This window comes from Uranotaenia lowii, chromosome 3 (assembly GCF_029784155.1).
Source record: "Uranotaenia lowii strain MFRU-FL chromosome 3, ASM2978415v1, whole genome shotgun sequence".
Classification (NCBI taxonomy): domain Eukaryota; kingdom Metazoa; phylum Arthropoda; class Insecta; order Diptera; family Culicidae; genus Uranotaenia; species Uranotaenia lowii.
In genome coordinates this window covers 266732697-267716185 of record NC_073693.1, presented here as the reverse complement: position 1 = coordinate 267716185, position 983489 = coordinate 266732697, and the positions used below count along the sequence as shown (strand labels likewise).

Sequence of the window (983489 nt, the reverse complement as noted above, 5' to 3'; positions counted from 1 at the left end):
ATAATATTCACTCCTGTCAATCCACACTGCGGGGCAAGTGCAAACGACACTACCGGGGTAAGTGCAAACGCACCTTTAAGCCATGTAACATCAGACATTTAAAAAAAAATCATCTCAAAAATGGTTCAGCATTATATTAGAGTGGTCAGAAAGGGTATCCAAAGTGTTGTATCTGAAGCGGATATTCAAAATTCCGTTATGCCTTGGCAAATGAAGGTCTTTTGCTTCAAACAACAGTCATCAAAACTGAGGTTCCAAAAAGTAATTAATATTGCAGAAAACCAGCAAATACATAAAAAAAAAGTTGATAAAACATACCGGAACAAGTATTAAATTCGTTTTAGTAACTATACACTGACGCATCTTTGAATAAGTTTGGGAAAAGCATTGCGTTTGCACTTGCCCCCATAAACGGGGCAAGTGCAAATTTAAAAACTTTTCCACAAAAGTACCGTTACTTTTTACCAACATTTTTTAATTTTTCACTTTCAACGGGAATTTATTGAGAACCATTTTAATGATGCAACGAACGATAATTGATAATTTTTGAAGATTTACATATTTTTCTAGGACATGTGAAAGTTGAACTATGGTGAAAACCGTTTGCACTTGCCCCGGTGTACCTTAATTGAAATTTCTACTATGAAATCGTCACTTCTCTTATTGGCGAATCCAACGAGGAATTTGACAGAATTTAGAGAGGCCTTGTAAATAGAAGGAACGTATCTGCATCTGGCGATTTCGTCGTTTCTGGCACTTCATCTGTTTCCCGGTTTCTCGTTTTTGGTTACCGATGCCTCATCGGATTCAACTTCAACATCCAATTCCTCGTCTAATTCATCCTCGGTAGCATTGGCCATGAACCGGGAGCCTAGAAAAACCCAAAATTACTGTTGCGAAAATAATGCCACGTGAAAACTTAAAACTTACCGTTGTCCGCCGTAAGGAGAACCGCCGGAAGAACCAGCAAAGCAAAGACCAAAAGTTTCTTCATTGGAAGTAACTGTTCTGCTACTTGAATCACTGAGTTTATTCACAAAATTTACACTTTATTTATTCACTGGGAAAGACACTTACATCCGCTAGCGCTAACCGTGGTAATATGAGGTAGCTTTTCTACCAAATGCTGCACGGCTGGACGTTTTGCGATGAAAACGTTGTAAAACCGTTATTAACTGACCCTCACCGCAAGGCCATTTGTATGCAAATGACGGATTTTCTGGATCCCCCAAAATTCCATTGTTACGATTTAGAAGGCAAAAGAAAATGCAATAAAAACATTAGATTGACGTGTACTAAATTGGCGGCGTTCTGCATGCAGGATGGCACTGGCTGTACTAAATATTTTTAGTACACTTGCAGGATTACTTATCCCCGGATAACTATTAGCCTCTAATTTCTTGAACCGATAATCAGAATAATTTTGTACTTTCCGAAGGAGTTTGATGGACCATACGACTAGCAGTATTATTGGTATGATTTGAAGTTTAATCGGAAGTTGAGATGAGCAGGAACTTAGGCGATGGTATATTCTTGTGCTGGTGATTTTTTTTTGCAAATCCGGAAAAGCTTTCTGCAGCGTGAACTCCAATTAAACCATGTTGCAAAACAACCTTAAAATGACCTTGAAAACATGGGCCTAAATAAACCTGGAAAACAAATATTGAGACTTAATTTGGTTTTAACTGCAAGATAGTGCTGCCATCTACGACTTGAAACTGGAAAAAGTGAGGTTTACTAAAAAAATCTAAGTTTTTGAATTCCAACCAGTTTTTTTCTGATTCAAAATAAACCCAGAATGTTTGTTTCATCATTTCACGCTATGTTAATGAAGAAAGTAAGTAGTTTGGTAAAGAATTACGGCTCAAATATCAAATTCTTTAGTTCTAGAATAGCATCTCTTAAAACCTCCTTTTGAAACCTTTGAAAACCTAGAAAACTCCTTAAAATGCAGTTATCAATTCAAATAATTCGCAAAAGCATTATTATTCACTTTTACACAGTAAATTTCGAGAAATAATCTTGTTTTTGTTGAAAAACACAAGTGGTATTATTCTTATTTCGCACCCTTTTTTTCCATATATTTGGTCCTCAACGCCAATTGCAACGTCCAAAAAAAGTAAACTTATGCTTGATTAATCCGTTAAACAGTTCAAAACAAATTGTAGAAGAAAATTTTGATCATTTTCAATCATTCATATTTTAACAAGCAAAACACATAGTGGTACTATTCATATTTCGCTCACTGTATTTAAGCAGTAAGTAATATCTATTATTGCATATCGTTAGTCAAATTGAAAATGATCTCAAAGTTCTCTTGAAATATTACAATGCAAATATGCTCACCTTAAATTTCTCCAAGACAAAATATATGATAATACATTCTTCACGAAAAATTGTCTCTTCTCACGGAGATCCAGTAGTCATTAACAACATTATTGAGAAAGTGACAAATTTTAAATATCTTGGGCTTTTAATAGATGAAACCTTATCTTGGAAAAATCATATCATGCATTTGGAGTGTAAGATCTCTTCTCTTTGTGAAATTCTTTGGCGGATTAAGCAATTCGTATCGCGTCACATTTTTTTTTTAAATTTTATTACGCCTTTATACATTCTCTTTTTAATTACGTGATTGCGTTATGGGGACGCGCCTCGATATCACTCCTAACACGCCTTCAAACATTGCAAAATCGTTGCCTGAAAAATGTATTTAGCCTTCTGTTAATGTTTCCCAGTAACCAGCTCTGTTCTAATGTATCCCATAATATTTTACCCTTTTCATAATATGCGATCTGCAATTTTGTTTTTTGTTTTTTTTTTGTTTTACTTTAAGACAGCCATAGTTCAATGTTAGTATAGCCTTATTTTAAGTTAATTATCTATTAAATTTTTATTTTGTTCTGTGAATCTCTTAAAAGGATATTTTTTCACTGAGATTTACTTGTAATCGGTATTCTTTTTTTTAGTTTTTATTCTCGTACATTCTCTGGCATCTAGCTTACATAAAAATAAATTGGTTCCCAGCATGAGTAGGGTTTTGATCGCGTTTGCTATTGTTTTAGTGCTGTCGACATGCTGGTAACAGAAGCGTCCATTTCCAGGGGACTCAAACGAGTTTCTTGGTGTGGGGGAGTTTGGCGGGCAATTTAAAGGTAAAAAAAAGAAAAACAAAAGTATCTGTCCGACCCAAAAAAACCTGTATGTTTTTGCATGTTGCTTATCCACCATGGGTGCACGGATTCTTCGCAGTTTCTGCCTAAGTACGTGCTCACATGAATTTTTAATATTATTAGGTTCGAAAAATCTACAATGCAACGCGTACACCATACCCGGACCCCATGGTTTCGTATGCACTGTTATGGATTGGATGTATTTATGAAGGTTTATTTTGGAAGGACGAATTAATCATGTAGTTAACGTACAGGTGTTCCGACATCCGTGTATATACCTGGCCTGCTGGCAACTGATTGAACATTATTGTTATATGTATAGTCATAAAGCTTAGTTCTTTTAGAAATGGAACAGTTACGAATGCGTGTATCTCAAAAACCTTTCGTTTGATCTAAATATTTTCTATGAAGGAAATTAAGGTAATCTTATGATAATTCATGAAAAAATTAAAAAAAAATTATTTATCGTTTTTTTGTAAGAATAAATTCTACTTTATTCTTGGTACCTCCCTTCGACCAGCGCACACTTTTTTCAGTCATAATAATGATCAGTTTTTCAAACTAATACTCCGTCTAATCTGTATTTTAGGAGGCTACATCCCCCTGCTTCAATTTCGGATACTTTTCGGACCAATACTTCTCTTTTAAAAGAAACTGAGGCCACTTAAGTGAATACAGCTGTTTCGAAATTAACAAATTTGATTATTTTTGAGCCACTTTTTGAGCGTTTTCAATGGAATTTCTGCTGGCAAAATCTGGCAATAACGAAGTAAAACCATGAGGAGATTGAACTTAAAGTAAAATCGGTTAGTATAGATCGTAGGTTGCGAAGGGTACATAAAAGATTACTCTTTTTAGGCTTTTGAAAAAAGTGAAAACCATAGTTTTCGTTTTGAAAATTGTTGTTTTTTTCCACAGGAGCAGAATTTTGGCAAATCATTATATTTTATACGAAACAACTAGCAAATACATACTTTAATATACTCGGGACCTTGCCACGAGCAGAAGTGGTATAGGATTCAAACGCTGGAATTTGTTTAAAATAGGATATTTCATAAGTTTTGTCGTTCATCAGAAATCATCTGTCCCATAGCCTCGGAACCAGATATACAGCTTACGAGCTGTGGATTTGGCAAAAATTTATTGTTTTAGGTTAGGTTTGAATGATTCATTAAGAGGCAACACTTTCAGCTTATCGGAGAAATTTGTTTTTTGGAAATTTCAGCGATCTATCCTTAGTTTTTCGCTTATTGAAAATTAAAAATGGCATGAGACTTGACTTCCCTGATGACCCTTAGCTGAAGTTGCCGATCATATGATTCACTCCAATGGTTGATTTGAACTTTGTGGACATTTTTGACAGTATTTCCATACTTTTACAACACTCACACACAGTAGTTCTTTGAATAATCAACGGTTTTGTCGGCTATCAATTTGATAATGATGGATTTTGAATGAAACTGTGCTAAATTATTTTTTCCTCTTTCTCTTGCATCGTAAATATCTCAAAAACGCGTAAATTTTAAATTTTGAAAAAAATAGGTCGGATAGTACTTTTTACAGGCAACAAAATGCTGTCAAAATTTTGAATGTCCGATTACTAGTAAACGAGCTATGAGCAAAAGAAAGTGTCCCATTTCTAAAAGAACTAAGCTTTAGTTATAAGAGAAATCTTACCTGTCGGCCACTTATGGGATTCGAACCCAAAAGTTTTCTTTCCGACACCGAGAATCGAACCCAGTACGTCTGGCATACCCAAACCAGACACGCGCCAGCCTATCCACTAGACCACATCGGCGCTATTCTGTCCGACCCCAAAAAAACTGTGCAAAAATTGAAAAAAGCTCGAATTGAGGTACTGATTTAAAGTCATTTTTCATCTATAGTTGCCTCCAATTTTCTCGATTTCATATATCCAGAGGGTTAGAGGAGTTGAAGATTTAAATTTGTTTATCTTAAAAAAAATCACGAATGGGCCGAATATTTATTATTAAAAATTTATACAAAACAGACTTCTCAAATTTTTCAACTGATAATTAATCAAATTTCCAAAGTTAATGTTGAAACAGCTTCAAAATCATCAAAAAAGTTATGGTTTCAGTTAAACATTTTAAATGTATCCGTGTATTTTTAAATGTAGATATCTTTATACTTCGATTTTCGTTTATTCCTAGTTTACTTGAGAAAAGTTAAATCTGACCAGGATGGCCACAAATTATTATAAAACTTCCGGATTTTACCCGGATTTATTTAGATTTTTTGCTAAATAAAAAAAAATCAAATATCTCTTTGAAAATTTTTAAATTTTCTTTTACAAAACGAGTTTTTAGAGTAAATTTATTCGTTCGATACGTAGAATAATTTGATGAAAACTTTAAATTTCAAGTAATTATATTTCCTATTCCTCTTGCGGCCGTGTGGATACGTGTCGAAGAAAGTATTGTATGAATAAAAGATCATCGTTCTTTTTGACAACTATTTTGATAAAATCTAGCAAAAATTAGACATTCATCTAATTCAATATAAAAAAGCGACTTTAAATAGTTTAACACCTGTTTTGACATTTTTTTACCAGACTTCACTGGATTTCACGTCCTAGAAGCGACAAATCATCTGATGTCCTTTCAGCTATTGGTGAAATTTTAAAAGTCAAAGAGACCTATACTTAAAAAAGATCTGATGGTAATAATCGACTTAAAATGATGAAGGACATTAAGATGGTAGAAATAGAAGATTTCTATAAGAAATTAGCTGACCCGGTAAACTTCGTTTTACCTTACAATGTATAAATTGTAATAAATGTTAAATTTCATCAACACGTCCTTAAATTCATCGTGCTCGCGAATCGATTTTTATGGAAATCGTAACAAAATTGTATAGCTTGTGTCCCATTTAAAATTGAATTTGTATTGGGACCACCTTCCATAAAAAGTTTGATTCTTGAAACTATTATACAAACCATCTCTGACCCAAAAAACCCTCGGATACCAAATTTCACTTCATTCCGACCGACCATTCATACGTGATGGTGTTACAAAGAAAACGTTTCCATTTTTATATATAAGATGTGGAAAAGAGATAATTTGTATGGCGACCCCTCTTCCATAAAAAGTGAGATTCTCGAAACTATTATAAAAACCGTCTCTGATCCAAAAAAAACCCTCAAATACCAAATTTCACTTAATTCTGACCGACCATTCATACGTGATGGTGTAACAAAGAAAACGCCTCCATTTTTATATATAAGATAGCAGTAGAAATAGAAATATTTCTTTACAAAACTCAACATAATATTCGACCGAATAGTTGAAAAGGTCAATATTCGGTATTCGGCCGTTCGCTGAATAAGGCTATGATCATTTAGTATCCGGGCACTTTATTTCGATGATAGCTACGTTGATTGAGCTCGGATATGCAAAACTTTAGTAGCGTTATGTTGGTTATGAAAAGGACTATCTTGCCTATTTTTTTTTTATAGATTTTTAAGTTAACGTGTGTTTGAGATATTTACGATGCAAAAAGACATGGTAAAAATAATTTTGCACAAATTTGCTCCTTTAAAGCATTTTGCGCCTCGAAAATTCTCGATTGTTGGCTTGAATGCTCATGGACTGTGTTAGTATTAAGACAAATTCGATGGTTGCAAACTGAGCGTGAAGATAATCAGCTGTTATGGCTCAACATAAACAGCCAGTCTAGAAAAACCAGAAAAGGTTTCGTGTGATCTGGAGAATAAAGATTCTGTCTCTTTGGATTCAGACCTCAAACTAATCAGAAGTGTTTTAAGTTAACATAGAGAAAACTACCTAAACTTACAGTGGCGAACGAGGAGAATTTGGTAAGTTCGAAACAGTGGAAGAAAGTTTAATTTGTAAAAGTGGTGTTACGCTGTTAGCGCTAATTGTTTACTACGAACCAACAAGACGCCAAAGTGTTTTGGACGTTTTTTTTATACATTCAGTGTTTACTGTTTTGGGCAGTTTGTGCCAACAGATTGGATAATTGATATTGGATACGGGTTCTGAGGAGTGTATACAATTTTTAATTGTGTTCTTTAATACGAAAAGTGTCATAATTATTGTTTTCTTGAACTGATTATTTTATTGGCAGAGTAGCCGGTCAATTTAGACGCTACCCGAGGCTTTTGTGTTTGGAAGCTTTGTCGACGCCACCCATCGCCATTTCTGACGCCGCCATTCGCCATTAGCGACGCCGTTCACCATAAAGGGACGCTGGTGTTATCGTATTTTAGAATTGGAATTTTGTTTATCGCCGCGCCGAATTGGGGTGCCGGAAGTTCGTGGTGTTGTTTTTCGATTTATTCGACGTTGGATTTTGAGAACATAGAATCGGGTAACGATTCGTTGGTGAGTGCACATTTAGTTTTTCTTGTATTTTATTGAGGTATCACAGAAGTCAGTTATTGACTACATTTTGACTACATTATTGATTGATTTCTTTGTGTTTTTTTTTATTATTTCTTTTTGGGCCTTGTAGTAAAACACAATGGCTATGTTTGGAACAATCGACCCGTACGTTCCGGGAACCTCCTTTTCAAACTACATTGAGAGGCTGGAGTATTTTTTCTCTTGCAACAATGTCGCAGATGATAAGAAAAAAGATCTTTTTCTTAGCTTCTGCGGCATGGTGGTTTTTGATGAAATCAAACTGTTGTTTCCGGCAGTCGATTTGAAAACGTTATCTTACGAGGATATTTCAAAAAAACTTAAGGAACGCTACGATAAAAAGGACTCCGAGTTGCATGCTTATTGTCGGTTCATAAACCGAAAGCAAGGGCCGAATGAATCTAACGAGAATTTTATTTTGGCGGTCAAATTGTTAGCAGAGGCGTGCGAATTCGATGGCTATCGTGACAGAGCCATACGCAATAAGTTAGTCACGGGAATTCAAGATAGGGAGTTGAGGCGCAGGCTCTTTAATGAGGAAAATTTGACGCTGAAGACAACAGAGAGGATGCTTAAAAGTTCAGAGCGGACTTTCGATAATGATAAATTTATGGAGGCGGAAAACATAAACTCGGTTAAATTCAGATTAGGCGAAAGATATGAAAGACGATATTCGAGAGGACCAGAAAGGAGATCGAGATTTGATGGCAGGTCTCAGAGTCGGGATCATGGTCGTTTTCACAGTTCTCATCGCAACAGATCTCCTTCAGGAAGTCAGTCTAAGACTAGAGGACGTTATGCTAACTTTAAATGCAACTATTGTGGAGAAATGGGGCATGTTTGGAAATCCTGTTTTGAAAGGAAAAGAAACCATAGAAGTATGGTGAACTTTGTGGACGATAAAACCAAAGATAAACCTAAAGAAAATGTCCACGACTATTTCAAACGTCTCAGAGTAGATTACAGTAGCAGTGATGAATCAGGTGACTATTATTGCATGATGATTAAATCAATTACTGACATAAGTGAACCTTGTCTTCTAAATATTCAAATTAATAAGAGATTTATTAGGATGGAAATTGATAGTGGTTCAGCAGTTTCTGTAATGAGCAAAACAGATTTATTAAAGAAATTCAAAAATCTTCGTGTAGAAAAAAGTGACAAAAAGCTTATGGTTATAAATGGTTCTACTTTGAACATTTATGGAAAAGTTTCGGTTGATGTCACGTTTCAAGGAAAAACCGTTTGTTTAAATTTGGTAATTTTGGATGGGGATCATCAATTCATACCACTGGTTGGCCGTAACTGGCTTGATATTTTGTGTCATGGTTGGAGAAGAAGAATTTTGAATTTTGGTGATATTAATAAAATTGAATTGGGTAATAATGGAGAAAAATGTATAGCGGAGGTCAAATTGAAGTATCCGAACGTTTTTGATAACAATTTTTCTTCTGCCATACAAGGTTTTGAAGCTGATTTAGTGCTCCGGGAAGACAAGCCAATTTTTAGGAAGGCATACGATGTTCCTTATCGGTTTAGAGACAAGGTTATCGAGCATTTAGAGAAACTAGAAAAGGATGATATAATATCACCTATTAAGACTAGCTTATGGGCCTCACCGGTTGTCGTGGTAATTAAGAAGGATAACGAAATCAGACTTGTGATTGATTGTAAGGTGTCAATTAATAAGGTGCTTATTCGGGACACCTACCCTTTACCGACTGCTCAGGATTTATTTGCTTCATTGGCGGGCAAAAAAATGTTTTGTGCTTTGGATTTAGCGACAGCTTACACCCAGTTAAGCCTTTCTGAAAGGTCTAGAAAATTTGTAGTTATAAACACTATTCGTGGACTTTACAGTTATAATCGTCTTCCCCAGGGAGCCTCGTCAAGTGCTAGCATTTTTCAGCAGATTATGGAAACAATTTTACAAGGAATTGAGCATGTTTTTGTTTATTTAGACGATGTATTGATAGCTGGGAAAGATGAAGAGGAATGTCAGATGAAATTATGGCTGGTAATTGAAAAGCTTTCTAAGGCAAATATCAAAATAAACTTCAAAAAATGTAAATTTTTCGTGTCTGAGCTACCTTATCTGGGACACATTATCAGTGAACAAGGGCTTAAACCAAATCCGGAAAAGGTTGCAACAATACAACAGGCTAAAGTGCCAAAAAATGTGTCGGAGCTAAAAGCTTTCTTAGGACTCATAAATTATTATGGAAAATTTCTAGCAAAGTTGTCGATTCATCTAAGTCCGTTGTATAATTTATTAAAAAAGGATTCTAAGTTTATTTGGGATTCTAATTGTGAAAATGCCTTCAAAAATTGTAAAGCTCAATTACTTAAAGCTGACATTTTAATATTCTATGATCCTAATTTGCCAATAATAGTTTCAGCGGACGCTTGCTCTTATGGTCTTGGAGGAGTTATTTCTCACGTTATTGATGGAGTTGAAAAACCAATATGGTTTACTTCCTTTTCACTGAATTCAGCTCAGAAGGGATATCCGATTTTGCACCTGGAAGCAATGGCAATAGTCTCAACTGTAAAAAAATTTCATAAATTTTTGTTTGGTAAGAAGTTTACAATTTATACAGACCACAAACCTTTGTTGGGAATATTAGGAAAAAATGGTAGAAATACAATATTTGTTACAAGGCTTCAAAGGTTCATTATGGAGTTATCAATTTATGAGTTTGATATTTTATATAGACCTTCAGAAAGAATGGGAAATGCAGATTTCTGCTCGAGATTTCCTTTGGAAGAAGGAGTGTCTAAAAAGATTGACAATCAGTTTATCAAAAGTCTAAATTTTTCAAATGAATTTCCAATCGACTTTTCAATGGTGGCTGCTGAGACAAATAATGATAGAGTTTTGCAAAACATTAAACTGTATTTAAAAAATGGCTGGCCCGATAGAATTGATAAAGAACTGAAGGACTTATATTCTCAGCATCATGATTTAGAAGAAGTAGATGGCGTTTTGCTTTTTCAAGAAAGGGTTTTCATACCTGAAGTTCTTAAACAGAAAATTATCAAACTTTTACATTCTAACCATGTTGGTATTGTTAAAATGAAGCAATTGGCTAGAAAAAGTGTTTACTGGATTGGAATAAATAGAGACTTGGAAAGATTTGCGGAAAGTTGTGAAGTTTGTGCGAAAATGGCGGTAGTTCCTGGAAAAAATGAAACGTATAGCTGGATACCAACTGCTAGACCGTTTAGTAGAATTCACACAGATTTTTTTTATTTTGAAAGACAATATTTTCTTCTTATTATTGATAGCTTTTCTAAGTGGCTTGAAGTTTACTTAATGAATTTTGGAACAGACTCAAATAAAGTTTTAAAAAAGTTTACGGATTTTTTTGCGAGATTCGGGTTACCGGATGTAATTGTTTCTGATAATGGGCCACCTTATAATTCGCAACAGTTCATTTCTTTCATGGAAAGACAAGGAATAAAAGTGTATAAAAGCCCTCCTTATCATCCACAGAGTAATGGACAGGCCGAAAGGCTAGTGAGAGTAGCCAAAGAAGTACTAAAAAAGTTTTGGTTGGATTCGGATATGAGGAATATGGATATACAAGATAGACTTGATTATTTTCTTTTTAACTACAGAAACAGTTGCCTATCAGAAGGGGAAGATTTCCCATCAGAACGAATATTTAGGTTCAAACCGAAAACGTTGTTGGATTTGACAAATCCTAAAAATGATTTTAAAAATCAACTTGTTCCGATTTCTGATAACAGAAGCAAAATAGTGGAACGGCCACAAAGAACTGAAGATGATTTTGGCTACACTAATTACGAGAAAGAAAAGTTAGATCCTATTTCTAATTTGAAAAGAGGAGACAAGGTTTTTTACAGAAATCCGAATGCTCGAGAGATTGAAAAATGGTTAAATGCAATTTTTATTAAGAGACTTTCTTACAATGTTTTCCAGATCGCTCTGGGAGCACATGTGATCTCGGCTCACAGGGGGCAGATCAAAAAGGCGCAAAATGAACATAGGCGCAATGCGGCGCTTCAATTTCCGAATCCTTCATCGACGGACAGTCAAAACGGAAAGAATTCACAGAAAAGACGTCGAGAGGATTCAGATGAGGAAGTCTTCTATGGGTTTTCTCCTTCTCAGCAGCGACCCTCTACATCAAGAGCAACGGTTCAATCCAACGGGAGCGACGTTTCTCTGGGCCCTAACGTGTCATCATCGGAGCCTAAGGCCATCAGGAGATCTGAAAGAAGAAGAAAATTGTTGAAAGCTAATGACTTTGTTTACTTCTAAAGGCAGTTTTAAATAATTTATGATTATTAGTTAAGAGTAAGGTGAAATGAATTGAAATTTATAAAGTTTATTCTAAAAGAGGGAGAATTGTTAGTATTAAGACAAATTCGATGGTTGCAAACTGAGCGTGAAGATAATCAGCTGTTATGGCTCAACATAAACAGCCAGTCTAGAAAAACCAGAAAAGGTTTCGTGTGATCTGGAGAATAAAGATTCTGTCTCTTTGGATTCAGACCTCAAACTAATCAGAAGTGTTTTAAGTTAACATAGAGAAAACTACCTAAACTTACAGACTGTTGATTTTTTCTAATTTTTTTTCGGACCAAATGGTTAAGAAGTATAAGGAGCCATTCTAGGATCCACACGAAGTTCAAACCAACCATCGGATTGCAACCCTGTATCTTAAATATGGTAAAAAGTCTATGATAATTGGGGATAACTGAATGCAGACTCCTTAAATAATGCAAAAAATCCATTTCCGGCAGGCAAAAAGTGTTGCCTGACTAGTAGACACCATGTAAATAACTATTATTGATCAGTTTCAAAGATCGCAATCTGTGCATCCGCGTTTTACGCAATATGAGAGATGTGATCTGATGGAGAAAATTATTTATGTAAAAACCGGAATTGAGAGATCAAAATCTTCGAGATGTCTACTCATGAAAAGGTTCCAACCAGATTCCAATTGCTTTTTCCAGGCGAGTTTGTGTAAAATATCATGATTTAGCAAAGGTTTTGCTTCTGTGGTAATAAAAATAAATCAATAGATGACTGAAAAAAGTGTGCAAAGATAAAAAAGAGATTTTATGAAAAAGTTAGAGTATTTCTTGAAATCATTGATAAATATTTTTTTTATATTTTTACATTGAATGTCATATTAACACCTTCATTTCCTCCAAAGAAAGTTTTTCGATCAAATGAATAGTTTTTAAAATACACACGTTTGTAACTGCCCGGATACTAAATGATCATAGCCTTACCACTATTCGGTACATCTCTAGTTACAAACATGATTTGTTTAAATTTTTTTATTCGTGCATTGTTGGGCAAAAATCAGTCACCAAACCCTTCCCCCCTCTCCATGAGTCGGTTCTTCCAACGGCCCTGTTTTGTTATATTTCAAAAAATAAAACATTTTTTGTTCTAATCTCGTAATAAGGCTATGATCATTTAGTATCCGGGAAGTTACAAACGATTGTATTTTAAAAACTATTCAATGTCCCGCTGTCCCGCATTTTTTTTGGAAAACTTTTACAAAATTAACTGACTAAAACTGGAAAAAATAAAACTTCAGTATCAACATGAGTTCTGTGATAAACCGAAAATCTTTCAAATATGTCTTTGTCTCAAAATAAGCAGCATTTTCATAGTTTATATAAGACAATACTGAATAACTCTAAAGCTTTAGCATTGCAGTAAAATTCTGATTCAGTTAAGTGTTCTTTGAGCACGTTCAACCAGAAAATACTATTCCAGTTGCTTCCAAATAGTTAAAGGTTATGGATTTATAGAGGTAAATTTTATCGCCGGAATCTAAGTTAAATTGCTTTATATTAAACACCACTTATTGAAACTCAATTGTCCAAAGATGGAATTTTTCTTGAATTTTCAATTTTTTAAACAATTTACCACACAAACTAACTTTTATTCAAATTACCCAAAGTTTTTTTAAACGGTATGAAATCAGCCGTTTAGATGTACGACTTGAAATATTGTCTCTTAAATAATGTGTTGATTCGCGAGAACCGTGAAAAATAACGGTGCATATAGCGAAAAACCTTGTAAATGTAAGAAAAACTGTCAAAATCAATCTGTATTTAAAAAAAACCTTAATTAGTGTACTTTCTATGAACAACATTCGCTGATGGTAAACGTATAAGTTTGGCTACACAATAAGCTTCTATAAGATTTTCTTAAGTGTCCCGCTTTTTTTTTCGGCTGTGTCCCGCTTTTTTTCGTGAAATGTCCCGCTTTTTTCTAAAAGTATCTGGCAAGCCTATGTTAATATGACATTTAATATAAAAATATAAAAAAAAACTATTTATCAATGATTTCAAGAAATAATCTTACTTTTTCATAAAATCTCTTTTTTTTTCTTTGCACACTTGTGTCAGTCATGTATTTTACACAAACTCACCTGGAAAAAGCAATTGGAATCTGGTTGGAACCTTTTCATGAGTAGGCATCTCGAAAAATTGGATCTCTTCAATCCGGTTTTAACCTTAATTTCTTCGTCCATCAGGACACATCTGTCACATTGCGTTAAAACCGGTTGCACATATAGCAATCTAAGGAACTGTTCAATATTAGTTATTTAATTGGTGTCTACTAGTCAGACAACACTTTTTGACGCACGGAAATGGATTAATTGCATTATTTAAGGGGTCTGCATTCAGTTATCCCCAATAACCATACACTATTTACCATATTCAGGATCAAGGGTTCCATTCCGATGCTTGATTTGAACTTCGTGTGGATTCTAGAGTGGCTCCTTATACTTCTTAACCATTTGGTCCAAAAAAGAAACAGTTTATGAGTTTTCAAGTCGACAATGAAGAATTTTCGAGGCGCAAAATGCGCAAAAGGCGCATGTCTTTTTGCATCGTAAATATCTCAAACACACATTAACTTAAAAATCTGGCAAAGATAGGCAAGATAATCCTTTTCATAACGCTGCTAAAGTTTTGCATATCCGAGCTCTAATATCGTAGTTATCACCGAAATAAAGTGCCCGGATACTAAATGATCATAGCCCTCAGTGGAAAATAATGCCAGAAATAGTCAAATGCAGATATTATGGCAAAATAAGAAGCACCAGGAATATCAGGAGCTCCGACACGAAGAATGAAATATTTTATTTGATAAAATAGCATAACTCATTGTAGTTGCGTTTGTCACAATTATTTATTCGAAAAATTTCAAAATTAACTCCTAAAAAAATTCGCATCGTTCTACTGCTTTTAGTAGTAGTACTCACACGCCTAGCATGAAATCTAGCCGTTTGTTACATGTTTGAATTGTTTCCATCGTTGTTGCTTTTGGTGGGAATCCTTGCTAGTACTCCTCCTATAGCCTATAGCACTCCACTTCTGGGAGAGGCTCCAGTCGGTCACGCGAGAGCTCTCAGCAGCAGCAGCCTTCCCGCTTATAGACTCTACTGACTACTCCGGTCGGTGGGTCTTGCTTGACTAACTGAGTGAGTAACTAGGTATGTATATGTGTTGTTGTGCGCCCCGTCGTTTTCACCACAAAGTTGGGAGGCATCTGCCCAATAGTACCCAAGCAGCAAAGTCCTAGGGACAGTTTCAGTTTTTATCCTTCCTTCGTAGAACACCACAAAAACCAACCTTCACTAGAGAGAGGAACGGAACATTCGAGGAACAGTTACGACGACGGGTAGCTTTCCGGGAAAAATGTCCGTCAAGTAACAGTAACGATAGTAGTGTAGCTGCAAAAGGGATCCTGTAACTTTAGTGTATGGTTGCCAGTTTGCCGTGTTGAGTATCCCCAGCGTGTAGATTAGAGCGTCGATATTTGTAGTTAGCTAGAAGAAGGGCTCGGATTTCTTTTGATGCTTCGATTAGCGAATCCTGTTGGAAAGTCCTGCTCTGCCTGACGGTCGAGGGAATTTCTCGCTGCTCATCCTTGCTGGCCTTTGTAGAGCGTGTGTTTTTCTGGGTCTCTTGTGTTCAATGTCGTAATTGAAGTTTGGTGTTAGCGTTTAAAAGCGTTGTAAGTGTTCAAATTCTTGTGTGATTTGGGTGAGATGCTGTGGCAAATGCAATCGAAGGAACGTCGTCGATGTTCCAATTCGGAACCAAATCGAGCGGCCTGGGACTCCCCTTTTGCGTGTGTTTACTAGAGCAAAGAGCAAATCCTGTGCTGTGTATGTCAGTGGAAAACAAAGAGCAGAAGAAAAGTGGGCCAATTTTCCGGACGTGGAGAGAAATTCCTTTTTTCCGCTTAGCGTAGAATAAACAAATCCTAGTTTAAGGGGGCGAAAAATGCTACAGAAAGCTACAAATTAATCGCAAACAAACCCAGCAAACGTTTACGACTAACGAGACTAGTGTTTAAGCTTAGTGTTTATCATATCTATACAAATAAAAAAAATAGCAACAACTAATCAAACCGTGTAGCTAGTCTATTCTCGCGCGTGTGAACAAATCAAATTTTATCAACATTTTACTGTAGTGAGCATCGATAGTTACAAAACGAAGAGTAAATTAATTCAACAAATTTGTGCATTCCTGGAGAATTTTGTGTTCAACAGAAGACAAAAATCGTGAATAAAGGATATTAAAATATAAGCAAAAGCAAAAGCCACAAATAAGCAAACAAAAGCGCTCTTCCAAGCAAAATCAAAACCACCGCCGCTGAGTAAAAGCGAGAGAAATTTTCCCCAATCCCAACAACCAGAAGCTTTCGATTGGTACGCGTGAAAAGCCTACGAAAACCGAAGAAAAATCAAACCAGAAGAAGATGAAAATTTCTCCAAATGCAACAGGATTCTAGCCTAGCAAATAGAGAGTGTCATGTTTGGGTACGGGAAAAATCACGTTAAAGGGAGCAGAAATTTGACGGAAATTACGGTGCTGGCCCAGCAGCAAGCAGAAGGTGGACGGGAAAATTGTGGCATATCCGCGTAATGTGAGTCCTCCTCCCCCAGGCCGTCTGTGTCTGTGTTTGTGTGTGTGTCCTTAGTGTAGTGACAGGTACCGGACCAAAACATTTGCTGTCAACCAACCGAGTTTAGTGATGTGGAGCAGCGAGCCCATCATCGATAGATAGAGCCCGCAGTTCACAGTGAGACGTTGAGAAACAGGAGGAAGGAAAATTTGCGAGAGAGCAACAACATCGAAACGGACCTACCGCCTACCGGAAGCGTAAAATTGCATGCAAGTAAGTTGTTGTTTTGCGAGATAAAAAAAACTTGTAAACATAACCTAGTCGTAGCAGGTGAAAAACCTGTAACACTTAACAAATCATCAGAAGAAGGATAGTTGCTTTGAAAAAATATTCGAAATTCTATAATCGATGATTTCCTTTTTTTTAAATATGTCTTTATTTGTATCAATTCATCATTACATTTATATTACATTATTACATTAAATTAGGTGCTTAGCTCAATAATGAACTGTTCAGAGCCCTATAGTTAACTAGATAATAAAAATTTATTTATAAGATTTAAATTTGCTGAGCGCAATCAAGTATTTGATGTAGGAGAACATCCTGTAATGGCAAAAATATTTTAAACTTACAACTAAACACTATCCTAAAATTAAACTAATTATAAAAAGAACGAATCTCTGCGATGAGAGACTGCATCGATTTGCCTCTGAAGTTGGAGATAATTTTGTTGGCCATCTCTTCGATAGATTCAATGCCCGCAATCCGATGAAGATCTTCGGTGCTGTGCCAAGGTGGAAGCCGCAAAATCATTTTCAGAATCTTGTTTTGAATCCTCTGGAATGCTTTCTTCCTCGTCGCGCAGCAGCTAGACCAAATCGGAACTGCATACATTATCGCTGGTCGGAACACCTGTTTATATATCAGCATCTTATTTCGCAGACACAACTTTGATTTCCTGTTGATGAGAGAATAAAGAGATTTAGTGTATTTATTACATTTTGATTGAATATCTTCAATGTGATTTTTAAAAGAAAGATTTCGATCAAGTGTAAGTCCCAAGTACTTCACGTGATCAGACCATTCTAATGAAACCCCATTAAAAGTTAGGGAATGATTTTCATTAGGTTTTAAAAATTTGCTCTAGGCTTATGGGGAAATAAAATAAGTTGAGTTTTGGAAGCGTTAGGAGAAATTTTCCACATTTTCAAGTAATTCAAAAAGGAATTTAAATTTTGTTGCAATCTACTGCATACCACCCGCAAATTCCTACCTTTGGCTGAAAGCAAAGTATCATCAGCAAATAGTCTTCTACCTTTTCCTTCTGGTACATCAGGAAGATCAGAAGTAAAAATACTGTATAAAATTGGCCCAAGTATACTGCCCTGAGAGCTTACTTGTAAAGCTCGGCTAGTCAAATAATTTTGAATAATTTTGGTGAGATATACAGGAAAATCAAATCGAGCTAATTTAGCTACTAAACCTTTGTGCCAAACACTGCCAAAAAGCTTTTTCAATATCAAGAAGGGCAACACCAGTTGAATAACCTTCAGATTTGCTAGCGTTAATCATATTAGTTACATTAAAAAGTTGATGTGTAGTAGAATGTCCATGACGAAAACCAAATTCTTCATCAGGGAAGATAGAATTCTGATTAATGTGAATCATCATTCTATTCAAAATAACTCTCTCAAATAGTTTACTTAAAGAAGGGAGCAAACTAATTGGCCGATAACTTGAAGGCTCTGAAACATTTTTTCCAGGTTTTAAAATTGGAGTTACTTTGGCATTTTTCCATTTATTGGGAAAATAAGCCAAGTGAAAACATTTATTGAAGATTTTAACTAAAAAATTTAAAGTGCTTTCAGGCAACTTTTTAATTTTTAATTTTTTTGAAAATCAAATTAAGTTCATCAATATTTGTCTCACAAGAACTTTCAAATACATTTTGTTTAGAAAGAATATCATCAAATTCAAGGGAAATTTGAGCATCAATTGAACTTACAACGTTTAAATTAAAATCATGAGCAGACTCAAATTGTTGGGCCAATGTTTGAGCTTTTTCTGCATTAGTTAAACAAAGCTTATCCCCGTCTTTCAAAGTAGGGATTGGCTTCTGGGGCTTTTTCAGAATTTTAGTTAATTTCCAAAATGGCTTTGATTAGGGTTTTATGTCCTCTACTGCTTTGGCAAAATTTTCATTATCAATGAAATTTAAACGACGTTTGATCTCTTTTTGAAGGTCGCAATAAATAAATTTCAAATAAGGATCCCTAGTACGTTGATATTGGCGTCGACGAATGTTTTTCAGTCGTATCAAAAACTGAAGATAATCATTAATTAAAGGTTGATTTAATTTATGTTTAACTTTGGGTATTGAAGCGGCTTTAGCATTGACTATTGAAGTTGTCAAATTTTCTACAGCCAAATCAATATCTTCTATTGAATTAATGTAAAGTTTACATCCAAATTACGTTCAATAAAATTCTTATATCGCTCCCAGTCAGCTTTTTGAAAGTTAAAAGTTGATTTTAAAGGGTTTTCAATAGGACTTTGGGATAAAGAAAAAGTTACTGGAAGGTGGTCTGAATCGAGGTCCGCATGAGTAACTAATTGACTACAATGCTCGCCCAAATCCGTTAGAACCAAATCAATTGTGGAAGGATTTCTAATCGAAGAGAAACAAGTATGCCCATTAGGATATTCAATAGTGTAATAACCTGCAGAGCAGTCATTAAATAAAATATTCCCATTTGAATTTGATGAAATATTATTCCAAGATCGGTGTTTTGCATTAAAGTCACCAATAAAAAAAAATTAGATTTATTTCTGGTGAGTTTTTGTAAATCTCCCTACAAAAAATTTTTCTGTTCACCGCTGCATTGAAAAGGCAAATATGCGGCAATAATTATAATTTTCCCCAAAGAAGTTTCTAATTCAATTCCAATTATTTCTAAGACTTTTGTATTGAAAGAAGGAAGAAGTCTAAATTTGAGACGACTATTGATGACAATAGCTACACCCCCACCTTGTCGTTCAAGTCGATCATTTCGCAAAATTTTAAAGAAAGCATTGCTTTTCAAGTTATTGTCTGGCTTTAAAAAAGTTTCAGTGATGGCAGCAATATGTATGTTTTGAGTTTTCAAAAATAAGAAGAACTCATCTTGATTAGCCAGGAAAGATTTAGCGTTCCAATTCTTAATATTTAAACATCTATTTGGTTCCATGAGGGAATCGTAAAGTCCTAATAATTTTGTTAGCATAATTAAAAGAAGTTTGGAAAGTTTCATACATTAAATTTGCTTTCAACATAAGTTGCATCATTTCCATTAAATTTTGATGCAAAAATTTTAATTAAAAAGTAATCTCACCCAAATCAGAAAAATTGTTGGGATCAGAAAATGAAGGAGAAAAACAGGTATTTGAATTTGAATTTCGGGGACTTTCGCAAGCCTTCGCATGAACCTTGAGACTTGGTTTTTTCCCATTTTTATTAGTTATGTGTGGAGAGGGCAACCCATTTTTAACCACCTCTGAGAACGTTAAACAACGAGTTGAGTTTAAAAAACTAACTTTTAAATAACTTTAAAAATAAAACCTTTATAATTCTGCTCTGAAAAGGGATAGAGTTTTAATGTTTTCAACAAAGTGTTTTATATTCACATTTTCTACAACTTTGTACTATAAAGTAAAGCTCTATCTATTGAAATAAAAAAGTTAGAATTTTCAATTTTTTATAGTGGACTTTGACTAATTTTTGATACTTTCAAGTTATGGAGCATGTTTGAAGGAGCAAATGCTCCTTCTAAGAGATTAGATGAAAGACAGAGGCGCTAGGAAAAAAGTTCCACTTTCAGGCCTTTCGGACCACTCAATACCCCCCCTGAGCGATTTTTTGAAAAATCAGTTATAATTGACTTGAGAGGACCGAAAAGCCAACGCATAATTCAACGCATAACCATCAGGTGTAGCAAGACAAAATTAAAAATAAATTCAAGATCAAATTGCTTCAAACACCAAGACTAAAATTTAGGAAAAGTATTTTTTTTCAGGACAAATAGTTAAACTTAAAAACAAAAAAACTCTTATAACAAATCGCCTATCGTAACTTTGGTAAACATAATTCTTTACTTATTAAATTTGCCTTTTATTTTTGACAAAATATTTACTGATAACTCAGCAGAATCGCATAATAAGTATCATAAATACCTAGTATTGTTTCTTGATAAAATAAATTTCAATTTTCATTTATGACAAATTTAGACTAAATTGGAAAACCGATTCTTTCACGGGTCTGAAAATTTAAAATAGGTTCCAAAAACTTTATTCCGAAAATTTAATGAAAATTAAATAGCTTTTGATGTTTAATCATGAAAAATTGCCGTATTTCGTTTCTTTATCGATTGAATTAAAGATCAGCAAATCAGAACTAAAAATAAAAGATCATTCGATTTGTTAGCTTTCCCTTTTTTGATTCCAAAAATCCTATGACCATATCTGTGACGCCTTTTATCGCAGATTCTATTCGAAAGATTTTTTGTCATTTTTTAAAGAGAATACATTTTGAAAATTAGAATCTATCAAATTCATATGATCTCAAACCAATTGCTATCCAAAATTCATGCCTCTTAGTTCAACCCATTCGTATGCGAAATCTTCCACAATTAAAAATAATCTGCCTGTGCTTGTGACTTACAGAGACAAAAACTTGCCTAACAACTCTATGAGTCTACAAATATTTGTCCTCAACTTGGCTATAATTTGGTTTTCAGAGTTTTTCAAAGTCGTTTCATTGTTGGGTGTTGAACGCTCTCGTTGTCATGCCCGTAATTTGTTAAATTGTGAATTTTAAAATGACCCCACCGTCGCCCAAATTTCAAAGTCGAGCTTTCAACAGACCATTTTGGAAACCACTGGTCTAGATTCTTAAAATGCAGTTTTTAGTCGTTTGGAATCAAACACTGAAATTACGATTTTCTCAATTTACAGTGTATGGATTCGTGTAACAGCGTATGAATTCGACCATCTAGAAAGTTTTTCTAAACCCAAACGAGTTGTTGAAATTATAGAAAGGGCGGAATAGAAAACAGTTTTTTATTTATCGCAACGGCTCTTTGTAAAATTTTTCACGGAAATCTGCGACAGAAGAGACTGTATGGGAGAGTGGGGAATCATTGGCCACTTTTTTCGTTGTTCCATAACTTCTTTATTATAAAAGATATAATGAAAATAAAAAATGGTATGGTTTTCTAAATTTTCAAGGTATCATGAGGTTTTTTTTAAAATTTTTAATAAGTTATTTTCCCCAAATTCTGACTGTTTAAAAAAAAGCAATATTTTTTGGATTTTGAAAAAATGGTGGGGAATCGTGGGACACCATATCCAAATTGACCAAATAACATGCAAAGTTTATGAGTTGCCCCAAAACTGTGATTTCTTAATTCATAAAAGATATCTGTGTATGAGCTGTGTATGATCGCATAGATTCCAAAACCTGGCTTGCGAACGTTTTGGCAAAATTTCTTGTATAGGATGGACAAAATATTTTTCATAACTCTTCATTTGGCATAAGAAAACTTTACAGATAGGAAAAACGTATTTCAAGTCCTGAATGTGTATAAAAACATAAAAATATAGGTGGTTCAAAATGTGTCGCCCACAATTCCCCACAAGCTATGATTTGCAAATTGGTTGCGTTTGTGTGACTTATTGATGTTTCATCAAAAATTCCTTTTCCACGTGAAAGATCATGACAAAACTAAGATAATAAGCGTATGAGCATATTTTTGTTATGCACTTTAGGTTCCCCATCGATTAAATTAGCGGGTGTTTTTTTAATTATGTATGTAAATTTTTCTAACTTTTTTTAGCTTGATAAATAAAAGAAGCATATGATGCGTATTTCAGTCAACAACATATAGGAATATATGCTCACGCAAAGCGACGACGATGACAGTTGGTTTGAGATTTTTATCTCAACACACATCTGAGATATTAAAAGTGGCCCACGTTTCCCCATGGCCCACGATACCCTCCTCTCCCCTATGAATTTCACTCACTCATGGAATTTCATGAAAAACTGATTGGCAATTTTATTGCCTTGTCGACTCGGCTACGCTTCGAATTATACTTAGTTTTAGGCAGTAAAACTTATGAAGACCGTTGTATAATCTGCACCCTATTTTTTAAAACGCACATTTTGAAGAGCAACTGCGCATTATACATCGTAAACAATGTTATTGTTCCACCCCACGTGCCTGTTCTCCTCAAAATCATTTTCAGCTTTGCTTTGCATTCAAATAAAATCCAATTGGATTTATAAAAAATATACAATACATACAATTCAATATGTCTATTTTTAGTAACAAAAATGTACCTACTTTTTGATGAACTTTGTTAATTTTTCTCACTACACGGGTAAAACTCCAAAAAAATTCATATCCTGTACCCAAAACATGACGAATTCCAACTGTTTTCAGAATGTCAATACGTTTCGAGGTAATTTTTGTTAAATTTTGGATTGATAGATCATGGAAATATGGGTTTTATTGTTGTGATGCAACAAAATTTAGAGGTATTTTTCTTAGGTTCACAACGCAATCTTTAGATATATTCCCTTTAGATAGGATTCTCTTCAAACTTTTGAAGTCACGTTCAATGCTTCTTACAGAATTAAAATTATTGAGAAACAAAGAAATTATAATGGAGCAAATAAAATGATGTAATGCAACGAAAACTGTGTTGTGGAACAAATTGTTTGTTCGTTTTACGTAGGGGAGAGGCTAAAGAACTCATTTTCTCCCATATTCCAAACGATAGGAGCCTGAAAACTATATACACATAAGCGGACATCTGTTTTGTATACGTTAGAGCAATGTTTCTGTTAAAATCTCTTACTGTTTTTGTGTAAATAATTTTATAATAGTGAAGTTTTGGTGAAAAAATAACTTTTTAATAGTTTGTTTGTGATTCAAATGCAGTATTTTAATGTTTTCTGTGATGTGAAAGTGGAAATTCATCGAAAAATTCTTCGAAGACCAATTTTTCTCCCAATCGATTTAGTGAAAATGGTCCTATGATCTCGGAACAAATTATGGCCCTTATGATCCGGAAATCACTTCAGATAAGTGGAATTTGTTAAGTATTTTGTATTCCCAATGTGTCAACGATTAAAAACTTATAAAAAAATTAGGAGCAAAGAAAATAAGCTGAAATTTCATTTTTGACAGCTTAATTGTTGGCATCAAGGTGTAAATTTTTCACTTACGGAATCTAAATTTGTGTGCAAGCCAGTATTTAAGAAAAGCTTTGATTGCATTCATATGCTTTAGTAGCAAGTTCTAAAATTGAAATTAAGATGGTATTATAGTTTAAGAAAATTTCAAGCAAGTTTATCAAAAATATTAAACAAGCATAAGCATAAGAATAAGCATATTTTAAGGCATTTTCTGCAGTTGAGAGCATAGCCTTAGCGCACTTATAGACTTTTTTCTCGAAAAAAGTACCAGTATGAAAACCATTGTTCTCTTCTGTTTTTATAAATTCTTGTTCCATTCTTTTTGTCTATATACAGTGAGGGGCAAAATAAAGTGTCCAAACTATTTTTTTATCATTTCTTTCATTTTTCTGGTTGAAATTCACCGAAAACACATCGTAATCATTTCTAAAATATTGTTTATTATGTTCTTTTTAATTTTTGTTAATGTTGCGCTGGTAAAAAGTTTTTCTGATAGAAAAAAAAAACAAATAATATTCCAAAAAAAAATGGGCAAAGTAAAGTGTCCAACTCAAAAATGTATATAATTTCGATAAGTTTCCATCGCGAGGCCCTTCGAATTTGTTTGTTTTGTGTATTTTGACGATGCATAAACAACTGGCTTGGCTCTGGAGTATTCAAACAGGTGTCTACATTCGAATAAGTTGTAAAATATGGAGAACGCAAAAATTTCTGGTTCCATTCCGTTGTCCATCCGGAAACTGGTTGTTCGTGATGTGAATAACGGTCAAACGCACCGGGAAGTGGCCAAGAACTACGAAATCAGCAAGACAGCGGTATCAAAAATCATGAAGAAGATGAAAACGTTCGGATCGGAGATGGATCGCTCAGGAAGAGGACTGAAGCCCAAGACAGATGCCAGAACGGACAAGAAAATCATTCTTGAAGTGAAGAAAAAAGCAATAATAACGATCCGGCAGATACAGGAAGAGCTCCAATTTTCGGTATTGCGTTGTACTATCCGTCGCCGCATCCATGCAAAGGAGTACCATAGAAAGATCGCAGTGAGAAGGCCTTTCATCAGCCAGGTGAACAAGGCTAAGCGGCTCAAGTTCGTCAAGGAACACGCCGATAAACGGCTCGAGTACTGGAAAACATTGTTGTGGCCAACGAATCCAAATACGAGCTATTCAACCGGAAGAAGCGGGATCATATGTGGCACAAGTCGGGTGAGGAGCTCCAAGATCGCCATATCCAAAGAACAGTCAAGCACGGAGGAGGTAACGTGATGGTGTGGGGGTGCTTTTCTCGGGGTGGGGTGGGCAATTTGGTAAAAATTGACGGAATCATGACAGCTGAGTCATATTCCAATACCCTGCGGGAAAACCTCGAGGTATCTCATCAAGACGGGCCTCGAAGAGCGCTTCGTTTTACAGCAGAATAACGATCCGAAGCATACGGCCAATCTGATGAAGTCATTTTCCCGTTCCTGCCGCATAAAAGCCCTTTAATGGCCCCCACAAAGTCCTGATCTGAACCCCATCGAAAATCTGTGGGCCATCCTCGGTGCTCTGATTGATAAGACTGGTGTGACAAATTAAAAATACTTATTTTGATGCCATGGAGCATGCGTGGGAGGAACTCGACCCACAACACTTGCACAACCTTGTTGAAAGTATACCGAAGCACTTGTAGGAGGTGTTGAAGGCCGAAGGAGGCCATACCCATTATTAAATAGTTCTTGTTTGCCTTCAGTTTGAATCAATTTGAAGCTGTACCGATCTGGACACTTTATTTTGCCCCTGTTTTTTTGGAATATTTACTGTTTTTTTTTTCTATCAGAAAAACTTTTTTTTTAACAGCTCAACATTAACAAAAATTGAAAAGAACATAATAAACAATATTTTAAAAATGATTACGATGCGTTTTCGTTGAATTTTAACCAGAAAAATGAAAGAAATTGAAAAAAAAATGTTTGGACACTTTATTTTGCCCCTCACTGTAACTTAACGATGTAAATCAATGTCAACTTTTCTACCATTTAAATTGAAAAAATCCAACATTTTGAAAGCTGAAAAAATTGATAGACGGGTAATTTGATAAGTTTCATGTTTAGAAAATCTATATGTAATTTTACTTGACAGTTTATTATTGATGAATTTATATTTTCCGTGCGCGGGTTTTGATTATTTTGAAGCGTTTTTCGATTGATTTAATTTTTCAAAAATGCGTGAAAAAACCAGGGAAAATAGTTATCGTGGAGTGATTAGAAATCGGTTGAAAATCAGATAAAAAAGAGAAATCATAATTGGCTTGCAGCTACACCGGCAAGTTCTCCTTTTGCTGGTTTGCCGTTTCGCATTGAAGGACATATTTTAAATTCCTTAAGTAAACCGCCCGTGTAACGAGTTATAATTTATCAATCGACGCGAGCTCTTCAATGATTTCTCTCGTGAAATATTGCCAAAAGTCGTTTGGTTTAACCTTTCCGTTGATCGATAGCTTAAAAATGAGTCCCGTATATTTCAATTAGTTTCCTGTGGTTTCGTGTAGAAGTGTTCCAATGTGCTAGAGAATATGTGAATGTGTACCGTTTCACCTACTGAAAAAAAAAATCACTGGGAGTGAATGCATAACGAATATGATTAACGAACCTAGATTTCTACAAAAATTATAGCCAATTTTCTGTGTTTTATTCTTATTTTGCTTTAGAAACAACACTCCTAATGATGACACTTACAAACAATTAATTTAAAAATGATATAATATAATATTGTTTGTGGTTTCTGTTCAAATAAGATGTTTTTTCCATGATGAAATTGCTTAGTTGGAATAAGATTTATATCTGAGACATTTTAAACTATCTTCTAATTATTATAATGCCTTTTGAAATAATTGTAATCAGTCATTCTGAGTGATGTATTGTTATTTTGACAAAATTTAACTCAACTGCTGCATTTAATATGATTCTGTTTCCAGTCAATCCAGTCAACGCTTCTTTTGTGTTTTCTATAATTTTCTGCATTTTTGAGAATCATTATCCAAGTTAGGTTATTTCATCTGAAAAAACGGTTAAAACTTTTAACACTTAATTTGATTCGTGGCAGGGAGTAAAGTCTACGACAACTTATGTTGATAATCCTTGCGATATCTGATCAAATTTTAATTATGTAGTTATTAAAAATGTCATCTGAATTGAAAAGTTTCAATACGAAATCACAGGAGCATAGAAGAATGGGATTTCAACCCAGATTGCACTAGTCAAAAGTGTTTCCTGATCATATCCTTTTTACCCAATCCACCCAAAAAATTGTTTTGCTAGGATGCAGAGGTGACCTCGGTTCTAAAGCATAAATTATTAATGTTTCAATCCTTTTTTCTCTATTTTCCTTCTATCCATTGACTACTAGGACGTGGCCGGCGCCGTTATTGATGTGTAAAGAGAGAGCATCAGTATTGTTCATTGTGAATGTGCTGTCAATCCCAGATACCATTCATTTGGCCTCTGGACAAAATTGATGGCCTCGGTCAATCACAGAGTAGCAACCATTGGCGATGTGGAACTTATTTCATTGAGCCACGCCTGCGATCATTGAATTTGAAATGCGTTTGTTTTAATACTGATAAAAATACAATTGAAGGTTGGCAAAGCTTCTAAGGAATTATTCATTTAGAATATTTTTAATGTTGCATTTCAAGTTCAATGATAAGGTGGATGTGAGTGGTCAATCAAGCTAAGCTAAGCTAAGCTTAATCATTTTATAATAAAAGTAGTCAAAATAGCCGATTTCCGAAACCGGCGGGCTAAATGCGCACATTTATGTATTAACTATATTTCGTTTACACTTTCAACATTTTGATTATATTTAATTGAAAATGGTAGAAACGAATGCTAAGCATACGTCAAGGCTTAAATTTTGGCGAAATTTTAGACATAACTCATTCTTTAGTATGAAGCAAAGTTAGGTATGCCATATGGCCATTAGATCGTTGCAAGCTTTGTATGGAAATTTCAAATTCTTAATTTTTTACACAATTTTTCGCATAACTTTTTTTGATTATTTTTGCTGCCAGAAATAGGAAAGAAAAATTTTGAAGCGATCCTTTCAGTCCTGAATTAGCGCAACGAGTTTTAATATTGTATGGAAATTTGTATGGGAAATCTGAAAGTTCCAAAAAAATCAACTTTGGATGAAAAATATTCCTTGATTCTTGCAGTACGATTCATGTCAACAAAACACAAACCAAACTTGCAGCCCAGAAATGTTATTCGATGTTATACAAAAAATCCAAAATTGTTCTTTTAATTTTTTGCGTTTTTGCCTGCTTATTTAAAAGCTGTGCAACCGTAGGTTAAAAAAAATATCTCAAAACACTGCTTTGCATTATCGGAGATTTTATTGATTTATATAACCTTTGCTAAAACAATTCATGCAATTATTAACAGCTCTAGCAAGCAAAGTCTGCTCTTTTTAACTACTTTTCAATCGATTCCGATTTTTTATTTTGAAATTGTTATAACTTTTTTCATGAAATTAAAATCTGCTTGTCATGTTAGCAAAAAATTAAGCTTCAGAATAGTCAAATCCAAAAATAAAAGATCGACTTCATTTCAAGCTTATTCGAAATTTCTGGATGATTTAATGTGCAAAAAATTCTTCTTCCATACAAATTTCCATGCAAAATTGAAATGCGTTGCGCTAACTCAGGAATCAACCAAATAATCTCAAATTCTACACTGATGCTTCGTGACCCAAAAGGCATCGAAATAATCGAAATCATATGGGAGCAAAAAATCTTTTTTTGCAGCGGTCTAATGGCCATATTTCATGGTAAAATTTTGTTCATATCGTATTTTTATCAGATCGGTATTCAGCTCTTCTTTTTCACTGTGAGATTGTAATTTTTTTTTCCCTTGTAGGGGAGAGCCCACTGCGACCAGTAGTTGATCTATTGTGGTAATTACCCCGCGTTACTGTATGCTATCAGGCTCACCTGCACTATGGGTTGAAGTGACAGTTGATTGCTGACTAAGCATTTTATCCCAATCGGGTATGATAGGTGTGTTCAACGAAACCCAATCGAAATCAATTGAAATGGATTGACAGTTGATCAGCTGTTTTTCCAATTGACTTCGATCGATTTCTATTAGGCTGTTGATTGAACAGCCATACACTAATACTAACGCACTGGCGCAGTGTTTTCAGATGTAATTTTCTTTATCAGCTTCGTTGAGAATTCGAAAAGGCGGTTTACTCAAGGCAAATTGTAATGAATCCATCATTTTGGCCATATCTCAATAGCAATTCTTTCCCGTATACAAGCTGTCCGAAAAATTTCAGATTAGAAAGTTTGTTGTTCGACTCGAACTATATTAGAATACTAAAAAGGAATTTGTTTAGAATAATGAGCAATTTTGAGGGAAAAGAAAAGCACAAAAGCGAAAAATTGCTGCTATAGGAAAATAATTATTATTTTTAAAACATACAATCATGATATTATGAAATAAAATACAGAGGATCGATAAATTTTATATTTTATTTGACATTTTATCGTATTTCACAACATAGACCAAATTTCACTTCCTATTTATTTACATAGTAGTCACATAGTTGGTCACTTCTTATTTGATTATTATAATAATCCAAGACCGACAGACAGATGTATTGTGAAAATGGAGTCCTAACAGAACAGCACAGAACAGCGACGCCACATCGACCGACATCTCTTTGAGCACCACGGACCAGCACGACTAGCACAGCACCACCGACTCAGGATACCTGGCACAGCCCCACAGATCCAGCATGTCTGACACCACCAGACCAGCGCGTCTAGCACAGCACCACCAATCCAGAATACCTGGCACAGCCATACCGACTCAGAATGACTGGCACAACACCACCGATCCAGCATGGCTGACATAGCACCACCGATCAGCACCACTGACTCCGCACGACTAGCACTGCACCACTGACTCAGCACACGACAGGAAACACCGCACCGAATGACACCGCTTTCATTTCTTCTAATATTTTTTTCACAACAAACCAAATCTGCTGTTTTTGACAGCAAACAAATACATATGTGTTAGTGCGATGGAAATCGATCGAAACGAATCCTGCTTCCTAGCTTGATCGGTTTTGACTGGTTTCGATCGATTTCGATTGGCTTCATTGAACGTCAATTGGATTAGTTTCGACCAAAACATTGGCTGAGTGAACATCCATTTACCAATCGAAATCGATTGAAACCAATTGCAATTGCCTGTTGAACAGGCTTGATATCAAAGATGTATGATATAACCTTCTTAGGGCTGATATGCAACCATATGTCTTGTGCGCTTATTAACTTTGCCCCAAGAACACGCTCTCTCCTCTTAAGGAGGGCGCAGCAGTTACATAAGAGATGCTCTGCAGTTTCTTTTTCGAACCCGCAGAACCGACAGTCGTCGTTTTGAATAATGTTTATCCTTTTGAGATGCTGTTTTGTTGGACAGTGTCCTGTCAATAGACCAGTGTAAATACTTAACTCGTGCTTACTTAAGTTCAACATGTTTTTGGAGAGTCGTGCGCTTGGTTCAATGAATCTTTTCGCCTGAGTTGCTCCCTCTGCTGTTCTCCAGTTGGAGACAATAGTGGTGCTTTCCCAGTTCTTGAGTTCCATATTCAAGGCACTCCTAGATACTCCGCAGAAAGGTTCAGGTCCAATTAACAGGCCCTGAGATCCTTCCCTAGCTAGCTGGTCTGCTTCTTCGTTCCCTAGGATACCGCAGTGGCCTGGAACCCAGAATAAAAATACTCTGTTCCGTATGGCCAGGTTTCTTAGTGCAACAATACACTCCCATACTAGCTTGGAGTAACATGTGAAGGTACTTAGTGCTCGAAGAGCGACCTGACTATCAGAGAATATATAGATACTTGTGTACCTGTATCCTCTTTTCAAACAGGCTAAAGTGCACTCTAAAATTGCTTGAACTTCTGCTTGGAATACTGTTGGCCAGTTTCCCATAGGAATTGAGATCCTGAGTCTAGGTCCGAACACCCCTGCCCCAGTTCTATTATCCATTTTAGACCCATCAGTAAAGAATTTTATTGATCCGGAAGGAACCGCAGGTCCACCTGACTCCCACACGTCCCTATTATTGATAGTTACATTGTATGGTATGTCTAGATTGAAAACGGGTTCCATCCAGTCATCGTTCTTCACAATAAGTGAGTTTGTTTTAAATATCTTTAGGATTTTAAGGTGTCCTGTAAGATCCCCCTCATAGAGAGTTTTGTTTTTGGAGAGTCTCAAGGCACTACGTTCTGCCTCTAACTCAATAAATTGATGTAGTGGCAGTATATTTAGTAGTGCATTAAGAGCCTCGTTTGATGTGCTTCGCATAGCGCCAGTTATAGCTAGGGTTGCTATTCTTTGAAGCTTCGCTAGTTTCTTCCGGGCCGTAGCTTGCACAGTTTTGGTCCACCACACTAAAGAAGCATACGAGATTTTGGGTCTTATTAAAGCTGTAAATATCCAATGGATAATTTTCGGCCTTAGTCCCCATTTTTTCCCTACTCCTTTGAGGCAAACCCATAGAGCTATTGTAGCCTTGGCTATTACATGCTCTATCTGCGGATTCCATGATAGCTTTGAATCTAGTATGATGCCTAAATATTTCACCTGTGATTCGAAGTTTAGCACTTCCCCGTCTAATGTTAGTGGTTTTAGTGCAGTTTTTCGTCTCGTAGTGAATGCTATCACAGTAGTTTTGGAAGGGTTAATGTTCAGTCCCTCTTCCCTGCACCAGAATAGTGCGTAGTTAAGTGCAGATTGCATTCTGTTTGACAACACATTCTCATATTTTCCCCGAACTATCATTACTACGTCGTCTGCAAAGCCAATAACTTCGAAACCCATAGATACAAGTTTGTTTAGGAGGTCGTCCACGATCAATGACCACAACAACGGTGATAGAACCCCACCTTGGGGACATCCCTTTGTTGGAGTGGCTTTGATTGTAAGTCCTCCCAAGCTTGCATAGATGGTTCTATTTATAAGCATGGTACTAGTCCAGTTAACAATTGCCGAGTGGCATCCTCGTCTTTTCATAGCTGTTTCGATTGAACTGTGAGATGCGTTGTCGAATGCCCCTTCAATGTCTAGAAAAGAAGCGAGTGCTATTTCTTTTGCCTCTAGGGTCTTTTCTAGTTTTTGTGTTAAAGTATGTAAAGCCGTAACCGTTGACATACCTTTTTTGTAAGCGAACTGGAAATTATTTAGCTTACTTGAGCTAAGATACTGCGATTTAATGTGCTCGTCAAGTATCTTCTGCATTATTTTCAAGATAATGGATGTCAGACTTATAGGTCTGAATGCCTTTGGTTGAGTTTTATCTTTTTTCCCTGGTTTCGGGATGAAGATAACTCGTACCTTTTTCCACTGAGTGGGAATATGACAGAGGGTCATACTGGCGACGAACATCTCTACCAAGGCAGGTGTAACCATTTGTTTTGCTTGCTGTATTTGGATTGGTATAATTCCATCTTCACCAGCAGCTTTAAATGGCTCGAATGTACTTATCGCCCAGTCAACCATTGACGGTTTAAAGATTGCGCGCGATTTGCGGAGAGCTTCCTCGCGTCTGACATTTCGTCTGGGTCTTCCAGCCGGAGTGTCTACAATCTCTATCCCTTCAATGGATCCTGGGAAATGCGTACTTAGTAGTAATTGAAGTGTTTCTTCTGGGTCTGTAGTGAACTCCCCATTGTTTTTCTTCAGTTGACCCAGTCCATTTGAGTGTTCTTTAGATAGAACTTTCTGGAGCCTGGCAGCTTCTGGCGTAGATTGAACGGATTCACACATGTGCCTCCAACTACTTCTCTTAGCTTTACGAATATTTTTATTGTACTCCGTTAGGGACTTACGATAGTCATCCCAGTTTGAGTCAGCTTTTGCTTTGTTGAAAAGTCTCCTTGTTTTTTTCCTTAACTTTTCTAGTTGTCTGTTCCACCAAGGAACTCTTCTGTTTGAAACACGTTCCATCAGTGGACAGCTTGCTTCGAAAGCGTATATGATCTTATTGGTAAAACTGTTTGAAGCTTCCTCTAATTGCTTTGTTGTTCGTATTTTCACATCCAACAAAGGTTTACAAACTTCAAGTGTGTGTTTGTAGAGATCCCAGTTGGTGTTCATAGGGTCTCTTTAAACGTCCCTGATTATTTCTCCTCCCACTATGTCGAATGTAATATGTCTGTGATCAGACAGTGATTCTTCATCCGACACCTCCCAGTTGTTTATTTTCCCTAGAAGCAGTGGTGTGCATAGAGTTAAATCGAGGACTTCTTGTCTGTTCGCCGTTGTGAACGTAGGTTTGTTTCCCTCGTTACATATTTCAATATGATTTTGTGAAAGAAACTCTAATAAAGACTCACCTCTATTGTTGATGTCTGTACTTCCCCACAGCGTGTGATGAGCGTTAGCATCGCAGCAGACGAGAAACTGCTGGTTTTGTGCCCGGCATTTTCTCATGAATTCTACTACCATCGCGATGCATCGGTGGGGGTATATCGGTGCTATCTCCCGGGAAATACGCTGAGGCTACACTTACCGTGTGCTTACCTTTCGGTGTCGGTATTTCCATTCGTATAGCCGTGATGTCTCCGTCGATAAATTCTGTAAAGGGAGTAAATTTAATTCTTTTATTAACTAGTAAAGCAGCCCTTGGGTGAGCGCTTCTTTCGTCGTAAAGAATCTTACCATTCGGCGTGTAAAGCCCTTGTACCTTACCCTTGTTAACCCAAGGTTCCTGGATAAAGGCAAGGTCCAGGTTTTCGGAGACGAATCTTCTAAGTAGTGTACTCGAGGCTCCTACAGCATGATGAAGATTCGCCTGAACACATTTTAGGGTGTTCATTTTTGTGGTTTATTGCCCGTGGTGGTGGGGCAAAGCACCGGCTTTTTGCCATTTGCACATGTTTGCTTTTCTCCTTTTGGTTTGCTCCATGTGCTAGGGTTTCTTGATAGTTTTTTGTTTGCAGGTTTGTTGATGGTTACTTTACCTTTAAAACTGCTCATTCCACTCGGGCCTGGTTTAAGTTGATCTTGTTCCAAGCGTGGGCCCATGTTCAACAACCTAGTCTCTTCCGGTGAGCAATCTGCATTGGATTTACTGGGGCTATTCTCATTTATCTCGTTTGTCCCTGAGTCTTGTCCCTGGTCCATAGATTGGCCCTGGTCCTTAGACTCTGGTTCTTTGAGATCGAGTGTTGCCGAAGTATTTCCTTTGCTAATCGACTCTCCTTCTGTGGGTTGGACTTGGTCTTTCGCCGACTGGTCCTTTACAAGGCCCTGTTTAGGCTGCCCGGGTCCTTGAGCAGCTTTATCGGTGGTGTTCCCTTCAACAGCTCTGCTTTCTGGATTTCTCTTGGTTATTTTCCAGATTTTACTGGAACCAAATCCATAGTATATGACGAAGTTCCTCTTCTCCAACTCTTTCATCGAGGTTTCGTCTACGGTGAAAACTACTTCGAGAGCTTCGTTCTTTTTGTGGATATCGTAGAATCTCCAGCTTTCAGTGCTAAGCTCATCGTTTTGGCTTTCAATTGTAGCCTGAATCGTACCGATATCGTCCTCGGCAGCTCCAGGTAGGTGAACCTTCAGGATCTCCGATCTTGGGATTTGATTATCTCCAACGGCGACTAGCTCAGCTCCTACCCATGGCTTGATTGATGGTGTAACTTGCTTTAGCCAGTCCGATGTAGCCTGGTCAAGACACGTCACAACCATGAAACCAGATTTGTACGAACATTGAGCGAACTTCGGTTTAAGTTTCTCCTGTCTTTGACCGAGAACAGCCCGTTTAATCGCTTGCTGTACCATTTTCAGTTGTTCTGTTTTCAGCTGTGTGCTGGGGTAATCTTTGGCTAATATGCCTACCCTCACAGAACCAGCAACCTCACTATAGGAGGGTCTTTGCTTGGACTTGCCTTTAATTTTCTCTATTGGTCTCATTGGGCGTTTGGCCCTATGTAGACCTTCACGACCCTCATTGGTCTGTGGTCGAGCTTGCTTTGATTCGTATGGCTGTCTCGCAGGGGGTTGTGGCCCTCTGGCCTTCTTGGCTCTCGATTTTTCCACACTGTTTGAACCATCGTTATCTCCCCTGCGCGCCCGTTTTACATTTTTTGCAGGGGGCGTATTCCTTTCAGTGGAAATTGGGCGCATTGCCTCTTCATATGGTACGTTCTTGGCCATAAGCTTTCTTAGCCTTCTCTTGGCCGCACCACTTAGCTGCCGTGTGTCGAGATTTTTATCTTTTTTCGGCATTTCTGCTGTTTTGATGGTGACATTAACCCCATCATCGTCGCTTTCGTCGTTCATTTCCGCAGGTGAATCTAATGAGGAAGATGAGATGGATGGCACTCCCGTGAATGACTCGTTTGAGAGCTTTCTTTCGAGTTCACCTTCTATGACTTCCATATTATCCGGCACACAATGAGTACTTTTTACTCATTGCGTTTTACAGGACAATTTGTAACCAAAATACAATCTTTGAACAGCCATAACTTTTTTGTTTTAAGTCCAATCGAGTTGCAGTCTTCAAGTGAAATGTTAATCTTAATTGAAATTTCAATAAAACTTACATAATCAAGCAATCGACTGGTAAAGACAAAAATGAATGATGAAAAACCAGTTTTTTATGCTTCTTTAGAACACTATGTCTCAGAATCCCTTTCACACTTTAGATTCAGTGCAACCCCTTCCTGTTGTCCGATTCTGCTCAAATTCGGCATATGGCCTTCTGATGACTCCTTTAAACCATCATAGTCTTTTTTTGCAAGTATTTTGATTTTAAAGTAGGTATTTATTAAGACAAATTTGATAAATTAAATAAACAATATCCTAAATTGTGATTTTTGTTAAGCATTAAATCGTGAATAGCTGTTCACACAATTATACAAACCACATGTTTTGTTCAGCAAAGTTTAAGTGCACAAAAATCCGCATCTTCTGATGGCATTGGTATCAAAAATATTCTACGCTTGGTACACATTTTGGTCAGTTGAATTCAAAATTTTTGGACCAAAAAAAAATTTTTTTTTTGAAAATAGCTTGCTAGTTTTACATTTTGATACAAATTTGGTTCATTTTGTATTTTTTACGTGTAGTTTTTAACTCAAAAAAAATTAAAAAAATATAAAATATATAAATTTTATGGAAATTTTTGGACCCAGAATTTATTTAAAATCAAATATTTTGAAAGTGGACTTTTTTTAAAGATCGCGCTTGCGGAACCTCTAAACTTGATTTTTTTTAGTCGGCCCCATACAAAAGTTTGTTCTGCACATCCTAATCTACCATTTGGAGGGTGAGCCCCCAGATTCCCAGAAGTTATGCAATTTTGGGACACCCTAATGTTGAATCTTCAGCCATATCGTCAATCGGCTGAATACGCATATTACCCAATATGCGCATTTAGGAACACTTCCCCCTATTCGTATTTTTATTGCGTCTTTCGGGCGCACATTTTCGTGTTACCCACATTGCATACTTTTGATGAGTTAACACTGGGAATTTCAAGTTAATTTTCAAATCGTTATAAATTCTTTATTAAAACTCTAATTGTGGTGCAGTTTCGGGTGAAATGTTTGTCATGATGTAAGCTTTAACAAAACTAACATTCAAAACAAATCGATCACTGTTGAAATAAGTTATTGCTGAAAACCCAGTGCTACTCTTTTCATTGCGTCACATTAGGAGCAAACCTTGTTGCGAAAAAATCGTGCGATGTTACGCAACGAAAGAGGATTGCTCGTAAAACTACAAAACGCACTTAAATTGAAAAATTTGTCAATTCATACAAAACGTTTTCGCAAAATTTCGTTAAATTCCGTCGTTAAACAGAGCAGAAATCTTCGATACTACAGTAGCTCGCCGATATATAGTTTGTCTAGTAAATTTTCAACACCTCAAAGTTATCACAAAAATCATTAAACAAGTTTTTCCAGTTGACGCAACGCATCGGTCTGTTACATTTATGATTTAAGACAGATTATCAAATGAAAGTAATAAAAATTGTAGACGGATAGAAAAGTAGACAAGACTCTTTAACCTGAACAATTGGTAGTCCTGAGAAGGACTGTTTAAAATTGTTGAAAATAATAAAGCTACCCTCGTCATTTATTTCTTGGCAGCGACTTTCTTGGCTTTCGGGGCAGCCTTTTTGGGTTTTGGGGTCTTTGGCTTCTTGGCTGCGGTCTTCGATGGCTTAGTGGCCTTTTGCTTGGGAGCAGCAGCTTTCTTGGCCGTGCCAGCCTTCTTGGCGGCCTTTGCTGGGGCAGCCTTGGCCTTCTTGGCGGCAGCAGACTTTGGCTTAGCAGCAGCCTTCTTGGCCGCAGGTTTCTTCTCTCCGGCAGCCTTCTTTGGTTTCTTGGCGGCGGCAGCCTTCTTGGGCTTCTTGGCCACCTTCTTCTCGCCAGCAGCTGGCTTAGCTGCGGCCTTGATCTTGAAAGATCCCGAAGCTCCGGTTCCCTTGGTCTGTACCAGCTTTCCCTTCTCGACGCCACTCTTCAGGGCCTTCTTGATGAAGGTTGAGAGCTTGGCCACGTCGCACTTGTAGTTGGCGGCGATGTACTTCTTGATGGCCTGCAGCGACGATCCGTTGCGTTCCTTCAGGGTCTTGATGGCCGCCAGAACCATATCGTTGACCGGCGGGTGGGTGGATGGCTTCTTCGCCTTCTTCTCTCCCTTGGGGGCCTTCGGTTTCTTGGCCTTGGCCGGGGATGCAGCAGCAGGAGCCGCGACAGCAACTTCGGTTTCGGTCATTTTCACTTCACTTGGGTTGGTATGCTTAACACTGATATAGGTATAACATAAAGTGAGAGGGCCGATCCCGTTACTCTTTGCCCGGGATGTCCGTGTTAGAGAAACGCCGTTCGATGGAAGTAAATCGTTGGTACCCAGATTGTAAAATATAATCTAAAACGTTATTTTTAAATGCAATTTTTCCATCGTTTGATAAGAAATGAGGAATTATGCGTTCTCAAAATGCTTAGACAAATAATTTAGAAAGCACATTTAGTAGACAATACATGGAACTAGCAAATATTAAATAGCAGAAAACGTTCTCAAAGAGGGTGGGGCACGTTACAATTGGCAAACACGGACTATAAATTTAACAAAAAATCACTATTGAAACAATTTCGATGTGAAAAATTGCTATCAATAGCTAGTTTGATGTTTTGTCTACCCAAATGTATACGATTTATATACGGAAAAAATACAAAGCTCCCGCAAATGGCCCTTTTCCAAAAGACGTATTCGCCTCCGAAACAGCGATTTCGATTAAAAATAGACCTTTACTAGTAAGTTTAAATTATGTGCATGTAAAGCTCGGGTTTAACAAAAACAAGACTCAAAATTTTCCGATAGTACTATTGTGGGGTGATTACTGAAAATTATCACTTTAAGCATTTGGAAAGGTGGGGAGACACATTTTTCCTTGATTTGCTGTCTTCCATTCAAAATCCCTATATGGAATCTTGCGCTTGAGACGTTTGAAGTCTGACCTAATTTCGTGACCCTGGGAATTGCGGTATTTCTGTTTGTTATTTTTTGTTGTAAAATGTAATTCTACTAAAAAGCTATAGTTCTTTAATTTTTTTCTCTCAATTTTAAGTAATTTCAATATGATTTAACTTGAATGCATTGGATGAAATGAGCAAACGAAGATAGTGGTGTAAAGATGGTTACGAAATCACTCTATCAATTGCTTTCCATGAAATCAAAACTATTCTTTTAAAATATGGTAGAAAAAGAGTATCTTATGTTGAGTCACATGTTCTTAGAATTTAGAAATTTTTGAATTTTTCAACGGCTAGGGCACGTGTACATTTTTCATTTTTCTTTTCATGTACTAATGCGTCATCGTCATAATGGCAACCGTTCATGAGTTAAAAGTAAATAATTGGCAAATCAGTATTTTTTTTCTCTTTAAAATTGGAGTTAATTTTTGATTATAGGTGGTTGGAACTCAAAATTTTCAAAAAACGACTCACGATCATAATTATGGCATGAAGATCTTATGATAGGATTCCTATCAACTTTTGGTATCCTCATAGCACGATTACAACGCAATTCAATGATTGATATTGGCACAAGTTATACTGAGCACGTGGTTTGGCTGCATGAAAAATTCAAAAAAAAAACTTTAACTTGTAGGTTAAATCTTTTGAGCTGAATTGAAAACTTTAACTTTAATGTACCTATTTTTAACAAAGTATCTAAATTCATACATGAGGTTTGCCGTAATAAATATACTAGTTACGTAATTTTACAATCTGTACAAATTACGTAATCTAAAAAAATCGCTCACGAATTGCATCATGGCAATTAATAAATTTAATTTTAAATGAGCTTATAACTATTAGAATGGCCGTTTCAGGTCTGAATATTAAATTGAAAATCAAATTAAACCCATTTTGATGTTCTGGTTTTATAATACAATAAACAAAATTGTATTTTATTTTCGTTTTTCGAATTCTGTATACAGTTTAGGATTCCTCTTGAATAATCAGAAGGAATTAGAAATGACAAACTGCTTTAAAATTTCGATTCAAATTTGGTTTGCATTTTCAATATTTTTAGAATAGTTTTCCGACTTTGAAAAAAAAAACAAAAAAAAAATGTTGCATATTCAAATGCGAAGTTCTTGCATTTCTTGCACATATTTCAAATATTTTAATTTTCATAATTTCGTTCCAAAATTGAAAACTCAGATTCAAATTCATCATTTGAAATTCATATTTTAATGCAAATTCACAAAAAAGATTTAAAATAAATAATTTAAATAATGAATCGTGATTAAACCAGAACTACAGAATTTAAATTTTAGATTCATGAATGAGGGCTCTTGAACTTGGCTCATAAATTTCTGATTTGGAATAAACATTCGGAAATCTTATTTTTTGTACATTTAAGGATCGTTAAAAATTCGGAAAAACAGATTCAAAATTGAAATTTTGAATTCAGGTTCAGAAAACAGATGCAGAATGCAGATTCAAAATTCAGAAATACATGTGGTTTGTAAATGAACTTTACAACATTAAATTTTTGAGGGATTCAAGAGATCATGAACTTAAAAATTTGCTTGTCAATTTAATTTGCATATTTAAATTTTTTAATGAAAATTTGTTTGTACAGTACACATCATTGAGATCACAATCACAAATACATTTTGAGTAGATTTTTAGTTAATTTTTTATGTTTTATTTTATGAAAAAACCCTTATTTTATTTTTAAAAAATCATTCACAGGATTTTCATTATGCGATTGATTTTTTTTATGAAAAATAATTGCTGTTGAAAAAACATGTACCTGATCTTCACTTAAAAAATCAGCATAAAACTTTATATTTTCTCGGTGTATTGTTTAACATTATTACTACTGCAGTTCTTTTGAAAGCCGAATTTCAAACTAAGATCATAAATTTGGTTCACCTCGCAAATTGGACCCGAAAGTTTTTTATCGCTCACTTTTATTTTTGAAAATTTGATATATTTCGATCGATGATTGAAATATTTGAATTTGCAAAACAGTTATGAAGATTGGGCTTGTGATTTTGAGCATAGAATAAGTTTTTTTATTTTATGCTCAAATCAAATAAGTTTGATCTACCAAATTCTTGAACAAATTCAAAGATTTTAACCATCGATAAAGGCGAATTCCATGTTTTGTTACTTAAGGGTTCATTATTTAGCTCACCTTTTAGGTTTTGGACCAATTTTCTAAAGTTTCGATTCAATACGAAAACTAATAATGTGAAAGAACTTAAAAATGAATAAGTATATAGTCACAAACATAATTTGTTTTGATTTTTTTTATTTCGTGCATTGTTGGGTAAAAAATCATAGATAAAAATCAGTCACCAAAACCCCCCCTCCCCATGACTCGGTTCTTTCTACGGCCCTGACCATGACGTATAATTCAAAGACTGTTCAGCTACAATTATTTAAATTTATATGATTTTTGGCGCAGAAAATTTGTATATTTAGGTGACAGTTTTAAAAGCATAGGAGAAGAATTCTAAACGACAAAAAATGGATCACAAAATCTAAAACTCTTGTCTGCATGTATAACTCAAATGCTAACCAAACTCAAAAATATTTTACATTAATTAAGTTTAAGACACTTTAAACATTATTTTATTGGTATAAATGAAGCATCGATGCAAGTTAGGCACATTCGAAATATTCGTAAATCTAGTTTTAAAGGGTGACACATTGCATTCAAATTGTTTTATGAAATAGGAATACTGCGAGTGAAAACATGAAAAAATTGTAAAAATATTTCCCGAGAAAACAAACGGAAAAATTTATAAATGTCGGGTATTTTGTTACGCATTTTTTTATATCAAATTGAGTTATAATCGAGATGAGTTATGTTAGGATGTGGAGAACTTTAACGTCATAACAAAAAGTCTATCTAATATTATATCAACCTTTGATATAAATTTCACAAGATTATATCGCTTTCAGATTTAATATTTTCTATTGAGCAAAACAAAACTTCACATAAAAATAACACATATGATCAGGGTGGCCACAGAACCGGGAGAACCGGGGAAAACCGGAAATTGAAAATCGTACCGTGAAAACCGGGAAAAAACGGGAATTTAGATCCTAAACTGGGAAAAATACACATGGTAGCCAAAATTATTTGTTGATTCAAAGATCAGGATGGGAGTGAATGGCTTCAGTTTATCGGCTCTTACTTATTTGTTTTTTCGATCTTTTTTCAGCTTTTCTTTAATTGGTCCGAAATAATCGGGAATCCGACGGAGGGATCCTCCTGGCCACGGGACCAGGGTCGCCGAGGAAGCGGGAAGAAGAGGAGAACCAGCTGGATTTATACGGGAAGAAGCGGCAAACGTAAGTAAAACGTTTTTTTTTTCCTCAGTTGCTTTCTACTTCGACTTCTTTTATCACGCTTTTCTTCCGTTTTTGATTTTAAATTGTACTGGCTAACCTGGCGAATTTATTCGCTGGTTGGCCAGAAATGTATCAATCTATCAAGGAACCTGGGGAAATGGGTCCCCAGGTTACCACCCCGACTGTTTTTGATGATGATTCTAGTTTGGAGTGCGACTCGGTCTGTTCTTTATCTGATCATTTCTCCCCGGGAAATCGGAAGAGAAATAGAATCAGCGATGATTTTCCCCCCACTACCCCTCCTGTAGGAGAAGTTTTATCCAAAGATCCGAGTTTTACGGGAGCTATCCCCAAAACGAATCGGAAAATCCTTCATCACATTGAGTTGGACCTTCCTTCGAGAAAAATAGTTTCTTCTTCAGGTGACGCCGGTACGAAAGAACCTCCCCGTATCCGACAATATCCTAACGAGGGCGGTAAACACTTTGTCGTTTACTTCCGCCCAAAAGGAGAAAAAAAACTGAACCGTGTGAAAATTGCGAAGGACTTGGAAAAACGCTATACAGGAATTGAAAGTATACGGAGAGTCAACAACAGCAAGATCGTTGTCGTTCTCAACAATGCTAAGGAGGCAAATGAGATGGCAAGGGACAAATTGTTTTCTCTGGAGTACCGGGTTTGGATACCAGCCCACGCTGTGGAAATCGACGGCGTGGTTTCCGAAGACTCGCTAGAGCTGGATGATCTGAAAGGAGTTAAAGGATTCTTCAAACAATCGGGACTCCCTGCTGTCGACATTATTGAGTATCGTCAAATGGGATCAATGGTCGAGGAGGGAGAAACGAAAAAGTTCAATCCTTCAAACTCATTCCGTCTCACTTTCAAGGGTTCAGCTTTACCGGACTACATACTGATTGGCAAACTACGCTTGCCGGTGCGCCTATTTCGACCTAAGATTATGAGCTGTTCGAACTGCCAACAACTAGGGCACACAGTTACTCATTGCAGCAATAGGAGCATGTGCCCGAAATGCGGGGGACACCATAAGGAAGAAAATTGCGAATCTGTAATGGATATATGTCTTCATTGTGGAGGAAGCCGACACGCTTTGAAGGAATGTCCTAAATACCAGGAACGATCTATTAAACTCAAAAGGAGTTTAATAAAGCGCTCAAACAAATCATTCGCAGACATCGTCAAAAGTGCACAGCACAACCGCTATGCAATCTTATCGGATGATTCCGACGTCGAAGAAGATAGTCCAGAAGAAAATTACACGCAATTGGGGGTCCATCAGGCCCCAAAAAGGAAAAAACCATCTAAGGCTGGCTCTTCAAAGCGCATTAACTGGAATGGATTTGTCGAAGAAGCAAGCGGGTTTCCTAAACAAACATTCCTCCCACATTCCAACGACCCGGCATACGACAGAGCGTTCCCCGATACTATTCCCAAATTCCAAAAAAATCTCCCTTCCCATCTGCCTCCCCGAACACCTCCGATTGTACAATCTGTCCCTTCAAGCATCCCCTCATCCTCAAACGAAATTATCACTCTCTCATCTTTAATAGACATGATCATTCAGTTTTTTGACCTTCCAGAGCCTATCTGCGGGTTCATCAAACGCCTGCTCCCCGTTGTGCAAAACATTTGCACAAGAATCGCTGTTAAGTGGCCCCTAATTGCTGAGTTAATTAACATAAATGCCTAGGTTTAAGAAATTAGCAAATAATATAAAACTATTACAGTGGAATTGCAGGAGTTTGATGGCCCATATTGACTCCTTCAAACAGCTGATAAGTGAGGTAGATTGCGATGTGTTTACTCTGTCGGAAACGTGGCTCTCAGATCAATCGAAAATCTCCATTCGTGGATATAATATCATAAGATTAGACAGAAATGATTCGTATGGTGGGGTTTTGTTAGGAATTAAACGACAACATATTTTCAGTAGAATACAACTTCCAAATAGTCAGGGCATCGAAGTCGTCGCATGTCAGGCGCGTATCAAGGATAAAGACTTAAGCATTGCATCAATATACATCAAGCCCAGCGCTAAGATAACTGGACACCAACTCGCTAATATCACCGAGGTTCTACCTGAACCTAGATTAATTCTCGGGGATTTCAATTCCCATGGAATCGAATGGGGTGAGCCTAAGGATGATGCCAGGGCTGCGTTAATTTACGATCTTTGTGACTTGTATTACATGACAATACTAAATACCGGCGAAGCTACGAGGATACCTAAGCCACCGAATAAGGCGAGTAGAATAGATCTATCTCTCTGTTCAACTTCCCTAGCTTTGAATTGCTCCTGGAGGGTTTTGCAGGATCCACATGGTAGTGACCATCTCCCGATCTTGATCGAGATTCATAAAGAACTTCTTCGAGACAATCCAAATGAAATAACTATCGATTTAACTCTCAACATTAATTGGAATAAATACAAGGATGGTATTTTGAGGCGAATGGAAGCAGCAGAAGAATTAGCCCCTCAGGAGGAATACAGGTTCCTCGTATCATCTATTCGTGAGAGTGCAATTGAAGCGCAAAATACAACACCTCTTCGCTCTTCAAAAAGACTGCCTTCTGCGCCTTGGTGGGATAGGGAGTGCACCGACTTCTACAGATTAAAAACTGAGGCCTTCAGAACATTCCGCAAACATGGCTCTATTATTGACTTAAACCGATACCAAGCATTAGAACTCCGGCTTAAACGTATTTGTGCCAACAAGAAACTTGGTTACTGGAGGCGCTTTGTGGAAGGTTTATCGAAAGATACGGCCATGACTACGCTTTGGAATACTGCTAGAAGGTTGCGAAACCACGTACCACCGAACGAGGACGTCGAACATTCCGAGAGGTGGGTACATCATTTCGCCAAAAGCATATGTCCTGATTCGGTCTCTCCGGAACTGATCAGATTTTCTTCCGATGAAAACCCGGACGAAATATCTTTCACCATGATGGAATTTTCCATTGCGCTACTCTCCTGTAACAACAGTGCCCCAGGGCTAGACGGCATCAAATTCACGTTGCTTAAAAACTTACCTGATCCAGTCAAAAAGCGCCTGTTAAGCTTATTCAACAAACTTCTAATGCTTAATTATGTTCCTCAGGAATGGCGTCAGGTACGAGTAATCGCAGTTCAGAAACACGGGAAACCAGCTGTGGATCCTAACTCTTTTAGACCAATAGCTATGCTTTCCTGCTTGAGGAAGCTCTTCGAAAAAATGATACTAAATCGTTTGGATGGATGGGCAGAGAGCAGACAACTACTTTCAACCACTCAATTCGGTTTCCGCAGGGGTAGAGGAACAATGGATTGTCTTGGACTACTATCATCTCAGGCTCAAATTGCATTCGAAAGTAAACAAGAGATGGCCTCAGTCTTTTTGGACATCAAAGGTGCCTTTGACAATGTTTCTCTGGTTGTGCTTTCTAACAAGCTGCATCAGAAAGGTTTTTCACCCATGCTCAACAACTTCCTCTCCAATCTACTGTGGGAAAAGCATATGCACTTCAACTATGGCTCGACTACGATACAACGGGTCAGCTTTATGGGCATCCCTCAAGGATCATGTCTGAGCCCCATCCTATACAACATCTACGTAAGCGACATCGACGATTGTCTCAAAGGTTCATGTAGGTTATTGCAGCTGGCAGACGATGCCGTGGTTTCAATCACTGGATCCAACAACCTACAAATTCCACTGCAGAATACATTAGACAGCTTAACCACTTGGGCGAACCAATTAGGCACTGAATTCTCACCGGAAAAAACGAGGCTTCTAGTGTTTTCTAGAAAACACAATCCATCATCGTTGGATTTGACACTCATGGGGAAAAGGGTCTCACAAGTTCTTTGTCACAAATACTTGGGGGTTTTCTTTGATTCAAAATGTAAATGGAAACGTCAGATTGAATATTTGAAGCAAAAGTGCCAACCCAGGATTAACTTCCTTAGAACAATCACTGGTTCATGGTGGGGAGCACACCCAGAATCCTTAATATGCTTGTTCAGAACCACTATATTATCAGTATTGGAATACGGCAGTTTTTGCTTCAAGGAATCCGCTGACACTCACCTTATCAAACTAGAAAGAATTCAGTATCGATGCCTCCGAATAGCGATGGGTAGCATGCATTCTACACACACAAAGAGTCTCGAAATTCTAGCTGGAGTGCTTCCTTTAAAATGTAGATTTTTAGAACTTTCATTAAGATTCCTCATCCGCTCAGAAATCAAGAATCCGCATATAATAAATAATTTTGAACAAATGCTCCAGTTGAACCCTCGGTCGAAGTATCTGCGAACCTACCTTCTTTTCAAAGAGCAGGACGTAAAACCTGTTGATCTCTCTTCTCAACTTGTCAACATCGACATGAGATGCGATCACGTTACGTTCGACCTTACAATGAAAGAAGAAATACGCAACATCCCATGTGTTATGAGATCTAAAGTGATACCAGCTTTGTTCGCCAATAAATACGGCCAGATAGACACCCACCAGCAGATATACACTGATGGATCCAGCATCCATGGAGGTACAGGATTTGGTATCGTACATGGTTCATACACGGAATTCTTCAAACTGAACAACCCTTCAACAGTATTTGTGGCAGAATTGGCGGCAATTAATCAAGCTCTTCAACTCATCGAAAGACTCCCAACAAACACCTATTACATTTTTACTGATAGTCTTAGCTCAATGGAAGCTGTGAAATGCTTCAGACACAAAGGTCAACACACGTATTTCCTCAAAGAAATTCGAAAACAGCTAACTTTACTAGGGTCAAGAGCGTACGGGATTTCTTTTGTGTGGGTACCATCACATTGTAGCATTCCTGGGAATGAAAAGGCTGATGGGCTGGCCAAAAAGGGTGCTATCGAAGGGGAAGTAATCGACAGACCCATTGCGTATCACGAGTATTTTCAACTAGCTAAACAACTGACCCTTTCAGAATGGCAGAATCAATGGAACAATAGCGACAAAGGAAGACTACTCTATACAATTTTACCTAAGGTTAACACTAAACCGTGGTTCAAAGGACTGGACTTGACACGAGACTTCATTCGGGTGATATCCCGTCTAATGGCAAATCACTACAAATCGAACGCTCACCACTATAGGATAAACATGTCAGACACAAATCTATGCGGGTGTAAAACGGGATACGACGATATTGATCACATAGTGTGGTCATGTCCACAACATAACGACACAAGACCGAAACTGATATCCTCACTTCGACAAAGCGGACGAACACAGACACTCATTCGAGACATATTGGCAAAGCAAGATCTATACTATTTAAAAATCTTATATGAATTTATTAAAACTAGTAATATTCAATTATAGTATCGAAGTAGAAACATCTTTATTAAAAACTATCTTTGTACCTGATCCCTATTCCTTATACTTACTTTCTCCATATACTTCTCTTCCCTTGCTATGAGCTAACGCTCGTACTAGGTTATTCAACTCTATCACCAAGGTGCGCAGCTATGAAGATGACTTCAACCACCATAGAACACCAGCCCAAGGATCCTCCAGGCAGAGGTCAGACGAGCCCTTTGGTCAGAACTACGAAGATCTCTAATGAACGTACCAACATTCATACTTCAAAATGAAATGTAAAGATAACCACCAAGATTTATAACGTTATGCGAGGTTTTTGCGCCCATTTGAGAAGGGTTCTATCCAGTTTCCGAACTGTTTGACTTGAGCCACACTCAAATGGGCTTTTTCCCTCCACAAAAGACACTCGGCTCCTTAGGCCATCAGGCAGCTGAGCCTTCAAAAGAGAAAAATAAATTCTAATTAAAAAAAAAAAAAAAAAAGATCAGGATCAGGAATCCAAATGGATCAGGATGCAAACCGGAATTCGGAATTGTAATCTAGTTTTCCGAGTCAGAATTCAACAGATCATAACTTTTTTTTGGTAGAATATCATAAGTTTTGAAATTCAAAACTATTCAGATTTTTCTTCAATTAACTCTAAATTAAAAAAAACTCACAATTTTTACCGGAACTTAGAGATTCTAAAAATTTAATTGAAATTAAAAAAAGTCACTCAAACCTTGTTCATGTACCGCATAAATTCAGAACTTTTTGTTGCAAACATAGAAATGTTAAATTTTTTTATTTTCATTCCGGTGATAGTGTTGAGTTCAAGAGCTTAACACAGGACAATGAAACAATTAAAAATAAATCTAAAATCATTTTTAAGTACGGCACTGTGTTTTTTTGTAGCTTCAAAACATTAAAAAGGAAACTTTCTGTCATCAAACGATTTCTTTGTGAAACTGATTCACTAATTTTTAAACTGAGCTATTGAAATTCATTTTTTTTATTCAAATAAGTGGTTTTAATTTAAACTTAAAATGTCAAATGACAATTTTTAAAGCTTTCTTTAAAATAAACGAAAATTTAGAAAATTACGAATGAACTAAAATCTTACTTACTAGATCCGTGGCAAAAATTTGAAGTAAATTAAAATATTTCCAGCGAAAATATACTCGAAATTGCTTTACGGATTTTTTGCAACACTGTAAAGAATTTTCAAAAACTTTAAAATGAGGGTGATTCTTGAATGAATAAATGATAAAAAATGATACAATTATTCATCAATGCATTGTATCTCCCTCACAATAAATATTCGTGTTTTGAGTAAAGTATTTTAGAAAAAATCCTTATATTTGTAAATGTTAAAAAATAACAGGATTTGTTCCATTACACAGTGTAACACTTAAATGAGAAACAATCTCACTCATCGCTAGTTTTGAAGTAGGTACATGTGAAAACTAATAAACCTCGTCAGAAGTTTTTTTTCCAATCCCATCAAAGAGTTCCTTTTTGCTTCTTCTGCAAGTACCAAAAATCAGAAAATTTCTGATGTTTTGAAAATTATATATTTTTATTTAATTCATAAATCGTAAACTTTTAGAAATTTTTTCTACAGTTTTTTTTTAGAAAAGTTGTAGATAAAGATATCCACTTCTAAAATATAGGGTAAATTTATTGAAAAATATTTTAAAAATAATTGTTGGAAGACTTATTGATTTTTTTTTAAAGTGAATCTATCTGACTTTGTTTTCATGTCTTAAAGCAGACATCATCAAGAAAGAAATATAAGTGTTGAAAATATAGAGATTTTTTTTTTGCCAGGAATTTACCACTAGGTGGCATTCTTCCCTAATGAAAATATAGAGAACTGGTCTAGCTCATTTAATTACTAAAATATGAAGAACCGAAATTTTTTCCATAAGCTTCCAATAATAAAAATATTTAGATATGTGATGTTCAAATGTTCGTGTTTTAATCCAATTTTCGAAGAAATAAATACAATGTTACGCTAAACTTTTAATAATCAATTTTTCGTAGTAATTTAAATGTAGGAATTTTATTTAAATTTATTATAATAAAAATAATTAAAATCATTTTCATACATTACAAATCATCACAAATTTACAAACGAGTGTAGAAGTAAAACAATGAATAAGTAAACAAATACCTATAATTTCATGCTGCGACTCAAACCAAGCAATTGTCAAAATTATTCTTTTTTTAAAAGTAATCAACTGTTTTCATATTAGCCATTTTGTTTTTAAAATTTTTCGTTCACCTGAGGAATTGTGTTTAAAATGGACTTTCAAAAGTATAAACAATAAATCAAACAACAGAACAAACTAAAATATAATTTAAAAATAACTAACAAACTCACAAGAATAAATTTGAAAATTATTATCGTGAAAAGTTTAATATTCGATCATACCTTATTCGAATAAGGTTATAGAACAACTGTTTGTAAACAAACAGATCTACATAAATTTCATGCATAGTTTAAAATTTAAATAAATGAAAAAAAAAGACAGCCGTTTCTATTTTCAAAATAGAATAATTTTTCTGAAGGCCATATTCCTAAAGAATTTAAAAATTTTGTATTCGTGTCTTTAGTAAACTTGTGAGTCTACAAAAAATACAGGAATGTTTATACAAAGTCATATGAAATTCATCTATAGGTTTAATCATTCTAAAATGTCAAAGAAATGACAAAAAAATAATTAAAGCTGTTTTTTAATTTTGAGACCCTAGATTAGTATTTTTTTTTAAATAAGTTAATTCTACATTTAAGTGGTGATAGTAGTTCTTTTTCTTGTAAACTTTTGAGTTTCTTTGAATTTGACACCTTGTTCGCCCACTGTTCAACTAAGTTTTTGCCGAAATGCTTAACATTTGTTTTCAGTCCAGCTTGATTCTTCAGAATCCTATATAATTTGTCTTTCTGAGAACCTCATGTTGAGGAAAATTCAAAATTATGTTGAACAAATAACTATATCTTTTTCACTAATTTGATATCCACATTTTTTGCATCACAAATCTTGAAATATCTTAATTTTTTGGTATCCTAAACTTTGATATGCTGTTAAATAAGTCATAGAACTGTGAATTGTTCTGTGTGGCCCATATTTTGTTTTACTTTTTAAATCAAAATTCAAAATTTAGATCGTGATTTCCAAATTATGCAGAAAAAAACTCCAAATGATGCAAATACAATGTTTGTTTAATGGTTTAAAAAAACCCCTTCAACAACATATTTAAAAAATGAATTTGATTTTTTTTAATGTATTGATTTTGGTAAACGACAGTTTTAACACTCTTGGTAAAAGTCCAGTTAAATATTTAAAATGATAGAATATTACATTTGAACATTCTCTGTTTTCTTACCACGGCCATAATGATGACTGATTGGTTGAATGTTCTGTTTTATATACCATTTTCCTATTTTTGGAGAGCATGATTTAAAAACATCCTAAAAAATTGTATTATACTTCCATTATAGTATCGTTAACCCCAGTTTTTTTGTACACATAGCTATTTTGTGTAGCACGATTTCTTAGAAAATTTTAGAAAATGTGATACTATCCATAAAATAATATTGTTTAAAATTTGGGCATATTTTGACGAAATAAGACAGTCAAAGCTTTGAACAAACCATAAATTTATGACCGAGGAAAACGGGAAAAACCGAGAATTTAAAAATGAAGAAGTTGTGGCCACCCTGTAAGATATGAATGCTTCAAGCATAATTAACATGTATAATCGCTTTTCTTTTTGGATACTCTAACTTTTTTTTTCAACTGTTGTGTCCAACTTACTGTAGTCTGCTTTGAGGTGTTGATTTTGATGTACGTGTTGCATGAAAAGTTGTATGAATATCACAATAAGATATAGTTCCTATAATATTTTTTGTATGAGCAAATCTACTGCGTCCAATTTATTTGATCTTTTGTAGAATAGCCCAATTTAATATTTGTCTCATCACGTCGTATGGTCATAATTAATTGAGATGTCATTAATTCCAGTTTGTGATGGTATTTCTTATGAATCCCACCACCTTACTGGCCTTCATCTTCCAAACATCATCGGGCGTTAGGGTTCGCTTACCAAGAACTTTTAGTCGATGAGTCATAAATATCCACAGTCGCACATCAAGTGCTCTGTAGTTTCTACTTCAATTTTAGAGAACCGGCACGTCTCGTCCATTACTGAGCTTGCCAATTTTTTAAAAGTACCACTACTGCACGGAAAATGCCATGTTCTGTAACTGTTTTCAGATCACTTTTCAAAAGGTCACGAATTTTCATTGGGTCGGGCTTTTTGAATCCTCTGGATTGCCTAGCACCAATGCCGTTGAAATTTTATTTTTCGATTTCCCCAAGTTTTTGTTCACTGTTAAGTGCACAAGTTGATACTCCACAGAAAGGTTTCGGCCCAGTCATTGGCTTTTTAGATCCTCTCCTAGCTAGCAGATCTGCTCTTTCATTTCCGTCTATGCCGCAGTGACCTGGAACCTGGTTTTGTATTGATAATTGATTTAAAACGTAAATACAATCCCATTCAAGCGTTCTGTGACTACCTCTTTGAAACAGAGTCAGTGGTCCTGAAAAGGACCGTTTGTATGGGTAAAGGCAAACCAGGTACAGCGAATTCATTTAAGCACGTTCTCCTCGGATACGACGAGCCAGTTGAATGTCCTTTGGCATGATCGTGACACGCTTGGCGTGGATGGCACACAGATTGGTGTCCTCGAACAGACCAACCAGATAGGCTTCGCTAGCTTCCTGCAAAGCCATGACGGCCGAGCTCTGGAAACGCAGATCGGTCTTGAAATCCTGAGCGATTTCACGAACCAGACGCTGGAAGGGCAACTTGCGGATCAGCAGCTCGGTGGATTTCTGGTAACGACGGATCTCACGCAGAGCAACGGTTCCTGGCCGATAACGATGAGGCTTCTTGACTCCTCCGGTGGCTGGAGCACTCTTACGAGCAGCCTTAGTGGCCAGCTGTTTGCGAGGAGCTTTGCCTCCGGTGGATTTACGAGCGGTTTGCTTGGTACGAGCCATTGTTGTTCAAACGGTTGAATGGGAATAATTGAATGAAACAAACTGGCATCCCTTTTTATACCGGAAAAATGAATAAATTTCCCCCTCCACTTTCTACCGACAAAACTGAAATCCAAAATGGCGTCTACTTTCAACGCACGGTATAAAAGGAGACCGTAAACGACAGGCAGGCATCAGTTTCGATTCGATCGTTCGAAAGCAACCTAACTCAAATCTTCAACAATGACTGGCCGAGGCAAGGGAGGAAAAGGTCTAGGAAAGGGTGGCGCCAAGCGTCATCGCAAGGTTTTGCGTGATAACATCCAGGGAATCACCAAGCCCGCTATCCGTCGTCTGGCTCGTCGTGGAGGAGTCAAGCGTATCTCCGGTTTGATCTACGAGGAAACTCGTGGTGTTCTGAAAGTGTTCCTGGAAAACGTGATCCGTGACGCTGTTACCTATACTGAACACGCCAAGCGGAAGACCGTCACTGCCATGGACGTCGTCTATGCCTTGAAACGCCAGGGACGCACTCTGTACGGTTTCGGAGGTTAAATCATGGAATCAATGCTATCAAAACGGTCCTTTTCAGGGCCACCAATCGTTTTTCAAGGAGTTTTGCGAATCTTCTCTGTATCGTTCCAATTTTAGTATATGTTCAACTTCATTACATAATGAAACCGGTTGTCCTATGCCTTGCAAGGAAAATTTGGTGTTATTTTGTCCAAATTAAATCCATTAGTTATATACAGCTATAATAAGACCCAAATTTTTATATGCCTCTTAGTATGGAGGACTAAACGTGTACAAGCACGGAAGAAATTAGCGAAGCTTCAACAAATAACGGCGCTATCTTTAACTGATGCCTTGCTAATCACATTAAACGAGGCTCTAATAAACTACTGAATATTCAGCCACTACATCAATTAATTAAGTTAGTGGCAGAACGTAGAGACTTGAGACTCTCATAATACAAATTTCTCTTAGATGAGGATCTTACAGGAAATGTTACTCCAAGCTAGTATGGAAGTGTATTGTCGCACTAAGAAACCTGGCCATAAGGAACAGAGTATTTTTCTGGGTATCAAGGAACGAAGAAGCAGATCAGCTAGCTAGGGAAGGATTTCAAGTCCTGTTGAAAATGGAGCTCAAGAACTGGGAAAGCATCATTAATGTTTTCAATTGGAGAACAGCAGAGGGAGCAGCTCAGGGAAAAAGATTCATTGAACCAAACGTACGACTCACAAAAAACATGTTGAACTTAAATAAGCACGAGTTAAGTACTTACACAGGTCTTTTGACCGGACATTGCCCTACAAAAGAGCATCTCTAAAGGATGAACATTACTCAAAACAATAGCCCAACTACTACTTACAGTGGAAAAAAATGCTCGCTGTTTGAACCTATCCAAATATAACTTTCATAACTTTCATTGGATATTCTTTTTATTTAAATTAATACTTCATCAAAATGCCATAAATCAATGGAACATTACATATATCTAAATACAATAAAAAGCATCAATAAACTCTTAGAAAACACATTTGTCGTCCTGAAAAGGACGGTTTGGGTGTAGGTAGAGACAATTGCAGTTTAAGCCTTCTTTTCGGTCTTCTTGGGCAGCAGAACGGCTTGAATGTTGGGCAAAACACCTCCCTGAGCGATGGTGACGCCCGAGAGCAGTTTGTTCAACTCCTCGTCATTGCGGATGGCCAGCTGAAGATGACGCGGGATGATACGGGTCTTCTTGTTGTCACGAGCGGCGTTTCCTGCCAATTCCAGCACTTCAGCTGCCAGATATTCCATGACAGCGGCCAGATAGACGGGAGCTCCAGCTCCGACACGTTCTGCGTAGTTGCCCTTGCGGAGCAGACGATGGATACGACCAACTGGGAACTGAAGTCCGGCACGAGATGATCGGGACTTTGCCTTTCCCTTGACTTTTCCTCCTTTGCCGCGGCCAGACATTTTGTTGAGATGAGTTTAGAGTAGCTTTACACAAACGAAACGACGAATGTAGAATGTTGAAAACGGAAAGAGGGTCGGTGCTTATATACTTTTGGCAACCCTGAACGCATGCAGGTATACGCATGAGTCATAAAGCAAACGAGGGAAAAGCCTACCCTCGAAGCAACTCGAAATGAAACAGATAAATGTGGAAAACGTAGGGTAAACAGGCGGACTCGACGATTGGAAAGACCGTTTCGCATGAGTTTTGCCTGCTTAAAAGCAGCTGCAATCCAAGCCGGATTCATCAGTTTCGTTTCGAATCTTACCCAAACAACTCGACAATGGCACCGAAAACCAGCGGAAAGGCCGCCAAGAAGTCCGGCAAGGCCCAGAAGAACATCGCCAAGGGAGACAAGAAGAAGAGGAAGGTCCGCAGGAAGGAATCCTATGCTATCTACATCTTCAAAGTGTTGAAGCAAGTCCACCCTGATACCGGAATCTCGTCCAAGGCCATGAGCATCATGAACAGCTTCGTCAACGATATCTTCGAACGTATCGCTGCTGAATCCTCTCGGTTGGCTCACTACAACAAGCGCTCGACCATCACATCCCGCGAAATCCAGACTGCCGTCCGTTTGCTGCTTCCGGGAGAGTTGGCCAAGCACGCCGTCTCTGAAGGAACCAAGGCTGTCACCAAGTACACCAGCTCCAAGTAAACTGACACAGCTGTGTAAAGCTATGATTAAAAACGGCCCTTTTCAGGGCCACAAAACATTTTGTATTGAGAGTTGTGCTACTTTTACTTTTTAAATAACGATTTAGTTTATTGTAGATTTTTTATAAGTATTTGTTGCAGGAAGTGAAGTAAACATCAAGCTAGATTCGATTGAAATTTCTAAACTATACAGCTTCACAATGAGGGAAGCAGGATAGACGCATCAGTTTAAAACCAACGAATTCAAAAGTCGACAACGAATGTTCATATAGCCGATTTAAACTTCTGAGTTTTCTTAGAAATGTACCTTTTGGGTTGAATAACTCGCCGAAATGTTTCCAAATGACGATGATTATTGCATGATAATCTCTCGTGAATAATTTTTTTAGTTTAATTTAGTCAAACCCTATATAAAAGAAATAGTACACTAAGAAGGAAAACAGGGAACAGCTGAAGTTTTCACTTAAAACTCAACATAATAAATGCAGTAAACATCCATCAAGATTTGATTGAAATTTCTGAAAAAAATAGGAACAACTTAATTATAGTGAAACAGATAGCCTCGGTTTGATAACATATAAAAAATTTAAATACAACGATTCAAAAAACGACATCTACAAATGGCGTCACGGCATCGCCAACTATATGAGATTATTGGACATATGTTTTGTGTTCAATAAAAATAAAAATATAACAATTTCGGGCTTTAAGATAACGTCAAATTACAATGTTAAATTTCCAGTCGAACCTTTCATTCAATTTCCAATATGAAAGGTTCTCATGCCGCATTCGGTCATGTGCCATTGTTGTAAACGGAAGCCACCATTTTGTCCAAGATGGCGTCAAATTTTGATAAGCGTCTGTTACAAACCAAGTTCACTCAATTCAAATGGTTTGAATACTGTCAATGTTTTCCGTCATTCAAACTAAGGAAAACGAATTTGAAAGTCCAGTAATAAAAGGTCTTTCGTAAGTAACATTTATTCACATCAAGAGTCATGAGATGAAAACTCTTATGCAATAACCATCGTCATTTGGAAACATTTCGGCGAGTTATTCAACCCAAAAGGTACATTGCTAAGAAAAATTCGAAGCTTTAATCAGCTATATGAACATTCGTTGTCGACTTTTGAATTCGTTGGTTTTAAACTGAGTCCTCTGTTTTGCTTCCTTCGTTAACAAGCTGTATAGATTAGAAATTTCAATCGATTCTCGTTTGATGTTTACTGCTTTTCCTGCAACAAATACTTATGAAAAATCTACATTCAACTAAATCGTTATTTGAAAAGTAAAAGTAGCACGACCCTCTATTCAAAAAGTTTTGTGGCCCTGAAAAGGGCCGTTTAAAAACATAGCTTTACACGTCAGTGCAAATTTACTTAGAGCTGGTGTACTTGGTGACGGCCTTGGTTCCTTCAGAGACGGCGTGCTTGGCCAACTCTCCCGGAAGCAGCAGACGGACGGCAGTCTGGATTTCGCGGGATGTGATGGTCGAGCGCTTGTTGTAGTGAGCCAGCCGAGAGGATTCAGCAGCGATACGTTCGAAGATATCGTTGACGAAGCTGTTCATGATGCTCATGGCCTTGGAAGAGATTCCGGTATCAGGGTGGACTTGCTTCAACACTTTGAAGATGTAGATAGCATAGGATTCCTTCCTGCGGACCTTCCTCTTCTTCTTGTCTCCCTTGGCGATGTTCTTCTGGGCCTTGCCGGACTTCTTGGCGGCCTTTCCGCTGGTTTTCGGTGCCATTGTCGAGTTGTTTGGGTTAGATTCGAAACGAAACTGATGAATTCGGCTGGGGCTGCAGCTGCTTTTAAGCAGGCAAAACTTCTGCAAAACGGTTATTCCACTCGTCGATTCTGTCTGTTTCCCCTATGTTTCCCACATTTATCTGCTTTATTATACGCTGCTTCGAGGGTAGGCTTTTCCCTCGTTTGCTTTATGACTCATGCGAATACCTGCATGCGCTCAAGGTTGCTCAGAGTATATAAGCACCGACCCTCTTTCCGTTTTCAACATTCTACATTCGTCGTTTCGTTTGTGTAAAGCTACTCTAAACTCAACTCATCAAAATGTCTGGCCGCGGCAAAGGAGGAAAAGTCAAGGGAAAGGCAAAGTCCCGATCATCTCGTGCCGGACTTCAGTTCCCAGTTGGTCGTATCCATCGTCTGCTCCGCAAGGGCAACTACGCAGAACGTGTCGGAGCTGGAGCTCCCGTCTATCTGGCCGCTGTCATGGAATATCTGGCAGCTGAAGTGCTGGAATTGGCAGGAAACGCCGCTCGTGACAACAAGAAGACCCGTATCATCCCGCGTCATCTTCAGCTGGCCATCCGCAATGACGAGGAGTTGAACAAACTGCTCTCGGGCGTCACCATCGCTCAGGGAGGTGTTTTGCCCAACATCCAAGCCGTTCTGCTGCCCAAGAAGACCGAAAAGAAGGCTTAAACTGGAATCACCTCTTTTTACAACCAAACCGTCCTTTTCAGGGCGACAAATACATTCTCTAAGAGTTGATTGATGCTTTTAAGTGTCTTAGAATTTTACCATGTGAAGAAATGTGTTTTTATTATAATTCATTATTTCATTATTTATTATAATTCAAAGTAGAATTGTTAAACAGAATAGAAAGTATTGATTGATGGAAAGATCAGAGCTAGAGCGCTTTGTGCAATGCTTTTGCTTTATGGACAGTTTCAATTACTACATGTAAGAAGAATGTAATTTTAAAATAGTCATTTCCATTCTGTTACTTGAATCAAATGACCCTCGCGATTTCCCTGATGAACAATTTGGTTTACGTCATGAACATTCTACTACACATCGACTTTTGAGTGTAGCTATATGATGGTTAACGCTAGCAAATTGGAAAGTTATTCAACTGGTGTTGCTTTTATAGATATTGAAAGGCCTTTGACATTGTTCGGCACAAAGGTTTAGTAGCTAAACTAGCTCGTTTAGATTTTTCTGTACATCTCACCAAAACTATTCGAAATTACTTGACGAGCCGAACTTTGCATGTGAGCTATTCATGCTCTGAAAGGACACCCATTAGAGCTGGTGTCCCTCAGGGCAGTATACTTGAGCCAATTTTTTTTAGTATTTTTACTTCTGATCTTCCTGATGTACCAGAAGGAAATGGTAGAAGATTATTTGCTGATGACACTTTGCTTCAGCCAAAGTTCAAAATTTACGAGTGGTTTACAGTTTACAACAAAATTTAATAAACTTTTTGAATTACTTGGAAAATTTCTCCTAACGCTTCTAACTCAACTTATTTTATTTCCCCATAAAAAAGAGCTGAATTTTTAAAACCTTATGATAACTATCCCATAACTTTGAATGGAGTTTTATAAGAATGGTCTGATCACGTGAAGTACTTGAAATTCACACTTTGGTGATTCTGTTTCCTCGATCAGATGTTCGTGAGTTATCCAAGTGTGGCCATTCCTTAAGCGTCATTTTTCCGTTGTCAGTTATATTTCTTTCAGTTTTATATTCTACTGCTTGCGCCAGTTTTGATCATGCTGCAGCATCAATTCCTTTCTCAACCATTCTAGCGCGTCCGCTTTAGGTTTTTTTGTTATGTGTATCTCTTCATTTCTGCCCAAGTTCGCAAGTCGATCCGCCTCTTCATTTCCGGAAATACCCATGAAACTTGGAATCCAGACTATCGTAACGTTCTTCAGGATTTTGCTGTGTAGTATGTTTTGAGTGATTGGATGTTTGATTCCGGATGCCAAGGCCGTTAACACGCTGGCTGAGTCTGTATACAAAACAGTGAGAGTATTTGCTTGTTAGATTGCTTTGTCAATAGCTATAGCTTTTGCAAAAATTCTGACAGTGAATCTTACAAATCGTTTCTAAACTGCTTCAAATCAACTTATATGAATATGGTACATTGGCCCCCATACTTTGCTTGCAAAATCAAACCTCGATCACACCAATCTGAAGTACAGGCTCTGATGGTGTATGGATCGTCCAAAACCTCTTTCGCCGAAAGATTTGTAGCCCTGAAAAGGGCCGTTGGGTTGTTTTGAGTTTGAGGCAGGTATAATTTAACCTCCGAAACCGTACAGAGTGCGTCCCTGGCGTTTCAAGGCATAGACGACGTCCATGGCAGTGACGGTCTTCCGCTTGGCGTGTTCAGTATAGGTAACAGCGTCACGGATCACGTTTTCCAGGAACACCTTCAGAACACCACGAGTTTCCTCGTAGATCAAACCGGAGATACGCTTGACTCCTCCACGACGAGCCAGACGACGGATAGCAGGCTTGGTGATTCCCTGGATGTTATCACGCAAAACCTTGCGATGACGCTTGGCGCCACCCTTTCCTAGACCTTTTCCTCCCTTGCCTCGGCCAGTCATTGTTGAAGATTTGTGTTAAGTTGCTTTCGAACGATCGAAACGAAACTGATGCCTGCCTGTCGTTAACCGTCTCCTTATATACCATATTTCCAGGGTAGACGCCATTTTGAATGTCGGTAGAAAGTAGAGAGGGAAATTAATTCATTTTTTCGGTATAAAAAGGGATGCCAGTTTGTTTCATTCAATTATTCTCATTCAACCGTCTGAACAGCAATGGCTCGTACCAAGCAAACCGCTCGTAAGTCCACCGGAGGAAAGGCTCCTCGCAAACAGCTGGCCACTAAGGCTGCTCGTAAGAGTGCTCCAGCCACCGGAGGAGTCAAGAAGCCTCATCGTTATCGGCCAGGAACCGTTGCTCTGCGTGAGATCCGTCGTTATCAGAAATCCACCGAGCTGCTGATCCGCAAGTTGCCCTTCCAGCGTCTGGTTCGTGAAATCGCTCAGGATTTCAAGACCGATCTGCGTTTCCAGAGCTCGGCCGTCATGGCTCTGCAGGAAGCTAGCGAGGCCTATCTGGTTGGACTGTTCGAGGACACCAATCTGTGTGCCATCCATGCCAAGCGTGTCACCATCATGCCAAAGGACATCCAGCTGGCTCGTCGTATCCGAGGAGAGCGTGCTTAATTTCTAACCAATGAATGATTTTGGCTTATTCTTACCCAAACGGCCCTTTTCAGGGCCACTGAATGGTTTAAAAAGAGGAAGTTTCCACCTTTTCACTTACAAAATGGAGAAAAATTATTTGTTTTAAAAGTGAGTTTGGAGTAGCTCCAAATAACATTCAGCCTTTGTTGAACTAGATACCCGTCATAATTCATTTAGACTCTCATGAGATTTGATTCAAACGAATCGGTTACTACTTCTTCGATACAGTTTATTGGTGTGGGACAAAAATTTAGTAGATATATAGTCTAGTTTCTATTTCAAATGCTCTTCGCTCTTTTCAACACCTCTAAAATTTTCTCCCAATCTTTAACTCTTCTATAACTTGTTATACCTCGTCGATAAATTCGCATTAGCATTTCATTCATTTTAAGCTAATATTTCAAATCACAGGATTCCGGTTTCAGCTTACTACGTATATGACGCTGCTTTAGATCAGCAGGGTGGCTAGCGAACCGGGAAAACCGGGAATACCGGGAAAAACTTTGGAATTTCATCTCGTCATCGGGAAACCGGGAAAAAACCGGGAATTTCGGCACCTCACCGGGAAAATTGTCATGTTTGAGATTGTTTCACGGAATTTCAAAAATATTTTCAAAATTATTTCAAAATTTAAGAATAGTTTTTGGCAGTCTTGATATAGATTTATCTTAAACGCTTATTTTCGTTCATTAGTAAACAAAGTTTGAATCGCTTTTTTAACAATTTCGGTGCAATATGAGATATCTATTTTTTTCGGTCTCCGCAAGTACAAGCATAATTCCAATGTTGTAAATTTAATAATGAAACTATTATCGACAAAACTTACTACAGTCGAACCTGGATAAGTGAGAGTCCATTTTTTCTCGTTTATATGTTTTATATAAAAATTGTATCGAAAACAAGCTCGTGCCGAAATGATTTTAAGTTTTGTAAGACAAATCCCCATTCAAGTTGACAAGCTGATTTGATGTTATGTTTCGATGTATTTCTTTACATTTTTCTATACAAACTCTACTTTTTTTTTCTAGAACTCTATAAAAATCCTAGAAAATTTCGCAGTGGCTCAAAAGTCCTACATTACAGTTTCAAGATCAATTGACCTCATTTTTTTAGCAAAACTATTGAAATTGTGGAGCAAAACAACGAATAGAGGCCAATTTCTTTAGATTCGTTTTAAAAAATCATAAAAAAATTTGATACGAAAAGACTACGTGTTAGAAGACGCCAAAATATTTGTCATGATTTCTAACCGTTAAACAAGTTGTGGGATACAATTGTTAGAAATTTGAGGCCCTTTACAATAATTATTTTAATTCACGATGTTTTTTTTATTTAAAAAAAACAGTATATTAAATGGGAAAATCATCATTTATAACCGAAAAAAACCGGGGAAAAACCGGGAAAAACTTTGGAATTTCAAAGCGGAAAATCGCTAGCAACCCTGGATCAGGGAACATTGCAGCTTTCCTTCAAACATGCCTTTTAATTTCCAATTTTAACTCCTATCGAGCTTAAGTCATTTTAAATTCACCTACCATGCGATTCAATGCTTCTATAATTATTAACGTACTGTGTCCCTTACAATGAATTCTTCACAAACCGAACTCTTAAAAATGGCATTAAGGGAAAACAATTAAAACACTCAGTATCTAAAACACAGATTTCCTATTCGATTGATTACAAAACTAGCAAGCTTACACGGAAAAAGACGAGCTGATTACAGGTATTGGGATGTTTAGGAACTGAAAGTACGATAGATTGTAGCAAAATGCTAAAGAAAATGAAATGTTATTCTAATGCAATGTTTTGCAATGTGCACAAAACCTGGTCGAAACTGATTGACATAAAGCTTCATGAGTAAAACTCTCTAAAAACATAATTTGTCGCCCTGAAAAGGACGGTTTGGGTGTAGGTAGAGACAATTGCAGTTTAAGCCTTCTTTTCGGTCTTCTTGGGCAGCAGAACGGCTTGAATGTTGGGCAAAACACCTCCCTGAGCGATGGTGACGCCCGAGAGCAGTTTGTTCAACTCCTCGTCATTGCGGATGGCCAGCTGAAGATGACGCGGGATGATACGGGTCTTCTTGTTGTCACGAGCGGCGTTTCCTGCCAATTCCAGCACTTCAGCTGCCAGATATTCCATGACAGCGGCCAGATAGACGGGAGCTCCAGCTCCGACACGTTCTGCGTAGTTGCCCTTGCGGAGCAGACGATGGATACGACCAACTGGGAACTGAAGTCCGGCACGAGATGATCGGGACTTTGCCTTTCCCTTGACTTTTCCTCCTTTGCCGCGGCCAGACATTTTATTGAGATGAGTTTGAAGTAGCTTTACACAAACGAAACGACGAATGTAGAATGTTGAAATCGGAAAGAGGGTCGATGCTTATATACTCTTGGCAAACCTGAGCGCGTGCAGGTATACGCAAGAGTCACAAAGCAAACGAGGGAAAAGTCTACCCTCGAAGCAGCGTAGAATGAATCAGATAAATGTGGGAAATATAGGGGAAACAAACAGAATTGACGATTGGAAAGACCGTTTTGAATGAGTTTTGCCTGCTTAAAAGTAGCTGCAACCCAAGTCGAATTCATCAGTTTCGTTTCGAATCTTACCCAAACAACTCGACAATGGCACCGAAAACCAGCGGAAAGGCCGCCAAGAAGTCCGGCAAGGCCCAGAAGAACATCGCCAAGGGAGACAAGAAGAAGAGGAAGGTCCGCAGGAAGGAATCCTATGCTATCTACATCTTCAAAGTGTTGAAGCAAGTCCACCCTGATACCGGAATCTCGTCCAAGGCCATGAGCATCATGAACAGCTTCGTCAACGATATCTTCGAACGTATCGCTGCTGAATCCTCTCGACTGGCTCACTACAACAAGCGCTCGACCATCACATCCCGCGAAATCCAGACTGCCGTCCGTCTGCTGCTTCCGGGAGAGTTGGCCAAGCACGCCGTCTCTGAAGGAACCAAGGCCGTCACCAAATACACCAGCTCCAAGTAAATTGGCACTGCTATGAATGATCTCCAAACGGCCCTTATCAGGGCCACAACGCTTTTTTTTTAGAGTTATGCTTCTACGTCTTTTCAAATTTGAGTTCGAATGTTTTTATTCCCGAAGCTTAATGGCAATATCGTTAGTAATTTTAGTGAAATCTTTTGAAGCTATTGATTTACTCAGTGTAAGCTACGCTTTTTGACCTAAGATGGTGGTTTGAATTTTTGCCGTAGTACAATACGAGTATAAAATCGAATGCCTTCGAAACAGGATTGGAAATTGACGGAAGTGATGTGTTAGGAAATTAAGCCCCTGTCCGACTAAAGAGGCAATCCGACACTATGTTTAGACACCCGAAAGACGTAGTTGGCAATTCGTTGGTAAGTCATTATACTTTATTGATTGTGTTGAGATTTTTACATTGATTTGCATTGATTTTCAAAGAACCGATCGATATTCCCAACGATATTGCTAATTTCCTTCTTTCCTTAGTAGAGCACGAAAACAAATTGTCCCCCTGGGGTAAGAGTCCGGGCAATAGTATCTTGGCTGCTAGCACATCTGTATTCGCAGATGGCGCAAAAGTGCTGATGGACATATTCGCGAATAATAACACATTAAGGATCGTTAAAAAAACTTACGCCCGAATACATCGAAATTGGACATTCCCTCTCTCTCAGAATCCACTAGACAAAATTCGAGAAATTTAGAGTCTTTGTGAATTTGTGTACAATTTGAATCTTATCATCTGCCTTTTGGCTTGAATTTATCGCCTGATAGTATTCAAAGAATGATGCCATCCGCAACATAATGGTTTCCAAAGCTAAAACTTCGATAAAAAGCAATACCTCCCCATTATAATTCATGACTGGCTCTTTGAAATAGTTTCAGTGGTCCTGAAAAGGACCGTTTGTATGGGTAAATGCAAAACAGGTATAGCGAATTCACTTAAGCACGTTCTCCTCGGATACGACGAGCCAGCTGGATGTCCTTTGGCATGATAGTGACACGCTTGGCATGGATGGCACACAGATTGGTGTCCTCGAACAGTCCAACCAGATATGCCTCGCTAGCTTCCTGCAGTGCCATGACGGCCGAGCTCTGGAAACGCAGATCGGTCTTGAAATCCTGTGCGATTTCACGAACCAGACGCTGGAAGGGCAACTTGCGGATCAGCAGCTCGGTGGATTTCTGGTAACGACGGATCTCACGCAGAGCAACGGTTCCTGGCCGATAACGATGAGGCTTCTTGACTCCTCCGGTGGCTGGAGCACTCTTACGGGCAGCCTTAGTGGCCAGCTGTTTGCGAGGAGCTTTTCCTCCGGTGGACTTACGAGCGGTTTGCTTGGTACGAGCCATTGCTGTTCAGACGGTTGAATGAAAATAATTAGATGAAACAAACTGGCATCCCTTTTCATACCGGAAAAATGAATGAATTCCCCCTCCACTTTCTACCGACATTCAAAATGGCGTCTTATTTTGAAAGATGGTATATAAGGAGACCGTTAACGACAGGCAGGCATCAGTTTCGTTCTAACCGTTCGTTAACAACCTAACTCAAATCTTCAACAATGACTGGCCGAGGCAAGGGAGGAAAAGGTCTAGGAAAGGGTGGCGCCAAGCGTCATCGCAAGGTGTTGCGTGATAACATCCAGGGAATCACTAAGCCCGCTATTCGTCGTCTGGCTCGTCGTGGAGGAGTCAAGCGTATCTCCGGTTTGATCTACGAGGAAACTCGTGGTGTTCTGAAGGTGTTCCTGGAAAACGTGATCCGTGACGCTGTTACCTATACTGAACACGCCAAGCGGAAGACCGTCACTGCCATGGACGTCGTCTATGCCTTGAAACGCCAGGGACGCATTCTGTACGGTTTCGGAGGTTAAATTATGCCAAATCAAATTCATGATATCAAAACGGTCCTTTTCAGGGCCACCAATTGTGTTTTGGAGGAGATTAACTTGAGTTTTCCTTATCGTTTGACACATGAAAAATGAGGAGTTAGGCAAAACTTCTCTGTATCGTTCCAATTTTAGTATATGTTCAGTTTAATCAACGTTAAGTTCAAACAGGTTTTTAAGAAAAAGATCAAGCAAGTTTTGTTATAATGCCATGTTGTATAAATTTGGTATCATTAGCCTGAGTAAAGTAGGAAAAATGGATTGCCTCAAAACAGTTACTTTTAAGCATTGTTTGAATTTAACATTTCTTTTTCCGTTTATATCTTAAAACGAAGAAACAACTTATGGTGTTATTTCATAATGAATATTTCATCTTAAACAATTGATAGCTGCTATAATTGTTATGCTTACGATATTTCTTGAAAACTTTCTGGTGAACTTTTAACCCAAAGGTTAAACGCTTGATTTAATGAGGAATCTATCTTGGCCTCTTATGACATTCACGCAAAAAAAAATCATCGATGCTTAAAGGGCGAGATATTCCCTGTTTTTTTCTTTTCAAAGAAAGACAATCCTAACATTGTGCGTTTACCTTTTGGTATAAAATATATGCCTGATAGTTTTCTAGAGAAGAAGATTACTCTTGTAAATTTTGAGCTCGATCAAGGATAGTAACTACTAACAAGCATATGCCTCAGCAACTATAATCATTGAAGATGATGCAATCTGTTGAAATATGGCAATATGTAAATGAAGTATATTTTGAGAGAATATTATAAATTTAATAACAAATTGAAAAGCTAATTTGACAAAACTCTTACGCAAAATACGTTGTGGCCCTGAAAAGGGCCGTTTGGGTATCAATTGGAATCAAACCAATTTACTTGGAGCTAGTGTACTTGGTGACGGCCTTGGTTCCTTCGGAGACGGCGTGCTTGGCCAACTCTCCCGGAAGCAGCAGACGAACGGCAGTTTGGATTTCGCGGGATGTGATGGTCGATCGCTTGTTGTAGTGAGCCAGTCGAGAGGATTCAGCAGCGATACGTTCGAAGATATCGTTGACGAAGCTGTTCATGATGCTCATGGCCTTGGACGAGATTCCGGTATCAGGGTGGACTTGCTTCAACACTTTGAAGATGTAGATAGCATAGGATTCCTTCCTTCGGACCTTCCTCTTCTTCTTGTCTCCCTTGGCGATGTTCTTTTGGGCCTTGCCGGACTTCTTGGCGGCCTTTCCGCTGGTTTTCGGTGCCATTGTCGAGTTGTTTGGGTTAGATTCGAATTGAAACTGATGATTTCGGCTTGGATTGCAGCTGCTTTTAAGCAGGTAAAACTCATTCAAAACGGTCTTTTCAATCGTCAATTCTGTCTGTTTCCCCTATGTTTCTCACATTTATCTGTTTCATTCTACGCTGCTTCGAGGGTAGACTTTTCCCTCGTTTGCTTTGTGACTCATGCGTATACCTGCACGCGCTCAGGGTTGCCAATAGTATATAAGCATCGACCCTCTTTCCGATTTCAACATTCTACATTCGTCGTTTCGTTTGTGTGAAGCTACTTCAAATTCATCTCAACAAAATGTCTGGCCGCGGCAAAGGAGGAAAAGTCAAGGGAAAGGCAAAGTCCCGATCATCTCGTGCCGGACTTCAGTTCCCAGTTGGTCGTATCCATCGTCTGCTCCGCAAGGGCAACTACGCAGAACGTGTCGGTGCTGGAGCTCCCGTCTATCTGGCCGCTGTCATGGAATATCTGGCAGCTGAAGTGCTGGAATTGGCAGGAAACGCCGCTCGTGACAACAAGAAGACCCGTATCATCCCGCGTCATCTTCAGCTGGCCATCCGCAATGACGAGGAGTTGAACAAACTGCTCTCGGGCGTCACCATCGCTCAGGGAGGTGTTTTGCCCAACATCCAAGCCGTTCTGCTGCCCAAGAAGACCGAAAAGAAGGCTTAAACTGGAATCATCTCTACTTACAATCAAACCGTCCTTTTCAGGACGACCAATCAAGTCTCAAAGAGTTTTGCGATGCTTCCAATGTTTTCCAACGTCATGGCAGTTCAAGATAACATTTCGGCAAGTTCTTTTGTCTGCTTGGATTAGGCTATGTTTGATTATGGAAATTTTCGTTCATTCGTATCCGTTTCTGGCTTCGGGTTAGTTGAAAGTTCAAAACCTACAGCGGACATCGATTTTATTTCTTTGAGAGACACCAGATAAAGATAAAGACTGCTCACCGTTTCTAGAAAGTCCACTAAATTATATTATAAATACCAGTCTGTTAGAAGCAGTATGAAGGCAGTTTTTAATCTTGAAAAATTATATTTTCTTGCTCTACAGAATATTCTTCTATATATCAAATAATTTAAGTCAAACAAACAGTGTTCAGAATTTACTGAATCAAAAAGTTGAAAACTGATCATAATTGATCTGAACACTTAATATACTGTAATAATATAATTTGAATGTGAACAAGTGGAAGAATGTGGAAAAAGTTGGTATTAATAAAATGGTTCTCGAGAGGTTCAAGAACTATTCAAATTACAAAATGCAGTAAACAAAATATGGTTCATTTACTTATGTAGCGGAAATAACCCAACTGTTCCCTTTAGAAGTGTTTTGGGTTTCTGGTTATTTATACATCAATGATAAACAACTGTCAAGCATCCAACTGCAACGACACGTGTTCCGCCATTTTGCTTTTTTAAATTTCGACGCTTTCTTTTACCAGGATGGCCAACGGTTTAATGGCGTGCATACCAAAAAAAGAGACTAAAACTTATTAACTCTGTTTGAAAAATCATATAGTTTGGTTTGGTGTTTGAATTAGCAAATTCTGAATAAGGGTGAATGTTTAAATTTGGGGAGCAAATGCAAAGCTTTTAGATACATTAGGCAACTAGAACTGTGATTTTTGGTATGAGACCATCTTTGTTGTCTGTTGTTGTCGGAAACCTGAGACAGGCTCAGTGTCTTCCGAATAAAACGGGGGACGCAAAAACCGTCTCGAGACGAACTGTCGCCTCGTGTAGACTAGCCTTTAAACCGATTCCGGATCAAATTTTTTAACAGAGAAACTAAGCATTTTATACTTACCTGTAAGGTATGCGCTGCATTCTTGAATGGAATGATTCATGATATTCTCTTTGAAATAGTTTCAGTGGTCCTGAAAAGGACCGTTTGATGTAAGTAGATGCAAAACAGGTACAACGAAATCGTTTAAGCACGCTCTCCTCGGATACGACGAGCCAGCTGAATGTCCTTTGGCATGATGGTGACACGCTTGGCATGGATGGCACACAGATTGGTATCCTCGAACAGTCCAACCAGATAGGCCTCGCTAGCTTCCTGCAGAGCCATGACGGCCGAGCTCTGGAAACGCAGATCGGTCTTGAAATCCTGAGCGATTTCACGAACCAGACGCTGGAAGGGCAACTTGCGGATCAGCAGCTCGGTGGATTTTTGGTAACGACGGATCTCACGCAGAGCAACGGTTCCTGGCCGATAACGATGAGGCTTCTTGACTCCCCCGGTGGCTGGAGCACTCTTACGAGCAGCCTTAGTGGCCAGCTGTTTGCGAGGAGCCTTTCCTCCGGTGGACTTACGAGCGGTTTGCTTGGTACGAGCCATTGCTGTTCAGACAGTTGAATGGGAATAATTGAATGAAACAAACTGTCATCCCTTTTTATACCGGAAAAATGAATGAATTCCCCCTCCACTTTCTACCGACATTCAAAATGGCGTCTTATTTCGAAAGATGGTATATAAGGAGACCGTTAACGAAAAGCAGGCATCAGTTTCGTTTCAACCGTTCGTTAACAACCTAACACAAATCTTCAACAATGACTGGCCGCGGCAAGGGAGGAAAAGGTCTAGGAAAGGGTGGCGCCAAGCGTCATCGCAAGGTTTTGCGTGATAACATCCAGGGAATCACCAAGCCCGCTATCCGTCGTCTGGCTCGTCGTGGAGGAGTCAAGCGTATCTCCGGTTTGATCTACGAGGAAACTCGTGGTGTTCTGAAGGTGTTCCTGGAAAATGTGATCCGTGACGCTGTTACCTATACTGAACACGCCAAGCGGAAGACCGTCACTGCCATGGACGTCGTCTATGCCTTGAAACGCCAGGGACGCACTCTGTACGGTTTCGGAGGTTAAATCATGGAATCAATGCTACCAAAAACGGTCCTTTTCAGGGCCACCAATAGTTTTCCAAGGAGTTTTTCGAATCTTCTCTGTATCGTTCCAATTTTAGTATATGTTCAGTAGACTAGTTCACTTTTCGGCTTTTTTCGCTGATCGCAACGCCACTTACAGGGTTTGATCCTCAATCATTTTCAAGTACTCTGGTCAAATTTGAACTCATTTGAGTAAGTTTCCGGCGTGCGCTAGGAGATTTATTGAAAAAAGTCCATTTTTCTGGAAAATTTTCGTAGATGTGTTCTAGCAAGCTGTTGTTAATATAAATTGATAATTTTATAGTGCTCGGTGATTGGTATGACAAGCATTCGTATGGACCTGTTTTAGATAATTGACTAAATCAAACCGAAAAAATTTAAAAATTCGTAAACTACCAACTTTTACAGAAAATTTACTTACAAGTTGAGAGCTTAAAATCAGTAGTAAATAGAAAAAAAATATTTTCGAAATTAACTTTTCATAAAAAGATAGCCTTATTTATAACCTTTAATTTGATGTATAACACTTAATGATCGCAAGAGTGCTAGCAAAGTTATTCAAATATCTATGCAACAAATTTGATTTGATAAAACATTTTTGATTCAAGTTTGCTCCACACCAACTTGTGCACAAGAAAGGATATTTTATTCAATCAAGTACCCCATGACGGGGCCAGGAGTTAAAAAAAGCGCGCGCTTTGATCAAGTTGTAAGCAAGTCCTCTTGATGCCACGTTTTGCAGGTTGCATGATGCTAAAACTTGAATGGAGACAACATTATGATTCAAAGAATGTGATGTGAATGTTTGAATATCTTTGCTTGTACTGTAGCGATAATTAAGTGTTATACATCAAATTAAAGGTTATAAATAAGGCTATCTTTTTATGAAAAGTTAATTTCGAAAATATTTTTTTTCTATTTACTACTGATTTTAAGCTCTCAACTTGTAAGTAAATTTTCTGTAAAAGTTGGTAGTTTACGAATTTTTAAATTTTTTCTGTTTGATTTAGTCAATTATCTAAAACAGGTCCATACGAATGCTTGTCATACCAATCACCGAGCACTATAAAATTATCAATTTATATTAACAACAGCTTGCTAGAACACATCTACGAAAATTTTCCAGAAAAATGGACTTTTTTCAATAAAACTTCTAGCGCACGCTGGAAACTTACTCAAATGAGCTCAAACTCGGCCAGAGTTCTTGAAAATGAATGAGGATCAAACCCTGTAAGTGGCGTTGTGATCAGCGAAAAAAGCCGAAAAGTGAACTAGTCTAATGTTCAGCCTCTTATTTTTCCTATTTTCACCTGAATAGGAATAAGAAAGCTCAAGATTCCTGATTTTCAAATATGAAAAAAGAGATGATCAAACGTTCAGTGTTCTTCTATGTATCGGAAATGACTACCAGGGACATCGGAGTACTGACGACAGTTCAAACTTGAGTAATATTAAAAAAAGACTAGCACTACAGTACATAAACAGTAAATTTGAGAGAACAACTTATTTTTTAAAGGAACATTCGATAATGATACAAATCTGACGAATAATCAGATCGGCAAAAGCGTTCATAAGACGAATAAGTCGGAAAAACTGTCCCTACCAATTCTAAAGAAGTGATTGTGGTAGAGAAATTATTCAAATGAGTCTGTGGCACCTTTATATCACACTTTGATATTATTCATTCAGAATGGAGGTAGTACGAAAGCAAATTTAGAATGTCCTGCATTTAATAAAGTTAGAGGTTCAGAAACTGCAGGTATAAATATTCAACTGAATATCGGGATGATGGTCGCTAAATATTTGCCAACGTTTATTGAAACAATATCTATTTATTTCTGAATTTCTTGACTACTGTCCTACAGACTGATTGTTTAAGATTAGCTTATAATTAAATTACACAGCAGTTGAGTTAGGTGACGTCACGGATTGCACATTTAACCTTACATTTAGTAACATGATAATCAAACAAGTGCAAATATATATCTCAGTACTGTTAGTAAGTAGAAAATATCAACTGTATATCAATAATTTAAAAGCATCAACCAACTCTTTGAAAACATATTTGTCGCCCTGAAAAGGGCGGTTTGGTTGTGAGTAGAGATGATTCCAGTTTAAGCCTTCTTTTCGGTCTTCTTGGGCAGCAGAACGGCTTGGATGTTGGGCAAAACACCTCCCTGAGCGATGGTGACGCCCGCGAGCAGTTTGTTCAACTCCTCGTCATTGCGGATGGCCAGCTGAAGATGACGCGGGATGATACGGGTCTTCTTGTTGTCACGAGCGGCGTTTCCTGCCAATTCCAGCACTTCAGCTGCCAGATATTCCATGACAGCGGCCAGATAGACGGGAGCTCCAGCACCGACACGTTCTGCGTAGTTGCCCTTGCGGAGCAGACGATGGATACGACCAACTGGGAACTGAAGTCCGGCACGAGATGATCGGGACTTTGCCTTTCCCTTGACTTTTCCTCCTTTGCCGCGGCCAGACATTTTGTTGAGATGAGTTTGTAGTAACTTTACACAAACGAAACGACGAATGTAGAATGTTGAAATCGGGAACGGGGTCGGTGCTTATATACTCTTGGCAACCCTAAGCGCGTGCAGGTATACGCAAGAGTCATAAAGCAAACGAGGGAAAAGTCTACCCTCGAAGCAGCGTAGAATGAAGCAGATAAATGTGGGAAACATAGGGGAAACAGACAGAATTGTCGATTGGAACGACCGTTTTGAATGAGTTTTGCCTGCTTAAAAGCAGCTGCAACCCAAGCCGAAATCATCAGTTTCGTTTCGAATCTACCCCACAACTCGACAATGGCACCGAAAACCAGCGGAAAGGCCGCCAAGAAGTCCGGCAAGGCCCAGAAGAACATCGCCAAGGGAGACAAGAAGAAGAGGAAGGTCCGCAGGAAGGAATCCTATGCTATCTACATCTTCAAAGTGTTGAAGCAAGTCCACCCTGATACCGGAATCTCGTCCAAGGCCATGAGCATCATGAACAGCTTCGTCAACGATATCTTCGAACGTATCGCTGCTGAATCCTCTCGGCTGGCTCACTACAACAAGCGCTCGACCATCACATCCCGCGAAATCCAGACTGCCGTCCGTCTGCTGCTTCCGGGAGAGTTGGCCAAGCACGCCGTCTCTGAAGGAACCAAGGCCGTCACCAAGTACACCAGCTCCAAGTAAATCTGCACTGCTGTGTGAAGCTACGCTTTCAAACGGCCCTTTTCAGGGCCACAAAACATTTATGTTAAGAGTAAGAAGAAAATTTCATTTCAATTTTTTTATCATCATTTAAATCACATGCAAAACTTCAGAGAATCGCATAACACATTAAGGACCGCAAAGAAATCTAAGCCCGAAAACAACAAAGTTTGGCGTTCTCTCTGTCTCTTAACTCAATGGTCAAAATTTTACAAATTAAGTATCTTTGAGTTAACGAAAGTGTTATTTACAATTTTGTAGAGTGAAGTGTCTGTATAAAATGTATCACATTTGAGTTACGTTACTTAGTAAAGCGCACACGCGTCAAGCGAAAAATTAAGATATTTCTTAGTTGATCCGCCATGTGTTAGATACAGCAGTTAGTATGCTGGTGTCGGCCATTTTGAACTTCTGGTAGCTTCACACTCGTGTATTTGATTGTGTTTAAGCGCGATGTCTTTACAAAAATGGATGCATGCATGCTCGAAAAGTCAATAGATTATCTTCGCAGTTCCAGTTATAGTTTCCAAAGAAGATGATTATACCTTTATTAATTCAAGCGTTTGCCTTTTGGGTTAAATATTGCGCCTGATAATTTTCTATTAATAGTTATTATTGTTCAAGGCAAAATACTCCAGGATCTATAACTGTATCATATCAACCATTATATAGGCATTCTGGATTTGGCTTGAAAGTGCGCTAATCAAACTATCCCGAAGTTGTTTCTTGCTCTTTTTTCAACTTGTTTGAAGCTTGGTTTGCAACTGCAACGAACATAAATATTACAGGGCTATTGACGTGTTTGATAAACACAAAACATACCGGCACTAAATATATTCCTTTTCATACCACCAGAGTCAAATGACGTAAGTCATTTTTTCTTTAAAAAAAACCTCTTGACACATTCCACCGTGATGTGAAATCGCTTTTCCGGACTTTTCTGGACTGTTATCATTCTAGAAGTCAATTTACTGGAAAATGAAAAGAAAGCAAACGGCCGCAAATTTAATTTTCTTCAGAACGAATATATTGTGGGAAATTAAAAATTTAAGTTGTTTGTGTTGCGTTCGATTACGTTTGTGACGTGAATTCATGCTAGAATGGACCATCTTTGACTTCAGTACTTTTTGCATTGATTTCCTGTTCTCACTGTGGAAAAGAGACATCGGTGTCTTCAAACAAGTTGTAGAGAAAATAATTACCCCCAATTTGACGTGCATAACTTTTGGATTGAACAACAACGAACAAAGTAAAACCTTTTTAAAGTTATAACGTGAATTCACTCAGTTTTAAAAGAACAGGGTAGTGGGCTGAATTCATGTCACGAAATTTCAAGTTATCCTGAACCATTCTGTAGAGCCTTCATATTTTATGGATATTTTAGAAGTGATATGTTGTTATTTCGACTTATACAATCATACATTTTCAGTACCTTTTCCTATTTTTTCTTCTAATTTTGACTAGCAACATATTGAGGAACCAATTGTTAGAATTACTACTGTGTCTCACAGTTTTTATTTGAAAATCCAGCTTAAATTTTTTTTTTAAACTATTTTTGTTATTTTTATTTGAATTTAACAAATTTATTGAATAAACAACTAAATTATTTATGTTCGAATTGTAAAAATCCGACTATCTGGAGTGTCAAAACTGCTTCCAGAGCATATTTCTCTTATAAAATTTCACAAAAAATCGAATTTTGTGCCGTGAATTCACTCATTCGCGCTGTTGTAACTCAGCTCCAAACGATTTCTAAAAAATTTAGTGTTTCAGAATCGTTTCTTCATTTTCGAAGCAGATTTTATTTTTTAGTTATAAAATGTTAAATTTTTCTCGTAAAATAAAAAATGTTTCCTTTTTTATGACGTGAATTCACTCACTCGCGACTGTTTTTGCACGCTTTGAAAAACAACTTTATTGGATATAAATAAATCCTTTTGTCTTCAAAATTTTGCAGTATTTGTTGGCTTCAAAACATATTATAAAAATCTCCAAAACAAGAGAATCCATATATTTTAATCAATTATTTGGTAAAGTTGTCAACATTAACACTTTTTCTTTAAAAAAATTGATTTTCAAAATTATATGGGGGAGTGTGGGGTTTAATGGGCCATTTTTTCTTTGCTTCATTACTTCTTTATTTTAAAAGAAAAAAGAAAAAAATTAATGGTCAAGTTTTCTACATTTTACATCATTAGGCATTTTTTTAAATTTTTTAAATAATATTTCTTCGAGTTCTGACTGTTTTGAAAAAAGGATTGTTTTATTTTAAAAAAGATAAGGAATCGTGGGCCACCATAATTGACTAGATAACGTGCAAAGTTTATGAGTTGACCCAAAACTGAAGTTTCATATTTCATTAAGTTATTTTGAAGCAACTTCAGATGAGGAAATTAAAAAGTGGATTGTGTATGATCGAATAATTTCAAAACCTGGCTCGAGAACGTTTCGGCAAAATGCCTTATATAAAGTTTATGTTCGTCTCTATAGCATTGAAGGAAATGGACAAACAATTTTTCATGACTCTTCATTTAGCATAAGTAACTTTAGAGATAGGAAAAACGTATTTTAAGTTCTGGATGACTTTCGATTTGTACTGCCTGATGAGAAGTCCAAATTGCCACGGCTTATTCTAAAACGCTACGTGTACCAGAACACAGAAAACCGCTTTCAGACAATAAACATCTTCTACAGAACGTAATGCATCTGCATTTACTAGTATTAGCTACCGTTCCATGACATCTGCACCAATTCAGGAAATTCGAGATGTCTGCTTGAAGTGCTGCACAGTCCATAAGTGATTCAATATTCCTGAATATCTTAAGGTCGTCCGCGTTTTGTTAATTACCTATGAGGGCCCTCGATTTTTAATTTGGAGAGGTTTGAAAGTACTACCATTTCCGGTCTTAAAAACGGATCGGTCAGTAGTTTCCGGAAATTGATCGAATTGTGTCATAATTTGATTATTTTGTATGGGAACATGGCCCCTCCTATCTAAATTTGAAGGGTAATTTTTTCCGGTCTTCAAAACGGCTACACACCAAATTTCACGTTGATCGGTTCAGTAGTTTCCGTAAATGTTTCGAATTGTTCATATTTTTATCAACTTTGTATGGTGGCACCCCTCCTTTAATGTGGAGGGGTTTGAAAGCACTAAAGAAAATATTCCCCCAGTCTTCGAAACGGCTACAACCACATTTGTGGTTGATCAGTTCAGCAGTTTGCGGAAATTTTGGAATTTTGCCATATTTTTAATGATTTTGTATAGGAGCCCCCCGCTCCCCACCTCCCTTCTTTAAGTCGGAGCGGTTTGAAAGTATTTTAGAATTCATAAATGCCCGTTGGAAATAACTAAAAACTTTCAAGTTAACAAAAGAGTACAACAGAGAATTTTTTTACGAACTATTGAGCTGTACAAAAAGACATGCAACCCTTTGATAGCTACTTCACGTGAAAAAATTAAAAGTTCGTAACAAGTAGATTGTTTTTCTTCATACCAACTTTATAGTTCTCAAAAAGTAGATACAGAATCCAAAACAGTACTTTGAAGCTTTTTTAGCATTGACTGAACTTGATAGAGAATGAAGTTCCGTGGACCTCGAAATAGTATATTGAACAGCAAAAAAGTTCCACAGATCTTTTGTACAGCTCTATGTGAACTTATGAGTTCATTCCTCAAGTGATATCCGAACTTTTGGTTGCTTGGGTCATTTTTATTGACATAAATGAGTGCCCTTATTATTTAACCCACCAAAGCTGCTCGGGTCAATATGACCCGAAGCGCACATTTCAAACATCTTTATCATCATTCCATCATACTGAAGAACTGAAAATTTTGACAGACTAAGTATGTTCTATGCAAATGATGATCAAATTAACAACAAACAATTAAAATTTGAGTTCGATTCATAAGGAAACGAATTACAGCTAAGCAAAGCCAAAATTGGATGTCGTTTTTTAAAAGTAAGATTTTTTTCTGCCGGAAGATCTCTAAAAATTGTTCCAATTAGATCATGTTTTTGAAAATTTTGTATGGAAGCCCCCTTTACAAAAAAGGTTAATGTCGAGTTCTGATATATTTTACAAAGAATGTAAGAACCCCCTCCCCCTTTTCTACAAATATATATATGTAAAAACAATTATTGGCCCAAATACAAATAAAAAAACAAAATAAATAAGTGCTCAAAAAAAGAATTCCTCTTAATGCATAAGTAAGCTGAAGTTATAAGCTATATGTTGTACAAATGGATATATTTGGAAATTTCAAGATCTTGAAACATGTTTTCTTTTCATTTTTTTTTCTTCGACTTTGAATAACAAAAAAATAGTAATGATTGTAGCTGAATATTGAAACAATAAAAGAACAATAAATGGATACTACATGAACATGAAATCTTTAACACCCTGTTTAATTTATTTTATGATAGTTCAAGATGATTTCAAAAAAAAATATTTTCACAACAAAAAGTTTAAAAGTGGATTCCAACTTGTTTAACACTCTCTAGATCTAGAGTCAATCAAACATCAAATCGAAGAATGTTATCCTGTGAATATCGCTTAAAATGTTACCAGAACACTATCAAAAATCGAATGAAAATTTACGTTCCTTATCCAGAATTCTACATCAATTATTGACGAAAAAAGCCATGGCTGCCCTATGGCTTATAGTTGAAGCGATCTGTTTGAGTTTGAATGCTCATGAAAAAAATGACAATAAATTGAATACGACATTTTCAGAAACCAGTTCGCATAAACCATTGGAAAAGTGATCTTCAAAAATTATTTTTAATATGCTATAAGATAAAATTCAAATATCTAAACAGGATAACATTTTCAAACAAATCAGATTTTTTGCCTTTAGTATCATTCAATATTCTAGATCAGTATTCTGAAACAATTTAAAGCTGTAAGTCCAAATCTATTGTCAGATTTTTTCTATCGGCTCTAATGTTGGTGATTTGTCGACTCGAAAACCGAATATGATAACTTTTGAGCAAAGTCATTAAATTTATACTGATACACAAACAAACCTTTAAAAGAAACTTATTTCAAATATAATTGATTCCCTCCCTTAATTCAAAATAAGATTGAAATTTTCCGCGATATTCTGATTTCAAAAATAAAAACTTTATAAAATATTCTTCGTTACTTAAGTAATCTTTGGAGATGTCTTTCGATTCTTAAAGCCTAAATACATTGAACATATTCGTTGAAAACTACAAAACTTATTCTTTTAAAAATTTCAAACAGTTAGATTTGGATGACAATTCTTTTAAAATTTCCTGGAAATGTCTGGAAACTAATGCAATAGTTCAAAGAAAAATTTTAATTGATGTTTAGTCAGCCTGTCTTTTCCACTTAATTAGAAACTTTTTTGAAATTTTGCGAACTGTATAAATAGTGTAATTAAGTTCAGGTAAAAAATTTTCATCTCTTTTATTATTTGTTTCATTTTTTATTTGTTGTTTTTTTTTTTTGTTTATTTGTTTGCATCTTAAATAAAAGAACGCATGCATCGCTTAAAACCAAATATATTTCCACTGAGATTCATGTAGTAAGGTTTAGTTTTTGTATCGTTGCATTCTCTTGTTTCAAAAAATTCTTTTAGATTCTCAGAATGATTAAATGTTGATCGCGATTTGTTTTTTTTCTTCGGTTTTTGCTGCCAGACGTGCTGAAAACAGTTATCGTTCATTACCAGGGGGCTCAAATGAGCTTCTTGATGTGAGGGAGTGTAGTAGGCCGCAAAAAGAAATAAGAAATATAATTTTTTAAGCTCTAGCGAACGAATTTAGACTTTCGACAACTTTATTCCATTGCTAAGCTACTTTTTTCGAAAATTTTATTTGGTCATCTATGTTGGCTGCAGAGATTCTTCTGCAAGTAGGAAGCTAACAGTAAAATAATCTCTTTTCACTGCACCTTCGTAAAGCAACATGTAGCTTTTTTAAAAACTAAATCCTAAGTAAGCAGTATCGTACGTTCTAAAATGGGGGCTCCAGAGACTCGCAGACCTATTTTTGAAGATTTACTATTCTGTAGCTTCCAGTTACTAAGTCCTGATTGAGTCATAAAATTTTGGCACTCAAAATGTTAAAATGTATTGAAATTGTGGCCCCAGAGATTGTTAGACTAGCTACATTTTTTAATTATTTCACATCTTGAATAAAACAGAGGGTTTCTACAAATTCTGAATTGATCATTTCTAGATGGTAACAAAGTTATTTCAACCTTTTTTTTCTGTATTTTAATGCAAAAAAAAATATATAAAGGATTGACAAAGAAATATTTCGATTTTCAAACCTTTATTGTTGAATAATGGCTCCAGAGACCAACTTAATAGAATCGTTAATCGTAAAAATCGTTAAAATGTAAAAATGTCAAACATCATGCATTCAACATTTCTTTAAAAAATAATTCTTTCCAAAACACTGAAATTGTTTAATTTAAGTTTACATGATTTTTTTTATTCGTTAGATTTGTATGGCGCCCAGATTAATCGCTTGATTTTTTTTCGAATGGAATTCCTGTTTTTAATTTTAATCATAGATCTGTAAAAATTTTACCTTTCATCAAATGAAAACAAATCAAATCTTTCGTCATAGGTTAGTTTATACTTACTTGACAGCATGTTATAAAAATCATGATTGAATAAATGTTATTCAAATTTCCAGTGATATTTACTGAACTCTCGATAAATTTCTGGAAAAAATAACCATAATTGGATGACCATACTTTAACTTATTATAAAACTTCTTTCATAGGATCATAGGTTAAAAAATATTTTTCAAAACGATTTTTTTTAGAAGAAAGATTTACGTATGACTTAATTTAACAGTTATTGACTTCAAACCTCAGTTTTCAAGTAACATAATTGATGTAACACTATTGCAGTTTTACGCCGTTGTTTCTTTTACTTCTTTTTAAAAATGAGGAAAAGTTTTGAAATTTCATTAAGGTACAATTTTCAATTTTTCATTTAGTAAAAAATGGGATAATAAACTATAGAAATTTATATTTTCTAGAAGATTCTTAACAATTCTTTGAAGTTTAAAATGTTGTTAAAGTTGGTTGGTTTGAGAAGAACAGTGAGTTCCAAAATTTATTGTTTTACCGAAAATTGACCACTTTGTGAAATTCTTCCCTACTTACCAAAAATAAAATGAATTTAATGAGTTGCTCAATTACTCAATGCAGCGTCCGTTCATAAATTAAAATTTACAAAATCTTTTTTCTCTTCCCTTCCAGAAAATCAACGAAAGGTTCTCGGCAATGGTCAACATATTTCAAAGCAAAGCTTTATGAAAATCAGAATAAATTAAAACCATTTGTCACTGTAAGCAAACATAATTAGTACGGTCATCCTCAGCAGCGCTTCCGAAAAAAGAGGCAACCGAAATTCCAAGGCAAACAGAAATAAAAAAAACTTATCGCTTCCGGGCCGCGCAAACCATCATTATCATCAGTGCATTCATCCGGTCACTCCTCGGAAATAGTACTATCGAGACGAAAAAGACAGGGACAGCAAAAAAAAAGTTCACTTTATCAGTAAAGCGTACCATCCACCAATTCCCAACTCATTCCTCGTCCCTCGGAAAGACGCACCCAGAAGCTGCTAACTGACCTGCTCGTTGGGGAATGGCCGCAGCACCGGGAAGTCCACGCTCCGGAGATGAGTCTTCCGAAAGTGAAAACGAAACCGAACCGGCCAAAATTTTCCACCGGAAGCTGTCAACCAAGCGGGATGCCAAATCGGCGGTACGTATCATCATGATTGCAGAGTCATATGGACATCAGTTACTGGGTGGCACACTGGGTGGTTGGGGCTTGAATTCAATAAAAATTACTTTTTTAACCCATGGTGAGTGGCTAACACTATAATAGTTCGATTTTTTAACTAACATTTCTACACCTAAAGAAGAGCTTGTAAATTTAAGTCCTTATCGGAGCTAACTGTATGCCAAAAATGATCTGAAATGTGCATTGCGCCAAACAGGCCCGTGCGAAGGACCCGTTCATGGGGGGGAGGGGGTTTCGAAATTCAAGTTCAGATAGATGTAATATCAACACGAAAAATGCACAATGAATATGGATATTTATTTCTTAAACAATTTTCCTACTTATGACCATCACACAAACTAAAAAAAAAACTGTTACGATTCAAAATTTATCAAAATCAAAAAAAAAATCAAAAATCAAAATAAAAAAAAACTAAAAAAATTGGAATGAATACTTTCGAAACACCAGAAAATAAATTCGAATTTAATTGTCGTTAATTCGACATTGATTGAATTGAAACTATTGAACTTAAGAGAATTTATTCAAAACACATAGTTGGTGATTCAATTTAATTTTATAACAACTTCAATTTATATAATTTTGTTTCAAGGCTGCCAGTGATCCAAGTCAGAGTACAAATTATATCAAAAATATTCCTCAATTCAATCAAACATTAATGTTTTGCCTAGATAAGCTATTTCCAGATATACAGTGATGCCAAAAACTTAAATTATACAATATTTGGAAATTTGAAAAGATATCACTAGAAGTATTTCAGACTTTACTAAGGAAAGTTTTAAAGAGATTTTATTTCATTTAACAAATTTGTTGAAGACTTCAAAACTCCAACTTCTAATTTGAAAATTCCTTTAAAAACATAGGAAATTCAGTTTGCTTTAAAATTTCTTTAATAATTTGTAAAATTCTCCCACATTACAGAATAGGGAAAACCTAACAAAAAAAATCTGTAACGTTATTTTTGCAGAAGTCAAAATTACTGGCGGTCTCCTGAAACGTTGATCATTGATTTTGAACCTTTATTTTAAATTTGAAATTTCTTACATGATTCTATTTATAAAAGTTATTAAAAATACGCTGATAGAAAAAAAGTTCTCACATTGTTTGCACCTCGGAAAAATGTGAATTTTGTGGACTTGTGTAATTTATCAAAACCCTTAAGAAATTGGAGTTGAGCATTTAGAAGAAAAATAATCACAAAATAGAATTGTGGGTGATATTGGATATCGAAGAATTTTCCATATCAGCATGAGATTTGAAATAACATAATCGGTTGTTTAGAATCAAAATGATTTGTAACGAAGTAATGGATACTAGATTTCAGATGTTATTTACTGATTCTGTTGAGTATCGTAAGAAGTAAATCATAAGATTTCAAATTCTGAACTTGTTGAGTAACATTTCGTAAAGAAACCCCATTTCAAAGATGAGGTAAGATTTTTGAGTATCAAGATTTGAGTTTTAATGCAAAAGGTTTTAAATAAAAATTAGTAGCAGTTTCTGAACGTCATACAGCATCGTAAAATGCAATGTCCTAGGCCTAGAGTGATATAAGACTAAATTCCGCCGGAGGCGAGCCAATTTGCTGACATGTTTGTCAACACTTACTTTTAAAACACGTTTGTCACCATGGCCGTCATATTTGCGTGACGGGTGTATTTCCTGGGAGGCCCCGTCACATCAAAAAACGGGTGACACTCTCTTACTCAAGTTAGCCGCTCAGTTTAGCCACTGGGAACTCTCCCTCTTTTCTTTCTCGCTCCCAGAATTTCTTTGGGCCCGGCTAGTAAAACTACCAAAATGAGCGTGGCGACGAATGTGTTAAGTAGCTTTTGGGCTGTAGAAGTTTCCCGTTACAACGGTAAATTCATTTCTTGAACTGAAAATTTTACTTGAAAAAAAATCTCTATGAGGTGGGGGGGAGGGGTGTATTTTAAACCCCTAACCCCCCCCCCCCCACCCCCCTTTTGCACGGCTTTGGCGCCAAAGATGATATGTTTGCTTCCCCGTCACTGGCATGAAGACTCTAGTTCGACTGATGCAGGACCACCACATACAAACATTCAATCGAAACAAGAATCATGTTTGTTGGATTTTCATCCTATTGGATAATTTATCCAGGACACAAGAAAATTTAAAAAAAGTTGCCGTCGAGGAGAATCGAACTCACAACAATAAATTACCTTCATCTTACCCATCCGACAGCTAAACCACCTGAGGCAGATGGAGAACGAGGGTTAATTTCCATAGTCTTTCTGCATGGCTCATCACCAAAAATGCACATTACCCTTCGCATAAAATATCCGGATAAACCCGGATTAAGTCGAGCAATCTGAAAGCTTAGTAAAACGCAATGCGGATGCACTAGCAGGTTAATGTTGGCGGTCTCAAATCGAATCATCGCTGGTAGCGTTCACATCTTATGCCAATGGCGTTGAAATATTTAGAACTCATGATTAGAGTAGAGGCTGATTTTTATTCACTTTTATTTTTATGAACGAAAAAAACATGGACTGAAATTGGCATTTTTTCCACCACACTCTCCCATACCAAAAAGCTCATTTGAGTCCCCTGCTAATGGACGCTAATTGTTCTCAGCATGTCTGGTAGCAAACAGGAAAATAACATTAAAAACTAAAACGCGGACAAACTTTAATCATGCTGAGAACGTAAAAATATTATTAACTGCGAGGAAGTATGAAAAAAAAACAAAAGAGAATTTTAATCAATGAATCTCAGTGGAAGAATATTCCTTTGAAAATATCCATTTTAATTATATCAACAAATTACAATTCTTTAAAACATAGAAGCCTTAAAAGTTTGTTGTGTTATTTTAATGAAATACGTTGAAGGTCTCGCTTCACATAAAAATATGACACACATACATTAGTAATTCTGTTAGTTTTTTTGTCGTATTCTCTGTTTGATTTTTTAAAGTATTCGATGTTGCCCTGAAATTTTGTTAAATTTGAATAGCACGTGCTTTCTACAGGCTTTGTTGAAGTCGTCTATCCGATAAAGCAAGAATGCTGTCTGTAGATAAAAACAAACTCTACAAAAAAAAAGTTTCGAATGATAACACTGGGTGACAGCCAAAAAATAGTCTGGGGTTGACATTAGAATTTAGACTAATTTTTGTGTCCTGAGTTAGAATATCACATTGATTTTGCAATTTCTGTATGTTTGTTTGTATGTCCTCTATAGGCTCACCCGTCTTAAGAGCTAAAGAGCTGAAATTTGGCATGGATGTTCATTAGAACCAGGAATGATGGAAAATGTTTTCAGATTTTCGGATGACCCCTTCTAAAGGGGGTCGTCCATACAAGACAAAAGTTTCATCGGATTGTGACAAAAATTTGCATTTGGGGGTTTTAAGAGATAAGGAATTGATTCCAGGTATTGAATTTTGTGTCAGGGGTCGGCAAAAGGGGTCGTCCATATGCACTGTTCAGTGTTTTTGCTATATTGACGTTATTATGCATTGGATTGATATGAAAATTTGCACATGAGCGTTTTGAGGGACGAGCAATCGATTCCTGATATAAAATTCAGGGTCAGGGGTCGGCCAAAGGGGTCGTCCATATCAACTTTTCAATGTTTTCACTATATTGGCGTTATTATGCATTGGATTAAGACGAAAAATTGCAGACGGGGGTTTTAGGGAACGGACAATCGATTCCAGTTATCAGATTTTTTAGAGGGGGTCGGCAAAAGGGGTCGTCCATATCAACTGTTCAATGTTTTGCGATATGCGAGATGAAAATTTCCACATAGAAGTTTTGAGAGACGCTCAATTGTTTCAGATTTCAAATCTCGAGTCAGGGGTCGGCAAAAATGGACGTCCATATTATCTGTTCACCGTTTTTGCTATATTGGAGGTTTTTCTGCGAGTCGAGTGACGTGAATCACAAAATTTCACTTCTTCATCCTGACTCCAGGAAACGTTTCAGAGTAGAAACGTTAGTCTGAATGAGCTCCAAAAAAAACGATCACAGGACATTTAAGCTGAAACTTCTAGCCTAGAGTGATTTCTGGAGTCGGCACAACGATGTAAAATTTTGCACATCACGTCACGTGACTTTCAGAATAAGCCCCATTGTCGCGATTATACATCGGATTATAATGAAAATTTGCACATGAAAGTTGTCGAGGGCTCAGGGTTGCAGTGGGTGATTCCCAGACATTACTTTAGCGGACACTAGCTCTCAAATTTTCGGGTAAGTTTTCTGGTTCACTTTTGCGGTCAAATGATGACACAACTTGCTACACTACTCAAACAGTTTATTTGCACATTGACAACACTCTTTTATTCTTAGCTTTTAAAACGACTTTTTAATAACTAGGTACTCATTTATTCTAAACACTTAACATTTAACAAGAATTATAACTTTGAACTTGCGGCCTGGCCGTCTACTCGTCGTGCTGGAACAATCCGAAGTGAACGATGTGATGGCGGTTCGATATGCCCAAGCCGATCTTTTTGCGGTGCATAGAACGCCATGTCTCCCGCCAAAGAGTTTCGCGGAATCCTGATTTCAATAGAATTGAAATATTTCATGCGCCTCAGGCGCCCCACGCGCCGTCGGTAGATGCGCCGTCGGTTGGTGCGCCGTCGATAGTTGCGCCGTCGGTGTTTGCGCCGTCGGTGTTTGCGCCGTGTCGAAAGCTCGTTGTTGAAAAGGACCGATTTCTATTCCCAAACAAAAGTTTTAAAGCACATGTTATTGATTTCACGTATCAAATTTTGACAAGGAATCAGTAAAAGAGTTCGTCTTAATATTTTCGATTTTTTTTGTAATCATTACGTTGTTAGGCATCATAACGAGGCAAAAATTTAAACATGAGAGTTTTGCAGGACGAGGAATCGATTCTTGATAACAAACTTTCTATTAAACGACAGAAAAAGGGGTCGTTCACATTTACTGTTTAATGTTTTTGCAATAATTGTTTTATTATGCATGACATCAAGAAAAAAATTCATTCACGGGTGTTTTACAAAACGGACAATTGATTTATGAATTAAAATTTTTAATCAGACGACAGAAAAGGGGTCGTTAATATTATCGTTAAAATATTTAAAACATAATTTCGTTGTAATGCATCCAAAAATGACAAAAAATCGTACGTGGGTGTTTTTTTCGAAAGTCAATCAATTTATTATTTTAAATTTCCGTTTGGTAGACAAGCAAATAGGTCGCTTGCAAATTCTGTTTAGTAATTTAAGCAATTTGTTGGTGGAAATTCGTCCCAATTACAAACCAAATACAAAATCATCAGTTCAAAAGTTAAATGCGAAACGAGGTTCGTACGGGATCAGCTAGTGTAATATAGTTTTTTGTATATCATCGTAAGCATTCTAGTTAAATCGCTCTCCGATTACTGCTAAATATTAATTACTGAATAAATAGCTTCCAAGACAAGATGATGGATTCAACAAAATATTGACATTACTTCAGATAATCTAATTAAAAAATTTATATCCAAACATCATGAAATGGTGGCTCCAGAGACTCCTTATAAAAAACATTGTCAAATTAGTTTCCGAAGCCATAAATTACTCTATATATTTCAGTTTTAAGAAATTTAGTCAAAATCAGGTATTTTTTATTGAGGGTAAATGTGTATATTTTTAAGACCTATGTTATTTGTGGCTAAATAATCTAAAAAGGCGATGGATATAATTGAAGATTGCTGCTTTGTCATGTTTTGATTAAAACGTTTTGCTCCGTCTTGTAAATTTTACTTTAAACTCGAGTCTGTTCAGAATGCGTAAGGTGAGGTGTTGAGTGATACTTCAATAGCATTTGATCTGAAGCAATTCGTCAATCCTCATATTCAAAGTGTATTGATTTCGATAGTTACTATTTTTTATCTTGAAATTTTTTCAGAAATTTCAAATATTTTTAACTGAATTTGCAATAGAACAGCACGATTTGCTGAGTTAAAAAAGAAACCATCTTCTATCAAACACACTGTTTGTATAAAAAAAAACATCACGGGATCAAAATCTTTTTTTATTGTGCTCTCAAAATTAACTTTTTTTTTATTTCTGGTCATAGTTCATCCAGAAAATTTCAAAATACACTTTTTAAAGCTTGAATATGTTAAGATTCCTTTGAAAAATTGCGAAAATTTGAAATGAACAGATTTCTAACCTGATCTGTGACAAAAATTGAAAATTTAAAAAATCTGTTTCCCTTTTTCATGGGGGTGTATTTATGTCAATAGAAGACTCTATGTCAATTCTTTAAAAATGATAAAATGATTCTACATTCCCATGATACTTCCCTCAAAATATACATATTTGTGTTTTGAGTGAAGCATTTAAGGAGAGAGTAGGGTCTAACGGGTAAAAAAACACCATTTTCACGAATTGTTTTTAGAGCTATCGTTCAAACAAATGTATTCAAATTTTTTACATTATACAAATCATTCTTAAAAGAACATTTAGTATTTTTTTTTGTAGAAAAATATTGAAAAATGAGCTGGTGACGGAGCACTTTCGAGGATGCCTTTTAGAAAACAGGATTTGCGGTTGACACTGTATCTCAGCACAGAATCGTCTGAAGTTAAAAAATCTGAGCAAAATATTTTTAATAGATGCTTTTCTGGACCCCAATGATTTTATTTAACTTAAAAAAATTTTTTGTGAAATTTTTGTGGCTGTTTGAAGTAAAAATCTCCCCAAAGGAAAAAAAGAAAAAAAATCGTTGAGGTTTGATATTTTATATGTAGTAAATATGTTCTAAATTTGAAAAGAATCGGTGAAGAAGTTTTCAAATGACGATGTCCACTGACTTTAAAATATGCTTTCGAGAAAAACGCGTTTGAAGTTTCTGCTTGCAGTATTCTTGCAGTATTAGATTAGAGGAGATAAAGGCCTATAATTTCTACAGTTTTGCTTCGATTGACTTGAAAATTTGACACAACATTCTTGAAATGTTTTACAATAAGAAAATAAAAAAAAACGATTTTTGAAAGTGTTAGAACCTACTCCCCCCTTAAATGTTTGTTTAACATTCTTCACAAAATTTAAAGATGACTTAAAACTGCATATGAGAAAATATTTCTAAGCATATTCTTTATACTTAAACTAAAACTATCATTTCTCCTTGAAGAAAACGATATTTTTAACCTTTTCCATTCTGTTTTAAAGTAGTTACGTTGTGAAAAATTGAAATTGTATTTTTTTTTTCAATCGAGAGACGTCAGGTAAGACGCAAGGTAAATTGTGTAAATCGTTATGCCTTCAAATAATAAAATTAATTGATATGTAATGATTTTAAAATGCAACTTCTTCAAGGTACCCTTCAGATGTTCATAGTAACTCTTATATTTTCGTTTCCATTTGATGTTAAAATACAGTCTAATAATTGAATATTTACCATTTGCTTCAATCGTTATTTTTTCACATTAAACATTCTGCTCAAATCATTTCAAACAAAGAAACTTACTTTTCCCGAAAGATATATCGCGAAATGAAGTACAGCACAAATGAGTAAAAGTCATTCATTGCTCCCTAGACCTTTATTTAAAACTATGTTCCTGAATTGTTGGATCATATAAAATGGGAAATACTTTTTTCATTGACTATCCCATCACTAATATAGTCTTTAAATAATGTAATATGTCGGTTTCAATAGTTTTCTATGAAATAACCATGTCTTTACTCAAGTAATGATTAAGAAAAATAATGTTTATTTGAATAATTTGCCCTCATCTTAAAGGTTTTTTAAAATAACGTTTCAAAATTCTATCTAGAGCTATCAATTTGATCAAAAATAGAAATGAAAAAGAGATAACCAATTTGTAGAAAAATCCCTGAAAGAGAGTCCGTACCAGTGAAGATACTACAGCTGAAATATGTTCGTTCTAGAGCTTTTTAAAAACCTCTGTTTATGTACAAGTTTTCAAAAATAAAATTTCTATACCGTTAAAATTTAAAGATTGGTGTCATTAGTTCTAAATTACAACGTTAACAATAAAATCTGTGTAGACATATTACATTACTAGGGAACTTCTCTGAAAATTTCTTCAATTTGTATCTATTATGCATTCAAAAGTAATTCACAAAACAAAGTGTTGCATTTTTTTTCGAACACACTCCTAAAAATTCAATAGGAAATGAAGAATATACACAGAAAAAAAAATTTGACTATTACGTGTCTCTGAATACTGCAACCTGCAACTGCAATCCCCTGTAATTAACAAAACCTGTAATTTTAAATTGTTTTCCTTGAAAGTTAACGTAGATTCATTTATTATTACAGCAAATGTCCTGTAAAAAAGTTGTACACTAAAAATTGAATGTCACGTAGTCATGTTTTCGACCTGTAAATTACGGTAAATGTCCTGCTCCTTTTAGTTACAAGACATTTGCGTAATTTTACAGGAAATAATTTTTGCTGTGTAGAACTCAGAAGTTGAATTAACTATAAAATTTGGTAGACGCAATTTCTCAAAAATCTCCTCTACATTCCATTACGATACCCAAATTTCTGAAAAGTGTACCAAATAAATGGTGTTATAATTGAACTTTACACATTAAGTTATTGATCTAAAGTTATTTGGTGAATTTCGGCCTAGGGAAAGACAAGTTAGAGCTCTTTGAGTTTGGAGGACCGATTATTTTTATCAACTTAGGGCGTATATTGTTAACAGGACACAATATTATTCTGATTTAACGCCCAAACATCTTACTCTCGTAATAAAGACAAGACAAGTCATCCAACTCACGTGATACTGAGTTAAAACTTAGGGAACTAATTTTTAACGGTCGCCATGCAAGAATATTAATTTTTGGTTGGTATCCAATTCTTCCATTATAAAGAATTGAATTGCGGAGCAATATTATTCTTTCCATATTTGAAATGAAGAATAATTTCTCCCACTGTGCACCAAAGCTCAGAATAGCGTATCACCGGTGTTCAGCCCGGAATCGCTCTACGACTATTTTTGATTACGCCATTAAGATAGACTGTCGTTTTCGGGAAAGTTCCTTGGCTTGCTTGCTTGCTTCCTTACTTCCTTCATGATGTCGGGTAGATGATGCCTGGCAGAAATGCAGCAAACCGAGAGACTATGAATCCGACGATATGACGATTGCTGGCAGGAAATGAAATGGGAACCGAATTAATGGCTGAAGATTATCTTCATCGCTACCGGCAGTTGGGGCTCGTAAATTGAAACCTGTTGCTGGTAGGCTAGTGAATGAATCTGGTCTCTGAAATTCCTGAGATTTCTGAGCTGATTGAAGCTTTTATTGAGCTGGTGTAACACAAAATTGTTGCAGGAATTTACATTTGCTTTGAAAGGAAAATGAATTAAGGATGAACTGTCTGCAAGGATTATATGATGTGAAATTTTTGTCATCCTTTAAGGTTTCAGATACCATTTTGCCAATTAAAAGTTGATTAGGTTATTATTGGAAAAAATGTTGCAGATTGATCACGGAATTTATGTCTCTACAAGAAATGGTAAACCTTAATAAGTGTGAAATAATGAAAATTGTTTTTTTTTTTCAAAGAATTTTAACAAATGAAAAGAATCCTTTTTATTGACATTGAAAGCAGAGGTGATAATTTAAAAATAATTATTGATTTTAATAAATAAAACATAAATCCTAAAATTAAAGCAAAAATTTCTGTCAAAAAAACGTTTGAAATTTGAAATTTTATTTGGATTGAATCAATTTGTTTAAATTTGAAATTTTGATTTAATTTTTTTCTAGGTTTTGATTACTGTTTTAATTCACAACTAAAAAACTTTCCGCTTCACCGCTCCTCTATGTACAATCATTCATAAACCATAAACTATCATCTAGTTTGCTCACAAAATGGAACTTCTATTTATAACCCAGCGCTCAAAGCTTCGAAGCTGTCAGTTGTAGGCATGTAGCACATGTCAGGATATTTATATTCATAGAACTATTCCGAGGTAAATCTTATCCAGGACATGCTCTTGCGGTAGAGTTTCTGGTTGTTGAAAAGAAACCATAAAAGAATGAATGAGCCAGAAAAAAAGAGGAAAAAAAGTTATTCAGGTACAGAGCTAGCAAATATCCTGTTCTATTTTCCCATCGCTCCTGTTCTCGACTCAACTCAACTGAGGCTGGAAGTTGCTCTGGAAGTTGTCTGACATGGTACCGAGCCAAGATTCGCCGGAAGTGACGTGCTTAATATTGTACCATGTACGTCAGAAGCTTTTAGCTGGAAGCGAAACAAAACCTCCAGAATGCACAGTACAAGTCGATGAAAATAACGTTCTAGCTAGTTGTGCTTTTTCCACTTTTGTTTTACTGACAACCAACTTGTCCCTGCAAGGAGGAGGGCTGTTGAGATTTTCACCTTTCCTGAGAGGTTTCGGAACCATATTTCAATAGAACTTTGCTACAAATTGAATTTGTGTTTTTGATTCTAGCAGACAGGTTCGGAGACAGTGATTTGCATGTGGTGTAAAACATGTCTTGAATATATGAACACTTTTATTTTAATTTGAACTGTCTTTTGTGTCTCAAGACTGTGTAGAGCTAATAAATTGATTAAATTGATTGTTTCTTACTATGGTAACACGACACATTTATTTGGCTTTTAACTTTCGGATATAAACACAAAATACCCCATAAATAAGGGGGTAATTATGAACAAACGGGTTTATTATGAACAAGCGTTTGTAGCTCACAAGCTGCAGCTTCAAATAAGAAAAAAAAATAAAATGAAGCAGGAAACCATTCATTTATTTCTGAATACTTTCCAGAATTCGAACATCATAGAGCTACTTGACTGAGCGGATAGTATGAAAAACTGAGTAATTTGGTTCATTATTACTTCATATGGCCCTAAAAATTTACTATTTTGTTTCTAATGTATTTAAAAATATTGATGAACGGATATTCTTGTTAACATATAAATTCGTGGAAGTCCAGTGTAAAGTGAAATTGAGTGTTTGAATATAGAAAACTTAAAATTATTCCAAGTGACAGAATTGCTGGGGCTAGCACTACGCCCTCCGGACCAACACAAGATTTTTCGTTTCAACTTGCACTGCATTGGAGAGCATTGGAGAGGAGATGTCCAGCTTAAGTTCAGGATGATGCACCGCAGAAGGTAGTGAGCTCAATATTCATATGAATAATACAAGATCATAACTAAAAATTCCATTCCTTCATTAAAATTTAAACATTGACAAAGTAAAACTGACTATGATTATTTGTGTTTCAAGGTAAATATTTTTTGCATTTTATGAAAGTGCATTGGATCGAAAGTGCATGAACAACTCAGGAACATTTTTCATGCAGCTGAGTATTGAGCTCTAAAAGATCAATCCTAATTGAATTAAAAGATAAATGTTTCTATAGCTTTTCTCCATCCTTTTGTTTCAATTTTTTTTTGTTTATTTGTTAAAGAAAACATTACAATCTAATTAAAATCTTGTTAAAATTTGTTTTAGGAATAAATAGGAGTTTCCTTAAGAAAAATCTAGGAGCATAGGAAGTGTAGGAAAACTCGATCGCACCATTGACCAAAATGGTTCCTGATCTAGAACCTTTCCCCTACTAACACAACCCTTTCCTTGGATATTTTAATATAGATTCGCAGACGTATAGACGGTTTCTATAGTTAGTGATATTGACTTACCATTTTTCTGAATTTTTCAAAATTCTTTTTTGGAATGTGAAGGGACAAAAGGTTGTTAATTGATCCTATGAAGTATCCTACTAACAATCCCTCCTTCATTCCTCATTGACTACTAGGACGTGGCCGGCGCCGTTATTGATAATTTTCAAAGGGAGAGCATGAGTTTTGTGCATTGTGAATGAACAGCTAGTCCCAAGCACCATTCTTTTGGCCCTTGCACAAAACTGATGGCCTCGATCAATCACGGAGTAGCAACCATTGGCGAGGTAGAACATGTTCTGCTTAGCCACGCCAGCGATCATGGAATTTGAAGTGTGTAATTTGAACAAAGTCCAATCAAATATTTTATCTAAAGCTTTAAATGAATGGTCATATCTAAGCACTTCAAGTTCAATAATTTAAGGTGGATATGAGTAGTCAACTAAGCTAAGCTAAGCTAATTACTTCATATGGCCCTAACTCAAATATGTTTCTCCTACAATATTCAGTTACAACTTTTTATTTTTAAGTTATTCAAAGCCTTAAAAAATTCGAAAACCATGCTTTGGAAAAAAGACTATAGAGTAGCCACCGAATGCTCAAAAGAAGTTTAATTTGTGCCTAAGGAAACTTTATGGTGTGCATATTCCTTTGAATTTTTTTTTTAAACATGATTACAAAATATGTAAAAACAAATAGTGTTAAAACCATACTTTTCAATAAATGAACGGTCAAAATTGGTTCAGTCACAGTAAATAATCTGGATCAGGTTATGAAACAGGATCGCATTAAGGTTCAGTATAATAATTTTGATCAAGATAATAATCGTGATTAAAAACGTATTAACGATCAAGATCAGGTAAATCGTGGTTTTGTTGAAAACCGACATCATTATCGGATCATTTTTTGCTAAAATCAATCTTAAATACGTCTAGAATGCAGCAAATATTATATTTCTGTATTACTAGCTGACCCGGTAGACTTCGTTTTACCTTAAAATTAATTAATCGTTTTTATTGCTCAACTTCATCTAAACATCCGGAGCTTCTTCTTGCTTGTAAATTAATTTCTATGAAAATTGTTCGACTTGTGTCCGATTTTCAGTTGTTTTCGTATGGTGGCCCCCCTTCCATAAATATTTGAAACAATTTAGACTGTTTATTCTAACGATCAAAATAGTTTAGCAGAAGAAAAGATTTTCGGGAAAATATTCAACATTTTGAAAAATTCAACATGAAGATAAAGTTTATGTTTCAATTTCATTTTTATTAAATTTTATATTTCAGCACTGGAAAAATATTCGAATCACGTCTTATAGCACTTTCCTTTAACACTTATCCCTAGTCAATATTGACATTCTGGTAGAAAATGACCATTGAAGAGAGGAATCAAGGAATGTTGATTTATTGATTTATGATTTATATTGTACTTTATACTGAAAAGCTTTAGTTGTTCAGGAAGTCTTAAGTGAGTTTTAAAATGACAGTGAATTTCCAAGCCTTTTGAAAATTTGTTTGAAAAGAGTTATTATTCATCTTAATTTTTATTTTGGACATTGTAGCTTACAGTTGGAAAAGACATTATGAAAAAATAGTACAAAAAAAAAACATTGGCAACACAGATGGGGATTTTTTTTTATTATCTGACAATTTGCGCCGGGGGTCTTCAGATTTTCCCCAAAATTGAAAATTTGGTTCATTTTTGCGACCTAAAAATACATGAATTTTTTCAGATTTCTAACATTTTTATTTTTTGAGTTAGCTTCGGTTAGATTTTTTTGTAAATAAAAAATAACCATTTTTCAAAGCTACATAACTCTGTTGTTTCTTAACGGAAATTATAAAATAGCACATCAAAATGCATTGAAATTTTATCGGCTTTCCAAATAGAATAGTTGAAAAAAATTAAATAATGACCTTCAACATGAAAAGTGGTAAATAAACTTTAAATGGCGTCTAAAAGTACCGTCTGCACCACCGAATATTTTGCAAAAAATACCATTGTATAGCTCGATTCATGATGCAACTTTCATCTGAAGACACCAAAGTGGGCCATTAACACCTTGAAGAGTTATGAAAGAAACAATGACAATAAATCTCTTTTTTTGCATCGAAAACAAACAATGGTGGAACAACTGCACTCACATATGGAGATAGAAAGCACTTCTAACAACAAGGAAACAAAAGAACTTACCAAAGCAGGTAAAAATCACTACTTTTTCGTGCTTTGTAGAGTGTTTGCAGCTAAACTGACTTTAAATTTTAACCAAAATTCTGGGTATCGTATTGTTTATGTGATTTAACTAATAATGGGAATGTTGCTTTTACAACCTGGTCATATACTATATAACCTATTAATTTTTCGATCAAAGATCATTGTGAAGCATAATCAATGCCAATAGTAGAAGGTTCAGTCCCTGTGTTTGGGATCACAAAAATGTGATTAAAAAAATGAAATATAGACGTGCTTTACATAGTTTTTATCTCGAGAGCTAAGCACTGGACACCAAAATTCTTTCCCATTGATCAAAAAAGTATGAGAAGGTGGCACAAATGTTGAAGAAAACATCAAAGAGCTCAGTATGGCCAGCCCAGGCTGTAAAATGATGAAAATATGATACTTTTACCGTATTCGTTTTCTACATTCGCCCAGTTTTGAGGTTTACCATACTAGAACAAACATAATTCGTCGTCAGTGTTTTGCTACTTCGATCGCTCACACACGAATCTTCAGTGTTCCACCGTCCATTTTAAATCTATTTCTATTTCTATTTTTGTTTATTTTAAGAGGATTTTAACCTTTCCAGTCATTCGTCCTCTGCTTTAGGAATTTACATTTACATTTTGTTCTTCTAAATTTTCTTCATAAGATTTGCACTGTGTAAAAATTTAAGTAGTTTTTCTTCGTTAACCGGCTGCAAGGCGGCTTCAACGTCGTGTCCGATATCGCTGGATTGTCTGCTCGTCGCGTGTGCTCTACATTCTCCGATTATATGTTGAACGGTAAGCGGTTCATTGCAGGTGCTGCAATTTTGAATTCCTTTCGTAAAGAACTCACCATGGGTGATCGCTGTATGACCAATCCGCAATCTGGTCAGGACTCGTTGTTCTTTTGGGTTGTTCCTATCACTCCAAGCTAACGTGCTGACTTTCAATCTTCGAAGAAACAGTTGTCTATTTTCCATCCAATCCGACTCCCATTTCATTCTTATTTCATTTCTAACCCAGTTTATTATGTCATGCGCAGGAACATCGGTTGAAATTATTGTACCATTTCTACCTTGCGCCGCTAGTCGATCAGCTTTTGTGTTACCTTCAATCCCAACATGGCCGGGTATCCAACATAGAGTGCCTTTTAACTTTCGGAGTTCTTGCTCTATACTTTGTATCCATGGATGTCTTGATTTACCTGATTCAACTGCAGCCAACACGCTTGCAGAGTCGGAAAAAATAACAGTTTTGTATCTTGATTTATTGGATATATGCTTGAGGGCATAAAGTATCGCCATTGCTTCTGCAGAGAAAACGCTGCATTCGTCTGGGAGTTGAAAGTAAAAATCTCTTGAACTGCTGGTGCCTCCAAATCCTACTTGGTTATTCGCTGCGGAGCCGTCTGTATATATAGCTTGATGGTTTATATATCGTTCTTCAAAGTGGGTTTTAAAGATTTGTATTGCCCGGTTGCTACTATCTCCAACTTTAAATTGTCTTTTAACAGACCAGTCTATATGGGGTGTTTCTGTGTTCCAAGGTCTTGTTTCCACGGTTTTTGAGCGACAAATGGGAGAGATTGTTTTTCCAGTGAGCGATCGAAAGAAGTCCATGGACCTCTCTGTGGCAGGGGTAGTTTTCCCGTGGGGTTTATCCAATAGTCGTATCGCGTTACAGGTTAGACGTTCTATAAAAGCAAAATTCCATGGCAGCGTACCACTCTCGGCATGCATGGATAATACTGGACTGCTTCTCATTGCACCAGCGGATATGCGTACTCCTGCGTTATAACTTGCCATGAGTGGTTTTATCGAGTTTAGGCCTTTTCTAGCTGTAGTGTTAAGAGCATAAACCATTTTTGAGACAACAACACTTTTAAAAAGATTCAACAGGCACTTTCTTTGCCCACCGTATGGGTGACCACCGATGGCTCGAAGCAAATTAATTCTTGATTCGAGAGCTGCTTTAACATCAAAAATTTGTGGGGAAAAATTGAGGGTTTTTGTGAACATTACGCCAAGTATACGTGCCTTTTTTACTTGTGGAACGCAATTGCTGTGAATATGTATTTCTGGAACCGTTTTGTGTTTCCTTCTGCAGCATATGTGTAGGATATTCGACTTTTCGGAGGAAATTGTGAATCTGATCTTGTCAGCCCAATCAACAACTTTCGATACAGCGTTTTGGAGTTTTTTTCTTATACTTTTGGCTTGGGTGCCAGAGACTATTAAGAGGATGTCGTCAGCATAAACAAATGATTGTATTCCACGGGGGATTCGTTCGAACAAGGTTTCCATTGCTACAAGGAAAAGAGTAACAGCCAGTACCGATCCTTGAGGAACGCCGTTTTTTTGGCATTTCTTTTCGGATAGTGTTCCACCTATGAGCACCTTAAAGGATCTGTCTGTGAGAAAGTCTTGCAGAAATTTGTAGGGCTTACCATTGATTCCCCATTTACCGATCGTTTCTAGAATCGGTGCTCTTTGAGCTGTGTCATAAGCCTTACTGAGGTCAAGTAGGGCAAGTTCGGAGTGTTGTTTTTTCTTAAAAGGTGTTTCTAACACAGCTTCTAGTTCTGAAAGATATTGATCTACGCCTCTGCCTTTTCGAAATGCGTATTGTTGAGGGCTCCATAGTTTTTGATTTTCGATCCATTGTACCAGTCTACGATTGACCATGCGTTCCATTGTTTTGCCTATGCAGCTTGTGAGGGAGATAGGTCTTTGGTTCCCTACAACTTTAGGGTTTTTCCCCACTTTTGGAATGGGAATAACGATTGCTTCCTTCCAGTTAGGTGGAAAGTTTCCACTGTCCCACAGCTCATTGAAACATCTCAGGAGTTGTGTCTTTGTAGCTATTGGTAAATGGCGTATCATCTCATTACTAATCATGTCTGGTCCCACAGCTTTCCCTTTCTTTGATTCCGTAGCAACGAAAAACTCCTGAATGGAAAATGGCTGTTCCAATTCAGAAATAGCGTTTCGGCCTCGTCGGGTGATTCTAGGGGCAGGAGGGAATGGTAGCTGAGGTTGATCGGAAATTGATTCGAAGAAGTCTCCCAGACAGTCCGCAATTTCCTTGGGGTCATTGGTGACGCCGGTACTGGTTTCGAGAATGATTCTTGATGATTTCTTTTTACCTGAGAATCGATTGAAGTTTTGCCACATAACTGATATTGGAGTTTCGGTATTAAACGAGCCGACAAAGTTTTCCCAACTTGTTTTCTTGGCTTCAGCAATTTTATAGCGGGCGGTGTTGCGAGCTTCTCGAAAACTTTTCAAAGCTTCAGCGTGCAAGGGGTCACCAGGATTTAGCATGCGCAAACGTCTTAGCTTTTTTCGTCGGTCTTTTACTATTAATTGTATTTCGTCGTTCCACCAAGGTACTGATTTACGATGTGGATTTCCACTGGTGCGTGGAATGCTAGCATCTGCTGCCTTCACTATCGCCTCTGTAATGCTTGTTAGATTTGGTTCTGCATTATGGGGAATTTCATCGAGTATAGTCTCTTCAAAGAGCTGCCAATTGGCTCTGCTCTCCAGCCATCGAGGACGACTAGAACCGGGGGTCGGAGCCACATTCATTGTAATTCGAATAGGAAAATGATCACTCCCACATAAATCGCTTTCCACTTGCCATGACAGGCGGTTACAAATGGATACGGAAGCCATAGAGAGATCAATTGCACTTGTTGTGCCGTTGGGTAGGTGGAAGTAGGTATGGTCTACAGAGTTCAGCAATATAAGAGCATTTTCACTGATGAATTTTTCGATAAAACGTCCTCGATTATCAGTGCGATTTCCACCCCAGGTAAGACTGTGTGAGTTGAAGTCTCCAACGATCAATAACGGGTGAGAAAGTGAAGAGATTATATTTTCCAGCTCGGTTTTGAAAGACGTAAGTGGTTCGCCATTTGGGATATAAACGGAGAGGATGGTAGCCTTTATCGGTATTTCGATGGTAACAGCGCAGACTGGGAGTGTTGTGTTTAGAATGATAAGGGAGTGTGGAATATCGTTTCGAATACCTAGCCCAGCACTAGATGTGTGGGGGTATTGACTAGGTGAAGAGTACCATGTGAAATTGTTCAAATACTCTCGTAGGTTTGGTGTTCGTAGTTCTTGAAGCGCAAGGACTATTGGATCGTATCGACTTACCAGATTTTGAAGTTCGGCTCTGCGTGGGCGTGCACCGCACACATTCCATTGTAAAACTAGCGTTTCCATGCGTGGGTTGTTTCGGTTCCTGTTCGACATACGTTTATTTCTATGATAAGTTTGTACGGTTGGGTTGTTGCTGGGGCAAGCAGTCGCATGAATTGGTAGACGAGGGTCTTGTACATTAGGAGTAGACGGTAGCGGTAGCTGCGTGGTCGAGTTCGTAGTTATAGACGTAGAATTGTTACTTCGATTCGGTGTATTTGCGGTAGTTGGTATATTTTCGGGAGAGTTGGCCATTTCGAAACATTCAATTTTGTGAGAACATGTCTTGGCTGGAGTACGTCGTATGAATTTCCATTTCCGATGCGATATCCGTTGGGCCGTCAGACTCAAATTCTGAACGTGTTTTAGCGTATTTTTTCTCTGGCGGTTGGGCTCGTTTGGGGGATTCACTTTGGGTCCTTTTTACTGGTGTTATAGATCGGTTTACTTGCGTTTGTTGCGTTGGTGCTAAGGATCTGCCTTGACGATTTGAGGGTGTCGATTGCGTGCTAGAGGATCTAGGTAGGTTGGCTTCTGTATCTTTTGGAGGGTGAACTGAGATTCTAATGGGATTCCTGTTCTGGCTAAGGTTTCTTTCCTGGCTCTGGGATCTCTGAATCCAAGACTTCGCCTTTTGAAAATTATTTTGAAGGGTCTTGCACGTAGCTTCTAGTTCGGAGATCTTTTTTTCGAGTTTTGCGATAATGAGGTCCTTTTCTTCAAGTTCATTTTGAGATGGCAGTTTAGTAGCACTAATTTCGGCGTATGTTGGTTGATTGTGCCTTGACTCGTAGATTCGCTGGGCTTCTGGAAAACTGATTTTCAGTTCCACTTGCATCCGACAAATTGTTTCTTCTTTGACAAAACGAGGACATTTTCGGTTTGTAGTAGAATGACCGTTTTTGCAGTGTTTGCAATGCGGGGGATTTTCGCATTCTCCCTCGTGTTCTTGAGAACAATTTTGGCAGATTTGTTTTTCAGCTGGGCATCTCAAAACACTTGTAGCAGAGCATTGGAGAAGGGTAGTAAGGCCTTGTCGGTATACGTAACAATCCAAAGTTCACGTATTCCGGTTTTTCAGTACCGGCAATCGTCAGGACCAACGCCGCAGTTTTTACTGATTCTTTATTTATTTTTCTGGTGATTCTTCGGACGTTAGTAACATTTTCATTCTTCAGTTCCGTTAGTAGTTCCTCCTCGCTTAGTTCCATGACATCGTGGCAGAAAACAACGCAGCGTACGAAGTTTAGTTGTGGATGAGGAGTAATTTGAATTTGGGTACCATCAATAAGTTTATCTAGTTTCATTAACTTCTCAGCTAATTTTCTGCCGCGCACCTTGATTGCGTATCTGGTTCCTCTCGCTTCCGTCTTTGCATACTCTATTACCCCTCCATCAAGCTGTAGAGATTTGCTGATAGTGAAGGGGTTCTTTGGCAATTGGTAGCCTTCAGATGGGTTTAATTGTAGAATAATAAAGTCGCACTGTGGGCCGAATCATTCCGGTAGATTTCTGTTGAATTTAATTGCCAGGGGGGGTCTCGTGGGCCCTTCTGGAGGGTCTCCTGCGCTGGCCATCAAGCTAACGGTGGCATTAGTATCTACAGATTTTTTGTTGACTTGATAACCAAACCTTTATTTTGCCTTTTAACCTGCCGCCGATCGTAGTAGCAAGAGGCTAAGGTACTACTATTACGATATAGTGTAGAACCCACTCAATGAATGAGTAGTGTAGCCCTTTACCCTAGGCGGAAACGATGACGTGAAGGGCGAAGGTACCGCGTCTCGTTTTGTTCTATAAGTAATAGAGCGTTGTGTTTTTCTCGCGTATATCCTTAATGCGATGTGATTTTTAACCGCCAGTTGTTCTTTGAATTCAAAGAGCAGTGGAAGAGTGGTAAACGCTTGAGGTTGTTTAACGCCTGAAGGTAGGCACTTCCAATACGCGGTTCTAGGTTTTATAGCAGCAGACTCAGTTTACGTTATGGCAAGTCGCTGCCAGCTAGCCTGAGCGCGAAAACAATAACAACACTATGCTGCAGTTTGTTAATAGTGTTGAATAGTTTTTTAATGCCCACTTTGTAGTTGGAGGCAAAAAACTTCACTGCGCTGTTGTGCTTCCGTCCACTTCCTGACAGGAAAACCAAAAATCGCACTTTTAAAGATAGAATTACGTCCGAAAAAAGGGAAATCAAAAACCCGCTTAATCACACTAGCCGTGTTGCTCGTAATGATATACTCGGTGTTGCCATTTTTAATCAAATCTGGGGAATTACGGATGCAAAACTCAGCGCATAAACTTCTAAAAATGACAGTAAAATGTGCATAATTTGTTGTGACCTGATGCAAAACTGGGTATAAACGAATACGTTATTTGATTTTTGTATATAACATGAAGTCAGTTATGCTGCAACAATCAAAAATAAGCAAGCGAGACAATCAGCTTTTTCTGTTTTGGAATATATTTTTAAATTGTGACCACCACTTTCATCATAAACGAAAATCGTTTCTAGGTTGTCATAATAAATTGTTAGACCTGAAATTTTCGAAATTGGGTTATTGGTAAGGTCGAGAGCACCATTTTTATTCATTATGGGACTGTTAATCGACCATATCTGAAACCTTTCTCGAATCTACTAGCATAACAGTCCCATACAAAATATATTTTTCTCACCAAGCTACTTTCTAAGACTTAAATTTGATCATTTTTGAACTTCTAAATGCAATTGTCAGAAAAAGAAACATACTTTTGCAAAAAATTATCATGAATTCCACATTGTAAGTTGAATCTTTTTACGATTTTTGATTGCATCCGATAGTTTTTCGCTCAGGAAGTCATTCCTAAGAAAGTCAGACCTGCCTTGGAAAACTAGTGTGCATCATTCGACAAAGTAACCAAATCCGTGGTATTTCACATATGTGACTGTTATTCAGGTATATTTCATATAGGACAGCCACGAATTGATTTTTTTTTCGAAATTTCTAGAACAAAACCTCTTTTTTTAATCTTTTATGTTGAAGCCTTATATTGACCTAAAATGACGAAAATTCATATGGGACTGTTATGCGAGTAGGGGCAGTCTGAAAAGGACGAAAAAATAGTGTTTTTTACAAGCTTTGATAAGTTCTTTTGTTTCCATGTTGTTAGAAGTGCTTGCTATCTCCATATGTGAGTGCAGTTGTTCCACCATTGTTTGTTTTCGATGCAAAAAAAGAGATTTATTGTCATTATTTCTTTCATAACTCTTCAAGGTGTTAATGGCCCACTTTGGTGTCTTCAGATGAAAGTTGCATCATGAATCGAGCTATACAATGGTATTTTTTGCAAAATATTCGGTGGTGCAGACGGTACTTTTAGACGCCATTTAAAGTTTATTTACAACTTTTCATGTTGAAGGTCATTATTTAATTTTTTTCAACTATTCTATTTGGAAAGCTGATAAAATTTCAATGCATTTTGATGTGCTATTTTATAATTTCCGTTAAGAAACAACAAAGTTATGTAGCTTTGAAAAATGGTTATTTTTTATTTACAAAAAAATCTAACCGAAGCTAACTCAAAAAATAAAAATGTTAGAAACCTGAAAAAATTCATGTATTTTTAAGTCGCAAAAATGAACCAAATTTTCAATTTTGGGGAAAATCTGAAGACCCCCGGCGCAAACCCGTCAGATAATAAAAAAAAATCCCCAGATATTTCTTGAAAAATGTTAGAAATAAGACAACAAAATAGTTTTAATTAAAATCAAAAAAGTTTTTAAATACGCGAATAGAAATTTTTTTTTCATTTACTTATTTCTTTGATCATGTTCGCATGATAACCATTAGATTAAAAATTCAATGTAATGTTAAAATTTTTTTTTAATCAAAATTAAAAATACCAAAAAACTTCAAATGTTTGTAGCTGTGATCAAAGAAATCAGGTGATGTCTTTCAGAAAGACATTCATAACCAACTTACAGTTTGATGATTGAAAATAAATTCTGAATGAGCTTACGCGTCTTAACGTGAATTAATCTTTTCAGATTGGTTTTTGGTTCAATTCTATAAACAGTATCGTTTGTTTCGACTATTTTTGCTTCGATAAAGAAAAAGTAGGGAACACAAAGTTAAATTCATTTTCTGATAACCAAAGTTAGGCAGACTTTTGTCTTGAACAAGTTCCCTTGGGGAATATCTAAATAGGAGCATAGAAGGTGTAAGAAAATCATGATCGCACCATTTACCAAAATGGATCCTGATCTCTACCTTTCCCCAACTAACACAACCCCTTCCTGGATACTTGAATATGGACGATAGTATAAATGTATAGATGGTTTCCATAGTTGGTGATGATTTTTCTCTGGTTCTGGCTATTTCATTTTTTATTTGGATTAAGTAGGAGCAAGAGGTTGCTAGTTGATCCCAGCACAGACTGATTTGGAATGATTTTGGCCACGTTTTCCCAGTATTTTGCGAAGTTTTCAATAAAGGCAGGCTTTACAAGTTTTCTCTAATACGATTTTGATAAATGCCCAAAATGCATCAATCGGTCTCGCTTGAGAACAATTTCACGGATTCATCTTCTTTGGTACGATCTGGACTTAGTAGGATTGGTATCAAGCCAACATTTTTTTTTTTTGAGTAGTGAACTGATGCAAAATCCGACCAAAACAGTACTGGGTGATCATGCTTGAACTTAAACAGCTGTATCCAAAGTGACAGTGGTCATGAACCCCAGCAAACATGAAACCGTATCAGAAATGATAACTTTAGTCGTTTACAATGACGTTGCGAATCGCAATTCCAACTGCATAGTGGAAAGATCGTTTAAAATGTCGTCTGAAGTCAGTTTAAATCAGATATGATAGAAATTCCGTTTGTAAATTGAGAAATGATTTTGCTTCCGAGCGGGCTTCAAGTGAGAAATTCATCTTCATGTTCTCTCTGCAACCAGCAAAGCATTCAAATTGGGGAACTGAAATGAAGGGAGAAAATTCGTCAATGATCACACAGATTGTGCAGCCAAAGATTGAATTTGTGGTAAGTTGTGGCAATTTGTTAGAGAAAATTAGAAGGTTTGAGTTCAAATGAGAGAAACCAGTGCTCAGAGAGAGAGAAAATGTGCTAATTGTTGCAAATTGTTGCAATTTGTGAAGCAGTTGTGGAATTTTGATCATTACCACTCCAAATGGATTCGAGTCGAAGCTCTTGGCAAGTGCGGTCGTGCTTTTATATCTTTGCTAGTTCGCGAAACAATAGTACACCGTAGTGCCGATTACCGGATAAGTTCGGTTTGTGTTTACCGGGACCGGTTAGCTAGAATGCTAATCCAGTGCAGACATTTTTCCCCATCCAACAATAGTGGGGTTCTATTTTGTGCTGTGAAATAGTGAACACTTTTTTCCATCTCGGTGGTTTTTTTTTTGGCAAGTGCTGTTGCGGAGAACAGAGAACAAATACTATCTCCGTACCACGTGGTGACCTTGAAGGTCATCACCGCATATCGGCTGGTTTTTTTGCCGATGCAAAAACGTGTGAGGGACGGCCACAAAACGAAGCCGCTGGATTGTATCACAACTGGAAGATCAAAGTCAGCAGAATAAAAAAAAGTTTGTTTTTCTTTTTCCCTTTTTTTTCCTCTCTGATCTCGTTTCTATTTAAATATATTTTCACTTTTTTGCTTAACTAAGATAATTGTACTTCGTTCATATTTAAATACGGAAGACATTCCTGTCCCCGTAATTGAATATGAACGAAGCCGGGGGATTAGTCCCATCGGTCTTTGGTGATGATGGGCGAGTCATGCACGGAAATGTTGGGCGCCTGAATGATCTGATTGTTCCAGAGAAAATGGTTTCAGAAGAGGAACCGGGTCATTCCGGCGCCAATGATATTCCAGTGGATGATTCACCGCAATCATCCACAAAAACTCGTGTGGCCCCCCGGGTTCGGGTTTATCCGGAGAATCCATCTTTCTCTGGTCCGTGGGTGATTTTCTTTCGGCCCAAGCCGAATGGAAAAGTTTTAAATGTTGTGCAGATTACAAAGGATCTGGTGAGATGGCCCTCTGTGACCAATATCACAAAGATTACGCCGAACAAATTGCGGGTTATGGTAACTAGTTTGCAGGCTGCTAACGAGATTGCTGCCAGCAAACATTTTATTTTAGAGTACCGGGTCTACATTCCGTCTCAAAACGTAGAGATTGAGGGCGTGATCACGGACATGAGTCTGTCGGAAGAATACATTAAGACCAACGGGGTTGGAAAGTTCAAGAGCCTCGATACGACTTCGGTCAAAATCCTGGATTGCCGCCAACTCAGAACTTCCAGCTCTGTTAATGGTATTAAAAAGTATTCTCCGTCAGCTTCATTCTGTGTTACCTTTGAAGGTACCGCCCTCCCTCACTACGTCTTGATTGACGGAATGTTGAGGATACCGGTTCGACTTTTTGTACCACGTCCGATGAATTGTACCAATTGTAAGACGCTAGGTCATACAGCATCACATTGTGGCAATAAATCGCGCTGCTCTAGTTGTAGACAAACTCATGAGGAGGGAGCTTGTCAAGCTACTGAGGAAAAATGCATTTATTGTGGAGGCACCCCTCATGATACATCTACTTGTCAAGCTTTCAACAATCGCTGGGAGAAACAAAGGCGTTCTCTACAAGAACGTTCAAAACGTTCTTACGCTGCAATTCTTAAGAGCGCCTCCCCACCGGCCCAATCCAACAACGTGTTTGCTGCGCTGCCAATTGATGTAGGTGATACCGACTCAGCTGATGAAGGGCGACCATTTGTCATGATTGAGAACTCCAGAAAGCGTGCTAAAGCATCCTCCTCAAAGATAAAGAGAAAAAGCTCTCCGGTTATATCTCCGTTCAACTTTATAAACAGATCGACTGTAATAGAAAAAGAAACACAAGTTCCTCCGGGATTTCGTGCAACAACTTCACCTCCAAATGACCCAACAATCGCAGGATCATCGAAAGCCTCAACATCCAAGATAGTTTCATCAACACCAACTACTCAATCGGGACTCTTTAAGTTGTCTGATATTTTGAACGGAATATTTTCGTGTTTTGATGTTTCTGAGTCCGTAAGAAGCATTGTTACCTCAATGCTGCCTATTGTAAGAACACTTTTTCAGCAATTGCTGCAAACTTGGCCCCTCCTTTCAGTGTTTATCTCTCTCGATGGCTAATTCAACAGAAGCCAGAGATATCACTGTTTTACAGTGGAATTGTCGTAGTCTTTTGCCTAAAATGGATTCTCTCAATTATTTGCTTCATAAATCTGGTTGTGATATTTTTGCCTTGTCCGAAACTTGGCTCTCTTCACAATCTAACATCTCATTCCACGACTTCAATATTATCCGTTTGGATCGGGACGATTCTTATGGAGGGGTGCTTTTGGGGATCAATAAACTCCACTCCTTTTATAGAATCCCCCTTCCTTTGTCAGGAGGGATTGAGGCTGTTGCTTGTCATACAACTATAAGAGGAAAGGACTTATGTGTTGTCAGTTTGTACTGGCCTCAGAGGGTTGCAGTGGATCGAAGTCACCTAGAGAACCTTTGTTCAGTTTTGCCTGAGCCAAGGTTGATCCTGGGGGATTTCAATTCGCATGGAACTGTCTGGGGAGAACAAGTTGACGATAGTCATTCTACTTTTATCTATGACATTTGTGACAGTTTCAATCTAACAATTTTAAACACGGGTGAAAAAACAAGGGTCCCTAAACCTCCGGCAAGACAAAGTGCTATTGATCTCTCGCTCTGCTCAAATTCACTATCATTGGATTGCCAGTGGAAGGTAATATTAGATTCCAATGGTAGTGATCATTTACCTATCGAAATTACAATCACCAATGGGGTCAACACTTCAAATCCAGTAAATTTGACATATGATCTTACGAGACACATCGATTGGAAAAAATATTCGGAAGCGATAATAACAGCCATGGATTCTGTCGACTTTCTACCTCCCTTGGAGGAATATAACCAAAGATAGTAGATATAAAGATACCCAGCTCTTGATATTTTCCATATAAATTACAACAGACATTCTTTCTACAAACATCAGCACCACCTGCTGACGGAAAAGGTCAACATTTCTCACAAATTGTGTTTAAAGATCCGAGCGTGCAGATCATGATGCACTCTGATATGTTTTCAATCAATTTAAAATTATTCAAAATGCACTCTGAAGTAAATTTATTCAATTTTGCAGAAACAAATGCTACTGATTCAGTAAAATTGAGCTAACCGCATTCAGATTCATCGATTGTGAAAAAACTTAAACTTAAACAGTTAAAATAATAATGAAAACATTAACGTTCACAATGTTTTTTATTCGATTATTTAAATCAACAATGAATAAAAAAAGTGTACAAAGAAAATAATAATTTAAGAATATTGACCAATTTATAATTTAAGAACATAGTGAAATGTTGAATTTCAAGCCAGTCTCAGTGTTTAAAACTTCTAGGAGGTTTTAAACTCTGAGACCAGTTCAAAATTCATCTTTCAACTATTTTTAGTTACTGGCTAGAGAAGATTTTTCATTTTCACCTGAGGTGTACCGCTACCTTCATTTACTCTGTTAAATTTGTACATAGAACTAAATTTAGCTAAATGGCCTGCAAGGAAATCAGTTAGAAAAAACCCAATACTCAAAATGCTGTATGATATAAACAGCTGGATCAACTTCTAAAACTGTGGCTTTTTACTTTACCTGAAGTGTCGTGTTAAATTTTGAAGAATATTATTTAATTATTAGTTTTGCAAATGTTGAGTCTTTTTCAAAGTGAAACAATCAGGCTGATATTTTTTTTGGAAATTTGGATATTGTGCAATCTTTTGCTGTCACAAAAAGCGGTTAGCGATCAGAAAAATAAAAAAAAAAACTGATTTAAATAGGTACTGATTTGAAATATGGCACAAATATCACAATCCAAAGTTCTAAAGTGTGCAGTCTTATTTTGTGCGCTGCGCATAAAATAATCCACACCCTCATTTCTGACACTAAAGATTTTTGAGTGCAAAAATTAGTTATTGTTAATGGAACTTTTTATTGCTGTGCTTTAAAACTCTCAATTGAGTACATGTGTCCGACAGTGTGATTAAAAATGCTTTACATGAGTTTTTTCTGCTAACAGTGTTCACTGTGTTTTAGTTGCATTTCTGCCGTCATATTTGATGGTGGCGCTTATTTTTTTTTGTCTCCCGGTTTTCATAAGAGTTGGGAATCTTTATATAAACTATTTTTGATATAACTTTCTTGCAGGTGCGATTTACGATTGTGCTGTTCGCTCTCAAACGAAGCCCATACCAAGTTCACCTGTTCGCCGAAGGCCTCCCAATCCATGGTGGGACAACAAGTGATCTGAGCTTTATACGAATAAATCGAACGCGTTCAAATCCTTCCGCAAAGACGGCTCCATCGACAGTTTTAATGCTTATGTTTCCCTCGAAAATGCTTATGTTTCCCTCGAAAATCATATATACGCAAATTGATGGAGAAAATGATCTTGTTTCGTTTAGACAAATGGGTAGAAACAAATGGTCTCCTTTCAGATACTCAATTTGGGTTTCGAAGGGGAAAAGGGACAAACGATTGTCTTGCTTTGCTGTCTTCAGAGATACAAATGGCGTACGCAAAACGTGAGCAAATGGCTTCAGTGTTTCTAGACATAAAGGGAGCTTTTGATGCAGTTTCAATAGAGGTTTTGGCAGACAAGTTGCACTCCCGGGGTCTACCTCCACTATTGAACAACATCTTATACAGCTTGCTTTGTGAGAAACATTTGAACTTTGCTCACGGAGATATTGCAGTTAGGAGAACCTCTTACATGGGCCTCCCTCAGGGTTCATGTTTGAGTCCACTTTTGTACAACTTTTACGTGAGTGACATCGACAGTTGTCTCTCTGAAGGCTGCACTCTGAGACAACTTGCAGATGACGGCGTGGTGTCTGTCACAGGATCTACTGAGCCTCATCTGCACAGACCATTACAAGATACTTTAGACAGATTGTCTTCCTGGGCTTTGGGGCTTGGGATTGAGTTTTCTCCACAGAAAACGGAGATGGTTGTTTTCTCTAAGAAACGTAGACCTGCTCAACCTAAACTTCAACTCCTAGGCAGAACGATCACTCAATCGAGGTGTTTCAAGTATCTTGGGGTTTGGTTTGATTCCAAGTGTACCTGGAGGGCCCATATTGAGTATCTGAAAGGAAAATGCCAACAAAGAATAAATTTTCTCCGATCAATCACTGGTACTTGGTGGGGAGCCCATCCAGAAGATCTTATAAAACTGTACCGAACAACTATTCTTTCAGTGATGGAATATGGTAGTTTCTGTTTCCAGTCAGCTGCCAAAACTCACCTCATCAAACTCGAGCGAATACAATATCGTTGCCTGCGTATCGTTTTGGGATGTATGCCCTCTACGCATACCATGAGTCTTGAAGTTTTAGCAGGAATACTCCCTTTGAAAGATCGATTCAATCTACTATCACTTCGGTTCCTCATCAGGTGTGAGGTCATGAACCCATTGGTGATTGTAAATTTCGAAAGGTTACTTGAGCAAAATGTTCAAACAAGATTTATGTCTATATATCATGTCTTTATATCCATGGAGGTAAATCCTTCCTCGTACTATCCAAATCGTGTTTGCAACCAAGATTACGACAATTCTTCTGTCCAGTTTGACTTGTCTATGCAGCAGGAAATTCGTGGAATTTCGAAAACGCATCGCCCACTTTTAATTCCGAGAATTTTTAATGCAAAATATAGGCACGTCAATGCTGATAAATTGTACTTTACCGATGGGTCACTCATAGATGAATCAACGGGATTTGGAGTGTTCAACGAAATCTCAAGCGCCTCTTACAATCTTCAGTCACCGTGTTCTGTATATATTGCAGAGTTAGCAGCTATTCATTGGGCTTTGGACAGCGTCGCCTCAAGATCAGCCATCAACACTATTATATTGTAACGGATAGTCTCAGCTCTGTTGAAGCAATCCGTTCATTAAGACCGGGAAAGCACTCACCGTACTTCCTTGAGAAAATACGAGTTCTTTTGAGTGCTTTATCAAGACGTTGCTTTTCCATCACCTTTGTTTGGGTCCCTTCACATTGTTCGATTATGGGCAATGAGAAGGCTGACTCTCTGGCAAAGGTCGGTGCTACGGAAGGTGACACGTATCAGCGTGAAATCGTCTTCGACGAGTTTTACTTCCTGGTTCGGAGAAACTCTCTTGTCAACTGGCAGCGCAAATGGGACGAGGATGAGTTGGGTCGGTGGCTGCACTCGATTATCCCAAAGGTAAGCCTTAAACCCTGGTTTAATAGATTGGACCTGAGTCGAGATTTTATTCGTATATTTTCTCGTCTCATGTCCAATCATTATTCCTTAGACGCGGTACTCTATCGTATTAATCTTGCTGGCAGCAATCTATGTGGCTGTGGCAAAGGTTACCATGACATAGAGCTTGGTCGTGTGAGGACCATCTTGTCGCCAGAACAAATTTTATTGACTCCCTTAGGGCCCGAGGAAAACCACCCAACGTTCCAGTGAGGGATGTATTGGCCGTGATGGACTTGGACTACATGTTCGAAATATACCTTTTCCTTAAAACTATTGACCTCCGACTATGATTCTCTTTATTTTCATGTTTCCCTTTCTATCTTTCTTTTTACTATGAAAAAGTGATAAGTTAAGCAATCCATTGTAAAAAACAAAAAAAAAAAAAGGAGTTTGGCTCCTTAAAACCTAAAGGTACGAGCCGTTTCAAATAAAGAAGTTACAAAAAAAAAAAAAAATACCACTCCAAATGCAAAGAATTCTCTCTTCATTTCAATCCCTTGATTCAGATGGCTAAAAATCAGATGGTAATTGAGGATTGATCAATGAGAGAACTGGAAGATATTGTCGCTGGCAACGATTTACAGGCTATGAGAGCAAAATCTAACGCTCTCTTGTATTCTACCGATTGGTATGAATAAGGTGTCGGATAACGCCCAAATGGTGTAGTTTTCGTTGCTTAAGAAAGAAATGATATTAATGCATGTTTGTTGCCTCCACTTTGGTAAAAAAATGCTGTTTTTTTAACTTTCATACGACCTTTAATGTATATGGAACGTAAAGGGCGAACACGCATTTATAGCGATATATTCAACAGGGCATAACTTTTTCACCATTGTGTAAAAATCATCCAAATTTTGTACACTTTCTCATTGACGTTAACGTTAACGTTAACATGCTCTTAAACTCGAAGTCGTGTTTTTCAATTCAACGAAAATGTGGGTGAACCATCGCGAGTCGAAAGAACACATTCTTCCTAAACACCTGGAATTTCCCGACCTGTCGCACCGGCTGTTGGAAAAAATGTTAAAAATTCACCATTCAACCGTATCCAGAGTGTTGAAGCTGTTTCAAGAGCGGTTAACGTTGGACCACGGCAAAAGAGCTGGAAGAAAACCGTGACCGGAGGACAAAAAAGACGAAGGGAAAGGTGAAGCAGAGGATTAAAGCAAATCCTAACGTCTCAAGCCGTGATTTGGCTAAAAAGATCGGCATGTCGCAGAGCTATGTCCAGAATGCAAAGAAGAGAGCTGGACTACATACATACAAGGTACAGAACTCCCCAATCCGCGATGAGCAACAATCGGCGGCTAAAACTCGGGCACGGAAGCTCTACGAGAAGATGTTGACAAAATATGGCTGCTGTGTGATGGACGACGAAACGTATATAAAAGCCGATTTCAAGCAAATTCCGGGGTTGAAGTTTTTCACCGGAAGAGCAAGTTCGATGTGGACGTTAAATTCAAGAAGAAGAAAATGTCGAAGTTCGCCTCAAAATATCTCGTTTGGCAGGCCATCTGCTCTCGAGGACTGAGGAGCCACTATTCTTAAAGTGTCCTGGAGTGGTATGAGGCAAATTTTGTCCATTTTGTTCCAATGCTCAACGATTTTCCATACTACAGTTAATCATATAATTTACGAGCTCTTGGTTTGACAAAGGCAGCTTGTTTTTGACTCGGCTTCGGCTTCTGGCGTAAGCACACGTGACTTTCCGGTCCGAAGTTTTGTCCACCGGACTCGGTTAGCTACTTTCCTCTCCATACTTCCGAATCTAATTTCGAATCGCTCAAATCCTTACTTCTTCCATTTTCACCATCTGACTCAGCGAAATTGTGCACAAATGTTGTGGAGGAACAACATTTGTGTACGATATTTTCGCGCTTTTTCAGGGAAATGCTTCTCATTTTCATGAAAACTATAAAAACTGGAGCTCACGATGCACAGATTTTTCAGTTGAAATGTGAAAAACAGCACACAGCGGAAATCTGCTGTTCAAACGCCATCCGGAATGAACAGGGATGGATCAAAATCTTGCGAAAATTGTTTGTTCATTTAGTTTTTAATTTCATTCAACAAGAAATTAATTTCAACGGTGTATTGGGCACACGCTGCGAAGAGATGAAAACGAGATTTGCAGAGAGGCGCTTGACTGGAATCCAGATGGGCATCGAAGAAGAGGCAGGCCCAAAAGCTCGTGGCGGCAAAGTCTAGCCGCTGAAATCCGCACAGTTGACGAGAACCTTGGCTGGCAGCAAGTGAAGACGCTGGCTCCGGATCGCCAGCAGTGGAGATCTTTTATCTCAGCCCTATACGCCGGTCAATCGGCGCTGGACCCTTAGGTAGGTTAGGGTGTATTTTTTGTGATACTTTAAATGTCATTTTTTTTTGCATATTTTAATTCTTTGTATGTACTACATTTCTTTTTACTAATTTTTTAATCCGTTAATGAAAATACTCGTTTGCTAGAAATAGAAATAAATTATCCGAATGGACTAGCCGCATCCATTGTTATTTGATCAAATGTGGGATTTCTAGTTCCCCAGAAATTTTAAGCTTTTGTCGAAAGTTCAACAGCCATATTTGATTCAACCAACACAGACCGACGACACCGAATTCGATACCCAATAACAAACAAACATTTCACAACGCGTCGTGTAACGTGTACTGGAACCTTTAACCGGAAAATTGAAGCTGACGTGACCTTTGTTCACACATTTCCTCGACAGGTGCCGTGATGGATTTCGATTTGGTGCATTCGACACCTTTACACTTCGAACACCTGTCCTCAGTTCTCCTTCTCGTTTTTTTTTTCTTCCATCCGTCCATCCGTCCGTCCCTTGGGCATTTCCGTCTCCGGGATGACGCAATTTTAGCTGTTGGTTTCAACTAACACATCACTCGACTCCGACGGATGCTGTTTACCATTTTATTGAGTTTCTGAAACTACTGCTGAATACTCTCTAGTGGTTGGGGGTGACATTTCGAAGCATACGTCTCCCTATTGATTGGTTATTGTTTTGTTAGGAACAGCTTTCCGCTTGTTTGGTGCGTTGTTGCTAAATTTAACCGAAATAATTGATTTGGAAATCAACGTCAGCTCTTTTTTGGTTCCTGGTGAATAATTTCGATAACAGTCGGTCGTAACTAAAAATTCAAACGATTCGAAACAGAACAAGTTTTTCGGCTCAGCTAAATTTATTTTAACTCCTCTCAAATCTCTTAATCCATTGGCAGCCCCAGTCCAGTGACAAGTGAAAAGATAAGTAATGACCGAAAGTTTTGCCTCATCGGTGACCTCAATACGAAGCGATCCTGCTGATTTGCTAGTCCGGCAACCCCGGGCTGGCTCACAGCAGGACCAATTCCGGTGCGGTCTGGTCTGGACACGACGATGATGGTGCCATCCACCTACCATCATCCGGATGTCCTGTCCAGTTCAGTCCAGGCCAGTCGAGGACGGACCAACGATTTTGACAGATGACGAACAACGACCGAGGACCGAGGACCTGGTCTGGTTATGTCATGTCGTTGCCGCTCCGATGAGTCCCAGTGTGAGTTAAAAGCCCGGCCCTGGTCCAAAACTAGGTCAACACGCCACAGGACCACGACGACGATGACGACGACGACGACGACGACGACGACGACGGACGGCACCTTTTAAGGGGTAGGGCCGCTGCGTGGGTGGGTGGCCCCGGAAGTGCCTTTGCTACAACATTCACACTGTAAAACATCTTAAGGTGGTTCATCTCCTTTTCCATCATATTGTTGAAGAATAATACTTGAATAAATAAATAATAGGAATTTCAATATACACAGTGACCGATAACAAATAAAAAACCACAAATCGTAAGATAATTTCAAAATTGAAATTAAATTATTTTTTTTTCCTGCTAACTAGCAATAAGTTGACTGAATTGCATACTTCACTTTACATACTTTATGTTGTTTTTAAATAAAAATTATATAAACTAATAACCATTAGTTAATATGACCTTTACTGGTCTTGATGGTTTGCATATATTTTTGTGAGATTTCGCGGGTGAGAAGGTGGGGGGGGGGGGGGGGGTGTTAGGTTAAGTTGACTCCTCAAGCCCCTTATAAAACCGAAACTTTATCAAGTAGCCTGCTATAAAACTTGAAATGTTACTTGGGACAATAATATTGATACATACCAATGGTATTTTTGAATTGTTGAAACATCCTAATTATATACGTTAAATTGTCCGCATACCAACGCCCCAGCCGGCGGCTGACAGGACATGATGGACAATTGTTTGATTGTTTGTGGCTCTGTGAAATATGGAACCAAGTTGAAACGACAAGTCTTTCGCCATGCTTAACTTGTTTAGCATATAAAATTAGACATAGTTTTTAACGGGAAATTCATTGGATTAAATTCATGAAAAACATTGATAAACCACAAAAAAATTGTGGAAAAGATAATCGTAAAAGTTGACATGCTTTCAACTACCTTGAACTAAAACTCTCCAACCTTACTTTTGAACCTTACTTACCAACACTCCAAAACAGCGTGCCAAGTTCGTCAACCTTGCTTGCGAAAGGTCCTTTAATTTTTGCGTTTTTTTCTGCCCGGTTTCTCCTTTTGCAGGCCGCCACCAAGGAAGGATACCTGATGAAGCAAACATGGTCGTTCCAGCGATGGCGACGGCGCTACTTTCGGCTCAAAGGTCACAAGCTCTACTACGCCAAGGATAGCAAGGTAAGTGCTTCCTGCTCGGCTGAAGGTACCTTGTTATTTGATGGTGCAAAATTTTGGTCAAGGGTGGTGTGGGATTTCGATGGAAATAAACTTTAACCTTTTACTGGTTGCCGGTAGGGATGATTTAATTCGGCAAATATTGCTCCTAATATCCAAAGAAGTAAAGATTAGTTAGTAATTGATTCAGGATTTTTGATTAAACAATTTCACATGTTGAGAGCTCGTTGGATAAATTTAAAATCGAGAAACAATTCAATTTCAATGTGATAAGCTCATTTGCATTAATTTCAAATCCTAGAAAAATTAGACTGATTTTGATAAGTAAGAGCATGTAGATTTGATAATGATACAAAATCACTTTAAGGTGAATAAAAAAAAATAAGGAAGCGGGGATAGAAAACATGATAGGAAGGATATGAGATTTTCCACCAATTTTAATTTTATATTTTACTAAAATTTTATTTTAAGTTTCAGATATCGGATCAAGCATCAGATTTTAATTCGTGGTACCCACTTTGTATAACACAGTAGAAAATCAATGTAACTTCTATAAATTAAGCTTGAATGAACTGGAGTCTACGAACCAGGGCCAACCTATGGACTACAGACAAGAAACCGAAACAAGCGAGAACAATTAGTAGTGTCACAGCAGATTCAATGCCAATATTTCTTACCGGAAGGAAGTTCTACAAGGGTGGTATTTTGAAACTAAATCAACAGAAACCAGACTGAGTCGATTTGGGGTCATTTTTGAATTTCTTAAACCCTGGGGTTTAAAAAACTTAGTCTTGGTCCAAAACTCATCCATGATTTTTTGCAGAATTTTTAAGTAACGTTTACATGAGTAAATTTGAACTTTTAGGTTTGTATGGGAAAATTGAATATATTGTACTGCAAAATCAACATCATTTTTGATTCTTCTGTGGAACCGAGCCAGCCGAGTAACAGTGGTATGTCTTTTCGCATTGATAAACAATAAATTCAATTCAATTCAATTCAAGGGATGTCAATTGAATTTATTGTTTATCAATGCGAAAAGACATACCTCTGCTAAACAGCTAATAACTTTTTTGCCTAATAAGATAAGGTCTTCTACAAAGTTGTAAAGCGAAAAATTTCCTTTTGGAATTTTATAAACTGGCACAAAAACTGACAGCTGGCTCGGTTACACAGAAGATTCAAAAATGATGTTGATTTTTCAGTACAAAATATTCAATTTTCCCATACAAACCTAAAAGTTCAAATTTACTCATGTAAACGTTACTTAAAAGTTCTGCAAAAAATCATGGATGGGTTTTGGACCAAGACAAAGCTTTTTAGACCCCAGGGTTTGAGAAATTCAAAAATAACCCCAGATCGTCTCAGTCTAATAAACAGCTTTGGGGGTTATTTAAGCTCCAATAAACCTGCTAACATAAAATCGAAGACTTAAAAAACGGCTCCGAAAACACTGAGCACATTGAGCAACCCGAAAAAGGATAAGCAAACATGTGCAAAAGGCGTAAATCCGGTTTATTGACTCACATGTACGAGCCAAGCACCATCGAAAGGAACAACTTAAAGCATGTCCATGCGATTTTTTTTTCCTGCCGTAGGAGCCTCTTGCACACTACTCAGAAGATTCGTCGCCGAAGATCTGGACCTTCCTCTATCCAGTAACCTTGGATTAAACCTTGGGTAAAGTTAAGGGCTATACACGCCGAATGGTAAGATTCTATACGATGAAACCAGTTCTCACCCAAGGACTGCTTTAATAGTAAACCATAGAATTAAATTTATCTCCATTACAGAATACATCAGCGGAGACATTGCAGCTATACGGATCGAAATATCGATACCGATACACGGTAAATCTAGCGTCAGCATATCTCCCTGGAGATAGCACCGATATATCCTCACCGATGGTTGTAGAATAAATGAGAAAGTGCCGGGCACAAAACCGGCAATTACTCGTATGCTGCGATGCTAGCGCACATCACCCGCTGTGGAGAAGTACCGACGTCAACACTAGAGGTGAGTCCTTACTAGATTTTCTTTCACAAATGGTATCGAAATTTACATTGAGGGAAACAAACCTAGGTTTATAACGAGAAATTGACAGGAAGCCCTCAACCAAACTCTATGTACACAAACTAGGGGGTATCGGATGAAGAATCGATGTCTGACATATTTCATTCAACAACGTAGGAGGGGTTATAATCAAGGGCATTTATGGAGACCCCCTTTACAAACACACACTTGCAGCTTGTAATATTTTGTTGGGTGCGAAAATACGAACAACAAAGCAATTAGAGCGCATGCTTCAAATAGTTTTACAAATAAAATCATATACACTTTCGAAGACAGCTGTCCACTCAAAAAACGTGTTTTAAACATCGAACAGGAAAGTTCCTTTGTGTAACAGACAACTTGAAAAGTTGAGGAAAATAACAAATAAACTTTTTTTCAAAGCAAGAGCTGACTCAAACGGGGACGACTATCGTAAGTCCCTAACTGGGTACAAAATAAATATTCGAAGAGCTGTGAGAAGTAATTGGAGGCACATGTGTAAATACAGGATGGCCAGCGAACTCGGGAAACCGAGAAAAAACCGGGAATTGAAAATGAGATCGAGAAAACCGGGAAAAAACTGGAGTTTCAAATCAAAACCGGGAAAATTCTTTATGGATCATTTTTCCCCTAAATAAACCTATTGAATTCTGAAGTTCATTGGCATCATCATAATTTATTTAAAGATATAAAATCAGAATCTTAATTCCATTGAAAAAATGCGGAAAAATAGGAAATATTGAAAAATCGTAATTTTCGAGCCCAGCGCTAACATTTTAATTTTCTGAAGTTCTCTAATTTCAAAATATGTTAAGAATTTTCTTGTTAAATTCCTTTTTTAAATAAGGGTAATTAAAGGAATAAATAATCAAAAATCGCAATATTCAGTACCTAAATATTTTTATCTTAACCAAACTTCAAGTTTTTACAGAAAAAATCTTATAAAATCAAATTTTTTTGGTTTGTGTTACATTTCAAAAAACTATTAAAAAATTTGTCCAAGAATGAGAATTCAAATTATTAACAAGCGGAAAAAGGGCGAAGCTCATATGGTTGAAAAAAAAGTTTTTCATAATAAGGTTCATTTTTTATCCTTTGAAAGGAAAAAAATGCGGGAAAACAGAAAAATTAAAAATGAGCAGCCACCATGTTGCATGGTTTATTAATAAATGCGCAAAAGGTAAAAAAATACCAAATTTTTGTGAACTTTTACTAAAATTTGCGCATTTATCACAACATAAAAAACGAATTTGAAAAGCGAATTAAAGCCTTAGAATAATTTACAAAATTTTAATTTAGGCTTCGAAATTCAAAATTCGTGATGAAATTCAGGCTCAAAGTTCAGATTTACACCAAGTGCACCGAAATTAAAAATAAATTTACATAATATAAAAATTTTCATTGTTCTGAGCAAATTTTCATCACAGAATCTATGTCACAGAACATATAAGTTTTAAAATTATCACAAAATTTACAGATTGTTTCAATTTTACTCTTTTTCTTTTCAAAATTAAAAACTGAAAATTTTGGATTCTACTTTTAATAGGAAAAATGTGATAAGATTGCTAATGTTAATTCATTTTTCGTGGCAAACAGTAAAAAACAACGAATATGTCATGACTTTTCAATAAAATTTATGGAAAAAGTGTCACAGAATTTTCGAGTTAAATCACAGAAAAACAGAAAATTATTTCGCAAAACAGAGAATAAATTTCGGCAAGCTTGATTAACACCTTAGGGACCGCGCAAAATGATAGCCGAGATACCGAAATTCGGCACTCTTTATCTTAGAAATCATTGAACCAAATTCCAATAATTTGCCCGCTTTGAGTTACGGCAGGTGTTGTGTTCAATTTTGTCGAAGAAAATTTGATGATGAAATAAAAAATTTTTGAGTTATGCTTCTAAGTGTAGCAGACTTGTGGCGTGCAAAAAACGAGATTTCTCGTATTTGATCCGCAATGTGCTAAGGGCTGTCCCAACGGTAGATGCAAAACACGGTTTTCGACCACGCTAAAACATTTCGGCTGGCACCGGTGGCGTAAATTGCTGTTTTAGCACAGTTATCGATTTCAAAATTCCCAACAGTTATACGCCAAATTCATGCAAATTTAGAACAGGATTTCAAAATATACGACAGACCGATTTAGTTCACGGTGAGAAAATTTTAGCGAACAATGATTTCTTTCACACATGTTTGGGTAACATTGGGTGTGATAGTTTCTATAATAGTTGCTTTTTGAGATATCATTTGAATGTTTTTTTTCGCTTCAACCACCCTATACGTAACATAAATTGAGAATAGATGTTAATAAAAACCATATCAAGTATAAATAATAGATGTCACATTGTTCTCAATTTAATATAATTAAATAAAAAGCTTTTCATTTGGGCTCGACGAATTAGTGAATCCAGTCAGCGTTCTAAAATTTGAAAAATATAAACGAAAAGAAAATTTGAATACTTTTTCGATGATGTAAAATAAATGTTTATTGTTTGTTCTATATTTTTTGTTTTATTTGAGATATTGAGAGATTTTTAATTTCGTATGGATTGCTCGGAGTTTTCGTCAATATCAGCATATTTTTCTGTATCCATACATAAATTTACAAATAGTGAAACAAGTTTTTGTCAAACAAAAATGTCGACAAATCAAAGGAAAATTTCCTTTGACTTTGGGATAAACATTTCTCGTTTCCTTTATCAATGTCAGTAATAACTTGAAAAAAAAATTGCTTTTTCATTTCATTTTAACAAAACCTTATTCCATTGATTCAAAGCAATTTGATTGAATTAATTGAAGAATTGTTTCTATTGACCTTTTTTCCTCGTTGTGTAGTCATTTTTGCTTTTATATTAATGAAATCCTGGTAGAATAGTTGAAATCATTGTTCTGTCAAAAAGAATATTCGTAGAATTCATTTTAAGACAATTAACCGTGAAACTCATAACTTATGCAATTTTTCTAATAAAATGGGTTTTTTCTTCTCAATTATTGAGTGTCTGCAATGAAAGTGTTTCCGTTTTAAATTTGCTCCTACACCGGTGGGGAGTGGGTGTTTTAGCCGATTCTAAAATTTCAAATTGTGCTAAAACTGGTATACTTAAAACCAATATTTACACCTGAACCGTGAGCAGGTGCTCTAACATGCCATGTCCAGAACCAAAAAAAAAAATTTAATTCAGCTAGAAATTATAACAATACCAAAAATCATAATAAGTAAGGAAATTGATTTCTAAAAACGTATTTCTTCTCATGACCATTATACAAATTCGAAAAAATGGTAAATTGTACTGATACGATTCAAAATAAACCAGAGTCAAAGTTTCAATCAATGCTATTTCTGGTGAGTCATTGACGTTCCTTATTTTGAACTAGAAATTCGCTTGAAAAATTAATTTTAAGCAGACTTGATTTAACCTTTGAAATCAATATTCCTAATACACCAGAAAACGATAAAGAATATAGATAAACATTTCGAATAAAACAAGGATTTAATGTTTTGGACATTAAAAATCAGTGTACAGATGAAGAATATTGGAAATAGAGTACCAGATTAAAAAGAAAGTTATTCCGTTTTCAAAAATAAAATTTAAGATCCGGTAAGAAATTTACCATGATAAAAAAATATGCAAAAATGATGATAATTGAGAAACATTAATCATCTAAATTTACATATCATTTCTTCATTTTAACTTGAAGGGTTGAAATATCCCGAATTTGGAAAAATATTTAATCACGAGTTGAAATAAGAATTTCTCATAAGGAGGGAAATATCTATCTGAACTTAAAAGAATTTATTCAAAACACATAGTTGATGTTTGAACTAAATTTGATAAAAAAAAAAAAATTTATTTCATTTCAAGAGTGCCAGTGTTCAAAGTCCGAGATAAAATCATTTTTTCAAATCAAATTCTTTCAGCTATTAAATTAAAAGACAAAAAAAGTAAATTTTATAAGTTCACAATAATAACTTTACAAGTTTGATTCATCATTCAAAGATTTACCTGATAAAGTACAGTTTGGGTAATTTGATTTCTTGAATGATTAATAAGAAACTGATAAAAATAAAAATAAAGAATTTTAAGATTTGATGTAAATATTGAAACACAAATCAATTACTAATCTAGTTGATATTGCGTATTAAGCTTCAAAGTTGATGCTTTGAATCAATTTTCAATGTTTTAAAAGATTAATTGAAAATAATGATCATTTCTGAAAACGAAAATTAAAAAGAAAAAAAAACAGTGACACGTTTAAAGTTTGAAATTTCAACTCTGAATATTTGGTCGCCGTCAAATACTAAATTCCAAAAGCAATGTTTTTTTTACAAAAATTTAGATTTAAGACTTCCAAGAAGATTATGTTTCCAGGAAAAAAAAACAGAATTGAATAAGAAAGACAAACTTACGAAACAATATCCAAAAAAATTTAAAAATTTGAAAAATGAAAAAAAACTATATCTTGTAAAGTTTTTTTTTAAATTAATACAAAATATGGAGGTGCAAAAGATACGTTTTTAACAATTAAATAGAAAGTTTTTCCAATAAAGTCTTACTATTTTAAAAACTTAATTGTAAAATTTAATTGATAACTCAAGGGAATGCTTTTTGGTGACTATGTTGAAATGATTAATTTAGAAAATTTTGGTTTCGATTCATTTGTTAGATTTTGTCTATCACCTCTTGTTTCGGTGATATGGAGTTCATTTGTTGAGAAATGAATTGATGATATAGTTTTTTTTCAGATAAACATTTATCTTAAAAAGTTAATTACTACAATTTTCAAAAATTTGGAAAGATATTATTACAAGTATTTCTGACATTAATTATAAAAAGGTTTACAAAAAGGTTTTATTTCATTTAATAATTATTTTCGAAGTATGCAAAACGATTTGGTTTTTTTTATTAAAGAAATTCCTTAAATTTTATGTGTTTAAATTTTTTTTTGTTTTAATTCGCCAATACTCCCGTATTTTACTGTGTTGGGAAAGTAAACAAAAAGAAAATATTTATAACTATTTTCAAAGAAGTCAAAATTATTTGCGGTCTTTTGAAAGGCATATAATAGTGTAAAAGTTTTGACAAAACTGCAAAAATTTCTCAAATGATTTAATCCATTTTCAAAAAATGTATATTTGTATTCAGAGTCGCCAAAATTAGCATCTAGATTCTTTGCACCTCGAAAAAAAGGGAATTGTGTGGCTTCATTCATTTTAGAAAACCCTTTTAATTTTTATTTTTGGCCATTTTTAATGTAAAGCTGAGCTCAGGGATGATTACTGTCAGAATGTCATTAAGCATTTCTCCGAAATCTAGAGCGACATTCATCAGTTTGAAAACGACTGCCGCAGTCATATGTCCTTTTTGGTTTTTGTGAATGTCATCGCTAAGAAACTCCCTCGAGAAAATTTCAAATAACATTTGGGATGAGCATTTAGGAGATGCCTGTCACCAACCACATGGCTACCAACTTGTTGATGTTTTAGATTAGTATTTGATGAATGAATTCGGATATAAACATTGTTGGTTTCATATTCTGAGCTACACTTAAAAATGCCACTCTGAAGACGCAGTAGGGTTTCTAAGTGTCAAGATAAGAGTTGCAATACAAAAGGTTTATTGAATTGCAAATCGAAATTTAAATCAAAATAAATATCAATTCATAAACATCGTCATATCGTGTCGTAAGATGAAATTTCTTAGGCCTAAAGTTATGTAACTAGGACTAAATTCTGCCAACAAAGAACATGAGACATGAGACATGAGACATGAGACATGAGACATGAGACATGAGACATGAGACATGAGACATGAGACATGAGACATGAGACATGAGACATGAGACATGAGACCTGAGACAAGAGACATGAGACATGAGACATGAGATATGAGGCCTGAGACATGAGACTTGAGACCTGAGACATGAAACATGAGACAGGAGACCTGAGACATGAGACCTGAGACCTGAGACAAGAGACATGAGATCTGATACATGGAACATGAGACCTGAGACATGAGACATGAGACGATCTGAATTCCACGCTATCAAAAAAGTCTCACTATATTTTACTATTCTTTTAAGCTAATTGATTTTGTTTTTTATCTTAAAAATAAACTATCATTGTACGCAAATTTTCAAAAAAATCATGGTTCTTACGCGTTTTTTAGTAACGTGCTTTTTTGCGCGAATTTTTTAATTAAAATGGTTTTTTTTTACGTGGATTTTCAAATTACGGGGTTTTTTTTACGTGGATTTTCGAATTAACGAGGTTTTTAACGCGGATTTTCGAATTAACACGGTTTTTTACGCGGATTTTAGAATTAACGCGGTTTTTTTTACGCGGTACGAAACCCCGCGTGAAAAAACCTCAGTGTAATTGAAAAATATAGGATAATTGAAGGTAAAATCAGTCACTCAAATAACCTTCATTTGATTTCTTGGAAAATGTCATGAAAGATAGGTCTATTTATGTTGAAAATTGTGTAGTCCAAACAAGTGTTTTTTGGATTGTTTACAAAATATAGAGGAATTAGGGGATGAAAAAAAACACTATATCACTATAACACAGATACAAGAACTTGAAAATGAACTAGAAGCTTTCCGAGTGACTAAAAAAATTGTGATATTTTTTCAGTCACATCAGACTTGATCCTTTACTAAAGGAGACTTTATTCTAGACAAAAATCTAGTAAAATGCGAAGATAAAAGGTTTTTTTTGACTATTTTTTGCCTTATTAGTTAGCATTTCACAGTTTGTAAGTATCAGACAAAGAGAATTCTCAAAGTTTGTATACTTCCCTAGAGTCATTGCCTACTTAAAGGTGCAATTTTCTTGTTTTTAAATAAATACAGTATTTTTAGTCCTTTTTAACAGATAATTACTGGATAAACATTAGTTATTTGTTAGATACAGAGCCCGTTCGTTTTTGGCAACATTCGATTTTGGCACATGTGCCAAAATCGAACGGGTTTTAAAAACAACATTACCTTTGAGTTTTCGTTATAATAGGACCAATTTAATTTAGACAGTTATGTTCTGAAATAATGATAAAATGCAACAATAAAAAAAGTTAATAAAGTTTTTTTTATTTTATAAAGTACTCAAAAATGACAAAAAAAATGAAAAATTCAAAAAGTTAAAATAAATCAAACAAAAGACTGAAAATGACAAAAAACAACTAAAAAATGATGAAGAATGACAAAAACAGCAAATACGACAAAATAAAAAAAAACATTAAAAACAAAACAAAAAAAGTGCAAAATGCATCAAAAATATGATGAAAAAAATAAAAAAATGACTACAAATGGTCGGAAATTGACTAAAAATAACGTTTTTGATAATAAGAATAGTTATTTTGTAAAAGTTACTGAAAAACAAATTGTGAACAAAAACCGTTCGATTTTGGCAACACAAAATGTACGGGCGTGTTGTCAAAATCGAACGGGGTCTATATTAGTAATTTCATGATAACCAATTATTACAATCAATTCAGATGAAAAATGTAACTTTTTGGACTCTATGGATCAATTATACCCATAACATACATTTTGAAAAAAATCTTTTTGAATAAAATTGAGAGTTTACTTTTGCTTTGAAAATACGGCATTATAAAGTTCATATTATACTCTACCGATTGACATATTAGAATAAATATTTTTATTATGTTTTTTTAAGATGAGAAACATTTAAAGTGATAAAAAAGATCTTCAATCATATTTTGTTAAATTTTCTAAACAAAGTTCAATAACTCGAAAAATAAATTTTTTAAAATATTTTCTTAACATTTGATATTTGTAAGACATTCCGTTTCCGAGATAAAGCGAAGGAATCAAGTATCCCCAGGGATCAAATATCCTCATTCTCCTGCATAAAAATTTAAACAGTTCGGCGTTAAAGATTGTACAACTTTTTTTTTAAATTTATGTTATAAGGTTGAAGTTCTTAGTGAGGATACTTAAAAAACTGCATAATAATCATTAAAAAATCTTTTCGTCTAGTTTCAAACTCTTGTCCAGCAAGAGATCATAAAATTTTTCTTCTGAAAAGCTATCATGAAAAATCTATTTCGCGAGTGAGTTGACCATACACAAACACTTATCTAGGTCAACATAATCGACCATCATCAAAGGCCAGAGCCTAGTTTTCAGTCAACGGGACCAAACCGTGTGTAAGGGGCATAAAATGAGAGGAAGAGGAGCAGAATGATGGGTCATCGGAAAAACCATAAAACGAAACGAGCCAGTAAACGACCGTAAACGGAAAATCCTTTCTGTCGAGGCCCGCCCAGCCAATTTTTTTTCTGTGGCTTTATCATACTTCCGCAGATTTACACTGCCGCAACCCATCTTTCGGGGCAGGTGAGAAACGTTGAAGTTTAATGTGTACCTACATGAGTGGGGTTTATCGGCTGGTTTGTGTTTTGTAGTTCTGCCTCCATTCGTATGAACATATCAGAAAGGAATGTTGAACGGAAATGTTCACTCTCATTCCGGGACGCTCAGTCGATTCCAACCTGGCCAACCGTTGATGAAGTGACGATGGGAAGGAATTTGCTGATCGATGAACACCAGTTTATGATGGGATGGTGCCTCGAGAATTGGGTGCAAATAGTCCGGCTCATCGACGACGCGTACAGTAAGCCATAGCTCGGGGTCGGTTTAACAAATCGTTTCCCATTGGAGGTGTTTATTGATTTTTTTTTTGCGCCAAGTGACTTCATTGGGTGGAAGGTACTGTTTTAATCTTATACTTTTAGCTATCAGAAAGAATCAGGACAAAATTGATCGCTTTTCAGACATAAAAAGGTTCTCTAGACTCTCTAGGAAAATTAAGCAAATCTTTTGCCACTTGTCATTTTTAGCACAGAAAATAAGAAGCAACGATGCTTCATTAACATTTTTGTAAGAAGTGCAGCCTCCTGACTTGCAACTATAGATGATCGTTTGATGTCCAGAGTAAACATACGCGGTAATATTTGTGTCTTCAAAAATGTCATAATGATTATAATTTACGACGTCTGAGATGTCATCAATTTTTGACGGTCGCCATGGGAAGGGAAGAGTCAATGTGTTATTTTTCTCAATAGTTTGAAGACAAAGATGGTCATATTTAATTTCATCCTTCTGTGTTTATTTCGTTATAAATTGTGCTACCCTTTGACAATTGTGGAGCTCATTCACTCCAAACGATTTTCAATTTAGCCCTGGTTCAACTGCAGCAATGTTTGGCTTGTCCTTTCATGTGAAATCAATTTGTCCTAGCCCTCGCCAGTCGCTATTTATTTAAAAACCATCAGGGCTTTCGTCACCCGTATCCTAGGGTGGGAAGCAGGTGTCACCGGAAAGGACCAAAGGATTTAGTTTGGTCTCGCTTTGGACCGACCAAAATAATACTGCTCTAGTAGACTGAGTCGATTTGGGGTCATTTTTGAATTTCTCAAACCATGGGGTCTAAAAAGCTTAGTTTTGGTTCAAAACTCATCCATGATTTTTTGCAAAATTTTTAAGTAAAGTTCACATGAGTAAATTTGAGGTTTGAAATTTTTATGGGGAAATTGAATATTTTGTACTGAAAAATCAACATCATTTTAGTTTCTTCTGTGGATCCGAGTGATAATGGTTTTTGTACCAATGATTGATTTCTTTTAAGGAAATTTCCTCTAAACAACTGTCGAATACCGTAATTTTGTATCTTATTAGACAAAAAAGTTGTTAGTTTTTGAATAAGGGTATGTCTTTGCAATTGAAAAACAATAAATTAAATTTACATCACTGCTGGGTGCCTAGCGAGGTACTGCATGACTACTTTTTATGCAATACTTTGCTTGGCACAAGTAGTGATGTCAATTGAATTTATTGGTTTTCAATGCCAAAAGATATGCCCCCATTAAAGACCTAATAACATTTTTGTCTAACAAGATACGAAATTACAGTCTTCAAAAAAGTTGTTCAACGCAAAATTTCCTTAAGAGAATTTATAAATTGACACAATAACCATAAGCGCTAGGTTCCACAGAAGAAACAAAAATGATATTGATTTTTCAGTACAAAATATTAAATTTTCCCACAAACCTCAAAGTTTAAATTTACTCATGTATGCGTTACTTAAAAATTCTGCGAAAAATCATGGATGAGTTTTGAAGCAAAACAAAGCTTTTAAGACTCCAAGTTTGATAAATCAAAAAATGACCTCAAACCGACTCAGTCTACTTCTGGCAGGGCTCACGGTTTGGCTCCTCTGACGAGGGTTTGACACCCGACGACAACGACAGCGAACGCTTTGATGTGGTTAGGGTGGGACCAAGAAGGAACAATCCCCACAATAATGGTACAAGTATTGCAGTGAGGTATGCCCGGGGTGAAATTATTTCAATACCAATAATTTATTTAAACGAGAAGCTGGAGCTTTTCGGTGACGTTCGCGAGAAGAAATCGTTGGGAAAAGTGGACTGCTGAAAACAAAATGTTTGGAATGAATTTTTCTTCATTATACTGATCAATCCATAATTAAAAGGAATGTTTTGACTTACCTTGAAGTCCTTTTAAACGTGAGTTATGTGACTGTTGCTTGAATACCCACGTCACATGTACTGCATATGCGAATTGTCGGTCATCTCATCACTTTCATGAATCATAAGTGGCTTCCAAAACCCGAGTCTGATGCAATCCTTATTGTTTAGGTCGAAACTCGGTTCTTCCTTTGAGCACCCAATTTCAGTGATTCACAGTTGAATAGACATGTATCCAGAATGATGACGTCATCTGCAAAAGTATCAGGAGATTAGTACAATCTGTTTCACAACACCAAACTCAGAATCGACTTCTGTTCTTGGAAACTTCTAGAGTTCGGTTTTGGAAGTAGCATTCTTATTCTGTTTAATCTTCCTGTCCAACCCCTTTTTTTCACGACTATCTCCTTCAAAATGTATTGTTGGTCCTGAAAAGGACCGTTTGGTATAGGTTGATGAGAAACAGGTACAACAAACTCACTTAAGCACGTTCTCCTCGGATACGACGAGCCAACTGAATATCCTTTGGCATGATGGTGACACGCTTGGCATGGATGGCACACAGATTGGTGTCCTCGAACAGTCCAACCAGATAGGCCTCGCTAGCTTCCTGCAGAGCCATGACGGCCGAGCTCTGGAAACGCAGATCGGTCTTAAAATCCTGAGCGATTTCACGAACCAGACGCTGGAAGGGCAACTTGCGGATCAGCAGCTCGGTGGATTTCTGGTAACGACGGATTTCACGCAGAGCAACGGTTCCTGGCCGATAACGATGAGGCTTCTTGACTCCTCCGGTGGCTGGAGCACTCTTACGAGCAGCCTTAGTGGCCAGCTGTTTGCGAGGAGCTTTTCCTCCGGTGGACTTACGAGCGGTTTGCTTGGTACGAGCCATTGCTGTTCAGACGGTTGAATGAGAATAATTGAATGAAACAAACTGGCATCCCTTTTTATACAGGAAAAATGAATGGTTTTCCCTCCACTTTCTACCGACATCCAAAATGGCTTCTAGCCTGGAAAAACGGTATATAAGGAGACCGTAAACGACAGGCAGGCATTAGTTTCGTTTCAACCGTTCGTTAACAACCTAACTCAAATCTTCAACAATGACTGGCCGAGGCAAGGGAGGAAAAGGTCTAGGAAAGGGTGGCGCCAAGCGTCATCGCAAGGTTTTGCGTGATAACATCCAGGGAATCACCAAGCCCGCTATCCGTCGTCTGGCTCGTCGTGGAGGAGTCAAGCGTATCTCCGGTTTGATCTACGAGGAAACTCGTGGTGTGCTGAAGGTGTTCCTGGAAAACGTGATCCGTGACGCTGTTACCTATACTGAACACGCCAAGCGGAAGACCGTCACTGCCATGGACGTCGTCTATGCCTTGAAACGCCAGGGACGCACTCTGTACGGTTTCGGAGGTTAAATCATGAAAACAATGCAAGCAAAAACGGCCCTTTTTAGGGCCACCAAAGTTTATTGGAGGAGACCAACTTGAGTTTTCTGAGTTGAGGGATGAGGGAGGGCCATCCGGACATCATATCGAAACGATATGGAAGGTAGAGTGCACTGGGCAGTTTCCTTCTTAATATGTCCTCTAGATAAAGCGGGTTCATCTATACACCTCCTATGGAACATTCCACATCACAATGGCTAAGCTTCTTATTGATTAGTAATAAATTGTACTTTCGTTGGAGACTAACTATCCTTTTCACAAATGAATCGAACCGGTTACTCAACTTGTACCATCACTCCTTTCAAATAGTACATTCAAAGGCAGTTTAGAGCTAGTAAATAGGAAATTTGAATCAAGTTGTGATGCGCGATAGTTCGCTGCAAACGGGCTGTGCCACGCTACATAGGATGGAAAAATATATCATTCATGATGTTCAGCTTCAACTATTATTTTCAAAGATAATTCAGTCCGATTGGGATACGTTAGGTTTGAATGATGCGGAGTTTTGCATACTATCTCAATTATACGATAACAAAGTTTTAACTTTTCGGCAGTTAAGTGTAAGCTGTAAAAAACTGGAAAAAGTGAATATTTCAACCGATTATCTTATTCTTTAGGATTTAATCAACAGTTATCACAGCTTTATGGGGTAATATATAGTGTCGCTCGAATACATCTATGCAAAACTGTACTTCTAAAGTACATATATGAAGATCAGCTTGAAAATAAGAATAGTAAAAATGAGGTTTGACGTAATGCATACCAATATTTAAGCAGAGGTATAAATATTCTCGTAAGTGTTAGCAGTTTTACGGTATTTACCAAGTAGCATCAACCAACTCTTTTAAAAAGTATTGGTCGTCCTGAAAAGGACGGTTTGTTTGTAAGTAAAGAAGAGTCCAATTTAAGCCTTCTTTTCGGTCTTCTTGGGCAGCAGAACGGCTTGGATGTTGGGCAAAACACCTCCCTGAGCTATGGTGACGCCCGAGAGCAGTTTGTTCAACTCCTCGTCGTTGCGGATGGCCAGCTGAAGATGACGCGGGATGATACGGGTCTTCTTGTTGTCACGAGCGGCGTTTCCTGCCAATTCCAGCACTTCAGCTGCCAGATATTCCATGACAGCGGCCAGATAGACGGGAGCTCCAGCTCCGACACGTTCTGCGTAGTTGCCCTTGCGGAGCAGACGATGAATACGACCAACTGGGAACTGAAGTCCAGCACGAGATGATCGGGACTTTGCCTTTCCCTTGACTTTTCCTCCTTTGCCGCGGCCAGACATTTTGTTGAGTTGAGTTTAGGGTAGCTTTACACAAACGAAACGACGAATGTAGAATGTTGAAATCGGAAAGAGGGTCGATGCTTATATACTCTTGGCAACCCTGAGCGCATGCAGGTATTCGCATGAGTCATAAAGCAAACGAAGGAAAAATCTACCCTCGAGGCAGCGTAAAAAGAAGCAGATGGTTGAAAAAAAACGTAGGGGATACAGGCAGAATCGACGATTGGAAAAACCGTTTCGCATAAACTTTGCCTGCTGCAGCTGCAGCCCCAGCCGAAATCATCAGTTGCGTTTCGAATCTAACCCAAACAACTCAACAATGGCACCGAAAACAAGCGGAAAGGCCGCCAAGAAGTCCGGCAAGGCCCAGAAGAACATCGCCAAGGGAGACAAGAAGAAGAGGAAAGTCCGCAGGAAGGAATCCTATGCTATCTACATCTTCAAAGTGTTGAAGCAAGTCCATCCTGATACCGGAATCTCGTCCAAGGCCATGAGCATCATGAACAGCTTCGTCAACGATATTTTCGAACGTATCGCTGCTGAATCCTCTCGGCTGGCTCACTACAACAAGCGCTCGACCATCACATCCCGCGAAATCCAGACTGCCGTCCGTCTGCTGCTTCCGGGAGAGTTGGCCAAGCACGCCGTCTCTGAAGGAACCAAGGCTGTCACCAAGTACACCAGCTCCAAGTAAATTTGTACAGCTGTGTGAAGCTACGCTTCAAAACGGCCCTTTTCAGGGCCACAAAACATTTTGTTTTGAGAGTTGTGCTATTTTACTTTTCAAATATCGATTTTTAATAAGTATTTTTGTAGGAAGTGAAGTAAACATCAAACAAGATTCGATTGAAATTTCTAAACCATACTGCTTGATAATGAGGAAAGCAAGTTAGACGCCTGAGTTTAAAACCAACGAATTCAAAAATCGACAACGAATATTTATATAGCTGATTAAAACTTCTATGTATTCCTAGCAATGTACCTTTTGGGTTGAATAACTCGCCGAAATGTTTCCAAATGACGATGATTATTGCATCAGAATTTTAAACTCAAGACTCTAGATGTTGGTAAGTTGAAATGACGTAAAATATTGACAGTATTTATACCATTTGAATGACAAGAACTTGGTTTGTGATAGACGCTTATCCAAATTTGACGCCATCTTGGACAAAATTGTGGCTTCGGTTTACCTATCAACAATGGCACATGACCGAAAGCGGCGCGCCGCGGCGTGAGAACCTTTCATAATGGAAATTGAGTGAAAGGATCAACTGAAAATTCAACAATGTAATTTGACGTTATCTTGAAACCCGAGATTGTTATCTTTTTATGTTGATTAAACACAAAACATATATCTTATTCTGAATTCACGGAACTTTCAGTTGTGTCCAATAATTTCATATAGTATACGACGTCGTGACGTCGATTGTGGGCGTCTTTTTTGAGAACGTCGTTTAGACGTCGATTGTAGGCGTCTTTTTTGAGATAGTCGTATTTGAATTTGTCGATGTGGTTTCAAACTGATGCTCTCTGTTTCTCTATTACTAAGCTATAACCTGTTTTATAGCAATTTCAATCAGATCTTGTTGGATGTTTACTGCATTTACTATGTTGAGTTTCAAGTAAAAAACTTCACTGTTCACTGTTTCCTGTTTTTCTTCTAGGTTTACTCTTTCTATTATATACGGTTTGACAAAATTAAACTTATGATTTGTTCTACGAGATGTTATGTCAATTTTATACCTCTGACGCTTGTTAGAGGTCTGTTTCATGGAAATCCGTTTTCCAAGAGATGCCAAGAGTAACAACAGTTGCCGTAAAACAATAATCGAAAAGAAAAAGCAGCACAACTCTCAATACAAAGTGTGTTGTGGCCCTGAAAAGGGCCGTTTGAAAAGCGTAGCTTCACACAACAGTGCAAATTTACTTGGAGCTGGTGTACTTGGTGACGGCCTTGGTTCCTTCAGAGACGGCGTGCTTGGCCAACTCTCCCGGAAGCAGCAGACGGACGGCAGTCTGGATTTCGCGGGATGTGATGGTCGAGCGCTTGTTGTAGTGAGCCAGCCGAGAGGATTCAGCAGCGATACGTTCGAAGATATCGTTGACGAAGCTGTTCATGATGCTCATGGCCTTGGACGAGATTCCGGTATCAGGGTGGACTTGCTTCAACACTTTGAAGATGTAAATAGCATAGGATTCCTTCCTGCGGACCTTCCTCTTCTTCTTGTCTCCCTTGGCGATGTTCTTCTGGGCCTTGCCGGACTTCTTGGCGGCCTTTCCGCTGGTTTTCGGTGCCATTGTTGAGTTGTTAGGGTTAGATTCGAAACGAAACTGATGATTTCGGCTTGGGCTGCAGCCGCTTTTAAGCAGGCAAAACTCATGCGAAACAGTCTTTCCAATCGTCAATTCTGCCTGTATCCCCTACATTTTTTTCAACCATCTGCTTCATTTTACGCTGCCTCGAGGATAGACTTTTCCCTCGTTTGCTTTATGACTCATGCGAATACCTGCATGCGCTCAGGGTTGCCAAGAATATATAAGCATCGACCCTCTTTCCGTTTTCAACATTCTACATTCGTCGTTTCGTTTGTGTAAAGCTACTCTAAACTCAACCCAACAAAATGTCTGGCCGCGGCAAAGGAGGAAAAGTCAAGGGAAAGGCAAAGTCCCGATCATCTCGTGCCGGACTTCAGTTCCCAGTTGGTCGTATCCATCGTCTGCTCCGCAAGGGCAACTACGCAGAACGTGTCGGAGCTGGAGCTCCCGTCTATCTGGCCGCTGTCATGGAATATCTGGCAGCTGAAGTGCTGGAATTGGCAGGAAACGCCGCTCGTGACAACAAGAAGACCCGTATCATCCCGCGTCATCTTCAGCTGGCCATCCGCAATGACGAGGAGTTGAACAAACTGCTCTCGGGTGTCACCATCGCTCAGGGAGGTGTTTTACCCAACATCCAAGCCGTTCTGCTGCCCAAGAAGACCGAAAAGAAGGCTTAAATGGGACTCTTCTCTACTCACAAACAAACCGTCCTTTTCAGGACGACAAACACAATTTTAAAGAGTTTTGGAATGCTTTCACAATTTTTAAATTTTTTAAGCACTCGGATAACAATATCTAGCAGTACTAGAAAAAATTTGGTTTTCACAATCGTTGATAGAGAACAATTGAAAGTTCAGGAACCGTTGTAAAGAGTTCCGCGAAGTCTTTGAATGATTAATGAACAACACGTGTGCCGCCATTTTGCTTTTCAAGTACCAACGCTCCTCGCCAACGGTTTAATGGCGTGCATACCAAGAGAGATAATATAAATAAAGGTGAATACTTAAACTAAGGCGGCATATCAAAGATTTTTGGAAACATTCTTGCAATCGATCGCATTTTCGGAGAGAACAATCAGAATTATTTCTCCTGACTGTCCAATTCCAATAAAAATTTGAAACTGTTTCATGTTAAGATTACGAATTGATCACTCATTAATCTAACGAATGTCTAATAGATCCCTAACCAGCCGTGAAGACAGAGAAACGACGCATTTTTACACTTTACCTTAAGTTATAATTATCTTGTCTACTATAAGACCTGCAGTGTTTGAAGCAATTATTCTAGACTAGCTCTTTGAAATTGGGTCAGTGGTCCTGAAAAGGACCGTTTGGTATGGGTTGATGCAAAACTGATAAAACGGATTCGCTTAAGCACGTTCTCCACGAATACGACGAGCCAGTTGAATATCCTTTGGCATGATAGTGACACGCTTGGCATGGATGGCACACAGATTGGTGTCCTCGAACAGTCCAACCAGATAGGCCTCGCTAGCTTCCTGCAGAGCCATGACGGCCGAGCTCTGGAAACGCAGATCAGTCTTGAAATCCTGAGCGATTTCACGAACCAGACGCTGGAAGGGCAACTTGCGGATCAGCAGCTCGGTGGATTTCTGGTAACGACGGATCTCACGCAGAGCAACGGTTCCTGGCCGATAACGATGAGGCTTCTTGACTCCTCCGGTGGCTGGAGCACTCTTACGAGCAGCCTTAGTGGCCAGCTGTTTGCGAGGAGCTTTTCCTCCGGTGGACTTACGAGCGGTTTGCTTGGTACGAGCCATTGCTGTTCAGACGGTTGAATGAGAATAATTGAATGAAACAAACTGGCATCCCTTTTTATACTGGAAAACGAAAAACTTCTCCCTCCACTTTCTACCGACATTCAAAATGGCGTCTACTCTGGAAAAACGGTATATAAGGAGACCGTTAACGACAGGCAGGCATTAGTTTCGTTTCGATCGTTCGTTAACAACCTAACACAAATCTTCAACAATGACTGGCCGAGGAAAGGGAGGTAAAGGTCTAGGAAAGGGTGGCGCCAAGCGTCATCGCAAGGTTTTGCGTGATAACATCCAGGGAATCACCAAGCCCGCTATCCGTCGTCTGGCTCGTCGTGGAGGAGTCAAGCGTATCTCCGGTTTGATCTACGAGGAAACTCGTGGTGTGCTGAAGGTATTCCTGGAAAACGTGATCCGTGACGCTGTTACCTATACTGAACACGCCAAGCGGAAGACCGTCACTGCCATGGACGTCGTCTATGCCTTGAAACGCCAGGGACGCACTCTGTACGGATTCGGAGGTTAAATCAAAGAATCAATGCAAGCAAAAACGGCCCTTTTCAGGGCCACAAAAAGTATTTTGGAGGAAATTGACTTGAGTTTTTTTATTGTATCATGCACGGAAGGGAGAGTAACTAAGCGAATCTTCTCTGTATCGTTCCAATTTTAGTATATGTTCAATCAATATTAGTTTATTTCTACTTGTTGAAATTCACGATTAGGCAATCCGCGTATTGACGATCGATGGTGGAACTAGCAATCATTTGTGTAGTGTGTTGCTTTGTGAGGACCTTACACGATGCGAATCTTCTCATATATTCATTTTTTAATGCTGTAGCTTAGATCTGTCCACTTTCATATCAATGCTTTCAAATCTTTCTTTAATAGAATAATTTGCCGGAGTGGCATTATATCAAATTAAAATATATAGATATCGACCCAAAGTTAGATTAAGTTGAGACCTTAGATTCAAACATTATTTTTTCCTACCATTTCTGTCTAGGTTTACAAACTTCCTTTTCCTTATTCTAGCAAATAAAACTAACTATCAGTTCATTTTCATTTGAAATTGAGTAGATCATAATTTAAATTGAACTCATTGTTGACAGTTGTAAAGAAGCACATCTGTTAAGTTTACCTTCAATCTAAGCTCAATAGCTTTTTAAACTTCTTGGTTTGTATTATCGGTAGTGAGGATTTGGACGCAAAATGGCGGTTATGTCTGATGTATGCTTGCGTTTTTCTATATCATGTCATAAAGGCATTTAAATATACACTTTCCTCTGAAAACCATCTGGCCCATTTTTGAACCCAAAAGGCAATGTTCAAATTTACTATGCTATAATCATCATTCTCTGAAAACAATCGAGTCAAATACCCAAATCTATGAAGCAATTTATAAAGGATTGATCATCATCCTTTGAAAGTTATCAGGCAACACATAAACACCGAACGGTTTACGACGAATATTCCAATGCTTCTTAGGCACAACAAAGGAGGACAAAGTTCTGTGTTTTGTCCAATTTTCATTCTATTGAAAGCTTTAACAGCCTTGTTTGGAAAATGATTTTAAAAAGGTCTGGAAGGCACCATGAATACCAAGAATTCTCACTTTTTTTTAACCATTTTGAAAACTTTGATTTTATGACCCTATTATTCAGCTTTCAATGATACAAAATCTTGCTTGGAAGGCATGACAGCAAAATTTGATATAATCTTGCAATAAAAGTCTGCACGGAAGCGTACTTCAGGTAATGAAATATTTCATTGGAAAACTCTTTCATAATGTGGTTGGTAGTCCTGAAAAGGACTGATTGTATAAATAGTGTTGAAATTATCATACATTTACTTCTTGGCAGCAGCTTTCTTGGCCACAGTCTTCTTGGGGGTCTTTGGCTTCTTAGCGGCGGCCTTCGGCTTAGCAGCGGCTTTTGGCTTAGCAGCAGCCTTCTTAGGAGCAGCGGCCTTCTTGGGCGCAGCAGCCTTCTTCACGGTGCCGGCTTTCTTGGCGGTCTTAGCCGTGGCAGCCTTGGCCTTCTTCTCAGCGGCAGCCTTTGGCTTTTTAGCGGCAGCGGCTTTTGGCTTCTTGGCGCCAGCGGCCTTTGGCTTCTTGGCCACGGTCTTCTTCTCACCAGCGGCCTTCTTTGGCTTCTTGGCGGCGACCTTCTTCTTCTTCTCGCCAGCTGGCTTCTTATCCTCAGCCTTGATCTTGAAAGATCCGGAAGCTCCGGTGCCCTTGGGCTGGGTGAACTTTCCCTTCTCGACACCGCTCTTCAGGGCCTTCTTGATGAAAGGCGACAACTTGGCCACATCACACTTGTAGTTGGCAGCGATGTACTTTTTGATGGCCTGCAGCGACGATCCCTTGCGTTCCTTCAGGGCCTTGATGGCGGCAACAACCATGTCGTTGACTGGCGGGTGGGTGGATGGCTTCTTGGGCTTCTTTTCTCCCTTCGGGGCCTTTGGCTTCTTGGTTGCCTTGGCAGGAGAGGCAGCTGGAGCTGCGGCAGCAACTTCGGTTTCAGTCATTTTGATTTTGGTTTGGTAGAATGCTCAAAACTTCACGAGGAAAGGTTTTCGAATACCTCCAATGACTGCACCGAGCAGTCCGTTGCAGTTGATGTCCGTGCTAGAGACATGCGACAGGTATTGTTATTTCATTTGAAGGGAATAGTTTTTTTATTTAAAAATGGTCTCTTTTTAAAGTGATGTTTATTTTAAATTTTGACAATTTTTTCAGAATTTTGATACGCTTTGTCAAAGTGAACTCAATAGCCTATCTAAAAATCCATTAAAACGAACTGAATAATCATGAAGGTATGTGATATTTTGAAGTTTCATACCATCCCTTAGCAACAAAGATTAAAATTGTTTCGGGAAAAGTAAATTTTCACTATTGAAACAATTCAAATTTTTATGATATACTGTTCAAATGAAGGAGCGATCAGTTACCTAGATAGATCATTCAAACATTTCTATTATTTGTATGATTTATCCGTATTAAAAGGCGATTTTCCAAGACACTCTCTGGGAACTTCCTTTGAAATTTGATTGAGAGTTGGTTTCATAATTTAAGAACAAACACTTATTAGAAAAGTACGATTATTCTAATGTATTACGAACAATGTATTGGTTTAAAAGATTTTTGAGGTATTTTAGATATTTTTTTTGTCTTTTTCCTATAAAAAAAATCAAAGAAAAACTCCACACAACCTGTCTCGAGTATTGCTTCATGCGAAGCTTGGTGCCAACTTATAGAACAACGATCACATTTTCTGATTTAAATTTTATTCGAAATTGATCATATCAAAGATATTAAAAATTGAAACTCCTTCTCATAAACCTATTTTAAGTATCTCAGAAACCGGTTCATATGAACTCATAGTAACCGGTACAAGTTGCTTTGATTTAATAAATGAAAAGCATAATGAAATCTGGAAGCTGGTTCTCAAATGTTTTATGCTTTATCAACAAATATCTGGAAAACAGCTTCGTTATCTTTCCGAGAAAAAAGAAATTTTGTACGGTTTGCATACAATGCAAGAAATTTCTAAAGGACGATGATTCGGGATTTAGTTGATGTATATTGCAAGATTCGAAACAATTCCAATTTCAATCAGCTGCGAACACTCTAGTTAACATTAAAATTGATTATTTACTTTGATTTTCCTCAAAAAGCAGAATTTGTGGCATAATGAATTTATTCGTTTACCTTTTGGCATTAAAAATGTACCTGATAGTTTTCAAAAGAACTTGAATATAAAAACATATAAAGGATGTTGAGTGCCGCAGTAGGCAAAGTTATAATATACATAGAATTCCCAAATAATTATCAGAAGGTGTATCATGTCAGTATAACTGAGAATGGATCTCTGTGTATTGAAATAGAAATTTTCGGTATAATGGAAATTCCACTTAAGAATAAGGACGATGGAATAATTTTTAGATATTCTGACAGTCACCATTGGTAACTCAATGAAACTTTTCTTTGGGAAGTTGGAAAATGGAGTTATTTTTTAGTTCAAACACAAGAAAAACTAGTAATTCGCAATCTGGTACTTGGGTTGGGAAGTGCTGTTAAGTTGAACTACGTAATTATGTTAAAAAATAATTAACTGTACTCTAGTAAAAATTGGATTTGGTCTTGATTAAAATCGGGGACAGTGGTTTTTTGGGAGTTTTATCATTTTGTTTAAGTCTAGATGAAAATGATGAATATGCAACAGATTGATCTCAAAAGTATAAATGCGACTCAACTTTCAACAAATATATGTTGTGGCACTGAAATGGGCCGATTGGGAATAATTGCGGTAAATCCTCAAAGGGCAGTAATTGACGCATTATAAATTTATACGTTTGCCTTTTGGCATTAAAAATGTACCTGATAGTTTCCAATAGACAATGGTTAATCAATCATATACAGGATGTAGAGTGCCGTAGTAGTCAATTATCCGTATAGTTTTCAAATCATAATTAGAACATGTAAACTGTATCATGTCAGCTTTACTGAGAGTGGATCTCTGTGAACTGAAATGGGAATTTTCAGTTAGATGGATTTATTTTTGATAAGCTGGAGATCTATAAGATCTTGTTAGGCGGTTGTTATATTGTCTTCGATTATTTTTACCTGTATTTTCGACCCTACAGTGGTACCGGAGAGTTTGCATTTAAAAAGCTTTTGGGTATTTTTAAGCATTGTACTACAGGAATCTAAGGCTTAGATTCTACAGTGCTCAGTTTGTGTGCTTACATAAACTTTCCTCATTTCACTAACACTCTTTTTTCTTCTCCTTTTTTAGCCTACCCCTGGTGATAATGTACGCATTTCAAGCGACTTCAGCGTATCTACTTTTTGATTTGTTGGTACTTAAGTGTTGTTAAGTTGAACTACACAACTTACTAAACATGTCTACTTTCATTCAACACAAAGTGGGATTTTGGTTCTGATTAAAACTGATTATGGCATTTTTTCAGATTCGCACTCCGGAATTGTAAAGACTTCTGATAAATCTCAGTTTTAGAAGAAGAAAAGACATCGCTCTCAACATATACATGTTGTGGCCCTGAAAAGGGCCGTTTTAAAAACATAGTTTTACACATCAGTGCAAATTTACTTGGAGCTGGTGTACTTGGTGACGGCCTTGGTTCCTTCAGAGACGGCGTGCTTGGCCAACTCTCCCGGAAGCAGCAGACGGACGGCAGTCTGGATTTCGCGGGATGTGATGGTCGAGCGTTTGTTGTAGTGAGCCAACCGAGAGGATTCAGCAGCGATACGTTCGAAGATATCGTTGACGAAGCTGTTCATGATGCTCATGGCCTTGGACGAGATTCCGGTATCAGGGTGGACTTGCTTCAACACTTTGAAGATGTAGATAGCATAGGATTCCTTCCTGCGGACCTTCCGCTTCTTCTTGTCTCCCTTGGCGATGTTCTTCTGGGCCTTGCCGGACTTTTTGGCGGCCTTTCCGCTGGTTTTCGGTGCCATTGTTGAGTTGTTTGGGTAAGATTCGAAACGAAACTGATGATGTTGACTTGGATTGTACCTGCTTTTAAGCAGGCAAAACTCATGCAAAACGGTCCATCCAATCGTCGATTCTGCCTGTTTCCTCTACATTTTGGTTCAACCATCTGCTTCATTTAACATTGCTTCGAGGGTAGATTTTCTATCGTTTGCTTTATGACTCATGCGTATACCTGCATGCGCTCAGGGTTGCCAAGAGTATATAAGCACGACCCTCTTTCCGTTTTCAACATTCTACATTCGTCGTTTCGTTTGTGTTAAGCTACTCTAAACTCAACTCAACAAAATGTCTGGCCGCGGCAAAGGAGGAAAAGTCAAGGGAAAGGCAAAGTCCCGATCATCTCGTGCCGGACTTCAGTTCCCAGTTGGTCGTATCCATCGTCTGCTCCGCAAGGGCAACTACGCAGAACGTGTCGGAGCTGGAGCTCCCGTCTATCTGGCCGCTGTCATGGAATATCTGGCAGCTGAAGTGCTGGAATTGGCAGGAAACGCCGCTCGTGACAACAAGAAGACTCGTATCATCCCGCGTCATCTTCAGCTGGCAATCCGCAATGACGAGGAGTTGAACAAACTGCTCTCGGGCGTCACCATCGCTCAGGGAGGTGTTTTGCCCAACATCCAAGCCGTTCTGTTGCCCAAGAAGACCGAAAAGAAGGCTTAAACTGTCATCTCTTTACTTACAACCAAACCGTCCTTTTCAGGACGACAAATGTTTTTTTTCCTAAGAGTTAATTGATACTTTGTGATTCCTTCTTATTAGGACCTAATTTTTTCAAGAATTTTTATACCTCGGAATGGAAAATACCCAGGCGTCTATTGAAATGTTGAGGGTCATCCGCAACTATATCTGTTAATCGAGTATTACAAATGAAGAGATTCGGAAGAAACTTTTTCTGTAATCGAGCAATATAGCTTATAATTACCGAGAAATCAGTGATTTTGCTGTTATCAAATCACTGTTCTTTCGAACGGCTTATCAGCATTTGATTAGCCGGTTGCATTGATCAATGTTATATCTAAGATTGACAGGCATACACAGTAAGTACTAATATGATTTAAAATATAAATTTCAAAGAGTGCAAGTTAGATTTGTTATAACTTTGCCATTGAAGTTTGCTCAGTGATCAACTGCACCCAGGCTCCGCTCCTGGCTAAACCATTCAACCTCTGTTTAAGCTGGCCAATCCTTGTTCCGGGTCCCGTGAGTCCTCCTCTCAGCCGTAGTGATAAACACACTCTATTAATCGCAGCGTAGCTTATGACATGCGATAGCACTGACCAGAAAGTAACCCTATCGGATTCTGCCTTCCCGGCTTTGATGTCCAGTACCACCTCTTTTCCGCGCTGACTGGCTGGTGGACTCCTCCGCGCTGGTAGCTGGCCTATTGCTAACCGCAAGTTCTTGAGAAACCCCTCTCAATCTAACTCTTGTTCCACTTCCCGACGTATTTGGCCCATAACCTGTCGAAATACAAGTTATCAAACGCAGAATGTGTTGGAATTGAATTAATCTTTATTTGCTATCTCAGTAATGTCTTTACAAAGCCACGCCACAATTACGATTGCTTGTTCCACCAAAGATCGTCAATACGCGGATTGCCTGATCCTGAGTTTCAACAAGTAAAAATAAACTTATATTGATTGGACATATACTAAAATTGGAACGATACAGAGAAGATTGGCTTAGCTACCCTTCCTTCCGTGCATTGTACAATAAAAAACTCAAGTCGATTTCCTCCAAAATACTTTTTGTGGCCCTGAAAAGGACCGTTTTTGGTAGCATTGATTCCATAATTTAACCTCCGAAACCGTACAGAGTGCGTCCCTGGCGTTTCAAGGCATAAACGACGTCCATGGCAGTGACGGTCTTCCGCTTGGCGTGTTCAGTATAGGTAACAGCGTCACGGATCACGTTTTCCAGGAACACCTTCAGAACACCACGAGTTTCCTCGTAGATCAAACCGGAGATACGCTTGACTCCTCCACGACGAGCCAGACGACGGATAGCGGGCTTGGTGATTCCCTGGATGTTATCACGCAAAACTTTGCGATGACGCTTGGCGCCACCCTTTCCTAGACCTTTTCCTCCCTTGCCTCGGCCAGTCATTGTTGTAGATTTGAGTTAGGTTGTTAACGAACGGTTGAAACGAAACTGATGCCTGCCTGCCGTTAACGGTCTCTTTATATACCGTTTTTCTAGGGTAGACGCCATTTTGAATGTCGGTAGAAAGTGGAGGTGGAAGTTTTTCGTTTTCCAGTATAAAAAGGGATGCCAGTTTGTTTCATCCAATTATTCCCATTCAACCGTCTGAACAGCAATGGCTCGTACCAAGCAAACCGCTCGTAAGTCCACCGGAGGAAAAGCTCCTCGCAAACAGTTGGCCACTAAGGCTGCTCGTAAGAGTGCTCCAGCCACCGGAGGAGTCAAGAAGCCTCATCGTTATCGGCCAGGAACCGTTGCTCTGCGTGAGATCCGTCGTTATCAGAAATCCACCGAGCTGCTGATCCGCAAGTTGCCCTTCCAGCGTCTGGTTCGTGAAATCGCTCAGGATTTCAAGACCGATTTGCGTTTCCAGAGCTCGGCCGTCATGGCTCTGCAGGAAGCTAGCGAGGCCTATCTGGTTGGACTTTTTGAGGACACCAATCTGTGTGCCATCCATGCCAAGCGTGTCACGATCATGCCAAAAGACATTCAACTGGCTCGTCGTATTCGTGGAGAACGTGCTTAAATTTTTTCCGTTGGTTAATCAAACGGCCCTTTTCAGGGCCACCAAATTCTCTTTTAAGAAAAAGTTATGAACTTTAATATTTCTTTTGGATTGATTTTGTAGATGAGATATTTTAAATGACATATCAATCAGTTAACCAATCGTTGATCGCATTAGACCATAGCGTGTATAATCAAAAGCTGGAGTTTAAATTGGGATTTTCTTCTGTCCAATATTTGGATTTTCTTTCCATCCATATTTGCATTCCATATAACTTAAAACTTTTCATCTCCATAGTGTTCCTTATTTTGATTTGAATTTATTATCATTGGAATGTGGTATGTGCTTGGAGAGTTTTATAAAGGAATTACTATGGCAAATAGAAGTTTTTGAAATTTTCAATGAAGCTTCAATGCGTGAGAGTAAAATATAGGGCCCTATTGCTTAAAACGAGTCGAGTAACCCATACACTGTCGAGTGAAATGACTCGTGACTCGTCTTATATAATAGGGCCCATAGTAATGTTTTGCCAAAACGTCGGGATTTTGGATGTTGTTGATATTTGTTGTTGATCATTTTCTAAGTGTTTTCAGCCCTCATTTCGAAGGTAATATTTTTGATGTAGCAATTTTTAAATCAGCTAATTGTTTAAGAAATTTACACGACCTTGTTGAATATCGTTACCGATTACTCTAAAATTTCAAGAAACTTCAAAAGTCAACGTCGAAGGTATTGAATTTTGTTAGAATGCGTGCAATGGCTTCAAATTTAAATATGACTGTACAGGACACTATCAGGGCTTCTTATTCTATCGGACGTGTTTCCTACAGGTAATGACACACTGCTCGTCTCGTTTTGATAGGTCTTGCAATTTTTCAAGTTGTGGTTTGATTTTCCGCAGTTTGTTTTCAGTGTACCACAGGGTATGCAACATCAAAAGTAACATAAAACTCTTAGAATACATATTTGTCGTCCTGAAAAGGACGGTTTGTTTGTAAAAAGAGACGATACTGGTTTAAGCCTTCTTTTCGGTCTTCTTGGGCAGCAGAACGGCTTGGATGTTGGGCAAAACACCTCCCTGAGCGATGGTGACGCCCGAGAGAAGTTTGTTCAACTCCTCGTCATTGCGGATGGCCAGCTGAAGATGACGCGGGATGATACGGGTCTTCTTGTTGTCACGAGCGGCGTTTCCTGCCAATTCCAGCACTTCAGCTGCCAGATATTCCATGACAGCGGCCAGATAGACGGGAGCTCCAGCTCCGACACGTTCTGCGTAGTTGCCCTTGCGGAGCAGACGATGGATACGACCAACTGGGAACTGAAGTCCGGCGCGAGATGATCGGGACTTTGCCTTTCCCTTGACTTTTCCTCCTTTGCCGCGGCCAGACATTTTGTTGAGTTGAGTTTAGAGTAGCTTTACACAAACGAAACGACGAATGTAGAATGTTGAAATCGGAAAGTGGGTCGGTGCTTATATACTCCTGGCAACCCTGAGCGCATGCAGGTATACACATGTGCCATAAAGCAAACGAGGGAAAATTCTACGCTCGAAGCAGCCTGAAATGAAACAGATAAATGTGATAAACGTAGGGGAAATAGGTGGACTCGACGATTGGAATAACCGTTTCGCATGAGTTTTGCCTGCTTAAAAGCAGCTGCAACCCAAGCCGAAATCATCAGTTTCGTTTCGAATCTTACCCAAACAACTCCACAATGGCACCGAAAACCAGCGGAAAGGCCGCCAAGAAGTCCGGCAAGGCCCAGAAAAACATCGCCAAGGGAGACAAGAAGAAGAGGAAGGTCCGCCGGAAGGAATCCTATGCTATCTACATCTTCAAAGTGTTGAAGCAAGTCCACCCTGATACCGGAATCTCGTCCAAGGCCATGAGCATCATGAACAGCTTCGTCAACGATATCTTCGAACGTATCGCTGCTGAATCCTCTCGGCTGGCTCACTACAACAAGCGCTCGACCATCACATCCCGCGAAATCCAGACTGCCGTCCGTCTGCTGCTTCCGGGAGAGTTGGCCAAGCACGCCGTCTCTGAAGGAACCAAGGCTGTCACCAAGTACACCAGCTCCAAGTAATTTGTTACTGCTATGAATGATCCACAATCGGCCCTTATCAGGGCCACAACATATTTTCTAAGAGTTATGCTTCTACGTCTTTTCAAATTTTAGTGGCAACAGATGCTCCCGAAGCTTATTGGCAATATCGTTAGTAATTTTGGTGAAATTCTTTGAAGACATTGATTTACTCAGTTTAAGCGACGCTTTTTGACCAAAAGATCAAGATGGCGTCCTTAATGCGCAATAGCTAACTAAGGGATGCTAGAAAAAATGGGCAAACCACTTTCGCATTGTCTGGGCATTTAGCCTCAAGAAAAACCTCAGAAGGAGGGCGGTGGAAAATTTTTTCTATACCTGGATTTTTAAATGAGACGGATGTTGAAAATGACTCGTAGCTAGAGACATAACGAAAGTAGAAAAATCGCCGTGGGTTAAATTGTCACCTTCGTGCCTTCGGAAGAGTACCGGAAGTTGACTGAAGTGAGGTGTTTTGGAAATTATCCCCGTGACCGACTAAACAAGCAATCCGACGGCCTATGTTTGTACACCTGGATGATATAATTGGCAATTCGTTGGTAAATCATTGTACTTTATTAATTCTTTTGAGATCTTTGGCATTGAAATGCGCGTGCATTGATGTTCAAAGGACCGATCCATATTCCCAACGAGATTGCCAATTTGCTCCTTTCCTTAGTAGAGCGTGAAAACAAATTTTCCTCCCTGGGTAAAAGTCCGGGCAACAATACTTTGCTGCTAGCACATCTGTTTTTGCAGATGGCGTAAAAGTGGTGGAAGTAAAATTCGCGACTATCAACACATTAAGGACCGCAAAGAATGCTAATCCCGATAACATCAAAATTTTACATTCCTTCTAAGAAACAACTGTACAAAATTATACACATTTGAAGTCTTCAAGTTATCGACAGTGGTGATTAAAATTTTGTAGAATAAAGTTTCTATATTAAATATCATATTTGAGTAATGCGTCTCAGTTAAGCGCAATGATTGTCATGAGTTCGAACGTATACATTTTGAGCATTATTTTAGAGCCAGTAATTCAGAAAAGTTATGTTATGTACAATATGAATCTTATCGTTTGCCTTTTGGCTTGAATACATCGCCTGATAGTATTCAAAGATTGATGATTTTAGAACATGCTGGTTTCTCTCTGCATGATTGCCTTACAAGGAACGCCAAAATTTCGATTAAAGCCATACCTCCCCATGATAATTCATGACTGCCTCTTTGAAATGATGATGATGATGATGATGATGATGATGATGGCCCTCCACTTTCCCCCGTACATGGGATCTTGGGCTGGATTATCTTGTAAGATATTTTGATAGTCTCCTCATGTTTGGTCGATTTTCGAGTTGCTGGTTTTTTTTGTGAATGTATTCCCATGTACGTCCATCATTGCCTTTTTTATCTGCTTTTTATTTTGGTGCTCTCAATTATCAACTTTTGAACAGGGACCATCTGAGAAAAGGGATATTTCAGGGTATTAAACCCTTCCCACACACACATGAGTCCATTTCAGGGTTTTACCGCGCCCCAGATCGCGTTGCTTTTGATATTTGTCATGTGCGGCTCAGAGACGTTTGTTCAGTTGACTTCATCATCATCTGGTAATAAATTACTCACATTAAACACGTACTATAAACTAAAATTAACTTTTACAAACGCCAAACACTTAATCTTAAAACGATTGAAATTCTCTTCTCTTTTGATTTCCGTTGGTAAATTATTAAATAGTCTTATGCCTCGATAAAACAATGAATTTTGCGAAGATGCCAATAAAAATGATGCAGATCGTATTTCACAAGCAAAACGTGTTCCATAGTGATGCAGGTCCGTTCCTCTTACTATCCGTTCTTGAAGATATTCTGGTGCTATTCCGTTCACGATTTTAAAAATTAAAATCAAGGTGAGGTATGTTACTCGCTGTCTAATTGATAGCCATTGTAGAGCACTTAGCATGTTTTGAACAGGCGTCCTTCGATGGCATCTAAGGATCAACCTCATGATTTTGTTCTGAAGCCTTTGTAGCCGAGCCATTTGCTGATCATTTGCGAAACATATTATAGACGGACAGAAGTCAAAATGCGGGGATATGATTGCTTTATACAAATAAATTAGACTCCACTGTGACAAATCTTTACGTAAACGACACATTAAACCATATTTTTTGGCAATTTTTTTCACTGAATTGTTGATGTGATCTTTGAAGTTTAATCTTTCATCTATTGTTACACCGAGATACTTTATTTCATGAACTATATCGAGACGTTCACCATCGATACAAACGTTTACTGAATCACAGTTCATATGCTTGTTAGAGACGACCAAACATTTAGTTTTAGAGACATTTAGTTTTAACATTTTAAAATTCAGCCATTTATTCAAATTCACGAGATCACAGTTCAATTTATGGACAGCAGCACCAGCATCATCACAAGCAATAAATATCACAGTATCATCGGCAAATAAATTAATATCACAGTGTTTTAGAATTTTCTTCATGTCGTTTATATATAAAATAAAAAGCAGTGGTCCAAGAACGCTTCCTTGAGGTACGCCAAGCGTGGTTTCTTTGGTATTTGATATCACAGAGGAGTATTTGGTTCTTTGAAATCGGTCATCTAAATAGGATTGGAGCCATTTAAGAGCTGTGTCTGTTATCCCGTATTTCGAGAGCGTGTCAATCAGTTTTTGGCGAGAAATAGTTTCGAATGCTCGCTTTAAATCGAGAAAAACGGCAATGATTTTCATTTTTTTATCCAATGTTCCTTTCCATTTAGCCAGTAATAGGTTTAGAGCTGTTTCACAAGAGTGATTTTTACGGTATCCGCTTTGTTCTGCAACCAGTATTTTGTTAGCTTCAATGTAGCATAATAACTGCTCCTTCACTACTAATTCCAAAACCTTCTCATAAACTGGAAGCATATTAATGGGTCGAAACTCCTCTGCTTTTGATGTTCCATTTACTTTTTCAATCGGAACGACCAAAGACTCTTTCCAGGACCGTGGAACGCTTCCCATCAACAAAGATTCATTGATGATCTGCAATAGTTTACCACCAATTACTTCAAATCCATCTTTCAATATTCTGCAGTTCACTACATCGGCACCAGAAGATGATCCCATTGTCCAGACAATTTTCTTTAAACATTCAAGCGTTGTTGGTGAGAAATTGGCTAATTTGCTTCGGGTATACAATCCTGTAAGTTGAATGGGCTCAGGCTCTGTTTCAATGGAACTACTTATTTCTTCAATACTTGATATGAAATATTCATTGAACATGTTGGCGATTTTTAACTGATCATATTCTTCTACTCCATCAAATTCAATAGATTGAGCTAAAGGTGCATCTGGTTTTATGAGCTTCTTGAGAACTTTCCATAGTTCCTTACTATTAGTTTTATTCGCGTCAATAGAGCGCTGTATGTATTCTCGTTTCTTTCTTCGCAGATTACATGAATACTCGTTTCTGTACACTTTATAGAGTGACCATGTACGATCAGTGTTACACTGCAAAAATTTCTGGTACGACTTATCCCTTCTTCTTTTCATCTGGGCAAGTTCAGTATCAAACCATTTTATTGATTCTTTGGCTTTTTTAAATTCAATGGTCACTAATGTATTGACACATTTTTGAATATTGTCGATTAAACTTTTTGCTTTATTATGTAGATTATCTAGCAACCATTCCGAATTGATTGGTTCTATTTGATTTCTCAACAACGTAAGTAATTTGTCAGGGGAGTAATTTTTCCAACTCTTTACCCTAATTAATTTTTCATCACAATCAATACTGTTGTTATCAATGTACAAACATAAAGTTTCATGGTCAGAAATTTTAAAATCGTTAACGGCACAAACATGAATATCACAGTTTGTGAATGCCATGTCAATCAGTGTTTGGCTAGTACGTGTTATGCGAGTATAATCCTTAACATGCTGTTTGAGATAGAACGAATTCATCATATTTTTCAGGTTTGCGGAATCTGCAAGATTTAACCAATCTATATTGAAATCTCCGACTATCAAGTTAAACTTAGATAAGTCAACAAATTCTTCTAACCAAGTTTCCTCTAATACTTTTAGAAATATGGCATCACTGTCGTTAGGTGAATGATACAGCACACCATATCGACCTGCAGTTATTCCAGAGAAAATTTCGATACCGAGGAACCAATTTCGATTCATTTTAGCATTCAATAGAACCTTATATTTTATGCTTGTATGGAGATAAATCATAACTCCTCCAGTGTGCCTCGAATCAGAGAAGCAAATTACGGAACGGAAATTTGGTAGCTGGAAAAGATTTACGTCTAATGTTTCTGTCACATGCGTTTCTGTCAGCATTACTAATTTTGGTTTCATCGATTGCACCATCAAACGAATATCTTCAAAGTTTGCTGTCATTCCTCCACAATTCAAATAAATAACTGTTGGTTGATTTTTATTCTGCTCTTCTAGTTGCTATGGACCATAATTCAAGAGACGACGTTTGTTTGCTACTAGTTTTTTGTAAACTGGACATTCTTCACTCTTCTTCTTTGTAATCGAAACATCATAATTTGCTCCCATTAAATTTTGTACATTTGAGATAACAGATTGCAAATTTGCCTCATCATTGACGCCGAGAATCACCCTACCGTTGTTCCCTTCTCTTACGGTTTGAATTTTTACGGCAGACCTGTCGATCTTAGCTCGTAAATCTTCTTTAGTTGCCCTGGAAGTCTGATCAGGTTCTTTTGGCTTAACTATGACCATTGGCTCTCTTTTTTTGATAGGTGTTTTAGTAACGAATTGATTATTTCCTTTCATTACATCAGCAAAAGTAGGGGTTCGACCACGCATCATTTGTACGGGATCATCTTCTGGATTTTTTACATAATCCTTTTCCACACGAGCTCTTTTTCTCGATCGCAAATTAGTACTCGGACCGGAAGGGGTTTCTATATTTATTATATTTTTCGGTTGCACTGTTATATTCTCTTTTAAAACACTTTTGACATTCTCCACAATATTTTCTCCTTCAGTTTTTAGCATGTTTTTCACTATTTCTTCATTTTCTTTCAACTTTAGTTCAATTTCCTTTTTCCATTTATTTAAATTGTCATTCACTGATTGAATCAATTCATTGCATTTCACAACTAAGTTTTCATTTCCCAATCGCCCATTACGACAATCTCTGCACACAAACTTCATCCCGCGGTTTTTTTCCATATATTTGAGACCATTCTCGTCTATCCCATCACAGCATTTCAAGTGCAAGAACGAGCCACACGTCCCGAAACATTTGACTTTCATTGTTTCATCCCGTATTGGCTTTACACACGCGCAGCACGTCGAGGTCGACGACATCGCACTGCCGAATTTTGGCCTGTCGGCCACACACTTTGCTTCAAATTTGCACTGCTTTGTTATGCACACTTCAATGGGAGAATTTTACAATCTTTTACTGCAATTTCAGTACATTCACCGTTTATTTTTCAACGAAATAGTCTTAGTGGTCCTGAAAAGGACCGTTTGGTATAGATAAATGCAAAACAGATACAACGAATTCGTTTAAGCACGTTCTCCTCGGATACGACGAGCCAGTTGAATATCCTTTGGCATGATAGTGACACGCTTGGCATGGATGGCACACAGATTGGTGTCCTCAAAGAGACCAACCAGATAGGCCTCGCTAGCTTCCTGCAGAGCCATGACGGCCGAGCTCTGGAAACGCAGATCGGTCTTGAAATCCTGAGCGATTTCACGAACCAGACGCTGGAAGGGCAACTTGCGGATCAGCAGCTCGGTGGATTTCTGGTAACGACGGATCTCACGCAGAGCAACGGTTCCTGGCCGATAACGATGAGGCTTCTTGACTCCTCCGGTGGCTGGAGCACTCTTACGAGCAGCCTTAGTGGCCAGCTGTTTGCGAGGAGCTTTTCCTCCGGTGGACTTACGAGCGGTTTGCTTGGTACGAGCCATTGCTGTTCAGACGGTTGAATGAAAATGATTGAATGAAACAAACTGGCATCCCTTTTTATACTGCAAATCGAAAAACTTCCCCCTCCACTTTCTACCGACATTCAAAATGGCGTCTACCCTGGCGTCTACAAACGGTATATAAAGAGACCGTTAACGACAGGCAGGCATCAGTTTCGTTTCAACCGTTCGTTAACAACCTAACTCAAATCTTCAACAATGACTGGCCGAGGCAAGGGAGGAAAAGGTCTAGGAAAGGGTGGCGCCAAGCGTCATCGCAAGGTTTTGCGTGATAACATCCAGGGAATCACCAAGCCCGCTATCCGTCGTCTGGCTCGTCGTGGAGGAGTCAAGCGTATCTCCGGTTTGATCTACGAGGAAACTCGTGGTGTTCTGAAGGTGTTCCTGGAAAACGTGATCCGTGACGCTGTTACCTATACTGAACACGCCAAGCGGAAGACCGTCACTGCCATGGACGTTGTCTATGCCTTGAAACGCCAGGGACGCACTCTGTACGGTTTCGGAGGTTAAATCATGGAATCAATGCAAGCAAAAACGGCCCTTTTTAGGGCCACAAATAGTATTTTGGAGGAAATTGACTTGAGTTTTTTTTATTGTATAATGCACGGAAGGAAGGGTAGCTAAGCCAATCTTCTCTGTATCGTTCCAATTTTAGTATATGTTCAATCAATACAAGTTTATTTCTACTTGTTGAAACTCGGGATCAGGCAATCCGCGTATTGACAGTCGATGGGGAAACTAGCAATCGTTAGTGTAGTGTGTTGCTTTGTAAGGACCTTACACGATGCGAATCTTCTCATATATTCAAGTTTTTTAAACCTGTAGCTTTGATCTTTCCACCTTCATATCAATGCTTTCAATTCTTTCTTGAATAAAATAATTTGCCGACGTGGCTTAATATCAAATTAAAATATATATCGACCCAAAGTAAGATTAAGTTGAGACCTTAGATTCAAACGTTTATTTTTCCTATCATTTCTGTCTAGGTTTACAAACTTCCTTTTTCTAATTTGAGCAAATAAAACTACTTATCAGTTCATTTTCATTTAAAATTGAATAGATCATAATTTAAATTGAACTCATTGTTGACCGTTGTAAAGAAGCACATCTGTTAAGTTTACCTTTAATATATGCTCAATAGCTTTTTACACTTCTTGGTTTGTATTATCGGAAGCGAGGATTCGGACGCAAAATGGCGGTTATGTCTGGTGTATGCTTGCGTTTTTCTATATCATGTCATAAAGGCAATAGATAAGGCGTTTTTCTATATCATGTTATAAAATAAACACTTTCCTCTGAAAACCATCTGGCCTATTTTTGAACCCAAAAGGCAATGTTTAAATTTATAATGCTATCATCTTTCTCTGAAAACAATCAAGTCAAATACCCAAACCTATGAAGCAATTTATAAAGGATTTATCACCATCCTTTGAAAGTTATCAGGCAACATATAGAAACCGAACGGTATACGACGAATATTCCAATGCTTCTAAGGCAGGAGAACGAAGTTTGAGTTTTGTCCAATTTTCATTTTATTGAAAGCTTTAGTAGCCTTGTTTGGAAAACGTTTTCAAAAAGGTTTGGAAGCCACCATGATTACCAAGATTTGGCACGTTTTTTAACCATTTTGAAAATTGATAGTGAAATTTTATATAATCTTGCATTAAAAATCTGCTCGGAAGCGCACTTTAGGTAATGAAATATTTCATTGGAAAACTCTTGCACAATGTGGTTGGTAGTCCTGAAAAGGACTGATTGTATTACTAGTGTTGAAATGATCAAACATTTACTTCTTGGCGGCAGCTTTCTTGGCCACAGTCTTCTTGGGGGTCTTTGGCTTCTTAGCGGCGGCCTTCGGCTTAGCAGCGGCTTTTGGCTTAGCAGCAGCCTTCTTAGGGGCAGCGGCCTTCTTGGGCGCAGCAGCCTTCTTCACGGTGCCGGCTTTCTTGGCGGTCTTAGCCGTGGCAGCCTTGGCCTTCTTCTCAGCGGCAGCCTTTGGCTTTTTAGCGGCAGCGGATTTCGGCTTCTTGGCGCCAGCGGCCTTTGGCTTCTTGGCCACGGTCTTCTTCTCACCAGCGGCCTTTTTTGGCTTCTTGGCGGCGATCTTCTTCTTCTTCTCGCCAGCTGGCTTCTTCTCTTCAGCCTTGATCTTGAACGATCCGGAAGCTCCGGTGCCCTTGGTTTGGGCGAACTTTCCCTTCTCGACACCGCTCTTCAGGGCCTTCTTGATGAAGGGCGACAACTTGGCCACATCACACTTGTAGTTGGCAGCGATGTACTTTTTGATGGCCTGCAGCGAAGATCCCTTGCGTTCCTTCAGGGCCTTGATGGCGGCAACAACCATGTCATTGACTGGCGGGTGGGTGGATGGCTTCTTGGGCTTCTTTTCTCCCTTCGGGGCCTTTGGCTTCTTGGTTGCCTTGGCAGGAGAGGCAGCTGGAGCTGCGGCAGCAACTTCGGTTTCAGTCATTTTGGTTTTGGTTTGGTAGAATGCTCACACTTCACGAGGAAAGGTTTTCGAATAACAACAATGACTGCATCGAGTAGTCCGTTGCCGTTGATGTCCGTGCTAGAGACATTCGGCAGGTATGGTTATTTCATTTGAAGAGAATAGTTTTGTGATTTAGAAATGATCTTTTTTAAAGTTCTGTTTATTCAACATTTTTTCAATTTTATGGGATTTTTGATATGTTTTGTCAAAGTTAACTCAATAGCCTATCTAAAAATCCATTAAAACAGACTGAATAATCACGAAGATATGGGATATTTTGAAGTTTCATACCATCCCTTAGCAGTAAAGATAAAAATTGTTTTTCTAAAAGTAAATTTTCACTATTGACTCAATTTAAATACTTATGATTTACTATTTAATTGAAAGACCGATCAGTTACCTTGTTAGATCATTCAAACATTTCTTATATTTGTATGATATATCCGTATTAATAGTTGATCTTCCAAGACACTCTCTGGGAACCACCTTTTAAATTTATTTGAAGGTTGGTTTCATTACTTAAGAACAACCAATTATTTGTAAAGTATGATTATTCTTATGACTTATAAACAATGTATTGGCTCTTAAGATATTTGAGGTATTTTAGATATATTTTTGTCTTTTTCTTATAAAAATCAAAGAAAAAGTTCGCACAACCTGTCTTGAATATTGCAGATTGCTTCATGCAACATATAGAACATCGATCACCTTTTCTGATTTAATTTTTATACGATATTGATCATATGAAACATGTTCGAAATTGAAAACACCTTCTCATAAGCCTATATTAAGTATCATAAACGCCCGTTCAAATTTTCTCATAGTAACCGGTACAATTTGCTTTGATTTTATAAATGAAATGTAGCATTTTCAAATCCTTTGCAAAAAACAAAAATTTTATAGAAAAATTTCATAAAAGGTATTCTGGTTAAAAAAAATGTTTAACAAAAAAGAGGTTTCGCAATTGATCATAATGTCAACCATAAAATATTTCTCGGTGATTAATCGAACAAATATGATTGATTGCTTGCAATGAATGATGATATTGACAAATATGTATCAAACATGCAGCGTAGAGAAATGGTTCAAATCAAAAGCGAAATAATAAAATTCGATATTTCTTTAAAAAAACAAACTACAACTAATGATTATGTATGCTTTTGAAACCTACAAGCTTATGTGCTGATTCTCAAATGTTTTAAACATTATCAACAAAACAACTTTGTTGTCTTTCCGAAATTTTCTTTGGTTTGCATACAATTCAAACAATTTCTAAAGGATGATGACTCGGAACCAGTTGCGAACACTCGAGTTAACATGAAAATTGATTTTTTTTACTTGATTTTCCTCAAAATGCATTATTTGTCGCGTTATGAGTTTAAACGTTTACCTTTTGGCTTCAATAATATACCTGATAGCTTCCAAAAGACAATGAATATTACAAAAATAATAAGGGATGCTGAGGGCCTTAGTAGGCAAAGTGATAAGATCCATAGAATTCCCAAATCATAATCAGAACGTGTATAATGTCACCTTACTAAGAATGGATCTTTGTGTATTGAAATGGAAATTTTCGGTAAAATGAAAATTTCTCTTAAGGATAGGACTACGGAACAATTTTTCGTTGACAGTCACCATGAGTTACCAATAAAACTCTTCTATGGGTAGTTGGAAAATGGGGTTATTTCAAAGTTGAAACACAAGAAAAACAAGCTCTTCGCAATCTGGTACTTGGGTTGGGAAGTGCTGTTAAGTTGAACTACGCAATTATGCCAATAGAAAATTCACTGTACTCTAGAAAAAATGGATTTTGTCTTGATTAAAATCGGGGCTGTGGGTTTTTGAGTGTTAAATCACCTTGTTTAAGTCTAAATGAAAATGATGAATATTAAACAGATTGATCTCAAGAAAAGAATTGCGGCTCAACACTCAACATAAATATCTTGTGTCCCTGAAAAGGGCCGATTAGGAAAAATTGCGGTAAATCCCCAAAGGGCCGTGATTGTCGCATTATGACGCATTATGATTTAAACGTTTACCTTTTGGCACTAAAAATTGACCTGATAGTTTTCAGTAGACAATGGGTATATCAATCATGTAAAGGATGTAGAGGGCCGTAGTAGGCAATTATCCGTATAGTTTTCAAATCATAATCAGAAAATGAACACTGTATCATGTCAGCTTTACTGAGAGTGGATCTCTGTTAACTTAAATGGGAATTTTCATAACTGTCTTCCTCTATTTCTACCAGTTTAATCGACCCTAGTGGTACCGGTAAGTTTGCATTTAATCCACTTTTAGGTTTTTAAGCATTTTTCTATAGGAATCTAAGGTTATTTCAACGGTGCTCCTACACACACTTTCCTCATTTCTCTATCACCCTGGGTGATCTCTTTTTGAAGCTCATACCTGGGAAGAATGTCCGCGTTTTAAGCGACTTCAGCGTATCTACTTTTTTAAGAATTGTATTGCTAGACACACTCAATAAAAATCTTTTTGCTTGATATAAAAACAATTAATGAAAGATTTCTGAATAATCCCAGTTTGAGAAGAAGAAAAGACAGCACTCTAAACATATCCACGTTGTGGCCCTGAAAAGGGCCGTTTAGGAATCATTCACGGTCAATCCAATTTACTTGGAGCTGGTGTACTTGGTGACAGCCTTGGTTCCTTCAGAGACGGCGTGCTTGGCCAACTCTCCCGGAAGCAGCAGACGGACGGCAGTCTGGATTTCGCGGGATGTGATGGTCGAGCGTTTGTTGTAGTGAGCCAGCCGAGAGGATTCAGCAGCGATACGTTCGAAGATATCGTTGACGAAGCTGTTCATGATGCTCATGGCCTTGGACGAGATTCCGGTATCAGGGTGGACTTGCTTCAACACTTTGAAGATGTAGATAGCATAGGATTCCTTCCTGCGGACCTTCCTCTTCTTCTTGTCTCCCTTGGCGATGTTCTTCTGGGCCTTGCCGGACTTCTTGGCGGCCTTTCCGCTGGTTTTCGGTGCCATGTTCGAGTTGTTTGGGTTAGATTCGAAACGAAACTGATGAATTCGGCTTGCGTTACAGCTGCTTTTAAGCAAGGCGAAACGGTCCTTCCAATCGTCGAGTCTGCCTGTTTTCCCTACGTTTTCCACATTTATCTGTTTCATTTCACGCTGCTTCGAGGGTAGACTTTTTCCTCGTTTGCTTTGTGACTCATGCGCATACCTGTATGCGTTCAGGGTTGCAAAGAGTATATAAGCACCGACCCTCTTACCGTTTTCAACATTCTACATTCATCGTTTCGTTTGTGTAAAGCTACTCTAAACTCAACTCATCAAAATGTCTGGCCGCGGCAAAGGAGGAAAAGTCAAGGGAAAGGCAAAGTCCCGATCATCTCGTGCCGGACTTCAGTTCCCAGTTGGTCGTATCCATCGTCTGCTCCGCAAGGGCAACTACGCAGAACGTGTCGGAGCTGGAGCTCCCGTCTATCTGGCCGCTGTCATGGAATATCTGGCAGCTGAAGTGCTGGAATTGGCAGGAAACGCCGCTCGTGACAACAAGAAGACCCGTATCATCCCGCGCCATCTTCAGCTGGCCATCCGCAATGACGAGGAGTTGAACAAACTGCTCTCGGGCGTCACCATCGCTCAGGGAGGTGTTTTGCCCAACATCCAAGCCGTTCTTCTGCCCAAGAAGACCGAAAAGAAGGCTTAAATGGGACTCTTCTCTACTCACAAACAAACCGTCCTTTTCAGGACGACAAACACAATTTTAAAGAGTTTTGGAATGCTTTCACAATTTTTAAATTTTTTAAGCACTCGGATAACAATATCTAGCAGTACTAGAAAAAATTTGGTTTTCACAATCGTTGATAGAGAACAATTGAAAGTTCAGGAACCGTTGTAAAGAGTTCCGCGAAGTCTTTGAATGATTAATGAACAACACGTGTGCCGCCATTTTGCTTTTCAAGTACCAACGCTCCTCGCCAACGGTTTAATGGCGTGCATACCAAGAGAGATAATATAAATAAAGGTGAATACTTAAACTAAGGCGGCATATCAAAGATTTTTGGAAACATTCTTGCAATCGATCGCATTTTCGGAGAGAACAATCAGAATTATTTCTCCTGACTGTCCAATTCCAATAAAAATTTGAAACTGTTTCATGTTAAGATTACGAATTGATCACTCATTAATCTAACGAATGTCTAATAGATCCCTAACCAGCCGTGAAGACAGAGAAACGACGCATTTTTACACTTTACCTTAAGTTATAATTATCTTGTCTACTATAAGACCTGCAGTGTTTGAAGCAATTATTCTAGACTAGCTCTTTGAAATTGGGTCAGTGGTCCTGAAAAGGACCGTTTGGTATGGGTTGATGCAAAACTGATAAAACGGATTCGCTTAAGCACGTTCTCCACGAATACGACGAGCCAGTTGAATATCCTTTGGCATGATAGTGACACGCTTGGCATGGATGGCACACAGATTGGTGTCCTCGAACAGTCCAACCAGATAGGCCTCGCTAGCTTCCTGCAGAGCCATGACGGCCGAGCTCTGGAAACGCAGATCAGTCTTGAAATCCTGAGCGATTTCACGAACCAGACGCTGGAAGGGCAACTTGCGGATCAGCAGCTCGGTGGATTTCTGGTAACGACGGATCTCACGCAGAGCAACGGTTCCTGGCCGATAACGATGAGGCTTCTTGACTCCTCCGGTGGCTGGAGCACTCTTACGAGCAGCCTTAGTGGCCAGCTGTTTGCGAGGAGCTTTTCCTCCGGTGGACTTACGAGCGGTTTGCTTGGTACGAGCCATTGCTGTTCAGACGGTTGAATGAGAATAATTGAATGAAACAAACTGGCATCCCTTTTTATACTGGAAAACGAAAAACTTCTCCCTCCACTTTCTACCGACATTCAAAATGGCGTCTACTCTGGAAAAACGGTATATAAGGAGACCGTTAACGACAGGCAGGCATTAGTTTCGTTTCGATCGTTCGTTAACAACCTAACACAAATCTTCAACAATGACTGGCCGAGGAAAGGGAGGTAAAGGTCTAGGAAAGGGTGGCGCCAAGCGTCATCGCAAGGTTTTGCGTGATAACATCCAGGGAATCACCAAGCCCGCTATCCGTCGTCTGGCTCGTCGTGGAGGAGTCAAGCGTATCTCCGGTTTGATCTACGAGGAAACTCGTGGTGTGCTGAAGGTATTCCTGGAAAACGTGATCCGTGACGCTGTTACCTATACTGAACACGCCAAGCGGAAGACCGTCACTGCCATGGACGTCGTCTATGCCTTGAAACGCCAGGGACGCACTCTGTACGGATTCGGAGGTTAAATCAAAGAATCAATGCAAGCAAAAACGGCCCTTTTCAGGGCCACAAAAAGTATTTTGGAGGAAATTGACTTGAGTTTTTTTATTGTATCATGCACGGAAGGGAGAGTAACTAAGCGAATCTTCTCTGTATCGTTCCAATTTTAGTATATGTTCAATCAATATTAGTTTATTTCTACTTGTTGAAATTCACGATTAGGCAATCCGCGTATTGACGATCGATGGTGGAACTAGCAATCATTTGTGTAGTGTGTTGCTTTGTGAGGACCTTACACGATGCGAATCTTCTCATATATTCATTTTTTAATGCTGTAGCTTAGATCTGTCCACTTTCATATCAATGCTTTCAAATCTTTCTTTAATAGAATAATTTGCCGGAGTGGCATTATATCAAATTAAAATATATAGATATCGACCCAAAGTTAGATTAAGTTGAGACCTTAGATTCAAACATTATTTTTTCCTACCATTTCTGTCTAGGTTTACAAACTTCCTTTTCCTTATTCTAGCAAATAAAACTAACTATCAGTTCATTTTCATTTGAAATTGAGTAGATCATAATTTAAATTGAACTCATTGTTGACAGTTGTAAAGAAGCACATCTGTTAAGTTTACCTTCAATCTAAGCTCAATAGCTTTTTAAACTTCTTGGTTTGTATTATCGGTAGTGAGGATTTGGACGCAAAATGGCGGTTATGTCTGATGTATGCTTGCGTTTTTCTATATCATGTCATAAAGGCATTTAAATATACACTTTCCTCTGAAAACCATCTGGCCCATTTTTGAACCCAAAAGGCAATGTTCAAATTTACTATGCTATAATCATCATTCTCTGAAAACAATCGAGTCAAATACCCAAATCTATGAAGCAATTTATAAAGGATTGATCATCATCCTTTGAAAGTTATCAGGCAACACATAAACACCGAACGGTTTACGACGAATATTCCAATGCTTCTTAGGCACAACAAAGGAGGACAAAGTTCTGTGTTTTGTCCAATTTTCATTCTATTGAAAGCTTTAACAGCCTTGTTTGGAAAATGATTTTAAAAAGGTCTGGAAGGCACCATGAATACCAAGAATTCTCACTTTTTTTTAACCATTTTGAAAACTTTGATTTTATGACCCTATTATTCAGCTTTCAATGATACAAAATCTTGCTTGGAAGGCATGACAGCAAAATTTGATATAATCTTGCAATAAAAGTCTGCACGGAAGCGTACTTCAGGTAATGAAATATTTCATTGGAAAACTCTTTCATAATGTGGTTGGTAGTCCTGAAAAGGACTGATTGTATAAATAGTGTTGAAATTATCATACATTTACTTCTTGGCAGCAGCTTTCTTGGCCACAGTCTTCTTGGGGGTCTTTGGCTTCTTAGCGGCGGCCTTCGGCTTAGCAGCGGCTTTTGGCTTAGCAGCAGCCTTCTTAGGAGCAGCGGCCTTCTTGGGCGCAGCAGCCTTCTTCACGGTGCCGGCTTTCTTGGCGGTCTTAGCCGTGGCAGCCTTGGCCTTCTTCTCAGCGGCAGCCTTTGGCTTTTTAGCGGCAGCGGCTTTTGGCTTCTTGGCGCCAGCGGCCTTTGGCTTCTTGGCCACGGTCTTCTTCTCACCAGCGGCCTTCTTTGGCTTCTTGGCGGCGACCTTCTTCTTCTTCTCGCCAGCTGGCTTCTTATCCTCAGCCTTGATCTTGAAAGATCCGGAAGCTCCGGTGCCCTTGGGCTGGGTGAACTTTCCCTTCTCGACACCGCTCTTCAGGGCCTTCTTGATGAAAGGCGACAACTTGGCCACATCACACTTGTAGTTGGCAGCGATGTACTTTTTGATGGCCTGCAGCGACGATCCCTTGCGTTCCTTCAGGGCCTTGATGGCGGCAACAACCATGTCGTTGACTGGCGGGTGGGTGGATGGCTTCTTGGGCTTCTTTTCTCCCTTCGGGGCCTTTGGCTTCTTGGTTGCCTTGGCAGGAGAGGCAGCTGGAGCTGCGGCAGCAACTTCGGTTTCAGTCATTTTGATTTTGGTTTGGTAGAATGCTCAAAACTTCACGAGGAAAGGTTTTCGAATACCTCCAATGACTGCACCGAGCAGTCCGTTGCAGTTGATGTCCGTGCTAGAGACATGCGACAGGTATTGTTATTTCATTTGAAGGGAATAGTTTTTTTATTTAAAAATGGTCTCTTTTTAAAGTGATGTTTATTTTAAATTTTGACAATTTTTTCAGAATTTTGATACGCTTTGTCAAAGTGAACTCAATAGCCTATCTAAAAATCCATTAAAACGAACTGAATAATCATGAAGGTATGTGATATTTTGAAGTTTCATACCATCCCTTAGCAACAAAGATTAAAATTGTTTCGGGAAAAGTAAATTTTCACTATTGAAACAATTCAAATTTTTATGATATACTGTTCAAATGAAGGAGTGATCAGTTACCTAGATAGATCATTCAAACATTTCTATTATTTGTATGATTTATCCGTATTAAAAGGCGATTTTCCAAGACACTCTCTGGGAACTTCCTTTGAAATTTGATTGAGAGTTGGTTTCATAATTTAAGAACAAACACTTATTAGAAAAGTACGATTATTCTAATGTATTACGAACAATGTATTGGTTTAAAAGATTTTTGAGGTATTTTAGATATTTTTTTTGTCTTTTTCCTATAAAAAAAATCAAAGAAAAACTCCACACAACCTGTCTCGAGTATTCTTCATGCGAAGCTTGGTGCCAACTTATAGAACAACGATCACATTTTCTGATTTAAATTTTATTCGAAATTGATCATATCAAAGATATTAAAAATTGAAACTCCTTCTCATAAACCTATTTTAAGTATCTCAGAAACCGGTTCATATGAACTCATAGTAACCGGTACAAGTTGCTTTGATTTAATAAATGAAAAGCATAATGAAATCTGGAAGCTGGTTCTCAAATGTTTTATGCTTTATCAACAAATATCTGGAAAACAGCTTCGTTATCTTTCCGAGAAAAAAGAAATTTTGTACGGTTTGCATACAATGCAAGAAATTTCTAAAGGACGATGATTCGGGATTTAGTTGATGTATATTGCAAGATTCGAAACAATTCCAATTTCAATCAGCTGCGAACACTCTAGTTAACATTAAAATTGATTATTTACTTTGATTTTCCTCAAAAAGCAGAATTTGTGGCATAATGAATTTATTCGTTTACCTTTTGGCATTAAAAATGTACCTGATAGTTTTCAAAAGAACTTGAATATAAAAACATATAAAGGATGTTGAGTGCCGCAGTAGGCAAAGTTATAATATACATAGAATTCCCAAATAATTATCAGAAGGTGTATCATGTCAGTATAACTGAGAATGGATCTCTGTGTATTGAAATAGAAATTTTCGGTATAATGGAAATTCCACTTAAGAATAAGGACGATGGAATAATTTTTAGATATTCTGACAGTCACCATTGGTAACTCAATGAAACTTTTCTTTGGGAAGTTGGAAAATGGAGTTATTTTTTAGTTCAAACACAAGAAAAACTAGTAATTCGCAATCTGGTACTTGGGTTGGGAAGTGCTGTTAAGTTGAACTACGTAATTATGTTAAAAAATAATTAACTGTACTCTAGTAAAAATTGGATTTGGTCTTGATTAAAATCGGGGACAGTGGTTTTTTGGGAGTTTTATCATTTTGTTTAAGTCTAGATGAAAATGATGAATATGCAACAGATTGATCTCAAAAGTATAAATGCGACTCAACTTTCAACAAATATATGTTGTGGCACTGAAATGGGCCGATTGGGAATAATTGCGGTAAATCCTCAAAGGGCAGTAATTGACGCATTATAAATTTATACGTTTGCCTTTTGGCATTAAAAATGTACCTGATAGTTTCCAATAGACAATGGTTAATCAATCATATACAGGATGTAGAGTGCCGTAGTAGTCAATTATCCGTATAGTTTTCAAATCATAATTAGAACATGTAAACTGTATCATGTCAGCTTTACTGAGAGTGGATCTCTGTGAACTGAAATGGGAATTTTCAGTTAGATGGATTTATTTTTGATAAGCTGGAGATCTATAAGATCTTGTTAGGCGGTTGTTATATTGTCTTCGATTATTTTTACCTGTATTTTCGACCCTACAGTGGTACCGGAGAGTTTGCATTTAAAAAGCTTTTGGGTATTTTTAAGCATTGTACTACAGGAATCTAAGGCTTAGATTCTACAGTGCTCAGTTTGTGTGCTTACATAAACTTTCCTCATTTCACTAACACTCTTTTTTCTTCTCCTTTTTTAGCCTACCCCTGGTGATAATGTACGCATTTCAAGCGACTTCAGCGTATCTACTTTTTGATTTGTTGGTACTTAAGTGTTGTTAAGTTGAACTACACAACTTACTAAACATGTCTACTTTCATTCAACACAAAGTGGGATTTTGGTTCTGATTAAAACTGATTATGGCATTTTTTCAGATTCGCACTCCGGAATTGTAAAGACTTCTGATAAATCTCAGTTTTAGAAGAAGAAAAGACATCGCTCTCAACATATACATGTTGTGGCCCTGAAAAGGGCCGTTTTAAAAACATAGTTTTACACATCAGTGCAAATTTACTTGGAGCTGGTGTACTTGGTGACGGCCTTGGTTCCTTCAGAGACGGCGTGCTTGGCCAACTCTCCCGGAAGCAGCAGACGGACGGCAGTCTGGATTTCGCGGGATGTGATGGTCGAGCGTTTGTTGTAGTGAGCCAACCGAGAGGATTCAGCAGCGATACGTTCGAAGATATCGTTGACGAAGCTGTTCATGATGCTCATGGCCTTGGACGAGATTCCGGTATCAGGGTGGACTTGCTTCAACACTTTGAAGATGTAGATAGCATAGGATTCCTTCCTGCGGACCTTCCGCTTCTTCTTGTCTCCCTTGGCGATGTTCTTCTGGGCCTTGCCGGACTTTTTGGCGGCCTTTCCGCTGGTTTTCGGTGCCATTGTTGAGTTGTTTGGGTAAGATTCGAAACGAAACTGATGATGTTGACTTGGATTGTACCTGCTTTTAAGCAGGCAAAACTCATGCAAAACGGTCCATCCAATCGTCGATTCTGCCTGTTTCCTCTACATTTTGGTTCAACCATCTGCTTCATTTAACATTGCTTCGAGGGTAGATTTTCTATCGTTTGCTTTATGACTCATGCGTATACCTGCATGCGCTCAGGGTTGCCAAGAGTATATAAGCACGACCCTCTTTCCGTTTTCAACATTCTACATTCGTCGTTTCGTTTGTGTTAAGCTACTCTAAACTCAACTCAACAAAATGTCTGGCCGCGGCAAAGGAGGAAAAGTCAAGGGAAAGGCAAAGTCCCGATCATCTCGTGCCGGACTTCAGTTCCCAGTTGGTCGTATCCATCGTCTGCTCCGCAAGGGCAACTACGCAGAACGTGTCGGAGCTGGAGCTCCCGTCTATCTGGCCGCTGTCATGGAATATCTGGCAGCTGAAGTGCTGGAATTGGCAGGAAACGCCGCTCGTGACAACAAGAAGACTCGTATCATCCCGCGTCATCTTCAGCTGGCAATCCGCAATGACGAGGAGTTGAACAAACTGCTCTCGGGCGTCACCATCGCTCAGGGAGGTGTTTTGCCCAACATCCAAGCCGTTCTGTTGCCCAAGAAGACCGAAAAGAAGGCTTAAACTGTCATCTCTTTACTTACAACCAAACCGTCCTTTTCAGGACGACAAATGTTTTTTTTCCTAAGAGTTAATTGATACTTTGTGATTCCTTCTTATTAGGACCTAATTTTTTCAAGAATTTTTATACCTCGGAATGGAAAATACCCAGGCGTCTATTGAAATGTTGAGGGTCATCCGCAACTATATCTGTTAATCGAGTATTACAAATGAAGAGATTCGGAAGAAACTTTTTCTGTAATCGAGCAATATAGCTTATAATTACCGAGAAATCAGTGATTTTGCTGTTATCAAATCACTGTTCTTTCGAACGGCTTATCAGCATTTGATTAGCCGGTTGCATTGATCAATGTTATATCTAAGATTGACAGGCATACACAGTAAGTACTAATATGATTTAAAATATAAATTTCAAAGAGTGCAAGTTAGATTTGTTATAACTTTGCCATTGAAGTTTGCTCAGTGATCAACTGCACCCAGGCTCCGCTCCTGGCTAAACCATTCAACCTCTGTTTAAGCTGGCCAATCCTTGTTCCGGGTCCCGTGAGTCCTCCTCTCAGCCGTAGTGATAAACACACTCTATTAATCGCAGCGTAGCTTATGACATGCGATAGCACTGACCAGAAAGTAACCCTATCGGATTCTGCCTTCCCGGCTTTGATGTCCAGTACCACCTCTTTTCCGCGCTGACTGGCTGGTGGACTCCTCCGCGCTGGTAGCTGGCCTATTGCTAACCGCAAGTTCTTGAGAAACCCCTCTCAATCTAACTCTTGTTCCACTTCCCGACGTATTTGGCCCATAACCTGTCGAAATACAAGTTATCAAACGCAGAATGTGTTGGAATTGAATTAATCTTTATTTGCTATCTCAGTAATGTCTTTACAAAGCCACGCCACAATTACGATTGCTTGTTCCACCAAAGATCGTCAATACGCGGATTGCCTGATCCTGAGTTTCAACAAGTAAAAATAAACTTATATTGATTGGACATATACTAAAATTGGAACGATACAGAGAAGATTGGCTTAGCTACCCTTCCTTCCGTGCATTGTACAATAAAAAACTCAAGTCGATTTCCTCCAAAATACTTTTTGTGGCCCTGAAAAGGACCGTTTTTGGTAGCATTGATTCCATAATTTAACCTCCGAAACCGTACAGAGTGCGTCCCTGGCGTTTCAAGGCATAAACGACGTCCATGGCAGTGACGGTCTTCCGCTTGGCGTGTTCAGTATAGGTAACAGCGTCACGGATCACGTTTTCCAGGAACACCTTCAGAACACCACGAGTTTCCTCGTAGATCAAACCGGAGATACGCTTGACTCCTCCACGACGAGCCAGACGACGGATAGCGGGCTTGGTGATTCCCTGGATGTTATCACGCAAAACTTTGCGATGACGCTTGGCGCCACCCTTTCCTAGACCTTTTCCTCCCTTGCCTCGGCCAGTCATTGTTGTAGATTTGAGTTAGGTTGTTAACGAACGGTTGAAACGAAACTGATGCCTGCCTGCCGTTAACGGTCTCTTTATATACCGTTTTTCTAGGGTAGACGCCATTTTGAATGTCGGTAGAAAGTGGAGGTGGAAGTTTTTCGTTTTCCAGTATAAAAAGGGATGCCAGTTTGTTTCATCCAATTATTCCCATTCAACCGTCTGAACAGCAATGGCTCGTACCAAGCAAACCGCTCGTAAGTCCACCGGAGGAAAAGCTCCTCGCAAACAGTTGGCCACTAAGGCTGCTCGTAAGAGTGCTCCAGCCACCGGAGGAGTCAAGAAGCCTCATCGTTATCGGCCAGGAACCGTTGCTCTGCGTGAGATCCGTCGTTATCAGAAATCCACCGAGCTGCTGATCCGCAAGTTGCCCTTCCAGCGTCTGGTTCGTGAAATCGCTCAGGATTTCAAGACCGATTTGCGTTTCCAGAGCTCGGCCGTCATGGCTCTGCAGGAAGCTAGCGAGGCCTATCTGGTTGGACTTTTTGAGGACACCAATCTGTGTGCCATCCATGCCAAGCGTGTCACGATCATGCCAAAAGACATTCAACTGGCTCGTCGTATTCGTGGAGAACGTGCTTAAATTTTTTCCGTTGGTTAATCAAACGGCCCTTTTCAGGGCCACCAAATTCTCTTTTAAGAAAAAGTTATGAACTTTAATATTTCTTTTGGATTGATTTTGTAGATGAGATATTTTAAATGACATATCAATCAGTTAACCAATCGTTGATCGCATTAGACCATAGCGTGTATAATCAAAAGCTGGAGTTTAAATTGGGATTTTCTTCTGTCCAATATTTGGATTTTCTTTCCATCCATATTTGCATTCCATATAACTTAAAACTTTTCATCTCCATAGTGTTCCTTATTTTGATTTGAATTTATTATCATTGGAATGTGGTATGTGCTTGGAGAGTTTTATAAAGGAATTACTATGGCAAATAGAAGTTTTTGAAATTTTCAATGAAGCTTCAATGCGTGAGAGTAAAATATAGGGCCCTATTGCTTAAAACGAGTCGAGTAACCCATACACTGTCGAGTGAAATGACTCGTGACTCGTCTTATATAATAGGGCCCATAGTAATGTTTTGCCAAAACGTCGGGATTTTGGATGTTGTTGATATTTGTTGTTGATCATTTTCTAAGTGTTTTCAGCCCTCATTTCGAAGGTAATATTTTTGATGTAGCAATTTTTAAATCAGCTAATTGTTTAAGAAATTTACACGACCTTGTTGAATATCGTTACCGATTACTCTAAAATTTCAAGAAACTTCAAAAGTCAACGTCGAAGGTATTGAATTTTGTTAGAATGCGTGCAATGGCTTCAAATTTAAATATGACTGTACAGGACACTATCAGGGCTTCTTATTCTATCGGACGTGTTTCCTACAGGTAATGACACACTGCTCGTCTCGTTTTGATAGGTCTTGCAATTTTTCAAGTTGTGGTTTGATTTTCCGCAGTTTGTTTTCAGTGTACCACAGGGTATGCAACATCAAAAGTAACATAAAACTCTTAGAATACATATTTGTCGTCCTGAAAAGGACGGTTTGTTTGTAAAAAGAGACGATACTGGTTTAAGCCTTCTTTTCGGTCTTCTTGGGCAGCAGAACGGCTTGGATGTTGGGCAAAACACCTCCCTGAGCGATGGTGACGCCCGAGAGAAGTTTGTTCAACTCCTCGTCATTGCGGATGGCCAGCTGAAGATGACGCGGGATGATACGGGTCTTCTTGTTGTCACGAGCGGCGTTTCCTGCCAATTCCAGCACTTCAGCTGCCAGATATTCCATGACAGCGGCCAGATAGACGGGAGCTCCAGCTCCGACACGTTCTGCGTAGTTGCCCTTGCGGAGCAGACGATGGATACGACCAACTGGGAACTGAAGTCCGGCGCGAGATGATCGGGACTTTGCCTTTCCCTTGACTTTTCCTCCTTTGCCGCGGCCAGACATTTTGTTGAGTTGAGTTTAGAGTAGCTTTACACAAACGAAACGACGAATGTAGAATGTTGAAATCGGAAAGTGGGTCGGTGCTTATATACTCCTGGCAACCCTGAGCGCATGCAGGTATACACATGTGCCATAAAGCAAACGAGGGAAAATTCTACGCTCGAAGCAGCCTGAAATGAAACAGATAAATGTGATAAACGTAGGGGAAATAGGTGGACTCGACGATTGGAATAACCGTTTCGCATGAGTTTTGCCTGCTTAAAAGCAGCTGCAACCCAAGCCGAAATCATCAGTTTCGTTTCGAATCTTACCCAAACAACTCCACAATGGCACCGAAAACCAGCGGAAAGGCCGCCAAGAAGTCCGGCAAGGCCCAGAAAAACATCGCCAAGGGAGACAAGAAGAAGAGGAAGGTCCGCCGGAAGGAATCCTATGCTATCTACATCTTCAAAGTGTTGAAGCAAGTCCACCCTGATACCGGAATCTCGTCCAAGGCCATGAGCATCATGAACAGCTTCGTCAACGATATCTTCGAACGTATCGCTGCTGAATCCTCTCGGCTGGCTCACTACAACAAGCGCTCGACCATCACATCCCGCGAAATCCAGACTGCCGTCCGTCTGCTGCTTCCGGGAGAGTTGGCCAAGCACGCCGTCTCTGAAGGAACCAAGGCTGTCACCAAGTACACCAGCTCCAAGTAATTTGTTACTGCTATGAATGATCCACAATCGGCCCTTATCAGGGCCACAACATATTTTCTAAGAGTTATGCTTCTACGTCTTTTCAAATTTTAGTGGCAACAGATGCTCCCGAAGCTTATTGGCAATATCGTTAGTAATTTTGGTGAAATTCTTTGAAGACATTGATTTACTCAGTTTAAGCGACGCTTTTTGACCAAAAGATCAAGATGGCGTCCTTAATGCGCAATAGCTAACTAAGGGATGCTAGAAAAAATGGGCAAACCACTTTCGCATTGTCTGGGCATTTAGCCTCAAGAAAAACCTCAGAAGGAGGGCGGTGGAAAATTTTTTCTATACCTGGATTTTTAAATGAGACGGATGTTGAAAATGACTCGTAGCTAGAGACATAACGAAAGTAGAAAAATCGCCGTGGGTTAAATTGTCACCTTCGTGCCTTCGGAAGAGTACCGGAAGTTGACTGAAGTGAGGTGTTTTGGAAATTATCCCCGTGACCGACTAAACAAGCAATCCGACGGCCTATGTTTGTACACCTGGATGATATAATTGGCAATTCGTTGGTAAATCATTGTACTTTATTAATTCTTTTGAGATCTTTGGCATTGAAATGCGCGTGCATTGATGTTCAAAGGACCGATCCATATTCCCAACGAGATTGCCAATTTGCTCCTTTCCTTAGTAGAGCGTGAAAACAAATTTTCCTCCCTGGGTAAAAGTCCGGGCAACAATACTTTGCTGCTAGCACATCTGTTTTTGCAGATGGCGTAAAAGTGGTGGAAGTAAAATTCGCGACTATCAACACATTAAGGACCGCAAAGAATGCTAATCCCGATAACATCAAAATTTTACATTCCTTCTAAGAAACAACTGTACAAAATTATACACATTTGAAGTCTTCAAGTTATCGACAGTGGTGATTAAAATTTTGTAGAATAAAGTTTCTATATTAAATATCATATTTGAGTAATGCGTCTCAGTTAAGCGCAATGATTGTCATGAGTTCGAACGTATACATTTTGAGCATTATTTTAGAGCCAGTAATTCAGAAAAGTTATGTTATGTACAATATGAATCTTATCGTTTGCCTTTTGGCTTGAATACATCGCCTGATAGTATTCAAAGATTGATGATTTTAGAACATGCTGGTTTCTCTCTGCATGATTGCCTTACAAGGAACGCCAAAATTTCGATTAAAGCCATACCTCCCCATGATAATTCATGACTGCCTCTTTGAAATGATGATGATGATGATGATGATGATGATGATGGCCCTCCACTTTCCCCCGTACATGGGATCTTGGGCTGGATTATCTTGTAAGATATTTTGATAGTCTCCTCATGTTTGGTCGATTTTCGAGTTGCTGGTTTTTTTTGTGAATGTATTCCCATGTACGTCCATCATTGCCTTTTTTATCTGCTTTTTATTTTGGTGCTCTCAATTATCAACTTTTGAACAGGGACCATCTGAGAAAAGGGATATTTCAGGGTATTAAACCCTTCCCACACACACATGAGTCCATTTCAGGGTTTTACCGCGCCCCAGATCGCGTTGCTTTTGATATTTGTCATGTGCGGCTCAGAGACGTTTGTTCAGTTGACTTCATCATCATCTGGTAATAAATTACTCACATTAAACACGTACTATAAACTAAAATTAACTTTTACAAACGCCAAACACTTAATCTTAAAACGATTGAAATTCTCTTCTCTTTTGATTTCCGTTGGTAAATTATTAAATAGTCTTATGCCTCGATAAAACAATGAATTTTGCGAAGATGCCAATAAAAATGATGCAGATCGTATTTCACAAGCAAAACGTGTTCCATAGTGATGCAGGTCCGTTCCTCTTACTATCCGTTCTTGAAGATATTCTGGTGCTATTCCGTTCACGATTTTAAAAATTAAAATCAAGGTGAGGTATGTTACTCGCTGTCTAATTGATAGCCATTGTAGAGCACTTAGCATGTTTTGAACAGGCGTCCTTCGATGGCATCTAAGGATCAACCTCATGATTTTGTTCTGAAGCCTTTGTAGCCGAGCCATTTGCTGATCATTTGCGAAACATATTATAGACGGACAGAAGTCAAAATGCGGGGATATGATTGCTTTATACAAATAAATTAGACTCCACTGTGACAAATCTTTACGTAAACGACACATTAAACCATATTTTTTGGCAATTTTTTTCACTGAATTGTTGATGTGATCTTTGAAGTTTAATCTTTCATCTATTGTTACACCGAGATACTTTATTTCATGAACTATATCGAGACGTTCACCATCGATACAAACGTTTACTGAATCACAGTTCATATGCTTGTTAGAGACGACCAAACATTTAGTTTTAGAGACATTTAGTTTTAACATTTTAAAATTCAGCCATTTATTCAAATTCACGAGATCACAGTTCAATTTATGGACAGCAGCACCAGCATCATCACAAGCAATAAATATCACAGTATCATCGGCAAATAAATTAATATCACAGTGTTTTAGAATTTTCTTCATGTCGTTTATATATAAAATAAAAAGCAGTGGTCCAAGAACGCTTCCTTGAGGTACGCCAAGCGTGGTTTCTTTGGTATTTGATATCACAGAGGAGTATTTGGTTCTTTGAAATCGGTCATCTAAATAGGATTGGAGCCATTTAAGAGCTGTGTCTGTTATCCCGTATTTCGAGAGCGTGTCAATCAGTTTTTGGCGAGAAATAGTTTCGAATGCTCGCTTTAAATCGAGAAAAACGGCAATGATTTTCATTTTTTTATCCAATGTTCCTTTCCATTTAGCCAGTAATAGGTTTAGAGCTGTTTCACAAGAGTGATTTTTACGGTATCCGCTTTGTTCTGCAACCAGTATTTTGTTAGCTTCAATGTAGCATAATAACTGCTCCTTCACTACTAATTCCAAAACCTTCTCATAAACTGGAAGCATATTAATGGGTCGAAACTCCTCTGCTTTTGATGTTCCATTTACTTTTTCAATCGGAACGACCAAAGACTCTTTCCAGGACCGTGGAACGCTTCCCATCAACAAAGATTCATTGATGATCTGCAATAGTTTACCACCAATTACTTCAAATCCATCTTTCAATATTCTGCAGTTCACTACATCGGCACCAGAAGATGATCCCATTGTCCAGACAATTTTCTTTAAACATTCAAGCGTTGTTGGTGAGAAATTGGCTAATTTGCTTCGGGTATACAATCCTGTAAGTTGAATGGGCTCAGGCTCTGTTTCAATGGAACTACTTATTTCTTCAATACTTGATATGAAATATTCATTGAACATGTTGGCGATTTTTAACTGATCATATTCTTCTACTCCATCAAATTCAATAGATTGAGCTAAAGGTGCATCTGGTTTTATGAGCTTCTTGAGAACTTTCCATAGTTCCTTACTATTAGTTTTATTCGCGTCAATAGAGCGCTGTATGTATTCTCGTTTCTTTCTTCGCAGATTACATGAATACTCGTTTCTGTACACTTTATAGAGTGACCATGTACGATCAGTGTTACACTGCAAAAATTTCTGGTACGACTTATCCCTTCTTCTTTTCATCTGGGCAAGTTCAGTATCAAACCATTTTATTGATTCTTTGGCTTTTTTAAATTCAATGGTCACTAATGTATTGACACATTTTTGAATATTGTCGATTAAACTTTTTGCTTTATTATGTAGATTATCTAGCAACCATTCCGAATTGATTGGTTCTATTTGATTTCTCAACAACGTAAGTAATTTGTCAGGGGAGTAATTTTTCCAACTCTTTACCCTAATTAATTTTTCATCACAATCAATACTGTTGTTATCAATGTACAAACATAAAGTTTCATGGTCAGAAATTTTAAAATCGTTAACGGCACAAACATGAATATCACAGTTTGTGAATGCCATGTCAATCAGTGTTTGGCTAGTACGTGTTATGCGAGTATAATCCTTAACATGCTGTTTGAGATAGAACGAATTCATCATATTTTTCAGGTTTGCGGAATCTGCAAGATTTAACCAATCTATATTGAAATCTCCGACTATCAAGTTAAACTTAGATAAGTCAACAAATTCTTCTAACCAAGTTTCCTCTAATACTTTTAGAAATATGGCATCACTGTCGTTAGGTGAATGATACAGCACACCATATCGACCTGCAGTTATTCCAGAGAAAATTTCGATACCGAGGAACCAATTTCGATTCATTTTAGCATTCAATAGAACCTTATATTTTATGCTTGTATGGAGATAAATCATAACTCCTCCAGTGTGCCTCGAATCAGAGAAGCAAATTACGGAACGGAAATTTGGTAGCTGGAAAAGATTTACGTCTAATGTTTCTGTCACATGCGTTTCTGTCAGCATTACTAATTTTGGTTTCATCGATTGCACCATCAAACGAATATCTTCAAAGTTTGCTGTCATTCCTCCACAATTCAAATAAATAACTGTTGGTTGATTTTTATTCTGCTCTTCTAGTTGCTATGGACCATAATTCAAGAGACGACGTTTGTTTGCTACTAGTTTTTTGTAAACTGGACATTCTTCACTCTTCTTCTTTGTAATCGAAACATCATAATTTGCTCCCATTAAATTTTGTACATTTGAGATAACAGATTGCAAATTTGCCTCATCATTGACGCCGAGAATCACCCTACCGTTGTTCCCTTCTCTTACGGTTTGAATTTTTACGGCAGACCTGTCGATCTTAGCTCGTAAATCTTCTTTAGTTGCCCTGGAAGTCTGATCAGGTTCTTTTGGCTTAACTATGACCATTGGCTCTCTTTTTTTGATAGGTGTTTTAGTAACGAATTGATTATTTCCTTTCATTACATCAGCAAAAGTAGGGGTTCGACCACGCATCATTTGTACGGGATCATCTTCTGGATTTTTTACATAATCCTTTTCCACACGAGCTCTTTTTCTCGATCGCAAATTAGTACTCGGACCGGAAGGGGTTTCTATATTTATTATATTTTTCGGTTGCACTGTTATATTCTCTTTTAAAACACTTTTGACATTCTCCACAATATTTTCTCCTTCAGTTTTTAGCATGTTTTTCACTATTTCTTCATTTTCTTTCAACTTTAGTTCAATTTCCTTTTTCCATTTATTTAAATTGTCATTCACTGATTGAATCAATTCATTGCATTTCACAACTAAGTTTTCATTTCCCAATCGCCCATTACGACAATCTCTGCACACAAACTTCATCCCGCGGTTTTTTTCCATATATTTGAGACCATTCTCGTCTATCCCATCACAGCATTTCAAGTGCAAGAACGAGCCACACGTCCCGAAACATTTGACTTTCATTGTTTCATCCCGTATTGGCTTTACACACGCGCAGCACGTCGAGGTCGACGACATCGCACTGCCGAATTTTGGCCTGTCGGCCACACACTTTGCTTCAAATTTGCACTGCTTTGTTATGCACACTTCAATGGGAGAATTTTACAATCTTTTACTGCAATTTCAGTACATTCACCGTTTATTTTTCAACGAAATAGTCTTAGTGGTCCTGAAAAGGACCGTTTGGTATAGATAAATGCAAAACAGATACAACGAATTCGTTTAAGCACGTTCTCCTCGGATACGACGAGCCAGTTGAATATCCTTTGGCATGATAGTGACACGCTTGGCATGGATGGCACACAGATTGGTGTCCTCAAAGAGACCAACCAGATAGGCCTCGCTAGCTTCCTGCAGAGCCATGACGGCCGAGCTCTGGAAACGCAGATCGGTCTTGAAATCCTGAGCGATTTCACGAACCAGACGCTGGAAGGGCAACTTGCGGATCAGCAGCTCGGTGGATTTCTGGTAACGACGGATCTCACGCAGAGCAACGGTTCCTGGCCGATAACGATGAGGCTTCTTGACTCCTCCGGTGGCTGGAGCACTCTTACGAGCAGCCTTAGTGGCCAGCTGTTTGCGAGGAGCTTTTCCTCCGGTGGACTTACGAGCGGTTTGCTTGGTACGAGCCATTGCTGTTCAGACGGTTGAATGAAAATGATTGAATGAAACAAACTGGCATCCCTTTTTATACTGCAAATCGAAAAACTTCCCCCTCCACTTTCTACCGACATTCAAAATGGCGTCTACCCTGGCGTCTACAAACGGTATATAAAGAGACCGTTAACGACAGGCAGGCATCAGTTTCGTTTCAACCGTTCGTTAACAACCTAACTCAAATCTTCAACAATGACTGGCCGAGGCAAGGGAGGAAAAGGTCTAGGAAAGGGTGGCGCCAAGCGTCATCGCAAGGTTTTGCGTGATAACATCCAGGGAATCACCAAGCCCGCTATCCGTCGTCTGGCTCGTCGTGGAGGAGTCAAGCGTATCTCCGGTTTGATCTACGAGGAAACTCGTGGTGTTCTGAAGGTGTTCCTGGAAAACGTGATCCGTGACGCTGTTACCTATACTGAACACGCCAAGCGGAAGACCGTCACTGCCATGGACGTTGTCTATGCCTTGAAACGCCAGGGACGCACTCTGTACGGTTTCGGAGGTTAAATCATGGAATCAATGCAAGCAAAAACGGCCCTTTTTAGGGCCACAAATAGTATTTTGGAGGAAATTGACTTGAGTTTTTTTTATTGTATAATGCACGGAAGGAAGGGTAGCTAAGCCAATCTTCTCTGTATCGTTCCAATTTTAGTATATGTTCAATCAATACAAGTTTATTTCTACTTGTTGAAACTCGGGATCAGGCAATCCGCGTATTGACAGTCGATGGGGAAACTAGCAATCGTTAGTGTAGTGTGTTGCTTTGTAAGGACCTTACACGATGCGAATCTTCTCATATATTCAAGTTTTTTAAACCTGTAGCTTTGATCTTTCCACCTTCATATCAATGCTTTCAATTCTTTCTTGAATAAAATAATTTGCCGACGTGGCTTAATATCAAATTAAAATATATATCGACCCAAAGTAAGATTAAGTTGAGACCTTAGATTCAAACGTTTATTTTTCCTATCATTTCTGTCTAGGTTTACAAACTTCCTTTTTCTAATTTGAGCAAATAAAACTACTTATCAGTTCATTTTCATTTAAAATTGAATAGATCATAATTTAAATTGAACTCATTGTTGACCGTTGTAAAGAAGCACATCTGTTAAGTTTACCTTTAATATATGCTCAATAGCTTTTTACACTTCTTGGTTTGTATTATCGGAAGCGAGGATTCGGACGCAAAATGGCGGTTATGTCTGGTGTATGCTTGCGTTTTTCTATATCATGTCATAAAGGCAATAGATAAGGCGTTTTTCTATATCATGTTATAAAATAAACACTTTCCTCTGAAAACCATCTGGCCTATTTTTGAACCCAAAAGGCAATGTTTAAATTTATAATGCTATCATCTTTCTCTGAAAACAATCAAGTCAAATACCCAAACCTATGAAGCAATTTATAAAGGATTTATCACCATCCTTTGAAAGTTATCAGGCAACATATAGAAACCGAACGGTATACGACGAATATTCCAATGCTTCTAAGGCAGGAGAACGAAGTTTGAGTTTTGTCCAATTTTCATTTTATTGAAAGCTTTAGTAGCCTTGTTTGGAAAACGTTTTCAAAAAGGTTTGGAAGCCACCATGATTACCAAGATTTGGCACGTTTTTTAACCATTTTGAAAATTGATAGTGAAATTTTATATAATCTTGCATTAAAAATCTGCTCGGAAGCGCACTTTAGGTAATGAAATATTTCATTGGAAAACTCTTGCACAATGTGGTTGGTAGTCCTGAAAAGGACTGATTGTATTACTAGTGTTGAAATGATCAAACATTTACTTCTTGGCGGCAGCTTTCTTGGCCACAGTCTTCTTGGGGGTCTTTGGCTTCTTAGCGGCGGCCTTCGGCTTAGCAGCGGCTTTTGGCTTAGCAGCAGCCTTCTTAGGGGCAGCGGCCTTCTTGGGCGCAGCAGCCTTCTTCACGGTGCCGGCTTTCTTGGCGGTCTTAGCCGTGGCAGCCTTGGCCTTCTTCTCAGCGGCAGCCTTTGGCTTTTTAGCGGCAGCGGATTTCGGCTTCTTGGCGCCAGCGGCCTTTGGCTTCTTGGCCACGGTCTTCTTCTCACCAGCGGCCTTTTTTGGCTTCTTGGCGGCGATCTTCTTCTTCTTCTCGCCAGCTGGCTTCTTCTCTTCAGCCTTGATCTTGAACGATCCGGAAGCTCCGGTGCCCTTGGTTTGGGCGAACTTTCCCTTCTCGACACCGCTCTTCAGGGCCTTCTTGATGAAGGGCGACAACTTGGCCACATCACACTTGTAGTTGGCAGCGATGTACTTTTTGATGGCCTGCAGCGAAGATCCCTTGCGTTCCTTCAGGGCCTTGATGGCGGCAACAACCATGTCATTGACTGGCGGGTGGGTGGATGGCTTCTTGGGCTTCTTTTCTCCCTTCGGGGCCTTTGGCTTCTTGGTTGCCTTGGCAGGAGAGGCAGCTGGAGCTGCGGCAGCAACTTCGGTTTCAGTCATTTTGGTTTTGGTTTGGTAGAATGCTCACACTTCACGAGGAAAGGTTTTCGAATAACAACAATGACTGCATCGAGTAGTCCGTTGCCGTTGATGTCCGTGCTAGAGACATTCGGCAGGTATGGTTATTTCATTTGAAGAGAATAGTTTTGTGATTTAGAAATGATCTTTTTTAAAGTTCTGTTTATTCAACATTTTTTCAATTTTATGGGATTTTTGATATGTTTTGTCAAAGTTAACTCAATAGCCTATCTAAAAATCCATTAAAACAGACTGAATAATCACGAAGATATGGGATATTTTGAAGTTTCATACCATCCCTTAGCAGTAAAGATAAAAATTGTTTTTCTAAAAGTAAATTTTCACTATTGACTCAATTTAAATACTTATGATTTACTATTTAATTGAAAGACCGATCAGTTACCTTGTTAGATCATTCAAACATTTCTTATATTTGTATGATATATCCGTATTAATAGTTGATCTTCCAAGACACTCTCTGGGAACCACCTTTTAAATTTATTTGAAGGTTGGTTTCATTACTTAAGAACAACCAATTATTTGTAAAGTATGATTATTCTTATGACTTATAAACAATGTATTGGCTCTTAAGATATTTGAGGTATTTTAGATATATTTTTGTCTTTTTCTTATAAAAATCAAAGAAAAAGTTCGCACAACCTGTCTTGAATATTGCAGATTGCTTCATGCAACATATAGAACATCGATCACCTTTTCTGATTTAATTTTTATACGATATTGATCATATGAAACATGTTCGAAATTGAAAACACCTTCTCATAAGCCTATATTAAGTATCATAAACGCCCGTTCAAATTTTCTCATAGTAACCGGTACAATTTGCTTTGATTTTATAAATGAAATGTAGCATTTTCAAATCCTTTGCAAAAAACAAAAATTTTATAGAAAAATTTCATAAAAGGTATTCTGGTTAAAAAAAATGTTTAACAAAAAAGAGGTTTCGCAATTGATCATAATGTCAACCATAAAATATTTCTCGGTGATTAATCGAACAAATATGATTGATTGCTTGCAATGAATGATGATATTGACAAATATGTATCAAACATGCAGCGTAGAGAAATGGTTCAAATCAAAAGCGAAATAATAAAATTCGATATTTCTTTAAAAAAACAAACTACAACTAATGATTATGTATGCTTTTGAAACCTACAAGCTTATGTGCTGATTCTCAAATGTTTTAAACATTATCAACAAAACAACTTTGTTGTCTTTCCGAAATTTTCTTTGGTTTGCATACAATTCAAACAATTTCTAAAGGATGATGACTCGGAACCAGTTGCGAACACTCGAGTTAACATGAAAATTGATTTTTTTTACTTGATTTTCCTCAAAATGCATTATTTGTCGCGTTATGAGTTTAAACGTTTACCTTTTGGCTTCAATAATATACCTGATAGCTTCCAAAAGACAATGAATATTACAAAAATAATAAGGGATGCTGAGGGCCTTAGTAGGCAAAGTGATAAGATCCATAGAATTCCCAAATCATAATCAGAACGTGTATAATGTCACCTTACTAAGAATGGATCTTTGTGTATTGAAATGGAAATTTTCGGTAAAATGAAAATTTCTCTTAAGGATAGGACTACGGAACAATTTTTCGTTGACAGTCACCATGAGTTACCAATAAAACTCTTCTATGGGTAGTTGGAAAATGGGGTTATTTCAAAGTTGAAACACAAGAAAAACAAGCTCTTCGCAATCTGGTACTTGGGTTGGGAAGTGCTGTTAAGTTGAACTACGCAATTATGCCAATAGAAAATTCACTGTACTCTAGAAAAAATGGATTTTGTCTTGATTAAAATCGGGGCTGTGGGTTTTTGAGTGTTAAATCACCTTGTTTAAGTCTAAATGAAAATGATGAATATTAAACAGATTGATCTCAAGAAAAGAATTGCGGCTCAACACTCAACATAAATATCTTGTGTCCCTGAAAAGGGCCGATTAGGAAAAATTGCGGTAAATCCCCAAAGGGCCGTGATTGTCGCATTATGACGCATTATGATTTAAACGTTTACCTTTTGGCACTAAAAATTGACCTGATAGTTTTCAGTAGACAATGGGTATATCAATCATGTAAAGGATGTAGAGGGCCGTAGTAGGCAATTATCCGTATAGTTTTCAAATCATAATCAGAAAATGAACACTGTATCATGTCAGCTTTACTGAGAGTGGATCTCTGTTAACTTAAATGGGAATTTTCATAACTGTCTTCCTCTATTTCTACCAGTTTAATCGACCCTAGTGGTACCGGTAAGTTTGCATTTAATCCACTTTTAGGTTTTTAAGCATTTTTCTATAGGAATCTAAGGTTATTTCAACGGTGCTCCTACACACACTTTCCTCATTTCTCTATCACCCTGGGTGATCTCTTTTTGAAGCTCATACCTGGGAAGAATGTCCGCGTTTTAAGCGACTTCAGCGTATCTACTTTTTTAAGAATTGTATTGCTAGACACACTCAATAAAAATCTTTTTGCTTGATATAAAAACAATTAATGAAAGATTTCTGAATAATCCCAGTTTGAGAAGAAGAAAAGACAGCACTCTAAACATATCCACGTTGTGGCCCTGAAAAGGGCCGTTTAGGAATCATTCACGGTCAATCCAATTTACTTGGAGCTGGTGTACTTGGTGACAGCCTTGGTTCCTTCAGAGACGGCGTGCTTGGCCAACTCTCCCGGAAGCAGCAGACGGACGGCAGTCTGGATTTCGCGGGATGTGATGGTCGAGCGTTTGTTGTAGTGAGCCAGCCGAGAGGATTCAGCAGCGATACGTTCGAAGATATCGTTGACGAAGCTGTTCATGATGCTCATGGCCTTGGACGAGATTCCGGTATCAGGGTGGACTTGCTTCAACACTTTGAAGATGTAGATAGCATAGGATTCCTTCCTGCGGACCTTCCTCTTCTTCTTGTCTCCCTTGGCGATGTTCTTCTGGGCCTTGCCGGACTTCTTGGCGGCCTTTCCGCTGGTTTTCGGTGCCATGTTCGAGTTGTTTGGGTTAGATTCGAAACGAAACTGATGAATTCGGCTTGCGTTACAGCTGCTTTTAAGCAAGGCGAAACGGTCCTTCCAATCGTCGAGTCTGCCTGTTTTCCCTACGTTTTCCACATTTATCTGTTTCATTTCACGCTGCTTCGAGGGTAGACTTTTTCCTCGTTTGCTTTGTGACTCATGCGCATACCTGTATGCGTTCAGGGTTGCAAAGAGTATATAAGCACCGACCCTCTTACCGTTTTCAACATTCTACATTCATCGTTTCGTTTGTGTAAAGCTACTCTAAACTCAACTCATCAAAATGTCTGGCCGCGGCAAAGGAGGAAAAGTCAAGGGAAAGGCAAAGTCCCGATCATCTCGTGCCGGACTTCAGTTCCCAGTTGGTCGTATCCATCGTCTGCTCCGCAAGGGCAACTACGCAGAACGTGTCGGAGCTGGAGCTCCCGTCTATCTGGCCGCTGTCATGGAATATCTGGCAGCTGAAGTGCTGGAATTGGCAGGAAACGCCGCTCGTGACAACAAGAAGACCCGTATCATCCCGCGCCATCTTCAGCTGGCCATCCGCAATGACGAGGAGTTGAACAAACTGCTCTCGGGCGTCACCATCGCTCAGGGAGGTGTTTTGCCCAACATCCAAGCCGTTCTTCTGCCCAAGAAGACCGAAAAGAAGGCTTAAACTGTCATCTCTTTACTTACAACTAAACCGTCCTTTTCAGGACGACAAATGTTTTTTCTAAGAGTTATGTGATACTTTGTGATTCCTTCTTTATAGGACTCATTTTTATCAAGAATTTATATACCTTGGAATGTGATTTTTATTCATCGACGTTTTTCGGCAGATTTTAGAATCAAAAAACATGTTTTACCAGTTGTTCAGACGTTTCAAGCTACTGTGGCTTTCGCTCTTCTTCAGTGGACACTGAAATTATATTTTGAACAATTAATTATTTATCTAATTTACAAAATTTAAAATCTTACAAACTACTGGCCTTTGTCTATATTAATAAGATTCTGGACATTTTGTTTAGAAATTCGTTTACATGTTACATATGTTAGTGTTTGTGACAATTTTTTAATTACAGAGTTGTAATTTGTCTTAAAATTACAGGAGTCTATCTGCCTATTAACTACATTGTTGTCACCTCTAATCTCAATGTTAAAAGTTTCAGCTGTGATTCTTGCATTATAGCCTGTAACTTTTTCTAAAATCTTTGTATCGTCGAAGTCAACAAGGTGACCAGTTTCCAAACTATGTTGTGCTAGTCCAGTGCTTATTTGTTCTGGAGATACATTTGTTTTATGTTGTTTAATCTTTTTTTTCCAAAAACTGGCCAGTTTCACCTATGTATGATTTGTTACATTGACCACATTTAATTTCATACACGACATTAGTATTTTTGTTTTTGGGGATTTTGTCCTTAGTTTTTGTGAGGATCAGATCTCAAATCGGTACTACTGTCAAATTGCCATAAGTACCTTGAAAGCTTTTTCCCCTATCCTGAACAAAAAGGGATTGTAACAAATTTGCTTGAATTTCTATTCGTTATACTCAAAGTGTTGTGAATTTTATGTGTTCGTTTTTTAACAATACTCGTTACAAAATAATGTGGATAGTTGTTTAGGTTCAGAATGTTTCTTACTGTATTAAGTGTTTTCCCTATATTTTGCGTGTGATAACCTTATTGCCCTGTCTACTAAAGCTATGACAGTATTCTTTTGGAAACTTTTGGGGTCTTTTGGGAACCATTTCGTTGTGATGCCATTTAATTCCCGCCGCAATATTGTATCGAGAATCTTAATTTCTCCATTCAATTCGATGGTGAACTGCAACCGTTGATGAAACCTATTGAACGTGTCGACAGTTTCAGTCTGATGGTCACTTCTTGAAGCTACCAAGCAGTCATCAACGTATTGCATTATACAATAAAAAACTCAAGTCGATTTCCTCCAAAATTATTTTTGTGGCCCTAAAAAGGGCCGTTTTTGATAGTATTGATTCAATGATTTAACCTCCGAAACCGTACAGAGTGCGTCCCTGGCGTTTCAAGGCATAGACGACGTCCATGGCAGTGACGGTCTTCCGCTTGGCGTGTTCAGTATAGGTAACAGCGTCACGGATCACGTTTTCCAGGAACACCTTCAGAACACCACGAGTTTCCTCGTAGATCAAACCGGAGATACGCTTGACTCCTCCACGACGAGCCAGACGACGGATAGCAGGCTTGGTGATTCCCTGGATGTTATCACGCAAAACCTTGCGATGACGCTTGGCGCCACCCTTTCCTAGACCTTTTCCTCCCTTGCCTCGGCCAGTCATTGTTGAAGATTTGAGTTAGGTTGTAAATGAACGGTTGAGTCGAAACTGATGCCTGCCTGTCGTTAACGGTCTCCTTATATACCGTTTTTCCAGGGTAGACGCCATTTTGAATGTCGGTAGAAAGTGGAGGGGAAAGTTTTTCGTTTTCCAGTATAAAAAGGGATGCCAGTTTGTTTCATTCAATTATTCCCATTCAACCGTCTGAACAGCAATGGCTCGTACCAAGCAAACCGCTCGTAAGTCCACCGGAGGAAAAGCTCCTCGCAAACAGCTGGCCACTAAGGCTGCTCGTAAGAGTGCTCCAGCCACCGGAGGAGTCAAGAAGCCTCATCGTTATCGGCCAGGAACCGTTGCTCTGCGTGAGATCCGTCGTTACCAGAAATCCACCGAGCTGCTGATCCGCAAGTTGCCCTTCCAGCGTCTGGTTCGTGAAATCGCTCAGGATTTCAAGACCGATCTGCGTTTCCAGAGCTCGGCCGTCATGGCTCTGCAGGAAGCTAGCGAGGCCTATCTGGTTGGATTGTTCGAGGACACCAATCTGTGCGCCATCCATGCCAAGCGTGTCACGATCATGCCAAAAGATATTCAACTGGCTCGTCGTATTCGTGGAGAACGTGCTTAAATTTTTTCCGTTGGTTCAAACAAACGGCCCTTTTCAGGGCCACCAAATTCTCTTTTTAAGAAATAGTTATGAACTTTTATTTTTCTCCAGGGTTGATTATGTGGTTGGGATATTTTAAATGCCATATCAATCAGTTTTCCAATTGTTGCTCGCATTAGACCATAGCGTGTATAATCAAAAACTGGAGTGGAAATTGGGATTGTCTTGTGTCCAATATTTGGATTTTTTTTCCATCCATATTTGCATTGCATATAACATATATGATCATCAAAATCGATGTTCGTTCAATATTATTCCTGTTTTTGATGTGGTATGTGTTTGGAGAGCTTTATAAAACAATTTGTGTCACTTCGTCAAATATGAGTTTTAAACATTGTTTAATGAAGCCTCAACGCGAGACATCATTAGCTGTCAAGTTTTAAACAAAGACGCCATTTATGGAACCATTTTGTTTTTCAAATACCGACACTTCTGATCGAGGAACTTATCGACTATTTTGAAATGATGGTTTCGTTTGCCTTTTTCTGTACTATGTCAAACAGGCATTGCAATATGCATCGTCTTGTGAAACTATCTGGAACCTTTTTCAACCCAAAAGGTAATTGTTAAAATTCATTATGCTATGATAATCATTCTTTGAAAGAAATCAAGTCAAATATACTACCCACAGGCTATAGGAAGGAATTGATAAACTTGTGTGTTTTGTTCTATTTTGAATATAAAAGAGGCCTTGTTTAGTCATCGTTTTCAAAATGGTTTTGACAGCACAAGCATTCCAAATTTTAAATGTTAATAGCACTAAAAATTGGTACTATTGTCTTCAAGACTATTCTGAACACTTTACCTTGAAAAAGCTTTTCATTGAACTTCCAATCACACACAATATTGCTTGTTAGCCACAATTATGTTATTTGGTATAAATTTGCCATAAAAGTTTGCTCGGAAGCGCAATTTAAGTAATGAAATATTTCATTGGAAAACTCTTACATAATGTGGTTGATAGTCCTGAAAAGGACTGATTGTGTTAACAAAGTTAAATTGATCAAAACATTTACTTCTTGGCGGCAGCTTTCTTGGCCCCAGTCTTCTTGGGGGTCTTTGGCTTCTTAGCGGCGGCCTTTGGCTTGGCAGCAGCCTTCTTAGGGGCAGCGGCCTTCTTGGGCGCGGCAGCCTTCTTCACGGTGCCGGCTTTCTTGGCGGTCTTTGCCGTGGCAGCTTTGGCCTTCTTCTCAGCGGCAGCCTTTGGCTTTTTAGCGGCAGCGGCTTTTGGTTTCTTGGCGCCAGCGGCCTTTGGCTTCTTGGCCACGTTCTTCTTCTCACCAGCGGCCTTCTTTGGCTTCTTGGCGGTGACCTTCTTCTTTTTCTCACCAGCTGGCTTCTTCTCTTCAGCCTTGATCTTGAATGATCCGGAAGCTCCGGTGCCCTTGGTTTGGGCGAACTTTCCCTTCTCGACACCGCTCTTCAGGGCCTTCTTGATGAAGGGCGACAACTTGGCCACATCACACTTGTAGTTGGCAGCGATGTACTTCTTGATGGCCTGCAGCGACGATCCCTTGCGTTCCTTCAGGGTCTTGATGGCGGCAATAACCATGTCGTTGACTGGTGGGTGGGTGGATGGCTTCTTGGGCTTCTTATCTCCCTTCGGGGCCTTTGGCTTCTTGGTGGCCTTGGCAGGAGAGGCAGCTGGAGCCGCGGCAGCAACTTCGGTTTCAGTCATTTTGGTTTTGGTTTGGAAGAATGCTCAGAACTTCACGAGGAAAGGTTTTCGTATAACAACAATGCGGTGCAGTACCGAGTATTCCGTTGCAGTTGATGTCCGTGCTAGAGACATTCGGCAGGTATGGTTATTTCATTTGAAGAGAATAGTTTTGTGATTTACAAAAAGCTTTTTTAAAAGTACTTTATATCAAACATTTTTATAATTTCTTGAGAATTTTTTTCTCATTTTATTTAAGTGAACTCATTATTCAATCTCAATATCCATTGGAACAGATCTAATGTTATCGAACTCTTGAGAATTTTTGATGTTTCATACCATCCCTAAGCGTTAAATTTAAAGATTGTTTTCAAAATAGTTGATTTTCACTATTGAAACAATTAACATGTTTATGACATACTGTTCAAATGAAGGAGCGATCAGTTACCTTGATAGATCATTTAAACATTTCTAATATTTGTATGATTTATCCGTATTAAAAGTCTATTTTCGAAGACATTCTCTGGGAGCCATCTTTAAAATTTATTTGAAGGTTGGTTTCATAACTTAAGAACAAACACTGTTTTGCAAAGTATGATTATTCTTATAACTTATAAACAATGTATTGGTTCTATAGATATTTGAGGTCTTTAAAATTTTTTTGTATTTTTCTTATAAAAAATCAAAGAAAAAGTTCGCACAACCTGTCTCTAGTATTGCTTCATGCGTAGCATGATGCTTACTTAAAGAACAACGATCACTTTTTCTGATTTAAATTTTCTACGAAATTGATCATATTAAAGATGTTAAAAATTGAAACTCCTTATCATAAACCTATTTTAAGTATCTCAAAATCCAGTTCAAATTAATTCATAGTAACCGGTATCATTTGCTTTGATTTCATAAATGAAATTCATATTGAAACCTAGAAGGTTGTGTGGTGGTTCTCAAATATTTTAAACTTTATCAACAAATATCTGGAAAACAGCTTCGTTATCTTCCCAAAAAAAAAGAAAATTTGTATGGTTTGCATACAATGCAAGCAATTTCCAAAAGATGGTGATTCGGAATTTAGTCGATGTATATAGCACGATTTGAAAGACTTCATTTTTTTATCAGCTGTGAACACTCGAGTTAACATTGGTTATTTATCTTGATTTTTCTCAAAATGCAGTATTTGTCGCATAATAAATTTATACGATTGCCTTTTGGCATTAAAAATGTACCTGATAGTTTTCAAAAGACCATGAATATAAGTCGGTCGATTGTTTTTTCGAAATCAACGAACACCAGCAGAAGAGAGTCCTGGATCTCGTGGATTTTCAGTATCATTCGTAGTATTGGGATGGGGTCCACACAAGATTGAAGCTGGATCGAAATCTAGCTGGTTGCCGTCGATTTTTTCGGGGTTCCTGTTCAGGATCACATTGCAAAGCACTTTGAAGACTGTACAGATGAACGTTATGCCACGCCAGTTACCGCACTGTCAGGTCTCCTTTCTTCGGATCCTCCACAAGGATACTCTGCATCGACCCGAAATGTTGCAATATGCCAGAATGCAGCGAAAATCCGAATAATGTTATTTATTTTATCGAACTTATCGCTGAAAAGTGATGTCTTTTTAGTAGGGACATGTTAAGGATATGAAACTTTTTATAGATGGATAGAAAGTTAGGAAAAATAAAAGCTGGTGAAAATGAGCGGGTATAATTTGGTTAGAAGCATTATCATCACACATAAAGTTTTTCTTTTCTATCCATCTATAAAAAGTTTCCTTATCTTAAGATGTCTCTATTATATGAAAATGACATCAATTTTCACTGATAAAGCCGATAAATAAACGAAATAACAAACACAAATTACGATGATTAATATGTTCGTAAAATTAGACCGAATAATTTATTTGAAAAAAGAGGTTACTTGGGATGATTTCCGAGTTTTGTTATGTTAAGAGCTGGAGTTAGAAAACTTTCTTTGTAGACGCTCTTTGCTGATAAATATTGTTTCTTGAATTATTAATTGATTATGAAGGTTAAGGCGATAAATGCGTTTATAACCCAGCTTTCGCCAGCTGATTGTTTTGGTATCAGGAGTTCAATAGGGATCAAACCTTGGTCGGTCATGCTTTCGTCAGTTACCCGGTCGGTCGTCAATCAGCGTTCCGGTTCATTTCTCCCTAATAATGTGTAAACCAACCAAAGTGTTACTACAAATTTCCACCCTTCTTCGTTTTCCATTCTCACCACTCAACAAATAAACAAATTCGAGTAATGCAGTGTGCAGGGCACTGTCAAGGACGCCGCGCCGATGACCCTTGGTCGTAAAATTATACACCACATTAGACCTTCGGGGCAAGACCGTGCCGGGAAAGTTAAGCATGAAGTGGGATGCAAGAGACGGCTCTCCATTCGACCGCGGGAGACACTCAAGAGCAGCTCTAGAACCGCCGAAGAAGAACGGTGCCTGCATTGAACCGCAACCTTTTCCATCTTTTTCTGTGCTCATCATCGACTCCAGGGACCAGAGACACGAACAAAGCCAATCTCGACTCGGGCGAAAAGTGGCAGAAGAACGCTAGCTGGAAAAGCTGGCTACCAAGCAAGAGCATTGGACGACACGTAGTAATGTACGGTGTAGTAATACGCGCGTAGAGTACTCTCAACGTCTTGTTTGTTGGCTGAAGAGGAACAGAAACCGTAAAGAGCGGCATGGATTGGATGCCGGCGGCAGATTCACACGACGATTTGGACGGGGCTCAAAACATCCTAAAAAGAGTGTAGTAAAAATGAAAAGACAACAACACCAGCACCAGGGCACAAAACACCGGACAAGTCTCGTGACTCGACTCTAGAAAACGGCAAAAACAAAACGGGCCGAAGAGAAAGGAAAACGTGTTGCCTCATCATGTGTTGCGCTTCGTGAGATTTCCGGAGAACGTCCCAACGAATCGCTCTGCAAGCAACAGGCAACGGAGAATCGAAGAGAATCCCAAATTGGGTCGAATTTTCCGACCATCCGAAGTTGTTTTTCGCTCTTCTTTCTTTTCCTAAGAGAAACCCAGAGAACGTGGTGGAAAATTGCCCATCCCAACTTGGCCGGGATCGCACTGTTTGTGTTTTCCTTCGACTTTCGGGGAGCACAAAAAGTTGGACCCGGAGTCTGTACGATACACACCAGTTGAGTACCTAACTAAGTTCGGGTTCTGAGTTTCACTTTCAAACAAACTCCGGTTCGGTTCCGTAGTTTTCATATCCTACGTCATCATTATGCTGAGAGAGGCATAATTTTCGGGAACCTTTACTTGCTGGATGTTTAGCTGGCTGGTTGCCAGCCAAGCTGTTATATAAGATGTAAGCGAGCAGAAGCAGCAGCAGCACGTTTGGCCAGGTCGTTATCTTTTACGAGGCGAACGTTTACAGGGATATTTTTTTTTTTTTTTTGTAGCGGCCCACCACACTCCCCCACACCAAAAGGCTCAATTGAGCCCCCTGGTAATGGACGCTACTGTTCTCAGCATGTCTGGCAGCAAAATGATAATAAGAGTAAACGCGAGCAAATTTTAATCATGCTGAGAACACAAATATTTATAATGTCGTGCGAGGAAATGTATTATTTAACTAAATTGACTACAATATGAAATCTCAATGGAAAATAATTTCCTTTGAAGAGATTCATTATTCGATATTTACTAATATACTATTTATTTATTGCTAATTTTATTATGTTATGTTCAATAATTTTATAAGATAAAATACAAACTACAAGATTTTTAAGAAAAATAATATTAGATATTAACGCTACAAAAGTACAAAAGGTAAACAAAACAAAGACTGGTTGATGATCGACTGTTTTAATGGTTCAATATTTCTTTCAAATGCTGTATCACTTTGGTTTTGAACATGGAACGATTGGTTATGTTTTTAATATCCGTTGGTAAGGTGTTGTATTTAGTAGGTCCAATAAATGAAATTCTTTTTTGCCCTAATGATGTTGTGGATCGGCTTCGTTGCAAGAAATCTGACTGGCGAGTGTTATGAGTTCGCAACCCCGTAGTAAAATGGAGGTTTTGAATATTTTCAATTGAGTGTAGATTATCATAGACATATACAACAGTTTGCAAATCACAGAGTTCAGATATTGGAAGAACGTTATGCGTTCTTAAAGAGTAAAGCTGAAGGGTAGGGAATAACAAAGGGAGCTTTAAGATGTTTTTCAAGCATCTATTCTGGAGCGTTTGAAGTTTCTGTAAGTGGGACAAGGAGGCTCTTCCCCATATCATAATAAGGTAGTTCAATTGAGAGTGGATAAACGCAAAATAAAATTTAAAGAGAACATGTTGTGGAACAAAATTTCTCAGTTTCCAAAGAACACCGCAAAGAGGAGTAATTTTTTTTTCCAAGTGTTCAATGTGACGATTCCATGAGAGAGTTTCATCTAAGTAAATTCCCAAGTATTTAAAATAACTAACTCTCTCAATAGTATTTCCATTCATAGCTGGGTCATTAGTACGAAGTAGCTTTTTATGCGAAGAACGAAACAACATGTATTTTGTTTTAGTATAATTTAGTGAAAGTAGGTTTGAATTGAAATATTTTGAAAGCAGTTTTAGGTCGTCTTCAATGTGCTGAATTATAATATCAGGTGAAGTTTCAGAATAAAAAATTGCTGTATCATCGGCAAATAAACGTGCTGTGCCTTTAAGTTGAAGGTTACATAAATCATTGACATATAAAAGGAAAAGTAATGGCCCGATATTACTCCCTTGTGGTACACCGATATCAATATTTCTTAATTCGCTTCTTGTGTTTTCAATAGCCACATACTGCTTGCGACCTTCTAAGTAGCTACGAAGGATATTATTTGCTGTTCCTCTTATCCCGTATTTATACAGTTTGGACAATAATATGTCATGATTTAGAGTATCGAAGGCTTTTTTGAGATCCAAAAATAGTGCCCCAACAATATTTTTTGACTCTATTTTACATATGATGGAGTCAACTAATTCTGAGATGGCAATTTGAGTGCTCGAACCTGATCTAAATCCATATTGCAGTTTATAAAGTATATTGTTCTGATTTAGAAAGTCTACAATTCTATTAACAAGAAGCTTCTCGAACACTTTACTAAAAACGCTTAAAGTCGAGATAGGGCGATAGTTATTGACGTCAAGCAAATCGCCAGCCTTAAAAACAGGGATGACTTTCGCAATTTTTAGACAGTTCGGGAAAACTCCTGACTCCAAAATTTTATTAAAGTATTGTGTAAGTATGTGCGAGAATGTTTCGTGGTTATTTTTCAAGACATTAACAGGGAAACCATCTGGTCCATGACCCTTTTTATTTTTAAGTGAAAAAATTACAAGTCGAACCTCGTTTACACTAGCGGGCCGTAAGAATATTGTATTTTCTACCTGTTCGATTTGAGTCAAATGATCATTTTCAGTATTTACTGGAATCTTTTCAGCCAGGTTCTTTCCAATTGTGGAAAAGTGTTTGTTAAATTTCTCACAAATCTGTGTACTATTGGTTATAACACCTCTTTCATCTGAAAGGTTAATTGAGGAAGTCGTTTTAGATTTACCTAAGAGCGTATTAATGTTTCTCCAGAGCTTTGAATGTGGTGAATTATTTAATAAGCGCTCGTAATAGAGCCTTTTACATTCTTGTTTTTTTGAACTCAATTTTTTATTTATGTGAATTAGCATCTCTTTTAAATTGATATCATTTGGATGCTTTTTCGATCGTTTTAAATAATTCTCTTTTATTTTGATGAGTGTCCAGAGGTCAAATGTCATCCACGGACAGCAATTTCCTTTAAGTTTTACCCTTTTATTAAGTGTTCGAGAAGAAATTTTCACAAAGCGATTGTAAGTTGATGTGATTTCTTGTAGGCCTTCATCAACATTTTCTGGTAGTTGAATACTGTTTAAATAATTCACAAATAAGCTGTTTAGTTTAGCGTTATCAACTATCTCTTTCCTAAGAATTGTTACATTTTTATCACATAATAAATTGAATGATGTGAGTATTTGTAAATGGTCACTAACATCAGAAAAGATTGTATCATTTTTCAATCGATCTAAGTCAATTTGCTTCGATATAACGTGATCTAGAATATTCTGAGTTGTTGGCCTAGTAGGAAAGGTGTTTGTACAAGCGTATCCAAAAGATTCTAAGATAGATCTATATTTTGCTACGGTATTCAGGTTAATCAAATTCACAGGAACGTTTAGGTCACCGACAATGAAGCAGGAGTGATTATCAGCAACAGACGTTAGAAGAGATTCAATTTGATCACAAAACATGTTAAACGGGAATGAAGGGGGTCTATATACGCCATGAACACAAATTACTTGACCACTTGTACAAATTTCGACACTAATTCGGTGAAAGCCATCAAAAGTTATATTTTCAGTAGTTTTAAATTTCAAATTTGTCTTTATATACATAGCTAGGCCTCCATATGGTTGGTCGCGGCAAGAGAAAATCGATGTATATCCCGGAATGTTGTAAATACAACAGTTATCTTTACCAAGCCAGGTTTCACAAACAACAATAACATCGATACAAACATTAAAATGATCAATGGTCTGTAATATGCAATCAAATTTATCTAAATTATTCATACTACGTACGTTCCATTGCAAAATTCTAAAGGATCTTGAATCATTATTAAAAGTACTTAAATTAAAATCTTCTACATTTTCATGGTATCTATTCATTAAACTATCCATTGAATAAAATATATTTCAGTTTTAAACATTTGTAGATCTAAGATCTTATTTTGATCGTGGATCAGCATTGTTCCTTTTTCGTTTGGGTGAAGGACTTTCATTTGGAATCGTGGATGTGTTATTTCTTTGCTGAGTGACATGCATGCTCATGAAGCGATTCATTTCAAATTTAGTTTTGATTATATCAGGTTTTGAATTATCTGTTTGTTTGACCAAAATGGCACCATTTCTTCCGGGCCAAATGTATTTGGCTCCAATTAAGTCTTGATATTCGCGCAATTCAGTTAAAATTTCCATGGATAAGGGCGTCAATTCATCCCTTATTGTGACGTTTAGTGGTTTACCATCAACTACTAATGAAGGATCTATTGAAGAAGAGGCAAGTTTCCCAAAAATTCTTTTTTTACTGAAAATTTCTTCTTTTATTACTGTATCTTTTAATAGAACTTTAATTGGTGGAGACTTTTCATTGGGTTTATTGGATGATATTAATCTAACAGCGTTTAAAATGGATTCAGTTTTAAGGTCGTAGCCAAAAGTGCCACATGTTTTGCGTACAAGTTCTTGTGTATTTTCTCTATTATTGTATGGCAATCCGAAGATCAAGAGGTTTTTTGAAACAGCCTCCCGGTTAAATCGGTCGAGGTTTATTTCCAATTTATGGACCTGATTGGTAAGATTTGAATGCTTAGATTTGAGATCAGTTACTTCTTTTTCAAGAGCATCGTTTCGGAATTTTATGTCTTTGAAATCAGTCTGAATTTCATCGAATTTCGTGGACAAAAATTCCTGCGAAGCCTCTATCGCAGTAGTAACTGATCTCATATCCGTTTTGATTGAGGTCAATTCATGTGAAACCACATTATGTACGGTCGTTTCAATTTTAGTATGGATATTTTCGATAATTGTTTCATGATCTTTCCGTAAACTTATTATTTTGGCGTAAATACATGCACAGTTGGCATCGCAAAAGTATTGCTGCGCTTTCATTTTGCGAGCTGCACTTCCAATCAGATTTTTGCAGCGAAGATGAACGCTCTTGAAACAATATGCACAAGTAAGTATTTTATCAAGATTATTTTCAACATTATTACATTCAATACAAATAACTTCATCATCACATTCCATGTTCGCCATCGCCATAATACAACAATTAAAAGCTAAAAAGGAACTAACTCTTTTGATGAAACGCACAACTAAAGCTAGAAATTATTAAAGTTAAGAAATAAAAGACTTATAAGTTTATTTTAACAAACGCACAAACTAAGATTATTTAAGAAAACAATACAAATAAATATTTCAAAGAAAAAGTGTTATGAAAAGAGGAAAAAAAATTAAATTAAAAAAAAAATCATAAGCTATCTTAAATTATTTGTATGTACGGAGATGAGAAATATTTAATTAAAAAAGCGTTTTTCAAAAGGGTTCAATGTCAAAATCGCAAAACAAATAAAATTTTAAGGACAAAGACAAACCTAAATTATGTGTGTGTACGGAGATGAAGATAATTCAATTTAAAAGCGTTGAAATAAAAGAAAATTGATTACATATTAAACGCACAATAAAAAAAAATCTAATAAAATCGAAAGTTAAAATCATTGCTTTCCAAAAAGAACAATTTTCAAGTTTATGTTGCACTGTGTACGACTATCAAGAATACAAGTGACGAGTCACCATGAAAACCAGCAAACGCTAGTTCCAACAATGTGTGCTACTAACGGAAGCAACAATACTTTCGTACCTACTCATGTGCGCTGGCTGCGTTTGCCTAATCTTCACCGCTAGCGATCGAGATTCACTAACAAGCTAGCAAGTGCAAGAAACACAACCCTTTGAAGTGCGCTAATAACAGAGACACACACTTTCGCACTACTTGCAAGTGCCCCGAGGTTGGCCAAATACTACACCGCTCAGCGACGAGATTTACTAACAGCTGAGCAAATGATAGAACCACAAGAAGTTGAACAGCGGCAGTTTTTTTTCACTCAGATAGACCGACAAACGGTGGACGCATGCAGATATGGTTGAGATATATGCTTGGTCAACGATTTGCTGCTGTGCAATATACTCTTGAGAATGTTAGTTGTGAAAAGTAATAAGAAAGAAAAGTTCACTTTACTCACCAACCTAGAGAAGTGACTTTCAATACACAGCTCACCACACGAACGCTTGGGGTATGTTTTTTTTTATGTATTTTAGCACAGAGGAAAATTCAATTTTAACACATTTAGGACAATCCAAAGTAGAAAATCATAGTACGGTTTTGCACACTGAACACTAAATAACGCCACTTAAACTCATCACGGATTAAAAAATACGTATTACTACTATAAATTTCAATAAAACTGCGGGACAATAAAACGAGACGGTCGATCAAAAACCAGCGCTGCCAGAAAAAAGATTCCTCTCGTAGTAATCATTTCCAAGTACCCATTACTCAACGGAAACTATACGATTACGATTACGAAAGTACAGTAATTACCATGATTGTGTGCGATTCTAGTTTGAGATGTGAGGAAGGATAAACGATTCAAGCTCGTCTTATCACACCAATTTGCATCTGTGTGCCAGGTTAAAGTCCTACATGAAGCGTTTTCATGTAACTGAAAAATCGATTCGAGGAGCCTTAGAGTCCTTTTATCAAGTCAATTTTTGTTATTCCAAAACATTAAACAGATGATGCAAAAATGTTCTTACTACAATTAGCTTACTCTGAGATGTTTGCTTTGCCTCAAATATCAAACATAATTTCGCTTTTACTTTCTTCTGATATTATCAAATGCATACTACTATATTTTCTACAATATCCGAAAAAAAATCCGCGAAGACTATAGGGTTTCAAGTATCAGAAAAGGGTAGGTTTAATAGCGGCCCGTTATCAAAACAAACGGGAAAATTGTGCCTAGCCTTTTTTCACAGATTTTATCTTATTCCTGAGAAACCTGAAAACCATAAAAAGGATAAGAAAAAAATCAATATATTAAATATGGCATTAAGCCGATCCACGTAGGGATTTTGATGCATTGAAGCTCATAACCACATTGGGTGGAGAATGACAGAACGTTATTTTAGTTTAAATTCTTAGAATTAGATACACTTATTTATCACAGGATAGGCGAGAGTACATAAACGTTGCAAACGTAGCAAACGAAAAACAATTACAAATGAGCTGGAATGAATCATTCATGATTGATTCACAACAACAAGATTTAGGTTAACTCAAATTTACAATGATCAGAAAATGACATAGGGATTTTTAAGAATTATAGCTTCTTTTTCTCATAAGATAGGAAATAAGGACTTTTTTTAACTTACTTTGTTAAATTCAGACGTACACTAAAGGAATGTATGTAGTCGGTCTTTTGACATTAGGTCTTTAGTTTTCAAAATGGCGTTCAAGCAAGAGGAGCTATTAATCACAATTTTGTACATCTAGAAAGTCGAGATCTGGGGGAAATCGAAATCCGGGAGCCGCAGTGACGAACAAAAGATTGGCTAGCACTTTCAAGCTAAACTCCAATCTCTCCGTTCAAAAAGTCGCCAATAAGTTAGGAATATCGTCTACAACCCTGCATGAAGCTTAAAAATGATCCGGACTATCGACTTATAAGAAGGTAGTGACTGCTAATCGCAATGAAAAGCATAACCTTACGACAAAAACAAGCTGTATACGACATTGTTGACAAAGTTTGATTGCGTGGTAATGGACGACAAAACCTACGCCCAGGCAGAAAGAAGAAAGGTGGCAGAAATTTTCAAGCATATTAAATTATCAAAGTTTGCTAAGAAATATCTCGTTTTGCAAGCTATCTGTACCAGTTGCTTGAAAAGCTACATTTTTGTTGAAACCAGGACCTTCAACCAGAAAATTTACATGAAAAAGTGTCTTCACAAACGTTTGCTGCCTTTCCTGAAGAAACACGACTTATCTGTGCTGTTTTGGCCGTATTATGCATCCTACCATTATGAAAAAAGGCCTTTGAGTGGTATGCCGCTAACAACATTCGGGTTGTGCCCAAGGATGAAAACCCTCCCAACACACCAGAACTTCGCCCAATCGGAATATATCGAGCGATAGTTTAGCAGAGCCTTAAGAAGACCCAAAAAACTATTAGCAGCGAGAATCAGTTCAAAGCTAAATGGCGTTTAGCAGCAAAGAAAGTGGATAAGGAGACTAAAGCTGAGAGAACTTTTCACATGTGTCAATACAAGAGTAGTTATATATATTAGTCGAAACAGATGTGATTGTCGACTTGCGCTACAAGTTTTGATCAAAAAATTGATTCAATAGGGAATTTCAAAGCCTATTGACAACTTAAACCAGTAGTAAGATGATGCGAAAATATTCTATATTCATTCATAATTTCAAACATCAAACCGGGAATTGAAAATAGCACCGGAAAATCGGTTAATAACCGGGAATTTGATATCAAAACCGGGAAAAAAAAACCTATGCAGTGCAAATTCCTGTTTCTATATAAACCACCCTACGTATAGAAAAGGTTGAAGTTAATCAAGAGTTATTTTTTATTAAAAAACTTTGATTAAATTATAAAATGGGAAAAGTCTTTGCGTATTTCCATTCTTCAATGTTCGCTTTCCCTCCGAATGTTAGAAATTTAAACCGGAATTATTCAAAATTCTTATTTCAGAATCCAAATTGTGGATTCAGAATTGAAATAGAAATATTAGATGGAAAATTCAGGCTCAGTATGATATTAGAAATTTAGATTTTGAAGACAGGTTTCATTCGGAACTCAGAATTAAGAAGGTCGAATTAAGTTCTCTGTACTAAGACTTGAATCATGCATGCCACCAGAAATTGGACAGAAAATGCAGATGAATTTTCAAAAAGTTTCTAGTTTAAGATTTCAAGTTTTTAAATCGGACTCAAAATTAAATTTCAAAATGTAAAAAATATAACTAAGCTTGAGATTCTGAATTCAGACTCATTATCCGGATTTAACATACTTTTTTAAGAACAGAAATACAACCAAAACTAAGGAAATAATAATCTAAATTAATTATTTTATAATCAGTACACAGTAAGTACTATGATTTAAGAATTAATTGTTCAAAAAAACATTGGAAAATCATGTACCCATATTAAAAAAAATTAAAAAAAACAATAGTAATGCTATTCATGCAATTATTATTAATCTACATTTCTAAGTTCAAATCTTAGAATTTGAAATCAAAATTTAAACTCAAAGTTCGAATTGGCAATTAACTTTTGAATCCAATATCGACATTTATGGATCAGCATTTCAATACCAAGTTGATATTCCTGAATTTTAGTTAAACTTTTCAAGTTCGAGTTTAAAAGTAAAATACATTATCAGTACTGAATAAGCTTGTATATTTATCTGAATATACTGATATATCAGAATTATTTAAGTTTTTTTAATTTCGTTCTTTCTAGCGATTTTTATTAATTTAATTTTTTGAGATTTTTTAGATTGATGAACCTTGTTTCAAATACACATTTACAACTTTATGACTTCCCAAGTGAAATCAAATAATAGCATTGAAATTTTAACAAGTTTTGAATTAAAATATTGTTATCTCATACTTAAAAACTTTATAAGTAAAATGCCTTCAAAAACCATTTATAAATAATAGTATTGTAATCTTCTACATGAGAAATCTAAACAAGTATCACCTGTATCATCAAAATATATCATTTTTCGGTCCTTTTGATGTTGCAGCTTTCATTTTAAGACATCATCATGGGCTTTTCGTTCCTTTTAGAGTTATGAAGGATAAAATGACAAAAAATTCCTATTTTTGCATCCAATTCTTACAAATCTAACATGATTTTTCGAAGAATTCATATAGCTTTTCAATCAAATAATCTTAACCTTATTAATTCTCCCCGCAGTTAAAAAGCGACAAAATATTTGCATTTCAAATATTGTTTAGTTATTTTCGCGAAAAAATCTATCCTTAAATGTTATAGGAGGGTATATTTTTCTCACAATGATTTCAAAATTTAAGAAAATTTTGACCCTAAAATTGTTTTATTGACAAATGGAAGTTTCGGTTCTGATAAGTTAAACAAACTTTAAAAACCTCACAGAGAATTTTAGATCGAGAACATCAACTTAGTAGATGTACTACATGATATCATAATGTAATTTTAAAATGATGGTGGATTATACATCAAGATTCCAAGATGACGTCCAAAAAAAAATCAAATAATATAACATAGAAGTTTGCTTCAAAAAACTGTTGTCATAGTTGGAAAAAAATGTTGTCAAAGATTAAGACGAAGGTGACAATTTTCATTGAACAAATGGAATACTAGAATTATTTTCTTATCCTTCCACATTCCAACATTTCAATATTATTATTAAATTATTATCGGTACGAAATCCAACAAGTCTCATCGCAATTTTTGCAGTTGTGAATAACTTCCGGATAACAAAATTGATTCACTGAAAATTTACAATGTTCACGCACTTTCACTTTCAAATATTATAAAATGTCTATTTGTCGGTCAATAAATCTTGGAAAAGATATTAAGCAGTGTTTTCTAAAACCATGAAAACCTTTAAATCTAACAAGGGAAAATCGGGAAAAAACTGGGAATTTCAAAAATTATTTTTAACTTATGGCCATTTGCTTGAAAATTGTAAGAGTTAAGCCGAACAACTTGTATGGGAGCCATCCTTCCTCTTCCCACCTCACTACTGATAGAGCAGAGGGGTATTAGATAATCATAAAATGTTTCTCGTAGTTACGCAAACGTAATATTCTACAGGAGCCCTCTCCCCCTCCCTTTCAATTTCCCCCCAAAAAAAATTGTAGTTTACAAATACCCTCATCTACCAAATTTGATTTTATTTGCGTCACCCTTCTCCCTTCTCATCATCCCATTGAATGGAAGAAAGGGCATACACATTTTCTTGTATAAAACAGCCTCCAATGCCAAATTTATTTTCACTTGCTCTTTTATTTCAAGAGATATGCAAAATTCTTTGAAACCCCCCTCCTCCCTTTCTATCTTTTCACGGGGCAGGCGGGGAGGGTACCAAATAATCGTGGAAACATTTCACATATCGACATACTCTACCATGCCAAATATGGAACAACATGTTTTAAAAATTGAATATTCTTCACCAATCAAACAACGTTAAAAAAAATTATTAAATACCTAATTTATTGAAAACACAGTATTTCTATTTTAACATTTCTTTTCAATTAAATCTGTTTTTTGCTGGTCTTAGAGCCTTATTTTTCACTTTACAATCATAATATTAGATTGGTAGACAGGGCCGTAGGAAGAACCGCCTCATGGGGGGGGGGGGGGTGGGTTTGGTGACAAATTTTTATCTATGGTTTCTTGTCGAACAACACACGAATCAAAAAAATTAAAACAAATTATGTTTACAACTATAGGATTACTCATTTTTAAGTACTCATTAATAGTTTTCGTATGAAATTGTAACTTAAGAGAAGACATGAATGGCACAAGGGTGGTAAAGTGTCATTAATAAATCCTCAAAAAAAGAAACTTTAGAAAAGTGGTCCTTAGCCTTAAGGGTGAGCTTAATTTTTTTAACGAAACCTCTAGAAACAAAATATGAAATTTGCTTTCATAGATGGTTAAAATTTTTGAGTTTGTTCAAAATTCTGGTAGATCAAAGTTATTTGATTTGAGCATAAAATAAGTTCTTATTAGGGTCGCCTTCAATTTCTTAAAATAAACTTATTCTATACTCAAATAAAACAAGCACAATCTTTTAAACTCTTTTGCAAATTCCAAGATTCTAAACTTTGATGAAAATAAATAAAATTTTCCAAACAAAAACAGTAAGAGATAAAAAATTTTCAAATCAAATTTTCTTGATGCAAACTAGAACTAATTTTATGATTTTAGTTTGAAATAAAGCTTTAAAAAAGCTGTAATATTAATAATGTTAACCAATACACCGAAAAAATTAAAAAAATTGTGCAGATTTTTTAGGTGAAGATCAGGTACATGTTTCTTAAACAGGAAATATTTTTCATGAAGAATCAATTCCATACTAAATGATCCTTTTTCAAAATAATTTGGGGTATTTTGCATGAATCAGAATCAAGAAAATTAACTCAAATTCTAATTTTCATTTGTGACTTTCAGCTGAGTTGTATACACAAACTTATTCTGATTAAAAACTTTGAAATCTGGAAATTGAATTGACAAACAAATTTTTACGTTTATGTTTACTTGAATTTCTCAACAATTTTATGTTGATTTAAAAATTCATTCACAAGCTAAATCTTTTTTCTGAATTTTAAATCTGAATTCTAAACCTGAGTTCAAAAATTGAACTTTGAATCTACTTCCGAATTTTAATACGATTTCCGGAATGTACAAAACATACGATTTCCGAATCTTAATTCCAGATCAGAACTTCATGAACCAAATCTTAGAGCCCTCATTCATGAATCTATTATTAAAATTCTGTAGTGCTGGTTTAATCTTAATTCATTATTTCAATTATTTGTTTTTGATCTGTTTTGTGAATCTGATTTAAAATGTGAATCTCGAATGATGAATCAAAATCTGGTTTTCAATTTTAGATCGCCACGTAGATGCTTCAAATGTTTAAATTTTGTGTTACAACAAAGTTTAAGAACTTTGAATGTGAATATAAAACGAATTTCTTCTTTTCCATATTCGGAAAACTATTATCAAAATATTGAAAATGCATTTGGTTTTCGAAATACATGATTGAAATTTGATATGAAATGCAAAACCAAATTCGAACAAAGATTTCAAATCAGCATTTCATTCCTAATTTCTTATGATTATTCGAACTGAAAATCAAGAATCCTAGACTTGATACAAAAACAGAAATACGAAAATATGTGGAAATATAATTTTGGTTATAGGAATATGGAACCAGAATCTCCAAAATAGGTTTAATTTAAAATTTGATATTCAGACCTGAATTTCTATGATAAGGTTGCGAAATTGCCCGGTTTTAACCGGATTGGCCCGGATATTTAATATAAAATTTGGGAAAAGTCCGGTCCGACCCGGTTGCCCAGATTTCATTGGAAAAGCCCGGATTTTGCCCGGTTTTGTTCTCATTCTCATTCTTAAATCAAACCTAAAAAAAATAAATTGTGTTGTAATTTTTGTTTATGCATGCGTCCGAAATTTATGCAGCAAGTTACAAAAAAATTATCATGAAAGGTTTTTAAAGCAATTTTTTTTTAGATTTTTGATGAGCAATTCCTAGGTTTTTTACCAAAACTGCCCAGTTTTGCCTGGATTTGGGCGACCGGATTTTGTCAGGTTTTCATATAAAACAGCCCGGATCCGTGTTAAAAAATTCTGACAACCTTATCTTACATACAAGTGAGAAAATTTTGAAAAACTGTAGCAGAATTTTGAACTTGAAATGGGTTTTTGAGGGTTTTGTATTAGTTTTTAGTTCAGATAGTTACTCTTGAATATCTTTGCTCTATTATCATAATTTGATTATGAATTAAAAATTTTGAGTGTAGAGTAGAATACATCGCTTGCTATTTTGGACCCTCATGGGGGGGAGGGAGACGGTTCAACCCCCAACCCCCCCCCCCCCCCCCCCTCCCCGTTCCTACGGCCATGGGTAGATATGAGATTCAAAATTCAATGAAATAATCAAATATAAAAAGAAATTTATTTATGAATCCATTTTGTATGAACAAATTCCCTGCGACCTATTTATTTGTTGGTTATTGATCAGCTTAGAGAGCTGGAATTTTTAGTTTATACACTGTTTTCTAGAAGTGGTTTTATAATTCCCGGAGCAGGATTTCTATAGGGTTCTAAACTAGATTGAAAAGTATTCATATATCTGAGTATATGTCAAATTAACGTCCTTTTTAGAAAGAATCGATTAAATCAACTGAATGAATGAAAACTTTGAAATTTTATATTCTCCATTAACAAAAAATGTCCAAAACATCGACTTCAAAATATTAAATACCTTGAGAAAACCAAAACTTGAAGATTTTGGTTCAGGGGTTGCCGAAATAAAGCACATCCTTTAAGCTTTCTTGAAAAAAAAATTATATAAATGATGAAAATGAATTTTATGTAGATTCAGAATGATAGATGAAAATGGTTAAAAACCAAGATTTCGAAAAAAAAAAGTTTAAAATTTAGGTCACTCAGGTCATTTCTGAAAACCTTGGTATAGACTACGGATGCCAGATTTTTTTTTCAGAATGTATCCGGGCCGAACAAATCCGGGCAATTTTATATAAAGTTCTGGCCAAATTCAGACGTTTGATTTCAAAATTGATGACCAAAACTCCGGGCAATATCCGGGCAAATTTTGTCAAACTCAGAAACTACTTAACAATAATCAAGAATAGTTTTAAAAGTGTTTCTTTCAAACCCCATTTGCTTAAAATTTTATCGAGTTATAAAAAAAAGGAATGAAAGTAACATTTCTTCGTCCCAAAAACCCTCCCCTGCTAATCTTGGGATCTTTCGTATGACTCGTTCTATAGATATGCAACAAAAAAGTATGATGCTCCTGTCTCCTCTCCCTATATCACTCAATGGAAGAAGGGAAGGGTCCCAAATAGTTATAGAAACATTGCTCGTATCAAAATACAATCCCATACCAAATTCGGCTCCTTTCAATTGATTAGCTTTTGAAATCTTGTGTTGGTCCCCTTTTTTCTTCGTATTTGATTACTGCTATTAAGGGGGGGGGGGGGGGGGGATCTCAACAACCATAGAGTCTTTTTCCGTGTCCAAATATCCTCCCACGCCAAATTTAGTTCTATTCGCCTGAATATTTCACCAATTCTGCAAAAAAAATGTATGTCAGCCCTTCCCCTTTATGTTTCTTTAATGAAATGTGGGCAGAGCTTCAAACCATCTTGAGAACATTTCGTTCACCGAAATACTCTCGCATGTCAAATTTGATTCCCCTCGCTTGATTGTAAAGTATTGTAAAAATTTGTATAGGCCTCTTCCCCTCCCAATGCAAATCGGGAGTAGTCTCAAACAAACGTAGAACATTCTCTAATATCCAAATATCCTCCCATGCTACTTTGGCTCCATTTGCTCGAATAGTTATCAATTTTTTTCAATAACAATTGTATGGAAGCCCCCCTCCTCTTTTCGATCTCTCCTCTGGAAGTAGAGAGCAGTCTCAAATAATCATTGAAACATTTCTCGAATCCATTTACCCTCACATGGTGAATCTGATTCTATTTGCTCGACTAATTCTCGAGTTATGTTAAAAATTGTAAGAGAGCCCCCCTTCCCCTTCCTCTCTGGAGGGATAACAAACATTCATAGAAATATTTCTTGTAGCCAAATACCCTTCCCAAGCCGAATTTGGTACCATTTGCTAGAATTGTTCTCAAGTTACGGGCTCGTGATATAGCTCATTTGGCAAATCTGTTGTCTCCTGAGCCGATGTCCGCGAGTTCGAGCTCAAGAGTAAACATCGAACACAGTTGTACCGGATAAGTTTTTCAATAACGATCCGCTAACTGCAACATTGATAAAGTCGCGAATGCCATAAAGATGGTAAAACGACTAAAATCGAAAAAAAAAGTTCTCAAGTTATGCAAACATTTCGTTTTTGCTTTGGAGACCCCCTCCCCCTTCCAGTAAAAGGACGGGGTCTCAAACTGTAATGGGGACCTTCTCCGGCCTCAAAAGCATCCACGTGCCAAGTTTCAAGAAAAACGTTCCAGTATTTTCCAAGTCTATAGGGAACAGACAGACAGACAGAAATTCATTTTTATATATAACGATAGATCTTTACTTAAATTTATTTGATTTTTCAGAAGACAAAAATCGTATCTATGCCTTCTGTTTCCATTAGGTTGCATAATGCTGAAAACTATTTTTCACACTCCAATTCGATTACTGCACTATTTCTGGTGACGGTTGACCCAATTCGAATCGAAAAATCTCCCCGTAATATACAGGCTGGAACCGTTTAGTGTCATGATTGTAGTTTTACAGAAGCAAAAAAGAAAAAAAAACAGAAAACCCCATTTCGAATCGATCTGCTTTCAACCCACAACACCCGGTTGAAAGTTTTCCCCTAGGTCCCTCTGCTTGGCCCAGGTCAGAAGGTTTCGGTTTTCACCGAAATATGTACGCTGTCAACGTTAAACAAAATTTGATCCAGAAAACCCACCCCCCAACCCACAGCAAGAGGAGAAGTAAATACGTTAAAATTCGGTTGTCCTACAACGTTTTCGCTTGCTTCCAAAAATCGTTACCCAGAAGATGCAAAAAACAACAAATAGAAAATCAAGACCATGCGGCATACACCAAACCTTGGAAACCAACCGGAGCCTGTTGTAGCTTCAAGCTCGAAGCAGCTGATGCTGAGTCAGCCAGCAACCAAGCCACCCCTTTTGAATTTTTTATGCGCTTCAGCAGCCAAGAGAGACCGGAAAGTTCAGGATACTCCAAACGGGGGGTATCCACTCTTCTTTGCCGGCCTCACGGGACATCCACTCAACCAGGATCGAAGCAACAGCTTTCGCTTTTTGTCTCCCATAAATTCTCGTAAAATTGATACCTTGGGGGTAAAATGCACCTTTGGAAAAATCTCATTTGCTCGAATTTAAGGTTTTATTAATAACAAAAAAAAATCGTTAAAAAATATTTCCTAAAAAATGTTTATGCAACTTCCAAAGCTCTTTCAAAAATATCTAAACATGGGGCATTTTACCCCACACGATACCAACAGCATTTACCAGCCCCTAGACAATGTGCCTACTGATGGGTTTGGGAATCCTGCTTCGGTCGGATGCTGCCGTATAATGTGTACCTATTTTGCTGTTGATAATTTTTTTTACTATCTGGAGCGATCCAGGGCACGAGATTCGGTCACACACCGGGAACAAATCGTTTTTGAGAGAACATTTTCTAGAAAAAGAGAAAAAGAGAGTAAGTAAGTTTTGAAGCAGACAGAGAATTGTTGAGAAAATTTTACAGGTCTCTCATGCAGTCAGTGTACGACGGATGTTCGGAAAAGCGACGAATTTTCCAACGACCCTTCCCTCTTCCTTTCACTTGTTTTCTTTCAAGGAAACGATGTTTCATGCAGTGGAGCAGATTATTCAATAGGAAATCCAAAGGAACAGATGACTATTTAGTACCATGTTGTTTTTTTTCTAATTTGAGATAAATTATTAGATTCATTAAAGTTTTCGGCAGCTTTAAAATTTTTCATGTGATGTGAACATCACAAGAAAAAATACTTAATTTTAATTTTCGATTTCTTCCTAAATTGAAATGTTTTAACATGTTTTAGCGCTCAAATCACTAAAAACTGTCTCAGGCCTATTTTTATGTGGTTATTTTTCATATTTAGTATGACTATTTTTTGCACTCTCTATGACGCAGAATCGGGCTAACATTGGCCCATAAATTTTATAAAATTTAATTCTTATTTCAATATGATACTGGTATATTTCGAAAGTTTTTGACCGTAAAACTTGGACGTTGTTTATTGCAAACCACCTTTTATCCATTTAAAATGAATGCTACATCTGTCCAAGACAGATCGATTTACTTAACTGTATTGCTAGCGAAAAGTTAACATACAAACAGATAACATTTAGATCGGGTTTACTTCCTTCAGATGCTGTTTTCCACCAACACAATTCTACAATCTAGCAGACTTGTAAGTAGTTAGGATTTGTCTGCAAGCTATAGTCCTTAAAAAAACACGTTCCTCCTCTGGATTTAACTCTTTTCTTTAAAATGCTAGTTCAATTACTTTTTTTCTCTGGAGCCACTATTTTGATTGATCACTCAATCTAAGGGGTCAAAAACAATTTGAAAATGGATTATCAATATTACTAAGCGATGTTCCCTCACCTAGGAGATGTATGTATGTTGCTGTGGCAGCTCACCTCACTAAAATTAAAATACATTCATTGTCCTATATTTCAATGCAGAAATGTATTAGACTACTTTAAATTTGATTGAAAACCCGATTTTGTCTCTGTTAAGAATTTGATGTTTTGGGGTAGCATTGATCAGTCTCTATTCTGATGGTTTTATCGAGTTTTCTTGATCATAAAGGATACAAAACACCTTCATTTTATTTCAAAATGCTAGTTTATCAATTTTACCTTGCTTTTAAACGTTTTCTTTTAAAAACATTTATAATCGAAAAAAGAACAATGGTGCTGCATACATTTAGGTGCAAAAATTATAACAATTGCTAAATAGTTTTAGCTTCAAAATACAAATGAAATTTTACCTCCAAACATTATCCTAGGCCCTCCCGGTTTTTCCATTTTCATTTTTTCTTCAATATTAACCATTTGATAGGATTCTCATCCATTTTTCAAATACGGGTTTACTCTTGGAAAATGTTTTTATTTTTTAAATAAAAACAATTTATCATTGAATAACTATAAAAATAGCATTATATGTATATGTATATACATATACATATGTATATGTATATACATATACATATACATATATATATGTATATACATATGTGTACTCCGAGTGACAAAAGAAGAATTTGAAAATTGCTCCGGTCTTATTTTCTGTTAAAAAAGGCTAGAAAAATTGATTTTCTCTCATAACTAGAAGATATCATTAAGTATGCAATGACTCTAGGGTTGAGACACACTTTCATATTTCTGTTTTTCTTACACTTATAAACTAAGGTTGCCAGAATTTTTTCAACACGTGTCCAGGCCGGACAAATCCAGGCTATTTTATTTAGAAACCTGACAAAACTCAGGCATTTGAGTTTAAAATTGTCGACAAAAAATTCGGGCAATATCCGGGCAAATTTGGTCAAAATTCAGAAAAAATCATAAAAAATTCTTTAAAAATCAAGAAAATAAACTTTTTTTCATCAAATCATTTCAACAGTTGTTAAATCGTTTTCAGGCTTCCAAAAACAGTTCATGATTGCTTTTGTAAAATTTTCTCAAAAATTTAGTTTTGGATGCATAAATAAAAAATGTTTACAACACAATTGGTTTTTTTTTCGATTTGTCGAATAAAGTACATAAATCCGGGCAAAATTAGGGCTTTTTGCAATTAAATGCGGGCAACCAGGCTGGACCCGACTTTTCTTAAATTTTGTATTAGATATCCGGGTAAACTTGGATAAAATCGGGCAATATGGCAAGCTTATTATAAACTGTAATACCGGAACTAACGTGACCAAAAAGAATCAATTGACATTTTGTTTTCCGATTTTATTCGACTTTTGCCAAGGTTCAGAGTCCCCTAAATAAAGGATTTAATTCTACAAAAAAAAAGATATGACGAAAACAAGAAAATTGTATCGAGTCTCCCCATTTATCCTTATTAAAAAATAATTAACAATTTTAAATCTATTCTTCTTAAATTTTTTGTGCGATAACTTTCATAAGATTTTGAAAAATGGCTTCAGGTTTGTTCAGTTCTTTTTTCTGAAATAAATGAATTAAATTAATATTGTCTTACTGTATCAGTAAATTCTGTACCCTTTCAAAATAGTCACGCATCAAAGGTTAAATGCAAAGAAAAACATAATATCCAAAATTATTCCTTTAAACAGTGTTATAAATAAGCTTAAACTATAATAGTTTTTCTCAAAGTTATTCGCTGACGAATGTTTTTCCTTAAACTCCAAATACAAATAGGCTTTCACTCTATTTACTCTCTGAAGCCATTAAGTTTCTATTGAAATTCTGATAAAACAATTTTTAAAAACATTACCAATAGTTTGTTTTCAACTACCCACTAGATCAATATCAATTTGTGGGTTTACGTTACTTCAAATTATTCTTTTTTTATCTTCATATTTACTCCAAACTTTTCAATTAGACGCTAATATTTGATGAGATAAACTTGGTTTTGTATGATAAGATCAAATCTTTTACATTCAATGAAAATTTTGACAGCTTACTCTTTTTGATTGATATCATAAATTACTTATGTGACTTGAAAGTTGAATGTTTCTTCCAATTGTTTTATACATAGTTCATTTTTCTTTTAACACATTAGGGACCGCGAAGAAATTTATGTCGAGAAACACCTAAACTAGGCATTTTATATCTCATAAACCCCTGGACAAAATTCTACAAATTAACCATCTTTGAGCTACGGCAATGTTGTGTTAAATTTGTCGAGTAAAGTTTGACAATCGAACTCAGTTCATTTGAATTATACTTCAAAGTGCAGCGAACTGTTGGCGAGCGAAAAAACGAGATATCTCGTATTTGGTCCTCAATGTGTTAATAAATATGTTGCAGTTTTGACCTACCATTTTTTTTTCTTTTACTTCGTCTCATGATAAATGAATTGTGCAATGAAAACACTTCAACTGTTTTTAATAACTTTTCTTCATTTGAAAATAAAAACCAAGCATACCGTATTGTGGTTCAAATTTGAAAACGATGTTAAAATCGGGCTTTTGATTGACGAGTGCTTGGAAAGTTTGATGTAAAATACATAGTTATGGAAGGACCATGTTTGCTGCAATCTGATTACTCTCTGGAGCCACCTGTATGCTTTCTAAAGAAAGGAGGCAATCATTCGAAATGTTTTCTCTCTCCATCATGTTCATATAAAATTTGTTGAAGCTTTTCCATGAGCTAACCGATTTACACTCAATAAAGAAAGGCATTCTAGGGTTATACACCGTAAATCGCTTGAATTTTTGTCTAAATCAACAGAGAGAAAAAATAACGACAATCAATAGGCGCTTGCTAATTTTGCGTATCTTTCATAAACAATCGTTCACATAAATTGTTTGAATGTAATTTATTCATATTATAAAATGGTCAAATTATAAGGAATTATAAGGAATTCATTAATTTACCGTCTTCATGATCTTTTTTGAGTCATGTAGCTTTAAATGGCTCACTGTTTTGACTAATTTTTGCCCCTTTTATTGTAACTTGAATTAATACCCTAGTTTAAACATTCACCACATTTTACAAGTTACAAAAAATTTCTTGCCTCTGAGTGGCATTTTAAATCTATCTTTTGTGGATCTCTAAGATTTTCATTTAATTCAGGAGTTTACGTCATTTGAAAAAGTTTTATCCGTTATTGCTCATTTTTAAATTTCAACGAAGATTTTACAGCGTTATATCAAGAAAAATTCAAATTCTAGCTTAGCTGGATAAAAGTGTAAAATGTGATGAATTCGAAAAATCAATGGGTCGTTTGGTTCATATTAGAAATGATTTAGAATTAAAGTTAAGATGGTTTTATTTGAAATAATTTCAAAACATAGATTCATAAATTGAATAATTTAATAAGATGTATTATCCTTAAAGATAACTGTTTATTTGTTCATGTAATTAAACCCGCTCTTGAGTATCAATGTGATACTATTGAAAGTTTAACGGCATGTCACTTTTTTTGGGTGGATCCATATCAAAAAAAAATTTGGAGACCCTTAATGAATTCTTGAAATCTTTTATTTTGCATCATTACTTTTTTATGGACGCAGGCTGAAAGCTCATGAAAAATCTCCCTAATCAGACTTTGAGTGTCAATTTGTCAATCTCTCTTGTTTCTCAACCTATTTTTACAAGATTTATAGTTTTTTGAACTCAAATATGTTTTTTTTCGTGGTTTTGTAAAGTATTGCAGCGCTTATGTAATTACACCAGAATCAGTATGAAATTGGCTTTTTGGTAAATGTAAATTTATTGCGAAAATTTTCCGATGATACCTACTCAAAATCCAGTGCATAGTTGTATTTCAGGGTAAGAAAAGTTCGAAAAACGGCTACCTTTGAAAATTCGTCAAATTTCTGTGTTTCGTATTTTGACAATATAAAAATGCAAAATTATGTCACATTACGTAAACTATTCAATCCTTTTTTTCAAAATTTATCTGGTGTAATTTAAACAACTTCAACGGTTCATCTATTGAAAATTACGGTTTTTAAACATCTTTTTTACATTTTTTGTGGTCATCATCTAAAGAAATTAAAAAAAAAGAAAATCCTTATGTGCAACGTATAGATTCTAACCTAAGCTTTCTTTGACACTATTTAAGTGAAATTTTCTTTGAGCTTCGTAGCTGATCTACATTCTTTTTTCCGAAGTATGTTTATTTCGGATTTTTTTCTTTGCCTTTGAATAACAGAAAACTGAAGTATTGTCTGACAAACAAATTTAAGTAACATTACAATAATAAATAGTGGAAAATTTAGAGGAAAAAACCTGAGGTTTTGCAAAAACTAATCATACAAGATTATTCATCTCGCGTAGAATCATTGTACAGACGTTAAAAATAATGCAAATAGACCTGTGAAAGAAAAAAAAAACACTTTGATTGTAAAATAACATAATCTGTGTACAAAACGTAGATGATAATTTTCAAATCTGAATTGTCGAGTCCAAGTAGAACAACTTTAACTTGCTTGTTTCAATTTTCTTATTATTATCTAGTTTATCATTATTATTTTTGAAAATGATTTTTAATTCTACATCTGGAGCCACTTTAGTGTCTTATCATGAAACGAAAGAAAATCACGCATACTTACATTAGCAGAAAAAAGCTTACTCTCTGGAGCCACTTCAGGTATATTTTTTGCAAGAAGGATCTGTTATATTTATTTTTTGTCGCAATTGCATCAATGTTAAGTTTTCCAATGTAGTTTAAATTTGCTACCTTCCGCTGGCTGTATTTTTACAGTGAACAAGAGAAATTCAAAACACGCATATACTGAAATCAGCTGATAAAAATGACTCTTTAGAGCCAAGTATTTTTTTTTGCAAGAAGAATTACTGTTACGTTTATGTTTTGTCACAATGTATCAATGTTTCCACTGTAGCTTAGAGTTCTACTTTCCGCTAGTTGTATTCGCTGGTCAGCTTTCAACAATTTTAAAATCTTTGTGGTTTATTACATCATGAATGTAAATATTTGGCTGTCTGCCTCCCGTTTATTGACGTCAAATTTCTGAAATAATATTCCTCTGTTTCAACTGTATTCGTAAACAATCATTTCTAAAGCAAACCAAAACCTTGGTTCGTTTGGTTTGAGGAAGTTGGTATGATTTTCGTGTAGTTTTTTGTTTTTCAATCTTTCAATGGGAACAACTGATCTCGATTCGATTTTATTGAAATCCAATCTGCTCTTTACCTAACTGAGAAAATTTTACATGAGAAAATTCAACAGAACGTTTTTTGCTTTCAATTAGAAATGAGGAAAAAGTAGATCTCTTTTATACACATTTTTCAAAACTTTCTTCAGTATTCGCAATTCCACTTTCTCGAGCATATTTTGAACGTCTGAGAATGAGTTCAAATGTGGCTTTATTCAATTCAGGTTTTGATCTATGTTGAACAATATTGGTTACTGTTTTCTCAAATCATTGGTTAAATTCGATAATTTAAATTACGTTTTGCCTTTTCTACAGAAAGGTGGTAGAGGTTGGAGAATAATGAGGATACTCGATCCCTTTTTTTATTTTCATCATATCTTTTTGGAAAAATTTTGCAGGACGCCGTCTTTTGCATTTTCTGACAGCGTGTTATTACAAATTTATATGCTACAGAAGTAACATCGATACATGAACCCGTAGATGTAGTAGAATGTGATATTTTTTGACAAGTTTGACATATTTCTACAAAATTGACTAAATTATAAAGTTTGACAAGATTAACAAAGTTGGCAGAATAGACAAAATTGGCAAAGTAGATAAAACTGACAAAGATGCCATGTGTGGCAAAATTGACATAAATGGCGAGTTAAAAAGATGCGTAATAGAGTGTTCATTTCCCGGATATTTTTACGGTCGCGGGAATCGGGGAATTGGATGACCCATTTCCAGGGAATTTCTGGGTTCCCGAAAAAAAATTTAGAAGAAATATTTACCTCTACTACATACAAAAACAAATTGTATTGTATTGGTATTGTTACATAATTCAAACAATCAGAATTAAAGAAAAAAAAGCATACATTTTCGTAAAAAAAATAGTTCTTTCAAAAAGTTTGTTGTCTGAAAGGTTGGAACCTCTACTCTAACGAAGAAATTTAAAGTTTTTTAAATAATTTTAATTTCAAATTATGTATTGTAAAAATGAATAAGTACAAAATCGGTTTGAAATTAAATTTATTTTCAAATATAATATTCAATTATGTTAAAAATGTTAATAAAAATTGGGAACAATATGAGGACTCTTATGTAGGATAGGATTAACATTATGCTTTTTATACGAAAAAGAAATGCATACTCTTAATAAATCAGTATATCTAGAATGATTTGAATTCAATGTATAGAGTGTATTAGTATTTTGACCGAAGTAATTGACTGCATTACTCTATAGAACATTGGGAAGATCAAGAAATATTTTTCACTATTGGTAGAAATTGGTTTGCTATTCTTCAGATTATTTTTCAAATCTCGTGAAATGTTCAGATAACGACCCATTAGTTTCAAGTAGTGTCATATCTTTGTTATAGATTTATTTCCGGCTACTCAAACAAGCAAAACCTTTTTTAATATTCAATTTTTAACCATGTTTTAGAGAAACTATCAAAGTATATGAATTATTTTCCATCCTGAATCTGGCCATTTTTCTAATTTAGGTCGTTTAAATTTTTGAAAATCTAGCTCTATTTTTTTATTCGTGAATACCCGGGATTTTCTAACAGATTCCCGGGATTCGTAAAGTTCCGATTTTTTTATACCTAGGAATTGCTGAGATGGACGCTCTTTGGCAAAAATGACAAAAATGACATAATTGACCAAATTGACACAACTGAGAAAATTAACATAAATGTAAAGAAACTAACAGTATAGTTTAAATGGTCAAATAATTAAAAAAAATTATAAAATTTGCAAATTTGACAAAACGGACAACACTGACATTTTTCACAAATAAGCCAAATGAACTAATTTGACCAAATTAACGTAACAAACCAAATTGACAAAATTTGGAAAAACTACATAAATGACAAAATTAGCAGAATTGACAACGGACACAATTAAGGAAAATGACACGAATGACAAATTTAACATATTTGCAAAATTGAAAAATCAGTCAAATTAACACAAAGTTTACGAAATGAATGAGATAAAGGAAATCGACAAGATTATGTTCATTTTGTCCATTTTGCCAATTTTGTAATTTATTGATGTGGTTTATTACTTTCAATTTGTTCAATTCTGTTATTTTTGTCAGTTTTGTCAATTCAGCCAATTCTGTTAATTTGGCCACGTTTGTCATTTTTTACCGATTTTTGTATTTGTTTTTTTTTTTGTCATTTTTGTCAATATTGTCAGTTTCATGATAGATTTCATTTATTGATAATTTGGCTATTTTTGTTAATCTGGTTAACTTTTGTCAACTTTTGTTAATTTTGTCAATTTCGTTCGTTTTACCAATTCCATCATTTTTGTTAATTTGATCAATTTGGACAGTTTGGTCATATTTTTTCAATATTGCAAGTTTTGTCAATTTTGTTTTTTTTCTGACAATTTCGTCGGCAATTTTTGTTAGTTTTTTTTTCAATTTTGCCAGTAATACTGGCAGCCTGGTTCGCCAGCGAACCAGGAAAAAAAACCGGGAATTGAAAATGGGACCAGGAAAACTGGGAAAAACTGGAATTTTAAATCAAAACCGAGAAAATTATTTATGGATTATTTTTCCCATATACAAAGCTATCAAATCGTAAAATTCCTTCATTTCATTATGAAGAAACATTTTCTCCGAGGCTCACAATCCATAGTCGTTTTTTTCAGGATTGTGAAACAAGAACTGGAAAATGTCAGGATAAAAGAGCAAAATGCCGAAAAAAGTCAGGAATTTCATTATAGGTTCTTGAACTCAGCGCATACATTTGTCGAGCAAAAAATCGTCGTTAAAAAATTTCTTCATCATAAACTATTTCTTAGCTCACGCAGATTGCGCACTGCAGTGAATGTAAAAAAAAGGTTTTAAGATATATAAACTTTTCACTACTGTGATGGTTTATTGCGTTAAGTCTTGTTAGTTAACTTTGATTGAGTTGAATAATTAAAGATTTTGTACCGTTTCTATTTCTTTGCGAATATCTGGAAAAAATAGACTTTAAAAACCTGAAAGAAGAATGAAGTGAAAGGAATAAAAAAAAATCCAAATGCTACGATTTTATAGTTCTGGTGCGAATTCAAACGTAGAAATCAGACGGTTTTCGATTGAATCGAATCGAATAAAAACATGCATTTGTTGGAAAGGACTGGAAATTAAGACTAAGAATTTTGATAAAAAACCAGAATTTAGGTAAATAAATACATTCAGGCATCTAGAACTCAGCGCATTCTAAAATAAAATTTAAAGGTATCCTGATGATTCAGTATTCAATACGAGAACCGAAATAAAATTTCAGATTGCTTTGCATAAATAAGTAATCGGTATCTGCTTTAAGAATTTTGAAATTGGAATAATGAGTCCAAACTTGAAATGAAGTTGATTTATGGATCAGTTATTCAATACGAAATTCATCATGCATGATTATGTTTCAAATTTCAGAATTCAGAAGCAAGATTTCTACAGTAAAATTCAATATTTAAACTTGAATTTTAAAAGTATTATACATATACATGGCATCATATCAAAACTTTAATTTATCTCATACAAGTAATAAAGATAAAGTACTATCCCTTAGAAGATGCTGTGAAAGACTGAATAGAAGGCAACAATTTTAATTAAGATTAGGACAACTAGAATTATTTTCTTATCGTATTACCATCACCATATTCTGAATAACCTTTGAGTTTCAAGATTAAACAAAAAAAAAGTTCTCCCACACTTATACGTTCAACTTGCATAAAAATATCTTCATTTTTGTTAATTTTTGTAGCGCATTTTGAAACAGGGTATTTATTAAAAATTCAATCAGGAAAACCAGGAAAAAACCGGTAATTTGAAAATGGATATTCGCTGGTCATCCTGCAGTATTGATATTTATGCCAATTATTGTAAATTAGGCAAGTTTTGTCCTTTTTGTTTATTTTGTCAATTAAGGTAATTTCGTTGCAATTTTGTCCAGTCTGACAACCTTGTCAATTTGATCAATCTTGTAATTTTTTTTAGTTGTGTCATTTTGTATTAATTCGTCTATTTCGTCAATTTTCAATTTTTGTCGTTTGACAATTTTGTAAGTTTTGTCATTTTTTCCATTTTTGTTTTTGTCATTTTAATCAAATTTGCCCATTTTGTCATAACAATCTTTTTTGCAAATTTAGTCAAATTTAATTTTTTAGAAAACTTTTGTCACTTGACATAACTAACGAAATTTGTCAGATTTACAAAAAATGGCCAAATTAGCATAATTTACAAAAGTTTCAAAATTGCAGCTGGTTTTGCATTGGATTAAGTGAAATGCAAACATAATTTTACTCAATTATTACACCTATATCGATATCCTCGCTTCAATCACTCCGGAGGTTATCAGATCAATTGTTGAATTATTTAAAACACATGTTTGGGCATTTTGGGAAAAATAAATGATAATTTCAAATCCTTCGATCTTTTCAAAGATGGTTAATCGACACTAGAGTGCCTAAATCAGCCATCTAATGAAAATCTTATAAGTTGCAAGCTTAAATAAATCCTAGGCCTAACACAAAGTCCAGTGCCAAATTTGGGGATTTTCCCACGGAAATAGAGGGCACAATGAGCCTTAAATTTGTATGGAATTATGAGAAATTGGGAGAAGAACATGAAAACCAAGTTATGCACCAATTTCTGAGGTCCCTATCGGCTGATTTTTTTTTAATAATAGTCATTCACAAAACTTTCATTATGACAAATAGTTTATCTCAAGATCCCATTTCGACAATGGTTTAGTTAAAAAGGTTTTTGAGTTCCAAAAATTAGCTTCTGATAGGTCAAATACAAAAAATACCTGAATGATCGTTAATCGACGCTAATTTTGAACGTTATAGCTGTGTTATGATAACACTAATCGAAACGCGTTCTTCACATGAAATATTGTCATAATCAAAGCTTTAAAATACTCAAATTAAAAGAAAAATTGGTTGATAAAGACCTAAATTATTGACGAAAAACGGTTTTTTTTTATCATGCCGAACAAAATCTACATAATTCCATACAAACTTCAGGTGCGTTGCGCATCCCCTTTCCTTAGAATAATCTAACCCAAATTTTGCATGAGACCTTGTACATATTTAAATTTATTTAATTTTGTAATTCAGTTCAAAGTCTCTTTTGTGAGATGTTATGTGAACACGGGGTTCGATTTGGATTTTCTAGTGACTTTCTTTGAAGTGGAAATTTCAATAAGGGCAGTTTTATATTAAAATAATTTAATTAATTTTATTAATTAATTTTCTATGAAAATCTTAAGATTTTTTTAATAAAAAAGTTTACCATGTTCAAAGATTTTTTGAATCTCATTACATTTATTTCATGGAACTTATTTTGTTTGAACATAATGCTAGGAAGAAATAGAAGCTACTAGCGGTGTTTTTCATTCTAACATAGATATATGAAGCACTTGATCTTTTGCAAGATTTTTATTCAAATCACAGATAACAACCTGCTTTATGATTCACAAATATTCTTTTACAAAATCGATGAGGATTTCATTTGTTTGATAGTTTGTTAATTCTTAAATCAAGCGTTTTTAAGCACTGTTTTATATGTTTTATTAGAAATGTTTAAAAACAACTGAGTTAATACAAAAAAAAAATAGTTTCTTTAAAAACTTGATAATAGAATTCGTTTATTGAAGCACATTGTTGTGTTGAACTTGTATTGAAGGAATACTATCATAGTGTTGAAGTAAAAAGTCTTGAACGTTTTCGAAAAAAAAAAAAAATTCGTGACGTCGCAACGCATTCTTTACCCGGGTGCAACTCACAATCTGCTAAACCGATTTTCAATCTAAAAATTGCATTAAATTCCACTCAAAAAGTTTGAAGAGACCTCAAATTTTCGACAATATGTATAATTTCAGTAAATCATAAATTTAAAAACAGTAGAATTTAAAAATAGATACCTTTATTACCGATTCTAGAGCTTAAACCTGCAGTGACTGTTATTTATCTTATATCATGCTTAAAAGATGGCTTTTCTACCATCGTTTTGCAATAATTTTTTTTGACATAGCTAGATTTTTGACAAAGTTATGATATAAATAAAGAATATTTGCAAAAATCAATTTAATTACAAACTAAATTTTTAAATTTCAACGTTAACATACTCAATTCTAAAAACAGGTAGCTGAAAATCTTTTAATGGAAAATGACACTCAAGGAATAACCTTTCTAACGCTGTGTAATTTATTTTTGGATAATGAAAAATGAAAATCGGTTCTCCAGTTGAGGGGTGCTTGGAATGGGTCAATTACTTTATTTATTAACTTGTAAACGTTTTAAGAGGCACTGTAAATTTTTTGTTCTGTCAATTGCGACAAAGACCTTGCTATAAAATGGGAAATGTGCTTCATCGATATTCAAAATATATTTTTAAAAGTTCTGCCATTATTGATGAATTTTCACAATTTGACTTTTTTTTTGTACGGGATTCTCATCCTCTGATATGATTCATCCCAAATTCACAATTTGACGTGGTTAATTTTTTTTTATGTTTATACCATAATTTTAATAATATTTTATAATTCTGTCAACCCTGTCCACCGCCAAGTAACAAAGGGCGCGCTTTTCCAGGAGCGCACTCAAATCTCGCCGAAAGAGCATGAGAGGAAAATCCCTTCGTATGTCGGAGAGTACTCGAGCGAAAATTTCCCGGGAGTATGGGTCGTTGTCGGCTTCTTCTGTCATGTTTTCCTTTTTTTATTGGCTCGATCGGGAAAAAGGGAGAGGAAACTGCTGCCGGGAGAACTCGCGGTTCCAAACCGACTTCTGGGGCCATAAAGGTGAATAACAAATGACAAATCTGGGGAGCGCGGAAAGAGACTGAGGCTGTTGGGTGGGAGTAAGTCGGTTGGAGTAGGATCTTGGCATTTTTGCGGGCCCGCATCAAAACCCATCCACGTACCTTGTCCGGGAGTCAGTCAGTATTCGGTAGGAAACGGCATCAGGCCAGAATCAGCCAGTAGCTGGTGGCCACACGCGAACGAAAGAACGGTGAGCACACTTTCGGATCAGCTCTCCTGAAAGGCGGTGGGTTCTTTCTAGACACCGGAAGGCGCGCGGAAAAAAGGTCCAAGGCGTCGCGCGCGTTTTCTTCTTTGGGTTTATTCGGTGGAGTTTTTCTAGAGTTTTGGGTGTTTCAATCTGCTGAGTGTCGTGCTAAGACGGGGGATTACAACTGTGGACCCTAGGATTAATAATCACCTCCTCGTTTGTGAATAGTTCGTAGTTCGTAGTAAATAGTATCAGTCTATCTGTATCAGAATTGTTGTGGTTTACAGATTAGCTGTTGGTGAAGTTTTCTATTGAAACAGTTGGCTTTTGGAAAGTTTGTGAGATCGTTAATGGTTAAACCAAATCGTTTGTTAAATCTACTACAATCATCTTTATCGAAGCCTATCACTTTCGTCTGGAATGAAAGAGTGTAAAAATAGAAACCTTGAGGAAGTAGCCATAAGTAGTAATAAGAGTAAAGTTTATTGTTAAAGTTTGTTCCCCCCACCAGAAAATCCATTAAGGGTCTGGCAATCCGAGAACGAGCGAAAGCTGCGGCAAGATAATCTAAAAAGAAGCAATACCTATTAAGTGTCTACACGAGTGTTCTTCACACACATCTCCAGTGTATTAACTCCTAGTGAAACCATTTTTCTGCCTTCTTCTTCCACTTCGAACGAGTGACTTCCGGTGTAGTCCGGCCAATCAGGGGAAAGCTCGTTCGGAGAAAATCTGTTATCTACACCACTGAGCACGTGCTACGTTAAGGATCCTTCCGGTAGTTTCGCACATTTACTCACCACAACGGCACCAAAATAAAAGTAGCTGAGGAGGGATATAACCTTTAGGATAAGAGAAAAAATAAACTCAACAGCACCCCGAATCTACACTCCAATTCGCATTAGCAGGGCGATGCTAGATTATCGGTAGAACAAATACGCACCCATTAGTTCGTTAATGGTTGTTTTAGTGCCGACTCAGATTTATCAATCGAGCGGCGGAAATCGAAAGCAGATAACAGCGGTAAAAAAATAAGAACAAACACAATAAAATTCCGGGCAAATCGAATCAAGCGGAAAATCGACCAGTCGGTGTCCGTTGAAGGAAAGTGTCTATCAAAAGAAGAAAAGAAAAGCTCACGATAAGTGAGGTGAGGCGCGGAAGCCAAGAGGTGAGAAACAAAACAAAACTAAGGAATACAATCAACCGAGAAAATCTTTTCGGAACCGATTGAAAACAAATAAACAACTCACCTTCCAAATTTTGTGGACCGACGGTGACCCAAAAGAAGGGGGTTTAGTGAGTGTGCGAGAAATTTAAGGGGGACTAAACCATCTCATCAACACCCGAAACGGGGACGGACAAGTGAGCAGCAGCATATCATCATATGTGAAAAGTGTACGGAATACTTCAGAGACCGGTCCAGGGGAAAAAAATCAATTTTTTGCTGAAATGAAAATGGAGAGGCCCACTCATCAGTCCCGCACCAAAGGTGGGTACCTTCGAAAGAAAAAAAAACTTCCAACCATTCCCGACGGATTTATGATTGTTTAAGCGTTTGTTTGGTGTTGATTTTTTTCTTAATTTTCCCCGGACCATTTTTCCAACAACCGTAGATCAGAGCGCCACGCGCGTTTGTTGTTTTGTATTCTAGCGATGTATAAACGGCGGCGTAGCGCGGATAACAAAAGCCGCCGACGGATTTATGAGGCAGGCGGCTTTTGATCCAAATGATGATTCCGGGGTCGCGAAATATATGTGTGTACGCAGGTTTCGCCTTTCCCATGGAAAGCGTGAAAAGAATTATTATGAAAAGATTCGCGTGGATTACATTCACTTTGAATGAGGAAACAATTTCAAATGAGATCGCGCAACAATGTGGTTTAATATTAACATTCCACACGCCCTTCTGATATGAATCTGCTGCTTTTTGGGTGACGAGATAACACCACACATTCATTGTTCAAGGTATTAGAGATGATATCACAGTTTATTCGCGGTTTGTAATGGGGAAATTTATGGGTCGAGGTTTAACAAGGGAGTTTTCTGCTAGATAAAATTTCTAGAATAGAGCCAAATTTACTGTCCAACAATTTTAATAATTTTACTTAGAACCAAAATTTGCAACTTTCAAATAGCACTAGAAGTTTATTTTAGTTTGAAAATGAGTTAGGAGGAACATGAAACATCAAACTTTTACTATGGTTCTGAATATTCTTGAATATAAGTTTACTCGTGTTACCAAAAATCACATATATAATGACTTTAACAAGAGCATTCAAAGTTCACAACTAGTTGGGTAAATACAGTGACCGAAACAAGACTAGTACCACTATGTGTTTCGCATGTTAAAATATGAATGATTGAAAATCATAAAAATTTTCTTCTACAATTTATTTTGAATTGCTTTACACTAGAAAGACTGCACTCGTCAAAATAATTGGTTTGACACTGTTCAATATTTTTTAAATACTTCGTTTTCAAAATTCGCAAAAATTTGTGGATTTGTTGTGAAAAAGTTCTCGGATTGACCGATGTGTGGAACTTCAAGCACTTGACTCCCAATATCATTGGTCTGTTTTGTTGCTCAACTTTAATTAAACTTTCTGTCAAAATTTGGCGAAATTTCTTAGAATTTTGTGAAAATTATGTTAGATTTAATTCATGCCCTTCGAGTCATTTGAGTTATTTCACATTATAAATATCTTTTATACAAAACTAGTATGAGTAAAATAGTTATGAATTTTGTATTCATTTGTTCATATTTGAAGACATTTTTTTTCTGTAGAGGAGAGCCCACTGCGACCAGTAGTTGATTTATTGTGGTGTTTACCCCGCGTTACTAAATGCTGTCTGGTTCACCTGCACTATTGATTGGAGTGACAGTTGATTGCTGACTAAGCATTTAATCCCAATCGGGTATGATATCAAAGATGTATGATATAACCTTCTTAGGGCTGATATGCAACCATATGTCTTGTGCGCTTATTAACTTTGCCCCAAGTACACGCTCTCTCCTATTTAGGAGGGCGCAGCAGTTGCATAGAAGATGCTCTGCAGTTTCTTTGTCGAACCCGCAGAACCGACAGTCATCGTTTTGAATTATGTTTATCCTTTTGAGATGCTGTTTTGTTGGACAATGTCCGGTCAAGAGACCTGTGTAAGTACTTAATTCGGGCTTACTTAAGTTCAACATGTTTTTTGAGAGCCGTGCGCTTGGTTCAATGAATCTTTTTGCCTGAGTTGCTCCCTCCGCGGTTTTCCAGTTGGAAACAATAGTGGTGCTTTCCCAGTTCTTGAGCTCCATAGTCAAGGCACTTCTCGATACTCCGCAGAAAGGTTCAGGTCCAATCAACAGTCCCTGAGATCCTTCCCTAGCTAGTTGGTCTGCTTCTTCGTTCCCTAGGATACCGCAGTGGCCTGGTACCCAGAATAAAGATACTCTGTTCCTTATGGCCAGGTTTCTTAGTGCAACTATACACTCCCAAACTAGTTTGGAGTAACATGTGAACGTACTTAGTGCTCGGAGAGCAGCCTGGCTGTCAGAGAACATGCAGATACTTGTGTACCTGTATCCCCTTTTCAAACAGGCTAAAGTGCATTCTAGAATTGCTTGAATTTCAGCTTGGAATACTGTTGGCCAGTTTCCCATAGGAATTGAGATCCTGAGTCTAGGTCCAAAAACCCCTGCCCCAGTTCTTTTATCCATTTTGACCCATCAGTGAAGAATAGGATCGATCTGGGAGGAACCGCAGGTCCACCTGACTCCCACACGTCCCTATCATTGATAGTTACATTGTATGGTATGTCTAGGTTTAAAATGGGCTCCATCCAGTCATCATTTTTCACAATAAGTGAGTTTAATTTAAATTTCTTTAGGATTTTAAGGTGTCCTGTAAGATCTCCTTCATAGAGAGTTTTGTGTTTGGAGAGTCTCAAGGCTCCGCCTCTAACTCAATGAATTGATGTAGAGGCAGAATATTTAGTAGTGCATTTAGAGCCTCATTCGGTGTGCTTCGCTTTGCGCCAGTTATAGCTAGCGTTGCTAGTCTTTGGAGCTTCGCTAGTTTTTTCTCGACCGTAATTTGCATAGTTTTGGTCCACCATACTAAGGAGGCATAAGAGATTTTGGGTCTTATAATAGCTGCGAATATCCAGTAGATAATTTTCGGCCCATTTTTTCCCTACTCCTTTGAGGCAGACCCATAGAGCTGTTGTAGCCTTAGCGATTACATGCTCTATCTGTGGGTTCCATGATAGCTTTGAGTCTAGTACTATGCCTAGATATTTCACTTGTGATTCGAGGTTTAACACTTCCCCATCTAATGTTAGAGGTTTTAGTGTAATTTTTCGTTTCCTAGTGAAGGCTATCACAGTAGTTTTGGAAGGGTTTATGTTTAGTCCCTCTTCCCTGCACCAAAATAGTGCGTAGTTGAGTGCAGTTTGCATTCTATTAGACAACATTTTCTCATGTTTTCCCCGAACTATAATAACTACGTCGTCTGCAAAGCCAATAACTTCAAATCCCATGGATACAAGTTTGTTTAGGAGGTCGTCCACTATCAAGGACCACAACAACGGTGATAGAACCCCGCCTTGGGGACATCCCTTCGTTGGTGTGGCTTTGATTGTAAGTCCTCCCAAGCTTGCATAAATGGTTCTGTTTATTAGCATCGCACTAGTCCAGTTAACAATTGCCGAGTTGCACCCTCGTCTTTTCATAGCTGTTTCGATTGAAGTGTGAGATGCGTTGTCGAATGCCTCTTCAATGTCTAAAAAAGAAGCGAATGCTATTTCTTTTGCCTCTAGAGTCTTTTCTAGTTTTTGTGTAAGGGTATGTAAGGCCGTAACCGTGGACATATCTTTTTTGTAAGCGAACTGGAAGTTGTTTAGCTTACTTAAGCTAAGATACTGCGATTTAATGTGCTCGTCAAGTATCTTCTCCATTTTTTTCAAAATAATGGACGTTAGACTAATAGGTCTGAATGCCTTAGGTTGTGTTTTATCTTTTTTCCCTGGTTTCGAGATAAAGATCACGCGCACCTTCTTCCACTGAGTTGAAATATGACAGAGAGTCATACTGGCGACGAACATCTCTACCAAGGCAGGTGTTACCATTTGTTTAGCTTGCTGTATTTGAATTGGTAAAATTCCATCTTCACCAGCTGCTTTGAATGGTTCGAAAGTACTTATTGCCCAGTCAACCATTGAAGGTGTAAAGATTGTGCGTGATTTGCGAAGTGCTTCATCACGTCTGACATTTCGAGTGAGTCTTTCAATCGGAGTGTCATTAATCTCTATTCCTTCAATGGATTCTGGGAAATGCGTACTTAGTAGTAATTGAAGCGTTTCATTTGGGTTTGTAGTGAACTCCCCGTTCTTTTTCTTCAATTGACCCAGTCCATTTGAATGTTCTTTTGATAGAACTTTCTGGAGTCTGGCAGCTTCGGGTGTAGTTTGCACGGTTTCACACATGTGCTTCCAACTACTCCTCTTAGCTTTTCTAATGTTTTTAGGCCGGAACAAATTTCAAATCCTTCTTTTGTCACCTGGAGTTGGAACATCGCGAAGGGGGGGGGACAATAAAAAATAATGCGAAAAACAAATAAATTGGAATAAATTGCACGAAAGCTTGTATGCAACCAACTTGCATACTATATTATAGCATAAAACTTATAAATCATGTATTTTTTATATCGTAAAATTCAATTAAATCGAGAATACAAAATGTGAATTCATTTCCATCTTCCAAAATTTGGTTCTTAGTCTTGTAATCTTTCGGATATTTGAATTTTTATTCTGAAATTTACCTAAATTATATCAAACTTTATTTATTCCCCCCTTCGGGATTTTGGAAATTTCGAAGGGGGGGGTGACAAAAGAAGAAATTGATATTTGTTCCAGCCTTATTTTAGCTTATATAAACAATTTTGCTTTTTAAAATCAGTTCCTCATTTGAAACAACCATTTATGTGGTATGATTTAACCTTCCAAAGTCGTTCGGGTCAATATGACCCGAAGCGCACATTCAAATCATCATAACTCTTCGAGAAAAAAATCGCAAAAATTTGATTTTAAAAACCTCCCTGGGGAATCACGAAATACACAATCTGTAGTACCAGGCAACTTCCTGTGACCACCGGAAGTGCTCCCTCAAAAAAATCCGTAATTAGGCTGTTCGGGTCTATATGACCCGAGAGTTTGCGTAAGTTCTCCTGGCCGCAAATATTGACCGATTTCGATAAATTTTAATTCATTTTTTTTTCTTTTTGATAGGAGTTTAACCCGTTAAGATCATTCTTCCTCGAATTTTAATTCATTGTATAGATAATTTATTCTTGTTTCTCAATACCGAAAAAATAAGTCGAAATATTTTATGAGATCATCAGTAGCTGGTTCCGAATGAAAAAGTCCCGAAAAAGAGCTCTTTTTAGAATGCTTATAACTTGTGACAGGTTCCAAATATTGCGTTGATTTTATAAAATTTCGAATTGTCAAGAATAAATCTATCCATGGATGTATAAGTTTTTGGTGGTCCAAAGGAAGTTTTGGCAGCTATCCCAGAACTTCCGGTAGAAAAAATTCTAACTTCAAAAAAGTCACCCAATTTTGGCTTTGCATTGCTGTATCTCGCTTACCAATAGACCGATTCTCTGAATTCAAATTTTAGTTTTTTTTCGTTAACTTCATTATTATTTTCGTACTCAAATTGGTCACTTTTTATATACCTAAAGATTCATTAGAATCTCCTCTTTCGAGGGACATACTTTTTGTGTGGTGTTTTGAAAATGTGTAACAACGTTTTTCGAGCTTACTGAAAGCTGTCAGATTTCAACCAGTTTGGCCCACATTTTCAGCAGGTAGGTGTACAAATCTCGCACCCCTCCCACACTCCCACCCCAATATTTGCGACCAGGAGAAAGTACGTAAACTACAGGTCAAATTTATCTATAAAAGATTGGTACGGAAATTTTGCGAACGGCTTTGGAAGGTTAATGTAGGGTAGGTGTTCCTTATCTGGCATGTGTACCTTATGTTAACATACCGTTCGATTTTGACTGTTTTTGACGTTATTTTTCACTCTTCACAATTATAAAAAAATGACAATGTAACGGATCACGTGAACTTTCATTTTACAAACAAATTAGTTTTCTAACTCACAGGATTTTTCGTAAAATGCGGGTTGTTTCAAAATATGTCCAAATTGAATGGAATTGTAAGCCAATTTCTTAAAAAACACCTGTTTCGAAATGGAAGATTAAAGCTGAATTTGTCAACCGATTTTTTTTTTAAATTTTTTGTAGGGTTGTTTTTTATCATGATTTAAGTAATAAGTATGTTTAAACCATGTTTTTTTCGTGTAAAAACTAGAAAAAGCGTATATCTACATTTAGGAACACTATTTTCAATGTGTTCCTAATTATTGACATAGTCAAAGTTTTCCAAACTATATAAAAGTCATGGAATGTATTTGAAATAAATTTAATTGATTGAATTGTGTTTTAACTTAATTTTCAACGATCTGTTCAAATAAACTGTTTTGAGCTAATAAAACATGATTTTTTTACTTCAGTTTATCTCAAAGCTAAAAATGTTGAAAAAATATTTTCGCCAGGTTGTAAAGAACGCACCCTTCACGACAGAGAAGGAAGCTATCAAGTTACAGAGAGCTTCTCAACGAGAACAGATTCGAAAGGAAAAAACAAAAAAAAATCTCAATAAAATACGTTGTATATTGTCATCTGGGGCATCATGCAAAACTTTTCAACTTCAATGGCTTCTAAAAACCTAATGTCGTCAGATAATTCTACCGTTTGTACATTAAAACTTTTAAGATTAATGGAACATCGAATTAACGTAGTCAGAAAAATAATTGGTTCCACCAGTTATTTTTAAATTTACAAAACATGCAATTTTCACCCTACTGAAAAAAGGGGTATGTAAAAACCTTTGTTTTTAATGAAAAAATAAAAAACAAAGTTTGAATAGTTATAGTCTTTCACATATTTGTGATGTCATTACGCATAAAGCACGATTTGCAGTTATTTTTGATTTTGTTAGAATTAAAGTTTATATTTTTTCTGTCAAAATTTTTTTTAAAATGAAAGCATAAGGGTGCTTTATACATTTATAGATAAATAATACTACAAAAAAATTTACATCATGTTCTAGCATATGGAAACAAGATTCAAACTGTGAATTATTGATTTGCATGTCGATGCATTTTAGCCCAGACTGGTAACGGAATTTTCAAAATATTTATTTTTTAAAATTAAATGATTGTCCGAAAAATATTTATACACCAACAGTGTATAAAGTTTGAATTTTAATGAGCTAAATATCCACTTTTTTGTTAAAAATTGGCGTAAAGGAATATTGTGTAGGATTTAAATAGTCCTTAGAAAGGACTCCTTACTTTTTTATTCATACTCTAAAAACGTTGTAAAATTATAAAAAGGTGAGTTTTAAGATTTTTCTCATAAAAGAATTTAAAAAAAAACAGACCCATATGCAAAATCAGTGTAATATTGGGTACGCGGATATATTTTTCCTCTTATATTAACATAAGGACCACCCATATGTTAACATTAGGAACAATTAGTGCCAAATTAGGAACATCGACACACTTTATAAAACATGATATTTCTCGTAAATTAAAGCTTGAAATGATTATTTCAAACCATAACAGAGTTCAGAAAAAATTTGGAACTTAGATACCAAAAAATTGTAAATCTAAGAATTTAAGATTCGGCATACTAATATCAAAGCTTAAAACCTCTGACATAATATAGCGAAATTAGGCTCACTTACCCTATGTGTATTTATTAAACAAAAATTAACGCATTTTTAACTAGCGAACAATGTTTTAGTATATTGAGCAAAACTAAATTTACTCGTTATTTCGTTAAATGCTCGGAAGTATTTTTTTTGAGTTATCTTCTTCTTGATGGTAGCAAAAATCTTACTTCATATTTGAACAACCTGAAGGAAGGTAATTTGACAATCTTAGAACAATAAAATGTCAGTAGATGACAAAATCAAAATTCTAATACATCTTTTAATTGATGCTATCTTCGTTCTAATCTTAGATATATGTCTTTGGAAAACAATAATTTTTACAGGAAAACTATTTTTTAATATTAAGTACGGTTGAAAAGTATCAGAAAAAAAAGTATTTTGACAGAAATACTTTTAATTTTTCCATTTTGTCCCAAAAATTTGGTGTTGATTTTTTATGACGACTTTGCTTTTAAAGCAAATAGGGTCATTTATAAATTATTTTCATGAATAAGAGTCAGATATTAATCAAAAATAAAAAAAAAATCAATGAAATTATAGAGTTATTGCAATTTTGACAACCATGGTTAGTGAACTTGCCTTTTGGCCCGGTTTTACTCAGGGCCCGCGTATTTGAACAAAAATTTAAACTTAGTCCAGTCCGGATATGTTTGGTTCGGTTAGGTGCAGGAAATTTTCTGGGTACCTTTGCCTTGACACATAAAGTTTTAAGGCGTTTAAAAAACAAACACAAACACATACAGAATCTCAATGAAACTTGATGTTTCCTCGAAGAGATTCCTTTTTTTTCTTAACTCTAAGCGTACATCTTTCGTGAATATGATGGCTAGCATCTTACAAATGCTAAAACCACCAACCCACAGAAAGTGTACTATGTATGCCGTGACCGGGATTCGATCTCATACCCACTGGCTTAGAAGACTTGAAGGCTATCTTCTACGCCACGGGCTGCGGCAAATTGATTTGATTTTTCGTCCGTTTTTAAAGGTTTTTAATATGCATTTAAATATTGCAAATGTTTTTAAAGGATCTAGGTTTATTGACGCGTTTTGAATATTGATTCGAGTTCACAATTCTTCATTCACCCAAACACGAATGTAAAAATTTAATTCGGAATTCAAATTGAAACTTCATGTACAGATTTGGGAAAGAGATTTCATTGGTTCATGTTGCTTTTGTAGCTTAAAATGCCAATTTTGCTAAGGTTTGTTCTTACAGGAGCCTTAAAATTTTAAAAAGTATTTGACACTGTTTTGCAAACAGTAAAAAAAAGGGTTCTTCTCTTTGACATTTTTATTCGGTGGGAAAACCTAGCAGTTTTGAAACCAAACTTTGTGTAAAAAAACATTAATTTTAGTACAGCGTAGCAAAAACGATTTCATTTAGTTTTCCATTCAATTTCATGTTGAAATTTTTAGGAGATCGCAAAAGCTCACGAAAATGAAACTTAAACTTTGACTTGTACCAGTTAAATTCTGAAATATGTTTCTAGGATTTTTGTTTTTCTTTCTTTAGTCATTCGATGTTTTTTTAAGTATCTTTTGCATACATGCTTCTTTTTAAATAAAATATATAGAAGCTGCTTAAAAATTAAAGTAGTCCTATGAAAAAATAAATGAACGGAAAAAATATTTCTTGTTGTACCAAATGTTCGTTGATTATGGCATAAAAAACAGCAATCATGAAAATGAATCAACTAGTTTATAACAATTTGTTTTTTTAAGTTCGATTTAAACTTTTTAATGAATTAATAAAATACAATACATATAACCTTGAAATATAAATATCAACTTTAAGAGAAAGTTCACTCGTGTTGGGAAGTGGTAGAAATTTTGACACTTGTAGCACATTTTGAAAATTTACCGTGTAAAAATGTTTTCAAGATCTTTGGTCGTTGTATTTTTTACAGCACTGTTTCTATTTCAGCCGTATGTGATAGAAATATTTCTAATTTTGCATCATAGCATGCGAAAATAGAACTCGTGTTGTATAAAAAATTGAAAGCCACAGATCTTGAAGAAGTTTTTGCATGGTGTCAAAATTTCTACCACTTTTTCCCAACACGAGTGAACTTGCTCTAAGTGATGCAATCCAAGAATGCTAAGAACGGACCTTTCCTTAACAAGATTTTTGAAAATGATAGAAACAAATTTAAATTTTTTAACATTTTGCCGAAAATCGAAAATGTTGATGTTGAGCTTTGTATCTTACAACTTTTCACCTCTCGTTTTTTACCAAATTCTCATTTTCTCAGAATCTTATCATTGTTATTTTTTTAAGGTTCAGCTGTCATTGGAAAGACTGCTCATCAATAATATTTGTATATTAATGCATTTTAAAGTGAAATGAAATGGTTGGTAATAATAACGAGATTAAATTTTGCGCTGCCAGAAGACACCTCTTGAATCATCAGAACTTCACTCTCACCCTCAGTTCTGGAACACTTAATGGCATCGATTTTCATCGCACTTATAGTCTTTTTGCTCTCGTCAGCGGCGATCCATTCTGCTTTGTGGGGTGACCGCCGCTGTTTATTTTCTTAATATCTTACTTTGCACATGACGGGACCACCGCGACCTATCTTTCTGCTGCCAGTTCCACGTGTATTTACAGAAACGAACCACCATCATCATCTTCAGCGTCATCATCTTACACACCGTCATCGACATAAAAATCAATATACTCGTACCTTTCTTCCGACCAAACAGCTTACACAGGCAATCTTCGGACTGGCAGCATCATTTTCGGTTTTTGGTGGACACAAATTTTTGGTGAGACTGTCTGAAAACATTGCCCATGGGTATGAGCTCTCTGGAGCCACTTCTAACAGAAACGACAGTTTAAAGGTCGTTGGACAAGCTTCTGACAAAACTTATATGAAAGTTTTTTTAAGTTTAAGCAACAATCTTAATCAATTGGACAGAAAAGGCTGTTGAAATTTTTAAGTGATAGGTACTCAACGATTATATTTAAGTTTCCGAAAGCTTTACTGTAGAAATGCTTCGAAGATCTAATAAATCGTTCCATTAAGCCGCAACATCAATCCTTCGCCATTCAGCTGGGAACGGAAAAGTCAGTGGAGAAAAACCCGATTTTCATCGATTGTGTTTGCCAAAGTTGTGTGTTTTGCTGCCTGTTTTCCCAAGCTAAGTTAAACATTTTCCCATCAAAACCATCCCAAGTTCGACGTGGCAATCCGGAATTTTTTTTCCGAGAAATAGGGTAAACCGGGGATGGGGTGACACGACTGCTCAAACTAGAGGAAGTTAATCAAACTGTGCCTTTCCGATTGTGAATCTCACCGGAAAGGAATCGACCGACTTTCGATCACTTGCCGAAACGAGCGATTGTCATCTGTTTTCGTCTCGATTGATTGGTCGGAAGCTGGCGGCAAGGGAGCTCCTGGTTTTGCTGAAGCTGTTTGACTTTAAATTAGCTTATTAAATTCGACAGCTTCATTCTGGAGAAACACGACGGTAAATGGTCAATCACAGGGTAAGAATTTCAGGAGATTACGGAATACATTTTTGTCGTCAGCTTATCAATCAACTTTCTCGACTGAATGGATAATTTATTATTTATCTTGTTTTTGTCAATTAGTACTTTTGAGAGCATCTGATGGAGTTACGCGTTTCAAAATAAATACACTTCCCAAAGTGATGAAAAGCACAAAACAGAACACAGGGAACAGATCATTGTTATCTTTAAAAAGAAATAACTAAAATTAAAGTTTTTTTTTATATCTGAGCTGCGATTGTGCTCATTAAACGAATCTGTTGATTCAGTTTGAAGTCCCACAAACCGAATATGGATAATATAATTGACTTCATTAAGCAACTTTGCACGGACTGTTTATCATGCCAGGGGGACTTGGAGCAGTTCAAAGTTCAAAGGAAAAATTAGCGGACGCAAAAATAACAGCTAGCTAATGGTTAAAACAAAACCGAAAGAAGGGAGCCTAAAACAGAACAGAACTCGCTTCTTGAGGTTTGAAAAAAAAAATTAGTTCCAAGAAAGTGCGTCCCGTTGATAATGCTATTTGGAGAATTTAGCGGACGTTGGATTTCACTTTTTGGCTCTTGTCAAAATCAGATCAAAATCTCTCGGTTGGAAATATTCATTAGCGGATGAATCAAGGGAAGAGTTAAAATTTCGTCCAACGAGCACAGGGTGCTGTATTTATAAATTGAGTTCATCAGTAAATAATTCAAAGGTTGTATTTCGTCCAAAAATTCTCGTGTATGTATATCTCAATGCGTAAAATGTACTCATTGTGTGTTAGTCAAAATTTTCGGCCTTCGATCCTCAAGAACTTTTTTTGTTTCAAGTCTAATGGTGTTACAATCTTCGAGTGAAATATTTGTCTCAACTTAGGCTTTAATGAAATTGGACATAAAAAACAATCGTCCAGTGAAGAAAAAAGTAATTAATGAAAAACCAGTAGTTTTTGTTCCTCCCGAGCATAATACATTAAAATCCTATTTACGTTTGAGACTCAAGCAACCCCTCTGCATAGTCAGATCTTTCTGAAATTTGGCATATGACCTTCTGGTAAGCTTATAAATAATTTTGACTTGAAGCGAGTGAAATTTATCATGTTAAATTCTTCCTATACTATGATGAGTATACTGCGGTTCGTTAAATTATTGAAAAAAAGGCAAAAAAAATACTTTAATGGTAAAGTAACCGTGAGAGCAAGTTCTCTGGTGTTGGGGAAAAAAGGTATAAATATCGACACTTGTAGCACATTTTGAAAATTTTACCATGTAAAATTTTTTAAAGATCTTTGGTCGTTGTTTTTCTTACAGCACTATTTCTATTTCAGCCGTATGTGATAGAAATCGAGCTATTTTTGCATCACAGCATGCAAAAATACAACACTTGTTGTAAAAAAAAAATGAAAGCCGAACTGAATTGAGGATCATAAAAATGTTTTTGCATGGTGAAGTTTCCAATATGTGCCACAAGTGTCAAAATTTCTACCACTTTTTCCCAACACCACTGAACTTGCTCTAGCATCTTTAATTTTCAACCGATTTTTATAGCTTACCACTTGAATTTTTTGTTTTGAATTCACATTTAAGTCCAAAAGAAAATCAAATTTTCCAATGTTACCATTGAGTCTAAAACTTTCGCTTGAACAATATTTTCTCTAAAAAAAATGCGTTTTTATATTTTTTTCTATCATAAATTCACTAAAATCAACAATACTGTTGATGGTGCTCAAAAATGGTGTTTTGATAATAAAAAGCAAATTTGTTAACCTTTAATATGCAAAAAAGAGATTTCAAATAACTATTATATAATTCGAGATGATGTAATCTAAGAACAAGTACTTTTTTATTTTTCCAAAATTTCATATTTGAGGCATATCTTAAAAACTGTTCTACTGAGATGTTTTAGAATTTCATTTTCGACTTCAGCGCTCGATTTCACATTAAAAATAAAAGTTGGTCAATAAAGTTCACGATTTTTTTTAAATTTGGTAAACTAGTGTATTTGGTTAGTCAGATAAAACTAAAAGTAAGACAAAACAGGATAAAACAAAAAGTAATGCACACAATGTTTGTATTTTATAGAATTGCACTCCAAAAATTCTTACTTTTTTTAAGTTTCATGTTAAAACATTTCAAATTTATTAGACTCAGTTGAATTGGGATATTTTTTTTAATATCTCAAATCCGCAGCACACTGCCGGGTACAAACAGAACATTGCTTGACTAATTTGCTCATATAAAGTGTGAAGAATAAAATTTTGAAGTCAATATTTTTTGAACGATTTATTTCTCTGACTCTTTCCGCTTTAATTCAAGGAAAAAGTGAATAGATAGATACATGAAATTAAAATTCAACATTTCAAAACTAAGAATTGAGAATTTCAAATAAAAGTTTGACAGCTATTCAAACTCGATTCAGCATTGAGAATGAATGAAAATTTCAAATTATCGCAGGCTGCATACTCGTATTCAATATCTAAATTTACCTTTACTTCCCAATGCAGATTTTTTTTTTAAAATTAAATTGTATGTATTGAAAAAGTTTTGAGTCTATGAACCCATTTAAAATTTCGTGTTATGCCTGCAACCGAGATTAACCAAAAGCACATAAATTTTGAACAAAGTTTGAGTAGCTGATATATTTTTATTTTCATTTTTGATTAATAGTTATTCGCCGTTGATTTATTTTTATTATTTTGGTTTCAAAACTTTAAAAGTATCCTTGAACTGATCTTGACAGTTAAAACTGACTGTTTTTTTTTTTCTAAATTCTTTGTCACGAATTTTAAATGTAGGCTACCAAATCATGTTATTACAGATTTATACTAGCCAAACCATATTTTCCAGTTATCTAAGCATTAGCTAGCATTGATGAATAATCTACAATGTATTGAACTTCATTGAAGACTCGTTTGCATGAAAGTGTTTTGAAAGTTCTTAATTTGAAATGACTTATGAAGCCAGTTGTCAGCAGCAAAATTTTGAAAATTAATACCTTCTGCTACATAAATTTCAATTGAATTGGATTTTTGAAAGGTTTAGCTTAAACTGAGGAAATGTCATAAAAATGCTTGATAATTTAAAGAAAATTTATTTCCTTTCACTATGTTATTTAAAAAGCTTTTTTTGCCGAAGAAGTTATAAATATTCCGCTTATGTTAATATGTTTAAACCATTCAGTCTAACATAAAAATACAAGAATTTGTTCAGAACGTATCAGGGCCGGACAAATCCAGGCAATTTTATATAAAAACCTGGCAAAATCCGGACATTTGATTTCAAAATTGACGAACAAAAATTCGGGAAATACCCGGAATTTTTGTCAAAATTTGAATTTACTCTACAAAATTTAGAGTGTCGATCCGGCAAATTCTCGGGAATTCAGATTTTACTCCCGGGAATTACCGACACATAGTAGTTTTGTAAGGCCTGATTTTTCAGTATTGTAATTGAAAATGTTTAGAGAATTATTAGAAAATGAATAAAACATTAAATTAAGAAATTTGGACAACGAAGAAGTATCTATTTATATATATAAAAATGAATGTTTGTCTGTCTGTCTGTTCCCTATAGACTCGGAAACTACTGAACCGATCATCGTCAAAACTGGCATCTGAGGGTTTTTGAGGCCGGGGATGGTTTCTGTAATAGTCAAAACCCCATCCGACTTAAGGAAGGGGGGGCTTCCATACAAAATTTGTAGTTTTTCGAAACAAATTAAAGTCATGACATCCATTTTCTTGAGATTTTTTTTTCCTTTGGGGGGTTTGTTTTTCGTCTCCAAGGTCGAGGCGTCGCAAAAGGAAAGTAACCCAGGCATAGCATACTGATCAGTAGGAATATTTTGGCGCGTATTTCTCAACCGAGCATATTTTCTTTGAGGGGTTTGTTTTTCGTCTCCATGGGCGAGCAAACGTCGTCGCAAGAGGATAGTAACCAAAGCACACTGTTCATTGATTGCTGAAAAATTTAACAATAAGGCGCCTGTTTCTCAAGCACGTGGGGGCGATATGCAACCTAGATGTGTTTTTTTCTTGCTCATTTGATTTGTACACAGCACGTGGTAATAAATGACGCCTAGATGTGACACGGATTGGTATTTTATCAATCGAATCAAAACCAATTGAAACATTTGCAAAAATACTTCCATATTTAGTTCGTGTTAATGTAGGAAGCATTTGACTTTTCATTCAAGGAACATTAGAACATGTTCAAACGTTCAACTTTTTCTGTTGAAAAAAAAAAATTAAAAACATGTTTTCTTCTAGAAATTGTAACTTCGGCCCAAATACACAACTGAAACGAATTTAGAAATGAAAATGGAGCTTTATATTTTAAATAATTCTGAAAAACCCATCGTACTTTTTCCTTACATACCAATTCAAGTACGTACTTAACATGAAAAGTGTTTTTGTGTTACATGGCTGCATAAAAGAGACTTTTGATCCGCTTCGTTTTTAAAAAGCGAGACTTTAGAACTGATATTCAACTGGACGCAACATTTTAAACTGTTAAAAACAATATTCCCTCCTGTCAACTTACACGGCGGGGCAATGGCAAACGTCGAACTTTTAAGAAATTCATCTTCAAAATGATTCAATATGTTGGAAAGAAGGGGTATTCCGAATGTTGAAAATGAAGCGGATATTGAAAATTTTTAAATGTCTTTGTAAATGAAGGGTATTCCCTTTGAACAGCATTCGTTAAAAGTGGAGTAACAAACATAAATTTATACTGCAGGAATACTGCAGATATATCAGTGGAACTTGATAGAACAAAAAACAGGAAAACGTATTAAATCAATTTGAAAGCCATTACTCTGACGCATCTGTAAATAAGCTTTGTCTTGACACTTGCCCCAAAATCCGGGACAAATGTAAACTAAGAAATTTGTTTTTGACAACATTTTTGAATATTTGACTTTCAAAGAGAAAATGAAAAAAAAAATGCTGAGAACTTATTTAGTGGTACAACTCATATTTTTTAAAATATTTATATTTTTTGTATTTTTAATTTAAAAAAAAAGAAATTTGCACTGTATTTAATACATAACTATAATTTAATATATTTTCCATTACCATGATAAGTGCTGTTTGGGAAAACTTCAAGCTATAATGTCTCATGTCCACAAGTTTGGAATATGGCGAAACATTTTTTTAACATTATTTTGGCGCAAAAAGGATAGAAATTCAAACTGCTTCGTAGGCGAGGATGGTGAAAAAAGCTGTTTGAAAATGGTTAATAAAAATCCTTTTCATCATTTTTTTTTTTAATTTCTATAGCTTATTTTTTCAACTCCAAAAAATATCCCATCTAAAGCTTATCAGGAGCTGGAAGTGATCATAACACAGAATATTAGGAATATACTTAAAAAACTGTCTCGATTCACGCTATTCATCGGTTTTAAAAATTCTATCTCCATAAAGTACAATTTGAAATAAATTCCAATATGCGAATATTTTTCTTTAAATTAGTAATTTATGTAAACTCGAGCCGGTTAAATTTGCCTTCCTTTTTCGAGCAGTGGGAGAAAAATTGGAAAAGATGGGGAGCTCCCATGTAAATTTAATACAAAGAGCTTTTCAAAGAAGGGACCATATTTAAAAAGGTTTTTTTGGGTACAGAGTACAAATTTCAGATCTTGAAAAACGAGTTTAGAGATCAAGTTTCAGTAAATAATATATACCATCTTTGAATTGCAATTCAGAATTACAGCTGCAGCTCTGATTTCAAAGTTGTTGGTTCTGAAATATGATAGGGTAATGATTTAAAAAAAATGCTCTCTAAAATCTAAAGTTGAATAAATTTTTACAAATTACATTTTTTTCGGAAGGTGTAGCAAAGCACAACGGGTCAGCTAGTTTTAAATAAAATTTATACTCACCATGCCAATTGTATAATTTAAAACTAAATGATAATATTTTACAGGTTGAAAATGTGCCAGTTTCTTGAACACTTTTGAGTCAGAGACCGTTTTTAAATGCCCCCATGAGTGTGGTATAATGCGGCCATTTAAGAAGAAAAGTTATTCAAGTAAAGCTTTCTAACATTGAAACTTTGAATCTGAACTCATATCTTGCAGTTCGAAGAGCATTGGACAGAACATGAACAGAACTGTGAAATATGACAATCCTCACCTTTATTTTATGGCTCCAAATTTTACATTTTTACATGAATATTTTGCCTAAAGGTAGGTTTTTTGTGATAATTTCAAATTTCAGCGTCAAAGTATGATAATTTTTCCATTTTACAACGAAACTTTAAGAAACTGTTGTCAGTAAATATAATATTGCCGCAATAATGGCAAGCGCATCTGGTGCGCACAGTTTAATTTTCGGCATTTTAAACTGTTTTTACAACCATCCAAATTGAGCCGGAGTTGAAGTTTTACATTTTCAATGCAAAAATTACTTCATCATAATCTTGAACAGGACCTTAAAAATTCAAAAAAATTATTTCAATATTACAGAGGAATAGTATTTTGGTGAAATTATTTTATTGACAGTTTATAAAAATAGTTTATCTATCAAGCTTTCAAGATTTTCTCATATAGCAATTTTTTTTTGTCAAAATTCGCCTTTTTCCGATGTGCAAGAATCAATGAGATTATTTTGATTCATTTGTGTGCCCCAAATCCAAATGTTCATTTTTAAGCAGCTTTTTTTTTTAAAAGCTTTTGAAAACCAATTATTCATTAGTAACAAATTCTGCAATTTTTTGACAAAACTTTAAAACATTACAAAAATGTTCAAAATAAAGATTTTAATTCATCTAGTTTTAAACCAAATTGAATTTAAGATATTTTTTCAATCGTTTTCTAGACTTCAACAATTTGTCAAACTGTAGAATTAAACAGTTTAAATCATTCAATATCATCATCATCAAATCCCTTAGTTGAATGAACAATAATAAACAAATTCAGAACCAGTTTTTTGCTTTTATATAGATTTGTTATTTCATCAGTTATCAATAGTTGATTTCACTTACTACTCATTCATTTCTAAACTTTTATACTGCATATCAACAAATCTAGAGGTGTTATACAAAATCTGACAAAAGATTCGAGCCCAGAACGCCAAAATATTCTCAATCAATCATTAAAGCATAGGCACCAAAATGCTATTAACAATCTTGTTATCAATGCTCGAGGTATCAATCGAATTCTATAAATTAGTTTCTAGAATGGTAAGACGTTTTTATTTAAAATAAATCTTTCTTAAATGTTAAAACAAGTTTTTCTTCTTAATATTCATATTTTTTTTAACATTCAAATATATTTTCCGAAATTTATAGGTTAATTTTCAATTCTGATTGTTTGTGTTCTGGCAACATAATCTTCTTATTCTAAATTTTTGATAAGGAAAACACTGTTTCTACCTTTGGTCCTTTCCAGGGCCCAATATTTCAATTGATGGTGACACAACTTTTAAAGCTTGATTTTTAACTATTCATCCTGCGCTTAAAAGTTCAAAAATGATTCACTTATGTTTATTATTATGTTGAAAATGAACTTTTTTAGTCTTTTATGTTGATAACTGGATGAATTTGAATTTAAATAATTACTTTTAGAATTGTAATTGTTTTTTCTTTTATCAAATTATCTCTGAATTGATTACTGACACTGTAAATTAAATTAATGCTGTTATTGATTGGAAAGGCAGTCAAAATTTATTCATAACGATGTTCTGATTAGTCCGACGTTTCGATGCTGATAAGCATTATCATCACCCAAGTAACAATATTAGCTTTATTATGGTCAGCAAAATTTCGTTTGGACTATAGCATTAATCTTCATAAAAAGCTAAAGCGCATTCTATAACATGTCCTGGACTCAAATAAAGCCAAAATCTGGCTATTTGTACCTACTCAAGAAACGTCTTCATGACATATCATTGTTGGTCATCAAATGTTGGTCACCAAAGCTTTTAAAAAGCTATTATTAACATGGCCGCAATTTTTGTTTTTTTTTTGATTCTGTGAGTTCTTGGGTTTTTTTTATATTTTTTCCCGCAACCATAATGGCTGATGAATGATGATTGTATCATTGAGATGTGATCTGGTAAAATTAATAGCCAAAAAAAACAATGTTTTAACCATATTATGGGCCCTTTTTTGTACTGCCAGTCAAGATTTTAGGTAAAATGTGTATGAAATAGTATCTTAAAATAAATGCGCCTCGTCAAATCTGATGGTCAATCATGATGGAATTGATGGAAAATGGGCCTGAAAAAATATTTTCCAATGCTTGCATTGTGAATCCATCAACATGGCGTCATTTTGTGCCCTTCGATTTTGCAACCAACATGGCGTTAGTCAATTCAATGCTTAATAGCCTGATTATGGTCAGAAGAATGGCTAATTAGTTTTATTATGGTTTAATGATGACCCCAAAAAAAGCTACGATTTGACGTTTCCCTCGCAAGCCAACCAATTACACGCTTAGGATGAGTTCCTCATTTCTGAGTTGTAAATCATTAGTACAGTAAATGAGGACAGACTTTTTGAATAAAAAGGGATTGGTTGTGAATGACCTGTGGAATAAATCATGAGTTGAAGTCGAATTTTGTTGTCGTTGTCTTGGATTTCAAGATGGCGGCTTCTGCTGAACTTCAAAATGTTGTAAATGACTGAAAATCGCATGAAACACCAACAATGAGGGTATTGGGTGGATCGGCTAAACGAGTAGAAGTCGAATATTGCTTTCCGGCGCCATCTTGAAATCCAAGATAACGGCTTCCGCTGAACTTTGAAATGCTTCTAATCACTGAAAATCGCATGAAAGGCTCACAATTTTGGTACTTGGTGAAAGGGCTAAACTAGAAAAAGTCATATTTCGCTATCGGACGTCATCTCGAAATCCAAGATGGCGGCTTCCACTGAACTTTAAAATGCTGGTAATCACTGAAAATCGCATGAAACTCCCACAAATGAGTATAAGTTGAAAAGGATCAACGAGTAGAATACAAATTTCGATATCAGGCGTCATCTTGAAATCCAAATGGAGGCTTCCACTGAAAATTTAAATGATTGCAATCATTGAAAGTCACTTGAAATTCCCACAATATGGTCATTTGGTAAAATGGCTTAATCAGTTTAAGAGGAATTTCTCTATTAGACGCCATCTTTAAATCCAAGATGCAGACTTTTGCTGAACCTTAAAATGCTGTAAATAACTAAAAATCGCATGAAACAGCAATATGGGTATAGACCAAAGGGCTAAACTAGAAAAGTCGAATTATAAGTCAAATTACTATAAATGACTGATAACCGTATAAAAGCTCAACAATATGGGTATAAGTTCATTTTTTATTATGTTTCTGATGCATTTAGCACTTTTCTGTTTTTTGTTTTAGTTTTTGATTTTTTTTGCCATATTTGCTATTTATCGAATGTTGCGAACGGGATCTGTATTGTGGTGGTTTAATGGGATTTTCAGTCATCTACAGCATTTCAGAGAAACGCAAAAAGAGATATTCGACTTCTATCGTTTGACCTTTTTGCCCCATACAATATATTCTGGGGGTTTCAAACTATTTTCTTTCTTTTACAGTATTTTTAAGTTCTGCTGAAGCCACCATCTTGGATTTCAAGATAGCGCCAGAAGGCAAAAATCAACTTCATATAGCTTATCCCAATTAACAAATACCGATATTTTGGAGGTTTCATACGATATTCAATTAATTATAGCATTTTTAAAGTTCATCGAAAGCCGCCATCTTGAATTTCAAGATAGCGTCAGATAGCGAAATATGACTTCTACTCGTTTAGCCCCTTTACCCAATACGATATTCAGTCGGTTTTATGCGATTTTCAGTCATATACAGTATTTTCAAGTTGAGTGGTAGCCGCCATCTTGCAATTCAAGATGGCGACGGACAACGAAATTCGACTTCTACTATTTATCATTTTCACCTAATTACCATATTGTGAAGGATATTTTCAGTTATTTACAGCTTTGAAAATAAAAGCGGAAGCCGCCATCTTGAATTAATGATGGAGTCAAGCAACAAATTTTCTTCCTAATATTTGAGCCCTTTTACTCAATACTTATATTGTAAAGATATTCATACCACTTCCGGTAATTTGAAGTTTTCAGAGATTTTTATATATTTTTTTATTTTAACACCAAAGCAACACATAACTTATCAAAAATGTGAAAAAATGGGAGTTCCAATTCAAATATGTGCTATCTTACCTGAACGTGTCCTGTTTTGACATCTTTATCGAGAATTGTCACTAAGTTTTATGGCGGTTTAATAACCATGCACTGAGTGCTATTATAGAACATGCAAAAAAAAAGATTGGAGCAAACTTCCATGTATGTGTTTTTTATAGTTAAATCAGAGCATTCATAACTCTTTCAAAATAACTAAAACAGTATGTTTAATAAAAGTTTTATTAGCGTTTTCGAAACTATCTGAAAACATTTGGTCGAAACAAAAATATAAGCATTTTTCATGACCATAATTAAACCGTCATAAAACGAGCTGCACAAAAAATGCCATAATTATACCATAATAAAATTTTCTAATGCTAGTTGGATTAATCTGTGTTACTTGGGCAGGGAATTCTAAAATTATTTTATTGAAACTAAATTATGCAAAAAATATTTAAAAAAATGGTTTAACCTACTAACAGAAATTTTAAGGTTTCACCTAGCCTGTTACCTAGCAACCACATACGCCATGGATCAAATATCAGAATCCACGACTAAGCACTAGATCAGGACCAGTATTGAGATCCATATGGTCGGGATTAGGAGCAGTTTCAAGATCTGGGTAAGGCTTAGCATCAGAAACTGATATCAAGTTAAGATCGGGATCGAGATAAAAAAAAAACATCAAAATCAAGATCATGATTGGGATCAGGAAAGAATCAAGCTAAGGACAAGGTTCAAGGTCGTGAGATCGGAATCGAATCGTGTTTATAAAAAAAAACCATTGAAAAAATGAGTTCGTTCGTTTAGTGAAAAGCATAAGTAATTCATGGAAAACAATGGTCAAAAGCACGCTTCATAAACTATTTAGCGGCTGCGTAAAGTTATAAATTTTGTCCCAGTTAATAATGTATAACCTTACCCAGTTCTTCCGTACCAAACGGCTGGTTCGAGGTAATGGACATTTGCAATAATTCCCCATCAAATATCCAACGCGCGTTTTCCATCCCTGCTGGCTGAGGCAAACATTATTTGATTACCATCAAAACTTCATCTGCAGCCCAGATGTTTCCTCTCGGTCTTGGAAAGTGTTTCATTTCAGTTTCATTTGCCAGAGATCCAGCCAGGGTAAAGCATAGCGCAGAAAAAGGTGGGGAAATTATTCAGAAGCTGACGGGAAAACTTTTTCCTCGGCTTTGTTGCAATTGATAGTAGTAGGTATGCTCATGATGTTGGATGATTTTCACTTGCCAGGAGATATTGTCGAGAGGAAAAAAAAACGAGAACAAATGTCTATGAGTGGGGGTACATGTAAGTGCTAATGCCAGTGTCAGCTGTCCGAGAATGAATGGAAATGGAAAGGTTTCATAAATGAATTTAATGAACAACACGTAGAGATTGTGAACGAGAGAAAAATTATAACGAGAACGAGTAGTATGGAAAAGTTTTCCGCCCGAGTTCTTGGAATGTAATTGATCAAGGTGTGAAAGCATTATGAATCTTTCCGTTTTTTTTATTAGAAAAATATGAAAAAATAAAGGTTGTTCTAATATAACTTGCTTTTTTCTTTCTTTTCAGGTAAAGACGCAACCTCTGACCTGTTATCTGTAACTTCATTTCTCAGAATTCGCTTCATCAACGAGGTAAATGAAATAGCCATTTTTCCAAAGCTTTCAAAAAAAGGAAAGCAAAATGTCGCCTAATAAATCTTGCCAATCCATCATTAGGACGTCGTTAGCTCTTTTCGCCAGCTTCAGGCTTTATTCCTATCTTTCTTCGGTTGGTTTTGGGTGATATTTTTTGTTGCTACCACCTCAACTTTCGTTTATACCTCGAAGCAGCAGCAGCTCTACCCTTAAACAGATCAATGCTCGAAAGCTCCGAGCCCAGCGAACGTTTCATGGGAGATTTAGCTTCAAAAAGCACTGTCCCCTGATGGAATTAGCCGAAACGTGGGGTAAAACAACAACGGCGTACCACGAACCGAAATCAAAAAATAATAAAAACCGAAATCACCAAAAATAAAACATAAATACTGCCAGAGCTAGGTACCGAAAATATCCTTTCCTCGGAAGGATTTGCAGCAGCAGCAATGCCAATGTTTCAAGGCACCGAATGACTTCAAAGAGATATGATTGGGACCGCAGCGCCCTTTCGAATGGTGGAATGTGAATAATTTATGACAATGTATGCGTAGAAAATATTTGAAAACATGGGGGATTTGGCATGTTCTCGTTTGTCGCTGCTCATTTGTTCCGTTGAACGGTTCAGCAAATCCGGAGTTAGAAAACAATCAGACGAATGTTTGTTTGCAATTATTAACGGGAAGGAAATCCGTAGACACAATTTTCCTATTGCTGGGGTCAACAAACGCTTTAACACAATTTAAAGTTTACCATTTGCTTTAAAATGCTTGTTTTTTAGTATAATAAAACGTTCACATTTGGAAAAAAACGGTTTGAAACAAAACAGCTTTTTTTATAATTCCGAAAATAATCGTTTTTATCATTAATTAGAGCTTTCTCGCTTAACCCTCCAAAGCTGTTCGGGTGAATATGACCCGAAGCGCACATTTCAAACATCTTTATCATCATTTTAATATACTGAAAAATTGGGAGTTTTAACAGACCAAGTATGTTCTATGAAAATAATAATCAAATTAACGAAAAAAAAATAAAATTTGAGTTTTGAAAATCAATTCATTGGGAAATGGAATATAGCTAAGCAAAGCCAAAATTGGATGTCGTTTTATTGAAGTAGGATTTTTTTCTACCGGAGGATCTGAGATATCGGTCAAAACTTTCATTGGACCCCAACATATCTATAGACGATTTCAAACATCAACGAAACATTTAAATACTGAAAAGCTGTCAGAAGTTATAAGTATTTTAAAAATACTATTGATTTTTCGGACTTTTTACTTTCTGAAACAGTTTCTGAGAACCTGGTAATACATATCGACTTTATTTTTAAATGTTGACTAATTAGAATAAATTACCTACACAATGTATATAATATCATTAAAATCGGTTCACATTTAAAGCCAGGTGAACGAAATCAAACCACAACCCAAATTTCCCCGAAACGGATATTTAGCGAACGGATTTGGAAGGTTAATCAGCGTTTTTTTGCGACTCAAGATAGAATCAAAGCAATCTTTTGATTGCTTTGATTCAGTAGAATTATTCAACCAAGTAGGCTCACAGTACAAAATAAAGTGACTGAAGAATTTTATAGTATTAATCTTATTTATTCGAATTCTTTGTTGAAGATTACAAATCGTTTAGACTTACTTGCTTTAAAAAATAATTAAGATGGCTTTGGTTTGAAATTTCAAATTACAATAAAATGTCGTCAATACTACTATATTTTACAGGATTTCATCCCACTTTCCCGAAAACGTTTGCCCAGAATGATTTTTCCGCAGAATGAAAAGAAGCCCAAAATCAATCCCCAGAAAAAATTCTCCAGAATGCACCATTTTCCAGACATTTCTTCCTCTTGATGTCACATTTCCTAGAATGAAATATTTTCCAGAATGGCACAAGAACTACACCCATATTTCAAACTTTACTCCAATATTGAACTTCCTTGGAGGTGGAATTATCGGTATAAGATTCTATGCCGGACTAGCATTAACAAGCTTTCTAGTAAAGAAACCAAATAAAATATATCCTATATCATATCACACGTAAGCGTATTTTCGAATGATGTACCAACTGACAGTGATGTTTTCAACTGAAGCCAAAAATCATCAGCCAAGATGAGCTGCGCGTGCTTAGGGGAGAGGCGGGCTAAATGCGCACCCTACAATAAATAATACATCACTGTCTCTTATTTATTGAAAAAGAAAATATTTTCAAGACTTTGCAGCGAATAAAGCATTATTTTATGAAAAGGAAATATTTTATCTTCACTCCTCAGATATACTTTTTCTTAAGTTTGAGAAAATTTAAAAAAAAAATGCACAAATTATCAGTTCTTTAAACCAAAATCAGAAACTTGAAAAGGTGAAAAAGTGATGAAAAACATTTTAAATCCTTTCAAATCGTAATTTTTCTCTTGATTTGTGGGAATTAAATTAATAAAACCTGGAAATTTGGTATGCTCACTATGTAAGCATAAAAATGAGAATGAATAGAATGTTTGTTTTCGAAGGTAACTTTTGTCATATTTAGAAAAACTTTGGCAAAATCTTCTTAATTTTCAGAACTTGTTTTCTAAAATGAATAAATTATTTTTAAATTTTAAGTTTTCATCCGCATTACATTTTAAAAATTTCAACACATTACATAAACACTATTTTATCGTGTCTTAAAGATATGAAAGTGAAATAATTATTAAAATTTGAATTATAAATTTTGCAATTCTGCTTTTCTCTGATTGTAATTTTGATTCTCAATTTGGTATTTGATTTCAATTGAAATTTGATAGTACGATTTTAATTTGATACTTTGAATTGTGGGTCTAAATTAAATCCGATTTTAGGTTTTGAATTCCACTGTGCGACTGTCTGTATCCCCATTTAATGTGAATATAATTCATTGTATATTTTTTTAAAGTTTAGATACTTTGTCTGAAGTCTTAACTCTTGAAACACCGCACCAGTCAAAAAGACTAGTTTGAACATCTCAGCTTTGTTGAATATCATTTAAATACTCCATTGTACAAATTCGCAAACCATACAAATATTCATGAATTTTGAACCTCTACAAATCAGTGTATTTTTTTTTATTTCACTAGCTCCTTAACCTTCCAAAGCCGTTCGCTAAATATCCGTTTCGGGGAAATATGCGTTGTAATTTGATTTCGTTCTCCTGGCTGTAAATGTTAACCGATTTTGATGATATTATATTCATTGTGTAGGTAATTTATTCTAATTACTCAACATTTCAAAATAAAGTCGATATGTATTACCAGGATTTCAGAAACTGGTTCAGAAAGTTAAAAGTCCTAAAAATCAATTTTATTTTTAAAATACTCATAACTTCTGACAGCTTTTCTGTATTTAATTATTTCATTGATGTTTGAAATTGTCAAGAATCCATCTATCCGACAATGTATAAATATGTTGGGGTCCAATGAAAGTTTTTACCGCTATGACAGATCTTCCGGTAGAAAAAAGTTTCACTTTAAAAAAACGACATCCAGCTTTTGCTTTGCTTAGCTGTATTTCATTTCTCAATGAACCGATTTTTAAAACTCAAATTTTAGTTTTTTGGCGTTAATTTGATCATTATTTTCATAGAACATACTTGGTCTGTCAAAACTACCAGTTCATCAGTATATTGGAATGATGATAAAGATGTTTGAAATGTGCGCTTCGGGTCATATTGACCCGAACGGCTTTGGAGGGTTAAATAAGCGAAATAATTTTCACCATAGACACTCGGACAAAATGACTGTTAAAATTCACAACCCTATAACTCAAACAAGATACAAAATTTTCACTTGCTTTTGGTTTTATTTGCAATGTAAATTCAGAATATATATCGATGCACGATATATCAAACAAATGCGAAAAAACCACACATTCAATTGCAAATAACTCATCCCAGTCAACTCGTATCGCGTCACAATTTTCTACAAACTTGTTTGTCATTGTTTGAACTACAAATTCTGAAATCCTGAACTTTCTAGCGTACTGGAAACATATTTTAGAACACAAAGAGTGAAAGTATGTCGATTTTTCATACATTTTGCCGAAAATCTCCATACAGATTTCAAGTCCTTTGCGCCAGCTCGTGCTTTTGCCAAATGACCTTAAACTTTCAGAAAATCATTTTTTCATCTAAAGGCACCAATCTAGGGGGTGCCGCGTGGAATATAAGGATTTTTTTGTTATGTGCCAGTCTAATGTGTATAAAATACATAAAACTATAGTTGTATGATTAATTTTGGGCATTCAACTATAAATATAATAGATTCAACTATAATGCACGATTGATGTTATACATTCAACAATAATTATAGTAGAATCAACTATAATTATATGATTGATGTAGTTATAAATATGATGGATTCAACTACAATAATATAATATAACTACAATATATATATATAATAATATAACTACAATAATATAACTGGTTCCTCCGCTGTTGTTCTTTTTGCATCTTCATGCATGGCTGCCCAGGAAATTGTGCGTCTTAACTAATCGTTCCCCGAAGACGTCCGTGCTTCTGCACCCGGCGAAGATTGACCTTTTGGGGGGGAAAATTTACTCAATATCATGACATAAATCTATCATACGCTGACTTATCCATATAATGCTATTTTCCAGGATCCTGCCAGGATCGTGTAAAAGAACGTCGAGAGCCACGTCGATTTCCCGGGCAGCCAGAGTAGGTGTAATTTTCCCAATTCTAGGAACTGTCGGCCTTCTACCCGACCGCTGCCAGGAACTGGTAGAGGAAAATGTTTCCCCATCACCGGAGAGCGCTTGCGTTTTGCCACCGACTTCAGGTACTATCGGCTGAGCCCTAAAAACAACGATACAATCGCTACAGGGAACACGTATTGGGTCCCACACTTACTATTTTTTTGTTTTTATTAATGAACACTATAGTATTCAAGTAATACACAATCTATCATAACAATATAGTTTAATTTACTATATTTATGGTTCAATACCTAGAATCAATCATACATTTGTAATTGGATATATCATATTTACAGATGAATCAATTATATCACTACAGTTTAATCTATTATATTTATAGTTGAGCGCCTAAAATCAATTATACAATTGTAGTTGAATCTATCATATCTACAGTTGAATCAATTATACCATTACAATTGAATCTTTTATATTCATAGTTGATTGCACAAGGTCAATCAGCAGTTTGTAGTTTAATCTATTGTATTTATAGTTGAATGCACAAAATAAATAATACAATTGAATGCAGGGCCGTAGGAAGAACCGACTCATGGGGGGGGGGGGGGGAGGGGGTTTTGGAGACTTATTTTTACCATTGATTTTTTGCCCAACCACACACGAATAAAAAAAAACAAATTATTTTTGTTGCAATAAGATTATTCATTTTTAAGTTCCATTAATAGTTTTTGTATTAAACCGTAACTTATGAAAAATTAGCCTAAAAGGTGACCTAATTCTTTATGAAATCTTTAGAAACAAAATATAGAACTTGCTTTCATCGATTGTTGAAATTTTTAAATTTATTCAAGAGTCTGGTAGATCAAAGTTATTTGATGTGAGCATAAAATAAGTTCTTTTTAGATTTGCCTTTAATTTCTTAAAATAAACTTATTCTATGCTCAAATCAAACAAGCTCAATTTTCCAAACACATTTACAAAGTCCAAGATTCACCTTTGAATAAAATAAATAAAAAATTTCTAAAAATCAGTAAAGGATAAATAGTTTTTGGATCAAATTTGCTTGATGCAAACTTGAATTAAATTTATGATTTTAGATTAAAATTAAGCTAAAAAAAAGTTTCAATATCAATAATGTTAAACAATACATCGAGAAAATATAGAATTTTGTGCAGATTTCTTAGGCGAAGATCAGCTAAATGTTTTTTAACAGAAAGTATTTCTCATAAAAAATCAATTCCATAATGAAAATCCTGTGGATGATTTTTTTTAAATATAATTTGGGATATTTTGCATTAAATAAAAAATAGAAAATTAACTCAAATTCTACTTCATATGTGTGGTTTTCCGCTGAATTGTGTGTAAAAAGTAATACTGATTAAAAAAAATTAAATTTAGAACTTGACAAGAAAATTTTTAAGTTTTCTTGAATTCCACAACAATTTTATGTTGATTGAAAAACTCATTCACAAGTTAAGTATTTTGCTGAATTTTAAATCTGAATTCTGAACCTAAATTAAAAAAAAATGAATTTTTAATCTGTTTTCGAATTTCTATACGATTTCAGAAATGTACAAAAATACGATTTCCGAATCTTAATTCCAGATCATAATTTTATTGGTCAAGTTTAAGATCCATCATTCGTGAATCTATGTCGCTGAGTTCTGTATCGCTGGTTTAATTTTAATTTATTCTTTCAATTATTTATTTTTTATCTGTATTGTGAATCTGAATTGAAATATGAATTTCAAATCATGATTCTAGATTGAAATATGAGTTTCAAATCATGAATCTGAATCTGATTTAATCTTAGATCGCCACTTATAAACTTTAAATATTTGAATTTTGTGTTTGCATGAAGTTTGAGAACTTTGAATTGAATTATAAAACAAAATTAAAATTCTTCTTTTTTCATATTCGGAAAATTATTGTTAAAATATTGAAATTATCAAAATCGACATTATTGAAATATTTATTTTCGAAAAACATGATTCAAATTTGATAAAAAATGAAAAACCAATTTTAAACCAGGATTTCAAAGCAGCTTTTCATTCCTAAGTGCTTAAAATCAAGAATCCTAAACATGATACGAAAATATGTAGACATACAATTTCTGCTATGTGAATATGTTACCAGAACTTCTAAAATGGTTTTAACTTAAAATTTATTATTTAGACCTGAATTTCTATGAGGAGGTGGGCAGATTGCCCGAAAAATAATATAAATATGCCCAAATATTTCACATAAAATTCGGTAAAAATCTGGTCTGACCCGGTTGCCCGCTTTTCATTGAAAATGCCCGTATTTTGAAGGATTTGTTCTCATTCTCATTTTTAAAACAAACTTAGAAAAAACTAATTGTGTTGTAAATTATTTATTTTTTATGCCTCCAAAATTTTTGGAGCAAGTTTAAAAAAAACAATCATGAAAGGGTTTTTTAAGTTTTTTTTCCTTGATTTTTGATGAGCAATTCCTAGGTTTTGATCAAAATTGCCCGGTATTGCCTGGATTTTGGTCGACCATTTTGAAATCAAATATCCGGATTTTGTCAGGTTTTTATATGAAATATTTCGGGTTTGTCCGGCTAAAAACATTTCGATTACCTTATTCTATGAACAAGTGAGATGATTTTGAAAAACTGTAGCAGAATTTTGAACTTGGGATGGGTTTTTGAGGTTTTGGCATTAGTTTTTAGTCTAGATCGTCACTCTTGAATATCTTGGCTCTATTGTCATTATTTGATTATGGATTTAAAATTTTGAGTGTAGAGTGGAATAACTCGCTTGCTTTTTTGGACCCTCCTGGTTTAACCTCCAAACATCGGCCGATTTCTTTCAAAAACGGTTTTTATTAAAGCCTAAACTATGACAAATATTTCATCCGAAGACTGCATATCGATAAAAGTTAAGATAAAAAAGTAATTAGGCTTCAAAAATGGGCTAACTTTTTTAAGGATGGTATTCATCACTGTTAATGAGTCGGGGCGGACGAGCGTATTGACGCCTCATTAACAGTGATGAATACCACCGTTAAAAAAGTTAGCTCATTTTTGAAGCCTAATAACTTTTTTATCTTAACTCTTATCGATATGCATTCTTCGAATCAAATATTTGTCATAATTCAAGCTTTAAGAAAAACCGTTTTTGAAAGAAATCGGCCGACGGGAAACAAAGTTATTCATGAAAAACTGGTTTTTCATGTTTCTCCCGAACAAAATGTCTTCAAATTCCATACAAACTTCAGGCTCGTTGAGCGACCCCTTCCCGTGATCCGATCTGGCCCAAATTTGGCATGAGATCTTGTACTAGGCCTAGGATCAATATTAGCCTGCAGCGTATAAGATTTTCAAAAGTCAGGTCATTTGGGGCACTCTAAGGTACACGCAATCGTCAACTGTGCCAATTGAGGTGATTCCGTGCACCCATGGTGAAAAAATATTTCCATTATACAACAAAAATATTATCGAATAAGTAACAAAATAATTTCAAAAGTAAAAAGTTAAACGATAAAAAATTTCCATGAATAAGTACCGTCAAACGAGGCAGCGTGCAAAAGCGGTGTTAGATGAAACTTTTGGATACCACAGCATTTATTCAATTTTTAATTTGCTTTCCTTCTATGATTTTCAAAATCTTGAAATATTTATGAGCGATGATCAAAATCCAACTCTCGTCTATAGAAACTTGAACCGAAACAAGACTTACTGGCTACACACTTTTGATTTTTTTTTCTCGAAAAAATTGATGATAAAATTGACAATAATAATCCTCAAGTGCAATTCAGAATATTTACGGAGCTGCAGTTTTGCACTTCTTTGCAAACGAAGCTTCAGAATCAAAACCTAGACATCAAAAAATGGTTGTCTCTTTCAAGAAATCTTTCAATTAAGGAAATTAATCTTAATTCTCCCGAAGATCCCTCAGCTCAGCACCATAAATCCACCACCTAGCATAGAACGTAAGAAGCAATTTCGTGTAGCAATCCTTCGAACGTGACAAATGGTTTCTGTAAATTCTTCCTCGAAATATAAAGAAAGAGAGGAAACAACACAAATAAACGCAATTTCATCCTCGAGTAGCACACCGAAAAATATCATTAACATCACCCATCGTGGAAGAAATTGTAGGTGTATCTACTCGTTCTTTCTAACACCTGCCCGGTTGCATGTGTGTTTATGTGGGTGGATTTTGGTGTCTGTATGTACCTGGTCTAGGTTATCGATTTACTATACGGTACGACATATTTGGACAACCTCTCGCTCGCCCAAAAGCTCCGAAAGGGATCGTAAATTTGGCAAGTACACCCATTTACAACCACACAATCGTGTGTTTTTTTTTTGTTCCTAACCTCAAAACGCCCACCCACTCTTCGGAGACTTACACCGGTTTTATACTTTTTATTAAAGCTTTAGTGGTGTATCGGCAGGTTTATTAGAATATGCATACATTTCCTTGTGGGTACCAAAAAAAAATAACGGTACGCCATTTTCTACCGAAGACCACCATCGACGGAAAACCCTCGAACGGTGTCTTATCTTCATCGAACGACGAAGATGGAACGTTTATGGCAGAAAACGATAAAAATGCAAAACATAAGCTATGGGGTATTTGTTTAGGATCTAGACGGCGAGGGAAAAAGATGATCTCTGACAAACCAAGCCGGGGTACCTTTCATAGGAAAACTCCGACAATCCGGAGGACCTTAGCAGCTTCTAGGAATTTACCACATACATACATTAGCTTGGCAAAGTTTTGAAAGCTTTTCCAGACTGCTCGGTGGATAACCTGGAAAATACATGATTGGCAAACCAAAAATTTGGATCCTACTGCACTGCAATAGTACTTAAAATTAGTACACATCACGGAAAAAAAATTCAAAAATTATAAATTAAACTCTGAACCTGTTAAGGTTTAAAAAAAATAAAACCTTACCAATAAGGAAATAGAAAAATAGTCTAGCAACAAAATTGAGTAAATCGAATATTATTCAGTTCAGCAGTCGGCATTTTAATTTTTTTTATGATTTTAATTTTCAACTGTTTTTTTGCTAAGGTAAAAAATCCTTTTGTGAATTCATGAAAAATATGTATGTCAGTCAGAGTCTAGCACGAATAAGCTTATTTGTTAATTGCTAGCTGATCCGCAAACTTTCTGTAAGCTTATTTATTTGGAAGTTCAATTCTTATTTAACTAGAAGATAAGAAAATTTCGTTTTCTACAGCAGAATGATTTCTTTTAATTTCTCAAACACTGGGGTCTTGAAAGCTTCGTTTTGGTTCAAAACTTATATATGAATTTTTGAAGAATTTTTAGTAAAGTTTACATGAGTAAATTTCAACTTTTATGTTTGTACGTGAAAACTGAATATGTTTTTCTGAAAAATCAACATAATTTTAATTTTTTCTGTGGAATGGAGCCTATTCATGGTTTTGTGCCAATTTATAAATTTTCAAAAGAACATTTTCCTCTGAGCAACTTTGTCCAAGACTGTAACTTCGTATCTTATTAGGCAAAAAAGTTATCGGCTGTCGAATAAGGGTATGTCGTGGTATGTCTTTTGGCATTGAAAATAATTCAATTCTACTGATTTTTCAGAACAAAATATTCAATTCTCCCATGCAAACATAAACGTTCAATTTTAGTCTTGTAAGCGTTACTTAAAATTCTGCAAAAAATCATGTTTGTGTTTGGAATTCAAATAGAACTTTCAAGACCACGGGGTTTGAGAAATTCAAAAATGACCCAAATCGACTCAGTCTATTACAACAGTGAACAAAACAAGAATAGTACCACTAGGTGTTTTGCTTGTTAAAACATCCTCAATTTTCGTTTACAATTTGTTTCAAATTATGCAACGGATAACTCAAGCATAAATTATCCTTTTTCCTTTTGTATGCTTTGGCATCCAAAAAGTCGACAGATTTTCGGATTTGGTTAACTCTCAATTTAAATACATCTTCAGTACTGGAAGTTCAAAAATTGCTTCTACCAAACCTGAAGGTTTTTCTGGAATTTTAGTAATTTTACATTTAAAAAGTTTGAGTTTGATAAAATCCTTGATGTCACCAAAAGTGATTTTCTCGCCATATTTCAAAAACACAGTTAGCCTTGAAAAAGTAAATAGCTTTGTGGAATCGCCAATTATTGACTGATGGGGAACCACCCGCTGCCGACCGACTCGCACGATGCCACACCAAGAAATGGCCGAATGACCGTTGGGTCATGGATGTTGACGACAAGATAGTAGACCGGTTTCCCGCTACAGTGTATGACATTTACAGTGGTGCTAGTTTCTCTGTCATCGTTTATTGTATAGTTTCAATGGGTTTGTTCATTGGCATTCTGACTACTCACAAGCTTGTCTGTTCTTTTTTATGGCTTATATATATTTATATTTTCATAAATGTCCGCTGATTATGCGAGATTATTTTAATCATTTTAAATTGATACTCATCGTATTGAGAATCAATTCAAGGAATTTCGTTGTGACGCTCAAAGATTTCGATATATATATAAAAAAAAAGAAATCGCTGGACATCACATCGAGAAAGTAATCCCAAATTCAGATTTGTTTTTGTCATCCCAATAGAAAAATCTTCAGCTATATACCCCACTTTTTATCCAACTATTTTTTCACGACATGAGGTTCAATTTAATTTGTAACAAATGCTTGGAATATTTTAATGAATATTGATTCGATCAGCTTTTAACACTAAAATCGCGCCAAGTTGAACGACTCTAAACGCTTTGATAAAAATGTTTATTTACGAAAGTCCTTTAATGATTGATTATTGAAACTTTTTAGTACCGAAAGCGTTAAATTTCGTGAGACCTATGTTACAAAAAAAAAGTTTCTATGTGCACAATACTTACTTATAAAGTTTGCGAACACCAATATAGAATACACTAAATAAAAGAAAGGTTTTCAATTTAGATTTTTAAGGGCTGTGATGTTAACAAAAAGAGTTGGTAGTGACACTCAAATTCATTTTTTTTTTTCAGAATATTTTAATGATAGGAGCCGAGCTGTTGACATGCAAAAGAGTAACATTTGTTGAACTGTATTATGATCACATAGTCATCAAATCTCATGATGTTTTCGTTTGTATCTATCAGGGTGGCCAGCGAACCGGGAAAACCGGGAAACGATAATGGAATCGGGAAAACCGTGAAGAAATATGAAATCTCGAACAAAACTTTGGAAATTGTTTATAAATCGTTTTTCTCATATATAAACCTATTGAATTTTAAAGTTGATTCGTTTCACCATGACTAAATTTTCTTTCTAGAATTATCCTCAGCAGCTTAACATTTTTTTGTTCTTCATTTTAGGTTAGCCAGCGATTTGGGAAAAGCTAGAAAGTATCGGGATTTCAATTTCATAAATAAGTTTTTGATAAATCGGGATTTTTTTTCAATAATCGGATTTTTTCCTCAGTGTATTCATTTCCAGTGTTTCAAATAGCGAAAGGTACCAGAAAAATTACTCGAGAATAAAAGATTTCCCAGCTCATAGATATTTTGCAGTGAATAGTTCAAAAATGTGTTTTAAATATAAAAAAACTAAAAATCGGAAAAACTTAAATTTTTTGTTATTTAGTAACTTTAATAGTGTTATATATTGAGAGAATTTTGAATTTTATACCTTAGTGCGCTTTCTTTACAAATATCAGAAAAAAAACCTGACAATCTGGATTAAGAAAAAAATGATAAATAGCGCCTTTCAAAAAGTGATGCGAATTATTTTTTTTTAATAAATGGAGCAAATGGTTATCGCAAATATGATTTTTTAAGGTAATTTTCTTATTTTCAACTATTTTGAAAAGGGTTTTCGAAAATGCACGTTTTTATGAAAACCATACTTCAAGTTTCATTTCATTAGAAAACATTAAAAAAAATTCAATGAAGTTCTTTGTTTATGTTCTTTTGTAAATTTTGCGCGTTAACTCGATTTGATAGTAAATTTAAATAGTAACTTATCAAATGTATATGAGTTTTGTAATCATATTTATTAATATTTTATTTAAAAAAAATCACATTTTAAAAAGCAAATTTCACCCTAAGCATGGGTTTAAAAATTTGGATTTAGATGTCAATGTAGAGTTTGCGTTAATAACTATAATAAATTTTTGTAACGCTGGACTGAAATTCTCAGAGTTTAGATTAATGTTCCAAATTCAGAATTCAGAAATTTAAATGAAACCCAACAAAAAACCTTATTTAATATTAAAAACAAGAATCTAAATAAAATTTCACAATGCTTAAGATAAGTTTCAGCAAAAAAAATTTCAATTGAAATATAAATAAGTAGTAATGAATGAATATCTATCTTTAGCTATGCCACAAAAAAAATTCAAATTTTTATTTGAAATCGAATAATGAATCCCAATTTAAAAATTAAGTTTTGATTTATGGATCGGTAATTCAATCTAAGAAGAAGGTGACAATTTTTGACGAAATTTTGCAGGATACAGTTAAGGATTGCTTTTCAACCTGCTAATATTGTGTTTCATGTTAAACATACCAATAAAAATTTATATAAATATCTTCTTTTTTTGTTAAAAAAACGCTTCTAAATTTTTATTTATGTTATTTTATACCAGAGAAATTCAAATTTTTAATCGTAAAAACCGGGAAAAAACCGGGAATTTGAAAATGAAAACTCGCTGGCCACTCTGATTTTTCCATCCAGAATTAAAAACTTCAATTACTTTTTTATACCAACTGATTCTTACTAAATGAAGAATTGGATGATAGTTGTGATGCTATAAGGTGTCCTTTATTTCAACTACTTTTCTCTTTTCAGACGATTTTTTTAAAACTTCCTTGTTCCTTGACATTCATTCTCTTTTCAGAACCATTCATAGATGGATCCGGATCCGAAAAAAACGTTGAGAAAAACAATCTTCGAAACAAATCGGGAGATTTCAGAATGGTCAACTGGGTTTTAAATTTTACTAAAATTAAACAATGTATTTTTCGCTTGGGCTTTAAGAATTTTTTTCAAGGGCATTTTGAAACGTACACAAAAATCGTTTTAAAAAATACAGTGACAATTATTATGATTATATTAAAGATCGTTTTATTTATGATGCATTTTTCTACGAAGCTTCATTTGAACGACAGAACCGCCGAATCTTCTGCCGAGAAATGTAACCTCTATGCCAATCACTTTTCCAGTGTTTTCCCAATCCAATCGTTAAGTACAGATCAAATCAATGCAGCGGTAACATTATTACCCAGAGATGTGTTAGACCTTGACATCTTCGCTATTACCGAAGAAATGGTTCTTGATGCTATCAATAATCTGAAGTTTTCTACCTCAACCGGTAAAGATGGCATACCTTCGTGCGTTTTAAAAAGATGTAGCGCCGTACTGGTAAAGCCACTCACTCACATATTAAACCTGTCCTTCGAATAACAAAAATTTCCTGCCAGCTGGAAGAGATCATTCATGAGCCCTATCTTTAAAAAAGGTGACAAACAGGACGTGCGTAATTACCGAAGTGTCACATCGCTAGCTGCCTGTCAAAGGTTTTGGAGAGGATCGTCAACGATGCAATGTTTTCTTCGTGCCGGAGTTGGATTTCTGAAAATCAGCATGGATTTTTTCCCAAAAGATCAATAACCTCAAATCTGGCAGTTTTCACATCATTCTGTTTATCCAATATCGATGGCGGCAAGCAAATTGATGCCATATATACTGACATTACTGCCGCGTTTGATTCAGCGAATCACGAAATATTGCTTAAGAAGCTTCAACATTTAGGATTTTCCGAAAGACTGTGTGTATGGATCAGGAGCTACCTAACAAACCGTCGTTTAGCTGTCAGAATTGGCTCTGCTGAATCAATCGACTTCATTCCAACTTCAGGGGTACCACAAGGCAGTAATTTGGGCCCATTACTGTTCACGCTGTTCTGCAATGATATTAACATGCTTCTTGTTGGATGTGGAGTACTCCTGTATGCGGATGATCTGAAAATATTTCTGACCATAAACAGCCTAACTGATTGCCACGAATTACAACAATACCTCGATACAGTAGTGAACTGGTGTGCAGTCAACCTTCTAGTTTTGAGTGTTGCTAAGTGTTGTATCATAACATTCGGACGCAGGAAACAACCTTTCGTGCACGATTATAATATTCTGGGCGAACAATTGCATCGTGTAGACCAAATTAAAGATCTTGGTGTTATTCTAGACAGTCATATGACTTTCAAGCACCACTACTCTGCAACTATCGATAAAGCTAACCGGATGCTGGGATTTATCTTACGTTTGAGCAAAGAATTCACTGATCCTGTCTGCCTGCGAGCTCTATACTGCTGTTTGGTTCGTTCAACATTAGAATCTGCAAGCCTAGTGTGGTGGCCATTTGAAGCTGTGTGGATTGCGCGTTTCGAAGCAATTCAAAGAAGATTCGTACGATATGCTCTTCGGGAATTGCCTTGGGAGAACCCTCTTAACCTGCCACCGTATGCTCAGCGTTGTGCCCTACTGGGACTTCACTCACTCTCGGATCGTCATGCCATCGGCCAGTCACTGTTCGTGGCGAAGGTTTTACGAAATGAAATCGATTGTTCATGGCTTCTTTCTCGATGTAATATCTATGCCCCTGAAAGAGCTCTGCGAAATCGTGACTGGCTTTCACTAGAATCAAGAAGCACTCGGTATGGTAGTAACGACCCTTTACGTTCCGCAAAAATAAGCTTTCTACGTTTTTATACGCTTTTTGACTTCAATGTATGTACAACAACCTTTAAACGACGGATTGAATCTTATTTAAGTGACGAATTGAGAAATAATAATTAGAAACATCATCGTTCGTGCAATGTAACGTCTATGTAACCTTAAATTAAGTATATCATTAAGACAACTATGTCAGATGGTTTATAAAACAATAAAACAATAAAACAATAAAACAAATCATTATTAAAAAATGACTAGTAAGGGAGGCAGCTTAACAAAAGAAGCAATTTACAATAACTCCGAACTTTAGAAAGAAATATATGACCTATTTCGATATTCAAAGGTGAATGAAGAGTTTTATAAAAATTCTAAAACCGTTAAATAAGCTGGTATGAACTATATCCTACTTTATGGTGCAACAGTCATGTTTTCTACTTCATTCTTTAAAGAAAAATTCTTTAATGTGAATAAAATATCAGTAATTTTTTTTTTTCATATGAAACAAGCTGACCCGATGTGCTTTGCTACACCTTCTTAAAATCAATAAATTATGTGAAAATAATTTCATTATAAATAAATTTTCGATATGTTTACAATGAGAGCTTCCACATCTAATTATTGGATTACGAAGAAGATTTGATTTCAGAAGTGATTTTTTTTAAAACTTGATCTTAATTGATTTAAAAAAATTGTTTTAAATCGGATATTAAGAACTCGTTTTTACTAGACTTTCTCCCATACAATGTGAGGAGGGTCCAAGAAATACTAAAATAACATATTTCGTAATTAAATAACATTACACTTCACATATGGCTCCATTTGCTTGATGAGTTTTCGAGCTATCCATACTTTCCTTCTTCCCGTTTCTCCTATGAATGAAGGACACGTTTCGAATCTTTAAAAAAACGTCTCTTGTAAATTTTTGGTTTTTATTGCTTGAAAAGTTTTTAAAACTATGCAATAAAACTTCCTTTATTCCCAGCTCTGTACTGGATGGAAAAATTTTACATACTCGAATACTTTTTCATTCAAATATGGTTCCATTTGTTGGATGAAGAATTTCTCAAGTTTCACAAAAAATTTTGCGCAAATCTTTTTTCCTTCTCTAATTCCTCAGTGGAAGGTTAAAAAGGTTTTTTTTAATTACCATAGAGTCAGTTCTCCTACCCTTATACTCTCATCCATAAAAATTGGTTGAATTAATTTGATGAGCTCTTCAATTTATCAAATCAAACGTCCCTTTTCTTTCCTATCCCGTCAGGGGAACCAAATCATCTTAAACATATTTCTTGTATTTAAATACTCTTCCCTATTTGTTAACATCTGCTGGATTAAGGTTGGCAGAATTTTTTCAGCACGTATTCGGGCTGGACAAACCGCGCAATTTTTTTCAAAGACCTGGCAAAATCCGGGCATTTGATTTCAACAGTGACGATCATCAATCCGGGCAACTTTTCTCAAAACCCAGAAATTACTCAACAAAAATCAAGTAAAGGAATTGAAAAAAAAAATTCATGAAAACTCATTGACAGATTATGAATCGTATTTTAGGCTTCAAAAAACCTTTCATGATAATTTTTTATAAAACTTGCTCCAAAAAATTCGTTTTGTAGGCGTTTGTTGTTTTTTTGGTCTGATTTGCCAAATAAAGTGGAAAAATCCGGGCAAAATCCGGGCATTTTTTTAATGAGGTCCGGGCAAGGGAACCGGGCCGGACTGTTCCCAAATTTATTATTAAATATCCGGGCAACCCCGTATAAAACCGGGCAATCTTTCAACCTTATGCTAGATTAGCCTTCTAGTTAGTATCGAATCAGTAAAAGGAGGAAGAAACCTAAAACAATCATAGAAAAAAAAACTACTCAAATACCCTCGAATGATCCAAACATACTGTATGAAAACCTCCCTCCTCCTGCCCTTCTTTCCGTTGGAGAGAACGAGGGGTCTCGAAACAGAAAAAAAATCACGGACTCGAATATACTTCCAACACTGAACCTCAAAAATACCCAAACTTGAGAACTTTCCCCGCCAACCCGAATGAAACTCCCTCCCTACAGGTTTGGCTATTGGTGGCATAAACCAAAGTAAAGCTTTTAAAGGAGAACTCATCCCCCAAAATCTGATACCGCAATAAAATGGAAATCAAAATAAAAAAAATTACTGCAGGTACGGGAATCACACCCATACCTGCAATGGCTCTGCGATTACCATCTCAGGATGCTAACCGCTCGACCACCGAAGAGTTGTTGAGAGAGGCACCTACATCATCGTATATGCGAAACTTTCTGCGAATGAAGCGGGAATAAAAGTTATCCCCCAAAAAAAACAGTTCTTCGCTTTGAACTTACCCCCCAAACCTAAATCTGCCACGATGGAGGTAACAGAATAAGATGCGCTTACAACAAAAACCCCCCAAAAAAACAGTTCTCCGCTTGAAGGACAAGTTTGGCTTATTTTCAAGCTGTGATTTTTTCACAAACTTGAGTTGTCAATATCGAACTCAGGTTTGGCGGGTGGCAGTTCTCAAGTTTGGGTATTTTTGATTTTCAGTGAAGATAAATTTGGTTTTTTTCGATTATTTCTCGAATAATGCATAAAACTGTATGGGAGACCCCCTCCTCCTTTCTTATACCGTCAGTCGAAGAACAGATGGATCTCATACATCGTAGATACTTGACTCGCAGCCTTAATTCTCGAATTTTGCAAAAAAAATTATGGGAGGCGCCTCCTCTTTTTTTCTGTCTCCACACTGGAAGGAGAGAGGAGTCTCAAACCATCTATACAATATTCTTCCTACCCATATACCCTCGCATGCCAAATTTTGTTCCGTTTGCTTGATTAGTTCTCGAATTGTGCGAAAAATTGTATGGGAGCCCTCCTCCCCACTTACTATTTCCCCATTGGAAAGAGGGAGGGTTACCAAACCATTTTAGGAACATTTCTCGTAACCAAGTACACTTCCATACAAAATTTGGTTTCATGTTTCTTTTGTGACCAAAAATCTAAAAATTCAGCTAAATATAATTTGAAATATGGAAAATCATTGAAATCAATGACTCGTTAGATCATTTTTGCCCTTATACAAGTTATACCTACCCCTTTTGCTCTAAGGGCCTCAAATAGATTTCAATCCATTATTGTATTCCTTGAGCAACTTGGTTTTTTTAACTAAACGACTTGAGCGTGCTCAGCAGCGTTTTCAAAGTCACGAAAACAGGGATTTCATATGAATAATTTTTCATTTCAATCTATCTTGGCGTTAGTATTTACATGCTTTCCAAGGTACTTTAACTTAATCAATATTTGTATTTATATCGTTTGACAAATTATAATCATCACCGAAATTGGGAGCTTCATCTTACAAATCATATATTATAATAGTATAAAACCTCAACAAAATGTATTATACTTCTAAAATTTGCACCATAATGGAGAACAGCTCTGCACTTAATATCAGTGCATAAATTTTGTGCTCTCTACAGATCAAAACATTTTTTCCAGTACCATATCATCATTGGTAGTAAAGTGTCATCAACATCATCATCGTCACGCAAACACGACAAGCTCTTCAAAATGCATCGATTGTCTTGTTATCTGTTCTTTGCAACATAACCATCACAAGTCACACATGTTTGTTTTCAGTTAGGAATGGGTTTGGCTGTGGAAGATTGTTTTCCATTTTTTATAAGTTGCAGTTGGGATTGTTTTCATCATCAATAACAGACAAGTGAGCTTGGTTTTAAATTTCTTAATAGTAGTTTTCTGTTATTTTTGTCACAATCGAAATAAACACATTGGAATTTTTATGCGGGACGCAGGAACACACAAGTGGAAGGAAAAGTAAAAAAATGTTTTAAATCTGTTGACAAAAAAACAGTTGCCAGCAAAGGTAAAATTGATTGTCTTTTCAGTCATTCACTACAGAACTGAGCTTGTTGCGACACGGCCACTCAATGATTTACTGTTCCTGTTTTCAATCTGCTACTCACGAATAACAATAAGGTTCCGTAATGGAGAACAATCCCAGATTCATGAGTATGTTTCTGTTCTGAGCACTAGTACCTGTCAAATGTGTTTGTCACATCTCCGGGAAGAATATCTATTTTGGATTGGCAGATCAATTAGTCAGAGTGCATCTAAACAAGAGAGACAATCAATCCTTAATAAGCAGAAATAAATGTTTGTCTCAATAATTATTTGCTGCTTATTTTATCATAGTTCATCCGTTCCTAAAATGGCACACGCCTCTGCCAAACCACACCAGACACGCTTTAGAATCATGTTACGTGATGTTTTCGCGCTGCTTTTTCTTATTACATTTTTATGTACGTACAAACCTATGTCGGAACATTGCGTCCATAATAGCACAAAAAAAAAACCATCGGACTGGGACTGGGTGTGAAAATAAATTTTTCTCACCCTTTCTTGGACAAAACTACGCGAATCCACCTTGCCTTTTTTACGCTTTGCGGTACTGTTTGCACCATTTTATAGTTCCTTTTTTCAATTTATGCCTCAATGGGATGTGTCAATTTGAGGGATTTTGTAAACAAAAAAAAATTCCTTTTGTTTTATAGTAGATACTAAGTATCTGTTAATAGAATGGAATAAACGAGATTTAACAAGGGCTGGACATTCGGCCGAAGGAAGTCAAGCCGTTATATGTTAGGCCGAAGGTCGTTAAGCCAAAAGAGGTAACAGGCCGAAGGATATCCGGCCGAATAGTACAAAAGGTCGAATGGGACATTTAGCCGAATGGATGATAGGTCGATTGTTTATCAAGCCGAATAGATATTTGGCGAATTCTTGTAAGGCCGAATGGTTATTTGGCCGAATGGTCGTTAGGCCGAATGGTCGTAAGGCAGAAAATATGAAGCATGGATCACGCAAAATCCTGACGCATTAAAAAAGGTCTATCTCGGAGCTATGAAAACGAAATAAAAGTGTTTTGTAATCAAAATGTAGGGTTTTTATTGCACGTTAAAGGAAAAATAAGAAAAAAACTATTCCGATGTTGTTCTGATGAAATTTCGAACTTTTCGTCGAGAACCACTCATCATAGTTTTAACACCCTATCCACTGACCTCAGCGGCCATTTCGTTCCACAATCTCTTCATCTCTGTTGCATCCCGAGTCGTCCTACCATTCTTCTTCATCTTCTGCTTGACAATTGCCCAAAAATTTTTTCGATAGGGCGGAATTGAGGGCAGTTGGGTGGATTGATGTCCTTTTCGACAAAATCCACCCGTAGTACCTCTTCGCTGTAGGGGCAGCTTTCCAAATCTGGCGAAAACTTTACTGGTCCTTTGTGAGATCTAATGTACGAAAAAAACGTTTTCAAGGCACTCCTCCTTGTATATTTCGAAGTCTATAGTCTTGTTTTTCACAAAATTTTTTTGGGGATTTCTGTCTAAAAAATCATAAAACTATGTTTATTTACTACATCCGACGTTTCGGCATGTTTATTTTGCCTTTATCAAAGAATCTGGCGAGTTGAAAAAAGGTTTTCAATTTTTTTTTGATTAATTATTGTATAAGATAATCAGATCTTCTAACTGTTTACATATTATGAGGACAAAACAAAAAAAAATATTTTTAAATGTTGGGGACAATACAAATCAAAAGAATAAAAAATTATCTATATACAGTACCGTTCATAATTGTATAGAAATTGGAAGCACGCGCACTGTCACTTTGACTTTGAACTTCCATAACTTTTGACTCTGATGATATTTTTTGATCAAATTTTTTGCGTTAGATAGATCAACTATCACACTGTTTTATCACAAAATTTGAGCTTTCTGGAGTTTGTGTGGTCTGAGATACACTCATTCTACGAAAATCGGACTTTTTGGATTTTTCTCATTTAAACTGTAATATCTCAGAAACTTCGCTACATTTTTTGTTGAAATTTTGCAGAGTAATTGTTGAAATATAAAGCTATCATGTCTGAAGTTTTTGAAAAGTTTTATCGACGGGAACAAAAGTTACACGAGGTACAGTTTTTCAGGCATGAACCTAAAAATGCGATTTCTATAGAATTATGGACGATTCTTTTCATAGGAAACTCCTATTTTATGTTTAACAACCAGTAAATCTATTTCAACCAAAAAATCAAAATAATATTGCGAGATTCAGATTTCAAAACACAAATAGTTGTTTAATTTCATTTTTTTCATTTAATCATTGCTTTTGCCAGACATTTTTTGACTGATTTGTGGATGGAAACGATTATGTTCTCATGAATCGTCCAAAATTCTATAGAAATCGCATTTTTAGGTTCATGCCTTAAAAATTGTACCTCCCGTGACTTTTGATCCCATCAATAAAACTTTCCAAAAACTTCAGACATGCTTACTTTATATTTCAACAATCACTCTGCAAAATTTTAACAAAAAAGTAGTTTAGTTCCTGAGATATTGCAGTTTGAATGAGAAAAGTCCAGAAAGTCCGATTTTCGTAGAATTACTTTATCTCAGGCCACACAAACTCCAGAAAGCTCAAATTTTGTGGTATAATAGTGTGATAGTTGATCTATCTAATTCAGAAAATTTGATCAAAAAATATCATCAGAGTCAAAAGTTATGGAAGTTCAAAGTCGAAGTGACAGTGCGCGTGCTTCCAATTTCTATACAATTATGAACGGTACTGTAAATAAAAAGCAATTATCTGTATGTTTGTTTGTTTGTTTGTTTGTTTGTCCTCTATAGACTCAGCCGTCTTAAGAGCTAGAGATCTGAAATTTGGCATGGATGCTCATTAGGACCAGGAATGATGAAAAATTTTTTTAGATTTTTGGACGACCCCTTCTGAAGGGGGTCGTCCATACAAGACAAATATTGTTTTCACGTTATTGACGTTATTTTCCGTTGGATTGTGATGAAAATTTGCACATGATTGTTTTGAGAGACGAACAATCGATTACAGTTATCAAATTTAGGGATAGGGGTCGGCAAAAGGGGTCGTCCATATCCACTGATTAATGTTTTTGCGATATTGGCGTTATTATACATCGGATTGTGATGAAAATTTGCACATGAGTGTTTTGCGAGACGAGCAATCGATTACAGTTATCAAATTTAGGGGTTGATGTCGGCGAAAGGGGTCGTCCACATCCACTGATTAATGTTTTTGCGATACAGTGGTGTTTCGATTTTATCACTGTCAAAAAAAATTTCAGCGTGAATTTGGCAAAACCGTGAATATGGCGAAACTAAAAATTAAAATGGAAAAATATATTTTTATTGTCTTAAATCAATAATTTATATTGTTTTCAGTAGTGAGAACGTTTTGTATCAATAAATTTCGATCATAAGATGTAATTGGCAAAGTTTACGAAACACAAAGGATCGATTTCAGTTCAAATTATTTTTCTCTATATCAATTTTAAGATTTTTTCTTGAAATAAAACCATGTAGAAAATCAATTTGATAATGTACATCTAATTAAAGTGATATATTTATGTTTCATGAAAAATTTACAGTCGCTAATGTCGATTTTCAAAACGAATGCAAGGAAAACTGATTCTAAAAATGATCTTCTGCAAATTTTAAATTTCAATATTTTAATCTTCACAACTTGGACTAACTGGAAAGTTAAACTTTTCGAAACATATTTTAAAATTTGCTTAATTTAGACTTTTAATGTGTGTTTCTTGAAATTTTCTTTATAAGCAGATAATTTTTTCTTTTTCATATGTAGAAAAACAGAAATCTTTTTTACATATTCTTAGGCAAAGCAAGCATAATTTTATTTTGATCATCCAAAATTATCTGATAGGCTGCCCAATCAGGACTACGCACACTATTCTTTCCATTAAACAAATTAAAAAAGAAATCAGAGACACTTATCTCTTTTCAAAAACGCTTAAATTCACCCACATCTTAATGTGATTCGCATAACCAAAAAAGTCAACGTTTTAAGAGCGGCTAATTAAGTACAAATAATAACACGATCATTAGCATGACGTTAAAATACTTATGTCGATTATTACAATTGTTTTTGAAATACAAATGACGATTTTGAACAATAAACAGCTAAAGTAAGTTTAATGGCATTTTCATATCATTGAATTCTTATATATAAACCATGAAAAATATCATGGACAGAGACGCTCTACACTTTTGAAAGAAAATTAAGGTCCTGGAAATGGTTTCGGAATGATTTCTAAAAAAGCGTGATAAAATCGAAACGATAACCGTGATAAAATCGAGCGTGAATTTGGCGAGTATTGATAAAATCGAACAGTGATAAAATCGAGAAACTACTGTATTGGCTTTATTTTACATTGAATTGTGATGAAAATTTGCACATGAGTGTTTTGAGAGACAAGCAATCGATTACAGTTATCAAATTTAGGGTCAGGGGTCGGCCAAAGGGGTCGTCCATATTCACTGATTAATGTTTTTGCGATATTGGTGTTATTATACACCGGATTGTGATGAAAATTTGCACATGAGTGTTTTGAAAGACGAGCAATCGATTTCAAGTTTCGAATGGCGGATCAGAAGTCGGCTGAAGGAGTCGTCCATACCCAACTTTGATGTTTTTGCGATTTTGACGTTATTCTATATTGGATTGAGATGAAAATTTCCGCATAGGAGTTTTGAGGGACGCTCTTTTGCTTTCAGGTTTCAAATCTTGACTCAGGGGTCGGCAAAAGGGGTTATTATCTGTTCACTGTTTTTACGATATTCTCTTGATTGAGCATAAAATTGTAATGAAAATTGGCACATGGGAGTTTAACAGAAAAGATAATTGATTTCAGATGTCAAGTTTTGAATCGTGGTCAAAAAAGGGCCGTCCATGTTAGTTGCTCACTGTTTTCGCGATATTGTCTTGATCATGCATCGGATTGAGATGAAATTGTTCAGATGAGGGTTATAAACTATGAGCAATTGACTACAGGTAGCATGTTCCGTGTCAAGGGTCGGCGAAAGGGGCGTCTATATTCTCTGATCACTGTTTTCAAGTTCCTGACATATAATTTTAAAAGAAAAAATGGCACAAGGGAGTTTTGAGGAACGTTAAATTGGTTTCAATTATCGAATTTCGGGCCATGGGACAGAAAAAGAGGGTTTAATTGAAAGTTCAGTGTTTTGTGCAATAATTTTGTTGGAGGCAGTTAATTGATACCAATTTAAGTGTGAAGGTCAAGCAAAAGAGTCGTGCACACAAACAAATAGTACATGTTTCTGCCATAATGTCTAGATTTTGCAACCGATCGAGAAGAAAACACTCTCACATAAATTTTAATAAAAAGCCAATCAACTGTTTAATTTGAATTTCAAGTAATAGTAATAGTAGCGACTTTAAACACTGTTGAATGTTTTCCCCAAAATTGTCGAAAGAATGTTTCGAATTCATTTTCTTAACTCATTTTGACGTACCAATGATTTAAAGCGAAACGAAGTTCGTACGGGATCAGCTAGTATAATATAAAGCTATGTGTATGTTAAAAACTTTTAATTTTAATTACAGTAATTTTTCGTTTTAATTGTCTAGAATGTTTTTTGAATCTTTGAAACTGTCTTGAAGAAAAAGTAGTCTCGTTGTCTGTGGTGTGAAAACATAGAATATTGAATGAGCTTTTAAGTTGCTTGCAAGCTTCTATGGAATATTGCTACTTACTGGCTGAGCGTATGGAAATCTATTGCAAACTAATGATGTTTTCGTTTGGTGATACATTTTAATTTTTTTTTTTAATATTCTTATGAAATGAGAACTTTCTGGTTGATGGTGAAAATGCAGAGAAGCTTTGGGATTTAAAAAAAACGGGATTTTTTAGCTCTGCGCATACTTTTCAGTCCTCTGAACTCTGAAATGTTCCAGTTTCAATTTTTCATATGTATGAATAATGAACGTCATTGAAACAAAAATCTAACATAAACTGTTGCTTAGATCACGGATATTGTGGAGTGAATAGCAAAAAAATAATCTAAATGAATAAACATCTGGATGAAGAAATTAGTGGAAAAAATAATTTCGATAAAATTTCGACTTTTAAGATGTGTTCTAAATTCATTCGTTGAAGTAGGATAGCTTTTTTTCTGAATTCACATCTTGAAAACCAAGGTTGATGCACAACATCGTTTTTATGACTGGAATCATTATACACTACTGGTCTAGATGATATTCAAATCTTCATCAGATGTTCTTTTTTTTCTAGCGCAAAATATGTTGTGCTTAATCGAAACTTGAAAACATGAGCAGAAATGTAACAAAAATATTTAAAAGTATGGGGAATAATTTTTAAGTGTCCAACCAGAAAGTCAAATAAATTTGGTGAACAAATAAATATGAAATGTTAATCGAACGTAATAAGACTTATATGAATTCAGTTATCGATTCACTCAGTTATAAGTCACTTGTAGGTCAACTAACTTTCATGGAAAGTTTTACAAAATTGTCATGATCAAAATTTTTGTGAAAAACAAATTGAACAAAAAATTGCAAATATTCTTTTTTTTTTAAACAGAATTGACTCATTTTCGGCTGTTTTGAATTGGTTTTAGCAAAAGTACCTTTTATCAAAAAACGCAATATTTAGTACACGTTATTATCATAAGCATTTCTCCAAGTTTTCATTTTATTTAGAGAAAAATGCGGGAAAACTTAAGTTTTAATTTTGCGCTATTATTGGTAACCGCAATATTTGTTTTTTTTTTTAAATACAGATTATAAGTGTATAAATTACGAAATGACGTTAAAAAATTTTGATTCATAAAGCTATGTACATTAAGAATTTATCACAAAAAAATCAAATTTGAAAATAAATTTGGATCTAGATTTCCAATTTTAAGTTCGAATTGAGATATACATTTTAAAAGTCATAATAAAAGTTCAGTCTCAGAATTAAGATTTTATGTCAATTCCAGAATCTAGTACTCAGAACTCGGGCTCTTTAAAAGAAAATAAAGAAGATTTATCCAATTTAAAAAACCGATTCAGTATTCATGCAAATAAAGCTTAAGAACGCTTTAGATTCAGCGGATCTCAGAAGAGATGAGTTAAAATTAAATTTAGAATATCAATCAGAAGCAGCTCATGTCAAACTTGAGCATATCATTAGAAATAAAGTCAAAAATTCTAATTATGCTTCCAAATTGAAAAAGAACTTTTGATTTACGGATTAGTAAAAACGCGGAAGTCATAAAATCTCAATCGGGGAAACCGGGAAAAAACAGAGAATTTGAAATTGGAAACTCGCTGGCCACCCTGATTAAAAACATGACTTTCAAACTTGTGCAAATGGTAAAAAAAAAATAAAACACCGCTCTCAAAATTGAAAAAAAAACAACATTTCGAATATGATAAAAAGATTGAGGACACATGAGAGTCAGTGGAAAGAAGAACGTTAGCCATGATATCTATATATTTTTTTTTTAAATAAAACGACTCACCGCCGGAACAACAGTTGTAGCTTTTTGAAAACTTCATAATATGAATTTATGATCTTTCTTTCACTGACTCTCATGATTCTCTCAAACATTACATCATTTTCAATATTAGATCATTTTCAGGAACGAAATGAAACAAAGATGTTATTTGATTTGATTAATAAAAAAGTGCTACGAAACTTTAAAAGATTACGAAAAAGCTTTGAATTAAAATCACAGTAAAATTGCTTACTATCTGCAGTATCCGTTATAAATGTAAGAGAAAACTAGACAAAATGTATTTACAAATAGGTATATTTATTCAAATCTTCTTATGTTAAGGCGAAGGTTTTGAGTTTGGAACGGAGAGATTCATATTGATTGGTGGAAAGATTAACTTGTTCATAATATGGTCCTGAACTTCTTTGTTTTTAACATCCTCTAGTTTAGAATTATCATATTACTGTTAAAGTATAACGCCATTTCTGCCAGGCTAGATATATTTCAGGTCAATCAAATCTTGAGATTCTCGGAGTTCAAAGAGAAATTCCAATGATAAAGGGTTAGTTCATCTCTAATATTTGAATATCTACCAATTATGGAGAAGAAGGATCAATAGCTGCATATGCGAGTTTTATAAAGGCACGCTTTTTGAAGAAAAATTCCTTCTTGGTTGAGCTTTTTTTGAAGATCAGTTCAATTGATACAAGGTGATCCATTTTATTTTTGTTAGAAAATAATCTACAAGCAAACTCAATCTGGTTTTCATAAAGGGTAGTACCAAGTTTTTGAGCGATTTTGCAAAGACGTTATTAACGTCACGTTAATTGTATTTTCATTTTTGATAAATGGGACTCCTAGAATCATGTCATTTTTAGAGATCGTATTTTTACTCACTTTGTCCAAATAATTTTCTGTAGCTTTGCAACTTTACCACAAAGAAACGATTGCATTTTTCTTAATTCAGACACCTCTACTTTCCGTTTCATTTTCAATCTTCAAATTATGAAAATCTGTTTAGATAGTGTAAAATTTTGGAAAAAAAGGATCCGATTTCCATAGAATTTTGGACGAATGTTTCCATAGGAAAATCATATTCTCTGTTTATTATATTCTCTTTTTAACAACCAGTTAATCTATTTCAACCAAAAATTTAAAACAATATCGTGAGATTCCGATTTCAAAACACAAATGGATCATTTATTCCATTATTTCTTTTCTTCATTGCTTTTGCCAGACATTTTTTGACTGATTGTTGGATGGAAACGATATTGTTCTCATAAATCGTCCAAAATTCTACAGAAATCGTTTTTCTAGGTTCATGCATGAAATATTGGACCTCGCGTTACTTTTGATCTCATCGATAGAACTTTTAGAAAACTTAAGACATGCTAGCATTATATTTAAATAATAACACTGAAAATATTCCAATAAAAAATGTAGCTTCTGAAATATTGCAGTTTGAATGAGAAAAGTCCAAAAAGTCTCATTAATTTGTCCTCCTATATATTTACCAATAAATTTTTTTTAAAGAAAATAAATGAAAACAAAAAATTATTTTAATAAAGTCATCATTGAAAATCAGTTATTTATTTATTTGCTCTCAATATTGAAAAAAAAATGATGGTGTGGCCCGCCAGCCTATTTCATCTACAAAATTTGGCCCGCCAGTTGAAAATGTTGGCCACCTTTGCTCTAAAACTTTTTTTAGATTATAGTCGTTTTATCATTCTCGACTTCATAACAACGATGCAGTTGGCGGACAACTATTGAAAAACTTATCCGGTACAACTGTGATCGATGTTTACTCTTGGGCTCGAACTCACGGACATCGGTTCTAAAGCCTTCACTTTAAACCCAACGTACAGTTTTTAATACCAGTCGTTCACTAGTAGGTAGGTAGGTAGGTAAGAAGTTTTACTAAAAAAAATAACCTTTCTGATGCAAGTCTAATATCTCTGGAGCCACCATTTGTGAACCTGTAAATGGTTTTGGAAGCCGTTCTCAGCCATTAACAAGACAGTCTCAGAAGCTTATGTTAAATTGACAGTGTTGAGCTAAGAACGATGCTTGCAGTATAATGGTGTAATCTTTTTATCAATATCCTACTCTAGATCGAAAAGTCTCTGGAGCCACTTTTCCGCATTTTAAATTCTAACTTCGGTTTGATGTAATGATTTCATAAATCTCCTTCCTATTTGTTTGTCAATATAACACAGAAATTGTTCAAAACGCTTTTAAAGCAGGGCCTCACGTCACATAATCTGGTTTGTGTTTAAAATTAATAACAATATCCTTAAACGTTTGATATTTTCAATTTCAATACTGTTTATTTTTGGAAGTGACGGGCACTTAAATGTTACACCACAAAAAGCTTCGGAAACCTTTTTCGTCAATTTTCGTGAAATAGATTTCCCGTGCCAAAAATAACAAAGTTTCTCAGCCCCACTCCATTTTAAGGTTTCTCCCGGTCCCGATTTTTGAAAGAAAATGTTAAAAATAGAAAACTTTTAGCCGTTCTCCCTTCCAGACGCTTCTGTCACGACGTGGAAATGGCCAGGCAGGACTACACTTTGGCGATTTGTTGTCTCTTCTTGCTTCTGGTTGTTGTGGTTGTTGTTCCATCATCCCTTCTGCAATCTCTGTTGGAACAGCCAGCTACGGCCATCGTCATAATCATTTTCATTGCCCTGGCTCCGGAATCCTGGCAGCTTGTTTTTTTTTTCGTTGCTGATGGTGTTGCAACAACCCCCCACCGCATTGTTATTGGGGAGGTGTTATAACTTTATTATTGAACCAGTCATCTGTGACGGTGGCACCGATAAAAAAATTTAATTTTGACAAAAATCTTTTTTAAATTTAAATTGTAAACATTCATGAAACTCACTCATTTTATAGAAAAAAAAATTTATTTGATTTTTTTTTCTTTTGAAAATTTTGGCATGTTTTCAGTGCCTTCAAAATTACAAATTTCTTTGTTCCGAGCAAAAACCAGCTCTCCATAAAACTCGAGGTGTCATTTCATGTGCCGCACTTTGATGTTTTTTCCGTCGTTTTCTCACAACCAGAGAGCAGTAAATTTTTCTGAGTTGCTATTGGAAAAGTTGTACTTCAGAACCATCCTCAACTCGATGTCCTGGAACCAACCTTGAGGTATCCGTGACAAAAGCTGGAATGAAAGTAATTTTTTGTTAAAAATTTGTCTAATAAAACCTTAACAAAAAATAGCAACTAGTTTATATGTCCGATTTTTTTTACTTTTGCGACAAAAATTTCGATCATAAAAATATAAAAGGCAGAAATTTTTATCTCTGAACAAATTACTTCTGATCCAGAGACAATAATCGAGTGAATGAATGGCGGAATCATCCTTCGCTAGAATGCAGCTGACCTGGTTTCCAGGGACAATTACAGCGGAATCTTGATTGAAATTCCAATAAACACCTCGGTGAGCTGCAACGCATCGGTGTGAAATTGGAGCAGCCATACACATAGTTCAACAGGTGCCAGCTGAAGCATCAATGAAAATGCTCGGTGAAGTGCCGGTACTTTTGAAATAGTTCCAGTAGTAGGAACTTTATCAACAAATACATTCCTGAATGTGGCGGTATTTTCTGAAGCCATTCTCACAGCCACTAGAATTGACTCCCAGAATCGAAAACTGTATCCCGAATATCTTCATCATATTTCAGCGAGCGATTAAACTTCCGTTTCGAGGAAATTGATGCTTCCATTGATGCTCATGAGCTGGAAAATATTTTCTTTGGTGTTGATTTCCTATCAAAGATTCGCTATTCCTAGCCAAAGATTTACGCAACCGGAAGCGAAAGCGGTTTTTTTTTCCTACTTTTTCTCATTCCAAAGCGTAACATCGCTTATTGAATCTTCTCCAGAATGGAGACGGGTTGTGTATTGCGTGCTCCACTAGCTGGAAGTTGATCTTTCGGGGTACCGGATATTGATGGTATCGTATCGGATTTGGTGTTGCTTTTTTGACAGCAGCATTGGCAATCAACCTCCCCCGTTTCATTCAGCGTTGCAAAAGTAGAGGTGTTTGATTAAATTGCGACCATACATACAATCGGTTGGTACCAATATTAAAACATTATCCGACGACATTTGTGTGATTTGATCCTGCGTCGATATTAAAATGATTCCCAGAAATAGATTTGAGTTTAACGAACGTAATCAAAACCGGTATCGCGAATAAAGGATAAAAATCCATCTTGATCCCGAATGTGATTTATTTCTGTTTGTATTTTATCTCTTCAATCCTCAAACATGAATGAACACTAGACCGCTGCAAGCTTTGAATGAAAATTTCACATTTATACATTTTTACACCTCCCATAACTATTTTTGTTTGTTTTTGATGCTACAAATAGCAATAACAATTTTGGAAGCAATTCATTCAGTTCTGAATTAGCGCAACAAGTTTTAATTTTGTATTTAAATTTGTGTGAGAAAACAAAATTGTTCATTAAAAAGCCGCCTGAAATGTAATGAAAGTTAAAAAAAAATATATCTTTGGATTTTAAATAATCCTTGATTGCAGTACATTTCATTTAAACAAACCTCAAACCTAACTTTTACCCCGGAAAAGATATACGATGTTATGCCAAAATAAATATTTCAAAATATTTTTTTTTTTCTAATTTTTGCATTTTTCGATTGCTTGTTTAAAAACTGTTTAATTGTTGGATGAAAATAAAAAATCGTAAAAATTGCTTTGCACAGTCAATGAATTTGTTGACTTTTCTTCAAGTTTTGTGAAAGCTCTAGCCATCAAAACCTGCCATTTTTAAATGATTTCTATTGAATTTAGATTTTTTATTTTGAAATGGATAAAACTTTTTTCCATGAAAAACTAATAAGCTTCTTCTCATGTAAGCAAAAAATGAAGCTAAAGAATAAGCAAACCCAATAATTTAAAGACAAACTTCATTTCAAGCTGGATGATTTAATAAGCAAAAAATTCTTCTTCCATACAAATTTCCATGCAAAATTGAAACGCGTTGCGCTTATTCAAGAATCAACCAAATCATCTCATATTTTACAGTGACAGTTCAGTTAGTGACAAAAAAGGGCCTAGAAGTAAATTTTTGCAGCGTTCTTATATTATTTGTTATAAGAGTAGAGTCCTTGGATTTCGACATGATCTGGTTTTCGATGCATTTTTTCCATAAGATATATTTTCCAGCATAGGAATTTTAAGCAAAAGTTTAACGTAGGAAAAATAGGAAGCTTAACCTTCAAAAAGGCTCAATTTTTTTTTAATTTGGTCGAAGTTATAACAAGTTTAGCCGATTGTTCTCCTTCGACACAAAAACAATATATTTGACTTTTTATCACTCCACCACCGTTTTTGCGTAATGGCACGATTCCAAACCCAACTTAAATAGAGTTTAAACTTTTTGGGACCTATTGATGAGCTTTGCAGAGAAAACGGTAGCATTTTGAGGCAATATTTTTTTTGTATTTTAGCCATTTATCCTGTAAATTGTTATGAAAGAATGAGAAATTTGCAGTTTCCGCAGATCTTCAGCTTCCTAAAGTTCTACTGATAAAATTTTTCAATTTTTTATCCTAGTTTATCACTGAAAAATACAGGCGAGACTTGTCAACGAAAAGTTTCTGGTTGGAAACCTGCCAGGTGACCGCTAAAGATTTCCTTTTGCTGTCCATTACGAATTTTTTTTCAAAATATCTTTCCACAACAGTCCAAATATTCTGCGCACGATTTTACCACCGTGATTTTACCGGCGGGCAGCTTTTCTACCTTGTAGAAAAGACCTATTTATAAGTCAGCTAGACGAACCAGTCAGAAAAAAATGACTTTTTTTATTGCTTCCTCATTCTTATTTTCAGATTGAGCTTGAAAAAACCTCTCATATTCCTCTTACTTTATGGAATCAATAATCTTCACTTTTATTCAAATTTTAGCTCACTATTGGGTCCTCTAGGACTTCTTCAACGATTTACAATGTAAACTTTGGTCGAATAGTTGGTATTCAGCTTTTTTGGGTCTCCCACTGGGATTTTTCTGGATTTTTCTCGATCCTGCCCAAAAAATTTTGTCAATGAACTTCAGTATTGAACGCTATCTCAAAAACTATTTGACAGACTGTCACCAAATTTTGTGCACGTACACATTGCATTACTAGGTAGTTTAATTGAAAATTCCTCAATTTCCATCCATGAATTCAAGTGTTGTTCACGAAACAAAGTGTTGCATTTTTTTCGAATACACTCCTTATTCACGATTTTCTGTATTTTGACGAATCTTTAGTTCAAATGTCTAGAGAATTATCAGGGCCGGATTAAGCCATCGGAGGGCCTGAGGCTATTTTTCTCGGGGGCCCATGTAAATCTATTTTTTTCCTTATGCCATCTTAGAGAAAACATATTTTTTGAAGGCACGAAAGAAATGAAAACGAGTTCAACTTATTGCCTTGAAATAACCATAATGTCTGCGTAGAAAGCAGTTTATGATACCTTCAAACAATAATCGTTGATCCATCACGTGAACTCGGTTAAGAGATGTAAAATGCAAAATTCGATTCGCAATTTATAAAATAACTCTATTGCCAACTAAAGTGCTCTGTTTTGGAAAAAATAAAAAATAATCAAATAAATGTTGTGAATGAACAGTGATATGAAACATCATCATTCTTTATCACTCACTACTGCCTAAACCCTCAAAATTTCCAAGGGTAATGCTAAAAAACTGCACTGGGTAAAACTGGGTAAAATGCTGTCTTTACTGAAATGAAGTTTCTGCAATTGCAAGGCGTACATGACTCTTAAAATCGGCAAAGTTGCAATCAAATGTGTAGGAATGTAGATAGTTGAAAATTGAGTTAAAATATTCGAGAAATAAAACGCGAGCGGAAATTCATTTTTGTCATAACAACCTGACAACTCTGATGAGGCCAAATCCAAATCAAGTTTCGAGGTTATGATTGAGGACAACTAGTCATCAATATCATTGACGTATATACTCTCATACTTTTGTAAGACAAATCCTTGTTCAAACATCTCTAATAAAAAAAAATCCTTGTTCAAGTTGACATGTCTATATATAGGACGTTTCGGCTTCTCAGTCATGTATTTTGAACAAAAACAAGAAACAGCACATTTTCTCAGTGTCCAACGTTTCGGTCATGATCTTGGCCATTATCAGGGATATCTATAAATTTATTTCATTGAAAACATTTTGTTTAATATATTTAAAAATAAAAAAAATTCAAATTTTTCCGACTTACAGAGAGTGTACTGTTTGTCAAATGGTGGGATCCTGGCTATTGTATTGTTGTTGTTTTTTTCCTTTTTTTTCCTTCCGATCTGTTTATTTTAATTTAGTGGACGATATTAATTTGACTGAATTTCGTGTAGGGCACGAAGAAGATGAACATACCAGTGTAAATTAAATAATTAGTCACTTTTGAGAAATGTTACGGTTGTTTTTAAATTGTCTGTTTTCTAGCTATCACTTCTTGTTGGATGGTTACAATTATTGGAAATGGATTCTGATGTGTTGTATATCATTTGTGTTGTTGTGTAAGTGAGATGCGTTTGTTTATGTTCTGGTTGAGAGTGGTTTGTTCTTGATCATATTTGTTTTTTTTGGAGAAAACTACACATGAAATTAATGAAAACCTGTGAATTTTATACGAAAAGACTACGTGTTAAAAACGTTGAAGTATTTGTCATAATTTTTACCGGTTAACAAGTTTCGAGAAACATTTGTTAGAAATTGGAGAATGGTTGCTATGATGGTTGTGTTGTGAGTCGGAATACTATGTTAAATAATAAAATAAATTAAAATAATTATTAGATATTTTTGTGCTTTACATTGAAATTTTTTTAAATTACCATGATTTTATATTCAAAAACCAGTCTTATTAAAACCGTGAAAGGCATCTTTTGAATCGGGGAAAAACCGAGAAAAACTTCGTAATTTCGAAACGAAAAATCGCTAGCAACCCTGCCTTGAGGATAAACCGTAAGATGGCTGTAGAAAAGAGTACTCCCAAGTAACCAAAAGTCGCATAGTATCTTAATCGTGTGCATTCAAAGTTCACATTTGGCTAAATAAGAAGTTCTCTAGAGACTTCTGACCGAACCTAAAAAGTCCATAGAAGTATCATGGCCCATTCTTAGTGTGATTTCAAATGAACTTTTAGCGAACTTTTTAGTTCCATGCAGAGCTTTTAACGAACTTTTTAGTTCCATGTGGAGCTTCTTATTAACTTATGAACTAAAGACGATTCTCTGTGTAAGTTAAACTTCTATAAGTACATATAATGATCAGAACTGATTGATACAAACCCTTTAAACTACTTAGGATATTATAACTTATCATTTAAGACTATAAAAATACTAGTTTTCGCAAATTGTTTAGTTTCGCCAATTTCACGGTTTTGCCATTTTCACGGTGAAATTGTTTTTGAACGTGATAAAATCGAAAAACTATTGTATGTAATTTTTGTTTCGCAATCTTTAATCTTGAGTGATTTTTCGAGTAAAAAGTTCATTAACTGTTAGTTTGCAATTTGTTTTATTTAGCAGACTTTTTCCAGTATAGTTATTGAAGCCAATTAACAAAATATTCAAAGCCGTGTTTTTATTTTCAATGGCCTTTTTCACAGGAATCGTTTAGTAAAATTGTGACTTTCTGTTGATTTCAAAAGCTACATATAGATTTGAAGTTAAGACAAATGTCATTTTCAATTTGTGGAAAATAAGTGGAAAATTTAAAGAAGTCTTCGCTCTTAAACCTTTGTTTATTGACAAACTTCCATATAATGAACGGAAATGCGGAAACGGAAAAAAATAAATGCTAAATTTGATATAATAAGGACAAACCGGGCAATTTAAAAAAAAACCTAGCAAAATCCGGGCATTCGATTTCAAATTGACGACCATAGATCCGGGCAAATATTTTAAAACTCAGGAATTCCTCAACAAAAATCTAGAAAAAAAATGAAAAAAAAATTTTTTTCGTCAAAACTCATCCATAGATTTTGAACCGTATTTAGGCTTCCAAAACACCTGTCATTATTTTTTTTTAACTTGTTCAAAAAATTTCGTTCTGAAGGTGTTTGTTGTTTTTTTTTATTTAATTTGCCAAATAAATTGAATAAATCCGGGCAAAATCGGGGCATTTTTCAATGAAATCCGGGCAACCGGGCCGTGCCGATTTGTTCTCATATTTGGTAACAAATATCCGGGCAAATCCGGATAAAACCGGGCAATCTGGCAACCTTGGATAAGAGTAAACTAACATTGATGAATAACATAATGTTCTAAAATTCCGATATGAATTTCACATTTATACACAATATGTTGTGCACACTGCACCAAAAAGATATCAGACATATTTTAAAATCGAAAATATTGGTTCGTTTTTCTCTTTTTTGATGTCAATTAAATAAAAAAAAGAAAAAGGCATAAAATCTTACTGAACACAGACCCATGCGAAGATCCCCTTCATGGAGGGAGGGGTGGAGGGGTGAGTTCATAATTCAAATTTAGCTAGAAATAAAAACAAAACCAAAAATACACAATAAATAAGGAAATGGATTTCAAATATCATTTTCTTACCAATTATTATCACACAAAAGCAAAAAAATAATAATTCGACTGATAAATAACTCAAAACTGCCAAAATAAATCACAATGAAAGTTTTACATATTTTCGCTAAGTCATTGATAAAATTTTCAAAATGATGTTTCTTATTCTTAACTAAAAATTAACTTCAAAGTAATTTGTAAGCAGTCTAGTTTTAAAAACTGAAATAAATATTCCCAAACACAGTTTAAGAAAAAAAAATTATTTCTTAACTAACTGTCAAATCAGTTAAAAAATTAATCATTATTAGGTAATCAATTTTGTAAGAAAAATAATAGTATTTGTTATTTATTATTCATCTTGATAAATATTCTTATTTTTCACTTTCAACTGAAGGGTTGAACAAAAGATTCTCTTGTACTGTTTTGAATTTGAAAAAAAAAAAATAATCGCGACTTGTAATGTGAATTTTTGACTAAGAAAAAAAAAATTAATGGTACATATTAATATTTTTTTAGAACACCAAAAATTCATAATTGAAAAACATAGACAAACTTGTTAAAAATATTCTATTAAATTTAAATAGTTTGACTTTAAATTCGGTAAATTAATATAAAACTTGAAAAAAAAACTTCTATAAAATTTGATTAATTCATTCGAAAATTGAAATGAAATATGCGTTTCAAAAAGACAAGTTTTTGACCATTTAAGAAGGATTTTTAAAATTAACACATCTTACCATTTTCAAAAATATTTATAAAAATAAAATTGATAGCTCAAGGGAGAAGCATTTTCGTGCTTATGTTCTTATTATTGATTTGGTAGATTTAAGCATCCTGAACTCGAATCTTTTGTTAAAATTGGACTATCACATATAGTTTGTTGATATGGAGTTTTAAAATGTGTCAGTTTTAAGAGAAATCAATCATCGATGACTGTTTAACTATCAAACCTACATTCAAGGAAAATAAATGATTCTGATTTTGTTTAAAACTTTTTAAAAAATTCAATAAATGAGGAGTAGTAAACAAATATAAAAGATCTAGAATTTTTCTCACTGATCTCATAATTAGTAAAAGTTTTTAGAAAACTTTATAACTGATTTAAAACTTTTATTTTAAGATGTTATGTTTATGTTTTAAAGTTTTGTCAAAAAAGTGCAGACCTTTCTCAAATAATTTTAACCTGATAGAAAAATTTCAAATTTAAATTCAGAGCACCCAAATTAGTCAAAATAGCGTTTTAAATTCCTTTCATCCTTAGAAAAATGTGATCTTGAGCATTGAAAAGTACAAGGAAAAAAATTAATTGACGCTGAAATTGATTTCTTGGAGAATATTTCATATCTACATAACATTTGTAATGACATAAACGATTTTTTTAAAATTATTTTTTTTGTAATAAATTAGAGGATATATGATTGGTTTTGCAAATTCTGACCACCGTGAGAGGTAAACTCCAGTTACATGGTGTCCAACATTTCAATGTATAGTATTCGATGAATGAATTTTGAAGTTAAAATGGATTGTTTCAAACGCTGTTCTTGTTTAGTAACACTTCTTAATAAAAACCCATTCTAAAGACGAGGTAGGTTTAAATTGAATAAATTTTACTTGTAGTTTGTTGACGTTCCCTTTGTTGCACATATTAATCAATTTTGTTTATATGAGATTCATTATGTAGGTTATGTATTGTAGTTCCTAAATATTTCATAATTAAGACAAACAGATTTTTATCCGTAAACATCTTTAAGCAGTAAGTCGATTTACTGACACCTTAAATCTAAAAAAAAAAAGGAAACAGATCAAACATGAGTTGACACTCACACACTAGAAAACGGTATTTTTTCGGTAACCAAGTATATATTGTGATCAGCAGAACCAACTAAATAAACACTTTTTGAGTCCCTTAGGAAGATCCAATAAGGATCGAAACGTTGGAAACGTAAAACATCAGGGAAGCAAATCCAACTGATCTGATACTGATAACTGATTTATCCCTAGTGTTACACTTAGCGATAAATATGAGAAAGCGATTGCTTCTCATCTGTTTCCATTGACGATAAAGATAACTCGCTACACGTTATTTTGTCTCCGACGGTCCACCAACAGATGAAAAAATTTCGAAATGCTCACACTGAAGCGAACCGGCTGAATCGATTATAACATCAGCAGAAAAGGCTAACTGAAATAGTTAAATAGATATGTGGTAAATTTTGAAATTCTCGGGCGTAACGTCTAAAGAAGGCGCTCGTCGCGATGATTAATTAATGTTTGAAGTTTCCAGTAACTAGTAATAGTTAAAATAAATTAGTGATGATTAACGGCACGAGTACCGCGAGAAATGAGTTTCGCTCCGATTAAGGCTTGCGACCCCTCTAGTGAAAGGGTTTGACTTTTAGATGACGAAAAAAGCGTCGCGAGATCGCTAGTTCAAGCTACTAGTGTTAGTACCGCGAGAAATTAGTTTAGCTCCGATTTCAACTTGCGACCGGTCAAGTGAAAGGGTTTGACTTGTAGATGACGAAAAAGAGTGTCGCGAGATCGCTAGTACAAGCTGCTAGTGTTAGTACCGCGAGAAATTAGTTTAGCTCCGATTTAAATTTTCGACCGGTCAAGTGGAAGGGTTTGACTTGTAAATGGCGAGAAATAGTTATGCGAGTTCGCTAGTACAAGCTACTAGTGTTAGTACCGCGAGAAGTTTCTCGTTGTAATCGGAGTTAGTTTATCTAGTTAGTTTAGCTCCGATTTCAACTTTCAACCGGTCAAGTGAAAGGCTTTGACTTCTAGGTGACGAAAATTTGAAACGTGAGTTCGATTAACCAAGATACTAGTGTCATTACTAGTAGGAATAAGTACTAAGTTGTACAAGCTTGTATCAAGAAACTGCTTAAATAAATTCTCATCAATTTCTTCCCTTTTAATAATCGGGTGGCAAGTTGAAATCGAGCTAACCTTTTTTCTGTCGGTTTTAACTCTAGTAGCTTGTACTAGCTGATTCACGACACTAGATGTCATCCCCACAAGACAAATCCTTTCACGAGAGGGGTCGAAAGTTGAGATCGGAGCTAAACTAATTTCTCGCGGTACTAACACTAGTAGCTTGTACTAGCGATCTCGCGACACTATTTTTCGTCATCTACGAGTCAAACCCTTTCACTTGACCGGTCGAAAGTTGAAATCGAAGCTTAACTAATTTCTCGCGGTACTAACACTAGTAGCTTGTACTAGCGATCTCTCGACACTTTTTTTCGTCATCTACAAGTCAAACCCTTTCACTTGACCGGTCGAAAGTTGAAATCGGAGCTAAACTGATTTCTCGCGGTACTAACACTAGTAGCTTGTACTAGCGATCTCGCGACACTATTTTTCGTCACCTACAAGTCAAACCCTTTCACTAGAGGGGTCGCAAGTTGAAATCGGAGCTAAACTAATTTCTCGCGGTACTAACACTAGTAGCCAGTGATGCCACATTTCTATCGGTATTTTGAAACCCAAAACAATCTTTTATCGGTATGTAAATCCTAAAAATCGGTATGAAAATCGGTATTTGAGGTGGATATTCAAAAATACCTACATTTTCAACTTCCTAACGTATTTTTCTGTAAATAGAAGCTTGCAATAAACAGCAAGTCTAAGAATTCTTATGAATGTTCATTTTTAGTTCAAAACTAGCTGACTAAATGTGTTTTAGCTTATATTATTGCATTTCCCCGTAACTTGGTTCTAGGTAACACTAGTTTACTCAAAATTACGGTTTTGAAATTTTAACAGAACTTTATGTTTGTCATGACTTGTACATTTTTTTTTTAATTTTAAAACTATCTGCTTTTGCTGACGAAAGCAAAAATCACAAATGAAAATTCAGCAGAAAATCCGAAATAAGTGTTTCTTTCCAGTACTCATAACTGAATGGAAATTTATTTTAAGGGTTACCGTTTGATAAGAAAAATAGGGGCATGGAAAGCACCTTCAGGTTACACGTTGGTTAGGCATATAAATCAAGTAAAAACTTGAGACTTTGATGTTTGGCTAAAGTGGGATGTAAATTTGATAAGGCTATAATAGAACTAGGTCAACCTAAAGGAAATTTTAATTTAGTAAGCACTTACAAATCCAATGGCTGTTTTACCTTATTACATACCGTGTATCACTTCAAATCTAGACATACCCCATCTGGCAACAAGTTGAACAAGGATTATGATTATATTCAAACGGTGTATGTATTTCCTTGAAAAGTTAGCATCTCACGAGACAAGAGCTTTAATGAGATCGTCAATTGAGATTGACCTTAAGGGGGGGTGTAGGGTGTAGGGTCGAACACTTTCAAAAAATCGTTTTATTTATTTTTCTATTTTCTTATTGTAAAACATTTCAAGAATGTTGTGTCAAATTTTCAAGTCAATTGAAGCAAAACTGTAGAAATTATAGGCCTTTATCTCCTCCTATCTAATACTGCAAGAAAGCAAGAGCAGAAACTTCAAACGCGTTTTTCTCGAAAGCACATTTTTAAAGTCCGTGGACATCGGCATTTGAAAACTGCTTATCCGATTATTTTCAAATTTGGAACATATTTTCTACATATAAAATACCAGACCCCAACGCTTTTCTTTTTTTTTTTTTTGGGGGGAGATTATACAGATAAAAAATGGCGGATTTTTTCGTGAAAAATCGCAGTTTTTACTTCAAACAGCCACAAAAATTTCATAAATTTTTTTAAGTTAAATAAAAACGTTGGGGTCCAGAAAAATATCTATTAAAAATATTTTGCTCTGATTTTTTGACTTCAGATGATTCTGTGCTGAGATACAGTGTCCACCGCAAATCCTGTTTTCTAAAAGGCATCCTCGAAAGTGCTCCGTCACCGGCTCATTTTCAATATATTTCTACGAAAAAATTACTAAATGTTCTTTTAACAATGCTTTGTATAATGCCAAAAATTTGAATACATTTGTTTGAACGATAGCTCTATCGTGAAAATGGTGTTTTTTTTTACCCGTTAGACCCTACCCCCCTTGAGGAACTTCTATTGGCAGTCGCAGAAGGTCAAATTTCAGCCTTGAGCTTAGTCCATTGGCTTTGAGGTTGAGTACCATAATAGTGCATCACACTATTATGGTACAAAGCAGCGTGAACAACTGAACAAATTATGAGAGTGAGCCGTGGAGATCTTTGCAGAATACTTTAAAAGTTGTTCAGATCAAAGTTACACCACGCCAGCTACCGAACTTTGTCTTCTTTCTACGGGACCTTTACGAGGATAGCTTGAAATGAAGTGGAAATTTTGAAGTGGAATGAATTTTTAGTTAAAATCTTAAAAATCGGTATGAAATCGGTATGTTTTGCCAAAAATCTATAATCGGTATATACCGATTCTTGGTCAAAATTTTGCTCAAAAATCGGTATAAATACCGGAAAATCGGTATGTGTGGCATCGCTGCTAGTAGCTTATACTAGCGATCTGCTAACACTAATTTTGTCACCTCCTAGTCAAACCCTTTTACTAGACGGGTCGCAAATTACAATCGGAGGTTTAATAAACGAAACCATCTATTGAATTCAACAAATAAATCTGAATGCAAAAAATGACCAATCTTTTCTTGTTACTACTTGCGAGGAAGGGAGAACTTATCCTTAACGTTACACTTACCGATAAGTTTGAATCGGAATGCAAAACTAATCGAGAGCAAATTTGTTAATGATGAGTATGAGTACAGTACACTGGTGGATGAAAATCTCCTTCACGGGTGTTTTCATCGGCAAGTTCTAACGAAAGATAACGATTTTTTTATTCCCTGAAAACAATACGTCGTTTTTGCTAAAAACAAAACTATCTCCGGTCCGAATGATGAACTGGAACTGGAAATTTTTTTAAATTCCTATGTTTAACGCTATATCAGATCAAACTGTATTGTTAATTTTTCTGAGGGCGTTGCTCTCAAATTCAAAATTTAGGATAATTGTTCGTTTTTTTTTATTAACACACAAGTGTCAAAATAATCCATTTCTTAAAAGTAATTCAACAATTTTTATACTGACTATTTTGTATATCTTTCAAAAACATGTTTCGTTCGCTTGTGAAACTGTGTTTAGAAGGAACTTGTAAAAAAAACAATAAATAAAACAACAGAACATTTTCAAACAGAAATTGAAAACTAAAATATTATTAAAAAAAACTCACAAACCATCCGATGAGAATAAATTTGAAAAGAAATATCATGAAAATTTTATTATTTGGTCACACCTTCTTCGAACAAGATGTAGATAAGGATATAGAACAACTATTTGAAAACAAACGGATCTACAAAAATTTCATGCACAGTTTTTAAAACAATGAAATGAAAAAAAATAGCCTTTTCTAGATATTTTTAAAAAGATTTTGTGGAAGCCATATTCCTGAAAAAAATTAAAAATTTTGAATTCGTGCCTTCAGTAAACTTATGAGTCTAGATAAAATACTGAAATGTTTGAAAAAATTTCATATGAAATTCATCTATGGGTTCAAACATTCTAAAATGTCAAAGAAATGACCAAAAACATATAAGTTTCTAAGCTATTTTGTAATTTTGACATCCCAGATGAAGTTTTTTTAAATAAGTTAATTTTACATTTTAGTGGTGGTAGTAGCTCTTATTCTTGTATTCTTGTAAACTTTTGAGTTCTTTTGAATTTGACACCTTGTTTGCTCACTAATCAGCTTAGTTTTTGCATAAAGCCTTAACATTAGTTTTAAGTCTAGCTTTATTCTGAAGAATCCTATGAAATGTGTCTTTCTGAGAACCTCAGGAAATAATGCCGCAGCTCGGCGCCTAGAGGATGGCTTTCAAATCTTCTAAGCCAGCGGGCATGAGATCGAATCTCGATCACGGCATACATAGTACACTTTCTGTGGGTTGGTGGTTTCAGCATTTGTTAGATGCTAGCCATCATATCGTCGAAAGATGTGCTTAAGAATACGGAATCTTTTCGAGGAAGCATGAAGTATCATTGAGATCCTGTATGTGTTTGTGTTCCTTTTAAAAAAACTGTATCTTTCCACTGATTTGATATCTACAATTTTTTTACATTACAAATCTTTAAATATTTTAATTTTTTATTTTCTTAAATTTTGATATGCTGTTAAATAATCCACAGAACAGTAAATTGTAGACCGTGGAACTCGTTGCATATATTTTGTTTCACTTTTGAGATAAGAATTTTAAATTGAGACTGTGATTTCCAAATTCGCAATAAATCTTCAAATCACGCAAAAACAATGTTTGTTTAATGGTTTGAAAAAAAAAACTCCATCAACAACATATTTACAAAATAAATTAGATTTTTTTTAAATTGGCTTTGGTAAACGACAGTTATAGGTATAGGTAAAAGGCCAGTTCATAATTGTAACAGATTGAAAAATTGATAGAATATTAAATTTGAACATTTTTTGTTTTCATACAACGGCCATAATGATGACTGATTTGTTGAAAAGTCCTTTTCAATACTCCATTTTTAAATTTTTGGTGAGCATGATTTCAAAATATCCTTTAAAAATATGTTATACATTCATGTTACATTTGAATTTTTTATTGTTAACTAGCTGATCCCATACGAACTCCGTTTCGCTGTCAACTTGGAATATGTCATGAACAGTTTGTACGAAAGTCAACTGCCAAGCATTTTCCAGTTGTACATCCGAATTTATTGTTAAGTAATAATTTCAAAAATATTGGACGATCACTTTTTATGTCGTCTGCTACTAATTTTGGAATCGGGATTCTATTGACCGTGAAACAAACCCCCTTGAATAAATTTCGACTCGATCGTTGCATAACAAAGCAATTATTGCCAAAAAGTTTAACCTCTTTCGGTTGCCTCTTATACAATCTTTGATATCTGAAATCGATTGTCCTTCTCTCAAAACTCCCGTGTACAAATTTTCAAAGCAATCCATTGCATAATAACGTCAGTATTGCTAAAAGAGTGAAAAATGTATTAATATGGACGACCCTTTTCGACGAACCCTGGCAAAACATTTGACATCTGAAATCGATTGCCCGTCCTTCAAAACTACCGTGCAGCAATTTTCATCTGAATCCGATGTATAATAACGACAATATCGCATTAACAGTGAATATTTAATATGGACGACCCCTTTGGCCGACCCCTGTTTGTAATTTGGATAAGTTAAATCGAATGTTTGTCCCTAATGACTCCTATGTGCAAATTTTCATCCCAATCCGATGTATAAAAACGTCATTATCACTAAAATATTGAAAAGTTGATATGGACGACCCCTTTTGGCAGCCCTTTACACTGAATTTGATATCTGAAATCGATTGCACGTCACTCAAAACTATCGTGTACCAATTTTCATCTGAATAAAATGTATGATAACGTCAATATCGCAAAAACAATTAACAGTTAATATGGACGACCCCTTTGGCTGGCCCCTTACACAAAATTTGACACCAGAAATCGATTGGTCGTCATTTAAAATACTTAGGTGCGAATTTTCAACACAATCCGACGAAAAATAACGTCAATATCGCAAAAACAATATTTGTCTTGTATGGGCGACCCCCTTCAGAAGGGGTCATCCAAAAATTTGAAAACATTTTTCATCCTTCCTGGTCCTAATGAGCATCCATGCCAAATTTCAGACCTCTAGCTCTTAAGACGACTGAGTCTATAGAGGACAAACAAACAAACAAACAAACAAACAAACAAACAAACAAACAAACATACAGAAATTGCTTTTTATATATATAGATTAACACATTTTATTAACAGCATTTTGTAAACGTTTAGGTTCATAATTAATTTTTCATGTGCATATGTTTTTAAAATATATTTTTGGTAATTTTTAAATCGCATAATTTTGTTAATTTAAACAAAATCATGCGTCATTGATATTATCGCAAAAGCTGTAAAGGCAAATTCCGACGATGTTTTACCTCTGACATGGAATGGTTTGCTTCAAAAAACGTCCAGTCGGTGCCCAAGAACATGATGACAGTAAAGCTTCACTTTATTATGCGAAGTCTCAACAAGACGCCAAAACTTTGCCAGTATTTCTCAGATTAATGCAATTTGGCCTTCTGGACTGTTATCAAAGAGGCTGTGATGCTTATTACTATATGAATAAGTCATAAGTAACATTTAAATTCCTTATAAAAACTTTATAATTAATTTTCAAAGAATAAAATGTACAATTTCCATATTTATCTTTATTTGGTTGAGAGCTTTGTAGAATGTAACTGATTAAGGGCTAGTCGATGGATTCGTTCTGATTCAATCGCCACAAGAATAAATACCAAATACCGATTGTATCAAAAATGTAACTACTCCCCAGTGATTGAAATAGTTTTCGACAGTAATCGAAAAAATCTTTGAGGTTTCAAAACGTCAATGTTATCTGTTTGCTCCTTTATTCCTGGAATCTCTTCAAATACCAAGAAAAGAAAACAAAATATTTATAGAACAAATCGAAATCCTTTCAACTTTTCCCATCAACCTTCACAAATTAGTTTCTTATGTTATTTTGAGAAACAAACAGTTGGTACCAAGTTCCATCGAAAAAGTTAAATTGGCTATAAAGTATCGGAAAATTCTTGTCCCACCAGCAGCCATGGGAATGAGACACGCATTGATATCGGTACAGGAAGTCAAATATTTCTTGGTGCTGACTGACTGACTGACTGACTGACTGACAGAGGCGGAATTCCTCGTGGACTGCCATCAATTTAATCATTGATCGATATCTGTCACATTTCAACAATTCCTGTTTGTGCTGTTCCGGAGCCAGCCCAAGCCCAAGTAGCACTCCAACTTTTAATGGGTCAATCAGCCCACCCTTCTTCGTCTTCGGCGCTATTTCTTTGGATCTTCCAATGGGTGTTGGGCTGGGACCGGAGAAAATCTAATAAATCAGATCAGGAAGCGACGATTCAATGTTTGATTGCTTCTGGAATACTTGTTTTTTACTAGCCAAAATTATAATTCGAAAAACGATTTTTTAAGCTTATGTCGAAAAGTTTACAAGATCTTCAATCATCAATCCATAAACTTTTCTTTTCAACATGACTTGTTCCGATAAAAATTCACACAACATCTAATGCGTGTTCAGCTGCTGTTATGGATGGCTCAATTTTTAAACTTGTCGAAAGTAATTTGAAAGAAAATCTCTTATGGCGTATTTTTTTTTGATTCCGGATTTGGCTCTGGAACCGTCAGAATAAAAAAACGAGTTTCGGGTTTCAAGTTATTCCATACGTAGATGTGCGTGAGAACGAGCGCAATGTTTACATGCATCTGTCATTTTGTTCTCCGTTCTGGATTTCTTCATTCGGTTCTTCACATCCGGATTACCTTTTTTCGTGTCCGGATTGCACTGGACAGCAGATAGTACAATTTTGCTTGGCTGAGAGGTTCAAATCGCGGCAATAATCATTTTCCCGTTCATTATTTCAACTGTTTTGCTTTCAGCCAAAAACAGCTGTTTAATGTTTTGACAACAACGTTGAGAGTATTGATGAACTTCTCGCAAAACTGACTTTCTTCTCAGGGCGACTCCGTCCGTTTTTCGAGCGAACCTGGGTTGCCTCTCGAGCAATAAATGAGCACGATGACAGCAGTTAGAGCGAACCTAGGTTGCCTCTAGTTTGCCTCCAGGTGAAAAAAAATACGGTATTAGAACGAGTAATCACACCTCGGGGTTGCTGAAGGAAACGAGCACATCTGGATGGCTGCCAGGAGCTCGAAGGCGCGCGGAAGCCGAAGCAAATAATGTCCATCATTTGTCATGTGAAGGTCGGAAGATTGATGACTGGTTGTTCGTTTCTATACCAAATACACAGAGAGATATGTTCCACAACACACCAATTCATATGGGTCCTTCAATGTGAGCGAAAAGGTATGGTGCCGGCAATCAACTTGTGCGTTGTTTTCTTTTTCCTATGTGCTTCTCTATCTCGCGCCTTTGGGGTGTCATGTTAAATTGATGTCCTTCTCGACTTATTGATGGCTTATTCTGGGCCCATTACTGGTGATTAGTTTTATGAACAATGTTATGTCTCAGGGTATGTGTTCTCCCAATCAATAGCTCATTAATGACATTAATGAAGCAGTTATTTGTTCGGAAAATTCCATACATAAATTCACGATTGTTCAGAAACATTCCTTGTTAAATCCCATTTCCCAGTCTAATAGATTTTGAAATTTTAAATTCAGTAAAACTTCATAAACTTTTGGAAAGGGCATTGAGATTTCAATTTTTTTTTTAAACTTTTAAATAGTATTGAAATATATGAATATCGAAGGCAAAATCAAAGTGTCAATGTGAGTAATCATTCAGTCTGTCTGTCAGTCTGTCTGTCAGTCTGTCTGTCAGTCTGCCTGTCAGTCTGTCTGTCAGTCTGTCTGTCAGTCTGTCTGTCAGTCTGTCTGTCAGTCTGTCTGTCAGTCTGTCTGTCAGTCTGTATGTCAGTCTGTCTGTCAGTCTGTCTGTCAGTCTGTCTGTCAGTCTGTCTGTCAGTCTGTCTGTCAGTCTGTCTGTCAGTCTGTCTGTCAGTCTGTCTGTCAGTCTGTCTGTTAGTCTGTCTGTCAGTCTGTCTGTCAGTCTGTCTGTCAGTCTGTCTGTCAGTCTGTCTGCCAGTCTGTCTGTCAGTCTGTCTGTCAGTCTGTCTGTCAGTCTGTCTGTCAGTCTGTCTGTCAGTCTGACTGTCAGTCTGTCTGTCAGTCTGTCTGTCAGTCTGTCTGTCTGTCTGTCTGTCAGTCTGTCTGTCAGTCTGTCTGTCAGTCTGTCTGTCAGTCTGTCTGTCAGTCTGTCTGTCAGTCTGTCTGTCAGTCTGTCTGTCAGTCTGTCTGTCAGTCTGTCTGTCAGTCTGTCTGTCAGTCTGTCTGTCAGTCTGTCTGTCAGTCTGTCTGTCGTCTGTCTGTCAGTCTGTCTGTCAGTCTGTCTGTCAGTCTGTCTGTCAGTCTGTCTGTCAGTCTGTCTGTCAGTCTGTCTGTCAGTCTGTCTGTCAGTCTGTCTGTCAGTCTGTCTGTCAGTCTGTCTGTCAGTCTGTCTGTCAGTCTGTCTGTCAGTCTGTCTGTCAGTCTGTCTGTCAGTCTGTCTGTCAGTCTGTCTGTCAGTCTGTCTGTTAGTCTGTCTGTTAGTCTGTCTGTCAGTCTGTCTGTCAGTCTGTCTGTCAGTCTGTCTGTCAGTCTGTCTGTCAGTCTGTCTGTCAGTCTGTCTGTCAGTCTGTCTGTCAGTCTGTCTGTCAGTCTGTCTGTCAGTCTGTCTGTAAGTCTGTCTGTCAGTCTGTCTGTCAGTCTGTCTGTCAGTCTGTCTGTCAGTCTGTCTGTCAGTCTGTCTGTCAGTCTGTCTGTCAGTCTGTCTGTCAGTCTGTCTGTCAGTCTGTCTGTCAGTCTGTCTGTCAGTCTGTCTGTCAGTCTGTCTGTCAGTCTGTCTGTCAGTCTGTCTGTCAGTCTGTCTGTCAGTCTGTCTGTCAGTCTGTCTGTCAGTCTGTCTGTCAGTCTGTCTGTCAGTCTGTCTGTCAGTCTGTCTGTCAGTCTGTCTGTCAGTCTGTCTGTCAGTCTGTCTGTCAGTCTGTCTGTCAGTCTGTCTGTCAGTCTGTCTGTCAGTCTGTCTGTCAGTCTGTCTGTCAGTCTGTCTGTCAGTCTGTCTGTCAGTCTGTCTGTCAGTCTGTCTGTCAGTCTGTCTGTCAGTCTGTCTGTCAGTCTGTCTGTCAGTCTGTCTGTCAGTCTGTCTGTCAGTCTGTCTGTCAGTCTGTCTGTCAGTCTGTCTGTCAGTCTGTCTGTCAGTCTGTCTGTCTGTCTGTCTGTCAGTCTGTCTGTCAGTCTGTCTGTCAGTCTGTCTGTCAGTCTGTCTGTCAGTCTGTCTGTCAGTCTGTCTGTCAGTCTGTCTGTCAGTCTGTCTGTCAGTCTGTCTGTCAGTCTGTCTGTCAGTCTGTCTGTCAGTCTGTCTGTCAGTCTGTCTGTCAGTCTGTCTGTCAGTCTGTCTGTCAGTCTGTCTGTCAGTCTGTCTGTCAGTCTGTCTGTCAGTCTGTCTGTCAGTCTGTCTGTCAGACTGTCTGTCAGTCTGTCTGTCAGTCTGTCTGTCAGTCTGTCTGTCAGTCTGTCTGTCAGTCTGTCTGTCAGTCTGTCTGTCAGTCTGTCTGTCAGTCTGTCTGTCAGTCTGTCTGTCAGTCTGTCTGTCAGTCTGTCAGTCTGTCTGTCAGTCTGTCTGTCAGTCTGTCTGTCAGTCTGTCTGTCAGTCTGTCTGTCAGTCTGTCTGTCAGTCTGTCTGTCAGTCTGTCTGTCAGTCTGTCTGTCAGTCTGTCTGTCAGTCTGTCAGTCTGTCTGTCAGTCTGTCGGTCAGTCTGTCGGTCAGTCTGTCTGTCAGTCTGTCTGTCAGTCTGTCTGTCAGTCTATCTGTCAGTCTGTCTGTCAGTCTGTCTTTCAGTCTTTTTGTCTATCAGTCGGTCTGTCAGTCGGCCTGTCTGTCAGGAGGCCTGAACGTCAGTTTGTCAGGCAGTCAGTCATTGATTTATTGTCTATTTAAAAAAAACTACAGAAGGATGTTGAAGAACAATTTCAAAGATGCCATTCAATATTCCATTTTCCAACCAGTGCACTCTGAATTTAATTATGTCGGCAGCAATTGCTGCTGCTGCAATATTATGATCAGACGTCGACGCGTCGCAAATTGTTACTTTTCCGAAATTAAGCCACCATGTTCGGGGCTCCAAAACTGCTGTTGGTAGTGGAACCTGTCAGTCTGTCAAAGGTCAATTTTGGGAGAGCATTTGCCAATATGGCGACCGTCAGAACAACCGACCAATAACGAACTGGGTCACGTAAAGCGCACGATGGCTGATGGCGATGCTTTCTGCTCCCTGGTTATGGTTTTTAATTAAAAATGACAGGTGCAGTTGTGGCTATTTTGTTAATATTTTCAAGTTCGGTATCACTTTTGGTTTTGACTTCAAAGTTTTCATGCGGTTCAATTCAAATATTAATAGAAAAATGTAGATTTTTTTATATAACTTCAATCTCTTCTAATATTTACTCAAATCAAAGCACAAACCTCGTTCTAATAAAAGCCGTTCTAATTATCCGGTTTTTCGGCGAAATAAAGTTTCTGATAAAAACCTTTCTACGCATTGTTTCGCATTTGGACGTTTTCGGTTGGTTGGCATCAAGCACACATACATTCCCAAGTCGATCGCCAATCATGGCAAAACGTGACGGATGCCGGTCACGTAGCCGTTTTCTACGCCCTACGGTAAGTTAACCGTCAGAGTCGGATACTTTACTGAACCGCAAAACGGGAGCCAAAAGTGTGCGCTACGTGCCGACATTGCCAAAAGTAGGAGGAGAGGTTTTTCCCATGGCATGTGAACTCCAAGGAAAGTTTTTCCTAGCCGGTTTGAAGGCTCGAACCTTCGAATCGTTACACCATTCAAAGCTACCTGCGAGAACCAGTAACAGCTTTTTTTACCGAGGAGTCACGATTTGTTGACGGAAACCGTTTACCTTGCGTTTTGCGGCCAAGCAGAATTGATTCATTCGGCATATGGCAGAGGCCAGAGTTTTGCCAGCTGCCACTCAAAACAGTGTATCGTTTGTTTAGTCAGTCAGTAAACTTGTCTCAACAATGTTAATCTTTTTTTGTCGCTTTCCCCCCTTTCACGCGCTGTCTGGGAAAGTTTAGTTCGTGTTTTGAAGAGTTTTATTCATGGGATAAATTTGATTCCGAGGAATCCTCATTATTCGTATGCTGTTTGAGCAGAGCTGCACGAAACAGCTTCATATCATAGAGTTACGGCAAAAAATTAGTCTTAGAAAAATATTGTTCGAATTCTTAAATACTACCTACACTTTGCAAATGTAACTGAATGCTTGTACTTTTTATAAATTTGACCATATCCATTGTGGAGAAATAAACTTTTGGGTTTATACTTTGTTAAGTATATCCACAGAGAATTTTTTATTTGCTTAGTTGAATTAAATCATCGGATCATATGAAGATCCTTATGATAACTCAATAGAAATTACAATTTAAAATAAAAAATTAACACACGTCTATACAGTTTGTGAAACAGTTTTATTATGGATATGTAGTTGAAAATGTTGTCATGTCTCTCTTCATTTAGTTTATTATTTGTCTCGACTACTTCGTCAATTGCAATAGATGATCAAATTTCGGTTCCATTATTTCCATCAATGGAAGTTACACATAAGCCGAGCTAAGCTAAGCTCTGTTTGATGAGTTAATTTTGAATTATTCCTAGCCGCTTTTGCTGCCTGTTATCGAATGGCACTAATCTTGGCTTCTGATGTGTCATCCGCAGAAGCACTCCTCATCATAAATGAATCAAACCGTGCCTGCCTTCCTAAATATCTACTATGGGACCCTGCAACGGAAAATGGATTAATCTCATCCCTTCACGGAGCAACATGCGGGTGGCTAATTGTGCCGCCATCTTCCTTCTTTCGAAAAGGCTTTCGGAAAATTAGTACATGTAGCCAACCGGCTGGAATCCTCCGGTCCCTGAAGGCCTCGATAGAATTTCCTGCAACGGAACGACGACGACGACGACGACATACATAGGACAATCTAATTCATCATTCCGAAAATGTTTGACACGGTAAATAACTCGATTGACAACATGATGGAATCAAGGGGCCTCGTGAATGGCAGGAGAAGACAAAGGCGTGGCCCACATCTTGATAACCTTCTACGGGCGGGCGCGCGGGACAAATTACACAAAAACCTCGGGACGACACGTTGAAATGGGTTCAATGTGTACCGCATCAACAAATGAGGAAAACTATGAAGGAAAAGCTTTGAACATTACAATGACGAGCTGGAGTTAGTTTGATAATAGAAATAAAACCCATGTCAATCGGTGGAACACTTGAGGTTTCGAAAATGGAATAGTTTTCGATAGTTTCAAGAGTTGATAATTTTATTCCGATTCCCAAGAGAATAAAAATCAAATAAAACATTTTTTCTCATTAAAGTAAATTTTTTGGCATTAGGTTTCGCCCATCAATGTAAGTATCCTATTCTTACGTTTTGTCAATTTAAACTCCCATTGAGGTGTAGAACGCTTTTACGTAGATAGAATTTTTTTCTGAAAAGTTGGAAAAAACTACAATTTTATTTTGAAAAGGTACACTCAGAAAAATCCTATTATGTAAGCTATAAGATTCTCAGTTGAAAAGACGCCATAAGAAAAAATAATGCAATTCATAAGATTGCCTTTTGATGAAGATGAACTCACAGAATGAACACCGATTTCAATAAGGGGTTACTGCCTTTCATAAAATATTCTTTACCTCACAATCATGCATAATACCAGCAATTTTAAAATTGAAAATATCAATATATAATTCAGAATTCTTGGAATACCAGGGGCTGATTTCAGCTCTCAAAGTTCCTGTTTCTTAAATTGAAAATCTGAATTTTTCATTCTTTATTTGTATTTCTACATTTTCTTATCTTGGAGATGTGATCGCAGCTGTGGGTTAGTCTAACCTTTTCAAAAATCTATTTTTTAAAGCTGTCGATTTTTTTTCCAACATAAATTAGAACAATCAAATATCTGCAATCTTAATCTGAATTTGAATTCTAGAAATAAAAAATATTGAATTCAAAATGGATGAGTTTCTTCTGAAAAAAAAAACGATATTTCAAAACACTACTTCAAATTCTGAAAAATCGAATATCTTATACAGATTCCGAAATTGAATCTGGCTTATGAAAGGTATTTTCTGAATCCAGATTCTTATCCCAAAACATCAAGTTTTGGATTCCGTACGGCCAATTACTGTTATTGAATTTTTATTCTAGATTTTTCATTTCATGAAAAAAAATTTAACTAAAAATATTTATAGCTGAATTTGAAAGTTTGAAGTTATAAACTGACATTTGAAAGCCATTTTATAATTTATGTGAAGTTAATCCGGTATTTGAAAATCTGAAATCAATAATCAGAAATTGGCTTCCTGAAATCTGAATCTAAATTTTACTTTTAAAAACGGAATCAGAAATCATATCTTAATTCTGAATATGCAATCTAAAATTTAAATCTGATTCTCAAAACTGCATCTGAAATCTAAATAAAAAATTTGAAATCTTAAGCTTTTACTCTGAATCTGAAATCTGAGTCTAAAAACTGAAACTGAAATCTGAATATAAAATTTGCTTTTTTTTTTAAATTTCTTGATTGTGATTTGCGGATCGAAGCTCGAATCGGATTTCTGAATTTTAATCCTGGACCAGAAATTTTAATATAAAATCTGAAAACTGATTTTGAAATCTGAAATCAAGATCTGATTCTCAAATCAGAATCTAAAATAAGAAACTGCAATCTTTATCTGAAATCTGAGTCTAAAGTCTGAAACCGAAATCTGAATCTGAAATTTGAATGCAAAATTTGAAATCTGAATTCTGAACTTAAAATTGATTTTTTTTTATTTTCTTGATAGTGAAGTGCGAATTGGAATTTTAAATCTGATACCTGAACCAGAAAATTAAATTTGAATTCTGAAATTGAAATTTGAAATGGAAATCTGAATCTGAAATCTGAATCTGTTATCTTTTCTAAAACCTTCATTTGAAATCTGAAATCTGAATCTTAAGTCTGAATCTGAAATCTGAATCTGAAATCAGAATCTGAAATCTGAATCTGAAATCTGAATCTTAAGTCTGAATCTGAAATCTGAATCTGAAATCTGAATCTGAAATGTGAATCTGAAATCTGAATCTGAAATCTGAATCTGAAATCTGAATCTGAAATCTGAATCTGAAATCTGGATCTGAAATCTGAATCTGAAATCTGAATCTGAAATCTGAATCTGAAATCTGAATCTGAAATCTGAATCTGAAATCTGAATCTGAAATCTGAATCTGAAATCTGAATCTGAAATCTGAATCTGAAATCTGAATCGGAAATCTGAATCTGAAATCTGAATCTGAAATGTTTTTTTTTGTGCGTTTTATTTAATGAGGGATTGACCTTCTGTTTTCACCCTCCAATTTGAATTCTGAAATTGAAATTTAAAATGGAAATCTGAATCTGTAATCTTTTCTAAAATCTTCATTTGAAATCTGAAATCTGAATCTTAAATCTGAATCTGAAATCTGAATCTGAAATCTGAAATCTGAATCTGAAATCTGAATCTGAAATTTGAATCTGAAATCTGAATCTGAAATCTGAATCTGAAATGTGAATCTTAAATCTAAATCTGAATCTGAATCTAAAATCTGAAATCTGACTCTGAAATCTGAATCTGAAATATGAATTTGAAATCTAAATCTGAAATCTAAATCTGAAATCGAAATCTTAATCTGAATTCTGAATCTGAATCCTGTAGTCTGAATGTTTGCTGATTTTTTGTTTTTTTTTCAATTGACTTGAATACCACAAGTCGAAAAATAAAATAATTTTAACTATGAAATCTTAATCTGTATTATGACTTCTCCATTGACGTTTTTTATTGTATGCACTCAATTCTCTGGATTCGCCTTGTTTATTAAGTTTTTGTTTTGTAAATATATTATTTTCTTTTCCTGAAAATTATAAACTCTTGTCCATTTTCTGCTGAATAGAATTATTCTTTTACATTTTATTTTTACTCTTACAAACCATTTTTTTTCATAAATGTTTTCATTTATATTTGCAGCATTTATAATAATTTAATTGAAAATTTGTTTAGAATAAATAAAATTATTTTCACAACTTATTTTATGAAATTTCATATCTTTGTTCGTATCAAATCCGAAATTCCATCTTTAATCACTGATAATTATAATATTGTTTTAATGATCGTAATTCCCTTTTAGTTATCTTTACTTAGTTATCTTTGTGAAGTATAAACAAATCTTTAAACTCAACTTTACTAGTGGGAGTGGGGCTGCTGTTTGTTAAATTAATCCCATAGGAAAACCTGTTCAGTACTGAAAATTCCTTCTAAAATCATTGTGGTATTTTTTGCTTTAGTTACCTTTACTTTACTTTCAACTCCCCCAATAATAATTTCCATCGGCAAACTATCAAATCATCGTAACCACTCGCGCACCAGATGCGCATCGATTTTTGAACATCTACATGGTCAATGGAATGAAACGGACGCGCATCGCCCGAAGCCGAAGATCCCATCCACGATGTCCGAGGGGCGTTTCTTCCGCTTTCGGATGAATCACAAGGAACTCACTCGAAGGTCGCGTTCACTTCGGCGATTAACGCGACAATTTTGTTTCAACTGTAGTTTCGCAGTTGCGCTCCGGATTTATTTCGCTGCGAAGCGGAAAATGAATTTAAAAAATCACTGGGTTAGCTATCGGATTAAAAGCAAATTTTTATTTTTGTTGAATTGTTGAATTTTAGTTGAATATATTTGCATAACAAGACATCACTATCATTTGATATTTAGATGCTCGGGAATTTGATTCTGAACATCGACTATGCATGCTTAAGTGCGTTTTTTTTGCGCTAATAGAGTTATTTGCATTTTACTAAGGGACCTTTTAACGCCTCAGAAATGAAAATGAGAACCGAAATAACACACAACGAAAAAAATCTGTATAACGTTCGTTTAGTTTATGTGCAGACTCAGCTTTGTAATCTATCGGCAGAACGGGCGACTCGTGTCCTGCTGGAATGAATGTCGTTAGCTGACTGGAAGCGCTTCCAATTTTGTGAGTAAACGAGAGCTCAAGGAATGCCTCCCTTTCTCTCTCTCTCGCTCTCTCTGCACAAAAGGCCGTTAGAGCTATGTATAATAGTATGTGCAGCAAAGACAATCATTGGCTACACATCTCCCCCTTACACTAGAAAGGAAAAAAAGAACCAAAATTTGACGCGAGGTTCCATTGAACGCCTCTATATTATGTCTTTGAACAAATCTTTTTATTTATATCTTGTATCAAGTTCAACCAGTTAAACAGACTTCAACGCATCTCTTGTTATTTCCCTTTCAATCAAACTTAAGATAGTCTCCTTTCCACAACATAAAAACTATTGCTTCCAATTCCTGTTCTTCGCTATCCAAATCACCTGGAGACCAAAAGTCAGAAAAAATCTTTTTCGAAATAAACCTTAACCTATAGATATGTCATCTTAAGTTTACTGGATGATTTTCTATCTCAAGTTAAAACTCTCAACTCTTTCTGTTGGACTGCCTGTTCCAATGTTGGATTAATAATATAACATTTGGATTTGGATCGTCACGAATCAATTGTAATAAACTATCTGTATTCTCATTATGAATGAAGTCTTCACCGGAGGATTCTCGTTCTTCCTATAAAGGTTTAAAAGTGACGAAAAACATATTTTCTTCCATCCAATTTATCAAGCAACGATATCTGTCTTCTCCATCGTTGTTAACCTTCGACAACAAAAATAAGCTTTCAACGGCATTATATGTTTTGATTCGTTACTTCCGAGAAAACTGACTCAAAAGTCTCGCAGCTTTCCTGGTATTGGACATCTTGCTACAAATAACTCGCGCAAACACAAAGAACACCGTTTATGACAACTCAGTGAATCCTTAATGTTAACCCTTAAGAACATCATTCAATTAAATCGTCCTGATCTAACAGTGGAGGACATCCCGCTCCAGACATATTTTGATCTAATCCCGATCCTGTACGCTTATGGCGTATTTTTTTTTTATTCCGGATTTGGCTCTGGAACCGTCAGAATAAAAAAACGATTTTCGGGTTTCAAATTATTCCATATGTAAGTGTGCGTGAGAACGAGCGCAATGTTTACATGCAGCTGTCATTTTGTTCTCCCTTCTAGATTTCTTCATTCGGTTCTTCACATTCGGATTGCCTTTTTTCGTGTCCGGAATGCACTGGACAGCAGATAGTACGATTTTGCTTGGCTGAGAGGTTCAAAATCGCGGCAATCATCATTTTCCCGTTCATTATTTCAACTATTTTGCTTTCAGCCAAAAACAGCTGTTTAATGTTTTGACAACAACGTTGAGAGTATTGGTGAACTTCTCGCAAAACTGACTTTCTTCTCAGGGCGACTCCGTCCGTTTTTCGAGCGAACCTAGGTTGCCTCTCGAGCAATAAATGAGCACGATGACAGCAGTTAGAGCGAACCTAGGTTGCCTCTAGTTTGCCTCCAGGTGAAAAAAAATACGGTATTAGTATTCTATACCAACCTGTACTGCACTTCACAAACTAGTGGTTGTTTGTTTATCGTACTTAAATTACGGTTTTTCTGGATTCTTACTTCAAACAAATTTTACCGATTACAGAAACATAGTTTATAATCAGAATAATTAGTTAATTTATAATCAGAATTTTTCATATTGGTCATCTCAAACTAACGAAAATACGTTAAGTGACTCATTTTTGTGCCAACGTTCCTACGTTGCGGTGACATAATTGGTGGGTCCTCTTCATTCATTAGCGGTTTCTCAGAAGAAGTTATGAACATTGACTTCCATGCGTTCAAATGTGAAGCTTTTCATACACATTTCCTATAGATCACTTTTTCCCAGTTTATGTCGCTGCTTTTCACCTTCACCAAAAGAAAAATCTCATAAAGTAACCATCCTTCGACGAATACTACGATACCCGTAGTACGATCCTGCCACCAATTTCTTCGTGTGATTAGTCGGACATCATCCTGTAGATGGGCAACATTGAGCCCGAAACCGGTCGACAAAAAAAGTTAATTTTTGAATCCTTTTTTCCGTTTGTAAGAACGTGAAGTTTCGTGTAAAGTTAAACGTCGTGTGTTAATTGTAGGTATATGTTAAATGAACCTTCAGAATATTCTTCATGTTGGTCCTCCCGATCCAACGAAATTTCGTAAAATGAACGTTCGGAACACTCTTCATGTTGGCCCTCCCAACGCAACGATAACTCGTAAGGTGAAGCTTCAGAACACTTTTCAAGTTGGTCCTCCCGATCCAACGATAACTCGTAAAGTCAACGTTAAGAACACTCTTCATGGTGGTCCTCTCGATCCAACGAAAATTCGTAAAATGAATCTCTAGAATACTCCTGATGTTGGTACTCCCGATTCAACGATAATTCGTAAAGTGAACCTTCAGAACATTCGTTCTGGTGGTCCTCCCGATCCAACGATAACTCGTAAAGTGAACCTCTAGAATACTCCTCATGTTGGTTCTAAAGATTCAACGATAATTCGTAAAGTGAACCTTCAGAACACTTTTCGTGTTGGCCCTTCCGATGCAACGATAACTAGGAAAGTGAACGTTCAGAACACTCTTCATGGTGGTCCTCCCGATCCAACGAAAATTCGTAAAGTGAACCTCTAGAATACTCCTCATGTTACTCCTGCCGATCCAATGAACTTTCGTAAAATGAACCTTCAGAACACTATTCATGTTGGTCCTCCAGATCCAACGATAATTCGTAAAGTGAAGCTTCAGAACCTTCTTCATGTTGGTCCTCCTGATCCAACCTTAATTCGTAAAGTGGTCCTTCAGAACACTCTCCTGTTGGTCCTGCCGATCCAACGAAATTCGTAAAGTGAATCTTCAGAACACTTTTGATGTTGGTTCTCCTGATCCAACGATAACTCGTAGAGTGAATTTTCAGAATATTTGACTTTTTTTAACATTATCGCGTTCATTGTTCTGTAATATTAATTGAAGTCAAATCCAATGGCTTCATAACATACCATGTCGTGTAATTTTCAGAAATTTCTTTTACAGTACTGTTAAGAATTTTGATGATCAATAAAATTGTTAAATAACATCACAAATTATGTTAACGAAAAAAAAGCATAACATATGATGGAATTTTCAGTGCGAGCTGATATAACACGTCTGTAAACTTCAACAGACGTTTTAAATTTGAAAGACATTTAAATAACTTTTGATTAGCGCTGAAAAATTTGTGTCATTAGAAATTAGTGCTGTTAAGGATGTAACCAGTGCGTGGGTGAGAAGCCCAAGGTCAGTGAGAATCGTCGACATAAATGTAAATGTGCACAGGAAGCGCTGTGGGGAGTGGAGGCGGACCGTACCTTACACCACCGACGCCATACGCAAATAATGGCTAGGTAATGGTCGAGTAAGATGCTGACCAACAGAGGGCGCTGATTGAAACGCACAGATGGGCAGCCATAGGCGGGCTTCGAAAGCGGCGCAATGGGGCGGAATCCCAGGACGGAGCCGAAAGTTCAGATCCGGGGCGATGACCTACAGCTACGACAATGACTCCACAAACAACGTCCATATCATACGGTTCAACCGATAGTGCGAACAGTGAAAAATAATCACACTACAACCAGGACCCCTTTATGTTTGTTGGATTTATACCCTTCCACTGGAGGACTGCAGCTAGTCTGGAGAAAGCCAACGGTTAAGCGAGGCAAATCCCAAGAGGCCCCGTCACGACAGCGTAGCAGTACCCACCACACCCAGGCAGCCGTCAACGCCGAGTGGTCCGACAGTACACCACATCCAGGTAACCGTCAACACCTGGTGGTCCGGAAATCGGAAGGGTCAGCCGAAGAAGAGCCACGCCAAAAGTCCACCGGTTTACTCACCTTGCGCCGCAGCGTAGTTCAACGGAAGTAGGCGGAAGGGAGTGAGGTGCTGGGACAGCCCCGGAGTTCATCATTGGCAGTCATCGTCAAGGTAGGAAGAGCCTATGTCATTGTGAAATCTTAGTGGTAGAAACTATCTTGTCGACCCATCAACCCAATAAACTACAAACGGGGAAAGTTTTCACAAAGCTCCGTGTTTTCTTGTGCTAGCTAGAACGCGGATAGCCGACCCTGAGGCATATTGAGGGGGGTTCTTATAGATGCTGGGCAGGCTAACTCACCCTTAGGTTATAAGGATTCCACTTTTTTTAATCTGTAAATTTACGTAAATAAATCACGTTCAATGTCATGGAATATTAAAGGTTTTCAATCTCAGTGTTGTTAAGGATTCAGATTGTTTGCTGTGAAAAATGATTTGTCTTCTTGAACCTTTCATTGATTTATTTTAACTATTTGATGAGGTTGATAATTCCAAATCTTTTAAGAAAGTTAGAAGACACTTTGCGTTAAGTATTTTGAGCTAAAATTCACAACCAGGCAAGATGAGTGATGATAGTAAGTGAAAAAGATTTGAAAACATTTCGAATTCGATCATTTTGTCTTTGTTGGATGTTGGAGTGCAAGCGCAGTGGAATAATAAATGAAGTGCTGGGTTTGAGTAACAAAATTTCGTATTTTGAATTTCAAAAGTTTTATCTAAAAGATACTTACATATTGAAATTTTAAGGCCGATGGTGGAATATGGATAATTCAAGAAACAAGAAGCATAATGAATCCTCTTAACATGAGAATTTGTCACTACCGCTCGATGGAAATGAAGTGATTATGACCAGAATCATGGCAGAAAAGAAGCCAGAAGGAATCAAAGTCCTGAAGTAAAAAGTTAAAAACCAAACCCACACCACGCCGTTCTACCAGCTAGGAAACGTGAGAGAATTCAATTTAAAATTGGCTTAGTTGTTGCACAACTTTGACGTCCTGGGGCGGAGTTTTTTGGCTTCTTCTTGGTTAATAAAGGAAAACGATGATGTTGATTATGAATTTATTTCCATCTTTTTCCCGGCCGCGTCTGAAGTTGTAACTCTGTCTGTGTGTGTATATGTGTTTGAGTGCCTTGAGTCTTCTTTTGATTTTGGTATATGGACGATTTGACTTTTTTCGGGAAGACAGGCGGAAAATGAAAATCACAACAACAGCTCCCGAGAATGATTGTGCGAGAAAAGTTTTATAATTGCTTTGCTTTGGCAAAATGCAGAGAATGCCAATTTTTATCGAAGCGAGAGCGCCGGAGACAGGAAAAAAAAACGGTTGTATATATATTACTTTTGTAAAAGCAAAATAATTGGATTGATGAAGTTGTTGATGATTTCATAGCTGCCAACATACTTCCCGAGAAGGGAGACAATTTTCTGGTAATTTTAACACTTCAAGGAATTTAATATTTTTTCTGGATAGAATTTCTTACATGTAAAGTTTCGTTCAAAATTTTCTAAACCGTATCACAAAGTTTAAATCTCCAAGTACCCATTTCACTGCATGATTATAATATCCCAAGAATCCTCTTGAAAACTGATCATCACACTCATCCTTGGCATTTCCGCTTTTTTTCCAGGTAATCGTCAGCTCCCGAGGCTCATGGTTGGTTGAACCGAACAAAAGAAGTCACTCAAAGGCATCCCTAGAAGGAAGAAAAAGAAGGGGCTTTCCATCATTACCGTGTCGTGTAAGCTCTCTCTAGAGATCCTTGCCGCCGTCATCATTGCTTGCTTGCTTGCTTCTTTTCACGGTACTTTGAACTACATACTGGCAGGCTGGATGGCTGTATGGCAACCGTGAAAAAAAAAACATTCTCGTCCATCCCCGAGGGGTGCCACCCAAGTGGTGAATTTCCGCATCGAGTATTTTTGTCTCATGTCACGTTTCCAGTCTGCGAGAAAACCTGTAGCAGCAGAAATGGTGTTGCAGATTTGAAACTTTTTTTATTCTTCGTTTTAGGAATTTTCGAGGTATGGTTGGTTTTTTCAAAGCAATTTCAGTACAGTTTGCGATGTTTTATTTTTCAAAAACGCAATGTAACCAGACGAAAAATTCCTTGGAATACCCGAAAAATAAAAATCAATTAAAATATGCGACAAGGTGCTTGAAATAGAATGTAATAAAATTCTATTTGTAAAAAAACGAGATAGCGTCTAAGATACTATAGTATTGTTTATGTAGAAGAGAGAAATTGTTTCTTTCCGAGGTGAGCATTGAGATCCAAACACAAGATTTCTTGACTTAACTTGACCGTTAAACACTAAAAAATTAATAAATATCAGTTCAATTTCATAAATTCTTGAAATTCTAATATTACCTTTTTTTTTAAACAAACGCACACATATACACATAGAAAAATACTATTATGTATGTATGTCATAATATTCTTTTATGAAGTTGCGCCATAAGAAAAATCAATGAAATTCATAAGATTGTTTTATGACGCGAATGAATTCTGAAGATGAACACTTATTGCAATGAGGGTTTATTGCCTTTCATAAGAGGCTCTTATGGAAACAGGAAGTCACTTCTAATAAAAATTATTTAAGATACATATATGATGTTGAAAACAATCATTTTATTGTTTTCCGAAATTGTTTGAAATTGAATTATTCATTGTCACCATCAACAACACATCAACACCCGGTTCCAACGATGTTTTTTTTTGCCGCATACGATACTTCGATCTTGCGTTTATGTCGGTCCGCTTACTGGAAAGCAAACAAAAATATATTTTAATTTACAAATATATTAATCGTTTACATAAAAAATATCAACTAAAACTTACCAGTCAGAAGATCATAATGACATATGAACGTTTAGTAAAACTAATTACTAACAACTAGCGAGCGTTTCGTACCGTTAGACGATGAAAAATCTGATGGAATGAATGAATTTGTTCATTATATTTTCACAATGCCGTTTCTTCTATTTTTGATAAGATGTTCTTATAAAAACTGAAACAATTCCATAAGATTCTTATGAAACACAATTTTGCACTCCAGAAATTGTTTTATAAGACGCATCTTATGAAAATTATAATGAGAATTTTCCTGAGTGTAGGATCCCGATCAGGGAAAGAAAAATTTATATCAAGATGAGATATTTTGATACTCATTTTTTTTCTATCAATATGAGTTATAATTCAGTACTCATAGAATGTTAAAATATCTCAAATTATATCAAAAAATCTATACGGTCCTAGCTAAATTATATCAGTTTTTGATATGCTTACATCTCATTCAGATACCATAGTTTGGCCTTCCGGTGGAATAAGCCGGAATTGGCTATAGAAGCGCAGATTTTTAAGGCTGCTACTGCTGAGTGTTTTGATTTGTCTTTCCGGTGGATCAAGACGGAATTGGTTGAGGACGCGCAGATTTAAAAGGCTGTTGCTGCTGGTTGTTTGTTTTGATTTAGCTTTCAGTGGAAAAAAACGGATTTGGCTTTCGGTGGAATAAGACGGAATGGCTTTGGAAGCGCAGATACTCAGGACTGGTGTGGCTTGTTTGTTATGATTTGGCCATCCGGTGGAAAAACACGACATCGGCTTAGGAAGTGAAGATTTTTAAGGCTGCTGCATATTTGTTTTGATTTGGTCATCCGGTGGAAAAAGACGGAATGGATTTGGAAGTGCAGATTTTCAGGTAGCTTTTGCTTTGATTTGCTTTGGCTTTGGAAGCGCACATTTTTTAGGTTGCTGTTGTGAATTGTCTGCTTCAATTTGGCCTTCCGGCGAAAAAAACCGAATTGGCTGAGAAAGTACAGATTTTTAAAGCTGCTGCTGCTGATTGCTTGTTTTGATTTGGCCTTCTGATGGAAAAAGACAGAATTGGCTTAAGAAGGGCAGATTTTTAAGGCTGCTGATTCTGATTTTTTATTTTGATTGAGCCTTCTTGTTGGGTAGGATGTTTCTAAGAATACTATCGAATTATTCCGGCTCTGGTAAACAGAGACAGAATGACCAGAAAAGCACAGTTTGAGAAAGCTGTTGCTAAGAATGTTTTTTTGTGCGGATTGTTGCGGCTCTGGTAAACAAAAGCAGAGCGACAGGAAAAGCACAAATCTGGAAGGATATTGTGAAGAATATTTTTGGATGGGAGGAAGAATATGCAGAAAAAAAAGATTTGAAAAGGTTTTGCAGAGAATGGAATGTAGAATTGAGATGACGGATATTTGGGATGTAAAATTTTGTATTTAAGAAAAATAAAAGTCAGTAAATTAAAGATTCTATTGAGAATAGAGTTGAGAAGAAATGTAAAGATGAGATAAAGGATAAACAGAAATTAAATATAATTTGTAGGATGGAAAATAAAGATGTGGCATATGGAATAAAATTTAAGGATATTTGGTAAATAAAATTTTGTTCAAAAGGAAAAAAAAATAATTGAGAATAGAGGTGAGAAGAAATGTTGGGATGGAATGAAGGATATGCAGAAAATAAAACAAAATAAATTAAAAATAAAATAAAGTAATAGTTGTATTCGGCAACACTGAAGATAAATGCAATAAAATAAATTTATATGGCAACGTTTGCTTTTTTTGTCAACACTACTTAGTTACAAACAAAACAAAGTCAGTCATTGATCTATTCTTGTGAGCGACAGACGTGTTTAAGTGAATCTCTGAATTGAGATTCGTTAAATCACGACAGCATTCTTTCATCAGTTTCTTTAGTTTTTTTACTATTTAATTGCTGAAGAGTGTCCCACTTGGATCGTATCACAGAAAATTTTCTATAGAAATTACATAGTTGACCGATTCTTTTTTAACTTTCTTACAATAAACTTAAAACCATTTGATATATTTTTGTACATTAATTTCATTCCAGCTCAATATCATATTCATACAATCGTACATTAGACCCAACTCTGATCAAAAGATTTTGTACATTTGAAAGCAGTGACCAAACACTGATTTTTCTAGGATAATTTTGCTCAATTAATACATGAAAAAAAACTTCAAAAACACATTATTAGTTGTATCGACGCACCCTGAAAGCCCAGACAAAAAAAACCCTAATCAGACCTTGAGTGTCAATTCGACACTCCTCGCTATAATAGTTATATCTCTCTTTTTTTTTTTTTTGGAAAAAATATAGTTTTGGAAGTTTATAGTTTCAGAAACATCTTGATAAAACTCAAATTTGTTTCTCAGACAATATTCAGCAACAACACTTCAATTTTCCGTAATCCAAAGGCTAGGAAAAAATCCCAACAAATATGCTTCGGAAAAAACTGTAGATCAGCTACGAAATGCTGAAAAAAATCACATAGTTTTCAAGAAAGCTGAAGCTAGAAGCTATACTTTGCGTTGCGCAAAATGATATATTTTCGAGAAATTTTAAATGTAATTAATGTAAAAATTTAATGTAAAAACGTAGTGTAAAAAACGTGCTTTTCAATTAATGAACCGTCAAATCGTTAAGGTCACCCAAGATTAATTTTGGAAAAGGATTGGAAAGTTGACGTAATTTGTCACATTTCTGCATCTTTAAATTTTCAAAATACGAAAGATAATTTTTGACGAACTTCAATGGTCTGATTTCTGTTGTTAAAACTTTTTGTCGATTCGCAATTTCTCAGCTTTTCTAATATTTTTTTTTTCAACTTTGCACTGGGTTGTAAGTATTTAGACGCTAGAATTTCGTAACAAAATTATACATGCCAGAAAGGCAATTTTATATGTATCCATTCTAGTGGTGTTATTATATTAGCGTTTTTGTAGCATTTCGTTGCTGATCTACTGTCTTTTTATCGAAGCATGTTTTTTCGGATTTTTTTTTTTTTTATTTTGATTTATGGAATACTGAAGAGTGGTAGCTAAATATTGTCTGAAAACATATTTGAGCTACATAACGAGGTTTCCAAACTATTAATTATGGAAAAATCGGTTGAGCAACGATTTTGGTCAGGATTGTCAAATTTACACTCCAGGAACTCTAACAGGCAAAAATTTCTGGGATAGACGAAGTTAAAATCTATGAGTTTGTCCAAGAGTCTGAAAGATTAAGCTTTTTTTTATATAACCATACAATAACTTTTTTCAAGAAAACCTTCAAATACAAAAAGTTCATGCTTAAATCAAATTAGTTGAATCCACCAAACTCCTAAACAAATTCAGAGATATCAACCATCGAGAAAAATAAATCAAATTTGCAAAAGTAAAATCAAGAGTTCAAAATTAAGCGGTTGCAAACTCAGGGTGGCCAGCGAACCGGGAAAATCGGGAAAAAAACGGGAATTGAAAATGGGACCGGAAAACCAGGAAAAAACCCTTGAATTTCCAATCAAAACCGGGAAAATTATTTATGGATAATTTTTCCCATATATAAACCTACAAATTCTAAAATTCATTTATTTCATCATGACGAAACATTTTCTCAGAAACTTTACAATCCATAGTCGTTTGTTTTAGGATTTTAAACCTTTCAAGAAGAGCGGGAAAATATCGGGATATTATATACATGAGTTAAGATCCGGGGAAAATCTTAAGTTCCCGAACATAAAAAAATCTAAAGAAAAAACTAGTTTTGGAACTCAGCACATACACTTGTCGACCAAAGAATCTTCTTAGAATAATTTCTCGACCATGAACTATTTCTTAGCGTGCTAGTAGTTAACTTTTATAGCGTTAATCTATATATATAAAAAGAAATTATCTGTATGTTTGTTTGTTTGTCCACTATAAACTCGGCCGTCTTAAGAGCTAGAGGTCTGAAATTTGGCATGGATACTCATTAGGACCAGGAATGATGAAAAATGTTTTCAGATTTTTGGATGACCCCTTCTGAAAGGGGTCGTCCATAGAAGCCAAATAATGTTTTCGCGATATTGACATTATTTTTCGTCTGATTGTGTTGAAAATTTGCACATGAGAGTTTTAAAAGACGAGCAATCGATTGCAGTTATCAAATTTAGGGTCAGGGGTCGGCCAAAGGGGTCGTCCATATCAACTGATTAATGTTTTTGCGATATTGGCGATATACACCAGATATACACCAGATTGTGATGAAAATTTGCACATGAGTGTTTTGAGAGACGAACAATCGATTACAGTTATCAAATTTAGGGTTAAAGGTGAGCCAGAGGGGTCGCCCATATTCACTGATTAATGTTTTTGCGATATTGGCGTTATGATAGTTCGTATTGTGATGAAAATTAACACATGAGTGTTTTGAGGGACGAGCAATCGATTTCAAGTTTTGAATTGTGAATCAGAAGTCGGCTCAAGTAGTCGTCCATACCCAACTTTAATGTTTTTGCGATTTGGACGTTATTCTTCATTGGATTGAGATGAAAATTTCCGCATAGGAGTTTTGAGGGACGCTATTTTGCTTTCAGGTTTCAAATCTTGACTCAGGGGTCGGAAAAAGGGTTATTATCTGTTCACTGTTTTTACGATATTCTCTTGATTGAGCATAGAATTGTAATGAAAATTGACACATGGGAGTTTAACAGAATAGATAATTGATTTCAGGTGTCAAGTTCTGAATCGTGGTCAAAAAAAAAGGCCGTCCATGTCAGTTGCTCACTGTTTTCGTGATATTGTCGTGATCATGCATCGGATTGAGATGAAAATGTTCAGATGAGGGTTATAAACTATGAGCAATTGACTCCAGGTAGCATGTTCCGTGTCAAGGGTCGGCGAAAGGGGCGTCTATATTTCAAGTTCCTAACGTTATTTTACACATAATTTGGAATGAAAAAATGGCACAAGGGAGTTTTGAGGAACGTAAAATTGGTTTCAATTATCGCATTTCGGACCATGGGACAGAAAAAGATGGTTTCATTGAAAGTTCAGTGTTTTGTGCAATAATTTTGTTGCAAGCAGTTAATTGATACCAATTTAAGTGTGAAGGTCAAGCAAAAGAGTCGTGCACATAAACAAATAGTACATGTTTCTGCCATAATGTCTAGATTTTGCAACCGATCGAGAAGAAAACACTCTCACATAAATTATAATAAAAAGCCAATCAACCGTTTAATTTGAATTTCAAGTAATAGTAATGGTAGCGACTTTAAACACGGTTGAATTTTTTCCCCAAAATTGTCGAAAGAATGTTTCGAATTCATTTACTAAACTCATTTTGACGTACCAATGATTTAAAGCGAAACGAAGTTCGTACGGGATCAGCTAGTTACTTATATATAATATTACTTAAAGGTTTGAAGAACCTCTTAGCGTACCGTTGTGCGCTTTCTTTACGAATATCTAAAAAAAATAGACCTTTAAAACCTAAATGAAGAATTAGGTGGAAGAAATTTAAAACAAAATCTAAATTCTGCGACTTTAAAAATCTGATGTGAATCCACATATCGAAAACTAAGATTTAAGCTTAACATATATCTGGTAACTGGAATGATTATACACTAGTCCAGAATTGATGATGTTTGAATCTGCATCACGAGCTCATTTTTTTCCCAGAAAAACACGTTATGCTGAAACGAAACTTGAAAAAAAAAAATAGCAGGAATCTAACTAACACATTTATACAGGGGGAGTTATTTTGAAGAGTCCGACAAAAAATCGAATCAATTTGGTAAAAAAAAAGTGAATGTTGAAAGAAGTATATGAATTCAGTTCTTCATCTTTACTCGGTCGGCAATTTTTCTGAGAAGCTATTATTTAAAAAGATCTTATGATTAAGGTTGTTTTTAAATAAATTGACCACTGAGATTTTTTGGACGTACTTTTTTTATCTGGTTTGGAAATAATGTTTTTTAATTAAGCTCAATTTTATAGAAGGCCACTTTTTTATTTGGTTAATTGCTAAACGCACAGAAGGCAGAAGGTGTAACAAGATACCAAGTTTTTGTGTGATTCTTATATACATTTTTCACTTAAACCAGTAGGATTTCAAATTAAAAAATCGAATAAAAACATGCATTTTTGACATAGGATTGGAAATTCAGACTTAGGTTTTAGATAAATTTACCAGAATTTAGCTAAATAGATTCAGACATCTAGAACTCAGCGCATTCGGATTTTTTTTAAAGATATCCAATAAAAAATGATTGATTATTCAATATGAGGACCGAAATAAAATTTCTTATTGCTTAGCATGACTAAGGTTCATCGGAATCTGTCTTAAAAACTTTAGAAGAAGAATATTAGAATATCAATCAGTGCCAAGCATTAAAATAAAAATTAATTTCCTTTTCCGAAATTAAAACAAGCTTGCGAATTTAAAATTTTAATAATGTATGCAGACTTAAATTAAATTGATTTATGGATCGGTTATTCAATACGAAATTTATCACGCGTGATTATTTTTTAAATTTCAGAATTCAGAAGCAAGATTTCAATGGTAAAATTCAATCTTTCAACTCGAAATTTAAAAAGTATTATAAACATGGCAATCGTGGCATCATATCTAAACTATAATTTGTCTCATGCAAATATTAAAAATAAAGCATTTTCCGAAGCGAAGATGCGTGTGCGAAAGACTTAAAGTAACAATTTTCGGTTAAGGTTGGGACAACTAGAATTGTTTTCTTACCCTATTTCATCGCCGTATTCAGAATAACCTTTTAATTTCAAGATTAAACTAAAAAAAATAAGTCCTCACACTTTTACGTTTCACTTGCTTAAATTTTTTTTTAATTGTTGGCCAAAAAACCTGATAAACATATTTATTTGCGCATTTTGTAACAGAGAAAACCATAAAATCTCATTCGGCAAAATCGAGAAAAACTGGGAATTTGAAAATGGAAACTCACTGGAAACTTGGTCTTCATTGAAAATTTAAGATTGAATTTTGATTTATAAAAGCAATATTAATAAATCAATAATGATGTATAAGAATCACCAAGGTAATGTCGAACTATATTTTTTTTGTGAAGATTACATGTCTTTTATCAGCAATTATTTTTATGTCAAAATCAATTTGAATTCTGTGGATGATATTTTTTGACAAAAAATCAGGTTTTTCATAAAACTTGCAAAATAAAATAAATTGTTAACTTATAGTATTTTTTTTGTTTCGATTATAGACGTTTTAACATCTTTATGTCATTCGCGACTTATATCAACGATGCAGTTGGCGGACATTCATTGAGAAACAACAACTGTACAACTATTGGGGTCGAACTCAGGGATATCGGCTCAGGAAGCAACTAACTTGCCAACTGAGCTATATCACAAGCCTCACCCTATAGTTGGTGATTTTCTGTTGAAATTGTGAAATTGAGTTAACAATTAAATCTTATATGAGCAATCTTCTGTGATTCAAATTCCTAAACAAAATAATCATCTTTATATTTTTATCTTAATTGTAGAACTAATGACGAGCTGTACATAAACCTGAATTTTGAGTATTGATTATAAATCTGAATTCAAAAATTGAATTGAAATTCTAGACAAAATTTAAAATTTATTTAAGCCCAGGTAATTTCAAAGCCTTAAATGAGAATCTGTTATTTCAATTTGGAATTTTTGGATTTTAATCTGAATTCATTATTTTAATTGTTTATTTTTAATGCGTCTTGTGATTTTGAATCTAAATTAGAATTTCGGGTTATGAACCTGATTCTGATTTTTCTATTCTGAATCGCTATTTTGAAGCTTTGTTATGTTTGAATTCTGCATAAAGAACTTTGTTCAAGAAATTCAAATTTGGATATGAAAGAAAATCTAAGGATGCTTTCTTATTTTCTTTATTTTCGAATTTTAAGAATAGCAATTGAAAAAATGGCTTCAAACATGATTGTTCAGAAGATAGAGCTTTGGCGTCGACTACAATTTTTTTTTTAAATTTAATGATCTACAACTTTTTTCAAAATGTCATTGTAATTACATGATAAATTAAAAAAAAATCGAAAAATTTATCACTTTTAGGTGAATCGATAATGAAATAAAATGACAACAAAATATGCGCTTTTTAAAATCATTAATTGTTGTAAAAGTTTAGACGAGTTTTAAACCACTGTTCATTGCTCTAATTTTTTAAATTTTCAAATGCAGAAAAACATAAAATGCGTTGTAAACTGCGTTTGCAAAGTACAGACCTCGTTCGTTTTTGGTAACATCTAATTTTGGCACTTGTCCCAAAATCGAACGATTTTTTGACATTATCTTATCGTTTTCGCTATAACATGACCAATATAATTTGGAAAAACACCATAAATACATTTTTACGTTCCAAATGTTGGTAGAATACAACGACAAAAAAAATTAAAAGTTCATAAATTACTACAAAAATTACAAAAATGATGATAATTTCATAAAATTAAAATCTAAATATGAAAAAAAATAACTAAAAAATGAAAAAAAAAATCAAACATGGAAAACAAATCAAGAAAAGTCCTAAATGACTAAAAGAAATGATAGGAAAAAATGAAAATGGCTGAAAATTATCAAAAATTGACTAAAAATGATTTAAATAATAATAAAAATTTTCATTGTAGAAATAAGTGAAAAAAAAAGTTAAGGAAAAAACCGTTCGATTTTGCCAACATTCGATTTTGGCAACACAATATGTTCGGGCATGTTGCCAAAACCGAACGGCCCGTTATAAATTTTTAAAGAGGTAGCATCAGTTTTGTGCAATAAGAATTAGCTTCTATGTGCTGCACTAAAATTTATTTATTTATTTATTTATTTATTTATTGTGACATGTAGCGTAAGGTAATTTAATTCCTTTTTAATTACTACACTTAGTTTTAAATGGTTTGATTTTGAAGATTTAATTTAAACTAATCTAACAATTCTCTTAGTGTTTTCTGGTATTTTATCTTACTGGTCCCCCCCATTGAAAAAGCTATGACACTCTCTGCGAAAAAGATTAAGCGAATTTTGGTTTTGATACTATTTGGAAGATTATTCCAAACAGCTATGCCCCTGACAAGAACGGTCTTACTGTAGCTCTCGGTGTGGTGACGAGATATTTTAAAGTTAAATAGACGATTACTTCTAAGGCGTATAAACTTATTAAATAAATAAATTGGACTCCTCGAGTTTATGATTTTATGGATAAAAATACAAGATCTTAATTTATAGAAGTTATCGAAAGATGTTCCCAAGACTTGCGATTGATGGTGACTAACTCTATGGTAACGTGTTAGATTAAAAATAAATCGAATGCAACTATGCAATGCCACTTTCAGTCTTTTCATGATAATCAAAGGTGCACCGCACCTACTAAGAATTCTGCTCCAAAGGTCAAATGAGGTATAATAAGCGTTTTCACTTATTTCAATTTTATATTAACAGGTAAAAAATATGACGTTAATCTTAGCATACGTAAGGTTTTGTAAATTTTTGAACACTGAGCATTAACAAAGGATGTCCATTGTAAGTTATTTCGGATTAACACACCTAGATTTGTTAATTTTTCTACGTAGTCGATATTGTCGTTGCCAATTCTGAGTGGTGGAAAGTTTGAAATGTTAAGCGAGGCGGGGAAGAACATAGCTTTAGTTTTTTCGCTGTTTAATTTAACGTATCCGCTCTAAACATTTTTATCTTCGTGAATTTGAAATATTTTTTTTGTACAAATTTGCGACATTACAATATTTCTTCCGTCCAGCTGCAAGGAAAACAGGATGCAAATACATTTATTTTATTGTTTTTCATACAAACATCCATACGAAAAAGATTTAATTAGCTTTTACTCGACCATAGACATAACATTCAACACCTCTGACCCCCATGTGGTTTATGTAGAGGTGGGGACAAGACTACTCTTGCACGAGTGTGAGAATCAGTTTTTTTAATGTTTTGATTGCTACGTCACAATCGTTCACGGGCGTCTCGACGTTGGAGTCGCCTTGCGACGACAGTTTTCATACGTACATACACTGTATCAAAAAATTGTCCGTACAGCACGTACCTTGAAGTCCAAACAATCAAAAAGTGCACTTTTTCAGTCAATAAAAATACTACAATAACATCATTTGCTGCAGAAATTAGTCCTTTTTGTAGATCAGTATTAAAAATGTTTATAAATTAAACCTTAAAAATAATCTAATTCATTTTGTATAGAAGGTCCCAAAAACGACGTCAAATAATTGTCCGTACACTGAGGCCTTTGTCAAATATTAGTCAAGTAAACAGTTTTGTGTCAGTCTGTCAAACGAAGAAACGTGAATTGAATCTCAGCAAAGACAATTTCCAGTGGTCTGAGCGATAAATACGGTAAAATGAACTTTATTTAACATTAATCAGTAGATTTAAACAATTTGTGGATTAAATTAACAGGAAAATGTCTGCTCTTCACAAAAAAAAATACCCGTTGACATCCGGAAACTGATTGTTGACCTGAAGAATGACGGTGAAAGCTTGTCCGAAATTCATTTATTTACTTGTCTTCGAATTACGCATAAAATAGTAAAACGGCCATGATCGTCGGTTCAGTATGTCCTTCAGAATTTTAAGAAGACTAACTCACTGGGGACTAATTGTATAAGCTGATGGTTGGTTTGATCGTATTTTCGGGTCAGAACCAAACAATCATATTTATATTCCTGTAGACGCGAAATATGACTGATAAATCTTTTTATTTTTCTCCGTAAATGAATGTCAAGTTTCCGGTGCAATTTGCGCTGAAAGCATACCACACCATTACATGGCCACCACCGTGCTTAACTGTCGGTCACAAATTTTTCGGATCCAATTCAGTATTTGGATTACGCCATAATCTTACATGTCCGTCAGACCCAAAAATTTTAAATTAGCTTTCGTCAGTGAATATGACGTTCTGCCAGAACTCTTCCGGTTCCAGGACATACTTTCGAGCGTATTCCAGCCGCCTTTTCTTTTTTTAGCAGATATAAACGGCTTCTTCAGAGCAACACGACCTTGGTTTTTTTTTCTCATGAAGTATGTTCCGTACCGTTTGAGGATTAACCTGTATATTTTCAAAATTCTTCAGGCTGTCTGCTAGTTTCGGGGCTCTGATTTCAGGAATCTGACTGATTTCCCTGCTAATGATGCGATGGTGACGATCCGTAAGCTTCAGTTTGCGGCCTCTTCCTGGAGTGGTCTCCAGGGAGTTAGTCTTTTTAAAGTTCTGAAGGACATACTGAACCGACGATCGTGGCCGTTTTACTATACCTGCAATTTCGGACAAGCTTTTACCGTCATCCTTCAGGTCAGCAATCAGTTTCCGGATGTCAACGAGTATTTTTTTGAGAGGAGCAGACATTTTCATGTTAATTTTTGTGGATTTAATTAACAGGAAAATGTCTGCTTTTCACAAAAAAATACCCGTTGACATCCGGATACACGAAAATCTACTGATTTATGCTAGATAAAGTTCATTTTACCGTATTTATCACTCAGACCACTGGAAATTGTCTTTGCTGAGATTCAATTCACGTTTCTTCGTTTGACAGACTGACACAAAACTGTTTACTTGACTAATATTTGACAAAGGCCTCAGTGTACGGACAATTTTTTGACGTCGTTTTTGGGACTTTCTATACAAAATGAATTAGATTATTTTTAAGGTTTAATTTATAAACGTTTTTAATACTGATCTACAAAAAGGACTAATTTCTGCAGCGAATTATGTTATTTTAGTATTTTTATTGACTAAAAAAGTGCACTTTTTGATTGTTTGGACTTCAAGGAACGTGCTGTACGGACAATTTTTTGATACACTGTATGTAATACCATCGAGCTTGGGTATTCAGTGAAGTCATAATAATGAAAGTACTTACGTTCAAAATTGAAACTTATTATCCTTCCTTGTAAAAGCGATTAAATAAATTCCAAATGATTCCAAATACTAACACAACTCGTACCGTTTGTCCATTTTGAGAATTTCAAATATGAATTTTTGTTAGAAATTCGACAAAGTGGCACTAAACTTTATTTAAAAGGTGATCTTACATTTTGCATTCTATATAGGCATTTCCGGAATTTTGAAACAGAAGCTGTTTATGAAAATGATAAAATAATTTTTGTTTTTGTTCCCAAAAAATGAAAACTGACTAGGGATTTATATTTTAAAACTAATTTCGAATGGATTCCTCTTAAGTCCCCCAACATATTCTGCTCCGCCAGCTTCTTCTAGGAACTTTTGATGCACCAAAAAGTTGCCGTTGCTGCTGGTTCCGATTTCATAAGAGTTTTTGCCGGAAAAATACTTGGGAGCAATCTAATCCTTTGGCAGCGGAATCCGCCAAACTATTTCGAAAACCCGAAAAATGAAATTGAAAACTAAAATTTTAAACGCACCGAGAGTCATTACTCATTCCACAACACGACGGCATCTTGAAAACTTAGTAACAAGCTTTCATAGTAACGTCAATAACAAACATTCTGGGACGTTGCTACGGTTTCATTGGTGCGTTGAACGTTCGCCACCGCGACGGCGTCGTGTTACGTCACAATCGTTCATAAACAACTGTATGGATACAACGAACTAACACTAAAGTTTTTGATTGTCCCCACCTATAGATAAACCACATGGCTCTGACCCCCCCCCCCCTTATTTGATGAAAATACTAGACAATACTTTCAGTATACTAGCTAATACTTTAAAGCAGTGCAGTGGTTTGCAAACTTTTTTTCTCACCGCCCCCTTCTTAGATATTTGAGAGCTCACCGCCTAAGAGTAATTTAGAACAAATTTGTGCCGGAAAACATTAAAAATTTGGTAGCTCTGAGCCCTTTCATAGCCCTTTGTGGGTTCTCGAAGCCAGCCACCCCCCCCCCCCCCCCTCGGGGGGTGTTAGGGACCACTTTGAAAACCACTGCTTTAATGTATTTAGTGAAGTACCTATTCGAAAAACTTATGATGAATACCAGTGTTGTTTCCATTGCACGTAAATGACTTATGGCATTCTCAGACTGTTTACAGGTGGTCAACCTGAAAATTATTTTAAAATTATATTAAAAAATATATTTTTTACGAAAACAAGAATATTATTTCTCTTTCGGACAAAAAAGATTTCCCTTGCAAAAATCTTAACTTGTTTCGAAATTTTCAGAATAAAAAAAAATCATTTAACTTTGGATAGTATGGTTCAAATTGGATCATATCATTTAGATAATAAAAAACAATCAGGAAGACATTGCCCTTGGGTGGAATTCTTAAGTCTTATCCTGCACCCACAGTTCAGGATCTACTCCAAAAATTACATGCTGGTATTTGCACATTTCGCGCAATACACTTTTCAGTACATTTTTGGCACAGCGTTAGCATCAATCGGCATTGAATTTTTGCAACCACTTCCTTGGGTGTATATGTGTTCCAAAATGTCTTTGCTGTCATACTCTTGTGGCAGGTCAATCGATTACCTAATCAACCTGAAAGTTGATAAGTAACAAAACAAATGAGCATTATCCCTATCGACCGAGAAACAGTTCGATTGCTCAATTAGATCAGAATCGAAAGATTGATTACTAACCTAACGAATCTCAACTCAACAGGAAGACTTCATCGGTCAGAAACAAAAGCGACCACAATTGAAATGTTGGTATCTCTCTCTGCTGGAAAAGATGCCAAGCAAACGAATTGAGGCAAGCAACCATCTTGTCGTTGTAGCTGGGAAAACAATGTGGTTGTTTGTTTCAATTTTCCCTCTGGCTTCGGGTCCGGTTCGGTTTCTTTTGTTTTCCTGTACCTATGGGAGTTTTAGTTTGCCGCAGCATGGCCGGCCTTTGTTTCCACAATAAGGAGCAACGGGAAATTCTCGAACAAAAGCATTTTTTCAATTCATTTGCATAATCCAAAGGTCATTGTTAACATTATGATGTTTTCGCTAGGAAGATGTTTTCAAATCAATGCTCAAATGTGTTCGAATCGTTTTTGGTATAACTTTTAGTAGTTGAAACTCTTAGGTATTTCATTGTTTTACAAATAAAAAGCAAATTCTTTTTTCCTTAACTTTTTTTATCTTTATCAAATCAATTTCAAATGAAAAATAAATTTTACCTTTTAGCCTGAAAGCAGGCTACACGATGACAGTCTGTGCCTGTGGAGCGATAATAAATTCAATTTCGATTTCTGGATAAGTACCTTCTTCTCGTGACTGATGCTAAAAATAGAATATCCAAAAGTACTGCGTCGCATTTGAATGTCACTTTTTTCCCTTATATTCGTTTGAACTCGTAACTACTTTAAGACAAGCTTTGCTCGATTCATAACCGAAAAAACATTAAACCCGGCTGTTTCCATAAAGAAACCATAAACATAAACCAAAACTTAGCTATCTTATCGGATCATCCACGCGGGGGTCCTCTAAGCCAAGTTACAGATTGGCCCCGATATTAATGACGCCAAATTGCGCACCGAGAGGTTCTTTATGGACGCTGAAAACTCTCCGTAATGGCCTATCGTTAAATGGGAAGAAGCAAAAACAAACTTTACCCCGGTGAATAATAAACACTTGCCGATTGGATCCGGCAAAATGCGCCCATCTTTCTGCTGCTGTTGCTGCTTCAAAAACACGAAAAGGGAGCAAACCATCAATGGTATCTTCCGCAGTACATAATTGATTCAGGAAACAAATTTTCGATTCAATTTTGAAAGGGATGGTTAATCAAGAATTGTTTTAAACTTAACATAAGAATATTTAATCGGAAATCTACAAATACATATTTGGATTTCAATCCGATAAAGGTATTAATTTATATTTTTCGGAGAACAAATTGCATTTTTCAAAGGGCAACTGCATTCCAGTTACAGTGACAGTACACGTGCTGTGACAAATTTTCCATGGCACGTGTTTTCGAACGAATCACTTCCTGGAAAAATGTGAAACGACAAACCCTGCTAGGTACTTGTCTCGATGACAGTTGCTAGGAAAAGCTGAAAAAGAATTCTCCGGTTCCGTGCCAAAGGGCTGTTCTCGCATTACGAGCACTACTTCACGGTTGATGATGGAGCTGTCAGTGGGAAAAAATAACCAACAACAAAGGTAATTAACTGAAGGATGGAATTTATTAAAAGGTAAGCTGCTTATTTTAATTGGAATGGCACATAAAGTGCAATCAGACGGTTGAAATGTCTCTTATCTGGGAAACATTGGATGATTGTAACTTATGACCGCAAAAATATTGCACAGTTTTTTCTCTTGAATCATTTACCTTAAAAACATAGTTCAGGAAAATTTTTAATTTTACTAGGATGAAATTTCAAAGCTAATACTAAAGCTTAGTTCTTTTGCAAATGGGACACATTCTTTGACTGATAGCTTATTTACAGGTAATCGGAGATTCAAAATTTAGACAGCATTTAGCTGCCTATGAAAAGTACTATCCAAACTACTTTTTTTAAGTTTAAACGCGTTTTTGAGATATTAACCATGCCAGAGAAAAAGAAAAAATATTTTGCACAATCCAAAATCCATCAATATCAAATTCATATCTGGCAAAACCGTTGATTATTCAAAGAATTAGTGTGTGATTGGTGGAAAAGTATGCAAACACTGGCAAAAATTTCCACAAAGTTCAAATGAAGCCTTGGAGTGAAGCACATGATCGGCAACTACGATTAAGGATCATCAGGGAAGTCAAGGCTCACACCAACCTTTTTTTTTATTTTGAACTAGCTGACCCGGTTTGCTTTGCTACACCTTCCAAAAATAAATATAATTTTGTTAGCATTTTTTTAAATCAAACCTCATCATAGTTCAGAATCAAACACTTTGAAATGAGAGCTGCAGCTGGAGTTCCGAATTGCAGTTTAAAGATGGTATATATTATTTATTGAAACTTGATCTCTAAATTTGTTTTGCAAGATCTGAAATTTGTACTCTGTTCTTAAAGCTTCATAATGACTTAAATGATGTCAAAATTTATGGATTTTCCACCTTTTCCCCAAAGTGGGAAGTTACGAATTTCCATAAAAACATTTGTCACATCTATTTTTGAGTTATGCCAAATATCCGTACGAAAAAAAAAACCCTCTTATAAAATATGGTCCCTTCTTCGAAAAGCTCTTTATCTTAAACATACATGGGAGCTCTCCCATCTTTTCCAATTTTGTCCCCCACTGCTTGAAGTAGGTAGGCTGATTTACCCGGCTCGAGTTTAAATAAATTTCTAATTGAAAGAAAAAGATTCAAATATTGGAATTTATTGCATATTGTTCTTTATAGAGATAGAATTTTGAAAACCGAACGTTTTTTGAGTATATTACTCATATTCTGTACTATTAACATTTCCAGCTCCTGACTAGCTTTAGATGGTGTATTTTTTGGAGTTGAAAAAATAAGCTATAGAAATTTGAAAAAAAAACGATGAAAAGAATTTTTAATAACCATTTTCAAACAGCTTTTTTCACCATCTTCGCCTTTCGAAGCAGTTTGAATTTCTATCCTTTTTGTGCCAAAATTATGTTTAAAAATTTATTCGCCATCTGAAAAACTCGTGGACATGAGACATTACAGCTTGAAGTTTTCCAAACAGCATTTGTCATGGTATGAAAATTATCGATTTTATACAGTGAAAATTTCATTTTTTTAATTAAATTTATTAAAGCAAATAATATAAATATTTAAAAAAATATCAGTAGCATCACTAAATAAATTCTCAGCTTTTTTTTATTTCTCTATGGAAGTCAGATATTCAAAAATATTGGAGAAAAACAAATTTTTAAGTTAACATTTGTCCCGTATATGGGGGCAAGTGTAAATGTAAAGCTTATTTTCAGATGCATCAGAGTAATGGCTTTAAAATGGATTTAATACTGTTTGTTTGTTTTATCAAGTATCATTGAAATATATATATGCAGTATTCCGGCAGTATAAATTTATGTTTGTTTCCCCACTTTTAACGAATGCTGTTCAAAGCAAATGAACTTCATTTACAGAGACATTTAAGAATTTTAAATATCAGCTTAAGTTTCAACATTCGGAACACCCCTTCTGGTCTTTCCAACATATTGAATCATTTTGAAGATTTTTTTTTAAAGTTCGACGTTTGCCCTTGCCCCTCCGTGTAAGTTGACAGGAGGGAATATTGTTTTTAACACTTCAAAGGTATACTAAATATTTCTCATAAAAATTTTGCTTCCAGGTGAATATCAGTTCTAAAGTCTCACTTTTCAAAAAAAAAAAGCGGATCAAAAGTCTCTTTTATGCAGCCGTGTTACACAAAAACACTTCTCATGTTAGGTACGTACTTGAATTGGTATGTAAGCAAAAAGTACGATGTTTTTTTTTCAGAATTATCTTCTATATATATAAAAAGCAATTATCTGTATGTTTGTTTGTTTGTTTGTTTGTTTGTTTGTTTGTTTGTTTGTTTGTCCTCTATAGACTCAGCCGTCTTAAGAACTAGAGATCTGAAATTTGGCATGGATGCTCATTAGGACCAGGAATGAAGAAAAATGTTGTTAGATTTTTGGACGACCCCTTCTGAAGGGGGTCGTCCATACAAGACAAATATTGTTTTCACGTTATTGACGTTATTTTCCGTCGGATTGTGATGAAAATTTGCACATGAGTGTTTTAAGAGACGAGCAATCGATTACAGTTATCAAATTTAGGGATAGGGGTCGGCAAAAGGGGTCGTCCATATCCACTGATGTATGTTTTTGCGATATTGACGTTATTATACATCGGTATGTGATGAAAATTTGCTCATGAGTGTTTTGAGAGACGAACAACTGATTACAGTTATCAAATTTAGGGTCAGGGGTCGGCCAAAGGGGTCGTCCATATCAACTGATTAATGTTTTTGCGATATTGGCGTTATTATACACCGGATTGTGATGAAAAATTGCACATGAGTGTTTTGAGAGACGAACAATCGATTACAGTTATCAAACTTAGGGTCAGGGGTTAGCCAAAGGGGTCGTCCATATCCACTGATTAATGTTTCTGCGATATTGGCGTTATTATACATCGGATTGTGATGAAAATTTGCACATGAGTGTTTTGAGGGACGAGCAATCGATTTCAAGTTTCGAATTGCGGATCAGAAGTCGGCTGAAGGAGTCGTCCATACCCAACTTTAATGTTTTTGCGATATTGACGTTATTCTACATTGGATTGAGATGAAAATTGCCGCATAGGAGTTTTTAGGGACGCTCTTTTGCTTTCAGGTTTCAAATCTTGACTCAGGGGTCGGCAGAAGGGGTTATTAGCTGTTCACTGTTTTTACAATATTCTCTTGATTGAGCATAGAAATGTAATGAAAATTGACACATGGGAGTTTAACAGAAAAGATAATTGATTTCAGGTGTCAAGTTTTGAATCGTGGTCAAAAAAAGGCCGTCCATGTTAGTTGCTCATTGTTTTCGCGATATTGTCGTGATCATGCATCGGATTGAGATGAAAATGTTCAGATGAGGGTTATAAACTATGAGCAATTGACTCGGCGAAAGCGGCGTCTATATTCACTGTTCACTGTTTTCAAGTTCCTGACGTTATTTTACATATAATTTGAAAAGAAAAAATGGCACAAGGGAGTTTTTAGGAACGTAAAATTTGTTTCAATTATCGAATTTCGGGCCATGGGACAGAAAAAGAGGGTTTCATCGAATGTTCAGTGTTTTGTGCAATAATTTTGTTGGAAGCAGTTAATTGATACCAATTTCAGAGTGAAGGTCAAGCAAAAGAGTCGTGCACATAAACAAATAGTACATTTTTCTGCCATAATGTCTAGATTTTGCAATCGATCGAGAAGAAAACACTCTCACATAAATTTTAATAAAAAGCTAATCAACTGTTTAATTTGAATTTCAAGTAATAATAATAGTAGCGACTTTAAACACTGTTGAATTTATTCCCCAAAATTATCGAAAGAATGTTTCGAATTCATTTTCTAAACTCATTTTGCCGTACCAATGATTTAAAGCGAAACGAAGTTCGTACGGGATCAGCTAGTTTAAAATAAAAAAGCTCCCATTTCTGAATTCGTTTCAGTTGTGTTTTTGGGCCGAAGTAACAATTTTTAGAAAACATTATTTTTTTTATTTTTTTGTAACAGAGAAAAGTTGAACGATTGAACATGCTCTAGTGTTTCTTGAATGTAAATTCTTTCGGAAAATGAATTCCCTCACTTTTAGTCAATAAAAATCAGTTCATTTCACTGATACCTTTCACTTATGAACACTTCAGTCCTATCTTATCTAATTTAAAGAAAAGGCTCTTGACCAATTCATGTGTCGGATCGGATTTTTTTATCTTCTTTTTCAGTTAAGTACATTTTTACATGTTCAACAAAATGTTTCCGATCTACCTCTGTAGAAAACATCTTATTCATATTTCTGTTATCAATATGATTCAAAAATCACCTTGTTGGCAAAATGGGTTGAAAAATTGTATGTAAATTCTTTACTTTCAGTATTTTTTTTTTTCAATTGTCCGCAAAGTGTCATACCATTAGTTCATTAGTATCAGAACTTTTTTTTTTTTTTTTTTTTTTTTTTTGTAGCGGCCCACCACACTCCCCCACACCAAAAAGCTCATTAGAGCCCCCTGGTAATGGACGCTACTGTTCTCAGCATGTCTGGCAGCAACAAAAATTAATAAAAAACGCGGGCAAAATTTTACTCATGCTGAGAACTGAAATGTTTAAATTTAGTGCGAGGAAATGTAATGATAATACTAAATTAAATACTACATGGATCTCAATGGAAAACAGATTTCCTTTAAAGAGATCCACTATTTGATATTAATACTACTAAGCAAACATTTAATCAAATAAGACATTATAATTTAAATAATTAATAAAAAAAAAAAAAAAGAACACACAAAGAAACTAAATTGCTACAAAAATTCACAAAAAAATAATTATAAAAGAAGAAAACTGGTCACTGATCGATCGGTTTTTAACGACTCAATTTTTCTTTTAATAGCTGTATTACTTTGATTTTGAACGTGGAACGGTTGTTGATGGTTTTTATTTCATTAGGCAAGGCATTGTACTTAGTTGGACCAATAAATGATATTCTTTTTTGACCTAAGGATGTCACGGATCGGCTTCGTTGTAAAAAATCTGACTGGTGAGTGTTATGAGTACGCAATCCCGTTGTAAAATGGATGTTTTGATTACTAAAACTTGTGTGTAAATTGTCGTAGACATATATTACAGTTTGTAAATCGCAAAGATCTTTTAATGGAAGAATGTTATGGGCTCTTAAGGTGTAGAGCTGTTGGGTAGGAAAGAGCAACGGTAGTCTATAAATATTTTTTAAGCATCTATTCTGGAGAGTTTGAAGTTTTTGTAAATTTGACAAGGAAGCTCTTCCCCATATCATAATAAGATAGTTAATATGAGAGTGAATAAACGCAAAGTAAAATTTCAATAAAACATGTTGAGGCACAAAATTTCTCAATTTCCATAGGATACCACAAAGAGGAGAAACTTTTTTCTCTAGATATTCTGTGTGACGACTCCAACAAAGAGTTTCATCTAGGTAGATTCCTAAATATTTAAAGCATTTTACCCTCTCAATAACATTTCCATTTATCGTTGGGTCAATATTCGGAGGTAATCTTTTATGTGAAGAATGAAATAACATGTATTTGGTTTTCGTATAGTTGAGTGAGAGCAAGTTGGTATTAAAATATTTAGATAACAATTTCAAGTCATTTTCAATTTGTTGAATGATAATATCAGTAGATGCTGCTGAGTAGAAAATTGCTGTATCATCAGCGAATAGGCGTGCTGTGCCTTTTAATGGTAAGTTACAGAGATCATTAACATACAACAAAACCCGATTTAATACACTTGACAGTGGATTGTAGCCTTTCTTACAGATTTTTTATTATCATTGGATGCATATGCAAGACACAATATACATAATTCCTAATAAAAACCGGAAATCATATTAAAGAATACTAATTAAAAAAATACTAATTAAAAAAAAGTATACCTAGCATCCAGTTATCCTGGATATTGAGGGAATTATCTTCAAGCTCAGCACAAGCCAGGTGGTTTCGTCAAGAATCAGGACAACGCGAAGCTAAAATTCGGGATTTTCAGGACACCTCTTGATTTATGGAAATAATTGCAGCTCTGCTTAAATTGCATTAATGAAGGTACACTACAGGTGCTGTAAACGCCTTGATTTATGCAAAAACAGTACGCAGCTTTTTGGCTGGCTTGCAGTTCATATTGAAAAAAAAACACCATTTAAATATCATCTGAACTGAAGATTACCCCCTCTTAATTTGGTTTAACTGTTTTACGATAGATTTATTAGATTTTCTCATAGTTTAAGTACAAATTCGATTAAATTTGAGAGGTTTTCATAAAAATCTGGACAATTCAGGACATTTTATGAACCAATTTTAAAAAATCAGGACAACTCGAGAGTTTAAAAAAAATTAGGACGGTCTCTTGAAAATCAGGACAAATCCTGATTAATCAGGACACCTGGCACCTCTGAGCACAAGAGAAACAACAACAACAACTGGACAATTGTAATGCACGTCAGAGGTGCCAGGTGTCTTAATTTTTCAGGATTTGTTCTGATTTTCGAAAGGCTGTCCTAATTTTCAAAAACTTTCGAATTGTCCTGTTTTTCGAAATTTTGTCTCCAAAATGTCCTGAGTTATCCTGATTTGTCAATTTTGTCAATTATGTCCATTTTGTCAATTTTGTCAGAATTTTTTAACTTTGTCAATATTGTCAATTTTGTAAAATTTGCCAATTTTGCCAATTTTGTCAATTTTGCCAATTGTGTCAATGTGTCAATTTTTTTCAATTTTATCAATTTCGCCAATTTTGTCAATTTTTAATTTTGTCATTTTGGACTGTTTTTTTTCCGTTTCATCAATTTTGACAATATGTTTGGTCAATTTAGTCAATTTTCTTAATATCAACTTATACTCGACAACATTGAAATCATGTATTTTTTAAATAAGTTTTCAACAACTTGTCAGGATGCATGCTACTACTAGATGAATTGATCCCAGTATGACATTATTTTTTTCTAATAAGATTCTATTTTCCCTACACCCAGCATGAGATCAGCAGCGGTATCGACTATTTTAAAAGGACGTACGGCCATATTTAAACAAATCGACTTGTCAGCTGGGTGAAAAAGTACCGTTCGTAGACCTACATTACAGCTCAATTTCTTCTTTTGTCACTCCGAAATTTCCAAAAAAAAAACCCGAAGGGGGGGGGATAAATAAAGTTTGAAATATTTTATTTAAATTTAGAAAAAAAAATCGATAGATTAAAAGATTAAAAATCAAATTTTGGAAGATGGGAGTTATTTCACCTTTTGTACTCTTGATTTTATAGATTTATCTGATGAAAAATTACTTCATTTATAGATTTTGTACAATGATGTAATATGCAATTTTGTTGCACACAAACTTTCGTGCAATTTATTCCAGTTTATTTGTTTTTCCCATTATTTTTTTACTACAAACCCCCCCACCCCCTCCACCCTCTCGCGATGTTCAAACAGGATTTGATTAGATGTTCTGAAATTTCAAACGCGTTTTTTTTTCGTTCCGAGCTAACTGCTAGTTTTGCCCTTATGAAATGCTACGCTAGGTTTGTTTACATTATGCGCGTTCGCCCTATTCCAAATTTACTACAAAATTATCTGACAGATTCCAGCTTGCGTTCTAAAATTTTAGCACAAAACGATCGCGGTTTGGGCACATGCTAAAAGTTTGAGTCAATGCTACTAAATGGAGAAATGTGATGCGTATGATTCGGACGATACACACCAACTCAATTTCTCTCATGCTGAATAGCATGACCAGCGTTACCACATATATAGATTTTTCTGTAATCATACAGATTTTTTAGAAATTTTTAAACCAAGAATCTGTATATACAGATTACAGATAATTGGAAATTTATACAGATTTTCAGCAAATCAATTTTTTTTTCAAAATATTTTGAGTTAACCGATAATATTTATTTTGATGATCCAACGTTCAAGCCATCTTCATCTGCCACATCCGCAAATTTGGAAAAAAATCCAGATCAGAGATTGGAACCGATGCAAGGGTTTGGTAACAGTTTTGCAACTTATCTCCTTGACATCTGGTCTGATATCCGATGTCCAATAACAACGAAGAAGAAGAACCTACATTTGTTCGAAAATAATATTCAAAGATAGGATATTACAATTCATTTTTTCTCGCAGTATACTTCCAATATAACTGAGTGCAGCAACTGGTTTATAACAGAGAATGAGCACAGTTTGCTAATCCCAATCGATTGTTTTTTTTTAGTTTTATTAGTTACACTATACCATCTTTGTGGCATTCGTGCCATGCCCCAATTGATTGTGTTAAACCCAGGAAGGAGACATATCGATAAATTTAACGAAAGATTTGACTCCGGACTTAGTGCGACCTTATTATCGCGCCATCACTAAGTTTTAAATACTTCCGAAGTTCAGACTTCCTATTACAGACTTCCGACAAAGAAAAATTAAGTTCTAGATTGTCGGAAGTCTGTGTTTTGCTGCCAGGTCACCAGTCACGTTTCTAAAAATATGATTTAAATGAACAAGATATTGTATGTTGCACTAAAAGTTTCATGCAATTTTTGCAGTTGCAGTCATTCGTACAAAATTAAACAAAAAAGCGGTTCGTGAGTAGCAAAATGACAGGATTAACTCTGATATGACAGTCCGATTTTCGCAGTAATCTGAAATGCAGTTCAATTAAGCACGGTACACATTTTAAAGGTCGCTATAGTGCAGCGTCAATATCCGGAATAATAAAATTAGATACAGATTTCAATACAGATTTTTGAGATTTTATACAGATAAAAAAGATTTTTTGCCTCGAAAATACAGATTTAAATGTGGCAACGCTGATTGCGAGTAGTACCAAACAGAGTACGTATTTGCAAACCAAATTAAAACGACCGTTCAGTTGGGTGAAACTTCTAGAAGCAACCGGAAACGAAAATAGAAAGGGCAAATCTCGGAAATATCAGAAACTTACGGAAAAATGCAGTTTTTTGATAATCAACGAACAATAAGTGAGCAATATTCTCGGAACAAAAAGTTTTGATTGTTTTAATAGGTTTTGAAATTAACATATTCTTAAATCTCAAATATGTTTTTCTCGATCCGAGCCAACTGCTGGTTTCGCGCATATGAAATTTTATGCGAGTCTTTTTTCTGGTCGTGAGGTTTGACAGCTCTCAGCGCTAGTAGTGACATCTCTCTGTAAAATAGTTTCTTACAACGGTCCATTGGCACAGTTTTTTTTTCTATTTCATCAATTTTGACAATATGTTTAGTTAATTTTGACAATATGTTTTGTCAATTTTGTCATTTTTTCGGTTTTGTCAATTTTTTTCAATTTTGTCAATTTGGTCCACTAAGTTAATTTTGTCGATTTGGTCAATTTTGTAAATGTTTCTCAATTTTGTCAATTTTGTAATATTTGTTAATATTGTCCACTAGGTCAACTTTTTCAATTTGGCAATTTTGTCGATTTTTTTCAATTGTGTCAATTTGGCCAATTTTTTCAATTGGCACAGTTTTTTCTGTTTCAACAATTTTGACAATATTTTTTGTCAATTTTGTCAATTTTTTCAACTTTGTCAATTTTTTTTTAAATTTTGTCCACTAAGTCAATTTTGTTCACTAAGTCAATTTTGTCGATTTGGTCAATTTTGTAATTAGCCAGTTTGGACAGTTTTTCCTGTTTCATCAATTTTGACAATTTTCTTAATATCAACTTATACTCGACAATATTTAAAATATGTATTTTTGATATTTGTCTTCAACAACTTGTCAGGATACATGCTACTACTTGATGAATTAATCCCAGTATGACATTATTTTTTTCCCAATAAGATTATATTTTCCCTACTCAGCATGAGATCAGCAACGGTATCGATTATTTCAAAAGGACGTACGGCCAAATGTCAACAAATCGAGTTGTCAAAAAATTACAAAAAATCTGAAGGGGGAGATAAATAAAGATTGAAATATTGAAATCAAATTTTGGAAGATGGGGTTTATTTTGCCGTTTTTCACTCTTTATTTTATTGATTTATTTGATGAAAAATTACTTGATTTATAGAATTTGTGCAATTATGTAATATGCAATTTTGTTGCACAGCTTTTGTACAATTTATTCCAATTTATTTGTTATATGATTTTAATCGCCGTAAGAAAGGTGGATAGACATCCAATTTATTTGTTTCTCTCATTTTTTTTATTGCCCCCCCTCCCCCTCGCCATGTTCCAACAGGATTTGATTAGATGTTCTGAAATTTCAAACGCGTTTTTTTCGTTCCGAGCTAACTGCTAGTTTCGCCCTTATGAAATGTTACGCTAGATTGGTTTACATTTGGCGCGTTTGCCCATTTCCAAATTTACTACCAAATTATATGACAGATTCCCGCTTGCGTTCTAAAATTTTAGCACAAAACGATCGCAGTTTGGGCACAGGCTAAAAGTTTGAGTCATTGCTACTAAATGGAGAAATTTGATGCGTATGATTCGGACGATACACACCAACTCAATTTCTCTCATGCTCTCACGAACGACATAAGCTCGAGCGGTATGAGAGAAATTGAGATGGTGTGCTCCGCTCGCGTCCCTTATGTGGTTTCAGCGAAGTATCGAAGCCCGCCATCGCTGCAGAAAAATGCGGATGTCGGATGTAGGACCCATCGATTGGATATGAAAAGTTCGGGGTTGTACCCCTTTATGAATATCCATATTACAACATATGGCCTCGAAGCTTTGGCTCTTAATTTTTGAAACCAGTTCGGTTAACACTGAACTGGTACAAAATATAAAATTAAAATAACACTAGGAATTCTTCTCAATTCTTCTTCTCCTTTCTCCCGCTCATTTTGACGTCATTAAGACATCATGAGTGGGAGTGGAGTTTGTAAGTTACACCACTATACACAGCGAGAGCGCCCATCGTGTATATGACGTCATGTATAATTTGACGTCATATATACGATAATCTTGATTTTAGTGATTGCTGCTTGTGGCTAGCAAGCCAAATGGATACGTTTTTTTTTGAGTGATGATTTGATGATAATTACTATGAAAAAATTTGTTTCAAACTATTTTGTTTTTTTTTCTTTCTTTTAAACATTGAAGAGGGAAAAAAATCAAATTTTTTAAGACAAAAATCATTTTTATTGTACTTCCCAGTTTCGCAAAAACGTGTGGACAAAGTTTACAAAAAATCACACCTGCACACACAAATACACTGACATCGACTGAACTCGTCGAGCTGATTCGATAGGTACCTATAAAGGTATATCTAAGACCCATAATTAATGATCTTCCAAATCGACCGATAACTATACCTTTCTGAAAGAAAGGCAAAAAAGGTCCCCAACCATTCTTTCAAATAACTCAACGTTTACTCTGGGAACAGTCCAATGACCAGTAAAATATATTTTCAAAATCAATTAGGAACATGAATTTATAATTAAAAATTACAATATAAAAAAAGGTCCCATATGTTTCAAATAGTTCAACGATTGCTCTTGGTAACCTATAGAGTGAAGACAGCAAGAATAGAGTATCAATGATTCTTACATAGAGTCCAATAATGGGTAAAATATATTTTCAAAATCAAAATTAAAGATTCCAATATAAAAAAAAGGTCCCAACCATATGTTTCAAATAATTCAACGATTGCTCTTGGTAACCAATAGATTGCAGACAGCGAGAATATCAATGATTCTAACATAGAGTCCAATGATGGGTAAAATATATTTTCAAAATCAAAATTAAAGATTACAATATAAAAAAAAGGTCCCCAACCATTCTTTCAAATAACTCAACGTTTACTCTGGGAACAGTCCAATGACCAGTAAAATATATTTTCAAAATCAATTAGGAACATGAATTTATAATTAAAAATTACAATTTAAAAAAAGTTCCCCAACCATATGTTTCAAATAGTTCAACGATTGCTCTTGGTAACCTATAGAGTGAAGACAGCAAGAATAGAGTATCAATGATTCTTACATAGAGTCCAATAATGGGTAAAATATATTTTCAAAATCAAAATTAAAGATTCCAATATAAAAAAACATTTTTCATCATTCCTGGTCCTAATGAGCAATCATACCAAATTTCAGCTCTCTAGCTCTTAAGACGGCTGAGTCTATAGAGGACAAACAAACAAACAAACCCACAGAAATTGCTTTTTATATATAAAGATATATATAGATAGACAATGCCGTTATTAGTTGTATTAGTAGTAACTGTAGAGTAAGGTCAAACATTTTCAAAAATGAGAAATTATGTTTTGCTTTGAAAATCTATTATTCAGAAAGCTACGCATTGAAAAAAATCATCTTCAGTGATTTTATGATAATGAAACAGATTCATGCAATATTGGATGATTGTGCTCAGACAACATTCAATGAGTTAGTATTTAAGAAAAAAGAAAAAACTACCATTTTTCTGAAAGCACGAACAACGTTTAGAAAAAAAAACAATGAAAATTTACATAATCTGATCTAAGAATTTTCGACGCATCTTTACATTACTAAATATCTTCACTATCAAAGAAAAAGATTCATTAGAATGAACGCCTGAACTATTATCTACATTACATTTTTGTTTCACTTGTAGACTAGCAGATATCATTTTAGATTTAGAAGCAGCTATCTCCTACAACCTCTTGGTTTAGAAATTTAAAAAAGAAAGAAAGGTGAAAAAAGGACTTATTCAGTATACTTAATAGTTTGAGCCGTTTCCAACAAACTCATCTAGGAATTCTTAATTTAAATTTTTTAAGACCTATATTACAATGTTGAATGAGGCAAGAGTCATAAATTTTTGATATCGAGTGGTTTCATATTCGGTGTGCCCGAATGGGGCAGGTGGGCAAGTTGGGTGAGCCAGATGAGAGTTTCTGCTGAAGATAGCATGCAATTTGCATGTGCGGTTGATACGTGTCTTCCGTTGACAAATATGAAACGACATTCCTGGATTCTTGTTCGGCAGAGGTTTGATAGTCCCAATGAGTTTCATTTGCCTCAGCTTCCTGTGAGTTAGTGTTATTTTTCCAGTTTGGTATACCTATGAAAAAAGGGAAAAGGATTCAGTGGCAAAGGCCAAGCGATTTGTTATAGATGGTTCCGACCGAGTCAAACAAGGCCAGGGAATGAATGACCAGAAGTTTTTGAAGCTGACACGTTAAATGCCAGAGGTTCTTACCATGTAGAGAAGCACGGATCGCGCGCATCGATGGCGCTGTGGGCCTGTTGCATCTGAGAGCCGAACCACTGAATTTTGTACCGCCTCAGGTTGCTTCTGGTTTAGCGAGCTTTTCCGAAACAATCGCTCATTATGAGGAGTAAGTGACTGGGCTCCGCCTCTAGAATCGGTTAAGTTGGTCTGGGAATCACAACTGTCCCTTCGATCGCGAGGGCTAAAGATGAAATTGAATCCCGTCACGTTCCGGGGAATGGAGGAGTTTCCTTGAAAAAAGGAGATTCCACTGGAGGCACGGAGGCCTGGGTTGATGGTCGTTTTGTCAATGGATTGATCGGTGTCCTTGATCTTGGTGATATCAGCTGCAGCAGGAAGTTTCTTTGAAAATATATATTCCAACTTTGCGAACATTGTATCTGAACCAGCCCAGCACAATGTCGATAAACAAAACTTAACGCGGGATCCAGCGATTTTCTGTCTTCCTTCTCTGGCTAAACACGACAGTGACAGCATACCTTGTTTACATTGGAACACGTTTGAGGAGAAATAATCGAATCTTTGATATTGGTTAACCCAATGATGGTGACACGGTGAGGAGACACTACGCATATAGCTATTAATATTTAACATCCAGTAGAATGAGAAATTTAGTATTAATACATTTAATTTCAAGCGTGACTGGTTTATTAGTTTTCCTTTATCGGCGGTAAAAATAGATTATAGCGAGGATTTATTTGAATGACTTAATCTGCAGGATAGTTGTTGCAGGCTAAGCACGCCTTCGAATAAACAAACTTTAATGTTTTTTCAATAAAAGAAAATATTTTTCAAGTTTGACAAAAGCGAAAAACAGAGGGACGGAAAATAACGGATTTATCACCGTGTTACTGATCGTGCGAAGTTATAAAACGCGCCGCTGATTATACGTACTTTATATTTATAGTATTTTAATATAGTTTCAAGATTATGATACGAATAAGTTTTGCGGAATACAAATGTCAGAACAGTGGTAATTTTTTTTCCTTTGGGATTATTGAAAACTTACAAATTTAATAAATAGCTCTATTATTACTTAGAATTCCAGTGGAGCGCGTTTTATTTGCCAGTTTTATGCAAAATTGATCGGTAAAATTGGTCGATTATTATAATTGATTCCACAGTCATTTTTGGTCTTCACACAATAAAAAGATAAAATAAGTTTGAAGTTGAGTCAGAATATTCTATTTAAAAAAAAATCAATTTAACAACGGTTTCAAGGAAATAATTTATGCTCGCAAAAAATTGTTTACTGCAAATTAAATCATTATCTTAAACAAGCCTTCGTTGAAACCCTTTTCAGTCCAGATGGTTGTATAAGATCCTTTTAATCTTCTCTTCCGAATCTCCTGTAGGTGGGCCTTTTAACACTTATAAGTGTTATAGATGTTTTAATGAAGTTTATATAACTTAACGTTGTTTTATAACAAAGTTGAAAAGTACCCTTCTAGATTATTAAAAAACTAGAAATGTTACTTGGGGAAGATTACCATCTGTTAAAAGGGTTTAACTATTTTATAACAGATTTATTATATTTTCTCATAGTTTAACTACAAATTCTTTTAAATCTTAGAGGTTTTCATAATAATCAGAACAATTTAGGACATATGTCATGCACCAATTTTTAAAAATCAGAACAACTCTAAAGTTTTTAAAAAATAAGAACGGTCTCTCGAAAATCAGGACAAATCCTGATTAATCAGGACACCTGGAACCTCTGAGCACAAGAGAAACAACAACAACAACTGGACAATTGTAATGCACGTCAGAGGTGTCAGGTGTCCTGAATTTTTAGGACTTGTCCTGACTTTCGAGAAGTTGTCCTGATTTTTCTAAAACTTCCGAATTGTCCTGATTTTTGAAAAAAAAATTCAAAATGTACTGAAGTGTTAAAATGTTTTCTCTTCAATAAGCTTCGAAAACGATTTTTTTCACTCCTCGATAAAATGCGTGCTTCTTCAAAATGGCAACGTGCGTGCTCTTCACTTTGAAAATGGCAACGAGTGAAAAAATATCTCAATGTCAACTATTTCAACCTTTTTATATTTTTTACATGAGAACTACCATCATGATTGCAGTTTTTCCAAAAATTTATTCAAAAGCAACAATATTAAATTATTAATTAAGTAACCATATAAAATGGTTAATGAAAATGAGCGTGTGAAGAAATTGATATGGTGTGCTTCGTTCTCCCACACGCGCCCCTTCGTCGTTTTGTCCTTCAAAGCGCAACCTGAAGTATCAATCACTTTCGTACCATGCAGTGTGGGCACGACGTACTCATCAACTACTTCATTTAATTCGGGGTCGTACCCCTTGGTGAAAACCATTTTTATGTTTAATAATTCGGAACTTCGGTTCCGAAATTTTTGAAATGGTTCGGTTTGAAACTGAACTAATAAAATGAACAAACTTAACCCTGTGTCGGGAAATTTTGAACTATTGTCTTCCTCCCACTCGGTGTCTGTCACGATGACATCAAACCTGAGTGGGAGTGAAGCCTGTCTGTTCTCCCTTTCACACATCGACAGATCCATTCCTTTATGGATGCGCGTATCTATGACGTCACGTATAATTTGACGCCATAGACACGATAATCTTGATTTTAGTGATTGCTGGTTGTGGCTAGCCAGCCAAATTGACACGTTTTTTGGAGTGATGATTAGATGATAATTACTATGAAAATTTATTTTTCAAACTATTTTGTTTTTTTTTCTTTCTTTTATACATTGAAGAGGGAAAAAAATCAAATTTTTTAAGACAAAAATCATTTTTATTGTACTTCCCAGTTTCGCAAAAACGTAGTGACAAAGTTTATAAAAAAATCACACCAATACATACAAATACACTGACATCGACAGAACTCGTCGAGCTGATTCGATAGGTACCTATAAAGGTATATCTAAGACCCAAAATTAAGGATCTCCCAAATCGACCGATAACTATACCTTTCTGTAAGAAAGGCAAAAAAGTAACGGACCTATATTGCTACCTTGTGGTACACCTATATCAATATTTCTTACCACGCTTTTGGTATTTTCAATCACTACAAATTGCTTCCGCCCCTCTAAGTAACTGCGAAGGATATTATTAGCTGTTCCTCTTATTCCATATTTGTCTAGTTTGGATAGTAATATTTCGTGATTCAATGTATCGAAAGCTTTTTTAAGGTCTAAAAACAATGCTCCCACAATATTTTTGGAATCAATTTTAGATATAATGGAGTCGACTAGTTCTGAGATGGCAATTAGTGTGCTCGAGCCGGATCTGAAACCATATTGCAGCTTATAAAGTATGTCATGCTGGTTCAGGAAATTTACAATTCTGGTCACAAGAAGTTTTTCAAACACTTTACTAAAAACACTTAAGGTAGATATTGGACGGTAGTTGTTTATATCATGGGAATCGCCAGCCTTAAAAACAGGAATAACTTTTGCGATTTTGAGGCATTCAGGATAAATTCCAGTCTCTAAAATGTAATTAAAATATTCCTTAAGTATGATAGAGAATTTGTCATGGTAATTTTTTAAGACACTTACTGGGAAATTATCAGGTCCACAGCCCTTCTTATTTTTAAGGGATAGAATGACTACCCTTACCTCATTCACAGTAGCTGGATGTAGAAATATTGTATTTTGTACATGTTCAATACGGGATAAATGGTCAGAGCCAGGGTCAATTGGAATTTCCTCAGCTAACCTTTTGCCAATTGTGGAAAAGTGCCTGTTTAATTTTTCACAAACTTCTAAATTGTTGGTAGTGCTGCCTTCTTCATCAGACAGGTTGATTGATGTGGTTGGTTTGTTTTTACCCATGAGGGTGTTTATATTTCTCCAAAGCTTCGAATGTGGTGTGTTGTTCAGTAAACGTTCATAATATAACTTTTTGCATTCCTGTTTTTTTAAATACAATTTTTTATTTATATGACTCAACATTTGTTTTAGTTGGACATCATCGGGGTGCCTTTTAGAACGTTTTAAATAGTTATTTTTAATTTTTATGAGTGTCCAAAGATCTAGTGACATCCATGGACAGTAGTTGCCTTTCAATTTTACATTTTTTTTTATTGTCCTAGTAGACATTGATCGAAAATGGCTGTAAGATGTTGTGATATCTTGCAAACCAACATTCACGTTATCTGGTAGTTGAACATTATTCAAATAATTCAAAAATAAATTGTTCAGTTTACAATGATCAGTAATTTCTTTCGTTAAAGTTGCCATTTGTTTATTACTTGATAATTTAAAGGATGTAATAACCTGTAAATGGTCGCTCACATCAGTAAAAATAGTGTCATTTTTCAGTCGGCCTAGATCAAACTGCTTAGAAATGACGTGGTCTAAAATATTATTAGTTTTTGGTCTAGTGGGGAAGGAGTTTGTGCAAACATAACCAAAGGATTCCAAAATCGACTTATATTTCGTAACTGTATTTAAATTGGTTAAATTTATGGGGACATTAAAATCACCTACAATAAGACAAGAATGGTTATCGGCAACAGACGCTAACAAGGATTCAATTTGATCGCAAAATGAGTTTAATGGAAATGCGGGTGGTCTATAGATGCCATGAACACTAAAAACTTGACCACTCAAAGATATTTGAATGCTTATCCTATGGAAACCTTCAATGACCTTATTTTCAGTAATTTTGAACTTTAAATTTGTTTTAATATACATAGCTAGACCTCCATAGGACTGGTCACGGCAAGAAAACTAAATTTATATTTTTTAGACTACAAATGCTACCTACTTTAACACGAACTATTTTTACAAATCTTTCAATTGTGTTTGATTCGATTGATAAAACACCAATCCGTGTCACATCAAGGCGTCATTTATTTCCACGTGCTGTATACAATAAAGCAAGAAAAAACACATCTAGGTTGCATATCGCCCCCACGTGCATAAGAAATATAAGTACTTGGTTGAGAAACAGGCGCCTTATTATTATTTTTTCCCAGCGATCAATGAACAGTTTTGGTTACTATCCACTTGCGACGACATTCGCTTGGCCATAGAGACGAAAAACAAACCCCTCAAAGAAAAGAAAATCTCTGAAAATGAATGCCATGCCTTTTCAATTTCAAATTTTGGCAAAAAAAATGTAGGGGAAAGTCGGGTAAGACGGACACAACGGGTAAAACGAACACTTTCAATATTTCAAAAATTACAATGTTTGGTACAAATCTAATGATGAGAATATGTTCGCCTAAATGTATCAGCACTTTAGAGACCTTTTGTTAATTTTTAGCAAGCAACGTCCCATAATCAGAGGTGCCAGGTGTCCTGATTTATCAGGGTTTGTCCTAATTTTCGAGAGACCGTTCTGATTTTTCAAAAATTCCCGAGTTGTCCTGATTTTTGAAAAGTTGTCCCTGAAATGTCCTGATTTTCATAAAAACCTCGTAATTATCGAATTTGTAGTTAAACTATGAGAAATTCGAATAAATGCTAGAGAGCTGAAATTTGGCATGGATACTCATTATGACCTGGAAGGATGAAAAATGTTTTCAGATTTTTGGATGACCCCTTCTGAAGGGGGTCGTCCATACAAGACAAATATTGTTTTCACGTTATTGATGTTATTTTTCGTCGGATTGTGTTGAAAATTTGCACATGAGTGTTTTAAAAGACGAGCAATTGATTTTAGGTGTCAAATTTTGTGTAAGGGGTCAGCCAAAGGGGTCGTCCATATAAACTATTCGCTGTTTTTGCGATATTGACGTTGTTATATATCGTATTGAGATGAAAATTGGTACATGATAGTTTTGAGTGACGTTCAATCGATTTGAGGTATCAAATTCAGTGTAAGGGGCCGGCAAAAGGGGTCGTCCAAATTAACTTTTCAATATTTTAGTGATATTGATGATAATATACTTCGGATCGGGTTGAAAATTTTCACATAGGAATTATTAGAGACAAACAATTGATTTCACTTACCCAAATCAAAGTCAGGAGTCGGCTAAAGGGGTCATCCATATTAACTAACCACTGTTAATGCGATATTGTCGTTTTTATACATCGGATTCAGATGAAAATTGGTACACGAGAGTTTTGAGGGACGCGCAATCGATTTCTGGTATTAAATTCAGTGTAAACGGCCGGCAAAGGGGATCATCCATATAAACCTTTCAATATTTTTGCAATATCGTCGTTATTATAAATCGGATTGGGCTTAAAATTTGCACACGATAGTTTTCAGGGACGGGCAATCGATTTCAGATGTCAAATGTTTTGCCAGGCCCAGGGGTCGACGAAAAGGGTCGCCCATAGAAATTAATTTTCACTGATTTTAGCAATACTGACGTTATAATGCAATAGATTGATTTGAAAATTTGCACACGGGAGTTTTGAGGGAAGGGCAATCGATTTCAGGTATCAAAGATTATATTAGAGGCCACCGAAAGGGGTTTAACTTTTTGGCAATAATTGCGTTATTATGGAACGATCAAGTCGAAAATTTTACAGGGTTTTTTTGGCACGGTCAATTGATTCCTGATTTCAAGTTTAGTTGCGGACGACAGAAATAAGTTCAATATTTTTGCAATAATTACTTAACAATGAATTCGGAAGTGCATCTGGAAAATGCTTGGCAATTGACTTTCATACAAACTGTTCATGCCATATTCCAAATTGAAAGCGAAACGGAGTTCGTATGGGATCAGCTAGTAGGTTATAAAATAGTTAATCCCATTAAACAGTTGGTAATTTAGTAAAAAGCGGTAAAAAGCGCATTATTGATTGCTAGTTTGCAGAAAATCTATCCAAAACAAATGTTAAATTTATATATCAATGGAAAGCCAATAACTTGACCAACAAAACCCACTCAAAAAATTATACGAACTCGTCCGAACTCTTAAGGTTATAACTTACTGAAAAAAGGCATTATGGATACTTTGTAGTATATCTCCTTTCTAAGTTGAAATATGTATTTGAAATGTTCCACAAAATTGTGTGTTTCAACAATTTGAACAACTTACTCAAATAAATCAAGTTTGTAAATCATATACTAAAACAGATATTAAATAAAAACTCAAAATTACTTTTAAAAATGCTCGTAACATTAATGATTTTTATGCGATCATGATGATGTCTTCGATAAATTTGCTTAAAATAATAAGATCTTCAACTTTTGAGAGGACATCAAGTCTCTAAACTAATTATTTCAAGAAATATTTTTTTTTATCTCTCTTCCAGGTGGAAAAAATTCCTTTTTTTTCAAGAATTTGATAGATCATCAAAATATGAAAATGTTGCGAAGACATCAAATGTCTACCGTTCACCGTTTCCCAGCAAATAATTTTGATCCCTTATTAGGTGCATTTACCCCTGTGTGTGACGTTAGTTTTAACTCGAAGTGGTTGAAAGTACTTTTTTTGGATTTACCTTTTTTTCTAGGTGAATTCTACCTTTTTTGTCTACTCGATTCAGGTAAACTTCAGCTCGTTGTGAGGTGAGTTTAAAAGTTTATTTTTCGGTGAGGTAAATGTTACTTTTTTTTGGATTTCCCAAGCATCAGTATGTATCCATTTCTTTTTTCAAGTATTGAATTCAAAATATCTAAAATATCTGTTCTCTATAACCTGCTAATAAACACTTGTTCTGATGACATAAACGCGCTTTAGAATGATACGGGTTTCTTCACGCTTATGTTCAACTTACCTATTAGCTTTGCTTTGGTTTTAGGTTTGAATCCCTAAATCACTAAATACTTTTATGAGCCTCTATGACATAGTTAGTGTAGCGCAGATTTTTAAGGCTGCTGCTGCTCATTATTTGTTTAAATCGGCCTTCCGGTGGAAAAAAAATGGCTAAGGAAGTGCAAATTTGAAGTCATTGCTGCTGCTGCTGCTGCTGATTGCCTGTTTTTGAATCGACCTCTGCAGTAAAAAAGAACAGATTTTAAAGGCTGCTTCTATAAAAGTTGAAGGTTTCGGCTCTGTCGATCGAGATGGAAAAGCACAGAAGAAGTGCATATTTTGTTTGTCTTTATTTTAGAGGTTTTCATCCACCGGCTGGCAGGCTTCGGACGGCTCCTGAGGTGTCGCTCATAAGTGTAAGAGCAAAGCTTCACAAAGAGGTGTGGAACCCACACTCTCGTGAGCGGCAAACCGCACACACTCTGCTCATGCTTCCCGAAAAATAAATGATCGACACTCACTCACACGAGTGATGAGTGCTCCGTCAGTGTTGCTCTTAGAGCGTACTCTTAGTGTAAACACTCAGGGAAGTTAAGTGTGTTTTAGGAAACCGTCCTTCCCATCGTAACAAAAACAGACGCTCGTAAATGGATTCTCTTAGGCAGCGCTTTGAAAACACAGCTCGCAAGCGCGTCTTCGCAGAGCAACAAATTTTCAAAACCAAACTTTTACGTACATGTTGATGACTGTTTGATGGCAAATGTCTTAGAAATTGCATAAAACGTCTGGCACTGTCTGGGCCAGATCAGACCACGGGTTGGGATCGCTTAACGAGCCTGAAGTTTGTATGGGATTTTGATACATTTTGTTTAGGTAGAAAATCCCCTCCGGCTGATTTCTTTTAAATACAGTTTTTCTTGTAGCTAAGTTATGACAAATATTTCATTCCAAGGCTGTAATACGTTTAAATTTAGGATATAAAAGTTATTCAGCTTTAGAAACAGGCTAATATTTAAATGATTCATCACTATTACAGAGGCGTCAGAATTTTCGACCGGCCCGACCGAAACGCTCAATTTGAAATGAAAAATTGGATCGTATAAGAAATGTTTTGAAATTTTTTGATAAAATTGCATAACTACAGGGGCTAAGCATCATGTCTATCAGTACTTTTTCGGTTGTAGTTTTTACACAATTCAAAAAAAAATCCTGAATTTGGAAATCTTCTAAGACTGACCCAAAGTATTTTTTTCATATAATTCTTGTCAAAATTGTTTCACAAATAGCTTAGACATTTTTATAAATTTGGTGAATTCATTAAATAAACTATTTTAAACTTCAACACAATTCACTCTTACTCGAATAAAACACTTCATTTGAATTACAGACAGTAAAACGATAGTTGTCTTCATTCTCGATTTAAAAAAAAATCATACATATGTGCAATGGTGTACAATGTTGTGGTATGTTATGTTATGTGGTATGTTTCTTTTCTAATAAGTTAAATTATCTCAGTTATTTGTGTAACATCTTTGACAAGAACTATATCAAAATGAGTCAGTCCTTATATAGGAAAAAAATTAAGTGTGTAAAAACTACAACCGAAAAAGTACTGAAAGTCATATTGCTTAGCCCCTGTAGTTATGCAATTTAAGTAAAAATTATCAAAAAAATCCTCAACGATAAATTTTTTCCTTTAAAAAAAAGGTGTAAATAATCTTAAACAGAGCATTTGAAAATTAAATCGATCGAATATACCTCTAGTTTCGACGACAAATAACACAGAGTTTCAAAAGTCACTAAATGGAAAATTTACTAGAAAGTTAAAAATGAAAATTCAGAAATTAATAGAATAAAAAAAATGAACAGAATAACATTTTACATCCAGTATAGAGATGAGAATCGATCCCATACCATCAGTGGGCTAGTGATTACCATCTTACCACGCTAACCGCTCGGAAATTTAGAAAAATATCTTGAATGAATGAAAAATTTGTTTAAAAATGTAAGAAAAAAAATCCAATACAGTTAATCTTATAACTCACAGTATGTAATTCGAAAAAATCCTTAAAAAGGAAGATTTTTTTTATATATTTTAAATTTATTTTTTTGTCGCTTTTCTCCAATTTTATGATACTTTAATAAACTCAGAAGAATAAACGTGCCTAATTCAAGATCGTTGTTGTCATTTTTATGATTTTAAAATAAACCAAATCCAAAACAAAAATCTCGTTATGAAAATACTCCTTCAATAAGAAAACAATATTTGGAAGGCTAAAACCGAAAAATAAAAGCTTTTTTTCGAAGCAATCAACTTATGCATTAAAAATTAGGCAAAATGGATGGTATGCCGTATTGGTTTTGGTGACATGGTTTTCAAAAAAATAGAAAATCAAAAGTAAAAAGAAATATTGTAACTTGAACTTTTTGAGGAAGTGGACATTGATTTGAAGTTAAAGTTTAATTTCAAGGAAGATTTGTTTTGAATGGATTTCTTAATTGGATGTGTTGCAACGCACACAGTGGTAAATATACAAAAATAAAATAGAAGCAGGTCATCACGCAATCAACGAAATCTCAAAATGGCAAACTTCGCAATTTCGCATTTTTAAAAGTTGCAAATTTAGACCTAATCGTGAAGATATTGCCCCTTGACTAGATAGTTTATTACGAATAAAAGTTTTTTAATCAATGCCAATTTCTAACCACAGTGTATTGTTTATTTCGGTTTTGATGTTATTATCTTAAAAAAAACAGCAAAAAGATTAACCATAGCGAACAACACCATCAATTTATCACTTGTACGCACTATGTGTACACTTCAAGAGTGCTCTTTGGGAGACGCACTTAAAGAGTACTCATTTCAATTTTGAGTGTTTTGTGAGTGACGAAAAATGCTCCCTGTGTGTATCGTCACTCTGCTCCAATCAACCACTCTTGCTCCACTCACAACAACATTGAAAGAGCGGAGCTGAAAAATACACCGCTCTTGTATTGCTCTGAGATGCGTCCGAAGCCTGCCGGCTGGTTCTCCTCTGAATAGTGCAGATTTTTAAGGCTGTTGTAAAAAAAACAAACTCTTTATCAAATTATGAAAGTTTTCATTTATGATCAGAGATGAGAATGAATGTGGTTTTGAGATAAAGAATGTACAAATTAAAACATAAAAGTAAAAAAAAAAACATATAAAATAACAATGCACAATCCCGATTGGGCAGTCTTTAGTGTTGTCTGAAGGGTAAATTTTTTGTGATGATGGAACTCTTATAGCTTTGCCTTAAATACTTTAATAAGTCTTGACCTTTTCTGTCTGCAAATTATGAAAGGATTATTTGACCATTAAGAAAATTTCGAATTTTTTTAAATAGGTCAATTTTCCAGTTCATCAAAGGTATGAAAATTACAATATAAAAATCAGAAATTGGTGGGAGATAATTTGTTGATGCAGTTTTATTTGAATTCTTTTTTGAAATCGACATAGGAGATAACGATTGTTGAATTCCCATTAAATGTAAATAATGCACTTTAATTGGCTGAATACATGCTTTTTCTTCAAAAGTAAATTTAAAAAATGCTGTAAAAAAAAAATTGAACTGAAATCGATCCTTTGTGTTCAATTAAATTTGATAAATAAATTTAATGATCAAAATTGATTGATACAAAGCGTATCCCCACTACTTAACACATTAATGACTGCGGAAAAATCTAAACCAAAAACACCAATATTCGGCATTTTATTTCTCAGAAACGACTGAACCAAATCCTACAAATTTAGTTACATTGAGTTACTGAAATTGTCGTGATGAGTTTTGTATGATAAAGTTATAAAATATAGGACATTTGAGTTTTGCTTTTAAGTTTAGCACACTTGCGGCGAAAAATCGAGATTCATCGTATTTGGTCCGCATTGTGTTAAGACATTTATGACGATCAAAATATATTTTCAAGTTAGAATTTAAGTTTTGCTAAATTCACGGTTTCACAATTTTTACGGTGAAATTTTTTTGAGCTTGACAAAGTCGAAAAACAACTGTATGTGGCAACACTGAAAGAGAAGATATAAAGTGTTAACATAAACTAAAGTCAGTCATTGATCTGTTGTTGTAAGCGACAGACGTGTCTGAGTGAATCTCTGAGATGAGATTCAGAAGAATCGTAAAATCATGGCATTTAAGTGCAAAAATAAGTTTAAAAAACAGAAATTACTAAGAATAAATTTTATGATTGATTTGATCAAGCCTCCCCCAGTCTATGGTTTGTTTTTGTCTGTTCAATTTGAAGTATGAAAAAGAAATTGTTTTAATTTCTAGCGTATTTAAAGACCTTTGCTCTTACTTTCAAATTTTGATAAAATATCCAGTTCCGGATAATCTGATAAGAAAATCCATCTTCATCTTTCTACGATAACTTTTTGCGGGCAAAAAAAACTTCCCGAAATTCGATTCGCATTTAAGCGAGCCGAGCGTGAAATTTTATCGTATCCCTCAGACCGAGCACAAGCACGAGCAGAGCAAAGGACGATAGCACCACACCGGAAGCAGCATTCGTGCTTTGTTTAGACAGCGCTAAACGAGATTATCGTCCACCAACGCAATTCTGCCAGCCCTCTTCTGCTGCTGCTCTTGATATCGAAGAGTAACTTCGCCATCAGCCGAAAGCATAATTAATTTGGAGTGTACTGAGCTCTCGGCAATCTTTCAAAGCCGCAAGTCGATACTCACTGAAACACCACCTCTTCCTCCTTCATTAGGCGAGGAGGGCAAGCTATTTGCTAGTCAAACCACCCAAAAGTCAAGAGCCCTGCCTGAAGCACACGACGATCCTCTCCTGGTGCGCTGTGAAGGAGCGACTTCTAGGGCCTCCGACCCCTAGAAAAGAAGCCACTCTTCTTCGTAGATGATCTACCCCAATACTCTCCACCCAATAATCTCTCTCATGTTTTATAAGAGCCCATCGCTAAAGCTAAGTGTTACAACATTTTCCAGGGAAATTCTTGTGGCGGTGTTCGGTCACGGAGCGTTGTTGGTTTGACTTTGACTTTTTCTTCCTTGCTGTTGCTGCTGCTGCTCTGAGCGTTGGACGATATTAATTATTACGATTATCAGTTTATAGAATTTATCTCTGCCGTCATATAATAGATTGGGTGAGTTCAACACAAAAGTCTAATGAAATTTAATCAACTAAGCAAGTTTCTAGTTCATTTGGTACTGGGAGATTGCTTGTGAGAGTTAACTGTTCTTCTCGAACATTTTGAAATATTCAATTATTTGACCAAAGTGATTTCCGAATTCGAAAAAAAATCTTTTTTTTATAACAAACATTATATTCGTTACAATATGATGAAACTGATTGACAACACAATGCATTGTGTTGTTAATTAGTTTCATCATATAATTTTTGTTATAGATTCCTGTGAAAAAGTTCAAAAAAGGAACGAAACGTCGGAATAAGAAAAGAAGGTGTTTTGGATCCGTGAACTGGCCGAAAAAGCCAAAAATCACCCTGTTATACAAATGATAAGGTTTTGCGCATTTGAACATGGTTCAATTTTTTTCATGAAACCTCGAACATTTTAGGAATTTGAAAATACAAAAAACAAAACTCCAAAGAATCATGAATAGTGCTTCTATTGCATTTATTATATCGTAGTGTTCTCAGATTGCCCGGTTTAATCCGGGTTTGCCCGGATATTTAATACTTATAAAATTTGGGAACAGTCCGGCCCAGCCCGGTTGCCTGCATTTTATTCAAAAATGCCCAGATTTTGACCGGATCTATTCATTTCAATGGATTAATTTGAGAGTTTTCTGAATTATTTTACCGATAGAGGGAAAAAACTATGCCATCTGTCGCATTTTCCAACAATCTGATTGCTGCTAACAGTTTGCGGTTCAGTAACAACTTAACAAGTCAGATTTTTGGGTTGGTCGAATTGCAATTATGTATATAGAATAACAAAATATAATAATTTTGAAATGAATAGTTTAGTCATTATAGTCATAAAGAGCTAGTTAATTAGATTATTTGTACTCAGATTCTTTAATTTCAAATCAATGAATTTAAAACATAAAACACAAAAGATTTGTTATCTTTTTTATTCTGTTTCCCCTCACGATAAAACGACATATAATAAGTTTTTTCTAGTAGGAACAAAAGAAGTATGTATTTCCAAAACCGATACAAAACGACCGAACAGTTGGGTGATATAACTGGAATAGAAAACAAGATAGGGCTTGCAAATATGAAAAACTTACTGAAACAATGCACTATTTTTTATAATCACTGAACAATAATTGAATATTGAGCATTAGTTTTTAAACAAATGATGTTTGATTTTTAATAGGTTTTGCTAAGATGTTCCGAAATCTCAAACATATCTTTATTGCTGATTTAGCCTTTATTAGTGTTACGGGAGTCTTTTTCTTCGACATGAGGTTTGACAGCTCTTTGTAAAATAGCTTCATCCAACAATCCAATGGCAAACCAAACAAAAAAAAACATATTTTATTGTAATTTTTTTTTAATTATGCATAAAAAAAATTTATATTTGTCAATGTGTTTGGATGATTTTTTTTAAAATTTTGTTTCTTGATATTTGTTGAGTTGTTTCTGGGTTTCGACAAAATTTACACGGATTTTGCTCGGATATTATCGAAATCAAAATTGTATTTCTGATTTCTATTTCGGATTCGGTATTAGACTAGAAGCTGTTTTGGATTGTAAATTTTCAGTGAGGATCATCATCATAAATTAGAAATTAAAAGTTGTTAGAACCCTGTTTCAAATTTGGTTTTGCATTTAATAGGTAATAAAAAATATTCCTGATTTTAGAAATTCAAATGCATTTTATATATTCCGATAATTATTTTCCAAGTATGTCTTAAACTTAATTCTTATATTGCATTCAAACACAACAAAGCTTTAAAGTGGTAGCTTCAGAATTTAAAAAAAATCAGATTCGTCATTTGAAATTCATGTTTTTATTCAGACTTTGACGTCGGCTTAAAACTAAATTGAAATAATGAGTTCAGATTGAAACACAAAACTTAAAAATAAAAATTTAAGTTTCAAGATTCCAAATTCAAATTTTGTCAATTTATTTTCAAAGTTCTTATTAAAGTAATTTTTATGTTTTTTTTTATCAAAAAACACATTAACACAGTTATGCTGAAAATTACAAATAAGAAGTGGAATTTGAGTTTTGTTTACGTTTTGTTTTATGAAAAATCCTTATCTTTATTTTTATTAAATCGTTCACAAGATTTTTATTATGGAATTGTTTTTTATGATAAAACATTTGCTGATAATTAAACATGTTATTTGCACAGGCCCGTGCGAAGGACCCGTCCATGGGGGGGGGGGGTTTTCGAATTTCAAATTTAGCTGAAATAATAGCAATACCAAAAAATCTATATATATATAAAAAGCAATTTCTGTATGTTTGTTTGTTTGCTTGTTTGTTTGTTTGTCCTCTATAGACTCAGCCGTCTTAAGGGCTAGAGAGCTGAAATTTGGCATGGATGCTCATTAGGACCAGGAAGGATGAAAAATGTTTTCAGATTTTCGGATGACCCCTTCTGAAGGGGGTCGTCCATAGAACACAAATATTGTTTTCGCGATATTGACGTTACTTTTCGTCGGATCGTGTTGAAAATTTGCACATGAGTGTTTTTAAAGACGAGCAATCAATTTCAGGTGTCAAATTTTGTGTAAGGGGTCAGCCAAAGGGGTCGTCCATATTAACTGTTCGCTGTTTTTGCGATATTGATGTTATTATAAATCGTATTCAGATGAAAATTGGTACACGATAGTTTTGAGTGACGTGCAATCGATTTGAGGTTTCCAATTTAGTGTAAGGGGCCGGCAAAAGGGGTCATCCATATTAAATTTTCAGTATCTTAGTATTATTAACATTTTTATACATCGGATTGGGGTGAAAATTTGCACATAGGAGTTATTAGGGACAAACAACTGATTTCACTTATCCAAACTAAAATCAGGAGTCGGAAAAAGGGGTCGTCCATATTAACTATTTACTGTTGATGCGATATTGTCGTAATTATTGAATCAGATTCAGACGAAAATTGGTACGCGAGAGTTTTGAAAGATGATCAATGGATTTCAGGTATTAAATTCAGTGTAAGGGGCTGGCAAAGAGGGTCGTCCATATAAACCTTTCAATATTTTTGCAATATCGTCGTTATTTTACATCGGATTGGGATGAAAATTTTCACACGGTAGTTAACAGGGACGGACAATCGATCTCAGATGTCAAATATTTTGACAGGGGTCGACGAAAGGGGTCGTCCATATTAATTAATTTTTCACTGTTTTTAGCAATATTGTCGTCATTATACAATGGATTGCTTTGAAAATTTGCACACGGGAGTTTTGAGGGAAGGGCAATCGATTTCAGTCATCAAAGATTATAGAAGAGCCCCCGAAAGGGGTTTAGCTTTTTGGCAATAATTGCGTTGTTATACAATGATCGAGTCGAAATTTATACACGTGGTTTTTTGGCACGGTCAAAGGATTTCTGATTTCAAATTTAGTAGTAGACGACAGACAAAGTGATCTACCAATATTTTTGCAATATTACTTAACAATGAATTCAGAAGTGCATCTGGAAAATACTTGGCAATTGGCTTTTATACAAACTGTTCATGACATATTACAAGTTGAAAGCGAAACGGAGTTCGTATGGGATCAGCTAGTATGTATATAAAAAGCAATTTCTGTATGTTTGCTGGGGATGAATAAACCAATTGGTTTAAAATCCCAAAAAAAAAAAAAAAAGTATGTTTGTTTGTTTGTTTGTTTGTTTGTTTGTTTGTCCTCTATAGACTCAGCCGTCTTAAGAGCTAGAGAGCTGAAATTTGGCATGGATACTCATCAGGACCAGGAAGGATGAAAAATGTTTTCAGATTTTTGGATGATACCTTCTGAAGGGGGTCGTCCATACAAGACAAATATTGTTTTCACGATATTGACGTTATTTTTCGTCGGATTGTGTTGAAAATTTGCTCATGAGTGTGTTGAAAGACGAGCAATCGATTTCAGGGGTCAAATTTTGTGGACAGCCAAAGGGGTCGTCCATATTAACTGTTCGCTGTTTTTGCGATATTGACATTATTATACATCGTATTCTGATGAAAATTGGTACACGATAGTTTTGAGTGACGTGCAATCGATTTGAGGTTTCCAATTTAGTGTAAGGGGCCGGCAAAAAGGGTCGTCCATATTAAATTTTCAGTATCTTAGTAATATTGTCGTTTTTATACATCGGGTTGGGATAAAAATTTGCACATAGGAGTTATTAGGGTTAAACAACTGATTTCACTTATCCAAACTAAAATCAGGGGTCGGCCAAAGAGTTCATCCATGTTAACTATTCACTGTTGATGCAATATTGTCGTTATTATACATCGAATTCAGACGAAAATTGGTACACGAGGGTTTTGAGAGATGAGCAATGGATTTCAGGTATTCAATTCAGTTTAAGGGGCCGGCGAAAGGGGTCGTCCATATAAATTAATTTTTCACTATTTTAAGTAATATTAACGTTATTATACAATGGATTGCTTTGAAAATTTGCACACGGGAGTTTTGAGGGAAGGGCAATCGATTTCAGATATGAAAGTTTATATAAGAGCCCCCGAAAGGGTTTTAGCTTTTTGGCAATAATTGAGTTGTTATGCAATGATTTAGTCGAAATTTATACCCGTGGTTTTTGATTCCTGATTTCATATTTAGTAGCAGACGACAGACGAAGTGATCGACCAATATTTTTGCAATTATTACTTAACAATGAATCCGGAAAATGCTTGGCAATTGACTTTCATACAAACTGTTCATGACATATTCCAAGATGAAAGCGAAACGGAGTTCGTATGGGATCAGCTAGTAAACAATAAAAAAAGGAAAGGAATTTCTAAAATACTTTTCCACTCATGATTACCACACAAACTAAAAATAAATTGGACTGATAAAAAAAAAACAAAATTTTCAAATCATATCACAATGAAAGTTTCAAATTTTCGTTAAATCATTGATAAATTTTTTTTCAAAATGATATTCTCTATTCTAAACTAGAAATTTGTTTCAAAAGAATTTCCAAGCTCATTTAAGATAAATGTTTCAAAAATACAGAGCTTAAAAGAAATCTGGATTCTAAAATAAATGTCCAATCAGATAAAAAACTAACCATGATTAGTTTTTAGGAAAATGATAATAATTGTTAATTTTTATTCATCCTAATTAAAATTCTTTTCTTCATTTTCAACTGAAAGGTGATTGAAAAATTCCGCTGTAGTATTTTGAATTTGAACAAAAAATATTTAATCGCGATTAAATATGTGAATTTTCGATAACTAAGAAAACCAATTTGAACTTTGGAAAATTCATTCAATGATTGATGGTTTAATTCAATTTGATAAAAAGACGAATTATTCATTATTATTTGAAAACTGCCAGTGAAAGAAATCAGAGAAAGAACCTATTTATAGAAAAATAAACGGCTTGAATAGTTCATTTTTGAAGTTCAAAATAATAACTTCATGTTCAATTATACTTACAAGGAAATTTTGGGAAATGAGTAATTTCGTGAATGATCAATGAAAACTGATAAAAATTGAAAGATAAGGAGTTCAAAGTTACAACAAATATTGGAAGAACAAAGTTAGTTAACAATTCGTATAAAAATTAAGTTTAAAGTTGCTATCTTCTTTAAATCATGTTTTAAACCTTCAAAGTTTAAATTAAAAATCATGATCGATTCATTAAAGACAATTTTGTCTAAAGAAAATTAATGAAAAGTTTTTTTTTTCAATCACATGTTTTAAAGTTTAAAATTACAAGCTCTAAGTATTATGTCACTTTCGATTGAAATATTGTGTCCTGGAAAGTAAAGAAGGTTGAAACTCTGTCAAGTACACGAAAATTCTGAATTAAAAAAAAATATTAAAATTATTTCTAAAATTTAAATAATTCGACTAAAAAATTCGGCAAGTTAATGAAAGAATTGGAAAAAACTGTTCTTTAAAATTCGGAAAATTTATTTGAAAATTTAAACAAAATATGAAAATGAAAAAGATAAGTTTTTCAAAACATTTCAGGATGACTTTTTTGAATGAACACGTTTCACCATAAGAATTTTCAGAGTTTAATTGTTGACTCAAGTCAACAGCATTTTGATGCTAATTCTTTTAATGATTGGTTTGGTAGATTTTAGCGTTCTGAACTCGAATATTTTATCAAATTTGTTCGAACACTTTGAGTTTTGGTGATGAGGAGTTTAAAAATGTATCAGTTTTAAGTAAAATCAAATATCGATAAATACCAAACCATCCATCCATCTTCATCCAATGAGGGATATTATTATGGTGAAAATGATGCACGATCTAAAAAATGTGAAATTCAAAAATAAAAAAAAGAAAAGATATCAATGCAAGTACTTTTAAAATAACTGTAGAAAGTGTAAGAAAAACTTGATTTCTTTGAACACATTTGTTGAAACCTGCAAAAAGATTACATGTTTGCTTAAAAATATCTAAAATTCAGTTTAGTTTAAAACATCTTGAAAATTTGATAAATAAAAAAAAAGTAAAAAAAAACATAAATAACTTTTATGGCGGAACTCAAAATTACTTGAATTCTTGAGGAAAGTTTATAATTCATTCAAAACTTTTTTTTTGAATGATATGTTTTTGATTTGAGTTTTTGTATAAACAATCCAAAAATTTCTCAAATACTTTTTACTTATTTCAAAAGTGATTTTAATAGCAAAAACTTATAGAAATATTGCATATTCAGATTCAGGGTACCCAAATTAGTCGAAATTACCTTTTTAATTCATTGCACCTTAGAAAAACGTAAATTGTGTGGCCTTGTGTAAATTATGTGTTGTATTGAGAATTTAGAAAAACAAAAAACACGTAATCAAATTTAGTCAAAATTGGTTTCTTGATGAATATTTCATATCAGCTTAACATTTGTAATGAAATAAATATTTTTTTTTCAAATAAAAAAAATGTTCGTTTCAAACTCTGTTCTTATTTAGTTACGCTTCTTAATAAAAACCAATTCTGAAGACAAGGTAGAGTTTTTGTATGTCATATTTTGAGTTTCTATACAAAAGATTAATTGAATTGCAATTTAGAACCTAAGTTTCTATTTGTAAACGTCGAATAGTGTCGTAGATCGAAATGTCTCAAGCCAAGAGGGATTCAAGACTAAATTCCGCCGGAGGCAAGAAAAATTTCTGACTTGCTTGTTAACACTTATTTTCATATACGTTTTAGGATCAAGTAATTTTTCGTTACTTCGGTGAAAATTTTACTTGAAAAAAATCTTCATGGGGGGGGGGTTAAACCCCTAAAACCCCCCCCCCCCCCCGTTCGCACGGCCTTGTATTTGCACATATAAAAATTTGCTAGAAATTCCTTTATTCTCGGTGTATTGTTTGACATTATTAATAAAGCACTTTTTAAAGTCAAATTTCGAACAAAAATTTTAAGCTTAGATCGTGTCTGCATTAATCAAAATAAAGTGCAAGATATAAATCCTTTTCTATGATTTATTTATTTGATTGTGCGTCGAAAATTTTTTTGTTAAAGTTTCCAATCAAATCATCAAATACTCTGATAATCAAAGAATTTTAAGCGAATTCAAAGATTTTAATCATCTATGAAAGTATTTCCCTTTTGAGTTTCTTAAGGCTTTGATATTCAAATCTAACTATCGATTTTAAAGATCTGGGATGTAGTTTAAAGAATTATGATTTAATAAGATTAGCTTTTTTTTAAAAAATAACAATGAAGTAATATAAAAAAATATGGCTTTTAAAGTATTTTTAATGGATTCTTTGAGCAGTAATATCATAGAAAAAAAAATCAGTCACCAGCTTACCAACTAAGGCAAGATTCTCAACAGTTTTGTTAAAATATATTGAACTTTAAAAGTCGTGCGTACAGAATCTGTAAACAAAAATGTTCATGGTTTTTCTTTCTTATTCATCTGAAAATCAGCATATTCAACAAATCGAAGCTTTTAGCAGTGTTTTAAATGATAAGATATTAGAATAAGATACAGGTTTTGAATGCCCAAATCAAGCAGGTTAAATGTCTCTATCAAGAAAAAAATAGATAAGTCTAATTTTTTTTTTACTTTTCGTCATACAAAAATGAAATCTATGCTCCAATTACAATATAACTGTGAAACAAGAAGAGTTCAATACTAATCTGATAAAAATATGATAATATTACAAAATATTACTATTAATTATGGCCTTATTGCATCCCAAACTATGTTTTATGCAAATGAAATATTAATAACTAAAATTTCGCCAAAATTTCAGCTTTGAACTATACTTAAAATCAATTTCTACCATTTTCAATGACATTTTACGAAAATATTGCAAGTGGAACTGAAATATAGATAAAGGGTGAAACGGTCAAAATTTGGTCAATATCGACTTGACGTATTTTTTTCAATTTTGCATTTAAAAAACCTGAACATCCCTCATTTTGAAGGTGTGTGTGTAGAATGTTGCTCCTATTTTCATTTTGAAATTCACTCTTCAGTTGTCAAAATGCCGTCCAAGGAAGAAGAGCAGCGTATCAAAATTTTGTTCGCGCATCGCGAAAATCCGAGCTACTCGCACGCAATTAAAGTATTTGGGGAACGTTTGTCGACAGCCAGGAAGTCTGAATCGGGGGGAAATCGAAAACCGGAAGCCGCTGAGACGACAAAGAGATGTACCGGTAGTTTCAAGCGAAACCCTAACCTCTCTCTCCGAAATGCCGCAAATAAGCTGGGTGTATCGTCTAAAAAAATGAGCCGGACTATCGACTTACAAGAAGGTAGTGCCTTCAAATCACGATGATAAATAAAATACGACGGCTAAAGCGCGATCCCGGAGGCTGTACACGACGATGCTGACGAAGTTTGACTGCGTGGTAATGGACGACGAAACCTACGTCAAAGCCGACTAAAAGCAGCTTCCAGGACATGAGTTTTATACGGCAAAAGGAAGAGGAAAGGTAGCAGATATTTTCAAGCACATGAAACTGTCAAAGTTCGCGACGAAATATCTGGTTTGGCAAGCCATCTGTACCTGTGGCTTGAAAAGCAGCATTTTCATACGTTTTTACGTGAAAGAGTGTTTGAATAAACGTCTGCTGCCTTTCCTGAAGAAACACGGTTGTTCCGTACTGTTTTGGCCGAATTTGGCATCTTGCCATTACGGTAAAAAGGCCATGGAGTGGTATGCCGCCAACATCGTACAGGTGGTTCCCAAGGACAAGAACCCTCCCAACACGCCAGAGCTCCGTCCAATTGAGAAATACTGGGCTATTGTCAAGCGGAACCTAAAGAAGACCAAAAAAACTGCTAAGGACGAGCAGCAGTTCAAGGCAAACGGGCTTTCTGCGACGAAGAAGGTGGACAAGGTGGCTGTACAAAATCTGATGGCAGGGGTTGAGCGTAAGGCCCGGCAATTCGGATTTGGAAAAGCGGAAGCCTATACTGGATATTTTTCCTGATTTTTATACTAATGAAACATGAAAACGAAATTTTATTTAATTTTTTAAATAAACGATTTCACCGATTTACACGCGTTTTCTCTTGACCAAATTTTGACCGTATCACCCTTTAAAATCATAAATATGCGCATTTAGCCCACCCGGTTTTGAAAATCTGCTGTATTGACTACTTTTATAAAAAAATCATTTTCTCAAAAACTGTTAGAGATTTTAACAGAAAAATTGTTCTAACGTATAGAGAACAGATGTCCGTTCATGTGCATATAGTTTTCAGATTCCTATCTTTTGCAGTATGGGAGAAAATGAGTATTCTCCTTAGTATGCGCATTTAGGTCGGATCTCCCCTATTTTCATTGCGTCTTTCTGGTGCACATTTTCGCTTTACACACAACATATTTTGATGAGTTAACAACTTAAACATTAGGTTAATTTCAAACCATTATAACTTTTTTTATAACTCTTATCGTGGTGCAGTTTCGGATGGAATGTTTGTCATGCTAAGCTTTAACAAAACTAACATTAAAAAAGAAAAGATCTGTATTGGAATAAGAGCCCCTGTATCCATAGTCTATGCTTGGGTCAAATTTATACAAGAAATGGACCAACAAAATTAGATCCAATCCAGTGAAAAAACTGACAAGCCTACTCGTGTTCCATCAACTGTCAAACGGTTTAGAAATAAGATAAATTGGATAGAATCTCGTCAGGGCCAGGGATAAATGGGCTAGGGATGCGGTTGCTTTGATCGTAATTTGGGTCTAACCCGGCTGTTTGGACCACGTATGTATGCAGGTATCTCTAAGTTTTTTATGAAAAACAAATGCTACCTTTTTCGTTGCGATCGTGTGATGTGACGCAACGAAAATTTTTCAAAAAAAAATTTCGTTAAACACCGTCGTTAACAGAGCAGAAATTTTCCATACCCTGATGTGAAGAAAGACTCTGATTGATTCCTGTTTTTTTAAAATGTTTCATATGTATCAATAACTTTCTGCAAACTGCAAACGATGGAATCCAATAGGATTACATGCAACTTGGCTTTTCATTCCAAAAGTGAACTGTTTACAAGTTGGTGAGCAAAAAATGACGAAAAATCCTTCATGAATTCATACTTGTTGTGAATTACTTTGCCACTTTACATATCATTTGTGTGTTTTCTGTCAATGTTGTAAATAAACCTCTCGTTATAAAAAAAAAATATTTGTTAGAAAATATTGTTGTCTGTTTGCTGCTGTTTTCTTTAATTCTATTTGTAAGTGAAAGTAAAAGTTGTAATTTCAAGAATATTCAATTCATTTCATTAATTTTTTTTTAGTTTGATTTGATCGATAATCAGAAACAAATCCATACAGGTGCTTTCTTCACAAACCACAATGTGTTATAAAATAAGCTTGGTAGACTGCCTGGATATTCAAATCAAATTTTGGAAAAAGTCCGTGCCGTCCCGATTGCCCGTTTTTCATTGGAAAAGCCCGGGTTGTCTGGATTTATTCACCTTATTTGGCACAAAAAGTGTTATATACGCGTTCAAAACAAAATTTTTTGAGCAAGCTTTAGAAAAATATTTATGAAAAGTTTTATGGAAGAATAAATTATGATTTAAAATCTTCAGATAAGCATTGATGAAAAAGTCTGTTTCTCCAATTTTTTTCATGATTTTTGTTGTGTAATTCCTGAGTATCGACCAAATTTGCCCAGATATTGCACCGATTTATGATCGACAATTTTGAAATCATATGCCCGGATTTTGCCAGGTTTATAGACAAAATAGCCCAGATTTGACCGGCCCGGAAACTTGCTGAAAAAGTTCTGCCAACCTTATTATAAAACCATATTAACAACGGCTTGCTAGTACACATTTACAATAATTTACTTGAAAAATGATTTTTTTTTTTCACTTAGCGTAGTTTACTCAAGTGTGCTAAAATTTGGCTAGATCACTTGACAATTAATGATGATCAGTCCCTAGAAGTCCCATTGTGATAAGCTTAAACATATACGTATATAGTAAGCTTAACAGATTTAATACAAGATTTGGGAGATATCCGGTCCTCGCCAAATTTTATTCATGAAAGCTTGTTTTTTCCCCGGATTTATTCACCTAAGTATTCAAAATCATACTTAAATAACAGATTTTATTTTGAATTTGTTTTGTTGATGCGTCCAAAACAAAAAAGTTTGAGCGAGTTAAAAAAAATAGTCATGGAAGGTTTTATGGAAGCCTTAAACACGATTTAAAATCTACTGATAAACTTTTATGAAAACATATTTTTTTTCTTAATTTTAGTTGAGTAACTTTTGGGTTTTGACCTAACTTCTCCGGATATTTCCCGGATTTTTTATCGAAAGTTTTGAGATCAAATGCCCGGATTCTGAGAGGTTTTTAAATAAAAGAGCCCGGATTTGTCCGGCCCGGATACCATTGGAAAAAAAAAATCTGGAAATTTTGTATATGGTCTTATATACAATTTTGGGTACACATATATTTTTGGCACAATTTTCCCGTATGTTTGGATAACGTGCCGCTTTAAGCCTACCCCCATTCTTATACCTTACCTGATATCTTACGTGTTTTCTTGTTGTTTTTTGGCGAAGATTTTCGAATTTTGTGTCTTAAAATGTAACCTTTTATTTTGTATTAGCTGACCCGGTGTGTTTTGCTACCCCTTCCAAAAATAAATGAAACTTTTGAACTTTTTTTAAATTTTGATCACTTTTGGAACCCTGCTAGTAATGACACGTGCCATACGGAACAAACATATCTACAGATTGATTCAGTATAAATGAGCAGTGTTCAATAAACTGGAAATGACGAGAAATATTTACACTCAGAGTTCCACAGAATCTGGGTAATGTTCTTGATTCTGAGAAGTAGGGGAGAGGCGGGCTATATGCGCATATTAAGGAAAGCACTCATTTTCTCCCATATTCCAATAGATAGGAGTCTGAAAACTATATACACATGAGCGGACATTTTGCTCCGCAATTAATTTTGTATATATATTTTTTTTTCTTACGAACTGACAACGTCGCGAGTTCTTGACCGTTCAAAGTAGTGTATCGCGTCGAACAATTATTTTACAAACATGCCGTGCGGTGTTATTTCGTGCAGCATTAACGACGACCGCTTTCTCTGGAAGTGCGAATTCTGCAATAAGAAATACCATGCTGCCTGTGTAGGAGTTCAAAGACAACGGGAGCATTTCATCTCCGCATTTATGATACCAATGTGTGCCGACTGCCAACCAACTTTACGGAAGGAAGTGGACGTAAGAAAGTTGCTTTATCAACAGGAGCAATTAGTGGATGCAATCCACTCACAAACGGACACTAACCATCGCATCGCTGCTGATCTAAAAAAATTCTGCTTAGTCTCAGAATTATTCGACAGCATCGAGCACTTGCTCAACGATGTAAAAGAAACGTTGGCAAATGTAAATCAAAACAATTCAAACATGTGCAGCGCGGTCGGAAAGCACATGAAGGCGTATGACTCACAGTTGAATATGACAATGACACACATCAACGAGTCAAACTCAACTACGTCAGCCAACATAATTAAACACTTGGACGAACGACTAAATTGCATTAGGAACGACCTTGCAACACCAATGAAGGAAGCGGAGCAGAAAATTCCCCAAGCGGACAGCAGCGAACTTCTTCATATACTTGAGGAGGTAAAATTAGTGTCGGAAGCTATTTCCAACTTCCGGATGCAATCTCAAGAAGTCATAATACCTCATCAGACACTGGAAAAAGAATTAGCTGAAGTCAGCCAAAAAAGCGCTCTTCCTAAAAATGACCATACATCCCCTGGATGGAGATTTTTGGGCAACAAATGGCACTGGAAGCTGGACTGGACACAATTTGATGCTAAACAACGTTCTCGTAGACTTCAAGAAAAAGCTGCTGAAAAATCTCGTCGAAAGAAACGTTACCAAAAACGACAAAATTATGCCAATGACAAACAAAATTACTACAACAACAACAAAAGCAACAACAACTACAGCAAGAACAACAACAATACCAACAGCAACTACAACACGAACAACAAAAGCAACAACAATATCAAGCACAACGTTACTCACATCAATAACAGGAACAACAACAATAACAACAACAGCAACAGAAACAAAAACCATAGAAACAGCAGCAACCATCAACAACTACCACTAGACAAAAACTTGCTGGCTATGGCAAAAACGCAATTTTCTGGTCCACCATTATCCATCGAACATCCTATTGCGGGCCTTTCAACGACCACATCAAAAGCACGGTTCATCAGCTTCAAAAAAGGAGAGACAATCAACGCAGATCACTCTGACGTTATGAGGCATAAAGACCACGAATCCAAGGAATTGGACATTTCATTATCACAAATCAATGTCGGCAGCCAATTCGAACTAGATCCTTTACGTCCTCCCATTGTCCGCCTCACTGAACAATCGGTGGAAGGAGACGGCCGTTTTTTGAAGGCAAGACTACGTGACCCAAAAATCATGAAAGTGGTCCGTATGTATCTTGCATTCCTAAAGGACCAGCCGGCAACTGTCTGTATTGAAGGAATGACGTCGACGAGCATCAAAATGATGCTAGCATCGGAGGGCCTACCTACTGCTCCTGACCACCTGCAGCGCATCTTTACAGAAGTACACCAGGAGTTCGGGGTGGGCGCGGCAGACGCTGTTGCTGATCTACAATCCTATCAGCGATTTTTGACCAGCGAGCGGACTCATCGTCTACAACAACTTCGCGAAAGCACCAATAAGTTCCACACTCTCCCTTCAAATTTTCGCAAGTAAGGACGCCTTCTACGGAAGTAGAATTAGATACATACAATTTTGAAGCAGATGCACATTCAAAAATTTCTTCCGAAAGACAGAGTGCGACTGAAATTTTGATTTATTGTCAAAATTTCAATCGCATGAAAAGCTCAGCCAAAATGAAGGATATTTATAAAAATGTATTAAGCTTGTCCTTCTCAGTCATTCTAGCAACTGAGACTAGCTGGGATGAAAGCGTTCGCAGTGAAGAAATTTTTGGAAGTGCATATAACGTATTCAGAGACGACAGAAATTTTCAAATGTCTCAGAAGAAGTCAGGTGGCGGAGTTCTTATAGCCATTTCTAATAGCTTTAATTCTGAAATAATTCCAACCCAAAAATTTAATGAATTCGAGCAGGTTTGGGTGAAGGCACACATAGCAGGTGAAACACACGTGTTTGCCTCAGTGTATTTTCCACCAGACCATGCTCATAAAAATACTTATGAAAAATTCCTCATCACTGCAGAAGAGGTAATATCCCATCTATCTGCCGAGGTTAAAATTCATATCTATGGGGATTTCAATCAGCGCCACGCTGACTTCATCGAGGACTCTGAAAATGAAAGCATATTACTCCCAGTCGTTGGGGACAATGAAACTTTGCAGTTCATTTTTGACAAAATTGCTAATTTGGGATTGAATCAAATTAATCACATAAAAAACCAGCAAAATTGCTATTTAGACCTTTTACTAACAAACATTTATGAAGATTTTTGCGTAATTGAAGCGCAAAACCCTTTATGGAAAAACGAGGCGTTTCATACGGCGATTGAATATTCCATATTTATACATGAGCATCAAAGACCCAACGACTGCGAATATGAAGAAGTCTTTGAATACCAATCTGCAAATTATGAAAACATTAAGAATAGATTAAACAGTGTCAATTGGCAAGAAATTTTTAGGAATGAAGGAAATGTGGAAACTGCTGTTGACGTCTTTTACAAAATTTTATTTGGAATTATCTCACAAGAAACACCATTGAAGAAAAGAAGACGTCACCGAAACTCTAAGTACCCGGTCTGGTTCAATAGACAAATCATGAACTTAAACAATCGGAAACAAAATGCACACAAATTTTACAAAAAACACAATACTAATGAAAATTTAGCTTCGTATTTGAACTTATGCGATCAACTGAACTTGGTCATTAGCAATGCACTTGAAGAATATAATGAGAAAACTGAACTTGAAATAAAGACTTGTCCAAAGAAATTTTTTAACTACGTGAAAACGAAGTTGAAATCTGGGAATTTTCCGTCAAGAATGCACCTTGACGAACATGTCGGTGATAACTCGGAGCAAATTTGCAATCTTTTTGCAAATTTCTTTCAAGAAATTTATACGACATTTAATGAAGAAGATCGTGATTGCGATTATTTTTCATTTTTCCCAGAATTCTCAAGGGACATTAGCATTAATCAAGTTCATGTGCAGGATATTCTGCAAGGACTAAAAGATCTAGACGCTTCGAAAGGTCCAGGACCAGACGGAATACCTCCTGTATTCATGAAAAGTTTGGCAATGGAACTGACAGCTCCATTGTTTTGGCTTTTCAATATGTCATTGGAATCAGGAAATTTTCCTAAAATTTGGAAAAGCTCATTTTTAGTGCCTATATTCAAATCTGGTCGAAAGTCTGACATTCGAAATTATCGCGGAATAGCCATTATCTCTTGCATTCCCAAGCTTTTTGAAGCAATTATAAACGAAAAATTATTTTCCCAAATTAAGAACCGAATAACTGACAGGCAACATGGCTTTTTCAAAGGCCGTTCAACCTCAACTAATTTGATTGAATTTATAGACTTTTCTTTGAATGCAATGGACAATGGCAACCATGTGGAAGCTCTTTATACAGACTTTAGTAAGGCATTTGATCGCATAGACATACCAATGCTTCTTTTCAAATTACAAAAAATTGGAATAAAATCTAAACTCCTGAAATGGCTTGAATCATACCTGACGAATCGCCAACAAATAATAAATTTCAATGGAAAGAAATCGCTCCCTATTCAAGTCACTTCAGGAGTTCCGCAAGGATCTCATTTAGGACCTCTACTTTTCATACTTTATGTAAACGACATTTCCTTTATTCTCAAAAATCTCAAAATGCTCATTTATGCCGACGACATGAAGCTCTATTTGGAAATAAGAAATGAAGAAGACATCAGCATATTCCAGAATGAAATTCACATTTTCTACCTGTGGTGCAAAAAGAGCCTTCTGAAGCTCAATGTAAAAAAATGCAATTTAATATCATTTAGCAGAAAAAGAACAACACCAAACATCACAATTACACTAGGAGATCAGAATGTAGAAAAATGTGAACGAGTTAGGGATTTAGGAATTATCTTAGACTCTAAACTTACTTTCACAGACCATTACAATACTATCATCCATAGGGCAAATAACATGCTGGGCTTTATTAAGCGCTTTTGCTTTAATTTTCAAGACCCATACACAATAAAAACACTATATATTGCCTATGTAAGGTCTTTACTGGAATATTGCAGCGTTGTTTGGTCCCCTTATTCAATTTCACACGAAGAAAGAATAGAATCAGTACAAAAGCAATTTCTACTATATGCCCTTCGTAAATTAGGTTGGACATCATTTCCACTTCCATCATATAAAGCGCGCTGCATGCTCATTGACATACAAACACTAAAAGAACGCCGTGAATATGCAATGGTTTCATTTGTAAACGATATTGTTTCGCAGCGTATTGACTCAAAAGAAATTCTATCAAAATTAAACTTTTATGCACCTTCTCGGCAACTCCGAAATCGAAATTTATTTTTTATTAATCACTATCGCACAAACTACGCGAAAAACGGGCCAATAAATCGCATGATGGCCTCTTACAATCAACACTGCGAAACCATTGACTTTACAATGTCTCGGCAAAAACTCAAACACTATTTTAATCGAAGAAATCTAAACTCTTAAGGAGAAATTGTAAAGCAGACACTGCTTAAACCTATTCTTAAGGAAATGCACATGTATCAAACTAGTCTACGTTACGGTTGACGAATAAATAAATAAATAAAAGAAACATCTGTTTTACATACGTTAGAGCAATTTTTATGTTAAAATCTCTTACAGTTTTTGTGGAAATAATTTTATAATAAAAGAAGTCAAAATATCAGATTTCCGAAACTGGCGGGCTAAATGCGCATATTTGTGTTTTTAGCCATATTTCATTTACACTTTGCAATATTTTGCTTTTATTTAATTGAAAATGGTAGGAACGAATGTTAAGCATACGTCAAGGCTGAAATTTTGGTGAAAATTTTTACATCACTAGTTCTTTTGCATGAAACATAGTTAAGTATGCCATATGGCCATATTTCATGGTAATATTTTGATCATATCGTATTTTTATCGGATCATTATGAAGTTCTTCTTTTTTCGCTGCAAGGTCGTGATTTGAGCGTAGATTTAATGTTTAAATGATAAAAAGTAAAAAATTTATAAGACTAATCTATTTTTCTTGATATAGGCATTTAACCTGCCTTGATATGGGCATTCAGAACCTGTCTCTTATTCTAATATCTTATCATTTACAACTTTGCCGAAAGCTTCAATTTGTTGAATTTCCGGTTTCCAGATAAATGAGAAAGAAAAACCATTAAAATTTTTGTTCACAGAATCAGTACGCACGATAATTAAAGTTCAATACCGTCAACTGGGGCAACATGCAACAATTTTCAACTTCAATGGCTTCTAAAAAACTTATGTTCACAGGTAATCGTATCCTTTATGCATCAAAAGTTTTAAGGATGCTGGGGCATCAAATTGGCGTAGTTCAAAAAATTATTGGTTTCTTCAGTTATTTTTAATTTTCTAAAAACATGCGATTTTCACCCTCCTTAGAAAATGGGGTAACTTGCAACAAACTTTGTTTTTAATGAAAAATCTTATGAACACGTACGAAAGTTCATAGTTTTTAATATATTTGCGATGCCTTAAAGACCATTACGCATGACAATACCAATTGCAGTAGTTTTCGGGTCTGTAAAAACAAATTTTCACATTTTTTTCTGAAAATAAGGATGCTGCATACATTTAGGGGCTAAATAATACTACGAAAAATTCTACAAGCTGAAATCATAAAAATAAATGTTTGGATGAATGAAATTTAAATGTTTACAAACGCGTGATGCAAAACATTCATATTCCAACACATGGAAACGAGATTTACAAGGTATTTCTTTGATTTGCATTTTGTTGCATTTAACCCCAGACACCTAACTGAATTTTAAAAATATTCATTTAAAAAAATTGGGTGATTGTTCGAAAAATATTTTTACACCAACAATGTTGGTATAACATGAGGAAACCTGTAAAAAGTTTGTAGGCAATTTTATCAAGCCGATCCGTCATACTGGGTAAAGTTTTTTTCGACTTCAAAACATGTTAAAATTTGTACATTTATTGCTCGATTTTTCAAATTTTACATAAAAATAAAAAACTTAAGACAACTAGCTTAAGATGCGAGAAATTATGTCATCATCATTTTGTTATCATTAAAAGATAACTTTATTACAATACATTAAATTAAAAATTGATTCAATGTAGTGTTATATAAATGTTGCATCGAACCCCGCTGTTGCATGATGCCCCGTTTGACGGTATATTATAACAAAACTGACAAAAATCTTGTTTGAATTTTTAAATTTTTTCGACTTTATATAACAATTTAATTTTTTCATGCCATGTGTTAAAAGCGTATAACCCTCAAACTGCACTGATTAGATATGATGAATCTCCAGCCATATCGTCAATCAGCTGTATGCGCATATTACCCAACATGCGCATTTAGGAACACTTCCCCCTACTGATGACCAATTATCAACAAAACACTGATATATACAAGAATTGTTTCATTAATACGCTGTTACCAGTTGTTTATAATAAATTCACAAGATACATTTTTTTAATTTAATATGGTTTCAGTTAAATTTTTAAAACTAATTAAATGTGATTCAAATCATTTTATAAGTCCATAGGTATTGTGAGGGACAGCTCAAGTCGCACAGATAAATTAAAATAATTTTTCAGCTAGATCGAAAACCGTTTTATTTTCAAATAGCTTGACCATTCTCGGAATTAAATTTTCTGCTTGATTTAACGCCAACCACCGCTCTAATCTCCGCGACAAGACGAGCGTTCCGCTGTCAAAAAGAATGCGACGTCTTCGAAAACGAACGACAAATCGTTGAATCTGATTAGTAAAAATACTCCCATCGATGCCGGCGGTGAAGACTCAGACCGCGTGTTGGATCGATTACGATTACGTTCGAATATTTCATTACCATAATCTGGAGCCCCGAAGAAGAACCAGCGAAAAGGAGAGAGGAAGCCTCTCCACCGACCAATCTGTTTCCGGTGCTCACTTCCACCACTAGCTCGATATCCGGCTCCGGTTGATTCACAGCCGGAAACATGGATTTGCTTTCCGGATGAATTAACGTGGTGGAATTTTGGGGCCAAAAAGTGTCTTTCGGTTTCATGAAAAGGGAAGCTTTCGTTGGACGGATTGGGGTTTGCGAGCAGCAAGTGATGACAATTAGATTCATGACAGGAAACTACAGGGAAAATCAATTTGATACCACTTTCCGATTGGAATGTTCTCTGGTAATGCCATTTATTATCGAGTGGTGGAATTGAAGAAGATATTTTTTTGAATAAGCTGTTGGGAATTTGGAGTTATTTGAATCTGAAAATAAATTGAATTATTAATTCTTAAACACATATATTTTTTTTAATTTCACGTTTTGGAACACAGGTTAACAAATGGTAACAAATGGAATTGAAATTAAGATTAAAATATAGGTTTAAGGTTTCAGATTCAGACAGGGCCGTAGAAAAAAACCGTCTCATGGAGGAAGTGTTGGTTACATTTTTTTCAATCATATTTTTTTAATTTTTCGTAACAACTACCTAATTTGTAAAACATACATTATTCATGAATAAACAAGAAATGAAATAAATAGGAAATCTAGCTTTGAAAAAGAATCTGTTTTTATGGAAAAGTTTATAAATTCCTAAACTGTTTTATTTTCCTTTGTTATTTTATTTCTCAATGCCCACACTAACCAAATCATATCACTTTTGATTAAATTTGCAATCCTTAATAGCCCTCAGTTGTGCAGACTGTCCAAATAAAACAAATCAGATAAGCTTATAACTTTAAAATGGTAAACGTGATACGCCAGAATCACGCCTTTTTCACAAAAATTCTGTTTATAAATAAATACATTTTGTTCGAATTTTTCGACTAAATCACCTGTGCTGAAAAAAAAAATTGAAATCTGATTTGTGATTTTTCGAACATTTCACTATCAACCATGCCTGGATTAAGTCATCGTGGACCAGAGCATTCTTTTCGGGGGACCTATGAATCAATTTTTTTTCATATGCCATCCCAGATAATGTATATCATATTTTTGTCTTACATTTTCTGCCGTAGAATCTAGATGAAGTCAAATCCACAACCAAAAATCCTTTTTTAATCAAAATCACAATTGACTGTGTCAAATAAAATCATAATTTCAAATTTAGATTTGTGAAACAAATCAAAAGTGAAATGCAAATACAAAATTGAGAATAAAATTTGTAATCAGAGCCAAAGCAGGAATTTCCAATTTTATAATAATTAACCCAATTTTTTTTTTCAATTTCATGGCTTCAAAACACCTATGTAATGTGTTGATTGTTGATTACAATTTTAAATAAAAAATACTTTCTCCTCTGATCTAATATTTAAAACAGAAACAATTTTTTATATCTACTGAATTGGTTTCAAGGACGGATGTGACTTAGTGTCAAATAAAAGAAACACCAGTGCATAGGTTGTAAACAAACGAGAAGTGATTGTATTAATCCTGTTGAGTACATTTCTAGGTCCCTGGCTCGAATGATTCTCAGAGAGAATCTGCTCTGAATAGCAAATCTTAACGAACGGGGTTTTCCCATTTTACCGAAAGTTGTTACACGCTTGTTTTGAACATAACAACTCCTTTATCCGTTAAGCTATTTCTTTAGATATTGATAAAACTGAGATTCGAAAATTAACTACGTAACTTGGATTTGAAGATAATCGAAAGCATGTTAGAAGAACATGCATATATAGCATTATATAAAAGGTATTTCTATAAGATAGTAATTATTCTCAATTCATATCAATAATAGACAAAATCATCTCTTCTTCGTCGTTTTAAAATTCGTGTTGATCTTCTTATATGAACCACTTCCGGTCTCGCTGCTTCAGGACTCCAGGTGTCTCCGGATCTATCCAGGCTATTGTATACAAACGAATCGGCTGCAAAGCCATAAAAATCAGAACTGGAATCTGATAAGCGCTGCTCCATTTCTTCATCTTCTTCTCTCCTTCGTTTGGTACAAATAGAATCTGGTATGGCCGGCAAAGTGTCACTCTCATCATTGAGGACAAAATTCAAAGTACTCTTTCTTAAATCCTTGGGAGCGAGTTTCAATTGACGCTTGTGTGCCAACACAATCCTTCCATTGAGCAAAACCTGTGAAATAGTTGATGAAAGCCATTTTAGAAATTTTACAGGTATCCATCTATTAAAATCAGTTCTGTTATTATTCTTGTAGAATATTATGTCTCCATTCTTCAGTTTGTCAAATGCATCAGTCAATTCAACTTTAGTTTTAGTTGTTGAAGGTTGACATGCTATCTGGCCATCATGAGATTCAGTCAAATGATGTCTAAAATTATTCTTGGGATTCAACAAATCAATTAAGCCCTTTGGCTTAAATGAAAGCATACGTTCCGATGGAAACTCTCCTCCTTCCCCCAAGCAAGTATTTCTGTAATTGAACAAGAAATATGCAATTTGTTCATCTGTATCTAATTGTTTGATATGCTGATCAAGAAGGAACTTTTTGAGAACGTCTTTCACCAAGCGAACCATGCGTTCCGCTTGTCCATTGCTCTCTGGGTGATACGGTGGACTCTTCATTACTAGAATGCCCTGTTGTTGAAAGAATCTCACAAAAGTATCTGAATTGAAAGGTGGACCTCCATCTGTTACTAGAACATCTGGAAGTCCAAACCTAGCAAAGATTGCCATGAAAACCTTGAGTACTTTCCTACATTCTGTGCCATTTTTCATGTACTCAAGCTCTATCCACTTACTGTGACTATCTACTATTAAAAGAAAAACCTTTCTGTCCAAGTGGAAAAAATCGGCATGGACTCTACTAAAAGGTTTTACTGTTGGAATCCATTTAGAGTATGGTGCAGGTTTAGGGACTGCGTTTGTTTCCGCACATATACGACAAAACTTGACAAATTCCTCTATGTCCTTATTAATGTGGAACCAGTAAACTGTTCGCCTAGCATGTTGCTTCAGTTTATTTATTCCTAAATGATTTGAATGAAGCAGTTTTAAAACATCATGTTTTAGTGCAGAAGGAATCACAACTCGATCTTGAAATAAAAGGCATCCTTCAACCTCCTCCAGTTCTTGGTGGGCTGATTAAACATCCCTGAATTCCTTGTCCAATCGATCTGGCCATCCTTTGCGAATATATTTTAAAATTTTCGAAGTAAAAGGATCAGTTTTTGTCGCTTCAGCTATTTCTTTATAATTTATAGGAAATTCCTTAGTAAAATTCAAATTCTTTACAAATTCCCTATCCAATTCCAAAGGCACTTCTTGATTTTCAGGAAACCTGGAGCAGAAATCTGCATTTCCCATTTTTGAATACGGACGATAAAGAATATCATAGTCATATATTGCTAATTCAAGCAGATACCTTTGCAATCTGGTTACTGAAATTGCGTTTTTTCCGTGTTTACCAAAAATTCCTATTAACGGCTTATGGTCCGTGTAAATAGTAAATTTTTGTCCGTATAAAAATTTATGGAATTTTTTAACTGTGCTCACTATAGCTAGCGCTTCTAAGTGCAAAATCGGGTAGTTCTTTTGAGCCGAATTCAAAGTGAAAGAAGTGAAGCTTATAGGCTTCTCTTCTCCTTTTACTACATGCGCAATGACTCCTCCTAGACCGTATGAACAGGCGTCAGTCACCATTACTATCGGTTTCGTAGGATCAAAATATTCCAGTAAATTAGGTTTCATTAAGTATTGCTTGCAATCCTGAAATACTTTTTCACAATCATTCTTCCAATCAAAAGATGTATCTTTTTTTAACAATGAGTATAAACGATGCAATTTAGATGACAAGTTAGGAATGAATTTAGAATAAAACGTTATCCCGTTTATTCTAAATTCATTCCTCCATTCCCGGGACGTTTGGAACGTCCCAAAAATGCTTTTAATTCTGAAACGTTCTGTGGAGGCTTTGCTTGACGAATTGTTCTTACTTTTTCAGGACATGGTAATAGTCCATTAGCAGTTAAAACGTGCCCAAGGTATGGTAATTGTGTTACAAAAAACTTACATTTTTTTAAGTGAACCTTGATATTAGTTTTTGATAATCTTTCCAAGACCAATAAAAGCTTATTTTTACAATCATCCCATTTTTTTCCAGCGATTAATAAATCATCCAAATAACAACAAACAAATTCCAACCCGTGTAATATTTGATCCATAACTTTTTGAAATACTGAGGCAGAAGACGCAGCACCTTGAGGTAACCTGTTATAAGAGTAAAGTCCTTTAATTGTGTTAATTATCATGAATTTTTTTGAATTTTTCGAAAGCAATAATTGCGTGTATGCACCCGCTAAATCTAGCGAGCAAAATATTTTAGAACCAGCAAGTTTAGCGAAAATATCTTGCGCAAGAGGCAAAGGATATGTATTCGGAACAATGACTTTATTAATCGACACTTTACAGTCGATTACAAGTCTGATGCCTTGATCTTTTTTTATGACTACGACTACGGGTGAAGCCCATTCACTGACTTCTACTGGTGTAATAATGTTTGCTTCTTCTAGCTCTTGCAAATGGTCTAAAACTTTTTGGCGCAAACGTAACGGAACCTCATATGCTTTTTTAAAAATCGGAGTTTTATCTCGCAAAACCAAATCTCCTTCGTAACCCTTGATAGGTTTTGACATATCCCCATAAAAAACATTGGGGAACTTACTCTTCACTTCCTGAACAATTTCCTCTTCTCTCAGTGCATTGATGTTGGTCCTTGATGCAGATGTAAAAACATGCCTCCAGCCGATGCAGAACACGTCTAACCAAGTTCGACCCAACAAAGGAACAAATTCATTGTCGCATCGTAGAACCACCAGGTCGACTTGCTGTTTAATATTATTCAGTTGAACACAAACCTTAATTTTTCCCAAAACATTCAATCTTTTGCCATCGATGACTACCAAACGCATATTACAAGGTGCCAAATAACAATGACCAAAATTCCATAAGAAAACGCTTTCTGAAATTACGCTCTCGCCAGACCCACAGTCTATTTCCATAGTCAACCTCCTTTTATCAACCATAGCTTCTACGTAACAAGGCTTGTTAATCTTATTGACAGAAGAAATCATTAAACAAGATTCTTCTTCAATGTCTGATTCCGAATCCAAATCGTATTTTAGTCGCTTAAACAATCCAGAGCTTGAAGCCTGAGCTTTCGAAGCATCAACAAAATTAACAGCTGCAGCATTTTGATTTTGACTACGACAAGACTGATAACGTCCTGAGTTCTGGCGGTTGAGACGATAGCAATAATTAATTGTGTGACCTTTTTTGTTGCAAAAATTGCAAACAAAAACTGGCTTGTTTTTACGCGATCTGTCCCAGCTTCTACTCCGATCCCTGAACCGTACTGAACGCTCTCGACAATCGCTCCTACTACGGTTTCTAAAACTGCTTCTTTTTGGTGATCTTCGCGACGCCCCAAACGTGCAATAACGCTCAACCGTCTATGATCGTTGTTCAATTTCCGCATTTTTTCTAAGGTTTGCTCATGGGTAATTAACATTTTCTCTGCTTTAGATGCTGTTAAATTTTCTTCAAGAATCATTCTTCTCTTTAATTGCTCGTCGAAACAGCCAATCACTAGCATCTGACAAATGAACATATCTTTGTTTTCACCGAAATTGCACTCCTCTGCTGATGTTTTAACCGACAAAATGAAATCGATAGCTCTCTCATCACGTCTTTGACGTCTCGTCCAAAACTGATTGCACGCCAAAAATTCCGGATCTTTCCTATCGTAGTACTTTTTCAACTCTTCAATAATCTCAACGTACGATAAAGATTTCACGTCTCTTCCAGGAAAAAGCGTTTTTATTCTAGAGTATACTTCAGTCCCGCACACAGCCAAAAATGAAGTCTTATACTTTGCTTCTGGATAATTATTATGAGTGAAAATCCACTCCAATTGTTCGATGTATTGGCTAAATGATATTGATCCTGGGATAAATTGCTCGGCTGTAGTAGCTAAAGCCATCTTCAAATTTGTTTTTGAAAGTTTAAATAAATTGTTTAAACGAATGTATAAAAAAAATTGGGATTTAAAATATTTGTAAAAAAAACTGTAAATCAGTAAAATAATGTTATAAATGACAAAAATGGACGCACACAAAAATAAAAAATAAAATAAAAAAATGAAACAAAAGAAAAAATTATTAAAATCAAATAAAAAGTTAAATATCAAATGATAAAATACACAAAAAACACAACACAAATAACGTACCTTTTCAAAAAATCAGCAATCAGAAAAGTAAAGCGAGTTAGATCGCAATCAGTTGCACCAATAAATTTTCCTGGTAACACTAACCAAGTCGTCAGGGAGAAAAAATGGAATGCAGCAGTTCAGCAACAACAACTAGATTGCGAATAAAAGCGTAACAGTAAAACCACTCAGCAATCAGCAATCAGCAACCCACTCAGCAACACAAATCCAGTAAATTCCGGTACTTGGTATCAACTTCAGCGAAGAGCAATCTAGCAACACTGCCAGAGAGAGGATTAGATGATTCGCTTTGGATCGGGAGAAAATACCACAGTGCAATGGCGATGGCGCTGAATAATCAACCTCGTGTTGCTGGAACAAAAGGCACCAAACAAAATGGCGTACCTAAGCCGTGACCACGTGATATCGCCAAAAATTTTGCAATTTTCACTTGATTGTCACGGTTAGAGTAACAAAAATCACTAATGTGACATTAGACTTCGGAATGCCGATTGTTAAGGATTTAAAATCACAGACCGCTTAGCGAAAAAAAAATCGCACTAACTTATCCGCACTGAGCTTTCTTTTCTGATGAAAAACCGACTTTTTTTCCAGAAACTTATGCCGCTTTCTTTAAATCACACTACTTTTAGCCAAATCACGAGAAAATTATGCACGCTGTGATAAAAAAAAAATCACTACTTTGGTGAAAAATACTTATTTAATCCTCGTGCCACTTTTATATCTACTAAATTGGTTTCAAGGACGGATGTGACTTAGTGTCAAATAAAAGAAACACCAGTGCATAGGTTGTAAGCCAAACGAGAAGTGATTGTATTAATCCTGTTGAGTACATTTCTAGGTCCCTGGCTCGAATGATTCTCAGAGAGAATCTGCTCTGAATAGCAAATCTTAACGAACGGGGTTTTCTCATTTTACCGAAAGTTGTTACACGCTTGTTTTGAACATAACACAATTATGATATAGTTATTTTAATTGTGGCAAAGCTTTATTTGAATGTTTGAATTCTATAAGGAGATTAAATGTTCAAAACACTGGATCAGTCATTTAAAAAATCAGGTCAGAAATACAAATGAATTATCATCTTTAAAAAAAGATCTCAAGTTCCCAAAACTAAAACAAAACACGAAACTAAAGAGAAAAAACCAGACTTGAAAAACTCAATGAATTTCTCATACTTTTAATTAAATTATTCACATATAATGTAAAAGTTTAAAGTTAATGCAATTTAAGTACCTTGTAATTTTTCATTACATATGTACCGAATGAAAATGAGATATGTTTTTCAATCCTTTCTTTACTTAATACTGAAAATTACTGCAAATTATTGAAATTTCGACAACGCTAGGAAATAGTTACTCCAGCCGTCGTAAAATCCATATATTTTTGTTATCTGAAGAAAATATTTTATAATCAAAATCTAATGTTTAATTCGCTGGGACCATCGTAGATATATTCTTTATTCAATATTCAAGAGAAAGCGATGTTTTTTTTAAAGCAAAGTAAACAAGTACAGTAGTTTCTCGATTTTATCACTGTTCGATTTTATCAATAGTCGCCAAATTCACGCTCGATTTTATCATGGTTATTGTTTCGATTTTATTACACTTTTCTAGAAATCATTCAGAATCCATTTCCAGGACCTTAATTTTCTTTCAAAAGCGTAGAGCGTCTCATTTTTCATAATATTTTTTATAGTTTATGTTATGGTATATAGGTATTCAATGATATGAAAATGCCATTGAGCTGCTTACTTTAGCTGTCTACTGTTTAAAATCGTCATTTGAATTTTAAAAACATTTGTAATAATCGACATAAGTATTTTAAAGTTACGCTAATACTAGTTGTGTTATTTGTGCTTTGTTAGCCCATCTTAAAAAGAAAACTTTTTTGGTTATGTGAAACATAGAAAGAAGTTGGTGAATTTAAGCGTTTTTGTAAAGAGATTAGTGTATCTGACTTCTTTTTTTATTCTGTTTATGTTTTTCTACATATGTAAAAGAAAGGATTATCTGCCCGTATAGCAAATTTCGAGAAACATACGGGGATTTTTTTTATTATCTGACAATTTGCGCCGGGGGTCTTCAGATTTTCTCCAAAATTTAAAATTTGGTTCATTTTTTGCGACTTAAAAACACATGTATTTTTTCAGATTTCTAACATTTTTATTGTTTGAGTTAGCTTCGGTTAGATTTTTTTGTAAATAAAAAATAACCATTTTTCTAAGCTACATAACTCTGTTGTTTCTCAACGGAAATTAAAAAATAGCACATTAAAATGCATTGAAATTTTATCAGCTTTCCAAATAGAATAGTTGAAAAAAATTAAATAATGACCTTCAACATGAAAAGTAGTAAATAATCTTTAAATGGCGTCTAAAAGTACCGTCTGCACCACCGAATATTTTGCAAAAAATACTATTGTATAGCTCGATTCATGATGCAACTTTCATCTGAAGACACCAAAGTGGGCCATTAACACCTTGCAGAGTTATGAAAGGAATAATGACAATAAATCTCTTTTATTGCATTTTAACCAAAATTCTGAGTATCGTATTGTTTATGTGATATAACTAATAATGGGAATGTTGCTTTTACAACCTGGTCATATACTATATAACTTATTAATTTTTCGATCAAAGATCATTGTGAAGCATAATCAATGCCAATAGTAGAAGGTTCAGTCCCTGTTTTTGGGATCAGAAAAATGTGATTAAAAAAATAAAATATAGACGTGCTTTACATAGTTTTTATATCGGGAGCTAAGCACTGGACACCAAAATCCTTTCCCATTGATCAAAAAAGTATGAGAAAGTGGCACAAATGTTGTAGAAATAATCAAAGAGCTCAGTATGGCCAGCCCAGGCTGTAAAATGATGAAAATATGATACTTTTACCGTATTCGTTTTCTTCATTCGCCCAGTTTTGAGGTTTACCATACTAGAACGAACATAATTCGTCGTCAGTGTTTTGCTACCTCGATCGCTCACACACGAATCTTCAGTGTTCCACCGTCCATTTTAAATCAAATCTGGGGAATTACGGATGCAAAACTTAGCGCATAAACTTCTTAAAATGACAGTAAAATGTGCATAACTTGTTGTGACCTGGTGCTAAACTGGGTATAAACGAATACATTATTAGATTTTGGGATATCTTTCATAACAGTCCCATATACAAAAATAAGCAAGCGAAACAATCAGCTTTTTCTGTTTTGGAATATATTTTTAAATTGTGACCACCACTTTCAGCATAAACGAAAATCGTTTCTAGGTTGTCATAATAAATCGTTAGTCCTGAAATTTTCGAAATTGGGTTATAGTTAAGGTCGAGAGCACTATTTTTATTCATTATGGGACTGTTAATCGACCATATTTGAAACCTTTTTCAAATCTACTCGCATAACAGTCCCATACAGAATATTTTTTTCTCACCAAGCTACTTTCTTAGACTTCAATTTGATCATTTTTGAACTTCTAAATGCAATTGTCAGAAAAAGAAACATACAAAATATCGTGAATTCCACATTGTAAGTTGAATCTTTTTACGATTTTTGATTGCATCCGATAGTTTTTCGCTCAGGAAGTCATTCCTAAGAAAGTCAGACCTGCCTTCGAAAATTAGTGTGCATCATTCGACTTCAAGTGAAAATGTGAAAATGTTTAAATGATTCAAAGCAATAAACCAAAGACTATTTCGCCAAAAGAAACATTGAAAAGTAACCAAATCCGTGGTATTTCACATATGGGACTGTTATTCAGGTATATTTCATATAGGACAGCCACGAATTGATTTTTTTTTTCGAAATTTCTAGAAGAAAACCTCTTTTTTTGTCTTTTATGTTGAAGCCTTATGTTGACCTAAAATGACGAAAATTCATATGGGACTGTGATGCGAGTAGGGGCAGTCTGAAAAGGACGAAAAAATAGTGTTTTTACCAGCTTTGATAAGTTCTTTTGTTTCCATGTTGTTAGAAGCGCTTGCTATCTCCATATGTGAGTGCAGTTGTTCGACCATTGTTTGTTTTCGATGTAAAAAAATAGATTTTTTGTCATTATTTCTTTCATAACTCTTCAAGGTGTTAATGGCCCACTTTGGTGTCTTCAGATGAAAGTTGCATCATGAATCGAGCTATACAATGGTATTTTTTGCAAAATATTCGGTGGTGCAGACGGTACTTTTAGACGCCATTTAAAGTTTATTTACTACTTTTCATGTTGAAGGTCATTATTTAATTTTTTTTCAACTATTCTATTTGGAAAGCTGATAAAATTTCGATGCATTTTGATGTGCTATTTTATAATTTCCGTTGAGAAACAACAGAGTTATGTAGCTTTGAAAAATGGTTATTTTTTATTTACAAAAAAATCTAACCGAAGCTAACTCAAAAAATAAAAATGTTAGAAATCTGAAAAAATACATGTGTTTTTAAGTCGCAAAAATGAACCAAATTTTAAATTTTGGGGAAAATCTGAAGACCCCCGGCGCAAACCCGTCAGATAATAAAAAACAATCCCCATACTTTAAAAGTCTAAGTTAAGCAAATTTCAAAATATTTTTCGAAAAGGTGTACTTTTCAGTTAATCAAAAAGGTGTGAAGATTAAAATATTGAAATTTAAAATTTGCAGAATATAACTTTTTGATGCTGTTTTTTTCGAATTCTTTCTCAAAATCGACATAGGAGATAACGACTGGTACATTTCGATAAAAACTAGATAATTTACTTTAATTAGATGTACACGATCAAATTGATACTCTATATAGTTTTATTTCAGAAAATATCTTTAAATTTGCTAAAGAGAAGAATGATTTGAATTGAAATCGACCCATTGTGTTTAGTAAACTTTGATAATCACATTTTATGATCAAAACTCATTGATGCAAAACGTTTCCACTACTGAAAACATTATATATTAATGATTTAAGACAATAAAAATACATTTTTCCACTTTAATTTTTAGTTTCGCCAAATTCACGGTTTCGCGATATTCACGGTAAAATTTGTTTTGACCGTGATAAAATCGAAAAACAACTGTAAAGCAAACTACGGTCTAGCTTGGTTGTTAAAACAAATTTGTACATTGCTGGATTTATTACATATAACATAAAGGAATATTGAAATTGTGCAAGTTTTTACTGAGAAAATTTTATCTAAAATGAAAATGCGAGTTGTTTTCCTCACTTCCTTCTAGAAGTTTCTTCGTTTAATCACTGTAGTCTGCCTAGACTGGTCAGGATTTGGTGATGAAAAAATTAAAATCAAATGTCATGATTTCTGGTTTTGAGAAAACATTATTCTGATTTTATCAACCTTCATATACCCGCTGTGTCCGTCTCACCCAACTTTCCCCTACCATAAAAATATTGGAATGCTTACTCGAGGAGGCCCCCTCGACGTATTCCTTACAGAAAGAAACTATTCGAAATATTATTAATCGAGGCCCCCTTAGCTGTTATATACCACGTTCTAGAACGAATTCTAGAACTTAAAGAAGGTAATATGATCTAAAGAATGTTATTTTTTTTTTTCTCGGGTCCCCTCTGGGCCGGAAGTCCCAGGGCAATTGCCCCCATTGCCCACCCCCTTTATCCGGCCTTGCTATCAACTTAATTCTGGAATTGAAATGAAAACCGGTAGGTATATTCTAGTTCATTACTTATTCATTACAATCAGAAATAATTGTCATGGTGCAGTGTTTCGAATCTGAATATTGATGTTCATGTTGATTCTCCATTTTAAATCGGGAATAAGATCAGACGCAAAATCTATATCTACGTATATAAAAATGAATTTTTGTCTGTCTATCTGTCTGTTCTCTATAGACTCGAAAACTATCTCAACCGATTTTTGTGAAACTTAGCAGGTATAGGTTTTCTGAGGCCGGGAAAGGTTCCTATAATACTTTGGAACCCTTCTCTCTCCCTGGAAGGAGGGAGGGGGTCTCTCTAATCAAAGTAATAAGTCCTCACAACTCGAGAACTGATCATGCAAATGGAACCAAATTTGGCTTTGGAGTGTATTTTTGTATACGATGAATGTTTCTGTGAATTTTTGGTGCTCCTCCATCCTTTCAGTGAGGAAATAGGAAGAGGGGAGGGGGGAGGGGCCAGCTTACATTTTTAAACTTAACGTGAGAGCTAATGAAGCTAATGGAACCAAATTTGGTATGGGCGGGTATTTGGGTTCGAGAAAAGGTTCTATGAATATGTCAGACCCCACCCTCCTTTCAATGGGAACATAGGAAGGGAGGAGGGGGGCTTCCATACAGTTTCAATTGCCTAACTTCAGAACTATTAAAACAAACGGAACCAAATTTGGCTTGAATACGAAAATTGGTTCTATGAATGTTTGGTGCCCCTGCCCCTTGAAGTGGTAATATACTTTTTTCAGCATAACTGGGAAACTAATCAAGTAAATGGAACCAAATTTGATATGGGAAGGTATTTAAATACGAGAAATGTTACTATGATATCTTGAGAACCCTTTGTTTGTCCAGTGGCAAAATTCTAAGGGGAGATGATGCTTCCATACAATTATTTACATCTTATCCAGCAAGTGAAACCAAATTAGGCTTGGGAGGGTATTTGAGTACGACTATAGTATACCTATATATAAAATTTGGTATATGAGGGTTTTTGGGGCCGGAGATGGTTTCTATAATACTTTCCAACCGCTCCGACTAAAAGGGAGAGGCTCCCATACAAAATTACCACAAAACATGGTACAATCTATTAATTTTTTAAGCAATTTCCATTAAATTATCTACAAAAACAAATTTTGACATCATTGGATTTTTTTTTTTTTTTTTTTTTTTTTTTTTTTAAATATGTCTTTATTAGTCTTTTAATCATTACATTTAAGTTACATTATTAAAGTTAAATTAAAGTGTTCAGATCAATTATGATCTGTTCAACTCTTTGATACAGTTAATTTTAAACATTGTTTATTTGATTTAAATTTGCTTAAGCAATAAATAATTTGATTTATAGGAGAATATCCTGTTGAGCAAAAAAAAAATGTATAAACTTAATCCTAAATCCTAAAAACTAACTTAATTGTAAAGAGAACGAATCTCTGCGATGGAAGACTGCATCGATTTGCCTCTGAAGTTGGAGATGATGTTGTTGGCCATCTCTCCGATCGATTCTATGCCTGCAATCCGATGAAGATCTTCGGTGCTGTGCCAAGGTGGAAGCCGCAAAATCATTTTCAGAACCTTGTTCTGAATCCTCTGGATGGCTTTCTTCCTCGTCGCGCAGCAGCTAGACCAAATCGGAACTGCATACATTATCGCTGGTCGAAAGACCTGTTTGTAGATTAACATCTTATTTCGCAGACACAACCTGGATTTCCTGTTGATGAGAGAATAAAGAGATTTAGTGTATTTATTACATTTAGATTGAATATCTTCAATGTGATTTTTAAAAGTAAGATTCCGATCAAGTGTGAGTCCCAAGTACTTCACGTGATCAGACCATTCTAAAGAAACCCCATTAAAAGTTATGGAATGATTTTCATTAGGTTTTAAAAAATTTGCTCTTGGCTTATGGGGAAATAAAATAAGTTGAGTTTTGGAAGCGTTAGGAGAAATTTTCCACATTTTCAAGTAATTCAAAAAGGAATTTAAATTTTGTTGCAATCTACTGCGTACCACCCGTAAATTTCGACCTTTGGCTGAAAGCAAAGTATCATCAGCAAATAATCTTCTACCTTTTCCTTCTGGTACATCAGGAAGATCAGAAGTAAAAATATTGTATAAGATTGGCCCAAGTATACTACCCTGAGGGACACCAGCTCTAATGGGTGTCCTTTCAGAGCATGAATTTTGATAGCTTACTTGTAAGGTTCGGCTAGTCAAATAATTTTGAATAATTTTGGTGAGATATACAGGAAAATCAAATCGAGCTAATTTAGCTACTAAACCTTTGTGCCAAACACTGTCAAAAGCTTTTTCAATATCAAGAAGAGCAACACCAGTTGAATAACCTTCAGATTTGCTAGCGTTAATCATATTAGTTACACTCAAAAGTTGATGTGTAGTAGAATGTCCATGACGAAAACCAAATTGTTCATCAGGGAAAACAGAGTTCTGATTAATGTGAATCATCATTCTATTCAAAATAACTCTCTCAAATAGTTTACTTAAAGAAGGAAGCAAACTAATTGGTCGATAACTTGAAGGCTCTGAAGCACTTTTTCCAGGTTTCAAAATTGGAGTTACTTTGGCATTTTTCCATTTATTGGGAAAATAAGCCAAGTGAAAACATTTGTTGAAGATTTTAACTAAAAAATTTAAAGTGCTTTCAGGCAACTTTTTAATAAGAATATAAAAAATCCCATCTTCCCCCGGAGCTTTCATATTTTTAAATTTTTTGAAAATCAATTTAAGTTCATCAATATTTGTCTCACAAGAACTTTCAAACACATTTTGCTTTGAAAGAATATCATCAAATTCTAGGGAAATTTGAGCGTCAATAGGACTAACAACGTTTAAATTAAAATCATGAGCAGACTCAAATTGTTGGGCTAATTTTTGAGCTTTTTCTGAATTAGTTAAAAGAAGTTTATCCCCATCTTTCAAAGTAGGAATTGGCTTCTGGGGCTTTTTCAGAATTTTAGTTAATTTCCAAAATGGCTTTGAGTAGGGTTTTATGTCCTCTACTGCTTTAGCAAAATTTTCATTACGAATGAAATTTAAACGACGTTTGATCTCTTTTTGAAGGTCGCAATAAATAAATTTTAAAAAAAGGATCCCTAGTACGTTGATATTGGCGTCGACGAATGTTTTTCAGTCGTATCAAAAACTGAAGATCATCATCAATTAAAGGTTGATTAAATTTATGTTTAACTTTAGGTATTGAAGCGGCTTTAGCATTGACTATTGAAGTTGTAAAATTTTCTACAGCCAAATCAATATCTTCTATTGAATTCAGTGGAACGTTTACATCTAAATTACGTTCAATAAAATTCATATATCGCTCCCAGTTAGCCTTTTGAAAGTTAAAAGTTGATTTTAAAGGGTTTTCAATGGGACTTTGGGATAAAGAAAATGTTACTGGAAGGTGGTCTGAATCGAGGTCCGCATGAGTAACTAATTGACTACAATGCTCGCCTAAATCCGTTAGAACCAAATCAATTGTGGAGGGATTTCTAATTGAAGAAAAACAAGTATGCCCATTAGGATATTCAACAGTATAATAACCTGCAGAGCAATCATTAAACAAAATATTCCCATTAGAATTTGATGAAATATTATTCCAAGATCGGTGTTTTGCATTAAAGTCACCAATAATAAAAAATTTAGATTTATTTCTGGTGAGTTTTTGTAAATCTCCCTTCAAAAAATTTTTCTGTTCACCGCTGCATTGAAAAGGCAAGTATGCGGCAACAATTATAATTTTCCCCATAGAAGTTTCTAATTCAATTCCAATTGTTTCTAAGACTTTTGTATTGAAAGAAGGAAGAAGTCTAAATTTGAGACGACTATTGATGACAATAGCTACACCCCCACCTTGTCGATCAAGTCGATCATTTCGTAAAATTTTAAAGAAAGCATTGCTTTTCAAGTTATTGTCTGGCTTTAAAAAAGTTTCAGTGATGGCAGCAATATGTATGTTTTGAGTTTTCAAAAATAAAAAGAATTCATCTTGGTTAGCCAGCAAAGATCTAGCGTTCCAATTCATAATATTTAAACATCTATTTGGATCCATGAGGGAATCGTAGAGTCATAATAATTTTGTTAGCATAATTAAAAGAAGTTTGGAAAGCTTCAAACATTGAATTTGCTTTCAACATAAGTTGCATCATTTCCATTAAATTTTGATGCAAAAATTTTAATTTTTCCTCAGTAATCTCACCCAAATCAACAAAATTGTTAGGATCAGAAAATGAAGGAGAAGAACAAGTATTTGAATTTCGGGGATTTTCCCAAGCCTTCGCATGAACGTTGAGACTTGGTTTTTTCCCATTTTTATTAGTTAAACCTGAAGAGGGAAACCCATTTTCAACCACCTCTGAGAACGATAAACAACGAGTCTGTGGCGCAGAATCAGCCCAGGTAACATTAAAATCACTTCGGGTATTACCCAGCCGTGATTCCAATGTAGGCCGAGGCTGAATGCGAACAGGCAGGTTGTTTGCCGGTCTGACGTGTGAAGACGAAAAAGAGGAAGGAGGAGAAGAAACTTTTCTGGAAACTTTGGGATTTTTCCTAGAAGCAACAATTTTTGCCCTAACGGGACAGTCTAGAGAATTCGAGGAATGATTACCTGCGCAATTCGCACACTTAAAAAATTCTGTTTTTGGCTTATCACCACCAAAAAGGCATTTAGATTTTTCATGATCGAATGAGCCGCAAAACATGCATCTGGCATTCATTCTACAATTTTTAGTGCCATGACAAAAAGCTTGACAACGACGACATTGCGTAATATTTTGAAGAAAATTGGTAGAAGATTTTCGAAAAGGTTCGAATTTGACTCGACAATGAAACATAAGACGAGCCTTTTCAAGAATTTGCAAATTATTAACCTGATCCTTTTTAAAATGGATCAAATAAAGTTCAGGAGCAAAACCAACACTACTGGTATTATTCGTGTTGGTTCTTTTCCTCATTTGAATTACTTGAATTGGAGAAAAACCTAACAAAGAATTTAATTCAGCTGTGATCTCATCCGGTGTCTGATCGCCAGTGAGACCACGAAGTACAACTTTAAATGGACGATCACTTCTAGTGTCGTACGTAAAAAATTGGTGTTTTTTATTATTCAAATAATTTAAAACCTTTTGAAAATCATTAAAAGATTCCGCCAATATACGAGCAGTTCCCCTTCGACCGATCTGAAAAGAAATCTTCACATCCTTGACGGAAGTGACGATTTCTTTTCGAAAGGCATTGAAGTCAGGAATCGTGACCGTTATTGGTGGAATCTTTTCGTTTTTAAGAGTATAAGAAGAAGAAGGTTTCTTAGTACTCTTATCAGAATTAAATATGAATATTTCCTCATCACCGATGTTATGAAGGACATCGAATGAGTTGGAAATTTCAACTTTTTTGGGCGATGGACCTGAATTAGGCTCAGCAATTCGTTTCCTACCGGCCCTTGAGCCAGCCGATGACTTCCCCATGCTGGAAAGAAAAGAGAAAATATGAATAAAAGAAAATGAAAATAATCTTAGCACTGAAAAGTGCTGATTGAAATACAGGTAAGGAAAAAATAAATAATGTAAAATGTTCCTGCAGGTACACAGCAACGATACGATGCTCCGGCGTACGTGTTGACGGCTCAACGGTACAGATGGAAGTCCTGACATCATTGGATGGTTTATCGTATTGTTGGACAAGTTTTGACATATTAAGATAATTCATTGTACTGAAATCCCCTGCCAATCTTGGGAGGGGAGGGTTTCATATAATATTAATTAAAATATGACACAATAAAAACAATTTTCGGAAACTTCTGAACCGATCAATGTGAAATTTTATGAGTAGCCGTTTTAAAGACTGGGAAGGATTTCCAAAATACTTTCGAACCTCTCTAAATCCAAAAAGAGAGGGCCCCATACAATTTTTTTTTATTTATACATTTTGAACAATTTTCAGAAACAACTGAACCAATCAATGTGAAATTTGGTGTGTAGCCGTTTTCAAGACCAGGAATGGTTTCTATAATACTATTGAACCTCTCCAAATCCAAAGAGAGAGGCGTCAAGTATAATATTAACAAAAAATTGACGCAATTCGAACAATTTTCGGAAACTACTAGACTGATCATTGTGAAATTGAGTGTGGAGTCACTTTAAAGACCGGGAATGGTTTTCTTTAATACTTGCAAAACCCTTAAAATCCGAAGAACGGGGTCTTCCATACAAAATTAATGAAAAATTGACAAAATTTCAACAATCCTCGAAGAATGTTTGTTAAAAAAGGATAAACGTAAGTGTGTTGCATAATGAGATGATATATTAAATTAACAAAAAAAATTTAACTTAATTTGATTATATATTGTATTGAGATTTCAATTTTTATGAACGAAAGCTCTCATATTCAATAAGTGTTTTAGTGTTTTCATAAAGTTTAACACACTTTTTGATTATAGAAAAATTTGCCTGTATTTAAATACACCTCACGCTTCAAAAAGGGGCGACTTTTATTAAACATTTAATTTATGGTATTGAAGATCCCTCCTATTTTTTTTTCTAAAGGGTGGCTTCTTTAATCTTAATACATGGAAGGGGTGGCAAAGCACACCGGGACAGCTAGTTCTAAATATATTTAGTGCAGTGATTATGTATATCTATCAAATAATTCAATTTTCCACTTACAAATATCCAGCCTTGGAAGATTTTTTTTCTTGTTTGCAAAATCACTGTAGAATAATAAATGTGTCAGTCCTCTGTTGCCTAATTGCTTCATCGACATACCAAGAAATGAGCTGGTTGGCCCGATTCTCTGGAATTTGAAACCATTTTATTATGTTGCCGCTTTGATCTTTGTAAAATATTCTTGCAAAAGTAAGATACTTGCTCTGAAAATCGATAAATGAATCAAAAATATTTTTAATCACTCGAAATGTTTTTTCAAACATGAAAATAACCTTGAACAAATAAAAAACAATAGTAAACGTATCAGATGGACGATGCTTACTCATCTAACAACACCATTAGGATTAAATATCAGAGCCAAGAGCTAATCAAAGAGACCCAACCTGAATCCTCATTCAATATCGGCAATCCTATCAACAAACAAGAAGTCCTCCTTCAGCACAAATTGATGATTAAATAAGCAGTGTGATCTCACTAAGACCATCTTCTGTTGTTCTCTTCCCTTCTATTTGCAGAGTGAGCTTTTCGATGAAATCGACCTCTCCAACCTGTGTTTTGCCGAGTGCAGTACCAAGAATGCGAACCACAGCTTTCAGGTGAGTAAATGAGTAACCAAACCACAATCACGTCTCTCGGTTTCGATAATTAAGAATAGATGATAGGTTTTTGTTTTGTTTTTCAAGACAATGAGGCTAAGGTTCCTAAGAAATGGAAAGCCTTAATTGAAATACACCTTCACAGAAGTTTTATTGATTACCTTTGTCACTGGGTTTTGAATATTCATCTGGATGATCGTGACCTCATTTTTTATTGTCCGCCATTCGACTTCAACGGTTGATTTTGATTAATGATCTTATACCGAATAACTGGTAGCAATGACATTAAGATAAATCGAAATGAATAATTAATATTGAATAAATTACTTTTTGCAACATGGTCCGAATTGCAAATGTGGACAAGTAACGCCAGCTGTTAAGAACCATTTTTCATAAATAATGACTCCCTTAAACCGAAATGAATTTTCGGATTCCACTTATTCCGATTTGCATTAAAGTTCAACCCGCAGATACTTGAATTCGATTTAGCTAATGTATCTAACGGGTCTGATTGAAACGGTGGTGTTGCTATTATACTGCCAACTTTTCACCAAAGCAAAGGAGCTGCCAAGTTTCCATCCATCCGTCTCGGGCACACACCGAACATGAATAAGTGAGTGAAAAAAACAACCTAAGCACAAGTTATTCATTTATGGAGCAAACTGTGCTGAATGAGACAGAGAGATACAGAAGCAGAAGCAGAAGTTTCTTCGGCTGTCGGTGGGTGAATACCATATTCAATCTTCCAGGATGAGAATTTCAGGAGGCAAGATGTTGGCTCCTGTCGTTGCCAGCTACAGCCTTTTTGTGTAGCTCCTTTGCATGTTTACATTATACCGATTGAATAATTGATGGCTCTTGATTCGAACCGCTGCTGTTGGTACCGTCAAGAGGGTTTTGTTTGGACGCGTTTCTCGCAAAAAAGGTTCCGTCGACTTTAAGAGTCAGACATGTTTATTTTCCTCGAAATTTTGACGAAAAACAAGAGCTTGTAGTGGACTTGACACCTAGTTGACGCACAATGTCACTCTATTAAAAAATTTGAAGGTTGTCAAAATTAGAATACTTGCTAAGTTCGTAAAACAATGTAATTAATCAGGGAATCCCAGCAATCGCTTCTGATGTTGTTCGTTGATCGAACGTCTGAACAAAGTTTTTTTTTAAACACGAGGTTCTTCGACTTTCACAGTTAGTAGGCCAGGAGTGAGCGGGACTTTCAATGAGTTTGTTAACAAATATAAGATTATTTGCTCAGCTTTTCTGTGGTTTGTTTGTAAACAAACTCCATGAGTTCTGCAGTTGCATAGCCTAAATAGCCAAAATGGCTGAATCGGGAATTTGATATTCGGTAACACCTCCTATATATACACACCTTGGTCTGAGCCTTGAAAACATCAGGAGTGCCATTAAACGAAAATGACTACCAAAGAAAGTGATCCTTCTCATCGAAGCCCAGTTCGAATAAAGGTATTGAACTAAGATGTTTTTGCCTGCTTGAGTTGAATATTCCGGTCTAGCTTTGACCAATGATAGTTCCATGTTAATGGGTTGTGGGTTGTTAATGGTTATGGGTTATGGACGTATTTTGCAGCAAACCAGTTCAAAACCATCATTCCATAATCTTTGATGAAAATTGGAAGTCTAAGGCAGACTACTCGTTAGAGGAAACGTGATCGAATTTTGATTCCACTTTTCTAAACACACCAAACCAGTTGTAAGGCATAGGTCATTTTAAATTTGGACACACAGTGTATTTTACCACCACCAGCGCTCCTAGAGGTTGATTTGGAATGTTTTGACAGTTCTTTGTTTTGGAACGTTTCCTCTATCAGTGCTTAAAATTTCATTACGATTCGTTTTGTTTCAAAAAAGTTACACGTGATGGAAGCCCCGAAACGAAAATTAATTTTGGACACCCACGCAGCGTTCTCAAACGTGTCTATGAAATGCATATTATGGATCGGAGGGTTCATACAAAGCGTCATAGTGGAATTAAGGATCGGAAATTGCATTTGAAGGTGTTGAGAACGCTCAAGGCAAACCCAGGGTAGTCGAATTATGACATCACCAAAAAATTCAATGGCGACCAGTGAACCGTCAGAAGGATTTGTCTGCGAAGAAATACGATCTTATTAGGCAAATACAAAATACACGAGCGAATAATATTTATCACTTCGTTCATGAACACAAGCAGAACTTCATGCGAATTTTGGTAATCTATTGTGCTTTTAAATTGAAAACTATCTAGTCAAAGGCAATCATACACGGAAAATAATAAAAAGGTAAAATTTACCAAGATAGCCAAGGTAAACGATCGTGAAAGCCAAAAAGGTAGCTTCTACCTCTTCGAGGTGAAACTCACCTCACAGCGAGGTAAAATTTACCTGAATCGAGGTTGGAAAAAAGGTACAATTCACCGAGGAAAAAAGTGATTCCAAAAAGGTAAATCTTACCTCGTAGCGAGGTGAAGTTCACCTGTATTGAGCTGAATAAAAAAGTATAATTCACCTAGAAAAAAAAGGTAAAACCAAATAAGGTAAAACTTACCTCGTAGCGAGGTGAAGTTGACCTGGATTGAGCTAAACAAAACGGTACAATTCTTCTCGAAAAAAAGTGATTATTAGCCGAACCCGTTTATTGAGGTTAAGCTGTTTTGTCATTCAGGAATAAGTTTTGCTTTGTGCATAATATGTGAAAATCGGAATAGAATGGTAAGTGTTTTCTTAGATATCATTTTGTTGTGCTGGTTCTCGTCATAATACATTGCTTTTGCTTCAGATCGACCCATAGAGCTTATAGATGTATTCCACGTCATCCTCCAGCCGTAAAAGCCGAACCTGACCGGATTAGCCGAACAGAGGAGGTCATGCATGTACGCAACGCAGGAGTATTCAGCGGCCATGGCGGATCGGAAGAACGCGAAGCCGAATTACCAGTCCCTATTTATCTCCAATAAATATAATTTTTGATAGAATTTTGTTTTTTTTTTATTCTTATTGAAGAAACCAATCAAACCAACCAGCATTTACCTTTTAAATCAGTAAATGGGAAAACGGTATTATTTACTATTTTGCTAGGTGAATGCGAAAAAGGTAAAATATACCTTTTTGCTAGGTGAATTGAAAAAAGGTATAATTTACCTTTTTGCTAGGTGAATGAAAAAAAGGTAAAATTTACCTCGAAAGAGGGGTGGAAAAAATTCACCTCGCAAAAAGGTAAATTTTACCTTTTTTTATTTTCCGTGTACAGTAATGATACTACCACAAACAAACAGACAGGACACTCTGAAAAAAATCCTATGAATTTGTCGCAAAACGATTGCTCTGCCATCTGTTGCCTACCAAAATTTACAATTTTCACTTGAGCATAGCGCAAGATTCGTTTCAACTAAATCATCTAAAATTTATTTTGATCGGAATTGCAAAACTCAAATAAAAAAAAGGAATTTATACAGATATAGCCGTACCAGTGTTAAGTGGTTTTCCATCGGTTGAATATATCTGAAATTGATTTTAAAATGTACCTTAGAATCTAAGGCTTAGATCGCTTCGAATGCTTTGAGTGGCAGCTAAAAACCTTCCAATAGGCGATTGGACAACTTCCCAGCATTATTGGAGGACCAAGACCGTGAAAAATAGCATGACTCAAATGCTTTGAACGCCATTTTAAATAAATTTCGTGTAGAAAATAGATTAACAATATGTATGTATGTATATCATAGGACAATTTTGATTTTTCCAAAACCTGAATAAATATGTAATAAGTCATGTACGAGTCTTGAATATGTTTTTTTTTTCTTAAAACTACTTTTATGGTTTAGAAATTTGGTCCCTTATCAAATCCTGGATTCCCAATAAAAAACATCATTTATTGAAAAAAAATTAAAAACCTTTTTATTAAAGAGCATGAAACTCACAATTTTACAAATAACTAAAATTATGCAGAGTAAATTTTTCAATAAGGTTTATCAAAAGTTTAATTTGAAAGAATTTTCACATGACAGCAAACAAACATTAAAAGGTTTTTCTCCTGAAAAGCCGACAGCTTCACTTATGTAGTTATTTTCTTCTCCACAAGCCTTCCCGTGACTGTTTAGACATCCTCTTCGATATTTGAACCGAATAGCTTGTATTTTTTGTTGGGGCATTTTTGACATTACTAGCACGATATCGCAAATCTGGATTGTTCCAATTCCAACAGACAGCGAATAACAGTACGAAGATCGCTATATAAAGTAAGATAATTAGCTCTTGTAAAATGGAAAATTATACAATAAATAAATTTAATTTTAAGGTCCACTGAGGAGCGAAACGCCAAAAGTAGCTCGAAACGTTTGGACCAACTGGCAAGTATTTTCGTTTTAATTTTCGCCGAAAAAAGTCGATGAAAACAACAAACAATTATTAAATTTTAACGATATTGGAGACCGTAGAGAAGGAAGGCTTCCACGATCGAAAATCTTTCATTCGAATGCAGTGCCTCTGGTGCCTAGCTTATTAAGAGCTAAAACACTTTGCGAAGAATGTAAATCGAGTGTCCTGTCTGTTTGTCTGTGTTACAACATTCAACTTCCATTAATTTTGAGCAGCAGACAATTAAACAATATCATATGTTACTGCATCATTCACGCACACTTCAACCACTGACCACACTGACATGACACTTAGAACAAAACTTCAACCATTTTCTATCTAAATTTTTGTTGTCAGATTTTGCAGGTTCGCAATACCGACGGTAAGTGTCGAACCTGAAACATTTGACAAAAAATTCCTTGTAGGAAAAATGGTCCTGTTTAGCCCGATTTTATGGTACAAATTACGTGTTTTATTTTTAAAGTTGGGTGGCATTTCTTAACTGGGATAGCATTTCTTTAAATCGATCGATGCGCACTCTGGATTCGACATTGCGTACTGTTGGAAAAATTATCCAGAAAACGAAATCGAGTGTCCAGTCAGTATGGTCAGTGCTTCAACAGTATCACTGGCTTTAGGAGGTAACTTTTTGAAAATACCGTAAATGTAAATAAACTAAACCCTCCTTAGTGCAAAAGCTATCTATGATGTAGCTTCTTCGATTTTGAATTGAACAGAACCTTCAATTGAAACAAATTATCACTAAGGCCCTCTTATTTGGCGCACCATAAGCGAGACGAGAAAACAAAACCGACCGCTCGACGAAGACTGAAAAAAGAAGGCGTTTTCTTTGTGCGGTGTGCCTCTAAAACGGGCGATAAGAATAATGTGAAATTTGGTACCCGAGCCAAAAGTTTGTACATACCTATTACTGAATCCTCCGACTTTAGGGAGGAGGAGTTCCTATATAAAAATGTTTAAAACATGATCAGTTGATTTTTATAGAAATTCACCCCTCTCGCTTAGAAAACCGGGGCACTCCCTTACAATATTCATTGTAAAAACGACAGAACTCAAACAATTGTCATGTGTTGTTCATGAAATACAAAAGCATAATTGAAACACCTTTGAATTCAAACATGTTGCAAGTGAATTTCATGAAACTTGGTCTGCAAACAAGTTGTGACCAAGGTTGCCGAAAAAAATTCTGTGTTTTTAATAAAAAAAATTCTGTTTTTCTGTGATTTTACCCAAAAATTCTGTGATGGTTGTCTGTGATACTATTTCCTTTAATTTCATTGAAAAATCGTGATAAATTGGGTCTTTTTTTTACATTTTAGTTGGGTATATTCAATCAACATCACCAATCTCATCATTCTTTTCTAATTCAAGGTAAGAAATCTATATTTTATATTGGCCAAAAAAATTATAATATTGGAAATCAATTAAAAATTAAAAAATTCTGTGAAATCTGTGAATATTTCAAAATTCTGTGTTCTGTGACACAGATTCTGTGATGAAAGTTTGCTCAAAATTCTGTGAAATTACATATTTTTCTGTGATTTCGGCAACCTTGGTTGTGACATATCTAGAAAAGTTATGGTAACTATTGAAAGACCTCTTCCTTTTCAAAAGTGGCCGCGGGGTGGATTAAGCAACAACAAAAATTCAATAATTTTTACCAAATTTAGTACGCAATCATCTTTTCTGATAAATTGCCATGATTTATTATACCAAAAAGCACTTTCAATACAGGATATAAATTCGATGAATATTACAATACAACTTCATTCAATTCAATTTATTTTTTTTATGTTTGGTACAGAAGCAGTTTCTGACATATCCAGAAAATCTAAAACTAGATCCGCTTTGAAATAGTTTGACCCTGAGTAAATGAAAAAGGGTACAACGCACTAATTAATTTAATTTGACTGAAAACTTCGAAGTTAGACAAAAATTAAATGTATTTTGCTGATATCATTTTTTTAAGATCTTAAAAATAAAATTGACAAATTTTAAAATTCTTTGACAAAACTATTCGATTTCTTAAATAAACGGTAAAACGAAGTTAACTGGATCAGCTATTTAGTACAAATAATTATTTGTTACGTACAGTCAAACGGGGCATCATGCAAAAGCAGACAATTGTATATTACAACACTCATTCAATTATTATTATTTCAATATACTGTAATAAGATTATCATTGAATGATAACAAATTGATGATGACATAGTTTTTAATATCGTGAAAAAGGTTTTGAAAGTTTTTGATACTTTTAAAAAATTTAAAAAATCAAGCAATATATGTACAAATTTTTAAATTTTTCGATGACGTAAAAAATTTTACCCAGTATGACTGATTGGCTTAATGATATCACCTACAAACTTTATATTGCTTTCATTATCCTATTCCAACATTGTTGGTGTAAAAATATTTTTCGGACAATCACCAAATTTTTTAAAATATATATTTTTATAATTCAGTTACCTTTCTGGGGCAAAATGCAAAGAAATGTAAAACAGAACTAAACATCATAAATCTCGATTCCATATGCTAGGATATGATTGATTTGCATTATGCGTTTATTAACTTTAAAATTTCATCCATCCTATGATTTATTTTCATATTAAGCTAATAGAATATTTTGTAGTATTTTTTACCCCTAAATATATGCTGCAAATTTGCGCTTTTTCTTTTAAATCTTTTTTGACAGAAAAAAATGTTAAATTTAATCGAACAAATCCAAAAATTACTGCAATGTTTTATGCGTAATGACATCAAAATGTATCAAAAACTGTAAATTTTCAAACGTTTTCATTCGATTTTTCATTAATAACAGAGTTTGTTGCAACTTACCCCGTTTTCTAAGTAGGGTGAAAATCGCATGTTTTTGTAAATTTAAAAATGACTGGTGAAACCAATAATTTTTCTGACTACGTCAATTTGGTGTCCCATCAACTTTGAAACTTTTAATGTACAAGAGGTATGATTGTCTGTGGACACTTTAGAAATGGAACACTTTCTTTTGCTGATAGCTCATTTACTGGTGATCGGACATTCAAAATTTTACAGCATTTTGCTACCTGTGAAAAGTTCTATCCGACCTATTTTTTCAAAATTTGAAATTTACACACTCTTGAGATTTTTACGATGAAAGAAGTAAAGAAGAAAATATTTTGCAAAATTTACTTCAAAATCCGTCGTTATCAAATTGATAGCTGACAAAATCGTTGTTTTATTAAATGAATTACGCTGTGTGAGTAGTTGAAAGTATGCAAACACTGTCAAAAATGTCCACAAAGTCAAAATTAAGCATTAGAGTAAAGCACATGATCGGCAACTACGGTTAAGAATCATAAGGAAAGTAAAGTCTCATACTATCAATAAGTAATAAAGATTTTAAAGCTTTTTACATTTTTTTTTATGCAAACATAGGTAGTAAGTGTGTATCTTTAAAAAAATAAAAAAGTGCAATGTAGAATTATTTAATTTCCATTGGATCAATTCATCCTGGTCCGAACTTCCTCGCATGAACGGTACCAAACTTAATTTATGCAGTAGTACCAGGAAATCCTAGGCACGACTTGTCGAATAGCAAGCTTTCCGATGTTTCGTGAAACAATCAAATTTGTTGTTGATAACACAATGAAGAAAACCGTTTCAATTAAATTAAAATGACACATTCATCGCTTGTACTACCGAGAAACAAACTTTTGCCGAAGAGTCCCCTTTTTCTCCTAGGTTGGACCTAACTTTACGGAATTGGAACATCTTATATTTTTAATAAGGCTATTCCGAATGTTGCCACTGATTGGACTGTTGAAAACAAGCTTCCCCTCACCTATTTTGAAATTGAGCTTCAACTTTATCTATAAAAAAAAGATTTTAATTTTTTTGATTTATCTTATTCCAGTTAATAACACCGACCCGCTCGCTTGTGCTGTGTGCTGAGAATCGTCGCGAGATGGAAGACTGGTTGCACGCCTTGAAGGCCGCCTCCTCCAGGGAGTTCTTCGAACCGGGCCCTCCGGATCAGCATGATTTCCTCTCTGGACATCACAATTGGTAAGTACATATACGATTATTACTAATCATGACTGAATCTTTAAACCTTTTCGCTTAAATCAATTTATCCTGGAAACTGAAAAAACCAGCAATCAATCAAAAAACGCTTAGCTAAATCCTTCAAATCTCCATAAGAGAATAGCCAAATTTCCCACATTGTTCTTAGCTTCCCATTCATGGGAACCGTTTTATCAACGGTTATTTTTCTTTCTCGGTGTGATTTTCACAGGTACGCGACTTCCCACGCCCGGCCAACCTACTGCAACGTGTGCCGCGAAGCGCTTTCCGGCGTAACCTCTCACGGATTATCCTGCGAAGTCTGCAAATGCAAGGTGCACAAACGATGTGCCGCCAAAGCAATATCCAACTGCAAATGGACCACCCTCGCTTCGGTCGGGAAGGACATCATCGAGGATCTGGACGGGGTAAGTGTTGACTCTGGCAGGAGAAGTTAGTCCAAGCAAATAATTCAATCAACGGGGATTTTTTTTCCTCTTACGCAGAACATCGTTATGCCGCACCAGTGGATGGAAGGAAACCTGCCGGTGTCCTCCAAGTGCATGGTCTGCGACAAAACTTGCGGTTCGGTGATGCGCCTGCAGGACTGGCGCTGTCTCTGGTGCCGCTCGACTGTCCACACCGCCTGTCGACCCCAGGCTCAGGTGGGTTGCCCCCTCGGACCGGCAAGGGTTTCCGTCGTTCCGCCCACCTCGCTCCATTCCATCGGCATCGATGACGCGTGGGACGTTTGCAAACCGCACGGAAGCTTCTCGCCACTGCTGGTATTCGTAAATTCTAAATCCGGTGACAATCAGGGCGTCAAATTTTTGCGACGCTTCAAGCAGCTGCTCAATCCGGCCCAGGTGTTCGATCTGATCTCGACCGGTCCCGGGCTCGGGTTGCGGCTGTTCCGACACTTCGACCCGTTCCGGATACTGATCTGCTCCGGGGACGGATCCGTCGGATGGGTGCTCAGCGAAATCGATCAATTAAATATGCAGGTGAGTTTTTAAAAGATCATTATTTGTTCGAATAAATAATCTATTTAAGGTGATTTGTCGATCGTTGCATACCTAAGTTCATGATTTTGGTTTTTATGCTGTATTTTAATCATTTCAACCGAATTCACTCGTTTTTTTGTCGATTGCACTCATTATGCATGGTCAACAATATCCAAAAGTTCAAGTGTTCGTAAAAAAAAATGTGGAAAATCATTTGAAACAGCTGGTCTGTGCCCAATAGTTGCACAGGCAAATTTTATGTTGTGCCTCATGTTGTCTCATTTTTTTTTCCAATGGTTGCATATTTTAAAAATCTTTTTAAGGCTCAACCACCATATGGTCAACAAGACTGATATTTGTTACGGAAGCTTATTATGAAAATTTTCAGCTCAAATGAAATCTAATTCGAAGACGGCCCCTTTTGAGGGAGTCTTCCATATAAACCGTCCCATGCCCAATGGAAAAATTCGGAAAATACACGAAGCCGCCGGTTCGAGAGTCTGGAAAAGAATTTCGAACACGTTGAAATTATCTCAGAAACTCAAATCTGTCGCTTAATTTAACCGAGCCATCTGAGTGAAGTGTTATTTGACCTTTCTTTATATGTATGTACTACCAACATCAAATTTTGTGTCATTCAAATCCATTTAATGAACTGAAAGGTATTAAAAACTTTTTTTTTAACGTGCCTATTACAGATGAAAGTCGCTTGACAAGCGAACGGTAGACAATGTGCAATGTGCATGTCGAGACCCCATACACTTAACCTTCGGGTAGTGGTCATATCACCTCTTCTCTACCTCCCCGTGGTGCTAGCTGGGGTGCAAGCAACCTTAGCGGAAATCGGGTACCCAACCACGGTGGATGCTTTGGTCGTATGCAGTAGGGGGCTTCGTACGCGTCTGTTCTCCATGTCAGGAGCGGCGTGCGGAGTGCAACAACGTCCTGGTGGTGTTTGGGACCCGAAACAGCAACATCACGACGGTCCTCCTGCGAGATAGTGGGGTTAGCTGCGGGTCTTGCGAGCCACTACAAAAAACATAAGCAACGAACAACGATCAACAAATTTCGGATGGAAATCGGCAAAGACCCACGCGACGAAAAGGGACTAGCGATTGGAAACTTGGAACATGGAACTGCCGATCTCTAAACTTTGTGGGCAGTACCGACGTGCTCTCCAACGAATTTAAGAGCCGCAAATTCGACATCGTAGCGCTGCAGGAAGGGCTCCACGATACGAACGTACCCAGATGGTCGTGCCATCTACCAGAGCTGCGGCAACACACATGAGCTTGGAACAGCTTTTATAGTGATGGGAAAGATGCAAAAGCGCGTGATCGGGTGGTGGCCGATCAACTCACGAATGTGCCGTTTGAGAATCAAGGGCCGGTTCTTAAACATCAGCATCATCAACGTGCACAGTTCTCACCTCGGAAGTAGCGGTGACGCAAAGATGAAATTTACGCGCAGCTGGAGCGTGAATACGACCGTTGCCCAAAACGTGATATCAAGATCGTCATCGGGGATTATAATGCTCAGGTCGGCCAGGAGGAGGAATTTAAACCGACAATTGGAAGGTTCAGTGCTCACCAGCTGACCAACGAAAACGGCCTCAGAGTTATAGAGTCCGAATTTTCCAGGAGAAAAAGCGCCGCCTGGAGGAGGAGGAGCTCCAGGAGCTGGAGCAGCTGCATCGTTCCCGAGAAACACGAAAGTTCTATCATAAACTCAACGCATCCCGCAAAGGCTTCGTGCCGCAAGCCGAAATGTGCCGGGATAAGGACGGGGGCATCCTGACGGACAATCGTGAGGTGATCAAAAGGTGGAAGCAGCACTTCGATGAACACCTGAACGGCGCACATGCAGGAGATCAAGACGGTGGGGGAAGGTACATCGCCGATGATCGCCCAATGATGAGTGAAGTTAAGGAAGCCATTCACCAGCTGAATAGAAATAAGTCGGCTGGGGAAGTTGGCATCGCAGCTGAACTCATCAAAATGGGCCCGCACAAGTTGGCCAATTGCCTTTACCGGTTGATAGTCCGGATCTGGGACATAGAACAGCTACCGGAAGAGTGGAAGGAGGGGGTAATATGCCCCATCTACAAGAAGGGCGACAAATTGGACTGTGAGAACTACCGAGCGATCACTGTCCTCAATGCCGCCTACAAAGTGTTGTCCCGAATCCTACTCCGCCGACTAACGCCACAAGCAAACAGATTCGTGGGAAGTCATCAGGCCGGCTTCATGGAGGGACGGTCAACGACGGACCAGATATTCACAAATCCTTCAAAAATAACAAGAACACCAAGTCCCTACGCACCATCTATTCATCGACTTCAAAGCCGCTTACGACACGATCGACCGTAACGAGTTATGGAAAATCATGGACGAGAACGGCTTTTCTGGGAAGCTGATCAGACTGATCAAGGCGACGATGGATGGAACGCCGTGCTGTATGCGGATTTCGGGTGAATTGTCGAGTTCATTCGAATCGCGCAGGGGTCCTCTACAAGGTGATGGTCTATCCTGCATGATGTTCAACGTGGCGCTAGAAGGTGTTATTCGACGAGCGGTGGGCGAAATGCGGGGCACGATTTCCAACAGATCCAGTCAGCTTATCTGCTTTGCCGATGACATTGATATAGTCGGCAGATCATCTGCGGCGGTGGAGGAGTTCTACCGCAAACTGAAACGCGAAGCAGGAAGGATTGGGTTCATGATTAATACGTCCAAGACGAAGTACATGCTGGCCTGCGGATCCGAGACCAACCGACCGGAGATAGTAGAAGTGTCTATCTCGGCTCACTGGTGACCGCAGACAATGACACCAGCCGTGAGATCCGGAGGCGAATTATCAGCGGAAGTCGTGCCTACTATGGACTCCACAAGCAACTGCGGTCGAGAAGACTTAGCCCTCGCACGAAGTGCAACCTGTATATGACGCTCATTAGCCCGCTTGTTCTCTACGGGCACGAGACATGGATACTGCTCGAGGAGGACCTGCGTACACTCGGAGTATTCGAGCGACGAGTGTTAAGAACCATCTTTGGCGGCGTACAGGAGAACGGAGTGTGGAGGCGAAGGATGAACCACGAGCTCGCGCGACTCTACGACGAACCCAGTATCCAGAAGGTGGTGAAAGCTGGCCAGATACGCTGGGCGGGACATGTTGCGCGAATGCCGGACGACTGTCCTGCAAAACAGGTGTTCGCTATGAATTCGGTTTTCATTGATTCCAAAGACAGGAGATCCTGAAAGTTTAGATAATTATAGACCTATTAGTCAACTAAATACAGACTATAAAATATTTACTAAAATATTGTATAACAGAATGAACCTGTTTTTGCCTGATATTATTGGTCCAGGACAAGCAGCCTGCATGCCAGACCGGTCGTGTATTGGTAATCTAAAGGAGGTGAGAAAATTGCTTGTCAGCGCTAATGATTCGAGGCGTTTCAAGGGTTTTTAGATGAGCCTTGATTATAAAATAGCCTTTGACAACGTTAACCACAGCTACTTATGGGCAGTTCTTAGAAAATACGCTTTTCTGGAACAATTAATAAAATGTTTGGAAACATTGTACAACAAAGCAACATCTAGGATTATATTCAACGATCATCTTACGGAAGAAATTCAAATCAAATCGTCAGTGAGACAGGGCTGCCCTTTAAGCATGTTGCTGTTCGCAATTTACATTGAGCCATTGATTCGTAAAATCTACGACAGCATTCAAGGGATTACGACTTACGGTCGTAACTTGAAGATAATCGCTTACGCTGATGATCTTAACATTTTTGTAAGAAGCACCGAAGAATTTGATTTGATATTTCAAATCATTAACTCTTTCAACGCGTATGCAAACATTGAAATCAATACTCTTAAGTCTAGTTTCATGAGATTTAATCATTGTGTTGGAGGTCCACATCAAATTCAGGAGTCAAATCAGATAACTATCCTTGGAATGCAGATCACCCATAAATGGACAGATATGGTCAACCTGAACTACAATCGCTTGATAAGGAATATGTCACATCGCCTGTATCTACATGGAAGTAGAAGAATGAATCTTTTAGAATGTGTATGGTTCTTAAATTCTTTTGTTCTTTCCAAAGTTTGGTATTTAGCGCAAATTATTCCCCCTAGTAATCGACATCTAGCGGAAATGAAGATAATGATTGGAAAATACCTTTGGCGTGGAATGATGTTCAAAACAATCCGTGATCAGCTTTACCTACCGTGCGAGGAAGGCGGTTTGAATTTAATTGATCCAGAAGCCAAATCGAAACCACTGTTTATAAATAATTTGATAAGAAATGATGATGAAGCTTATTTACCTGAACACCCACAAATTAACAGATTTTGTCGAAATACTAGGGAATGGATTGTGGAGGCAAGGAGAATCAAGGAAATTTCTCAGCTTGATACATCGAACAAAATTTACTGGAACTTCATCAATGGAAAATCGATAAAACCTTCGCCCATGGATCGTTTCCCGGATATGAAATGGAAAGAAATATGGATAAATTCCAACTCTAAATTGATATCCAACACCGATCGATCGACTATGTTTATGCTCTTCAACGATCTTATTCCAAATAAAGGAAAATTAAGAGCTTACAACATCGGGAACCTACAAGATAGCAATTGCTCAGAATGCTCACAGGAAGACAGCAACGAACACAGAATAAAAAATGCACCACTTCGAAAGAAATATGGAATTGGCTAGAAAATGTTCTGAGAACAAATTTAAATTTGACCATTGATAAACCTGAAGACTTGTTAAGTGTGAGGTTAAATAGTAGCGATAAATCCTTGAAAACAGGCGTATGGTTGGTTATTCGAACGATTAGTTTTATAATCAGAAGATACCCTAACAGTAGCATGTTTGAGTTGAGGAAAGATATTATTGAATGGAGATGGAAGAATAAGGAGCAAGTTTTAAAAGAATTAGGAAATTGGTTATTTTTAATCTTTTAAATGTATTTGTAGTGTGAACTTGTTATTTCTTAGTTTTAATAAAAATGTTTTAAACCTTAAAAAAAAATCCGGTAGGAGCAAGACGAGCGGGGACGCAACGAGCGAGGTGGTTAAACCAAGTGGAGCGTGATCTGGCGAACGTGGGGTGCCCGAGGAATTGGAGAACGGTTGCCATGGACCGAGTGAATTTTAGGAATTATGTTCGTCAAGTTATGTCGTGAGACGGAATACTATGTAAATAAAATAAAAATAACGTTTCAAGGTTTGGAGAGCATACACGGATAATAACATGCTTTTTCCAAATAGAAATGACGATAACAAGAAAATGGGATTAAGTCTCCCCATTCTCCTCTAAAAAAAAGTAGAAGTACGATAAATTTGATTAGTTTTTTTCGGTGTTAATTTTTTTCCTGCTTTCACGGGGCAGAAAACCGACATTCCACTACTCATAGTCGTAAATAACACTCTCGTCTGTGCCGCAATTCATATCAGGGCAAACGTGACGGTGCCACCTTTCCAGAAAGACTTTCTCCTCCAGACACCTGACTTTCCCAATCGCCTGGCCCTCTACGTCAAGCACAATTATGGACACATTTACATGGCTTTCCTGGTTTTTCCACCCGGATTCCGGTGTAAAAGTTCATCAGACCGAAAGGGTTTTCCATCTAACAGCCCATTCAAACATATGAGTTTAGCTTTCTTTTTCTTCGCTCATCTGGGCTATTCATTTCACCTTTGCCGAGACACGAATATGGAATGGCGGCAGCACCGTATCATGCCGTTCATGGAGTGGAGCAAGCACACAATCACCACGTGTGTGGTAAATTTGCGACTCTATAGAGCTTATGTTCGGGTCCAGGACTTCCAGCAGAAGTCCCTATAGAAGCATCAGACCAGCTAGGAAGTCCCGGATCGTTTTTTTTCTCTCTCCCTTGAAGCCTACAACTCGAATCTGCTTGCTACCTACTCGGTGGGCCGCAGAAATTCATACCGAGAACAACTTTATGCATGATGATGGCTTGCTTCGAACAAATATCTCGTCGAATGTAGAGAGCCCTGGATGAATGTTAAATATGATGCGCGTTTCCAAGTATCTCCGGGATTAAACGCCCGGCACCAGTTTATGGAAGGTGCGGATTCAATAAGAGAAACAATCGTTGCGAATCTTCTCATTCGGCCCAGTTGTTTTCTTGTCTAGCTACTCTTGTTTGGCTTTCCAGCGAAATGTGAACCAAACCGAAAGAATTTTAACGAGAGTGTGAACTTTGGTTTGTCGGCTGAGATGAGTTTTGTTCGTGGAAAGGAACATTTTTAATTAAAATGTTCCACGTTAAATAGGAACAAAAATTCCTACAAACTAAAAGTAGGAATTAACTTCTGTTATACTTGTTTTGTTTCCATGTGAAATTGATATCTAAGTTGTTTGTGATACTGCCACTCAATTTGTGCCAATAAATATATCCAAATAAACTAGAAGTAAAGATTAGTTGTGATTATAGGAGTGTATGAATATATGAGAAATGTCTTTAAAGAAATCATCTCCCGGCAGCTATTTTTTATCAACGAACATAAAAAATCGAACAGTTCTCTTGACCATCTCGGTAAAATAATCGGGAACGTTGACTGTTTGAATTTGTAAGCCCCTTTTTGTTTATGCTATCCGAAAGCCCCAGAAGAAGGGTCTCCCAAACAGATTATTGTTGATTTTTCTTAACATCATGAAGGCAATGTTTAATCACGTTTCACTCTCAATGTATAATGTGATAACATTATTTTAAAAGCTTCAAAAATCTTTCATTAATTCTCAAAGTTTTGGTTAAAACAATTATAATACAGATCAACTTCTGTACAGCTTACCAGAAAAGTTACTGCGCTGAATGAAGAAGAAAATTTGTCCAGGGTTTCATTTTATGTGAGACGGTTATTCACATTCATCCCACTGGACATACATTTTGAGTTAATTTTATTTTCAGTGTGTATCAGGTGAATTCTCCGTTGACACATTCCACCGTGACGTGAAATTGCTTTTCCGTACTTTTCTGCACTGTTATCATTCTAGAAGTCAAACATGTTGAAAAAATAACCCACAATTTGATACAAGTAGCTTTTTGATAAAACAACAACGAACGAAGCTATGCTTATTTAAAGTTGTGACGTGAATTCACTCAGTTTAAACAGAACAGGGTAGTTGACTGAATTCACGTCACAAAATATAAAGTTATACTTAACCATTCTTTAGAGCCTTCAAATTTTATGCGCACTTTCAAAAACGATATTTTGTTTTTCCGACAATCATAAATTTTCAGTATCCGCATCTAACTTTTTCTTTATTTGGATTGGCACTTGAATAGCAACATATTGCGTTAAAATTACTACTGTCTTCATTTAAAGATTCACCAAAAATAAATATTTTCTTTCAATATTTTTGTAATTTTATTTGAAAATAATAAACTTATTAAAAAATCAACTAAATTATGCTCGATTTCTAAAAATCCGACCATCTGGAGGGTCAAAACAGCTTTCAGAGCATATTTTCCATATAAAATTTTACAAAAAAATCAATTTTGTGACGTGAATTCACTCATTCGCGCTGTTGTAGCTCAGCTGGATTCCGACCGATTTCTATAAAATTTAGTGTTTTATCATTCTTATTATCATTTTTCTCTCTTATAAGGCTATGATCATTTAGTATCCGGGCACTTTATTTCGGTCATAGCTACGTTATTAGAGCTCGGATATGCAAAACTTTAGCAGCGTTGTGTTGGTTATGAAAAGGACTATCTTGCCTATTTTTGCCAGATTTTTAAGTTTATATGTGTTTGAGATATTTACGTTGCAAAAAGACATTGTAAAAATAATTTTGCACAAATTTGCGCCTTTTGCGCCTCGAAAATTCTTCATTGTCGACTTGAAAACTCATAAACTGCTGATTTTTTTTCTGGTTATTTTTTGGACCGAATGGTTAAGATGTATAAGGAGCCACTCTAGAATCCACACGAAGTTCAAATCAAGCATCGGAATGGACCCCTTGATCTTAAATTTGGTCAAAAGTGTATGGTTATTGGGGATAACTGAACGCAGACCCCTTAAATAATGCAATTAATCCATTTCCGTCAGTCAAAAAGTGTTGTCTGGCTAGAAGACACCAAGTAAATAACTAATAGTGAACAGTTCCTTAGATTGCAATATGTGCAACCGGTTTTTTACGCAATGCGACAGATGTGTCCTGATGGACGAAGAAATTTATGTTAAAACCGGATTTAAAAAACCAAATTTCTCGAGATGCCTTTTCATGAAAAGGTTCCAACCACATTACAATTGCTTTTTCCAGGTGAGTTTGTGTAAAATATCATGATTTTGCAAAGGTTTTACTTCTGTGGTAAAAATAATAGATGAATACATGACTGACACAAGTGTGCAAAGATAAAAAAGAGATTTTATGAAAAAGTAAGATTATTTCTTGAAATAATTGAAAAAAATTTTTTTTTATATTTTTATATTAAATGTAATATTTACACCTTCATTTCCTCTATATAAAGTTTTTCGATCAAATGAATAGTTTTTAAAATACAAGCGTTTGCAACTGCCCGGATACTAAATGATCATAGCCTTAATTGTCAAAGAAGATCTCATTTTTTGATGTCAGAAAATGTCAAAGTTTTCTCGTAAAATTAAAAAGTTCCCTCTTTTTGTGACGTGAATTCACTCATTTGCGACTGTTTTTGTTCGTTTTTCAAAACATTGGATAAAAACAAATTCTTCTTTCTACAAAATGAAGCAGTGTTTTTTGGCTTCAAAACGTTCTTAAAAAAATTTCCAAAACAAATTCATCCGTTTTTTTAAATTAATTATTTTGTAAAAGTTGTCAAATTAACCACTTTTTCCAACAACAAAATTGATTTTCAAAATCATGTAAAACATGTGTAAATTTTTTTTCTTTTTTTTCCGTTGGTTTTGTGTGATTTGAATTATCAAAATTATAGACAAGTTTGAGATTTTTTGATACGCGAACGGATAAAAATCGTTTTTAAGCGGTACAAGCGCGTGGATTGTGTCCGTAGCTTATGCTATTTGATTGTGGACCACAAACTGAGGCCATTCCCTCAAAATTTTGTAACTTCGTGAAATTGGATGTGTTTTTGAGATTTGTAAAGTGTAGTTTATCGGACAAAAGGAATTAAAATAAATTCATCAGTTCGGGAAGGATATGGCCTCTGAGCATGATACTTTTTATGTTATACTAGCTGTTCCCATACGAACTCCGTTTCGCTTTCAACTTGGAATATGTTATGAACAGTTTGTATGAAAGTCAATAGCCAAATATTTTCCTGATGCATTTCCGAATACATTGTTAAGTAATAATTGCAAAAATATTGAACGAACACTTCTTCTGTCGTCTGCTACTTCATTAGAAATCAGGAATTGATTGCCCATGCCAAAAAAAAACGCCGTGTAAAAATTTTGAGTCGATCGTCGCATAACAACGCAATTATTGCCGAAAAGTTAAACTCCTTTTGGTGGCCTCTTATACAATCTTTGATATCTGAAGTCGATTGTCCGTCTCTGAAAACTACCGTGTGCAAATTTTCATCCCAATCCGATGTATAATAACGACGATATTTCAAAAATATTGTAAGTTTAATATGGACGACCCCATTGCCGGCCCCTTACGCTGAATTCAATATCTAAAATCAATTGATTGTCCCTCAAAACTCTCGTGTACCAATTTTCTTCTAAATAGATGTATTATAACGACAATATCGCGACAATATCGCAAAAACAGTGAATAGTTAATATGGACGACCCCTTAGGCCGACCCCTGACTTTAATTTGGATAAGTGAATTCAATTGTTTGTCCCGAATAACCCCTATGTGCCAATTTTCAATCCAATCCGATGTATAAAAAGAGCAAGATGACTAAGATATTGAAAACTTAATTTAGAAAAAACATCATTCCTTAGGAAGCTTGAATAGCTTTGGTCTAATAGTTTTATCTTCAAAAGATTAAACTGCTTTTTTATCTTTTCCATCCCTTATCTAATGAAAATATCTGTTGAAGATTATCCCACTTTTCAATATGGATGATTTTGTTGAGCATGTTGAAAACTCACTTTGCATGTTTTCAACTGCATGTGTGTATTTTTTTCGCTTTTCAATTTCGCACTGTTAAATTTAGTTTACCTTAAATGTTGGAAGTTCTACTAATAGCTTTTTGAAGTTATCGAAAACAAAACATTTTAAAAATACCATTTCGATTAAAACCATATAACAATCACCATTTCTATATTATGAAAAAGGTTTTTTTTTAGTTCTGTTTTTTTTTTCATGGGCACAAACATCCCATTAATAGATGGTAGAATCGACCACATTGGTCATCAATGATAACTCAAAAGTTAGAAATTGATCAGTGAAATCGAATTGGATAAAACTCAAAACCTCAAATTTTATTATCTTATCAATTTTCTAATCCCCATCAAAATTCCAATTGAAGCATTATAATCGCAGCCTTGAACTTAAACTCTGAATCTAAAAAATTTTCTTTCTCTATGAGGAATTCCAAAAATATAAAAATGGTTGACCTTCAAAGCCCCCCCAGCAGCGGTAAAGAGCACTTTGAAAGCCACTACTATTCAAGTCAATATATTCCTAACAGGCTAGTTGTATTTTTCAATCAAAATGTAGGCTTATAATTGTACCCAATAATTTTGTCCCGGTAGCATGGGCTTTGAACAGTAGAAGGTACAAAAAACACCCGCCAAAATTTTCACTTTCAAATTTTTAATGCTCAGCAAGCTTCGATTTGCTATCCAGTACATGTGAGCTCTGGATGGTCGTTTCTAATAGCCTGCCCATGGTGATGGTGAAAATAATCCCGCCAACGAATCGAACGGAAACGAAAGCCGGTTCACAAAATGGGTGCCATGACTTTTGGTTCGGGGGAATAAAACCGTTGTTGTATGGATGACCGCCTTCAAAAGGGGTCATCCGAAAATCTAAAAACATTTTTCATCATTCCTGGTCCTAATGAGCACCCATGCCAAATTTCAGCTCTCTAGCTCTATTGAAGACAAACATACAAACAAACAAACGGAAATTACTTTTTATATATATGTTATATATAGAACCGCTGATCAGGAAAATCGAAGAAAGCATAATCGGTAGGCCCGTGCGAAGGACTCGTCCAAGTTAAGCTAGGAATTTTGAATCTATTTTAAGAGTGCCAGTTATCTAAGTCAGAGATAAAATCATATTTTAAATTAAAATTCTTTCTATATATATTAATAACACAATATCTTCATTTCATTAGGCTGGAACAAATATCAATTTCTTCTTTTGTCACCCTTTTGTAAGTAAATTTAAAAAAAAACTCAAGTATCCGAAAGATTACAAGACCAGAAAACTAAATTTGGCAGATGAGAGTTATTTCACCTTTTGTTTTCTTCATTTTATTAAATTTTTTTATAAAAAATTACTAGATTTGTAGGTTTTGTGCAATGATATAGTATGAAATTTTGTTGCATACAAGATTTCGTGCAATTTATTCCAATTTATTTGTTTTTAGGATTATTTTTTATTGTACCCCCCTCGCGATATTCCAACTCCGAGTGACAAAAGAAAGATTCGAAATTTTTTCCGGCCTTATTGGAAGCTTAAATAATCAACTATTAGACCAAAGTTCATAAGGTAAATCGTTTAAGGAGTCCAATCGGGTCTAGCAGTGAGATTAAATCTGAATAAAAGTGAAGATGATTGATAACATGAAGTTAAGTAATGTGAGAAGATTTATCCAACGCAATCTTAAAATTTCAATGGAGGAAGCGATTAAATTTTTCGGTAAGGTTCATCTAGCTGACTAATGAAACACACTTGACTTCAATTCTAGAAGGTAGAAAAGCTGCTCACCGGTAAAATAAACAAAATACGGTGGTCAAATCGTGCGCAAAATATTCGAACCGCTGCTGCACAGTGGTTTAAAACTCTAAAAACGTGATCATGGTCTTTTTGGAAGCTTAAATGTCAAAATAGCTTTATGTGCATGAAAGTTGAAAGATTGCACTTTCTGATGTATATATTTTTGATTTGGTATGTTTGCAACTTTCAGAGATATTGTACAATGAAAACATGCCATTTTTAAATGAAATCAACCAAAAAGTACCTTTCAGCTTCCAAAAAAGTTACTTGACACCTTCAATGAAGTTGTGTAGTTTTATAATTGTCACAACTCTCTCATACAAAGTTTGTCTCAGAAGTCGCTTAGAAATAAGTTAAACGAAATTTTCGTTTTTTGAGGTTAGTTTTTGAAAAAATGTCTTTTAAACATGTTGTTGTCAAAAGGTAGAGCTCTGACGTTTTCAACAAAGTTTCTTAAATTTAGATGATCTTCAACTTTTCTGAAGACGTCATAGTGATAAAATGATAAATACAAAAAATAGACAAATTATCTCTCTTATAGGTGAATTGATCAGGAAAAAAAAATACAAAAAAATATGCGCATTTTAAAAAAATGAAACATTGTAGAACATACCATAAAGCTATTTTGACATTTAAGCTTCCAAAAAGACCATGATCACGTTTTTCGAGTTTTAAACCACTGTGATATATTAGGAGATATTTTGAAAAAAAATCGTAATGGACAGCAAACGAACTCTTTAAAGGGCACCTGACAGGCTTCCAGCCAGAAACTTTGAGTTGACAAGCCTCGTATATATTTTTCGGAGTTGAACAAGAAGAAAAAATTTACGTCTAGTACTGGAAGAGGCTGATGATCTGTGAAAGTTGCAAATCAGTGAATGTTCCATAAGAGCAAGTTCACTGGTGTTGGGAAAAAAGTGGTGGAAATTTTGACATTTTGAAAAGTTTACCATGCAAAAATGTTTTCAAGATCTTGGGGCGTTGTATTTTTTACAACACTGTTTCTATTTCAGCCGTATGTGATAGAAATATTGCTATTTTTGCATCACAGCATGCGAAAATACAACACGTGTTGTAAAAAAAACTAGAAGTCCACAGATCTTGAAAATGTTTTTGCATGGGAAAATTTTCAAAATGTGCCGTAAGTGTCAAAATTTCTACCACTTTTTCCCAACACCAGTGAACTTGCTCTAACGATGAAGACGATGAATGGCTAAATTTACAAATATTACTGCGTTTCCCCCCCATAGCACTTCAATAGGTTCCACAAAGTTTATACTTTGTTTTGATTGGATCTGAAATCGTGCCATTACGCAAAAACTTAGGTGGACTGATAAAAAGTCAAATATGTTGTTTCAGTGCCGGCTAAATTTGTCTTAACCTCGACCAAATTAAAAATATTGAGTAATTTTGAAGGTCAGTTTCAAAAATTAGAAAATGTTACCAAGAATAACCTTAATTTGCAAAAAATAGCGCCGCTTATTAGATTACTAACTCATTCAAAGTAAGCGATCGCTAATAAAATACGCTAAATGTGCCGAAAAAGTTATTGCTTTAAGCTTAAAGCGCTAATCGCTAACTGTCGACCAACATAAAGGCCGGAACAAATATCAAATTCCTCTCTTGCCGCTGCACCATTCAATTTTTTCAACTCCTCATGGGGGAATAAATAATGTTTCAAGTATTTAATTTAATATAAGATAATTTGATCAAATTTTCATATAATAATATGAGAATAAAAACTGTCAAAGATAGGAATTTTAACAATTCTCTGTATCCTACTATTTAAAAAAAAAAGGAATTTTGGAACAATTACAAGAGCGAAAACACAGAATGTGGAAGATGGGAGATAGCTCTTTTTTTTAATTGAATTTTGGTTAAAAATTTACTCGATATATCAGTTTTGCAAACAATCTTTAGTGCAATTCATTTCATTTTGTTGTTTTTTGCATTATTTTACATTATTATCATTTTAAATCTGCAACTGTTCTCCCCTTTTTCAAACCTGCAGGAGCATTGTCAAACGTAAACGTACTTACAATTCCTATTTGAACTTAAAACGAAGGCTACAATAGTAATTTTATCTTATTTTTATATTAACTGATCGGTAAAATCTCTTAAAAACTGTATTGTGAAAAGTAAATATCTCAACCATTAGGTAACAAATGAGGCCCTCAGAGCCAAAGGGGTATAAGTGAAAAAATTGTCGATTTTGAGTAAATGATGCCATACGATTCTTCATATTTTGAACTATATTTGGTGATTATTTCAGATTTATCTAATTTAATTTACATACTTTTACATTCGAGAGCAAAATACAAATTTTCGAAAAATATACGAGGCCCTTGGAGCCAAAGGGGTATAAGTGCATAAAAGCTTATTTCGAGAAAACACGCTTTAAAGTTTTTGTGTTTGGTCATTTTCCATACATTTTCCGATATTTTTGATTTTTCTATCAAACGTAAAAATACTTAAACAAAATTCTAAAAATCTCAAAAAATCACCAAATATAGTTTTGAATATGAAAAACTGTTTGACATTATTAACTCAAAATCGATCATTTTGTCACTTATACCCCTTTGGTTCTGAGAGCCTGATATGGAAAATGGCCAAACATAACAACTTTAAAGCGTGATTTCTCGAAATAAACTTTTATGCGCTTATACCCCTTTGGCTCCAAGGGCCTCAAATGTTGATGAAGGGATGTTAAAATAGTTTTATATTGTTTTACACCTTTTATTGTTATCTTCTTCTGTACATTTGGCGAAACAAAAAGAGCGAAAAGAGAGAAAAATGACACTTAACACACATTCCTCCAACTAATCCAATTAAGCAATCAGAATGATACAAATATATGGGAGTTGGCGGTCTTCAATTAGCGGAACCAAAAAATAGCGGAACTTTTTAATTCGCTAGATCAATCAAAACTTAGCGGCAAAATTAAACCACTAACGAAAAGTTAGCGGACTAACTAGCGAATAGCGGATTAGCGCTTTTATGTCGAACACTGTTGATTTGGAAAAAAAGGTTCATAGTGTTCATTATAGATGGCGCATGTGGTTCCCAAAAATAAAATACAAACATAAATTTTTATGTGACGCTCAAAAACCACCTTCCACAAAAAATTTGCAAATGTTGACATTACATTACTTGGCAGCTTCGCTGAAAATTTGATCAATTAGTATCCATGTATTTAAAAATTATTCACAAAACAAAGTGTTGCATTTTTTTTTTCGAATACACTCCTTATAAAGCTGATAACTGAACATATGTCACGGTGTGTTTCGTAGAAGGACTTTTAAACAAATACAGTAATGCTAATTTATGCATGGGTAGAAACAGAGCTTTTCCCGGTTCATTTCTACCACAAATTAAAATATTTGGTCGGTGACCCCCCCTTACAATTTTTTTTTCAGAAAATTTCTCTTTGAAGTCTTGAAAAACCATACATGTTTTCGTTGTTTTTTAAATTGAGCTGGTAACTCAGCAATCTCATCAAACACTTTGAAAAATTTTCGAAATTTTTAGAACTAGTTACAGAGCTATCAAAACACAAAAAATTGCTTAAAAATATCTTCTAATCCTGAAGTTCTAATATCGGCTGGCAAATCCTGTTGGCAGTCTGAGAGGGTCAGATTATCTGAAATTATTAGAATAATCTGGAATTATATGAATCTTTATATGAATTCATTTGAATCTATTTTTTTTAGATTTTCTGATTGAGGAAAAACTGAGGGAATTTTACTGAAAAAAAAACCAATATAACTTTTTTTTGTGATATCACTTATCGTGATGCGATCTGAAGTACAAAAATAGTTTGTCTTAATTGCAGCTTTGCAAAATAAATAAGAAAATCAATAATCCAAAAGCAAAAGATTCGTTAAAAACTATGTTTGATGAGAAATCAGTTTTATACTTTTAAAATGCATTTCTATATTTTTGTCGATCTCAATTTATCAACAGTATTGTTGGGAAATCTGAAGTGCGAATGATCGATAGTAAACTAGCCTGAAGCGTGTAAGATTATTCTTACTTATTTAAGTTATTCTGCTGTACGCACTGCAGTTCTTCTGTATTTTTTAATAGAACATCAATGAAGCATTAATGTTGTCCAATTATGGTAAAAACCTCTAAAAATCATTGGTTGGTATCATCAAAAATTTGATTTTTTTTCTTAAGTGCATATCCATATGCACCTGAGAATTCAAATACTGTTATTGAATCATTTCAATACCAAGTTTGAAAAAAAAGAGAAGATTTTTAATATTTCCTTGAAAACCAATTAATGGATGTTGGACTGTTATTATCTATGTAACTTGTAACTTAAAATTTTATTTAATCAGAATAAGTTTTCCAAAATTTACATATATGAACATAAATTTCTGTTACATTTAATTAACGCCAAAAAGATATTCCAAATAATAAATTTTAAACGAAATTTCATAAAAAAAATATTTTTTAGAAAATCAAAATCACTTATCTTTCCAGGCATTGAAGTTATATTATGTTTCGAAATGGAACAAAAAACTTGAAAAATAAATGAAAAAATAAAAATTTGAAAGAACAACATTGCTATTCTCATGCACTGGAAAAATTTTACAGATGAAAGTTTATAAATATGGACTACAGATCTTATAAAAAAAACAACGTATCTCACCGGGACTCACTGACCAAGTATTTTAATTTTGCCTGGAAATGACTCAGAAAAAGCTAAACTTCCTTGAGACATCTTCTATAAACACACCGTGATGTACTTAAAAAATCACGATTCAAAAGCTTTTTTTTTTAACAAAAAGTTAAAAAGTTAAAATTCATCTTCTAAACTAAATGTTCAAAAATTTTTAATTCTTTGAATGAGCTCCTAAAGAAAAGTCCAACTTCATTTCAATCTATATTGAAACATCCTGTTCTCAAGTGGAAGCCAGAAATTTATTATGAAAAATAAGAATATCGTCGTTTGAAAAAAAAAATAATTTCAAACAACAGATCAAGCAAAATTTTTCAAATATCATATTTTCAATGAAAAATATAGGATTGATAACTTCCATTGTGGGATTTCAACAAAGAAATGCGATCACGGTGTGTTTCGTAGAAGGACTTAAAGACAAAAAATACAGTTACGCTAATTTTTGCATGGGTAGAAAGTAGAGCTTCTTCCGGTTCATTTTCACCGAAAATTAAAATATTTTGTCGGTGACCCCCCATACAAAATATTTTTTTGAAAATTTTCTTTTTGAAATCTTTAAAAAATAAATATATTTTTAGTGTTTTATAATTTCAGAGAAGCTTATTTTCTTAGTTTTAACTTTTAATACCTTTAAATTAAACTCAACAATGTCATTAAAAACTTTGAAAAATTTTCAAATTTTTTTAAAACTAGTTACAGTGCTGTTTAACATAAAAAATGCTTAAAAAGTATCTTCGTATCCTAAAAAATAATTTAAAAATTGGCTGGCGAATCCTGTCAGTAGTCTGAGAGGGTCAAATTATCTGAAATTATTAAAATTATCTAAAATAATATGAATCCATTTGAATCCATAATTTTTAGATTTTTTGATTGTGGCAACACTGGAGGAAATTTTATTGAAAAAAAGCTCAATGATTAAGAAAATTAGTAAACACTAGGAACCGCTATAACTTTTTTATGATAACTCTTATCGTAATGCGCTCAGGAGTAGAAACGTTTGCCTTAATTTAAGCTTTGAGAAAAATATTACGATTATAAATTTTGGAAAGTTAACGATACGTTTAAAGACATCTTTGATGAGAAATCCGTTTTTATACTTCTCCTGAGTTAAATGTCTCAAAATTCCAATCGCACTTCAGACTCAATGCAAATCGCTACAGCAGTTCAATCTTGCTTAAATTTTGCTTGTTTCTGTCTTTTGATACAATTTTCATTATAAGCCTGGAGTTTGCTTTAACCTTTTTATTTTTATTATTTTCTAGCCTAGATTCTAGTTTTGGAACCCTGCTGCACTCTGTGATTCTTCCATTTTATTCAAAGAGCTAGCATTACTGTTAAGATTAAATAGTCTTAGCTTCCACGATTTCCAACCCACTATATTATTTAAATCATCTCTTAAATTCATTGTTTTAAATAAAATTTTACAGTTTTTTGGAAATAAATTTATTTAATGGATGAATCTAGTCTAAATCTGTGATAAATTTGGAATTTTTCTAAAAAAATGCATTTCAATGTTTTTGTCGATCTTATATGTACAAAAATTATCAGTATTGTTGTCAAAAGTGAATTGCAGATTATGGATAGCAAACTAGCCTGCAGCGGATTCATCATATTTTGTTCATCCCTTACTTATTTATTTTAATTATTCTACTGTGCACTGAAGGTCTCTTTATTATTAAATAGAACCATAATGAAGCATTTATGTTACAGTAAAACAATCATAACTTCTACAATTGTATACCAATTATGGCAAAAAGTATAGAAATCATTGATTTGAATAAACCATAGAAATCCATAAAAACAAAAATAAAATAAAACGCATAAATCAGGTCCAAAACCGTCGGTAAAATAGAAATTTCTCTAGAAAAAAAAATCGTTTTGTTGATCATGAATATGAAAATATCAGCAGTACCTCAATTCTTAAGCAAAAGTGAAGTTCAAATGATTAATAGAAAATTTATTCACCATCAATATGAGAAAAAGAAATTTAAAATAGATGTTATGTAGCGGAAGATAAGCAGATTTCAGTGCAAGTACTTTAACTTTTAACAAAATTTTATTGAAAAACTGGTCTTCTTAGATATGTTTAAATCTAATATTTATCTTTAAATTTATATTTAAAATGCCTTAAACAAGTGACATCATCAAAAATTAAATTTTTGTTTTCAAAAGTGCGTACCCATATGCATCAGAGCCTGCAAATATTGTGGAAATATTGCAAAGAACAATTTAAAAAAAATAAAATATTTTTAGTATTTTGTTGGAAACCAATCAAATGGTGTTGGACTGTTCTTATTCATGTATCATAACATTTTTTTTTAACCAGAATTAGTTCTCCAAGATACACACATATAAATATAAATTCATGTTACATTTGGATAACACCAATAACAAGGATATTCCAAATAATAAAATGTAAAATAAAATGTTCGTATAAAACTAAGTTTTTCAGGAAGTCCAAATCACATATCTTTCCGGGCGTTGAAATTTTTTATTGTTTCAGAATGACACAATATTTCAGTAAAAATAAAAAAATAAGTTTTCCATGAAAAAAGTTACTATTCCATTGCATTGGAATGAATTTACAGGTAATAATTTCTAAATATGGACTACAAATCTTCAAAAAAACAAAACGTATGAGGACTCACCGACCAAATATTTTAATTATGCCTGAAAATGATTCAGAAAAGGCTAAATTTTTCATTTCTGAAAAAATTAGAGTTACTGTATTTTTTCTTTTAAACATCTTCCATAAAAGCACCGTGCGATATTTTCAAACGCGAAATGTGTTTTTTTTTTCAAATAATGAAGACTTACAGAATTTTTATTAAAAACCCTAACCTCAGTTTGAAAAATTGAATTTTTTTTCGATTCCAATAAAAATTAAAGCAGGTACAAGATATTTGGGAAGTGTAGAAAATTGAAATAAAAAAAATTAGAAATAATAATTTCTATAATCTGAATATTATTTGTTCTGTTTTGAAATTCTGTTGATGAGTTTATTTTTTTAATAAGTTTTCTACATTCTACATTCACATTCTACATTCATTAGTTTTGATGATTTTTGAAAAATAATTAAGATTCCTTTTCGGTTTTAAAATCCTTTTAAATGTCCCAGAAAAATTAAAATCTCTGTAATTTTATTTTCTCAACAATCAAACCTACTCGGAGTCAACTACGCGCACACGATGCATTTGATCATTGATTTAAAACCTTCAATTCCAATATCTAAGTAAAAAATATTGTAAGTTGATTTAAGTTCCGAACTGATTATCAAAAACTGAAGCTGAATGAGAAAAACCACCTCGGAAAATGTGAATTGCGTAGTTCTGTATAAAGTGAAGTACTTTTCTAATAGCTGATAATAACGAGAAATACTTTTGACTTATAGTTGAAAAACAATTTTTAAATCTGAAACACTTTTTCTTGCTCTGCTTGATTCTTTAAAATTATGTGACCTCCAAATGAAGATCATACTAAAACTTAATAATTATTATCCTTTGAAATGCCGTCAACAACAAAAGATTATGTATTTATAGGTATAAACAAGTTTTTGTTTCATATGTTTATGATGAAGAAGAATTCTCATGCAACCAAAAGTCACATATTTACTTGAATGAAGGCATTTGAAAGTTACATATTGGCTGACAAAGAGAATCAACTGCCCTATTCCCTTTAATGAACTTTATGTACTCATTAATGAACCAGAAAGTTGCAAAAGTGATCAATATGTACGTTGTATGTGACTTGTTTTGCCCAATTCCCATGAGTGAACTATATGTACTCATTAACGAGCTTAAAAGTTGCAAAAGTGATCTATACGTAAGTTATATTGGACTTAAGTCACATAAAGGCACAAAAGTGCTTTGCGGGATTTGATAAGTCACAAAAAGTGCATTGATGTGCCTTCAACATCAAATCACCACTTCGAGTTTTAGTTCTTGTTAGAACAACATTTAGGCGTGGTCTTGTGGTTGCGTGTTCGATTCTCATCATGAAGGTCGGAGTTCTATCCCCAAGCCGGGCAATTTTTTTTTCAATAAGTAATTTAGTAATTGAGTGACCATTCTGATGCGATATATGTAGGAAATGTAGGAAAGAAGCAATTGAGAAATTTGTCGAGTTTGGAATCCGGCGCCTGGCATCATGGCGGCATCGGTACAGAACATAGTAAATAATGAAGAGAAGGTGATATGAACTGAAGCCAAGGGTTCAGTTGAGATAGAGAGAGATTTTTTGCTCATTTCGCGATCTTTCGGAAGCTGAATCAAGAGGCCGCTGGAAGCTGAATAGAAGACTTGTTTTGAAACTTGAAAGTATCAATAAGAACTTGAATTTTGAGCTGCATAGAACGAACTGATGGGGCTGAGTAAGCGTTTTTGTACCTGATTTATGGGACTTTTGGTTGCTTGGGTTATGATAAGGTTGAAGTCGATTTTAGCCTAGTTTCGAGTAAAGTTTTCGAACTTATTTCTGATAATTGAATACATAGAATTAACTTTTCTAAGTCCTTCGTAAGGCCGGAACAAATACCAAGATCTTCTTTTGTCACCCCACCCCCCTTCGATATTTCCAAAAATCCCTAAGAGGAAAATAAATGAAAGTTAAGTTATATCATTGTAAAACTCGATTTTTTTTTTTTGAAAATTCAAACTATTGAAAAAAGCGAAAATTTAGGAATTGTATCATTAAAATTTTTCAAATGTTCGATAAAAACCAACTCGAATTTTTGATTTTGTGAAATGAAGATCTATTTGAGTTTATTGCATGCAAGCTTTTGTCTAATTTGTTCAAATTTAATAAAAATTTGGTTTATTTCTAATTATCCTCCTATTATGATTATCCATGTTTTAAGTTTCTGAAAAAAAATCAACTTTTTTGTTTTTATGATGTTTTTTCGAATTCTTAAGCTTAATTTTTGTACTTAAAATTTAAATGTGTTTTCATTTTTTTATTATTATTATTAAAAGTACATTATGTATTGTGAAAGTATGTAAAATTAACAAATTTTACACTTAATCTACCAATTTAGGCTCGAGTCATAGCTCAGTTGGTAGAACACATTTTTTTTAGCTGGTGGTTTTGTATTGGAATCCAAATGGAAGCATAAAATACAATTGAACTGCATATATTTTTCAACGCCTGTCTGCCTGTTGCAACGTTTATTAAAAGTCACGATTGGCACAATCATATTACGAATTACGACTATAATTGGAAGAATGATCTCCAATTTTCTAGCTAGGAATCTTTAAAATGAAGCTGATTTTATATTCCTGTCAATCACACTTAGCCATTTTTTGATAAATTGAATCGAAAACCTTCAGTTCAACGGCAGAAAACCCCTAAAACCGTGTCTTGTGAAATTGAAACATAACCGTAACAGTTTTTTCCGCAATCAATATTGGCAGCAACCGGGATCGAAAAGAAAAGCTCCCCGGAAAAATAGAAGAAAAAAAGCCCGTGTGGTCTCGGATCACCGATAATCTCCTTGATTTGGGACCATCAGCAAAGCCAGCACTACCGTCATCAATTTCTTCCGGCATTCCTATGGGTTTCCCATTCCAACAATTTTAAGTAATCGTAGCTTTGAGGCCCTCATATTAACCTTCATCAAACTGTTTGACATCACCAAGCTGGATGGCTTCCGGAGAAAAAAAATTGGCGGAGGTAATTGTTAACCTGGGAGTTTTGTTTTGAAGAATTATATTTGGGTAGGAAAACTTGAACCAAAATAATATCCCTGGCATTATTTTTCAAATTGATGTATCAATCAATTTGGAAGGACGGAAAAAACATCAAAGAATATTCTTTTCCAAGTGTTACGTTGAAGTTTTCGTACCAAAATTTTTTGAAGTGGTGTAAAAGTCGTTCAGAAGCAGTTTTATTTATGAACTATTCACACAAACCCATCAAGGAGTAAACTTTCTCCTTCGAAAGCATAAATCTCCCGTTTCTCGAAGACATTCAATTTAATTATTTCCGCTTGAGTTGGTGTTTTTCACTGATTCATTTGGTCGTAAACAAACTCGCTCCGGTGCACGATAGTCGTTGGGTGCTGCTATCTTGAAACACTAATCTCTCTGGAAGTTTGATAATAGTGAAAGTCTCTTTTATGTTCCGGTTACCATATGATATTAGCACTTTAACAGATTAACGGCTTTTTTCGGGGGTAAAAGGCGAACGTTAGGACGAGTTGAGTCGAGTCGATAAGATAAGTTACATTGATTGAGAGGAACATAAATGTTTGTGATTCATTTTCCTGTCAACGCAATTATGGTAAAATCGTAATAAAAATTAAAAAAAAAATCAGGAACGGGATATAAAAATGGTGACTTTATCTTATAGATGTTATTTTTATGCTTAAAATTCAACTATCGAGTACATTTCAAGTGTAAATTTTAGAAAAAAAAGAAATCATATCAAAAAAATTTGTCTTTGTAAATTTGTGTAATTATTGTAAATTTTTTCATGGAGAATTAAAAAAAATTGTGTTTACAAAATTCGCAACATACTGTAAGCACTCAAACAATTAAATTTAGTTTCAACTTTCTTTGATTTACTTAGAATTAAAAGCTGAGTTCGTCCAACTTTGGGTCGATGAATGAAAATAAATCATCATTTTTTTTTCTATTACGAGTTTTTTCTAATCCAAACATAAGCTTTTGAAAATTGGTGAAAAATCATTAAAAAATTCATCTTACGAAATTTTTAGAAACTGAAATAGATTTTTTTAATTCGTTAAAACACAAATTTTATTCTTAGCATTCTTCCACATACTTATTCTATATTCACCGAAGGGAGGGTCTGTAGCTTATTGAAATGTTTCGAGAAAGTTGATTCTTGATTTTACATTCAATTTTTATTTTTTGATACATCATTCTGAATAGAGTAATGATGTTCAAATGAAAAAAAAAAAACGATTTAACACTTTTTTAATCTATTGCAAATTTGTAACTTGTTGAAAAGAATATCGATGTACGGAAAATAAAAATAAAAGGGCTTAAACTTTTTTCGCTTAGTTGAAAATAATTAGATGACTTCTGAAATGTTGTTCTCTAACATGCCGTAGACATGCAACCCGTGCATCTTTCGTTGCTGATCTCTTGACATCGCGAATCGACTGTCCCACTCTACTGGAAGCTATTCCACTAAGTGTGCGACCCCGTGGTCTTAGAAATCAGGATCTTCAATTGTATGTTCCCATCCGAATGAACAATTATGGAGCAAACAGCGCCCTCATCGGTGTAATGAAATCGTTCAACCGTTTTTCCGAACATTTTGACTTCGACGTTTCGAGGGATGTTTTCCGAAGAAAAGTTCTAAGTGCGTTGAGGAGCCCGTAGCTAAACCTAAGTGTTTTAATTTAATTTAATTTTAAGTCATCATTTGGATCTCTATGTGATCTGTTGATCAGAATAACTAAATAAATAACAAAAAAGCAAATTTCGTTGTGGGATATGATTAAATAGCCAAAGGGCTACCCTACTGCGGAGTTTAAGAAATAATAAATTTTGTTGCAAAAACAGTTATAATGAACTGAAATTTTTGAAATTTAACGTTCCGTTCGATGTGCTTTCATTAAAGTTTGGACAAATCACCCTTCTTTAAAGGTGTTATTCAGTAGAATATACTCCAGATTACGTGAAGAACAGTAAATTTTTCAATGTATATTTTTATGAAATAAAGTTCTAAATTATTTTAAGAATATGTTAGGGCAATAACGTGTACTTAAATAGTTCTCGGATAGAAAAAAAAATCCATAGAAGTAAAAGTGGGTTGAAACCGACAAAGTTGACATAGTCATAAATCACAAAAGTAAACACATTTTCATCGGAGAAAGTAAAAAAAACTATTTATTATTTTAAAGCACATCACAAAACATTCTTTGCTCTGTATTCTTTCCTCCAGGACCGTGGGAAGAACCGCGTCATGGGAAGGAGGGAGGGCTGAGGTTTGGTGACCTATTTTTTTTTTTCAAAGATATTTTAATCAACAAATGTATGAAAAATGAAAATTAAACGGGGTTTTTATGCTATTTGATTATTCATTTTGAAGTTCTTTGACATTAAAAGTTTTTCATATTTTATTTTATTGAAACTTTTGAAATCGATTTTTTTAATTTAAGATTTTTATAAGGGATCCTTTAGTAATAAAATAGTAAATTTTTTTCACCCGTGGTTGAAATCTTTGAATTTGCTAAAAATCTGGTGAATTTGGCTTATTTAAATAGAACATATTAGAAATTAGATTTTTTTTCAAAAAAACTTTTAGTTTCCTAAACAATCCGATTTAACGCTCAAATAAAAAAAAGCTCAATTTGTCAAGCTCTTGAGATTTGATTATTTGATGTAAGTTTAAAAGTAAAAGATTATATTTTTGTGAATTTTATCTGATTCTGACAAATTGATCCAAATTTAAGATTTTAGATTTTAAACTTCAATACTTATAATGTTTATCAATAAACCAAAAAAAAAAAAGAATTCCCTGCAAATTTTTTTACGAAAAGATTACATGTTTCATGATCAGTTCATATCTTCATTAAAAATCAATTCTATAATTAAAATTTTGTAGATAATTGAAAAAAAATAAGTTTTTTATCAAACAAAAAGTGCGAAATATACTCAAATTCTACTTCATATTTGTGATTTGAATTCTTTAACGAAATAGTAATTTTAATCATTTTAACACATGCGGACCAAATAAGAGTTATCTCGTTCTATCTTTTGCGCGAATGTGTTTCTTTCAAAAGGATTACATAAATGTTAAAAAAAATTGATTCATTAAATCAGAATTTAACATATTAGCCAAGAACTGAAATCTGTTGGAGGGCCCTTAGTCACCAAATCATATCTTTGATTTGAATCTGAATTCATTAATTAAATTCGGTAGTGAATTTTGAATAGGGCAAATGCGATAAATATAAACAAATGGATTTATCAGCTGGGTGATGAAGTATCAAAAAAAAAAAATTCTGCTGGGAGCTTATGGGGAGCTGTCAAACTTTGAACGCATTTTTCTCGAAACAGTGATGTTGGAGCATTCTTCGAATTCAAAATTCGATACCGAATTATTTCTATTTAATCCGCAAATCTGAATTAAAGTATGAATTTAGAATTAGAAAACTGATTCTAAGTGTTCAATCCTGGAAACTTTCTAGCTTGGAAGCTTTGTTATTTTTGAAATCTGCTTAAAAATGCAATTAAGGAACTTCGAATCTGAATATGAAACAAAAACTCGGGATGGTATTTTTTTCACATCCAGTTAATTATGATCGAAATATTGATAGTTATCATATCACTCGTATTCATAGTTTCAAATTTGAATCGAATTTGGAAGAAATGCAAAATAGTATTTGAATGACGATTTCATAAAAAAAAAATTACAAATGAAGATTCGAACCGAACTACAGAAATACAGAATACAGAATCCAAAACATGAAAACAGATATACAATTTTGGTTTTGATAATATGGACCCAGAACCTTGGAAATTAGTGTTAGCTCATTTAAAATTCCATGATCAGGAATGAATTTCTTTGAACAAGTGAGAAAATTTTGGAAAACTATTAGAATTCTAAACCTGGGATCTGTTTTCGAGATTTTGACATCTGTTCTGAGTCTAAATAACAAGCTGCAGTCAAAATTTGATGAAGAATTTTTAATTTTGATTGTACAAAAAAATAAATCGTTTTCTTTACTGAACCCTCATGGAGTTGAACTATATTTTATATCTGAAGAGAAATCAATATTGTCAACAAGGTTCGCTATTTGAATACGTTTAGAAGACGTTAGTTGATTTGAATTGTTGATGAATTGTTTAATGGATAAATCAAGCATAAGTTTACTTTTTTGGACGTAGCAATTGGCGTTGAGGACCAAAAATGGGAAAAAGTGCGAAATAAGAATAGTACCACTTGAGTTTTTTAACAAAAACAAGATTATTTTTAAAAATTTACTGTGTAAAAGTGAATAATAATGCTTCGACGAATTATTTGAATGAATAACTGCATTTTAAGGAGTTTTCCAGAATTTCAAAGGTTTTCAAAGGTATGAAAAGGGAGTTTTAAGAGATGCTCCGTTAAGGAATTTGATATTTGAGTTATAAAACTTTATCAAACTGCTTGATTTCTTCATTAACATTCATAAGTATGATGCAAAATGATGAAACATAGATTTTAGGCATAATTTGAATCCAAAAGGTTGGAATTCAAAAATACTAATGTTTTTTAATAGTCAAACACTATTTCTCTAGATTTAAGTCATAGTTGGCAGCACTATTTTGCAATTTAACCAAATTCATGCCCATTTTTGAATATCCGGAATTAATTAGGGTGTGCCGGATGATTTTGGTCAAGAAATAAGTACATGGTACCGTCTGAGTGCTTTGGAAATTCTAAGATCACTATATGAAAACAATAGAATGGCATTAAGGTCTCTAAAAGTGAATTTTTTGGACCGATTATCGGAATAAAGTTGTACTTTGCGATGGAGTTTGATGGACCAGGTGGCTAGCATTATTATTGTTATGATTTGCAATTGAATCGGATGTTTGATATGAAATCGGAAACAATTTGTTTCGTATAATAAACATCAATCAAGCTCTCCCCAGGTTCCTCAAGGATCATTCCTGGGATCAATTTTTGTTTTTGTTTATAAACTACTTTCCTACGTCTTGTCGAAGAGCTTCATTCATATGTTTGCCGACTCTGTTCAAATTAATTTTTGTGCTGCTAGTAATTTAAAAAGTAGTACCTACAACAGATATTATGAATGCTGACTTAATAAATATTCACAGTTGGTCTCAAAAGAAATTGCTGAATTTTTAGTTAGCGCGCCGTTGGTTATCATAAATCGGCTTAAAGTGGCATTGCATAGCTGCATATGCTTCATCTTTAATCTATCTCGTTACTTTAGAGCTAGTCCCCATAAAACGAAGGTTTAGTAACATCCTTTGACAATTTTTACAAAATAAGACTTTCGTTTTTCATCTATATATATAAAAATGAATTTCTGTCTGTCTGTCTGTCTGTCTGTCTGTCTGTCTGTTCCCTATAGACTCGAAAACTACTGAACCGATTTGCGTGAAACTTGGCAGGTGGGGGTATTGGAGGCAGGGGAAGGTTCCTATTATAGTTTGAGACCCCTCCCTCTCTCATGAAGGAGGGAGGGGCCTCCCAAACAAAAGTCAATTTTTTGCATAACTCGAAAACCCATCAAGCAAATGGTATCAAATTTGGCATGGGGTGGTATTTGGGAACGAGGAATACTTCTATGAATATCAGGTACCCCTCCCTCCTTTCAGTGGGGTGATAGGAAGGGGGGAGAGGGGCTACTTTACAATTTTTCATATAACTCGAAAACTAATCAAGATATTTAAACAAAATTTGGCACGGGAAGGTATTTGGATACGAAAAATATTTCAATGATTATTTGAGAACCCTCCCTCTTTCCAGTAAAAAGGGGGAGAGGACCTCTTTCATATTTTTTTACATAACTCAAAAACTAATAAAGCAAATGGAACCAAATTTGGCATGGGAGGGTATTTGGATACTAAAAATATTTCTATGATTTTATGAGACCCATCGCTCTTTCCAGTAGGGAGATATAAAGGGGGGAGGGGCCTCTTTTATGATTTTTTAAATAACTCAAAAACTAATTAAGCAAATGGAACCAAATTTGGCATGAGGCGGTATTTGGGAACGTGTCATGTTCTAATGATTGTTAGAGACCCCTTCCTTCTTCCAGCGGGGAGAAAGGAAAGAGAAAGGGGAGTTTCATACAATTTTTACTGCATAACTCGAGAACTACAACAGCAAATGGAACCAAATTTTGCATGGAACGATATTTGGGTACGAAAAATGCTTCTATAAATATTTGGTATCCCTCACTCCTTCAAAGAGTTGGATGAAAATACAATTTTTAGTCTAACTGGAGAGCTGATCGAGCAAATATAACCATATTTGGCATGTAAGGGTATTTGGATACGAGAAATGTTTCTATCATTAATTTAAGCCCCACCTTTTTTCAAAGGAAAGATATACAGGGGGAAAGAGGGGTTTCCATACAATTTTTTGCATAACTCGAGAATTAATCGAACAAATGAAACCAAATTTGGCATCAAAAAGTATTTGAGTACGAAAAATACTTTTTCTATGTGAAACAATTTCTTTCTTGCAGTCGGATGATGGAATTGGGAATATAGGAAGGGAAGAGGAAGCTTACATTAATTTTTTTCCTTACAAAATCCGAGAAATGGACAAATCATTTTGGTATGGTTCTATGATTACCTGACACACCATCCTCCTTTCAGTGAGTAGGTTCATAGGAGGAGGGAGGTGAGCCCAATACAATTTTGTTAGCATAAGTTCTTAATTTATGCTAACGATGCCAACGAAAGGAAGACAAATATGGCATGGAAAGGTACTTGATTACGATATATGTTTCCACGATTGTTACAGACCTTTACGCTTTACAGTGTAGAGAGGGGAAGAAAGGAGGAGGCTCCATATACATTTTGTTGTAAGGCTTAAAAACTTATCAACCAATGAAACTTTATTTGAAATAAGAGAATTTTTGGGAACGAAAAAACTGGGTATGATTATTAAAGATCACGATCTCCATTCAGCAGGGGGTGAAGGGAAGGACAGGGGTGAGGGCTCTCTTATCAGTTTTTTAGCATGAATCCAGAACATATCAAGAAAAAACAACCATATTATATAAGTTAGATTCTTTGCGTACGATTAATTTAAGACATTTCAGACAGATCTAAATTATCAGATCATTAACACAAGTTTATAGAGCAAGATTCAAAACATTAGTTTAAGTTATCTTTGTGTTGCAATTTGAAACTTCAGCTGCAGCTCTCACTTTAAAGCGGTTGTGGTTATGTTATAATTTGATTTAAAATAATGCCAATAAAACAATAAAAATTTGAATAATTTTTGAAAACATCATTTGATTCTGAAAGGTGTAGCAAAGCACACCGGGTCAGCTAGTTAATAAAATATTTTACTTGAGGAATTCATCTTATCGGCTTAGAAGCAATCGTCTATTAAGTTTTATAATTCCACGTCACTTCTCTGAAAGCTTCTCTAAAATCATGATGAGTGAAGTATGGTGGTCTCATATGCTAAATCGCACGTTCAGCCATACTGAAAAAAGTTTTGACAGCTGGCTTAAGTCTTTACGAAAAAGGTGGTCTAGGGATGCGAGTTTTTTTAGCTAAAAAATTATCAAGGCTATTTTTTAAAAAAGTCTTTGTATCACCCTGTAAACATTTTTACTAAGGTGGTGCAAAAAAACGCTTACAATTACATCTCCAAGAGAGAGTAAAAGTGAACATATAGGTACAAAGCCTACGTCTCGATGCGTTTTTTTGGGAGCTTTATTTATCCTTGCCATTATGCGCCGCGAAAATTGTCTAAAGTTACGTAATTTTTGTCATAGTAAGTATGTTAACAAAGAAAAAACTGTACTAGGTACTACCATTGTAACGTTTCTTTCTCATCACCTCTCTTTCCATCACATTGTTCAGTCATATTGAAAAAAAGTTCTTTTTCATCACCTCTCTTTCCACTACATTGTTTGTGTATTCGACTGAATCGATTTGGGGTCATTTTTAAATTTCTGAAACCCTGGGGTCTTAAAAGCTTCGTTTTGGTTCAAAACTAATTCATGTTTTTTTGCAGAATTTTTAAGTAACGTTTACATGAGTAAATTTGGACTTTTAGGTTTGTATGGGAAAATTGAATATTTATGTGATGTCAATTGAATTTATGGTTTATCAATGCCGAAAGACATACCCCAGCTAATAACTTTTTTGCCCAATAAGATACAAAGTTAAGGTCTTCGACAAAGTTGTTCAGCGGGAAATTTACTTTGGAAAATTTATAAATTGGCACAAAAACCATATTCAGGCTCGACTCCACAGAAGAAACAAAAATGATGTTGATGTTTCAGTACAAACCCCTTACTTGAAGTAGGTACTTATTTTGGCTTATTTTTTACCAACCAAGAATATCAATGAAAATGAATGTTTAATTTTGAAATTTTCATTAATCTACATGATTTCCACATTTTTAATTTAATGACCACTTCTGAGTGACACTTCAATGCAATTTAATAATTCTAATTTCCAATAAAAGTATGTACTAAATAGAAAATGATCATCTTGATTCAGATTCCTGATTTTTCATTGGATTTCCTATTTGTGAGGAGTGCTAAAATTTTGAAATTGGATATTCGATTTTCGTTTTTTTTAACTTACATATTATAATTTCTATGGTTATATTATGGGCAAGATACTTATATTTTGCGTTAATCCTTTTATTTAATAATTCGAAGTACTGTAAACTGGGCAAGCTTTGATCATTTTTTAAATAAATTTTCGAGTATTTTTGAGGAGGTTGCTCTGTTGTGACACTTAAAAATGTTAAAATACCTACTGAGGTAAGGAGTATATTGCATGATCATTGATAGCAGAATATTTAAACGAAATTAGTGGCTATAACTAAAAATTTATCACAATACCAGATGTCATGTTTCGGAGTAACTTTGATCACTATGGTTTTAACGTATCTCAACATCTTCAAAATTATTGGTTAAATGCCAATTAGCACTGAAGGGTTGAAGCAGTAGTTTTTTGTTTGGACTCAATTGACGTTTTCTTTCAAAACCAGATATACTCAAAAAGATGGACAATGTTGCTGCATACATTTAGGGGCAAAAATTATAAACATTTCTCTATATTTTTTTACCTCAAAAACAAATGAAATTTGACCTTCATGCCATTTCCTAGGTCCTCCCACTGTTCCTATGTTATTTTTTGTTTAATCTTAACCATTTAATAGTGTTTTAGTTATTTAACTATTCTATACAGGCTTTCTAATAGAAAATGCCCGTTTTTTATAATATCCAAAAATTATCATAGAATGACTATAAAAATAACTTTAAAGCTATAACTAAACAAAGGATAAAAAAAACTTTCTTATAAAACAACCTTTTTGCTTCTAAATGCTATCATTTTATCAGGAGAGGTGTTTGTTTGTGAGTCTTCGAAAAAAAAACAGATATTTTTGAACTTAAAAATTAAATTTTAAGTAATATAAAAAATCTCCAACTACAAATCAAATTTAGCCTATTATAAACTTCGTTTATGGGCTTTCAAGCGTAGAAAACATTTTTCAGATATTTCAACTTCAGACTTAGTTAATTCTGATTATCTTCAAAAATTTCATGTTGATCAAAGTTAACCCGGTGATAAATTTTCCCCCAGTTTACGGAACGCATTCTCGTTGTATTTTTCTCCATAGTCTTAGTCCGTTGTTGATGATATTGATGTATTTTTATTGAAAACGAACTTTTTAAACTAGGGATGTATCATCATAAAAATGAAAACCACAGAAAAAACAATATTCAAAATTTAATTCTCAAAACGAGATTTAATAATTTATGCTCAGTGCTCACCAAAATTGCTTGTTTGTTTGTTTGTTTGTTCATTTAATTTCACGACCATTTGACAAGCAATGGTAAAAATTTGATACGCAATCAAACTCTTAGATGTTAAATTGTACAAAGGAATTTTTACAGTAATATTTTTCCCAAAACTGTTTTTTAGCAGAAACCAGCCGGAAAATTCAGATTTAAACAAAGAAAAACCCCAAATTCGACATCCCTCAGCTGGAGTGGAAACTCATAAATTTGACGTCATTACCGGGATTTGTTATGTTGTTCCGCTTGGTTATATCGTTTTAATGAACGATCCACGTCCTTGGAAAGCCCATAAAATCCCGAACCCAACGGAAGACAACAAAAAAATGAATGAAACTTCCAACGGTGAAAAACCAGCAACCATATCTTTGGATGAAGTCTGAAAGTTTTGGCCCCGGCATTATCCTGGCTGGCTGACATCTATCACACAGATGTACTAAGACGTGGGTAAAAAATCATAAAACGGACCGAAAAAGCAGAAAGGGCTTCCGACGCCATTTGGGGTCGGGAAAATTTTCCGGTAAAATCACACCTGATGCTTAGGTCGGTGTGGTTGGTATATCATAGCTTTCATTTCGTTTCTTTTTTTGGCTGGAACGTAATTTTGTTACAGAGAATTCAGCAGAATCTTGAAATTATGAAGTTTGCTTCTCATGTCAGATTTCGTTTGAACAATTCTTCAACTTATGAGAACCAACTTAGAAGAACTAAATCCATGGCTTGAAATTTGAAGAAAGGATCGAACAGCAATCAACTTTTTTCTATATTTTCCTAGTACTACTACCAGTCCTTCATATGAAAAATTCAGCAGTACCACTGTGGATAACGATAATGAAAAACAAAAAAAGGACTAAACGTTTTTTTTTATTTAAAAAAGGGGCTCCCGAATAGAAAGCAATGTACCCTTTCAAACTCAATTTACAAATTGGGAAACCCTCTCGACGGACTCAATATCTCTTCCTAGAGCTTACACAATGACTTTCAACCCATTATCGAGTTCGTGAATCGAAAAATCTCACCTGGTTCTGAAAGATTCCGGGAAAAAACCGGGCAGCAATCTTCCCATCACAGATGGATGTAAATCAGCCAAACAACCTTTCCGGTAACAATAAGCTACATCTTGAAAAATAGGAAAGCAAAAAAGGAAGAACATACGCCGGACGCAAATTTTATGGATCCAATTTTCTCTTCCATTACCCGATCAACAAGCCCAACGGACCGACTAAACTGCTGGACCAAAAGGTCCAAATGCGTCCGAAGGTTCCAGGCAGAGGATAAAGGAAGCAGCACGCTCTCTGGAGCCACTTGAGGTGGGCAAGGGGATACGCGGAACAAGATTTGTAGACTTGAAAGAGTACCTTCCTACATTTTTTGCCTGTCAGAGGCACAGGTAAATTTTCGTTTGGGGCGTTTTTCGGGCCGATGTAAACAAGCGAGCGTTATGAATTTTTCAAAACAGTGCAGTTTTTTTTATGTTTCACCAACAAAAAAAGGAAATTTCTTGAATTCTCTCTTCATATAAGACGAGACATTTAGTTCAAATAAACTGTTTCAACTGTTCACGACATACTTTAGAGGATTTCGAAATTTTCAAAAGTTTAAAAATAATTCATATTCCAACGGTGTAGACATATTTTCAAAATTAATAGCAATCAAAAATGAATACAATGTTTGTCCGTCACCTTTCGACTTCGTCGCGCCAAAGCCATTAATCTCAATACGAGCCTTCATGATTTCTAGATTTTTCGTTTATTGCGCGCAATACCACATTTATGTGCCGCCCACGAAAAAAAAAAGGCTCAATGTCATAAATTTACGACATCATTAAAGCGTACCATACGTGTAGGTTAATTTTCCATTATATTTTCGCCTGTTCATTCATTCTTTTCTTCTCTTTTTTGTCGCTCACAGAAACAATGCCAAATAGCGGTGCTTCCACTCGGAACCGGAAACGACCTGGCCCGGGTACTCGGCTGGGGAAGTTCCTGCGACGATGATGCGCACCTGCCGCAGTTGCTGGAGCGCTACGAGAAGTCCAGCACCAAGATGTTGGATCGGTGAGTAGTTTTGAGTGTGTGTTTGTTTGTTGGAAGAAAAAACTCATTTACTTGATTTTATTTAAAACATCAACAGAAGATTATTACATCTTTTTTTACTGATGACATATTTGTCATTTAAAATTAATACTTTTTACTGGAATCGAAATTTTTCTTTCATCTGCCTTATTTGGTTAAATTATTTATTTTATTTACATACAAATTTTACCGTCTCACGACATAACTTGATGAACATAACTCCATAAGTCACTCGGTCCATTCTGTGTTTTCAATGTTATGACTTATCAAAAAATATTTACATTTGTATTTTGCTTAAAACTAGCACTATTCTTAGATCAAATTGCACTTTTATTGAAACTAATGTTTACTATATCGAATCTTATTAAAATAGTTTTTAAAATGTTTAACAAAAATAAATTTATTGTTCCATCTCAAAGAACGCACTCTTTCTCTAAACCCTTTAAAATTTCCAGCTTTCCTTGTTTTCAATATATAAACTATGCACTCTTAAGGTTAGCATATCTTTGAGCTACTAAGTAAGAAGAAGAGAATGTAATGGATTTTTTTTATTGAATGCGATGTAATTGCACAACCTTAGTCTGGATGAAAATAAGACACGCACTGCAGTACGATGTACACATAATTCCTCAACATTCACCATTATTAAATTATTGATTTTTTACTATAGTAAATTTTAAAACGCGTTTTTACTCCAACTTGTTGACTCGGGGCGTATAGAACACAATTGATCGGGGCACGATGAGCATTTTCTGCCGTAGAATCTAGCAGCGAATTCAACTCGATGAAGTCAACTGAATTATAGAGCTACAGCTTGATTAGTTTACATTTGACGATTTAGCCTAGGGCATAGGTCGGCAACCTGTGGCTCTTTTGATGTAAAGCTGCGGCTCTTTGGTTAACTGCGCTAATATTATATATATTTTTGAGTAAAATATTTACAAAATCGTGCTAAAGCGATAATTGAGTCCTGTGACGTGACACACAGATTTTTATTCCAGCAGAGAATTTTCAAATTGCATCTGCTGTAAGAACAAGCGGAAAGGACCAAATGGCAAAATAGCATTTTCGGAGAATAGTTCAACATTTTTTTGCTTTTTATTGTTTTTGAAGTATCAGCATAGAGATCAAGATTTAGTTTACCATTAACCGTAAATGCAAGACATAATTGTTGTTCTAAAACAACAAAATTAAATTAACATAAGATTATTTATTTCCAAAACGTTTGTTCATTTTTTAATCAAACGAACACAAACACAGGAAAATCAAAGTTTATCATTCACAAAAAAAATATAGTTCTTAGACAGCTTCTCATCTTATTTTATATTTTGAGCACTCGCAATCACTTTTTTGCTCTCTATGAAAGTTGAGCAGTTGAAATTTCCAAAACCTTTTAAGAATGCATCAACCATTTCAATTCAACCATCGATGGAAAAAATATAAAATTTTTAAAAGAGAAAATAGAATATCAAAATTTTCCTTTCAAGTCTGATTGTTGCAAATCCGAATTCAAAATTTACCGACAAAATATGAAATTCTCTGCAGAATTTTTCACGTGACGATTACATGTTTCTTTATCGGCCACGATTCTTCATTTAAAATTAATTCCTAAATATAAATCCTGTCGATGGTTTCGTTACCTATCAACACTATAAATTTGTGATTTCTTGACATTTGAATTCCTTAACGGAATAGTCATTTTGATGTTTTGATGTTGATTGTAAAACTCATTTACCTTATGAATCAGAACTTGAATTTTTAATATCATTCTTTGATCTGAATTCTTAACGTGCATCAAAAAGTTGAAATTGGAATCTAATTCCGAACTTCAATAAGTTTTCTAAATCCTTTGTCCAAAGCAGAATTAAATTATGAACCAAGATGTGAAATAAGTTTCAGAGCCCTCAACCAGGAATCTTTAATTAAAATTTTGATGTTTTGGGGTTCAATCATTATTTCAATCTTTTTTTTCATCCAACTTGTGAATCTGAATTTTAATAATGAGTTTCAAATGAAGATCTGGTTCCAAGTTTTCAGTTCTGAATCGCTGTTTTGAAGCTTGGATATACCTGAGTTTCGCTAAAGATTTAAGTTCAAGAATATCGAATCTTAACACGAAACAAATGCTCAGGACGGTTTCTTATATGTTTTTCCAAATTCTGAAAATGATCATTTAAATTTTGAAAATGCATATGCATTTGAAAATTCATGGTTCAAATTTTATATGAAATGCAAAACAATACTTGAACCAAGATTTCAAAACATTATCTATCTTTTGAAAATTTCTAATGATTATTCGAATTTCAAATCAGAAATCTTATACTAGATAAATATGAAAACAGAAATACAATTATGATTTTGACAGTATGGAACCAGAATTTCCGAAATGAATTTGATCTCATTTAAAGTTTAATATAAAGTACTGAGTTTCAATCAACAAATGGAAAAATTTTGAAAAACTGTTGCAGAATTCTTCACCAGGGATTAGTTTTTGAGATTTAGGCATCAGTTTTTAGTCAAATTTGTAATTCTTGAAAAACCTTACTCAGTCATCAAAATTTTGTTGAGAAATGAAAATTGAGCGTAGAGTAAAAAACCTGGCTTGTTTTTCCTGGACCCTCATGGGGGAGGTTTTAACCCCAAAAACGCCCCCCGATCCCACGGCCATGGCTCATTAGCATTCCAGTTTGCTGTTTCACCCGATGCTTGCCCAGATTTTTAAAGGAAAAATTGGGAGATGCCAGGTCCAGTCTGCTTGACCGGTTATCGAGGAATGAGGTCCAGTTTTTCCAGGATTGATCACAATTTTTACAAAATTTTAAATTTTCAACTTGCGAAATAAATTCGCATGCATTTTGAAATTGTGAAATAAGATTTAAACGCCGCTGATATTCCTTGAAAAAAATCATGTTTCGTGTGCTTATTTTTCAGCTTTTTTTGCCTTTTTACGGAAAATACGTAGATTTTGACTGGATTTGCCTGAATATTAACCTGTATTGAGTTTTAAATTTAGAAACTAAATGCCCGGATTTGCGGAATTCTGGAAAGTCTACTCAATAAGTAACGGGTTTTAAAAAGTGAATAGATGCATGAAATTCAAATGAAAAATTTCAAAACTAAGAATTGAGAATAATGAATTAAAGTTTGACAGCTTTTCGTACTCGAATCAGCATTGAGAATAAATGAAAACTTCAATTCAGAAAAATCTATTTGAAAATTTAATTACAGGCTAAATACTTGTTATCAACAATTAAATAGACATTTTCACCCCGAAGCAGTTTTTTTTTGTATTAAAAAAATGAAACCTTTGAATCTTTGAATATATTTGAAATTGAAATATTTGAAAGTGTGATGAGTGCAGCCAATGTTTATCAAAAGCACACAAATTTTAATAGAAGTTTCAGTAACGAACATAATTTTTTTAAATTAATTTTCGTTTTGAAACTTTAAAAATATCCTTGAACTGTTCAAATGTACTGCTTCTTTATTATTTGTTAATTTTACGAAATTCTACAAAATTTCATTATTACAGATTTATACTGGTCAAACCATATTGTTTTTCAATAATCTAAGCTTTAGCAAGCATTGATGAATGATTAACAATATATCGAATAGCATTTTTCATTCAATTGGACGCACAATACTGAAGAATAACTTGTGACATAAAATGAGATTTTTGAATTTTCCAGATGCATATAATTCTGAAGACACGTTGGCTTGATGTCAGAAATTTTTTAAATTCTACCAGTTATCAGGTAAATTTGTTTCCATGTCCATTTCATTTGTTAATTTTTTTTTAACTAGAGCTTAGTTTATCCAGAAAAGGGATACTTTATTTTGCTAGTTCCAGAGCTCTTAAGCTGTAAAGCCGTTACCGAGGTAATGAGACTGGTGATTTCTAATGGACGGCATAATTTATGAAAAATTCTATTTCAAACAAATTCCAGCGGTTTAATCCTCCTATAACATTTCTGATCATGGCAAGGTCCAGAGCTGCAAATTATCAGTGTCAGACAGCCAATGTCAGCCGACTTTGATTCTTCTTAGCATGTCTTATGGTGGATCCGTGCAGCCATAGTGAAAAATCATGTATATAACACACATTTTCATTTGAATCTGTAAACGTCTTTATTATTTACCTTTAGCATGCAAAAAAATAGATTTAGGATGAATGGCGGTGAATCCGTGCACCCATGGTAAATTGCTCTACTTATAGAAAAAATATGCTTCAAAACCTACAATATCAGGTATAATTTATAGGCAATGTGTTGAACAATTTCAGAGCTATGGGTGCTAGAAAATATCTACTAAAACAAAACTGAAGTGAAACCGTGCACCCATGGTCAATACCCATAGCCATCTAACATGATTTTATAATTAAATTGATAATGTGTTTTAATTTTTTGATAATTATTTTAAATATTCATTTTATGACATACACGCAATCGTCAACTATGCCAAAATGAGGTGATTCCGTGCACCCATGGTGAAAAAATATTTCCAATTTATAACAAAAACGTTATCGAATGAATAACAAAATAATTTCAAAAGAAAAAAGTTAAAAATATTATGATATGCAAAATTTCCCCTTTACCAGTCATTTTGACTGATCACGGTAACGGTATATTCAATTTGCCGATCCTTCTAGTGTTAAAGCGCAGACACCAGATACCCAGACTGATCAGTGGCGCTTGAATCCATACAACTACAAGTCGCCCAGAATCATACGCCATCTGTCGGGGCATCGTGAAACTACTGTGCTTCACCAAGAAAAAAAAATTACACTTGATAATTAACAAGCCAAATGGAAACCGTCTTGATTGAATCACCTATTAGTATTTGAAATTCTATCTCAAATATTTTCATTATCGTTTTTGTCTTCAATGTTAATTGTTTACTTTAATTAACTGTATCATAATAAGAGATGAATGTTATACAAACAATGACTGTTGATCGATTGGGATGGAAAAAAAAACAAACGTAACGTTATAGCGGTCCTTAGTTCAGAGCCAATTAATTTTGAAATTCAGTTTTGATTTCAAAATTAATTTATCCGGCTGAGTAACACTATGAAAATTATAATGTCTGTTATAAATAATTCATTGAGTTCGGAATTGTTCGTCTTAATCTGAAAGGTTGACTGCGACCAAAAAGACAAACTATTTATAACTCCTTGAAAAACTTGATTTCTGTTTCTTGGCTCGTACCTAGATAGGTTTGAGGAGTGAAATAAGTTATTGACATATATTGAATAATATTTAAATGTGATGAATGTATTGATAAGATCTTTAATCCTATTTGCAGCTGAAAGTGTTCGTGACATAATGCTGGTAGTTTCACTAAAACTTATAAATTTTTGGTAAAAAACCTCAGAAACGACCGTGTTTGTCGACCGGGTATTTTTCCCTGCTCAAATCTGCGTGAGAAATGTCAAAAAACAACTGTAATGACCATCTCGCGTGAGCTTTCATTACGCCGTATCAAAGAAAAATGCTTCAAAAGTTATCAAAATTCTAAATGGAATAGAGTTGCTACTAGTTTAAGTTAATTTTTGTTTTTTAAACTATTTGTTTACATTTTGTTTCATACGACGTCATGACAGCTTACGCGAGATTTTGGAAAAATTCTAGACTGGACTGCAAAATTAACCTTAAAAGCGACCATGTTTTTAGACTTTTTTCCTCATCTTAATCCGTACACGAGAGCAACTGCGCGTGAGAAATGTCAACTTAAAAATCTTTTATTCGAAAAAAAAAACTGCACTGAACTTGGAATATTTCAAAATGTATGTTTCAAATCCATTTCTCTTTGCTTCCGAAATTTTTTCACCTTTGACATTCAACCAAATTCTGTGATTCAAAGTTTTGTTAAAACCATATTTCGAAAGTAATTAGTTTACAAAATATATCCATTCTTCAAAAAACTATAATTTTGAATAAGGGTCACTTTAATGTTCCTAAACCGATGTCCAGTAAATAAGAAATAATTTCGCTGTAACTAAACTTATATATCGATTTTAATGCTTTTCCACACCACCAAAACGAATTTTGAATGGTAAAAGAACAGTACTATCTTGATGCAAACGAAAGTCATTTTTATTTTCTTGTCGTTTTATGGAATGTCAAATATCGTATGTCTGTGTGAGTGAATTCAATTGATGTTTTGATTTTGATGTGACGAATTCACGTTTGTTTTATTTTACCCATGGATAAAATCAATTACACGTGCGATATTCAAAAAATGGTTCGAAATTTAACCATAAAAATAATAAGGCAAAAAGCTAAGCTATTCTTACTAAACAGACTCGGATGATTGAGATTGTTTGTCAAGAATCATCATTATGTCAACCAACACACTTTGTTAGAAATTTTACTAAATTTGCAGGAAAATGCATCATCTCGAAGCTAAAAATATTTTTTCCACAACTGCCTCTTCCAGTGGGCGGTAAAAGGGCTAGTTTGATATCCAAGTTTAGTTAGATATTTTAAAAAGAAGACATTTCTCGAATGTGACTAAATTTTTCATAGAAAGAGAAGTTTTAGGATTTATTGGAGAAAAATGTAAATAAAAATCTGACACCGGTTTTTTGTTGCAGATGGTGACTTAATGGTATATTTCGTTGTTGCGATTTTCATTAGGTTTCTTCTGTTAACAAAACATTGCTTTACAATTTTTGTAAATATCACCTCTACTTTTATTTTATTCAGTTTTTGTAAACCTCTATAAATGCGACAGTAATATATTTTAAAGCCACATTCAATATACTGTAGTTTTGCAATAAACAATCAGTGGAATGTTTTACGATGTCATTTGTCGTTTTCTCAAAAAGCCCTAGATCGTTTTATAACTATTTACAAATAATTGGGTTTGTCACTATATATTTCTACTCGGGAAACTTGAACTTACCCTTGACGGAGGTTTCGGGGTTAACGAAATCTTACAGTTGAAAGTGATCTTCACAAATGAAGCCAAAGATGTCATAAAATGGTTACTTTTCAACCACAACGCAATAAAGAAGTGGTGAAGAAAATCTCAAGATTTCATGCAAAATTCATTTCTGTCGAAGTCGATGTATTTTTTATAAGCTTTATGGTTGAATTCTATCCACATTTGGTTAATGCGCTCCAATTCAAAAACGGTTCTTTAGTGGTTTTCGAAATATATCGTGTTATTTTTTTTCTATCAAAAGTAGGTAAACAAAAACGACCGTGTTCATCGCTAGATGTAAAAAAACAAACAGCAAAATGCAAATGTGTGTGTGATTTATAGAGATTTTTGCTTTTGTGTATGTGGCCGTTAGTTTCACGATAACCCGTAGATAGCGCTGCGGAACAAGCGCCAAAATCAGCCTTCAGTGGTCAGTCTGGGTATCTGGTGTCTGCGCTTAAAGGTTGACGAAGCTTATAATGAACTATTGATTTAGAATATTTTTAATGTTGCATTTCAAGTTCAATGATTAAGGTGAATGTGAGTAGTTTTTTCAACTATGCGCAACTTATAACGTAAAGTCCCTCCCAACACAGCCGGAAAATGAAATAGAAAGACGATCGTATGTGTGATGCGAGTGGAGTGCAAAAATGTCATTCAATATTGACATTGCTGCCAAGGTCCCATGCAGATTAAAGTATGTATTTGTTGGTTGTTTTGTGAAAAATATAATGATTTTCCAAGACTCTGCTCCTGTGGAAAAAAACAATTTTCAAAACAAACTTTGGGGTTTTCGCTGCTTTAAACAAGTACTCTTGCATGTATATTTTGCAACCAACAGTCTTAATTAACCGGCAGTGGCACAAAAATAATCAAGTTTTGTTATTTTCGAAACGGCTGAATCCACCAAATGGCACTCATTTCCTTTCAATAGAGAAGAATTGGTCCAAAAAGTAGCGAAAATTGAATGAGGAGGATGCAGCCACCAAAAATACAGATTGGACGAAGTATAAGTGAGAAAAATTGATCAACAACATGACTGAAAAAAAGTGTGCGCTAGCCGTTGGGAGATATCAATTATATAGTCGAAATATTTCTTACAAAAAAACAATAAATATTTTGTTTTCAAATTTTATCATGAATTATCAAAAGAATCTCTGTATTTCCTTCACACTCAGAAATGAAAAAAATATCAAATTTATTTTTATATAGTTATCCTGTTATTTTAAGGCGATTAATAAGTTCAGTCATTAAAAAATAAGCATCGCAATATTATATTTTATGCATTGGAAACATTTCTCCTTGAGAAATCATCCAGTGCATAAAATTTAGATCAGAAACATTTCAAGCTGTCACTTTTTTTCTTTTTTTTTTGGCGGTTGATGTTTGTTGCTGTTATTGAACTCGAAAAATTTATCGTTCAACTGGTGACACAAATAATGTTTTCGGGACTATTCAATCAAGAAAAACCATGCTCGAGAATGGAAATGTAAGTACCACTGCCATCCGGTGTCTGATAAAACATATAAAATTGTTTTTTTTCCATTCATTCACAGATTGGATTGTCTCAAGATGTTGCTGCAGCAATTCCGGTGTGTTGGCCATGCTGCTCGAGCAGCTCGAAATTTTTTTGACTAGGACAAACGACCGGGTGATGGGTTCATACAATCAAACCCACAGGAGGTGTCCATTGCCCGGAACGATATTCCGCTGATGATTTCACGATCACTAGCAGAACTTCATCGAAAATGTCTGCCAACCTTTCGGGTAATTCAATCGGTGGCGAAGTTACGTACGGGTACATCTAGGAACAGTTAGTATCACTGTTTTGGTTTATGCTGAACCAGCAGCTCCGTCTAGTAGAGTGGATTCTGTTTTATTTTTATTTTTTAAGTTTAAATTTTGTTTTGTTTTCATTTTGGGCTTAAAATAAAGATCATTTTTAAACTTTTTATCTCTTTATATTTATTTGTTCCGAAAAATTTTCATTTTGGTGCAATAATTATTCATAGTACTGCTATAACCGCCGCTGAATTACTTTTTACGAACACCAGATGTCACTGTTGTCCATTTCTCAATGCATAAATTTTAATCGCAGAAATATTTCCCAGTGAGAAATATCTAAGTAATTACACCATGAGAAATATCCTTGTGCGTAAAGAGGGAGAAACGTAAAAATACCTAAAAAGTAATCGTTTGATATTTTATTTATTTCTGAGTGCACAGAAAATATTTCGATCAAACAAATGGTGTTTTAGATACACGTATTCGAGACAGTCCCATTTCTAAATGAACTAATCTTTATTCAACATTTTAGTTGAAAAAAAAACCAAGAGTTTACTTTTCATTGAGCAGCAAGATTATCAAATTATGTATTTTTTTTTTTAGAAAAAATGTTAAAAATCAATCCCGTTATTATCATTGCAGGCATCGGCATACTAAAATAAGAAGCAACATACATAAAATTGAACCTACAGAAAGAAGCTCCCTACTTAGACGTTACTAAATTTAAAGGTTTTTTTTTCTAAATAAAAACACAAGTCAATAATTCTTCGGTACAATGTATGTAGGATGTAAAGTCGTAGGCACCAAGTTATTCTCTCTTTCTTTTCAAATAAAAATTTCATTAATGATGGAATGGCGAAAATTGACCTTTCTCGCTAAAAATGAAATAATTTTTTTATCTGCGAAATATTACTCGAACCACGCTTTCTGTACCCGCGTAGAAGTCCGTGGAAAAGGGCATAATCAGGAACAGATAAACAAAAAAAAAAAAAAAAAAGAAACAGTAAAGCCGCCGAAGGCCGATAGATTGATACTCATCAATATGTAATCACTGTTTTGAATATTCTCGTTTCACGGGGGATGTCACCATCCAGTAAAACGTGTTGATTGACTGTCGTAGAATGATGGATGGATTTAAATTTTGAACTAGGTTCCAAAGATGTCAGCTTGACAGTATTTTTTTCTCGAAAGTTGTAACGAATAAAATTGATTGAAAAAAAAACTTTGAATATGTTGAGGAGATTTATGATGTCATTTACTCAATGAGTTTGAAGCTTTTTTTTGTTTGAAGGGCTTGAAATATGGTTGATTGATTTTTAATTTTTGAGATAGGTTAAAAAATTGTTTGATTTTTCAAAATAATACACATTTCAATTCCTTTTTTTTTCTTTTCATTAAACAAACGTAATTAATAAAATATAATATAAAGATGAGTTGGACTATATATGTTTGTTTGTTTGTATGCACCTTATGCAAATCCACACCGCTGAACCGATCAGCCTGAAATTTGGTACAGAGATGTAGTTGAACCAGGGTAAGGTTTTAGTAATAGTTATGAGCCCCTCCCACCTAAGAAAAGGGACCCTCCCATACAACTTTCGGTTTTATTCACACGAACCAAAAGTCATGGCACCCGTTTTGGCAACAGCGTTTTTTTTCCTTTGGCGGGGTTATTTTCACCATCACCATGGGCCGGGCATTAGAAACGACCGTCCAGGAGTTCACGTGTATTGGAAAGCAAATCAAAGCTTGCTCAGCATTAAAAATTTGAACGGTAAAATTTTGGCGGGTTTTTTTTGTACATGCTACTGCTGAAAGCATGTGGTATTGGTACAAGATTTTTGGATGCAATAATGAGCTTACATTTTGGGTTGATACAACTAGCCTGTTAATTACTTACTTATTGACTAGGACTTGAAGTGGTTTTCAAAGTACTGGGGGACTTCGAGAGTCTACAAGAATATACAGTGAACTGAATAGTGAACAGTGAACTGACTTCTTCAGCCGAATAACAATTTGGACTGAGTGTTGAAAAACTATTGAACAGATTTTCATAAATTCCAGCTTTTAGGAACAAACTATTTTTATATTTTTAGAATTCCTCAGGGAGAAACAAAAAATAATAAGATTTATAGTTAAAAGTTGAAGGCTTCGATTTCAATACTTTGATAGCCGTTGGGGAATTTAAACGGGGAATTAGAAAATCGATCAGATAATTAAATCTGAAATTTTTTGTGGTAGGTATACATTTCAAATTCATTGACCAATTTATAATTTTTGAGTTTTTTTTTTGGTTATCAATGTGTTCAATTCTACTTTCCAATTTTGAAAACACTTATTGTAAAACCATTTAGAACTACGAATTCAAACAAATGATATCTAAAAAATTTAACATTGAATTTAACAAGAATAGAAACTTTGTAATAAAACTCAAATAAAACCTTTTTCATAACATTATAATAGTATCTTCAGTTAAGATGATTCGTTTTCGAAAACTTCCAAAAACTATTAGTGGAACTTTCAACATTTAAGAACAAATACTCATAAAACAGTGTGAAATTAAAAAGCGGTAAAGGCAAACATACAACTGAAAACCTGAAAAATGGGTTTTCAACATGATTCCACCAGAGGTGCAAAGCATCGCATCATTTTGCATGCAGCGTTCGACTTTTTCCCGACCAGATCAAACTAACTTTATCTTCGGAAGCGTCGGCTTGCGAACATAGCACGCCGACTTTTGATTGCAAATGAACGCATCGCAACGACGCTGTGGCACGATTGGTTCAAATGACTGCATCTCTTAAGTTCATTCCGATGCTTTGCGAACAGTTCGCCTACTGATTTTAAGGCGACGTCAACCGAAGGATCCGTTCGTTTGAATTCATCGGGGATAAGTTCAAACAACCTTATCGAGATAGGGTCGTTTGAACGTTCAATTGAATGTTCACTTTTGAACGTTCAATTGAATGTTCGTCTGATGCGTTCGGCAGCCTAAGGCAAGACGCCGAGCCGTGTTTGGATGGGATGGATTATTGATATGGTGCATTGCTTGCGTGTGATGTTCGGTCGTCGCTCGACGATAGAGGGTGTCGGGTGTCTTGTAGCGCGCGGACGACTTGGTAAAGAGAATGAGGCGCAGCTACAGTTTCATTTAACGGTGCAATTTTACTGAATAAAATGCCCGAATAGCAAAGACCATGGTAATAATATATCGTAACAATGATTTTGAATTTAACAGTAAACTTCATAGTGATTTCAAAATATTTATCAACCGGTTTAAATTTTGAAAATACCATGATTTTTAAAGTTACCGTGAAGTATATCATTAATTCAAAATATTTCAAAGTTGCAAATATTTCAAAAACACGAACATCGTACGGTATCACATTGAAATTCTTGTGATTTTTATTGTACCAGTGTTCTTCATGGTTGAATGATAATCCGAACCACGCGAAAATTGGTAATTTTTTGCTTTTTTACACATTTACATTTTTTCGTGTAATGAAAATTTTGGCGCTCTAAAAACGTCACTTTCTCTCGGAGGAAGTTAACTTAAATTTAAATTTTCGCGGTCGGAATCAGTGAATCCGGACCAAGTCGAAATCAAGCTGATCGGAATCTGAACAGAAAATGATGGCTTTAAATTCGGTGATCTTGGTAAATAATTTTATTATTTATTCATTTATATGTAGGCTAACTAAACCGAAATTTTTTTTATTCTAGAAGCTGACGGAAATTCAAAGTTCCCCATGGCCAACTTTAGATGTGGGCCGTATACAATGGCTGCGACGTGGACAAGATAGACGTCCGAGGCAAACCGATATCAAACGGATTTGTGGTCTGGTACTTCATGATGTGCAGGAATCCAGCCTTGTCCCAGGATCGGGCAGAAGATGCGGTACAAGAGCCGCCAATGTTACAGTTTAGAAGCTCCGTAGTGCAGATGGTTTTTTATAGCTTCTGGAAAGTGATGACTTTTTTTTAAACAAGACGAAAAATTTGAATAAAAATTGAAGCAAACAAATGAAACCTGTTTATTTCATTCAATAGTAAATATGAATTTAGAAGAAAAAATAACTGAAAACAATAATTTTTACAATGGAATTTCACGGTCCTGGAATTATGATAAATTGTGAATTAAAATTGATGTTCAAGATTATTGAACGATTGAAATTCAAGGGAAAACAATGAACTCCACAGTTTCTTTGAAAAAAGTGGAAGCTGTAATAACCGTTAACTTTATCGTTTTGAGTTTCCAAATGTATGGGAAAAAGTCGATTTTTTCATTGTTAAGTTGCTTAACACCCCCTTTTTTCATGGTAAATTTTGCTAAAACCATAAATTTCACTGTCCAAAACTATGAATTTGACAGTTTATTCAAGGTTTTATGTACCATGATTCGCATAGTTTCAACTATAAAATTCATGGTTGCGTGAAAATGAAATTCATGGTCTTTTCACAATGTTTTTCTATTCGGGTGCAAACCGCCCAACTACGGTTGGGCTTGTAAGGCTTGTAAGAGATTGTTTATTCTTTTTCATTCCATGTTAGGTTCAGAACTGAAGCAAACCGTCAAGACCCGCGAAATTTAATTCAAATTTTCAGATATCAGATTCAGATTTCAGATTTTAGATTTAGATTCCAGATTCAGATTTCAGATTCAGATTTCAGATTCAGATTTCAGATTCAGATTTCAGATTCAGATTTCAGATTCAGATTTCAGATTCAGATTTCAGATTCAGATTTCAGATTCAGATTTCAGATTCAGATTTCAGATTCAGATTTCAGATTCAGATTTCAGATTCAGATTTCAGATTCAGATTTCAGATTCAGATTTCAGATTCAGATTTCAGATTCAGATTTCAGATTCAGATTTCAGATTCAGATTTCAGATTCAGATTTCAGATTCAGATTTCAGATTCAGATTTCAGATTCAGATTTCAGATTCAGATTTCAGATTCAGATTTCAGATTCAGATTTCAGATTCAGATTTCAGATTCAGATTTCAGATTCAGATTTCAGATTCAGATTTCAGATTCAGATTTCAGATTCAGATTTCAGATTCAGATTTCAGATTCAGATTTCAGATTCAGATTTCAGATTCAGATTTCAGATTCAGATTTCAGATTCAGATTTCAGATTCAGATTTCAGATTCAGATTTCAGATTCAGATTTCAGATTCAGATTCCAGATTCAGATTTCAGATTCAGATTTCAGATTCAGATTTCAGATTCAGATTTCAGATTCAGATTTCAGATTCAGATTTCAGATTCAGATTTCAGATTCAGATTTCAGATTCAGATTTCAGATTCAGATTTCAGATTCAGATTTCAGATTCAGATTTCAGATTCAGATTTCAGATTCAGATTTCAGATTCATATTTTGATTCAGATTTCAGATTTCAGATCCTGATTCAGATATCAGATTCAGGTTTCATATTAAGCATTCAGTTTTAGGATTAAGGTTAAGATTTTGGGTTAAGATTTTAGATTCATATTTGAGGCCCTTGGAGCCAAAAGGGGTATAAGTGCAAAATGGAAAAAATTGAGTTAACCATCTAGAACAAATCTTCGACTGTCAAACATCATATGCTGTTTTAATCACAATTTTATTTCGCTATTTTCTCATGTTTTGATATTGTTGAAAAAATCCTGCTTACTGAAAATTACTTTTTGTTTGGAGCCAAAGGGGTATAAGTGCAGACCCATTTGCTACCAAGTAATTTACTTATACGGTATAAGTTATACCCCTTTGCCACCAACCCTAACGTCATTTCCATTTAAAGTGTTCATTCCATCGGGATGAAAAAAATATGGAAATTAATGGGCATTTGAAAAGTAAATCATGTTAGAAAATCTACCACCAACAGTTAATCATTTCATTACATTTAGTGATAGTTCTGGTGAACAAAATATTACCAAATTTTTCATTTCTTCTATTCTAACCCCAATAAATGAATTCCAAATTTCTGATTTCGGGTCTTAATCAAATGGTGTACGCCATGAATTTGGGACTCAATATATTTAATCATCAACTCATTAACTCATATATGTTAAACATAAACTCATATATGTAAAACATCAACTCATAATGAGCAGAAGTCCATTTCCAATCTGAAATCTGAATCTGAAATCTGAATCTGAAATCTGAATCTGAAATCTGAATCTGAAATCTGAATCTGAAATCTGAATCTGAAATCTGAATCTGAAATCTGAATCTGAAATCTGAATCTGAAATCTGAATCTGAAATCTGAATCTGAAATCTGAATCTGAAATCTGAATCTGAAATCTGAATCTGAAATCTGAATCTGAAATCTGAATCTGAAATCTGAATCTGAAATCTGAATCTGAAATCTGAATCTGAAATCTGAATCTGAAATCTGAATCTGAAATCTGAATCTGAAATCTGAATCTGAAATCTGAATCTGAAATCTGAATCTGAAATCTGAATCTGAAATCTGAATCTGAAATCTGAATCTGAAATCTGAATCTGAAATCTGAATCTGAAATCTGAATCTGGAATCTAAATCTAAAATCTGAAATCTGAATCTGAAATCTGAATCTAAAATCTGAATCTGAAATCTGAATCTGAAATCTGAATCTGAAATCTGAATCTGAAATCTGAATCTGAAATCTGAATCTGAAATCTGAATCTGAAATCTGAATCTGAAATCTGAATCTGAAATCTGAATCTGAAATCTGAATCTGAAATCTGAATCTGAAATCTGAATCTGGAATCTAAATCTAAAATCTGAAATCTGAATCTAAAATCTGAATCTGAAATCTGAATCTGAAATCTGAATCTGAAATCTGAATCTGAAATCTGAATCTGAAATCTGAATCTGAAATCTGAATCTGAAATCTGAATCTGAAATCTGAATCTGAAATCTGAATCTGAAATCTGAATCTGAAATCTGAATCTGAAATCTGAATCTGAAATCTGAATCTGAAATCTGAATCTGAAATCTGAATCTGAAATCTGAATCTGAAATCTGAATCTGAAATCTGAATCTGAAATCTGAATCTGAAATCTGAATCTGAAATCTGAATCTGAAATCTGAATCTGAAATCTGAATCTGAAATCTGAATCTGAAATCTGAATCTGAAATCTGAATCTGAAATCTGAATCTGAAATCTGAATCTGAAATCTGAATCTGAAATCTGAATCTGAAATCTGAATCTGAAATCTGAATCTGAAATCTGAATCTGAAATCTGAATCTGAAATCTGAATCTGAAATCTGAATCTGAAATCTGAATCTGAAATCTGAATCTGAAATCTGAATCTGAAATCTGAATCTGAAATCTGAATCTGAAATCTGAATCTGAAATCTGAATCTGAAATCTGAATCTGGAATCTAAATCTAAAATCTGAAATCTGAATCTGATATCTGAAAATTTGAATTAAATTTCGCGGGTCTTGACGGTTTGCTTCAGTTCTGAACCTAACATGGAATGAAAAAGAATAAAAAATCTCTTACAAGCCTTACAAGCCCAACCGTAGTTGGGCGGTTTGCATTTTATTCAGTAAAATTGCACCGTTAAATGAAACTGTAGCTGCGCCTCATTCTCTTTACCAAGTCGTCCGCGCGCTACAAGACACCCGACACTCTCTATCGTCGAGCGACGACCGAACATCACACGCAAGCAATGCACCATATCAATAATCCATCCCATCCAAACACGACTCGGCGTCTTGCCTTAGGCTGCCGAACGCATCAGACGAACATTCAATTGAACGTTCAAAAGTGAACATTCAATTGAACGTTCAAACGACCCTATCTCGATAAGGTTGTTTGAACTTATCCCCGATGAATTCAAACGAACGGATCCTTCGGTTGACGTCGCCTTAAAATCAGTAGGCGAACTGTTCGCAAAGCATCGGAATGAACTTAAGAGATGCAGTCATTTGAACCAATCGTGCCACAGCGTCGTTGCGATGCGTTCATTTTTTCCAACCACAAGTTAGGCGTCGTAGCTGATCTTAACCTTTTCAAGAAATAATCAGCTTGCGACTTTTTCTCGACGACGTTTGCGCTGAACGTTCATTTGCACCTCTGGATTCCACTAGATTCAGAAGTCTATTAAGAAATGTTTCAGTAAATAAAACTTTAATATACCATTGTACAGGGAACCATCATGAAAATTAAGAGATTTTTTTAGAGGGGAGATGGGAAAAATAAATAACAATTTTACCATTTGTTTTTATCTTCATAAGACGAAATGAAACAAATAAGCGCAGTGAAAACGATAAACACAGTGAATAACCGCAATAAAAACTTTAGAAAGACTAACATATTTCTTAAAATGATGAATATCTTCCAAAGTTTTGAAAATTCAAACGACTCATTTTGATTTATTTTTTATGTGAACCCGAGCAAGGCCGGGTAAAATCTGCTAGTAAAATATAAATCCAACATATCATGTAATCATAAATGTTTTTCCTTGTCTTCCTGTAGCTGGAGCGTGATGGTGTTCGAGCGGGACATCGGCCTGGCTGCCCCAATGCCGGTCCCGACCCGGACCCCCAAGATGTCGATCTCGCACCATCCGGATCCGGTGCTGTTCCAGTACGAGGACGAAGCCCTCGGGCATCTGCAGTCAATTGTGACCAACAACGACGACAACGGGGCCGCGGCGCTGCTCCAGTCGACTCGAGAACTGTGCGGAACGGTCAACGACTTTATCACTAGAGTAAGGGAAAATAGCTCCGACGAAGAGCAATTAAGCATCAAATGTGATATTTTAAGGTATGGGCTTAAACTAATTAACGCCTAAAAATTGAGATTCACTGAACGTTCCGTCTTTTTCCAGACAAAAATTAGGTATGTTTTTAGATACTCTGAAGGAAGAAGAAGCTGGTCTTCATGGTGACGACGAATTATTCCGAACATTGAAAGAAATTGCTCAAAAAAGTGCCTCAGAAAGACCAATTGATACGTAAGCGGCATTTAGCTTTAAAATTTAGGAAAATTATGTAAAATAATTTTTTTTAACAGGAAATCGACGACGATAGAGAAAAACGAAAAAGACAAACTGAATTCCAAGGAACGAACCAGCAGACAGGACCGTCGCTCGGAGAAGGAAGCACTGCTCTGTAGGGCCAACAGCTTGAAGCGGGCCATACAGGACGTGATGAAGTGTAGTGAGTCAAGTATGTTCTACGTGCCCCCGAAGCGGATGTCGATATCGTTTAACACTCGAGGTTAGTACTCGAAGTTTTAGGAACAATTAAGAATTCATTAACAAAAATCTATAATCTTTTAGAGGGCTCTCCAGGAGCTTCGCCCATTCCAGTATCGTTGCAACACACGATGGCAACGATTTCACCATCAGTGTCCACCTCTAGACTAACCTGCATATCTCCACTTCCGGATGTTCGTCGGGATTCGATGGATGACCAATTCTTCAGCAATCTGAGCCTACCGGTTCCGAAACAATTCGCTGACGGTGGCAGTCGTCGAAGCTCCGGAATACCCGAAAACTACCGGATATCCAGCATCGAAGAACTTGAAGAAAACAGCGTCCATACCGAACCCAAAACCAACCACATTCCGGAGATTATCGATCCACATGCTTTCAAAGACTGCGACGAAGACTGCGGAGACAATCAAGGGAAAGACGATAAAGACGATACACTGAACCAGAAATCAACGACAACGACCACCTCAGACTCACAATCTACCACGGCTCCGTATGATTTCTCCTTCGAATCGGACACCAAGACGGTCAAGTTCGATCTGGAAGCTAGCGGAGCCTTCGAGCGACTCGGCTTCAAACCCTTCAAGAAAGCACTGGAACAGCACCAGCACAAGATACATCAGGTGAACAAAGCGGACACCGGGCTGCTGCACTTTCAACCCATAGAAGTATACGAACGGAATCTCTACCGGAATCAGCAACGAAGAAGCTCCCTCGGTGGTCGGGGCTTGAACGCTTCTAACATGGAACATCAATCGTCTAAGGTAGGCTGTAATATGCTGCAGGTGCCCAGCATTTGTCTACCGAGTTTGGAGAAGCCACCGGAAAACATGTACTTCAGCGAAAACATCACTATCATCGATACGGATATGCCGGTACGTTTATAAATTTTGATTAGCTACTTGAAGTCGGTTTTTAACGCCTTATTTTTTTTTCACAAAAACAGCAAGAGCGATCTTCATCCGATGAGGCGCCTGGAGAAGCAAGTGACGTTCTTTCAGCAATCAGCAACGAAGAATGTAGTGTCACGTCGGAAATTCTGGATCGTCCTCCGGAGCATCACAACTCGCAGCTGCACATAGCCGATTTGATTCAGGTAGGTGCACGCTGGTTTAATAAATTTCATCTTCTAGAGCTTTTCAACTTCAAACATAGTGTTTTGAAGCTGGTCTGTTAATACATCGGGATTTTTGCTTCTAAACTCCGTTAGTGTCGAGCATTTGCGAACGCGTATTATTAGCTTCATGTTTGACTCGTTTCCCCTTGACCTTCTTCTAGGCTTATAATCATGAAATGTTGGAGTTTATTTTGAATAAATATAAGTCCCACTGGCATTCAATGTCGATTGACGAGTATTGAATAAAGTAAGTTTCACTTTGAGCCATTGAGGATAATATTTGAAGCATTTAAAAGTAGAAAGTCTCTGGTTTGAAGAAGAATGACCCCAAAGGGTTAAATTCCCATAAAAAACAACAAAAGTGAGTCAATGGAGCCACAATTGTAGAGCCGAGAGACACTTTAAGAGATTATTACGCAATAATAGATTATCAAACTATGAGGGTACGGAAGTAAATCTCCATGTGATTTCTGATGCAGAAAGCTAGTTGCTAAGTGATTATATATTGAAAAATTCTATTTAAATTATCGGACATTCATCGGACAGTCTCTGGAGCCATTACATGAAACCCAACGTAGAGCTTCAAATGCTTGCTGCTTTCTAACGTTAAATTTTTATATCGTCCACTTTGTGCTGTAAGCTGTATCTCCGGAGCCTCCATTCGTAAACTTTTGAATGACTGAAGCTGATTTTTTTTAATAATATTCAGTTATCAACAGGACGGAGTAATCTGACGAATGTGGGATGCCCGAGAAATTGGAAAACGTTTGCAAAGGACCGAGTGAGTTGGAGTAATTGGAGTGAACAGCAAGTTATGTCGTGTGACGGAAAACTATGTAAAATATAAATACAAAAAATAACAGGACAGTTTCCAAAGCTGCTGTTTATCAGGTTCAAAGTTGTTAGAGGTGCCTTGTGCAAGGTGCCAAGGCACCTCTAACAGGTAATGGGCCTGCGCTTTGAAGGAAGTTGAAATGAAAAGAAATGTACAGGGTCCGGCAATTGAAGTGCTACATTGGAACTAACAAATAATTTGATCAAAACAAAAACTTTTTCTTTCGAATTTAATACGATGTACATCAAAACAGATCAAATTTTCAAAATCCATTGGCACCTTTCGATTTTTTTTGTCCTTAACCCATTCGAGACGGAGGCCTTTTCACGACATTCCAACTCATAGTACTTCACTCTTAGATAACTTTCATGTTTTTTGTTTTTCATCAAAACCATTTCCCAATACATTTTGCCTAACATTTGCGGATTCCATTGGTATATGAATATTATTTTTCCGAGCAATAGGAAACTCACAATGAAAGACTGTTCTGACAAAGGTACAAAAATTCCATTGCACACACGGTGTGCAATCGGTCTCGAATGGGTTAAGCTTAACCACTCGCTGCAGAAGCTCAAGGCACATATTCTAAAAAGACCGCAGGTGGTTTTTGTAATATTTTATCCCAGGACTCAACTAGATGGCGCTTCAGAACTTCTAACCCGTCATGTTTTGTGGAGTAGACTTCGGCCTTCTGTATACGCTAGACAGCCAAATCCATAGGGTTCAGATCCAGCGAACTCCCCGACCACTCCGTACACGAAATTAACCCTCAAAAAAAAAAAATCCCACACAAAAATTGGGACCTCTTTTTTCTTGGTAAGCCAATGTGAAGTTCTGCTGAAAAACCACCAACCAAAACCAAAATTGTGACGAGTCCACAGTTCGAGCGGAAAGCGAAAAGCGACGATCTTTTTTAATAATGTGATTTAGTGTTTTTGATGGCATGTTGGTTTGAATTGGTTCTCTATAAATTTTATAGAACCTGCAATTTTTTTTTAATTCAAAGACATTAAAAGATAAATAACAAAACATCAAAGTTAACAAACAAATAAAGAGTGATACAGTCAAAATTCGGTCAATATCAACTTGACGTATTTCTTTCAATTTTGCATCTAAAAAACCTGAACACCCCTCATTTTGAAGGTGTGTGTCTGTATAGAATGTTGCTCCTATTTTGATTTTGGGATTCACTCTTCAGTTGTCAAAATGCCGTCCAAGGAAGAAGAGCAGCGTTTAAAAATTTTGCTCGCGCATCGCGAAAATCCGAGCTACTCGCACGCAAAGCTGGAAAAATCGCTAAAAGTTTGCCAAATCAATCGTTACAAATGTAATTAAAGTGTTTGGGGAACGTTTGTCGACAGCCAGGAAGTCTGGATCGGGGGGAAATCGAAAACCGGAAGCCGCTGAGACGACAAAGAGAGTTGCCGGTAGTTTCAAGCGAAACCCTAACCTCTCTCTCCGAGATGCCGCAAATAAGCTGGGTGTATCGTCTACAACCGTGAATCGAGCCAAAAAAAACGAGCCGGACTATCGACTTACAAGAAGGTATTTGATTGCAAAAATAAACAAAATACGACTGCCAAAGCGCGATCCCGGAGGCTGTACACGACGATGCTGACGAAGTTTGACTGCGTGGTAATGGACGACGAAACCTACGTCCAAGCCGACTACAAGCAGCTTCTGGGACAGGAGTTTTATATGGCAAAAGGAAAAGGGAAAGGTAGCAGATATTTTCAAGCACATGAAACTGTCAAAATTCGCGAAGAAATATCTAGTTTGGCAAGCCATCTGTACCTGTGGCTTGATAAGCAGCATTTTCATAGCTTCCGGGAGTATCAACCAAGAAATTTACGTGAAAGAGTGTTTGAATAAACGTCTGCTGCCTTTCCTGAAGAAACAAGGTTGTTCCGTACTGTTTTGGCCGGATTTGGCATCTTGCCATTACGGTAAAAAGGCCATGGAGTGGTACGCCGCCAACAACGTGCAGGTGGTTTCCAAGGACAAGAACCCTCCCAACACGCCAGAACTCCGCCCAATTGAGAAATACTGGGCTATTGTCAAGCGGAATCTAAAGAAGACAAAAAAAAAACTGCTAAGGACGAGCAGCAGTTCAAGGCAAACTGGCTTTCTGCGGCGAAGAAGGTGGACAAGGTGGCTGTACAAAATCTGATGGCAGGGGTTAAGCGTAAGGCCCGGCAATTCGGATTTGGAAAAGCGGAAGCCTAACTGAATATTTTTCCTGAATTTTATACTAATTAAACTTGAAAAAGAAATTTAATTTGATTTTTTAAATAAACGATTTCAACGATTTACACGCGTTTTCCCTTGACCAAATTTTGACCGTATCACCCTTTACAGTCCCAGTGTAACAAGAAAAATTGCGTGCACGAATGGCATCGCAAGTTGGGTCATCGAAACATTGACGACATCAAGCGGTTGCAAATCTGAGTTCTGGCACGATTGTGGCAATCAAATTACTTGCGAGATTTGTTTCGGCAGCAAAATGGCTAGGCTACCGTTTCCCAAGAAAGCACAGAGGTCATCGAAACAAGTTCTGGATCTGGTTCATAGCGACTTGTGCGGGTCAATGAACACGGCGACGCCTGCAGGACGACGGCACTTCCTTACTCTTATCGCCGATTGAAGCCGCTACACTACGCTGTATTTTCTGAGCAAGAAGTCTGGAACGTTGGAAGCTGTCCAAGATTTTTTTTCGTGAGATGAAGACGCAATTCGGCCGGTCGCCGAAGGTGACCAGGTCCGATCCGGGTGGCGAGTACACGACATGTGGCGACATGCGATGGATAAGTCCTCAGAAGCGAAGAAATCCTGCAACAGTTTACATCGGCATACACTCCTCAACAGAACGGTGTAGCGGAGCGAAAGAATCGTTCGCTGGTAGAGATGGCAAGGTGCTCCTGGAAGCTGGCATGGGGTACCGCTACTGGGGTGAGGCTATCAACACGGCCAATCATCTCCAGAACAGATTAGCAACAAAATCGATCCCAGATCCCAGATCGATCGATGAGACGCCATAGGAAATAATCTGGAGCATCTGCAAGTTTTTGGTACAAGTTTTTGGTACAGATGCGCTTGTGCTGATCCCGAAAGAAACCAGATCAATATTGGAGCCCAACGCGAAGAAATTGACATTCGTTAGCTACTCTCAGCAGCAAAAAGCATGGCGTTTCATCGACAGGAAAACTAAAAAGGCGGTCTTCAGCAGAAATGTCCGGTTCCCTACGACACAAGATGGTTCTTCGAAGAGGCTGGTATCTTAAAAACCCGAGGTCCAAAGCTGCCACCGATGACCCTTAATCCGATTGGCACCGTAAAACAACGCATCAATGAAGACAACGATTTCGGAGGTTTTGGTGATACCGATGGCGGCGATGATGGTCCGCTTGCAGACGAGAATGGCCAAATTCAGGAGGAGCAACTCGACGTTCAGGTGGAGCCACTCGATCTTGAGGCGGAGCAACTACTAAAAAGGTTGTGAACAGCATTAAGCGGCGTTCCGAACGATCAACAAAGGGTATCCAACCGAAGCGGTTTCGAGTGGTGGTCGCTCAAGAATCATCGACTTATCCCAAGAACTATCAGGAAGCCTCAGGTGGTCCGAACAAAGAACTCTGGAAAGCAGCCATATCCGACGAACTCAAATCACTACATCAGAACGGTGTCTGGGAACTTGCTGCGTTACCTCCCGGGAAAAAGGTCATTGGTTGTCTATGGATCTTCAAGAGGAAGGAAGACGAGTTCGGAAGGACGATCCGGTACAAGGCTCGTTTGGTGGCACAAGGTTTCAATCAACGCCAAGGCTTGGACTACGACGAGGTTTTTGTTCCGGTAGTTAGGCAAGCTACGTAACACTTACTGCTGACCATTGCTGCTCGTCGTAGAATACGGGTGAAACACGTGGACGTGAAGACGGCCTATCAAAGCGGTGATTTAGATGAAACTATCTACATCAGGGGTGAGCAACACGAGGCCCGCGGGCCGCATGCGGCCCTTGAAGCATGTTTGTGCGGCCCGCGAAGCCAATCTCAAATTAAATTTATTTCACGATTTTTTTTTACGAAAGATGGTTAATTATCATAAAATAGCACCTACTAAACCAAAAACATGATATATCAATAACTTGATTTGCACGTCGCTTGTTTTCAGTTGCATTTTTCCCATAATCATCCAGAATGTTGACTTTACACACAAAATTTTCAAGGCCGAAATTTAGCAAAAATTTGCTCAAATTTGACCAGCTAGAAACTTAGCAATCAATTTAGCAATATTTTTAAACTATTATTTTAGCAAACGAGCGAAAAGTTAGCCGCCGCAATTTTTACTCAAATTTTTAGCAAAAACCGGAGGAAAAGTTCGCTGGTTCTGAAATTTCAAAATTTATTGTTTTTTTTTCTCTGGAGAATCAGGGAGAATGTTTGATTGTGAAATAGAATACACAAATTTCCTTCACTTTCATTTTATTTTTCACATTTTTTGCTATTTTCTCTCACACTTTTCGTACAGCGGAAGTTCCGATTCCGGCGAGCCAACTGCCGAGCCATTTACTTCAACGAATGCACCGGATTGTGTGCCGGATGCAGTTCGTTGATATTCCAGTTGTGGTCCCCCTTCATTTCCTGTCTGTTGCGAGTTTCCTGTTGCAGTTGTAACCTGGTCGGAAGAAAAACAAACAAACAATTTTGAATTAAAAATCGGAAAATCTAAACAATTCATAATCGGCCCCTACCTGTACGCATCCGGTGTCGATTTGGTTAGTATTTAGTTGTTGACTTAGCCACCTCTAGAACCACCAACATCGAACTTTCGGCAACGCGCGCTATTTTTCTTCCAATCCGCGGCGGCTGCTGTCTGTACACAAAGCGGCTAGAAAACCTTCGTTTTACTAAAATCAAGCAAAATGAACTTTCTTTTTGCTAAAATCAAGTAAATTTAGCTTTTTGCTAACTCAACAGTAAAAAAATATTTTTGCTAACGGAAAGTAACAGCGAAATTTTGCTAAGTGGAGCCCCGAAAGTTTTGTGTGTAGGTCTTAAGCTTTTTATTGAGTTCTTTTTATTTATTGGAAATACGTTATATAGGAGGTAGTTAAGACTAGATTTTTCGTTTTAAACAAAGTTCAAATTGTATGATGAAGTGAAATATTTTTGTTCTAGATTAATGACAGAAATAAGGAGAATTTTATAATAAAAACTGGGCTAACGATTATAGATTTCATATCGATAGAACTAAGCGATATTCTGATACCTCTACAAAAATAATATCTGTAATTCTGTGATTCAAACCAAAAAGTTTCTAACGATTAGAGGAGAGTGGGGATACATGATCCCCTTTTCTTATTTTCACCATATCTTTTTGGAAAAAAATTAGAAACTCGCACTCTTTTACATTTTCTGACAGCGTAACTTGAAGTTACAAGTTTCTATGCTCCTAAAATTAGAACTATACTTGAACCCGTAGATGAACTAGAAGCATTTTCGTGGGAGTAAAAAAATTGCGATATTTTTGAAGTTAGGGGAGGCTTGATCCTTTATTCAGCAAGCCCTAATCCATGGAAAAAATCAAACAAAACCCCAAGATAGAATGTTAATTGACTATTTTGGTCATGTTTGTTCTCATTTCACAATTTATAATTGTCAGAAAAAAAATTCTATAGCTTATTCTCAACTCTTATGACATTGCATACTTACGAGCGCAATTTTTTATAAACAAGAGAAAATCAATTATTTTAGCCTTTTTCTTAAGATAATTGATGGATGAATATTAGCTATTGGATAAATATTAGTAATCTCGTAATCAGCAATGACCACGATCCATTGAGAAGAAGAATATACCGGGATCATTTGTACCCATATATTAGGGATCAATTTTACCCAAAATCAACTTTTTAAAAACTTTTTCTGAAAAATGTTGGGAGTTTTCCATCGCTTTGAAAATATTGTATTTTAAAGTTCATTTTACACTCGAAAGATTGATGTATTGGAATAAATATTTTTCTTATAATATTTCCATGTTAGGAACATTTTAAAATGATGAAAAAAGATCTTCAAGTCACATTTTGTGAAATTTTTCAAACAAAGTTCAATAACCCAAAAACTTATTTTGCTAAAATTTCTTGAGCTTCAACCATTGCTATTTTGTTCCATTTGGCACATTTTTCTAGAACATTTGATCTTTGTACGACATTCCAGTTTGGAGATATAGCTAAGGAATCAAGTATCCCCAGGGATCAAGTATCCTCATTCTCCCCTACTCAGTGAAACAGCATTTTTGGTGCCTATGTTTCAACTGATTTTGCAAGAGATTGGCGTCCTTGATTCAAAACATTTCATATATTTCGGTTATCGCTTCTAGTTTCGGTAATATGGCGTGTGGAAGTTTTTAGATTGATCAATTTTGGGTGAAGGTTGGATCTTTCATAACTGATAAACCAATAAACCTGTAAAGCTGATTTTCAATCAATTAACTACCCTTTTTTCAATCTCAGATATTGTCAAGAAATTCGTGTTTCACAGATAAAACGCTTTCAAAAATTGAATTCTGCAATTTACAGAAATTCAAAAAATAAGATTAAAACTTCTTCTGACCTCATTAAAGCATGTTCTTGAATTGAAGATTTTAATTTTTTCAGCAAGTTTGTTGAAGACTGCGGAATAATTTGACTTACGATTTTAAAAATATCTAAGATTCATTTAGTTTGATTTTTCTTTAAAACTTCGTATAAATTCCCAGTTTTTGCAGGTTTGGATAACAAAAAGAAAACTTCCATATCTTTTTCTCAGAATTCAAAACTCCTTGTGTTTATTTTTTAAAGTTGATCATTGAGTCAATAAGTATTTGTATTTAACAGTTTTGTCAAAATAAGGACATAAATTGAAACTTATTTTATACCTATTTTTTTAACTATCTCGAAAACTAGAACTGACAAAAAACTAATTGAATACATATTTGGATTCAGCGCCCCTGAAAAACTCAAAATCAGATCTGAGATTCTTTGCACCTACACCGAAAAAACTTTTCACATGAACGCTACGTGAAAATGTACATGGATTTTTGCCACCATGAAAATCACGTGGAACCTACGTGAATTTCAGGTAGCAAACAGAGCTCGCGCAGCAAGAAGAATTCACGTAATTTTTATATGAGTTGTATGTGAGAAAAACGTAGATCGAATGTGACAAGGGATTCGTTCTGCTACGTGTGATTCACGTAGAATTCAGTAAACTATAAACTAAGCTTTTTTCGGATCTTTAAAAAAAAAAATGTGTTTATTTAGCAGTGTTTCCAAGACACAATACACTATTTAATTTCACTTTATAATTTACACATCACGTATTATTTTAAACAATAATTGTACTTCTCTTATTATTGAACTTCACTTATAGAAAAAATTAAAATCCTTCCGAAATTTTCATTTGGGTTTCCTCCATAGTGGTTGTCTGGCCGTCCTCCCGATTCCAAGCTCTGTAAAAAATAGCAGAATATTTAAATAACTAATACACAACCAAAATTTGTCTACTCACGTAAAATCAGCTTCCCCATCATCTTCAATTTCTTTCTTTGATAGCACCAACTGTTGTATCCGCGCCATATTTAATACTGTATTCTTTCACATAGCATTTATGTGAATAAGTAATTCAGGGCTACGTGAACATCACCTAGAATGTACTAAATTCCTTAGTACTTGGCGGACCACTGGATTTTCACGTAAATCGAATGTGTCTTTGTTTTGACAGCAAACGGCTAAGTGAATTTCACGTACGGATCAAGTGAATTTTTTATTAACATCCAAATGATTCACGTAAATCAAGCAAAAATTCACGTAATCAGCGCCTACGTGAAAATCCAGGTGAATTTAAAGTTTGCTTTTCGGATGAGTGTACCTTTGCACCTAACTTGTGTTTTGTGTGATGCTTTTTCGAGAAATTTCATAGACATATCATGCAAAACATTGATTAAAAGGAGTCATTTTACTTGAAAATTAGACATCCACATTACCAAAGTTATAAGATTTTTATGATTCAGCCTTAGCAAGCCTGTCCCAGAGGTGTCTAAATTAAATTTAGAATTTATGAAATCTGTAAATATTTTCTAGAATAGAAAATGTAAACTGTAACATTGACTAATCTGGTTAAAAATTTTTTTTTTACAATAATCTTTAAACCTTTCTCAACCTCTCTTATAATATAAATATTAAATTTTATTTTGATGCGGCCCGCCGAAAGAATTTCAAATTAAAAGTGGCCCGTTGCTTCAAAAGGTTGCTCACCCCTGATCTACATGAAGCCCCGCCTGGTGTCTCTGCTGCAAAGGGACAGGTGTGCCATCTGCTTAAAAGTCATTACGGTCTAAAGCAGTCGACACGAATGTGGAACCTCAAACTGAACGATGTTATGTGGAAAGCTGGATTCAAACCGTCGGAAGCGGATCGGTGCCCCTATGTTCGGAATCAAAACGGGAAGTTGGCCTATATCATCGAATGTGTAGACGATATGTTGGTCGCAACGATAACGTCCTTTGGAGATGTGAAGCAGATCCTTGGTATCCAGGTGGTCCGATTAAGGAAACTTTTCGATCTGGGTTCAAAGGCATACATCGAGAAGCTGCTGGAGAGGTTCAACCTGAGCGATGCGAAAGGGTCAAGAATTCCGATGGATCCCGGCTACATACAACAAAAGGAGGAGACGGAGGATCTTCCTAATTCCGACCAATATTAGAGCCTCGTTGGAAGTTTGCTGTATCTGGCGGTGAACACGCGGCCAGACATCAGGATTTGCGTATCGATTTTCGGAAGGAAGGTGTCAAAACCAGCCAAGGCGGGCTGGACGGAGGCAAAGCGAACCCTGCGGTACCTCAAGGAAACCGTGGATCTCAAGCTTCATCTGGGAGGTGACTCAGATGAGTTAGAAGGATATGCTGACTCAGACTGGGCAAGCACGGTGCAAGACCGGAAATGCAACTCATGATACCTATTCACGCTCGGTGGCGGTACCATTCTGCGGGGAGCCAAGAAACAAACATGCGTGGCTTTTTCTTCAACCGAAGCGGAATACATATCCCTTGTTCAAGGCTTCCAGGAACTACTGTGGTTGCGGAAACTACTTCTTGATTTCGGGGAACTGGCGAAAGATCCAACTCGAATGAAAGAAGACAATCAGAGCTGCATCAAATTTATCACTGGAAGTAGCGGAAAAAGGTTCAAACACATGGAAACCAAGTATAACTTCATCAAGAACTTGGCGGAACGAAAGGGGAACTCTCTTGAGTATTGCCCAACATAACTGATGATGCTGGCGGACATCTTGACGAAACTATTGAACCATGTCCGTTTGGAACAACTGCGAGCGAAGATGGGATTCCAACCAACATGTGCTGAGGAGGAGTGATGGAGTACATCAAAGTAATCACACAGAGAAATCATTTGAATAAACAACACACGTCAGTTGGCGGGTATAAAAGCGGGAACATTTTAGAAAATAAATCATTCAACAGAACAGTGGTTTAACAGTTCTTTATTTTCACAAGGCACCTCTAACAAGAGTGTTAGTTGCTTTTTGATGATGTATAAAATCGCTTTATCAAATTTTGGTAGGAAGGTCTCTGGAACCACTGAATTTAAGTGTCTGTTCAGATCGAACGGTAAGGTAGAGTAAGGCATCCGCTGCAAAAAATAATTCATTTTTTTTTTTCAAATAAAAACACGAATTTGAATATATTTTTTGTAAAACCAAAAACAGCCAGAAAACAAACCGCAGGGTAGAACGCCGAAACTAGAGGGCAAAACGCTTCGGTATGGGTGGTAAGAAATAGAACAATGAATATACGGAATGTAATAATTCAATTGAAACATCAAATGTTTAGTTGCATGTTCATCGTATTTGTGTAAACTGACCATACTTTGGCAACAAATAATTTATTATTACTCAAATTTGATGTGATTGATTTTAGTTAAAATTTTTGGGAAGTTAGTAAAATCATAGTCTTCCGAAAGAGCATTCGAGTGGAAAAACGATAAGCTGTATTTTTATCAGATTACGCAAGTTAGTTTACCATGAAACCTTATATGTTAATCATGAAAAATAACAAGATTCGCGCTGATTCTATTAATCCATGTTTCAAAGAACTAAGGTCGTTTTTGTAAACTTTCTATCTAATAAATGATGAAAAAGCTTTTTTGCTGCAATAAAAATGATGGAAAACATTATTCAAAGCCAAAGGTTAGTGTATTTTTGAGAAAGAATGGCATGGGCCATCTTACCCCGCTGGTGCGTCTTGTACAGTTTCGTTCATACATTTTTTTTTCTAAAAGGTTTCATGTAGAGACTTTAACATAGTTTATCGGTTTTTAATTGATCTTTAAAAAATAATTATTTCATACTCAAAACCAATTTTTTTCCACTTCACAGGACCTAGACACCGATCGCTTCAGCCACATCGATTCACCCGAAACGAGTGACACTACCGATGCGCTACACGGCGAAAGCCTAATGGATGACATCAGCTCAGTTTTGGGTCAAGACCTTCTAGGAGCCCTACAGGACAACACCATCACCGAGGACACGACCACCCTGTGCACCCTGGATCACACCAAGCGACGAAGTTTCAAGAACAAGCAGAAACAACAGCAGCAGCAACAGCAACAACGAAAGGGAAGCATCGAATTGGATCAGTTCGGGTTCGAGAACAGAGTCTTCGACATCGACAATCGCTGCGACGATCAGAAGGTTCGAGAGCCGAGGTACTGCAGCTTGGCAAAGTTTGTCGAGGGTAATGACATTGCGCGGAAGAGTTTCAAGAAACCGGCTGGAAGGGGTCCTCCATCGAGAAGTTTGGCCAGTAGAGCGTTTCAAATGTTAGAGAATGAGTATGAAAATACTAAGAGTTTGGCAGCCAGTTTGCTCCAACCTCATGGATCACCGTCGGATGTTTCAGCCTCGGAAACGGATACCGTAAGATCGTCTGGGATTGAATATCGTAAGCTTAGTTCCGGGGCTACTAACCCAGATGAGGATAGTTTGTCAGAGGTGGACAATAAGGACGACGATCGCTCGGATGATTCCGAAGGGGCAGTTGGAGGTGGATTGGAAGACGACGATGATGATGATGATGACGACGAAGACAAACATCATTCTTTCGGTATGCCCAATATACCGACAATCAATGTAGTTGTTGAGCCACCTTCACCAGCAATGAGCGATGAGATACGATCTTTACGGGTTCCGGAAATTCGGCGGCACTCAAGCCATACCCCAAATACCCTGGCACCCAGAGAAATAGACATCAACCGTAGGCATTCCGGTAATAACCCGAACCTGCTAGGATTGGATTCGGAACACATCCGGTTCCTAAACTGTTCACCAGCAGCTTCCAGACGGATCAGCAGTGGAAGTTTGATGTTCAAGCCGGAAGCTTTGGGAACGTCAAAGAGCAATATTCTTGGTTCGAATTTGGGTCTGTTCAACTTCGACCGAGATGCTGAAAGCAAGGAGGAAGCCAAAAAGAAGAAAGAAGAAAAAGAAGAGAGAAACAAGAAACTACCTATTATCAATCCACTGGTTCGGCTGCCTTCGTGGCCGAATGTGAGCACTGGGTTTATTTCAAAATGTTTACTAGCCAATGCGGATACTCTATGCGCAGCTGTTAGTCCCTTGATGGATCCGGATGAAACCCTCATGGAAGGCTACTCTGAAAAAGCAGTGATGAACAACTACTTTGGGATTGGAATAGATGCAAAGATATCCCTGGATTTCCATCTGAAGCGCGAAGAACACCCGGAAAAATGTCGATCCCGAGCGAAGAACTACATGTGGTACGGAGTGTTGGGATCGAAGCAGTTGGTCCAGCGAACCTACAAGAATCTGGAACAAAAAGTTCAGCTGGAGTGTGACGGTCAACGAATTCCTCTGCCATCATTGCAAGGTATCGTAGTACTGAACATACCGAGCTTCATGGGAGGCACCAACTTCTGGGGCAACAAAAAGGTGGACGATTGTTTCCTGGAGCAAAGTTTCGACGATAAAATCCTGGAAGTGGTAGCCGTTTTCGGGTCAGTTCAGATGGCTGCATCCCGTTTGATAAACCTGCAACACCACCGGATTGCCCAGTGTCATAGCATTCAGATTAACATATTGGGTGAGTAAACCGGTACTTGGTAAAACATTTTGCGCGATACAAAACAACGAACATTTTATGGGACGAATAAACGCAGGAGGTCTGAATGATAGAGGTTCAGGTGCAATGGGAATACTTCGGTTCTAAATAACAACAACCAATCTGTTTGACGATACAACTATGAATGACATAAAATTTATTTCAGCTTTCTTTTATATATCAACGGACTTTAGCTCGCAAACTTAACAGTCTCTTATACGCTGCAACACTCCTCCTCGACATTAGTTGGAGTCGGAAGAATACCGATAGCTTCTCGTAGCTGCCTCAATTTGACTGCACCCAATGGCTTGGTGAGAAGATCCGCTTCCATCTGCTCCGTAGGACAGTAACGAATGGAGACGATACCAGTTTCCGCTAAGTCCTTCACAAAACAATACTTGGTGTCGAAGTGCTTTGATTTTCGTGTAGTCCTTATGCCGCTGCAAGAGCAATACAACTCTGGTTGTCTTCGTTGACCACAGTTGGCAGCTTCAGATGTTCTCCCAAATTTGCTATCAAACGACGAAGCCACTGCAATTGTTGCAAAGATTCCGCTAGTGCTATGTACTCCGCCTCAGTGCTCGAGAGAGACACGCAAGTTTGCTTCCTGCTTGCCGAGTCAACGAGTCCGCCACCGCACTTGAAAATAAAGCCAGTGTTGGACTTCCGGTTGGCAATTTCACCAGCCCAGTCTGCATCCACGAAGCACTCGAGAATCGCTACCTCCGCCTAGATGTAGCTCGTGATCAGCAGTACCTTTGAGGTAGTAAAGCACCCGCTTCGCTTTGATCCAATCCGCCGTTGTTGGTTTTGTTAGCCGCCGTCCGAGAATAGCAGTGGAGATCGCTCCGACAATACTTTGGAAATGATGTCGGCCAATAGCTCACCATTCTCCTCCTTTTGTTGTACAAAACCGGTAGTCATCGGTACTCGAGATGGTTTGCAGTTCGCCATGTTAAACTGCAAAAGAATTTTTAGTATGTACGCTTTCTGGTTTAGGACAATAGTTTACGGGTTCGCCGAACGTGAATACCCCTTTTGTATAATGCGTTGACCAGATGTTTATATTCCAGCTCTGTGTTATATGCCATGACGATATCATCCATGTAAGTTAAGATGATTTTTCCTTCCGCAATCCGCAAATAAAGGCTTGGATCAGCTGATGATGAATGAAATCCCATTTTCTTTAGGACGTCATCGATTCTCTGATTGAACACCCGCGCCGCTTGCTTGAGTCCATACAGGCTCCGCTTCAGACACCGTTTCTGGATCGCCGTTTGAGTATCCTGGGGGTTGTCTCATATATATCTCCTCCTGAAGGATGCCATACTGGTATACTGTCTTTATGTGGATGTGCTCGACCAGCATTCGCCTCTTGATTGCCAGCGACAGTACTGTACGGAATGTAACCTATTTCACCACCGGCGCAAACACCTGATCTTGGTCCGATCCGTACTTCTGCGAAAAACCCAGTGCGACCAACCTGGCCTTGTATCGTACAATCTGCCCGGACTCGTCTTCCTTACAGCCATTCACGTTTCAATTTGGGGGTACCTTGGTGAGAATCCACGTTCCGTCTTCGCCTAGGGATGCAATTTCTTCGTCCATGGCCACTTTTCACCATCCGGGCTACTAGTCGCTTCTTTGTATGTTTACGGCTCGTCACACTTTTTCACAGCCAGACCAATCACTTCGCCGAACCGTTCTGGTGGTACTCCGAAGTTTGTTCTTGGTGACTGTCGCACTGGTTCCTGTGCAACTTGGAATGCTGCAGGTTGCTCCTCCTGCGTTGGCACTTCCTCAACAGGATCATCGTCGTCTTCTTCGTCGAATTCGAAAAATTCATCTTCGGATTCTTCGCCCTTCTTTTTGCAGTCGAATAACCGTACGGTAACGCTCTTATCTTCGTCAACAGGCAGTTCATCATCCTTCACTTTGTCGTCTTTCTCGTCCAGCTCCATGAACCGAACATCTTGACTGATAACTATTAGGTCCATGTCCTTCACGTACTAATCACTAATCGTACTTCCATAGCCAGAACTTATGTCTGAGTCCCAAAGAACAATGAATGAGTAATTGTTCTTCTTGTCTTTGTTCATGTTTTCAATCATTTTAACATAAAAACATTAAAATGATCAAAAACACAAAATGGTTGGGCCTACCATGGAGCAGAGAACGCAGAGACAACCGGAACACAGGAACAGGAAGAAACGTGGACCACCAGTACCATACGTTTCAAATGGGCAGTATCGTTGGGAGCATGCTAAGAAAAATGCCCCTTGATGAAGGAACCAATAAATAGGACCATTCTTCAACGGCTGGAAATGATTTATTTTGTACAAAGAAACCACAAAACTCAAGAATAGAAAGCATTTTGAAAATGCTGGTGTTATAAATAAAAGAAAACTGAAATTCTAAGTTTAATTTTAGATCGTTGAACTGTTTTGGATTTCAGTGTACAATCATTTCAGGTCATCGACCAAGGATAAAGCGCCTTTACTCGCTCTTGAAAATAAAAAGAGAGAGACAAAAAATATTAGAAGAACATAAAACCTTCCGAGGTCTGTTAAGAGCTCGAAAGGTTTTTTTTCCGAAAAATTTAAACGTATAATCACCCATTAGCGCATATCCAGAGGCTACATTTAATAAGATAAAGTGAATAAATACTTAGCTTTACTATCGGATCCTTATTCAAATGCGGTAAATCCTACTATCGAAGCAAGCCGAGAAAAGCTGAATATCATGTCAATTCTTTAGCAAGTCAGCCAACACCAACCAATCGCCATGAACCTATCAAGATCACATTTTCTCATTTTTTTCTATTCCCCCAATTTTACCTGCATTTCTTCAGCTAATATCATTTGCTATCTTTTCAATCAAATTAGCCAATTTGTCACGTATCTTTGCTTGGTCAGCGCAGCCTTGTCTTTTTCACTTCAATGAACTAAGCTTTGTTTCAAATTTCTCACTCAAACTCTGATCATTGCGGAAACCACGCCAATAAAGCTTCGAAAATTTCCACACTTAAAAGCCCAGCAAAACGCATGCATTTTTAAATACAAATAAAATTTCAGTTATACACTCGACACCAGCATTCGCACGTACACAACAAAATACCCTCACCATTCTCCCCCAAGCAATAAACAAATTCAATCAATCATTGAACAAAATACTTTTTTAATTGTTTGTTGCTCAACCGATTCAAGTTGCTAGTTTCCATTAGCGCTAACACCATCACGACCAGCAGGAACACACAAATTTACACCTGTTCTACCAAAAATCCTTATCAAAAAATAACGATGGACATTTGTAAAAACTTCAATTTTTCAACTCTTCAATTTTTTTGCACTTTTAACTTCCCGTTTCCTCTCTTCATATTAAAAGACTTCATCTCCATAGGATTTATCACAACTACAACAACGAGCATCGCGAAAAAAAAAGAATTCGACTGTCTTTCTTGAGGAACTTCTCATTCCTCTAAAGGAAAAATAATTTTCGAGGAATAACGAAGCAAAACGCGACCGTGAAAAATTAACGCGACCGCACTCGAGCAAGGCCAACTTAGTTCTTCTAGGTCCATGTCCTTCACGTACCCAACAAAAGTCATTGTGACGGAGTTTCTTTTGAATTTTTTACGCTTTTGTTGTGGAATCCAGACGTATGCATGCAACCAAAAATCTTCAGATGCTGCAAATCGGGTTTCTCGCCAAACCACAACTCGTATGGTGTTGATCCAATGGCCGAAGTTGGCAGCCGGTTCTGGATATACACTGCAGTGTTCACAGCTTCCGCCCAAAAACGACGAGGTAGGTCGGATCAAACAACCTTCGTCTTCGTAGAACTTTCGTAGCGCCTTGCTGGTAAACTCACCACGTATGAAGCAACTTCGGATTTTTCCTCTAAAAAATATACGACTGTATAACGGCTGTGATCGTTAATCATCTTCATGTAATATCTGCATCCACCAGGCGACGTCGTCATAGGACCGCACACATAACTGTGCACGATGTCCAACACGATTTTCGATTTCTTCGCAGCTGAATGCGGAAATGGCGGTCGAGCCATCCTCCCCTCGACACAACATTCGCAGGTTTGCTTGATACCACACTGCCTAATCTTCATTCCGGACGTCAGACCACGTCGTTCAACTTCGCCTATCACATCTGGATCCCTTTGGCCTAGCCGTCCATGCCACGTGTGCAAACAGTTTACATTGTGATGCTTATCACTCATGCATAAAATTTTCTCTGCCGCGTTTAATTGATACAGGCTACCCGCGCGTTCAGTCGTCGCGATAACCGAACCGTCGTAGAACAAACGACACCGATTTGCATCAAATTCCGCACGAACACCTTTCTCTGCGAACTTCGTCACGGAAATTAAATTGCCGTCTAGTCCGCGGGCAAAAATCACATTCGTTAACGTTACGGACACTTTTTCCTTGCGATCGTACACACAGTCAATTTTGCACTCTCCGGCGCCAGCTGTACTAATAACTAACTTTTCTGTCAGCGGTAAAAGTTTCAGGACAAACACTTTCTTCGAGACGCACAAACGAATTTCGATGTTTTGCCAAATGTGATGTCGCGACCGAATCGATCACCCACGCACTGTCATTTTCGCGACGCTTATCGAATCGTACCATAAACGTAAACGATTTTGCGTCGTTTTCGCGCACTGTTTTGGCCTTAGCCTTTTCTTTCGTCTGGTCTGCTTCACTGCTGCTTTCTGCAAGCAACGCTCTACAGTTCCTTCATCGATTTCCCGGCTTACCACAGTGCAGTGGTAACACCCAGCATTTTTCTGCGGAACGCCAGATCCGCTTGCTCGCAAGGCTTGTTCGTCGAATCCGGATCGTTTCAGAAGTTTCTCCGCTTCATCCATCAGCTTTACCTTAACCAGAGCTAGGGTTAGTTCACCCTCGTTCCTCGCTTCCAAGGCCGTTGTCAGAGGATTGAACGTCGGAAGACCCCTCAATATCAATGCAACTTTGAGGCACTCTTGCATTTCAAATCCGGAATTCTCCAATCGAACATAATGTTTCTCGATTTCAGCCAGAAAGGTCTCCATGTTGTCCCCTATCTTCAAATTCTGGTTCGTTTCTTTTTTTTTTGGTTACCCAGGTGGGTAAATTCGAAGAAGGAATTTTACGAATTGTCTAATTCACGCATATGCGCTACTTATGCAACACTCGCCAAAAAGTTCATATTTAAATTAAATATCATCCTGACCGCCCTAGATCATCTTCGTGTTGTGGTCCCATCGGCTACGCTGATTGTTTTGCGTAGTTCATTTCATAGCTTCGGATTCTTTAAACTTAGTAAAGTTAACCTACGTTATGCTACGTCAATCGCAATTAGCGTCAGTCTTCAAACTCATTTGCAAAGCAGTCATTATCCGGACGTGCCCGGAACTGACTGCCTCCCATGTGTTGATGTCATCACACATCTTCTGCAACATGTTGTCCGCTGTCGTTGGCACGTTCCTCTTCAAATTTTGGACAATAGAATACCACGTGTTCGGGGGTCTCTTCCACGTCACCGCATGTTAGGCAGACCGGCGAGGCCGCATGTCCAAACCTGTGGTGATACTTCACGAAGCATCCATGACCATCCAGGAATTGCGTCATGTAGAAATCCACTTTGCCATGCTTTCTCTCCATCCACTCCTTGATGTTTTGGATCAAACGATGGGTCCACCTTCCTCTTTCTGAGCTGTCGCACAGCTGCTGCCAGTTGGCCATGGAGAGATTTCTCACGTTTTGCGTGCCTCTATTTTCGTAGCAATAGGAGTCCTCCACCAACAAAACCGAGATGGGCATGACTCCCGCTACAACGCATGCAGCCTCCGACGAAACGGTGCGGTTTGCACTGATGACCCGCAAATTCATTCGCCTCTGTACACTGTTCAGCTTCTGCTGGTTACACTGGATGTTAAGACCAGATTTCGAGGCCGCCCCTCCAACCGAAGGATTGACGAAACTACACTCGAAATTATCCTTCGCTGATTACTTCGGATCCCCGAGTTGTTCGCCATTATCTTCGTGAGTGCGGCCGTTGCTGTTGCCGCCTTCTTGCACACATACTCAACGTGGTTTTTAAAGCTGAGCGATCGTCAATCATCACACCCAAATATTTAAGCTCACGCTTTGATTCGATAGTGCATGATCCAACTGTAATCCTGCCTGTTTATGGTGAAATCAGGTTTGATATCAGGACCATCTCGGTTTTGTGGTGAGCCAACTGCAAACTTTTGGAGTGCATCCAGCTCTCTACCGCTACTACAGCCTCTGAAGCTCTTAGCTGGACGATTTCTGTTGAGTAACCCGTCGCTAGTAGCACGACGTCGTCCGCGAAACCAACCAATTTTACTCCATCTGGCAGGCTCAATTTCAACACCTCATCATACGTGATATTCCACAGAACCGGGCTCAGTATCGACCCTTGCGGTACTCCAGCTGTAACATCCATTTCCTGAAATCCTTCGCTCGTCATATATAGAAGCTTGCGGTTCTAGAAATAGCTTTCCACTAATTTGCAGAGATATTTCGGTATCCTCATTTTTATGAGCGTTTATAAATTCTGGTTCGTAATCTGCCGAAGAAGAGTCACCCGCTGCCCCAACGTGGTCTTACCTTGATGCGTCTTGAGTGCCATCCACGTTTCCCTCGCCGTCAACTTGTCACGAATCAGCGCATATTGGCTATCATGCAGCATCAGCTGAATCGTGGCCAACGTTCGCTTGTCGCTGTCCTCCCACGTTTCGGTCATCGGTTGTGGGAGAGTTCTTGGTTCTACATGTTTCCAGAGCTGCTCCCGCCATGACATAAAATTTATTTCAGCTTTCTTTTATATATCAACGGACTCTAGCTGCTTTGATGAGCGACACAAATGATGTCGCAAACTTAAGAGTCGCTTATACGCTGCAACATTGAAATCCTAGGAAAAAAGAAATGTGAACACAGTATTCAAGTTTAAATTTCTCACAGGATACTTTATTGTTTGCTCGCGTTAAGCTTCCAAACGCAAATTTTCGAGGGTTGCAACTTTTTAGGGAGAGTTGATTTTGCTGTTGAAACTATGTATGAGTTGGAAGTCGGGTTGGAAAGGTGGTTGTCATTGGTGGTGTAGTTCGTACAAAACATTCGTGTAGAGAAACAATCTTAGTCATCTTGATCTGGGTCTATATTCACCGGAATATTGTCTTACAGAATACTATAAATACCATTTGTCCGATTATCTTTCTCTGTAGGTGAGGAGTGCGTTCCAATTCAAGTCGATGGAGAAGCCTGGCTACAACCACCGGGTATGATTCGGATCATCCACAAAAATCGGGTCCAAATGCTGTGCCGAAACCGCAGCCTGGAGATGTCCCTCAAAACGTGGCAGGTAAAACAGCGGCAGCACAGCATCTCCCTGTCCCGAGAGCCTCCGTCAACAGGTTCCGAGCATCTCGTAGCACTCTCCGAAGATATTTTCTCTGAAAGGGAAACCTATCTGTTGCTGAATTTCATCGAATGCGTTAGCACCCTGGTCAAGTGGGTCAAGTTCCTGATCATATCGCATCCCTCGCTACAGCCGGACCTCTACGCTAAAGCTTCGAAGACGGCCGACGCGCTGGAGTCGATTCACCCCGGTGGAAAGATCATCGAAGGGCCTAACTTGAGGCGTCAGTTGACGGATTTGGTATGGAGTATTGTGTTTATTTTTTTTTTATGAAGTGACCGTTCGTTTTTCTCAATTAAAGGTACGAGCTTCAAGGCAGCTGTACGAGGACACGTGTGATTTGCTACGGGAGCGTAGTCACAGTTTGATCTTGAGGGAAGATTTGGAGACCAAGTTGAGCGTATCGTTGGCCAATATGGAGATGGAACTGGGCAAGTGTAGTTTGCAGCAGACCAACAACGGAGAGACCAAGGTTTATCTGAACGTGCTAGCTCCCAATGAGGAGGTAGATCATCGCAAGAAGCAGAAACCGTTCTGGTTACGTTTCCGGGGTCATCACGGGCATGGCCAGGGAGTGGGAGCGGCTGCCTCGACCACCGAGCGAGATACCGTCAGTGCTTGGGGAGTTGGGGAAGTTGTCACCTGGCTGGAAGCCATGCAATTGTCAGAGTATGTTGACAGTTTTATCAAGAACGACATTCGAGGCAAGGAGCTGCTAACGTTGGCTCGCCGGGATCTGAAGGATCTGGGAGTCACTAAGGTGGGTCACGTGAAGCGTATCCTGCAGGCCATCAAAGACCTTGGTGGCGCAAGTGTTTAGGAAGTTTGATAGGTGAGATTAGTGGGTTAGATAAAAAAAGAGGCTAAATTATATCTGATATATTGTTTTAGTAGTGTTGTACTCGAACTTAAGTGCTAGTATAATTCGTGGGTAACGAAAGCAATCTATCCGAGAGTCTTGGTTCAAACGGTGAAGTAATGTTTGAAGCATAACTTAGTTCTACGAATAATTGTAGAATCATTGAATCAATTCTTGAGTAGAAAAACATTTAAGATACAAACTAAATAAACTGCTTTAGATCTGACAATTTCAAAAAAAAAAAAAAAAAATTACCCATCATCGACAAAATATAAATCAGAGGTTTTATTTCAACTCAAATTTTGAACCTAGACTCGCGGGATAGATTCAATCTTAAGCAGTTGTCGAAAAACACAAACATTTAGAAGATGAGTTAATGCAATCGATTAACGTTTTGTAAAACTACCGAGAAAGCTTTTACATTCAACCGCAACAAACGCGATACTCGAAGACTATGTTCTCTCTCCCTATGTTGAGAAGTTTTCGGTTGCTACAAGACATCATAAAATGTTCCAATAGGCAAAGACGAGATACGATCAATGTGATTCGTGTAAGTTCCAGTAGGATTGGGCGTGGTAGATTCCAAAAATGACTATAAAATGAGATAAATTACTAAGAGATGGTCTAATGTTGGATAATTTGTAAAATCCATCTCTTCTACGAATTAGATGTTTACAAATAAACGACAAAGCAAAGAAAAATACATGAAGTCAATAAGAAATAACGATTACACTTATTCAAGATAAATGATCTGACTACATTTACACACGAATAAAATAAAAAAGCAGTTATGTGAATAATCTCTTCACACAAAAAACTTTAACTAAATGTAAGTGATAACTTAAGAAACGCTACCAGTTGTTGATAAGATAAAATGTTTCCGTTTACACTGACTGAGAGCAAGTGCTAGGGTAGATTTGGGAAGATAAGAGCCCCCGCAATGAGGTGAACTCTGAGAGGATTTGAGATTTAACTATTGAAGAAAAAAAATTAGAACAAAAAAAAGTGAAATACTAGTCAACTCCTGAAAGTATACCTCATTGCAGTCATTCTGACCTTTTTCTCCTCTCTCATGACTCTGTTCTCGTCTCGCTCCTTCGTTGAAACAAATTGAGTGTAACATTAAATATACAAATTTAAACATTGAACAAAATAAAATAAAATAAAATTACATCCATCAATTCTAAAACGAAACTTAAAAAACCATTCAAACTTTAAAACAGAACACTAATATCCTTATAACACATATGATCAAAGCGTAAAACAAAAGTGTTAGTATATTTTCGAACAAAGCAAAACAAAAAAAAACGAAAAGCAGAATTTGCCGATTTGTGTTCCTACTTTAGTGCTGTTGAGTGTCTATTATGTGCAAAACTCTATCGAATAGATGAAGATCCAAAGTAACAATTATACACTTTAAAAGCTGTTATACAAGTATTGCAATTATTCATTCACTCAAAACAGTTTACGAAAAAGAAATAAGATTCAACCAAGAACTTGGAACAGTTGGAAGCAAACAACCCTGGGTAAGAGAACAAAAAAAAAAACAAATCAATTTAAGCAGTAAATCTTCGTAGGCAATTTAAGAAGTGTTAAACATTATTCCTTTTAGAAATCAATTATCACGAAATCATTGATATTATTATTGTAGCGTTTAGTCCCGTCTTGCTGAGGGAGAAAAAAAAACGGAAAAATAAATTGAATGTACTTTCGATTGGGAAAATCCAACGGATGGGGGCATGTAGATGATTTGTTGAAATTTGAAAAAAAAAAAACAGTTACATACAGAACGGCGAGAGAATTTTAGATTTCAGTTATAGCGTTTGATTTTGAACGAAAAATAATGTTCTTCAGTTTTAAAAATACATTGAAGTGTTTTGTACAAAAGTCCTTTGGTTTAAAACGGTGCTTAACAGAGATTTGTTCTTGCTTGACAAATTTAAACTTTGATTTGATTACATTTTTTATTACTCTCTAAAACTCGCCACCAGCCCAAGACAATCTATTAGCATCACTTGCCACCATCTTGATTGGATTGTGATAAAATTGTTCCCTTACAAATAAAAATAACCTAGTTACTCATAAATTATTTGTGGAACAAAACTTTCAAAAGGACTAATTTTCCCATGTGTAGCTTGTAAGACTGTATGTTAGTGTGAATGTGTAATTTGTGCGAGTTCAAAGTGGTTTGTATGACCAGTATAATCACAACATACGCGGTTCCTTTTCCCTAAAATATGTTCAATCCAGAAACCTAAAAAAAAAAGAAACAAATCAGTAAATCACGTCATTATTGTGTATTGGTTAAGGAAATAATATGAGTCATACGGAGCATGAGAAAAATCTTCCACAAAATTGTTGAACAATTAAACGGAGAAAATTATTCCGGAACCTTAATTCGATAAGCAAAAATAATTAACAATTAATGTACTTTTCATGTTATACATTTAATCATCGAATGATAAGCGGATTTCTTCCCTAGATTAATTCTTTGTTCACAAAAGAAGAATATTTTCTTAGAATTATGGATTAAGAGCAGTGTTTGGACATTCTACATGTCCAATCTAACTACGCCAGTTGAATGTTGATCATTACTGGTGTAGCTAAGCAAAATAATTAATCGTTCTAAAAATCCTAGAAATACGTTATAGATTTTGGGATAAAAATAGATACCGGTAATTTGAAAACATTTTCTTAAAAATTCTTTTCCAAATCGACTTCAGAATTCACAGTACAAAAGTAGGTAATTGCATATCTTCAGGCGTTAGACACTTTCTGTTCAAAAATCCTTGGGATTATTGAAATAATATGAAATCAGCCGCTTACTTAAAGCACACATATCTGAGTTTTATTCAGCGATATTCAATAGTTATTGGGATCATCTTTATTTCCTCCAGTTATCCAATGGTCACGTGTTCTAATATTTTTGTACCTTGAATTCTGACTGTCAATTGTAAAGTCAAAATTTCCGTTATCTTCCATATAAATCCGTTAGCAAATGTTCAACACATCCCTAAATGTATTTGAATGAAATCCCACAAAACGAAAAAATGAAACAAAATTATCCAATATAAAAACGAAAAACAGACTCACAATCATATTAATCTAAATTTGTTCAATATATATTAGATGTTTGCAGTTCGTTAGTCATTCATTAAACCGAGTTTATCGGATCATAACTATTCAGATTAGATTTATAAGTCATGAAACCGTTTATGAAACAACACGTGGAGTTTTATTTTCCCATTTAGCTTTCCGTTTCTGAAACTTTTTCATACCTGACACAAATCTGGTACAAACTCCATTATTACAACAATTGTTATTGAATCAGAATTTCCCACCCACACGTTACATTTTTGAGTCCGCCAAACTCCTGGATTAAATTTTTCGATGTGCTATCATTGCTTGAAGGACCAATCGAATGAAATTCTACAACTTTCATTGACCATACAAATTTTCGCCGTCAACCTAAATCTTTTAAACGAAAAAAAGAGCATAAAATAACCAGCCTATATCTTGCTAAAAGCACTAACCGGACACTACGGGTACCAAAGTATCTAGTACACGAAATAAAACTAAAAATCAAAATAAATCCAACCAAATTCAGTACTCCGTTGAAGAAATAAAACCAAAGATTTTTCGACAATGTTTGATGAAACTTCAGTTAACCGGAAAGTTTAGAAAAAAAAAAAAACGAAGAAAAAACTGAAACTGTCACCTAAACAACGATTCTCCAATGTCTTCAAAAATAAAAGCAAACATAAACTTGCATAAATTCTCTAAGAAGTCATCCTGTTCTGTAACGAATAATTAAAAACTGAAATCATTCACACTCTAGCCGAGTACGAGTTTCATCTTCTCATTACTATCACCTCATTCTTTTTTGAGACTGTCATCAAAAATATATGTATATTTACGCATTTAATCTGTGATATTTTCCGTGCGATCATCCAATCAGGATTAGAGAGCCACCCAAAATTGGAATCTACAATCTAAAAGTCATTGATCAACTAACATTGAAACAAACCTTTAAAAAATCACGCAAAGCAAATGAAAAAAAAAACAATCATTTTCCTTAATCAAAAACCTAAAAAAAACCATCGGAAATCCAAATTCCATAAACCATATAAATTAAATTTTGGCAAAACTCTTCCAATTCTTAATCAAAAAATAAAACTATTTCAAACATCCAATAAAACTAATCAAAACAGTAGAGCAATCCCATTGGCGGTACCTAACGTATCATCCTTCATACTTGGCCGAAGAGAAAACAACGGAAAGGATTTGTAAGCCAACAGCTGTGTTTTCAAAAGGCTGTTCAAAACAGAAAAGGGAGAAAATATACATACATATAAAAAAACTAACATTCTAAATAAATGCAGAAACTGTTTCCGTTTTCTACGGTCGGGGACTCAAAAAAAAAAACGAGTCTCACCGGGACTGTGTCACAACAAATGTTGCAAGTTAAGCTAAGAAACAAGAATGAAGAACAAAAAATCAATCAACTAGCGCCTAAACAGTTTACAATGAACAAGTACATAAGAGAAAAAAAAATACTACAAGAACATAGAAACTTTGGAACAAAACAAACTTAGAAGGGAAAGAGTGGAACCAGTTAAAGAAACAAAAAAAAACTTAAAGTGCAATATTACCTACAAAAAAGATGGAAACAAAATCAACCTACCAAAAAAAAAAAGAATTATAAGTCCCAAATTTAAAGTATGAGTTGAACTCCTATCTAAAACAAGCAAACAAAATCCACGTTTATGTACTCTTCTTCCAACAACAAACAAAAATAAAGGAATATTTAGAATGCACTAATAAACGCATATTAACACAGAATAAAAACAACCCAACACAAACACAAAGAGGATTTTTTTCTTCTTCTAACTCTTAGTCTGTGATGACCTTTTCCCTATCGCTTCTTGGTTGTATTTCATAATTTGCAGTATCTGGCACAAAATCGTTAGGCCGCTAAACACTATTTAGTTCGCTAACTTTGAACTTATTTTCGCGCTTACTTTTTTCGTAAGCGGATAAGAAAGTTCCGCCAATTTTTACTTCCAAAAACTGAAAAACGCTAAATCTTAATTTGGCCATCATTCATAGACGAATAACGTTGATTTTGCCATTATTTCGTTATCATACCACAATTCTAAACCTTAATTATAATCAGGTCGGTTATGAAAAAAAAAAAAAATAAAAGGTTTGATTCCAGAAGAAATTTTATCCCAATTTGTACTGGAAAACGTGTGGAAATCTATTCAAAATGTCTTTACCCCTGAATGTATGCAGCATTTTAACGCAACAGATGATAAAAAAATCTATTAGACAAAACATAACAATTGCTGGGAGTATGAAGTTTGGCATAATTTCGTTTGGCATAAAGACCATTTGGCATAAATGGCATTTGGCATAATCTCAACTTATAAGCTAGCCTGGTAATTTTCAATCAGTCTTTAAGGCTGTAAGAATTTGTTGCGAGTCTTTCCAGAAGAGAACGATATGCTTTCACAACTACACAATAATAAAAAGTACTACAGCATTTTGAGTTTGAATGAACATTAACTGAATTAATCAACTTTATTGAAGCTCTCACAAACAAATCTTCAACGGAATATTTAATATTCTTTAACCAAGAAATGTAAACCCAAAATTCAACAAAACCGCTAAATTGGAAGCCCATGGACAACAGTTAATTTTGAACAGCAACTCACCTCAAGGAGCTAACCGCTCGTAAACCCATCCGTTTTCGCCCTGATGCAACAGCTCTCCGTCCACCTTTTCATTTGGGCAAATATTCTTCCTAAACCGGATTCGATCATGTAACCGATTCGTTTGGCCCTGCCAAAACTCAATAATCTGTGGTCGAACCAGATATCCACCCCAGTTGGGCAGAGGAACAACCCCATCCGGGCCCAGCTCGTCTTTGATTGCTTGCTCTTTATGGTCCAGGTATTCTCGACTAGGAATGGGTCGACTTTGCGGACTAGCCAGGGCACCGATCTGACTAGCTCGAGGTCGCTGATGGAAATAGGCTTCCGAGTCAGCCCTCGGTATCTTCTCTGCCTGTCCTTCGATTCGAACCGATCTTCTCAGGGGGAGCCAATAAAACGCTAGCGCCACGTTCGGATTTTCCGCCTAAAAGTACGTGGATCTTCTTAAGTCTTCCAAATTTTAAAATGAATTTCATTCTTACCAGTTCATCAGCTTTTCGGCTTTCGTAGTTAGTGAAAAAAGTGAAACCATCAACGGTGACATCCTTCAGCAAAACAAATCTAGCCGACGGAAAAGCATCCCTAAAAAGCGAAAACAAACATCAAGATCAATTTGAATTGAGACGAAGTCTTATCACTGCAGCAATTCATCATGAAAGAAAACGACAGATAACAACCTTGTGGCAGTTGCCAGGCACATCGCATTCGGTTCGATAATCTCCGGAGTGTTGCATGCCTCGTCCAACCATTTCTTGAAAAACTGGAACGGTTCCTTTGGCTCGATACTAGATTCCAACAGGATGTCCTTTTTCTCCCGGTATTTGACCCGCAGAGCTTGGTGATAAAGAAATCAATTAGGTAGTGGAAATACTTATCTAGAATGTTGCAATCGATATTAGTTTGAAAAACATAAATTAGCTTACCTGAGATATCGACCGACGACATTCTTCTGAAAACGCGAAATAACATTGGTGGTGAAATCGAATCCAACACTCAGAATCAAAACAACCCAAAAATAAGAACGCCAGTGCATCAAAACAAAGTTCGACTGGCGTTCTTGATTTTGGGCTGCTGTCAATGCACCAAAATCAAAGTTCGAAGCTCGAACTGACCACCCCAAAAAAAATTTCCCTTTATTTTCAGTTAGTTTCGTTTTGTAAGCAAAACAAAGTCAGTCGCATCGAAAAGAATATCTGGTAAAATGCTTCAAATTTGATGAAATTTTATTATGCTTAACGCATTCTAATTTATATTCTTCCAGTAAACGCTTTTTTCATGGATTATACCTTCTTTAGAAGCCGTACCTACTAGAACAGTATTTACATCATGCCTCCAGAGAATTTCCGGAAGGAAGAAAAAACCAATGGGAAACCGGAAGAATCGTAGCCGTTGATACTATATCCACCGGATGTCAATTCCAGTGACGATTGCAGCCTGGTTTCCTTCCGGGTGCATCCTGCAGGACAGACCCATTGATTCTGAAAGGGAAAGGTAAGCTTTAAGATCTGCTCTTTATGATGGCAACGGCACTCTTTAATCCCTGACCGAATTACTGAAAAATTGCTCTGGGCTGAATCAGGCTCGAGTTTATTAAATTACCTTCTTCAAAAACTTCCGCCGAAGTCAGTTTATTGTGAAAAAAATATTTTTGGAAATAAAATTGAATAAGAAATATGAATAAAAATATTGTCTTCATTAAATTTTCATACTCCCTTTTGATATTTGGTTCATCAAATGAAAAAAATCCCAAAAAAAATCCCACCGCATGACATGCCCCAAAATTAAGTTGCAAAAATGACGTTTATTCTCAAGTTTGGGAAAAACCCCTCAATCTCATTTTCGTCGGGAGCCAGTTTCATTCGATTTTGCGGCATTTCAACTTGGTTTTGGGTTAGACCGGCCTAGAGTGAAAAGGGAAGCTGCCAGAGCGAACACCCAAAATAATCCGCACGTCGTGGCTACGTGAAAAACTACATAATTTTTATCCAATTGATTTTCACGTAGTTTCGATCAATATAATAGGTGAACGCACCTCAATAAGAATTTGTACCTAATGAAATTCAGCTACAACTTACGTGAATTTCAAGTGAGTTCCATACGATCTGAAGATGAAGAATACATTAAATAAATTTAGTTCGGAATTAAAATTGGGGTTGATTTAGTTAAGGCCTTTTTCTCAGTTGGTTTTAATAAAATAAATGCAAGTTTTTTCACTTTAATTTATTTTCACTATTTTCTTCAAAACAAAACACAACCACTATCACTGCACTTCTTTCTACTGCACTTACTAGCTGATAAAAATAAATTAGATTTCCGTTAGCTCTTGCGGCCCAGTTTACTAAGGTTTCCAAAATCCTGAAATAGAAAAAAAACTGAAATAATTAGAAATGATAAATAACTCCAGCACACACGATGTGCCTTCCTTCTCGATGTGCCGGAACTTCTCTTATCGTACCACTTTTCGACCTGAGGGGAAAATATATTTTTTGTCAGCGGGGATTAATTTTCTTGTTTTGCTTAGACTTACCCTTTTCTTCCGACCTACATGGTCGTAAAAATTTCAGCTTCAGTACGTTGATAAGGTTCCGAAAAAAAAACATGGAATAACAGAAAAAACGTCCAACCAAATTTTCACAACTTAAACAACAATGATTGATGCCAGCTCTTTTTCTTATAAGAATTTACAACCAAACGTTTAAGAAAATTCCACAATTGATTTCAGAAGCCATTCCCTTAGACTTTACGTGAAATTCATGCGGAAAAAAATGTGTTACTCCAGATTCACGTAGAATCGATGGGATGCATCAAAAGCTTAGTTTACGTGAAAAATCCCGTATTAATAATTTCTAAATTATTTTGGGTGAACCAAAACAAAACGGAATGATACACTCTAAGCCGGTCTAACCCAAAACCAAGTTGAAATGCCGCAAAATCGGATGAAACTGGCTCCCGACGAAAATGAGTTTGAGGGGGTTTTCCCAAACTTGAGATCAAACGTCATTTTCGCAACTTAATTTTGGGGCATGTCATGCGGCAGGGATTTTTTTTGGGATTTTTTCATTTGATGAACCAATTATCAAAAGGGATTATAAAAATTTGTTGAAGACAATATTTTTGTTCATATTTTCTAAACATATTTTATTTTCAAAAATTTTAATCACAATTGGCTGACTTCGGAAGTTTTCCAAAAATGTATTTTAAATCTAATCATTTTTCCCGGAGCAAATTTCATTTAATACAGTCAGGTGCTGTTAGCATCAGCAACTTATAGAAAAATTTGAACGGAACTTAAAGAAGAACTTCTTTCAAAATCAACCTGCACGATGTACCGGAAGGAAAAGCAGGCTGCGATTTTCACTGGAATTGACTATATCCAGTGGATAGAATCCACGGCAAAGATTGATTCGCAGAACAGCCAAATTCTGCGCCAAACAGCCAAATAAAAACATCCGGCGATTTTCACTTTTTGGGAACTTTACGTGCCCTCACATTCTTTAGACCACCTGATCTGGAGATCCCGTTTGAAAAATGCTGCGATTACTCCAGATCCTCATCCAATTGTTCCGGTTTCCCAATGGTTTCACCCTTCCGGAAATTCGCTGGAGGCATGATGGAAATGATGATCTGGTATATAGGACTTAAAAAGATGGTCACCATCACCAATCGATAAATAGACGTTTTCTGGAAAATTTTAAAGTAGAATTAATGAGGTATAATAAAATTTCATCAAATTATTACCATTTTACCAGACATTGCTTTCGGCGCGGCAGACATTTTTTTGGTTACATAACGAAACTAACTGAAATCAAAGGGAAATTTTTTTGGGGTGGTCAGTTCGAGCTTCAAACTTTGCTTTTGGTGTATTGACAGCAGCCCAAAATTAAGAAAGCCAATCGAACTTTGTTTTGATGCGCTGGCGTTCTTATTTTTGGGTTGTTTTGATTCTGAGTGTAGTGGATTCGAAAGAGTTCGAAGAGATAAGGAGCCATTATAACAGTTAGCGTTCAAGAGTATAACAGTTTGCTTGCGTGTAAGCTTGCGTGAAACTTCAAATTGGTTCGAGTCCGGATACCTATCTTGGTTGGAGTCATTGAACAGTGGGAATATTAAATCTCATTCATATTGCCAAATCGTTACATATTTAAACCTTTGGATTTAAAAAAAACTTTAAATTTTCGATAATCAATTGATCAAAACAGTGCCCATTTCGTAATATATACTAACTTGGAACAAAAATAATTCAGACTCTTTTTTTCGTTTTCTTTTCGATAATAGTCGTTTTAACGGTTTTAACATCTTCATGTCATTCGCGACTTATCTATCTATCTATATATATAAAAAGCAATTTCTGTATGTTTGTTTGTTTGTTTGTCCTCTATAGACTCAGCCGTCTTAAGAGCTAGAGGTCTGAAATTTGGCATGGATGCTCATTAGGGCCAGGAAGTATGAAAAATGTTTTTAGATTTTCGGATGACCCCTTCTGAAGGGGGTCGTCCATAGAAGACAAATATTGTTTTCGCGATATTGACGTTACTTTTTGTCGGATCGTGTTGAAAATTTGCACATTAGTGTTTTGAAAGACGAGCAATCGATTTCAGGTGTCAAATTTTGTGTAAGGGGTCAGCCAAAGGGGTCGTCCATATTAACTATTCACTGTTAATGCGATATTGTCGTTATTATACATCGGATTCAGATGAAAATTGGTACACGATAGTTTTGAGTGACGTGCAAACGATTTGAGGTATCAAATTCAGTGTAAGGGGCCGGCAGAAGGGGTCGCCCATATTAAATTTTCAGTATCTTAGTGATATTGACGTTTTTATACATCGGATTGGGGTGAAAATTTGCACATAGGAGTTATTAGGGACAAACAACTGATTTCACTTATCCAAACTAAAATCAGGGGTCGGCCAAAGGGGTCGTCCATAATAACTATTCACTGTTGATGTGATATTGTCGTTATTATACATCGGATTCAGACGAAAATTTGTACATGAGAGTTTTGAGAGACGAGTAATGAATTTCAGGTATTAAATTCAGTGTAAGGGGCCGGCAAAGAGGTCGTCCATATAAACCTTTCAATATTTTTGCAATATCGTCGTTATTTTACATCGGATTGTGATGCAAATTTGCACACGGTAGTTTTCAGGGACGAGCAACCGATTTTAGATGTCAAATGTTTACCAGGGGCCGACGAAAGGGGTCGTCCATATATATTAATTTTTCAATGTTTTCTAGCAAAATTGACGTTATTATACAATGGATTGCTTTGAAAATTTGCACGAGGGAATTTTGAGGGAAAAGCAATCGATTTCAGTCATCAAAGATTGTATAAGAGCCCCCGAAAAGGGTTTAGTTTTTTGTCAATAATTGCGTTGTTATGTAATGATCGAGTCGAAATTTATACACGTGGTTTTTTGGCACGGTCAAAGGATTTCTGATTTCAAATTTAGTAGCAGACGACAGACAAAGTGATCGACCAATATTTTTGCAATTATAACTTAACAATACATTCGGAAGTGCATCTGGAAAATGCTTGGCAATTGGTTTTCCAAACTGTTCATGACATATTTCAAGTTTAAAGCGAAACGGAGTTCGTATGGGATCAGCTAGTGTATTTATATAAACGATGCTTTTGGCGGACATTCATTGAAAAACTAATCGGGTACAACTGTGATTAATGTTAACTCTTGGTCTTTGAACTCAACAGACCCCGTTCGTTTTTGGAAACACGCCGGAAATTTGATGTTTGCCAAAATCGAACGGGTTTTGTTGTCGCTTGTATATTTTTATTTCAAATTAATCAATATTAATGTAAAACATAATATCGGCAAAAAAATAATATTAGGCTCAATTATATTAATTTTAAGCAAAAAATGGAAAATTTAATTTTTTTACTGTTTAAAATTGATATAATTAGGCCGAATTAGAAAAATTCAAGCTAATGAAATTGTTTTCTATTGTAGCGAAATGCGTTCCTGAGTTGATGTACGCGAGTTCGAGCCCAAGAGTAAACATCGAACACAATACCGGATAAGGTTTTTAATAAACTGTCCGCCAACCAGGGGTGCCAGGTGGTTTCGTCAAAAATCAGGACAATGCAAAGCGAAAAATCAGGATTTTTCAGGACACCGCTTGATTTATGGAAATATTAAGCAGTTCTGCTTGGATTGCATAAATCCGAAATACAGGTGCTGTAAACGCCTTGATTTATGCAATAGCTGCAAGAAGCCTCTTGGCTGGCCTGCAGTTCATATCGTAAAACACTATATTTATATATCATCTGAACCGAACGTTGCCATTTGATATATGGGTTCAACTATTTTATTACAGATTTATTAGATTTTCTCATAGTTCAACTACAAATTCGATTATATTTGAGATGTTTTTTATGAAAATTAGGAAATTTTAGAGACCAATTTTCATAAATCAGGACAACTAGAGAGTTTTTCAAAAATAATACACAAAAAAAATGAACCGGTCCCTTGAATAGTTACGCCTCAAGTTAGGCAAAAAAAATTTCGAATATTAAGTCGGTAATTTGAAAATTTCAACACGTGGGTTATGGCGTGCACTTGATGATGAATGTGATAACACAAACGTGGTTTGGTAGGTAAATCTGGTAAATCTTTTCCAAATTTTGCTTATTTCAGCGACCATTTTGCACGGGAGACTTTTACACAGTAGGTATAAGGTGTCCGGAACAACAAAACTCAATGTAGGAATATATGCAACCATTGCTTAGCGTAGATAAAGCTCAAGAACTATCTACAAACATATATGCAAACATATATGAAAACAAACGCACGCATGAATGTGGAAAATTTAAAGCGATAAGATTGAAGTGAAGGCCGCCAGGCGTGGCTCGCGTATGTTTGAAAGAACAACTAGGCCGTATTAAGGGGAGGGAGGCAATACAATGGTGGCAATTGTGAGCGAGATGGAGATAAAATTTCTTCTATTTTTTGACAAAGGCTTGTGGTTTTCGCTATAGGAGTGAGTGAAAAGCTTTCCGCATTCTTCCCGTTTCAATGTTTTGCATCTAGACCGTTAGCTTTGATGTGGAGTAAAGGGTGTATAAAACAATCTGTGTGAGGATAATGTCATTTTATGGCTCTTATTTTTTAGATACTTTGCTCAAACTGCATTATAAATCTTACGAAAACTGAAAAACTAAGAACGGTTTTTGTGTTAGGTAGAGCTTATATTGGGCTATTTGATTCCACTGAAAACGGGTTTTGCTTACTTTGTCTTTTATACCGTTTTCACATGTTGGTGCTGATATATAGCTTTTACTTAAAGATTTTACATTATTTGTGAAAAATTTTATAAACATGCAATTTATGGATCAAGTTTACTTAAATTAATTAAAAGTCTTTATAATGAACATTCCAGATTTTTTATTCCGGACAGCATTAGGGTATTAGGTACCGTCAACTGGGGCTACATGCAACACTTTTCAACTTCAATGGCTTCTAAAATCTCAATGCTTACAGATAATCATACCTCTTGTACTTCAAAAGTTTTAAGGTTGATAGGACACCAAACTGACGTAGTCGGAAAAATTATTGTTTTTACCAATTACTTTTAAATTTACAAAAACACGCGATTTTCACCCTACTATGAAAAAAAGGTATGTTGCAACAAACTCTGTAAATAATGAAAAATCAGATAAAAACGTTTGAAAATTTATAGTTTTTGATACATTTGTGATGTCATAACGCATTATGCACCAATATTCTTCTAGCTTAAACCATCAAAATAATTCTTAGGATGGATGAAATTTTAATGTTAACAAACGCATAATGCAAAACAATCATATCCCAGCATATGGAAACGCGATTTATGAGATTCAGTTCTGATTTGCATTTTGTTGCATTTTGCCCCAGACAGCACACTGAATTTTTAAAATATTTATTCAAGAACATTTGGTGATTGTCCGAAAAATATTTATACACCAACAGTGTTGGTATAGGATAATGAAAGCAATATAAAGTTTGTGGATCCGTCATACTAGGTAAAGTTTTTTATGGCATCGAAAAATGTAAAAAATTGTACATCTATTGCTAGATTTTTTAAATTTTTTATGAGAATCAAAAACTTTCAGAAACTCTTCCTCGATGTTAAAAACTATACGATGTTAAAATTTTTGCCTTAGTTGAAACATCCTTCACACTTTTTCCGAAAATCAACTTTGAAAAAAATACCTAATCAGTATCAAGAAAAACTACTGTAGTTACTGAAATTAGACCAATCTGCCATACTGAGTTTCTTTATAAATTTTCCATACCATTTTCAGTCTTCGATTTGATATTCGAATATATGTAAGCTTTTCTAATTTAACCAAAGTTTGATGCTTTTGATTTAGAGGTACTTTTAACATCCTGAATTCAGCATATCATTAACCAATTGACAATTTTCAAATTATTTCATCAAAAAAATTCATTGATTCATTTCATTTTTAAAAAAAAATCTTTGAGCTATTCTCTAAATATGAAGGTTTCTATGTTTTCCCTCTCATCTACTTCCAGGTTTTACAATAGAAATTCAATTAATTGAATTTATCAATTCTTGTGTTGTTTCTTGAGTTTCATGGTTTCTCTGAAAACTAGAAATCTTTGTTTAAGGTACTGAACTGTTTCAAAGATATGAAATTAACACTTAAAATAAAAAAAAATAAATTTCACAAATCCTGCTTCGGCTCTGATTATAATTTGTAACTTTGATTCTCAAATTTATACTTGAATATCATTTGTAATTTGTTAATCAAATCTTGATTTGAAATTGATAAGTGAACACACCAAGCGATCTATGATGGAATGAAAAACATGTTATTGTCAATTGCATGAATTTTTAGACTATTGAGAGAATCTGATTTGACAGGTAACAATTCCGCACTCACTAACATCATCACATTCTTTATATAAACTATCATGTGCTAAAAGTTAAAAAGGGACTATATAAAAAAAGGACCAACATCAGAGTTCAGTTACTTGAAATTATTTCTATCAAAAAATCAACTTTCATACGCACCGTTGCCGTCTTCAACAAACTGCGCAGATTGCACCTATTTAGACCCCCGTGCAAATAATTTGCGCGCAGTAAATCTGCTCACAGACCTATACATAGACAATGACACATATCGATATTCTTTACATCTTTGGATAAAATTGAATTAAAAATAATTGCGACTGGTGTGTCAGTAAAAATTGTAAGTGAATCCATAATATTTTGGCTAATTCTTCAGTAATTCGAAAAACGCCCGAATAATGCATGATTTATTTGTTCTGTACATTCTTGTACCCGAATGTACATAATTCTGTTTTCTGTTCGTTTCTTTTCATTTGTTGATCGGTCAATTTTCGTTATTCAACTTCTTGGTTCGCATGTATTTCATAATAAATTTCGCCAAAACAATAACGATTACGCCGTTTGGAAATGTGATTCGAAAATCAGAAGCGAGCAACGGCTGATTTGAAAAACTGACACGGGTTGTCTATGTGTGCGTCAGTGCGAAAATATTTCTGCGTGGAAATTATTTGCACAGGAGTCTAAATAGGTGCAATTTCCGCAATAAAATCTACATATCTTTGACTTCAAAGACGAATTTGCTGAAAAAGTTAAAAGTCTCTCTAATTAAATAAAAAAAATACATATCGGTAGTGAATTATGAATAGGGCGAATGCGCCAAATGTAAACAAATGGAGTTATCAGCATGGTGATAAAGTACGTTCGGAGGCCTACATTTTCATGGTACAACAACGTTAACAGAAGGATAATTGGTTTTCGAGAAATAACCAACAAAATATTTTTTTTGCTGGGAGCTTCTGGAGATGTCAAACCTTGAACGCGTTTTTCTCGAAACAGTGATGTTGGCGCATTCGCCGTATTAAAAATTTGATACCGATATCTTAGAATATTTCTAAAACAGAGAATTTAAGCATGTTGGTGTAGGGAATAATGCGAACGGAAAATATCTTAAATAAAATAAAGGTAAAATAACAACTGAAATATTGGTAACCCTAGTATGAGGAAAACTTGGAATAGCATATGAAAAAAATATTCATTGGGGCCCCCGAGAAAAGTTGCCCCGGGCCCCCCGTTTGCGAAAAAGTTTCAATCAATTCCGGCTGGTTATACACCAGCAGCAGTAGCCTTAAAAATCTGCGCTTCTAAAGCCGATCCGTCTTATTCCACCGAAAAGCCAAATCAAAACAATCAGCAGCAGCAGCCTTAAAAAATCTGCGCTTCTAAAGCCAATTCCGTCTTTATCCACTGGAAGGCTTAAACAAAACAATCAGCAGTAGCAGCCTTCTAAAGCCAATTTCGTTTTATTCCACCGGAAGACCAAATCAAAACAATCAACAGCAGCAGCCTTAAAAATCTGCACTTCTGAAGCAAATCCGTCTTATTCCACTGGAAGGCCAAATCAAAAATAAAATTTTTAAATTTACAAACGCGTGATGGAAAACAATCTTGTTCCAGCAAATGGAAACGAGATTTAAAAGTTGAATCTTTGATTTGATTGATTTTGAAAAAAATGGTGATTGTTCGAAAAATATTTTTAAACGATAACTTTATTACATTACCGTAAAACGGGGTAACATTGATCACCGGGGTAACTTTGATCAACATGAAATTTTTCCAGATAATCATCAATAACTAATTCTAAAGTTTAAATTTAGAGTTAGTTTTGATAACGTAGTATGAACCAATGTAAACAGTTGAGTGATTGAATGCAAACGATTGATAAACATGTATTCTATATTTGGTAAAACTTTGGTTTCATTTAAATAAAAAATTGCTCTATAAACATGATTTGAAATTAAGACGTATGATGACTTTCTCATTTTCGAGTGCAATTTGGTTTTAACGACTTTTTGCGTTGCACTGGATTGCCTGCAGCCAAAGGTCGCAAAATAAACAGTTCAACTAGTTGGTTTCTAGGTCTTTTTGCATCGTCATAGAAAATGCTAAGGAAAGTAGCGAGGTTAAATGAAAAATACAAAATATTTAGATGAATACCTACTGTTTGAAAGAATACCTCAGGCTATCTTAACAGAACAGCTGGCTTAAATTTATTGGTGAGTGAGTAAAATGAGTGTTATTTTTTAATGGCTGAAACATTGAGCATATTTTTACTCTACAACAGATTATAATACAGCATTAGATAAATTTTCACAGTCCATGATCGGTTAACGGAGTTACCGCCCGCGACTCAAGGATAGTAACAAGCGGTGTATAGAACATTCCTGATGGACAGTGCCCCGGAACATGGATTGAGGGAAAATTTGAATGAGGATTCCTCTTATTTTTTGGATTTCGATTGTTCTCTACTTTATTTTATTCAACGCACGGAACGGAACGGCATAGAAAAGCGTAGTTCTAAACATACAAAATCAAGTTTAAAAGATAAAACTCGTCAGTTTCCAAAACGACGTTTGAGCCAAAAATCAATGCCAAAGGACGTAAGTGGCCGTTCACTAATTACGTAAGCACTATGGGGGGGGGGGGGGGGGGGTAGGAGGGGGGGTTTCGCATTTACTTACAATCTCTTACCAGGGGGGTAGGGGGGGGGTTTCCGAAAATCTTACGTAAGAAATGTTACATTGATAATTCGTCACAACCATTCGAAACCATATTACTCAGTTTTTTTCTCACTGCCTATTTATTGGTTATTTGTGACGTTATGTTATTTATCTTTTAATGTCTATTAATTTATAAAAAAAAAATCCTGGTTCTATAAAACTTATAGAGATCCAAGTCAAACCCTTATGCCACCAAAGCACAAAATCACATTATTAAAACAGATCGTCACTTTTTGCATTTCATCATAACAATCTTTTTAATTGAGAAATTTATAGAAACAAAAAGGAAAGTGACTCGTTGTGACACCACTATTTGAATCCATCGTATTTCGAAAACGACTTCATCAACAAAAAATCTCCAAAAGTCAATATTGTAGGAAATAACTCATATAACTGATATAACTGAACAAATATGAGGCGTTTAAGATAATTAATTTCTAGACAGTTTTTTAATAATATACACTACCACTTCTAAATTTTACAAACGATTTACCAAAAAATCCTCAAACTTTATCGCTCACCACTGAAATGAGTCTGAGCTTTAAGTTTAGTTGACTGCGTAATTGTCGTTAAACATTTTTGCAACAATTTTTGTAGTTGAGAATGAATTTTTTATATAGATTTTTCTGATTTTCAGATCAAAGACATTACAATTTTTATGGTACCTTGTGCTAACCTGATCTTTAACACTTTTTTTTTAATCGGAATTTAGATTTTATATTTTTTATTCGATTGTGGAAATTTATAGAAGTTTATTGTTACCCCGAACATACTATATCTAAAATGATGGTTTTTAAAATCGTTTATGAAATTTCATCTGTTGATTTGTATATTGTGCTTTTCAAATGCAATTATTAAGTTTAACTTAAAAAAGCGCTATGCCTTGAAGCATGGATGTCAGCTATTTAAAAAAAAAACGCGTCAATTTCTGAAACAATAAAAAACGTAAGATCTTACATGGGGGGAGGGGGGTTTTGAAAAACTTACTTTTTCTTACCAGAGGGGGAGGGAGGGTTGAAAATTTCCAAAATCATGCTTACGTTATTAGTGAACGGCCCCTAAGTACATTGACGCAAGTAAGATCTGCATAATACCCGTATTGAATATAGCAACGGATTTGTCCTCTATTTTTGAATTGAATAACAAACTTCCGAACAATTCCGACCGATATTTTTAAAATGAGAAATTAAAAGGTGGTTTGAAAATTTCACAGCGATTTTCTCGAAACTCGTTGAATGGTTATACGACCTAATCAAAACAAACTCTAGAAATATCTCAAAACTTTTTTCTACGTTCAAAAACCTATAAGTTAAGTTTCAAATAGGGAAAAACTTGCTTTGTTTTTGAAAATTTCAAATGTAAGTAAAAATGTAATTTAAAAAATCTTGAAATATCTATTTATTCGAAGGGTCGCAAAAAACACCCTTCCTGATGATCAAAGCGCTAAGAAGCAAACAGGTTAATTTATGTGAGATTTAATTTTTTTTTTCTTATAGTTTTGGTGTAGTTTTTTTTAAGAGTTTAAGGTAAATTTTCGATATTTAAAAAATAGGGATATTTTTCAAAAGTAAGCCAATCTAGGACAAAAGGCTAGAAACTGTATCAAATGGTGAAGTTTGAAGGAAAAACTTAAAGGGAAATAGTGCGAGGGCCAAGGGAATTGAATGAAGGCCAAATTTAATTTGTTTGAGTAGTTAAAATGTTTAAAACTTTAGCCCTTTTAACTATGCAGCATCATGGTCCATCTTTCGATTTTGATTGTTGTTCGGCATTAACACATCAAGGACCGCGATGTTGTTTTCTTAATCGCGAAGAAATCTAAACCAAGTAACACCGAAATTTAACATTCTGTATTTTAGAATCCATTGGACCAAATGTTACAAATTTAGTTTCTTTGAGCAACCGAAAGTGTTGTGTTTAGATTTGAAGAGTTTCATGATTAATACTAATCATTTGAGTGATGTCTCTAAGAGTAGCTCATTAGCAGAAATGAAAGAACCAAAATTCTCATACTTGGTCCGCAATTGGTTAACAAATAGCGTTTTCGATTATAAGCAGTGGCAATCTAGTTAGAGTTTTGCTCTAACTGCTGTTTATTTTGTTCATTTATTTATTTCATTTGTTTCATTTGGTTTAAAATACACTAAATTTTCCGAACTGCCTTAGCAATTTATAAACTGGGATTTGTAAATATTATGAAGGTGTTTTGTATCCTTTGTGATCAAGAAATCTCGTTAACACCGTCAAAATAAAAACTTATCAATGTTACCCCAAAGCATCAAATTCTAAAAAGGGTCGAAATCGATTTTTAAATCATATTTAGAGTAGTCTAATAAGTTTCTGCAATCATATTTTATATTCATTGGCGTCCAGTACGGGTTTTTAAAATATGAAACATGCCACATTCCCCTTAACAGGAAAAATAATCAAAAAATATTGAAAAAAGTGATGATTTCTACCCCGAATTACGGTATATTAACATAACAATTGAATTAATGCTGTGGTGCACACATGTTGCATCTAACTCTGCTGTTGCATGATTTGACGGTACTCTTTCTATGGACTAGTGGTTTCAGCATTTGTAAGATGCTAGCCATAATATCTTTGAAAGATGTACGATATAGATTTAAGTAGGTAATTGGAAGATCTTTTTAAATTAACATGAAGTTCACTTTAGATTGTATACGTATGTGTGTTTGTTTCCAAAACTGAAATATGTTTTATTTTCACTGGATCTGACTCACTTGAAAAAAGCATGTTTAAACTTTTGAAGAGCGATCCAAATCTATTTTTTAAATAATAAGGCCGGAATAAATTTCAAACCCTCTGTTTAGGTGTGAATAAATTCAAGGGTTTGTTTTCTAATATGCAAAATTAATAATACTTGAATTGTACTGTAAATGAACTCACTGAAAATATTTGAAATCCGAGCTCATTCTGTTTCGGTGTGGATAAATTCAAGTTTTCAGTTCAAAGGCTCTTTATAAGCTTCATTTTATCACTGAATGTGCTAAATTCCTCTAAAACTGGTACTAAAGCAACAATTAACTAGTGAATAATCACTGTATCTGCAGCCATTTTCAAGGATTTATTTTTTTCCAATTTGCAAACCTATAATGTTTCAACTGACAGTATTCCACATCAACTCTCTTCCACAGCGTTAAAAAAACTGCAAGGTTTTACTCAAAAACACTGCTAGTATCAAAACACTGTAAATCAAGAAATTCACTTAGATATTAATGACATGTTAGAAACGCTTTTGGATAACATTTTTTATTTGCTTTTTAAACATACACCATCAAATCTCTTTTCACTAGCTATATTACAATTAAATGAGGTTCATAGAATTTTAAATGTTTCTACACTTTGGTTATCCTCACATTTTAAACCTATATCTACTTTTGTGTCAATAAAAAGAATATGCTGGAAAGACGACAGACACCAAAGCTCTGACTCCAAATTCTTTCACCAACACTCTCTGGGCGATTCATCATCGACGATCGGCGCGATTTTTTCGACTGTAAAGAGAATATTGATGTTTGCCATTGGCCAGAAAACATCCCCCCATGTTTATACTGAAGCCCACGCTTGATTTTTTTTTTTCAACTCAACCAACTACGGAACTTCTAGTCGAGATTCCGAGCTAAGCTTGAACGACCAAAAAGCAGCTGCTAGTAGCGATTCACCTTCCAGCAGAACAACTCAACGAACTTTGCGCTGCATAACGAAACTGGACTGGCCTGAGCGAGGTTGATCCACCCACGAGATATACCTACCTTAGTATATTCAACTTTTTTTTTTCTCTCTTTAGCATCAATTCTACCCATTCTGATTTAGCATTCTACTGGTAGTGACAGTGATTAGCCGAACTTTGCCAGTCCGAAATGTCGAAAAAGTTGTTGAAGTTTCAAATTATCCTGGACCGGGAGTCGGTGCTTTATCTGCCGGGTCAAGTGCTAGCCGGAAGAGTGCTGCTGGAGACCCAAGAAAACACAGCTGTTCTGGGTGAGTCAACCTATCTGAAGCCATGATAAAATCTGCATCCAAATGATAGCTTACCTAGTAGTGCTGGAGCTGGAGTGGCTCTTCTCGGGTGAATGAGAGGTGCAATAAAAAAAAGGGCTGAATGAATGACGCGCCACTCTTTATCACCTTTCATTGAATCTGTTTGAGCTTTGCATTTGCAAACGAATCAATGAAACTTCGATAAAGCGGGAGTGGAAAGGAGTTCTTCTTCTAGTTTCTGGTGATTAATTCAATTTTTCTGAATGATATGTTTTTTCATCTAATGTTAATATTAGATTCCAAAACAATGCACAAATCACATTATTTAAAATGGAAAATTATTCCCATACAAATATAAATTAAAGTGTTTTTCTATATTTATCGACATTAACTTAAGTTCTACTTAGTTTTTTTTTGTATTCATAATGAGTCTATCTGGAAAGGTTAGATTGTCAGAAAAGTCAAAGAAAATGAAAAAAAAACTTTATTTGGATTTGGCTTTATGTGGATAATATCGGAAAACAACTGACTGCACTTTACAGGATTTGAGCCCGTAATCTTTGGCTTTCTAGGCTAGTTGGCAATGTGCTACAGGGGTTAGATTCTGTAGCATAGTCGGTAATGCTTTGGCCTAGAAACCTGGAGTTTGAGGGTTCAAATCATGTACAAGTATAGTCAGTAATGTTTTAACATTTTCCAAGAACAAATATGTTTTATTTTTTTCTAACTTCTCTTACAATCTGTTAAAATCGATTAAAAAAACTTTAGTTTTCGGATTCAAGAATCGAAACGGTTTAGTTTTATTCTACAAATAAAGCTTGAGAAAATGGTGATATCAAACATAAGAAAAAAAAATTATTTCTCAAATTATACATGGATTTTTACCCAATATTCGACTTATTGAAATAAGTGATCAAATATGTACATGTAAAACGAACTATTTTTTTTTATTTCCAGAAATTATTTATGATTTTATCAATTTTCATACAGAGAAAATACATTACCGTTCATAATTGTATAGAAATTGGAAGCACGCGCACTATCACTTCGACTTTGAATTTCTATAACTTTTTACTCTGATGATATTTTTTGATCAAATTTTTTGCGTTAGATAGATCAACTATCACACTACTATTTCACAAAATTTGAGTTTTCTGGAGTTTGTGTGGCCTGAGAAACTATAATTCTTCGAAAAACGTACTTTTTGGACTTTTCTCATTGAAACTGCAATATCTATGAAACTATGCTACATTTTTTTGAAATTTTGCAAATATTTTTTTTTATTTTTGAAAATTTCAAATATAAGTCAAAATGTAATTTCAAAATCTCGAAATATCAATTTTTTCGAAGGCTGGTAAACAAATACCCTTCCTGATGAAATCAAAACGTTTTAAAGCATCAGGTTCCTTTATTTATGTGAGAATTCAACTTTTTTTCTTTGTGAATTTTTAGTTCTGGTGTAGTGTTTGTTGTATTTTGAGGTAATTTTTTGATATTTCAAAAATAGTCTAAATTTTCTAAGAGTAAGCCAGTCTAGCACAAAAGGCTTGAAACCCTATCAAATGGTTGAGTTCGAAGAAAAAATAAAAGGAGTATAGGGTAGGTGTACCCTCCTCCGTCGTATCCCTCTTATTCGTCTTAATTCATGAATGCATGTTTTAGAACCGAAAAATCACTTTCCACTTTAATAGACTACTTCACATGATAAACTTACGCCTGTGAATTTATTTTCTATCACAAATTTGTTACTTTTAAAACTATTTTTTGAGATATTTGATTTTGAAATCTCGAAGTGAAATTAATTATTGGCACACTCCGCCATATTGAAAGACGAACTTAGTGATCCCCCCAACGTGTTTCTTTGTTTTAACGCTTTCTGTCAATGCATATAACAATCAAAATCATCAAATTCAACAGAAAAGTGTTGAAATAAAATTAGAAAAATGATTTCAAACTAATCTGAACTATATAAATTTGTCAATATTCGATTGAAATCGAATCGCTCGGCCCCCATAATTCGTCGTAATTTTGCGACAGGAGTAGGAAACCGTTTTGCAAGAATTGGAATTAGACCGGTTCATTTTTACTATTTTTTGCTGACCACAGTCGGACTCATAGAGAATGAACATAATTGATTTCTAAGTAATCACAACACAATAAAATAATTTTGAAGCTAGGAACTAGATGCGCTGGGAGATAAGTGCAAAAAGTCTTTTTATATAAATAAACTAGCTGACCCGGTGTGCATTGCTACACGTTCCAAAAATAAATGAAATTTGTAAAAATTGATTGAAATTTAGATTTTTTTAAGCATTTTTTTAAATCAAACCTCATCATAGTTCAGATCCAACAACTTTGAAATGAGAGCTGCAGCTGGAGTTCCGAATTGCTATTCAAAGATAGTATATATTATTTCCTGAAACTTGATCTCTAAAATTACATTCTGTTTTTAAAGCTTCATAATGACTTAAAAAATTTCAAAATTTATGGATTTTCCACCTTTTTTCGCAAAGTAGGAAGTTACGTACTTTCATAAAAACATTTGTCATATCTATTTTTGAGTTATGCCAAATATCCGTACGCAAAAAAACCTTCTTATAAAATATGGTCCCTTCTTTGAAAGGCTATTTATCTTAAACTTACATGGGAGCTCCCCCATTTTTTCCAGTTTTGTCCCCCACTGCTTGAAGAAGGTAGGCTGATTTACCCGGCTCGAGTTTACATAAATTGCTAACTGAAAGAAAAAGATACGCATATTGGAATTTATTGACTATTGTACTTTATGAAGATAGAATTTTGAAAACCGATCAATAGCGTGAATCGGAACAGTTTTTTTTAGTAGTTTCCTAATCTGTATCATGAGCTTTTCCAACTGCTGATTAGCTTTAGATGGTGTATTTTTTGGAGTTGAAAAAATAAGCTTTAGAAATTTGAAAAAAAAACGATGAAAAAAATTTTTAATAATCTTTTCAAAAAGTTTTTTTCACCATCCTCGCCCTTCGAAGCAGTTCGAATATCTATACTTTTTGCGCCAAAATTATGTTAAAAAATGTTTTACCATACGCCAAACTCGTGGACATGAGACATTACAGCTTGAAGTTTTCCCAAACAGCACTTGTCATGGTATGAAAATTTTCGATTTTATACAGTGCAAATTTCTATTTTTAAAAAAAAATTTTATAGCAAAAAATAAGAATATTTAAAAAATATCAGTTGCATCACTAAATAAATTTTGAGCGTTTTTTATTTTCTCTTTGAAAGTGAAATATTCAAAAATGTTGGCTAAAACGAATTTCTAAGTTAACATTTATCCCGTATGTTGGGGCAAGTCGAAATGCAAAGCTTATATCCAGATGCGTCAGAGTAATGGATTCAAAATGGCTATAATACGTATTTCTGTTTGTTTGTTTTATCAAGTTTCATTGATATATCTGCAGTATTCCTGCAGTATAAATTTATGTTTGTAACTCTACTTTTAACGAATGCTGTTCAAAGCAAATGACCTTCATTTAACATGAATGAAATATGGAAGTATTTTTGAAAATCTTTCAATTGGTTTTTTTTGTAAATCTTTATTTGAAACGGCTCGTACCTATCAATTGGTTTTGATTCGATTAATAAAATACCAATCCGTGTCACATCTAGGCGTCATTTATTTCCACGTGCTGTGTACAATTAAGCAAGAAAAAATACATCTAGGTTGCGTATCTCCCCCACGTGCATAGAAAATATAGGTACTTGGTTGAGAAACAGGCGTCTGATTGTTAAATTTTTCCAGCGACCAATGAACAGTATTTTTTGATTAGGGGAACTGGGGGTATAATGCCCATTGTGGACAAAACGCCCCACTGCGATATCTAGCTGGATATACACTTATTTTAAGAATTCTGTACGTTATGCCGTTCTAATTAACAGTAGAAACCTTTTGTACAAAAAATTATCATCAAATATGCGATAATTTCCTACAAAAATCCAAAAATGTTTTTCAAGCCATATTCTTTGCAATTTGTGCCTTGACTTTCGTAAAGAATTACGACATCTATCAGCAAAAAAATTACCTGACATCTGTTACAATGATGAACATTGCTCTTGAAAATCATTACAAAACGAAAAATTTTCTTATTCAATTATTTTTTCTGTTATTTTAAACGATTTTTAATAAACATGTCTAGGTAGGGCAAAACGCGCCATGTCCTTTTATCTTTAAGCATGTTTCATATTTGTTTAAATTTATATGCAGTTTCATCACAACAATTTTAAAGATATTTATATGTTGTATTGGAAAACATAACTTGAATATAAACGAATATATTTAAAATTCCTAAATTTATTATAGATTTAATTAACTTTTCACAAGAATTTCAGTATATCTAGCAGCACTGCGCGTAGCAATACATTTTTCCATCTGTGAAGTAGAATTTAAGTGTTTTTACCTGGTAAACACTTTTGGATGCACCTGAATCAATGAACACTTATTAAACGTTAAACGGCGCGATTGGGTACACACATATGCGCATTATGCCCCTATTGAATCTGAAATCCAATTTTCTACCTACTCTTCAAACTTCATTAAATTTGTGTCCTTTTTTACCTTCCAGTTATTCTAACTATAAGATTTAGACAAAAAATAAACCAAACTTCCAAAAACAATCGAAAATTAAAGTTAATCTTTTCAAACGTACTCTAAAACAAGGCTTTCTTCTTAACGTGGGCATTATGCCCCCTCTTCCCCTACTATCCACTTGCGACGACGTTTGCTTGATCATAGAGACGAAAAATAAACCCCTCAAAGAAAAGAAAATCTCTAAAAACGGATGCCATGACTTTTCAATTTCAGATTTTGGAAAAAAAAATGTATATGTTTTATTCGATCGGTAAAATGTCAATCAGCCTAACATCTAGGCGTCATTCATAACCATGTGCTGTACAAATGAGCTAGGAATCAAGTAGGAAAATATCACATCAAGGCTTCATATCGCCACCCCTTGCATTGAAAATATGTTTTGTCGAGAAATACGCGCCAAAATATTCCCACTGATCAGTATGCTATGCCATGGTTACTATCCTCTCGCGACGTTGGCGCGCGACGCCTCGACCATGGAGACGAAAAACAAACCGCCCAAAGGAAAAAAAAATCTCGAGAAAATGGATGTCATGACTTTACTCTGGTTCGAAAAACTACAAACTATGTATGGGGCCCCTTGAGTCGGATGGGGTTTTAACTATTATAGAAACCATCTCTGGCCCCAAAAACCCTCAGATGCCAATTTTGACAATGATCGGTTCAGTAGTTTCCGAGTCTATAGGGAACAGACAGACAGGCAAACATTCATTTTTATATATATAGATTACTTGAATGTGTTCAGCATTGCTTATAATGCATGGTTTTAAATGAACAAAGTATTGATGGCTTTTTTAGCTAAGTGGTTGGTGTTTTACAAATTAGGCCGGAACAAATTTTAAATCCTTCTTTTGTCACTCGGAGTTGGAACATCGCAAGGGGGGGACAATAAAAAATAATGCGAAAAACAAATAAATTGGAATAAATCGCACGAAAGCTTGTATGCAACCAAATTGTTTACTCCATCATTGCATAAAACCTATAAGTCAAGTACTATCGAATAATTCAATAAAATAAAGATTAGAAAAGGTGGAAAAACTCCCATCTTCCAAAATTTGTATTTTGGTCTTGTAATCTTGCGGATATTTGAATTTTTTGTCGAAATTAACAGAAAATACTTCAGACTTTATTTTTCCCCCCTTCGGGTTTTTGGAAATTTCGATGGGGGGGGGGGGGGGGGGGGCGTTGACAAAAGAAGAAATTGATATTTGTTCCAGCCTTATTTACTACCAGTACCGTGCATAATTTAATAGACGTTTGAGTGCACGCAAGAATGTCTCCAACTTTACACATTTCTAACGTTAAACTTCAAAGACATTTTATATGGCCGGAACAAATTTGAAATCTATCTTTTGTCACTTGGAGTTTAAACATCACGAGGAGGAGGAGGAGGAGGGAATTCAAAATAAAAATTAATGCAAATTTTCAATACATTAATAAAATTGAACCAAAGCTGGCTTGCAACAAACTTGTATACAACCTACATTGCACAAAATCAATCAATCGAGAAAATTAAGATCAAACATTTGAAAAAATTCTAAACGACAGGTGATGTTACTTCCATCCTCTTCAGTTTGGCTTTCGCTCTTTCAACTGTTTGAATTTTCGAAGAATGTATCAAATTTTTGTTTGAAATACCTTGAACTCTATTTCTTCCCCATTTCGGGATTTTTGGTAAAATCGGATTGCCAAAAAAAAAAAAGAATTTGATATGTGTTCCGGAATATTAAAACACCTAAAATGCTAATAACTTCAGATAATCTTGATTCTTGATCAATTTCATGTAAAAGATTGATTCTTCAATGTGAATAAACCGTTTTGAATATTTATACATTCTCAATCAATCAATCAATCAATAACTAAGCTCGTAGAATAATTTTTCTGGTCATAGTACAATCAGTGGTGAGAAGCTTTATTAGATTTTTCAAATGAAAGAATAGTTCCTCTGTGTATGTCTTTCCAACTTTTTTCTCTCAATTTGTATCACTTTGATGTCTTCTACAAAATTGTAGCTAGGAAAATTTCCTTTTAAATCATGTTATTGACATATGATGTTGAATTTACGCTGAAGGTAAGACGAACGTTTTCACAGCGATTAGTATGATTTTGTCTTTGAAAAAACCGTTAAATAGGTTAAAAAATCTTCAAAAAATAAAATGTTCTAGACCCCCCGGTGGATTATTTCAAATTTGGGCTCAAATGAAAGGGGAAAGTCCCAGCTTTCGAATGGTGCAAAAATTAGCGATGCTAATTTTCGATAAATAAAATCGTTCCATCAGAGACACCGTGCATTGTTTCTTCATAATTTTATATTTTAAGATTTGATTATTTTTGGTTCGATTATCTGATGACACTAAACCTCTCTCAAATATTTGAAACATTAGATACATCAATTATATGAAAATAAGACTTTTTCAACTTCTTTCATTCAAACTGCTATATCTTGCATACGACCAAACGCTTTGCTCTACAGAATGTTCACTGGGAGATCCTTGAAAACTAAAACTTAAACTTCTCCAGTTTTCAGAAATTCTCTAAATGGGAATCAATAACTACTCGAGGAAAAAAAATCAATTCCTGGACCGATAACCTGATTTCTATTGAATTTTGACGATGCATGGAAACCGATGCAAAAAACTCCCGTTGAAGTTCAAAATGACAAGAGAATTTAGATGAATGAATAATTTAAACTTTGAAATAAGAGTTCACGAGTCTCTGGTTTGGATCTCAATACAAGTTTGGATAATAAAAATCGGAAGATATGATTTTTTGTACATAAAGTCGTTCAAAATAAAACAAAATCGAACCCCTTTTTTATGCTGATTCCTACCATATAAGTTTTAAAAATTGACTCATGTTTACTTCATATTTTGTAAATTCTCAGTGATTTTTCAACAAAAGATGTTTTGTCATTTTTGACATATTACAGTTTGAATGAAAAAGTCGAAAAGTTTTATCGCTCGTAAAAAAAACTCGAATAGATGAGCTGAACCAGTCTAATGCGCATTACACGCATCAACGTGGAGTTGCTTTGTTTCGATATCCTTCGCCAGGGTTCCCACATGTATAAGAATACACATGTTGACAAAACGCAAATGTGATTCTGCCTCTCCTCAAATGTCTTACTATTCAGTCTCATTACGTAAAAAAACATATAGTTCTATTAAAAATGTTGATGTTCTTTAAATATGGGTAGTTTCTGTGTAAATTTGTGCATTGTACTTTGTGTTAAATGTCTGTATGAATGTTATGAAATTTTATCTTACAGACAAATCCTGGATCATGGCAGCCCTGTCCGTTGGAGAGTGTGTTGGTAGAAAATACATTTGCAGGGTGGATTCAATTTGTAAGGTCTAATATTGTGCTGCCTGCAATTGCCTTAGCCAAGCAATGGTACCTAGATACAATAACGCTACCTTGAGATTTCTTGGCAAGACCATTTTAATGCGACTTAAAGCTCATTCGAACTTTGCCGTTATTTTGCGCGGTTGATCCGTGCATAGTAAATAATAGCATTTGCATGAACCGCAGCGGCAAAATTTCAAATCTATACCTCATGAGGGAGGAATAGTTTGAGACAATTTCGGTATAATTGAATAGAAGGTATAATATTTTGCTGCCTGCAGATGCATTAGCCAAGCAATGGTAGACCTGTTTACAATAAAGCTATCCTAGTTTAATGGCTTATTGCGACTGGTCACTTGAAAGAACTTCTGCTGTTATCCTGTGCGGTTGATCCGTTCGATGTAAGCTAATGCCAATTGTATGAACCGCAACCGCAAAATTTTAAATGTATTTCTGAAGAGGGTGGAATAAATTGAGATAATTTCGGTCTCCTTGTACGACGGAATTAGGAACCTGGTACGACAATAAAGGAACTTGAATGAGGAAAATAAATCATAAATTGACTAAAAAGTACGTAATGAATTGATCTATTTCCTTCATAGTTTCATAAAACAGTATTAGAAATATAGTTCAATTACTAAACATTAGTTTTAAAACAACGTGGAAGGCAATTCTATTGAAATAATGAAAAAAGCTTCCTTAAGCCGTTGTCTTAGGGTCCTCTACCCTAGTAGTTTTTCGATTTTTTTTTTTTTTTTTTTTTTTTTATTAAAACTATTTATTAAGGCCGTTACTTCTTAAAGTATTTTTGTGCCGGGGAGTCCAATTAACATTAATTAAAATCAATTAGGGTATGTATAAAGGAAGGATAAAGGAAGTGGGAAAAGGGAGGAAGAAAAGATCACTTATTTGTGTCGATGCGTGATCGACTTCGTGTTGATCGAGGTCCTCCTGAGGGAATACAATTGGGCTCAGTATATACCTCAACATCACTCGCTCCTTCACTGGTTGAAGGCGCGGGAGGTGGGGTCTGAGCGATGGGGTTTCGTTTCCTGGGGGGCGATTCGAGATCCACATTTTGCTTCGGCTTTGAAGCTTCAGCTGATGGTCGTTGAGGTGGGGTCATGTTTTCCAATCTCGTGCGTTTTTGTTGGCTAGGCTGCTGTTGGCTAGGCTGCTGTTGGTTTTCTTGGTGTTGTTGTTGTTGTTGCTGCTGCTGTTGTTTCAGATGGTGCGTCGGTAGAGTTTCGTTTCGTTTTTGGTTGGTCGGCTGGGATGCGTTCTGTTTAGCTACGTTCGCGTAGCTCGTGCTGCTGTTGTTTGCTTGAATCATTCTTCGGGCTGTGGCTATTGGTAAATTTTGATCTGTGCTGATTTTTATCGCCGCTGTTTCAGCTATCCACAAAGGGCAGCATCTATCGATGGGTCCGTGCTTTCCTGAGCAATTGTGGCAAAAGCTAGGTAAGGTACAATTTTCTTCTTCGCTTTCGTGTGATTTTGAGCAATTTTTACACGTACGTGTCTGTTGCTGGCATTTAATTTTGGGATGGCCATACTTTAAACATTGCCGACAAAGAAGGGGTTGTGAATAGTACGGACGGGTGCGAACTCTCAACAAACCAAAATTTATAAAGTCTGGAACAATAGTGCTGTTGATGGTAAGCACAAGAGTCGATGTGCCTACAATTCCTGATGCCGTTTTTTTCGTGATACGCCTGACGTCTATTATTTTTTGCGGGTTCAATTCTGTCAAAAGTACTTCATCCGACATACTGTCCACATCTCTACACGTAACGACGAACTTCCGTTGGTTTAATTGGGGATGACGACCAACAACAATTGGAATGCCACTGAGTTGTGTTAGCTTAGCGAGCAACCTCACTTGATCCTTGTTTCTAACTTTCAACACGTACCAATTATTTTTGCGTTCTATAAAACCTCCTTCGATAGTCCCAACATGGTCCGCTATAAAACGCGATATCACGAAGGGATTTTTTGGTAGCTCGTACCCGTCTTTAGCTTTCAGGGTTAAATAGTACAAACGGCCGCATAAGTTCTCTCGGTCTAACCATTCCGGAACAGTCCTACCGGGGAAATCCCCGGGCGATGGGCTCATCGCGAGCACTTTGGTATTCTAACACCACTTGAGAAATAAAACGATCATTTGCCTTTTGTCACAATAACGAGATAGAAAAAACATCTGCTATCGACGGAGGCAGAAGACAAACTGAGTTTTTCGATTTATCACTATTCGATTTTATCAATACTCGCCAAATTCACGCTAGATTTTATCACGGTTATTGTTTCGAATTTTTCACGCTTTTCAAGAAATCATTCAAAAACCATTTCTAGGACATTAATTTTCGTTCAAAAGCGTAGAGCGTCTTTGTTCATAATATTTTTTTTTGTTTTATGTTATGGTTGATAGGTATTGAATAATATGAAAATACCATTAAACTGCTTATTTTATTTGTATAGTGTTTAAAATCGTCATTCGGATTTAAAAAAAACTTGTAATAATCAACATAAGTCACGCTAACGCTAGTGTTGTTATTTGTGCTTGGTTTTGATTTTGCAATTCGTATAAAGATGTGGGTGAATTTAAGCGTTTTTGAAAGAGATAAGTGTCTCTGCCGTGCGTAATCCTGATTGAACAGCCTTTGGTATTGCCTGAATAGATAATTTTGGAAGATCAAAATGAAATTCTGCTAAGCTTGCCTTAAAAAATGTCAAAAGGACTAAGATTTCTGTTTTTCTACATATGAAAAACGAAAGATTATCTGCCCATAAAGCATATTTCGAGAAACAACCTTTAAAAGTCTAAGGTGAGCAAACTCCAAAACATTTTTCGAAAAGGTATACCTTTTAGATCAAAGATGTAAAGATTAAAATAATAAAATTTGCAGAAAAAAATTTGTTCATGTATTTTTCTTTGAACTTTTCTTTCAACATCGAAAAAGTGATAACGACTGTTAAATTTCCATAAAAAAACTAAATAGTTCACATTAACTAGATGTAAATTATCAATCGGATACTCTATATGGTTTTATTTAAACAAAAATTATAAAATTTGCTATAGAGAAGAACAATTTGAACTGAAAACGATCCGTTTTGTTTAGTAATCTTTGATTACTACATCTTATGATCAAAATTTACTGATACAAAACGTTTCCACAACTGAAAACATTATAAATTATTGATTAAAAACTATAAAAATGCTTTTTTCCACTTCAATTTTTAGTTTCGCCATATTCACGGTGAAATTTTTTTTTACCGTGATAAAATCGAGAAACTACTGTATAGTACGAGGGCTTAGAAAATAGAATGAAGGCAAAATTTTAATTTTGTTTTTATTAAAATTTTATAAGTAGTGTTATAAAATTTAGCCCCTAAATTTATCCAGCATCATTGTCCATCTTTCGCTTTTAGCTATTGTTCTGCCTTAACACACAAACTGCCTTAGTTTTTCAATTGCTAGCATTTGTAAATATTATGAAGGCGTTTGGTATACTTTATGATCAAGAAAACTCGTTAAAACCATCAAAATTGATACTGATCAATGTTACCCCAAAGCCCCCAATCGATTTTTAAATCAAATTTAAAGTAGTCTAGTAAATTTCTGCAACCTTGTTTTACGTTTATAGGAGTCCAGTACTTGTTTTAAAAATATGAAACATGTCACATTCCCCTTAACAGAAAAAATAATCGAGAAATATCAAAAAAAGTGATCAATCTTACCACGTTTACGCTAATTTCTTTATTTGAAACGGCTCATACCTCGAAGCTTCAAGGAGCCAAATACTCGTTTTGTTTGTTTACAATTGTTTGCTTAGGTCTAGAGTGAGCTCAACTTTCAAATTTGAGGGGCGTTGGAAGGGCTCAGGGGGCGTATGGGGTCATTTTTAGATTCACATTTTCACAAATTACAAATCCATTTGAATTGAAATGATAACGAGTACGTCCATTGCCCAAAAACTAAATTGTAGCCAGGTTGAAAACAAATATCTGTTAACTCACAGAGCTGCTTAGCAAATTTTTGTCACTGTAAGTCACAATCTTAGACATTTATTTTGTTTCAATTGTGAAAGATGTTGTAAAGGGTGATACCGTCAAAATTTGGTCAAGGGACAACGCGTGTAAATCGGTGAAACCGTTTTTTTTTTTTAAATCAAATTAAATTTCTTTTTCAAGTTTAATTAGTATAAAATTCAGGAAAAATATTCAGTTAGGCTTACGCTTTTCCAAATCCGAATTGCCGGGCCTTACGCTTAACCCCTGCCATCAGATTTTGTACAGCCACCTTGTCCACCTTCTTCGCCACAGAAAGCCAGTTTGCCTTGAACTGCTGCTCGTCCTTAGCAGTTTTTTGGTCTTCTTTAGGTTCCGCTTGACAATAGCCCAGTATTTCTCAATTGGGCGGAGCTCTGGCGTGCTGGATGGAAGGGTTCTTGTCCTTGGGAACCACCTGCACGTTGTTGGCGCCGTACCACTCCATGGCCTTTTTACCGTAATGGAAAGATGCCAAATCCGACCAAAACAGTACGGAACAACCGTGTTTCTTCAGGAAAGGTAGCAGACGTTTATTCAAACACTCTTTCACGTAAATTTCTTGGTTGACAGTCCCGGGAGCTATGAAAATGCTGCTTTTCAAGCCACAGGTACAGATGGCTTGCCAAACCAGATATTTCTTTGCGAACTTTGACAGTTTCATGTGCTTGAAAATATCTGCTACTTTTCCCCTTCCTTTTGCCGTATAAAACTCTGTCCCGGAAGCTGCTTGTAGTCGGCTTTGACGTAGGTTTCGTCGTCCATTACCACGCAGTCAAACTTCGTCAGCATCGTCGTGTACAGCCTCCGGGATCGCGCTTTGGCCGTCGTATTTTCTCGGCTCGATGCACGGTTGTAGACGATACACCCAGCTTATTTGTGGCATCTCGGAGAGAGAGAGGTTAGGGTTTCGCTTGGAACTACCGGCATTTCTCTTTGTCGTCTCGGCGGCTTCTGGGTTTTGATTTCCCCCCGATTCAGACTTCCTGGCTGTCGACAAACGTTCCCCAAACACTTTAATTACATTTGTAACGGTTGATTTGGCAACTTTTAGCGATTTTGCCAGCTTTGCGTGCGAGTAGCTCGGATTTTCGCGATGCGCGAGCAAAATTTTGATACGCTACTCTTCTTCCTTGGACGGCATTTTGACAACTGAAAAGTGAATTTCAAAATCAAAATATGAGCAACATTCAACACACACACACACACACCTTCAAAATTAGGGGTGTTCAGGTTTTTTAAATGCAAAATTGAAAGAAATACGAAGTTTATATTGACCAAATTTTGACCGTATTACCCTTGACGGGTGATCCATTATTCCTTGGCTTTATTTCAACACCTGTAAAATTTTCTTCTAATTAGCATCTGCTTTATCTATCCGTCATTTCTTTCCTATCTGTAATTCTTCTATCAAGAATTTTCCATCATAACGTTCACCGAAATGCCATTAAACTAGCATATCATACTTATTATAAGTTTTATGTATGGTTAAATAAGCGGTGTCCTTAAGGTGTCCATTATTCCCTTATCTCCCCTATTTATAGATTATTTAAATTTCAAAAACATTTCCCCCCCTACAGGCCTGTACTTCCATGTGCTTGGGGAATCGACGGTTCACATCCCGACTCGGGGTCCTCGGCTTCGGGATGACACCTACGACAAGGAAAACTACATCGACTTCCGCATGAAGCTACTGGACGATTTTGATGGCAAACCAATTCTACTCTCACCCGGAGTTCACTGTTTCCCCTTCAAACTGGGACTTCCGGTTTCACTTCCCTCGACCTTCATTGGACAGCACGGGTGGATCCAGTACTATTGCAAAACTAGCTTGAGGGAATCGTCCGGAATCACCCACAAGAATCAGCAGGTGTTCCTGGTTCTGAATCCGATTGATTTGAATTTGGAGGATCCGATATTGAGTGTGGGTTTGAAGTTTTAGAATGGTTTATGGTTTGTTGAACAGTATTCTCAATAATTTACAGGATCCACTGGAGGCAAGTGTCAATCATCGGGTTGGAGTCGGCGTTCTTGGCGGCACAGTCCGGTGCAATGTTGGACTGGATCGACGAGCATATGTTCCAGGGGAGAATATTTTACTTACCGGCGAAACTTACAATCGGAGCAACGTTACCATCAAATCTGTTAAATATGCTTTGGTGGAGGTAAGAATGTTTAAATTTCAATGTTTCGTTCAAAATTAGAACCACAAGAAAATTCTAGAAAACTGTAACACAACTCAACACTTATTGTAAAGAAAAATGTACTGGATATTCCATCGGCATCTTTCATACTTTAAAAATTTTCACGAATGAAGAGCAACATTTCATGCGATTTTAACTGAATTTGCGCTCTTAATCTTAACGCAGATTGCCGCAGCTAGAGCACCGTAGTAGTTCAATTTTGATTTTAATTTCATGGAAATGTTTAAATGAAATAACGCTCGCTGCCAGCGGTTTAACTCTGCTCATTTAATTAGATTTTCAGTTGTTGAATATCTCTGCTGCTAGCTCAACCTGGCTCAACCATCAGCAGCCAGCCAGTCAGTGAGATCCGGTAGTGCCAACAGTACTTAAATAAGTCAATTTAAAACTTTCCTTCGCAACTAATAATCTGTTGGTCGTTGGCTATAGGTTAGGCTGGGCGAGAGCCTTTTTTTGTACCTTCGCTGTCCGAATAAGTTGGTCCACAACAGTGGATTACTTTTTAACAAATGGTAATAACTACTTCTAATCAAACAATCAATCAATCAATCAATGGTAATAACTTAGTACCTAAATCCACTTTGACACTTCAACGCATTCTAACTTTTTTTTTAACCCATACAAGTTTTCGAAGTGCTGATTTGACACTCCTGACTATAACAGCTTTAACTCTCTTGTTTCTCAATTTATAGTTTTTCTAATCTTATAACTTGTGAATTAAAAAAATATTTAAGACAATATTTAGCTGCAATCATTTATTATTTCGTACCCAATAAATAAGCGAAAAAACATGGATTAGTGAAAAAATACTTTATATCAGGTATCAAAAACATTTTACTTAGAGCAAGTTTACATGTGTTAGAAAAAGTGTTGGGAATTTTTACAATTGTAAATAGCACGCGTTGCAAAAATTGCAAAAATGCAAAAAAAAAATCTCAACATCTGTGGCCGTTAAAGTTTTATTTTTACAAAACTGTTTCTATTTCAACCAACTTGTTTTCAATCGCAGCCACATCCCGGCAATGTTATTCAAACCGTGTGGAGCACATCTCTCAGATTTCCCCTCTGATTTTCCATTTTTTGACAGATATAAGCTTTTTTCCTCAGATTGAGGCTTTCATCTCCTATGCTCTCAAGGCAAAAAAAGCTTAAATCTGAAGAAAAAAAAGCTTAAAAACGAGATTCACGAGCACTTCAGGGTTCTGATCGCAGCATACGAAAATAGGAAAAAGTGTAGGAAAAAAATCTTAAAACATTTATCGCATTGTAGGGGGAATTCGTCTATGGCCGGACAACATAGATTTTTCGAAAACGCAATATCCTAGTAATGTTTTAACACCAAAAAAATAAAGAAAATAATAACCTGATATGGTGTTTAAAATATGGTAATCCAATCTGAAAAGGTAAACCAATGATAAAGGGTGATACGGTCAAAATTTGATCAATATCAACTTGACGTATTTCCACAGAGAACCAGAGAACGGGCCCCGAACAAATATGTGTCGAATACGTGAGTAAGAATTTGAATCGTCGGCCATTTTAAAACCGTTAAAATTTCCCTAAAAACAGCACCATCTAGTGGCTCTTAGCTAAGTGACTCAGCTGTTGTTGTCGATTTTTTTGTCAACAGTTGAGAACACTCAGAACATAAATAACCCTAAATTTACTTCCAGGTCGCACCAAAACAGAGTTCAGCTAGTTTTCTTTTTTTGGGTTGCAGAAAAAGCAACATAATGAAATTTTCAGCAGGAACTATATGTATGCTCTTGAAACGATTTTTTTTTTTGTTTTGGCGATGTTCCCTCATTTGGTACTCGTTTTGTATTGAGCCAGAAAAAAAGTAAACATTATTTAGTTGTTTGAAGAGAAAGTTCATATAAGATTTTAATTATTATTAATTTCATAAATTCCATTATTCATAAATAGTTCAGTCAACATTTGCCCACAGAGAACCAGAGAATGGGCCCCGAACAAATATGTGTCGAATTCGTGTGTAAGAATTTGAATCGTCGGCCATTTTAAAACCGTTGAAATTGGCCTAAAAACAGCACCATCTAGTGGCTCTTAGCTAAGTGACTCAGCTGTTGTTGTCGATTTTGTTTTGTCAACAGTTGAGAACACTCAGAACATAAATAACCCAAAATTTTCTTCCAGGTCACACCAAAACAGAGTTCAGCTAGTTTTCTTTTTTTTGGGGTGTTGAAAATGCAACATAATGAAATTTGCAGCAGGAAATATATGCTTTTGAAACGAAATCTTTTTCTTTTGGCAATATTGCCTCATTTGGCATTCATTTTGTATAGAGCCACTGATTTTGTTTAAGAAAAAAAGCAAACATTATTTAGTTGTTTGAAGAGAAAGTTCATATAAGATTTTAATTATGTGTCTGTTTTAATATGAATTATAACTTCAAAAATAGTTCAGTCAACATTTGCCGCAGGATTTCTGTATGATGTGTTAATTTATGATACCCCTCTAATGGATAAACTCCACTTTTTGTTTAGGATCAGATTTTTTCTAATCAAATTTAGCTTAGCTTAGCTTAGCTTGGTTGACTACTCACATCCAAATTTATACTAAATGAATTTCACGTCTGAAACAGATATTTTTAATTGTTAAATAATGATATAGTCGTTTAGCTCTGATTTTTCTACACGAAATGCATTTCGGATCAGATTTTTTCTAATCAAATTTCAATAATAACGAAGCATTTCAAATCTAATTAATCCAAAGTACCACCACCCATCTTCGTTCGAACATTGCGAAATTCTAGCATGTAAACATCGCGTCTTTTCTGCCAGGATAGGACTTCAGTACCTACTTCCGAAAATATTCGAAAATTGGAAAAGCTTCTTAATATCGAATTTGGCCTCTTAGACAGAGCAAAGTAATTGCATGGAGGTTACCTGGACACCTAAGAATCCTAAGAATTTGAGGGAATAGCAGAAGGCATTTAAAAGCAACTCGATATCAAAATTTTATAAATTCTTCAAATATTCCCCCCTTCTTTTATACTTATACAGATATCCGATAACACCATGCGCCAATTTTTCACCAATCCTACCGAGATAACAATTCTGTGAAAGAAAAAATAATACTGAACGAATTTTTAAATTTGTGTTTATCATCAAAATTTATTCTAAATTATAAAAAAAAATCAATTTAGTCTTGATGTAGTGAATTTCATGTCGACAATAACAAACACAAGCCAAAAATTGAAAAAACATACAATTATTTTAATACCCGATTGAGTGACTGAGAATAAATTTGGCTTTGAGCGCATTTTTCATTCGTTGAAGGTACTATCGTCTGAGCGTGTAGAAAAAATGGAAAAAATAAAAGTACCGATAACGACATCTGGTGGCTCTTAGCTAAGTTGCAAAAATGGCGTCGTTTATTTTGAAATCACGGTTGGTATTTTTATACACGGTTGGGGCTCCAGCCCGAACTGTGGTTCTCTGTGGTATTTCTTTCAATTTTGCATTTAAAAACCTGAACACCCCTCATTTTGAAGGTGTGTGTGTAGAAAGTTGCTCCTATTTTGATTTTGGAATTCACTCTACAGTTGTCAAAATGCCGTCCAAGAAAGAAAAGCAGCGTATCGAAATTTTGCACGCGCATCGCGAAAATCCGAGCTACTCGCACGCAAAGCTGGCAAAATCGCTAAAAGTTGCCAAATCAACCATTACAATTGTAATTAAAGTGTTTGGGGAACGATTGTCGACAGCCAGGAAGTCTGGATCGGGGGGAAATCGAAAACCAGAAGCCGCTGAGACGACAAAGAGAGTTGCCGGTAGTTTCTAGCGAAACCCTAACCTCTCTCTCCGAGATGCTGCAAATAAGCTGGGTGTATCGTCTACAATCGTGCATCGAGCCAAAAAACGAGCCGAACTATCGACTTACAGGAAGGTAGTGACTCCAAATCGCGATGAAAAACAAAATACGACGGCCAAAACGCGATTCCGGAGTCTGTACACGACGATGCTGACGAAGTTTGACTGCGTGGTAATGGACGACGAAACGTACGTCAAAGCCGACTACAAGCAGCTTCCGGGACAGGAGTTTTATACGGCAAAAGGAAGGGGAAAGATAGCAGATATTTTCAAGCACATGAAACTGTCAAAGTTCGCGAAGAAATATCTAAGCCATCTGAACCTGTGGCTTGAAAAGCAGCATTTTCATAGCTTCCGGGACTGTCAACCAAGAAATTTACGTGAAAGAGTGTTTGAATAAACGTCTGCTGCTGCCATGGAGTGGTACGCCGCCAACAACGTGCAGGTGGTTCCCAAGGACAAGAACCCTCCCCACACGCCAAAGCTCCGTCCAATTGAGAAATACTGGGCTATTGTCAAGCGGAACCTAAAGAAGAACAAAAAAACTGCTTAGGACGAGCAGCAGTTCAAGGCAAACTGGCTTTCTGCGGCGAAGAAGGTGGACAAGGTGGCTGTACAAAATCTGATGGCAAGGGTTAAGCGTAAGGCCCGGCAATTCGGATTTGGAAAAGCGGAAGCCTTACTGAATATTTTTCCTGGAATTTATACCAATTAAACTTGAAAAAGAAATTTAATTTGATTTTTTAAATAAACGATTTCACCGATTTACACGCGTTATCCCTTGACCAAATTTTGACCGTATGACCCTTTATTGGTACTTTAGAAATCCAACCTAAATCCTGGGGAATGGGACCTGAGGCTTGAAATTTGCAAGCTCAGACTTGATACCTACGATCTGAGACTATATTTAGACCTAAGATCTTCAAACCTTCAGACCTGAGATATGAGATCTGAGACCAGAAACCTGAGATCTGTAACATGAGAACTTAGACATAAGATCTGTGACATGAAACCAGAAACCTGAGTGTGTCTTGAAACTCAAGACATGAGACGTGAGAAGTATGAGACATGAGAAACAAGACGTGAGTAGTGAAAAGTGGTAAGGATGACGTGTTACGTGAAAGATGAGAAATTCGATGTGAAAAGTGAGACGTTGCTCGTGAGAAGTGAAGGGTGTGAGATATGAAAAATGATTTTAGACGTAAGAAGTTATTAAAGAGATCAGAGAAGTAAGAAGTGAGGAGTGAAACATGTCTCATGTCTCGTGTCTCATGTCTCATGTCTCATGTCTCATGTCTCATGTCTTGAATCTTGAATCTTGAATCTTGAATCTTGAATCTTGAATCCTGAATCTTGAATCTTGAATCTTTAATCTTGAATCTTCTCATCAATGCGTGAACCATCCTAACCTGCAAATTTATATCAACAGCCTGTCAGAAGAACCCGGAGGGGAACTAGCTTCATACCTTCCTATGCAGATAGATGCTTCAATTAAACGTGTGCTTTTCCATGTTTGCTTCCAGACCATCCAGTACTTCGCCCATGGAAAGCTGATGCATCAGGAGCGCCGAGAACTGGCCTCGGTCGTACGGAATCGCATCAAGTCCGGAAGCCGGGATGTGCTGCAGAACGCTCATCTGGTGGTTCCGCCGCTTCCCCCCACAAATCTGCTCGGCTGTCATCTGATACGGATCCAATATAGTGTCTGTGTAAGTGTTGTCTGTTGTCCAGCTCCCTGCACTTTTTGACCTTCCCAAACACCAAGCTCTCTTGGCCTCTTGCTTACATGCAAGGGACAGTTTTGCGTGGACCGGTTGAAATTTGGATTTATTTAACCTGGGTTTTTTCTCATGTTAACTTTACTTCGGTCGTACGGCTTTGTCAGAATCGTAACCTCAATCGTCCTAGTGAAACTTCTAGTGAACAAGATCAAAGCAATGGAGTACATTTGGAACGTAACAACTTTTGTAAAAAAAAAACAACCTTACTAATTAAGTTTGTTGACTAAATTGGCAATAGTCAGTTTAACTTAAAAGTGGGAAAATAGTTCTATGCTTATTTTTTTTGGAAAGTACACAACCAACCTCAAGGTTTATCAAAATTTTACCAATTTTTCCTTAATTTTTTTTGAAAACTTAGTGGTGTCTCTCTGATACTAGTTAATTTAATAGAAAAGAAAATAAAACACAATCAAATAATACGTAGATATTTGATTTTCCTAACATTTCAAGAAATGGCTCCTGTTTAAATTACACTTAGGCACAAGCTCAGAAAAAAGTGGAACAGACCAATCTAGTTTTTTTTTTGTATGAGAAGATCCACTGCGACCAACTTTTTGTGATCTATTGTGGAATTGTTGTTGTAGTCAGTTGTAGTCGAAATCGAGACATTATTCCAGTTTGGGATGGTATTTCTTATGAATCCCACCACCTTACTGGCTTTCATCTTCCAAATATCATCGGGCGTCAAGATTCGCTTACCAAGAACTTTCAGTCGATGTGTCATAAGATATCCACAGTCACACATTAAGTGCTCTGCAGTTTCTACTTCAGTTTGACAAAACCGGCACATCTCATTTCTGAGTTTACCTATTTTATGTAAGTGGTAGTTGCATGGACAGTGCCCTGTAAAAAGGTCTGTAATTGTTTTAAGATCCCTTTTCGATAGACTTAGAAGTTCACAAGTTTTCTTAGAATCGGGCTTTATGAATTTTTTAGATTGTCTAGCACCGATGGCTACAAGCCATTTGAATTTGATCTTTGAGTTCTCCCATTTTTTTTAATTCACTTGTAAGAGCACAAGTAGATACTCCACAAAAAGGTTCAGGGCCAATCATGCGCCTTTCAGATCCTTTCCTAGCGAGTTCATCTGCTTTCTCATTGCCTTCTATACCACAGTGGCCTGGAACCCAGTATAGGTTCACTTGATTTTGGATTGATAATTGATTCAAAGCATTAATACAATCCCACGCCAGCTTTGAATTGCACATTGGGGCTTTCAGAGCCCGGACCAATCTAGTTACTAACATCTGAGGAAATACTAAACAGATTTTTGCTAAATTTACACCATTTAATTGCTTCAGGTATAAAGATTCAAAATGCAAATTTTTTTGCTAGAGCTTCAGAGTTTTGAGCTTAACATGAAAACAGAGACGCAACTTTTCAATGAATGATGTGCATTATTTTAAAGTGATTTAAAACTTAGATAAAAGGCATAGAAAAACGGTAAAAAGTTAATTGCAATTGTTTATCCATTAGCATTCAGTTAAAAAAACATTAATTTTTAGAATGAATTAACCATATTTCAGATTCTCTTCCTACCACAATGTTTTTTTATACCACAACTTTGGTTCGAAAACGTAAATTTCTTCAATATACTAAGGTGATCCAGGATAAAACATTCGCTTATGGAGGTTTTACATTTTTTTTATAGAGGCTTTGTGCATAAAAACTCGTGGAGCCCGTTGAGCTCTCTCGAAAGGGGTTTCTCGCTTATCCTGGTCTAACTGTGATTTATTTGAATTTAGGTTAAGAAAAAAAGGAACTAGTTAGAAAAACTTCCTAGACACTTCGCATTTCTGCACGGTCGTGTTCCATTGAAACTAAAACCTTTAAAAAATATTTATTAGCGTGCGCGTGATTTAATATTTGTCATGTTTATCATTTTTGTCATTTTTGTCATTTTTGTCAATTTTGTCATTTTTGCCATTTTTGTCATTTTTGTCATTCTTGTCATTTTTGTCATTTTTGTCATTTTTGTCATTTTTGTCATTTTTGTCATTTTTGTCATTTTTGTCATTTTTGTCATTTTTGTCATTTTTGTCATTTTTGTCATTTTTGTCATTTTTGTCATTTTTGTCATTTTTGTCATTTTTGTCATTTTTGTCATTTTTGTCATTTTTGTCATTTTTGTCATTTTTGTCATTTTTGTCATTTTTGTCATTTTTGTCATTTTTGTCATTTTTGTCATTTTTGTCATTTTTGTCATTTTTGTCATTTTTGTCATTTTTGTCATTTTTGTCATTTTTGTCATTTTTGTCATTTTTGTCATTTTTGTCATTTTTGTCATTTTTGTCATTTTTGTCATTTTTGTCATTTTTGTCATTTTTGTCATTTTTGTCATTTTTGTCATTTTTGTCATTTTTGTCATTTTTGTCATTTTTGTAATTTTTGTCATTTTTGTCATTTTTGTCATTTTTGTCATTTTTGTCATTTTTGTCATTTTTGTCATTTTTGTCATTTTTGTCATTTTTGTCATTTTTGTCATTTTTGTCATTTTTGTCATTTTTGTCATTTTTGTCATTTTTGTCATTTTTGTCATTTTTGTCATTTTTGTCATTTTTGTCATTTTTGTCATTTTTGTCATTTTTGTCATTTTTGTCATTTTTGTCATTTTTGTCATTTTTGTCATTTTTGTCATTTTTGTCATTTTTGTCATTTTTGTCATTTTTGTCATTTTTGTCATTTTTGTCATTTTTGTCATTTTTGTCATTTTTGTCATTTTTGTCATTTTTGTCATTGTCACGGCTCAACGTCGTGACAAGGTTATGTGATTCGGTCGGATAAAAAACACTTTCCTGTAGCAGTATGAACAGCTTTAAAGCTAGAAAATTTATTCATTTTAGATAGGTTTTATCAATGGCTTTCAAGTTACTTACAATTTAGTGCCTTATAGTTTCCAATTAAACGTAGTAATCAAATAACTCTTCAACCGATATTTAAACAATGTGTTTAGCAGTCTATCCACATGCTTTTTTCCCGCAATTGTAAGTCATATTGTTTTTATAGGTGTTGACGTTTTCCTCCTTCTTCGCCGGGCTCCAAGTGCAATGATTTGTTTAGGTTTCACTTAATAGGGCAGCCAGAGGGAATCGTGGCCGTAACATTCCCCCCTGCGTAAGACGAGGTCACAGCTTCTAGTTCGGTCTTACCATCATCAACGACGTCGATCACTGCTAGATTCCCTGCGGCTCGTCGAATACGGCCGTTATTCGTGCGTACCATCGCCTGTCTAACCTCCCCATCTTTTCCAGGGTAAACCTCTTCAATTTGGCACCGAATCCAGTTATTGCGCCTTTTCTCGTCGGCCACAAACACTAAATCACCTGGCTCGAGGGGTTTGGTTTTTTCAAACCACTTGGTTCGTCTGGCAATCGTCGGAAGGTACTCCTTCAACCACCGCTTCCAGAAGCTGTCAGAAATGGTTCTGGCAAGGTTCCAGCTACTGCGTAGGCCTTCAGGGGGATTTACTAGTTCTTGTGAGGGCATCTTGGCACCCGTTGATGAGCCCAACAGGAAGTGGTTCGGAGTGAGAGCTTCTTGATTAGTCGAATCGAGAGGTATATACGTTAGAAGTCGACTGTTAACAATATTTTCGGCCTCTAGTATGATAGTTTCAAGAGTTTCGTCGTCGGGGACCTTAGGCGCATCATGAAAGCATTCTAGAGCCGTTTTTACCGAGCGCACAAGACGTTCCCAGACTCCGCCTGTATGCGGAGCCGCTGGAGGGTTGAAGACCCATTTAGTATTCGTGTTCGTAAAGGATTCGGCACATCGTTGATTGATGTTCAGTAATTGCTCTCGAAGTTCATTCGCAGCTCCTCGAAAATTTGTGCCATTATCCGAGTAAATCTCAGCAGGGGCCCCTCGTCGCGCGATAAATCTTTGAATGCACATTTTACAGGAAGTTGTTGATAAGCTATGCGCGACCTCCATGTGCACAGCTCGGGTGGTAAGGCACGTGAATAATGCGATCCATCGTTTCGCATGAGAGCGTTTTACTTTAACGAAGAGCGGGCCGAAGTAATCTAAACCCACGAAAGTAAACGGTCGTTGGAACGCGACTAGACGCGCTCTTGGGAGAGGTCCCATCTTTGGTTGAGTCGGATTTTTGTGATACACCTTGCACCACTGGCATCGAGCTGTCACGGTGCGAATCAGTTTGCGCAATCCAGGCACGTAGAACTGCTGTCGTAGTTCGTTGAATACGGTCTCGTGGTTACGGTGCAGATATCGACGGTGGTAGAAATCTACAAGAAGAAAAGTTAGACGATGGTTTTTTGCTAGAATAATTGGACACTTAGCTTCGATCGGCAGGTTGGGGGCAGCGCCGATACGACTGTCCATTCTAACAATCTCTTCTTCATCGATATACGCCGACAATTTATACAGCGGACTAGCGATCGGCACCGCCCCCGCACGCTTGCCATTTCGGCACTTCTGCAACACAGCTATCTCATCGTGGAAGGTTTCCCGCTGAATGATTCGGATTAACTCCAGCTCTGCTTTCTTAAGATGCTCTTGTTTCAAATATTCAAGAGGAATAACTTGGTCGTCTTCTTTCCGCGTACATATTCTGAAGACATAGGCTATCGTACGATGTATGCGTTCCCATTTGCTGAACCGTGTATAATCCACTAACAATTCCTTACTCGTTTGATGATGAAAGCAGCTAGATCGTAGTTCTTCTTGTACATTCACGGCTTGCCACTTCTGTTCTGGCCAAGTTGATTCTAGCTCCCACAGAAACTCAGGAGCGTGGAACCATCTGCTACTTTCTTCGAAACAGGGGCCATGTCCCCATTTTGTGGCTTCATCCGCAACGTTATCACGAGAGGACACCCATCGCCATTCGTTCAAATTTGTGGATGTTAGAATCTCTCCGATTCTATAAGCGATGTATGAATGATATTTTCGAGCATCAGCATGTATCCAGTGAAGCACGGTTGAAGAATCGGTCCAGTAGAATCTCTGGGAGATCGATAGTTGGTGGTTTTCTTGAATATAGTTTGCCATACGTGTCCCTAGAACAGCAGCTAGTAGTTCAAGGCGTGGAATCGAGAGTGGTTTTACTGGAGCCACCTTTGATTTAGCGCCTACCAGAGTACAGCGCGGAAAACCGCGGTCGAAATAGCGAAAATAGATAACACAAGCATACGCTTCTTCGCTGGCATCAACGAAGGTGTGCATTTGTATTGGCTGACAAGTTTCAGGTGAACCTTGTCCGAAGTAGGGTCGAGAGATTCGAACTTCACCAAGACGAGAAAATAGGTTTGTCCAGCGCTTCCAATTAGCAAACGTGCTATCATCGACTGGTTCATCCCACTTGCACCCGGTCTTCCATAGGGTCTGTATAATTATTTTCCCATGAACCACAAAAGCAGCGAGCATTCCGAGTGGGTCATACAGACTCATCACTGTACTAAGCACTTGGCGTTTTGTTGGGCGAAGCATACCATTTAGTAGTCTGGTGTCCAGTTGCGGGAGATTTAACGTAAAAGTAAAAATGTCAAGTTTAGGTAACCAACGAATACCCAACACCGACAAAGCCTTTTCTGACGTCAGCAGACCAAGATCCTTCGAAGGGGGAGCATTAACTTCGCCGATTTCATTTAGAACGATCGTAGAGTTTGACACGAAGTTTCGTATCTCAAACCCTCCTTGAGAGTGTACATATTTAACCTCTTCAACTAGCCGGATGATTTCTTCTTCAGTATTTCTGCTATCTAGGAAGTCGTCCACGTAGGTTCCATGAATAATAGCTTCAGTAGCCGTCGGAAATAGGTGTTTAAATTCTTCGGCGTTGAGGTTTTTAATAAACTGAGCCGAGCAGGGCGAACAGGCTGACCCAAAAGTTGCCACGTCCATTGTGTAGATACAAGGTGGGTCTGAAGGGTTGTCTCTCCAGAGGAAACGTTGTGCAGATCTATCTTCTTCTCGTATTTTTATTTGGTGAAACATCTCTTTCACGTCGCCACATATAGCGATTTTTCTGGCTCGAAACCTGTAAAGTACGGATGGCAACGGTGTTAGGAGGTCCGGTCCCTTAAGCATCATCGAGTTGAATGAGACGTCTTTTACTTGGGCCGATGCATCCCAAATTAATCTTAGCTTTTCGGGTTTTTTGGGGTTTGAAACACACCCTAGTGGCAAGTACCAAGTTTTATTTGGGTTGGCCGACTTGATTTCGGCCGCCGTTGTTTTGTGGGCGTAGCCTTTCACCAAGTAATCTTCGATTTGTGCCTTCACTTTACGTTCAACTTCAGGATTTTTATAGATCCTTTTCTCAAAACATTGAAGACGCTTGACCGCCATTGGAAAACCATCAGGAAAGGCAGCATTTGCATTCTTCCACAACAACCCGGTTTCGAATCCTCCGGGGATACGTCGACTTGTAGATTCTAAAATCTCACGGGCTTGTTTATCCTCTCGGGACTCTAGTGTTGGTATATTTCCTACTACCCCCAAGTTATCTACCATGATGTATTCTTTCACCAAATCATGAAGAAAATGGTCTTCTTTTATAGAAGAACTATGTAGTACATTATGGTATCTATTTTCAATAGAATCAACAACACCTCCGTATAAGCACCATCCTAGCCGTGTTTTCGTTGCGATGGGCTGACCCTGAAATCCTTCACGCACCTTGAGTGGAGTTGCTAAATGAACATTTTCGAGCCCAATCAAGATCTGGGGTCGGGCTAAGCTATAATCTTGAATAGGCAACCCTTTTAGATGTTGATAGTTTGCGGCAAGTTTTTTTGTATCAATCGATTGGACGGGGAGCTCCAAGGCATCGACGGTTCGCGCATTTTTCAGGACGTACTTCATGTTTTTCCCCTTCTCCGATATTTCCACTTGAACTGTCTGGGAATTGTCTTCAACACGGGTTACGTTCCCAGTCCACTTCAGATGTAAAGGGTCTGGAAAGCCTTTCAACTCCAATTTTTGCGCCAGACTTGATTCTATCATAGTCACTTCCGAAGCTTCGTCGAACAAAGCAAATGTATCAACTGATTTAGATTGATTGTATATGGTAACTGGAAGAATGCGATAGATGACAGAACTGTTAACCCTGTGGTGGTTTTGTGGACTTGGAGGCGGGAGAGATGGTTGATTTTGTGGACTTTGAGGCGAGGGAAAGTGGAGTAAAGGGTGATGACGTATGCGGCATCCTTCGTACGTGCATTTCTTTGGACGGCGGCATGGCCACGGAGAATGAGCTTTTAAACAGCTTCTACACAAGCCATAGATGCGAACCATCTTCAAGCGTTCGTCAACCGAAATATTGTTAAACTTATCGCACTTATCTGCCCAGTGATTCCCTTCATTGCAGACCGAGCAAACCCTTCCGCTGCGCTGTGTCATGTTAACTTCACTTGGTCCTTCTCCTGACCGGTAGTCGCTATGATGAGCACAATTCTTTGGTTTTACTCCAGCTCCTCGCGACCTATTTTCTTCTGCTTTCGAAGACTTATAGTTAGTTCCTGGTGCTGTGTAGACGGTGACAGCACTTGCCTTGCGAATTACTCCGGAAATGAACTTTCCAAACAACCCCAGGTCGACTACAGGAGCTGCTTCAATATATTCTGCCCACTTATACTTGATGTCTGATGGAAGCTTCTCGACAAACTCTTGAAGCAATGTTTGATTCGACAGATGTGCTTCAAGTCCTGCTGCCACTAGGTGACTGCAATAATTTTGAATCGCCAACCCGTAGGAAATTACCGTTTCCAACTTACCCTCTTTTGGGGCTGGAGTGTTCCGTATTTTGACCAGGAGAGAGCTGATCAGTGTTTCCGGTCTTCCGTAAAGCATGCGCAGAGTTTCCATCAAATGTGGAACCATGTCCGGTACTAGTAGACTGCTTCGTACTGCTTCTAAAGCATCACCACTTAAGCTGCGTTGTAACCGAAGGAGATTTTCCACATTGGAAAATCCACATTCCTTATTTCCGATCTCGTAGCTACTATAAAACACGGGCCATTCTTCTGGGCTACCCGTGAAGGGAGGTAAGTCCTTCGGTAGGTATTGACGAGCCACGAGCTGGGCTTCAGTATGTGTTCGTCTCCTTGGCGGAATTTGGTCTTCTCGATCTTGCTGATGAGGCATCGGAGTAGCAACCTCTTGGCCACTACTGACCGGATGAAGTTCCGAAATGTCGAACTCGGGTTTTCTTCCAGGTGGTTTGTTAAGGCTCGTTGAGTTCATCGGTGGCTTTTTTTTGAGCACCGGTTCTTGGTTTTCGTCACCGCTAATGGATGGCAGACTTTCTACCCATTCTTTGGTTCGTGTGGGTGGAAAACTGCTTATACCGCTTCTTCGGCTGCCTGCTTCGTCGATTTGCGCACTTAATATTTTATGCTTTTTCTCCAGGTACATTTCTTCTAACTTCCGAAGGGTTTCTTGACGAGCCTTATTACGATCCAGTTGCGATTTTGCGAATGCACGCTCTTCTTCGCGGCGCTTTCGCTCAAGGTCGGCTTCTTCTTCTTCTTGGCGCTTTTCCTCTTCAATCCGTCGAAGTTCCAGCTGCCTTTTTTTCCTCTAACACCTGCAGCTCTAGAGCAGCTTTTGCCGCGCGCGTAGATGACGTGTTACTTACACGAGATATCTGGGATCTACCATCGACACTTTTCGAAGCACCTTCCGTCGCATCTTTCCCGCCTTTCTCGCAGTCAGGGCATTTCCACGGACGATCTGCTATAGAATTTCCCACGCCAACACAGTCGAAGTGAAACCATCCAAGGCATTTTTCGCATTCTACCATATTTGGGGTATCCGGGTTCTTGCATAACTTGCATGATGACTTTGGACGGTTCCTCGTTCCGGGCATCTCGAAATTAGATCTGCGACTAACTTGAGGTTTTAAATACGATAAATTGTTTAAAGTTTGTCACGGCTCAACGTCGTGACAAGGTTATGTGATTCGGTCGGATAAAAAACACTTTCCTGTAGCAGTATGAACAGCTTTAAAGCTAGAAAATTTATTTATTTTAGATAGGTTTTATCAATGGCTTTCAAGTTACTTACAATTTAGTGCCTTATAGTTTCCAATTAAACGTAGTAATCAAATAACTCTTCAACCGATATTTAAACAATGTGTTTAGCAGTCTATCCACATGCTTTTTTCCCGCAATTGTAAGTCATATTGTTTTTATAGGTGTTGACGTTTTCCTCCTTCTTCGCCGGGCTCCAAGTGCAATGATTTGTTTAGGTTTCACTTAATAGGGCAGCCAGAGGGAATCGTGGCCGTAACAGTCATTTTTGTCATTTTTGTCATTTTTGTCATTTTTGTCATTTTTGTCATTTTTGTCATTTTTGTCATTTTTGTCATTTTTGTCAATTTTGTCAATTTTGTCATTTTTGTCATTTTTGTCATTTTTGTCATTTTTGTCATTTTTGTCATTTTTGTCATTTTTGTCATTTTTGTCATTTTTGTCATTTTTGTCATTTTTGTCATTTTTGTCATTTTTGTCATTTTTGTCATTTTTGTCATTTTTGTCATTTTTGTCATTTTTGTCATTTTTGTCATTTTTGTCATTTTTGTCATTTTTGTCATTTTTGTCATTTTTGTCATTTTTGTCATTTTTGTCATTTTTGTCATTTTTGTCATTTTTGTCATTTTTGTCATTTTTGTCATTTTTGTCATTTTTGTCATTTTTGTCATTTTTGTCATTTTTGTCATTTTTGTCATTTTTGTCATTTTTGTCATTTTTGTCATTTTTGTCATTTTTGTCATTTTTGTCTTTTTTGTCTTTTTTGTCATTTTTGTCATTTTTGTCATTTTTGTCATTTTTGTCATTTTTGTCATTTTTGTCATTTTTGTCATTTTTGTCATTTTTGTCATTTTTGTCATTTTTGTCATTTTTGTCATTTTTGTCATTTTTGTCATTTTTGTCATTTTTGTCATTTTTGTCATTTTTGTCATTTTTGTCATTTTTGTCATTTTTGTCATTTTTGTCATTTTTGTCATTTTTGTCATTTTTGTCATTTTTGTCATTTTTGTCATTTTTGTCATTTTTGTCATTTTTGTCATTTTTGTCATTTTTGTCATTTTTGTCATTTTTGTCATTTTTGTCATTTTTGTCATTTTTGTCATTTTTGTCATTTTTGTCATTTTTGTCATTTTTGTCATTTTTGTCATTTTTGTCATTTTTGTCATTTTTGTCATTTTTGTCATTTTTGTCATTTTTGTCATTTTTGTCATTTTTGTCATTTTTGTCATTTTTGTCATTTTTGTCATTTTTGTCATTTTTGTCATTTTTGTCATTTTTGTCATTTTTGTCATTTTTGTCATTTTTGTCATTTTTGTCATTTTTGTCATTTTTGTCATTTTTGTCATTTTTGTCATTTTTGTCATTTTTGTCATTTTTGTCATTTTTGTCATTTTTGTCATTTTTGTCATTTTTGTCATTTTTGTCATTTTTGTCATTTTTGTCATTTTTGTCATTTTTGTCATTTTTGTCATTTTTGTCATTTTTGTCATTTTTGTCATTTTTGTCATTTTTGTCATTTTTGTCATTTTTGTCATTTTTGTCATTTTTGTCATTTTTGTCATTTTTGTCATTTTTGTCATTTTTGTCATTTTTGTCATTTTTGTCATTTTTGTCATTTTTGTCATTTTTGTCATTTTTGTCATTTTTGTCATTTTTGTCATTTTTGTCATTTTTGTCATTTTTGTCATTTTTGTCATTTTTGTCATTTTTGTCATTTTTGTCATTTTTGTCATTTTTGTCATTTTTGTCATTTTTGTCATTTTTGTCATTTTTGTCAATTTTGTCATTTTTGTCATTTTTGTCATTTTTGTCATTTTTGTCATTTTTGTCATTTTTGTCATTTTTGTCATTTTTGTCATTTTTGTCATTTTTGTCATTTTTGTCATTTTTGTCATTTTTGTCATTTTTGTCATTTTTGTCATTTTTGTCATTTTTGTCATTTTTGTCATTTTTGTCATTTTTGTCATTTTTGTCATTTTTGTCATTTTTGTCATTTTTGTCATTTTTGTCATTTTTGTCATTTTTGTCATTTTTGTTGTTTTTGTCTTTTTGTCATTTTTGTCATTTGAGTTTTTGAGGTTTTGAAAGGAAATTTTTTAAAAATTATTTTGTGTATTTCGTTAAAAAACTATTAAAAACACGTATTTACATAGGTCCAAAAGTGAATTTTAAATTTTGTCCGCTGTAGGAACAAGCGTATAGAATCAAATGGCAAAATAGAATTTTGAAGCCTAATTTTACTTTTTTTCCTTTTTAATAGAAATCTAACCCATTAAAGTCATTAATCCTCGACCAAATTTTGCTATTGTTTGCTTTTAACTGTTTATAAAGCAAAAAAAATCAAAATTAAATTATTTATTTTCAAAACCTGTGTTTATTTTTGAATCAATTGAATACCAAAGTTGTGCTGTAGCTAACAGAAAAATCAAGTTCATCATTTACAAAAAAGTAGTTCTTAGGCAGCCTCTATGTAACCCTCTTATAATTGTATATTTTAAGCACTTGCAATAACTTTTTTGCCCTCTATGAAAATTTATCAATTGAAATTTCCAAAACCGTATTAGAATTAATCAATAATTTTGATGTTTCTGAATATAGATAACTCATAAGCATTTCAGATTGCCCGGATTTAACCGGGCTCTCCCAGATTTTCAAAGAAAAATGGGAATGCCTGGTCCGGTCCGGATGCCCGGATATCGAAGAAAAATGCCATATTTTTGTTCCAGGACTATTCACAAACGAAATTTCAAATTTTTAACTTGTTCCAGCGCATGCATTTTTTTAAATTGTGAATTAATTTCTATTAGGATTTTAGTGTCTTCTTTTTTTTACTTTTCTCTTGCCTTTTCATGGAACATACGTAGATTTTGGCTGTATTTGCCCGGATGTTATCCGGTTTTGTATTTAAAATTTAGGAACACAATGCCAAAATCTGGTATGCTTTATCAACAAACAACGGGTTAAAAAGTTAAAAAATACCCAAAATTCAAATACAAAATAACAAAACTAAGAATTGAGAATTAAAAATAAAAGTTTGACAGCTTTTCGAACTCCTATCAGCATTGAGAATGAATGAAAACTTGAATTCTGAAAAACTATTTGATCACTTAATCAAAGGCTAAATACTTTTAATCATTAACAAAATTGACCTTTAAACCTCGAAGCGTTAATTAAATAATATTTTTTTAAAGTAAACCTTTGAGTCTTTGAACAAATTTTAAATTTCAAGTGTGATGCCTGCAGCCAATATTTACCAAATGCACTAAAATTTTCAATGAAGTTTCCGTAACGGAAGCATTTTTTTAAATTTGCGATTGAGAGTCAATCGCCGTTGATTTGTTTTTATTAATTTTTCTTTTGAAACTTTGAAAGAATCCTTGAACTGAATTTGTCAGTAAAAATGAAAGAAGTTTTTTTTAACTATAATCTTAGCTTTAGCAAGCATTGCTGAATAATATACAATGTATTGAATTCCATTTTTCATTCAATTGGACGCACAATACTGAAAATCATATGTGGCGTAAAATGAGATTTTGGATTTTCCAGATGCATAAAACTCTGAAGACCTGTTCACTTGATGTTCTGAATTTTGAAAATTCTGCCAGTTGTCAGGAGCATAATTTTTGAAGGTTTCGGCTACATAAATTTTAATTGAATTTTATCTCATACTTCCAGATTTTGTAAAAGATTGACTATTTGGGGAATGTAATAAAAAAAATTGATAATTTTAAGAAAATTATTTAGCTTTTTTTGTTAAAGCATTTTTTTGCCTAGGAAATTATAAATTATATGGATTTGAAATTTTTAAGCCTCGATATTTGCCAACGTGTTAAAATTAATATAACATTAAATCATGTAAGGAGAGTTGATGATTCAGAAGAGAACCCATGTACTCAATTGTTATCAGAAACAGAAGAAAAATGCAAGAGTTAGAAAAAAGTGATTTAAAATTATTTTGGAAAAACTAATGTTCATTGATTATTCAAATATTTTGATTTTTAAAATTAAAAACATAAACCATAAATCTTATATGTGGCTTTTTCAAACTCTGAAATTTTGAAAATTTGAAGTTTTTGGCTCCTCCGACCCAAAAGGTTGCCGACCACTGGTTTTGCTGAATTATAAACAGGCCTGACTAAAGTTCTATGAGGCAAAAAAGCTGCCCACCGGTAAAATAATAAAAAAAATACGGTGGGCAAATCGTGCGAAAAATATTTGAACCGCGACAAATATTTGGACCGGGAAAATTCGTAATTGGCAGCAATACGAGTTCTTTAGCGGACACCTGGTAGGTTTTCAGCCAGCAAATTTTCGTTGATAAGTCTCACCTAGATGTTACGCCAGCCAGTCAGAATGTCAAAACTATTGATATGATGAATGGCCAAATATACAAAGAAGGCTGCCCCGTTTTCTCTGCATAGAATAATAGAATAATAGAACAATAGATACCATGAAGTTTATACTATGTTTTGGTTGGATTTGGGATCGTTTCATTACGCAAAAATTGTGGTGAAGTTATAAAAAGTCAAATATGTTGGTTTTTGCCAAAGGAACACAATCGGCTAAATTTGTCATAACTTCGACCAAATTTTTTTTTGAGTAATTTTGAAGGTAAAGCTTCAAACGTGATCAAAAATAGCCTTGATTGGGAAAAAGGAAGGTTCATAGTAGGTATACATTGTAGATGGCACACGTCGTGCCAAATGTAAAAGTCGAAAAACTTCCCCACTGTACGCTATCTCAAAAACCACTTGACAGAAAGTCTTAAAAATGTGCACATGTATACATTACATTACTAGCATTACTACTTCCCCGATGGGGGAAATAAATAGAGGTTTATGTATTTTATTTAAAATTTGGAAAAAATCAAATATCCGAAAGATTACAATACCAAAAAACAAATATTTAAAGATGAGATTCACCTTTTATATTCTTTATTTTATAAAATTTTTTGATAAAAATTACTTGTTTAAAAGTTTTGTGCAATGATGGGAGGGGTGTATGGAAATGTCTACGCTTGTCCACGGCGAGGGGGGTAGGGGTTTGGGACTTGCCCTCGTGGACATGCTTGTTTCCAAGATATTTAAAAAAGACATACACCGTCTTAGCCGATTCAGGCTTTACACACTGAATCAATGACGTGGCCAACTTAAGATTAACATTTAACATCCAGTACTGAGATGGGAATCGATTTACAAGAAGGTAGGGACTCCAAATCGCGATGATAAACAAAATACGACGGCCAAAGCGCGATCCCGGAGGCTGTACACGAAGATGCTGACGAAGTTTGACTGCGTGGTAATGGACAACGAAACCTACGTCAAAGCCGACTACAAGCAGCTTCCGGGACAGGAGTTTTATACGGCAAAAGGAAGGGGTAAGGTAGCAGATATTTTCAAGCACATGAAACTGTCAAGGTTCGAGAAGAAATATCTGGTTTGGCTAGCCATCTATACCTGTGGCTTGAAAAGCAGCATTTTCCGGGACTGTCAACCAAGAAATTTACGCGGAAGAGTGTTTGAATAAACGTCTGCTGCCTTTCCTGAAGCAACACGGTTGTTCCGTACTGTTTTCGCCGGATTTGGCATCTTGCCATTACGGTAAAAAGGCCATGGAGTGGTACGCCGCCAACAACGTGCAGGTGGTTCCCAAGAACAAGAATCCTCCCAACAAGCCAGAGCTTCGCCCAATTGGGAAATACTGGGCTATTGTCAAGTGGAACTTAAAAAAGACCAAAAAAAACTGCTAAGGACGAACAGCAGATCAAAGCAAACTGGCTTTCTGCGGCGAAGAAGGTGGACAAGGTGGCTGTACAAAATCTGATGGCAGGGGTTAAGCGTAAGGGCCGGCAATTCGGATTTGGAAAAGCGGAAGCCTTACTGAATATTTTTGCTGAATTATATACTAATTAAACTTCAAAAAGAAATTTAATTTGATCTTTTAAATAAACGATTTCACCGATTTACACGCGTTTACCTTTGACCAAATTTTGACCGTATCACCCTTTACCATAACATAAACTATGAAAAATACCATGAATGAAGGTCCTGGAATTGGTTTCTGAATGATTTTTGAAAAAGCGTGATAAAATCGAAACAATAACCGTGATAAAATCACCGTTTGGCTGAATAGTTGAAATGGTCAATATTCGGTATTCGGCCGTTCGCCAAATACCACTATTCGGTACACCTCTAGTTCTAATCATGTATCTGCATTGGCTTGATGCTTGACAAAAATATGATTAGGGATGATGATAAATAGTTGTAGCCGAATATTCTCTAAGCAACATATTTGAGTTATATTACGAGGTTTTCAAAACTATATATTTTTTTAAATCGGTTAAGAAACAAGAAAACAAGTGAGATTTATAGCGATTTTAAGCGAGGAGTGTCAAATTGACACTCAAGGTCTGGTTGAGGTATTTTTTTTGTCTGAGCGTGCATAAAAAACAGTGATGAAGCAAAACGAAAAATTTAATGAATCCATTAGGGGCCCTAGATATTTTTTTTTAAATTTGAATGCATCCGAACAAAGTTACAAACTGCCAAACTTCTAATAGTGTCACACTGACACTCAAGAGCGGATTAGGGTTAAACCATTTAGAAGTTTCGTGCATTCGAGTAATTCCTATGAAGTTATTTTTATGCATCTACTGATGCTGCACTAAACCGTATTGGCTACGAAGCGATACCTTTTGAGCGGTCCTAACCTAAACGTGGTGGACTCCCCCGGCTTGCACTAATCGATTTCTGTTTTGATTCCATTTCAGATTCTGATTGAACCGAACCTGATGGAGCGACAGGTAGCGCTCCGTGTTCCGATCACTTTGGGCACCTATCCGTTTCGGCGGCTGAGCGATAAGGACGAGGACGACGAGGACAATCTGCAGCACTGGGTGGAAAATTACGTCCACTATCCGGCTACCCTACCCGTTTCGAGGGCTTTGACGGCCGGTGGAGAGGGACAGTAGCTAGCTGCTAGTTAACAACGTAGTTACGAGGAAATTCGATTCTATCAGCTTGTTCCACCCTCGTCATAAAGTGTCTGCTGATGGACCACGCGATGGTAGCAAGCAAACTAGGAGCGCTGCTCTATGACGAATCTTATCATTTGAGAAGTGAGCAGCGATGGAAAAGTGATCATTTGGAAAAGATATAAAAAAATGTTTATTAACAAATCTAACGAACACACAGAAAGCACCTCTAAGTCACATTTTTTGAAACTTCATTGTCAGGAAGTTAAAATTAACCACCTGTGAAAAATGGGTTTGTCCCACTGTGCCCACTTCTGCACGAGTCAACGAGAAAACTACCCTTCCAATTTCCCAGGGGTAAGAAAATGCGATACTAACAAGGCTTTAACAAGATTTAACAGATAAAATCAATAAAGATTAGTGCACACGCTAGGGATAAATGTTTTTATTTCTCTACTGGTTGTCGTTGTAATCAAGACGGACTGGAAAACGGCAAACAATTCCGAATGCCATTTAACTTCTCTAGAATAAAGACAACATCTGCATCAACTTACTTTGGAAATAAAAAACTGTTGATGAGCCGAGCCCTTTGGGTTGATATAAAAAAAAGGTTTACCTTCTCACTTCCATCTGTAGGGGAGAATGAGGACACTTGATTCCTTAGCTATATCCCGAATGTCCTACAAAGATCAAATGTTCTAGAAAAATGTGCCAAATGGAGCAAAACAACAATACTCAATGCTCGAAAAATGAGTAATTGAACATTGTTAGAAAAATTTCACGAAATGTAACTTGATGATCTTTATCACTATAAAATGTTCCTTACATGGAAAAATTATAGCTAAAATATTTGTTCAAAAATATCAATCATTCGAGCGTAATATGAACTTCAAAGCAATGGAAAACTCTCAACTTTTTTCAGAAAAAGTTTTCTAAAAGGTTGATTATTGATCCCTAGATTCAATTGATCCCTAGAGTTGAAAACGGTATATTCTTCTCCTGAATTGATCGTAATCATTGCTGATTACGAGATTACTAATATTTATGCAAAAACTTATATTTATCCATCAATTGTCTGAAGAAAAGGGCCAATATAAATAATTTTCTCTAAATTATAGAAAATAGCGCCTTTAAGTATGCAATGTCTTTAGTGTTGAGACAAAGTTATAAAATTTTCTTCTTCTGTCATTTTTAAATTGTGAAATAAGAACAAACATGATCAAAATTGTCAATAAACATTCTATCTTGGGGTTTCGTTTGATTTTTTTTTCTCAAGGATTAGTGCTTCCTAAATAAAGGATCAAGTCCTCTTCAATAGAGGATCTTGTCTCCCTTAACTTCAAAAATATCGCAATTTTTTTACTCCCACGTTTCTTGTACATCTACGGGTTCAAGTATCGTTCTTATTTTTTTAGCATAGAAATTTGAAGTTACACGCTGTCAGAAAATGTAAAAGCTTGCGAGTTGCTAAATTTTTCCAAAAATATATGGAGAAAATAAGAAAAGGGGATCAAGTATCCCCACTCTCCCCTACCGTTGAGCCGTCAACACGTACGCCGGAGCATCGTATCGTTGCAGTGTAAAGTCTGTTTCACATAGAATCTGGTCGGATAAAATAGATCATTTCTCCGCAAAGAAATAACGTACAACAAAAGTAAAAATGTCCTTTTGTAGGGTTTTTATTGCACTTTAAGGAAAAATATACATAAAAATCATTCGTCAGCTTTTCGGATGAATTTTCGAACTTTTTTTGTGATACCACCCATCATTTTCTGCACAGTACTGCTGGTAACCTCATTCGCCATTTTGTTCCACCACTTTTCCATTTAAGCGGGTTTTTTCATGGTTCTGCCACATTTCTTCAGTTTGCCCTTAACTATTGCCCAACATTTCTCGATGGGACGAAAACCCGTTCAGTTTGGTGGATTGATACTTTTTTTTAACAAAATCGATCTTGTTCTCCTTATACCAGTTAACGACACCCCGGCTGTAGTGGCAGCTTGCCAGGTCCGGCCAGAACTTCACCGGACCTTTGTGGGACCGAATGAATGGCAAAACCCTCTTCTGCAGACATTCTTCTTTGTAAACATCTCCATTCCCCATTGATGAAAATCTTAGTCCTCCTCCCACAACTACAGATCCCTTGCCAAATCATTAACTTACAAGCAAATTTATCTGCAAAAACAAACTTGAATCTACCCGCAACATTCCCTTTACGCTTCGCAAGGTAAAATTTGTTACCGAATATTTGTCCAAAATCCATTTTGACGAAAGTTTCGTCGTCCATCAAAATGCATCCGTTGTACTTTGTCAACACTTTCTCGTACAACTTCCTTGCCCTGGTTTTGGCAATTAGGTTTTGTTTCAGCGTCCTGTTGGGGTGTTTGCTTGCATGACAGTCGATTTTGGATATTTCAGGAATTTCGCGATCTTTACCCCTGACCACGTCGTTTTCTCTACGTGAGTGTGCAGAATTTTCTCTCGCCTTTCGCGTTCCATCGTCGATAACTTTTGACTGACTGCTTAAATCTTGATGAAATTTTCACCACTAAGTAAACAAACCATCCGGATCAAAATCAAAAGATTCGAGATGTGACAACTAGGGGCGCTGCAGTAAATGAAAAGATGCGGCCAGATTCTATGTGAAACAGACTTTACCTGCAACAACATTTTACAAGAACCCGAATGAAATCGTCACTTCCGTCAAGGATGTGAAGATTTCTTTTCAGATCGGTCGAAGGGGAACTGCTCGTATATTGGCGGAATCTTTTAATGATTTTCGAAATTTTTTAAATTATTTTTTTTACCCACAATGCTAAAAGTGATCGTCCATTCAAAGTTGTACTTCGTGATCTCTCCGGCGATCAGACACCGGATGAAATCACAACCGAATTAAATTCTTTGTTAGGTTTTTCTCCGATTCAAGTAATTCAAATGAGGAAAAGAACCAACACGAATAATACCACTAGTTTTGGTTTTGCTCTTAAGCTTTATTTGATCCATTTTAAAAAGGATCAGTTTAATTATTAGCAAATTCTTGAAATAGCTCCTCTTATGTTTCATTGTCGAGTCAAATTTGAACCTTTTCGAAAATCTTCTACAAATTAATTTAATGGAAATGATGCAGCTTTAATGTTAAAAGCAGATTCAATGTTTGAAGCTTTCCAAACTTCTTATAATTATGCTTACAATATTATTAGGACTTAACGATTCCCTCATGGATCCAAATAGATTTTTAAATATTATGAATTGGAACGCTAGATCTTTGCTGGTTAACCAAGATGAATTCTTTTTATTTTTGAAAATTCAAAACATACATATTGCTGCCATCACTAAAACCTTTTTAAAGCCAGACAATAACTTGAAAAGCAATGCTTTCTTTAAAATTTTGCGAAATGATCGACTTGATCGACAAGGTGGGGTGTAGCTATTTTCATCAATAGTCGTCTCACATTTAGTCTTTTTCCTTCTTTCAATACAAAAGTCCTAGAAACAATTGGAATTGTATTAGAAACTTTTATGGGAAAAATTATGATTGATGCCGCATACTTGCCTTTCCAATGCAGCGGTGAAATGAAACATTTTTTGAAGGGAGATTTACACAAACTCACCAGAAATAAATCTAGATTTTTTTAATTATTGGTGACATTATTGCAAAACACCGATCTTGGATAATATTTCATCAAATTCTAATGGAAATATTTTAATTAATGACTACTCTGCGGGTTATTATACACAGCAAGAAAAAATCGTGTAATTTTAGACCGAAAACGATGCACGAAAACGGAACATCGATTTTGATGTAAAATTCTATCACGATGTATTTTTTTAAATAATGTAATTTTTGAGGCGTGTAAATTTAGATCGAAAACAATGCACGAAATCGGGCGACGAAAGCCGTCGTGTAAAAATACACGGGGATGTGAATTTTAAGATTTATTATCGTAAATATTAGAAATCTTTGCTAAATATTCAGGTTTTGCTGTTGTCTATGAATGAGTACGCTGCTTTAAAATTTTAATTTCGCATATATTTTCAAAAATAACCTAAAAAGATATACACCATCACGCACAGCGTCAGCCTGGAATTTTTGTTTCATCCGATGATTCCTAGCACGGTGATGTTGTACAAATGGCCGTCACCAAGATCCTCGATTCGTCCCAGAACACCATTATTTTTCGGTAAGCGTCACCTCCACCTGTTGAAAATTTCTACGAAAAATCACTGCCGCTGCAAAAAATCTGATCTTGCTGCAATGGAGAGAAAACTGATTAATTTCAACAGCATTCTTTTTTCAATGTGACATTGTTATGAACCTATCAGCTTTTGAAGGATTCTGGAAATGCTAGAGCTACGCCTACGACTCGTTTTCGAATAATTTTCTTATTTGTTTACTTTTTATCCGACGCACGCCACACAAGTTGCACATTTCCATTTAATTTTAAATCGAACATACAATTTTACACTGTTTGTGATATAAAATCGTCTTCGATTTACACTTGTAAAAAATTAAACTACTCGTGTTTTAGATTCCGTATACTTTTAGAAATTTTTTGCTGTGTACTGTTGAATATCCTAATGGGCATACTTGTTTCTCTTCAATTAGAAATCCCTCCACAATTGATTTAGTTCTAACGGATTTAGGCGAGCATTGTAGTCAATTAGTTACTTATGCGGAGCTCTATTCAGACCACCTTCCAGTAACTTTTTCTTTATCCCAAAGTCCCATTGAGAACCGTTTAAAATCAACTTTTAACTTCCAAAAAGCTGACTGGGAGTGATATAGGAATTTTATTGAACGTAATTTAGATGTAAACGTTCCACTGAATTCAATTGAAGATATTTTTTTTTTTTTTTTAAATATGTCTTTATTTGTATCAAATCATGATTACACTTATATTACATTATTGCATTAAACTAGGTGTTCAGCTCAATAATGAACTGTTCATAGCCCTATAAGTAACTAGATTATAAAAATTTATTTATAAGATTTAAATTTGCTGAGCGCAATCAAGTTTTTAATGTAGGAGAACATCCTGTAATAGCAAAAATATTTTATACTTAAAACTAAACACTATCTTAAAATTAAACTAAACATAAAGAGAACGAATCTCTGCGATGGAAGACTGCATCGATTTGCCTCTGAAGTTGGAGATGATTTTGTTGGCCATCTCTTCGATAGATTCAATGCCTGCAATCCGATGAAGATCTTCGGTGCTGTGCCAAGGTGGAAGCCGCAAAATCATTTTCAGAACTTTGTTCTGAATCCTCTGGATGGCCTTCTTCCTCGTCGCGCAGCAGCTAGACCAAATCGGAACTGCATACATGATCGCTGGTCGGAAAACTTGTTTGTAGATGAGCATCTTATTTCGCAGACACAACCGGGATTTCCTGTTGATGAGAGAATAAAGAGATTTAGTGTATTTATTACATTTAGATTGAATATCTTCAATGTGATTTTTAAAAGTAAGATTCCGATCAAGTGTAAGTCCCAAGTACTTCACGTGATCAGACCATTCTAATGAAACCCCATTAAAAGTTATGGAATGATTTTCATTAGGTTTTAAAAAATTTGCTCTTGGCTTATGGGGAAATAAAATAAGTTGAGTTTTGGAAGCGTTAGGAGAAATTTTCCACATTTTCAAGTAATTCAAAAAGGAATTTAAATTTTGTTGCAATCTACTGCGTACCACCCGTAAATTTCGACCTTTTGCTGAAAGCAAAGTATCATCAGCAAATAATCTTCTACCTTTTCCTTCTGGTACATCAGGAAGATCAGAAGTAAAAATATTGTATAAAATTGGCCCAAGTATACTGCCTTGAGGGACACCAGCTCTAATGGGTGTCCTTTCAGAGCATGAATTTTGATAGCTTACTTGTAAGGTTCGGCTAGTCAAATAATTTTGAATAATTTTGGTGAGATATACAGGAAAATCAAATCGAGCTAATTTAGCTACTAAACCTTTGTGCCAAACACTGTCAAAAGCTTTTTCAATATCAAGAAGAGCAACACCAGTTGAATAACCTTCAGATTTGCTAGCGTTAATCATATTAGTTACACTCAAAAGTTGATGTGTAGTAGAATGTCCATGACGAAAACCAAATTGTTCATCAGGGAAAATGGAATTCTGATTAATGTGAATCATCATTCTATTCAAAATAACTCTCTCAAATAGTTTACTTAAAGATGGAAGCAAACTAATTGGTCGATAACTTGAAGGCTCTGAAGCACTTTTTCCAGGTTTCAAAATTGGAGTTACTTTGGCATTTTTCCATTTATTGGGAAAATAGGCCAAGTGAAAACATTTGTTGAAAATTTTAACTAAAAAATTTAAAGTGCTTTCAGGCAACTTTTTAAGAAGAATATAGAAAATCCCATCTTCCCCTGGAGCTTTCATATTTTTAAATTTTTTGAAAATCAATTTAAGTTCATCAATATTTGTCTCACAAGAACTTTCAAACACATTTTGCTTAGAAAGAATATCATCAAATTCTAGGGAAATTTGAGCATCAATTGGACTTACAACGTTTAAATTAAAATCATGAGCAGACTCAAATTGTTGGGCTAATTTTTGAGCCTTTTCTGAATTAGTTAAAAGAAGTTTATCCCCATCTTTCAAAGTAGGAATTGGCTTCTGGGGCTTTTTCAAAATTTTAGTTAATTTCCAAAATGGCTTTGAGTAGGGTTTTATGTCCTCTACTGCTTTAGCAAAATTTTCATTACGAATGAAATTTAAACGACGTTTGATCTCTTTTTGAAGGTCGCAATAAATTAATTTCAAATAAGGATCTCTAGTACGTTGATATTGGCGTCGACGAATGTTTTTCAGTCGTATCAAAAACTGAAGATCATCATCAATTAAAGGTTGATTGAATTTATGTTTAACTTTAGGTATTGAAGCGGCTTTAGCATTGACTATTGCAGTTGTCAAATTTTCTACAGCCAAATCAATATCTTCTATTGAATTCAGTGGAACGTTTACATCTAAATTACGTTCAATAAAATTCATATATCGCTCCCAGTTAGCCTTTTGAAAGTTAAAAGTTGATTTTAAAGGGTTTTCATCAATTGAAGACATTGATTTGGCTTTAGGCAATTTGACAACTTCAATAGTCGACGCTAAAGCCGCTTCAATACCCAAAATTAAACATAAATTTAATCAACCTTTGATTGATGATGATCTTCAGTTTTTGATACGACTGGAAAACATTCGTCGACGCCAATATCAACGAACTAGGGATCTTCATTTGAAATTTATTTATTGTGACCTTCAAAAATAGATCAAACGTCGTTTAAATTTTATTCGTAAAGAAAATTTTGCAAATGCAGTAGAGGACATAAGCCTCTACTCAAAGCCATTTTGGAAATTAACTAAAATTCTGAAAAAGCCCCAGAAGCCAATTCCTACTTTGAAAGATGGAGATAAACTTATTTTAACTAACGCAGAAAAAACTCATAAATTAACCAAACAATTTGAGTCTATACTTCGAAGTTATCGACGTTTTTCGGTGAGTTTTAAAAATAATCAAAACAAATTACCAGTTGTCCATACGTTTCGGCAGAGAGATTCCATAAATTTTAAGACCGCTTATGACCCAATAATATCCAAGTTAACACAGACACTGACAAACAAATGTAAACGCAAAACAAAACAAACTGTCCAAAACCAAAATAGTTTAGACGATGGCCAGTCAATTGTAAGTTTAAATTAAAATTTAGATTTAATGTGTAATTTTTAAACGTAAAATATAATTTTAGTGTCCACTGAAGAGGAGCGAATGCCATAGTAGCTCGAAACGTATGGACAACTGGTAATTTGTTTTGATTATTTTTAAAACTCACCGAAAAACGTCGATAACTTCGAAGTATAAACAATCGCGGTGATAAACCAAAAATCCAACACAATTTGAGTCTGCTCATGATTATAATTTAAACGTTGTTAGTCCAACTGATGCTCAAATTTCCCTTGAATTTGATGATATTCTTTCAAAACAAAATGTGTTTGAAAGTTCTTGTGAGACAAATATTGATGAACTAAAATTGATTTTCAAAAAATTTTAAAATATGAAAGTTTCGGGGGAAGATGGGATTTCCTATATTCTTATTAAAAGTTGTCTGAAAGCACTTTATATTTTTTTTAGTTAAAATCTTCATTAAATGTGTTCACTTGGCTTATTTTCCCAATAAATGGAAAAATGTCAAAGTAACTCCAATTTTGAAACCTGGAAAAAGTGCTTCAGAGTCTTCAAGTTATCGACCAATTAGTTTGCTTCCTACTTTAAGTAAACTATTTGATAGAGTTATTTTGAATTAAATGATGATTCATATTAATCAGAACTCTATTTTTCCTGATGAACAATTTGGTTTTCGTCATGGACATTATACTACACATCAACTTTTGAGTGTAACTAATATGATTTACGCTAGCTAATCTGAAAGTTATTCAACTGGTGTTGCTCTTCTTGATATCGAAAAAGCTTTTGACATTGTTTGGCACAAAGGTTTAGTAGCTAAATTAGCTCGATTTGATTTTCCTGTATATCTCACTAAAATTATTCAAAACTACTTGACAAGCCGAACCTTACAAGTAAGCTATCAAAATGCATGCTTTGAAAAGACACCCATTAGGGCTGGTGTCCCTCAGGGCACCTTGACCAAAATCATCTAGCACACCATAATCAATCTAGGATAGTTGAAAAAGGGTCTCATTTCCGTTTAACAGCAAGATAGTGCTTCCTTCTACGACTTGAAACTACGAAAATAATGTTTGGCTGGTTTAAAAATTCATATTTTTGATTGAAAAGACTGTTTTTTCGTTTAAAATTCAGCCTAGAATCTATGATTCCTCATTTCACGTCATGTTGATGACTATTAAAAGTATTTTGATAAAGTATCACAGCTCAAATGTCAAATTTCTCAGATCTAGAGGAAAATCTCTTAAAAACCCCTTTAAAACTAGAAAATGCCTAAAAATACCTATCTTTTCAGATATGCCTTAGAAACATTATTGTTTACTTTAACACATAAGTGGTACTATGTATTTGTATTTCGCACCCTTTTTCATATTGTTAATCATCAACGTCAATTGCTTCATCCGAAAATAGTAAACTTATGCTTGAATTATCCGTTGAACAATTTAAAACAAATTGTTGAAAATTTTTTAGACGTTTTTTAATCATACATATATTAACAAGCAAAACACAGGATTGTAATCCAAAATAGTTTTGCCGAAGTTGAAATTCAAGTTCAAAAACTAAATCTGAAAACCTATTTTAAACTTCAAATAATTCTTATCAGTTCTCAATGGGTGGATTAAACCGTTAAACACTTGGAACAGAATGTTTCGTTTTTTAGCATAAAACCTTTTATTTCCCTTTTAATTTTGCTTTAGCATTCGTCAGCACGTCAAAAAAGCATCAATATCTGTTTTTCCCCTCTAATGGCAAAACCCGGATATCTGGCTTTCTTGTACTGAGTAGCCGGTTGAATTAAGCCGGATGCCAGCTTCTGACAGGAGTAACGATTGCCGGATTACACCAAATTATTTGCAATACCATTAGCCAACTAACTCGGTAACGAAATCCGACCACAACGATGGAGAGTTGGTACCTACATTCGATTTGCGTTGTGAGTGGATCCGGAAAATAGAAAACCTGAGCAAAAAAAATCTGATTCATGCATATCAGTGGAACCCGAGTTTACGTAAAAGTATTTCATATTGTGGAAATTAGAAATAAATAAAATAATTCAAAATCCTTTATTTTAATTTGTATTAAAAACAATAATTTGAAGATTAAAAATGGTTTCTTCTTCAGAGATGAGAATACAAAATTTAGCAGGAAACAATGCAAAATAAAACGATTTGTTCAACAAAAAAAGTGGTAACTTTATTTCTCAAAATGATGATATGTTTCTTGTTTTATGTACCCTACGCTTCGCCAGATAATCATATCTAAGATCTCATATTAAGGTTTCCCAGTTGAAAGCAACTTTTGCTGCTACATTTCCCGGAATTTCCCTTTTTCTGGGACAGCTCTGCAACCTTCCAGTGTTCGGATCAAGCAGGGCTCTCTGTTGGCTTGATGCCACGGGACATAACCTAATTCCCAACAAAATGTTCACAATCCATAAATGAATGGGTGGATTATTTACTTTGAGCAGAGACCGAGTAGTGGGCCGGCCATTCATTCATTGCTGCGAACGTTTCATGCAGCCGCCATTCAGGATTATACCCCGAAATTGCTGCTGGCAAAAAGTTGCCATGTAAGTGTACGATACCTACCTAGCCACCTAGCTAGTGTATGGCTTGGGCACGCAATTGCTACTGGTAGTGACCGAGGTAAGCGATTACCCCGGATGGGAATACCCGGTGGGGTCTAGACCGGCTCAAGCGTTAGTTGCCATTAAATTTTCGTTCAATGTTCTAAAAAATAATAGCTTAAATAAACATTTGAGTTCAATTATAATTATTATACAAAATCGTTCTTCGGAATTGAAATATAGGCGAATGTGTATAACATAAAAATGAGGGACACAAAGGTCAACAAGATTTGTAGCACTTAGTGGGCTAAAAATGTTGTTAATGTTACAGCGATGCATTTAGCATTCATTAGATGCTTTTCCCTTTTCCTCTTCAGCCAACTTTAGACTGATTGGGAATATCATAAGACGTGATATGTGTGCCAATGAGGTGCCAATGAGTGCCAATGAGTGTGCCAATGAGGTAACCACTTCCGTAGGATTTCCAACAATCAAGGTATGGCCGATTGGGAAACTACCAAGCTAGAATCCCGTCCCGGCAACCCCCGGATAGTTTCTCCGCTTTTTATAGCGCCAGGAAAGATCGTACCTGAGAACATGAAAGCTAGTAACATCAGCCTCGCAGTTTTCCACAGATCGGAGAAAATCCTTGCTTGTACTAATAGCTCGCTTGAGTGCTACTGTGGCTGCTCGATCAACGGCACCTCTCGATTCTCTATCGACATCGTTCTTCGTCGTCTGAGTTTTATGTATCTAGCACGCAGCTCGGCAATTCCTGTTGTTCACCAGTAAGCCAGTCGTCGCCATCACTTAGGTATACTTCTTCTGGGCATAGACATATCGCACACCACTACTATAATTTCCGTCAGCTGTTCATCAATTAGCACCTGCGCTGCTCCCTGCATGTTTATAGCTTCGACGAAGACTTTCTGATAAAAAACTTTTTTCTTCCATATCCGCTCCTGGACATAACATGATTTCGGCCTTCTATGCTATAGCGTATTGCCTGGTGATCGCTGTGCGAGTAGTCTTGTTGAGATTCGTCTCATCAAAGCAATCGATAAGATGAATAACAACACACGCATGGTGGTGTTATTAGAAATAAACAAGTGGGAAATGATACCAAAGAGATGGTTTTAGTATAAATAGGACACAATGTATAATTTTAAAACATTCCAAGTACACATACAGAGCCATATGCAGCTCGTTAATTCGGAGCCACTGGAAGGTCGGCGAGCTGGGGATCGTGGACGGTTGTCTGTCGGACCAGGAGCCAACTGGAAGGTCATCGAACCGTGAAGCCAGGTGGAGGTCGACAAGCCAGGAATACGGGAGGTTGTCGGACAGGAACCATAGAAGGTCGTTTGGTCAGATCCTTGGAAGGTCGGCGAGACGGGAGCCAGAGGAAGGTCATGCCATTGGTGAGGCGTCGGCAAATAGAAGAGCGTCGAGCCGGAACCAAACAAAGTCGTCGGACTGAGCCACTGAGAGGTCGTCGGACCGGTGCCATGGAAGGTTGGCTGGCCAGTATCATGGAACGTCTTCAAGTTAGAAACCAGGTGGTGGTCGTCGAATCAGGAGTCACTGGTAGACTTGCGAGCGGGGTACCACGGAAGATCGCCTAGCCATGGAAGGTCGTCGGACTGCAAAGCCAAGTGAAGGCCGTCGTGCTGGATCACTAGAAATGCAGGCCTCAGGAAAGGCGTCTAGGTGGAAGGGAAGATTCGAGCCACAGAAAGAGTGCCAGAGCCATGGAATGTCGTCGGATCGGAAGCCACTGGAGATAGTCGTGCCAGATTTCGATGGAGGTCGTCGAACTGGTGCCATGGAAAGTCATCTTGGTGCAACAGTGGCGAGAACGTGTTCCGGTGCGTGCGTTGAAGAGGAGTAGCTTCATCCTCAAGAGGAGACGCCGAAGGCAGTAAAGAGACTGCGAATGCGTGTGTTGAGGAGGAGTGTTGAGATTCGTCTCATCGAAGCAATCGATGAGGTGAATAACAACACACGCATGGTGGTGTTATTAGAAATAAACAAGTATGAATGAAACCATATAGATGGTTTTTTTTTGTATAAATAGGACACAATGTATTGTAATAAAGTATTCCAAGCTCTACCTCAAAGCAGAACAAGTCTCTTCTCTCCACTGCCCAAAGTGCTTCCAACAAAAAGTCTTCACACACTCTCCAGTTCATATCAGTTTCAAGTGATGAGTTTGCATATGTGACTGGAATCACTGACGTTCCATCTGGTATTTCATACATGCGATAGGCGCTCGAAGCTTCAGTGTTACACAACTCAACCTACAGTTTTGCAAATGTCTTTAGTAACCGGTGACCTCTAGGGTTAGACCTGACCTCAGATTTACTAAACGATGTACGAAAAATTTTGCTTCAATGGCTCAAGCTACACCGAGATCTTTCCGTAGAGATGGTTTATCCAGCAAACGTATGATGCAACCTATTTCTGCAAAACGTGGTAGGGAATTAGAAGAATTTGGTAACGAAGTAACTCTTCGCCGTCCAGAAAAACTCTTCCGAGGTACAAATACGGCGAATTCAGCAGCTCCACCAGCACTGTCTGAGGAAAACAGTTTCCATCTGTATTTAATCGGGATTTCTCCAGAAGTAACTGATGGAGATGTTTTGGAGCTAGCCAAGTGTGCTCTGGACACCAATGATTTGAAGACTAATAAATTAGTTTCTCGTTTTAGAGACACCAGTGGATTTTCTTTCATCTCTACAAAATAACGCTGGCTTCGAATCTAAAGGATCTGGTGCTGTGTGGCAGCGGCCTAAAGAATACTGCCACTGGGATACTGGTCCATGTCGTAAGAGGCGACTTATCCAGTACTTCCCAGATACGTTTATCTCATATTTCTGTCTATTGGAAATAAATGAGGCTGTATCTGGGCGGGGGAGAAAATAGGTCAAGGTTAATTATTGCATGCAGAGTTCAGAAGTTTTTCAAGCTCAAAACATTGGAAGGAAATGTTTTGAATCTGAATCAGTTTTAAATTCTTGCTAGTATTTTTTGACCTTTGTACGTATTTTCTCTCGAGAAGGGTATGCCAATAGTGCATATGTAGTACATGCATTTGCACAAGCTGTATTCTTCCATATTTTCTCGTTTTACCAATTTGGAATATGATTTTTCATTTAACAAATCTCTTTGCTCTCCTAGTAACTCCGTTCAATAAAATCTCTTCACAAGTGTTCAAATGTGAATCGCAAACGCATCGCTTACGATCCCATTGCTTCTGAAATCATATGAGAATAAGATCTAAATTACATCAGTTATATCTGTTACGTCAAGCGCAAAATAAGTGTATTTTCCTTATAATGGACTAGTATTCAGTCCCTTCTATCTTTGGATTGGCAACAGAATTTTGTGGAGGTAAATGTCCGTTCAAATAAAGATATTTAATTGTAAAAATTGCATCATGGTTATTCAATCATTGAAGCTGTACAAATATCGTTTCCGTGGAAAAAAAAATTCAAAAAAAAATATATTTTTTTTTAGGGTTGCCAAAAGGCTTCTATATTCCCTATTAAATCAAGTTTTTGATCAAAACTTGTATCGCATGTCGACAGTCATAACTGTTTCACCTAATATATGTCACTTCTCTTGTATTGACACATGTTCCCTTAGCTTTAGAATGGTGATAGTGTTAAGAAGAGTCAAAGCTCCTTTGATATCGTACTCTGATATTTCGTATCATACGCAATCCTGGTTCTGGAATCCACTGCTACAGCTTCGTGCAGTTTTAATATCGCTTGTATCAAATAGTGACAGAGTGTGCTAATAGCGCTTATAAAAAGAGGCGGACAGGTGTTCAACACTGCGCAATTGTGACAATTGACGTTAAGAACAACAATGTCAGCTGGGAAGCTTGCCAAAGCGCTTCACAGGATGCGTGTTCCCAATACACCCTGCAGGATAATAGGAAGCTTCTTCGAAAATCGGGTATTGACGAAACCGAAACTTGGTTACGACCTACTGCCCTAACAGCGGGAGTTCCCTAGGGTTTCATACTCGGACCTGTGCTTTGGAATGCCATGTATGTATAATGAGGTGTTAACGCTGAAACTACCAGCAGGCGTGCATATAGTCGGATTTGCTAACGATATCGTGCTTATGATCACCGGCGAAATAATCGAGGAGTTAGAAAACCTTTGCAAAGGTGTCCGTAGAAAGGGATGGCATCTGGATGGAGGAATTAAGTTTCAGAAAGCTCACCATAAAATCGAAGTTCTGCAAAAAAGATTTGTGCCGCACATGGAGATTCAGAATGGTGGTAGGCTTAATAACGGCACGTTATCCAAACATATGGGAAAATTATGCCTAGTCATCAATTCATTGGCCTGGATTATGCCGAACTTCCATGGTCCAAAGAGTAGCAAGAGACTTCTCCTTGCGAGCACTGTCGAATGATTTTATTCTCCTGCTTAAAGTTGCGAGAACCATCGGGAACGCGAGTCCGATATGCCTCATGGCGACCTTGACAGAACTTGTTGAGGACTTCGGATTAAGAAAACCTTCTCGTATGAGTGGAGAATTAAGATTACTTTATTTGCTCGACAAATGGTTGAACGAAAGTTTGAATGAAGCAAGAATGAAGGAAGCGACGCGCTCTGTTGTTTATGTAAATTGTGTACTGTATGACGTAAGTATGATTTGTACTAAAAATTGCTTTTAAAATTGGATCTAACTATCGCAGGCAAGGTGGAATCCGCATCTTCAGCTATTACGTAACCGCTTAAGGAAAGCTAGAAGGCTTTTTCCGATCAAGATCTAAGGAAGATAGGTCTGTTCTATAGATGTTTAAACAAAACTACGAACTCACTCTGGATAGCTACTTTCGGGAGTACGTAAACCGACGTAAACGTATGTTTACCGACTCCGCAAACTTTTTGCTGAGTTCTTCCAGTCAGTTTTCCTGAATGGCGTCAACCGCTCCTGAAACCGCTTCAACACTCTGGAGACGGTTGAATGGTGAATGTTCAACATTTTTCCCAACTGCCGGTGCGACAGGTCAGGAAATTCCAGGTGTTTGGAAAGAATTTGCTCTCTCGACTCGCATTGGTTCTCCTCCATTTTCGTTGAAACGGAAACCACGACTTCGAGTTTGACAGCATGCAAACAATACACATCAACGAGAAAGTGTGAAAAATTTGGTTGATTTCTCGTCAATGATAAAAAAATTAAGCCCTGTTGAATGTGTCGCAATAATTTCGTGCTCACCCTTTAAAGAAATAACAAGAAATAAAAAAATGTTGAGCAAATAAGCCACTGTGAGTTTACTGAATATTTGAATTTATTAATTGTTGCAATTACCACCCTTGGCTCAAAGTCATTTGACAATTAGCTGCGTTCGCTACATTAAGTTTCCAATCATTACTACATCTAATTATGACTTTGTTATCCTTTGGCAATTGTGCTCGAAATAAACCAGCCAGAGCGTTGCGGCAAAGCAAACTCGAAATGTGAGCCGGCGTACCGGCGCGTGTATGTTGATAGGCTAGCTATTAATAGCGAACAAAATGATTCAACCATAATGTTGCGGGTGGTGGCACAAAAGTGATCTCACGACGATGAATAAGCGGTTTAGTTTCAAACCGACTGTAACTATACCTATGTTGCTACTAGTTGGAAGCTTTCGACAAATATGTATGGATGTGTATGTGTATGACTGTATGATGCAGTAATTTCCACCGCAAAGCTACAATTTAGTCCCCCCGAAAAGTTGCTCCACAAAGTTGTAGCATGTCTCCCCGGTTTGAGGCAAGGACGAGGAATTATGGCGAAATGTCAGAAATTCTAATGAATTAGAAGAATGGCAATGGAAATCATGCCATGCATAGGGAAAGCTTCTGAGGATACATTCTGCCACATGGAAAGAGGTTTCGGATTTTCCGTATCAAGATCATTATGAAATGGAAGGCGTTTTTGGGTTTTCTACAAGAAGTTTACATCTAATTATTGATTGAATCATATGCTTGTAAAAATAATGTCACACCATTAATCTAAAATTCCACTTAAGAAAATTGACTACGATCAAAGATTGTTCTTACAATTGGAAGTTTTTTTTAAAAAATAATTGTGGTTTTTGGAAATATTTCTTTCACAAATAAAACAGAAACCAAGCAAAGTCTACTAAAGGTACAAACATGTATTTTCTTCTAAAACACGACATATCGTCTAGGTTGCAATTTATATCACCGGTGTGTGTATGAGTTGAAATAGTTCTGTTCGACATCATGGATATAAATTTTTACAAAATTTTCATAGAATACGCTACGAGAATTACAATTTTAATAATTTTGGCAGTCAGATTGAATGAAAATTATTTTTTAAATAAATATGACAGCACTTTGGCTGGCGAATGGTAGATAATGTGCAACTCGAGACTCCAAACATCCAATCTTCGAGTAGTGGTCATATCACCTCTTGTCTTACAACTTTGATTCTCAACTTCCTTGTGCTGCTGGTTGTGGTGCGAGCAATCTTTGCGGGGATCGAGTACCCAACACCGGTGGATGCAAAAAAAGCACGAACAATAAACAACAAATTTCTGATGGAAAGCGGCAAAGACCCACGCGACGAAAGAGAATGGAACACGGAAGGGCAGTGCCCACGTGCTCTCCAGCGAGTTGAAGTGCCGAGAGTTCGACATCATTGCGCTGCAGGAGGTATGCTGGAAGGGCTCAACGGTACGAACGTTCCGAGATAGTCATACTTTCTACCAGAGCTGCGGCAACACACATGAGGTTGGAACAGCTTTTAAAGTGATAGGGAAAATGCAGAAGTGATGGTGGCCGATCGATCCACGAATATGCCGGTTGAGAATCAAGGGCAGCTTTTTCAACATCAGCATCATCAACGTGCACAGCCCTCACCTTGGAAGTACCGGTGACGACAAAGACGAATTCTTTGCGCAGCTGGAACGTGAATACGACCACTGCCCAAAACATGACATCAATATCGTCATCGGAGATTTGAATGCTCAGGTCGGCCAGAAGGTGGAATTCAGACCGACAATTGGGAAGTTCAGCTCGCATCAGTTGACCAACAAAAACGGCCACAGACTAATAGATTTCGCCGCCTCCAAACGAATGGCCATATGTAGTACCTTTTTCCAGCACCGCCTCCCACACAAGTACACCTGGAGATCGCCGTACCAATCGCAATCACAGATCGACCACGTTTTGATAGACAGCCGGCACTTCTCGGACATCATCGTCGTCTGATTCCGTCGAAGCGCCAACATCGAGTCAGATCACTATCTAGTAATGGTGAAGATGCGTCCAAAACTCTCCGTAGTATACAACATACGAAACTGACGTCCGTCTCGGTTAAATATCGCACGACTGAAGCAACCTGAGGTCGCACCAGACTACGCGCAATTGCTCGAAGCACCGCTGCCGGCAGAGAGCGAGCTTGACGAAGCCCCTCTCGAGGACTGTTGCGATACCATTAAGGCAGCCATCAACAGCGTTGCGGAGAACGTCATCGGGCATGTGGATCGAGCTCGACGGAACGACTGGTACGACAAGGAGTGTAGAAGGGTGACGGACGAAGAGAACGCCCCGAAGGCGGCAGTTGTGCATAAAGATACCCGGCGGAACGTGAAATATCACCAACAGTGGAAGAGTAAGCGAGTCAGAATTTTCCAGGTGAATAAGCTCCGCATGGATGAGAAGGAGCTCAAAGAACTGGAGCAGTTGCATCGTTCCCAGGAAATATGAAAGTTCTATCAGAAGTTCAACGCATCCAACAAATACTTCGTGTTTCAAGCCGATATATGCCGGGATAAGGACGGGGGCATCATGACGGACAATCATGAGGCGGTCAAAAGGTGGAATCAGCAATTCGATAAATACTACCAACTGCCTACAACGGCTGATGGTCCGAATCTGGGACACAGAACAGCTACCGGAGGAGTGGAAGAAGGGGCTGATATGCCTCATCTACAAAAAGGGCGACAAATTGGGCTATGAAAATTACCGAGCGATCACTGTCCTCCATGCCGCCTACGAAGTTTTGCCTCAAACCCTATTCCGCCGCCTAACGCCTCATGCAAACAGATTCGTGGGAAGTCATCAGGCCGGCTTCATGGATGGACAGTCTACGACCAACCAGATCTTCACACTACGGCAAATCATCCAAAAACGGCATGAGCACCAAGTCCATACCATCTATTCATGGACGAGATCGGATTTTCCCCCTGGAGCGACGTTTACTGGATTGTCATGGCCAAGACCCGGAGCGCAGGAATCGTGTCCGAAAAAACTGCGAGAAATCGTCAACGAGCTGTTCCCACAGCTCGGGGAAGTTACATGGCCAAGAGTCCCATACGACTGGGATACGAGTGAAGAGGAGCAGATTTTGCTGGAAGAACTGCGCGACATCGCTAAGTCCCTCCAGTTGAACAAAGCTCCGGGTCCGGATGGCATCCCTAATGTAGCAGTGAAGGCCGCGCTCATGGAACATCCTGAAATGTTCCGGTCATCACTGCAACAGTACGTGAATGAAAGGGTCTTCCCAGACGTGTGGAAGCGACAGCGATTGATGCTCCTGCCAAAACCGGGCAAGCCACCTGGTGACCCATCAGCATGTCATAGCCCGATATGTCTCCTGGATACTGCTGGAAAGGTTCTAGAGAAGGTGGTCCAGAGCAGGATCCAGCTCTACACTGAAAGTGCGAACGCCCTATTCGATGAACAGTTCGGTTTTCGGAAAGGTCGCAGTACGGTGGATGTCATTCGACGTGTCATCAAAGGGGAAGACGAAGCCAGACTGAAGAAGGGGAGAGGAGACCGGTTTTGAGCAGTGGTCATCCTTGACGTGAAGAACGCCTTCAACAGCGTCAGATCGGTAGCGATTGCGTCGTCGCTCATTCGTTTGAGCATTTCAACATATATCTGTAAGATAGTGGAGTGTTATTTCCGCATTCGCCAACTACAGTATATGACCAGTGAGGGACTGGAAACATCGAGTGTCTCGGTAGGGGTTCCACAAGGATCGATACTTGGCCTGATATTGTGGAACATCGTTTACGACGAACTGCTGAGACTGCGTCTCCCCACGTTTGTGAGACTTGTCAATCGGAGAGGCCCAGTTACTCTCCAAAGTAGCGATTGAGAATGTGGAAAGTTGGATGCGCTCTAAGAGCTTGCGTCTGGCTCACCACAAGAACGGGATGGTGCTGATCACCAACCTGATTTCAGCACAATCAGGGACGATTGCAGCTGGACTGTGTGCAATCGAATCCAAACGTGCGATTCATTACCTGAGAGTAATGATTGACGACCGGTTGAGCTTTACGGCCCACGTCGACTACGCCTGTAAAAGAGAGGCAATGGTTACAGAAGGAAGGAGAGTCCTGGTGAGCGTGAGCTCGTCCATTTTGCGGTACGGAGCAGACAGTGTAATCTGCAAAAGCTCTGCAGCGTGCAGCGGCTGATGAACTTGCGAGTTATCAACGTATACCGAACGGTGTCCTCGGTAGCTGCTGATGTTGTGGGGGGGGGGGGGGGGGGGGGGGGGGGGGGTCATGTACATTTCAGTCTTGCAAGAGGAAGATACCTTCTGCTACGAGCACAGGCACATGCCAGAGAGACCTCGATGTCCAACTGGCAGCACCAGTGGGACAGCTCGGAACGTGGCCGGTGGACCCATTGCTTGATCCCTAACGTCGGATTTTGGATGGATCGGAGATATGGAGAGGTGGATTTCTGCATGACAAAGTTCTTGACTGGTCACGGATGATTCATGCAGTACCACCATCGGTTTGGACACGTAGCCTCGCCATTCTGTCCAACCTGCGGCGGTGACACAGTAGAGACACCAGAGCACGTAGAGTTCAACTGCCCGAGGTTGAAAGTTGGGCGCTAACATGCTTGCCGCCTGCGGGCCAGACACGACAGCAGACAACATCGTGCGAAAGATGTGTGAGGATGCCAATACTTGGCGCGTGGTCAGCGATGAGTTCGCCCGGATCATGACTGCTGTGCAGAGGAATTGGAACCAACACCAGCCCGCTACCAGTGTAGGGTGACTTCTTCGTTGGGGAGCATCTGAATAGTGTGCGTCCTAACCTGGCAGTATAGAATATAAAGATAAAACTCTACCTTCTGCGTATGCTGAGCTGCCTGGTACATCGCGCGTCTCTGTGTAGGATACCTCCAACGTTACCGTCGCGAAGTATCCGAGTCGAACGCGCCCTCTGCGACGGAGGCTGTGGGGATAAGACAAGACCTTCTTCACACTCGAACTCGTAGGGGGAAGAGTATTCACGTCGCGGAATACTTTCGGGTGGAGTGGTCTCACGTCACTGTCGGATGAGCCACTTGAGTCGGGTAGCATGACTTCACCACCGGGATTCATCTGAGTGGCAAGCGTAAAAGACCCGTACGTGTGCTGTGACAGGCGCGAGTCCAGGATAAGCTTCTCTTGAATCTGCACAAGGCGCGGGTAAAAGCCTAGGATTGCCAGTTCAAAGTTGCTAGAAAAAAGGAAAGAGGAAGACTGGACCACGGTTGGAGTAGAATGCCCTTTCGGCGGGGGGCATTCGAGTAGTGTGCGTCCGATCCTAGCAGTAAAGCATACAAAGATAAGACTATACCTTCTTAATGTTGTGTAGGATACCTCCACCGCCGAGGAGTATCGGAGTAGAACGCGCTCCCTACGACAGAAGCTGCGAGGATAATACTTTACCTTCTTCGCAGTCGAACTCGTCTGCGCCGCGGAATACTCTCGGGTAGAGTGACTTCCCGTCGTCGGCGGGTGAGTCACTCGAGTCGGTGTAGGATGACGTCTTCGCCGGGAATCATCTGAGTAGTTTTCGTAAAGCTCCGGACGTGTGCTGTGACAGGCGCGAGTCTAGGATAAGCTGCTCTCGTTTCGGCACACGGACAGGCAAAGTGAAGAGGGTCTCGAGACAAACCAAGTGGAGCCAAAATCTCGAGTCGTTAGAGGAGAGATCATTGGTCTCTTGCAGTGGCCTCGAACAGAGGCTGAGTGCACGATAGTCGAGAAAACCAAGCGACCTTCGAGTTACGAGTAAAGGCCGGACCTCGAGTCGTCAGAGGAAAGGTCCTTAGTTTTGAATCGAAACAAGAGGCAGGGTATTTATATGTATATGCTGGAGTTTGGACTTCAAACTGAGTAAGCCGATGAACGCTTAATTGCGGACGTAGTCTCCCATCTCGAGTACAGCCCTCGATGTCCAGATGGGAATTATGACTTTATGGCGTAGAGGTACATAGTATCTAGAGTCGACCAATTGCACCCATGGACCAAGAGTAGCATACTGGGGGGACTCGGTCACTCGCCGTGCCTTGGAATGCAATCCGTAAAAAGGATTTACGATCTGAGTGATCAACTAATAAAAAAGATGGCACATGTGGCACACAACAATTTTGCTTAATGCACTTCATTGGCAGAAACCCTAACTCGACAGAATGTCATCAAAACATTGCACATTCAAGAAAGACAGAGTTTTCTAGTTCTGGCCGGTCAGTAAAGGAACCAAGAAATAGGCGTTTCTTCTTTCTGGAGGCTAGCGACACTTCACAAGTAGGTATGAGAAAGTAAGAGGGAAAGAGATGGGTTCGAATCTAACTTGGAGGCAAGCAGAACAGTTCGCATATTTTTGTCGGCTTTTCCTGATGAAATTGAAATTTCCTGAAATGAAAAAAAAAAAATTATGATGGATACATTTTTTCAACTAAATCATTGTTTTAAAAAGTTTTGGCCCACGCAAACTATGCTAAAATTTATATCCATGATACTTCGAACTATTCCTATGTGTTAACTTAACAGCTATAATTTGAAACAGTTTGCTCTTTAAATTTGATCTACAAAATTCGTCTCTCCCCAAGCCCCCTTCCTAGCAGCTTTAGTTACCCACTCACAATTTGGTTAAACGGCATCGTTTGCCACAGTTCGGTTGGTGACGGTATGCTAGCTGGTCGGTTGCCAGGAAGGTTTGGATCCGTACTGACACAACAGGACCTTCTTGAACGCCTCCCGAAAAGCCTTGTTGAAGATGGTATAGAAGATGGGATTAACCATGCTGCTAGCGTAGCCAAGCCAGGTGACGAAGTCGAACACCCAATGGTCGATGCTCTCCTCACATTCCCCGCAGAGACTTGGCAGCAGGTTTAACACGAAAAAAGGTGCCCACAGGATGACGAATGTGAAGAATACTACACCCAGGACTTTGGTCGCTTTCTGTTCGAGGCGAATGATTCGACCATGACGCGAGGAGTTTCGAGAAATAACGCTAGAGTTTCGGGAATGGTGCGACCGAACGTTGGTTTGGTGCTGGATTAGACATGGCGAGGAGCTGTTCTTCTTGGGTGTTCGAACTTCCGTCCCTGGGACTGCTACTGCTGATCCACTGATATCTTTGTGGTGTCTTAGGGTGGCCGATCGTCGAAGAGATACACTGGAGGCACTCGGTTTTGTAGGCGTCAGGAGAAGTGATGTTCGTGCACCTCCAAAGCTGGAACCTCGCCGTTGATGCCTTCGGGAATCCCACGTGACCACCGATACGCTCTTCAGATTATTGAACTTCTTGTTTGGAGATACGATCGACGATCCAACCGAGGCCGGAAGCGTCGAAAGGCTACTGGAGGTGGATTGTGTTGGTTGCGAGGAAATTGAAATATTGCTATAGACCTGTGTATCGAAATTTGAAATTGAGCTAAAGTTGGATGTAGTCTTAACGATTTTGATTTCAGCCTGCCGGATACCCTCGTACTGCTGTTTGCTGCAGCCTTCGCCAAAGTAGGGACACTTGCAGGGTGGTGGAAGTCTTAGAGGGTTGACCGCCAGCATCCCTTCGCTGGTCTCACTGTAACTTCGGCTGCTATCGTCGTTCTCGATAAAGCCCGTTTGATTGCCATCTTCATCGGTGTTCCTTCGTCGATCGCCGCTAGAAGCTTCCCGAGCCCGCTCGATCGCTTCCTGCAGAAAGAATTCGTCCACGGTGATGGCCGGTTCGGTGCCTTCGCCGTCTAGAGAAGCAGCAAACGGAAGACTTTTGAAGCGTTTCCGAACGGTCGTCGAAGGGGGCGTCACGGAATTGCGTCGATTAATCCAGGCCGAGGTTGAGTTGCGACGCTTCTTCATCACGGGGGGAGGCTTCGTCGGAAGAAGCAGTGAACGGTTTCTGGAAGAAGACAGGAAAGGGAGTTATAAATATTGGGATAAATATGACAATAGTTTTATGTTTTTTGCTTTGAAATTCGAAATACATGAATAAGCCGTAATTGAGTAAAATAAGTAAATAATTAGCATAACAATTCATGTTCCCACTCAAGGCTCACTCAAGATCCTCCCGATCAGGAAAACATATCAAAATTGTTACACAAACCCATCTCAACAAGATATTATTAACTAATTCAGATCCTCGTTTTGGTCGTATCGAAAAAAATGATTATACCTCTTTTGATTCAATCAGTTGATTTTTCGGCTGGGCAAGCAAATGTTTTGAAGATTTTTATTGGTAGTTTGAAGGTCTCATTCCAATGTACGTTTCTCAACCTGCAGGTTGAGGTTCGGATCTCGTGGCTGGTACCCGAACTTTCAAGAATTGTTCAAGTTGGAAACAGTGCATGAAAGTTTGAGTATTTCCAAGTCAGGAGGTAGTCCAACATAACATACAAGTATTGCGTGGAAGACAAAAATTGTGTACAAGCTTTGCCCGATCAGCTGAGCATATCAAATAATAACTCAAACATATCTCAACGAGATATTTATATCTGTTTCTATAAATATGTATATTATTCTCAAAAATTTCGACTATAAGTTTCTTGAATCTTGGTAATATTTTATTTCGATTGACATTCTTGACTAGGATTTACCCGACCAGAAGAGAAAAACAAAATTATATCAAGATGAGATATTTTGATATTCAATTTGTTCCTATCTAGATGAGATGTAATTTAGTAGTACTCGTTGGATGTTAAAATATCTCAAACTATAACAAAAAGTCCACGCAAGCATAACTAAATTATATCACCACTTGATAGCATTATATCAAGATTATACCTCAATCAGATAGGATTTAGACCACCAAAAATACAAAAACATGAGTCTTTTCATGCAAGCTTGTATGTAATTTTTGTCTTAAACGCATTACTTGTATGCGATGCTAGACTACCTCCTGAATTGTACTCAAACTTACATGCGTTGTTTCCAACTTGAACAATCCTTGATAAGTTTGGATACCAGTCAGGAGATTCGAACCTCGACCTGCAGGTTTAAACGCTTGCATGCTACCACAAAAACATGCCTGGTGTGTTGGAAATAGATCTTTAAACTTCCAATAAAGATTTTCAGGGCCACAAAAAGTTTTTTGGAGGAGATCTAATTGATTTTAGCATCAAAGTCAGGTATCAGAGTCTTCAGTATCTAGTAGTTACATGACATACAATACATGAAATCAGTACCTATAGTACCTTAATTGTCTCGGGCAAATGATTGCTTTCGGGAAACTTCTGTGCACCTTCATACATAAAAGGTGGGGATTTCAAATCGGATTATGAAACCAGTTCGTTAACCTACTGTTTAGTCTAATGCGAATCATTTTTGTGAATTCTGCAAGAACAAATATGGTTTCTGAAAATGCCTTAGCAAGTCTACGAATTAATTTCTTAAACGCAACACAGCAATGAGGAAAAGAGTCAACTTTGTGCAAATTGGTTTTTATGTAAGAAAAATGCGCATGAGTGCACAAAGTATTGAAATACTATTAATCATAACAATGGTTGAACCTTCCAAACACCGACAATGTGTCGAAGGTCTTCCAGCACGGTCTTCATGGCAGACTTTTGCGCAGCACTCTAAAAAGGCTTGGTGCCAACCAAACACACCACATCTTGCTAAAGCAACATCTGGGTAAGCCTGCTTGATCATTTCAAACGTCTCTGTTGCAGATTTGCCTTGTTGCTTGGATTTTGCGCGTTTTCAGATTCATTGCAGAAGCATCAACATACTCTTAAAAAATTTATTTGTCGTCCTGAAAAGGACGGTTTGGTAATGGGTAGAGGCGAATCGCAGTTTAAGCCTTCTTTTCGGTCTTCTTGGGCAGCAGAACGGCTTGGATGTTGGGCAAAACACCTCCCTGAGCGATGGTGACGCCCGAGAGCAGTTTGTTCAACTCCTCGTCATTGCGGATGGCCAGCTGAAGATGACGCGGGATGATACGGGTCTTCTTGTTGTCACGAGCGGCGTTTCCTGCCAATTCCAGCACTTCAGCTGCCAGATATTCCATGACAGCGGCCAGATAGACGGGAGCTCCAGCTCCGACACGTTCTGCGTAGTTGCCCTTGCGGAGCAGACGATGGATACGACCAACTGGGAACTGAAGTCCGGCACGAGATGATCGGGACTTTGCCTTTCCCTTGACTTTTCCTCCTTTGCCGCGGCCAGACATTTTGATGAGTTGAGTTTAGAGTAGCTTTACACAAACGAGCTGACGAATGTAGAATGTTCGAAACTCAGAAAGGTCGGTTCTTATATACTTTTGGACACCCCTTGTTTTCAGACAGGTAAAGCGATGGTGAACATAAAGCATAACGCAGACGAGGCAATATGCTACCCTCGATGCAGCATGAATAGGGTGAAAAGAAACATAATAATATAGGGGAAAATGACGGAATCAAAAATAACTTAAACCGTTTCGGGTGAGTTCTGCCTGTTTAAAAGCAGCTGCAACCCAATCAGAAATCATCAGTTTCGTTTCGAATCTAACCCAAACAACTCTACTACAATGGCACCGAAAACCAGCGGAAAGGCCGCCAAGAAGTCCGGCAAGGCCCAGAAGAACATCGCCAAGGGAGACAAGAAGAAGAGGAAGGTCCGCAGGAAGGAATCCTATGCTATCTACATCTTCAAAGTGTTGAAGCAAGTCCACCCTGATACCGGAATCTCGTCCAAGGCCATGAGCATCATGAACAGCTTCGTCAACGATATCTTCGAACGTATCGCTGCTGAATCCTCTCGGCTGGCTCACTACAACAAGCGCTCGACCATCACATCCCGCGAAATCCAGACTGCCGTCCGTCTGCTGCTTCCGGGAGAGTTAGCCAAGCACGCCGTCTCTGAAGGAACCAAGGCTGTCACCAAGTACACCAGTTCCAAGTAAATGGCTCCACCATGCACGATTCCTAAACGGCCCTTTTCAGGGCCACAACATGTATATGAAAGATGAGTTGTTTTTCTTTTCAAGTTGAAATCATTCGAATGTACTATAATCATTATTTGTTGAGATTTTTTTTGGAGTGTGTTCCGGAACGCATCAATGATTTTCAATCAAAATTGACGAAGTAATAGCGGAAAACTAGCTCTTAGCAAGAAAAAACAATTTCAAATAGTTTACACATACCCTTAGAATTCATGCATACATGCTTTGGCTATATAAGATGTTTTTTTTATAAATCTGTTATCCTCGATAATTTTATAAGAACCATTGTCTTTTGAAAAATATCAGGAACGTTATTAAAGCCAAAAGTTAAACGTGTTATTTCATAAGGTTACAATAGCTGCAATGTGGAAACAATCAAGTCAAATTATGAATTTTAAGCTTAACCTAGTCAAGCTTAAAATTATTTATTTGACTTGATTGTTCCCAAAATGCAGTTATTGTCGCCTTATGAATTTACACGCCTATCTTTCGGCTTTAAAAATGTTCCTGATATTTTTCAAAAGACAATGGTTCGGCTCTAAGTCGTCGAACTGGTGAAAATAAGATTTCGAACCGTGCATTATGTATCAGTGATATTTGCTATAATTCGTCTTTGAATGTTTTTGTTTATACAAAAATTTTTTATCAGTGTTTTGTTCAGAAATATTTGCATATCAGCACATAAGCTTAGGGATTTGAATTGCTTGAATTTATGAAGAATCACGGAAGAGCTTTTTTTTCGGAAATCTACTAAATTTGATATCTATAATATTTATTATTTTAAATCAAGCGTGTCAAAATTAATTGTCGATACTTTTATTGGTAGTGAGACGGATAAAATAAATGATTTAATTGATTTTAGTCTTAAGTCTATTACTTTAAAAGGATTTTAAACTGTTTGAAAAATCAGAGTAACTTGAACTGATTTCAAAGGGTCAAATATTCTGTAAATAAATTGTTATCAGTTTTTAATGGCACTCAAAAAAGGTTTATACATCAGAAAAGCGAAATCTATATCTCAAAATGATTATGTTTTCAACTTTAAACATCTGTAAAAGGATCATTGTGGTATAGAATAAAAATGAAATTAGAACAGTGGTTGTTGTTCTATAAGTTGGCATCATACAAAGCATAATATTTTACCGAACACGTGGTGTGCAAAGTCTTTCATTGTGTTCTTTAAAAAAGATGAGGTTTTATATAAAAATTACAAAATAGCTTTAATAATATAAAATCAAAACTTTTTGTGAGTATAAGGGAAATCATCATTCACTTATAACTCATTGTTCTTTTATTGTTAAGTTAACCAACTTATAACTCACGAACTTTATTCAAATTATGGCCCCCTGAAAGTGTCTCGTAAAATCGTATTTTGATATGGATAAAACATATAATTATTTGAAAAATTTTGATGATCCATCAAGTTAACTTACCATTTCTCAATTTGAACAGTAAATCATATCAATTGTCATTGTTTCAATAGTGGAAATTGACATTTTTGATAACAACCTTCAATTTTATTGCTAAAGGATGGTATGAAACGTCAAAACTTCCCATGCCTCCGTCAACATTCAGTCTGTTCGAATGGATTTTCTAATAAGCTATTGAATTTATTTTCATTAAATGAAATGTAAATCAATGATTTAATGTTCAAATGATAGATAAACAGTGTTTTTAAAAAAACTTTCTTAAAATATAAAAATGATTCTCTTCGAATGAAATAACGATACCTGTCGCTTGTCACTAGCACGGACATCAAATACAACGGACTGCTCGGTGCTGTCATTGGCTTCATTCATAAGCTTTTCCTCGTGAAGTGTGAGCATTCTACCAAACCAAAACCAAAATGACTGAAACCGAAGTTGCTGCCGCGGCTCCAGCTGCCTCTCCTGCCAAGGCCACCAAGAAACCAAAGGCCCTGAAGGGAGATAAGAAGCCCAAGAAGCCATCCACCCACCCGCCAGTCAACGACATGGTTGTTGCCGCCATCAAGGCCTTGAAGGAACGCAAGGGATCGTCGCTGCAGGCCATCAAGAAGTACATCGCTGCCAACTACAAGTGTGATGTGGCCAAGCTGTCGCCCTTCATCAAGAAGGCCCTGAAGAGCGGTGTCGAGAAGGGAAAGTTCACCCAACCCAAGGGCACCGGTGCTTCCGGATCGTTCAAGATCAAGGCTGAGGATAAGAAGCCAGCTGGCGAGAAGAAGAAGAAGGTCGCCGCCAAGAAGCCAAAGAAGGCCGCTGGTGAGAAGAAGACCGTGGCCAAGAAGCCAAAGGCCGCTGGCGCCAAGAAACCGAAAGCTGCTGCTGCTAAGAAGCCAAAGGCCGCCGCTGAGAAGAAGGCCAAGGCTGCCACGGCCAAGACCGCCAAGAAAGCCGGCACCGTTAAGAAGGCTGCTGCCCCCAAGAAGGCCGCTGCCAAGCCAAAGGCCGCTGCCAAGAAGCCTGTTGCCAAGAAGACTGTGGCCAAGAAGGCAGCCGCCAAGAAGTAAATTGTCTCTGAATTGATCAATTCAACTAAACCGACAGAATCAGTCCTTTTCAGGACTACCAGTCATGTTACACAAGAGTTTAAGAAACGATTATTTTTCATTATTTTGATAGCATAGTTTGATATTGGGTAGAACAAATCCTATCAAAATTATAGCTTTTCAAGATATGAGTGCTTCGGGAAAAATTTCTAGTGGAATGTCAATCAACCGCATTATTTGCCAAAACCATGCTCTTATTTTGGTTTCCCAAAAATTGGATTCAAATTTATGGATCTATTAAGCGAAACTCAATAATGTACAGTTTAGGCCGTTGACTTCGATGTCCGTGTTTCATAAAAAGTAGTACGTATATCAAAATAAGATATAATCCTTTATTTTAAGACAATCCAAAAAAAAAAATCTGTATCATAGAAAATGAACTCAACCGCATTCAAGTCTGTCAATCAGAATAAGATATTATTAAGATTGGAGAAACTTAAAATCAAAAATTTTGAGTACTGAATTATAACTGAATAAGATGTAAATATCTTGGTGAGATACGTTTGGGTTATTATTTTTATATGCTCTCCTGATCGGGTAGAGGGGCAACATCGAGCCTAAAATCGGATGACATAATTATGATTTTTGAATTATTATTACGTGTGAAGGTTTGTGTGTAGTTTTGTTTCCAAAATGGTTTTTAACAACACAGTAGAGGTAAATTTTTAGTTTTCAGTACATCTAAAATTTCACATCTTTGTACACGTGTCACTTATAAAAAAGTGATAAAATGTGTTACGTAGGAAGGCAAGCTTATGGGTTTGACATAAATTGGGCTTATGGGCCGGACATTAATTGTACCTATCTCATTTGATTTTATTTTTATGAGGATAATGTACTTTAAGGGATATCTTTTGGGTTTGGAAATGCTCTGGATGGTTTTCAAAGAACGATGCATATTGCAATGCCTGTATGACATAGCCAGCATAAATTATACCTATCCGCCATCTCACATTTTCATGGCTGACACTAATCAATTATATTATTGCCGTTGTTATTGTTAATAGGTAGATTTTTATCGTTACCCGTCCTATTTTGCGCGTTGTCAGGTAAATATATGTCTTCTTACCTTAGAACTTGAATAGCCAACTATGACATGGACCGGTGTCTCCTTTCAACAGATTTGCTGAATTTTGATTCAAAAATTCATTACTTTCCGCTGCATGATATTTCAGTGAATTACTGTTCAAAGATCGAACAAAGAAACAATTTCTTGATCGATGAAATGACCTGTTCCACAGATGTGTAATGCGACTGAAGATCTAGGATTCTGTGAAGGAAGTCTTCGAATCTGATTTGGCAATTACCAAATGATCTTCGAATCTATCTATTAAATTCTTTTTTGTTTGTCCAATGTATATTTTTTCACAGTCAGAACAACTGATCTTGTAAACACCGGATCTGTGCAGAAGTTCCACTGTATCTTTTGTTGGTCCTAAAAAGGATTTCAATTGATTATTGGAACCACTGAAAACCAATTCAATATCATATTTCGTTCCCTTGGATCGTAATTCAAGAGCATTAAAGCTATTTAATTCCATCGATCTCCGTTAAACTCGTTTAAAATTGGAGTTTAATTAGTAGAGGATGTATTTGGAGATTTTTTGTTTTTTATTTTTTATTTTGTTGATGATGGCTGGAATAGAACTGGGTTAGTATCCGTTCTTATTAGCTGTTTAGAAGATATATTGAAGTTCCTTTTCTTTCCCATCTTTTGAGAAAGGAATTGAATTCATTATGTGGATCAAATGATGGAAAGTGGCCATCGTATGTGGTTTCCTGTAAATCTCAAAATTCAAAATATTTATTTCTCTTTTTATGAGAAAAAGGATTTTCTTGTCCTCTTCCATCTCACAAGTGAACTTGATATTCTTATGCAAACCATTTATGGATGTCAGAAATTCATCGAAGTGAACATTTTATTTTGAGTTTTGTTGTATGGCGCCTTCATTCGATCTGAATGATATCGCATATTGCTAGCCAGGCGAGGTAATTGAATTCGGTACAACTTTGATAATAAAGTCTTTTTGGGCCTAAGATGATGTTGAACATATACTTAAATTGGAACAAAACGGAGAAGATTTATTTAGCTACTCTTCCTGTCTTCCATCATTGTACAGTAAGAAAACTCAAGTTGATCTCCTCCAAAACAGAATTTGTGGCCCTGAAAAGGGCCGTTTTGATAGCTCAGTTGGCATGATTTAACCTCCGAAACCGTATAGAGTGCGCCCTTGGCGTTTCAAGGCATAGACGACGTCCATGGCGGTGACGGTCTTCCGCTTGGCGTGTTCAGTATAGGTAACAGCGTCACGGATCACGTTTTCCAGGAACACCTTCAGAACACCACGAGTCTCCTCGTAGATCAAACCGGAGATACGCTTGACTCCTCCACGACGAGCCAGACGACGGATAGCGGGCTTGGTGATTCCCTGGATGTTATCACGCAAAACCTTGCGATGACGCTTGGCGCCACCCTTTCCTAGACCTTTTCCTCCCTTGCCGCGGCCAGTCATTGTTGAAGATTTGTGTTAAGTTGCTTACTGACGGTTGAAATGAAACTGATGCTTAACGGACTATGAGGGTCCTGCTTTTATACGATTTTCCGAGGGTAGACTTTCGAGCATTTCGTTATGCTACCGCTTCGCTTGAAGAGCATAATGTTGCCTGGGTTAAGGGGAAGTATCCCTTCCATGCAAGAGCATAGCATCTGCCGTTTAGGCGGGAACATGTTCCTCGAGCAGAGGTATAAATATGTCCACTCTAAACCGACGAAGGTTATTCTGAAATCATCGCTTTTCGTGATCACTACTCGACAACCATGGCTCGTACCAAACAAACCGCTCGTAAGTCCACCGGAGGAAAAGCTCCTCGCAAACAGCTGGCCACTAAGGCTGCTCGTAAGAGTGCTCCAGCCACCGGAGGAGTCAAGAAGCCTCATCGTTATCGGCCAGGAACCGTTGCTCTGCGTGAGATCCGTCGTTACCAGAAATCCACCGAGCTGCTGATCCGCAAGTTGCCCTTCCAGCGTCTGGTTCGTGAAATCGCTCAGGATTTCAAGACCGATCTGCGTTTCCAGAGCTCAGCCGTCATGGCTCTGCAGGAAGCTAGCGAAGCCTATCTGGTTGGACTGTTCGAGGACACCAATCTGTGTGCCATCCATGCCAAGCGTGTCACGATCATGCCAAAGGACATCCAACTGGCTCGTCGTATTCGTGGAGAACGTGCTTAAATTTTCATTCGTTGGTTCAAACAAACGGCCCTTTTTAGGGCCACCAAATTTTCTTTTTAAGAGATAATTATGAACTTTTATTTGCCTTATCATCAAACAGAAGCGGATCTATGAATCGCACAGATAGTTTTAAGCTATCCATAACACAAATGACCTGCAAATATTTCTTCTATATATTCGATTTCTTATACCGATTGCGCTCTAGCTTTGATCTTTCCACCAATCATAATTTAAATTCTTCTAACAGTTCTTCCTTCAATGATAAAACTCGTCGATGTTCCATGAATTTAAATCTGAATGTAACCCAACGACAAGGAAACTTAAATAACAAAAAAATATAAGTTTAAAAAAACTGTAAATATTTTGACTGTCAAAATAAAATCGTTTCCCGAGCAGACTTTGATGCCCAAATTGATAGCAAATTGAAACCAGAATAAGGTATCAATATCAAATTGATAGCATCATTTGGTATGATATTTTTCATGATAGCAAAACAAGGCATCAGTAAGGTTTAAATAATTTTCAGTTTATAGCTTTTTAAGACTAAAATGAGGTATCAACAGCATACTGATAGCATAATTTAGTGTTGATTTTTCGGTGATAGAAAAACTTGGCATCATTAAGCTATACATAATTATTTTTAACAAACAAAATTTAAAAAAAATCAAAAGATGACATAATTTGAGCCAAAATCATCCATCAACAAAAGTAAGCATCATAACATAATTTTTTTATCTTAAAAAGCAATTGACATAAAAATGACAGAAAAATTTACTACTCTGACGATTTCTTATGAACTGGTCAGCAAAAGTTTAAATTGGTACATCTTGAACCTTCCGAAGCTGTTCGGATCAATATGACCCAAAGCACAAATTTCAATTATCATTCCAATATACTGCAGAACTGCGATTTTTGAGAGACTTAGTATATATCCTATGAAAACAATAATCAAATTACCGAAAAAAAATAAAATTTTAGTTTTAAAAATCGATTCATGCATAAATGATGTACAGCGAAGCAAAGCAAAAGTTTAATGTCATTTTTTGAAGCAATTTTTTTTTCTACCGGGAGATTTGAGATTGCTGTCAAAACTTACATTGGACCTCATTATATTTATACATCGTTGGAAAGATTTATTCTTAACAAAAACCAATGAAGCACTTAAATATAACAATGCTATCAAAAGTTCTAAATATTTTGAAAATAAAATTATTTTTCTAGACTTTTTATATTTGAAACCAATTTTTGATAACCTGGCTAAACATACCGACTTTATTTTGAAATATTGAGGAACTAGAATAAATTACTGACACAATGAATCTTAAATCAACTAATTTAGTCAACATTTACGGCCAGCTTTGGAGGGTTAGATAAATATTTAATATATTAAACTCTATTAAATTCAAGGATTTGAAATTTTGAAGTTTTCTATTTTGGAAACATATTTCATTTTCTACCTCCTAAAAGGCTTCACTGTATATTTATGCAGATATTTATATAAAAAAAAAAACGTACAATGCGTTGTCTTTTATCTCGTACTACGCTTACGTATGCGGTACGAAAGGAAAAAAAACCTTCAAATATTTTAAAACATTTTAAAAATAACAAATGTTTTGTTATGAACTTTTTAAGAAACAGTTTTTTAAGATCAAAAAAGTGCTTTCAGTCGGAATGAGTGAAATCAATAAAAAAAAAATGCTATCATTTCGAAATAAAAGAGTGAAGAGCAAACGATGAATCAAAATGGATACCAGGATGAATGATTGAACAGTCAATTAAAATCCCGTGAAAAAAAAAACAAAACTGCCAGTGGAAATGCCAGAATTAAATCACAAACACTGCTCCCTATTCTTGCATTAAACTGCAACCAAAACTTAAATTTTTTTTCAAAATATTTATATGTTTACCAATTATGTTTTTTCGCAACTAAGAAGTACCTGTTGAAAATTTATTGTTGTTTGGTTTTTGAAAAAAAAAAAAAAACGATTCCACCAATTGTTCAAGAACAGCGAAGTAATTTGTTTCAGTGTTTTCCAGATCTGTCATTTGTTTATGTTTTGTTTATGTTTCTCGGTCGTTAATTTTTCGGATCGACAGTAAACGGTGTAAAAAGTAAAAATTCGGTCACGTACAGTATTGCGAGTTTAGTGAAGCGTTAATTGAGAAGTTATGATAACATGATTGCTGTTCCGAATGCTGTTTACTTCCCACTTGCCCAATAACAACTTCCGGAGGTACAATTTGACAGTGAGACTCCAGCAACATGGGCAAAGTGACCGTGCAGATTGCTGACGAAATGAGTCGCCTTCCTTCAACAATGAGTGGACTCTGCCTGGGACGGAGCAGGAATGTGCTTGTGAAAGAGGTACCGAGTATTCCTAATTCTGGAGTCACCTTTCATAAAACAACCGGAGAAGTAATCGAAATGCTATGCACTTCGACCAGGATGCAAAAGTATTTTGTTTTATTTGAAAAAAAAATTACTAAATAATTTGTTTTTAGGAACACACAAAAGATCCGGACACGCTGTGGAATCCGATGTTCCACATGTCAAACGGATGATGTAAGAATAGTGAATGCAGTTGTTCGTTTCCAACATTGTCGTTAGAATCCCTCGCCCCGGTGTTCCTGGAAGGTGACAACCAGACCGAACCGTGTAGCCTGCTTCCGTCAAAGGTGCAAGGTAAGTGAACTGTAGCCGATTCATGTTTCCATAGACGAAAGGAAGTTGTACTACCTTCCCGCGGACATTAGATAGCTATGCGCAGTGATTGTATCACAATAAGCTTAAATTTTAGTTTTATTAAGCGCAGATTTTTTTTGTTCATACGTTCATTACAATGGTTTACTTGTTTAATTGTCTAACGTTAGCGGTCGCCTAATTCTAAATCTCTTAAGATCTAAAACTGTGCATGACAATTTATGATGTCATGTTATTATGAATCTTTTTGGTGGTATAACAGTTTTCCATATAAGCCAATTTGACATTCAAAACGCCTTTTGATAGACTACGAAATAAAATTAAAGATGAAAATAATCTGTGTTTTATATACCATCATGACTTTGTGTACATTAAGGCGTTTTTTATAACGAACTAGCTGACCCGTTGTGCTTTGCTACACCTTCCGAAAATAAATGCAATTTGTAAAAATTTATTCAAATTTAGATTTTAGAGAGCATTTTTTTAAATCAAACCTCATCATACTTCAGAACCAACAACTTTGAAATGAGAGCTGCAGCTGCAGTTCTGAATTGCAATTCAAAGATTTTTATATATTATTTACTGAAACTTGATCTCTGAACTCGTTTTTCAAGATCTGAAATTCGTACTCTGTACCCAAAAAAACCTTTTTAAATATGGTCCCTTCTTTGAAAAGCTCTTTATCTTAAATTTACATGGGAGCTCTCCCATCTTTTTCAATTTTGTCCCCCACTGCTTCAAGAAGGTAGGCAAATTTAACCGGCTCGATACCCAAACAGCACTCATCATGGTAATGAAAAATATATTAAATTAGTTACGTATTAAATACAGTGCAAATTTCTTTTTTTCTAAATAAATTTACTACGGTAAACATATAAATATTTAAAAAAATATCAGTTGCATCACTAAATAAGTTCTCAGCGTTTTTTTTTCTTTTCTCTTTGAAAGTCAAATATTCAAAAATGTTGGCAAAAACAAATTTCTAAGTTTACATTTGGGGCAAGTGTCAATGCAAAGCTTATTTACAGATGCGTCAGAGTAATGGCTTTAAATTGAATTTAATAAGAATTCCTGTTTTTGTTCTATCAAGTTTCACTGATATATCTGCAGTATTCCTGCAATATAAATTTATGTTTGTTACTCCACTTTTAACGAATGCTGTTCAAAGGGAATGACCTTCATTTACAAAGACATTTAAGAATTTTCAATATCCGCTGCAGTTTCAACATTCGGAATACCCCTTCTGGTCTTTCCAACATATTGAATCATTTTGAAGATGAATTTCTTAAAAGTTCGACGTTTGCCCTTGCCCCACCGTGTAAGTTGACAGAAGAAAATATTGTTTTTAACACATTGTTTTAACACATTGTATTGTTTTTAACATATTGTTTTTTAAACTAAAAATTTTTCTTAAAAACTTTGCGTCCAGTTGAATATCTGTTCTAAAGTCTCGCTTTTCAAAAACGAAGCGGATCAAAAGTCTCTTTTATGCAGCCATGTAACACAAAAACACTTTTCATGTTAAGTACGTACTTGAATTGGTATGTAAGCAAAAAGTACGATGGTTTTTTCAGAATTATTTAAAATAAAAAGCTCCCATTTTCATTTCTAAATTCGTTTCAGTTGTGTATTTGGGCCGAAGTAACAATTTCTAGAAGAAAACATAATTTTTATTTTTTTTTAACAGAAAAAGTTGAACGTTTGAACATGTTCTTATGTTCCATGAATGAAAAGTCGAATGCTATCTACATCAACACGAACTAAATATGGAAGTATTTTTGCAAATCTTTCAATTGGTTTTGATTCGATTGATAAAATACCAATCCGTGTCACATCTAGGCGTCATTTATTACCACGTGCTGTGTACAAATCAAATAAGCAAGAAAAAAACACATCTAGGTTGCATATCGCCCCATGTGTTTGAGAAACAGGCGCCTTATTGTTAAATTTTCCAGCTATCAATGAACAGTGTGCTTTGGTTACTATCCTCTTGCGACGACGTTTGCTCGCCCATGGAGACGAAAAACAAACCCCTCAAAGAAAATATGCTTGGTTGAGAAATACGCGCCAAAATATTCCTACTGATCAGTATGCTATGCCTGGGTTACTTTCCTTTTGCGACGTTGGCTCGCGACGCCTCGACCATAGAGACGAAAAACAAACAGCCCAAAGGAAAAAAAAATCTCAAGAAAATGGATGTCATGACTTTAATTTGTTTCGAAAAACTACAAATTTTGTATGGAAGCCTCTCCTTCCTTAAGTCGGATGGAGTTTTGACTATTACAGAAACCACCCCCGGCCTCAAAAACCCTCAGATGCCAGTTTTGACGATGATCGGTTCAGTAGTTTCCGAGTCTATAGGGAACAGCCAGACAGACAAACATTCATTTTTATATATATAGATTATGATCTTTCTAAGCGATTATCATAAGATCCATAACATTTGGGCTTCGAACTTGACGGAAAAGTTCTATTTTCAAATTGGAGTTACTTTTTTCTATTAAAAGATAGCTGTAAAATAAATTCTCAAATATTTTCAACTCAAATCTAAATCGCTTAACGTATTTTTAATGAATATCTGAAAGTATGATTATGAATGTTTATAAAAGAATGCTAAATGTGATTCAAAATATTTTGTTAACAATTGCTGGATATTTTTTACATATGTGCATAGATGCAATACGAAACACATTTTCGCGCATGTTGTATAAATCTTTTTTTTGCAATTCTTGTTTTCTCATACACTTTTTTATGAATCCTTATTTATTTTTGCTGATTGAAATCCGATAAACTTTAAAATAAATTCGAATGGTATTTATGTAAATTGTAAACACGTTGCATAACTAAGGGCGTTTTTGGTTACAAATTTTGCTATCACGCCTTGACAATCAAATTTGAACTTGTTCTGGTTGACTTAAGGTGATACACAACAAAAAATAAAATCAAAATTTGCATACCCCGATAGAAAGTAATGCTGAATTCTACTTGTCTTGAGATCTTAACTACACCTAATTTTACTGTCATTTAAAAAAAATGAAAGCATAATTATGCCAAATATTGCTGTTATTGAAAATTAATTGATGTCTTATATTGGCATCCTTATGCTCTCTAAGCTCTCAAAAAACGAGGTGTAGTTAAGGTCTCAGTTTTAGCAAAATAAGGTATCACTATGCTAACCATGTATGAAAATTTGTGCTCTCATTTTTGCTGTGTACCACCTTATGTCAAGCAAAATGAGAGCACATTTGGCTCTCAGGGCGTGATAGCAAAATTTGCTAAAATTTTGCCATTAATGTCTGCTCGGGTTACCATCATGGTGTCTAGAAACATTTGAATTCAAACAACAAAATGACGATACTAAAGTATATCATATTTTTGATGCTCAACAGGTGTTTATGATTCATCCTAATTTTATCTACAAATACCATTGTTTAAGTATCATAATACACTTCAAACTCAAAAGGCTGTTTCGTCTTTGAATCCAGATAGTCGAGTACAACTTGAACATCTTAAATTGTCATACGGACATTCTGTAATGATATTGAATAAAAAAATCCTCCACAAAACTTTCAACTTTTCGATTATTTGAAAATGATTTTTGCTCCATAGCTTCTGATATACAAAACGTTAAACAGGTAATACCTCATGAGTAACATGACTAGATAGTGTTTCTACTCAAATTCTTTTCATTGCAATTTATTAAATCTTGATTATATCTAATTTTGATTGGCATAAATGATTGAGAAAAAAACCTTTTTATTAATAAAGAGGATTTTTCAGATTTTTATGAAAGAGACATTTAAAATCCCAGTTTAATTTGCATACAACTTTTGATGAAACATGAAAATTGAATTCATCGCAACGGTGTCAAGTCGGGAGACAAAACTCTTAGGAATCATATTTGTCGTCCTGAAAAGGACGGTTTGGTTTTGAGTTGAGACGAATCCAGTTTAAGCCTTCTTTTCGGTCTTCTTGGGCAGCAGAACGGCTTGGATGTTGGGCAAAACACCTCCCTGAGCGATGGTGACGCCCGAGAGCAGTTTGTTCAACTCCTCGTCATTGCGGATGGCCAGCTGAAGATGACGCGGGATGATACGGGTCTTCTTGTTGTCACGAGCGGCGTTTCCTGCCAATTCCAGCACTTCAGCTGCCAGATATTCCATGACAGCGGCCAGATAGACGGGAGCTCCAGCTCCGACACGTTCTGCGTAGTTGCCCTTGCGAAGCAGACGATGGATACGACCAACTGGGAACTGAAGTCCGGCACGAGATGATCGGGACTTTGCCTTTCCCTTGACTTTTCCTCCTTTGCCGCGGCCAGACATTTTGATGCGTTGAGTTTAGAGTAGTTTTTCACAAACGAGCTGATGAATATAGAATGTTGAAAATCGCAGTGGGTCGATGCTTATATACTGTTGGCAACCATGAGCTCATGCAGGTATGTCTTTGGCGAACATGAAGCATAAAGCAAACGAGGCAATATGCTTACCCTTGACGCAGCATAGATAGGGAGAAAAGAAACATAACAATGTAGGGGAAAACGACGGAATCGAAAATAACAAAAACCGTTTCGCATGAGTTCTGCCTGCTTAAAAGCAGCTGCAACCCAAGCCGAAATCATCAGTTTCGTTTCGAATCCAACCAAAACAACTCAACAATGGCACCGAAAACCAGCGGAAAGGCCGCCAAGAAGTCCGGCAAGGCCCAGAAGAACATCGCCAAGGGAGACAAGAAGAAGAGGAAGGTCCGCAGGAAGGAATCCTATGCTATCTACATCTTCAAAGTGTTGAAGCAAGTCCACCCTGATACCGGAATCTCGTCCAAGGCCATGAGCATCATGAACAGCTTCGTCAACGATATCTTCGAACGTATCGCTGCTGAATCCTCTCGGCTGGCTCACTACAACAAGCGCTCGACCATCACATCCCGCGAAATCCAGACTGCCGTCCGTCTGCTGCTTCCGGGAGAGTTGGCCAAGCACGCCGTCTCTGAAGGAACCAAGGCTGTCACCAAGTACACCAGCTCCAAGTAAATTGGCTAAACCGTTCTCAACCGGCCCTTTTCAGGGCCACTACATAGTTTGTCCAGAGTTATGTCTCTTTTTGTTCTTAAGTATAGACCAATCAGTCTTACATCCATTATTTTGAAAATAATCGAGAAAAGTTTGGAGGAGTGATCTTGGTATGATTAAGTTTACTGACTTCATGTAGTGGCATAAATATTTGTTTGAAAAAAAAAAAATCATTGCCGTGTACCCCGATCGAACGAAATACGTGCTTCGATCGATTCATGTAAGATCAATGCAAAATCGGCCTAGATGGTCTTGTACGACAAAAAGTTTTCTCATCTCTCTCTTCTTCATAACACGCTCTTGGGCCATTTCTAACACATTTCATGCTTCCTATTCTTATCTATCGGTCTATAATTTTCATTTTTTTCATTTGATATTCTTCCTAATAGAATTTATAATTAACCAAAATGCCATTAACCATTCAATAAGAAATATAAAAAAAAATGCGGTGATAATCTGGTTCAACATTTTGTTATTTTGTACGGAAGTTTTATGGCTGTTCAGATGATCAAAATCTACCAAGCATCAAATAGGGACGCCGCATTCATCGCCATTTTGCTTTTCAAAAAACCGAAGCTTCTTGAAGCAATAATGGTCAACGGTTGGATGGTTTGCAACCAAGAACTATTGATATAAACATAGCGTTATGACTTGTATGGTGGAATTTGAACATAACTTACTCTTATTAAATTTAATTCAAATATACACTTTAATCATTTATCTGCATTAAAATCTCTTAAATTAAAAAAAAAAACTAACATTGCAGCTTTTTCAAAATGCATCCTTACCTTCGATCTAGTTGTTTGTAGATTTTTATCCAACAATGATTTTTTCATACATGGGATTCTAAAGAGAAGTTTGATTCATGTTAAAAACTGGAAATGGGTAATTTTGAAGTAATAAAATTTAAAAATATGTCAAAGTTGAGTGGTTTATGAGCCAAGGACAAGCAGATTTAAAGGGTGTAATACTGAACTAGAAACCTTCTGCCTCGCATTAACTACTACTTAGAAACCTGTGTATTAATTCAACCATTCGTTATATTCTACCAAGTCAAATCACGTTAAACGAACAAAGATGAAGCCCGTAGAATGTGGATCAGCCTAAAGCTCAAAACTCGTTCTTAAAAAGAAAATTTGGTGGCCCTGAAAAGGGCCGTTTGTTTGAACCAACGAAAAAAAAATTAAGCACGTTCTCCACGAATACGACGAGCCAGTTGAATATCTTTTGGCATGATCGTGACACGCTTGGCATGAATGGCACACAGATTGGTGTCCTCAAACAATCCAACCAGATAGGCCTCGCTAGCTTCCTGCAGAGCCATGACGGCCGAGCTCTGGAAACGCAGATCGGTCTTGAAATCCTGAGCGATTTCACGAACCAGACGCTGGAAGGGCAACTTGCGGATCAGCAGCTCGGTGGATTTCTGGTAACGACGGATCTCACGCAGAGCAACGGTTCCTGGCCGATAACGATGAGGCTTCTTGACTCCTCCGGTGGCTGGAGCACTCTTACGAGCAGCCTTAGTGGCCAGCTGTTTGCGAGGAGCCTTTCCTCCGGTGGACTTACGAGCGGTTTGCTTGGTACGAGCCATGGTGGTTGAATCGTTTTTGAGAAATGATCAAGAGAAACGATGATTTCAGAATAACCCTCAACGGTTTTGAGCGGACATATTTATACCTCTGCTATAGGAACATGTTCCCGCCTAAACGGCAGATGCTATGCTCTTGCATGGACGGGAAACTTCCCCTTAACCCAGGCAACATTATGCTCTTCAAGCGAAGCAGCAGCATAACGGAATGCTCGAAAGTCTACCCTCGGAAAATCGTATAAAAGCAGGACCCTCATAGTCCATTAAGCATCAGTTTCGTTTCAACCGTTCGTGAAACAACCTAACTCAAATCTTCAACAATGACTGGCCGCGGCAAGGGAGGAAAAGGTCTAGGAAAGGGTGGCGCCAAGCGTCATCGCAAGGTTTTGCGTGATAACATCCAGGGAATCACCAAGCCCGCTATCCGTCGTCTGGCTCGTCGTGGAGGAGTCAAGCGTATCTCCGGTTTGATCTACGAGGAAACTCGTGGTGTTCTGAAGGTGTTCCTGGAAAACGTGATCCGTGACGCTGTTACCTATACTGAACACGCCAAGCGGAAGACCGTCACTGCCATGGACGTCGTCTATGCCTTGAAACGCCAGGGACGCACTCTGTACGGTTTCGGAGGTTAAGTCATACCATGAATGAAATGCTATCAAAACGGCCCTTTTCAGGGCCACAAAAAGTGTTTCGGAGGAGATCAACTTGAGTTTTCTTAACTGGAAGAGAAGTTAAGTGAGTCTTCTCTATATTGTTTCAATTATAGTATACTAGCTGACCCGGTGTGCTTTGCTACACCTTTCAAAATCGAATGATATATTCAGAATTCACTCAAACTTTTATTGTTTTGTTGACATTATTTTAAATCAAATTATAACATAATGCATAAGCAACCGCATAAGCTGTAGCTGGAGTATCGGATTGCAATCCAAAAATAACTGAAACTAATATTCTGAATCTTGATCTATAAATTTGTGTTAAAGATCTGATAATTTTAATCTGTTTCTTTAAGCTTCGCCCTAAAAAAGGAGGGGCTCAAATAAATCGCACGCAAACAATCCAACTTATAAAATATGGTTGTTTTTGCTTGATATATTCTGGATTTAAGCTAAAAAACTGATAAGAGAGCCCCTCCTCCCTCCTGTCCTTCCCTTCCCAACCCTGCTAAATTGGGGGTGATTTTTAATCTTCTTGTTTAAAATATTGTTCCATTGGTTGATAAGTTTTTAAGCTTTGCAACAAAATTTATATGGAACCCACTCCTTTCTTCTCCTCTCTACACTGTAAAGCGTAAGGGTCTATAACAATCGTAGAAACATATATCGTAACCTAGTACCTTTTCATGCCATATTTGTTTCCATTTGTTGGCTTCGTTAGCATAATTTGAGAACTAATGCTAACAAAATTGTATTGGGCTCACCTTCCTCCTCCTATGTACTTACTCACTGAAAAGAGGATGGTGTATCAGATAATCATAGAATCATACCAAAATAATTTTCCATGTTAAGTTTTGTCCATTTCTCGAAAAAAAAAGTTAAGTGTAAGCTTTTCTCTTTCCTTTCTTTATTCCCAATTCTAGCATCCCACTGCAAAAAAGGAATTGTTTGACATAAACAAATTTCTCGTGTTCAAATTCCATTCTATGGCAAATGTGGTTTTATTTGCGTTGTAAATTCTTGAGTTATGCATAAACTTGAAAGGAAGTACAATCCCCCTTCCGTTCTCCCCATTGAATGGAGGAGTGAGAACTTAATATTCATAAAAATATTTTTTGTTCTCAAATACTTTTTGATACCAAATTTTATTTCATTTGCTCTATTAATTCTCGAGTTATGCAAAAAAAAATTGTATGGAAACGGGGCGGGGCTTCAATTGACAATAGAAACATTTCTCGTATCAAAATACCCTCCCATGCCAAATATGGTTCAATTTGTTGGATCAGCTCTCCAGTTATACTGAAAATTGTAAGGGAGACCTGCTCTCCCCCTTTTCGAAGGAGTGACGGATACGAAATATTCATAGAAGCATTTCTCGTACCCAAATATCATTCCATGCTAAATTTGGTTCCATTTGTTGTTGTAGTTCTTGTGCTATGCAATAAAAAATGTATGAAACTTCCCTCCCTCTTTCCTTTCTCCCCGCTGGAAAAATGAAGGGGCTCAAACAATCATTAGAACATGTCACGTTCCCAAATATCCGCCCATGCCAAATTTGGTTCCATTTGTTTGATTAGTTTTTGAGTTATGTAAAAAATTAAAAAGAGGGCCCCTCCCCCCTTTATATTTCCCTACTGGAAAGAGGGAGGGGTCTTAAATAATCATAGAAACATTTTTCGTATCCAAATACCTTCCCATGCCAAATTTGGTTCCATTTGCTTTATTAGTTTTTGAGTTATGTAAAAAAAATATGAAAGAGCCCCTCCTCCCTTTTATCTGTAAAGAGGGAGGGGTCTCAAATAATCATTGACATATTTTTCGTATCAAAATACCTTCCCATGCCAAATTTGGTTCCAATATCTTGAATAATTTTCGAGTTGTTTGAAAAATTGTAAGGTAGCCCCCCTCCCCCCTCCCTATCACCCGACTGAGAGGAGGGAGGGGTACCTAATATTCATTGAAATATTCCCCGTTCCCACATACCACCTCATGCCAAATTTGATACCATTTGCTTGATTGGTTCTCGAGTTATGCAAAAAATGGTCATTTATTTGGGAGGCCCCTCTCCCCCTTCCTGTTAGGGGAAGGGGTACCAAACCATAATAGGAACCTTCCCCGGCCTCCAATACCTCCACCTGCCAAGTTTCACGCAAATCGGTTCAGTAGTTTCCGAGTCTATAGGGAACAGACAGACAGACAGACAGACAGACAGACAGACAGACAGAAATTCATTTTTATATATATATAGATGTCCAACATCATTTTATATTTAGTTCATATTTTACGGTTGAGAACCAACGTATGCGCAACCAAACTTATCAATTAATCCTATTTAAGTCTGGACCAAGCAAATCTTTTAGTAAATTACCTCCAATCCATGTTAGTAAACTGTTTAATCTTTCCTTAATGTCTCACCTCGGTCCTCCAGTGCACTTTTTCAACTGGTTGATATTATTTATAAGGTTCAATGTTTTGAAAGTAAGATTACGCCTAGGTAAAATTTATGTTCTCAATGGGCATGCTACATGGCATACAGGTATTTCAATGTTCATCGTTCTTTTGAAACCATCTGGCATACTTTTAAACCCAAAAGATAATTGTTAAAGTTCATTTCCAGTGCTGATAAATTTCGCTCACTATCGTCTGACTTTAACATGGTAGCCTATGTCAATGTCACCTCTTTTACACTCCTGTCACCAACGAAACGGTCATAGCATTCGTTTTTCCTGTCATACTGTTGCTGACAGAAATTTTTGTTGCATGACATTCGTCGGCGATACATATTATTTGTTTTACGCGTTTGTTAATTGATTTGTGTGGCATTTTCGCTCGGTTTCTCAAAATTAAAATGCTTTCTCCGGGAGCGTCTGGACCTCAATTGCCTGAAACTCGCACTGAACACAGTTAAGGGAGCGTGCCTTAAAACTCTGAGTAAAATTCTGTATCGATTGCAAACAAATTTATGCTTGAAGGTTTGTATCAATAAAATTCAAATGTTAAATTTGTGTTGTTATTATCATTTTAATTCTTTTCAGCTATGTTTAAAATTAAGAGGGTCAAAAACTACCGTGCTGAATGAAGAAGTTTTCCAAGTTCTTGATCTTGGATAGATGGAGTCTAGCTAAAAACAAAGGCTTCATCCGCAGCCTGATCCGTTCTCCCAAATGGTCTTTGGAACGTCACTCCAACTGGGACCAGTTATCAAAAAGTGCTTTTCGCTTCCTTTCAACCATGGTCTAAGAGTTCCGGGCGTTTCCGGCTCAGGCACTTCCCAAGACCACACAACCATGCCAAGTTCTGAGCCAGATCAACGCCAGTCATCGAACTACCCACAAACCGTAGGGTAGGGTGAGTCCACGGTTCAGGTATACCTTGGGCCGACTACCACCAAAGACTCGGCAGGCAGTTGGTCTACATTCATGGTCATCGACCAGCTCCAGGTCCCATCATAGTTCGTCGGCAAAAAGTTCCAAATTCCCATTATTTCTGACCTCCCCTTAAAATGTTACCTATAATACATTATTGAAAATGTTTACGTTATTATTTCAATAACACGTCCGAAACTCTTACTTAATACATTTTGGTTAAAGTTCCATCCTTTTGATAGTTCCCCTCCGAAAAATTTGCAGCAAGTGAAGCCAACCGTAACGAGAGAATTTGCTAGCCGTCTTTTTATTCAAAGCAAAAATTCACACTTAGTTTCTGAAGTCAGCAATTTGTACATTAGAGGATGTTATGATGACAGAGAGCATAATAAAATAACCATCACGTTGGCTCAGATGTCACTCAGTTCAAAATGTCGCGATATCCTACCGTATGTGACGGTGATATGATACATCTGTTGCATGACAGTGATACCTCCGAATATATCAATATCGCATGACTTTGACTACTTGATGTTAACCATTTACCTGCCCTGTTCATTTCGCTATAATGATCATCCCTAGAAATCTATCGCGCATATTTTGTAGCCCCAAAGATAATCGTTCAAGTTCATCTTGAGAGCAATCGTCCTTTGAAAATTATTGAATAACATTTAAAAGCCGAATGGCATCTCTCTGTATTATTCCAATTTTAGTATATGTTCATCATAATCTATTATTTTATTGGCATTGTTATGAGACCACTAAGGCCCAAGTACTCTTATATGGTGTATGTTTTAGCTAAGCTCAAAATAAGATCAAGTTTGCTTAGTTTAGTTTAATCAGGAGGCTACGTTTTACATATTTGTTATCGTATCACAGTAGATCGAAACGTTCATCAATAATGTAGCTTATCTTAACAAGGACTCTTTCATTAATTCCCACGCCAACCTGCAATGGGAAAGTTATATCAAAAGCTATTACCAAGCCAAGTTAGCAATATTTTTCTTTTCAACGTAATCTCTGCTGCAAATTGAAAACAATGCAGACTATGGACAGGGCAACCATGTGGTAAAAACCACGAAAGATACTTGATTAAGGGCAGGAATAAAGCGTGGACTTCCACAACAATCGCTTCAAATGGTTTGTGTTTGTATATGCATGCCCTCTGTTCACTATTTAAGCTGGCTGATGCAATTTATTCGTAGCAATCATTTGAATGCAAGATGGCGGCTAGGTAAAATTTATGCTAACTTTCGTCATACAGGAATTGCAATATGCATCGTCCTTTGGAAGCAATCTGGCACATTTTTCAACCCAAAAGATAATCGTTATTAATTCTGGCAAACTAGTTCTATGATCATGCATAATTTGTCTACGACTTCTTCGTTGCACATATTTATTAAGCATTTTCACAACATTGCGAGGTAATTTTGTATTTACTTTTTCATAACTCTTGTTAAATCTTTGTGGGTATACATATTCTCGACAAGAGTATGTCGTATTTGGTTAGTATTATGAAGCATCAACCAACTCTTAGAAAAAGATTTGTCGTCCTGAAAAGGACGGTTTGAGTGTATGAGCAGAGACGAATCCAGTTTAAGCCTTCTTTTCGGTCTTCTTGGGCAGCAGAACGGCTTGGATGTTGGGCAAAACACCTCCCTGAGCGATGGTGACGCCCGAGAGCAGTTTGTTCAACTCCTCGTCATTGCGGATGGCCAGCTGAAGATGACGCGGGATGATACGGGTCTTCTTGTTGTCACGAGCGGCGTTTCCTGCCAATTCCAGCACTTCAGCTGCCAGATATTCCATGACAGCGGCCAGATAGACGGGAGCTCCAGCTCCGACACGTTCTGCGTAGTTTCCCTTGCGGAGCAGACGATGGATACGACCAACTGGGAACTGAAGTCCGGCACGAGATGATCGGGACTTTGCCTTTCCCTTGACTTTTCCTCCTTTGCCGCGGCCAGACATTTTGATGCGTTGAGTTTAGAGTAGTTTTTCACAAACGAGCTGATGAATATAGAATGTTGAAAATCGCAGTGGGTCGATGCTTATATACTGTTGGCAACCATGAGCTCATGCAGGTATGTCTTTGGCGAACATGAAGCATAAATCAAACGAGGCAATATGCTTACCCTTGACGCAGCATAGATAGGGAGAAAAGAAACATAACAATGTAGGGGAAAACGACGGAATCGAAAATAACAAAAACCGTTTCGCATGAGTTCTGCCTGCTTAAAAGCAGCTGCAACCCAAGCCGAAATCATCAGTTTCATTTCGAATCCAACCCAAACAACTCAACAATGGCACCGAAAACCAGCGGAAAGGCCGCCAAGAAGTCCGGCAAGGCCCAGAAGAACATCGCCAAGGGAGACAAGAAGAAGAGGAAGGTCCGCAGGAAGGAATCCTATGCGATCTACATCTTCAAAGTGTTGAAGCAAGTCCACCCTGATACCGGAATCTCGTCCAAGGCCATGAGCATCATGAACAGCTTCGTCAACGATATCTTCGAACGTATCGCTGCTGAATCCTCTCGGCTGGCTCACTACAACAAGCGCTCGACCATCACATCCCGCGAAATCCAGACTGCCGTCCGTCTGCTGCTTCCGGGAGAGTTGGCCAAGCACGCCGTCTCTGAAGGAACCAAGGCTGTCACCAAGTACACCAGCTCCAAGTAAATTGGCTAAACCATGAATTATACAACGGCCCTTTTCAGGGCCACAACATGTATATGAGAGATGAGTTGTTTTCTTTTCAATTTTTTTTTGTTTCGATTATAGCCGTTTTACCATCTTTATGGCATTCGCGACTTTATCAACGTTGCAGTTGGCGGATCGTTATTGAAAAACTTATCCGGTGCAACGGTGTTCGATGTTTTGCTTTTGGGCTCGAACTCGCGGACATCGGCTCAGGAGACAACAGACTTGCCAACTGAGCTATATCACAAGCCCTTCTTTTCAAATTGAAATCATTCGAATGTACTATGATCATTATTTGTTCAGTTTTTATATTGCGTTCCGGAACGCATCAATGATTTTAAATCAAAATTGACGAAGTAATAGCTGAAAATTAGCTCTAAGCGAGAAAAAACAATTTCAAATAGTATACACCTAACAAAAAATTCACTCTATTTTATTTCATAAAACAGAAAATACGAACATTGAAGTGCCAGTAGACTGACGAATTTGATTTGAATAATATGTGATAATTGATATCAAAAGATTGTTATAAGTGACATGTTTATATTTATGCTTCAATCAAATTTACTTCCAAATCCATGTCGCGTGCATTGGATGTACTTTGCCAACGATACATGTCTTCTGTTTTGCTTCGCCATCACTGGGAAATTCGATGACCAGTCTGTGATTCCTGATCCATCCCTTAGAATTCATGCAAAGATACCTGCTTTGGCTATACATGAGTTTTAAAAAAAAAATCTGGTATCCTCGATAATTTTATTAGAACAATTGTCTTTTGAAAAATATCAGGAACATTTTTAAAGCCAAAAGTTAAACGTGAAATTTCATAAGGTGACAGTAGCTGGCATTAGGGAACAATCAAGTCAAATAATTAGTTTTAAGCTAAACCTTGTCAAGCTTAAAATAAATTATTTGGCTTGATTGTTCCCCAAATGCAGTTATTGTCGCCATATGAATTTACGCGTTTATCTTTTGGCTTTAAAAATGTTCCTGATATTTTTCAAAAGACAATGCCTCGACTAGAAGTCGTCGCAGCTGGTGAAAATAGGAATTCTTTTGAACCGGGCAATATGTATCATTGATATTTGATATTATTCACTTTGAATGTTGCTTGCGTGATATTCAAACTCCCAATTCCGTTTGTTAATTCAAAAATGCTTTTTTCAATGATTTGTTCAAAAATATTTGCATAACAGCACATAAGCTTACGGATTTCAATTGCTTGAATTTTTGAAGAAACACGGAAGAGCATTTCTTTTCGGAAATTTACTTAAATTGATATCTGTTATTTTTATTATTCTGAAAAAAAGCGCGTTTGAATTAATTGTCACTTTGATTGGTTGCGAGAAGAATAACATAAACAAAATATTTAACTTTAGTCTTAAGTCTATTACTTTAAAAGGATTTAATACCGTTTGAAAAACCAGTGCAACTTGAACTTATTTCAAAGGATCAAATAAACTTTGAATTAATTGTAATGATATCAGATATTAGGAAAAAGAAATCCATATTTCAAAATAATTATGATTTCAATTTTAAACTTCTGTTATAGGATCATTGAAGTATAAAATAAAAATTAATTCCGAACAGTTACCGTTGTTCTATAGCTTGGCATCATACTAAGCATAAAGCTTTACCGAACACGTGGTGTGCAAAGTTGTTCATTGTGTTCTTTCAAAAAAGATAATGTTTTAAATATGTAAAAATTACAATAATTTCTTTAATGATATAAAATCAATACTTTTAATGAGTTATAAGGGAAATCATAGTTCACTTATGACTCATTGTTCTTTTGTTGTTGAATTAAACCAACTTATAACTCACGAACTTTATTGAAACTATGGTCCCATGAAAGTGTCTCGACAAATCGCAATTTGATCTGGATAAAACATATAATTATTTGAAAACTTTGGATGATCCATCAAGTTAACTTACCATTTCTTAATTTGAACTTTAAATCATAACAATTTTCATTGTTTCAATAGTGAAAATTGACATTTTTGATAACAACCTTCAATTTTATTGCTAAAGGGTGGTATGAAACGTCAAAACTTCCTATGTCTCCGTCAACATTCAGCCTGTTCGAATGGATTTTCTGATAAGCTATTGAGTTCACTTTCAATAAATGAAACATAAATCTGTAATTTTTTATCCAAATGTTTTATAAACAGTGTTTTGAAGAAGGTTTCATAAAATCAAAATATGATTCTCTTCGAATGAAATAAAGATACCTGCCGCTTGTCACTAGCACGGACATCAAATACAACGGACTGCTTGGTGCTGTCATTGGCTTCATTCATAAGCTTTTCCTCGTGAAGTGTGAGCATTCTACCAAACCAAAACCAAAATGACTGAAACCGAAGTTGCTGCCGCGGCCCCAGCTGCCTCTCCTGCCAAGGCCACCAAGAAGCCAAAGGCCCCGAAGGGAGATAAGAAGCCCAAGAAGCCATCCACCCACCCGCCAGTCAACGACATGGTGGTTGCCGCCATCAAGGCGCTGAAGGAACGCAAGGGATCGTCGCTGCAGGCCATCAAGAAGTACATCGCTGCCAACTACAAGTGTGATGTGGCCAAGCTGTCGCCCTTCATCAAGAAGGCCCTGAAGAGCGGTGTCGAGAAGGGCAAGTTCACCCAACCCAAGGGCACCGGTGCTTCCGGATCGTTCAAGATCAAGGCTGAGGATAAGAAGCCAGCTGGCGAGAAGAAGAAGAAGAAGGTCGCCGCCAAGAAGCCAAAGAAGGCCGCTGGTGAGAAGAAGACCGTGGCCAAGAAGCCAAGGGCCGCTGGTGCCAAGAAACCGAAAGCCGCTGCCGCTAAGAAGCCAAAGGCCGCCGCTGAAAAGAAGGCCAAGGCTGCCACGGCCAAGACTGCCAAGAAAGCCGGCACCGTGAAGAAGGCTGCTGCCCCCAAGAAGGCCGCCGCCAAGCCAAAAGCCGCTGCCAAGAAGCCAAAGACCCCCAAGAAGCCTGTTGCCAAGAAGACTGTGGCCAAGAAGGCAGCCGCCAAGAAGTAAATTGTCTCTTGATTGATCAATTCAACTTAACCGACAGAATCAGTCCTTTTCAGGACTACCAGTCATGTTATATAAGAGTTTAAGAAACGATTATTTTTCATATCGGGCAGAACAAAACATATCAAAATTATAACTTATCAAGATATGAGGGCTTCAGGAAAAATTTCTAGTGGAACCGCATTATTTGCTAAAACCATGCTTTAATTTTGGTTTCCCAAAAATTAGATTCCAATTTATGGATCCCTTAAGCGAAACTCATTAATGTACGGTTTAGTCCGTTGACTTCGATGTCCGTGTTTCATAAAAAGTTGTACGTATATCAAAATAAGATATAATCATTTTATTTTAGGACAATCCAAAAAAAAATCTTTATCATTGAAAATAAGCTCAACCTCATTCAAGTCTTCCAATTAGAATAAGATATAATTCAGATTGGAGAAACTTAAAATCGAAAATTTTGAGTACTTAATTATAACTGAATAAGATGTAAATATCTTGGTGAGATACGTTTGGGTTATTATTTTTATATCCTCTCCTGATCGGGTGGAGGGGCAACATCGAGCTTAAAATCGGTTGACATAACTATGATTTTTAAATCCTTTTTACGTGTGAAGGTTTGTGTGTAGTTTTGTTTCCAAAATTGTTTTTAACAACACAATAGAGGTAAATTTTTAGTTTTCAGAACATCTAAAATTTCACATCGTTGTTCACGTGTCACTTATAAAAAATCTGATAAAATGTGTTACGTAGGAGGGTTTATAGGCTGGACATAAATTGGGCAAATTGGCCTACCGGTCACATTTGATTTTGTTTTTATGAGGATAATGTACTTTAAGGGATATCTTTTGGGTTTGGAAATGCTCTGGATGGTTTTCAAAGAACGATGCAAACTGCAATGCCTGTAGGACATAAGAAGCAAGATCGAAGCATTTTTATCGTTACCCGCCCTATTTTGGGAGTTGTCAGGTAAATATATGTCTTCTTACCTTAGAACTTGAATAGCCAACTATGACATGGACCGGTGTCTCCTTTCAACAGATTTGCTGAATTTTGATTCAAAAATTCATTACTTTCCGCTGCATGATATTTCAGTGAATTACTGTTCAAAGATCGAACAAAGAAACAATTTCTTGATCGATGAAATGACCTGTTTCACAGATGTGTAATGCGACTGAAGATCTAGAATTATGTGAAGGAAGTCTTCGAATCTGATTTGGCAAATACCAAATGATCTTCGAATCTATCTATTAAATTCTTTTTTGTTTGTCCAATGTATTTCGTTCCCTTGGATCGTAATTCAAGAGCATTGAAGCTATTTAATTCCATCGATCTCCGTTGAAACTCGTTTAAAATTGGAGTTAAAGTAGTAGAGGATGTCTTTGGAGAATTTTTTGTTTTTTATTTTGTTGATGATGGCTTGAATAGAACTGGGTTAGTATCCGTTCTTATTAGCTGTTTAGAAGATATATTGAAGTTCCTTTTCTTTCCCATCTTTTGAGAAAGCAATTAAATTCATTCTGTGAATCAAATGATGGAAAGTGGCCATCTCATGTGGTTTCCTGTAAATCTCAAAATTCAAAAGATTTAATCACTTTTTATGAGAACGTCTTGGAAAACGATTTCCTTGTCCTCTTCCATCTCACAAGTGAACTTGATATTCTTATGCAAACCATTTATAGATGTCAGAAATTCATCGTAGTGAACATTTTATTTTGAGTTTTGTTGTGTGGCACCTTCATTTGATCTGAATGATATCACATATTGCTAGCCAGGCGAGGTGATTGAATTCGGTACAACTTTGACAAAAAAACCTTCTCGGACCTAAGATGATGTTGAACATATACTTAAATTGGAACAAAACGGAGAAGATTTGCTTAGCTACTCTCCTTGTCTTCCATCATTGTACAGTAAGAAAACTCAAGTTGATCTCCTCCGAAACACTTTCTGTGGCCCTGAATAGGGCCGTTTTGATAGCATTTCATTGATGGAATGATTTAACCTCCGAAACCGTACAGAGTGCGTCCCTGGCGTTTCAAGGCATAGACGACGTCCATGGCAGTGACGGTCTTCCGCTTGGCGTGTTCAGTATAGGTAACAGCGTCACGGATCACGTTTTCCAGGAACACCTTCAGAACACCACGAGTTTCCTCGTAGATCAAACCGGAGATACGCTTGACTCCTCCACGACGAGCCAGACGACGGATAGCGGGCTTGGTGATTCCCTGGATGTTATCACGCAAAACCTTGCGATGACGCTTGGCGCCACCCTTTCCTAGACCTTTTCCTCCCTTGCCGCGGCCAGTCATTGTTGAAGATTTGAGTTAGGTTGCTTACGAACGGTTGGAACGAAACTAATGCTTAACGGACTGTGAGGGTCCTGCTTTTATACGATTTTCCGAGGATAGACTTTCGAGCATTCCGTTATGCTGCTGCTTCGCTTGAAGAGCATAATGTTGCCTGGATTAGGGGGGAATTTCCCTTCCATGCAAGAGCATACCATCTGCCGTTTAGGCGGGAACATTTTGCTCGAGCAGAGGTATAAATATGTCCGCTCTTAACCGTTCAGGGTTATTCTGAAATCATCGTTTTTCGTGATCACAACTCGACAACCATGGCTCGTACCAAGCAAACCGCTCGTAAGTCCACCGGAGGAAAAGCTCCTCGCAAACAGCTGGCCACTAAGGCTGCTCGTAAGAGTGCTCCAGCCACCGGAGGAGTCAAGAAGCCTCATCGTTATCGGCCAGGAACCGTTGCTCTGCGTGAGATCCGTCGTTACCAGAAATCCACCGAGCTGCTGATCCGCAAGTTGCCCTTCCAGCGTCTGGTTCGTGAAATCGCTCAGGATTTCAAGACCGATCTGCGTTTCCAGAGCTCGGCCGTCATGGCTCTGCAGGAAGCTAGCGAGGCCTATCTGGTTGGACTGTTCGAGGACACCAATCTGTGTGCCATCCATGCCAAGCGTGTCACCATCATGCCAAAGGACATCCAACTGGCTCGTCGTATCCGAGGAGAACGTGCTTAAATTTTCATTCGTTGGTTCAAACAAACGGCTCTTTTCAGGGCCACCAAATTTTCTGTTTAAGAATGAGTTTTGAGCTTTTGGCTGGTTTACATTCTACGTGCTTTAACTTGGTTTTTTGACGTGCTCTAACCTGATAGAATTTAACGAATGGTTGATTTAATACGCAGGTTTCTAAGTAGAAGTCAAAACGAGACAGAAGGCTGCTAGTTCAGTATTGCATCCTCAATTTTGCTTGGCCTTGGCTCATAAACAACACAACTTTGACATTCTCTTTTTAAATTTATATTACATTATAATTACCGAGTTTTTGTGTTTCCACATGAATCAAAATCGTCTTTGAAATCCTATGTATGAAAAAATCTTTATTGTATCGTAGGATAAAAACCCACAAACAACTGAATCTAAGTTAATGATGCATTTTGAAAAAGCTGCAACGTTAGTTTGTTACTTTATTCTAAATAGGATTTTAATGCAGATTAAAGATTGAAGTGTTTATTTGAATTAAATTTGATGAGATTAGTTGATGTTCAAATTCCACCGTACAAGTCATAATGCTAGACTTATATCAAAAGTTCATTGATGGCAATCCATCAAACCGTTGACCATTATTGCTACAAGAAGCCTCGGTTTTTGAAAAACAAAATGGCGATAAACATGGCGTTCCTGTTCAATGCTTGATAGAAGTTGATAATTAAAACAGCCATATAACTTCCATACAGAATAACAAAATGTGCAAAAAGATTATCACCGCTAATTTGATGATTTTTAATGGCATTTCCGTGAAGTATAAATTCTAATAGTCAAACGAAAGTAATGAAAACTATAGACGGAAAGATTAGTTTAGTAAGCATGAAAGATGTTGAAAGTGAGCCGAGAGCGTGTTATGAAAAAACTTCTCGGCGTACAAAACCATTTGTACAACACCGAATTGTCTAGAGGAAGTAAAGCCGATAGGCAAATTATGCAATCTAAACAATGATACATGGAAGGATCGAAACACGTGTTTCTTCCGATCGGGGTACAAGATGTCCAAGATCAATCGATTATATGAGCATTTTTATTTTTCAATGAATATTTATGCCACTATACGAAGTCAGTAATCTTACTCATACCAAGATCACTCCTCCAACTTTTCTAGATTATTTTCAAAATAATGGATGTAAGACTGATAGGTCTGTACGTGACAACAAAAATAGACATGACTCTTGACAAACTATGTTGTGGCCCTGAAAAGGGCCGGTTAAAAACGCTTTAGCCAATTTACTTGGAGCTGGTGTACTTGGTGACAGCCTTGGTTCCTTCAGAGACGGCGTGCTTAGCCAACTCTCCCGGAAGCAGCAGACGGACGGCAGTCTGGATTTCGCGGGATGTGATGGTCGAGCGCTTGTTGTAGTGAGCCAGCCGAGAGGATTCAGCAGCGATACGTTCGAAGATATCGTTGACGAAGCTGTTCATGATGCTCATGGCCTTGGACGAGATTCCGGTATCAGGGTGGACTTGCTTCAACACTTTGAAGATGTAGATAGCATAGGATTCCTTCCTGCGGACCTTCCTCTTCTTCTTGTCTCCCTTGGCGATGTTCTTCTGGGCCTTGCCGGACTTCTTGGCGGCTTTTCCGCTGGTTTTCGGTGCCATTGTAGTAGAGTTGTTTGGGTTAGATTCGAAACGAAACTGATGATTTCGGCTTCAGTCGCAACTGCTTTTAAACAGGCAGACCTCATTCGAAACGGTTGTAGTTATTTTTGATTCCGTCATTTTCCCCTACATTGTTATGTTTCTTTTCACCCCTATTCATGCTGCATCAAGGGTAGCATATTGCCTCGTCTGCTTTATGCTTTATGTTCACCATCGCTTTACCTGTCTGGAAACAAGGGGTGCCCAAAAGTATATAAGAGCCGACCTAACTGAGTTTCGAGCATTCTAAATTCGTCGTTTCGTTTGTGTAAAGCTACTCTAAACTCAACTCATCAAAATGTCTGGCCGCGGCAAAGGAGGAAAAGTCAAGGGAAAGGCAAAGTCCCGATCATCTCGTGCCGGACTTCAGTTCCCAGTTGGTCGTATCCATCGTCTGCTCCGCAAGGGCAACTACGCAGAACGTGTCGGAGCTGGAGCTCCCGTCTATCTGGCCGCTGTCATGGAATATCTGGCAGCTGAAGTGCTGGAATTGGCAGGAAACGCCGCTCGTGACAACAAGAAGACCCGTATCATCCCGCGTCATCTTCAGCTGGCCATCCGCAATGACGAGGAGTTGAACAAACTGCTCTCGGGCGTCACCATCGCTCAGGGAGGTGTTTTGCCCAACATCCAAGCCGTTCTGCTGCCCAAGAAGACCGAAAAGAAGGCTTAAACTCGATTCGTCTCTACCCATTTCCAAACCGTCCTTTTCAGGACGACAAATATGATTCCTAAGAGTTTTGTCGTCCGACTTGACCGATGCTATATATTTGTTAGTTTGAATAAATATGCAAGTAAATAATACTGGGCGTGCAAACAGCTGTTATGGCTGGGTTGTACCAACTGTAGACTGTAAATATAGAGTCCCTGTGTTCTAGAGATTTCTTGTGAGGTAGAAATAAACTATCCGATCTCCGATTTATGTCTATCATAATGAGATATAATCCAGGTTTAATGAATTTCAATAAAAAACCTTTGAAAAAAAAAATTAATCAAGTTACTTACGTTTTATTTTTTTATGTTTTGGTTATCAGAGGTTATGGAGTAAAAAGTTATTTCAAATAATCGAAAAGTTGAAAGTTTTGTGGAGGATTCATTTATTCGATATCGTTACAGATTGTCCGTAAGACCATTAAAGATGTTAAAGTTTTACTTGTCTATCTGGATTCAAAGACGAAACAGCCTTTTGACTTTGAAGTGCAATATGAAGGTAAAAGTTGGATGAATCATAAACATCTGTTGAGCATCAAAAGTTGTGCTGTTTGAATTCTAATGTTTTAGATGTCAAACGGTTTTATTTTGACATCTAGTCAAACATTTTACAGTTCTCAAAAACTTAGGTGTATATTTTTTGTTATTTAGTTTCTTTGTCGTTGGTTAAAATTCAAATTTGAATTCATGGCACATCGACGAGTTTTATTATTGAAGGTAGAACTGTTAGAAGAATTTGAAGTATTGATTGGTGGAAAGATCAAAGCTAGAGCGCTTTGGGCATAAGAAATCGAATATATGTGGTGACAATGTGAGCAGGGCTTTTGTGGTCTGATTAGATACAAACTTCATCCACTTCTGTTAGATGATATGGCAAATAAAAGTTCATAACTATCTCTTTAAAAAAATTTGGTGGCCCTGAAAAGGGCCGTTTGTTTGAACCAAGGAATGAAAATTTAAGCACGTTCTCCACGAATACGACGAGCCAGCTGGATATCCTTTGGCATGATCGTGACACGCTTGGCGTGAATGGCACACAGATTGGTGTCCTCGAACAGACCAACCAGATAGGCCTCGCTAGCTTCCTGCAGAGCCATGACGGCCGAGCTCTGGAAACGCAGATCGGTCTTGAAATCCTGAGCGATTTCACGAACCAGACGCTGGAAGGGCAACTTGCGGATCAGCAGCTCGGTGGATTTCTGGTAACGACGGATCTCACGCAGAGCAACGGTTCCTGGCCGATAACGATGAGGCTTCTTGACTCCTCCGGTGGCTGGAGCACTCTTACGAGCAGCCTTAGTCGCCAGCTGTTTGCGAGGAGCTTTTCCTCCGGTGGACTTACGAGCGGTTTGCTTGGTACGAGCCATGGTGGTTGAATTATATTTGAGAAAGGATCAAAAGAAACGACGATTTCAGAATAACCCTCAATGGTTTAGATCGGACTTATATATAGCTTGCTCGAGGAACATGTTCCCGCCTAAACGGCAGATGCTATGTTCTTACATGGAGGGGAAACTTCCCCTTAACGCAGGCAACATTATGCTCTCCAAGCGAAGCAGCAGCATAACGGAATGCTCGAAAGTCTACCCTCGGGAATTCGTATAAAAGCAAGACCCTCAAAGTCCGTTAAGCATCAGTTTCGTTTCAACCGTTCGTAAGCAACCTAACAGAAATCTTCAACAATGACTGGCCGCGGCAAAGGAGGAAAAGGTCTAGGAAAGGGTGGCGCCAAGCGTCATCGCAAGGTTTTGCGTGATAACATCCAGGGAATCACCAAGCCCGCTATCCGTCGTCTGGCTCGTCGTGGAGGAGTCAAGCGTATCTCCGGTTTGATCTACGAGGAAACTCGTGGTGTTCTGAAGGTGTTCCTGGAAAACGTGATCCGTGACGCTGTTACCTATACTGAACACGCCAAGCGGAAGACCGTCACTGCCATGGACGTCGTCTATGCCTTGAAACGCCAGGGACGCACTCTGTACGGTTTCGGAGGTTAAATCATGCCATCAATGAAATGCTATCAAAACGGCCCTTTTCAGGGCCACAAAAAGTTTTTTGGAGGAGAATGATTGATTTTTCTAGCATCAGAGTCTTCAGTATTTTGTAGTTACATGACATACAATACATGAAATCAGTATAGTACCTTGATTGTCTCAGGCAAATGATTGCTTTCGGGAAAGTTCTGTGCACTTTCATACATGAAAGATTAGGGTTTCAAATCGGATATTGAAACCAGTTCGTAAACCTACTGTTCAGTCTAGTGAGAACCATTTGTGTAAATTTCGTAAGAACAAATCTGGTTTTCTGAAAAGGCCTTAGCAAGTCTACGAATTGATTTCTTTAACGCTACACAGCAATGAGGAAATGAGACAACTTTGCGCCAATTGGTTTTTATGTAAGGAAAATGCGCATGAGTGCACAAAGTATTGAAACACGATTGAACAAACCAAAGGTTGAACCTCCCAAACTTCGACAATGTGTCGAAGGTCTTCCAGCACGGTCTTCATTGCAGACTTCTGACCGACACCCCAAAAAGGCTTAGTGCCAGCGAAAGGCACCACTTCTTGCTAAAGCAACATCAGGGTAAGCCTGCCTGATTGTTTAAAATGACTCTGTTGCAGATTTACCGAGTTTCACACAGAATTTAATCGCGTACCTCAGGTCTAACAAACGCTGTATTTTCGGCTTGCACCACTGACAGAAACACGTCGCTTGAAAATGGCTCTCCTGTTAGCTACTAACGTCCTCTATCTTCTCCAGTCAGCGCGCGCACGCTCCGAAGTATTTACAGTTGCGGCGGAAAATAATCAGTCCTATTACTTTTCGGACAAACCCTGTATATGCTCGTCCAGAATCCAAAATTTAGGTTTAACAACAGTACGCTTCTTTTGTCAGTTAACATATCATACAAAAAAAATTCTAAACGGTAATGCCTACATCGTTGTAAAAAGTTTCGCATGTCAACCCCTACTTTAAGGCATTGATCTGAACAAATCCACCAAAAAGATCAGCGGAATCTTTACTGGAAGCTTAACTCAAAGTCAATCTAATGGGATTAACTATGGTGTAAGACATCAGCGATATCTAAAGCGGCTTTGGGCTTGTTGGATGGTAATGCACGTTTTCACATTATAATCGGAACATTGCGGAAGCATCAACTTACTCTTTTAAAGTATTTTTGTCGTCCTGAAAAGGACGGTTTGGAAATGGGTAGAGACGAATCGAGTTTAAGCCTTCTTTTCGGTCTTCTTGGGCAGCAGAACGGCTTGGATGTTGGGCAAAACACCTCCCTGAGCGATGGTGACGCCCGAGAGCAGTTTGTTCAACTCCTCGTCATTGCGGATGGCCAGCTGAAGATGACGCGGGATGATACGGGTCTTCTTGTTGTCACGAGCGGCGTTTCCTGCCAATTCCAGCACCTCAGCTGCCAGATATTCCATGACAGCGGCCAGATAGACGGGAGCTCCAGCTCCGACACGTTCTGCGTAGTTGCCCTTGCGGAGCAGACGATGGATACGACCAACTGGGAACTGAAGTCCGGCACGAGATGATCGGGACTTTGCCTTTCCCTTGACTTTTCCTCCTTTGCCGCGGCCAGACATTTTGCTGAGTTGAATTTAAAGTAGCTTTTCACTAACGAGCTGACGAATGTAGAATGTTCGAAACCTTTTTTTTTTTTTTTTTTTTTTTTTTTTTTTTTTTTTTTTTTTTTTTTTTTTTTTTTTTTTTTGCCAGGAATTTACCACATTGTGGCATTCTTCCCTATTCCTATAGATTCTAGTTGTAGTGTCGAAATGTTTCTGGTCACGGCACGCAGGTCCGGCTATATGGAACAAATTGTTTCAACGGTGATCAAATCCAAATATTCCAGGAAACTGATAGTTCAACGGTACATAGGTCCGGCTTTATAGAGGAACAGAGAATCCTGATGGCATTCAAAACCGGATATTAGGGAAACAGTTTGTCCCAACGGCACGCATGTCCGGCTAATTAAGGAAACAGATTCGAGTGACGGTAGACAAATCCGGATGAATGGACAACTAGTTTAAATTTGGGATAGGAGTTTGGTACTTTTTAGAAATGTTATTAATTTTTTCTCTTCTTCTGGGCAATTGGATAAAATTTGGCGCAAATTGTCTGCCAGTTGGCAAAGGGATCTTTGATTGTCGTAGATTTGGCAGTTAACCAGTATGTGTTTTATGGTAACGGGGCAATTGCAGGCGGGGCAACTAGGGGGGTCTTCTCTATCGAGAAGGTAAGACTGAGTGATTCGTGTATGCCCGATACGAAGTCGGGTAAGTGCTGTTCTTTCTCTAGGATTAGGTCGGTCAACCCATTTTTGGGTGGTGTTTTTGACTTCCCTTAATTTGGCTGTTCGGTTTATTGCCCAGTTTTCTTCCCAGGCGAGGGACAGTCGATTACAGATGTCGCGATATGCATCTTGTTGCGGTATGGGGGTCGGTATTGGGTCGAGACTTGTGGCAAGCGAGGCGAGTCGGTCGGCAGCTTCATTGCCTGGTATGCCTGCATGACCAGGTATCCAGACAAGGGTAGCGTTCTTATTCAGGGCTTCGTTAGAGATTGAGGATATCCACGGATGCTTGATGTTACCGGCTTGAACTGCTTTCAGTACGCTAGCGGAATCTGTGAAAATAGTAGTGGGGGGGAAATGATTAGAAATGTTTAGCAAGGCGTTGAGTAGAGCATAAGCTTCAGCACTGAAGACGGAGCACTGCGATGGTAGAGCGATGCTGCGCTGGTCGAAAGGGTCGGTAATACCACATCCGACTCGCCCGTCAGCGGTTTTAGAGCCATCGGTGAAGATGTGTGATGTTGATAAATATTTGTTGTGGACTAGGCTGTGGTAAAAAGGTAAAACTGTAAGTGGGTGTTGTCCAGCTTTAATTTTGAGAGAAAGGGATAAATCAACGTGGGGTACTTTTTCAGACCAATAACGGAAGGGAGTCGTTCTTCTTTGACAGATATTTGGAAGGGAGGTGTTAGCTATTTCTGAGAGCAGGGAGTTAGTGCGGGAAATTAAAGGGACTTCATCACTGCCACCAAAGGAAAGCCATCGTAGGGATTTAGATGTAAGGGATTTGGCGACTAGATATTTGAAAGGGTACTGTCCACTTTCAGCCATGATTGAAACTATTGGGCTGGTGACAAAGGCAGATCCAATGATACGAACGCATCGATTGTACAGGGGTTCAAGTTTTTGATAGACGGGAGGACCACATCTACTTACAAAGCCCAAGCCGTATAGGGTTGAAGGAAGCATCCAGCCGTGTAGGAATCGAAACAGGGAGTCGCGTTTGGCATGACTTGGGGTTTGACTTAGGATACGAAGCATATTGATCTTATTGTTAGCATTTTTTCTGACTTGGTTGAGATGAGTTAGAAAGTTTAACTTATCATCAATCCAAACACCCAAAAGTCGGGTGCAACGTACTAGTGGGATGGTTTGACCATTCATAGTTATTGGGGGTAATTTATTGACCTTTTTCCTGTTAGGGCCAAGATGTAGGAGTTTTGATTTGTCGGGAGAGAACTGGAAGCCCATGGTTGGGGCCCACCTAGCTACCTTGTCTATGGCAGTTTGTAATCTTTGACGTGTGAGACGGGCAAAAGGAGAGATTGATATCAATAGGATATCGTCGGCGTAAACTAGAATTTTTATGTTATCGGGGATTATTTTAAATATGGAGTTTATTGCTATAAGAAATAATGTGGGAGATATCACGGATCCTTGCGGAACTCCGGTAAGCACGGATTTTGGGCTGGAGAGGGTGGCATTGACGAGGACTTGGATGGAGCGATTAGTTAAAAAGCTTTGAATATATTGGAATAGTCGATTTTCAATTCCCCATTCGCGTAAGGTGCAAAGTATTGCATTTTGATCTACACGGTCAAACGCTTTTGACAAATCCAAAGACAGTAGTTCGATATGTTGGCTTCGATTTAAGGCGTCATCTAGAATGGCTTCAAGGTGGCATAGGTAGTCATCTGTAGAGCGACCGGGCCGGAAAGCGAACTGTCGATCGTCCAATAGGTGTTTTTCATCGAGAATAGTGTTCAGACGATGGTTGACTAATCTTTCCATGATTTTGCCAGTGCAGTCGAGAAGCGTTATAGGGCGGTAGCTGTCAATACTGTTAGGATCTTTCTGGGGTTTGGGAATTGGAATAACCAGGCCTCGTTTCCAACCGTCAGGAATAAACCCCTGGTCCCATATATTATTGAATATATCTAAGAGAACTGTTTTGGCCATAAGAGACAAGTTTTTCAAGAATGGGTAACCTATATCGTCAATTCCGGAGGAGAGACCGTGAACTTTGTGAAGGGCAGAGAAAAGTTCTTGAGGAGTAAAATCGGAATTGTATGGGCTATGTATGAGGGAGGTAGGATTAGGAGAAGGGTTGGAATTGGTTGATGGGCGGTTTTGGTTGGGAGGAGGGTTAGTGTTGGAAAAGTGAGAACTGAAGGCTTCGGCAAGGAGGGAGGGATCATTTGTAAACTGTCGGTTAAGTAGAAGATGGTACTGATTTCTACGAGGTTCACCATTCAGGATTTTAATTTTACTCCATAGGACTTTGGAAGGGGTATTAGGATGAATTTCTTCAGTGAATTTCAACCAACAGTCATTTTTTGCGGTTCGTACTGCAGATCTTGCAAGGGATCTGGCGTTTTTGAAAAGAGTTAGTGCAGTGGGTTTATCAGGATGATTCTGAAGTAAACGTCTAAGAGCTCTTAGTGCTTTTCTTCGTTGCTTAATAGCATCTCGAACCTCAGGTCCCCACCAGGGGACAGCAGTTTTACCGGGAATACCGCTAGTGCGGGGAATGAATTTGGAGCCTGCTTCTAATAGAATTTCATTGAATCTCTGGATAGATGTGGTTTGGTTTAGGGAAAGGAGATGGTCAACATGATTTTGGTATTCGGGCCAGTTAGCTTCTTGATAACGCCAGCGGGGACGTGTAGCGGCTATTGGAGAGGGATGTTCAAGGTTAATCACAATAGGGAAGTGATCACTTCCCCCACAGTCGGTGAGTGCCTTCCATTTGAATTTGGATGCTAAGGAACCAGATGTTAAGCTAAGGTCTATTGCGGAGGAATTGCCTGTGTGTGGACATAGTCGGGTAGGTGACCCATCGTTTAGAATGTTAAGATAGTTGGTTTGAGCGAAATCCCCGATAAAGTTTCCCCTTCTGTCGATGTTTTTGCTTCCCCATTCAGTTGAGTGGGCATTAAAATCCCCAAGAATTATGAACGGAGTTGGAATTTGTGAAATCAGGTCTTCAATACCTTTGGTATAATCTTGGAAAGGGAGGGAGGGTGAGGCATAGAGAGAAACGACAGAAATTTTGATTGGAGCTTCAATTCTTACACATAAAACATTGAGGGTGGATTGAATTGTAACTGGTGTAAATGGAAAACCGTTTTTAATTCCTAGGCCAACGCCCCTGCTGTACGGATTGGAAGGACTTTTGTTTGATAAAAACTGATAACCTTTGATTATGTTTGGGTGAATGGCTGTATCTGGAATTAGAGTTTCTTGGAGGGCTATAGCGATTGGCGAAAATTTGGAAACTAGGAGTTGAATTTCGGGTAGACGAGTTTTGAGACCAAAGATGTTCCACTGAATGGCAAAAATGGTTGTGCTTTTATGGGTAGGACTATTGCAACTATTATGACTATTAGTGGCCATGACAAAAGATAAGAGCTAAATATGGAATACTAAATATTTGAATGCAGTGGGAAGAAAATGAGTTAAAAACACTTACCGATTGGTTGAGAGGGGGATGGGAGATGTTGTTACCTTATCTGGAACGGTCCTGGGCTTACTGGCAAAGTTGGGGATGACTGGTTTCGGAACTGGATGGCTAGGTGGAGTTCTGGTCTTTTTGTTGATAGGCGAAACCGATTCGGGAGAATCGATTCCTCTTCCGCGTTTCGGGGTGGAGGTGTTGCTGGGAGGGTCGTCGGTTGTGTCCATCGATGTGTTGCTGTTGGTATCTGTGAGTGTGGAGTCAGAATCATCGGTATCTCGGCAAATTTGGTTTTCCAGTTTTGCAATTTTGGCTTGGAGTTCCTGGTTGGTCTTGAGCAGTTCGGCGATTTGCTTTTCCAAAGTTTTAATTTGAAGGTTGTTTTCGGTTGAAGCAATGTTGTTGATACGGGCTTGGAGGTTTGATTGGGAATTGATTCGGGATTTGTATTCTTTAATGGCCTCAGAATGGGTAAGGCCGCGGTCAATTCGAATACGGATGATGCTTTGTTCTTCAAGGTACTTGGAACATGATCGGCTGGTGGTGGGATGAGGGCCAAGACAGTTGTTGCAGTGTGGTGGATTGGGGCAGTATTTGTGGATGTCAATTCCACCACAGTTGGGACAAATTGGCTGATTAGGGCATCTGGATTTGGTATGACCAAATTTTCCACACAATAGGCATTGCATGGGACGGGGGTAGTATGGTCTAGTGGCTACTCGTAGGTAGCCAAACCAGACGTGCGTTGGTGGTACTGTACTGGAGAAGGTCAAGACTAGAGTGTTGGTTGGGGTGGTTTTTCCTTCTATTTTTCGGGTGAAACGATAAACTTTCACAACTTTCTGGTCTTGCAGCGCCTCGCAGATGTCTTCCTCTTTCAAGTCGGCGACTTCGCGGCACGATACAACACTTTGGCAGGTATTCTTAGTAGGATGAGATTCCACGAAAACGGGTGTTCCGTCAATAAGCTGGTTCATTTTGAGCAGCTTATTAACTTGCTGCTTGCTTCGGACCCGTAGTAGAAAAGTTTTACCTCCATCGGCGGGGCTCACTCCTTCGATGCGACCGGCAATTTGATCGATTGATTTCGAAATGATGAAAGGATTCGAAGTCAATTTTTGATCGTTGGCTGCTTTGAGGTTGAGGTATTGTACCTCTCCGTGTTTGTCCATAGGATCCAGCCAGCTTGGCAGGGTTCTAGAGTTCCTACTGGAAGGGCCAGCAGGATCCCCCCATGGCGAAAATGCTTCCGCCATTCGGTGTTGACACTAACGCGGTCAGAAGATGAAGAAAATTTTCACAAGATGACGAGAGAATAAAACGGGTGTCGATCTATAACAGGTGAGAGAAATTCGATTCGAATTCGAGAGCAAATCCAACGAACGTCTTAACTGTAGCACAGATGAAACTGAACTGATGAATGTTCGAAACCCAGAAAAGTCGGTTCTTATATACTCTTGGACACCCCTGGGCTATGACAGGTAGAGCGATGGTGAACATAAAGCATAAAGCAGATGAGGCAATATGCTACCCTCGATGCAGCATGAATAGGGTGAAAAGAAACATAATAATATAGGGGAAAACGACGGAATCGAAAAAAACTTAAACCGTTTCGGGTGAGTTCTGCCTGTTTAAAAGCAGCTGCAACCCAAGTCGGAATCATCAGTTTCGTTTCGAATCTAGCTCAAACAACTCAACAATGGCACCGAAAACCAGCGGAAAGGCCGCCAAGAAGTCCGGCAAGGCCCAGAAGAACATCGCTAAGGGAGACAAGAAGAAGAGGAAGGTCCGCAGGAAGGAATCCTATGCTATCTACATCTTCAAAGTGTTGAAGCAAGTCCACCCTGATACCGGAATCTCGTCCAAGGCCATGAGCATCATGAACAGCTTCGTCAACGATATCTTCGAACGTATCGCTGCTGAATCCTCTCGGCTGGCTCACTACAACAAGCGCTCGACCATCACATCCCGCGAAATCCAGACTGCCGTCCGTCTGCTGCTTCCGGGAGAGTTGGCCAAGCACGCCGTCTCTGAAGGAACCAAGGCTGTTACCAAGTACACCAGCTCCAAGTAAATTGGCTAAACCGTAAATTATACAACGGCCCTTTTCAGGGCCACAACATGTATATGAGAGATGAGTTGTTTTTCTTTTCAAATTGAAGTCATTCGAATGTACTATAATTATTATTTGTTGAGCTTTTTGTTGTTGATTGTGTTCCGGAAGGCATCTATGATTTTCAATCAAAATTGACGAAGTAATAGCTGAAAATTAGCTCTTAGCAAGAAAAAACTATTTCAAATAGTATACACATAACAAAAATTTCACTCTATTTAATTTTATGCAACACAAAATACGAACATTGAAGTGCCAGTATTCCACACTAACGATATAGAATGAGAAAAAACTGACGAATTTGATTTGAAAAACATGTGATAATTGAATTTAAAGGATTATTATAAGTAACATGTTTATATTTATGCTTCAATCAAATTCACTTCCAAATCCATATCGTGTGCATTGGATGTACTTTGCCAATGATACATGGCTTTTGTTTTGCTTCTCCATCGCTAGGCAATTCGATGACCAGTCTATGATTCCTGAAGCATCCCTTAAAATTCATGCATCTGTTTTGGCTATATGTATAAGGGTTTTTTTTTATATTTAAATAATTCTGTTATCCTCGATATGTTTATTAGAATCATTGTCTTCTGAAAAGTATGAAAAATATCAGGAGCATTTCTAAAGCCAAAAGTTAAACGTGTAATTTCATAAGGTGACAATAGCTGCAATTTGGAAACAATCAAGTAAAATAATTAATTTTAAGCTTAACCTAGTCAAGCTGAAAATTATTTAATTGACTTGATTGTTCCCAAAATGCAGCTATTGTCACCTTATGAATTTACACGTTTATCTTTCGGCTTTAAAAATGTTCTTGATATTTTTCAAAAGACAATGCCTCGACTCTAAGTCGTCGAACTGGTGAAAATAAGATTTTTTTCGAACCGTGCATTATGTGTCAGCGATATTTGCTTTAATTCATATTTGAATGATTTTGTTTATACAAAATTGCTTTATCAGTGTTTTGTTCAGAAATATTGCATAACAGCACATAAGCTTACGGATTTCAATTGCTTGAATTGATGAAGAATCACGGAAGAGCATTCTTTTTTCCGAAATTTTACTAAATTTGATATCCATAATATTTATAATTTAAAACAAGCGTGTCAAAATTAATTGTCGACACTATTATTGGAAGTGAGACGGATAAAATACTTTTTGTGAGTTAGAAATGAAATCATCATTCACTTATAACTCATTGTTCTTTTATTGTTAAGTTAACCAACTTATAACTCACGAACTTTATTCAAATTATGGTCCCCTGAAAGTTTCTCGTAAAATCGTATTTTGATATGGATTAAACATGTAATTTTTTGAAAAATTTTGATGATCCATCAAGTTAACTTACCATTTCTCAATTTGAACAGTAAATCATATCAATTGTCATTGTTTCAATAGTGAAAATTGACATTTTTGATAACAACCTTCAATTTTATTGCTAAAGGATGGTATGAAACGTCGAAATTTCCTATGCCTCCGTCAACATTCAGTCTGTTCGAATGGATTTTCTAATAAGCTATTGAGTTCACTTTCAATAAATGAAATTTAAATCAATGATTTAATGTTCAAATGATAGATAAACAGTGCTTTAAAAAAAGCTTTCTTAAAATCTAAAAATGATTCTCTTCGAATGAAATAACGATACCTGCCAGTTGTCACTAGCACGGACATCAAATGCAACGGACTGCTCGGTGCTGTCATTGGCTTCATTCATAAGCTTTTCCTCGTGAAGTGTGAGCATTCTACCAAACCAAAATGACTGAAACCGAAGTTGCTGCCGCAGCTCCAGCTGCCTCTCCTGCCAAGGCCACCAAGAAACCGAAGGCTCCGAAGGGAGATAAAAAACCCAAGAAGCCATCCACCCACCCGCCAGTCAACGACATGGTTGTTGCCGCCATCAAGACCCTGAAGGAACGCAAGGGATCGTCACTGCAGGCAATCAAGAAGTACATCGCTGCCAACTACAAGTGTGATGTGGCCAAGCTGTCGCCCTTCATCAAGAAGGCCCTGAAAAGCGGTGTCGAGAAGGGCAAATTTACCCAACCCAAGGGCACCGGTGCTTCCGGATCGTTCAAGATCAAGGCTGAGGATAAGAAGCCAGCTGGCGAGAAGAAGAAGAAGGTCGCCGCCAAGAAGCCAAAGAAGGCCGCTGGGGAGAAGAAGACCGTGGCCAAGAAGCCAAAGGCCGCTGGTGCCAAGAAACCGAAAGCCGCAGCCGCTAAGAAGCCAAAGGCCGCCGCTGAGAAGAAGGCTAAGGCTGCCACGGCCAAGACCGCCAAGAAAGCCGGCACCGTGAAGAAGGCTGCTGCCCCCAAGAAGGCCGCTGCCAAGCCAAAGGCCGCTGCAAAGAAGCCAAAGACCCCCAAGAAGCCTGTTGCCAAGAAGACTGTGGCCAAGAAGGCTGCTGCCAAGAAGTAAATTATCTCTGAATTGACCAATTCATTTTAATCGACAAAATTAGTCCTTTTCAGGACTACCAGTTATGTTATACAAGAGTTTATGCAAGGAATTTTTTTCATTATTGATTTGATTTTGTTTTTATGAGGATAATGTACTTTAAGGGATATCTTTTGAGTTTGGAAATATTCCAGATGGTTTTCAAAGAACGATGCATACTGCAATGCCTGTATGACATAGCAAGACAATCGCCTACATAAATTAAACCTATCCGCCATCTTACATTTTCATGGCTGACACTTATCAATTATATGAACCTTTGAATGCTCGACAAATGTGCCGTTATCAGTTTCTTGGGCTTACCTACCCGTTTATGGGTGTTGTCAGGTAGATTATTTTTGTTACAATTTCTTGATTGATCAAATGACCTGTTTTACAGATGTGTAAAGCTACTGAAGATCTAGGATTCTGTGAAGGAAGATTTTTTTTCTTCGAATCTGATTTGGCCAAATGTTCTTCGAATCTATCTATTAACTTCCTTTTTGTTTGTCCAATGTATAACTTTTCACAGTCAGAACAACTGATCTTGTACACACCGGAGCTGTGCAGAAGTTCCACTGGATCTTTTGTTGATCCTAAAATGGGTTTCAATTTATTATTGGAACTACTGAAAACCATTTCAATATTAAATTTCGTTCACTTGGATCGTTATTCATGAGCATTGAAGCTTTAAATTCCATCGATCTCCGTTGAAACCTCGTTTAGAATTGGAGTTAATGGAGGATTTTCTTAGGAGAATTTTTAGTTTTTTATTGATGATGGCTTGAATAGAACTGGGTTGGTATCCATTCTTATTAGCCGTTTGGAAGATATATTGAAGTTCCTTTTCTTCCCCATCTTTTGGAGAGGAATTGAATTCACGCTTTGAATCAAATGATGGAAAGCGGCCATCTTATCTTCGAATAAATGATTAGAGGTGCTCGGGGTAGCCGTCATAGTATTGGCTGGTTTCCTGTATGTCTCAAAATTGAAAAGATTTCCTTCTCTTTTTATAAGAACGGATTATAATGTCCTCTTCCACTTCACGAGTGATACTTGATATTCTTATGCAAACCATTTATGGATGTCAGAAATTCATCGAAGTGAACATTTTATTTTGAGTTTTGTTGTGTGGCACCTTCATTCGATCTGAAAGATATCACACATTGAGGCCAAACTTTCCAAACTGAATTCGGTATAACTTTGACATAAAAGTTTGCTCGGACCTAAGATGAAGTTGAACATATACTAAAATTGGAACAATTCGGAGAAGATTTGCTAAGCTACTCTTCCTGTCTTCCATCTTTGTACAGTAAGAAAACTCAAGTTGATCTCCTTCAAAACAGAATTTGTGGCCCTGAAAAGGGCCGATTTGAATGCATTGTGGGCAAGATTTAACCTCCGAAACCGTACAGAGTGCGTCCCTGGCGTTTCAAGGCATAGACGACGTCCATGGCAGTGACGGTCTTCCGCTTGGCGTGTTCAGTATAGGTAACAGCGTCACGGATCACGTTTTCCAGGAACACCTTCAGAACACCACGAGTTTCCTCGTAGATCAAACCGGAGATACGCTTGACTCCTCCACGACGAGCCAGACGACGGATAGCGGGCTTGGTGATTCCCTGGATGTTATCACGCAAAACCTTGCGATGACGCTTGGCGCCACCCTTTCCTAGACCTTTTCCTCCTTTGCCGCGGCCAGTCATTGTTGAAGTTTTGTGTTAGGTTGCTTACGAACGGTTGAATCGAAACTGATGCCTGCCTGTCGTTAATGGTCTCCTTATATACCTTATTCCAGAAGTAGAAGCCATCTTGAATGTCGGTAGAAAGTGGAGGGGGAAGTTTTTCGTTTTCCAGTATAAAAAGGGATGCCAGTTTGCTTCTTCAACATTTCTATTCGAAAAACTGAACAACAATGGCTCGTACCAAGCAAACCGCTCGTAAGTCCACCGGAGGAAAAGCTCCTCGCAAACAGCTGGCCACTAAGGCTGCTCGTAAGAGTGCTCCAGCCACCGGAGGAGTCAAGAAGCCTCATCGTTATCGGCCAGGAACCGTTGCTCTGCGTGAAATCCGTCGTTACCAGAAATCCACCGAGCTGCTGATCCGCAAGTTGCCCTTCCAGCGTCTGGTTCGTGAAATCGCTCAGGATTTCAAGACCGATCTGCGTTTCCAGAGCTCGGCCGTCATGGCTCTGCAGGAAGCTAGCGAGGCCTATCTGGTTGGACTGTTCGAGGACACCAATCTGTGTGCCATCCATGCCAAGCGTGTCACCATCATGCCAAAGGACATTCAGCTGGCTCGTCGTATCCGTGGAGAACGTGCTTAAATTTTCTTCTGTGGTTCGACAAACAAACGGCCCTTTTCAGGGCCACCAAATTTTCTTATTGAGAGATAGTTTTTTTTCATTCTGTTGAATTATGTTCAATTAAGTGTTGCAATTGGTTCAGCATTTTTTTAGTCCGAGTGTTCACGAGTCAATCGGGTGGGTTCTATACGGATCCGGGTCTTGAAACGTTGCTAATCATTTTTCGTTTCTTTTTATAGTATCTAACCCATTACGGTCAATCGTTGCTCGTCTCTATTGTAAAAGTTGTAATGTCTTCAGAATTCCGATCAATGATCAATGATCAACGGAATTACACTCAGAGAATAAGTACACGATACACGAAGGTGAATACCTTCCTGTTGGAATAAAAGCAGTCAAAGCGTAAGAGCTGGCCTCTTATCCGTTTTGAGCTTTAAGCTAATTGGTCATGTTTTTTTTATAAAGCATGAGAAAAGCATAAACAATTTAGTGGCGACGAGGATAAAGTCGGAATTTTAGTAAAGTGATTGTGTTCTCTTGGAAATATAATCCGTAAGGTATTTATTCACCGGTATCACAAGGGCAAGAGTTCTACGGTAAAAATCGATTTTTATATATTTTAATTTTTTTAAAAGTGGTTATCTTCCGCGCATACGCTATTTGGCGAAAGCGAAGGGTCCGAAGGCAACAGCTAGAACTAGGAAGTAACGGATTTCGAGATGATTCGAGTGATTCAATGTCTAATCTTCAGCAGTTTGTTTTTTGTTCAAGTTGTTTTAGCATTTTGTTAAGATGCGAATGAACAATGCTTTTAAATAGACATTAAAAGTATCACAAAACTCTTACAAATTTAATTTGTCGTCCTGAAAAGGACGGTCTGGAAATGGGTAGAGCCGAATCGAGTTTAAGCCTTCTTTTCGGTCTTCTTGGGCAGCAGAACGGCTTGGATGTTGGGCAAAACACCTCCCTGAGCGATGGTGACGCCAGAGAGCAGTTTGTTCAACTCCTCGTCATTGCGGATGGCCAGCTGAAGATGACGCGGGATGATACGGGTCTTCTTGTTGTCACGAGCGGCGTTTCCTGCCAATTCCAGCACTTCAGCTGCCAGATATTCCATGACAGCGGCCAGATAGACGGGAGCTCCAGCTCCGACACGTTCTGCGTAGTTGCCCTTGCGGAGCAGACGATGGATACGACCAACTGGGAACTGAAGTCCGGCACGAGATGATCGGGACTTTGCCTTTCCCTTGACTTTTCCTCCTTTGCCGCGGCCAGACATTTTGATGAGTTGAGTTCAGAGTAGCTTTACACAAACGGAACGACGAATGTAGAATGTTGGCAATGCAAAAAGGGTTGGTGCTTATATACTTTTGGCAACCCTGAGCTCACTCAGGTATGCCTATGAAGCATAAAGCAAACGAGGCAATATGCTACGCTCGATGCAGCATTAATGGGGTGAAAATAAACATAATAATGTAGGGGAAAACGACGGCATCGAAAATTACGAAAACACGTCCCGGATGAGTTTTGCCAAACAACTCAACAATGGCACCGAAAACCAGCGGAAAGGCCGCCAAGAAGTCCGGCAAGGCCCAGAAGAACATCGCCAAGGGAGACAAGAAGAAGAGGAAGGTCCGCAGGAAGGAATCTTATGCTATCTACATCTTCAAAGTGTTGAAGCAAGTCCACCCTGATACCGGAATCTCGTCCAAGGCCATGAGCATCATGAACAGCTTTGTCAACGATATCTTCGAACGTATCGCTGCTGAATCCTCTCGGCTGGCTCACTACAACAAGCGCTCGACCATCACATCCCGCGAAATCCAGACTGCCGTCCGTCTGCTGCTTCCGGGAGAGTTGGCCAAACACGCCGTCTCTGAAGGGACCAAGGCCGTCACCAAGTACACCAGCTCCAAGTAAATTGGCTTCACCATACACGATTCCTAAACGGCCCTTTTCAGGGCCACTACAAAGTTTATCAAGAGTCATGTCTCGTTTTGTTCTCATGTTTAGATTTGTCAGTCTCACATCCATTATTTTGAAAATAATCGAGAATAGTTTAGAGGAGTGATCTTGGTATGAGTAAGTTAACTGACTTCATGTAGTGGCATAAATATTTGTTTGAAAAAAAAAAATCAATGCCGTGTACCCCGATCGAACGAAATATGTGCTTTGATCCATTCATGTATCGTTGTATAGATCAATGGAAAATCGGTCTATATGGTCTTGTACGGCACGCTCTTTCGTCATTTTCAATACATTTCATGCTTCCTCATCTAATCTATCCGTCTATTATTATTTTCAGCTGAGTATTCTTCCTATTAGAGTTTATAATTCACCGAAATGCCATTAACCATTCAATAAGAATAATAAAATCAGCGGTGATGATCTGGTTGAACATTTTGTTGTTTTGTACGGAAGTTATATGGCTGCCCAAATGATTAAAATCTACCAAGCATTGAACAGGAACGCCACATTCATCGCCATTTTGCATTTCAAAAACCGAAGCTTCTTGAAGCAATAATGGTCAACGATTTGATGGCTTGCAACCAAGAACTTTTGATATAAACATAGCCTTATGACTTGTACGGTGGAATTTGAACATTAATTATTCTAATTAAATCTTATTTAAATATATACCTGAATCATTTGTCTGCATTTAAATCCATTAAAAAATAAAATAAAAAACTAACATTGCAGCTTTTTTAAAATGCGTCCTTACCTTCGATTTAGTTGTTTTGAGATTTTTATCCCAAGAAAGATATTCTCGTGCATGGGATTCCAAAGACAAGTTTGATTCATGTTAAAAACTGGAAATGGGTGATTTTGAAGTAGTTTAAGTTTAAAAATATGTCAAAGTTGGGTTGTTTATGAGCCAAGGACAAGCAGATTTAAAGGATGTAATACTGAACTAGATACCTTCTGCCTCATATTGACTACTACTTAGAAAACCTGTGTATCAAATCAACCATTCGTTTAGTTCAATCAAGCTATAGAACGTAAAAGAACCAAGTTAAAACATGTAGAATGTATATCAGCCAAAAGCTCAAAACTCATTCTTAACCAGAAAATTTAGTGGCCCTGAAAAGAGCCGTTTGTTTGAACCAACGAATGAAAATTTAAGCACGTTCTCCTCGGATACGACGAGCCAGTTGGATGTCCTTTGGCATGATGGTGACACGCTTGGCATGGATGGCACACAGATTGGTGTCCTCGAACAGTCCAACCAGATAGGCCTCGCTAGCTTCCTGCAGAGCCATGACGGCCGAGCTCTGGAAACGCAGATCGGTCTTGAAATCCTGAGCGATTTCACGAACCAGACGCTGGAAGGGCAACTTGCGGATCAGCAGCTCGGTGGATTTCTGGTAACGACGGATCTCACGCAGAGCAACGGTTCCTGGCCGATAACGATGAGGCTTCTTGACTCCTCCGGTGGCTGGAGCACTCTTACGAGCAGCCTTAGTGGCCAGCTGTTTGCGAGGAGCTTTTCCTCCGGTGGACTTACGAGCGGTTTGCTTGGTACGAGCCATGGTTGTCGAGTTGTGATCACGAAAAACGATGATTTCAGAATAACCCTGAACGGTTAAGAGCGGACATATTTATACCTCTGCTCGAGCAAAATGTTCCCGCCTAAACGGCAGATGGTATGCTCTTGCATGGAAGGGAAATTCCCCCCTAATCCAGGCAACATTATGCTCTTCAAGCGAAGCAGCAGCATAACGGAATGCTCGAAAGTCTATCCTCGGAAAATCGTATAAAAGCAGGACCCTCACAGTCCGTTAAGCATTAGTTTCGTTCCAACCGTTCGTAAGCAACCTAACTCAAATCTTCAACAATGACTGGCCGCGGCAAGGGAGGAAAAGGTCTAGGAAAGGGTGGCGCCAAGCGTCATCGCAAGGTTTTGCGTGATAACATCCAGGGAATCACCAAGCCCGCTATCCGTCGTCTGGCTCGTCGTGGAGGAGTCAAGCGTATCTCCGGTTTGATCTACGAAGAAACTCGTGGTGTTCTGAAGGTGTTCCTGGAAAACGTGATCCGTGACGCTGTTACCTATACTGAACACGCCAAGCGGAAGACCGTCACTGCCATGGACGTCGTCTATGCCTTGAAACGCCAGGGACGCACTCTGTACGGTTTCGGAGGTTAGATCATGCCAACAATGCTATCAAAACGGTCCTTTTCAGGGCCACAAAAGATTTTGGAAGAGCTCATCTTGTTTTTTTTTTTCAATTGCTCAATTCAAGACAAGAGCGTTTTAAGCATCATCTATTTTTTTGTAAATTATACTGAATTTGCATCTTACGCCCAGCATTCTTATATAGTAAAATTATACTGAATTTAACTATCACGTCTGGCAAGCAATACTTGAAATCATTCAGTCTGATTGAAGGTCGTGCAAAGCAAACTTTCAGCTAAACATTCAACTAAATCCCTTTTTAAGCTGACTTTATAATCAACAATCATTTGAATGCAAGATGGTGGTAAAATGTTTGCAAGCATTTGCCTTTGCTATGTATGTCATACAGGAATTGCAATATCGTTCTTTGAAAACTATCCGGCACATATTTCAACCCGAAAGGCAATCGTGTTGATTCATAATTCTTTCATCATCATCTTTAGAAAAAAAAACCAGGTCCGATTTCCCACCAATAAGCTAAACAACAGAATTATCGTTATCCTTTGAAAACAACCTCCTGTGTTATTGTAGTTGTTAAAAGGTTACATGAAGTTGTGAAAACTTTTTTTTTAAATACGACATTTTACTGGATTCAAAAATTATCAGGTATCATGTATAAGAATGGGGGTAGGCTTAATAGCGGCACGTTATTCAAACATACGGGAAAATTGTGCCTAACCTTTTTTTTGCCTTTCTTTCAGAAAGATATTGTTATCGGTCGATTTGGGAGATCATTAATTATGGGTCTTAGATATACCTATGGAATCAGCACGACGAGTTCAGACGATGTCTGTGTATTTTTGTGTAATAGTGTGAATTTTTGTAAACTTTGTTTTATTCGTTTTTGCGAAACTGGACAGTACAATAAAAATGATTTTTATCTTTAAAAAATTGATATTTTTCCCTTTTCAATCTATAAAAGAACGAAAAAAAAACAAAATAGTTTCTAAAAAAATTTTCATAGTAAATTTCATAAAATGTTCACTCCAAAAATGGATGGTATTCAGTTGGCTTGCCAGCAACATCCAGTAATCACTAATCAAAATTATCGTATATATGACGTCAAATTTTACATGACGTCATATACACGATGGGCGCGCTCGCTGTATATAGTGATTAAAATTAGAGCCTCCACTCCCACTCATAATGTCATCATGACGACAAAACGAGCGAGAGGAAGGAGTTGGGGAATTGTTTTAATTTCTAGCAATTATTATTATTTAATTTGTGTACCAGTTCTGTGTGACCTGAACCGGTTTCAAAAACTTTGGAGCCAAGGCTCCAAAACCATATAATGTTAATATGGATTTTCTTATGCCGCGATGGCTGGCTTTGATACTACGACGCAAGCGGGAATCTGTCAGATAATTTTGTAGTAAGTTTGAAAAAGGGCGAACGCGCCAAATGTAAACAAACCTAGCGTAACATTTCATAAGAGCGAAACTATCAGTTAGCTCGGAACAAAAAAAAAAAACGCTTTTGAAATTAAGGAACATCCAATCAAATCCTATTTTAAAAATCGACGCTATCTATTGGCCCTACCCGAATAAAAAAAAAAACATTTTAAATAGGCGTAATTTTACGTTCCAACCTGTTCCAACGAAAAGGCATCATCAAAAAATTTCACCCAATTCAATTTTATCAACTGTTTTAAAGTTTAAAGTGATTTTTTTTGTACAGACGCGTTAATTTCAAGATGTTGAATTCCCTGGACTTTAAAGTATTTCTGATTTTAAACTTAATTTAAAAAATCGGGTTCAATAGTGAGTTTCAGAATTCAGATTAAAATCCAAAAATTCAGATGCAATCCAGTGCTAGACGATTTACAAAACAAATTTACAAAATCGACGTAATTGACAAAAATGTCAAAATAGTTAATGACAACAAAAATTACATAATTGTTTAAATTTTCTTAAATTACAAAGTGGACCAAATTTACATAATTGACAAAATTGATAAAAATTACAAAATAGACAACATTCACAAACTTTTATCAAGTTTTAACAAACCTGATATATTTCGCATATATGGCAAAAATTGACAAAAATTAACAAAATTGACCAATTTTGAATGGATTGACATAAGTGATAAAATCTACAAATTTGGCAAAACTGGATAGATAAAATGAATATACATTAGGTATGAAAGGTATGCTAAAATTTTGTCATTTCTGTCATTTTTATCATTTTTGTCAATTTTGTATTTTTTTTTCAATTTTGTTATTTTTTTGCCAATTCTGTATAATCAAGTTTTTCAATTTTCTGTTTCATCAATATTGAAAATATGTTTTATCAATTTTGTTTATTCAATTTTGTCAATCTTGTCAATTTGGCCAAAATGCATTTTGATGATTATTAATTTACATTTTACATTTTCGTCCTTTTTGTCATTTCTGCCATATTTGTCATTTCTGTCATTTTTGTCATTTTTGTCATTTTTGTCATTTTTGTCATTTTTGTCATTTTTGTCATTTTTGTCATTTTTGTCATTTTTGTCATTTTTGTCATTTTTGTCATTTTTGTCATTTTTGTCATTTTTGTCATTTTTGTCATTTTTGTCAATTTCGTAAATTTTTTTCAATTTTGTTATTTTTTGGCAATTTTGTATAATAATTTTATTAAATTTTCTGTTTCATCAATATTGACAATATGTTTTATCAATTTGTCAATGTTGTTTATTCAATTTAGTCAATTTTGTCAATGTGGCCAAAATGGTCAATTTGGACAGTTTTTTTTCTCTTTCATCAATTTGACCTTATTGATAAAATTGAAATAAATTGACATAGTTGACAAAATTAAAAAATTGGCATAATTAAAAAAATTGAGATAATTGAAAAAAAAAATTACCTAATTGACAGAATATATAGGTCAAATTGATGAAACAGAAGAAACTGTACAAATTGACCATTTTGACCAAATTGACAAGATTGACAAAATTGAATAAACAAAATTGATAAAAAATACTTTCAATATTGAAGAAACAGAGAATTGAAAAACTTGATTATACAGAATTGGCAAAAAAAATATAACAAAATTGAAAAAAAAATTACAAAATTGACAAAAATTATAAAAATGACAGAAATGACAAAATTTTAGCATACCTTTCAGGGGCATTCATACTAGTATACATGTAAGAATGCCCCTGAAAGGTGTGCCAAAAACATTGATTTCTATGTTGATTCATTTTAGTAAAGGGCGAAAGCTGTTTCGAGAAAATCGCGTTGAAAGTAATTAGGTTTAATATGTAGGTCTTCAAACGGTACTTTTTCAGCCAGCTGATAATTCGATTTGTTAACATTTGGCCGCACGCCCTTTTGAAAAAATGATACCACTGCTGCTCTCACGCTGGGTAGGAAAAATAGAATCTTATTGGAAAAAAATAATGTGAGACTGGGATCAACTCATCTAGCAGTAGCATGTATCCTGACAAGTTAAAGACAAAAATCAAAAATAAATATTTTAAATATTGTCGAGTATAAGTTTTTGCATCATTCAATTCCACTTGCCGTTCCAAATGTTCTTTTCCTATGAATTAACTGACATAGAATCGTTTTTCAATTCAATTGGATAATTTCATCGTCATTACAATTTTTAATCTATTTGTCTAGAATTTTATATCTTTCATTTGATAGTATTTCATAAAAAGTTTAGTACTGACAAATTACGATAAAAAATGAGAAAAATGAAAAAAAGTATATGTTCTAACTATCTGACCCGGTAAACTTCGTTCTACCCGTTACTTAATTAATCGTTGGAAAATATTTACAGTTCTTCAACTCCTTCGTGCTCGTGAATCAGTTTTCATGAAAATCGTCTTCAAGTTGTTCGAGATTTGTCCCGTTTCTAGTTGATTTTGTATAGGAGCCCCCTTCCATAAAGAGTTATAATCTCGAAACTATTATACAAACCATCTCTGTCCCGAAAAATTCTCTGATACCAGATTTCACTTCATTTCGACCGACCATTTATACGTGATGGTGTTACAAAGAAAACGCCTCCATCTATATATATAAAAATGAATGTTTGTCTGTCTGTCTGTTCCCTATAGACTCGGAAACTACTGAACCGATCATCGTCAAAATTGGCATCTGAGGGTTTTTGAGGCCGGGGATGGTTTCTGTAATACTCAAAAATCCATCCGACTTACGGTAGGGGGGGCTTTCATACAAAATTTGTAGTTTTTCGAAGCAAATTAAAGTCATGACATCCATTTTCTCGAGATTTTTTCTTCCTTTGGGCGGTTTGTTTTTCGTCTCTATGGTCGAGGCGTCGCAAGCCAACGTCGCAAAAGGGTAGTAACCATCGCATAGCATACTGATCAGTGGGAATATTTTGGCGCGTATTTCTCAACCAAGAAGATTTTCAATGCAAGGGGTGGCGATATGAAGCCTTGATGTGATTTTTTTTCTACTTGATTCCTAGCTCATTTGTAGAGCACATGGTTATGGATGACTCCTAGATGAGACCCAGATTGACATTCTGAAATTGAAAAGTCATGGCATCCATTTTTCTTTTATTTGAGGGGTTTGTTTTTCGTCTCTATGGTCAGGCAAACGTCGTCGTCGCAAGTGGATAGTAACTGAAGCATACTGTTCATTCATTGATCGCTGGAAAAATTTAACAATCAGGCGCCTGTTTCTTAACCAAGTACCTATTTTTCTTATGCACGTGGGAGTGATATGCAACCTAGATGTGTTTTTTTTCTTGCCTAATTGCACGTGGTAATAAATGACGCCTAGATGTGACACGGATTGGAATTTTATCAATCGAATCGAAACCAATTGAAAGATTTGCAAAAATACTTCCGTATTTAGTTCATGTTAATGTAGGTAGAATTCGACTTTTCATTCAAGGAACATTAGAACATGTTCAAACGTTCAACTTTTTCTTTAAAAAAAATAAAAATTATGTTTTCTTCTAGAAATTGTTACAACTGAAACGAATTTAGAAATGAAAATGAGAGCTTTTTATTTTAAATAATTCTGAAAAAACCATCATACTTTTTGCTTACATACCAATTCAAGTACGTACTTAACATGAAAAGTGTTTTTGTGTTACATGGCTGCATAAAAGAGACTTTTGATCCGCTTCGTTTTTGAAAAGCGAGACTTAAGATCTGATATTCAACTGGACGCAAAATTTTTATGTGAAATTTTTAGTATACCCTTAAAGTGTTTAAAACAATATTCCCTTCTGTCAACTTACACGGTGGGGCAAGATCAAACGTCGAACTGATATTTTTTTAAATATTTATATTTTTTGCCGTGGTAAATTTATTTAAAAAAAAAAGAAATTTGCACTGTGTTTAATACATAACTAATTTAAAATATTTTTTTTCATTACCATGATAAGTGCTGTCTGGGAAAAATTCAAGCTATAATATCTCATGTCCACGAGTTTGGAATATGGCGAAACATTTTTTAAATATAATTTTGGCGCAAGAGGATAGATATTCAAACTGCTTCGTAGGCGAGGATGGTGAAAAAAGCTGTTTGAAAATGGCTATTAAGAATCTTTTTCATCGTTTTTTGCAAATTTCTTTAGCTTATTTTTTCAACTCCAAAAAGTACCCCATCTAAAGCTTATCAGGAGCTGGAAGTGCTCATAAAACAGAATATTAGGAATCTACTCAAAAAACTGTCTCGATTCACGCTGTTCATCGGTTTTAAAAATTCTATCTCCATAAAGTACAATCTGCAATATATTCCAATATGCGAATCTATTTCTTTCAATTAGTAATTTAATGTAAACTCGAGCCGGTTAAATTTGCCTACCTTCTTCAAACAGTGGGGGACAAAATTGGAAAAGATGGGGGAGCTCCCATGTAAATTTAAGATAACGAACTTTTCAAAGAAGGGACCATATTTAAAAAGAGTTTTTTTGTGTACAGAGTACAAATTTTAGATCTTGAAAAACGAGTTTAGAGATCAAGTTTCAGTAAATAATATATACCATCTTTGAATTGCAATTCAGAACTGCAGCTGAAGCTCTCATTTTAAAGTTGTTGGTTCTGAAGTATGATGAGGTTTGATTTAAAAAAAATGCTCTCTAAAATCTAAATTTGAATAAATTTTTACAAATTACATTTATTTTTGGAAGGTGTAGCAAAGCACAACGGGTCAGCTAGTTTTTATATATAAGAATTCAAGCTTTTTTCTTAACTTTTGCTGTACCACGAACTTTTTCAAAAGTTTCCTGCTGACCGATTTCCTTGTGCTACGTTTACCAGTAGTGAGTTTCATAAAATGAATAGCGCTATGGTCCAATTTGAAGGAAAACACATGCATTTCTTGAAGACATCATTTCAAGTCTTCCTATCCACATTGTTAAAATCGTCCGATTTAACGTAATTGAATTTTAAAATTTATTCTTCATAAACGAAACAATTTTCGCGGAGCTTTTATAAACACGAGCGATTACAATTTTTTTTGTTCGTTGCCAAACAATGAATTTTAAAACTACTGAAAGGCTATCTCGACAAATAACAACGTGTCTTTAATAACAACGAAAGATTCTTCAGAATAATGAGGGTAGAATTTCAAGAAGTCACCTGTGTAGCAGGTAAAAGTTTCAAGATGTTTCCATTGATAGATCAAACATATTTATCCACACCTTTTTCGAATTCCCAAAAGAAACTAACATGATTTTACCCCTTGTTTCGATTGTTACTCTTACAAGGCAAGTGATTACTGCTCTCATAAATTTCCATTAATGGTGTACAAAATATGGTCCCGGTGGAATTCCGTTTTGCCATCTTTGCTGGAGATTCACTCTGGCAGCAATGGTTTATAGGTTTTTAAACAAGGCTTCCGGAATCCGAAAAAGGCAATTTCTTTTGCCATTCGCCGGAAGGGATGATTTATGTACACATGCTAAGCTACACTATCATGTAGTAGGACTGTTGCAAATATCCGACCATTCTGGGCGCCAAAACAGATACAGAAAACTAAAAGGAGCCAGAAATCCTTCATCACGTTATCATCGCCGGTATGCAAATTTCGTTCCAAGTTTAGTTATGCTCCGTTGCTTTTTTCTTGATGTTACAGCAACTTTTGGGGGTCGCTCAAAATCTTCGCTTCACTTCTTATGCCGTCCACACTTGTCTAAACAAACACACATACACACGCCCACACGATTCCTCCCTTCTCGATTCAGAGATCAAGATTGGAAGAAGAAGGATTTTGGCCGGAGGTGGCGTTTCTTGCCCATTTGTTTGGCGAGCCGGCCTGGGCCTGATGACCTTTCCAAGCATGAAACGGAAATCCATCATTTCGCCCGAAGGGCTATTTTGCCTTTTCGGGAAACTCTTGGACCAAAGTTTCGATTTCGTTCTGGAAAACAGCTCACAGCCACTTTGCGAAAATTCATCCCCGGAGTGAAATTATGTTACGGTGGCAGTTTGCGAACTGAGCTGTGAGGGTCTGAGGAGGCGAGGTAGCCAAACACAGCGATTCACTTTCACTTCAGCACACCGCGTCCGTCCGTTGTTGATGGGTTGAAAAGTGTTCGGTTACACGGAGCAAGTTTTGCAACGATGTATTTGAGATGGGCCCTAAGCAAATAGGTTCGGAAGTGTCAGTAATGGGAAACCGTAATTCAAGAAAATTTCATTATAAAACTTGAGGTTGTATTTCTGCATTCAGAAACACTTCATGCTCTTCCTTGTCTACTTTTCTCAAAGCTTTAGATTCTAGTTTAATTTTAAATTTATTTGAATATGGTAACCCTATCACTACGATAAATGATAATACCAATCGGAACTTTTGGTTGAAATTTTCAACACAAAATGAGAGTTATGGCCGTAGGAACGGGGGAAGGTAGGGTTTTGAAGGTTAAACCCAATCCCCCCCCCCCCCCATGAGGATCCAAAACTGCAAGCGAGATATTCTATTCTACACTCAAAATTTTGAATTCTGAACCAAATTGTGATAATAGAGTAAGGTTAAGCAAGAGTCTAAAAACTAATACCAAAACCTCTAAAACCCGACCCAAGTCCAAAATTCTGCATTTTTTTTTTCAGAATTTTCTCACTTTTTCATTGAAATTCAGGAATATTAAACTTAGAATTCAATTGAACCCATTTCGGTGGTTCTGATTCCATAATTTTCATATCATAAATTGAATTCCTGTTTTCATATTTCGGTTTCTGAAATCCAGTTCAGGATTCTTGATTTTCAGTTTGAATAATCATAAGAAATTAGAAATGGAAAGCTGCATTGAAATTCTGGTTCAAAATTTGGTTTTGCATTTCATATAAAATTTCAATCCTATTTTTCAAGATCATATGCATTTTCAATATTTTGATAATAGTTTTCCTAATATGAAAAAAGAGAAAATTTGGTTTTATAATCAAATTCGAAGTTCTTTAACTTAATTCTTACACAAAATTAAAAAATTTAAAGCATCGAAATGACAATCAAAAATTGAAATTTCAGATTCAGATCTTTGTTAATTCATATTTTAATTCTGATTCACAATACAGATTATAAATAGATAATTTAAATAGTGAATTTAGATTAAACCTGAACTACAGAGTTTTAATAAAAGATTCATGAATGAAGGCTCTAAATTTTGCTCATAAAATTCGGATCTGGAATAAAATTCGGAAATCGCACCAACTTTTTCTACATTTCAGAAATCGTATGGAAATTCGGATGCAGATTTAAAGCGCATTTTGAGTTCAGAATTCAGATTCAAAATTCTGATTTAAAATGCAGAAAATGAAAAAAAAAACAACATAAATTGTTGAGGAATTCAAGAGAACATAGATTTCTGCGCGGTCCTTAATCTGAAAAGATTGCCTGTCAATTCAATTTCCAGATTTCAATTTTTAAAACTTAATAAGTTTGTAAACACAATTCAGCTGAAAATCACAAAAAAGGTAGAATTTGGGTTTGTTGTTTTAAACGAAAAAACCCAAATTTTATTTAAAAAAAATCACTTTTATGATTGAATTGATTCTTTATGAAAAATATTTGTTGTTAAAGAAACAGCTTCACCTAAAAAATCTGCACAAAATTTTACATTTTCCCGGTGTATCGTTCAACATTATTAACACATTAAGGGCACACAAATTCGGCATTTTATGTTTCAGAAACCAATGAACAAAATTCAACATAATTTAATAAAGATATTTGAGAAACGTGAGGAGTTATGTAACGTTTTGTAGAAAGAGGTTTCATTATTAGATTCATTTCGTTTGAATTATGCTTTTTAATATACTAGCGGCAAGCGAAAAAACAAGATATCTCGTCATTGATTTGATTCAAGTTTGCATTTGATTCGAAAATCTGATGATTTTATGTCGTGTATTTTATTAGATAATTTGTTTTATTTTCTTCAAAGGTTAAAATTTTTGAATTGGCAAAATTGTTTGGAAGATTGGGCCTGTTTGAATTGAGTATAGAATATGTTTTTTTTTTCAAGATATGGAAGACTTTCCCAAAAAAACTTATTTTATGCCCAAATCAATTAAGTTTGCTCTACCAAACTCTTAAGCGAATTCAAAGATTTTAACTATCGGTAAAAGCGAATTTAGCTCACCTTTCAGGTTAAGGACCAATTTTCTAAACTTATGATTTAATACGAAAACTTTTAATGTCAAGTACTTGAAAATGAATAGTCATAGAGTTACAAAAATAATTTGTTTTAATTTTTTTTGTATTCGTGTATTGTTGGACGAAAATCCAAGGTGAAAATCAGTCACCAAAACCTCCCCCCTTCCACATGAGTCAGTTCTTCCTACGGCCTTGATGAGGGCTATGATCAAATTCATTGGAATTCATTGTAATTCGTACATTTCAGTACGAAAGCTGAACGGAGAAAGCTGTGATGATAACGAAATAGATTTGAAAATCTTATTGGAAGTTTGCAGAAAATTTTCCTATCAATTTCAAGAACTGTTCAAGAAAGGAAGTGGACACTGGTTATTTTTATATCTCGCTAACAAGAAAACTAATTTTAAAATCAATAAGAACATTTAGAAAAAGTCAAAGGAGAAAATGCGTAATGTTAGGATATGAATATGATAAAAAGGTGTATTGTAGTGAAACTCATTTTCAATCAACGGCATATTTTGTATGAATGATTCAAAATAGCCGAGAGTAAGTAAATTCAAGTAAAAAAGAATCTTATTTCAAAAACTTCATTTGAGTGTATTTTAAATTTTTTTTAAACTCTATACTTCTTAGAAAATAGACAGGTTTTCAATACGTGAATTCAGTTCATAACTATTTCGATTTTACCATGGGATTTTATTTAAAAAAAAAATAAGTGATTCTCGATATTTTTTTTCCATACAACCACAATGAAATCAAAATGTTCATTTCTTTCATGCCATCATAAATTTTTTGAGAATTCCTTCACGAGATTGACTGAATCTGATTATTAATTGATACACTGAAAATAAAAAAAAATGACTCTACAGAACATAAATGTAAAACAATTTTTTTGTTTGCCTCTGAATTTTTTTTTTGTTTCGATTACAGTCGTTTTACCATCTTTATGGCATTCGCGACTTTATCAACGTTGCCTCTGAATTGTGTTTATACTTTTGTTTTTGAATCGTGTTCAGGCATCATGCAACACCCTGTAGTATCCACTTCCTTTTTTCATACGAGATGCTGACGATTGCAACCCTTATACGAGCATCTTTTTTTACTTAGGGGAGAGGCGGGCTATATGCGCATATTAAGGAAAGCACTCATTTTCTCCCATATTCCAATAGATAGGAGTCTGAAAACTATATTCACATGAGCGGACATCTGTTTTCTATACGTAAGAGCAATTTTTCTGTTCAAATCTCTTACAGTTTTTGTGAAAATAATTTTATACTAAAAGAAGTCAAAATAGCCGATTTCCGAAACCGGCGGGCTAAATGCGCATATTTATGTTTTAAGCTATATTTCATTTACAATTGCAATATTTTTAGTTTATTACATTGAAAATGGTTGAAACGGATGTTAAGCATACGTCAAGGCTGAAATTTTGATGAAATTTTTAACATCACTAGTTCTTTTGCATGAAACATAGTTAAGTATGCCATATGGCTATATTTCATGGTAATATTCTGTTCATATTGTTTTTTTATCGGATCAGTATGAAGTTTTTCTTTTTTCGCTGTAAGCTCGTGATTTGAGCGTAGATTTAATGTTTAAATGATAGAAAGTAAAAAATTTATAAGACTAATCTATTTTTCTTGATATAGGCATTTAACCTGCCTTGATATGGGCATTCAGAACCTGTCTCTTATTCCAATATCTTATCATTTACAACTTAGCCAAAAGCTTCAATTTGTTGAATTTCCAATTTCCAGATGAATAAGAAAGAAAAACCATTAAAATTTTTGTTCACAGAATCTGTACGCACAATAATTAAAGTTCAATATATTATAACAAAACTGACAAAAATCTTGTTTGAATTTTTAAATTTTTTCGACTTCATATAACAATTTAATTTTTTCATGCCATGTGTTAAAAGCGTATTATCCTCAAACTGCACTGATTAGATATGATGAATCTCTAGCCATATCGTCAATCGGCTGTATGCGCATATTACCCAACATGCGCATTTAGGAACACTTCCCCCTAAGCAAAAATTGGTTTCGATAAGTTTTAGGAAATCTTGCTTAATCCTCGCATAATATATTATTAAACTTTGATTTTGATACAGATTGAACAAAAGCATAAGTCAGATTATATGTATGAAAAATACAAGAAATATCTACATATGTATCAACGATTTTTTAATAAAGGATGTTCTTGATGACCTAGAATGCAAAGACCGAAAAACCTGCTAAGGACGAGCAGCAGTTCAAGGCAAACTGGCTTTCTGCGGCGAAGAAGGTGGACAAGGTGGCTGTACAAAATCTGATGGCAGGGGTTAAGCGTAAGGCCTGGAAATTCGGATTTGGAAAAGCGGAAGCCTAACTGAATATTTTTCCTGAATTTTATACTAATTAAATTTAAAAAAAAAATTAATTTAATTTTTAAATAAACGATTTCACCGATTTACACGCGTTTTCCCTTGATTAAACGGTATCACCCTTTAGAATGACTATGCAGTATGCAGCTAATTTTGATAAGAGAATCCTTTTCAAACTTTTCAAGATAGCTGGATTATCTAGAACATGAATTCAACCAACACATTTTGGAAAATAACGAAATTCGGTAAATATTATTTAAAATTTTAAAGAAAATAATTCCACGTAGAACTCTCTCTCTGGAGCCACCCAACCCAACAAAGGACTTTTGAAGCTTTGCGATCATAAAAAAATAGCTTCGACCTAATCTGTTAGTATTCAAAAACACCTTTCAAAGTTTACAAAACAAATTACTGACGATAACAGCAGCACTTTTGGAAAGTCTCTGGAGCCATCATATGCTACCGAATGGAGAATCTTTTAAGTGTTTTTTAGGAGAGAAGTATGGAAGTGCATATAATGATGTTAAGATGAGACATTTGGGGAGTGGATATTTAGCTTTATCATCTCAATGGGGAAGTTAGTTGGAAGGTCTCTGGAGCCACCATTAAAAACCAGTTATAATCTTAAATTAATTCAAAAAGTGATGAGTTAATTTTGTTTAAGATTGTATTCTGAATTTTCCAGCTATAAGGCAATTCTGTTGGCATCCATAGAAATTTAGTTGTTTGACTCTCATCAAGTGTTTATTAAGTATTTTTCCAAGATCAAATCAAAGAAAGCAATCTTAACGTAGGGGAAAGGTTTCCTAAATGGGCCTATCGGGTTAAATGACCCTACGGCTGTTTGATGAAATGGCTGACTCGACAGCTTATCTGACCAATGCATTTTGAGGGTCATACGCTTAGAACATAAGGCAAGAAAGAATTTTATGATTTTACAAACTCCAAAAAATTTATAAAATCATACAAGGTTTTGATACATTTTGATGTAATATTTCGACTTTTAAAATTTATACGTAGAGAAGCTTAAAACAAAAACTAGGATGGTTTTTATTTCTTACTCAAATGAACTTAAGAATTTAAACATATTTCAGCTTTTGTGGAGGTTTAATAATGATTATATAGTGGCATAATAGAGTGTTTTTGTATGCTCCCATCATGTTTGTAAAATGCCTCCATCCTAAAATAACAGGTTAAATAGAATAAATAATTGATTTTTATCATTGAACCTTCAAATCTAAGCTCTAAATAACATCTTAAGAGAGAATTGAAGATATAAAAGCAGATTTGATAAAGTTTTTCTCATGGATGAACTGCCTCCATAGTATGGCAACCCTAACTTTTGTTTTATTTCATTAAATTATAATATACATGAATTTTTATCAAACTTCAGCTTTTTCGTACGGAAATTATTACTTTCTAGCAGTTTCAATGAAATTATACGGAAATATTGCCCAAAAAACATAAATTTTGTTCAAAACATAAATAGGCGCATTTAGCCCGCACGGTTTGAGGTTCGGCATTTTAGACAACACTTACAATAAATTCGTTTTCTTGGAAACAGAAGAAAATTTTAACATAAAAATTACTCCATTGTATAGAAAACAGATGCCTGCACACGTGTATATAGTTTTTGTACACATATTCGAAGTGATATTTGATTAAATCAGTGTTCTGCTTAATGGGCGCATATAGCCCGCTCCTCCCCTAAATTAATATGCTCTTTAAGAAACTAAATAAAATGCTGGATAGTTTATATAGATAAACTACAATTTTATATGTTTTGTTAAATAAAGTAGAATTGTCAAATATGTAGTCATAGAAAAACCGTGAAACATTTTCGAAATTACTTCAGCAACGACATCGAAAGACGGAAAATTCAATAATGACGTGCACACAATTGTGAAGCAACTGATAAAAAATGCTCAAATCCAAATAATTTTTGTATAAAATTCAAGTTTTTATATTAAGACTTGAGTAGTCCTGATTATGTAAGAATCATGTGGTATTAGCTAAACTCTGATTCTGTTAAGTGATTTCAGGAGAGAAGTGATTTAAGAAGTGCATTTGATGATGTGAAGATAAGACATGTGCGGATTGATTGCTTTGCTTTATCATCTCTTTTTGGAAGTTAGCTTCCGACTTCCGTCTCTGGAGCCACCATCAAAATCCAGTATCTTGTTTTTGATAAATTTTAAAAGTGGTGAGTAAATTTTGTATAAGCTTAGATTCTGAATTTTCACAGTAGAACTTTAGGAAAGTCTCTGGAGCCACTTCAACCACCGAGTGGAGGATCTTTCAAGTGTTTTTAGGAGAGGAGTACGTATTGCATTTGATAATGTAATGATAAGACATTTGGGGAGTGGTTTTCTTAGCTTTATCATCTCTATTTGGAAGTTAGTAGTGAGGTCTCTGCAGCCACCATTAAAATCCAGTAAATAGCTTTGAATAGTTCAAAAAGTGGTGAGTAAATTTTCTATTAGCTTATGTTCTGAATTTTCCAGCTATAAGGCAATTCTGTTGGCATCTATAGAAATTTAGTTGTTTCACTCTTATACGACCTCAAGTTTTTTTGAGTATTTTTCCAAGATTAATTTTAAAGAAAACAATCTTTAAAGTGTTGAATTAGCTTTCCAAGAAACTAAATGAAATGAAATGAAATGGTTTATATATTAATAACAAATTAAACATGTTTTGTGAAAGAAGCTAGAACTGCGCAATATGCGGTCAAAGGAAAAACCCTGAAACAATTTCGAAAGTGCTTCAGCAATTATTAAAACGAAAACAACTGAAGTAAATGCTCAAATCCATATTATTCTTATATTATATTGAAGTTTTGATGTTAAGACTTGAGTTCCTTCAGCAGTCCTGATTAGGTAAGAATCACGAGGTATTAGCTTCTCTCTAACTATTTTAAAGAGAATAATTCCACGTAAAACTCTCTCTGGAGCCACCGAACCCAACGAAGTACTTTTGAAGCTTTGCGATTATAGAAAAATAAGGCCTCTTAGCTTAGACCTAATCTGTAAGTCTTTAATAATACCATTCAAAGCTTACAAAATTAATTACAACCTATAACAGCAGCCTTTTAGGAAAGTCTCTGGGACCACCGAATGCCACTGAATGGAAGGTCTTTTAAGTGTTTTTTTAGGAGAGAGGTCCGGAAGTGCATTTGATGGTGCAATAATAGCGGCATTTGGGGAGAGATTGCTTAGTTTTATCATCTATATTTGGAAGTTAGTAGTAAGGTCTCTGGAGCCACGATTAAAGTCCAGTTTATAGCTTATGGTAAATTTAAAAAAGTGTTATGAAACTTTATGTTAATCCATGTAAAAATATCTCTGGATTCAGCAAAATAAATTCAATGTTGGGCTTTGTAAACACCTCATTTGATTGTATTGAAACCATGGTTTAAATAAGCTAACAGTTTTATAAAAGATTTGAAAAATAATCAAAGAGTTATGTTTAAAAAAAAACGAGATATGTATGCTTGAATCGAAGTAGGCGATGTTTCTTGCCAACCGCACGCGTTTTTTTCTTCGTCCGCGAAAATTTTATTAAATTTTAAATCTTTTAACGTTTAATCGATATGCAATTATCAAAAAGTGTTTAAAAGTGATGGATGGGATAAAGTTCAAAATTGTGCACTGAAAGTTCCGTGAATTCCCCGTGAAAAAAGTGAAATTTTATAAATTTGCTAAACGGGTGGCTACGTAAGCGACGTGATGGAATAGTTTTTTTGCCTGGCTATCTATTTGGGTTCTTAATGAAAGTGTATAAGGAGAGGAGTGTCCGGAAAAGTTGCATGAAGGTATCCAGAAGAAAATTGATTTAGTGCGATAAAGAAGCTTAAAGGAAAATGTATGCGACCTCTCGTCAAACTCGAAAACAGCTACGTGGCGTATTTTGGGTTTCACTTGTAGCCATAAGTAATCGAAGAAAGAGTTCGCGTGGGCCGAACTTGTGGTATTAAATTTCAAGGTTGCTGAGGTTTTGTCCAACTTACAAGAATTCTGCGGACGGCTCGACAAATCGAAGAAAAAATGAAAATTAAATACTTCCGAAGTCTTATTGAATGGAGCGGTTCAGTTCTAACGTGAAAAAGGGTTTTATGGGATCATGTGCTTGCCATGCAAATGTGCTTTTGTAATTCGTGTACGCTTTGAGAATTACCGAGGAATTCTGCCGGAGGAGAAACGGGCACACGATAAGTATTTTTTTAGAAAAATAATAATATAAATTTATTTATTGATAATTTCATTCTCCATAAATCCAACTTGCGAAAAAGAATTGCCTATGATGAACTATATTATTGAACATTGTCAAACCACATATTTTTCATTTAAATTATTACATGATTTTTGAAACATTATACAAAAATATAAGAAGTATGTGTGTGAATAACAAAGTATTTGAAGGTTCGAACAGTTAAAGAACTGGAAGCTTATGTGCTTTATATGTTAATGAAAACTTTTGAGGTAATCTTATGAGTAAATTTTTATTATAAGGATAAATTAAAAAAAAAAACCTTTCGAGCTCAAACAGACCTCGAAAGGTTTTATTTACTACTAATGTTTTCTGTTTCTCTTTTTTATTTTCAAGAGCGAGTGAAGGCGCTTTATCCTAGGTCGATGACCAGATATGATTGTACACTGAAATCCAAAACAGAAAAAATAAGATTGGAATTATAAAATTCTCATTTTTTCATAGCATCAAATTCTTCACAATGTTTCTATTCTCAGATTTTTTGATTTCTGTGTACTAAATAAATCATTTCCAGCCCCTCTATGATGGTCTTGGTGATTGACGAAGTTTCCTCAAATTACGCATGGTTTCTGCATCAAGGAGCATTTTCTTAGCAGGCTTCCAACGATACTGCCCATTTGAAACGTATGGTACTGGTGGTCCACGTTTCTTCCTGTTCCTGTGTTCCAGATGTCTCTGCGTTCTCTGCTCCATGGTAGGCCCAACCACTTTATGTTTTTGATCATTTTAATGTTTTTATGTTAAAATAATCAAAAACATAATCAAAGACAAGAAGAATAAATATACACTTGTATTATTCTTTGGGACTCAGACATAAGTTCTGGCTGTGGAAGTACGATTAGTGATTAGTGATTAGTGAAAAAAAACGAGATATGTATGCTTGCAGCAACTAATTTGATATGGCTTAAGCAAGGCGCAATAACATTTTATAGTGGATTATGCATCGTAAAAAAGAGTGTTCCAAGTTTTCAGTCATTAATGGAAAAGTCTCTGGAGCCACGGTTTTGCAAATATGACTTTAGTATAAAGTGAGATTTTAGTGTAAAGTTTGATCAAAAAACAAAAATTTATTATTGATTCTGTTTATAAAATTCAGGTTACTATTCTCCCGTTATATTAAGAATATGTTCTTGAAAACTGATACTATTTTTTTGTAAACCTTTTCCACCAAAATTTAAAAAAAAAATAAGAATATAAAACGAGTATACATCTATATATATAAAAATGAATTTCTGTCTGTCTGTCTGTCTGTTCCCTATAGACTCGGAAACTACTGAACCGATTTGCGTGAAACTTGGCAGGTGGAGGTATTGGAGGCCGGGGAAGGTTCCTATTATGGTTTGGTACCCCTTCCCCTAACAGGAAGGGGGAGAGGGGCCTCCCAAATAAATGACCATTTTTTGCATAACTCGAGAACCAATCAAGCAAATGGTATCAAATTTGGCATGAGGTGGTATGTGGGAACGGGGAATATTTCAATGAATATTAGGTACCCCTCTTCCTCTCAGTCGGGTGATAGGGAGGGGGGAGGGGGGCTACCTTACAATTTTTCAAACAACTCGAAAATTATTCAAGATATTGGAACCAAATTTGGCATGGGAAGGTATTTTGATACGAAAAATATGTCAATGATTATTTGAGACCCCTCCCTCTTTACAGATAAAAGGGAGGAGGGGCTCTTTCATATTTTTTTTACATAACTCAAAAACTAATAAAGCAAATGGAACCAAATTTGGCATGGGAAGGTATTTGGATACGAAAAATGTTTCTATGATTATTTAAGACCCTTCCCTCTTTCCAGTAAGGAAATATAAAGGGGGGAGGGGCCCTCTTTTTAATTTTTTACATAACTCAAAAACTAATCAAACAAATGGAACCAAATTTGGCATGGGCGGATATTTGGGAACGTGACATGTTCTAATGATTGTTTGAGCCCCTTCATTTTTCCAGCGGGGAGAAAGGAAAGAGGGAGGGAAGTTTCATACATTTTTTATTGCATAGCACAAGAACTACAACAACAAATGGAACCAAATTTAGCATGGAATGATATTTGGGTACGAGAAATGCTTCTATGAATATTTCGTATCCGTCACTCCTTCGAAAAGGGGGAGAGCAGGTCTCCCTTACAATTTTCAGTATAACTGGAGAGCTGATCCAACAAATTGAACCATATTTGGCATGGGAGGGTATTTTGATACGAGAAATGTTTCTATTGTCAATTGAAGCCCCGCCCCGTTTCCATACAATTTTTTTTTGCATAACTCGAGAATTAATAGAGCAAATGAAATAAAATTTGGTATCAAAAAGTATTTGAGAACAAAAAATATTTTTATGAATATTAAGTTCTCACTCCTCCATTCAATGGGGAGAACGGAAGGGGGATTGTACTTCCTTTCAAGTTTATGCATAACTCAAGAATTTACAACGCAAATAAAACCACATTTGCCATAGAATGGAATTTGAACACGAGAAATTTGTTTATGTCAAACAATTCCTTTTTTGCAGTGGGATGCTAGAATTGGGAATAAAGAAAGGAAAGAGAAAAGCTTACACTTAACTTTTTTTTTCGAGAAATGGACAAAACTTAACATGGAAAATCATTTTGGTATGATTCTATGATTATCTGATACACCATCCTCTTTTCAGTGAGTAAGTACATAGGAGGAGGAAGGTGAGCCCAATACAATTTTGTTAGCATTAGTTCTCAAATTATGCTAACGAAGCCAACAAATGGAAACAAATATGGCATGAAAAGGTACTAGGTTACGATATATGTTTCTACGATTGTTATAGACCCTTACGCTTTACAGTGTAGAGAGGAGAAGAAAGGAGTGGGTTCCATATAAATTTTGTTGCAAAGCTTAAAAACTTATCAACCAATGGAACAATATTTTAAACAAGAAGATTAAAAATCACCCCCAATTTAGCAGGGTTGGGAAGGGAAGGACAGGAGGGAGGAGGGGCTCTCTTATCAGTTTTTTAGCTTAAATCCAGAATATATCAAGCAAAAACAACCATATTTTATAAGTTGGATTGTTTGCGTGCGATTTATTTGAGCCCCTCCTTTTTTAGGGCGAAGCTTAAAGAAACAGATTAAAATTATCAGATCTTTAACACAAATTTATAGATCAAGATTCAGAATATTAGTTTCAGTTATTTTTGGATTGCAATCCGATACTCCAGCTACAGCTTATGCGGTTGCTTATGCATTATGTTATAATTTGATTTAAAATAATGTCAACAAAACAATAAAAATTTGAGTGAATTCTGAATATATCATTCGATTTTGAAAGGTGTAGCAAAGCACACCGGGTCAGCTAGTCTATATATATAAAAATGAATTTCTGTCTGTCTTTCTGTCTGTCTGTCTGTCTGTCTGTCTGTTCCCTATACACTCGGAAACTACTGAACTGATTTGCGTGAAACTTGACAGGTGAGGTTATTGGAGGCCGGGAAAGGTTCCTATTATGGTTTGAGACCCCTCCCTCTCTCAATAAGGGAGGGAGGGGCCTCCCAAACAAAAGACAATTTTTTGCATAACTCGAGCGAATGGTATCAAAATTGGCATGGGGTGGTATTTGGGTACGAAGAATATTCCTATGAATATTAGGTACCCCTCCCTCCTCTCAGTGGGGTGATAGGAAGGGGGAAGGGGGGTTACCTTACAATTTTTCATATAACTCAAAAACTAATCAAGATATTGGAACCAAATTTGGCACGGGAAGGTATTGGGTTACGAAAAATATTTCAATGATTATTTGAGACCCATCCCTCTTTCCAGTAGGGAGAAATAAAGGAGGGAGGGGCCTCTTTTATAATTTTTTACACAACTCAAAAACTAATTAAGCAAATGGAACCAAATTTGGCATGGGCGGGTATTTGTTCTAATGATTGTTTGAGAACCCTTCCTTCTTCCAGTGGGGAGAAAGGAAATAGGAAGGGGAGTTTCATACAATTTTTACATCAAAACTCAAAAATGCACAGCAAATGGAACTAAATTTGGCATGGAACGATATTTGGGTACGAGAAATGCTTCTATGAATATTTGGTATCCCTCACTCCTTCAAAAAGGTGGATGAAAAGGGGGAAGAAAGGTCTCCCTTACAATTTTCAGTATAACTGGAGAGTTGATCGAGCAAATTGAACCATATTTGGCATATGAGGGTATTTGGATTCGAGAAATGTTTCTATCATAAATTAAAGCACCACCTTTTTTTCAGCGGAATGATATTAAGAGGGAAAGGGGAGCTTCCATATATTTTTTTTTTGCATAACTCGAGAATTTATCGAGCAAATGATACCAAATTTGGCATCAAAAAGTATTTGAGTACGAAAAATATTTTTTCTATGTGAATCAATTCCTCCCTCGCAGTAGAATGATAGAATTGGGAATATAGGAAGGGAAGAGGAGGCTTACATTTAACTTTTTTTTACAAAATCCGAGAAATGGGCAAAACTTAACATGGAAATTCATTCTGGTATGATCCTATGATTATCTGACATACCATCCTCCTTTCAGTGAGTAGGTACATAGGAGGAGGGAGGTGAGCCCAATACAATAGTGTTAGCATAAGTTCTCAAATTATGCTAACGAAGCAAAAAAATGGAAACAAATATGGTATGGAAAGGTACTTGGTTAGGAGATATCTTTCTACGATTGTTATAGATCCTTTCGCTTTACAGTGTAGATATGGGAAGAAAGGAGGAGGGTCCATATAAATTTTGTTGCAAAGCTTAAAAACTTATCAACCAATGGAACTATATTTGATATAAGAGAATTTTGGGAACGAAAAAATTAGGTATGATTATTAAAAATCACGACCTCCATTCAGCAGGGAGTGAAGGTAAGGACAGGAGAGGGGCTCTTTTATCAGTTATTCAGTATAAATCCAGAACATATCAAGAAAAAACAACCATATTTTATAAGTTAGATTGTTTGCGTACGATTAATTTGAGACCGTCCAGACAGCTAGAAATTATCAGATCTTTTACACAAATTTATAGAGCAAGATTTAGAATATTCGTTTAAGTTATCTTTGTGATGCAATTCGAAACTCCAACTGCAGCTCTCATTTTATAGTGGTTGCTTATAAATTATGTTATAATTTGATTTATAGTTATGCCAATAAAACAATAAAAATTTGAATAATTTTTGAAAATATCATTTGATTTTGAAAGGTGTAGCAAAGCACACCGGGTCAGCTAGTATAAAATAAATTTCTTAACAGGTAACTCTTGAGATCATAATAAACTATTTTTGTTGAACTTTTCTCAAGTTAAATCTTAATTCGTATGTATGTATGTATGTAGATAATCCACCATGGGTGCACGGATTCACCGCAGTTTCGCCAACGTATGCGCTAAATTGCATTCTTTAGATTATAAGTTCGGCCAATCTTCAATGCAAATTAGCACATACCCGACACCATGGCTTCGTGTGAACTGTCATGTAATGAATGTATTTCGTGTATGTGTATGTCTTATTTGTAGAACGAGCAAACATAGTTTCGCAACCGTATAAAATTCATAACATTCTCAGTGTTATGAATCTTCGACAGGTATTCCGCATGCGTGTAGATACCTGCCCAGCTGGCAACTGATTGAACGTTCTTATATAATATAATCAATGCATGAAATAGTTTAACAACAGAATAACCTTTCCTTTATACCCAACTTACCTCAAGACACACTAAGCTTACCTTTAGCTGTAACCGACCTTATTCTGTATAATAACTCATAACCATATTGTCTCTTTTCCGATTTAAAAAAAACTTACGTTTTGTATATTTTCCACATTTTAAAAAAATCGTCAAATATCAACCCTACCCACACTCGCGGCTCGCACAAGTCTGTCACAGTTTATTTCTGCTTTCTTCGCTTCCTGATAACCCAGGCAGGCTGCAATATATTGCGGAAGTCAAGTTACGCAATTACATCCGAATAAAAAAACCGATACACACAGTTCTCAAGTTAAATCTTAATTCGTAGTCGAAATTTTTTATGGATTTTATGGATACTGAATCAAGTGGCTGGGTTCATCATTTAAAGTTTTTAAAGAAAAAAGTTAAAGCATTCCAAATAAGCAGGATTTAGGGTTAATGGAATGAATCACCATCCTTTTAAAACACTTCCGGAGTAGAAACCATTCACCTAAATTTTCCCACAATTGTCGTGTTGATCTGGAAATGACATTTTCCGTCTGGTGTACCGGCACGCAAAGCCAATCAATTCCATTTGGCAGTTGCTGCTGATATATGAGTGGTACGTATAAGCTTTCTTTTTCCGCTGTTCCCAATTGCTGTAAGAAAGTGAAGACAGCTCACCTCGCCAGCAGAAGGAAGGTACCTGCTGTTCAACATCCATCATGCTTCCGTTTTGGGAAGAGGTGTCTCCTCTGTCGTTCCGGCGCGTATGGGAAGGTATAAATAGCTTTGTCAAATGAATGCCAGCCCCCCCATCTTGGGAGACAAATTTCGTGTCTTTTTTAATCAAATCAGGTGCTTCGGTTGCTTTTGTGCGTCCGGATCGATTGCTTTAAAGTGGTTTTCGGGTTTGAATCTTTTAATATGAAAGCCAAAAATAGCGAATGGATTCTTACATCTTGCTTGTTAATTGGTCTAATTCTTTTAAATGGTTTTATGTTCATTAAAAAGCATAAATTTTCTAATGAAAAGCAGCTTACAAACAGCTGCCATTAAAAACTATGCTTGATTCCAGTCACCTAATTCTCTATCAACAAGGATCACTCCTGCCAAGCTAGATTGGCGCTTAATGGAAGCTGCCACTATTCCACGAATAAATGAGCCTAGCTAGCTGAAGCCTTTGGAATGATATCCACTTCTCATGCCAGCAATCGTGTTCATTTTTACATCCTATCCCAGCTTCTGACTGCAGCCAGCTGTTCGGCAGTCAAAGTTGCTAGAACAATGTTTTCCAAGCCAAACGGTTTCAAATTCACTGGAATTTTGTAAACCAATTACTTGTTCCGCCGTGGCTTTTGAACATAAACCTAAGCTCAGCTCACCTCTAAAAATCAAGAGAGTAATATTAAGAGATGATGTAATGACTGATTTTTAACCCTGCTTATTCTCCAGAAATCGAAGATTTGCGTAGAAATAGAAATCACTGGTAAAAGTTACAAAAAATATATGTATTTGAAGTATAAAAAATCAGGCTCAAAATATATAAAAATGAATGTTTGTCTGTTTGTCTGTCTGTTCCCTATAGACTCGGAAACTACTGAACCGATCATCGTCAAAGTTGACATCGGAGGATTTTTGGGGCCGAAGATGTTTTCTATAATAGTAACAACCCCCTCCGACTTAAGGGAGGGGGGCTCCCATACAAAATTTGCATAAAATTTCCCACATAAACGTATTTTGACATAATTAAATGATTTATTATGGTGGTGGAAAGGTTTAGATGTATTTGGACCAATAATTGGATTTACAAATGTTTCTGTAGGAAAAGGGGGGGGGGGGGGAGTTCTGATATATATATATATATATATATATATATATATATATATATATATATATATATATATATATATATATATATATATATATATATATATATATATATATATATATATATATATATATATATATATGTATATATATATATATATATATATATATATATGTATATATATATATATATATATATATATATATATATATATATATATATATATATATATATATATATATATATATATATATATATATATATATATATATATATATATATATATATATATATACAATATATCTGAACTCGAATAATTTTCAGAAAATTTTGACCAAATTTAGCACATAATAAAATTGTTGATGTCATGAGATTAATTTTAGATTTCTATACGTTTACCGTTTTTGTGAAATAGGGTTCCTATACAAAATATTCAAAAATATGATCAAATTCGGACAAATTTCGAAAAACTTTTGTCAAAAATTGATAAATATAAGCGTTTTAACATGATGAGATGGTTTATTGATTTGGCGAACAGGTTTTGATCTTTGTTTTTGGGGGTTGTTTTTGTTATTGTTAGTCTGTCTATCTGTCTGTCTGTTCCCTATAAACTCGAAAACTACTAAACTGATCAATGTGAAATTTGGTTTGTTAGAGTTTTTGGGGTCAGAGATGGTTTTTAAAATATATTCAAACCGCTCCGACTTAAAAAAGAAGAGAAGAGCTCTCATACAAAAATAATGAAAATATGAAACAATCCGAATTACTTTTTGAAACTTCTGAGCTAATCAACGTGACTTTTTTTTGACCGAATATGGTTTCTATAACATTTTCAAAACCCTCCGAATACGAAAAAAGGAAGGGGGGCCCATACAAAATTATTGAGAAATTGACGAAATTTTTAAAATCCTCGATGTTTTTTTTTGTTAAAAATTCATGGACGTAAGCGCTTGACATAATGAGATGATTTATTGCACTTATAAATAAGTTTTTACAAAATTAGATGATATATTGTATTGATTGACTCTTCATTATTGCGTACTTTCGTAGGAAATAAGGAAGCTCATTTTGCCTCGGGTGCTCGTTATGCCCTTATTTCTCTATTTCATCTTTTTTTGCCATGGTTTATATCATTATTATTTTTAATTTATGTCGATCAAGGACTGTTTTGATAGTAAATTTCGAATCTCGTTTTCTTTTCAACCAAAACATATCCACAACTATTCACTCTCTTTGACATTGTTGTTGCCTTTGATTGGTTGGTGATTATAAAAAAAAATTCTAGCAAAATCAATTCGCAATGATTTTTATTATTTTTTCATGAAAGTGCAAAAAAATATCTTCCTAACAAAGGAGATCCGTTTTGTCACAAAAAAAAGAAATACTTGAGGCACATGAATTGGTCATAAGTTTTGGAAATGAAATTTTGAAATTATGAAACCTAGTTTAGACTTTTGTGGTGGTGGATTTTGAATGCATATTTTTCTCATGAATGGACAAGAGTTTCATTTTTTTTTTTTCAGAAAATCCATTTATAGTCATACAATCTTATCTGCTTGTTTAAATGAAAATTTTAAAACTTGATTCGTCATTATTAAGAGATTAACAAAGATAGGGGCAAGAGTGTCCATTTCCCTGCCAATTTAGAGTTCTCGGAAATCGGAAAATCTGACGATCCTTTTCCCTTGAATTCTCGGGAGCCCAGGAATGATTGAAAAATCTGAGTGCCTCGAGAAGCGCCTTTTGTCGTTCTTGCAGCAGCACGATGAAGCTCCGCTGTTTTGGCCAGATTTGGCATCACGCCGATAGTATTAAAGTGTTCTGGTGCTGGTATGAGGCCATTTCTGTCCATTTTATTCCAAAGGTCATGTTAAGAAAATGACCGGATGACACTGTAAAGACTTTGATGGAGGGCATCAAACGAAAATGCGTTAAATTTTACACTCAAGACACCATCGATTTATTATTCTTCTGATTTTTTAAGTAAATATATGTATGAAACTACCTTAAAACTTTGGTTTGACTCTAAAGATAATAAGAAAATTGACATGACATTTTCGGTGTTGCAATAAGTTCGTGTTCGCCTTTTATTGAACTGGAATGGAAAGAATAAAAAAAATCAACAAATGATATCAAGTCTGAAAATGGAATATCATGGTCATTATTCACCACTGTCCATTAAACTTTGGCTACATTTTCTCTATGTTAAGATTCATCATGAGGAAATAAATTCTGGAATGTACGGGTCTTCAGTGCAGGTAAGGTAGGTTATTTTAAAAGATATCTAAGGGGGCATCCATAAATTACGTGACGCTGTATGGGGGGGAGGGAGTAAGCTCGAGCGTTACGAATTGTGACAAAGGGGAGGGGGGAGGTATGCTCATCGTTACATAACGATTTTCCTTAAAAATTTCTACTAATCGCAACTATTTTGATGTCCTGCAATTTTTGCAGAACTATGAGCAAACCAAAATCAGCTTAACATTTGTAAGCTTGAACATGAGATTTTGAAAAAGACTCCATAAAAATGTGTATTGAATATCCGTGAAATCACCGTTGAAAAACCGAATATTACGTACATTTACCCCCAGAACTCAAATCAACCTCAAGACGGAAATTGGCCTTTTTTTTCTCAATTGATTTTAAAAAACCATTTTTGATTATTTCGACGAATATTACTAAGTGGAGTATATTTTAAATGACAAGTTATGTAACATGAACTAAATTAAGTAAACAAGATAGATCTGTAGTGAACAAGCACAGAGCAACTCGTAATAATACAATCAATTTTTTTTATCAGTGAGTTATCATCAATGAATACTTAGAAGCGATTTGGATAGATATTCATTCCGTTTTGAAGAACGTTAAAAAATTGTATGTTTAAATATATTTTTGATCTTTGAAAATCAGTATTTAAAACATGAGAAGACGGGGGGGGGGGGACTTAGTTTCAGCGTTACGTAATTTTCATAGGGGGTACGTCGAAACGTTACGATTTGTGACATACGGAGGGAAGGGGTCAAAAAAGTGCAATTTTTGCGTTACGTAATTTATGGATGCCGCCTAACTAGTTTTATCCCCTTTCAAGTTTTTTTCGGCATCTTTCAAATTTAATTACTGTTGAAAATAACCGACACAAAATCGTTCAAGGGCGTTTGATACATATGTAAGTAAATATTTAGAAAAATCGATTAACGTTATTTTCATAAATAGTTGACTGAATAAAGTCTGTTTCACATAGAATCTGGTCGCATCTTTTCATTTACTGCAGCGCCCCTAGTTGTCACATCGCGAATCTATTGACAGTGTTTTGATCCGGATGGTTTGTTTACACATTGGTGAAAATTTAATCAAGATTGAAGCAGTCAGTCAAAAAATATCGACGATGGAACGCGAAAGGCGAGAGAAAATTCAGCACACTCACGTAGAGAAAACGACGTGGTCAGAGGTAAAGATCGCAAAATTCCTGAAATATCCAAAATCGACTGTAAACTCGGTGCTGCAACGTTACTGGGAGACCCTTAGGTTGGATCGAGCAAAACAAACCAGGCGTAAAAGTGGAACATATGACCGGAAGCTGCGAGCAAAGGTAATTCGATCAGTTCACAATAATCCAGGAATCTCCTTGCGTGATTTGGCGAGAAAGTTCAAGACGAACCACAGTACAGCTCGACGAATTTGTTTGCGAGAAGGCTTGCGGTCGTATCATGAAAGCAAACACCCCAACAGGACGCTGAAACAAAACCTGGTTGCCAAAACCAGGGCAAGGAAGGTGTACGAGAAAGTGTTGACCTAGTACAACGGATGCATTTTGATGGACGACGAAACTTACTTCAAAATGGATTTTGGACAAATTCCCGGTAACAAATTTTGCCTTGCGAAGCGTAAAGGGAATGTTGCGGGTAGATTCAAGTTTGTTTTCCCAGATAAATTTGATCGTAAGCTGATGATTTGGCAAGGATCTGTAGTTGTGGGAAGAAGACTAAGATTTTCATCACTGGGGACACAATGAATGGAAATGTTTACAAAGAAGAAAGTCTCCAGAAGAGGGTTTTGCCATTCATTCGGTCCCACAAAGGTCCGGTGAAGTTTTGGCCGGACCTGGCAAGCTGCCACTACAGCCGGGATGTCGTTAAGTGGTATGAGGAGAACAGGATCGATTTTGTTGAAAAAAGTAGTAATCCACCAAACTGTCCGGATTTTCGTCCCATCGAGAAATATTGGGCAATAGTTAAGGGCAAACTGAAGAAATGTGGCAGAACCATGAAAAAACCCGCTCAAATAAAAAAATGGTGGAATAAGATGGCGAATGAGGTTACCAGCAGTGCTGTGCAGAAAATGATGGATGGTATCACAAAAAAAGTTGGAAAATTCATCCGAAAAGCTGACGAATGTTGTTTATGTATTTTTTTCCTCAAACTCTTACTTTTGTTGTACGTTATTTCTTTGCGGAGAAATGATTTATTTTATCCGACCTGATTCTATATGAAACAGACTTCAGAGGTATCAATGATACCATATCATTCATTCGGTCTTGGCTTAGAGGCTAGAGCGCATGTCTTCAGAGGTCATAATATCGAATCTTGGTCATGACATACATAGGACTTCTTCTGCAGGTTGGTTGTTTTAGCATTTAAAGCATGCTACCTGCCATTTCTGGAGTTGTACGCTTCAGTAAATAGACAAGGATGGATCTTTCAAGGGAACAAACGCTGCACGTTAATCTCTTGTGTGAGCTGAGGTAACGTTAGGTGGCACTTAGGAAAATGTGTGTGCTTATTAAATACTCCACCAGTGATCACCTGGAAGCATATAATTAAAAATTAACGCGGGATAATGCTACAAAAGAGTGGTCTCTCGCCAACAAAAACAAAAATCATCCATTAAAGGACTAAATTTATTTTAATTTATTTGAAAAAAAAAGGATTCATTTCACAGAAGCCTATTGTATTTTGGTTAGCGCCATACATCGTTTTCAAATACCAGTTCGGGCATTAGTGTTGAATAAAAACCACCACTCTTTGCCTAAAACGAAAACGATTCCGCGCGCAACCAACCAACCAAACAAACAAACGAGCAAGCAAAGCAGCACAAAAGTAATTTAATCAAAGGAAAACTCACCTGAACGAATTTTTTTTCAGCACCTCCGCCGGCTGCAAAGTTGCATTGTTGTTGACGCCGTCCCCTCCGACGCTGCCGCCATTGCCGTCGCCGTCGACGTCGTTGTCGCCGTTGTTGCCATTGCCGTCGCGAGTTCTGTGGTTTCCGCTTTCACCACATCCGCCCATCGAAGCTGTTGCCGGCGCCGGAAGCGCTGAACCACTTTCGGTATTTTTGTTCAGTAACGAATAACCATTGTTGCTGCCGTTGTTGTTATTGTTATTGTTGAGATTGGCACTGTTGTTTTGTTGTTGTTGATGTAGTTGCTGCTGCTGCTGATTGTGAAGGTGGTGGTGATGATGAGGCTGAGGATGCTGATGGTGGTGTTGGTGGTGGTGGTGATGCTGATGGTGATGAGGATGATGTTCGCCGTGACCCGAAACGGATTCCAGGCCACGTGAAAGTTTGAGCATTTCTTCCCCGAACTGGTGCAGCGCCGTCATTGTTGATGGCGTCGGTTCCGGGATGCTGTAAACGAAAACCGCGAATTAAAGTTAGTTCCGGGGTCGTATTCGGATGCATAAAAATGTGTGTCTCTGGCAGGCAAGAATGTTGTTCTACTGCATTACTGGGTGAGCATAAATTTCCATGCCCTATGTATGGCATGCGGAAAACTTTCGTTGCCGCCGCCGGTGGTGATGGTGTTACTAACTTTGTACATTGACAAAACTACTTTTTATTACATTGGGTACATGATTCATTGCGATGTTAACAGATTTTCGCGAGTTTCCACCACAGATATGCCCAAAGTACGAGACCGAATTTTGCCAAATTTATTGTATCTGTGTTGATATGCAAACACAACGGTTTACACGTTCTGGTTCTAGGATTTTTTTTTGACAAAATCGTTATTTCGCAAAGTTTGCAGTTTAATCGTGTTCTTGGAATCAGTCCGGAAAAATCCATTAGATGAAATAAGTTCAAGGAGTTCTTATTTGAAACTCTTGTGAATAAGGGCATAAAACAAATGGAGCCTTCATATATGACTATTAAAAGTTATGTGTAGATGCATTAATATATGTATAATCCAATTCCATTTATGGCATCCAATCCTTCTTGGGATTGAAGCATAAGAAAGGTTGGAAACAACTAAAATAGAAAATAAAATGTAAAGGACGTAATTAGAAAGCATGGAACTGTAACACAAAGCGAATTGAAAGGACAGCTTTAAAAAAAAGCAACTCAAGCGAGTTGAGAGGACAGCTCTTAAAAAAAGCAACTCAAGCTAGTTGAGAGGACATATTGAAATTGTAACACAAAGCGAGTTGAGAGGACAGCTTTAAAAAAAGCAACTCAAGCGAGTGTAGACGTAATTAGAAAGCATGGAACTGTAACACAAAGCGAATTGAAAGGACAGCTTTAAAAAAGGCAACTCAAGCGAGTTGAGAGGACAGCTTTTAAAAAAAGCAACTCAAGCTAGTTGAGAGGACAGCTTGGAATTGTTACACAAAGCGAGTTGAGAGGACAGCTTTGAGAAAAAAAATTCAAGCTAGTCAAAAAGACAGGTTGGAATTGTAAAACAAAGCGAGTTGAGAGGACTGCTTTAGTAAAAAATGCAATTAAAACGAGTTGAGACGACAGCTTGGAATTGTAACACAAAGTGAGTTGAGAGGACAGCTTTAGGAAAAATAAAATCCAAGCGAGATGAAAGGACACCTTGAAAGTGTCTCACGAAGCGAGTTGAGAGGACAGCTTTGAAAAAATGCAATACAAGCGAGTTGACAGAACAGCTTGAAATTGTAACCCAAAGCGAGTTGAGAGGAAAGCTTTCTTCAAAATACAACCCAAGCGAGTTGAAAGGACAGATTGGAATTGTAACACAAAGCGAATTAAGAGGACAGCTTTTAAAAAAAATCAATTCAAGCGAGTTGAGAGGAAAGCTTTGGACAATAATGCAATTCAGTTGACAACTTGGAATTGTAACACAAAGCAAGTTGAGAGGACTGCTTTGGACAAAATGCAATTCAAGCGAGTTGAGAGGGCAGCATGGAATTGTAACACAAAGTGAATTGAGACGGCAGTTTAAAAAAAATGCAATTCAATCCAGTCCAGGGGAACAGCTGGGATTTGTAACTCAAAGCGAGTTGAGAGGACAGCCTTAAAAAATTCGAGCGAGTTGAGAGGACAGCTTGAAAATGTAACAAAAAGCGATTTGAGAGGATATTTTTGGAAAAAATGCAATTCAAGCGAGTTGACAGGATAGCTTGGAATTGTAACACAAAACAAGTTGAGAGGACAGCTTGGAGTTGTAAAACAAAGCGAGGTTGAGAGGACAGCTTTGGAAAAAAATACAATTCAAGCGAGTTTAGCGAACAGCTTAGAATTGTAACACAAAGCGAGTTGAGAGGACTGCTTTGGAAAAATACAATTGAGAAGTGTTGAAAAAAGGAGTTTAGAGGACAGCTTTTGAAAAATGCATTTCAAGCCAGTTTAGATGACTGCTTAGAATTGTAACACAAAGCGAGTTAAGAGAACAGCTTTCAGGAATTACAGCGAATTGAGAGAACAGCATGGAATTGTAACACAAAGGGAATTGAGAGGACAGCTTTAAAAAAAAAGCTTTTCAAGCGAGTTGAGGGGACTGCTTAGATTGTAGCACAAAGAGAATTGAGAGGACAGTTTTGGGGAAAAAATACATTCCAAGCAAGTTGAGAGGACAGCTTGGAATAGTTACACAAAGCGAATTGAGAGGACACCTTTGGAAAAAAAATCAAGTTAGTTAAGAGGACAGCTTAGAATTGTAACACAAAGCCAGTTGAGAGGATAGCTTTAAAAAAATGCAATTCAAGCGAGTTGAGAGGACAGCTCGGAGTTGTAACAAAAAGCGAGTTGAGAGGACAGCCTTGTCTATCAAAAGCAATTCAAGCGAGTTAAGAGGATAGCTCGAATTTGTAACACAAAGCGAGTTAAGAGGACAGCTTTTGAGAAAAAATCAATTCAAGCGAGTTAAGTGGACAGCTTGGAATTGTAGCACAAATCGAGTTGAGAGGACAGCCTTGTCTATGAAAGGCAATTCAAGCGAGTTGAGAGGACAGCTTGGAATTGCTACATCAAACGAATGGACAGCCTTTTAAAAATATACAATTCAAGCGAGTGGAGAGGAAAGGTTTGAATTGTAACACAAAACGAATCGAGAGGACAGCTTTTTAAAAAAATACAATTCAAGCGAGTTAAGAGGACAGCATAGAATTATAACACATAGCGAGTTGAGAAGACTGCTTTGGAAAAATACAAGTTTAGGATAGCGTGTTGAGTTTTTGGAAAATGAATGGGAAAAATGAAATCAATCGAAAGGAGAAGGAAAACTTGGATTTATAACACAAAGCGTATTGAAAGTATAGTTTTAAGAAAAAATTATCAAAAAAAAATTTCAAGCAAGTTCAGAGGGTCGCTTTGAAAAATATGTGCGATAACTTTAATTAAACGGAGTCGATAGCTCTTGGAAGTTTGGAATTATAGTACAGAGCGATTCGAGATGACAGCTTCAGAAAAAACCGTGAGAATGAGATTTCTAGCGAGTTGTGATCAGAAAAGGTATAAAAAAGGGGTAGGCTTAATAGCGGCAAGTAATCCAAACAAACGAGAAAATTTTGCCTGTATAAAAAGAAAAAATGTTTTAGAAGATTTCAATGAAACTTTAGAACTTTTAAAGACAACGTCAAAAATAAAGCGACATGGTAGAAAAAATCTTAACTTCAATAAAAATTAAATTAAATTTCAAAATAAAAAAGTCGTGCTTAAAGCTTATTGCAAGAACAACCCAGTTTGATTGCGTTAAATGGACAATTTGAAAACAGCTTTAAAAAAAAAAAATGGCATTTCATCGAGTTCAGAGGACAGTGTTGAACACATTAAACACATTTAAAATAGAATTTTTAGACATTCAAGCGGGCTGAGTCTACTAAAAATTGTTAAAAATGAGAAGGAAACATATTTATTTTAACTTTGAGAAGTGGATCAAAGTGGATTCGAAATTATTTTTCAAAAAATATTCTGCATGCTTTTTTTAATTTATTTGAGAGAAAAACAAATTTGAATTTTAATGGGATAAAAAAAGGATGTGTGAATGAATTATATCCAGGCAATACGTTTTGTGCTCTACCTAGAGCGTGTAAAATCGGTGAATCAAGGGCAAAGGATGGTATTATAATAGTTTTAAACCTTCACGTTCTAGGGAAGGGGGGCTCCTATACAAAATAAACATAATATATGACACAATTCAATGAACTTTCGGCATATTTTCAAAAAAAATTGTTGGGAAGCATAATTTGCCACAATAAGTTGTTTTACTGTGCAGAATGGGTCCTCTTGCTTTTGAAATAATTTCAAGCAATGAATAATGTGCATTTAAGATAAAACAGGGGGAACCCTTACAAAATAAACCTAAACTTCGATACTACACGAACAGTATTTATTTAATGATTGTCTATTTTGGTGAAATGTTGTTGACGATAGTTATTGATTGGTTGTATTGTTTGTTTCCTTCTACTTTCAAAAGTGAACACGAGTTTTTTAATCAATTCAAATTAAATTTTACATAACCAGATAATTCACTATGTTAAAGACCTCTACAACTCCGCAAACAGGGGCCTCATATAAAATCAATGAGATTAATACATAACTCGAAGATCATTAATCAAGTTTTAACATCACCAAATGATTCCCAAATTCTCTATCTTTACTAACGATTTTCGCCATATATGGAAAAAACACTCACATTTCACATTAAAAGGGTATTCATTGCTCAAAAGCCTTTTCCTACTCTGAAAACAGGGTGTTTCACAAATTTTTCATTAATTTTTCAATCTTGTACAGATGCAGTGTCTAGATGTGGCATACTTCTAAAAATATTGGCAGTACTAAATGTTACCACATTACAAGTTCGTGGGTAACATTGTTCATTATTCAACATGCATGAGACCACTTGACTTTCAAGATGTAAGAATGTAATTCTAAACTGAAGATGGGGACCAGAAAATTTATTTTAAGCCACTTTACAGAATTTGTACAGGGAAATAAAACTTATTGTATTTGTTTGTATTGAAAACTTAGTAATTTTTTCATTACTACCCCAGTTGGCCCTACCGTTTGCTGAAATAAATCTGAAGATCTTGCCTTCTGTTTTTTAGTCCGAGTTTGAAAACGAAAAAGATTTTCTAGAGAATTCAATAAAGATCTTTAAGGATCTAGGGGGGAGGCAGGGCATTTTTTTATCGCGGGACCTTATGAAAAATATGATTTGGCAAAATATTTTAAACATAAGGAGCAACTTCAAATAATCATTATGTCTAGTATCTTCAAACGATAGTTGTTAATACATCACGTGCAAACATTGTGGAACAGCTTATCAACTTATCGAAAATTAAAACTCTGATTAGAGATATCAAATGGATAAGAAAAATTTAAAGACAGGCAATGAAAAGTTTTTCATTTCACAATTTATCGCTATTGCTAAATGTTTCCCTTGTACAATTAGGTAGTCACATTAAGATTTTCGATTTGGAATTTAATACAGATAAAAGAGTTCAAGAGATACAAATTAAAAACCTGAAATTAGATTTTATTCAAAACCAAAATAAAGTGTTACAAATTAAATTAAAATCATAACTTCAAATCAATATTTGAGAAACTAATTACCATAATTCAGAATCGAGGTGAAATTGAAAGCCAAAGCAGGAAGCAAAATTTTTCAATTGATATCCAAATGATTATTTCGGTTTCATATCTTGAAAACATAAAAAATGTGGTTATGTCATATGTTGAAAATTGAAATATGTTATGCGGAATACAATTTCAAATTAACAATAAGATTCTCATCAGATCAAAAATTAAAAACAGAAACTTTTATCCAGAGTAACTTTTTAAAACACTGATTGGGAATGGAACTTGAATGTCTAAAGCACAGCATCACAAATTTGTAAAACCATAAGATTCAAAAAAAAAATATATATACAGATATATTCATAGAGAATCACTCAATGAAATTCGAAACTCACATATGAGAGTGTCTCAATGATGAAATAATTTGGAAATGGTCAATTAGAAAATGCTTTGATAAATTCGAGAGGATAATTAAAAAAAAGAAGTAAAAAACTTGGGTTAAATCAGTTGGAGATGTTTGTATTAAAATTTCAAATCTTTTACTGAAGTTGTAAAAGATATTCAAAAGACGAACACAGTATTGGCGATTGGTCCAATTTAAGCAACTACAGTATTTTTTTTCATTTTTAATTTTTCTCAATAAAATTTCGGAAAAAGGGTGAAGAGTGTAAATATAAACCAAAGCAAATTTGGATAATTATCTAAATGCAAACATTAATTTTGCATTGTTTATATTCATGCATACGCTTATAAAGTGAGCATTCCAGATTGTCCGGATTTATTTATTTTATTAAAAATGTTGCTTTGATTTATCGGCCTAGCGGTGAAAAGTGATGTCCTTTTTAGTAGGGACATCTAAAGGTTATGAATTTTTTTTTATATAGATGGATAGAAGGTTAGAAGAAATGAAAGGTGGTGAAAATGAGCGGGTGGAATTTGTTTAGAAGCATTACCATCACATATAAAATTTTTGTTCCTCACGAGCCTACTACTATGAAGCGGTAGATACAGATAGAGTTGCATCTACCACCACACATTAGTAGGCCAAGCGTGGTCCGCCCCACAAGGGAAAAAATTTCATAATCTTTAGATGTCCCTACTAAAAAGGACATCACTTTTCACCGCTAGGCCGATAAATCAAAGTAACAAACAAAAATTACGGTGATTAATCTCTTCATAAAATTTATTAAAAATTTCAATGGTTTTTTTTAATTCAGTAATACCCGGTTATTGGCCGAATAAAATTTTGGACTGTTAATTATAAAGTCTTTTAGGAGAGCTAAGAAAACATAAATTTATTCAGCCTGGCCCAAACAGAAAACTCAAACTGCGCTCTATTATTTTTAATTAGCTGTATCTAAATCGTTAATTAAGGAGTTTGGAAATAAACGCTGCTGACGTGTTTCGATGAAAATAAAATTGGAGGTGTTTTTCGACACTTTCTTAAAGATCATTGGATTCTGTTTCAATTTGTCCTAATTTATGATGATAAATTCGAAATCAAATGCCAAAATGTAGCGCTTAAATTTTGAATCTTTAGATATAATTTGTTGTTTCATGCGCAATCAAACGTTAATTTTATACACGATTTACGTGAGAAATGCTCCGATAATTTTGTCACGGTTAGAAATAAATTCCATCAAAATTTTCAAAATTATTGTAAATTGTTTAAGAAATTGTAACACGAAATAGTGAGTTTGATAGAAAAAAATCTCCTATCGAACTCCGCTTATTTATAGCGATAATTTATTGTTTTTAAGCTAAAAAAAAGACACAGTACAATACAAAAATAATGGTAGATGTATTTTAAATTTCTGTCTTGTGTTTAAATTATGAACTCTGGTTAACTCACTGGAAAAATATAACTTTTTTTCCATTTCTAAGTCTGCAACGAAGAGTACTGAATTCAAATTTAACTTTAATTTACTTTTTACAGTACCGTTCATAATTGTAATTGAAATTGGGAGCACGCGCACTGTCATTTCGACTTTGAACTTCCAGAACTTTTTACACTGATGATATTTTTTGATCAATTTTTTTGCGTTAGATATATCAACTGTCGCACTATTATATCACAAAATTTGAGCTTACTGGGGTTTGTGGGGCCTGAGAAATAGTAATTCTACGAAAATCGGACTTTTTAGACTCAATCAAACTGCAACATCTCTGAATCTACGTTACTTTTTTTTATTGAAATTTTGCTGAGTGATTGTTGAAACATGAAGCTAGCATGTCTGAAGTTTTTGAAAAGTTCTATCGATGAGATCAAAAGTTACGCGAGATGTAATATTTCAGGCATGAAACTGGAAATGCGATTTCTATAGAATTTTGGACGATTTATGAGAACAATATCGTTTCCATCCAACAATCAGACAAAAAATGTCTGGCAAAAGCAATGAAGACAAAAAAAATGGAATAAATGATTCATCCATCCACAATTATGAACGGTACTGTTTATGGTTGATTGACTTAATAGTTTCTTATTTTATTTTTCGTGATAATTTTAAACTTAAGGTTCCAGAAAAATGTGAGTTTTGTCAATTTAGAGGCAATTGAAAGGCATCATAGTATTGTTTTAATCCAAAACTTTCTTATTTTTCTTCCCATTTTTTTTTAAAGTTTAATTCTGGCTTGAAAATTGAAATTTTATATATGAACTCCAAATTTAATGTTGAATCCCTGATCTTAGAATAAAAAATGAATTTTGGTTTCCTTATGCACTTTTCCCAGTTTTAGATCTGAATTCCCGGGTTTTCCCGGTTTTCCCGGTGAAATAGTCAATTCCCGGTCTAAGCCAGCGGCTTTGGTGTAGTGGTTAGAGCTCAAGTCTTCTTCGCCAAAGTTCATGAGATCGAATCCCGGTCATGGCATACATAGTACACTTTCTGTGGTCTAGTGGTTTCAGCATTTGTAAGATGCTAGCCATCACAACTGCGAAAGCTGTTCACTTAGAGTTAAGTAAACAAGATCTCTTGAAAGAAACATGAACTTTCACTGAAATCCTATGTGGGTGTGTTCGTTTTCAGGTTTTCCAGGTTTTTTCGGTTCTGTGGTCACCCTGTTTGAAGAGGATAGATGAGGAAGTATTCTCATACTAATTGAATTTAAAATGTGACATAATCCAAACTATAACCATAATATTTGATAGGGGCAGAGTTTTTGATAAAAACAGACTTCAAATCTGTGTTGTGTTTTTCGAATTAAAATAATATTATTTGTCTAAATCGAAAACTGCTACTTTCATTTTAGAAAACCTGCATTAAAATGTTAAAATTATGGTTGAGCTTTCATACGAAAAATAATTGAAAAAAAAGATTGAACATTTTGCGAGTTAACTTCATAAAACTTTTTACGGATCGGGAAAATTTATGATAGAATAGCTGTGGAAAGGATGGGATGACTTCACGCAAAAAAAAAAAATCAAACTAAAATTCAAAATGTTAAGTTCCATAATAAATAAGAATATAAACTCAAACACTCGTACCTATGCTACGCAGAAATTGAAAATTTATTTATTTAAAATAATTTGGAGCCGCTTCAATATTTAAAGATTCATCGATTTGAGAAATCTTTTTCTAAGGTAAAGAACAAATTTCTGACTTCACTTCATGTGCAGATATCGACCCGTAATCGAAGTTTTAATTTAAATAATAATTTGAAATATGATTATGTGCTCCATTAGTTCGGAATTTTAGCAAAGATGTTCCGTTATTCAACAAAAAAGAAGATGAAAGTTAAACAAGAGTTGACATAATTACAGACCGCAAAGAAATACAAACGGAAAAGTCTCATATTTCTACTAACTTGTTCTCGGTAGCAACTTGATTTAAGTCTATAATTTTATCATTCTTTAGTTGCTTGAAGTATCGAGTTTTTTTTAAACAAGGTTTGAGTGAAGTTTTACAACTGTTCAGTTATTCCGAAACATTTGAGGCACTTAAATATTTTCACTGAGCAGCTGAGCCAGAAATTTCTGATTTCTTGGAGTAGGGGAAAGGTTTCCAAAATGGGCCTATCGGGTTAAATGACCTTACGGCCGTTTGACGAAATGGCTGACAAGACAACATATCAAATCAATGCGTTTTGAGCAAAATACACTTTGAACATTAGGCAAGAAAGAATTTCATGAATAAACCAACTCAAAAAAATTAAAAAATTCATACAAGGTTTTGTTACCTTTTGATGTAATATTTTGACTTTTGAAAATTATACGTAAAGATGCTCAAAACTAAAAGTTGGGTGGTTTTTGTTTCTTATTCAAATGAACCTTAGAAGTAAAACAAATTTAAGCTTTTATGATGGTTTCAAAATGATTAGAAAGTGGAATAAGAGAGTGTTTTTGTATGCCCCCATCATGTTCGTAAAATGCCACTATCCTAAAATAACAGGTTAATAAGAATAAATATATGATTTTTATCATTAAAACTTCGAATTTAAGCTCTAATTAACACCTTAGGAGAGAATTGAAGATCTCAAAACAGATATGATAATTTTTTTCTTATGGAAGAATTGCCTCCATAATATGGCAACCCTAACTTTTGTTTCATTCTATACAATACTAAAAGAAAAAGATTTTTATAAAACTTCAGCTTTGTCGTATGGAAGTTATCAGTTTCTAGCATTCCCAATGAAATTGTACGGAAATATTGCCAAATAACAGATATTTTGCCTAAAACATAAATAGGCGCATTTAGCCCGCACGGTTTGAGGTTCGTCAATTTTGACAACAGTTACAGTAAAATCGATTTCTCAAAAACTGAAGAAGATTTCAACAAAAAAATTTACTCCAATGTTTAGAAAACAGATGTCTGCTCATGTTTATATAGTTTTTGTACACATATTCGATGAAATATTTGATTTTATCGGTATTCTGCTTAATAGGCGCATATAGCCCGCTCCTCCCCTAATTCCCAACTTTTTGCCGCATTTTCCCAATGGATTTTTAATCCCAACTCTTTCCCGCATTTTTCCGACTTTTAAGATTGATTGGCCACTCTGCTCTTGGTATTATTATTAGGTTCGATATTTTAATTTATGCGTGAGATATCGAAAAAAGTTTGCAGAAAAATTGCATAATTTTTTTAAGTAGTTTTTGGGAAAACGCTGTTATTTCTTTAGATTTGCAAATTTCTACAAATTTATAATCTGAACCAATCACAAACACCTTCCGGATGCCGGAAGGTCCTTGTGATTGGTTGAGAAAATCACCAAACAAAATTGGTTAATATTACGACTCAACAACAAAAATATTTCAATTCAATTTTTTTAAAGATCTGGAAACCTAAATTGTTTAATTTCACAATTCTTTAACAAAACTATCCGTTCGCAATCTTTTAGTAGGTAGCAAAAAAGTTAGAGACGTGTGGATGAAGTTATACATTTATAATGATTTATTAAGTTAAAGGTAAGCTGCAGTTTACCGGGTCAGTTAAATCGGAAAATTAAAAAAAAAAGAAAATGGAATATTTTTAGATTTTCTTAAATTTCCTAACCAAAATCGATTTACTTAGTTTAGCAATTCATGCAAAATTTTATGAAGTTGATTGCAATTTTTGATAATTTTTCGAGTTGATTGTGAAATGATATGTCCCTGCAAAACTAAAGAAAATCACATTTTCATCTAGCCTAAACGAACACTAGTCTGATTGATCAAAATATAAAAAAAACATCATTATTTGTCACAAAATCGAGACGAAAATATAATGGGACCGTCATTATTCTTGCTCCGAAAAAAGACAATTAATCATCAATGAATCAATCAATAGCGTTCCTATTAACGGAGCAAGGTCAATTTCACCACCAAAAAAAATAATAAACGATCAAATTTCATTCAATCATTTTTGTATCAATGGTTGACAAATTGACGAATTTCCACAGTCCGTTCCATTCATCGCTCGTTTTTTTTTCTTCTCCCGTTTGTTTGTTTTTGGTCCCAGGGCGTGTGGGAAATACCGCAACGAGAAGCAAGGTAAAAATAATTCTATTCAACACTCATCACACTGTAATTATCGCTAACACTGCACGATATTGGCAGTGAGTGGCAAATAAAAATCAATAGTTGCAATTAAACGGTGCTGGGTGGTGGGTTGATTGTGCAAAGTGGTGTGAAAAATATTTCCATCGTGGAGAGGGTTGTAATTGCTGTTCCTTTTTTTTTTTTTGCTAGAAGTGAAAACCGGTCGCAGTTTGTAATCCATTCATGGATTATGTCATAAGTCTGGAATAAAAAATAGTTAAAGTTGACGGGGAAAATCGATAAAAATAGTTATCAAAATGGTGCTTTAAGTTTTGCGATAACGCTTCTGTCATCAATAAAAAAATCAGTTTAAAAAACCAAATTATTACAAGTTAAAATAGCAGCTTCAGGTTCGAACGCAACAGGTAATATGATATTTTTTTTTAAAATTTATGATAAACAACGTTTTTTCTACACTTGGTATGGTAATGGTAAACATGTTTTACAGTTGAAATTACGTGATTGAATGATTTTTCATTATTTTTCTCTACATTCTCTATATTGAACCCCGATGCTATAGTGCCAATATATACAATAAATTACACTCAAGCTCTACTTTTCTTACCCGCTTTGTGAACCGAATAAGGAATTGCACCGATTGAGAAATCGATTGTTTCTAACAATTTGGGATATCCTGATTGAATGAACAAAAACAAATCAAATCAATTTTAGTAGCGAAACAAATAATGATGGCTAGATAGAACTTGAAAAACAAAGTTTTCTTTTTGAATTTGGACCTAGTGTTTTCGATTTTACTCTTCCAAGAATGAATGAGAAAAGGAAATAGTGGCATATAAATAGAATCGATTTATATTTCAATTGGGTTCAAAATGAAAAAGAAATCTCTTATATTTTTGTATCGACTGTAGTTGTTTTATCATCTTTATGGCATGCATTCGCAAACTTTACATCATCGTTGCAGTTGGCGGACAGTAATTGAAAATCTTATCCGGTTCAACTTTGTTCGATGTTTACTCTTGGGTTCGAACTCGCGGACATCTGCTCAGGAGACAACTGACTTACCAACTGAGCTATATCAGCGATATCATCGATATCAGCTCTTTTAAAAATCTATTGACATTGTTTGTACATGGTTTATCTTAAAACTAATTGCTTTAAAAAAAATTACCAATCTTTTTTCGCATTCAAGTTGATTTATTGAATTTTTAAGATATTTTTTTGTAAGTAAAAGTAGCCATTTCAACGTAATCATATTTTGGCTATTCCATGCTTTTTATGCTGTCTTTTTAATATTCATCAAGCTTCAAATTAGTGTCTTGAAATCTGTTGTTATAGATATAGTTTGAAACTTTCTGGATTTTACCCGGGTTTATTCAGATTATTTACGTCATCAAATACATACTTGAATTTCGCTTTGCAATGTTTTAGATTTAACGTAGAAAAAACTATTTGTTAGAATTAATTTTAATATATACATCAATATTCCTTTAATCTTAAGATACGATTTTAAAACTGCTGCTGTGATTCCATGAAAACATTAAATTTTAAGTAATTTACTTTCTTTTTCCTCTTATATGTTCGAGAATTAAGCGTATAGCATTTGTTATGATATGCTCTTTTCACAAATTTTTCAAAAAATCATCCAGACCCGGCCGTGTGAATACGTTTGGTAGAAAATATGGTATGTTTTAAGTTAAAGATCATCGTTTTTGGCAGCAATTTTGAAGAAATTTATCTAAAATTCGACATTGAAAATGAAATTAGCAATTTCAAATAGCTTGGCACCTGTTTTGACCTTTTTTGTCCAGGATTTCACTGGAACCCAATTTCTTTGGTGATAAACGTCCTAGAAGCGACAATTCATCTGATGTCCATATAGCTTGGAAATCAAAAAGACCTCTACTTAAAGAAGATCTGATCTGATCGATTCAAAAACAAAAGGAACATTAAGATGGAAGAAATAGAAGAAAAATGAAATTGTCGCTTTTAAATTTCTATCAAAAACTCAACAGAATATTCGGCCGAATATTGATAGTTGAAAAGGTCAATATTCGGTATTCGGCGAACGGCTACATCTCGGTACATCTCTACTTGAAATCTTTGGGCTGTTTTTTAACCTTTCTTAAATTAATCAGTAATTAGTAATAGGCTGTTTTTAATTTAAGTTGCTTGTTGATGAATTTACTTGCTTTTTGGTAGTACGAAGCTGTTTATGATGTTTAAAAATTGTTGGCTTTGTCAAGAATTTAGAAAAGACCGCTGCGTAAAATGACTTTTTGCTCCCATATGTTTTTCGATGCCTTTTGGGTCACCAAGCATCAGTGTAAAATTTTAGATGCTTTGGTTGATTCCTGAGTTAACGCAACGTGTTTCATTTTTGTATAAAAAATTGTATGGGAGAAGAAATTTTTGCACATTAAATCACCTAGAAACTTCAAATAAGCTTGAAATTAAGTTGGTCTTTGATTTTCGATTTTGCCTATTCTTAAGCTTTATTTTGTGCGGACAAGCAGCTAAGTATTCCATCAAAAAAAGTTATAACCATTTAAATTAAAAAATTTGAACCCATTGAAAAGAAAAAATTGCAGGCTTTGTTGGCTAGAACTTTTAATAATTTCATGAAATGTTTTTGCAGAGGTTATATCAATACATAAATTCCTTGGCTATGCAAATCAATTTTTTGAGATTTTTTATTCTTATCCTACGGTTACACGGCTTTCAAATTGTCAGTCAAAAACGCTTAAATGAAAAAGTTTATTTTTGAAAAAAAAATTTAAAGGCATAACATAGAATATCTTTTCTGGGGTACAAGTAAAATTTATGCTTTGTTCACTTGAATTGTACTTCAAGAATCAAGGGACATTTTTTTCATCAAAATTATAATTTTTGAAACTTCCAGTACATCTCTGGCGGTTTTTAAATGACAAATTTTGTTTTCCTATACAAATTTCCATACAAAATTAAAACTTGTTGCGCTTATTCAGGACTGGATGGATCATTTCCTGTTTCTTTTTCTATTTCTGACAGCAATAACAACAACAAAAATTTATGGGAGGTATACAAATTTAAGAATTTAAAATTTCCATATAAAGCTTGCAGCGGTCTAATGGGGCATACCTCTATTTATTTGGTACCGGAAAAGTGGAGTATTTATTATGGTTGAGTTTTTTTTATCATTATAACTTTGAATGTGGTGAACATTTTCGCTAAATCTAGGTTAAAAGAAAATGTATATTCTACAAGAAAAAACATAGGTAACCTGAAACTGTCTGTGACTATTGGAAACAAAAGATTTATTGAACGAAAAAAAATTAGTTATTTTGAAATTTTCTCTCTGTGAAATAAGCAGAAAACTCAAAACATTTTAGCGGAATAAATAACTAATTGATCCACGTCATTTCTACTTTGTGGCTTGGTGTTTGAAGTTAAAAAATTTTGAGAGTAGTAAGAATAGCCTTCAAACTAACAACTCTTAATAAAACTAACAAAACCTAATCCTGAATTTAATTTATGTTGTCCATATATTCGAGGCTTCGAATTTTTCCAACATTTTCTATTTCCAGAGGAACAGTGCTTAAAAAATTTGATCAGTTTTTGGAAAAACCATTTAAAAAATCCATAACGATTCCAGCTCTATTAAAGGAAATTTTTGTTATTAAAGATTGCAATGTTTTTAACATGAGGTTGCCAGAAGCCTTTCAGCATGTATCCGGGCCGGACAAACCGAACAATTTTCTTTTGAAACATGGCAAAATCCGGGCATTTCATTTCTAAATTGACAACCAAAAATCAGGGTAATATCCGGGCAAATTTTGTCAGAACCCAGAAATCACTCAACAAAGTAAAAAAAAAAATTGAAAAAAATAATTTTTTCATCAAAATTCATAAACAGATTTCAAATCGTATTTTAGGCTTCGAAAATAACCTTTCATGATTATTTTTACAAAATCTGCTCAGTTTTTTTTTGTTTTGGTGGCTAAATAAAAAAAATGTTCAACACAATTTATTTTTTTTGTTTTATTTGCACAATAAAGTGAAAAAAAAACCTGGCAAAACCGGGCATTATTCAATGAAATTCGGGGAACCGGGCGCCGGACTATTACAAAATTTTGTATTATTTATCCGGGCAAACCCGGATAGAACCGGGAAATCTGGCAACCTTATTTTAACATCTTTATAAACTATTTTTGTAAACATGTTTATTTAGCACACTACTTAAAGATATTAAAAGTTAGATTCCATGAAAAATCTAAAGCAGTAATATCTACGACATTATTGGCCTCTAACACAAAACTATTGTTAATAAAAGAATAATTTTAGAGCTTCTTCTTTTTTCGTTTTGGGACATTCTTCAACTAAGTAATCATGGAGAAATTTATTCTTCGCTGCATAAATGTTTCCAATTTTTGTTGAAGATTGTTCCAATCTCCGGATGTTCTGCTACACGTAGTAAATTTATGTTAACTAAAACTTGTTTGGACATATGTAAGTGCATTGCATTGCATATGCATTGAAATATAAATGAGTTTTTTCATTTGTAATTCCTTTATATTAAGGGTCAAATCTTCATTTTTTGCCGTACAGTGCAAAATAAGTTTAAAAAAAAACAATCTGAAACCTTTTTCTCTGAAGCTAAAACTAATCAAAGTTTCAAGATATTTGATCGTTGGTTTAAAACTAGAATAACTTATCATTTAACTAGAGTTTTTCCTAAAAAAAGAGGAGAATTTGTTTGAATGTGTTTTTTTTTATTTTCAACAAAAACCCTTAAATCTCAAACATCATAGCTATTAGGAAAAGCCAGTTGCAAATATTCTGCCCCTCAAATTAAGTCAGGTTTAAAAACTTTTAGAACCTCGAAACAAGCTGAATTTTAAAAGATACAGAAAACTATAACGATGCTACATGAATGTCAAAAAGATGTTAAAGTGTCTCAAATACATAACGATGGCCTTTTCACAAAAACTGTAGTTAAATTTCACTACGCCCCGTCAAGACGTCATGAAAAAAATGTTAAAAGTTTATGAAGTTAAAATCAAAACTCGTTTTGAATATTTTTTAGAAATGATCTATCACCTTTGAAGGTAAAGTAATAATATACGATTTCATAAAATAAATATTGAGACGATAAAATATTTCGAGAGGTTGTGTAGAAAACGAGATCACGATCTGTCTGTTGTCAATGTTCCAAACCTGATTCAGTTCGTCATCCTGTTACTAGATCTGAAACTGATCTTGAAATTGACTTTAATCATGATCGTTATTCAGATCTAGATACGGATCCAAAACCTGATCATGATCCTGATCCTGAATCAGGTTCACATCATATTACTCTAATCCTGATTCTCAATCTGTTCCTGATTCTCATCCTCACCCTAGTTGTGATTCTGATCCATACCCTGAACTTATTCCAGATCCATATCCTGACATTTATCACGATCCTGATCCTGATTTAAATCCGTATGCAGATTCAGAACATGATCTTTATAATTTTAGTTTTTCTGATCCATGTTTTTTTTTCAAATCCTGATAATTATCTTAAGCTAAGCTTGCCATAATGCCCGATTTTACCCAGATTTGCCTGAATATTTGTCACAAAAATTTGAGAAAGGGCCGGTTTCCCAGATGTCGTATAAAATAGGCTGGGTTTTTACCGGATTTATTCACTTTATTTTCAAAATCAACACAAAAAGTATTTGTTTTTGTTATTTGCATCCAAAAACGTGATTGTTTGAGAAAGTTTTATTAAAATTGGACTTAAAATATTATTTAAAACCTGCTGATGTGTTACAAGTGGGGTTCTTCCTAATTTTTCTTCGTTAATACCTGATTTTTGACCCATGCTCTGAGACAAATATCCCGAATTTGTTCAACCCGGATAGGTGCGGGAAGAATTCTGGTAACCTTATCCGAGAAAATTATCTTTACTGTTTTCCTGATAGTTAGTCTGATCCTGATCCTAATCTTGGTCTTTATCTTGATTTTTCTCCCTCACCTTATCCTAATTCTTATCCTGACCCTGATTCTGATCCCAATCTTGGTCCTGATGCTAATTCTAGTCCAGATCCGGATTATGATGCCTACTCTTATCTAAATTCTGATGTTCCTCAATGTTACTCTGGTTCTTATCCTGGTCCTAATTCTAATACTTATTTTAATTTGAATCTAAATTTTTACCCTGATTCTTTATTTTATCTTTATCTTTATTCTTTCCCAGTTACAGATGATGATCTTGATTCAGATTCTGATCCTAATCCTGATTAAAAATTTGATGTAATTCCGGATCCTGTTGATGATTCAGATCCTTTACCAGATACTTAACCACAGTCTTATACTGATCTTAATCCTTATCTCGACCATGATCCCGATTTAAAGCTGATCCTCATCCTGATGTACATCCAGATTCAGATGCAGATTTAGATCCGGATTCAAATCTATAACTCAACCTGATCCTGACTTCAATTCAGATTTCAGATTCTCAAAAAAAAATATCTTTATCTGATTGTAATCCTCATCCCCTAATTCTGATCTTCCTCTTTATTCTTTATTCTCTCTTTATACTCTGATACCCAGATCCGGATTCTGACCGTAATCCTCCAGAACTTCATAACTTAATTCTAGTCCAGCTACTGGCCGTGACTTGTTCCTGATTCAGTTCCAGATCCATATTCAGATCGAGGTTCTCAACCTGGTCCTGATGTTTAAGCTACACAGAAAAAAATTTTGACTATTACGTGTCACTGAAACTGCAACCCCTCAAAATAAATCAACCTGTTATCAACAAAACCTGTAATTTTAAATTTTTTTCCTTTAAAGTTAACGAAGATTGATTTATTATTACAGCAAATGTCCTGGAAATAAGTTGTAAACTGAAAATTAAGTGTCACGTAATTTGTTTTTCGACCTGTAAAATAACGGTAAATGTCCTGCTCTTTTTTGTTACAGGATATTTCCGTAATTTTACAGGAAATAATTTTTGCTGTGTAGTTTAATCGTTACCTGGAACCTAACGAATATCCAGATTCAGATCCTGATTTCAATCCTTATCGTTATCCTTATGCTTAATCAGACCCTATTTTAACGTCCTTATTTCAACCCTGATCATTTTACGATTCTGATCCTTATCTCGATACTCCTCTAGATCTCTATGCAATGCAAATTAATGGTCTTGATCCCAGTTCTGATCCTTTTCCTAGATCCAGATTCTTTACCTGATCCTGATTCTGATTGATCCCTATCCTTATCATGATTCTGATATTGATCCTAAGACTACTATCGTTATCATTATCCTAATCCTGATTTTCTTCCAGGAATTCACTAATCCTGATTCATAATAAGATTCATTTTTATCGTGATCATCTTAATTCTGATTTTTATTCTTATCGTGATCAAGATCTTAACCATGCGCAGCAAACATTCCAAAAGGTATATCGCAGGAACAACAGAATTACTCAAATACTGACTTTAAACATCTTAAAGCGGGTAACTTTCAAATATCACTTTTGCATCCCATTGCAAAACTTGGATCTTCTAGCTAGAAATACCTAGCGATAAACTTTTAAGATATTTTACCATTATGCAACTGGACGAAAGTGTACCGAAACTTTATCAGCAATTTTCTTGAAACATGTCAGAAAGCTCATACGACCTGTTCAAAACTGACCAAAATAATTTTTTTATAATTTCAATAAGTAAAAATCGTATAAAATATAGGAAATGAAATTCTGTCCAGTGAAAATTGCAATTATCTAGCAATAAATTGAACCCATCTTTTTTAGAGCGGCATTAGTTTGATTATTGATGAGTGCAAATACGATTACGCTTTTTCGAAAACTGGACACTTGAAAATTTGATATGATTGTTTAGAAAACGGCGCAACAGATGGCACTGTTTCAAGTCAATTTTCAACGTATTTTTGAAGATTTTTTGTTCGAGCTTGTACGTCTGTTCTCTGTGGTTTTAGCTCAACCCAGTTAAGGTTTTTTTTTCGAGCGGGTCGTGGGAATTCGATTCGAGTGTTAATTGAAGTAACGTGAATAACTTCAATTCAATGATAGATTTAATCGTTAAAAACCAATCAACATATTTGCTAAACTTTTGCTACAAATTTTCGGAGTAACTTCTAATCAAACCGGTTCAACTTGTTTTTGAATGATCCATGGAAATTCACTCATTAGAATCATTTTTAAGATGGTGCGCCACGTGCACGGTGTCTATGAGAGAAATTTTTTTTTCCAAAATTTAGTATCGCCTATTTTTGCACCATTCAAAAGCTGGGACTTTCCCCTTTCAATTGAGCATAAATTTGAAATAATCTATCGAGGGACTAGATAATATGATTTTTTTTGAAGGTTTTTCAAAATCAATCAATAATGTCTTCGACAAAGTAATAGCCATTAAATTTTCCTATTATATTATTTTATTGACATTTGGAATTGGAATAACACTTAATGTAAGATTAGTGTTACAAGCAGGGCCGTTGTATTTAAGAAACCAACTCATTAAAAATTCTTGTATTAAATAGTCATTTAGAAAAGTGAAAAAACCTTGAGAAACAAATTATGAAATTTGCTTTCATCAATTTTTAAAACCATTGAATTCGTTTAAGAGTCTGGTTGATTAAACTTTTTTTATTTGAGCACTAGCTGACCCGGTGTGCTTTGCTACACCTTCCAAAACAAAAATGTAATTTGTGAAAATTTGTTCAAATTTAGATTTTTTTAAAGAATTTTTTGAAGTCGAACCTCATTATAGTTCAGATCAAAAAACTTTGAAATGAGAACTGCAGCTGGAGTTCCGAATCGCAAATCAAAGATGGTATATATTATTTACTGAAAATTAATCTCTAAATTTGTTTTTCAAGATCTGAAATTTGTACTCTGTTTTTAAAGCTTCATAATGACTTAAATAATGTTAAAATTTATAGATTTTCCACCTTTTTCCCAAAGAGGGAAGTTACGAACTTCCATAAAAACATTTGTCACATCTATTTTTGAGTTATGCCAAATATCCGTACGCAAAAAACCCTCTTTTAAAATTTGGTCCCTTCTTTGAAAAGCTCTTTATCTTAAACTTACATGGGAGCTCCCCCATATTTTCCAATTTTGTCCCTCCCTGCTTGAAAAAGGTAGGTTGATTTATCTGGTTCGAGTTTACATATACTTCTTATTGAAAGAAATTATCGGGACAACTTTTTGAGTATATTCCTAAAATTCTGTATTATGAGCACTTCCAGCCCCTGATTGGCTTTAGATGATGTATTCTTTGAAGTTAAAAAATAAGCTATCGAAATTAGAAAAAAAAGATAAAAAGGATTTTTAATAACCATTTTCAAACAGCGCTTCACCATCCTCGCCCTTCGAAGCAGTTTGAGTATCTATCCTTTTTGCGCCAAAATTACGTTAAAAAAATTTTCGCCATATGCCAAACTCGTGGACATGAGACATTATAGCTTGAAGTTTTCCCAAACAACACTTATCATGGTATGAAAATTATCGATTTTATACAGTGCAAATTTCTTTTTTTTAATAAATTTATTTAAGCAAAAAATATCAGTTGCATCACTAAATAATTTCTCCGCTTTTTTTATTTTCTCTTGGAAAGCCAAATATTCAAAAATGTTGGCAAAAACAAATTTCTAAGTTATCATTTGTCCCGTATATTGGGGCAAGTGTAAATGCAAAGCTTATTTTCAAATGCGTCAGAGTAATCGTTTCAAAATTGATTAAGATTTAATACCTATATCTGTTTGTTTGTTTTATCAAGTTCCATTGATATATCTGCAGTATTCCAGCAGTATAAATTTATGTTTGTTATTCTACTTTTAACGAATGCTGTTCAAAGCAAATGACCTTCATTTACAAAGACATTTAAGAATTTAAAATATCCAATTCAGTTTCAACATTCAGAATATCCCTTCTGGTCTTTCCAATACATTGAATCATTTTGAAGATGAATCTGTTAAAAGTTCGACGTTTGCCCTTTTCCCACCGTGTAAGTCAACAGGAGGGAATAATGTTTTTAACACATTAAAAGTATACAAAAAATTTCTCATAAAATTTTTGATTATAGTTGAATATCAATTCTAAAGTCTCACTTTTCAAAAAAAGAAGCGGAAGAAAAGTCTCTTTTATGCAGCCATGTATCACAAAAACACTTTTCATGTTAAGTACGTACTTGAATTGGTATGTAAGCAAAAAGTGCGATGTTTTTTTTTCAGAATTCAAGTTGCTTGAATGAAAATTCTTTCGGAAAATGAATTCCCTCACTTTTGGTCAATAAAAATCAGTTTATTTCACTGATACCTTTCACTTATGAACACGTCAGTCCTATCTTATCTTCTTTAAAGAAAGGGCTCTTGAACAGTTCGTTCTTCAGATCGGATTTTTTGATTTTCTTTTTCAGTTAAGTACATTTTTACATGTTCAACAAAATGTTTTCGATCTCCCTTTGTAGAAAACATCTTACTCATATTTCTGTTATCAATATGATTCAAAAATAGCCTTGTTGGCAAATTCGCAATTCGGCAATTCGATTGATAAAATACCAATTCGTGTCACATCCACATCTAGGTGTCATTTATTTCCACGTGCTGTGTACAATTAAGCAAGAAAAGACACGTCTAGGTTGCATATCGCCCCCACGTGCATAAGAAATATAGGTAGGTACTTGGTTGAGAAATAGGCGCCCAATTTTTAAATTTCCAGCGTTCAATGAACAGTATGCTTTGGTTACTATCCACTTGCGACGACGTTTGCTCGCGACGCCTCGCCTATGGAGACGAAAAACAAACCCCTCGAAGAAAAGAAAATCTCTAAAAATGGATTCCATGACTTTTCAATTTCAGATTTTGGCAAAAATAATGTTTTATTCGATCGGCAAAATGTAAATCTGGATCACATCTAGGCGTCATTCATAACCATGTGCTGTACAAATGAGCTAGGAATCAAGTAGAAAAAAATCACATCAAGGCTTCATATCGCCACCCCATGCATTGAAAATATGCTTGGTTGAGAAATACGCGCCAAAATATTCCCACTGATCAGTATGCTATGCCATGGTTACTATCCTCTGGCGACGTTGGCTCGCGACGCCTCGACCATGGAGACGAAAAACAAACCGCCCAAAGGAAAAAAATCTCGAGAAAATGGATGTCATGACTTTAATTTGTTACGAAAAACTACAAATTTTGTATGGAAGCCCCTCCTTCCTTAAGTCGGAGCGGTTTGTAACTATTATAGAAACCATCCCCGGCCTCAAAAACCCTCAGATGCCAAGTTTCACGATGATTGGTTCAGTAGTTTCCGAGTCTATAGGGAACAGACAGACAGACAAACATTCATTTTTATATATATAGATAAAATAAGATCTTTTAAGGGTAGCCTTCAGATATATTTTTTTAAACCTTATTCAAACAAGCCCAATCTTCCAAACTCTTTTGCCAATTTCAAGATTCCAACATTTAGTGAAAATAAATAAAAATTTTCAAAAAAAGTAAGCGATGAAAATTTTTTGGATCAAATTTGCCTGATGCTAACTTGAACCATATTTATAATTGAAATTTGAAATTTGGCTTAAAAAAAACTGCAATATTTATAATGTTGAAATTTTTTTCAGATTTTTAAGGTGAAGATCAGGTACATGTTTCTTTAACAGCAAATATTTCTCATAAAGTATCAATTCCATAATGAAAATCCTGTGGATGATTTTTTTTAATAAAATTTGGGATTTTTTGCAGTAAACAAAACTTATAAAATCAACTTCAATTTTACTTTATCTTTGTGATTTTCGGCTGAACTGTGTGTATTAACTAATTTTGAATAAAAAATTTTAAATCTTGAAATTGAATTCACAAGCAAATTTTAAAGTTCATGTTCTCTTGAATTCCCCAACAAATTTATGTTGATTGAAACACTCATTCAGCTAAATCTTTTTCTGAATCATTTTTTATTATTTAATTTTTTTTGTTTCATTTTATTTTTTTTTGTATTTTATTTTATTTTATTTTTTATTTTTTATTTTTTAATTTTTTTTTTATTTATTCATTTATTCGCTTTATTTATTGAGGGATTAACCTGAAGTTTTCACCCTCAGTATAAATTTATAAATACTGGACGTTACAGTTTCTTAAATTTGGTCGTACAATGCACATTGCTTAATGAACTTTATGACTAATTTTTCATCTTCTTTGTTGTTTTTTAACATATTGACTAGTCCTCCTTCGGCTTCGGAAAAAAGATTAGCTCTTTGGAAGTCGTTCACCAATAAGTGTTTAACTGTTATTGAAACATAACGTTGGGAATCATGAATCTGCTTTCTGAATCAGTATTTAGAACCTGAATTCAAAAACTGATCTTTGAATCTGTTTCCGAATTTCTATGCGATTTCTGAAATGTACAAAAAATTCAATTTCCGAATCTTAGTTCCAGATCGAAATTTAATGAGCCAAGTTGAAGAGCCCTCATACATGGATGTATTTTTTGATTCTGTAGTTCTGGTTTAATCCTAATGTATTATTTATTTAAAAAAAAACAATTATCAAAATATTGAAAATGAATATGATTTGCGAAAAACTAGATTTTAACAGCTTTTCAATTCTAATTTCTATTGGATTTTCGAACTGAAAATCAAGAATCCTAAACTAGATTCAGAATCAGAAAAACGAATATAGAAATCCAATTTTGATTATGAGAAAATGGAACCTTCGAAATGAGTTAAATTTAAAATTTTATTCAGTCCTGAACTTCTGTGAACAAGTGAGAAAATTTTGAAAAACTGAAGCAGAATTTTGATCTTGGGATGGGTTTTTGAGATTTTGACATTAGTTTTTAGTCTAGATTGTTACTCTTGATAAACTTTACTTTATTATCATAATTTGATAATGAATACAATGAAAGGAGAAAATCACAGCTTTAGAATGGTGCAACAATTAGCATTGCTAATTTTCGATAAATTAAATTGTTCTTCCACAGATACCGTGATGGATGATTGGAAATATTTTTATGGGCGGTTTAAATTACCATTTATATTACGATAACATGTTAGCTGGGTGATCATTATTATTTATAATCCTGTTCTTTGTTTTGATCCTAATTCTGATTTGAGGTTTCAGTTTAAATCGCTTTGGCTCCCCAATCATCTCTTTTTGGTTTGTTTGCAGCCGATCTTCAAACCGTTTATAGTTTGATAGTTTAAACCTTGAGTAAAATATTTTTTTAACTTGTCTGGACAAATAATTTTTAAACAGCAAATTTCATGATCCACAAACATTTGTTTTGTAGATATTTCTCTGAAATGTGTTCAGTCTTGTTAATGAACATCATTTGGAGAGTTTTGAATACAAACATAATATGTGTTCAAACACGTTTTCTTTAAGGGTATGGTAAGATGGTTAGCTCTCGAAATTCTTTCATAGTTGGGCAGCTCTGCATCGGCTTAAGTTTTTGATTTTTGATCCTTTTTGTTTCTTATTGCTCATCATTTGGATTCAAGTAAATTCCATACACCATTAGATGCATACTTTATCATGCTCAATAAAAATTCCTAGACAAAATATTTTTGAAGCTCAAAATCTCATTAGGAATAGGAAAAGAAATATTAAAAATGCTGAAAACAAAAATAAAGTAAAAAAAAACTAGCTGAATTCAATTATTTTAATATTCTATCAGAGTTCCGGCGAAGTTTTACGATAATGTATCTGGACCCTCCCATGAACCGGAAGTTTCATCTGAAACTTCGGGACCGGGGTAAAGAGCTGTTTGGACGCCAAAGTAGCTTGGTAGGTAATTTTCAGCCAAAGTCTTTACGAATAAAACAAACACCGAAAGTTAAATGAACCAGAAAAAGGGATGCTTCTCGAAAAGGTAGAAAGAAAGTCTGCTGAGTTGTTTGTTAGTTGCTCACCTGGATTCCAGCAGCCACAGGTCGTGATTGTCCAGGGTGGACAGTTCGGTGTCCGTCGAGGCGGCCGAGTGCGCGTGGCTTGGCGTCGAGGGCAGGCTGATTTTCATGATACGCCTCCAGGTGTTCTTGCGTTCCAGGGCCGGGGCCTGCCCGAGCCACCCACTGGACCACCCACCGGAAGTTGGCCCCCCATTTCCTCCTCCGCCGAGGCCCAGGTTCTGGCTCTGTTGGGCCAGCAGCCGCACCGTCAGAGTGTAAGTAATTAGCATCACACAGAGAGGAATGTAAAAACACACTATCGATCCGACCAGCTTGTAGACCGGATCCGGAATTTGGCAGGTTCCCTCCACCAGGACCGAGGCGTGATTCTGTCGAGAGAGAGTGAAGTGCGTGAAAAAGCATTTATGTAATGAAAACTTGATATGCTCCACCACGCCTCTGAAAAAAACTCTAGATGGGGGCGCGATGCTGGCAACGAGATGATGAATGATTTATTAGTATGCCCAGCCCGTACTTAATGCCTGAAAAGTACAACGAGTATCTACGGTTTGCGCCGTGTGAGCATTGAATCCCGATATTAAGCCTTTAATGTTTCGACCGGGAGCGGAAACTCATAAATCTTTAACTTGTTTCAGTTTTGGTTGCCATTTAAAAACACTTGTGTATGCAATTGAAAAAGAAAATCAATTGGCATGTCATTTCAGATTATTTATTACATTTAAAACTTACATGAGAGATATTAAGTCTTTTTCTCTTTTGCAATAATTTTTTTAACATGAAGATTTTCACGCATTTTTTTTTCCGTATCGCTTACTTTTCGTCTCGATCATTCCTTCCTCTCATAACTTTTTTGTATAATTTACTCAAATTGGCGTGCATGATACAACATGATCTTTAAAAATCGTTAGCTACATTTTGCTGTTAATTTTATTTATTTTTTGGCCACACATAAAAAGATTTCGAGTTCCAACATTTATTTTTATTGTTTCGCAATAAAATGTTTCGTCGTATCTAAATATCGAAAATTTGTTACATTTTTCGCAAAAAGTGATATTCTGTCTTCACTAACTGTATTGTTTAGTTTTATTTCAAGTTGGGTATAATATGCTACGTTGTTGTTTTGCTTGAAAATAGTACAATGTAATTGAAAACTAATAAGCAAACAGCAAATAAATAATGTATTTGCAATATTTTTTAGATATTTTACTATTAGCGCCACCAAGTCCTTCATAGTAGAGTTTAAAGCATCTGGAGATTTTTTTGGAACATACCTATAAAGCTTATAAACTAAAAATAATATTTGACAAAATTTAAGAAACAGAAAAAACTGCCCGAACTCACCATTTTGGCCAGGTTGCAAAATTAGCCAGGTAACAAAACTGACAAAATTTTTAAAATTGACAAAACTGACAAAATTAACGAAATTGAAAAATTCAACAAATTAACAAAATTTATAAAATTAACGAAATTGATGACATTGATATAACTGTCGATAGAAAAAATTGCAAAACTGACAAAATTGACAATAATGACACTTGAATATTTGAAATTGATAAATTTGAAAAAAAAATGGCAAAACTGACAATAATGGTAAAATTGACAGGATTGACAAAATTGACAAAATTCACAAAAATGACAAGGCAGACAAAACTGACAAAATTGGCAAAATTGACAAGATTGACAAAATTGACAAAATCGACAAAATTAACAAAATTGACAAAATTGGCCAAATTGACAAGAATGTCAAAATTGACAAAATTGACGAAATTAGCAAAAATGACGAAAATGACCATATTGACGACATTGAGAAAATAGAAAAAAATTACAAAACTGACAAGCTAGATAAAACTGACTTAATTGACAAAATTGAAAAAAAAAATGAAATTGACAAAATTGAGAATATTGTCAAAATTGACGAAATTGACAAAATTGACAAGATTGACAAGATTGACAAGATTGACAAAATTGACAAAACTTACAAAATTGACAAGGTAGACAAAACTGACAAGGTAGACAAGTTTGACAATATTGACAGAACTGACAAAATTTAGAAAGAGACAAAAATGACAAAATTGACAAAACTGATAAAATTGACAAAATTTTATAAACTGATAAGGTTGACAATATTGACATAATTGATAAAATTGAAAAAAAAATGACAAAACTGACAAAATTGGCAGAATTGACAAAATAGACGAAATTGAAAAAAATTAACAAAACTAACGAAAATGACAAAATTGATAAAATTGGCCAAATTGACAAGATTGTCAAAATTGTCAAAATTGATTAAATTGGCCAAATTGACAAGGGAGACAAAATTGACAAGGTAGAAAAAACTGACAAAATTTTATAAAAAGACAAAATTGACAAAATTGACAAAATTGACAAAATTGACAAAATTGACAAAATTGACAAAATTGACAAAATTGACAAAATTGACAAAATTGACAAAATTGACAAAATTGACAAAATTGACAAAATTGACAAAATTGACAAAATTGACAAAATTGACAAAATTGACAAAATTGACAAAATTGACAAAATTGACAAAATTGACAAAATTGACAAAATTGACAAAATTGACAAAATTGACAAAATTGACAAAATTGACAAAATTGACAAAATTGACAAAATTGACAAAATTGACAAAATTGACAAAATTGACAAAATTGACAAAATTGACAAAATTGACAAAATTGACAAAATTGACAAAATTGACAAAATTGACAAAATTGACAAAACTGACAAAATTGACAAACTTGACACGATTGAAAAAAATTGCAAAATTGACAAAAAAGCTGTCAAAAATGGCAAAATGACAAAATTGAAAATATTGACATTTCAAAAAGGTCAATATTTTCAATTTTTAAATTTTATCCTACCGGTTAAGGTACTCTACGTTATGCTGTCCGAGATATACATATGAGTCTAAGTAGAAATACTTTTTTGTTTTTTTTTTTTCAAAATTTCACATTTCAAGCATATTCTTATAACTGTTCTGCTGAGATTTTTTTTGATTTTCATGTTTGGATTCCACGGGCGATTTCTTATTGAATGTGATCTTCAGTTTTCTTAGTTCAAACATGCTGTAAACTATCGATTTGTTTTTATTATGGTGTCCAAAACAGGTCAGAATCTTTTCTTTTTTTCAAAACCGAATTTCCAGAATAAAACTATTGGTTTATGATTCCCTGAATTACCTTTTTACTAGACGGGTTACTTGTTTGCATTTCCATATGATTTTTGAATAGAAATTGGATAAGATTCTGAATGGAAGCTTGATTTAAAGATTTATAATATTCGAGGTTGACAACATTTAGTGAACATTTTCGACAGAAATGAACAAAACATCAACAATATATTTATTTTAAATGTTTCTGTTTACAGCACTTTTATTTTGATTCTTTAACATACCTACAAATGTATTTTAGAATTTGTTTTATTCACATGCTCACATTGTCTTGGAGTTACCTTATGTTTATTTATAAAATCAATATATTTAATACGTCTGAATATAAAATGTTTTATAAAATCATGAATCAATTAGTATATATTTTTGCAATCATTTAATTTTTTATTTCCAAAATACATTAAAATCAATGTTATGATTTTAAAATCAGTTCTAGTGTGATATATATTTACTGAAAATGAAAATCCATGAAATCTTTTTTCAATTGCTATTTCTCAGAATATTGCAGTTCTCAACCAAATTATAAAATTTTCTTTCAGGTTATATAAAAAAAATCTTTTGAATTTGACATTGATTACAAATTAGCGTTGAATAATAAGCAACAAAGTAGATTAAGTTCAAATTCGATTCAAACACTGAAATGCTGTTTGTTCAAATTACTTATTCCGAATCTTATTTCTGATTCTGAGTTGTATCATCAGTTCGAATTTGAAATTTTAATTCCAAGCTATGATTGTAAAGAATTGATGAATATTTTTTAAAGTCGATTATAACTCGAGGGAACAGAAACTTTGGATTAAAAGTTTCCTAAGTTTATAGCAAAAATCTGCAGTTTTTAAGTCTATGGAATGATGATAAAATTTGAGATAAACTGTTTACTTTGAAAATCCAGAAAATAATTAGAATAAACAAGTTTTAGAGATTCAACAGTTTTCAGAATTTCTGTTAGTGTGAGCTAAAATGTTTAATTTCCGGCTTTTTTGCGTTTTCTGCAGTCAGGATTCCTGACAGATAGTTAGCAGAAAGGTAATGTCGTTGAAATTTCACAAAATGAATGATTATTCGGAGATAGACTTTGTATAGGGTGGCAATCGATGTTTGGGAAAAAATTATATAAGATTTTTTTTAAATCGACCATGTAGGGTGAGTGCTCCTACTTTGGACCTAGAGCCCACTTGAGTCCTAAATTGTCGAAAGCTGTAAATTATTCATTTTTAAAAGCATAGAATAAAGATACTCCTATGCACACAATGAACTCTTATTTTTCCTGAATCCCACCATACAGTTTTTTTTTTCTATAAAAAGTCTTTCTGATAAAATTTTCAACATTTTAAAAAATGCACCTCCTTATCAGGAATAAATCAGACAGCTTAACCCTTCATTTCATGATTTTTTATTTTTCCTTATAAATCATTTTTTACAGTTGGAAATGAGTAGTACATCAAGAAAAATATTTAAAATAAAATACGATTTTTCACTTTTCCATACATTAATTGTTGCAAATTTGTTACTTTATGAAACGAAGGGTTAAGTTGTGGGGCGTGTTTTGAGAAATTAGAGTGAATAAGGAAAAATCTTGTCCAACCAAAGTTTAAAGGGAAAATACTTAGAATATGAACCATACTACCTAAATAAAATAAAATCAATGGAACATCCGGAAAATTTGTGAAGTGTTATTCGTTAATTGATTTTTGAAAAATCATACTTTTTATAGAAATTTTAGTTAAAGGTTCTATGAAAGGAACCAGTTCAGTACGAAAATAGGAACAGTAGGTTCAATGGTGGAAATTTTGATCATCCATATCCTTCCAAATATTTCAATAACGGTGAAACCTATGTTGAAAATTCTCATTGAAACTTGCAGCTAAGATCTTGAACTATAAATAAATTTCCTGAAAGATGTTAACCACCCGTCCATTTATGAGAAAAACATGATTATTTAAGAACCATCGCTTAATGGGTCCAAAGTAGGGCATCTAAGCCTACATTTTGTTGATTGTCACAAAAAACTGACCTGTGCAAAATTCTAGCTTAATTGGACTTGATTAACGAGTGCCTCAAAGTGCACGAAGATTTTTCGGTGATCAAAAACCAGCAAAAGCGATTTTTTGAGCATAATCTTTTTTGGATTTTGAGTCATTTGGCATCAAAATTAAAATTTCGAGTTTCTTGATTTCATTTGGTCTCCTCAAAGATCATTTTTGAAGGTATAAAAAATTCAAACATTGAGCGCTTTGAGGTACGCCGAAATCAAGTCCGATTGAGCTGAGTTTTGCCCAGGACAGTTGTTTGTGTCAATCTACAAAATGTTTAAGGTCGATTTCAGAATTCGACTGACCTCTGCTAAATGTTCTCCTTAATTTGAAATTGAAATTGAATTTTTGATGCTAAATGGCTTAAAAAGTACTGACTGTTTTAGCTCTCAGTTCCGCTACATTTTTCAAGCAATTCAGAAAAAACATGTTCGGACTTAATAGTTTTGAACAAAATGAGACCTTTCTAGTATGATTTATTCCTAGGAATCGAATGGAGGCTATTTGAGCCACTACACGCATCGGAAACTGAAATAATGGTTTACGTTTTCACCCACAATTTCTCAAAATTTTCTGAATTAAATGAAAGTTTTAGGGTAATAAAGGGTAAAGCAGCCATAGCTCCATTTTCCGAAGCGTACGGCCTAGGATTGTTCAATCTTCTGGAAAAGATCGGTTCCCAAGATCGAATCAGCTGAATGGTTTCAGGATCGATCCAGTTAAAAAACCGAAGTAAAAGAATCGATCTCTGCAAGATCGATCTTTTAAATTTTTGTAAGGATTGTTGAAAATCGATAGGAAAGCTTATACATTTTGTGACCCTTCGACCTATTCCGGCCACTAAAATACACTACTTCCCGTTGACCAATAAGAACTCCAACTTAGAAAAACATAACTCCGCCGAATCTCCCGAATATTTCAAGAACTTCTGTTCTAACGATCGATTTCTACCGCTCATTTACTAGGCTCAAACTTGACTGCCTCTCCTCTTCATCTCTTTTTTCTTCCTTCCTGTCTTTTCTTCTTATTTCTTTTATCGGAATTAGGGTGGTCCGTTACAATTTCAATATCAAATGTATAAGCAATAAAAATATACATGTTTTCGAATTCAACATCAGAATGTTTATATTATCGTTACTTTGGTTGAGTGCATACGATATACTTTCAAGTTCAAATTATAAACACGTTAGATAGGAATAATTCTTAATATCGTTACAGGGTGGCCAGCGAGTTTCCATTTTCAAATTCCCGGTTTTTTCCCGGTTTCCCCGATTGAGATTTTATGTTTTCCCTGTTTTAAAATGCGCAAATAAATATGTTTATCAGGTTTTTTGACCAAAAATGAAGATATCTTTATGCAAGTTGGACGTAAAAGTATGAGAGGACTTAATTTTTTTAGTGTGATCTTGAAACTCAAAGGTTATCCAAAATATCGTGATGGTAATACGGTAAGAGAATATTTCTAGTTGTCCTAACCTTATCCGAAAATTGTTACCTTCTTTTCAGTTTTTCGCACCATCTTCGCCTATTATAAAGGAAAACGCTTCATTTTTATTATTTTTATTAGATAAATTATAGTTTTGATATGAAACCATGTAAAGAATACCTTACTGAATACTGAATTTTACTGTAGAAATCTTCCTTCTGAATTCTGAAAATTAAAACATAATCATGTGCGATAAATTTCGTATTGAACAATTTAATTTCAAGTTGGGCTTCATTATTCAATTTCAATTAAAATTTCTGACGCTTATTTTATTTTTGGGATAAGAAATTAGAATTTTTTTGTAGCTTGACTACTGATTGATATTCTCATATTTTTCTTTTAATGTTCTTAAAACAGATTCCGATTAACCTAAGCTTGCCAGATTGCCCGGTTTTATCCGGGTTTGCCCGGATATTTGATGCAAAATTTCGATAAAGTCCGGTCCAGCCCGGTTGCCCGGATATCGTGAAAAAAGTCCGGATATTGCCCGGATTTTTTCATAATTTTCGCAAAGAAACCAAAAAAAATCAAAGTTTTTGAGTAAGTTTTAGCAAAATCGATTAACGGTGTAGAAATTTTCAACGGTTGTTTCAAATAATTTCGCTAATTTACTTTTATAAACCTGTAAATATTTAAGTATTCCAAAAAGTTTTTGGAAGTCTGCAATTACATTAAGGGAGGGGGGGGGGGGGGGGGGGGTCTGACGGGTATAAAAAAAACACCATTTTCACGTTTTTTTTTCTAGAGCTATCGTTCAAACAAATGTATTCAAATTTTTTGCATTATACAAAGCATTGTTAAAAGAACATTTAGTATTTTTTTAGTAGAAAAATATTGAAAAATGAGCCGTTGCGGAGCACTTTCGAGGGTGCCTTTTAGAAAACAGGATTTGCGGTGGACACTGTATCTCAGCACAGAATCATCTGAAGTCAAAAAATCAGAGCAAAATATTTTTAATAGATGTTTTTCTGGACCCCAACGTTTTTATTCAACTTAAAAATTTTTATGAAATTTTTGTCCCCAAAGTAAAAAAAAAAACAAAAAAGAAAAACGTTGGGGTCTGGTATTTTATATGTAGAAAATATGTTCCAAATTTGAAAAAAATCGGATAAGTAGTTTTCAAATGACGATGTCCACGGACTTTAAAAATGTGCTTTGGAGAAAAACGCGTTTGAAGTTTCTGCTCTTGCTTTCTTGCAGTATTAGATAGGAGGAGATAAAGGCCTATTGTTTCTACGGTTTTGCTTCAATTGACTTGAAAATTTGACACAAAATAAAAAAATCGATTTTTTGAAAGTGTTAGACCCTACCACCCCCCCCCCCCCTTAACGATATCTTTTTAGGTCGAGCTTATTCAAGCTAAATATGTTTGAAAGAGTTTTGAGTCACTCAAAATCAAACAGTTTAGTGGAACACACTTAACAAAAATATTCAGACTAAAATGAGTTAAGAAGGAAAAGAAATAGCGGTTTTCAAACACCTGTATCTTTCTAGTTCAAATGAGTTCACTTCATTTTTTTAGGTTGCATTAGAATTAAGCTGATTTCACCGTTATAAAATCATGGAGATTATAATCTATCGTTAATAACGCTTTTGACGAACCTTACAACCTATCTTTTCGCATAGAATAAAATATATTTGACGAGTTTGTTTTTCAATTTGCTAATTTTAAATGCAAAGAAATTGTTCTCTAGATTCCTTGAAAATAGCTAACTTAAATCATTTATAAAGCTACAAAATGAACAACTTAACGTTGTTCATGTTTTTTAACGGTGAAATCTACTTTATTCTAATGCAACCAAAAAATGAACCGAACTCATCCGAACTAAAGACACTGAAGTCCGAAAACAGCTATTTTTTCTTAGTTTTTCCAATTTAACTCGTTTCAATCTGAATATTTTTATTAAGTGTGTTCCACAAAACTGTTCGATTTTCAGGGACTCAAAACTCTTTCAAACATATTTTACTTGAATGAGCCCGGCTTGAAAAGGCGTTAAAAAACTGAACATTTTGAATAAAAAAATTTTTTTTTTGAACCTCTCTAAGTTAGAGGCTCTAACTTAGCTCCTACGATGTTGACGTCTTAAGCAAAATTCCTACATTTTTAATAACCTAAAAACTTACCAAAGACGTAATTGCTTTTAAATGAAAAATTCAAAAAAAAAATCTAATTCACTGCTAGGCGATTAAATTATTTCTATCAAAAGTTCATTTTGAAGTGCTTTAAATGTAGATAAAATGTCCCAAAGACACTATGGAAAAGTATATTTTCATAGATTTGGTTCATGATAGTTTTAAATTATTTTAACAACCTTTAACTGTTGTAGCCTAAAGTATTATCAACACATCCGAGAAATCTGTATAATATTACGTGTTTTGTTTTCATTTCGGGTTATAGTTGAAAAACAAATTCCTCTTGGGGATAGCTACTGAGAATTATTAAAACCCCACTGGAATGTTGAACGATAAGATAACAATAAAATGATACTTCCAGGAAACATTCTACCGGAACGATTTAAATAAGTAGGAACATTCTTTTGGTGTCGGTTTTACTACGGACTGCATCTCTTAAATAACACACCCACGATTCCCGCACATCCACCTACTCACCTGACTGTACATCAGACTGAGGGGCAAACTCATCGCGATGGAGAGCAGCCAGACGAAGCTGATTTTGAGCACCACCCGCTTCCGGGTTTTGTTTCGCCCGAAACGCATCGGATAGCGCAGCGAAAGGTAACGATCCACCGAAATGGTGCACAGGTGCATGATGCTGGCGGTGCAGAATAGCACATCCAGGCAGATCCACACCAAACAGTACTCGGACTGGAGCGGAAAATATCCTGCGGTAGAAAAAAAAATGGAAAATGGAAAAGTAAATTAGAGAAGAAATGGAGCGTCTTTGCTAGTTTTCGGTGGTGTCTTATGAATATTGGTTGGGGGGTTTTAAAACGCGAAAAACAGAACCGTATATCAAAGGAAACTAAATTTCATTCATTTTTGATGATAAATTCAGAATAAATATGATGATAAATTCAGAAAAATTAGCATACGCGAGAGATGTAGACTGTTCCGAAAATTTTTAATACACTTTCTTTCTTAATAAAAGACACAATGATTTTTTTTTAAACATTTAATTCTGTAACATACTACAAAAAAGTTGCCCTCGTGAATGCACAAAAAGTTTCGATTGGACCAATTTCTGGACAGTTTGGTGGGTTCGTGTCTTTCGGTAAACATGTGACCTTGTTGACTTCATACCACTTTAACCCTAATCCGCTCTTGGGTGTCAATATGACACTATTGGAAGTTTAGGCAGCTTGTAACTTCATTAGGCTGCATCCAAACAAAAAATAATATTCTGGGACCTTCCATGAATTCTTGAAATATTTAATTTTGCATAGTTTCTTCTTTGTTATGGACGCACCCTGTAAGCCCAGACAAAAAAAAACTCTCTAATCAGACCTTGAGTGTCAATTTGACACTCCTCGCCTCAAATCGCTGTATCCCTCTTGTTTATCAACCGATTAAATAAAAAATTAAATTTTAGAAACCTCGTAATATGTTTTTCAGACAATAAAGCTACGACACTTCAGTTTTCCGTTACTAAATACTTAATACTAAAAAAATATACTTTATGTCCTGGAAAGCTGAAGATAGAAGCTACAGATATGCGTTGCGAACAATTTTTTTAATTTGCCATATTCTCGGGCCACAAAAAATGCAAAAAAGTTGTGTTAAAACCGATCTTTTCAATCAATGAACCGTTAAAATTGTTTAACGCACACCAGATAAATTTTGAAAAGAGGATTGGAAAGTTGACGTTATTTGGCACATTTTCGCATTTTTCGATTTTCAAAGTAGGAAACACGGAAGTTCTGACGAATTTTTAAAAGGTGATAGCTTTTCAAATTTTTTTAACAATTTGCAATTTTTCTAAATTTCTAACACCTAAATTAATCTTTGCGCTGGATTATGAGCATATTTACTTTTCTTTGCGGTTAAAAAAAACGACAATTAGTCGGTAAGGGCCGTATAGAGCCGAATAACTATTTTGGCTGTATCTTAAAATTATAAAACCGATTTCCATTAATTATAGTATTATGGAAGTGTCAACATGTTTACTATCTATTTATGAAGAAAAAGAATTATTACAATTTTGTTAATGTTTGGCAATTGAATCAAAAGCCAAAATGGTACAAAAATGAAGGTGTTTTTGAACGAAGGTCAAGAGCATCTCGGTTCTTATAACGAAATTTCACTATGTCATCTAAATTTTGGCTGTTTGAAAGAGGGAAATATAAGGAAATATATTATAATAAAAAATCAAAATTAAATTAATCCATAAAATTATGGAAACCAATGAAAACTAACTAAACCACCGTCAAACGGGGCATCATGCAACAGCGGGGTTAGATGCATCATTTATATAACACCACACTGAATCAATTTTAATTCAATGTATTTTAATCAAGTTATCTTTTAATGATTACAGATTTATTATGACAAATTTTCTCGCACCTTAAGCTAGTTTTCAGGAGTTTTATTTTTACTCAAAATTTGAAAAATCGAGCAATACATGTACAAATTTTAACATTTTTTTATGTCGTAAAAAACTTTTCCCAGTATGACGGATTGGCTGGAAAATACATCCTACAAACTTTTTACTGGTTAAATAAGTAGGAACCACTGCAATACCAACACTGTTGGTGTTAAAATATTTTTGGAACAATCGCTCAATTTTTTTAAATAAATAAAATAAAATATTTTAATAATTCAGTTGGGTGTCTGGGGTAAAATGCAACAAATGCAAATCAAAGAAACACCTTGAAAATCTCGTTTATGTGAAAATGAGGTCTTTAAGGCATCTCAAATATATTAAAAACTATAAATTTTCATACGTGTTCATAAGATTTATCAATAAAAACAAAGTTTTTTGCAAGTTACCCCATTTTCTTCATAATCACATGTTTTTAGATCATTAAAAATTCCTATAGAAACCAATAATTTTTCTAACTACGCCAATTTGATGTCCCATCATCCTTAAAACTTTTGATGCATAAGGGGTAAGATTAACAGTGAACATAGGTTTTTTAGAAGCTATTGAAGTTGAACATTGTTGCATGTTGCCCCAGTTGACGGTTTTTATTTTTTTGAAAAATGTGGTTTTTGGAAAATCGCTGTTACTTCTTAAGATTTGCAAATTCTAACAATTTTTTTTAATTTCAATCAGTCGCAAACGAAATAACGACTCAAAACCTGTTCATTTGTGTCATTCGCATTAAAATGATATTATTTCACTAAATCAATAACTGCTATTCGCATTTATTAAAAAAAGTCATGCATTAAGGGGTTAAAATATCAGTGCGCAAATTTTAATCTCAATCCGATGTATAATAATGTCAACATTACAAAATTGTTGGAAAGGTTATATAGACGACTCATTTTGCCGATCTCTGACCCAAAATTCAATACCTAAAATATATTGATCATATCTCAAAACCCTTTTTAACCCTCTACTCACTGTTTTTGCGATATTGACGTTATTATACACCGGATTTAGATGAAAATTAGCACACGGGAATTTCTGGGAACGAGCATTTGATTTAAATGATCCAATTTCATGTCAGGGGTCGGCAAAAGGGGTTGTCTATATAACCTTATCACTGTTAAAACGACTAAAATCGAAACAAAAAAAATTTCAATGAAATATACGGAAATATCGCCAAAAAAACAGAAATTTTGCCTAAGACATAAATAGGCGCGTTTAGCCCGCACGGTTTGAGGTTAGGCAATTTTGACAACAGTTATAATAAAATAGATTTCTCAAAAACTGAAGGAGAATTCTACATAAAATTTACTCCAATGTATAGTAAATAGATGTCTGCTCGTGAGTATATAGTTTTTGTAAACATGATCAATGAAATATTTGATTAAATCAGTATTCTGCTTAATAGGCGCATATTGTCCGCTACTCCCCTACTCTTAACACTACTCATCAGCTTCTGAACAGTGCTTCCTTCGATAAATTTTCAACAATCTCTCTTGAATTTTCCAACACCAGGGTGGCCTGCTTGTTTACATTTTTAAATTTCCGTTTTTTTCCCGATTGAGATTAAATGATTTTTCCAGATTTGAAATACATAAATAAATTTGTTTATCATGTTTTTTTTTTTAACAGAAAAGTAACTATTTGTATAAAAGTTGAACGTAAAAACTTAAAAACAAATTATATTTTTTGTTTGGAAGATAATTTTTAAATTATTTAAAAAAAATACATTTTAAGAACCTGAGTGCTTAGTGCGGGATTTTGAATTTGGTATTTATCTATATTCTGTGAATAAATTTTCAGTGCGACCTTAAAATGCATGTTTCTATTCGAACTTTACAAATGAAATCTTAATCCAAATTTTAAATGCTATTTTTAGGTGAATTTTGCTTTTTAAATGCTGGTTTTAAGAATAAAATTGTAATGAAAAAAATTCTGATGTTTCAAAAGTGATTTCGTAATTCAATCACATGTTATCTGGAATTCATTTCAAAACTTGGTGTCTTCTTTCCTAATAACTTTCAATAAACCAAATATCGTGGTGGCAACTCAATTTAATGCCATTTTCACTTTTTGATTTTTTCCCGGTTTTCCTGGTTAGCTGGCCCACCTTGCCTAATACCTTACCAAATGAAAAATGGTTCCAATTCTTAGATAAGTTTTTGAATTGTCCAAAAAAGTTATAGGATTGTAATTAAAATTGTATTCCAACCTCCTTATATCCAAAATGAAAAAATGGAGGGATTTAAAGTAATCATATTACCATTTCTCGTAATCACATGCTCTCCCCTTGCTATCTCCCCACTGAAAGGAGGAAATGGTACCAAATATCAAACAAAACCGCTTTTGTGCTCAAATACCCTACTACGCCAAACTTGGCTCTCCATTTGCTGGACTCCTCCCTTCCTGTCTTCGCAAAAAATAAGGAAGTGGTCTCAAATAATTCTAGTATTTTTGTACAGTTTTGTGAAAAATTATAAAGTAGCCTCCTCTCACTCTCTATTTGCCCACTGGAAGGGAGAAGGATACAAAAAAATCAGCGAAACATTAATCATACACCAATAGTATTGGGGTGATTATTTGAGACCCCTCATTCTCTTCAAATGGGGAAACTGCAGAAGAGAGAAGGGAGGCTTATTCACATTTTTTTGTATAACTGAAGAACAAATCGAGCAAATGGAACCAAATTTGGCATTGGCTCATTAATTTTTTTTCTTGTAACAAAATACCCTTCCATGCTCAATTTGATTTCATTTGCTTGATTAGTTGTTGAGTTATTTTAAAACGATGTAACAATTGATACCAAATTTGACATGGGAGGGTATTTGGATACGAGAAACATTCCTTTTTCGATTATTTAATATCCCTCTATCCAATAATCTTAGAAATATTTCTCGTATCCAAATACCCTCCCATGCTGAATTTGGTATCATTTGCTTGATCGGTTCTCGAGTTATGAAAACGTTTGTCTTTTAGATATAAAAATTGTTTTATAAAGTATCGCAGGGCAAATGTAATTACACTACTGGATCCGATATGAAATGCCTTTCTAGTAAATATATTGTTTTGCAAAAATATTGCGTTAAAAGGTTTGCTCAAAATTCAGTGCAAAATTGACTCCTTAAGTGTTTGAAATTCTGAGAGATTGCAAATTGACCAAAAGTTCGAAAAACTGCTCCTTTCGAAAATTCGTCAAAAATTCGTTTAGTATTTTGAGGATCTTAAGATACCAAAATTTTTCAAATTACATAACTTTTCCAATTCATTTTTCAAAATTTATTCATTTATTAATTTTTTTTATTTCAGAAGTGCGGTTTTTACACTAATTTTCCTTATTTCGTGGTCATAATCATAAAAAATCAAAAAATATAGCCTTGTGCCAACGTATAGTTCAGGTTTTTTGGACACTTAGTGACATTTTTTTTAACAATTCGTAGCTGATTTAAAGACATTTTTCCGAAGCATGATTTTCGGAATTTTTTTCTTACATTTTGAATCACGGGAAAATAAAGTATATTAGCTAAATATCGTCTAAAAAAATAATTTTGTAAAGTTGTCCTATCGGATTGAAATTAAAAACGGTTTTTTATTCTGGTTCAGGTGATATGATTTTGTAAAAATGACACTCTTTTCACTCATTAAACTAGTTTAAAAAAATGTCTAGAAATCGAAATTTTGTATAATAATTTTTAGATAAAATTCTCAGCTTTGTCTTATAATAGTGTTGAATTAAAAAAAAAAAAAGTTTATATTATTAATGGCTTATCAGTGAACTCATAAAAAAAACATTAATTTTTTCGTGTTGTAATTTGAAAAAAGCTCAAAAGATGCTCAAGGAATTTTATACAACCATCAGATTTTTTTTAATCCATGCAAGACTCTTTTGATTTTTAAAAAATTGAGCTCATTGAAATTAAAATTGTTTTATATGTTGTATTCACATGAAAAAAAGTTGAGCGGTACCCTCACTTGTGAAATTAAAAAAAAAGTATAGTTTTGAATCCAAGAATTTCACCAATCTAACTGTTTTAACTAAGTATTTAAGCATCTATTCAATTTTATCTCGTAATATGTGCGTTTGATAGGAGGAAATATAACGTGTCTACAAAAATAGGAATATTAGTATGAGATCATAAATATGAAATGGAATATCGATCAGCAAAGTACCTACTACTGTTGCATTGAAAAGAAAAATGTATCAATATTTTTCCTACATTACGACTTTTACAGACAAAAAACAATCGAAAAAAAACATTCCCATTCCATCAAATTTCAAATGGAAATTTCAACCGTACTGCTACAGGCAACTTTCACTGCTTTTCAACCCTGAGCTTTCAAATGTTTCGAAAACAGCCATAAGCTATGTCCAACTCCCTGATAGGGGCTTATTTTTTCACCTTCTTCAACAGCTAGCCATTACCGACTGGCCTCGGGAATGGGATGATAAAAGTTTTCTTTACGGCAATTTAAAAGTGCGCTACAGAAAAGGAAATTTATGCCCATTAGACTGACTGCCGTTAGTTGAAATGAAAAAATAATTGAAAAACTTGCAAAAAAAGTAATTTTCCAAGGTTTTAATAGAAATTACTAGAAACAAAATTAGTCCTAATTTCCCACATCAGATTATCAGATAAGGTGTCAGTTTCTCAATCCGGAGTTAGGGCGTCTGCTGGAACAACTTTTACCCCGACAAACTTTTCCCGATAAATCGTAAATTCAGTTGAGTAGTAGGTTCGTTTTTTGTTTTTCTCCTCCTTTTTTCCTAGCAATAGTATTTGGACGAAGGCACTCGTTCCATTTGGTCCAACAAATGATTCGATGGACCAAACGCGTTTCGAATGAGGAAGGTGGGGGTGGAGGTTTGTTGGATAAAAAACTTTTCCGATTTATCGTTTTCGGAAATAAGATTCCCATCAACAGTTGAAAGCTTCGAACAGTGTTAAGTAACTTGAGCAGCAATAAACTTTTCTGTCGATGCTGCTGGAAGGAGCAACAGAAGCAAAAAAAAAAAACATGATGTGGAAGCGAAAATGGGTGATGATTTAAACAGAACGATATTAGTCTTGTTTTAAAGGTGAAATGCTTGGCTCAGATGACATTTTCAATATTGGAAATACTCTGCTCTAATGACTTGGCTGTTAAAAATATTATCAATTTCTCAAATGTCTGGTATGAGATTCCGAATCATATTTCCAGAACATACCGTTTCTCAAAAGTCAAATATTTTTTAGGATGCTAGTTTGTAGGTAACTTGGATGGTTGCTTTTCTAATTATTTGGATAATCATCATTAAAGAGTGATCGGGTCAAAATTTGATCAAGGGAAAACGCGTGTAAATCGGTGAAATCGTTTATTTAAAAAGTCGAATTAAATTTCTTTTTCACGTTCAATTAGTATGAAATTCAGGAAAAATATTCAGTTAGGCTTCCGCTTTTCCAAATCCGAATTGCCGGGCCTTACGCTTAACCCCTGCCATCAGATTTTGTACAGCCACCTCGTCCACCTTCTTCGCCGCGGAAAGCCAGTTTGCTTTGAACTGCTGCTCGTCCTTAGCAGTTTTTTTGGTCTTCTTTAGGCTCCGCTTGACAATAGCCCAGTAATCTCAATTGGGCGGAGCTCAGGCGTGTTGGGAGGGTTCTTGTCCTTGGAAACCACCTGCACGTTGTTGTCGGCGTACCACTCCATGGCCTTTTTACCGTAATGGCAAGATAACAAATCCGGCCAAAACAGTACGGAACAACCGTGTTTCTTCAGAAACCAGACAGGCAGACGTTTATTCAAACACTTTTTCACGTAGATTTCTTGGTTGACAGTCCCGGAAGCTATGAAAATGCTGCTTTTCAAGCTACAGGTACAGATGGCTTGCCAAACCAGATATTTCTTCGCGAACTTTGACAGTTTCATGTGCTTGAAAATATCTGCTACCTTTCCCCTTCCTTTTGCCGTATAAAACTCCTGTCCCGGAAGCTGCTTGTAGTCGGCTTTGACGTAGGTTTCGTCGTCCATTATCACGCAGTCAAACTTCGTCAGCATCGTCGTGTACAGCCTCCGGGATCGTGCTTTGGCCGTCGTATTTTGTTTATCATAGCGATTTGAAGTCACTACCTTCTTGTAAGTTGATAGTCCGGCTCGTTTTTTGGCTCGATGCATGGTTGTAGACGATATACCCAGCTTATTTGAGGCATCTCGGAGAGAGAAGTTTCGAGAGAGGGTTTCGCTTGAAACTACCGGCAACTCTCTTTGTCGTCTCAGCGGCTTCCGGTTTTCGATTTCCCCCCGATCCAGACTTCCTGGCTGTCGACAAACGTTCCCCAAACACTTTAATTACATTTGTAACGGTTGATTTGGCAACTTTTAGTGATTTTGCCAGCTTTGCGTGCAAGTAGCTCGGATTTTCGCGATGCGCGAGCAAAATTTTGATACGCTGCTCTTCCTTGGACGGCATTTTGACAACTGAAGAGTGAATTCCAGAATCAAAATAGGAGCAACATTCTACACACACACCTTCAAAATGAGGGGTGTTCAGGTTTTTTAAATCCAAAATTGAAAGAAATACGTCAAGTTGATATTGACCAAATTTTGACTGTATCGCTATTTATATTCAAAATTTCAAACAAAAAACACATCATAGATATTAATACGAGTTCATTCAGGATATGTCAAGGAGCATAGTAGATATAGGTTAAACAAAGATTGCAACATTTTCCAAGAATGGATCCTGATCCAAACCTTTCACTTACTTACACAACCCTTCCTGAGATAATAAAGATTCGCAGACGCACAGGTAGTTTCTATAGCTGGTGAAACTGACTTATAAGTTATAAAGATAATCTTAAAAAGATATAAAGAGTATCCTACTAACAATCCTTACTTCATCCCTCATTGACTTCTAGGACGTGACTGGCGTCGTTATTGATCTTTTTTTTTTAAATGAGATCATAAGCTTTGTGCATTGAGAATGGATTGCGAATCCCAAACTCATTTTTTTCATATATCACTTTAAAAAAAAATCCTAAGGGGGGAGTTACCAAAATTTAAAGTACTTTATGGAAATTTTGGAAAAATTTATCATACATCCGAAAGATTACAAGAGCAAAAATCAAGTTGTGGAAGATGGGAGATTTAAAACCTTTTGTATAAGCGATTTCATTGAGTTTTCCGATAAAAAATTATTTGATTTATGGGTTTTGTGCAATAATATTGTGTGCAATTTTATTGCATACAAGCTTTTATACAATTTATTCCACTTTATTAGTTTTTTGCATTACCTCACCCAACCCCCACTTCCCCTGCCCCTTGCGATAATCCAGCTCCGAGTGACAAAAGAAGGACTTGAAATTTGTTACAGCCTTATAATGTTTACAAAACAATGATAAAGAAGTATTTCCAATGATCAATGATTTCAGGTGAATATGAGTTGTCAAACAACTTAGCTATGTTAGCTCAATTGGAGAAATTTTAAGCATGGTTGTATATGACAGATTTTGTGCCTGAGTGATGAATATTGCTCTGAAATTTGTCGTTGTGGAATTATTTCACCGTTGATTCTTAACCATTGTTTTAAAACACCGGAATGGAAGATCACGCTCAAATTTTCTTAAGGTCCTTTATTGGAATTTTCAATTTTGAGTTTTGAATTTGATTAAGAATAACAAAGCATAAATATGTGATTTGTGATGCAAAAAGTGGAAACAACTTTCAAAAACATATATTCTAGGGTCGAATTTCGAAGACCTACCATATACATTCTGAAGATTGGCCCAAAAACAGATCTGTGCGAAATTTCAGCTAAATCAGACTTGATTTAGTGGTGCCTCAAAGCGCTCAAAGTTTCGGCTTTTTATCCTCAAAAATCACCTGGGGGTTGACCAAAGAAAACTGTAAAAATTTAAATTTTAATTTTAATACCGAATGACTTCTAAAAATGCATGAATTGTCGAAAAGTTTTTTTTTGTCAAAAATCAACGATAAAGTTTAAAAAAATTTAATGCCAAATGACTTTGGAACACATTAAACGTATTTTTCTGGAAAAAAAAGTCCCTTAAAAAGTACCATCAAACGGGGCATCATGCAAAAGCAGGGTTAGATGCAACATTTGTATACCACAACACTCATTCAATTTTTATTTCAATATACTGTAATAAAGTTATCATTGAATGATAACAAATTGATGATGACATAGTTTTTAACATCGTGAAAGAGTTTTTTTAAGGATTTGATTCTCACAAAAAATTTAAAAAATCGAGCAATTCAATGTACAAATTTTAACACTTTTTGATGCTGTAAAAAACTTTACCTCGTGTGACGGATTGGCTTAATGATATCACCTATAAACTTTATATTGTTTTCACTATCCAATACCAACACTGTTGGTATATACATATTGTGGGACACCCCTTGAATTGATACTATTGAGGTAAATATGCAATTACTGATGTATTCCAATTATCCATCGAGACACCCCTCGGTTGACAGCGGACAAAGACATTTGTCTCTGTCGCACACACCTTCTCCCTCCATCGTCAGCCAGTCGCGCTCCAACCAAGTGCTCACGATGACGTGTACGAGCGTAGTGCAGTGTTTATCAAACGGCCCTCTTCCGCAGCGTCCGAATATACGCAAGGTAAGCGATGGGTTTTCCCTGGTTAATCAATCAGCCCCAACCAGCCCCCACATTTGGCGATCCTGCCAGGAGCGTGGTATTCCTGAGAATACTACGCAAAACTTAAAAATAAACATTCGAGAACAAACTGGTCTAGAGCATCATTTTGATTATGTTAGCAGCAGCCATTTTGTTTTATTTCTTGTTAGTTGTGGACGTTAATATCGTCTTGATACCGGTATTAGAGCTTTGAGGCTAATTCATGCAGAATAAACTAGAAAAAAACAAGCTTATTTCTTCTAAATTACTGTTGGACTCAAAACTGCATCAAAATCTGTCTTTAAAACAACCGATTCATACCAACAAGCAAAATTGAGTTGCAAACACTCGAATAAGTTAACCATAACAGTGTTTATATAATTAAGAAGATAGATATTTTAAATCAAAGTATTTTGTTATTTATAAAAACAACCCTTTCTTTGACGTCATCCGTTCGAAAATCGTTCTGGGTTTTGTTCAGAATATTTGGTTTAAGCTTGTGAATTTCAGGTGAAGACTTCTATATAAGTAATTTGGTTGAAGATATCTGACGCGATGCAGACTTCCGTCAGCAGCATGGCGCGATGCAGACTTCCGCCAAGTTTTGTTGAAGATTCGATTATAAATATCTGACGCGATGCAGACTTCCGTCAGCAGATTGGCGTGATGCAGACTTCCGCCTAGTTTTGTTGAAGATTTGATGGTAAATATCTGGCGCGATGTAGACTTCCGTCAGTAGCGGCGCGATGCAGACTTCCGCCTAGTTTTGTTGAAGATTTTATTATAAATATCTGACGCGATGCAGACTTCCGTCAGCAGTTTGGCGCGATGCAGACTTCCGCCTGGTTTAATTAAAGATTTGAAGATAAACATCTGACGCGATGCAGACTTCCGTCAGCAGATTGGCGTGATGCAGACTTCCGCCTAGGTTTGTTGAAGATTTGATGGTAAATATCTGACGTGATGTAGACTTCTGTCAGTAGCGGCGCGATGCAGACTTCCGCCTAGTTTTGCTAAAGATTTTATTATAAATATCTGACGCGATGCAGACTTCCGTCAGCAGTTTGGCGCGATGCAGACTTCCGCCTAGTTTAATTAAAGATTTGAAGATAAACATCTGACGCGATGCAGACTTCCGTCAACAGATAAGGGCGATGCAGGCTTCGCCTAGTTTTGTTGAAGATTTGATGGTTAATATCTGACGCAATGTCGACTTCCTTCAGCAGTTTGGCTTGATGAAGACTTCCGCCTAATTTTGTTTAAAATTGATAGTATGTTGCTAGCATGATGCAGATCTCCATGAGTGGACAGACTTACGCGTAAGAATATTGATGATTTGAAGATAAAATTAAATTCAGTGTGGCTATTGGTAAGATGCATAGATGCTCAAGCTCGAAAAAATGGATAAACATATGCAATGAGAATTTTTCGCAGTTTGAACACAGATGAAGTTTAAATACTACAATAAACTTGGTGGTGTCCTTGTATTGAATGTCAGAAGATCTGTGAAGAAAAGAACCCACTTTTGTTATAACTAAGGTGGATGGAATTTACGTGTCCAGCGCAATGGAGACTCCTGTTGTTTGTTTGTTTGTTTTATTATAGAGGCTTGCTGGGTAGATTCGCCTCTACTCCTGTTGAAAGGAATTCAACCTTTTCATAAAAGATCTAACGTTATCAAGACTTTTTACTGCGCTCATGGGCGGTTTGTCGTTTGCTAATGTGAAAGTTAAGGGAACAATGAATTTCACCTTGAAAAACTGAAGATTGCATAAATTGTTTCTAATTTTGGAAAATTAACATTTGAATTCGCACTGCGTAAGCACGCAGTTTATGTTGTAATATTAATTTGTTTGAAAAAAGTACGTATGACATTCGACTCTGGTTATGAAATGGATATGGATATTCTATAGTACAATTTGATTCATTCCTGACTGGTTCCTATCTTGAAAGGATTCAAAATGTTTTGATGGGAAAGCTTCAGCAACATGATTATTGGTGCATGACGATTGCTTCATAAATATCTGAGTATTATATGAACATGTGAGATTGTCTAATTTGCAGTTATGAAGAGACAGAGAAGCTCATACACCTTGTACAATTTGTACGAATTTACAATGGCTGATTTGATAGTTATACCGATGTCTTCGATAAGCTTAGACTATTGTTAGTGTAAAGAACCATTAAGATAACTCCCAGCACTACTATATAGGTCAATCAGCACGAACAGACTGAGGAAACCTCTGAGATTTATGTCTTTCTAGAATTTACAATTCGAGCTAACATATTGCAATGTTCTTTGTTTTACTACCTAGTAAAGAGCTTAGTCCTGGCTCTCCTGAAACAAGCTCTCAGTGTATGAGATATTCTAAATTACTCTTAGCTTGCTTAATTCGCAATAACTTTCCCTAGGGTGAACTGAAACAGTAAATAGTAAAATATTGATGTTTTAAATTTCGCCGAACATTAGAAACACATTGACTACTGTAAATTCGGATACCTTTTGGAATCAGCATTTGTAAATATTATCAATATTTTATAACGCTTTTATATTGATATACATTCCTTAATACTAAAAAAGCTTTGGTTTACATTTGTATACTTTGTATAGTTCACATATCACAAAGGTTAGCACTTAGCAGTCTTAAATATTTCCTATGTCTAATCTGAACATGATGAATCCAAAACTAGGCTGGTGATTCCATAGTTGTGGGCAGCAGCAAGGCACATTGTTGGTAGTTTCGTACCTAGTGGAATTGTTCCCGATGCTGTGAATTGCGATGGTTGTCCAAAAATTCAAGTTTCGAAAAGGATAAAAAATATCCCGATACCAACATTACAAAACCTGCTCCAGCAACGGGACAGTGTACAACAGTAAAACATACGACAAAACTTCCTACAGACGACGAACACGGCGACCTTCTTTTCGGCTGGTGGAATTCCGATGAAATCAGAGTGATATCCCCGGTACAGCCGATCTTTGTCGAAAAACGAGCCAGATCACGCAGAGCAGACTGAGCAGCGGGTTCGGCAGTCTTCGTGTGGTTACCACCAGCAGCACGTAGCTTGATGTGCAGGGCAGTGATACCCAGCGTTTTGAACTGTTCAGCAACGTCCTAAGCGGGGTATGGCGAGGCTTCATATCGGTCGGCCTTGACCTACATTCCAACGAGAAATGGTTTCTTCACTTGACAAATCCGTTACATGAAAGAAAGTGTCCTTAAGTAGATGTGATCAAAGCCGAATCCGATCTCACCCTCACAAACCTGGGGGCCAGTGAGAGCGTTGGCAGTTTGTTCTTACACGATGGCATCTTGAGATTAACATTTCACTGTTTTTCTCTGGGCAAACGGAAGTGCAGGCAGAAAAGATACGATCCTGTAATTGATCAAAATTTCTTGTTACTCAATGGATTAACAGATTGAACTGTGCCTTTATTTCTTTATTCGTAAGTATATGCTCTCACCTTGCACAACAACGAAAAGATTCGAGTTCTTGTTTTCTGAAGTCAGTGATAAATTTTACTTTGTTTACATTTTGTATACACGCTAAACTCGAATTATTCGAAAAGCAGCAGAATTTAACTCCAATGTGTGTTAATCTTGTTAACAGGACTGAATCAAGGTGTGTATATATAGGAATGAATGTTTATCGAGTCACGGGACCAAAATCAAGAATAAGATATGCAAATGGTGTAAATCATTATTGAGAGGGAAAATTACTGTGCCCATTAATACCAATTTATGAAGTATTTTAGGAACAATTTTATTTATATGCATTCTGTTGATGCAAACTTATTATAAAATAGCCATGCTATTTTTGTAACTATGGCGCTCCATTAACATTTCTCGCGTGCGCTTAAATTACGTCGCATAAAGCACTGTAAAACTTTAAAAATATGATACTTTAATTGCTGCATAATTGCATTATCTTGCTATATTATTGATAAAACAATAAATTTTATTCTTTTAATGGTTTAAATTGATGACTTTCTAAACGACAAGTTAAAAAAATTAAAAATTCGAAATCTTTCGAGCGGTGTTTTAACAGTGAAGGCCTTTTCCGTTCCGCAAAAAAACTTTAAAATGCTCTGTATTAATATAGCTTACGGGTTATGATATGTACCCCCTTTTTGTTAGCAGAAAATTATATATTATTTCTGTTATCATAATATTATTTTTTTGAAAGCAACGCGTCAAAAATTCAGAAAAATACAGCATGTAATGAATAAGTGATGAGCTAAAGGATACTTGCAAATATAAAGGTATATTAAGAATGTCAGCTAGTGATTTTTTTTTCGTTTTTTTGTGAGGAAACGGGAGATGTGGGACACCCCTTGAATTGATACTATTGAGGTAAATATGCAATTACTGATGTATTCCAATTATCCATCGAGACACCCCTCGGTTGACAGCGGACAAAGACATTTGTCTCTGTCGCACACACCTTCTCCCTCCATCGTCAGCCAGTCGCGCTCCAACCAAGTGCTCACGATGACGTGTACGAGCGTAGTGCAGTGTTTATCAAACGGCCCTCTTCCGCAGCGTCCGAATATACGCAAGGTAAGCGATGGGTTTTCCCTGGTTAATCAATCAGCCCCAACCAGCCCCCACACATATTTTTCGGACAATCACCAAATTTTTTTAAATAAATATTTTCATAATTCAGTTAGCTGACTGGGGCAAAATGCATCAAAATGCAAATCAGAACTAAAGCTCACAAATCGCGTTTCCATACGGTTGTTTTGCATTATGCTTTTGTCAACATTAAAATTTCATCCATCCTAAGATTTACATGAATTAAGATAATAGAATAGTTTATTATATTTTTACCCCTGAATGTATGCAGTAGATTAACACTTTTTTCTTAATAACATATTTGACAGAAAAAAATGAAAAATTTAATTCGAACAAAACCAAAAACTACTGCAATTGGTGCATTATGTTTCAAAAACTTTAAATTTTCAAACGTTTTCATTTGATTTTTCATTAATAACAGAGTTTGTTGCAACTTCTCCTTTTTCTTAGTAGGGTGAAAATCGCATGCTTTTGTAAATTTAAAAATATCAGGTAAAACCAATAATTTTTCTGACTACGTTTGTTTGGTGTCCAATCAACCTTAAAACTGTTGATGTACAAGAGGTATGATTATCTGTAAGCATTAAGATTCAAGAAGCCATTGAAGTTGAAAAGTGTTGCATGTTGCCCCAGTTGACGGTACCTGTCGACTTTTGGCCAAAACTGTTTCTCGAGATCTCGACAATTTATGCATTTCTAGGTAGGTTATTATCCAAGTTTCAAATCAATGCTTTTCGAATGCTTTTGAAATTTTGAAAATTCATTAAATAAAATTGTACACTTTTTTGGCAAACTGTAGCACATTAGAGATATTATGAAAACATAAATTTTGACTTCCGTGAAAAATATTATTGAAGTTTTCTTCTTGTAATTTTTTTCCCAAATTTTCCAAAAAACTAAAATTTAGAAAAAATGTCAAAGAAGATTAAAACTAAATTTAATTTGGACATTTCTTAAAGCATGGGTGAAATTGTTCGTTAAATGAGGACTTAAGTTTTCATATAAATTCAATGAATTCATTGAGCAATTTTACTAAAAACTAATCAGTATTTAAAGTTCGAATCATCTTAATTTACATTTTCTACATTTACAAGTTAAGGGTTGATTAAAAAAATTCGTTGCCATATCTTGAATTTGAAAATATATTTTATAATGGCTAGAATACTAGAAATATCAACACTCGATAAGAAATTTTCATTTTGAACTTTACAGATTCTTTTCAAAACACATAGTTGATAATTAAATTCAATGTATTAAAAAGGGAAAAAATAAATATTAAATGAAATTATCAAGCGCAGGTTTAATAGTTTAAAATTTTAAGCTCTGAATAGTTTTTCGCAGTAAGTTGAGCAATTAGTTCCTGGAAAGGACAAAAGGTAGAAACTCTGTTTTTCTTATTGAATTTTTAGATTTATACGCTCGAAGAAGATTATATTTTAAGAACATAAAAATTTAGAATTGAAAAACATAGACGCACTTATCAAAAATATTACCAAGTCATCAAAAAGCTTGACTATAAATTTTGATTAATTTATTTAAAAATCAAAACAAAATATTATGATTTAAAAGATAAGTTTTTAAACTTTTGTTTCGGTTTAAACGTCGAATCATATAAAAACAAATTTATAGAATTAAATTCATAACTCAAGGGAACAATATTTTAGTGCTTATTTTTTGATGATTGATTTGGTAGATTTTGGCGTCCTGAACTGATATCTTTCGTCAGATTTTATCTATCAACTCCAGTTTTTTGTTTATAAGTTTAAAAATGAATTAGTTTTGAAAAAAAGATTCCGAATATGTTAATAATACTTCATTCAATTTAGAAATAATACTTTGATGATGATTAAATTCCTCAGGTTTTTAATATTTGGAAAAATATCATTACAAGTGCTCCTGATCTTATTGAAAAAAGTTAAAAAAAGGGTTAATTTTATTTTACAAATTTGTTCAAACCTGCAAAACGATTTGATACTTGCATTGAAAAATTATCTAAAATTCGATTTAGTCCAAAACTAATAAACATTCATAAAAATTCCCGTATGATACAGAACGGGGTAATCAAACCAAAAGAAAACATCTATCACTTTTTTTTTTTGGAAATAACTTGCTGTCTTGTGGAGAGAAGATAATTAAGTTAAAACCTTTATTTCAAAATTTTTTGTAATGTCTCTTTTTTTTCAAAAAGTCAGACATTTCTTGAATGATTTTGATTTATTTTAAAAAGTTATTTAAAAAAAACTCATTTTAGAAAACCATCGCATATTCGGATTCAGGGCATTCAGAGTAACCAAAAGAAGCTGTTTAATTATTAGCACTTCGGAAAAATGTGGCTTTGTGTAATTTTTCATAAACTGTTGGAATGTGGAGTTGAGCATTTAAATAAAAGAACAAGAAACAAAAAATAAAACTGAGGTCAAAATCGGTTTCTTAAAAAATGTTTGACATCAGCATAACATTTTTACTACTAATTTGTCGATAAAAACTTCTTAATAAAAACTCATTCTGAGGTCGAGGTAGTGTTTGTTTTAAGAGTTTCAATACAGAACAATTATCAACTTATAAATCTTACTTTACAATTAAAAATTAGTAATTCCAAAAGTTATCACGGATTAAATTCCGCCGGAGGCGAGCCAATTTTCTGACGCGTTTGTAAACACTTATTTTGTTCTACGGTAAATTCTTTACTTCATTTGAAAATTTTACTTGGAAAATCTCCATGGGGGGGGGGGGGGGGTTTAAACCCCTAAACCCCCCCCCCCCCCCGTTCGCACGGCCTTGGACCCGGGGGTCCAAAATACTTTGTTTTGGTAAAAAACTCATTCATGATTTATTGCAGAATTGTGGGTAACGTTTTCATGAATATACTTGAACTTTTATGTTGGTATAGGAAAACTTAATATTTTGTTCTGAAAAACCTACCCCACTTTAGTTTCTTCTGTGGATTCAAGCTTACTTATGATTTTTGTTCAAATTTTAGTTGTATTGATTGTTTTGTAATGTTATGCCATACCGCAAAAGAATTACCGCTATTCATATGCTGATAACTTTTTTGCCTAGTAAAGAACGAAGCAACAGTCTTCGACCAAGAGTTTTAAAATAAAAAAAATTACCATTCGTTTGAAGAAGTCATAAAAGTTTGAATCAAAACACTGCAGAGCATTTCTAAATCCCGTACTGAGTACGACCCCATATCAGTATGGTTTCGAATTGTTTTTCTACAGTTTTTAAGCTTGATTCTGCAAAATATTGCAAACTAATTTTATAATTTAAAAAATTATCTCATTTCTTACACTCTTTCAGGAATTTAATTTTTTGGCATAACTTTTTAAGTTAGAGGTGAAATAAATTATTTCCTTCGACAATTTTTTTCTCAAATTTTTCATAATTTATGCAGTAGAGGTTTAGATTTGTTGTACAGAAACAAACTATTTTCACATGTTAACCCTTGAATCTTGAAAATTAGAGCTGGTAAAAAAACCAAATAGCAAATTTGGATTAGGCGCACTCAAATTTGTCAAAATTAGCTTTCTAAAAGTTTCTAAACACACTCTCATTAGAAAGCTCTTATAAATTCTTTACAGTGTTACTCAAATGTCCTAAGGCTATGATCATTTAGTATCCGGGCACTTTATTTCGGTGATAGCTACGTTACTATAGCTCGTATATGCAAAACTTTAGTAGCGTTGTGTTGGTTATGAAAAGGACTATCTTGCCTATTTTTGATAGATTTTTAAGTTAACGTGTGATTGAGATATTTACGCCGCAAAAAGACATGGTAAAAATAATTTTGCACAAATTTGCTCCTTTTACGCATTTTGCGCCTCGAAAATTCTTCATTGTTGACTTGAAAGCTCATGAACTGTTGATTTTTTTGATTTTTTTTCGGACCAAATGGTTAAGAAGTATAAGGAGGCACTCTAGGATCCACACGAAGTTCAAACCAACCAAATTTATGTTTAAACCGGATTTAAGAGATCATTTTTTCAGATGCCTACTCATGAAATGGTTCCAATCAGATTATAATTGCTTTTTCTAGGTGAGTTTGTTTAAAATATCATGATTTTGCAAAGGTTTTGCTTCTGTGGTGAAAAATATAAATCAATTCATGACAAAAAAAAGTGTGCAAAGATACAAAAGAGATTTTATGAAAAAGTTAGAGATTTTTTTTGAAATCACTGATAAATATTTTTTTTTATATTTTTTCATTAAATGTCACCTTAATTTCTTCCATGAAAAGTTTTTCGATCAAATGAATAGTTTTTAAAATACACACGTTTGTAACTGCCTGGATACTAAATGATCGTAGCCTTATTTCAAGGGTATTTCAAGTAAATTTTCACTGAAAGTCTATCAAATTTTCTTGATTTTTTTTCAGTTCATTTAAAATTTTTGCAAATTTTCAAAGGAATCGTAACACATTCAAGCTTTTAAAAGTGTAATTTGAAGTTTTCTAATCGTTTCCTATTTAACTTTGCAAAATTAATGAGATGTCGAATTTGTTGATATTTAACTTCAAAAAATAACCCGTGTTGTGCGTAAAGATGATTTCTAAATTTATTTTTAATTTCTGTCTTTTAATTAATTCTTGAATTTAACACTGGAAAATTTAATATAAGTCTCTTTTTTATATTTCCAAGTTTGCAATAAAGAGTTCGGAAATCAAAATAAAATTTTAATACACTTATTTATTTTTATGATCTTGCAATCTTGCAAATAGAATATTTTTTCCTTGTTTGGTTCTCAATCACCCTTTTTCCGCTTCGAATTCCAATTCTGAGGTTTTTTTCGTTCTTGTGACCATATTCAACATAATGCTCAAAATACATACATAAGTACAACGTTAAATGCTATAAGGCATTCATGTGCTACATTTCCATCCACGTATATTACCTTGAATCATCAACAAACAGGTGGCATGAAACATCAAAATCATATAGCCTAAGGAGAGATGACACATCAAGTAGAATTATTAATGATATCGGTGAAATCGCGCTAATGGAATAAGCTCACAGCTCCATACTAGATGCCATCAAAAGTGATTTAGTCAAATTTCGATTTCGTTTGAGTGTTTCTGATGATTGATTGAAACGTGATGAATAAAGTTACATATGTTCTCTCAAAGAAAAAAGGGTTTCAGCATGTTTAAAATTTTAATTTCGTTGGTTTTCAAATTCAAGTTACCAAAACACTTCTTTCCAACAGCCAGAAAATACACAAACCCAACTTCCACCCACTCCAATTCAACAAGTGTTACTCCCACTCCCACAGAAGCCTAGCTCGAAGTTTAGTCAACGGATTCCCCAAGAGTAGGTTCATAGCTGTGTAATGATGGGGCTACTGATACTTTCCTGGAATTTCCGAGACTTCCACGCGCTCCTCACAATCAATAACCCATAATGATAAAAAAAGCACAACATTAGCCTAGAGCAAATCGGGCTTAATCTCTCGGAGGAAACGCAATTTAGTACACCCGCGCGCTCGCATTTCCCACTCCCAATTCCGGGATACAGGGGATAGGATTGAGGCTTGATGTTATCGTTTTCTATCTTGAAGAAGCACGCCACTCACTCGTCGTCGTCGTCTTCGTCCTGCAGGAACAACAACACAAACAGAGCAGAAATTTCCAAATTTTTCCTCCACCTACACCTTCACTTCTCCGAAACAGTCTGGAGTTTTCGGGAACGGGTACGATAGGAATGATGGATCATTAAAAACGCATGAATGAAAACCAATTTCCAAGCAAAATATTTAGTGTGCTTCACAACGTTTCGGCAAATATCTTAATCATATCGTTTCGTCATATCCGGGGCTGGCTTCGTTTGGCTTCGGAATTCTCGGTGCATGCGTTTCTTTCTTCTTTTACATACACATGGCGAGGCTGAGTCGAAGCTGAATCTAGTTTAGAACTCGTTATTTTTCTGATTTTTTATACCTACTAGTTGATACGATTTGCTTTGCTACACCTTTGAAAATATATGAAAGTAAAGGCGTTTTTAAAATTAATTCAAGTTTTGTTTTATTTATAGATTATTTTAGATCAAATTTCAACATCATTCAGGTGAAACCCTTTTGAAATGTCAACTGCATCTTAAGTTTCAAATTGCAATACAAAAATTATACAGCGATTGCTTTAATTTTGGAATTTAGACTTTATTCGAGGAGAGAACTACATTAGATACATTTTTCGTAAACTTATAATGTTATGTTCAATATATGGCTATTTGTTTGATAAGTTATATGTAACCAAAAAACCTCATGAAAAATTTGGTGACAATGAAGCAACACAAAAGTTACACCAAAAGTATGTATAGGAGCCCCCTTTCCTTTTCCATTTTCTAGTTTCACAATACCCTCCGCAACCAAGTTTGATTTCATTTGCGTGCAATTTTATGGGAGTCCTATCGCCCCATTGCCAATAATCTTGGAATCTTTTCTTTTTCCAAATATCCTCCCATACCAAATTTGAATACATTTGCTTGATCATTCCTCGAAATGCTTATGCCAAAATAAAAAAATATAAAAGTCCCCATCCTCCCTTCCTATTTCCCCGTTGGGACGAAGAAGGGGCATCAAAACTTCATTGTATACTAACACACTCCAATGCCAAATATGGTTCCATTGTTCTTTTATTTCTCGGATATGCAACAATTTGCAGAAAAAAACCCTCCTCTCTCCTCTCTATTCAAGCGGTGGAAAGAGTGAAAGGTCTCAAACTATCATAGATACATTTCTCGTATTCATATACCCTCTCATGCGAAATTTATTCTCGAGTTATGCAAAAAATTATGAAAAAGCCCTCCTGCCTTCCTATCTTCTCACTGAAATAAGGAAGGGGGAAAACAAACATGTTTATTAAGTTCCGAAGGGTTCCTCTCCCCTCCCAGTGAGAGGTAGGGGTCTCAAATCTTAATTGGAACCTTCCCATGGACCTCTCATATCAAGTTTCATGGGGCTCCCATACAAAACTAATAAAATTATGACACAATTCGAACAGTTCTCAGAAGCTACTGAACCGATAAACGTAAAATTTACTGTGTCGCCGTTCCCAAGACCGGGAATGGTTTCTACCAAACTTTGAAACCCTTCCAAATCCAATAAAGGGGGGCTTCCATAAAAAATTGACAAAATTGACTGACACAATTTGAACAATTTTTGGAAACTACTAAACCGATCAACCTGAAATTTGGTGTATCCGTTTTCAAGACCGAAATGGTTTCTACAATACTTTCAAACCCTTCCAAATTTAAAAAGGGGGCTCCCATACAAAATTACCCAACCTGCAATTTTCGAAAATTACTTAACCTATCAACGTGAATTTTGGTATGTAGCCGTTTTCAGGACCGAGAATGGTTTCTACAATACTTTAAAAACCCTTCCGAATCCAAAAAATTGGGGCTTCCATACAAAATTAACAAAAAACTTACACAATTCGAAGCTACTAGACCAATCAACCTGAAATTTGGTGTGTATCCGTTTTCAAGACTGAAATGGTTTCTACAATACTTTCAAATACTTCAAATTAAAACTAACCAAAATTTGACACAATTTAAAAAATTTTCGGAAACTACTAAACCCTTCAACGTGAAATTTGTTGTGAAGCAATTTTCATGACCGAGGATGGTTTATACAATACTTTCAAACTCTTCCAAATTCATAAAAAATGAAGGCTCCCATACAAAATTGACAAAAATTTGACACAATTTGAACAATTTTCGGAAACTACTTAAACGATCAACGTGAAATTTGGTGAGAGAAATTTATAGTAATTTTAAAATAATTTAAATTTAAATTTGTAAGGTCATTATTTTAGTAACTTCAACGTCATTTATCATCAACCCTTCGACAAAAAGATGTAACTTGAGTTTCGAATAACAATACAGATGAAATTAATACTAATTTTCCAAAAAAAAATCTGCATTCAAACCCTAACTTAAAATTTTTTATCCTAAAATTATTATTTTGTGTTTAAAATTAGGCCACTGTATTCAATTATTCAAAAGTTCCTTAATTCTTGGAAAAAATCCATTTGCACGGTGCGAATGGAGTCATTAAAAAAATATGAGACTCTCCTAGTTTTATAATCAGGAAAACATTTCTCGTATCTAAATCCTTTCTTTAAAAAATCGCTCGATTATTTCTTGAATTATTAAAAAAAAAATGAGTGGGTTATTATTCGTCCTCACTGAAAAGAAGGAGGAGCCTAAAAATGTTGTATTAATACACTTTTCTATGAAAAATTTGTATGAATGCCTCACTCTTCACTATTCATCCCCGCCTGGAATGAGGGAGAGTTCCCGAATAAGCAGAGAAATATTTCACCATTCCAAATATCCTTCCCTACTAAAGTTGGTTTCTTTCGTACAACTAATTCTATAGACATGCAACAAAAATGTATGGGGGGGCTCGTACTCCTATCTCACTCAATAAAAGAAGGGAAGGGTCCTATATAATTAGAGAAACATTACTCGTGTCAAGATATATTCCCATACAAAATTCAGTGCCTATTGACAGACTTATTCTAAACATCTTAAAAACTGTGATGGTCACCTTCCTTCTTCCTATTTGTTCACCGGTATCATGAAGGGGTCTCAAAGAACCATAGGGTCTTTTTCCGTATCCAAATATCTTCCCATGCTAAATAGAGTTCCATTTGTTCGATTATTTCTCCAGTTAATAAAAAAAATTGTATGGGAGCCCCTCCTCCCTTTCTGTTTCCCCTATGGAAGGTAAAAAGGCTTCAAACAATCTTGGAAGCATTTCGTCTACCCGAATACCCTCACATTCCAAATTTAATTCCCCTCGCTTGATCAGTTATCGAGTATTGCAAAAATTGTATGAGCCCCCTTCCCTCATCCCATTTTTCCAATGAAAGTGGAAAAGGGTCAACAATAACCAGTAATAAAACCTTTTTCCATACCCAAATAACCTCCCATGCCAATTTCGTTTCAATTGTTCGATAGTTATCGAATTGTGAAAAGGCCCCTCTTTCATTCTCCCCACTGGAAAAAAGGAGCGGTTTCAAATAACCATTGAAACATTTCTGGTACCCAAATACCTTCGCATGCCAAATCTGGTTCCATTTGCTTGGTTAATCCTCGGAGTTATGTAAAAAATAGTAAGAAAGGCCAAAGATCCTTCGGCGTAAATTGCATATTCTCCTCCAGCAAAATTTGGGTCCGTTTTGAGGTATGGCATGGGATTCATCTTTTAGGCTATAACATTCTCGGGTTCACCGAAGTATGCCCGGATCCACAGAAGCACCTCATTCTTCAAAATGTTAATGTAGATTTCAGTATTTACTTTTACCATTCGAAGGAACCGCTCCAAATACTATAACTCTGATCGATTGCTTGGCAGTAAACTCAACATCCTCAGCCTTCATGAGTGAAATAAACCGATCCGTTATTGAGTTGGACACCGGATCGTTCGACAAAAGTTTCTCGTCTGAGAATACGTCAATAAACTGCTTCTTCTTCAACGTAGACGTCGCAGTGCTTTAATATATTTTGTTAGCAAATGGCGCTTTGCTCATGCCTTTGATGTATTTAAGTCATCTTTGATCAATCGTTGCATGAAAGAATTCAAGAAACACGCTTTCTTTGACAGCCTCTGAATTGATGATTCTGGATTCCACTTCACTTACGTCTTACGTCTTCCGTGGACATGGTCCTTCAAGGAGAGAACGTTTTACGTGATAAACAGTTGCTAGATGTCGCTACCTTGCGTGATCCTATGGGGATTGAGGGAGGGGGGGTTTGATCGGGGCCCACCCCAAGCGGGAAACCCCGTTACAAAATACACGAAAACCTAGTCGGGTTACCCTTGAATTTTCGAAATTTTCCACTCCGTGGAAATGTTTTTCGCACATAAGAAGTTATTTGAATTGCAGTTATGTAAATTCAAAATGCACTTAAATTTTTCCTTGGGGTGATAGATTTTCCAACGGGCGCTGCAAAGCATAGGAATTCATCTGGCAGTCTAACTTCCGTATCTTTCTTTTAACATTGTAACCATTACTTAATTTTGAACCATGAGAATCCTAATTGAGAAATTGCCAGAAGTTAGGTTTTATGACTGCTCATCACTTCAGCTCTACGAAAAACTATATCGTTTAGGATTTATTTGAAATTTTTTTTTCAAAAACTGCATAACATGGGCTAATTAACTTTATAGTAAGTTAAAATAACGATTGTCTTAGGTCCAAAGGCAGTTTTGATTTTTTTTATAAAGTATGTATGTAACAAATAAAAAAACAGACTTGTTTAGCATATAAATTCAATTGTTTTAAGCATTTGCAAAAAGGCACTCAATTATCGAAAAACCGGATATATATTTTCTCAATTAAATAATATTGCCCAGGTGAGCGATTTTAGATTCATCACCGACATGGCTCAATATCAAAGTTTACGACAAAAAATATTGGTGCCTAACAAAACAATACCAGGAATTTGATGCTTTTTGAAAGAAATTCATCGGAAAATCATGTCAAATATCAACAAATTCGGTCTTTTTACTTTGAAAATGGCCGTTACCAATATCTTAAGATTTTTATTAAAATAAATTTTATAAAGAAAATCCTTGAAATATGTCAATATTTTCAAGCATCAAGAACGTTAATTGTAAATTGATGAAAAATCTGTGAAATTGTTCTTTTTTCCGTGTATTCAACAAACGTACTCAGTATTGATATCAATTAAATATCCATATACAGAATTTCAAATTAAGAAACAGTTCATTATCCGTTTACAGAAGGGAAAAAACAAGTCTCTGGTGTCGTATTTAATTTAAAATCTCTCGACACTGATTCAACAAAAAAAGCATTTTTACAGGAAATGATTAAAGTATTTTAATAAAACGTAGATAAAACCTTGACAATTGTCAGTGTTTGGTAGAAAAGCGAACCAAATGATGTATCTGTCTGGAGAACCATTGTTCTCGAAGAAGCTCAAATTAATTTAAAAAAGAATTATTCTTAAATAACCAGACAAACTGACTACGATTTAGTGGTGCTTCAAATAAATTTCGGCTGATATTACCCTGCTTTCACTTAAAACATTTTGAAATATCTTGTAAAATATTCAAATTTTGAAGTCATTTCCATTTTTTTCATATCTGAACTGATCTATACAAAAATCAAAAATTGTTTTTAATCTTTATATTATTCTTTATTTAATGAAGGATCCATATTGCCTTGAGATTTTAGTTTAATGGATACAAGGCACAATGCGGAAAAAGTGAATAAACTGCGAAGAAATTCAATATCTTCCCTCCTACATGAAAAAAAATCTATGAAAAAGTACTTTTCTTTAGTGATATCTAATGTCCAAAGAATCAATTGGACGTAGAGTCAGACACCGCACGAGCTTACGAACGGCGTTATTGTGCCTTTTTAACCCCTAATTCCCCTATATTTAGTAAACAATTCAGCAAAAAACTAATTTAGAATTGAAAATTTTGAACAAGAATAAACCTATATTGTGCTATTTTTGCCGAATGAGAGGACATTTTCACTAAAGGAAAGTAATTTTTCATAGATTTGTTTCGTGTAGGAGGGAAGATGTTCTTCGCGGTTTATACTCTTTTTCCCCATTGTGCAATGCTTTGAAAATAATCATTATTCTAAATTTTTTAGAAAATTTCATTGCAAATGATATAAAACATTTTGGCATCACAAAAAGATGTTTTTCATATTGAAGATTTTAATTAATATACAAATTTTGTAAACGTCTGCAAACGTCTTTCTTTTTTTAAATTTCTTCGAAATTTCGTCAAATTCCTGGATTTTTATAGAACTGAAAAAAAAATCGAAACGAATTCTTATCTAACTATTTCACTGAGGTCAAAATTATTCACAGTTATCGAGAAAATCAATCGTTGTTTGGAAAAAAATATTTTCAATATCTTTGTAATGTTTTAAAGTTGTAAATAAATTGCATTTATTTATATAATGAATTTATACCAATTTTCAAATATTAGCTTTAAATCTCAGCAAAAATCATCAAAAATTCGCACTTAATTTTTTTTATCTTACTCCGAAAAATGTTAATTTTAATGCTTTGTGCTATCAGAAATTGAATAAACGATTTTTTAATTATTTCTTAAAAATTATTTATAAAATGGAAATAATGTGATTCTCAAGAAATGAAAAACCAATTATTAACATTATTCGTACATTCTTTGTTGCAAGTTCATTACTATTCAAAACAAAGGGTTAAAATTTTCTTTAATTCGTTTCAAATTAAACAAATTTAAAAATCTAGGATGAGAGCTAGAAATTAAAAAGCATATCATGGACAGTATTGTTCCAAAAGCTCCAAAGTTCTTAATCGTATTTCTTTTTGTTATCTCAGAATTAAAACTCCTCGAACACAATTCACAATTAGGAATGAATTTCAGAATTAATTAGATTTCACGACATTTCAAAATCACTATCCAGAAAAAAAAATCAGATTGAAGATGTGTCAAAGGATAAAAAATAAGTTTATCTAGAAAATAGTTTAAAAATTGATTTAATTTTTTTCTAATTTTTAAATTTTTCAAAATACCTCTGATTTAGGTCGATGAGATTAAATTTGAGGAGAAGGGACAGTACGCATACCCTCTCCCATAGCTTTATCAAAATGAAAGTTTTTTCATTAAATTTTAATTTTTTTGTTTGGTCGATTTTGGAATATTTGTCAAATCACCTGAAAGTTCTAATTTACTCATGTAAACGTTACTTTATAAAAGTCTGGGTTTAAGCAACGGAGCTTTTTCTGCGCGTATCGCTTGAAATATTCCTCTTGCGAAAACGTCTGTCAAACTTCGATTTAAAGAAAACTGCCGCCTGGTAGTAGGGTTGTCATATTCTGACGTTGCGGCCTAGAGATATCTAAGCGGACTTCTGAATGAACAAAAAAAAATTCTTGGCACAACTTGTTATAAATTTTTTTTTTTAACGAATAGTCACCGTTGATTATTATTATATGATAGTTTAATGGCATTGCGGTGAACTTTTTACTACGAAAATTCTTGATAGAAGAATTAAAGATTGAAATTTAATAACGGATAGACAAAGCAGATGCTTAATAGAAGAAAATTGAAAGATGTTGAAAATGAGCCAAGAGCATATTTTATGGAAAGCTTCAAAGGTGCGTTCTATGGATGTATGGGCGCCTCTCGCTATTACTTCTCCCAGCCATTCAATTGATGCGGGACAAAGGGCCTAGAACGTACCTTTGAAGCTTTCCATAAAATATGCTCTTGGCTCATTTTCAACATCTTTCAATTTTCTTGTATTAAGCATCTGCTTTGTCTATCCGTAATTTAATTTCAATCTTTAATTCTTCTATCAAGAATTTTCATAGTAAAAAGTTCACCGCAATGCCATTAAACTATCATATAACTTGTTATAAATATGATTGACTCTTGATTTTTAAACGAATCGACACATCCTTGTTAGCAAATATGTGCGTCTATGTTTGCGAAACCAAGAGCTGGCGAATTCCGCCTTCGGAAGGCACATCATGATGGACTCCATGAAGCGCAGCCAGCCAGATAAATGCGAATGTTTACGTTCTGTACAACGAGAAAAACACTGTGCTTTCGATGGTTCATAAATCGATATCTTATGGATGGAGAAAAATATGACTGGAGGCAATTGTCTCGAAATCTAATCACAGAATTTTATTTTAGATTAATCGTTGCCTTCGGATGCTATGGAAATCGTTGAAATTATTTGATTCCTCTATATAAAGTATATATGCTAGGGTTTAACCTTTAACTGAAACTGCACATTGAAAATCGAAGTGAAAAACTCCTAATATGAATTACTATCAACGCACAATGGATTTTTCATCTTTAAAATTTTTTTTCAAATGGCAGCCTTCCGCTTTCAAAAAGTCAATGAATAAAAGTGAAACGGAATGCTTCTACCACAAGCATCATTTTAATCACCAGAAAAGAACATCTAAGAAAGGACTAACAAGTAGAACCGGTTCTTGTTCGGGATGACAACAACCAATACGGAAAATTTAAAAAGCACACCATCTTCAAGATCAATCACTCAAACTTTCGGAGGAGAAATGTTTCAACACGTGAGAAACATTCAATGGATAATGTTTCCCAACTATTTTTTTTAATTACAATAATAAAAAAAACACCATAGCTTTTTTATGAGAAAAGAAGTGTTTATCTTAAATGACTACCCTTGGTTGGTTCAGAGCATATTACAAAATAATTTCAATAGTGTTTGTTTTGGGAACCTAGAAATGTTCGTCCTAATTTAAGGCGTCCTTCAACCATCTGTTGGCAGAATTAAACCCATATACCATCAGCTCTTCTCATTCGGAACATACCATATTATTATCTCAAACAGCGAACTGCTAAATGCTTCATTATCCAGACTCCAAATCCCGCTCGGAATTCATGTGATGATAGTCAGTCAGAGCACGTCCGCTGGCATAATTATGTAGGTGTGTCTCTATCTATTTGTCTGTCTGCATCCTGGTCGTGACTGAGTCACCAAAACATTCGCTTTCCACCCCCGCGCCAAACTAGACAAAACGCAAATAACATCAATGGGAAAACGGTGGACTTCACTGTCAGTTTTCCGGCAGAGCTTTTAAGTATAGTGGAGCGCGTTTCACTTCTTAGCGAGTTCTGTGTAATCTAAACATTTCTCTGTTTGGTTTATCTAGCTTCAACTTCAGATGTTAGCATTTGCAATTTGTTTGGAAAGTGTTCCGTTGCGGAATTTAGGAAAACGTTTTGGCTCAATAGTTTTGACGCATTGAAAGTAGTTCTTGGGATTCTAATATACTGGGTTATATTTCATCTCATTGTTAGAAATCATTCAATGTTTGAAAACCAAATAATTTTTTTCTTTGAATATGTTTAAATTTTTTTAAAGAATAACCTCAAAATGGGGCATCAAAATGATCGTCTAATAATAAACCCGATTGGAAAATACCGATGAAGCCATCTTACAGTTTCATCCATAAATGATTACCGTCGCAGTACAATATAAGAAGATTTAAATTTGCGAGCTACATCTTTTCAATTTCTGCTGCCGGCGCCATGCCATGCCATTCGCTGCTGCACCACATTTGCCGTCAGTCATTCATCCGGGAGGGTGCAACGTGTGCCTTCAACCGGATAGAGGCCATCAGCTGGAATCGATCGATAAAGCAATAAGACTTGACTGAGCTTCCTGCCTTCATCCCAGAGGCAGAGGCGAAGCAAAAGTCACCCACTACCATTCGTATTTTTTTCTATATATAGGTTGGTAGAGCAGTTACTTCCTCGATGCAGATTCAATGGGGTGAAATCTCAACACATTTTTCAATTTATCTTAACGTGTCATCATCATTTCGCTGCAGCAACAAAGAAAAAAAAAGAAAAAAATGGCTCTGAATGATGCAGCACTACCAACAACCAATGTCGTCGTCGTCGTCGTCCCGAAAGGATAGTTTCAGTTTTTTTTTTGCTCCTATGCTCTTTTCTTTGAACTTTTTATCCGCTTAAAGCTTGAGGAGCACCACCACCATTAGTGTCCGCCGTGATGATGGCAAACAAGTAAAGTTAATTTGTGATACTTGAAACGGATTTTTGTAAAATATGACGCAATGTCCAAGCACTTTGGAAGCTTTCTCATAGGTATATGGGAAGTTCTGCTTCAAATATTTTCTACAGTGTAGAAAAATTGAAAAGGGCCATTTTTAATAATTAAATTTGTTGTAATATAAAGAGTAGATAATTTTATTAGTTTAGGAAAACTGATAATTACATCATTTTTATTCTTATCAAGTCATGTCACCTGACTTTTAGCTCATTTTACAAAAGTGATTGATATATGTTTGCTTGGATTATCCATCTATCATATTGGCAACACTTCACTATTGATTTCCAATCTGTTCCATTGGCAACAATTTCAGTGATCTCAACGAGTTCTCTCTTCGTCGATTCTTAAACAATAGCGAATTGATGTTCCCTCTCACTTGCAACTCTCTGTTATCGCATGCGGTTCATAGATCCGGATCAATAACCGTGGTGTAAACTTCGTGAAGTTCGTTCGTCGCGTTCAACAAAATTCATTATATTTTAAAATTTCAAAGTTCAAATAAAAACTACTGAAAAACCATTTGGTATGGTAACTAGCAACAGAAATCGAAAAAACTAACAATGAAGGAGCAACGAAAATTTATATGCTCTACGATTCCAAATGTCCAAATTTAGACAACATCTAGGTAATTTTTAGGAAATCTCTCTTAAGTTAAGCTTCAAAGCGCATTTTATGCATCTCTAGTGCTCTTATAATGCTAATGGTTTTTTCGCCCATGGTTATAGACGTCATCATAACCAATTTTTTGAGCTTCGGTTAAATCATTACGTTGTAAAATATAGGTCAGCTTTCATAAAGCAATTTTTAGGTTTTCGCTTCCGTGAGTTGACTCCGAGTTTAAGAATGAGAAGAATTAAGTTCAAGAATGAGAATGAAGTTTGAATAATTAAACGAAAAACAAATAACTCCGAGTTGGTTGAAGATACCATTATTAAGGAATGATCAGGATAAAAAATCGATAACTTTTATTCATATTCTAAGCTCTTTTTTTACTGCCAGTCAAGACTTTAAGAGAACTGTGTATGAAATAGTATCTTAAAATAAGCGCGCCTCTTCAAACCTTTTGAATAAGGGAATTTTAATAAAATATTTAAGGAGTGTATTCGAAAAAAAAATGCAACACTTTGTTTTTTCAATAACTTTTGAAAGCATTGGTGGAAATTGATTAAATTTTCAAAGACATTAATTGGTAATGCAATGTTTACATGTACAGATTTATGCGATGTTCTGTCAAGTGGTATTGAGATAGCGTCCATTGAAGAAATTTTTCGACTTTAATTTTTTGGCAACAAGTGCGCCATCTATATCGCATACTATGAATAAACCTTTTTTCAAATCAAGGCTTTTTTGATAATATTATCTGATACCTGAAGCTTGGCCATCAAAATAATCCAAATTTTTAATTTGGTCGAAGTTATAACAAATTTAGCCGATTTTCCTTCTTCAGTACAAAAAACAACATATTTGAATTTTCATCACTCCACCACAGTTTTTGCTGAATGGCACGATTCCAGATTTATTTAAAACAGAGTATAAACTATGGGAGACCTATTGAAGTGCATGGAATACGGTCGCATTTGGAGGCAGTCTTCATTGTATATTCAGCGATTCATCGTGTCTATCGTTATGAAACACTGGGTGATTTCCAGTTTCCACAGAACGTCAGCCTTTTCAAGTACTAGAAATGGAATTTTCAAATTTTTCCTCCTTCCTCCTCTCTCCACTAGCAGTCCTAACATTTTGCGTACGACTTGACCACCGTATTTTGTTTATTTTACTGGTGGGTAGCTTTTCTTCCTTGTAGAAATGAAGTGAGGCCTTTTTTTAGTCAGCTAGACAAACCAGTCTGAAAAAAATATCTTTTTTTATCATTTCCTCTATTATTATTTTTTGACTGAGCTTGAAGAAACCTCTCACGCTCCTTCACTTTATGAAATCAATAATCTTCACCTTCATTAAAATTTTAGCTCTCTGTTGGATCCTCTAGGACTTCCTAAACGATTTAACATATGAGCTTTGGTCGAATAGTTGATTTCGAGCTGTTTTTAGGTCCCCAACTGGAACCTTCCTGGATTTTTCTCAATCCTGCCCAAAAAAAATGTTGTCCATGATCACAACAGTTAGCAACAGTTTACCAAATCAAAGTGTTGCATGTTTTTCGAATACAGTCCTTATTTGGATAAGAAAAAATAAAATTAACAAAAACAAGGTTGAATTAACTTATCGTCGCGATAAGTTGTTTGTTTTTATAATCGACTATTTAGGGGATTATATAATTACAAAATTACTTGCTAGTATATTCGTTTCGAGTTACTTCTGGCTTTTACTCCTCTTCAGCGGGCTTAATCCAGCGATCGTCTATACTACTGCTAGTAATTATTCATTTGAATAAGACTCACGAGAACATAGAAATGCTGTAGAAAGCAAAAGGGTGCCCACGCATCTGGGAAAAAGTGACCTACAAGAAATGTGTGAGAAAAAATTTAAATTGGGGTGTCGCATAGGAGTCGATGTTCATTGGCACCTCCTAGAAACCGTTTATGAATGAAGATGGCCCACCAATTATGTCGCCGCTTTCGCCTTACCAGAAGAAAAATTTCTTAACCGAACCATCTTTCGCCGAATACTACGACATTCGTAGTACAATCCTGCCAGTGGGATCAGTCGGACATCGTCCTGTAGATGGGTAACAAAAATGTAAAAAATGAGATAAGCCATCATCTTGGAATTCAAAATGGCGCCGGACAACGAAAACAGACTCTTACTCATTTAATTTTTTCACCCAATACCCATATTATGGATGTTTCATGAGATTTTCATTAGTTTAAAGCTTTGAAAGGTAAAGCGGAAGCCGCTATGTTGTATTCATGATGGCGTCTAGCAACAAATTTTTTACCTCTATCAATTGGGCCCTTACGCTCAATACTCACATTGTAGAGATATTCATGCCACTTCCGATGATTTGAATTATTTTAACATATTTCATATATTTTGTTATTTAACTTAAAAGCAACAATAATAACTTATCGAAAATGTGTAAACATGGAAATATTAATTCAAATATTTTGAATCCAACTTGAGCGTAACCTGTATAGACATCTTTATGAAGAACTGTTTTTTTTTAATTTTTATAACGATTATTTAAGAAAGCATTCAAAACAGTAAAAGCATATTTAGTGAAAGCTTTTCAAAACTAAATAATCCAAGCATTTCTTATAACTATATTAAAACAGTCTAAAAACTATTTGCAGAAAAAATGCCATAAGAAAACCAAAATATAATTTCCTAATGCCAGATGGCTAATCCGTCACGGAGAAAAAATGCCACAGTTGTTCTAATTATTTCAGCTGGTTATTCCAATCATTAATGCGTAGTTAATTTTTTCGCATCAAACTAAAAAAAATATAATAGACTCAACTACAAACTGATAATTGACTTTACGCAATCAACTTTAAATATAATTGAATCAACTGTAATGATTCAATTGTTAGTATGGTAGATTCAAATACAATTGTATAATTGATTTTAGGCATTCAACTATGAATATAATAGATTCAACTGTAGTGGAATCATTGATTCAACTGCAAATATGATAGATTCAACTACAAATGTATGATTTATTCTAGGTATTGAACTATAGATATAGTAAATTAAACTACCCAAAACTGTTATTTCACAATTCACTACGTTATTTTAAAGCAATTTCAGATGATGAAATTAAAAATAGAGCTGTGTATAATCGAATAGATTCCAAAACCTGACTCGCGATCGTTTTGGCAATATTTCTTAGATTGGATGGACAAAATTTGGATGGCATTGGATGGCATTAGAAAACTTTACAGATAGGAAAAACGTGTTTTAAGTTCTGAATGTGTATAAATACATAAAAATATTGGTGGTTCAAGATGTGTGGCCAACGATTCCCCACAAGTTATTTTTTATTTTATTTACATAGTATTCCGTCTTACGACATAACTTGACGAACATAGTTCCTAAAATTCACTCGGTCCATGGCAACCGTTCTCCAATTTCTCGGGCACCCCACGTTCGCCAGATCACGCTCCACTTGGTCTAACCACCTCGCTCGTTGCGCCCCTGCTCGTCTTGTTCCTACCGGATTCGTGGCGAACACCTGTTTTGCAGGACAGTCATCCGGCATTCTCGCAACATGTCCCGCCCAACGTATCCGGCCAGCCTGCACCACCTTCTGGATACTGGGTTCGCCGTAGAGTCGCGCGAGCTCGTGGTTCATCCTTCGCCTCCACATTCCGTTCTCCTGTACGCCGCCAAAGATGGTTCTTAACACTCGTCGCTCGAATACTCCGAGTGTACGCAGGTCCTCCTCGAGCAATATCCATGTCTCGTGCCCGTAGAGAACAACCGGTCTAATAAGCGTCGTATACAGGTTACACTTCGTGCGAGGGCTAAGTCTTTTCGACCGCAGTTGCTTGTGGAGTCCATAGTAGGCACGACTTCCGCTGATAATTCGCCTCCGGATCTCACGGCTGGTGTCATTGTCTGCGGTCACCAGTGAGCCGAGATAGACAAAGTCTTCGACTATCTCCAGCTCGTCGCCGTCGATCGTGACCTTGTTATTACTGGACAAGCGGGTTCGGTCGGTCTCGGATCCACAGGCCAGCATGTACTTCGTCTTGGACGTATTAATCATCAACCCAATCCTTCCTGCTTCGCGTTTCAGTTTGCGGTAGATCTCCTCCACCGCCGCAGATGATCTGCCGACTATATCAATGTCATCGGCAAAGCATATAAGTTGACTGGATCTGTTGAAAATCGTGCCCCGCATTTCGCCCACCGCTCGTCGAATAACACCTTCTAGCGCCACGTTGAACATCATGCAGGATAGACCATCACCTTGTCGAAGCCCCCTGCGCGATTCGAATGAACTTGACAATTCACCCGAAATCCGCACACAGCACTGCGTTCCATCCATCGTCGCCCCCACAAGTTATAATTTGTAAATTGGTTGCGTTTGTGTGACTTATTGATGTTTCATTAAAAATTCCTTTTCCACGTGAAAGATCATGACAAAACTGAGATCATAAGCGTATGAGCATATTTTTGTTATGAACTTGAGGTTTTCCATCGATGCAATTAGCGGGTGTTTTTTTAATTATGTTAATGATATTTTTAAACTTTTTTTTGCTTAATAAATAAAAGAAACTTATGATGCGTATTTAAGTCAACAACATATAGAAATATATGCTCACGCAAAGCGACGGCGATGACAGTTGGTTTGAGATTTTTTTCTTAACACACATCTGAGACATTAAATGTGGCCCACGTTTCCCCATGGCCCACGATACCCCACTCTCCCCTACTTTTTTCTCCGTGGTGTTACTTGAGTTAGTAAAAGGGTAAAGAGGTTAGAAAAAAGATTGGCAATCAGGTTTCCGAAGGGCTTTGTGGAAGTCGTGCAGCCGATTTCCACTCAAATTCTTAACCCAGCAAGAGGAGAAGATTCCAGTCGTAGGAAGGGTGCGTCAAGGTTCATCAAGAAGTGTGGTGTGTTAAAGACAAAAGCCAAGATCGACAAATTGTAGATGAGCTGAATTTAATATGGTGCTTCTGACGAGCGCCTGTCCTGATGGAAGCAAAATTAGTTGTTTTTAAAGTATATCATCGAAGAATTCAAAATCCAGGAAAACCACCTGTTGTGAACGATCTGTCCAACAATTAGGCGCAATTTATGAAATTATTCTATCGGCTATATCGGTGAAATTTTATATTCTTTGAGAAGAAATATTTAAGAATTGAACTGATGGGAGATTAGAATAAGATGAGGAACAAAGAGATGAAATGTGATGAAAAATTTTTCAAATTAAAATTACGCTTTCGCTCATTTACAACATCTTTCAACTTAACCTAATCTTCCATTGTTGAATCATATAGCTAGCCGCGTCATCTATCAAATAACGCAACAACATAATGTATTTGTGTATGTAGAATATAAACAATTCACACACTCATACATTATTTTGCTGGTGCTTTGTTTGGCGGATGATGCGACTAACCGTATAATGCAACAATCAAAATAATCAATAATGAACAGGAAATGAAAAAAAAATTCGCCCCGATCAGGAATCAAACTCGTAACCTCTCCGACATTCTGTCAAGCTGTAGTTCTACATGCTAACTTTTGGGTACCCCTTAAAGGCGTAAAATTGAGCCGTTTTTGAGAACGTTCGTGATCTGTCAAATAACGGGTCATTTTGTCTAGTCAATATTATCCTTTATTCCGAATAAGTAACGAACACTTGAAAAAATGTAACTTTGGAACTTGTCATTTGATTCGTTAATTTTTCCATCAAACTGTTTGTGCAGGAAAATTGTGGTAAGATTATTTTTTTACAAATTTATATTTCATGAATATTTATCTTATTTCAATTTCATGCAGATCATAACATCAGCAGGCCACGATTGAGGACCCGTTAAATTCAAACAAAAATAAAGAGGATTCAACCAGAATTGATGAGGTTAAGATAGTTTTTGATAAATTGTTTGATTTTGGTTTCCTATTTCAAATCTTATATCTCGTCTTTAATCATCTCTTATCTTTTTAGGGACATTAAACACGATGGATGTACCGCAAAATCGACCCAAAAAGCCCCGGAAAAAACATCAACATATCAACAAAAATATTCTATGGCAAACGAAATATTGCTGGAAAATTTAGCATTGGCATTTCAAAAAACAAAATGAAATATTATTATTTGTAATACAGTGAGCGAAATAAGAATAGCACCACTATGTGTTTTGCTTGTTAAAATATGAATGATTGAAAATCACCAAAACTTTGTTCTATAAATTGTTTTGAATTGTTTAACGGATAAATCAAGCATAAGTTTACTTTTTTTTGGACGTTGCAATTGGCGTTGAGCTTGAGCTTGAGCTTAGATCAACCGTACATTTCAGTAGTTGCTACTCCGTGATTGACAAGAACCATCAAAATTGTACATAGATCCAACTAAATGGGGCTTGGGATTAGCATACCATTTTCTGTGTACACGTTTCGAAGGTTCCTTATCTTTTATGGTCAATAACGGCGCCGGCCACGTCCTTACGGTTCATCGGGGAAAGGGAAGGATTGTTAGCTCGACTTCCGTTGCTACTAGAGACCGAATACACCTCTAAATCTCCACGGTCGTCACAGGAAGGGTGGTTTGTTAGTGGGGGAGGTAAATAAGATCGGGATTCCCTTTGGGAAGGGATGTGATCAAAGCAAAATGATCGTCGCGTCGCACACTATCGAGTACATCGCGTTTTTATTTAGAGCAAATACGTCCTAACGTGGCATTCTCATACACGTACAATGCACTTGGCACATGTGCAACTCACCGAATTTTATCGCCCGTTGAATCGAGAAGAGCAAAACGTCCTAACGTGGCATTCTGATACACGTACAATGCACTTGGCACATGTGCAACTCACCGAATTTTATCGCCCGTTGAAACGAGAAGAGCCAACCGTCGTAACGTGGCACTGTCATTCACGTACAATGCACTTGGCGCATGTGCAACTCTCCGAATTTTACCACGCACTTATAACGAGAAGAGCAAAACGTCCTAACGTGGCATTGTCATACACGTACAATGCATTTAGCACCGGTGCAATTCACCGAAGATTATCGCGCGCTTAAAACTAGAAGAGCAAAAACGTCCTAACGTGGCATTGTCATACACGTACAATGCACAATTTTATCGCGCGAGCAAAACGTCCCAACGTGGCATTGTCATACACGTACAATGCACCTTGCACCGTTGCATCTCACCGAATTTCTCCGCGCGCTTACAACGAGAAGAGCAAAACGTTCTAACGGGGCATCAATGTACTTAGCACCGGTGCAACTCACCGAAGATTATCGCGACACTTTATTTATAAACACGGACGACCGAACCAACCGATCACGTCAATTTTCCCCACGCTAACACACACACCCACACACACGCCCCCTCCCCCCCCCCCCCCCCCCCCACACACACACACACACACACACACACACACACACACACACACACACACACACACACACACACACACACACACACACACACATAATATTCTGGCGAGAAAAAACCCCACTACTTAGCTTCTTTATATCCACGGTGCCACCTTCCAGTCGCCACATATTAGCCGTCGAAAATCCAATTGGATAAGCTCTTGTCATCGTACTGACCCGTGCTGTCACGTGCAATGTTGCATTCAATACTACCATGCAACTCAGTGTAACGCCTGTTACACTCGTTACTTCAATTTGGAGCTTTGTGCTGACGTTTTAAAGAAGCTTTTAGAACAAAAGCTCACTAGCTCCAAAACAGAATTTTCGATGCCATTTTCAAGATGGACACCTCTTCCAAATTAAAATCAACACTTCACGCACAGAAAAATCACCAAATCACGCCATTTCACCAGAAATTTCACTTTCTCCGACGGCCATCAATTACCGCGCGATCAAATAACTCTTTTAAAAGAATTAATAGCACACATTTCACTAGAAATTAGTTAATTTTCGACACCAGCGCGAGGAAAACGTTTTGGACTTCTTTTGGACGTTGCAATTGGCGTTGAGAACCAAAACTATGGAAAAAGGGTGCGAAATAAGAATAGCACCTCTTGTGTTTTTTCAACAAAAACAAGAATATTTCTAAAAATTTACTGTGTAAAAGTGAATAATAATGCTTCTACGAATTATCAAAATAGATAACTGTATTTTAAGGAGTTTTCTAGAATTTCAAAGATTTTCAAAGGTTTTAAAAGGGGGTTTTAAGAGATGCTCCTCCAGCGTTTAGGAATTTGATACTTGAGCTATAGTTCTTTATAAAACTGCTTTATTTCTTCATTATCATTCATAAGTATGATGCAAATTAACGAAACATAGATTTGATGCTGAATTTGAATAAAAAAACAGGCTTAAAATTCAAAAATACTAATGTTTTTAAATAGTCAAACGCTATTTCTCTAGTTTCAAGTCATAGATGGCAGCACTATCTTGCAGTTAAACCGAAATGATCCCCATTTTCGAAAATCTGGGATAATTTCAGATGTGATGGATGATTTTGGTCAAGAAATAAGTACTTGGTACCGTGTGACCGCCTTGGAAATTCTAAGATCACAATATCAAAAAATAAGAATTTCATCAAGGACCCATAAAAGTGAATTTCTTGGACCGATATTCAGAATAATTTTGTACCTTCCAATGTAACTTGCTGAACCAGATAACTACCAGTATTATTGGTATTATTTGAAAATGAATCGGAAGTTGAGATGAGCAGGAATTTTGGCGGTGGTATATTCTTGTGCTGGTGTTTTTTGTTTTTTTTTTGCAAATCCGGAAAAGATTTTTGCAGCGTGAACTCCAACAAAACTGTGTTGGAAAACTACCTCGAAATGATGAATATTGGCCTAAGTAAACCTGAAAAATCAATATTGAGACTAAATTTGGTTTTAACTGCAAGATAGTGCTGCCATCTATGACTTGAAACTGGAAAAAGTAATGTTTATTGAAAAAAATCTAAGTTTATGAATTCCAACCTGTTTTTTTCGGATTTAAAATTAAACGAAAATGTTTAATTCATCATTTCACGTCATTTTAATGAAGAAAGGAAGTAGTTTGGTAAAGAATTACAGCTTAAATATCAAATTCCCTAGAAGAGCATCTTTTAAAACACCATTTTAAAACCTTTGAAAATCTTTGGAATTCAAGAAAACTCCTTAAAATGCAGTAAACTATTCAAATAATTCGTAAGAGCATTATTTTGTTGATAAACACAAGTGGTGCTATTCTTATTTCGCACCCTTTTTTCATTGTTTTGGTCCTCAACGCCAATTGCAACGTCCACAAAAAGTAAACTTATGCTTGATTTATCCGTTAAACAATTCAAAACAATTTATAGAAGAAAATTTTGGTGATTTTCAAACATTCATATTTTAACAAGCAAAACACCTAGTGGTGCTATTCTTATTTCGCTCACTGTAGTAATAGATAAACTAAGGCAATTCGTGTGTTATGGCCGAGCATCAATTAAAATCGAAAGATGGACTATGATGCTGCATAAATTAAGAGCTTTTATGACCATTAAATCATCTTGATCTGAAATGTACGCACTGCAACATGACTAACACATTGTTTCTCAATTTTCACCATTATAAAATTTTTGGTTTTTCACTTAAATCAATTTTAAAACGCGTTTTTACTTAAATTTGTTGACCTGGGGCGAACAGAGCACTTTTCATCAGGGCAAGATGAGCGTTTTCTGCCGTATAATCTAGCAGCGAATTCAACTCGATGAAGTCAACTGTATAAGAGAGCTACAGCTTGATTTGTTCCATCTGACGATTTGGCCTATTGGTAAGGTGTCGGAGAGGTAATCAGTAGACTCGAGTTCGATTCCTGTTCGAGGGGATTTTTTTTTCACATACCCGGCAGAAAATGCTTATCTTGCCTCGATTAATGTTGCTTATACTGCCCCAGGGGGGGTTCTCATTATGCTACTACAGTGACTGATTTTCAGCTTTTGACTAAATTTTTTAAAATGCATTTTTAAACGTTTTCATCTAGTTTTCCAAGTTTCAGCTTACTAGGAAATAGACAATTTGAGTGTCTGAACACAAAACAATGATGTTATTCACATAAATAAGCGTTTTCCTTAAGGTGGCCATTATGCCCTTATCTCCCCTACTTCCGTAAAAAAGAGCGGTGCTCATTCACCCCGGGTGCTCGTTATGCCCACATTTCCCCTACTGAGAGAATCAAAGTAAGCTCAATTTAATCAAGTAATATCTGTAACAGTAAATTAGATTCAGCTAAACTGGTATTTTCTTAAGCTCATCCCGATCAGAAGAGAAAAACAAAATCATATCAAGATAAGATATTTTGATATTTAATTTTTTCATATCAAAATGAGATATAATTTAGTACCTACTCGTAGGATGTTAAAATATCTCAAATGATTATTGATAAAAAAGTCCATGCAAAATTAACAAAATTACATCACCCATTGATAGCATCATATAAAGGTTATCACTCAACCAGATAGGATGACGACCAACAATGTTTGCTTTGATCTCAGGTACTTGTATGCAAGGTTGCGTTCTCTCCTGCCATGCACTCAAAACTTTCATGTATTATTATCAAAATTGAACAACTCTTGAAAAGTTTGGGTAAAGCCAGGAGAATTGAACCTCGACCTGCCGGTTGAGAGGTGCGCACGCTACCACAGAACCATACCTGATGCATTCGGATGAGAGCTTCAGAATTAAAATGAAAGCATTTGAAGCAGGCAAATTGATTCAGGAAAATGAACTGTAGTATCAAATGAGATTTTTTTTTTAATGACAAAAACGAAGATTTACATATCAAAACTATATCTGAATAAGATAATATCTCATTTAGTTGGGTTCGATTAGTTATTTTGATGATTTTGAACTTGACTTTTTAAACCCTTCTTAAGAAGTAAAAACTCCTACAGATTGGTTCTTCAAAGCCCTCTCACATGCATGAACGGGGCGTTTTCATATTTCATGTTTCATTAAATGTCAATAAAGTAAATCGTCTCCGACATCAGAAAAGTGAAAAATAGCCGTAGATATTCATAGACTTGCTCTTATCTATTCCCCAATCCCATCCACTCAAGTTTCATGTCTGAATGTATAAAAGTATCGGAATATAAAAAGAAAACAATTTCAGATTATCTGAGAAGCTTCAAGCTTATGAAATTGATGAAAATGTTTTCCGTTAGTTGTCCGTTCCGATAAGTTTGTTGCCTTCCTTCCGCACCACAAAGTAGGTACAACAACACTAAGTGAACCCCGCTCAAGTCCAAGCAGCAAAATGCAGCAAACGGAAATAAATTTATTTATGGCTTATCGAGTTTCAGTTCATGTTTGTTCGAACACGAAACCCGGAGCTCTCAGGAACTGTCAACATACATACATAGTCGGTAGGACATCCATATTGATGTTTCCAATCCTCTCTCGTGGGAGGAAAACATCACCGGTTCGGGGTTTGTTCTTTGAAAAACGTGCGATGTGGTGCCCCGTAAACATGTTGCAATGATGTTGCCGTTCCCAGATAAATTGCGCCAAGAACTTCAACAAACCACCCGGTGACAAATTCGTAAAATTGCCAAACAATCCGCACCACGTGACGGAAAAAGGAAACAAACGGGAGGGAAAGGGTACCATATTCTTTTGCCGACAATCTTGGAATTTGTTCTTTGGTATCGTAAAATTGGCACTAGATGTTACCACTTTTGTATAGCAGACTCACTCACCACTAAGAAAAATTCAATCTAGTAAAACTTTTCAATGTGTGGTTTTTGATTGCAAATTTGTTTAGGTACATAAATTAAATTTTGTAGTGGCACAAAGTTTGTCATTGAAATATTCACCTAGAAGAGGTTCAGACTTTTAACAAATAGTAGTAACAATGAAATTGAAAAAATATTTTTTGTATTAAGTAATTGAATTTTGTTTAAGGTTTGAAATACACTTTTAGTACCAACAAACTTGTACTACTCTAACCAGACCCATTTCACTAAAGGATATCCCGGTGTCCGCACTCCAAACGGTCCTCCGGTCTTTATCAATTAGATTAAAAACAGTGGTTTTAAGCTGCTGGAAACAAAATCTTTGAACCATTTGTAGCGCAAATAGTGATAAAATATTACTTTGCGGAGCTGTATAAACGCTTGCCTTCCTGCTACGTTCGCTCATTCCCGCGTTCATTCGTCTTCGGCTAAAAAGAAGTTCGCGTAAATAATTGAGCAAGACGCAATTTGTAATAATTGGCATTGTACACAGCAACAGTTGAGGGTGGTTGCTACAAATTTCATACTGTTTTTGAAACGTACTTGGACAACGAAGCCTCTAAAAAGTAACGATGACTAGTCCAAGCGTTATTCCAAAAATAACATGGAAGCAAAAATAACTCAAAACAAAAATAACAAATTCTTTTGAGCTCTGTCAAATGGCAATCATAATCCTGGGAGAAAAGTCAAGAGGGAATAAAATATTTACTGCACTCGTAGCAGATTTCCCGCAAAAACGAACGAAACAATTGAAATCATAGTAAGATGAAAATATCTGTGTATCATCAACCTTAAGCTATTCGAAGACGAAGGAACGAAAATAGCTCGTCATGTTTCTGGTTTTTCTTGAGCCAGAGACGGTGTGCTCCAATATAAATAAATTATCATACTTTTATGATTTCCTGATAACTCAAAACTCCGAAAAAAGAAAAAAATCAGAGTAAAAGTCATCATGACAATTTTCAGAATCATTTAAAACGTCACTTTTTAGTTAACTAGCTGATCTCGTACGAATTTCGTTTCGCTTTAAATCATTGGTACATCAAAATGAGTTTAGAAAATGAATTCGAAACATTCTTTCGACAATTTTGGGGAAAAAATTCAACAGTGTTTAAATTTGCTACTATTAGATACTATTACTTGAAATTCAAATTAAACTGTTGATTGGCTTTTTATTAAAATTTATGTGAGAGTGTTTTCTTCTCGATCGGTTGCAAAATCTAGACATTATGGCAGAAACATGTACTATTTCTTTATGTGCACGACTCTTTTGCTTGACCTTCACACTTAAATTGGTATCAATTAACTGCCTCCAACAAAGTTATTGCACAAAACACTGAACTTTCAATGAAACCCTCTTTTTCTGTCCCATGGCCCGAAATTCGATAATTGAAACCAACTTTACGTTCCTCAAAACTCCCTTGTGCCATTTTTTCTTTTTAAATTATGTGTAAAATAACGTCAGGAACTTGAAAACAGTGAACAGTGAATATAGACGCCCTTTTCGCCGACCCTTGACCCGGAACATGCTACCTGGAGTCAATTGCTCATAGTTTATAACCCTCATCTGAACATTTTCATCTCAATCCGATGCATGATCACGACAATATCGCGAAGACAGTGAGCAACTGACATGGACGGCCTTTTTTTGACCACGATTCAAAACTTGACACCTGAAATCAATTATCTTTTCTGTTAAACTCCCATGTGTCAATTTTCATTACAATTCTATGCTCAATCAAGAGAATATCGTAAAAACAGTGAACAGATGATAACCCCTTTTCCCGACCCCTGAGTTAAGATTTGAAACCTGAAAGCCAAAGAGCGTCCCTCAAAACTCCTATGCGGAAATTTTCATCTCAATCCAATGTAGAATAACGTCAAAATCGCAAAAACATTAATCAGTGAATATGGACGACCCCTTTGGCCGTCCCCTGACCCTAAATTTGATAACTGTAATCAATTTCTCGTCTCTCAAAACACTCAAGTGCAAATTTTCAACACGATCCGACAAAAAATAACGTCAATATCGTGAAAACCATATTTGTGTTGTATGGACGACCCCCTTCAGAAGGGGTCATCCAAAAATCTGAAAACATTTTTCATCCTTCCTGGACCTAATGAGTATCCATGCCAAATTTCAGACCTCTAGCTCTTAAGACGGCTGAGTCTATAGAGGACAAACAAACAAACAAACAAACAAACAAACAAACAAACAAACAAACAAACAAACAAACAAACAAACAAACAAACAAACAAACATACAGATAATTGCTTTTTATATATATAGATTTGTTAGTCTTTCTAAAGTTTTAATTGCGGTTATTCACTGTGTTTATCGTTTTCACTGCGCTTATTTGTTTCATTTCGTCTTATTTTTTATCTTCAAATGGTAAAGTTGTTATTTATTTTTCCCATCCCCCCTCTAAAAAAACTCTTACTTTTCATGATGGTTCCCTGTACAACGGTATATTAAAATTTTATTCACTAAAAAAATTCTTAATAGACTTCCGAATCTTGTGGAATCATGTTAAAAACCCATTTTTCAAGTTTTCAGTTGTATGTTTGCCTTTACCGCTTTTTAATTTCAGACTGTTTCATGAGTATTTGTTCTTAAATGTTGAAAGTTCCACTAATAGTTTTTGGAAGTTTTCGAAAACGAATCATCTTAACTGAAGATACTATTATAATGTTATGAAAAAGGTTTTATTTGAATTTTATTTCAAAGTTTCTATTCTTGTTAAATTCAATGTTAATTTATTTAGATATCATTTGTTTGAATTCGCAGTTCTAAATGGTTTTACAATAATTGTTTTCAAAATTGGAAAGTAGAATTGAACACATTGATAACCAAAAATAACTCAAAAATTATAAATTGGTCAATGAATTTGAAATGTATACCTACCACTAAAAATCTCAGATTTAATTATCTGATCGTTTTTCTAACTCCCCGTTTAAATTCCCCAATGGCTATCAAAGCGTTGAAATCGAAGCCTTCAACTTTTAACTATAAATGTTATTATTTTTTCTTTCTCCCTGAGGAATTCTAAAAATATAAAAATAGTTTGTTCTTAAAAGCTGGAATTTATGAAAATCTGTTCAATAGTTTTTCAACACTCAGTCCAAATTGTTATTCGGCTGAAGAAGTCAGTTCACTGTTCACTATTCAGTTCACTGTATATTCTTCTAGATTTTCGAAGTCCCCCAGTACTTTGAAAACCATTTCAAGTCCTATTCAATAAGTAAGTAATTGTATCAATCCAAAATGCAAGCTCATTATTGCATCCAAAAATCTCGTACCAATACCACATGCTTTCAGCAGTAGCATGTACAAAAAAAACCCGCCAAAATTTTACCGTTCAAATTTTTAATGCTGAGCAAGCTTTGATTTGCTTTCCAGTACACGTGAACTCCTGGACGGTCGTTTCTAATGCCCGGCCCATGGTGATGGTGAAAATAACCCCGCCAAAGGAAAAAAAGCGGTTGCCAAAACAGGTGCCATGACTTTTGGTTCGTGTGAATAAAACCGAAAGTTGTATGGGAGGGTCCCTTTTCTTAGGTGGGAGGGGCTCATAACTACTACTAAAACCTTACCCTGGTTCAACTACATCTCTGCACAAAATTTCAGGCTGATCGGTTCAGCGGTGTGGATTTGTATAAGGTGCATACAAACAAACAAACATATATAGTCCAACTCATCTTTATATATTAGATACGAGATAATTCCAGTAAAAATTAAATTTTCAAATCAGTTATTATTTATCGAATAGTTCCAATCTCACTATCATTAAATAGAAAGTTTAAGGAAGTTTTTGGCTTTTAACGTGTTCTAACCTATAAGATTACATGAAAAGTTTCAGAAAATTTAAAAGAGCATTTAGTAGTTATTTTTATCCGTACGCATATCAACAAATCTCAAACATGTCAATAAACTTGGAAAACCAAATCACACAAAACTAACAGAAAAAAAAAGATTTTTTTAACATACTCTTCATAGTTTTGGATTTTTTTTTTTTTTGTAAAAGTGTAAATGTTGAAAACTTTTACAAAATAATTAATTAAAATATATGAATTGATTTGTTTTGAAAATTCATCTATAAGTTTTCAAGCCAACAAATACTGCTTTATTTTGTAGAAAAAATACTTTGTTTATATTCTTGGGGTTGTTTTGAAAATTGAACAAAAACAGTGGCAAAAGAGTGTTTTCACGTCACAAAAAAAAAAATAACTTTTCAATTTAACGAGAAACCTTGACATTAAAAAAAAACAGTACTTAATTGAAAATGCTGAGACGATTCTCAAACACTAAATAATATAGAATTCGGTTGGAATTCAGCTGAGTAACACAGCGCGAGTGAGTGAATCCACGTCACAAAATATGAATTTTTAAAATTTTGACTCTACAGATGTTCGGATTTCCACAAATCGAACATCACATATTTGATTTTTAATTAGGTCGATGTTTTCAAATAAAATACAAAAATATTGAAATAAAAATGAAAAAGAAAGTTTTATCGGAGTATCTTCAAACAAAGGCTGTGAGAAACACTAGTAATTTTAACGTATGATTCCTCAATATTGTTTTTCAAGTGCCAGTCAAAATAAGTTAAAGTAAGAAAATGATGCTGAAAGTTCATGATTGTAAATCGGAATAACAAAATAACACTTTGAAAAGTATGTTTAAAAAGCCATAACTTTGTTCGATGATCGATCAATCGAGAAGCTACGCACATCAAATTGTGGGTACCGCAAAACGGGGTAACATTGATCACCGGGGTAGCTTTGATCAACATAAAATTTTTCCACATAATCATCAATAACTAAGTCTTAAGTTAAAATATCTCAAAACTTTTTCAACGTTTGAAAACCTATAAGTTAGGTTCCAAATTGGGAAAAACTTGATTTGTTTTTGAGAATTTCAAATGTTAGTAAAAAGGCAATTTCAAAATCTTGAAATATCTATTTTTTTGAAGGCTCGAAAACAAACACCCTTCCTGATGAAATCAAAGCGTTTAGAAGTAGCAGAATGATTTATGTGACACACAGGATTTTTTTTTGCCTATTACGTTTCACTGAAACTGCAACCTTTAAAATAAATCAACCTGTAATCAACAAAACCTGTAATCAACAAAACCTGTAATTTTAAATTGTTTTCCTTGAAAGTTAACAAAGATTCATTTATTATTACAGCAAATGTCCTGTAAAAAAGTTGTACACTGAAAATTAAATGTCACGTAATTTGTTTTTTGACCTGTAAAATTACGGTAAATGTCCTGCTCCTTTTTGTTACAGGACATTTGCGTGATTTTACAGGAAATAATTTTTGCTGTGCAGTTCAACTTTTTTCTTGGTAAACTTATAGTTTTGGTGTAGTTTTTGTTGTATTTTGAGGTAAATTTTTGATATTTAAAAAACAGGCCAGTCTAGAACAAAAGTTAAAAAACCTTATCAAATGGTGAAGTATGAAGGAAATAAAAATAAAGGGGAATAGGGCGAGGGCCTAGAAAATTGAATGAAGGCAAAATTTAATTTTTTTTGTAGTTAAAATTTTATAAGTAATGTTAAAAAATTAAGCCCCTCATTTATGTAGAATCATTGTCACTCTTTCGATATCAATTGTTAATCGGCCTTAACACATTCAGGACCGCGATGTTGTTTTTTTTGGATCCTGAAAAAATCTAGAACAAGAAACACCGAAATTCAGAATTGTATATCTCGGAATTCACTGGACCAACTTTAGTATCTTTGAGCCACTTAAAGTGTTGTGATCAATTTTGTAAAGTTTCCTGATTATTTTTATATCATTTGAGTTTGTTCCGAACTGTCTTTGTTTATCGATAACTAGCATTTGTTAATATTATGAAGGAATTTTGTATCCTTTATGATCAATAAAACTCGTTAAAACCGTCAAAATAGAGACTGATCCGTTTTTTACTATTTTTTTCATTTTCAATTTATGTGGTTGACTTCTAAAATGATAACAGTTTTGAAAGTACGGAAATACGATTTCACGTCATGGTCGAATGTGTTTTTGATATTTCCTAAATAAACCATATCTTGTTTTGAAGGTTTCTTCAAGTGTGTGTATATCCATAGTTTCCCAATCGGTAGCAAGGTCCTGCCTATGTCGGTGTGGCTTGAGCTTCGCATTGACTTCGAAGGCTTTCACGCTATGTATAGAACACTGAAAAAAAAAATGAAAAAAACCCTCATACGTCAAATGGATTCCATTAAAACACCGGCTAGAGCAGAGGTAACAAGTTTTATTACTTTAGAATGATCATTGATAATACTTTTTATTAAGATATCAATCTGAGCATATCTTATCTACAAAATAATAGCTCTGCTAATTTTTTTTTCGTTCTGGCACGAATTTTTATCTTTAACGATTACAATTCTTTTCAAAAGTTCTATTTTCCTGACCTGGGGCACAGATGGTTCACCTGGGATGGCATCCAACCTTCAAAGACCTACAATGGATGGCTTTAGGTTAACCAGCGTTGCCACAACTTTTACATTTTGAAATTCTCGGTTTTCCCGGTCATAAATTCAAGGTTTACCCGGCTTTGAGGGTCTGAAATTTTCATCTTATTTTCTTGATTTTCTTGATCAGAATTAATATCATTGGATTAATATCATTGAAATTTTAGACGAACTCGATTCCAGTTTAAGGTTTTTATCATCTTTTTTAAATGATTTAAAAACATCCTACACCTAATCGTTATGTTGTACAAAAACTAGAGTTGACGACACTTTAATGCATTTAAAACATATTGTGATTGATGCTTTTAAACCATGTTCTCAACCAATTTTAATATGGTGCGTTAAATAATGTAAATAAAAAAATATCCAAAAAAAATCAGTCCTCATTGTGGCTATTCTAGGAATAAAAAATATTCAAGTGAATCAAATGTGATATTCTATCGTTTTTTGATAAGTTATAAACACTAAGTGTGTCATACAGTTCACAAAATTCATCTATCTGGAAATTTAAAATTGTTCTGAATTCAATCTTAAAACTCGTTCGTCGCAGTCAATTTAATTAAAATGCTGATTTCAACTGTTGTACATACAGTAGAAGATGCAATTTCAAGTGTAATAAATCATTACTTAAAAATGACCTCACAGATTATCAGAGGATTGTTCATAGTTGCATCATATATTTCAAAATTATCGTAAAATTTTAGTTGATTTATAATTGTAATGCACACCTGTTTTAGGGCATTGCTTAGTTATTTAAATTTACCTTCTATGATTAAAATACCAATAACCATCAAGATTTTGAAAATAAGAATTCACCAAAATATATGAAATATCAAAACGAAAATACCCCATGACTAATAAATGGTACTTTATGAAAGATCACAAATCCTTTGTAAACGCAGTGTTTAGAATCCTCTTGAAATATTGCCAACTCTACAGTTATTACCTACCAATGAATCAGAGTACTTTTGATCATGATCGCCTAAGTTAACCATAACATTTTTCGACATATTTGTCTTCTGTTTATAACCCGATTGTTACTAACGAAAAATATTTTGTTTACAATTCAATTGAGATTTTATTAATTCTAAATTCCACTTTCAAGTAATTTATAAGAGTCAAATAATTAAACATTGTTTTACATCATCATTACAAAGTTCTCATTACAGAACTTACAAATCACGATCTTATTATAGAATTCTCATTGCGATAATTAAAAAAACATGAGCATCAAGTTGAACAGTCTAGAATTTTCAGTTTTGGAGATAATTTTTCAGCATATCAAAGTTAAAGATAAAAAAAAATGTTACGTTTGACTGAGTCGATTTGGGGTCATTTTTGAATTTCTCAAACCCTAGAGTCTAAAAAGCTTTGTATTGGTTAAAAACTCATTCGTGATTCATTGCAGAATTTTTAGGTAACGTTAACATGAGTTTACTTAAACTTTTATATTTGTATTGGAAAATTTAACATTTTGTTTCGAAAATTGGACCTAACTTTTACATGACAAACATTTTGTTTTGCAATGACATGTCATACTAGACTGAGTCGATTTGGGTTCATTTTTGAGTTTTTCAAACCCTGGGGTCTAAAACGTTTCGTCTTGGTCCAAAACTCATCCATGATTTTTTGCAAAATTTTGAAGTAACGTTTAAATGAGTAAATTTGAACTTTTAGGTTTGTATAGGAAAATTGATTATTTTGTACTGAAAATCAACATCATTTTTTATTCTTCTGTGGAACCAAGCCAGCTGACAGTTTTTGTGCCAATTTATAAAATTCCTAAAGGGAAATTTCCGCTGAACAATTTAGTCCAAGACCTTAACCTCGTACCTTATTAGACAAAAAAGTTAAAGGGGGGATATGTCTTTTGCATTGATAAACAATAAATTCAATTGACATCCCTGCAGGGCGCCTCGCAAAGTATTGCATGAAAAGTAGTCTAGCGAAGTATTGCATGACTACTTTTCATGCAATACTTCGCGAGGCTCCAGCAGTGATGTCAATTGAATTTGTTGTTCATCAATGCGAAAAGACATACCTCTGTTAAACAGCTAATAACTTTTTTGCCAAATAAGAAACGAGGTTGAGGTCTTCGAAAAGTTGTTCAGCGGAAAATTTCCTTCAGGAATTTTATAAATTGGCATAAAAATTGTCAGCTGGCTCGGTTCCACAGAAGAATCAAAAATGATGTTGTTTCAGTACAAAATAATCGATTTTCCCATACAAACCTAAAAGTTCAAATTTACTCATGTAAACGTTACTTCAAAATTCTACAAAAAATCATAGATGTAATTTAGACTAAGATGAAGCTTTTTAGAAATTCAAAAATGAGCCCAAATTGACTCAGTCTAATGTCATACCTAAACGGCATAACGCTATTCAATTGCTAATAACTTTTTGCCTAATAAGAAACGAAGTTACAGTCTTGGACAAAGTTGTTAGCGGAAATTTACCTTTTAAGAATTTATAAACTGGCTGGCACCAAAACCTTGACAGCAGGCTTGGTTCCACAGAAAAGACGACAAAAATGAGGTTGTGTTTTCAAAATAAAATATTCTGTTTTCCCATAAAAATCTTAGATCAAATTTACTCATGTTTTCATTACTTGAAATATCTGCAAAAATCATGGATGAACTTAAAACCAAAACAAAATTTTTTAGACCCCAGGGTTGAGAAATTCAAAAAAGATTCTACATCAACTAACTATTTCAATTTGAATTCATCCACAGTATTTTTTAGTCAAGAAATTTCAATTTCGAAATGAAAATTTAAAAGAAATACGAAGAATAAGAAAATTATGGTTTTTAAATATATGATAATACAATCAAAACTTGTATACCAACCAATATTAGAAAACATTTATTGTTTAGTTGCATAGCGTTGTTAAATTGTAATTCACAATTCTGCAGTTTAAATTGGATGAAACTCGAATTAAACTGAACTATTTCAAAACGCTGAACACTGAATTTAAAACCCATGAATTTGAAGTTCAAGATAAAATTTTCATATATGATTTCAGAAATCAGAGATCAGTTTCTTCAATTAGTGATTCAGAATAAAGCTGTACCAGATATTCGGGCCGAATATTATCCAAATTTTTAATTTGTTGAATGTTCAGCTCACAAATCAGTTGCGCCAGATATTCGAACGAAATTGTTGCAAATTTTTATAAAAAGTTTTAAATAAAAAATGAAAATAAAGAAGTCACGAAAGTTAAAAAAACACAGTAGAGCATTTCTAAATCATACTTTAAATTGTCTGTTAATCTTCGCGCACTAGTTTTTATATTAAACTGATAACGGTCCCATCAATGGGAATCGCACGGCGCGCACAACATAAGGATGTGATATGGTAGCCAACTGGAAGCGAACCAGTTGGGCCAAGGAAAAAGATATTCTTGTATCGTTAGAATAGTCGGTGGTTCTGACTGGAGAGTTTCAGCAGGGTCGAGCTCTAAAACCAGAATTAATTGTTTTATTGATTCCTTCAGTTTATATAGTCTTCTTCAGTTTTACAAATTGTATAGTCATCAAAAATGAGTTAATAGTAAATCCCTTTGGAGGAGTGAAACGACTGGAGTGACAAAAGAGTTCATTCAGCAGCATCGATAATTTGTTTTGATCGATGCCATTCGATTCTGCTCAACTGCGCGTAAGGTCTTCGACGACACGCGCGGGGAGATAAGGAAGATGAAAATAATGCGCTGTCGATCTAGTCACGAGTGGCTACTATATGTGCCGTTACGATTATTGGCTATAAGATGCTTATGTTTATATTTTGACTAGCTGACCCGTTGTGCTTTGCTACACCTTGCGGAAATAAATGTAATTTTTAAAAATTTGTTCAAATTTAGATTTTAGAGAGCATTTTTTTTAAATCAAACCTCATAATACTTTAGAACCAACTACTTTGAAATGAGAGCTGCAGCTGCAGTTCTGAATTGCAATTCAAAGATGGTATATATTATTTACTGAAACTTGAACTCTAAACTCGTTTTTCAAGATCTAAAATTTGTACTCTGTACCCAAAAAAAAAAAAACCTTTTTAAATATGGTCCCTTCTTTGAAAAGCTCTTTATCTTAAATTTACATGGGAGCTCTCCCATCTTTTTCAATTTTGTCCCCCACTGCTTGAAGAAGGTAGGCAAATTAAACCGGCTCGATACCCAAACAGCACTTATCATGGTAATGAAAAATATATTAAATTAGTTATGTATTAAATACAGTGCAAATTTCTTTTTTTTTATAAATTTACTACGGTGAAATATATATATTTAAAAAAATATCAGTTGCATCACTAAATAAGTTCTCAGCTTTTTTTTAATTTCTTTTTGAAAGACAAATATTCAAAAATGTTGGCAAAAACAAATTTATAAGTTTACATTTGTCCCGTATATTGAGGCAAGTGTCAATGCAAAGCTTATTTACAGATGCGTCAGAGTAATGGCTTTAAAATGGATTTAATACGAATTCCTGCTTTTTGTTGTATCAAGTTTCACTGATATATCTGCAGTATTCCTGCAATATAAATTTATGTTTGTTACTCCACTTTTAACGAATGCTGTTCAAAGGGAATGACCTTCATTTACAAATACATTTAAGAATTTTCAATATCCGCTTCAGTTTCAACATTCGGAATACCCATTCTGATCTTTCCAACATATTGAATCATATTGAAGATGAATTTCTTAAAAGTTCGACGTTTGCCCTTGCCCCACCGTGTAAGCTGAAAGGAGGGAATATTGTTTTTAACACTTTAAGGGTATACTAAAAAATTTTCATATAAATTTTGCGTCCAGTTAAATATCAGTTCTAGAGTCTCGCTTTTCAAAAACGAAGCGGGTCAAAAGTCTCTTTTATGCAGCCATGTAACACAAAAACACTTTTCATGTTAAGTACGTACTTGAATTGGTAGGTATGTAAGCAAAAAGTATGATGGTTATTTCAGAATTATTTAAAATAAAAAGCTCCCATCTTCATTTCTAAATTCGTTTCAGTTGTGTTTTTGGGCCGAAGTAACAATTTCTAGAAGAAAACATAATTTTTAATTTTTTTAACAGAAAAAGTTGAACGTTTGAACATGTTCTAATGTTCCATGAATGAAAATTCTAATGCTACCTACATTAACATGAACTAAATATAGAAGTATTTTTCAAATCTTTAAATTGGTTTTGATTCGATTGATAAAATACCAATCCGTGTCACATCTAAGCGTCATTTGTTACCACGTGCTGTGTACAAATCAAATAAGCAAGAAAACACATCTAGGTTGCATATCGCCCCCACGTGTTTGAGAACAGGCGCCTTATTGTTAAATTTTCCAGCAATCAATGAACAGTGTGCTTTGGTTACTATCCTCTTGCGACGACGTTTGCTCGCCCATGGAGACGAAAAACAAACCCCTCAAAGAAAATATGCTTGGTTGAGAAATACGCGCCAAAATATTCCTACTGATCAGTATGCTATGCCTGGGTTACTTGCGACGCCTCGACCATAGAGACGAAAAACAAACCACCCAAAGGAAAAAAAATCTCAAGAAAATGGATGTCATGACTTTAATTTGTTTCGAAAATCTACAAATTTTGTATGGAAGCCCTCCCTCCCTTAAGTCGGATGGAGTTTTGACTATTACAGAAACCATCCCCGGCCTCAAAAACCCTCAGATGCCAGTTTTGACGATGATCGGTTCAGTAGTTTTCGAGTCTATAGGGAACAGACAGACAGACAAACATTCATTTTTATATATAAAGATTAATTGGTAATTAGGGATGCTACAATACAGTAGGGGATTAAGAAATGCGACGCCAAATATGGGTTCAAAAATTTTTTACACAATTTTAAGCTTGATTCAGTACTGCAAAACGCTGCAAACTAATTTTATAATGTAAATCCTTATTTTATTTATTATACTTTTCAAAGATTTCAACTTTTTTTAAATAAATTCCTAAGTTAAAGTTGAGTTAAAATTTTCCATAGACAATTTTGTTTCTCAACTTCTCATACATAATTCATGCAGCAGAAAGTTAGCTTCGTTTTTTAAGCAGAAACAAGTGAATTTTGAACTTATATCAGAAAAAATGGTAGAAAAAAAACAAATAGCAAATTTGGATTCAGTGCCCTCAAGTTAGTCAAAATTAGCTTTTAAACCTTAGACACCATGGAAAAATGTGAATCTTTTGAAACAAAACCTGTTTTAAACATTCAAATACCTACAATGATATTTTCCTGATATACTTGAGCCAAAAACCAAATTTAATTTGAGTATTGTACCATATAATGTTGACTAATGATGTATTCCTGAAGGGATGTTTAGATAAACGCGTTTTCGTAGAGCTCTAGACTTATTCAGTTATTCCACCCAAAAAGTACCTGCATCGGAAAGTTTGAACCGTGTAAATCTGTTATAAGTGAATATTCAAGCCCTGCCAAATAAAGTTAAGCGCGATTGTGGACACAAAAGGACAAAAAGTTAAGTTTTTGTGATCACTCAGAAAATAATTTTCTGTAAGCAGACTTTATTGAAAGCTCCCTTCAGAAGTTTGTACTTCAAAACACCACCTTTCGAACATCTATAAAAAATGTCGAAGTCAACTCGCTCTACAACGCCGTCATCTCTGCTTGTTGACTTGGAATCGCAAGCAAAAAAGCGCTCCAGAGAAGACATCAATTTGACTGGTACCGAAACTATTGGAAGTTTCGACGAACTGTGGAGAAAAATCGAGGCTAAGTTAACTGATTCTCATTCGCGCCTCGAAGAAAAAATTGACAACTGCCATACCGAACTTGCGAAAAGAATAGACACCATCGAACAAGAGGTTTCTTACTTTCGAAAAGAGTGTTTTGCCCAAATTAACTCGCTAAACTCTGAGGTAAAAATTTTGCATGAGGAATGTTTTACAACTGCTGAAGCTGTAGAGCGTTTGGGAAGAAGCCGCGAGATTATAATATCTGGAATTCCTTATGAAGAGAACAAAAACCTGACCATCATCTTTCAGAATATAATCAAACAGTTGAGCTACAATGTATGCCCCATAGTTGAGCTTAAAAGATTAGCAAAGGCCCCAATTGCCTCCGGAACTTCACCTCTTATATTGTGTGAGTTTGCCATGATAAGTTCTATGTCCGAGTTCTATAAACGATACATCACACAACGCAATCTATCGCTACGTCACGTAGGCTTTGATTCGGATAACCGTATCTTTATCAACGAACATCTCACTCCACTAGCCAGAGGAATCAGAACAGAAGCAATAAAACTAAAAAAACAAGGTCTCGTTGAAAAGGTGAACTCGAGAGATGGAATCGTTCGAGTAAAATTAATCCATCAAGCCGAAATGGTGTCCATCAGAAACAAAGATCACCTTGCTGAAATTTGCAATAAAACCCTATCCAACTAAGCTATTCTTTTCCTTCCCATTTCTCCTTTGACTCCTATCCTTTTAATCCTTTGAATCCACGCCACTGCTGAAAGTCAACATAATAAAAAAAAAAACAAATTCACCTTTCCTTGCAACATCATTATTCCTTTCATCATTCCTCTGATTCCGATCCCTCGCTATCCTTTGATTCCTAATCCTTCCATAAAGTCACGTTTCTCTTGTGACTCGCCGCCGCTCGTCGTCAACGATCAACGTCTACATCGTCATTCACCCGAATGCCACCGCCCGGTGAGGATCGATGCTGTTCCCGAGAAACCGCAACTGCCACCGTCATTGGCCGTCATCGAAAAACGTACTTTTTAGAGTTCTGCTGTCGCATGGAGATACTGGGTACAATCGTATCGACTTTGAGAGACAACTTTTCATTCCACATTCTGAAAGCATCAACTGTGATCAACACCTAAGTCCAGCCGTCCTGTGATGAAGTTGAGAAGATCCAATTGCGGGTCAATTGCTGTGAGATCAACTAAAAATAACACACAACTACGAACACCCGTAATCCGATGTTATCGTTATGCTGCATGCCGCTGTCTCGCATTGAGAGACAACTTAATTTCCGAATTCCGAGTGGTCCATCTCACATCCCATCTTGGCCACGTGTACCTAGACACCGATCAAAGAACTTCATCGCTCATCATACGGAGAATTTGATCGATAATGCCGTCCTGAGATGATCCTATCGATGACGCTCCGGAGAGTCCAGCCCAAAGAGAATCATCGCATCGTAACCTTCATTACAGTATCTTGTTGATAAAATGCTTTTTCTTCTGAGATAAAAACATCACTTCTCAGAGATCTCCTAACTTTGAAGCTGCTCTTGAGAGATGGTGCCACCGAGCGATCTGCGATTATACAGTGAGCGAAATAAGAATAGCACCACTATGTGTTTTGCTTGTTAAAATATGAATGATTGAAAATTACGAAAATTTTCTTCCACAGTATGTTCTGAATTGCCTAACGGATAAATCAAGCATAAGTTTACTTTTTTTGGACGTAGCAATTGGCGTTGAGGACCAAAAATGTGAAAAAAGGGTGCGAAATAAGAATAGCACCACTTGAGTTTTTCATCAAAAACAAGTTTATTTTTAAAAATTTACTGTGTGAAAGTAAATAATAATGCTTCTACGAATTATTTGAATAGATAACTGCATTTTAAGGAGTTTTCCAGAATTTCAAAGGTTTTAAAAGGGGGTTTTAAGAGATGCTTCTCAAGCGTTAAGGAATTTGATATTTGAGCTATAAAACTTTATCAAACTGCTTGATTTCTTCATTAACATTCATAAGTATGATGCAAAATGATGAAACATAGATTTGAGGCTGAGTTTGAATCCAAAAAACAGGTTGGAATTCAAAAATACTAATGTTTTTTAATAGTCACACTACTTCTCTAGTTTTAAGTCATTGATGGCAGCACTATCTTGCAATTTAACCAAATTCATGCCCATTTTCGAGTATTCGGGATTAATTAGGGAGTGCTGGATGATTTTGGTCAAGAAATAAATACATGTACTCTGTGAACGCTTTAGAAATTCTAAGATCACTAAATCAAAAAAAAAAATTAGAATTGCATCAAGGTCATTAAAAGTGAATTTTTTGGACCGATTATCAGGATAAAGTCATACTTTGCGATGGAGCTTGATGGACTAGACGGCTACCAATATTATTGGTATGATATGCAACTGAATCGGAAGTTGAGATGAGCAGGAATTTTGGCGGTTGTACATTTTTGCTGGTGATTCTTTTACAAATCCGGAAAAGCTTTCTGCAGCGTGAACTTCCACAACACTGTGATGGGAAAATACCTCAAATTGATGAATATGGGCCTAAATAAACCTGGAAAATCAATATTGAGACTAAATTTGGTTTTAACTGCAAGATAGTGCTGCCATCTACGACTTGAAACTGGAAAAAAGTACGGTTTACTGAACAAAATCAAAGTTTTTGATTTCCAACCTATTTTTTCCTGAATCAAAATTAATCCCAAATGTTTGTTTCATCATTTCCCGTCATTTTAATGAAGAAAGTGAGAAGTTTGGTAAAGAATTACAGCTCAAATATCAAATTCCTAAACGCTAGGGGAGCATCTCTTAAAACCCCCTTTTAAAACCTTTGAAAACCTTGGAAATTCTGAAAAAAAACTCCTTAAAATGCAGTTATCTATTCAAATAATTCGTAGAAGCATTATTATTCACTTTTACACAGTAAATTTTAAAAAATAATCTTGTTTTTGTTGAAAAACTCAAGTGGTGCTATTCTTATTTCGCACTCTTTTTTCACATTTTTGGTCCTCAACGCCAATTGCTACCTCCAAAAAAAGTAAACTTATGCTTGATTTATCGGTTAAGCAATTCAGAACAAACTGTGGAAGAAAATTTTCGTGATTTTCAATCATTCATATTTTAACAAGCAAAACACATAGTGGTGCTATTCTTATTTCGCTCACTGTATTGTGCCCTGGAGATGTGATGTTTAGATCCAATTGCGTGTTAGCTATTGGTGGTGCCCGGTTGCTGCTAATTTGCGATCAGCGAGTAAAGTTTTTTTACTGTACTCGGATGGATGCCTGTTGCTGTTGTTGCGGTTGTTGCTGCCTGATCCCGAATGATAATTTGGTTCTACAATGAAACGTCGTCGCCCAGAACATCTGCCCAGAATTCCGAATGCTGCTTTACCGCCCAGGTCACTGTTAACTTAAACTTAATGATCCCGCGCCGATCCTCCGGTGCATAGGGCCGTGGTAAAAGACCTCCACTGTTGACGATCCGGAGCCAGCGTCTTCACCTGGTCCCAGTCAAGATTCTCGTCGACAGTTCGGATTTCAGCGGCTAGGCTTCGCCGCCACGAGTTTCTGGGCCTGCCTCTTCTTCGATGACCATCTGGATTCCAGTCAAACGCCTCTCTGCAAATCTCGTTTTCATCTTTTCGCAGCGTGTGCCCAATCCATCTCCACTTACGTTCCCGAATCTCGATTTCTAGCGCCCTTTGATGACACCGGCGATGTAGTTCCTCATTCGAGATCCAGTTGCCAGGCCACCAAGCGCGGATGATGTTCCGCAGGCAGCGGTTTACAAATACTTGCAGTTTTCGCGTCGTCACCGCATATGTGCACCAAGTTTCGCACCCGTACAGCAATACGGATTTGACGTTTGAGTTGAAGATTCGGATTTTTGTTCGTAGAGAGATCTGGCGTGACCGCCAGATGTTTCGGAGACTCGCAAACGCAAATCGGGCCTTTCTGATCCGTGTTTCGATGTCTTTTCTGGTACCACCATCAGGCGTAATCTGGCTACCAAGATACTGGAAGCACTCCACTTTCTCAACTTGTTGCCCAGCTACCATGAAACTGGAGGGATTTCCTGTGTTGATCTCCATCGACTTGGTCTTTCCGACATTGACTTTGAGACCTGCTGCCTTGGAACTTTCGGTGAGGTCGTCGAGTTTGCTCTGCATGTCCGGTTGTGTTTGGGCGAGCAAAACAATATCATCAGCCAGGTCAAGGTCGTTCAGTTGCTCCATTGTTAAAGGATTCCACGGCAATCCTCGGTTCGGTGCACAGTCGATCGATCCAGTCAGAATCTCATCCATTACGATGAGGAAAAGTAGCGGTGATAAGATACATCCTTGTCTCACTCCAGCAGTTACCGGGATTGGTTCGGACAAGACACCATCGTGCAAGACCTTGCACGAAAATGCCTCGTATTGTGCTTCGATGAGATGGACTAGTTTCTCTGGGACCCCTCGTCGCCTTAGAGCCGCCCAGTAGCCAAAGTTCCAGATCGGTCATTTCTTTCGGATTCCGTAGCAAGTTATAAATCGGGAGCAGTAGGTTGTTAGCCTAAAGTCCCTATCCCGCGATGGGGCTGCCATCTTGGACTTAGCTGGCGGGAGCCGCATTTCATAAATTCAGCCGCTTGCTGCAAGACAGACGCTGTTTGAGCCGCCCCTGACCTGGAGAACAGACGCTCGGTTGTTGTTGCACGCCGCCCCTGACCTGGGGAACAGACGCGTGCGGCCACCTTCTCAGTCTGCATGCGACCAAAGCATCCACCGGGGTTGGGTTACCGATCTCCGCTTAGGTTACTCGCACCCCAGCCGGGGTCTCGTGTTGCACATTATCCACCGTTTACCAGCCCCAGGTCACTGTCCTTGAACAAAATCCCCGCAGTCTGTGCTAAGGTACTGTAATCATGTTAGAAGCGCCGACAATTGATCGTATGGATGACAAAGCTGCAAATCTTATAATGTTTTCATTATTCTGAATGCTTATTTTGTTCCGTTACCTACTCAACTGAAAAGTCTAGAAGTCAATTCAAGTGATTATTATGAATCGTTTTAAGAAGATTGTTTTTTTTTAACAACAATTCAAATATAAATGATTTCTTTGATAAAATAAATCACGATCTTGCAAAGCTGAATCAATGGTCTTATGCAAACCTTCTCCCAATCAATCCATCAAAAACTAAAGCCTTGTTTTTTGGTAAACAATTATCTACTTCAGTTTACCCGTAACTTATCCTCAATAATAGTGTTATTCAGTTTGTAGATTACGCCGAAAACCTTGGTGTTGTTTTTGACAGAGATCTAACCTGGCATCGACATGTTAATGCTCAATGCGGCAAGATTTATGGTGCTATAAAAAGATTAAACCTAACAACTAAACATTTAGACTCAGCTACAAAATTAAAACTTTTCAAGACTTATGTTTATCCTTTGTTTATTTACAGTGATTTTGTTTATTTGAATGCATTTGATAGATCTGTGAATAAGTTGCGAGTAGCCCTCAACTCCTGTGTGCGATATATCTTCAACTTGTCACGTTATTCTCGAGTTTCCCATCTTGAAAAAGTTCTCATTGGTTGTTCATTCGAAAATTTCTATAAATTCCGATCATGCATGGTGATGCATCGAATTATCAGCACTGGAAAGCCAGATTATTTGAAAAATTTGCTCACTCCGCTAAGAAATTCTCGCACTGGAAACATTGGATGCTCTCATAAATTCCTTAAAGTGATTCCTATATGATTGATTAGTTTTTTGAAATGATTGTAATGATATGCGATACATGAACAAATTTTAAGTGACTTTTTGTATTTCTCATCTCATTCGAGAAAGTTTTGAGTTCTGAGTCCCCATCTCATTCGAGAAAGTTTTGAGTTCTGAGTCCCCATCTCATTCGAGAAAGTTTTGAGTTCTGAGTCCCGGTGAAAATTGAGGTTTTTTTTCAATTCAAAGGTAATTATACGAGAGATCAGAATTATTTTCAATTTTTGAAACTTATGATTTACCTTCCACACATTTTTGAACTGTTGAATTCTGCCATTGAAATTTAAATAATAATTCTGAATTTTGAATTTTTAAAAAGAATGTAAATGGTAATCAAGAGAATTTTTAAAGTTTTTTTTCAGGTGCTATTAACCCTAATCAGCTCTTGAGTGTCAATATGATACTCTTGGAAGTTTGGCGGCTTGTAACCTTATTCGGATACATCCAAATAAAAAAAACCATCGGGGACCCTCAATGAATTCTTGAAATTTTTAATTTTGCATCATTTCTTTTCTTATGGACGAACCCTGAGAGCCCAGGAAAAAAACTCCCCAATCACACCTTGAGTAGCAATTTGACACTCCTCGCTTAAAACCACTATGTCTCTCTTGTTTCTCAACCGATTTTTACGAAATTTATAGTTTTGGAAACCTTGTAACGTAACTCAAATATGTTTTACAAACATTATTTATCTACAACACTTCAGTTTTCCGTTATTCAAAACCTAAGAAAAAAATCCTGAAAACATGCTTCGGAAAAAGACTGTAGATCAGCTATGGAATGTTAAAAAAAAATGTGTAAAAACTACTTTTTAAGCAATGAACCATCAACATTTTTAATGTCACACCAGATAAATTTTGAAAAAAGGATTTGAAATTTTATAAATCTTGGTACAATTTCGCATTTTTAGATATTTAAAATGCCAAAAACAGAATATTTGACAAATTTTTAAAGGTAGCTGTTTTTCAAACTTTTTGATTTTCTATGACTTAAATTAAACTTTGCACTGAATTTTGAGTGTAATTCACAAGAAATCCATATTCCTATCGAACTAATCGGTACATCTCTAGTTAAAATTCAATCGATCAGCATTTTGCCATCCCCTCAATAACTTGGAAAAATCTGGTTGGGGATTAATTTAAATGTAAATTATTTCAATCAGTTGAATTCTTGGATTCGAAAACCAGCACCTCAATCACATTCACTCCCTCAACTGATGAATAAAACTGTTACTGTTGTTTCCATTTCAAAGAGCTCTCGGCAGTCTCAATTCTGCCGAAGGATTTAATTTTAGACCACCTTTGTGCCGTCGTTGATTAAAATTCTTTAGATATTCACATTGCGTATCGTCCAGCTAATTAATTTTCCTTCGGTTATATGATAGCTTTAGAGCGTAGGTGTTAAATTTTACAAAAAAGTAACAAATTCTAGTCAATTTTGAGTTTTCCATCACAAGTTTATAGAAAGATTCAGATAATTCAAAAATCCTTAATCCCAAATGCCGCTTTTCCTGAAGCAAAAATTTCATCAGTACACACTACCCGGATTCTATTCGCTGGTTTCGCGCTGCGCGGTCTTTGGCATGGCAACAAATTAAAAATTCAACAGTGTCATCTTTTCATCTTTTTTCCTTTGGCTGCTTCCCTTTTAACGGTGCCTGGCGCATTTCGTGAATGATGAGCTGGGCCTGGGCAAAACTTCTCAATTTCGGTTTTGATTTGATGCATTCCTCCGGGAGCTGTCCGGGGTTTCGGCGAAATATAGGTACTGGAAAAGTTAGATACGGTTTTGTGAATGGGGGAAAAAAAGAGCTCGGAATCGGAATAACTAAGCATTTTGTTGAGCAGTAGAAGCAGCAGTTTTATTATTGAAACAAGCTAGATGGTACTTTTCACGGTACTGCGGGTATAAATAGGGCCAATTTTCAGGAAAACCACTGCTGATTGCTAGAAAGCAGAAATTTGCATAACTGGAGGCGAACAGTTGAACTTTTGAGTTGAAACCCTGCTGATTAACTTATGAAAATTTCAACAGTTCGGTTCTGATTCAAGAATCCCTATTATAGTTGTGGAAACTGTATTTGTCTCGAAAGTTTTTAATTAGTATTGTTAGATTCAAGCTTTATTTTAAGTTGGAAAACAATGCAATTTCCATACCCATCGCATGATGGGAACGATTAAAACATTTTAGTAGCCAACTTTTTGAAACTTACACAACCTCACATGGGTTTGTGGCACTCAAAAACGCCTTAGGGGTTATTTAAACAAAATATTAAAATTTTCTACGGAATCCTATCGCAAAACAAAGGCACAAAATTTAAAGTGTGTTGTATATTCAGTTCACGCTTACAACTTTGTGACGGTCGCCATATAATTAAAAAAAAATTAAAAAAATATAATTAAAAAACAAACCTTTGAAAACCTGTAAATATGCAAGTGTTTTTATTAATTCTGAAGAATCTAATTCTTGAAAGGTTGTCCTATTCTAGGCTGGTAAGTAATACCACAGAGTGCATTTTATCGTGGGAAAATAAAACCAAGCGCCAGTTTCCTCTCGGGCAAGGTAAAAGGCGTAATTGAACCCGCTTACCAATAATAATTGAATCCTTGAGCACTTTCCAACTTAATTGCCGTCACCCAGGGGTAATCGGATTCGACCCTCTTGATTGACGTCACCGATTATAAGGCACTCGAAGCCGAGCCCCCATCTCTAAATCATCATTGCCATCGTCAGTTAGTCAGGCAGGAGACCGAGAGAGAGAGAGAGAGGTGGTAATATGATAGCTCATTAATTTGATTGGAACATTAATTGGATGAATGGAAATATTGCCAAAGACAGACAGACGGCTGAGTGGTTTTTGGGGGATCCATTTTGACTAATGAAGTGCTGCTGCTTGAGCTTAATTTGACTCCCGAGGGAGAGTGGATTGGTGACTGATTTTTTCTCAGCTCAGTATTCCATTTTGAAATAATTTAAAAGAATTAACACTCATTTTTTGCGGAAATTTATTTATATTTGCATTCTGAACTTTCTTAGTCAAGAGTTATTTTCCAATAATGTAGTACGACATTCACAATTTCGCAGAACTAAACTTGAGACTAAATTCTTGCGTTTGAAGCTTTAAAATTATGTAGAAGAAACCGAAAACCTTAACTACATACCCCAAATCAAACATGGAAGCAACGGTTCTGGAAAAGTTAAAGTTTGAACTCCCGGAGCGAAAATAAAGCACCAAAAACAAAGAAACGAAGGAGGATAATGTCGTACTAACATACATTCAGACGGGATGGGAGAGCTGTTCCTCGTTACCAAGTCGTTATGCTGATTTGTAATGCTACCGAGCTTATCAATTATTCATCACTATTGGCGTTTGTTTGATGTCAAAATCAGAGCTTTGCAACACCACCATCGCAACGTAACGAGAAAGGGGAAGGGAAGTCAGTATTGGAGAACTTGTACCTACAGCATACAGCATTCAGCATTTCGTGTGTTAGGTTAGGTCAAACATGGAGGAAGTTGCTTTTGAGGGTGTTCTGATTTTGCTCGGTAATACGAAAATAATTGAATAGATACTTGAATTTGATATCGTTTTTCATCTTTGTATTAAAGCTGATATAAATGAATCAGGAATAACAAAACTTTAAAAAAATATCAACTGTTAATCTTTAATTAAAAAATTTGATATAATTTGTGACGGTTGCCATACGAATTTTCCATGGCTTGGTTTGGTTCACGGCGTATGTTGTTACTCCAAAAAAAATCATCACTGGTCAGAATGCAGTTGTGGAATTATTCTGGTGAAGAATTTTTTTAATAAATCTGAAAAATTAAAGCTAAAATAACATCATGTTTCTTTGAAGAGATAAAATTTACATCTACGTACATCTACGTACATCTTTCAAGGATATGATGACTAGCATCTTACAAATGCTAGAACCACCAGCCCACAGAAAGAGTAGGGCTAGGTGGGGTAATAATGAACAAAATTTCTTCATTTGGCACACTTACAGTCGCCAAATGTTTATTTCTTATCGCAAACTCTGAAAAGCTGTCAACAATGAATGTTTCCGTGCTCTTCATCATTCTGTAGAACAACTTTTTGTTTTTGGTCGCAACCCACGTCCTTGAGACGCCTGTTCATAATTACCCCGTCTGTTCATATTTACCCCACTGTCTAGGGGGTAATTATGAACATGGATTTCGAACTTGGTATAAAATTTTTGAAAAGTAATTGTAGTTATACGTTACATTTACCCATAGTAAGCAGTGTTTGGTGATTTTTTACTTAAAAAAATATGTTCATAATTACCCCAAAACCTGTTCATAATTACCCCGAACGCTGTTCATATTTACCCCGAGACTTGTCCAATATGATTTATATGGTGTCAGATAATCTTTATTCAACACCAAATAATGAAAATAATTGGCAGTAATAAGTAAATGGCTTGTTTTTTTTTAAAACTAAATTCAATTAATGTATAAAACTTGTAAAATAAACAAATGTTATAAAAATTTAGAGGTAAAGCAACACAAAAAATAACTATTTAGTGTTCTTTTTTATTGATTTTTTCTATCTTTTGATTCGGTAGTTCAAATATTTGATGCATCTTTTACGTTTTGGTTGGTTTCTTTTTCTTTCGTTTTTTTATGTCGTTGCAGATCATTTTTATTTGATAGGACCTCTCCATACGTGTGAAATTTTAGGCGAGTTAGACAACTCGACAGTTTTTACATCCGTTTTAAATGTCCTGCGCAGCAAACATCATTTTTTCACCTAAATGTCGTGGGTTAGGCTTTTCACGTACGTGCAAGATATCATGAAATTAAAACCTATACATACACAGAAAATTCCTATTTTTTTAAAAGATGGTGGTTTCATAAAAACACTTATTAAAATCTTTTTGGATCAGTGAACAGTCATTTTTCAAGGCTTGTCATTTCTATATGATCGACTGTTTTGAAAAATATTTACACTAATTAATATTTTTATCACCTACTAGCTGATCCCGTACGAACTTCGTTTCGCTTTAAATCATTGGTACGTCAAAATGAGTTTAGAAAATGAATTCGAAACATTCTTTCGACAATTTTGGGGAAAAAATTCAACAGTGTTTAAAGTCGCTACTATTACTATTACTTGAAATTCAAATTAAAATTTATGTGAGAGTGTTTTCTTCTCGATCGGTTGCAAAATCTAGACATTATGGTAGAAACATGTACTATTTGTTTGTGTGCACGACTCTTTTGCTTGACCTTCACACTTAAATTGGTATCAATTAACTGCCTCCAACAAAATTATTGCACAAAACACTGAACTTTCAATGAAACCCTCTTTTTCTGTCCCATGGCCCGAATTTCGATAATTGAAACCAATTTTACGTTCCTCAAAACTCCCTTGTGCCATTTTTTCTTTTAAAATTATATGTAAAATAACGTCAGGAACTTGAAAACAATGATCAGTGAATATAAACGCCCCTTTCGCCGACCTTTGACACGGAACATGCTACCTGGAGTCAATTGCTCATAGTTTATAACCCTCATCTGAACATTTTCATCTCAATCCGATGCATGATCACGACAATATCGCGAAAACAGTGAGCAACTAACATGGAAGGCCTTTTTTTGACCACGATTCAAAACTTGACACCTGAAATCAATTATCTTTTCTGTTAAACTCCCATGTGTCAATTTTCATTACAATTCTATGCTCAATCAAGAGAATATCGTAAAAACAGTGAACAGATAATAACCCCTTTCGCCGACCCTTGAGTCAAGATTTGAAACCTGAAAGCAAAAGAGCGTCCCTCAAAACTCCTATGCGGGAATTTTCATCTCAATCCAATGTAGAATAACGTCAAAATCGCAAAAAACACTAAAGTTGGGTATGGACGACTCCTTCAGCCGACTTCTGATCCGCAAATCGATTGCTCGTCTTTCAAAACACTCATGTGCAAATTTTCATCACAATCCGGTGTATAATAACACCAATATCGCAAAAACATTAATCAGTGAATATGGATGACCCCTTTGGCCAACCCCTGACCCTAAATTTGATAACTGTAATCGATTGCTCGTCTCTCAAAACACTCATGTGCAAATTTTCATCACAATCCAATTTAAAATAAAGCCAATATCGCAAAAACATTAATCAGTGGATATGGACGACCCCTTTTGCTGACCTCAAACCCTAAATTTGATAACTGTAATCGATTGCTCGTCTCTCAAATCTCTCATGTGCAAATTTTCATCACAATCCGATGTAAAATAACGCCAATATCGCAAAAACATAAATCAGTGGATATGGACGCCCCCTTTTTCCGACCTCAAACCCCAAATTTGATAACTGTAATCGATTGCTCGTCTCTCAAAACACTCATGTGCAAATTTTCATCACAATCCAATGTAAAATAAAGCCAATATCGCAAAAACATTAATCAGTGGATATGGACGACCCCTTTTGCCGACCTCAAACCCTAAATTTGATAACTGTAATCGATTGCTCGTCTCTCAAAACACTCATGTGCAAATTTTCATCACAATCCGATGTAAAATAACGCCAATATCGCAAAAACATAAATCAGTGGATATGGACGACCCCTTTTGCCGACCCCTAGCCCTAAATTTGATAACTGTAATCAATTGCTCGTCTCTCAAAACACTCATGTGCAAATTTTCATCACAATCCGGTGTATAATAACGCCAATATCGCAAAAACATCAATCAGTGGATATGGACGACCCCTTTTGCCGACCTCAAACCCTAAATTTGATAACTGTTATCGATTGCATGTCTCTCAAAACACTCATGTGCAAATTTTCATCTCAACCCGATGTATAATAACGCCAATATCGCAAAAACATAAATCAGTGGATATGGACGACCCCTTTTGCTGACCCCTAGCCCTAAATTTGATAACTGTAATCGATTGCTCGTCTCTCAAAACACTCATGTGCAAATTTTCATCACAATCCGGTGTATAATAACGCCAATATCGCAAAAACATCAATCAGTGGATATGGACGACCCCTTTTGCCGACCTCAAACCCTAAATTTGATAACTGTTATCGATTGCTCGTCTCTCAAAACACTCATGTGCAAATTTTCATCTCAACCCGATGTATAATAACGCCAATATCGCAAAAACATAAATCAGTGGATATGGACGACCCCTTTGGCCAACCCCTGACCCTAAATTTGATAACTGTAATCGATTGTTCGTCTCTCAAAACACTCATGTGCAAATTTTCATCACAATCCGATGTATAATAACGCCAATATCGCAAAAACCTTAATCAGTGGATATGGACGACCCCTTTTGCGATTCCTATCCCTAAGTTTGATAACTGTAATCGATTGCTCGTCTCTCAAAACACTCATGTGCAAATTTTCATCACAATCCGACGGAAAATAACGTCAATAACGTGAAAACAATATTTGTCTTGTATGGACGACCCCCTTCAGAAGGGGTCGTCCAAAAATCTAAAAACATTTTTCATCATTCCAGGTCCTAATGAGCATCCATGCCAAATTTCAGATCTCTAGCTCTTAAGACGGCTGAGTCTATAGAGGACAAACAAACAAACAAACAAACATACAGATAATTGCTTTTTATATATATAGATACAAAATTTCACATAAGTAGCTCTATTTTCTCAAAAAAAAAAATTCTGCAGTAATTTCCTCACAAAACTTAAAGAGAAAATCTTCAACCAAAAGATTTTCGTTTTGTACTAAATGAAAAAAATGTATTTGAACAAATTAAGATTGAAAAAAGTAACAAAGTATTAAAATAAGACTGCTAGAAAATAGATTTTGGATCTTTGTTTTCCGAATGTAATTCAAAAACAATTATTATTTGCTGTAATTTTAATGCTTGAAAAGCAATACGTTATCCAAACATACAGGAAAATTTATCTTTTTGATCTTTGTTTTGTGAACTTATTCACCCATTAAATTTATCATGGTTCTTCATTTATTTTACTGTTGACCACAGAGATTTAAGGTTCATATTAATGTTAAATTTCACGTGGTAATGAATAAAAGCTCGAGCAGCAAACTTTTTGTTTAAAAATGATGAATTTTATTTTTATTAAAATTAACAATTTCTTCAAGGCTAGTTTATAACCTTGTTATTTATCAATACCAAAAAAACTGGTTTTGAAGGACGTAAAATCTGTATTCGGTAATAGAGAACTATTCCTGGGATACATGTTTTCGGTTTCAGTATTACCGGTAAAACTATCCTTACGCACCGCTCACTTAATCTAAGAAAACATTTGATTGCCTTTTTTCTATCAACAAAAAAACAAGTTCTTATTACTATTTTTTTAAACAAAATTAAGACTTGTTTAAATGTGGTTACGCATTGAGCTTTTTTTTCAAATTTTATTTTCAGTTTTGATAAAATTGTGTTGAAAAGTTTTTTTTCAAAGACTGAAAAGAATTGGCATAGCTCTTTCTAAATCCGAATCTCATTTTCAGAAAACAAAAAAAATCAATTTCTCAAGAATTCAAAACTCAACACTTAACATATTGCGGACCTCAATTAAATATGAAATTTATTGAATTTGGACCAGTGGATTCTGTGAGCGCTGATGTGGTCTAGCGGATAGGCTGGCGCGAGTCTAGTTTTGGTATGCCTGGCGTACTTGTTTCGATTTCCGGTATCGGCAAGAACACTTTTGGGTTTCGAATCCCATAAGTGGCCAACAGGTAAGATGTGTTTCCTCTTATATCTGACTATATAAGAAGAATATTCAATCAGTTGCCAGCTGGCCAGGTATAAACACGAATGCCGGAATACCTGTAAATAAACTAGCCCATCTCATTGACTCGTTCTTCCAAAATATACCAACACAATACATTCATCCAGAACAGTTCATACGAAGCCATTGGGTTTGGAGATTTGTCGAAATTAATAATCTAAGAAGGCATGTGAGCACATACTTAGGCAGAAACTGCGGTGAATCCGTGCACCCATGGTGGATAACTAACATACATACATTCTGTGATATAGAATGCCGAGTGTTGATGCTTCCCGGCTAAGATTTCTTCGCGGTCCTAAATTTATAAAGATCTTACTGAAGGCGGAAGGAGGGGGGTGGAGGTAGTTTTGTAAGAATTTTTTTAACAAGGGGAGGAGGGGAAAGGGGTCTGGAAATGCTTGGGTAATTAGTAAATGGCCCCCTAAGTTGTTGAATAAAACATTTGACCATCGAAAAGCGAAAGAAATGGCAGTAAATGCATAAGAATATGTGTTCATAATTACCCCATAGGACGAAAACTATGGGGTAAATATGAACAGTCATCTGTGAATCAGTGCGAATAAAATTTTTCAAAATTTCTTCAAAATCCATACAAAGCATCATAAACTAGATGTAAAACAGGTGATAACAACATTCCAGCTGGATTTCCTATGATCAGATATTCAAAACATTGAACATTGTCGAAAACGATTTCTGTTTCACGGGGTAATGGTTTTTTAAAACATCTGAAATAATATCATAAGGATTTGAAAACAGATCAGAAACAGCTTATAAAGCTTAGTTCTTTTAGAAATGGGACAGTTACGAATGCGTGTATCTCAAAAACCATTCGTTTGATCGAAATACTTTCTATGAATAAAATGAAGGTAATGTTATGATATTTCATGAAAAAATTTGAAAAAAATTATTTATCGTTTTTTGTTAGAGAAATTTCTACTTTACTCTTGGTATCTCCCATTGGCCGGCGCACACTTTTTTCAGTCATGGTATTGATCAGTTTTTCCAACTTATACTTCGTCAAATCTATATTTTAGGTGGCTTCACCCTCCTTCTTCAATTTCTGATGCTTTTTGGTCCAATACTTCTCTTTTAAAAGAAAGTAAAAGCATTTTAGTGGATACAGTTGTTTCGAAATGAATAAAATTTGATTATTTTTGACCACAATTTTGAACGTTTTTAATGGAAAAATCTGGCAATATCTGACCAGAAACGAAGAAAAACCATCATAAGATTGAACCTGAAGTAGAATTGGTAAGTATTAATCATAGGTTGTGGATGGTACATACAAGATTACTATTTTTAGACATTTAAAAACAGCGAAAATCAAAGTTTTGTTTAAAAAATTTTTGTTTTTTATTACGCAAGAGCAGAATTTTGGCAAATCGTTATAATTTTATACAAAATAACTAGCAAATACATTCTTTAATATACTCGGGATCTTGCAACGAGCAGACATGGTATAGGATTCAAACGCTGGAATTTGTTTAAAATAGGGTATTTCATAAGTTTTGTCGTTCATCAGAAATCATCTGTCCCATAGCCTCGGTACCGGCTTTACAGCTTACGAGGTCTGAAACTAGCAAAAAATGGTTGTTTGAGGTTGGGTTTCAATGAGTCATTACTAGGCAACACTTTCAGCTTATCGAAGAAAATTGTTTTGAACATTTCAGCGATCTTTCCTAAGTTTTTCGCTTATTCAAAATTAAAAATGCTGGTACGAAACTTGACTTCCCTGATGACCCTTAACCGTAGTTGCCGATCATGTGCTTCACTCCAATGCTTGATTTGAACTTTGTGGACATTATTGACAGTGTTTGCATACTTTTTCACCACTAGCACACAGTAATTCTTTGAATAATCAACGGTTTTGTCAGCTAACAATTTTATAATGACGAATTTTAAAGGAAACTGTGCAAAATTATTTTTTTCTTTTTCTCTTGCATCGAACATATCTCAAAAACGCATAAGTTTTAAATTTTGAAAAAAATAGGTCTAATAGTACTTTTTACAGGCAACAAAATGCTGTCAAAATTTTGAATATCCGATAACTAGTAAACGAGCTATAAGCAAATGAAAGTGTCCCATTTCTAAAAGAACTAAGCTTTAGTTATCAATTGGATGTTAAACTACCACTTTTGGAACTTTTTGGGTCCATTCATCCCCCACAGCAGCGCGTAGAGCACTTGTTCGGAATTACCCCGTGTTCATAATTACCCCACTTGACCCTACTATGTATGCCGTGACCGAGATTTGATCTCATGACCGATGGCTTAGAATACTTGAACGCTATCCTGTAGACCACGGTCGGCGGTAAATTTTAACGGGAAAAATGAGTGATAAGTGAAGAATAGTATATTTTTTGTAAAAGACAGCATCGAAGAGGAAGGTGTTACACCCTCCCGGCCGAACCAGTGGCATTTTTTATGAGGCGGGCATTGGAATCGAGCGCAGCACTTCAGGTTGGACACGAAGCTAAGTGAATTGTATTATTTTCTTTCATGCCTTGGTCACCCCAAATTTTTTTTTTTTATTGAAAAAATTAATTCCATCATCATCATCCACAATCTTAAAACAAAAGTTTGTTTTCGAGGAAACTTGTAAACATGTAAAGTTTTGGGAAAAGCTCCGCAAACAACTTGCAATCAAGTTCACAGCTGTAGAAGTATTCATCACGCAGGAAAGCACTTACAACTTCAGAAGCTGTTTTCCAAAAAAAAAGTTAGCGGCGCTAATTAGATCGCTGACTCGGTCAAAATTAGCGATTGCTAATTCAAATCGCTGAATATTGCGTAAAAGTTATCGATCTGTAATAAAGCGCTAATCGCGTATCGATAGTTAGAAGTTTTGGAAAAGATAAGCAAAACACAAATTTTGCAGCCATCTTTAGTTATAATATTGACTAGAAAAGTTGTAAAAGGTTACCAATAGGGGCAGTTTTCAAAATCATTTTGTAATATTTCTGTCCATATCAGTTGCGTCAGTCCACAGTTTTATTTGTTCATTACTAGCATATCTCATACGAACTCCGTTTCGCTTTCAATTCAGAATATGTCGTGAACAGTTTGAGTGAATGTCGATTACCAGGCAATATGAATCTGGCATTTTCCAGATGCAGGGCTAGAAGCGACCATGAGGCAAAAAAGTAGGGCAAAATAGTTACTTTTAATTAAAATTAGGGTAAAAATAGTGGCTAGATCGAGTCGAAAAGTAACTCAATAGTGATTTCAAATATTCCTATAGAGTAGTTCCAAGACAATTTTGCTTATTGAAAATAAGTTTTTTAAAAGCCTTTTGGCCTCACTAATAGAAAGGCATATGTTGGTCAGAATCCTAAAGTTCTGAAACACCATTGGAGGGTACTAGAAGATCGTACCGGAAGGACTAAGACAACTGAGCCTGATGGAAACCTGGAGTTTCTCCATTTTCTTTAAAAAAAAAACCTTAAAAATTTTCCAAGTTCACCCTACACCCAAATTAAATTTTCTTCAAAGCTACTAACATAGTTGAAGAAGGCTCAAATTGAATTAAATTCTACAAATGTACTGAAATAAGAAACTAGCACATCTTTGACGAAAGGTTAAAAGAACACAAACGAGGTTAAGTTTGGATCAATATTGAAAAAATGACAGATAAATAGAGAAAGTCATGACGTAACAATTGCAAGATTCTCATAGAAAAGTGACAACACATTGATACAAGATTGAAGATAGCTCACATCACATAAAAAAGCGCAGAAGTTTCACTAGAATATACTTCTACGTAGAATACTAACTCAAAGAATATTTGCTAATAATAATGAAACATCAAGCAGAATTAAAAGTTTTTTATGAAGTTTGAAAAAAAGCGCCTAAATATTTTTTATGGACACATATCAGAAGATCCTTTGACCCGAATGACAAATGTTAAAGGGTTTTTAATAAATATTTATAATAACAATAATTTCACTAGTTCCTCAGAACACTGTCGAAAATTCTTAAGCTAATCTGCACTAAGTTGGAGAGAAAACTGAAATAGGTTTCGAAATCATTAATCGATACCAAGCTATCTTTGAAAGAATAATATCTATAAATATGCAAACTTTGAAAAAAAAATTGATTTTTCGACTCGATTGAGTCACTTTTCACAAGTTTATCTTACATTCAATTCAACCAAAAACATTAATAGCATGGTAAATGTTACCTGCCAAGCCATTTTTAAATGTTCTAATACTTTTTGCTATTTTCCGATTCAGAACTCGTTTTTATCATGATAGAGTATATGACATGACATATACATATTTTAGGAAGCTTAGAGCACCACATTTGGTGAGTATAAGTTTTCATAATGCTTTTAGCTTTGCGAAGTTCGCAACATCGACGTCGCGCAAATATGCTACGTATTCAGCGGTTATTAACACTAGGTTTGAGGAAAAACATATGTATCTATTTATGTCTAATTTCAATTTTCAAAATGTTCAAGTTTGAGTCATATATCAAGGCAAAACAGTCAACTTCCTTACTGGATCAGAGTCATTTATCCAATTGAGATCGTGTGAATTTTCCACAATCGAAAGGAAAAAAAGGAACACGTCAAATTGACGCTAATCTAGTGTTAAACCTGATAAACGAGTGACATAAAACGGAATTTGAATTAATTAGAAAAAATGATTAAAAATAAGCCCAGTTGTATAGTAATTATTGAAAAATGTGACTTTAGTGACCAAATTTCAAAATAAGTAACATCTGGGTGACCATTCTGAAAAAAGTGACTAAGTTACTATAAAGTGACCAACTTCTAGCCCTGCAGGTGCATTTCCGAATGCATTATTAAGCAATAATTGAAAAAAATGTTGAACACGTAATATGGACGATCACTTTTACCGTCGTTTGCTACTAAATTTGAAATCTGTTGAACTTACGGTTTTCGGGAGAAGTATTTTTCAGCAGATGATTTTGCTGCAACGTCGACGAACCAAAACAGTTTGTTTTGGTTCTCTGTTTGTTTTGGTCAATTCGTCTATTGAGAACAATAGCGGTTGATCATTGATGATTGCTGATGGCAGCTGGTGATGATGTACACGGTACAAATGTTTACACTGTTGACCAATATAACTCAAACTGTGGTTAGCAGTTACACTGCAGTGTTGGCAGGCAGAAATGAGTAGAAGCATCAAAGTCATTGAGAAATGAGTACTTTCCTGGTTAGGGAATATGAGTAGTGAAAAGTGGCAAATAGCTATCGCTAATGTAATGCGTACTATTATAGTGACTATACGAACGAAACTGAATAAAGATAACTCTATTCCACCACTGAAACCTGCGTATAACTCATATGTGCAAATTTTTATACCAATCCAATGTATAAAACCTCAATTTCACTAAGATATTGAAAAGTTGATATGGACGACCCCTTACACTGGAGTTGCTACCTCAAATCGATTGCACGTCACTCAAAACTATCGTGTACTAACTTCCATCTGAATACGATGTATAATAACGTCAATATCGCAAAAAAAAGCGAACAGTTAATATTGACGACCCCTTTGGATGACCCCCTACACAAAATTTGACACCTGAAATCGATTGCTTGTCTTTCAAAACGCTCATGTGCAAATTTTCAACACAATCCGACGAAAAGTAACGTCATTATCGCGAGATCAATACTTGTCTCGTATGGACGACCATCTTCAGAAGGGGTCAACCGAAATTCTGAAAACATTTTTCATCATTTCTGGTCCTAATGAGCATCCATGCCAAATTTCAGCTCTTAAGAGCGCTGAGCCTATAGTGGACAAACCAGGCTTCCGAAAAGTACAGCTTTGCTATGACAGCTTTTTTCTTGTCTGTCACGAAGATTCTCACAAAACTGTCACGGAGCTTAAAAGGCTTTCATACCTACGAGCAAACTTTCGCATGAGGTAAACCAAGGCATCGCTGTACATCGCACGACCGCGCCTTTCAAAACTGTCGGGGAAGAAATATTCGGAAAGCTTGTAAACCGGCCAAAAATCTCAGCCAGAGGACAAAATATTATTCAAAAAAGAAAGTCCTGCCGGAAGGGGCATTGGCCGTCTTCGGCTTCATGGACAGGTTCGCGATTCAACATCAGATATTAAAACGTTTATCTAACCCGAGTAAACATACAATGCTTCAGCATTACACAATGAAAGATTCCAAAAACTTGTTTTAAGTAATTGTATTGAGTAAAGATTTTTCCCATTTTCCCAAACCGCTCTTATAACTTAACCTTAATTCTGTGTGAGTGTCAGTGTAGTGTGTACTTGTGTATCCCTCGGCGAACGGCTTGAAGTCCTGCATCCGGATGCATTGAATGGTGTCTCTACCAGCCTCGGGTGGTTTCGGTTCAACTTCGTTGGTCATCAAGCGAATAGAAACATAGGCAGTCCCTGACACAAGCCCCTAGAGGCGAGTGGGGACCGCTCACTATGTTCCCTGTTTTGCCGGCTTCGCTTGGTTTGTTTGACGAGTTCAAAATGGCCGAAACTCCATCGCTCAGACGCACAGCAGCAACTACCTCCGCCCCACAACACTTGGGCTTAAACATAATAGGCCTGCGTGATAAACCCACAATCTAGGCATTAAGTCACATTCATTATCGCTGTCTCTCGAACTCTCTAACTCCTAGCATTATAACTTAACTAGTTCGTCATTTTGGCATGTCGACTGTTAAAACGAACCAAAACTCCATCCAGGCTGTGGGTTGATAAGAAGCACTATGTAGCCATAATACGGGTTTCAAGTTTCACTACAAACCTGATGTGAATTGAACCGCTTATTTATAAGCCTGCCGTGCACTTAATAATCTTTCCACTTTGAACAAAACTATATAAATTATACTTTATTAACAGCTGAAAGTGAGACTACTAGGGTTCAGGTAGCAAATGGTCTCCTTGATGCTGAACCTTCAACTGGTAACGATTCGCTTAGTGTTCTTCTGTTTTGTTGGGTTAGTCACAGTCATCTCCACTCTCGGATGCTGTATTCTTGAGATCATTGATCGGTAGAAGAGAGAACAGCAATCCCGAGTAATTGTTCCAGGGTTGGATCTGCGTATCTAGTGTTACTTCTTTTCCCTTCTGTCTAACAGATTTGATCATGCTGTCAGGTTTGGTTGGCTTGGATGTGCTGTATGGAATATCTTGAGCCTGAACCGGAAAAGTAGCTCATGATCAATTGATTCTTCCACAATTGATCTCGTTGCTCGTGTTCTGTTGTGTATGTTGTTTAGTGTTCTGTTGTACAATTATCGATTTATTTATCTACCTATAACCTATCTTATACTACTGTACCATTCCATAGCCCTAGTATATGTCTACACGACTAATAAAAAAGTATATGTCTACACCGAAGCTTTGGACAATCAGCCTGCTAAACCAAGACTTTATTTCTTCCCCGAACGTGTGAGGTCGCCAAAATGCCGCTGAAGAAAACAGAGAAGTCGACATCGCTCAGGATGCTCCAATCGAAATCCTTTCATAACATCGTGAAGTTTGCAGAGGAATGCGGCACCAACATATCGGTCAACCAAATAACAGTTCGTTTGGAGCCACGTGTGTCACCAGTGAAGAGGAGGTTTTTCTAAAGGAATGGGCAGACTTTGAGAACAAGTTCTACGATATCAAATCCTATATGTTAGATAAAATTAAGGAGCTTCAGGGTAATGCTGCTTTAGAGCAATCAACGCGCAATGTAGAAGGGTCTCTCCCAGGTTTAGTTGATCATGTACATCTACCACAGATCAAATTAAAGTCATTTCGTCATATCGACGAGTGGCTCAGTTTCCGGAATCTTTTCACATCGTTGATCCACTGTAAAACTGAGTTGCCTGAAATTGAAAAATTTCATTACCTTAAGGCTGTCTTGAGGGTGAAGCCTTGATAGATCCTTTGAAAATTCCAAAGACAAATTACCAAATAGCATGGGATATTTTGGTGAAGCGCTATCATAACAACAAGGTCCTTAAAAAGAGGCAGCTCTTTTCAAATTACCAACATTGGGCAAGGAATCGTCGTTGATGGAATTGAGATCCTTATTGGAGGGTTTCGAGCGGATTGTCCAAACCTTGGATCAGGTTGTCCAAGTAGCAGACTACAAGGATTTGCTTTTCATCGATCTTCTCAGCTCACGTTTGGACCCAGGTTTTCGTCACGCATGGGAGGAAGCGTCATCTGCCAATGAACAGAACACCTTGAAAGATTTAGTCGAATTTGTTCAGCGTAGAATTAGGATTCTAGAAACTTTACCCATCAAATCAGTTGAGCGAAATTGGATTCTTCGTCTGGAGCAAGAAATCTGCCAGGACAATTTCGTTTGGGGCACAACGCGATTCAATCAGATGGAACTAGATGCCCGGTGTGCTCAGCGTCGCATTGGTTGCATAATTGCTCAACGTTTCAAGGGATGCCAGTTTCACAACGAGAAACAACAATTCGTAATAACGATCTCTGTCGAAATTGCCTTGCGAGAGGTCATCAGGCCCGGGATTGCACCTCCAAATATTCATGTAGGCAATGCAAAGGCCGTCACCACACTTTGGTGTGCTTCAAGGCAAACGGGAAGCAACCAAGAAGGACTTCGTTCGTTCAAGATGGTGGAAAATCTAAAGAAGGTGGCAATTCTTCGACTCCCAGTACAGATCAGGCGATTTCAAACACGGCGGCCAACGAAAGGGTTTCTTCAAATACTGGTCGAGTAAAGGAAACAAGGATACTTCTCGCTACAGCAGTGGTTCTCATCGAAGGTGAAGGTGGAGTCAAACATCCAGCAAGAGCATTGTTAGACTCAAGCTCCGAGTGTAATTTTATGTCGGAAAAATTATGCCAGATGTTGAAGGTTACGAGAAAGAGCACGGATGTGTCGATCATCGGAATAGGGAATTCCTCCGCCAAGGCAAGGTATCGGGTAGCTGCAAGGATTCGTTCTAGAGTGTCGGATTACGACCAGAATATGGAATTTCTGGTATTGGCTAAGGTAACCGCAAACTTTCCACCAAAATCATTGTAAATCACGACGATATACAACTGGCAGATCCATCATTTTTCAACTCACGATCAGTTGATTTGGTCCTAGGGATTTCGAACTTCTTCCGCTTTTTTCGAACTGGCAGAGAAATGTTACTTGGACTACCACAGCTTACAGAATCGGTTTTCGGCTGGGTGGTGTCTGGGGAGGTTTCACATAACAGTCAACCTCAACTCACGACCTGCAACATGGCAGTTTCAGGTACGATAGAGGAAATTATGGAGCGATTTTGGTCTTGCGAGGAGATTTTGGATCCTTGCAACCAGTGCTGCAAATTTTCTGAAAGCACGAATGATATTGACTGTGATTTTCCATCAGTATAAAAAGCTTGAACTGAAATGAATGGAATAGAAAAGTCAACAAATATAAAGGCTTCTGATCGGCTCGGTCATCTTCGTGCTTACGGCAAGCTTTGCGAGTATGTCTATCAGTCAGTAGAAAGCTCATTCGTAAACCCGAACTAACTTGTTTCACTCGACTGCTACGAAAGCGTCTTTCGCTTAGGCGTTTCTGTCACTCACTGCATTCGATCAGTGAATGCTGCTTTAGCATTCAATCAGTGTCAGCTAAAGTTGCTGATAATTTCAGTAGGCATTTGTTTTTTCGCCATTTTCAAAAATTTTTAAATAGGATTCGAAAAAAAACACGATTTGAAATTAGTTAAGACTATACGATTGTTCTGAGGGGACGGGAAGAGAGATGGATATAAACTTCTTGATGACGACATGGCGAACATCAGACAAATATAACAAAAATATGACAATTGTGGTCAAAAAAGGACAAAATTATGACAAAATGAAATCTATATGGTGAAAACATGAAAAAATTATGACAATATTTAGTATGAACCAAAATCTGACAGGTATGACAAAATTTGACAATAAAATGACAGCAATTTATTTTAACAAATATGACAATATTATGGCCTAAATATGGCAAAAAAATGAACTACAAAATGACAAAAAATAACAAAAACATGACGAAAATCTGACAGATGACATAAAAACTTGACAAATATGATAAAAATATGACAAAAAATATGAAAAATATTACAAAAATATAGCAAAATTTTGACAATACAATAACAAAACATGACAAAAAAAAATTAAAAAATTACGACAAAAATCTTACAAATATGACAAAAATATGTTAAAATTAAGACAATTTAACAATAAAATGACAAAAATTCAATAAACCTCAGTAAAAAATATGACAACTGTTTTAAAAATAAAACAAAATTATGACATAAATCTGATAAATATGACAAAATTATTACAAAAAAATTATCAACAAAATGAAAAAAACTTGGCAAACTTATGACAAATTTGGTAAAAAAAATAACAACAATCTGAAAGATATGACATTTGACATATTTTTACCACTTTGTCATAATTTTACATAGTTTGACGACATTTTTGTCCCTTCAATTTATTTTTTTTTTTTAATATTTTCATCATCAATTGGTCGTATTTGTCTTATTTATAGCATAATTTTGTTTTATTTCTATCACAATTTTATGTCATTATATTGCCATTTTATTGTTTTGTATTCGTCATATTTTTACCACGCTTGTCTTATTTTTGAATTTTTTTGCCAATATTTCTTCATATTTTTTTTTATAGTTGTCACATTTTTTTCAGTTGTTATATTTTGGTAAAATTTTTATTTTTTTGTAAAAAATTGTCATATTTTTATCACATTTGTAATATTTTCGACAGAGTTGCGTTTATTTTTATTATATTGTAAAAATTAAGTCATATTTGTCAGACTTTAGCATTTTTTTGACATAATTTTGTCATATTTTTACCACATTTTTCATTTTTTGTCATTTTATTGCAAGTTTTTTGTCATATTTGTGTCATAATTTTATTACATTTTTGTCGTAATTTTGTCATAGTTTTGTCCCCCACATTCGTCCCACATGCTCCATCGCCAGCGTTCTTCTCGCCAACCCGAACACTTATTTCTCAACCTTCCCACCTCTTCAATAGAAATCTCAGCAGTAATTATTCAATTTCCGCAAGTCTAGCGCATCGAACAAGCTTTGTCACCATTCAACTAAACTTAATGATAATCGAATTGAGCTTTTTTCAATTTCAGCCATGTTTGCTTGAAACTGAAAATGAAGATTGGATAATCTCATGAACCTGCAAAGAGCCTGAATGTATACTGAGCACCGATGTTACCGATTCGTGAATGAGTATGCAGAGTGCTGACATATCGTGACACTTCCCAAAATCCAACACCAATTGGAAAAACTAGGAAACTCAGAAGGCACAGCTCGTAGAAGGTTTTTCAGCTTGGAGAGAAGATTAACAAGAATTTGGCAAGGAAATTAAATCGTTGAAACATTAATCAGAATTCCCGAAAGGCTCGAGTCTAAGATATTTCAAACTTCTGATGGAGGCGGATGGTATTTTAAGTTTATATAGGAGATTAGGCAATTCCATGGAACCACTAAATACGAAATGTCCCGCTGTTTTACCTAGAAAACACCCCCTAATTGATCTGATATTTCAACACTATCATCACCAATATTTACATGCTGCTCCTCAGCTATTATTGAACGTTGTTCTGTTGAAGTTCTGGCATTTAGGAGGATGAGATATCGCAAAAAGGATTGTTCATAAATGCATATGTTGTTTTAAGGCAAAACTATAACGCATACAACAACAATTGGGGAAGTTACCCTCAGCCAGAGTTACGGTTTCAAAACCATTTGCGAAGGTGAGGATCGATTATTTTGGACCAGTATTCATCAGCGCAGGTCGACGCAAGGCAGCTTCGAAGACTTATGTGGCGGTATTTGTATGTATGTGTACCAAGGTCGTACACTTCGAACATGTTGCTGATTTATCAACAAAGAGTTTCCTACAAGCCTTACGACGATTTTTGGGACGTCGAGGCCGAATAACAGACATCTACTCGGATAACGGAACCAATTTCGTAGGAGCGAGGAATCAACTACGTGAATTATTCTAACTGCTCAAGGATCCAGCGCATCGGGAGAAGGTGTCACGGTTCTGCACTGATGAGGAAATACGATGGCACTTCAATTCCCCAGGAGCACCAAATTTCGGCGGTTTGTGAGAGGCCGCAGTCCGTTCAGCGAAATTTCACTTACTACGAGTGCTGGGTGGGTAGCCGGTAGGAGCAGAGGATTTTGCGACGTTGCTGGTGCAGGTCGAGGCTTGCCTCAATTCGCGTCCGCTAACACACCTGAGTGATGATCCATTGGATTTTGCACCTTTAACAGCCGGGCACTTCTTAAAAGGTGAATCGTTACAGGCTTTACCAGAAGCAGATCTTATTGGGGCTCCAATTAATTGCTTAGACCGTTGGCAGCTGATTCAGAGGAAATTCAAAGACCTCTGGCGTCGTTGGCACAAGAAGTACATTTCGCAAATTGTTTATTGTTTATTATATTGGTATCATCTGACAAAGGTGGGTGTCTGAATGAATAAAACTTAAATCTAGGTTTACATAAATCGTTTTCTAGTTTCTAAGTCGTTCACTCATGCTATGCTCAATCCGTTGTTTGAAAGTTGCAATGGACACATTAAAATCGAATAGGGTATAATTACGGAGGAAGCATATTTTTGCGGCACGAAGGGGGTCATTACTGCCATAGCGCGTACTTCGTGTTTCCAATGAGAGCCAGTCTCGATTACGAAGGGTTCGTTCTGGAGCATAAATGTTACAACGGGAAAGCAGCCAACAGCAGTCAATTTCATTTCTCAAGATCTTTGCCACGAACAGTGATCGACCAATGGAATGACGATCCACCAACGTATGGAGTCCAAGCAGAGCACATCGTTGTGGATAAGGCGGTAGATTTAACGGGTTTTCCCAAGGTAGTTCACGGAGAGCATACCGCACAAATCGCCGTTGAATTGCTTCGAAACGCGCAACCCACAAAGCCTCAAACGGCCACCATACCAGATTCGCAGATTCCAATATTGATCGAACCAGGCAGCAATATAAAGCTCGTAGGCAGACGGGATCGGTGAATTCTGTACTCAGGCGTATAATGAATCCCAGCATCCTGTTGGCCTTCTCGAGTACCACAGAGTAATGGGGCTTAAAAGTCATATGACGGTCCAATAAAACTCCAAGATCCTTTATCTGATCCACACGTTGCAGTGACTCACCCAGTATGCTGTATTCATATATGAATTGATGTTTCCTCCGACCGAATGTAATAACACAACACTTAACAACGCTTAAAACCAGTAAATTATCAGCACACCAGTTCACAACCATGTCCAGGAAGCCTTGTAACTCGTAACAATCAGCTAAACTGTTTATGACCAAAAATATTTTTAGGTCATCCGCATACAGGAGAACTCCACAGCCAATCAGAAGCAAATTAATGTCATTACAGAACATTGTAAACAACAGAGGGCCCAAGTTGCTACCTTGTGGAACCCCAGACTTTGGAATAAAATCAGGAGATTCTGCAGAACCAATTCTGACAGCTAAACGGCGATTCGTAAGATAACTTTTTATCCAAGCACACAGTCGTTCAGAACATCCCAAACGTTGCAATTTTTTCAGGAGAATATCGTGATTCACTGAATCGAATGCAGCCGAAATATCAGTATAAATTGCATCAATTTGCTTTCCGCCATCCATTTGTGATATGCAATATGATGTAAAAACTGTCAAATTCGTGGTTACCGATCGTTTAGGGAAAAATCCGTGCTGATTTTCAGAGATCCAGTTCCGGCAAGCTGAGAAAATTACATCGTTTACGATCCTCTCTAATACCTTCGAGCAGGCAGCTAGTGATGTGACACCACGGTAGTTGAGAATATTTTGCTTATCACCTTTTTTATAGACTGGGCTCATAAACGATCTTTTCCAGAGGTCGGGGAATTTTTGCTGTTCTAGGGACCGGTTAAAGATGTGAGTAAGTGGTTTCACTAAAAGAGTACGACACTTCTTAAGAACGCACGCCGGAATTCCATCCTGTCCGGCTGATGTAGTATACTTCAGTTTACCAATAGCTTCAAGAACCATTTCCTCGCTTATAGAAAAAACATCCAGATTCAACACATCTATGGGTAACCGTGTGACGGCTGCGAAAATTTGATCAGCAGTTGGCGATAGATCAGAGAAAACACTGGAGAAGTGCATCGCGAAGAGGTTACATTTTTCGGCAGAAGACGTTGCAATTCTATCATTTAGTTGGAGTACCGCAGGCAGACCGAATTCCTTCCGTTTTGAGTTGACAAATTTCCAGAACTTTTTCGGATTGCGGCGAAGCTCCCTTTGTGTACGAGCAACATAGCGTCGATAGCAAAAACGGTTGAATCTGCGATATTTTCGTGTAGCAATGTTCAATTTCATTTTAGTGAAAGGGCACCTGGAGCTAGTGAACTTTCTAAGTAATTTAGAACGTAACTGTTTTAACCGCTTTAGGCGTCCATTACTCCAGGGAGGTCGAAGAGGAGGTCGCACCAAGGGTACTGAGTTGTTAAAAACATCATCCAAAATTGAGCTAAATACTCTCACGGCAATATCAACGTCCGTACAATTGAGGAAATCCGTCCAATTGATTTCAGAAAGGACTCGATTCATTGTGTCAAAATCTGCGCGATTGAAGTTGCGAGCTGAAGTATCAAACGCCTCATCAAAAACGATAGGGTTTGGAAAAGAGATATCAAAATTGAACGGAGGATGGTACGTGTCAATCGGAACAACGGCATCGATGGCCTCAGTGACCGAGCTTATTGAGATAGAATCGTCCGTAAAAACCAAGTCCAGCGTTCGGTTTTGAGAATTGCGTAGAGAGTTTCTTTGATCCATTCCATTCAGTTGCATTCCATCCAAAAGTGATGCACTAGCCGATGTTAATATTGAAGTAGAGTCTATCACCATACTGTTACTGTCACCACGAATCCATGTCAATTGCGGTTGGTTGAAGTCACCAAGAAGAATAACGCTGCACGAAGGATGTTGCAATCTAACTTCAGATAAGCCATCAACATGCTGATCGATAATTGATCCATCTTGACTTTTTTCCGGTGGAATATATGCTGTACCAATTAAAAACGAACTATGAGCATGAGAAACTTTCACCCACAAGGTTTCTATGCAATTGGTATTAGTCAAAGTAACCAATGATGCGCTGAGCTTGTTTAACACCGCTATAAGTACTCCGCCACCCCTGCTACGACGACTATTGACACTACTTCTGTCCCAACGAAATACATTATAATCTGAGCCGAACAGCTGACTAGACGGTACTGAAGAATCGAGCCAGGTTTCGGTGAATGAGTAGATTTCGTAGCCGAGCTCTGATGTAGCAACGAAGCACTCACAAATCTTTGATTTCAAACCACGCACGTTCTGGTAATACAGGCGCAGCGCGTCAGATGAATTGGATGCGTCAATTGGGCGTGTTTTGCGATGATCAATAGGGCGAGAGCTGCAAATTGAGGGGCAGTCATTGAACGCAGCGGGAGAAGAAGAAGGGTACTTGCCTGAAAGCACAGGCTGGAGAGCCCCGTTGCCTTCTTCGAACACAGGGCCGGGACGACTGTTGACGCTGGCTGGAAACTGCGCGACTGTGACGAAGGGCTTGGGGGCCTCCATTGTGCTAAGTTTGTTGCATCCCGGTGATCCAATCAGCAAATTATCAGCAAAATTTCCATTTGGGCAAACATCCAACTTATCGAAAGGTACTGTCGAACTTGACGCACACGGTTCGGGACTAGAAGGCAGAGGTGTGTGACTAGATGGAATACATAAAACCGAAGGATACTTGCCATTAAATGGCAATTGGAAGCCTCCCCCAGAACCACCTGACCGATAAACGGGACGACTTGAAGCAGGAACAGTCAGTCGTTGGTGGTCCGGGTAAAGAACTTCCCAATTGCTTTGAGTGGTGCGTTCCGAATTCCAGTTAAAAAACGCCGAGTTAGCATCGATATCTGAACAGCTGTTAGCGGTAGGCTGCAGTATAAGGCTGGCATCAGCTCCGAAGCGTGCATCATTAGGTATGAAAAACGCACAATCCGAGGCACATGTGAAGCTGGAAGGCATAAACGCGTCACTGGGAGAAAACTTTGAAACAGATGTATACTTGCCATAGCATGGCAATTGGAAGCCACCCTCTGAACCACCTGACCGATTAACGGGACGACTTGCAGCAGGAACAGTCGGTCGTTGGTGGCCAGAGTAGAGAACTTCCGAATTGGCATGAATGATGCGTCCCGGAATCAAAATAAGGTTTTCTGATGGCTGGTTACTGCTATTGTTGAGGACCGCGAAACTGCTTCGAGCTGTAATCCACGAATTCCCGGAAATACAATCCTTTTGGCCAAGAATCAGGATTCAATGCTTTTGATTTTAGATCCGGTGATAGGCCGACTTTAAATGATATAAAACGGTAGTTGCTAATATCATTTCCTTTTGGAACCAGTTTAACAACATTCGCATCCTCCACACCAAGGTTGGCATGGACCATTGCCTTGACAGCATCTTCAGTGACGTCAGGTTTGATGCGTGACAAGTACATCCAGAGCAACTTGGGGTTTACGTCATCACAAAGTGGAACGGATACTAAATCGTTTGAAGCATTTCTGGACCCAAGTTGACACGGCTCAGTCGAAACAGCATCAGGGACCCGAATTCGCTTCATTGGACGCCTTAGCTCAATGGGCGTGGACGTGGGCGTTGACTTATTCCACAGAGGGGTACGGATCGGTTTCGGAGCAAGCTGCTTAATGTCTGAACGCAACTCGGTTATTGCGTTTGTGAGTTGCGCAATTGCGTTTGTTTCAGCAGAAGCATTAAATGCCATCGAACGGAAACTAGGATTTGAAATAATCGCTGCACAGTCATCACAGAACCAGAAAACATTATTGGACGTAGTAGGGTAAATGATCTTGAGCGGAACTAATTGGCTCGATTCGACGCAACTCGGAACAGTTGACCAAGCGGTATGGATAGGGGTTATATCCGAACGAATTTTTTTTTAGTTCAGCGGATAGATCTTGGTTTCTGCTTTTTAATGATGATTTGTAGAATATTTTAGAGTAAACCCTGATCACTCTAGAGCTGTTTTACTGAAGAAAGAATTCTGATCTTGAGCGGAACCATGCTGATCTTGAGCGGAACTAAAATATGATCTTGAGCGGAACCATTGTACTGTCAACATCTTTAATAGCTATCATTCCAAATCTTTGTGTAACTATGAAAACTTCAATTAAATATCATCTTTTAAGATTTTAAAGTTCAAAAATTTATGTTTTTACATAAATAACAAAAGCTTAGCCTTCCAAAGTTGTTCTCAAAATATCCGTTCAAATTTATTTCTTACTTAAAAAAAATTCACTTTGATTCACTGTATCTTATTTTAAAAGAATAGATTCTCTAGACTCAAATTTTAGTTTTTTAACTTAAAAATTAGGTTCATTAGTGTATTTGAGTGATTATTTCTATGTGCTTGTTTAGGGTCATATTGCCCCGAACAACTTTTGAAGGTAACGACAAAGTCAGTAATACAAAAGAAGATGCCTTAAATTACAGATTTTGCAAATAAAACTGTACATTGCTCTAAATAAAGGGTTTTGAGAAAAAAATCTGATTTTTTGTACTTTTTTCTCAAAACTCAGTGATGGATTTCGGTGATGCTAATTCCTTTAATTTCATTGAAAATTTTTGATAAATTGCTTCTTTTTTAAATTTTAGTCGGGAAAACTCAGTTAACATTGAAATTCTTATCAAACTTTTCTAATTCATAGTAAGAAATCTTAAGTATTTTGTAAATCTATTCAAAATTGTAAAATTCTGTGAAATCTGTGAATATTTCATATTTCTGTGTTCAGTGGCACATATTCTGTGATAAAAATTCTCTCCAAATTCTGTGAAATTTCAGTTTATTTTATTTCAGCATTCTTGCTCGAAACAACTTATTCATAGAACAAAGTTTAGAATAAATTCCAGTTTCTTAGGAATCAGAATAAAATTAATTCATATTAAAAAAAAAATATGGAAAGCATTTAGCTCAATAGATAAAATACTTATTTCCAAAACCGATTTCCATGAGCTCAAGTCTAAACATCAAACAGTAGGGAATCGGATAGGTTTTTAACCAGGCCACCAATTGAATCGTTAAGTATTATAAAATAGCTAACCAGATGTGCTTTGCAACACATTTTAGAACTGAAAGAATTTGTGTTTAAAATAATTTGAATTTTTGTTTATTGGTATATCGTTTGCTATTGGAATTTCAACATCAAGAACTATCTCTTTAATCGAAGACTGCTTCTTGGAGATCGAATAGTAATGGCAATGAAGATTGATTCTCATTCTGGAATAATGATTTTACTTTATAAGCTTCATTAGTTCTCGAATAATGCCAAAAAATGTGTATGAAAGCCTTCCTCCACCTGACCATCGTCCTTCTGAAAGAAAGAATCGAAAACATTTCCTGTACTCCAATAAATTAAACATAAATAAATTTTTAGTTTTATTCGAGCTTAATTTTATATTTTTTCTGTCCCTAAAGCTGATATGATAAGAAAAATAAAAGGGTGTTGCTTACATTCAGGGGTAAAACCTGCGTGTGAGACATAAGGCATAAGGCAGCGAACCTAGCGGTTTTTTTCGGAAGCTAGTGGTTCCGCTCAAGATCAAAGATGGTTCCGCTCAAGATCATATTTTACTTTTAAAAACTAAGCGATTAATTGTTATTTTAATGGAAAACTTGTTACAAAAACCCGAATAATGCTTTTTTAAGAATTTTTCTACCATTTTAATCATTGAGAATCAGTTTATAGCGGCCAAGGGTTACATAAATTGACGTTCAAAAGTCAGCATAGATTGGTGAAAATTGCAGCAGAAAAGCGTATGTTTTTAAAGCTTTTAATAACATTATTTCATTCCATAAATTTAAGCAAAAATGACAAAGATTGTATGAAAAGATCTTAAAAAAGTGTTTTATGAACATCTCGATAAGATTCATAAATAACCATTGCCTAGATCTCAGGAAAAGTAAATGGTTCCGCTCAAGATCAGATTTCGACTAGTTCCGCTCAAGATCATTTACCCTATCAATTTGTCTGGCCAAACTTTTAGACAATCCAGTGCACGCGATGTGGAATCGCTTGCTGCAGACTCCTTTGCAAGCGATTTGCTCGATACCAGTGATAGCTTCACGGCAAGTCGAGCAGTGCTGTTCCATTGCGCCTTCAGTTATGCAATTGACTTCGCAGAAAGAAACTGATGGTTCCACAAAATTTCCGGCAGATGTCGCTTCAATCGGAAAAATCGAGCTGGGGTGTTTACACTAATGTTCTTTGTAAACAAACGGTACTTTCAATAACCCAAACTTTAGCACGATTTATCACTATTTTTCTTACTTTCAGCACATGTACTCGAATTGCTTCGAGTTTTATGGGGGTTTCTCGTGACGAAGGAATCGAACGACCGAATTTAAAGCAGCAGAAAAACATAAAAACGGGTGATTTAAAGCTGTCGAATTATCTTATGCTGTACATTCAAAGAGACACAGAACAAAAAAAAATGCAAGCAAAATCAAAACATTGGATCCCAGAGACTAAAATAGCAGTTGGGCGCTTAGTACTCATCACTGATGAGAACCAACTTCCCATGAGATGGCGATTAGGGAGGATTAATGAGTGATACGGTCAAAATTTGTTCAATATCAACTTGACGTATTTCTTTCAATTTTGCATTTAAAAAACCTGAACACCCCTCATTTTTAAGGTGTGTGTGTGTGTGTGTGTGTGTGTGTGTGTGTGTGTGTGTGTGTGTGTGTGTGTGTGTGTGTGTGTGTGTGTGTGTGTGTGTGTGTGTGTGTGTGTGTGTGTGTGTGTGTGTGTGTGTGTGTGTGTGTGTGTGTGTGTGTGTGTGTGTGTGTGTGTGTGTGTGTGTGTGTGTGTGTGTGTGTGTGTGTGTGTGTGTGTAGAATGTTGCTCCTATTTTGATTTTGGAATTCACTCTTCAGTTGTCAAAATGCCGTCCAAGGAAGGAGAGCAGCGTATCAATATTTTGCTCACCCATCGCGAAAATCCGAGTTACTCGCACGCAAAGCTGGCAAAATCGCTAAAAGTTGCCTAGTTGTATCGTCTACTACCGTGCATCGAGCCAAAAAACGAGCCGGACTATCGACTTACAAGAAGGTAGTGACTCCAAATCGCGATGATAAACAAAAAACGACGACCAGAGCGCGATCCTAGAGGCTGTACACGACGATGCTGACGAAGTTTGACTGCGTGGTAATGGACGACGAAACCTACGTCAAAGCCGACTACAAGCAGCTTCCGGGACAGGAGTTGAGATTATACTGGCCAATTGAGAAATACTGGGCTAGTGTCAAGCGGAACCTAAAGAAGACCAAAAAAAAAAACTGCTAAGGACGAGCAGCAGTTCAAGGCAAACTGGCTTTCTTCGGCCAAGAAGGTGGACAAGGCGGCTGTACAAAATCTGATGGCATGGGTAAGGCCCGGAAATTCGGGCTTGGAAAAGCGGAAGCCTAAGTGAATATTTTACCTGAATTTTATACTAATTAAACTTGAAAAAGAAATTTAATTTGATTTTTTGAATAAACGATTTCACCGATTTACAAGCGTTTTCCCTTGACCAAATTTTTACCGTATCAGCAGTGTTCCCAGGAAAGAATGGTGTAACCAGAGTAGCAGAATTGAAAACGGCCACTGGCATGCTTACACGACCGGTAGTTAAGCTTTGTTTTCTACCAATCAACGAAGAACCTGTCGCTTCTGAGGAGAATGTTCGATAAATAGAGTATCCACTGCATCGAGGGGAAGTTTTCTTTATTTTCAGAAGCATCCCAAATACTTCAGGGTAGGCGAGGATGTTGAGGATTTCATGGAATGATCATCGTTGCTACCAATTGAAATATTTCTCACCGCGTTCTTATCAGTGAGATTGAAAGCCCACTACCATGTGTCATCCCATCGGCGAGTGACTGAGTGATACGAGGACAGCAAGATCACCATGCCGATGACCATACCAGTGGGCGAAATTTAGTCTTCGTCAACCATCCGTCGGGAACGCACTATAGGGGATACCCTTAGCGGCTTTTAATTTGTGTTAGCTTAAGTAAAACTTAGAATAATAAATTTATAAGTAAAGTTGAATAAATATGTTAGTTTCCTAAAATAAATGTGTGCTAGATTCCAAGAATAAAATGTGTTCGCGTTTGTAAAAAAACCGTGTGTGAATCATTGGACAAAGAAACTCCGTGCATGCAACCGCATGCTAAACTCAACCACCCGAGGTCATTGAACCTGTGCCTTTGGAAGGGACATCAGGGCTTGCTGGACAACACGTGTGACTCAACGGTAGGACCGAGTTTTTTTGCCCTGACCCCAAACAAGATATTTAGTGAATATATCTGTAAAGAGAATCCTTAATTCTAAGTATGTTACAAAATTGTAGAAGGAATTAATTTACTCACTTCTTGTTATTTCTTACATTTCGTTTCCATTCTTATTGAGTTAAACGACCAAATTGAGAAAATTAAAAATGAGCTAAATATGTATACGAGTATCAGACCTCCATAATATAACAATTTATCTCTACATTTCAATCCATTCCTGGGGAATCTGGGGAATTTTCAATAAGCACGCAAATGCTCAACCGCAGGTGAACAGGAATCCCAAAAAAATCCCTCATAGGTTTTTTTTCCCTGGGATGAATGCCTAAACGAAGAATCTGTCGTCATTGAACCAGCTTAATGTAAACATGCCAAAAAGTACAATGTAGACATAGAGCGAGTACTGGCAACATCCACAAACATTGCCGACGACGACGACGACTGCCGACAGAAGTTTGTGATAAAGTTATCTAGCGACTGATTTCCCAGGAAAATCGTCGTATAGCAAATACCAGAGCTCTCTTTCCACCTTGCTTCATTCAGCTGGCATTGGAACGCCCTTTTCATCCAACCGGAGGGCGACGGCAAACCGCGCTCAGTTCAGTAACTTTGACTTGTTCCGGTTGCACGGATCATCGGATCAGAGGATAGAGAGCCCGTCGTTTCGGATGGATTACAGATGTGATCCCCACGTTACGTACTTGTGTGTATCTATCTATCGGCTGAACGTATGCTACTTACCGTATCGGTTAGCGGCAGTGATACAGCACAGTGTAGTTGGAAATGTAAATCAGATATCCTACCACCCCCACCTTTTTTCCCGCCCCCCCAGATAATTTCCCTCAGAACAGGAACTAGGGCACAACGGAAATTGTGGTGACTGCCACAACATTCGAGAGAGAGAGAGTCGGGTAGCAGAGGTACAAACAGGAACGCCTCGATGGAGAATTTTCGACGCTAATGGAAAACACACTTGATCTCGTCTCGTCTCCCCACTTCATTCATTCACTTACTCACTCATTCATTCACTTCGTTCGCGAGTTTCTGGCTAAAACAAAAACTGTTTTCCTCACGAGAGGGTCCCCGGGATGATGTTTCAATTATGTTTGCTGGTGAAAATTTCCAGTTTGAGTTTTTTGTTGTTTCTTTTGCCACGCGTGTCAAACGGCTGGAATCAAATATTCAGAAAAGCGTTAAGAAAAATTCCTTTATTAACAAATTTCGAAATTCCAGAAAGAAGAATCTTGGAATTTTTGATAACTGTGTACTAAAAGATTTCTTTTAACTCTCCACCAGTACATGAGTCTTCTTAAGAAATCAGGACTTTCTTTCAATTATTATTGTTCCAGGATTGTCTGCAAACGTTCAATTACGAAAAGCCATTACGAACCAGACAGTGCCGGACACAATGGTCGGCCATAATGTGCCGCTTGAGTGAAATCCTTTTTCATTTTTGTTTGAGTTTTGCATTCCACTTTCCAGTTTCCAACCCTTTTTTATGTGTGGGCTGTGCTGTTGTTTAAAGAGGATTTTCGCCGGTTGTCATCTCCCACTTTGGAGCCGGTTATCAATTTTTAAGATCCTTTTATATTTCGTTCTCGAATACCAACCATTAATGGAACCGTCAAACGCATTGCTCGTTTGTTCCATCATTATAAACAAATCGCGCAGGGATTTGGTTAACCGACAAAAAGATAAAAATTTGAAAAATAATAATAACGATCAGTTCACTTTAATCTTGAGCAGGTAGTGTAAGTGAATTGTGTGATTTTAAACATATTTTTTTAAATATATTTCTTTTTTTGTCAAGACTCATCATCATTAATTTTGGCTCACTCTCAAAGTAATCTTTATAGAGTAAACTAGCTGACCCGGTGTGCTTTACTCCACCTTCCAAAAATAAATGTAATTTGTAAAAAAAAATTTTTTTTGTATGCATTATTTAAAACAAAATTTTCACATAGTTCAGAAGAAATTACTTTAAAATGAGAGCTGAATTTCCGAATTTCAAAAAAAGATTATTTATTTTATATTATTCACTGAAACTTGATCTCTTAATTTGTTTTTCAAGATCTAAAATTTGAGTTCTGTTTTTAAAGCTTCAAGTAACTTTAATTATGCCAAATTTTTTGTTTACTCGTATGGATTCTCCACTCTTTTTTCCAAAGTGGGAAGGTCGCGAACTTCCATAGAAACATTGGTCCAAAATATTTCATAAATTTTCGAGTTTTGCATACGTATACGCAAAAAAGCCTCTCTTATAAAATATGGCCCAATTTTTGATAAGTTCTCATAAAAGCCAAGAAAAAAAATACATGGGAGCTACCTCCCATATTTATCCATTCCGCCCCCCACTACTTGGAGGATGTATGCTGATTTACCAGTCTCGAATTTACATAAATTTTGAAATTGAAAGAGCAAGATTCTCATGCTGGAATTTAATGCATATTGTACTTTATGGAGATTTGAAAAACCTGTTAAAAAAATTGACAAAAATGATAAAATTGATAAAATTGACAAAACTGGAAAATTGACAAAACTGATGAAATTGACAAAATTGACAAAAAGCAAAACTGACAAAATTAACATCATTGACAAAATTGACCAACTTGACAAAATTGACAAAATTGACAAAATTGACAAAAGTGACAAAGTTAAAAAATTGTCAAAATTAATAAAATTGAAAAAAAATTTAAATGGAAAAAAAAATTGACAAAACTGGCAATATTTACAAAATAGACTAAATTGACAAAAATATCAAAAATGACAAACCTGCAAAATGGCGAATTTGACAGAAATGCCCAAATGGCGAATTCGGCAAAATGACAAAAATCACAAAAATGAAAAAAAAAAAACAAAATTGTCATAAATGACAAATTTGCCAAAATTGATAATACTGACAAAATAGACTATATTGACAAAATGGACATAATTGTCAAAATTGCCAAAAAAGACTTAATTTACTAAATTGACAAAATTATCTAAAATGACAAAAATGTTCAAATGGCGAATTTGACAAATTAACAAAAGTCATAAAATATGGAAAATTACAAAACTGACGAAAACGACAAATTTGACAAAATGGACAGAGTTTACAAAATGGACAGAATTGAGAAAACTGCCACAATTTACAAAATTTACAAAATTACTAAGAATAACAAAAATGAAAAAAATGGCGATTTTAACAAAATGACAAAAGTAACAAAACTTACAAAAATGAAAAAAATAACTTAATTGACAAAATAGACAAAATTGACAAATCTGACAAAATAAACAACAAAGGCAAAATGACAAAGTGACAAACAAAAAAAATGGAAAAAATGAAAAAGTTGACCAAATTGACAAAACTTTCAAAATTGACAAATCGGACAAAATTGACAAAACTGCCGAAATTGACAAAATTAACAAAAATGAAGAAATCGTCAAAATTGACAAAACTGACAAAGTTGACAAAATTGACAAAATTGACAAAAGTGACAAAGTTGAAAAAATGACAGAATTTATAAAATTGACAAAATTAAAAAAAATGACAATTTGATAATTTTGACAAAATTGAAAAATTTGATTAAATTGAAAAATTGACAAAAATAGCAAAAATGACAAAAATGACCAAATGGTGAATTTGACAAAATAACATTACAAAAATGATAAAAATGCCCACATTGCGAATTTGACAAAATGACAAACATAACAATATGGACAGAATTGAAAAAACTGACTAAATTGATAAAACAGACTTTATTGACTAAATTGACAAAATAATCAAAAATGACGAAAATGCCAAAATTACGACTTTGACAAATTGACAAAAATAACAAAAAATGAAATAGACTAAATTGACTAAATTGACAGAAAAAAAATAGACTAATAGATTATCAGAAATGACAAAAATGCCAAAATGGCAAACTTGACAAATTGACAAAAATAACAAAAATCATAAAAATGGAAAAATAAAAAATTGATGAAGTTGACAAAAATTGACAAAATTGACAAAACTGACAAAATTTGAAGAAGAAGAGAATTTACGAAATAGACTTTTTTGACAAAATTTACAAAATTAACAAAAATGCCAAAATGGCAAATTTCACAAAATGACAAAAATAACAAAAATTACAAAAATGGAAAAAATTACTAAATTGACAAAATAATCAAAAATGACAAAAATGCCATAATAACGAATTTGACAAATTGACAAAAAAAACAAAAAATATGGAAAAAATTACAAAATTGACTAAATTGACAAAAAAAAAAAAACAGACCAAAATGACAAAAATGCCAAAATGGCAAACTTTACAAATTGACAAAAATTACAAAAAGGACAAAAAAGCTCAAATGGCGAATTTAACAAAATGACGAAAATAACAAAAATCATAAAAATGGAAAAATTTAATAATTGACAAAGTTGATAAAAATTGACAAAATTGACAAAACTTACAAAAAGGACGAAATAGACTTATTTGACAAATTGACAAAATTAACAAAAATGCCAAAAAGACGAATTTCACAAAATGACCAAAATTACAAAAATTACAAAAATTGAAAAAGACAAAATTTACAAAAACAACAAAAATGATAAAATAGCGAATTTGGTAAAATGACAAAGAAAAAAAAATTATAAAAATTTCTAATATTGATAAAATTGACAAAATTGACAAAAATGCCAAAATGACAAATATGGCCAAAATTACAAAAATGACAAAAAAGATAAAAATTGAAAACAAAATTGAAAACATTGGCAAAGTATGCAAGATTGACAATACTCACAAAAATTGCAAAATAACAAATTTATAAATATTGACATATCAAAATAGTCAAAAATTTTAATATCTACAGTTAATTCGACCGATTATTGTACCCTACGTTGCCGCATCGTATTTGACTGTAGCAGTAAAATATTTAAAAATATTGGCAAAAACAAATTTTTAAATTCACACTTGTCCCGTTTATTGGGACAAGTGAAAACATATAGCTTATTTCCAGATGCGGCAGGTAAAAAAAAAATTCTAGAAGAACATTTTTTTTTTATTTTTTGTAACAGAGAATCAATGCCAAAAGATATAACCCCATTCAAAACCTTATTACTTTTTGTCTAATAAGATACAGATTTCAACAAAGTTGTTCAGTGTAAAATTTCCTTAAAGTAATTTATGAATTTGCACAAAAACCATAAGCTAGGTTCCACAGAAAAAAAAATTATGTTGATCTTTCAGTACAAAATATTCAATTTTCCCATGCAAACCAAAAAGTTTAAATTTACTCATGTGAACGTTACATAAAAATTCTGCAATAAATCATGGATAAGTTTTGGACTAAAACGAAACTTTTTAGACCCCAGGTTTTGAGAAATTCAAAAATGACCCCAAGTCGCCTCAGTCTAATGGCACAGTCTTGTTTTCAAAAACTCAGGAGTTTGAAATATTCCTAGTTTGTTCAAACGAAGATTCACTGAAAAATATGCGTTACTTTAAATAAATCATTATTTTATAAAGTTTGTTTTTTTCTAATCAAATGAATGATTAATAAGCTCCAAGCTAATTCACTTAATAAATAATTTTGACCAAGCCACTTTTGTTAAGAATCTTGTTAGAAATAAGATCAAACATCACACTCAAAATTCATACTCAAAACTCATACTTAAAAACACGTTTAAGAATCCATAGAGATGATATTATTTACTTTCAAAACGTTGGACGGGTATAACTATGACTAGGTATTAACCCTTCATTTCATGATTTTTTATTTTTTCTTGAAAAAATTCTCAATAGTGCGCAATGATGAGTACATGAAGGGAAAAATAATGAAAAAATATAATTTTCACACATTTCGAGTATTTAGCCAAATAATTAATTGTTGCAAATTTGCAACAACATGAAATGGTTATACCTTTTTGTTCCTCACACAAAGCAGCTAGAACCAAATGTTTACTCTTAGTTTATTTTGCACTAACCTTGATTTTAGCTCAAAAACTTCGTAAACCTAGTGTCTGGACACCATTTAGCTGGGATTAATACCTAAGTATGATGGTTATCCACCTTGGGTGCACGGATTCACCTAAGTTTCTGCCTAAGTATGTGCTTACATGCATTATTGAGATTAATTAGATCGACAAATCTCCAGTTCATTTTCAGTAACTTCATTTTTTGTGAAAGATTTTATGTGGTTTTATGATCTTCGTGTCCATGGTTCTTAAGCGCAATATACAACAATCTAAAAAAAAGTTCATTCTCGGCTGACAACAACGAATCATAAAACCATTATAACAGAAAAAGTGATTGTTGTACATGGTATACTTATTTGCAAAGAACCAAGTAACTTGAAAATCAGGGAATGCAAATTGTTGAAGAAAGAATTTTGACAATCAAGAAAGCTTCGCTACTTCTAAAGTGAAATATTTGCAGCAGAGATCAAAATTGAGTTCCTATTTATGAACAAATGGTTTGATCAATTCCGGTTAAGTTCAAATCAATATTGCAATTTTTGAGACTACAAACTTTGTGTGAAAAGTTGTTTGTAAAAACTTTAGGTCAGCAGTATCATGTTGGCAGCATTTTAAGTGTTTTTGTTGTATGCCATATTTAAGTTTTAAAAAGTTTTGACGGGTTTAAACAGAAATACTTACAAATAAAAATGTCTCCCAAACAATTGAGTGAGTGAGAAGATGGTTTCAGGAAACATAACCTGAAAGTTCATTTAGATCATAAGTGACAAAGATTTTCACCAAAATTACGTTATTTCGAAGCTAGCGGACAGCAGAAATTGAATATCTTTCAAAAAATTTCGCATCATTGATCTGCCTGTTTGCATTTTTTTTTGTAAGTACATCCAAAGAAAAACGTTTGCATAAATTCGGAGGAAGTTAAAATCCATTAGGCCAGCAGACATTAAAGTTTTTGAATTCTGAAGACGGTTGAAAAAATGCAAACATTTTTTACTACAATGCACATAAAGAACCCACGGTCTGTTGATGATGCGAAATTTTCAATAAGAAATTCAATTTCTGTGGTCCAATTGGTAAAAAAAACAACACTATCTCTTTGAAAAACAATTTGGTGGCCCTAAAAAGGGCCGTTTGTTTTAACCAAAGAATAAAAAATTAAGCACGTTCTCCACGAATACGACGAGCCAACTGGATGTCTTTTGGCATGATGGTGACACGCTTGGCATGGATGGCACACAGATTGGTGTCCTCGAAAAGTCCAACCAGATAGGCCTCGCTAGCTTCCTGCAGAGCCATGACGGCCGAGCTCTGGAAACGCAGATCGGTCTTGAAATCCTGAGCGATTTCACGAACCAGACGCTGGAAGGGCAACTTGCGGATCAGCAGCTCGGTGGATTTCTGGTAACGACGGATCTCACGCAGAGCAACGGTTCCTGGCCGATAACGATGAGGCTTCTTGACTCCTCCGGTGGCTGGAGCACTCTTACGAGCAGCCTTAGTGGCCAGCTGTTTGCGAGGAGCTTTTCCTCCGGTGGACTTACGAGCGGTCTGCTTGGTACGAGCCATGGTGGATGAATTATTTTTGAAAAATGATCAAGAGAAACGATGTATGTATGTATAGATCTGGTATAGAATGGCAGAGAGTTTGATACTCTATATCACCACTACGAAGGGGAAAACGATGATTTCAGAATAACCCTCGATGGTTTAAAGCGCACATATTTATACCTGTGCTCGAGGAACATGTTCCCGCCTAAACGGCAGATGCTATGCTCTTGCATGGAAGGGAAACTTCCCCTTAACCCAGGCAACATTATGCGAAGCAGCAGCATAACGGAATGCTCGAAAGTCTACCCTCAGAAAATCGTATAAAAGCAGGACCCTCATGGTCCGTTAAGCATCTGTTTCTTTTCAACCGTTCGTGAAACAACCTAAAACAAATCTTCAACAATGACCGGCCGCGGCAAAGGAGGAAAAGGTCTAGGAAAGGGTGGCGCCAAGCGTCATCGCAAGGTTTTGCGTGATAACATCCAGGGAATCACCAAGCCCGCTATCCGTCGTCTGGCTCGTCGTGGAGGAGTCAAGCGTATCTCCGGTTTGATCTACGAGGAAACTCGTGGTGTTCTGAAGGTGTTCCTGGAAAACGTGATCCGTGACGCTGTTACCTATACTGAACACGCCAAGCGGAAGACCGTCACTGCCATGGACGTCGTCTATGCCTTGAAACGCCAGGGACGCACTCTGTACGGTTTCGGAGGCTAAACTATGCCATCAATGCTATTAAAACGGCCCTTTTCAGGGCCACAAATACAGTTTTTGGAGGAGATCAACTTGAGTTTTCTTATAGTTCAATGCAAAACTGGAAGAGTAGCTAAGCGAATATTCAGAGAATCGTTCTTATTTTAGTATATGTTCAACAACATTGATTTGCTTTACTCTGAAAAGACTATTGAGGATATCGTACTTTGAAAACCATCTGGCACATTTTTCAATCCAAAAGGCAATCTTTAAAGTTATGTTCCATAGAAAATCAGCTTATCAGCTAAATGAAGGAATTTATAAAGTTATCGCTAGCTTGGTGAAGAGATTAATCAACGTTATTTATGTTTGTTACTTAATTTATCGGTTTTATCGGTAAACCAAACCCTGGTTGTAACGAACGCTATGGTAACGAACTAAGAAGGCTACACAACGATAATGCGTTCCTAAGTTTTCGGGAGCTTATCTGAGCGATCACATACCATATTTTGTTGGTAGTTTGCTCTGCAAGTTACCGCTTGTTGGGTGAAACACGCATGCCCTACTAATTTGTAGTGGTAGATGCAACTTTATCTGTATCTACCACTTCATAGTAGTTTGCCCGTGCCGAACAAAAAGTTATATGTGATGATAATGCTTTAAATAAATTTTACCCGCTCATTTTCACCATCTTTCATTTCATATAACTTTCTATCCGTCTATAAAAATTTTATAATCTTAAGATGTTCTTACTAAAAAAACATCACTTTTCACCGATAAGGACGATAAATGAGGTAACGTTATCATGAGCGTTTGAAAATTACCAGATGATACATACAAACCAAATGGTATACGCACAATATCCAATTGTACAGAAAAATAAATCGTATTAACGAAAATTTCATTTTAAAAACTCTTGTATAACATGACTGGTAGTCCTGAAAAGGACTGATTCCGTAGGATAAGTTGAATTCGTCAGTGAAGTGACAATTTACTTCTTAGTGGCAGCCTTCTTGGCAACAGGCTTCTTGAGGGTTTTTGGCTTCTTGGCAGCGGCCTTTGGCTTGGCAGCGGCCTTCTTGGGGGCAGCAGCCTTCTTCACTGTGCCGGCTTTTTTGGCGGTCTTGGCCGTGGCAGCCTTGGCCTTCTTCTCAACGGCGGCCTTTGGCTTCTTAGCGGCAGCGGCTTTCGGTTTCTTGGCACCAGCGGCCTTTGGCTTCTTGGCCACGGTCTTCTTCTCACCAGCGGCCTTCTTTGGCTTCTTGGCGGCGACCTTCTTCTTCTTCTCGCCAGCTGGCTTCTTATCCTCAGCCTTGATCTTGAACGATCCGGAAGCACCGGTGCCCTTGGGTTGGGTGAACTTACCCTTCTCGACACCGCTCTTCAGGGCCTTCTTGATGAAGGGCGACAACTTGGCCACATCACACTTGTAGTTGGCAGCGATGTACTTCTTGATGGCCTGCAGCGACGAACCCTTGCGTTCCTTCAGGGTCTTGATGGCGGCAACAACCATGTCGTTGACTGGCGGGTGGGTGGATGGCTTCTTGGGCTTCTTATCTCCCTTGGGGGCCTTTGGCTTCTTGGTGGCCTTGGCAGGAGAGGCAGCTGGGGCCGCGGCAGCAACTTCGGTTTCAGTCATTTTAGTTTTGGTTTGGTAGAATGCTCACACTTCACGAGGAAAAGTTTATGAATGAAGCCAATGACTGCTCCAAGCAGTCCGTTATATTTGATGTCCTTGCTAGTGACAAGCGACAGGTAACGTTATCTCATTTGAAAAGAATCATTTTCAGATTTTAAGAAACCTTTTTTTAAAATACTGTTCATCCAAGATTATTGCAAAGAAAATCATAGATTTAAATTTCATTTATTGGAAGTGAACTCAATAGCATATTCGAAAATCGATTCAAACAGACTGAATGTTGACGGAGACATAGGAAATTCTAACGTTTCATACCGGCCTTTAGCAACAAAGTTTAAGGTTGTTATCAAAAATGTCATTTTTAACTATTGAAACCATGAAAATTTTTATGATTTACTGTTCAAATTAAGAAATGGTAAGTTAACTTGATGGATCATTCATATTTTTCAAATAATTATATGTTTTATTCATATCAAAATGCGATTTTGCGAGACACTTCCAGCGGACCTTAGTTTCAATCAAGTACGTGGGTTAAAAGTTGGTTTTACTTAACAATTACAGAACAATGAGTCATAAGTGAATTATGATTTCCCTTAAAATTTACAAAGAGTATTGATGTTATATCATTAAAGCCATTTTCTAATTTTTATATAAAACCTTATCTTTTTTTAAAGAACACATCGGAAAACTTTGCACATATCGTATTCGGTAAAGTATTATGATTAGTATCCTGACAATTTATAGAACAACGATCACTGTTCTGATCTAATTTTAATTCTTAATCTCAATAATCCTCATACAGATGTTTAAAATTGAAATCATAATTATTTTGAAAAAAAATTCTCTTTTCTGATTTCACTAAACCAATTTCAAGTCTCATAGAAATCTTATTCTAATTGATTAATAGTATGTTTGGTCCTTTGAAATCAGTACAAGTTGCTCTGATTTTTCAAACAGAATAAAATCCATTTAAGTTAATAGACTTAAGACTAAAGTTAAATAAATTATTTATTTTATGCGTCTCGCTACCAGTTGTCGAAAGTGTCGAAAATTAATTTTAAAGCGCTTTTTTTAATAATAAAAACTATATGTATCCAATTTAGTAGACTTTCATAAAGAAATGCTCTTCCGTGATTCTTCAAAACTCCAAGCAATTGAAATCCGTAAGCTTATGTGCCGTTATGCAAATATTTTTGAACAAAACACTGAAAAAGCATTTTTGTTTAAACAAAAGGGATTGGGAGTTTGAATATCCCGCAAGCTACATTCAAAGATGATTTATAGCAAATATTGCTGATACATAATGCACGGTTCGAAAAGTATCTTATTTTCACCAGTTCGACGACTTAGAGTCGAACCATTGTCTTTTGAAAAATATCAGGAACATTTTTACAGCCGAAAGATAAACGTGTAAATTCATGAGGCGCCAATAACTGCATTTTGGGAACAATCAAGTCAAATAAATAATTTAAAGCTTAACTAGGTTAAGCTTAAAATAAATTATTTGACTTGATTGTTTCCACATTGCAGCTATTGTCACCTTATGAAATTACACGTTTAACTTTTGGCTTTAATAACGCTCCTGATATTTTTCAGAAGACAATGATTCTTATAAAACTATCGAGGATAACAGATTTTAAACAAAAATATTATATAGTCAAAGCAGGTATGCATGAATTCTAAGCCATGAATCAGGAATCAAAAGACTGGTCATAAAATTGCTCAGCGAACAAAGCGATGTATCATTGACAAACTACATCCAATGCGCGCGATAAGGATTTTAAAATGAATTTGATTGAATCATAAATATATACAGATCACTTATAACAATCTATTGAATTCATGTATCACTTTTCCGTCAGGTTTAACTCATTTTATACAGTAAGTGTGGAATTCTGGTACTTCAATGTTCGTATTTTGTGTTGTATGAAATTAAATACAGTGAAATTTTTGTTATGTGTTTACTATTTGAGAATGGTTTTTTTCTTAGAGCTATTTCATCAAACATGCGTAGTTCGTTATTTTTGTTTCATCGTCAATTTTGATTGTAGTTCATTGATGCGTCCCAGAACACACTCCAAAAAACAATTCACATAAAAAAATAACGATCATAATAAGAAATGATTTCAATTTGAAAAGAAAAACGACTCATCTCTCATATACATGTTGTGGCCTTGAAAAGGGCCGGTTGAAAATGGTTTGCCAATTAACTTGGAGCTGGTGTACTTGGTGACAGCCTTGGTTCCTTCAGAGACGGCGTGCTTGGCCAACTCTCCCGGAAGCAGCAGACGGACGGCAGTCTGGATTTCGCGGGATGTGATGGTCGAGCGCTTGTTGTAGTGAGCCAGCCGAGAGGATTCAGCAGCGATACGTTCGAAGATATCATTGACGAAGCTGTTCATGATGCTCATGGCCTTGGACGAGATTCCGGTGTCAGGGTGGACTTGCTTCAACACTTTGAAGATGTAGATAGCATAGGATTCCTTCCTGCGGACCTTCCTCTTCTTCTTGTCTCCCTTGGCGATGTTCTTCTGGGCCTTGCCGGACTTCTTGGCGGCCTTTCCGCTGGTTTTCGGTGCCATTGTAGTAGAGTTGTTTGGGTTAGATTCGAAACGAAACTGATGATTCCGGCTTGGGTTGCAGCTGCTTTTAAACAGGCAAAACTCATCCGGAACGTGTTTTCATAATCTTCGATTCCGTCGTTTTCCCCTACATTATTATGTTCCTTTTCATCCTATTCGTGCTGCATCAAGAGTAAGCATATTGCCTCAATTGCTTTATGCTCCATGTTCGCCATAGACATACCTGCATGAGCTCAGGGTTGTTAAGAGTATATAACCACCGACCCGCTCTGGATTGCCAACATTCTACATTCGTCGTTTCGTTTGTGTAAAGCTACTCTAAACTCAACTCATCAAAATGTCTGGCCGCGGCAAAGGAGGAAAAGTCAAGGGAAAGGCAAAGTCCCGATCATCTCGTGCCGGACTTCAGTTCCCAGTTGGTCGTATCCATCGTCTGCTTCGCAAGGGCAACTACGCAGAACGTGTCGGAGCTGGAGCTCCCGTCTATCTGGCCGCTGTCATGGAATATCTGGCAGCTGAAGTGCTGGAATTGGCAGGAAACGCCGCTCGTGACAACAAGAAGACCCGTATCATCCCGCGTCATCTTCAGCTGGCCATCCGCAATGACGAGGAGTTGAACAAACTGCTCTCGGGCGTCACCATCGCTCAGGGAGGTGTTTTGCCCAACATCCAAGCCGTTCTGCTGCCCAAGAAGACCGAAAAAAAGGCTTGAACTGGAATCGTCTCTACTCACAACCAAACCGTCCTTTTCAGGACGACAAATCTTTTTTCTAAGAGTTGGTTGATGCTTCATAATACAAACCAAATACGACATACCCTTGTCGAGAATATGTATGCCCACAAAGATTTAACAAAAGTTATGAAAAAGTAAATACCAAATTACCTCGCAATGTTGTGAGTATGCTTAATAAATATGTGCAACGAAGAAGTCGTAGACAAATTATGCTTGATCATAGTACTAGTTTGCCAGAATTAATAACGATTATCTTTTGGGTTGAAAAATGTGCCAGATTGCTTTCAAAGGACGATGCATATTGCAATTTCTGTATGACGAAAGTTAGCATAAATTTAACCTAGCCGCCATCTTGCATTCAAATGATTGCAACGAATAAATTGCATCAGCCAGCTTAAATAGTGAACAGAGAGCAAAGTGGGAGTTGACTTATGCATGCATATACAAACACAACCCATTTGAAGCGATTGCCTTAATCAAGTATCTTTCGTGGTTTTTACCACATGGTTGCCCTGTCCATAGTCTGCAATGTTTTCAATATTTAACAGAGATTACGTTGAAAAGAAAAATATTGCTAACCTGGCATGGTAATAGCTTTCGATATAACTTTCCCATTGAAGGTTGGCGTGGAAATAATGAAAGACGCCTTCTTGTTAAGATGAGCTACATTATTGCTATGATACGATAGCAAAGATGTAAACCGTAGCCTCCTGATTAAACTAAACTAAGCCAACTTGATCTTATTTTCAGCTAAGCTAAAACATACACCATATAAGTCTACTTGGGCCTCAGAGGTGTCATAACAATATATTACCAATAAAATAAAAGATGATGCTGAACATATACTAAAATTGGAACAAAACAGAGAAGACACCATTCGGCTTTTATATGATATTCAATAGTTTTCAAAGGACGATTGTACTCAAGATGAACTTGAACGATTATCTTTGGGGTTTCAAAATGTGCGCGATAGATTTCAAGGGATGATCATTGTTGCAAAATGAACTTTAACAATTATCTTTTGGGTTTAAAAGTATGCCAGATGGTTTCCAAAGAACGATGAGTATAGCAATACCTGTATGCCATGTAGCATGTCCATCGCGAACATAAATTTTACCTAGCCGCCATCTTACTTTCAAAAGATTGTACCTTATAGATAGAACCAACCAGTAAAAAAGCGCACTGAAGTTTAAACAGTTAACTAACTTGGATTTGAGGTAATCTACTAGAAGATTTGCGGTGTCCCACCTTAAATATGAATAAAATAAAGGATGATATTGAACATATACTAAAATTGGAACAATACAGAGAAGAATCGTTTAGCTTCTCTTCCTGTTAAGAAAACTCAAGTTGATCTCCTCCGAAACACTTTCTGTGGCCCTGAAAAGGGCCGTTTTGATAGCATTTCATTGATGGAATGATTTAACCTCCGAAACCGTACAGAGTGCGTCCCTGGCGTTTCAAGGCATAGACGACGTCCATGGCAGTGACGGTCTTCCGCTTGGCGTGTTCAGTATAGGTAACAGCGTCACGGATCACGTTTTCCAGGAACACCTTCAGAACACCACGAGTTTCTTCGTAGATCAAACCGGAGATACGCTTGACTCCTCCACGACGAGCCAGACGACGAATAGCGGGCTTGGTGATTCCCTGGATGTTATCACGCAAAACCTTGCGATGACGCTTGGCGCCACCCTTTCCTAGACCTTTTCCTCCCTTACCGCGGCCAGTCATTGTTAAAGATTTGTGTTAGGTTGCTTTCGAACGATCGAAACGAAACTGATGGCTGCCTGTCGTTTACCGTCTCCTTTATACCTTATTCCTGAAGTAGAAGCCATCTTGAATGCTGGTAGAAAGTGGAGGGGGAAATCTCTCGTTTTCCAGTATAAAAAGGGATGCCAGTTTGCTTTTTCAACATTATCATTCGAAAAACTGAACAACAATGGCTCGTACCAAGCAAACCGCTCGTAAGTCCACCGGAGGAAAAGCTCCTCGCAAACAGCTGGCCACTAAGGCTGCTCGTAAGAGTGCTCCAGCCACCGGAGGAGTCAAGAAGCCTCATCGTTATCGGCCAGGAACCGTTGCTCTGCGTGAGATCCGTCGTTACCAGAAATCCACTGAGCTGCTGATCCGCAAGTTGCCCTTCCAGCGTCTGGTTCGTGAAATCGCACAAGATTTCAAGACCGATCTGCGTTTCCAGAGCTCGGCCGTCATGGCTCTGCAGGAAGCTAGCGAGGCCTATCTGGTTGGTCTGTTCGAGGACACCAATCTGTGTGCCATCCATGCTAAGCGTGTCACGATCATGCCAAAGGACATCCAGCTGGCTCGTCGTATTCGTGGAGAACGTGCTTAAATTTTTTTTCTTTCATTCAAACAACCGGCCCTTTTCAGGGCCACTAAGTTATCTTATTGAGAGTTAGTTATGATATTTTCATGTTTCACTTTGTTTAATTGTGTGGTTAACGATTTTAAAAGACGTTATCATTCAGGTATACATTCATGCGCGACAATCGCTCACGGACAGAGTTTTTGTTTGATTGTTTTATTGGGGGCATCATTTTTGTTATTGAATAGGCTTATTTAAAAAAAAAACTGTTAAATCCGTATTCACAATTATTGACAAACAAATCTGTAGTCACTATTGGTACTTAAAAATAAGAGATAAAACTCGTGAATTTTGGGATAAATATAAAAGGCTTGCGGTTGAGTTACAGTCAGCACAGAAGAGGTTTTATTACCCTTTGTAATAGCGGGCTATGAATCTCGCTCGAAACTGTAAATCTCTCATCTGAAAGGTAATTTGATTAGCCAGCTTGCTAAAAAAAGCATTTCATATTAAGTTCAGATACTACAGTAACTACAACTGAACTGATTTCTTAAAACGCAGTATTTGAGTAAGCAATAGTATGCTCAATGAAATGTTGAATGCGATGCAGGACATTTCCTAGGCGCTGCACGTCTTCATACTGTTTTTTAATATGTTTGCACATTTCCAATATTCCATTTTTATTACATTATTACATTAAATAAGGTGTTCAGCTTACGCTAATGATTTGTCGAATTTGTAAGGACATAAGCACCAACCAACTCTTATAAAACAAATTTGTCGTCCTGAAAAGGACGGTTTGGTTGTGAGTAGAGACGATTCCAGTTTAAGCCTTCTTTTCGGTCTTCTTGGGCAGCAGAACGGCTTGGATGTTGGGCAAAACACCTCCCTGAGCGATGGTGACGCCCGAGAGCAGTTTGTTCAACTCCTCGTCATTGCGGATGGCCAGCTGAAGATGACGCGGGATGATACGGGTCTTCTTGTTGTCACGAGCGGCGTTTCCTGCCAATTCCAGCACTTCAGCTGCCAGATATTCCATGACAGCGGCCAGATAGACGGGAGCTCCAGCTCCGACACGTTCTGCGTAGTTGCCCTTGCGGAGCAGACGATGGATACGACCAACTGGGAACTGAAGTCCGGCACGAGATGATCGGGACTTTGCCTTTCCCTTGACTTTTCCTCCTTTGCCGCGGCCAGACATTTTGATGAGTTGAGTTTAGAGTAGCTTTACACAAACGAAACAACGAATGTAGAATGTTGGAAATCCACAGAGGGTCGATGCTTATATACTCTTGGCAATCCTGAGCTCATGCAGGTATGTCTATGGCGAACATGAAGCATAAAGCAAACGAGGCAATATGCTACCCTCGATGCAGCATAAATAGGGAGAAAAGAAACATAATAATGTAGGGGAAAATGACGGAATCGAAGATAGCAAAAACACGTTCCGGGTGAGTTTTGCCTGCTTAAAAGCAGCTGCAACCCAAGTCGGAATCATCAGTTTCGTTTCGAATCTAACCCAAACAACTCTACTACAATGGCACCGAAAACCAGCGGAAAGGCCGCAAAGAAGTCCGGCAAGGCCCAGAAGAACATCGCCAAGGGAGACAAGAAGAAGAGGAAGGTCCGCAGGAAGGAATCCTATGCTATCTACATCTTCAAAGTGTTGAAGCAAGTCCACCCTGATACGGGAATATCTTCCAAGGCCATGAGCATCATGAACAGCTTCGTCAACGATATCTTCGAACGTATCGCTGCTGAATCCTCTCGGCTGGCTCACTACAACAAGCGCTCAACCATCACATCCCGCGAAATCCAGACTGCCGTCCGTCTGCTGCTTCCGGGAGAGTTGGCCAAGCACGCCGTCTCTGAAGGAACCAAGGCTGTCACCAAGTACACCAGCTCCAAGTAAATTGGCAAAAGCGTTTTCAACCGGCCCTTTTCAGGGCCACAACATGTTTATGAGAGATGAGTCGTTTTTCTTTTCAAATTGAAATCATTTCTTTATTATGATCGTTATTTTTTTATGTGAATTGTTTTTTGGAGTGTGTTCTGGGACGCATCAATGAACTACAATCAAAATTGACGATGAAATAAAAATAACGAACTACGCATGTTTGATGAAATAGCTCTAAGAAAAAAATCATTTTAAAATAGTCAACACATAACAAAAATTTCACTGTATTTAATTTCATACAACACAAAATACGAACATTGAAGTACCAGAATTCCACACTTACTGTATAAAATGAGTTAAACCTGACGGAAAAGTGATACTTGAATTCAATAGAATGTTATAAGTGATCTGTATATATTTATGATTCAATCAAATTCATTTTAAAATCCTTATCGCGCGCATTGGATGTAGTTTGTCAATGATACATCCCTTTGATCGCTGAGCAATTTTATGACTAGTCTTTTAATTCCTGATTCATGGCTCAGAATTCATGCATACCTGCTTTGGCTATATATGATATTTTTTTTAAAATCTGTTATCCTCGATAGTTTTATAAGAATCATTGTCTTCTGAAAAATATCTGGAGCGTTATTAAAGCCAAAAGTCAAACGTGTAATTTCGTAAGGTGACAATAGCTGCAATTTGGAAACAATCAAGTCAAATAATTTATTTTAAGCTTAACCTAGTCAAGCTTAAAATTAATTATTTGACTTGATTGTTTCCAAATTGCAGTTATTAGCGCCTTATGAATTTACACGTTTATCTTTCGGCTTCAAAAATGTTCCTGATATTTTTCAAAAGACAATGGTTCGACTCTAAGTCGTCGAATTGGTGAAAATAAGATATTTTTCGAACAGTGCATTATGTATCAGCGATATTTGCTATAAATCATCTTTGAATGTAGCTTGCGGAATATTCAAACTCCCAATCCCTTTTTTTATACAAAAATGCTTTTTCAGTGTTTTGTTCAAAAATATTGGCATAACGGCACATAAGCTTACGAATTTCAATTGCTTGGAGTTTTGAAGAATCACGGAAGAGCATTTCTTTATGGAAATCTACTAAATTTGATACATATAATTTTTATTATTAAAAAAAAGCACGTAAAAATTAATTGTTGACAACTGGTAGCGCGACGCATAAAATAAATAATTTATTTAACTTTAGTCTTAAGTCCATTAACTTAAATGGATTTTAATCTGTATGAAAAATCAGAGCAACTTGTACTGATTTCAAAGCACCAAACATACTGTGAATCAATTAGAATAAGTTTTAAATGAGACTTGAAATTGGTGTAGAGAAATCGAAAAAGAGAATTCTATTTTTCTAAATAATTATGATTTCAATTTTAAACATCTGTATGAGGATTATTGAGATTAAGAATTAAAATTTAATCAGATCAGATTGTTCTATTAATTGTCACATAATACTTTACCGAATATGATATGTGCAAAGTTTTCCATTGTGTTCTTTAAAAAAAGATAAGGTTTTATATAAAAATTACAAAATGGCTATAATGATCTAACATCAATACTTTTTGTTAATTAGAAGAGAAATCATAATTCACTCATGACTCATTGTTCTTTAATAGTTAAATAAAACCATCTTAAAGACCACGTACATGATTGAAACTAAGGTCCGCTGGAAGTGTCTCGCAAAATCGCATTTTGATATGGATAAAACATATAATTATTTGAAAAACTTGAATGATCCATCAAATTAACTTACCATTTCTTAATTTGAACAGTAAATCATAACAATTTTCATTGTTTCAATAGTTAAAATTGACATTTTTAATAACAACCTTCAACTTTGTTGCTAAAGGGCGGTATGAAACGTCAAAATTTCCTATGTCTCCGTCAACATTCAGTCTGTTCGAATTGATTTTCTTATAAGCTATTGAGTTCACTTTCAATAAATGAAATTAAAATCTATGATTTTTTTTGTAATAATCTTGGATAAACAGTGTTTTAAAAAAAGGTTTCTTAAAATCTGAAAATGATTCTTTTCAAATGGAATAACGTTACCTGTCGCTAGTCACTAGCACGGACATCAAATATAACGGACTGCTCGGAGCAGTCATTGGCTACATTCATAAACTTTTCCTCGTGAAGTGTGACCATCCTACCAACCAACACCAAAATGACTGAAACCGAAGTTGCTGCCGCGGCTCCAGCTGCCTCTCCTGCCAAGGCCACCAAGAAGCCAAAGGCCCCCAAGGGAGATAAGAAGCCCAAGAAGCCATCCACCCACCCGCCAGTCAACGACATGGTTGTTGCCGCTATCAAGACCCTAAAGGAACGCAAGGGATCGTCACTGCAGGCCATCAAGAAGTACATCGCTGCCAACTACAAGTGTGATGTGGCCAAGCTGTCGCCCTTCATCAAGAAGGCCCTGAAGAGCGGTGTCGAGAAGGGCAAGTTCACCCAACCCAAGGGCACCGGTGCTTCCGGATCATTCAAGATCAAGGCTGAGGATAAGAAGCCAGCTGGTGAGAAGAAGAAGAAGGTCGCCGCCAAGAAGCCAAAGAAGGCCGCTGGTGAGAAGAAGACCGTGGCCAAGAAGCCAAAGGCCGCTGGTGCCAAGAAACCGAAAGCCGCTGCCGCTAAGAAGCCAAAGGCCGCCGCAGAGAAGAAGGCCAAGGCTGCCACGGCCAAGGCCGCCAAGAAAGCCGGCACCGTGAAGAAGGCTGCTGCCCCCAAGAAGGCCGCTGCCAAGCCAAAGGCCGCTGCCAAGAAGCCAAAGACCCCCAAGAAGCCTGTTGCCAAGAAGACTGTGGCCAAGAAGGCTGCCGCCAAGAAGTAAATTGTCTCATAATTGACCAATTCAACTTAACCTACAGAATCAGTCCTTTTCAGGACTACCAGTCATATTTTACAAGAGTTTTTGAAAAGAAATTTTTCATTAATTTGACAATGAAATAAATTTGCGGCTTTATCGTTGAGGGTTAAAGAGTTGAAATGAAAGACGGATAGAAGATCAGAAGAAAATTCTAAGGTGGTGAAAAAAGCGAAGAGCATTTGGAATAGAAGCTTGACCACATACTAAATTTTTTGTCCCACACCAATTAACTGTATTGAAGAAGTAGTACCCAATCGAGGAGGCACTACATTTTTCGATACAGTACCAAGTTTCACTTTCATACAATAAGAGCAAAATTTTGTAATTTTGATGATATGAATATTTTTATTTGAAGTAGTTTAAATAGCTTTCAGTGAATGTTATGATGAACATTCTTAAATGAAGAATTAAACATTGAAATTAAACGATGGATTGATATAGCAGATGCTACTAAGAAGAAAATTATTATAGGTGTTGAAATTGTGCGTATACCGTTCGGCTTTCATATGTAACCCAATAATTTTCGAAGGACGATTACAGGCATGATGAATTTAAACGATTACCTTTTGGTTTTCAAAATGTGCTCGATAGATTTCAAGGGATTATTATTTTTGCAAAATGAACTTGAACGATTGCCGTTTGGGTTTAAAAATAAGCCAGATGGTTTTCAAAGAACGATGAACATTGCAATTCCTGTAAGCCATGCAAACGCCAACATAAATTTTACCTAGCCGCCATCTTACTTTCCAAAGATTTTTGCTTATATATTCAACCAACCAGCCTATACAGTAACTAGAATTGCAAGTGGACAATTTACAAAAGCTTTTGCCGTGTCCCACCTTCAATTGGACTGAATGAAAATTTGGTTAGCCCGGCGCGATAGTATAGGTTTTTTCAGGCATACGTAGTCTCTTAACAGCAAAATATCAATTTAATAATATTTGATGTTGAACATATACTAAAATTGAAACAGTACAGAGAAGACTCACTTAACTTCTCTTCTAGTGAGAAAACTCAAGTTGATCTCCTCCGAATGAATTTTTGTGGCCCTGAAAAGGGCCGTTTTGATAGCATTTCATTGATGGCATGATTTAACCTCCGAAACCGTACAGAGTGCGTCCCTGGCGTTTCAAGGCATAGACGACGTCCATGGCAGTGACGGTCTTCCTCTTGGCGTGTTCAGTATAGGTAACAGCGTCACGGATCACGTTTTCCAGGAACACCTTCAGAACACCACGAGTTTCCTCGTAGATCAAACCGGAGATACGCTTGACTCCTCCACGACGAGCCAGACGACGGATAGCGGGCTTGGTGATTCCCTGGATGTTATCACGCAAAACCTTGCGATGACGCTTGGCGCCACCCTTTCCTAGACCTTTTCCTCCTTTGCCGCGGCCAGTCATTGTTGAAGATTTGTGTTAGGTTGCTTTCGAACGATCGAAACGAAACTGATGTCTGCCTGTCGTTTACCGTCTCCTTATATACCTTATTCCTAAAGTAGATGCCATCTTGAATGTTGGTAGAAAGTGGAGGGGGAAATCTCTCGTTTTCCAGTATAAAAAGGGATGCCAGTTTGCTTGTTCAACATTATCATTCGAAAAACTGAACAACAATGGCTCGTACCAAGCAAACCGCTCGTAAGTCCACCGGAGGAAAAGCTCCTCGCAAACAGCTGGCCACTAAGGCTGCTCGTAAGAGTGCTCCAGCCACCGGAGGAGTCAAGAAGCCTCATCGTTATCGGCCAGGAACCGTTGCTCTGCGTGAGATCCGTCGTTACCAGAAATCCACCGAGCTGCTGATCCGCAAGTTGCCCTTCCAGCGTCTGGTTCGTGAAATCGCTCAGGATTTCAAGACCGATCTGCGTTTCCAGAGCTCAGCCGTCATGGCTCTGCAGGAAGCTAGCGAGGCCTATCTGGTTGGTCTGTTCGAGGACACCAATCTGTGTGCCATCCATGCTAAGCGTGTCACGATTATGCCAAAGGACATCCAGCTGGCTCGTCGTATTCGTGGAGAACGTGCTTAAATTTTCTTCTTTGGTTCAACAAACAAACGGCCCTTTTCAGGGCCACCAAATTTTCTTTTTAAGAGTGTGTTATGAATTTTCAGCTCATTTACATTAATACACCCAAAATAATTTAGAAATTTATTTCACGGTAATTTTCACGTAAACGAAGATTTTGTAGTATCTGATCGATTCTACTTGATTTTGTTATACCTTAGTTCCTTCCACATGGACGACACATGAAATTCACGTAAAATCTAAGTATGGATATTCTGAAATCCGTTTTGGGCTTTTTAAATGCTGTTTTTACGATTTTCTGTAAATTATTCATTTTTTTTATGTTTTCTAGAACTGAACGACAACAGTGGCCATGGTGTCGACGAAAAAAGACGGGATAGTGATGGCTTTCTCAATCCTCCAGCGGCTGGAGAATCAATCTAATAGTCAAAAACCAAATGTGTGTATCAGTGCTCAAAAACCACGTTAGAAATTTTGACGCTGCATTTTAACTGTTCATCGAATGCAAGTCAACAAACCGTTGAGCACTGTTGCGATTTGAAGCGTCGGTATTTGAAAAGCAAAATGGCGATGCATACGGCGTCCCTGCTCAAAGCTTGAGAAGGTCGATATGTTACACCAGCCATGTGACTTCTTTTCAAAATGACTATCTATTGCCGTGGGTAGCGCTATTTTGGCTCTGAAATTTTGCGTTGTAATCATTGAATTTACAACATGATGTGTGATGCGTGTATTGATTTAAAGAAGGTTGCAATAATTCTCAAAGATTAAAACCAAAGTAACTTAACATAAGTATTTAAAATTACTACTTTAGTACCGGTTACAGGCTCAATTTTGCCAATTTTCAGAACGATGACTGTTTGATTCAGTACTTTTGTATTTTATCTATGGCAGTTGGTAGAGTTCACTAAGATTAAGCATTTATTTGGGTTTTTAAATATTTTTTTCCAAAGAAATATGCCACTAAACTGAGTTTTTTTGTCAAAATATTCCAAATAATCAAATCAAAGATTACTTCACTCCAAACTATTCTTAAATATTTTCAAAATAATGAATGTTAGGCTGATAAGTCTATACATGAAAATAAAAAGAGACATGACTCTTGACAAATTATGTAGTGGCCCTGAAAAGGGCCGGTTGAAAACGTGTTTGACAATTTACTTGGAGCTGGTGTACTTGGTGACGGCCTTGGTTCCTTCAGAGACGGCGTGCTTGGCCAACTCTCCCGGAAGCAGCAGACGGACGGCAGTCTGGATTTCGCGGGATGTGATGGTCGAGCGCTTGTTGTAGTGAGCCAGCCGAGAGGATTCAGCAGCGATACGTTCGAAGATATCGTTGACGAAGCTGTTCATGATGCTCATGGCCTTGGACGAGATTCCGGTATCAGGGTGGACTTGCTTCAACACTTTGAAGATGTAGATAGCATAGGATTCCTTCCTGCGGACCTTCCTCTTCTTCTTGTCTCCCTTGGCGATGTTCTTCTGGGCCTTGCCGGACTTCTTGGCGGCCTTTCCGCTGGTTTTCGGTGCCATTGTCGAGTTGTTAGGGTAAGATTCGAAACGAAACTGATGATTCCGACTTGGGTTGCAGCTGCTTTTAAACAGGCAAAACTCACCCGGAACGTGTTTTTGCTATCTTCGATTCCGTCATTTTCCCCTACATTATTATGTTTCCTTTCTCCCTATTTATGCTGCGTCAAGGGTAAACATATTGCCTCGTTTGCTTTATGCTTCATGTTCGACATAGAGATACCTGCATGAGCTCAGGGTTGCCTAGGGTATATAAGCACCGACCCACTTTGGATTGCCAACATTCTACATTCGTCGTTTCGTTTGTGTAAAGCTACTCTAAACTCAACTCATCAAGATGTCTGGCCGCGGCAAAGGAGGAAAAGTCAAGGGAAAGGCAAAGTCCCGATCATCTCGTGCCGGACTTCAGTTCCCAGTTGGTCGTATCCATCGTCTGCTCCGCAAGGGCAACTACGCAGAACGTGTCGGAGCTGGAGCTCCCGTCTATCTGGCCGCTGTCATGGAATATCTGGCAGCTGAAGTGCTGGAATTGGCAGGAAACGCCGCTCGTGACAACAAGAAGACCCGTATCATCCCGCGTCATCTTCAGCTGGCCATCCGCAATGACGAGGAGTTGAACAAACTGCTCTCGGGCGTCACCATCGCTCAGGGAGGTGTTTTGCCCAACATCCAAGCCGTTCTGCTGCCCAAGAAGACCGAAAAGAAGGCTTAAACTGGAATCGTCTCTACTCACAACCAAACCGTCCTTTTCAGGACGACAAATACAGTTTGTAAGAGTTTCGTGATACTTTTGAAAATATCCAATCATCTATAATGTCAGTAAACTCGATGCAGTCTTGCGTGATGAGCTCCGTTTATTTTATAACAAGCTTAATTTTATGATGGATTTTGAGATAAGGTTCATTATATTGTTGGCATCACAATATGTTCTACTTGAATATGCTTATTGAATTAGTTGCATATAAATAATTTTAAATTTTAAGTTACCGTTAGATGCTGAACAATTCTGTTAAAAGCTGAACAGCTAATTTAATGTAATAATGTAACACCTAATAAGTAACAGTTCAAGTTTCTTGATTGAATCTTGAACCTTGTGGACAGTTATCATTTAACTCTGATTGTTCAATAAAAAAAGAAACAAGAAATAATTCAACTAAAATTATACAAAAGGCGTTTATAGCTAAATCATCATGAGGCAATCTAGAAAAAGTGCAAAACTATTACATGGCGAAATCTCAGAGCTAAAACAGCTGATCACGGCCCTTTTTTTATTTTGTATGGAAGTCACGTCATGTCATGTCAATCTTTGTGCAGTGATGCCGCGTGTGTCGCCATTTTGCTTTTCAAATTGCGACGCTTTCAATCGCAAAAATGGTTAACGGTTTGATGGCTTGTATTCAATAAACTGCAGCTTTTTAACTTCTACGGAGGAATTTGAAAACTGATAGGTCTTCTAGGCCCGACCTGACATTTTGGGCGAAGTTATACTGAATTGTACTACCATGCCATGCACCAGCAATATTTGATTTCATTCATTCGAATTGAAGCAAATCTTTCAGTAAAATGTTCAACTTACTATTTAAGCATGTTTAATTATTATTAAAAATAATCTTTGCTTGTTCATGCTTCCTATGTCACACAGGCATGGCAATATGCATCGTTCTTTGGAAACAGCTGGACATATTTTTAAACCAAAAGGTTATCGTTTGAATTCATCATGCTGTATAATAATCCTTTCGAAATCAATCTGGCACATTTTTAAACTCAAAAGGTTGCCATTCGATTCATTATTCATCCTCAACCATATTTGGATTCTTTCTTATTGAAGTAAGTCTTATAACTCATAACGAAAATCATTAATTGAATCTTGTATTAACAATTACATCGTCGAAAAATAAAAGTAACAAATGTAACGTTACAGTTTTGAAAGAGTAGACCGCACGTAATGGTACAACACCCAAAACTGCATCTATTAATAAATCTATCTCGGTTGGATTTGAAGCATTTCTGAGCGATTACATGTCATCTTTTTGTTCTTTCGCATTGCAAGTTTCCCCTTATGGGGCGAACCACGCATAGCCTAATATTTTGTGATGATAGCTAAATTTCAATCTATAACTACAATTAAAAATTCATACCTGACTCTTAAATAGAAAATTTGGTGGCCCTGAAAAGGGCCGTTTGTTTGTTCAACCAACGAAGAAAATTTAAGCACGTTCTCCACGAATACGACGAGCCAGCTGGATGTCCTTTGGCATGATCGTGACACGCTTGGCATGGATGGCACACAGATTGGTGTCCTCGAACAGACCAACCAGATAGGCCTCGCTAGCTTCCTGCAGAGCCATGACGGCCGAGCTCTGGAAACGCAGATCGGTCTTGAAATCCTGAGCGATTTCACGAACCAGACGCTGGAAGGGCAACTTGCGGATCAGCAGCTCGGTGGATTTCTGGTAACGACGGATCTCACGCAGGGCAACGGTTCCTGGCCGATAACGATGAGGCTTCTTGACTCCTCCGGTGGCTGGAGCACTCTTACGAGCAGCCTTAGTGGCCAGCTGTTTGCGAGGAGCTTTTCCTCCGGTGGACTTACGAGCGGTTTGCTTGGTACGAGCCATGGTGGTTGAATTGTTTTTATGAAATGATCAAGAGAAACGATGATTTCAGAATAACCCTCAACGGTTGGAAGCGGACATATTTATACCTCTGCTCGAGGAACATGTTCCCGCCTAAACGGCAGATGCTATGCTTTTACATGGAATAGAAACTCCCCCTTAACCCAGGCAACATTATGCTCTTCAAGCGAAGCAGTAGCATAACGGAATGCTCGAAAGTCTACCCTCAGAAAATCGTATAAAAGCAGGACCCTCATAGTCCGTTAAGCATCAGTTTCGTTTCAACCGTTCGTAAGCAACCTAACACAAATCTTCAAGAATGACTGGCCGCGGCAAGGGAGGAAAAGGTCTAGGAAAGGGTGGCGCCAAGCGTCATCGCAAGGTTTTGCGTGATAACATCCAGGGAATCACCAAGCCCGCTATCCGTCGTCTGGCTCGTCGTGGAGGAGTCAAGCGTATCTCCGGTTTGATCTACGAGGAAACTCGTGGTGTTCTGAAGGTGTTCCTGGAAAACGTGATCCGTGACGCTGTTACCTATACTGAACACGCCAAGCGGAAGACCGTCACTGCCATGGACGTCGTCTATGCCTTGAAACGCCAAGGACGCACTCTGTACGGTTTCGGAGGTTAAATCATGCCATCAATGAAATGCTATCAAAACGGCCCTTTTCAGGGCCACAAAAAGTGTTTTGGAGGAGATCAACTTGAGTTTTTTTTTTATTGTACAACGCAAGACAGGAAGAGTAGCTAAGCCAATCTTATCTGTTTTATTCCAATTTCATCATGTGATCGGTATCATTATCTGAATATTTTACTGTAAATAAGTCATTCAGATCCGATCATTCTTTTTGGGAAAAGTTATACTTAATTGCACTACGATGCCATGCACCAGCAATATTTGATTTCATTCATCCAGATTGAAGCAAATCTTATAACGAAATGTTCACCTTTACTATTTAAGGGTGCTCATGTTTTATTTAAAAAAAACTGAATACAAGATGGCATCTAGGTAACATCCATGCTGGCGTTTGCTCATGCTTCCCTGTCAAACAGGTATTGCAATATGCATCGTCCTTTGGAAACCATCTGGACATATTTTTAAACCCAAAAGTTATCGTTTGAATTCATTTTGCCCAGTGGTCGGAAAATCGCTCAAGAAAAGCAATCAGGAATGGTTTCTAGCTAGAATGATGCTACCTCCGAGTGCTGTGATACGCACGTGGTAAAAGTACCCATTGAATATATGTCGAAAATCAACACTAACTTGATACAAGAAGATATACCATGCCCCACCGGAGGCTACCGTTGCTATTCGTCACGTGGCTAATCGACGGTGATCGACATACTTGGTGATACATTTTGAACGTCGCTCCCTCAATCATTCCCGAACGTCTATTCTCGCATCATTGTTGATAATGCTCGTTATTGATAGACGATCATTAATGTTTCAAAAGGAAAAATCTGAATAAATACCAGGACCACATGTTCAAAAAAGCTGTAGCACATGCTGGACAGTTCATTGCGGTTACCTAGTCATGATTTTGTCCTTCTAGGCAAAACGAAAAATAAAAAATCATCTGATAGCCTACATAGATCGCTCCGAACTGATACATATCAGTTATGATCCTAAAGGTTGAAAGTCGTTAGGGGAAGGAAATCAGCATCGAGACGTTCGTTGCTGATAGTCTGCGTCCTTTTTTACCTCATCATGTATCGCAAAAGTGTTTCAAATACAGAAGCGTCGTTGTCATGCATGATTGTTTATATGATTTGGTTGAAGAAGGAAAATTTGACTGCTTTGATTTTTTGGCTCTGAATGTAGTCAAGCATGGCTCAGTGAAAATGATTGATTTTCGGAAGCATGATTTTGCCATAATAATCATCCTTCCGAAATCAATGTGGCACATTTTTAAACCCAAATGGTAGCCGTTTAATTCATATTGCATCTTCATTTGAAAATTAGCAAATACCCAATACGAACCAAATGGTATACGAACAATATTCTTCGGAAAGGACAACAGCGTAGAAACGAACAAAAGGTGACGAAAACGTACGAAAACGTTGTCTGGCAAATGAGTGACAGTTACATATAAAATGGAAGGGAACTTCCACATCTAATTCACAACAACCACACACTGGATGTTTAGCACGCTGAATGTTGAGCATATGAGATAGTAACTCGATATGATTGATGATGGTTTTTCTAAAAATAAGTTAGTTTGGCGACAAGTGTCCAACTTTTCCGAGTTTAGTTCATGCTGGTAAGAGGACCAAGTTTGAATTTGGTTCCTGGTTTTGGTCCATGTAGGGAAACCAAGAAAGAATAACCCAGGTATAAAAGTTCCCTAAAATGGTTTGTCGCATTTGTTAGAAGATAAGCATAAACCAACTCTTAGAAAACAGATTTGTCGTCCTGAAAAGGACGGTTTGGTTGTTTGGTAGAGACGATTCCAGTTTAAGCCTTCTTTTCGGTCTTCTTGGGCAGCAGAACGGCTTGGATGTTGGGCAAAACACCTCCCTGAGCGATGGTGACGCCCGAGAGCAGTTTGTTCAACTCCTCGTCATTGCGGATGGCCAGCTGAAGATGACGCGGGATGATACGGGTCTTCTTGTTGTCACGAGCGGCGTTTCCTGCCAATTCCAGCACTTCAGCTGCCAGATATTCCATGACAGCGGCCAGATAGACGGGAGCTCCAGCTCCGACACGTTCTGCGTAGTTGCCCTTGCGGAGCAGACGATGGATACGACCAACTGGGAACTGAAGTCCGGCACGAGATGATCGGGACTTTGCCTTTCCCTTGACTTTTCCTCCTTTGCCGCGGCCAGACATTTTGATGAGTTGAGTTTAGAGTAGCTTTACACAAACGAGCTGATGAATGTAGAATGTTGAAAATCCAAAGAGGATCGATGCTTATATACTCTTGGCAATCCTGAGCTCATGCAGGTATGCCTATGGCGAACATGAAGCATAAAGCAAACGAGGCAATATGTCTACCCTTGATGCAGCATAAATAGGGTGAAAAGAAACCCGATAATGTAGGGGAAAATGACGGAATCGAAGATAGCAAAAACACGTTCCGGGTGAGTTTTGCCTGTTTAAAAGCAGCTGCGATCCAAGTCGAAATCATCAGTTTCGTTACGAATCTTACCCAAACAACTCTACTACAATGGCACCGAAAACCAGCGGAAAGGCCGCCAAGAAGTCCGGCAAGGCCCAGAAGAATATCGCCAAGGGAGACAAGAAGAAGAGGAAGGTCCGCAGGAAGGAATCCTATGCTATCTACATCTTCAAAGTGTTGAAGCAAGTCCACCCTGATACCGGAATCTCGTCCAAGGCCATGAGCATCATGAACAGCTTCGTCAACGATATTTTCGAACGTATCGCTGCTGAATCCTCTCGGCTGGCTCACTACAACAAGCGCTCGACCATCACATCCCGCGAAATCCAGACTGCCGTCCGTCTGCTGCTTCCGGGAGAGTTGGCCAAGCACGCCGTCTCTGAAGGAACCAAGGCTGTCACCAAGTACACCAGCTCCAAGTAAATTGGCTTTACCATGAATGATTTCCAAACGGCCCTTTTCAGGGCCACAACATGTTTTTGATGAGAGTCTTGTCGCTGTGTCTTTTCAAATTGAGATGATTAATTCGAACACTCATCGTTGGGGAGATAAGGGCAAAATGAGCTTCCGGGGCTAACTGGGCACCCCTCTTTTCTGAATAAATATGTATTTTCTCAAATAATTTATTGCAATGAACGGTTTTGTAGAACCTAGAATAGTATTTTCCAACAAAAAAAACTCCTTATCATCTTGACAGAAATATTCCAAAAATCAAGTTACTTAAATATTATAATTTTTGAGCACCGAAAAATAAGCTCTCATCAGAGTTTAACCATCTTGATCTTTAATGTCTGTACGCTAAATGCTGTACTTAGTAAAAAATGAAAAAAGTTATATTGATGAAATATGAGGAACAAAAGTTTCAAAAACATGAAAAAAATATTTTTCACATCTCTTCACTTTTTCAAATTGTACCGTAGAAGTTCAAGAGATGCATTTTAACAGTTAAATGAATGCAAGCCAACAAACCGTTGACCACTGTTGCGATTCAAAGCGTCGGTATTTGAAAAGTAAAATGGCGATGCGTATGGCGTCCCTGTTCGAAGCTTGAGAAGGTCGATATAAAAATCAGAATTTTAATATCACGCCTTGCTATCAATATTTGATATCAATCAGTCCGAATGAAGGTGATCTATATCAACATAAATGTTCACCTACCATCCAAGTTGCTGGTTGGTATCATTTTAGCTGCAATCATTTGATTGCTTGGACGCTGAAATACCTGTGGTAAATTTATTAAATGTTATATCAAAGAATTTTTGAATATTTTTGGAAATGATATGAACATTCAACCAAAATACACTGAAACAGCGACACGAAAATCATTCATCCACAACAAATATTACGAAGCCATGGTGCCAGATATGACAACTTATAAGGGAAGCATAAATTCGTTCATAAATACTTTGGTAAAACTACAGTGAATCCGTGCACCCGTGGTGGATTTCCTATATACATACATACAATCATTTGGTTGCAAGATGGCAGCTAAGTTAACTTTACGTTAGCGTTTTTCCATGCTAGGTCGTACAAGCATTGAAATAAGTGATTCCTTTGAAAACCATCTTACACATTTCTTAGCCCAAAAGGTAATCGTATAAACTCATTAAGTTAAGTTCATATAACTAAACATAAAAAAAAACTATCATTATTCTTTGAATTACTTTTTCATTGTTTGAAAATTTCGAAATACCCTAAACAATCCGAATGGTATACGCATAGTATTCAAATTATTCTTCGAAAAGGACAAGAATGTTATGTGTCCATTTTCGAGTTTATTTAAAACATTATGAAGTCTAATGGAGCCAAAGTTTTCAAAATGTTACGGGAGCATAAGAATGTGAAATTTTGTCTTTTTCAGGTCTTCATTCAACGATTAATAATGTTCCCTAGCCAAAATCCATTTCATGATTTCATGAACAATGTAATGTGTACGTACCGTACTGGATTATAACCCCTAAAGCTTAGTTCTTTTAGAAATGGGACAGTTACGAATGCGTGTATCTCAAAAACCTTTCGTTTGATCTAAAAACTTTCTATGAAGGAAATGAAGGTAATTTTATGATAATTCATGAAAAAATTTGAAAAAAATTATTAAACGTTTTTTTGTAAGAATAAATTCTACTTTATTCTTGGTACCTCCCATCGGCTAGCGCACACTTTTTTCAGTCATGATATTGATCAGTTTTTCAAACTAATACTTCGCCTAATCTGTATTTTAGGTGGCTACACCCTCTTCCTTCAATTTCCGCTACTTTTCGGACCAATACTTCTCTTTTTAAAGAAACTGAGAGCAATTAAGTGGATACAGATGTTTCGAAACTAACAAATTTGATTATTTTTGAGCCACTTTTAGAGCGTTTTTAATGGAATTTCTGCTGGCAAAATCTGGCAATATCGAAGTAAAACCATCATGAGATTAAACTTAAAGTATAATCGGTTAGTATAGATCGTAGTTTGCGAAGGTTCCATAAAAGATTACTCTTTTTAGGCTTTTAAAAACAGCGAAAACCATAGTTTTCGTTTTGAATATTGTTATTTCTTTCCACAGGAGCAGAATTTTGGCAAATCATAATATTTCATAAAAAATAACCAGCAAATACATACTTTAATATACTCAGGACCTTGCAACGAGCAGACATGGTATAGGACTCAACCGCTGGAATTTGTTTAAAATAGGGTATTTCATAAGTTTTGTCGTTCATCAGAAATCATCTTTCCCATGGCCTCGGAACCGGCTATACAGCTTAAGAGCTCTGGAACTAGCAAAATTTAGTGTTTGAGGTGTGGTTTGAATGACTCATTACCAGGCAACACTTTCAGCTTATCGGAGAAAAAAAAATTTTTGGAAATTTCAGCGATCTACCCTTAGTTTTTCGCTTTTAGAAAATTAAAAATGCTGGTATGAGACTTGATTCTCTGATGACCCTTAGCCAAAGTTGCCGATCATATGCTTCACTCCAATGCTTGATTTGAACTTTGTGGACATTTTTGACAGTATTTGCATACTTTTTACCACTGACATACAGTAATTCTTCGAGTAATCAACGGTTTTGTCAGCTATCAATTTGATTATGATGGATTTTGAATGAAACTGTGCAAAATTATTTTTTACTTTTTCTCTTGCATCGTAAATATCTCAAAAACGCGTAACTTTAAAATTTTGAAAAAAATAGGTCGGATAGTACTTTTTACAGGCAAAAAATTGCTGCCAAAATTTTGAATGTCCGATTGCTAGTAAACGAGCTATTAGCAAAAGAAAGTGTCCCATTTCTAAAAGAACTAAGCTTTACATTCTGTTTTATTCCAAGTCTCTGCTTGAGGATAACTGTGCCAGTATTTTTGCCAGTATTATTTAGAATCGTATTATAGTCTCATTAACGAATAATAAGTATTTCCCAAATGTTTCCTTGAATAAAAAAATGAGCACAAACGCATACAGGATCTCAATAAAACTTGATGTTTGTTCAAATAGATTTCTTTCGATTAACTTTAAGTGTACACCTTTCGATGATGATGGCTAGCATTAAGCAAATACTAAAACCATCAACCTATAAGGTTTGTTGTAAGCGAGTTATTATTAACACTAGCTGACCCGTTGTGCTTTGCTACACCTTCCGAAAATAAATGTAATTAGTAAAAATTGATTCAAATTTATATTTTAGAAAGCTTTTTTTTAAATCAAACCTCATCATACTTCAGAACTAATTACTTTGAAATGAGAGCTGCAGCTGCAGTTCTGTATTGCAGTTCAAAGATGGTATATATTATTTACTGAAACTTGATCTCTAAACTCGTTTTTCAAGATCTGAAATTTGTACTCTGTACCCGAAAAAAAACCTTTCTAAATATGATCCCTTCTTTGAAAAGCTCTTTATCTTAAATTTACATGAGAGATCCCCCATCTTTTCCAATTTGGTCCCCCACTGCTTGAAGAAGGTAGGCAAATTTAACCGGCTTGAGTTTACATAAATAACTAATTGAAAGAAAAAGATTCGCATATTGAAATTTATTGCAAATTGTACTTAATGGAGATAGAATTTTTAAAATCGATGAATAGCGTGAATTGAGACAGTTTTTTGAGTATTTTCCTTCCTTTTTGAAAGTCAAATATTCAAAAATGTTGGCAAAACAATTTTCTAAGTTTACATTTGTCCCGTATATTGGGGCAAGTTTCAATGCAAAGCTTATTTACAGATGCGTCAGAGTAAATGGATTTAATAAGTATTCCTGTTTCTTGTTCTATCAAGTTTCACTGATATATCTGCAGTATTCCTGCGGAATAAATTTATGTTTAACCCTTCTGGTCTTTCCAACATATTGAATCATTTTGAAGATGAATTTCTTCGACGTTTGCCCTTGCCCCACCGTGTAAGTTGACAGGAGGGAATATTGTTTTTAACACCTTAAAGGTATACTCAAAATTTCTCTAAAAAATTTTGCATCCAGTTGAATATCAGTTCTAAAGTCTCGCTTTTCAAAAAACGAAGCGGATCAAAGGTCTCTTTTATGCAGCTATGTAACACAAAAACACTTTTCATGTTAAGTACGTACTTGAATTGGTATGTAATTAAAAAGTACGATGGTTTTTTCAAAATTATTTAAAATAAAAAGATCCCATTTTCATTTCATAACTCGTTTCAGTTGTGTATTTGGACCGAAGTAACAATTTCTAGAAGAAAAAATAATTTTTAATTTTTTTTTTAACAGAAAAAGTTGAACGTTTGAACATGTTCTAATGTTCCTTGAATGAAAAATCGAATTCAATCGGTTTTGATTCGATTGATAAAATACCAATCCCTGTCACATCTAGGCGTCATTTATCATCACGTGCAATTAAGCAAGAAAAAAACACATCTAGGTTGCATATCACCTCTACGTGCATAAGAAACAAAGGTACTTGGTTGAGAAACATGCATTTGATTGTAAAATTTTTCCAGCGATCAAGGCTTTAGTTACTATCCACTTGCGACGACGTTTGCTTGACCATAGAGACGAAAAACTATACCCTCAAAGAAAAGAAAATCTGTAAAAATGGATGCCATGACTTTTCAATTTCAGAACTTGGCAAAAAAATGTATATGTTTTATTCGATCGACAAAATGTCAATCTGGGTCTCATCTAGGCGTCATTCATAACCATGTGCTGTACAAATGAGCTAGGAATCAAGAAGAAAAAAAAAATCATATCAAGGCTTCATATCGCCACCCCTTGCATTGAAAATATTCTTGGTTGAGAAATACGCGCCTAAATATTCCCACTGATCAGTATGCTATGCCATGGTTACTATCCTTTTGCGACGTTGGCTCCCGACGCCTCGATCTTGGAGACGAAAAACAAACCGCCCAAAGGAAGAAAAAACCTCGATAAAATGGATGTCATGACTTTAATTTGTTCCGAAAAACTAAAAATTTTGTATGAAAGGGGGGGCTTCTTAAGTCGGATGGAGTTTTGACTATTACAGAAACCATCCCCGGCCACAAAAACCCTCAGATGTCAATTTTGACGATGATCGGTTCAGTAGTTTCCGAGTCTATAGGGAACAGACAGACAGACAAACATTCATTTTTATATATATATAGACTAGCTGAACCCGTACGAACTTCGTTTCGCTTTAAATCATTGGTACGTCAAAATGAGTTTAGAAAATGAATTCGAAACATTCTTTCGACAATTTTGGGGAAAAAATTCAACAGTGTTTAAAGTCGCTACTATTACTATTACTTGAAATTCAAATTAAACTGTTGATTGGCTTTTTATTAAAATTTATGTGAGAGTTTTTTCTTCTCGATCGGTTGCAAAATCTAGATATTATGGCAGAAACATGTACTATTTGTTTGTGTGCACGACTCTTTTGCTTGACCTTCACACTTAAATTGGTATCAATTAACTGCCTCCAACAAAATTATTGCACAAAACACTGAACTTTCAATGAAACCCTCTTTTTCTGTCCCATGGCCCGAAATTCGATAATTGAAACCAATTTTACGTTCCTCAAAACTCCCTTGTGCCATTCTTTCTTTTCAAATTATATGTAAAATTACGTCAGGAACTTGAAAACAGTGAACAGTGAATACAGACGCCCCTTTCGCCGACCCTTGACACGGAACATGCTACCTGGAGTCAAATGCTCATAGTTTATAACCCTCATCTGAACATTTTCATCTCAATCCGATGCATGATCACGACAATATCGCGAAAACAGTAAGCAAATAACATGGACGGTCTTTTTTTTTACCACGATTCAAAACTTGACACCTGAAATCAATTATCTTTTCTGTTAAACTCCCCTGTGCCAATTTTCATTACAGTTCTATGCTCAATCAAGAGAATATCGTAAAAACAGTGAACAGATAATTACCCCTTTTGCCGACCCCTAAGTCAAGATTTGAAACCGGAAAGCAAAAGAGCGTCCCTCAAAACTCCTATGCGGAAATTTTCATCTCAATCCAATGTAGAATAACGTCAAAATCGCAAAAACATTAAAGTTGGGTATGGACGACTCCTTCAGCCGACTTCTAATCCGCAATTCGAAACTTGAAATCGATTGCTCGTCTCTCAAAACACCCATGTGCAAATTTTCATCACAATCCGACGGAAAATAACGTCGATAACGTGAAAACAATATTTGTCTTGTATGGACGACCCCCTTCAGAAGGGGTCGTCCAAAAATCTAAAAACATTTTTCATCATTCCTGGTCCTAATAAGCATCCATGTCAAATTTCAGATCTCTAGCTCTTAAGACGGCTGAGTCTATAGAGGACAAACAAACAAACAAACAAACAAACAACATACAGATAATTGCTTTTTATATATATAGATTACCAATGGAAATTTTGCTTGAAGCATTCATATCATTAAGGTTTCATCCAGCTCAATATTGAAATATTTCAGCTGAATAAGTTGGCATCATATTTTCCATATTGGAGACTGGACTGAAGAATTTTGAGATGTTTTTCATTGAATTCTTTCTAAACCAAGCTACGGCATTGTAGATTTTTTACAAAACAGCTTTTATATCTAATCATTCCAATGCATGTGTGTTACTCCAGTGATTAAAATTTACTAACAAGTAATTTTTCTTTAACTGTTAAACTAACTATCAACCCAAACACTAAATACATGAAACAGTTCCCTGATAAGCTCTTGCAAAATGGTCTTTAAATATGGATAATACTAATAATTATAAGGAATATTTGTATGATCCATCAACTCAACTCACCGCTTCTTAATTTGAGCAATACTTCATAACAATATTGATTGTTTCAATAGTGAAAATTGACTCTTTGAGATACAGTTTTATATTTAAACGCTAAACCTTGATATAAAACGTCAAAATTTACCGTGTCTCTGTAAACATTCAGTAAGTTCAAATGGATTTTGTGATAGAATATTGAGTTTACTTTGATGGATGTTACGAAAATCAAATACTTTTAAATCAAAATATCGAGTAAAACGAACTTTTAAAAAAGCTTTTTTTAAATTGTAAAACCATCTCCTTCAAATAAATTAACAATACCTGCCGCCTGTCACTAACACGGACATCAAATGTAACGGACTGCTCTGTGCTGTCATTGGCTTCATTCATAAACTTTTCCTCGTATTCTATCAAACCAAAACCAAATGACTGAAACCGAAGTTGCTGCCGCGGCTCCAGCTGCCTCTCCTGCCAAGGCCACCAAGAAGCCAAAGGCCCCGAAGGGAGATAAGAAGCCCAAGAAGCCATCCACTCACCCGCCAGTCAACGACATGGTGGTTGCCGCCATCAAGACCCTGAAAGAACGCAAGGGATCTTCGCTGCAGGCCATCAAGAAGTACATCGCTGCCAACTACAAGTGTGATGTGGCCAAGCTGTCGCCCTTCATCAAGAAGGCCCTGAAGAGTGGTGTCGAGAAGGGCAAGTTCACCCAACCCAAGGGCACCGGAGCTTCCGGATCGTTCAAGATCAAGGCTGAGGATAAGAAGCCAGCTGGCGAGAAGAAGAAGATGGTCGCCGCCAAGAAGCCAAAGAAGGCCGCTGGTGAGAAGAAGACCGTGGCCAAGAAGCCAAAGGCCGCTGGCGCCAAGAAACCGAAAGCCGCTGCCGCTAAGAAGCCAAAGGCCGCCACTGAAAAGAAGGCCACGGCCAAGACCGCCAAGAAAGCCGGCACCGTGAAGAAGGCTGCTGCCCCCAAGAAGGCCGCTGCCAAGCCAAAGGCCGCTGCCAAGAAGCCAAAGACCCCCAAGAAGCCTGTTGCCAAGAAGACTGTGGCTAAGAAGGCTGCTGCCAAGAAGTAAATTGTCTCTTTATTGACGAATTCGACTTAACCAACAGAATCAGTCCTTTTCAGGACTACCAGTCATATCTTACAAGAGTTTTTTAAATGAAATTTTTCATTATCTTGATTTTGTTTTTGAGCTGCATTCGTCCGGTCCATAACAGAACATGCTGCGATTGGATCTTAGAAATCTACCAGCTGTGCTGGACCTTACGAGTTGAGCGCATACAAAAGCATTTTTTTTTAATTCACCTTATCTGCCATGGCACCATCCTGAGTATCTTCCCGCTTATTCTAAACGTTGCAAGATTTTGGGTTTTTATACACCGAAACGCCGTCGAAGTATTCAACAGGCAACATTTGTCGCTGAAGTATTGAACGGAGAAGTCCAGTCACCACACTTGCTGGGTATGATATTGTTTAGAGTGCCATCAAGAACCTTACGATCTCACTCGTTGCTATTAAATCAAGTCCACCGAACATCTTCGAGGCTATACTGAGTCATTAAGTACGATGAGTTTGATTCCTGGACGCTGAACATTTGCACCAATTTCATGAACCTACTAACCGATTTACTCGTCGAGTTTGTCAGTCCAGTTTATAACAAACTATCTAATCGTCACCTTTTGGTCGCTTCTACGCTGTCCTTTCCGAAGGATTAGAATATTGTGCTTATACCATTCGGTTTGTATTGGGTATTTGGTAATTTTCAAATGAAGATACATCATGAATTGAACGGCTACCTTTTTTGGGTTTAAAAATGTGCCAGATTGATCTCGGAGAGATGATTATTATGACAAAATGAATTCAAACGATAACTTGTTGGTTTAAAAATATGTCCAGATGGTTTCCAAAGGACGATGCATTTTGCAATACCTGTGATACATAGCAAGCATGAAAAAACGCCAGCATAAATGTTACCTAGCCACTATCTTGCATTCAAATTTTTTTCACTTATAATTAGGCACGCTGAAATAGAAAGTATGGACATTTCGTTGGAAGAATTGCTTTGATCCGAATCGATTTATTAAAATAAAATATTGCTGGTGCATGGCATCGTTGTACAGTTCAGTATAACTTCGCTCAAAAAGTCTGATTGGCCCTGAATGATCTATTTACAGTAAAATATTCATAAAATGATGCTGATCATTTACTGAAATTGGTTCAAAACCGATAAGATTCAATAAGCTACTCTTCCTTTTTTGCGTTGAACAATAAAAAACTCAAGTTGATCTCCTCCATAAACTTGTTGTGGCCCTGAAAAGGGCCGTTTTGATAGCATTTCATTGATGGCATGATTTAACCTCCGAATCCGTACAGAGTGCGTCCCTGGCGTTTCAAGGCATAGACGACGTCCATGGCAGTGACGGTCTTCCGCTTGGCGTGTTCAGTATAGGTAACAGCGTCACGGATCACGTTTTCCAGGAACACCTTCAGAACACCACGAGTTTCCTCGTAGATCAAACCGGAGATACGCTTGACTCCTCCACGACGAGCCAGACGACGGATAGCGGGCTTGGTGATTCCCTGGATGTTATCACGCAAAACCTTGCGATGACGCTTGGCGCCACCCTTTCCTAGACCTTTTCCTCCCTTGCCGCGGCCAGTCATTGTTGAAGATTTGTGTTAGGTTGTTTTACGAACGGTTGAAAGAAAACTGATGCTTAACGGACTATGAGGGTCCTGCTTTTATACGATTTTCCGAGGGTAGACTTTCGAGCATTCCGTTATGCTGCTGCTTCGCTTGAAGAGCATAATGTTGCCTGGGTTAAGGGGAAGTTTCCCTTCCCTGAAAAAAATCATAGCATCTGGTGTTAAGGCGGGAACATGTTCCTCGAGCAGAGGTATAAATATGTCCGCTCTAAACCGTTGAGGGTTATTCTGAATTCATCGTTTCTCTTGATCATTTCTCAAAAACAATTCAACCACCATGGCTCGTACCAAGCAAACAGCTCGTAAGTCCACCGGAGGAAAAGCTCCTCGCAAACAGCTGGCCACTAAGGCTGCTCGTAAGAGTGCTCCAGCCACCGGAGGAGTCAAGAAGCCTCATCGTTATCGGCCAGGAACCGTTGCTCTGCGTGAGATCCGTCGTTACCAGAAATCCACCGAGCTGCTGATCCGCAAGTTGCCCTTCCAGCGTCTGGTTCGTGAAATCGCTCAGGATTTCAAGACCGACCTGCGTTTCCAGAGCTCAGCCGTCATGGCTCTGCAGGAAGCTAGTGAGGCCTATCTGGTTGGACTGTTCGAGGACACCAATCTGTGTGCCATCCATGCCAAGCGTGTCACGATCATGCCAAAGGACATCCAGCTGGCTCGTCGTATCCGTGGAGAACGTGCTTAAATATTCTTCAATCTTGGTTCAACAAACAAACGGCCCTTTTCAGGGCCACCAAATTTTCTTTTTAAGAGTCAGGTGTGAATTTTTAATGGTAGTTACAGATAGAATTAGGCCATGCGTGGTTCGCCCCATAAGAGGAAACTTTCAATGCGAAAGATCAAAGAGATGACATGTAATAGCTCAGAAAAGCTTCAAACTTCACCGAGACACATTTATAAATAGATCCAATTTTCGGTGTTGTTTACATCATTACGAACTAGTCTTTCAAAGCTGTAACGTTACATTTGTTACTTTTATTTTTCAACGATGTAATTGTAAATAAACGATTCAATTAATGATTTTCGTTATGAGTAATAAGACTGAATAATGAATCGAATGACATCCTTTTGGGTTTAAAAATGTGCCAGATTGATTTCGAAAGGATGATAATTACAGCATGATGAACTCAAACGATAACCTTTTGGTTTAAAAATATGTCCAAATGGTTTCCAAAGGACGATGCATATTGCCTTGCCTGTGTGTGACATGGAAGCATGAACAAATGTCGCCATCTTGCACTCAAATTATTTTTAATAATAACTAGACATGCTCAAATAGTCAGATGAACGTTTTGATGTTAGATTTGCTCCAATCCGAATGAAATCAAATATTGCTGGTGCATGACATGGTAGTACCATTCAGTATAACTTCGCCCAAAATGTCTGGTCGGGCCTGAAAGGCCTATCAGTGCTCAAATTCTTTCGTAGTAGTTAAAAAGCTAACCGTTAACCGTTATTGCGATTGAAAGCGTCGCAATTTGAAAAGCAAAATGACGACGCAGGCGGCATCACTGCTCAAAGTTTGACATGACATGACATAACTTCCATACAACATAGAAAAAAGGGCCGTAAACAGCTGATTCAGCTCTGGGATATCGCTTCGTAATAGTTAAGCTCTTTTTCCAGTATGCCTCATGTTGATTTTGCTATAAACGCCTTTTGTATAATTTTTTAATTATTTCTTGTTTCTCTTTTTTATTGAAAAATCAGAGTAAAATGATATCGTTCCACAAGGCTCAAGATGCAATCAAGAAACTTGAACTGTTCCTGTGTTACATTATTGCATTAAATATGTTGATCAGCTTATTAAATAACTGATAAGCATCTAACGGTTACTTAAATTTTTAAATAATTTATTTGCAACTTATTCAATAAGCATATTCAAGTAGAACATATTGTGATGCCAATAATATAATGAACCTTATCTCAAATACGATCATAAAATTAAGCATTTAATAAAATAAACAGAGCTCATTACGCAGGACTGCATCGATTTAACTGACGTTCTAGATGATTGGATATTTTCAAAAGTATCACGAAACTCTTACAAACTGTATTTGTCGTCCTGAAAAGGACGGTTTGGTTGAGAGTAGAGACGATTCCAGTTTAAGCCTTCTTTTCGGTCTTCTTGGGCAGCAGAACGGCTTGGATGTTGGGCAAAACACCTCCCTGAGCGATGGTGACGCCCGAGAGCAGTTTGTTCAACTCCTCGTCATTGCGGATGGCCAGCTGAAGATGACGCGGGATGATACGGGTCTTCTTGTTGTCACGAGCGGCGTTTCCTGCCAATTCCAGCACTTCAGCTGCCAGATATTCCATGACAGCGGCCAGATAGACGGGAGCTCCAGCTCCGACACGTTCTGCGTAGTTGCCCTTGCGGAGCAGACGATGGATACGACCAACTGGGAACTGAAGTCCGGCACGAGATGATCGGGACTTTGCCTTTCCCTTGACTTTTCCTCCTTTGCCGCGGCCAGACATTTTGATGAGTTGAGTTTAGAGTAGCTTTACACAAACGAGCTGATGAATGTAGAGTGTTGAAAATCCAAAAAGGATCTATGCTTATATACTCTTGGCAATCCTGAGCTCATGCAGGTATGCCTATGGCGAACATGAAGCATAAAGCAAACGAGGCAATATGTTTACCCTTGACGCAGCATAAATAGGGTGAAAAGAAACATAAGAATGTAGGGGAAAACGACGGAATCGAAGATAGCAAAAACAAGTTTCGGGTGAGTTTTGCCTGTTTAAAAGCAGCTGCAACCCAAGTCGGAATCATCAGTTTCGTTTCGAATCCAACCCAAACAACTCTACTACAATGGCACCGAAAACCAGCGGAAAGGCCGCCAAGAAGTCCGGCAAGGCCCAGAAGAACATTGCCAAGGGAGACAAGAAGAAGAGGAAGGTCCGCAGGAAGGAATCCTATGCTATCTACATCTTCAAAGTGTTGAAGCAAGTCCACCCTGATACCGGAATCTCGTCCAAGGCCATGAGCATCATGAACAGCTTCGTCAACGATATCTTCGAACGTATCGCTGCTGAATCCTCTCGGCTGGCTCACTACAACAAGCGCTCGACCATCACATCCCGCGAAATCCAGACTGCCGTCCGTCTGCTGCTTCCGGGAGAGTTGGCCAAGCACGCCGTCTCTGAAGGAACCAAGGCTGTCACCAAGTACACCAGCTCCAAGTAAATTGGCAAAACCGTTTTCAACCGGCCCTTTTCAGGGCCACTACATATTTTATCAAGAGTCATGTCTCTTTTTGTTGTCGCGAGTTGACCTATCAGTCTAACATCCATTATTTTGAAAATATTCTAGAATAGTTTTTAGAAGAGATCCTTCTTTGAGAATTCCGTGTATTTTAACAAAAATTTCTCTGTTGGTGGCATATTTCTAAATCAAAATTCAAAGGCCTGTATCAACGATTCATTTTAGTCATGTATACAAACTGCCATAGATGAAATACATAAATGCTGAATCAATCAGACATCGTTCTGAAAATTGGCAAGATCGAGCGCGAATCCCGAAATACTTCTTCCGATAAAAAACGAACGATCGAGTGTTAATTTTTAAGTCCATATTTATATAAGTTTTTAGCAAAATTATAACAAAGCGAAATTTCAGAGTCAAACAGCTATTCATGAAAATAGTTAGTAATTTTGTATGATAATCACATGGCTGGTGCGACAATTCGACCTTATCGAGTTTTGAACAGGGACGCCACATTCATCGTCATTTTGATTTTCAAATAGCGACGCTTCGAATCGGAATAGTGCTCAACGGTTTGTTGGCTTGCCTTCGAACTGTTAAAATGCAGCGTCAAAACTTCTACGGTGGAATTTAAGCACTGATATACACATTTTGTATATTAAAGTAGTTGAATACATACATTTTTTTAATTGTTTCTTGGATCTTGAATCTACAATAAAATCATTGCAATAATAAATTTGAAATTTGAAAACGTAACGTTACAACTTTTAAAGGCCCTCATGGTCGGTCCAGCATATTGTAACAGTTCATATCCACTTGGTCATAATCATGATCTACAAACGGATATTTGATTATGAAGAAGGCAAAAAAAAGACAGTAACTATCAAAGATACCAATGTTTCAAAAAAGAAAGTTGGGTCGATTTTGAGCCTTTACCCTTATTATCTTAACACCGCAAAACTGAACGGTGAGACTGTATCATATTGACCACTACTTAGAAATTTGCCTTCAAAATTAACCATTTGAATTATTCGGTTAAATTGATGCATGTGAAATATTCTAAGAAAATAAGTCGGCTAAAAATTCATTACTCACTCTTAGAGAAAAATTTGGTGGCCCTGAAAAGGGCCGTTTGTTTGTTGAACCAAAGAAGAAAATTTAAGCACGTTCTCCACGAATACGACGAGCCAGCTGGATGTCTTTCGGCATGATGGTGACACGCTTGGCATGGATGGCACACAGATTAGTGTCCTCGAACAGTCCAACCAGATAGGCCTCGCTAGCTTCCTGCAGAGCCATGACGGCCGAGCTCTGGAAACGCAGATCGGTCTTGAAATCCTGAGCGATTTCACGAACCAGACGCTGGAAGGGCAACTTGCGGATCAGCAGCTCGGTGGATTTCTGGTAACGACGGATCTCACGCAGAGCAACGGTTCCTGGCCGATAACGATGAGGCTTCTTGACTCCTCCGGTGGCTGGAGCACTCTTACGAGCAGCCTTAGTGGCCAGCTGTTTGCGAGGAGCCTTTCCTCCGGTGGACTTACGAGCGGTTTGCTTGGTACGAGCCATGGTGGTTGAATTATTTTTGAGAAATGATCACGAGAAACGATGATTTCAGAATAACCCTCAACGGTTAAGAGCGGACATATTTATACCTCTGCTCGAGGAACATGTTCCTGCCTAAACGTCAGATGCTATGCTCTTGCATGGAAGGGAAACTTCCCCTTAACCCAGGCAACATTATGCTCTTCAAGCGAAGCAGCAGGATAACGGAATGTTCGAAAGTCTACCCTCAGGAAATCATATAAAAGCAGGACCCTTATAGTCCGTTAAGCATTAGTTTCATTTCAACCGTTCGTAAAACAACTTAACACAAATCTTCAACAATGACTGGCCGCGGCAAAGGAGGAAAAGGTCTAGGAAAGGGTGGCGCCAAACGTCATCGCAAGGTTTTGCGTGATAACATCCAGGGAATCACCAAGCCCGCTATCCGTCGTCTGGCTCGTCGTGGAGGAGTCAAGCGTATCTCCGGTTTGATCTACGAGGAAACTCGTGGTGTTCTGAAGGTGTTCCTGGAAAACGTGATCCGTGACGCTGTTACCTATACTGAACACGCCAAGCGGAAGACCGTCACTGCCATGGATGTCGTCTATGCCTTGAAACGCCAGGGACGCACTCTGTACGGATTCGGAGGTTAAATCATGCCATCAATGAAATGCTATCAAAACGGCCCTTTTCAGGGCCACAAAAAGTGTTTAGGAGGAGATCAACTTGAGTTTTTTATTGTACAATGCAAAAAAGGAAGAGTAGCTAAGTGAATCTTATCTGTTTTGTATCAATTTCAGTATAAGATCAGCATCATTTTATGAGTATTTTACTGTAAATAGATCATTCAGGCTCGATCAAACTTTTTGAGCGAAGTTATACTGAACTGTACTACGATGCCATGCACCAGCCATATTTTATTTTAATTTATTTATTCGGATCAAAGCAATTCTTACAACGAAATGTCTATACTTTCTATTTCAGCGTGCTTAATTATAAGTGAAAAAAATCGAACGCAAGATGGCGGCTAGGTAACATTTATGCTGGCGCTTGTTCATGCTTGCTGTGTATCACAGGTATTGCAATATGCATCGTCCTTTGGAAACCATCTGGACATATTTGTATACCAAAAAAATATCGTTTGAATTCATTTTGCCATAATAATCATCCCTCCGAGATCAATCTGGCACATTTTTAAACCCAAAAGGTAGCCGTTCAATTCATGATGTATCTTCATTTGAAAACTAGCAAATACCCAATACAAACCGAATGGTATACGCACAATATTCTAATCCTTCGGAAAGGACAACAGCGTAGAAGCGACAAAATAGTGACGATTAGATAGATTGACATAAACTGGACCGACAAAATCGACGAGTAAATCGGCTAGTAGGTTCATGAAATTGGTGCAAATGATCAGCGTCCAGGGATCACACTCATCCCACTTAATGGCTCAATATAGCCTCGAGGATGTTCGGTAGACTTGATTTAACAGCAACGAGTGAGATCGTAAGGTTCTTGATGGCACACAAAACAATAGCATTCCCAGCATACGTTGTGACTGGACTGTCCCGTTAATACTTTAGCGACAAATGTTGCCTGTTGAATCCTTCGACGGCGTTCCAGTGTATAAATACCCAAAATCTGGCAACGTTTAGAATAAGCGGGAAGATCCTCAGGATGGTTTCATGGCAGATGTTGTAGGGCGAATCTTAAAAAAACGCTTTAAAATGCGCTCAATTCGTAAAATCCAACACAGCTGGTATATTTCTAAGATCCAATCACAGCGTGTTCTGTTATGGACCGGACGAGTGCAGCTCAAAAACAAAATGAAGTCAATGAAAAATTTCATTTAAAAACTCTTGTAAGATATGACTGGTAGTCCTGAAAAGGACTGATTCTGTTGGTTAAGTCGAATTGGTCAATAAGGAGACAATTTACTTCTTGGCAGCAGCCTTCTTAGCCACATTCTTCTTGGCAACAGGCTTCTTGGGGGTCTTTGGCTTCTTGGCAGCAGCCTTTGGCTTGGCAGCGGCCTTCTTGGGGGCAGCAGCCTTCTTTACGGTGCCAGCTTTCTTGGCGGTCTTGGCCGTGGCAGCCTTGGCCTTCTTTTCAGCGGCGGCCTTTGGCTTCTTAGCGGCAGCGGCTTTTGGTTTCTTGGCGCCAGCGGCCTTTGGCTTCTTGGCCACGGTCTTCTTCTCACCAGCGGCCTTCTTTGGCTTCTTGGCGGCGACCTTCTTCTTCTTCTCGCCAGCTGGCTTCTTATCCTCAGCCTTGATCTTGAACGATCCGGAAGCACCGGTGCCCTTGGGTTGGGTGAACTTGCCCTTCTCGACACCGCTCTTCAGGGCCTTCTTGATGAAGGGTGACAGCTTGGCCACATCACACTTGTAGTTGGCAGCGATGTACTTCTTGATGGCCTGCAACGACGATCCCTTGCGTTCCTTCAGGGTCTTGATGGCGGCAACCACCATGTCGTTGACTGGCGGGTGGGTGGATGGCTTCTTTGGCTTCTTATCTCCCTTGGGGGCCTTTGGCTTCTTGGTGGACTTGGCAGGAGAGGCAGCTGGAGCCGCGGCAGCAACTTCGGTTTCAGTCATTTTGGTTTTGGTTTGGTAGAATGCTCACACTTCACGATGAAAAGTTTATGAATGAAGCCAATGACTACACCGAACAGTCTGTTGCTTTTGATGTCCGTGTTAGTGACAGGCGGCAGGTATTGTTATTTTATTTGAAGGAGAAAGTTTCACAATTAAAAAAATGCTTTCTTAAAAGTTCGTTTTACTCAATATTTTGCCAAAAAGTATTTGTTTTTCGTAACATCCATTCAAAGTGAACTCAATGTTCTATCACAAAATCCATTTGAACTAACTGAATAATAACAGAGACACGATAAATTTTGACGTTTTATATCACAGTTTAGCGTTCAAATATGAAACTGTTTTTTAAATAGTCAATTTTCACTATTGAAGCAATAATCATGGTTATAATGTACTGTTCAAATCAAGAAGCGGTGAGTTGAGTTGATGGATCATACAAATATTACTTAAAATTATAAGTATTATCTGTATTAAAAGACCATTTCTCAAGAGCTTATCAGGGAACTGTTTCATGTTTTAAGTGTTTGGGTTGATAGTTGGTTTAACAATTAAAGAAAAATCATTTTTTAGTAAATTTCAATCACTGGAGTAACACACATGCATTGTAAAGGTTTATATTTATAAAAGCTGTTTTGTAAAAAAATCTACAATGCCGTAACTTGGTTTTTTTTTTTTTTTTTTTTGCATTAACATAGATTTATTTCTCTTTATTTTGTTTCTTACATATTTTACCACTACTTTACCGTAACTTGGTTTAAAAAGAATTCAATGAAAAACATCTCACAACTCTTCAGTCCAGTCTGCAGTACGCAAAATGTGATGATAACTTATTCAGATGGAATATTTTAATACTGAACAGCATAAAACCTTAATGGTATGAACGCATCAAGAAAAATTTTCATTGGGAATGTTAATAATAGCTCGCGTATAACAAACCATATGGGTTGATGGTTTTAGCATTTGCAAGATGCTTGCCATTATCATCATCATTACCGTCGAAAGATGTACGCTTGATGTTAAGTAATAGGAATCTTTTTGAAGAAACATTAAGTTTCATTGGGTATCTCTATGCGTTTGTGTTCATTTTTTTTTTATTTAAAAGAAACATTGGGATTTAAGTAAACTTAATATTCATTAACGTTCCAAAGCCGTTCACGAAATATCCGTTTCGGGTAAATTTGAGTTGTAGTTTGATTTCGTTCACCTGGCTGTAAATGTTAACCGATTTCGATGATATTATATTCCCTGTGTAGGTAATTTATTCTTATAACTCAAAGTTTCAATATAAAGTCAAAATGTATTACCTTCCAGGTTATCAGAAACTGGTTCAGTAAGTTAAAAGTCCGAAAAATCAATTTTATTTTTAAAATACTCATAACCTCTAACTGTATTTTTCTGTATGTAAGTGTTTCATTGATGCTTGAAATAGTAAGGAATCCATCTTTCCGACAATGTAAAGATATGTTGGGAGTTTTGACCGCTATCTCAGATCTTCCGGTAGAAAAAAATCTTACTTAAAAAAACGACATCCAATTTTGGCTTTGCTAAGGTGTATTTCATTGCCTAATGAACCGATTTTCAAAATTCAAATTTTAATTTTTTGTTGTTAATTTGATCATTATTTTCATAGAACATACTTGATCTGTCAAAATTCCCAGTTCTTCAGTATATTGGAATGATGATAAAAAGGTTTGAAATGTGCGTTTCGGGTCATATTGACCCGAACAGCTTTGGGGGGTTAAAGAGACTATAGTACGATTCTAGAAAAATGGTGCGACGTACACATTACATTGTACATGAAATCATGAAATGGATTTTTGCTAAGGAACATTCATGAATCGTTGAATGTAGAGCTGGAAAGGACTGTCGATTAAAAACGCCAAAATTTGGTGTTTAGTACATCCAAAATATCACATTCTCGTGCATCCGCAACCTTTTTGAAAATATTGGTTTTCTAAACATCAAAATGTTTCAGATAAGCTCGAAAATGGACATGTCACATATGTTTGTCCTTGCCGATGAATCATTTGAATACTATGCGTATAGCATTCGGTTTGAATAGTGTATTTAATAATTTTTCAAAAAATTCAAAAGTATTCCAAAGAATAATCATTTTTTTTGTTTTATTATACGATCAAAACAAAATGAGTTTATACGATTACCTTTTGGGTTAAAAAATGTGTCAGATGATTTTCAAAGGAAAATACATACTGCAATGCTTGTACGACATAGCAAGCACAAACGCTAATAGGAAGTTAACCTAGCCGCCATCATGAAACCAAATGATGGTCTCCCCCTTATTGCTACCTCCTAACTCGTATGTAGGAAATCTACCACGGGTGACTGGATTCACTGCAGTTTTTCCAAAGTATGAATGAACCTCTGCTTGCCTTAGAAGTTGTTATACTCTGAACAAGGCTTCGTAATATCTGTTGTGAATGAATATTTTCGTGTCGCTGTGTAAGTGTATTCTGGATGAATGTTCATATCATTTCCAAAACCATTCAAAAATTCTTTAAATTTACATTTAATAAATTTACTACAGGTATTACGGCGCCCGAGCAACCAAATGATTGCAGCTAAAAATGATACCAACCAGCAACTTGGATTGAAGGTAAACATTCATGTTGACATAGATCAGTGCTGTTGTTAGCCACCTTCATTCGGACTGAATGATATAAAATATTGATAGCAAGGCTTGATATTGAAATGACGATTGATATATGCCTTAAAAGTCTGCTCGGGCCTAAATGGCCTATTTACAGTATAATAGAAATAAAATAATAGATGAAGTTGAACATATTCTAAAATTGGAACAACACAGAGAAGATTCGCTTAGCTACTCTTCTTGTCTTGCATTGAACTACAGGGTGAAAAAAAAGTCCGGTCACACTTTTTTGGAGTCGCCTGTTGCACCTGTAGCCTACACGTTGCATCTCTCTGGTGCCATCTATATGTCAAATGAAAGGGCTAACTTTGCTACCCAAAGTGGCAGAGTTTCGTTTCTGTTCAGTTTGTTCACATTGAGTTGTGAGTGAGATCGCTGCTCGGTTGGCGCGCAGATGACGAGATTATTTTTTCGGACGAGAAGCTGTTCGTTTTGGAGCAAACAGTCAATCGCCAAAATAATCGAGTTTGGCGTGTGAGCGTCCAGCAAGCTCCTGCGGACAAGCTGAACGTTTCCCGGTTCCAAAAGAAAGATTTAAGTCTTGCTTCCAGCAAGATGGCTCTCCATCCCACGAAGCAAAGGTTGTTCGGGCGTGGTATGAGGAAAACTTGATCGATTTAATTTCGAAGAGTGAATGGCCTCCGTCGTCTCCGGATCTAAAACCACTGGATTATTTCGTGTGGAGATACATGATGTCGAAGCAGAACGACTATAAAATAACAAATTTGGAGCAATTCAAGCGAGTTATCACGAAAATCTGGGACGAGATGCCGATGGAGCACGTGCGCGCCGCTTGCGACGACTTTCCGAGACGTCTGAGGCTGGTTCGATCAGAGAAAGGTGGTGTAATTCCGAGATATCGTCTGTGAAGTATCTTTATGAGTTGCTGAATAAAGCTATGAAAGCCAGATTCAGATTTTCTTCCTATTCTTTGAAATATTGAGATTTTCCTGTGTGACCGGACTTTTTTGTCACCCTGCATACTAAAATTCAAGTGGATCTCCTCCAAAACTGTTATTGTGGCCCTGAAAAGGGCCGTTTTGGTAGCATTTAATTGATGGCATGATTTAACCTCCGAAACCGTACAGAGTGCGTCCCTGGCGTTTCAAGGCATAGACGACGTCCATGGCAGTGACGGTCTTCCGCTTGGCGTGTTCAGTATAGGTAACAGCGTCACGGATCACGTTTTCCAGGAACACCTTCAGAACACCACGAGTTTCCTCGTAGATCAAACCGGAGATACGCTTGACTCCTCCACGACGAGCCAGACGACGGATAGCGGGCTTGGTGATTCCCTGGATGTTATCACGCAAAACCTTGCGATGACGCTTGGCGCCACCCTTTCCTAGACCTTTTCCTCCCTTGCCACGGCCAGTCATTGTTGAAGATTTGAGTAAGGATGCTTACGAAGGGTTGAAACGGAACTGATGCTTAACGAACTATGAGGGTCCTGGTTTGATACGATTTTCTGAAGGTAGACTTTCGAGCATTCCGTTATGCTGCTCCTTCGCTTAAAGAGCATAATGTTGCCTGGGTTAAGGGGAAGTTTCCCTTCCATGCTAAAGCATAGCATCTGCCGTTTAGGCGGCAACATGTTCCTCGAGCAGAGGTATAAATATGTCCGCTCTAAACCGTTGAGGGTTATTCTGAATTCATCGTTTCTCTTGATCATTTCTCAAAAACAATTCAACCACCATGGCTCGTACCAAGCAAACAGCTCGTAAGTCCACCGGAGGAAAAGCTCCTCGCAAACAGCTGGCCACTAAGGCTGCTCGTAAGAGTGCTCCAGCCACCGGAGGAGTCAAGAAGCCTCATCGTTATCGGCCAGGAACCGTTGCTCTGCGTGAGATCCGTCGTTACCAGAAATCCACCGAGCTGCTGATCCGCAAGTTGCCCTTCCAGCGTCTGGTTCGTGAAATCGCTCAGGATTTCAAGACCGATCTGCGTTTCCAGAGCTCGGCCGTCATGGCTCTGCAGGAAGCTAGCGAGGCCTATCTGGTTGGTCTGTTCGAGGACACCAATCTGTGTGCCATCCATGCCAAGCGTGTCACGATCATGCCAAAGGACATCCAGCTGGCTCGTCGTATTCGTGGAGAACGTGCTTAAATATTCTTCTTTGGTTCAACAAACAAACGGCCCTTCTCAGGGCCACCAAATTTTCTATTTAAGAGTCAGGTGTGAATTTTTAATGGTAGTTACAGATGGAATTGTAGCTACCATCACAAAATTTTAGGCCATGCGTGGTTCGCCATATAAAAGGAAACTTTCAATGCGAAAGAACAAAAAGATGACATGTTATCGCTCAAAAAAGCTTCAAACTCTACCGAGACACATTTATAAATAGATGCAGTTTTCGGTGTTGTATCATTACTTGCGGTCTAGTCTTTCAAAGCTGTAACGTTACATTTGTAACTTTTATTTTTCAACGATTTAATTGTAAATACAAGATTCAATTAATGATTTTTGTTATGAGTTATAAGACTTTCCTCAATAAGAAAGAATCCAAATATTGATAAGGATGAAGAATGAATCGATTGACAACCTTTTGGGTTTAAAAATGTGCCAAACCGATTTCGAAAGGATGATAATTCCAGCATGATGAATTCAAACGATAACCTTTTGGTTTAAAAATATGTCCAAATGGTTTCCAAAGGACGATGCATATTCCCATGGTTGTGTGACATAGGAAGCATGAACAAATGTCACCATCTTGCACTTAAAATATTTTTAATAATAATAAGACATGCTCAAATAGTAAGATGAACATCTTGCTGAAAGATTTGCATCAATCCGAATGAATGAAATCAAATATTGCTGGTGCATGGCATGGTAGAACTATTCAGTATAACTTCGCCCGAAATGTCTGGTCGGGCCTGAAAGGCCTATCAGTGCTCAAGTTCCACCGTAGAAGTTAAAAAGCTGCAGTTTATTGAATACAAGTCATAAAACCGTTAACCGTTATTGCGATTGAAAGCGTCGCAATTTGAAAAGCAAAATGGCGACACACGCGGCATCACTGCTCAATGTTTGACATGAAATGACATGAGTTCCGTACACAATAAATAAAGGAATGTGAACTTTATGGCTCTGAGATTTCACTTCGTAACAGTTTAGTTCTTTTTTTAGTTAGCCTTATGTTGATTTTCTTGTTTCTCTTTTTTATTAAACAATCATAGTAATATGATAACTGTCCATAAGGTTCAATATTCAATCAAGAAACTCGAACAGTTTCTGTGTTATATTATTACATTAAATAAGCTGTTCAGCTCATAACAGGACTGATAAGCATCTAACGGTAACTTAAAATTTGTAACTAATGCCATATTCGTTTTCATCTGGTGGAAAGATGGTTGTGCACCAACTGCTGTCATCTTCATATAAAAAAAACGTTTTGACAGCACTTGGTGCACGATTAATCTCAGTCATTCTTTAAAACTGCCATAGATAAAATACATAAGAGCTGAATCAATCAGACATCGTTCGGAAAATTGGCAAGATCGAACGCGAATCTCTAAATACTTCTTCCGATTGAAAAAAACTGCCGGTCGAGTGTTAATTTTAAAGTTCACATTTAAGTTTTTACTTCGGTACCTATCTATCTTTAAGAATAATTTCAAAATTCTTTTAAATCAATAAACGCAATCACACATCGTTTTGGAAATTTGATGATTGAATGAACTTCGTTGACAGTTTTTTTTAAAACTAAGATGATGTGATAAAACAAGATCTAGAAAAAACAAGAAAGAATCCAAATATGGTTGAAGATGCTTAATGAATCAAATGACAACCTTTTGGGTTCAAAAATGTGCCAGATTGATTTCGAAAGGATGATCATTATAGCATGATGAATTCAAACGATAACCTTTTGGTTTAAAAATATAACCAGATGGTTTCCAAAGAACGATGCATATTGCCATGCCTGTGTGATATAGGAAGCATGAACAAATGGCGCCATCTTGCATTAAAATTATTTTTAACTAGCTGATCCCATACGAACTCCGTTTCGCTTTCAACTTGGAAAATGTCATGAACAGTTTGTTTGAAAGTCAATTGAAAAACATTTTTCAGATACACTTCCGAATTCATTTTTAAGTAATAATTGCAAAAACATTGGACGATCAATTTTTCTGTCGTCTTCTGCTAAATTTGAAATCATAAAACAATTGACCGTCCAAAAAAACCTCCGTGTATAAATTTCAACCTGATCGTTGCATAACAACGCATTTATTTCAAAAAAATTAAACCGCTTTCGATGGCTTCTTATACAATCTTTGATATCTGAAATCAATCTCATAAAACTCCCGTATGCAAATGTTCATAGCAATCCGTTGGATAACAACTTCAATATTGCTAAAAACAGTAAAAAAATGGACGACCCCTTTCGTTGACCCCTGGTAAAATTTTTGACATCTGAAATCAATCGCCGCCCCTGAAAACTACCGTGTGCAAATTTTCATCCCAATCCGATGTATAATAACGACAATATCGCAAAAACATAGAAAAGTTAATATGGAAAACCCCCTTTGCCGGCCCCATACACTGAATTTAATACCTGAAATCGATTGATCGTTACTCATAACTATCGTGTACCAATTTTCATTCCAATCCAATGAATAAAAACGACAATATCACTAAGACATTGAAAAGTTTATATGGACGACCCCTTTGGCCGACCGCTTACTTTAATTTGGATAAGTGAAATCAATTGTTTGTCCCTAATAGCTCCTATGTGCAAATTTTCATCCCAATCCGATGTACAAAACGTCATTATCACTAAGATATTGAAAAGCTAATATGGACGACCTTTGCCGGTCCCTTGCATTGAATTTGATACCTGAAATCGACTTCACGTCACTCAAAACTATCGTGTACCAATTTTCATCTGAATCCGATGTATAATAACGACAATATCGCATTAACAGTGAAGAGTTAATATGGACGACCCCTTTTGCCGGCCCCTTACACTGAATTTGAAATCTCAAAGCGATTGTACGTCCCTCAAAAAACTATCGTGTACCAATTTTCATTTGAATACGATGCACAATAACGTCAATATCGCAAAAATAGCGAACAGTTAATATGGACGACCCCTTTGGCTGACCCCTTACACAAAATTAAACACCTGAAATCGATTGCTCGTCTTTTAAAACTCTCATGTGCAAATTTTCAACAAAATCAGACGAAAAATAACGTCAATATCGCGAAAACATTATTTGTCTAGTATGGACGACCCCTTTCAGAAGGGGTCATCCAAAAATCTGAAAACATTTTTCATCCTTCCTGGACCTAATGAGTCTCCATGCCAAATTTCAGACCTCTAGCTCTTAAGACGGCTGAGTCTATAGAGGACAAACAAACAAACAAACAAACAAACATACAGATAATTGCTTTTTATATATATACTAGCAGACCCGGTAAACTTCGTCTTACCATGTTCAATGTCCATTTTCTATTTTTCCTAGTTTTCTTTACATTTCCCTTCTTTCCCTTTACTCAAATCGTCCCGCTCAATTCTATCAAAATTAAACCAAAGAATTTAAACTCAACGGGTCTTTTAAAATCCAATTTTTGTAACTTGTTCTGTATGTTGATAATATGTATGTTTCATTTGCTGTATTCCATTCAGTAGATTTATTCCGTTTTGTTATTTTTTTTTAATATCGGGACAATTTTTGAAGTGTTTGCCGAATATTTTTCCTAACGCAGCGCTTTCAGCTCCCAATTAGCTTTGGATGGTGTATTTTTTAGAGCTGAAGAAATAAAAACGAATAAGAAAAAAAAATTACTAACCACTTTCAAACAGCTTTTTATTCACCATCCTCATCCTTCGAAGCAGTTTGAACTAAAATCCATATTTTCACCAAAATCATTTTCAATAAGATTCGCCTGATACTCAAGTTATAGACTTTACACATTTCAACTTAAAGTGTTCCCAAACAGCACTTGTCATGGCATTAAATCTGGCGATTTTGTGTATTGCAAATTCCTTTTTTTTTATTCAAGCAAAAATGCAAATTAATTCTTTTGAACTGTAACCCAATGAATCAAAGAAACGATTGGTTTTGAAAAGAGGAAAACATATGTTTAGATATATTCACCCATTATTTTAAAGATTTCAATTGAAGCAGTTCTAATTTCAAAATTTCCTGAACATTGTTGGTGGTGATCTGCGATTTCATTTAGGATTACGTTATATTTTTAAGATTTAATAACATTTAATTGAAAAGCAGATTTTTTTTTTATTTAATAGATCGAAAAGAAATAATCTGTTCAGGCTTCGATGGTTTCATGAGTTCATTTTCTTTCCTGGAAATTATCATATAAACAAAACCTTAATAAAAATTATGTGTCTTTTTAACTGTAAATCTTAATTTTCAAAAATGAAACACCGGTCAAATCCTAACGAATATCACCACAGTTCAACTTTCATATTCTCTGAAAAAAGTAATATTTAAAAAAAAAAATTAGTTATGTTGACAAAAAGAAATATCGAAGTATACATTTGTCCCATTTATTGGGGCAAGTGAAAACACATAGGTCTTTTTCAGATGCGTCAGTGAAAAGACTTTAAAATTAATTTAAAACTTGTTCTTGTTTGTCTGTATTGTCAACTTCCATTATTATATCCTAAGTTTTTCTCCGGAATAAATTAATGCTTGGTACTTCAATTTCACTGAATGCTGTTCAACCAAAAGACCTTGATTAACAAAGACCTTTATAATAATTTTTATTATCCGCTTCAGATTCAACACTCGGGATATCCGTTCTGACCATTTTTGAGATAAAATTATTAAATTGTAGATGTTTCATAGCTAAATTGCGCGTTTTCACTTATTCCACCTAAGAAATTACAGGAATTAATATTATTTTTAACACTTTCTGGTCTTATTTAAAGTTCATCATAAAAATCTGCTGCCCCTGGAATATCAATCACAAAAAAACTTTTCAACAAAAAAGTTAATCAAAAGTCTCTTCTATATAGCCAAAATATGTAAAACAAAAACACAGTTTTCATGTTAAGTTTGTACTTGAATTGTGTGTAAACAAACAGTAAACGTGTAAACAGTTTTTTGGTGAATGATTTTAAAAAAAGAGTTAAGTTTATTTAATCAAATTTTTTCTGGCCCAACAATTTTTAGATGAAGAAATTTAGTATACATATTGTTGACAGTTTGTACTTTCTCTAGTCTACTTTCTTAATTGAAAATTCTTCCGGAAAATGCATATCCTCACTTTTTGTTATTAAAAAGTAGATTATTTTATTGATAACTTCAATTTACGTTTGCAAAAATTCAAATAGTTCATTCGGCCTTTTAAAACTTAAATCCTATCTATTTCAAAGAACAGACTCTTTTTGAGAGGACGAATGACCAAGTTGGTTAAAATCCTCTATAAATAAACAAAATAGAATAGAATAGACTCATGTTCAGTTAATGTGTCTAGCGTTCTAGGCGTATTGGATTATACGAAATTGAATGTAAAGCTTCCCAATTTCTTATTTTCAAACGTCCGCAAAGTGTCATAACATTATTTCATATTTATCTTTACCAAATTCAAATATTTGGGACAACAATTTACTACTTAAATTAGCATGAATTGAAAATGGTTTTAATATTTGAAATCGTTTATATCGTTTTAATTCGATCGATAAAATATTAATCCGTGTCACATTTAGGCGTCATTTATTACCATATGCTGTGTACAAATAAGCAAGAAAAAAAAACACATCTAGGTTGCATATCGCCCCCACGTGCGTAAGAAATATAGGTACTTGGTTGAGGAACAGGCGCCTAATTTTTAAATTTTTCCAGCGATCAATGAACAGTATGCTTTGGTTACTATTATCTTGCAACGACGTTTGCTAGCGACGCCTCGCCCATGGCCATGGAGACAAAAAACAAACCCCTCGAAGAAAAGAAAATCTATAAAAATGGATGCCTGACTTTTCAATTTCAGATTTTGGCAAAACAAATATTATATGTTTTATTCGATCAGCAAAATGTCAACCTGAGTCATATCTAGGCGTCATTCATATATGCTGTAGAAATGAGCTAGAAATTAAGAACAAAAAAAAAGCACATCAAGGCTTCATATCGCCACCACTTGCATTGAAAATATGCTTGGTTGAGAAATACGCGCCAAAATATTCTCACTGATCAGTATGCTATGCCATGGTTACTATCTTCTAACGACGTCTGCTCGCGACGCCTCGAACTTGGAGACGAAAAACAAACCGCCCAAAGGAAAAAAAAGTCTTGAAAAAATGGAAGCCATGACTTTTATTTCATTCAAAAAACTACAAATTTAATTATTACGGACAATTGATGCGACTTTGTGTTGTTTTTATTCGATATAAACCGATTCGCATGGCTACAGAATATTCTAAAAATAATTTCATTCGAATCGTTTGGGTCGTTTCGGAGGAGTAGTACTACAAACACCGTTACAAGAGAATTTTATATAATAGAAAGATAATAACAGACATGCTCAAATAGTAAGATGAACATTTTGCTGTAAGATTTGCTTATTAATGAATGAAATCAAACATTGCTGGTGCATGGCATGGTAGAACTATTCAGTATAACTTCGCCCAAAATGTCTGGTCGGGCCTGAAAGGCCTATCAGTGCTCAAATTCCACCGTAGAAGTAAAAAGCTGCAGTTTATTGAATACAAGCCATCAAACCGTTAACCTTTATTGCGATTGAAAGCGTCGCAATTTGGAAAGCAAAATGGCGATGCACGCGGCATCACTGCTCAATGTTTGACATGACATGACATGACTTCCAAAAAAAATAGAAAAAAGGCCGTGAACAGCTGTTTTAGCTCTGGGATTTCGCTTCGTAATAGTTTAGCTCTTTTTCCAGTTTGCCTCATGTAGATTAAGCTATAAACGCCTTTTGTATAATTTTAATTGAATTATTTCTCGTTTCTCTTTTTTATTGAACAATCAGAGTTAAATGATAACTGTCCACAAGGTTCAAGATTCAATCAAGAAACTTGAATTGTTACTTATTAAGTGTTACATTATTACATTATATTAGCTGTTCAGTTTTTAACAGAATTGGTCAGCATATAACGGTAACTTTAAATTTCAAATTATTTATATGCAACTAATTCAATAAGCATATTAAAGTAGAACATATTTTGATGCCAACAATATAATGAACCTTATCTCAAAATCCATCATAAAATGAAGCTTGTAATAAAATAAACGGAGCTCATCATGCAAGACTGCATCGAATTTACTGACGTTATAGATGATTGGATATTTTCACAAGTATCACGAAACTCTTACAAACTGTATTTGTCGTCCTGAAAAGGACGGTTTGAGTGTTTAAGCAGAGACGATTCCAGTTTAAGCCTTCTTTTCGGTCTTCTTGGGCAGCAGAACGGCTTGGATGTTGGGCAAAACACCTCCCTGAGCGATGGTGACGCCCGAGAGCAGTTTGTTCAACTCCTCGTCATTGCGGATGGCCAGCTGAAGATGACGCGGGATGATACGGGTCTTCTTGTTGTCACGAGCGGCGTTTCCTGCCAATTCCAGCACTTCAGCTGCCAGATATTCCATGACAGCGGCCAGATAGACGGGAGCTCCAGCTCCGACACGTTCTGCGTAGTTGCCCTTGCGGAGCAGACGATGGATACGACCAACTGGGAACTGAAGTCCGGCACGAGATGATCGGGACTTCGCCTTTCCCTTGACTTTTCCTCCTTTGCCGCGGCCAGACATTTTGATGAGTTGAGTTTAGAGTAGCTTTACACAAACGAAACGACGAATGTAGAATGTTGGCTATCCAAAGAGGGTCGGTGCTTATATACCCCAGGCAACTCTGAGCTCATGCAGGTATGTCTATGGCGAACATGAAGCATAAAGCAAAGGAGGCAATATGCTACCCTCGATGCAGCATAAATAGGGAGAAAAGAAACATAATAATGTAGGGGAAAATGACGGAATCGAAGATAGCAAAAACACGTTCCGGGTGAGTTTTGCCTGCTTAAAAGCAGCTGCAACCCAAGTCGGAATCATCAGTTTCGTTTCGAATATAACACAAACAACTCTACTACAATGGCACCGAAAACCAGCGGAAAGGCCGCCAAGAAGTCCGGCAAGGCCCAGAAGAACATCGCCAAGGGTGACAAGAAGAAGAGGAAGGTCCGCAGGAAGGAATCCTATGCTATCTACATCTTCAAAGTGTTGAAGCAAGTCCACCCTGATACCGGAATCTCGTCCAAGGCCATGAGCATCATGAACAGCTTCGTCAACGATATCTTCGAACGTATCGCTGCTGAATCCTCTCGGCTGGCTCACTACAACAAGCGCTCGACCATCACATCCCGCGAAATCCAGACTGCCGTCCGTCTGCTGCTTCCGGGAGAGTTGGCCAAGCACGCCGTCTCTGAAGGAACCAAGGCTGTCACCAAGTACACCAGCTCCAAGTAAATTGGCTTCACCATGAATGATTTCCAAACGGCCCTTTTCAGGGCCACAACATGTTTTTGATGAGAGTCTTGTCGCTGTGTCTTTTCAAATTGATATGATTCATTCTAAAACTCATCGTTGGGGAGATTAGGGCATAATGAGCACCCGGGGCTAACTGGGCACCCTTCTTTTCTGAATAAATACGTATTTTCTCAAATAATTTATTGCAATGAACGGTTTTGTAGAACCTATAATAGTATTTTTCAACAAAAAAAATCTCCTTATCATCTTGACAGAAATATTCCAAAAATTACTTAAATATTATAATTTTACAAGTTTGCAAGTTACTTAAATATTATAATTTTTGAGCACCGAAAAATAAGCTCCCAACAAACTTTAACCATCTTGATCTTTAATGTCTGCACGCTAAATGATGTACTTAGAAAAAAATGAAAGAAAGTCATATTGATGAAATATGAGGAACAAAAGTTTCACCAACACAAAAAAAATATTTTTCACATCTCTTGACTTTTTCAAATTCTACCGTAGAAGTTATAGAGATGCATTCTAACAGTTTATCGAATGCAAGCCAACAAACCGCCCAAGCATCCAAAAGTCTCATATCTACTTAAACTGGTTCCTCCAAAGTTCGAATTTCGCTGAATAAAGGTTTCAAAGGGAATTGGTACCAAATTTTCTCGAATGTGAGCATAAAAGTTACAAAAGGTTCCTCAAATAGCCTTCTATGGACTTGAAGTTCCAAAAAGTTCCTCAAATAGCCTTTTTTTGTGACATGTCAACCGCACCCACACAGCATTAAAGTTTCAAATTAGGTCTCAAATAGCCTTCTGTGAACTTCAAATTCCAAGAAGTTTCTCAATTACCCTATTTTGTGACATGTCAATCGCATCCACACAGTATAAAAGTTACAAATTAGGTCTCAAATAGCCATCTGTGAACTTCAAGTTCTAAGAAGTTCCTTAAATAGCCTTTTCTGTGACATGTCAATTGCATCATTCAGAATAAGAGTTACAAATTGGATCTCAAATAGCCTTCTATGGACTCGAAGTTCCAGAAAGTTTCTCAAATAGCCTTTTATGAGATATGTCCGCCATATTTCATGAATATGAAATGTAAACGAACATCACAGAAGGGCATATAATAAATCAATTATTTTTTGGAGCTTGGAAATTCTTAAAACTTATTGTTAAAACTTAAAACTTAAAGCTAACTCGCAAATGATTGTTTTTGAAAAGAGTAAATATTTTGACTTTATAAAATTTAGTCCAACTGTATTTACTTACCACGAATTTATCACATATTGAAAGTCAGTTGAAGCAATTCATTGATTAAATATCAAGATAAAATCAAGAATTTGTATAATTTTATGCTTAACAGTTAAAAACATGGAAATTCATTTTTTTTAACCGATATTATTTTAACGGATGATTGATTTATACGCCGTTTCGTAATGTTTCTTAGTAATAATCAACATGCATCTTTGCTGTTGGCTGCTGGTTGCCCTTGCGGGTATTCTAGGAAGCTAATAACCACTTCGAATTTTAGCTGCCGGTAAGGCAACATCTAGGCGTGGCGTCGTGGCAGCGTGTTCGGCTATCATCTCGGAGGATGGGGTTCAAATCTGGTACCAGGACTATTTTTTTCCATTAGGTTGTTTGATTGCTTGAGTAAGCAAATCAAATAATTGTGTAGCAGAACTGGCGTGCGTGCCGGCATGTATCGAACAAAATTAAAAACAAAGCAATTAAGTATGATCAATTGAGGGAGGGGATGGGAGGAATAAAGATGGATGCCGAGAAACCGGCAGCACCACATGGGCTGGTGATGACCAAAATAAGAGAGGAGAGGAGAATTATTTTTTGTTTTTGCTGATTAAACGTTTACTTGTGGGCTGAATAGAAGGCCGTTCAAATCTGTAATGGAACTTCAAAGTTTCAATAAGAACTTAAATTTTGGGCTGAATAAAAGGAACTTCAGCACAATGATTATGCTGATTAAGCTGTGTTCGACCTTTTTAAAGAGACTTTTGGTTGCTTGGGCGTTGACCACTATTGCGATTCAAAGCGTCGGTATTTGAAAAGCAAAATGGCGATGCATATGGCATCGCTGTTCAAAGCTTGAGAAGGTCGATATATCAATCAGAATTTTAATATCACGCCTTGCTATCAATATTTGATATCATTCAGTCCGAATGAAGGTGATCTATATCAACATAAATGTTCACCTACAATCCAAGGTATCATTTTTTGCTGCAATCATTTGGTTGCTCGGACGCCGAAATACCTGTAGTAAATTTATTAAATGTAATATCAAAGAACTTTTGAATATTTTTTTAAATGATATGAACATTCACCCAAAATACACTCAAACAGCGACACGAAAATCATTCATCCACAACAAATATTACGAAGCCATGGTGCGAGATATGACAACTTCTAAGGGAAGCAGAGGTGTTCGTTCATAAATACTTTGGTAAAACTACAGTGAATCCGTGCACCCGTGGTGGATTTCCTATATACATACATCCAATCATTTGGTTGCAAGATGGCGGTTCAGTTAACTTTACGTTAGCGTTTTTCCATGCTAGGTCGTACAAGCATTGAAATAAGTGATTCCTTTGAAAACCATCTGAAACATTTTTTAACCCAAAAGGTAATCGTATAAACTCATTAAGTTATGTTCATATAACTTAACATAAAAAAAAACTATCATTATTTTTATGAAATTATTTTATCGGCTATATCGGTGAAATTTATATTCTTTGAGAAAGAATATTTTAGAATTGAAAGATTATAGACGGATAGAAGATTAGAATAAGGTGAAAGGTGTTGAAAATGAGCGGAAGGGTAGTTTTAATTTGAAAAACTTTTCATCACATTTCCTCACGGGCCTACTACCTTGCAGTGGTAGATACGGGATAGATTTGTAGCTACCACCACACAATAGTAGGCCTAGCGTGGTTCGTCCCACAAGCGGAAACTTGCAGTACGAACGAACCGGTGATTACGGTGATTAACTCTTCATTTCACTATCATTATTCTTTGAATTACTTTTTCATTGTTTGAAAATTATGAAATACCCTATATAATCCGAATGGTATACGCATAGTTATTCTTCGAAAAGGACAAGAATGTTATGTGCCCATTTTCGAGTTTATTTGAAACATTATGAAGTCTAATGGAGCCAAAGTTTTCAAAAAGGTTACGGGAGCATAAGAATGTGAAATTTTGTCTTTTTCAGGTCTTCATTCAACGATTAATAATGTTCCCTAGCCAAAATCCATTTCATGATTTCATGAACAATGTAATGTGTACGTCGCACCATTTTTATGGTGAATCGTTCTGGATTATAACCCCTACATTCTGTTTTATTCCAAGTCTCTGTTTGAGGATAACTGTGCCAGTATTTTTGCCAGTATTATTAAGAATCGTATTATAGTCTCATTAACGAATAATAAGTGTTTCCCAAATGTTTCCTTGAATAAAAAAATGAGCACAAACGCATACAGGATCTCAATAAAACTTGATGTTTGTTCAAATAGATTCCTTTCAATTAACTTTAAGTGTACACCTTTCGATGATGCTGGCTAGCATTAAACAAATGCTAAAACCATCAACCTATAAGGTTTGTTGTAAGCGAGTTATTATTAAAATTAAAAATGGAAATTTTGCTTGAAGCATTCATATCATTAAGTTTTCATCCAGCTCAATATTGAAATATTCCAGCTGAATAAGTTGGCATCATATTTTCCATACTGAAGACTGGACTGAAGAATTTTGAGATGTTTTTCATTGAATTCTTTTTAAACCAAGCTACAGCATTGAAGATTTTTTACTGAACAGCTTTTATAACTAATCATTACAATGCATGTGTGTTTCTCCAGTGATTAAAATTTACTAACAAGTAATTCTTCTTTAACTGTTAAACTAACTATCAACCCAAACACTAAATACATGAAACAGTTCCCTGATAAGCTCTTGTGAAATGGTCTTTAAATATGGATAATACTAATAATTATAAGTAATATTTGTATGATCCATCAACTCAACTTACCGCTTCTTAATTTGAGCAATACTTCATAACAATATTGATTGTTTCAATAGTGAAAATTAACTCTTTGAGATACAGTTTTATATTAAAACGCTAACTTGTGATATAAAACGTCAAAACTTACCGTGTCTCTGTAAACATTCAGTTAGTTCAAATGGATTTTGTGATAGAATATAGAGTTCACTTTGATGGATGTTAAGAAAATCAAATACTTTTTGTCAAAATATCGAGTAAAACGAACTTTTAAAAAAGCTTTTTTAAAATTGTGAAACTATCTCCTTCAAATAAATAAACAAAACCTGCCGCCTGTCACTAACACGGACATCAAATGCAACGGACTGCTCTGTGCTGTCATTGGCTTCATTCATAAACTTTTCCTCGTGAAGTGTGAGCATTTTACCTAACCAAAACCAAAATGACTGAAACCGAAGTTGCTGCCGCAGCTCCAGCTGCCTCTCCTGCGAAGGCCACCAAGAAGCCAAAGGCCCCGAAGGGAGATAAGAAGCCCAAGAAGCCATCCACCCACCCGCCAGTCAACGACATGGTGGTTGCCGCCATCAAGACCCTGAAGGAACGCAAGGGATCATCGCTGCAGGCCATCAAGAAGTACATCGCTGCCAACTACAAGTGTGATGTGGCCAAGCTGTCGCCCTTCATCAAGAAGGCCCTGAAGAGCGGTGTCGAGAAGGGAAAGTTCACCCAACCCAAGGGCACCGGTGCTTCCGGATCGTTCAAGATCAAGGCTGAGGATAAGAAGCCAGCTGGCGAGAAGAAGAAGAAGGTCGCCGCCAAGAAGCCAAAGAAGGCCGCTGGTGAGAAGAAGACCGTGGCCAAGAAGCCAAAGGCCGCTGGTGCCAAGAAACCGAAAGCCACTGCCGCTAAGAAGCCAAAGGCCGCCGCTGAAAAGAAGGCCAAGGCTGCCACGGCCAAGACCGCCAAGAAAGCCGGCATCGTGAAGAAGGCTGCTGCCCCCAAGAAGGCTGCTGCCAAGCCAAAGGCCGCTGCCAAGAAGCCAAAGACCCCCAAGAAGCCTGTTGCCAAGAAAACTGTGGCCAAGAAGGCTGCCGCCAAGAAGTAAATTGTTTCTGAATTGATCAATTCAACTAAACCAACAGAATCAGTCCTTTTCAGGACTACCAGTCATATCTTACAAGAGTTTTTAAATGAAATTTTTCATTAACTTGATTTTGTTTTTGAGCTGCACTCGTCCGGTCCATAACAGAACAAGCTGCGATTGGATCTTAGAAATCTACCAGCTGTGCTGGACCTTACGAGTTGAGCGCATACAAAAGCATTTTTTTTAATTCACCTTATCTGCCATGGCACCATCCTGAGTATCTTCCCGCTTATTCTAAACGTTGCAAGATTTTGGGTATTTATACACCGAAACGCCGCCGAAGTATTCAACAGGCAACATTTGTCGCTGAAGTATTGAACGGAGAAGTCCAGTCCCACACTTGCTGGGTATGATATTGTTTAGAGTGCCATCGAGAACCTTACGATCTCACTCGTTGCTATTAAATCAAGTCCACCGAACATCCTCGAGGCTATATTGAGTCATTAAGTACGATGAGTGTGATTCCTGGACGCTGAACATTTGCACCAATTTCATGAACCTACTAGCCGTTTTACTCGTTGAGTTTGTCAATCCAGTGTATACCAATCTATTTAATCGTCACCATTTTGTCGCTTCTACGTTGTCCTTTCCGCAGGATTAGAATATTGTGCGTATACCATTCGGTTTGTATTGGGTAGTTGGTAATTTTCAAATGAAGATACATCATGAATTGAACGGCTACCTTTTGGGTTTTAAAATGTGCCACATTGATCTCGGAGAGATGATTATTATGGCAAAATGAAATCAAACGTTATCTTTTTGGTTTAAAAATATGTCCAGATGCATTTTGCAATACCTGTGATACATAGCAAGCATGAAAAAACGCCAGCATAAATGTTACCTAGCTGCTATCTTGCATAAGAATTTTTTTTTTCACTTATAATTAAGCACGCTGAAGTAGAAAGTATGGACATTTCGTTGTAAGAATTGCTTTGATCCGAATAAATATTAAAATAAAATATTTCTATTGCATGGCATCTTTGTACAGTTCAGTATAACTTCGCCCAAAAGTCTGATCGGCCCTGAATGATCTATTAACAGTATAATATTCATAAAATGATGCTTATCATTAACTGAAATTAGTATAAAACAGATAAGATTTACTAAGCTACTCTTCCTTTTTTGCGTTATACAATAAAAAAAACTCAAGTCAAGAGAACTCCTCCAAAAAACTTTTTGTGGCCCTGAAAAGGGCCGTTTTGATAGCATTTCATTCATGGCATGATTTAACCTCCGAAACCGTACAGAGTGCGTCCCTGGCGTTTCAAGGCATAGACGACGTCCATGGCAGTGACGGTCTTCCGCTTGGCGTGTTCAGTATAGGTAACAGCGTCACGGATTACGTTTTCCAGGAACACCTTCAGCACACCACGAGTTTCCTCGTAGATCAAACCGGAGATACGCTTGACTCCTCCACGACGAGCCAGACGACGGATAGCGGGCTTGGTGATTCCCTGGATGTTATCACGCAAAACCTTGCGATGACGCTTGGCGCCACCCTTTCCTAGACCTTTTCCTCCTTTGCCGCGGCCAGTCATTGTTGAAGATTTGTGTTAGGTTGTTTACGAACGGTTGAAAGAAAACTGATGCTTAACGGACTATGAGGGTCCTGCTTTTATACGATTTTCCGAGGGTAGACTTTCGGGCATTCCGTTATGCTGCTGCTTCGCTTGGCTTGAAGAGCATAATGTTGCCTGGGTTAAGGGGAAGTTTCCCTTCCATGCAAGAGCATAGCATCTGCCGTTTAGGCGGGAACATGTTTCTCGAGCAGAGGTATAAATATGTCCGCTCTAAACCGTTGAGGGTTATTCTGAATTCATCGTTTCTCGAAAACAATTCTATCACCATGGCTCGTACCAAGCAAACCGCACGTAAGTCCACCGGAGGAAAAGCTCCTCGCAAACAGCTGGCCACTAAGGCTGCTCGTAAGAGTGCTCCAGCCACCGGAGGAGTCAAGAAGCCTCATCGTTATCGGCCAGGAACCGTTGCTCTGCGTGAGATCCGTCGTTACCAGAAATCCACCGAGCTGCTGATCCGCAAGTTGCCCTTCCAGCGTCTGGTTCGTGAAATCGCTCAGGATTTCAAGACCGATCTGCGTTTCCAGAGCTCGGCCGTCATGGCACTGCAGGAAGCTAGCGAAGCCTATCTGGTTGGACTGTTCGAGGACACCAATCTGTGTGCCATCCATGCCAAGCGTGTCACCATCATGCCAAAGGACATCCAGCTGGCTCGTCGTATCCGTGGAGAACGTGCTTAAATATTCTTCAATCTTCGTTCAACAAACAAACGGCCCTTTTCAGGGCCACCAAATTTTCTATTTAAGAGTTAGGTGTGAATTTTTAGTGGTAGTTACAAATAGAGTTGTAGTTACCATCACAAAATATTAGACCATGCGTGGTTTTACGTGGCATGAGGGGAAACTTTCAATGCGAAAGAACAAAATGATGACATGTTATCGCTCAGAAAAACTTCAAATACAACCGAGACATATTTATGCGTGCAGTTTTCGGTGCAGATTTACTTGCGGTCTAGTCTTTCAAAGCTGTAATGTTACGTTTGTTACTTTTATTTTTCAACAATTTAATTGTAGCTGCAAGTTCAAGAAATCATTTTCGTTGTGAGTTATAAGACATTCTCCAATAAGAAAGAATCCAAATACGGTTAAGAATGCATTATGAATCGAATGGCAACCTTTTGGGTTTAAAAATTTGCCAGATTGATTACGAAAGGATGATTATTACAGCATGCTAAATTCGAACGATAACCTTTTGGTTTAAAAATATGTCCAGATGGTTTCCAAAGGACGATGCATATTGCCATGCCTGTGTGACATAGGAAGCATGAACAAATGTCGCCATCTTGAACTCAAATTATTTTTGATAATAACAAGACATGCTCAAATAGTAAGATTAACATTTTGCTGTAAGATTTGCTCCAATCCGAATGAATGAAATCAAATATTGCTGATGCATGGCATGGTAGTACAATTCGGAATAACTTTGCCCAACATGTCTGGTCGGGCCTGAAAGGCCTATCAGTGCTTAAATTCCTTCATAATAGTTAAAAAGCTGCAGTTTATTGAATACAAGCCATCAATCCGTTAACCGTTATTGCGATTGAAAGCGTCGTAATTTGAAAAGCAAAATGGCGATGCACGCGGCATCCCTGCTCAATGTTTGACAAGAAATGACATGATTTCCATACAAAATAAAAAAGGGCCGTGAACTGCTGTTTTGGCTCTGAGATTTCACTTCGTAACAGTTTAGCTCTTTTTCCAGTTAGCCTCATGTTGATTTTCTTGTTTCTCTTTTATATTAAACAATCATAGTTAAATGATAACTCTCCACAAGGTTTAAGATTCAATCAAGAAACTTGAACTTTTTTTTTTGAACTGTTTCTGTGTTACATTATTACATTAAATAAGCTGTTCAGCTTATAACAGAACTGCCAAGCATCTAAAGGTAACTTAACATTTAAAATTATTTATTTGCAACTAACTCAATAAGCATACTAAAGAAGAACATATTGTGATACCAACAATATAATGAACCTTATCTAAAAAACCATCATAAAATTAAGCTTGTAATAAAATAAACGGAGCTCATCACGCAAAACTGCATCGATTTAACTGACATTATAGATGATTGGATATTTTCAAAAGTATCACGAAACTCTTACAAACTGTATTTGTCGTCCTGAAAAGGACGGTTTGAGTGTATAAGCAGAGACGATTCCAGTTTAAGCCTTCTTTTCGGTCTTCTTGGGCAGCAGAACGGCTTGGATGTTGGGCAAAACACCTCCCTGAGCGATGGTGACGCCCGAGAGCAGTTTGTTCAACTCCTCGTCATTGCGGATGGCCAGCTGAAGATGACGCGGGATGATACGGGTCTTCTTGTTGTCACGAGCGGCGTTTCCTGCCAATTCCAGCACTTCAGCTGCCAGATATTCCATGACAGCGGCCAGATAGACGGGAGCTCCAGCTCCGACACGTTCTGCGTAGTTGCCCTTGCGGAGCAGACGATGGATACGACCAACTGGGAACTGAAGTCCGGCACGAGATGATCGGGACTTTGCCTTTCCCTTGACTTTTCCTCCTTTGCCGCGGCCAGACATTTTGATGAGTTGAGTTTAGAGTAGCTTTACACAAACGAAACGACGAATGTAGAATGTTGGTAATCCAGAGATGGTCGGTGCTTATATACTGTTGGCAACCCTGAGCTCATGCAGGTATGTCTATGGCGAACATGAAGCATAAAGCAAACGAGGCAATATGCTTACCCTTAACGCAGCATACATAGGGAGAAAAGAAACATAATAATGTAGGGGAAAACGATGGAATCGAAGATAACAAAAACACGTTCCGGGTGAGTTTTGCCTGTTTAAAAGCAGCTGCAACCCAAGCCGAAATCATCAGTTTCGTTTCGAATCTAACCCAAACAACTCTACTACAATGGCACCGAAAACCAGTGGAAAGGCCGCCAAGAAGTCCGGCAAGGCCCAGAAGAACATCGCCAAGGGAGACAAGAAGAAGAGGAAGGTCCGCAGGAAGGAATCCTATGCTATCTACATCTTCAAAGTGTTGAAGCAAGTCCACCCTGATACCGGAATCTCGTCCAAGGCCATGAGCATCATGAACAGCTTCGTCAACGATATCTTCGAACGTATCGCTGCTGAATCCTCTCGGCTGGCTCACTACAACAAGCGCTCGACCATCACATCCCGCGAAATCCAGACTGCCGTCCGTCTGCTGCTTCCGGGAGAGTTGGCCAAGCACGCCGTCTCTGAAGGAACCAAGGCTGTCACCAAGTACACCAGCTCCAAGTAAATTGGCTTCACCACGAATGATTTCCAATCGGCCCTTTTAAGGGCCACTACTTAGTTTGTCAAGAGTCATGTTTCTTTTTATTTTTATGTTAAGACCTATCAGTCTAGCATCTATTATTTTGAAAATATTCTAGAAAAGTTTTTAGAAGTGATATTGATATGAGTATTTCGATTATTTTGAAACAAATGTTCTCAGTTTAGTGGCATATTTCTATGAAAAAAAAAAACTTCAAAAGCCCGCATAAACGATTAATCTTAGTCATTCTTACCAACTGCCATAGATAAAATACATAAGAGCTGAATCAATCAGACATCGTTCGGAAAATTGGCAAAATCGAGCGCGAATCTCGAAATACTTCTTCCGATTAAAAAAAAAACTGCCGGTCGAGTGTTAATTTTAAAGTTCACATGTAAGTTTTTGCATCGGTACCTATCAATCTTTGAGAAAAATTTCAAAATTCTTTTAAATCAATACACGCAATCATACATCGTGTTGGAAATTTTATGATTGAATGAACTTTGTTGACAGTTTTTTTAAAACTAAGATGATGTGATAAAAAAAGATCTAGAAAAAATTATTCAAAAGATTTTTTTAAAATGCGCTTATGGTAGAAGAAGCACAAGGCAAACGGCAAGAACAAGAAAAATTATTACAACGCAGAATTTCAGAGCCAAAACAGCGCTACCCACGGCAATAGTTAGTCATTTTGTATAGAAGTCACATGACTGGTTCAACATATCGACCTTCCTAAGCTTTGAACAGGGACGCCGTATGCATCGCCATTTTGCTTTTCAAATACCGACGCTTTGAATCGCAACAGTGCTCAACGGTTTGTTGGCTTGTATTCGAACTGTTAAAATGCAGAGTCAAAACTTCTACGGTGGAATTTAAGCACTGATATACACATTTTGTATATTAACCCATTCGAGACCGATTGCACACCGTGTGTGCAATGAAATTTTTGTGCCTTTGTCAGAACAATCTTTCATTGTGAGTTTACTACTGCTCGGAAAATCAATATTCTTATACCAATGAAATCCTCAAATGTAAGGCAAAATGTATTAGGAAATGGTTTTGATGAAAATCAAACGACAGAAAAGTTATCTAACAGTAAAGTACTATGAGTTCGAATGTCGTGAAAAGGTCTCCGTCTCGAATGGGTTAAAGTACTTGAATACACATTTTTTTTTTAATTTTTGCTTAGGTCTTGTATAAACAATAGAACATTGCAATAATAAATTTGAAATTTGAAAACGTAACGTTACAACTTTTAAAAGCCCTTATCGTCGGTTCAGCTTTTTGTTACAGTTCATATCCACTTGGTCATAATCATGATCTACAAACGGAAATTTGGTTATGAAAAGAGCAAAGAAGATGACAGTATCCATCAATGATTTTATAGATTTACCAATGTTTCAAAAAAGAATGTTGGGTCGATTTTGAGAATTACTCTTTCAATCTTAATACTGCAAAACTGAACAGTGAGACTGTTTCGTATTGAGTGCTATTTAGACATTTGCCTTCAAAAACAACTATTTGAATTATTCGGTTAAATTGATGCATGTGAAAGATTTTAAGAAAATAAATCGGCAGAAAATTCATAACTCACTCCAAGAGAAAAATTTGGTGGCCCTGAAAAGGGCCGTTTGTTTGTTGAACCAAGATTGAAGAATATTTAAGCACGTTCTCCACGAATACGACGAGCCAGCTGGATGTCCTTTGGCATGATCGTGACACGCTTGGCATGGATGGCACACAGATTGGTGTCCTCGAACAGTCCAACCAGATAGGCCTCGCTAGCTTCCTGCAGAGCCATGACACTTTATTTTGCCCCTGTTTTTTTTTGGAATATTGACTGTTTTTTATCTATCAGAAAAACTTTCTTCTTTTTCCAGCGCAACATTAACAAAAATTGAAAAGAACATAATAAACAATATTTTAAAAATGATTACGATGTGTTTTCCTTGAATTTTAACCAGAAAAGTAAAAGAAATTGAAAAAAAATAATTTGGACACTTTATTTTGCCCCTCACTGTATGGCATACAGGAGTTGCAATGTTCATCGCTCTTTGGAAACCATCTGGCATATTTGAAAACCCAAAAGGTAGTCGTTGAAGTTCATTTGGTAATAATGATCATGTTTTGAAAACTATCTGGCACATTTTGAAACCCCAAAAGTAATCGTTCAAATTCATCATGCCAATTATCGTCCATTGAAAATTATTAGAAAACATATAAAACCGAAGGGTATACGCACAATTTCAACACCGTTAAGAATTTTCATCTGCTTCATCTATCCGTAATTCAAATTAAGGGGGGGGGGGGGGTAGGGTCTAACACTTTCAAAAAATCGATTTTTTTATTTTTTCATTTTCTTATTGTAAAACATTTCAAGAATGTTGTGTCAAATTTTCAAGTCAATTGAAGCAAAACTGTAGAGGTTATAGGCCTTTATCTCCTCCTATCTTATACTGCAAGAAAGCAAGAGCAGAAACTTCAAACGCGTTTTTCTCGAAAGCACATTTTTAAAGTCCGTGGACATCGTCATTTGAAAACTACTTATCCGATTCTTTTCAAATTTGGAACATATTTTCTACATATAAAATACCAGACCCCAACGTTTTTCTTTTTTGATTTTTTTTACTTTGGGGAGATTTTAGAGGTGAAAAATGGCGGATTTTTTCGTGAAAAATCGTAGTTTTTACTTCAAACAGTCACAAAAATTTCATAAAAATATTTTTAAGTTAAATAAAAACGTTGGGGTCCAGAAAAATATCTATTAAAAATATTTTGCTCTGATTTTTTGACTTCAGATGATTCTGTGCTGAGATACAGTGTCCACCGCAAATCCTGTTTTCTAAAAGGCATCCTCGAAAATGCTCCGTCACCGGCTCATTTTTCAATATTTTTCTACGAAAAAATTACTAAATGTTCTTTTAACAATGCTTTGTATAATGCAAAAAATTTGAATACATTTGTTTGAACGATAGCTCTAGAAAAAAATCGTGAAAATGGTGTTTTTTTATACCCGTTAGACCCTACCCCCCCCCTTAAATCTTTAATTCTTTCTTCAAGAATTTTCGTCATAACGTTTACCAAAATGCCATTTAAACTATTACTACTAAAAATATTCCAGTCAACATTTATAACGGCAATCAAAATTCTTAAGTGATTTTGTTTTTTTTTTAAAGAAGTGGCGTAAGCTAAAAATGTAAAATTAAGGATTTACTTAATGAAAATTAAAATTAGCGCTATGAATACAGAACCAATTTTAAAAACACTATTTATTCACGACGTATTACTGAACACGAAATCCAACGTTCGTACAAACGATATGAGGACTCAGCAATTATCTTTAATGTCAACCGTCAAGCTAAATGTTGCTAAATGACGAAGCACGACCTCTTAGAGCATTTGAAATCTGTGGCTTAATAAGGTTTAAGGTTAGCACACAAATTTTGCTCGTATGGTATGAAAGCAAAACTTGGTATAATTTCACCATAGAAATCCAAACAAGAATACAATCAAATAAATGTCAAATGAATTACCATATATCCTGTTAATAACTGCTGGATGATACGTTAAAGAGAATGGATTCGTAAGAAGAATTACTGACGAAATCCGAAGATTAGGATCGATTGGTCTCGAGAAGTAATTGCCGAATATACAACAAACGAACTGTGCAAGTCTCTGAAAATCCCGGCCCTATGATATGATTTGAGAAGAGAGCGTCAAACAGCAGGAGAACATTGAACGAAAACTGATGATGAAAATTTATGAAGATTGCGTTCACCTGAAAAACTGTACGCAGGAAATCAAATGACAATTTGTTCCACCCCTTGTTAACGCTTTTCCGTAACAACATTTTTTCGATAATTTTCAAAATAATGGATGTTAGACTGATAGGTCTTTACATAAGAACAAAAAGAGACATGACTCCTGACAAACTATGTAGTGGCCCTGAAAAGGGCCGTTTAGGAATCGTGTATGGTGAAGCCAATTTACTTGGAGCTGGTGTACTTGGTGACAGCCTTGGTTCCTTCAGAGACGGCGTGCTTGGCCAACTCTCCCGGAAGCAGCAGACGGACGGCAGTCTGGATTTCGCGGGATGTGATGGTCGAGCGCTTGTTGTAGTGAGCCAGCCGAGAGGATTCAGCAGCGATACGTTCGAAGATATCGTTGACGAAGCTGTTCATGATGCTCATGGCCTTGGACGAGATTCCGGTATCAGGGTGGACTTGCTTCAACACTTTGAAGATGTAGATAGCATAGGATTCCTTCCTGCGGACCTTCCTCTTCTTCTTGTCTCCCTTGGCGATGTTCTTCTGGGCCTTGCCGGACTTCTTGGCGGCCTTTCCGCTGGTTTTCGGTGCCATTGTAGTAGAGTTGTTTGGGTTGGATTCGAAACGAAACTGATGATTCCGACTTGGGTTGCAGCTGCTTTCAAACAGGCAAAACTCACCCGGAACGTGTTTTTGCTATCTTCGATTCCGTCGTTTTCCCCTACATTATTATGTTTCTATTCTCCCTATTTATGCTGCGTCAAGGGTAAACATATTGCCTCCTTTGCTTTATGCTTCATGTTCGCCATAGACATACCTTTTTTTTTTTTTTTTTTTTAAAGCCCGCCACACTCCCCCACACCAAAAAGCTCAAAAGAGCCCCCTGGTAATGGACACTTCAGTTCTCAGCATGTCTGGCAGCAAACAGGTTAAATTTAATTTAAAAAAAAACGCGAGCAAAAACACAAAATTTACGCATGCTGAGAACACAATATATTTTAACTTTAAGGCGCGGAAGAATGTAATAAAAAATAAGCAAATACAGTGAATCTCAGTGGAAAAAAGTTTTCCTTTTAAGAGATCCACTTCTCGATGGAAGAAATTGAAGAGTATTAACAAGTTAAAAAAAATTAAAATAAATTAAAATAAATTAAACTAAAAGTTAAAATTAGGTGACATTAAACTAAACTACAGACAAACAAGTTAAAATCAATTATTCTATACAAATTAAAAAAAAAAAAACTAGTTTGGTGATTCGTTGTTTATTGGTTTAATAAGTTCTTAAAGTGTTGCATCAGTTTGGTCTTGAAAATATTCCTGTTATTAATAATCTTTAACTCTGCGGGTAGATTATTGTACTTCGTAGGTCCGACAAAAGAAATCCTATGTTGGCCTAGGCTTGTTGACGAATTACTTCTCAGAAGGTGATGAGACTGCCTTGTGTTATGAACACGAATTCCTGAAGTAAACCTGAGATTTTGAGATATTTGAGAGGAATGCAAATTATCAAAGACATAAGTGCAAGTTTGACATAAGTACCAAGACATAAGTACCTGCATGAGCTGAGGGTTGCCTAGGGTATATAAGCACCGACCCTCTTTGGATAGCCAACATTCTACATTCGTCGTTTCGTTTGTGTAAAGCTACTCTAAACTCAACTCATCAAAATGTCTGGCCGCGGCAAAGGAGGAAAAGTCAAGGGAAAGGCAAAGTCCCGATCATCTCGTGCCGGACTTCAGTTCCCAGTTGGTCGTATCCATCGTCTGCTCCGCAAGGGCAACTACGCAGAACGTGTCGGAGCTGGAGCTCCCGTCTATCTGGCCGCTGTCATGGAATATCTGGCAGCTGAAGTGCTGGAATTGGCAGGAAACGCCGCTCGTGACAACAAGAAGACCCGTATCATCCCGCGTCATCTTCAGCTGGCCATCCGCAATGACGAGGAGTTGAACAAACTGCTCTCGGGCGTCACCATCGCTCAGGGAGGTGTTTTGCCCAACATCCAAGCAGTTCTGCTGCCCAAGAAGACCGAAAAAAAGGCTTAAACTGGAATCGCATCTGCTTAAACACTCAAACCGTCCTTTTCAGGACGACAAATAATGTTTGTAAGAGTTTTGATACTTTGATTTTTCATTCGCATCTCAACTTAACGCTTCAGGAAGATTCAATCGATTGAATCAATCAAATGATCTATAACTTCACAGACAAATCGATACAGTCTTCCATGGACAAGATTCATACTTTAAATTTCAAGATTAATTGTAGGATACATTTTTGATTTATGTTTATAATATTTTTGATGTTTCTCAGTTAGAAAAAAAAAACAACAAAAACAACGCTCCTTTATCGGGATCCACCGATAGACATAGCCGATTGACTCATTACACCTATACGAAATATCCTGCATAAACTGCAATCCTGCGTTGTACATAGCATAAAAGATTTTAAGCCATACAAAGTTATAAGAAATCGTTTCTTGAACAACTTTTAGAAATACTTTAACGATATTGTTTTTTCCTTGCTTTCCTACAACAAGCCCTCAGCGTTGTCCTTAAATCTTCCTTCTTCAAATGACACAACAACTACTATAAAGAGATACACGGTGTACCCATGGGATCCTCTATATCGGGATGCGTTGCTTCAATCTGCATGGAAAAATAAGAACAAAGATGCATCAAACGTTAGAAACGAAAAAAATATTTCGCGGAGGCTACGTGTTTTGTATTCGCCAGGGAAAGTGTTGTAGATCTGATCTTTGAGGAACCTAACATCCTGCATAAGGCCTTCAAATTCACGCTTGAAACGGGGGAACAACAAACCATTCGCGCCCTGAACATGACTTTATCGAGACAACATGAAAAAATTCGTGAACTGAAACGTTAAAAATAAAGCACACCTTCTCATCTGAACGTCACCGATCAACATCAACGAGAAAACCAAAGATTATTGGTATTGAGATATAACTAAAGTCGTCTGGTTTCTTTTAAAATAAGGCTCTTCAATAAAAACTAGTTTTCCAAAAATACAACATTCAGACACAATAAATTCAAAAACATAAAAATTCATAACTATCTCTCAATAACAAAATTCAGTGGCCTTGAAAAGGGCCGTTTTTTTTTTGTTGGATCAAAGAAGAGAATTTAAGCACGTTCTCCACGAATACGACGAGCCAGCTGGATGTCCTTTGGCATGATGGTGACACGCTTGGCATGGATGGCACACAGATTGGTGTCCTCGAACAGACCAACCAGATAGGCCTCACTAGCTTCCTGCAAAGCCATGACGGCCGAGCTCTGGAAACGCAGATCGGTCTTGAAATCCTGAGCGATTTCACGAACCAGACGCTGGAAGGGCAACTTGCGGATCAGCAGCTCGGTGGATTTCTGGTAACGACGGATCTCACGCAGAGCAACGGTTCCTGGCCGATAACGATGAGGCTTCTTGACTCCTCCGGTGGCTGGAGCACTCTTACGAGCAGCCTTAGTGGCCAGCTGTTTGCGAGGAGCTTTTCCTCCGGTGGACTTACGAGCGGTTTGCTTGGTACGAGCCATGGTGGTTGAATTATTTTTGAGAAATGATCAAGAGAAACGACGATTTCAGAATAACCCTCAGCAGTTAAGAGCATACATATTTATACCTCTGCTCGAGGAACATGTTCCCGCCTTAACACCAGATGCTATGATTTTTTTCAGGGAAGGGAAACTTCCCCTTAACCCAGGCAACATTATGCTCTTCAAGCGAAGGAGCAGCATAACGGAATGCTCGAAAGTCTACCCTCAGGAAATCATATCAAAGCAGGACCCTCATAGTCCGTTAAGCATTAGTTTCGTTTCAACCGTTCGTAAGCAACCTAACTCAAATCTTCAACAATGACTGGCCGCGGCAAAGGAGGAAAAGGTCTAGGAAAGGGTGGCGCCAAGCGTCATCGCAAGGTTTTGCGTGATAACATCCAGGGAATCACCAAGCCCGCTATCCGTCGTCTGGCTCGTCGTGGAGGAGTCAAGCGTATCTCCGGTTTGATCTACGAGGAAACTCGTGGTGTTCTGAAGGTGTTCCTGGAAAACGTGATCCGTGACGCTGTTACCTATACTGAACACGCCAAGCGGAAGACCGTCACTGCCATGGACGTCGTCTATGCCTTGAAACGCCAGGGTCGCACTCTGTACGGTTTCGGAGGTTAAATCATGCCATCAATGAAATGCTATCAAAACGGCCCTTTTCAGGGCCACAAAAGGTGTTTAGGAGGAGATCAACTTGAGTTTTTTATTGTACAACGCAAAAAAGGAAGAGTAGCTAAGTGAATCTTATCTGTTTTGTATCAATTTCAGTATAAGATCAGCATCATTTTATGAATATTTTACTGTAAATAGATCATTTAGGCTCGATCAAACTTTTTGAGCGAAGTTATACTGAACTGTACTACGATGGCATGCACCAGCAATATTTTATTTTAATTTTTTTATTCTGATTGAAGCAGTTTAAACAATGAAATGTTCATCTTCACTATTTCAGCTTGCTCAATTATTAGAAAAAAAAAACGAATGAAAGATTGCGGCTAGGTAACGTTTATGCTACCGTTTTTTCATGCTTTAACAGGTAATACAATATGTATCGTCCTTTGGAAACCATCTGGACAAATTTTTAAACCAAAAAGTTATCGTTTGAATTCATTTTGCCGTAATAATCATCCCTCCGAGATCAATCTGGCACATTTTTAAACCCAAAAGGTAGCAGTTCAATTCACGATGTATCTTCATTTGAAAACTAGCAAATACCCAATACAAACCGAATGGTATACGCACAATATTCTAATCCTTCGGAAAGAACAACAGCGTAGAAGCGACAAAATGGTGACGATTAGATAGATTGGCATAAACTGGACGGACAAAATAAACGAGTAAATCGGCTAGTAGGCATGAAATTGGTGCAAATGTTCAGCGTCCAGGGATCACACTCATCACACTTAATGTCTCAATATAGGCTCGAGGATGTTCGGTAGACTTGATTTAATAGCAACGAGTGAGATCGTAAGGTTCTTGATGGCACACAAAACAATAGCATTCCCAGCAAGCGTTGTGAATGGACTTTTCCATTGAATACTTAAGCGACGAATGTTGCCTGTTGAATACTTCGACGGCGTTCCAGTGTATAAATACCCAAAATCTGGCAACGTTTAGAATAAGCGGGAAGATCCTCAGGATAATTTCATGGCAGATGTTGTAGGGCGAATCTTAAAAAAAAACGCTTTAAAATGCGCTCAATCTTGAGATCCATTACAGCTGGTAGATTTCTAAGATCCAATCGCAGCATGTTCTGTTATGGACCGGACGAGTGCAGCTCAAAAACAAAATCAAGTCAATGAAAAATTTCATTTATAAAACTCTTGTAAGATATGACTGGTAGTCCTGAAAAGGACTGATTCTGTTGGTTTAGTTGAATTGATCAATTCAGAAACAATTTACTTCTTGGCGGCAGCCTTCTTGGCCACAGTTTTCTTGGCAACAGGCTTCTTGGGGGTCTTTGGCTTCTTGGCAGCGGCCTTTGGCTTGGCAGCAGCCTTCTTGGGGGCAGCAGCCTTCTTCACGGTGCCGGCTTTCTTGGCGGTCTTGGCCGTGGCATTACATTATTACATTAAATAAGCTGTTCAGCTTATTACAGAACCGATAAGCATTTAATGGGTAACTTAAAATTTTAAATTATTTATTTGCAACTAATTCAATAAGCCTATTAAAGAAGAACATATTGTGATGCCAACAATATAATGAACCTTATATCAAAAACCATCATAAAATTAAGCTTGTTTTTAAAATAAAACGGAGCTCATCACGCAAGACTGCATCGATTCAACTGACGTTATAGATGATTGGATATTTTCAAAAGTATCACGAAACTCTTACAAACTGTATTTGTCGTCCTGAAAAGGACGGTTTGGTTGTTTGGTAGAGACGATTCCAGTTTAAGCCTTCTTTTCGGTCTTCTTGGGCAGCAGAACGGCTTGGATGTTGGGCAAAACACCTCCCTGAGCGATGGTGACGCCCGAGAGCAGTTTGTTCAACTCCTCGTCATTGCGGATGGCCAGCTGAAGATGACGCGGGATGATACGGGTCTTCTTGTTGTCACGAGCGGCGTTTCCTGCCAATTCCAGCACTTCAGCTGCCAGATATTCCATGACAGCGGCCAGATAGACGGGAGCTCCAGCTCCGACACGTTCTGCGTAGTTGCCCTTGCGGAGCAGACGATGGATACGACCAACTGGGAACTGAAGTCCGGCACGAGATGATCGGGACTTTGCCTTTCCCTTGACTTTTCCTCCTTTGCCGCGGCCAGACATCTTGATGAGTTGAGTTTAGAGAAGCTTGACACCAACGAAACGACGAATGTAGAATGTTGGCTATCCAAAGAGGGTCGGTGCTTATATACCCCAGGCAACTCTGAGCTCATGCAGGTATGTCTATGGCGAACATGAAGCATAAAGCAAAGGAGGCAATATGCTACCCTCGATGCAGCATAAATAGGGAGAAAAGAAACATAATAATGTAGGGGAAAATGACGGAATCGAAGATAGCAAAAACACGTTCCGGGTGAGTTTTGCCTGCTTAAAAGCAGCTGCAACCCAAGTCGGAATCATCAGTTTCGTTTCGAATCTAACCCAAATAACTCAACAATGGCACCGAAAACCAGCGGAAAGGCCGCCAAGAAATCCGGCAAGGCCCAGAAGAACATCGCCAAGGGAGACAAGAAGAAGAGGAAGGTCCGCAGGAAGGAATCCTATGCTATCTACATCTTCAAAGTGTTGAAGCAAGTCCACCCTGATACCGGAATCTCGTCCAAGGCCATGAGCATCATGAACAGCTTCGTCAACGATATCTTCGAACGTATCGCTGCTGAATCCTCTCGGCTGGCTCACTACAACAAGCGCTCGACCATCACATCCCGCGAAATCCAGACTGCCGTCCGTCTGCTGCTTCCGGGAGAGTTGGCCAAGCACGCCGTCTCTGAAGGAACCAAGGCTGTCACCAAGTACACCAGCTCCAAGTAAATTGGCTTCACCATCAATGATTTCCAAACGGCCCTTTTCAGGGCCACAACATTTTTTTTGTTGAGAGTCCTGTCGCTTTGTCTTTTCAAATTGAGATGATTCATTTTAACACTCATCGTTGGGGGATAAGGGCATTATGAGCAAGCAGGGCACCCCTCTTCTCTAAATAAATGCGTATTTTCTCAAATAATTTATTGCAATGAACGGTTTTGTAGTTCCTTTAATATTATTTTTCAGGGCTACAATATATTAATATTAAGAGTCGTGTCTCTTCATCTATTCAAATCTATCATGAATTTAGAGTATTTTCATTCAAGTAAGTGTGTTAACGTTTACTATCAGTTCACGGTAGTTAACTTTGTAGATCCTCTTGTAATGTCGCATGCGATTTTTTATTCCGATTTCCGGAATGAAAAATGACTGTTATAGCAATGGATGAAGTTTATGCAGATGTATTAGCATCGCCCATGTTGTGCTATGCTTGTCTGCTACAATCATCGTCCTTTGAAAATTTCCAGATACATTTCTTCAAGCCAACAGGCAAACGATAAAATTCATATTGCTCAAATCTTGTATTGTAGAATACCATCATACAAAATATACAAGCCATCTGCTTAGATTGTTTTCTTTTTCATGTCATTTATTATTTTAAAGTAAGGGTTGGGCGTTCAAATGATAAAATAAAAAATAATCAATTGGCTTTTAGTTTGGATCTAGACAAGTGTTTTCAAAAGTTGCATACTAAAGCGTGATAATTTGATAAACATTTCCACTAAATCATAAATAATTTCCTTAAAATATGCCTTAGACTAACGATGTTTGTTTGTTAATTATCCACCATGGGTGCACGAATTCACCGCAGTTTCTGCCTAGGTGTATGCCCCAGACTAACGATTTTAAAACTGTATCTTAGAAAGCACAGCTAATGCTGACTATCCACCTTCATGTACATAAAATTCTACTGTCTAGAATATCGTCACAAGAGTGAATAACAAAATTAAACATAAATTTGAAAGTAAAAGCAAAACGACTCTCAACATACATATATTGTGGCCCTGAAAAGGGCCGTTTAGGAATAGTGCATGCTGAAGCCATTTACTTGGAGCTGGTGTACTTGGTGACAGCCTTGGTTCCTTCAGAAACGGCGTGCTTGGCCAACTCTCCCGGAAGCAGCAGACGGACGGCAGTCTGGATTTCGCGGGATGTGATGGTCGAGCGCTTATTGTAGTGAGCCAGCCGAGAGGATTCAGCAGCGATACGTTCGAAGATATCGTTGACGAAGCTGTTCATGATGCTCATGGCCTTGGACGAGATTCCGGTATCAGGGTGGACTTGCTTCAACACTTTGAAGATGTAGATAGCATAGGATTCCTTCCTGCGGACCTTCCTCTTCTTCTTGTCACCCTTGGCGATGTTCTTCTGGGCCTTGCCGGACTTCTTGGCGGCCTTTCCGCTGGTTTTCGGTGCCATTGTAGTAGAGTTGTTTGTGTTATATTCGAAACGAAACTGATGATTCCGGCTTGGGTTGCAGCTGCTTTTAAACAGGCAGTCCTCATTCGAAACCGTTGTAGTTGTTTTCGATTCCGTCGTTTTCCCCTACATTCTTATGTTTCTTTTCACCCTATTTATGCTGCGTCAAGGGTAAGCATATTGCCTCCTTTGCTTTATGCTTCATGTTCGCCATAGACATACCTGCATGAGCTCAGGGTTGCCAAGAGTATATAAGCACCGACCCTCTTTGGATTGCCAACATTCTACATTCATCAGCTCGTTTGTAAAAAGCTACTTTAAACTCAACTCATCAAAATGTCTGGCCGCGGCAAAGGAGGAAAAGTCAAGGGAAAGGCAAAGTCCCGATCATCTCGTGCCGGACTTCAGTTCCCAGTTGGTCGTATCCATCGTCTGCTCCGCAAGGGCAACTACGCAGAGCGTGTCGGAGCTGGAGCTCCCGTCTATCTGGCCGCTGTCATGGAATATCTGGCAGCTGAAGTGCTGGAATTGGCAGGAAACGCCGCTCGTGACAACAAGAAGACCCGTATCATCCCGCGTCATCTTCAGCTGGCCATCCGCAATGACGAGGAGTTGAACAAACTGCTCTCGGGCGTCACCATCGCTCAGGGAGGTGTTTTGCCCAACATCCAAGCCGTTCTGCTGCCCAAGAAGACCGAAAAGAAGGCTTAAACTGGAATCGTCTCTACCAAACAACCAAACCGTCCTTTTCAGGACGACCAATATGATTGCTTAGAGTTGGTTGATGCTTTTTTTCTAGTTCATTGAACTTGAATTTATATCGTACGATGAAAAGACACTGTTTTGAATCAATAAACAGCAAAAAAGTACACGATCAACGTCCCACTCCATACAACGTCTAAAACTAATCGTTTTTCAACAGTTGATAAGTGGTCCATTTATTAAATTGAAAACAAAAAAGTGTTAGAAACAAGTATATTGTCAATGTTTGCTTCACGAGTTCGTTTAGATGTTGTTTGGGTTGAAAAACACACCAACTGTGTTTCGACAATACATCACTCATTCAAATCTGGCAGGTGTGTTTTTAAATCCAAAGGGCAGCCGAATGAATTCAAAGTTTTTGATTTATTATTTACCATTTCCTTGTCATACCATCGAACTCAAATTACTGTCAATTTGTCTGACCAAATCACCGTGAATCTAAAAAAATGCCTTGAGACGAAAATTTTTTTAATATTTATTGCGATGAGTCCTTCTCCAATCAGTTTTCAAAGTTGGGCAAAAAAATGTTGTTTCTCTGCGTGATATTCTACAGTGGTCTTTTATCGTATTTTGTTGCTGACGAAAAACAAATTGAAATAAAAACAGTTGTAAATCGATTACGGTACAATCAAAAATATATCGAGCGTAAGAATTTGGGTTTTAAACATGGGGACAATTCCATGCTACAGATCAGAAGATAAATTGAAGTTATTGTTTAATTTTCCTGCAAATTTCAACGTTTTTCAATATTGATAACGTTGTGTTTCAGCGAGTTCTGATCACCACCGATTGGGTTGTTCGTTCGCCTGATACTTTCCGGAGATTTCTTTTCAAACATTTCGGCCTACTGATCCATTTCAACCATCTTCAAAACAACTCTATTAAATTATAGGAATCAAATAAAAAAATATAGGTGCTCTTCACAATATTTCACCATCCAATTTCACTTCACTATGTTACGCTAACGAATTTTATTACTGTGTGCTTCTTTTACAGTTGTCTTGTTTGATTTGAGTAAGCTTCAAAGACTTCTAACAATTGGTGTCCATCTTTATCGGTGCGTCGTCGTTGAAAATTGAGCTGTATTTATTAGAAATTTCAATCGAATCTTGTTTGATGTTTATTGTTTTTTCCGTTTCAAAATTAAATACCAAATAGACTCAAGTAAAGAAAATTTGTCAATCACTCACCTCGCACCAGCGTCAAGATTCCGAGCGGCATCACAGAAAGTGCCACCATGAGATCCGTTATGGCCAGCGACATCAGGAAGTAATTGGTGACATTCTGCAGCCTCCGTTCCCAAACGATGGCCAGACAGACCAGTATGTTACCGGCAGCGGTCCCGAAGACCAGCACGATGGCCAACAGGGCCCAGTAGTTGTTCAGCGCAACGGTTATTAGCTGATCTTCTTCACTTTCGAGATCACTGGAGCCCTCACCCTCACCCAGCACCACAAATCCCTGCCCACCGGCGCCATCGTTCCCTTCCCCTAGAATCGTCAGATTGAAACCTCTCCCCGTGGACGACGACGGAAGTGCCCCACCGAATCCGGTAGCCCGGCTATCACTTGCCGCCCCATTGGCAAACTTAAAATAATTAACCGGCTTTGTGGCGGACCAGAGCCACATTTCGACCGGATCCCGAAAGAGCAACTGCCGGGCTAATTTGGTTCGCATCCTCCTTGCTGCTTCTTCTTTAGTTTAAAATTTGTTCAGATTCTTCCGCCCGATTGGCTTCCACTTCCGGATTGGAAAGCAATTTTCCAACTTCTCCGGATTGCGAGACGACTTAGCCGGGAAAAAGCAGCTTATCGAGGGAGGAAACTTTCCCGGTTCCGAAATTTTCTAGCAGTACCACGATTGAATGCTGCCTCTGATCTTCCCATTGGCCACTCTGGGAGGAAGTTGATTGCGACCGAAAGTTTTCCCCTAATTGCTCCGTTGATTGCCTGAAAAGAACCGGGAAAATGAGATGAAGAAAAATATTAGAATAGGAATTTCCAGACGAAGATCGGTGAGTTATTTGCTAGCTGGAATGGGAAATATAGTAGCAAGAAGGAAGGCGAAAGCAAATCGAGCTTGGCCAATACCATCACACCGGGGCCGAGCAAGTGCTATTTTGAAGAAACTTGAGCTATCGGAGCTCCTACTAGTTAATTAAGTGAGAAGCGAACTGTTTATCCATTTCAGTGATGCTGAACAAAACAACAAACAACACATTATGGCACCCATTTCCCCAGTTTGACTATTAGAAGGGGATGATTTTGTTGACAAATGTGCGGGTGCCAATCGCTTTCATGGATCTTACTTTTGCGGAAGTGTTTTGATGGATCCGGAAGAATTTAGTGGAATTTCATTAGTAGCCTGTATATTGATGGTAATGAGGAATGGTTATTTACTATTTTTTCCTTCTGCAACTGCCGTGCGGAAGAAGGCATAACATCAGTCATTAGTTGAATTAGATTTCTTTTAGATTTATGAATATAGAATCAAATAGTGTTGTGTTTTTCATTATTTTAATAGATTTCCTTCCATGTTTGTTATACTGAAATTTATTCATTGAACTATTTTTCTAAATTTTATTAGAAATGAAATTCTGCAGGAAGTCGATCAATTCATTGCATACTTTTGAGCTTATTAATGATTTTATTTTCATTTCAGGTTCTCTCATTGTCTTACCAGGTCCCACTTCCGTCGTACAAGGACACCGAAGTTGTCTCAATTTATTCTACCCTCTTCAGGGATAAATTTAAAATTTTGCGGTTGCGATTCATGCAAATGGAATTATTTTATTTTGCCCGGATCAACCACAAAATTCGGATGAGATCTGAGTCGCAATAAAATGGCCTTGCCATGAATCTAGGCAGATTTAAAGGTAGCTTCATTGTAGCTAGGTAGCATTACTAGGCTAATGAAATTCACCGTGAAACTGTATTTTTGACACATCCTCCAAAGGACTGGGCTGCCATGTGCAAAGATTTATTAACGTTGGTCCAGCCATTTTTCAGGGCATTCCTAGCCCAAATTTACACAGAAACCTTACTTATTTAAAGAACTTTTAGTTTGTTCCTCCAAAATGAGACTGAAGCTTAGAGAAAAGGCAAAATCATATGTGCCGTTTGCCAAAATTTGTATTCTTGATCCTGTGGCACCCATGGCGAAGGAAATTGAAACATACTGTAGAGATGCCCTGTGTCCTGATTTTTCAGCATTGGACCTGATTTTTCAAAAACACTTTAATTGTTCCGATTTTCGAAAAATAATCTTTGAAAAGTCCTGAATTGTACTGATTTTCAGAAAAATATCTAAATTATAATTGAATTTGTAATTAAATGATGATCAAATCTATATATATATATATATAAAGCAATTTCTGTATGTTTGTTTGTTTGTTTGTTTGTTTGTCCTCTATAGACTCAGCTGTCTTAAGGGCTAGAGGTCTAAAATTTGGCATGGATGCTCATTAGGACCGGGAAGGATGAAAAATGTTTTTAGATTTTCGGATGACCCCTTCTGAAGGGGGTCGTCCATAGAAGACAAATATTGTTTTCGAGATATTGACGTTATTTTTCGTCGGATCGTGTTGAAAATTTGCACATAAGTGTTTTGAAAGACGAGAGATCGATTTCAGTTGTCACTTTATGTGTAAGGGATCATCCAAAGGGGTCGTCCATATTAACTGTTCGCTGTTTTTGCGATATTGACCTTATTACACATCGTATTCAGATGAAAATTGGTACACGATAGTTTTAAGTGACGTGCAATCGATTTGAGGTATCAAATTTAGTGTAAGGGGTCGGCGAAAGGGGTCGTCCATATTAAATTTTCAGTGTCTTAGTGATATTGATGTTTTTATACATCGGATTGGGATGAAAATTTGCACGTAGGAGTTATTAGATACAAACAACTGATTTCACTTATCCAAACTAAAATCAGGGGTCGGCCAAAGGGGTCGTCCATGTTAACTATTCACTGTTGATGCGATATTGTCATTATTAATCATTAGATTCAGACTAAAATTGGTATACGAGAGTTTTGAGAGACGAGCAATGGATTTCAGGTATTAAATTCAGTGTACGGGTCCGGCAAAGGGGGTCGTCCATATTAACCTTTCAATATTTTTGCTATATCGGTGATATTATGCATCGGATTGGTATGAAAATTTGCCCACGGTAGTTTTCAGGGACAAGCAATCGATTTCAGATGTCAAATATTTTGCCAGGGGTCGATGAAAGGGGTCGTCCTTATAGATTTATTTTTCACTGTTTTTAGCAACATTAACGTTATTATGCAACGGATTGCTTTGAAAATTGGCACACGGGAGTTTTGAGGGGAGGGAAATTGATTTCAGATATCAAAGATTGTATAAGAGTTTTTTTTGGCACGATCAATTTATTCCTGATTTCAAATTTAGTAGGAGATGACAGACAAAATGATCGTCCAATATTTTTGCAATTATTACTTAACAATGAATTCAAAAGTGCATCTGGAAAATGCTTGGCAATTGACTTTCAAACAAACTGTTCATGACATTTTCCAAGTTGAAAGCGAAACGGAGTTCGTATGGGATCAGCTAGTCTGTTATAAAAAAACCTAACCCCTTTAACCGGTGATAGTCTTCGGTTCAGATTAAGATGTATCGAATATGTAACGGTAATCGGCGAACGGTCGAATACTGAATTTTGACCTTTTCAATTATTCGGTGAAACGAATATTTAGGCATAATTCGGTAAAATATTTTGGCGAGTTTTGAAGAAATAAAACAAAAGCCATTATTTCAAATTCCTTATCTATTTCTACCGTCTAAATGCCTATCATTTTTAAGAGTCGATTATTTCCAACCAAATATTTAATGCATAAGATCTTCTTCAAGAATGAGTCTGATCGAAATTAAACTTTTGAAATCTTGGATAGGTGGGTTTCAAGAGTTCTATTTCATTTAAGCACGCTTCATTGAAAGATCGGACGGTTTTCAAAATTTCATCACTCACTTAACGAACTGGACTTGTGACTTCTAGGGTGTTTTGTAAAATGAGAATGAATTCCAGTGAAATTTAGGACAAAACATTTCGAAACAGATGTCAAGCAATTTGAAATCGCTCTTTTGATATTGAATTAGATGAAGGTCGAATTGGAGCAAGATATCTTTTAAATAGTAGTTGAAAAGACGAAGATCTTAAGCAAATAACCGCATCGCACGGCCGGGCGATTCTGGCTGATTTTTTTCCGAAAATTTGGAAAAATAGGGCAAATCTGAACAAAATCTAGGCATTTTTTCTAAACATACAAGAGGAAAGTAAAACATTTTTTTAATTTAAAGTTTACATCGAATCACATCAGAAGCGTTAAAATCTATCTAAGGTTAAGAAAATTGATGTTTGTTTTTTCAATTAGTTCTAAATTAAATCCTTTTAATTAATTTTAAAAACTCTAGGAAATACGTCAAAAATTCTGTGATTCGTATTTTGAGAATCCGAATATGCCAAAATATGTTAAATTACGCCAACTTTGGAAAATTTATCTGACTGAATCAATTTTGACGGTTCATTGATTGAAAAGTACGTTTTTTAAACCAACTTTTTAATTTTTTGGTGGTCGTGATCTTATAAAATCAAAAAAATATATCCTGCGCAACGTATAGCTTCCAACTTCAGCATTCTTGAATACTAAGTAAAATTTTTTTCGAGCATTTCGTAGTTGATCTAAAGTCTGTTTTCCGAAGCCTATTTTTCGGATTTTTTCTTAGACTTTGGATAACGGAAAATTTATGTGTTGAAGCTGAATATTGTCTGAGAATCACATTTGAGTTGCATTACAAAACTATAAATTTTGTAAAAATCGATGGAGAAACAAGAAAGATAAACCGATTTTTAAAGAGGAGTGTCAAATGGACACTAGGGTGGCCCAAAATTGTACGACGTCTGGGATTTTGGGGGCTCAAGCTTCAAATGTTAGCTAAGGGTATAAGAAACAAACTTTTGTAAGGCAGCGACTCAGAAAAATGATGTTTAGAGGTCGCACTGGTTCGATTTATGGAAAAATTCCATATTTTCGACTTTTCGTCCTAATAACATTTTCAGATCTTTAAAAAGTATCAAACATGTGTCTCTAATATTTTTTAAATTTTCTTTATAATGTATGTTTTAAACTAAAAATTTATTAGGGCTGTTTTGGACTCTCAATTTGTACGTACGATTTTTTAAACTACGCAATACTATGAATTCTGCTAAAAAAATAATTAAAATGAACATAAAAGTGTACTTTGGATTAAGATTTTTAATCATCATTGAATTCAAAAGATGCGCGATGTTATGATGTGCAAGAAAGTGTATAGCTATGACTTGTAGTTTCAAAGTAATTCAAGTTTCACTGTGGAAAAAAGTCACAATTTTCAAATTTTTGCAAAGAATTGCTTTATATTATGCTGTGGATGAGTTCCGAGCAATCCAAACTTCTGATTTCAAAATTTTTCATCCTATTATCGATCCTTGAATCAGCCTTAACAAGCATGACTAGTTTCTAGATTTAAATTTTAAATTTATTTAGTGGTTGTAGCCATAACACATTCCTCAAACCGTCACCCAAGTATGGGGTAACACGACCTTCAATCAATAAAAAATCTAGAAACTTGGAATGGTTCTTTGTGGTGGTTTAAGGATCGATAAAAGGATGGAAAAATCTGATATCAGGAGTTTATTTGGTTCTTAGATTGCTCGAAACTCATCCACAGCATAATATAAAGCAATTCTTAGCAAAAATTTGAAAATGGTGACTTTTTTCCACAGTGAAACTTGAATTACTTTGAAATGACAAGTCATAGCTATACACTTTCTTCTGCAAAGTTTCAAATCATAACGTCACGCATCTTTTGAATTCAATGTTTATTGAAAATCTAAAACCAAAGTACACTTTTATGTTCATTTTAATTATTTTTTTTACAAAAATTCATAGTATTGCGTAATTTAAAAAATCATACATACAAATTGAGAGTCCAAATCAGTCCCAATAAATTTTTAGTTTAAAACATACATTATAAAAAAATTTAAAAAATATTAGAGACACATGTTTGGAACTTTTTCAAGATCAAGAATGTCGAAAAAATTGCCTTTTTCCAAAAATCGAATCAGTGCGACCTCTAAACATCATTTTTCTGAGTCGCCGCCATACAAAATATTGTTTCTTACACATTAAGCTATCATTTGAAGCTTGAGCCCCCAAAATTCCTGACATAGTACAATTTTGGGCCACCCTAATGGACACTCAAGGTGTGATTAGGAAGATTTTTCATTTGGACTTTCAGGGTACCTCCATAAGAAAAGTAATGATGCAAAATTCTCGCGTGAGCTTTCATTACGTCGTATGAAATAAAATGTAAATAAACAGTTTTATTACGAAAAAATACAAAAAACAGAAATAAACTAGTCGCCACTTCTTTCCATTTAGAATTTTTCTAGCCTGGACAATATCCTATATGTGAAATACAAATTTTAAAGTTGTTTTAATAACTTTTGCAGCAGTTTTCGGAGAATTATTAAGATATTTCATACGATGAAATGAAAGCTCATGCGAGAATTAAAGATTTCATGAACTAATTGAGGATCCGAAATTTTTGTTTAATTTGGATGCAGCTGAAAGAAACAAGCCGCCAAATTTTCAATAGTGTGATATTGATATTCAAGAGCGGAATAGAGTTAATATAAATTAAATAGGCTTGTGCAATAATCTTCTAGCGCCTAAAATTCTCATTTCAACAAGAAAGCATGGAAATGAATAATATTCAATCTCTATGAGTGTGACTGTGCACTATAGGGCATCTCCATGCAAACTGGTGGCCAAAAATATATCTCCGCCAATTGAAGGGTCTAGAGGGTTACTGTCTTCCGCAAAGTTGCTCAGAATGTCGAATACTATCTGCAACTCGTAACCGTTTGGTCATGATTAATTTAGGAAAAGAAGGGCAACGTAAAGACAATTTGGCAATCAGAAGTGGACTCTACGTTTCATTAAGTAGCCAAAAGCGATTTTAAAGATTTTAAGCGAAAAGTGTCTAATTGACACTCACCGTCTGATTAGGGTATTTTTCCCTGTGCTATCAGGGTGCGTCTTTAAAAAAGTAATGATCCGAAACTGAAGATTTCAAGAATTCATTGAGGGTCCTCGTTGAATTTGGTTTATTTCGATGCACCCGAATTAAGTTACAAGCCGCCAAACTTCCAATAGTGTCATATTGACACTCAACAGCGGATTAGGGTTAATGTGTTAAGTAGCTCTCTTTTAAAACAGTACAGGGTTACCGCATACATGTTATGAACCTACACTTTCAACGTGTTCTTAACCTAAAAATACAATAGTTTAAAATTGTCAACTTGGACAGTTTTCTGAAAACATTTCAAAAATTTTACTCTCCAATTTACTTGAAACAATGAAAAAAACTTTGAATGAATAAAAAATATTTTGCAAGACTTTTTTTTTATATAAAAAGCCTCTTTTAAAGAAAAAAAATTATCGAATTCTCAAAAGGACGTCAAAAGTGAATATATTTTAATTGGAAGAATTTTTGTATCAGAAAATTAAATTCAGTTCTCTAATAACAATGATACTGGCGCATTCGCTTTAATTATCATTCGATACTGAAATGTTAATTGCGATTTTACAAAAATTTACCAAAAATTATTTAAATATATTTTTCACATTATCTGCGTAACTTATCATTCCTTACCTTTACGATTATAATGAGCACATTGGCACTCTATTATCGGTAAAGCATCAAACGGAACACTTATTAGCACAAAAAAACGTAAAATAAACCAATTAACTCCATACTCAACGGCTAACGGTATTGAGAACAATATTTTCCACTTTAGATTTTAACACTTAACACCCGATACTATATTTTCACCAAATGATTACCCTAATCTTCCGCTTAGATTTTTTCAGCTGCCTGTCTATTCCCTCGTATGAACAAAGTAGTCCGTCCATTTTTTGCTAGAAGCAAAACAAACACGCACACATTGAATCGCGGACGGAACAGAAACGCGTTGATTTCGAAAGATTTTTTTTTTGATTTATGAGAGTTCTCAATGCTTCAACTTCTCTAATAACATACAATTCACATCACATGGAAAATACCATTCAAACAATTGTGTAAAACGTTATGATCTGATGTTTGAACAGCTTTTACCTACTGAAACAAACATATCGCCAAACTACAGATGCACGAAAACTAAACGACCGTACCGTACGCAACAAGATCTCGAATATGACTGAATGATTAATTTTTGTTTTTGTACGGAATTTTCATCCTCTGGGATGATTCATCCCTAAAGCTGAATGATTGATGGGAGTGGAAGGAGAAAATAACCAAACAGTAGCTCCACAAAATCCTTCATAGTAGAGTTTATGGCATGTATTTTTTTTTAAATAATTATTGGGCAAAATATTGTTGTGAAAAGGCATCGAGTTGGTAACACTGGTTTCGAATTAACGCGTGGTTTTTCTTAGAAAATAAAAATTGAATTAGTGCATGTTCCAGTATTGCAAATTTGAAATTTTGTGTGAAATCGATAGATGAAGTGAGAAGAAAGAAGTTCAGTGCGAAGTTTCATTAAATGAGTCCATATAAGCGGGAAAAGAAGTGATTTTATTTTTCAAAATTTGGTCTGCGGATGACCCGGGTAGTGCGATTTGTTTTGGAAGCTGAAACGTTTGTGGAACGTTCACAAAAATAGATGGAGATGGCGCTAAACGAAACTTCACAAATGGTTCGAATCTTCGCAAGCGTTTGCGTTTGATCCAAGACTTCAGTGGAAATTCTTCACCATCAACAAAACTAAGCTAAGTTGTTTATTCATTATACATTTAATAGCTTTGAGACGCTTGAGAATAAGATTTTCGGCTTGTCGCAGCTTTGTCTCAGTTTTCTAAAATCGTTATAATTTGATCGAAAGTAGTTTGATTTTAGCTTTCAAATATATTTCTTTACTCAGCGGTGTGGATAGTTAAAAAACCCGAATGAAGATGTCGCTATCAAAGTTTTGGATAGTATCATCTTAGGCATAATCGTAACACCTGTTAGTTACTCAATTTTTTTCTCTGTCTCTGTAGAACAAATAAAGAAATCTTAAAAAGTTTTGATATCGAATACATGAAGTTGGGATAGTTATACTTGGCTTTAAAACTTGAGTCGAAATGTATGGAATATTAAAGATTCAGAAAAAAGCTATCCATCGGAAATTTAAAACATTAGAAAGTATTTTATTCAGATACTGGAAATTATGATACAGTGACAAGATTTTTGGCAAACTTTAAAAGGAGTGGTATTGAGATTGAGATATATAGAATAATTAGTTTAGAAATGCAGTTTATGCTTTAAAAAATCAAATAAAAAATACGAAATTTTAAATAAAAAAATAAAATAAAACCCTTACAAATTACAATTAATTGCAAATTTTAAATTAATTCCAAATGGAAACACACTGTTCTAGAAAATTTGATGGCATTATGAAAGAATGTGTTGGAAATTCATAAATTTTAAATTTGAAAACTTGTATATTTGAATACGAAATTATGAAAATTTTATCAAATAAAAAAAAAATTAATATTGGCATGGGAAATATAAAATTTGAAATACTAATCAATAAATTTGATAAAAATTTTGAATTGTCAAAAATTGGAGAATTACAAATTGTTGGAATGATGGAAACTTTAATGTGAAAATACAATTGATCAGAATTTTGTTTTTTAACTTATAAAAGTGCATTTTTTATAAATTGTTATTTGCAAATTCAAGTAAACAAATGAATGAACTAAAAATTGAAACTTATTAAACTTTCATATTTTTATTTATCACCACCTTTTCTTGTGATGACTTGGAATTATAGCTACCGTATTTAATTCCGTATTGTTTTGAGGATTTTTAAATTATGTATTTATTTGACAAATGGATATACGATTCCTACGTTTATTCTGATTATATGATCTAATAATTTTACCTTTCAGATTTGTATCCTTTTATCAATAAATAATATTGTTTTCTTTATTTTATATAACTATACATATATCTTATATTTTTAGTAATTTTCCTTACGGCCATTACGATTTTATATTCTTAGAAGGAATGCATCTGGGGATAACCTGAAGAAATTATTGCAAGCGGCACGGGTAGCCGGCCATTGTAGGTTTCCGAGGGTTGGATGCCTTCCTTCTACGAACCATCGGACCGTGGAAGCCCTAGAAGAAATTCGAAGGCCAAGCCACACAGACATAGGCAGGCTACCGATGGGGGAACCATACATACATACATACACAAAATATTGTTGTGAAAAGGTACTTGCAAGACACGCTGACGGAAAAACATTTAACTGTTAACAAAATTTCACGAAAAATATTTCAAACAACAGCTTTTCCAGGCCCGAGCGAAAGACCCGTCCAAAAGGGACGGTTCGAAATTCAAATTTAGCTAAAAATTATAACAATACCCATTTTTATTTATTTATTTTTTAAATAACAATTCCCAAAGAATTCTAAAATAAATATCAGATCAGGTAAAAAATTGTTTTGTTTTATTCATCTGATTTTACATTTCTTTTCTTCAATTTCAACTGAACGGTTGTTTGAAAAATTCCGCTGTACAGTTTTGAATTTGAAAAAAAAATTAATAGCAGTTTGCTATGTGAAATGTGATAAGGAAAAAAAAATATGAAAGGCTTATTTTTTTAGAACACCAAAAATTCAGAATTGAAAACAAGGACAAACTTATCAAAAATATTTCTAAAAATTGAAAACCAATTTAAAAAAATACAAAACTCGGATTATTAATTTGATAATCAAAATGAAAATTGAAGATTAAAAAGAGTGTTTTACCATTTAAGGAGTTTTTTTCAATAAACACGTCTTCCCATTTTAAAAACTTATTTAAAGAATTTAATTAATAACTCAAGGGAGTTGCATTTTTTGCTAATGTTTTAATAATTGATTTAGTAGACTTAAGCGTCCTGAACTCGAATCTTTTGATAAATTTGGGCTATCACATTATTCATATTAGAATGAGTCGATTTGGGATCATTTTTGAGTTTCTCAAACCCTGGGGTCTGAAAGTTTCGTTTTGTTCAAAACTCATCCATGATGTTTTACTGAATTTTTAAATATCTATCGTTTAGATGAGTAAATTTGAATATGAAACTTCTTTAAAAATTCGTTAAATGAGGAAAAGTAAACAAATTGAAAACTTTTACAACTACGCAGAACTCAAAATTACTTGGAGGCTAAAGGAAAGTTGATGATTGATTTTTAAACTTTTATTTTAAAAAGTTATGTGTATTATTTAAAGTGTTGTCAAAAAAATGCAGAACTTAAATTATATTAACTTTTTTTAAAGTTATTCCAATAACAAAAGCTGATAGAAAATGGCATATTTAGATTCAGGGCATCCAAATTAGTCAATTTTACGTTCGACATTCATTGTACCTCTGAAAAATGTAAATTGTGTGGCTTTGATAAATTTTTCAGCATTTGAACATTTAGAAGAACAAGGAACAAGTTTTAATTGAGGTTTCTTGAAGGATATTTCATATCAGCATAAAATTTGCAATGACATAAACGATTTTTTTAATAAAAAGTTTTACTCATAAAATAGAGGATATTAGATTTTAGATTTGTTTTGCCTTTTCTGTGGACCATCGTGAGTTTACCTGTTACATGGTGCCCAACTTCTCGATGTATACAATTAGAAGACATTAATTTACTTTTGAAGTTAAAATGGTTCTTTCAAACTCTGTTCTTGTTTAGTTACACTTCTTCAAATCTAAATAATTTTAAATCCTCTTCCAGTACAATAAACAAGTCATACACTCCGTTGATTCCAGAAAAAAAACCAACATATATTTTTCTTTGCTTAAAAGAAAACAGGTTAAAATTACGATTTTTTCAACCAGTTTTTTTTCTTGCTAGAATGCTTTCCAGAACAGAACTTCCATACATTTCACTTAAAAATATCTTTAACATTATTATGTTATTTTGAATGTAAGTTTTTATGAAAATATCACTATTTCATTCAAAAACTACTTAAATACGAAGGTGTGTTTTCAATGGCATTAAAACATCAGTTTTTGAAACTCAATTTACCGTACCGATTCAAGTAATCAATATTTTTCCGAAAAATGTTGATTGCTAAAGAGTGTATTCGAAAGAAGCAACACTTTGTTTAGTGAAGAACTTTCGAATGTATGAATGGAAATTGATAAAATTTTCAGCGAAACTACCTTGTTATTTAATGTTTACAAATGCAAATTTTGGTGATGTTCTGTCAAGTGGTTTTTAAGATAGCATCCAATGAAAAAAAAATCGACTTTGATTTTTGGCAACACGTGCGCCATCTGTAATGCATACTATGATCCACCTTTTTTCCAAATCTAGGCTATTTTTGATTACGTTTGCTGCTTCCTGAAGCTTGACCTTCATAATAACTCAAAATTTAGATTTTGGTCGAAGTTATAACAAATTTAGCTGATTGTTCTTCTGTGGCACAAAAACTTCATATATCGCTCCACCACCTTTTTTGCCCAATGGCACGATTCCAGATCAAACTTAAACAGAGTTTAAACTTTGTGAGACCTACTGAATTGCTTTGCAGAGAAAACGGTCGCATTTTGAGGAAGTCTTCTTTGTATTTTTAGCCGTAATGGAAGACTGAGTAATTTGCGGTTTCTGCCAATCGTTAGTCTCCTTCGTTAGTACTAGACCTAGAATTTTTAAATTTTTTTCTCCTTGTTTATCTCCGGGAAAAACAGGCGAGACATACCAACAAAAAGTTTCTAGTTGACAATCTGCCAGGTGACCGCTAAAGAGTTCGTTTTGCTGTCCATTACGAAAAATTTTCAAAGTGTCTCCCCACTAGCAGTCTAAATATTTTGTGCACGATTTGACCGCCGTGATTCGTGTCATAAAAAAGCTTGGACTGATTTGCCGTAAAAAATTAACATGAAAGATTATTTTAATTATAAAAATTTAAACGAACTTAATATTTTAAAGGGATGGCAAAGCACACCGGGTCAGCTAGTACATTAAATATGTTTAAAATAACATTTATAGTTGCACGAAGCGGGATCAGGCCAAAGTATTGTAGGATTGTTATGCTATTTGATTAAGGGTAGCAACCTTTTTTTGTGAACATTGTATGTACTCCTTTTTTGGAAGGATCATGCAACGTTACACGTTTATTCTATGAAACGCGTGACCAACATTTATGTGCTTAGTTTTAATGAATCTCGTTTTTAAGCTTTTTTTTCCTAAGATTTAAATTTTTTTGCCATGAAGCAAGTGAGATGAAAGCTCAAATCTGAGAAAAAGCTTAAATTAAAAAAAAGCTTAAATCTTAGAGATGTGCTCCACACGGCTTCTATAGCGTTGCTTCTGCTTCCGATGGATCTGAGACGATGAGGTACCTTGTTTTTTTAGCCACATCCCGTATACTGATGCCGTTTGTAGGAATCCTTGATTTTCTAGTCCATTGCAGGGTTAGCAGGGTCAGGTTTTCTAGCGCGTCTCGGGGAATATGCGAATAAACACTGTTCTTCATATTTTCTCAACGCGGTTTGAACTGCTCCGACACTCACATTTTCTTCCTTAGCTAGTTTTCTGATTGAAAAACCAATCACAATGCCCCATTTGTGCACAATCCGTTTTCTTTATTCGGGAGTAAGGCCCGCATTTTAAGAGTTCTTCGTGAAAAATGACAAAAAAGACAACGCCTAATTCACTTGGATGTAAATATGGTTGAACACTACACGATTTTTGAAATGATGGTTAACTTCAAACTTTTGAAAAGGAATTTCGAAATAAGGAATTTCGAAATACGTTCACACCGTTTGCTAATTCTGTCTTACCATAATCATATATCATCATTGCTTCCGGATTTTCCATACTTCAAATTCTTTTTCCGAACCTAAGCTTTATAAAGAAGTAAAGTATAGTATAGTATAGTATAGTATAGTATAGTATAGTATAGTATAGTATAGTATAGTATAGTATAGTATTAGACTGAGTCGATTTGGGGTCATTTTGGAATTGCTCAAACCCTGGGGTCTAAAAAGCTTCGTCTTGGTCCAAAACTCATCCATGATTTTTTGCAAAATTTTTAAGTGACGTTCATGAGTAAATTTGAACTTTTAGGTTTGTATGGGAAAATTGAATATTTTGTACTGAAAAATCAACATCACTTTTACAATAAATAAATAAATAAACAATAAATTCAATTGACATCCCTGCAAGGTGCCTAGCGAGGTATTGCGTGACTACTTTCCATGCAACACTTCGCGAGGCTCAAGCAGTGATGTCAATTGAATTTATTCTAAATCAATGTTAAAAGACATACCCCTGTTAAACTGCTAATAACTTTTTTTCCTAATAAGATACGAAGTTACAGTCTTCGACAAAGTTGTTCAGCGGAAAATTTCCTTAAGGAATTTTATAAATTGGCACAAAAACCTTCAGCTGGCTCGGTTCCACAGACGAAACAAAAGTGATGTTGATTTTTCAGTACAAAATATTCAATTTTCCCATACAAACCTAAAAGTTCAAATTTACTCATGTAAACGCTACTTAAAATTTTTTCAAAAAATCATGGATGAGTTTTGGACCAAAACGAAGCTTTTTAGACCCCAGGGTTTGAGCAATTCCAAAATGACCCCAAATCGACTCAGTCTAGTATAGTATAGTATAGTATAGTATAGTATAGTATAGTATAGTATAGTATAGTATAGTATAGTATAGTATAGTATAGTATAGTATAGTATAGTATAGTATAGTATAGTATAGTATAGTATAGTATAGTATAGTATAGTATAGTATAGTATAGTATAGTATAGTATAGTATAGTATAGTATAGTATAGTATAGTATAGTATAGTATAGTATAGTATAGTATAGTATAGTATAGTATAGTATAGTATAGTATAGTATAGTATAGTATAGTATAGTATAGTATAGTATAGTATAGTATAGTATAGTATAGTATAGTATAGTATAGTATAGTATAGTATAGTATAGTATAGTATAGTATAGTATAGTATAGTATAGTATAGTATAGTATAGTATAGTATAGTATAGTATAGTATAGTATATAATATAGTATAGTATAGTATAGTATAGTAAGAAATTCGATCTTTTAAATAAGAAGAATTAAAGAAGAAATAAAATAGAAGAAACAAAATAATAATAGAACTCGATAATAGATTTTACAATCTCAAAGATTTTTTTTTAAATTCTAAGAAGCATTTGGCAGAGAACTCTACGCTTCTTTTCTCCCCTTGATGCTGTTTTTTTAACGGTTTTCGTCACATGGTTGGCCTGGCCGTAGTTGTATTTGCAATGCATTCAACATGTAACAGATCCAACGTTTTTTTTTTTTCTTTTTTTTCCTGTAGGGGAGAGCCCACTGCGACCAGTAGTTGATCTATTGTGGTGTTTACCCCGCGTTACTATATGCTGTCAGGTTCACCTGCACTATTGATTGGAGTGACAGTTGATTGCTGACTAAGCATTTTATCCCAATCGGGTATGATATCAAAGATGTATGATATAACCTTCTTAGGGCTGATATGCAACCATATGTCTTGTGCGCTAATTAACTTTGCCCCAAGTACACGCTCTCTCCTATTTAGGAGGGCGCAGCAGTTGCATAGAAGATGCTCTGCAGTTTCTTTTTCGAACCCGCAGAACCGACAGTCATCGTTCAGAATTATGTTTATCCTTTTGAGATGCTGTTTTGTTGGACAATGTCCGGTCAAGAGACCTGTGTAAGTACTTAATTCGTGCTTACTTAAGTTCAACATGTTTTTTGAGAGTCGTGCGCTTGGTTCAATGAATCTTTTTGCCTGGGTTGCTCCCTCCGCTGTTTTCCAGTTGGAAACAATAGTGGTGCTTTCCCAGTTCTTGAGCTCCATAGTCAAGGCACTTCTCGATACTCCGCAGAAAGGTTCAGGTCCAATCAACAGTCCCTGAGATCCTTCCCTAGCTAGTTGGTCTGCTTCTTCGTTCCCTAGGATACCGCAGTGGCCTGGTACCCAGAATAAAGATACTCTGTTCCTTATGGCCAGGTTTCTTAGTGCAACTATACACTCCCAAACTAGTTTGGAGTAACATGTGAACGTACTTAGTGCTCGGAGAGCAGCCTGGCTGTCAGAGAACATGCAGATACTTGTGTACCTGTATCCCCTTTTCAAACAGGCTAAAGTGCATTCTAGAATGGCTTGAATTTCAGCTTGGAATACTGTTGGCCAGTTTCTCATAGGAATTGAGATCCTGAGTCTAGGTCCGAAAACCCCTGCCCCAGTTCTTTTATCCATTTTTGACCCATCAGTGAAGAATAGGATCGATCTGGGAGGAACCGCAGGTCCACCTGACTCCCACACGTCCCTATCATTGATAGTTACATTGTATGGTATGTCTATGTTGAAAATGGGCTCCATCCAGTCATCATTTTTCACAATAAGTGAGTTTAATTTAAATTTCTTTAGGATTTTGAGGTGTCCTGTAAGATCTCCTTCATAGAGAGTTTTGTATTTGGAGAGTCTCAAGGCACTACGTTCCGCCTCTAACTCAATGAATTGATGTAGAGGCAGAATATTTAGTAGTGCATTTAGAGCCTCATTCGGTGTGCTTCGCTTTGCGCCAGTTATAGCTAGCGTTGCAAGTCTTTGGAGCTTCGCTAGTTTTTTCTGGGCCGTAATTTGCATAGTTTTGGTCCACCATACTAAGGAGGCATAAGAGATTTTGGGTCTTAGATCCAACGTTAAAAAGAAAAATGAAGAACGCAAGTTTTAATTTTCCAGAAGGATTACAAGTTTTGACCATGTTGATATTAGAAGACGAATTCCCAGCTGCATGTCAACCAACGCCAAAATGGAAATGTTTGAAAGGTAACTCTCTTAAATGCCTTTTCTATTCATTCTAGCACGGATTCGTTAGATGGTAGGGTGATTTGCCAATCGTTGTCCCCTAACCCATTGTTGCACAGCATGACTTAAATTGTCAATATTTTAGCTGTTTTTCAACTTTTCCTCAAAAATAATACTGAATCATGTAATTCGGAATGTTTTCTGATGAAATGAGGCTTTTGCGATATTTTCTGCTGGTAAGTGTGCATCTTACGACAGTTTTAATTATTTTTGTTTTTTTCGCGCGATTTTTGTGCTAATTGTTAACAAAAACCTTAACATTCCTTCTACGGCAAATAAGGTTTTACGTCAGAACAAAACATTTTTCGTTTCAGTTTTCTATACGAAACGTTTGTTGGACAATTTTAGCACCATGATTTTGAAAAAAAATTATGATCCATACTTAACCAGAAAATATGTTGGATCGTGCAACAATTGGTCCGCTCAATCTCCTCCTGCCCCATTGTTGTACATAATTCCGCTGCAAAATTTGTTTGGAAATTTCAAGTTTATAAATGCATATACCTCCAATAACTTTGTTTGGTTGTTTTTACAACAAAAAATAGCAATAAAAGTTTTGAAAGCGATTGATTAAGTCCTGAGTTATAACGTGTTTTGAATTAGTATGGAGGCTTGTACGGAAAAATCCAAATTTCCATTCAAAAACCATCAGAGATGTACTGAAAGTTCAAAAACATAATTTTGTATTTTTAAAATATTTTTTGGTTCTTGCAATACATTGCATGTGAATAAAAACTAAACCTAACTTGTACTTCAGAAATGATAGTCGTTGTCATACAAAAAATTCAAAAAAGGTAAATATATTTTAATTTTAGTGTATTGACAGCTAATTTGAAAGCTGGTTAACCAGATGAAAATAAGAATCGCATTATACTGCTTTGCATAGCCAATAAGTGTGATGATTCAAAACTTTCGCAAAAACATATCATGAAATTATTGAAAGCTTCAGAAAGCAAAACCTGCAATTTTACTATACTTTTCAATGGATTACGAAATAATTTTCTTCTTCTCATGCTAGCAATTCATAGGAATGGGCAAAATCAATAATTTAAAACAAAATTCTTTTCTAACTTATTTGAATTTCTTGTATATGCGAAAAGTTCTTCTTGCATACAAATTGTCATACAACATTGAACACGTTCATTGACTACATGCAACTAAAACAACTCAAATTGTCTATTGATATGACATGTTTTTTTCTGAATAAGTGGATATTTACGTTTAACTAGTAATTTTAGTAAATTCTGTGCTTTAATTAATTATTTTACACTCAGAATTTTTACATTTTTTGCACTCAATGTTGATTTTCATAATTAATTCAATAATACAAAGACACTTTATATATCCATAAGTTTATTTTTTCTACCGTCGAATCTTAAAAATGAAGTTTTGAAATTATTAAACTCGTTGAAAAACTTATGTTTTCAAAATTAATTTTTTTTATTTACTTTTATTTGTATAATTAATATTAGTTCTTTATATGAAAGTCGGGCTATTTGCATTGTCTGAAAAATGTCAAAGTCAACTCAACTGTATTGGTTTTGAGAGACTACTTTTTTTATCAGATTTATTTTGAAATCCTTTATCCCGACCATTTACTCAACATTTTATGCAAAGAATCTAAAAGCTGTTCTGAAAAAATCTGTTTCTCTAATTTCGTGACGACAAATCTAAAAGAATTTTATTCCATGTCAACAGCGATCCCTTTAATATTGTTATTAATATTGTCAGAATATTGTACAGAAGGAAAACTACGACCCTTAATCTCAGAAACTAGAAGTCGAAGGTTGGAAGACCTGAAATATTACTTATGTAACGTGCAATTTTCTCAGGAATTCGAATCTGCCGTCGAGTTGCCGTCACTGGAGACATCTAAGTGAATCTTTATTTGGCCCTTATCATCCAGAAAAATAAACAGTCATAGCTTTGTGAAACTTAATTTGATTCAAAACAGTTTTTCAGCCGGAAAACTTTCGGGAAGCATTTCTATGTGATGTGATTGTTTCCTGAAGATTGATGAAATGCTACAGAGGTTACATTAATTACAAATAAACCCACTTATATGAAAAAGATATTTAAATCAATTAACTTTTCGAAAAAAAATTCTTATACAAAATTGTATAGCATGAGCATAAATCAGTCAAACGATCTGAAACTTTGGGCGTGGTTGTGTCCATTTTCAAGCTTAAAATTGAGATTCATTATTTTAAAAATCGATCGACTTCCAAGTGAGTCCTAAAACATTTATTTTGTAAAATCGGATCTTCTTCATAGGGGTAAAAGGGGTCAAAACAGATCACGTTCTCTAATTTCTTCACCTGTTAATAGCCACTTAAAAATCAAGCATTAAATACCTTTCAGTTCATTCTATGGGATTTTGAAGACATAAAGATTTTTGTTGGTAGGACATATATAGAAAAAGGCTCAACACTGGGCAAATAAGGGTCAATAACACTCCACTCAAATGGCTTCGGGTAAATTAAGAGGTGGATTTGAGTTTCTGAGAAAACTTCACGTGTGATAAATGCTATTCCAGACAATCAAACCGGCGGCTTTGTGTTTTTTTTAGGTCGAATTGGAATTGGAAAGTGCATTCGACGGTCTATATGGAAGACCCCCCCCCCCCCCCGCCCTCATAAGGGGCCGTCTAAAAATTAGATTGCATTTGAACTAGAAGATCTCATAATAAGCTTCCGTAACAAATATCAGCCTATTCGACCTCATGGTGACTGATTTTTAAAATGTGCAACAATTGGAAAAAATCGGACAACATTATGCACGACACAAAATTTGCCTGTGCAACTATTGGGCACAGACAAGCTGTTTTAAATGATTTTTTAAATTTTTATGTCACTTTTTTCAAACACTTGAACTTTTGGGTCTTGTTGACCAATCCTGTATGAGTGCATCGACAAAAAAAATCGAGTGAATTTGGTTAAAATCACTAAAATACAGCATAAACACCAAAATCAAGTGCTTAGCTGTGCAACGATTGGCAAATCACCCTACGAATTTTTTTTTTGTGATATGAATTTCGATCATCCACTATTATAGCCATCCGTTTTTTAACTATCAATGTTTATTTATTGGAGAGTTTGTTTTTATAAAAGCTCAAACTTAAAAAAAACACCATCAAATGTAAGATTCAACTATTTGCGTATCTTTTCTTGTTGAGTATGCCATAGATTTTGGGCTGTATTCAAATAGATTCGTTCTCTCGGTGGGCTTTGAATGACCTTGAAAAAAAACATAAACTGTATTGAAATAAGAAGTTAATATGTAGGTTGGTTTGTATAATTTTTTTTAACCATTTAAACGATAACAACGTTGATTTTATTTTGTGTGTATTTCCTAAATAATTTACTTCACTCCAACTTTTAACTCCAATGAAACACGATAATTTCATTCCAAGTTTCGATAAAATATTATAAATTTCTTCAGTCAACAAAATCTCTTGAAATCGTTTGTTCCCATCGGAAGGGTCCCGAAAACCCGAAAATTGTCCAAGGGAATTTGATCACATGCTGGACAAATGGCAGCATTCATCTCCGGAAAGTGCTCTGTCACACAGGAAAGGAAAAAAAATCGAATGATTTCCCCCCGTGCGGTCCGATGGCCTGTGTTATTTTCCGTGCAATGGTTCCAAATATGTTCCGTTTTTCCCCAAACTTTGTTTCCATTCCACGTAGCAAATACCGGTGAGGTAACCTGGCACATAAAAGCATCAGAAAGGCTTCGGCTACGGTTGCCGAATGATGGTGTAGTAATCGATGCAATCGATTGAAACTTTTATTCCATTGACAGCATCAACACCGTCAGCAGAAAGCGGATCGTCATCGTTGACGCCATCATCGTCATCATCACCATTATTCAGTAATTCCTAGCACGGCGTCGTCGTTGGCCGCCGTCAAACATCACCGCCATTAAAGAGTTGTTCCGTCGCCGTCCGAAGCCAAAAATAGAAGCGCCAGGAGGAATAAGTAAGCAGCCAGCACCTCGGAACTATCGGAAGCTTCCCTCCAGGCCGATATCCTTTCTTGAAGGATGCACAGCACAGCACAGTGACGGCAACAAATTGAAAACTGCTAAACTGAATTACGTTGGCCTTCAATACATTGGGAAGACAATGAAATTACGTTTTTGTTTTGAAGCCATTTCACGCTGAATCATTGATGGTTAAGCTATCTGGACGAATTCAACTTGATCAATATCCTTTGTTTGTTTGACTTGTTCAATAGGTTATTTGTTATTTGTACCTTGTTTTGCTTCTGATTTCTACCAATGAAAAAAACTAAATGTTGCATAAACTTTTTTCAAAAGCCCACTGTGCAACCGGGAATGAAACGCGCCGATTGAAATAAAAGGCATCAATAATAAATTATGCCAGAATAGCCCATCATGGGAAGCTTTCGACTGCTGCGTGGAAAAGCACCTCACATTTATCGAGTTGCTGAGTGGTGGATTTTTTGCTTTGCGTTTGCTCTGCTACTCGATTTCACGCAATTGAATGATAACAGCCGGGCTGGGCGAGCTAGATGATCATGAAAAAAAGAGAAAATAACACTATCCCCGAAAACCAAAGTATGTATTCATGCATGATTATATTACAGCTGATAAATGGGATGAATATTCATAATGCCCTGAAGGGAAATCGATATTCAAATGAAGGTAGAGAAATCAGAATCAAACTGCGATTAAAAGGATTTGGATCAAAAAGGATTGTTAGTCGTCTCGTACGAAGCTCAACATTGGATTAAATAGTTTTAAGCAAATGATCCAACCATCACCAGTTTATCAATTCACGGTTTTGAAACATCACATTAGAAAAAAGAATTATTTTTGTGGTAAAACACGGTGTTTTGAAGATCAGAAAATTCATAAACAATTTTTATAAAAAGCTATTTCAAAATTGTGTAGTTTATGAAAATAGGTTCGGTAGTTTTAATTTTATATCCAAAATAGTAATCCGGGTCTATGTAGCTCACATCGATTAATTGTTTTTTTTTTGTGCCGAATAACTCTGGTCACTATTCAAAAATCTCAAAATAGAGGTTTTAGAGCATCTTATTTTAGACATAGTCAGAAAATTTCATGTATCTAGCTTTTCTCATTTCTAAGATATCACATCGAGAACGCACAGTTTGGGTCATATTGACCCTAATCGAAAAAGAAGGGTTAATAACGCATCATCCAGAAGAAAATGCGTAAGGTGAAAATCTTTTTTTCTATTTAGCCGAGTTGGTCTCTGGAGCCACCCAATTCAACGGTTCTCAATGCGTGATAGTTTTATCATTTCTGTTTGACAGTTGCCATGCCATGTTTGAAGATAAATAGCGTACATATTTGTTTAAGGTACTTTGTAAGCACAAGCAACTTGATTGGATACAAAGTAGTGCTCTTTCGGTAATCTCATTTTGATTTGTTCTGTTTCTGGGGCCAGCTTCTGATTAGAAAATCATTTTCAAGCTTCGATGAAGCCACATTCCACAGTTACAAGGAATCTACGTACTCGGTTATTTGGTTTCAGTTATTTGAATTTTCATCTAGATCAATGAATTTTAAAACTTTCCAGACTTTGAAATAAATAACTTTCTAGTAAGTACAATTTTTCTGAACATTGAATGATTTGCTTCTGGCAATCTTATAGTGTTGCTGTATTCTTTTCATGGCAAAAAAGACATCTGGTTGAGACAATGCTAATTCCCCTTTGATTGATATTCCCTAAACCATTACAGTTGACCCGTTTTTATATCTCTCTACTGTTTTAACATAAAAATTTAAAAAAAATTTCACCTCTCAAAACCGTTTTTTCCCGATTTTTCTGCCACAAATAGCAGTAGAATTTTTGAAAGCGATTCGTTCAGTCCTGAATTAGCACAACGAGTTTTAATTTAATCTGGAAATTTTTAAGAGAATTTTTTCGTTCAAAAGTAAAACAGAGATTTACCTACTGAAAGTGCAAAAAATTATAACTTTCTATATTTTAAATTCTTGAAGAACATTTCAAGCGAACAAACCAAACAGAAAAAATATTAGATGGTAATCAAAAAAATTTTTTTTTGCATTTTTGACTGCTTATTCGAATGCTTTTAATCGAATGAAGATAAAATTTGCAAAAAAACTGCTTAACATAGCCAATGGGTTTCTTGATTTATATAATCTTGGAAAAACCATCAACGAAAAATATCAATCAAAGAAAACCATAGAAAAGTGCGGTGATCAAAACCAAACAACGAAAACCATTTTATAAAATTATTGACAGGTCTAGCAAGCAAAGTAATCTCTGTTAAATACATTTGATCCATATTTTTTTCATTAAATACTTAGCTTCATCCCATCGAAGCAAAAAATGAAGCTTTAGAATAGGTTAAACCAATAATTAAAGACAATCTTTATTTCAGGCTTATCTGAATCATCTGGATGAGTTAATATGCAAAATTCTCTTCTACAAATTTACACACAAAATAAAAATGCGTTGCGCTAATTCAGGAATCAACCAAAAACACATGGGAGCAATAAGTCAATCTTTGGTGACTGATTCATTTTTATGTTATTTTGGCTAAAACATTTTTTTTAGTACTACATTATTCATTTTTAAGTTCTTTTCCATTAACTGTTTTTAAATAGAAATAGTAACAGGGTGGCCATCGACATTCCAGTTTCAAATTCCCGGTTTTCCCCCATTTTTCTGATTAATAATTTAGATTTTCCTTTTATAAAATTTCATAAATAAAAATTTAAACAGTGTTTTTTTTTACCAAAAAAGAAGATATTTATATAAAATTTTGTTTGAATTTTTCATATCAAACAAAATATTAGCAGATAAAAAAGCAGATCGCCAAAAATTGCCACCTTCTCCTTTATCTTTGACAACAACATCGTATTCTGGCTTCTGAATTTGAAATATGATCATGAAGAATAAATTTCGGATTGAATTTCTTATCCATAAATCAAAGCTTAATTGAAATTGATATTCATAATTCGATTTCAAATTAAAATTAAATTTTTTTTGGCAAAACTCAAGATATTTCAATTGAAATTTTTCTTATGCAGTTTTTGAGAAAAGATTCAGTTTAATCCAATTTTTTGAAGCATTCTAAATTTAAATTTCGATTCTCGTTATGAATACTGAATAAGTTTTTTTGTTGGGAATTATTTAAATTATTTGTTTTTATAATTCACGAAAAATTTTCCTGCTACATTTCGTTATTTAAAAAAAAAAAAATATTTTGGAATTGTTTTTCAAAAATATTTGGATTTTTGGAAAAAACTCGATTTCTTCATAATTACCTTCTGGAATTTAATTCTCGATACTCTCGTGCTTTTCTCAAATCGTTAGCTTACCTTACCGCTCAGTTTAGCCAGATGTTTCAAATCTTGGAGATCTCCCTCTCTACTATCTCGCTCTGAGATTTTTTTGGACCCGGCTAGTAAAACTACCAGAATGAGCGTGTCTAAGAACGTGTTACACTGAAAATCAAAAATACTCAAACTTGAGAACTGCCACCCCCAAATTTGAGATCGATATTGACAACTCAAGTTTGTGAAAAAAAAACAACAGTTTGCCAATACGCCAAACTTGTCCTTCAAGCAGAGAACTCTTTTTTGGAGGGTTTTTGTTGTACACTAAACCTCGAAAATATCCAAACTTGAGAACTTTCTCCACCAACCCGAATGAAACTCCCACCCTACAGGTTTGGCTTTTGACGGCTTAGCCCAAAGTCAAGCTCTTGATAGAGAACTCATCCCCCAAAATCTGATACTGGAATAAAATGGACACAAAAACAAAAAATAAACACTGCGGATGTACGGTAATAAAATCCATACCTGCAGTAGCACTGCGATTATCATCAAAGGATTCCTACCATTCGACCACTGGAGAGTTGTTGGGAATGACTGCTTCATCAACGTATATGTGAGGCGAAGGAAGCAGGAATAAAATTACACCCCAAAAAACAGTTCTTCGCTTTGAACTTACCCCCCAAACGGAGATCTGCCACGATGGAGGTAGTAGAATCAGATTTGCCAACATAAAAAAATCTCCCAAAAAACAGTTCTCCGCTCGAAGGGCAAGTTAGGCATATTGACAAGCTGTGGTTTCTACACAAACTTGAGTTGTCAATATTGAACTCATGTTTGGAGGGTTTAAATTCTCAAGTTTGGGAACTTTTTATTTTCAGTGTAAGCGAATCTGTTACCTCTATTACCTCCAGGGCGTGTACAGCTTCGGGTGTGTTCTTATACCAATGCAGGGATTCGTCCATCTTGTGACAGGCAGTCGTAATCGTAGGCATGTTAGGCGAACAATTGGCTGTCAAAAAGCGCTCCGTCTCCACCCCCCCACCAATGAGAAACTTTTGGTACCCCTTGCCTACTTTTCCTCAATATGCATCCACCCGTAGCTGGAGGCACTCTGATTACCTCCATCGTGACAGATTTAAGTTAGGGGGGTAAGTACAAAGCGGAGAACTGTTTTTTGGGGGGATAACTTTCATTTCCGCTTCATTCAGCTGCCTCTCTCAACAACTTTCCGACAATCGAGCGGTTGGCATCTTTAGATGGTAATAGCAGTGCCATTGCAGGTATGGGTGTGATTCCCGTACTTGCAGTATTTTTTTTAATATGATTTTCATTTTATTGGGGTAACAGATTTTAGGGCATGAGTTCTCCTTCAAGAGCTTAACTTTGGGCTATGCCACCAATAAAGTCTGTTTCACATAGAATCTGGTCGGATAAAATAGATCATTTCTCCGCAAAGAAATAACGTACAACAAAAGTAAAAATGTCATTTTGTATGGTTTTTATTGCACTTTAAGGAAAAAAAAATACAAAAAAAAATCATTCGTCAGCTTTTCGGATGAATTTTCGAACTTTTTTTGTGATACCACCCATCATTTTCTGCACAGTACTGCTGGTAACCTCATTCGCCATCTTGTTCCACCACTTTTCCATTTGAGCGGGTTTTTTCATGGTTCTGCCACATTTCTTTAGTGTGCCCTTAACTATTGCCCAATATTTCTAGATGGGATGAAAATCCGGACAGTTTGGTGGATTGATACTTTTTTTTTTTAACAAAATCGATCTTCTTCTTCTTATACCACTTAACGACATGCGTGCTGTAGTGGCAGCTTGCCCGGTCCGGCCAGAACTTCACCGGACCTTTGTGAGACCGAATGAATGCCAAAACCCTCTTCTGGAGACATTCTTCTTTGTAAACATTTCCATTCATTGTGTCCCCAGTGATGAAAATCTTAGTCCTCTTCCCACAACTACAGATCCCTTGCCAAATCATCAACTTAGGCAGCATCCGTAAATTACGTAACGCAAAAATGCCCTTTTATGACCCCCTCCCCCCCGTATGTCACAAATCGTAACGCTTCGACTTACCCCACTATGAAAATTACGTAACGCTGACAATCACCATATCTTCTCATGTTTTCAAATACTGATTTTCGAAGTTGAAAAAAGATTTTAACATAATTTTTGTTAACGTTCTTAAAAACGGAATTAATATCTATCCAAATCGCTGCTTAGTACTCACTGATAATAACTCTCTGATAAAATAAATTATTTGTCTTATTACTATAGTTACTCTGTGCTTGATAACTGATGATCTACCTTGTTTTGTTCCAGGAGCATAATTTGTTATGCAATAAATACTCCACTTAGTAATATTCGTGGGAATAACCAAAATTGCATTTTTTTTAAATCAATTGAGAAAAAATTGTGAAATTTCCGTTCTAAGATTGGATTGAGTTCTTGGGGGTAAATGCATCTAATATTCGGCTTTCCAACGGTTGTTTCACAGATATCCAACGCATATTTTATGGAGTCTATCTCAGAATCTTTAAAGAGGAAAGGTTATAAACCATTTTCAATCTTGTTGAAGCTTCAAATTTTAAGCTGATTTTGGTTTGCTAATTATTCTGCAAAAATTGCATGACATCTAAAAAGCTGCAATTTAACTAAAATTTTTAAGGAAAAAATCGTTACGTAACGATGAGCATACCTCCCCCTCTCCCCTGTGTCACAATTCGTAACGCTCGAGCTTACTCCCTCCCCCTCTAGGAGCGTTACGTAATTTATGGATGCCCCCTTACGAGCAAATTTATCTGCGAAAACAAACTTGAATATACCCGCTACATTCCCTTTACGCTTCGCAAGGTAGAATTTGTTACCGGGTATTTGTCCAAAATCCATTTTGCCGTATGTTTCGTCGTCCATCAAAATGCATCCGTTGTACTAGGTCAACACTTTCTCGTACAACTTCCTTGCCCAGGTTTTGGCAACCAGGTTTTGTTTCAGCGTCCTGTTGGGGTGTTTGCTTGCATGATAAGACCGCAAGCCTTCTCGCAAACAAATTCGTCGAGCTGTACTGTGGTTCGTCTTGAACTTTCTCGCCAAATCACACAAGGAGATTCCAGGATTATTGTGAACTGATCGAATTACCTTTGCTCGCAGCTTCCGGTCATATGTTCCACTTTTACGCCTGGTTTGTTTTGCTCGATCCACCGTAAGGGTCTCCCGGTAACGTTGCAGCACCGAATTTACAGTCGATTTTGGATATTTCAGGAATTTCGCGATCTTTACCCCTGACCACGTCGGTTTCTCTACGTGAGTGTCCAGAATTTTCTCTCGAATTTCGCGTTCCATCGTCGATAACTTTTGACTGTCTGCTTCAATCTTGATGAAATTTTCACAACTAAATAAACAAACCATCCGGATCAAAACATTGTCAATAGATTTGCAGTGTGACAACTAGGGGCGCTGCAGTAAATGAAAAGATGCGACTAGATTCTATGTGAAACAGACTTTAGGGGGTTTCATTTGGGTTGGCGGGGAATGTTCTCAAGTTTGGGTATTTTCCAGGTACAGTGCGATTCGCAAGCCGCCGCCGGCTGAATGTGCAACACTCTTCCGTCATTTCACTAACACACATTCGTATGCCTAACGAATTAAAATCTAACACCAATACTGGAGCAGCTGGAGCAGCTGCATCGTTCCCAAGAAACACGAAAGTTCTATCAGAAACTCAACGCATCCCGCAAAGGCTTCGTGCCGCAAGCCGAAATGTGCCGGGATAAGGACGGGGGTATCCTGACGGACAATCGTGAGGTGATGAAAAGGTGGAAGCAGCACTTCGATGAACACCTGAACGGCGCACATGCAGGAGATCAAGACGGTGGGGGAAGGTACATCGCCGGCGTAGCCAACGACGAAGACGAGCCACTCCCAACGATGAGTGAAGTTAAGGAAGCCATTCGCCAGCTGAATAGAAACAAGTCGGCTGGGAAGGATGGCATCGCAGCTGAACTTATCAAAATGGGCCCGGACAGGTTGGCCGATTGCCTACACCGGTTGATAATCCGGATCTGGGACATAGAACAGCTACCGGAGGAGTGGAAGGAGGGGGTAATATGCCCCATCTACAAGAAGGGCGACAAATTGGACTGTGAGAACTACCGAGCGATCACTGTCCTCAATGCCGCCTACAAAGTGTTGTCCCGAATCCTACTCCGCCGCCTAACGCCACAAGCAAACAGATTCGTGGGAAGTCATCAGGCCGGCTTCATGGAGGGACGGTCTACGACGGACCAGATATTCACATTACGGCAAATCCTCCAAAAATGCCGTGAACACCAAGTCCCTACGCACCATCTATTCATCGACTTCAAAGCCGCATACGACACGATTTCCGGGAAGCTGATCAGACTGATCAAGGCGACGATGGATGGAACGCAGTGCTGTGTGCGGATTTCGGGTGAATTGTCGAGCTCATTCGAATCGCGCAAGGGGCTTCGACAAGGTGATGGTCTTTCCTGCATGATGTTCAACGTGGCGCTAGAAGGTGTTATTCGACGAGCGGTGGGCGAAATGCGGGGCACGATTTTCAACAGATCCAGTCAACTTATCTGCTTTGCCGATGACATTGATATAGTCGGCAGATCATCTGCGGCGGTGGAGGAGATCTACCGCAAACTGAAACGCGAAGCAGGAAGGATTGGGTTGATGATTAATACGTCCAAGACGAAGTACATGCTGGCCTGCGGATCCGAGACCGACCGAACCCGCTTGTCCAGTAATAACAAGGTCACGATCGACGGCGACCAGCTGGAGATAGTCGAAGACTTTGTCTATCTCGGCTCACTGGTGACCGCAGACAATGACACCAGCCGTGAGATCCGGAGGCGAATTATCAGCGGAAGTCGTGCCTACTATGGACTCCACAAGCAACTGCGGTCGAGAAGACTTAGCCCTCGCACGAAGTGTAACCTGTATACGACGCTTATTAGACCGGTTGTTCTCTACGGGCACGAGACATGGATATTGCTCGAGGAGGATCTGCGTACACTCGGAGTATTCGAGCGACGAGTGTTAAGAACCATCTTTGGCGGCGTACAGGAGAACGGAATGTGGAGGCGAAGGATGAACCACGAGCTCGCGCGACTCTACGGCGAACCCAGTATCCAGAAGGTGGTGAAGGCTGGCCGGATACGCTGGGCGGGACATGTTGCGAGAATGCCGGATGACTGTCCTGCAAAACAGGTGTTCGCCACGAATCCGGTAGGAACAAGACGAGCAGGGGCGCAACGAGCGAGGTGGTTAGACCAAGTGGAGCGTGATCTGGCGAACGTGGGGTGCCCGAGAAATTGGAGAACGGTTGCCATGGACCGAGTGAATTTTAGGAATTATGTTCGTCAAGTTATGTCGTAAGACGGAATACTATGTAAATAAAAATAACCAATACTGATACAAGGGAATCGAAAAAAACTCTTCACGTTTGCCGACGCGACACCATATTTTAAGATTTGATTTAACTTCGAAGTCTCTAATCTTTCAAACACCAGTAATCAACAAAAAAAACTCCTTCACTTTAGGCCCCTCAGATTCCCCTTCTCGAACACATTCAACTCATATCGTTCCACAATTGAAACCCCCATCCTTTGAAGATATTTGAACAGCACTTGAACAGCACTTCTCGAATCGACCGTTCGGCTTGACTCAAGCTGCTTGAGTTAATGTATGTATTTGCGCGAATGTTAAAGTAATTCGTCGTAAATCGGAACAAATGGGTGACCTATGTATAATATACATACATTGTAGGGTTAGTTGCCCTACTTTGGACCCTTTAAGCGGTGGTTTTTAAATAATCACGCTTTTCTCATAAACAAACGGGAGCTTTCTATTTTTAAAGAAATTTATTTAAAGTTCATTATCTTATCTGCAAGTTTCAATGAGAATTTTCAACATAAGTTTCGCCTTTATTGAAATATTTGCATAGATATTGATGATCAAAATTTCCATCTTTGAACCTACTGTTCCTATTTTGGTACTGTACTGGTACCTTCAATTGGACCTATATCTAAAATTCTTATAAAATATATGATTTTTCGAAAATAAATAAACAAATTCATTAAAAGTGTAATCTTTAATTAAATATTACCATAAAAAATATTACAGCTTTTTAACGACTAAAAAAATTTACATTTCTGTCATCAATATTTTAAATACTATTACTCCCCGTCAGCTCTATCAGCAGAAAAATAGCTCAAATTTTTATGTGTCTACTAACTTATAGTTTATTTGCGTAAAGCTAACAAAAAATGTAAAATATGTTCAATATTGGTTCTGAATTATGCCCCAATTAAAAATTCGCACTTTTGTTAATTTGTTTGGTATTCACACAAAGTTTTTTGATGTTAGGTCTAAAAATGGAACATCTAAGTCAAAGTCTCCTATATTTGGACCCTTTACAAATTTTCCGGTTTTTCCATTGATTTTGATTTATTTTAGGAAAAATAGATAATCTGGTTCATATTCTCCATAGTGAAATAAATAACCCTTTAAATATTGGCTTGGACACTGAAAAAAACGTGATTTTTCCTTATTTTCTCTCATTTCTCAAAACGCACCCCACTAATTGAGCTGTCTAATTTACCACTGAATAGGAGGCACAATTTTAAAAACGTTGAAAATTTTATGAGAAAGACTTTTTATGGCAAAAAGCGGCATGGAAGGATTCAGGAAGAATAAGAGTTCATTGTGCACATAGCAGCATCTTTATCCTTTGCAAGAAAAATGAATTATTTGCAATTTGCGGCATTTTAGGACTAAAGTAGGCTCTAGGACCAAAGTAGGAGCTCTCACCCTATATCGCTTGAAATTAATCAACATATTCGTGGATTTTTGACTACATATCTGTATACGAAAAAAGTTATCATTTGCTTGATTCGAAATGTTTTGCGCAAAGAGTGCCGTAAACAATTATGGAAAATCACTCAGAACAAATATTTATATGATAGCTGTGGGGCCTAGTCCGGACCATAAGGTGAATCGTTCGGGTAGTTCGGTGTCCATCTCGAATCCATGCTGGACGCGGCGTGCGAAACTGCGTCTCGCCTGCGTGGAGCCGTATGGGTTTGAACTGGCTTGATGAAGATGAAGTGAGGAAGCATGCGTGCTACGAGGCGAGATGGATATATTGTCTGTTCGTCGACTGACGAGGGGTGTTCCAATGGTTGTTTAGCAATATTGAGTAATTATTTATTACATGGGCGATGTAACGGCAAGGTTGGTTTAGCGGTATCCCACAATAGCCACATATAATCCTAATTCAAACGACTTATGTTATCATTTCTATTACTATCTCATGTTAGCTGGGCTGTTCGTTACAATGTAGCATTTCAATAGCCTAACCCTATATAAATATGGGGTTTTGGTATAAGATGTAGATGATTTCATGGTGGAACTTGGAATTACGAATTAGTTGGATTTCTAATACCAAGAAATTCCGAGTTCTAGAAATTATTTTCCAGTTTACTTTTAAATACACTAAGTCAAATGAGTTGCAAAATGTTATACATACATACCTATATGCACGCCAGCTGCTGCAAAACTTCTTTGCGCTCAGGTTGCATTTATGTTCGTAATTGACAGAACCCATTCGCCACAATAAGGAACAAATGCACATTCGAAAAAATCTCATAAGCTCGCTTCGAAGTTTCTGAAACTGCAAGATGGTTTTTTTTCTTTGGTTGGTTGGCCTGCCGCAATGTCCCGCAACTTTTTACCTCAATAATGGTGTGAATAATAAATTACCGTTTGGCATCCGTCAGAAGCGCTCTCTGGTTGGAATATGGAACGCCCGTGTCCGGATGCAGCAGCCATCCTAACTATACGGAAACTAATCTCTGCCAAGGATTTGCGAAATAACTCCACTAATTGAATTCCTCAACTATCGCCTAGTCACGACCGGAGCAGATTCTGCCATTATTAATTTTTTTTTTCTTCTCGCTGCTGCTCTTCTTCACGAGCGCCGCACATTTCGCACCGTGTATCTCATAATCCTTACGATAATGAACTTATGAAACAATTTTCCAGCGTGCTCTTGCACTGTGTCGCCATTAACGGAACAGCGCCATCGTTTTTTAGAAGCGGGATTTTAGCTGGGAATGGAGGTTGAAATTTGCCCTCTACAAAAAAAAGGGGAGAATGGGTGTCGAAAAAAATGGGTACAAAAAGTTGCGAAGCGAGTTCTCTAATGTACATATTTCCTAGAGAAAAAAATAAGGGAAAAAATATCCACTGCAGAGTTTTCGGCCATGTAGCTGGAAGGTGCTGGATCCAAAATTTGGAACGAAATGGCTCTTTCGACCAAGAATGTGGTGCCATTAAAGTGTGTCGATTGAATCAAATTCCGGTGACTCCGGAAACAGCTGAACACAATATGCCACTCGCTTCTTAAAGTTGTGCTTTCACGACTTTAAGTTGAAAATTAAAATAAAAATATACTTTGGTTGCACAGCTGCAATTTCCTTAAATAAATTGTTTTGGAATGTTCCATAAAAAGGATAAAAGAATAACTTCGCAATAATATCAGATTTCAACAACCACGCCCTAAGGGAACCATCCTCTTGCCCTGAACCTGAACAAATAGCGGAACAAAGTTTGGTTCTGCTGTTTTTCGCTTTTGTTTTCGAAAACAAAAAATAATGTCACAAAATTGTATACTTTAGTGTTCAAATATTGTGGGTCGAGAGAGGAAGCAAAACCTTCCTCCATTATTGCTGCAGAGCAAACAATACTCAAACCAACGCAACCAACCCTTCTTTCTCCTGAAAATTTGCTTACAGCTGGGTTGCTTTTATTTTGTTGGGATTTTCTCAGGATGCTTTTGAAATTCGGAACAGTTGAGCTTTGAGTTGGGGAGTTTTTAAATAATTGAACAAAACGGCATTTTAATTTGATGATTATCCGTCCAACTGCCGGAGTTACTCGAGTGTTTGGCAAACCTAAAGTGTGAAAGGTAGTTTCGGTTAATTGTTACATTAAACCTCAAAGTAAGCTTTTTTCTAGAAATGGACAGATTTTTTGAAAATAAAATCTAAATTCAATGAAAAAAATTGAAAATAAACAGGTTTTACTTGCTGGAGCTTTAAATTATTTCATGCAATGATATAAAAATCAACAAACTTATTGGCTATGCAAAGTAAATGAAAAGTTTTTTTCTATAACATCGAATATCTTTTCTGGGAATACTTAAATAACATAGTTATTTTTTTACGTTCAGTACATTTTTGAATCAAACATTTGTTTTCCCATACAATTAATGTTCCATACAAAAGTACAATCGTTGCGCTAGTTCCGGACTGACAGAATTGCTTCCAAACTTTGTATTGCTTTTCTGACATTAAAACCCACTAAAAGAAAGTTATGGGAGGTGAAAAATTTTAAAATTTGAAATTTTCCATCCAACTTTATATTACCCCATATTACGTAAAAAACCTAAATCTGTAAAAACCTTAAATATACAAAAATTTAAACTGGAGAACTGAGACCTTGACTGCTCGAATAAGGTTGCCGGAATTTTTCCCGATTCTATCCGGGCCGGAAAAATCCGGGCAATTTTATCTGAAAACCTGGCAAAATCTGGGCGTTTGATTTTAAAACTGTTTACTAAAAATCCGGACCAGGCCTGAGAATGTCATTCAAATGAAATTCAAACTCGTAACAGTCGCATGACATTTCCCATAGCATTTCTCAGAGACTTCAACGACAGCCAAAAAATGTTACGCAAATGAAAAGAAAAATGTCATTGAGTTTTGCAATGACATTCGCCAACCAAAATGTTTTGGAATGTTTCTTCTCAAAATTTCTGCCTAGCGAATGTCATTGGTACAGTTGGTTCTACGAATGTCCTAATGAAATTTGTGGATTTTAGTGGGTGTGAATGTTATGAACAAAATGTCACAAATGTCCTTTTTTTGACTGATATGAAGTTCATTGATCACAAAAAATGAAATAAGATAAACGTCCCCAACGCGTGTATTAATTAAAGTTGCCTTGTCTTTGGGAAGATTAAACGCGAAATAAAAACAACCAAGTGATGAATAACGGCAACAAATGATACCGGTGGAAGTGAGTTTAGCTCCGATTTCAACTTGCGACCCTTCTAGTGAAAAGGGTTTGACTATAAGGCGATGAAAATTCGTTTCGTTAATTCGCTAGTGCAAGCTACTAGTGTTATTACCAGTAAAAAATAGTTTTCATAAAACACTTAATTTATAAAGAAAATAAGCAAAATTATGGTGGAAATAATTCTAGGTTAGTTACTTTTGTCACTGACTGTATGCATAGAGCAGCTGAACCAAATATTCCCGATTTATTAGAGGAATTCCCGACTTTTTCCCGATGGATTTGTAACCTCGACTTTTTCCCGCATTTTCCGACTTTCTCGAATAAGTGGCCACTCTGGAGATGCTCTCATCTCCAAAGCTTATACTAGTTGTTTGACATTGCACAAACACTGTATTAATTGGAGAAATTTGAAATTTATCGTACTAACATAAAGGGTGTCCAGTCCACGATGAAATTGCCACACACAAAATTGATTCGCAAAATTCGAGTTTTCATCCGATTGCCCTCAAATTTTCAGGAATTGAAAAATAACTATTTAACTTCATTCTACTATTTTACTCATATTTTACTTACAGTCCATACGCAAATGCCCGCACCTTGACCTTAACCCCGACCATAAGATTCTGCACAACCTGTGAGTCAACCGTTTTTTGCATGGAAACCCATTCTTTCTTCAGTTCCTCGACTGTCTTTGCTACCTTAGGTCGTTTAAGAAGGTGCTGCTTCATAATCGTTCAGTACTTTTTGATGTGGTGGAGCTCCGGAGTTCTGAGAGGGTTGAACATTTTCGGCACGGAATTGACCTTGTTGTCCGCATATCACTTCAGCACGTCCTTGGAGTAGTGGCATGAGGCCAAATACGGCCAGAAAATTGTTCAGGAGAAGTTCAGGAATTTATTCGCAAATTTGGACATCTTCTGAGTGCGGACATGCTTCGGAACGCTGAACCTTTCCTTGGCCGTGAAAAACAGGTTGCTGGGGATCTGTTTGAAGTCGGCCTTCACATATGTTTCGTCGTCCATGATGCAGCATTCAACTTTCGTCAGCATGTTGAGGTACAATTTACTGGCACGGATTTTGGCATACTTGTTCTGCTTCTCGTTGCGATTAGGGGCCTTTTGTACCTTGAACGTTCGAAGCTTAGCCTTTGTTAGACCATGCCCACCAACGGTTGCTAAACCTCGAATCGAGTACATTCAGCAAAATATCTATCAACCCTTCATCGCACCAACAGTCGCTAACTTTATTCGAGAAATAGCATTCGAGCAGTAGGTTGTTACAGGATGCGTTTATGTAGCAACCCGGTAGCAACGCAGCCGGTAGTCGCTATCAGAAAATAAACAAACACAAATACCAACCTGGATGGCAACAATGGGTGCGAAAATCAGTAAGTAGATAAAACGCAACCAATCAAAACATCTAAAATACCGACCGAAATAGCAACTTTCGGTGGGCTTGGTCTTATGGCATTCTGGACAAAATTTCGGCTTAAAAACGAACACAAACACATACAGGATTTCGATGAAACTTGATGTTTCCTCGAAGAGATTCATTTTTCTTAATTCAAAGCGTTCAAATTTTTAGGATATGATGACTAGTATCTTACAAATGCTAAAACCACCAACCCACAGAAAGTGTACAATGTATACCGTGACCGGAATTCGATCTCATACCCGCTGGCTTAGAAGACTTGAAGGCTATCCTTTAAACCACGGGCTGCGGCATACGGCTTAGGTGCAGCTTCTTAGACACATCCCGAACGGAGGCGTTCAGTTTTTAGTTGAAGGTCCAAACTTAAAGTTGCCAGATTTCCCGGTTTTATTCGGATTTGCCCGGATATTTAACACTCAATTGAGGAACAGTCCGGCCCGGCCCGGTTGCACGGATTTCATTGAAAAATGCCCGGATTTTGCCCAGATTCATTCACTTTATTTATTAAATGAAACAAGAAAAAAACAACAAACACCTCCAAAATGAAATTTTTTGAGCAAGTTTTATAAAAATAAAATGAAAGGTTTTTCGGAAGCCTTAAAATACAGTTCAATATCTATCGATGAATTTTGGTGAAACATTTTTTTCCATTTTTTTTCTTGATTTTTGTTGAAGAATTTCTGAGTTTTGACAAAATTTGTCCGGATATTGCCCGGATTTTTGGTCATCAATTTGAAATCGAATGCCCGGATTTTGCCAGGTATTTATATAAAAATTGCCGGGTTTGTTCGGCCCGGATACGTGCTGAAAAAATTCTGGCAACCATACTCTAACTACGCGGTTGTGATTTTTGGTGTTTTACGGAATACTTTTTCCTTCACTTTTGGGCTTCCGATCGGTGATCAATCGATGGAACGATGTGACAGATCCTTGTTCTCGTGATGAATGCGCAAGATTTTATCACGCACGAGCTATTCCTTCGACTCCATTTCCGCGAGTTTTGATCACATGACTTTAAAACTTGCGGGATGTAAACAATGCACTATAAACTAAATCCACCTAAATTTTCATTAAATTCTACCCAACGGTTAAAAAGTTAGAACAATTTCATATAGTGGCAATTTCATCGTGGACACTCTTCAATATAGCTCAGTTGGCAAGGTAGTTGCCTCCTTAGCTGATGTCCGTGAATTCGAGCCCAAGAGTAGACATCGAACAAAATTGTACCTGATTAAAGTTTTTTTATGACTGTCCGCCGTTGATTAAAATTGCGAATGACACAAAGATTTTAAAATGACTATAATCGAAACAAAAAATTAAACATATGAATAAGGGATTTTGGAAGCTTCATTTGAAAAAAAAAAAAAGTTTTTGTATTCACATAAATATGCTATCTTTTTTTTCAACCATAAACATATACATTTTATGCATTAGTGAAAATGTATCAAATATTCAGAAATAAGAGTAACAAATAAGGATAACGGTTCAAATAGATATAATTTTCTTCGCTTGATAATTTGAAAAAAAAATTAAGATTTTAGTTTTATTTTTTTTAAGAATCTACATAAATGATGTTAAATAACATTTCCAGCTGAATTTCATCTGATGATTAAAAACAAGTTCTTTTATCAACAAAAATTATCAATAATTAATTTATATTTCATAATTAATCCCCTGTGAATAGTTTTTAATATTTTCAGAAAACATATTCTTTGAAATGAATTCAGATCTTATTCGATATTTGTGATTTTCACCAGGTTTGTGTTTCTTAACTGCAAAACTTTGACTCAAAAATTAAAGTCATGATACAGCGATCTTTTATTAAATTCTCATATCGATATTTTAATCTTGATTATAGAACTTTACATCGAATTGAATCTGAATACGAATTTAAAATTTCAACTGCGAGTCTGAAGTTTGCATTTTGAGCCTAAATTCCAAATCTGGATCTAAGTTCCAGATAAGAATTCCTATGAATTTAAACGAAAAAGCGAAATTTAATCAGAACCCTCAACCAGAAATCTCCTACTTCATTCTGAATTTTTTGGTTACAATATAAATTATTTTCAATTATTTACTCGTACGTCATTGAAATTGTAAATTTGAATTAAATTCCGAATGATAAAATAGTTTCAGATTTTTCAATTCTTGACATATTAAACTTTCTTATGCTTCAGTTCTGCATATAAATTATGGATAAATATTTTAAGTTCAAGTATTGAGTTTAATTTTAAATATTTTCTTTTCGTGTTCCGAAATGATGAGTTTCAAATATGAAAAGCCATCTTATTTAAATGTGAAAAGCAAAACAAAGATCCGAATCAGGATTCTATCTTAATTATGATTCAAACATAAAATCAAGAACAAAAAACTGGGCATCTAGTTGCTAGAAAATTTTCGGCTAGTATCCGGACTGGAATTTATTTATTTATTTACATAGTATTCCGTGTCAAGATATAACTTGACGAACATAATTCCTAAAACTCACTCGGTCCATGGCAACCGTTCTCCAGTTTCTCGGGCACCCCACGTTCGCCAGATCACGGTCCACTTGGTCTAACCACCTCGCTCGTCCTGTCACGGTCGCCGGACTGGGATATTTCATGTTAAAACCTCGCATAAACACGGAATATTGTTCATATGGCATATTTTCTTCATAATCCAGCCAATACCCAGGCAAATTTTGGAATTATTTAACTAAAATCAAGACAAAAACACTTGAAAATTTGATTTTTTTTATCGAAAAAATCAGCCGATTTTGAACCATATTTGAGACTTCTAAAATTTCGTTCTGGTTTATTCTGACAAAATTTTTTCAAACAATTTTTTTGGCCGCAAGATACATAATTCTATGGACTCAATTCTAATTTTACTTGATTTTGGAAGTAAAGTGAGAAAATTTGCGCAAAATTTTGGCAACCTGGCAAGCTTATTCTAACTTTATATAGTCTACTAGCTGACCCGTTGTGCTTTGCTACACCTTCCGAAAATAAATGTAATTTTTAAAAATTTATTAAAATTTATATTTTAGAGAGCATTGTTTGAAATTAAACCTCATCATACTTCAGAACCAACAACTTTGAAATGAGAGCTGCAGCTGCAGTTCTGAATAGCAATTCAAAGATGGTATATCACTTCCATCTGTACCGTTGAGCCGTCAACACGTACGCCGGAGCATCGTATCGTTGCTGTGTACCTGCAGGAACATTTTTACATTATTTATTTTTTCCTTACCTGTTTTTCAATCAGCACTTTTCAGTGCTAGAATTATTTTTATTTTCTTTTATTCATATTTTTCTCTTTTCTTTCCAGCATGGAGAAGTCTTCGGCCGGCTCAAGGGCCGGGAGAAAACGGATTGCCGAACCTAATTCAGGTCCATCGCCCAAAAAAGTTGAAATTTCCAATTCATTCGATGTCCTTCATAACATCGGTGATGAGGAAATATTCATATTTAATTCTGATAAGAGTACTAAGAAACCTTCTTCTTCTTATACTCTTAAAAACGAAAAGATTCCACTAATAACGGTCACGATTCCTGACTTCAATGCCTTTCGAAAAGAAATCGTCACTTCCGTCAAGGATGTGAAGATTTCTTTTCAGATCGGTCGAAGGGGAACTGCTCGTATATTGGCGGAATCTTTTAATGATTTTCAAAAGGTTTTAAATTATTTGAATAATAAAAAACACCAATTTTTTACGTACGACACTAGAAGTGATCGTCCATTTAAAGTTGTACTTCGTGGTCTCACTGGCGATCAGACACCGGATGAGATCACAGCTGAATTAAATTCTTTGTTAGGTTTTTCTCCAATTCAAGTAATTCAAATGAGGAAAAGAACCAACACGAATGATACCAGTAGTGTTGGTTTTGCTCCTGAACTTTATTTGGTCCATTTTAAAAAGGATCAGGTTAATAATTTGCAAATTCTTGAAAAGGCTCGTCTTATGTTTCATTGTCGAGTCAAATTCGAACCTTTTCGTAAATCTTCTACCAATTTTCTTCAAAATATTACGCAATGTCGTCGTTGTCAAGCTTTTTGTCATGGCACTAAAAATTGTAGAATGAATGCCAGATGCATGTTTTGCGGCTCATTCGATCATGAAAAATCTAAATGCCTTTTTGGTGGTGATAAGCCAAAAACAGAATTTTTTAAGTGTGCGAATTGCGCAGGTAATCATTCCTCGAATTCTCTAGATTGTCCCGTTAGGGCAAAAATTGTTGCTTCTAGGAAAAATCCCAAAGTTTCCAGAAAAGTTTCTTCTCCTCCTTCCTCTTTTTCGTCTTCACACGTCAGACCGGCAAACAACCTGCCTGTTCGCGGTCAGCCTCGGCCTACATTGGAATCACGGCTGGGTAATACCCGAAGTGATTTTAATGTTACCTGGGCTGATTCTGCGCCTCAGACTCGTTGTTTATCGTTCTCAGAGGTGGTTGAAAATGGGTTTCCCTCTTCAGGTTTAACTAATAAAAATGGGAAAAAACCAAGTCTCAACGTTCATGCGAAGGCTTGAGAAAATCCCCGAAATTCAAATACTTGTTCTTCTCCTTCATTTTCTGATCCTAACAATTTTGTTGATTTGGGTGAGATAACTGAGGAAAAATTAAAATTTTTGCATCAAAATTTAATGGAAATGATGCAACTTATGTTGAAAGCAAATTCAATGTTTGAAGCTTTCCAAACTTCTTTTAATTATGCTAACAAAATTATTATGACTTTGCGATTCCCTCATGGATCCAAATAGATGTTTAAATATTATGAATTGGAACGCTAGATCTTTGCTGGCTAACCAAGATGAATTCTTTTTATTTTTGAAAACTCAAAACATACATATTGCTGCCATCACTGAAACTTTTTTAAAGCCAGACAATAACTTGAAAAGCAATGCTTTCTTTAAAATTTTACGAAATGATCGACTTGATCGACAAGGTGGGGGTGTAGCTATTGTCATCAATAGTCGTCTCAAATTTAGACTTCTTCCTTCTTTCAATACAAAAGTCTTAGAAACAATTGGAATTGAATTAGAAACTTCTATGGGGAAAATTATAATTGTTGCCGCATATTTGCCTTTCCAATGCAGCGGTGAACAGAAAAATTTGTTGAAGGGAGATTTACAAAAACTCACCAGAAATAAATCAAAATTTTTTATTATTGGTGACTTTAATGCCAAACACCGATCTTGGAATAATATTTCATCAAATTCTAATGGGAAAATTTTGTTTAATGATTGCTCTGCAGGTTATTATACTGTTGAATATCCTAATGGGCATACTTGTTTTTCTTCAATTAGAAATCCTTCCACAATTGATTTGGTTCTAACGGATTTAGGCGAGCATTGTAGTCAATTAGTTACTCATGCGGACCTCGATTCAGACTACCTTCCAGTAACTTTCTCTTTATCCCAAAGTCCCATTGAAAACCCTTTAAAATCAACTTTTAACTTTCAAAAGGCTAACTGGGAGCGATATATGAATTTTATTGAACGTAATTTAGATGTAAACGTTCCACTGAATTCAATAGAAGATATTGATTTGGCTGTAGAAAATTTGACAACTTCAATAGTCAATGCTAAAGCCGCCTCAATACCTAAAGTTAAACATAAATTTAATCAACCTTTAATTGATGATGATCTTCAGTTTTTGATACGACTGAAAAACATTCGTCGACGCCAATATCAACGTACTAGGGATCCTTATTTGAAATTAATTTATTGCGACCTTCAAAAAGAGATCAAACGTCGTTTAAATTTCATTCGTAATGAAAATTTTGCTAAAGCAGTAGAGGACATAAAACCCTACTCAAAGCCATTTTGGAAATTAACTAAAATTCTTAAAAAGCCCCAGAAGCCAATTCCTACTTTGAAAGATGGGGATAAACTTCTTTTAACTAATTCAGAAAAAGCTCAAAAATTAGCCCAACAATTTGAGTCTGCTCATGATTTTAATTTAAACGTTGTTAGTCCAATTGATGCTCAAATTTCCCTAGAATTTGATGATATTCTTTCTAAGCAAAATGTGTCTGAAAGTTCTTCTGAGACAAATATTGATGAACTTAAATTGATTTTCAAAAAATTTAAAAATATGAAAGCTCCAGGGGAAGATGGGATTTTCTATATTCTTTTTAAAAAGTTGCCTGAAAGCACTTTAAATTTTTTAGTTAAAATCTTCAACAAATGTTTTCACTTGGCTTATTTTCCCAATAAATGGAAAAATGCCAAAGTAACTCCAATTTTAAAACCTGGAAAAAGTGCCTCAGAGCCTTCAAGTTATCGACCAATTAGTTTGCTTCCTTCTTTAAGTAAACTATTTGAGAGAGTTATTTTGAATAGAATGATGATTCACATTAATCAGAATTCTATTTTCCCTGATGAACAATTTGGTTTTCGTCATGGACATTCTACTACACATCAACTTTTGAGTGTAACTAATATGATTAACGCTAGCAAATCTGAAGGTTATTCAACTGGTGTTGCTCTTCTTGATATTGAAAAAGCTTTTGACAGTGTTTGGCACAAAGGTTTAGTAGCTAAATTAGCTCGATTTGATTTTCCTATACATCTCACCAAAATTATTCAAAATTATTTGACTAGCCGAACTTTGCAAGTAAGCTATCAAAATTCATGCTCTGAAAGGACACCCATTAGAGCTGGTGTCCCTCAGGGTAGTATACTTGGGCCAATTTTATACAATATTTTTACTTCTGATCTTCCTGATGTACCAGAAGGAAAAGGTAGAAGATTATTTGCTGATGATACTTTGCTTTCAGCCAAAGGTCGAAATTTACGGGTGGTACGCAGTAGATTGCGACAAAATTAAAATTCCTTTTTGAATTACTTGAAAATGTGGAAAATTTCTCCTAACGCTTCCAAAACTCAACTTATTTTATTTCCCCATAAGCCAAGAGCAAATTTTTTAAAACCTAATGAAAATCATTCCATAACTTTTAATGGGGTTTCATTAGAATGGTCTGATCACGTGAAGTACTTGGGACTTACACTTGATCGGAATCTTACTTTTAAAAATCACATTGAAGATATTCAATCTAAATGTAATAAATACACTAAATCTCTTTATTCTCTCATCAACAGGAAATCCAGGTTGTGTCTGCGAAATAAGATGTTAATGTACAAACAGGTCTTTCGACCAGCGATAATGTATGCAGTTCCGATTTGGTCTAGCTGCTGCGCGACGAGGAAGAAGGTCATCCAGAGGATTCAGAACAAGGTTCTGAAAATGATTTTGCGGCTTCCACCTTGGCACAGCACCGAAGATCTTCATCGGATTGCGGGCATTGAATCGATCGGAGAGATGGCCACCAAAATTATCTCCAACTTCAGAGGCAAATCGATGCAGTCTTCCATCGCAGAGATTCGTTCTCTTTACAATTAAGTTAGTTTTTAGGATTTAGGATTAAGTTTATACATTTTTTTTTTTGCTCAACAGGATATTCTCCTATAAATCAAATTATTTATTGCTAAAGCAAATTTAAATCAAATAAACAATGTTTAAAATTAACTGTATCAAAGAGTTGAACTGATCATAATTGATCTGAACACTTTAATTTAACTTTAATAATGTAACTTAAATGTAATGATTAAAAGACTAATAAAGACATATTAAAAAAAAAAAAAAAAAGATGTAAAAGAGGTATATATTATTTACTGAAACTTGATCTCTAAACTCGTTTTTAAAGATCTAAAATTTGTACTCTGTACCCAAAAAAACCTTTTTAAATATGGTCCCTTCTTGGAAAAGCTCTTTATCTTAAATTTACATGGGAGCTCTCCCATCTTTTTCAATTTTGTCCCCCACTGCATGAAGAAGGTAGACAAATTTAACCGGCTCGATACCCAAACAGCACCTATCATGGTAATGAAAAATATTTTAAATTAGTTATGTATTAAATAAAGTGCAAATTTCTTTTTTTTAAATAAATTTTCTACGGTAAACATAGAAATATTAAAAAAAATATCAATTGCATCACTAAATAAGTTTTCAGCGTTTTTTTTTTTATTTTCTCTTTGAAAGTCAAACATTCAAAATTGTAGGCAAAAACAAATTTCTAAGTTTACATTTGTCCCGTATATTGGGGCAAGTGTCAATGCAAAGCTTATTTACAGATGCGTCAGAGTAATGGCCTTAAAATGGATTTAATACGAATTCCTGATTTTTGTTCTATCAAGTTTCACTGATATATCTGCAGTATTCTTGCAATATAAATTTATGTTTGTTACTCCATTTTTAAAGAATGCTGTTCAAAGGGAATGACCTTCATTTACAAAGACATTTAAGAATTTTCAATATCCGCTGCAGTTTCAACATTCAGAATACCCCTTCTGGTCTTTCCAACATATTAAATCATTTTGAAGATGAATTTCTTAAAAGTTCGACGTTTGCCCTTGCCCCACCGTGTAAGTTGATAGAAGGGAATATTGTTTTTAACACTTTAAGGGTAAACTACAAATTTCTCTTAAAAATTTTGCGTCCCGTTGAATATCAGTTCTAAAGTCTCGCTTTTCAAAAACGAAGCGGATCAAAAGTCTCTTTTATGCAGCCATGTAACACAAAAACACTTTTCATGTTAAGTACGTACTTGAATTGGTATGTAAGCAAAAAGTACGATGGTTTTTTTTTCAGAATTATTTAAAATTCATTTCTTAATTCGTTTCAGTTGTGTATTTGGGCCGCAGTAACAATTTCTAGAAGAAAACATAATTTTTAATTTTTTTAACAGAAAAAGTGGAACGTTTGAACGTGTTCTCATATTCCTTGAATAAAAAGTCGAATGCTACCTACATTAACACGAACTAAATATGGAAGTATTTTTGCAAATCTTTCAATTGGTTTTGATTCGATTGATAAAATACCAATCCGTGTCACATCTAGGCATCATTTATTACCACGTGCTGTGTACAAATCAAATAAGCAAGAAAAAAACACATCTAGGTTGCATATCGCCCCACGTGTTTGAGAAACAGGCGCCTTATTGTTAAATTTTCCAGCAATCAATGAACAGTGTGCTTTGGTTACTATCCTCTTGCGACGACGTTTGCTCGCCCATGGAGACGAAAAACAAACCCCAGGTTGAGAAATACGCGCCAAAATATTCCTACTGATCAGTATGCTATGCCTGGGTTACTATCCTTTTGCGACGTTGGCTCGACGCCTCGACCATAGAGACGAAAAACAAACCGCCCAAAGGAAAAAAAAATCTCAAGAAAATGGATGTCATGACTTTAATTTGTTTCGAAAAACTACAAATTTTGTATGGAAGCCTCTCCTCCCTTAAGTCGGATGGAGTTTTGACTATTACAGAAACCATCCCCGGCCTCAAAAACCCTCAGATGCCAGTTTTGACGATGATCGGTTCAGTAGTTTCCGAGTCTATAGGAAACAGACAGACAGACAAACATTCATTTTTATATATATAGACTAGCTGACCCGGTGTGCTTTGCTACACCTTCCGGAAATAAATGTAATTTGTAAAAATTTATTAAAATTGAGATTTTAGAGAGCATTGTTTTAAATCAAACCTCATCATACTTCAGAACCAACAACTTTGAAATGAAAGCTGCAGCTGCAGTTCTGAATAGCAATTCAAAGATGGTATTTATTATTTACTGAAACTTGATCTCTAAACTCGTTTTTCAAGATCTGAAATTTGAACTCTGTACCCAAAAAAACCTTTTTAAATATGGTCCCTTTTTTGAAAAGCTCTTTATCTTAAATTTGCATGGGAGCTCTCCAATCTTTTTCAATTTTGTCCCCCACTGCTTGAAGAAGGTAGGCAAATTTAACCGGCTCGATACCCAAACAGCACTTATCATGGTAATGAAAAATATATTAAATTAGTTATGTATTAAATACAGGTCAAATTTCTTTTTTTTAAATAAATTTACCACGGTAAACATATAAATATTTTAAAAAAATATCAGGTTCATCACTAAATAAGTTCTCAGCGTTTTTTTTTTATTTTCTCTTTGAAAGTCAAATATTTAAAAATGTAGGCAAAAACAATTTTCTAAGTTTACATTTGTCCCGTATATTGGAGCAAGTGTCAATGCAAAGCTTATTTACAGATGCGTCAGAGTAATGGCTTTAAAATGAATTTAATACGAATTCCTGTTTTTTGTTCAATCAAGTTTCACTGATATATCTGCAGTATTCCTGCAATATAAATTTATGTTTGTTTCTGCACTTTTAACGAATGCTGCTCAAAGGGAATGACCTTCATTTACAAAGACATTTAAGAATTTGCAATATCCGCTGCAGTTTCAATATTCGGAATACCCCTTCGGGTCTTTCCAACATATTGAATCATTTTGAAGATGAATTTCTTAAAAGTTCGACGATTGCCCTTGCCCCACCGTGTAAGTTGACAGAAGGGAATATTGTTTTTAACACTTTAAGGGTAAACTAAAAATTTCTCTTAAAAATTTTGCGTCCAGTTGAATATCAGTTCTAAAGTCTCTCTTTTCAAAAACGAAGCGGATCAAAAGTCTCTTTTATGCAGCCATGTAACACAAAAACACTTTTCATGTTAAGTACGTACTTGAATTGGTATGTAAGCAGAAAGTACGATGGTTTTTTCAAAATTATTTAAAATAAAAAGCTCCCATTTTCATTTCTAAATTTGTTTCAGTTGTGTATTTGGGCCGAAGTAACAATTTCTAGAAGAAAACATAATTTTTAATTTGTTTTAACAGAAAAAGTTGAACGTTTGAACATGTTCTAATGTTCCTTGAATGAAAAGTCGAATGCTACCTACATTAACACGAACTAAATATGGAAGTATTTTTGCAAATCTTTCAATTGGTTTTGATTCGATTGATAAAATACCAATCCGTGTCACATCTAGGCGTCATTTATTACCACGTGCTGTGTACAAATCAAATAAGCAAGAAAAAAACACATCTAGGTTGCATATCGCCCCACGTGTTTGAGAAACAGGCGCCTTATTGTTAAATTTTCCAGCAATCAATGAACAGTGTGCTTTGGTTACTATCCTCTTGCGACGACGTTTGTTCGCCCCTGGAGACGAAAAACAAACCCCTCAAAGAAAATATGCTTGGTTGAGAAATACGCGCCAAAATATTCCTACTGATCAGTATGCTATGCCTGGGTTACTATCCTTCTGCGACGTTGGCTCGCGACGCCTCGACCATAGAGACGAAAAACAAACCGCCCAAAGGAAAAAAAACATCTCAAGAAAATGGATGTCATGACTTTAATTTGTTTCGAAAAACTACAAATTTTGTATGGAAGCCTCTCCTTCCTTAAGTCGGATGGAGTTTTGACTATTACAGAAACCATCCCCGGCCTCAAAAACCCTCAGATGCCAGTTTTGACGATGATCGGTTCAGTAGTTTCCGAGTCTATAGGGAACAGACAGACAGACAAACATTCATTTTTATATATATAGATTAGACTTTTTGGAGTCTATCTTTTGGAATTCATTATTCGATTCCAATTTACTATCAATAGGTGAGAAATTTTTCAAAAAATTGCTCTAAAATAAGAGACTTTGGATAAGATTTCGAGGTTTTTGGTCAAGTTCTGAATTGAGATTGTTTCTCTAGACTTATTTAAGTGGTTCATCAAAATTTTGTTAAGAACTTGAAATTTTAAGTTAAGCGAAAAATATTTCGCTTGGCATTTTTAACCCTCATGAATTGATTGAAATGTCCTGTTAACAGACCATTTATATTTTTTTTATAAACGTGATTTAAAAACCGATACCAATTTTGTGTAGGATGTTTTTGTCTTGGCCGTAGGAAAGGAAAGGGGGTTTGTGGGTTAAACCCCCTCCACTCCCCGTTCCTACGGCTAAGACAAAAAAATCCTACACAAAATTGTTATCGGTTTTTAAATCACGTTTATAAAAAAAAAATAAAAATGGTCTGTTAACAGGACATTTCAATCAATTCATGAGGGTTAAAAATGCCAAGCGAAATATTTTTCGCTTAACTTAAAATTTCAAGTTCTTAACAATATTTTGATGAACCACTTAAATAAGTCTAGAGAAACAATGGTTCAATTATGTAAGTCCTTCGTCACAGTAAATTCAGAATAAATGTTTCTTAGACGTTTTACAGTGCATCTTCAAGTGTAATAGAAATTGTTGCTAATAATTTACTAATTGATTCTGTAGGACAAGATTCTTAGTTCCTTTGAGAATACAAGTATTCCCCTAATAATTAAGGGCAATAATTAAAAAATATTTTTTTTATGAGTCATTATTATCATTGTTTTCGTGCAACTCAGTGCTGAAAAGATAACTTTTAGATACTGAAAACAGTATCGAATAACAATAATTTTTTATACAAACTGTTGTTTGTCTGCAACAGTACTGTTCACGAACCACTTGATCAGATTTTTTTTTTCAGCCATTAGGCATAGTCGTTAACATTTGGTTATGTGTTAAGATGCACTTCTTGTAGGTCAATTAATGGATTGAAAGAGGAATTTTCAGAACTTTCATAAAATTGTGTATGCCACTCCTTGCAATACTCGACTTTTTCAACACTCGACGGAATTATTCAACTTGGCAAGTTCCGTTGAATAAACTTACGATTCGTTCCAAAGAATTCATCTTTTTGCAACTTCTTGCAATAAATAACTAATGAGAAATCATTCACCAAATATTGTTTTTGCTTTTGAATTCTGACTTGAGAAGTTTGAAATATGAAATATGGGCAACAAGTTACATAGTCTTTATTAAAAGGTTTGCAGGATTATTTAATAGCATACCAAAGTTTGAAATATACAAAAAATTTAAAACATCTATTCAATTCACTATATCTTTTTTAATTTTAAACTAAGGATTTTCTGTTTCGAAATGAATATTTAAAAAAATGGAAAGGGGATTGGGTTAAAATTGAGAGAAATAACTGTTACGACTAATGGTAGAAATATAATATATTTTATAATGTTTGCTTCGAAAAAACCCATATATCAAAAAAACCAATCTTATGATCTCTGTAAACAAATGCTAAGCTGAGCTTGCAAAGCTAAGACTCACTTTAAGGATTTACGCAAAAACTATAATATAAGCATCTTTTTACATTTCCAAATTTGCAACAAAGAAAGAATTCTAGATTCCAAATCTAACTAAAATTTTCTTGGTTTTATATAATTGATAATTTTTTTTATGGTTGCATTGATGTGCGACACTTGAACAAATTTTAAGGGGGAAATTGGAACATATTTTCTACATATAAAATACCAAACCCCAACGATTTTCTTTTCTTTTTTTTTAATTTGGAGAGATTTTACAGATACAAAATGGCGAATTTTTTCATGAAAAATCGTAGTTTTTATTTCAAACAGCCACAAAAATTTCATAAAAAAAAAATTTAAGTTAAATAAAATCGTTGGGGTCCAGAAAATCATCTATTAAAAATATTTTACAGTGTCCACCGCAAATCCTGTTTTCTAAAAGGCATCCTCGAAAGTGCTCCGTCACCGGCTCATTTTTCAATATTTTTCTATGAAAAAATTACTTAATGTTCTTTTAACAATGCTTAGTATAATGCAAAAAATTTGAATACATTTGTTTGAACGATAGCTCTAAAAAAATCGTGAAAATGGTGTTTTTTTTTACCCGTTAGACCCTACTACCCCCTTAAGAGACTTTTTGAATTTCTAATCTCATCCCTCGAGACATTTTCAAACTCTTGGTATAATATTTGTTTTTTTTTTCAATTTAAAGGTAATTAAAGAGAGATCAGAATTTATAATATTTCTCTCACACATTTTTGAACTGTTGAATTCTGACTTGGAAATTTAAATTATGGTTCTGAATTGTGAATTTTGGGTTTAATCCCTGATCTTGGAACTAAAATGAATTTCGGTTTCCGTTTGTTAATTTTCCCGGTTTCGGGTCTAAATTTCGGGTTTTCCCGATTATGTGGCCACCTTGTAGTAAACTTTGGAATTAGGCGGCATTTTTAAATTTGAAGACAATGGGTAAGTTAATATATAATTGAAAAAATTTCATTCAATTGTTTTGAATCTTCAATTAAATGTTTTTGTCAGTTCGAATTTTTTTTTCTTTTTTCTCAGAATTTTCATCCCGAAGAATGATTCTTCCCCCATAATTCGTAAGCAATAATCCCTCAGTATTCAAATAAATGAAATAAGATTTGTAAACAAATGCATGGAACATAAATTACTACGAGGATGTATCTGTACTTGAGGTTACCAAGATAAATGCATAAATTTTTAATTTTTTAATGGGAAATTTATTTTTTTTATATTTTTCTTTTCGTTAAGAAAATATGTTGTTTGGCCCGCGAGCCAATCTCATTTCTTAAATTTGGCCCGCCTGTTGAAAATGTTGGCCACCCATGCTTTAATGTTTCTATACGTAAGATTTTTATAAAAAAAAAGTTATTTCTACTGCATAAGGCATTTCCCAGTTTTGATGTTAAATTCCCGGTTTTCTCTGTGCCATTTTCAATTTCCGAATTTTTCCCCGGTTTTCCGGATCGCTTGCCACCCTGAGTTATAGTCATTTGAAGTTAAATAAAAGTTATTGACCCGGTACGTTTAGTGTTAAACACCAGCACTATTAAAATGCACAGACAAATATTAACTATAGAACGTAACATTGTTGGATGACCATCATCAATCAGTGTTTTTGTTTAAAAAAAAATCATTTAAAATTTCGAAAACCATTCAAATCAGATGCGACCATACTGTATTTTTTTTTTTTTTATAAATTTCAGGAGATCTCGGTAAATCAAAAAGGAATAATAATGAGGACTCTTGCTTAATCCATCTAAAAATCTAATAAAAATTCAGACGCTTCCAACCCTAAATAAGAGGCCAATCAGTAAATCTTAATCTTTTCATTCTTTTGAATTTTCTCCACATGCTCGCCTCGTTCTCATTAATTGTAAGGCCCAAGTGGATATAAATTATCCGCCCTTTGGGGCTACAAAGCATGGGCTATCTTAATTGATGGCCATTGGCACATTTACTAGAAAGTTATCTCTCACTAGCACTCAGGGACCCGAGAGGTAGAAGATTGTGCCGATATCGTCCTAAATGAATTAGTTCACAGAATGTGTATCTTGAGCCAGATGCATGAGTTTATTTTAATTTAATTGTTATTGGTAGGTTTTTGGCCTTGAGCAATCGATTGAAGAGCAGCATTTGAAACTCAAGGTATCTTCTCTCTATATTACAAGTGTATATTTAACGATGAAAAAATACGTGAAACACACAGATTCAGTTTAAAAATGAAAATCCAATTTCATTAACTGAATGACGAAGGCCTCACCGTGTTTGACCATCATAAGAAAATTTCGGCGCTCCGAACAGCCTTTTTGATCAAAAATCTAAAGTTGTATTTTATTGCCCATGAAAAAACGTCCATCTCAGGAAGATTTGTTTGGAAACACTTTTGGCACCTTTTCAATTTATTTGTTTCCATTTTTTTCCCTGTTTCGACCTGCATCGATGCTTAACCAATTTATCATGGTGGATCGAGTTTCCGCTATAAAGTAGTTATTTATGAGGCTTTCAGCGAAGCTGCACGAAACACCGGAAACTGGAAATTCAACTTTTAGCACCCCCTGAAACCCTAGTGCTTGGTGAATTATGTTCTTCAACCTTGACAGGTTTCATTTTTTTCCTCAGCCTCTGAAGTCCCTCTTTAAGCATCCCATACATTCTGACTGTATGCATCCCTCCAGTCGGTGACGTTAAAGGATCTTTCCCCAAGCCCTCTTCTTTTTAAAAATGGGAAAGGTAGCCGGAGAAAAAACAAAATGGTTCCCCCCCTCAAAAGGTACTCGCTGTAAAAGTGCCTTCAAATAAAATTACGGTTCCAAAATGGTGGCAGTCCCGGAAAAGCTGGACCGGGAGCGTGCTCGGCAAAACCCGTCGCTTCTAATTAACATTTAAAAGCGGTTTTATTTTCACATTTCCCTTCCACCTGACACGAGCGAGCAAGGACTCTGTCTCTGTATATCTTTCATTTTCTCCTTCCCGAGCCTCCGAGGAGAAGACCGTTGAATTGAATTTTCCTTTGTTTTTATGCTCTTTTTCTTCCCCGTATCTCTCTCTCCTTTTTTTCTTTCTCTCTCTTAAGCGCGCACTGTTGTCGCTGATGGCTTTTTAACCTTTTTCGGAAAAAGGAGTTGTTTTTTTTATGCCCTGCCCTGCTAAACATTAAAAGGTTAGCTTACCATAGAGAGGAACTCTTGAGCTCATTTTCAAAGTATTATGACGGGGAAAAGGCTACTTCAGAGATGAAGTAGGTAGTCCTTCCACCTTTTTAAAGTTCATCATGGATAAGCCTTTGAAAAGTATAGTCGACAAAACTGAACCTTTAAATTTTCTTCTAGAAAAATTGAAGAAAAAACCACGAATTATCCTATCTTTTACTAATTTGAAAATTCAATTAACCTCTAAATTTTCATTATAAAAGAAAACCACCAAAAATCCTCATGTGCCACAGTAACACTTCGGATGTAAATTTGCTGTCACCGGAGGCTATAAACGGCTCTGTACGTAGATGTTTCGGGGCGATGACAATTACCTTTCAAGTTGTTTGTCTTTTATTATTCCGAGGGGGGAGAAGAAAAAAAACCCAAAAATAAACCCGGTGATGATCTCGAGGAATCAGAGATGGATGAAATTGAGGTGTTATGGCTTGGAAGCAGAAAAAACAATCAAAATCGAAAATTAATTTTTGATATCGTCAAAAGCGGTGTTGTGGGTGAAGTAAAATTTATTTTATCAACTTTAGGTTACGCTCATGGTTTGAGCTTTTATTTTACCTAGTCGGTAAAGTTTATGTTGTATTTAAGCACCCACAAATATTAAACCAATATGCTCTGAGCAAACTTCTCAAAAGTGGATGTCAGAATAAAAACTAGAAAAAAATAAATAAATGATTCCCCTACGGATAAGAGATTTGAGGGTTGTTCATTTTCATTGTGTTTTTCTCATAGTGTTCAAACATCGATGACACATTAACAGAACATTGTTATTTTAAAGTTAGATTTTCGGAGAAGAATAAAACCCTATTTTTTATTTTAAATAAACGATAAGAAAGTTTAGAAAAATCCAGAAAAGTAAATTCACAACACGATGGAATGTGTCTATAGATGTTGAAAATGAGCAAAACCTTTCTGAAATACTTAGAAGAGGAAATTTTAGAATTTAAATATTTCTCAGCAAATAATGTATTATATTACCTACTTAAAGTACGAGTAAGTGCTTCAGAAGCTCGTTTACTGAACAAGTTAATGTATGTTTTAGTTTAGTGGTGATACAATTTAAAGCAACAGTTACAAAATCTCTGAATCCACTTTTTGAGCACCAATGGATGGTTATTGCAATTTTGTGCTGTGCCATGATGATGTATTTAACAAGTGAATATCAATACAGTGAATCCCCTATTTTGTCACTCTCTTGATGCATTTTAGGGAGAAAATTGGGGACAATGACAAAATCGGGAAATTTTTTAAAAGCACTTTTTTCAATAATTCTGTTGAAATTAATCAGAAAACATAATTACTATGTCACTTAAAACAGTGAAGGGTGTTTTTATTATGTGTTATTAGTTGATAATTAATCAGTTAATTCTCTTTTTCATCGAAATATCATAAAATGTTGTATCTATGTTTCTTTAAACACTCTGTTTGGATAGGTATTGTCAAGAAAAATGAATGATCGCCAGTGATTAAAATCCCAATGACCTAATAAAAGAACAAGGTATTAAAATAAGATCAAGTATGTATTGCTACAAACAACTTCCAATAAAACAAATCAAAACTAACAACTCAGGGAACATTTTATCTGCATATTTTGAATGAAGCTGTACGGATATTAGACAACAAGTCGATTGGCCTGATGCTTCAGATTTCTCCACAGATGACGTCATCTTCTTGCGGCCGTATTAGGTAAATTGCTATGAAGAAAGTTCAATTGAGGCCTCCTGAGGCAAAACGGTATAAGAGCAAAAATAGTCAATTTAAACTTTAAAATGCCAAAAGATTTTCCATTTTTGAACTTTGTTTGGTGATTTTTTCAAATTTTTAGAATTACTTTACACACTTTTGCGTTTAAAAGAAAAATACAAAAATGAATCCAACTTAGATGAAATTTCAGGGACTAGATAAGAGAAAATCGATGTTGAAAAACATGCGAAAAAAATTCGCCTTGTCTCCCGGTGAGACTTGAACCCACATCTTGCGCCTCTCCGGGGCCCATGTATTAACATTCTACTACAGGAGACCAACCTGGCGTATGAATATTATACTGGTTGAGTGTCGATGTCTATCGGAATGAAGGGAATAGTTCTCCCATGCGATCATAATCATTTTTCTTGGTCTATTTCTATTCCCATCATTTCATCTTACGGTAGATGGAATCAAGTTTGGACATTTTTAAGCACGGCAAGATTTGTATTGCCTTCTCATATCCTGCACGGGTTGTCAGTTATGATGAGAAATGATGCGTTTGCCGTATTTGGATATCCAGCCAAATACGGCCAAATACGGCCAAATATTGAAAACTTCAATATTCTACTCTACACTCAAAGTTTGTTATTCATAAAATTTTGATGATCGAGTATTGTTATTCGATAGAAAAATCTTGACTCAGAACTGATGTCAAAACCTCAAAAACTAATCCTTGGTTCAGAATTCAGCATCAGTTTTTCAAAATTTTCTCACTTGTTTTTAGTAATTCATTTCTGAATACTAAATTTTAAATAAGATTTAACTCATTTCAATGTTTTCATATTTCGGATTCTTGATTTTCGGTTCAAATCATCATTAATGATTGAAACAAAAAGGTTAGTTTGAAATCGTCGTTTAAATTCGGTTTTACGTTTCCTTCAATATTTGATTCATGATTTTCGAAACATGAACGAAAAAAGTTGATATTTATCCGAATATAAAAAAATTAACATTTAAATCATTTTAGGTTTTTGACTAAAATTCAGATTCAAAGTTCATAAACTTTGAAACTAAAAAAAAGCTTCAGAATAATGATATAGGTTCATCATTAAAAATTTTTATTTTTATTTAGATTTTCAAGTCGAAATTGAAAAAGATATTTTAAATAAAGAACAATCGTTGGAATCCGAAACATCCGAATTATAATAATGGATTCATGATTGAGGGCTTTGAAACTGATTTCGATTCTGGGCTCATATTCCTCAATCAGAAACCGTTTTCATGTTCATTTCGGAAAACGTATTGAAATTTCGAAACAGATTGAAAATTCAAATTTTGAATTCAGGTTCAAAATTCAGATTCAGATTCAGCTCGTGAGGTATTCAAATCGCAAGAGATCGCTTAAAATTCTAATTTTTGGTTCGATTTAAAAAAAACCTAAGTCAGTTCTTTGACACAATTCGGCTGAAAATAACAAAAATTATGTTGAGTTTGAGTTAATTTAGCAATTTATGTCTTGTGAAAAACTTTTTTAAAATCCCATCCATTGGGATAGATTTTTAAAGAAAATTAATTGATGAAAAAGAAACGTGTATCTTCTCTTAAAAAAATTGCAGGGAATTCCATATGTTTGGCAAATTGTTCAACATTATTAATATTGCAGTTTTTTTATGAACCGAATTTCAAACTTAAAGCTTTAACAGGGTTTGAGTAAGCATAAATTTGATTTAAACCGCAAAGTTTTAATCTTTTCATTATGCTTTTGAAAATTGGATTTTTTTTTTTCGAAATTCTAGGTTTTCTTTAAGGGGGGAGTATGGTAGTAAAAAAAACATCATTTTCACGATTTTTTTAGAGCTATCGTTCAAACAAATGCATTCAAATTTATTGCATTATACAAAGCATTGTTAAAAGAACATTTAGTAATTTTTTCGTAGAAAAATATTGAAAAATGAGCCGCTGACGGAGTACTTTCGAGGATGCCTTTTAGAAAACAGGTTTTGCGGTGGACACTGTATCTCAGCACAGAATCATCTGAAGTCAAAAAATTAGAGCAAAATATTTTTAATAGATGTTTTTCTGGATCCCAACGATTTTATTTAATTTAAAAAAATTTTTTTATGAAATTTTTGTGGCTGTTTGAAATAAAAACTTCGATTTTTCACCAAAAAATCCGCCATTTTTTATCTGTAAATCTCATTAAAGTAAAAGAAAAAAAGGAAATCGTTGGGGTTTGGTATTTTATATGTAGAAAATATGTTCCAAATTTAAAAAGAGTCGGTGAAAAAGTTTTCAAATGACGATGTCCACGGACTTTAAAAATGTGCTTTCAAGAAAAAGGCGTTTGAAGTTTCTGCTCTTGCATTCTTGCAGTATTAGATAGGAGGAGATAAAGGCCTATCATTTCTACAGTTTTGCTTCGATTGACTTGAAAATTTGACACAACATTCTTGAAATGTTTTACAATAAGAAAATAAAAAAAATTAAAATCGATTTTTTGAAAGTGTTAGACCCTACTCCCCCCTTAAACAAACTTACTGTCAAATTAAATTCGATAAGCTAAATTAGCCTCGCCAGATTGCCCGGTGTACCCGGACTTTCCCGGTTGCCAAAATTTTGTTGAAAATATTCTGTTTATATTTGGTTATGTTTTTCGTTGAAAAGTTCCTTTTTTCCTTCAGTTGAAAAGTTCCTGGGTTTTTTGTCAAATTTCTCCCCATTTAGCCCGGATTTTTGTTTGAAAATTTAGAAATAGAATGCCCGAGTTTCGCTTGATTTAAATAAAATAGCGATTCTAATGCAACTCCAATTTAGAAATTTGGTCCACTTTATCCCGAGATGATCGGCTTTGAATATTAAGTGCGATTTTTTGAAAATGTTCTAACTTTAGGTTTAGTTTAAGGTGCAAAACTAAATCATTATATCTGGGCAAAATACCTCCGAATTAGTAATTGCTCATTATCTTTCAAATGGGAGCAGAAGATTGGCAAAATATCCTAAGACGGCTGAGATATGAACGATCAAAATTTGCATGTTTTTTAGTGGGTGATCTCAAACTTTTGGCCGGCAGTGTATGCCAGCATGCACGTTTCACATTTTCCTGGGACTATCATCCACAAGGATGATTCATCTATCAAGATTTTAAATTGGTATTTTTTCTGTTGGTTTTAAAAAAATCAACTTTTGAAATCAACATTGAACTGTAACAACTGACCCGCATCTTCAACTAATCAGCATACAATATATCGAAAGTTACTTTGGTTAATCAGCAACTAACAGAAACTGGCAAAATTAATTTAAAAGAAGTTGTTGAATGAATTCCTTCATCACATTATTATCAAAACTATAAACTCTGGCATAAGTTTTGACAATTTGTTCCGAACACGAAAATTTGTCAAAAACATACAAAGTTTCAAAGAAATAAAATGCCTTTTGGAATACATAAATCCTTTGATTTTATGTGTTGAAATACGGAGACAAACAATTCGGAATTTACTCTGTATTCTTTTAAAATCAAGCTTACCAAAGTGCTTTAGGAAATCAATGTTCCAATCAGTTAGTAAGTTGAACTAAAATTTGAAACCATGTGTTGATTAATTATTCATTTTAAATGGGTTGTGTAGTGGCCGGAGGAATTATCCTCGGCGCCATATTTTCTCTGCTACTTGCTTTTTTTTTCGAGTTCGAACACGGATACGAACTGTTCTCGCCAAAATACTTTTCTTAACTGACGTATCTTCTCCTCGGAACCACGCGGCTCGGAAAGGGAACGTTTCACCAACACAAACACCATTCTAGCCTTTCAATCGGTTTCTCTATCATATATATACGACCGGGCTCTCATCTCTTCTCAACATCTATTACAAACACATTGAAATGAGTTCACTTTATCTCATTTGACATAGGTTAACGGCACATAACGCTCACGCTTATACAATTTTACTCATCTTCTCCTTATTTTAATCTCAATTATTATGCATTGTGCCCGAACATATATTTAATTCAATTCATATTTATTTCGTAATCAATCCCAATCCCTACAGGTTGAAATGTTGCTGAATATCATTATTGATTCTGAAACATGGTGTTTGTCTAATTCAAAAACCACATGAAAGTGTGCTAAAGATTTTTTTTCAGTTTCAAAGTTCGATTTCCTTGTTTGAAGTTTGCGATAGGGCTTCTTCTTCTTCGGGAAGAGTTGAGAAAATCCATAATAAGTCTGAACGAGCAATAGCTTTCAGAGAAGAGTTGCCAGGTGGTTTCGTCATAAAATCTGGACACCGTGTAGAAAATATAACAGAATTTTCCAGGACACCAGTAGATTGGTTCAAATGAAATTCAGCACTTCTTAGATTGCATTAATTCAAGAGAAATTACGGTGCTGTATAAGCCTTAATTTATGCAACAGAAGAGGTAAGAAGTTAGCTTGCGCACGTTCAAATATCACCTGAATCAAAGATTACCATCGGCTTGAGAGGTTAAACTGTTTTATTACAAATTCAATTATAGTTAAGACAGTTTAAAAAAAAATCTGGACGGCTTCTCGAAAATCAGGACAGATCCTGGAACATCAGGAGTCAGGACACCTCTGACACCTTTGGTTCGCAAAGCAGCGTCTTTCTAGTGAACGTAGGGGAAAAGTTCATATAACGCCTCATGTGCCTAATACGCGCCACTCTTGTTTTGAAGAATCTGACACATTTTAAGCCTGCAAAATATTACCAATTTGTTTTAAATGCTATGATTGCTCATGGCAAGTATGAATTTTCCCTTTAAATGCCCCTGTGTCGTGATAATTTCACAATTTAGGTTTTCCTTCATTTCGATCTAAATTTTAAAACACTTTTAATGAGGTGTCACCAAGCAAAGAAAAACGAATAAGACAATATTTTCTGACACATCGATAGAGGAGAATGTAAATTATGATTTTATGCTCAAAAATCATACTGAACTCGCAAAGGTATGCTTTTCATGGGTATGTTCTATCACGGCCCATGCGCTCTTTATAACGCGCCAATCGTAGTAGGCTGAAAATAGCATTAATTTTTCAAAAAGGCCAATTTTTATTGGAAATGAACAAAAAGTCTAAAACCATACTTTGAGCGTTTATATCTATTTTTCATTTTTTGTTAAATTTCTATTAGTCCATTTAGATTTTCTTTTCAGTCAAAGTGTCTGTAAGTATTGGTGTGTTTTCGGTCTTCGGCTGCTCTCGGGTGTGTTCGGCTTGTAGGCGCGTATTGAATACACAGCGGCGCGTATTCGCAACACAGTTTTGTTCTGTGGCTTTGAATATGGTTTTTAAAAATCAAGTTTATGAAGCAACTATAGCAATTTGAGTAATAAAATATCATAGGCATTTGTAGAAACTCGGAGTATTCGAGCGACGAGTGTTAAGAACCATATTTGGCGGCGTACAGGAGAACGGAGTGTGGAGGCGAAGGATGAACCACGAGCTCGCGCGCCTCTACGGCGAACCCAGTATCCAGAAGGTGGTGAAGGCTGGCCGCATACGCTGGGCGGGACATGTTGCGAGAATGCCGGACGACTGTCCTGCAAAACAGGTGTTCGCTACGAATCCGGTAGGAACAAGACGAGCGGGGGCGCAACGAGCGAGGTGGTTAGACCAAGTGGAGCGTGATCTGGCGAACGTGGGGTGCCAGAGAAATTGGAGAACGGTTGCTATGAACCGAGTGAATTTTAGGAATTATGTTCGTCAAGTTATGTCGTGAGACGGAATAGGGGAACATGCCCTATTATGCGCCACCTAAGCGAATCGCTGATTTTCTATGTATTCCACGTACAAATTGTGTTAAAAATGGGTGTAATCGTTAAAGAAAAGTGTTTTCTACAAATTCTTATGATTTTTCATTACTCAAATTGCTAAAGTTTCTTCAAAAACATGATTTTTAAAAACCATATTCAAAGCCACAGAACAAAACTGTGTTGCGAATACGCGCCGCTGTGTATTCAATACGCGCCTAGCAGCCGAACACACCCGAGAGCAGCCGAAGACCGAAAACACACCAATACTTACAGACACTTTGACTGAAAAGAAAATCAAAATGGACTAATAGAAATTAAACCAAAAATGAAAAACAGATTTTCTGGGCTGAATTAACGCTCAAAATATGGTTTTAGACTTTTTGTTCATTTTTAATGAAAATTGGCCTTTTTGAAAAATTAATGCTATTTTCAGCCTACTACGTTTGGCGCGTTATAAAGAGCGCATGGGCCGTGATAAAACATACCCATGAAAAGCATACCTTAGCGAGTTCAGTATGATTTTTTAGCATAAAATTATAATTTAGATTCTCCTCTATCGATGTGTCAGAAAATATTGTCTTATTCGTTTTTCTCTGCTTGGTGACACCTTATTAAAAGTGTTTTAAAATTTAGATCGAAATGAAGAAAAACCTAAATTGTGAAATTATCACGACACATGGGCATTTTAAGGAAAAATTCATACTTGCCATGACCAATTACAGCATTTAAAACATATTGGTAATATTTTGCAGGCTTAAAATGTTTCAGATTCTTCAAAACAAGAGTGGCGCGTATTAGCCACATGGGGCGTTATATGAACTTTTCCCCTACTATGTAAATAAATAAATAACTAGCAGCCGAACACACCCGAAAGCAGCCGAAGACCAAAAACACACCAATACTTACAGACATGGTTGCCACATGTACAGATTTATCTAGACTGGTATAGATTTTTGAGCTCATTTTTGGTACAGAATCTGTACGTACAGATGACAGATTTTCAAAATTTGGTACAGATTTGTACAGATTATTGATTTTTTTGACTTTCATCCAGTTTATTGAAAACTTTATAGAAAATAAGTCAAAGTTAGCCATTATTATTCTGACGATAGGAGTTTCTTACTGGGAAGTACACGATGGAACAATAAGATTTCCAAATTGGCTACAAATAATTAAATATCTGATTATAATCTCCAACTCGTCAGCAGTGGTTGAGCGCATTTTCTCGTAAGTAAATGCCAATAAAACCAAAGTTCGTAATCGTCTGAGTATTGACACATTGGACGTTCAAAACGGGAAGTTATTTAAGATTAAACTGCGGTTCGAAAAATGTCGTATTAAATATGACGCTCTAAAATCGTTTTAATACAACTATGTATAAACATCATGAACATTAGAAAGTGTTTGTTATGAAAAATATTTTTTAATGTCAGTTTTTTCAAGAGAGAAAATAAAAATGATTAAATGAGTTTCACAATAAGTGTTTAACTAAAAAACTGTACTTAGTGAAATAATTTTTTTTTTTTGAAGATTAAAAATAAGGTAACAAAATCTTCACATATCTACATATTTAATGCAGAACTTTTTTTTTACTTTGGTACAGATTTTGGTACAGATTTTTGAGTTTTCGGTACAGATGAAAAAGATTTTTACGATGAGCGGTACAGATTTGGATGTGGTAACACTGCTTACAGACACTTTGACTGAAAAGAAAATCAAAATGGACTAATCAAAATTTTGAAAAAAATGAAAAGTAGATTTTTTGTGCTGAATTAACGCTCAAAATATGGTTTTAGACTTTTTGTTCGATTTCAATGAAAGTTGGCCTTTTTGAAAAATTAATGCTTTTTTCAGCCTACTACGATTGGCGCGTTACACAGCAAAAAATTTCTAAAAGTATACGGAATCTAAAACATGAGTAGTCTAATTTTTGACAAGTGTAAATCGAAGACGATGTAATTTTCAACTCCTTTTGATATAATTTTAGTCTTTTTTCAAAAAGTGAATAGAAATACATTGTTTTGCTATAATTTTACATTCCGTGATGTAAAAATCAAGCGTTCAATGAATTTTATATCACGAACAGTGTAAAATTGTTCGTTTGATTTAAAATTAAATGGAAATGTGCAACTTGTGTGGCGCGCGTCGGATAAGAAGTAAACAAGTAAGAAAATTATTCGAAAACGAGTCGTAGGCGTAGCTCTAGCATTTCCATAATCCTTCAAAAGCTGGTAGGTTCATAATAATGTCATATTGAAAAAAGAATGCTGTTGAAATTAATCAGTTTTCTCTCCATTGCAGCAAGATAAGATTTTTCGCAGTGACAGTGATTTTTCGCAGAAATTTTCGTCAGGCGGAGGTGACACGGACCGAAAAACAATGGTGTTCTGGGACGAATCGAGGGTCCTGGTGACGGCCATCTGTTCAACATCACCGTGCTGGGAATCATCGGACGAAATAAAAATTCCAGGCTGACGCTGTGCGTGATGGTGTATATCTTTTACGTTATTTTTGGAAATATATGCGAAATTAAAATTTTAAAAGCAGCGTATTCATTCATAGACAACAGCAAAACCTGAATGTTAAGCAAAGATTTCTAATATTTACGATAATAAATCTTAAAATTTACATCCCCGTCTATTTTTACTCGACGGCTTTCGTCATCCGATTTCGTGGATTGTTTTCGATCTAAATTTACACGCCTCAAAAATTACATTCTTGAAAAAAATACATCGTGATAGAATTTTACATCAAAAACGAAGTTCCGTTTTCGTGCATCGTTTTCGGTCTAAAATTACACGAATTTTTCTTGCTGTGTATAACGAGCGCATGGGCCGTGATAGAACATACCCATAAAAAGCATACCTTTGCGAGTTCAGTATGATTTTCTAGCATAAAATCATAGTTTAGATTCTCCTCTATCGATGTGTCAGAAAATAATCTTATTCGTTTTTCTCTGCTTGGTGACACCTTATTGAAAGTGTTTTAAAACTTAGATCAAAATGATGAAAAACCTAAATTGTGAAATTATCACGACACAGGGGCATTTTAAGGAAAAAATCATACTTGCCATGACCAATCACAGCATTTTAAACTAATTGGTAATATTTTGCGGCCTTAAAATGTTTCAGATTCTTCAAAACAAAGGTGGCGCGTATTAGCCACATGGGGCGTTATATGAACTTTTCCCCATTTGAAGAAACTATAGCAATTTGAGTTATGAAAAATCATAGGAATTTGTAGAAAACATTTTTCTTCAACGATTACACCCATTTTTAACACAATTTGTACGTGGAATACATAGAAAATGAGCGATTCGCTTAGGTGGCGCATAAATGGCTCGAGTCATATCTTCGAGGCAGAATTGCTTTCGTCAGACAAGGCCACATCAAATCCCAACATTTTACTGTCCCTTCTGGGGTCCCCCAAGGTAGCCATCTAGGTCCTCTCCTGTTTAACCTATTCATGAACGACCTTTGTCAATTAATTGGCTCTGAATTAGTGTTTTATGCAGACGATCTGAAAATGTACCGCTCAATTACGCATTACTCAGACTGTTTGCTTCTTCAGCGAGATCTCGATAATCTAATGCTCTGGTGCCAAATGAATGCGATGGAAGTCAACCTAAAAAAATGTAAGATTCTTACGTTCACCAGAAGCAGGGTTGAGATTACCCATCCGTACACAGCCGTTAGCGTCTCTCTTGAAAAAGTTGAGTCTATTAGGGATCTTGGTGTGATTATGGATAAATCTCTGACATTCAAGGAGCATTTAGCTGTAACCGTGGCCAAAGCAAAAACTGTGCTGGGATTTCTGGTAAGGAACACCAAAGGATTCAGTGACATTACCACTCTCAAACCATTATACTGCTCACTAGTGCGTAGCGGTTTGGAGTACAATATCCAAATATGGGCACCTAACTCAATTGGAGGGCTTAAACTACTTGAGTCAGTTCAGAAGCGGTTCCTGCGATACGCGCTTCCAAATTTACCATGGAATGAACCTCAGCGACTTCCCTCATACCATGACCGATGTGGAATCTTGAATATCGAACCAATCGGCTCACGTGCTGTGCTACTTCGTCGTTTGTTTATTTTCGACGTCATATCCGGGAACATAGATAGTGCCAGTCTCACCGAAATGATACCATATCATGTCCCATCTCGTTCCCTAAGAAACTTCGAGCCGCTAAGATTGAACAATTATGGAAGAAATGAATTTTATAACCCATTTGACATCTCTTGTAGATTGTTTAACCAAGTGTATGTGTATTTTGATTTTAATATAAGTAAGGATAGTTTTAAGCGTAGTTTAAGTAACCAGTCTGTATGATATTGAGTTATCGAAGACCGTGAACAATAAATAAATAAATAAATAGGGCATGTTCCCCTATCAAGAATAAACTGTGTTAGCCCTCAGATTTCTCCTCAACACAATGTGCACAGTGCCATAGATTTGTCCAGAGAAGAGAATTTTCTTTATCAACAGATGTGAATGCTCTCGCTCACTTTTATGTGTTGACAATCTCACTCTTGATTTCATTGCAATTTATCTCTCCACACACAGCTTGGGAGAACAGATAAAAAAAATAGAAAGACTTCACTTTCAAACAGGGTTCATTTAGTTTTTTATTCGATGAGATGGTTCGTTGTTTTATTGTAATAAAGATCTCTCCTATTTTAAGTTGGAAGTGGCTCCCATATATAACCAACATTAAGCGTTACACTAATCGAAAAATTTCTTCCAGTGGGGATATAGAAAGGGAGAGGGGAGCATCCATACTATTTTTTTTGCATAACTTTGGAACTATTCGAACAAAAGGAATCAACTTTGACTTGAAAGGGTATTTCAGAACGATTAATGGTTCTATGAATATTAGTTACCCTTCCCTCCTTCCAGTGGAGGGATAGACAAAGGGAGGGGGTTCTTTTACAATTTTTGGCATAACTGGTAATGAAATCAAGCAAATGCAACCAAATTTAGCATGGTAAGGTGTTTGAATACGAGAAATGTTTTTTATGATATTTTGAGAATCCTCTGTTCTTCCAGTGGAAAAAATTTTAGGGAGGAGGGATTTTTTACATTACACGAGAATTTATCTAGCTTAAGAGATCAAATTTGGCTGTCGTGGCTTTGAAAATATAGCATGTTTTTTATGAATATTTTGTACTACTGCCTCCTTTCAGTGAGATGATAGGAAGTAGAGAAGGGGGTTCCTTTACAATTTATCGCATAAATCGAAAACGAAACGAAAGTATCGAATAGTTCTATGATTGTTTCATTCAACAAATCGACAGCCAAATCCACGTCACCAATTGAGTATAAATTAGACCAATCGATCGAATTAGCTGAAGACTCCAATCTTGTCAAGTCAATGCGTGTAAAGTCTCTCATAGTTATACGTTCAACCAAAACTCTTTAAGAAATGTCCAGCGATACAAAAATGACGTCATGTCTGGAGAATCCGGGAGCAGAAACTTGATTGAAATTTTGCAAGAGCTCCAAGTTATTCGTCATAATAATATCAATAAGAGAGCTTCCTCCTTGATGGTAATGAGTAGGGTTGTCGTTCACATAGCAAAATCCGAAATAATCCAGAACGCTACAAAATTGGTTTGACACTGTATTGTTTTTGGTGAGATCTAAATTGAAATCACCAATGATAACTGTGTGAGTATACTGCAACGATAACTCGGAAAACTTCTGAAATAACTTATCAGAATAGTTGTTTCTTGGAGGATTGTAGAATAATCCAAGTAAAAATTTTCTTGAGAAACATTTTAATTCACCAAAGATATTCGGTTACATCTCCAGCATTTGCATCGTAAATTTCAGATTTGTCAATGATTTTGAAGTCAATCGCATTTCTGACATGTACCTACACAAAATCCTCCACCTCGACTATATATTCTGTCATTACGAATCAATTTGAAGCCTTCTATAAGTAAAATTTCATCCGAAATGGTTGCATTGAGCCAAGTTTCCGATAAGCAGATGACATCGATCTTACCATTCAAAAAACATTTGGGTACGAGAAACGGTTCTATGATTATTTTAAACATAACCCTTCTTCCAGGGAGTACATTGAAAAGGGGGAGGGCCTCCAATACAATTCTGTTGGTATAATTGATAGAAGATATTTAATGCGAGATTTGTTTCTATGAATGTTGCAGACCCTTCTGCCTTGTAAAGAGTGGAAGGACGGAGCGGGTTCTATATAGGTAATTGTTTTTGCCTTGCTTTAAAACTTGTCAACCAATGGAACCAAAATTGATATGAGAAAGTTTTTGTTTAGAAAAAAATGGAATCCCTTCCTCCTTCCAAGCACAGCATAGCACAGCGGGACAGCTAGTTAAAACTACAAATAAATTGCGACAAAGGACTGGAACCGCCGCCGTACTGCTTATGGCCGGAATCATCTCCTCGATAAATGTTGTGAGTTTCCTTAACCTAGCTTGAGACGGCGGGATTCGATCCCCGGTCCTCTGATTACAAACCAGACATGCTAGCCATTAGGCTAAAACGACCGCCCCTCATTACGACGAAGATGCAAAGCGATGATTTTTAAATCCATCGAATTTAATGAGTGACTTCTTCACACGCATCTGTGGTTTCTCTTTTAATCTAATCATTTCAGTAGGATGCTTCCCAATGCTGTCAGCTTGTATAATGTCAGTAATAATAAGACATCCTAGAAGCGAGAAAATTCATACTAATTAGATACTGCCACCGAAAAGCCGTAAATGAATTCGGCTACATCGTGTTACGTTCCCGAAAACCCACACGCAAAATAAAAGTGACAAACACGGAGAAAAATATATAGATTTATCAGTCATATTACGCGCCTACATGAACATAAATATGGTTGTTTGGTTCTGACCCGAAAATACATTCAAGCCAACAATCTGATTATACGTTGCCACAAATGGATAAATGGCTGATTTAGCGATCGCATCAGCTTCGAGAATCCAACAGGAATTTTTAGTCAATCATTTGTATGGCTGTTTTTACTGTAATAAGGCTCCCCATGAACGTCGTAAATTGTAGATTCAAATATTAATAAAAATCAATTTGAGCAGTTAACTGCATTGTTTTTTATTTTTAACAAGAAATATGTTTTTTTTAATCATATATCACATTAGTGGCATATTTTTGAATGCAATTGACGCTGCTGCTCCGCCGTTTCCGGATATTTTTTGAGACTTGCGCGAAACCTGAAACAAAATTTGAATAAATCGTCAAAATCTAAATAGCTTTTTTTTCAACCGAGAGAACATGATAAATATTCAAAAAATATAAAATTACTTACGTGGTAAAATTGAATTGGAAACATTTTGGGGGATTTTGTGTTTTTTTCCCATTACTTCGACCAACCGGGATCAAAGTATGCGCGCTTCAACATAATATGTTCAAGCGGATGAATCTGAAACTAAAAACAACTGTTAGTAGAATAAATCAACTTACACAACAAATTGAACTCACATTTTCGCTTTCTGATGTGTGTCCTCAAAAAAATAACTCCCACCATTTTCTATTTTTGTGACATTCAAAAACTTTCATCTAGAATCCTTCAGTTGACCTCATCAAAAAAGCCAAATCCGCCATATGTTAGTTTATATTAGCGATGAGCAGATGAGAAATTCTCGATAGCCAAAACAACTTTACAGCAATGCTAGTTTATTCGTAGCCATCGATGTAGATTTAGCAATATTATGGGTTCAACCAAAAATCAGTGATATGGAAAAGCCAACCATACGAATTTTGATAACAACCTGTAGAGTTTTTTATCCGTGAAGTCATCATAACGCAATAAACTCCTCAAGTCATTACGCAATAAAATGGGTAGATAGGCCATGATGGCGTGCAGTTTCGGGCACTCCAAAAAAAAGAAGGCAAAAAGCCAGGCAGCATTTTTCCTGAGAACGCGTCGTCGTGACGTGATTTTCGCCTTCACAAAGGTAATCAAATTCATCAACCCTCACTTTATATTCCATTGAACCGACCTGAAGAGCTGATCAGATTTGCTGGCACTAAGCAGATAACATCGTCTCGTTTCGAAGTACCTGTTCCAAGGAATCGTGGGGGCGAAAAGGGAAAATCGGATTTTTCTGCCTCTTCAGATTTCCTCACCCACCTTCAGCTTTATTCAACGAGACGAGTTCTAATCTATCCAGACACTTTGTTTTGTTTCTGAACCATTTACCGTCGTTATACTTTTTTGGGTTTTCTTTGTTTTCGGTAAGTGTCATGGAACAACGAACCGGACGCAGCATTAATCATTAGAACAAAGCTAAATGAATAACTTTCAGCAGAACGTAAACACCGCGCTGCATTATATACCTATCTGTTTTTTGCTTCCATTTCCTGCCTAGCTAGAGGAGTGGTCGTTATTCAGTTACCTTACTTTCAGAAATAGTAAATTCCTAAATCTAATCATCTCCAAAGATCTCGAAAAAATAAAACCCGGAACACTACGACAGATGCTCCGGAAAACTCGACAGCCACCATTTAGTTCCGTATTATATGAGCGTCCCATCGCACCCAAAAAAAAAAACCAAAACAAAAAAAGACAGGGAAACCTGTCAGAGGGAAAAATCTTTAACGGTAGATTTTCCAGCAAACCACGTCCAAGTGGGATTTAGAAAAATGGCATTCCACACCAGTCCGAAGTTCCAAGGCAGGAAGGCTTAGAGCTCAATTTGTGGATGGTTGAGGAAGGGACTGGAAAAGACAGCACGCTTCAACTTTGACATTTTTGTTGAGAATTTTATGCAAATCTTCTTCTTTCTGGCAGGGATAGCGCTAACCGACAAGGTAATGGGGAAGGTGAGGGAAGAAATCCAAGTCTAAAGAAGGCGTGAATGCAGTAACCCGGAATGGAGATAGGCTTCCGGAATTGTCTAGCAGGGATTTGGCGCTAAACGATATCACCAGCTGGGAAGAGTGCTGCCGAAATGGGAAAACTTTCACCTTCGGAAGTCGTTTCCCGCCCGGGGAAGGTTCTTCTCCGACCGTCCAGGGCCGACAGGAGACTACCTGCCGATTAGATTTGACGATAAAAACTGGTAGCTCCGAAGAGATGGTCCCGAAAGTTGGGAAAACTTCAAAAGTAAATCATATTATTCATTCGATTTTTTTTTCAAAAGATACTGAGATTATTTGGTTTCAAAACACCTTTGGGTCTAAACCACTATTTTCAGTTTTTTTTGTTCTATCCGGTAAATAAAAAATTGGACAATTTACGAATCATAAACATAAAAATATGATGACTTATCACACAATTGATAACTCCGCTCAAATTTCTAACACGACAATTTTTCTTGTTAAGCCCCCATTGTAAATTTCAAATCGACAACAAATAACTTTTTGGTTATCGAATAGAGGAGCACTTCCCATTTTACCAACAATCATTCACAACCTTCTCAACGCTTTTTCCGATTCCAAAAACAAAGAGGGCGATTTTTTCCCTTACCTCTTGTGACCGATTCATTTCACTTTTGTTCTTCTTCAAAATTCGGCCGTTTTGACGTTATTTTTATTTAAATGAAAAAGTTTAGTAATGCTTTTGCTGATTATCACTTGTTTGTGAATGACATTATACTAAACTTCTTGCTTACAAATTTTAATTAAAAAAATATGGCTAGCCACGCCCGAAGACACGCCCACTTTGCACGATTGCAAAAAAGCTACTGGAGTTTGGATTGGAAATCAGGGGTGCCAAGTGTACTGATTATCCAGAATCTGTAAGTACTTATTTTTGACAGGCTGTTATAAATTGATAAAAAAAATAATAAAACGAACACCAACAAATAGGATCTTATTAAAACTTCATGTTTCTTGGAAGAGCTCTTAGGTCCTATAACTTAACAATACATACAAATTTTATTTTGCAGTTGTAGTTGGCTGATAAGAATATAAGGGAGAGGCGTGCTAAATGCGCATACTAAAGGAGAATGCTCATTTTCTCCCGTATTACAATCGATAGGAGTCTGAATACTAAAGCTTAGTTTTTTTAGAAATGGGACATTTTCTTTTGCTAATAGCTCTTTTACTAGTAATCGGACATTCAAAATTTTAACAGCATTCTGTTGCCTGTAAAAAGTACTATCCGACCTTTTTTTTTCAAAAATTTGAAATTTACACGTTTTTGAGATAATTAAAAAGACATACACCGTCTTAGCCGATTTAGGCTTTACAGACTGAATAAATGACGTGGACAACTTAAGACTAACATTTAACACCCAGTACCGAGATGGGAATTTTTTTGTAAAAACGTTTTTATTTGTACATAATATTATAATTTAAGAACAGTAACATTCAAAATCGAACCCATGCCATCAGTGGACCAGCGATTACCGTTTTACCACGCTAACCACTCGACCACCGAGACGTACAAACCAAAAACTATTTACGATGCAAGAGAAAAAGGAAACAATAATTTTGCACAGTTTCATTCAAAATCCATCATTATCAAATTGATAGTTGACAAAACCGTTGATTATTCGAAGAATTATTGAGTGAGAGTGGATGAAAAGTATGCAAATGCTGTCAAAAATGTCCACAAAGTTCAAATCAAGCATTGGAGTGAAGCATATGATCGGTAACTTTGGCTAAGGGTCATCAGAGAAGTCAAGTCTCATACCAGCATTTTTAATTTTCAATAAGCGAAAAACTAAGAGTAGATCGCTAAAATATAAAAAAAAAATACTCCGATAAGCTGAAAATGTTGCTCAGTAATGAGTCATTCAAACTTAACCTCAAACAACAAATTTTTGCTAGTTCCAGAGCTCGTAAGCTGTATAGCCGGTTTCGAGGCTATGGGACAGATGATTTCTGATGAATGACAAAACTTATGAAATACCCCATAGAAGTTCTTTCTCAGCCTTTGGCTAGATCGGTCGTTCTTTTCTTGCGCTCCAGATTCTGGTTTAAAAGGCTAAAGTTATTTTTTCTATGTTTGCTAAAGTTCGGTGCAAAGTATAGTAATGTCCATCTCCATCTCCCGGAGATCACCCGGGTCGAACCATACCAGAATGGCTAGATCCGCAAAACCTGCATGGCCAACTATTCTATATGTTTCTTAAAGCTAGTGATGGACATACACTTCCCAACCCGTTTTTGGTCGGAAGGTCGATTGAAAAACACGTAGGCAAGATTGAAGGTGCGTTTTTCGATCGCATCAGGAAGTGGTACGTGTTGAAACTATGAAATATAGACCAAAGAAGAAAGCTGGAAGAAATGAAGAAGCTCATCGATGGAACTCCTATAGAAATCGGTAGTCATCCCAATTTGGACCGACGTAAGTTCGTAGTTAGTTGCGGCGAAGTTATCGACATGACCGAGGCGGATTTGTTAGCCGAACTATTGTCACAAAAAATTACCGAGGTCAGAAGAATAACGAAGAAAACTCCAGCTGGCATAATCGGCACACCGACTTTAGTGCTAACGATAAACAGCACGGTCATCCCTGAATTCGTGAATTTCGGTCTCCTCCGCATCCGAACGCCTTTGTACATCCCACAGCCCACAGCCACTACTATGCCGTCAGTGTTTCTCCTACGGGCACCCGAAGAAGCGATGTCCAAACGAACGTGCGTGTAGCATCTGTTCTAGCCAAAAACACGATAGCAGCGAATGTCCTGGCTAAAAAAATTTGTCGCACTTGTCAATCACACGAGCACTCACCAGCCGAACGCACTTGTCCGAAGTGGGTTGAAGAATCCACTGCTCTTCGGATAAGCGCAGAACAAAATTTATCGCTTGCCGCAGCTCGTCAACCAATTTAAAACCAACAACAATATCAAGATCAGCTACGCAAACATCACCCGATCAAGTAAAGAAAATGGAACTCTACACCACTTAGAAAAAAATCAACAGCAAGAACAACAACAACCAGAAAAGCAACAACAAAAACAACAACAACCACAAAAACAACAAGATAACACCACAAAACAGCACTGCTGTTACAGCAGCATCCGAAACGTGATCATACAACTGTAGCATCGGGCAACCAGCTATTCCACCGACAACCCCGTCACCCCCTCGTAAGAAAACCCCTTCTTCTGCTTCTCCATCCGACTCCACGGACAAAGGAGTTGGACAAGAGAGTAATGAGTCAACCTCTGCCGCAGAACGGCAAACTAGTCTTAAAAATCCCACCTTTTCCCCCAAACTCCATCCAACACCCTCCAACCCTTTCTAGCCCCCTAGTTTTAAATTTAAATTTAAAAAGAACCCCGGCACATAAAAACTTTGTAAAAGTAAACGGCCTGATAAAGATAGTTCTAGTTTAAAAAAAAAAAAAAAGAAATACCCTATTTCAAACAAATTCCAGCGTTTGAATCATATACCATGTCTGATCGTGGCAAGGTCCCGAGTATATTAAAATATGAATTTGCTGGGTATTTTGTATAAAATATAATGATTCGACAAAATTATGCTCCAGTGGAAAAAAACAACAATTTTCAAAACGAAAACTATAGTTTTCGCTGTTTTTAAAAGCCTAAAAAGAGTTATCTTTTATGTGCCCTTCGCAACCTACGATCTATACTAACCGACAATACTTTAAGTTCAATCTCTTGATGGTTTTACTTCGTTATTGCAAGATTTTGCCAGCAGAAGTTCCATTAAAAACGCTCAAAAAGTGGCTAAAAAATAATCAAATTTGTTAAATTCGAAACAGCTATATCCACTAAATTGCTCTCCGTTTCTTTAAAAAGAAAAGTATAAGTCTGAAAAGTAGCAGAAATTGAAGGAAGAGGATATAGCCACCTGTTATACAGATTATACGAAGTATTAATTTGAAAAACTGATCATTATCATGACTGGAAAAAGTGTGAGCTGGCCGATGGGAGGTACCAAGAATAAAGTAAAATTTAATCTTTCAAAAAAAAACGATAAATAATTTTTTCAAATTTTTTCATGAATAATTATAAGATTACCTTCATTTTCTTCAAAGAAAGTATTTAAATCAAACGAGAGGTTTTTGAGATACACGCATTCGTAACTGTCCCATTTCTAAAAGAACTATGCTTTATACGCACATGAGCGGACATCTGTTTTATATACGCTAGAACAATTTTTCTGTTAAAATCTTTTACAGTATGTTGAAAAAATGATTTAATTATAAAGTAGTCAAAATCGTCGATTTCTGAAACAAGGCAGGCTAAATGCGCATATTTGTGTTTTTAACGGTATTCCAGTTCCTTTTGCAATATTTTTTGTAAAATTTAATTGAAAATGGTAGAAACTATTGTTAAGCATACGTCAAAGCTGAAATTGTGGCTAAAATTTTGGATATCACTAGCTGTTTTGCATAGAAAAGGGAGGCATTTGATCATTAAACCGCTGCAAGCTTTAAATGGTAATTTCTAATTCTTAAATTTTACACCTTCTATAATTTTTTTTGGTTATTTTAGCTGCCAGAAATAGCAATAAACATTTTGGAAGCAATCCATCCACTGAAAAACCACTCCAAACATGATAGAATACTGCATTACAAAAACAGGTTAATTATAACGTGCATATTTACTTTTATATAAACTTTATTTGAGATTAATGCATTTTTCATTTGTGCATTAGTCATTTAAGCAAGTAGCTTTTGTACATATTGATTATTGATTGGCAGTTTATTGCATACTTAAAGGCGCTTATCGCGTTCTATGTTTAGTACGACTTAAAGATGCCTTCTTGAAAAAATAAAAGATAAGATAAGAAAGAAAAGATCGGAAAGAAAAGATTTAGTAAGTTGTATTTCTTTGGTGAATCTTGGATAAGATGTGGAAAACAAACTGCATAAATTGTAATAAATAAGGACTTTTCTGTTATAATGTCTTTCAACAACAACAAAAACGAGTACAATTTGAAAAAATTGCAGAAAAAGAAAGCACGTACAATCTTAAAAGAGTGAGTATGATATCCCTACTTTTTATATGGAATGTTCCAGTAGACTGAGTCAATGATTTAGAAAAAAATTGATGAAATGACAAAACTGAAAAAAAAATTACTCATGACAAAAATTACAAAAAAATCTGAAATTTGAAAAATTCACAAAAGTATAAAAATTAAAAAAATTAAACAAATAGGTAATTTGAAAAATTTTAGAAAATTTTATTATTTTTTCATAAATTTTTATTAATATCATTTTGAGTATTTCCGTTAGTTTTGTAATTTTTCTCCATTGGATCTTTTTTTTTTATTTTTGTCCTTTTTTGACATTTTTGTTATTCTTGTTATTTTTGTCATTTAAATTTTTTTCTTAACAACTCTGGAACATAAGACTGAGTCGGTTCGGGGTCATTTTTGAATTTTCCGAATCCAGGGGTCTAAAAACTTTCGTTTTGGTTCAAAACTCATCCTTGATTTTCTGCAGAATTTTGAAGTAACGTTTACATCAGTTAATATGAACTTTTAGGTTTGAATTGGAAAATTGAAAATTTTTTACTGAAAAATCAATATCATTTTTTTTCTTATGTGAAACCGAGTTTGCTTATGGTAAATGAGCCACTTTATAAATATTTAAAGGAAACAAAAACCTCCGACAAAGTTGTTCAGCGGAAAATTTCCATTAAAAAAAATTATAAATTGGCACAAAATCCATAAGCAAGCTCGGTTCCGCAAAAGAAACAAAACTAACGTTGATTTTTCAGAACAAAACATTAAATTTTCCCATACAATCCTAAAAGTTCAAATTTACTCATATTACCGTTACTTAAATATTCTGCAAAAAATCATAAATCAAATCGAAGGTTTTTAGACCCTAGGGTTTGAGAAATTAAAAAAAATATCCCTAATCGACTAAGTCTAATGTTCCAGAATTGTTGAGAAAAATTCAAAATGATAAAAAAACAAGAATAACAAAAATGACAAAAAAGGACAAAAATGAAAAAAAAAAGATCCAATGGAGAAACTATCAAAAATTACAAAATGAACGGAAATATTCAAAATGACAATAATAAAAATCTATGTAAAAAAATAATAAAAAATTTCTTTAATTTATCAAATAACCTATTTGTTTTTTTTTTATTTTTATACTTTTGTGAGTTTTTCAAATTTCAGATTTTTTTTGTAATTTTTGTCCTAAATCATTTTTTGTGCTACAGTTTTGTCATTCATCAATTTTTTTAAATCAATTTTAATACAATCTTTGTTTTAAATATATTTGCAGATTGAGAAATAATATATGATTATTTTGAGGTTTTATACTCTATGTTCTATAACGTATGAAAATTGTTATATGTCATCGCGTGTTTAAGTTTCCCAAAGCTTTAGTTGTTTTATCGTTCACGGTGTCTGTTTTTCTTTGGATTTAAAAAAAAAAAAATCGACATCCTCTGAAAATTTATCACATTTAAGCAGGGTTCCCAAGCAACCAAAAGTCTCATATCTACTTAAATTCGTTCCTCCAAAGTTCGAATTTCGCTGAATAAAGATTTCAAAGGGAATTGGTGCCAAATTTTCTCGAATGTGAGCATGAAAGTTACAAAAGGTTCCTCAAATAGCCTTCTATGGACTTGAAGTTCCAAAAAGTTCCTAACATAGCCTATTTTGTGACATGTCAATCGCACCCACACAGTATAAAAGTTACAAATTAGGTCTCAAATAGCCTTCTGTGAACTTCAAGTTCTAAGAAGTTTCTCAACTACCCTATTTTGTGAAATGTCAATCGCATCCACACAGTATAAAAGTTACAAATTAGTTCTCAAATAGCCTTCTGTGAACTTCAAGTTCTAAGAAGTTCCTCAAATAGCCTCCTGTGAGCTTCAAGTTCCAAGAAGTTCCTCAAATAGCCTTTTCAGTGACATGTCAATCGCACCCATTCAAAATAAAAGTTACAAATTGGATCTCAAATAGCCTCCTATGGACTCGAAGTTCCAGAAAGTTCCTCAAATAACCTTTTTGAGACATGTCCGCCATTTCATGAATATGAAATGTGAACGAACATCACAAAAGGGCATATAATAAATAAATCATTTTTTGGAGATTGGAAATTGTTGAAATGTATAATTTATTTTAAAATTTTAAATACTTTGACTTTATAAAATTTCGTCCAACTGTATTTACTTACCACGAATTTAACACCCTTGTAAGTCAGTTGAAGCAATTCATTGATTAAATATCAAGATAAAATCAAGATTTTGTATAGTTTTATGCTTAACAGTTATAAACATGGAATTTCATTTTTTTTGGAACCGATATTATTTTAACGGATGATTGATTTATACGCCGTTTCGTAATGTTTGTTAGTAATAATCAACATGCGTCTTTGCTGTTGGCCGCTGGTTGCTCTTGCGGGCATTCTAGGAAGCTTATAACCACTTCGAATTTTAGCTGCCGGTAAGGCAACATCTAGGCGTGGCGTCGTGGCAGCGTGTTCGGCTATCATCTCGGAGGATGGGGTTCAAATCTGGTACGAGGACTAATTTTTTTCATTAGGTTGTTTGATTGCTTGAGTAAGCACATCAAATAATTGTGTAGCAGAACTGGCGTGCGTGCCGGCATGTATCGAACAAAATTAAAAACAAAGTAATTAAGTATGATCAATTGAGGGAGGTGATGGGAGGAATAAAGATGGATGCAGAGAAACCACCAGCACCACATGGGCTGGTGATAATCAAAATAAGAGAGGAGAGGAGAATTATTTTTTGTTTTTGCTGATTAAACGTTTACTTGTGGGCTGAATAGAAGGCCTTTCAAATCTGTTATGGAACTTCAAAGCTTCAATAAGAACTTAAATTTTAGGCTGAATAAAAGGAACTTCAGCACATTGATTATGCTGATTAAGCTGTGTTCGACCTTTTTAACGAGACTTTTGGTTGCTTGGGTTATAATGTGGTTTAAAAAAATATCTGTATCAGCTTAATTAAAAAATCTGTATTTTTCTGTATCGGAATCAAAATTACTGTTTTCTTCCCGTGTGTTCAGTTTTTGATGCATATGCATGCTTGCATAACAGCATGCTTGATTACAATGCAATGTTTTTAAGGAGCTTTTAGTAAATCACTATATAAAATTCACCCGTCATAAGAGGATTTAATTGTGTACCTAGTGGTAATCGTTGAAAATTTAACAATGAATTAAATCAAACTTAAAGTAGTAAACATGTCACGGTTTTAAGCAAATCAGAAAAGAGCAAAGGAACATAATTGCAAGTTAAGATCCCGTTCGATCTAGGCAAAAAGATCGAACACTTAAGTGTTCCAAAATCCAACGATTTTTTTTACTTTTTTTTTAAACTTTTTTCAACATTTTCGTCCATTTTTCAAAATTTTTGATAATTATTTCTCATTTTTTAATCATGTTTGAATCTACAAAAACACAAATTTAGTTATAAGAATTTTCGATTGATGCATCGAAAAATTAGATTCGAAAGATTAGTAATTTTAATCTTAATAATAAAATATGATTTAAAATTTATGAATAGTTTGATGAAAAAAAATTCTCGCGTGAATTTTCATTCCGTTGTATGAAAAAAATGTAAATAAACAGTTTTCTAACTGCAAAATACAAAAACTGACATAAACCAGTCGCAACTTATTTCAATTTAGAATATTTGTAGCCTGGACAACTTATTCTATATGTGGAACACAAATTTTAAAGCTGTTTTGATAACTTTTTCAGCAGTTTTCTGAGAATTCTTAAGATGTTTCATACGACATTGTTAAAGCTCATGCGAGATTTCCAGGGTTTTCTCCTTGTTGAATAATTTCGTAGTTTTGAACATATTTGCCAGATATTTCCGGATATTTTATAATTTTTAAAAAATAATATTACTTGCGTTTCAAATTTGAGCTCGAGTCAATAAAAACAATTAAAACTTTTATTTTTGTTTTTTTTTTTACAAATCTACAATGTAGTAGTTTCCAATTTGTTGATGTTTTACACGATTTCCCAATACACTTAATAGAAATAGCGGCACAGAAACCGTTACAGAATTTTAAGTTCAAATCACAGAAATCGAACCTTGCCATCGAGAAGTACGACTTCTAAACGCCTTACAACGTTTTTTTAGATTCCTATTTTAATATGATATTCGAATTTAAAACGCATATTACCTTTGAAGGACCAAAACTTTTTTTCTAGGTGTTTATGAATATGAGATGAGTTTTATTCATTATTATCTGAATAATAACAATCCATTCTTTTTATGAAATTCCTTGAAGATAGCTGTTAAATAATTACTGTACCTTTACATAAAATCAAAATTTGTTAACTTATTGCTTCCAAAATTACAAAAACAGAAAACAATACCGTCATTATAAAAGCATATCGTTCCTTTCATGTCAAATGTGCACAGTTAAATTTTTTTTTTCCAAAATTCGCCAAACTTTTTGCCTAAATACTCTCCAATTTTTTCTTTATTTAACACGATTTTTAAAAATCGAGCGCCGATGTGGTCTAGTGGATAGGCTGGCGCGAGTCTGGTATTGGTACGCCAGGCGTACTGGTTTCGATTCCCGGTATCGGCAAGAAAAACTTTTGGGTTCGAATCCCATAAGCGGACCGACAGGTAAGATGTGTTTCATTATATAACTGACTATATAATTGGAATGTTCAATCAGTTGCCAGCTGGCCAGGTATATACACGGATGCCGGAATACCTGTAAGTAAACTAGCCCACCTGATTGATTCGTTCTTCCAAAATATACCTACATCAACACACGCAATACATTCACCACATAACAGTTCATACGAAGCCATGGGGTCCGGGTATGGTGGCGCGCTGCATTGGAGATTTGTCGAACCTAATAATCTAAGGAATGCATGTGAGCACATACTTTGGCAGAAACTGCGGTGAATCCGTGCACCCATGGTGGATTACCAACATACATACATAAGATGTAACACGATTTTTAAAAATTACAAACTTATAAAAAACATTATCTCCGAACCAAAAAATCATAGAAAAAAAAGACAATTTCGTATATATTTTGCTAATATCTAACGATGTTGAGCTTTAAAACATAAAAGTTTATCTGCTCGAGGAAAGTATACTTCCGAAGTCATCATCTAGATACAAGCTATTGTAATATTTTTGATTACTTCAGACCAATAAAAATTGCAAAACAGCGAATATTTAAAAATTATAAATTTGTTTTTGGTTTAGCATTCAAATTTTCTGAATGGTGTAAAAATGTGTCAAATATTATCAATTTTTTATTGATAAAAAGTGTATTCATATTGTTTACAATGTTGTGGTCGCGTTTTCCTAAAAAAAACTCCTTCGCTTTTGAAATCATAATCTTTCCATTTAAATGTGAGACACTACATTCTAAGTCCTGTAGCTTTTCAACTTTTCTCGGGACCACCCAAATTTGTGTTTTCAAACTGCCAAATATTGTATCAAGACCGAAAACTGAAGCTCCCGATTTAGTGCTTCTTGATTTTTTATCTGAAGGTATTCTAAGAATACTATTCTGGTATCTCCTCAGATTTTTTTTCCTCGCTTTCTCATACATTATGAATACCGATTTGATTTAGTGCTTGATGATCAAAGCGCACTGATCTTGGGTTGTAATTTTTTTTCTTGTTATGTTCGGATCTGCCCATGCATTTTTGCACCCCCAACCTAGCTCAACAAAGAAGAAAGATTCCACACCACACTGTGAGCTCTGCTCTGCTTTGCCCAGCGTACCGGAAAGTTGTCGCTTTTTCGGAAAATTCATTCAGCTGTAATAACGCGCAGAACTTCATTCAACAACGAGCGGCGGCGGCGGCGTGGGGCTCACACAATGCTTTGGCTTTCTGCTTTCTGCTCCAGGCACACAGAGTCCCTTTTCATTCGCATTCATCGGAGCGAAATTGAGCCTTGAAGCGGAGTGTGTTTTTCTCTATCCAGAAGCCTCCTTCCTCGGCCCCATTTTTCATCATCCTCGCCCCACACCATTTTCCCGTTCACTATTATGTTATTTTTCTCACTGTTCAGTCAAGTTATTCCTAATGGTGTGGGTGGGCGTGGGAGGTTTTAAGGACGTCGCGATGCAGACAGCAGCGTCCAAAGCAAGCAAGCGAGCAAGATCGATGATTGGGATTCCCGATCGTAATCCTACACTGTAAGTTGCCGGTTTTCGCAGCCGTTTTCATCTTAGCGTTAGTCTTAGCCTTAGCCTGTTTCACTATCCTGTTCGTTCGTTGTTTGCCCTGACGCAGACGACGATGATAGACTATCAACAACTCGAATAAAACTGTCAGTTTATTATTTTTTTGCTCCGAAACATGATGGAAGCATTCAAAACGCTTGGGGGCAGCGCTTTTGGTTTTTTTGTGTACACGCTTAAGTTCGGATAAAAAACAGTTTATTCTAGAGTGGAATGGTTGTTTCTAGATTTTCTTTGTTCATGTTAAGGATTAATATTACGAAATATTTTCCCAGTTTGTTTTATTCCTACCTACTTAATCCTCGTGCTTTCTTCCTTCTTTCTTTTACCTTCTTCCCTCTTCCTTCTTCCTTCTTCCTTCTTCCTTCTTCCTTCTTCCTTCTTCCTTCTTCCTTCTTCCTTCTTCCTTCTTCCTTCTTCCTTCTTCCTTCTTCCTTCTTCCTTCTTCCTTCTTCCTTCTTCCTTCTTCCTTCTTCCTTCTTCCTTCTTCCTTCTTCCTTCTTCCTTCTTCCTTCTTCCTTCTTCCTTCTTCCTTCTTCTTCCTTCTTCCTTCTTCCTTCTTCCTTCTTCCTTCTTCCTTCTTCCTTCTTCCTTCTTCCTTCTTCCTTTCTTCCTTTTTCCTTCTTCCTTCTTCCTTCTTCCTTCTTCCTTCTTCCTTCTTCCTTCTTCCTTCTTCCTTCTTCCTTCTTCCTTCTTCCTTCTTCCTTCTTCCTTCTTCCTCCTTCCTTCTTCCTTCTTACTTCTTCCTTCTTCTTTCTTCCTTCTTACTTCTTCCTTCTTCCTTCTTCCTTCTTAGTTCTTTATTTACATCTTACTTCAGCCTGCTCTGCCATTTCGGTAGACGGAATTTTGTACCGGAACGTTTTATTTCCTCCATTCTCGTAATTCAATGACAATAAGATATTTGATGAGAATTTTTCGACTGTACGTTGTTTATTTATTGTAATAGCCAGGCAGTCTTTTTAATTCGAACATAGAAAATTATTATTTTTATCAATGGCGGTCACAAGCTACTGTGATATGTTTGAGCTTTGATCGATCGAAGTTTGTTCATTTTGTTTTATGTGCTCATTTGATGTTCGGAGTTTTTGTACAATTTGTCGAATATGGCAGCGTATAAACGACCAAAATCTCGTTCCGTAAGACACCAATCTATGTTTTTTCAAATTAAAACTTCCATATAATGTATTTCCGCTACGTTACAGCATGTGCAAAATGCCGATCGACCAACCATGTGAAAATAGACGTATCTTAAGTAAATTAATAAAGGACAGATACATTATTGTAAGTAGGACCAAACAACACTTAGAACATTCATAACACTTTTAACTTTAGGTACTAAAATCTTACATTTATAATTACCTTTCTCATTTTCCCTGAAGATGGTGTCAACAAGCACCGAAACGTTGGACAAATAATAATTGTCTAGGTTAGGATTAAAAAGACTGCTTGGCTATTACTATAAATAAATGACAATAAGGTTTTAACAATCTAAGAAACTCCCCATGATTCTAAGAATTATTCAATATATGTTGTATTCTAACCAAATCGTTGTTTTATTTTGTGTTACCCGAGTTCAACAGACTCCCATGGCCCATTTGACTGTAATTTGGATCACATCAAAATTTTAGTTGGGTCTCTTTTCTAACCAGTTTCGTTTACAAACCATCTCAACCGATTTCCGGTTGAACCTGCCAACCTTCTGGTTGAACCTGTGGCGTAACCATCGTACACAGATTATTTCACACAACTCTCAAATTCCATTTCATACTCACAACACATACCATAGCCAATATTTAATGTACAACCAATATAAATTTCTCTCTTTCTACACACAGTTATTAACCTAATTACAAACACATAAATCTCGGATGTGACACCCAAACCGTACAGTCTTGAAGTTCTGGTTATCCGAAACCATTCCCCAGAAACCAACTAATTATCCCATAACTGGTGACTCCGAACGCGAAAAACGCGCAGAAATCGAATTTCGTTACGATAAAGAATCGTTTAAGTGAAAAAAAACCCCGCAGTAAAATAATGTCCCTGGGGGACCAAAAACCTAGTGTTCTTTTGTCCGAAATGCGACGCTTAAAGGGTGATACGGTCAAAATTTGGTCAATATTAACTTGACGAATTTCTTTCAATTTTGCATTTAAAAAACCTGAACACCCCTCATTTTGAAGGTGTGTGTGTATGTGTAGAATGTTGCTTCTATTTTGATTTTGGAATTCACTTTCCAGTTGTCAAAATGCCGTCCAAGGAAGAAGAGCAGTGTATCAAAATTTTGCCCGCGCATCGCGAAAATCCAAGCTACTCGCACGCAAAGCTGGCAAAATCACTAAAATTCACCTAATCAACCGTTACAAATGTAATTAAAGTGTTTGGAGAACGTTTGTTAACAACCAGGAAGTCTTGATCGGGGGAAATCGAAAACCAGAATCCGCTGAGACGACAAAAAGAGTTGCCGGTAGTTTGAAGCGAAACCCTAACCTCTCTCTCCGAGATGCCGCAAATAAGCTGGGTGTATCGTCTACAACCATGCATCGAGCCAAAAAACGAGCCGGACTATCGACTTACAAGAAGGTAGTGACTCCAAATCGCGATGATAAACTAAATACGACGGCCAAAGCACGATCCCGGAGGCTGTAGACGACTATGCTGACGAAGTTTGACTGCGTTGTAATGGACGACGAAACCTACGTCAAAGCCGACTACAAGCAGCTTCCGGGACAGGAGTTTTATACGGCAAAAGGAAGAGGAAAGGTAGCAGATATTTTCAAGCACATGGAACTGTCAAAGTTCGCGATGAAATATCTGGTTTAGCAAGCCATCTGTATCTGTGGCTTGAAAAGCAGCATTTTCATAGCTTCTGGGACTGTCAACCAAGAAATTTACGTGAAAGAGTGTTTGAATAAACATCTGCTGCCTTTTCTGAAGAATCACGGTTGTTCCGTACTGTTTTGGCCGGATTTGGCATCTTGCCATTAAGGTAAGAAAGCCATGGAGTGGTACGCCACCAACAACGTGCAGGTGGTTCCCTAGGACAAGAACAATCCCAACACGCCAGAGCTCCGCCCAATTGAGAACTACTGGGCTATTGTCAAGCGGAACCTAAAAAACACCAAAAAACTGCTAAGGACGAGCAGCATTTCAAGGTAAACTGGCTTTCTGGGGTGAAGACAAATCTGATGGCAGGGGTTAAGCGTAAGGCCCGGCAATTCCGAATTGGGAAAGCGGAAGCCTAACTGAATATTTTTCCTGAATTTTATACTTATTAAACTTGAAAAAAAAAATTAATTTGATTTTTTAAATAAACGATTTCACCGATTTTCACGCGTTTTCCCTTGACCAAATTTTGACCGTATCACCCTTAAGTTGGAGTTGGGTGCACCGATAACGTTCTTGCTAATTTGTCGTTGCGAGCACTTCTGAACACCGCTCGATCCATAATCGCCGCTATGCCTACCGCTACATTGGATGACCAGGCAAAGGTTGCCGACAAAATTCTAGAAACCCCTCGTGAAAAAATTTTGCCAGTGCAGTGCAGTCAACCAAAACCGTCATCATCTCTGGAAGTGCAAATCGCCGCTTTGTCATGTCGCCTTGGTGAAGCCTTTTCTGGAGATTTCCGTGATCGAGAACGACAAAATGGCCGCCCACATGGTCGTTCGTTGAGTCGTCGTGAATCTACTCCAGCCCGAAGCAAGACTCACTGCCAATAGATCTGCTGGTTTCATTACCGGCACGGCGCCCAAGCGCAGAAGAGATGTGAGATGTGAGAAGATCAAAGGTGACAACCACAACGTTAAGTGCATTTTTACGATGGGAAGATCGAGGTGTACACTCGAAACAAAGATCAGTAGTGATCCACAAAAGCAATCGTCAACCTCCCGAAGAACATGACCAACACACCAGCAGCTGCCTGAGCCCGACCCCAAACCACTTCCCGGCAACGTTATTCAAACCGTGTGGAGCACATCTCTCAGATTTCCCCTTTTTTCCCCTCTTTTTGACAGATTTAAGCTTTTTTCCTCAGATTTAAGCTTTCGTCTCCTATGCTCTCAAGGCAAAAAAAGCTTAAATCTGAGGGAAAAAAAGCTTAAAAACGAGATTCACGAGCACACATTTAAAAGATGTTGGTCACACGATACATAGACAAATCGTGTAACGTTGCAGGGATCTGCCCCAAACATGAACATCCAGTGAATCCACGACACGTAAAACTCCAATCGATTCCTCATCGACACAGGTGCAGACGTCCTCGTCATCCCACCATCTCCAAGAGAACGTCTCTCACCGACACCGTCGCATCAACTCTTCGTAGCAAACGGCACCCGAATACAGACATACGGCACCAAACGACTTACAGTAAGCCTACGTAAAACACTTCCCGGCAACGTTATTCAAACCGTGTGGAGCACATCTCTCAGATTTCCCCTTTTTTCCCCTCTTTTTGACAGATTTAAGCTTTTTTCCTCAGATTTAAGCTTTCGTCTCCTATGCTCTCAAGGCAAAAAAAGCTTAAATCTGAGGGAAAAAAAGCTTAAAAACGAGATTCACGAGCACATATTTAAAAGATGTTGGTCACACGATACATAGACAAATCGTGTAACGTTGCAGGGATCTGTCCAGAACATCACCGCGACCAGTGCACCACGTTCTACATCAACTTTCCATTTGCTGAAATTCTCCATGAATCAGACATCACTGTTCTCGATATGAAGTACAAGCCAATCAACACCAGCGTCGTCAATTAAATCATAACAACTGGTCCACCTGTATTGTGCCGTCCTCGTCGACTGCCGGTGGATAAACTCAAGGAAGCGAAGGCCGAATTTCAATTTCTTATAGAGCAAGGAATTTGTCGCCCGTCGAAAAGCTGTTGGGCGAGCCCTCTTCACCTCGTTAGAAAGTCGAACGGCAAATGGCGTCCCTGCGAAGGTTATTGAAATCTCAATGCCGTCACTGTTCCTGACCCATATCCTGTGCCACATATACATGATTTCTCCAGCATTCTGTATGGTAAGCGTGTTTTTTTATGTATAGACTTGCAACGAGCCTATCATCATATACCAGTAGCCCCTGAAGACATGCCAAAAACAGCCATAACAACTCCTTTTGGTCTTTTTGAATTTCTATACATGACTTTCAGACTGAGAAATGCAGGACAGTTACACCTAGTTACATGCCATCCTAGGTGACCTTGATTACGTTTTTCCGTATATTGACGACCTGTGCATAGCATCCGGCACAAACAAAACAACACAATCAACACCTCCGTGTAGTATTCGATTGTTTGTGACAGAATGGTCTCGTCATAAATGCATCCAAGTGCCAAATTGTCAGCCTTCTGTTGAGTTTCTCTGTCACGAAATTACGCCCGAGGGAATTAAGCCGAAGTCGAGCAAAGTTCAAGCTATCTTAGACTTTCCTAAACCGACGGTCCTCACCCTCTTGCATTCTTTACACGCAAGTTGAGTGAAAGCCAGCAGTAAGCAAGTACCTACCACAGAGAGCCATGTACGAAGCCATCAAACACTATAAGCGCGCGACTTTTGTGTGTACACGGACCACAAGCCTCTCATACGGCTTTCAAACAACGTCCAGAAAGCTAATCCAACACAACAACGACGACTTGGTTTTATTAGTGAGTACACCACAGACATAAGGAATGTGTCTGGCGAAGATTTAAAAGTCGCCGACGTGCTAAGTCGCATAAGCACCATCAACTCCAAAGTGATCGACTATCTACAGAAATCTGACCGTGAGCTAAAAGACTTTCTGACGAACCCTCCGATCAACACATCGATGCAACTGAAACTTTTGAAGTCTCCCGCATCGACTGCTCCTCTGTACTGTGACATATCGACCGAGGCAATCCGACCATTCGTACCTGAAGAACAACGACGACAAGTTATCGCAAAGTTGCATAATATCTCCCATCCAGGTGTCCGGTGGCAGTTCGAATCGGAGTTATTCAACACTCTGACGAAACTGCTTGGCATAACCAGATCCCTGCAACGTTACACGATTTGTCTATGTATCGTGTGACCAACATCTTTTAAATATGTGCTCGTGAATCTCGTTTTTAAGCTTTTTTCCCTCAGATTTAAGCTTTTTTTGCCTTGAGAGCATAGGAGACGAAAGCTTAAATCTGAGGAAAAAAGCTTAAATGTGTCAAAAAGAGGGGAAAAAAGGGGAAATCTGAGAGATGTGCTCCACACGGTTTGAATAACATTACCGGACAGTGGGCATAACACACTTGCGAACAACACCATATCACCCACAAGCAAATGGTCAGATCGAACGAACACATCGACAGTTGAAGGTAGCGATCATGTGCCATCAACACACTTCCCGGCAACGTTATTCAAACCGTGTGGAGCACATCTCTCAGATTTCCCCTTTTTTCCCCTCTTTTTGACAGATTTAAGCTTTTTTCCTCAGATTTAAGCTTTCGTCTCCTATGCTCTCAAGGCAAAAAAAGCTTAAATCTGAGGGAAAAAAAGCTTAAAAACGAGATTCACGAGCACACATTTAAAAGATGTTGGTCACACGATACATAGACAAATCGTGTAACGTTGCAGGGATCTGCATCAACATTCCCGCTGGATCGAAGTTTTGCCGATCGTTCTTCTCGGGATGCTCATCCATGAAGGAAGATCTGCAAGCAACGTGTGCTCAACTCATTTACGGAACAACACTTTGATTGCCTGGTATGTTTTTCCAACAAAGCGAATTCAATAAGCCAAAATCCGTATTCGTAACCAACTTCAAAGCCATCATGTCTCAGCTGAGACCAACACCCACCGCCAATCACTCGAAGAATTCTACATTCATCCAGAAGGGTTTGTTTACGTGCAGCCATGTTTTCGTGAGTGGTGCGATCAAACCACCCCTCACACCACCTTACGACACGGTCCCTTCCGAGTGATTCGCCGCAAAAAAAAAAAGACCATCATCATCGAAGTAATCCCAATGCGTGTATCAAGTCGAGACCAGCACCGCCGGGATGCATTACCAATTTTCTTCTTTCTTAGAAATGCATTAGAATGATCATATATTAAATTTTTTATTCTTATTTAGTAGAAGGCTACTGAATGAAGTATTTACCAGAATAATGTAAATATTTTTGAATAAGGATTATTCCTCCCGATCCAACGTTAATTTATTAAGTGAACATTCAGATCACGTTTCCTATTGATCCTCCCGATACATTGTTAATTTATAAAGTGTACCTTCAGAACACTCTTCATAGTGGTCCTCCCGATTCAACGTTAATTTATAAAGTGTACCTTCAGAATACTATTCATATTGGTCCTTCCGATTCTACGTATTTAATAAATGAACTTTCAGAACGCTATTCTTGTAGGTCCTCCCGATCCAACGTTAATTTATAAAGTGAACCTTCAGAGTACTCTTCATGTTGGTCCTCCCGCTCCAACGTGTATTTATAAAGTGAACCATCAGAACACTCTCCTTGTAGGTCCTCCTGATCCAACGTTAATCAAAAAAGTGATCATTCAGAACACTCTTCATGTTGGTCCTCCCGATCCAACGTATATTTATGAAGTGATCATTCATAACACTCTTCTTGTAGGTCCTCCCGATCCAACGTTAATCTTTAAATTGATCATTCAGAACATACTTCATGTTGGTCCTCCCGATCCAACGTATATTTATAAAGTGAACCTTCAGAACACTCCCCCCGATCCAACGTTAATCTATAAAGTGATCATTCAGAACACTCTTCATATTGGTCCTTCCGATCCAACGTTAATTCATTAAATGAATCTTCAGAACACTCTTCTTGTTGGTCCACCTGATCCAACGATAATTTATAAAGTGAGCCTTCAAAACACTCTTCATGTTGGTCCTTCCAATTCAACGTATATTAATAAAATGAACCTTCAGAACAATCTTCATGTTGGTCCTCCCGATCCAACGTATTTTTATAAAGTGAACCTTCAGAACACTCTTCTTATTGGTCCACCCGATACAACGCTAATTTATAAAGTAAACCTTCAGAACACTCTTCATGTTGGTCCTCCCGACCCAACGTTAATCTATAAATTGATCATTCAGATCATACTTCGTGTTGGTCCTCCCGATCCAACGTATATTTATAAAGTGATCGTTCAGAACACTCTTCTTGTAGGTCCTCCCGATCCAACGTTAATCTATGAATTGATCATTCAGAACATACTTCGTGTTGGTCCTCCCGATCCAACGTATATTTATATAGTGATAATTCAGAACACTCTTCATGTTGGTCCTCCCGATCCAACGTTAATTCATAAAGGGATCATTCAGAACACTCTTCTTGTTGGTCCTCCCGATCCAACGTTAATTTATAAAGTGAGCCTTCAGAACACTCTTCATGTTGGTCCTTCCGATCCAATGTATATTTATAAAGTGAACCATCAGAACACTCTTGTTGTTGGTCCTACCGATCCAACGTTAATCTATAAATTGATCATTCAGAACATACTTCGTGTTGGTCCTCCTGATCCAACGTATATTTATAAAATGAACCTTCAGAACACTCTTCTTGTAGGTCCTCCCGATCTAACGTTAATCTATAAAGTGATCATTCAGAACACTTTTCATGTTGGTTCTCCCGATCCAACGTATATTTATAAAGTGAACCTTCAGAACACTCTTCATGTTGGTCCTCCCGATCCAACGTTTATTTATAAAGTGAACCATCAGAACACTCTTCTTGTAGGTCCTCCCGATCCAACGTTAATCTATAAATTGATCATTCATAACACTCTTCATGTTGGTCCCCCCGATCCAACGTATATTTATAAAGTGAATCTTCAAAAAACTCTTCATGGTGGTCCTCCCGATCCAATGTATATTTTGAAAGTGCACCTACAAAACACTCATCATGTTGGTCCTCTCGATCTCACGTCAATCTTTAAAGTGTACCTTCAAAACACTCTTCATGTAGTAGGTTCTCCCGATTTGAAGTAAAGCTTATCATTGGCTACATAGGGAGCTATGCTGATTCTTACTTGTATGGACGACAAATTTAAAAAAAATATCAATCTATGCAACACAAAAACCATAGATGATAGTCAAATTCTGACTTAGTTTTACAAACACATTCAACAAAAATGATGCAAAAATTTCAAATCAACAGAAATGTGAGGTGTCTTTTTGGAAGAAAATACTCTTATGAAATAAAATCAATGGTTCGATACAACAACTCATTTCAAATAGGGATGATACTCTATTTAAGATCCGAAATTTTTTATTCGAAGGTTTTGGTTTCAGTTTGCATGATCAAAGACAACATTTCCAACAAAAAATTCATAGAGTTAATTAAATTCAAATCAATAATTAAAAAGTATTTAGATTTAAGTTATCGACCGTTTTTTATGTTTAGTGTTTTATTTTTGGCTATTTTTCGGTATTGGATTGGAAAAATTTCTGGCAGCACTGGTTTGGTGATGAATTGTATTTTTTTATCGCTCGCATCAAGTGTTTAATTTGATAGTTTAACTGATCTTTTAATTACATTTTTGTGTCTCTAAGTAAAACAAAGTGTGCTTTAGTGAATAATCAATTGGAGTTCGAGTGATTTTTGTGTATTTTGTCGGTCTTTTTCCAAGCAAATGTTTGGCAGTTTGTAGCTTGCTCAACAATAGACATACGCTGACAATAGGCTTTGCTTGACTACACGAGTCAACTGTGGTAAACCTATACTCCCTAAAAAGACGTGGTTCGTTAGTGAGTATAGTACGGTGAGGTGAGTTTCTAGTACTTTTTTCTCGATACCTTCGGCTCACTTCCAATATTTATTTACAGATTTTTTGTCAGATTAATAAGTGTACACCTAATCCAAATTGAAGTTCGTCTAAATTTGTGTTGATTGTGTTTTTGTTTAAACGTTTCACTACAGTGGCTTCAGAGCCGGTTCAGATCCACCAGAACGTAAGGAAAACGCTGGCGCAGACTTAGCGACCGAAACTGTGGTAGCACGTACAGCGGCTCTGTGACCAAAGAAAGGCGTTAACTTGATTGCTGATAGGAACTTTTCTTTTCTCTAACTTGGCTAGTAGATTTTGGAGTATCATTAGTAGATGGAACGTGATGATGACTTAATCTACTAGCACACTGCAGTGATTTTAGCGATTGTGCTTGTGTATATATGTGATTGTGTTTTTGTTTAAACGTTTCACTACAGTGGCTTCAGAGCCGGTTTAGATCCACCAGAACGTAAGGAAAACGCCGGCGCAGACTTAGCGACCGAAACTGTGGTAGCACGTACAGCGGCTCTGTGACCAAAGAAAGGCGTTAACTTGATTGCTGATAGGAACTTATCTTTCCTCTAACTTAGCTAGTAGATTTTGGAGTATCATTAGTAGATGGAACGTGATGATGACTTAATCTACTAGCACACTGCAGTGATCTTAGCAATTGTGCCTGTGTATATATATTTTTTATGTGTTTTGTTTCGAATGTTTTACGCTTTTATTACTCTGACTAAATTTGTGTAAACTGACATTAATTTATTGCGTAGGTTTATTTGATCATCTGTGGACGCTGAATGGCACTTTGCTCGCGTCAACTATCGTACCCTGATCTGACGCTGAATGGGCTCTTCTAGCCTCGCGTAGATTCGTGCGAAGATCTTTGCTCACACGCATTAAACAAGTAGCCTTATGTTTCAGAAGAATTACTGAGACTTGTGTCCGCCAATTTTTACTATTCTTAATATTTTTTTTTTCTAACATTACATTTTCTTTAGATTTTACTTACGTTATTCTTCAAACAAGGTAAATTTTCAATTAGTTTTCTTTTGTTTATTTATTTTTTTTTAAATGCTTGCGAAATAATAAAAAAATTTGGTTTACTTCTTTTCTTAAAGCTCTTGCTACAGTTTGAATTGGAAATTGAAATTTTGGAACTGAAATTGGAATTAAAACTAAAAATTAAAATGAATCCCGATAAAGAAGTTTTCATATGCATTGACTGTCAAGGAACCGAATCAAACCCCAATGTTTTTCTGACATGTGCATACTGTTTTTCTAATGTCCATCCGCGTTGTAGAAACATTCTAGGCAGTTCAGCACGTAGAATGAAAAACCAAAACTTTTTTTGTAAACCTGATTGTGCTGAAATCTACTCCAAAATTATAGGAATGCAAACCAATCAAATAAACATCGTCGACGCAATCAAAAATGATATAAAACTTGCTGTACAAAGCGCGGTCGCTAATGAAATCCAAACTTTAACATCCAAAGTTGAATCAGTTTCTTCAGCAATTGAGGCCTCTCAGGATTTTCTATCTGCAAAGTTTGACGGAATCCAGTCAGACTTTAAGGACCTGAAAGTCGAAAATGAGAGCCTCAAAACTGAGGTTTCTGATCTCAAGCTTTCGCATTCTGCTCTTACTGCCAAGGTTAACAAATTAGAAAGTCATTTAGATAAAGTAAGTCGAGAGTCGATTTCTAAAAACGCTATGATATTTGGACTTCCAGTCGTTGGCAACGAAGATCCTGCAATATTGGCCTGCAAAGTTTGTCAGACGATAGGATATGAGTTGAAGCCTGATCAGATCGAACAAGCGAAGAGATTGAATTTTGGAAAATCCAATTCCGTACCCCCGTTAAAAATTATTTTCAAAAACGAAGCAACTAAGGAAGCAATCTTCTTTAAAAAACGTCAGTTTGGAAAACTCAACTCAGCACAGATTGATCCTTTGTTTTTAGTCAACGGAAATTCTAGTTATGTAACCATACGCGATGAATTAACATCATTTACTTTGGAGCTTTTAAACGAAATTCGGGAATCTCAGGAGCTTCTTGATATAAAATATATATGGCCCGGTAGAGGTGGTGCAATTTTAGTGAAAAAGGATGAAAACTCTAAACCTGAAATTATAAAAAATAGAAACGATATCGCCCGTCTTGTGTCTAAATTTTTAACCTCTGTTGAACATGCTACTCCTTCACCAAAACGTAAAAGACAATGAATATTAGTTTTTACTTCTTTTGTTCTTATAGACTTATTTTTAAAAATGGATAGTATACTTAATAATTATAATGATAACATTGATGATTTTAATGCTTGTATTTTAAACAAAAATGATTTGAAAAAACTAAGAATTTTACAATGGAACATATGTGGAATGAATAATTTATCAAAATTTGACAATATTTTACAAACTGTTGATCAGTCTTGTGTTGTGATCGACGTTATAGTAATTTGTGAAACGTGGTTGAAGGAGGAAAACTGTTCTCTTTATAACATTCCGGGATATATTGCTTTGTTTTCTTGTAGGAAACAATCGCACGGTGGTTTGGCATTGTACGTTAGGAACAATTTGAATTTTAAAATTTTGAATAACGTTTCTTTAGACGGGTTTCACAACATAAGTATTGAACTTTCTATCAATGGTGAGTTTATTGACGTACATAGCATCTACAGGCCTCCATCGTTACCTTTGAATACATTTTATGATCATCTTGAATCTCTCTTTTCTACTGTTCCTGATAAACATTCATGTTTCTTCGTTGGTGATTTCAACATTCCTATGAACTTGACAAATAATAACGCTGTAGCAAAATATAAAACATTTCTTGAATCTTTCAACTTCTTGTGCACTAATAGTTTTCCAACAAGACCAAGAAGTAATAATATTTTGGACCATGTTGTTTGTAAAATGGATGATATTATGAGGGTTAAAAACGATACAATATTCAACGATGTTAGTGACCACTGTATAGTTATTACCACCTTTGATCTTATCTCTGAAAGGAAAAATATTCAACTTGTTAAAACTATCACAAATCATACGAAATTAAACGAAATTTTTAGGAATTATTTGAGGAATTTAACTCTTGTTGAAGACGCTAACTCCTGCTTAACAAACTTAACTGCCACTTACAATTCTATGTTTGAGGCATGTTCAAAGAAAGTAACGAAATATGCTAAGTTAAAAGGTAACTGTTGCCCCTGGATGTGTTTCGACTTATGGTTTCTCATGAGGTTGAAGAATAATTACATCAAAAGAGTAAAACGGAACCCCGAAAGTCAGCACCTGAAAGAACTTCTTGCTCACATTTCAAAAAAAGTTGAATTGAAAAAGCGAAATTGTAAACGATCATACTATGAGAAACTTCTAAATAATACTCCTCACTCAAAGTTATGGAAAAACATTAACTCAATTTTAGGTAAAACGAAAAATAACAGCGCGATAGCTCTTAAAATTAATGATGCCCTAATAGAAAACAAGCATCTAGTTTGCCAGTCCTTTAATGATTTTTTCACAGACATTGGTAAATCATTAGCTGGGAAAATAACTGTCGATCCATCCTACAATCTATTAACAAACATGAATCGAACTCCTAATTCGTTGTTCTTACACCCGACATCGTCAAATGAAGTTTCTCTTACTATCCAGTCGTTAAAAAATAAAAAAAGTTGTGGGCCGGATAACATTTCCACGAGTTTATTGAAAAAACATAGTGAGCTCTTCGGACCAATTCTCGCTGAATGCTTCAACAACATTTTGGAAACAGGAACTTATCCTGATTGTTTAAAAACTGCAAAAGTAACTCCAATCTTTAAATCTGGTGATCCAACAAATGTTACCAATTACCGTCCCGTTTCTAATTTGAGCGTTCTAAGTAAAGTGTTCGAGAAACTATTGATCGGAAGAATCAACCCTTTTTTGAACAACAACAATATTCTTTACAACCATCAGTATGGGTTTAGATCCGGTTCAAGTACGCTAACTGCTATATGTGAACTTTTGGATTCTGTTATCGACAACATTGATAAGAAAAAAATTGTTGGTGGCCTTTTTCTGGATCTTAAAAAAGCATTCGATACTTTGGATCATGAAGTACTTTTAAAAAAACTTGAGTGTTATGGCATAAGAGGTATCACGAACAACTTGATTCGCAGTTACCTTTCAGGAAGACAACAATTTGTCCGTATAGATGATGAAACAAGTTCCCTAGGAAAACTTGAAGTTGGAGTTCCACAAGGCAGTAACATAGGGCCCCTCCTTTTCCTTTTGTACATAAATGACATAAGTAACCTACCACTGCATGGATCACCAAGACTTTTTGCTGATGACACTGCCCTTTTTTACCCAGGAAAATGTCCCAAAGCTATAGTCAAAAACATGGAAGAAGATCTAGATACGTTGCACAAATATTTCAATTCAAATCTTCTTACTCTAAACTTAGCAAAAACCAAATACATGTTATTCCGTTCCTCCCGAAAAATAATCCCACTTCATAATAGCCCAAAAATTGGGAATAATGTTTTGGAAAAAGTCAACAGTTTTAAGTACTTGGGAATAATCTTGGATGACACGCTCTCTTGGAAATCGCATATTAATAATTTACACAAAAAGATATCATCTTTTAGTGGTGTCTTATGGAGGGTGAAACATTTTGTACCGCGACATGTGATGTTGCGATTTTATTTTGCGTTCATTCATTCCCACTTGAATTATTTAATAGCGGCGTGGGGCAGGGCTTCTATATCTCTTCTCTATCGTGTACAAACTTTGCAGAATCGTTGTTTGAAAACTATTTTCAACCTTCCCTATCGTCACCCGTCAAATTTGTTGTACTCTAACCGCTCTCATAATGTGCTTCCTTTGACTGAGCTTTGTAACTTCCAAACTTGTATTTATGTTTTTGATAATTTGCATTCCTCATATACATCTCAAAACTTAAGATTTACCGCGGGAATTCGTATTCACAACACTAGACAATCTCATCATCTACTACGAAGTAGTTCTTCAACAAGCCTAGGACAACAAAGAATTTCTTTTATCGGACCAACAAAGTACAATAATCTTCCAGAAGAATTGAAGACAATAAATAACAGAAATATTTTCAAGACCAGACTGATGCAATACTTTAAGAACCTATTAAACCATTGAACAACGAATCACCAAACTAGCTTTATTTTTTATTTATAATTTGTATATAATAATTGGTTTTAACTTGTGTGTTTTTAGTTTAGTATAATTCTCTGAAATCAAACTTAGTTTAGTACAATTTTTTTTTAATTTTTTAACTTGTTTCATATTTTAAACAACTTTGATTGAGAAGTGGATCTCTTAAAAGGAACACTTGTTCCACTGAGATTCACTATTTTAGCTTACATTCATTTTGATATTATTACATTCTTCCGCTCTAAAAATTAAATATATTGCGTTCTCAGCATGCTTAACTTTTTTGTAATTTGCTCGCGTTCTTTTTAATTACTTTGAACTTTTTTGCTGCCAGACATGCTGAGAACTGAAGTGTCCATTACCAGGAAGCTCATTTGAGTTTTTTGGTGTGGGGGAGTGTGGCGGGCCATTCAGAGAAAAAAAAAAAAAAAAAAAAGAAGCACACAACTTTTTTTTTTTGAAATGCCCGACGTTTCGATCATTTTTGGTGGTCTTCCTCAAGGGTACTGGAATTTTATTAGTTTCAAAAGTTACAATGAGCATTGTTAAGAGTCTGTTTTAAAGTGTGTAAAGTCACTTGTCTAACGGTTGTTATTGTCAGATTTCGTTTTTTTTCAACGTTCAGGTGTCCAGTCTTCGCTACTCTTCTGTGAATATATGTTTGTTATTTTGATTCAATCTAATTTCTCACAATCAAATTACTTTTTTAATCTGGATTATAAAACAATTTTTCATCCGATTTGCGATGGCGCACTGTGACTGTTGTTTTGAGATATGGATTCTATTGTGTGAAATATGTGGATGGGGTTGGAAGCTGGACTATTTGGGGTAATGAGTGGAAATTGGTTGGATTGGTTCTTTGCTGTGTGTGGGTTATGTGTTTTGGAACTATTACTATTACTGGTTTTTGATGTTGTTTTGACTGACTGTAATATTCCTGTATAAGTGGTATTGAGTTTAGCTTTATCTGTTCAGTAATTTACCGTATTATCAGTATTGGTAATGTGGCATATTTCCAATACCCGTACAGTTGATGAGTATTTTGCTCTTTCAACAATCCTGGCTTTGGTGTGTTCGAACTTATGCTCTTTGTTGTATTTTCAAAAAGAAAGTTGTTTGCTTGAAATCCAAGACCGAAAAATAGCCAAAAATAAAACATTAAACATTAAAAAGTATTTTTACAGCAAAATCATATCTGAAAAATTTTCAATTCAAATTGGTTTTACAAATATTCATCAATCCACCATTAAAATGAAATCTAGTGAAAAAACGATCATTTTGAAAGGTTTGAGGTTGATCAGAAATCATATTGATGTTGTTTGTTTGTAACGTGAAATAAAAATAAAATTATTGGATTTATGATTCTTAATTAAGTGATAAATCAATTTCGATCAAAACATAACAGTTTGTCGTCGACCATTTTAATCAATTTAATTCTTAAAAGGCAAATGGAAAGCAAAACTGTTCAGGAATTCAAAGAACCCGAAGACGAAACCACAAACCCAAATAACTCACATATTGAAAGGAAACTCAATGGTGCTTAAATAATTTATTTGCATACTTCTGCCGAGTAACCCTGCTGTTTGTTATTCAATTCTTTTACATCCCCCGGCCGGAAGCGACTGGCTGGTTGCCACAAGGATGTTCGTTCACATTTGTTGGTACGATGTGGTAGCCAGCCTCAAGAGCAATCTTCCAATTATTACGAGGCAGCCAGCTAGGAAGCGCGCACATACATATCAATGGGGCATTATTTATCTCTTCTTTAACAGGCTCGGGGCTGCAAAACCCTGACTGATCTTACTTGAAACCCAATTGGCCTGGCTCAAGTGGTTCAAGGGTTATAAAAGGACATAAGAAGAAGAAGGGCCAATAAAAAATATAACTGATATTGCTCGTGCCGCTGCATCCTGGGGCTTCCTAAGGATAAAAATGGAGGAGGAAAAAGCGCCAGGAAAATCGATCAGCGGATGGCAACGAAACGAGAACGGTGTCAAAGTGCAAACGGGTGAAGAATTTCATGGACAAGTGGCACAAGGCATCATCCTACAACCCAAACCCAAGAGTCCCCGCAGAACGTGAGCTGAATTATCCGTTAATGGGCAACCAGGGCCAGGGCCAGAGACAGGTCGCGATTGGCGTTAGGTAGCTGCCTGGCTGCATCATCGACGACGCTGCTCGGTGGCGTCAATTTAAGGAAGGTCTTTTCAAGTAAAGAGTGGAAACCGACTGATTTGTACCACCCCCACCATCATCGCTATGTCACCGCAATGCTTTTGGTCCACCCGCAAGCTCCCTCTGGGATCGTATCACACGGCACAGCATCAGCATCGGGCAATGATTGATGTGTGGTACGTTGTTCCTGTCTCTTCTAAGTCCGACTCCGCATTATCCCTTCCACACTCTCGAATTTTCGCTCACTGGGAGGCGACAAACACTGGAGTGTGGTATCCAAACACTTGGTCAAAAAGATCAAAACTAAAAGATGATGAATTATTTTGTTTATTTTTTTTTCTTATGACACTTTACCAGAGTTTTTGGAATTCGTGCCATTAAGTTATGGAATTTTTTGATAAATCCTGCTATCATGTAGGGTAGTTTGCCAACAGATGATTAGCACATGATTTAGTCATTTTAATCGAATATGATAGAAATATTTGTGACATAAAATTGTAACAAAAACATTAAAAACGGGTTATCTGTGTCCAACAGTTTACATTAGACAGAGTTGATTTGAGGTCATTTTTAAAATTCTCAAACCCTGGGGTCTAAAAAGCTTTGTATTTGATCGAAACTAATCCATGATTTTTGCAGAGTTTTTAATTTACGTTTCCATGAGTAACTTTTAAATCTGTAAGGGAAAATTGAATATTTTGTACTGAATAATCAACTCCGTAATTGTTTCTACTGTGGAGCCGAGTTTGCAATGGTATTTGTGCCTATTCATGAAAAAAAATAAGAAAAATTTTCGGTAAACAACTTTTTTGAAAACAGTAACTTCGTATCCAAGGCCGTGCGAACGGGGACTATCGAGGAGGTAGAAGACCTTGCAACGATATGCGTAGAAAGGGTTGGCATCTGGATGGAGGGAGTTAAACTTTAGATAGCTCACCATAAAACCGAAGTTCTGCTCGTGACCCATAAAAAGTTGTGACGCACATGGAGATTACTGTTGGAGGACACATGACATCTTCGAAACAGCAGCTGAAATACCGCATGTTAAATATTGTTGTGAAAGTGCATCGAAAGTCATTGATTCATTGGCCTGGATTATGCCAAACTGCCATGGTCCAAAGAGTAGCAAGAGACGTCTCCTTGCGAGCTTAGCACTGTCGAAACTACGATACGGAGGAGCGGCCTGGAGCTCCGCGTTAGAAGTAGAGTGCAACAGATCCAAATTACGGAGCACACATCGGCTGATAGCCATGCGAGTTTCCTTTGTATACAGGACCATATCAGAAGATGCAGCTTTTGTCATCGCGGGCATGATCCCCATCGACATAACTCTGGTGGAGGATATGGAGTGTTACGAAGCAAGGGTTGTTAGAGAAGTGTGTAAAGTTCAACGAGCAGCGTCGATGCTTAAGTGGCAGGAGCAATGGGACGCATCGAAGAACGCAAGATGAACGCATAGGCTAATTCCGCGACTTTCAGACTGGGTAAATAGGAAGTATGTAAAGGTCAACTTCTACCTGACGCTGTTCCTTTTGGGTCATTGGTGCTTTAAGCAACACTTTCATCGGTTTAAGCTTTTCAGCTCGCCTTATTGTCCGGAATGCGTAGATAAGGAGGAATCCGCAGAACATGCTATCTTTTTCTGTCCCAGGTTCATTTCAAGGCGTCAACAACTTCAAAATTTGAACGCTGAAAATGTTATGAGTAAAATGTGTCGCGACGAACAGTAGTCGATGAAATCTCGCAAATCATGTGCGATCTCATACGAATCAGGAAAAACGATGAACGGAGAGAGCGAGATAGTCAACCAAACATGACAAGCTAATGGAAGGTCTTGGGCCTCGTATGACATCGCAATTCAAAAGTTACGCGATCTTAGGGCGCGGTATAACCCTAATCTGGACTCATACTTGTGAGGGGACTTAAAAAGTCTCAAGTAGATACTAAGCTAAGATCTGAGCGTGTTGGGAGGGTTCTTGTCCTTGGGAACCACCTGCACTTTGTTGGCGGCGTACCAATCCATGGCCTTTTCACCGTAATGGCAAGATGCCAGATCCGGCCAAAACCGTACGGAACAAGCGTGTTTTTTCAGGAAAGGCAGCAGACGTTTATTCAAACACTCTTTCACGTAAATTTCTTCGTTGAGAGTCTCGGAAGCTATGAAAATGCTGTTTTTCAAGCCACAGGTACAGATGGCTTGCCAAACCAGATATTTCTTCGCGAACTTTGACAGTTTCAGGTGCTCGAAAATATTTGCTACCTTTCCCCTTTCTTTTGCCGTATAAAACTCCTGTCCCGGAAGCTGCTTGTTGTCGGCTTTGACGTAGGTTTCGTCGTCCATTACCACGCAGTCAAACTTCGTCAGCATCGTCGTGTACAGCCTCCGGGATCGCGCTTTGGCCGTCGTATTTTGTTTATCATCGCGATTTGGAGTCACTACCTTCTTGTAAGTCGATAGTCCGGCTCGTTTTTTGGCTCGATGCACGGTTGTAGACGATACACCCAGCTTATTTGCGGCATCTCGGAGAGAGAGGTTAGGGTTTCGCTTGAAACTACCGGCAATTCTCTTTGTCGTCTCAGCGGCTTCCGGTTTTCGATTTCCCCCCGATCCAGACTTACTGGCTGTCGACAAACGTTCCCCAAACACTTTAATTACATTTGTAACGGTTGATTTGGCAACTTTTAGCGATTTTGCCAGCTTTGCGTGCGAGTAGCTCGGATTTTCATGATGCGCGAGCAAAATTTTTATACGCTGCTCTGACAAGAAATCTGGCGGTGGTGTGGTTGTGGCAATCAGCTCTGTCTTCGATTCTGAGCTCATTCCTACGACTAAACACAAAGAATTCGAGCAGGTGTGGGTCAAAGCCCGCATCTTCAATGAAACGCATATTTTTGGGTCGATTTACTTTCCGCCAGAATATGCCATTAAAGAATATTTTCAAAAGTTTCTGTTTGACATTACTGAAATGTTCGCAAATTTTGAGCCCGAATTTAAAATACACCTTTATGGCGACTTTAACCAATCAAGTCTCCAATTCTTAATTGATGAAGATAATGAAAGCATTCTCTTGCCGATCTGTGGTGATAATGAAACACTGCAAATTCTTTTTGATAATCTGGCTTCTTTGTGTCTTAATCAAATAAATCATGTAAAAAATGCCTGTAGTCGATATCTGGACTTATTATTTTCCAATTTAACTGATGATTTTTGTGTTGTAGAAGCTTCAGATCCAATCTGGAAAAACGAGGTCTTCCACACTGCTATCGAATTCTCAATCATATGTCCTGATCAAAAACGTTTACCAGATGATTACGAGTTTATAGAGACGTTTGACTTTTTTCATGCAAACTATAATATGATTAAAACAAAATTACAAGTTGTTGATTGGCAAACAATATTCCGAGCTGAAAACTCAACAGACAATCAAGTGGAGATTTTTTACAAAATTCTTGGTAATATTCTCAATGAATACGTTCCAACAAAATTAAAGCGACGAACAAATAATAACAAAAATCCGCCATGGTTCACGAAAGAGCTTGTGCATTTAAGAAATAAAAAGCAGAAGGCACATAAAAACTGGAAAAAGAATCCATCATTAGTCACTAAGTTAGAACACCAAGAAGCCAGTAATCGACTAGCAATACGCTTAAATACTTCTTTCCAAGACTATAATATAAAAATTGAGCAAAACATAAAATCGAACCCAAGAAACTTTTTTAGATATGTCAATACAAAATTAAAAAATAATAGTTTTCCATCTCGCATGCACTTTGGCAGCGTAGAAGGTCAAAATTCCGACGAAATTTGTAATCTATTCGCCGACTTTTTCCAAAATGTTTACACTAGTTTTTCCGAGCAAGATCGTGATACTTCGTTTTTTAGTCATCTCTCTGATTCAACGGTACTTACTGTAGTAGAATCAATTTCCTTTGAAGAAATATGTAAAACCATTTCTTCCTTAGACAGCACTAAAGGGCCCGGGCCTGATGGAATTCCTCCACTTCTTTTAAAAAATCTAGTAAATGAACTGAGTATGCCATTGTTTCTTCTATTTAACTCTTCATTGAAATCAGGTGTTTTTCCTCAAGTATGGAAAGAATCATTTCTTGTACCCATATTTAAGTCAGGAAAAAAATCTGACATAAACAATTACAGGGGCATAGCCATTTTATCGTGCATACCAAAACTTTTCGAAGCTATAGTGAATGCAAAAATATATAACCAAATTAAAACACTCATTACTGAAAAGCAACATGGATTTGTTAAAGGAAGATCTACAGCCACTAATTTACTCGAGTTTGTTACCTATAATATTAGCTGTATGGATCGCGGTAATTCTGTACAGGCTTTATACACGGACTTCAGTAAAGCTTTTGACAGAATTGACATCCCCATGTTAATTTTTAAATTAAATAAACAGGGTTTCAGTTCACACCTACTGAAATGGATAAGGTCCTATTTAACGAACCGCTCACAAGTTGTTAGATTTAATGGTTCACTTTCAAAAAGTATCTCCGTTACTTCTGGTGTGCCTCAAGGCTCCCATCTCGGCCCCTTATTATTTATTTTATACGTAAATGATATAACTTGTCTTCTCAAGCAGTCAAATGTGCTAATTTATGCTGATGATATGAAACTTTATATGAAAGTGAATAGCGAAGAAGACTTTAGAATCTTTCAAAACGAAGTTAATGTATTTAACAAATGGTGCATTAAAAGTCTGCTCAAACTTAACGTGGCAAAATGTTCAAATATTGTATTTACCAGAAGAAAATGTCAGTCATATGAAATTGTCAAATTGGGAGATGATCCTGTCGAGAGAGTCAACAAGATTAGAGACCTTGGAGTTATATTGGACTCAAAACTTACCTTTGTAGATCACTATAACTCAATAATCCAGAAATCAAACGGTATGTTAGCATTTATAAAACGTTTCAGTTATAATTTTAAAGACCCATACACAATAAAAACATTGTACACAGCTTATGTTAGATCTATTCTTGAGTATTGTAGCGTTGTGTGGTCGCCTTTTCAAATTTTACATAAAAACCGTTTGGAATCAGTCCAGAAACAATTTGTTCTATTCGCTTTACGAAATTTAGGATGGTCTCAGAACCAATTACCTAGCTATGAATCACGTTGCCTGCTTATAAACATGGAAACATTAAGTGTAAGAAGAGAGTTTGCTGCAATCTGTTTTGTAAACGACATAATTAATCAGCGCGTTCAGTCTGCTTATCTACTAAATCAATTAAACTTTTATTGTCCTTGCCGTCATTTAAGAACAAGAAATCTTTTCACTATAACCTCTACTCGAACTGATTATGGAAAATATAGTCCTGTTAATTGTTTAATGTATAGTTATAATAAACATTATGAGAATATAGACTTAACTATGTCAAAACAGCAGCTGAAAAAAGGGTTTTTACGGTAACAGGCACCGAAGAACCTGACTTTGTAAATGTAAAAAAAATTATTATTATTAAGCTTATTTGAACATTGTAATCTCTAGGTTTAAGTTATTATATATATGTAGCCTACACTGTTTGGCGGAATAAATAAATAAATAAATGGAGGAGTTCTTCTTCCTTGGACGGCAGCTGCCTACGGGCTATTTAGGCGACATATGCAGAGAGCGAGGTCCCCGTCAGCGAGAGCGGAGCGAAGAGTGTCCTACGCAATTGCGAAGTCTGCCCTCTGCAGGGCAATCAAGGCGAACAAAAAGGCACGATTCAGGCAACTCTGCTAGGACGCCAATGACAATCCCTGGGGCAACGCATACTGGATTGTCATGGCCAAGACGTGGAGCGGAGGTGCGCCATAGGAATCGTGTCCGAACAAACTGCGAGAAAGTTACATGGCCGAGGGTCTTATACGACTGGGATACGATTGGAGAGGAGTCCCTCCAGTTGAACAAAGTTTCGGGTCCGGATGGCAACCGTAATGTAGCAGTTAAAGCCGCGCTCATGGAACATCCTGAAATGTTCCGGTCATCACTGCAACAGTAAGTGGATGAAAGGGTCTTCCCAGATGTGTGGAAGTGGTAGCAATTGGTGCTCCTGCTAAAACCGGGCAAGCCACCACTGCTGGATACTGCTGGAAAGGTGCTAGAGAAGTTGGTACAGAGCATGATCCACCGAATGTGCGAACGGCCTATCTGATAAACAGTTCGATTTTCGGGAAGGCCGTCGTACAGTGGATGCCATTTGACGGTTATCGAAGGGGCAGACGAAGCCAGACTGAAGAAGAAGAGAGGAGACTGGTTTTGCGCATTGGTCACCCTTGACGTGAAGAACTCCTCAAACAGCGTCAGTTGGGCAGTGATTGCGTCGTCGCTCAATTATATGAGGATTCCGGCATATAATCTGTAGGATGGTGGAGTGTTACTTCCGTAACCGCCAACTACAGTATACGACCAGCGAGAGACTGGAAACAGTGAGTGTCTCGGCAGGGGTTGTGGGATTCGCCGACTACGTGGTTTTCCTGGCATCGGGCTCACCAACCGGAGAGGTCCAGCTACTCGCCACAGTAGCGATTGAAAAGGTGGAAAGTTGGATGCGCTCCAAGAGCTTGCGTCTGGCTCACCACAAGACCGAGATGATGCTGATCACCAACCTGATTTCAGCACAATCAGGGACGATTGCAGCTGGACCGTGCGCAATCAAAGCCAAGCGTGCGATCAAGTACTTGAGAGTGATGATCGACGGTCGGCTGAGTTTTACGGCCCACGTCGACTACGCCTGCAAAAAAGCAGCAATGGCGACAGCAGCCCTCTCGTGGGCCATGTCGAACAACTCAGCGATCTGCTGAATGAGCTGAATGAGTAGCCTTAAGCAGGCAGTGTAACCTGCAAAAGCTCTGCAGTGTGCAGCAGCTGATGAACTTGCCAGTAATCAGCCCATACCGAACGGTGTCCTCGGTAGCTGCTGATGTTGTGGCGGGGATCATGCCCATCTCGGTCTTTCAGAAGAGAGGTATCTTCTGCTACGAGCACAGGCACATGCTCGATGTGCGGAAACAAGCCAGAAAGGCCTCGATGTCCATGGATCGGGGACATGGAGACGTGGATTTCTGTATGACACAGTTCTTGACTGGTCACGGGTGCTTCATGCAGTACCACTACCGGTTTACACACGTGGCCTCGCCATTTTGTCCAACCTGTGGTGACACAATCGAGACACCAGAGCACGTAGAGTTCAACTGTCCGAGGTTCAAAGGGGTACGCGCTAACATGCTTGCCGCCTGCGGACCAGACACGACAGCCGACAACATCGTGCGGAAGATGTGTGAGGATGCCAATACTTGGCATGTGGTAAGCGATGGGTTCACCCGGATCATGACTTTCCTGCAGTGGAATTGGAATCAGCACCAGTCCGCTACCGGTGTAGGGTGGCTTCTTCGTTTGGAAGCATCTGAGTAGTGTGCGTCCGAACCTGGCAGTAAAGAATACAAAGATAAGACTCTTCCTTCTGCATATGCCGAGCTGCCTGGTACGTCGCGCGTCTGTGTGTAAGATACCTCCAACCGTCGCGGAGTTTCCGAGTCTCCGAGTTTTCTAAGTCTCTAAAGAGGGCGCCTCTGTGACGGGTACTGTGGGGATAAGACATGACCTTCTCCGCAGTCGAACTCGCAGGGGGAAGAGTATTCACGTCGCGGAATACTCTCGGGTAGAGTGGTCTCACGTCGTCGTCGGATGAGCTACTCGAATCGGGTAGGATGACATCACCTTCGGGATTCATCTGAGTCGCAAGCGTGAAAGACCCGTACGTGTGCTGTGACAAGCGCGAGTCTAGAATAAGCTGCTTTCGATTCGGCAAACGGCGGCCAAAAAGCCTAGGGTTGCCAGCCCGATAGCTGCAAGCCAAAGGAAGGGGGAAGACCGGACCACGGTCGGAGCAGAATGCGCTCCCTACGAAGGAAGCTGCGGGGATAAGACTTGACCTTCTTCGCAGTCGAACTCGTAGGGGGAAGAGTATTCACGCCGCGGATACTCTCGGGTAGAGTGATTTCACGTCGTCGGCGGGTGAGTCACTCGAGTCGGTGTAGGATGACGCCTTCGCCGGGAATCATCCGAGTAGTTTTCGTAAAGCCCCGGACGTGTACTGTGACAGGTGTGAGTCTAGGATAAGAAGTGGTCTCGAACAGAAGCGGAGCGCACGATAGTCGCGAAAATCAAGCGAGCCTCGAGTTACGAGTAAAGGCTGGACCTCTAGTCATCAGAGGAGAGGTCCTTAGTCTTGAAGCGTAACAAAAGGCAGTGTTTTGACTTGAAATTGAGTAAGCCGATAAGCGCTTAAGCGCGGACTTGGTCTCCCGTCTCGGGTACAGCCTTTGATGCAGGTCCGGATGAGAATTATGACCAGAGGCCCCAGGTGGACTTTATGGCGTAGGGGTACATAGTATCATGACTCGACCAATTGCACCCATGGACCCAGAGTAGCATACTGGGGGGACGCGGTGGCTCGCTGTGCCTTGGAATGCAATCCGTAAAAAGGATTTACCACCTGGGTGATCAACTAATTAAGAAAAAAAAACATACATACATCAAAGCAAATAATTTTGACCAACTTTTTCCACTACATTTTCCTGTGTGCTAGGTGTTGGGATCACGGAAAACTCAGCACACATAGCATCACACCGCCGGGAAAGGAATTATTCAACATCCATCCCATTGTATGTGACCGAGGCGAGAAGTTCCGGGGGCAAGGCGGAAGCTCAGAGGGACGACGACAGAGAGGAAGGGGAGCAATTTTTTCCTGAATGGTCGGAAATCATGATGGAATGGTGTTTGCTATGAGTGAGTGTCCTTTGTGTACTTACATACATTCATTCGGTACCGGTACTTCAGAATTATTCCGCAAGTTATGAGGATGACGAAAAGGAGGGCACTAACAGGGGTTTTGTGTTTTGTGAGCTCAGCACGGCAGCTGTAACCCAACATTATTGTGGGACAGGCAAAAAGCAAAACTGCTGCATTACTGAATGGATGTACTATCGGAAATCAACCGAATCTAAAAAAAAAGAATGGATATTGTGGAATCTTGTTTTGCGCCCTCCGAACATATATTATGGTCCCATGAAATGATAACCCACCAGGAGGTGTTAAAGTGTCGTCATAATACGGAAATAGGAAAATACGGCTGGGGATGGGTGGGTTGAGGGTGAGTAAATAATCTAGGTTTTGATACGGATCGTTACAAATCAGCAGCTGTGCTCTTTTTTTTTTGAAAGATTTTAAACTATCACACGCTGCTTATGAGATAATAAATTTTAATCGTAGGACGTGCTTACAGATTAATTTGTACCAAGAAAAACAAACAACACGATATGTTTGCTTTCAATTACACAACATCCCGTAAACCTCCTAAAGAGATATTAATGTTTCTCAGGGTGAAAAAAAAACTTTTGTCATAATCCATTCGGTGTCAAACTGGTAATGAGTTTTTCATGCGGTTGATGTTACGTGGAATTTAAAGTGGTACCGCAAGCAGCATCAAATTAAATTTGACACCATTTGTCACTGGGTAGGGGAAAACTGTACAAGACGCACCAGCGGGGTAAGATGGCCCATGCCATTATTTCTCAAATATACACCAAACTACGGTTTCGAATGATGTTTTTCTTTATTTTTATTGTAGCAAACAAGCTTTTTCATCATTCAATACATGAAAAGTTCACAAAAACTACTTTAGTTCTTAGAAACAGAACAATTAATGGAATCAGCGTGAAATTTGTTATTTTTCATAAGTAACATATATGGTTTTATGGTAAAACAGCCTGCGCTATCTGATGAAACTACAGCTTATCGTTTATCCACTCATGTGCACTTTCGGAAGACTATGAAATTTTTGTTGTATTTTATTAACTTCCTCCAAATTTTATCAAAAATCAATCATATGAAAATTGGGGCAGAATGCCCACAAGACCACGTGTTTTACGCTGAAATTTTGAATGCTGTTAACTTTTGAGAAAACCCGAATATCAAAACACAATGACATTATTTTTATTTGCTGACTCTCAAATTACGATGACAATGCATAATTATAACAAATTTCGTCCTTGTTCGAGTTAAAACGGTGCACCAATATTCGATTCGAAAAGAATATCGGCCGCCATGTTTGCCGCGATATCGCTATACTGCCCCTACTCGCATAACAGTCCCATATGAATTTTCGTCATTTTTCATCTAACCTGACAGATCGTCATTTTGAACAAAGGACTTCAATATTAAACAATAAAAAAAGAGATTTTGTTCTAGAATTTTCGAGAAAAATATCAACTCGTGGCTGCCCCATATGAAATATACCCGCATAACAGTCCCATATGTGAATTACCACGGATTTAGTTACTTTTCAATGTTTCTTTCGGCGAAATAGTCTTTGATTTATTGCTTTGAATCATTTAATAAAGATTCAATTCACTTGATGTCGAATTATGCACAATAGTTTTCGAAAGCAAACCAGTAAGAAGGAAGAAATGTCTTCCTCAGCAAAAAACTATCAGATGCAATCAAAATCTTAAAAAGATTGGACTTACATTGAGGAATTCACGATATTTTTCGAAAAATATGTTTTTTTTTCTTCTGATAACTGCGTTTAGAAGTTCAAAAATGATCAAATTTAAGTCTTAGGAAGTAGCTGGTGAACAAAACATATTCTATGTGGGACTGTTATGCGAGTAGATTTGAAAAAGGTTTCAAATATGCTCGCATAACAGTCCCATAACGAATAAAAATGGTGCTCCCGACCTTATCAATGTCTCAATTTCGAAAATTTCAGGTTTTACGATTTATTATGACAACCTAGAACACCTTCCATCAAACGATTTTCGTTTATACTGAACATTGTAGTCACAATTCAAAAATATATTCCAAAACAGAAAAAGCTAATTTGCTCGCTTCCTTGTTTTTGCATATGGGACTGTTATGAAAGTAGGGGCAGTATATCTGTTAAAAAAATTGAATTTCGTTGCCTACTGGAAGGCGTTTTATATATTAGGATATTGAAAAATCTATTTTGAAAAGCGAAATTTTCGATGAGTTTAGCAATACTAAATGATTTTTAGCCAAAGAATAGTTAGTTTAGGAAAATACGATGACATGTGATCAAACATTTGATGTTTCAATAATTACACTCCGTATAATCGTTGTTCCATTTCTTACCACCCTTCATGTTTGGTGCGTTCTGTCCACTAGCTTTGGCGTTCTACCCCGTGGTTTGTTCACTGGCTGTTTTAGTTTTTTACAAAAATATAGTCAAAATCGTGTTTTAATCATATTTTTTCTTCTCCATATTACGTAACACTGATCCCTGAATTGTCGTCAACTTTCAATTTGGTTCTTAAATGAATGGAATCGTTGTGAATAGCAATTTTGCTTAACTGGTGCGTCTTGTACAGTTTTCCCCTAAATGGTTTTTGTTCGGCGTTCATGGATGGGAAGATATATACCATACACCATAATTTAACGTTAATTGATCTTGAGGCTTACCCAGTTGAACTAATTTGAATGTACTCATAGAATATTATGCATATAATAATATATTATTATATGAAATATTTTTCTGATTACGATTTCTGGTGCAGAACCTTTGCAATTTGAAAATCGTAAGTTTTGCATATACATTACCTCGCTCGCTACCTTTTCAATAAATAATGCACATACAGGGCGCTTGTTACATTCACATTGTTAGCTTGGAATAGGTTGATTTCAGAATGTTTCTTTCTCGGAGTAAAAAATCTTTCTTCTTAGATCAAAAAATAAAATTTTGTTAAGATTATACTCTATTTTTATTGTTACTTTGGAATGCAAACTACCTACACCAGTGCAAACTTATATTTGTCTCAGTGGAAATATTTTCTCCATTGGAAATGCCCTTCTTAACTCAGAGCCTGTGGATTCATTCTTTTAATTCAATAATCTTGCAAGGTTTGGATTTGCAAGGATGAGGGCATGGAAGGATTAATCCTTGCTAATGGTGTATTATAAAAAATCATTGTTGACACTGAAACGCTCATTTAAATTCTTAAAAACAATGCACAATGGGGTAAAAAGCTTACAAACCGCGAAGAAATTCAATATCTTTCGTCCTACATGACTCAAATCTCCAGAAAGCTTACGAACGGAGATATAGTGCCAGAGAATTCTGAACGAATACAGACCTATCGTGTGTAATTTTTTTCTGAGTAATCGAATGAAGACTGTTTTGGCCACCGCACGCTTCAGAAAATGGAGTTATGGCTGTTTTTACCCTCAATTCCCCTATATTTTTCAATTATTTCTGGAAAAAGCTTGTTCAGACCAGAGATGTTAAAATCGCGAGTCTTCATACTTGCACTTTGCCCTTCTTTGCAGAACGATTTTATTTCGTTAAACTCAAACTGCAATGATGCTGTCGACAGTTCAATTCGGAAAGCATCAGGAAGGAAGCTTCGGGTAAACTCGGCAGGAGTAAACAGCAATCGGGGGAAACATCAGCGAAACGAACGTACAGTTCTGAAAAAATCGTTTTCGCTCGGCAGCCGAACACATCAATCGGACAACGCATGGGGGCGTGGCTAAAAGTGATTGATACAAGGGAACGGGAAACGAGCGAGAGAAGGGTGCGAGGAATGTTAACTCGGTCCGTCGGGCAACGATCGCTCGTGTGCATTCGTGTACGGTCAGCATCGTTCTGTTGTTTCGTTGTTGCGATTTTATTCCTGCGGGGCATGGAAAACATCAATGCAAAACTGTTTTCTTCGTTTTGTGCACATTGATGTGATGATTGGAACGAAGATAAAATCAATCTGCAAATAGCAAGTTAAACTCGGAAGAAATCAGCCGAATGATTCTTTCCGAGGCGAGTTTACGCATCTCTGGTTCAGACTTGAAGTTTTTTAACCAAATGGGTTGTATCTTGTGTGTGTTTTTTCCCGAGCAATCGAATGAGGGCTGTTTGAACCACCGCACACTTCGGAAAATGGAGTTATGGCTATTTTACCTTCAATTCTCCTCAATTTTTCAAATTGTTAAGAAAATGCCTGTTCGGACTTGAAAACTTTGAATCTTTTGGAACGTATCTCGTGTGATTTTTTCAGAGGAATCCAATAAAGGCTGTTTGAGCCACCGCACGCATCGGAAAATGGAGTTATGGCTGTTTTTACCCTCAATTTGCCTACATTTTTCAATGATTTCAGAAAAAAAGCATGTCCGGACTTGAAAATTTTGAACCAAATGGATTGTATCCTATGTAATTTTTTCCACGAAATCAAACGAAGCCTTTTTAAGCCACCGCACGGATTGGGAACAGGAGTTTCGGCTGTTTTACCCTCAATTGCCCAACATTTTTCAAATAGCTCAGAAAATGCTTGTTGGGACTTGATAATTTTGAACCAAATGGAACGTATCATGTGTGATTTTTTTCGAGGAATGCAACGAAGCCTATTTGACACACCGCACGCAATGGAAACAGGAGTTAGGGCTGTTTTTACCCTCAATTCCCTTTCATTTTTCAAAAAGTTCAGAAAAACCTTGATCGGACTTGAAAATTTTGAACCAAATGAGACTTTTCTTAAGCAATTTTTTCCGGGGAATCAAAAATAAAAGCTGTTTGAGCCACCGCACGCTTTGAAATAAGGAGTCATGGCTGTTTTTTTCCTCAATTCCCCTACATTTTTCAATGATTTCAGAATATGTGGGGAATTGAGGGTAAGAACAGTCATAACTTCATATTTCAAAGCGTACGGTAGTTAAAACATAAATTTTCTGAAGCGTGCGGTGGCCAAAACAGCCTCATTCGATTCCTCAGAAAAAGTTACATGTCTGTATTCGTTCAAAATTCTCTGGTTCGAATCAGTGTTTTTCTGGAATGTTTACAAAATATAGGGGAATTAGGGGTTAAAAAGGCACTATATCTCCGTTCGTAAGCTTGTGCGGCGTTTGAAACTATGTCCAATCGATTTTCCGGAAATTTTCACAGAAGGAAAGTATAATTTCATAGATTTGGGTGATGTAGGAAGAAAGATATTGAATTTTTTCACGTTTTGTACACTTTTTTCCCCATTGTGCAATGTCTCTAAGCTATCAAAATAGGGGTTTCCAAAGGGGATGTCTAGAAGAAAAGGAAATATAGGCAAAAAAAATATGCCTTTCATAAACTAACAAAATTCCTTCCTGAGATACCAAATTCTAGATTCGCAGACGTATGGACGGTTTCCATAGTTGGTGATAGTAACCTATCTCTGTTTCTGAGAATTTCAAATAATTTTTTAGAGTATTCGGGAACGAGTGGTTGCTTTGAACCTCAAGAGTATCCTACTAACATTCCTTCCATTTATTCCTATCGACTACTAGGACGTGGCCGGCACCGTTATTGATATTTTTTTTATTCTTTTTTGTCTTAAGAGAGAGAGCCTCAGTATTTGGGTGACGTGGAACATGTTCTGCTTAGATACGCCAACGAAATGAATTATAGCATTTAAAAAAATCAGATTGTCACACTTCGAGTTCAACAATTTAAGGTGGAAATGAGTATTCAAACAAGCTAAGCTAGGCTCAGCTAAACTATACCTTTGCTTTTGCAAGAATGAATTTTAAGGGCATGGAAGGATTCACACTTTCTAGTAGTGTATTTTTAAATATCATTATTGTACAGAAAATTTCATTCAAGCTCCTAAAAAAATTGTATTTCATTTTCGTAGGTGATGGAAAGAATTAGAGACATGAGCTATCAAAGAACGAAAGAACATAAGCCGTAAATATCATGAATTGTTCGAAAATTCAACGGCTCACCGGCAGGACTTGAACCTGCAATCTCCGCTTCAGCACAACGGCGCGTTAGCCAATTTCACCACGGTGAACATGATGAAACCGGCGAACCCGAGCAATCGAGCTCTGCCGATCAACTGCTGGACCTTCTATCGAAAACACCATGTATATCCCGCATGTGATCTTTCTCGCTATTGATCTCTCTTATTTCTCTAACCCCACCCATCGACTAGGGATTTTAGCCGAGCGAGCACATGGTCGATTGCTTCGGGTTTGCCGCAACTTACGGTCAGATGTAGAAGCAATCAGTGCTGCTCAAGGTTCCGAGCAGACCAGCTACACAGGGAGGTGTTGCTCTGTTGAAATCAATACTGTTTTCGATAGAAGGTCCAGCAGTTGATCGGCAGAGCTCGATTGCTCGGGTTCGCCGGTTTCATCACGTTCACCGTGGTGAAATTGGCTAACGCGCCGTTGTACTGAAGCGGAGATTGCAGGTTCAAGTCCTGCCAGTGAGCCGTTGTATCTTTTTCGAAAAATTCATGATATTTACGGCTTATGTTCTTTCGTTCTTTGATAGCTCATGTCTCTAATTCTTTCCATCACCTAAGAAAATGTGATTATTTTCAGGTACAAAGATGTACCAATCGATTTCATAACATCAGTATTGATTTTTTTTTCTCTTTTTTTATTGGTGATATTGCTCTTATTCCCGAATTAAATCAAAGTTATGAAAATGTAACTATTTTTTTTTCAACTGTTTGCTAAAGATACACATAAAAAATTAAAAATAATTATATAAAGGTATTTTACTTAAAAAAAACAACGGAACAACATTTTTGGTGCCTTTGTTGGAAAAACTGCTTAGGAAAGATTTTGATGTCCTGAATTCAAACCGTTCTTCAGATTTGTTCTGCCACCCATAGATTTGGTGATATGGAGTGTTGAAATTCTAAAATTGATCAGTTTTGAATAAAATTTATCTTTAAGCTTAGCTTAGCACGATTGACAACTCACTTGAATCATTGAACCCGAAATTATTCATTCAATATTTTGAAGAATGGATAATCCGAAGTTTTTTAATTTCTTTTTTTGATTTATTTAATTTTAGTGAAGATAAATACATATCGACTTCATTAACCGCTGGCGTGGCTCGGTATTAATAACTACTTCCACATCGCCAATGGTTGCCACTCCGTGATTGACCGAGGCCAAAACTTTTATCAAAGGTCAAAAGAATGTTTCCTGGGATTGGCAGTATATTCACAATGCTCAAAACTGATGTTCTCTCTTTGATTATCAATAACGGCAACAGCCACGTCCTGGTAGTCAGTAGATGATATTGGAAAGAGAGAAAAGAATGAAAGATTATTGACGTGCATTAGGACCGAGGTCACCTCTGCAGTAAAACTAGTAAAATAATGTTCCTCGGTTAGCAAAATTTAAAATCCTGTAAACTTCCTGTAAACCCACAATTCAGCCTTTACTCCAATAATGTGCTCTCGATATCATAGCGAAATTGGCAGCGAGAGGCTCTGCTTCGGTTTGAAACCGCCGACAAAAAATAAAATCGTTTTTACGTCCCTCCCAATCTTATCCCAAGAAGAAGGAGGATGGAAATAATCACCGGCCAACATCAGGGTTGCCATGTTTTTTTTTTCCAAAATTCAGGAAGCTAGAAAATAAAAATCAGTGAAAATCAGACTAACACAAAATGATCGTGCTGAGTGCCTATTTTGGTCACCGTTGTAAAATGTTTTGGCACTGTTACACAGTTCATAATTCTTTCACTGTCACTTCAATCTTGAAACGCTATATTTTTTTTTTGTTTTTATGCCACTAATTTTCTATCAAAAATAGACCAGCAATCACACGTTTAACTGACGAAATATAGCGTTTTTCAAATATGTGATGTGTAAATCAGTAGTTGTTTGAAAATAAACCTTTTTGTAATATTTGAGATACCAATCAAAGCCTTTTGTAAAAATTCTTCTTAGTAATTCTCGCGAAGTTACGTTTAATGTGTTCTAAGAGCAAGTTCACTGGTGTTGGGAAAAAGAGGTAGAAATTTTGACACTTATGGCACATTTTGAAAATTTTGCCATGCAAAACCATTTTCAAGATCTGTGACCTTCTAGTTTTGTTACAACACGTGTTGTATTTTCGCATGCTGTGATGAAAAATTTGCAATATTTCTATCACATACGGCTGAAATAGAAACAGTGTTGTAAAAAAAATACAACTCCCCAAGATCTTGAAAACATTTTTGCATGGTAAAATTTTCAAAATGTCAAAATTTCTACAACTTTTCCCCAACACCAGTGAACTTGCTCTAATGACACGTAGAAAAATATATAGAAATTTCCTTATCTATCAAGCATTTTTAGCCTGCTTCAATTTCTCCGAGTGCAAAAGTATAAGAAGTTGCTATGGTGTTCAATTTTTGTTATGTTTTCCTCCCAGTGAAAATAGGTCCCGATGATTGAAATGTACTAGATTCATTGAGCTTTTAAATTTGAGGAACAAAATTTGAAACGTGCCTACATATGAAAATCAGTTCTTCATATTTAAAAAAAACTTTTCCAATTAGTAGGATATGAAAACTTAAAAAATAATTTCATAATATAATTGAATTAAAGTTTAACAGTTTTTAAGAATTAATTTAAGCAAATGAATAAAAGTTATAGATTTTACTTTCAAAGCGAAAATGTTCTATATCTTATTGAGGAAAAAATCGCAGTTGTTTAAAAAGGGATCTTCTGGTGAACGATTTAGTCCAGGCATTTTATTAGAGAATATACTTTTTAGATCATCTGAAATTTCTTCAAATTGCCCCTTTGGATAAAATTTTTAAAAGATCATACTCTCTTTTTCAACAAGAATTCAATACATTGAAGAATCCGATACATTGAAACTGAAATTTCAACTAACTGAGTTACATATGTTACTCTTTATAAAAACATTTTTTTGAATTATCACATAAAAATTGAATGATTTACGAAAAAATTGGAATTTAGCTATTAGTATCATTACATGACCGGGAAACGAAGCTTAGATAATGATGGGCTAGCGTCAGGAGCTTTGAGCGATAAATATTTTTTTCCTACGCAGGGGGAGTTATACAGCTTATCAGTGGTAAAACTTTTAGCTTTTTATATGCAATTATGTATTTTTTTCTTCCAGTTTTGGGTTTCGAAATGACTTTTGAATGAAGATTAAAATTTATTTTAGAAATTTGTTCACTTTTTCGGTAAAACTGTTGAATTAAACATGATTTAAAAATTGACGTTTTTACGTAAAAATCAGCTTTTCCGAAGAACGCACGAAATTTTGACTTTGAAGTTTTAAAAATTTTATTCCTTTTTTATTTTTCCTAGTTCTTTTGAACCGGAATTCAAATGAAATTTCATACCGAAGTGAATTCTAGATATGAATTCTGGATATAGTATGAAAATACCATAAAATGTTTTTCTTGTTTTTCATGAATGTAGTGATCTTGCATCATTTTGCTCAAGAGTTTGACTTGTTATGCAAGTAGTCCTTTTCCAATCAAATCATCTTTGGTTCAATGCAAGTTTCAGCGCCTTTTTGGCATTGATTTTGCGCCGAGCGGCATTGAAATTTTGCAACCTCTTCTTAGGTTGTAGTGGTATCAGTAAAAAAAATTAATATCGATCTGGTATTGGTATCACGGCCCGGAGGATCAGCGCGGGATCATTAAGTCAAGTAAGTTAAGCTGGTATTGGTATCCATTTTTGAACATATATGTAGGGGAGAGTGGGGTATCGTGGGCCATGGGGAAACGTGGGCCACTTTTAATATCTCAGATGTGTGTTGAGATAAAAATCTCAAACCAACTGTCATCGTCGTCGCTTTGCGTGAGCATGTATTCCTATATGTTGTTGACTGAAATACGCATCACATGCTTCTTTAATTTATCAAGTTAAAAAAAGTTAGAAAAATTTCCTTACATAATTAAAAAAACACCCGCTAATTTCATCGATAGGGAACCTGAAGTGCATAACAAAAATATGGTCATACTCTTATGATCTTAGTTTTGTCATGATCTTTCACGTGGAAAAGGAATTTTTGAGGAAACATCAATAAGTCACACAAACGCAACCAATTTGCAAATCATAGCTTGTGGGGAATCGTGGGCCACACATCTTGAATCACCTTTATTTTTATGTTTTTATACACATTCAGAACTTAAAATACGTTTTATCTATCTGCAAAGTTTTCTTATGCCAAATGAAGAGTTACGAAAAATATTTTGTCCATCCTACATAAGAAATTTTGCCAAAACGTTCGCGAGCCAAGTTTTGGAATCTATGCGATCATACACAGCTCTCTTTTTTATTTCATCATCTGAAATCGCTTTAAAATAACGAAATGAATTAGGAAATCACAATTTCGGGTCAACTCATAAGCTTTGCATGTTATTTGGTCAATTTGGATTTGGTGGCCCACGATTCCCCACCATTTTTCAAAATTCAAAAAATATTGCTGTTTTTCAAACAGTCAGAATTTGGGGAAAATAACTTATTAAAAAAATTAAAAAAATACCTTATGATACCTTGAAAATGTAGAAAACCAAAACATTTTTTATTTTCATTTTATCTTTTATAATAAAGAATTTATGGACCAACGAAAAAAAGGGGCCCATGATTCCCCACTCTCCCATAATGTTTTTAAAAACAAGGTTGAAATTTCGATCTAAGGGAGTAAGATGCTCAAGCATTGTTAACTTTTTGGTTATTTCGGAGTGACAATAATTAAAAACTTTGATAAAAAGTAAAAATTAAAGTAAAAACATTATCATTCCATTGTACTGGAGTAATTTTACAGATGAAAATAAAAAATGGCTTTCTGTTTGTAAAATTTTACAATGATCGTGATTTTAAAAAATTCAATTGCATTTTGAAATGTTCTAAAAATACGTGAGTAATAAATGTTTTTGAGAGCTTGGAAATCAAGAATACAAATTTTAATTAGCGTTTTATTTATATCTTTCCTTGAAAATGTTTAGTTTAAATGTTTAATTTCATATTTAATTAATATTATAATTGCTCAATACGATGTCCAACTATTAGAAATGGAAATGCAACCACTTGCTCAGAATGATTATTCCTACGCTAAACCAATCTTTGCTAGGGTGCGGTTCAGCAACATTTTAAACATCTCGTCTGTCAATTTAGTTTGTTTTCTTTCTTGCTCCCTCGAGTACTCGTTGTTGTTGCTGCAGCAGCTCTCAAACACCGAATTACGTTTTGGCTGAAAGCTCTCGGTATTGCTGTATTTCCCCATCTCAATCTACCAGAATTTGGTCACACCGACCGTTGGGAGAATTGTGATTCCAGCTCAAAATCCCATTGGCAACAGCAAGAAACATACATAAAAAAACAAAAGCTGCCCTCCTCGGTATGCTACCAAACATAACAGAACAGAACACTTTGAGCTAGGAGGGATGAGTCTTCTGCTCCTTAAAAATAAAATATATGGCTCCTGGCTCCTGGATTCTGGTTGGCAGCCTGGGGAAAACACCAAAAATCCAGCTTCGCTTCCCACGGGCCAGGAAATGCCAGGAGACATCCAGACCCGCTTCAACAGACTGACTGGAGCCGCTGCCGGAAAAGAGCGGTTTGTTTGTCGAGTGTTCTGAACTTCGGAGTGTGCGTGTGTATGTGTGGGTGTTGATGTATGTGTGCTTGTGTTTGTTTGTGTGTGTGCCATTTTCCAATTCCGTCAGAAGTAAGGAACCGATGCCAAGGAAAACCCAAGACACGGCTGGGAGGATCCGCTTTCGACCTTGACCGTGTAAATGGCAGAATTATGGAACATTGCATTGGTTGGGCCGGATTGAGCAGAGGAAAAACGGCCGGCGCCGGGATCATCAGCCCAATAAGTTCAAGATATGGAAAATTTTATTCGTTATTTATTGAAATCTCGAAGGAGATGATGAAGATTCCTAACGAACGATTCACTGTGGAGCACTACTTCTGTTTTGGGACCACCTGTTACCGGAAGTATGGAGCAGCGAAAGACTTTCTGTTATGAAGCTGGTTTTTCGTAAGCGTTTTATTAGGTCCTGATCTTCGATACTTTTTCGTTGAAATAAAATAATTTTTTGGAGTTTTTTCGTTCTTATTTCTAGATCGAGCAACAATTTTGTCTATTCCTTAATTTTTAATAAGTTATAGTTCTGATTCTTCTTCAAGGGAATTATCAGGCTTTCGTTATAATTAATGTCTTTCTCATTCAACAAGTTTTTAGGATTCTATTATTTCTGCTCATATTTTTAAAAGGTACAAACGAGAAGTTGATCATTTACGTAAACACCCACCACTACCCACCAAGAGTTTTAACCACAATTAATTGTTTTGAAAAATATTGTTCATACTTTCCGTGCTTTTAATTTCTTATGACCTTATCGATTTTGGTGGATTAATATTGAAATTTTGTGAAATTAAGGGAAATTTTGGTTTGAATAAGGATTCAAATACTGAGATTTTTTTTTCCTGTTGGGGAGAGAGTGCACTGCGACCATTAAGTTGATCTATTGTGGTTTACCCCGCGTTATTATTATTACTTTGCTATGCTACTTGATACCCCTGCACTATTGGTTGAAGTTGCAGTTGTTTACCGGTAGCACTACGAGCACACACATATCAAGGTAGGATCTCCAAGTGCAACCTAAGTTCCCTTGAAAAGCTCCATCCACATGCATGTGCTGCATCATCGAGGCGTACAATTCCAAGGTATACCCGGCTAGCATTTCACTAATGCTACAACCGCCAACCTTCATCATACTATGTGTGCCAGGTTATGTCACGACCGGGATTCGATCTCATGATCGTTGGCTTAGAAGACAAGGATGCTATCCTCTAGGCCACGATCTGCTGGCTAAATACCGAGATAGTCTTCGGGGTAGAAAAGTGGGGTGAGTAGCTGCCTTAAATTCTGCACTTACTAATCCAATTCCGTCTTTTTACTAAGTCGCGAATGACATAACGATGTTAAAACGACTATTATAGAAACAAAAGAAGTCTTTTTCCACCGGAAGGCCAAATCAAAACAAACAATCAGCAGCAGCAGTTTTAAAAATCTGCGCTTCCTAAGCGAATCCGTCTTTTTCCATCAGAAGGCCAAATGAAACAAACGATCAGCAGCAAAGATGCTGCAAAATCTGCGCTTCCAAAGCAAATTTGTTTTTCTTTTTCATCGGAAGGCCAAATCACATCAAACAATCAGCAGCAGCAGCCTTAAAATCTGCGCTTCTTTAGCCAAGCCGTCTTTTTCCACTGCCAAAGGCCAAATAACAACAAACAATTAGCAACAGCAGCCTTGAGAATCTGCCTTTCTATGTCAATCCGTGTTTTTCCACCGGAAGGCCAAATCACAACAAACAATCAGCAGCAGCTGTCTTAAAATCTGCGTATCCTAAGTCAATTCGCCTTTCCTCACTGGAAAGCCAAATCAAACAAATAATCAGCAGCAGCAGCCAAAAAAATCTGCGCTTCCTAAGTCATTCCGTATTTTTGCACCAGAAGGCCAAATCCCAAAAATCAGCAGACTTCGATTCTGCACTTATTAAGCCAAACCTTATTTTTTTTCGGAATTTTCGCATCGGAAGGAAATCAAAACAAAAACAATCAGCAGCAGCAACTTTATAAATTTGCGCTTCCTAAGCCAATTCTGTCTTTTTCCACCGAGAGGCCAAATTAAAACAATCAATCAGCAGCAGCAGCCTTAAAAATCTGCGCTTCCACAGCTAATTTGTTTTTTTTCCACTGTAAGGCGAAATCAACACAAACAATCAGCAGCAGCAGCCTAATAAATTTGCGCTTCCTAAGCCAATCCGTCTTATCTCACAGGAAGGCAAAACCGAACAAACAATTATCAGCAGCAGCCTTAAAATCTTAAATTCTCAAGTCATTCCGCCTTTTTCCACCGCATGGCCAAATCACAACAAACAATCAGCAGTAGCTGCCTTAAAATTTGCGCTTCCTAGGCCAGTTTGTCTGTTTGGATCGGAAGAAATCAAACAAACAGTCAGCAACAAAGCTGCTGCAAAATCTGCGCTTCTTAAGTCAGTTTGTAGTTTTTTTCATGGACAAGCCTAAAGAATATGCGCTTTCTAAGCCAATTTCAACTTTTTGCATTGGGAGAAAAAAATCAAACAAAAATCAACAACAGCAACCTCAAAATTAGCGCTTCTTTAGCCAATCCATCTTTTTCCATCAGAAGTCTAAATCATACAAGCAATCAGCAGCAAAACTTCTGCAAAATCTGCACTTCCTAAGTCTATTTGTATTTTTTTCATCGGAAGGCCAAATCAAAACAAACAATCAGCAGTAGCCTAATAAATCTGCGCTTCCTAAGCCATTCCGTCTTTAACCTCCGGGAAGCCAAATCAAAACAATCAATCAGCAGCAGCAGCAGCAGCAGCAGTAGCAGCCTTAAAATCTGCGCTTCCTAAGCCAATCTGTCTTTTTCCACCGGAAGGCCAAATTAAATAAACAACTAGCGGTAGCAGCTTTAGAAATTTGCGCTTCCTAAGCAAATTCCATCTTTTCTACTGGAAGGCCAAATCAAAACAAACAATCAGCAGCGGCAGCCTGAAAAACCTGAGCTTCCTAAGACAATCTGTCTTTTTCAACCTGAAAGCCAAATCACAACAAACAATCAGCAGCAGCAGTAGCTTTATAAATTTGCGCTTCTTTAGCCAATCCGTCTTTTTTCACCGGAAGGCCAAATCAAACAAACAATAAGCAGCAGCAGCTTTATAATTCTGCGCTTTCTAAGCGAATCCGCCTTTTCTCATCAGAAGGCCAAATCAAACATACAATAAGCAGCAGCTTAAACTCTGCGCTTTCTAAGTCAATTCATCTTTTTCCACCGGAAGGCCAAATCACAACAGACAATCTGCAGAGGCTGCCTCAAAATCTGCGCTTCCTAAGCCAATTTGTTTTTTTGTTCAACAGAAGGTCAAATCACAACAAATAATTAGCAGCAGCAGCTTTGAAAATCTGCGCTTCCTAAGCCAATTCCGTATTTTTCCACTGGAAGGCCACATAAAACGAACAATCAGCAGCAAATCCTCTGCAAAATCTGCGCTTTCTACGCCAATTTTGGCTTTTTTCATCGTTAGACCAAATTAAAGCAAACTATCAGCAGCAGCAGTCTAAAACATCTACGCTGCCTAAGCCAATCCGTCTTTTCTCACCGGAAGGCCAAATTAAACAAATAATTAGAAGCAGCAGCCTTATATATCTGAGCCTGCTAAGCCAATCTGTCTTTCTACACCGGAAGGCCAAATTAAAACAATCAGCAACAGCAGCCTAAAAATTCGCGCTTGCTAAGCCAATTCCGTCTTTTCCACCGGGAGGCCAAATCTAAGCAATCAATCAGCAGCAGCAGCCTTTCAAATCTGCTCTCCCTGTGCCAATTCGCCATTCTATCAGAGACTGAATCAGAAACAAATTTTTCGTGGCAGCAGCCTTGACAATCTGTGCTCTCTGTCCTTTTCCACCAATAACGCCATGGTCGTAGTTCTTTTATTTTAATAGTTATTAATTTAAAATCCTTATGCACTTTCGAAGTATTTAAAGATTCCAGTTTTTTTGAAGCTTTAACAATAAATGAAGGATCTTGAAGGCTTTATTTGAAAGAAAAACTTTTATGAAAAAGGCATCAAATATAAGGGAATAAAAGTAAGAGAATAAGATTGGGATTCAAATCAGATATATTTCCAACTCCTGTAAACTCGATATATCAGATTCTTTGGTTTTGAAGTATTTACAATTTATATTATACAACAAACCAATAAAACATATTTCCAGCTGACTTTTCCCAACATGAAATTTAAGTACAAGTAATTCTATCAACAAAAATTCATCACTGATAATTTATTTCATTTTTCAAACCCTGTAAAAAAGATAAAAATAAAAATTCAGATTTTTCAAAAAACGTTATCTTGATAAAAATCAGATCTTATTTTCATACTCAATGTATTTTTCATCTGTTTTGTGTTTTTCTTCGGCAATTTTGACTTTTTATACCGATTCTGAATCCTGCACTTTTAAGCTGAACGAAAGTTCTGAATTCCTAATTTAAAATCGATTGTTGAATCTAAATTGAAAACAAAAACTCGCAATAATTATGGACCGAAAAAGGGATCTTAACTAGAAATCTCTTTTTAATTTTTTTTTTGTTTCGATTACAGTCGTTTTACCAACATTGTGGCATTCGCGACTATAGCAACGTTAACAGTTGGCGGAAAGTTATTGAAAAACTTATCCGGTACAACTGTGTTCGATGTTTAGTCTTGGGCTCGAACTCACGGACATCTGCTCAGGAAGCAACTGACTTGCCAACTGAGCTATATCTCAAGCCAAATTTCCATTAAAGAAATAATAAATTAGCGCAACACCCAATACCAGACATGGTTTCAGAGAAGAAACAAAATTGATATGGATTTGCAGAAGAAAATATTAAATTTTCCAACACAAATATATAAATTCAAATTTGCTTCTGTTGACGATACTAAAAATTTTTTGCAAAAAATCATGGATGAGTTTTGAGCCAAAACAAAGCTATTAAGACATTAGGGTTTGAAAAATTTCAAATTATGCCAAATCGACTCAGTCTTCTGGGCAGGGCCGTAGGAAGAACCGATTCATGGGGAGGGTTTTGGTGACTGTTTTTTACCTATAATTTTTTGCCCAACAATGCACGAATAAAAAATAAAATTAAAACAAATTATGTTTGTAACTATATGACAATTGATTTTTGAATACTTTGACATAAAAAGTTAAAACCTAAAAAGTGAGCTTAATTCGATTTTATTGATGGTTAAAATATTGGAATTTGTTTAGTACTCTAGTAGATCAATCTTAGTTGATTTGGACATAAAATAAGTTTTTTTAGGAGTCTCCCATTTCTTAAAAAAAACTTATTCTATACTCAAATCAAATCAATCCAATCTTCCAAACTATGTAGCAAATTCAACTATTTTAACCTTTGATGAAGTTAAACAATTTTTTTTAAGAATCAAGAGTCATCATTAGATATTCGGATCAAAATTTCTCTTGATGCAAACTTTAACCAAATTAATGATTTTAGTATGCTCCATTGAAAAGCATAATTTATATGTTTTGAATCCAATAATGAAACCTCATTCTAAAAAATTTCCTACAAATCTTCCCGTTACTCAAATATTCATATTGAACTAACAGATTTTTGTCTATTGGTTTCTGAAACAAAAAATGCAGATTTTTGGTGTCCTCAATAAGTTAATAATCCGAAGCAATACACTGGGAAAATATAGAACTTTGTGCAGATTTTTTAGGTGAAGATGTTTCTTTAATAGCAAATATTTCTCATAAAGAATCAATTCCATAAAAAAATCCTGCGGATGTGTTTTTTTGAATAAAATTTTGGTTTTTTTTTTTGGATGAAACACAAAACTCAAATTCCACCTTTTATGTGTGTGATTTTCATCAAATTGTGTTTAAAAAATTTAAATTTAGAAATTGAATTGACAAGCTATCTTAACATAGGGTTGCCATCCGTCCCGCGTCTCGCTTTTTTGTTGAATGTCCCGTTGTCCCGCTTTTTCCTCAAAATGTCCCGCTTTTTTTCTTGGAAAACTTTAACAAAGTTAACTGATTAAATCTGGAAAATATCAAACTTTAGTCTCAATTTGAATTCTGTGAGGAACAGAAATACTTTCAAGTAGCGGAGATGAGGGCATAACGAGCACCCAGGGCATAATGAACATTCCTTATTTCTACATAAGTACGTATTTTTTTAAACAAATTTTCAAAAGGATTTGTTGCGTAGTATCCATAGTATTAATTTTTCATCAAAAAAGAAATATCCTTCTCATCTTTACAGAAATATTAAATAATAACCAGCTAGGTTCTCAAGTGATGAAAATATTATATTTTTTGAGCACCACCAAATAAGCTTTTATGACCTTTAAATCATTTTGATCTGAAATGTACGCACTGCAACATGATCTACACATTGTTTCTCAATTTTCAACATCATAAAATTTTGTATTTTTCACTTCAATCAATTTTAAAACGCTTTTTTACTTTAATTTGTTCACTAGAGGCGAACAGAGCACTTTCAATGAAGGCATAATGAGCATTTTCTGCCGGAGAATCTAGCAGCGAATTACACTCGCTGAAGTCAACTGAATAATAGAGCTACAGCTTGGCTTGTTTCGTCTGTCGATTTGGCCTATTGGTAAGGTGTCGGAGAGGTAATCAGTAGACTCGAGTTCGATTCCTGTTCGAGGGGATTTTTTTTTGCACATACCATTCATGATTTATTTTTTTTTAAGGCTAATAGCATCATCCGTCAAACAAAACACCAGAAACATAATGAATGAGAATGTGTTCATTCTTTGAATTCTACAAACAGATCTAGATTATTTTGTTATTGCTTTGCTTGATGAATCTACGCCTCATCGTTTAGTGCAATCATGATCATGAATGAAAAATGAAAAATAAATCACCTCGACCAGGAATCGAACTCGAGCCTACTGATTACCTCTCCGACATCTTACCAATAGGCCAAATCGTCAGACGATACAAGTCAAGCTGTAGCTCTATTACTCAGTTGACTTCATCGAGTCGAATTTGCTGCTAGAATTCCCAGCAGAAAACGCTCATTATGCCTTCATTAATGATGCTCATACTGCCTCGGGGGGTTTCTCATTATGCCTCTACAGTGACTGGTTTTCAGCTTTCGGCAAAAATTTTTAAAATGCATTTTTAAACGTTTTTATCTACTTTCCAAGTTCCATCCAATTAGGCAATAGACTATTTGAGAGTCTGAACACGAAACAATGATGTAATTCACATATTACAGCTGTTCTATGGTTAAATAAGCGTTGTCCTTAAGGTGGCTATTATGCCCCCATCTCCCCTACGTCTTTTTTCTAAAAATAAGCATCATTTTTCATAGTTTATTACAGACAATACTGAATAACTCTAAAGCTCTAAGCATTACAGCAAGATTCTGATTAAGTTAAGTGTTCAGTGTACGAAGAAAATATTGTTTAAGTTTCTTCCAAATAATTATAGATTAAAGAATTGAAGAGATTTTTTTTCGCCGGAATCTTAGTTGAATGGCCTTATATTGTACACTAACTTTTTCGACTCAATTGTTCAAAGTATATAAAGGTGGAAGTTTTCTGGAGTTTTCAAATTTTTAAACAAATCACCAAACAAACTAATTTTTATATTAATTACATAAAGGATTTTTGTGCGGTATCAGATCCGCCGTTTACATGTACGACTTGAAATATTTTCTCTCAAAAAACGTGTTAATTCGCTAGAACCGTGGAAAATAACGGTGCATATGGCACAATCCGTGTAAATGGAAGTCATGTATGTAAGAAAAAATGAGCAAAATCAATCTGCGTTAAAAAAAAACCTTAGTGTACTTCCTATGAACAACTTTGGTTGATGATAATCGTATAAGTTGGGCTACACAATTAAACTTTTTTAAGATTTTCTTGAACGTCCCGCTTTTTTCGGCTGTGTCCCGCTTTTTTTTCGTAAAGTGTCCCGCTTTTTTCTGAAAGTATCTGGCAAGCCTAGCTTAACACATTAAGGATGGCAATGAAATCTATGACGAAAAACACCGAAATTCAGCAGAATCTCAGAAACCCCTGGACTAAATTAAGCATTTTTAAGTTACGGCTAATGTTGTGTTCAATTTTGTCGAATAAAGTTTAACACTTAAATTCAGTGCATTCGAGTTATACTTCGAAGTGTAGCACACTTTTGGCAAGCGAAAAGCGAGATCTCTCGTCTCGTTTTGAATCTGCATTCTAAATCTGAATTCTGAACCTGAATTCAGAAATTGCGCTTTGGATCTGTATTCGAATTTCCATACGATTTCTGAAATGTACGAAAAAATACGATTTCCGAATCTTATTCCAGATCAGAATTTTATGAGCCAAGTTTTAGAGCCCTCGTTTATGAATCTATTATTTAGATTCTGCAGTACAGATTTAATCTAAATTCACTATTTGAATTATTTATTTTTAATCTGTATCGTGAATCCGAATTAAAATATGAATTTAGAAAGATCTGATTCTGAGTTTTAAATTTTTGATTGCCTTTTCGAAACTTTAAGTTTTTGAATTTTGTGTAAGAATTGAGTTTAAAAACTTCGAATTTTAACATAAAACAATTTTTTTCTTTTTTCATATTCGGGTAATCAAAATATTGGAAATACATATGATCTCGAAAACCATGAATCAAATTTAATATGAAATGCAAAACCAAATTTGAACCAGGATTTAAAGGCAGCTTTTCATATCTAATTTCTGGGATGAATAAACCCAAGAGGCTTAAATCCCAAATAAAACTTTTTTTTTGTTTATTTGTGACAATTTACCAACGCTTTGACATTCGTGTCAAACAAAATAACACAATGAAAACATTATTTCTTATGATTTTTCGAACTAAATATCAAGAATACTGAACTGGATACAGAATCCGAAATACGAAAATAGGAATTCAAATTTGGTTATGGGACTTATGGAATCAGAACCTCCGAAATGGGTTTGATTTAATTCAAAATTTAATATTCTAACCTGAATTTCGAAGAACAAGTGAGAAAATTTAAAAAAAAAGAGCCAAATTTTGGTTTTGGGATGGGTTTTTGAGGTTTTGGCATTAATTTATAGTCTAGATTATTACTCTTGCTTAACCTTCTCTAATATCATAATTTGGTTCTTAATTTAAAATTTTGAGTGTAATGTAGAATGACTCGCTTGCTGTTTTGGATCTTCATGGGTGGGATTTAACCCCCAAAACCCCCCCCCCCCCCCCCCCCCCCCCCCGTTCCTACGGCCATGCTTCTGGGCAATATACAGTCAAATTTGGAAATTATTCAAAATCAAGAAGAAACAACTCGAAAAATGGTTTTTTTCGATACACATAAGCCAGTTTATTTGGATAAATTATGCTAAAAAATTGTTTTGAACGCAAAATACATAATTGTGATCACACAATTTGATTTTATCTTTATTTAGCATATAAAGTGAAAACAGTCGGACAAAATCTAGGCAATCTGGCAACCTTAGTGAGTCCAATCAAATTGAAAATTCAATTTTCGGGACCAAGGACTTTACCCGAATTTCATTCACCAATTTCTTTTGTGAAAAATTTTTGATAGTGAATTTTGAGTGGAGTCTTAAAATATCTATCAACAAGTGAGAAATTTTTTGTAGTAGAATTGTGGACCTGGGATAAAATTTTGAGGTTTTGGACTTAGTTTTGAGTCGAGATTGTAACTTTTGATTTATCTTCCACCTATTCAGTCTTTCATCAAAATTTGATTAAAAATTTAAAGGCTTGAGTTTAGAAAAGAACAATTGCTTAACATTTTTGGACCCTCATGGGGGGGGGGGGGGAGGGGAGGAGGGCGTGTAATCCACATCTAGAAGCATTTTCATTACATACATTTTCATCACATACCAAATATTTGTTCAGCAAGGGTCAACTACTCTGAAGTGAAGATATACCCGATCAGAAGAGAAAAACTAAATTATATCAAGATGAGATATTTTGATATTCAATTTTTTCCTATCTGGATGAGTTATAATTTAGTACTCGTAGGATGTTAAAATATCTCAAATTATATAAAAAAATCTATACGATCATAGCTAAATTATATCAGTTTTTGATATGCTCCTATCAAGATTATATCTCGTTCAGATAGCATAGTTTGATACTGGGCAGAACAAAACCTACCACAATTATAACTTGTCAAGATATGAGTGCTTCGAGAAAATTTTCTAGTGGAATGTCAATAAATCACATTATTTGCTAAAACCATGCCCCAGTTTTGGTTTCCCAAAGCTTGGATTCAATTTTATGAATCTGTTGAGCGAAACTCATAAACGCACGGTTTAGGCCATTGACTTTGATGTCCGTGTTTCAGAAAAAGTTGTACGTATATCAAAATAAGATATAATCATTTTATTTTAGGACTATCCGAAAAAAGTCTTGATCATTGAAAATGAGCTCAACCCCATTCAAATCTGTCAATCAGAATAAAATATAATTCAGATTGGAGAAACTTAAAATCGAAAATTTGTAGTACTTAATCATAACTGAATCAGATGTAAATATCTTGGTGAGATACGCTTGAGTTATTATTTTGATATGCTCTCCTGATCGGGTCAGGAGAGCATATCAAAATAATAACTCAAACGTATCTCACCAAGATATTTACATCTGATTCAGTTATAATTAAGTACTCAAAATTTTTGATTTTAAGTTTCTCCAATATGAATTATATCTTATTCTGATTGATAGACTTGAATGGGGTTGGGCTCATTTTCAATGATAAAGATTTTTTTCGGATTGTCCTAAAATAAAACGATTATATCTTATTTTGATATACGTACCACTTTTTCTGAAACACGGACATCGAAGTCAACGGCTCAAATCTTGCATTAACGAGTTTCGCTCAACAGATTTATAAAATTGAATCAAATTTTTGGGAAACCAAAAATGGGGCATGGTTTTATCAAATAATGTGGTTTATTGACCTTCCACTAGAAAATTTTCTCGAAGCACTCATATCTTGACAAGTTATAATTTTGATATAATTTGTTCTGTCCAATATCAAACTATGCTATCTGAACGAGATATAATCTTGATAGGAGCATATCAAAAACTGATATAATTTAGCTATGATCGTATAGATTTTTTGATATAATTTGAGATATTTTAACATCCTACGAGTACTGAATTATAACTCATTTAGATAGAAAAAAATAAGTATCAAAGTATCTCAATTTGATATAATTTTGTTTTTCCCTCCTGATCCGGAAACCATGCCCCATTTTGGGTTTCCCCAAAATTTAATTCAATTTTATGAATCTGTTGAGCGAAACTCGTTAATGCAAGGTTTGAGCCGTTGACTTCGATGTCCGTGTTTCAGAAAAAGTTGAACGTATATCAAAATAAGATATAATCATTTTATTTTAGCCCAATCCGAAAAAAATCTTGATCAATAAATATGAGCTCAACCCCATTCAATTTTGTCAATCAGAATAAGATATAATTCAGATTGGAGAAACTTAACATCGAAAATTTGGAGTACTTAATTATAACTGAATCATATGTAAATATCTTGGTGAGATACGTTTGAGTTATTATTTTGATATGCTCTCCTGATCGGGTAGGTAGAAATGACTCTACCGCTACGCATTAGCGTGGACATCATTTTCACTGATAAGGCCGATAAGCTAATTAACAAACTTAACTAACGGTGAATAAATTCTTCATAATTGTATGCGATTTCCGTATTCTAAACAACTGAAGAAAATATGATATGCACTAAACCACCGTAACTTAGCCTTACGCGAAAAGCTTGATTTATTTGATCATTGTTATTAGCTCATTCATCAGGTTGACTACACCAGACGACCAAATAAATGGCTCCCGCTTAGAGAACACGAACCAGACCGGTACATAACTCACTTCGGGTGCTGGTCCTTTATTCACGCTTACGACATGACGATAACAGCATCAATCTGTTAACTCCAGCTTGGAATGCTTTGGATTGTTGGAGTAACCGACAACAAAACAACGCATACGATTTTTGTAAGGATCTCTTGTTGGGGTATTGTTCGACAGTATTGTGCGTGTATGTGGAAAAAAAAAACGTTGGAAAAAACAAAGCATTTCTGTTCAAATGACTTGTTTCGCAATGTTGGCTACTTACGAGCTAGTGCATCAGCAATCGAGTATAGCGAATAGTAGTTATCCATTCATCCTTCTGCTCCAGGAAGCTCAATATCTATGTCTGGTTTTATTCCCACATGTTTAATTTTCTCACAGGTTTGTTACACCATCCTTTGTTTGTTTTTCCCGTCGTCGTTTGCGTCGTTCAGTGTCGTCGTGCCCTGAATGGAACAACACATCGTTTTCCAGCTCGTATGCTCGTTGATTGTTCTGTCGTTGCACTTTTAGCACTCACAATAAATAAAACCATCCTCCGAGGTAAGGTGTAAATGACTCTTTGGCAGCAGTCTAACCAGGCGTAGGGCCTCTTGTGGTAAAACGTGTGCCACGAAACTACCACGAGCACAGTTAACGACGCGTGGTGGTGTTAAAAAAGCGACACACGACTTAACAAATGATGACAGTTGCCGAGAGAGAGAGAGACACACTGAAAGCGCGCGCAAAAAATGCCCAACCACATGAAAAACCACACTACAAACCCACCCTGGCAAGCTCCAGCGATCCAGTAGATCCTTGCAGCAGTCCCACTCCCCCGAAAACCGAACACTCTTTAGGTTAAATCCTTCCGGCCACAGCACTCCAGTCAGCAACTAGCAGCAGATGCCGAGAACGCGCCCGGAAAAACGTGTGTGAAGCGCCCGACCGTCAAACCGAAACTGGGCCAACCGTTTGTCCCCGATGGGATCGTTTGCCTTTGCACCTTGTCTGCTGCTCCTTCGAAGAATATCCAACAAAGTACAACACCGCACCACTTTTCCGACACCTTCGTTTCCGTCTTCATCCAGTATCAGTGTGGCCTACAATCGCGGAAGGCACCTGACCCGTGCTAGTCAACGACGACGACGACGATGGCGCCATCGAGAGCGCGAAACCGGATGTGCTGCGTGCAACAAGTTCATCAGATGGCTTTGGCCCAACGTGCTACGTTCAATGGCAGTCCCCCAAACAACGAGAGGAGCCGAACACACGCATCCCACCAGCAGCAGCAGCCGAAGGCCGTGGTTCGGTTCGAGTGGAACGTGTGTAACAAAAGCTTTTCAGCTCGGGAAAACTTCGGAAAAACTGGTCGTGTTCAGAGGGGCTCGCCACAGAAAGCTTTGCTGTGCAGTGGTGCCAAGCTAGATTTGTAGAACAGAACTAATTTCATTTACAGATGAAAGCATTGGCTATTTCATTCTGAGTGGTTGTTGTTCAGTTGCAAATAAGTCTACAATATAAGCTGCACACTGCTCCTCCTCCTTTCCTTGAATTTTACTCAACAAAATCAGATGAATTTTGAAAAATATTGAATGAGAGAAGAATAATGAAAACTTTTAACTTATTTTCTTCATATGTATACTCATTTCAATATCCTTGCAACGTATACATCCCTTCATTTATACAACAACCAGCGAATCTATAATATTCACTGAGAGAGAAAAAAATGATAAAAAGAAATGATAAAAAGAAAATTGTCGTTTTTGTATACTACGTGGCAGTCTGGAAAAGCTCTTTGAAGATTTTTTTGTTTTACATGTCATTTTACAAATTAAAATAATACACACGTTGTTAAGAGATGAAGGTAGAATAAAGTTCTTCAATTCATCTTTTTTTTCTAGACTTCTGAATATCAGCGCTAGGCTCAAAACCATTTTTTATGGTTCTCATTTTGCATCTTCACGTTTGAAAAAGCAAACATTTGAGATGAGTTAGTTAATTATATCAATGAATTTCAAAATGATTGGAAAACTCTGATATTGTATTTTTTTACAGATATGTCCAACAGACAAATTATCAAACTTAACTAATGGTTATTATATTCTTCATTGGAGTATTTTACTAAAAAGTGATTTGATAATTTCATATTCATATATTCGATTTTGAAATATAACTCTCGTTGAAAATTCTAGTTTTGATTTTTAATTTCTCAATATAAAATATCAACACTTTGAGTTAAGTTGAGTTTAAAGTTATCAAAATCAGTTTCTGAAGTATGAAGCTTCTGAAACTTCATTTAAATTCATTTAGTCTTGAATTCAAGTTATCATGAAGGTTGCCGAACTCAGAGAAAAATCTGTAATTTCACAGAGCTTTAAGCAAATTGATGTAAATGTTTTCGGCGTTTTTAGTCTTCATAAGATGTTAAACGAGGTTTTATACTACATCCGACGTTTCGGCATAATTTATTTAGCCTTTTTCAAGGAATCTAGGAACCAAAGTATACATTAATTACAATCGGATTTTTTTTAGTTGAACATTGAAAATTTTTTATATAATGTAATTAACTTGGGTCGGAATGTTAAGGTTTTTGTTTCTTAATTTTTAAATGTGTCAATGATATTGTGATTGGGTGTACTTACAGTAATTTGTCATTTTAACTGTCCAGTATGTTTCTCGAATCTATTAAACTGTCCGATATTAAAATTTGTTTTCGTCCATTTGTCTGTGAATGTTTGGAAAAAACTTAGCATTCAAACTTGTATGCAATATGCTATGCTCCATGTTCTACTTACTGCCGGGGGGTTTTATAATCTATTGTGTGTGATGTTTACAAATAATAATGAAATTTAATTTGATAAAAAAAAAGAAAAAAAAAACTTTTGGTGTTTCTTGTTGTTTGTTTTGGTTAGCCACTATCACTGACTGTTGAATGTTGTGTGCTTTGATTGCCCATCTGTGTATTGGTGCGTTGGTGTATGTTTTTCATGGAGTTGAAGATGCCGGCGTAGATGATACTTAGCCCTTCAGTAACAGTCTTATTGACCGTGTTGCCATTTCTCGCGATGTGACACATTTCGAGAGTTTGAAGACCAGAGACGTACCTGTGGCGATCTATTATTTTTTTCCGTTCTAAGTTGAAAGAGTAATCCTTTTTAATACAGTGATGAAGAAGTGCAGTTTGTCCTTTTAGTTGTTTCATCCTTGTGTCGTGTTTATCTGCTTCTTCATTCCGTAGCTTTTCCAATGCTTTTTTGTTTGATTTATGGCCCCCAATCCTTTACTGAGAATCCATGATGGCAATTTTTGATTTATCATCAAGTTTCGGGGAAAGTCGTTCCACGCGACATATGACATTTTTGTCCACATTGATTTTTTGATGCAGCGGGTGGACTGAGCAAATTTTCATCACAGAATCTGTGTTACAGAACACAGAACTTTGAAATATTCACAGATTTCACAGATTTATTGCACATGTAATGGATTTACAAAATTTAAATTTTTTTTCTAATATGAAATTTTGATTTTTTTACTTTGAATAAGAACAGTATGATAAGATTGGTAATGTTAATTGATTTTTCGAAACTGAAATGTTAAAAATACCCAATCTATCATAAATTTTCAATTTAAATTAAAGAAAATAGCATCACAGAAAACTATCACAGAATTTTTAGGTAAAACCACAGATCAGTCAGATTTTTTATTCTAAAAAACACAAAAAATGTTTCAGCAACCTTGGTTATCATACAAAATTTTCCATTTTTATTGTACTGATACGAATGAAATCGTTACAAATTTACAACAAATCATTGAAGTGTGGAAGTTTGAACCGTTTTTTTTTGTAGGTTCATACACATTATTCTAAATTTTTTAAATGATTTTGAATTATTATAACAGATCATAAAATGAAGGATTAATTCATATAGTTTTTACTATTCAAACTTTCAGATGCAGACTATAAAACCTTAAACTGGATTATAACTTAATTTTTCAATATTATTGTGTGGATGAGCTCAAATCCAGTAGTGTCCGGAATAGTTTTGATGCACAAGGGCTTCACAACATAGACTTAATGGTTTTGGAAGATTTTTGCTTCCTATACTCGTTTTTTTTAACACAAACTGTCTTTTATTTTTAAATTGCGACCCAGAGATGAGTCTTGACTCAAACATTCAGTTAGCGAAACTTTTTTTTTTGTAGAGAAATGAATCCAACTGTGTAAGTTGAAATTTCAGGGACAAGACAGATGAAAATTGATGTTGAAAAATATGCGAAAAAAATTCGCCTTGTCTCCCGGTTGGACAATCCTACCGGGAGACAAGGCAACTATTTTTCGAATGTATTTCAACATCAGTTTTCATCTGTCTTACACAGTTGGATTCATTTCTCTACAAAAAAAAAACCTGTCTTTTATTGTTAGTTTTCTGGCGTTTAGTAATTGAAAACTAATCAGTCAAGAGTTGAATCGATCGATGATAACTGATTACTTCATCTAACACTAACCTACTTAACAATAACAACCAAATATTTTGAATCTATTTATGATCTTTTATTCTTTCAACGATACAGATTACAGGGAAGAATGTCGAAAAGTGGCAAATTCCCGAAAAAAACGATACAAATTTTGTCTTAATAGTTTTGTTCCGAAGATACAATGATTTGAAAAATAAATTTATCATTATCATTCTTTGTATAATGTCCTAAATTAAATTAATAATAATAAAAATAATTATCATTCTTTAAATAGATAACATATTAACAATTGCTAAGATCGCAAAAGAAAAGTTTGTTTAGTTAAGTATTTGATATTAAAAAAAATTGATCAATTTAACAACATTGGTGAAGGTTGAAAAGCATTTTCATTTGTGCATCAAAAATATTCAAGATTGATTTTGGTTTTAAATGTTTGCAAAATTCCCGTATTTATAAAACGGGAGAACAGACTTACTTTTATAATTATTTTGTCTAGAATTCACGTTAAATTACGTAAAGTTCGTAAAGTACGTCCATGTTCAAAAACAAGTTACTCCAAATATTCAAAACTAAATTAAGTCGTTAAAAAAAGTCGAACAAAGTTAGTCTTAAGTACCTATTTTTAAATTTTTGTAGCAATAATTTATGTAAAATTTAGTATAACATTTAAAATCTTATTAATTTTATTTTTTTTGTAAATTTGTTTTATTGTTGTTGTAAAGAATAGTAAAATTTAATTTTAACATGAATCTCTTAAAAGGAAATCTCTTTCCATTGAGATTCATGGTGTCAGTTAGTTTAATTAGTATAGTCACATTTCCCCGCATTAAACAACCTATTATTGCGTTCTCAGCATGAATTAAATTTTGCTCGCGTATAACTTTTTAATGCCTTTTGCTGCCAGACATGCTGAGAACAGTAGCGTCCATTACCAGGAGGCTCAATTGAGCCTTTTGGTGTGGGGGAGTGTGGTGGGCCGCTATATTTAAAATAAAAAAAAAAAAAAAAAGTGTATCTTCAGGACAATTGATCATTAAGTTAAAACCTTTTTCCTGGATCTATTTGATATTTAACACTTTTGTTAAAAAGTGCACAATTTTTTTCAATGAATATCTACCCTGTGTTTTCAAAAGTTACACCGGAAACAAGAGCTGATAGAAAAAATACAAATTTGCATTAACTTTTCATAAATAAGTCGAAACCAGTGTTTAAATTATTCACACCTCAGGAAATTGGTTTACTTGTGTTAAAATTGTTAATGTTGATTTTGAGTTCTTGATATGAATTTAAACCTGTATCGCAAAACACCAATTCCTTCATATCAACTTGAAATTAGAAATCTTGGGAAGGTTTCAAATTTCGAAGTCCTGATATTTTATATTTGATTTCTGTCTGAAATTTAAAACAGAATTTAATTCAATCGGATTTAAAATTGAAATTTTCATTTTTTGAAATTCATAATACAGGTTAACTTGAAGTTTCATAATTCATATTTATATGGCAAATAGAGGGTGAAATAAACTCGTGCAAGAGAATCTTTACTGTGATTCAGAATTTCGATTCTTATTTTGCAATCTTATCATGAATTCCATGTAAACGCAGTGGAAAAAGAACTGCATTCTAATTTTGTCTTCAGTTTCAGTTACGTTTTAGCTATTTATTCTAAATTGAAGTTTTATTCGAATATTTTGTCTTGATTTAGAATGGATGATTTTCCTTAGATTTTGAAAATATTTTGAAATGTAAAATGAAACCTAATGAGAAACTCTCCGTTGCCAGAAACTTCTTGTAAATGGATTTCATGCACCATCAATACTTTTTGAATATTTCTTTTGAAGTTGTTTTGTGCAATATTGGTGAGAGAAAGATTAGAAAGTTAGACCGACAATTAAAGTCAAACGTTTCTTAAGTGCCTACTGGAAAACTGATCAATCCCATGGAGAATTTGACTACAATTTGATTTTCTTATATAAAAGCAATCTAACATTTGAACACCAAAGGTCTTATTTCACTTCTTAGAACGACCTTTATCTGTAAAATCTATTATGCATGTTAAAATTTCTAAAAAATTAAAGAAAATTGCAAATTACTTTATTCCGTACAAATATAGTTGAAGGGTATTTTGTGATTTATTTTTTCTATCTGAGGAAATAAAAATGAAATTGCAAGGAAGGCAATAAATGTAAGACGTCAGAAATAAAAATATTTCAAGTATTTCAGTGTTATATCCATTTCCATCTCCCAATTTGACTTTTTCAACTTTGCTTTTAAAATAAAATGAAGAAGTTAAAGGCTCAGGATTTGAAGCAATAACAACATTTATTTCTATTTGTTCATGTAAATTCAAGCATATCGTGAAAATTAGTGACAATTCAAAAAAGTTGTCTCTACCAACTAGCTCAACTGTATAGTAGAAAATGGTCAAAAAATTCAAAGTCAACACTCTAAAGCTTAGTTCTTTTAGAAATGGGACACTTTCATTTGCTAATAGCTCGTTAACTAGTTATTGGATATTAAAAATTTTGACAGCATTTTGTTGCCTGTAAAAAGTACTATTCGACCTATTTTTTTCAAAATTTAAAATTTACTCGTTTTTGAGATATGTACGATGCAAGAGAAAAAGAAAAAAATAATTTTGCACAGTTTCCTTTAAAATTCGTCATTATCAAATTGATAGCTGACAAAACCGTTGATTATTCAAAGAATTACTGAGTTTTTGTGGTGGATAAGTATGCAAACACTGTCAATAATGTCCACAAAGTTCAAATCAAGTATTGGAGTGAAGCACATGATCGGCAACAACGGTTAAGGGTCATCAAGGAAGTCAAGTCTCATACCAGCCTTTTTAATTTTCAATAAACGAAAAACTAAGGGTAGATCGCTGAAATGTCCAAAACAATTTTCTCCGATAAGCTGAAAGTGTTGCCTAGTGATGACTCATTGAAACCCAACCTCAAACAACCATTTTTTGATAGTTCCAAAGCTCTTAAGCTGTTAAACCGGTACAAAAAAAAAACGTTAAAAAATGTGATCAAAAATAATCAAATTTGTTCATTTCGAAACAACTGTATATTCACTGAAATGCTTCCAGTTTCTTTTAAAAGAGAAGTATTGGACCGAAAAGTATCAGAAATTGAAGAAGGAAGGTGAAGCCACCTAAAATATAGATTTTACGAAGTATAAGTTGAAGAAACTGATCAATACCATGACTGAGAAAAGTGTGCGCCGGCCAATGGGAGATACCAAAAATAAAGTAGAAATTTCCTTAACAAAAAACAGTAAATATTTTTTTTCAAATTTTTTCATGAAAGATCATAACATTACCTTCATTTTCTTCATAGAAACTATTTCGTTCAAACGAATAGTTTTTGAGATACAGGCATTCGTAACTGTCCCATTTCTAAAAGAACTAAGCTTTAAGTAACTCAACATACTCCTTCCCCCCTAGGACCGCGCATGGATAGTGACCTTTAGACTATTTTGCTCGAGTTTTCTATGGTGTTGCCTACTTTTCCATGTTTATTAAGACATGTTTTGATTATAGGACAGGGCAGTGCTTTTTAACATATCGCAGTATGTGAAACTTTTGTGAATTTTGCTATTTTTGACAAAATTGACATATTTCTGATTCAGCTGATTCACGATATAAGTAGTATAGTTAAGCTTGCCAGATGGCCCGGTTTTATCCGGGTTTGCTCGGATATTTGATGCAAAATTTCGAGAAAGTCCGGTCCGGCCCGGTTGCCCGGATATCATGAAAAAAGTCCGTATATTGCCCGGATTTTGTCACAATTTTCACAAAAAAACCAAAAAAAAATCAAAGTTTTAAGTAAGTTTTAGCAAAATCGATTAACGGTATGGAAATTTTCAACGGTTGTTTCAAATAATTTCGCTGATTTACTTCTATAAATTTTTAAATATTTAAGTGTTCCAAAAAGTTTTTGGAAGTCTTCAATTACATTAATAAAATAGTAATTTCATTTTTTTTGCATTTTTTTCTTTGCTTTGTTATATAATAGCACCTAAATTTTGCCCGGTTTTTGCCCGGTTTATGGAATTAAAAAATTGAAATCCATGCCCGGATTTAGCCATTTTAGCCCGGAATTGCTAGGCCCGGATGGGAGTGGAAAAAATTCTGGCAACCTTAAGTATAGTGATTAAATACCTAATCGAAGCAATTAGAGATTTCCCATTGAAGCCCCATAAATAAATGTTCAAACGTACATTTCCATTGTTAATAAGGTGGAGCTCAAGCCGTAAAGTATTTTTTTCTTATTCACACTTAAAATATTTATTTTTTTTATTATGCATTGTGTCATCAGAAATATCTTTTTTAAAAGCTGTTCGGGTACATATGAGCCAAAACGCACAATCAAGTCATCGTAAATCTTCGAAAAAAAATCATAAAAGTTTATTTTAAATATCTAACTGGGGAACGACAAAATACACAATCTGTATTACCGAGAGTTTGCGTGTGTTTCCCTGGCCGCAAACATTGTCCGATTTTGTTGATTTTTAAGTACCGATAATTTTTTCTAGAATGATTTAATCTAGTAGCGTTGACGACAAAAAGCAGTGGCCATGTCCATAGAAACGGGGGGTGTTTTAGGGATTAAATCCCCCCATGAGGGTTAAAAATGATAAGCAAAAATGTTCTTCTTAGCTCCAAAATTCAAATTCATATTCAAATTTGATGAACGATTAAAGTGAATCAAAAGTAACAATCTCGACTCATAAAAACTAAAGCCAAAACCTCTAAATCTTATCCCAGGTTCACAATAATACTACAGTTTTTCAAAAAATTCCTCACTTGTTGATAAATATTTAAAGACTGTACTCGAAAACCGTTATCAAAAGTTATTCACAAAAGAAGTTGGTGGGTACATTCCTAAGTTCTGAATATCGAATTTTTAATAACATTATATGATTAAACTATCAAAAATTACAATTGCTTGATCACAATTATGTATATTGCGTGTGGCAAACAATTTTTTGAACAAATTTATCCAAATATACTGGCTGATGTGTTTCGATGAAAAAAAAACCAACTTTTTCGAATTTTTTTCATCTTGATTTTGAAGAATTACCAAATTTGGCTGGATATTGTCCAGATTTTAGGTTGAAATCTTTGGAATGAATAAGTGGTTCCTAGATAAAATTGCCCGGATTTGCCCTACCCGAAAAAGTGCGGAAAATATCTGGTTCGAATCATTTCTGATGTTCTGGTTCTAATTGTTTAAATAAAAATCATTGTTTGTTGCCTGTGATTGAATTGTGAAATCTGCTTCTGATTCGAATTTTGGTTTGGTATTTGAAGCTAAAATGACGTTTATTTTCATGTTCGAATCTCATCATTCCGAAATATTAAAACAAAACGTTAAAAATTACATACAATAAATATTTGATTTTGAAACTCTGGCTCTCAACTTTATGCTGAATTGAAACTTAAATAATGGTAATCCAGCATCAAAATATCAGAGTTCCATCATTCAAAATTTCATTTAGATTCACTAGTTGGATAAAGAATGAATTAGAAGAAAGAATCCACATAGAAAATCATCAGATTCAAAATTAAAACCAGATAATTCTGGTTGAGGATTCTGTTACACAGGTGAAAACTACTATTAGTAATAATATTTGACTTAATTTTCAAGATAGCGTTCTTTGAAAAAATCTTGATTTTATATATTTGTAGATACTTTTTTTTCTTGATATTTGATACATTCACACTCAAGTTTTTCTTTCAAATAAAGCCTTCAAGATCCCTCATATAGTTTTAAAACTTCTAAAAAACTTGACACTTTTTTGGACTTATTTTCGAAAGTACATAATTATTTTGAATTAATAATTTTTGATCTAAAGAAAATATATCCCGAATAATGGCATGAGGCAATACTTCCTTACGGCCCTGGCTGTGGCAATCTATATCTCCCCTAGTTTTGCTCTAATTGCTGTTTATTTTATTTGTTTATTAATATATGTATATGATAATTTTTGGATATTTAAAAAAACGGACAATTTATATAAGAAAGCTTGTATAGAGAAAATGGTAAAGTTTAAATGGAGAAAAAAACATAGCAACAGTGAGAGGACATAGGGAATTGCATGAAGGTAGAACTTCATTTGATTTTGAAGCCAAAAAATATTGAGAAACGTTTATAATTTTTGCCCCTAAATATTTGCAGCAAAATTACCCATCTTTTGAGTATATTTATTTTTGAAAAAAACGTTGAAAAATTCAATTGATTCTAAACAAAAAATTACTGTTATTGATGGTTTAAGCCTTTTGTGCTAATTGGCATTAAAACAATAATTTTGAAGATGTTTTGATACGTAAAACCATAGTGATCAAAATTACCCTGAAACATGAAATCTGGTTTTGTAACAAACATTTAGTTATAGCCCCCAATGTCGTTTGAATATTCTGCTATCAATGATCATTAGACTAGTTCACTTTTCGGCTTTTTTCGCTGATCACAACGCCACTTACAGGGTTTGATCCTCATTCATTTTTAAGTACTCTGGCCAAATTTGAGCTCATTTGAGTAACTTTCCAGCGTGCGCTAGGAGTTTTATTGAAAAAAGTCCATTTTTCTGGAAAATTTCCGAAGGTGCGTTCTAGCAAGCTGTTGTTAATATAAAATGATAATTTTTTAGTGCTCGGTGATTGGTATGACAAGCATTCGTATGGACCTGTTTTAGATAATTGACTAAATCAAACCGAAAAAAATTTAAAATTCATAAACTAACAACTTTTACAGAAAATTTACTTACAAGTTAAGAGCTTAAAATCAGTAGTAAATAGAAAAAAAAATATTTTCGATATGAAATTTTCATAAAAAGATAGCCTTATTTATAACCTTTAATTTGATATATAACACTTAATGATCGCAAGAGTGCTAGCAAAGTTATTCAAATATCTATGCAACAAATTTGATTTGATAAAATATTTTTGATTCAAGTTTGCTCCACACCAACTTGTGCACAAGAAAGGATATTTTATTCAATCAAGTACCCCACGACGGGGCCAGGAGTTAAAAAAAAGCGCGCGCTTTGATCAAGTTGTAAGCAAGTCCTCTTGATGCCACGTTTTGCAGGTTGCATGATGCTAAAACTTGAATGGAGACATCAATATGATTCAAAGAATTTGATGTGAATGTTTGAATATCTTTGCTTGTACTGTTGCGATAATTAAGTGTTATACATCAAATTAAAGGTTATAAATAAGGCTATCTTTTTATGAAAAGTTTATATCGAAAATATTTTTTTTCTATTTACTACTGATTTTAAGCTCTCAACTTGTAAGTAAATTTTCTGTAAAAGTTGGTAGTTTATGAATTTTTAAATTTTTTCGGTTTGATTTAGTCAATTATCTAAAACAGGTCCATACGAATGCTTGTCATACCAATCACCGAGCACTAAAAAATTATCATTTTATATTAACAACAGCTTGCTAGAACACATCTACGGAAATTTTCCAGAAAAATGGGTTTTTTTTAATAAAACTTCTAGCGCACGCTGGAAACTTACTCGAATGAGCTCAAATTCAGCCAGAGTTCTTGAAAATGAATGAGGATCCAACCCTGTAAGTGGCGTTGTGATCAGCGAAAAAAGCCGAAAAGTGAACTAGTCTAATGATCATGCTTTAAACTCCTTACCTCAGTAAGTATTTGAAAACTTTTTAGTCTTACAAAAAAGCAACCCCATCCAAAATATTCGAAAATAAATTAAAAAAAGTAATCAATGTTCCCCCAGTTTACGGTACTTTAAGTTGTTAAAAGTTTTGAGTAGTCTTACAATTGTACAATCACAAACCTTCTTACCTTTTTTCAACTGGTACATATGAAAAATACTCCCTTTTCTTGAATGTAATTCGTATATCTCTACCGTAAAAATGAACTTCATTCTGCTCCCACCGTTGAAAGCATAATATTTATACGAGCTCAACAAATGCTCGGCAGAGAAATGCTGATACAGACGAATGAACCAACCCAGAATGAATTGACTCATAATGAAATTATAAAAGTAGATTAAGTTCCGTCCCGCCATCCAGAAGGTTATAATGTTACCAGACACCCATCTGCAAATATTCACCTTCGGATTGAAACTAAAACGGGAAAGCAACAAACAACGAACGTTTGGGTCGATTTTGGTCCGAGACAGGTGTTAAGGTATCTAGCCCTGGTGGATTAAGAAGCTTGTCATGCGAAATAATTTTAAATTTTCCAAAAAAGACTAAATTGAATTTACAACTTCTGAAATCATCCGAAGCCAGGATCCAGAAACGGGGGGATTTATTGCACGGAACGGTTCTTCAGACGTACTGCTGTATTTGTAACTGAAATCCTTCATCTGAATCGTTAAAATTCAAATCGTTTGATTAAGGTTGATTGAATGTAACCAATCAATCTGATTTTTTGAAAGGTTGAATAATTTTTGTATGTTATTTCAAATTTTAGTCGTTGGTTTTCTCTAACATTATCAAAAAAAAAAAAAACATGTCTTCAAAAATTTAATTTTTTTTTCTCAGATTCTGAAAAAATTGAGTTATTTATTTTTATCACCCAATGGTCTCCAAGTCTTCGCTTCTCAGAGCATTCCGAAATTTATGCCCCGAGAAATCGATTTTGATCCTATCGATACAATGTTTACCACTTAGCAGCACCCTTTTTCTCTGGAAAGGTCCAAAGCAAAACAAAATAATAAATTCTAGAAAAATAATGTGCTGGCGACGAAAAAGTTGGCAGCCAATCCCAGTTTTTCCGTCTGGAGAGGATGCTAAACCAGTAGAAGTAATAAGTATTTTCCAGAGTATGTTTACTTTTTTGGCCATTAATATAGCCACGTTGTCGCCTGAATTCAATCGATGAATGTTATCCCTTATCCTTGAACAGGAGAGTGTTAAATATGATTAAGAAAGGTACTCACCAAATGCAGTCAATCAAACATGAATTGCGTTTTATTATGAATTTAGGACTTTGAAATTGAAGAATATTAAATAAAGACGACAAGACAGAAAGACAGAAAGACAGAAAGACAGAAAGACAGAAAGACAGAAAGACAGAAAGACAGAAAGACAGAAAGACAGAAAGACAGAAAGACAGAAAGACAGAAAGACAGAAAGACAGAAAGACAGAAAGACAGAAAGACAGAAAGACAGAAAGACAGAAAGACAGAAAGACAGAAAGACAGAAAGACAGAAAGACAGAAAGACAGAGAGACAGAAAGACAGAAAGCCAGAAAGACAGAAAGCCAGAAAGACAGAAAGACAGAAAGACAGAAAGACAGAAAGACAGAAAGACAGAAAGACAGAAAGACAGAAAGACAGAAAGACAGAAAGACAGAAAGACAGAAAGACAGAAAGACAGAAAGACAGAAAGACAGAAAGACAGAAAGACAGAAAGACAGAAAGACAGAAAGACAGAAAGACAAAAAGACAGAAAGACAGAAAGACAGAAAGACAGAAAGACAGACAGAAACACAGAAAGACCGAAAGACAGAAAGACAGAAAGACAGAAATACAGAAAGACAGAAAGACAGAAAGACAGAAAGACAGAAAGACAGAAAGACAGGAAGACAGAAAGACAGAAAGACAGAAAGACAGAAAGACAGAAAGACAGAAAGACAGAAAGACAGAAAGACCGAAAAACAGAAAGACAGAAAGACGGAAAGACAGAAAGACAGAAAGACAGAAAGACAGAAAGACAGAATGACAGAAAGACAGAAAGACAGAAAGACAGAAAGACAGAAAGACAGAAAGACAGAAAGACAGAAAGACAGAAAGACAGAAAGACAGAAAGACAGAAAGACAGAAAGACAGAAAGACAGAAAGACAGAAAGACAGAAAGACAGAAAGACAGAAAGACAGAAAGACAGAAAGACAGAAAGACAGAAAGACAGAAAGACAGAAAGACAGAAAGACAGAAAGACAGAAAGACAGAAAGACAAAAAGACAGAAAGACAGACAGACAGAAAGACAGAAAGACTGAAAGACAGAAAGACAGAAAGACAGAAAGACAGAAAGACAGAAAGACAGAAAGACAGAAAGACAGAAAGACAGGAAGACAGAAAGACAGAAAGACAGAAAGACAGAAAGACAGAAAGACAGAAAGACAGAAAGACAGAAAGACAGAAAGACAGAAAGACAGAAAGACAGAAAGACAGAAAGACAGAAAGACAGAAAGACAGAAAGACAGAAAGAAAGAAAGACAGAAAGACAGAAAGACAGAAAGACAGATAGACAGAAAGACAGAATAACAGAAAGACAGAAAGACAGAAAGACAGAAAAACTGAAAGACAGAAAGACAGAAAGACAGAAAGACAGAGAGACAGAAAGACAGAGAGACAGAAAGACAGAAAGACAGAAAGACAGAAAGACAGAAAGACAGAAAGACAGAAAGACGAAAAGACGGAAAGAAAAAAATATGGAAAGACGAAAAGACGAAAAAAAAACGGAAAGACGAAAAGACGGAAAGATGAAAAATGGAAAAACGGGATGGCGGAAAAATAGAAAAATGGAAAGACGGAAAGAGTGAAAGACAGAAAGACGGAAAGACGGGAAGACGGAAAGACGGATAGACGGAAAGACGGAAAGACGGAAAGACGGAAAGACGGAAAGACGGAAAGACGGAAAGACGGAAAGACGGAAAGACAGAAAGACGGAAAGACGGATAGACGGAAAGACGAAAAGACGGATAGACGGAAAGACGGACAGACAGAAAGACGGAAAGACAGAAATACGAAAAGACTGAGAGACGGAAAGACGGAAAGACAGAAAGACGGAAAGACGGAAAGACGGAAATACGGAAAGACGGAAAGACGGAAGACGGAAAGACGGAAAGACGGAAAAACGCAAAAACGGAAAGACGGAAGGACGGAAAGACGGGAAGGCGGAAAAGTGGAAAGACGGAAAGACAGAAAGACAGAAAGACAGAAAGACAGAAAGACAGAAAGACAGAAAGACAGAGAGACAGAAAGACAGAAAGACAGAAAGACAGAAAGACAGAAAGACAGAAAGACAGAAAGACAGAAAGACAGAAAGACAGAAAGACAGAAAGACAGAAAGACA

At 36.1% G+C, this 983489-nt stretch overlaps 52 protein-coding genes, 1 long non-coding RNA gene and 5 pseudogenes across 57 annotated transcripts; 26 read left to right on the top strand and 32 right to left on the bottom strand.

Moving 5' to 3' along the window:
* The first annotated feature begins 6820 nt into the window (after positions 1-6820).
* LOC129757327 (uncharacterized) lies at positions 6821-12152 on the top strand. 2 transcript variants are annotated; one of them, XR_008739672.1, is made up of 2 exons: positions 6821-7540; positions 11526-12152. XR_008739672.1 is itself a non-coding variant. In XM_055754514.1 (2 exons), exons 1-2 carry the CDS (start codon positions 7680-7682, stop codon positions 11585-11587), a joined length of 945 nt encoding a protein of 314 aa, XP_055610489.1. In that variant the 5' UTR covers positions 6821-7679; the 3' UTR covers positions 11588-12152. The 2 variants fall into 2 exon arrangements, 1 of the variants encoding a protein (XP_055610489.1); XM_055754514.1 differs by having other exon boundaries at positions 6821-8562.
* Positions 12153-15102: 2950 nt separating this feature from the next.
* LOC129754924 (diacylglycerol kinase eta-like) lies at positions 15103-468302 on the top strand. 3 transcript variants are annotated; one of them, XM_055751192.1, is made up of 17 exons: positions 44034-44487; positions 44744-47262; positions 79211-79720; positions 113748-113858; positions 382633-382713; positions 390981-391132; positions 391362-391557; positions 391636-392133; positions 426110-426255; positions 443443-443733; positions 443798-443923; positions 443983-444188; positions 444251-445059; positions 445131-445280; positions 456561-458286; positions 465556-465989; positions 466051-468302. In XM_055751192.1, the coding sequence occupies exons 3-17, from the start codon at positions 79601-79603 to the stop codon at positions 466567-466569; spliced, it is 5565 nt and encodes a 1854-aa protein (XP_055607167.1). In that variant the 5' UTR covers positions 44034-44487; positions 44744-47262; positions 79211-79600; the 3' UTR covers positions 466570-468302. The 3 variants fall into 3 exon arrangements, with proteins under 3 accessions (XP_055607166.1, XP_055607167.1, XP_055607168.1); XM_055751191.1 differs by lacking the exons at positions 44034-44487; positions 44744-47262 and adding an exon at positions 15103-16769; XM_055751193.1 differs by lacking the exons at positions 44034-44487; positions 44744-47262; positions 79211-79720; positions 113748-113858 and adding an exon at positions 215999-217558.
* On the bottom strand, positions 36788-37521 carry LOC129754936 (histone H1B-like). Its single transcript, XM_055751203.1, has one exon. The coding sequence runs from the start codon at positions 37519-37521 to the stop codon at positions 36877-36879; it is 645 nt and encodes a 214-aa protein (XP_055607178.1). The 3' UTR covers positions 36788-36876.
* On the bottom strand, positions 51625-52035 carry LOC129753392 (histone H3). The gene has a single exon (XM_055749210.1). The coding sequence runs from the start codon at positions 52033-52035 to the stop codon at positions 51625-51627; it is 411 nt and encodes a 136-aa protein (XP_055605185.1).
* LOC129754930 (uncharacterized) lies at positions 52258-64573 on the top strand. Its single transcript, XM_055751197.1, has 5 exons — positions 52258-52543; positions 57026-57070; positions 57737-57739; positions 59261-59605; positions 64260-64573. Exons 1-5 carry the CDS (start codon positions 52258-52260, stop codon positions 64571-64573), a joined length of 993 nt encoding a protein of 330 aa, XP_055607172.1.
* Positions 58738-59076, bottom strand: LOC129754946 (histone H4). Its single transcript, XM_055751212.1, has one exon. It carries the CDS (start codon positions 59047-59049, stop codon positions 58738-58740), a length of 312 nt encoding a protein of 103 aa, XP_055607187.1. The 5' UTR covers positions 59050-59076.
* Positions 63639-64055, bottom strand: LOC129754940 (histone H3). Its single transcript, XM_055751207.1, has one exon. It carries the CDS (start codon positions 64047-64049, stop codon positions 63639-63641), a length of 411 nt encoding a protein of 136 aa, XP_055607182.1. The 5' UTR covers positions 64050-64055.
* On the bottom strand, positions 65469-65843 carry LOC129753391 (histone H2B). Its single transcript, XM_055749209.1, has one exon. The coding sequence runs from the start codon at positions 65841-65843 to the stop codon at positions 65469-65471; it is 375 nt and encodes a 124-aa protein (XP_055605184.1).
* On the top strand, positions 66164-66541 carry LOC129754944 (histone H2A). Its single transcript, XM_055751210.1, has one exon. It carries the CDS (start codon positions 66167-66169, stop codon positions 66539-66541), a length of 375 nt encoding a protein of 124 aa, XP_055607185.1. The 5' UTR covers positions 66164-66166.
* LOC129753390 (histone H3) lies at positions 67805-68215 on the bottom strand. Its single transcript, XM_055749208.1, has one exon. It carries the CDS (start codon positions 68213-68215, stop codon positions 67805-67807), a length of 411 nt encoding a protein of 136 aa, XP_055605183.1.
* Positions 68428-68739, top strand: LOC129754938 (histone H4). Its single transcript, XM_055751205.1, has one exon. It carries the CDS (start codon positions 68428-68430, stop codon positions 68737-68739), a length of 312 nt encoding a protein of 103 aa, XP_055607180.1.
* Positions 70874-71257, bottom strand: LOC129754942 (histone H2A-like). The gene has a single exon (XM_055751209.1). The coding sequence runs from the start codon at positions 71246-71248 to the stop codon at positions 70874-70876; it is 375 nt and encodes a 124-aa protein (XP_055607184.1). The 5' UTR covers positions 71249-71257.
* LOC129753389 (histone H2B) lies at positions 71570-71944 on the top strand. The gene has a single exon (XM_055749207.1). The coding sequence runs from the start codon at positions 71570-71572 to the stop codon at positions 71942-71944; it is 375 nt and encodes a 124-aa protein (XP_055605182.1).
* Positions 126901-127317, bottom strand: LOC129754941 (histone H3). The gene has a single exon (XM_055751208.1). It carries the CDS (start codon positions 127309-127311, stop codon positions 126901-126903), a length of 411 nt encoding a protein of 136 aa, XP_055607183.1. The 5' UTR covers positions 127312-127317.
* Positions 131765-132139, top strand: LOC129754945 (histone H2A). The gene has a single exon (XM_055751211.1). It carries the CDS (start codon positions 131765-131767, stop codon positions 132137-132139), a length of 375 nt encoding a protein of 124 aa, XP_055607186.1.
* On the top strand, positions 133454-150284 carry LOC129754929 (uncharacterized). The gene is made up of 5 exons (XM_055751196.1): positions 133454-133739; positions 139320-139364; positions 139752-139754; positions 141077-141421; positions 149741-150284. Exons 1-5 carry the CDS (start codon positions 133454-133456, stop codon positions 150052-150054), a joined length of 993 nt encoding a protein of 330 aa, XP_055607171.1. The 3' UTR covers positions 150055-150284.
* On the bottom strand, positions 134973-135793 carry LOC129754933 (histone H1B-like). Its single transcript, XM_055751199.1, has one exon. The coding sequence runs from the start codon at positions 135766-135768 to the stop codon at positions 135085-135087; it is 684 nt and encodes a 227-aa protein (XP_055607174.1). The 5' UTR covers positions 135769-135793; the 3' UTR covers positions 134973-135084.
* On the bottom strand, positions 140286-140881 carry LOC129754937 (histone H4). The gene has a single exon (XM_055751204.1). The coding sequence runs from the start codon at positions 140865-140867 to the stop codon at positions 140556-140558; it is 312 nt and encodes a 103-aa protein (XP_055607179.1). The 5' UTR covers positions 140868-140881; the 3' UTR covers positions 140286-140555.
* LOC129754939 (histone H3) lies at positions 149089-149532 on the bottom strand. Its single transcript, XM_055751206.1, has one exon. The coding sequence runs from the start codon at positions 149524-149526 to the stop codon at positions 149116-149118; it is 411 nt and encodes a 136-aa protein (XP_055607181.1). The 5' UTR covers positions 149527-149532; the 3' UTR covers positions 149089-149115.
* Positions 151043-152036, bottom strand: LOC129754935 (histone H1B-like). Its single transcript, XM_055751201.1, has one exon. The coding sequence runs from the start codon at positions 152012-152014 to the stop codon at positions 151331-151333; it is 684 nt and encodes a 227-aa protein (XP_055607176.1). The 5' UTR covers positions 152015-152036; the 3' UTR covers positions 151043-151330.
* Positions 157045-173874, top strand: LOC129754928 (uncharacterized). The gene is made up of 5 exons (XM_055751195.1): positions 157045-157330; positions 162910-162954; positions 163342-163344; positions 164667-165011; positions 173331-173874. Exons 1-5 carry the CDS (start codon positions 157045-157047, stop codon positions 173642-173644), a joined length of 993 nt encoding a protein of 330 aa, XP_055607170.1. The 3' UTR covers positions 173645-173874.
* Positions 158564-159384, bottom strand: LOC129754931 (histone H1B-like). Its single transcript, XM_055751198.1, has one exon. The coding sequence runs from the start codon at positions 159357-159359 to the stop codon at positions 158676-158678; it is 684 nt and encodes a 227-aa protein (XP_055607173.1). The 5' UTR covers positions 159360-159384; the 3' UTR covers positions 158564-158675.
* On the bottom strand, positions 163876-180984 carry LOC129754927 (uncharacterized). The gene is made up of 4 exons (XM_055751194.1): positions 180664-180984; positions 178898-178924; positions 172774-173118; positions 163876-164459 (listed from the first exon to the last, which is right to left on the bottom strand). The coding sequence occupies exons 1-4, from the start codon at positions 180959-180961 to the stop codon at positions 164146-164148; spliced, it is 984 nt and encodes a 327-aa protein (XP_055607169.1). The 5' UTR covers positions 180962-180984; the 3' UTR covers positions 163876-164145.
* Positions 174633-175626, bottom strand: LOC129754934 (histone H1B-like). The gene has a single exon (XM_055751200.1). It carries the CDS (start codon positions 175602-175604, stop codon positions 174921-174923), a length of 684 nt encoding a protein of 227 aa, XP_055607175.1. The 5' UTR covers positions 175605-175626; the 3' UTR covers positions 174633-174920.
* Positions 434584-435152, top strand: LOC129754947 (uncharacterized). The gene is made up of 2 exons (XR_008739126.1): positions 434584-434689; positions 434757-435152. It is a non-coding gene; the product is annotated as an uncharacterized LOC129754947 (long non-coding RNA).
* Positions 468303-472173: 3871 nt separating the features above from the next.
* Positions 472174-473317, bottom strand: LOC129754084 (pyridoxine/pyridoxamine 5'-phosphate oxidase-like). Its single transcript, XM_055749952.1, has 4 exons — positions 473249-473317; positions 473003-473159; positions 472808-472907; positions 472174-472749 (listed from the first exon to the last, which is right to left on the bottom strand). The coding sequence occupies exons 1-4, from the start codon at positions 473292-473294 to the stop codon at positions 472327-472329; spliced, it is 726 nt and encodes a 241-aa protein (XP_055605927.1). The 5' UTR covers positions 473295-473317; the 3' UTR covers positions 472174-472326.
* Positions 473318-487571: 14254 nt separating this feature from the next.
* On the top strand, positions 487572-524137 carry LOC129754083 (arrestin domain-containing protein 4-like). The gene is made up of 6 exons (XM_055749951.1): positions 487572-487662; positions 487725-487918; positions 501512-501855; positions 501917-502096; positions 507492-507677; positions 523515-524137. Exons 2-6 carry the CDS (start codon positions 487798-487800, stop codon positions 523713-523715), a joined length of 1032 nt encoding a protein of 343 aa, XP_055605926.1. The 5' UTR covers positions 487572-487662; positions 487725-487797; the 3' UTR covers positions 523716-524137.
* Positions 524138-543529: 19392 nt separating this feature from the next.
* Positions 543530-969113, bottom strand: LOC129758177 (probable serine/threonine-protein kinase DDB_G0282963). The gene is made up of 6 exons (XM_055755638.1): positions 968232-969113; positions 839221-839979; positions 662856-663088; positions 653537-653904; positions 628018-628524; positions 543530-547156 (listed from the first exon to the last, which is right to left on the bottom strand). Exons 2-6 carry the CDS (start codon positions 839705-839707, stop codon positions 545944-545946), a joined length of 2808 nt encoding a protein of 935 aa, XP_055611613.1. The 5' UTR covers positions 839708-839979; positions 968232-969113; the 3' UTR covers positions 543530-545943.
* LOC129758190 (histone H1A-like) lies at positions 552021-553040 on the top strand. Its single transcript, XM_055755648.1, has one exon. The coding sequence runs from the start codon at positions 552021-552023 to the stop codon at positions 552663-552665; it is 645 nt and encodes a 214-aa protein (XP_055611623.1). The 3' UTR covers positions 552666-553040.
* On the bottom strand, positions 554663-577344 carry LOC129758178 (uncharacterized; annotated as a pseudogene).
* On the bottom strand, positions 562585-562959 carry LOC129758203 (histone H2A). The gene has a single exon (XM_055755661.1). The coding sequence runs from the start codon at positions 562957-562959 to the stop codon at positions 562585-562587; it is 375 nt and encodes a 124-aa protein (XP_055611636.1).
* Positions 565608-582437, top strand: LOC129758180 (uncharacterized). The gene is made up of 4 exons (XM_055755640.1): positions 565608-565909; positions 575200-575224; positions 577629-577973; positions 582107-582437. The coding sequence occupies exons 1-4, from the start codon at positions 565617-565619 to the stop codon at positions 582428-582430; spliced, it is 987 nt and encodes a 328-aa protein (XP_055611615.1). The 5' UTR covers positions 565608-565616; the 3' UTR covers positions 582431-582437.
* LOC129758200 (histone H2A) lies at positions 570759-571296 on the bottom strand. Its single transcript, XM_055755658.1, has one exon. The coding sequence runs from the start codon at positions 571286-571288 to the stop codon at positions 570914-570916; it is 375 nt and encodes a 124-aa protein (XP_055611633.1). The 5' UTR covers positions 571289-571296; the 3' UTR covers positions 570759-570913.
* Positions 574342-575029, top strand: LOC129758182 (histone H1A-like). The gene has a single exon (XM_055755643.1). The coding sequence runs from the start codon at positions 574364-574366 to the stop codon at positions 575027-575029; it is 666 nt and encodes a 221-aa protein (XP_055611618.1). The 5' UTR covers positions 574342-574363.
* LOC129758188 (histone H1B-like) lies at positions 592077-592739 on the top strand. The gene has a single exon (XM_055755646.1). The coding sequence runs from the start codon at positions 592077-592079 to the stop codon at positions 592737-592739; it is 663 nt and encodes a 220-aa protein (XP_055611621.1).
* On the bottom strand, positions 594152-598592 carry LOC129758189 (histone H3-like; annotated as a pseudogene).
* On the top strand, positions 594673-599214 carry LOC129758184 (histone H3-like; annotated as a pseudogene).
* On the top strand, positions 762959-782119 carry LOC129758179 (uncharacterized; annotated as a pseudogene).
* Positions 767805-768297, top strand: LOC129758202 (histone H2A). Its single transcript, XM_055755660.1, has one exon. The coding sequence runs from the start codon at positions 767805-767807 to the stop codon at positions 768177-768179; it is 375 nt and encodes a 124-aa protein (XP_055611635.1). The 3' UTR covers positions 768180-768297.
* LOC129758209 (histone H4) lies at positions 769623-769937 on the bottom strand. Its single transcript, XM_055755667.1, has one exon. It carries the CDS (start codon positions 769932-769934, stop codon positions 769623-769625), a length of 312 nt encoding a protein of 103 aa, XP_055611642.1. The 5' UTR covers positions 769935-769937.
* LOC129758199 (histone H2A) lies at positions 770984-771752 on the bottom strand. Its single transcript, XM_055755656.1, has one exon. It carries the CDS (start codon positions 771725-771727, stop codon positions 771353-771355), a length of 375 nt encoding a protein of 124 aa, XP_055611631.1. The 5' UTR covers positions 771728-771752; the 3' UTR covers positions 770984-771352.
* On the top strand, positions 774626-775532 carry LOC129758187 (histone H1B-like). The gene has a single exon (XM_055755645.1). It carries the CDS (start codon positions 774626-774628, stop codon positions 775286-775288), a length of 663 nt encoding a protein of 220 aa, XP_055611620.1. The 3' UTR covers positions 775289-775532.
* On the bottom strand, positions 776414-781491 carry LOC129758183 (histone H3-like; annotated as a pseudogene).
* LOC129758197 (histone H2A) lies at positions 779211-779980 on the top strand. Its single transcript, XM_055755654.1, has one exon. The coding sequence runs from the start codon at positions 779211-779213 to the stop codon at positions 779583-779585; it is 375 nt and encodes a 124-aa protein (XP_055611629.1). The 3' UTR covers positions 779586-779980.
* LOC129758207 (histone H4) lies at positions 794079-794483 on the bottom strand. Its single transcript, XM_055755665.1, has one exon. It carries the CDS (start codon positions 794475-794477, stop codon positions 794166-794168), a length of 312 nt encoding a protein of 103 aa, XP_055611640.1. The 5' UTR covers positions 794478-794483; the 3' UTR covers positions 794079-794165.
* Positions 794797-795326, top strand: LOC129758194 (histone H3). The gene has a single exon (XM_055755652.1). It carries the CDS (start codon positions 794797-794799, stop codon positions 795205-795207), a length of 411 nt encoding a protein of 136 aa, XP_055611627.1. The 3' UTR covers positions 795208-795326.
* LOC129758198 (histone H2A) lies at positions 796466-797003 on the bottom strand. The gene has a single exon (XM_055755655.1). The coding sequence runs from the start codon at positions 797001-797003 to the stop codon at positions 796629-796631; it is 375 nt and encodes a 124-aa protein (XP_055611630.1). The 3' UTR covers positions 796466-796628.
* Positions 798892-799302, bottom strand: LOC129758193 (histone H3). Its single transcript, XM_055755651.1, has one exon. The coding sequence runs from the start codon at positions 799300-799302 to the stop codon at positions 798892-798894; it is 411 nt and encodes a 136-aa protein (XP_055611626.1).
* Positions 799599-799932, top strand: LOC129758204 (histone H4). Its single transcript, XM_055755662.1, has one exon. The coding sequence runs from the start codon at positions 799620-799622 to the stop codon at positions 799929-799931; it is 312 nt and encodes a 103-aa protein (XP_055611637.1). The 5' UTR covers positions 799599-799619; the 3' UTR covers position 799932.
* Positions 800270-801899, bottom strand: LOC129758181 (histone H1B-like). Of its 2 annotated transcripts, XM_055755641.1 has the most exons (2): positions 801220-801899; positions 800270-800989 (listed from the first exon to the last, which is right to left on the bottom strand). In XM_055755641.1, the coding sequence occupies exons 1-2, from the start codon at positions 801876-801878 to the stop codon at positions 800965-800967; spliced, it is 684 nt and encodes a 227-aa protein (XP_055611616.1). In that variant the 5' UTR covers positions 801879-801899; the 3' UTR covers positions 800270-800964. The 2 variants fall into 2 exon arrangements, with proteins under 2 accessions (XP_055611616.1, XP_055611617.1); XM_055755642.1 differs by lacking the exon at positions 800270-800989 and having other exon boundaries at positions 801098-801899.
* Positions 805614-805925, bottom strand: LOC129758205 (histone H4). The gene has a single exon (XM_055755663.1). The coding sequence runs from the start codon at positions 805923-805925 to the stop codon at positions 805614-805616; it is 312 nt and encodes a 103-aa protein (XP_055611638.1).
* Positions 806242-806709, top strand: LOC129758192 (histone H3). The gene has a single exon (XM_055755650.1). It carries the CDS (start codon positions 806242-806244, stop codon positions 806650-806652), a length of 411 nt encoding a protein of 136 aa, XP_055611625.1. The 3' UTR covers positions 806653-806709.
* LOC129758186 (histone H1B-like) lies at positions 819433-820236 on the top strand. Its single transcript, XM_055755644.1, has one exon. The coding sequence runs from the start codon at positions 819454-819456 to the stop codon at positions 820114-820116; it is 663 nt and encodes a 220-aa protein (XP_055611619.1). The 5' UTR covers positions 819433-819453; the 3' UTR covers positions 820117-820236.
* Positions 821121-832310, bottom strand: LOC129758191 (histone H3-like). Its single transcript, XM_055755649.1, has 3 exons — positions 831980-832310; positions 831332-831344; positions 821121-821694 (listed from the first exon to the last, which is right to left on the bottom strand). Exons 1-3 carry the CDS (start codon positions 832308-832310, stop codon positions 821382-821384), a joined length of 657 nt encoding a protein of 218 aa, XP_055611624.1. The 3' UTR covers positions 821121-821381.
* LOC129758206 (histone H3) lies at positions 821993-822412 on the top strand. Its single transcript, XM_055755664.1, has one exon. The coding sequence runs from the start codon at positions 822002-822004 to the stop codon at positions 822410-822412; it is 411 nt and encodes a 136-aa protein (XP_055611639.1). The 5' UTR covers positions 821993-822001.
* On the bottom strand, positions 823339-824268 carry LOC129758195 (histone H2A). The gene has a single exon (XM_055755653.1). The coding sequence runs from the start codon at positions 824266-824268 to the stop codon at positions 823894-823896; it is 375 nt and encodes a 124-aa protein (XP_055611628.1). The 3' UTR covers positions 823339-823893.
* LOC129758208 (histone H4) lies at positions 832623-832940 on the top strand. The gene has a single exon (XM_055755666.1). It carries the CDS (start codon positions 832629-832631, stop codon positions 832938-832940), a length of 312 nt encoding a protein of 103 aa, XP_055611641.1. The 5' UTR covers positions 832623-832628.
* LOC129758201 (histone H2A) lies at positions 834472-835090 on the bottom strand. The gene has a single exon (XM_055755659.1). The coding sequence runs from the start codon at positions 835088-835090 to the stop codon at positions 834716-834718; it is 375 nt and encodes a 124-aa protein (XP_055611634.1). The 3' UTR covers positions 834472-834715.
* Positions 969114-983489: the final 14376 nt, after the last annotated feature.

Excerpts from the sequence above, each read along its gene's own strand:
- LOC129754933 (XM_055751199.1), bottom strand. The coding sequence starts at position 135,768 with ATGACTGAAACCGAAGTTGCTGCCGCAGCTCCAGCTGCCTCTCCTGCC.
- LOC129754938 (XM_055751205.1), top strand. The coding sequence starts at position 68,428 with ATGACTGGCCGCGGCAAGGGAGGAAAAGGTCTAGGAAAGGGTGGCGCC.
- LOC129758194 (XM_055755652.1), top strand. The coding sequence starts at position 794,797 with ATGGCTCGTACCAAGCAAACAGCTCGTAAGTCCACCGGAGGAAAAGCT.
- LOC129754944 (XM_055751210.1), top strand. The coding sequence starts at position 66,167 with ATGTCTGGCCGCGGCAAAGGAGGAAAAGTCAAGGGAAAGGCAAAGTCC.
- LOC129754934 (XM_055751200.1), bottom strand. The coding sequence starts at position 175,604 with ATGACTGAAACCGAAGTTGCTGCCGCAGCTCCAGCTGCCTCTCCTGCC.
- LOC129758188 (XM_055755646.1), top strand. The coding sequence starts at position 592,077 with ATGACTGAAACCGAAGTTGCTGCCGCAGCTCCAGCTGCCTCTCCTGCC.
- LOC129758187 (XM_055755645.1), top strand. The coding sequence starts at position 774,626 with ATGACTGAAACCGAAGTTGCTGCCGCGGCTCCAGCTGCCTCTCCTGCC.
- LOC129758208 (XM_055755666.1), top strand. The coding sequence starts at position 832,629 with ATGACTGGCCGCGGCAAAGGAGGAAAAGGTCTAGGAAAGGGTGGCGCC.
- LOC129754930 (XM_055751197.1), top strand. The coding sequence starts at position 52,258 with ATGACTGGCCGAGGCAAGGGAGGAAAAGGTCTAGGAAAGGGTGGCGCC. Across the intron at positions 52,544-57,025 it reads TGCCTTGAAACGCCAGGGAC|GAGTTGAACAAACTGCTCTC; the intron begins GCACTCTGTACG and ends CGCAATGACGAG. Across the intron at positions 59,606-64,259 it reads CAATCTGTGTGCCATCCATG|CAATGACTGGCCGAGGCAAG; the intron begins CCAAGCGTGTCA and ends TCAAATCTTCAA.
- LOC129753391 (XM_055749209.1), bottom strand. The coding sequence starts at position 65,843 with ATGGCACCGAAAACCAGCGGAAAGGCCGCCAAGAAGTCCGGCAAGGCC.
- LOC129758202 (XM_055755660.1), top strand. The coding sequence starts at position 767,805 with ATGTCTGGCCGCGGCAAAGGAGGAAAAGTCAAGGGAAAGGCAAAGTCC.
- LOC129753392 (XM_055749210.1), bottom strand. The coding sequence starts at position 52,035 with ATGGCTCGTACCAAGCAAACCGCTCGTAAATCCACCGGAGGCAAAGCT.
- LOC129754939 (XM_055751206.1), bottom strand. The coding sequence starts at position 149,526 with ATGGCTCGTACCAAGCAAACCGCTCGTAAGTCCACCGGAGGAAAAGCT.
- LOC129758203 (XM_055755661.1), bottom strand. The coding sequence starts at position 562,959 with ATGTCTGGCCGCGGCAAAGGAGGAAAAGTCAAGGGAAAGGCAAAGTCC.
- LOC129754942 (XM_055751209.1), bottom strand. The coding sequence starts at position 71,248 with ATGTCTGGCCGCGGCAAAGGAGGAAAAGTCAAGGGAAAGGCAAAGTCC.
- LOC129758197 (XM_055755654.1), top strand. The coding sequence starts at position 779,211 with ATGTCTGGCCGCGGCAAAGGAGGAAAAGTCAAGGGAAAGGCAAAGTCC.
- LOC129758207 (XM_055755665.1), bottom strand. The coding sequence starts at position 794,477 with ATGACTGGCCGCGGCAAGGGAGGAAAAGGTCTAGGAAAGGGTGGCGCC.
- LOC129754937 (XM_055751204.1), bottom strand. The coding sequence starts at position 140,867 with ATGACTGGCCGAGGCAAGGGAGGAAAAGGTCTAGGAAAGGGTGGCGCC.
- LOC129754929 (XM_055751196.1), top strand. The coding sequence starts at position 133,454 with ATGACTGGCCGAGGAAAGGGAGGTAAAGGTCTAGGAAAGGGTGGCGCC. Across the intron at positions 133,740-139,319 it reads TGCCTTGAAACGCCAGGGAC|GAGTTGAACAAACTGCTCTC; the intron begins GCACTCTGTACG and ends CGCAATGACGAG. Across the intron at positions 141,422-149,740 it reads CAATCTGTGTGCCATCCATG|CAATGACTGGCCGAGGCAAG; the intron begins CCAAGCGTGTCA and ends TCAAATCTTCAA.
- LOC129754945 (XM_055751211.1), top strand. The coding sequence starts at position 131,765 with ATGTCTGGCCGCGGCAAAGGAGGAAAAGTCAAGGGAAAGGCAAAGTCC.
- LOC129753389 (XM_055749207.1), top strand. The coding sequence starts at position 71,570 with ATGGCACCGAAAACCAGCGGAAAGGCCGCCAAGAAGTCCGGCAAGGCC.
- LOC129758191 (XM_055755649.1), bottom strand. The coding sequence starts at position 832,310 with ATGGCTCGTACCAAGCAAACCGCTCGTAAGTCCACCGGAGGAAAAGCT.
- LOC129758206 (XM_055755664.1), top strand. The coding sequence starts at position 822,002 with ATGGCTCGTACCAAGCAAACCGCACGTAAGTCCACCGGAGGAAAAGCT.
- LOC129754927 (XM_055751194.1), bottom strand. The coding sequence starts at position 180,961 with ATGACTGGCCGAGGCAAGGGAGGAAAAGGTCTAGGAAAGGGTGGCGCC. Across the intron at positions 178,925-180,663 it reads CCAGGGACGCACTCTGTACG|TAGCTTTACACAAACGAAAC; the intron begins GTTTCGGAGGTT and ends TTGAGTTTAGAG. Across the intron at positions 164,460-172,773 it reads CAATCTGTGTGCCATCCATG|CAATGACTGGCCGAGGCAAG; the intron begins CCAAGCGTGTCA and ends TCAAATCTACAA.
- LOC129754928 (XM_055751195.1), top strand. The coding sequence starts at position 157,045 with ATGACTGGCCGAGGAAAGGGAGGTAAAGGTCTAGGAAAGGGTGGCGCC. Across the intron at positions 157,331-162,909 it reads TGCCTTGAAACGCCAGGGAC|GAGTTGAACAAACTGCTCTC; the intron begins GCACTCTGTACG and ends CGCAATGACGAG. Across the intron at positions 165,012-173,330 it reads CAATCTGTGTGCCATCCATG|CAATGACTGGCCGAGGCAAG; the intron begins CCAAGCGTGTCA and ends TCAAATCTTCAA.
- LOC129754936 (XM_055751203.1), bottom strand. The coding sequence starts at position 37,521 with ATGACCGAAACCGAAGTTGCTGTCGCGGCTCCTGCTGCTGCATCCCCG.
- LOC129754924 (XM_055751191.1), top strand. The coding sequence starts at position 79,601 with ATGGCCGCAGCACCGGGAAGTCCACGCTCCGGAGATGAGTCTTCCGAA. Across the intron at positions 426,256-443,442 it reads AGCACCAAGATGTTGGATCG|CTGGAGCGTGATGGTGTTCG; the intron begins GTGAGTAGTTTT and ends GTCTTCCTGTAG. Across the intron at positions 445,060-445,130 it reads TCATCGATACGGATATGCCG|CAAGAGCGATCTTCATCCGA; the intron begins GTACGTTTATAA and ends TCACAAAAACAG.
- LOC129758200 (XM_055755658.1), bottom strand. The coding sequence starts at position 571,288 with ATGTCTGGCCGCGGCAAAGGAGGAAAAGTCAAGGGAAAGGCAAAGTCC.
- LOC129758198 (XM_055755655.1), bottom strand. The coding sequence starts at position 797,003 with ATGTCTGGCCGCGGCAAAGGAGGAAAAGTCAAGGGAAAGGCAAAGTCC.
- LOC129754935 (XM_055751201.1), bottom strand. The coding sequence starts at position 152,014 with ATGACTGAAACCGAAGTTGCTGCCGCAGCTCCAGCTGCCTCTCCTGCC.
- LOC129758205 (XM_055755663.1), bottom strand. The coding sequence starts at position 805,925 with ATGACTGGCCGTGGCAAGGGAGGAAAAGGTCTAGGAAAGGGTGGCGCC.
- LOC129758195 (XM_055755653.1), bottom strand. The coding sequence starts at position 824,268 with ATGTCTGGCCGCGGCAAAGGAGGAAAAGTCAAGGGAAAGGCAAAGTCC.
- LOC129758209 (XM_055755667.1), bottom strand. The coding sequence starts at position 769,934 with ATGACTGGCCGCGGTAAGGGAGGAAAAGGTCTAGGAAAGGGTGGCGCC.
- LOC129754931 (XM_055751198.1), bottom strand. The coding sequence starts at position 159,359 with ATGACTGAAACCGAAGTTGCTGCCGCAGCTCCAGCTGCCTCTCCTGCC.
- LOC129758192 (XM_055755650.1), top strand. The coding sequence starts at position 806,242 with ATGGCTCGTACCAAGCAAACAGCTCGTAAGTCCACCGGAGGAAAAGCT.
- LOC129757327 (XM_055754514.1), top strand. The coding sequence starts at position 7,680 with ATGGCTATGTTTGGAACAATCGACCCGTACGTTCCGGGAACCTCCTTT. Across the intron at positions 8,563-11,525 it reads CAGTAGCAGTGATGAATCAG|ATCGCTCTGGGAGCACATGT; the intron begins GTGACTATTATT and ends AATGTTTTCCAG.
- LOC129758193 (XM_055755651.1), bottom strand. The coding sequence starts at position 799,302 with ATGGCTCGTACCAAGCAAACCGCTCGTAAGTCCACCGGAGGAAAGGCT.
- LOC129754084 (XM_055749952.1), bottom strand. The coding sequence starts at position 473,294 with ATGTTATTTCGCGTTTTCAGAAGAATGTCGTCGGTCGATATCTCAG. Across the intron at positions 473,160-473,248 it reads GTCGTCGGTCGATATCTCAG|CTCTGCGGGTCAAATACCGG; the intron begins GTAAGCTAATTT and ends TTTATCACCAAG. Across the intron at positions 472,750-472,807 it reads GCCGAAAAGCTGATGAACTG|GCGGAAAATCCGAACGTGGC; the intron begins GTAAGAATGAAA and ends ACGTACTTTTAG.
- LOC129758199 (XM_055755656.1), bottom strand. The coding sequence starts at position 771,727 with ATGTCTGGCCGCGGCAAAGGAGGAAAAGTCAAGGGAAAGGCAAAGTCC.
- LOC129758186 (XM_055755644.1), top strand. The coding sequence starts at position 819,454 with ATGACTGAAACCGAAGTTGCTGCCGCAGCTCCAGCTGCCTCTCCTGCG.
- LOC129758190 (XM_055755648.1), top strand. The coding sequence starts at position 552,021 with ATGACTGAAACCGAAGTTGCTGCCGCGGCTCCAGCTGCCTCTCCTGCC.
- LOC129758201 (XM_055755659.1), bottom strand. The coding sequence starts at position 835,090 with ATGTCTGGCCGCGGCAAAGGAGGAAAAGTCAAGGGAAAGGCAAAGTCC.
- LOC129758182 (XM_055755643.1), top strand. The coding sequence starts at position 574,364 with ATGACTGAAACCGAAGTTGCTGCCGCGGCCCCAGCTGCCTCTCCTGCC.
- LOC129758181 (XM_055755641.1), bottom strand. The coding sequence starts at position 801,878 with ATGACTGAAACCGAAGTTGCTGCCGCGGCTCCAGCTGCCTCTCCTGCC. Across the intron at positions 800,990-801,219 it reads AAGAAGGCTGCTGCCAAGAA|ATTCGCCCTACAACATCTGC; the intron begins GTAAATTGTCTC and ends CGTTTTTTTAAG.
- LOC129758180 (XM_055755640.1), top strand. The coding sequence starts at position 565,617 with ATGACTGGCCGCGGCAAGGGAGGAAAAGGTCTAGGAAAGGGTGGCGCC. Across the intron at positions 565,910-575,199 it reads AAACGCCAGGGACGCACTCT|TGGAACCGCATTATTTGCTA; the intron begins GTACGGTTTCGG and ends AAAAATTTCTAG. Across the intron at positions 577,974-582,106 it reads TCGAGGACACCAATCTGTGT|AAATCTTCAACAATGACTGG; the intron begins GCCATCCATGCC and ends GCAACCTAACAG.
- LOC129754941 (XM_055751208.1), bottom strand. The coding sequence starts at position 127,311 with ATGGCTCGTACCAAGCAAACCGCTCGTAAGTCCACCGGAGGAAAAGCT.
- LOC129758177 (XM_055755638.1), bottom strand. The coding sequence starts at position 839,707 with ATGCGAACCAAATTAGCCCGGCAGTTGCTCTTTCGGGATCCGGTCGAA. Across the intron at positions 663,089-839,220 it reads AATCTTGACGCTGGTGCGAG|GATATTTTCCGCTCCAGTCC; the intron begins GTGAGTGATTGA and ends TTTCTACCGCAG. Across the intron at positions 653,905-662,855 it reads TCAGTCTGATGTACAGTCAG|AATCACGCCTCGGTCCTGGT; the intron begins GTGAGTAGGTGG and ends CTCTCTCGACAG.
- LOC129754940 (XM_055751207.1), bottom strand. The coding sequence starts at position 64,049 with ATGGCTCGTACCAAGCAAACCGCTCGTAAGTCCACCGGAGGAAAAGCT.
- LOC129753390 (XM_055749208.1), bottom strand. The coding sequence starts at position 68,215 with ATGGCTCGTACCAAGCAAACCGCTCGTAAGTCCACCGGAGGAAAGGCT.
- LOC129758204 (XM_055755662.1), top strand. The coding sequence starts at position 799,620 with ATGACTGGCCGCGGCAAAGGAGGAAAAGGTCTAGGAAAGGGTGGCGCC.
- LOC129754946 (XM_055751212.1), bottom strand. The coding sequence starts at position 59,049 with ATGACTGGCCGAGGCAAGGGAGGAAAAGGTCTAGGAAAGGGTGGCGCC.
- LOC129754083 (XM_055749951.1), top strand. The coding sequence starts at position 487,798 with ATGTCGAAAAAGTTGTTGAAGTTTCAAATTATCCTGGACCGGGAGTCG. Across the intron at positions 501,856-501,916 it reads TGGAGGATCCGATATTGAGT|GATCCACTGGAGGCAAGTGT; the intron begins GTGGGTTTGAAG and ends AATAATTTACAG. Across the intron at positions 502,097-507,491 it reads TTAAATATGCTTTGGTGGAG|ACCATCCAGTACTTCGCCCA; the intron begins GTAAGAATGTTT and ends GTTTGCTTCCAG.